Source organism: Dendropsophus ebraccatus, chromosome 9 (genome assembly GCF_027789765.1).
Source record: "Dendropsophus ebraccatus isolate aDenEbr1 chromosome 9, aDenEbr1.pat, whole genome shotgun sequence".
Lineage (NCBI taxonomy): Eukaryota > Metazoa > Chordata > Amphibia > Anura > Hylidae > Dendropsophus > Dendropsophus ebraccatus.
This window is the reverse complement of record NC_091462.1, coordinates 37,879,366-38,852,278: the sequence shown is the minus strand read 5'-3', so window position 1 is coordinate 38,852,278 and position 972,913 is coordinate 37,879,366. Positions and strand designations below refer to the sequence as shown.

Sequence of the window (972,913 nt, the reverse complement as noted above, 5' to 3'; positions counted from 1 at the left end):
CCCATAGAAAACCTCTCCTGCTCTGGACAGTTCCTGTCTGGGCCAGAAATGTCAGCAGAGAGCACTGTGTCAGACTGAAAATAAAACAACATTTCCTGCATGACATACAGCAGCTGATAAGTATGGAAAGACTTGAGATTTTTTCATAGAAGTAAATTACAAATTTATATAACTGTCTGATATCAGTTGATTTTAAAGAAAAATATTTTTGCTGGACAACCCCTTTAAGGCCTTTAAAAAAAAAAACCCTGTTCACCCCAATACTTCCGCCTCTAAACCCCAGTCTCCAGATCCAGGCAGTACAGGGAGCTTTCCTGAGGCTGTGACATTGTAGGGCCACATTATCTCAGCCTAATCCCCATAACCCCTAGTTTAAGCTTCCACCCTGCCTCCATTGGTTTTCAGCAGCCAGGAATGGGGAACCACCCTCCAGCTGTTGTAAAACTACAATTCCCATCATTGGCTTTGGCTGTCCAGGCATGATGGGAAGATGGGTAGTTTTGCAGCCACTGGAAGGCAGCAGGTTTCCAATCCATGGTCTTATACATAATCAGGGGAGCAGGGAGTTACAGTGAAAAAATTCACCCATAGCAAGTGCTGTGCCCTGCAACATGCACCCTAAGCAATAAACCACAGATGCCTAATAGCAAGTACAGCACTGCCTGCAGCTTACTGGGACATGAACATATAGGTAACATGGGTCACTTCCCTTCACTAAAATACTAAATGCTTTGAAGGGTCAAAGAAAAGCAGCCATTGACTGGAGTTAAAGGGGTATTCCGCACAAACATAACTTTTCATATGTTGCTGCTATGGTGAGACCAACAATTCCTTCTATACTTGTCATTATCTATTGTCTCCTTCTTCCAGTTCTCAGCTGCTGCGTTCTGCTGAAGACACAGAATACTATGTGAACTTTTCTCTCCGTCTCCCCCCCCCTCCCCTCTGAGATGTCTGATGTAAAAAAAAGTCCCTATCTGCAGCTTTGTAGCAACTTTTTAATGCTGGGAAAGATAATCACAGTTAGTAAATCAGCAACCTAACCTCAGATAAACCCTCCCAGTATTACAAAGAAGCTACAAAGCTGCAGATAAAGCCTGCCAGGAGACCAAATAGATATTAATAGATGATAAGTACGGAAAGAATTGTTAGGGCCCTATTCCACCGGACGATTATTGTTCAGATTATTGTAAAATTGTTCGAATCTAAACGATAATCGTTCGGTTGAAATGCAGTTAACGATTAACGACCGAAAGAGAAATCGTTGATCGCTTTATAAGACCTGGACCTATTTTTATCGTTGCTCGTTCGCAAAACGTTCGCATTGAAAAAAACGTCGTTAAGTTGTTCGCAGTAGATACGAACGCAATAGCGAAGAAAAAACGATCGCAAATACGATCATAAGTAAATGAGTGAACGTTTTCAGGTCTTTCGCAATAGCGGTCGTTTGAGATCGTTAATTGTTAACGATTATGCGAACGATAATCGTCTGGTGGAATAGGGCCCTAAGTCTCACCATGCGTAGGGACATATGAAAAGTTCTGTTTGAATGTAATAGCCCTTTAACTGAGCACTGTCACATCTGGATCTTCTGCTTTACATAATATACATCTCTACAAATTAGTTAGTAGAGCCTCAGTACGGCTTGTGACCTGGGTGTATGTGTCATAATTGTATTTTCTCACAACAATATTTTAGCCCAGAAATAAAGTAATAAAAGTCAATTCTTGGACCAAAATCCCAAAATGAGCAAATAAATTTGGATTGAAAGCATTGAATGAGGTTGCCCCCTATTAGCACAACATAATCAGGACCAGACAGCATTTTTATGTGGATGATATTTTCCTTACTGACTGCAGCTGGCTATTCACAGTCACTGATGGAAACATTAGGCTACAGTGTACTGCAAGATGTCTGCAGTCAGATACTAGATAGATAGATAGATAGATAGATAGATAGATAGATAGATAGATAGATAGAAGATAGATAGATAGATAGATAGATAGATAGGAGATAGATAGATAGATAGATAGATAGATAGATAGATAAAAGATAGATAGATAGATAGATAGATAGATAGATAGATAGATAGAAGATAGATAGATAGATAGATAGATAGATAGATAGATAGATAGATAGATAGATAAAAAGTTAAGTGCAATAAAAAAAATAGCAGTAACTTGGCAATAAGGTGCAATGTACAAAAATAATATTTCTCCTCGTGGAAAACACAGATAACTTGAGCTGGGTAGTGAGGTATATAGATATAAGAAAAGTCTCTGTGTTCTTAGGTTGCGTGAAAGTCAGGTTAAGGCTTGACTTGTGAGAAGGCTAAGGGGCTAGGGAACGGACCTTGCCTAGGAAGTCGCAGAACATTGTCCAGGTGATACTTGTACTTACTGTTTGGAGAATAACGCCTCTTGCCAGAAACATCACCGAGTGCCAGTTCTGGTAGCATGAGCCCTGGGCTTACACAACCAGGCTCTGCTGGTCACTCAAGGTTCCCAGAGATGGCCTAGCAAAGATCAATGGAGTACTTCGCCTTTATCTGCACTTTGCTCCACTGCAGACAAACCTCTGTTTCTGGGATGTCCTGACTTGAATGGATAAATGGATAGATGTAAGATAGATGTAAGATGTATCCCTGGATGGCGGTTACTCCACCTTAGGTTTTAGCACTGCATCAAACTGTAGTACACCAGCTAGCTAGAACTCTCTAGAGAGTAGACCACCACAAGGAACTAACAGGGAGCTTTATAGGAGTGGACGGGACTTGTCTTCCATTGGTGGGGAACCTTCTGGAAGGGACTGAACCTGAGTGTGTGATAAGTGGAAGTAGTGTGAGGTACCCAGCTCAAGGATTGGTGGAACAGTGACAAAAATAAGTGCAGAATTAACCCTTGTCAACATTCAGTTGTGCAGACAAACCAGTGCAAAGAGACACCAAGTGGCTGGAAAGTAGAGTGCAACCTTCAGCCCAGAACATACATAGAGAGTACCTGACGACAGGTTGTGCAAAGGCCACACCTGTTCTGGGACACTACAGATAGCTAAAAAGATAGATAGATAGATAGATAGATAGATAGATAGATAGATAGATAGATAGATAGATAGATCGATAGATAGATATTCTTAGTAATTTCAGCAGCACAGAAAAAAAACGGGTGCCAGGCAAATACTCCAACCACGAGTCCACAGAATATATGTAAAGTAGCTTGACGGCACTCCAGATGAGGTGATGTAAATGTAAACCCTTTTTTTCACCTCATCTGGAGTGCCGTCAAGCTACTTTACATAGATAGATAGATAGATAGATGGATAGATAGGTCCCCGGGATGTCTTCTCCTTCGGCACAGATCGTAAAGACATCAGCAATCAAATACGGAAGGTCCGACTAGGTTCGAGTTCGATCGAACCTAGCTTCTTCAGATGTTCGATCATCTCTACTGCTGGGTGGCGGGGGGGGGGGGTGCACTTCTATTGGGGGATCCGCGCCGTGATCTTCCTCCAGTCATCCGGGGCACGGCACGGATCGTATGAATGAGGCCTTATACTCCCAATCCTGCCCAGTTAACCCCATATCCACCCCTTTATTCCCCACATGAAACCTGGGTGCCACGGAAGAAGCAACAAGCAACTCTGCCTTTGATAAGGACACTGGATTAAAGAAATAACAAGCAATGATTATATGTATAGTATTAATATCAACCAAATTATGGTTTACCACGCCATTGAAATGAGTGATTTGTGCATGTGTAACGTAGCATCCTCCATCGCTAAGTACTATGCAGTTTACTTGCTTTGTACTATATTCAAATTCAAGGCACAGAGCAGTCTGAACATTTGAAGCAATATGTAATTTGCATATTAACTGGTGAGCACGTTCATCAATGCCTTGCTTATGGTAGCGGCGTACTGAATGCTATTATGTGGATTTCAGATGTACTTGATTAACACACAATATTGCATTGTATCGAGGCTTGTCTGCCAAAAGGAACTCTCCAGAGACGCGGACAGCTGGTTAGAAAGTTCATGAATTTAATTGCATAAAGGACTAATGTTTAACTAAAACATTCAACATGAATAACATTGCCGAGCTTATATCAACTGCGCAGAATGATATTTTAGGAGAAAGGTCACGTGAAATCGTACAAAATCGCTAGTGAGTTTCCTTGATATATTAACAAACAAGAAGCAGGGATTATATCACACACACAAAAAATGATTGGTACTCACCCGGGGCCTTGCTAGGGTCCTAAAACATCCGGGGCACTGGCCCTCTGAGTGAAGCGGTTAGTGAAGGAGCCCAGTGCAGGAGCTAGTAAGTATCCCGCCAGTGCAGGAGCTAGTAAGGATCCCGCCAGTACAGGAGCTAGTAAGGATCCCGCCAGTGCAGGAGCTAGTAAGGATCCCGCCAGTGCAGGAGCTAGTAAGGATCCCGCCAGTGCAGGAGCTAGTAAGGATCCCGCCAGTACAGGAGCTAGTAAGGATCCCGCCAGTGCAGGAGCTAGTAAGGATCCCGCCAGTGCAGGAGCTAGCAGGATCCCGCCTCCTTCACTGAGTGGCTGAGCGGACCTGAGATGTCACGTCTCGGGCCCGTGTCAGACACCCGGAAGCGTCCGGGAACGGCTGGATAATCCCTTTAATGCTATTTGTCCCACTGGGGCCAGTACCTAAACCAGGGTTACTACTCTGCGTCTTGTAGATGGTATCCCTGGCTTGGACAAGGTTTCCTCAGGTGACGTTGCTCCCTCCGAAGGTATCTAGCAGTGCATGCTTTACTGCAGTAGGAATGGTGCTCTCTGTGTTTCTCCCACGTTTACTGACACCAAAAAGCCCTCCCACCAGGAACTAGCTTCTTTTTATAGGGACAACTTAGCTAGTGTGTGATTGGTGGGGCTGTGTGTGAAAAAGAAAGGAGAGGCAGGATAGGAGAAAATGTAAGGGAAAGAGAACCTGTATCTGTAACAGGACAAAACATAAGATGTGACATAAACAGTTTAACCCATTACTCCTTCAGCTGTGCTTTACATAATACATAGAAAAAATACTACAGCGACACCAAGTCGGGAAAACCTTAGTACTATCTACTTCATCCCCTACTGTGTGAACCTGAGAGAGTTACTTTACCCAAGTTTATTAAGACTTAGTGGCACACCTGTGCTGGAACACAACAGAAGGTACAAAGATTCCCCATGTCTGATCCATATTAAGAAATTAATATTAAGAACTAGTAGGTAAACTTCTAAAAAATCTATATAAGTGTTTTTGTATGCATGAATACTAACAGAAAACAGAACAAGCTGTTCCAAGCTATTCCAGGCTCAGGTACATGATTATTGCATTTTTATGTTTTCTAGTGCGGCCTATATTATGGTATATTACCCTCAGTATTATTGCAGGGTCACCTGTTTCGTCCCAGCTCAGCTGCTTCCATGCATTTCCTCACTGTCCCCTGAAAAAGTACATAGTCTAATGTAGGGACAGGAGATCTGTTAATATGTTCTATATTACTAAGCATGCTCAAGTGTGATCATTCAACATTTGAATACTGGTAGCTAAATAAGTTAGATGCAGCCCTAAGGAGTCGAGGAAAACATGGATACAGCCTATGGCTTAGAGGGCTGCCAGAGCGCTGTTCCATCTCAGTTAGTGATTGGCTGAGCGGACTGTCACTCTCGAAACCAGTCTATATTGGAAGTGGAGGACGGATTGTTCAGCTGGGACCTGAAGATGACATATGAGGACACTGAGGGAGAATGGGAATGTAAGAATAAGCTGTTTGTTGTGTTCTTCCACAAGGGCAGCAGCATAGTGAAAGTTTAATTTGAGCAGAATACCCCTTTATAGTGGATGTGTCATCAGAAAATGACTTATTATTCTAATAATGTTTTTATGTTACATTTATTTTTAGGCTGGGTTCACACTACATATATTTCAGTCAGTATTGTGGTCCTCATATTGCAACCAAAACCAGGAGTGGATTAAAAACACAGAAAGGCTATGTTCATAAAATGTTGAAATTGAGTGGATGGCCGAGATATAATAGTAAATAACGGCCATTATTTCAATATAACAGCCGTTGTTTTAAAATAACAGCAAATATTTGCCATTAAATGGCAGCCATCCACTCAATTTCAACATTGTGTGAACAGATCCTTTCTGTGTTTTTAATCCACTCCTGGTTTTGGTTGCAATATGAGGACCACAATACTGACTGAAATATACGTAGTGTGATCTGAGATCTTCCAGTTTTCATTCTCACCACTGGGGCTAAACATAAGCTGAGGTTTCCTGTTCTGTCTATGGTGATAAAAGGAGGCTGCTGTAAAGTGATTCCGCACAGCATTGCAGCAACATGTGACACCAGTAGATAGAGGAGACAATAGCAGCTCCCTGTGGAACGACGTGGAAAGGTCACAGAGCACGCTCAGTAATATTTCAAACTCATCTCAAGGGGACAGACTCTGTCTATTGTCATTTATGTCCATGAGGCTTGCTGTAAAGCATGTCACTAAATGCTGTTTAAACAGCTCAGGCAAGACCCCTTTAAGTGCAACCACTGCCCACGTGTCCATAGCATATATGGGTGCCATAGCATGGGTGTCCTTGAATTTAAATGAGATGTCTGGGTTTTGAAGTCCACTTTTTAAAAACTGGGATTTCTGGGTTCAAGGAGTTTTTTGGGACTTTTCCACTGATAGCCTGTCCTCGGCATGGGCCATCAGTATCTGAATTGGTAAATGTAGGCATGGTTGCAGTAACCTAGAATAACTCCTGTACAGTGTACAGTATAGCCATATCTGCTTCCATCTCCATTCACTCAGCAGGTGCCGCAGTTCTGGCAAACAGTTGATCAGCAAGGTTAGTAGGCTTGAGACCCCCAATGCTCACTCATTGATGGCCTAGCCAGATAGCCTTACCATTTAATTACATGGGAGCTACCAAGCAATTTACATAGGTAAAGAAAGTATTTCAGGTTTCAAATGAAATGTCTGGTAGATTTAGGGCTTCAGCTACCAGATTTATAGCACCATGATGAATACGAATGTTCATAGACGTAGAACGCCATGCTTACTAACAAATCACCATAAATCTTTTCACATAAAATAGAATTATGAGCCCTATACGTAAAATTGCAAATGTACATAGCCTAAACAGGAAAAAAAGCTAGATGCTGCCTATATATCTTATGATCCTACTAAAGCTGATGCGTCTTATGCTGGTTTACTGCCAGGCATTAATGCGGATTTCGGCTAGAGCTCTCTGCTTCTCAAGTTCATATTATTAATGCCTTTCCCTCATCATTCAGTTCTATTTAGATATGAGGAGGATAAAAACTTTGTGTTCAGAACACACAGTAATAATGTGGCCCCTTATAGATTTCTAATGCGATCCATCTGGAAAAGATCGGCATTAATTTTAGATGAGGTCTAACAGTCGACATGACATTGAACAGACTTATGAAGCCACTAAACCACAATCGTGTATATTTGTGAGCTGCAATATAAACACTAAAAATCTGTTATAAAACAAGTAAAAAACTCATGTTCTCAGTGCGCTGCCTGGTTAAAGCCTGTTTTTAGACGGTTGTCAGACCTGCCCACCCACCCCATATATTAATATGGATGGACCTGCTGAACTGTTTGGGTTCAGCAATGTTTTTCGAACCTGAATGATCATTATTTGACCCCCAGCCTCTGGAGAAATATGGCTGGAAAAGTTGGAGTAGTTGGATGCTGCCTTAGGAAGTCCTGGAAAACATGGATACAGCCAAAGGCAATGGGTATTCTCATGTATTTTGTCTCCTGTCCTCTCCTCACTGAGCAGCAGCAGCCTGGCACTGGAGGCCTCAGTCAGCAGACACTATGCTGCAGTTCGAGGACAGTTGATTCTTCCCAGTTCTGGTGAATTGGCTATAAATTCATTAGCTGGTTCACCTAAGCTGGGGAGAATCAACTTTATTCTAATCTGGATGTGCACCACTGTGAAGCTGAGCGCCTCTCACCCCCACCCAGGGCTGCGGCAGCCAAGAGTGAATCTTAAGGCAGGAGCAGCTGCCTCCTGAGTTTCATCAGCATATGCAATTCAGGAGCAGCAGTGGACAGACCTCAGGAGGCAGCCCATAGATTGGCAATCTGAGCGGTCCACCAGGCATTTGCCCAATAGGCCAGATTGTCAGTCCGGGCCTGTACACAGTATACATACATGGTATCTCAATACATCTATATTATAGCTACATATATAACAGCCAAACCACTTCTTTTAGAGCAGAGTGGTGGATGGTAACCCAGATAACAAGCTGTTAACAATGAGAGTAAAAAAGCAGCATATCAGGAGGAGGCAAGTTGGCTAAATGAATGTATTTGCAAAAATATTTAACTGGACGAGTCCTGTAAGTATAACTGTATTAGATGAGATGGGAAACCCATTTTAACTAATTATCAAAAAAATAACATTATGAAACCATAGCAAAGCAAAAACAGAGAAAAATATAGTCATTTATTTAGTGACGTCACCGTACACTAAAAGAAACACATAGTGAGGTATTCATACCTGTAAGATGTATACAGTGATATCACAGCAAAGAGGAATAATGATGTCGCAGAAGATAATACACAGCACGCAACCACAGGACCCCCCTCCATTAACCGCAAACCTCTTCATCAGCCACACATATTAATCATTGTTCTTTCCTTTCTCATATTCAGTGATTGATATTTAATATAATTAAGTCATTCGGTATGAGGGGCAAATATTATAGAGGATAGAAATGTCAGATTGTACATGTAGAGTTCAGGCCTTGCAAGAGACAGTAACAGGATGTTCTCATAATCCATTTTCACACTTGGGTGGATCCAGAGACGTCTCTTCTTACCAATATCCAGAGCAGAAGCCATCTACTTCTCTTGTCCAGATGTGCATTAATAAACATTTTAGGAAGGATTAGGAAATGGTTGGAAACGCTTGTGTATGTTTGACATTGTTTACTTACTGTGGTAGGGGTCATTTCCAATATAACTGTACTTATTGTGCTGCTCATCCCAGCTGGAAACATTGATGGTGCAGCCTCCTAACCAGTATAAGCCCCAGACATGGGCTTCTGGTGTGCGTCATGTACATTTACTTATATACAGGGAACTTTACTGTAAAAGTGTTGGTAATGTGACATGCAATAAAACCCACACAGATAGGAAGCAGACCAACAGTACTGTGCTACTGTATATTATATCAGTCAGTGGCGTAGCCACCGTGGTCGCGGGGGTCGCCGCCGCGACCGGGCCCGCGATCAATCACTCTTGTGACCGCAAGCATTGTTTTGCTTGCGGTCACAAGAGTCTGGCTCCGTCTTTCCCACGGCTGCTGCGCGGCTGCCGGGGGTGTCGCGTCTTACCCCCGGCAGCGCGCGCATCCCAGAACTCCCTGCCGGGGATAAGACGCGACACCCCCGGCAGCCGCGCAGCAGCCGGGGACAGATCGAAGGAGTGAGGATCAACATGGGAGCGCGTTGTCAGGTGAGTTAAGTTTTGTTTTTTTATCAGCCTGTACGGGTGGGGGGAAAGGAGGGGGGCATCTATGAGGGTGGGGGGAAAGGAGGGGGGCATCTATGAGGGTGGGGGGAAAGGAGGGGGGCATCTATGAGGGTGGGGGGGAAGGAGGGGGGCATCTATGAGGGTGGGGGGGAAGGAGGGGGGCATCTATGAGGGTGGGGGGGAAGGAGGGGGGCATCTATGAGGGTGGGGGGGGAAGAGGGGGGCATTTATGAGGGTGGGGGGAAGGAGGGGGCATTTATGAGGGTGGGGGGAAAGAGGGGGGCCATCTATGAGGGTGGGGGAAAGGAGGGGGCCATCTATGAGGGTGGGGGGAAAGAGGAGCCATCTATGAGGGTGGGGGGAAAGAGGAGCCATCTATGAGGGTGGGGGGAAAGAGGAGCCATCTATGAGGGTGGGGGGAAAGAGGGGCCATCTATGAGGGTGGGGGAAAAGAGGGGCCATCTATGAGGGTGGGGGGGGAAAGGGGACCATCTATAAGGGAGGGAGGAAGGGGACCATCTATAAAGGGGGGGAAAGGGGACCATCTATAAGGGAGGGGGGGGGGAAAGGGGACCATCTATAAGGGAGGGGGGGAAAGGGGACCATCTATAAGGGAGGGGGGGGGAAGGGGACCATCTATAAGGGAGGGGGGGGGGAAGGGGACCATCTATAAGGGAGGGGGGGGGGAAGGGGACCATCTATAAGGGAGGGGGGGGAAGGGGACCATCTATAAGGGAGGGTGGGGGGAGAGGGGGCCATCTATAAGGGAGGGTGGGGGGAGAGGGGACCATCCATAAGGGAGGGTGAGGAGAGAGGGGGCCATCCATAAGGGAGGGGTAGAGGGGGCCATCTATAAGGGAGGGGGTAGAGGGGGCCATCTATAAGGGAGGGGGTAGAGGGGGCCATCTATTTGGGGGGGGCAACATAGGGGGAGAGGGAATACACAGAGGGGGGCATATATTATTAGGAGGTCACATAGAGTCAGGGCTACCCACTAAATGAGGGTGTAAAGGGGACAGTACAGATGTGCAGTGTGTAGAGAGATGGAGATGGTGTCAGAGTGTGGAGCCTAATATGTCTGTCTGGCAGATTCTGTGGATTCGTGGCTCGGAGAAGTTCTCATAACGGCCTAGGACGGATGGAGAAGAAGATGAAAAGGAAAGAACTCCGATCAGAAAAGACGTCTCCTGTGAGTCACCTGATATAACTGCACAGTAATGTATATGGTGTATAGAGCCTGTGTAGAGCTGGGGCCACCTCTATATGACTGGATGAGGTGATTTAGTATACTGGATTTGGTCAGTAACAATATGGTGGTGATTGTAGTGGTTGTGGTGTGGCGGTATTGTTTCCTCCCTATATACTGGTATTACTGGTAATATTGGTCTCAGTATACAGGATTTGGTCGGTAACAGTATGGCGGTAATAGGTAATATCTGTCTTGGTGTGTGTGTGTGTGTGTGTATATATATATATATATAGATATATATATATATATACATACAGTGGTACCTTGGTTTAAGAGTAACTTCGTTTAAGAGCGTTTTGGTTTAAGAGCTCACAGTTTTTCAAAATTGTGACTTGGTTTAAGAGCATTGCTTTGGTTTAAGAACTTCCTGGGGCATGGCCTGCATAGCGGGGTCTACAGCACTGTACTCTAAACACCTTCCAAATCATAGCAGATCCCCTTCAGGCTGGGGCTTACATCAGGGGACAGGACTGTGGAGGTAATCTCTTCATAGCTGTAACCCCTCTCTCCCCGGACAGAGAGTGCTGCATGTATGTGCCCACATCTGCCCTGCTCATTCCTTCCTGCTCCCTGCAGTCTCTGTCAGCCCTTGTGTTTCCCATCCTCTCCATTACTGTACAGTACAGAATAATAAATATATTTGGGGTGTGGAACCAATTGTCTGCATTTACATGATTTCTTATAGGAAAATTTGCTTTGGTTTAAGAGTGGATTTGGATTACAAGCACGGTCCTGGAACGAATTATGCTCATAATCCAAGGCACCACTGTATATATATATATATATATATATATATATATATATATACACACAACAATAGCATCACTTGGTCGTGAAAGGAGGGGGGGGGCCAAGTTGGCCTCTCGCACCAGGGCCCAGGAGACATTAGCTACGCCCCTGATATCAGTCACACACATGCAAACAATGAGCTCACCACTGATGTAGCATATATAGATGCTTAAAGGGGTTGTCTGGAATTACAAAAAGATAACAGCTTTTTCCCAAAAACATCGTTATGCTTGTCCATGTTTGTTTATGTGAAGTATTGCAGCTCAGTTTCATTGAAGTGAATGGAGCCGAGTTGTAATACCACACACAACGGCCGTTGCAACTACTGGCGTTGTTAACTAACATTGCTTGATGACATTGAAGTATATAGAACATCGTCCGTGGTGTATACTCTGTAAACCAGTGTTCTTTGCAAAATAGGCTGCGTACACAATGTAAAGTACGGCTTCTGGCCACAGTCTCAGGTGCAGCCTGTAGCCCGAGACCGCGGCTATTAGTGAGCACAGTCCGATCGTCGTGCCCGCTAATTAAGTCTTCAGATGCAGCTGTCAAAGTTGACAGCTACATCTGAAGACTTACTGCAGCCGATTCCCTGGTGTCTAGTGCCCAGGGAAGCTTCTAGTATATGAGTTAAAAAAAAAAGTGTTGTTAATAAAAAGCCCCCTCCCCTAATAAAAGTCAGAATCCCCCCCTTTCCCCATTTTATAAATAAAAATAAATGAATAAATAAATAAACAAACTCGTACGGTAAACGGCATAAGCGCAAAAAATCCCCAAATGCAAGATTGCGCATTTTTGGTCACATCAAATCCAGAAAAATTGTAATAAAAAGCGATAAAAAAGTTGCATATGCGCAATCAAAGTACCGATAGAAAGAACACATCATGGCGCAAAAAATGACACCTGACACAGCCCCATAGACCAAAGGATAAAAGCGCTATAAGCCTGGGAATGGAGCGATTTTAAGGAACATATATTTGTTAACAATGGTTTGATTTTTTTACAAGCATCACATAAAATAAAAGTTATACATGTTACATATCGTTGTAATCGTAACAACTTGAGGAACATATATAACATGTCAGTTTTTCATAGGACACACAGCATAAAAACGAAGCCCCCCCCCAAAGAATTTTTTTTTTTTTTATTTCGTTGCGCATATAATTTTTTTCTGATTTTATGCAAAATTTCAGCCTGTCATTGCCAAGTACAATTAGTGACGCAAAAAATAAGGGCTTATGTGGGTCTGTAGGTGTAAAAATGCAAGTGCTATGGCCTTTTAAGCACAAGGAGGAAAAAACGAAAACGCAAAAACGAAAATTAGCCCAGTCCAGAAAGGGTTAAAGCATTTAGAGACATGGTTTACAGCAGAAACATGAGAATAGGAAAAAATAGACTGGAGTAGTCTCGTTGACTTCTAGAGGAGAATGTTCTAGGCACGCTCTGTGACCTGTGCTTAGTTCAAAATCTGGAAAATATGCAATAAATATGTAACAATCAGCATAAATTCATATACTAAAGCATACATATGTGAACATAACCTGATAGTGCTGTAGGGTACCCAAATAACCTACATGTTGTTACTTTACATAAAATCCACCAAGAAGTACTGGAGAATATATGGAGATTTACCAGACAATGTCACACTTCATGAATACATCTTGACAATGCGGCAAGTTTTTAGCCTTCAGAATCCGGAAAAGCAATGGATGTGTTTATCCAAACAGTTGCAAATGACTTTATGTATGCTAATCCGCGCATTTATAAATTGTCCCTCAGTATAAATAAAGAGCTGCAGATGAGCCGCAATGTGGTGACACCATTGTCATTCATGAGGCTGACGGAAAGGATCCCGGAGCAAAGCCTTCAATATCTTGACTTCTTAACCTTCTTGAAACATTTGTCTGAAAAAAAAATTAAAATGACAATGCATTATAAAGCAACTTTGTTAAAGGTTAAACATAATTATGGTGTATACAAACTAGGCCTTAAAATGTCAGTCTTCTAAATGGAGGTCACTGACTAATGGCCATTAAGGATGCTTCGTGAACACCAATAAATAATACCGAAGCATTTACATATTATCATATTTACATTTTCATATTCAAAGCAACATTTTACTGATCTTTTAGTGATTTCAAACACCTAGATATGCAAACTGATCAGTCTTAAAGGGGTACTCTGGAGAGATTTTTTTTTTCTAATCAACTGGTGTCAGAAAGGTATACATATTTGTAAATTACAACTATTTAAAAAATCTCAAGTCTTCCAGTACTTATCAGCTGCTGTATGCCCTGCAGGAAGTGGTGCATTCTTTCCAGTCTGACACAGTGGTCTCTGCTGCCACCCCTGTCCTTGACAGGAACTGTCCAGAGCAGTAGCAAATCCTCATACAAAATCTCGTTAAAGTGAATGTGTCACCTATTTTTTTTTTTTTTTTACTTATTGTCATTTATTTTTTGTTTTGTACATTGGTATAGGAGCAGCCATATTCCAGATTCTCATGCTCTGCTTTTTTAAGCATTTAGGGTTTATTCCCACACTTCTTAAACCACAAAGATTATAGCCGCACGGCTGTATCAGTACTTTCCCACGAACACCTATCCTCTCCAGGCATCATATTGATACATAAAACTTGGAGTTGTGAGTCCACATTGCAGCTTTACACTCCATAGCCTCCATGGATTAGGGAGCGTGGGAATAAACCCTTAAAGGACAACTCCCACGAAAAAATTTTTTGGCTTATTTAACACACATTACAAAGTTATATAACTTTGTAATGTGGTTAAATAACCGGTCTGGCCCCCTTCCCCCACTTTCCGACGACGTCAGAGCCGGGGGGCGGTCCGGGTCTTCTTCTTCCTCTGCGTCTTTATGGAAAGTGAACGGGAGCGCATCACATGGCTCCCAGCTTGCTCAGCCCTGATTGGCTGAGCTTGCTGGAAGCCATGTGATGCGCTCCAGCCAATGAAAAGGCTGCCGGTGCGCAAGCGCACTGGCAGCCTTTTCTCTCCCATGGACCCGGAAGTGAGAGACATCGCTGGACGGCGGACGCAGGTGACGGTGAGGTGGACGGAGGGCGAATCGAGTGGCGATCGTCACCGGAGGGATGGTGAGTATGGTGTCTGTGTGTGTCTGTGTGTTTTTTTTTTTGGGGGGGGGGTCCCGCAGGAGTTGTCCTTTAAGGCCCTATTACATACATACAAATTATCTGTCAGATTTTTGAGACCAAAGCCAGGAATTTAGGAGAAATTTCAGTCTTTGGCCTGTTCTCTGTTTATAGTCTGTCTATGGCACAAGATAAGTAAATCAGCGAAGGTCTGACCTCAGGGGCACCCACCCACAAACCCCCATTCCACAAACCACTGGCACCTTGTCACTGGTTAGCTGACATCAAGTCCTTTCCCATAGCAAGGTTCAAATTGCGTCTGGTGCCTTCTTTGTAGCCACACTTGTAATCCAGAAGAGCGATGTCAATGAGTCTGTGCCCTAGGCCTGTGATGCCTCTTCCTCTCTGCTTTCCTTGTCTTCAGGCAATGCCCCCAGGAGGGATTTCTCCTCTGAGGCGCTGATCCCTACAGCATATTAGCACAATTTAATCCACGCTTCAGAGGATAAATTGTTCACTATGTTAATGGTCTGCATTGCATGTGAGCAACCAGTGCTGTATTCATTCCCCCTGGGGATTTCTGAACATTGCTAAGCCCTGCAGTGCAAAACAGTACAGTGCAGCACAAAATACCCTGCCAGCAGTGCCATTGACCACAGTCTCCATTTCCACCTCTTCTGCACTAGAAACATTACTGTCTTCTCCACCTTTCCCAAAATCAGCATTGATACCCAATAACTCCTCCCAATGACAGCTACCCCCCCCCCCCCCCCCCCCCCCCCGTTTATGGAGGTGACACAAAGAGTGTCAAGAGTTCTCTTACCTCTTCTACAGACTGCTGTTACACTGCCCCCTAGGTGCAGGACCTGTGAACTTATGTGATCATGATGTCATCATATGTGCATGAAATAAATATTTGTCACTGTCACAATCATAATATTCCATATAAGAAAGATAATATTGTATATCTATGCACCACATGGCAAAAAAAAGCACATTTGTTAAATAAGAATGATGTGTTTTTTTTTCCCATTGCAAAAGTCGATGAGTCATAATTTATAAGTATCCCAAAGTGGTATTTATATAATCTACAACTTGTCCAATAAAATAACACATTTCACTATGTTGTAAATTCAGATGCCTATGTGGTGACACAAAAAATATTTTTTTTTTACACTTTGCGGCTATGTTCACACTGCGTATGAGTCCGGACGCATTTCGTACGCCGCCGTACATGTGCGGCTGAAACTACGGGCGTGGGAGAAATCAACATGCGGCCGGATGCGTACGAACCCCAAACATACGCCCGCAGTACAGTTATGCTTCCCTAGCTTGTTTCGAAGCGATCTGAGGCAGGTCATTTACTTGGAAATCTTCGCCCAGCCCCGTAAACCACACAGAACCTTTTGGACCGAAAAATCAAGTTCAATTTGGCTGAAATAAGTACTTCGTACGGGACCGCATGGAAATCCACGGCCGTGAGTTGGAAAATTTCAGTCCTCAAACAATGGTCTTGCTCATTTTTCACGGCGCCGTATACGATCCGGCCGTAAGCTCATACGTAGTGTGCATTGTGCGGGCGTATATCATATACTTTCAAGGGAACGCATCAACCTCAAAACTACGTGCGTATATTCGCGGTTCGCACTACGGCCGGACTCTTACGCAGTGTGAACATAGCCTTATTGTATAAAGATAGTAAAATACAAAATAAACCTGACATATTTCATATCGCCACAATTGAGATGACCTGTAACATAAAGTTACAATGTTTCCATTTTCATCCGTTTTTCCATTGACTTCCATTGTAAAAAAAACGAATCCGTTTTTTTTGACGGACACAAAAACGTAGCTGACACTACTTTTGTGTCCGTTAAAAAAAAACGATCCATTTTGATTCGTTTTTTTTTTTTACAATGGAAGTCAATGGAAAAACGGATGCACACAAATGCATCAGTGGGAGAACGGATGAAAAAAAACGATTGCAAAAACGCAGTGTGAACCCAGCCTAACTTGAAACACAATCAAATAAATAAATACTAATAAAAACATATGCTGCGGTCTGATTATTTTGTTTGTACAGTATGTAACTTTAAAGGGGAAAAAAAAAGGAAAAAATTGGTCAGCTCTCCTAGAACACTGTTCACACTAGGCAGGAGCACGTTGCCATGGCTGAAATTGCAAACACACAAAAACACAGAAAAATGCAACAGCTCACCGCAACAGCAAGATACAGACCCACCATAGACATGAAAATAATTAAAAGCAGCCCCCCCCCCAACTGCCCAAAAAATTCCCACAAAAATAATGAGTCTCTTGGTTACTATTTGCAAACAGCGTAAACTGCCCCACCACGGTAAGGTGGACTCATATAGAGGCAGACCCTACACTGTATGTACACTATGGCCTCTCCATGGCGTATAATACGCCTATGCTCTGGGCATGCAAGATCCGTCTAATACCTGCAAAATAATTGCATCACCTGGGTGAGACAGGTGGAGTGCACGACCAAATAGAGGCAGCCACTCCCCCAACTGGAAAACAGAAAAAAAAAAAAGGAAAAAAAATGGTAAGCTCTCCTAGAACACTGTTCACACTAGGCAGGAGCAGGTTGCCATGGCTGAAATTGCAAACACACAAAAACACAGAAAAATGCAACAGCTCACCGCAACAGCAAGATATTTGGTCTATTTGGTCGTGCACTCCACCTGTCTCACCCAGGTGATGCAATTATTTTGCAGGTATTAGACTGATCTTGCATGCCCAGAGCATAGGCTTATTACACGCCATGGAGAGGCCATAGTACAGTGTAGGGTCTGCCTCGATATGAGTCCACCTTATCGTGGTGAGGCAGTTTACGCTGTTTGCAAATAGTAACCAAGAGACTCATTATTTTTGTGGGAATTTTTTTTGGCAGTTAGGGGGGCTGCTTTTAATTATTTTCATGTCTATGGTGGGTCTGTATCTTGCTGTTGCGGTGAGCTGTTGCATTTTTCTGTGTTTTTAACTTTAAAGGGGTTATCCAGCGCCACAAAACAAACATGGCCACTTTTTCCCCTACTGTTGTCTCTAGTTCAGGTGCGGTTGGCAATTAAGCTCCATTTACTTCAATGGAACTGAGAGACAACAGTAGGGGGTAAGTGGCCATGTTTTTGTAGTGCTGGATAACCCCTTTAAGGTGGGCCCTGACAGCAACAGGGTGGCAGCCTTACAAAAGCATGGCTGCTTTCTTCCATCTGCATCATTTTTGTCCTCAGTTTGGTTGTGGGGTTTTGCAGCTCAGTTTCATAGAAGTAAAAGTAGCTAAATTTTAATACCCCACAAAACCTGAGCACAGGGGTGGCACTGTTTTTACAAAAAAGTAGCTGTGCTACTGTACTACTTTTTGTTATCCAGAATAACCCATTTAGGGTGCATTCACATGTACAGGATCTGCAGTAGATTTAATGGCACAGATTTAATGCTGTGTTCAGTTGTTTAGTTACATTATTATCTTCGCCATTAAATCTGCTGCGGATCCTGTACGTGTGAACACACCCTTAAAGGGTAACTGAGATTTCAGGAAAAATGTAAAAACAGCCACGGACATCATTGTTTTAGGATTAGGAGATTAGGAACTGGTTGGAATGTTCTTTGTAGCTGCATTACTTGTATTTCATGTATAATACCCCCCTATCTGCTTGTCTTCTCTTTGCATTCCTCTTTAGGTGGGGCTAATACTATAGATTAAAGGGGAACTTTTAGCAGGTTAGACAAATCTATCCTGCTGATATGTCCCTATTGCAAAGTAGACGCCAAGAAAAAAAGGTACAGTATGTGTCTTACCGTCATCCTTGACACTGTTCTGGTGCAGTTAGTAGTTTGCTCCAATCTCCGGTAAGACGGTTAGGAGCACTGCCCGCCCCCATGGCACTGATACAGCCCTCCCCATTGATTATAATTAGAAATGGGATGGCTGGCCAGGGACAGATCAGAGCTATGGGGGCAGTCAGCGCTCCTAATGGTCTTATCGGACTGTGGAGCTAACTACTAACTGCACCGGAACAGCGCTGAGGATGAACGTAAGAGACATACCTTCCTCCTCTGCGTCTCCTGTGCAATAGAGACAGATTTGTCTAACCTGCTGATAGTTCTCTTTTAATAGGCTGCAGGCCACTATGTGAATGTCTGTTGCTCTATGTGTACATGCGTATATGTATTATATGTATATAAACCACTAACAAGCACACCTTAGCCCAGTATGTCTTCCTTGTTCACTGTTCTAGCTACCCCTATGTGATCTACATCTGTATGTGTAATAGAGATGACCGTATAGTGATGATGACTGTACGAAAAGAAACCCGCAGTGATGGTAAGTGAACAAGCCTCATTAGAAATACTGAGTAGCCTGCAAGATCAATCCAGTACATGGTCGATAGTAATCCAACTAATCATGGAGGCAAATTCTGGCTAACAGATAGTTACTACAGTATAACAGCACAGAAAACTGAGACAGGCAGCTTGTGTTTTGGCTGCCCAGGCATGATGGGAGGTAGTTTTCCAAAAGATTGAGGGCCATAGGTTCCCTATTCCTCTTGTGGATCCTTATGGTGTGTTTACACAGACAGATTTATCTGACAGATTCTGGAAGCCAAAGCCAGAAATGGATTTGAAAAAGGAGAAATTTCAGTCTTTCTTTTATGACCCGTTCCCTGTTTATAGTCTGTTCCTGGCTTTGGCATAAAAAAATCTGCCAGGTAAATCTGTCTGTGTAAACGCACCATTAAAGCGACTCTGTGCCCACAATCTGACCCCCCCCCCCAAAACCACTTGTACCTTCAGATAACTCCAAGATCTGTCCTGGGGGCCGTTCGGCAGGTAATGCAGTTATTGTCCTAAAAATCTACTTTTAAACTTGCAGCCCTGTTTCAAATTAGCGTGACCTACAGTGTGTGTGCCCAAGCCTTGCACCGCCTCTCCGTCCCTCCTCCGCACCCTCATTATTAGCAATGCCCTGTGCAGTATTTTTCCTATTCATTACCTGTGTGAACACTGCACAGGTGCCTTAACGATCCAGCCCATGTGCAGTGTTCAATCAAGTGCTGAATAGGAAAAATTTTGCCTGAGACATTCCTAATGATGAGAAGGGTAGGGAGGAGGGACGGAGGGGCGGTGCAAAGCTTGGGCACAGATATTTTAGGCCACACCAATTTGACACAGGGATACAAGTTTAAAAGTTGTTTTTAGGACAATAACAGCATGCCCTGCCGAACGGCCCCCAGGACAGATCTTGGATCAAAAGCAGCTATCCGAAGGTACAAGTGGTTTGGGGGGGGAATTTTGTGGGTACAGAGTCGCTTTAAAATGAAAGGAGGCAGAGTTAAGGCTCATGTAATAGGACTAGCAATCAGCTTATTAGGCCATTCTAGCTTGCTAAAAAAAAATCATAGGGCGAAAACCTCCTCTTGTTATAGGGCATGTGTGGCCAATGGCTGATGGCAGAAGAGGACCACACAAATGGCCCCTGACTGATCGAGACTTGTGAAGGCTCTGTAAATAATCGCCACCCATTTACAGACAGGCTCATGCCAGATAATAATGCTCTTATGTAACTTTTCTTGAGCAGGATCAGCAATTCTATAGCTGATAGCAGAGATAGACTCCATACAGTCCAGTAAGCCTGTGATGATAGCCCCGCCTCCACTTAATGTCCCTGTTACTAGAGACAGATTGAACCTAACAACCAGCAGGGAAAAGCAAATTCAGTGGCAGTGGCTAAAACTTTAAACAAATTGTTAATAGAAGCAAATTGCACTTTGGATACAGCTCACATATATTACTGAAAAAGTTGTATGAAAATTTGAAGAATGGGGGTTGTGTTGTGCTAGAGCAGGGAAGAGGACCCTGCAGCACTCCAGCTATAACAAAACTACAATTCTCTTCCTGCCTGGACAGGCATATTTATCTTCAGCAATTTTAAAAGTGAAAAACATCCCCCAACAACCACCAATAAAATGTAAGGAAAACACACATAAACTCTATGTATGAATGGAGCCTAAGGCGCTCTGCACTGCAACATGTGCAATATGCAAGGTTTAGATGAATGCACTGAGGTTACAATATTTCTTCTTCATAAAGCTCACTTATTAATCAGATATATGACATCCGCGGCAGCAAGAATTGATGTGAAATTATAATCAGGCATTTTAATTGCAGCTTTATTTCATCATTGACGTGTAATTAATCGGCTGAATTACAGTTCTGCATGGTTCACCAATGGTCCAGGTAAGAAATGACTATAATACATGCATCTAAATGTAGCTAATTAACATTTTGCCTGGTTCACCAGTAGTGTACAGGCTTTTACTAGTTCCAGTTCAGTGAATACTCTCATCGGGAAATAAACTAATAAATATATTCAGGCTTAACTAATAACTATATTAGAGGCAGTGAACCTGCACTATAAATGATACAGGTACAACATATGCTGGGTCACTGTAAAAAATACAATTCATGGGAAAGGATATTATGCACATGTTTATTATTTTTTCTAAATTACTCGAAATGCAATTTTTATTGACACTTGGCCATCGTGCAGAGAAAATTTACAATGTGCTGCAGACATGGCTGGCATTAGCTACGAGCAACCAGTGTGGTCATACAGACTGGGGGGGGGGGGCACACTGGGATGGATGAGTGATAGAGTTACTCACCCATCCATGCTGTCAGTGGCAGGGTCGGTGTCAGTTCCAGTCAAGTGCCGGGGCTTGTACTGAGCCCTTACCGTTAAATGTGCACAAATTGAGGCTCTTGTCTTCTCTCATTGATGCTATATGGATTATTATGACTGGCTTGTTGCCTGAATTTGATCTGTCTGTTTCGTACTATTTTTCAATAAAAAAATTTAAAAAAATTGATGCAAGATGTACTTGGATGTGTCATAGGACCTTGAGCTTGACTACTTTACTCTCCTCTACCCTTCATGTAATCTGGAGGTTCTAGCATAGAAAATGGGGTTGTCTGTTTTAGACTACCCTTTAAATCTAGTCTCCACCTTTTTGAGAGGTGAACCTGGATCTGTAATGGAGAAGAAGTACTACTGCCTAGCCTTCAATAACATGACAGACATTGCAGCCAGATCAAATAAACATATTCTTAAACTATGTTATATTGGTATTACCCTCTAAGCCCAGGGGAGGGGCAACTCTCCAGCTATAGCTCCCTCTAGGTTTTCTCCACAGGGTTTTTTTCGTAGCCTAAGCCTACCTTTTTTTTTTTAGTATTATATGATTTTATATAAACTTGTGACCAATTGACACCTTATTACAATGTGTTGTGTCTTTATTTTGTGTTCTTTAATTACTTTGATTTTATTTGGAGGGTTTGGGGGTCCATGACATATTGAGTCATAAAGCCACACATCTGCGATAATGGCCTAAATCAATATGACGATTAATTGTACTAGTAGCGCGGTAACGATAATTAAACAATAATTATGACATGCCCTGTTTATAGGCAACACCTTTTTTGAAAGCCACACTCATTTGGGCAGGCCATAATGCTAAATTTCAGTTTTTGTCCTTTTTTTTCTTAATTAACCCCTTAAAGAGGATGTACCACCAGGTACGTCCTCTTTAACCTGACACAGGAATAGAACGGCGCCATCACGGGGAAGCCGGTACCGTGGTCCATTTTTCGAACCGCGGCCCGGTTCCCCTGTACCGGCGCTGTTTTTTCCACAGTTACCGGACGGTGCTCAAGCACTGGAGGTCGGCCAACCCGCTCCCAGTGGGAGGGAATTCCCTCCCCTCTATGACGCTGCTCCTTTGATTCTAACAGAGCCGCGTCATACAGGGGAGGAAATTCCCTCCCATTGGGGGCGGGACGGCCTACCTCCAGTGCTTGAGCACAGTCCGGTAACTGTGGAAAGAACGGCGCCGTACAGCGGAACTGGGCCGCGGTTCGAAAAACGGACCGCGGCACCGGCTTCTATCATTCTATCCCTGTCTCAGGTTAAAGAGGACGTACCTGGTGGTACATCCTCTTTAACAACGGATTACGTACATTTACGCCATCCTGTCGCTAAGGGAGTTCAGAGGGGGCCGCTCCGCGACCCCGCTCTGAACTGCCACGATCCTGGGTGCTATCTGCAGCTGCATTTAAAAGTCTTCTGTGCCCCTGTCCCTGGTGATTTGTGGGGGGATCTTCCCCAGCGATATGTTTGCGGAGGAGAGATCCCTTCATCTTACCGCCCCGGGACTCAGCGTCGGAATGACGCTGATCCTGGATCGGTATTCTGTTTAACTGATCTGCAGCAGGCCAGACCAACAGAGTAATACAGAGTACACCAACTGTGTAATACATAGAGATCAGTGTAGTTGTATTAGAAGTCCCCCAGGGCCAAACTGCAAAATTGCGCATTTTTGGTCACATCAAATCCGGAAAAATTGTAATAAAAAGCAATAAAAAGTTGCATATACGCAATCAAGGTACCGATAGAAAGAACAGATCACGGCACAAAAAATGACACCTCCCACAGCCTCATAGACCAAAGGATGTAAGCGTTATAAGCATGGAAATAAATATATAAACAAACATATTAGGTAACGTCGCATGTGTAATCGCCCAAACTATTAAATTATTAAATTCCTGATCTCGCACAGTAAACGGCATAAGCGCAGAAAACAGCCAAAGTGCAAAATTGCGCATTTTTGGTCACATCAAATCCAGAAAAATTTTAATAAAAAGTTGCATATGCGCAATCAAGGTACCGATAGAAAGAACAGATCATTGCGCAAAAAAATGACACCTCACACCAAAGGATGTAAGCGTTGTAAGCATGGGAATAGAGCGATTTTAAGCAACATATATTTTCTGTTTTTATTTTTTTAAAAGCCACCAAATAATATAAAAGTTATGTAAGTTTCATATTTTTGTAATCGTACCAACTTGAGGAACATGTGTCAGTTTTTCCATAGGACGAACAGCATACCCAGCTTTTTCGGGAACCTGTAAGGTAACTCTGCCTAGGTAGATTTAGTTTTATTATACATGGTAGATTTGTCATTTACAGCTTCCCAAGGATTCTTTCCTGGGTGTTGGATTATTGGACCGTGAAGCTTATTGGATATTTCTGCTAGTTTCTATGCGCTACCTGTATGAAGAATAGTATGTAAAGTAGGTCATGCATCTCTAGATTTTGGATTGTTTATGCATTCAGACATCATGCACATAGCTGTTTCTTATGTTTTTATTATTGTATGTATTTTTAGACTTTTACATATATTGTCATATCTTTGTAACAACCAAGTTATCACCTGTTGCCCCTAATGTGATAAGAGTTGCACCTGATTGGGATGACGTATGTCAGTCCAGGATCCAGGGGCTTATGGGTATAAATGGAGGAAAGGACAACAGTTGTAACTAGCCATGACTAAGGACGGAGCTTCTGTCCGAAGCGCGTAAGCAATAGTCTGAAGATTGTATTTTCTTCTTTGCTCCTGTGGCTTTTATTGCATTCAATAAAGACATTCGTTTTTGCACCTTCCTTCAGAGAGTTTTGTTGTTTGGACAACTCTGAGTAGACATTATAAAATATGAGAATTGGAGGCCAGATATGGTGGTCTGGGAAAACTGGGTAACAACCTGTGTGGTGCTGTGATGAAGGATAAATTGATCATATAAAACACCCAGGATGCATCAGTGCCATCTTCGATGCGCCTGAGAACCTTGACATCCAGGCCATGAAAGTATGGGATAGGCGGAAGCGATTTTTAGATCTGTATTGGGTCTGTATCTTGCCATTAGTGGTAAGCTGTTGCATTTTTGTGTGTGTGTGTTTTTATACCTCTGCTATAGTGCTCAGTGCACCAAAATGGCTACCTGCCCACCCATCAAAATAAGTCCCCTAATAAATAATGGATTGCCTATCTGCTGAGGTTATCACTACAGAAATAGACCTCAATAGTCAAAGGAGAAGGGTACTAAACAATCAGGCAGATGGTCATTTCAGTGCACCAAGGGGTGAAGGACCAGTGCACCAAATCAGTTAAGTAAAACATCTCTTACATATAACAGGACATCACAGCACCATACTAGAGGTACCTTATACCTCTTTGTAGCATCTCCTAATAGAATCGATCAGCAGGTTGCCCTGGCCTGCTGATAGATTCCCTTAATATAGTCATTATTAGTTTTCTCTACTTATAGGGGTAATTTTCCATTGCCTCTCATTCTAAACTTATCACTCACGTGCTCAAGTACTAAAGTATCAGATTACAGCTGCCCATAGAGGTCTATAGAGAGGAGAAGAGGAGGATGGAAAGTGGCGGCAGAGAGACAGATGCAAACAGAGATATAAGAAGAAATAGCTTATGGTGAATGCTCTATGTCAATCCTGTGCTTGATTCCCAGTTTACTGCTATAATGTCCTCCATGCTGCTGCTGCTTCTGAGGGTGTGCTTTAGAGATGCAGTATATGACTCCCTTGCAGTACTCACCTCTTCTGTGTCTGCATAGTGTAAGAGAGACATTGTAGCAGTCTCCATCACTTGCCATATGCAGGGTATGTCATTGTCACTGCTTATAGAAGTAGACAGAAGTCAGGAACAATCTGCCGCTATGCAGGCCCATACACAGAAAGCATTCTGTCATCTGACTCCTTTCTATTATAGCCAGCAGGAACTTTTACAGCATTTTGTAGCTCTTCAGTGGAATCAGACCAGATTTGCTAACCATCTCTTCCCATGTGCATCAATGAGCCTTAGGCCTACTGCAGCTACCAAACATCAATAGTAATTATTGTACAAACATTAGCGACAGAAGAGGGATTGTGTACAATAGAAAAGGTCTACAGGTACATATACTGTTGCAGATGACATTTCAAAAATGGAAAAGGCAATAAAGTGAATCACAAGCAGGTTAGTGACTAATAAGTCTAAATCCTGTAAACTCTAACACAGACACCAACATCTTTAAAGGGAAAGTATCACCTAATTTTTTCCTTATTAGATCCAGATACCAAAACATGGCGATTGCTTTGTAATATGTTTACATTTTTTAATGATAATGAAAAAAAAACTTTTTCTACATTGTTATGGGGGCTGCCATTATGCCCGAGCTGGTTTTACAGCATTTAGTCGCATGCTTTACAGCAAGCCTTGTAGACAACAATAACCTTGGGATGAATGTGAAACATTACTGAGTGTATTATGTAACCTTTGATAAGGTCAGTCCACCTGATGCTATCTATATACTGGTGTCTCCTGTTGAGGTAATGCTGTACAGATCACCTTACAGCATCCTCCTCTTATCACCACAGACAGAACAGGAAGTCTCAGCTTAGGGAGCTATTACACTGGGCAATTATCTGGCCTATCTCCCTGTGTAATAAAGACAACGATCGGCAGAGACGCCAATCATCGTTGTCTTTCAGCAAGTTTAAAAATCATCGTCCGCCAATTGTGCAACACTTGCTGTGGCCCAGGGTAGCTGTGAGGTAATGGTACAGCAGAAAGAGAGGGTAGCCCAAGTGTAAGGTGTAGGTGCAGGTGCAGCGACACAAAAATACAAGTTATGAAGAATAACGCTGGTGGCAACTTCTGAAAGAAAGTAGAGAATAGGTGAAAGTTGTAGAAGTTGAGGTAGCTTCAGACAACGTTGGGCTTAAATAATGTAGTAAATGGAGACAGCACTAAGATGAAAGTGAAAAAATCTTGTGGCTTTATTCACACCCCTGCGACGTTTCGGCTATACACACTAGCCTTTCTCAAGCCTATTGGCTGTTTGTGCTGTTACCTTTTTGCAAACGTTGGGCTTAAGGCTGGCTTGGGGTTGTGGGCCGTTTAGACTACTTCAGCTGTGGCGTTAAGTAGACTCACATTCTGTAGTACCTCCAGCAGACTCTGTGCAGTGCTTTCTTGTAGTACCTTCAGCAGACTCTGTGCAGTGTTCCTTGTAGTACCTCCTGCAGACCTTGTGCAGTGTTCCTTGTAGTACCTCAGCATAGACAGGGTGTTCCCTTGTGTCCCCTCTAGCGTAGCCCCATTGACTCTGGCACTAGAGCAACAAGGAAAAAAAACAGGCCTGGGTGGAAACTGCAGCAACTCTCTTGTGACTGTGTCTTAGTCCCTCCACACCTTTGACAAAAGACCAAAAGGACCTCCCTACAGGAACTAACCTTCCTTTTATAGGGGTAACTGAGACTTACTTTGATAGGTGGGGATAGGAGAGAGAAGAAGTGTAATAGGCTAGAGAATGAGGGAAAGACACCCCTGATTGGACAACATAAAAACCCATGACAACAAACTGTTAACCCATTATCTTCACCTGTGCTCATACAAAGACCTTTACACAAGACAGAGAGTGACACCTAGTGGAGAAACAGAAATAAACACCTTCATCCCCTTTCTAGTGCGATACCTGACAAAGGTACTTCACCCAGGTGAAATAAGACTTGGTGGGCCACCCATACTGGGACACTACAATAGGATGTGTAAGGTCTACGGCTGATGATAGAGTGTAGAAAATAATAAAGTTATTTTCTCTACTCCGTCAAAGTAATGATTGTGTTTGTCATTTGCTAGATGATTTTAGCAGGAGGTAAGAATAAGGCTTTCTGATTGGTGTCTTCACATTAAGAGTTAGCACTTTTCTTACCAGAAAGATATCTTTAATTAAAAGAATAATAATAATAATAATAATAATAATAATAATAATAATAATAATAATGATAAAAATGGGTCAAATGGTGCAAAGATAATTATAGAGGACGATTAAGGTCTGAATACTGGCAATTCTAATATCAAAAGCAAAAATCCAAGCAAGGGAATAAAACAGGTCACTGTAAGGGTTGGAATCTGACAGAGTAAAGTTTTATTTTCATCCTAATTAGGAGAAAGTGGATAGCGTGTAAGGCGAAAGGAAAATGTTCTAGTGTTCTGGCCACTTCTAATGATCTGCTCACCTACTGATGTTGTAGACAAGCACATCCCCAGCAGCAGTGTCCCTATGTATGCAGGCCAGGCGTGTCAAATTCTAATGACTCACCAGGCCAAATTAACTAGGTGAGAATTAGTAAGGAATTGGAGCCCAGTTCCTACGTGTCATTAGGAGTTACTGAAAATATTTTTTAATAACACTGCGCCCAAAATGGGGATCATAAAAATAAAAGCATTTTTTGTCATTTTTATGTATTAGCAGAATGCCCTTGTTTTACTGCTCTCAGCAGGACTTGGTTTGTTGGGCCAGTGGTTAAATTAAAGAATGGCTGGTGTCCAATGGGAAAAAGTAGCACTAACTGATGGGTGTGCCTGTATTCAGCTCAACGTGTCCCCAGCTACAATTACTTCTAGATAGATGTATTGTCCACTCAGATATGCAGGGTTAGACAAAATTATAGTTCCCTGTCTCAGAGGGCTCTGAAGGGCGTTCTTCTGCTTCCAATGAGACAGAGATCAGACAAATGGCACTTCAGATTTATTCTCAAGGTTGCTGATAGGTGGCACTGTAACTATGCAAATCGCTCTGCAAATATTAGGGCTATGTTCCCACAACAGGAAAATGCACCATTTTATCACCAAATGATAGACATCTATTGGTAATGACTAGAGATGAGCAAGAGAGCCTCCCAAACCCAGATTAGTTCCGAACTTTGCTCCAATCTGGGTTCAGGAGGTTCAAAAGAAGATGGTGGCTAGAATAAAAAAAAAGATATTCTCACCTGTCTGCGATCCCCTAATGTCCTCTTGTGGCGTAATGGACAGGAAGGTATCTGTGAGTGCCTTTATATTTTACCTTCTCTTGTGGAAATGTCTTTTACATACATAGCTCAGCCAATCACTTGCTATGGTGCTGTCCTGTCCCACTCAGCCTGTGATTGGCTGAGCGGGCAAGCCACAAGTGCTGTCTAGCATGAAACACGTGTCGTTGTGTTGACGCTCTCGATGGACACGGAAGTACCGGTGAGTGCCTTTATATTTTATCTTCTCTTGTGGAATTTTTTTTTTACATACATACATAGATCTATTTTTTCAAATTAAATTACATTGAAAAAAATGGGAAAACACTTGACAGTTTTTGCTTTTGGTATGACTATAATTATAACAGCTGTAAAAAAAGAAATTAAAAATTAAATTGTACCTGTGTGAACATAGTCTAACTGGGATTTATATGACTGCCGCAAGTACAGGAGAAAACTGTGAAATATAAAGGTTTGGATGTTTCCAACTATAATGGTAAAATAAAAATAAAAAAATAAGTCATAAAAAAAAGAAAAAATACTACTAAAATAAAAACACAAATCACCCATCCATACCATCCTCACATGCATTTTTTTGTGATTTTAAAATATTAAAAGTTTTATGGGGGGGAAAAAAACAACTTAAATAAAAGTTCTAGTTTTTGTGAAACACAAAGATGCACAAAATAAATAAACAAATAAAGTGGATTTACTTTACATATGCAAAGGATGCATCGTGCTGTGAAATGGCCTAAAGGAAATAACTCAAATTCAGAGTTTGCCTCAGGCAGCAGTACGTAAAAGGTTCACCTTTAGCTACTGGAGCCCCAAAGGGTCAAAGGATCTCTTTTTTCTTTTAAAAATGCCTCTCAACATTTCCTTCTAATATCACCTAATCCTCATTCCAGCCATAATAATGACTTTAGATAATGATATTTAACAAACACGCAGCATTTACATTCCTTATCTTAGTTACACAAACGCTTTAAACAAGGTCAGTTACGAAAAAATGTATGTGAACCCGGCTGACACTACATTGCCCAGGGAAAGCTTGTGTATTAAAAGCTGAAAAAAAACAAAACAATTTACTCTGCTAATAATCTAAGGGAGTTGTTTCTTGCCACCTACTTTGCACCTATAAGGGCTCATATACAAAGCTGTATTTTGGAGCTTTGTAATATATACAGAACTGTCCAAAAGTTTTTGGCAGGTATAAATAAAATAAAGCAAAGTACGATGTCTCCTATCAGAGAGGCATCAGATTGGTTCCAATTTCTTTTATTCTGCAGCAGGACAATGACCCCCAAACATTACTATGATCAGCATAGAAGAGAACCTATAAGTAATTATATGGCTCTCACAGGGCCCTGATCTTAGCATCTTCCAGTCTGTGTGGGATACACTGAAATACATTGAAGGTCTTGGGCAGGGACATTGCTTAAAGGGGTTATCCAGATAAGTAAAATATATGTTGACTCATCCCCCCTTCTAGAGACTAACAACTTATTCCATACATGTCTTTATCTTTCTGTCTCCTTCCCTCAGTTTTGAGCTGCTGCTTTCTGCTAAAGACACACAAAACTGTATCTGAGCTGTTCAGTCCATCTCTACTCTCAACCCCTCCTCACCCCTCCTTTTCCAGATGGCTGATGTAAACAAGTCCCTATCTGCAACTTTATAATGCCGGGAGTATCAATCACAATGAGTTCATCAGCAATTTGATTAACCCAGTTACAAAGTTGCAGATAGGGACTTGTTTACATCAGCTGTCTCAGAAGGGAGGGGGGAAGGAGGGGAAGATGGAGAGAACAGCTCACACACAGTTTTCTGTGTCTTCGTCAGAAAGCAACCGCTTAGAACTGGGGTAAGGAGACTGAAAAGATAATGACATGTGTATATATATATATATATATATATATATATATATATATATATATACAGTATATATGATTCAACATATATTTTATCTAATTGGATAACCCCTTTAAAGGGTTTTTGTCCAGGATTAGAAAAAGCACAGCTACTTTCTTGAAAAAACAGCACCACCCATGTCCTCCGGTTGTGTGTGGTATTTCAATCCAGGGTAGAATATTTCCATGCATACTGGGCTTTCGCAGAGCACACAGAGGTTGTGAAGCTCCATACTTGGGAGCTGTACAGTCTTCATATACTGATGTACAGGAGTTGCGCCTATAACAAAACTTCAAAGACATATTGTAGGCCATAGATGAAATCATCTAGGTTTTCCAGGACTCTCCAGACACAGGGAGGGAAAAGCCAAGCGTTCGGGTTCGGAGAAGTTGCCGAACATGGACACTTTCATGAAGTTCGCTCAACACTAGCCATAAACCCTTCCTCAGAATCCAATGATAATAAGCCACATATCCAAAGCATCAGATCATTTTTCTCATAGGATAACTTATTGTGGATAATGATATGTTTTGCTCCAAATGATCACAAAATATCCAGAGAATCCTTGTTTTGTTTCCCTTTTGTTCTGATGTATATATATTCAGAGACAAGGCTCTGACTACATTACCGTTCCCCAGCAACTGACTTCATGTATTTTTATGAAATCCTGTTTATTCTTTGATGAGGTCCCGTAATCAGCAGGAGCATTTATTGTGCTTTCTGCAGATTTAACAGCCAGGAAAGCAGCTCTATATCTCTCCCAAATATATGGAAAATCCAATAAATGTATCACTGGAGACGGGGGAAAGAAGATGTCAATATTTCAGAACAGTCATGTGTGGGACAAAGAACATCCTCGGTTAATCAAAAATACCATTTAAAGGAAAATTCCAGACGTTACAAAATGTTCCACTGATGAGACATAGTAATATTATTATAATCAGCTTTATAGATCAACAACATATTCCACTGCACACAGCCCTATACAGGGGGTACATTTACTGACGTTACATAGTAACCAACCAATCAGCAATTTAACAAGTAGGGGGCAATGACTACAAGAGCTTACAATCTATGAGGAATCTGAGCTGTCAAGAAAGATAAGCTGCTTGTTCTGTACAATAGCCCAGGCATCTATTAACCCCTTTCCAACCATGTGTTGGAAAAACAGCACAGACTCAGGAGCTGACAACAATTGTCTATGTTATTTCAACTGCTGTGGTCCCAGTAGGCTATTAAATGCTAAGTCAAGGTAATGGCCACAAAGTCAAGTCAAGGTCATGGGTGTCATGGCCACAAAAGTCTCCTCATCAGCAATAATTGTACTCCAATTACATCCTGCCAGAAACAGGGTGCAATAGAAGATTGGCCTACAGTATGTGATTAGCCTAGGGTCTATATTGTTTGTCAGCTGCCAGTAGGTGAAGGAGACTGATTCTGCTCGGAGGAGTCTCCTAGCAGTACAGATTAGTTACAACGCCAATGGGGATGCAGGGAAGCAAACGGTGATGAATAATATTGAGCAGACTTGCCGGACTTTTCGGGTTCGGCAACTTTTTCTAAACCCGCCACTAAATATTTGACTCCCAATGTTTGGATGCCGTCCTAGCGCTGTCAGGAAAACACAAATACACCCTATGGCCATGTTCAATAACTGTGTTTGTTAAACAACGGCCGTTGTTGCAAACTGTAGGCTGTTGTTTATTAACAGTGCTCGGTCACGTTGAAATGAATAGGACAACGGCCGTAGTGTATACACTACGAAAATAATTGACAGGTCTATTTTCTATGGTGAACTGCCGCCGGACACACCAAAATTAAAATCAAATGATGTTCATCCGGCCGATACTGCGGTATCGGCCAGGTGAACATGTAAGACAGCGGCCGTTGTTTGACATGGCCATGTCAAACAATGGCCACTGTTCTTACAAAATGTGAAGATGCCTATGGCTGTATCCATGTTTTCTAGGACTCCCTAGGGCGACATTCAACTCCAGACTCCGCAAGTCAAATGTCAAACAGTTCAGCAAGACAACTCAACGCTACTGATGAAAAAAAACAATTTTTTGTTTATTTGTTTTTAATGTTACTTTTGCTATAGAATGACCCCTGGGATAACCCCCTTCATCACTTTTGTTCTGTCTTTTTAGGTTCTACTCCATCTCATTACTGACACCCAGGCCTTGCATATATTATAAAGAGAGCAGGAAAGTGGTTGCATCAGGACTAATAGGAGCTTGCATAATGCTCTGCATACAAGGCAGATATAATAGGTCGGAGCACCTTGGGACGGGTCTCCTCTAATTAATTTATTCCGGAAAAACATATTTGAACAAATCATCTCGCAGACATAACCCCTCCGATGAAAGGAGTGTCTCGGCATAATTACGCAGCGTCTGGGCAGAAGCTTTTGTGTTCTGTTTGGAAGATAAATATTAATATTTTAGGTTTATATATCAACAAAACTATTGATTACAGCCTGAAGGGAAAGTGAAGGCACACATTGTGCCCATGTAAACAGCTGTGAGTCACTCTGGATCGCCTACTATTTGGTTTGAGCTCAAAGGATACGATATTTCAGTGATTGGACTTCTCATTCGCCCTTGGACAGCATAAAGGGTCACAGAGAAAGAAATCACACCGGAGCTTCATCTGAAACGTCTTCTCTCTATAAGCTGGGAATGTAAGACCGCTGCGACCTTCCGGGCCAGTACGCTACAATGAAAGCACAATGTCAAAAGAAGCCTATTTCCTCGTCTCTATCCTAAACTCAGCACATATAAATCACTGACAGAGCGCCGCAGACACAGCCAACATCTTTAATAACACAATGGAAGTTTTTTTCCACTTTAACAAGTACATTGTAACATCCCATTGATCTGGTTTAAAAGAAGATCAAGTATCAAAGGCATTTGGGCACAAAGGAAACCGGAAGTATGGGATTACAAATGGGGGCTATTCTTTATTTCTTCTCTATACTATATATTGGATAGGATGTAGTTAAGGCAACTAGGTCAGCCAAACAGGGCCCATATGGGGAGTGTTGTATCTCATGTGAAACGCTAAGAAATGCCCAATATAGAATGATCTATATAAGTAGAGACAGAACTATTTTTTGTTACCATTGTTGTATTCATCTAATGGTCAGTACTGTGTATCCTGCCACGTAATGGGGGTGGGGAGCAGGGAATGCACGTGCAATGAGCTGTTTCATGAAGTGATGATGTTACCCAGGATAAGGCTATGTTCGCACTTAAAAAAAAAAAAATCACAGTTGGGGGTACATAACACTATAAAACCATAACTTTATTATTCCTTAATTAAGGACGAGTGCTCTATAGACCCTGAGCGAGCAGGGGTAGTACACACATCTCCCTGATAGGGTAAATAGGGTAATTATATACTGTGCCCTTCTTTCCACTAATATAGTGTTATGTGAATATACCCTGTGAAGAGTTGGATTACGAGTCTACATTGAATACAACTGACTGGTAAGAACAAGTTTTAGCCATCATTTTGTTTAGAAAAGTATCCACTGTGAATAGGAGCTTTTATAAGTCATTGGCTCTCTTTGTTTATATATGTTCGATATTTTGTTTTGTGGGGGCTGGTTTTAATAGGACATAATAAAGTTATGGTTTTATAGTGTTATGTACCCCCAACTGATATTTTTTGTGATTTTTTTTTGGTATTACAATATAGCCGTTAGCTCAGAATTTGGCTTGGTTGTTCTGTGAATTAATATGTTCACACTTAGTAAGAGACCGGCCGTTCCGTGACCCAGGCAGGTCACGGAACGGCCGGTCTATGAAAAGATCATCCCGGCCGGTACTGCAGTACTGGCCAGATGATCTTTCGGGCTGCAGAGTTCTGATGCGGGCACATCAGTGCAGGCCTGCATCAGAACTCCCCACACCACACAATAGAGCAAGCGTCCGGAGCCGCCCGCTCTTTTGTGTAAACTGACATGTCAGTCATGAAAAATGAAAATGCGGCGTGCAATAAGTAAGGGTACGTGGTGCAACAGAAATGGTGGATTTTTGCATCCCCTCCCTAGAATGGCTTCTCTTCTCTCACCTGTAACTTTCAGCTACAGTAAGGAAATATTGTGTGTATTTCAACAGTATTTGTGAAAATACAAGCCATGTGTGAGGGACTACTTTCTATGCAGATTAGTGGAGGAAGACAGAGGTATTTAGGGAATTTCTAAGGGCCCTATTACAGGGGACGATTATCATGTGAAAAATCGTTAAATCGTTTGAATTTAAACGATAATCGTTTTGTGTAATTGCAGGCAACGATTGAAAAATCGTTCGTTTGTTGTTGATCGTTCATATAGATCTGAACCTAAAATTATTGTTAATCGTTCACTAATCGTACGCTAATCGTTCGCTGTAATTCCACGTTCGTTCGCTCAAGTTTCGCATTTTTTCACTAACCGTTCAGTGTAATTGCACATTGTTCATTGTTTTTCTGGGATCAGAAGTTCAGAACTTCAGAGAGGTGAAGAAATAGGCTACATGGGTGAAAATGACTCTGGAGAGCTGTTTTTTTCTTGCATGTATAGTAATATAATATTGCTGTGTATTTCTCTTGTGCTTTATTTTTTTCCGTTTTGTAGGATATCCCCTTTAAGTGACTCATCAATCTATCACCACCAGCAAAGGCTGATGCCAGGACAGGATATCTATAAGATAATTTTTATAACATGACAGACATGGCAGAAAGTATTGTGACAAACAGATACTGTACAATAATGTCTCCAGGTGGGGGCAGTATGCAGATATATAAAAAATTTTTGAGGTGCCAGTAAGTGTGGGCACAGTGAAGCGACTGGCAAGTGGAGAAACCCACTGTGAGAGATAATGGAGGGTTAGGTCTAGATCAGCCACTGAGACGCAAGAAAGTAAGAGAAAAAGAATGATGAATGATCTGAGGATAAAAAATAACGCAGAATTGTTAAAATGCTTAAAAAAAATGTAACCCAAATTATGGATGAACAGTTCAGATTATGCCATTCATTCCTAATGGCTACATATAGGCAAAGAGAGGAAAGATGGTGCATACATAAGGCAAGCTGTAGGAGGCGCACAAAGACCATTAAAGCGACTCTGTACCCACAATCTGACCCCCCAAACTGCTTGTACCTTCAGATAGAGGCTTTTAATCCAAGATCTGTCCTGGGGTCCGTTCGGCAGGTGATGCAGTTATTGTCCTAAAAAACAACTTTAAGCTTGCAGCCCCGTGCCCAATGGGCGTGGCCTAGATTGTGTATGCATTAGGCTGACACACCCTCTCTGTCCCTCCTCCCTGCCCTCCTCATCATTAGGAATGCTCCAGGCAGATTGCCTACTGTTTCCCACCTGTGTCAGCCCGGCTGGATCGTTAAGCCACCTGTGCAATGTTCAGCATGGAGAAAATGTTCCCGTGGCAATCCTAATGATGAAGAGGGTGGGGAGGAGGGACGGAGAGGTGGTGCAAAGTTAGGGCTCAGATATTCTAAGCCACGCTCGTTGGGCATGGGGCTGCAGGTTTAAAAGTTGTTTTTTAGGACAATAACTACATCACCTGCTGAACGGACCCCAGGACAGATCTTGGATTAAAAGCAGCTATCTGAAGGTACAAGCAGTTTGGGGGGGTCAGACTGTGGGTACAGAGTCGCTTTAAAGTCTATGGCCTCCCTTACACTGTTGAATGACCTCTGCCCAGAGCATAGGTCACAGAGCATGCTTATAAAAGTGTCCTGTACAAAGAAGGAGATCTGAAGATGTTTATCGTGCCTATATCCATGGGGCTTGCCATAAAGCATGTCCCCAAATGATCTCAAAATCAGCTAATGCAAGATGGCCTCCCCCTTTGGGCCATGTTCACACAATATAATACAGTGGCCATAGTTTACTACAGTCGCTGTATTCAGCGGCAAACAACAGCTGCTGTATTACATGCTCTTATGGCCGACACTGCCACTGCACCTTTGGGTGTGCCCTCAATCCAATTAAGCATTGAACACAATGTAACGTACGGCCGGCAAATTTACTTCTGCGGCCGCAGTTCAACAACAGCCGTAGTGTAAACTGTGTGTATACACTATGGCTGTTGTTTCATTGAATTCAATGCAAACGTATAAATTTCATTACCAACTGATGTTTTTTTCACTGATTGTTAATGAAATTAATATGTTGGGTGAACATAGCCTAAAAATGTACAAAAAAATTTTTATAATTATAATCAGAACAGAAAAAATATGAAAAAAACCCAACATGTTTTAGTATCAGGCTCTGATAAATTAAATAAAATCCACACAATACAATCCATTTAAAGGGATTGTGAAAAGAAATTGTTTTCAGATAAACTGGTGTCAGAAAGTCATACAAATTTGTACATTACTTCTATTTAAAATATGGAGTTTTCCAGTACTTATCAGCTACTGTTTGTCCTGCAGGAGGTGGTGTATTTTTTCCAGTCTGACACAGTGCTCTCTGGAACTGTCCATGGCAGGGAAGGTTTTCTATGGGGATTTGCTCCTGCTCTGGACAGTTCCTGTCATGGACAGAGATTGCAGGAGAGAGCACTGTGTCGGACTGGAAAAAATACACAGCTTCCTGCAGGTCATACAGAAGCTCGAAGGCTTGATATTTTAATTAGAAATAATTTACAAATCTGTATAGGTTCCTGAGACCAGCTGATTTGATTTTTTGTTTCTACTGGAGTACCCCTTCAAGAAGGTAATTTTATGACTACAATTATATCAGCTGTATCAATAGTTTACTACTAGTTTAAACAGTTAAAGGCTGGGTTCACACTACATATATTTCAGTCAGTATTGTGGTCCTCACATTGCAACCAAAACCAGGAGTGGATAAAAAAATTACAGGAAGGCTATGTTAACACACTGTGTAAATTGAGTGGATGGCCGTCATTTAATGGAAAATATTTGCTGTTATTTTAAATCAACGGCCATAGTATTGAATAGAGATGAGCGAACCGGGTTCGGGTTCAAGTCCATCCGAACCCAAACATTCGGTATTTGATTAGCTGGGGCTGCTGAAGTTGGATAAAGCTCTAAGGTTGTCTGGAAAACATGGATACAGCCAATGACTATATCCATGATTTCCACATAGCCTTAGGGCTTTATCCAAGTTCAGCAGCTACCGCTAATCAAATGCCGAAAGTTGGGGTTCGGATCAACTCAAGCATGCTCGAGGTTCGCTCATCTCTAGTATTGAAATAATGGCCGTTATTTACTGTTATATTGGGGCCAGCCACTTAATTTCACCATTGTATGAACAGAGCCTTTCTGTGTTTTCAATCCACTCCAGGTTTTGGTTGGAATATGAGGACCACAATACTGACTGAAATATACTGTGTGTGAACCCAGCCTAATGCCATCGGCAACAACGGCCGTACTTTTTGCGGGGTGGAACAATGCCTTATTTTCAATGGGATCCCGGACAGAGACACATCATATATGCTCCGGCCGGGATCCGTGCGGCGCCGCAAAAAACTGACATGTCAGTTTTCTGCAGCCGCAATTCAGTGAATTGCGGCCATAGGAAACCTTGTCAGTTCATACAATGAAGCGAGTGGCATCGGGCGCTTGCTTCACTGTGTGCTATGGGAAGCTCTGATGCGGGCACACGCTGATGCGCCCGCATCAGAGCTCTGCGGCCGGAAAGATCATCCGGCTGGGGTCACGGAACGGCCGGTTGTTCACGTTGTGTGAACATAGCCTAATACTAGTTTTCTACCATTTTATATCTGGAAACCTTAATTTTTTTTCATGTACACTTCAAAATTAAAAACAAGCAAGAGCCATTAAAGGGGTATTCTCATCTCAACTATCATAGCTAAACTTGTAGGATTCAAATGCAAATACAGTACATTCATTTTGCAAACTTGCCTCCGTCTCCTGATGCTGCTCTTTCCCTCCAATTGTTGGCAGCTCGTTGTCTAGGCTACCAACCACCACTCTGCTCTAAAAGCAGTGGTCTGACTGATATATATATATATAGCTAAAATGTACAAGGGTATGTTCACACTGAGTAAATCAGGTTCCACCTGATTTACTCACCCTAAATTCTGCAATGTATAAGCTACGTGTGAACATACCCTGAAAGTAAAGCTTTCCTTGTAGCCCATGGCAACCAATCACAGCTCAGCTTTCATTTCTTAAACTGCGTGAGTAAAATGAAAGCTGCGCTGTGATTGGCTGCCATGATCAACAAGGCTGCGCGACTCTCCGTAGCCACCATCTCCGTATCCGCCATGCATTGGACATTTAGCTTTCAGTGTGAGCAGAGAATACATAGCAGAACAACCATTCATCCTTATGAGTACCAGCCCAGTGTGATGGTGTAAGCCGGTCTGCCTGCATGTCATTCCCGGGATGAGGGTTTGGCGGTCAGGCTCCCAGCTGCAGCCCAGCTGTGCAGGCAGAGGTGTGTAGTGTGAGCTGTCACACATCCGCGGCCCGGGACACGCCCCTCATTCCCTCCCGGCCGCATCACTTTCATTGTTTCCATGTCTGCGGTCGCCAAGGAATCGTAGTCCCAGTGTCCCTGAGGGGCGGGGTTAGAGTAGCAGAGAGGTTCACACGTGGATGCGTCTCAGCCAATCAGCAGCTTCGCTCCTCTCATTGCCGTCCCCTTTGTGGGCGTGGCTGGGGAGACAGGGGGGCGCACTGGAGTGTAGTGGGGAGGGGACGCAACAGGAAGTGTGGAGCGTAGCTGCCGGAGCCGCCGGAGCCGCGGTCGCTGCCTTAGCTCATGTAAATATGGCTGGGGACGGGAGTGCGGGTGATGGTGGCCGGGGAGGGATGGCGGGCACCGGGCTGGGGGGGCTGCAGGGAGGGATGGCTGCACAGATGCGGCATGGGATGAGCTGACAATGGCAGCATTGTATCCGCCTGCTCCCGTGTGTGCGGCATGGAGCTCTATCCCCCTCTCCTCTCTATGGTACAGGCTCATTCATCTGTGGGATCGGCTGCTGATCAGTGATTGATGGAGGAGGAGGATGATGAGCGATCACGGGGATCAGTCAGTCATCATAGACATCAATGTATAATTGTAAAACTACAACTCCCATCATGCCCCGACACCTGGAGACTGACAGGGCATGCTGGGAGTTGTAGTTCTCCATAGGTTTGCTATGAGGGGCGCTCCTGATGGGGGCTGCACTATTGGTTATCACGTGACTGTGCGTTATCTTACAATTATTGATACTTTTAATGCAGATAAATACAGATGTCACCGGTTAGTACATGGGTTACAATGATGGTAAGGACCAGTGTGGTCACCGCAAAATAGAACTTTAAGGGTGTGTTCACATGCTGCAGATTTATGTGTTTCCCAGTTGGGGGTCGGTCAGGTTGTAGACTGGCGCAGGCTTTGAGTTGCTTATTGATATTTTTTGGGGTAAATCTGCAGCATAGGGGTGAGTTCACACGTGACGTGCTACCCATTTCTTGTGGCTTTTAAAGTTAGCAGTCAAGTCTAGATTTGCAGCATATCCACCATATTTCAACATACCCTATTTTTAAAGGGGTTGTCCAGCGAAAAACTTTTTCTTTCATATCAACTGGTTTCAGAAAGTTATATAGATTTGTAATTTACTTCTATTTAAAAATATCAAGTCTTCCCATACTTATCAGCTGCTGTATGTCCTGAAGAAAATGTTTTCTTTTTAGTCTGACACAGTGCTCTCTGCTGCCACCTCTGTCCGAGACAGGAACTGTCCAGATCAGGAGCAAATCCCCATAGAAAACCTCTTCTGCTCTAGACAGTTCCTGTCTCGGACAAAGGTGACAGCAGAGAGCACTGTGTCAGACTGAAAAGAAAATATTTCCTGCAGGACATACAGCAGCTAAGAAGTATGGGAAGACTTGTGATTTTAAAATAGAAGTAAATTACAAATCTTTAAAACTTTCTGAACCCAGCTGATTTTGAAAAAAAAAAAGTTTTTCGCTGGATAACCCCTTGAAACAAGTAGAATGCCTCTTGTATGTTTAAACATTGCTGGTCCGTGCGGCTGGTGTCCCAGATGTCCATGGTACTGTGAGACCCAATGATCACATGTTGATGGCCGTACCTGTGTTCAGACCTGGATACTGCTTTACTGTACTGTAGTGACTCCAAACCTGCCTAAGGGGCATCAGTATTGCTTGTGCATAGATAAAAACTTGTGGGGCTAATCCCTTTAAAGGGGGCCTCCGGTTGTAGAAAAACATGCCTGCTTTCTTTCAAAAACAGCGCCACACTTGTTTCCAGTGTGTGTCTAGTGTTGCAGCTCTGATCCATGGAAGTGAATGGTGCTGAATTGTAATACCACACACAGCCTGAGGACAGGGGTGGAGCTATTTTTGTAAGAAAGTAGCTGTGCATTTCTAATCCTGGATAAGCCCTTTAAAGAGGAACTATCAGCAGGTTAGACAAATCTAGCCTGCTGATAGCCTGTGCACTTAGTCCTTTATTTATTCACCATAGCGACTATCCTGACGCCCCTGGCCGGACTACTCCATTGGTTATCATTAGGAGGGGCAGGATGGTGGGGAGTAGGTCACCTCTATGGGGGCAGGGCAGCGCTCCTAATGGTCTTACCAGACTGAGGAGTAAACAACTAAGTGCACAAGAACGGCGCAGAGGATGGAGGTAAGAGACTTACCTTTATCCTCGGCGTCTCCTGTTAAATAGGGAACTATCGGCAGGTTAGATTCATCTAACCTGCTGATAGTTCACCTTTAAGCTGGTTTCTATACTTGGGGTTACAGTCAGTTTTGCTGGTATGTTTATGTTGGTCAGAGTGACTTTATATATAGTGTTATCGTCTGACTGGTCAGTATCTCCAATTAATTGCCTTGAAAGCTTCCATAATCTATAACTAGTACTGATGGGGTTTGGGGGGTCCCCAATTTCTGTAAAGGGGTCATTCCCTCAAAAGTTATCTCCTACCAACAGGATTGGAGAGAAGTGGCTTCCTGGTAGGGGACCATTGTCTTCCTAGTAAGGGTCCTATTACACCAACAGATTATCTGACAGATTTTTTTGAGCCAAAGCCAGGAATGGACTATAAACAGAGATTTTGCCTCTTCTCAACTCCATTCCTGGCTTTGGCTTAAAAAGTCTGTCAGATAATCTTTTGTTGTAATAGGACCCTAAGGGTCCTATTACATGGAGCAATTTTTAACGACTAACGATAAACTATCGCAAACAAGATTGTTTATCGTTCACCTGAAACCGTTCCCCATATTACACAGAACGATGGTCGTTAATTACGATCGTTATTGCGACCGTTACTATGATCGTTTATTCCTTCTGGTCCCAGCAAAACAATGAACAATGTTCAATTACACTGAACGATTAGTGAAAAAATGCAGAACTTGAGCCTACGAATGTGGAATTACAGTGAACGATTAACGATAATTTTAGGTTCAGATTTAAATCAACGACATACAACAATTTTTCGATCGTTGCCTGCAATTACACAGAACAATTATCGTATAAATTCGAACGATTTAACGATTTTTCTCACGATAATCGTCCCGTGTAATAGGGCTCTAAGTGGAGTATCACTCGGCATGCTTGTCCATCACTCTCCTGCCCAAATGAAGAGGGTATAATATGCCCGAATGGTGGGGGGTGTCTATTGGGGAGGGTAGTGATGCACTGGCTGGTATCTGGAGTTGCTGTGGATCTTATGTTGAAGCAGAATAGTGACCATGGTGTAATATCTCTGACCGGCTGTTGACCCATCAGGATTGTACTAAGGTCAATAGAGAGAGATAAGAAGGAACTTCTAATAACAAGTGTTTGGCTGGGGTGTGACTGCTGTACAGAGCGCAGCTCAGAAGGTTCCGTATAATACAGTCCCAGGAGAGAGCCCTATAGCCTGGGATCAGGCCTAGTTAATAGCCGCTCCATATCTATGGCTGCCCACCTAGTAGTCACGCTTAGTCCCAGGAGGATGATGTATCACTGGCTATACCTCTCTCCTGGTATTCTGTGGACGGTTCCTCAGTAAACTGACCCATAATTCGTGGGGAAGGGGTGCCCAAAATCTGCACCATTCACTCTATGGGACTGATAGAGATAGCGGAGATAGTCCCTTGGGTATCTTTATTGCTCCCATATTAAAGGGGTTATCCAGCGCTACAAAAACATGGCCACTTTCTTTCAGAGACAGCACCACTCTTGTCTCCAGTTCAGGTGCAGTTTGCAATTATGCTCCATTCACTTCAATGGAACTGAGCAGCAAAACCCCGCCCAAGCTGGAGACAAGAGTGGGGCTGTCTCTGGAAGAAAGTGGCCATGTTTTTGTAGCGCTGGATAACCCCTTTAAGTAATTAGAACAGTGGTTCACACACACAGGGGTATAAGGGGTTCCCATTCTCTCAGCGATGCTACTTATGCTGTAGGAGTTGTCACCCCTTTGGTTCCCAGCTCTCTTATGGAATTGCCGCCTTTATTGCTGGTACAATAACCTGTCGGGTGGCAGGAAATATCCGATTCCCAGCAGATGTCTGGCAGGTTCGGCTTCCAGAGGCTTTTTTTTTCCGATCGTATTCCGGACTCCATTGGTTTATTCTGTTGTTCACATCTGATTACTGTCTGGATGGAGTCCAACCTCTCGAGCCGTGCGCGGCAATGGAAATGAAAACCATTCTCCATGATACTGAAGGCTAGAATGCAGTTTATGTTACAGAACAAGGTATTCTGTATATGGTGCCCAGTATAAGAGTGGGGCGGCTTGTCACATCTCCTCCAGTATAACTCATATGTAATACTTATCCCCTATAGCCAGTATGGCGGAGCAGCCACTCTTGTTTGCTTCTATTGGGAATTTAGGATAGCCTGGTAGCATTTTAACCTTGTATTAGAAATTATTTTCTTTCAAATCAGCTGGTTCCAGATATTTGTAATTTACTTCTACTTAAAATCTCCAGTCCTCCAGCACTTATCAGCTGCTGTATGTCCTGCAGGCAGAGATGTGGTCTTTCCAGTCTGGAGAGCAGGAGAGGTTTTCTTTGGGGATTTGCTGCTGCTCTGGACAGTACCTGTCACAGACAGAGGAAGCAATAGAGAGCACTGTGTCAGACTGGAAAGGATACACCACTTCCTGCAGAACATACAGCCACTGAAAGTAAATACTGGAAGACTTAAAGGGGTTAACCGGGTAACAAAAATAATCCCCCTTCCCAATACCACCCTATGTCTCATATACATGTATAAACTATCTGGCACCCTTTTCCTGTTTTTTCTTCATTCTTATTGACTCTTGTTGTCTAAAATCCTCTAGTCTAAATCCACTCAGACCACGCTCAGCTTCCCCTTCCCTTTGTAGACACAGGACATGTGATCTCCTCTCTGGGGGCTGGGTTAGCTGTCTATTGACTTGGTAACCCCACCCCCAGGAGACATAATCTGCATCATCTCCATACACCTGTGCTGTTTCCATAGGCTTGCATGTGTCCCTGAGCCTAGGTCTCTGTAAAATGAAACATTATAGTTCTATCTCTGCTTGCTGTCAGTAAATGCAGGCATATGTACCTGTCTTTGTGTCTCAGCTCTGTATATTGTAAGTGTTATAATAAACGGATGAAGGGGTAGAATGGCACTGTGATGACTTGCAGTCAATAAGCTTCAAACTTGAGGGTGCACGACTCAGGTAACCGACCCCCGGTACCTTCAGGATAGTAACGTAGAAAGGGAAGAGACGGCACTTACGGTGCTTAAGTGCCCTCTTTTCTTTTTCTACATTTGTAAGTGTTATAGATAGTCTTAGAGTCTGGTTGGAACTAGAATGTTCTCATTCACAGTCAGCAAGCAGAGATCTAAACTTTTCCCTCCATGTACAGATGCAGCTGCCAGTGAAAGTTTGGGTTGCCATAAAAAGTTCCATGCAGAAGATCTATTCTTTTTAATAGGATTCATGCACAGAACTCACAGATGCTCAGGACGTTTCTATGGCAACCTTAACATCCATTGGCAGCAGCACCTGTGCAATAGAGACTGCTGCCATTAAGTTGCAGAGTACAGCAGCACCCTTTTTTTTTAAATACAGATTTTCGAACATACAACGCTATGTGACTCCGGACTTTGTTGTTTTGGTGCAGAGTTTCATTGCACTGTAATGGATACAATTACCTTGTAAAAACCTGCGGCGTACCTTGAATTGTCAGAAGATTTTATAAACTACATTTAGGGTATATTCACACGGGCGGGCTCGCAGCGAGATTCTTGCTGCGAGCCCGGCAGGTCCTGGCAGTTCCCATACACGATATACTTGCTGCGGTCTAAACGACCGCAGCAAGTATGTAATTATACCGCCCTTAACCCCTTCTGCTCCCCCGCTGTAAGCATACTTTACCTGTCCTTGCTGCACGGGTCCGGCGTCCTGCTCTCCCGCCCGGCCAATCAGTGGGCAACACACTAATTGGCCGGACAGGAGAGCAGGACGCCGGACCCGTGCAGCAAGGACAGGTAAAGTATATACACAGCGGGGGAGCAGAAGGGGTTAAGGGCGGTATAATTACATACTCGCTGCGGTCGTTTAGACCGCAGCAAGTATGTAGTGTATGGGAACTGCCAGGACCTGCCGGGCTCGCAGCGAGAATCTCGCTGCGAGCCCGCCCGTGTGAATATACCCTTAAGCTATAACTGTGTTAAGCGGAGATGCTGAACTATTCGGGTTCAGCAACGTTCTCCGAGCCCTGAACTCTTGGCATTTGGTTCCCTGTGGCTGCAAAAGTTGAATGCTGCCTTAGGAAGCCCTGGAAAACATGGATACAACCATGGGCATCTAACTTTTACAATTGCAGTGAGTCAAATGCTGTGTGTACGGGTACGGAGAACGTTGCCGAACCCGAGCAGTTCGGCATCTCCGCTCAACACTACTGATGACCTTCCAGTGGCTGGCCAGGTAGTTCCTATCTTGGGCAATGCAGCTGTCAGTCAGCCTCCTTAATCCCTGTAGTTTCTTATACTATTAGTTGTGGATATCTTTCTGTATACATGTTCTAGTCCTGGAATGATATATGATGGCTTTTCCCAGTCGTCTTCTCAGCAGACGTGTCACACGTGTCCTGGTCCGCCTTTGCTGGTGTGAAGCCTCGGAGCTGCTCCAGCCTTTGTCTCTCTGCCCTTCTCACTGCTCGCAATGCTTCCTGTTTTTAGAGCTTTTCATTGTGTCTGATTAAATAAAAGCTTTTTTTCCCCCTTTTTTATTACGGCTCTTTGTTAATGGGCAGCTTTTATCTATTTATAAAGTGCCAACATGCTCTACAAGGCGGCACAATAGGAAACTAAACACCGTAACTGATACTCACACACAGCCTATAAAGCTTCATTATAATGTAAAGCTCATTCTGCCAGCTATGGGGCAGTCACTCAATGGTTAAAAAATGGATTCGTGTTTGGAGACCTCTCTGCTGCCGTCTGACCCCCATATCACGCCCACTTTTTTTTTTTTCCCTTTTTGCCCCAAGGATAAGTGTTTTCCACGTCCCCTATTCTCTAATGAATGTTTTATGAACGTCCCTTGTAGGTTAAATCCATTTTTCTCCCATCCGACCCTCCCAGTGTTTCCATATTGCATCTGTGCTGGGGGGGGGATCGCTCCTCTTCGGTATCCATGCACCGTGCACTGCGTTCCTGCTATTGATTTCCTCTCCTAATATTTAGCATCTGGCATCTGATACCCAGTGATGTTTGTGCACAATATGTGGATTCTTGCCATTGTTTGTAGTGATCATAAGGACGGAGGGTGCGAGGGCTCGGCTGCAGCTTTGGCTATGATTTAGTAAGCGCTCATCCCGAGCTCCTGCCCTCCCTATCATTATAGATAAATTACGGCTCTGTTTGGAGAGAGACACCAGTAATGGGATAATCGCATTAGGCCTTAGTGTCCTTCTGAGACGGCTGCACATTGTATACTGAGAAGGACTTGTATTGCTTTGTGTCTGTACTTGGTAATCCCAGCATTACTCTCCCCGTATAGTCAGTGGGTTCTAAATGTTACTGGTGGTCGTTCATTTTATTAACTGGATTGAACTGTCGTGACTACTGTGATTGGTAAGAGCAAAAAGTGCAACAGCAACCTACAGGTGCAAGGGCTTACCATACATACTGTGATCGGTAAGAGCAAAAAGTGCAACAGCAACCTACAGGTGCAAGGGCTTACCGTACATACTGTGATCGTCAGACTTTTTATAAGGGGGTCCCGGTAAGGCCTTGTGCATGTGACATCAGCCTTCCGTATATGCTAGACATACCCATTTATTGGGTACTTCAGCGATTTTCTTTTCTTTTAAATCAATTAGTGTCAGAAAGTGCCAGACATTTGTAATTTATTTCTATTGAAAAATCTCCAGTCTTCCACTATGTGTCAGCTGCTGTATGTCCTGCAGGAAATGATGTATTCTTTACAGTCTGACACAGTGCTCTCTGCTGCCACCTCTTTATGTGACGGGAACTGACCAAATCCCTATTAGAAACTTCTCCTGCTCTCCAGACTGGAAAGAATACTACTTCCTGCTGGACATACAGCAGCTGATAAGTACTGGAGATTTTAAAATAGAAGTAAACTACAAATCTCTGTCACCACTTGATTTAGAAGAAAAATAAAATGGCTGGAGTACCCCTTTAAGACATGGCGATTGGTCGTCAGAATGGATTTTTTTAGTGACTGGGCTGCAGTCACTTATGGGTGGCAATAGGACCCTATTTATTAAAATCACAAGCAGAGTTGCATGATATCACTATAAACCCACACCCAACTTGGCCGAAAGATTATCTTTTTTGGTATAACCCAAGTATGTTATGGAAAAGCATAGACCACCATGCCATACGACAGGATGTGAAAAATAAAAGCAGACAGAAGAATAGGCTTCTATTACATGGGGACCACTATGGTTGGCAAACCCCAATGTATATCTCTGTAGTAGGGTAAACGCCACCTATGGGAAGGGTAGAGCCATTACAGCATGCTGAAAATACGCCCAGTGCCGACCAGTCCATCATATTTAAAGGGGGTTCCAGCTGGCGGACCCCCAACCAGTATTTATCCATGGACAGGCTCTTTCATTAAAACAGTCTGATACCCTTGAAAGCACTGGCGTAGGGGGTTGGTGTATTCCCCCTTATAGCGACCTACCCCCAGTGCCTGACTTCCTCAGTTAATATCTGTGAGAGGTTTTATTGCCGGGCCATTAAAGGTCATATTCATGTCTGAATGGGACTTGTGGCTTCTAAAGAATTTCCACCCTACATGTTTGTTAGTTTGACCCAGACTGTGAAGTAAATGGCTATTTACAGCGGTTATAAAGCTGTTTAGTCTCTTCCTGGTGGTGATGGCCGCACCTCTGTAGACTTTAGGGATCAGTGGGATTTTATATATGGCTGGTTGAGCAGTGTGTATTGCCCTGAGATTACCTCTGCCCATGCTTTAAAGGGGTTGTCCAGCGAAAATCTTTTTCTTTCAAATCAGCTGGTGTCAGAAAGTTATATAGATTTGTAATTTACCTCTATTAAAAAATCTCAAGTCTTTCCATACTTATCAGTTGCTGTATGTCATGCAGGAAATGTTGTTTTATTTTCAGTCTGACACAGACATCTCGGCCAGAGATGTCAGCAGAGAGCAGTGTGTCAGACTGAAAATAAAACAACATTTCCTGCATGACATACAGCAGCTGATAAGTATGGGAAGACAAAATGATTTTTGCTGGACAACCCCTTTAAGTAGGAAAATAAGATTGGGATAACGTAGATTCTGTACAGCGCCTGTCATTGAAAGAGATGTCCTACAGACATAACAAATGTTTTTATTGGTCGGGGGTCTGAACCGTCAGGAGAAAGAGCCGGAAGAAGTTTGCACTTGGCATTTTCTTTCCCAACTCTGTGTCACGTGGGAGCAGCTGGACCAAACCTTAAAGGACAACTCTTAGTTAAATCAAATAATGTCAGAGTTTGAAGGGATGTTATTGCTGTTAAAGGGGAACTCTGCCAATTTTATTTATTTTCAAATCAACTGATACTAGAAAATTATATAAACTTGCAAATTACTTCTGAAAAATCTCATGAAATATATTCCACCTACTGGAATTAGTCACATGATGTTGGGATAGAGGAGGTTTGGGCAGATAGATTTTACCACATCCAATCCTTTTGTTCTCAGTGACATAAGCTTCCAGTGATGTCTGGCAGTGGTTTACTTTCTTTCTGTCCATTTGAAAATGGATGGTTTGCCAAATAAATGGTAAGGGGATGAAGTAACCTGCCGCCTGGTGCAAACAAAACCAGTAGACTTTTGAGCGAGTGTTATGGTGCGTTTACACAGACAGATATCTGACAGATGATTGAAGCCAAAGCCAGAAATGGATTTGGATAGAGGAAAAATCTCAAATGTTCCTTTATGACCTGTTCTCTGTTTATAGTCTGTTTTTGGCTTTGGCTTCAATAATCTGTCAGAAAAATCTCTTTCTGTCATTATATATAAAAGAAAAACTTTTGACACATCACAAACCAATGTCAAAAGTTTTGATTGTGTTCAGATCTTTAGGGTCTTTTTACACGTACAGATGAGTCGCTTAAGCGCTCATTTAGCGAATGACAAGCAATGATTTCTTCCTTTTAGGCATTTAGACGAGAAGATAATCGCTTTAAAAAGTCGTTCATGCGTTGGTATTTGCGTTCGTTTATAATGTGAATGATTTATTGTAATTGCGATCGTATCTATACACTGTGAATGGTGAGTGTTTACACTGAAAGACTTGAGAACGATTGATAGTAATTTGAGGTCAGCTGAAAAGATGCGATCAGCGAATGAATTTCCGTTCATTGTTTGACCGTTGCCTCGTTTACTCCAGAAGATTATCGCCTAAATCTGAACGATTTTAGGATTTTTTGCTTAATAATTGGCCTGTGTAAACGACCCTTTAATGACTGCTGTATAGAGGCGAGAGAAGCACACAGCTGAGTGCTTCTTTATTCTGCTTTACTGCTCTATCCGTCTTGTAGTCATTCTCCATAGACTTGCGTAGAGAAGCTGTGCAGCCACAGAGTTGTAGTTACTTATCATTTTTGAAGTGGTTTGTACAGGATTCTGCAATGTGTTTATCCAGTGACAAATCCACTGAATTGCAGCTTAGTAATATATACTAGTAATAGTGTGTGTGAACCAGCCGTACTAAGCTTGTACTTATAATGGGCAAGGGTCTTCTTTATGGGGATACGTTTTATATCTAGTCTTTGGCATAAAAAAAAAATTCAAGCTATAGATAAACCCAAGCCATATGTGAAGGCGGCGGCGGCTGATGAAGGCCACGTGCGGCCCAGTAACATCGATTGTGTGCGCTTTATTATGTTTTACCTCTAGTACTGAAGGCTTTTTATGTGTTTCAGCTCTGATGTTGGCTTTCACTGATGCCAGCATAAAAGGGATCCAAGATGACAAAGCAATACATTAAGTGAGAATAAAAGAGCGCAGCGCAGGGGATTTACTAATAAATCATTTTATTGCTTTGCTAAGTAAGTGCTGCTTCATCAGCCCTGAACATGGGGAAGGGACGGATGCCTGGTGTGAACTGCGGGCTGCGGACTGCTTGGGATGGGTTCAAAAACAGCATTCAATGTCTGATGAACGCTGAGCAGCTAGGGGCACCCACAATGATCAGCAACTTCTCGTCTCTATGATGTGGCAGAAGTATCCCCCCCCCATCCAGCAGACCTCCTCTGATCACAACTCCTCACCTTTCTGAAGTTGTCTTAAAGGGGTTATCCAGGCTTTAAAAAAAAAACATGGCTGCTTTCTTCCAGACACAGCCACTCTCTTGTACTTGGTGTGGGTTTTGAACGGAGCTGAATTGTAATACCAGGCACAACCTGAGGACAGGGGTGATGCTCTTTTTGCAAGAAAGTAGTTTTTTTTTTTTTCGAACCCTAAATTACCCCTTTAAATTTTAGGAACACTTTAATGGGAGTTACATGATCCCCACAGCACCGCGAGCCTCACTTTTTCTGTATCTACTTAACAATCAGATGTGTCACTGTCGTTTTTTTTTGTTTTTGTTTTGTTTTGTTTTTTGCAGAAATCAATAGTACAGACGATTTTAAGAAAATTTGTAATTGGCCCTGTCTGTTCTATGGAGGGGGGAGGGAGATTAGTCACCAGCACTGAGCAGGGGACAAAGGATTACACAGCAGGAGCTGTGTGAAAGCCCTTCAGAGGTCAATGCTGACTAAAGAGGAGATAGCCCGGTAATGTAGCTGTAAAATAACTCTTTGTTGTCCTGTTTTGGTGCCTCATCTCCTTCCACCTCTCCATAGAAAATCATGAAGACAGGGGGGAAAGCTTCAAACTGCTTTTTCATGATAAAAATGCATTTTTCGGCTAATAAACCCAATTACAAAGTTTCTTAAAATCACCTGTACTATTGATTTCTGCAAAAAAATGTAAACGACAGTGACGCTGTAATGTTCTGCAGAGTTTAGGTAATGTCCTGTTGTACTTGAAGGTTAATGTTTAATAGATATTTTAACTTGTCCTTTAAAGTGTCACTTGAGAACAAGGAGTTCATAGAGTTCTGGCTCTGGGATGAAGCCTCTTATGCTGTGTCCTGGGCGCCGGTTCTAATATTCTTTGGCTATGGGCTAAATACAGTCCTTGCTGCTGAAAGTGAGAGTATCATCAGATTATGCTGCCCAGTTTATTGGTATTATATTATGGGCACAGATCTGCTCTCCGACTGGCCAATAAAGCCCCCAGAAACTGTTCTTTATTGTTAATAGGAACCGTGAAAGAATACAGCAGAGCGAGAAACAGAGAGCTGCCAATCACAGAGTAGAACCACCCACTTGACTATTTAGTCCAAAATTACCAGAGGTTTACGTGAATAATTGACAAGCGATACTGAGACTTTTCCCACAGACCTACGGGTATATAATGCTCTGTAACATGATGCCTGCAGATAGGACCGCTTTTTCCATGGTCAGTAATAAAACAGGCCCTTTTTCATCTGATTGTCAGTTCTTGTGCAAACATTGATTTCACAACCCAATCAATAGTAATGTCCATGCCCGGAAAATCCTGTTGAACAAGACCTTTGAGCCAAGAACCATTGAGGAACCTGCTTGGTCAAGATTTACACACGGTTCAGTTATTTTATTGCCGGGTGAGCAAAGAATAAAAAAAGGGAATTGCTCTTGTCCTGCAGTCATATAGGTTTTAGTAGAGACCTGCGTTCCTGATGGAATAAAAAATTTGGAGCACCTTCTCTTAAAGCGCCACCCTTCCTCTTAGAAATATATGAACAAATTGACATCTGGGTGTTACTGTTCCCCCTGGTCATTAGGGTGTGTCCCAGCACAGTCTAATACGGTCAGCACTGATTGGATGGTGTCACATTGCATATATATATATATATATATATATATATATATATATATATATATATATATATATGCATCGATGGACAATAGGGTGATGAGTCTCAGTTGTCATCTGCCAAGACTTTTTCTGTGCAGAAGAGGCATTGGATGGTCACAGGATCACCAAGTCCAGTAGAAGCGATCCTTTTCTGTCTTCTCTTCAGGGTTTCCAGTCCATACATTGATAGGTTACCGTTTTAAAGGACCACACAACTGGTTAATGCCTATGTTCATCCTGCTCTCCCTGGTTTATGACTGGAATGTTGAAACATCTTTCATCTTTTGTTAGCTACTAATTCGGTGTAAGGGTACTATTACAAGGAACGATAATCAGCCGAATCGGCCCTATTCGGCCGATTATCGCTCCATAATAATAAATACAACGATCAGCCGGTGACAACGATCATGTAATAGGTCCAGTAAACGAGCGACGATCTAGCAGATCGCTGCTCGTTTACAGGTATTATCGGGCCCCCATCGGCCTGTGTAATACCACTTTAAGAGTCCCTGCAGTCTGGGCTGAGTTCACCGCAAATAATAATAAAGGGGTACGTCAGCAAAAATTTTGTTTTTGTTTCAAATCAGCTGGTGTCATACAGTGATACAGATTAGAAAATTACTTCTATTAAAAAATGTCAGGTCTTCCAGTACTTATCAGCTGCTGTATGTCCTGCAGTAAGTGGTGCATTCTTTCCAGTCTTGCACAGTGCTCTCTGCTGCTGTCCAGACAAAAGAAAATTGGACCTGCGCCCGAACAACCCCTTGTTGGAGTGAAGGTGTTTTGTAGTTTCCAGTTTTACTTTACACCATGTTTGATAAATTTCCCCCCATTGTGTTGGGTAATAGTTTTATTTAATAACATCCTTTATTTTGCGCCCCCCCCCATTTAAAAACTGAAAAGAAAAAGAAAAGACTGGTAAAAATGACACCTTACCAGGATTACAACAGTACCACATTTTATATAGTTTTATGTAGTTTATATTGGTTTTATTTAGTTTTTTTTTTTTTTTTTTTTTTTTTGTGGATGTGTGCTATAAGTAGCATTTTGGGCTAGATAACTTCTTCCTTACTTATTCTATTTTTGTTGGCTTTTAGAGCAATATAAAAGCCACACACACACACACACACACACATATGCCATTGGCATTATTGACAGCAGCATGTAGAGGGTTAAACACCAGTGCCAGAGTGATCTCCTTGTCGGCTGCTGATGGCAACCATCAAGAATAGAGCTTGCTCAGTTCTCTATACTTCCCACCCCACATGTGACATATCTGTATGTCAGGGAGGGATTAAAAGGCATAGGGAAAGGCTTATCGATACACTTGATAAATACAATCAATACACTGTAAGGCATACACATATACCAACCTATGGTACAAGATTTAGATTTTGATTGCCACCTTGGCAATGTACAGTACATGGTGCTTTAAACCCCATTGACAGGTGAGACTCGAGATCTGTACATGATCTGGCTGGATATATGGACATTGTCAGCATTTCTTTATATACTTCCAAGAGTAGTAACAGAGGAATGGCACAGGGGAACAATGCTCTAGTGTATATATATTTATTGAAGAAAACTCTTCAGGAGGGATACTGTATGCACTCTGTTACATGGGCCTTACTTACATTATGTAGGGCCCCTTAAATACCATATAGCTGCTGTATGTGCCTCTTAATTCTGCAGCCCACAGGATATTGAAGTCTTGTGTAAGTAACAGCTCAGCGAAGTCCATAGAAGAATTATTTATAGTCGATTGTACTAATGCAGAGCTGCGCTCCTGGGCCCCACCAATGAGCTGCTTGGCAGGCATCAATGCAGAACTCTGGGGCAGCCATTCATTACCATAGTTCTCCAGGTTCAGCTGGTAAAATAGAAGAACCCCAGGGAAATCTAAAGGACAAATGTTCTGGTTACTGTAAATCTCCAGCTTTAGAATCACTTTCCGCATTAGTACCAGTTCTCTTTAAAACTGTGACCTCCATTGCTCCCTCTACGAGAAGGTGAAGAAGTTTTCCAGGTCTGTAGATAATGCTTGATAATTATATACGTGGAAAGGTAGACCCTGTATCGGTTCAGTGTATACGGTGGAAATGCTTCCAGCTCATATGCCAAACAGATCTATAGAACAGTGCATGCAAGAGTCTTTTGCACAAGCTAGGCCAGTATACCTGCACTTTCCTATACATGGGACACATGATCACATTTGCATTTAGTGTTCCTGTGAAAAAAATGTTTTGTTGCTGCACATTTTCCATCAATCAATGTTACAAGTGAATATAGGAAACTTTGTAATATATCTTATCTGACAAAATTTTTGTATCTTATCAGACAAAAATGTCATCAAGCATCCCCTCCCCTCTTGCTAAACTGTCATCCACTCAGTAAATCAGCTTAGTAACTGCTTTGGTTATGTATTCTGATTCCTGAGCTAGCTACAAATCTATGGAATTAACCGCCTTCTATTGGAAGTAAATGAAGGGTAATGGTTAGAGATGAGCGAACCTGGAGCATGCTCGAGTCGATCCGAACCCGAACTTTCAGCATTTGATTAGCGGTGGCTGCTGAACTTGGACAAAGCTCTAAGGCTATGTGGAAAACATGGATATAGTCATTGGCTGTATCCATGTTTTCCAGACAACCTTAGGGCTTTATCCAAGTTCAGCAGCCCCCGCTAATCAAATGCCGAACGTTCGGATCGACTCGAACCCGAACCGGGTTCGCTCATCTCTAGTAATGGTTCCTACTTATAATAAGAACAAAAACAATAAGTGACCTCATCACCATTTTTGTCAGTGAATAGGAACACCCTGCAGATCTGTATATACCTGGTCTTGCCCCCAACTTAAAGGCTTTTCACATCACACTGAAAACAATAAGAATTGTGTTTGCAGAGGGTTTATAGCTCTGTATCAGAATAACAGAGCCCCAGCCACTATAAAGATATAATATAGAATATTAAGCCGCGCAGATATTTGGACCTACTTGGCGTGGCAGCACTAAATAGTGATGAAGAGCATCCATTCCCTTTAAGCTGTTCATCCTTGGCCGTTATTGTGCGCGCTGTTTGTTTCCCGAAACCGCTTTTTGGCCGCGCTGCGTAAGTTCCTATTAACGTAAATACCTGCATAAATTTTGCAGTAGTTGTGGATTTTATTGGGACGTAAAATCGGTTTAGTTCCCTATTAAAGATTTAAGATATTGTCCATGCTCCGGAAGGAACGCGCCAAGTCCTCTGTCCTGTCCTGTTGTGCATTAGCAACATCAGATATATGTGAGACCTACATCCATCTGACCACCTTATTGGTATCTATACAACTCTATCCAACCATGGCCCGCACACCTGTATGGAGGATGCCTCTGACTTATGGCGCCTGGCAGTACAGTATATAGCACTGTATCTGTATTATGTAGATGCCCACAGCTTTGCAGATAAATGGAAGGGCGCTCGTTTGTTGCGGAAGCCACATCCACATAGGATGGACGAATTACTACTTAGACACTTTGTACAGATTTTGCAGGTATGACCCCCATGCAAGGGCATGGTTGCTGTCTGCATATAGCAGTTGAAATGCGTTGGTGCACCCAAAATGGTGTCTGTCAACTCTTATGCACTTTACAAATATTCACATAGGATCACCCAGTCTTGCTTACAGTGATAGGGGTATGTGATTGATGCCTTTAGTTTTTCTTCTGCATTAATACAGAAAGCCGTGGAGCTGGCAGGCAGCCGTTCCCTTGGACAGCAGTAGGGAGAAGTTTGCTGGCAGCGAGACTATGAAGTTTTTTTTTTGGCAATACCGCTGTTAGGTTTTTACCCATTCGTTTCTATAAAATCTGACCCACTTATTATTGTTTCCTTGTTCCTGTAACTCTCTCCGCTGCTGGCATTACTGTTAAAGAAACAGATTATGCGTTTTTGTATACTGGCTAGGTATGGTGTGTGTGTGTGTAATATATATATATACACACACACATACTGGGTATGGTTTGTGTGTGTGTAATATATATACACACACACACACGGTATGGGGGGGTGTATGTGTGTTTATATATATATATATATATATATATATATATATATATATATATATTCGGGTATGGGTGTTTGTTTGTATACTACTGGGTATGGTATGTGTATACTGGTAGTTCTGGTCCTGGTTTAACAGGGTATGTCGTATCTTATCATACTACTTAAAATAGTATCTGACCCAGTATTAACCATGTAAACGCTTTCTTCAGTTTATGTGTTTTAAAGACCGAATAAAGGGGGCTCCATATCACGGACACTTGTGCCATAAATGTCTTATCAGTGCACTCTAACCACTGGACCCCTAAATCACCCTGTGTTGCCTGGTCCCCCCCCCACTTCTAGATTATGAGGTGGAGGGGATGGTTTAGTGTAATGAAATTAAATGACCCATCAATTTATCCTTTATAGCTGAGCTCAGCAATATTTGGAAGCTCTATATCAGGGGTGTCAAAACTTCAATTCCCATCATGTCTGGACAGCTAAAGCAATATCCCTTTAATCTTTGTAAAAAATATACTGATTTTAGCTTCAGTCCTACTCAACTGCACTTCCAGGTTTGGGGTGAACACATGGAATATATCTCGCTTAGGAAGGACACTGAGTGGGCAGTACCATGTGTCAAACCTGAATGTGGAAGAGTTCAATATACTATCCTGCGTATATGCTTTTCAACAGACTTATGTCAACAGACTCAGTCTCCATGGTTACAGACTACAAAATAAGCCCTGTGTAGTCTGCTCTGTTGTTTCCATATTACTTACTTTGGCCTCCTGCTAACATCCTTTGCAGTTTTTCTGATCAGGCTATACTAATCCTGAAGCCTTTTAGGAAGCGTCGGGAAACAATCAGTATTTCCTCATTGTAAAACAAAAAGTTAAAAAAAAAAGAAAAAACACGCTGTAGCAGTGCCTTGTTCCAGTTTCTCTGTGAATGCATGAGTGACGTCACTCATACACCACAACGCTGGGGTGAGAGAGAGCAGCCCCTTGTGGCTGGAGACATAATGCTGCCTCCCACCAGAAGATTGATTGACAGGGCCGAGAGCCAGTGGCTCTCAGCCCTGTCAAACATGGGGCTGCATTTAAACTGTATGCGCTCCTGATTAGATTCTAAATTCTGGTTACCAAATTCGGAAAGTGTGCATCCAGAAGTGTCCGGAGTTCCAGATACTTCCAAAGTAAAAGTCCTGAAGAATGTCCATGCCCTATCTGTATTACAAATCTGCACAGATTTTCCTGATGTCTGCATGTTGCCTAACAATTTACATGTTTTTTGGGGTTGTTTATCTTTGTTGCTTATAAAGCTTCTTTTATGTGTTTCAGAGACCTTTGATCCATAACCAGGAAACATGGACGCCACTGTGATCTTACCGATACTGAAGAAGAAACTGGCCTTCCTCTCAGGTATCTTCATCTTCAGCCACCATTGTAGATTTATATAAACAGACTATCGGCCGCCGTCACTCATTTCTTTTCCCCTTTGCAGAAAAAAAAGCATTTTTCAGAAGCACTTGGATTTGTTGCAATGTTTTACTACATCTGTTAGTGGTTTTGGCAGAGGCATATCGAAACGTGATTACACAGATTGTTCCAGGGCAGGTGTTACATATACAAAGCAGCCATGTTTCACACCCCGCTACATCTATGTTTGGAGATAGTTTCCAGACTCCTGTCTAGCAGTTTTATTCTAAGGAACTTCTGGATAATTTTACCTGCGTTTTCCATGGCCAGACCTCCACAGGCTGCTGGTCCGCTGAGATACATTGCATACAGTATTATTGTTTTGTGTTATATGCGTGTTTTGTACATTTCTTTTTTTTTTTTTATTAAAATCCCATAGGCAGAAAACATTGTAATGACTGCCCCAAAGCTAAATAAATAAATATATATATATATATATATATATATATATATATATATATATATATATATATATATATATATATATATATATATATATCACACCAGGAAATTATCTAGTGGGGAGACGTGGATTCGGTCTCCAGCCGCTGGCACCCGAACTTAACCCTTACAGAGTGCACTCCTTTGTGGAAGTGTATATGTGTGTATATATATGTGTGTGTATATATATATATATATATATATATATGCTGCCACCTGACCTGCCCCCAATGGATGATGTTGGGAGAGAAAAGAATTGGTCTTGTTGGGTGTATGGTACGAATGTAGCCTCAGGGCTTATGCTTTACAGGCATTTTACAGGTTGTACTAAGCTTGGTGACTCTTATGAACTATTCATACTATAATGTAAACCCTATGTGAGGTTTGTATGTAGCTCGTGCATCTTTGTACTGCTTTGGCCTCTATTCTTACTTCACTATCCATTACCATTCATCACAACTTTCCCTTCATTACTATTTTATAGACCTTTGTCTCTCTGCTAGTACCACTTACATCTAGAATCCCATCATGGAGCGCTCTATGGTTATTATATAGATTCCACAAAAGTCTGATCTAAAACCGGGTCCTGTGATTTTTCGGGAAGTGACAGCTTGTTTAGGACTAAGTCTTGTTGTACGGCCGAGAGCGTCCACCCTGCCAAGTACTAAGCCGTAAATCTCGGCTTTTCTTTCAGTACTAGAAGGAGGTAAGGCCATGGCTGTGTGATAGCTGTGTTCTGCCTCTGTGACTTTGTAGATGTCAGTCTGTACTGAACACTTATGTTCTGTTTTAGTTATAATGAATCAGTTTGTTGGTGACTGCCGGAGAAGCTAGGGGCTGTGTAATATATTGTATGGAAGAGCTGGGACCCCTAGACTTAGACCCCTGTTCTTCGTCATATGGATCTTTCTTTTTACCGAATGTTGACTATGTGTTTCAGAAAAAAAAAGTTTAACAACATAGACCACCATGGGGTCTATGGGTACACTGACAGCTGCGAGCATCTATAGCACATATGTTCAGTGTGTTCAAACAACCTCACGGAAACACATCTTTTTTTTATCACCATATCAATATAACCATAATTTTTTTTTTACCCCTTTTTTGTGTGTTGCCCTCACAGATTGCAAATAGCATAAGGCCTTTGTTATAGAAGGAAAAATTGGATGAAAAAGTCCCAAAAAAACAGATCTAATAGCTGTTGGCTGACATGTATTTCTCCCAGTTACCGCATAGATGTGGCTCAGATGAGAGTGCATGTCTTCTGTTTTGAAGGGGGTAGTAAGGGTTAGGGCTGGGCGGTATACCGCAAAAATACCGATACCGTCACTGGGGTCGGTTAACCGACCTCAACTCTGCCAGGACGGTATCTGCGGTAATTTTGTATTTTTAGCTCCCAGAGTACCCTCTTTCCTGTATCCTCAGAGCGCTCCTGCACGCAAACTCGCGGCCCGGCGTGATCGCTGCACGTTATGTGCAGGGACGCCCATATCAGAGCGGGAGTAGCAGCAGGGTCCCGATGAGAATGCCCGGGGGCACAGCCGTCCCCCCGCACCCGTCCAGTCCGAGCGCCGGCCCTCCCCCCGTCCCGCTGTACTTGTCCTGGCCGGCGTGCCTGCACACACAGGACATTAACATGTGCAGCGCTCACCGGCCGGAGGATGTTAATGTCTTGTGTGTGCAGGGACGCCGGTGTGCGCGGGGGAAATGGAGGAGCAGCAGGGTCCAGGGGAGAATATTCCTGAGTGCACAGCCTTCCTCCGCACCCGTCCCGCCGCACCTGTCCTGTCCAGTGTCCCTGCACACACAGGACATTAACGTTCAACGCTTGCTGGCCGGGACTGGTGCCGGTCCCCCCCCCCCATCCCCCGGCCGCGTGAGCACTGCACATGCTAATGTCCTGTGTGTGCAGGAAGGAGGCCATGTCACAGCTGAAGGTGGAGGAGCAGCACGTGGGGGCGGCTGTCCTGTAGTTCCCTCAGTAACAGTACAGGACTATAATATAGGAGGGATAATTGGCTGCAACAAGCAGGATAATAATTGGCTGCTGCAGCCCATGCATTCCTTCTATGTTACAGCCCTGTACTGTTACTGAGGGAACTACAGGTCCCAGCATGCAGCTTTCTGTATAGTAATACACCCCTGCCCGCCCCCCTATACAGCAATACACCCCTGTCCGCCCCCCCGTATAATCATACACCCGTCCGCCCCCCTGTTTACCCATACACCCCTGTCAGCCCCCCCCCGTAGTCATACACCACTATCCACCCTCCCCTGTATACTCATACACCCCTGTCTGCCCCCCCTGTATACTCATACACCCCTGTCTGCCCCCCCCCCCCTGTAGTCATACACCACTATCCACCCTCCCCTGTATACTCACACACCCCTGTCTGCCCCCCCTGTATACTCATACACCCCTGTCTGCCCCCCCTGGTTACTCATACACCCCTGTCCGCCCCCTCCGTATAGTGATGCACCCCAATCTGCCCCCCCGTATACTCATACACCCCTGTCTGCCTCCCCGTATAGTAGGGCAGAGAGATAGATAGATAGATAGATAGATTGTACTGTACTGTCACCTGTATATACTATATACCCATCATATATACTCTGGGTACCTATAGTACATGGCTATATAACTGTATATAAACGTCCTGTAGTGTGTACATAGCTGTATGCTGTATATCTGTATATACACGTCCTGTAGTGTGTACATAGTTGTATGCTGTATATCTGTATATACACGTCCTGTAGTGTGTACATAGTTGTATGCTGTATACCTGTATATACACGTCCTGTAGTGTGCACATAGCTATATGCTGTATACCTGTATATACACGTCCTGTAGTGTGTACATAGCTGTATGCTGTATATCTGTATATACATGTCCTGTGGTGTGTACATAGTTTGGGTTGCTGCTTATTAAGTTACTGTACTTTTTTTTAACTTTATAGAAACAAACTATCCCCAGTTTGGCACGGCCAAGTGGGTGTGGCTTGTAAAAGGGTGTGGCTTACAAAGGGGGCGTGTCATAGTTATCGTCCAATTATCGTTACCGCAGCTACATATGCGATAAACCGCGATATTAATTTAGGCCAATATCGCCCAGCCCTAGTAAGGGTACTATTAACCCTTTCAGGACCAAGGCAAATTTTATGAATATGACCTGTGTCACTTTATTCATCAATAACTTAGGAATACTTTTACCAATCCTTCTGATTCCAAGATTGTTTTTTTGTTACATATTCTACTTTGTTAGTGGTAAATTTGAGTTGATAGCTTAAAGAGAACCAATCATGGCCGAAATGTAAATTTTATTTTTTTGCTAATAAGCTGTAAATTCATATTTTATTAATATTTGTAATTGGAATTATTTCATTTTACTCCCGTGATTTTACAATATACACATTCTCTTTTCCTGTCTCGCGCCGGCTCTTTTTAAAAGAGCCGGCGCGAGACAGGAAGCTCCCGGCATGCCGAGCGGCGGGAAGGGCTCCCATGAGCCTTTGCCGCCGCTCTGTAAATACACAGTGATCCCGCGCTATACAGCGCGAGATCACTGTGTATGTCTACTCTAACTGGGCCTATTAGTATGTCCCTGAAGATACAGACTGCCTGTGCAGTCTGCATCTTATGCGTTTACCTAATCCTGTATAGCGGAGCAGTAAGGGCGGGGGCGGCCATCTTGATGACGTCACTGGTGCGTTCCAGCGCTGGAACGCAAGGGACGTAATCAAGATGGCGTCCGGCTTAGCTCACCGCTACAGAGGACCGGGTAAAGTATAAGATACAGACTGCACAGGCAGTCTGTATCTTCAGAAATAAACTACATGAAGATACAGACTGCCTTTGCAGTCTGTATCTTATACTTTACCCAGTCCTCTGTAGCGGTGCAGTAAAGCCGGGCGCCATCTTGATTACGTCCCTTGCGTTCCAACGCTGGAACGCATCACTGTGACGTCATCAAGATGGCCGCCCCCGTTCTTACTGCTCCGCTTTACAGGATTAGGTAAAAGCATAAGATACAGACTGCACAGGCAGTCTGTATCTTCAGGAATAGACGTAGGGACAGATAATCTTTTATTATAGGGACAGTTAATTTTAGGTGATTGGTTCTCTTTAAGGGTATATTCACACGAACGGGCTCGCAGCGATATTCTCGCTGCGAGCCCGGCAGGTCCTGGCAGTTCCCACACACTACATACTTGCTGCGGTCTAAACGACCGCAGCGAGTATGTAATTCTGCCGCCCTTAACCCCTTCTGCTCCCGGCTGGCTCCCCCGCTGTAAGCATACATTACCTGTCCTCGCTGCACGGGTCCGGCGTCCTGCTCTCCCGTCCGGCCAATCAGTGGCTGCGGCTGGGCAACACACTAATTGGCCGGACGGGAGAGCAGGACACCGGAACCGTGCAGCAAGGACAGGTAATATATGCTTACAGCGGGGGAGCCGGCCCGGAGCAGAAGGGGTTAAGGGCAGCAGAATTACATACTCGCTGCGGTCGTTTAGACCGCAGCAAGTATGTAGTGTGTGGGAAATGCCAGGACCTGCCGGGCTCGCAGTGAGAATCTCGTTGCGAGCCCGTTCGTGTGAATATACCCTTAGAATTTTTTTGTGAATAACTCCAAAATGTTGTTAAAAATGTAAAAAAAAGCGCATTTCTCTACATTTGAAAGTCTCTGCCAATAAGGAAAATAGTAATACTACATTCATTATTTATTAATTCATATCTATAACATGTCTACTTCATTTTAAAAGCATTTGGTGAACATGCTTTTACTTATTTGGGATGTTAGAGGCCGTAAATGTTTAGTAGCAATTTTCAAAATGTTCGTGAAAATTTCAAACTCAGAAATTCTTTCGGCACCAGTTCAGTTTTGGAGTATATTTTAGAGGCCTGTATACTAAAACCCCCCACAATTCAACCCATTTTGAAATCTTCACTCTTTCAAGTATTTAAATTTACATTAATTCAGTTATTTAACCCTTTGGGCATTTCACAGGAATAACTGCAAAGTAAGAGTGAAAAGTCAAAATTAGCATTTTCTTTCCAGAGATTCCAATGTAATCCTTTGTGTTTTTTACAACACCAATTACCGTTACTGATCCCCCAATGCCGGCAATTGCCGATGCTGGACCCCCTTTGGGGGCTTTTGGCTGTCCAGACATGATGGGAATTGTAGTTTTGTAACAGTTGAAGGGCCACAAATTTGGCACCCTAGTCATAGAGGATAAACAAGTTGAAGCTGCTTCAGAAATCAGGATTGGGCACGTCCTTACGACTGAGTTATATTCACATTGGTGTAGAATAATGACCTGTTTCAGCTACCATAGTCCCCATGTATAGGATGTGCCTATTGCTTGACCATAGTTACATGAAGTCACCATCCAGCGGCATGTCATGCCTGATACCTAGTTTACTATTGTGCTCTGTTCATGACGTTGCCTTAGAATTTCTCCTTCTAAGTCCCTGCTCATACGTCTCAATGACCTAAAATAGCTAAAAATGAGCTGGTTCTGAGCAAACGTTGTTTTATGACATCTATGATGCGGGCCAAGGATGGATGCCAACAATCTGGGCTGATTTCACTTGCTGTGAATTTTTGCAGAAGGGAAGGTGGTCGCATTGAAGCCCTGGATGAGGCATCTGTTTGTGGATTTACTATGACATATTAGCCTTGTAAAATCCGATCTAAGGACTGGGCACGTTCTGTGCTATCACACTTTCAAAATCTTCACGTAGATTTGAGTAAATAAGGAAAAAACTGCATCCAAAGGCAATGATCCTGAAGGAATGCATACAGTCCGGAGAAAGCTAACGTTCAACCCAGAATATAACAACTTGCCATGAAGTATTGTGTCCTGCTCCTGAACTCTTGGGTGTTGGTTCACTTGGCCTCTGAACGCATCATACGTCTTCAAATGGGACAGCGGGGCCTCTACTACTATAATATTCAGAGGGTGGAAAAAGTGATGGAGTAATATTTGTTATGCTTACCCAGCTAATATCCAGAAATGTTAACCTCTTCCAATCTCTACTGCGTAACTTAGTGATACTGTCACTCCCCCTTACTCTGTGTGGTTCTCCGCTCCATCCACAGGCTTAGATGCTGCACATTTGATATATACCTGTATAAAACTTTTATGCATATTCTTTCTGCTCTAAAATCACAATTCATTGGGGCACAGTGTCAACTAGGCGGGGCTTCATGACAGTTGAGCCCTCTCCACAGACAGGAGATGAGGCCAACTACTGTGAAGTCCAGCCTAGTTGACTCTGTTAACCAATGAAATGAAGTAAGAGTAAAGGGGGTGGCAGTATCACTTTAAAGGGTACCTGTGTACTTCCTCCCTCCACTGTTTGGTGTGGAGAGAGGAAGCTCACGTGGGGGAAGGGGGGTGCCAAAGAAATAGAGAACTCCGCAAGTGTGGAGCCTTTCCTCCGCAGCCAACTCTAAGGTGTGGAGATATGTTAGGCGGCAAGTAAAGAGTCAGTCCATGAAGATGATGTGTTGGAAGCTGGAAAATGGCCAAATGTCCGAGCCTAAGCCACACAAGGGGCAAACTGATGTATAAGGGCTTGGTCAGAACATCTTCAAAATGACAGGTCTTGTGAGATGTTCCCAATATACAGTAGTTATTATCTACCAAATATTTCTCAGGAGAGGACCATGCGGAGTGTGTGTGCTGCACATATCTGAGAAAGAAATGATATCAGGATTCATTCTGGGAAGTAGATGAGTCGTTCAGCAGTGTTGCACAATGTTTTGCTGTAAATTCTTAGGTCTGCTGGACATCCATGTGGATGTCGCTTATCACCTAAACCTTGTTACAAAGCTTACCCATGGCGGTGATGTTCCCTAATGGCAGTGGCCTCTTCAGCAGAATGATGTCCTAGCTACACTGCAAAAATAGTTTAGGTATTGTTGTGAACAGTACTGAGAGATCAAGGGTCTTAGCATGGTCTTCAAGTTCCCCAGTTCTGATTAAACATCTCTGGGATGTGCTGAAGAAACAAGTCTGATCCATGGAGTCCACAGTGGTATCTCTGTTCTCAAACTGCCCGAACTCAAGCAATTTAGTTATTCAATATTTTCAACAAAATTTTCCATCAGAACGCAATCATTTGCTTGGTTCTCAACCACTTCTTTGACATCCAATCATCCAGTCTTGTGTTAAGCTTTACCACCCCCAGTGCACCAATCTGCCCCGGCCAGTCCTGGGGTCGGATCGGAGCATTGCGGGTGGAAGTCCCCCCCAGTGCTCCAAAACAACATATTGGCATAGGGAGTAAATTCTTAATATCACGGAAACAACACCAAGGATGAAGTTAAGAAGCTTTTTAAGAGTTTCCCTTTAAAGCGATTCTGTATCCACAATCTGACCCCCCCTCAAACTTCTTACACTGTTGGATAGCTGCCTATAATCCAAGATCTGTCCTGGGGTCCGTTCGGTGGGTGATGCAGTTATTGTCCTAAAAAACAATTTTTAAACTTGTGTCCCTGTGTCAAATTGCCATGGCCTAGAGTAACGGTGGCCTCTCCGTACCTTCTCACCATTAGGAATGCCCCTGGGCAGGATTTCTTCTATTCATCACCTGTGCAGTGTTCAGACAAGTGATGAATAGGAGAAATCCTGCCTGGGGCGTTCCTAATGGTGAGAAGGGACGGAGAGGCTTTGCAAGTCTAGGACACAGCCACTCTAGCCCACGCCAATTTGACATGGGGCCGAAAGTTTAAAAGTTATTTTTTAGGACCATAACTGGATCACCTGCCGAATGGACCCCAGGACAGATCTTGGATTAAAAGCAGTTATCTGACGGTACAAGTGGTTTTGGGGGGCAAATTGTGAGTACAGAGTCTCTTTACATTTCTACTTATGGGACAAATTCTTGGTTCTCAACCTGCCTTCCAGAATAGTTTGTGGTTAAGTACAGAGGTGCCACTGTATCCATATACCTTGATTCTATATACAGTATGCAGGGCCAGCTGTGCATTATATTAGAAAGCATACTAGCCTATAATGACTCGAAGGGTCCAGTATGTGTCTGTGCAACTGAAACAATAGGACCGGTTGGTTATAAATGGTACTTCTAAAAGCAAGTGAGAGGATTTAGCCGTACGAGACACAGCACTTTATTCTCCATCAAAAGAACAAACCTTAAACCGTTTACAAGGCTGTAGGTTTATAGACGGGTGTTTTGTGCCGGTGTCTGCAGCGAGACGCAGCTTACCGCAGGCTTTTATGTTCTGTCTCAGGTGGTTCGGCTAATGAAATCCTGAGCCTTGTACAGAGGAGAATAGCAGATTGTTGATGAAGTGGCGGAGTTTTTTTTTCTTTTTTTTACTAGACGCAGCATAATTAACAATCCAGCCAAGTACTGCTACAAATGCATCCGACAGATTGTCTCTGCTAAATGACTTCACGTAGACTTGAATCCAACTAACACTGACAAATGTGTTTTAAGTATCGCCTATATCACTGTGCAAAACATCTATTATATTCTATGTAGATATGTGTGTGTATATACCGTGCTTGCTGGGAACATCTTGTAAGAACTGATAATGAGAGATTGTCCATCGTTTTAAGAAGACAGATTTATTAAGGGGCCAGTTCTTGTTAATAAATGTTCCCAAACGATTGGCAGCGAGGAGGGTGTGATACCCCAGTCTTAGTAAATTCCCCCCAAAGTTCTCCGTAAGTTCCCATTTGAGTCTCCTTCCCTCTGTGGAAGCTCGCGCTCTCTTTCTCTTTTTCTATCTATCTATCTATCTTTAGGAAATGTTAGCACATCCGTATGTTCCGTCCGCAATTGGCCCCATTCACACCACTGTAGGTGTTACAGGTCTGTGCTGTGGCCATGATCCGTGCCGCACAAAATGCTGGTATGCCCTATTACAGGCCACAGTTGTGGCACGGATCACCATTCACCTATTAATGGATCTGCGCAATTGTGGATGGCTCCGATTGAAATCCCTAGTGCTGTCCATAGCTGCGGGTCAGCGCCCAAGGAGAGCAATACGGATGTGTGAACCAGGCCTAAAGGCTGTATTACACAACATGATAATGAGGGGGAAGCAAGTGCCAACCTGGTGGCCCGACACTCACTCCCCCTTTGTTCCCCGCTTGCAGCCTGTGATATTATGATATTACACGCACAGACAGCAAGCAGGGATCATATGGAGGGGCTGCCCGAACAATCCTTAGATTGCTCGGGCTGCCCATTGAAGTGCCATCTGCTGCCAATGCTCCTATTCCAGGGAGCAACAAGCAGCAGACCATTGCTGACATGATGAAACACCACAATCGCCAGACATCCTGCATGTCCACTGTTCGTGGTCTATTATACAAAGTTCACAAGTCACTCATTAGATTTGATCTTCTTAGCTTTGCTACTCCATCCGTGGTCATTCCCCGTTCATTCAACATTGAAGCAGTTTCTAAAATCCACTGCCCCCTTTCCAGAGAATAGGAGATTTTAGTAGTTTGGATAGTGTTTGAGCGTGTGTCCACCAGCAGTCAGCTCAGCAGGTGGACATGTGCATCAATACACACTTTAAACAGCAGGTGGCACTATACTCTAGAAATAATTTAATGTCTATAAACTCTTAATGCTCATAAATATTGTTGAGGATTGAACGATGTCACTCGCAGTCTTTACAATTAATGTGATATTTACCGCTGGGACAACCCCTTTAAGCTGTCCTCTTATGTCATATTGTTGTCTCTCTGTTGACATCACATTGCTGGATTGCAGAGCTTCCACCATTATAAATGCTATAGTTGGTCCCTTATAATCAGTGACTGTCCACACAGCCTGTGGAGATAAAGTACTGCGATGTTCTTTGCTTTAGGAATTGGAGGGCAATGATGTTGGGCACCCAATACCTTATAGCACATACTAACATTATCCTAGTGACCCTTTATACACTCACCGGCCACTTTATTAGGTACACCATGCTAGTAACGGGTTGGACCCCTTTTGCCTTCAGAACTGCCTCAATTCTTCGTGGCATAGATACAACAAGGTGCTGGAAGCATTTCTCTGAGATTTTGGTCCATATTGACATGATGGCATCACACAGTTGCCGCAGATTTGTCGGCTGCACATCCATGATGCGAATCTCCCGTTCTACCATCCGAATGTCGCAGCAGAAATCGAGACTCATCAGACCAGGCAACGTTTTTCCAATCTTCTACTGTCCAATTTCGATGAGCTTGTGCAAATTGTAGCCTCAGTTTCCTGTTCTTAGCTGAAAGGAGTGGCACCCGATGTGGTCTTCTGCTGCTGTAGCCCATCTGCCTCAAAGTTCGATGTACTGTGCGTTCAGAGATGCTCTTCTGCCTACCTTGGTTGTAACGGTTGGCTATTAGAGTCACTGTTGCCTTTCTATCAGCTCAAACCAGTCTGCCCATTCTCCTCTGACCTCTGGCATCAACAAGGCATTTCCGCCCACAGAACTGCCGCTCACTGGATGTTTTTTCTTTTTCGGACCATTCTCTGTAAACCCTAGAGATGGTTGTGCGTGAAAATCCCAGTAGATCAGCAGTTTCTGAAATACTCAGACCCTTCTGGCACCAACAACCACGCCACGTTCAAAGGCACTCAAATCACCTTTCTTCCCCATACTGATGCTCGGTTTGAACTGCAGGAGATTGTATTGACCATGTCTACATGCCTAAATGCACTGAGTTGCCGCCATGTGATTGGCTGATTAGAAATTAAGTGGTAATGTGCAGTTGGACAGGTGTACCTAATAAAGTGGCCGGTGAGTGTACAAACCTATAAGAATCTAGATACACAAAGCTACATAATAATTACAGATGATAATATTCTCTCCATCAGTATTCTTGTTTTTAGCCACATTATGAGAAGTAGGATCAGTGGAAATATTTAGTAATGGAATCAAAGGCTGGAACAGAACCTGATAGCCGTGCTGTGTATTGCTCCGAAGTAACTGGTGGAATATTTGCACTCAGCAGATTTCAGTATATTCCTGTCATATAATTTGCACATAACTGGGAATTACTTGTGGCTAATGTACTGGTGTTCCCTGGCTGGTGAAGCCATAGATCTCTTGTATCAAGTTTACATGTTACTTATTTGACGCGTTACAAGTGGTTTGAAAGACTGTTTAGCTTTTGCTATATACTTTGGGGAGTCTTGATAAATATGGTGTGTTAACTAGACATGAGCGAACCGGGTTCGGGTTCGAGTCGATCTGAACCCGAACGTTCGGTATTTGATTAGCTGGGGCTGCTGAACTTGGATAAAGCTCTAAGGTTGTCTGGAAAACATGGATACAGCCAATGACTATATCCATGTTTTCCACATAGCCTTAGGGCTTTATCCAACTTCAGCTGCCACCGCTAATCAAATGCCGAATGATCGGGTTCAGATCGACTCCAGCATGCTCAAGGTTCGCTCATCTCTAGTGTTAACCCTTTTAAAGGTTAACTGTTGCGTGAAAAATGATTCCATAGGTAGTCATAGTATCTTTAGTTTGTACATTGGGGTGTCCAGACCCATTTTTTTTTTTTTTTTTAGCAAGTGCTTGTAAGGGGGAGGATTAAAGACATAACATGCTCTAACCGCATGGCCACATACTGCCACTCCGGTCTCTGGCTGCTTCCTGGTCTGAGCAGGGACCCGGGTTGTGATGTGTGAGGTCCGCTCAGCCAGTCAGTGTCTGTAGTGGGGTCCCGCTTCGGCCGTTGACTGACTAAGGGCCCTGTTCCATTGGACGATGATTGTTCAGATTATCGTTAAATCGTTGGAATCTAAACGATAATCGTTCGGTTGAAATGCAGTTAACGATTAACGACCAAATGAGAAATCGTTGATAAGACCTGGACCTATTTTTATCGTTGCTCGTTCGCAAAACGTTCGCAAATCGTTTGCATTGAATAAGACGTCGTTCGGTCGTTTGCAGTAGATACGAACGCAATAGCGAAGAAATAGCAAACAAAAAACTATCGCAAATACGATCATAAGTAACGATTATCGTTCCATGCAAATGAGTGAACATTTTCAGGTGTTTTGCAATAGCGGTCGTTTGACATCGTTAACGATTATGCGAATGATAATCGTCCGGTGGAATAGGGCCCTAAGCGTACCTGAAACCTCATGACCCGTTTCTCCGCTCAGAACAGGAAGCGGCTGGGGTCCCAGGTTTCAGAAAGGCGGTATTTCTTTTATCCTCCCCCTCCCCAGCACTTGCTAAAAAGAAATGGGTCTGGCCAGACTTCTCCTTTAAGTGCCCTGGCTATGCCTCTGTGACACTTAATACAACCAGACAAACTGAATTTTTTTTTTTTTTTACGTATTGACCCACAAATCTACAAACTAACCATCTTAAAACAGTCACCGCCAATCAATAACCTATGCTAAGGATAGGCCATCAACTTTTAAAGCCTAAAGTAAAGAATTTTTGTTAATGTGCATTTTTAATGATTCCTGCTTGAACAATCCCTTTAAGGGTCAGACTGTAAAACTGCTCCTCAGCATGTGCCTTTGCGCCGTCAGTCCTTCCATGCGATCCCTTCCGGTAATGCTCATTATTAGGCATGGTATACATTCCTTTATGTAATTACACTTTGACAGTAAATGTATCTTTGTATTTAGCCAGAAGGTCCAATCCTCGGAGGACCGTGAATCAACAGCTTGTGATTGTGATTCTTGAAAAGGTCTTGACGTCTCTGGTTAAATTGAGAGCCCGGTAAATAGAAGGCTCGTATCCCTCTCCTAATTAAATCCACATTTTTTAACGTTCAAGGTAAAGCTAATTTTAGCTTTTTCATGGCAAGGTAGGCCGGCTTCATCCCTTATCCAAACAGATTGCAGGAGATACTCTAAATGAAATCATGTCTCCCGCTGACTCAAATGAATTAACATAGACGCGGTGTAACTGGTGCAATGCAGAATCGCTCTTGATTTTCTATAATGCAATCTAACGCACTTGGCAGAGGCTTGGTAGAGATGACGTCACAGAGTAGATGATGGCAGGGGACATCTCTGACCCTTTTTTTTTTCTTCTTCTTAAAGTTAAATGAAGACTGATTAAACTTAGCACAGTTTATTTCTTATTACAGTAGTTTTTTTAGCACCTATTCATATGTATTCAGGTAGAAGAAAGTTGGCTAATGTATAGACTTAGATGGTGTACTACTTAGGCTATACTTATTTAAAGGTAAGTTTCGTAGACTGTATAGTAGTGACTGTATTTTAGTAACTATCAACAAATTGCATAGCCTGTACACCTTAATATAGCAGATTTCTGGACATGCCATGATTTTTATTTATTTATTTTTTTAAACATTACTACATGCTCCGTTTGCCTCCAATTTTCCGCCCATCAACCTTTCCCTTCCAGTCCCTGTGAGCGTATACTAAACATGACAACTACAGACACATTATTTTTGCTACTTCCAACAAAACAGTCAGAAAGAGTTAAGTCATACACTGTAGGTAGCAGTCGGCTAAACAGTCGTTCTGCAGACAAATATAGTGAGCCTGCATGTGTGTTTATTGTGGAATTGGAAGTCTGTTGGGGCCTGATACCTGCTGCATGTCATCTCCGATTGGAGGAAAGAATCGGACATCTAGAGATCCAGCATTCCCGATCCTTCTTTCCCCTGACATGTGGCATTTCGGGTGTGATAGACATGACGGAAAATCACTAACCAACCCTCCCAATGGAGCACACAGGAACGCTCAGCTTTAGAGATGAGCGAATCACTAATCTCAATGAAGCGAAGCGCTTTGTTTGATCAGAGCTCCACTCCACAGTCTTTCAGCGCTGCTCCACTCCCTGCCACTCCACCCCAGATGCCGGGGAAAAGCTGGATCTAATACTGGGAAACTCACTCGCTGTCGGGTTGGTGCTTGCTTACTCTTGGAGATCATCCTGTGTAATAGGGGATTTATGGTGCCTTTACACATAGAGACTCATTTTTGGAGCCAAAGCCAGGAATGGATATGAAAAGAGGAGAAATCTCAGTCTTTCCTTTATGACCTACTCTCTGTTTATAGTCTGTTCCTGGCTTTGGCTTCAAAAATCTGTCAGATAAATCTCTGTGTAAACCCACCCTTTGTCTACTCCACTCTCTCTCACTATGTTTTGTCCCCCCCCCCCCCTTCACTTTCGGTTAAGCGCCCACTCTCTCACACCTTTTACTGTAGAACCCACTCTCTTTATTGCTTTTTCTTTATCTATTGTCCTCTCTAACACCCATGCCCTCTGTCTAGCTAAGTAGAACTTTCTTGCTCCCCCCCTCTATCTCTTTAGCGCCCTCTTTAGCGCCCTCTCCACCTAACACCCTGTCTTTCTCCCTCTAGCACACACTTACTTTCGCTCTTTTTCATGGTGTAGAATAGCGGTGTGTAGCTTTCAGCCCATCTGCGGCCATGCAGATGACTGACTAGCATCCAGGCGTTCTCTTTGCTTTATTCAATGAACTTCACACCATCACAAAGGAATGATAGCTGGCAGTGGTTGCGGTGGGACTGCCAAGGCTGGCTGCCATATTTCTTTCCATGCCGGTTCACTTGCACCTGCAATTTATTTCATGAGGATTTTTACTATGTTCATTGAGCCAGTTTCATATGCCCTTCAGGAAGAATTTAGAGCGGGTTCCAGTCCCAGAAGCTCTTGTGGAGGGAACATTACCTGACATCTCTGATAATAAACCCGCCAGCGGTCCGCTCTGGCTGCAGCCGCATTAAAGATGCAGGTTAACAGCCCAATAACAGCGGTTATCCAGTGTGGCTCTTAGTGCCAGATTGCCTCAATCTACAGCTTATATTATAGGAAAATACTCTGAAATGCACTGACTTTTTCCACTGCTCGCAGAACATTATACATTCCGATGACAATCGAAAGGAAAGATAATTACAGTTTCAACATTGATGTTTTGCTGGGGGGGTTTCTGTAGCATTTTTTTTTTTGCATCAGAAATACTCCAGCTTCCAGATACTAAGAGAGTTTGAAAAATTATTCCCCTTTAAAAATTTAATTATAGGCATAAAAAAAATTAAAAATTAAAAAAAGAAAGAAAAATGGCATCAGTATTAAGTCAGCTTACTGCCTGTGAATGCAGGAAGGTGCCCAGGTCCAAATTGTTGCATGGTGTCCAAGCATTTGTGTTGTTCTAGGGATATGAGAAAAACCCTACAGACCTTTTTTTCCTCCAAAAGATATCTAGTAAAAGAAAAAAAAAAGGTTTTGTTTTTTTTCCAACCAGTGAGTAAAGTAAGGAGTGCCAATCCATCCAAGCTTCCGCATTACAAGCTAAAAGTATTGAATTTTCCGGCGTATAAGACGACCCCCAACTTTTCCAGTTAAAATATAGAGTTTGGGATATATTCGCTATATAAGACTACCCCTCATCCAAGGCACACCAAATAAAAATTTAATTATGGGTTCGTTCACACATACAGGTTCCGCAGCGGATTTGATGGCGCAGATTTGAAGTTGGAGATTTAAAGCTAATCAAGTCTAGCCCATCAAATCTGCTGCGGATCCGCAGCAGATTTGATGGTGCAGGTTTGATGCTGGTGTTCATTCATTTAGTCAAATCCGCTCCGGATACGGTACGTGTGAAGCTACCCTAAAACATCAGACAGCAGCGAGATCTGAGAGGCAGAGAAGGAGGTAAAGTAATACTGGTAGGATACAAGGGCGGGCCTAACGGGTAAAAGAGGTGTGTTTTTCTGGGCACAGCGCCACTCTACCGTATCTCTTTTTTTTCATACCCTGGACGCCTGCAGCTCGCTCTGCCCTTCATACAGTCGCCACATGTAGCGTGGATGCGGCCGTTCTTCAGCTCCCACCACCATATGTGGCGACTGTAGTTTCCCCAGTCCAGTTTTGAAGTTTTTCAGCACTTGCCCTATAAGATGGCACCCAGCGTATAAGACGACCCCTGACTTTTGAGAAGATTTTCCTGGGTTAAAAAGTAGTCTTGGGTTAGAGTAGTTCTAAAGCATGTGACATGATTGGGAATGAGTTCTTAGTTTGCTATTGTTACAATTTTAATTAGGCGCCCTCTTTCCTCCAGTCTTTATTCTAACATGGATAAAACATGGAGTGCAAATCCATCTGAGCTTACACATTTCAAACTCCAATCGTAGCACATGCTTAAAGGGGATGTCCAGAATAAAAAGATATTTAGCTATGCTGCCGGGGATGTGGATGACATGTCATTGAGACATACTTACCTGTCCCATATGTTGGGTTCCAGGTCACCTGCTCTCTGCCACTGCTATCGATTTCACAACATCCGGTGATGTGCCGATCCCAACAGAAATGGAAGCTCAGCTTAGACTCTATACTGGCTATGCTGAGCTTCCATAGCCGGAGGGAACAGCAAGTTACCCAACGTTTTGAAATTATGAAGAGCTGACAGCCTGGGATCAGCAACTTCAGTCGGGTATAGTTAGCCTCACTGTCTGGAAATCCAGCATCTAAATTGTTGCATTTAATGGTGTAGAATGGGAGCATGTACACAGACAACCCCTTTAAGAACTACTTTTCAGTTTTTGTATGTGTAAGCATGGATGGATTTGCACGTCTTTTTTTTTTTTTTTTTTTTTTTTTTTTAATACTCCATAATGATGGAGGAATCATATTCTCCTTTTTGTTTCCTCATTCATAGTTGTATTAATAAAATCTATGTATGTGTTGTAGAAATAACTCCTTGTATTAATTTGTGGATCTTGGGCACACTCTTGCATTTCTGCTGAGGATTTTCATTTTGTTTGATGGATGTTTTTGACACAGATTTAGCCTAATTTAGCGGCTCCCATTATCTTCTCGTCTACATGTTGTCATTTTTATTAAGTTATATTTGACTGTTTTCCATTACACTGATTACAAATCGGCATATGAAGTACACCGTGGATTTTTATTGGAAAGCACCTTTAGGCTATGTTCCCACGGAACTTACGTAGTGCTACCTTCTGAGGCAATCCCGGCCGGAATGTTTACACATAGTAGATACTCTGGCCGGGAATAGCGGCCACAGAAAACCCTGTCAGTGCCCACTATGGCGCGATCAGCTACGGCCGCACGCTCCATAGTGTGCATTGGGGAGTTCTGAGGCAGGCAAGCATGGATGCGCCCGCATCACAACTAACCGGTGCTAAAGATCAAGGTCACTGCAGTACCGGCTGGGATGATCTTTTCAGACCGGCTGTTCCGCGACATAGTGTGAACATAGCCTTATACCTCATATTGCCCATGGTGGTGCTGCAGGGGAGATTGAGTTGCTTTTTTTTTTTAATGTTCCATAGTTACTTTGGTTCCTGTCCCCATTGAGGCCCACAACCTAAATTCCAAATACACCCAATCAGTGCGTGTTCTGACGTACAAACTCCTTGCCAATGTTGTCATTGGTGGCATGTAAACCAAGAACCCCAGTGTTTGGGAAAAACATGGCTAAGCACTGTGTAGTGCCAGTTTACAAGTCATGGCCAGGGTTCCCAGCGACAGGGTTCACACTACATTTTTGCAATCTGTTTTTCCATCCGTTTTTTGCGGAAAAACGGATGGTAAAAAACGGATGCATGTGTGTGCACCCTTTTGATCCATTTTTCCATTGAATTCCATTATTAAAAAAAAAAATCAAAACTGATCCATTTCTTTTTTAACGGACACAAAAACGTAGTCGACCTCATTTTTGTGTCCGTTAAAAAAAAAAACAGATCAAAACGGATCCGTTTTTTTTAAATAATGGAATTCAATGGAAAAACAGATCAAAAGGGATGCACACACATGCATCCGTTTTTTTCCATCCGTTTTCTGCAATAAAAACGGATGCATGTGTGGAAAAAAAACGCATTGCAAAAATGTCCAGCACCTCCCTTGTCCTCTGGTTATTTGTGGTATTACAATTCAGTCTATTCACTTTAAAAAGAAACTGAACTGTAAAACCCGCACCCAAACTGAGGACGAGAGTGGTGCTGCTTTTGGTAAAAAGTTTCATGTTTTTTTCGAAGCCTTTAAGAAGCTGGATATATTACCTGCAGTCGTATGACTTGTCTATTGTTTCTCTATGTTCATACTGATAATAACCTCTCCATAGTTGCATAGGGATATTGCTTTTCAATGTTCCTCTTTTGAAGTTTTTATTATTATTCTATACATTATGTATTCTGACCTTATGCCTTTTTGCGGATAACTTTTCCTTTAGTTACAGGGCGAGCTGTTCTTTCTTTCTTCCTATAAAGGCCCCTCTATTTAGGTGATCCGGCAGACTTAAAGGGCACCTTCCTGCTGCTAACACTGTGCATTCTTTCTGCAGGCGGAAAGGACAGAAGAAGCGGCCTCATTCTGACAATCCCATTGTGCTCCGAACAGACAAATATGGATGAGCTGAGTGTCACCCTGGACTACCTGCTCAGCATCCCAAGGTGACTTTTACCTCTGGCATGAATAAATTATAGTGAACTTTAGCGCCGGTCACATCCAGCCTTCTATGCGGTGTTCTGTGGTCAGGCACTGTTCAGCAGGCCTCCTTTTTTTCTTGTTTAAAACCAGACTTCAGGATTAAAACAGTAAAAGAGTAGGTCTGTTAACCCTTTATATGATCACCGGGATGGACTTGTTCAGGCTTTGGCAGTGATCAGCCTGTACGTAGCCGGGGTGGCTGCCATATTTATCCACAAACGATCTTATTGTATTGGATTGATAGGTTAAACAGTAATGCTTTGTATATAGATATGATACAGCAATAGGTTGGGTGTAGCCAAAACCAAAATATTTTCTGATACACTGTTTTGTCAACAGCGGAGTTAGAAATGTAAATGAGTCCAAGGATAAGGAAGTATCGGCACATCACACCTGACAGTTACTGTCACACGCACCTTCCGCAGCACTAATGTCCCTATATTGAATGGTTGTGGATGAAGCCATAGCACTCACCATTCTTATGGCTCTGTTACACAGAGCGATAATTGGGCGAATCAGGTCAATTATCTCTCTGTGTAATAGAGACATTGATCAGACGATGAAACGATGATCGGCTGATCGTTTCTATAGGTCCAGACCTAAGGTCATCGGACGTATGGAGCGCATCGCTACGTGTAATAGCAATGCACAGGTGACTGCTTATGATTGAATAAACTGTTCATCCATTACCTGTCCACGCTCCTGGTCTTTTCCTGCCCTCTGCTTTCTTCCCAACATCTTGTGCTGCAGCTTCTCTGAGCTGACAGGCCGCTCAGCCAATCACTAGCCGGGACCACCGTGGCCAGTGATTGGCTGAGCGGCCTGTCAGCTCAGAGAAGCTCCAGCGCACGGTGCTGGGAAGAAAGCAGAGGGCAGGAAAAGACCAGAAGTGTGGACAGGTAATGTATGACACTTTAGGACAAGGGCTGCACGGACATCGCCCTTGATAAACGATAATTGAGCCATGTAATAGGCTCAGTAAATGAGCACCGATCAAGCAGATCGCCACTCGTTTACATTATTGATCGGGCAGTGTAATAGGAAACTCAGTAAATTTTTGTTAATTCCGCAATGGTCACAGGTAGTAGAGGGAGTTTTTCCTTGTTTCCTTGTCAAGGCCTCGACAATGTATGTGTTTGCACAAAATGGCCATTGGTTTTTCTCCATTTAATGTTTTAGCTTCTCACCATCTTCAGGATATTACTATGCCATCATGCAATCAGGATACTCCTATATACATACAGAGAGTGCACACCAGTTCATAGCTAGCCCTGGTCTCTGCAGAAGTGTATCTGGTCTAGGCAATGCTTTGCAAGCGCTAAGCATCAGCAGTGGCGGCATCAGTCACACTGACAGTTTTCTGTAGTGTATCAGTCTGTAATCAGGGCTATTGAGCTCACAGAGCATTGCCTACTCACAGTAAGTGTCACACTATATGTCTGTGCTATGTACAGGTTATAATTGTGTCTAGTGAGAGTAGTGTAGTGACTGTCAGGACAGTCTAATGACTATGTGACATATGGATATCATCAGATACTGAATGTAATATTTTATATTATTAGAACTAATGTCCTTCTGCAGGAAATAATACAGGATATTAGTCACGATAGTGTAATATCCCTATAGTCTCCTGTCTTTATATGGTCACTACGGATTCAGAGATTCTACGTGTTATCTTGGCAGAGGAGGTTCTATCCCCTTACTATTATAGATGACATTGAACAGTACACCCCTCGGGACTCCAGCTGCAGTCATAGAGTGCGGGGAGGATGGGAGGTTTACTGTAGCTAAGGAGGTTACACAACTGCATGCGATGACGAGGAGCGCGCTGCCTACAACACAACCAGCAAGCGTCTGCAATGTCGTATCCCAGGCTCAGCTCTGTGTTATCAGAAAATAATCAATGCTTCAAGGGTTATCCAGGATTGGAAAAACAACAGATTTTGTTATAAAACAGCACCACTCTTGTCCTCGGGTTGTGTGTAGTATTGCAGCTCTTTTCCATTAAAAATAAGTGCAACAAGAGATAGCGGCTGGCCCTACAAACAGACAAATTCACTTTTGTGCAAACACGAGGAGGTGGTAGAGATAGCGGGATATTTGTGAAATACAGGTGCACCTCACTCTTGGAAAATGAGTCCAATGGTTAATATAAAACATGAAGAAATGCGAGGAGGGCACTCACCGTTATAGTTCACTTCAACCTTATTTTCTTTGTATCAGAGCTAGGGATGGTCCGAACCTGGTTCAGACGGGGTTCGTACGAACCCGAACCATTCGCAATGATTACCGCTGTTTGCCCGCTCTGTGCAGCGGGCGGATCCAGCGGGAGGAACGCCTGGAAAACTGGGATACAGTCATAGCCATAGGCTGTATCCCAGTTTTCCAGGCGGTCCTCCCACTAGATCCGCCCGCTGCACGGAGCGGGCAGACAGCGGGAATCCGATGCCGAGCGTTCGGGTTCAGCCGAACCCGAACCTCGGCAGGTTCGGACCGTCCCTAATCAGAGCAATAAAAAAAAGTCCAATATTCGGATGGCTTTCCACACAAAGACCCTCTTGCTGACTGCTACAGCTGTTTCGTGCTTCCGCACTTCTACAGGCAACCTGTAGAAGTGCAGAAGCTTGAAACAGCTGTAGCAATCAGCAAGAGGGTCTTGGTGTGGAAAGCCATCCGATGTAGCAAGCTACAAATATTGGACTTTTTTATTGCTTTTATTGAGTGCCCTCCTCCCATTTTTTCATGTTTTATATATTTTCCATTAAAGTACAGTAAATGGACTGGAATTGCAATACTACATAATACCTGAAGACAGGTATGGTGCTATTTTTGGAAGAAATTGTCAGTTTTTTTTTTTACTTTTCTTTATTAGATAACCGTTTTAAATCAGTTTTTATGTTTAACATGTTTTTTTTTTTTTCTAATCTTTAGTTTTACTATCTATATTTTAAAGCAGACCTGTTAGCAGGTTTTTGCTGACTTAAGTAAAGACAGTGTTCAAAAGATCTTGTTACCCTGAGATATAACTCTTGTTGCAGTCTGTCGCTCCAGTGCTGAGATATAAGCTTCAGAAGTTTTATGCAAATAAAGACATAAAGCCCATGGCCATTCCTCTGGGCTGCAAAAGCCCAGCAACATTCCGCCTATTTACTCCTTACTTATGTACCTATGCCTGCATGTAGACACCCACTCTGTGAACTGTGCTGGGATTTTGCAGTTAAGGAGAAACACCTCATCCTCATGGGCTTTATCTCCCAAGAAGGGGGATAAGTGATGCCAGAGTGAGTACCGCTTGCCTTCCTATAGAGGAAACATGGACGTTCGGTCATGCTGAAGGTTCATGTATATCAGGTGGTCACTAGATATAATTGTCAACCAACAGTTGTTGGCACCTTTAGAGCCCAGATTACATAGGAAAATAAAATCACCTCTCTCTATCCCCAACTTTTATTGTGTTGACAGCTTTTAGTCAGGGTTATGATGTTGTATGTCACATAGCACACAGTGTCTTGATGTCAGGCTTCTTGCATCGTGGATGTCACTATGCAGAACCACTTTCCCTTTTATTTTTCGAGGTTAGTTGTAGCTTTACAATCTGGCCCTGGTGCAAAATGGGTTTTCAGGCTTCCCTAACCATCACGTCATTCATAGTAGTATGGTATTAGTGTTATGTAAGCTATTATATTGTTGTTATATATGTTATTATGGTTTTATGTGTGTTATTATAGTGTTCTTATGTATGGTATTATAGTGTTATATATCGCGTTATGGTTATGTTGAGAAGCCACATGGAGAGTGGGGAGAAAATGGAATGATTTTTATTCTTTTATACGCAAAACAAAATGTGAGCAGAGATGGGCACCAAGGTTATTTATGCCATCAGACCCTCATTATGTTTGTAAAAAAAAATAAAAAATTCAAGTGAGATTTCGCAAATGAGATCTCAGAGGATGAACGTACATCCTGGTACAAAATAAGATGAGGCCATAGTTCTTCACAGAATGTAAGGAAATGGCTGCTTTTTGTATTTTTAGGTGCAAGAATATGGAGAAACCAGGGAATTGAGGCTGCTTTTTGTGTGACCCAATGAAATGAATGTTGGTTGTACTTACGTTACACATTCATATTTCATTAAAAAAAAAAAGTTTTTTTTTTTTTTTTATTTCTTTTAGTTAATATGAAAGAAATGTTGAAGACCCTTGCATTTGTTCCTCTCGGCCTACCATCCACCTCCATCTTATGTATATGCCGCCTCGTGCAGATTAAAAAGTTGGTGTCTATAGCAGACAACCTGCGCAGTATACTAAGCCCTTACACTCAGTTAATTTCCTCTCTGCGACCAGATGTACAGTACTCTGCTCCTCCAGAGGAGACAATATGTTGCAGATGGCTCCTGGAACATTGCAGAACAACGTGTTCTGTTTTTCGCAGTGTCCGGAATAGTAAAAGTGTCAGTGAGCAGAACAGCCTTAGATGCTTCTCCATTACAGGGAACCGCGTCCTGTTACTTACGTGATAATAATAATTTACGTTCCAATGTGAATCCTTTCAGAGCTGCTTTCAGATTTGTAAGTAATTGTTTTTTGTTTTTTTTTCTTTTCCAGTGACAAATGTAAAGCCCGAGGGTTTACGGTCATTGTGGACGGAAGAAAGTCCCAATGGAATGTAGTGAAGACTGTGGTCCTCATGCTCCAGGTAAAGGATTGTTTTTTGTTTCTTCTATTGGTAGTAGTTTATACTTAACTTGTGTTTATTATATCCTTCTCCATTACTGAAGATGACGTTCACACTTAAAGTGAGGCTGACCACCCATCTGCACACTATGAGCACACCCATATGAGCTTACCCACCATATCTTTTTTTTTTTTTTTTTCACCATCCCTTTCCTTCAGCCACAGAATGATCGCCCCAGGTTAATACATCTGCTGTAGTTTAGTTGACCAAATGCAGAAATGGACCTAATGCAGTCACTTTTAGATTAAAGGAGAATTCCGACCAACTATAAAATCTGCAGGCAGGGGGGTGGGTGTGAAAATAACAAACAAGTTAACTCGACCGTCCCCTGTGCCTCATAGTGCCGCACCCTGGGAACTTCAGCTCTGCTAGCTGCATCGTCACGACCCCGGCTGAGTGATTGCCCACTCAGCCAATCAGTGACTGGGGCAGGACACCACCCCAGTCACTGACTGGCTGAGCAGGCAATTGCTGTGACTTTACTGCAACAGAAGCCAGGTATGTGCCGTACCCTGTTTCCTGCAGAAGATGACGTTCGGCGGTGGCGAACCGGCAGTGCCACGAGGCATGGGTGAGTTAACTTGTTTATTTTCACACCCATCCCCTTCTGCCTCCAGATTTTAAAGTTGGTGGGACACAGGGTTTTTGTAGGAGCCATCTAATACAACATTGCCACCAGTGTAAATGCAGTAGGAGAAGCTGAAAAGATTTAATACATGAATGGAGCACTCCACATCTTTGATTCCTTCTATGTACAGAACTTACGTTAGAGCACATAACTAAAACCGCAATAAAACAGAAGTATAGAAAATCCATCTTTTATATTTCTTTCTAAAGGCCCTATTCCACGGAACGATTATCGTCTGTATTTGGCCGATATCGGCCGCTGCGGACGATAATCGTCCCGTGGAATAGAGTGCAACGATCAGCCGACATCGTTCATGTCGGCTGATCGTTGCAGTCGCTTGTTTTTCAACATGTTGAAAAACAAGCGACTGATATAGCAGCGATCTGCTGCCGTCGCTCTGTTGAATAGGAGCATCGGCAGCAGACGCTGCTGTATCCTATGGGCTGCCCGCCGCCCCCTCCCGCACTCACCCGCTCGCTGCAGCCGCGTTGAATAGCGGTGGCAGCGAGCGGGGAACGAGGAGCAAACGAGCGCTGAGAGCGCTCGTTTGCTCCTCTGACAACCCGTGTAATAGGCCCTTTAGTTGTTTGGGATGAAGTCAGTAGCGATGTACTATTTTCTTCATCCGGTTATACAGCAGATAGAGGTCCTTGCTGTTTTTTGAATTGCAGACCCAGCATAACATACAGGGCATCACCAGACGGCTCCCCGGTGTCAGGTTACTTTGTCCATTCTTACAAAGCAGAATAGCCTTAGGTCTGTAAGTAATGCTAGACGTGCTGTGTAAGTGTTGTCATATATCAGACGGAACATTAAAGCCAGTAATGGATGGAGAGAATAATATAAAGTATCTTATGACAATGGTGTCTGTCAAGGAGCGAGAGTGATCGGACGGCAAGTAAACAGCCATTTCTTGACTTATCTGAATGAATTTGACAAGGCCCAGAATATAATGCCTAGAAGACTGGGTAAGAGCAGGTTTTATGGGGTGTCCCCAGTAGACATTGGGTTTTACCAAAATAAGGGAACAAAGGCTGGCTGTCTGATCCAGTCACACGGAAGAAGTACAATAGAACAGATGGCTCAAAGAAGTTCCTGTTGGAAGGCAGAGGACATCACAGCTTGCTGAATATGGGCCTGCATAGCCTCAGGCCGGGCCTATGAGAATGCTCATGCATTGGGCCAAGACTAAAAGCAACTGCGGTGGGCACATAAACATCAGAACTGGGCTGTGAAGCAATGGAGAAAGGTGACCTGGCCTGAAGAAGCATCTTTTCCTCTACATTATGTGGAGGGCTGGATGAAAAGATGGGACCATGATGCGCAATGAGAAGACACTGTGGTGGTCTATAAAATAATAAATAAATCTGTCCATATATGTTCCTGGTGGAATTGGGCAACATAGCTGTCAACTAAAAGGAGTGTTATTTCTATAGACAGAAGGATATGAATAGCTGTAAAGCTCCAACCTGTCTGATTTCTTATGGATACAAATGGTGGAATCAATGTATGTGACATACGGAAGTCTCATGTCTGGTCATCTTTAGATGCTACCATACAGCCTCTAGTATGACCAGCTACAGATCAGTAGACCGGTGTTGTGCAGGGCCGCCTTTGCATAGCTTGATGTTGGATTCTCCGCACAGGATTATTCCTCATAAAGACAACGTGTGCGTGGAGTTTGTAAGTTATCCCCCGCGCTCATCTGCGTTGCTTCGGGCTTTATGGTGGTGTCACTCTGTGTATGTCACATTTATGGAAAATCAGATTGTGCTCCGTGGAGAGACAGAGACTGATGCGAGTGATTATTTTCCCTGTATAATGTCGGCAGAATATATATCGAGGCTGTATAAATAATTGACGCTAAATAAATAAAACATATGTTTCAAGCGCATTATTTGCTGATAACATTCCCACTGAGAGTGATTGCATCCTAGTTGGTTGGTTTTACCCCTCACCCCCTCACATTTATTTTTTTAAGGGATCTCAACTTATAATTATGAAGACCACCTTTTTATTTTTAATCCAAGACACCACCCTATCACTAACTGTATCGTGGCCATACACCTCCAGAAACTGATTGGCCATGAGTTATCTCTTCCATCCTCCCCATACACAGAAACATTAAGCAGAGCCCAGCATTCCTGTGTTCTCAATGGGGAGCAGAGGGTTAAGTCACAAAGCTCTTACCACTGCATACCTCCCTGAAAACAACGGGATCAGGCAGTCATTTTACATCTCAACGGACATTATCTGTCAGTGGAGAGCCCTATACACCTTATACCAATGTCCAAACCTGCTGCAAGTGGTGGGTTCCGCTGACAAAAAGTATAAAGTGCATGGGAACCTTTATGTTATGGCTATACAGATCATATCCTTTACCTTCCTTGATCATATCAAAACATAATTGGGGGGGGGACCCAATCTTCTTTAAAGGAGAACTCTGGGCAATTATAAAAAAAAAAAACAGGGCAGGGGGTGGTGGAAACAGAATAATAAGGTGATACTTACCTGTCCCGGTCCCCCCGCAGTGGAGCGCCACCACTCAAGGTTACACGTCGGTCCCCTGTATCTCTCAGTCCTATGACGTCACAACCCAGTAGTCACTTACTGGCCAAGCAGATAGTTCTTGCTGGGTCGTGACGAGGGACAGGAACCCATGAGATACAGGAGACTGGAGGGTGACAGTGAGCGGTGGCGCTGCAGGGGCACCGGGATGAATAAGTATAACTTTATTTTGTTTCCACCACCCCTTAAAATTAAGGCTCATACACCCACTGACAGACCCCTTAGATGACTCTATGGCAGGTTGTAGAAGAGCATGGTGCTGGTCATGTGATTCCTCTTAGAATAGGCTGTTGCATAGTTACTTAGAGATGAGGTTGTGTAGTAGTACCCCCAGTAGCTTAGAGAATCTCATATATTTCCTATTATTATTATTATTATTATTATTATTATTGTACTCTCTACTATAACCTCAACCTGAAAACAGACTTAAATCCACACTGTGTTTCAGTCGCCTTTCCTTCCTCTCGTTCAGAAGTCACCTCCATGATTAGCGTCTAACCTGGTAGTTCTTAAAAGGAAACCACACTGTAATGTCAGCGACTTCACTTCCCGCGCTAGCTTCAGGCACCGAGCAGTGATAAAGGTGGATAAATGGAGACGGCACGGGGCCCCCGCTGCAGCTCCCACCACGCCTGTCACTCACTGCACATAACCCATAGCAGCAATTAAGATAAAATGCTTTTTCTTTGCCCCGAGGCTTCTCTTCTAGTGAAAAAAAATCTCCATGACCAGCTCGGAGGCCGCACGCGGCAGCACCGCAAACACATGAAAGAAGTCAATAATCGCCATAGGTCGCCTAATATTGAGTTATTTGATATTTAAAGGAACATGACAGGTTTCATCTTGAGGTTAATGTATAAGAATTGACTTTGCGTCGGTGCCCTTGAAGTAAACCCCTCGGGTTGTAATAATTGTGATTACTGAACCTGTTTTCTTTTCATTGCTACATTTGTCTTTTTTTATCTTCTACTGTTCTTCACTGTGCACAATTATTCTGTTATAAAGCTACTTGATCCATGAACTATTAGCGATACTGTAGGCCATATTGAGGAGCAGTACGTTCAGCTTAATCCGGCACAGATTGGACCTGCGTCTCGAAGGACTGTATACACTCACCGGCCACCTTATTAGGTACGCCGGTATGTTTTCATGTGCCGGTTTATCGCTGCATTTCTTGCAAGATTTTGGCAACTTTTTTTTAAGATAATGGGGGCAAAGAATGCAGTATAACCAGCATGTGTGAATACACCCTTATTCCGCGGTCATTTCCCATGCCGGTGGGTGGACCTTACAAGAACCGTTTAATATTCAGGAGGTGAAACAAAAATGTATAAATCAATTAACAAAAATTTCCGTCTCTTAATGAATTCCTATTAGCGGCACTGAAATCTTTATAACCACTCCGTAATATATTGTGGGAGGGTTATATGAACGGAAAGGAAATGCCATTCAGCGGCTCTTTTATGCGTGACAGCTTTACAAGTCGCTGTAATCCAGAATGTCGTAAACTTAATGATCACAGAAACACTTCATGAGCAATGAGTCCACTAAAGTCATGCCGGAAACATATGGGGCTACTTTTACTACCCAGCCATAGAAATATACCGCTAGAAAGCTGCAAATAGGAGTCTGGGGGTCAGGCTGCGGACACGTTATGTTTATGTATAGGCTTTTAGAAATCATTTCATGGCCGTCATTTTATATACTAGGTGTTGTGCTGTGTGTTTTTTTTTTCTGTTTTTTTTTTGGAGCTTGGCTACAATACATTCTTTATAACATTCTTTATAACATTCTTTATATAATATTATTGTAACATTAAAGTCACTCTGTACCCACAATCTGACCCCCCCCCCCCCAAAACCCCTTGTACCTTCAGATAGCTGCTTTTAATCCAAGATCTGTCCTGGGGTCCATTTGGCAGGTGATGCAGGTATTGTCCTAAAAAACTACTTTTAAACTGGCAGCCCCGTGCCCAACGGCTGTGGCCTAGATTGTGTATGCATTAGGCTGGCACAACCTCTCTGTCCCTCCTCCCCTCCCTCCTTATCATTACGAATGCTCCAGGCAGATTGTCTCCTATTCATCACCTGTGTCAGCACGGCACTTGGGCTCGATCGTTAAGACATCTGTGCAATGTTCAGACAGGAGAAAATGTTTTAGGGGCATTCCTAATGATGAAGAGGATGGGGAGGAGGGACGGAGGGGTGGTGCAAAGTTAGGGCACAGATACTCTAAGCCACGGCCGTTTGACACAGGGCTGCCAGTTTAAAAGTAGTTTTTTAGGACAATAACTGCATCACCTGCCAAACCGACCCCAGGACAGATCTTGGATAAAAAGCAGCTATCTGAAGGTACAAGTGGTTTGGGGGGGGGAGGGGGCAGATTGTGGGTACAGAGTCACTTTAAAGAGGACCTGTCACCCCCAGTGCCGGGGTGACAGGCTCCCGACCCCTTGCTAGAGCCCCTCATACTTACTTGATCACGCAGCTGAGATGAGTCAGACACTTATAAAGAATGAATGGAGCGTCGGACTCACCATTCTTTCTCTATGAGCATCGGACTTATCTCAGCGGCTCGCGCGCCGGGCTTCCCGCGGGGATATATCCGTCCCGGGACCTGCCGAAGAAGATTTGTAATTTACTTCTATTAAAAAAATCTTCAGTCTTCCATTTCTTATCACCTGCTGTATGTCCTGCAGGAAGTGGTGTATTCTTTCCAGTCTGACACAGTGCTCTCTACTGCCACCTCTATCCGTGACAGGAAATGTCCAGAGCAGTAGTAAATCCCCATAGAAAACCTGTCCTGTTTTCCAGAAAATATACCACTTCCTGTTGGACTTACAGCAGCTTCTAAGTACCAGAAGACTGGAGATTTTTTAATAGAAGTTAATTACAAATCTCTTGCGCTAGTAGATTTGAAAGAGGTTTTTTTTTTTTTGTTTTTTTTTGCTGAACTAGGTACGGCTCTCTGCAGCAAGCCATTTGTAATGCTTTATTTCACCACTAGTGGCAGTATAGAGAAATTGATCAGGTTCTGCGGGGTTCTCTTAAAGATCGAGACCGATCAGGAGACACGCTCTAGTTATTGTTCTAAAAATACTGTGTGAAGTGGACTCTGTACACCTGCATGGCACACCTCCTCACTGTGGTTGCAGAAGTTTCTTCTATTGAACCAGAACAGCCTGAGCCGACAATACCTTCTACCTGCTCTCTGTTCTTTGTATCTCCTGTTAAGTGCTTCACAAAGCGCAGTGATTGATACAGGTTGGTGTAAAGTTCAGCTCTGTATTTTGTTACCAGCTGAAGGCGCTGAATTATGGATTGAAATGTGAACTGCGGGGAACAGCGAGAGCTTTGTGTCTCTTTTCCATCACATATTCAATTTTTTTTCCCTTCATCCCTCAGACTGCAGTTTTTTTTTATAGGAAAAATATAAAATTTTGGCCGTTCTGCGAGGGGAGCGGTAATCTCCTTTTGCTTACTGAATTGCAGAAATATCAAGTTTTTCTTCATAGCTTCTACAACAGTCTTTATCAAAACAGCTGGGGATTGGGCAAGTGCCTAATAGAGTCGGATAGTTTTATCTGGCGCTTCTCAGGAGCAGGCACGATGGATAATCTCATATCTGCTCCTCAGAATGCGATAAGTAGCTTCTAGAAGTTTATTTAGGGGCAGGAATGCATATCGGGGGAATACAGATAAATTCATAATTATAGGTTTATAAATGCAATATACAATATATTACGGCTTTTGCTTAGCTTAAGTTCATGAACTAGTACATACATGTCGGTGTGTGATCATATCCTATGTAAGCGATGCTCAAGTAACACACGTGACCACTGCAAGATTCACACCACTTGGTACAATGGATACTTAAAGAAAACTAACGGCAGGTTAGGAGACTGTTATTATGTTTCCATAGGGCCTGGGACGCGGAGGATGAAGATCATTTTCTTACCTTACTCAGTGCAGTTTTTGTTAAATCTTCAAAGGGGTTGGACACTATATAGTAAAATAGTTCAGTGTACAGTATGAGTAAGCGTATTTACTGTATATACTGACAGCAGCTCCCTGTGTACCTCATAGAGGTAAAATCAGACTCCCCTCCTCCAGACTTTGCTGTCCTGCTCTGTGGTGAGCCTGTCCATGAGATGGCTGACACAGAGGAGCATGTGACCGTGCCCCGCCTCTAGTGTCCTCCATAGGCTTACACAGGATCAGTGGTGGACACTTGGGGGTGGGACATGGTCACATGCTCCTCCTTGTCAGCCATCTTATGGACAGACTCGCCACAGAGCAGGGCAGCACAGCCTGGAGGAGGGGAGTATGGTTTTTGTTCTATGTGGTACACAGGGAGCTGCTGTCAGTTTTAGGGATGGTCCGAACCGAGTTCGGAACGGGTTCGTACGAACCCGAACCCTCGGTAATGATTCCCACTGTCTGCCCGCTCCGTGCAGCGGGCGGACCGCCTGGAAAAATGGGATACAGCCATAGCCATAGGCTGTATCCCATTTTTCCAGGCGGTCTTCCCGCCTGGAGCGTGCAGACAGCGGGAATCCGATGCCGAGCGTTCGGGTTCATCCGAACCTCGGTGGGTTCGGACCATCCCTAGTCAGTATATACAGTGTAATACTGTACACTGAACTATTTAACTATAAAGTGGCCAACCCCTTTAATGTATTCAATATGCAAATGAGGTGATTTGGTGCCTTGGGGGAGGGACTACAGCCCTCAGTGCGCCAATTGTCCCACCCCTCCTAACGAGTATTTATCTGGCAGTAATGAGCACCAGAGTGACAGCACTGCCAAGCACCCCCTCTATATTCATGAGGAGAGGCGTCCGATGGGGCAGATCAGTCATTCGTGTTGTTTATAGTTAACTTTATTTTTATTTCTACTAAATTGGTTACCGGTATCTGTAGACTTTTAATAAACCATGTAATTTTTTTCGCCTTGCATTTTCAGAATGTTGTTCCAGCCGAGGTGTCTCTGGTTTGTGTGGTGAAGCCAGATGAATTCTGGGATAAGAAAGTAACACATTTTTGCTTTTGGAAGGAGAAAGATCGCCTTGGTTTTGAGGTAAGATCACTGGGAAAAAAAATTACAAAGTAGACCATAGGGAACGCAAAAATGTTGCTCTTTTATTTGTACGTTTGCTTTATTAGATCACAGCAAAACTTGGTTGCCCTGCCTTCTGGGTTTTGGTGCCTGCCCATCATGCTTTTGGTGGTCAGGGGTTTCCATTGGTAGCTGGATTCTGTGTCCTGCTCGATATCTCCCTGCTGAAGTGATTACAGACCTCTCCTGCAGGCCAGAGAGAATATATAAGCTGTCCTGTGTGCTATATACAGAACACATCAATCAACTGTATATAGCTTCATGCCAGGAGAAAGCTCATCACTATAGCGAGAGCACATAAGGATAACTGGTATTTAATAGGTTGCTGTGTCTTCTCAAAGAGAAAGGAAACTTGTAGTGACTACTCAGAGGAAACTAATAGATGGACTCTAATACTCTACCAAACACTTTCCTAGTAGGCTCATATCCTACCTTCCCACTTTGTGATACGTATATGAGAAGCACATGTAGACGTTGCTGCACCAGACCAAACTAGCAGCATTCAGATATATTAACCCCAGCTGTATTTACACAACAGAGCAATGTTTTGGTCAGCTGATCGAACAGTAACAGGTGTAAATAGGGCAACAATAGCAGACGTTCCTCAGTGTTGATCTTGACAAGAACCAAAGTAAAGTGACGTTTTTGTGTAACACATGGTCGCTGTCTTCTCCGTTTTGTACAAGCCGGATTTGTCAGTAGAGCGCTCTGTAGTTATTATGTTCTATCGTGTAGACTATAGACTATTCTGTATGGAACAGTAAAAGCATATAGAAGTTGAAGAGGTTATGCCTGAGAGTAGCAACTTAGTCTTACACCATTTCTGGCTGTAGCTATTTTTGACTTTTGTAAAGGCCCTATTCCACTGGACGATTATCGTTCAGATTATCGTTAAATCGTTCGAATCTAAACGATAATCGTTCGCTTGAAATGCAGTTAACGATTAACGACCGAACGAGAAATCGTTGATCGCTTTGTAAGACCTGGACCTATTTTTATCGTTGCTCGTTCGCAAATCGTTCGCATTGAATAAGACATCGTTCGGTCGTTAGCAATAGGTACGAACGCAATAGCGAAGCAAAAAGATCGCAATTACGATCATAAGTAACCATTATCGTTCCATGGAAATGATTGAACGTTTTCAGGTCTTTCGCAATAGCGGTCGTTTGAGATCGTTAATCGTTAACGATTATGCTAACGATAATCGTCCGGTGGAATCGGGCCCTAAGTTTTAGATTGCATAGGTTGAATGTAATTAAAGACTGCTCAATGTGTGGTAGCTCGACCGGTGACGTTACTGGTGACGCCACTTCTATGGTGGCTTATTGGTGTTGTTGTGACAGCTCAGTCAAAGATGGTATTGTCGTGACTCGTCCTCCTAGGGTGATACAAGCCCCAGTTTGTGGTTACCTGGGTGAAGCTAAGCTCCTGGGGGTGTCCCAGTTACCTGCACTGTGAAATAGGATATGTACACCTTCTTAGTAGCTTTGTCCTCTTCAGTTAGTTCCTCTTGGTGTCTCAGGACACTACCCTGCACTTTTTAGACTGGTTCACAGCGTGGGCCAGAATGTTTCCAGATTTTTCTCCCTTTGTAGGGTTTAGCACTGCATATTAGATAAAGTAGGAATAGTGAAAGAATTGGCTGTCTCTACCTGCATGTGCATACACAGATGTCTTAACTAAAACAGACTGAACACTAAACTGTTATCCCGGACGAGGGTCCTGGCAGAACCCAAGCCCTGGCTTGGCTACAGCAGGGACGTTTGCTCTGTGTGTTCTTCTCCCACAAGAATCTGGAAAGACTCCCCCCGACTGAAACTACACCTCCTCCGACCAAGTAACTACTTCCTACAGGGGATAAGTAATCTACCCTGTGTGTGGTGGAAAGGAATGTGCGCAAAAGAAAGAAGAGAGATAACAGGCTAGAAGTAGACAGCATCTCCTATAGGTCAGCAAAAGCACATGGTAACACACAAAACAGTAACCCATTCCTAACTTCAGCTGTGCAATACATAATAACATACATATAAAAAAATACTGACATCCAGAGGTGAAACCTTAGAGCGCACTTCATCACCACTCAACCTGGAGTAAGAAGCTTTTTTGAGAGGTGCGAAGAAGAGACATAAAACACCCGTGGTGGGACATCACAAGTGGTCCATTTTTATTACAACTTCATAAACAAAAAAATGTTTAGCCTCCAAGTTGCATAACTTTTTTTTTTTTTTAACATAGCAATATTAAGGTGTGATGTTTGCAGGACAACTTTTATTGATTAGAGACACTGTTTTATAACTTATTAAATTGACACGTTCAGTGGAGGAAAAAAAGTATTCTGGGAATGGTGGGATTTTGGCTGGATTTTTTTTTTCTTCTATATATTGAAACTTAGAGACCCAAGATAAGTAAAGAGTGTCTTTATTTTTTTCATTGAAATTGCCTTAAGGATTTATATTGACATATAATGGGGTCATTTAGTTTCCAATTTTTTTTTTAAATAAGTAACAGGTCTGAACAGTGCCAACTGTAAGACTAGTCCCAGTAATCATTTCTCTTGGTAGAAGAGCAGTTTCTCTGTACTTTTGACGTATGTTTCTGGTTAGTAAGTATTTATTTTGCATTCAGCAAGCAGTGAGCAAAGGATACGGCATGCCCCTCTCTCTATAGTAGTCATCACTATGACATGCAGTAAATGACACAATTCACTCATAGTCATGCCTTTAGTGACTATGAATAATTTCCTGTGAAGAGTTGTGAATTTTATAAAACCCAGTTTTGGTGGATCAAGTTGTAAGAACATCCTCTAGGTCTTCGGGGCCACCGGTGTAGCAAATATTCTGGACCCCGTAATACTTTTCTGATGATGGCTTATTACAAAGCCCTCAGGGACACACAGACTGCTTTGTGCAAGAGCCATGGCTGTAAAAACAAGCGGACATCAGGTCATGGGTCCAGTTACCGGGAATTTAATTTATTATTTAATTTCTAAAGGCCATGACGGAGGATAATCGCTTCGTATAATAGAAGACAATGATCAGCCGACATGCACAATGTTGGCTGATCGCTGTTTTTCAACAGGCTGAAACGGCAACGATCAGCCTAGAAACGTTCTGCTGCCCGTCGCTTTGTGTATCTCCTATGGGCTCCCCGCGGCCCCCCTGCACTTCCCCGCTTGGTGACGGCGCATGTATTAGCACCGGCAGTGAGTGGAAAACAAGGAGCAAGCGGCAGGTCATTTCTCGTTTACTCCAGCTTATCACCCCCTGTAATAGGGGCTTAACACCGGTCAGCTCCTTCAATCAATGTGGTCGATCCATTTATTAGCATGCAGTTGTGCTTACATATCCCTACAGATTCACTATGCAAAATGTAAATGTACATGCACTCTCGATTTGGCCAAGCATGCATGCTTATTTTCCAAAATTGCTTGACCGTTCTCTACCAGCACGTTGAAAGACAACAATAGCAACCATCTGCTGCTGTTGTCCTTTGCAATAGGATTGGCGGCAGCAGAAAGCTGCTATCTCCTATTGGCTTATCCCCGCTGCCACCCCCATTCCCCCCTGCCCAGCACTTACCCGCTCACTGTCGCCGCATGTAATAGCATGGGGAGTGAGGACAGGTCGGTGCTCGCTTGATCCCTCCGATCGCCCCCTTGCAATAGGGGCTTTAGTTAAAAGAGAGGGGATCCTCTGTTCACGATCATCCTTTTTTGACCACAATAGATAATGATTTCAAAGAGTATCTCTCACTCTGCATTCCATAGTGTAATGCTTAATTTCTCCAGTGGTGGCGCTGCAGTGATATGAAACACTTGGCAGCCGTCTCCCAGGTCACAACTGATCACTGAGATCCTAGTTAGGAGAAACAGATCGCTGATCTCAGGGAGACCAGCCAAACGATAACACTGCCGGCTGCTAGTGAAAGCGCTCATTGCAGTGAAATCCTGGGTGCATGGGAAACATGAATATGCAAAAGAGCCAGTGGAGCGTCATTGAAGAGCCTCAAAACTCAGGACTAGCCAGGGTCCTTCCCGGAGGAAGTGTTATCGTTTGGCTGGTCTCCCTGAGATCAGCGATCTGTTTCTCTTATGGCTCTACTAGGCATTGTTCCCACCTAGCCAGAATCCTGCTCCACACTGATGAGGGGCAACACCCCGAAACAGCTGTTTGTGGATGGATACCTGACCTTGGTTTTTCCCTTGTCATTACATTGACTTATAGGGCCACTTAATATGGTGGTTTTGGTGGTTTCCCCACAGTAGCCACCCCTTGGCTGGGTCCTTCCTGGAGGGATTTCTAGCTGGTCCTGTGTTTCGAGACTCTTCAATGAGGCCCCACGGGTTCTTCTTTTGCATATCCTAGTTAGGAGACACCTTATGATCAGATTATTTTAAAGGCACCACTATAATAGGTATGGATTATCCAAAGTGAAGTACCCCATTCATTGTGACAATGCCTTTTATATTATCACAGTCATTTCAGATTTTTTTTTTTTTTTTTTATTGCTGCCCCCTGTCTCCTGCCTGTTCTCTCTGGAGCAATGTTTATGCAGCAGCCTAGACGCCTGTTTCATACTCGCTGCAAAGTGCAGAAATTGGAACTGAATTCCCTGGAGCCGCCGTAGCTCATCCGATTCCTGCTCCATGTTTTCACAAGGATCACAGTTATATTATAGCAAATCAATGCAAACAAACACAGCAGTGCAAATATAGCAGCCATAAACCCTTGGTGTACATTCTGTATTATGATAGCCCACAAGAGACCGGGAAGTGGCAATTCATTGCATCAGTAACAGAAGTCTGATTTACATATATTTTAATATAATGTTCCCCACTATGCACCAGTAACCAGGGATATGTAGATGGGGAAGCGCCTCTGCTGAGCGATATTCAGACTACGTGCGATGCTTTTCTCCACGAGTCATTGGTGCCGGTATATACTGTATTAGAAGGCGGCGTGACTTAGAAACTTAATTAAAACCTTCTCTATTGTATATGACTAGGATTCCTTTGGGAATGTGATACTCGTGTTTCCGTGCCTACACGGTGACAGAGATTGTTCTTTGTCCTGCAGCGAGCAGGAATACACAGCCATTGTTTTATTGTACAAGCCATACCCTGCCTGGATTTCCTGTTTGATAGAGATCTGAGGCTCAGTACGATGACCCCTCGGTTGGTTTTATAGGTAGCAGAAAGGGGGGATTTCAAGATACTGTTTTAATATGTATCATGCTCAAAGTTGCAGACATGGGCGTATCGCTGTATCTTAGCGGTTTGCCAAATTTGTAGAATTATGTTTTCCATTCATACTGAAACTTCATAGAGGTGATGCTGAGCTGCAGCATGCATACTTTGTTCCTCTACCCCCTGCGATTGATGTATAGGACACAGAGCCTGGTAAATCACTTATACAGAAGGGTAGAAGAGGGAGGAGGTGTGCATGCTACAGCTTAGTATGGTCCCAATGACATTTGAGCTTAGGAGGAAAACTTGATTTTATAACTTTGCATAAAGGCCATGGGCTAAGAGGACTAGGACCTAGACAGTGTGCATTCTACTGTCATAGACGCATGCATTGCATTTACAAGTGTACATTCTCCAATGATTGCTCATACATGCCTTTTCCCCTCTGTATGGGAATGCTGTGGAACTGTATATGTATGGTAAGGAATGCAATGGCTTCCTGGGTGATTTAGCAGATAAGGGAAGTTAACTTGTCTCAGCCATTCTGTTGTGCCAAACTGGGGCAACAAAATGTGCAAAAGAGCACAGCTCTTCAACAAAGAATTGGCTATATAATATAATTCAAAGCGTAACTGTCATTTAAATGTCATTTTTCAGAAATCTATAAATATCAATAGTACAATAGATTTTAAAGCAATTGTACCATCAGGTACATTGCTTTGTGTTTCTTGCATGAACAGACTGGGGCAGAGATGCCGATGCTGCGGTCCTTTTTTTGAACCTCCCCTTGCTTCTCGCGCACAGCACCGGTCTATTCCTGAGCACCAGCCCGACATAAAGCACTGGAAGCGGGCCCACCGGACCCCAGTGTAACAAAACCCCCTCCCCTCTGTGACGCGGCTCCATTAGAATCAATACAGAGGTGGAACCGGGCTGTTATTCATGCCGGTCTTTTCATGTAAAAAAACAACAAAAACAAACCATTGCACCTAGGGGTACATCCGCTTTAAGAAACTCTGTAATAGGTTTTATTAAGCAAAAGGGTTTCCTTCTGTACTCAAAAATCTGTTTTCCTACCTCCCCCTCATTTCAGAAGAAGCAGGATTTTTGTGTCTATTATGCTCTATGGAGAGGGGAGGGGCTGAGAGGAGTGAGTGAGCACGGAGAGGCTGTACAAAACATCATCCTGCAATCTTCTCTCACCAAGCTCCAAGATAAGCACTGACCTTTCTGACTTTGGACTCCAGCTTATGTTCCCAGACAGTCTGCAAACTGTACAGCAGTTTGTCTCCTCCTCCTGCTCACTCATCACCCTTGACCCCCTCCATAGGCTATAATGGACTCGGCAAACCCATCTTCACTTTGCTCCTCTGTACTGAAGACTGCTTTGCCTGATAATGCACAGATAAGAAGTGAGGGTGGGAGGCTGCAAAACAGCTTTTTGAGTACAGAAAGAGGCTTTTGTGCCTAATAAAACCTATTACAGAGTTTCTTAGAAATGACGGGTACACTTTAAATCATTCCCAAACATTTCACTTTAAACCATTTCCTAAACATTCATCCTTTGCTTTCCATTTTCCAGTTTCATTTTATGTAATATTTTATTATTACTTTTTTTTAACAAAAAGCAAAACAAATTCCTTTGTTTCTTTGTGGAGAGAGAATTGGTTGTTAATAGCTTTGCTCCTTGTGGGGGATATTAGTTGGTTTTGGGGTTTTTTTTGTAATCGTATATACATAATATTTTTGGGAAATGGTGAATAACATCCTTGAGTTCTGGAAACGTACAGTTATTCTCTCTGAATGAAAATTTTCCAAGTAAAAATAATATTAATGGCATGCAGTTTGGACAAGGATGTAGAGGAATTACAGATGTGTTCTACTGGAAATATTAAGAAGGCTTTTTGTATTTTTAGACTTTTAGACTATATAATCAATGCAATGTTTCAGCTTCTCGGTATACCATATATGCTCATGTTGGTGTTTTGTATAGTTTAGGGGTCCTAGTTTCAAATCCCACCAAGGACATAATCTGTAAGCAGTTTGTATGTTCTCCCTGTTTGTGTGTTTTTCCACACTCTACACCATACTGATAGGTGAATTTACATTTTGAGCCACAATGGGGACAGGGATCAACTGGAATGATGACAAAATATGTGCATATGTGGGTGCTCTATAAATTATAAGTTACAGGATGCTAAGCCAATCACTGGCTAAGACAGGGCATCGTCACAGCCAGTGTTTGGCTGAGCTGCCTCCCACCTAGCCAGAATCCTGCTCCACACTGATGAGGGGCAACACACGGAAACAGCTTTCTGTGGATGGATACCTGGCTATGGGATTTCCCTGGTCATATCATCAGACTTGCAATTAGGTGGAATACTGACTGGGGTGTATAGATAGAGGTATAACCAGTAGGAAGAGGGAGATTGTGATCCTGCTGTATAGAGCTCTAGTGACGTCACATATGGAATACTGTGTCCAGTTCTGGAGACCTCATCTAAAAAAGGACATTGATAAAATAGAACGTGTCCAAAGACTGGCTACAAAAATGGTGGAGGGTGTGAGGCATAAACCATATCAGGAAAGACTTAAGGATTTAAATCTGTATAGTCTGAAGGAAAGAAGGGAAAGGGGGGACATGATTGAAACCTTTAAAGCGTAACTGTCATTTCAGGGTCATTTCTCTGAAAACATTAAATATCAACAGTACAAGCGATTTTAAGAAACTCTGTAATAGGTTTTATGTACTAAAAGAGTTTCCTTCTGTACTAAAAAAGCAATCTCCCAGCCTCCCCCCTCACATCAGATGAAGCAGGATTTCTGTGTCCATTATGTGGCTATGGAGAGGGGAGGGGCTGTTAGGAGTGACTGAGCATGGAGCAGTCCTGCACAGCACAACACCCTGCAATCTTCTCTCAGTAAGTTCATAGATAAGCACTGACCTTTCTGAGCCCAGAATCCCGCGGTTTAGGTGCCCAGACAGTCTACAAACAGCTGACCTTCATGTCACCTCTTCCTGCTCCCTCATCTCCCTCGGCCCCTCCCCCCTCCATAAGGATAGAATGGAGAGAGCAGAGCCCGTCTTCACTGGCTTCTCTGTAATGAAGACGTGTTTGCCTGATAATGCACAGATAAGAAGTCAGGGGGGGGAGGCTGGGAGATTGCTTCTTGAGTACAGAAGGAGGCTTTTTTGGCTGATGAAACCTATTACAGAGTTTCTTAAAATCGCTTATACTACTGATTTCTGCAATAAAAAAAAAACATGACAGTTACGCTTTAAGTATGTTAAAGGACTAAATAAGGTTCAAGAGGGGAGTGTTTTTAGTAAAAAACTGAGCTGAAGAACAAGAGGACACAGTGAGAGGTTAGTTGGGGAAAAGATCAGAAGCAATGTGAGAAAATATTATTTTACTGAAAGAGTAGTAGATCCCTAGAACAATCTTCCAGCAGAGGTGGTTGGTAAATCTACAATAGCAGAATTTAAACACGCCTGGGATAAACATATTTCTATCCTAAGATAATAAGAAAGAAAATATTAAAAGGGCAGACTAGATGGACTCAGTGGTCTTTTTCTGCCGACAATCTTCTATGTTTCTATGACTGGAGGGGCCACTTAAAATGGTGGTTTTGGTGGTCTCCTTACAGGAGCCATCCCTTTGCTAGGTCCTTCCCTGGAGGGATCTCTGGCTAGTCCTGTGTTTTGAGATTCTTAACTGAGAGTCTGCAGGCCTTTTTGCATATGGCTGAGCAGCCTGTCACTTCAGAGACCAGCTTTGCAGTTCCATTGGTGGCGACGGGCAGAAGCCAGGAAGTTACTGGGGAGCGTGCGTAAGCAACGGAGAGCGGGAAAAGGCAAGGGCTGCACGGACATCGCTAACAACATCGAGCCATGTAATAGGCTCAGGAAACGAGCGCTGATGTACCAGATCAGCACTCATTTACATTGGTGATCGGTTCATGTAATACAGCCCTAAGCAAGAGGAGTTCCAGAACTCGCCTCCGCAGGATATGTAATAAATGACCGATCACTTGGATGAAGCCCCCACCTCCATGTGTTCAGTTTGAATGCTGAGACTTCATTATAAGTCTGTGACCAATGACGATACAGTACAGTAATACACATACTGTATATGAAAGTTTTCATCTGTTTCTTTCAGATGTGTCATCATGTTCCTTTAAGGATACAGAGTTCAGGTATTACTCCTGTGTACACCACATATAGAATAGGATAGAGTGGTAATGGTAATCAGCCTTTTCTATTATCAGAAAGGAAGGGCGGGCTGCAGGGATATCTATTAAGCGGCTCCTGACATTTGCAGACCCTCCGTATTCTGTGATCTGCCGCACGCCGACACCTTGGATTTTGTCTAATTTGGTTGACTTCTTACTCCGGTCAATTGTATCCCATGTAATTTGTATCTGTTGATCTGTCATGGAAATGTTTCTCCATGGTTAAAAGACATTATCCGTTGCGGCCAGCGTAAGGAGTAGAACCCAGCAGCCTGTGAACGTATGAAATTAATTTGAATTTAGATGATATTTTTGAGAATGAAGGATTGGCTTTCCATCCATATCCAATATTGTGGTTTTAATCAAATTCCATGGCTGACAGCCAGAGATTTGTAAGGCTGCAATAGTTATGCATCATGACATTCAATATGTGAGTTTACAAAGATTTGCAAACCACATATTAACTTTATAGGTTACATTTTAACTTGTAAGATTAAATGCACTTTCTGCAGAGGAATCCGCTCTGGGGTACAGCCGGGTTCTTTATTTGTTTTTCTGTCATGAAATCAGAAGGTTAAGATTGCGTTCACATCGGAAGAGTGGAGTACGTCTGTGGTATACGCCAAGATACTCGCTGCTGGCCTAGTCACTTTAAAGGGAACCAATCCCTTTCTTGGTGGAGCGTGACACAGCTTCGGTACCTTACAGCTGCCCCGGTGCAGCTCTCCTGACAGCCTCCAGCATGGCAGCAATTAAAAAAAAAATCTTTAATCTTCTGACCTGTCTGGTGGTATCTAGTAAAGATGAGCGAACCGGGTTCAAGACGATCCAAACCCGAACGTTTGGTATTTGATTAGCTGCGGCTGCTGAACTTGGATAAAGCTCCAAGGTTGTCTGGAAAACATGGATACAGCCAATGACTATATCCATGTTTTCCACATAGCCTTAGGGCTTTATCCAACTTCAGCAGCCACCGCTAATCAAATGCCGAAAGTTCGGATTTGGATCGACTCGAGCATGCTGGAGGTTCGCTCATCTCTAGTATCTAGACATTGTGGCGGAGTCTCAGCGCCATGTAGTAATGCTGCCTCCACTCTCCTCCCAGTCACTTTTGCGTGATTGGCAGCCTGAGCGCTTGAAGGGGAGCACCAGCAATTTTTTTCCTTTTAAATCAATTGGTGTCAGAAAGTTATATATATTTGTAATTTACTTCCAGTTAAAAATTTTCAGTCTTTTAGTACTTATCAGCTGCTGTATGTCCTGCAGGAAGTGGTGTATTCTTTCCAGTTTGAAACGGTGCTCTCTGCTGCCACCTCTGTTCATGTCAGGAACTGTTCAGAGTAAGAGAGGTTTCCTATGGGGATTTGCTACTGCTCTGGACAATTCCTGACATGGACAGAGGTGGCAGCAGAGAGCACTGTGTCAAACTGGAAAGAAAACACTATTTCCTGCAGGATATACAGCAGCTAAGTAGTACTGGAAGACTGTAGATTTTTAAATAGAAGTAAATTACAAATCTATATAACTTTCTGACACCAGTTGATTTGAAAGAAAAACATTTTTTGCTAGAATTCCCCATTAACCCTTAGACGACCCAGGGCGTATAGTTACGCCATGGAAGTCTGTCCCCAGACGACCTAGGGCGTAACTATACGTCCTGGGTGTTTCTCCGGCTATGAAGCGTGCTCCGGAGCAGAGCACGCTTCATAGCAGGTGGGGGCCGGCTGCAATCAGCTGCGGCGTGACCGCGGCGTTTAAGTGTAAGTGACAGGGGGAGCCCCGTGTCACTTACCGATCGGGACCCCCGCAGTGTGACTGCGGGGGTCCCGATCGTTAAAACGGACCGCCGGAGGTCTCTCACCTTCCTCCGTACGGTCCAATCGGCGATCTGCTGCACTAAGCCTGCACAAGCAGGCTCAATGAGCAGATCGCCGATAACACTGATCAATGCTATGCCTATGGCATAGCAATGATCAGTGTAAAAATCCAAGTAGTGAATGTACAATTCCCCCAAAGGGACTTCAAATGTGTAAAAAAAAAAAAAGTTAAAAACACTAACACACTACCCCAAAACCCCTCCCCAATAAAAGTTGAAATCACCCCCCTTTCCCATTATATAAATAAAACATATAAAAATAAATAAACAAATAAACATATAGTATACCATAGCGTGCGTAATTGTCCAATCTATTAAAATATAACAAGCGTCATTGCGAACGGTAAACGCCGTACACGAAAATGGAAAAAGTACGGGGATTACCGATTTTATGTTACATTATATATATAAAAAAATTAATAAAAAGTGATCAAAACGTCCGATCTTCACAAATATGGTATTAATAAAAACTAGAGATCATGGCGGAAAAAATGACACCCCATACAGCCTAATAGGTGAAAAACTAAAACTGTTATAAGCGTCACAATAGGGCTATTTTATTTATAATTAATTGCCAAAAAATAAGGATTTCATTTAAAAAATATATATATAACATTAGAGAATCTGCGTAACCTGCATATGGTTGTGTTCGGACTGACCTATAGAATAATAGTATCATGTCGCTGTTACCATATAGTGCATTACGTAGACACAGGAACCCCCCAAACGTTACCATATTGCATTCTTTTTTACGATTTCACCAATTTATATCTTCATAAATAATATATTTGGGATTCCGTCATACATGTTATGGTAAAATGAATGACGCCATTACACAGTACAACTATTCCTGTAAAAAAAACAAGCACTTACATGGCTTGTAGATAAAAAACTGAAAGTGCTAGAGCTCTTAGAAGGGGAGGAGGGAAAAACGAAAGCACTAAGATCAAAATTTGCGCGGTCCACTGGGTCATTTTGGGCCTGGTCCTCAAAGGGTTAAAAGGTAATGCAGGCCAGAACTCTATCTCTCAGTCAAGTGTGAGTGGCTGGGAAGAGGGTGGAGGCAGCGTGAGTACATGCCGCTGTGGCTCTACCCCAATGTCTTGATGCCGAGAGCCAGAACTGACCATTAAAAATATTTTTGTTTTTTTTATTTTGTTGCCGTCACGAGTCGGAGAGCTGGGGCTTGTTCACACTTCCCCACGAAGGTGATTGGTTCCCTTTTAAATGTGTACTGCAGTAATTTACTTCTATTTAAAAAAAACTCAAGTCTATTACAGCTGCTGTATGTCCTGCAGGAAGTGGTGTATACTCTCCAGTCTGGCACAGTGCTCTCTGCTGCCACCTCTGTCCATGTCAGGAACAGTGCAGAGTAGAATAGGTTTCCTATGGGGATTTGCTACTACTTTGGACAGTTCCTGTCATGGACACAGGTGGCAGCAGAGAGCACTGTGTCAGACTTGAAAAAATACACCACTTCCTGCATAGCATGACAAAAAAGGAATATATTACTTTATTATATACTTGTTTAAAAAAATATCAGTCAATATAAGTCATAATTGCACATACATTCATAGCAATACATAGCAAAAAAATCAGGGGCGTAACTAGAAATGGCTGGGCCCCATAGCGAACTTTCCAAGGCCTCCCCCCACACACTTCCCGGCTACTGGGGAAGAAATGGACGTGTGGTTTCGGCCACATACATTGGCTGAATCTTTCTTTTTCTACATGGTTTTTAAGTGCTTAAAATATATGAACAAGTTTGCATATTAAATGATCTGCATATTGTCTGTAGCGATTCTCGCCATAGGATTGGTAGGTAAAAGCCTTAGACAATGCACATTTAACATATACAGCCATACCAGACCTAATGAACAATACCGCCATACTGTGACTGGATAATACCACCATACCAGACCTGAACAATACCACCATACTGTGACTGTATAACACATCCATACCAGACCTGACCAATACAACCATACAGTGACTGGATAACACTGCCACACCAGACCTGACCAATACCACCATACTGTGACTGTTTAACACATCCATACCAGACCTGACCAATACCGCCACACTGTGACTGGATAACACCGCCATACCAGACCTGATACCACCATACTGTGACTGGATAATACCACCATACCAGACCTGACCAATACCACCATACTGTGACTAGATAATACCACCATACCAGACCTGAACAATACCGCCATAACAGAACTGAACAATACCGCCATACTGTGACTGTATAACAGCACCATACCAGACCTGACCAATACCACCATACTGTGACTGGGTAACAGCACCATACCAGACCTGACCAATACCGTTATACTGTGACTGGGTAACAGCACCATACCAGACCTGACCAATACCACCGTACTGTGACTGGATAACACCGCCACACCAGACCTGACCAATACCACCATACTGCACTATATATCCTGTCTGGCACTGCACGTGTGTATATATGTAGATAGATCCAGCCCGGTACAGCATATACAGTATACATCCTGTCTGGCACTTCACATGTATACTGTTACTGCACGTGTGTGTGTGTATATATATATATGTGTATAGCCTGGTACTACATGTATATAATGTATATATCCTGTCTGGTACTGCACGTGTGTGTGTGTGTGTGTATATATATATATATATATATATATATATATATATATATATATATATATAGTGTATAGCCTGGTACTGCATGTGTATAATGTATATATCCTGTCTGGCACTGCACGTGTGTGTATGTGTGTGTGTGTGTGTATATATATATATATATATATATATATATGTATAGTACTGCACGTATATATCCTGGCTGGCACTGCACGTGTGTGTATATGCGTGTGCGTATGTATATACAGCATGTGTGTGTATATATATATATATATATATATATATATATATATATATATATATTATATATATATATATTAGTACTTCATTTATATATCCTGGCTGGCACTGCAAGGAAAAATGGGACAATTCAAATAATTGACACTGTCATATTATTGACAGTGTGGGACTACAACTCCCAGTGTGATCTGGCTGTGCAATCTGTGTCTCCATTTAGTCTGTGAGGAGGATGGGGGCACAGACAGCAGACAGACCACACTGGGAGTTGTAGTCCCTCTCCCCCCCCCCCACACACACACACACTTATGCAACATAGCAGCCACCATACAACATCCCCCCTCCCCAACCACACACACCTTATAGGTGACAGTATATACTTACTGAAGGGGGAAGGAGCTGTCATGCCTGAGGTCCGGCAGGAGAGGGCTGGGGGTCGGAGGTTATCATGCTCCTCCGTGCAGGCAGCTGACAGGCCAGACAGGAGAGCGGCCTCTAGCTGCTGCTGCAGGAGGAGAGGAGTCTCCTGTCAGGGCTTCTTCTCAGTGACCGGGACAGAGAGAGAGAGAGGGTGCATCCGTGTTTTATTTCCCCCTCTCTCTCTCTTCTGTGATGCCCCGGCTTCTACACAAATACCGTTCCCCTCACTCAGGCAGTCCCTGCTGCCGGGCCCCTTGTTGTGCCGGGCCCCGTAGCAGCAGCTACGGCTGCTACTGCGGTAGTTCCGCCACTGAACAAAATGCTATAACAATGCAGGTAAGCATGAAACCTAATGCAAGAAAACTTAAGAAAATCTTTAAAGAACACTATATCACATTTCACAAAAGCCTCACTATATACCAAATAAATTGTAAAATAATAATGGGTAACAGTGAAATGAATGACAACCAAAAAAGGAAAACAACATAATAAAGATTGTGAATTATGAGAAGAATATAAGATACACCAACAATCCAGAAAGGTGCGGTGTGTAGAATGTAAAAAAAAAATATATAACCTTACAAAGAAAAGACTTTGCAGCAAAAGTCAATATCTGTGTTCATTGGACGAGGAGTGAACGTCACGCTTGGTTACCTAAGTGAAGGGTGAAGAACAAACATGTGCGAGACACAACAATAGCTGCAATTAAAGGAGCAGACCCTCTGGGGATCAGCGGTCAATAACGCAGAGCGAAACTCAAGATTTCATTAAGACCCATTGGTCGCATTGTTTTAAGGGTCCAAATCTACTTAGTTTCACATTGAGCTAAATGTTATGTGATGTCACCTCCACAGACTCCAACATTAACCTCTTCCTAACTGTTTTGGTTGCAATGTTTTGTTTTTTTTCCTCATCTCCACTTACCAAGAGTAAGAGCTGTAAAGGCTTGTTATTTGCCATTAGAAAAGCTGGGCTGTACCATAGAATGCATTGAAAAACTTTTAAAAACACACAATAAAAATTTAAATAAAATTTAAATAAAAATGAGGCTCCACAGGCTCCTCTTTTGCATATTCATGTTTCCCAGGGGGCAATGCACCTAGGACTTCACTGCATTGAGCGCTTTCACTAGCAGCCGGCAGTGTTATCGTTTGGATGGTCTCCATGAGTTCAGCAATCCTTTTCTCTTATGGCTCTACTAGGCATTGCTCCCACCTAGCCAGAATCCTGCTCCACACTGATGAGGGGCAACACCCCGAAACAGCTGTATGTTGATGGTTACCTAGCCTTGGTTTATCCCTTGTCAATTACATTAGAGGAGAAGTCCGGGGATTTATAAAAAAAATCTGGCAGCTGGCAGGGGGGAAATTGATTACAAGTACACACTTACCTCTCTCTGTGCCCGCAGTGAGCACAGGACCCGCCTCAGATGTCATTTTCCCCTGACTTGTGATGATGTCGTGACTTGGGGGTAAAATGTCCTTTCCCGGGCTGATGGACTGGCCGCTCAGCCAATCAGTGACTGGATTAGCTTCCTGCCCCAGTCACTGAGCGTCCAGTCCATCAGCCAGGTCGTGGCGTGTCTGCGCTGGAGATCCCAGAAGGGGTCCCAAGGCCGGTTCTACCACTCCCCGCGAGCATGGGGAGAGGTAAGTTAGTACCTGTAATCAATTTCGCCCCTGTCTGGTTTTCTAATGTGCCAAACTTCTCCTTTAAAAGAAAATTTAAAGAGTACATGCCATAAAAAATATCATTTGAAATGTCAAAAGTTATTGATCGCAGCGGGTCTCTAAATGCCGAGACTTGCGGCAATCACAAGTTATCTGGCAGCCGGCAGGAGTGCAATCCACTCCCGGCCACTCACTAATTCCGACAGTTTAGCCTCATTTATAGTTTATAGTTTAGTTAGTGCAGATCAAGAACCATCATTGGACCCTCCACTTCCTTCTGTCTAATTGCATGGATGCAATGGTCGCTCCGGTTTAAAGGACTGGTGTCATCGGAAAATGACCTTGACATGCTAAGAATTTTCTTCCTCTTCTAATCTGAGTTGGCAGTGTTGCTCCTCATGTGCATGTCTGTGGACCACACATCTGTAATATCCCTCTTTCACCTGGTTTATATACAACATCTTCAAGCTTTGTTAGGCTAGGTTCACACTGCGTTTTCAGCATCCGTTTAACGGATCCGTTTTTTTTACGTCCAGAAAAATAGGGTCAGCAACGTTTTTTGGTCCGTTTTGGTCCGCCAAAAAAAACGGATCCGTTTTTTTTTATAATGGAAGTCAATGGAAAAACGGATGCACACAAATGAATCCGTTTTTTGCAATCCGTTTTTCATGCGTTTTTTGAAAAAAACGGATGCGTTAAACGGATGCTGAAAACGCTGTGTGAACCTAGCCTTATGTAGTTAAAAGTGTTATCCAGGCTTAGAAAAACATGGACGCTTTCTTTCAGAAACAGCACCGCTCTTGTCCTCAGTTTGGTTGTGGGGTTTTGCATCTCGATTCCATTGAAGTGAAAGGAGCTTAATTGTAATACCTCACACATCCTAAGGCTGGGTTCACACTACGTATATTTCAGTCAGTATTGTGGTCCTCATATTGCAACCAAAACCAGGAGTGAATTGAAAACACAGAAAGGATCTGTTCACACAATGTTGTAATTGAGTGGATGGCCGTCATTTAATGGCAAATATTTGCTGTTATTTTAAAACAACGGCTGTTATATTGAAATAATGGCAGTTATTTACTGTTATATGGCGGCCATCCACTCAATTTCACCATTGTGTGATCAGAGCCTTTCTGTGTTTTTAATCCACTCCTGGTTTTGGTTGCAATATGGGGACCACAATACTGACTGAACTATACGTAGTGTGAACCCAGCCTAAAGGATAGGGGTGGTGATGTTTTTGCAGGAAAGTAGCTTTGATTTTCTAATTCTGGATAACCCATTTAACTGTCTTTGTTGGTTAGACTAGTACTCGCACTGGTTAGCACTGTTTCATATTACTTGGTAGCAGGGGTGTAGCTAGGATTCACAGGGCCCCATAGCAAAAAATTTTAAGGGGCCCCCCCTTCCCTACGCAAAACACAAAGCACTGTGTGTGTGTGTGTATGTATATATATATATATATATATGCACTTTACTGCTGGTGCACTGATAACCCCCGACCTCTGCACATTTCCCTACTTGATTGCTGCAGCCAGTCAGTGAAGCAGAGATCTCTGTCTTCTGCTTGTTAACCCTTTTTTGTGTTGCAGCATGGAGGTAAACATTGTGTCACGTTGCAGTACATAATTGGTTAAGCAGAAGGACAGACACTTTTACCTTCTCGCCCGGGCCCCCCTCCTGTAAGGGCCCCATAGCAACTGCCTACCATGCCTCTATGGTAGCTACGCCACTGCTTGGTAGCTAGTTTTAAAGGGGTTATCCAGCATTATGAAATGGTTATGATATTATGATAGGCCATCAATCTTAGGCTGACAGGGGTCTGACCCCTAGCTTTCTGGATGATCTGCTCTTAGTAGAGGCTATGGTGCTGGCATCATGACGTAGACATCAGCTTTATAAGGCTTGATAATACCTGTAATGAAAAGGTCCACAGATAATAGAGTATTTCCGTTCCTTTCATTTTTGTGGATTTTCTTTATTTTTGTCTCATAGTTCACTTTCTATTAGAGATGTGTGTAACTAGAGCGTGCTCGAGTCGGACGTTTAGACATTTAGTTTCCAGTGGCTGAAGACGTTGGATGCAGCCCTAGGGAGTTGAAGAAAACAAGGATACAGCCATAGGCAAGTTCTCCAGCCACCAGAGGTTTAATGGCAAGCGTTTGGTTCAGATACACACATTTTTCTGACATTCGCTCAACACTAGGAAGAAGAAGAGAATCCAACAACACCAGAAACTCCCAATGTAGCAGAAAAATAACAGATGCACACTGGTTGGTCCACAATCCCAAGTGAACAGGATATCTAGTAGCAAGGAGACCAACAGCATCCAAGTGGAGTAATCCCCAATACTTTTATTGGAGGATGAAGATTACAGTACGACGTTTAGGCTCACATTAACCCTTTCTGAAGTACTTGAATTACTTGAAAAATGCTCAGTGTTAGCCGACACATCATATTGTATTCTTGATCCTCCAATAAATGTCTTGAAGATTACTCCACTTGGATGCTGTTGGACTCCTTGGTATTCGCTTAACACTAATTATAATCTTTATTAAACAAGTACTCCAAAGAATTTCTTTTTTTAAATCAATACAGATTTCCATTTGATAACAGAAAAATGAAACCTAGCAGATCCGTCAGTCCCCGTTGATGTAAGTGGGCTCTGTGTTTATCAAATCAGTGTTCTGTTTTTAACAGAACACGAAAGTGCTTTTTTTTTGTTAGTACATTATAGTCCATGATGACTGATCTAAGCGGAAGGGATTTCCATTCACGTACATTCATGTACAAAAGTCAGTTTTTTTAAAGCCAAAATACAAACGGACCATTAAAAAATCTAATAATTTTGCAATCAGTTTGCATCAGTTTTCCCATCCATTTGTGCTTATCTGTTCATTTAATATGGATGGATCTATTCATGAATGAGACAATGCAGGTGTGAACCTAGCCTTATGTACTAAACAAAACTTGGGAAAAAAATCAGTATAAGTTCACTAGTTGCACCGAGGAAAGCTAGAGCAGCATTCTGCATTTAGTTCTCTGATACTAGAGCACTTCACATTCTGGCTCTTGTTCTTGGACATACACCTCATGAATCCTTGGACACGTCCTGTGGAGTAATAACACGAGGTATACTGTGGTCAGGAACGTTTTTGCGACACAAAGTCCTTTGGACATAAAGTAAATAGTGATCTGGCATAGAGTTGGTTCAGAATTCCTTGAGCAGTTCCAAGTCGATAAAACCATGTTGTGTCCCATTTGTCACATCCGCCAGCATATATTGTAAGTCATCTCTGCTACTTTGTAACCTCCAGGTCCTCACCCAGGTTCTGTGTCTCTAGTATCGGGAGAGGTCATCTCTGTAGTTGGGGGCGCTCTATTCAGTGCAAGTGGTCCAAGTAAGCAAGGAAAGGGGCTTTCTACCGCTTTCTGGCCATTACACCAAAAAAATTGCCTCAAAACGACACTGGTGGGAATATTTTACACTTCACCGGCTTTTGGCATTGACAAAGACTGCCTGACGAGAGACATGGCAATAAAAGTGTCGCTGGCGGCAGTACTTTATACTACGCCAGTTTTCCGTTTGGCATTGCATGGAATACCTAGGATATTTGTGATATGTGAGGTTTTTTTTATTTATTGTCTCGTTTTAATCATTCTGCAGTTTGCCCAGACATTCTTTCCCAGCGCTTCTCAAACTTTTTCTACTGGAGCCTCACCCAACAGACCAAGGCAATGCCTGGGCCTCACCAGACTGACCAAGAGGGTGCCGGGGCCTCACTATCTGTGGTGAAAGTCCATTTAAAAGCTGAAAATAATGCTAGGGCTACCATTCACCCATCTCCTAAGCTCTATATACTAAAAAAGCAAGTACAAAATAAATTAATAATGTTTCTAAAATGGAGATTTTGGAGGACTGTGCAGATCATAGTTACTTTTGTAACAAACTGGCTCTCCAGCTGGGCCTCACCAACAACTAGGGGGCGCCTCACAGTTTGAGAAGCACTGTTCTATGCAATTCCGAATTTCCCACCTTGGAAGTAACATGTCCCTATGCTAAGGGCTAAGAGAATGTGCATTATAATACAGAAGACAATGCAGGTCTAAGTCAAACAATGGAGGAGGGCGTCATCCTCTGGGGAAGAACAACATTCCCTATAGGTGAAGCGCTGCAGAATCTGTGTGTGCTATACAAATAAAATAAATAAATAATAATAAGTAGTTGTCAGTGTGACATAGTAATGTAGTGTGTAGTGCTGGGACAAGATACATGATCCGACCAGCTGTCTATAAAGTGCAAAGCGCAAAAGGTATCGAGCCTCATATAACAAAATACCGTATGTGAAGAGTAAAAGGCTGCATAACTAGCAGCTAATACAGACCAGCTAGAATAACGTAACTTCTAAATGTTTAAATGGGTATTCCACTCAAACATAACTTTTCATATGTTGCTGCCCATGGTGAGACTAACAATTCCTTTCATACTTGCTATTAACTATTCAGTCTCCTTCCCCCAGCTTTGAGCTGCTGCTTTTTTGCTGACGACACAAAAATCTGTGTGTGAGCTTTTCTCTATGTCTCCCCCTCCTCCCCCCTCCCTTCTGAGACGGCTGATGTAAACAAGTCCCTGACTGACTTCATCTGCAACATTGTAGCTTCTTTGTAATGCTGGAAGGGATATTTACAGGGAGTTCATTAGCAACTTGACTTCAGAATAACCCTCCCAGCATTACAAAGAAGCTACAAAGTTGCAGATAAAGCCTGCCTACCCTCTTTTACCCTATCAGCTTTCTCAGAAGGGGGGGGGAGGAGAAAAGCTCACACAAAAATTTGTGCCTTTAGCAGAAAGCAGCAGCTCAGAGCTAGGGAAAGGAGACTGAATTAATAATAAGTATGGAAATAATTATTACTCTCACCATGGGCAGCAACATATCAAAAGTTATGTTTGAGTGGAATACCCCTTTAACACTTCTCATCTATTAGAAAATATTCGGCTTGATGTGACACTTAAGGGAGCTGACCCGGTCACTTGTTTATAACCATGTTTGTGTTGTCCTTTTAGGTTATCTTGGTGTCTGGTAATAAGCTGACAAGGTACATAGAACCCTCCCAGCTCACAGAAGAGTTTGGTGGGAGTCTTACTTACGATCATATGGATTGGCTGAATAAAAGACTAGTAAGTAATAACAATAACATTACATCCATGCATTATATTGTATTTGTCATTGTTCTCCTCAAGCTTCCCCTGGCTGGATATTCATTCTGGAACCCTTAGTAATAATCATTAGTAGGGTTACAAGAAAATTGCATATATCGCTCGCCTCTGTCCCTTTGCAATGGTGGAGACCTGTAGGTGCTGGTTAGTGACATGACAAGCTCCATTCAATTAGATGGCCAGTAACTGGCATCAGCAGTGTTGAATTGCCACCTTCCCTCTATATTACCAAGAGGCTGGAGCAGTATCCTGCAAGTCACAGCCTGTTCAAGAAAGAATATATGGGCAAGATTCATTCCTGACATTATACATAAAGAACATCAGATAATATGATTTTTTTTTTCCACTGGCCGGGGGGGTGGGGGGTGGGGCTGGATGAAAGTAACGACGGCCATTTACCTCCCTGGTTCCAGCGCTGGGGCCTGCACACTGCTCCAGTGCCCGGTTTGCCTGTTGTAGTTGATGTGTCAGACCAGACACAGGTTTTCAGCCGCACCTATTTGTATTCCTACTCTGAAATGATTTTCTAATTTTTTCTACATTTCCAATAAATCATCTGGCCTTGTAGAGAGACTGGGTGGAGTCTCATTACTGCATTTCGGTTAGGCTACTGGTCATGGAGTTACACTAAGTGATCGGATTAGACTCTTTATGAAAGGCCCCTAGTGCAATCTAAAGGTCCCCATACAGAATCCGTATGAAGTGTATGCAGGCTTCTGAGATGTCACCGACAGATGTCAGAGATAATAGGGTTTGGGGTTACATTGCCCCACCCCTTTGTTTGCAGTGTGATAAGCCGGTGCCAGACTTGCTGTGGCTTCTCTCCCCACAGAAAACACCGGAATGTTCGTCCGTGTCCAGTGTTTGTGTATTGGTCGACGGGGGAGAAAACCATTTGGCTGACAGTTATTGAAGGTGTCTGGCAACCTGTAGGGCCAGTTCACACAGAGTAAAATTGGCGGAATGACAATTCTTCCGAGCGGAGAGAGGAGGCGCTCAAGCCCTCCCATAAACTGCCTGTATGACACGGAGGCTGTCAGCTTTCCACCACGGAATTCCGCCAGTTTTACTCTGTGTGAACTGGCCCTTAGTCTTCCAATGCACGCTATTTATGGTATGAGGCTGATTGATAGATCTGGATTATCTGAGGATAATGTAGACTAGTGTTCATACACCTTGCATAACTGTCGGCCATCAGTTTTCTCCCGCTTTCTCCCCATGCACAGGAATGTTCCTGTGTTCTCTGTTGAAAATGGAAAGGGGTAAGCCGCAGCTGGGGCACTCTGACTGCTACTTGTCTCTCTAATAACAATAGCGGTAGGGCAGTGAAAGTGTCTCAGTTGCCCCTAGCAACCAATCAGATTCCACCTTTCATTTTTCAAAGAATCTGTGGGGAATGAAAAGTGGAATCTGATTGGTTGCTAGGGGCAACTAAGACAATTCTACTTTACACCAGTTTGATAAAAGTCCATGATTGTTTTTAAAGGGAACCAATCACGCCGAATATGCCTGCGTTCCACATCGGCGGTGCGCCGACGTCTTTAGCACAGCGCGCATGAGCAGTGTGGCGGGAGAAGACGCCGACGTACTTCGCATGCGCGGCGTGCTAAAGACGTTAGTGCGCCACCGACGTGGACCGCATGCCCCAGGTGATGTCAGCAGAGTGCAGGTCTTTCAATCACGCCCCTCTGGGCGTGATTACTGTGCTCGCAACAGCCCAGGACCGTGACTACATACGCCCACCGTGACTACTTACACCTAATTACCATACAGCGGGGGACTTCAGAAATGTAAGATTACAGTATAAACAAGCAGGGCAAGGAGGGTACAGGGGTATGTTTGGGAAGCGTGCTGGGTGATGTACCAGCACGTTTCCTTATCATTAGGGGCATATTTGGCGTGATTGGTTCCCTTTAAGTATATTTCCCTAGAGTGCGGTCTAAAGGCTGTGTCTTGTATTGCATCTTGGTTCTAATCACTGTGATGGGGGTAAGCGGCCATACCAGACACCACAAGTGTACAAAAGTGGCGCTGCTGTTGTACTGGGAAAGAAAAAAAATCAGACCCTAATACCAGACAAGCCCCTTTAATTTTGAGTCTAAGAGAATAGTTATTTGCGCATACGTTCTAGCTTTTATTTTATCTGAGTCGGGAGTATTCATCATAATGTAGCGTACCTGTTGCCTGCCTGCACGTAATGTGTCATTTGTATTCATTCTGCCAAACCTAATGGAAGTTCTTCCTCTATTGTACGGGGATAATGTTTTGCCTCTGCATTGCAGGTATTTGAGAAGTTCACAAAAGAGTCGACGTCGCTCCTGGACGAGCTGGCTGTTATCAACAATGGAAGTGATAAGGGAAATCAGAACGAGAAAGACAGGTTTGTGAAACAAGCTGATTGTACGTTCCTTGTACTTGTGCTGTGCAACGCTATCATCATAATCCCATTATCAGAAGCCATGTGTTCTGCCTGCCTCCCCGCGCTGGCCGAGGAAGAGCGGGAAGAGATTTGTGTAGCGACTTAATCAGAAATGAAATGTGCATCTCAAAACAATGGCAGACTTAGAGCGGATCAGACGGCTGAATACGCCGCTCTGTGTACAAGCAGCTTATTACTACTACTACTACTTCTTGTTGCGCCAAAAAAAATGGTGCCGTGTGGCAGTGAAAGAATACAGCGGACTCTTCGTTAGGAGTCCTGTGTATTCTGTTGAGCGCTCCCCCAATTGCACATGTCAATCAGGAAATTACAAGTAACTATGGGGTCAAACAGCAAAACTGCCACTGCACCATCACCATGTATAGCAGCAGGTTCCGAACATGATCGTGTAATATCCTTGTGCACAGTGACATCATATCACAGGGTAATACACACATTGGGATCACAGTAAAGACATTATATACAGCTATTTGCATGTAGCCCTAGGGCTGCCAGGAAAACATGGATGCAGCCTATGGCTGTATCCATGTTTTCCAGGTTTCCCTAGGGCTACATGCAAGTTCTGCAGTTTAACCGGTCCGCCCAACACCAACCATGAGTATTCAGGGATACCAATATGAAGAAACAGTTAACAGAAATTTAATATATTTTTTTTTAATTATACTTTTATTTTTAGATCGATGGATTTCAATTACCTTCCCTCTGTTGATCCAGAAACTGTTCTACAAACAGGTAAGGTGTGTTCAGTTGTAGAATGCAAGTAGGAAAGTCTGTATGAGGAAGTCACATTCATACTAAAGCGTTATTATACAGATTATGTGCCCAGTCAGGCAGATATTGCCCCATGTGATACGGCCAGCGATCAGCCAGCTGATTGCTTAAAGGGGTTCTCCGATTAAAAGTTATTTGTCCCCTATCCACTGAGTAGTGGACAAGAAAGAGATTGCAGGGGGTCTGACCTCCCTGCTCCCCGGTGATCTCCAGTTCAGTCCCCTTCTCCTTTGTTTTGAATACAGCCGTAGATCGGCACATTTCTTCCATATAATCACTTACAATTGCCCCCTGGTGATCATCTTGGAAACTCCTCTCCCTTGCTGTGCCGTTCTTCTCAGTGCTCAGAATAGCAATCCCAGCCATTATATAACTGAGCATGGAGGAGCATGTGACCATGCTCCTCCATCTATGTACGCCACTGTGTGTGCGCATGAGGGCCGATGAGAGACTTCCAAAATCTGCTATTTTGCTGTGATCCATAACTGCATATAAAATACATTGGGGGAATTAATCAATGGTATTCTTGTAGCAATATTTGGTGTAAAATATTGAACAATTTTTGAGCAATCCCCTATTGGTTTTTTCTTTCTTTCTTTTTAACCCCTTAAGGTCAAAGCCAATTTTTGCTTTTGCTTTTTCCATTTTATGTTTATAGCACTTGCATTTTTTCACCTAGAGACTTATATGAGCGCTTATTTTTTGCTAAACCAATTGTACTTTGCAATGACAGGCATTATTTTCCCATAAAATATTGCACTTTCGCAATTTTGCACTTTGGAATTTTTTTGCGCTGACTCCGTTTACCGTGCGAGATCAGGAATGTGATAATTTAATAATTCGGGCGATTACGTGCGCGGCGATACCAAATATGTTTATATTTGTTTATTAATTTATATTTATAAAATGGGAAAAGGGGGGTGATTTGTACTTTTATTAGGGGAGGGGATTTTTTATTAATAAACACTTTTTTTTTTTTTTTTTTTTTTACATAAACTAGAAGCCCCCCTGGGGGACTTGTATATAAACAGCGCTGATCTCTCATAGAAATCAATGCTGTGTATATACACAGCAAAGATCGATTAGATCGGTCATAGATTACTATGGCCTGCTGCAGGCCACAGCAATCTATTGCCGATCCGGGATCAGCGTCATTGCGACGCTGAGGCCCTGCACGGGCAGAAGAACGGATCTCCCCCCGCGGACACCAGGGACGTGCAGTACAAAGCACTTCAATGCAGCTGTCAGGTTTGACAGCTGCGTTGAAGTGCTTAATTAGCCGTCACGGCAACGGGACCTGTGCCGGCTAATAGAGGCACTGCCCGGCTGCAGATTGCAGCTGGGAGCAGTGCCGTTCAGAGCGGGGTCCCGGCGGGACCCAGCTCTGAACACCCCCCGCGGCACCATGACGTACCAGGTATGTCATGGGTCGCTAAGGGGTTAATGTTTCCATAATCCACACCCATTTCTGCATCAATTGTCCCATTGTGGAAACTTAAAGGACAACTTCGGCCAAAAGTATTTTTTAACATGTTATTACTTATGAAAAGTTAGACAAATTCCTAATGTACATTAATTATGGGAAATGCACATATAGGGCTATTTCCCTTAATGTAGTAGATCAGGGAGTCTTCAAATTCTATCAAAAACCATGACGTCGCGAATTAGGGTGTTACTGCTATGGAGTGTCCAGCAGAGGGCGCTCTATATTTAGAAGCCTATTGACTGTATTGAAGTCTAAGGGAGATGTAATGTAAACTACACTTTATTGGTAGACTAAGTGTATGGGATAATGGACTGTGTTTATGGGATTATTTAGGGAGCAAAGACTGTTGGCTGAGGGGGAGCTTGGTGCTGAGGATCTCCCTGATACTACTCCTCCCATCATCTGCTCATACTATGAGCAGATGATGGGAGGAGTAGTAGTGTCTATCTGTCCCAGTGCAGCATGCAGGGAGGGAGGGAGGAGGTAGTTAGATGCTCCGGCTCCTCTCTCCCTCGCTGCTCGGTGCCCTCTATTTGGGGAGCAAGTGTCCTTGTTCCCCAAATTATCCCATAAACATAGTCAATTATCCCATACACTTAGTCTACCAATAAAGTGTGGTTTACATTACATTGCACATTACATCTCCCATAGACTTCAATACAGTCCATAGGCTTCTACACATAGAGCACCCCCTGCTGGACACTCCATAGGAATTGCACCCTGATTTGTGACTTGGTTTTTGATAGATTTTGAAGTCTCCATGATCTACAAAATTAAGGGAAATAGCCCTATATGTGCTTTTCCCATAATTAATGTACATTAGGAATTTGTCTAACTTTCCATAAGAAATAACATATTAAAAAATACTTTTGGCCGAGCTTCTCCTTTAACAGCGTATCCATCTGATTATAGAAGTCTATATATACTGTAGCTATACATATCTGATATAGCGTCTGTACAATGTGTTGGTCTAAAAAGGTGGGGGTGGGGGATGGGACACACATAAGAGAAAACATTAGCAGTGACATAGTTACAGTTCCCTGAACCAGAAATAGCTGTATAGAATTTCTAACTACATGACGGATAACAATGACTCAAGGACCTATATTTACTGGTACTACTAACTAAACTCTGCTGCATCCGTTTAGTCAGCTGACCTCCAGCTGGGAGTTGAAGAGAACTATTCAGTGGAAAGCTGCAGGCAGGGCACTATAGCATTCTGCTATGGCAGGGGACTGGATGTGTGGGTGGGACAGTTGTAGTCAGGCTTGTTAACCCCTTAAAGGCTACGGTCACCTTTGCACTGAATTTTTGTGTTGTTCTTTCCTTTCCTGGCTACACATTTTAAGGGGTGTTCCTGTCTGGGTGTTATGATATATACTTAGAATATGCCATCCAGGTTTAATAGATGTGGCTCTCTCCTTTAAAGCGGTTGTCCGGTAGTAGACAACTTTTATTATACTGCTGCTGTTATATAGGAAACAAAAAAGAGCCTATACTTACCCCTCTGTGCTCCCCTCATGTCCTGTTGCAGTGTCGCCGGTGGGGGTTGGGGGTGGGGCCGGGTGATCACTGGATAATAGAAGATAGCGCCGGTTTGCTGCTGCTCCTATTCCATGGAGTGATGGCAGCATATCGCTGCTATGGTGATCTTTGTCTTTCAACATGCATGTCAGCTGATTGTTGTCTTCTATTACACAAGATGATTATCAGCCGTAATGGTCAATAAGCGCTTTGTGTAATGCTGCGTTTACACGGAACGATAATTCGCCCGATCGTACGATTAACGATTTCAAAGTAACAATTTTTTTTTTTTATAACGATCAGCGTTTAGATGGAACAATATATCGTACGGAAAATTTGTTTTGGGATTGTTTTGCGATCGCTTAAGCCTATCTCGCACATAGGTAAAATCGGTGAACGACTGTTTACACGGAACGATCTGCGAATTTTTTGCGAGCGACGATTTGAGAACTTGTTCAAAGATCAAAATGAACGATTTCTCGCTTGTCATTCGATCGTTCGCTGCGTTTACACGTACGATTATCGTTCAAATTCCATCGTTCTCACGCAAATTCGCAATTTTGTGTAAACGCAGCATAATATGGCCTTAACTCATCTCAGCCTGTTCAGCCAGTCCCATCTCAGTTAGTGTTTTGCTGAGCAGGCTGTTAATCCTGAGATGAGTTATGGTGTGTTTATACAGACAGATTTATCTGACAGATCATTGAAGGCAAAGCCAGGAACAGACTATAAACAGGGACCAGGTAATAAAGGAAAGGTTGAGATTTCTCCTCTTTTCAAATCCATTCCTGGCTTTGACTTCAAAAATTTGTCAGATAAATCTGTCTATGTAAACACTCCAGAAGGGAAGGTGGCTGCGATCAGCAGGGAATGCCGGCGACACTGCAACAGGACATCAGGGGAGCGCGGAGAGGTAAGCATAGGCTATTTTTTATTTTCTATGTAACAGCAGCAGTATATTAAATGTGAATAAGGTGTTACACATTACACCTTGCTACAGTTGTAAATTAATATACAGCGCATATAGGAATAGTAAAATAGAGCATACTTACCCTGCTGAGTCCAGCACCAGTACTCCTGTCTGTCCCAGTGCTTATGTTTATTTCCCCATTTGATGTCCTCTCCTGATGACTTTCTGCACCCGTTGCAGTCTTGGCTGATGATGTCCTGAACTCATCAGGGGAGGTAAACCAAAGGACTAGAGGCTCAGTGCTGGACTAGGGTGAGTATGCTGTATTTTGCATTCTTTTCTTTTTTTTTCACTGTCACCCCCTTTTTGCATTATGACTGCTCTACACAGGTGTAAAGGGTAAATTTAGCCGTTTTCATACCTAATTTTCTATCATACCTCATGATGCTTGTTCCAGTAAAAAGTGATCTTTTATCATCTGGGATTGAGATACCTGGGCGGGGCTTCACAACCGAAGCGCCACTTAGCCTCGCCCCTAAGGGACGTAATCACTGCATAGGCCCCGCCCCCTCAGCAGCCATTGGAAGGGCCGACCTAAAGGTCTAGGCTGCACCCCCACTAGATTGGCCCACACCAATGACCACTGAGGGGGCGTGACCTATGCCGCAATGACTTCACGGAAGGGGCATGGCTAAGTTGTGCTGGGGGCGTGGCTAAGTGGTGCTTCGCCCCTGAAGCCCCGCCCAAGTATCCCAATCCCAGATGATAAAAGATCACTTTTTACTAGAACAAGCATCATAAGGTATGATAGAAAATGAGCAATGAAAACTGCTAAATTTGTGACAGTGTCTTTATAAGCTTTAAAATTCCTTTACAATTTTGAGTCAGTATTAAAATGTGAGTTTTTTTTTTTTTCCTACCAAATGGACATCTTGAATGATTCCAAATAATCTCTAGCAATGGCCTCCCCAGTGGTTGGAGTGTGTCCAGCCACAGGGACCTTTGGCGATATACCTGTAGCTGAACAGTTTGGATGATCTCGGTACATCTGAATTTCATCAGTAACTCACACGCTATGATCGCCTTCCATTCCATTACACACCTATTGATATTTATGGATTCTCATCCAGAGCATTTCAGCCGCTGAAACGAATAGGAGCAGATTAATTGCTAGTGGAGGTGATAGGTGAGTCTGCACATTTCCACATCAATGGATAGTCTAGGAGGTTGCGGATGATGATTGTCCCTTATTAGCCGCGTTATAATAACTGGCTGTCTAATTGCAGGAAGACCAGGAATAAGGTGTCATAGAGTTCTATATATAATACGGCTATGTGAGTGCAGCATTAGGAAATGATGTAGAGGCGGCTGTAACGTGATGATTCATTGTGTTGTAACGGACTGATCTGTCCTTAAAGGAATTCACTCTCTGTGTCTAATACGTCCTTAGATCTCTGATGACACAGACCTCTAGTGTAGACTGACTACAAATCTGCTGGACAGCGTAGCTTATGAAGCGTATCATCTATTTCCTGACTGGCCAGACAAACATACACATACTGAATAGGTTATGGCTACCGATACATATTCCCCTATACTGTCAGTGTCACAAGATAGTCTGGTAAGCTAAAGGAGACAAAGGCTTGCATATAAGGGTTATATTGTGGAGGAATAAGCAGGGCGCGTGCTGTACGTGTCTGATAAAGCTGGATGAGGTCATCCTTCCCGGTTCTTAATTTCTTTTAATAGAATAAAGAAACTGATGAAAAGAGAGAAGTTGGAAATTAGTTGGAAAGTATGAGAGTGTTAAAGAGGTTTTCCAGGCTACTTTAATATTGGTTGGGTGCTGGCACCTTGCCCCAAGGCAATCAGCTTTTTTACCAGACATGTAGTGAGAACAGAGCCGGAAGCAGACAGCGCCAGACCCTTTGTAGTGGCCATGTTAGAGTACTGCATCCCAGCTCACATTCACTTCAACAGAGTATAAAAAGGAGTTAAAAAAAAAAAACTACTCTAGATTCAACTAAATATATGTAGCCTAAATTTATCGCCATGTTCTCAGGAGATATCCTTTCTGGCGCTTTTCAGTTCTCAGGATAGAGTGGTCTAAGGCACTGTTTCAGAGCATCCTCTGATGGGCCCCCATGAAATGTGCAGCTGCCGGCCGTCCTGGGAATCCAGGACACCTGTCCTAAATTCCTGAGTGAGCACTCTACTTGGTTGTGAGTTTTTGCTTTTTTAATATTTATCTACTGTAGAGGAGCTTGTCCATGTACCAAAGGGGATCTACTCAGGAGGGGTCATTTACAATAGGGAGACTATACAGGAGGGAGCTATCTACAGTGGGGGAGGGGCCACACAGGGGTCATCCACTAAAGGGGGACTGTACAGGAGGGCCATTCACTATAGGGGTACCATACAGGAGGGCCATCTACTATAGGGAGACTACCCAGGTGGTCATCTACTATAGGGGGACTACACAGGGGGCCATCTACTATAGGGGGACTACACAGGGAACTATCTACTATAAGTGGACTACACAGGGGGCCATCTACTGTAGGGGGACTACACAGGGGAGCATCTACTATAAACGGGGACTACACAGGCGGCCATCTACTGTAGGGGGACTACACAGGGGGCCATCTACTTTTTACGGGGACTACACAGGGGGCTATCCACTATAAGGGGACTACACAGGGGGTTACCTACTATAAGCGGACTAAACAGGGGGCCATCTACTATAGGGGGACTACACTGGGGGGCATCTACTATAGGGGGACTACACTGGGGGGCATCTACTAAAGGGGGACTATACAGAGGGCCATCTACTATAGAGGAACCTACACAGGGGCCATCTACTATATAGGAGTTGCAAAGAGGATGCACTGATGTGAGCGTGCTTGTTGTTCTAGGGTCCTGCGTCAGTGCACCTGTGCACTGGGGAACAGCTTTAGTGGACAGCCTGGGACCCAGGTTATATTTAATCCACCACGAAAACCGGGTGCATTTTTAACTTTTGTCACATTTGAGTGACATGTCGAAAGTTCATATAAATTACAGTACCCCTTTACTATAAGGCCTAGTGGCCAGACTGAAAACTGCAAGATTTCAGGATTGTTTCTTAATAAAAAATAGACATTAAGATAGAAAATTTGGGAGATAAAAAACATTACCGACAATTTTTTAAAATTTATGTTTATCAAGAAAAAAAAAATTAACACATTCTATTTAAGCTTTATACGGCTCTCCATGTTATACTTGGATGCTTTGGCACCATTATTGTTTCTCCAGAGTTACTAAGTCAAGTGAGCAGATGATAGAAGCCTCTCACTGAAATCGATAGGCAAGTTTCCCTCCTCTGTAATGAATAGAGCTTGCTCTCTGGTGCCACCTACTGGAGGTAGAGCCCCTGAAAGTTGGGACTTGGTCCCTTTTGAGCCTTGAAATGTAACTGGGTATGAATAGTTTAGCCAGAAGTGTTACCCCTCTGTAGAGAACAGTTTCCAGGTTCTTACCCCTTGGTACAGAGCAGCGTTTTTGTTGTGAGACTGAATGGGTAAAGTTTCTCTTTGAGGAAAGCACCAAGAGTCATTGGAGTTTTACAGGTCATGCAGTGGTCCACTGGGGGTGAAACAAATATGAAAAATAACATTGTTAAAGGGGCCAAGCATTAACCGGCGGGGATACTACCTCCAGTAGGTGGCACAAGAGAGCAACCGATACTGGAGGCTGCTTTGTATATTTTTACATGGCCTTTAAAACACCATTCATACCTTTTGGTGCAATCCTCAAGGAGAAACCTTTCCTTTTACTCCAGCGAAAAAAAGGTTTCTTTGAAATCAACTGGTGTCAGAAACGCAGAGATTTGTAGTTAATAGAGATGAACGAACCTGGAGCATGCTCGAGTCAATCCGAACCCGAACTTTCGGCATTTGATTAGTGGTGGCTGCTGAAGTTGGATAAAGCCCTAAGGCTATGTGGGAAACATGGATATAGTCATTGGCTGTATCCATGTTTTCCAGACAACCTTAGAGCTTTATCCAAGTTCAGCAGCCACAGTTAATCAAATGCCGAACGTTCGGGTTCGCCTCAAACCCGAACCCGGTTCGCTCATCTCTAGTAGTTAACTTCTATTAAAAAATCTCCAATCTTCCTGTACTTATCAGCTGCCGTATGTCCTGTAGGATGTGGTGTATTCTTTCCATTCTGACACAATGCCCTCTGCTGCCACCTCTGTCCGTCACAGGAACTGTCCAGAGCAGCTGTAAATACCCATAGAACACCTCTCTTGCTTTCTAGACTGGAAAGAAAACCACTTCCAGGACATACAGCAGCTAATAAGTACTGGAAGACTTGAGATTTTTTAATATAAGTAAATTACAAATCTCTGGCACTTTCTAGCACCAGTTGATTTGAAAGACTTTTTGTTTCTGTGGTACCCCTTTAAGTCCAAATAAAATTGGGACAGTAACCCAAGTGTTTCCTGTGCATCTGTAAATACGATAGAACAGGGAAACACCGCTTTGAAGAAAACATATGTTCTATACATTACTCCTTGTGTAACTTTATTTCATTTTTTATTAAATATCTTATCTTTTTTTTTATGTTGCTCTTTTACTTTTTATTCTTTAAAGGTCACGAGCTGCTATCTGAGCTTCAGCAGCGGCGCTTTAACGGCTCAGAAGGAGGCGTCCAGTGGTCTCCTATGGACGATGAACTTTTGGCTCAGCCTCAGGTTATGAAACTTCTTGATTCCCTCCGAGAACAGTATACTCGCTACCAAGAAGTGTGCAGACAGCGCAGCAAACGCACGCAGCTAGACGAAATTCAGCAGAAGGTTATGCAGGTAAGAGGAAGCCACCCCGCTGGTTAGTCATACTCTGCGCACACTTGCCTGGTTGTTACCAGTCCCAGGGAATTTTATTCACTAGATTTATTGTATATTGTATATGTATTTTGCTGGATGGTGTTCAGACTTCGACTAATCATCAGGCAGAGCTGGAAGAAGCACTTGGTCCAATGCTTCACTCCCTGACTCTTGTTGATCTAAGTCACTGCAGGAGACTGTCCCCATTGTAAGTCTGGCTAAAGATAGAAACATAGAAAATTGTCGGCATGAAAAAAAACCACTTGGTTCATCTAGTCCTATTAGTATTTCCTATTATCTTAGTATAGATACAGGTTAATCCTGGACAGGTTTACATTCAATTACTGTAAATTTACCAACCACATCTGCTGGAAGAGGTTCTCTACTGATGACTTCTTATAGTGCTTGAAAAGCACTATATTGTAATCCATATTCTTCTTCTTCTTCCGTTTCTTCTTCCAGCCATTTTTCTGCGCGTAATACAGCCCGAATCGCTTTGCGCACAGACTCCGTTCAAACTGCGTTTCGAAGCCCTCGGCGGTGTGTGGTGTGCTATCTATTTTTCGTTTCGATCGAATTTGTCGTTTGTAAGAAATTTACGTTTAAAGACCCCAAATTTCCCATAGAAAATAATGGCCCATTGCAAATAATGGCCACACTCTAACCGCTGACAGCCAATCACAACACATATGCAAATAGCTGAAATATAGCAGCCAATAGGAACTCTAAGGTCTCGTCATGCATTGTATCACACCATCCACAGTCACATGTCCACTATTGGCCAATAGAAGATGTAATATATGGAAGGTCCTTAACCATTTTGTCTCCCTGACATGAGTAAGATTGTCATGGTAACCGAGCAATGGTCTTTACCATTATAAGTAGCAGAGGTCAGTCAGTAAAATAGCAGAGCTGAGGCAGCCATGTAGCAGGTACGGGATCCAAGCTGCTCTTAAAGGGACGGTACCCAAGCCGCTCTAAATGGGTCCCTTTAAGAGCAAACTAAGTACCTGTAAGAGCGACCTGGGTCCCTTGAGGGGGCAAATGGGTCCCTTTAGGAACGAAATATGTCCCTTTAAGAGCGACCTGGGTCCCTTTAAGAGCGAAATGGGTCCCTTTAAAGGAAATATTTCGCTCTTAACTCCTTAGCGACCCATGACGTATCTGATACGTCATGGTGCCGCAGGGGGTGTTCAGAGCGGGGTCCCGCCGGGACCCCGCTCTGAACGGCACCGATCTCGGCTGCAATCTGCAGCCGGGCAGTGCCTCTATTAGCCGGCGCGGGTCCCGTTGCCGCGCCGGCTAATTAAGCCCTTCAATGCAGCTGTCAAACCTGACAGCTGCATTGAAGTGCTTTCCTCCGTGCATCCCTGGTGTCTAGTGGCACGGATCTCCCCCCCGCGATGCGATCGCGGGGGGGAGATCCGTTCTTCTGCCCGTGCCGGGCCTCAGCGTCGGAATGACGCTGATCCCGGCTCGGCAATAGATTGCTGTGGCCTGCAGCAGGCCATAGCAATCTATGACCGATCTAATGGACCTTTGCTGTGTATATACACAGCATTGATCTCTATGAGAGATCAGTGCTATGTATATACAAGCCCCCCAGGGGGGCTTCTAGTGTATGTAAAAAAAAAAAGTAAAAAAGTGTTTTTATTAATAAAAAATCCCCTCCCCTAATAAAAGTCCAAATCACCCCCCTTTTCCCATTTTATAAATATAAATTAATAAATAAATAAATTAATAAACATATTTAGTATCACCGCACACGTAATCGCCCGAACTATTAATTAATCACATTCCTGATCTCGCACGGTAAACGGCGTAAGCGCAAAAAAATCCCAAAGTGCAAAATTGCGCATTTTTGGTCGCATCAAATCCAGAAAAAATGTAATAAAAAGCGATCAAAAAGTCGTATATGCGCAATCAAGGTACCGGTAGAAAGAACGCATCATGGCGCAAAAACTGACACCTCACACAGCCCCATAGACCAAAGGATAAAAGCGCTATAAGCCTGGGAATGGAGCGATTTTAAGTGACATATATTTGTTAACAATGGTTTGAATTTTTTACAGGCCATCCGATACAATATAAGTTATACATGTTATATATCACAGTAATCGTAACGACTTGAGGAACATGCATAACAAGTCAGTTTTACCATAGGGCGAACGGCGTAAATGCAAAACTCCCCGAAATCAAAACAAATTCGTTTTTTTTTCAATTTGACAGCGCAAATGATTTTTTTCCGGTTTCACAACATATTTTATGGAAAAATTATGCCTGTAATTGCAAAGTACAATTGGTTTCGCAAAAAATAAGCGCTCATATACGTCTCTAGGTGAAAAAATGCAAGCGCTATGGACTTTTAAACATAAAATGGAAAAAGCAAAAGCGCAAAAACGAAAATTGGCTTGGACCTTAAGGGGTTAAAGAGACCCGTTTCGCTCTAACTGGGTCCCTTTAAGAGTGAAATATGTCCCTTTAAGAGCGACCTGGGTCCCTTTAAGAGCGACCTGGGTCCCTATAAGAGCGAAATATGTCCCTTTAAGAGCGACCTTGGTCCCTTTAAGAGCGAAATATGTCCCTTTAAGAGCAAAATGGGTCCCTTTAAGACCGACCTGGGTCCATTTAAGAGCGAAATATGTCCCTTTAAGAGCAAAATATGTCCCTTTAAGAGATAAATTGGTCCCTTTAAGAGCGACCTTGGTCCCTTTAAGAGCGACCTTGGTCCCTTTAAGAGCGACCTGGGTCCCTTTAAGAGCGACTTGGGTCCCTTTATGAGCGAAATGATTCCCTTTAAAGAGCGACCTGGGTCCCTTTAAGAGCGACCTGGGTCCCTTTAAGGGACCCAGGTCGCTCTTAAAGGGATCCAAGTCGCTCTTAAAGGGATCCATGTATCTCTTAAAGGGATCCATGTAGCTCTTAAAGGGACGGGACCCAAGTCACTCTTAAAGGGACTCAAGTCGCTCTTAAAGGTATGGGACCCAAGTCACTCTTATAGGGACGGGAGCCATGTCGCTCTTAAAGGAATGGGATCCAAGTTTCTCTTAAAGGGAAGTCACTGGTAAAGGGGCGCTCTTTTCAAGCACTATGTATTTTCCTGGAAATGCAAATCTAGTTTAAGATGGTATTAGCCAAGGGGGAAGGGAAATCGGTCACATCTGTCTTAAAGGGTACCTGTCATGAGGATGAGAACAGCAGAAGGATGGTTGTGCTTCCCTGTATACGTCCCATGCTGGGCCAAGGTCCGTGCATGAGTCCTACTAATTAGAATAGGGCTTGTGCACAGAACCTGTCCATTATGGGGCGTATCCAGGTAAACACAATAATGGCTGCATACCCTTCTGCTTTTATCCTCTTTTTTTTTCACCCTTTAAATTAAAAATAAAGTAATACACGCAAGTTATCACATTCACACTATATGCAGGATATACAGACTACACTGCCAGAGTTACTGTGTGGGACTATTTATATGTTGTCATTGACATTTCTATCTACAGTCTTTGCCTCATCTGTTTTTCAAGAATCTGCTATAAATCATTTCTTCTTTGCTATAATTACACCATTGATATTAACCTTTTATTAACCCTTTGTATAATAGCTTTATAGGATGGGATCTTTTTGTTGATAAGGTTTTTGTAGTGCCTTTTGTTTTTCCTTTACTTTATATGTAAGGGTTTGGATTAAAATGCCATAGCATTGATACCAGCGGCCTGATATTGTGTAGGTCTTCTGTTACCAAACATCTCTGACTTGATCAGGGCATGAACTCCATAAGATCCTCAGCTTTGTTATAAGTCTATGGAGCCTGCAGATGAGATGGGTCAGGGAGTGAAGCACACAGCTACGTGTTTCTCCTGGTTATATTCAGAGATAATGGGGGTCTCTGCAGTGAGATTCTGACTGGAGTCATTCAGCATTTGAATACCGGTGGTTAAAGAAGTTGGATGCAGACCTAGGGAGTCTGGGAAAACATGGATTCAGCCATAGGCCTTAGGGCTGCATCCAACTTCTTTAGCCACTAGTATTTAAATGCTGAATGATTGGACTCGAGCATGGTCAAAATGCACTCATCTCTAATTCTGATCAATCCGAAGTCAATTTTTCTTTTTGTTAATGGCAATACCTCCTTTAAAGTGTCAGTTCTATATCAGTTTAAATCTCAGCTTGTTATCCCCTATTTATAGGATAGGGTCATAACAAGCTGATCTCTGCAGGTCCATCCTCCAAGACCCCCACCGATCCTGCAATTGCCCCACAATGAATGGGGAGCTCATTGCATCTGTGCGGCCACTGCTGCCTGCTCTTCATTTATTCTGTATGGGAATGTTCGGCGGGCCCATATAGAATGAATAGAGCCATAGGCCACAGTGAGGGCTCCATTCATTGCTCCATTCTTAGAATTGTTGAGAATCCCAGCAATCCGCTTCTTATACCCCTTTAAGTACATATAAATAATATATATGTGAATATATGTCTAAATAAAAGTAAATGCTCAGCAGTCCATAGCTAAAGCTTGCCCCTATCTGCAGTATATGTACAGCACCATCTTCTATAGCTTAGCTTGTTATAGCAAACTGATGTGAGTTTAAGGAGCTGGGGTCAATGTAGTATTAAGATGCCGTTGCAGTGAAGCGGCGAGATTTCATAGAGGAGTAATCTGTAGTCTTGGAAGTGTCTGCTTTGATTATATGAAATGTCGCTTGGGTTGCCCTGACAAAGCTACTTATCCTGGAAGTCTTAATCCAGGTCTGCATGAGTCAGTGATACCGCTGCGAAATGGGAGTTTGATGGCGCAGGATCAGTCACATGACAACAGTTTTAAGATGTCTCTTCTATAGAGCGTGGATGGCATGGCGATGGAGGGATTAGCCCAGATATCGCTTCTTTTTACAGGATGGTAATGCAGGAATAACATACATCACTTACATATACAGATATTTTCTAGGCAAACTGTGGGTTAAAGTGAATGCACCACTAGGGACATTGCTTTTGTGTTTTTTACATTAATAGACCGGCGCTGGTGTGGCGATGCCGGTGCCATGTTCCTTTTTTTTGAACTGCAGCCTGGTTCCTGCGCACGTCACCGGTCTATTACCGAGCACCGGCCAGGCATATAGCCCTGGAGGCGGGCACGCTGGCCCCCAGTGTGACGAAACCCCCTCCCCTCTGTGACACGGCGCCATTGATTCTAATGGAGCCACGTCACAGAAGCAGATTGTCACACTGGGGCCAGCGGGCAAAGAGCCGGGCTGGTGCTTGGGAATAGACTGCCGCCCTATGTGGGGACCCAGCAGCGGTTCAAAAAAAGGAACGTGGCACCGCATCCCCACGCCAGCTCCGGTCTGTTCATGTAAAAAAAAAAAAAAAAAAAAAAAAAATGTACCAAGTGGTACATTCGCTTTAAGAAAAAAAATACAGAAAGCTGTTTTTTTTTTTTTTTTTTTTTTTTTTTTTTTTTCCAGGATTCCATTATTATGACCACTTGCCTTCTTAAAGGGTTCTACAATTTTATGTAAAAGTTGTTCATGTGACCAAGTACTAAGTTCGTAACTTATTCCATCAAAATCTGATCCCTGCACATGAGTCACTGGCGCCCCCTAGAGGCATACAGCTCTCGGCTTATCTGCTTATCCATTCGGCTCCTGCTCGATCGGACATTGTGTAGTTGCATTTTACTTGAATAAATTCTCTGTGTTCTGTACACGTTATCCATCTCCATTCTCTAAATAATTCAGCAATGACGTTTGCTGTTTTTATTGCAGGTTGTAAACTGGCTGGAAGGACCCGGGTCAGAACAGCTAAGAACACAATGGGGAATTGGTGACTCCATCAGAGCTTCTCAGGCTTTACAGCAGAAACACGAAGAAATTGAGAGTCAGCACAGTGTAAGTGTAGGCATGGCAGGATGTCTCTTTATTCGTCACGGTTGTTGGAAGATTGTGGAAAAAGTGATGGTTATAAGGTTTACAGAGGTTAAAGGTTAAGACATTCATAGGATCAGACACTGATCGTCAGGGTACCAACAGCCTTGCCGATCAGCTGTTCAGCACCATGTACTACGCAGTGAACGGGGACAGCCCTGCTGTCCAATGTATAGTGATAGCGCCAGGTGATTATATATTGAATGGCGCACGGCTTCTTGCCATCAGTCATTGTATTGAGTGGAGCGTCAAACAGCTGACTATTAGATCTTACACTGATTAGAGTTTACACTGCGTTTTTGCTGTTTAAGGCTGCGTTCACACTACGTATATTTCAGTCAGTATATTTCAGTCAGTATTGCAACCAAAACCAGGAGTGGATTAAAAACACAGAAAGGCTCTGTTCACACAATGTTGAAATTGAGTGGATGGCCGCAATTTAATGGCAAATATTTGCTGTTATTTTAGAACAACGGCTGTTATATTGAAATAATGGCCGTTATTTACTGTTATATGGCGGCCATCCACTCAATTTCAACATTGTGTGAACAGATCCTTTCTGTGTTTTCAATCCACTCCTGGTTTTGGTTGCAATACTGACTGAAATGTACTGACTGAAATATACATAGTGTAAACGCAGCCTAAATCTTTACTTTTCTTTTTTTTATGTATTTTTTCCACTGACTTCCGTTAAAAAAAAAAAATATAAAAAATGGATCAAAACGCATCTGTTTTTTTCTTTTTAGCGTACATTAAAAATGTGGTTGCTCAGGTCTTTGTGTGATCTAAAAAAAAGATGCGTTTTGAGCCGTTTTTTGATCCATTTTTTTTTTTTTTATAATGGAAATCAATGGAAAAAACGGATGAAAACGAATGCATCTATTTTTTTTACCCGATTTTCCTGTTAAAAGGACCGCAAAAACACAGTGTGAACCCAGCCTGAGATCTCATATTGACTAATAGATCTCTACCTATTCCCAAACAGGTGGAAATCTGTCCATCAGGGCTTTAGGGCCAGGAGGAAGTAGCCAGAAACCATCCTAACACTGCGGCACCATTCAAATCCTGCGCACGTTCACGCCGCCGCTCCTCTGTCTCCATGTTGATTGGAAGCCAGAAGTCACTCTCTTCAACGCATTCTCTATGGGAGAGCAGGACTTGCGGCCTTCAATTGACATGGAGACAGAAGAGGGGTCAGAAGAGCGGTGACGTGAACGCGCGCGGGATTTGAATGGCGAAGCAGGATGCTGGTGGGTATACGCACCAGTGCGCAGCAGGGGAATGAATAAAAAAAAAATTCCGGAATGCTTCTTTAAATTCCGTAATTATTATATACAGTATATTTGGGCAAGAATTCTCCCACGTATGGCTGACCACGTTTTAGTGTCCGATATGTGATGTATGACAAGATTTCATTGATCACTTCACGTTTGACACCAGAGCCATGGTTCAGTCAGTGGCAGGGGAAACTATACTATTCGCTCTGAGCTTGTGGTGCACAATCGTGCCTGGCACAAGCCGCTTGCTCTCTTTTAGACATTATCTCAGCGCTGCCAAGTCCTCTATCACGAGATGCTATTATTACCTGCTGGAATACTCATCATGAATAGAATAGCTGAAGCTTATGCGGGGTCACTGCCTGCACTCTGCTCACTAAATATAGCCGAGATAACTGCAGTGAACCTATTAAAAGAGCTATTTACAACCTGATAAACAGAATGGACTTAATCGAGTGCATTGCCGAGGAGCAACAGGTTCACAAGCTATTCAATGCCTTCACAGTAGATTCACCTTTATAACCAGGAGATCAGATACCCTGTCATTGCTGTTCTTCATCAGTGTGCGGCTGCCATTTATGGAGCCTATATCTTGTCGAGACAGTTATGGCGGTCGGTTTCATACCATTGGCAATACAGTTCTGGAATAAGCAGAGAAAAATTAGTTGCTCGGCTTAGAAAACCCATTTCATCTTGTTCACACTTGGTAGATATGTTGAAGATTTGTTGCAGATCTTCACTGACCTATTGAAGTTAATTGGGGGGTTGGAATCTTTAGCAACATATTCATCACTAGTGAACTTACCCATAGGGAACATGAAATGCTTTATTTCCCAGTCGGTTGCAGTAAACTGACTTAGGGCCCTACTACACCAAACTATTTTAATTCATGTTAAAAGATCACGATCAGCTGACATGCAACATCACCATAGTGACGGTCTGCTGCATGTCACTCCGTGTAATAGACCGCCGCTGACTTCAATGGGCCACATTGAAGACTCATCCAGGCTTCTCCCTCCCACTCCTTTCACTTGTTGTCTGTGTGTGTAATATCACAGGCAGCAAGCGGGAACGAGGAGGAAGCTGACCTGTCAGATCAGCGATTGCTTCCTCCCCTACATCGTGCCATGTATCGGCCTTTACTTTGTCCACTCTCTGATGCTGGGCAGGTGTCCTAAATAATTTCCAGGATTACAAATTCCCCCCCAAAAAAGTAAAGATTGGCAAGAGATGACATACTCAAAAATCAGCCAAATATTTCATCAGAAAAAGGGAAACCTAGCTGACGCATTTCAGATCACCGGATTCCAAATTCATAGGTATGCATAAAGACCACGACAGTCTGAAATGCGTCAGCCATGTTCCTTTTTCTTTAAAGCCATAGTTTACTGATTGTATTTAGAGGGAGATCTATGTTCCTCCAAAGATTATGCATTGTGAAAACGCTGAGAAGCCCTATCATTGCCTGTTCTGTACCACCACAGTTCCTCCATCATGTAAATCGAAGGGTTCAGGGATATACAGTAAGTATCCACAATGCAACAGGTCAATGCAAAATTCCTATTTTCTGTGTCACATTTACACCTGTTTTTAATGTTGGGTCATCTATGTTATTTCAATTACTTTGTATTAATCTCCAGTTAATACAAAGTAATTGAAATAACATAGATGATGAGTCGGGCTGCTTTCACGCAATCCGTAGTTCTGTCCACACATTTGAATGTCCCAGGCTCGTCTGTATGTAGCGTAGAGATCCATAACACACAAAAAACACAGACATGCAAAATGGGAGGGCAATTGCAGCAAGGATGAATGATCTGTGGATTGCGGACATGGGAATGCAGCCTATGGATACACATCCATAGGGCTGTTTGTAGCTACGGGTCCACGGCTATAGACAGTACCACAATGCAGCCTAACAGTGCCCCTCTTCTTTCTTCTAGGAATGGTTTGCTGTGTATGTTGAGCTGAATCAGCAGATTGCAGCACTCTTGAATGCTGGCGATGAAGAAGATCTAGTGGAGCTGAAAAGTTTGCAGCAGCGGCTCAGCGATGTCTGTTATCGGCAGGCCAGCCAGTTAGAGTTTCGGCAGAACCTGCTGCAGACAGCACTAGAATTTCATGGAGTCGCCCAAGAGGTATAACACTCGTAAAGAGATTAACACCTGAATATTACCATACAAGTAACTCAGAAATTTACACTTAAACGGGCTGACTGGATGGGCGATTTCTATCTATTTGCCAGCTCCTTGCCTCCCACTCCACTGCCAGTATTATGCAGCTCCAAAATTCTCTGTGCAACCACTTCCAGGTTCAGGGTCGTGACATTACAGCCCCGCTCTAAAGCTTATTGGCTGTATAATAATTATTCTGTTCTTCCTATGCTTAGTCCAATGCGTGGCCCTTTCTAGTGATTGACGGTTATCTTGTCTGTAAAGTGGCTAAGTGAAGCCTGTCAGTCACCGAGTAAGACCACCCACTAGACTCCTATATAGAATGAATATTGTTTTAAATGAACAACTTAAAGGGGTTGTTCACCAATTTTTTTTTCCTCAAATCACCTGGTGCCAGAGATTTGTAATTTACTTCTACTAAATAAATCTGTTGTGTTGAAGTACTTATCAGCTGCAGTATGTCCTGCAGGAAGTGATGTATTCTCTCCAGTCTGACACAGTTCTCTCTGCTGCCACCTCTGTCCATATCAGGTACTGTCCAGAGCAGTAGCAAAATCCTCATAGAAAACCTCTCCTGCTCTTCAGACTGGAAAGAATATACCACTTTCTGCAGGACATACATCAGCTGTTAAGTACTGGAAGACTTGAGAATGTTTGAATAGAAGTAAATTACAAATATCTTTCATTTCTGGCACCAGTTTATTTAAAAGAATATTTTTTTGGAGAACTACCCCTTTAAATCTGCTAAATCTTTTTCCGCTATTGAAATGACAACAGTAAGAAGGAACAGTCATGGAATTATGGAAATCGATGGCAAGTTCCATTTTAAGAAATAGTTCTGGACAGACAGAATTATTGTGCATTGTGTCGCTCCCACCTGACACAGGTCTCACACTGAGTGTGTATAGTTGAAGAGATATCCTATATAGTGATAGCCATTTTTAATAAAGATGTAAGTTATACCCCCTATGATTACCCACTACCCCTGCAATTCTCTGTACTATCTACAGTTTGTTCCCCGAATCCTTTGTTTGTTCTCCTGACAGTGAACTATTTTCATATACAAGCCTTTGTTGCCGTGCCTGGTAACAGCTTGCTTCGCAGCTCTCGCTTTGCTGTAGTCTGATTTCTAAATATTGTTTTTGTCAGTTATCGCAGCAATTGGACGGCCTGCTGGGTATGCTGTGTGTTGATGTGGCCCCCACAGATGGAGCAGCAATTCAGCAAACATTAAAACTGCTTGAAGAAAAGCTCAAAAGTGTTGGTAAGACCCCGCCAGACACACTTAGTACTCACGCTGTAAGGCAAATACTAATTATTCCACTACCACCCAGTGGCCTGGCATTTCCATCAGCTATAGATAGCTGCTGCGGTGAGTGGGAATGTACACAGTGGTCATGGATGGATCAAGCCTTGTCAGCTTTCATTAGACTACACTGATGGCTTATATGTATTAGCAGTGGGAGGTGGAAGGAAAAGTAAAATTGTTTTAAAGTTTTCCAGCTTCCTGTATGTAAAAGTTCCGTAATATTATCTCAGTAACACTGGGGAAAAAATAGTCTGTAAAATGGAGCTGTAAAATGTGTGAAGGTGTTCTCCACCTACTTGTTAGGAGGGTCCATTGACAATAAGTTGATCACAAGTGTCCCCCTGCTGGGATCAAGAGCAATTTGCAGGAGTGTATATAGGGGTATTCTAACCTCTGTTATTACCTATGCATAAGATTAGGGTTAAGGGCCCTATTACACGGGGCGATTATTGCGTGGAAAATCGTTATATCATTCAAACTTAAAGGAGAAGTCTGGTGAAAATTTTTATTAACGTATTGTTTAGCCCACCAAAAGTTATACAAATCACCAATATACACTTATTACGGGAAATGCTTATAAAGTGTTTGTTTCCCTGCACTTTCTACTGCATCCAGGCTTCACTTCCTGGCTAAAATAGTGATGTCACGACCCGACTCCTAGAGCTGTGCGGGCTGTGGCTGCTGGAGCAGATGATAGCAGGGGGACACTGAGGGACACAGGACACTGGGGGGACACTGAGCATCCCTCTGCCATCATCCTCTCCAGCAGCCACAGCCCGCACAGCTCTGGGAGTCGGGTCGTGACATCACCATGTTATCCAGGAAGTGAAGCCTTGATGCAGTAGTAAGTGCAGGGAAAAAGCACTTTATAAGCATTTCCCGTAATAAGTGTATATTGGGGATTTGTATAACTTTTGGAGGGCAATACAATACTTTAATAAAAACTTTCGCCGGACTACTCCTTTAACTGATAATTGTCCTATGTTATTGCAGGCAATAATCGAAAAATCGTTCTTGCGTCGTTGATCCTTAATTTAGATGAAACCCTTAAATCATCATTAACCGTTCACTGTAATTCCACAGTGTAATGCAGTGTAATTGCACATTGTTCCTTCTTTTGCCAGGATCAGATGGGGCAAACGATCATAGTAACGATAGTTGTAACTAATGACTCTTGTTCTGTGTAATATGGTGAACGATTTCTGGCTAACGAGAAATGATCTCATTTGCAATCGTTAATCGTCAAAAGCCATATTTTTCTAATGCCGGATAACCCCTTTAATCTCACAAAAAAAAAATGGCCAGCACCAATACCACTATTCACACTATGCAGGTGCACATTTGTATGGCTAAAATACAGAGAATACCTACGTTGTTCAACAAAATCTTTAAAGCAGTTTTTCCATTCCAAATATTTATATTGTGTATACTACAGGGGGAGTATATACGGTAAGTCATAGCACTTGCAGGTTGCCGTTGCACTTTCTGTGTTTGTACAGTATGTTGCAGAGACTTGTCAGAAGTTCAGATAAGTTAGGATCCGGTTGTTCAGATCACTAAAATGATCCAGAAGAAGCACAAATCTGTATGACTCCCTGGTACGCTGTAATCTCTATGGAGCAGTGAGCCGGGGAGAGAACCAATGTTAGAGATGGGTGGAGGTGTGAGCACTTAGATCCCAACTAGTCAAATTTTGTGACATGTCAAATTTTTTAATTTTTTTTCCCCCAAGGATGAAACATAAGAAAATAATTCGATACTAGAAATCATTTAAATTCTCAAAGGGCAACCCTGCCCTTCCTGCAGCCATTAGAGCCGCTATAATTTATAGAATTATGTTAATATTGTGCAGATGATGGATGGAAAGCGAGATTAGTATTCTAGCATGCAGCGTCTGAATACACAGAGGTGCCCATTGTTCTCATCCAGCTCCGGCCGTACTATGTAGCTAATTATACAACAGCACAAGTTAATAGTTTGTCAATAATAATACCCACAGTCATCTCAGCAGTGCCCATTCAGCAGCATTGTCCACTGCTTCATTCACATAGGGACTTGTCGTCTCCAAGCAGTCCAGCTGCCTCGGCATTATCTCTGAATAAAGTGAGCCTCCGCCTTGTAATGCTTTATGTAAAGAGATTGTCCTACCAAGGTTACATTTCTCTGCTACATCATAACTTTTCAATAGGAATTCTTAAGAAAATGATAACTTCCTTGTCTAGATGTGGCACCTACTTGTTATGGTGCCCCCTGGTGGTCTTATTATTCCCTTTCAGTATATCCATTCCAAAGGTCGCACAGTCCCAGTAGCCTAGCCACTCGGATACACATATGCACTAGTGGTTGTATGATTCCTGTTGTTGTACAGGCCAGGTAATAAAATATAATGCACTGGAAACAGCAGCATTTTACCAGCAATTAACACTTTTAGGGTACGTTCCCACTTACCGGATCTGCCGCTGATTTTCTGCTGCAGATCCGCAGCAGATTTAATTTAAATAACTGAACACAGCATCAAATCTGCACCATCAAATCTGCTGCAGATCTGCTGCATTTAAATGAAATTTAAATCAGAAAATCAGCTGCAGATCCTGTAGGTGTGAACGCACCATTAAGAGGTTTTCCGGGATAATATAACTGATTGCTTATCCGCAGCATATCAGCTGGGGTAACCTGTAGCTACGCAGCGCCACTACTACACAGAGAATGGAGCCAATTGCTTGTGGCCCAGTTCACTGTGTAGTGTATCCTAGGCAGTGGTTGATGGCCTACCATATGGATAAGCCATCAGTTATCTTGGCCCGGAAAAACCCTTTGAGTTAGGGTTCTGAGAGGGAATTGGACTATTAGACTAAGCCATTTTGATAAATAATTGTTCACCATATTACACAGAACAATATTCCTAAGGGTTCATTTACACAGAAAGATTATCTGACAGATTATCTGCCAAAGATTTGAAGCCAAAGCCAGAAACAGAGAGCGGGTGATAAAGGAAAGCCTGAGATTTCTCCTCTTTTCAAATTCATTCTGGCTTTGGCTTCAAATCTTTGGGAGATAATCTGTCAGATAATCTTTCTGTGTAAATAGACAATCATTACTACGATCGTTTACTCCGTCTGATCCCAGCAAATGAAGGAATGATGTGGAATTATGCTGCATTTACACGTAACGATTATCGTGCAAATTTGCGCGATAACGATCGAATTCGAACGACAATCTTACGTGTAAACACAGCGAACAATCAAACGACGAACGAGAAATCGTTCATTTTGATCTTACAATATGTTCTCAAATTGTCGTTCGCAAAAAAATCACAGATCGTTCCGTGTAAACAGTCCTTCGCCGATTTTAACCAATGTGTGAGAATGTGCTGATCGTTATGAAAAAAAAAAATCGTTATTCCGACATCGTTAATCGTACGATTGGGCCAATTATCGTTTCGTGTAAACGCAGCATTACACTGAACAATTAGTGAATGAATACAGAATTATAATAAACGATTAACAATGATTTTGGTATCAGCGTCAAATGAACGATTTCTTGTTTGGTTGTTTGATTGTTGCCTGCATTTACACAAAACGATTATCGTTTAAATTTAAGCGATATAAGGATAATTTGCACAATAATGGTCCTGTGTAATAGGGCCCTTAGGGTATCAGGGCACCATTACAAGTATGCATATCTCCTGACATACATGCTAAACGCACACCAGTTCTATAAGACAGGAATTGGTTGGTGACTGGTTCACCCACTGTCACCTGCATTATCCTAGGACAGGGCCCTCATTCTTCATGTTTGACTTGGGTATGTCTGATTTTGTCTTATGCGTATACCACCAGAATTGTAAAGTGCTGCGGAATGTATTGGTTCTATATAAACATAAAAACAAATTATTATAATTCTCAAAAAAAAATAAGGATGCACTAATGTCGTAGATTACATAGTTCTATTCTATGGTAGTCATTAACTGGATACTGTATTTGCCTACGGGTGACAGATGCCAAAGTATGACATCTGTCACAGGCATCCATTTAATAAATACCTTTGAAAGCTTAAGTGACGTTTATAGAAACAGTCCCTGAGGCTGATGACAGCTACCTGACACATGTTTTTAATGCAAAAGGTATATCAATTGGCTGTCAGCAGTACCACCACTCTGCAGGGGGCTTGGGAGGAGAGGAAGGCCCACTACAGATTTTCATATTTCACATCCACCAAGTAGTTACATTTAGATACATTTTAACATCTTGTAACCACCACTAGGGGGAGCTTTATATTATCACGTTCAATGTATAACCTGCATGTACTGAGCTCTTTCTAATGCTGCCCATAGGCTACAAGAATTTCGTCATACAACAACATGTCTGTACTCTGTATCAGTAGAGGAGCGCCAACCCCCTATAAAGATGCAAAGAATGACTTTGCACTGAATTTTCTAGATCAGTTTAGTAAAATATGTACTGTCGTCATAGAACTGAAGGTTTCTCTTCTATAGTGTGGGGGTACACACGCACACATCTTCAGGCTTTGCCGGTGTTTTGTGTACGAGTCACATTCAGTCTGCTCTGCTCTTTGCTTTCAGACACCGGTCTTCAAGGTTTACGTGAAAAGGGACAGAATCTTCTCGATCAGATTTCCAACCAAGCTTCTTGGGCTTATGGAAAAGATGTATCAACCGAGAACAAGGATAATGTAGATCATGTTCAAGGTGTAATGGAAGACATGCAGCTGAGGAAGCAAAGGTGAGCCTGTCTGCTGTTGTATGGTTATGGTTAAGTGGGTGTGATAACAGTAAAGAGGTATTCCGGAGAAAGTATATCAAATCCACTGACGCGAGCACGTTATACAGACTTAAGACTTGTAAATTATTTAAAAAAACAAAAACAAAATCCCTTCAGTTACTTATCAGCTGCTCTATGACTGCGGCGAATTTGTGTAGTTTTTCTAAACCAACACAGTGCTCTCTGCTGCCACCCTTGTCCATGTCAGGAACTGCCCAGAGCGGGAGAGGTTTTTAATGTGGATTTGCTCCTGCTCTGGACAGTTCCTGATGCTGACAACGGTGGCAGCAGAGAGCACTGTGTCATACAGGAAACAATACACCACTTCCTGTAGGACATACAGCTGCTGATAAGTACAGGAAGACTGGAGATTTAAATTACAAATCTATATAACCTTCTGAAACCAGTTGGTGTCTGATTTCCCTTTTTTTTTTTTTTTTTTTGTAAAACATGGCTGGTCCTCTTTAACATTTGATTGACACTTTCAAATAAAAATATGGGAATTAGGAAAAACTTGCCAAGCCTCAAGGTGAAGGCCTGGGTAGATTAATCCTTTCACATCATTGTCGTCGTACTAAGCAAAATCCTTTGTGATTTGATCAGGAGTGATTCGGCTTCCAGCACATTTATCAAGATTAAATCAAGTGATTCTCCTGCACACCCTGGGCCCTGCCAAACTCCTGACAGCTTCTTAAGTGGAGCTAAAAGTTATCTGAGTCATTGCGAGGTCTCCAGGCGTTGTGCTTTGTCGTGGGAGGTTATCATTATGTTCTTCTTGAGTGGCTCAGAACGCACAAAGACCATTTACACTTTATGCCCTCTATTGACTTTATAGTCTTTTATCCAAGGTCACGAGGGACTATGGGAAAAAGTGAACCTGACATGTTATGTTTTTTGGGGGGAAAGTTCTTCCTGCTTTTCGTTGACTGGATCAGATTCCTAGAGCTCTGTGAAAAGAAGGGATTTTATTGTAGTCAGATTTCAGCCTAATGGTTTTGTAAGGATAGTTATTGCTGGCGGTACGCGTAACCGCTGTATGGCTGACAGCTGTCTCTTCCAGCTCTCCATAAGCGCTCGCTTGGATAGGCCGTACGCTAATATATACAGAATATTTTATTCTGTCTGTGTGCCGCTCACTCCAGTGATTTCTACAGGGCATATCTGTAGGATAATGTGAAGAAATAACCATTTCTAGGAATACTGATCGCTAACCTTATTCTCTTCTCAGGTGTGAAGACATGGTGGATGTCCGGAGGTTAAAAATGCTGCAGATGGTTCAATTGTTTAAGTGTGAAGAAGATGCCGCTCAGGTAAGGCAGAAAACAAAAACCTTGAGTTGAATTGTATTGGTATAGCCCCTACAACACAGGTGAGGTGGGGAGCAAGCGACTGCTGACCTGTCCGATGAGCACTCACTTGCTCCTCGTTCCCCGCTCGCTGCCGCCCCCATTACATGTGCCAAAAGTGAGCAGGTCAAAGCCGGGGGGGCTGGGGGAGGGGCTCCTTAGACAATCTTTTGGAGATAGCCCATAGGAGATAGCGATGGTCTGCTGCCGCCGCTCCTCTTGCCCATTCCACAGATACCAGTACGACAATGGATGTGTGGACATGACCTAAAACCCAGCACCCTATTGGTCCCTGCAGTTCAGTGTGATAAATGTGCAAAGAAAATGGGTCTTTTGTTTAGTTTTCTTGTGTCTCCCCAGCTTCAGTGTAGCAAAGGGCCACAAGAACACTCCAGCGAACCTTTATGTGGCTCACTTACACTGTGGTCAAGCCTTGTATTAGGCTCAGTAAATGAGTGACAATCTACAAGATCAGCACTCTTTACACATGGCATTAGCCTATGTTATAGGGCCCTTAGTTATCCACTTTCCTCTACAGGGCATTCCTGATGGCAGGTGACTATCACACATTCACAGCCTATTCCTGTGTAACGGGCACCGTTCTCTTCCATCTCTAGTGCACTAAAGTGAAGGGCTCATTACACTCCTGCGCCCACTGGGGTTTGCACTAGATACGTGTTTTTCAATGTTCCCTAGCCAAGTACATCTTCCTCCGCACAGCGTGAACCCAATGGGATGTCAAGGCATGTGCTCCCTGTGCTACACATACTTCAGGTTAGGGTTTTTGACAGCTTCAATGGCTTCTCTGCCTAGTGTTGCTGTATTACATCCCTGCTTTTATTTTGTGATATCTAATGTGCTATTCATAATCCCAGGAACTGTACGGCACATTTATAACCTATTTTGGCACATTCTCCGTTTGTCGATTACCTGTCCGGTGCGTCCGAATGCATTTGGTCTTTTCTTTATAATGCCATTTCCCCCTTTACTGTTTTGCAGGCTGTAGACTGGTTGAATGAATTACTCGATGCCTTACTAAAGACACACATCAGGCTGGGAGACGACAGTCAAGAAACCAAAATTCTGATAGAAAAACATAGAAAATTTGTAGATGTTGCACAGGTAAAGCTATGGTATTTATACTGAAGCCTTCTGCAGGATTAATAAGTAGTGTATGTTATATCCATACCTTCAAATGTTAAACATGTTTGCAGTTTATTCTGGTTATATATTAAGCTTCACATTATCCAGTGCTTATATAACACACTACTTGTCCATGAAGTAGGTTGTATGGGTGAGTAAAGTAAAGTTAAGCTGTTTAAAACATTTGCAGAGTTGCTGTCAGTAACATGGCTCCTGCTCTAAGACATGTCAGTTCTATGAGGGGAGGGCAGAGGCCCGCAAGCCCTCCTATTCAAAGGCATAGCAGGAGGGATTACCGGTGGAATCTCTGCACCAAATTCGTAGTGTGAACAGCTCTAATTCCATATGTTTTATTTATTTGTTAATTCCCCTGACCGCTGCCAGAATAAAAAAAAACATACTCACCTACCCCAATCCCCCAGTGATCAGTCCTCTGCACTTCCTCCTGCTTCAGATAATGTCACAAACATGCAGGAGCTTGGCCACTCAGCCAGTCAGTGCACAATAGCAGTGACTTGGCTCAGCCATGGATTAGCTAGGCAAGTAGTTACTGCAGAATTGGGGTGACATGAAAAGCAGGATGAAGCAGAGAACCGGGTAACATCAGAATAGCAGCGACTGGGGGTATGGGGTATTTTTTCTATTTTAGTAGCACCCAGGGGTATGTATTGAAAACAGTGTTCATTCCTGGACAATCTTATCAACTCATGCTGACAATGACATCTAGACAGGTAGAAGCCATGTTTTAAAAGATCACTAATATGACCAGGCCCCTGTAATACACATGCTTTAGTGTGAACTGTATGAGCAAATAAACAAAGAGGGAGATTTAAGGAGGCCATACTGAGGGCCCTTTAACACAGACCAATGGAAGGCAGCAAAGGAGCGATAATAATCAGTAAGATTAGCACAGTCAGTTAAAGGAAACTTAGTGACACTGTCCTCCCCTTTGTGCATTCTGACATCTCTACACAGGTGTAAAAGGTAAATTTTGCTGTTTTCATACCTTATTTTATATCATACGTCATGGTGCTTGTTCCAGTTAAAAGTGATCTTTTATCATCTGTGGGCTTAGCGCGGCTTAGCCCCACCCACAAGGGTGCCTCTGTGACGTCATAGCAGTCTAGGCTGTGTCCCCTCGACGGCCATTGGAAAGGGCCGGCCTAAAGGTCTAGGCTCCACCCCCTAGGTTGACCCATACCAACGGTCACCAAGGGGGCGAGCCCTGTGTGCCAATGACTTCACAGAGGGGTGGGCCAATGTTGTCATGTGGGCGGGGCTAAGTGGCGCTGCAGACGTAAAGCCCCACCAAGGTAGCGTAATTCGCAGATGATAAAAGATCCCTTTTGATGGGAACAAGCACCATGACGTATGACATAAAATAAGGTATAAAAACTGCGAAATTTATCCTTTACACCTGTGTAGAGAAGACAGAATGCAAAAAGGGGGTGACAGTGTCACTTTAACCAAATAGAAAAATACAGCTCTAGGTCTTGTGTCCGCTGGATAAAGTGCTGTGTGCTTCCTCACTTATTAAGTCCTTAAAAATGTTTATCACGTATCTTGTCCGCTTATGCGTAATCCAAGAAGCCGCTTCTGTGGCCTGACAGTTTTTTTGACCTCTCCCTCTCTTCAGCAACAATAACAAATAATTGCTCTGTTCCCTGCCCATTATTGCTTTATTTTCTCCGGCAGAGCACATACGATTATGGTCGCCAGTTACTGCAAGCCACGGTTGTATTATGTCAGTCTCTGAGATGTACGTCGAGGTCATCGGGGGACACGCTTCCGAAACTAAACAGAGTGTGGAAACAGTTTACGATAACCTCAGAAGAGAGGGTTCACAGGCTGGAAATGGCTCTCGCTTTTCACTCAAACGCCGAAAAGGTTAGAACCATTTGCATATGACCCGCGCCAAGTACTTCTATTCATCTAAAGGTCGCCTGTATTTCTCTAAAGCGCCTTCCTGTATTGCTGTCAGTACAATATAGTTACTTTCAGTTTCTAATGCAATGTCGTTTTTTTTTTTCTTCTTTCTTGTTTTATTTATATATTTGTTATAAGTGTTAGAACTTATTAAAGCAGCACTCTGGGTAATTTTTTTATGTAATTTATTTATTTTATTTTTTTTACAGGCTAATGCTTCCAGTCCCGCTGCTTGCTCATTTGATTGACATTGTCACTATCAACTACTGCTGTCACTTTCCTTATTCTTCTTTATGAGATGCCTCCATGTGAGTCATGTGGGTGAGCAGCGGGACCACAGAAGCATCATAGCCTTAAATATAGTTGCTTGATGAGAGTAATAAAATTGAAAAAAAAGGGAATGCTGAATTAAAATTATTCTAAACACATCCTGGAAATATTAGATTTTAGCTTGTGGTCCTAATGTGACCCCGTTACGTGATCTTCAATGCGTATAAATGGACACCTTGTAATAATGCATTTCCCCTGCAGAGGTCACTGCAAGGCAAATGAGTTATTGCACAGATCTTAGAAAAGCTCAACCTGCACAGATCAGCTGATCACTAGGACAACTTTGATTTAAAACGGCATTGTATTGATTGCACATCCCCTGTGCTATCAGTAGTGTTGGTAAAAGGACATGGCTTTTTGTTTGTAGCAAATTAAATTCATTTATTGAAGTTTTCTGTACAGAAAAGTAGTGGCGACCAATATAGTTTGTATCTGGGCTTTAGTCGCACTCGCACACTATGTGCTATTCCACACTGGTGTTCCGCTTAGTGTCTTTATACATTATATTATGTCTGTGTAACTCATCCACTCTATATTACAATGTCTTGCAGATATTACAGGAGAGTCCAGACCTTTCTGAATCCGCATTGGATTTTGAACAGTTTGAAGAAATTGAAGGTGTTGGGAAATCTCTGCTGGATAGATTAACCGTGCCTGTAATTTATCCCGATGGGTAAGTCATGTGTCTGTGCAGTGTACGCTGGTAATGTCGTCTGCCGTGTGTACTATATTTGTACATTATTTATAATCTTAGTTATTTAGTCTTCCAATTTAGTTTTTAACAGATCAGAACAGAGTCCTAGGGGATCCTGTGAGATCTGACCGTTTTTTTTATTTTATTTATTTATTATTCTAGGTGTAGGAGAAGAAAAACAATAAAAACCAAAAAAGAGTCTAACTTAAAGGGGTACTTAAGAAAAAAAAAAATAAGAATTCAACCGGAGCCAGAAAGTTATACATATTTGTAAATGACTTCCATTTAAAAAATGTAATTCTTCTAGTAGTTATTAGCTGGAGTATACCCCAGAGGAAGCCATGTAGCACTTTCTTATCCAGCACAAGCTCCCTGCTGCCTCCTGTGTCTGTGTTGGGAACTGTCCAGAGAGACTGTACCTGACATAGTGAGGGATGACAGAAGGGATCACTGTCAGATAGCAAAGAGCTCATCAAGTCCAAATACGGGTCTGTCGGGGGAACCCTTTCCTCCTCTTTGGTCATCACTAACCCAGTGGTCAATGTTTAACAGGAGTCACCAATCATAGGAACACAAATATATAGGAGGGTCCAATGGAATAAGGAGTAAAGTGCACCCTGTACTTGGCGGAATACGCCTTCTCCCTGACTTTTTTAATGCTCACCTCCTCAGCATGGTGGCCCAAACCACAATGATGGTCCCTACCTAAGATAAGTGCCCAGGAGAAAACAAAACAAAAAGAGAATAGAACAAGTAAAAATTGGCAGAATAGTGACCCAAACAAAAAATACAGTTTAGACAAACAATATCAAATAGCAGCTCGATATTATTTCTTACGTACTGTAAGAATTCTAAAGACTTTTTAACTAAGCAAATGTTTGCTAGATAGTGTGAGATCACCGATATCTGGCGCATACACAGTGATACATATGGAACAAGTAATGTGTTAGTAGCATACATCGATAGGATTATACCTCATAATAAGGGGTATACACGGAAGGGCCAAGGCGCAAAGGTGCACATGAATATTGCACATCATTCTTGCACATATGATATTGCACCTTATTACAGATCTTGTACTCTTACACAACCCTCCTATTGCACCATGTCCAGATCTTATATGGCTGTAAATATAGCAGAAGAAAATAGACTCTCAGTCTCTGCCCCAACAGTTGGCAGAGAAATGGTTAAGTGTAATAGGTTTGTAAATTAATCAGACTGTCCCAGCAAATGCACGAGGAGTAATATCACAGATACTTTGTGTACAGATGCTTACAGTCCGTGGGCTTGATAGACCCGCGCTGGGACACACAATTTACCGATAATAGAATAGATAAAACTTAGCGCATAGTGCATAATGGTGTCCAGTGGAAACTACAGGCATTTTTGCATCCTTATCAAAATGCCGATCTCCATTGGTGTAGTGTTAGTTAGTTTCCTCCATGACATACAGTAGCTGATAAGTACTGTGTTGAATATATATATATATATATATATATATATATATATATATACACACACACACACACACACACACACACACACATATATATACACACACACACACATATATATATATACACACATATACATAAACTTTAACAATTTTATTTTTTTCCTCCAGAGCGCCTATTTATAGGGAATATGTCACTTTTTTTTTAATAATTAGAATCAGATACTTAAACTGGTTCCTCTATTGTAATCTATTTCTATTTTTCTGACTGTAATTTTTTTTATTTCACTCTTTGTACATTGTCATGGGGGCTGCCATATTGCCTGAGCTTTTTTAGCAAGACTCATGGACATGGATCACAATAGACAGACTCTGTCCCCTTGAGATGAATGTACAACATTACTGAGCATGCTCTGTGACCTTTGAAGAGGTCATTCCACAGGGAGCTGCCATTGTCTCTATATACTGGTGTTGCATGTTGCTGCAATTTTACAGCAGCCTCCTCTTATCACTACAGACACAACAGGAAGCCTCAGCTTAGTTTTAGCCCCAGTGGTGAGAATGAAAACTGCAAAAATTATTTTAGAATATAGATAGAAAGTTAGAAACAATTTAAAATTCGTAAAAAAAAATATGTTTAACACAAAACCATTATTTATACTATTTCATTTTCTGATGACACGTTCCCTTTATGTTAGTTTTACAGACTTTACTGTACAGGACGTTTCCGCTTGCAGTTATATAGATGTGCGCAGTACTTAGAACTTAAGCATGTATTCTTCTCTTTCAGAACTGAGCAGTATTTTGGAAGTCCAAGTGACATGGCCTCCACAGCCGAACATATAAGGGAAAGAATCAGGATGGTTTGTCTAAAGAAACAGCAGCTTCTAGAGCCTGACGCCTCCATTAGAGAGAGTTAAAAAGAGACTGGACTGTGATACACCCAATAAGCTAAAGTTTGTAACGCAGCATGTCGTCATTACCCAAGATTCCGTATAACCCATGGAAAAACGCATTTCACAACCATCTCATAAAAACCGTATCTTCTCAATCTAAAGCATTGCTCTGCGTATTGTAACACTATCAATCTATAAAGCCTTACTTATATACTGTGCTGTGAAATCATCCAGTGTCTGAACAGCGTAGTGTTCGCTCAACACTACTTTATCCCCCATAGCTATTAAATGGGCCCGAAACGCGTGGCAGGATGGTGCGTTTTGTGGCCCTGTGACAGCGGATGGGTTCTAAAAGCTTTACCTTATACGGTAGTTACGTAGATAAGCAGATGGCAAACGCTTCAATTGGTGCTACCTGAAATGAAGGATCTCTCCGTGGCAAATGTAGAAGGAGAAGACTGATTTGTAAAGTGCTGTGCCTAATCGGATAATGTAGTATTTTTAGGATGTGGGTAAATTACCTGTTGTTTTTAGGCTGTAGCGTACTTCTTCTCTTGTCTTAATATCTTGAAAACATTTCATTTTTTTTATTGTGCCATTATGCAACCTGCCCATTGAAAACTTTGATATATCGTACATGAAACAAATGTTTTCTTACTTGTATGGGACTATGTATTTAAAGCTGTTTGTGCCGAATGAATAAAACCATCTTTATAAGATTGGACATTTTGACTACTGTTGAAATCCTGGATTATCAGGTAAAGCTTTTTTTTTTTCCTATCTTAAATTTATGGAATAGAAATATTTTCTTGTCTTCCTCCTTGTTACACATCACAATCATTTGCGCTAAAGTCTTTAACCAGAAACGGCTGCCAAGGCTAATAAAATAATGGGATGCATCTAGGTTTTCTAAGGGGATTTGCTGCTGCTCTGGACAGTTCCTGACATGGACAGAGGTGGCAGCAGAGAGCACTGTGTCAGACTGAAAAGAATACACCACTTCCTGCAGAATATACAGCAGCTGATAAGGACTGGAAGACTTGAGTTTTTTTTTAATAGAAGTAAATTACAAATCTTGGGCACCTGTTAATTTGAATGAAAAAACATTTTTGGTGAACAACCCCTTTAACTCATTTACTATTCTGTCACAAGTTTATCAATAAACTTAATTTCATGGCATCAGTCCAGAAGGAAAGCCAGGGCACTAAAAAAAAATCTTTACTTATTCCCTGCCCATTTATATAGTATTTGGCCCCACTGACAGCAGCATGTGAGCCCAAGTCATGTATATGAATCCTTCAGGAGACACCTAAGTAGATAAGGAGTACAACCAGAAATTCATGGGTGTTGGTTTAGTTATTACACAAAGCAATGATCTTCCGTATCTGGGCTCAGTAAGCGAGTGTCGATCTTGCACATTTTTTTTTTTGGCTGGAGTCACGACCTTATGGCCAAAAATATCCACATGCTACATAGGTGACTGAAGTAAAACTAAAATTGTCAATAACCTTTAAAGGGGAAGTCCCACCAAATAAAAAAAAAAAGTCAGGGGGTGCAGGAAAATAATAAACTAAGTATACTTGCCTATACTAGTGATTGCCCACTCAGCCAATAGGTGACTGGGGTGGGACTCTAGTTTCCAGTAGAAAATGACCTCTAGCAGCAGTCAGCAAGACCCTAAAGTGGCGCGACTGAGTTTAGGTGGTTTATTATTTTTTTTGCACCCCCGTGCCTGCTCGCCTTTTATAAATTTGGTGGGTCTGTACTGAATGTACAAATAAGGGGTAGCTTTATTTCATGCAATCGTATAACTTGGACATGTCATTTTCACTCTCTCGTTTTCAGTTGTTCCTTAGCTATATTGGGTGGCGCCTAGCTGCTATAAGAGAAACAGATCTCTGATCTCAGGGAGACCAGCCAAAGATAACACTGCCAGATGCCAGTTAAAGTGCCCAATGCTGTGAAATTCTAGGTGCATTGCCGCCTGGGAAACATGAATATTCAAAAGAAGAACCTGTGGAGCCTCATCCAAGAGTCTCAAAACACAGGACTAACCAGATATCCCTCCGGGAAGGACCCAGCCAAGGGGTGGCTCCTGTAGGACAACCACCAAAATCACCATATTAAGTGGCCCTATAAGTCAATGTAATGACAAGGGAAAACCAAGGCCAGGTATCCATCCACAGACAGCTGTTTTGGGGTGTTGCCCATCATCAGTGTGGAGCAGGATTCTGGCTAGGTGGGAGCAATGCCAAGTAAAGCCATAAGAGAAACAGATCACTGATCTTAGGGAGACCAGCCAAAGATAACACCGCCGACTGCTTGTTAAAGCGCTCAATGCAGTGAAATCCTAGGTGCATTGCTCGCAGGGAAACATAAAAATGAAAATGAAGAACTCGTGAAGTCTCGAAACACAGGACTATCCAGATATCCCTCTTGGAAGGACCCAGCTAAGGGGTGGCTCCTGCAGGGAATTCACCAAAACCACCATATTAAGTAGCTGCTATAATGTCTCTCATACACTATATACACACTTAAAATGGGATCCTGCAATCCTACCTCACTGTAGCAAACCTTCAGAGGTTCCCAGTCTAGTACTGATTTTAAAGAAGAGGAGGTCTGGCAAAAATAAAAACACTACTGCAGGTAGGGTGTGGGGGAACATAATAAAGAATCTATACTTACCTGAACCTATGCCCTTGCAGCGTCACATCACAGCCTTACTGACCACTGCCGGGGTCCTGGGTTTTCTGCAACGTCACAACCCGAATCAGAAATGCCTGCTCTGCCAGTCAGTGACTGGGACGGGACACCAATTCGGTCACTGACTGGCTGAGTCAGCCCTTGTTGTAGCAACACCAGAACTTGGGAGAAACTGGAGACCGGCAGTGGTCAGTGAGACGCGTTGATGGGTAAGTATAGATTCTTTATTATGTTCCCGCACCACCCTTCCTGCAGCAGATATTACATTTTGGCCAGAGTTCCCCTTTAACCATTTCTCTAGCCAGAAACCTAGCATCCTCTGTCTACTTCTCAGCAGTTCCTGCTTACTGTTCCCCTTTGGCAAACTTGTATTGCAGCGTAAACCCAATCTCACTCCGCTGTAGACAGCTTTTCCTTAGTTATGAACACAAAATACATGAGAGGAGGGTAACAGCCCAGTGAGTACAGAAATAGCTCCTTTGCCTACTAAGATATATTACAGCATTTTCTTCACTTATACTATTGGTTTCTGCAAAGTTATTTGAAGTGACCCTTCAAGATAAACTTTAAAACAGAGTTTTAGCATGTTAAGTATAGAACAGAGGAGAAATGGAGCCTGGTAAGTGAAGAGGGAATTTTCTCGTACTTGTACTTTTGATTTTTGCAAGATCTATTGAAAGATCAGTCACCATTTAAATGAGTGACCACAATTCTCTTACCATGGAATGTATCATGGCGGAACAACAAATTCCCTGAGACAAAATGTTTACATTAATAACCAAGGCCACAAAATCATCCCACATACTATGGTTAATATTGAATTTTAATTTGTTTTACATTTTCATAAGAGCTGAGGGATCAAGTTATATTAGCTTTTTCTTAGGGCCTGATCTAAATTTAACTACTTGACTTATAAAAAACAAGAGTTAAACAGAAAATGTTAGTCTCACTAGAGGTGAGCATCCAGTGTACATCCAAACCCGAGCTCTGTATTGGATTATCAGTATCAAACTCGCGGTCCTCCAGTTGGTGCAAAGCTGTCATCCCATCGTGCCTGAACAGCCAAACCTTAAAAGAGAAGTCTGGTAATTTTGTGTTCTTTCAAATGAACTGGTGTCATAATGTTATATAGATTTGTGATTTACTTCTATTTCAAAATCCCAAGTCTTCCAATACTTATCAGTGGCTGTATGTCCTGCAAGAAGTGGCGTATTCTTTCCAGTCTGACACAGAGCTCTCTGCTGCCACCTCTGTCCGTGATAGGATCTGTCCAGAGCAGAAGAGATTTTCTATGGGAATTTTCTACTGCTCTGGATGGTTCCTGACATTAACAGAGGTGGCAGCAAAGAGCACTGTGTCAGACTAAAATGAATACACCTCTTCCTGCAGTACATACAGCAGCTGATAAGTACTAGAAGGCTTGAAATTTTTAAATAATAAACTTGTGTTTTTCTAATGCATGATGGGAATTGTAGATTTGCAACAGCTGGAGGGCATACCAACAGAAAAGCATTCCAATGCATAGTGTAGAGCAGTGTTTCTTAACCTGCGGTATGCGTGCCTTGGGGGGTCAGAGGTGCATGTTGAGGGTGTATGTGGGAGGTGTAAAAAAGCAAAAACTTTTGATTTTAGCGCCGGGACATTGCTATCATGTCCTGATGCCAATCACCACCCCTCCTGACTCTACCCACCTGGTGACATGGGGGCTTGGTGATGCTGCTGGGGAACGGAAGGAGAGTGGGCACACAGCCTCAGGAGCATTACTGAGCCTGTCCTCCTCTAGCTCCCCCCACCAGCCTTGTCCTTCCTGCTTCAGCAACCAGTCAGTTTACACAAAAATCAGAGACTTCTTTGCTGATGTGCACCCTGCTCACCATATGTGCAAGGGTTGGGGCATGGCAAAGCGCAGAGGAAACATGGCCTCATCTTGTGCCTGATTTACCATTGTAAAAATCTATACCTGCCCAGACTTGTAGATTTCACCAAATATAATGAAAGATGTGCACCTCTAAAGAGATCTGCCATGGGGCATGACACCAGGGGTTTAGGTAAGACTGGTATACGGGCACTCCGGTCATGATAAATCCTCCCTGATGGGCCTGCAGAGTTTTTGACTGTCTGTAAGTGTTTTTATGGCAGCCACTAAGGCTTCTTAGCTAGGCTGCTGCATTTAAAGGGATCACATGACAGCTGGGCTCCCATACTAAATGCCGCCAATCCTGACAGTTTAACCCATTGTATGCAAAATGACTAGAAAAATAATTAAATTGGTGCGAGAATCAAGGTAAGAAGATAACCTTCATCCTCAGCACCCGTGCACTTTAGTGGCATGTTAGCAGGTTAGATACTTCCAACCTGCTGATCTCTGAGATTACAGTCAGTAGTATTTGTGAAAAATGTTTTATTCTATAGATTATAAATAATTAAAGTCACCTCTATTTCAAATATTAGCCTATATGGTTCTGTGTGTGTGTGTGTGTGTGTGTGTGTGTGTTGGGGGGGGGGTTTTATTGATTCATCTGTGACTACAGATCCCAGCGAATTCCCTATTAAACTGCTGGGGTGTACGCAGGTATACCACCACCATCTGTACTGCCCCCACCACAAGACCTGTGAAATATGGAACCACCTGTGTGTACTCTGATGGTTTCCTCATACTTATTCTAAAGCCGAGAGGCAGCGATCTCTCCGATCTCGGTCAGTACAGTAATTGAAATACAGACAAAAACGAAGCAACACCAACATAAATTCAAATTCTTTATTCAATATGCAACATTGTAACGAAATATTACCGGCCCTTTAATATTCAGTAGATCCAGTAACTCTCAGGTCAGGTCTAGTGGGGACTACAGAACGTGCCGCAGTCATTCCCCCCCCCGTCCTCTATTATCCTGGTCTGAGAGTGACCGGACCTAAAGATCCAGAGGAAGGCGAAGAAACCCCCCGGAGAGTTTTACCTCGGGGGGAAAAAAAATTCCTTCCTGACCCCACAAGTGGCGATCGGATCTGATCTCCCTGGATCACAACTGGCCTGCTGCATACAGCTGTATATTATATAGGATCAGGAGACTTCACCCTGTAATGAATGAAAAACAGAGTCATTAATGCTGCACAATTTGTTGTCCCTGTAGAAATAAATATTATTATTACATATACATCCATCTTATATACAATACATGGGCTGCTCCTAAGAGCTTACAATCTAATATATAATACAGTCTCTGCTCCTAGGAGCTCACAGAGTAACACAGGCCCTCCTCTTAAGAGCTTACAGGCTTATATTTAGTACATGACTACATGTCTGCCCCGAAGAGCTTACAATCTAATGTACACTACAATACCCCACTCCTAAGAGCTTGTACCGCAATGTACGGTACAGATGTCGCCAGTGTTAACATGATCAGGACAAAGCATTTCATGGTAACACAAGCTACATGTGTAGAGGCCCTGCTCCCCGCAGGAGCTTACAATCTAATATACAACCTACAACAGCCATACATACATCAGACATACAACAGAGAGGCGGCTGTCTGGATAAGAGCAGCCATTATAAAAGGGTTTTCCAGGAAATGATGGATGGCCAATGCTGTGCATAGACCATAACTCAACTTTCCTTGGAAAACCCCTTTAAGGCCATGTTCACACATGTGCCCAGATGGGTTGTTTACTAAACTCATTTAAGCTCCATGTGTGAGCTACAACTGTATATTCCGGCCATGTGTGACATCATGAGCCTTGTTTTTGTGATGTCATCATAACTGTCGCTGTTGTTTATGTATCAAGCTTACAATCAGTGATAAGTGCTCAGCTGTGATTGGTTGCTATGGGCAACAAAGAACATTAGTGCTCAGCTGTTATTGGTTGCTATGGACAACAAAGTACATTAGTGCTCAGCTGTTATTGGTTGCTATGGACAACAAAGGACATTAGTGCTCAGCTGTTATTGGTTGCTATGGGCAACAAAGGACATTCCTGCTGTAAGACTGTGCGATTAATCTCCCCTAAGTGATTTATTTCATCCAAACAAAGTATTTCAGCCATTTCCAAGCAATGCATGATGGTCACGGTCCATATTTATAGGGTGCAAACTAAGTAACAAAAATCCATATTCATGAATGAATAAATGTATAAAGTGCTAACAGTGCATAGAAGATATATATATAGTATCAATGCTTATATAAAGATTGGGACATAATCATAGTATGTGCTGATGTGAAGGATAAAAACAATTAATAAGTCCATTGAATAAACTAATAAGGAGTGCGGGGGGGGGGGCTTAAACACTCAGCATTTCAATAGGTAAAGTAACTTTTTTAGAGTACATGGCAGGTTGAACGGGTATGTGGGAAGTACAAAAGAAAACAAAAAAAAACAACTTTTGCTTTTGGTGCTGGGACATTGCTATCATTCAGCAATATCCTGACGCCAATCACCACTGCTCCACCTTCCTTTCCCCTGCAGCAGCTCACCAGCGTTCTGTACAGGGGGCGGAGGTGATGTCACAGGGGAACAGAAGGAGAGCAGGCGCATGGCCTCAGGAGCGTCACTGATTGGTCCTCAATGACAGCTCCGAGCCCGCCCTCTGGTAGCTCCTCCCACCAGCCTTGTCCTTCCTACTTTAACACCTGCTGCACAAGTCTGGCAAAAAGAAACGTATCTACTTACAAGGGACATGTATCTGGCTGCAAGGGGAGAAATATATGGGGCTCCATGGGGATTTGTATCTGGCTACAGGGGGAAGGTGTCTGGCTGCATAGGGGGGAGGGTATATGGCTGTAAGGGGACATGTGTCTGGCTACAAGGAGGAGGTAGCTGGCTACATGGTGACTTACCTGGCTGCAGGGGGCATATCTCACTCCAGGGGACATAGGTGGTTGCAGGGGGACATACCTGGCTTCGGGAGGCCTTTCTGTGTAAAGGGGGTATGTCTGGGTACAGGATGCATTGCATCTAGCGACTGGGTGGGCATTATTACTGGCCACAGGAGCTGTTATTATTGCAAGGGGAGAGGGGTAAAATAACTACAAGGGGCATTATTATTTGACATTACTCGTCACATTGTTATAGGAGGATCTGATCTGGGAATCAATTGCTGACAGAGACTCTATACAGAGCATATAACGGCAGTGTGATCTTGGACTTGTTAAGGCAATGTTTCTAATTGGGGTACCTTGGGGGTTCTCTGCTAAAGCATCTGTAGAGTACCTGAGCCAAGCCCATTGAGTTCAGTGGGCTGAAGGTATTCTGCTTATGGTCTCATTTGACTTCCACTGATACTTTGCAAGACTTCAAAGGGCCAATTAGGATAAGAACGCTGTTTTAAGAAGTGTAAATATACAACGGCGGCTGAAAGTATTAATATATGTGCTTCACCTTTGTCAGTATACACGTACACAGTTACATGCTCGGTGGAAATGATAATGGGAATATATGTACCAGGGGCTTTTCTAGAGGGGCAGGCCGGGCGACCGCACGGGGCGCCAACAGCTAGGGGGCGCTGGTGTCACTCCCGGCCACCCGCCTGCCAGTCCCATCATCTGCCCCTCTGCTCCTCCACCTCTGGACCCCATCACCTGCCTAGACTGCTGTGTCTGCCGCGCCCCACCCCACACCTGCTGTCCCGGGGCGGTCTTCAGCTGTCCAGCTCCCCCTTCTGTCAACACGGCCACCGGGAGCCGCACTGAGACTGTCAGAGCGGGAGCCAGCCTCTTGCCAATTACTCTTGTGGTCGGAGGCTGCATTCTGCCTCCGGCCACAAGAGGCCTCTCTCTCCCCCCAGAGCTCCGGCACAGAGTGACGTCATTCCTGTGCATGTGCTCAGAGCGGGGAGAAGAGACCCGGGACTTGTGCTGTGCTGCATTAGGTGAGTATAACTGTTTGTTGTTTTACACAGAAAGCCTGCAAAGGTTGGAGGGGGTCAAAACATGCTTACATTGGGGGGGGGGGGGGGGATCCAACAAGAGAGATGCCTACATTGTGTGTGTAGGGGATCTAACAGGAGAGATGGCTACATCGAGGGGATCTATATAACAGGGGAGATGGCTGCATAGGGGGGGATCTAACAGGAGAGATGGCTGCATAGGAGGGATCTAACAGGGGAGATGGCTGCATAGGGGGGATCTAACAGGAGAGATGGCTACATGGGGGGGATCTAACACAGGGCCGCTTTAACCAGAGGGCACATGGTGCACGTGCACCGGGCCCACTGGTTAAAGGGCCCCCCCCCGAGCAGGCCGGCCGTTGCTATGTGCGACCAATGCGGTCGCACAGGGCTCCGGCCACCAGCCTGTCAGGGGGGAGCGCCATGGATGGGTAATCTACTTACCCCTCCATGGCGCCCCCTGCAGGGCCCCCCCGTCCGCCGCTGCCCCCGTCCGCTGCTGCTGCGGCGCTTCAGCGCTGCAGCAGCAGCGACACTGACAGAGAGAGAGCCATTGGCTCCCTCCCTGTCAGTCACTCTTGTGGCCGCACTTCCTGCGGTCACAAGAGGCCGCGCTCTCCCTCTAGCGCCCGACGTCACTGGAGCGTCGGCGCGAGGGTGAGGGGAGTGCAGCCTCTTGTGACCGCAGGAAGTGCCGCCACAGGAGGGAAGAGAAGAGGAACGCGTGAATCTAGGTGAGTAAAAGTGTTTGTTTTTTTCAATGTTATATAGCAGGGGGGGCTATATACTATGGGGGGGCACAGGGGGCTATATACTATGGGGGAGCACAGGGGAGCTATATACTATGGGGGGGCACAGGGGGCTATATACTATGGGGGAGAACAGGGGGCTATATACTATGGGGGAGAACGGGGGCTATATACTATTGGGGAGCACAGTGGGGCTATATACTATGGGGGAGAACGGGGGCTATATACTATTGGGGAGCACAGGGGGGCTATATACTATGGGGGAGCACAGGGGAGCTATATACTATGGGGGAGCTATATACTATCAGGGAGCACAGGGGGGCTATATACTATGGGGGAGAACGGGGGCTATATACTATTGGGGAGCACAGGGGGCTATATACTATGGGGGAGAACGGGGGCTATATACTATTGGGGAGCACAGGGGGCTATATACTATGGGGGAGCACAGGGGGCTATATACTATGGGGGAGCACAGGGGAGCTATATACTATGGGGGAGAACGGGGGCTATATACTATTGGGGAGCACAGGGGGCTATATACTATGGGGGAGCACAGGGGAGCTATATACTATGGGGGAGCACAGGGGAGCTATATACTATGGGGGAGCACAGGGGGCTATACACTATGGGGGAGCACAGGGGAGCTATATACTATTGGGGAGCACAGGGGAGCTATATACTATTGGGAAGCACAGGGGGCTATATACTATTGGGGAGCACAGGGGAGCTATATACTATGGGGGAGCACAGGGGGCTATATACTATGGGGGAGCACAGGGGGCTATATACTATGGGGGAGCACAGGGGGCTATATACTATGGGGGAGCACAGGGGAGCTATATACTATGGGGGAGCACAGGGGGCTATACACTATGGGGGAGAACGGGGGCTATATACTATTGGGGAGCACAGGGGGCTATATACTATGGGGGAGCACAGGGGGCTATATACTATGGGGGAGCACAGGGGAGCTATATACTATGGGGGAGCACAGGGGGCTATACACTATGGGGGAGCACAGGGGAGCTATATACTATTGGGGAGCACAGGGGAGCTATATACTATTGGGAAGCACAGGGGGCTATATACTATTGGGGAGCACAGGGGAGCTATATACTATGGGGGAGCACAGGGGAGCTATATACTTTGGGGGAGCACAGGGGGCTATATACTATGGGGGAGCACAGGGGAGCTATATACTATGGGGGAGCACAGGGGAGCTATATACTATGGGGGAGCACAGGGGGGCTATATACTATGGGGGAGCACAGGGGGGCTATATACTATGGGGGAGCACAGGGGGCTATATACTATGGGGGAGCACAGGGGAGCTATATACTATGGGGGAGCACAGGGGAGCTATATACTATGGGGGAGCACAGGGGGGCTATATACTATGGGGGAGCACAGGGGGGCTATATACTATGGGGGAGCACAGGGGGCTATATACTATGGGGGAGCACAGGGGAGCTATATACTATGGGGGAGCACAGGGGGCTATATACTATGGGGGAGCACAGGGGAGCTATATACTATGGGGGAGCACAGGGGAGCTATATACTATGGGGGAGCACAGGGGGCTATACACTATGGGGGAGAACGGGGGCTATATACTATTGGGGAGCACAGGGGGCTATATACTATGGGAGAGCACAGGGGGCTATATACTATTGTGGGAGAGCACAGGGGGGCTATATACTATTGTGGGAGAGCACAGGGGGGCTATATACTATTGGGGGAGAGCACAGGGGGGCTATATACTATTGTGGGTGAGCACAGGGGGCTATATACTATTGGGGAGAGCACAGGGGGGGGGGCTATATACTATTGGGGGAGAGCATAGGGGGCTATATACTATTGGGGGAGAGCATAGGGGTCTATATACTATTGGAGAGCACAGGGGGGCTATATACTATTGTGGGAGAGCACAGGGGGCTATATACTATTGTGGGAGAGCACAGGGGGGGCTATATACTACTGGGGAGAGTGCACAGGGGGGCTATATACTAATGGGGGAGCGCACAGGAGGGCTGTATATAACTGGAGGAGCACATGAGGGTCTATATACTACAGGGACACCTTAAAACTATGGAGGCACAGAGGGGTGTAACTATGTAGGGGTACAGAGGGGTGTAACTACTGTATAGGGGTACAAGGGACCTAACTACTGTATGTGTTGGAGCCTAAAATATTTGTCTGGCAGATTCTGGAGAGAAGATTCACAGCCAGGGGAAGACTTCAAGGTGGCCCACGCTGGATGGAGAGAAAAAGAAAAGGTGACAGACTCTGATCGGAGAAGACGCCTCCGGTGAGTCACTGGATGTAACTTCACTCTGTTATAGGCTTGTACTGATAGGGGTCATGGTGTGGCGGTATTATGTAATGGTATCAATGGTGATATCTTTCTGTTTTGTTTAGTGCAGTTTTTATGTAATATGTAATCACTGAATGGTGGAAATAGTGTTATAAGGTAACTACTGTATGTATTGGCGCTCTTGATACAGTGTGGGGGCAAATTCAGTACATTATACAATGTGCCGAAAGGTAAGGGGGGGCCCACTCTTGAGGGCTGTGCACTGGGCCCACCAATGTATTAAAACGGCCCTGATCTAACAGGAGAGATGGCTACATGGGGGGGATCTAACAGGAGAGATGGCTACATGGGGGGGATCTAACAGGAGAGATGGCTACATGGGGGGGATCTAACAGGAGAGATGACTGCATAGGGGGGATCTATATAACAGGGAAGATAGCTGCATAGGGGGGATCTAACGGTAGATGGCTACATGGGAGGGATCTAACAGGGGAGATGGCTACATGGGGGGGATCTAACAGGGGAGATGGCAACATGGGGGGGATCTAACAGGAGAGATGGCTACATGGGAGGGATCTAACAGGAGAGATGGCTACATGGGGGGGATCTAACAGGAGAGATGGCTACATGGGAGGGATCTAACAGGAGAGATGGCTACATGGGGGGGATCTAACAGGAGAGATGGCTACATGGGAGGGATCTATCAGGAGAGATGGCTACATGGGGGGGATCTATCAGGAGAGATGGCTACATGGGGGGGATCTAACAGGAGAGATGGCTACATGGGGGATCTAACAGGAGAGATGGCTACATGGGGGGGATCTAACAGGAGAGATGGCTACATGGGGGGGATCTAACAGGAGAGATGGCTACATGGGGGGGATCTAACAGGAGAGATGGCTACATGGGGGGATCTAACAGGAGAGATGGCTACATGGGGGGGATCTAACAGGAGAGATGGCTACATGGGGGGATCTAACAGGGGAGATGGCTACATGGGGGGGATCTAACAGGAGAGATGGCTACATGGGGGGATCTAACAGGAGAGATGGCTACATGGGGGGGATCTAACAGGAGAGATGGCTACATGGGGGGATCTAACAGGAGAGATGGCTACATGGGAGGGATCTAACAGGAGAGATGGCTACATGGGGGGGATCTAACAGGAGAGATGGCTGCACAGGGGGGATCTAACAGGAGAGATGGCTACATGGGGGGATCTAACAGGAGAGATGGCTACATGGGGGGATCTAACAGGGGAGATGGCTGCATATGGGGATCTATATAACAGGGGAGATAGCTGCATAGGGGGGATCTAACAGGGGAGATGGCTGCATAGGGGGGATCTAACAGGAGAGATGGCTGCATAGGGGGGATCTAACAGGGGAGATGGCTACATTGAGGGGATCTATATAACAGGGGAGATGGCTGCATAGGGGGGATCTAACAGGGGAGATGGCTGCATAGGGGGGATCTAACAGGGGAGATGGCTACATGGGGGGGATCTAACAGGGGAGATGGCTACATGGGGGGGATCTAACAGGAGAGATGGCTACATGGGGGGGATCTAACAGGAGAGATGGCTACATGGGGGGGATCTAACAGGAGAGATGGCTACATGGGGGGGATCTAACAGGGGAGATGGCTACATGGGGGGGATTTAACAGGGGAGATGGCTACATGGGGGGGATCTAACGGTAGATGGCTGCATGGGAGGGATCTAACAGGGGCAGGGCCGGTTTTAGACTAAATGTGGCCCTGGGCAAAGTTAAAGGTGGGGCCCCAAATGCTGAAATATTGTAGCAGCAATTTAAGGTTCCCATACACTTGTTGGTGGTACCTGCTGCTCGTGGTGGGTTCGGCCATCAGTGTAAGGTGAATGGGGCTCTTTGTACAGTCCTCTGACATAATATCAGTGGACATATGGGGTTGGGCTTGATGGAAAATCAACATCAACCTCTTTGTTCTCAGAGAGACAAGCCGTCATCAGATCTGTCTGGCTATGGCTTACCCCTCCTATAGAGAACACAGAAACGCTCAGCTGTGCCGAACATTCCTGTGTATGGGGAGGACAGGGCCAGATGAGATTTTATATATATATATATATATATATATATATATATATATATATATATATATATATTTCATTAGTGATGTGTGTGCAGCCCTTGCTGTATATAGTGAACAATGAAGATATATACTAGCTGATCACGTTCCCCAGTGTCCTCAGGCCTTGTCTGTTGGATCCCCCAGTCCCAGCTCTCACTTCTGGTCCTCTCTCTGAGGTGACAGGCCGTTCAGCCAATCACTGGCCGAACAAACAGACAAGGCCTGAGGACACCGGGGAACGTGATCAGGTAAGTAACAGCTTTATTATGTTATACGCACAATCATCAGACAATGATTTTTACACTTGCCAAAAGACAATGATCAGCTGATTACATATGTCTCTATATACACAGAGCGATATCGGCCAGGTTAGGACAATTTTTGCTCTGTATATTAGGGCCCTTAGTCACATTGAGTCAATTCAGAAGGTTACATGCCGAGACTGCCGCCACATGCCGGGACTGCCGCCACATGCCGGGACTGCCGCTACTTGTGGGGACTGCCGCTACTTGTGAGGACTGCCGCTACATGTCAGGACCGCCGCTAGTGGTGTAAACACAAAAAATATTTATATGCATTGTTTTAAAAAATAAAATAAAAAAATCACTCTATCAGGACCAAATATTACCTCCATACCGTTATTGAAGAAAACTTTACTATATATATAGGCCAATATTACCACCATAAAGTGACCGCCCCATAATGACACTATATACACGTCAATATTAGCACCACACCATGACCGCTACATAATGATTCTATATACACTATATACAGACCAATATTACTGCCATAGAGTGACCACCACATAATAACTCTATAAACACTATATAGAGACCAATATTACTGCCATAGACTGACCACCGCATAATAACTCTATATACAGACCAATATTACCGCCATAGACTGACCACCGCATAATGACTCTGTATACACTATATACAGACCAATATTACTGCCATAGACTGACTACCGCATAATAACTCTATATACAGACCAATATTACCGCCATAGACTGACCACCGCATAATGACTCTGTATACACTATATACAGACCAATATTACTGCCATAGAGTGACCACTGCATAATGACTCTATATACAGACCAGCACACACCATGACCACCACATAATGACTCCATATATACACCATATACAGACCAATATTACCACCATAGTGTGATCACCACATAATGACTCTATATACACACTATATACAGACCAATATCATGTGGCGGTCACTGTATGGCGGTAATATTGGTCTGTATATAGTGTATATAGAGTCGTTATGCAGCGGTCAGTCTATGGGGGTAATATTGGTCTGTATATAGTGTATATATAGAGTCATTATGTGGCGGTCACTGTATGGCGGTAATATTGGTCTGTATATAGTGTATATATAGAGTCATTATGTGGCGGTCACTTTATGGCGGAAATAACTCTATATACACTATATACAGACCAATTTTACCACCATAGACTGACCACTGCATAATGACTCTATATACACTATATACAGACCAATATTACTGCCATAGAGTGATCACCACATAATGACTCTATATACACTATATACAGACCAATATCATGTGGCGGTCACTCTATGGCGGTAATAATGGTTTGTATATAGTGTGTATATAGAGTCATTATGCATTATGTGGCGGTCAGTCTATGGCAGTAATATTGGTCTGTATATAGTAAATATAGAGTCATTATGTGGCGGTCACTCTATGGCGGTAATAACTCTCTATACACACTATATACAGACCAATATTACCACCATAGACTGACCACCACATAATGACTCTATATACACTATATACGCACCAATATTACCACCATACAGTGACCGCCACCTTATTTTTTTCTCAATAAAATACACTGTGTTGCCTTAGTGACATCATCATACACTATACATAGGAGCTGCAGCCAATCAGCGGCCTCAGTGGTCACCAGAGAATGGCTGCAGCTCCTATATACAGTCTATTCACCTCAACACTTGGAGTCAGCAGTGCTAATACACACACACTAATATATATATATACACACACACACACACACACACACACACACTAACACATCCATGAAAACACATTATACAGATCCAAACCATAGAGTCCATATACTACACACATGACATGTAACACACACTACATTCATCCATTATACACCTACATTCATACACACACTGCATGTACAGTATACTTACCCCCTCTAACAGCATGCTGGGTGTAGTTGTCCTTGTCCATGGCAGCAGCAGCAGGAGGTTCTGCTCCTTACACTGCAGCCCTCTCCTCTATCGTCCCGACAGCTCCACACCAGGAAGAGAGAGGAAATCACATGGTACAGAAGGGAGGGGGAGGGGGAAGCTACACACTCCGGAGCAGAGCGTCCTGCAGCCTCTGTGTGACCCCTGATAGCAGCCATAAGCTGCAGCCAGGGATCACTGACAGAGGCTGCAGGACGCTGTCTGTGCGCTCCTGCACCTAACACTCACTGTAACTGGAGCAGGGGGCCCCGGGGGATGGGGGCCCTGGGCAACTGCCCTCTTTGCCCCCACCTAACGCCGGCCCTGAACAGGGGAGATGGCTACATGGGGGGATCTAACAGGGGAGATGGCTACATGGGAGGGATCTAACAGGAGAGATGGCTACATGGGGGGGATCTAACAGGAGAGATGGCTGCATGGGAGGGATCTAACAGGGGAGATGGCTACATGGGGGGGATCTAACAGGGGAGATGGCTACATGGGGGGGATCTAACAGGGGAGATGGCTACATGGGGGGGATCTAACAGGAGAGATGGCTACATGGGGGGGATCTAACAGGGGAGATGGCTACATGGGGGGGGATCTAACAGGAGAGATGGCTACATGGGGGGGATCTAACAGGAGAGATGGCTGCATGGGAGGGATCTAACAGGGGAGATGGCTACATGGGGGGGATCTAACAGGAGAGATGGCTACATGGGGGGGATCTAACAGGGGAGATGGCTACATGGGGGGGATCTAACAGGAGAGATGGCTACATAGGGGGGATCTAACAGGAGAGATGGCTACATGGGGGGGATCTAACAGGAGAGATGGCTGCATAGGGGGGATCTAACAGGAGAGATGGCTGCATAGGGGGGATCTAACAGGAGAGATGGCTACATGGGGGGATCTAACAGGAGAGATGACTGCATAGGGGGATCTATATAACAGGGGAGATAGCTGCATAGGGGGATCTATATTACAGGGGAGATGGCTGCATAGGGGGGATCTAACAGGGGAGATGGCTGCATAGGGGGGATCTAACAGGAGAGATGGCTGCATAGGGGGGATCTATATAACAGGAGAGATGGCTACATGGGGGGATCTAACAGGGGAGATGGCTACATGGGGGGATCTAACAGGAGAGATGGCTACATGGGAGGGATCTAACAGGAGAGATGGCTGCATAGGGGGATCTATATAACAGGGGAGATAGCTGCATAGGGGGGATCTAACGGGATATGGCTACATGGGGGGGATCTAACGGTAGATGACTACATGGGAGGGATCTAACAGGGGAGATGGCTGCATAGGGGGGATCTAACAGGGGAGATGGCTACATGGGGGGGATCTAACAGGGGAGATGGCTACATGGGAGGGAATCTAACAGTAGATGGCTGCATGGGAGGGATCTAACAGGGGAGATGGCTACATGGGGGGGATCTAACAGGGGAGATGGCTACATGGGGGGGATCTAACAGGAGAGATGGCTGCATAGGGGGGATCTAACAGGGGAGATGGCTACATGGGGGGGATCTAACAGGGGAGATGGCTACATGGGAGGGAATCTAACGGTAGATGGCTGCATGGGAGGGATCTATCAGGGGAGATGGCTACATGGGGGGGGATCTAACAGGGGAGATGGCTACATGGGGGGATCTAACAGGAGAGATGGCTACATGGGGGGGATCTAACAGGAGAGATGGCTACATGGGGGGGATCTAACAGGAGAGATGGCTGCATAGGGGGATCTATATAACAGGGGAGATAGCTGCATAGGGGGGATCTAACAGGAGAAATGGCTGCATAGGGGGAGATCTATATAACAGGAGAGATGGCTACATGGGGGGATCTAACAGGGGAGATGGCTGCATAGGGGGGATCTAACAGGGGAGATGGCTGCATAGGGGGGATCTAACAGGGGAGATGGCTACATGGGGGGGATCTAACAGGGGAGATGGCTACATGGGAGGGAATCTAACGGTAGATGGCTGCATGGGAGGGATCTAACAGGGGAGATGGCTACATGGGGGGGATCTAACAGGGGAGATGGCTACATGGGGGGGATCTAACAGGAGAGATGGCTACATAGGGGGGATCTAACAGGAGAGATGGCTACATGGGGGGGATCTAACAGGAGAGATGGCTGCATAGGGGGGATCTAACAGGAGAGATGGCTGCATAGGGGGGATCTAACAGGAGAGATGGCTACATGGGGGGATCTAACAGGAGAGATGACTGCATAGGGGGATCTATATAACAGGGGAGATAGCTGCATAGGGGGATCTATATTACAGGGGAGATGGCTGCATAGGGGGGATCTAACAGGGGAGATGGCTGCATAGGGGGGATCTAACAGGAGAGATGGCTGCATAGGGGGGGGATCTATATAACAGGAGAGATGGCTACATGGGGGGATCTAACAGGGGAGATGGCTACATGGGGGGATCTAACAGGAGAGATGGCTACATGGGAGGGATCTAACAGGAGAGATGGCTGCATAGGGGGATCTATATAACAGGGGAGATAGCTGCATAGGGGGGATCTAACGGGATATGGCTACATGGGGGGGATCTAACGGTAGATGACTACATGGGAGGGATCTAACAGGGGAGATGGCTGCATAGGGGGGATCTAACAGGGGAGATGGCTACATGGGGGGGATCTAACAGGGGAGATGGCTACATGGGAGGGAATCTAACGGTAGATGGCTGCATGGGAGGGATCTAACAGGGGAGATGGCTACATGGGGGGGATCTAACAGGGGAGATGGCTACATGGGGGGGATCTAACAGGAGAGATGGCTACATGGGAGGGATCTAACAGGAGAGATGGCTGCATAGGGGGGATCTAACAGGGGAGATGGCTACATGGGGGGGATCTAACAGGGGAGATGGCTACATGGGAGGGAATCTAACGGTAGATGGCTGCATGGGAGGGATCTAACAGGGGAGATGGCTACATGGGGGGGATCTAACAGGGGAGATGGCTACATGGGGGGATCTAACAGGAGAGATGGCTACATGGGGGGGATCTAACAGGAGAGATGGCTACATGGGGGGGATCTAACAGGAGAGATGGCTGCATAGGGGGATCTATATAACAGGGGAGATAGCTGCATAGGGGGGATCTAACAGGAGAGATGGCTGCATAGGGGGATCTATATAACAGGGGAGATAGCTGCATAGGGGGGATCTAACAGGAGAGATGGCTGCATAGGGGGAGATCTATATAACAGGAGAGATGGCTACATGGGGGGATCTAACAGGGGAGATGGCTGCATAGGGGGGATCTAACAGGGGAGATGGCTGCATAGGGGGGATCTAACAGGGGAGATGGCTACAATGGGGGGATCTAACAGGGGAGATGGCTACATGGGGGGGATCTAACAGGAGAGATGGCTACATGGGGGGGATCTAACAGGAGAGATGGCTGCATAGGGGGATCTATATAACAGGGGAGATAGCTGCATAGGGGGGGATCTATATAACAGGAGAGATGGCTACATGGGGGGATCTAACAGGGGAGATGGCTGCATAGGGGGGATCTAACAGGGGAGATGGCTGCATAGGGGAGATCTAACAGGGGAGATGGCTGCATAGGGGGATCTATATAACAGGGGTGATGGCTGCATAGGGGGATCTATATAACAGGGGAGATGGCTGCATAGGGGGATCTATATAACAGGGGAGATGGCTGCATAGGGGGATCTATATAACAGGGGAGATGGCTGCATAGGGGGATCTATATAACATGAGAGATGGCTGCATAGGGGGATCTATATAACAGGGGAGATGGCTGCATAGGGGGATCTATATAACAGGGGAGATGGCTGCATAGGGGGATCTATATAACAGGAGAGATGGCTGCATAGGGGGGATCTATATAACAGGAGAGATGGCTGCATAGGGGGATCTATATAACAGGAGAGATGCCTGCATAGGGGGATCTATATAACAGGGGAGATGGCTGCATAGGGGGGGATCTATATAACAGGGGAGATGGCTGCATAGGGTGATCTATATAACAGGGGAGATGGCTGCATAGGGTGATCTAACGGTAGATTGCTGCATAGGGGGATCTATATAACAGGGGAGATGGCTGCATAGGGGGATCTGAATAACAGGGGAGATGGCTGCATGAGAGGGGGTAAGGGGGGGTGCCTACATAGGGAGGGCTGCTTCTAAGTAACAAGGGGATGCTTACGTAATTACCAGGGTAATTACTAGGGGGCTAACTAACTACCTAAACTGGGATGTCTCCTACATTGGGGGTTACTTTATATAGGGGGGTGTTTAACTATCAGGGAGATTACTTACAGGGGGTATGGCTAAATGCCTAAGGGGGTGGGGGCTAACTAACGGGAGATTACGTACAGAGGGAATACTACATACTGGTGGGCTTACTATTGGGGGGATCCCTACCTGCTACGTGCTGTGGAGACTACCTACAGGGGATTAGGTACACTGCGGACACTACCTATTGGGGGAGGGAGGGCCAACTTACACAGGAACACAGGGGACATTATTACTATATGGGGGCACAGCAGGGGATCCTACATACAGGGGGAAACTGACATACCTACTGACTTTACTGCACATGACACCTAAAAAGTGGAAATTGTTTTAAAAGTGCACAGCCTAAGATGTTTGTTTGGCAGGTTCAAAAGAGATGAATTGTGGCTGCAAGAAATCATCATGGAGGTCTGGGCCGGATGGAGAGGAAAAGGGAAGTGAAGCCTCAGAAGATGTCACCTGTGAGTCACTGAATTACTTTTTGTTTTTTTGCCTCAAGTTGAAAAGGGTTGAATAACTCTTCTCTATGCCATAATACACACACTGCTTCTCCCTAGCAACAACCCCCCCCCCCCCCCCCGACATCACTTTGGGGGGGGGGGGCGCTTTTAGCAAGATTCACCCTGTAGTTAAAATTACCTAGAAACGTCCCTGATATGTACTATAACATAAATATGACCAAATACAACCAATAAAAGTTGCTAATGTAATTACAGTAAATATGGTAAATTCATATAAATAATCTGTATCTATCAGGCTGGATCCCCACTGGGCATTGTTATCCCTATAAACTAATATTGTGTTGTGTGCTCCACCACTACTCTATGCAGCCTAGTCTTCTGTAGGCTGTATGGAAAATAACTTCTTCTTCTCTACTTCTAGTGATGTGCTGTGTGGACAGGAAAAGTCGGCTAAACATAGACAGCATGGAGATCAGCCGATCCCATGACTGCACAGCACATCAGTGGAAGCGGTGAAGATGACTGTGGCAGACACCAGGCGCTTATATGGGGATAGGCATATAGCTGTGTTTTTGTTTTTTTTTCAATGCAGTCTGGGCCCCATAGTAAGGAACGCCCAATGTCTGGACAACTCATGAGGGTGCAGCCACACACTGTATTTTTCTGGGAAAACGGCCGCTGCAGCTTTGGGTCCAAAACCAGAAATGGATCCAGCATGAAGAAGTATGTGTCCTTACTGTATAGTTCCTGTTTCTTTTGAATCCACTCTTAGTTTTGACTCTAAAATTGCAGTGGCAGCTCCCCTCCCCCCCCCACCCCAAAAAAAAAAAAAAAAAAAAAAATGCCATGTGTGACAGCAGCCTAAGGGTACTTGTCACAAAAAAACGGTGTGCATTCAAAGGTGATGCTGGAAGATCACATTGCCTTGGATACATCCCATGTGGGCCGAGTTCTGTGCACAAACCCTATTGAGTAGAGTAATGGTGAATTTATACATGGAGATTTATCTGACAGATTTTGAAAGCCAAAGCCAGGAATGGATGTGAATAGAGGAGAAATCTCAATTTTTCTTTTATCACCTGTTCTCTGTTTATAGCCTGTTCCTGGCTTTGCCTTCAAAAATCTGTCAGATAAATCTCTCTGTGTAAACACGCCATTACAGGACATCCCAAACATTCCACCAAGTGAACTAGGATTTTGGCGGAGGAAGAGAATGAGTGATTTTCATGCTCGTTCATGACTCTGTGTATAGCTGAGTTCCTTCTGATCGACCTTCCTTTACCCATGCATTCCTATCCCACCTTCTAGCCGCTCCCTCTCCCAACACCATCACCCCCTCCCCCCTGTACCTTTACATCACAGACTTCACCGACTCCAGTTTAACGTTGGAATAGAACGGCCACAACAGCCTTTTCTTTATTAAAGTGCTTGAACATAGCAATAAATAACATGTCAACAAAAAACATCCAACACATTCAACATTAATATTGTCTGATTGACAAGCAGGGAGGTCTGTCAAGGCCCCATTCCGGGCAGTACCCAAATCTAACCCAATTTTTCTCCCCTAGCCGCACCGCGCCGACTCAGGAGTTGACAATAAGTCTACTGGTACTGCCGCACACCAAACCGTTCCCAGGGTCCTATCCCGAAGGGAACCACTTAACTTCACCACACTTTCCATTACCAAATAACTTGGCAAAGATAGGAAGCCATCCCTATGATGGGTCCCCATTTAACCAGGCCAATTTTTTAGGTGCCCTGCAAGACCTCCCCACGCCACAGTGAGCATGCTTGACCCCCCTTAAGCATGCGAACTCCGCCACACTCCAATCGCTTTTTCAATTCCCTCCTGGAGGCCCACACACCAAATATCAATGCCCACCCCGTTAAGGTGGACTCTGTCTTCCGATATGTGCCCCCTCCCCGGAATCTCCAGATCCTTATGCCGAACGGCGATCCCGCCATTCCTAGCAACAAATCTAGACACCGCCCGATTAACCTTACGCCTGGCTTTATTCAAACACTCCACCGAGCGCGCATGTCGCCAATGCAAACGGGCCACTATCTCCGACCACACCAGCACTATGCCCGGAAACATTGACCACAGTCGCAGGATGTCATATTTTATGTCCCGAATGAGCTCCCGGGATGATCTGACCCCTAAGTCGTTCCCGCCCAAATGAACCACCAAAACATCAGGCACACGATCCAGACGGGAGTGAAAATGCAATTCGGGAAGCAGACCACTCCACAGCATACCCCCAACCCCAATCCATCTGATCAAAGCCTCGCTCCTCTGAAAACCCAGCTGCCGCCCGTCCACTCTAATCTCCGCCCTCTGGGCCCCCCTGCGAACAAAGGAATGACCCATAATCCATACCAGGCATGCTGCAGCGGCTAGAAAACAAAAGAAAAACAAAACAGAACCCCATGTAGCACTCAACAAGATAACCTAAACGGCAGAATGAAGAGAAAAGAGGCACAGTCCGCTAACATCATTCACACAACAAATGCGGCCTCACGTACAAACGGTACCTCCTCGACTCCCACCGCCCAATCCTCTTAATAACTGTCTCTGGCAGATTCCACCTCGCAGCCTCCGTAGCTGCCCCAATTCTGAAGGAATGAGAATTGAATTCGGCAAAAGGCAGCTGCAGGCTCCGCAACACTTTCTTAAAAACAGCCACGAACTGGAATCTGGAGAGAGATCTACCATCCGCATGCACTAGCAAGGACCCGGCACCCTCCGGCCTCACCTCCAGGAACCTCCGCAAACACTCCACCGGGCACGCCACACAACCCACCACGCTCCTCAACCAAATCCACACCCCGGCACCGCCGCGCATCGTCTTGGAACGTCTCAACAAACACATCACCCGCCCCTGACTCAAACACACATCCGCAAACTGCAAACCGCCTCCCACCTTGCACGCACTGCTAACCAGCTCCCCCACACGAAAAGCCCCAAAGAAAGCCAAGGAGTATGCCGCACTAAACAACCGACGCTCATACCCATCCAGACACACCACATCCAATCGCTCGACTATATCCAGCAACAGCGAAAAGGATACTGGTCTTCGGCCATCCACCGTCCGGACCGAAGACCCATACCCCCTCAAAGCCTGACGCACCAAAAAATGCTTAGTCACATCACCCATATTGAAGACCTTGAACCAAAACGCCAACCCAGTCAGTCTTCTCTGCATCTTTGACCTGGAGACTCCCTTCGCAAAGGAATCCCCAAGCCAAAACAACAGGACCACCAGGACATCCCCTGTAACCGGATCACACCCCAACTCCTCACACACACACACCCAATCCTGCCACACCGTACTATATGCCGACCAGGTACAGCCACTCACCGACCTCTTCACCAACTCTAACGCCGTCCGAACGCCAGCTCCCAGAGACCGTGAGGACAAGGAAGTCCGCGTTGCTCCGCATCCGGCGCCAACTGCCGGAACCTGTCCCACTGAAACCGAGAGAGAGCGTCAGCTATCGTGTTACAAACCCCCGGAACATGCACGGCCACCACCCACGCATTCATGGACAGACAGGACAAGACCATGTGACGCAACAACCGCACCACGGGAGGGGAAGAGGCCGACACGGAGTTAATGGCATTCACCACCGCCATGTTATCACATCGCAAACGAATCCTCTGATTCGACAATCTCCCCCTCCATACCTCTAGGGCCGCCACAATGGGGAACAGCTCCAATAATGCCAAGTTCTTCAAAAAACCAGCCTCCCGCCAAGAAGCCGGCCATTCACTCACCATCCACTGGCCACCAAAGTACACTCCAAACCCCATACTCCCTGACGCATCCGTATACAGCTCTAGCGCCTCATTGTCCATCCACTCCCCCTGCCAGACAGACCGCCCATTGTACAAGGCCAAGAAATCCATCCACACTCTCAAATCCTCCTTCAGGTCACCCGTCAACCGAATAAAATGTAAGGGCTTTCGAACCCCAGCCGTGGCCATGGACAGACGCCTGCAGAAAATGCGACCCATCGGAATAATTCGGCAGGCAAAATTCAATTTGCCGAGGACCGCCTGCAATTGGCGTAAGCGAACCTTCTTCGCCGCCGCCAATTCTGCTACCGAATTCCTCAGGTCAACCAACTTGTCGGTCGGCAAACGACACTCCATGGCCACTGAATCGATTTCTATCCCTAAAAACCGAATCGTGGTAGTCGGCCCCTCGGTTTTTTCCGGCGCCAACGGAATGCCAAAACGTTTTGTTACTTGCTCTAACGTACTTAACAAAACGGCACAACTATGAGAACCTGGGGGGCCGATGCACAAAAAATCGTCCAGGTAATGCAGTATGGATCGGACCCCCGCCTCTTCCCGCACAACCCATTCAACAAAGGAACTAAAACGCTCAAAATATGCGCAGGAAATCGAACAACCCATTGGAAGACAGCGGTCCACGTAAAAACACCCGTCCCACGTGCACCCCAAGAGGTGGAAACAATCCGGATGAACCGGCAACAATCTAAACGCGGCCTCAATATCGGTCTTGGCCATAAGGGCCCCCGCCCCGAAGCGTCGCACCCACTCCACCGCCTTATCTACCGACACATAGGACACCGAACACAACTCCTCCGCGATGCTATCATTCACTGAAAACCCGTCGGGATACGACAAATGGTGGATGAGCCTAAACTTGTGCGGCTCCTTCTTAGGGACCACCCCCAAGGGAGACACCCTCAAATAAGGCCAAGGGGGGGACCGAAAAGGGCCAGCCATGCGGCCCAATGCCACTTCCTTCCCCAACTTTTCGGCCACCACCTCCGGGTGCAGCCGAGCAGATTTCAAATTACGCGGACGAAAAACCGGCGCCTCAGCAACAAACGGAATGCGAAACCCGCAATCAAAACCATCCCTCAAAAAACGAGCCGCCTCAGCGTCCGGGTATCTACTTAGGTAAGGCAGCATCGCGTCGACCCTCACCGGCGTCGCCCCTCTTGCTAGCAAAATCGAGCTGCCCACCTCTCGACTTTTTGAAGCATCTGACTGCACTATGACTACCCCCACAGTGGGAACATTCATGTTTAAAGCGGCAGGTGCCCGGGTACCGGCACTGCCCTTCATTAAATTGCCAGCAGCACCCAGGACGCCTGGAGGCCAAGGATCCCTGCGAGTCACCGGAACCCCCGGCCCCCCCGCGAAATGGCTGCTGAGGCGCCTTTGCGGCAACCATAAGGCGCATCCAAAGACTGATGTCCTTATGATCCCAGCGAATGGAGCGACGGACTGCCTTCCTCTGCCGAAACTGCTCATCATACCGCAGCCAGGCCGTCCCCCCATACACCCTATACGCTTCCCCAATCGCATCCAAATAACAGAAAAGGCCAGAGCAATGTTGCGGGGCCTTCTCCCCTATTACGCTAGCCAAAATCGCAAAGGCTTGTAGCCAATTAGCGAAAGTACGAGGTATGAGGCGATAGCGCCGCCTCTCCTCCTCTTCCTTCTTGGATTCAGTGATCTTTACCCTATCAAGGTTAAACTTCTCCAACGGAAGCAAGGAAAAAATCTCGACGTACTCGTCTTTCCAGATCTTTTCCCGCACTTCCTGTTTCAGGTGAGCCCCAAGGGGACCATCGAAACAAACGTACACCTCACCCCTCGCAGCGTCGTCCAAACGGACGGAATCCAGCGGGAGATCAGGAGACACCGACGCCGCCGCAGCGGGCGGAAGTACAACCGGGCCAGCTACCCCCCCAACCCCCGCTGACACTGCCACCGAAGCCCCAGCCACACCTTGTGAACCATCAGCACTCACCCAAGCACCCACAGGGGACGGCGCACTAGGGGCGCAGGCGCGAAACGACTAACCAACTGGCACACCCCCGCAAGCAACTGCCCCACCCATTCGCCCGACACAGACACACCAGCAGGAGAGACAGTCGAAGGAAGGAGGGCCAAAGCCGGCCCCCCCGCAGAAGAGACAGAAGAAGAAGACATAGATTGCAAAGACTCACCGAGCTGCCTCTGGCCTGGCGCCGGAACAGCTGTAGACCCGGATCCTCGATGTGACGGACCTTCATCCCCGGAACCAGCACCGGAGCTCTCAGACGCTGAGGACCCAGACCGCACCGCTTCATCCCCGACGACTGCCCTGGGACTAGCCAGCCCCGCACCAACAGCGATACCTGGTCCCGTGTCGACTGGGGGAGTCGCGACCACCACATTCTGCCCCAACACACGACTGCCGACCTCCTCCCGTCCACGAGCAGTGATAGCAGGGGAAGCTCCAGCCCCCCTGCGCCCAACTTCGGCCACACCAGAGGCCCGATCCTTGCCGCCCGTCCGGGTCCGCACGCTCCTGTGTGCACTCACTCGCCGGGCTGCAGCGCCGCTGTGGCAGACAGGCGCAGCAGCCGCATCGGTCCTGACAGACGCTGGGGGTGAGGGGAGAGCAGAAGAGGAGGCCTGCAGAGAAAGCTCCGCCCCCTCACCCAGGGCCCCGCGCGCCGAGGGATTCCTCCTGGACGCACCACGTGATGCGGCGGCCTGAGGGTCCCCGCGGGGGCTCCCGGCACCACGTGACGGCCGCATCGGTCGGGGAGATGTCTCCCCACCGGGAAAGGCCACAGATAAGGAGGTGCCAGCCCCGACAGCCCGGCCCCTGCGAGCCTCCGGATTCCTCCCCGATCGCCCCCCGCCGGAGGCCGGAGCCCGCCCGGGGGTACTTACCGGAGGGTCCCGTGAGGGGCTCCTAGCCCGCCGACTTCTTTTGGGGCCAGGTGAGGGGCTGAGACGAACTGGCGGCCGGCTCCTGCGCGGCCGCCGCACACGGGATGCCGGCGGATCAGAGGGGGCAGGTGTAGATGTCATCAGCGGCGGGGAGAGCGGGGGCTCCATGGCCAGCCTGACCTGCTCGTGCAGCCACGCCGCCCCATGCTCCGCCACCGCGTCCCTCAGCGATCTTCTCAGCACCGCATCCATCTCCGGTCGTTCAGCAGCACCTCTCCCTGAAGCTGGTCCGGCAAGCTCTGATGATCCACGTGCTTCCTCCTTCCTGACTGACCCCAAGCTCCACCCCTGGTGAGTACCCTGCTCCAATCCCCTCCTTCCTTTCAAAACACTCGCCCCCACCTCCCCTCCTGACCTTTTCCTGACCCTCTTTCCTACTCCCCTCACTCCCCACCTTCCTTCTATCCCCATTAACCCCTTATGCTGCAGTCCCAGCTAACCAGGTCATGCCGGACCTCCGCTATACTGCGTATGCTCCGTGCCCTCCCTGTATAGAATACTCTTTATACAAATATAAGATTGAGAGGTTCTGCCTTAAAACTGCTGCCAAAGTGGACAGCCATATGCTCACTAACAGTGGTTAAAGGTGATGAATGATAGTAGTTATCAAAAGAGCAGTATGTTGTGTCATGAGAATACCTGATAGAATGCACTATCTCTCTCCCTCCGTGTGCCGATGTCCGTGATGGAGAGTTCCTTGTACTATCTCACTCTATCTGTAAACCGATGTCTATTGAATAGATTCTTTTCCATTTCATAGGTGCACTTGGATACTCCTTGTATTCGCCGTGCAGTAATGCAGTATAGTCCGTGCTGGAGGACCCCTTGGCCGGCCGCACTGCTCCACAGTGAACCATGCCGGTAGTCCAGTTCAAACTTTCTGGGAGATTCAGTGACGTCGCTCTCTGTCCGGTCCTTGGTTAAGCCAAATATTAACGCGTTTCAGCAACTGTCACAGTTTCTTTTGTCAGGATTATGGCGTGGACCCGCGTTCCTCCCTTATTTATAGGTTGTTCATGATCCAGACTTCTAAGGTGCATAGTAATTGCATTCTTCCGGCACTATATTCCTTCACCTCAAATCATCGTATAATATGTATCAGTGATAGCAGGGGGTACGGAACAATGTGTCAGTTTTTTGTATATAACAGCAGAGGATTCGGAGCATTGTGTCAGTTCTTTCTATATGATGGCAAAGAACTCTCACATAGTATATGTGATTTTAATGCACTTTTATTTTCTCACTGAGGGTTGGGAGTGCTGTATCAGTTTCTTCTATGTGGTGACGAACACTATGCGCCGTGTATATTTACTGATATGTTTCTCTTATGTTCATTATTTGACTCTTCCAATTATTTCCTAGCTTGTACTGTTTGGTGTGTGCATTACTCCCCGCTTGCTTCTACATTGTGTGTCCGTATTGTCAGTCCTCCCCACACCCTACCATAGCGCTGAGGGTTCGGTACCGTATATCACTGTTGTATAAGGAACCGTTTCCATTTTTTTGTATATAGCTCCAAAGATATTTATAGGAGGAACTACAAAAAGGCAAAAAGTTCTAAATCGGCATTAAGGCCATTAGGGATAAGTGTGTTTAGGCTAAAAATGTATTTGGTCTCCGCTCTAGATAATTGTTCTATATAGTCCCCCCCCCCTCCCCCTCTCCAATGGGGTTCAATTTTTTTCTATCCCTGCAAATATTGACCCCTCAAATTTGCCCTGATGTTTTTCAGTATAGTGTTGTGATAGAGGGTGTCCATCATACTTCCTTTTAACCCCTTAGCGACCCATGACGTATCTGATACGTCATGGTGCCGCTCGGGGTGTTCAGAGCGGGGTCCCGCCGGGACCCCGCTCTGAACGGCGCTGATCCCGGCTGACACGTGCAGCCGGGCAGTGCCTCTATTAGCCGGCGCGGGTCCCGTTGCCGCGCCGGCTAATTAAGCCTCTAAGTGCAGCTGTCAAACCTGACAGCTGCACTTAGAGGCTCAGGTAAACACATCCCTGGTGTCTAGTGGGTCGGATCTCCCCCCGGCGATGCGATCGCGGGGGGGAGATCCGTTCTTCTGCCCGTGCCGGGCCTCAGCGTCGGAATGACGCTGATCCCGGCTCGGCAATAGATTGCTATGGCCTGCAGCAGGCCATAGTAATCTATGACCGATCTAATCGATCTTTGCTGTGTATATACACAGCATTGATCTCTATGAGAGATCAGTGCTGTCTATATACAAGTCCCCCAGGGGGGCTTCTAGTTACAGTAAAAAAAAAAGTAAAAAAGTGTTTTTATTAATAAAAAATCCCCTCCCCTAATAAAAGTCCAAATCACCCCCCTTTTCCCATTTTATAAATATAAATAAATAAATAAATAAATAAACATATATAGTATCGCCGCGCGCGTAATTGCCCGAACTATTAATTAATCACATTCCTGATCTCGCACGGTAAACGGCGTCAGCGCAAAAAAATTCCAAAGTGCAAAATTGCGCATTTTTGGTCGCATCAAATCCAGAAAAAATGTAATAAAAAACGATCAAAAAGTCGTATATGCGCAATCAAGGTACCGATAGAAAGAACACATCATGGCGCAAAAACTGACACCTCACACAGCCCCATAGACCAAAGGATAAAAGCGCTATAAGCCTGGGAATGGAGCGATTTTAAGGAACGTATATTTGTTAACAATGGTTTGAATTTTTTACAGGCCATCCGATACAATATAAGTTATACATGTTATATATCATAGTAATCGTAACGACTTGAGGAACATGCATAACAAGTCAGTTTTACCATAGCACGGACGGCGTAAATACAAAACTCCCCGAAATCAGAACAAATTCGTTTTTTTTTTCAATTTGACAGCGCAAATGATTTTTTTCCGGTTTCGTAGCATATGTTATGGAAAAATAATACCTGTCATTGCAAAGTACAATTGGTTTCGCAAAAAATAAGCGCTCATATACGTCTCTAGGTGAAAAAATGCAAGCGCTATGGACTTTTAAACTTAAAATGGAATAAGCAAAAGCGCAAAAACGAAAATAGGCTTTGACCTTAAGGGGTTAATATTATATTGATGTTCCTGTATGTGGATAGTAAGTTGTCTCTTTGTGTGTCCTATATATAGTTTATTGCAAAAACACTTAATGTAATATATGACCCCAGTCGTTTTACATGTGATATGTGTTTTTATGAGATTTATTTTCCTTTTCTCTCTCTCCAGTTTCTATTTCCAATATTTTACATGAGTTTTGGGTGTTTTTGCAACTTATGCATTGCCTACAGGGGTAAAGGCTTTTTGGTAGTGGCCTTATTAAAGATTTTTTCTTTTTTATTGTATGTAGTCACGATGGGGATGTTCAGATCCACTACATTAGTGTTTACAGTGTCTTTACTCTTGTCTTGCAGTAATGCTTCACTTGAGATATTTTTCACCTCCAAACAAGTATCCATCATGTGTGTTGTTTTGTTTACAAGTCCTGTGAACCATGGAACCACCTGTGTGTACTCTGATGGTTTTCTCATACTTTTTCTGAAGCCGAGAGGCAGCGATCTCTCCGATCTCGGTCAGTACAGTAAATAGAAATGCAGACAAAAACGAAGCAACACCAACATAAATTCAAATTCTTTATTCAATATGCAACATTGTAACAAAATATTACCGGCCCTTTAATAATCAGTAGATCCGGTAACTCTCAGATCAGGTCTAGTGGGGACTACAGAACGTGCCGCAGTCATTCCCCCCCGTCCTCTATTATCCTGGTCTGAGAGTCAACGGACCTAAAGATCCAGAGGAAGGCGAAGAAACCCCCCGGAGAGTTTTACCTCAGGGGGGAAAAAAAATTCCTTCCTGACCCCACAAGTGGCGATCGGATCTGATCTCCCTGGATCACAACTGGCCTGCTGCATACAGCTGTATATTATATAGGATCAGGAGACTCCACCCTGTAATGAATGAAAAACAGAGTCATTAATGCTGCACAATTTGTTGTCCCTGTAGAAATAAATATTATTATTACATATACATCCATCTTATATACAATACATGGGCTGCTCCTAAGAGCTTACAATCTATATAGTTCAGGATACCTGCCCTTAAAGGGAACCTGTCACCCCCCGTGCCGGGGTGACAGGCTCCCGACCCCCCGTTAGAGCGCCCTATACTTACCTAATCCCACCGGGTCCCGCTTCTGGAGATGGTTGGGTGATGAAGATCTCAGCCGCTGCAGCCCGGCGCGCGCGCTGAGAGATGAGTCCAACACCCATAGAGAATGACGGGAGAGTCCAGCGCTCCGTCATTCTCTATGAGCGTTGGACTCATCTCTCAGCGCGCGCGCCGGGCTGCAGCGGCTGAGATCTTCATCACCCGACCATCTCCAGAAGCGGGACCCGGCGGGATTAGGTAAGTATAGGGGGCTCTAACGGGGGGTCGGGAGCCTGTCACCCCGGCACGGGGGGTGACAGGTTCCCTTTAAGAGTTTACAAGCTAATATTCATAATACATGTCCTGCCCACAGAGCTCACAATGTTATATACAAAACATGTCTTGCTCACAGAGCTTACAATCTAATATATAATACAGTCTCTGCTCCTAAGAGCTTACAATCTAATATATAATACAGTCTCTGCTCCTAGGAGCTCACAGAGTAACACAGGCCCTCCTCTTAAGAGCTTACAGGCTTATATTTAGTACATGACTACATGTCTGCCCCGAAGAGCTTACAATCTAATGTACACTACAATACCCCACTCCTAAGAGCTTGTACCGCAATGTACGGTACAGATGTCGCCAGTGTTAACATGATCAGGACAAAGCATTTCATGGTAACACAAGCTACATGTGTAGAGACCCTGCTCCCCGCAGGAGCTTACAATCTAATATACAACCTACCACACAGCAGACATACAACATACAACAGCCATACATACATCAGACATACAACAGAGAGGCGGCTGTCTGGATAAGAGCAGCCATTTTAAAAGGGTTTTCCAGGGAATGATGGATGGCCAATGCTGTGCATAGACCATAACTCAACTTTCCTTGGAAAACCCCTTTAAGGCCATGTTCACACGTGTGCCCAGATGGGTTGTTTACTAAACTCATTTAAGCTCCATGTGTGAACAAGGCCTCAGTGAAGAGCTCCCTACCTGTACGTGTCTTCTTCACGCTGCCAACCTGTAAATAACAGCAGAAGCCTCAGCTACAACTGTATATTCCGCACCATGTGTGACATCATGAGCCTTGTTTTTGTGATGTCATCATAACTCCCACTGTTGTTGATGTATCAAGCTTACAATCAGTGATAAGTGCTCAGCTGTGATTGGTTGCTATGGGCAACAAAGGACATTAGTGCTCAGCTGTGATTGGTTGCTATGGGCAACAAAGGACATTAGTGCTCAGCTGTGATTGGTTGCTATGGACAACAAAGGACATTAGTGCTCAGCTGTTATTGGTTGCTATGGGCAACAAAGGACATTCCTGCTGTAAGACTGTGCGATTAATCTCCCCTAAGTGATTGATTTCATCCAAATGAAATATTTCAGCCATTTCCAAGCAATGCATGATGGTCTATTCATGAACAAATAAATGTATAAAGTGCTAACAGTGCATAGAAGATATATATACATATATATATATATATATATATATATATATATATATATATATATATATATATATAGTATCACTGCCTATATAAAGATTGGGACATAATCATAGTATGTGATGATGTGAAGGATAAAAACAATTAATTCCATCGAATAGACTTGTCCTTCCTACTTCAGCACCTGCTGCACAAGTCTGACAAAGAGAAACGTATCTACTTACAAGGGACATGTATCTGGCTGCAAGGGGAGAAATATATGGGGCTCCATGGGGATTTGTATCCGGCTACAGGGGGAAGGTGTCTGGCTGCATAGGGGGGAGGGTATATGGCTGTAAGGGGACATGTATCTATTTGCAAGGAGGAGGTAGCTGGTTGCATAGGGACTTACCTGGCTGCAGGGGGCATATCTCACTCCAGGGGACATAGGTGGTTGCAGGGGGCATACCTGGCTTACCATCTGGCTGCAGGGGACATATCCTATTGCCAAAGGCTTATTTGGCTCCATGGGACATATCTGACTGGAAGGGACATACCTAGCAGAAAGGGGCAAATGTGACTGCAGGGCATACCTGGCAACAAGGGACTTATCTGGCTGCAGTGGGGTACTTGGTTGTATGTGTCATACCTGGGGGGGGGGCACATCTGACTGCAGGATGCATACCTGGCTACTGGGGGCCTTTCTGTCTAAAGGGGGTATGTCTGGGTACAGGATGCATTGCATCTAGCTACTGGGTGGGCATTATTACTGGCCACAGGAGCTGTTATTATTGCAAAGAAGGGGAGGGGGTGTCAAAAATGGCTACAGGGGGCATTATTATTTGATATTACTTGTCACATTGTTATGGGAGGATCTGATCTGGGAATCAATTGCTGACAGAGGCTTTATACAGAGCATATAGGGCAGTGTGATCTTGGACTTGTTAAAGGGGTTATCCAGCGCTACAAAAACATGGCCACTTTCCCCCTACTGTTGTCTTCAGATTGGGTGGGGTTTTGAAACTCAGTTCCATTGAAGTAAATGGAGCCTAATTGCAAACCGCACCTGAACTGGAGACAACTGTAGGGGGAAAAGAAGCCATGTTTTTGTAGCTCTGGGTAACCCCTTTAAGGTAATGTTTATAATTGGGGTACCTTGGGGGAACTCGGCTGAAACATCTTATCACATGAGGGTACTTGACTTGAAAATGTTGAGAAACACTGCTGTAGAGTACCTGGCCCAAGCCCATTGAGTTCAGGGGCTGAAGGTATTCTGCTAATGGTCACATTCAACTTCCACTGTTAGGCCATGTTCACATTACATATAGCACCGGCCGTTCTGTGACCCAGCCAGATCACAGAACAGCCGGTGTTACTGAAGATCATCCCGGCCGGTACTGTTTGAACTGACAGTTTTTCTGTGGCTGCTATTCAATGAATAGCGGCCGCAGAAAACTGACATGTCAGTTTTTTTGCATGGCCACTAGCGATCCCGTTCGGAGCGTGTACTATGTGTATACACTCTGGCCGTGATTCCATAGACGGCAGCACAATGTAAGTTTCATATTAATCACAGCCGTTGTTGCAAATCGGCAACAATGTCCGTGATTAATGTGAAACTTACGTAGTGTGAACATGGCCTTACTTTGCAAGACTTCAAAGGGCCAATTAGGATAAGAACGTTGTTTTGAGAAGTGTAAATAGACAACGGCGGCTGAAAGTATTAATATATGTGCTTCACCTTAGTTAGTATACACCTACACAGTTACATGCTCGGTGGAAATAATAATGGGAATATATGTACTATAACATAAATATGACCAAATACAACCAATAAAAGTTGCTGAAGTAATTACAGTAAATATGGTGAATTTATATAAATAATCTGTATCTATCAGTTAGTGGAAGGCTGGATCCCCACTGGGCATTGTTATCCCTATAAACTAATATTGTGTTGTTGGCTCAACCACTACTCTATGCAGCCTGGTCTCCTGTAGGCAGTATGGAAAATAACTACTTCTTCGCTACTTCTAGTGATGTGCTGTGTGGACAGGAAAAGTCGGCTGAACATAGACAGCATAGGGATCAGCCGATCCCATGACTGCACAGCACATCAGTGGAAGCAGTGAAGATGACTGTGGCAGACACCAGGCGCCTCAACAAACAATCAGTGGGTATAGGCATATAGCTTTGTTTTTTTTTTTTTTTGCAATCCAGCCTGGGCCCCATAGTAAGGAACGCCCAATGTCTGGACATCTCATGAGGTTGCAGTCACACACTAAAGTTTTCTGGGAAAACGGCCACTGCAGCTTTTGGTCCAAAACCAGAAGTGGATCCAGCATGAAGAAGTATGTGTCCTTAATTTATAGTTCCTGTTTCTTTTGAATCCACTCTTAGTTTTGACTCAAAGATTGCAGTGACAGCTTCCCCCCCCCCCCCCCCCCCCCCCCAAAAAAAAAAACAAAAACTGTCATGTGTGACAGCAGCCTAAGGGTACTTGTCACAAATAATCGGCGTGCTATCAAAGTTGATGCTAGAAGATCACATTGCTGTGGATACATCCCATGCAGGCCAAGTTCCGTGCACAAACCCTATTAAGTAGAGTAACAGAACATCCCAAACATGCCACCAAGTGAACTAGGATTTTGGCAGAGGAAGCCAATGGGTGATTTTCACGCTCGTTCAGTATAGAATACTCTGTGTTGTGTGAAGTATTTGGTCAGTATTTTTTAGCCAAAAACAGAATTGGAACTGATGCAGCAAAAAACTAAAAGGGAGAAAAATGCACCTTTATCTGCCAGTATCTTTTTAAGCTGAAACCAGGAGTGGGTCCAAAGTGGATCCACTCTTGGTTTAAGCTAAAAAAAATACAGACCACATACTAAGGCCTCTTTCACATATATGAGGCGGTCCAGCTCTGTTTCCCTCCAGCACAGTAACACATGACATTTGAGCTGATTCCATTAATTTTAACTGTATGATTTATAATATCTGATGTGTGGTGTCCCACCATGGGTGTTTTGTGTCTCTTGTTTGCACCTCTCAAATAAGCTTCTTACTCCTGGTTAAGTGGTGATGCAGTGCACTTTAAAGTTTCACCACTGGGTGTCAGTATTTTTTATATGTATGCTCTTATGTGTTGCACAGCTGAGTTTAGATTGCTCAGCCCCTGTAGGAAGTAGTCACTTGGTGGGAGGAGGTGTAGCGTCAGTTCTTACCCAGATTCTCGTGGGAGAAGGAAACACACAGCACCAACATCCCAGCTGTAGCCAAGCCAGGGCCTGGCTTCTGCCAGGACCCTCATCCGGGACAAGAGTTCAGTTCAGTCTGGTCTAGTCTAAGATGTGTGTATGTAGATGCAACTAGAGACACTCAACCTTTTCAGTATTCCTACTATACTATGCAGTGCTAAACACTACAAAGGGAGATGAGTCTAGAAACATCCTAGCCCACGCCGTGAACCAGTCTAAAAAGTTCAGGGCAGTATCCTGATATACAAGAGGAACTAGCCTGGATAGGACAAAGCTATTAGAAGATCTACGTATCCTATCTCGCAGTGCAGGTAACTGGGACACCCCCGGGAGACACTCGACACTGTAGGGCAGAAGGTGGTCAGACTAAAGTCTATACACAGGTACAGGTAAACTACTCACTCTAAAGTATTCTCTCAAGTTCTGGCAGAGTACATTGCTACATTGGGTTAGGACTCTCTTGACAAACTCCACTCTTCTACGCTACTCTACTCTACTTCCAACTCTTCAAGCACCGCTACAACTACCTCTACTCTACTTCTTCAAGCATCTCCTCAGCACAAATGAATTCAAGCACTGAAGTCTGTGTAAAGAGTTGTCTATTTTCTACAAAAGTGTATTGTATTACTTTAGAGACTGTTCAGTAAAGCTGTCATATTTTTATATCACTGGATCTCTGTCATCCTTTCCTCTGCACCAGCACCTATACACACTAACCACACACCTTGGGTTATCTTTCCCCTTTTCTGTGGGTGGTGGTACCGATAGTCTGGGTGGGTCAATTGCCACTCAGAACTACAGTGACAAGAGCCCAAGGGACCCATCACAACCCGACAGGTCACCGACCATTTTGGGGAGTACAGCCAGTCACAACACAAAGCAGGTACTACCACTATACCTCTGTGCTGGACTAGCACTGGCGGCACAACTATACCATCTCTGGCTGAGCTGTACAGGAACACTGATAAAATCTATCCATCGGTGCTGCACTACCACAGATGTATCGTTATCATCAGTTTCTGATAAAACAAGGGAGATGCCTTATATATGTGAAGGTCGGCCTAAGTCTGAACACAACCTTAGACCCCACAATCTTACTGCATTTCTCATTATGGACAGAACCTTGTATTGCTATCACAGTCAGGCTCTTTTTGGATATTAATAATATGTTTTTAGAGCTATAACATGGATATAAAAATAGGGCCTTATGCGTGCTACCACTTTTTATTGTCTTAGAAAGTCAAGTGCTGCCCTCCCCCCTTTGTAAGCTCCATGGATGAGGAATAACGTGGAGGCACTCACGCACAGGTCAATGCTCCATTCCAAACAAAGGAGTCAGGACTCCATCCTGGAAACCTAAGCAGGACTCAGCGGCCAGACCCCCTATAGTCTGACACTTATTCCCTGTCCTGTCGATAGACCGATGAAATATTTTAACTCTGAGTACCCCTTTAAGCCCTCTCATAGGACTCCACTGGGCATTTTGCAACCATGATGAAAGGATGGAGGCACTTCATTCTTTTTTAATAACCAGAGCCTTGAATTTCCATTAAAGCCATTTTGTAATATCAGTGAGACAAGGGAAACCATTAAAATTAATATGTTCAGTATGTAACTTGTTTCCCAGGAATTGATCAGGTTTAATGCTGGATTAGGTGATATTTTGCTGAGCAGAGTCCTATGAGGAATCGCTCCATTAGATAATGCTGACTGTGGAAGTTCTTTTACATTCGGATGAGTTCAGAGTATTAAATGATAAAGTATTCAGCCTCTCTGTCATAAATATAGCATTATCTATCAATGCCAGGGAACGAGACGTCTAATCCATTCCTTGGGAACGTAGGTTGAGATTTACAATTTGCTCCTTTAATCTCCCTTGTGGTTTCGTCTCTGGAGCAGGTGACTTTATAGATACAGCAGTATAAGGGGGTGGTCACATTTTTGTTCCTCCACTGCTTTCACCTGAAAACTGAGATAAAGTCACCAAGTGTGAATACAACCTAAGGCCATGTTCCCATTGCATAAGTTAGGTAATAATCACGGCCGTTGTAACAACCCCGCCCGGAGTGTATACTCATATTATACACTCCGGCTGGGATCCCTAGCGCCGCAAGAAACTTACATGTCAGTTTTCTATGGCCGCTATTCAATAAATAGCGGCCGCAGAAAACCCTGTCAGTTCACACAATGGAGAGTGCAGCTCCGGCTGCACGCTCCATTGTGTGCAGCAGGGATTTTGGCGGCAGTAAAGATCATCGGGCCAGTACTGCAGTGCCGGACAGGATGATCTTCTCTGACACCGGCCGTTCTGTGACCCCGGCCAGGTCACAGAATGGCCGGTGTCTTACAAAGTGTGAACATAGCCAAAGGCTACATTCACAGATGTATTTTCCACCTCCATCTACTAGCCGTGTGCATAGCATTAATATAGATTTGGGGACAAATATGTGCTTACCCGTAACCGGTAAATGTACTTGCTTGTCACTAAATCATAACTCCTGAGGATTTTTGTGATGCTGTAATTTAAAGGGGAGTTTTGTAATTACATGCATAGTCACCCTTATTTTAAATGGCACTTACGTTTTTTTATTTGTATAAGCAATTGCTCAATTGCTCATACAGTCAATGAAATACTATTGCATTGCATTAAATTGGCAGGCTGTAATGGTAGTTCACTGATGACAGCCACAGAGGCCTAGTATAGTACTTGACAATGGATCACACACAGAGCTGGGAATGAATGCATTTAGCGAGCAGTTCTCTCTGCTCATTCAAGCCATGAGCAGGGGTCTGAAGTCAAGACTGTTCAATTCATAATTGTAACAAATTATTAACTATTGCATTGATAGCAAATACTCAACTATTAGAATTTATATATCGGGTTTCGTCTACACTACATCACTGGTATATCTAGTAGGCTATATTTAGTCAATACCCAACTTCAATGTATACCATCAACATAGTTCAAAAATAAGATATGACTGGGGCCTTTATCTTTCAAATCAACTGGTTTCAGAAAGTTATATAGATTTGTAATTTACTTCAATTTAAGAATCGCAAGTCTTCGCATCCCTTCAACTGCTGTATGCCGTGCAAGAAGTGGTGTATTCTTTTCAGTCTGACACATTGCTCTCTGCTACCACCCCTGTCCGAGACAGGAACTGTCCAGAGCAGGAAAGGGAATTTGCTGCTGCTCTGGAAAATTCCTGTCACAGACAGAGATGTCAGCAGATTGCCATGCCCGCTAATAAGGTAATCAGATGCAGCTGTCAAAGTTGACAGCTGCATCCGATTACCGGATCCAGCGCTTTCCTGGTGTCTAGTGACGGAGATCGCTCCCCCGGGACGTTGTCCCGGAGGAGCGATCTCCGTATCTAATGCCTGCCGGGGTCCACTCCAAGATGGCGCCGTCCCCGGCTCGGCACTCGTTTGTTTTCGGCTGCAGCAGCCGAAAGCAAACGAGTGCTGATCTCATTGATCTTTGCTGTATAACTATACAGCAAAGATCTCAATGAGAGATCAAAGTGTATATACTAGAAGTCCCCCAGGGGGAATAACCCTAACCCCAGGGGGGCTTCTAGTATAAGTGTAAAAAAAAAAAATAAAGTGTTGTTGTCAATAAAAAGCCCCCTCCCCTAATAAAAGTCTGAATCACCCCCCTTTTCCCAGGTTATAAATAAAAATAAATAAATAAACATGTTTGCTATCGCCACACGCGTAATCGCCCAAACTATTAATTAATCACATTCCTGATCTCGCACGGTAAACAGCGTCAGCGCAAAAAAATCCCAAAGTGCAAAATTGCGCATTTTTGGTTGCATCAAATCCAGAAAATTAACAGTGATAAAAGGCGATCAAAAAGTCGCATATGCGCAATCAAGGTACCGATAGAAAGTAAACATCATGGCGCAAAAAATGACACCTGACACAGCCACATAGACCAAAGGATAAAAGCGTTATAAGCCTGGGAATAGAGCGATTTTAAGAAACATATATTTGTGAACAATGGTTTGAATTTTTTACAGGCCATCAGATAAAAGAAAAGTTGTACATGTTATATAACGTTTTAATCGTAACGACTTGAGGAATATATATAACAAGTCAGTTTTACCCCTTGGCGAATGGCGTAAAAACAAATACAATTTCACCACACATTTATTTTTTTTTCTGGTTTCGCAGTGTACTTTATGAAAAAATTCATCCTGTCATTGCAAAGTACAATTAGTGGCGCAAAAAATAAGGGCTCATGTGGGTCTCTAGGTGGAAAAATGTAAGTGCTATGGCCTTTTAAGCACAAGGAGGAAAAAACAAAAACGCAAAAATCGAAATTGGCTCTGTCCTTAAGGGGTTAAACCTTCATTGGATCAGGGAAGAGAAGTGACCTACTTGGACTGTCAGAGTGGACGGTGTGCTTTCCATCGGTTAGTCTGTGGTACTCTCCAGATTTCACTAGACATCCAATGTAAATTAATATTTGCAGCGTGTCTTCATGTTTTTACCTTTCATGCTAATAACTAAAGCGCATTTACAAATCTTGCATGTGAAATGCTGATATCTACATCAAAGGTCTGTGCGTCTGATGGTTATATACATTGTGCGGCGGAGCAGCGCGCTTTTTTTATGTCGGGAAATAATGATTGCAGACACCCCGAGTTGTTTAGCCTGGAGATTCTCTGATGTGGCGAGTCTGACAGATATATGCCCTAAACTCCTATCCCATGTCCCTGTCTCAGCTGCTCTGTCGCAGGATATCAAACAGCTGTCATCCAGCACCGAGAGCAACGCCTGCAATGTCTGTTACTTGTAGTAAAAGGAACTACCGTCACTTTTCAAGACTCTTTCATCTCGTCTCCACAAGCGCTTTGTAATTTATCGGTGGGGAAAAATGATGAATGTATTTAACATAATAGAGCAAAACCGCAATATGCTCAGTAACTAATGGCAGAAAAGTCACAGTCATATCCAATATCTTTTTGGTTGTATAATTTACGCTATCATACAAACCATAAGGGAGATACTCACAGTAGGAGATCTATCATACAACTGTAGCTGCCTGCAGCCTCCTCTAGGGGGAGTGTCGGAGCTCACTGTGTATTGATTTACTGTTATTCTCAATAGGGTTGTGTATATGCTCTCCCTAGTGGCAGCCATAGTTTTCTGTGTTCCATCCTTGACGTTAGTGGTTTTCACCTGTGGCTCTCCAGCTGTGAACTCCCAGCATGCCTGGACACCCGCAGTCTGACTGTTTGACACAAGAATCCTGTGGCTTTGGGGGTTTCTTCCCAAAGGAACAGTCTACAATTTTTTTTTGGTATATGTTCCAGGCTCATGTGAGACAAGAGCAATAATAATAATTAGAAATGAGTGAACCGAACCTGCGGAACCTAGATTCGTTTAGAACTTTACAAAAAAATAATAATAATTTGTTTCGCTACTGAATTATCTTGCTACTGGGTCATAAAAAAAATAAATAAATAAAATAAACATATTCTTGCCCCGGTGTCTCCTAGTGGCTCTCTGGTCACCGAGGCTTGTGATTGGCTGAGCAGGCTGTCACTCTTATCTCTAGAGTGACAGCCCAATCAGCCAATCACAGATTGTTGTGCTATCCCGTCCCAGTCAGCCTGTTATTAGCTGAGCGGACTGTCACTTCTGAGACAAGAGTGACAGCCCGCTCTGCAAATCACAGGCCTCAGTGCTGCCCTGCCCTAGCCAACCTGTGATCGGTTGAGCGGGCCTTCATTGTAGAAGATAGTGGGAAGCAACCAGAGAAGAAGGCCCTTGAGGTGGTTCGGACGACATGCAGTTGTTTAGCTGTTTTAATGTGATTCGTTAAAGTTGGGTTCAGCACAAATGCAAACTTTACATTAAAGTTCAGTGAACCTGCCGAACCAAACTTTTGAAAAGTTTGCTCATCTCTAATAATAATTAGAAGCAGGGCCGGATTAAAGGGAGGGCACCAGGGGCACATGCCCAGGGGCCTCCACCACTAGGGGGCCTCCACCAGCCCAAACCTGGAAGTGGTGTCTGGGAGCCAGTCCCATGCTCAAAAAGCATGTGGAAACCCTACCTGGACACAGCACTGGCCACACTGCATGCTGTCCAGGAAGGGAGGGAGTTGTAGGGTTAATCCTGTGTAAGAATCTCCCTCCTGGCAGGCTCAGACTCCCCCTGGTGGGTCTTTGAATGGATTCTTCCTGTCAAGCTTCCGGGTAGATGTCTCCTGCCGAGGTCCTCACTCCCCCCTCGCCCCTCCCCCTCACTGAGGAGAGGACAGCGTGGGACCTCAGCAAGGAAACCTGATGGGCATGTATAGGGCCTGTGTGCAGCATATCACATGTAGCCTGTGTGCAGTGTATGATATATAGCCTGTGTGCAGTGTATGGTATATAGCCTGTGTGCAGTGTATGATATATAGCCTGTGTGCAGTGTATGGTATATAGCCTGCGTGCAGCCTATTATATATAGCCTGTGTGCAGTGTATGATATATAGCCTGTGTGCAGTGTATGATATATAGCTTGTGTGCTATAGATTCTACACAACCTTTAAGTACTTTCTGGGTGCTCTTTACTGCTTCAGGTAGTTTATATGGTTGGGAAATGAAGATGGGACCTAGACTTGCAAGTCCAGGTTCTGCCTGTGATTCACAACTGCACATGCTAGCTGTGGTGTCTGACACAGTGGGCAAGAGAGCACAGAAAGTGCTTAAGTGCTGTGTTCTCGCATTGAATTAAGTGGGAACCCACCGCAATGCTCACCCCTTCCCTATCCTGTTTCTAGGGCCTGGCATCTTCCTCTGGACTGCAGCCTCTAGGGGCCATCATATGCAGAACAGAGGAGGATGCTGAGCCATACAGCCAGGAGTGAGGAGGGGTAGGTGCTAAGTCCCCTACAGTAATCAGCCACCTATATAGATTGCTGTATGGTTTATTTGTGGGGGAAGAAAATGGGGGGGGGGCCCAACAAAATTGTTGCCCAGGGCCTCCACCAACCTTAATCCGGCCCTGATTAGAAGAACATTGCACACATTTGAAATGCGTTAGCACAGTATCATAATGGTTATGTATCCGTGGGAAGGTAATATGCACTGGAATACAAATAATTAATTTGGTGTACGATACTGGATTTTCATCATATGATCTTGGATCTTGCAAAATAGTTGCTACAGGGAAAGGCCTGCTTAGGGGTATACTTGCTAGAGGGCCAAGATGTGCAGCGGGTATGGCAGCCAATTGTATGCAAGCTGGAGGCTGGAGAGGCTGGTTTTTGTCCCATTCTGGCATACACTGATCATCCATAACAATAAAACCAAGCCATAGCCCTGTAGACAATAAGGCCAGGTTCACACTACGTAAAAACACGGCCGTATTTCGTAACTACAGGCATAGTTATTTGGGAAATATCAGCCGTTGTTTGCGGAACTACGTTGTTATGAAATAGGGCCGTGTTTTTTACGTAGTGTGGACATAGCCTAAGCTGTGTGACTCTAACATCTTTCTAAACAATTACAGCCCCAGAAAAAGAAAAATAAGTTTTCCAGAATAAAACTATTGATTGGCTATCTGAACGTTTTTGTGTATGGAGTGGACCGATGGCGGGTGAAAGATACACAGGGAGATGTGTGGCCGATGGTGATAACTTTTAAAGCCTGCACAAAAGCTGTGATAGGTCGTGCATCAGGCGTTTTCCCGCCCCTCAGCTGATTACTGTCACTTTTACATGGACCAATTATTGGCCAAAGGAGTGCTTCTAGCAACGGTCCTTGCCAATAATCAACCCATGTAAAAGGGTCTTTATTCAGTGGGGTCCACGCAACAGCGGTGGGGGATCTGGGTAAGTGAGTATGGCTGATTTTTAAAATATTTTTTAGAAATCTAAACCGCTTTGCTTTTTTTCTGGGGCTGAAATACTCATTTTAAGCCCAGGAATAAAGCAAATAGGACATTAGAGCTTTATACTTGCCTACTATTAAGAATCACTTTCAGGGAGTCTTAAAGAGAATCTGTGGTCAGTCAAAAATTTGCCTCAGCGTTTTCTGGTTTTAATGGTATGTTTATTTCCTTACTTTTTTTTTTACTCACATTCAGGACATATAGGGGTTCTATGGGGGGGATGTCACCAAATAGGGTTCAAGGGCAATCCTATGGGGGAGAGGTTATTATGTAAATCATATTCACACCCCTGAACCTGGCATTCACTCTCTATTTTTGCAAAGGGACAACCCAAGATTAGAGAAACAGAGTTCATTTAAAAAAAAAAAAAAAAAAAAAAAAAAAACACCTGTCCTTAGGTTGTGTGAGAAATTTCAGTTCAGTTCTATTAAAGTCAATGGAACTAAGGTGTAATACCACACACAACCTGAGGATAGATGTGGTGCTGTGTTTTTTTTTTTTTTTTTGTGGGAGACTTTCCCAGTATACCTCCATTATCACAACCAGACTATCTGCGAGCCTAACTCATCAGAACGCGTTCACATGGTGCAGAAATTCATTGTTGATGTGTTGCAGATTTTGTCTTCTTCATTGAAATCAAGGTATAAAACCAGCCACAAACCCTCAATATAAATTATTCATTAGGGGGTTCTTTTGAACCTTGTTGTTTAGGCCGCTGCCAGGATTGCCCTTAGTTCACTGTACAGTAGACTTACAGCCAGCTCTCTGTACATTTCTCACTGATATGTGCAATGGCAGCAAATTTAGCTCTTTGACCTGAAGAGTTTTTTTTTTTCCATTTGCTTGTCCAGAAGTGGAGGACTGCAGGCGACCTCCACGTCTCTGATAGTATAGTACAAGTGCCCTGGCAGATCTGTGCTGTGAAGTTAGGGGAGTGTCAGCTCACAAGCCGGAGGATGATAAACTCAATGGGACTATCTATTTTTAACCTGCTGTTCTTTCCTCCTGCTCATGTAATGAGGGCTGGCTGAGCCTTCTCCTCAATGATCCCCTATAGCCCTGCTCACTACTTTTACAAGTGGTCACTGTAGAGAAGAAGGCTCCTTTAAATCTAATATACAGAATTTGTGGATAGTTTGCGGATTTGCTCTTTGGGACATCATGTCTGGCGAAGAGAATCCTACAGGACAACTCTCAACCACCACAGTCAGTTCTGTTGCCATCCAAGCCGGGGAGTCTAGAATTGTGATAGCTATCCTTAAGGTAAGCACGATAATGTTAACACTTTCTATGCTGCACTATATGATTGCATATTATCCCCAAAACATACATTGCCCCTTTAAATATTTTCTATGCATGACCTTTACTTCTGGACTATCACCAGCAATGAAACAGTTAATGCATGGTATGGCTGCACGCTGGCCTGGTAACAGTATCGCCTCCGCTGGTTAAGGTGTTAGTTCTTAATAAGTATTCAGAGAAGTTTCATACATCACGTGATATTATTAACCCTTAGCATTGATGTCATGGGAGAACTCGCATATGGCTGGGTAGAACTTCTGGCTTCTGTCCTGGGGTTGGCAGCAATTTTCCTAAACTTATCAATGAATGACATTCACATTATAGCAAATGCTTTCCTGTAGTGATAGTTTTTCCTTAATAATAAATAATCGGAAATGGATCAATATTTTGTGATTGGATATAACGTGACGGAACGTACACAGGATTGATCTGTTATTTGCAGTTTCCATTATCACTTTATAACAATGAATCGGCGGCTCCCATGATTCGGTGTTCTCTGTAGTTGTCACAACCCCGTTCAGCTATTTCCTATAATTTTCTGTTGAAACAGACAAAGAGGTTGTCACCTTCCTACAGTGAGACCAACTACCAATCCAACTTTACCGGATATTTAGGCTGGGTTCACATGTAATAGTTGTGTTATATACTGGCATGTTTTACCACAAATTGCTTATTTTTGTGATGTGGCTATTGGGCCGCACATTTTCTTACATGTTTCACTTGTAAAACCTTAGTTTGTAGTAAAGCCTTACAGTATAGAGAGGTTAGTCATAGGCTATGTTTGCACTGGGGAAGGCGGCCATCTTGTTAAATAGATGGCCGCTAATATTGATCACGATCTTTATTATCTCCTGTCTATGTTACAAGATGGCCGCCTTCCCGGATATTTTCCTGTCACTTGTTTATTATTTTGCTCCTGTGCACACAGCAGAAAAAGGGTCAATCCTCGCGGTTGGGGACACCCTTTTAAGGAGGTGGGTTCCCCAATACTATTAGGGCTCACTGCCCGACCCTTAACCGTCCCTCATCTCATCCCATTAGGGACATTTGTACATATTTTTGTCTGTTTCTAGTGCACAGTCATCATTTATCATGTGTGTTTTGTGTGTATCTGGGGTCAGTGTTTTTACTTCTTTTTAACATACGAGTAAAAGCTGCATTTTTAACTTTAGACCATACTTGTGGGTATTTTTTCTGGATTACTTTTTTTTTTTTTTTAAAGCAAAAACATTATACCTCTTTAGCATGGATAGTGGCAACTATAGATGTTAGGACATGTGCACACAGAAAGAATGCAGCATTGCACAGACTACAGTGTGAGTAAACAGTGATGACCCATAGACACTCCATGTACCGCCTTGTGGTACCTCCATGGGGCACTGTATTCTCTCCTACAAGCAAAGTCTTTAGGGAGGTGCACAGCATGGAATGCAGCGTAAGTTCTTCATGAAGTAATTTTTAGGCCTATACAGGGGCCTATACAAGTCATAGTGGGTGCAGAAGGTCATCACCAGGCCCTAGTACAGTGCAAAAATACATCAGTTTTATATATGACACAATTTACAAGTTATAAAGACTACTTATATGGTTATAAACATTAGTTAGGAGTTCTGTTTTATATTTTGCACAGGGGCCCTTTAAATTACCGTTCAGGGCCGGTAGATTTCTATAAGAACTATGGGGGACATTTATCAAACTGGTGTAAAATAGAATTGTCTTAGTTGCCCCTAGCAACCAATCAGATTCCAATTTTCATTCATCACAGACTCTTTGGAAAATGAAAGATGGAATCTGCTTGGTTGCTAGGGGCAACTAAGACAATTCTACTTTTACACCAGTTTGATAAATCTCCCCCTATGTTTCTGATCTCTATCACTTGGATGTTGAATGCTCCCATGTGTATGAGGCCTGAGGGTTTTATACTGAGCAGACCATGATATTTATATTAGTGGTCAGCATGGCTATTTTGTTGAACTGGGTTTAGTATCTGACCGATGGTAACATCTATATGAAATGTCTGACTGGTTTGCCTTCCTGCCTCATTACAAGATTGGTGTATATTGGTGTATTAATGTGTGTGTGTGTGTGTATTTCTGCGGTGACTTGGATTATAATACTGTTAGAGGAATGATAAAAAGCAAAAAAAAAAGGCCTCATGAATCCTCAAGTGTATCTATCCTTTAAAGACAGCACAGCACCTCCTCTATGCTATGCCATGCACATGCACTGGACTGAACAGGCTGGTGTGCTGGGCTGATGGTTTACACAGTGCAGAACGGGATAATATGTGGGGGAGGATGAATTATTGATACACTGGGTTCGAAAGGTGTTAGCTAAGCAGAAATGAAAGAAACAGCAGCAGCATTGCAGCAAGGAAAGTGTTACACTAAGCACCAAACTATCGCTGCAGACAAGCTAAAGAGAGCCAGGCATTACAGTGCCGGAGTGTGGACATACAGTAGTATGTACACTCGTATTTGTACAAGGGACAGCTGCCAGGAGCTTTATGCTGAAAAATGAGATGGAAGCCTTAATCTACCTTCTAGGAAAAGTGTGGATCATCTTAAGCATGCAGATGAGCTCAGCTTACAGAGACAGTCTATCATTCTCTGTCCTGCACAGACCACATTCTAAGGCCTGTCCCCACTTCCTGTGTTCTGTCTTGATCTATCTGTTACTAGAGACAGATTTTCTCTGACGACAGGCAGTGAACGCCAGATTACAAGGAAGTGAGACACCTAGTGACCAATAGGTAAAAGCATTTTTTTTTCTTGGGTGATTTTTGTTCAGTGGGCACTATCAAAGGCTTTTAATAGGTTTGGGGTCTAAATGAGTTCAGAACCTGATCAATCTGAAGAATGAATGAGATAAAGAGCATGCTATGTGCATTGTCTCCCAGCTCTGTGCCACATGTGAATGAGATGGATTTCTATTGTATGTTGTTGTACAGAGAGAGCAGGAAGATAAAAACTCATCATGGACTTCTCTCCCCACTCAAATGGAGGGAAGTCGAAAGACAGTGACGATTTAAAGGGGAACAATCAGCAGGTTAGACAAATCTAACCTGCTGATAACCACTTATTGCACAGGAGGCATCAAGGTGGAAGGTAAGTCTCTTACCTTCATCCTCTGTGCCTCTCAGTGCAGTAAGTTGTTTACTCTTCAGCCCGGTAAGACCGTTAGGAACACTGCCCAGCCCCATAACACTGATTCAGCCTGCCCGCTCCATTGATAATCATTACAATGGGCTGCCCAGCCGGGGGCAAATCAGTGCTCCTAACGGTGCCCCAGTGCTCCAAACAGTCTTACCACACCGAGGAGTAAACGACTAACTGCACTGCACAGGAATGGCGCCGATGATGAAGATAAAAGACTTACCTGCATCCTCAGTGCCTCCTGAGCAATAGGGGGCCATCAGCAGATTATATTCATCCAACCTTCTGATAGTTCCCCTTAAATTACTGGGTTGAGTTTGTGGTTCTGGGATCTATAGCTCCTTGAGTCTATGCTAACACACAGTTTTTTTTTTAATGAGAAACTGCAGGTTTTTTTTTTTATAATAACAGACATTATTTCATAAGGACGGCTATAAATAATGATAATAAGAAACGGTGTGTGAGCATAGCCTTGATCTGTCTTTACAGTTCTTGATAGGTGCCAGATTCTAAAACATTACAATCAATACGTATGGTGAGAGTTCCGGCCGGCACTAACTACAAGGTACACCCAATGTGGGAAACCCGGGACTGGAGTATATAGCACACAGACTGTATCCAAACCGTGGAGCGGCGGTGCAGAGACAAAAAAGGCAGGATAAATGAACAAGGATCAAGAAACAGAGTCTCGCACTCACCGGACTGAAGATGCAAGTGGTTTATTTCCGATACATCAGAGTAGGCTAGGCGGGGAGAGGGGAGATGGTGAAGCAGGTGTGTTCAGCAGGAGCAACAAAATGTTTCACGCCTACAGAGGCGCTTCGTCGGGCTAGGAATACATTTCCAGATAAATAAAATAACATCAATATCATTAGTTCTATCTGCTTTATAGTTCTGTGCTGGAAATAAGTTCTCGTTTCTAGACTGCCATTTGCCGGTTGAAAAAAACTTTCTCTATTTTGAAGGAAAAAAAATCTACCATTCTTCTAAAATACGTCAAAGCCCTGTGGGTATTTTTGTTGTCTGAGATCTTTGCTTAGAACCGTTTACAATGGCGAAAATGTCTAGAACAGACCCACGCTGCAAACAGCTGCAACAAGACATAGCAAGGGAGGCAATGACTATTTTAAGTCAGAATGGAATGGCTTAAAATAGTGTTTTCCCTGCTATATCTGTAGGCTGAAAGTCACAGCAACTGAATCACTTAATCAAACTATGATGATAGCCGTCTGGTGTTACTAGCAATGTCTGCAGGAGATTTCTACTCTACATTACAATGTCGGACAATAGGGACATATATGTATCTGTGGCAAACAAACCGAGGCAGAAAATACAAATTGGAAAATAGAGAACAATCCAGTGTATTTAGAGAGGTGTAACACATAGATCACACCAGACTGACATAGTACTGTGCATTACATTGTTGTGTCCAGTGGTGGTCCTGTTACCTGTCACTCTTGTCTCTAGAGTGACAGCCAGCTTAGGCAGTCACTGGCTGACTTGGACTGGACAGCACCACAGCCAGTGATTGGCTGAGTGGGCTGTCACTCTACAGACAAGAGTGACAGCCCGCTCAGCCAATCACTGGCCGTGGCGCTGTCCTGTCTCAGTCAGTGATTTACTGAACGGGCTGAAGATTCAGAAGACCGTAGTAGAACACCCATGGACAGGTGAGAATATCCTTGTTTTTGTTTTTTATCTTGCCAAACTTGTTTTGAACTTTGCAAATTTTTTTGCAAAGTTCAAAACGAATTTAGGTTCAGCAGACTTGGTTTACTCATTTCTAATAGAAATCACAGGCATAGACATAGGGAACGCAACCAGGCCCCAGTACTATTAAAAGGGTACTTAAATCAAGTGTTGGCAGAAAGTTATACCGATCTGTAATGGTCTGTTTACACAAAGCACTAATTCGCCCAATTAATTGTTTAACGATTTGGTTTTTATAACGATCAGCGTTTAGATGGATAAATTGTTAGAAAAATCGTTGGAAAATTTGTTAGAAAAATTGTTATCGAGATCGTTTTTAAGACCGCTTAAGCCCATCTCACACATAGGGTAATTCTTTGAAAGATCACAATGAATGATTTTTTGCTCCTCACTTGATGGTTCACTGTGTTTACACGAGCTGATTATGTAACAATTCGAACAATATTCAAACAATAATTGTTCCGCATAAACGCACCATAAATTACTTCACTTTACAAAAAATTCAAGCCTTTTAGTACTTATCAGCTGTTGTATGTCCTGCAAAAAATTATGCACTTGTTTTTGGCTAGACACAATGCTCATTGTTGCCACCTAAGTCTGTGTAAAGTCTGTGCCTTTACACCTACCGGATCCACAGCTGATTTCACACTGCGGACTCTCAGCGAAATCCACTGTGGATCCAGTGCCATTCATCCCTATGAGAGCACATACTTGCAGCAGGATTTACATCCCTCTGTGAGTATGTGAGTTAACCCACTGATTGGCTGAGCGGGACCAGATCCGGGAGCCTCACATGCAGCCGCGTCGCCGAGCAGGTAATGCATGCTCTCAGCGGTGGGCTTCGGGCGGGGGGGGGGGGGGGGTGGTCAATCCCGCTGCAAGTATGTGCTCTCATAGGAATGAATGGCACTGGATCCGCAGCGGATTTTCCTGCAAACCTGCAGCGTGAAATCCTATGCAGATCCGGTAGGTGTGAAGGCACCCTAAGGGTGCGTTCACACCTACAGGATCTGCAGCAGATTTGATGCTGTGTTCAGTTATAAATTGTTATAAATGAAATCTGCTACAGAAAATCAGCTGCAGATCCTGTAGGTGTGAACGCAACATAAAGCAGGAAAGGTTTGCTATTGCTGTTTGATCCTGCTCTGGATAGTTCTCAACACAGACAGAGGTGTATGCCCCAGTGGAAATCTAATAGTTCTTTCCAATCTGACACAGTGCTCTCTGCTGCCACCTCTGTCCACATTGTGAACTGTCCAGAGCAGAGGCAAACCCTCTAAAGCACTGCTTCTCAATTCCAGTCCTCATGGCCCACCAACAGGTCATGTTTGAGGATTTCCTTAGTATGTCACAGGTGATATAATTATACTCATCAGGTATAATTATACTCATACTCATCAGGTATAATCAGGTACAGTATAATAATACACATCAGGTATCACCACAGGTGTTCTTTTTATGGGGTATCCTAAAACATGACATGTTGGTGGGCCATGAGGACTGGAATTGAGAGCTCACTTCTCCTGCTCTGGATAGTTCCAGACACCAAACACAGGGGGCAGCAGAGAGCCTGTAATTCTTTCTGAGCATATATTAGCTGCTAAAAATTGGAAGGATTGTTTAACTTTTTTTTAAATAGAAATAATTCACAAATCTGTATAACTTGATGCTGCCAGTTATTATTAATGGGTCAGTTTAAAGAGAAATGTCAGGATCCAGATATATTGCTGAGAGGCTGGTAAAAATTAAAAAAATAAATCATACTTACCTACCCTGATCCCCTGCAGCTCAGAGGCCAGGAAATTTCAGACACCCCGAAACAGCTGTATGTGGATGGATACTTGGCTTTGGTTTTTCCCTTGTCATTACATAGAGCCACTTAATATGGTGGTTTTGGTGGTTTCTAGAGATGAGCGAACCTGGAGCATGCTTGAGTCCATCCCAACCCGAACTTTCGGCATTTGATTAGCGGGGGCTGCTGTAGTTGGATAAAGCCCTAAGGCTATGTGGAAAACATGGATATAGTCATTGGCTGTATCTATGTTTTCCAGACAACCTTAGAGCCTTATCCAAGTTCAGCAGCCCCCGCTAATCAAATGCCGATCGTTCGGATTTGGATGGACCCGAACCCGGTTCGCTCATCTCTAGTGGTTTCCTTACAAAACCCACCCCTTGGCTGTGTCCTTCCCAGAGGGATATCTGGCTAGTCCTGTGTTTCAAGACTCATCAATGAGGGTCCATGGGCTCTTCTTTTACACACACACAGTGTTTGCTGTGGATTTTTGCTGGCTAAATCCACTAGGTGAACACAGCAATAATTTAGCAACATGAAATCTGCTGTGGATTTTCTGCAACTTGTTTTAAGTACTTTACATCTTTTTACCCTGACATAGTCAAGGATAACCTTCCTGGTAAAGCCGGCATTGTCCATACTAGTCTCCTATTACCGGTCCCCCATGATGAAGTCCTGTAACATCTATATATGTATTGTATATTCCAGATGCGTGTTGGGAGTCCAGCCAGCACTGTAATCACATTTCATGGGAGATTGGGCACATTTGATGACATATTAGTAGTCAGTTAATAGACTTGTAGCAATGAGATGCCTGATGGAGCGTAGGATCCAGTAGCGGAATCCCATCAGTGTTTAGTCTTGAGTTAGTGCTATTACTGCTCAGTGTTAATCCTTTCGTGAACAGACCTCTTACTCCTATGATTTATTTACACCGGCCTGTCTGGTTTCCTCCGGCAGTTCAATTTACTCTACAAGTACAGGTTGCGTTATAATAATAATAATGTGATACATGAGGTCATTCATGGATTTATTGGACCAGGGGAGGCTATAGGTGTCCATCTCATCACTCTGTAAAGCATCATCTATGACACTTGAAGCCTTTATAAAGTGTGGGGTCCAATATAGAATATCTATAATAAAATAATATATAAAATATATTAAAAAAATATTATAAAAAAACTAAACAAAATATATAATTTAAAAAAGTATGGTTTTTGATAATCCTTTATCTCCTTCCTGCTACAAGTATAAATGAATGCACTCTATGAGGGAGGGCACATACAAGTTACAAGTAATTAAAGCTACAGTATAAACAATACATCATAAAAGGTTCTAGATAAAACTGGTTTGATATTTTAGGTGCTGATGTCAATAAAATAATACAACGGTTCCTTTGAAGTTCCATTGTCATGAGATGATGGCTTTGTAGATAGTCGACAGCTCTTCTTCAGGACTGCTTGCTGACAGTGTTCTCTTCCATGTATTCTGCGTACACATCCTTGTTACGGCTCTGAACAAGCTGCGGGGAGTCTATAGTTCCCATTTACATCCTTAGATGTATACAAGTCCTTCTCACAGGTCTGAGCTAGCTGCAGGAAGTCTATATTTCCTATTTACATCCTTAGATCCCAGGCTCTATTCACCCTATATTTATGAATGTATGTTTGGCATATCTATAGGACTCCAGTCAATGGATGATAAAAGTTATGTGTTGAATGGAATATGTGTTTTTTTTAACTGTATGGAATAATGTAGTCTATGCTGTTCACAGAAACATAAAAGACATGATAGGGTAAAGTCACATTATTGGGATTCAATAACCTTGCCCCTTTCCCCTACCTCAGATCCTGAAAATAACTAGAGATGAGCGAACCGGCCGAGGTTCGGGTTGTATGAACCTGAACTATTGGATTCTGATTCCCGCTGTGGAGAGGGTGGATACAGCATGAGGACCGCCTGGAAAACTGGGATACAGCCTATGGCTATGGCTGTATCCCAGTTTTCCAGGCGGTCCTCAGGCTGTATCCACCCTCTCTATGGAGCGGGCAGACAGCGGGAATCAGACGCCGAAAGTTCAGGTTCATACAACCCGAACCTCGGCCGGTTCGCTCATCTCTAAAAATAACACACGACATAAGAGATGGAACTGATTGGCTACAGCAGCCATTTTGTTAAATAGAAACAAGCATTTAGCAAATTCCCAAAGAATGTTTGAAACAACATCACCCCATAACCTATTAGACCACAGGGTACAGGGATTATTTGTGCGGACTAGCTACTCTAAGAGTTGCCATGCCTGAAAACCAGCACCGATCTTCCTGTTTACTGCTCTTTTGCAGCTGTGGACAAAAATAAGATATAAATGACATAGGAAGGGATTCCATTTAATAAAGCTTATGGTCTTTAGAAAAGTTATCAAAAAATTGTGGCACATCACCCAACACGTTTCCCAAACATCGCCCTGTACCCTCCGCGCCCCCTCCATCAGTCAGTAAACTTACTTAGAAGAACTCCCACGCTGTATGTAAATTTCCGCCAAGTAGTCACGGTGGGCGGAATTAGTCACGGTGGGCGGAATTAGTCACGGTGGGCGTGATTACAGCTATTCCAGATGCCCAGGACCAGTGACTGATTTCACCCACCGTGACTAATTCCGCCCACCGTGGCTACTTGGCGGAAATTTACATACAGCGCGGGAGTTCTTCTAAGTAAGATTACTGACTGATGGAGGGGGGCACGGAGGGTACAGGGGGATGTTTGGGAAACGTGCTGAGTGATGTGCCAGCACGTTTCCTTATCTTTAGGTGGATTTTCGCAGTGACTGGTTCCCTTTAAACTTTCTCCAAATGCCATGAATATTATAAATCGTAACTTTTGTGTTATTGCAGTTGTTTTCTTTCAGCCCATGTCTGCAGCTCAGTGCAGATGGGATGACAGATTCACACAATGGATGGTAGTAAACTGGTTGTGTTTTTTGCAGAGTGGAGAACTAGTCCAGATACAACTGGCAGAAGCCATACCGAACTTACTAGAGACTGGGGAAAGCCAAGAAGAAGCCAAGAAACTTCTTCAAGACCACAGTGCACTTCTCTACAAAATCAAGGTAAGGCCAGGGTGGCATTCATGAAATTGTTTCAACCCTTATTCATGGACTCTGTGTTGGTTTTTTATGGTCACTGAATCAGAGTATAGACTGTATGGGGATGAGGATTAGAAGCAAGGACCCCAAGGGAGTTTCTGTATGAAACCTTGCACTAGTAATGGACTTTACCACCAAACTATTAGAGGGTCTTCTGCTTTCAGACTGACTCAGTTATGGACTCCTGCTATAGCAGAGTCTAAAATGTAAAGAAGAAAAAAAAAAATCCATTTGGAGCTGACTTTCCTCGTCAAAACAGATTCAGAACAGAATTCAAAGTGCAAAGGCAAAATTCCAAATGGAATCCTACAACGAACGACACGTCAGTTCTTGAAGTGGAATTAAATCCTCATCAGATTTCCCTTTGAAATCTCTCAGGCTGTAAAACCAGCCATATTAGTGACCACTAAAGATTAGCAAGCCTTCTGAAGTTGATTTCAGGAGATTACATTTGCAGGTGCCACTGTAAGCTATATAGTAAGTAGTGATGCAGAGCACTTCACTGTTTGCTGCAATGTATAATTTCGACAAGAGCCCCTGCTGTTCTAGGGGCCAGTGGTGTAGCCACCATGGGTGTGCTTAAAGCAAACCCCCTCCCATGGCTCTTCAGAGTGGCTTGTACCACTCCCCTCAACCTCCCCCCCCCCGTGACTGTGTGGCCCTAACACCATCCTGGACCCCCCACCCACATTCCGGGATGCTGCGGCTCTCACAGCAAGGGGATGGCAATGGCAGAGCACCCTTCCCAGACGCTGAGAGCGACTCTGGGGGTAGGGTGTTCTTTGTGCGCTGTTCTGAAGAGCTGTGCCATCCCCGGGGGGATTGCTGTGAGAGATGCTCTGGGGAGTTGCTCCGTCTGGGGGAAGGAGGGCATACACCACCCCCTAGGCTGTGTTTTGCTATGGGGCCCCATGAATCCCAGTTATGCCCCTGCTAGGGGCAGTGTGACAATACTTACCCATTCACTGCTCCTATCTGTGATCAGCATGGATTGAGGTTCTCCTCTGCATGCTCTAGTGACCACTAAGGGGTCACTCGATCATGCAGAAGAAAAATATCAATGGACATGGCCATAGACAGGTGCAGGAAATTGGTGAGTATTTTTACAATTGTTTTGTAAAACTACAAAAAAAATCTAATTTGTTCCAAACTGATTCGCTTCTCCCTATTGACCACCACTATATTGCTGTAATGAACAAGACTGACCATAAATTCCCTCATGGTCATGTATCCTTAAATCCATTAATATAAGCTTGGTGACACAGATTTAATGACAAACATTGCTCATTGTTGATTGATGTTGCTAGCACGTACTGGACATGCCTGTCAATATACTGTATCAGAGACGTAAAACCTGAGCCCCTTCCATAGTGAAGACAGTGATCTTTTCATTGTGAACTCTGACCCCACAAAATATTTGTTCCACAATAACTCTGTTATTTTTATCTTACACTTGAATTCCGAGGTCTTGATGACATTATAGGGAATAATAACAAGCCCAGCGAGACGTACACTTTCACATCCCCTCCTCCGCTGCCAGACTAGTATGGTTATTAAGAAAATGTGGACGGAATGGACAAGTTTCCCACACCAACTAATCACATTCTATGGATTAGTCCTATTGCTGCTGGGCTTCCACAGAAAATGTGTTCACTTCCTGTCCGGCTTCTGAAACAGGATGCTGTATATTAGGAAATAATTATTTAAAAAAAAATAAAAAATATTTTTCTAACTTTTCAAAATAAATGCCATGGCAGACAATGCCTGTCTGCAGTTATAATACCATTCTGTTGTAGCCTGTGTAATACACCACAAGAAGCATGGGTGGTGTAGGGAAACCACGGCACCTGAAATGTAAGGTGTCACCACATTTAAATGGGCCTTAAATTGTAAGGTAAGTAAAAAAAATTACAGTAGGTTGAAACTTTTGTAAGAAAAAAAAAAAATCTAAATCCTTGCTTCTTCTGCAATAGCATCATATACAATGGTCACATGATGCTGCAGCCAGGCACTGGCCTCAGTGGTCTTTTCCTGTATGGCAGTAATCACCTGTGAGGGGCACCAGAGTGCTTAAGAATTTGGGAGTGAGTAAAAGAATTTTTTTTACTTTGTTATCCTGGTCCCAACCTGTCCTAAGTTTGTTTTAAGCTTTTAGTGCTTTATCTTTATGACGTTTTTTTTCCATGCCTGTATGGGCTTGTTTATTTGGGGGATCAGTTGTGTTTTTCAGTGGCACTATTCTGGTTACAATATAACATATTAACTTTTATTAATCCCTTTTGAGGGCCGAAAAAAAATTATTCCACCTTTGTTGTTTTGTTTATTAAATTATGTGCGCTTTTCCGTGCGGTACAAATAATAATATAAAGCTTTTACTCTATGCGTTGATTACAATTATGGCAATACTAAATTTTATCTACATGAGTAAGTATAAGGCATACAACCATGACAGGACCCTGGCTGCCAGACAACCCATTGCCAACCCATGGTCATATTTACTAGATGCCAGTGAGTAAGTGAAGGGAGCCCACTACTTCTATCTAGATGCCTAGATATGATGTGTTTCTAAAGGGTTAAACAGCCAGGAATGGAGTGCCAGCCAACAGACTGTCAATCACAGCTGGACTCACTGTTGATGAGAAAATCTCTTGTGATGTACATATATAGTGTTCTTCAGGTACTACACCCTGCAGATGACTTATATTTATATTATTCTGCACCATATTGCAAGATATTTATATATGTTGTTTGGTGCAGAAAATCTATTTCTAACCCTATCTTAATGAATTTTGAGATAACACTATCTTAACTAGATCCTTGGTTGGGACATCTGTCCATTAGCTGGAACAGAAGTGGCTAAAAATACTTTCTCTGGAGGACTCCGCATACACAGACACTCTACTGATTTCGATAGCATGTAATGCCCAACTTCTCCTGTGGTGGCACTGTTGGAAAATGAAACACTAATGGCTTCTTCTGCGGATCACAGCTGATTTCTCAGGATCTAGGTAGCAGCATGAGCCATGATCAACTTATTTTCAGGCATTTTTCTTAAAAAAAATTTGCATGTAAATTTTCTAGTTGACGTCTTAATTAGTCAATAAGATAAATTGTGCTGATGAAACTTGTGCATGGGCTTATCAGTAACAGCAGCAGTCACAAGCTGGAAGAAAGCAGAGCCAAAAACTACATTTCAGGAAGCCAGTGTGTGTCTCATTCCTAATGCTACTGAGTGACATAGTGCAGGGCTGACAGTCTGTTTTTGGAAACGTTATATTTTAAGAAAACATATCCGCTTAGAATTGATGCTTTCTGACAATCTGGAGCAGGAGCTGCCAACCATCAACAAGTGAGGACTAACCATGAATGTTTACTGGAATGGAGATTGCAGAAGATGAGTTAGTCAGTCAGACACGTCTGGAAGTTCACACCAGTGGAGCCCCAGACGGTGGCAAACTCATCAACGTCCAGAATGAATTGCTTCAATAATTACGCTCTGAGCCGTCTTACATTGGGAATATATTTGGTGTCCACTGTTCACAGTAGCACATTTGTTGTGTTAGTCAGACATCTTTTTAAAGCCATGCCATGAAGGAAGCCATTGTAGTAAATTAATGGCAAAATGTATTCACAACATATCCTCAGGATAGGTCATTAAAGGAGTACTCAAAAAAAAAATAATCTCAAGTCTTCCAGTACTTATCAGCTGCTGTATGTCCTGCAGGCAGTGTTGTCTTTTTTCCAGTCTGACTCAGTGCTCTCTGCTGCCACCTCTGTCCACATAAGAAATTATCCAAAGCAGGAAAGGTTTTCTATGGGGATTTGCTACTGACAGGTGTAGGTGCTGATGCAATGATGACTGAATCCCAGTAAAATATAAATAATGGCTTGACAATAGATAACTTCTGTTAGGTACAGACTTGCGTTCACTGGATCTGTGCTGGGAGATACTTTAAGTGCTGAGCTAGAATATCTGCTGTGTAGCTTAGTGTGGAGCAGTGAAGAGAAGAGGAGAGAAGTCTGTCATGAGAGCCCTAAACCAGGGTAGAAATGTGCTCTGCCAGAACTTTAGGAAGATGACTTGAAAGAAGAGTACTTGCAAGAAATACTTGTGCCCGTGCTTTGGCTATAATGTCACTGAACCACCTTCTGCCCTCCAGTGTCGTGGTACCTGTCCTCTCAGGGTGACACAAGCCCCAGTCTTGGTTACCTGAGAGTAGCTAAGTGTCCAAAATTATCCATAGTCACCTGCGCTGTGAGATAGAGTATGTAGACCTTCGTTACGGTTACTTTGCTCTATCCGGGTCAGTTCCTCTGTAGCTTTGAGACTGCCCTGCCCTGTTTAGAGAGGTTCATGGCTTGGGCTGGGATGATCTCAGACTTATCCTCCTGTTGGGGTCTAGCACTGCATGGTGTATATAATTAGAGTAGAAGTAAAAGTCTCTGACTGCTCCATACACGTGTGTCTTTACTCTACTAACACAGTTGGACTGTCCTGGACAGGGCTCCTTGCAGAGCCAGGCCCTGGCTAACTTCAGCAGGGATGTCTGTTCTGTGTGTGTCCTCCTCCCCAGAGAATCAGAGGTAAACTGACGCTACACTTCCTCCCACCAAGTTACTACTTCCTACCAGGGTGTGTAAGAGCCCCTGTAAGTGGTGGAGAAGAGAGTGTGCTAAGAGAGAAGTATAGAGATAGGAAGAAGGGAAAGGAGTATCTCCATTGGACCACAAGATCACACAATACAAGAAAACAGTAACCCTATGTTAACTACAGCTGTGCAACATATATATATATATATATATATATATATATATATATAAGCTAACATACAAAATACTGTCATCTGGTGGCACAATCAATAAATATCTTCATCACCACCTTACTTTTGAGTGAAAAGGCTTTTGTGACAGGTGTCATATAAGGAACACCCGTGGTGGGACACCACATTTGCTTCCTGTTCTATTTCCAGTGTATTGTGGCATCACAGCTCTAGTAAAAGTGTTGATTGTGGGGGTGCTAGATGTTGACACCCCAACAATCTTAACACTGATGACCCATTCAGAGGGTATCATCAATAGATTTTGCAAAGAAAACCAATTTAATTGATCACAATGGTCTCCATCACGACAAATGTGTCTGGACACAATTAAAAAATTGTGTAACGGGGGGCGGGGCCTGGCTATGGAGGAGTGAGGACGCGTGTGTTCAGAGCTCCTGCCCGGTCTCCTCATAAACCCACCTAATTCAGCTACCGGAACGACCACCTGCCTTCTTGAATGATGAGGGGGAAGCAGAACACCAGGAAGCACCCCTCTACTGCTCCGGTGCCGGCCAACAAGGACATCGCCAGCTTCTTCCCTCCTCAGGGTTCACAGCCGCCTCCTGCAGTAATGGCGCCGCCAGCCGCCCTAACCGGACTGCCCGCTCCTGCCGCAGCACCTCACCCCGATGCCTGGGGTTCACAGCCCGCCTCCGGTATCGCCGGATCATCCGCTGGCAGACTGGAGGCCGTGCGGACACTGCGATCTGCTCCGGTAGGCACCTCAGCCCCCATAGCCTCCTCCCCACGTGGCGTGGCCGCCATCTTGCCCGCACTGTCCTCTGGGGACCCGGCTCCTTCTCCAGCACAATCTGCCGCCATCACGCCTCTCCCACCTCCCCCGGGCCACCAGATGAATGCTGGGGGTGAGTGTGTGCGGTGGGCCTCGGATGATGAGGACTATCCCCCCCTCCAGCCTGCGCAACCAGCAGTTACAGGGGTCACCTATGCTAGTGTGGTTAGGGCCCAGGTGCACGCCACAGAGGGTGAGGGTGCATTGCTACGCAGCCAGGACTCTGGGATGTCTGCGGACATTACCGCTGAGGAGAATAATTGGGCCCTTCACATTACCCCTCAGGGAGCAGCAGGGGACTCCACATCCCCACAAGGGCAGGCTATCTCCCCCATACCCCACTCAGTGGATGGATTATCTCTCCCTAGGCCACAGGCCTCTGCTTCCTCCTCTCCACTGCACTCTGCATCTTCAGTGGAAAGCGTTCTGACACCCCCTCCTGAGTGTAGCCAGGAACTCTTTGGTGACCAGGAAGACCAGGTCCTGTTGATGGACGTCCTTGTGGGGGACCGTTGCCCTTCCCTGCCTGTTTCCCCCCTCATCCCCCCTGACACGACCGCTCGGGCAGGGGCACAGGTAACAGGACAAGCCTGTCCGTCTCAGATGGAGACTTCTTTCCTGGATGTCCTTAGGGAATTGAAGGACCTCCGGGCTCACCTACACACCATACCTACTAAGAATGATATGGAGGCGTTTGTCACCCGCCTTGAGACTTCCTGCAGGGCTGATATCACTACTCTATGGACTGACGTCCAGCATCTTGAGCAACAGGTGGCCGCTAATGTTAACGTGACGGATGCATTATCCACTAGAGCCACTGACCATGACCACCTCCTCTCTGAACACTCTTACCAATTACAATTCCTCTACGATGCCCTAGATGATCTGGAGAACAGAGGGCGGCGGAATAATTTGAGAGTGCGGGGTTTACCTGAGTCGGTTGAGACACGAGACCTGGACTCTACCTTGCAATCCCTTTTCAACTTCGTTCTAGGCGCTCCACCAGATGCACGATTGGAATTGGATAGAGCTCATAGATCCCTAGGGCCCCGGTCCTCCGACCCGGCCAACCCTAGGGATGTCATATGTAGAGTGCACCGTTACCAGCAGAAGGAGGCTATCCTATTCAAATTGAGAGATGCGGGTCCTATTCGGTATCATGGCCGGGACATACAAATACTCCCTGATCTCTCCCGCCTCACCTTGCAAAAACGCAGAGCGTTCCGCCCCCTGTTGGAGGTTCTTCGCAGCCGCAATATTGCCTACTCTTGGGGATTCCCGTTCCGTCTACAGGTGCGGAGAGTTGGTCGGGTTCTCTCTCTAAGTCATCCCAGAGACTTACTCCGTTTCCGGGAGGCCCTTGATCTCCCAGAGATCACGATCCAGGATTGGCCTGGAACTCCCCACTGGCCCTCCAATTGCCCTCCCGCCGCGGCCGCAGCGATCCTCGAGGAGAAGAAGAGGAGGCACCAGGAGGAACACCCACCCACCGCAACAGAGGGGTCCTACCTCTTCACCGAGACAAAGTCCTCCCTCTGCTTAGATGTCTTACATTTGTGCCTAGAGTCTTTTCACTAAATGTCTACACCCCCCCAAACGCTATGCCCTTGGCTGGTTTCACAGTTAGGTCTTGGTTATGTATCTATTATGTTGTATCTATTTTTTGCTGACGCTCCCTCTTCTACGTGCCGACCCTCTACATATATAGCTTATAGAGTATGCCTCCAGGGCCTCCCTCATGTGGGATAGTCTGTGTGGGGGGTCTGGCGCCTGGACGAGGGTGTCGTCACCACCATGTTTTTGCTTTGTTACAATTTGTCATCTGCCAAGGGGATTATATGTCATATTATGCAGCTTAGGGGGGGGGGGGGACTGGAGTACTGTTATAGGTTTTAGGTTGATCGTTCTTTCATGTTGCGGCATTGGGTTGTGGGGGACCGGGGGGAGCACTCCCACCTAGTCAGTCCCGTTCTCACCGGGATCCGTACCTCTAGGGTACACGAGTAGTTTGGGACCACTCTACCTTCCCCCTCTGTGGAGCTTACCCTCCTCCTGTTCGGGTTTTTCCACCTACTTTTATCTCTCCCCCCTTTCTCCCCCCCCCCCCCCCCGCTTTTTCTTTCTCTCTGCTTTTCCTCGACTTTGTTCCTCCCTTCCTTTCCTAGCTACCCCCTATCCTTACTTCTCACCCTCCCCTTCCAAAGCCCTCCCTTTGCCCTGACCGAGGATGTCGACCTTGAATATTTGTTCACTAAATGTACGGGGATTTAATACACCCCAGAAAAGGTCACAAATCCTGTATCATATGCATAAGAAGAAAATGCAGGTAATACTGTTACAGGAAACTCACTTCAAATGTCAGCACGTTCCGGCCATTAGGGATAAATATTACACCCAATGGTACCATAGCCCGAATCCGGATGCCAGGGCTCGGGGGGTCTCAATCGCCCTGCATAGATCTTTGCCAGGTACCATCCTTGACTCCCGCATAGATGAACAAGGGAGATATTTGATACTAAAACTGAGGATAGGCTCTGTCACGTACACGATTGCTAACTGGTATTCTCCCAACCAGAACCAGACTACTGCCTGTCGCACCTTTCTAACCGTTCTTTCTCAATTCACAGAGGGTATTCTGCTCATTGGAGGAGACTTCAATCTCCCCTTGGATCCGATTATGGACACGTCTGCGGGTAGGTGCGCTGTTCCCCCACGACCGCTACGCGCCCTTAAACGCGATCTGCATGGACTTCAGTTGGTTGACGTATGGCGCGCTCTGCATCCTCAAGGTAGAGACTATACATACTACTCCCCCTCGCACATGTCCTATAGTCGCATCGACTATTTCCTGATTAGCCAGCATGCCCTGACCTGGCAACCATCCGCCTCCGTGGGCGACATTCTATTTTCTGACCATGCCCCCATCTATCTTTCTCTTTCTCTCCCTAATCACATCAACCCTTCTTGGTCCTGGAAGCTTAATGAACACCTCCTGAAACATCTGGCCTGTGTGGCTGACATTGAAAAGACCATTGCCTCTTTTCTCCACACACACGCCTCTGACCCCACTCCACTTCCCACACAGTGGGAGGCTATGAAATGCGTCTTGCGCGCCACTTTCATAAAACATGGCACAAGACTGAAGCGCGAGAAGGCCTCTAAAATTACCTCCCTCACTTCACATAAACGCACACTTTCCTCCACCACTTATGCGGAACTGGTCAAACTGAAAGACGATTTGAAGGCACTCCTAGATCAGAAATATACCTACCAACGTCTGCAGTATCGCCGCTTTCTTTATGACCACTCCGATAAGTGTGGACGTCCATTAGCTCGCCTCATACATCCGCTGCAGGGACATGCCTACATACCGCGTATTCAACGACCCGATGGTACGGACTCCCAAAACCCGGCGGATATTCTCAGTGCTTTCCACGCCTACTACTCTCAGCTCTATAACATTTCCCCCACCAATGTAGCTACTGATGCTGACACCCCCGACATTCAGGACTATATCTCTGACACGGCCCTCCCTACACTAAACTCAGAAGAGGTGGAGACACTAGAGGAGGACATATCGGAACAGGAAATACGTTTTGCCATTAAGAACACCCCAGCCGGTAAATGCCCTGGCCCCGACGGATTTACCCCCTCCTTTTACAAAACCTTTAGTAGTCTTCTTACTCCCTTTATGATGAAAGTATTCAATTCTGTCTCGGATGGCTCTTGCTGGGTGCCTCAATCCTTGGAGGCTCATATTAGTGTCTTGCCTAAACCGGGTAAGGACCACACACAGGTTACCAATTACAGACCCATATCGCTTATCAATGTCGATATTAAATTGTTCTCCAAAACCTTAGCCAATCGCCTGACACCGCTCTTGCCTGGGATTACGCACACGGACCAAGTTGGATTTGTACAGGGGCGGGAGGCGAGGGAGAACACCAACAAGATTCTGGCTCTCATATCAAAGGCCAAATCCCACGCCTTACCATTCTGCCTCCTCTCGGTTGACGCAGAGAAGGCCTTTGATCGTGTTCATTGGGGTTTTCTCCAGGCCGCTTTGCGGCAAGTTGGTGTTGACCCTCGCTTCCTCAGCAGAATCCTGTCGTTATATGCGGGTCCCACGGCGAGAGTGCGTGTCAATGGGGCATTATCTGCTCCTATTTCTGTATCCAACGGCACGCGACAGGGTGCCCCCTCTCCCCCCTCCTGTATGTTTTGGTTATGGAGCACCTAGCGACAGCCATACGAGACAACCCTAACATCCACGGGCTCTCGCTGCAGGGGACCCAGTATAAAGCCGCCCTATATGCGGATGACCTTCTCCTGTGTGTTACCCAACCCCATGTCTCCTTCCCGTCTATTATTTCTGAGTTCCAACGTTTTGGTAAGGTGTCTAACTTTAAAGGTAAACTACACAAAATCTGAAGTGCTGAACATTTCCCTCCCTACCAACACTGCCTCCTCCATCGCACAAAATTTCCCCTTCAAATGGCGCAGGGACCATCTCACGTACCTTGGAGTAAATGTGTCTGCCGACCTTTCCCGCCTGTATTCTCTTAACCACCAACCCCTCTTAGTCCGCACACTAAAAGACCTCCTGACATATAATAAGAAACCCCTATCCTGGTTTGGCCGAATCAATGTCATAAAAATGGACATCCTTCCCAGGTTCCTATACATATTCCAAACTACCCCTATCATGCCCCCCACCATTTTCTTTCGCCAATTGCGTACAGCATTCCTTAAGTTTATTTGGAATAGTTCACGCCCAAGGATCAAATATGCCACATTATCTAGGCATAAGTCGGACGGGGGTGCGGGTTTGCCCGACCTTCGCATGTACCATAGGGCTGCGGTCCTTCAGCGCCTGCTGGATTGGCGGTACAATGCTGCTTCAAAGCAATGGGTCAGGCTTGATTAACAAGAGGTCCATTACCCCCTGTCTAATGTCCCTTGGCTCCCCCTTTCCGTCGCCTCTCCATTTTCTGCGGACTCCCTCTTACCTAGGGTGGCAGTTAACCTATGGCATCGTCTGGTACGTAGTAACATTTTGTCCAGACCCTTCAGCCCGCTCACTCCTTTATTCTATAATCCTGACTTCCCCCCGGCGTACAGGAAGGACACGTTTTTGCTCTGGAAGGCCAAGGACAACCCTAGCCTCGGAGTAGTGCTTGAGGGCAACTCCCTACCCCCCTTGGGGATTTGCAGACGTGTGCCGGCTCCACCAACCTCTCTTGGCTCGAATATTCTCAGCTTAGCTCTTACCTTGGCCCCAGGGGTGATTCTAGCCTCTCTGCTGCCCGAGGCGAACTATAGAATGACGCCCCCCCCCCCCCGTCAATCCGCCCACATTATAATCCACTACTGCCCCCCCCCCACTGCTGTCCCCAATAAACATAATGTTTGGTCCCTTGCTGCACAGAGGATGTCAGGAGAGGAGGAGGCTGACTTTATAGGAGAGGTCCCAGCAGCACAGAGGATGTCACGAGAGGAGGGGGCTAATCCTATAGGAGAGGTCCCAGCAGCACAGAGGATGTCAGGAGATGAGGGTGCTAATCCTATAGGAGAGGTCCCAGCAGCACAGAGGATGTCAGGAGAGGAGGGTGCTAATCCTATAGGAGAAGTCCCAGCAGCACAGAGGATGTCAGGAGAGGAGGGGGCTGATCTTTTAGGAGATGGTCCCCCTCTTCCCCCCTTATAGATGGTCCCCCTCTTCCCCCCTTATAGATGGTCCCCCTCTTCCCCCCCTTATAGATGGTCCCCTCTCCCTTATAGATGGTCCCCCTCTCCCCCCCTTATAGATGGTCCCCCTCTCCCCCCTCCCTTATAGATGGTCCCCCTCTCCCCCCTCCCTTATAGATGGTCCCCCTCTTTCCCCTCCCTTATAGATGGTCCCCCTCTTCCTTCCTTATAGATGGTCCCCCTCTTCCCCCCCCCCTTATAGTTGGTCCCCCTCTTCCCTCTCTCCCCCCTTATAGATGGTCCCCCTCTCCCCCCCCTTATAGATGGTCCCCCTCTTCCCCCCCCCCTTATAGATGGTCCCCCCTCTTCCCTCTCTCCCCCTCCCTTATAGATGGTCCCCCTCTTCCCTCTCTCCCCCTCCCTTATAGATGGTCCCCTCTCCCTTATAGATGGTCCCCCTCCCCCCCCCTTATACATGGTCCCCCTCTCCCCCCTCCCTTATAGATGCCCCCTTATAGATGGTCCCCCTCTTTCCCCCTCCCTTATAGATGGTCCCCCTCTTCCCCTTATACATGGTCCCCCTCTTCCCCCCCCTTATAGACGGTCCCCCTCCCGCCCCTCCCTTATAGATGGTCCCCCCCTTATAGATGGTCCCCCTCTTTCCCCCCTCCCTTATAGATGGCCCCCCCCCTTATAGATGGTCCCCCTCTTTCCCCCCTCCCTTATAGATGCCCCCCCCCTATAGATGGTCCCCCTCTTCCCTCTCCCCCTCCCTTATAGATGGTCGTCCCCCCTTATAGATCGTCCCCCTCTTTCCCCCCTCCCTTATAGATCGTCCCCCTCTTTCCCCCCTCCCTTATAGATGGTCCCCTCCCCCCCCCCCCTTATAGATGGTCCCCCTCTTCCCTCTCCCCCCCCCTGCACAGCAGATAAAACAAAAACAAAAAACAGCACACAACTCACCTGCCCTCCGTTCCCCCGTCGAGCCTCTCTGGTCTGGTCCCGGCTGATGTGCGGCTGCCCGGGGTGTCCCGTCCTGTCCCCGGCAGCGCGCGCATCACAGAGCTCCCCGTGCGCCTGTGCCTGTGACTTCCGGCGAACGGGGAGCTCTCTGATGCGCGCGCTGCCGGGGACAGGACGGGACACCCCGGGCAGCCGCACATCAGCCGGGGGACTAAGGCTGCATTCCCACGTTCCGTGATCCTGACGGATCACGGACGTGGAATGCATGTACTGGAGCCCCCCCGCCCCCGGGAAGTATCTGTAATGAGATGCTGTGAGCGGGGGAGACTGTATTCATAAGCGCCGCGCTGTAGTATCAGCACCGCGCGGCTGATTTAGTACAGCGCGGCGCTTATGAATACAGTCTCCCCCGCTCACAGCATCTCATTACAGATACTGCCCGGGGGCGGGGGGGCTCCAGTGCATGGTACAGTCAGGGCCGTTTTAATACATTGGTGGGCCCAGTGCACAGCCCTCAAGAGTGGGCCCCCCCCCTTACCTTTCTGCACATTGTATAATGTACTGAATTTGCCCCCACACTGTATCAAGAGCCCCAGTACATACAGTAGTTACCTTATAACACTATTTCCACCATTCAGTGATTACATATTACATAAAAACTGCACTAAACAAAACAGAAAGATATCACCATTGATACCATTACATAATACCGCCACACCATGACCCCTATCAGTACAAGCCTATAACAGAGTGAAGTTACATCCAGTGACTCACCGGAGGCGTCTTCTCCGATCAGAGTCTGTCACCTTTTCTTTTTCTCTCCATCCAGCCTGGGCCACCTTGAAGTCTTCTCCTGGCTGTGAATCTTCTCTCCAGAATCTGCCAGACAAATATTTTAGGCTCCAACACATACAGTAGTTAGGTCCCTTGTACCCCTATACAGTAGTTACACCCCTCTGTACTCCTACATAGTTACACCCCTCTGTGCCTCCATAGTTTTAAGGTGTCCCTGTAGTATATAGACCCTCATGTGCTCCTCCAGTTATATACAGCCCTCCTGTGCGCTCCCCCATTAGTATATAGCCCCCCTGTGCACTCTCCCCAGTAGTATATAGCCCCCTGTGCTCACCCACAATAGTATATAGCCCCCCTGTGCTCTCCCCCAATAGTATATAGCCCCCCTATGCTCTCCCACAATAGTATATAGCCCCCCTGTGCTCTCCCACAATAGTATATAGCCCCCCTGTGCTCTCCCACAATAGTATATAGCCCCCTGTGCTCTCCCCCAATAGTATATAGCCCCCCTGTGCTGTCCCACAATAGTATATAGCCCCCCTGTGCTCTCCCCCAATAGTATATAGCCCCCCTGTGCTCCCCCTCAATAGTATATAGCCCCCCTGTGCTCTCCATAATATATAGCCCCCTGTGCTCTCCCCCATAGTATATAGACCCCTGTGCTCCCCAATAGTATATAGCTCCCCTGTGCTCCCCAATAGTATATAGCCTCTGTGCTCCCCAATAGTATATAGCTAACCTGTGCTCCCCAATAGTATATAACCCCCTGTGCTCCCCCATAGTATATAGCCCCCTGTGCTCCCCCATAGTATATAGCCCCCTGTGCTCCCCAGTAGTATATAGCCCCCTGTGCTCCCCATAGTATATAGCTCCCCTGTGCTCCCCCATAGTATATAGCTCCCCTGTGCTCCCCCATAGTATATAGCCCCCTGTGCTCCCCCAAAGTATATAGCTCCCCTGTGCTCCCCCATAGTATATAGCTCCCCTGTGCTCCCCAATAGTATATAGCCCCCTGTGCTTCCCAATAGTATATAGCTCCCCTGTGCTCCCCAATAGTATATAGCTCCCCTGTGCTCCCCCATAGTGTATAGCCCCCTGTGCTCCCCCATAGTATATAGCTCCCCTGTGCTCCCCCATAGTATATAGCCCCCTGTGCTCCCCCATAGTATATAGCCCCCTGTGCTCCCCAATAGTATATAGCCCCCGTTCTCCCCCATAGTGTATAGCCCCCTGTGCTCCCCCATAGTATATAGCTCCCCTGTGCTCCCCCATAGTATATAGCCCCCTGTGCTCCCGCATAGTATATAGCCCCCTGTGCTCCCCAGTAGTATATAGCCCCCGTTCTCCCCCATAGTATATAGCCCCCTGTGCTCCCCAATAGTATATAGCCCCCGTTCTCCCCCATAGTATATAGCCCCCCTGTGCTCCCCAATAGTATATAGCCCCCGTTCTCCCCCATAGTATATAGCCCCCCTGTGCTCCCCAATAGTATATAGCCCCCGTTCTCCCCCATAGTATATAGCACCCTGTTCTCCCCCATAGTATATAGCCCCCTGTGCTCCCCAATAGTATATAGCTCCCCCTCCCATATAACATTGAAAAAAACAAACACTGTTACTCACCTGGGTCCACGCGTTCCTCTTCTCTTCCCTCTTGAGGCCGCACTTCCTGTGGTCACAAGAGGCTGCACTCCCCTCACCCTCGCGCCGACGCTCCAGTGACGTCGGGCGCTAGAGGGAGAGTGCGGCACTGCGGCCTCTTGTGACCGCAGGACGTGCGGCCACAAGAGTGAGTGACTGACAGGGAGGGAGCCAATGGCTCTCTCTCTGTCAGTGTCGCTGCTGCTGCAGCGCTGAAGCGCCGCAGCAGCAGCGGACGGGGGCAGCGGCAGACGGGGGGGCCCTGCAGGGGGCGCCATGGAGGGGTAAGTAGATTACCCATCCATGGCGCTCCCCCCTGACAGGCTGGTGGCCGGAGCCCTGTGCGACCGCACTGGTCGCACATAGCAATGGCCGGCCTGCTCGGGGGGGCCCCTTTAACCAGTGGGCCCGGTGCACGTGCACCATGTGCCCTCTGGTTAAAGCGGCCCTGGGTACAGTCAGTGGCGGATTATAATGTGGGCGGCCGCCCGAACCGCTCATATTATAATCTGCCACTGAATGCCGCCCCCATGAAGATAGCTGGTGGCGCCGCCTGAGGCAGACGATTCAGGTCGCCTCATCATTGCGGCGCCCCTGCTTGGCCCTCGTGGGGGCCACAGCTCTGTATCGTCTACCCCTACTTCCTTTGAATCCCTGTTCCTTTTGGACTCTCCTCCTGAGCACTCCATCTCTGTGATATACCGCCTCCTTCAGCAGCACGGGGGAGACGACCCTCCTGGGTTTTGGGCCGCATGGGAGAAAGATTTGTCGGCCATAATCTCCCCAGAGGACAGGCAGAAAGCATGCATCTTTACACATAAACTGTCCACGGCCTGTTCCGCCCAGGAACGGAACTATAAAGTTCTTTCCCGATGGTACCGGGTCCCAACAAAAGTTCATTCCATGATACCGTCAGTGCCTGATCTTGGTTGGCGGTGCAGCAGTGAGAAGGGCACTATGCTACACGTATGGTGGGGGTGTGACAGGCTAACTTCGTTCTGGTCAGGTGTCTTTGATGCCTACCGGGCGATTTCGGGGCAGTCGGCGCCTAGGACGCCCCAGGTGGCGCTTCTTTCTATACTCCCCGGTGCTATAGGCCGACAGAAAAAGGGTATCCTGCGTTTCTGTCTGTCTGCAGCTCGGACAGTTATTCCTCGCCATTGGCACTCCACGCAGGTCCCCACCCTGGCGGAGTGGCAAGCCGAAATGTCACACCTCCATCGTATGGAGGAATTGTCTGCTGAAGCCTCGGGATGCAACAAACGGTACAAGACGGTATGGTTGTCTTGGCTGTTGTTCCGGGATTCTCTTGCCTTTCAGGCACTGTTTACTGATGGGGTACCTCCTGAGTTGCCCATTTAATCACCCACCGCTCTCTCCCCCGTGGGGAGGTGGTCCCCTTGGTCAGGGCAAACACCCCCTCCCTCCCCCCGCTTCCCGCCTTCCCTTCCTTGACTTCCCTGTTCACCCCTCTACTAGTATACTTCTTTCTATACCTCTTTCTACTCTCTTTTTCTGACAAGTTTCTTCGCTGGAATGTTTTTGTTATATGGGATGCTCCTCAAGCGAGTCACAGTTCTCAGCGTTCAGCTGTCATGTGGGCTGGGGGACTCATTGGATGTGTTCCTACCCCATAGGCATATCGCTACATATAGACGCTACGCAGTTCTGAGAGAGCCCCTACCACTCTGTCTCTTATCTTCAGCGAATTTTGGTTTATTGTGCTATGTAAACTTTGGGTCCTATGTCTGTTGAGATGGACTCCTCTTTGTACTTATATTTTGTGTTTTTATTGAAAAATGTTGAATAAAAACTGATTATACATAAAAAATTGTGTAACAGGGCTCGATATGTTATAGACTGCTATCTTTGCACTATAGCTTTGTCCCTAAAAGTATAGTTCCCACACCTACGGGACCCATCTCTTCCTGATAGGGTTGAATGACTGTGGTAACATCAGGGAAGGTTAGAATGAGCATTCCAAAGTATATCTTTAAAGGGATTGTCCAGCGAAAAAACGTTTTCTTTCAAATCAACTGGTTTCAGAAAGTTACCTAAATTTGTAATTTACTTCTATTTAAAAATCGCGCTTTGTGTAATAGAAGACAGCGATCAGCTGACATGCACAATGTCGGCTGATCATTGTCTTTCAACAAGCTGAAACTCTAACGATCAGCCTGGCAACGATCTGCTGCTGTCGCTACGTGTAATAGGAGCGGCAGCAGCAAACCTCCGCTGTCTCCCGTGGGCTACCCGGACGATCTCCCTGCAACCTCCCCCCCGACTGTTAGCCGCTCCTCCTCGCTTGCTGGCGGTGCGTGTAATAGCGCCAGCAGCAGGCAGGGGAACGAGGAGCAAGCGAGCGCTGACCTGACAGGTTGGCGCTAGCTTGCTTTCCACATCACCCTTTAGACTTAACTGGCAGTGGTCATAGTGGACTGCTGGAAGGGGAGCAAGGGATAGGGAGCTATCCAGAGTCTTAGGTACTCAGCTGGGGGGGCTGAAGAAAGTACCTGCATCCACGGGAATGAACATCCACCTATAACAAAGGGGTGAGTCTTAACAGCAATGCAGACAGAGCTTAGTGGTGGACAGGAATCTTAGGCGCAGGGGTCCTGCCATCTCCTGCTTGCCTATTACAAGGTTCATCAGTTAACAACAACAAATGCAGATGAGAATAGCAATGTGTGTAGTGTGTCCTGCAGATTTATATGTGTAGTTAGAGTGCTAGGTGTATTGTCAATTGTAGATGACCATTTTATTTAAATTTCTAGGTTACCAGCCCTTTCTTCTAGGTGCCTTGCTTAGTCTAGCCTCTCTACCTATTGACCTGTCTGGCACGGGTGACCCAGCCAGGAGTACTACCAGCACCAGCTTAGCTCATTGCATCACAAAGACACGCAAGCTAACCCACCCGACGCCCTACCCAGTCCAGGCCCATCCAAGCCCCCTAACGCGGATCCACCAGGTGCCCTACCCAGCCCCGCCCCAGCCCTCTAACACGGACCCACTCAACGCCCTACCCAGTCCAGGCCCGTCCCAGCCCCCTAACGCGGACCCAACCGGCGCCCTACCAAGCCCCGCCCCAGCCCTCTAACGCGTACCTACCCGGCGCCCTTCCCAGCCCAGGCCCTTCGTAGTCACTGATTGGTTGGCGGGACCTCCAGGAGGCAGACCATAGATTGTATCAATGTTTTCCAGGACTCCCTTGGGCTGCATCCAACTTCGTCAGTCACTGACGTTTAAATGCCAAGCGAGAGCGCTTGAGCATGCTTGAGTCACTCTCATCTCTACACTGGGACAAACTGTTTCTGATTGCAGGGGTGCCCCGCCTCCTTTGTTATGACTGAAGCTGCGGGTCAGCTCGTGACTTAAAGCTCCATTCATTCTCTATGGAGCTGCCAGAAAGAGCCAAGCACTTGACTCTTTTCAGCGGCTCCACAGAGAATGAATAGAGCCACAGCTCGATTCATAACATAATTCATAATAATAAACATGTTTAACATAAACCAGACAGAAAGTGGGCCTCTATGTTCTCTAATGCCAGGGCTGAATTTTATTCCCAGTCTGGCCCTAGTCTCTGGGTAGAAATTTCCTACACATCAGTCCTGGCCTCCAGGCCAGGCCCTGGAATATGCTGCAGCAAAAACACTCTCTTGCTTGCTCTCACTCTGGAATACTCTGACTAAACACACCCAAACTAGCTCCACCTCACCATAAATATCTTTCAGGGAGCTCTACAATTGAGGGAAGCACACCTTGTGCCACAAAATAGGGGTTTTGAAAGGCTGGAAGATAGAGATGGGCCTTGACAGGGATTGGTTTCAGTTAGCTTACATATAATCACATATTATAGGATAATACAGATAAACAATCACAATAACAGTTAACCCTTTTAGTAAATCTCCTTTAGCTGTGCCATATAGAGAATAGAATAAACAGTGACATCTAGTGGTGGGAGTGCAGATTATAACTTTGAGTCCAGAGCACAGATAGAGGGTAGTGCAGACCTACACATGAGCTAAAGACACTGAAAATATAGAACAACATTTGCTTTGTATACATAGAATGAAAAGACCATTCTTATTGATTGTCCATTGTCCATCAGTTTCAGGTCACATAAAACCTGGCCTAGGCCTAACTAAAATAGCCTGACATAAAATCTAAAATTTTACACATGAAATATCTTTTTTATACGTATAGCCTTTTTTTTTTTTAAGGAGTGGGGGCCCTACAAGTCTTGACATAAGGGCTCAGTTTTTGTACACAGATTTTTTTTAATTTTATTTTTTTGTCTTTTCCCTAATATACTTTAAAATAAACCACTTGAGTTTTTTAAGCTGCTCGTTGGTCTTTTCTACTCTTCCTTTCCGCTTTGAGCCTCACAGATGAGAAATCTCAATTTCAAGGTTTTTTGATGTCATTATTCTTACACGCTCAGTGTGAAGTGTCAGATGTGATGAAAGAACTACAAATAATTTCATAATCACATTATCATTATTCTTTCATGTAGATCTCCAAATGTATCAGACTTCAAGCTGTTTCTTTCAAGTTTTAAGGAGCTGAAAACTACTTTGAAAATACCTAGTTATCTCCTGTTTGGAGGAAATGTTAAGTACCTTGCAGACAGGCTAGGAATGGCTTGTGATTAAAATGAGTTGTAATATAATTGTAGCAAATAAAGAAATCTGCCTGACTTCCGAAGATCCCTTACAGTAATATGCAAGTGCAGCAGGTTTCATTGGGTATTAGAGAAGTAATATTAGTATAGGAGCAGTTACATGCTAAATAAACACTTCTCCTCATATTCAGATTGAAGTGGCTGTCCTCATATCACCACTATTACAGTTTGAAGGGAATGTATCGTCTAGACATTTTTTTTTTTGTTTTTTTACTGATCATAGAACCATAGAAGATTTTTGGCAGCGAAAGACCACCTGGTTAATCTAATTTGCCCATTTAGTACAGTGGTGCCTCAACATACGTTATTAATTGGCTCCGGGACGACCATTGTATGTTGAAACCTTTGTATGTTGTGTCCATTAATCTATGAAAAACTGGTAATTGGTTAAAAAAAAAAAACATGTCATCGCATAATAAGAAAAAGCAAAAAGGAGATACAGTACACGTGCTGCCAGTCAGTTTTGCGGAACATGGATATAGCAGCATACTCAGTATAATGACATCCGCCAGTCAATAGGTTGGGTAATGGTATACAAAAGTGTAACCTTTTTGCGCTAGCTTTTCAGTATACAGTGCCCTGTAGCAAGACCCCCTAAATATGTCACTACTAACAAGATATCCGACCAGTGAGAGCAATCTAAAACTCGGTCACTAAAATGACGGCTGGTGATCTCAGAAGGTCAGTTGGGGTATCCGTTTTAATGGAGACGCCACTAATCCACCTCCATCCAAAAGGTGCCCTGATATGTAGAAAACGGCAAATGTGATTCCTTATGCCGGCAGCGCACCCCGCCTGGTGGAGCGTATCTGCAGGTTGGGAAAACATTGGAAGTGCTGTGTGAGGTCACTTTGACTCCCATGGAACCCAGTGGGGGTCAAAAGACTCTTCAATGCGAGGAACCCTTTTCTTAGAGGAACGCATTAAAGAGCCTTCTGACCTCTACCGAGATATGTGGGAATCACAGTGACGTCACATAGCACTTCCAATGTTTTTGAATATCCCAACCAGCAGACACAGAGCCAGGGTGCGCCGCCACACTATTTTTAGGAGGTTAGGGGGTCACGCTACAGGGACCAAAATAAGAAAACATGAAGAATGAATAACAACAAAAACAAAAAACACAAAATGGGGGTTTTCACTAACAGGATAGATGGTAAATGTATGAGCCGTGAATGTGTGACCACCAGGACCCCATTTATGAAGAGAACAATGGTCTGTGAAGGAATCAGTAGTACATCTGCTTGACCACATCTCCATTTACTGTGTTTGCTACCAAAGCAAATGCTAAGCTCTTTGGCTGGTGCATTATTTACTATCTTTGAGTAAAATATACTAAGATATAATTCAAGAAAGAGACAACCTTCCTCGCTGGTTGGTAGTGTTTTTTTTTTCTCTTTCCTATCTCTATCACTTTTCCTATTTTTCATTTCCTTTTCTCTTTTCTGAAACTGTAATCTGTAAAGCTTTACCACAAAACTATAATAAAAAGCTATATGTAAGACAGAACGGCTCGATCCAGACCTATCGTGCCATTTGATCTTCTATGAAATTCCAAGCACAGGTGAGCGGTTACCACAGTCCGTGATAGAGGTAGTAGATATGGTCCATCAATTCAGGAGCACAAATAATTTATTAATAAGCGCAATGCATTTCGGCACCCACGTATAATGGAGCCTTTGGTTGAACTTTGTTATGACATGCTTGAGGAAGGCCCCGTTATATGTAGGTGCCGAAACGCGCTACGCTTATTAATAAATTATTTGTGCTCCTGAATTGATGGTCTATCACGGACTTTGGTAACCGCTCACCTGTGCTTGGGATATTATAGAAGATCAAGTAGCACGATAAGTCTGGATCGAGCCGTTCTGTCTTAAAGGGGTTATCCAGAGCTACAAAAATATGGCCACTTTCCCCCTACTGTTGTTTCCAGTTTGGGTGGGGTTTTGAAACTCAGTTCCATTGAAGTAAATGGAGCTTAATTGCAAACCGCACCTGAACTGGAGACAACAGTAGGGGGAAAAATGGCCATGTTTTTGTAGTGCTGGATAACCCTTTTAAATATTCCTGACACCAGTGGACACGGGTGGTGATCCCTCTTCCTTTGAGCTGCGGTGACTTACTGTATGTATACCACAACACTCTTCTATAGAGGTGTGCCTATTTCTGCACAACTCGACTAGGTGAGTTCATTTCAATACAATTTTGTGTGTGCTCACCTTTGCTGATTGTATTGCACTAGGAAGCGCCCTATTGTTTGTTTCTATAAGAAGCTATATGACGCACATGCTTCATGATATATTTGGTGCCTTCTGACATCTGAAACAGGCATAAAATCAAATCTATGGTTTCTGTAAACTCTCGAATTGACAATAAAGGTCACATAATCCCTAGGGACCAAGCCTAGTTTGGCCTTAAAGTGTTACTGTATTTAAAAAAAGTTAAAGATCACACTAGGTATCACTCCTGAGGCTCACTGCAATCCTGAGACATAGCACGGTAAAGCGAGTGGTGGAGGCACTTCAGTCCTCTGCTGTCAATTAAGTCTGATGGTTTAGAAATAATAATAATAATAATAATAATAATAATAATAATAATAATATAGCCAATCCTTTCATAGTATAGTCCTACAAAAATTTAAAAAAAATACAGCATCATTCCTGATCCAAACAAATCCCCCCAGTCATCCGCTGAGGAGTCAGCCTTATTTTTAACTTGATCCGAATGTTATTGCAGCCGTTCTGTTATCTTCGGTCACCACATTCTTCATATATCTTCTGCAAGCTCTGTTCCTTGTCATAGTAAAGGCCGTGATGATTACATTAGAGCTATGTCGTGTCTGTAATGTAACTATGTGGAGTATTGATGGGTTGGCATAACAAGCTATTACTGGCTGTGAAAATCTAACACTTCAACCTTATTCCTGCAGATAAATAATGACACACCTTTACCCTGTGGGCACTCCATTTTTTGTTAAAGGGAAACTGCAGTGAAAGGCAGCATTTGCTTTATTTTTTGAAGGGGGTATGATAGGAAATTTTTGCTTCTATAGAACTGTACTCATGACGCAGGTATATAGAAAGATACTTACCCCCTCTCTCCTCTATTGTCATTGCTATCTCTGTGTTAGTCCCAAGGTGTGCTATACTGCTTAAAGAGAACCAATCATCTAAATTTCACTGTCCCTAATATTAAAGTATATCTTTCCCTAAGTCTATCTATGAAGATACAAACTGCCTTTGCAGTCTGTATCTTATTCCTTACCTACTCTTTTGTTTCTATGTAAGCAAGGCGGGGCGCCGCCATCTTGATGACGTCATTTGCGTTCCACCGCTGGAACGCAAGTTACGTCATCAAGATGGTGGCGCCCGGCCTTGCTTACACAGAAACAGAGGATAGGTAAAGTACAAGATACAGACTGTAAAGGCAGTCTGTATCTTTATGAAGTCTATTTATAAAGATACAGACTGCATTTGCAGTCTGTATCTTATGGGTTACCTACTACTCCGTGCCGGTGCAGCAGGGCCGGCGCCGCCATCTTGATTAGGTCCTTGCGTTCCACCGCTGGAACGCAAGTGACGTCATCAAGATGGCGGCGCCGGACCTGCTGCACCGGCACGGAGTAGTAGGTAACCCATAAGATACAGACTGCAAAGGCAGTCTGTATCTTCATAAATAGACTTCATAAAGATACAGACTGCCTTTACAGTCTCATACTTTACCTAATCCGCTTCTTTGGTGTAGCTAGGCCGGGAGGCCGCCATCTTGAAGACGTAACTTGCGTTCCAGCGGTGGAACGCAAGTGACATCATCAAGATGCCGGCCGCCCGGTCTTGCTGCTGCTCTGCATGACAGAAGTTTCCTGTCTTGCTCTTTTGAGGCAGAAAAGTAAAACGTGAATATTTAAAAAACGAAACTGTAAAATTAATTAATTTTATTTACAAATGTTAGTAAAATCATAATTCACATCTAATTAGGGAATAAAAAAATTCATTTTAGTCCATGATTGGTTCTCTTTAAGGTCCTATTACATGGGCCGATCTGGAGGAGCAAGCGAGTGCCGACCTGTTGCTTCCTCCTCGTTCCCCGCTCGCTGCCGATGCTATTACACGCGCCGAAAGCGAGCGGGTAAGCGCAGGGGGTTGAAGCACGAGGTGATGCGGGAGGGATTCCATGGGCGATCTTTAGCTCGTCCAGGTGGCCCACAGGAGATAGCGGCGTTCTGCTGCAGCCGCTCCTATTACACAGGGCGATGTCCAGCAGACCGTTGCTATCGTGTATGTATATATTTTTTTTCTTTTTTCTTTTTTTTAACTCCTTGTGCCATTTACAAATTTTCCTTAGAGGGAATCACTTTTAAATTGTGTTCAATCTGCAGGGAGCATGTTATACAATCTGCTTAGCTCCTCCTGCTCTAGAACATGATGCCTGCAGATTCTAGTGTATTTTTTAATGTGACAAGTTCCCTTTAAATTCAGGTTTCCTTTCATTTTATGGGTGGAGTAGTGTTAATATTAATGCGCCAAGTGAGCCGTGTGCCAGTATCCCTCCCCTGTGTCACGGGATTTATTAGCGAGGTGCACACCCTATTGATGAGACTGCCTTAAGCTAAAAACACCAGGTTGGACGTTCCAGCAATTGTCTAAATAGAAAAACTGAAGAATTTCATAATAAACAAGTCAGGACTCTTCCCAACTGTGAGCAGCATATTTATTAGTGGACAGCTGTCACAGATCCATAGAATCTTCTCATACAGCTCTAAATATCCTTTCCTAGGATCTCCACCAATACCAATTAGGTCATAAAGTGAATCTGTCATCTGTAATTCACGTTCCAAGCTGCTGACACTGCTGTTGTAGTGTCTCACCACACACCACACACCACAACAAGTGATTTCTGCTGCAATCTCCACTGCACTCACTAGGTGTCTCACTCCCCCTGTGCACAGCTGCAGTCTATGTAGTAAGGTTACGCTATGTTCTTATTTTAATTGTGCCTACACTCCATACACTTCTTCTCTATTCTCCTCACTTCCTGTCACACCACCCTATATAAGCTAGGGGGTTTCGTGTCAGGAGGGTCCTAGTTTTTTTCTCTCCTAGTGTGTATGAGAGACAGACCACAGACCAGAATTCCCCCTGCTGTAACTAAGCCAGCCTGGTTTAGGTCAGGGCCCTTGACAAGAGCCAAACTTCTTTCTGTAACTGAGATAGACAGCCAGTATGCAGGGCTGAACTCTAGAGGTGAAATATCCAGATAATATGACAACCCTTGTCTACGCTGAGGATTTCTTCAGTCAGGACAGTCACCCCCAAAGGAAAGGAAGAGGGACTGATCCCCAGTAAAGAAAAGATGCATTAAGCCAACATACTTAACTGATAGACGCTCGGCCACTCTGGGATAATATTCAGTGGGAGCTCAGCCTAGAGACAAAAGTCTAGGACTCGTACTACCTCACAGGGCAGTCACTGATACTGTGTAGGCAGAAGGCGGTCAGATATCAAAGCTATATCTAAACTTCTTCTATTCAAGTCTATATTCAAGTCCCTCTCTGAGTATTATCAAGTATTTTTGCACTAGCACTTGTAAACAGTATTTTTCTAATTCATATTTTTTATTGCACTGAAGTTTTTTTTCAAGTAAAGTTAAAGTACTGTTTAAGTCGGGACTCTGTCATACATTATGCCGCCCCTTGCATCTACACCGACACCTCACACCAGTTCTACCAAGGTCCAGTGCCTGTGAGTCCGGGGGTGGGAACTACCACTCCTGGCCACCATGACAAGTTGCCCCTGGTGCAACACCAGCATCCAGCGCCCCAGACCACGGCACTATTGCATACCTGTTAGGTCAAGGAGACACATGATACTTTTCTTATATCTGTCTTTACTTTTAGGCTGGGTTCACACTAAGTATATTTCAGTCAGTATTGTGGTCCTCATATTGCAACCAAAACCAGGAGTGGATTAAAAACACAGAAAGGCTCTGTTCACACAATGGTGAAATTGAGTGAATGGCCGCCATATAACAGTAAATAACTGCCATTATTTCAATATAACAGCCGTTGTTTTAAAATAACAGCATATATTTGCCATTAAATGGCCGCCATCCACTCAATTTCACCATTGTGTGAACAGAGCCTTTCTGTGTTTTTAATCCACTCCTGGTTTTGGTTTCAATATGAGGACCACAATACTGACTGAAATATACGTAGTGTGAACCCAGCCTTAGAACGCAGAAAAATGCTTTTATCACTTTGAACTGAAAAATAAAAACATTTTTTACCTTATGGAAGCACAGACAGATATATGAAATGGAACATGTGTCTCCTTGCCCTAACTACTATCTAACAGTCTCAGCATTTTGGAATATGAATTGGAGCTGACAGATTCCCTTTAATTGTTCCCAACGTTGTATTTGAAGTATGTGCAGATTGGAGGATGTACATATTCAGACAACCCGTAGTGTCCTTACTATTCACCAGGACAGTAGTAAATACCAATCACTATTAGTTTTCGTAAGACAAGTACTATTTTATAGATACTAACTAGAATTCTCCTTTTTATTATTGACAAGCAGTAACATCTTTTTTTTTTTTTCTTTCTCTTGTGTCTTTAGTCTTTGGAAGACAATGTCTGGGATTTGTTATGTGAAGCAGACAAGACAGCAGAACAAAATAAAGACCAAAGCCAAGTATATGATGCAATGGCACTTACCCTAAAGGAAGCTTGGGACGCCCTCATTCTCGTGCTTGAAAATAGGAGAGATTTACTGCAGATGACAGCAGAGTTCTTTGATATTGCACTACAGGTTTGTGCTCGACTCCTGTGAAATAATGTTTTTTTATCATGGACCTAAAATAAAATGCATTGTGTCTTAAAGTGAATCTTTTTTTTTTTTTAAATGTTTAAATTTTTAAAAAATATCTTTAAACTACTTCTATAAAAAAACTCAAGTTTTCTAGTACTTATCAGCTGCTGTACATCCTGCAGGAAGTGGTGTGTTCTTTCCAGTCTGACACAGTGCTCTCTGTTGCCACCTCTGTCCATGAGGTCTGGTATGTGGTCCTATCTTTGTCACAAGTTAGGAGCATGCCCACAAGTCATCAGGAAAAAAGTTGTGCCCCCCCCCCTTTAGAATTCTCCTATTGAGTTTCTCAAAAATTGGCAACTATGTTCAGGGCCGTCTTAACAGCATTATGGGCCCCTGGGCAGAGGTGCGAATTGGGCCCCACCCCCCGCGGCCGCCGCCATCAAAACCCCCCCATCTTTGCAACCCCGCCCCTAGCCAGTACAAATACGTACAATAAAAAATACTAATTATTGTTAACATAAACTTTAATTCACAACACAGTCTTTCAGCAGCGCAAAAACAAAAAATAACCGTGCGTGCATGCCTCACCAAACCAGACCAGGTTGGCTTCAAAGTATCCAAAAAGCGCTATGGAGACAGCACTTCCAACAGCAATCTGCAGGGTTTATTGTCACACCAGTGCAACATGTCTCATATATACAGAGGGGCAACAACATGACTATTATATATGAGAAACATGTTGTCTCCCTGTATGTATACTGTATAATACAATATACAGGGAAACAACATGGCTTATATATAGAGAAGGGCAAAACAACATGTCTCATATATACAGAGGGGCAACAACATGACTATTATATATGAGAACCATGTTGTCTCCCTGTATGTATACTGTATAATACAATATACAGGGAAACAACATGGCTTATATATAGAGAAGGGCAAAACAACATGTCTCATATATACAGAGGGGCAACAACATGACTATTATATTATATATGAGAACCATGTTGTTTCCCTGTATACAGAATACATGGAAACAACATGGTTCATATATAATATAATAGTCATGTTGTTGCTCCTCTGTCTATATGAGACATGTTGTTTTGACCTTCTCTATATATATGCCAGATAACAAGCAACAAATATTACCACCGCATACTGACTAACACCACCGCTGCTACTGACTAATCCACTGTACACATATCACTATCACCTCATCCAGTCATATAGAGGTACCCAGCTCTACACAGGTTCTGTACACCATATACATTACAGTGCAGATACATCAAGTGACTCACATGGGACGTCTTCTCTGATGAGAGTTCTTCCCTTTTCATCTTCTTTTCCATTTGCCCTGTGCCGTTATGAGAACTTCTCCGAGCCACGAATCCATAGAATCTGCCAGACAGACATATTAGGCTCCACACTCTGTCACCATCCTCATCTCTCTACACACTGCACATCTGTATTGGCCCCTTATAGATGGCTCCCCCTGTATTACCCCCTTATACATAGCTCCCCCTGTATTACCCCCTTATAGATGGCTCCCCCCTGTATCCCCCCCTTATAGATGGCTCCCCCTGTATCCCCCCCTTATAGATGGCTCCCCCCTGTATCCACCCCTTATAGATGGCTCCCCCTGTATTACCCCCTTATAGATGGCTCCCCCCTGTATTACCCCCTTATAGATGGCTCCCCCCTGTATTACCCCCTTATAGATGGCTCCCCCCTGTATTACCCCCTTATAGATGGCTCCCCCCTGTATCCCCCCGTATAGATGGCTCCCCCGTATTCCCCCCTTATAGATGGCTCCCCCTGTATCCCCCCTATAGATGGCTCCCCCATATTCCCCCCTTATAGATGGCTCCCCCGTATTCCCCCCTTAGATGGCTCCCCCCTGTATCCCCCCCCTCGTATAGATGGCTCATCCCTGTGTCCCCCCTATAGATGGCTCCCCCCTGTATCCCCCCCTCGTATAGATGGCTCCCCCTGTATCCCCCCCTATAGATGGCTCCCCCAGTATCCCCCCATAGATGGCTCCCCCCTGTACCCCCCCCTATAGATGGCTCCCCCGTTTCCCCCCTATAGATGGCTCCCCCGTTTCCCCCCTATAGATGGCTCCCCCGTATTCCCCCCTTATAGATGGCTCCCCTGTATCCCCCCTATAGATGGCTCCCCCCTGTTTCCCCCCCTATAGATGGCTCCCCTGTATCCCCCGTATAGATGGCTCCCCCCTGTATCCCCCCCTATAGATGGCTCCCCCGTATTCCCCCCTTATAGATGGCTCCCCCGTATTCCCCCCTTATAGATGGCTCCCCCCTGCAAAGCAGATAAAAAAAAAAAAACACCCAACTCACCTACCAGCGCTCCCCCGTCGCTGCTTCCTCTCCTCTTCTGCCCCTGGCTGATGCGTCGCTCCCCGGGGGATTCTCCGGGAGCGCACACATCCGGAAGCTCAGTGTGCGCCCAGGCCGGGACCTCCGGTACAGGAAGCCCCAGCGACGCGCACTGAGATTCCTGATGCGTGCGCTCCCGGAGAATCCCCCAGGGAGCGACGCATCAGCCGGGGCCGGATTTCCTCTTGCGACCGCAAGCAAGAAAGTGCTTGCGGTCGCAAGAGAAGGGGAAGGGGGGGGCGCGCAGGGCCGTCTTACCCATTCGGCATAGGAGCGGCACAGCGGCAGGGGCCCCCTAGGACACAAGGGCCCCCGGGCAGCCGCCTACCATGCCCAATGGGTAAGACGGCCCTGACTATGTTGATTTTTTAGTATTATTTAGTATTTTCTGTGCCTTTACTAGTCTCCTGTTTATACTGTTTTCTTTTGCCTTTAGTTCTCTCAGGCCCTCGATAATACAGAGACGTTTCTCCAGAACATACTAGATACAGATGCTTCCATTACACTCCATCTTCAGCAGCTTCAGCTCCATACAAAGGGTAAGGAGGCTTTTCTATAGCAATGTGCTTTCAGTCTTCTACCATACTTGGGACAGGACTGAATACAGTGTACATAGATATTTACGTACTACATACTATTTTGTTTTGTGAGTTCAATTTTTTATAGAAATATCCAGAAAAATGACTTTGTCTGTGGCAAGCCGTCTTACAGAGATGGGCACCTGTAGAAGCCTAGCTCCTAGAGAAGGAAGTAGTGACTCACTGAGACACCATGTGGTGACACATAGAATGACTACAGGTGCATCATCCAAATGTGTAGTGTACTCCATGCATTGCTCTGGGCATGAGGGCTTAAACTTGTCTTCAAAGTCCAATGACTGTATTTACATGATCATTGGCTTAATCGAATGTGAAAATTTTATGGAAGGGAAGAAGAGTACCAAATAACGACCGTTACTTAACATACTCTGGCGGCCATCATTGCAATGACGGCTGCTGGTACATTATTTAAGTAGAATAAAGGTTGAATGATGGCCGCGTTTAACACCCTTTTGGGTGTGGCTATTTTTAAAGGTCCATTTTATTGAAAGGATGGCCAAAAAAATAAATTAATTAAAATAACATCCATCGTTCGCTAAAAAACGTCCACTAATAAATGTCCTGAACATTAACTTGACGCCCAGTGAATACAACTGAGTTTTGTTTTTTTTTTTGCATTGTGTGAATTAACGTCCATTGTTTCCATAGACTTCAATGGAAATGAATGAAGACTGAAAACTAAAAAAGACAGTGTGTGAACATGGCCTTAGGGTCCTTTCACTAGAGCCAATTACTGTCAGGCAGGGATGCTCACTACCGATAATCGACCCGTGTAAAAGGGCCAGTGACCAGCCAATGAAGGAGAAATCTTGTTCGTTGACTGGTCACATGTTTTTTCCAGGCATTATGCTTACATTGTTTACTATTATGTCCGGAAACAGTGGTGGGGGTAATATAGGGTCGTACTGTATGTAGAGATGTAACAGCATTTTTAGTGTTTTTGGTTCCCTTTAACTACATAGGCACAAACGATGGTAGACATGTAGCAGCTACAACTCTCAGGCCATGTTCACATGCTTTATGTGTCCGGCCGTTCCGTAGTACCGGCCGGATGATCTTTAGGGCCGGTACCACGGATCTTTAGAGTTCTGATGGGGGCGCATCCGTGCGCACCCACATTAGTACTCCCCGCTGCACACTATGAAGCTACAGGCGGGTGCAAAAAACTGACATGTCAGTTTCTACGGCGCCACTGGGGATCCCGGCCGGAGCATATACTATGTACGGTATATACACTTCGGCCAGGATTCCATAGAAGGCCAGGTAACATAGATTTTTGTATTAAACACGGCTGTTGTTGCAATCAACAACAACGGCTTTACTTTTATGAAAATATACGTTGTGTGAACATAAGTTGGCTGCAATTTCTCAGAGATTGTGTGCCACAACCATTTTGACTACTACTCATCCAGTCCTTTCTGTTATTGTATCAAACTTTTCTTTGATGCCCAACTAGCCCCCATACAGACAAAGGGGATTACATTTCTAAAGGCTTTTTATTCATCAGCTAAGCTAGGCATGGAGATTTGTGCACATTCAGAATGGTAGTTAGTGGAGGATGACCTTTACCATGGTCATCCAACTGGACCAGAGCACAGATGATGCTGAGAATTAAGGGATTTACCAGCATTACCGAGCTTTTAATATACTGCTGCTATCGTATAGAAAATAATAAAGACCCTTAACGTACCTGTCTGTGCTCCAGCATTATGCTCTTGTGGTGTTGCCGGTGTCCACTGCTCACCGCAGTACCTCTACTTCCGAGACAAAATCATCTTGGGAGTGACAGCCTGCTCAGCCAATCACTGACTGAGACAAGACAGCGCCAGGGCCAGTGATTGGCTGAGCGGGCTGTCACTCCCGAGACAAGTTCCTTTCCAAAGTGGAGGTGCTGCAGTCAGTTAGTGACACAGCAACAGGACATAGGGGTAGTGCAAACAGGTAAGTATAGGCTTTTTATTGTTTGCTTTATGATAACAGCAATATTAAAAGATGTGTAACACAGGACAACCCCTTTAACCCCTTAAGGACCGGGCTAATTTTCCTTATTGCGTTTTAGTTTTTTCCTCCTTGTGTATATAAGGCCATAGCAGTTGCATTTTTACACCTAGGGACCCACATGAGCCCTTATTTTTTGCGTCACTAATTGTACTTTGCAATGAAAGGCTGAATTTTTGCATAAAATATGCTGCGAAACCAGAAAAAAAAAATATATGCGCAGTGAAATTGAAAAAAAAAACAAACACAATTTTTTTCTTTTGGGGTGCTTCGTTTTTACGCTGTGTGTCCTATGGAAAAACTGACATGTTATATATGTTCCTCAAGTTGGTATGAATAAAACGATATGTAACATGTATAACTTTTATATTAATTGATGGCCTGGAAAAAAATAAAACCTTTTACAGAAAATAAACATTCCTTAAAATCGCTCTATTCCTATGCTTATAGCATGCTTTATCCTTTGGTCTATGGGGCTGTATGATATGTCATTTTTTGTGCCATGATCTGTACTTTCTATCGGTACCTTGATTGCTCATATGCAAATTTTTGATCGCCTTTTATTACAATTTTTATGTATTTGATGCGACCAAAAATGCGCAATTTTGCACTTTGGGATTTTTTGGCGCTTACGCCATTTACTGTGAGGGATCATGAATTAAATAAATTTATATTTTGGGCGATTACGCATGCAGTGATACCAAAGATGTTTGTTTATTTATTTATTTTTATTTATAAAATGGAAAAGGGGGGTGATTTGGACTTTTATTAGGGGAGGGGATTATTTATTAATAAAAACACTTTTTTTTTGTTTTCACTTACAGTAATTGGAAGCCCCCTGGGGGACTTCTATATACACAGCACTGGTCTCCCATTGAGATCGATGCTGTGTATATAACAGAGCACCAATCCATCAGATCGGTGCTCTATTATAATGGTCTGCTGTAGACCATTCAAATGGATTGCCGAGCCGGGATCAGCGTCATTCCGGCGCTGAGCCCCGGCCGGCTCATTACAATGGATCCCCCACTAGACACCAGGGAGAGCACTCACATAGACTATTCAAATGCAGCTGTCAGCTTTGACAGCTGCATTTGGATAGTTAATTAGCTGGCAGCGGGGATTGGCTGCGGGGGCTAATACCTGCAGTCCCTGGCTGCACATCGCAACCGGGGACCGCGGGCTGCAGAGAGGGCTCACGCCGGGAGCCCTCTCTGATCCCCCTTAACGGCCGCATGATGGGTATAGCCATCATGTGTCGTTAAGGGGTTAAGGCATACTATCCTCTCCATAACTATGCTCGTACGAACCCGAACTCTCAGTAATAATTCCCGCTGTCTGCCCGCTTCGTGCAGAGGTTGGATACAGCGGGAGGACCGCCTGGAAAACTGGGATACAGCCATAGCCATAGGTTGTATCCCAGTTTTCCAGGCGGTCCCCCCGCTGTATCCACCCACTCCACGGAGCGGGCAGACAGCGGGAATCTGATGCCGAGCGTATGGGTTCATACGAACCCGAACCTCGGCAGTTTCGGACCATCCCTACTCAGGATTATAACAACAGGCGTTCTTTTCATAGAGAAATGTGTTGCACTGAAATCAATGCAAACAATGGGTGCTGTTTGCTGCAGCCGTGGAAAAATTATTTCCAGCCTTTCTGCATTGATTTCAATGCAATTTTCAATGCAACAACGGCCATTGTCCGTACCTTGTGTGAACAAAGCCTAAGAGTTAATAATGTGTCTGTGTTTTTATTTATACTTATTTTTGAAAATCAAAATCTTCTAAGTAATATTTCTGACAGCAAAGTAAGGTGACTGAATTATAATTTGATACAATAAGTAATGTGTTTTCTGTTGTTTTTTTTTTTGTTTTGCAATTATAATTGAAACCCTAGACAATTAAAGCTTAGTTACAAATTAAATTTAAAAAAAATGAATACACATTGTGATCGTACTGCAAAGTGATTCATTTGGAACATATATAAGAAATAGTTTTAGCATCACAAAACGTATACTTACGGATCATGTCCAGCTGCAAGGACCTCCGCCAGCTTTTCACATGAATAAAATTAAATGGGTTGTCCAGAATTAGAAAAGCATAGGGTCCATTTACACAGAAAGATTATCTGACAAATTATTTGAGCCAAAGATTTGAAGCCAAAGCCAGGAATGGATTTGAAAAGAGGAGAAATCTCAGGCTTTCCTTTATGACCTGATCTCTGTTTATAGTCTGTTTCTGGCTTTGACTTCAAATCTTTGGCAGATAATCTGTCAGATAATCTTTCTGTGTAAATGGACCCATAGCGGCTTTCATCAGGTTTTATGTGCTATTACAACTTTGATTCATTTACTTCAATTAAACCAATCTGCAATACCGCACACAAACTGAGGGCTAGAGTGGCGCTGTTTTTCTAATCCTGAATTACAATACATTAATCCTGGAATACAATACATTAAGCATACAAAGAAAACCTTTGCTTGCATCAGTAAAGGTCAACTTTTTTCCCATTGTAGAGACAATAAGTTCACTATTTTTACAAGCATTTTTTGCCTTTTTTTTATTACATGCATTTTTAAGTTATGGTTCCACTAGGGGAGCCTAGGGACAGCCGCAAATAATGATCATGATAATTATTTGCAGCTGTCAATTTTAGATGCCCATAATTTTGCGCTATGACCTTGTAGTGGGAAGATAGCCCAAGGGCGCATTTACACATGAAAACGGTCCGTATTTTAATGTAATGTTTGTAGTGTGTTTTACATTATACCATTCACTATCTGGTAATGTTTGTTTGTTTTTTTTTTTTTGCTAAATACTTAAGGGAAAAATGGCAGTTTACCCCCAAATTATGTTTTATACAAATATTTACATCTAAAATTTGATTCAGGCCTTGCAGAAGCTATGTTTTTATTATTTTTATACTTTTCGATTTTTTTAATTTACAATAGAATTTTTTATCATTTTTTTACAGAATTCCAATATAGTTTTGTAAAATCCTCCGTATCTTATCTTAACTGGTAATTTTTGCTATGTTGTCATTTTTACTGACCTATATTAACGTTCATCATTCCAGTTCTCTTGGCACGGTCTTTGACCTTACTAAATAAAAGCCGTGAACTGACAGAATTCATCCAGCAATTCAGAGCTCACCAGCCAGTGGCAAATTATGACACAATGAGAGGAGCCCATGGCAGCTGCTTCAAAGTGGAGAGACTCCTGGAATCACTACAAGACAGGAGGCGGCAGCTGGACAAGCAGATGAGGCAGCACCGACAAAGGCTGGAGCAGGTCTTGCACGTTAGTCAGTGGCACCAACAGGAAGACAAGGTAACACGGGGAGAAAATAAACTCAACACCTGTTTCTCTAGGTCACAGCTGTAGAGTCATCGTCAGAGCCCAATGTTGTTTTATGGGAAGGAGGACATTTACCCATCTGTGGCTCTGATCACTTCCCAGCACAGTGGCACATGAGAGGCCTCTAATAGCTGACCATCTGGTGTGCCTGTATGCTTGGCCTACAACTTTTGGCATGACTTAAACATAACAAATAGTACATGGGATTTCCACACATTTAATAGACATTATATTTTATATATATAATAAAAAATGAAAATGCTATAAATTTTATATTCCAAAAATGCTGATACTGAGTATATTACATACTTTCAATGTATCTTGACAAATTAGGTAGTTTTTCCATTAGGACCTTATTAAAGATGAGCAAAGCATTCAAAAATTCGCTTTGCAATGTTCGCAAATTTTTACGCAAATTTAACTTAAGGAATCAATACATACATGTCCACACTCCCCCGGCATCCTCTTCTGTGTCTTCAGCCACATGCTCGGCCAATCACTGGCCGTGGTGCTGTCTGTTCTCAGTAAGTTAGTGATTGGCAGCGCGGCAAGTGACAGCCGACAATCATTGACCAACTGAGAATGGACAGCGCCGTGGTCAGTGATTGGCTAAGTGGGCTGTCACTCTTGTGTCTGGAGAGTGACAGCCTGCTCAGCCAATCACTGGCTGTGGTCCTGTGCCTTTGTCAGAGATTGCCTAAGCTAACAGCTTAACCCTTTGAGGACCAAGTCAAAACTACCCAGTGGACCTGTCAGGATCGGGCGATACAGACAGGACAAGATAGTGGGCCCTAGGTCTGAACCCACCCACTGTCACCTGCCTACTTGCCTCAATCGGCCCTAGGCGGCCGTGGACAACCACGAAGACATTCCCTACACTGATAAAGTGCACACAGAACGAGACGGACGAACAAACATAAAAGAATGGTGAACAAGCCGGGTCAAATCCACACAGGCAGCGCAGTACAAAATCAGCAGGCAAAGGGATCGTCAAATAGTCAGGCAGAAGGTCAGATAACAAGTCGAGTAACACAGAGGGATTAGGAGAGGGGTTCGCAGGAATAGACGGGGAGCTGGGACCAGGAGTTAACCTAATTAGCCAGTGCTGGTACTCAGCTTTGCTTTATGCTGACCAAGAGCCAGGTCTGGATCCTCATTGGACCGGCGCTCTGATCTTCCAGGTACAGACAGGCAGAGAAACCTGTCAATCACAGCAACAACACAGGTGTAAAATCAAGTCCAGGAGCTTCTCAGCTTAACTCCTGCATAGCCAGAAGCTGAGAAGCAATCGAGTGTGGCACACAAAATCAAAACACCAGGTCCAGTTCACACAGGCTACTACAGATTCCCGACAGTACCCCTCCTCTTATGAGGGGCCTCAGGACCCTTATTGAATGGACCTGGCTTAAACTGATTACGTGCATGAAATTGTCGAACAAGATGTGGGGCATGCATGTCTCTCCCAGAAACCCACGTCCGATCTGGGCCAAAACCTTTCCAGTGGACCAGGTACTGCAAAGACCCTTGTACCCAGCGAGAATTTAGAATTTTTTCTACCTCATACTCCAACTCCCCCTGGATGACCAGGGGAGCAGGAGGAGAAGACGGCGCAACCGGAGGAACATACTTTTTCAGAATTGCTTTATGGAACACATTATGTATGCGAAATGATGCAGGCAGTTTTAATCTAAAGGTAACAGGGTTAATCACTTCCACAATAGTGTATGGTCCAACATATTTAGGAGCCAGTTTACCGGATTGTACCTTTAACCTCAGATTTCTCGTAGACAACCAGACCTTTTCCCCTACCATGTATTGATGGCCAGGTATGCGTCTTTTATTAGCATTTTTTTTGTATTGCTCTTGGGCTTTAACCAAGCTCTGATGAGCTTGGGCCCAAACTGTGCACAGGATCGGGCGATACAGACAGGACAAGACAGTGGGCCCTAGGTCTGAACCCACCCACTGTCACCTGCCTACTTGCCTCAATCAGCCCTAGGCGGCCGTGGACAACCACGAAGACATTCCCTACACTGATAAAGTGCACACAGAACGAGACGGATGAACAAACATAAAAGAATGGTGAACAAGCCGGGTCAAATCCACACAGGCAGCGCAGTACAAAATCAGCAGGCAAAGGGATCGTCAAATAGTCAGGCAGAAGGTCAGATAACAAGTCGAGTAACACAGAGGGATTAGGAGAGGGGTTCGCAGGAATAGACGGGGAGCTGGGACCAGGAGTTAACCTAATTAGCCAGTGCTGGTACTCAGCTTTGCTTTATGCTGACCAAGAGCCCGGTCTGGATCCTCATTGGACCGGCGCTCTGATCTTCCAGGTACAGTCAGGCAGAGAAACCTGTCAATCACAGCAACAACACAGGTGTAAAATCAAGTCCAGGAGCTTCTCAGCTTAACTCCTGCATAGCCAGAAGCTGAGAAGCAATCGGGTGTGGCACACAAAAGCAAAACACCAGGTCCAGTTCACACAGGCTACTGCAGATTCCTGACAGGACCAGGCTAATTTTCATTTTTGATTTTTCTTTTTTTCCTGCTCCCCTTTTAAGAGCTCTAGCACTTTTTTTGCAATTAAAGGGGTTATCCAGCGCTACAAAAACATGGCCACTGTTGTCTCCAGTTCAGGTGTGGTTTGCAACTAAGCTCCATTTACTTCAATATAACTGAGTTTGAAAACCCCACCCAAACTGGAGACAACAGTAGGGGGAAAGTGGCCATGTTTTTGTAGCGCTGGATAACCCCTTTAATTATTAATAAAATGGTCCTATTGGGACTCTTTTAACGGTTTTAGTTTTTCACCTACGGGGCTGTATGGGGTGTCATTTTTCTCTAACAAAAAATCGGTAATCCTGGCGCTTTTTTCCCTCTTTTCATTTACGCCGTATGGAAGGATGATTGTTATATTTTAATAGATCGGACAATTACGCACACTACCGTGATTTTAACTTTTGTTGTTGGAGGGGCTTTGGGGTATTGTAAAAAAACATTTTTACTTTTTCTCTTTACACTTTTAAAGTCCCCTTGGGGGACTTTTACATACAATACTTAGATTGCATACACTGATCATTGCTATACCATAGGCATAGCATTGATCAGTGTTATAGGCGCTCTGCTAATTGAGCCTGCCTGTGGCAGACTCAATAAGCAGAGCACCGATCGGACTGCACGGAGGTAGGTAAGAGACCTCCGGCGGTCCGACACAGTGATTGGGGCCCCCGCAGTCACACTACGCTCAAAGAATTGAGCTCGGTCGTGGAATTCTGCAGATTTTACTCTGTGTGAACTGGTCCTAACATTGCACTCTATATACTATGTACCTCTACCATGTTAGCATTGTAGTACTGTCTAGGTATACCCATCCCACTGGCAAGGATACTAGGGCTTTAATGTCATGGGCCCAACAGTAGCCACATGGGCTGTATTATAGTATATATTCACTTGTTCTGTGGGTAAGTGATATGCTCTTTCTTTGCCAATCAGTGAAGCGTTCTCACAGGCCAGACTGACATACTGATGCTATGCTGACAACGCTTGTATGTAAGTTACAGGTTCACTTTCATCAGTTCATTGTCACATAGCTGCAGAGGGTCAAACATGGCGAATTTACAGAATGGCGCTATGCTAGCTTGATTTGGGAGCCTTCCAAGCATGCCGCAAACAGCGCACACTGCCAAAATGGAGACTGGACTTACTTCACCATTGTCCTGCAATCTAGGTTCATCCTCAGTTATAATATGTGACATTGAGCCAGAGTGGTAAAGAAAAGCTAGCGGTAATTGATACTGTTACAGATGGATCCTCTTCCTTTAGGGAGAGATTCAGGTCTAGCTGATAATCCCTAGGCGCGTTTTAAGGCCCTTCAAGGGATCAAGCATTGTATTGATATTTTGAGGCATATGTCCAGCCATGTTATGGATGCATTGCAAACTGAACGTGGCTCCAATGGCTTGATATAATATGATACTAACCTTGTTCTCGTCTACTCGATGAAGATTTACAGAACACGACTAATGATAGTGAATTTACTTTGACTATAGGTTACCTGTTGGCTGAGAAAGCAGATAGACTTATATCTGACAGATGTCCAGCTGGGGGCATCACTGACCGAAAACGAGGAGCTACTTCACAAACACAGACAGCTTGTCCTGGACTCCAAGGTAAAGTCACAATATAAATGTACATCACCATCCTTATTACACTGCACAATATACATATACAGTGGTGCCCTGGATTATGAGCATAATTCGTTCCAGGACTGTGCTTGTAATCCAAATCCACTCTCAAACCAAAGCAAATTTTCCCATAAGAAATCATAGAAATGCAGACAATTGGTTCCACGCCCCCAGAATAATGATTTATTATTCTGAATAACATGTAAAACAAATGAAACAAACATTCAGAAACAGCAGAATATGTGATATTATAAGTTACTGTACAGTAATGGAGAGGATGGGAAACACAAGGGCGGACAGAGACTGCGGGGAGCATGAGGGAATGAGCAGGACAGATGTGGGCACACACATGCAGCACTCTCTGTCCGGGGAGAGAGGGGTTACAGCTATGTAGAGATAACCTCCACAGTCCTGTCCCCTGATGTAAGCCCCAGCCTGAGGTGGATCTGCTATGATTTGGAAGGTGAGGGAGACTTACAGGTCAGAGTACAGTGCTGTAGACCCTGCTATGCAGACCATGCCCCTCCTCCACTCGCACTCCCACCCAGTACAGGGAGCTCTTACACCAAAACAATGCTCTTAAACCAAGTCACAATTTTGAAAAACTGTGAGCTCTTAAACCAAAACGCTCTTAAACCAAGTTACTCTTAAACCAAGGTACCACTATATATATATGTATATATATATCCATCCTTATTACACTGCACAATATACATATACATCACCATCCTTATTAAACTGGACAATATACTTATACATCACCATCATTACACTGCACAATATACATCACCATCATTATTACAGTCCAGAATTTTTTCTCCTATAATAAAAAAAACCAGCATGTATTAGTAATTCAATATTCTAACCATCTGGTAATCCGCTGACCAATAGTGATACAAGATCAAGGCTCAAAAACATATTGTACTAAAACAATGCACCAACTTTAAAGAAACATTTTAATTATCAAAAGTTAGCCCTTATCCACTGGCCGAGACTTAAAGTGAATCAGTCAGCTACATTTCACATTTCAAACTGCTGACACTGTTAGATAACTGTTGGGGCAAGGAGATACATGATACCTTTTATTTAGCCATCTGTGCTTTCATAATGTAGAAATACGCTTTTATTTTTCTTTGTAAACTGTCAAATGGGCTGTCCCCATCTCCTGATCTGCTGCAGACTGTAAGGGCCCCTTGCTCCCCCTCCCCCCGCTGATCCTGCTTGCGGCTTAGCTTCTAGCTGACTGTCAAACAGGGATAGGGATGAGAAGGGAAGGGAGGGGGTGTTTGAGCCTCTAACACTTTGCACCATAGAAATGTTGTATAATTTACCGATATGCTGTTATTGAGCAGGAAGAGTGGAGCAGATTGATATATAGATTTTAGGGAAAGCATTTTTTAATGCTTAGAAATCCTTAAAGGGGTATTCCACCCAATGCAGTTTAAAAAAAGAATTGCAAAAGCTGCCCTGTTGTACTGGCTGTGTCCCCCTGAGCATTTTGTCACTATTCTTGCATTTCTGCACGCTTCTGTTCTCCATATCAAAGTTTTTAAAATTCTGTCACGCTTTTCAATATGGCGGTGGCCAGGAGACTCAAACTCCCAGCATGCACCACACCTCCTATGTCTCCCTCCCCCTCATCCATTCTTTCATAATTTCTCCCTCTTTCCCTGATCCATTGCTGTTTCCTCCCTCAAAAATCAAAAAGATCAAAAATGGTGCAGAGGCCGTAAAACATCCAATTGCATATATATTTAACTTTTTAGGTACTATTAAATATTGCAAAGAATTTTTTTAGTGGAATACCCCTTTAATGATCGGCAACCTTCTGAGATAGCTGTCAATCACTGAGTGGGACCGCCCCCTGGACTTTTAAAGGGGTATTCCACTCAAATATAACATTTTGATATGTCGCTGCCCATGGTGAAACTAACAATTCTTTCCATTCTTATTACTATCTGTTCCGTCTCCTTTTCCCAATTATGAGATGCTGCTTTCTGCTGAAAACACAAAAATCTGTGTGAGCTTTTCTCTCTGTCTCCCCCTTCTCCTCCCCCTCCCTTCTGAGATGGCTGATGTAAACAAGCCCCTGGCTGCCTTTATCTGCAACATATTAACTAATTTGCTAGGAGGGTTAATCTGAGTTTAAGTTGCTAATGAACTCCCTGTGATTGTCCCTCCCAGCATTACAAAGCTCTGTATCAGAAAAGAAGAAGAATATTATATTCCATCCGGCCATACTGAAGTCAATGCTGTTGATTCTCTCCTATCCTGCACTGATGCAAAAACAGAAATTTGCCATCAGCTTGCATGAGGCTGCTGATGTGTAGTTTCCTGAGCGGTGGGGGAGCTGCTGACCCCCTTCTGCTATAAATATTGCTGGTAATAGTATGCTTGCTAAGAGTCAGAGGACAGCTGTTACTCAGTCCCTGCCAATCCAGCAGAATACGATGGTGCCAGAAGTGTCCAGGCCAGATACAGTACATAGGATAGGGAATTACTGATATGATACCCTTATGTATAGACCTTGGGCCAGATGTATTACATTGTGTAAAATAGCTATAACCGCCCAACCAGTCACAGCTCATCTTACGTTGCAATGGGCAGTTTAAGGCCATGTTCACACAACGTATTTGTTGTAGAACTCAATTTGCAACAACAGCCATGATTTATACAACACACACATTGTATAAGAATGATAAAGAATATAAGAATAGTATACACTCCGTCCGGGATCGCTAGCTGCACCGAAAAAAACTGACATGTCAGTTTTCTGCAGCCGCTATTCTGTGTCAGTTCACACAATGGAATGTGCGGGCGCACATGGATGTCGTACCGACCGGGATGATGTTCTCTGACACCAGCCGTTCTGTGACCCGCCCGGGTCACAGAACGGCTGGTGTCTTACACCATGTGAACATGGCCTAAACCAGCGGGGGGAAAAGGGTAGTCAAATTTTGACCCAATGTTCTAAACTTTTTTAGTGAAACACAGGAAAACCTACACAAAAAAAGTTAGTATAACTCCCTCCCATCCACAGAACCACCACAACCCTTCTTTAGTCAATTCTTGGACATTTACTTTTAAGGCTGCGTTCACACTACGTATATTTCAGTCAGTATATGTATATTTCAGTCAGTATTGCAACCAAAACCAGGAGTGGATTAAAAACACAGAAAGGCTATGTTTACACAATGTAGAAATTGAGTGGATGGCCGCCATTTAATGGCAAATATTTGCTGTTATTTTAGAACAACGGCTGTTGTATTGAAATAATGGCTGTTATTTACTGTTATATGGCGGCCATCCACTCAATTTCACCATTGTGTGAACAGATCCTTTCTGTGTTTTTAATCCACTCCTGGTTTTGGTTGCAATACTGACTGAAATATACGTAGTGTGAATGCAGCCTAAGGCTGGGTTCACACTATGGGGGACCATTATTAAGCAGTGTACCTTGTGCTCCTTAGTATTTTTGGGCGTATGTGTGATGTGCACAGCCCTTCGTCAGATTTACTAAACAGTGTAGCTCGGTGTATGTGTGAATATGACAGCTTACTCCAGTTTTTTGCCTTCTTGACATTTGTGGGCGTGGTTATCCGTAAGAATATTCTCAGCCGGGATTTATCATGTGAGAATTTTGAAATTTTCGCATTTTCGTTCGCATCTGTACTCCAGTCCCAGGGTAGCGGAACTTTTTTAACCAGGGTCAATTCATGAATACCTGCAGTAAAATGCACAGCGCCAGGGAAGCTATAGCAGGTGATTTATGAAGCAACATGTGAATGTTCATAAATACCTTACTAGGCTGCAAACATATAAGCCAGTGCACAGTGCTAAAAATATTCGCAAAAAAGGTGCAAATGATAAATGTCGCCCTATGTGTATTTGAGGCTGTATTTGGTCCTCATGTCAGGTCCTCATATTGCAACCAAAACCAGGAGTGGATTGAAAACACAGAAAGGCTCTGTTCACACAATGTTGAAATTGAGTGGATGGCCGTCATATAACGGTAAATAACGGCCATTATTTCAATATAACAGCCGTTGTTTTAAGATAACAGCAAATATTTGCCATTAAATGACGGCCATCCACTCAATTACATTATGTGAACAGAGCCTTTCTTTGTTTTCAATCTACTCCTGGTTTTGGTTGCTATACAGCCTCAAAAATACAGCCTCAAATATACGTAGTGTGAACCCAACCTGAAAGCGTACTCCAGAGGAAAAATTTTTTTTTCATACACTGATGCCAAACTGTTATAAATGGCTTCTATTTAACCCCTTAGTGACCGCCATGCTGCCTTTTAACGGCAGTCACTAATGGGCTTTATTCCGATGCGTACGCCTTTTAACGGCGTACGCATCGGAAAGAATAGCCGCCCGGCGGCGGCTGCAGAGTGGGTGATCAGCGGTCAGTGTGACTGCTGACACCCTCCTGTAACTGCCCGGAGCGGAGGATTCTCTGCTCCGGGCAGTTTAACCCGTTAAATGCGGCTGTCAAACCATGACAGCGGCATCTAACGGGTCCCGGGGGATCCCGGACGGCGCCGCAGGTCACTTACGTGATCGCGATGTCCCGCGGCGCCGTCCGGTCCTCCGATGTCTCCATGGTGATCCCGGGGGATCCCGGACGGCGCCGCAGGTCACTTACGTGATCGCGATGTCCCGCGGCGCCGTCCGGTCCTCCGATGTCTCCATGGTGATCCCGGGGTCCTAATGAAGGTCCCCGTGGTCACCATGGAGATGCCTCATGCTGACAGGGGTGGCTGTGGCTATTGCCTGTCAGCATGAGGCATGATACAATACACTGCAGTACATCAGGTACTGAAGTGTATTGTATCAGTGATCTAAGTATTTTACACTAGTGTACAGTAATGTACACTAGTGTAAAAGTAAAAAAAAGTTTAAAAAAAATGTGCACCAAACACAACACAGCCCCCCCAATAATAAAGATGCATTACATTGCCTATACCCAATAAAACGTGACATAAGTGATCAAAAACACAAATCCTATACATATTTGGTATCGTTACGTCCGTTACGACCCAATCTATAAAACTATATCAATAATTATATCGCACGACACACGCTGTAAAAATAAAATAAAAAAACAGTACCAGAATAGCTGTATTTTATCAATCCACTTTAGAAAATACGTCATAAAAGAGATCAAAAAGTCATATACATATAAAACTTGGTATCAATAGAAACTACAGATCTTCCCGCAAAAAATAAGCCCAAAACCAGCTCTGTCGCGCAAAAGATGAGAACGCTATGGATCTTGCAATGCGGCGACAGTTTTTGTGGGTTTTTGCTAGGAAGATAGTTTCTATTGTGCCAAAGAGATAATAGTTAAAAAAACTATACAAATGTGGTATCGCCGTAACCGTAGCGACCCAGAGAATACATGTATTATGTTATTAGTGACCGCCGATACGGATTTTTATGGCGATCACTAATCGGCTCTATTCTGCTGCCATCAGCTCTTTATGGCGATGGTGCAGAATAGTGCACCGGCGCCGGTAATGCCCGCAGCCCCCTCCTCTCAGCTACCGGAGGTAGCTGAGGGGTTGGGGCAGAGTGTGGGGTCAGTCCCGGCAAGTCCCCTCACCGTCCGTTATCGCCGTTATTATCAGTATAACGGCGGCCACCGGTAACAGACATTGCCAGCGCAGCTGAACGCTTTCATCTCTTCTCACCGTGAATCCATGGTGAGAGGAGATGAGAACATGTCCCCCCCCCCCGTCCCCAGAATTAACCATAGTGACCTGGTCACTGACCCTCCCCTCCCAGGGCGGCCATCTGATCCAAGATGGCCGCTGCCATCTCTGTGAACAGACTCTGTTCACAGTGATGGATTCCTAAAAATGATCAAAGCTTCATTCTCTCCACCACCAGAGGTGACGGAGAGCATGGGGCAATGATCGGTGACCACCCGGTGTGTTCCCAGTACAAGTGATCAGCGGTATATACTATATACCACTGATCGCTTGTTCCAAAAGGTGCTGGCACTTTTTTACGCCTGTCACCAAAGTCAAGTGCCCTGGTTTACTTGTAACCACCCCGGATTACTTGTAACCACCCCGGATTACTTGTAACCACCCCGGATTACTTGTAACCACCCCAGATAACCTGTAACCACCCCATATTACCTGTAACCACCCCAGATTGCCCGTCACCACCCCAGATTGCCCGTAACCACCCCAGATTGCCCGTAACCACCCCAGATTGCCTGTAATCTCCTCAGATTGTCCGTAATCTCCCCAGATTGCCCGTATCCACCCGATAGCCCATAACTATCCCAGACAGCTCATAACCACCCCAGACTGCCTCTCACCACCCCAGATTGCCTGTAATCTCCCCAGATTGCCCGTAATCTCCGCAGATTGCCCGTAATCTCCCCAGATTGCCCATCATCTCCCCAGATTGCCCATCATCTCCCCAGATTGCCCATCATCTCCCCAGATTGCCCATCATCTCCCCAGATTGCCCGTAATCTCCCCAGATACCCCATAACCATTTCAGACAGCCCGTAACCACCACAGATTGCCCGTAACCACCACAGATTGCCACAGACTGCCTGTAACTACCCCAAATTGCCTGTAACCACCCCAGATTGCCCGTCACCACCCCAGATTGCCCGTCACCACCCCAGATTGCCCGTCACCACCCCAGATTGCCCGTCACCACCCCAGATTGCCCGTTGCAACCCCAGATAGTCAGTGAACACCACCAGATTGCCCGTCACTACCCCAGACAGCCAGTGAACACCCCAAGATTGCCCATCACCACCCCAGATAGCCAGTAAACACCCCAAGATTGCCCATAACCACCCCATACAGCCAGTAAATACCCCCAGATTGCCCGTAACCACCCCAGATTGCCCATGACCACCCCAGATTGCCCATAACCCCATCAGATTGCCTGTTGCCACCTCAGATAGCCAGTAGACACCCCGAGATTGTCCATTACCACCCCAGATAACCAGTAAACACCCACATATTGCCTGTAACTAAAATGACACTCCTTCTCTTCTGAGCCCTGCTGTGTGCCCATACAGTGGTTTATGCCCACATATGGGGTACCATTGTACTCAGGAGAACCTCTGTTACAAATTTTGGGGTGCTTTTTCTCCCCTGTTCCTAGTGAAATTGAGAAATTTCAAACTAAACAAACATGTTATTGAAAAAATTCAATTTTTTTCATTTTTACGTTCTAGTTTTGAATACTTTCCTCCAATACCTGTGGGGTCAAAATGCTCACCACACCCCAATATGAATTCCTTGAGGGGTGTACTTTCCAAAATGGGGTGACTTTTGGGGGGGTTCTATTCTGTAGACATTGCAGGCGCACTGCAAACGCACCTGGCTCTCAGAAACTTCTTCAGAAAAATCATGCACTGAAAATGCTAATTGGCGCTCCCTTCCTTCTGAGGCCCGCTGTATACCCACACAGTGGTTTATGCCCACATATGGGGTACCGTTCTACTCAGGAGTACCTGCGTTAAATGTATTGGGGTGAATTTTCTCCCCTGTTCCTCGTAAAATTGAGAAATTTCTAACTAAACAAACTTGTTATTGGAAAAATTCTATTTTTTTATTTTTACTGTCTACTTTTGAATACTTTCCTCTAATACCTGTGGGGTCAAAATGGTCACCAAACCCCAAGATGAATTCTTTGAGGGGTGCACTTTCCAAAATGGGGTGACTTTTGGGGGGGTTCTATTCTGCTGACACTACAGGGGCTCTGCAAACACACCTGGCGCTCAGAAACTTCTTCAGAAAAATCATGCACTGAAAATGCTAATTGGCGCTCCCATCCTTCCGAGGCCCGCTGTGTGCCCACACAGTGGTTTATACCCATGTATGGGGTACCGTTCTACTCAGGACAACCTGCGTTACATATATTGGGGTGAGTTTTCTCCCCTGTTCCTCGTGAAATTGCGAAGTTTCGAACTAAACAAACATGTTATTGGAAAAATTCTATTTTTTCATTTTTACTGTCTTCTTTTAAATACTTTCCTCTAATACCTGTGGGGTCAAAATGGTCACCACACCCCAAGATGTATTCTTTGAGGGGTGGACTTTCCTAAATGGGGTGACTTTTGGAGGGGGGTTATTCTGCTGACACTACAGGGGCACTGCAAACGCACCTGGCGCTCATAAACTTCTTCAGCAAAATCTGAACTGGAAATGCTAATTGGCGCTCCATCCCTTCTGAGCCCTGCTGTGTGCCCACACAGTGGTTTATGCCCACATATCGGGTACCGTTCTACTCAGGAGAACCTGCGTTACATATATTGGGGTGAGTTTTCTCCCCTGTTCCTCGTGAAATTAAGAAATTTCAAACTAAACAAACATATTATTGGAAAAATTCTACTTTTTCATTTTTACTGTGTTCTTTTGAATACTTTCCTCTAATACCTGTGGGGTCAAAATGCTCACCACACCCCAAGATGTATTCTTTGAGGGGTGTACTTTCCAAAATGGGGTGACTTATGGAGGGGTTCCATTCTGCTGACACTACAGGGGCTCTGCAAACGCACCTGGCGCTCAGAAACTTCTTCAGCAAAATCTAAACTGGAAATGCTAATAGGCGCTCCTTCCCTTCTGAGCCCCGCTGTGTGCCCATACAGTGGTTTACGCCCACAAATGGGGTACCATTGTACTCAGGAGAACCTGCGTTACAAAATTTGGGGTGCATTTTCTCTTATGTTTATTATGAAAATGAGATACTTTAATCTTAACAAATATATTATTGGAAAATTTCTATTTTCCATTTTTTTCCAGCCTAATTGTGAATACTTTCCTCCAGCCCCTGTAGGGTTAAAATGCTCATTATACCCCTAGATTAATTCTTTAAGGTGTCTAGTTTCCAAAATGGGGTCACTTATGGGGGTTTCCAGTATACAAGCCTCCTAAATCAACTTAAAAAAAGAACTGGTCCCTAAAAAAATCAGTTTTGGAAATTTCATAAAAATATGATAATTTGCTGATACATTTCTAAGCCCCGTAACACCCTAAAAAAGTGAAATATGTTTACGAAATGAAGCCAGAATAAAGAGGACATATTGGTAATGTGACTTACTAACTAATTTTTGTCATGTGACTTTCTTTTTTTAGAAGCAAAGAATTTCAAAGTTCGTAAAGTGCAAAATTTTTAATTTTTTCATTATATTTTGATGTTTTTCACAAAAAACACACAAGACAGTGACCAAATTTTGCCACTAACATAAAGTACTATATGTTACGAAAAAACAATCTCAGAATCGCTAGCATACGTTAAAGCATCACTGAGCTTGGTCATTAAGGCCCAAACAGGCTTGGTCCCTAAGGGGTTAAAGAACTCAAGTACTTATCAGCTGCTGTATGTCCTGCATTAAGCGGTGTAGTCTTTCCAGTTTGCCACAGTGCTTTTGGCCACCACCTCTGTCCATGACAGAAACTGTCCAGAGCAGGAAAGGTTCTCTACGGGCATTTGTTCACTCTCTAGACAGTTCCTGTCACAGACAGAGATGGCAGCAGACAGCACATCGTGATACTGGAAAGAATACACCACTTCCTGCAGGGCATATAGCAGCTGATAAGTACTGGAGAGATCATTTACAAATCATTTACAAATCCGTATAACTTTTTGAAAACTAGTTTTTCTCTCTAAGTAAAGAGAGCTGCACATTAAAGCATACTGTCATGGGTAGGAATACAGAGAGCAGTCAGCATTTTAAATTCTTACAGTATTCAGTCTATTCACCCAAGGACACTGACAAGAACATATAAGAGAAATGCTTAAATATCAATTCCTTAAAGCATAAACTTAATTTCTTTAATATACAGTTTGCACAGTCCGCATATTGGGCCTCCTTTACTAACAATGCATCAGTTTTAAGCTGTCGGTTGTGTCTGTTTATTTTTGCTTTAAATTCATTCATGTACTGCACTCCCTATGTAAATCTGGAAGGTTTTTCACTGGACAAAACTAAAACCTGACTGGTTTTAAGAATAGAAAACACTACACCGTCATGGAAAGTGGACAAAAACCCGCCAATTTACAACCAAGTGGGTGTGTCCTTTAAAACCCGCCACAACCGACAGATTTACTAAGCAACAAGTTTTCTATTCTAAAATTCTAAAAACTAGCCACTTCTAGTGTGGCAGGATAGTCGGGTTTTAACTTTGATTTTCCAGATGTACTAAGAGCGTGCGCCACAATAATGAATTTAATGAGAAAACGCCCGACACAACTGACAGCGTATCTGCTTAAGATTTACGCATCTTTAGTTCATGAGACCCATTGCCTTTAATTCCCTGCTGCTACCTTATCCAGTTGGATTTTTCTTTAGCCTCCATCTGATTTGTTAAGGAGCTGCTATTTATCAAACACCATAGATGGACCAAGGGTCCTTTTACACACACACACACACACACACACAATCTGACAAGTTTTTGAAGCCAAAGCCAAGAATGGATTTGAAAAGACGAGAAATCTCAGTCTTTATGACCTGTTTTTGTTTATAATCTTATCCAGGCTTTGGCTTCAATAATTAGATAATCTGTGAGTGTAAAAGGACCATAAGCCAGATCTTGTCACACATGGGCATGCTGTATTATAAGACTACAAGCACCCAGTGACTGTCATCTGCTTTGCAGCTATCTGGTATTGGTGTGACACAATACAGTCAGTGAGCACAGTGCAGCAAGTATGGACACTAAGGAGCATAGAAATAATGTAATGAAGCAGCTCCACTATACGCCACCCAGTATATTGTGCAACTTCTAAAACCAATTCCAAGTATTATTTTTTTATCTATTAAAGCCTGAGAAATCTCATATGACAAATGTAATAACATAAAAAGTATCTAAATATTACATCAATAAAGCTACAAATGGAATAACTGCATCATGTAATTGCTGGAGGCACAATACGTCTCATTGCTATTGTTACGGTAAGAGCAGACTATGTGCCTGTACTGCCATCTGTTGGCTGTGTTATGCATCTCTATGTTCTTTATAATACTTTTTAGCTCTCTATATGTTTTCAGTTTTTCTGGAATAGGAAAACCATTGTGTAATAACTAACTTTTAGCTATCATTAGATCTGAATGGGCTGTGTCTTAGTGTATGTTGTTATTACTAGATTTTATACAGATTCTTCATCAGCAGGTGCTTTAAGGCTATAATCATATGTTCTTTATACAAAATTAGCATAAGTTTCAATATTGTTCATTAGATATAACTGGTCAAATACACTGTACATTAAGAGCGCCTTTGGGCTGCGTTCACACTACGTATATTTCAGTCAGTATATTTCAGTCAGTATTGCAACCAAAACCAGGAGTGGATTGAAAGCACAGAAAGGCTCTGTTCACACACTGTTCCTTTCTATGTTTTTAATCCACTCCTGGTTTTGGTTGCAATACTGACTGAAATATACGTAGTGTGAACGCTGCCTTGGGCTATGTTCACACTGTGTACGAATCCGTACGTAGGTCTTACGCTGCCGTACATGTGTGGCTGAAACTATGGGCGTGCGAAAAATCGACATGCGCCAGATGCGTACGCACCGCGAACATACGCCCTTAGTACAGTTATGCTTCCCTAGCTTGTTTTGAAGCGATCTGAGGCAGGTCATTTACTTGGAAATCTTCGCCCAGCCCCGTAAACCACACAGAACCTTTTGGATCAAAAAATCAAGTTCAAATTGGCTGAAATAAGTACTTTGTACGGGACCGCATGGAAATCCACGGCCGTGAGTTTCAACATTTCCGTCCTCAAACAATGGTCTTGTTCATTTTTCACGGCGCCGTATACGATCCGTATTCGCGGTTCGCACTACGGACGGATTCATACGCAGTGTGAACATAGCCTTGAGGTGTACTGAATGTTACAATTGTTGGGTCATGATCTATTTGCAGGTTGCAATATGACCTATCTATCTATCTATTTATCTATCTATCTATCTATCTATCTATCTATCTATCTATCTATCTATCTCCTATCTATCTCCTATTTATCTATCTATCTATCTATCTATCTATCTATCTATCTCCTATCTATCTATCTATCTATCTATCTATCTATCTATCTATCTATCTATCTATCTATCTCCTATCTATCTCCTATTTATCTATCTATCTATCTATCTATCTATCTATCTATCTATCTATCTATCTCCTATCTATCTCCTATTTATCTATCTATCTATCTACAAAGCAAAATTCCGCAGCACACCAGCTTCAGGTGAAAAAGGAGTGGTATTTATTGCATGTAGCAAAAATAACAAGAGAGATGCAATGTTTCTGTCTGCTCACCAGACCGTTATCAAGCATCTGGTGAGCAGGCAGAAACGTTGCATCTCTCTTGTTATTTTTGCTACATGCAATAAATACCACTCCTTTTTCACCTGAAGCTGGTGTGCTGCGGAATTTTGCTTTGTATCTGATGGGATCCCATGCCAAGGGACTTACGCTGTACAGCACCCGCTACTCGATCTTGGAAGTGCGGCTTTCTCCTATCTCTATCTATCTATCTATCTATCTATCTATCTATCTATCTATCTATCTATCTATCTCCTATCTATCTATCTATCTATCTATCTATCTATCTATCTATCTATCTCCTATCATTATCTATCTGTCTGTCTGTCTATCTATCTATCTATCATAGCTTTTTATGGCACATAAACTATAAATGTGTGATTGACACAGGTCCTACCACTGGACCCCCAGGATCTGCCAGTTTATCAGCATTGCCCATAGAAGTCAATGGAGAGGTTCTGCTCTCTACTGAAGATTATGGAGTTATAGAAATAGCTAAGCACTGCTCATTTTGCTCCTTTTATGTAATAGCTATATTGAAGGCCTATGTAACGTATATGGAAAAAGTCAATTAACCCGTGTTCCTTATTCCTTCAATAACGGGCCTAAATGTTTTTATTCCATTAAAAAATTGGGTATTTTCTACATTCTGTTGGTTGCAAGAACTGTGGAAGTGACAGCTGACATATAACCACAGTATAAATATTTCTCATCTGTAACATTAGACATTATCAGAGAAATGTGCTTATTTCCAGCCATAAATGCTCCTATAAGGCTCCATTGTGGAAGTATACCGCAGAGATAAGAGGAGATAATGGTGTAAAATGAGGAGAGGCCAGGTAGTAGTACATTCTCTAGTATAGCTAATGGGCGGAAGAAGTAAGGGTCAAGGAGTCTAGCGCCAGGCGGCTGGTTCTGTGAAATAGGCAAATAAACCATATCCCTGTAAGTAGAAACAGAGATGTGTTATATATATATATATATATATATATATATATATATGCGACATACAGTATATAGGGGGAGATTTATCAAACATGGTGTAAAGTGAGATTGTCTCAGTTTCCCCTAACAACCACTCAGATTCCACTTGTCTTTCCTCACGGACTCTTTTGAAAATGAAAGGTGGAATCTGATTGGTTGCTAGGGGCAACTGAGCCAGTTTCACTTTACACCATGTTTAATAAACCTCCCCCTTTATGTCTATGTGTCCGGGGATTAGGAGATTAACCCTTTCACTGCAGTGTGTAATACATCTTGACATTAGATGCTTACTGACGCTAAAATATTATTTCTGTAACATTAAAGGTATTGTCCAATGATTAGGATATACCATCCATCCACAGGATTGTGGGGAAGTCTAGATAAGTCTAGATAAATTGTTGGGGGATGGGGGGGGCGATTGGACTTTTGGTGTGTGGATTATAGAGATACATGTTCTATGCCGTTATGGTGAACATATAAACATGTTCATGTAGACATAAGGAAGGACTATTGTTTGGTGATAGGTCTTTCAAGGAATTTAACCTTTAGGGAACTTTAATATGTAAAATCCTTAGACCCCGAGATACAGCTTGGAGGAGTGTGAGGATCTCTCCATAGCTGTCAATCAAATCTGACATTATAGTCTATGGAGTCTAAGGGTCGGATGTTTGGCTGGACCCCCGTCCAGTAGAGCACAATCCCCTCGGCTTTATCTCAGGATCACAGCAGGTCTCATGGCAAAGGTTACTCTGAATGACAGTAACGCTTTAATGTTGTCATAGTTTGGGCTATTTTTTTATAGCTTTGGGAAACATTTTGCTTTTTCATGAGTGGCGCAACTAATATACAGGTTACAATACGAAGGGAATCAAGAGGGAGTTCCTATGTAGCCGACAGGATGACACAGAGGTGGTGGGGCTCTGGTCTGAAACAGTGCTGAGATGGGATTGTACCACAAATCATTGTAAATTCCAAAATGTATTCCTAAGGCTGGTTTCACACACTGCAGTTTTGTTTTGTTTTGTTTTTTTTTTCTTTTTAACTGCCACTGTAGTTTTTGTGAAAATGTAAAGTGAGTACTTCTCTTTCCTGATGGATTCTCTTCTGGTTTTGGCACAAGAACTGCAATGGCAGCGTAAAAAAACAAACAAAAAAACTGCAGTGTGTGATTCCAGCCTTATGGTATTTTGGGTTTGTGGGTAAAATGGATGAATAATGAGCGGCCATTGACAAGCAATTGAAAATCATGACAACATATGGAATAGCGGCTGCGCCATAGCTGATAAGTTTAGAATCTAGCATGATCTGGGTCTAAGTTTTTGAAATCTGGTTAGATTTTTTTTTTTAATTTGTATTTATTTTAATGAAGGAATGGACTACAATGTTTGAGAAGCTGAAAGCCGAAGCGGACCTGAAAGACTGTGCCGACCTGGAGAGACTGAACAACTCCTACCACAAGCTGAACACACTCCATACTGAATACTGGAAGCTGATGGATCGGAGGCAAGCAATGTTACTGGAAGCCAATCACTTCTTTAAATGCGTTAACAAGGTAAGAGGACAGGAAATTGATGCTTGGTGCGCTGTTCTAGTAATGGAAATGCTTTTAGGAACTGTATAACAAAGTCTAAAAGTTTTGCGTATCTGCGTATCCTGTATACATATATGCACAGAGTCTGCTGTAAACACTGTGCACAGTAGATGGTAAAATAACATACACGTGAGTCCCAGAACCCAAAGTTTCCTAAAACATTGCCCAGAGCATCATTGCCATCCGGTGTGTGTCTTCTTACCATAGTGCATCCTGGTGCCATCTCTTCTCCCAAATAAACAATGCTGTAATGCCTGTAGAAGAAAATGTAGATGTAGATTCACCAGACCAGGCCACCATCTTTTTTGCTCCATGGTCCAGTTCTGATGCTTATGTAATGTATTGGAGGTATGCAGTAATAGGGACAGATACCGGCTTGTGAATGATATAATTTTACTAAGGAACTGGTAATATGAACAACAAAATAAACATAAATACATAAAAAAGTAGGTAATTTTGTTAGTTATTAACCCTGTCGTTGGCGCAACACCTTTGTAAAAGGGAGTCTCCCTCTCCTTCACAGGGTTACAGAAAGCACCATGTCCCACACAATGACAACTTGGGGCAGTAACCTGTTTCTCTTCAGCTGAACCATACACTCCCCTGTACTGAGCTGCACTTAGGGCCCTATTCCACCGGACGATTATCGTTCAGATTATCGTTAAATCGTTCGAATCTAAACGATAATAGTTCGGTTGAAATGCAGTTAACGATTAACGACCGAACGAGAAATACTTGATCGCTTTATAAGACCTGGACCTATTTTTATTGTTGCTCGTTCGCAAAACGTTTGCAAATCATTCGCATTGAATAAGACGTCGTTCGGTCGTTCGCAGTAGATACGGACGCAATAGCGAAGAAATAGCATAGAAAAAACTATCGCAATTACGATCATAAGTAACGATTATCGTTCCATGGAAATGAGTGAACGTTTTCAGCTCTTTCACAATAGCGGTCATTTGAGATCGTTAATCGTTAACGATTATGCGAACGATATTCGTCCGGTGGAATAGGGCCCTTAGTCTGTTCCCCAAAGTGTGGCTCCACTCACTGGTTGGGATCTGTGTATGCTTATAGCGGTACTGCGGCCAAACTACTCGTGGCTGGTACTGGACCTCCTGTCTCCCCTGGATCTGTGACACACGCTCTGCCACAGGTCTGTAGCTACATTTTGCAGGTGTCCTGAGCTGTTTTCCACCTTGGGTTAAAGGGGTTATCCAGCGCTACAAAAACATGGCCACTTTCTTTCAGAGACAGCACCACTCTTGTCTCCAGTTTTGGTGCGGTTTTGTAACTTAGGGTACGTTTACACAGAGAGATTTATCTGACAGATTTTTGAAGCCAAAGCCAGGAACAGACTATAAACAGAGAACAGGTCATAAAGGAAAGACTGAGATTTCTCCTCTTTTCAAATCCTTTCCTGGCTTTGGCTTCAGAAATCTTTCAGATAAATCTCTCTGTGTTAAGGCACCCTTAGTTCCATCGAAGTGAATGGAGCTTAATTGCAAACCGCACCCGAACTAGAGACAAGAGTGGTGCTCTCTCTGGAAGAAAACGGCTATGTTTTTTTAGTGCTGGATAACCCCTTTAAGCCTGGTTTAGCCCTTTTCTAAGTCACAGCTGTTACTGCTCCCTCTGCACATATACGTCCAGCTAACACAGCAGCTCTTCCTGTCTCCTGGGCTTTGAATCTACCCTTCTCCTCTGGGTCCTCAGATTGCTGTGTGCAATGAAAGCAGCTCCCTCTGCTGGCCAGGAGAAGCGACTGCGGCATTACATTCACATGACCTTTATGGTTGCATTCAGGGGTGGACAGCATGACTAGTCTCCAAAGCCCAAATCTGCAGCAAGCTATAAGGGTCTGAGGGGCGATGCTTCTTTCCTTGTAGAAAGTGCTAAAAATGTGTGTGGAGACTTGGGCTTTAGCTATCCAGGCATGAAGGAAATTGATGTTTTTCAACAGCTGGAGGGCCACAAGTATGACACCTGTGACATAGAGGGATGCTGCATCCAATAGGGGGCACCAGAGAGTAAGCTCTTTTCCTTTTGGCAGAAAGTTACTTTTCATACCCTTTTCCCAGTGGATCATGATTGACCTATATGGCTCCCCATGTATTTTGACTCTTCCCAAGAATAAACTTTACTAAATTTTTTTGCATCTTATAACCTTTTTGCAGTTTTTCATCATACACGCGAAATGTGTGAAAATTGTTCTGGCTACCTGAGGTACAAAATGTGAAGAAATGCGCTCTTAATAGGACGAGGACTGAACATGTTGAGTTCCATCTTGTCTGATCCTTCTTCCCCACCATTGGTTATAGTCAGGACCCTCCCATACACATAAGATAGTCATTTGGTCCAGTGGGTTTGTCTGGCATTGCTCCCATGTGTATGGACATTGCTCTTGTCTATAGGTACAGAAAAGAGTCTGGTCGGTACTTCTCTGCATGTGGATACCTGTATCTATAGTGACTGTAAATGATCATTTCTAAATCCACAAGCCCTGGCCTTTGTACATAGCCGCAGTAGGGAATCTCATTAATATATGATTTGCCTTGATATAAGAGATTCCTTATTGCTATAACCAGGAAACCTTAAAGGGACAGGACCCATGTTGCTCTTAAAGGGACCCAAGCCTCTCTTAAAGGGACCCAAGCCGCTCTTAAAGGGACCCAAGTTGATCTTAATGGGAGGGGACCCATGTCGCTCTTAAAGGGACGAGACCCAAGTCGCTCTTAAAGGGATGGGATCCATGTCGCTCTTAAAGGGACGAAACCCAAGTTGCTCTTAAAGGGACCCAAGTCGCTTTTAAAAGGACCCATGTCGCTCTTAAAGGGACCCAAGCCGCTCTTAAAGGGAGCCAGGTCACTCTTAAAGGGCCTTTAAGAGTGACTTGGGTCCCTTTAAGAGCGACTTGGGTCCCTTTAAGAGCTACCTGGGTCCCTTTAAGAGCTACCTGGGTCCCTTTAAGAGCGACTTGGTGCCTCTGAGTGAAAGTATAAAATGCAATGCACAAATAGAATGAAACAAAATAAATATACAATGTACAGTATATACTGTACAACTTATCTAGACACAAATGCAGTACCAGAAATTGGCCAGAAGATGGAGCACTTAAATAATTTTTTTTTTAGTTGTCTAATCTTCCTGTGCTTTTGTTTAAGATACTTGTATATAACAATATCTATAGATACTCCCACTTCAGTAAGGTATATCCATAAACCATGCCTTTTAAGCAACAGTATACATCAAAGTACATTCATAGCTATGATCATACTCTGTTCCACACACTGAGAAACAATGCAGGTACGCTAGTGACGTGTTAACAAAGCGAGAATACTGGCCATAAAGTAAAAAAATTACAGATTTGCGCTTTTTACCATGTATTTAGTTGCAGATTAGCCCTATTCTAATGGTACTTGCGCTTTGGTTGGATACATTGCAGATGATGCAAATGCATGTTACAGTTTAAAGAGGTTACTGTCAAATTCCTTTTCACTATATCTGTACAGGGTGGGCAGCTCTGTATCACGATACCATGGTATTCTTTTATATACAACTGGTCACATGGTTATGATGTTTTATTATATGACATTCTACTATTTTTCAGGCTTTTGACAAGCTTGGAGACATGGAATCTTACCTGAAACACCTGAGGGTACAAACAAGTGGGCTTGAACTTTTAACAAAGCAAAAGGAAGCAGAAGCTGAGATCCAGAGGTGCACTTCCGAGGCTTTCCACCAGGGGCAGGCTCTCCTTGAGAAATCCTCGGTCAGGTCAGGTTTTATTTTTCTTTCCCGAAAATATTGATGATGTGCAAACATGATGGGCAGGAGCTATATGACAGTCATGACGGTTTCCAATAAGAATTTTTTTTTTATTGGATTCAGTCTCAGTTATTAGTTATTAGATTTACAAATAAATGTATAAAATTCTAATGATAATAATAAGAGTGCCCGAAAATCACTAGTCATCTAGTATGACCCATTTTAAAAATGGAATATACAGCAACCACCAGAAAATGTAGTTAAATGATATTTTTAGGGGTGAGCATCGCTGTTTTCAGTAGATATATCGGAAGTTTAGCGTTGCAGTGAGAAATATGTAATCTAGATGATCTACAACTGAACATTGTGGTTCACCTAGTCCCTCCTCAAGATGATTTGCCTACAATTAATTGTACAAAAGTTATTTTAAAAAAATTATTTAAAATCAACTGGTTTCAGAAAGTTATATAGATTTGTAAATTACATGTATTTAAAAAAAATTTACAACCTTCCAGTACTTATCAGCTGCTGTATGTCCTGCAGAAAGTGATGTATACTTTCCAGTCTGACACAGTGCTGCCACCTCTGTCTGAAAGAGGAAACGTCCAGAGCAGCAGAAAACCATAGAAAACCTCTCCTGCTCTGGACAGTTCCTGAAATGAACAGAGGTGACAGCAGAGAGCACAGTGTCAGGGTGGAAAGAATATACCACTTTCTGCAGCCGATAGGTACTTGAAGACTTGAGATTTTTAAATAGAAGTACAGTAAAAATCTGTATAACTTTCTCAAACCAGTTGATTTGAAAGAAAAACATTTTCACTGGAGTATCCCTTTAAGCACAGTTGTCTAAGGCGCCATAGATCCTCAAGCCGCGTCAGTAACCACTGAATTAAGCTCAATATAAAGTGAGCGGTTTCTGTAGATGATGTGACAAGTGATGTAGTCTATCCATATGGTCTATGAGTGGGTGAAGTACATAGTGTGTCCTGCAGAACATTCCCCAGGACTGAGGTGGTGAGAGCAGCACATGCGGCACCTGTTCCCCTCAGCTCACTGTTATGACAGGCAGCACAGAGACAACGCCGCATCAGCTTTAGCTTTAATGTCACTTAGTATTCAGTGACAAAGAAGCCGCAGGACTGTCACTGCCTACAGGACGCCGCAACAGATGTCTAAACAGGAGCGTTTTTCTCACAAAACTGTGTTTTACACATAAAGGTCAATTGTAAACCAATTGCTGCGATGTGTCTTGTGGAATATTCAGAGAGGAAAAGCAGATTGCTTCAATGACATTTGATGTTTATTCTGGGTCAATGCTCAGTTTATTTTTGGGGAGCGTTCACACTAGTTTTTGAGGCATGTTAGAGTTTATCTTGACTGATCCACAGATCGACAAATTCTAATCACTTCTATGGGACTGGTGACGTGTATCAGTTTGCAGTATTCAAAAACAAGAGTGCGGATGGACCTCACAACGTCCACACAGAGTAAAATCTGCATCTAAATTAATTGTTTTCAATGTAAATTGCACATGAAAAAAATAAAAGAATTGTCTTCACACTTGTTGACAGTAGAGAGAGAACCTCGGGCACACTCTGGTGTGGCGTCTGATTAGGCTGGGTTCTTCACTGCGTTCTTGCAATCCGTTTTTTTCTTCCGTTTTTTGCAAAAAACGGATGAAAAACAGATTGCAAAAAACTGATGCATTTGCGTATAAAAAACGGATCCCTTAAACGTATGCTAAAAACACAGTGTGAACCCAGCCTTACCAGTGGCAGAAGAAGTTGGAAGGCTGCCTAGAAAACAGCCATAGGCAATATCTGAGTTTTCCAAGACTCCTTAGGGCTGCAACCAACTTCTTCAGCCACCAGTGATCAAGTGCTGCGCGTTCCCCTCTAGTTGAGGCTGGGTTCAAACAGCATTTATGTTGTCTGTTTAACGGATTTATTTAATGTAAATAAAAATGACTGAAAAAGCAGATTTTTTATTTTATTTAAAAAAAAATATAGAGTTTATACAAAATGGTGGAGATATAATCCACCTGAGAGGTAAGTACAAATGATACAATAAAGCCTGAAATACAGTAAGGGTCCTATTACACTGGATGATGATCGTGTGAAAAATCGTTATATCGTTCTGTGCAATTGCATACAACGATTTAAAAATCGTTCGTGTGTCGTTGATCGTTGATTTAGATCTGAACCTAAAATCATTGTTAATTGTTCGTTAATCATTTGCTGTAAGTCCACATTCGTTCACTCAAGTTCCACATTTTTTCACTAATTATTCAGTGTAATGCTGCGTTTACACAAAGCGATAATTCGCCTAATCGATTGTTTAACAATTTTGAAGCAACAATTTGGTTTTTATAACGATCAGCGTTTAGACGAATAAATCGTTAGAAAAATCGTTATTGCGATCTTTCTTAAGATCGCTTAAACCCATCTTTCAAGAGTAAATCTTTGAAAGACTGTTTACATGAAGCGATCTGCAAATTTTTTACAAAAGACGATTTGAGAACATGTTGAAAGAACAAAATGAACGAATTCTCTAAAAAAAAAAAAACAATAACACATCTGAACTGATTCGTAGCACATCTTCCATGCATGGACCATAATCATACAACGTGTGCTTGTCTCCTTGGTTTTGACTTTCAAGCGTTGCGGTTATTTGTAATGACTTTTGACGTGTTACTCATCACAGCAATCCTGAGATATAGTCAGGGAGAGACCCCAACAAGCGCACGGCCATGCTTTACTCCCAACTGTATCTCAGGATCACAATGGGTGTGAGCTGTAAAAAGCCACCACCACTGCCAGTAGTTGGCTGAGTGGATGCCTTCTGAGTGGACATGGAATAGATGTGTGTGTGTGTGTGTTCGGGGGTTGTCAGGGCAAATTTTTTATTTATATTAATTTTTAGCTCAGCCCAAGCTTGTATCACTCACATTTACTCTTGCCAGATCACCCCACCCAGCTACCCATTGTTCATTGCAATTCTTATGCACTTGTTTGTTGACGTGTTGACATGAGAGATGTGAGATGTTTCTTTAACCAGTTGCTGACCACCTGTTGGCTTAAAGTGTTACTGTCATTTATCCATATCGTGGTAAATACTTGAAATCAAACACAATCCGCATCCCCAACACACAGCGAGACTACACAATCACAAATGCTTTCTCATGTACATCCTCCAATGTGGTCTACATGATAAAGTGTACACGATGCCCCACAGGGATTTACATTGGGGAAACAAAACAGAAACTACAAACTAGAATGAACTTACATAGACATACCATAAAAAGAAGTCTCAACACCCCTGTAGGCCAACATTTCTCAGGACTGGACCATAGAATAACAGATTTAAGGGTTATGGTCCTCAAAGGTCACTTCCAGAGTGACAGAGAGAGGAAAGTGTGGGAATTCAAATTGATAAAAAAATTCCAATCATTAACACATGGATTAAACCTGGCACCTGGATTTATGACCCACTACATGGACACACTCCACAGATAAGACTGAACTGACCAACAATCTTGGACTTCCAAATAACCTTTAATTTACAACAAGTCCTTTTTATTGCCCTGGCTTATCTATGTGATGTATATACCCCCTCAAACCCCCCCCCCCCCATTCACAGATGTCTCTCCCTTCTGGCTTGTAACATCCCTAAAATGTTGTGCTGTTTCTGTAAGTCACTCATTTGTGAACTTGTCTGACGAAGGGATCTTGTGAATCCCGAAAGCTCACAGCTCTAAAAGTTTTTTTTGTTGGCCAATAAAGGTATCACTCCTAAAATACTTTGATTTCAAGTATTTACCACGATATGGATTTTTCTGGCTAACACGGTACCATACTATACATTTTTCAAGAACTGTCATTTATAAAAGCTTTTGGATAGAACAGTAGTTCATGATGTCCTTTTGACTTACTCTTTCCACCGTAGATGAGGTTGTTCGAAGAGTTACCCAACAATGTCATAATAAAATCATTCTCCCTTCTAGCACTTTTAATGGTGCGTTCACACCTACAGGATCTGCAGCTGATTTTCTGCAGCAGATTTCATTTAAATAACTGAACACAGCATCAAATCTGCTGCAGATCCTGTAGGTGTGAACGCACCCTAAAGCTCCATGCTTACATAAATTACGAGCTCCATGGACTTCATCTCCATACTTTAAGAAATCTCTGTGCACTTTTTTTTTTTAAGTTTTATTTTTAAATTTAAGGTTTATGTATTGTTTTTATTATTATTTAATATTGTTTTTATCTATGTTTTTTAAACTTGTAACACTAAACTTGTAAATCTAATACACTATGAGTAAGTAAAAAAAATAAAAAATAAATTAAATTACAACATTTGATATGGTCCTTAAGACATCAAAAGTTTTGATTGGTCAGGATCAAGTCACTGAGACCCCCACCAATATCTGTAACGATTTGAGAGAAGGGATTGTCTAAGGATTGTGTAAGGGCACATTGATTTCTTTTGGGCCATACACACTGTCTGTAGGTTTACAGATCTGCAATCCATGCCACGAACAAACAGGGACTGTCCTAGTACGGGCCTTAACAGTGGCATGGATTCACCCATAAATGTCTGTGGGACCATCCTTATTTTTTGCGAATCTGTAATTTTTACATAAGTTTCAGTACAGATCACCTTCACATTTTTTATGGTTACGCAAAAAGTATAGATTACAGAAGCACTACAGACAAATGTTTTAAAGATTGCGGACGACATTTGCACACATAAAATATGGCCCTGAAAAACTACTGAACGTGTTTAGCTTTTAGCTGATAGATTTTTTACCTTTATTCTAGTAGTTGGTGGGGGTCTCATCAACCAGAATCTGACTGATCAAAAATGTTGAGACTTTTTAACACGGGAATTTTTTTTTTTAAATTACAGTGACACTTTAACCCCTTCCCATCAGTAACATATATACCCTGTGCAGTAGTAATGTTTATATACGTTCCTGACTTCAGGGGGTTTGATGTGTGCACGACCGCTGCAGTGAGAACGGTCCCACACACATCAGAGTCCAAAGAGCCTAAGGTAATAACAGACAGCTGCGATCCTGCAGCTGCTTGCCATTAACCCCTTAAATGCCGCAATCTATAATGATTGCAGTGTTTGAAGTACTCATTTACAGAACAAGCTTCTGTTACTGAGTGATCGGGACCCGATCGGTCCCGATCACTTGTGACGATGGGCGGGGATAAGTCACTTACCTCCGTCCTATCAGAGAAGCCATTCATGCATACAGTCTGCTCTCAGGCAGGCTCTATGAACAGATCGCCGATAACACTGATCTATGCTATGCTATCTAATGATTGCATGTTTAAAGTGAAAAAAAGTGTAAAAAAAAAGTGTAATAATAAAAAGTTTTTAAAAGTATAAAAAAAACTTATAACCCCCCCACAATAAAAGTTTAAAATACCCCCTTGCCCATTATAAAAAAAATAAAAATAAATATATATATATATATATATATATATATATATATATATATAATAATAATAAATAAACATATTATATATAGTAGCGTGAAGAATTGTCTGATCTATTAAAATATAACATTGTTCCCGCACAGTGAACGGCGTAAACGGAAAAAAACACACCAGATTGCAGATCTTTTTAAATTATATATCAGAAATTTTTTTATAAAAAGCGATCAAAATTTTTCTGTTACACCAATATGATATTAATAAAAACTAGAGATCATAGTGCAAACAATGACACCCCAACCAGCCCTGTAGGTGGAAAAATAAAAGCGCTATGGCCCTTAGAAAGCGAGGAGGAACATTGTATTAATTTGACCATCAAAGGGATCTGTCTTGAAGGGGTTAAAAGATACTTGGTGTTTGCAGTGTCAATAACCATTATGTATACTTTGTGTAAAAGTAAAATAAAAAACAAACAGCCGAAAAGCTTCTGTCCCCATATACATCCCACATATGTAAAGTGGAGCCTACTTAAAAAAGTAACTTAGCTGCACTTTTTGCTATTAATAGAACAATTATTCATTATTTCTGTTAGTTTTTTTTTTTTAACATTTTTCAGTAACACAAAAATACAATGGCATTAATATAAATATGGAAAATTTTGCAAAAATTATTTAAAGAGACTTTTTCATATAAGCAAAGGGGGTAATGGGGTTGGCCTAGAAGTGGTTAATTTTTTTCATCTTTTATGTATTGACAAGTAATAACTTTTTCTTAGAAAAGTAACCAAATTACTTTTGTATTTTTCATTTATTGCAATTTTTATTAAATGTAAAAAAAAATGCAAGTAATATGAGTTAAGAAAGATCGATATCAACATTACACACTTTACATGTGTAGTGAGGTCACATATATGAGAATCATCCCAGCGAGAAGTAGAACTATGCAGGAGATTCATGTAAGCAGAAAATGTAACCCCCGGAGGTATAATCTGCCAGAGGCTGTATACCAATATTGAGAACAGGATCAATATGAACAAGGAAAGAGAGACGCTATTATATCAAAGCCCTAAATTACTAAACTCTACATATAAAAGAGACAAAAAACAAACAAGACAAAGGAAAGAATGAAAGGACAATTGGTTAGGAAAAGGTGTCATTGATATGGGAGGGGGAATATGGTGCAAAACAGTCCTGCATGAGGTCTGACACAGGGGAATGGTCCAATGGGTCACAAACTAAGGGCCCTATTCCACCGGGCGATTATCGTTCAGATTATTGTTAAATCATTTGACTCTAAACGATAATCGTTCGGTTGAAATGCAGTTAACGATTAACGACCGAACAAGAAATCGTTGATCGCTTTATAAGACCTGGACCTATTTTTATTGTTGCTCGTTTGCAAAACGTTTGCAAATCGTTCGCATCGTTGAATAAGACGTTGTCCAGTCGTTCGCAGTTGTCCAGTCGTTCGCAGTAGATACGAACGCAATAGCGAAGAAAAACTATCGCAAATACAATCATAAGTAACGATTATCATTCCATGGAAATGAGTGAACGTTTTCAGGTCTTTCGCAATAGCGGTCGTTTCAGATCGTTAATCGTTAACGATTATGTGAACGATAATCGTCCGGTGGAATACGGCCCTAAGGGTGGTATTACATAGGATGATTTTTCAGCAATTAATGATCAACTATCTTGTTTACGGTCATTCTTACGCTCATCCTTTCCTGGCTGATAGACCAGGGAACGACTGAACTACGTGTCATTACAGCGAACAACGTTCAAACGATTTGTGAACTATCAACGATGAAAAAAAGGTCTAGATTCTATCAATCAAAGATTTCTCGTTGGTCGTTTAATTGTTGCCTGCTATTACATGAAACGATTAGCGTTTAAATCCGAACGATCTAACGATAATTGGCCCATGTAATACGGTCTTAAAGGGGTTATCCAGTGCTACAAAAACATGGCCAATTTCTTTCAGAGACCACACGACTCTTGTCCCCAGGTCAGGTGCGGTTTGCAATTAAGCTCCATTCACTTCAATGGAACTGAGCAGCAAAACTCCGCCCAAGCTGGAGACACGAGTGCGGTTGTCTCTGGAAGAAAGTGGCCATGTTTTTGTAGCGCTTGATAACCCCTTTAAGAAGAAAGCATTCAGTTTATTATTCAAGGAGGCTCTCATGATCCAACCATGAGTCTCATGGCAGAATCCCATCCCCAACTTCCAGCCACTTCCTTCGTTCACAGAATTGCTAAAAGTCCATAGACGTGTATTGAAGTTTGGAGATAGGATCCTGTTGCAGGGCTCCAAAGATACTTGCCCTTTAAGTACATTCACCACAGGTTGAATGAGGAGTTTTGCGTTATGTACATCTATGGGGTTTCTAATAATGTGCACTGATACTGTAACTAAGTTAAACTATTAGGCAGAGATTGGCCCTGTGTTAGCTCCATTAGCAGTCATAGAAGAACACCTCACTGCATTAAGGTAAAATAGCATTTCATTATGAGCCACCAGTTCATTTAATTATTGAGATAAAATATTATTACTTTAAGCCATTAGCAGCTATAGGAACATCTGCCTTGGAGGTATTTTCTTACATAAAATCTCATGAAATTAATTACGCAGCAGTTTCCTCAGTTTTTATTAACTCAGTGGTTCCTGTTGACAGCTATAGGGATAGGAGCATTAAAGACAGAGAAAAGAACTTCAGATTCCAAGTAGTTTTGTTTCCAGTCAGTCAGTCAGGGTCTAGACCAGGGGAGTCAAACTTGTGGACCCCCAGCTGTTGTAAAACTACAATTCCCATCATGCCTGGACAGCCAAAGCTTTAACTCAGCAACTTTCAGCAAGCAGAAATATGGCTAGAGGTTTACATAGCTTAGGCTGGGTTCACACTGCAATGGTTACTTTTAACATACACAAAAACGTGGTCAACCACATTTTTGTGGACGTTAAAAATAACCATCCATTTCCATCCTTTTTTTTATAATGGAAGTTAATAGCAAAACGGATGTAAATGGATTACACACAATTGCATCAGTTTTTTAAAAAAATAAAACGTAAACATTAAACGGACTTTAAAAACGCAGTGTGAACATAGCCTTAGTTTAGCGCTAGTTTTTATTTAAAGCGAATGTATGTCCATTGTGTGGTCCATTTTTCAAAATGCTGCCTGGTTCCTGTAATCGGCATCAGTTTATACATTTGCACTTTGACCTGCTCTCCACACTGAAGGCGGGTCCAGCACCCGCAGCAGAACAATACCCCCTCCCGTCCATGACGCGTCTCCATTTGAATCAAGTCTGACCACGTCATAGAGGGGAGAGGATATCATTACACTGGGGTGCACAGTGGTGTTTTGAAAAATGGACCACTTTACCAGGATTTCCGCACCACCACTGACTAGGTAGTGTAAAAACAATTCAGTAAGCGAGTTGGTACATTCGTTTTAATTTTATACCTTACCCCAAAACAGGAAATGTATAAAATGAACAGATAGGGTCCAACATATGAAAATGTAAACCATTCCTTGATAGTTTTTCATTCTGGTATCCAATGCTGGTTTTGATTTTCAAAAAATTGTGACATGCAAACTTTGAAAAAACAGATTAAAAAATAGGTGTAAAAACAGATGCATTGGTGTACATTTATTTTGATCCATCTTTCCACTAACTTCCATTATTTAAAAAAAAAAAAAAAAGATCAAAATAGATCCCTTTTTTTGTAGCCTACACAAAAACGTGGTTGACCACGTTTTTGTGTACGTTAAAGGTAACCATTTATAAAATTTAAAAAAAGGATCAGTTCAATGGACAGCAAAAACACAATGTGAACCCAGCCTAAGCCGTGTTCTGCACTGCATAAGCCTGGCCTATAACATATCCCTTTTTAAATCCAGTTCTATTTTTTGTATAAAAATATGGTTGGAAAAATGTAATATCCATAAATTATCTTTAACACTGTTTAACAATGGGCTGACTTATCTACTTGTGTTATTCAAAATGAAATGTTGAACACTTCCTTTAGAACCCAGTGCATGCAGGGACATAAGTTAATGCAGTTCTTGGAGTTCTGACTTCTTCTAGGTAGAGTTATTCTCATCTCATATTTATTAGCCTGGCTATGATCCAAAGCAATGGAGGTGCTAACAGCTGTATGGTTCATATTTAGCCCTGGGATGAATGGCATTCAGGAAATGATTGGATACCTTCAGAAAAGAGTAGATCAGCTAATCGGCCCGAGCCCTGCATCTATGGAAAATTCCCTCAAGCAACGGGAGATAATGGCATTAATAGAGGATCGTCTTCAGAAGGTACAACATTTACAGTCAGAAGGACCTAATGTGCTATATAATGTGTTCCATATTCTTAGCATATATTCATATCACATTTTTTTTTAATCAAAATAACATATTTATAGAATAGTGCCTAGTGTATATTTTGGGGTTATTTATACAGATAGAATAAAATGGTAATGACACCATGGTTACAAATTGTATGATAATGATACCAAATAAGCAACTGCTATGGGGCCCATAAAGAAAGAGGGCCCGATTCTGGTTAGATGGACCCATCCTCTATGCTGTTAGTTGGGGATATCCTATGCAAGAATTCACTCTATAATACATTGGTAGTAAGCATGAGGTAGGGAAATTGCCCTAACGTCATATAAAGGGTGTAGGAGGGGGGAAAACGCAATAGACTATGGGCAAAAACAGGGCCATGGTGGGAGACCCATTATGATCTTTGCTATGGAGTCCTCTTTTTTCTGTGTATGGGACTAATAGTTAAGCTTAACAACATCTAGTACAACACACATTTTTGTTTTGTAGGTGTCTTCATGGATCCAGGACATTAACACAGACTTGGAAAGTCACAGCAATCCAGACAGTATCGGTGAATGTGAGGATGTACGGTATAAACTCGGAGAGCTGGCTAAACAGTCTAAGGTGATACAATAGATAACATACATAGAATTGTAAACTCAAATGTTAGACCTAAGGCCCTATTACACAGAACGAGTATTGGCCTTAGTTGGCCGATTGCCAACCGCTCAGGCCGATAATCGTTCGATGTAATAGCATATGTTGAAAGGCCACGATCAGAGTATATGCAGAAGGTCGACTGATCATGGTCTTTCAACATGTTAAAAAGTTAGGGTCAGCCTGTTGCTCTGTGCAACAGGAGCGCGGCAGCACACCACCGCTGACTTCAATAGGGTGGCAGAATGATCTAAGGGTCGTTTGGACAGCCCCTCCTGCTGCTCCGCCCTTTCTGTGTGTGCGTGAGCACAGTGTAGCAAGCGGGAAATGAGGAGGAAGTGAGCGCTGAGCTGACAGGTCGGCGCTCACTTTCCCCCAAACAGTGTGCCGTGTAATAATGCTTTTAATATGCTATATGAGGACATTCTTCATAAGACAACATGAAGCTCTTTAAAAAATTTTTATATTTTTATATAATTTAAAACAGGAAGCAACCAAGTTTATGCAGTCTACAGCACAACTCATAAGGGAAGTAGCAGAGACAGCTCCCCCCGCTGGTGAAGGTTTTTTTAACCAATCGCAAGTTCTGGATGAAGAACTAAAAACTCTGGATCAAATGATTGATGAGAAACTAGAAGTTATAAATGTTTACATTGCCTTTGTAAAGTCCTCAGAAGAGGTAAACCAGATCTTTATTATAACATTTCACCTTACCCTTCATTCACTTCAGAGTAGCTCAAAGTGTGTGGTTCTCACTATAGAGGTTTGTGTATTTTCCTACCCAGTATCCAGATAAATTAGGATGTTGGCACCAAAGTAAAATGCTTTAAAGGAGAAGCCCGGCAACATTTTTTTATTAAAGAATCGTATTGTCCCCCAAAAGTAATACAAATTACCAATATACACTTATTACGGGAAATGCTTATAAAGTGCTTTTTTTCCCTGCACTTACTACTGCATCAAGGCTTCACTTCCTGGATAACATGGTGATGTCACTTCCTGGATAACATGGTGATGTCACAACCCGACTCCCAGAGCTGTGCGGGCTTTGGCTGCTGGAGAGGATGATGGCAGGGGGACACCAAGGGACACAGGGCACTGGAGGGACACTGAGGGACACATGGCACTGGAGGGACACTGAACATCCCCCTGCCATCATCCTCTCCAGCAGCCACAGCCCGCACAGCTCTGGGAGTCGGAGCGTGCCATCATCATTTTATCCAGTGAAGCCTGGATGCAGTAGTAAGTGCAGGGAAAAAGCACTTTATAAGCATTTCCTGTAATAAGTGTATATTTGTGATTTGTATAACTTTTGGGGGGCACTTTAATAACAATTTTCACCAGACTTCTCCTTTAAGCTAGGTTTACACCTTCACCTACACCTGTTAAACATCGTCACCGCTGCACAGTAAATGGGAGACAAACTGCTTCCAACCAGGTGTTGGCAGCCCACCAATGAGTGACTGATCTCGTGTAAGGCTTATCAGTATGTTTTGCCCGAAAAAAACCTTTAATGTCCACCCAAACATATACTATAAGGAGTAATGTTGAGTGAGCTCTTAAATCCTCGAGTGGTCCTTGCTCAAGCCGACCATTTTTTAATGCTCGAGTGCTTGACTCAAGTAATGAGCCCCATTGAAATCAATGGGAGATTCAAGCTTTTAACTAGGTGCCCCCTGTTTGGCAGAGTAGAGGTTGCCAGGTTGACCTATTACATTTTTTCGTTCAAATTTTTGTATATTTTCTCCCTTGAAGGAATATTCTAACGAAATATACAAAGTTAGAACAAAAGAATGCAACAGGTTTCTGCAAGACATAGTAGAGCTCCGGCAGTTTGCCTTCAATTGACGGCATCCCACTGGAGTTGTAATGTATCTAATTTTTGGATATTTCATTTAAACATCCCTTCACGGGCCAAAACATACAAAAATTTTAACAAAAAAAGGCAATAGATAGCTATACTTACCTGTCTACATGCCAACAGATGCCCTCCAGCACCAGCTCTGGTCTCCCGCTCACTGACAGCCTGCTCAGCCAATCATTGCAGTGTCCCGCCATGGCCAGTGATTGGACTAATTGGGGGAGTGGAGCCAGCGCCGGAGGGCACCAGGAGGAGCGCAGACAGGTAAGTATGGCTGCTGTATTGTTTTTTACCGTAATGTACTCTTAAACAGTTTTGAAGCTCCCAACATCATCATAAATGATGATGCTAGGAACTCCTCTGTTTAAACATTCATGCTACTGTACTAAAACGCTGTGACAGTACAGTAGCACATATATTTAGAAAGCAATTCTAGCTCACTGCGGTGCTAGAATACAGCAAACTCGTTCAACACTAATAAGGCCCTACTAGCACTGGGTCTATTTGCTGGGTCTCAGCACCCGAACCCCCACCCATACAGATCTCTGACATGTTGCTATAACATGGTACACTTTAATGGAGTTTTCTGGGAAAAATCTATTGTTGACCAATCCCCAACTCTTTGCCAGACCTGTGACGCTGGCATATACAGTGAGATGGAAGCAGACAGCTCCATAAACTATGTAGTAGCTATGCTGGGTTATTGCAGCTCATATCCCATTGAAGTGAATGAGAGCTGAGCTGCAGTAATGCAGTAAGGTCACTACACAATATAGGGAGCTGTCTGCTCTGTTTCTGTGTATGCCAGTGCCACAGCTCTGGAAAACAGCTGATCGGCAGGAGTGTTAAGTGTTGGCACCCCGTCGATCTGATACTATCCTGATCCAATCCAATCAATATCCTATCCAATCAATACATTTTTGGAAACCTTATGCTGCGTTTACACGAAACAATAATTGGCCCGATCGCACAATTAACGATGTCGGAGTAACGATTTTTTTTTTTCATAATGATCAGCGTTTAGACGGTACGATATATCGTATGGAAAATTCATTTTGCGATCGCTTAAGCCTATCTCACACATTGGTTAAATCAAACAACTGTTCACATGGAACGATCAGCGAATTTTTTGCGAACGATCAATGACGACTTGAGAACATGTTCAAAGATCAAAATGAACGATTTCTCGCTCGTCGTTTGATTGTTCGCTGCGTTTACACGTACGATTATCGTTCGAATTCGATCGTTATCTCGCAAATTCGCACGATAATCGTTACGTGTAAACGCAGCATTATTTAAAGACATTCTAATTCAACTTAATGGGTCTCAGCTGCAATGCCAGACACAGCCTATAGATAACAGTGGCGATGTTTCTAGAAAAACCCAGAATAAGTCCTTTTTAGCAATGCTGTTAATATGTCTAACAAAGCTATGTTTTATTAATATACCAAGCTGGGTTCCCACATCCAACATCTAAAGGAAGCATATATACTCCAGCCGGATGAATTGTCCACAGCCACACTGGAGATCGTAGACTCACAGATTCAGAATGTGCTGGATGAACTTTTCTCTGTCCAAGATATGGGACAAAATTGTTTGAACATCATAAAAATGGTAAGCAAAGTTCTCAATAGATACAGATCTCTATTATATACTGGATAGCAGAACAGGTTAGGCTTTTCACACTATAAAGAGAAACTCCATTAAAGGGCCAAAAAAACCCTTTGGTCAAAAAAGATTGATGAGCTATCCTGTGGAAAACCCCTCTAAGGGCCCTATTCCACGGGACAATTATTGTTCAGATTATCGTTAAGTCATTCGAATCTAAGCGATAATCATTCGGTTGAATAGCAGTTAACGATTAACGACCGCTATTGCACGCTACACATAGTACAACGGAGGAGAAATTAAAGGTTCAAAGTCACCAGTTAATGGATACATTAGCAAGGGTGAAGGACGAAAGAAAGGGAGAAGTGAGACTTATATACAAAACCTTAATTGGTTACTTAAAGGAGAAGGCAAGCTATAATAAAAAAACTATTATGGGAAAATGAGATCAGGGTAATAACTTATGAGGAATGGCAGGATGTTATAGCAAGATGGGAAAACGTCTCCATCAATAGGAACCATCAATTGATACAATGGAAGATTATCCATAGATTACACTTTCCACAGAATATTATATGTAGAATGGGGAGACAGATAAATGACAAATGCCCGAGATGTGGTGTGGATGGTGCGAACTATGCCCATATGACGTGGAGCTGCTCCCACATCCAGAGTTTTTGGCGGGAGGTGTCTATTTGCATCTCAGAAAGGGTGGGGGTAGTCATTCCGTACAATGCAGTATATATGATTCTGGGTTGCTCCTTACAGTTGAAAGATAATAGACAAATCGTTTCTGGAGTGTTATTTTTAGCAAGATTACTAATTTTGCTTAACTGGATTAATCCAAGCACACCAAGCAAGGAGAACTGGTTAAAAATGGTTGCTTCTGTACAAAATATGGAAAGAGCCCGAAGTGGCAATAACGCAGCAAGATTGAAGTCTTTCCTTGTTAAATGGGCGCTCTGGTTAGATGACCAAGATGGTAGTGGTTTCTGATGGATAAATATTATAGATATGTTTTTTTTTTTTGTGTGTGTGTGTGTCCCCTCTTCTTGAAACCTTGGTGGGGAGGGTGGGATAGTTGGAGGTGGGCGGGTTGCGGAGAGGAGTATTAAAATCTTTTGGGTCTGAGGACATATGTTATTGTATTATAATGATGAATACATTTGTATGCCAGTTTTGTCCGATATTTATAATATGTAAATGTGAGATTCTTTTTGTTTAACAAAATAAAAATGTATAAAAAAAAAAAAACTATTAACGACAGAACGAGAAATCGCTTAATAAGACCTGGACCTATTTTTATCATTGCGAGTTCGCAAATCGTTCGCATTGAATAAGACGTCGTTAGGTCGTTCGCAGGAGTGACGAACACAATAGTGACGACAAGACGACCGCAAGAACGATCATAAGTAACGATTATCGTTCCATGTAAATGGGTGAATGATTTCAGGTCTTTCGCAATAGCGGTCGTTTGAGATCGTTTATTGTTAACGATTATGCAAACTATAATCGTCCCGTGGAATAGGGCCCTAATTCTTATCTCTAAATGTGATGGCATATTGCTAGAAGGAGGAAGGGGGGGGGGGTAGGAGTCTAACTTCTAGAACCTCTTCTGATCCGGTTTGATCCGGTCAGTGCTGAATCCCTTCCTTCATAGAAATGATGAGAGTTCTAGACGTCAAACTGCTGAGCATTAAAGGGGTTATCCAGCATTAGAAAAACATGGCCACTTACTCCCGGAGACAGCACTTCTCTTGTCTCCAGTGTTGGTGCAGGTTTTACAAGTTCCATTGAAGTGAATGGAGCTTAAAGGGGTTATCAAACACTACAGAAACATGCCCACTTTCCCCCTACTGTTGTCTCCAGTTTGGGTGGAGTTTTCAAACTCAGTTCCATTGAAGTAAATGGAGCTTAATTACAAACTGCACCTGAACTGAAGACAACAGTAGGGGGAAAAGTGGCCATGTTTTTGTAGCGCTGGATATCCCCTTTAATTGTAAATCTACCTGAACTGGAAACAAGAGAAAGTGGCCATGTTTTTCTAACGCTGGATAACCCCTTTAAATTATTGCTTGTCTTAGCAATATGCCAATCACTTTATGAGATGGGAATATCCCTGTAAGGGTAAATTAGTCAGCAAATGCATTTTTGTTAAACTTTTTGCTATATATATGTTTATTTATGTCTGTGCAGTTCCCACCCCCCGACCACTTTGCAACTGTTAGGACACATTAACCTCTGGTTCCTGTCACAAGGAATGATTTGTCAAGTGTCAGGAACCATTAGCCATTAGAGCCATCACTTCAAAGTAGCTGATAGCTCCTGCAGCTGTAATATGGCAGCAGAGGAAAGAATATGGAACAGGTGGAGACTCCAGAACATGGAGTCCATAGACTCCAATTTATCCCTAAAATCTAATCCTGTCTTGCATACAGATTCTCAGTCTGCCAAGGCTACAAGAATAAATGTCACCTGAATTGCATCTTTCTATGTCTTAGGAGTAATCCATTAGTAATCATGTCACATGCCTATAGTATGCTGAATCCGACTGCTTAGAGTCCTCACTGCAGCTTCAGTCTTGATTCATTCAGACCCTTCAGATCGATTCGCTTCAAAGTTAAATTTAATGTAAAAATCAGAATGTTCACCACATTATATATCATATTAAAGCTTCAGTTTCACATTAAAGCGTGGGGTTGCTAAAGGTAAGCCAACACTTATAAACTAAGGGAAATTAGGTGTAATTAATGGCTGTAAACAGTCATTGTAAAGAGGAAATAGTCATTTCTAAAATTCGATAGTTGTGTCTGCTTAGGGTATAGGGGTTATCCGGGCACATACTTTTTTTATATTTTTTTAAAGGCACGCTTACCTACCTCAGCCCCTTACAGCTCCTGATGTGACATCATCCAGTTTCCTATTTGTCACTCTTCTTCCTCCTTCCAAGATGGACTTGTTTCAGCAATGACTGTCTTAACAGCCAATGGCTATGTTCACACAACGTTTTTTCAGCTCCGTTTAAAATGACTTCTGCTAGTTTGAGTCTAAAAAAACGGACGTCATTTAGCAGCCTGCCCCCCCCCCCCCCCCCTTAGTGCAATGACGGCTGTTTGTACATTATTCTAGTTTGGGATTACTAATTGCCCTTTGGATGCGGCTTAATTGAAAAGTCCATTGAATTTAATAGTAAAAACGGAGAAAAACGGTAACAAAAGAAAAACTCTGTGAACAACTAATGATAAAACGTCCGCTGTTTGCAAAAGACGTCCGAAAATAATGATCATGTTCATAATTTTGACATCCGTGGTAAAAACGTCCGTTGTTCAATACATTGTGTGTATTGGACATCCGTCTTCCCATTGACTTCAATGCATTGCCTTTGCAGTCAGTTAAATCGCGGCAAAAACAGATGTTATTTTAAATAGCAAAATCGGCCGCCTTTTCTCAATTTTTGATGTTGTGTGAACATAGTCAATCACTGATTGAGATAGGACACTGATAAAGCTAGTGATTGGCTCAGCAGCCAGTCACAGTGGGGGACTGGATGATGTCACTCTGGGAGCTGCGTGAGACTGAGGTAGGTGAGTATAGCAATCTGTGATGAGAAGGTAAAAGGCTATCCTTAGACTTAAAGGGGTATCCCTAAATCGTAAACATGTTTTTTTTTTACCCCTCCAGCCTGTTTACAGCCATTGGTGCTGATTGGGAGGCCAAGAACAGCCAAAGCACAGGTGTGACACAACTTGCATAGCTCCCATTGACTTAAATAGGCTAACAAGCTACACTATTTACAAAATTTTCCCACTTTAATTGTTTTCCTCTTCAGATTTTTTAAAGATGACAATACCCCTTTTAAGCTGGCCGAACATAAGATTCAGCTAACAGCAATCCCTTTAACTCTCCCCACATGGTGAGCCAAGCATGCATGTGTTTTCAAAGGAGAATAGAGGGTGAGCTGCTGTGGTACTCCATTGGTTGTAATTAGAGATGAGCGAGTACTAAAATGCTCGATACTCGAGACGAATATTTCCCGATGCCCGGGTGCTTGTTTTGAGTAACGAACCCCATTGAAGTCAATGGGAGACTTGAGCATTTTTGCAGGGGACCAAAGCTCTGCACAGGGAAGGTTGCCTGAAAACCTGGAAACCTCAAAAAATGATGGAAATGAACAGGAAACAGCAGGGATAGCATGCATGAATGCCTCTGGGGCTGGCTAATCGCATCATCACGCCAAATTATGGGCAACAGCCGGGTGGTGGCCCTCTATACAATTCTGCTAACCCAGACCAAGATGGGCAAGGCACATGTGCTGGCACATGTTAGGAAAGCACACAACTAGGTGCAACTGGGAGGACTTTTGGTGTGGTCTATGGAGTCTCTGTGTACCAGGTGCTTTTTGTTTTAGAGCACCTGTTACACTGCACAGCCAGGATAGGTGAAGCTGCACTACAGATCCCAGCAAGCCAAGGTACAGCAGCAGCAAAAATGAATACTGAGAGGACTTTGGGCAACTTCTTTGGGGTCTATGTGGACCACGTGCTGGCCCGTTTCTGGCACTAGTCGCTCTGCACAGTCTGCAGCCAAGATGGCGGTAGCTGCACTACAAGGCACAGCCAGCAGCCAAGAGTAGCAAAAAAAAATGTAGTTGTAGCTCTTAGAAGGACTGTTGGGTTCTTTGTGAATGACTCCTGCCTAACAGACACTATTATTCCCACCCTAACACTCTCCCTGACAGACAGCAGCTCTGTCCCTAAGCTCATCCAGCCTGCGTCTGAAGCGAGCATCGCGGGACCTGATTCTTATATGCCAGGGTCATCTGATCTGGCCAGCCAATCCATTGTCTCGAGTATTGCGAGATGCTCGTCCGAGTAACGAGCACCATCGAGTACCCTAATACTCGAACGAGTACCAAGCTCGGACGAGCAGGCTCGCTCATCTCTAGCTGTGACTTATCTCCTCAAGAACATAAGAACTGGGTGGATGAAATCCCTATGTCAGATTTTGAGGGAGAATCATGAGACCTCCCCCCCCCCGAATACCTTGTGTCCCTAAAAATAAGACATCCCCTAAAAGTAAGACCTAGTAGTTTTGCTGAGTTGCTAAATATAAAGCCTCCCCAGAAAGTAAGACCTAGCACAGTTTGGAAGCATGATCACCAAACAGAACACCAGGGCATGCAGCTGGTTTTTTTTTTAGCCCGCTGCCATTGTACCCCTCCCATCGTCCGTTGCAGAGCAGCTGCATGCAAGACATGAAGACCATCACCTGCCGCCAGTGGCGTAGCCACCGTGGTCGCGGGGGTCGCCGCCGCGACCGGGCCCGCCACAAGGGGGGCCCGCGGGGCCCCCCGATCAATCACTCTTGTGACCGCAAGCATTGTTGTGCTTGCGGTCACAAGAGTCTGGCTCCGTCTTTCCCCGGCTGCTGCGCGGCTGCCGGGGGTGTCGCGTCTTACCCCCGGCAGCGCGCGCATCCCAGAACTCCCTGCGCGCCTTGGGTCCTGACTTCCGGTTTCCGGCGCGCAGGGAGTTCTGGGATGCGCGCGCTGCCGGGGGTAAGACGCGACACCCCCGGCAGCCGCGCAGCAGCCGGGGACAGACCAGGAGGAGTGAGAATCAACGTGGGAGCGCGATGTCAGGTGAGTTAAGTTTTGTTTTTTTTATCAGCCTGTACGGGTGGGGGGAAAGGAGGGGGGCATCTATGAGGGTGGGGGGAAAGGAGGGGGCCATCTATGAGGGTGGGGGGAAAGGAGGGGGCCATCTATGAGGGTGGGGGGAAAGGAGGAGGCCATCTATGAGGGTGGGGGGAAGAGGGGGCCATTTATGAGGGTGGGGGGAAAGAGGGGGGCCATCTATGAGGGTGGGGGGAAGGAGGGGGCCATCTATGAGGGTGGGGGGAAGGAGGGGGCCATCTATGAGGGTGGGGGGAAGGAGGGGGCCATCTATGAGGGTGGGGGGAAAGAGGAGCAATCTATGAGGGTGGGGGGAAAGAGGGGCCATCTATGAGGGTGGGGGGAAAGAGGGGCCATCTATGAGGGTGGGGGGAAAGAGGGGGGCCATCTATGAGGGTGGGGGGGGGAAGGAGACCATCTATAAGGGAGGGAGGAAGGGGACCATCTATAAAGGGGGGGAAGGGGACCATCTATAAGGGAGGGGGGGAAGGGGACCATCTATAAGGGAGGGGGGGGAAGGGGACCATCTATAAGGGAGGGGGGGGAAGGGGACCATCTATAAGGGAGGGGGGGGAAGGGGACCATCTATAAGGGAGGGGGGGGGAAGGGGACCATCTATAAGGGAGGGGGGGGGGGGAAGGGGACCATCTATAAGGGAGGGTGGGGGGAGAGGGGGCCATCTATAAGGGAGGGTGGGGGGAGAGGGGACCATCCATAAGGGAGGGTGAGGAGAGAGGGGGCCATCTATAAGGGAGGGGGTATAGGGGGCCATCTATAAGGGAGGGGGTAGAGGGGGCCATCTATAAGGGAGGGGGCCATCTATTTGGGGGGGCAACATAGGGGGAGAGGGAATACACAGAGGGGGGCATATATTATTAGGAGGTCACATAGAGTCAGGGCTACCCACTAAATGAGGGTGTAAAGGGGACAGTACAGATGTGTAGAGAGATGGAGATGGTGTCAGAGTGTTGAGCCTAATATGTCTGTCTGGCAGATTCTGTGGATTCGTGGCTCGGAGAAGTTCTCATAACGGCCTAGGACGGATGGAGAAGAAGATGAAAAGGAAAGAACTCCGATCAGAAAAGACGTCTCCTGTGAGTCACCTGATATAACTGCACTGTAATGTATATGGTGTACAGAACCTGTGTAGAGCTGGGGCCACCTCTATATGACTGGATGAGGGGATTTAGTATACTGGATTTGGTCAGTAACAATATGGTGGTGATGGTAGTGGTTGTGGTGTGGCGGTAATGTTTCCTCCCTATATACTGGTATTACTGGTAATATTGGTCTCAGTATACAGGATTTGGTCGGTAACAGTATGGCGGTAATAGGTAATATCTGTCTTGGTGTGTGTGTGTGTGTGTATATATATATATATATATATATATATATATATATATATATATACATACATACATACATTGGTACCTTGGTTTAAGAGTAACTTCGTTTAAGAGCGTTTTGGTTTAAGAGCTCACAGTTTTTCAAAATTGTGACTTGGTTTAAGAACATTGCTTTGGTTTAAGAACTTCCTGTATTGGGTGGGAGCGCGAGTGGAGAAGGGGCATGGCCTGCATAGCGGGGTCTACAGCACTGTACTCTAAACACCTTCCAAATCATAGCAGATCCCCTTCAGGCTGGGGCTTACATCAGGGGACAGGACTGTGGGGGGGGGGGGGTAATCTCTCCATAGCTGTAACCCCTCTCTCCCCGGACAGAGAGTGCTGCATGTATGTGCCCACATCTGTACTGCTCATTCCTTCATGCTCCCTGCAGTCTGTCAGCCCTTGTGTTTCCCATCCTCTTCATTACTGTACAGTACAGAATAATAAATATATTTGGGGTGCGGAACCAATTGTCTGCATTTACATGATTTCTTATAGGAAAATTTGCTTTGGTTTAAGAGTGGATTTGGATTACAAGCACGGTCCTGGAACGAATTATGCTCATAATCCAAGGCACCACTGTGTGTGTATATATATATATATATATATATATATATATATATATATATATATATATATATACACACACACACACACACACACACACACACAACAATAGCATCACTTGGTCGTGAAAGGAGGGGGGGGGGCCCAAGTTGGCCTCTCGCACCAGGGCCCAGGAGACATTAGCTACGCCCCTGCCTGCCGCCAACCCTGATATTCCCTTCCGCCACAAAACCCTTATTCCTTCCGTAGCAAAACCCAATAGGAAACCTCTTCCAGACTGGAAAGAACACACCACTTCCTGCAGGGCATACAGCAGCTGATATTCAAGATGTTTGAATAGAAGTAAATTACAAATCTCTGGCACTTTTTTGTACAAGTTGATTTGAAAGAAATCCTTTTTTTAATGACCTACCCCTTCAATAAATTCTAAAGTTTTTTTTAGTCCAAAAGTAATTTGTCCAACTTTATATTGATGTGTGAACTGTTTATACTACAGTCATTTTAAAATAATTTTGCAGACAAGAATATAAACGACATAATTCCCCAATTTTGTCACCTCGAAAATAGATTTATTATGATAAATGTTGTTCACGTGAGATTTATCCATTCTATTTAAGAACATGATCAAGTGAACGCGAGAACATAAATCTCTGTTACCATCAAATCAATGCGGTTCTATTTGGCTTACAGATGAATCAGAAGGCGATCCTGAAGGAGAAACACGTCCAAAAGGTGGAGAGGACGATGGAAAATTTAAATAAGGAGAAAGCTGGGATAACAAATCTGTGGTCAACGTGGAGACAACACGTCAATCAATTCAATTCCTCTAAACACCAATGGAGAACTATTAAAGAGCAGCTAAGACTGGTGCGTGGATAATGTAGAGTACAGATTTTTTTTATATAACGTCTCCTATTGATTCGTTTGTTGTGTGCCGACGTATAGAAGAACTTCACTTATTTGTAGTATATGATAAGAGGGGGTAATAATGTCGTCCTCAATCTGTTATGCCTTGATGTCCAGGAAAGTTCCTCTGATATCATCCAGTTACCATTATCAGATGGCGCACACACTGCAAGACATATGTTCTATGGCTTCAACAAACATACCGTAGTGATGAAAGGTTTACTGACATATGTCTGTCTATACAGACTGCTTCATAGATGTGGATGTAGATGGATATCAGCTTTCCTACTGCAGGCCTTTAGCAGACTACATGGACTTGCATATATCAACAGCCAAAGTCATTACAACCCCTGTCCCTAGTAAGGGTGCACAGTCCACAGGATGAACTGACTGGGGTTCTTATACCTTGAATTTACTTCCAGTACTGTAAATGTGAGAACTGGTGGTGAATGTCAGAGTAACTATACGTTCATACAAGCTGCTACAAATGCTATTCTGCTAGTTCTGTCTAAAAAAATAATAATTAAAAAAAAAAAAAAATATATATATATATATATATAATAGCTGAGCTGGTGTAATATTACATGATATAGTCCAGTTCTGCTAGAGTCTAATCTAACGCTGAGGAGGAAGGGATGTGTCTTACCTTCCTCTTCGGCACCGATTCTGCCACTGTTAGTTAGGTCAATGGATGGAGGGGGGGGGGGGGAGGAGACAGATGACGCGGCAGTGCATTGCCAAGGAGGAAGGTAAGACACCTACCTTCCTCCTCATCATCCTGGGCGCTAAGAGGCTATCAGCAGGTCAGATTTGTCTAACAAAATGACGGGCATCTTTTTAAACTGAGCAAAAAAGAACAAAAAAAAAAACTTTTTGTGTGAACATAGCCTTACACTGAGGGATGATTGTTGGATCTTTATTTTCTAGGCTAACAGTAGACTACAGGAACTGGAACAGGATCTCCAGCCTTTGTCTTTACTAATCCTGGAAAATGACACCCAGAATATCGCAAATGCACAAGAAAATTTGTCTAACATCAAGGCAAAGTTCCAGGTGAGGCCAATCCTATGTTCATACAGTATATGTGTATGCTGTGAAAATCTGAGATCTTTCGCTCTTTAGTTTGCCAGCTCTTCAGAATACAAGTATGACTTTTTATGTAACAAGCTGACAAAAGTCATTATAGGACACATTGTAGTACAAGCTAAAAAACTGAACTGTGTTAAGCCTTGTGTTAACCCATGATAATCCACATTTTTCTAAAAGCGTGTCTTTCAAGCTGGGCGGTGTGCATGCCTTATATTTATGAAATTTAATGTAGATGGAAGATATCTCGTTGCTTCTTCCCTAAGAATAGACTGAGAAAAATAACTTTCCCATGAGGAATCCATATCTAGAATTCCTAAGCATGTCTATAGATTTGTGGTCTATAACCTCTGGTGCTCCAGCTGTTCCAAAACTGCAACTCTCAGCATGACTTGGCAACATCAGGCTGTCTGGAAATGCTGGGCGTTGTAGTCTTGCACTAGCCACTGCTATAAGTAATTGCAGCTTTGGTTTAGTATTTATAGTAAGTAGATCATATACTGTATAGGAGATGAAAACCTTCTGGAAAAGTACAACTATGGTTACTTTTATGTTTTATTGTCCTTGTTCTTTTTTATTAGTATTATTATTCATTAGTAGAGACTTTGTAACTATTCAAAGGGTACTCCTGCAAAGAAAAAAATTCTTTCATACGAACTGGTGCCACAAATTTGTATTTTACTTCTATTAACAAATGTCAAGTCTTTCAGTAATTATCAGCTGCTGTATGTCCTGCATGAAGTAATGTATTCTTTCCAGCTAGGAGAGCAGAAGAGGTTTTCTATGGGGATTTGCTACTATTCAGGACATGTTCCTGACATGGACAGAGGTGGCAGCAGAGAGCACTGTGTCAGACTGGAAAGAATACACATTGTCCTGCAGGACATACAGCAGCTCATGCAGAACACACTGCAGCTTTAACCCTTTGAGGACCAGGCCCAAAATGACCCAGTGGACCGCGCAAATTTTGATCTTAGTGTTTTCGTTTTTCCCTCCTCCCCTTCTAAGAGCTCTAGCACTCTCAGTTTTCTATCTACAAGCCATGTAAGTGCTTGTTTGTTACAGTAATAGTTGTACTGTGTAATGGCGTAATTCATTTTACCATAACATGTATGATGGAATTCCAAATATATTATTTATGAAGATATAAATAGGTGAAATCGTAAAAAAGAATGCAATATGGTAACGTTTGGAGGGTTCCTGTGTCTACGTAATGCACTATATGGTAAAAGCGACATGATACTATTATTCTATAGGTCAGGCCGAACACAACCATATGCAGGTTACACAGATTCTCTAATGTTATATATGTATTTTTTTTATGAAATCCTTTTTTTTGGCAATTAAATATTAATAAAATGGGCCTATTGTGGCGCTTATAATGGTTTTATTTTTTCACCTACGGGGCTGTATGGGGTGTCATTTTTTCCGCCATGATCTCTAGTTTTTATTAATACCATATTTGTGAAGATCGGACGTTTTGATCACTTTTTATTGATTTTTTTAATATATAATGTAACATAAAATCGGTAATCTGCACACTTTTTCCCCTCTTTTCGTGTACGCCGTTTACCGATCACAATGACGCTTGTTATATATTAATAGATCGGACAATTACGCACGCTACGGTATATTATATGTTTATCTATTTATTTATTTTTATATGTTTTATTTATATAATGGGAAAAGGGGGTGATTTCAACTTTTATTGGGGGAGGGGTTTTGGGGTAGTGTAATAGTGTTTTGAACTTTTTTTTTTACACATTTGAAGCCCCTTTGGGAGACTTGTACATACACTACTTTGATTTTTACACTGATGATTGCTATGCCGTAGGCATAGCATTGATCAGTGCTATCGGCGATCTGCTCATTGAGCCTGCCTGTGCAGGCTCAGTGTAGCAGATCGCCGATCGGACCGTACGGAGGCAGGTAAGAGACCTCCGGCGGTCCGTTTAAACGATCCCGATCGGGGGGTCCCGATCGGTAAGTGACAGGGGACTCCCCCTGTCACTTATACTTAAACGCCGCGGTCGCGCCGCGATCGTTTAAGGGGTTAATGACACGCGGCAGCGCGATCGCTGCAGCGTGTCATTACCGGTGAGGTCCCGGCTGCTCACTGCAGCCGGTCCCCACCTGCTATGAAGCGCGCTCCGCTCCGGAGCGCGCTTCATAGCGGGAGAAACACCCAGGACGTAGAGTTACGTCATGGGTCGTCTGGGGACAGACTTCCATTACGTAACCCTACGTCCAGGGTCGTCTAGGGGTTAAAGTTAGCACTGTAGCTTTTTAATGCTGGGGTCCTGGGTTCAAATCTCACCAAGTGCAACACCTGCAAAGAGTTTGTATGTTCTCTCCACGTTTGCATGGGTTTCCTCCCACATCCAAAACACACAGGTGACTTTAGATTATGAGCCCTAATAGGGACAGGGAAATTGGCAAAACTGTGTAAAGTGCTGCAGAATGCTATACATAATTAAAGCTTAAAAGCATTCTCTTTCGCTTCCAGACACCATTTGAAAGAATAAAAATTTTACTGAATTACCTCTTTAAGGCTATGTTCACACTACGTAAAACTACGGGCGTAGTTTTGCGGAGTTGAACATAGCCTTGTGTGCAATTGGATGCCGGACGGAGCGTACACACATCGTATACGCTCAGGCCGGGATCTGTGCGGCGCCGGACAAAACTGACAGGTCAGTTTTCTGCGGCCGGAATTCAGTGAATTCCGGCCGCTCGCTTCACTGTGGGCTAAGGGAAGCTCTGATGCCGGCGCACGCTGATGTGCCCACATCAGAGCTCTGCGGCCGGAAGGATCATCCGGCCAGAGACAGGCCGTTCCGTGTCATACGTAGTGTGAACATAGCCAAACTGTGTGACAATAGAGCTGTGCTGGTTATGTTGCAATATATGCTAAAACTATAAAGTTATTAAAGTTACAAAATAGCTCTGATATATATATATATATATATATATATATAGAGAGAGAGAGAGAGAGAGAGAGAGAGAGAGAATATATATACACAGTGTATATATATATATATATATAGAGAGAGAGAGAATATATATATACAGTATATATATATATATATATATATATATATATATATATATATATATACAGTGTATATATATATATATATAGAGAGAGAGAGAGAGAGAGAGAGAGAATATATATACACAGTGTGTATATATATATATATATATAGAGAGAGAGAGAATATATATATACAGTATATATATATATATATATATATATATATACAGTGTATATATATATATATATAGAGAGAGAGAGAGAGAGATTGTTCTGATGCTCTCCTGTATGTGAGAATTTATTGGCACTTGGACCAAAGAACTTGACCTCTGGTTTGTGACATGTGGCAAAGAGACACTTCGGAGCCATTGCATTAAAAGTGGTGTGAATAGTTGCCACTTGTGAGGGTGCAGTGTGGACTTACATGTTACAGCAGTATTTTACAAGTAAAAGTGCCTAGGGAGGTAATATAGCATAGAATAACCTATACTCATTGATCCGCCATTGGTGCTGTCACTGCCGATGCCACTACTTACGACTCGAGTGGGGAGCAATGGGAGGGGCTGCCTGGATGACCCTTAGGTAACATGGTTGCTATCGTTGACGTTTTCAATAGAACATGTTTTAAGACAATGATCAGCCGACATCATGCATGTTGAATGATCTTTGCCTTTTAACATGACAAATTATACCGGAACAGCCGGTAATCGTCCAAGTAAGGCCAATAATAGTTTGGTGTAATAGCCCTTAGACTCGGTGCCGCTCCTCCCAGGTGCTGGAAAAAAGCTGGATCCAGTCCTGAGAAACTTCTTCTAATTTCCCAGGACTGGATCCAGCTTTTCACAACAGCTGGCGAGGAGCAGCAGTCTGATGAGCAGATTTCAGAGATAACAAAGTGCCTCATTATCGCTGTCCGTTTTATATCACCTCAGCCTGATTCACACCTTTCAGCCCCAAATAAACCCCCTGTCCCTTAGCCTAGCATTGAAACCTGAAATAAAGTTCATTACTGCTGCTAGGATTAATCTACTACTGCTCTGGGGATGTATTGAGGCCACATGTATTAAGTTTTTTGTCCTTATAGACAATGTACTTGAAAGTAAACTTTTGTGAATTTTTGTCATACCAGAAACTGAATGATGAAATGGAGCAAGCTGTAAAGATCTCAGAGCTTCTCACCCGGGAAGGAGCACAAGCGAATATAAAACCAGGGAAGATTCATGACCTCGCCCAGTATCAACAACGGTTAAAGGACACTATTACAGAATACGAAGATTTTTTTATCAAAATTGTGGCATTTCACAGAATGAAGGCAGAAGTAAGTAGAGTCAAACTTAGTAGCACGTGTCTGAATGAGGAACAAAGTGTTGATAAATATTGTTGAATTGTTGTGAATAGTGATGAGCGAATAGTGAAATATTCGATATTCGTACGAATATCTCCCAAATATTCGAATATTCGATCCAATATTTGATCCCATTAAAGTCTAAGGGAACAAGTATTCGATTATTGAAAAACATCTATTCGACCACTTGGAGGTAAAAACCTGGGGGATTTGAACGCTTATCAAATATTTATTGAATATTCAGTGAACTATTCGATAATATTCGATAGATCGAATACCTTACTATTCGATCGAATATCTATTCGATCGAACAGTATTCGCTCATCACTAGTTGTGAAACATTGTTGATGAATATTTATGGGACCACTACGTTAACCTCCTCCCGCCGCTGCACTGTAAATTAACATCACTGCAGCCTATGCCTGATGCTGCAGCAACGTTAATTAATGATCCAGGATGACACAGGCGCAGAAGCCTGGTCTTAGCCTTGGGGCGTTTAAAAAGCTAGGAGGCCGCCTTTTCCCCACCCCACTTCCCACAAGAGTCGAGCTGTCTTTGGGAGAAAGTGGCATGTTTTTCTAATGCTGAATAACCCTTTAATTCTCACATTACATCAATGTCTAGATCAGTTACTTATAATGATGTATTATAACTTGGCACAATTCACTTTAATGCAACTGAGCTGCAATACAACAAACAAGCTAAGGACAAGAGTGGCACTGTTTCTAGAAGAAAGACGCTATGTTTTTCTAATCTTCAATAACTCCTTTAAAAGCTGGTTTTATAGGCTATGCGAAGCTAATTCTAATCTATTATGCAGGCTACAGATACAGTATGTGATGATGGGAGGAATCCCAAAGCATTTTAACATACAATGGCATTCCTCTCCCAGTGGTGACACCACATTCAGTGCCCACCGAGTCAACTATCTCGCGAGTCTACCAGCACAGCTGACCTTATATTACAGCATGAGAACATCAGGTCCTGGGACTAACAAGCAAATGACTATGTATAGGAAGGATGTCTAATAACTGCAAAATCCTATGTTGTAATTATTATTTTTTTAATAAAAGTTTTAATTTGTAATTTTTTTTCTTATTTATTATTTATTAGCTAAATAGTCTTAAGACGGAATTGGAGCAGACGGCACATTCCTATGCAATGTATGATAACCAGCCTGTAAAAAGGCAGGAGCAGCGGGCACATATCCAGAGTTTATATAAAATAATTCTTAACTTGGGAGCACAAATCATCTCTGCAGCACAACATTCTGTAAGTAAGATTTGTTTTGCTTTCTAATATATTTTTTAAAGTATTTATATTAAATATTTGGAGGGTTTATACACATACATTGCAGCTTCATAGGGCCCCATAGCAAATGACTGTATGGGGCCCATGAATCCTGTATGCCCCCCCCCCCCCCTCTCACACACACACACACATACTGTACTCACCTGGCCTGGCGCTGTCCCCGGCATTTCTTCGTTCCCCCAGCTTCATGGTGAACAAGTATTTAAAAATGTTTGGAGGGTTTATACACATACATTGCAGATTCATAGGGCCCCATAGCAAATAACTGTATGGGGCCCATGAATCCTGTATGCCCGCCCACACACACACACCTACACATACTGTACCCACCTGGCCTAGCGCAGTCCCCAGCATTCCTTTGTGCACCAGCTTCACGGTAAACAAGTATTTAAACCATATTTAAAAATATTTGGAGGGTTTATACACATACATTGCAGATTCATGGGGCCCCATAGCAAATAACTGTATGGGGCCCATAAATCCTGTATGAGACCCCCCCCCCCCCCCCCATACACACACACACACACACACACACATACTGTACTCACCTGGCCTGGCGCAGTCCCTGGCATTCGTTTGTTCACCCAGCTTCACGGTGCACAAGACATCACCGAAGAGCTGGGAAAATTAACGCAAGGGAACTGTGCCATGGTTAAAGGGCCAGGGGCATGCGGGCCCTCTTAGTGCATGGACTTTGTAGCAGTGGTCTGGTCTGCCTTTAAGGTACCTATGCCACTGATTGCAGATCAATGTTATATGAATTGTTTATGGAGCCCAGAGTCTGCAGTGATCCCACAATTTAACCTTCATGTCTCTATGGTTTAAAGGGGTTATCTAGGATTAGAAAAAGCATAGCTCCTAAGAAAAACAGCACCACCCCTGTCAGGTAGTGTGTAGTATTACAATTCAGCTTCAGTCACTTCAATGGAACCAAGCTGCAAAACACACACCCAAACTGGGGAGAAAGAAGGTGCTGTAAGCCTGGAAAACACTCTTTAAATGTGTCACCTAAATTTTCTTTTACTAGAGACAGATACTAAAACTTGTTCTTTTGTTGTAATCTCTTTCTATTTCCTGACTGTAATTGTTTTAATTTCACTTTCTGTACATTGTTATGGGGGCTGCCATCTTGCCTGAGCTGTTTTTAACAGCATTTAGTGACATGCTTTACAGCAAGACTCATGGACATAGATGGCAATAGACAGAGTTCGTCCCTTTCAGATGCAGATGAAGCATTACTGAGTGCACTCAGTCATTCTACAGGGATCTGCTGTTGGCTACATTTTAGCCACAATGGTGAGAATGAAAACTGCAAGATCTCAGGATTATTTTATACTATAGTTATAAAAAAGGAAAATAAAAAAAAAATGTCACCAAAAAGTCTTTAAAAATATGTTTAACATAAAAATATTTACAAGTAATTTTCTGATGTTACATTACCTTTAAATACATGCATGTGCATATTTTACAGTAATACAATAAGCTATAATACAATGTAATACAGTCCCCAGTGCAAACAAAGAAACACACAGAGAAATAAAATAATGTATAATACTAGAACATGCACGTACTGACATGAGGAATATAGAAGACGACTTACTGATATTACAGCATGGTTGATGATACTTTAAATAACTATTTACAACTATATTTATTTCATGGATTTCCTTTATAGAAGTACGTTACCATATCCTTACATGACCTTCAGGACCAAGTTGATGGCTTGGAACGTGACAGTATGACATGGAACTCCAATGTTATAAGCCAGGAAGAGACTGTATCAGGCGATCTGCACAGCACATCTATAGAGGAGGTCAATGAGGTAAGTTGGTAACAGGTTATACAGTATGTGGTCACTCAGGACTATTAGAATAATGCAGTTAAGCAGGATCTGTAGGAAAACCCCCCAAAACTAAGATGTTTCTATCAAAAGCTAGTGTAGGGTGCCCTGATACAAACCTTTCCATCTTGATACATGTGGGTTTATAGTTTGTCTGCCAATTCAGTTCAGTCAGATGGGCGTGGTCTTATTAATGGGAGTAAATATCAGGTGATGGACTAGAATATACAGTCATGGGGTGGGTATTAGGGTCCATTTACACAGAAATATTATCTGACAGATTATTTGCCAAAGATTTGAAGCCAAAGCCAGGAATGGATTTGAAAAGAGGAGAAATCTCAGGTTTTCCTTTATGAGCTGATCCCTGTTTATAGTCTGTTTCTGGCTTTGGCTTCAAATCTTTGTCAGATAATCTGTCAGATAATCTTTCTGTGTAAATGCACCCTTAGAATAAGCATCTCTTAATGTAAAACATTCACACGCCCCACTGTATACTGTAATCACACTCATCCAGTGGCGGATTAAATGTACCCTGGGCCCCGGGCTGTCCACCCAACCTGCCCCCCCCCCCCCGGTCAATCCGCCCACACTATACTCCGCTACTGCCAGACACCCCCCCCCCCCCCCCCCCCCCCGCTGTCCCCAATAAACACTGCCTGCCTCCCCTCCCTGCTGGCTCCAATAAACATAATGTTTGGTCCCTTGCTGCTCCCAGTAAGCATTGTCCACCTCACCTCCACTGCCCCCAATAAACATACTGACACCTGGTTTCAGGAGAGGAGGGAGCTGATCTTATAGGGGAGGTCGCAATGTCACAGCAGCACAGAGGATGTCAGGAGAGGAGGGTGCTGATCTTATAGGGGAGGTCACAGCAGCACAGAGGATTTCAGGAGAGGAGGGTGCTTATCCTATAGGAGAGGTCCCAGCAGCACAGAGGATGTCAGGAGAGGAGGGTGCTGATCTACAGGAGAGGTCCGAGCAGCACAGAGGATGTCAGGAGAGGAGGGTGCTGATCTATAGGAGAGGTCCGAGCAGCACAGAGGATGTCAGGAGAGGAGGGTGCTGATCTATAAGAGAGGTCCGAGCAGCACAGAGGATTTTAGGAGAGGAGGGCGCTGATCTAATAGGGGAGGGTCACAGCGGCACAGAGGATGTCAGGAGAGGAGGTGGCTGATCTTATAGGGGAGGTCGCAGCGTTCCAGCAGCACAGAGGATGTCAGGAGAGGAGGGCGCTGATCTAATAGGGGAGGGTCACAGCGGCACAGAGGATGTCAGGAGAGGAGGGGGCTGATCTTATAGGGGAGGTCGCAGCGTCCCAGCAGCACAGAGGATGTCAGGAGAGGAGGGCGCTGATCTTATAGGGGAGGTCACAGCAGCACAGAGGATGTCAGGAGAGGAGGGTGCTAATCCTATAGGAGATGGTCCCCCTCTTCCCCCCTTATAGGTGGTACCCCTCTTCCCCCCCCCCTTACAGATGGTACCCCTCTTCCCCCCTTATAGATGGTACCCCTCTTCCCCCCCTTATAGATGGTCCCCCTCTCCCCCCCCCCCTTATACCCTTATTGATGGTCCCCCTCTTATAGAAGGTCCCCCTCTTTCCCCCCTCTTTCCCCCCTCTTATAGATGGTCCCCCTCTTTCCCCCCTCTTATAGATGGTCCCCCTCTTCCCCCCCCTCTTATAAATGGTCCCCCTCTTTCCCCCCCTCTTATAGATGGTCCCCCTCTTTCCCCCCCTCTTATAAATGGTCCCCCTCTTCCCCCCCCTCTTATAAATGGTCCCCCTCTTTCCCCCCCCCCTCTTATAAATGGTCCCCCTCTTTCCCCCCCCCTCTTATAGATGGTCCCCCTCTCCCCCCCCTCTTATAGATGGTCCCCCTCTTTCCCCCCCCCCCTTATAGATGGTCCCCCTCTTGCCCCTTATAGATGGTCCCCCTCTTCTCCCTTATAGATGGTCCCCCTCTTCCCCCCCTTATACCCTTATTGATGGTCCCCCTCTTTCCCCCCCCTTATAGATGGCCCCCCTCTTTTCCCCCCTCTTATAGATGGTCCCCCTCTTTTCCCCCCCTTATAGATGGCCCCCCTCTTTTCCCCCCTCTTATAGATGGCCCCCCTCTTCCCCCCTCTTATAGATGGTCCCCCTCTTTCCCCCCTTATAGATGGCCCCCCTCTTCCACCCCTCTTATAGATGGTCCCCCTCTTTCCCCCCCCCTCTTATAGATGGTACCCCTCTTTTAGATGGTCCCCCCTCTTTTCCCCCCCTCCGTGCAGGCAGATTTAAAAAACAAAAACAAAAAAAAACTCACCTTACAACCCGTTCCCCCGTCGATCCATCCTCTCCTGTCCTGCAGGCTCCGTCTGTCCTCGGCTGTTGTGCAGCTGCCGGAGGTGTCCCTTCCTATGCCCCGGCAGCGCGCGCATCAGAGAGCTCCCCGTGCGCCGGAAGTCACAGCCACAGGCGCACGGGGAGCTCTGTGATGCGCGCGCTGCCGGGGGATAGAACGGGACACCTCCGGCAGCTGCGCAACAGCCGGGGGACAGTAAGAGCAGGACTCTTGTGACCGCAAGCAAAACAATGCTTGCGGTCACAAGAGCCTGCAGTGGCGAGGGGGCCGGGCCGGGCCGCAGCGGCATTATAATGTGGGCGGCGTGGCATGGGCCCCCCGGAGCCTCGGGCCCCGGGTGGCCGCCCAAACCGCCCAAATTATAATCCGCCATTGCACTCATCACCCCCATTATTAAAATTATGTATACACCTATCTTACTATTAACTGAATTGTCAAATTATAAACCAAGGAATGGGAGGGTATGGTCAAGGCATGCAATCAGGGGATCCTGAACTTATCAATAACAGTAAGATCTCTTTTTTGGGGGGGGGGGCTACAGGTCCACTTTAACCCCTTAGCGACCCATGACGTATCTGACCCCGCTCTGAACGGCACCGATCCCGGCTGCAATCTGCAGCCAGGCAGTGCCTCTATTAGCCGGCGCGGGTCCTGTTGCCGCGCCGGCTAATTAAGCCCTTCAATGCAGCTGTCAAACCTGACAGCTGCATTGAAGTGCTTTCCTCCGTGCATCCCTGGTGTCTAGTGGCACGGATCTCCCCCCCCGCGATGCGATCGCGGGGGGGAGATCCGTTCTTCTGCCCGTGTCGGGCCTCAGCGTCGGAATGACGCTGATCCCGGCTCGGCAATAGATTGCTATGGCCTGCAGCAGGCCATAGCAATCTATGACCGATCTAATGGATCTTTGCTGTGCGTATACACAGCATTGATCTCTATGAGAGATCAGTGCTATGTATATACAAGCCCCCCAGGGGGGCTTCTAGTGTATGTAAAAAAAAAAGTAAAAAAGTGTTTTTATTAATAAAAAATCCCCTCCCCTAATAAAAGTCCAAATCACCCCCCTTTTCCCATTTTATAAATATAAATTAATAAATAAATTAATTAATAAACATATTTAGTATCACCGCACACGTAATCGCCCGAACTATTAATTAATCACATTCCTGATCTCGCACGGTAAACGGCGTAAGCGCAAAAAAATCCCAAAGTGCAAAATTGCGCATTTTTGGTCGCATCAAATCCAGAAAAAATGTAATAAAAAGCGATCAAAAAGTCGTATATGCGCAATCAAGGTACCGGTAGAAAGAACGCATCATGGTGCAAAAACTGACACCTCACACAGCCCCATAGACCAAAGGATAAAATCGCTATAAGCCTGGGAATGGAGCTGTTTTAAGTGACATATATTTGTTAACAACGGTTTGAATTTTTTACAGGCCATTAGATACAATATAAGTTATACATGTTACATATCATAGTAATCGTAACGACTTGAGGAACATGCATAACAAGTCAGTTTTACCATAGGGCGAACGGCGTAAATGCAAAACTCCCCGAAATCAAAACAAATTCGTTTTTTTTTTTTTTATGGAAACATATTTTATGGAAAAATTATGCCTGTAATTGCAAAGTACAATTGGTTTCGCAAAAAATAAGCACTCATATAAGTCTCTAGGTGAAAAAATGCAAGCGCTATGGACTTTTAAACATAAAATGGAAAAAGCAAAAGCGCAAAAACGAAAATTGGCTTTGACCTTAAGGGGTTAAAGTATTACTTTTAAAAAAATCTTTTGATGTGATGCAGACATTCAAAGTTTTTGTTGCTTGGGGTCTCAGTGTTGAAACCCCACTGAAAAAAGGAAATATCTGAAGAATATGACAGAATTGTAGTGTATGTTGTTAAATATTACACTAGAATTACACGTCTTTGCAGATCTTCTTGCAATAAAGTACTGACAGACATTTGCTCATCAATGCTATTGTTTTCTATGGAGACAGTGGTAGCTCTGAAAAAACACAGTGATAGCTCTTTCTGCTATTTAGCTTTGCTACAGTATGTAGGTTTATGTTTCTGCAGAACTCTAGAGATGAGTACAACTTGAGCATGTTCGAGTCCGATCATTTGAAGGGAACCTGTCACCCCGGGCAGACCCCCCCAGACCCACCCCACCCCTGGACAGGGCCCCGCATACATACTGGCTCCTGTGTGTGCCACTCCCGGTGCCGGTCCCACTGCAGAGATCTCACCGTCGGCCCATCTACGCGCTCAATATGCAAATGAATGGAGATGAGTCCAATGGCCATAGGAAATCGCTGCTCCCGCCACGGAGATCTCGCTGTCGGGCTCCCTTGGGCTGCATCCAACTTCTTCCGTCACCCGTAATTAAATGCCGTACGATCGGACTCGAGCATGCTCAAGTTGCACTCATCTCTATGCAGAACATCTGATACTGTATATGAGATAAGAATCCCTCCTTTGGTTGCTGCTTAAGTAAAAGTAGTTATGTTTCTGTTTACATTCTGTTTACATTCCTAAGTTTCGATTTACTGTCAACAAGGTGGAGGGGACACTCTCAATTTTTCCATGTGTTTTCTATGAGTTCTTGGTATCCCTTGTTTTTATTATTTCTGCATTTTAAAGGTGAAGTCCGGCTGGACAGGGGGAACATCACAAAGAACTACTTACCTCTCTCCGTGCCTGCAAATCGCCGTTCCAGAAAGCATTTGCCCCTGAGTTGTGATGACGTCATGACTCGGGGGCAATTGCCAGCCAATCAGTGACTAGAGCGGCGTCCCGTCCAAGTCACTGACTGACTGAGCGGGCTTTCAATCAGCTGGGTCGTGACATTGGCTAAAAAGAAGATCTGAAGGCTCCGGAGCAGCGATCCAGAGCTGGAAAGGCACGGGGACAGCTGGGTAGTGGTGGTTATTATGTTCCCCCCCACCCCTGCTTTTTCCAAAGATAATTGCAGCCCCAGACTTCTCCTTTAGGTATTATATATCCTTGGCTTTGGTTAGTAATTGTTTTAATACATGATGCTTTTTGTATAGTTGTAGTGTGGACTGTAGAACTTCAGAATCAGCTGAGAAAGCATTGTACGTAACCTACATGAGGTTATAGCCTTCTTGGAAAATATTTGATAATGTTAGTAGCCAAGCAAGTCCAGCTGTCATTGTCACCACAGTGTATGACACCTCTCTAGATTTATATCTGCCCTGCTCTAAACACCTCCAAAGCTAGTGATATTTCCTTTGCAGAAAATAAATGATTCTTGTTTCTCTAGAAAAAGCAGAAGTGACAGCCAAATCACCTGCCAGCATTATTTCAGAAACCTATATTTATGATACTAATCATTACCTCCCAAATGTCTGCGACCATGCGAAGCTAAAATTATATTTGCTAACATAATAAATGTCCCATGTAAATCAACAGCTTGCAATACAAGTGCTTAAAGTTTAGCCAAAAAAACATTAAAGGGTTAAAAAAATAATTTTCAAATCTACTGGTGACAAAAAGTGCCAGAGATTTGTAATTTACTTCTATTGAAAAATCTAAAGTCTACCAGTACTTATCAGCTGCTGTATGTCCTGCAGAAAGTGGTGTATTCTTTCTAGTCTGACACAGTGCTCTCTGTTGCCACCTCTGTCCATTTCAGGAACTGTCCCGAGCAGTAGCAAATCCCCATAGAAAAGCTCCCCTGCTCTGGACAGTTCCCAACATGGACAGAGGTGGCAGCAGACAGCACAGTGGCAGACTGTAAAGAATACACCACTTGCTGCAGGACATACAGCAGCTAACGATGTCCATGCAGCCCTTGCTAAACGATAAACGAGCTGTGTAACAGTTACATCTGCCTGTCTAATAGGCCCCATAGCCTAACTTTTTTGCTTCAGGGCTGAGGTCAAATTTGCACCAAACGTGTATCATTTTTTTTTTTATGTCAAAAACCTTAAGCCAGGCCATTGTTGAAGGGCTCTTCTATAAAGGAGTAAAATGTTGATGTAGCACTTTATTGCTTTTACAAAAACTTTATAAGAACTTCCAATTTCCGCAATGAATTTCGCTAACAGACAACTGTTGGCATCTTGACACTTCTAAGGAGTCATTGATGGAAAAATAAGTCAGAGGTGTGAGTGACACCTACATTCCCTGACACAATAGCTCACTTTGCTGACAGCTGAAATGGAGTTTAGATTATCTCTAATAAACCGCACATAAAATTAATGAGCTTTGTTATTCTGTCAAAAGAGGAGAATTATTGTCAGTTTCCCTGTGTTCTTCACATAAAAAAAATTAATTGCATATACAATTTACAGCAAGTCACAGCAGAGAAGAAAGGAGAATTCCTATTTATCACTTAGTTAAATGAGGCTGCACAAATCGTATGTTAATATTGGATTCTACCCTTACTATACAATAGCGCTCTTCAGTCTCTGTAAAACTACAACTCCCAGCTGTAGTCTGTAAAAGAATGCTAGGAGATCCGTCTCACACGAGAGAGAGAGAGAGAGAGAGAGAGAGAGAGAGAGAGACATACATTGAGATCACTGGTATAGATCAGTAGAGGCCCTCTCTCATCTATGGCTCTTCTGATTTCTCTTATATATAGACTTTTAATCCACCTCCTGTTAACAGTCTTTACGGTGACATTCTCTATGAGGTAGTAAGCAGAATTTGATCCACACGCTAGTTCTAATGCGTATTCCTTACACTTAATGTTTATTAGATGTACATATTAATTACTTATATACCAGTAACTGACTAAGGCTGGGTTCACAATAGTTTTTTTTTTCATCCGTTTTTGCAAAAAAAAAAACAACAGATGAAAACCTAGGGAAAAACTGATGCATTTTTGTGCATTCGTTTTGATGCGTTTTTCCTTTGACTTCTATTATAAAAAAACGGATCTAAACACATCTGTTTATTTTAACGTACACAAAAAGGTAGCTGACCTTATTTTTGTACACATTTAAAAAAAGTATGCGTTTTGATCCTTATTTTTAGAAGATGAAAGTCAATGGAATAACAGATCAAAATGGATGCACACAAATGCATCTGTTTTTCATCCGTTTTTTTTTGGAAAAAATGGATTTAAAAAATGTCGTGTGAACCCAGCATTAACATACTTTAACAACTACCACAAAAACATGTGGATATGAACAGTAAGGGAGGCATTTATTAAGTCCGGCGTTTTTTACGCCGGACGTAAAAATGCCCCCGCAGCTCCGGCGCTACGGAGATTTATGTAGAGGCGGACTGCCTCTACATAAATCCTGTGCGCGCCGTTGCGCACCGCCGAAAACCGACGAAAACCTACGCCAGCTGAGGACTGGTAAATCGCGCTGATTCTGAGTCCGCGCCCTCCGTTCCGCCCACTTTTCGCCCCTTTTCCGCCCCCTTTCCGCCCCCTGGCGTACTCGGCGGAAAGTGCCGATTTGCGAATATTTTATTCGCAAATCGGTCATTTGCGTATAAAAAAATACGCAAATCGGCACTTTCCGCCGAAAATCATCCGTTCGCCGGGTGATACATGTGGCCCTAAATGTATGGCTCTTGGAATGTGGTAATGCTATAGTTATTTTTCCCTATAAGTGTGTAATTTATAGAATAGTCATAACTCATAGAATAGAATTAAAGGGGAGCTCCAGACAAAATTTTCTTTGTTAACCCCTTAACGACCGTGGGCATACATTTACGGCCCTGCCTTAACGTAGGAGGGCGTAAATGCACACCCTGCTGGGGAGGCGCAATGTGAATCGAGCTCAGGAGCTGAGTTCGCTTCATAGCGAGTGAGGATCGGCTGCTATCAGCAGCCAGGCCCTTACCCTCAATGCCATTAACCCCTTAAACACCGCAATCGCACCACAGTGTTTGGCTATGTTCACACTACGTAAAAGTATGACCGTCTGCTATGGAGTGTATACACATCCTATACGCTCCGGCCGGGATCCCATGCAGACCCACAAATAACTGACATGTCAGTTTTCTGCGGCCGCAATTCAGTGAATTGCTGCCGCAGTACACTCTGTCAGTTCATACAATGAAGCGAACAGCTCCGGCCGATTGCTTCATTGTGTGCTGTGCTGCGCATCAGAACACTACGGCCATAAAAATCATCTGCAGTATCGGCTGGGATGATCTGTGCAGAGACAGGCAGATCTGTGCAGAGACACGGCCAGTCTCTTAAGGCCCTATTCCACGGAACGATTATCGTCCGTATTCGGCCGCTACAGACGATAATCGTCCCGTGGAATAGAGTGCAACGATCAGCCGACATCATTCATGTCGGCTGATTGCTGCAGTTGCTTGTTTTTCAACATGTTGAAAAACAAGCGACTGATATAGCAGCGATCTGCTGCTGTCTCTCTGTTAAATAGGAGCCTCGGCAGCAGACGCTACTATATCCTATGGGCTGCCCAGACAATCAGCGATCCCCCGGGCAGCCCCCCCGCACCTCCCCGCCACCCCTCCCCGCCACCCCTCCCGCACTCACCCGCTCGCTGAAGCCATGTTGAATAGCTGCGGCAGCGAGCGGGGAACGAGGAGAAAACGCTTTTTTGCTCCTCTAGACGACCCGTGGAATAGGGGCTTTACAGAGTCTGAACATAGCCTTTAAGTGTAAGTGACAGGAGCATGGCCTGACTGCCGTAGGTATACTGCCACAGGCAGGTTCTATCAGAAGATCGCGGATTACACTGATCCTTGCTATGCTATGGCATAGCAGGGATTAATGTTAGCTATCAAATGTATTAAAGGGATTATCCAGCCCTACAAAAACATGGCCACTTTCCCCCCCTCTTGTCTCCAGATTGGGTGGGGTTTTGAAACTCCGTTCCATTGAAGTAAATGGAGCTTAATGGCAAACCACACCTGAACTGGAGAGGGGGAAAAGTGGCCATGTTTTTGTAGCGCTGGATTACCCCTTTAACCCTTAGACGACCCAGGGCGTATAGTTACGCCATGGAAGTCTGTCCCCAGACGACCTAGGGCGTAACTGTACGCCCTGGGTGTTTCTCACGCTATGAAGCGTGCTCCGGAGCGAAGCGCGCTTCATAGCAGGTGGGGGCCGGCTGCAATCAGCAGCCGGGACCTCACCGATAATGACACGCTGCAGCGATCGCGCTGCCGCGTGTCATTAACTCCTTAAACGCCGCGATCGCGGCGCGACCGCGGCGTTTAAGTGTAAGTGACAGGGGGAGTCCCCTGTCACTTACCGATCGGGACCCCCGCAGTGTGACTGCGGGGGTCCCGATCGGTAAAACGGGCCGCCGGAGCTCTCTCACCTGCCTCCGTGCGGTCCGATCGGCGCTCTGGTCACTGAGCCTGCACAGGCAGGCTCAATGAGCAGATCGCCGATAACACTGATCAATGCTATGCCTATGGCATAGCATTCATCAGTGTAAAAATCCAAGTAGTGAATGTAAAAGTCCCCCAAAGGGACTTCAAATGTGTAAAAAAAAAAAAAGTTAAAAACACTAACACACTACCCCAAAACCCCTCCCCCAATAAAAGTTGAAATCACCCCCCTTTCCCATTATATAAATAAAACATATAAAAATAAATAAATAGATAAACATATAATATACCGTAGCGTGCGTAATTGTCCGATCTATTAAAATATAACAAGCGTCCTTGCGAACGGTAAACGGCGTACACGAAAAGAGGGAAAAAAGTGCGCGGATTACCGATTTTATGTTACATTATATATATAAAAAAATTAATAAAAAGTGATCAAAACGTCCGATCTTCACAAATATGGTATTAATAAAAACTAGAGATCATGGCGGAAAAAATGACACCCCATACAGCCCCGTAGGTGAAAAAATAAAACCGTTATAAGCGTCACAATAGTCCCATTTTATTTATAATTAATTGCCAAAAAAAAGGATTTCATTTAAAAAAAATATATAACATTAGAGAATCTGCGTAAACCTGCATATGGTTGTGTTCGGGCTGACCTATAGAATAATAGTATCATGTCGCTGTTACCATATAGTGCATTACGTAGACACAGGAACCCCCCAAACGTTACCATATTGCATTCTTTTTTGCGATTTCACCAATTTATATCTTCATAAATAATATATTTGGGATTCCGTCATACATGTTATGGTAAAATGAAAGACGCCATTACAAAGTACAACTATTCCTGTAAAAAACAAGCTATTAAATGGCTTGTAGATAGAAAACTGAGAGTGCTGGAGCTCTTAGAAGGGGAGGAGGGAAAAACGGAAACACTAAGATCAAAATTTGCGCGGTCCACTGGGTCATTTTGGGCCTGGTCCTCAAAGGGTTAATGTAATAGTTCCCTAGAGGGACTTAAAAAGTGTAATTAAATAAATTTTTTTAAAATACCCATAGCCCCTCCCCCAATAAAAGTCTAAATTTTCCACTCTATTAAAATAAAACAATATTATTCCAGCCCCGTAGGTGAAAAAATAAAAGCGCTATAAGAGTTACAGTAGGGCCATTTTAAATATACCTATTTAAGCTAGGTTCACACTACGTTTTCAGCATCCGTTTAAAGTGACACTGTCACCCCCTTTGTGCATTCTGACATCTCTACACAGGTGTAAAGGGTAAATTTAGCGGTTTTCATACCTTATTTTATATCATACGTCATGGTGCTTGTTCAAGTAAAAAGTCATTTTTTATCAACTGCAGATTGTGTTAAGTGGGCGGGGCCTCGCGGCATTACTGTCACTTAGCCCCGCCCACAACATCACCGTTGGCCCCGCCCCCTCGGCGGCCATTGGAACAGGTTGGCCAAAAGGTCTAGACCCCACCCCCTTTTCGTTGGCCAAAGGCCGCCAAGGGGGTGGGGGAAAAAACAAAAATGCGTTCCTTAAAGGGAACCTGTCACCCCCCCGTGCCGGGGTGACAGGCTCCCGACCCCCTGCTACAGCCCCCTATACTCACCTGATCCCGCCAGGTCCCGCTTCTGGATCCGGTCGGGTCACGGAGATCTCAGCCGCTGCAGCCCGGCGCACGCGCCGAGAGATGAGTCCAACACTCATAGAGAATGACGGAGCGCTGGACTCTCCCGTCATTCTCTATAAGCGTTGGACTAATCTCTCAGCGCGCACGCCGGGCTGCAGCGGCTGAGATCTCCGTGACCCGACCGGATCCAGAAGCGGGACCCCGCGGGATCAAGTGAGTATAGGGGGCTGTAGCGGGGGGTCGGGAGCCTGTCACCCCGGCATGGGGGGTGACAGGTTCCCTTTAAGGCCATTTTGGGCTCTGTCCTTAAGGGGTTAAATTAACTGTTGTCAGAAGGTTGCCCAGGTTTGTAAGCTACCTCTATTTAAAAATCTCCAGTAGTTATTAGCTGCTATATGCTGTGCAGGAAGTGGTGTATTCTTCCCAGTCTGACAAAGTGCTTTTCCACCACTTCTGTCCGTGACAGGAACTGTCCAGTTCAGAAGAGGGTTTTCTATGGGGATTTCCTACTAGTCTGAACAGTTCCTGTCATGGATAGAGTTGGCAGCAGAGAGCACTGTGTCAGACTGGAAAGAAAACACAACTGCCTGCATTTAAAAACCTCAAGTCTTCCAGTACTTATCAGCTGCTTAATGTCCTGCAAGAAGCGGTGTATTCTTTCCAGTCTGACACTGTGCTCTCTGCTGCCACCTCTGTCCATGTCAGGAAGTAGCAGTAGAGGTTTTCTATGGGGATTTTTCACAGCTTTGAACAGTTCCTGACACAGACAGAGGTGGCAGCAAAGAGCATGGTGACAGGCTGGGAAGAATACACCACTTCCTTCAGAACATACAGCAGCTGATAAGTAATGGAAGGCTTGATATTTTTTAATTATAAATGTATAACTTTCTTAAACCAGTTGATTTGAAAATAAAGCAATTTCACTAGAGTACACCTTCTGTATGTCCTACAGAAAGTAGTGTGTTCTTTCCAGTCTGACACAGTGCTCTCTGCTGCCACCTCTGTTTGTGTCAGGAACTGTCTGACAAGAACCGAGGTGGCAGCAGAGAGCACTGTGTAAGACTGGAAAGAATACACCACTTCCTGCAGGACATACAGCAGCTGATAAGTACTGGTCATGAGATTTTTATATAGAAGTACTATAAGTAATTAACAAATCTGTATAATATAAATCTATGAACTTTTCACAAAGCAGTGGATTTAAAAAAAATAAAAAAATATTGTGCAAATAGCATTGGCTATTTAAAAAATATGACAATGACAGCGGCTTTTATGAAAGACGGCTGTCATCCTTATATAGTGTGAACCTAGCCCAATTGTGCCACAAATAAAGGAAGCAAAAATAGGGCCCCCAGTACAGGACACTCTGCTGTCTACTTCTATCCCAGCTCTAAATATACCCATAAGAATAGGCCTATACCAGGAGCTGCAAGACATATCAGATCCATTTTTGTTATACTAATGATATTGTGTTACCCAACTCTGGAAAATATATATGGGACACTAAATGTAAATGTCCGCACCCCCAGCAGTAACCTCTGTTTCTATGCCTACAGAATTCTTCCAAGTGCAGATAACAGATATTTTGGGCAGCCTGCCTTCAGCTGCTGCTAGGTGGCAATTCCATTTGACAAGTGATGCTTGCATAACATAACTATCCTAGGCATTCCTTTCCTTCACCAGAGGGCAGAGATCCAGTTTGCTGCCTTATCCCTTTAAATAAATCCATGGCCGAGGCAGCTTGTTGGTTCCTCCTCCACAACTAGCACCTGAGAACCAGCTCATCCCACCCCCTTCCCAGAGCTGAGCCCCTAAATATCTAAATTACAGTGACGCCTCTTTGGTGAGAGTACCCAATCTTTAAGGTGGGTGGTCTTCTCTAAGAAAATGACCTCCCTTATGTATGGTGGGCTATAATCTGTCACAGGAAATCTGATCTGGATACAGAGGTCTTTTCAAAGAGGTGGTTTTTTGGAGAGTTTTTTTTTTTTTTTCAGTTGCACTTCCTGTTATAATTCAAGTGATTTTTTGATTACGTGGTTTAAGGGTTTCTTTTAAAGAATGAAAAAAAAGCAACATAAATAAAACCACAAACACATTTATGCATACTTTTTTAAAGCTATGGGGGGCTATGGGACCGCCACAATCTGGAAGAAAAAAAGCCATAGCTAGTGCATGTTGCATTTTAAAAAATTGCTGCCGCCTTTCAAAAACGCAACTCAAGGGAGAAAAAAATATCACAAGCTAAAAAGCATTGTAAGCAGAGTGTTTTATGCATTATTTCTCTACAGATCCCTGGCTAATATCTGCAATGCATCATCCATGGTGTTTTATCAATTATTTTTGGGAAAAAACATCCTGCCCCATATTTATTAAAGTAACTAAAATAGAAACTACCGTGTTTCCCCGAAAATAAAACACCTTCCTACCATAAGACACCCCAACTACTCTACCCTCTAACCTAAAGTAAAGCACCCCCAAAAAATAAGGCAAGCCCTACTATGAACTAGGGCACCCCCCGAAAGTAAGGCCACCCATTGCCACCCGCCGCTGCCACCCAGGACTCACCTAGTCCCCTCATGGACCTCCAAAGCTGGCACTGCAGGCAGCCTGGTCCATGGCCCCCACGTTCTCCGCACGTCCTGATGCACACCACCACTGCAAGTCACGCCGCCACACGTTTTGCTACATGCCTAACGCACCATTGACTCCCTGTCCAAGGTTCAGTATTCTAGAAAGGTCCGGGGAGGATGCCTTATTCCTCTCCCCCCGGCCGGAGGGGGAGAAATAAGACTTCCTCCGAAAATAAGACATAGTCGCTGTTTTTGAGGGAAAAATAATAGAAGGCACTGTCTTATTTTTGGGGAAACACAGTAGGGTAAACTGCCCATAGTAACCAATCAAGACTCAACTTTCAGTACTGTTAAAATAAAAGCTGATATGGGCAGTTTACACCTGTTTTTATTTTACATAGTTTGACAAATCTGGGCACGTATGTTTTTAAGTAATTATGAAATATTTTCAGGGTCATTTAATGATAATTATAAAGTACTCAGGCCGGTTTCACTAAGAGGCGTGCGCTTCTCAGGGTATCCAGCAGGGCAATTGGAGGCGGGGCCTAATTTAAGAGTGGCATACGAGTCTTCATAAATGTCTCCCAAAATATCCAGAAATTGCAATCTACAGTAGTTTAGAATGCTGTGTTGGTAGGGTGCACATTGTATGTCCACAACTTTAGGTGGTCAGGAGGAAATTCTTGGAGAAAGATAATGACCTGATGGTTGTGAGGACCCTTGTATGTTACGTGTTCTACATGTAATAATACATTAATGACTAATTTAGTAAACTGTTCTTTGCATCACCTGTTTGAATACATTGGGTCATAGGTACAGTGGGGTTAACATGTCTGACATACACATGATACCAGTGCAAAAAGTGTTTGATCTGCCTCAACTGGTGCACACTGCCTCATCGTTCGCTAAGCAGCATGGAACTGTATCTCACACTGACTCTCTAACTATTCCATTACAGAAGAACGGACCTTAGGGTCAAGTTCAAAGTCTGTGGGACTGCATAATGTTTGCATGGGATTAAAAAAAATGTCTTATACATTTCTACAGTAGCATTTACTAAATCATAAAACCCTTTAGAGACTTCCTTCACATACACTTTTTAGTTTTGTGTTTTTGGCCTAAAATCCATTGAAAGCATTAATGATTTTGAATGTTGTACGATTTATTTAATTTTTTTTTTTTGAAAAGTTGCATATGATTGGTCGCTAGGGTCACTAAGACAATTCTACTTTACACCAGTTTGATAAATCTCGCCCATTGTGTTTTAGCATACTAAGAAACATGGTCGACCATGTTTCTGTGTACCCTAAAAAATTGATGTATTTTTTTTTTTTTTTTGTTTAGAATAGAAATCAATGGATAAATAAATCAGAAAGGATGTGCACAAATGCATCATTTTTTTTACCTGTTTTTCATCGATTTTTTTTTTTTCCTTTAAATCGATCTGTTAAATGGACAGCGAAAATGAAGTGTGAACCCAGCCTTACTGTGCTTTGGTCATGTGCTTGCTGTTTGCTGTTTTCAAAACTGCTGTAAAATTAGGCCTTTTACTGCAATTTTCACAATCATGGTAAATAGGCTGATGATCTTATGACCCATTTACAGTAATGAAATACTGTATGAAGAATGCAGCTGTGCTGGAATGAAACAGATGGCACTGTATCACTAGTGATGGTGAATGTGCATTATATGGGTAAAAAAATTGAGAACTTTTTTAACTTAAAGCTTACTCCAAAGTTAACCCCTATGCCTATATGGAAAAAAAAAAATATTCCGCTGAATTCACCCACATGTAACCTCCTACTAGTGGTGGAACAGAACAGAATGTCACCATAGACAGAAAGTGTATCAATGTGTTTGGCTCTATAGCGGGCACTTCCGCCTCATAATTAGCTTTGTAATTTTCACAGCAGTTCTTTGGCTGGTTTAGGAAGGATTGTGTCTGGCAATGACTAATACTTTAATGGGAGCACTATATCTGTAATTGTGGTATTATAGTTGGTTTGCTTATGGGACATGGTGGCTCACACTTCATTGAGGATGCTGTGGCTGTCACTGCATCAAAACACCAAGACACTGAAATGGGATCATTATTGTAGTTTCTGTTATGAAGTGTAGAGCAGAATTCCAGGGTTCATCCCTCTTTTCTGTCTTCACTTGATACCTACAGTATATTTCCTTAAAATAATAACGTAAAAGCAAATATACTGTTGGGATTAATCTGAATCCACCTCTTTCCTGACCCAGAATTTTTTATATCACAGTATCAGGTTTTTGTGGACTATTCCTTTTAAAGTGAATGTACCATCAGGTACATGGCTTTGAGTTTTTTACATGGACAGATTGGTGTTGGCGCGGGGATCCCGGTGTGCAGTTCTTTTTTGAACTGCCGCACGATTCCCTCACACAACGCAGGTCTATTCCCGAGCAACGGCCTGGCATGAAGCACTAAGGGTGGCCCGCCAAGCCCCCAGTGTGACGATCTTCCCTCCCCTCCATGACGCGGCTCCATTAGAATTAGTGGAGCCGCGTCACAGAGGGGAAGGGGTTTCATCACACTGGGGGCCAGCGGGCCTGCCTCCAGTGCTTCATGCCGGGATATTGCTCAGGAAAAGACTGGCGCCATGCATTAGAACTGAGTGGCGGTTCAAAAAAGAAAGACTGCAGCCCCGGGATCTCCGCGCCAACACCAATCTGTCCAATTGGTCTTTAGCTTCCTGGTTGAAGTGCCATTACTTAAGGGAAAATCAAGAAACATCACCTTCAATATCATGTACAGGTCTTAGATGTTTAGAGCCTGGCATATAACTGCATATGCTTGCTAGTGGTGTGCAAGCAAAAACTATAAGTACATCTGTGAGATGATTCATGATAGGATCCCTGTGATGGCAGAGAGGGAATGTGAAATCAGATCCCCAGGTCTTAGAAAAAAACCTCTCATGTGTCAGAGTGTCCGCTTGCAGCTGCTGCCCGCCGTCTGACAGTAAGCTGAAAATCAAAGCTTATTTCTCCTTCTGCTTCCATTTCTTCCCTATAGCATGTGTGCAAACAAAAACAGCTCCCCTGATTTTTTAAGCAGCTCCCTGCTGAGTAAATCATCGTAAAACTTTTCATCAGCTACCTTTACGTCCTGTCTGGGTATTTGTTAGTGACCTAAGGAATCATTTCCGTCACGGGCCTTTAGGGGGCCTGGTATTTGAAACATTTAGAAGAACTGGATGGCTCAATCTCCAGGCTTTATCTTCTTTAGTCACATGTACAGTAAGCAGATAAACTGGGCTACCTATGACGACCTTACCCTACTGTTCGGGTTCGGCAATGTTCTTTAAACCCGAACACTCAGCATTTGACTCCCTGGAGAAGTTGACAGGAGAATTTAGATAAGGAGTGTTTGGAGAATGTTGCCGAACCTGAACAGTTCGGCAAGTTCGCTCGTTACTAGTCATAGTTAAACATTTTGGAATATTTTGGAAACAATGGGCAGATTTATTAATAGTAAATTAAACTAGGCAAGCCTAAAATTAAAGAAGGTTGGCTAAAAAATGTGCAGAGAATGAGATTTGGTACTAGTGGTGTACCCTAACCAATCCGGGAGGTAAGGATCAATCGATAACAATCCTAGTTGACTAGTATAAATACCCCATTTTCCCCAGTGGTTAAAATAAGCTTTTATTAATTTCCTTAAAAATTGTATGTTTGAATGAAAAGAAAAAACGTGCAAATTTAATATATCATCACATTGGGTATGATATAGTATCGCTTACCAATTTGACATTACTTCATGTCTCACTGGTGTTGCTGTAGTATTGAACTATTGGTTAAACCCCTGAATTAGATTCTAATTCTCTAACCATATAGATACAAAACAACAACTATGGGCATAAGATCTGAATAATCACTTTATCACTTAATCTGAATAATATCTTTATTTACCATGATTGACTTTACAACATGATATAAAATGAGTTTTTTTTTATAAACTATAAAAAGAATTATATACTTAAAAACAACCATACACAAGTAAAATTACATACTGTATAACTAAAAAAAAGGCCCACATAGAAAAATGATTTGACAACATATAGGTGCTAGGAATTGTTTAATAAAGTGCCCAATCAATATGTAAACATAGCCCCAATTGGGAAAACAAAGTCTAGGCAGTATTATATACAGACAAAAAACCTCAGTAATGTAAACACTCATTTCACTATGTACGTACGTACGTTTCGCCAATACAGGCTTCTTTAGGGAACTCAGTTCCCTGAAGAAGCCTGTATTGGCGAAACGTACGTAGGGGCAGCTACATGGGTTTTCTCCCCACCATGACGATCTCAAATGATAGATCTCTTTCTATTCCCAAACAGGGAGCGATCTATCAATGAAAAAAGCTGGGGTGTGGAGAAGCCACCCAGAACTACCCTGATAACTTATGGTCCTGAGGGATCTATATACTAGCAGAACTACGCTAAATTCATACCTTCACTCCATCGAGGCCATAACATTACAGAAAAGTTTGGCATTTAACATTTTCTATGGATTCCCGCCTTTTTTATCACTATTTTTTTATATGATATTTTTTAAATATTTCTTTTAACGACAGAAACTTTGAAATGTGAATAAAAACAACAGAAGCAATATAATTAAAATGCATCATGATAATGAAAATGGAAAGAAAGTTTTATTTATATCTATATGCCAAGTTTAGCCAACTTCTTTGATGTTTTATTAATAAACACTACAAGGACTTATGGAAAAAAATGATTTTTTTTTTTAACTGTATCTCAGTTTAACAGAAGTGTCTATATCATTTTAGCTGAAAGAGTCATTTAAGGATCTGAAGAAAAAATTTAATAACTTGAAATTCAACTACACAAAGAAGGCCGATAAAGGAAGGAATCTGAAAGTAATTAAGAACCAGATACAGCAAGTTGAAATGTATGCAGAGAAAATGCAGGTACTTTCAGCTGTCAAGAGACATTATGTTATATGTATTTATTATACCTACTTGCCACAAGACAACCCTATGCGGCTGCGGGCAACCGGGGCAACATCCCCATCCTGCAAAAAAGGTGTAACACGAAAAAAGACAGACAAACACCAAGGGATGGTCGTAGCAGCCGGGGTCAAATAAAACTGTTAACGTGGTACAAAGTCAGAATCAAAAAAATAGTCAGAGGTAAAAGTGTCAAGATCAGATAAACCAAATATAGAGATACAGAAATACAAGATAACGCTTTGCACACTCATATAAGACTAATAACTAGCATAGAATAAAGGACATACAAACACTTTATAGGAGATCAGGGACCTGGTTCAGAACATGATTGGATCGTCCCCGACCCCCACTACAACACCTGTGACAGTAGAGTACTGACTGGCAGGGAGAACTGCCAGTCATGACACTAAAGGCAGCAGCACAGCTGCAGGTCAGGCCCAACCCCTACTGGTGACTGGAACATGCAGCATAGCAACCAAAACAACACTCTGTTGAAATTGAGTGGATGTCCATCATTACATGGCAAATAACGACCGTTATTTCAAAACAACGGCTACTTTGAAATAATGTCTGTTATTTGCCATTACATAACGGCCATCCACTCAATTTCAACAGTGCGTGGACCATAACATTTCTGTGTTTTCAATCCACTCCTGGTTTTAGTTGCAAAAATACTGAGCAAATATACTGTGTGTGAATATATGCTAAAATAAGATTTCCCTCTAAATCTTGCTTTGCCATGCTCCATCTTCACATTGCCAACACATAGAGAATACAAATGGTAAATCAGACACTCTGCTCATAACCTGTGCATGTGGGTTTACCAGCAAAACAGCTGCAGGGAAGATCCAGAGAGATTTATCAAGCATGGCGTAAAGTGAAACTGGCTCAGTCGCCCCTAGCAACCAATCAGATTCCACCTCTCATTCCTCACAGACTCTTTGGAAAATGAAAGCTTTAATCTGATTGGTTGTTAGGGGCAACTGAGCCAGATTCACTTTACACCATGTTTCATAAATTTCTCTTATAGTGATCCCCTGCACGTGTTTCTTAAGCATGCCATAAGTCAAAAAAATTCATACATTCAATGAATCTCTTCTTGTGCTTAACCTTTTAATTCCTACATATGGAAGATTTCCCCTTTAAGTGCCCTATTTTGTCTTTTATAAACACCTTATACCCTATACATCTAATGTGGGCAATAGCAATTCCATTATTATTTCAGTGCTTTGTGGATATAAATGATATTTTCATTTTTTCCCCATTTATGTTTTCAGGCTTTAAAAAAGAAAATTGATAATCTGGAAAAGAAAATGTTAGCAAGCAATGTTCCTCAGCAAATGAACAAAGCCGATAATATCCAGGAGTCAATTAATGATCTGCAGAAACATATGAATGAATTTAGTGGTGTGATGAAAGATTATAAAGTATACCTGGAAATGGCAGAAGACCTACAGCATATAATGGAGGAGGTAATTACTGCAACTTTGTTTCAGTCTATTAGAGGTGTCTGTATAGTGCAAAGATGTTACAAAGGCGAATGACACTGTGATTTTCTTTTGTTTGCATTCATACAGTTTATAAAGTTGATACAATTAGAAAGAAGAACATTTTCAAGGGATTATCTAGGATAAAAACATAGCTGTTTTCTTCCATAAACAGCGCTACCTTTGTCCTCAGTTTATATGAGCTATTGCATCTCAGTTCTATTGAAGTAAATGGAGCTGAGTTGCAATACCACGCACAACCTGAGGACAGGGGTGGTGCTGTTTCTGGACAAAAGTAGCTGCGTCTTTTTAATCCTGTATGGTTTGTATGTTCCAAGAAAAATGCAGATAGATGTATATATAGATCTTATTCCATATGACCATTGATTCATAATTGCATAAGTTAACCCACAGTGTCGGGGTTTCATTTTCTAAGGGCTTGAGCTACATTCACAGCATATTTTGAGACTCAACAATTTTCTTGTACAATTTTTAAGGTTTCGCTTCTGTTTCTGAAGCTCTTTTATGCAATTTTTTTTTGTTAGATTTTTGTTTTAGGCTATGTTCAAAAATAAATAAATAATTAAAAAAAAACGCATAGGGTCCCCCCTATTTTTATAACCAGCCGGGTTAAAAACCAAACGACAGCAGCCTGGTAACACCAGGGTGGGAAGAGCCATTGGTTTAGGCCCTCCCCAGCCTAAATCTTTCCAGCCTGCTGCCGCCCGGTCCAGGAGCGCCAATTTTGACGCTCCGGGACCACTGGCACCCGGCTCTTCCCAGTACCCCTGGTGGCATTGGGTACTGGGGTAATAATAGGGGGTTATTGTTAGCCATTTTATACCGGCTAACACTAGGCCCCAACTTAGTAATGGATTCCGTCTATTAGACGGCTTCCACTACTGTCTATAAAGTAAAGAAATAAAGACAGCACACGTTAAAAAAAATTTTTATTCAAATAAAAACACCCCCACACCCCTCATTGACCATTTTATAAAAAAAAAACATAAAAAAAAACGCTGGTCATCGACGTAGTCCACGGAATCCGACGTAATCCACAGGATACCGATATCTGAAAAACAAAAAGGGAGAAACACACAAAAAACACACAAACAGGAGCACAACACCCATCATTGTGAGCGGTGTTGTGCTCCTTACAGTATGCAGCATCTTTACAGATCGCTGCTTACAGTATGGCCCCCAAGGGGTTAAGGGAGGATGTATTGCATCCCCCTTAACCCCTTGGGGGCCAGACTGATGTCAGACTGCACCCATCCCAGCAAGGAAGAGGTTAACTGACCCCCCCTTCCTTGCTGGGAGGGGTGCAGTGCTGGGGAGGGGGTGAAGAGAGCTCTATACTCACCCCGATGTGTCCTCTTCGCTGGTCCGCAGCACAATGAAGTCACTGTACTGCGGACCGGCTCTTTATATGTGCGCTGAGCCGATCAGCCAATCAGCTGAGCGCACATATAATTCTAAATGTTTCTTCTAATAATGCTATTGTCATAACATAATTAGAAGAAACATTTGATGTTTTCATTAAAGTAAAGTGATGATTAGTACAGAAAGCTCTTTTGCCGGCAATATGAATTAACGGCTTATGGAGCTTCCTGTACTAATTAATATTTAATTAATAAAACACATTTCCGATGAAATAAATTCAGTTTCGTTGGTCAATAATTTATTTCTAACGAATCCATCATTGTGCAATTAAATATACTGTCAAAAAATAAATATATATATAAATATACATTTATTTATATATATATTTATTTTAACAGTATATTTAATTGCAAAATGATGGATTAGTTTACATTTAATTATTGAACAACAAAAGGCACTTTATTACAACGAAAATATGTTTTATTATTTTAATAGATTAACCATGAGAGACATCGGCATTAGTGCAGAGGATCGCAAACCCAGGTAATAGCAATTCACGTAAACTGTGTTCTCTGCTTTCCCAGATGCATTCAGAGGTGTTTGCATCACTTTCTTAGGATTTTATTTGTTATTTTTAGTTGAACCAGATTTCAAAGTAAATGACCGTATGTTTTCAGCCGCATGTCTATTTTTTCCCACGGCCGGAGTTTCATCCGCACATTTACAGCCGCATAAAAAATACAGCCGCACAGTTACATAGTGTGAACCTAGCCTAATTTTTGTGATTTCCTTTTTTTTGTGCATTTTATGCAAACCCCATATTGATTTGAAATTTTCAAGTGTTTACAAGAAGAAAGCTAAATAAATTGTGTTTCTTTTGAGTAAAATGGCATTACATAAAAAATGAGTGTAATGTATTTTTTTTTCTGCCCATAAGAACAAAACAAAAAAAATCCCATTTAATTTAATGTTATTTATTGGGGGAAAGGGTGTATTTTAAGGCATGAAACATCCATTTTATGTTTTAAAATACACTCTAAAAAACTGTATAAAACACTATATTAGTCACACTATATTCTCCACTGAACCAGATTTTCTTAATGATACGGTGCTCTGAGTTTGATTCTGTGGAAAATGAAACTGGAGTAAAAACTTAAAGGAATTTACAATCAGGATCAATTTGGGTCCCAGCAGTTGAATGCCCAGAGATCAGCTGTGCATAGGAGATAACAAGCTCAGATGAAATGACTTCTAATCTGAGGGTCTATTTACACAGAAAGATTATCTGACAGATTATCTACCAAAGATTTGAAGCCAAAGCCAGGAACGGACTATAAACAGACATCAGGTCATAAAGGAAAGAATGAGATTTCTCCTCTTTTCAAATCCATTACTGGCTTTGGCTTCAAATCTTTGGCAGATAATCTGTCAGATAATCTTTCTGTGTAAATGGACCCGAAATCAGTTTCAGTTTATTCCCTTTACTTAAAGGGCATCCCACTCCACTTATTGCCTTACATTGGGTGACAATATTTAAATGTTGGAAAAAATCTTCAATTTTGTGCCCCTACCACTAGCGTGTTCATTCATAGTGATGTTTCATGGGTTTCCCACCCATTTTTGGAGCAATTGTTTTTAGCATCTTACATTTTTGGACATCTTTGTCATTGCCCAGAGTCACTTTTGGTGTGAAGAAGCCTGTGCCACAGTGGTCAGAGTGGGGCGTTATTCTGCCGAGTGTAAAACCAAGGAATCCATCGAGGTGCTCCTGAAGCAGTTTACCAAGTTTGTGGAACCGACAGTACCACAACAGGAAGAAAGAATTCAGCAAATGACGAATATTGCAAAACAAATTTATGGTGAGGATTTTACTTAATGTATCTTGTTCCCGCTGCTGTAGTTCTCTGCCGTGGACATAGGAGGAGAGATACATCTGGTCTTGGTTTTAATACATCGAAAGCAAAGCATTTTATGGTTCAATGTTCTATTAACTGTGTTCACATTAAAGTGTCTCCTTTTTTGAAAAAAAAAAAATTTTTTTTACAGATAGGTCAGGGTCTAGGTCAGATTTAGGTTCCGAGACCTTTGCTGATCACTAGCACAAATAGGAAGAAGTGTTGAGCTGAGTGTTGTATCCTCACTGCAATAGACAGGCGTCATAGCCTTTCTATAGAATCCATCTCCTGATCCACTCAGCTGAGCTCTTCTCCCATTCATTCTAGAGATTGCAGGGGTCTTGTTACCCAGATCTGGACCGATCAAAACTTTTTGAGCCGTCTCTATGATGTCAAAACTTTTCTGAAATGACAGTAACACTTTAAACTTCAGGTATTAAGTCAAATTCTTATTAGTTGACCGATTTTTGACAGAAAAACTTGGTCCATCTATTTTGCCCTTTTAGTATTTCCCTTCTTATTATCTTATGATAGATATATGATGTTCCTATGGCTGTACTAGTGGTGTCTACATTAGTCCCATTATTTGAAGTAGTGGGTCTGACAGAATAAGGGTCCTATTACACTGGCCAATGGGGGCCCGATTAATACAGTAAATGAGCGCCGGTCTGCTAGATTGGCGCTTCTGTACTGAGTCTATTAGCTGGCCTGATAATCGTTTAGCAAGGGCTGCATGGACATCATTACCGATGTCCTTGCAGCCCTTGCCCAAACAGTATACCTTACCCATCCATGCTCCAGGGCTTCTCCTGTGGTCTGTTTCCTCCCCAGTCCCTCGTGCTGATAGGCCGTTCAGCCAATCACTGTCTGGGACCGCCGCGGCTAGTGATTGGCTGAGCGGCCTATCAGCACGTGAGACTGGGGAGGAAGCAGGCCAATGGAGGAGCCCTGGAGCGTGGATGGGTAATGCATACTGTTTGTAGAATCATCAGCTTCCGGCCACGCATCGCTATTACATGTAGCGATGCGCGGTCGGCGCCTGATGATTTTAGGTTTGGTTATCTTTTCATCGGCTGATCTTTGTCTCTATTACACGGAGCAATAATCGGCCAATTATCGCTCCGTATAATAGGGCCCTAAGTCCTGGTGCACAAAGGTATTTTGGTCTGTTGCCTTTTTTTCTTTTGCAAAAACTTTAATTCAAAAAACACACAAGCATATTACTGATTCTTACAATTTTATAGAGCTGTAATGTGCCACCCACCAAAATATATGGGTCCATATGGGAACTCTGTTTGCCTTTGCTTTCACACAGAGAGATACTGAGGTTATTTTCCTATATTTTATATGAAAATGTCATGGCAGATTGCTTGGGCTGTTTTAAGGAGGTAGCCTCCAAGGGGGACATTTATCAAGTCTAGTGTCTTTAGCGCCGGGCTTAAAAATGTACCTGCAATACCGATGCTTGTCGGATTTGTGTAAAGGTGCAATGTCTCTACATAAATCCTGTGTGCAAAGTGTGCAAATGTAGTGTTGCTGGCATATTTTTCCGCTAAAAAAATGTTAAATGTTGTGCACACAGAGGCCATGCCCCCTCTGTGTGCAGCTGCATACCCCATTCCATCCCTTCCCCGCCCATCTGGCGCAAGCATTGCAGGCGCCGCAAATTAAATGCCCACCTTGTGTTCTGCCATAGAGGTTCAGAATACATAGGAGGAGTTTAGTGTAAAGGGATTTCCTGTAGTTTAAAGAAAAAATAAAAATGTATGCCTGCTCCATAATTTTCTATTACTTTAGCACTGCCACCACCTAGGACTGAATTAAAGATGTTGTTTTTTTTATCCCGTTCTCTATAAATTGTTTAAAAACTTTTCGAAAAACCCCTTTATATTGAACAAAAGGATTAGCACAGCTTTATACTTCACGCACAAGGTTTTAGCTTTCCATACTGGATTGGTTTCCATGCTTAGGGCCCTATTCCACCGGACAATTATCGTTCAGATTATCGTTAAATCGTTCGAATCTAAACGATAATCGTTCGGTTGAAATGCAGTTAACGATTAACGACCGAACGAGAAATCGTTGATCGCTTTATAAGACCTGGACCTATTTTTATCGTTGCTCGTTCGCAAATCGTTCGCATTGAATAAGACATCGTTCGGTCGTTCGCAATAGATACGAACGCAATAGCGAATATATAGCGTAGAAAAAACTATCGCAATTACGATCATAAGTAACGATTATCGTTCCATGGACAGTGAACGTTTTCAGGTCTTTCGCAATAGCGGTCGTTTGAGATCGTTAATCGTTAACGATTATGCAAACTATAATCGTCCGGTGGAATAGGGCCCTTAGGCTACATTCACACATTAGGCTACATTCACACATTCCGTAATTTTGTCCATAATTGCATATCTGCAGTTACAGACAAATTTAGGGCCTACTGATTTCTATTTGGCTGTTCACACTGTCCGTATATTTAGAAGTCTATGGGAGCGTCCATAATTTTTGTGGATCCATAATTTTTATGGATGAAACTACTGTAACGTCTGCAAATCCGTAAAAGATATGTATGAATAATCATTTTGAACCATTCCCATTTATTTAACTATCACCTTCCCTTTTTTTTGCAAAAAAAAAAACAACAAATTGCAGATGATTGCACACATATACAGTCCTGAAAAACTACTGAACGTGTGAATGTATCCTAATGCTGCGTTTACACAAAGCGATAATTCGCACAATTGAACGATTAACGATTTCAAAGTAATAATGTGTTTTTTTTATAACGATGAGCGTTTAGACAGAACGATATATTGTTTGAAAAAATCGTTATTGTGATAGTTTTAGGATCGCTTAAGCCCATCTCACACATAGGGTGAATCGGTGAAAGACTGTTTAGACGAAGCGATCTGAGAATTTTCAGCAAACGACCAATGACGATTTGACAACATGTTGAAAGATCACAATGAATGATTACTCGCTCATTGCTTGATCGTTCGCTGTGTTTACACGAGCCAATTATCGCTCAAATGCCATGGTTATCGCAAAAATTCGAACGATGATAGTTCCGTGTAGACGCACCATTAGACAAACACATTTAAGCCTTTTATGTCCTTTTGCAAGTGACAATTCTCACACCTCAATGTTTTCACCTTAGGAGCAGAGGATGGAATGAAATATATTGAGAAGTCTTTACTGAAGCACAAGGAAGCCCTCATCTCTGTGAATGATTTATGCGTCTATTTGAAGGAACTAGAAGAGAAATTACAGGTATCTGAGAAGATAACGTATTACGAGAATGCAATGGTTTTGATGGTTAAAATAATTGGAATTTGAAGTCTGCCGATTTATAAAACCCTGCAGATGACAGGGGTAATGGGGAAATTGACTACAAGTACGAACTTACCCCATGGTGAGTAGCTGGACCGGCCACAGGCCCCTTTGCTGGAAAGCATTTCCCCCCTGAGTTGTTATGATGTCAAAACTTGGGGGGAAAAGGCCTGTCCTGGCTGATTGACTGGCCGCTTAGCCCATCAGTGACTGGAGTGGTGCCCCATCCCAGTCACTGACTTGCTGAGCGGCAGAGATCCCGGAGCCTGAGGGCACAGGGATAGGTAAGTTAGTACTTGTAATCAATTTCCCTCCTGCCCCTGCCGGCTGCCGTTTTTTTTTTTATAAATCACCAGACCTTTCCTTTAATTTGCACCATTTGCAAAATAATAATGTTATGTCAAAATATAACCGTTAAAAAAGAATATTTTCAATTCTTAAAGGAGCCACAGAAAGTCCCAGAAATTTCCATTAGCAATGAGACTGGAGAAACCACAGATCTGCCAGTACTTTCCAAAGACGGTAGTATACAAGCCGATACAGACTTGCAGCCTGAATTGCTGGCAGAAGAAGCTGCATCTGGGGATGAATATGAGTGCATATCCCCCGATGACATCTCCCTGCCTCCGCTTGCTGAAACTCCTGAATCCAACCTTCCCCAGTCAGAGACAGAGCAGGATGAGCAACCTTGCTACAGCTCGCACAGCATGCATGTCAGCTCCTATAGCATGCAAATGCACATAAACACAAGTGGCAAAAGGGTGACGGACAGTTCTGATTTCTTAACACCTGCCGCTTACAGTGATATGTCAAGTCACAGAAACCAAAAGACTTCTAGTTACACGGAGAAACTCTACTCACCCACTGTTGGATACAAAGCAGAGTCTCCTTTCTCACACCATTCGACAATAGTAAATGAAACCCGCTATTCCCTAAGTACTTCTCCCGCCAAAGCAAAACCCAACTACCATATGATGAACGAGGTGCATGAAACCCATTTGCAGAGCTGTTCTGTTTACGAAAGCACGGAAAAAACAGAACAATTGCATGCCTCCGATAACCCTGCTAAAACCAAAGATAGGGCGCATGCTACCCCAGATGAATTCTCTGGTCTCATGTTTCAGTTAGACCCCGCCAAAAGCTGCCAGAGGCATACGGTTACCCAGGAGGCTACTAGAAGTGTTTCAGAAAAACACAACAGTGTTAGTCGGGGAGGCCAAAGTCCTGCCTTCTCCAAGCACCTGCATAATGTAACAGTTAAGGAAGGCTCTCCAGTTACTTTGGAAGTAGAAGTTACCGGATATCCAGAGCCTACTCTAACCTGGTGGGTAGCATATAATGAAGATAAAATTTAGATTAACTTATTTTATTTTTATTATTATTTTTTTTGTATTATTATCTCCTCATTTGTGTGCACTAGGATTGGCAGATTATGTGTTTGATCTAAACTTCCATCAATGGTGGTTCTAAAATCAGTCCTCAGGGAACCACAGTTTATTCTGATGTTTAGATATTGCATAGCGTGACAATATAGCGGTGGGTTGATCTCCTATACATATGGGTTGGCTCTACAAAAAGTATTGTATGTGTAAAAATACTGTACATTAGATCATTATTAAAATTGGTTTAATTTATAAGGATTGTCTAGATCTATAAAGGTGGTCTTTTCTATATTCAGATGAGTGTCATAGTTTCTATAAAAGAAGACCCTCCTTCTAATCCTAGTACCCCTCTCAAGGTGACCATAAACATTAGATAGAAGTAGGTGAACGACTGAACAATCATTGGATGAATGATCTCCTGGAAAATGATCTTTCACCTTTGCAGTTATTCACTACTGAGTCCTTATTGGCTTTTAAAAGCATTACAATCTGTAATATTACTACACTTGGGAAATATATTAGGGTCCTTTTTAAACTCATTTAGTGAGCTGACATTGACAATGTTCCCATGGAGTGTAGAAAAGTCTTACTGCCCTGAGAATAAATAATTGCCTTCTGTGTTAGTGCAGGAACCCAGCTGTGAACACCAGACCCCAGGGTCATCATAAACTATAGACTAAACTTCAAGGTTTTTGGCAGGATACCAAATTGTTTCACTTTTGAACTTATTCTTTAAGTTTTTGTTTTGGTGTCACTTTTGCAATACATGAACATGATTCTGTAAAAATGTACTTTGGATTTGGGCTCTTTGGGTTATTTTTCATCTCCTGTAAGACGTTCAAACCATTCAGCTGTTCTCTTTTTTTCAAAGCCACCTCTACCAAAACCGGAAAATACTTGGAATGTAATACACAGATTTTTAATAAAAGTTATCATCGAATATTATGTCTGTAATACATGAGTTTTCCGCACACGTCAGCAGTAATACTTGACATTTTATAGTTTTTTTTTTCCATATTAATTCTCATGCATTTGCAATAGTAAATGTGGGCCATTATGTATGAAGAAATTTTTTTAATCATCATGGATGGATGGTAAGTGTCCCTGCCAACAAGCAAATGTATAATTTTTGGTACCATAGTAAAATATTCTTTACAGTGATGACCACCTACAGTCAACTCAACTTGGTTATTCATGGCCACTTCATAAGTCAAAATTTGAAGCGAATGTAGCAGCAGGTACATCGCTTTAAGATTTATACATCAATAGACTGGCCCCCAGCACGGGGATGCTGGTGCCGTGGTCCATTTATTTGAACCACAGCCAAGATCTCTCGTACAGCGCTAGTGTATTTCTGGTCACCGGCTGGCCTGAAGCACTGAAGACAGTCCTGCCCACCCCAAGTGTAACGTTCTGCCCTCCCCTCTGTGACGTGGCTACATTATTATCAATGGAGCCATGTCACAGAGAGGATGGTCGACTGTCACACTGCGAGCCTCTAGTGCTTCAGGCCAGGCCGGTGCCCGGGAATAGACTGGCACTGTACGCAGGAACCAGGCTGCTGAGTTGAACAACAGGGTCAAGCAGTAAAAATATGATTATGGCTTTGTTCACACAACATTATTTTTTAGTAAAGAACGGATGTTGATTGCAGTGGAGTCAGCGTCCGTTCTTTACTGTAGGGACAGCATTCCATTGAAGTCAATGCAATGTCACCCACTGTGTTCACACAGTGTTATGTAAACATAATGTCATGTTATGATAAAGTAATGTACCTGTCTATTATTTCCAGACGCTGTTCAGTGAACAACCTCCAGAAATAATAGCTGTTCACACAATGTAATGTGCGGCGGCGACCGTGCTTTACATTGAAGTGAATGGTTGATTGACTTGCGGGCACACCTGACGATGCCTGCAAGTCAATGTTAAAAAAAGTACGTTCCTGCAGCTGATACAGAGGCGCATGTTTCCGAAATGTGTATGTAGCACAACTGGATTAGTACATGGGGGGAGATTTATTAGACATTGTATAAAGTAAAACTGGCTCTAGATTCCAAATTTTATTCCTCACAGACTCTTTGGAAAATGAAAGGTGGAATCTGATTGGTTGCTAGGGGCAACTGAGCCAGTTTCACTTTACACCATGTTTGGTGTATTTTGTAATAGGGACTCTCTTTTCTTTTTCCATGGTAATCATACTACAAGTATTTCATTTGTTCATTTAGGTTACAAACCCACTTGCCGGATCTGCAGCGAGTCTCCTTGCTGCGTTTTTGCAGGGAGACTCGCTGCAGATCCCGGCTCTATACTTTCAATAGCAGAGAAACTTGCAGCAGGGATGTACATCCCTGCTGCGATTTTGTCTGCAGCCCGCCCCATTAACCCCCCGGCCGCCGGACATTATACATTACCCGGTCCCCGTTCCTGCTTGCTTCGGGGCTCCCGGTGTCTTCACGGCCCGCCCGGCCAATCAGTGCGCTGCGGCGGGGCAGCGCACTGATTGGCCGGGCGGAACGTGCCGGGAGCCGCTGAAGCAAGCAGGAGCCGGGATCAGGTAATGTATATCCTGCCCGCCCCTCTGCAGCCCCGATCGCCCCCAGCTGCCGGCCGCACGATCGCCTCCAGCCCCGCAGCCCCCGGCCGCACGATCGCCCCCAGCCCCCGGCCGCACGATCGCCTGCAGCCCCGCAGCCCCCGGCCGCACGATCGCCCCCAGCCCCGCAGCCCCCGGCCGCACGATCGCCCCCAGCCCCGCAGCCCCCGGCCGCACGATCGCCCCCAGCCCCCGGCCGCACAATCGCCTGCAGCCCCGCAGCCCCCGGCCGCATGATCGCCCACAGCCCCCAGCCCCGCAGCCCCCGGCTGCACGATCGCCCGCTGGGGGCGATCGTGCGGTCGGGGGCTGCAGGGCTGCAGGCGATCGTGCGGCCGGGGGCTGCGGGGCGATCGTGCGGCCGGGGCTGCGGGGCTGGGGGCGATCGTGCGGCCGGAGGGCTGCAGGCGATCGTGCGGCCGGGGGCTGGGGGGCGATCGTGCGGCCGGGGGCTGCGGGGCTGGGGGCGATCGTGCGGCCGGGGGCTGGGGGCGATCGGGGCTGCAGGGGGGCGGGCAGGATATACATTACCCGGTCCCCGTTCCTGCTTGCTTCGGGGCTTCCGGTGTCTTCACGGCCCGCCCGGTCAATCAGTGCGCTGCGGCGGGGCAGCGCACTGATTGGCCGGGCGGAACGTGCCGGGAGCCGCTGAAGCAAGCAGGAGCCGGGATCAGGTAATGTATATCCTGCCCGCCCCCCTGCAGCCCCGATCGCCCCCAGCCGCCGGCCGCACGATCGCCTCCAGCCCCGCAGCCCCCGGCCGCACAATCGCCCCCAGCCCCGCAGCCCCCGGCCGCACGATCGCCCCCAGCCCCGCAGCCCCCGGCCGCACGATCGCCCCCAGCCCCCGGCCGCACGATCGCCTGCAGCCCCGCAGCCCCCAGCCGCATGATCGCCCGCAGCCCCCAGCCCCACAGCCCCCGGCTGCACGATCGCCCACTGGGGGCGATCGTGCGGTCGGGGGCTGCAGGTCTGCAGGCGATCGTGCGGCCGGGGGCTGCGGGGCTGCGGGCGATCGTGCGGCTGGGGGCTGCAGGCGATCGTGCGGCCGGGGGCTGGGGGCGATCGTGCGGCCGGGGGCTGCGGGGCTGGGGGCGATCGTGCGGCCGGGGGCTGGGGGCGATCGGGGCTGCAGGGGGGCGGGCAGGATATACATTACCCGCTCCCCATTCCTGCTTGCTTCGGGGCTTCCGGTGTCTTCACGGCTCGCCCGGCCAATCAGTGCGCTGCGGCGGGGCAGCGCACTGATTGGCCGGGCGGAACGTGTCGGGAGCCGCTGAAGCAAGCAGGAGCCGGGATCAGGTAATGTATATCCTGCCCGCCCCCCGGCAGCCCCGATCGCCCCCAGCCGCCGGCCGCACGATCGCCTCCAGCCCCGCAGCCCCCGGCCGCACGATCGCCCCCAGCCCCTGGCCGCACGAACACCTGCAGTCTCGCAGCCCCCGGCCGCACGATCGCCCCGCAGCCCCCGGCCGCACGATCGCCCCGCAGCCCCCGGCCGCACGATCACCCCCAGCCCCGCAGCCCCCGGCCGCACGATCGCCCCCGGCCGCACGATCGCCTGCAGCCCCGGGGGCGATCGTGCGGTCGGGGGCTGCAGGGCTGCAGGCGATCGTGCGGCCGGGGCCTGCGGGGCGATCGTGATGCCGGGGCTGCGGGGCTGGGGGCGATCGTGCGGCCGGGGGCTGCGGGGCTGGGGGCGATCGTGCGGCCGGGGGCTGGGGGCGATCATGCGGTCGGGGGCTACAGGGGTGGGGGCGATAGTGCGGCCGGGGGCCGGGGGCTGGGGGCGATCATGCGGTCGGGGGCTGCAGGGCTGGGGGCGATCGTGCGGCCGGGGGCTGGGGGCGATCGTGCGGCCGGGGCTGCGGGGCTGGGGGCGATCGTGCGGCCGGGGGCGATCATGCGGTCGGGGGCTGCAGGGCTGGGGGCGATATACATTACCTGATCCCGGCTCCTGCTTGCTTCAGCGGCTCCCGGCACGTTCCGCCTGGCCAATCAGTGCGCTGCCCCGCCGCAGCGCACTGATTGGCCGGGCGGGCCGTGAAGACACCGGGAGCCCCGAAGCAAGCAGGAACGGGGATCGGGTAATGTATAATGTCCGGCGGCTGGGGGGTTAATGGGGCGGGCTGCAGACAAAATCGCAGCAGGGATGTACATCCCTGCTGCGAGTTTCTCTGCTATTGAAAGTATAGGGCCGGGATCTGCAGCGAGTCTCCCTGCAAAAACGCAGCAAGGAGACTCGCTGCAGATCCGGCAAGTGGGTTTGTAACCTTAAAGGTAATCTGTCACGTTGAATATGCCAACATCATGTTATAGAGTGTGATTTGCTGATCAGATTGATATATTGTTTTGTGAGTGGAGGAAAATTCAGTAGAGCTTATGATTTCTTAATTTTAAGAGGTGGTTCAGGATAAGAAAAACATAGCTCCTTTCATCCAAAAGCAGCACCACCCCTGTCCTAAGGTATGTGTGGTATTAGAACTCTGCCCCATTTACTTCAATGGAACTGAGCTGTAATACCATACACAAGGACAGGAGTGCCACTGTTTCTGAAAGAAAGCATCCATGTTTTTCTAATCCTGTATAACCCCTTCAAGACCGCTCTCTTTCTGAGCTTAGGAGCTGGTCACCAACCCTATAAATATATTATGACAAGACCGTCAAGCAGCTTACAGTAAAAAAATTTCTTTTGACAGCACTCAAAGTTTTAAACTGAACAAGGGGAACAGGCACCATTTATAGAACAGAAGTGCTCCATGTCAGCAGAGATGACTTCCAGATAAAGTAAGGTTTTGGATAGCTAAGCAGATTTAGGCTGCCCGAACTCCACGTGGCAATGAATGGTCAGTGGGAACAGAGGCTCTCATATGTAATACAGAAGTATGTCATTTACTCAGAAGCTCACACTACAGGAAAAGGGGCTCCACAGCAAGGATCAAACCTGGCACACTATTCTGAAACAAGGAGAGGAGCTTCTAGTATTTATTTATTTACCCTTTTTCATGACCTTAAGGCTATGTTCACGCAACGTAAGCTCTGTGGGAATCAAGGCCGTTGTTACAACAGCCGTGATTCCCACGGAACTTACGTAGTGCTGCCTTCTGAGGGAATACACATAGCATACACTCCGGACAGGATCCCTAGCGGCGCCAAAGTAAACTGACATGTCAGTTTTCTGCGGCTGCTATTCATTGAATAGTGGCCGCAGAAAACCATGTCAGTGCACACTATGGAGCGAGCGGCTCCGGCCGCGCGCTTCATAGTGTGCAGTGGGAAGTTCAGATGCGGGTGCTCACGGATGCACCCGCATCAGAACTCTGTGGCGATAAAGATCATGATCTTTTCAGAGACCAGCAGTTCCGTGACCGGGTCGGGTCATGGAACGGCCAGTCTCTTACGTAGTGTAAGCATAGCCTAAGACAGTATCTCATGCCTTAAAAAATAAAAAAATATGTTATACTCACTTTGTCCAACAACTTTTGCTACGATTCTGAATCCCCGCTGATCTCTGCTGATCAGGTCTTCTTGCTGACCTTTTGACACACAGGAAATGCCAGCTCAAACAATTGCTTAGTAAGGCAGGTTATCGCTGGCTAAGGGGGTATTAACTGTGGGGGGAGACAGGAATCATGAATTACTGTAAATACAATACATTTTTAAATTTAATATAAAAAAAAAGAAAAAAAAAATATTAGAAGATTAGAAAGATTTGAAAACCAGTTACTTCTGGTCTGATTATGTTCATCATTCATGTACGCAGCCTAAATCTGCTCTGTACAGTGTGGCACAGTCCCTCCTTGTCTAATCCAGCACTGTCCTTTTTATTGGGTGTCACACAAGATTTACATACACAGAGTTTGATTTATAATTTTTGTAATATAAAATATACAAGACCTGGTAGATATACTAACAACTCACACACTGTCCTTCATTCCTATGATAACTTGTCACTTTTATCTACAGGATAAGGAGGAAAGTCAAGAATTGACATGAATATTTAGAATTTCACTGTATGATCCTGCAACAAATAACAACTTTCTGCTTTAGGTCCAGAAAGAATAAGAGACACTCCATAGGTGATCACCTTGTCGACCCTGAAAAGAAATCCAGACAAACTTTTATTATACAAGAGGAGTCAAACAAGGAAACTGGCCACTTACTAGCCCGCACCTATAAAGCCACCATCACTCCCATCAGTGATGCCAAGCTGACAGAAGGCAGACCACCAGGGCTTTCAGATGTTGATTGGATAACACTTCTTGTCATCTATGTCTGTGTGTCCGTCATGTATTGGATACTGTATTAGCTAATGTACTTCTTCACATTGACTTCAGGAGGACTTGTTTTTTTTTTTTTTATCAAGCTACTTTTAGATTAGCCTTTCTTAAAGGGGTACTCTGAAGACTCAAAGATTACTTTGTAATATAACTTCATTAAAAAAATATATAACATTTAACTTTCATTGAGTGGCAGCAGTAAGGGACAACATTGCCCCTCTGTGCCACCACTGTTTGGGTCAGGAACTGCAGGGCTGTCTAAGCTCTGCAGTTCCTGATCCCCTGATCAAGTGCTGCCGCACGGTGCTGTGCAAGGAGGGTCCTGGCCCGCGTGTACTGTAAATCTACAGTACATGGAGGAACAGGAACCCGCGCTGTGTAGCGCTGCATGGATCAGGAGCAGGAGAGTTCCTGCAGTTCCTGACTCACCCACTGGCAGCAGAGGGGCCGTATTGCCCCTTACTGCTGCCACTTAAGTAATACAGCCAAGTAATACATTTATTTTAATGAAGCTATATAGCAAAGTAGTCAAAAACAGAGGGAGGAGGCAGGGGGAGGATAAGGCCTGTGGGCACTTGACGTTCATTTGTATACATTAAGAAACTGTTAAATACCTAGAAGCCCTGGTTAGTTATATTATATGAAATCATATGACAGATTCCCTTTAAAGCATAGGAACACATTTAAGATTCATATAAATTATTTTACTGAACAGATTCAGGCTGGGTTTAAAGTAGAGTAACATTGAAAATATATGGTATCACTTGTAGAGATGAGCGAACCGGCCGAGGTTCGGGTTCGTATGAACCTGAACTCTCGGCTTCTGATTCCCGTTGTCTGCCCGCTCCGTGTTGAGGGTGGATACAGCATGAGGACCGCCTGGAAAACTGGGATACAGCCAGAGCCATAGGCTGTATCCTAGTTTTTTAGGCGGTCCTCAGGCTGTATCCACTCTCTCTACGGAGCGGGCAGATAGCGGGAATCAGAAGCTGAGAGTTCAGGTTTATACGCCCCCGAAACCTCGGCTGGTTCGCTCATCTCTAATCACTTGCTATAGGATGAGAATGTTTTATAGCCTGTATTGTAGTTTAGAGCTACATTCATAAACCTTCAGAGCTGAAATCTAAGCAGGGGAAATAAATTCTGTGAGGGTAACATTTAAAGCAAATGTACCACTAGGTACATCATTTTGTGTTTTTTACATGAATATACCAGAGCCTGCACGGGGATGCCGCCGCTTATTTACCGTGCACGGCATCAGTCTATTACCGAGCACCGGCCCGGCATGAAGCACTGGGGGCAGGCCTGCCAGCCCCAAGTGTGACGAAACCCCCTCCCCTCTGTGACGCTGCTCCATTAGAATCAATGTCACAGAGGGTAGGCGTGATCATCACCAACTTCAATGCCGTGTCGGTGCTCGGGAATAGACTAGCGCTGTGCACGGGAAATGGGTGGCGGCATCCCCGCGCCGGTCTATTCATGTTAAGAACACAAAACAATGTACCTAGTGGTACATTCGCTTTAAGACCATATTACACGGCCCGATGTTCCCGGGGAAGCGAGCAACGACCCATCAGCTCAGAGCTTGCTTCCCCTTCATTCCCCATGTTGAAAGACCATGATCTGCCAACATTGTGCATTAAATGTTGTACACTAAATGATTATCGGCCTGAATAGTCAGTAATCAGGCCGGTATTTGTTTAGTATAGTAGCTCACAGTAGCTCTGCTAAGCTGGAAGGGAAGTTTCTATCATAAAGCTTGCTGACTGTTTCTTGTGACAAACCAGCATAAGTGTGAGAAATACTTTTTGCACATGTAATATAAATAGGTATAAAGGTTTAGGCCCTGTATAATGGTGTTAAGATATTAAAATATACCTATATTATGTAAGCTGTGCCTTATGCATCATGTAAATGTACATTTATTTTGTTATTTATTAGTTTGGTAAAATGGTCAAACAAGCAACACATAAAAGATAATATTCAGGGAATATAATGGATGTAAAATAATATGTTTGAATATTGGTCATACCTAAGTGACAGTGGTTGGAAGAAAGTTTTTTTCAGGCTACATTTAAAGGGAAACTGTCAGCTAAAGGGGACGTCCCAACCTGCTACATAGTAGCAGTAAACTGTGAGACTATTCATACCTTTATTGGTGGTAATCCAAAACTAAAATTGTCTAAATAATGCTTTTTATTTCCACTCAAGGTCATAGAGGCGAGGCCAGGGCATTGGATTACCTTGAAGTGCCATGGCTACACCTCTATGACAAGTCAGGGGACGTCCCCTCTAGCTGACAGTTTCCCTTTAAGATCCCTGCTTCCGAGGATTACCCCGTGTGGAGTGTGGTGAGGGAGTGTCCTCCTCATACCTTTAGCTCTGCTGCATAATCTGGGGATCTATAGATCTTCAACCTGGTAACTGACTACCTACATAGGTGAAGACTGAACTTTATATCACTTTTTGCCGATCCCACTATTTTTTGTAATTTTAACACACTTTTGGGTGTTTATTTTTAGGGCAATCCAGGATGGATTATGTTCAGTGTTTTTATGTAGAGAATTTAATTGTGGCCAAGCCAAATAATTGTGATAATGCAGGAGGCCCTGGTGTAAATTCTAAGCGGAAGAGATATCTGTCCCCATACACCTTATATCACTTGTGGCAGGTTCAGCCATAAATATAGATGGATAGATGATATTGCTTGAGATAGTGGCCGAGCATGATGGAATTTCACTGCCCAACACCATTGTTCTTGGAGAGATAAGCCACAGCCAGAGCTATCTGTCTGCAGCTTACTCCTCCTCTCTCCATAGAGAATACAGGAACGTTCAGCAGAGCTGAAGACTGACTAGAGTGGTCACTAATGAGAGAAGACTATGTACACACACAACAGGGACTGAGCCAGTGGAAAAATGTGCAAGTGTGAAAATGAGAAACGGTAGTAAAGACGTCAATGGAGCTGTTTGGGATTTTTTTTTTTCATTTGGGTAAAAGATCAAATCAGCAAAAAATTACTCACCCCCAAATCCCCTTCAGTAGCCTCAGCAGTTTCTGCTTGCATGTCCAGAATGGCACATGACCTCCTAAGGCTGGCTATTGGATGGAGCAGCATGTGAACAATGTGCATAATGTTATGAAAACAGATTGATCCCTGTTTGAAATTGATGAATACTTATTTGGATTGATATCATTATAACATACCTGCAAAGACAAGCTTATGAAAACAGATTGTGTGATACAAAGGAATAGTTAGAGATGAGCGAATATCGAGCATGCTTGAGTTCTTCCGAACCCGAGCGTTCGGCATTTGATTAGCGGTGGCTGCTGAACTTGGATAAAGCCCTAAGGCTATGCAGAAAACATGGATATAGTCATTGGCAGTATCCATGTTTTCCAGACAACCGTAGAGCTTTATCCAAGTTCTGCAGTCCCTGCTAATCAAATGGCGAACGATCGGGTTCGGATGGACTTAAGCATGCTCGATATTTGCTCATCTTTAGTCCCTGTCATTAAAAAATAAAAAACTTTTGAATTTTCACAAGAACATGTCAAAGCTTTTGATCGGTTGGGGTCTCACTGTTAAGACCCTAATTGATAAGAAGAACAAGTAGGAAGAAGCACGCAGTAGCGAGCTGCACTTCCCCGCTTTCCATCATCTATCCAGAGGCCTCATAGACTTCTAATGAAGCTGGCTGGACAGAATGTCTGCAAGCCGTGAAGAGAAATGCGTTTCAGTACCCATTTAAAGCAAACTGCATGAAGATTTCCATGCCACCTGATTGACATTGCCACACAGATTCTATCCGTGCCATCTACTCCTCATACTGCAGCCCAGTTTCCAAGATTTCCTCAGTTGTGTAAATATGCAAATGTGCTACTTTGGTGCACTGGAGGTGGGCCCAGCACCCGCAGCGCACCACTATCTCCTCCCCTTCAGAATAAGGTCTGTCCCCAGCCTGGCATGTCACTGAGGGGAGAAGATATCCGTGCACTCGGGGCACTGGGCCTGCCTCCAGGGCAACAATGTAGCATATTTACATATTTGCAAAATGGGGGATATCTTGGGGACCAGGCGTCAGTATGAGGAATAGATGGCACTGCTAAAATCTGCACTAGGCCAGAGCTAGGGGATTCCGATCAGGCTATTTAATTGATAGGCACCTGCTGCTCTCCTCCACAGTATACATAAGATACCCATTTACTCATTTATATGGTAATGTGTAGACTATGGCTTGAATTATGTTTAATGAATTATTATTATTAATTTATTAAATTATATTCATTGATTATGGTTGAGTATGGCCCAAAAGATATTATAGTTACTGAAACCTGGTATCAGGGTCAAACCGTGTCATCGGAAACTAACACTATAAGAGGCACATGACTTGGTCATAGACTTTTTCCCTTATCAGATGTGCGGCTCATAACAACTTGTCAAGTGGTTCAAGTGCACGAAATAGTTGGGAATTTTTCCTGCTAAAAGAAACCAAATGCAGATCAGCCACCGTCCTGGATATTCTGCTGTACTAGAATTGTACTTATTGCACAATAATTAATTTATTGAGTGATTTTTATTTAATGAACAATATAAAGAACAAAATGCATATACAATGAATAATAAACTTTATTTTTCAAATGTTGTCCCGTGCCTTATTTAGTGGGAAATGATAAACCAGCAATAAGACAACAATACTATAACCAGCTGGTCACACCACATTTTTCATTTTAGAGGGCAACAGATCTTCAAAGAATTTGGGTTCGTTCAAACCCGAACAATCAGCATCTCGCTGCCCAGGGAAGTTGGATGCCTTCCAAGGACTGTATGCACTTTCTCAAAGCAGCAGGATAAAAAATGCCAAACTATACTAGACAGACATACACCCCAAATATTGGCTCTGCTCAGCATTGACTCCAATTGACTCCAATAGTAAAGGATTATGTATTTTATATACAGTAGTATCAACATATTCCACAGCATTGCCATCATTAAATCGAATGTACCACTAAGCACATCGCTTTGTGTTTTCCACATGAACAGAACAGGGCTGGCGCGGGAATGCTGGTGCCGCGGTCACAGAGGGGAGACGCGTCACATAGAAGAGGGGGTTTCATCACACTGGGGGCTGGCAAGCCAACATACATTGCTTCATGCAGGGTCGGTGTTCTGAACACACCATGCAAGGGAACCGGGAGGCAGTTCACAAAAAGGACCACGGCACTAGTATCCACACGATGGCATCGGTCTGTTAATGTAAAAAAAACAAACTGATGTACCTAGTTGTACATTTGCTTTAACATCCTCCCCTGACCTCATGGTGTCCTTTTGCTTTTTATTTTTATTTATTAAAATTATTAAATTCTGAAATGTGTGTATATAATATAATCCCTGTATTGTGTGTATGAAAAAAAAAAATACTGCAGAGTATGTTGGCGCTATACAAATAAATTATATATATATGTTGCAGTGAAATGATAGAATCCAGGGATTTGATCAAATCCCGGGAAATGATGGAATGGATGCGCTGTTCCATCATTTCCCTAGGGCAGAGCGGCACGCCTCCCCGGCAGGCATATGGCAGTGGGGCGGACGGGGAGCAGAGCGGCACACCTCCCAGCAGGCATACGGCTTTGGGGCGGACGAGGAGCAGAGGGAACGGGCAGGGGGAGCAGGAGGCGTGTCGCAGAGCGGGGCGGACAGGACAAGAGGCGGAGCGAAGCAGCACAACTCGCAGCAGGCAGCGGGGGAGGACAGGGAGCGGAGCGGACAGGCCGGGGGAGCAGGAGGCGCGTAGCAGGAGAAACGAGTGGAACAGGGAGCAGAGAGACGAAATAGTAAGTGAACTCTATGTCGCTTCCATCATTTCCCTGAAAGGGGTCAGTGATTTGATCAATTCCCTAGGGAAATGATGGAATGACGGTGCGGTCATTTTATCATTTCCCGGGATTTGATCAAATCCCTGATTCCATCATTTCACTGCAATATATATATATATATATATATATATATAGTCATGATGTAGTCCAGAAATGTGTCATGCATGCATGCCTTGCAAGTTTCTTGGTATATGACAATACAGATAAAATCTTAAATGGAACCTGACAATAGAACAGAACAACAGAGACCAGCAAGGAATAGGAACAGGATCTCAATTACACTGGGGGCTACAACAGAATTGAAAAGGGTTAACATAAAGGGCTCTGGAAAGCATAGTCACTTCCACTGAGCCAGGATATCTCGTTCCTATGGATAAAGAATCTTAAAATGTCAGCCTCTATATCTTGCTGAAGCATGTCAGGCATTTGGCATTAAACAGCTGCCCCCTGCACTGAGTAACGCACTAACTGTATAAGATATCCAGAAGCTGGCATGGCAATACATGGAAAAAGAACATGCAGCTTCTACTGAAGAAACGAAACTGGACGATGTTGTATAAAAGCTAAATCATATTGACTCTGAGAAGTTATAAGACTGGTCTATGTATATAACTTAATATATTACTGTATAATGGAAGGGGTATGTCTATATTGTAGGCTTGGACACACCTGATCAAGGTTCACAGTAAGTGTCAAGAGCTTGGGGCTTATCAGACAGAACATGGAGACCTGAACCTCCCCTGTGGATTCCATTGCAAAATTTTATTAGTTTCTATTTTTATTCTTCTCTTGAACCTATTATAAAGAGTCAATTTATCAGGTGTGTTCTGCATATGAAAAATGGCCTCGCCAGTGAAGTCTCTCAACAATTTGAGTGCTGGGCTGCTGAGCATAATTTCTATAGAAAAAAAAACTAGACCACATTTCAGAACCTTATAGAGAGCATACTGTATATACAAGGCACACCTAGGTATTGCTTGTACAGGAGCTAAAAGGTTATTTCTCTAGGACTGGACTGCGGAGTCGGCTTCAGGTTCTTGTGGGACTTTGGGAAACAGAGCCTCAGCGGGCCCCTCATTCATCCACTATGCACCCATCATCCATACACTATGCACAATCACTTGAGACACCACTAACATACACAAACACATTATTTACACAGAGACACACTGACTGACTGACTCTGACATACTAAGACACTTACACACAGCACTCAGCTCAGTCTTGTCCCTCTTCCTCTCTGTCTGGCTGCTCTCGACACTGTAAGGTTGAGGACCTTCAGGTCATGTGATCAGGTCCTTCACCCTTTTCTCTCTCTGCTCCATCTCCTGTGTCTTCTGATGTTCAGCTGTTCCCTAGAGGCGCTATGAGCCCTGGCACATGCCCGGGTAAGCCCTGTGCTGAAGCTGGCCCTGCTTGTATGTACTAATGTATGTTAGTGTATTGTGTTGCATATGTTTCTTTCGGTTTATTGCAGGTATTTAGTGGCTTAATTAATGTCAGTCCCCAGCTCTGCCAACAATAGAAGAAGGTACAGGTATTGGCTTATATCCTGGATGGGTCTAACACTCTCAGAAGGGTGCATGAGCCGATGCTCAGGGGGTAAGGGAGAGGCCCTGTTCCTCTGCACACTACCTTCTCCTTCTTGTCACCCTGGTTGCTGTGTCTATACAGTAACCTGGGGTTAAAGTGCCCAGCTTACTGTATAGAGGCAGTGAATAACAGGAGTGTGCAGAGATGCTGGGAAAAAATCTTCATGTTGGCTTCATCCTAGCTTAGGGCCCACCAAGGGGGAAGAGCCCACCTGGGGATTCCCCGACTCCCCGGGGGATCATTGCCAGCCTGCATGGGGTTACACTAATCAACTGCATCACCATACTGAGTGGAGTGAACCTTTGAGTAGTTTTTCAGCAGAAAACTAGAGACTGTTAAGGAGCTTGTGGATTGGAGGTTTGGAAACATGGCTCAGGACTGAGTGAAACTGATGAGGAGGGTCACTTGTTTAACCCTTAGAGGACCGGGCCAATATAAATTTTTGCGTTTTCGTTTTTTTTCATCCTTGTGCTTAAAAGGCCATAGCAGTTGCATTTTTTCACCTAGAAACCCACAGGAGCCCTTATTTTTTGTGCCACTAATTGTACTTTGCAATGACAGGCTGAACTTTTTCATAAAGTACACTACGAAACCAGAAAAAAATTAAATGTGTGGTGAAATTGAAAAAAAAAAACGAATTTCTTTTATTTGGAGGCTTTTTTTTTTACGCCATTCACCCTGGGGTAAAACGGACTTGTTCTATATGTTCCTCAAGTCGTTACGATTACAATGATATGTAACATGTATAACTTTTATATTATGTGATGGCATATAAAAAAATTCAAACCATTGTTAACAAAAATATGTTCCTTAAAATCGCTCCATTCCCAGGCTTATAGCGCTTTTATCCTTTGGTCTATGGGGCTGTGTGAGGTGTCTTTTTTGCGCCATGATGTGTTCTTTCTATCTGTACCTTGATTGCGCATATGCGACTTTTTAATTGCTTTTTATTACAATTTTTCTAGATTTGATGTGACCAAAAATGCGCAATTTTGCACTTTACCGTTTACCGTGCAAGATCAGGAATGTGATTAATTAATAGTTCGGGCGATTACGCACACGGCAATGCAAAACATGTTTATTTATTTATTTATTTATTTTTATAACATGGGAAAAGGTGATTTGAACTTTTATTAGGGGAGGGGGCTTTTTTATTAATAACACTTTTTTTTTTCTTTTACACTTATACTAGAAGCCTTATACTAGTATAAGCACACTGATCTCTCATTGAGGAGCAATCCACATGTCCGGCTGCAGCAGTCGGAAGCAATCGAGTGGCGAGCCGGCAACGGGTATAACAGAACAGTTGGGATCCAACAGCACTCAGCAATGAGATCTGCCTAGTAGAGCATAGAGATGTGGATGCATGCTGTATGGTTGGTATTGACAATTTACCAACAAGTAGACACCAAAATATTGAAAATTCAACAGCATCCAGTGGAGAGATTAATCTTCAAATTAGCTTTATTGCATATCCAGGACAAACAGTGGACGTTTCGACCAACAGTTGGTTGTATGCTTGATAAAGACTGTTGGTTGAAACGTCTCTGTTTGTCATGGATATGCAATAAGGTTCATTTAAAGATTAATATCTCTAGTGGATGCTGTTTAATTTTCCCTATTTAGAAAAAGGATATGTCTACACATGGGGGGGGGGGCATTGCAAAACATGGAGGGGGGGCCAAGGTCTCTTCCTGTGCCGTACTTACCTTAATATATACCTGGGAGCAAAAATCTGTGCTGGCTTAGAACTGGCGCAGATTCCAGAGACTGCTACGCTGCAGCCTCAGGTTCATTACGCATTTTTTCTGACATTTATTAGTTTGAATTCATAAGAGAACATTTAGAAAATGGTAAAAATGACATACCCAAATAAAAGTAGATGCAACAGAGGTATGCCCCACTCACAGGAATAAAGTGGAGATATGGCACCTACAATGGAGGGACCACCAAGTGAGATACTAAGGGGAATACCAATACAGGAAAAATCTTTTAGATGCTTGGAGAAAATAACACTGAGGCTGCATTCACACGTTCCATGTTCCGTACGGAATGCCTGTAACAGATTAATTAGATGCTGGGAGTGGGGGAACTGTACAGATATGCGCCGCGCTGCTGCTTCATTACAGCATGGTTCTTCCGCTCCCAGCATCTAATTACAGATGCTGTCCGGAAGGGGGAGAAGTCCATTACAGACATTCCACGTCCGTGTTCCATGCGGAACGCGGAACGTGTGAATGTAGCCTAACTACAGTATATGTCCATACACTGAATTACATAAATATACTGTATATATGATAGCATGTGAGTACTGTGCATGCTATGGTCGCAAAATGATAACCAAGTGGCTGTAACTCCGCCCCATAAATTAAAACAAATCTGCCCCCCCCCCCAAAAAAAAAAAAAACTGCACGTGGCATCCCAAACAGAAACACTTTTTCTAGTGCTTATTGTCCTGCAAACCAAAGTGTATTTAGTGTAGCAAAATAAATGGCCACCAATGACACTGCGGTGGGGTGGTAAGATGGTGGTGCACAGAGAAAATAAATATATACCTCTCCAAGACAGCATAGCTATAAGACAATTTTCTATGTATGGTAGTGCAGTATACATCTAAATTTTAGTCATACAATTATAAAATAATAAAGTATGCAGAGTATAGGAATAATATTATCACCATATCACCTCCATACAGTTACTATATAATTCCCACTATTCCAAGACCAATATTTTCAATAATACAAGGCATAATATCACCCAATTAACAGCATACCGTTACTGAAAAAGATGGTATATTAATACTATTACTACTAAAGAGATGAATATTACTACCTTACCTTGACCACCACGACAAAATGATATACTCTTACCAAATAATATCACCGCACCATGATCATACATTACTGCCATATTGTTAATAAATAAAAACACTATTACAATGAATATTATCCTGCATACTTAAATAGTGGTAGATATCAGTTCTACACTGACTGTGCAAATTGTATAAGTCATCACAGTACAGTTAAGCCCCTTTTACATGGGACGAGTATCATCATGGAGTGTTGTTTGTTTGGCCCATAATGGGCCCGAGTAGCAATCAGCTTAAAAGCAGGAAAATGCCCAATCCTTGGCTGATTGCATGTTTTGTGTGGTGGCAAAATTTCTCACACATCTCTCTGCTTAAATAGACGACATGTGGCTGATATATTTAAATCAAATGTCCACAGGAATAATACAGGGATCATTAGTGTGGCCTGGCCGCTCCATTTATTGTGCCTTGTGTAGGCACTACAAACGAGTGCCAAGCTTGCTGATCGGCACTTGCTTGCGTCCTTGTAGGGCCCCATATCATATGAAATGACCCTTAAATGCAGTCCTTTTCTTTTCAGGTTCTCTCTGTCCTAGACTTCAATAAAGATGTTTTCAGCCATGGCTCAACTCTGCAGAATTTGCAGAAACTCTGCAGAATGTCAGGATCCTCACTTTTCCAGTACCATCCTTACCATTCCCTACTTCTATGAAATTTCTCCATCTATAGAACCTCAAATGATAATAATGACCCCACAGAGTATTTAGTCTCCTTATGTGCACCCACACTGTAGTTAGGTCTCTACTGTGACCCCACACAGTAGCTAGATCCCCTTTATGTGCACACTCTAGTTAGGCCCCTCTTTGTTAGGCCCCTCAGACACAGTTTGTTGTTCTCTGCCCTCTGGACTTACATTTTGGTACTTACATTTTGGTGAAGTTCTAAAATATCATCTTTTTCAATGGCTATGAGAGATTACAAATGTCCTTTCTCTCTTTTTCAGTTATTCTTGTTTTCTTAATATACTACCTTTTTATGCTTCTTGTTTTTTTTTTATATGCCACCTTTCCATTATATATTTCTTTTCTATACTTCTTTCAATTTTTTCCCTGTATTTCTATGTTGTTTCATGGTCATAAGACAGTGGGTATAATAGCATAATAGGAATGTAGTGTATATTGTATGCTTTCACCCCCTATGTAACTCCACAACTTTATTATACTTCTGTATTTGCATTGTCTTTTTTTTTTTCATTTTGTATTTTTATAAAAAATAAAATAATAATAACTAAAATTAAATAGGCTACAATATAGTGATAAAAATAAATGCTGCGCTTAAGTGTTTTTTCTTTCCTTGTGGATTGGGGGGAGGGTATGGGTAAAAACTGCACCACTACTGCAAAGTAACACAATCACTGGTTCATGGTAAGGTTTAACTAATGCTGCGTTTACACAGAACGATAATTCACCCAATTGTACGATTAACGATTTCGAAGTAACAATTAATTTTTTTTATAGCGGTCAGCGTTTAGACGGAACAATATATACCGTACGGAAAAATAGTTTGGCGATTGTTTTGCAATCGTTTTGCGATCGCTAAAGCCTATCTCGCACATAGGTTAAATCGGTGAACGACTGTTTACACGGAACGATCTGCAAATTTTTTGCGAACGGCCAACGACGATTTGAGAACAAGTTCAAAGATCAAAATGAACAATTTCTTGCTCGTCGATTGATCGTTCGCTGCGTTTACACGTATGATTATCGTTCGAATTCGATCGGTATTGTGCAAATTCGCACGATAATCGTTCCGTGTAAACGCAGCATTAGATAGATAACTTTAGTCAATGGGGGCACAAGTTAGACTTCTAGGCTACATTTATCCAGACTTTTCCCAGTGTTGTTATATGGTATCTGCTGAAGTCAACATTTTAGCAGCTATTTATGGTGTCTCTATAATCAGCATGGCACATTCTCATTCTATAGTGATGATAGATATTCACCTTGGAGATGAGTGATTACAAGAATTGTATAGACTGTACTTCGTGTAATGTTGTTGTTCATTTATTAAAGGGAACAACTTCTCACGTTCCACAAAGACAACTCTATACGATATGTAAGTTACGTTATAATTTCTTACAATTCTATCCAGTAATAATAATTGTGATATTATAAATTATAAGCAGAAAGAAAGGCATACATTTGCACATATTAAAAAATCGTATAAGCATCTACATTGTGCACATGTGCCAGTCTGTCAGCGACTAATTTTTGCGCTTGTAAAAGTTTATAGGGAAGGTTTAGAAGGTTAGAAATAGCTTTTACAGCCCCTTGAGTAACAGTTCTGGAGACCAGCGGTCTAATGGGATTACATTTAACAAGGGAACACGTTAAAAAGTTAAACCTAAAACACTTACACAATATAAAGTGTATAATAAATATATATATATATATATATATTTATACAGTATATATATATATATATATATATATATATATATATATCATTATTATTTTTATAATTATTATTATTTATAAAGCACCCTTAATTCCAGAGCGCTATACAAGCAATAGGGGGTGACAAACAGGAACATTCCAAGATCCAAAACAGGTTACATGAAGTTAAATGGCCGACTAGTACATGGGGAGGACCCTGCCCCTGCTTAGAGGGAATAAAAAAAAAGATTTTTTTCCCACAAGCATCTATTAAATTATAGGTAGATTTTAACAAAGAACTTTGAATGCATGAAATATTCCATGTGAATATCTAGCATTTTCAGTTAGGGTGTTATTACACCAAACAATTACCGCCCATACTTGGCTGATTTCACCGCAAAATGTGTGGTTAATGCTAATTTAATGGTCTTCTCTAAAGATGTCATCAACGTCATATGAACAAATTTTCGTTAGCCGTTTGATCATTGCCTGCATACACACGGGAAGAATATTGCTTAAATTTGAAAGATTTAACAATTTATCACACCATAATCATCAGTGTAATAAGGCCCTTAGTCCTTCTGCATAGATTGCTAACTACCATATTAATATTTTTGATTGTTTTTTGGGGGGTGGGGTGTCTGTAGAAAGAGACCAGGCTTGACTGCCAGTACTCGATTAAACCCCTTTATCATCAACTGTTAAGGTATGCTCAAGATGTCAGATTTGTAATGAACAAGACAATAAGTCCCCCCTAAAGTGGGAGGCAGATTTCTGCAGGAGATTTGCATGTTGTTGTATGGTAGATGCACAGAACACCAGAACCAGCCTCATTCTGTAGTACTGATCCCTGTGTACCAAGTGCTGACTACATTTTCTTGGCTGACCTCCTGCCACTTGGTCCACAGGGCATGCTTACACCAGGACCACCAGGACCTGGTACCTTCTAGAAGCAAAGGATGCCTATCTATGCATATCTCTCCCTACCATACAGGTCCATACCAGTAACTTGCTTTATCAAATAAGGAGATTAAAAAACATTAAACATTAGCTAACTTTTGGCCAAGCAAGGTGGGAAGAATGGTGGTTGTTGTTAGTGCAATTTCCCAAGGAATGATCCAGTCACGCAGACATCACATGCGATGACCCCAAGGGCTTAAAAGATGGCCATCCCCTTCATTAGACATAACTGCTCCTTCCGTCTGACTCCGGCTGACTCGTCTTACAAAAAGGGGCCACTGTGTAGAGCACTAGAATCCATCAGCATTAGCAAATTATGTATTAAGTAGCAACTGAAGGATAGTTGGTGACTGTGATCATCCATGGTTCTCCATCCACCCATGACAAGATCACAGGGTCTAGAAAGCAGAGCTATGTGTTTTTGTGCCTACACTGTAGGGCTGCTTTAATGTCCATATACTTGTCTGTTAGGTACTGGTAATATTGATATAACCATTTCCAGTCCCTCGCTACAAAAAATTGAATTCAACTTCTTGACACCAATGAATCCCAACAGGAGCATGACCATTTCTCATTACCCCCGACAAAATATATGATAGAGAGACTTGTGATTATGAAGTCCATTTTTTCTTTACTTGCCATTATTCCAACCATATTTTGTGTATCACAAAGGGCTTAGTGTATCTTCACCTTCAGAACTAAGCTGACATCACTCCAGACCTGCCTTGACGTTTCGAGGGATGGAGCCCTCTTACTCAAGCGTGAGTAGAGGTGTGATAGAGCCTTCATTAAGAAATATGGACAACATGTGTAATGCGCAAAAGCAGTGGGTGCATGGTCAAAAAAAATTTTCAGGACTTTAAAGGATGGACTTCTTGACACCACCAAGACTCTGTTAGGGTGGTATTACACAGGCCGATTGGGGCCCGATAATATCTGTAAACAAGCAGCGATCTTCTAGATTGTCGCTCATTTACTTGACCTATTACACGGCCCGATAAACATTAAACAAGGGCTGCAGGGACATCATTACCGATGTCCTTGCAGCCCTTGCTTAACTATATACATTACCTATCTACGTTCCAGGGCTGCTGCTGCGGTCTTCTCCACGGGTCCCGTGTGCTCTAACTTCAGAGTGGCTTGTCAGCTGACAGGCCGCTCAGTCAATCACAGGCCGGGACCGCCGTGGCCTGTCAGCTGACAGGCCACTCTGAAGCTAGAGCGTGCAGGACCCGGGGAGAAGTAGACCGGGTATATCGTCTGGAAAATAGGTCCAAACCTATCTCAACGATCAGCCGATGATCGTTGTCATCGGCTGATCATTGTATTTATTACATGGAGCGATAATCGGCCGAATCGGGCCAATTCGGCCGATTATTGTTCCGTGTAATAGTACTCTTAGACATGGAAAAACTCACTGGTGACTACTGTGCCCTGTCCATATCACCAAACATCTCTATGAAATCTCCTGGACTCCTGTAGGTCTGACATGGGGGGAAGGTGATGAAGCTGAGTTTAGGTTTTCAGTGAGGTTAAGATTCAATTTTTTTATTTATTTTATTAGCCGATTAAGACAGTTGCAGACTAATATTAAGTAACATCCATTTCTTTTACTCTTTACAGTACTATACTATATTTTGTTTGTTCACAAATATATTGTATGTAGCCATTTTTTTTTTTTTTTTTTTAACTACTCAATGTAAATACATACATACAGGCATATAGAATTCTTATTTATGACCTGTTGAGTCCTACTTATCTTCTAAGCTTATTTCTATCCACAGGGAGAGAAAGACAAGGTCTGGGCAGACGCACTTCCCCCCACAGTGCACATGTTGGGTTTCCTCAGTGGAGACAAATTTAAGAATGACAAATTTAGCACCAGCAGTCATGGAGACAGGTGTGACATTACACAGACTAGACCACCCTCTCCCAGCATCCAGTAAGCAAAAGGGTGGGCCCGTGATGATGCCGGTGGTCTGTCAGCAGATCTGGGGTATAAAAGGTAAAAGCACCAAGTTAGCACTTCTGAGCAGTTCGTGCATCCCCAGCCTTGCCTCGGGTGTAGGGATTGCATAGAAAAACAAAACTACACACAGCAAAACCCCTGTGTAGTTTTGTTTTCTAGGCACAGAGGCCCACCATTTTCACACTGGGATTGTCTAACATTATTCTTGGGGATAAAGACGTCGTTTTCCAACCCTTGGGCTTAGCCCCAACCCCTGTAGGCACTCTGAAGAATCAGGTCAGTGCTCAGTTTATTTTACCATTAGGGCTACTTAACTAACTACAATTGCTGTATATTTAGCTATATATTGTATATGTAGCACTGTCACTTAACCCTGCTTATATTTTTTAAAAAATCACTATATATATATATATATATATATATATATATATATATATATATATATATATATTGATAGTATCTATCTGTCTTTGTGGATATGACCAGAATATCTCCTATTTCTTAGCGTAGTATTTTGTGTATTGTCATACAAACTCTATTGTTTGGATTTTGAAAATAGAGATTTCTACATTCACATCCTTATTTTGTAACTTTCGGTTCTTGTAAAGTAAAGGGACAAGGTTAGAAAGTATTACTCACAGGGAGACATATGCCAGGAATAACTCTGATAAGATCCTACAGGAATCAGCCAGGCTCTGATGACTTTTTAAGGGAATCATTTGCTCCCATATCTGTATCATCCCTGCGGTGACCACTTGTCCCCTGTCAATCATGGCTCCCTCTGCTAAATTTAGCACATGACCTTTTGTGATCTCTCTTGATTATTCCTAAATAAAAAAAATATGATATCATACAAAATATCCCTAACTTTGTTGAATATTTAATAAAAAAAAATATTATCTTTATTTTTTTTATTTAACTTTTTTTTTTATTTTACAAGACTGACCCATAATTAAATTAATAAAAGATGCAAAGTATATATATATATATATATATATATATATATATATATATATATTGGAAAGTGCTATACTTATATTAATCTTTTGAATACTGAATAATTATATATTAATCTTTTGAATACTAATTTGTTTTCTTTTTTTGTATTCTGACAATTACATAGAAGTGTATCCCTGGTTTCACACTTTGTGCTTTGATGCCTTAACAATTCATACTAATCACATATATATATATATATATATATATATATATATATGTGTAGTTCACTTACTAATATCTAATCTATATGTTCTAGATAAATTCTAGAAATACAAAACTTTGATTATAGTATTTACTTACACAACATTTGATAATTCTATTAATACTTTTATCTTTTTATTTGTATTTTTTTACATTTATTACGTTTTAAGAATAGTTTTTTAATATTGGAATATTACCTATTTTTTTACAGAGTGCCTATAAACATGGCTTCACAAGCACCGACGTTTATACAGCCGGTACAAAGTGTTGTGGCACTGGAGGGTAGTGCCGCAACCTTTGAGGCTCAGATTAGTGGTAAGCAAATACTTTTATATAATATAATAAATTCATTGTTATGCAGTAATAAGGGTCATATTATTGTATGTGATTGTAGATATATTATATATAAATGTGTGTGCTTACAAGGTATGCTGTGTTTATTCAGTATAAGGGTACAAACACACACACCGTATACGCAGCAGATACGCAGCAGATCTGCACCAGATTTGATGGTGCAGATTTGATGCTGTGTTATTTAGATCTAATCTGCTGCGTATTTGCTGCGTATCGCAGCAGTAAATACGCTGCGTATACGGTGTGTGTGTGTGTGTTTATACCCTCATGCAGAATACTAGACAGTTGGTGATTCTGGATTGTTTCAGAATTCAGATTATAGTATAGGTTATAAACAATCCCTAAGGCTAGGTTCAGATGGCAGGATTTTGGTCAGCATTTTCCATCAGTATCAGTACAGAACCTATAGGCTATATTCCCACAACATCTTTATAGGCAAAATAATGGCCGTTATTTTATAATGGCGGCTGTAAATAATCGTGATCATTTTTAATGGCTGGGTTTTTTTTCACCTAAAAAAGATGTATGAACATAGCCACAAAGAAATCCAAAACCATAATGAAAAGAAAAGGTTTGTATCTCTTCCCTGTTTTGGCCCTACTCCTGGTTTTGGCCTACAAATACTGACGCAAAATACCGATCCAAATACTGTAATGTGAAGGTGACCTTAAGAAGATTAAAACCTGAATAGGCCCAATTCTGTAAATTTTTCATGTGTATCCCCAAAGCAGAGATGTTTTCATTGCATGAAGAATTATGGTAGCCAATTTATTTACTATTACTCTTTTGTCTTCTATTATATGTAGCTCTGTGTTTTGGAATATTTTTACAATTTATTTTAATTATGGTCATGTTGCATAGGTTTAAAGAGAAAACGTTCTTTGGGTTCACACTACGTATATGTCAGTCAGTATTGTGGTCCTCATATTGCAACCAAAACCAGGAGTGGATTAAAAACACAGAAAGGCTCTGTTCACACAATGGTGAAATTGAGTGGATGGCCGCCATTTAATGGCAAATATTTGCGGTTATTTTAAAACAACGGCTGTTGTATTGAAATAATGGCAGTTATTTACCGTTTTGTGGCGGCCATCCACTCAATTTCAACATTGTGTGAGCAGAGCCTTTCTGTGTTTTTAATCCACTCCTGGTTTTGGTTGCAATATGAGGACCACAATACTGACTGAAATATACGTAGTGTGAACCCAGTTAAAGCGGAAAGTTGTAATACTACACGCAACCTAATCACAAGTGTGGTGCTGTGTTTGGAAGAAAAAAACTTTTTTAAAATCCTTGAAAAACCCTTTAACAAATGAATACGTTGTTTGGGCTTTGCTCCTAATAAAGTCACTGATTTGCCCAGTGTAAGCCCGGCTTTATGTTGGTTATACACTTCTGGCCTTTTACAGTCATGTAAATTTGGCTGACTTGTTATAAGTTCATAAGGAGTCCATTTGGCTTAGTTGATATTTTCCCACATTTTCTACATATTATATACCATGCATAGGAATTAGTAACAAGTTAAAGGCAGAATATTTGACCACAAACAATTGTATAATTTATAGATAAAGTAAAGCTAGATTTTTCCGATAAATCAGAAAAAAAGTAGCTTTTTATTGTTCTGAAAACAGCGCCACTTAGCTGTAGGCCATGTCTGGTATTGCAGCTTAGCGCCATGTAAGTGAATAAGAATAAACTGCAATAATAGACATAACCCTTGAACAATCATAGTGCTCTTTCTTTTCTTTTTTTTTTTACATATGTAATCTCTTGAGTCAAGGATCCAGTGGGATCTTAGTTGATATTTTTAAAGGGGGTTACTCAGGATTAGAAAAGCACAGCTACATTCTTGCAAAAACAGTGCCACCCCTGTGCTCAGGTTGTGTGTGGTATTACAATTCAGCTCTATTCACTCCAAAATTGAGCTGTAACACCATACCCAAACTGAGGACAAGAGAGGTGCTGTTTCTAGAAGAAAGTAGCCTTTTTTTTAAGCCTGGATAATCCATTTATCATAAACTCTTTCATATAGACCGGCCACATAGACATAACAATAGATTTCTAAGTATGGTAGAAATGTGGAAATGTTTTAGCAGTATTTGTGGAGGATTTCCTCTTCTTTTTTTGGGGGGGGGACCTCCAGCTAGATTTTTTTTTTTTGACCTACTCATTACAGTGCCCATAATTAAGTAAAAAATAATGGTTATGTATAGATTGGTTGGTGTACAGCATGTGGCCTGTTGGTAGCCATCCGCAATGTAGGGGGCCAGTGATCCGGTTTTGGCAGCATAGTGTGATAATGACAAATTTAAGGTTTGGTTGAAAGGATCAGCTGGTATTGGGAGCAGTTGTGATGTGCTATTTCAGGGAAGCTGACCCTCTCCTAAGCTATATAACAAACAGCTGTGTCACTATAAAAGGTCTGACGCATTGATCCCCGGCCTCCATCTCCTAACATTGTCATGCCTCCAAAAAGTTGTCCCGTCAATCAAAAGCTTTCACGGCAGCTGTCTCTTCTAAAATAGAGCCTGACTGAGGGGGCAGCCGTTATATATTAACAGTAGGATGTGAATGGACAAGCAAACCAAAATGGTGTGAATCACTGTATATACTGGATAAATATATCACACCTATTAGGCCTGGGTAACAGAGGTGTTAAGAGGAAGTTCATGAGTACATTTTATATAGCACAGGATTGTGCATTCTACCTGGGTAGAATTACTGAATTACGTAGGTTATTTGATAGAAAAGTAAGTAATTGTATATATATGTATATATACTTAAATACTTATACACGTTCCATGCACGGTCTGTAAATATGGACGATGTGCTACTGTTTAAATCTTTGTGCTACTGTGCTGACACAGCATGTCAGTACAGTAGCGCAAACATTTAAAGTGTCACTGTCATCATAAAAACTTTTGACATGTTAGAGACATATGCAATGGACAAGCCCTGCAGCATCTGAGGTGAATTTAATGAAGTTTAATTCTTCTGATCCAGTACAAACAATGCAGGTCCTTCATGCAGTTCTTTATCTAGCAAGCTTGATAATAAAGGTCGGAACGTTACATTGTTTGTACCGGATCAGATTAATTAAACTACATTGAATTCACCTTGAAAGTTGCAGGACTCTTCCATTGCATGCGTACAGTGCTCACACTCGGGATTGTGGGCCTATCAGCTCACATCCTCCCTATACATTTGGCCTTTTTGAACAAGCTCTTTGGTGCCGTTGGACTCTGCTTGGTTTTGATAGCTCCGATTCAAACACATACCGATTGTGAGAACGAGTCTGGAAAAGTCTGTGGTCCTCTCCTTGCTCTGTGTCACCTTATCTGTCTATGTAAAGCAGGGGTGGGGAACCTCCGGCCCGCGGGCCGCATCCGGCCCCTGAGACCTCCCGATGCGGCCCGCGGCCCGCAGCTCCCCTGTGATGCGCGCCGCTCTGGAGGAGGAAGGAGCCGGCATACACAGCATCCTCCGGTGTCTGTGACAGCTGCCGGACACAGGAGGATGCTGTCTATGCCGGCTTCTTCCCCAGCAGAGCGGCGCGTGTCTTCAGTCTCCTGCGGGCCGCGCGCGATGACGTCATTTCATCGCGCGCCGCCTGCAGGAGAAAGACCGGCACATAGGACCTGGGACAGAAGAGGACATGGGCAGCGTGGGAACGGAGGTAAGGTGAGTGGGATGTTTATTTTTTTTATTTGGGGGTTAACTAGGCCACCAGGGACATGCCTGATGGGGGTTAACTAGGCCACCAGGGACATGCCTGATGGGGGTTAACTAGGCCACCAGGGACATGCCTGATGGGGGTTAACTAGGCCACCAGGGACATGCCTGATGGGGGTTAACTAGGCCACCAGGGACATGCCTGATGGGGGTTAACTAGGCCACCTGGGACATGCCTGATGGGGGTTAACTAGGCCACCAGGGACATGCCTGATGGGGGTTAACTAGGCCACCTGGGACATGACTGATGGGGGTTAACTAGGCTAGCAGGGACCTGACTGATGGGGGTTAACTAGGCCTACCAGAGGCATCACTGGGGGGGGGTTAACTAGGCTACCAGGGACATGACTTGGGGGTTAACTAGACTACAAGGGGCATCACTGGGGGGGTTAACTACAATAGCAGGGGAACTAGGGGAACAATACTTTGCCTTGCCCTGGGTGCTGCAAACCCCCGCTACTAACTGCCGCACACGGTATGCGGCCCTCGTATGATTTTATTAATGCCCGACCGACCCTCGACATGGAAAAGGTTCCCCACCCCTGATGTAAAGGCTCTATTACACCAAGCGATTATCAGCCGTATTCAGCCATTACAGACGACGATAATCACACAATGTCGGCTGATCCTTGTTTTTAAACATGTTGAAAGATTTTTTAACGATAACAACGGTCTGCTGGCCATCGCTCTGTGTAATAGGGCCACCTGGGCGATCTAAAGATAGCCCGGGGAGCCCCTCCCGCAGCTTCCCATGGTGTGAAATAGTGCCAGCAGAGCACGGGGAACAAGGAGTAAGCGAGCTTACATCTTAAAAAGGTTATCCAGCGCTACAAAAACATGGACACTTTTGCCCCACTCTTGTCTCCAGGTCAGGTGCAGTTTACAATTAAGCTCCATTTACTTCAATGGAACTGAGTTTCAAACCCAACCCAATCTGGAGACAAGAGTGGGGCAAAAGTAGCCATGTTTTTGTAACACTGGATAACCCCTTTAAGTCTGTGGAGCCCGACTGATTTCACTGACACAGTGCACTCATGATCGGTATGGGTCTGAACACTAAGACCCAGAACACTTAAAACTTTTCACCTGTCTCTCTGACATGTCAAAAGTTTTTATGATGACAGTGACACTTTATGAATGATGATGCCGGGAACTCTGAATTCCGTTCCATAGCACATTGTCCATATTTACGGACCTTGCATGGAACGTGTGAATGCACAGTAAGGACTTTATACAGGAGCATAACTGCAGGAGCTGTAAAGGATGTAGTTGCACTTGTGCCCTGGTTTCTGTAGGGGTTCCTTGTTCAGATAGGACATCAGATCATAAATGCTACTTGAGAGTTGATTGACTTTGTCGCCAGGGTGCAGGAGCTTTTTTTTAAAAAAAAAAAATTAAATAAAAATAATCTAGTTTTTTTTTTTTTTGTATAATTAGGTTGTTTCATATAGGACTGTGGTTGAAGGGAACCGGTCATCATTTTCATGTTACTTGAACCATGATTCATTGTTGAGCCTCTAGTGGCCTCTCCCCTTCAGTCTTAATAGCTAGATCTCTGCCTGTTTAGGTATAGAGAGATCTATCAGTCCAGGCCAGCAGGGTAGTCAGAAGCCATTGGGGACCTCCCAGATGACTCATGGTTAAGGCAGCATGAAAATGATGTCAATTTCCTTTTCAGGGATGTAACTGTAGGGGTAGTCCGAATGGGGCCTTGCTGTCTGAATAGGGTCCTATGACATGTTAGCAAGAAGAAGGCAGCAGTACTATAAATGGTATTCTCTACCAGGGCCCAGGCACCACCTAATGCCTACGGGTATATACCTAGATTATGTTATATAGAAGCGGATTAGTATTAGTATGCTCTGATAATTGTAATGTTGCTTATTACTGTTACTCTTGAAATGTTGTAGCTTATAATTTTGCATTGTGAATAGGACTGCAGTAGACATGAGGGCATTAAAAGGGAACTCTGGCAAAACTTTTTTTTTTAATCAGAAAGTTATAACGATTTACTTCTATTTAAAAATATCAAGTTTTCCAGTATTTATCATCTGCTGTATGTCCTGCAGGAAGTGGTGTATTCTATCTAGCCTGTTTTCTACTGTCCATGACAAGATCTGTCCAGAGCAGTAGCAAATCTCCATAGAAAACCTCTCCTGCTGTAGACAGTTCTTGTCACAGAGGTGGAAACAAAGAGCACTGTGTCAGGAAAGAATACACCGCTTCATGCAGGACATACAGCAGCTGATAAGTACTTGAAGACTTGAGATTTTTAAATAGAAGTCATTTATTACTCTACTTAACATTCTGGTACCAGTTGATTAGATTTTTTTTTTTTTTACCTCTTTAATTCCATATTACACCCATCTCTTGTGGACCATAAAATAAAGGGAAATGTATTTGACCTAAATGATTTATTTATCATTTATATATAGTTTATTTTGTATACTTAAAGGGGGTTGGTCACTTTTATTTGAAGGGCCTGTAAATGGGGAATAATGTGACTTGATGTGTCCATTGTTGCTGAGATCCGCTCCCTTCCTTCTCTGTTCTGTCAGGGCAGCTTACCATATTTCCACGAAAATAAGGCATCCTCCTTAAATAAGACACTCAAACTAATCTACCAAGTAGCACAAAGTAAGGCACTCCCTCCCATGCCGTCCACCCCTCTCCCTCCCGTGCCGCCCACCCCTCTCCCTCCCATGCCGTCCACCCCTCTCCTTTCCGCGTCACTCACCCCTCTCTTTCCCACGTCACTCACCCCTCTCCCTCCTGTGCCGCCCACCCCTCTCCTTCCCGCGTCACTCACCCCTCTCCCTCCCATGTAGACCACTCCTCTCCTTCCCACGTCACTCACCCCTCTCCCTCCTGTGCCGCCCACCCCTCTCCCTCCTGTGCCGCCCACCCCTCTCCCTCCTGTGCCGCCCACCCCTCTCCTTCCCGCGTCACTTACCCCTCTCCGTCCTGTGCCGCCCACCCCTCTCCCTCCTGTGCCGCCCACCCCTCTCCTTCCCGCGTCACTCACCCCTCTCCCTCCCATGTAGACCACTCCTCTCCTTCCCGCGTCACTCACTCCTCTCCTTCCCACGTCACTCACCCCTCTCCATCCTGTGCCGCCCACCCCTCTCCCTCCTGTGCCGCCCACCCCTCTCCTTCCCGCGTCACTCACCCCTCTCCCTCCCATGTAGACCACTCCTCTCCTTCCCGCGTCACTCACCCCTCTCCTTCCCACGTCACTCACCCCTCTCCGTCCTGTGCCGCCCACCCCTCTCCCTCCTGTGCCGCCCACCCCTCTCCTTCCCGTTTCACTCACCCCTCTCCCTCCCATGTAGACCACTCCTCTCCTTCCCGCGTCACTCACCCCTCTCCTTCCCACGTCACTCACCCCTCTCCCTCCTGTGCCGCCCACCCCTCTTCCTCCCGTGTCACTCACCCCTCTCCCTCCTGTGCCACTCACCCCTCTCCCTCCCATGTAGACCACTCCTCTCCTTCCCGCGTCACTCACTCCTCTCCTTCCCACGTCACTCACCCCTCTCCCTCCTGTGCCGCCCACCCCTCTCCCTCCCGTGTCACTCACCCCTCTCCCTCCTGTGCCGCCCACCCCTGTCCTTCCCGTGTCACTTACCCCTCTCCCTCCTGTGCCGCCCACCCCTCTCCCTCCTGTGCCGCCCACCCCTGTCCTTCCTGTGTCACTCACCCCTCTCCCTCCCCGTGCTGCTCACCTCTCATCCTCCTGGCGCCGCTTACCAATCTCCCTCCCTGTGCTTCCGAAAATAAGACATAGTGCCTCTTTGGGAATGAAAATTAATATAAGGCACTGTCTTATTTTGGGGGAAACACAGTAGATGGTGATTCTGTCCATAAGATGGCTGCACATGGAGCAGCATGTGGCATACACGTCAATATGCATCCTCCACAAGAATACACTGCGCATCAACATGCAGACGATATGATGCACAGTATATTTCTATGAAGAAGCAATGTGCAAAAAAGATGCATCCGAAATCCATTAGAAGTATTAAAGAGGTTATCCAGGATTAGAAAAAATCACAGCTATTGCAAAAACAACAGCATCCTTGTCCTCAGGTTGTGTGTGGTATTACAGTTAATCTCCATTCACTTCAATAGAACTGGGCTACAAAACACAAACTGAGGACAGGAGAGGTGCTGTTTCAGAAAGAAAGCGGTCATGTTTTTCTAAAACACCATATTCAAGCACTTCTTAGGTTTTATATGAAAGGGGTTGGCCACTTTCATATAAAACCTAAGAAGTGCTTGTAAAGTTGATAGTTGACAAAAGTCACCAGGTGATACAAACTCTGACTAAGGGTACATTCACACGGACCGGATCCGCAGCGTATTTTCTAAATTTCATCTAAACTGAACACAGCATCAAATCTGCTGCGGATCCTGTACGTGTGAACGCACCCTAAAAGCAGTTTTAGTCATTTAAAATGATTGTTGTCACTCAGCTTTCCCAGACTCCTGAATGGCAAGCTCACCTAATTCATATTCTGATACATTGGCCCAGATTGATCAAGCTGACTGAAACCAAAATTGTCCAGTTTTGCCCATTGCGACCAATCACAGTTCAGCTTTTATATATTAATATGCGCCAGTAAAATGAAAGCTAAGCACTCATTGGTTGGTATGAGCAAATTTTGGTTTTAGTCAGATTTAGGAACCTGTATAAACATGATTACAATCTATGAATATATAAATATAAATATATATATATATATATACACACACAAAATTTGCACGAAAAATTATAGTTTTGACTTACTAGTTAGGTATCATTTTTCATGATGTAATTAGACTTCACAGCATTGTTTCACCTGTTTGCACCGTCATATTGGCCACCAGTAGGAGTATCTCACCAGATTCGTTCCGGCACCGTGCTTGTAAATCCAAATCAACTCTTAAACAAAAGCAAATTTTCCCATAAGAAATCATAGAAATGCAGACAATTGGTTCCATGCCCCAAAAATAATGAATTATTATTCTGAATAACATGTAAAACAAATGAAACAAACATTCAGAAACAGCAGAATATGTGATATTATAAGTTACTGTACAGTAATGGAGAGGATGGGAAACACAAGGGCTGACAGAGACTGCAGGGAGCAGGAAGGAATGAGCAGGACAGATGTGGGCACATACATGCAGCACTCTCTGTCCGGGGAGAGAGGGGTTACAGCTATGTAAAGATTACCTCCACAGTCCTGTCCCCTGATGTAAGCCCCAGCCTGACGTGGATCTGCCATGATTTGGAAGGTGAGGGAGACTTACTGGGTCAGAGTACAGGGCTGTAAACCCCGCTATGCAGACCATGCCCCTCCCCCACTCGGGCTCCCACCCAGTACAGGGAGCTCTTAAACCAAAGCAATGCTCTTAAACCAAGTCACAATTTTGAAAAACTGTGAGCTCTTAAACCAAAACGCTCTTAAACCAAGTTACTCTGAAACCAAGGTACCACTGTATATATATATATATATATATATATATATATATATATATATATATATATGGCAGCTCCGATTATGTTTTCAGCAAACTGTACAAATCCATATGCACTTAGCTCCCCCTAGTGTTCATTGCATGTAACTGTCTTTTCAAACAACTTTTTGGAAATCAATAGCACAAGCCACTATAGGAAACTGTACAGTAATAGGTTTTATTAGGCAAAAGAGCTCCCTTATGTACTCAGAAGGCTGTTTTACAACCCCCCTTCCCCTTATTTATTCATTATGAAGAAAAAAAGCAGTTTACACCACATAGAAGATAAAAAAAATAAAATAAAAAAAAGAGGGGTTTGCACTGGCCATTATAGTCTATGGAAGGGAGAGGGGACAAGAGAATGAGTGAGCAGGAAGAGGAGACAAGCAACCTGCGTGTGCATTGTGGCCACAAAAAACACTGGATTCACATCTTAGACTGATCTGTTTTGGTCTGGAAATTTCTGAAGATTTCTAAAGTTTCATATTAATCATGGCCGTTGTTGACGATTTGCAACAAAGGCCGTGGTTAATATGAAACTTACATTGTGCTGCGGTCTATAGAAACATGGCCGGAGTGTATACACATAGGGGGACATTTATTAAGTCCGGTGTTTTCTGTGCTGGACTTAAAAATGTCCCCGCAGTTCTGACACTACGAAGATTTATGTAGAGGCGCATTGCCTCTACATAATTCCTGTGCGCACCAGTTTGTGCGCTGAGGAAACCTACGCCAGCTCAGAGCTGGAGTAGGTTTCCTGATCATTTTTTAGCAAAAAAAAGATGAATGAAGCAGACCCTGAGTCCGCGCCCCCTGTTCTGCCCGGTTCTGCCGGCATACCGGGTGGAAAATGTCCGGATGTGAATATTTATTCACAAAACGGCCATTTGCCAATAAATTCATTCGCAGACGGCCATTTTCCACCGCAAAATACACATTTTTTGCTTGATAAATGTCCCCCATAATATACACTCCGTACGGAATCGCTAGAGGCCACGCAGAAAACGAACATGTCAGTTTCCGGGGCCGCTATTCATTGAATAGCGGCCGCAGAGAACCTGACAGTTCACACAATGGAGCATGCAGCTCCGTCCTCACGCTTCATTGTGTGCAGTGGTGAATTCAGATGCGGGCGCACACAGGTGCAACCGCATCTGAATTCAGCAGAAGTGAAGATCATCCGGGAAGTAATGTAGTACCGGCTGGGATTATCTTCAGTTACACCGGCCATTCTGTGATCCGGCCGGGTCACAGAACGGCTAGTGTTAAACTAAGTGGGAACATGGCCTTAAAACATGTTTTAATGAACATAATGCATCAGTATGGACCTAGTTTTCTTTGTGACAGGGTTTAAAGTGATAAAGTCCCCCTAGTTCTCAGCACCATTTAAAAGTTTACATGCTGCACAGTTCATATTCACCTCTATTCTCCAATGTCTTTCTGGTCAAACATGCTTTTCATCATTAGTGGACAATATCTTCCCGCGTACGTTGGCACCATAGTCCATGCCCCCACAGTGGAGGCCAGGATTCATCTTTTGTGGTGCAGGTGTGATTGGGCAGTGGCGTTGTTGTATCCTTACTGGTCTTACCATGCCTGCACCGCAGAAGATGAATTCCGGCCTACACTACAGTAGGAGCAGCCCATTGCGATAGCATCACAGAGGGGGCAGGGACTTTGGCACTAACGTTGGTGGGAAGATGGGGGCACAACGGCCGTGAAGCCCTGCTTGTTCGAATTGTTTGAATATGTTGTTTGAATTGTCTGAATATTAACACGTGGAATATGTTAGTGCTATGTTCTATTAAATATTTTTTATTATTATTAGATGTGTTTTAGTTTCAATCAATATATGTATAAATATACATTTTGAAACCAATTGTAGGAACCTGCAGTTAAATAGTTAGTGATTCCAGCAACAATCTTGTTTTTTGTAGTTGCACCGTTTTTTCCAGTATTTTAGAGGAGTAGTCTGGCCAGACCCATTTTTAGCAAGTTCTGGAGAGGATAAAAGAAATAAAGTGCTCTTACCATACCCCCCCCCAAAGCAGTGGTGGCCGCATACCTCTGCTCTAGTCCCCGGCCGCTTCCTGGTCTGAGCGGACACCCGGGTTATGACGCGTGAGGTCCGCTCAGCCAGTCAAGGGCTGAGGTGGGACCCTGACGGTGGCCGCTGACTGGCTGAACGGACCTCACACGTCACGACCTGGGTCCCCGTGACCGGACTGGTGGTATGCGGACGCTAGTGCTGGAGCAGGGGAGGTAAGAGCATGTTTTATCCTGTGCACTGGCAGAGCGGTGACTAGTCACGGGGCGGCTCCTCGCCTAGATGACCAGTTAGGTGTGGTTTGCAATTAAGCTCCATTTACTTCAATGGAACTGAGTTTGAAACCCCACCCAATCTGGAGACAAGAGAGGGGGAAAAGTGGCCATGTTTTTGTAGTGCTGGATAATCCCTTTAAGGCTTTATCCAACTTCAGCAGCCACTGCTATTCAAATGCCGAACGCTCGGGTTCGGATGGACTCAAGCATGCTCGAGGTTCACTCATCTCTTGTTGTGACCATTTTTCCAAAAGCAACAATAGGGAGTGCTCATATACTGTTTGTGACTTTAAAATTATTTTCTTAGCAACTCTTAGCAAACCTTTAACCATTTGTTATTGACAGAACATACTGAAAATATAGAGGTGAGCTTTAGATTTAGAGAAGCTAATTTAAAGGTGTATCAATATGGCCGCACTTCCTGTTGGCCACTGCTGCAAATGAGAAAAGTGACAATAATTACCATGCTTTGGAAATATTTCTAAAATGGATATAGGTTTTAGATGGAATCATTCCTCAGTTAAGAGGAAATTGAAAGCTATGTCTGATCGTACTACATCATTTTTTTTTCTTTTCCAGGTTTTCCAGTTCCGGAGGTGAGCTGGTTTAGGGATGGCCAGGTTATATCTGCTGCAACACTGCCAGGTGTCCAGATCACGTTTAGCGATGGCCGCGCTAGACTTGTGATCCCCGCCACCACAGCCGCACACAGTGGAAGATACTCCCTAAGAGCCGCCAATGGAGCAGGACAAGCAACTAGTACCGCTGAGCTACTTGTTACCGGTATGGATGCCTTGTTTGGTGGTTGTACAACACTAAATGACACGTGGCACATGGAGGCAGCAATTTTTTAACCTACTGTAGATAAAAAACAGAAAGAAGCCAGACATAAATTCACAATTTGCAACAATGGCCGGGATTTATGCAAAACATACATTGTATTGGAATGAATGAAATCCTGTCTGGAGCGTATACACACAGTATATGCTCCCGCTGGGATTCCATTCGGCCACACAAAAAACTGACATGTCAGTTTTGTGCGACCGCTATTCACTGAATAGCAGCTGCACAGAACATGTCAATTCACACATTGTGTGCAGCAGCCGGTGTTATAGGCCATGTGAACTTGGCATAATATGACATTTGAGTATTCGTTCTATGAGCACCTGATATTGGGCTGTGCAATTCCTTTTTGTGTTTTGAACTTATAGTGATTTCTTGGAGAAAGTTTGGGTTTGCGTGTCCCTGAATCATTGACATTTGAATCCCGCTGCCTGGAGAAGGTGGGTGCAGACCACTTAGGCTGCATTAACCTTCTCCAGGCCTCAGTAATCAAATGCTGATCGTTTGGGTTTGTTCAAACATTTTGACAAGTTCACTCATCTCTGTTGTTCAGCCTTCTCTCCATTGAGTTTCATCATCCCACCAAAGAAACTACTGAAAAAATCCTCCCTCTATATATGTAGAGAACAAATTATAAGCCGCTCTTTTACCTTGATATCCTTTTTCTGATTCCATGGATCATGAATCTAGAACACAGTCAACCAGGAAGTTCTTTGTTTTCTGATTCCGCTAATCACATTCTTACTTGTTCCATACAGGCATTACTAGTTTTCTCAATTTGACTTTTTTTGTTTTGTTTCCTGTAGCCGAAACCGCACCCCCGAATTTTACACAAAGACTACAGACTACGACAGTAAGACAAGGCAGTCAAGTTCGACTTGACGTCAGAGTGAGTGGAATCCCTACACCTGTGGTGAAGTTCTACAGAGAGGGAGCTGAAATTCGCAGCTCCCCAGATTTCCAGATCCTTCAAGATGGAGACCTCTACAGTTTAATCATTGCAGAAGCGTACCCTGAAGACTCTGGCACCTATTCTGTAAATGCAACTAACAATGTCGGACGTGCTACTTCAACAGCTGAACTAACTGTTCAAGGTAAAGATTTTGGTTTCAAGGGTTTTTTGATGGTTAGTGTTATGCTGGGTGCAGGTGTGATGCCCCAAATTGGCAGCTATTGGCTTAGGCATTACGCTTGCAGGTAGGCCTGGACTTGATTCCATGTTATGCTACAGTAAACATAGTCTGAGGGTTAATGGAAAAGTTCAGTCAAAATGAAAAATCTGCTGAAGGCAGGGGAGTGAGGGTACCCAATAAAGAATGTATACTTACTTGGCCCCATGCCCCTTCAGAGCTGCATCACCACTCTCTGTACCCCACCAGGCTCCTGCAGCGCCTGCTGCTGCCATGACCTGGGCCCAGGAATGCCCGCTCAGCCAGCCAGTGAATGAGACAGGACACTGCTGCAGTCACTGATTTGCTAAGCGGGTACTTTCAGGTGACATACCACAAAGCCAGGAAAGACTGGAGCCTGGCAGCGGTTCGGGAGCACACCCTCTTGCCTTGAATTTTCATTTTGCCAGACTTCTTTAAAGGGTACCTTTTGACATGTCAGAGAGAATGTTCAAACCCTGACCAATCAGTAGAAAGAGCTGCCACACTCTCTTCAATACGCTCTGTGTCTGCGCCCTAGATAGACCCCTTAGACTTACATTGAAGGTCTATCTAGGTCATGTGACACAGAGTTGGGTTTGAATGTGATGCGTGTTGATTTTTCCCATCTCATTCTCCTAATTAGTTGCAGTGTCTGACCCCAACCGAAAACTTTTGACATGTCTCTCTGACATTCTAATGACACAATCACTGACAGATAAGGAGGCCATAGGTAGGGCCTCGGGAGCCCACTGTCTTATACTACTATATCAGTATATACTGTGTATATATATATATATATATATATATATATATATATATACTCTTATTTTTAACCTCTTCCATTCTAGCTGAAGAAGAAATACCTGCCAAAAAGACTAAAACAATTGTATCGACTGCTCAGATTTCCCAGACAAGACAAGCACGTTTCGAAAAGGTAAGTTTGCATTGTGTGAATGTTGCCCAGCGATATCTGTGCCACCACAGCCAATCAATCATATAGTTTGCAAAGAAAATATATTTGATTGTAAATCCCCATGTATAATGTGCATTTCACAGAGAGTAGAGGCTCATTTTGATGCGCGATCCAGTACCACAGTTGAAATGACAATTGAAGCTGCTGCAGGAGTGCAGCTACCACATAAGACTCCTCCAAGAATTCCTCCTAAGCCTTCATCTAAATCACCAACGCCGCCAGTGATTCCTACAAAGGTTCAGATGGTGAGACAGCAATCTCCGTCACCAGTACGGCTATCTCCTTCTCCTGTTCGATCAGTGAAAGCACCAGTACCATCACCTGTCAGGTAAAAGAATGTTACTCTAAAAACTTTATGGTCCTACTGTGTAGTATTAAAAGCCATAGCAATCCTATTATCTTAATATGACCTTTTACCTCACCTACCAACATGTACTAGAACCTTTTCTGTACAGGAACCTATTAACACAAAACTAGCTGTAATTGAGAAAATAAGTTCTTTTTTAGCAATCTTAAAATTTTACATAGAGAAACAGCGCCACCTACTGTATTTTTTTCAGAATACATTCTTGCCAGGATCGCTGACAGCTTGTGTGTATGCCCTATACACCCGTTGATGAAATGATTTTAAACTTTGTGTTTTTTTATTGTTTTTACATTTTTCTATGTTATATAGAGTTTGCTTTATTAATCTTTTGTATTATATAGAAAATACATTATATCCATGGTAAGTAAATCATAACATTATTGTCTATTATTACCTTCAGGTCAGTCTCTCCGGCTGGACGAGGACTGTCTACTTCTCCAATTAGATCTGTGAAGTCTCCTTCTCCTTCAAGGGCTACCTCCACACATGTTGGTGCCGAAGTCCCTCCTCCCTGGAAGCAGGAAGTATATGTGTCTTCTGCTGCCTCTCACATAAAGATGGAGCAGAAGTGGGAATCAAAGGAGCAGATCACAGTTACTGGAGTAGACACCAGAGAGGTAGGGGCTTTACTGTATCCGTCAATATCAAGAGTTAAAGGGGTATTTGGACAAAACAAAGTGTTTTTCTTTCATTTATTTCAAAAGTTATATAACTTTGTAATAAAATTTTATTTAAGAAAATGTTATTTTTTTAATGTTTCAATTGATGGCCCCTCTGCTGCTACCAGTGGCTGTGTCAGGAGCTGTAAGTTTCAGAAGCTGCACAGTTAGCTATTGCTAAGGTTGCTGCATGCAGCATTAGTGATACTGAGCTTTTCTGATGTCTGTTCTAATACATGTTAGCATTACAATAGACATTACACTTGGGGAAGCTGTCTGTGTCACCAGTGCTGCAGCTTCCATACATTGAAGAGGAAAATCAAGCATAACTATGAAAGAAATAAAAAAAAATAAAAAAAATAAAAAAAAGATTTTGTTTTGCAGAATACCTCTTTAACATAATCAGTTATTAGGCATAGACTAAACAAAGAGAGCAGGACATACTACTTGAGTAATGGCCCAAAACCTTTATGTAATTTCCACTTCTCAGGCATGTCAAAAGTTACTGTTTGCACTGGGTCCAACTCCTGAGCCCCGCTGTAATTCTGAGATTGGGGGAGTTGATGGAGACTTCTCTCCCTTGATGTCAATCAAATCTGACCCATTTACACCATTAGAGTTGATGTCTGAGTCAGGTGGGCCTACCAGCCAGAGAATGGAGCGCACTGCCGCAGTATTTCTGATTTCAAGCGGGTCTCAGGAGTGAGAACCAGTGTGATCAGTAACATTTGACATGTCTGAAGACTAAAGTTACTGGACTTAACAGTAACATTATAAAGTTAATGTAAATCTTATGCAACCATTGTACAAATCTAGTGAGATTTACATTGGATCCTAGGAAGCTGTCATGCGATTATATATTGGTACTTAAAGCAAGGTACATCGCTTTAAAATTTTTGACAAATAGAGTGGCGCCAGCGGGGGGATGCTGGTGCAGCAGTCCATTTTTTTTAACCGCGACCCGGTTTCCACGCACAGAGTCGGTCTATTCCGGGTCACCGGCCCAGCATTAAGCACTAGGAGCGGCTCTATTAGAATCAATGGAGCCGTGTCAAAGAGGGGAGCTGTTCTGTCACACTGTCGCAGTGCTTCGTGCTGGGCCGGTGACCCGGAATAGACCGGCACCGACATCCCTGTACTGGGGCCAGTCTATTAGTGTTAAAAAGGGATGTACCTGCTGGTAAATTTGCTTTAAAGTTTCCAGTGGTTTAACACAACAACATTGAATACATTACATGACAGAATGCATTTTTATGGCTTCATGTGTAGCCTGACATGTCTGCCTGCGCTCACTGTGTAGCCTATGCCTTGGTGGGGTTGGTTTAAGAGAAGGGAAATAATTGTTTATGTATTCTCGATTGTTCTTTTTTTTTATTATATCTATGAACTATGTATTTTAATGTGACTGATATAGGTCCATGGAGCAGGAAAAACAGCAGCCGTCGCTACAGTAGTTGCTGCTGTTGACATGGCCAGAGTGAGAGAACCTACTCCAAGTGAGATGGCTGCTAAAAGAACAGCAGCAATGGCTGCTGTGCAAATTCAGCCTGTCCATGAGCAGGTAGAAAAGTCAAACCTTAGTAGCATTTACGGCAATTGCACAACTAAACCAGGGGCAGGCTGGAAACTTGAATAGAATTATTATTAAAATGTCTCAGCAATTCTGACTTTCCTTAAACCATTATGACTGCTACAAAAGGGCAAGGGAGATTTTTGTGAACTTAGTAATGCTTGATATCAATAACTCAGCATACTTTAGAACAGGGATGGGGAACCTTCGGTCCTCCAGCTGTTGCAAAACTACAATAACCATCATGCCTGGACAGCCAAATCTTTGCTTTGCTGTCCAGGCATGATGAGAATTGTAGTTTTGCAACAGCTGGAGGGTCGAATGTTCCCCATCCCTGCGTTAAAAGAAACTTTGAACATCTCCTTCTCCATATGCAAGTTATTCTTCAAAAGTCAAGCGTCAGCATTTCTTAAAGGTAACTGTCACTTTAAAAAAAAAACAACTTTTGATATGTTGTAGAAAGTGATCACTACAAGTGGGGAAAGAAGTGCATAGCTGAGCTGTTTTCCCTCCACTCTCTGTGCCTGTGACTGAGATTGTCCCATTGACTTACATTGGAGTCATTGGGGAGAATGTCTCTAGTCTGCACTTCTCCTATTTCATTCTGGACATCGATTAGGGCTGAACACTTAGTTGCCGACCAATTAAAATGTTTCATGTCTCTACAATATATCAATTTTTTTTTTTTAATGACAGTGCTCATTTAAGCAGGAAACTGTTCCTTAACCCTTTCACAATCATGGGTCATTGATTCCTCAATGCCCAGGTCCTTTTGGACTTCAGCTTAATGATCCCATAAGCGGAAGTCCCTAGCTCTGCCCCCTCACCTCTGTTCCCTGCCGCTGTTAGAAGCTTGTAACAGCGGCAGGGGAGAAATGGGAGGGGGCAGAGCTCATGGCTGCTCGTCGTCCTTACCTCCCTCCCTTCCCTGACGGCCCCGTAGCCAGGACACCGGAAACCTGATGCTTCACATCACATCGCAAAGGCCCGATTGTTACCAGACAGAGAATTCTCCCTCTGTACAGGGGGAATTCTCGGTCTGAAGCCCTATAGATGATGTGGTCTTGCCGACCACAGTATCTATAGGGTTAATTTTCAGCACCAAAGCGCGGCTCTGGTTCTGACAGTTGCCGTGGATCCCTGGCTATCTCTGACAGCTGGGACTCACCGCGGATTACTCCGGCACAGCTTTTGTGCCTGTGTTATGCTGCATTGTAAATTAACGTTGCTCCAGCATCGGGCATAGGCTGCAGCGACATTAATTTACTGTACAGTGGCAAGGTTAATTTTAAGGGCAAACCCTATTACTTAAGCTTAAAGGGGTACTCCAGTGCAAATCTTTTTCTTTCAAATTAACTGGTTTCAGAAAGTTATATAGATTTGTAATTTACTTCTATTTAAAAATCTCAAGTCTTCAAGTACTTTTCAGCTGCTGTATGTTCTCCAGGAAATGGTGTATTTTCAGTCTGACACAGAGCTCTCTGCTGCCACTACTGTCCAAGACATGAACTGACAAGATCAGAAGAGATATTCTATAGGGATTTGCTACTGCTCTGGACAGTTCCTGGCTCAGACAGAGATGTCAGCAGAGAGCACTGTGTCAGACTGGAGAAAATACATCACTTCCTTCAGGACATACAGCAGCTGATAAGTACTGAAAGACTTGAGATTTTTAAATACAAGTAAATTAAAAATCTATATAACTTTCTGAAACCAGTTGCTTTAAAAGAAAAAAATATTTTCGGCGGAGTACCCCTTTAACGTCAATCAAACCCTGATGGAAGGAGTTGCAGTAGATATCAGAAGAAAAAATACCCAGGTGACTCATTCATTACTATTGGTACATATGGATATGTTCATAAAGGTCTTCCTAGTCCATGTATAGCAGTGATTTCCGTTTAGGGGGGACAGATTACCAGTAAGGCCATATGTCATAATTATCCTACTTTGGTGGAGTCTGTGATCTCTTTCCGCCACTGAGTTCCAGGGGAAAAAAAGGTTCCTATAGAAACCTCAGAAATTCCTCTTATTGGGAATCTGACTCTACAAAGTAATGGTATGAGCAGCACCAATAGACCGTCATATTCTGGATGTCACACCATGTGATCTGCTCATCATAAGATCATATGGCTGGATTACCTCTTTAAATATTTTAAATTCTAAAGCGGCTTGTACTTTCCGGACCAGCTTGTCCCTGATTCATAAGCAAAACATAACAAGAGCTTGCTGAACGCTTCGCTGACCTTCATTATTTTGCCATCATCTTCATCAGATCACGTTCATTCCCATGCTTCCATCTCGCTCATTTCATCTGCTTCTCTTTGGCTCTTTGGCGCTAGTCGTATTTTTGAATTTATTTTCTTATGATCAGCAAAACTTTTTTTCATAAATACCAGGTAAGGAAGGAAGCTGGAAAAACGTCTGTAAGCAGTGTAGTTGTGTCCAGCGAAAAAAGCAGACAAGAGACCGTTTCGAGAACGGTAGAAGCTGCTGCCACCAGACGTGTAGAAGCTGCTGCTACCACCAGACATGTAGAAGCTGCTGCCGCCAGACATGCTGAAGCTGCTGCCACCAGACATGTAGAAGCAGCTGCCGCCAGACATGCTGAAGCTGCTGCCGCCAGACATGTGGAAGCAGCTGCCGCCAGACATGTGGAAGCAGCTGCCACCAGACATGTAGAAGCAGCTGCCACCAGACATGTAGAAGCGGCTGCCACCAGACATGTAGAAGCTGCTGCCACCAGACATGTAGAAGCTGCTGCCGCCAGACGCGAGCAGATGCACGCGGTTCAACAACAGCAACAGGTTCAACAAGCTCAACAGGTTCAACAGGTGATTTCAGCTGCTGGATGTGCACACATAGTAGATAAGTCATGTTTCTGATCAGAATTGTGGAAGCTAACACACTGCTTGATATGATGGGTTCCTTTCATTCGGGATATCTGATAGGAATGTCTGCTAACTAAAGTCCTGTGACCAGTACCATTGGCTGATCCTAGGCTCTCATTTTGGTTCTACTTTGGTTGAAAAATGGTTAAACCATGCGACTGGTAAAAATACAGTGTAAGGTACGCAGCCACTGACACCGGTCACACGTCTAGGAATTCAGACTTTTATAACCTAAGCCTGTTTGTTCTTGCGCAATTGTTACGGAGCATAAGAACCTAAAGACTTCTATTGTCGTGTACGTTTAATGGTTGTACAGACAAATTGCGATTCAGAGAAAGTATCGGCTGTGGCTACAGTTCTGGCCGCTGTACAGCAAGCGAGGAGCCGGACTCTTCTTTACCCAGAAACGCTAGATACCTCTGATGCGTCAGCAGAAACGGATGAGGTACCAACTCAGTGACCACATCTTCTGCACTCACATTGACCACGGGCACTTTTCTTTGCAATCTTCTTCACATTTCTGATCACTTCTTTTTGTTTGGTGTTTGGAAATTGCCACAAATAGACCCTGTGCATGATAACACTGTGGGCCATATAAGAACAGAGAGCCACCAGAAACTCCTGTTTTTTTATATGAGCTAGTATCTTTTATGTGTTTGTGCACCTGTGTATTATATGTATATGTATTTTCTTTATGTTCTATGCTATCAATCAGCAGGTGCTATGAGACATGTAGAGTATTATATAAGAAACATATCTTGTCCTATCAAAGTATTAGCGTCATTTGTAAAAACTTTTGACATGTGTCTCAAAAATTTTGATGGATTTGTATGGATTGTAGTGGGCCTCAGGGTTGAGACCCAGTACCATCTGAACTTTGTACATGACTGAACAGCATGTCAAAGGTTTTATAAATGACACCAAACTCTTGAATGGAGAATTAGAAGTTTTCCAGCTTTTTTTTATGATGGTCTCTTAACCTACGATGGTAGCAACTATTTGGTGTCTTGGATTCTTAGATTGGATTCTTCCTTTATATTCTTGTTTGTGTCTCTTCATTGCACATGTTTTGCACCTTCTTTTCTTCATGTTTCTATGGAGGTTTGTATGAACTGTGTTAATGTTGCCTTTAGATGGAAACTGGGAAAAAAGCGGGAGCTGTGGCTACAGTTGTCGCTGCAGTTGACCTTGCACGCGGTAGACAACCAGGATACACAGAAGAAGGTTATGCAGAAGAAACTGCTCTGCAGTATGAATACAAGGAGCATGTTTCTGCTAGAAAAACCATTGATTTCTCACCTGAGCGCCAAGTTGTCACTAAACCTATAAAAGCTCCAGAAGTTCAGGTCCCAACTGTTCCAAAAATAATAACCACAGAGCATGTGCCATCACCTGTTCCTCAGGTTAGGCCCAGACTTCTTTTTTATTTTGCCATCATTTCTCTAATTGTAATTGGTAATAAAAAAAACTCAACACAATTTTATCGATTAATGTAGATTAAAAGGACTCCAGAACCACCAACCGTACCGGTAGTCCAAGTGGAGCAAACTATCTCACACACACCTATTCCTCACTTTTCCATCACTAAAGTTACAGTTCCTAGACCTGAACATACACAAGAGGTAAGAAATGAGTGACATGTATATCAGGCAATACATCACTGCTGCCAGTAATACATCCGACTATGTCGGCAGTTGTAACGCTTCACTAATTCATCATCATAATATTGTTATTAATAAAACAAACCTGAAAGCAATAGAATGTTATTACCCTGATTGATATATTGGATATGTAATGTGTTGCCTGATACACATCTGTAGTTATTAAAACACTTCATATCACCTTAATATAATAATACAGGACAACTTATTTATTACTTATACTTTTTTTTTTACTTTGCAGTTGTCATACTGCATACTAAAAAAAGCTACCCATTAACTTATTACCAACTTCCTTTAGGACAGGTTCTCTCACTTCAGCTGTCGCATGCATACCAAAGCATGCCCACATGTGGTGGCCAATGTTTGAATTAAAAAAAAAAAAAATTTGCAAAATTGAACAGGCATTGGCTTCTTTCTATGGGCATGGTCTATGTGTGACAGCTGTAGCATAGGAACTTGGTCTTATACTTTCTTCTTAGCTGCAATAAATGTTTAACACATAAAAAAAAGCTTCTTCACTCTTTTTTCCCCATCTTCTGCACATAACGTTTGTGGCTAAGTGTCTTTATTTGTATGTTCCTGTTTTTATGCGTCTTGTGTATTGTGTTTGGACAGCAACCTCTTACTTTTTCTCTTGTTCCGATTTTTAAAGATGCTCTGCCAACTTTAATGATCAAGTTCAGAAAAAATATTAAGTCTCTAGAAGTCATTTATAGTTTCTTGTAAACTATTCCATATACCAGTCACAGATGACTTTGCTTTTTATAGATTATTATTTTAATAGTATCTGATTCAAAAATCTATATTTACATTTTTTTCCTTTCTTGTTCATGAGTAAGATTCGAAAATTTGCACGGGGTGCAGTGTCTCCGATGGCCTTTCTATTTGTGGTGGCGCTATTTGCTAGCATTGCATATGAATAACTTCTGCTGACAGACTAAAGTTTTTCATATACAATAGCATATGGTGCGGTCACAATATAGTAAGGCCTCAGGAGACGCTGCACCCCCAATTTGACGTTGGAAGTCCAGTTATTTCCACAATTGTCCTCTTTTTTTTACTCAGTTTATTATTTGTCAGCTACATAGATAAAGATAAGTAAAACAGGAATAAGTGATATACAAAGCCAATACTGTGTAATAAAATTCTGGATGAAATAAGCAAAAATTGCCAAAAAATCTTGAAAAATGTAAAAAAAAAAAATGGTCAAGAGCCAATGATATCAGCAGGAAAAGCAATGCAGTGTGCAAATCATTAAAGCATGGATAAAAACAAAGCGCATCTTTAAAATATTCGGCTACGTGATCGTACGATAACAGATTTCCTCTTTGGATGGGTCAGGTGTCAATTGCAGGATCTGCTATAGCAACTCTGGAGAAAGAATTATCCACGGCAGCTTCACAGAAGATCACCAAATCTGTGAGAGCGCCACACTTAATACCACATGAAGCTCGAGCAACGCCAGAAATGGTTGTCTCTCCGCCAGAGACAACTGAGGCCTACAAAACCCGCTATGATGTTGAAATGAAAAGAGATGTAGGCGTGAGTGTTTCAGGTGGCTTTGCGCGTGAAGATAGATTTCAGTACCGATATGAGGTTGGTTATCAAGAATCTTCTTCACCTTTTTGATTCTTTGCATAACGTCCAGCTATAACAAAAATAGTCTTTCTTCTCAATGGCCCTATCTCCTTACTACTTGCTGCTATGTAAACGCGTGTGTATTATTAGTACTTTACCATGCTTCTAACATGACCATATGCAGGAGAAATCCTATACATCAGTCCACCCAGTACGACTATATTTAGACCCGTTCCTATAGAAAAGCTAACACTCTTCCATATGTTGCAGGCTGAGGAAGCAGCCCGGGTGCCTGAACCAGCAGAAGTCCCTGTTTCTCCTCCAACTTTAGTTTCTGTAAGTAAAAAATTTAGTGGATCTGTTCATTTATTGGATCTTAGGATATAGATACCTTTCAAATTTCAAAAGCTTGACCAATTATCTGATTCAAGGTATAGACAATGGGGGTGGGCCACCCTTCCCTTACTTCTTACTTACTTATGGGTATTGGTATTTCTTCCTTTTAATGGATGGAATATTAGTTATATGTAAGCATAAGACTCTTTGTATAGACAAGTCATATATGTCTACTGTCGCCTTTGGGCAAACACATGGCCTACTAGATAGAAAACGGAGTATTAGTTAAAGAATAAATGTATATGACCTATGTTAATTGTTCAGTCGATAGCGAGGAAACTACATCTTGTTCTTGTTCACAGGGCTTGAAAAATGTGACAGTCCTTGAAGGCGAGTCTGTGACTTTGGAGTGTGCCATTGCTGGGTACCCTCCACCAACTGTGGTTTGGTATCGCGAGGATTACCGAATTGAAAATTCAATTGATTTCCAAATTACCTTTGAAGAACAAATCGTACGCCTTGTGATTCGCGAGGCATTTGCCGAAGACAGCGGCAGATTTACTTGTACAGCAACCAACGAGGCAGGCACGGTCAGCACTTCTTGCTACCTCCTCGTTCAAGGTAAGCTAATACCATATGTTTGAGCTTATTTTGGGTGGCGCTGGTTCAAAATAGCAAGAGTGCTGAATGTTGGGAGCAGCTGTGTTTTATTACCTTCCTGTATTTATGGTGGACAACTGGATAGTGACATTTGTAGTCTATTTGTGTGAAATCTGTTTCAGTAGTGTCATCATCTTGGTCTTGAATTGTATGGATGAAATCTGCAAGTTTTTACTAACTAGTAGAAAAGTTTATGGAAATTAATTATGGGACTATAATCTCATTTGCATCTAAAAAGGTAAAAAAAAAATGTATTGTTTAGAAGAAGAGGCATATAACAGGCGACTGTAATAATGAGTGCCAAAATAGAGCAATGTATATTTATATGTTTCGGCTCATTTTTTTTATTTTACATGGAATTCTTCAGTTTTTATGTACTTATTTTGCCTTTTTAAAGTATTATCTTTTGGTCATTAAGGGACTCATAAGACTATTTTAATATTGGTTATACTTGTTATGTGTATGCTTTGCATATCTTGGTTTTTTTTTATACAAAATAACGGCCATTGTTTCTAAATTATTTTAAAATGAAGGCCGTCAATAATGATTATTAGTAACGGACGTCATTAACAAACAACACCAGTTATTTCGCCTACAAAAGACATTGTGAGAACACAGACGTTATGTCTATGCTTTGTACATCTTGGGTATATCTTTGTTATACTTGTTATGTGTATGCTTTGTATTTTGAGCCAAAGCCAGGAGTAGATATGAAGCCGACATATAGTGCTCTCCTGTACTTTCCCTTTTATTTATTTAGGCCAGGTTCACACAATGTAACAATGATGGCCGTCTTTTATAATAATGGGCATTATTGTGGAAATAACGTCTGTTATTTCAAATAAAATGGAAGTTCTTTCCACAATGATGGCCGTTGTTATGAAAGGCGGCCGTCTTTTTTACATAGTGTGAACCTGGCCTTACATTGCTTTGGCTGTATCAAAAACTGCAATTAAACTGTACGTGTTAATACAGCCTTTAGAGTGAGACTAGTTATTGTTGCATAGGCAAGTACAATGGTTATGGTTTATATGGCTGTTTTGCTGTATCCATTAGTTTTAAGTTATAGTGTGTGTAAATTGTTTGTTGATCTTGTATACTTTTTTTTTTAAATGAAATCATCATGTATAGCTTAGTATAATTTTTTTTTTTAACTGTCAGTACATCTGATTTTTTGTGGATTGGCTGTGAATGAGAACTAGAATTCCTAGAACAACTTTAATTGAAAACCTCAACCATGGGACTGTAGCTAAAATTCACTAGTGTCATGATCAAAATCTAGTTGAAACGTGTTACTAGGAAGTCCATATAGTGTATAGAAACTTTTATATGAAAATTTGAATAAAAAATTTGGCTTACAAATTGTGATGCAAAATGGTGACCAGAATACTGCCATGTAAAAATGTCCTATGGTCCATGTTAGAGATGAGCGAACCGGGTTCGGGTTCCAGTCGATCCAAACCCGAACGTTCGGTATTTGAAGCTGGGGCTGCAGAACTTGGATAAAGCTCTAAGGTTGTCTGGAAAACATGGATACAGCCAATGACTATATCCATGTTTTCCACATAGCCTTAGGGCTTTATCCAAGTTCAGCAGCCACGGCTAATCAAATGCCGAAAGTTCGGGCATGCTCAAGGTTTGCTCATCTCTAGTCCATGTATATGTGCCTATACTACAGCTGAGTTTCCAGGCCTTGCTATAGTTTTAGTGATACAAATTTTAAACATCAAAGATCCACCTCAAAACCTATGTAGAATGCTCATGTGAAATTGGGTGAAATGTGTAATGTAACTTGGGTGTGACCATAGAGGCTGTATAAGCTTACCAACTGAGCATATTAGTGCACAAGTCCATTAGAAAGCTCAGTTGATGCATAAACAAAGAGGTTATTTTGGATTTTAAAAATTAAGCTGTTTTCTTCCAACAGCACCACCCTTGTACTCAGGTTACATGTGGTATTACAACTCAGCTCCATTCACTTCAATGGAACTAGGCCACAACATCTCCAACTGAAGACAAGAGTGGCTCTGTTTCTGGAAGCTTTTTTTTCTTATCCTGGATAGCCCCTACAACATGTTTTGTGGTCAGATATCATGCACATATTTTGTCAGAATTTATAAATTTTTATTAAAAAGATATAGAGAACTTTGGAAGACAGAAGGCCTTGTGTATTTTTTCAATAATGATAGACATGTTAAGAGTGGTGAACTATTTCTAGTGTGCACGTTAGGTGTTACTTTACGCGTGACATGTCAAACATTTTTCAAAGAGACAGTGATACTTTAAGCATAAGAACAATCTAGTGTAGCATTGCTTCCTCACTAAGGAGGTGGTGGAAATTTGATAGGGGTACAATGTAAGAACCTTGTATGGGGGCCTGGAAGTTCTCATGGACACACATTATCTTGGTAGAGGAGGGGAGGGCATTGCACCTGTTCTTGTCCTACAGTGATTATCTAATGTGGTGTTACTGGTATCTCCAAGTTAGCAGGAGGCTTGGACAGGTGGGGAAGATGGCTGCTTTGATCAGTGCTTGTTGTGATTAGCTTGAAGTGAGGGTGGCGTCAACTGTGATATTTGTGTGTCTATAAATGTACTTACTGGGAAGCAGTATACACTCATATAACTGTGCTGAGTTTGCTATTTACTGTAAGTTGAAAACTTAATATCCCATTAAGCCAAGAAGTGAATTATATGTAATTTTTCCCCCCAAACCTTTTCTTCTCTGTTTTCTTTTAGTTTCCGAAGAGTATGAAGCAAGAGAAACTATTACTGAAAAAATGACTGAAGAAAAACAGTAATTATTTTGTTCTCTTTATTCTAATTTTAGTTTTTGGGTTGTAATTTATTTGAAAGGTAGAGTAGGACCCTATGTGATGGAGACCCTGAGGAAATTGTCTCTTTTTATCCTTCTATAATCCAGCAGCAGTATACCAAAATTAGAAATATGACCCAAGCTGTATTACTGTAGAGCAGTGCATCTCAAACTTTTTCTTCTGGAGCCTCACCCAACAGACCAAGGCAATGCCTGGGCCTCACCAGACTGACCAAGAGGGTACCTGGGCCTCACCATCTGAGATGAAGGCCCATTTAAAAGCTGAAAATAATGTTAGGGCTACCTTTCACCTGTCTCCTAAGCTCTATATTGTAATAAAGCACAAAATAAATTAATAATGTTACTAAAATGGAGATTTTAGCAAACAGCAAAAGGACTGAGCAGATGATTGTTACTTTTAAGAAAAGTGGCTCCCCAGCTGGGCCTCACAAACAACTAGGGGGCGCCTCACTGGTGAGGCCCGCCTCACAGTTTGAAAAGCACTGCAGTAGAGAATACACATAGAGGATCTGTTGGCCAACAAATATAGCCTAATTAGAGATGAGCGAACCTCAAGCATGCTCGAGTCTATCGGGGCTGCTGAAGTTGGATAAAGCTCTTAAGCTGTCTGGAAAACATTAATACATGGATATGTTTTCCACATAGCCTTAGGGCTTTATCCAAGTTCAGCAGCCCCCGTTATGCCGAATGCTCGGGTTCGGATAGACTCAAGCATGCTCTAGGTTCGCTCATCTCTAATCCCAATCCCCCCATTACATGCACGCTTGGCTTGCACAGGTTTGCATTTGTTTTGAATGGGGAGGGGAGAGAAAGTTGCTACCAGGTAGTTCTGGCTATGGCTTGTCTCAAGAACAAGTGATGATGAGTGAGTTAAAAACCAACATGCCCTACTCTTTTCTCCCCAACATCTGCCATCAGGGGAGGGTTGATAGATTATCATATACATTAGATGGTTGGCTGATCCCACTGAGGGAGTTCAGCTGACACATATTTAGGCTATGTTCACACAACGTAAGAAACCGGCCGTTCCGTGACCTCGGCCGGGTCACGGAACGGCCGGTCTCTGCACGGATCATCCTGGCTGCTACTTAAGTACCGGCCGGGTAATCTTTCCCGCTGCGGAGCTCTGATGCAGGTGCATCAGCGCGTGCCCGCATCACAGCTTCCGATAGCACACAGTGAAGTAAGTGGCCGGAGCTGCTCGCTTCACTGTGTGCACTGACTGGGCTTTCTGCGGCCGGAATTCACTGAATTCCGGCCGCAGAAAACTGACATGTCAGTTTTTTCTGGCACTGCATGGGATCCCGGCTGGAGCGCACACAATGTGTGTACACTCCGGCTGGGATCCCATTAAAAATAAGGCTATGTTCTGCCCCTCAAAACTATGGCCGTAGTTCTGCGGTGAGAACTAGTTTTACATAGTGTGAACATAGCCTTAATGTGTATGGACTTTGGCTTTGTTCACATTTGCTGTATAAATTATGTTTTCTGTTGCATGAAAGGAGCAAAAAAATTGCAAAATGGATACCAGTGGCACCCAACAGACACCATTGACTTAAAATTGGGATCCTTGGGCTCAGCTGTTTTGCTGGAAAAATAGAACCACATGCTGCTTTTTTCCCAACAAATGTGACGGAATCTGCAACAGTAGCTCAAAATGTAGCCTCAATTACTGATGTGAACACAGCCTAATATTGCATGTAAACAAAGAAAGCTGCCATAAATAACTAAATAAGTGGTGTTCCTATATCAGTATGGTATCCTCTATTTATAGCTAACAGGACCCCCTACTGATTTGGGGGGAAACAACCACCCCTACAATGAATAGAGCTCTCACCATGCCTGTGCAGCCACTGTGGCCTGTGCTCCATTCTCCATGGGGCTGCTGAATGCTTTTGAGCCTTGGGCAGTGAGCACTCCATTTTTTGGATTTTGGAGGTCTCAGTGATTAGACCCCTTGTGATATCATTATTATTATTATTCTATGGCAATGGTATAGCTGAATGTGTAGAAGTGCCACTGTGTCTAATACAGAGAAAGCCTTCTCTATATAAAATACAGATGATTAGAAAATTAGAAGAGAAAATGTAAAACAAACACTGACATTTCTCAATTATTAATACAATGAGTATTTTTCTTTTACAGGATAACAGAAGAACAAAAGATGGAAGTGGAGTTGACTGCTCCTGCTGAAACTGGAGAAGGAGTAGCTCCCTACTTCATCAGAAAACCAACAGTCCAGAAATTAGTTGAGGGAGGCCAGGTTATATTTGATTGTCAGATTGGAGGTAACCCCAAGCCACATGTTTACTGGAAAAAGGCTGGAGTTCCCCTAAATACAGGATACAGGTACTACATTATAACACACCGGATAAATAATCTCTTTAAAATAAAAGCACCTAAATATTATTTTCATACCAAACATTGAAGATTTTTAGATTACAGTTGTTTGAAAATTTCACATATTTTCCTGTCATTCTAAAACCTTGTTGTAGAAGTGATGTCATATGACCCAATGGACTTAATCCTTCTATGTAAAAACCAAAAAGAACCATATATAACACATATATTTGCCATTACAGATATAAAGTCTCATATAACAAAGATACCGGAGAATGCAAACTTGAGATTTCTATGACTTTTGCTGACGACGCTGGAGAATATAGCGTCGTTATTCGTAACAAACATGGAGAAACTAGTGAAACTACTAATCTACTAGAAGAAGGTAATGGAGCATCCATATAAAAATAAACCTCCAAAAAACTATTTTCAAAAAAACATTCTGATTCCACATCTTTATTTATTACTATTGATTTTTTGTTTTCTCACGTTTTGCCTGTCAACAGCTGAATATGACTCTATCATGAGAATGCATGAAGAAGCAACTCCATACGTGCCTGAACCACAAGTTGCCGAAGTGGCACCCGTGGCCCCTCAAGCCGAATATGATAAGGAATACGAAAGAGAGCAAACACTTATCAGAAAGAAGATGGCTAAGGATACTACTCAAGTGAAAACTACAATCCATGCCGAGGTAAATGTCTACTTAAAGAACGGAATGACGGATGGCTTTAAATATTCCACAAAACCATAAAGAATGAATAATTTAATTACTGAAGCCTTGTATACTCCATATTGAATACAGTGTCTAGTTTACAGAAGTTGGTTTTACAGACTATATTTGGCAGCTTTTTCTTATTTTGTATTAGTCATCACTTTTATTTTATAATATATGCAAGCCACTGAATACATCTATTACAGGTATTGTTGCTTAATTTGCCTTGCATTCGATTTTATTCTCCTAGGAGTATCAGCTAACAGCATTTGAAGAGAAACTGATTCAAGAAATTGAATACAGAATTATTAAGATCAGCTTAGAAGAACTTCTTGAAGAAGATGGAGAAGAGATGATTATCGATATTGAGGAGTCTGAAATGATTGAGTCAGGATTTGACATTAGACTTAAAAGTTACCAGATCCTTGAAGGAATGGGGGTCACCTTTCACTGTAAAATGTCCGGCTACCCAGTACCAAAGGTAATTATACCATTTATACTCGTAAACATTAATTAGGTATCTGTCCCCTTTCGACATGCCCAAAGACGATTTTCTTGAGATAATTTTGTGATACTATGTTGTGTTGTCTATACGCAGCCACCATGTGGTTATAACGTGGCATGTACCCTTGTTGATGGCACAATGTCATAATAACATATTAAATTTGGATCAGTAGAAATTGGAGCCTGTAACATAAACTTTACCTAAAAATAATGTTTTCTTGAGGAATATTTATTTACAAAGACTGTCTTTTATATTAAGCTATTAATGTTTCTGTTTTTTGCAGATTGCATGGTTCAAAGATGGTAGACGTATAAAACAAGAAGGACGCTATAAAACGGAAACCCTACAAGACGGCAGAGCCAGTCTGCGCATCCCTGTCCTGATGCCTGAAGATGAGGGTATTTACACCGCTTTGGCCAGTAACTTTAAGGGAAATGCCATTTGCTCAGGAAAGCTGTATGTGGAGCCGGTGGCACCCACAGGAGGTCCAGCCTACATTCCAGCCCCAGAAGCTGTTAAAAGAATAAGGTATATCTTTTTTATATTTATTTTCACTTTGATGTTCTGCTTCAAGTTCATTGATCAATCCTGGTTAAAATTCTAACTTATTCCCTTTTGTATTATTGAAGGTCTGTATCTCCAAGGTCACCAAGTCGCTCCCCTGGACGCTCTCCTGCTCGTTCTCCTGCTCGCCGACTGGATGAAACTGATGAGTCCCAGTTGGAGAGATTATACAAACCAGTCTTTGTCTTGAAACCTGCATCCTTCAAATGTGCTGAAGGTCAAACTGCAAGATTTGATTTGAAAGTTGTCGGAAGACCAATGCCTGAAACATATTGGTTCCACAACGGTAACTAATTTCATACAAACTTTTTATTGCTTTTGAAGAAACATTAGTACAGCACATATTTGATTACTTGCGGTATATTTCATGTGATAAAAATGATAAAAAAATACCAATTGTATTAGTGCAGTGAGTACTATTTTTTTAATCAAACCTTTTTAAGATGTTCAGTGGTGCTGTATCAATATGCACTGCATTGTATGAGCTGTTCCAGGCTCTCAACTACTTTTAGGGTCTACATGGAGTCCCCTAGATTTAGTGCTTTTTTTTACTGTAATGGACTAATATGATACCTATTTCATAAACTGTATTAAAGAAACTATATTTTATTTATTTATTATCTTTTAGGTCAACAAATTGTCAATGACTATACTCATAAAATTGTCGTCAAGGAAGATGGAACACAGTCACTTATCATAGTCCCAGCAATGCCAACTGATTCTGGAGAATGGACTGTCATTGCTCAGAACAGAGCTGGCAAAACTTCAGTCTCAATGACATTAACTGTAGAAGGTATAATATTTCTGCTTTGCGTCTATATTCTGAGGAAATTTGCTCTCAGTGCTCCAGTTTAATCTGCCTTTATATGTTTTCTCTGCAGCAAAAGAACATTTACAAAGACCACAGTTTGTGGAAAAACTTAAAAATGTCAGTGTCAAACAAGGCAACAAACTGGAAATGGCTGTGAAAGCTGTTGGCAATCCCAATCCTGATATTGTATGGCTAAAGAACAGTGATATCATAGCTCCTCACAAATTTCCAAACATAATGTGAGTATCTATAAAAGTGATAATATTTTTAACCTATTTTGCACAACATGCAACAAAGATACTGATGTAAATTATCTTTACTTTACAGAGTTGAAGGAAATAAAGGACAAGCAGCACTTAAAATTCAGTCTACAGCTGGCAGTGACTCCGCATGGTATACTGCCACTGCTATTAACAAAGCCGGACGTGACACAACTAGATGCAAAGTCAACATTGAGGTTGAATTTGCAGAGCCTGAACCAGAGAGAAAACTAATCATTCCAAAGGGAACATACAAGGCAAAAGAAATTGCAGCTCCAGAGCTGGAGCCCTTACATCTGCGTTATGGTCAGGAACAATGGGAAGAAGGAGACCTATATGATAAAGAGAAGCAACAAAAACCATTCTTTAAGAAGAAGCTGACTTCAGTAAGGCTCAAGCGCTTTGGGCCTTCACACTTTGAATGTCGTCTTACACCAATCGGAGACCCAACAATGATAGTTGAATGGCTTCATGATGGAAAGCCATTGGCGGCTGCCAACAGGCTTCGAATGGTGAATGAGTTTGGCTACTGTAGCCTTGATTATGAAGTAGCTTATCCTAGAGACAGTGGTGTTGTTACCTGTAGGGCAACTAATAAATATGGAACAGACCACACATCAGCTACCTTAATTGTGAAAGATGAGAAGAGCCTTGTTGAAGAGTCTCAACTGCCAGAAGGCAGGCAAAGTATGCAAAGAATTGAAGAGCTGGAAAGGCTGGCACATGAAGGTGCCCTTGCAGGCGTAACAGAAGACATCAAAGAAAAGCAGAAACCAGAAATTGTTTTGTTCCCTGAACCCGCAAGAGTTTATGAAGGAGAAATAGCAAGATTCCGATGCCGTGTTACTGGTTATCCACAACCAAAAGTAAATTGGTACCTCAACGGACAGCTTATTCGTAAGAGCAAAAGATTCAGACTTCGCTATGATGGAATATATTACCTTGAAATTGTTGACTGTAAATCTTATGATTCTGGTGATGTTAGGGTCACAGCAGAAAACCCTGAAGGTGTGGTTGAACATTCAGTGAAACTAGAGATTCAGCAAAAAGAAGATTTTAGATCTGTGCTGAGGAGAACACATGAGCCTAAAGTTGCTGCTCCTGCAGCTGAACCTGGAAAACTTCCATTTGAAGTGAAGAAAGTAGATGCAGGAGGAAAAGAATTTGTAAAACTCAAGAGGGCTGAAAGAATTACTCATGACAAAATCACTGAAGAATCAGAAGAACTTCGCAGCAAATTTAAGCGCAGGACAGAAGAAGGGTACTATGAAGCTATTACTGCTGTTGAGCTGAAATCACGCAGAAAAGATGAAGCATACGAGGAAATGCTGAAAAAGACAAAAGACGATCTCCTTCATGTGACCAAAGAACTAACTGAGGAGGAAAAGAAAGCACTTGAAATTGAAGGCAAAATTACTATTCCAACCTTTAAACCAGATAGAATTGAGCTGTCTCCCAGCATGGAAGCTCCCAAGATACTGGAAAGAATCCAGAGTCAAACCGTTGCCCAGGGAGCAGAAGCTCACTTCCGTGTCCGTGTTGTAGGAAAACCAGATCCAGAATGCCAGTGGTTCAAAAATGGTGTCAAGGTTGAAAGATCTGACCGCATTTATTGGTACTGGCCAGAAGACAATGTGTGTGAACTGGTTATCAGAGATGTTGTTGCAGAAGACTCTGCCAGCATCATGGTAAAAGCCATCAACTTGGCTGGTGAAACCTCAAGTCATGCATTTTTGCTTGTGCAAGGTGGGACATCCCTAATCAATAATTCTTCCAAATTCTTCCTTAAAACAAAATGTTTTACTTCCCCCAACCTAATCTAATGCTATTTCTTCCCCTGCAGGCAAACAGCTAATCACATTCACCCAAGAATTAGAAGATCTGACAGCAAAAGAAAAAGAGAACATCAAAACATTTGAGTGTGAAACATCAGAACCATTTGTCAAAGTGAAATGGTTTAAAAGCGGCGTGGAAATTCACTCTGGTGATAAGTACAGGATGCATTCTGAAAGAAAAATCCATTTCCTTTCGGTGCTTGCCATTGAAATGTCAGATGCTGATGAATACTCTTGTGCCCTTAAAGAAGACGAATCTGTAAAGACAACTGCTAAACTGATTGTTGAAGGTAAGGAAAAGCATAACAAAAAAAAAAGTAACTGTTGGTGACAACTTTAAGAAATTAGGGGTATTTTGAATTTATCATAGTATTACACATGTTATAATTGTATTAAACCCCCATGTTTATCGCAGGTACTCCTGTTGAGTTCACCCAAGAACTTGAAGACATCGAGGTTCCAGAAACACAATCTGGAGAGTTTGAATGCTCAATTTCTCTTGAAGACATTGAGGGTAAATGGTACCATGGTGACAAAGAGATTGTACCTAATGGCAAATACAGCACTACATCCCGTAGAGGACGTCATGTCCTTACAGTTAAAGATGTCACAAAAGAAGATCAAGGAGAATACAGTTTTGTGGTTTCTGGGAAAAAGACCACTGCACAGATGAAAGTGAAACGTGAGTAGATTATCTTGTTTTTGTGAAAATATCTTGCACAGATGTACTATAATTGATTAAATATCTTTCTTTGTTTTTTCTTTTTTTTATAGCTCGTCCTATCACAATCATACAAGGTCTTACAGACCAGAAAGTATGTGACGGCGACATCGCTCAGATGGAAGTAAAAGTATCTCTGGAAAATGCCGAAGGAGTCTGGCTGAAAGATGGAGAAGAGATTCAGCCCAGTGATCGTATTCACATTGTGATTGACAAACAGTCTCACATGTTACTCATTGAAGATGCTACCTCAGATGATATTGGAAATTATACCTTTACAGTACCAGGCCTGGATCTTTCCACATCTGGACATTTGTCTGTTTACAGTGAGTATTAGCTTGTATCACACAAATTCTATATAACTCAACTGCTAGATATAAGACCTGGTGTAAATACTATACTTACCTTCCACAGGTGTTGAGATTGTCATACCCCTAAATGATGTCCATGCTATAGAAGGAACAAAAGCTGTCCTTGAGTGTAAGGTGTCTGTTCCTGATATGACTTCTGCCAAGTGGGCAGTCAATGATCAACCAGTTAAACTTGATGACCGAGTGCAAGCCATTTCCAAAGGTGCCAAGCAGAGGCTGGTATTTTCAAGAGCTTATGCTTCTGATGAAGGAGAGGTTAAGCTGATGATCGGTAAAGTGGAATCCACCTGCAAGCTTACCGTAGAAAGTAAGTATTAGTATTGCCTTTATTGATGCATTTAAAGGGGACATAGACTATTATATCTGCTTTACAATACTTGTGTGATTTACATGGGAAATGCCAGTAGTAGATGTTTTATGGTACAAAATGATAGTTTATTAGTTCACCACTCTTGTATACCTTTAAGTTACCAATATAACATTATACTGTTACTTGTTATCTCACAGAAATCACAATCATAAGAGGACTGGATGACAGGACTTGCACAGAAACAGAGAATGTAACTTTAGAGGTGGAATTGTCCCATGCTGGAATTGACGCCCTATGGCTTTTCAAAAATGAAGAACTTAAGCCAAGTCCAAAGTACAAGATCGAATCCAAGGGCAAGATATACAGACTCACAATTACTGATATGATGAAGGACGAGGAAGGACAGTACACATTCTTTGCTGGGGAACAGCAAACTAGTGGAAAACTTACTGTTTCAGGTACTTCACAAACCCCAAAAGCCCTAAATAGTCTATGGGAAACCTATTTAAACCTGTTTTCTTACTGTGGTTATTTGTCATCTCCATAGGTGGTGCTATAAGCAAGCCACTTGTGGATCTCATAGTGGCTGAATCCCAGAAAGCAGTGTTTGAGTGTGAAGTAGCTAATCCTGACTCCAAAGGACAGTGGCTAAGAGAAGGGAAACCTATTAGCTTCACTGACAGCATCAAAAGCGAATCAATCGGTGCCAAGAGACAGCTCATAATTCCCATTAGCAAGCTTGAAGATATTGGAGAGTACACCTATCAAGTTGCAACATCTAAAACATCAGCAAAACTCAAAGTTGAAGGTTAGCAAACCTTTAATAAACAAAGTTGTATGACTACCTTATAGATGATAATAGATATGAAATGTTCAATATATTTGTTTATATTGAGCTGTTCTTCTGCTTTTGACTACTTTGAGAGCTCTTACAATATATCCAGTCAATTTTGGCTGCAAAAAGTTCAAATAACTTTTTGTTTAAGTAGTATAGAATAATAATAGTATAGTAATAGTATAGTAATAGAATAAAATGTGTGATGATTGTAACACTGTAACGCATTCATTTTCTAGCTGTCAAGATAAAGAAGACACTCAAGAATCAAACTGTTACTGAAACACAAGATGCAGTTTTCAGTGTGGAACTTACTCATCCTGATGTCAAAGGAGCCCAATGGATCAAAAATGGTGTTGAACTGGAATCCAATGACAAGTATGAGATCACAGTAGATGGACCAGTGCACACCTTGATAGTCAAGAACTGTATTGTACCCGATGAGTCAGTCTACAGCTTCAAACTTGGAAAGATTGGCGCTAATGCCAGACTCCATGTTGAGAGTAAGTTATTTACACTGGCGTATGGAGGCCTCAAAGCTTTTTCTGTCTTTGGCAGTTGTATTTACGTAATAATATTTTTTTTTTCAGCTGTGAAAATTATTAAGAAACCCAAGGATGTGACCTCTTTGGAAAACACACCAGCTTCATTTGAACTCAGTGTGTCCCATGATACCGTTCCAGTCAAATGGCTCTTTAAGAATGTAGAGCTGAAACCAAGTGACAAGCATAAAATAGTATCAGAACGCAAAGTTCACAAGCTTGTCTTGCAGAATGTGACTCCTGACGATGCTGGGGAATACACAGCTGTCGTTGGACAACTTGAATGCAAAGCCAAGCTGTTTGTGGAAAGTAAGGACATTATTATTGTTTCTTGTTTTGTTTTTTGCTTGTTTAACTGTGTTTTATTGTCTCATGTCCTTGAATACCTGTTCTATAATAAATACATGACTTCTCTTTCTCCTTAGCTTTACATATTACAAAGACCATGAAGAACATTGAAGTCCCCGAAACCAAAACTGCCTCCTTCCAGTGTGAGGTGTCTCACTTCAATGTGCCATCCATTTGGTTGAAGAATGGAGTTGAGATTGAAATGAGCGAAAAATTTAAGATTGTTGTTCAAGGAAAACTGCACCAACTGATCATCATGAATACCAGCAGTGAAGATTCTGCCGAATACACATTTGTCTGTGGAAATGACAAAGTCAGCGCCACCTTAACTGTCAAACGTATGTATATTACAGAATAATTATTTTTTGTAGTTTTATTTTTATTGTTTTTAGATTTTCAATAGTCACTGAAGCTCTTGTGCTTTAGTATTAAACTTCTCGGGGGGCTAGAACAAGAAGACAATAGACAGTTCACACTTTTTCATAGGGTTTCAGAACCATGATTGTAAAGCCTCCTTTATGTTTTTTTCTTCAGCTATCCTGATTACTTCCATGTTAAAAGATATCAATGCCGAAGAGAAAGACACCATCACTTTTGAAGTGACTGTAAACCATGAAGGCATCACTTACAAATGGCTGAAGAATGGTGTAGAAATCAAGTCTACAGACCGTTGCCAGATAAAGGCCAAACAACAGACCCATTCCCTTACAATCCGAAATGTCCACTTTGGTGATGCTGCAGAATACAGCTTTGTTGCTGGAAATGCAGTGTCTAGTGCTAAGTTGTTTGTTGAAGGTAAGCTTGTCTTTGAATTTTTAAGAGTTTACCCTTTGGCCCATTTTTGGTATATACTCTATAATCTGTATCTGGGATTTTCAATGATTATTTGTACTGCATTTATTTCCTTAAGCTCGCCACATAGAATTCAGGAAACATATCAAAGAAATTAAAGTACTTGAAAAGAAAAGAGCAACATTTGAGTGTGAAATCTCTGAACCTGATTTGACCGTTCAGTGGATGAAGGATGGTCAAGAACTCGACATCACCGAGAGGTGAGTTTGCTTTTACTATTTTTGAAATATTTTGATATGATAAGGCTCTCTTCACATTAAAAAGTCTCTCTCTCTCTCTCTCTCTCTCTCTCTCTCCCTCTCTCTCTCTCTGTATATATATATATATATATATATATATATATATATATATATATAGTAAAATGTAGTTGATTAGAATTCATTAAAAATTATAAAAAATAGATCAGAGATAACTGGCATGGCTGAAAAAAGCCAAGACATTAAAATGGACAAAAATGGCTCATCTAAGCTAAGATGGGCTTATAGCTGATAGCTGTCAGTTACTGAGTAGCACCACCCACTTGGCTACTTAGCCCAGAATGAGCAAAGATTTACATAAAAAACGTTTATTTCCAACAAAACTATTTATCAGCCTGCTTAGCTCATCCTACTTTATAAAACGATTCTTGCAAATCGGACTGCACTTTCAATTGACAGGATCCTTTTCAAATGAAAAGAGCCTTAGAAACATATTTTGAAGGTTGTCTGAATATTGTCATCAATATTTACTATATCTTTCTTTTTTGTTTTGTTCTTTCTTTAACTCAGGGTTAAAATCCAGAGAGAGAGATACGTTCACCGTCTTGTAATTCCTTCTGTTCGTATGTCTGATGCCGGCCAATATTCTGTAGTTGCTGGTGGTAATATGTCCACTGCCAACTTATACGTAGAAGGCCGCGACGTCCGAATCACATGTCCTCGTAAAGAGATTGAGGTATTTATCTTGGAAATAATATGATAGTTCATACAGAACTTTAAAAGATTACCAAAAGTAAAATAAGGTATTAAAAAATGCTTAAACCTGTAAATATCTGATATTATTTGTAGGCTGTTGAGAGACAAAGAGCAGTTGTTGAATTTGAAGTCAATGAGGATGACGTTGATGCAAGATGGCAAAAGGATGGCATTGATATCAACTTCCACATTGAAGAGAGATATGAATACATTGTGGAAAGACGTGTGCACCGCATGTGCATCACAGAAACCAAGATGAGCGATAATGGAGAATACACATTTTTTGCCGGCAAAAACAGAAGCTCTGTCACTCTTTATGTAAATGGTAGGTGGTGAAATATCAAGACTTTATCACTTAATATATATTATATTATAATGACCTTTACTCTTTTGTGTCCTCAACTTTGTACAGTGTGTAAAAGTATAAGAGTGTCCATTATTTACATAAAGACTAAAAATGTTGTTTTCCATGAAACTAAATATTGGTGGTAATTTTTTAACAGCTCCAGAACCTCCTGTAATAATACAGAAACTTGAGGATGTGCATGTGGAATCTGGAAAGCCTGCACGCTTCTGTACCGTAGTAACTGGAAAGCCACAGCCCACCGTAGCTTGGTTTAAAGAATCCACCCAGCTTTCTCCTGGTTTCAAGTGCAAGTTCCTTCATGATGGACAGGAATACACCCTATTGCTTATTGAGGCTTTCCCTGAAGATGCAGCATTGTACACATGTGAAGCTACCAATGACTCTGGAATGGCCAGCACATCTGGAACACTAACTGTTGAAGGTAATTGTTCATTTATAAGCATTTTAGTCAAGAACTAATAAATGAACACATATTGGTGAATAATGTTATTTTACTATCATTGTGTGGTCTTACTTTACTTCTGTTTTTGATGCAAACTACTCTGTTGTCTTCAACCCAACATCCTGTCTGGTGTACATCCTGTAACAGACTTCCTGTTCATGTGTACTGGACAGTCTAGCTGGGAGTTCACCCATGTCCCTCCCACTACACTTTGTTGACTATAATCCCTTCTACATAATGGAGATAGCATCGGTTAAATTCCTGGATAGTGTGTCCTATACACAGAAACAAGAAGTACACAAGACAGGATGTTGGGCCAAAGACAATAAAGCGATAGTTTGCTTAAGAGCAGAAGAAAAAGATGAAAAACCACAGATATATATGTATAATAATTACATAATAGGGTTTTTTGTTAGGGTTTTTTGTTATAAATTTTAAAACTGTTGTAGAGAAGTAACTCAACATAAATATATTTATTGTTACAGAAGTAGTATCACCTGATTTGGAGGCTCCTGTATACCCACCTGAAATTATCACACCTCTCCGTGAGGCCATTACTGCAGAAGGGCAGTCTGCAATCTTCCAGTGTCGCGTATCTGGCTCAGGTTAGTTCAATAATCAATCAATATTATTTTTCATAATGAAAACCATATGATTCTCTTATATACGTTCTGTATCGATTGCTCATGTTTTCTAAGATCCCCTCTAATAAACAATGATTTCACATCTTTATGGCTTATAGTTACATTACAGTTATATTGTGCAGTTGACACAATTTTTTATTGTTTCCATTGCAACTAAGCAACAAAGTTAATAAATGACTAAGGGCCAAAGCTAGGGCTTATTTTCGGGCAAGGGCTTACTTTTGGAGAAACACAGTTCCTCTCTCCCTCCTCTGTAGTTGTTCACCCTATACTGTATATATTCCCTCTTTGTAGTTAGGACCCAATACTGTATTCTCTCTCTTTCTTCTGTAGTTAGTTTCCCCATACTGTATACCTCCCTCCCTTCCTACATCTGTAACTATAGCCCTCATATGGTATACTCCCTCCCCTGGTTCTCCGGTGGGCCAATTCAACCCAGTGCACCCAGCAGGGCTGTCAGATAAGCTACAGTATGTAAATTTTTCGATCTCTGTGATGTCAGTGACTTCACATTACTGTAACTAGGGCTTATTTTTGAATCTGTGCCTATTAGAGATGAGCGAACATCGAGCATGCTCGAGTCCATCCGAACCCGAACGTTCGGCATTTGATTAGAGGTGGCTGCTGAAGTTGGATAAAGCCCTAAGGCTATGTGGAAAACATGGATATAGTCATTGGCTGTATCCATGTTTTCCAGACAACCTTAGAGCTTTATCCAAGTTCTGCAGCCCCCGCTAATCAAATGCCGAACGATCAGGTTCGGATAGACTCGAGCCCGAACCCAGTTCGCTCATCTCTAGTGCCTATATTTCAAGCCTACTCCAAAATTCCTGCAGAATCAAGCTAGGGCTTTTTCAGGGTGGAGCTTATTTTTGGAAAAAACATGGTAGTTACCCAACCAATATACAATACTCTGCATCTGAAACCTAGACACCTTGCACTGGGCCAGACTTCTAACTTCATCCAATTAAATACTGGATGAAGCAGTTGACTGAAGTTTTTTCCAGCGATTTAGAATTATACCACTCTATAGATTCATATGGTCTAACAAGCTATACAACCTCATTGCGAAAAAAATGTGTTATAATACCAACATCATGTCAGTTTTTAAAATCAATAAATATGTGAACCAATATCTCATTTGTCACATGGTATACCTTATAGGTATGTGCTTTTTCATATAAAATATTCTACTGTGTTTACACAGATCTGAAAGTTTCCTGGTACAGCAAGGACAAGGAGATCAAGCCATCACGCTTCTTTAAAATGACTCAATATGAAGACACCTATCAACTTGAGATAGCAGAGGCCTTCGCTGAAGATGAAGGCGTCTACACCTTTGCTGCTAGTAACTCTCTTGGACAAGTCTCATGCACTGCAAATCTCAGGCTTGAAGGTATGTCGTGTATAGAGTCAGTTGTGTAATACATACAGATCAACCATTTAACAATCGTGCTAACATAGCCTTTGTCGTCCTTGTCAATTAAATTTATTAACACAGCCATTTTAGATGTTACTGAAACATGCATATTCTTGGTCTAAATATGGAACTATCTTTTTCTTATTGTCCTATTCTATCTTGTTTATTTCTTTGTTACGCATTCTTGTCTGTCTGTTTTTCATCCTGTTGATCATCGTATATTCTAAAGGTGCAGTCTTTCTGTGTCACAAAAATATCCAAACATTTTGCACATATTGCACAATAAAACAATGCAAAAAATATAAAAAATAACAAAAATACACTGCACACCTAATAGATCCCATTGCACTAACATTGTCCTCTTTTCTCATAATGGACAACAATGGCACAATAATTTGGTTATGCCAGTACTTCTATATCTATGCTATAAATAAGAATTGATAATCCAGACTAGACTGGTTGATTTGGCGTTCTCAAGGTAGGCTTATTTGCTACAATTCTTTGGTGTACCAGTCTTTCTCATTCTGACACTTAGCACAACTCCATATGCCCACTCTGTTCCTGATTCTGTAGCAATGCCTATAGAATAGCATCCTTAGGCTATGTTTCCACTTCGGGAATATATTGGGCAAACGCAGCCGTCTCATTAAATAAATGATGATTATCAGTGTCCATCTATGTTACGCGACGGCCGCCTTCCCCAATATGTTCCCTAAGTGGAAACATAGCATTACAGTGGTGTCCTTTTAATATTATATGATAAAATGTATATTGGGTTTTGGTATTTGGGCTATAATTCTAAGCCAATTCACATTTTTACAGGCTACGCGTTTCATATAAAACTTAACATGCTTCTTTACAGGACAAAAACTTCCTGCAGATTTTGCATCTCTTCCCCAAGGGCAAATTACTTCTTCTGAGTCATTTAAGAGGGAGCCGGTGGCTCACAGTCCTGTCTTCATCCAGCCTATATCAAGCTGTACAGTAACTAGTGGGGAAACCGTACGCTTTATGGCAAAAGTTTCTGGCTTTCCAAAACCAGAAATCCATTGGTTTCATAACCAAAATAAGGTCTTACCATCCAAAAATATAGTCTTTCATTTTGATGAATCTACAAACACTGCAATACTTATCATAGTAGATGCCTTTCAAGAAAATGCTGGTGAATACATTTGCAAAGCAAGAAATAGTGCTGGTGAAGCATCCTGTGTAGCCACCCTATTAGTGACTGAAGGTAAAGCCCCACTGTCCCACTGAGTTGATTTTATGGCACATTTGCACTCTTACTAATAGTTTCTACCTTTCTTACAGTATCCACCTCTTACACTTGGATATAAATTCACCCATTGTTCACATACATAACTAATATCACACAAACTCACTTTCTTACATTGTCACAATTTCTAAATCATCGGCCGACCATACCCACGTTTGTTGACATGCAATTATCAGTTGAACCAACCATAGCTAAATTATCTAACAATTTTAGTTATTTTAATGCAGTAGTAAACCAGGCGTCACTCTTACTTTGGATCACTAAAGAACAATCTTAATCAAACATTTGGAAAGCGACAACGAAAGAAGATGCAACCTTCTATGTCAGCATGAATTCCAGTTCTTCATCCTTTGTCAATTTTTGTACAGAGCATGCAGTTAGCATGCAATATTCTCAAGTGATGTTTAAGTCTACTTGGTCAACATATTTGTTCTTTTCATAAGGAATATTGGACAATTTAGTTGATAATTTCTTTTTTTTTACTTGATCACACAGTGCAATCCGTAGTTAGTCAAAGTTCCACGAAAAGCATTACAGAGTCTGTGAGCACACACTCAGTGTCAGAAGCCACAGTGTATATAAAAGAATTTAAATCAGTACAAGGGCTTACCATTGAAGAAGGTGCACAGGTTTTTCAAAGTGTTTCTGAAAGCTCTTCCATTACTGCGTCTGTGAAGACAGAAGAAGTACAGCATGAAGAAACCACCAAAGAAACCAGTTCAGATGAGGTCACCAAAGTTGACATTGTGGACAATAGCAGCCAAGCACCAAAGATACTGCTTAAACTTCATGATATGACCGTAAAATGTGGAGAAATAGCCCAGTTTATCTGTGCTGTACAACATGGCAACCTTCAAGTTACTTGGAAGCATGAAGGTCAAGTAATAGAAGACACAGCAAGAGTGAAAATATCTCAAAATGGAAATGTTATGTTGCTTACCATAGAGAATGTTCAGTTGACAGATCAAGGCACATACAGTTGCACTTTACATAATGACTTTGGAGAAGAAACAAGCACTGCTGTACTAACTGTAGAAGGTGGCTATTAATTTTGATTAATTTTGATGCTAGATTTCATTTGTCAATAACTGAAATCAATAAATAAATGATGGTTCTTTGGTTATTCAATAAAAGAAGAAAATAAATCAAAAGTAATAACTGCAAAGCTAACTATGTAAAATAAAGTAACTAAAAGTGATATAAGATATATAACATGCATAGCCCTATAAGAATCTATGCATAGTAACTACTAGGGTATGTGCACATGGGCAAAAACCTTGGCCGTGTGCAGCTCTGTGACCTGGTTTTCTCCATCGGATTGTCACCACAGTGCAATTCTTTAAAAGTGTACCCATCATTTTGCCAGCACGGCAGGGTACATTTAAAAAAAATTCCTCCAGGTATGCTGTCTTTTTCTGACGTGGGTAGTTGATGTAACTCCTTGAAGAGAAGTAGACTGCATTGTGTATTATAAGTGTATTACAGCGCAGTCTATGGCACTTCCAGTAGTTCTGTGGACCATCCGCACCAGAAGAGGACAGCATAACTTCACGAGTTTTACGATATATCCTACCGCATAAGCCAAATGATAGGTATGCTTTTATATATTTATCTCCCATTGATTTCAGTGAGAGTTTCAAAGCAGGAACCCATGGGGAAAAGCCACATTTCACTTCTTAAACCACATGGTTACATGTCTACCACTGAAATCAATGGGAGATGTTTTTTTAAGGAAAAAAAAATATTTTTTTTAATGCAGAAGTCATTGTGGTTTTCACATCAAAAGCCACATGGATAATGCTCATGTGAACATACCCTTAGGCTTATATTGAAATATTCTATCACTAAGAGCTTGATATAGTATAGTAAAGTGTAGTATAGTACTGTATACAAATTAATGGCCCAGACTTACTAAATCTGACTAATACTTAATGGAACCTCAGACTAAGCAGTCTAAGAATGTGCTGGATTTATTACAGTGGCTCATCTTGTTTGATAAATTTGGTGAGTCTTTAGACTCGTCTATCTTTGTACCACCTATTAGATGGTGTGTTTTATGCTATTTTTAACGTGCCATCTGAAAACGTGCTTTCTTTCTACTAAGCCGCACCAGTTTCTTACTGAGCCACAGCCCCTTGTCATGCAAGGTGAAAAACATACATAAAAGTGTCTAAAAACACATATTAATATAAAACAGGGTGTGTTTTTAGTGCAAAATGCTCCAGAACACTGGCATAGTTGCAGTGGTAAATTTGGGCCATTGTGTTTGTTGTGTTTTATGACATTACAGACATGTTTATCATTGCTACTGCAATATAGAATGATAGCTATATCTGTGAGCAGGTGTTATTATTGTAAAACATACTCTTCACATAATAGATTTTGATTAATATGACGAGTACTACTACACTAAAAACAACATAATTAGAAGAACCATCAACAAATTATTTATAATACTTACAATACTAACATGATCTAGTTAGCTCTAATTTGTAGTACTATTATGTACTGTATTCATAAGCCATCTCAACTAACATTTTCTAAAATTTATTCTTACCTAGCACAAGAAACCACTGCCGAGTCAGTAGCACAAATAAAATCTGAATCAGATAAAAAAAGTTTTAAATCTCACAAAGAAATTCAAATTACGAGTTCTCATGAAGAAAAACAGGAAACCACCTTGAAAACATCAAGTCTTACTATTACTCCATCACAAAGACCACAAGGCCCTGAAAGGCAAAGAAGCAGAGAATACTTTCCGGACATCATACCTTATGAAGAAATAATAGATTCTTGTGCTATAGTACCAACGTTTCTTGAAAAAATGCCTCCTGAAACTTTTGTAAATGAAGGCGCCGACGTCTCTCTCTTTTGCGTCATAAAGGGCATACCCGCACCTTGTGTTATATGGCTCTTCAACAAACTTCTAGTTGATGAGTCTTCAACTTGCCTGTTGAGAAATGATGGCTCACTCTGCAGCTTAAAGCTGCTGAAAGTTCTTCCAAAGCAGAGTGGTATCTATACCTGCAAAATAGTTAATGCGGCAGGACAAGCCGAATGCAACACTCGTCTCAGAGTGACAGGTTGGCAACTGCATGTTCATTCCAAATCTGAATTCTTGCATATCGGTGTATGCAACGAACAAAATTTTACAAAGTACATTTAGCAAAAGATTCGTCATGTCCAAATAAATATGAGGCATGTAAAGGCATGTTCACAGATTCATTCACATGATCTTTACAGAACTCAATGCATTCACATCACTTCTACTCACATCTTGAAAGTTGTTATAGCATGTGCTTTTTTATGTTGGTGTGGTTGTTATCTGTCCTAGACAGGAATGGGCAAATATCAAAGCAAAAAATCTTGGTACTCTGCAAAATTAAAAACTCTTTTCAATAAATCTTTTGGAGTAATACATTTAGTTCTAAAGAAAAATATTGTCAGAACTCAAAAAAAACTTTTAGTTTATATTTATATTTTATACGGTGTTGACAACAGAGATGACCGTTTTAACAGTTTTAATTTAAAACTTCAAAATAAACCTTTTTTAAAAATTTTTTTTAATTTTCTCCTTTTATTCAGAATCGTATTTCAACTTTATTTAAAACTTGCTCATTCTTTGTCTAACATGTATCGTAGTCAATGTCTTATCATATAAGAAATCAATTCCAGACATATAAAGAGGCCACAAACTTAATGTCCTTCTTTCTTTACAGCACTGGAAAAGGTTCTGCAGGAGAAAATAGAGCAACAGATTGAACTTGAAGTGAAAGGTACGTGAATTTTTTTTTATATTCTCCTAAGTATTCATTTTGAAACAGTCAGTAGTATCAATGCTATACACAAAGACAAAGGAAGCTTCAATCAAGACAAGGTATATTATTTTGTGTGTTGTTAAATTTACAGAAATATAAAAATGTTATCATTTAATGAATTTACTTTTGTTTTCTTTGATTTTGAGTTGTGCATGAAAGTGCTATAAAAGTTTTATTGTTTTGTTTATTTTACTTTTAAGATTTAATTAAATCTTTCTGTCTTTGCATGAAAAAGGTTTCCTAAAAACTTTTAAGCATATAATAAATTCATATCGTCGACAAGATGCTCTCTTTTAAATTTTTAAAACAACGCATTTAAAGACCTTACATGGCTTGCAGATGGCATCTAGTACTGTACGTTATCAGTGTTGCTTGCTGTTTTTCTGCTTAACATCCTAAGTATGCGGCTGTATTAGTTCGAATAAACGCCTTCTCATTTAAATGTAGATATATATAAAGGATAGATACAATTTCTTATTGTTTTCAAAAATGATTTTTACTCACATTCAAAAGGATCAGAAAGGGCGTTTATTCTGCTGTCTGCAAGTCAGGTAAGAGTTTAACAATAAATTGTAAACCTACTAAAACATTCGGACAGCTATGCACATACAGAAAAAGGTTACTTAAAAATTTTTGAAATTTGCCTGTCTGTTGGAGAAGACATTTCTACAGTTTGAAGAAAGAACAAACAGCGAACGATTTTCGCGTCAGAAACTTTAAAAAAGAACAAGGCGTTGCGTTTATTCGAACAAATATGGTGAGTGAATATTTTTCTGGATTTGTAGTCTATGTAGCATGAATATATAAATATTTAAATATAAGTAAACATCATAGTTGAAAATAATTTAAATTCAAACATTGGGGAAGGTGTACTTTTCTTAAAATACAGGTTTATTTTTTTTTATAGAAATTTTCTTCAATGAGGTAAAGGAGAATGAAAAGAGAAGAGACTTAAGAGGTGCCTTTTCGGATACAGAAGACTACTTGGATCATGGACTTGTCTCCTCTTACAGATGTGCAAGTCGAACATCTTCAATTGGTTCTTGGTCGGAGTTCATTAAACCTTCGTTCACACAAAAGTTGACATTTCGATCAGTGTTAGAAGGAGAACCGGCTGTGTTTCGGTGTAAATTGGTGGCCTGCCCAGTGCCAAAGGTTTCATGGTTCCACAACAATAAGCCAATTGGGAAGGAAAAACGCAGGGTGATCAAAACTGAAAGTGATATGCACCTTCATTTCTCCAGTTTGTTAATCAAAGATGTTGAAGACCGAGATTCTGGAAGCTATCGGGTATTTGCTATTAACAGTGAAGGCTCAGCTGAGAGCACTGCATCACTGCTTGTAGCACTAAAGGAAGAACAGAATCCAAAATATTTAGATTTTGTAAGGTTTTCAGAGAAAACACATGAAAGTATTGATTCCTTAGTTCAGAAAAAGAGAGAAAGCAAATTAAAAGTCGACCTTAAATGTGTTGGATCACCCTTTGATAAACGTCGAGAAAATCAAGCAATGCGAAACCAGTACTCTAAAAAAGGCATTGTCAAAACAATAAGCTTTGAAAAAATTATTTCAGGTGAAACTCAGAGCAAAGGGCAACGGAAGAAAAAAATAGAAAGTGATAAATTGTTAGATAAAGAAATACAAGCAAAGTTGCAAAGGTTACGGGAGATTAAACGTGCAAGAGGAAGCAGAAGCTCACTTTGCTCTTCTGATGTGTACTCTGATATAGACATTGAGTCATTACAGAGTGACACAAGTTTCCACATTGAAAAAGAAAGCTATAACCTGACCTCATTTTCAGATGAGTCTAAAATAGCATCTGGGCTAGACAACCTTCCGCTTTCTGTTCCACAAATTACTATCAGTGATGTGCCACAAGTGATGGAAGCTGACATCTTCGACTCATCTGTGCTCAAATGCACAGAAGATGAAACTAGGCTAACCTACAGTGAGAACATTAGCACTGTAAGTAAATGTAGTGTTGATGAAATTCTCATTGATGATAAAAAATACTATGTGGATGATACCAAACAGTCAAAACCTGCAGAACTGTTGTTTAGCCCTGATAATATTTTAGACCAAAGTACGGATGAGGTTGCAGAAAAAAGTGACAGTGCATTGGAGTTAACAGAGCCTATACAACTGAACGAACCCATCAAATCTAAAGTACTTCTGGATCGTTCAGAAATCAGTTATGTGTGTACAACTGCACAGAAATTCAGCCAGGATGATGTTACATTCTTTCAGTCACAAAATACACACATTACCTCGGCAGATATTTGTGATGAAGTACCAAAGGCATCTGGACTAGACAACCTTCCGATCTCTGTTCCACAAATAAATGAGCCAACAGTAAGAAATGTGCCACAAGAAATAATGGAAGCTGACCTCTTTGATTCATCTATAATTAAAAGCACAGTAGATGAAACTAGGTTAATTTATAGTGAAAGCATTAACACTGTGAATATGTGCAATATAAATGTATTGCTCAATGAGGGTGACCAGCAAAAAGACTCTGTCGATGCTGCCCAACAGTGCAAACCTGCAGAAATTCTACTTAGCCCTGATAATGTTTTGCCTAACATTACTAATGAGGCAGTAGAGAAAATTGACAGTGCATTGGAGTTGACAGAGCCCGTACAAATGAATGAACCCATAAAATCTAAGGTTCTAAATCTAAATCGAGATCGTTCAAAACTTAGTTATGTGCGTAGAACAGCTCAGAAATTCAACCAGAATGATGTTGCATTCTTTCAGTCACAGAAGACACACTATACCTCTGTAGATACTTGTGATGAAATACCTAGCGATAAAATGAATTGGCTTCCTTTGCAAGTACAAGGAGAACTAAAGGATTTATCAACATTAGAATCTTTCACTGAACGACCAAGATTGGACTCAGTGCCAAGGAAAGAAACCAGTAAGGAACTAGAATCAGGTGAAAGAATTCAAATGAATGAACCCGTCAGATCCAGAAGACGTCAAGGACCATTTCAATCAAATAATACATATCAAAGTTATCAGCAAGTGGTCCAAGAAGAACATAAGGAAAGATCTGATAAAGATCTGAAGTACAGTAGGATTAAGTTTGTTCATAAATCAGTTCCAAGAAAATATGAAGAGCAAGACAATGAACAAACAGTAGAGCGTGATACTTTTATACCTGGTGCACTCAAATTGCAAGAAAATCTTCAACCCTATGGGCACCTTGAATCAAGAATACATCGCAAAAAGTATGAACTAAATGAACAGGAACCAGATCTAGAAAAGGAAGCATTTGATGACCTCTCCAAATCAAGAAACGGCCAAGAAATCAAAATAACTTTTCGTGGAGAAGATCGTAAAATGCAGTTACTTCTAGGTGTTAAAGAAAGACAAAAATGTGCAGCAGAAATAGATTCCGGTAAGTCTGTAACTGAATCTAGAGATCTCCGAAAACTAACACGAGAGAGTGAATTAGAAGAATCTGAACAAGTTAAAATGTATAAACCTGTTAAATATAGGATTTTGCAGCAATCATCTGAGAACAAGCAAGATTTTTTCTCCACAGAACAGATGAAAAAAGAAAAACTTGATCTGGAAGACAAACTTGTTGAAAACTCTTTCTATGAGAGAGATAAGGAAGTAAGAGAAGCCAATAGCCAATCGAAAGTGTCAGAAAAAGATCCAACGCTACTGCCTTTGAGTGCAGTATCTCAGGACAAAAATTTGAATTTTGAAGAGTCAGTTCAAGTGCACAAACCAGTTACAGCTCAGATAATACCTGAAGGCGTTCAAGTAAACCAATCTGTTGTATCTAAAGTTTTACAGAAGTCTAATGAAGCTACCTTAATATGTTTCCAAATACAAGAACCAACACCCAGAGAAGAACTACTAGACTCTGAGAGAGCTAGTGAACAATATGAAAAGGATCAAGACCAGAAAGAGCTGTCTCTTCAAAATGAACAAATATATGCAGAAATAGATGCTTTGAATCCACCATTTATAAACACTGCTGATGTCCAAGGTGGGAGAGATGATTTGCAATTAGAAATGACAGAACCTTTCTTGCAGGAAGGGCTTAAATCAAATTTGGTTGAATCATCCATACAAAAAACTGAATACAATGAGAGCAGGCAGAGTTGTTTTGAAACCAGACAAGAAGAAAAACCCTTTCATGAAATGTTTAAGAACATAGATGAAAAAGTGCAGGAATATTACACCGAGGTAGATTCATTACGTATACAGCAGGATACTTACGATGATAAACATTTAGTTGATGAACAAGAACTGCACAATTTCACTCACATTCAGGAGTCAGGCATATCTAGAACAGTACAAAGTCCCTATGAATCTGGCTTGACAACTTCAATTTTAAATAAATTGCTGTTGGGAGTCAACCATGTGGAATCCATTCCTCAAATATCTCCTGAAATAGAAGAAAAAGATAATGTTATAGTAACAACAGCATCTGAGTTCTCTTTTAGACCATTGGTTGAAGAAAATAAACTTGCAGAGGTAAATGAATATTCTAAATCAGAATCTTCAGAATTATGTAAAGTGGAAGAAAGTATATTGAGAACTCAAGTACCAGATAATGAAGACAAAGAAATAACTGGTGAATGGAATATTGAAGAAGGTTTACAGAGTGATGCCTATGAGGAACCTCTGGAAAAAGTTAATGTGGAATTAGAACTGCAAACTTTGAAAGAAATTAAGCCTGAAAGTGAAAAACACATCACTGATGATTCTGAGATTTCTGAAAAACCAGTTGTGAAGAAGATGCTTCCATGCCCACCTGCGTTTACTCATGATATTGAGTCTCAGGAAGTGTTTGAAGGTGACTCGTGTGCATTTACATGTAACTTCCGTGGATATCCTCAGCCAACTATTTCTTGGTATAACAATGACAAATCAATACCACGAAATGAAAATTTTGTAATAGTTACCACAGAAACCAAATCTACTTTAACATTCTCAACTGTTCTTCCTCAACACTCAGGTTCAATAACATGTGTCATTTTTAACCAATATGGAACTGATACAACATTTGGCAAACTTACAGTTAAAAGTAGAGAAAATCAGGATCAAAATGAAGGCAAAACCTTAGAAAAATGTGAAATGTTCATATCTGAACATTTCACTGAAGGTGAGGATGAGGAACTTATATCCCTCTTAGCCAATGCTGAAGAAAAGTCCATCGCAGACAGTGGTAACAGATTCAGTCTTCAGCTCCCACGGGTTAGTTATGATATACCCCGCAAATCAGACATGTTATCATTGCCTGTGGAAATTAAAGTTACTGCCCCAACTCCCGTTCCAGATTTTGAAGAATTAGAAGAAAGTTTCCAGACAGTTGAAACTGAACAGAAAAAATCGACAGATAACAAACAACAAATGAAGCATAAGTTTACCTTTGGTTTTGAAGTCTCCAAGAAAGCAAAGGAAACTCAAGAAAATGAAATTGAAGTAGATACCAAAGAAGAGGTATGTCCTGTTCTTGAATGTATCATATCAGAGGAATCTGAACCACAGGTGACATGGCACCAAAGCATGTCAGAATTAGAGAAAGAGGATAAAACCATCTTAGATAAGGAGCCGCTAACTGTTGAGTCCAATGTTAGTACCAAAGAAGCAGAATCAGAAAACATATTAAAGTCAATTACATGTGATACCCAATACAGTGATAATCTTGTACAGAGTATCGATGAGACAATGGTTAAGAAGAGCATCAATCAAGATAATCAAATAGATGTAATAGAAACAATCCCTAGTCCTCAATCTTCTAACTATGTCAGTGCAGATATGACAAAGATTAATATTGTTAGTGAGAGAACAGAAGTGGATGAAAATGTGAGTGGTTTGGCCAAGGAAAGTAGAGAAAAAGAGGTGGAAAAAGAGGCTATTTTTCCATCAATTGAAAAACAAGATTTACCTTTTTCAGTTACTACAAAAGAAAATAAAAATGTCATCCAGAAATCAGTATCTGAAGTCTTACAGTTCAAAAGCAATGAAATGGTTGAAATTAAACTTGATTCTGTAAAAGACAGTTCTACAGAACAAAATCTGGACTCAGCATCCAAAGATCTTGGCACAAAAAAAGATTTGCCTGTGGTGCCTAAAAGAAGACGTTCCTTTATTAAAAATAGATCCAGTATTGATACTGAGAACAAAACAGTGGAAGGTAAAAGAGTTGAACAGAGCACAGATGGTAAAGGTACAGCAGATGTAAAGAAGGCCTTGCCAGTAGTGCCACAGAGGAGGCACTCTTTTGTGAGAAACAGATCTGCTTCTGGTACTGACAATAAAACTATTACACGAAGAAGTTCTATGATTGAGACTACTAGGACTTACCAAAGTGAGTCAATAAGTATTAAGAAGGAATTACCAACACCCCCTCCTAGACGTCGTTCTATGGTTAAAACACCAGTAACATCTTCTGAGCCAAAGCCATTGGATACAAAACCAATTGACTCAGGAAAAGCTAACCAACAAAAACAGGAGGATCGTGAACAAGGTGAACAACTAGTAGTGCAGCCGTCAGAAGAAAACAGATCTCGATTACAGTTGGATGAGTTAGTTAAAAAAGAAGATGTTCACAGTTTGAATGAAATTGAAGACATTTCATACCTTGGGATTTTTGAGGGTGAAGATATAATAACTAATGATTATTTAATGTCACTTGTGAGAAATGAAAGCGTTGAATGGGAAAAAGATGAACACCATGCCATACAAGAAAATACTCTAAAGGACATTCAAGGTGATGATTACTTAAAGGAAGACGTGAGTGCTTTTAAAAATGTGGCTTCTAAACATACTGAAGATGTCACGCAATTCAGTAGACCAAGTCCTGAGATTGGTGCACAATCTGCACCACCAGAAGATGTAAAAAATAGGAAGGACTTTCCATCGGGACGCATAACATCACTGGAGGTTGAGGATGTAACCTTTGATACTGTATATGAATTTTATAAAAACCAGTCTGCTCGACCATTTTCTCCGGAGTCTGAGATGTCAATTGAAGCTGGTAGTGTCTTCAGTGACGAAGCAATTGAAATTGAACAATTTTTTACTCCACCATCTTCCACTGAGCATTTTTACTCTCCTTTAAGTGAAACATTTCTTACACCTGCAACGTCTCCTGACAATTACTTTACACCTGTCCAGCAAATGCTGGAAGAGATTGGATCCGAAGGTCAGGTATCTGATAATCCAGGCCCCTCACAAATAGACAAAGAAAGAAAGGAGAACAAAGAGGAATTAAACAAAGAGGATCAAAAACCTCCAGCATTTCTTAAACCACTTTTCAAGAAACGGGTTTTTGAAAATAATACATTGAGCTTTGCTATAGAAGTTTTAGGTTGCCCAGCACCAGTGGTGACATGGTACAGAAATTCATCGGCATTTGAAAAAGAAGACAGAATCAAAATAAAAGAAGAAGGAAATAAGCATATACTAGAAATCCAAAACATACAACTTAATGAAGCTGGGAAATATAGTTGTATTGCTGTAAACCCCATAGGAGAAGCCAAAAGTTTTACCCAGGTGGAGGTTTTGCCTCTTGATGGCAAATCATGCGCTTTACCACCACCCGTAACTCATCAGCATGTAATGGAATTTGATATGGAGAGAAATACCACGTCAAGGTCTCCTTCTCCACAAGAAATTCTTTTGGAAGTTGAATTAGATGAAAGTGAAGTTAAAGATTTTGAGAAGCAGGTGAAAATCATAACTATTCCTGAATTCTCCCCTGAAAGTAAAAGCATGGTGATTTCTCTTGATGTGCTGCCTTTGGCTTTTGATGATCAAAATACGGCCAGTGATGCAAAAGATAGTGATGATGTTAAGATAAACTTTGAAGTACCTGAAAAACCCCCTCAGTTTAGTGAGCACATTTCAGATCTACATGTAACAGCAGGTTCAAATGTAGAATTTCACTGCTGTGTAGATGGCATGCCAACTCCGGCCATTAAATGGTTCAAGGAAAATGAATGTATAATACCTGATGCTACAAGATGCGTTATAAAAGAAGATGGAGGAAAGCAAAGCTTTATGATATGTAATGTGAACAGGTGCGATGCTGGTACATACCTTTGCAAAGCTGAGAACAGTTATGGAGAGGTGTCATGCAAAGCTTTGTTAAATGTTATAGATCCAGATGCTGCTATGGAAGAAATAAAGGAATCCCAGGAGGCTCCATTGGAAGAAGGGTGCATAACTCAGGTTTATGAACAGACAATAGATCAAAAAGTTTCGAATGAGAATGAAGAAGAAATTGAAGTTGAGTTTGAGTTTCAGAGTGATGATAATGAAGTAAATAAAGCTGTTGAGTTGATAGCAGTCACTGGAAGTGAATGTGAAGGAGGTCCTGAGAAATGCCTAAATATACAGTTTGATGTCTTCGATAAACCTTCTTCAGACGAAGCTATACAGTTTAATGCTAAAGGCCCTGAAAGTAGCTGCTTTGAGTTTCAAGTTACAGAATCCCCTCCTAGGTTCTTAATTCCGATTTTGGACTCAACACCATCAGCAGGAACTCAAGCTAGTTTCAAATGTGTAGTCGATGGTTCCCCAGTACCAGAAGTGTGTTGGTATAAGGATGGCATTTTAGTTCAAGGTGAAAAGTATATACTTGATGAGGAACTAAATGGCTGCTATCAGTTGACAATAAAAAATGTTGATGCTGGGGATGAAGGCCAATATCAATGCATAGCTACAAATAAAGAAGGAACAGCAGAAACAACAGCTTCGCTAGTAATGACCTAAAAACATGGAGTCAAAAATGAATTCTTTTTCCAAGCTAATAATTTTGCACTCTGTAAAACTTGATGACACATAGTGTCAAACGAATGATCACTGCCATTTTACCACATAACTACTGTAAGCTTTGATGATAAAGTGGCTAGCTAAACCGTCTGTGTCTTCAGTGTAAATATTCATGACATGTGCGGAACTCTTGATGTTATAATAATAAAATATATGTTAAGGAGATTATTTTTGTGTTTTAGATTTTGTTTTTGTCAGTAAACTGAATTTATTTATGTTGAAATGAAATAGTCATGAAATAAAAATAGAAATGCTTTTATTGTACTGTGCATCATTTTACAGTATATTGCAAGCAAGCAGCTTTGTAAACAATGGATGTTTCCACTATGTTTCCATATATACATAAACTTTGTTTACAATGCTGTTGGCATGCTTGTCAGGGAAAGTGAGCACTACAAAAAAAAGGTCTATATTGCAAAGATAACTATTTGATGTAAAAACTGTAAGAACTGATGTAAGAACTATCATATCATATTTGTTGGCCTGGAAAATAACAGTAAAAGTCTGTATTAATAATAAAAAAGAAATCAGATTCTTCATTGATAGAGATGAGCGAACCGGGTTTGGGTTCGAGTCCATCTGAACCCGAACGTTCGGTATTTGATTAGCTGGGGCTGTTGAACTTGGATAAAGCTCTAAGGTTGTCTGGAAAACATGGATACAGCCAATGACTATATCCATGATTTCCACATAGCCTTAGGGCTTTATCCAACTTCAGCAGCCACCGCTAATCAAATGCCGAAAGTTCGGGTTCGGATGGACTCGAGCATGCTCCAGGTTCTCTCATCTCTGTTCATTGATGATCTTATTGAATTGATTGGATGCATGCTGAAATAGATTGGGAACCCATTATTGAGGCATTGTTAATTAGTATAACAAAATGCATTTTACCCCAAAATATAATGTAATACATTGTAGCATTTTAACATAAAAGTCCTATAGAGTACCAAGCTGCCTAGACATCTTCTTTGACAATAAAGTGAGCTTAGTGTCACAGATAGTACTTATTTAAGCCATTTAATTATATTAGCATTAATATAGTTAAATATATTAAAATATAGTTAAAAAATAATAATTCTTTCAAATCAACTGGTGTCAGAAGGTTATTTAGATATGTAATTTACTTGTATTTAAAAATCTCAAGTCTTCCCATACTTATAAGCAACTATCTATCCTGTAGGAAGTGTTGTTTATTTAGCAAGCAGGGTAGATAAAGAGACTCGGCACTACGGCTGTGATTTATAGGTACTGGGAACACGGCTTATATGATGCATGAATCTGAATGACATCGGTGGTGGGCTATATCATGTAGAAGACTGTAGCAATAAATCCAGAAACGATATAAAGAGATATGGCACTCACCAATTAATGTCTTCTTTAAAATGGTTACTTTATTTCTTCCACATGGGATACAGACAGACACAAACACATCAGCTGTTAGCACTGATTGCGTCCTCTCACTGTGTTTTTGTCTGTCAGTATCCCATGTGGAAGAAAAAAGTAACCCTTTTTAAGAAGACATCAATTGGTGAGTGCCATATCTCTTTATATCTTTTCTGGATTTAGTGTTGTTTATTTACATTCAGAAACAGTGCTCTCTGCTGACATCTCTGGCCAAGTCAAGAACTATCCAGAGCAAGAGAGGTTTTCCAAGAGGATTTGCTACTACTCTGGACAGTTCCTGACTCAGCCATAGATGTCAGCAGAGAGCACTGTTTCTGAATGTAAATAAAACACCACTTCCTGCAGGACATACAGCAGCTGATAAGTATGGGAAGACTAGGGTTTTTTTTAAATAGAAGTAAATTAAAAATCTGTATAACTTTCTGACACCAGTTGATTTGAAAGAATTTTTTTTTTCCCGCTGGACAACACCTTTAAGTTAACACTACTGTTGTGATATAATCTGTTGTAAATAAGGCAAGCCTTTTCACAAAGAGTAATTATATCCCATCAATTGGCATACTTTCCATATAATACAAACATACAGTATTGAGCATATGGGTAAATATTAGCATTTTTATTCTATCTTTCATTGTGTCATTTTGTTCCTTTAATAAAATAAGAAAAGTATGTGTAACATGTCATGTGTTTTTGTATTTTTTCAAGTTTTTAGAAAGTACAAAAATTTTTCTTAAATTACACTTTGTATCTTCACACTTTTTGGCTATGGTCACATGCTGTAAGAGACCGGCCGTTCCGTGACCCGTCCAAGTCATGGAACGGCTGGTCTCAGAAAGGATCATCCTGGCCGGTACTGCAGCACTGGCCAGATGTTCTTTTGGGCCGCAGTACTCCCCACAGCACACAATGGAGCGAGCGGTCAGAGCCGCTCACTCCATAGTGTGCACTGACAGGGTTTTCTGCGACCGCTATTTACTGAATTGCGGCCGCAGAAAACTGATATGTCAGTTTCTCGCAACTCCACTTGGATCCTGGCCGGAGTGTATACTATGTGTATACACTCTAGCTGGGATCCCTTCAGCGTGCAGCACTACATAGTGTGAACATAGCCTATTTAAGAGTATATATGTTAGGTCACTTTGTAAATATTTTGCTTTGTTTATATATGTCCAAATTTTTAATGACATAGCATTTTAGGCTGGGTTCACACTATGTTTTTTGACCCTTTTATGCACAAAACCCCCCCCCCATGAAAAACGGATACATTTTTGTTTTTCCATTGACTTCCATTATTAAAAAAAGAGTATTAAAATGCATTCTTTTTTTTAAGTGTACACAAAAATGTTGTTGATCATATTTATGTGTAGCGTTTTGATCTTTTTTTGTCATAATGGAAGTCAATGGAAAAATGGATCAAAATGGATGCACACAAATGCATCCGTTTTCCATACTTCTTCTACAAAAACGGATGGTCAAGTCTTAAATGACAGTCACAGGATATCCTGACTCTTGAGAAAGGAGCCGGTGCGGTTCCGAAACGCGTCGAGTCTTAATAAATTTTTATGCACAGTCACAGATTATGGCTATGTTTCCAAAATGTTTTTTTATGGCCATTTGAGTCTAAATAACGGCCATTATTTCATATTAACGGTTGCCATTTGTACAATAACACCATTATTATGAAACAACAACCGTCATTTGTACTCAAACGGTTAAAAAATTGTGGGAACATAGCCTTAAAGCTATACTGTGAGATCAGATGTTTGACAGCAGAATCGAGCTAAACCACTGTTTGGACAATTTGAAACCCACAGAAACCCTCAGAACTGTGAATAAGTATTAAAGCAGATCTGTATTTACAATGATACTCAACATTTTATTTTGAAGGGGTGTTCCCTTTTTCTAAAATTACTGTACCTGTAAAATGTCATTAAAACAACTTTTCACATGTCTGCATGTCAAAGTTTTGATTGTTGATGTTTCGAGAGAACAAGCGGAAAGTAGCACGTGGTAACATTTTTTACTTGATGTCGATCATTTTTGTCTAGTGGCCCCATGGATATAGTGGAGTCAAGTGGACACTGCAAGCTGGGGAGTAAAATGTGCTACCACACGCTTCTTCTGGCTTATTCTCCTGATTGGTGCGGGTCTCAGCAGTGTGACCATGTCAAATCAAAACTTTTCATGTCCCTGTGACATATATAGATGAAAAAGTCTTATAGCAAAAAAAAAAAAAAAATAAGTCTTCAAACATTAATTGCATGTCTGCATGTCCAAATACAAAACAGCAACATTTTGACCTACAAGGGTCTTTGACATTCAATAAATATTTCAAGATGTTTTGCACAAACTTGAGAGTTGTGGAACTTTCTCATCTATATATGTCTTCAAGCTGGCACTTGGAATTGCACTCTACTGTGCATCCACTACGCTACTTGCCAATTGAATTGAGATCCACAGTGCTGTTGGCCTTTGCTACTTTTTGGTATGTCCCTATGACATGTCAAAAGGTTTTCTTTTCTGACTATGTCTTAATGCTCACAACACAGGGCAACAGAACTTGAAATTATCAGATTTTGCTCAAAGATCTATCAGATACTTTTGTGGCAAATTGGACCTCCATGGTTTAAAGGGGTGGCCTAGCATCATATACTCTTTTTAGACATCTGGATGAAATTCGGGGTCATGCCTGGCCCAATTTAAGTGAAAATGGTTGCCAAAAATAACTATTTCCCTCTTCATAATCCACCAATGCGCCGATAACATGTTATTGCCAAGGGAAGTGTTCCTTTTAATGCACAAATGGCCCATGAATTTTATTAGACACCATAGAATTCCAAATGTATGCTTTAGGGACTTCCCTTAACAATAACAGTGAACATGGGTTGTTGCTGTGTTACAAGTTTTGAAGTTGACATTGACATTACGTATGACATTGAATTTATACTAAGTAGGAATAAAATCACATTTAAAATGAGATTTTAATGAACAATTCAGTATTGGATATGTGGTAATATAATACTATTGACTTCTTTTTTTGTGCAGACGTGTCTAGTACTTTTGTAATATCTACAGAGGAGGAGACAACAGAAACCTACAAAAGCAACCTGCAATTAAAACCTTCTGTTAGAACTCTTGAATCTATGCCTGAATCTTCATTATATTCAAGTAAAATAGAGATTAAAAAAGAGGCTAGCTTCCCAGTCTTCATACAGCAGCTGTCATCAGTGGAGGCAAAAATAGGAGATGTAGCCAAATTCTCCATTATTGTTAGTGGGTTCCCCAAACCAAAAATTCAGTGGCTGCATAATGGAAACATATTAAGTTCTTGTGAGACCTACACATTTGTATATGATGGCAATGAATGCAGTTGCATAATTCCTTATGTGAATGAGGAAAATGAGGGAGAATATACTTGTATTGCTACTAATGCCCACGGTGAGACTATGTGCAGCTCATATCTCACAGTACACAGCAAAGAAATCAGAAAACAAATAGATGAAAAGTTGGAGTCATCAGATAGCAAAGATACATGCATAGCACCTTCTTTTGTAAAACCCATAGAGACCATTAGGTGTGTCCAAAATAAGAAAGCCATATTTAGCTATAAAGTCACCGGAAATCCAAGTCCTACAGTCCAGTGGTTTAATAATAAGGGAGAAATAATTCCTGGGAAACGTCATACAATTAATCATAATGACAATGGAACTGGCTTTTTGACAGTTCACAAATGTCAGCAGGAAGACAGTGGTTCTTATAGTTGTAAAGCAGTTAACAGCTTTGGAGATGCATCTTGCAAAGCTGATCTTATAGTGGACAGAGAACCAAGTACTAAGGCAACAAAGTCTTACAAGAAGTCATCAGTCCAGGAGGCCAGTGAAACACGATTATATGCTGTTAATCTAACTGGTGATGCATGGGCTGGACTACAGGAACGTGATACAATGTTGTATACAATCGGCATAGATGGAAAATACTCTATAGAAAGAGAGGAGGTTGATACAGTAGAGGAGTTAGCAGCTATAGAACAGCAAGCAGTTTTTCATGAATCTAAGGAAAAGGAACGCATCCCTTTAGCTGCTTCAGTAGTTTCAGAAAATGTAATTGAGCAGCATGATGAAGAGATTGTAGGCCCTGTTATCAAAGAGGTAGTTGACTCTCAAATACAGTCCCTACAAGTATCCGTTACTGAAGAAATAACATCAACACTTAAGGAATCAGAATTAAACTCTATGCACCCCAAAACAGAAAATGCTAATCTAAAAAGTGAGGAGAAAACCAAATATATTGCAGTTACAGCAGAAGCAAAACATATAATCTCCTGTGATACAAAGCAGGTTTTCCAAAGTTACAGTGAGGAGTTTGATGAGGAACAATTCCTTAGTCAAGAAGGTCCACAACTTGAAGAGGTAGACACATCCCATCTTTCCACAAAAGCAGAGAAAGTAGCGATAGACCCTTTAGTAATATCCTTAACAGATTCCCAAAATACCTTAATGAAGGAACAAGTACTTGCCTCTAAACAAAGCGAAGAGGTAAAAGGTATTTGCATGAAAGAAATGTTTATATCAAGCAGTTTAATTTCTGAAGAAAAAACGCAGATTCTATGTGAACACACTTTACCAATCTTAGGTAGTGAAGATGGGCACTTTGCAGAGTCTCAAGCAGTACAGAAACAACCTATAAACATACAAGTTATAGATTCCCTGGCCCAGTTAAGAAGCGAAGAACCCATCTGTTTTGATATTCAATCTGAAGACCAGGCAGAACTCACTAAAAGCCCAATCCCTCTTCTGTCTTCCTTGTCTGATGAAAGACTTCCCATTTTATGTTTAGATACAGGTCATATAGACCCTGTTAGTGATGAAATAAAGTTAAACTTTTCCAAAGAACAGTTGCCACTTTTACATCTCCAAACTATACAGTCAGAACTGATATTACCCAAAGAGGAACAACTTACATTTGGAGATCCAGAGACACATAAAGGATTAAACAAAATGGAGAAAAGCTACAATAGTTGTTTGACTATTGAACAAAAGAACCTTCTTTCTGGAGAGTCTGTGCAAACTCTTCAAATAAGTCCCGAAAGTGTAAACCCTAGTAGTGTTTTGGAACGTGAACAAATTAAATTGGCTAATGTCGTGGAGCACTTTGTTCTGCTTCCAAAAGAGGACCTACTTATATCACAAAAAGAGCAAAAAGGTAGCCTACAAAAAGAAGACTCCCAACCTGTAATGCAGCTATGTACTACAGATGAAAGTAGGACTATTGATGAGGGCCATGACAGTACTGTGCCAGATATTGATATATATACATGTGAATTTGTGAATGAGCGTACCTTTCCCTTAGAAATTCATTGTGTTGAGAATCACGGTATACCAACAGAAAGTGTTAAACTTTCAGATGAAGCTCAGCAAGATTTTGCTTCAAGGATCCAGGAAGGACAGTCTATAAGATTACCTTTAGTTCTTGAGGAAAAACATTCCATACAAGAAGAAAATTTAAAGATGGTAGAAAAATCAGACACAGAAAATTTAAATGTGGAGATTCAAGTAACTCAACCTATGGGTGCATCCGAAGTGCTTGATCTGGAAACGTTTACAAAAGAAGAGCCTGTGGTCTCTGAAGGTCCAAAAAGTTTTAGCCTTGAAATTAAAAGTCATGTTAAAACTGCCCTATATTCAGCATTAGAAACCAAACCACATATCTTTTCAGCAGAGTTTTTGAAATCCTTGGAGGATATCCAGGTTAGAAATATTCAAATACTGAAAGAATCGAACCATACCTTGTGCACGTGCATAATTACAACAAGCAATTTTGCCAATGAGGAGATTTCTTTGTCACTTCCCAATGTTTATCCACAAAGGGCTGATCTTAAGTCTGAATTAAATGCTGCATTACGTGCAGTAATATATGAAGAAAAGGAGATTTTGGAGTGTGAAAAATGGGAGGTCCTCGGTATTGCTACTGATAACTTAGAAATCACACAACTTGATGTATTGACTGAGGCTGGAATATTTGAACTTATATCTCCTACGGAAACCTCCAGTATTGTTTTAATTAACACTGAAATTAAGGACGTTGGTGCAGCTTACTCAACAGATGAGGTTATGTTTTCAACAGTGACATTTCAGGGACAAGAAGAATTAGTTAAAAAAATAGAAAAACCTAGGGAAATATATGAGGAAGATCCTCCACTGATCAGGCAAAGTTTATTAGATATCACTGCTGATGAGGGTAGCTCTGTTACACTTCAAACAACTATATCCAGTGCTAAGTCAGTGAACTGGTACTTCATGGGTAGGTTGTTGTCTTCAGGCATAGAATTCATTTGTTCAGAAAATAACGATATCTATACATTAATAATCAGCAAAGTACACATGGATATACACCAAGGAGAGTACACGTGTGAGGCTTTGAATGACGCTGGCAAATCAACTACATCAGCGAATCTCACAGTAGTTAAAAGAGGTTGGATTATGGGGATAATTGAATAACAGTTGTCTGCTAACTTTAAAAATATACTCAATGATGGTATGGGAGGGCAACAAGTTTGCAACTCTTGCCGATACCTATACTATGTTACTCAAAAAATTAACCATTCACTATTGTAGCTTTTCATAGACACTCCTCACCAATTTAAAAGAATAACTGTCCCATAACTTTAATATTATTTGAATTATTTACTAATTTATTAAATTTCATAAACCCTAATACCAATTTAGTAAATTTTGGGAACTAAGTGGGTCATGTTTTTATTTTTGAAGGAAGAAGAAAAGTGCTGACTATTAATCAAAAGCTGAGCCTTATAGAACTACTAATGCACAAGGGAGGGAATTTTTCAAGACTAGAGTTTTATGCACTGGCCTCAATTAAAAGCATCTCTGGGGTAGTAGGATGCCACCAATTTTCTGGGGTGAATTTTAGTAAATTTTTGCTCCACCTCGCAAGCCCCATGCCGTGAGGAGCAGAAGAGTTAAAAAGTTGACATTTGTTTTTCTAATTGATGCTTGCATACTCAAGTTCAGTACTTCAGAAAATTGCCATTCCCAAAAGATAAATTCCCTCCAACAATTTGATGTGGATCACTTTTATGTATATTAAGGCTAACGCTTTAATTATTCTTCTAATAAAACATTGTTCTAAGTAATTTTGTTCCTTTTTATAGTGGCAAATTATAAGATTATCAAAAGCTGTTTTAAGAATTACTTTGTGTTTAACAGTCGAGAACTTTGAATAATGATATTTATTGCAGATGAGAAAGGCAAATGAAGCAATGGTAGCCAAAATCATATTTGGCCTTATGCATTAAGGGTACAAACACACGCACCTTATACGCAGCGTATTTTATGCAGCGATACGCAGCAGATACGCAGCAGATTAGATCTAAATAACTGAACACAGCATCAAATCTGCTTCAGATCTGCTGCGTATCTGCTGCGTATACGGTGTGTGTGTGTTTGTACCCTAAAACAGTGTTGCCTATAAAATCAGTCACAGCACTGCATTCATTTTCAAGCCTGATCTCACTATAAATAACAATGACACATTTTGTTGGATTTTTTTCTCTAGTTTGGAGAATGACTATAGATTCCCAATTGATCGTAGCGCAGGAGAAAGGGGTATTGCCTGTCTTTATGGGAGCACCTGAAATCTTTATTATAACAATGCAATATCACTGACGTGCCTTTAAGGACTACTAGTTTTTAAGGTTTCCACTGTTAACTTAACTTACATACTCTAGTAGGGGCCGTCTAACAAAAATAAGCCTTTAAGATAAACTTTTTGTTTTAAAAACTTGATAGAATATTTAGAATGTTACTATTTATAAACAGCTTTTGATAATTCTAACTCAAAAGAAATTACTTAATAACACACAATTCTAAAACAAATCTGTCCCTAATTGGTTCTGTACTTCATCCCCATATCCACACACCAGTGTATTGCACAGTTCACAATTCTGTAACTTTCTATACAATGTCAATTTTAAGTGTGTTCTCATCTCCCTCTTCAAATCACAATTATAAATTGAACACTTAAATGCATGCTGTAAGCGCACTTGAGCTTTTCCATTTTCTCCGAGTGATCACTTTCTGGTACAATAATCTAATGACTTTTTTATTTTCAGCTATTTTCCCTGTAATAAACCATGTTCTTATGCATGTTCATATGATTTTACAGTAAAGCCATGTATTCATGTCATATGATCAACACTGCTAACTATTTCCTTTCATCTGCACAGCCACCCTCCCTTCACTTTTCCTGGATTGTTCACTTTTCATTCACTTTATTCTTAATTTTTTAAGTGTACTTTTTACATGATGAGATGACTTAATTTGTCTCTCCCCTCCATTTTTTATAGCTCCTGTGCTGAAAAAGAGGATCGAGTCAGTGGAAGTTGCAGTTGGGTACTCTGCATTCTTAACCTGTGAGACAGAGCCTGCACCCGATGTCAAATTCCAGTGGTTCAAGTCTGGCCGAGAAATATACGAGAGTGACAAATATTCTGTGAAGACTTCTAACTACGTTTCTACCCTGGAAGTTCTCAAACCTCAAGTTATTGACTGCGGAGACTACACTTGCAAGGCCTCAAACCAGTTCGGTAGTGTAAGCACAACTGCAACATTGACTGTAACTGGTGAGTAAATGACAACAGCACATTATTTACAAATCACTTTTTTTTATTTTTTGAAAGTTGAGTTGATGAACCAATATAATACTATTCCACCAATTTCTCACCACAAAATCTCCAAGCATCGAGAGGATTATGAGGTTTGACAAACTTTGACAAAAAAAACATACATAAAAAAACATGGGTTTTCAAACATTCATTCTTCATTAGGGTCTTTGCAGTTCTTACGGTATCATTATGTAGTTTACATATTTGGAAGCTTTCATTTCAAAGTCAAAAAGTCGTTGAGGTACAGACTTTTCTTAATTATTATTGTTATATGAAATTTAGAATTTGGAAACTTTCATTTTACACATTGAATTATAAAACAATCTTTGAGGAAAAAATATTTCTTACGGCAAAACAAAGTACCGATGTTTTAAAACTAGTAACTATTGGGAAAGGGAGGATGGAATTCTGGGATATATGGATACACCTTCACATTTACTCTTTTCTTCTCACTAAGAATAGTGGCTAGGGATTTTGCGTGAATTAATACTTTAGTTAGGTTTTTTGTTGATCATTCTTATCGGTCAACACTAAATAAATCTTTAAAGCGAATAAGGAATTTCCTCCTTTTATTACAAATTTGCAGGTTTAATATGACTTTAGAATACTTTTCAAAATGCTGAACCCTTTGTTCTTTTTTGCAGAAGCCTTCCCTCCTTCTTTTATAACCAGGCCAGAGTCTGTTACTTCTTTTGTGAGTAAGAAAGCTAAATTCCAAGCTACAGTGTCAGGTACACCAGTCATTGATGCCATATGGCAAAAAGATGGCTTGCCCATCACTTCCTCAGAGAACTGTCATATTTCAGCTGTAAACAACAAACATGTTCTAGAGTTCTTGAGTCTTTCTACTGCTGATAAAGGTACATACTCTTGCAAAGCTTCAAACAAGTTTGGAACAGATACCTGTCAAGCTGAACTGATCGTCATCGACAAGCCCCATTTCATCAAAGAGCTTGAACCTTTACGTTCTGCGGTGAATAAAACTATTCGCCTTGAGTGCCAAGTAGATGAAGACAGAAAAGTTACGATATCCTGGACAAGAGACAGTCACAAACTTCTTCCTGGGAAAGATTATAAAATATATTTTGAAGACAAAGTAGCTTCTCTTGAAATACCTGTGGCTAAAATAAAGGACTCTGGAAACTATGTGTGCACTGCCACCAATGATGCAGGAAGTAGCTCAACTTCTTCAGTGGTGACTATAAGAGGTAAGAAACACAGCACACTTCACAGAAAAACATGACACATATCTCATATATTTTCCTTACAAATGTATCTACAGGGCACTTACCTATTAGATATCTTTAAAAGTAGGTATTTTAGTAGCTGGATTATGGTCCTTTTCCTGTCTTTTGTCTGTAAATGTCGGTATGAAAGTATGACAATAACCAAGAAAGTGTGAATGACTTATGGCTGAACAAAGACAATGCACAAATAGCTAAACTGGGCAAGCTCCAACTCTTTTATCTTGGTCTCTTTTTATTTGGCGACAATATCCTCTTTAGCATCTTCTCTTTCTGAAACTCTTTTTATAGAACCACCATCTTTTGTGAAAAAGGTGGAACCATCTTATTTGCTAAAGCAGGGTGAATCTGCACATCTTCAGTGTAAAATTAAAGGGTCACCTGAGATCCATGTGACTTGGTACAAGAACAATACAGCTATCATCCAAAGTGATATGTATACAATGTCTTTCGACGACACCAATGCCATTCTTGATATTACCAACATGAAGGTAGAGGACAGCGGAAGCTACGCTTGTGAAGCACTTAATGATGCTGGCAGCGAAAGTTGCACTTCAGAAATTATTGTTAAAGGTTTGTTTCTTCTTAATGCAAGGTTAATATTTTACATAAACTTATACTGTTGCCATGGTAACTCTTTTCTGCTAATGTAATACTTTTCTAGAACCCCCTTCTTTCGTCAAAAAGCTTGAACCAGCAGAGATAGTAAAGGGATCAAATACTTCTCTTCAGTGTGAAGTGTCTGGTACTGGACCTTTTGAAATTAGCTGGTACAAAGATAAGAAGCAAATACGAAGTAGTAAAAAATACAGGTTGATATACCAAAAATCTTTTGCTACTCTTGAAATCTCTTCGTTCAATAGTGCCGATATTGGTGAATATGAGTGCATTGTAGCCAATGAAGTCGGCAAATGCATTTGCAGTGCAACATACAAACTTAAAGGTTAGTATTTTTTCTTGAAATGGATTTCTATGCTCTTCTACAGTCTAACACCAATGCAACTCTTTAATGGCAAAAAAAAAAAAAAATCATAACCCAAAAGAAGAAAAAAACAGGAACAAAATATTTTTATTAAAATACTTACTAAATCCAGAAGAACAGGTAACTGAATACAACTTTGTGCTTTGTATATTAGGTTTAACTCACATATATTAAAGTCATATACTAAATATATATATATATATATATATATTTTAGAGAGCTGGCTGCACTAGTTTTTACAGGTGGAGAGGACTTTAGTTTACACTTTCAGGGTATGTTCACACTGAGTAAATCCGTCTGCTTCAGTGTGTCACTGCTTCTCTATGGGAGAGCATGCGCTCCTCCGCTGCTGCCGCTCTGTGCTTGAAGAAGTAACATGCCACTTTTTTGAGCGGAGAGTGGCAGCAGCGGAGGAGTGCAGTTTTTCCCATAGATAGGCTATGGCACACTTAGGTAGGCAGGATTCCGCTGCGGAAAGTTCAGCCAAGGAATTCCACCTGATTTACTCAGTGTGAACATACGCTTACATAAGAACTTATATAGTATCTCACATACCTCTATTTACTAGAGGGTTGACATTCTAGCAGTAAGTGAAAGTAGAACAAATAGGCATTTTCCTGATAGCTGTTTGTATATGTAAATTAAGTATAGATTCACAACATGCCACTCTTCTTTAAATCAGAACCACCATCATTTGTGAAGAAGATTGAAAATGTCACTGCTATAGTTGGCAATAACATTTCCCTGCAAGCTGCTGTGAAGGGGTCTGAGGTAATCACAGTGACCTGGTTGAAGGGAAGAGACGTTGTCCGGGAAGATGACAAAGTGAAAATGACATTTGATAATAGTATTGCAACTCTTCATATAAGCAATGTGCAAATTAATAGTGCTGGAAAGTACACTTGTGTTGCTGAAAATGATGCAGGGAGTCAAACTTGTTTTGGCGAGTTGGTGGTAAAAGGTTAGTTAGTCCTTACTTTTTTTTTTAGAACTATCAATAAACTGTGCTTCAAGGTTCTTACCTAACAAACCTTATCTAACTTTATTTTAGAACCTGCAAAAATAGTTGAAAAAGCTGAACTTATCCAAGTCACTGCAGGAGACCCAGCCACTCTGGAGTGCACTGTGTCAGGGACACCAGAACTTAAAGTAAAATGGCTAAAACAAGGGAAAGAAATCACTTCTGGTAAAAAGTACAGGATCAGCTTTAAAAATAATGTTGCTTCTTTGAAGTTCTACTCTGCCGAGATTCACGATAGTGGTGAATATGTATTTGAGGTGTCCAATGATGTGGGTAGTAGCAGCTGTAAGACCACCTTCACAGTATTAGGTCAGTATAAATCATACACTTTAAAAGACCAGTAGTGCAGACTTCCAGTAATTCAAGTGATTTTAAAATGATTATATTATATTTATTTCTGTTGCAAACAGATCGAACCATTGCCCCATCTTTTAGCAAATCTCTACGAGATGTCGACAGCGTAGTAAATGCGTTCTGCAGACTGGAATGCAAGGTCTCTGGTTCTTTGCCTATGAAAGTTGCTTGGTTTAAAAATGGTGAAGAACTTTCTCCTGATAAGCATAAGATATCTTTTGTGGAAGGTACCGCCTCTTTGGAGATAAGTAGACTCGACATGAATGATTCTGGAATTTATATTTGTAGAGCAACAAATTCTGCAGGAACCAAAGACACAAAAGGAACTCTTTCTGTAAAAGGTTTGGTTATTAGCTTGTTTTCTCTTCTTCCTTTTTCTTCTTCTTCTTCTTTTATCTTTCACTGTTATAATTCTTATCTATGGTTTGGTTAAATGTCTTCTCTTCATGAATTTAGAACCGCCATCCTTTATAACAAAACCAGAACCACAAGATGCCCTTCCAGGATCTACTGTTTGTCTAAAAACTACTTTTAAAGGAACACCACCTTTAACTATTAGATGGTTTAAGGGTGTGGAAGAAATGAAAACTGGAGGTTCCTGTTACATTGCCAAAGAAAACACTTCCAGCTCTTTGGAACTGTATGCAGTTAAAAGTTCTGAATCGGGAAATTATGTCTGCAAAGTCAGCAATATGGCTGGCGCTGTGGAATGCAGTGCAAACGTGTTTGTTAAAGGTTTGCATTCTCTTTGCATACTCTTTACATTAGTTCCCTTTTGTGCGCCGCAGGTTATATCTTAATAATTGTTATTTCAATCCTGCAGACCCAGCCACTTTTATTCAGAAGCTAGAGCCATCCCAACTCTTCAAAAAGGATGATTCTGTACAACTGGAGTGTAAAGTAACTGGAACCTCTCCTATTCAGATCACATGGTTTAAAAATGATAAGGAGATTAAGGAGAGTGATTCTTGTAGCATGACTTTCTCAAACTCCATTGCAATTCTTAAAATTTTTAGTGTAAGTCTTGAAGATATTGGTGAATATGTGTGTCAAGCTAAAAATGAAGCTGGTACGGATATATGCAGCTGTGCTGTCATAGTTAAAGGTGTGTTGTACTTCATTCTTACTTTACAAAAAATTCACATTTCTGTCTTTAACAACATATTAATCAAAGGGACATTTTTGTTCATGCAACAGAACCCCCATCATTTGTCAAAGACTTCCAAAATACTGAAGTGCTGAGAGATTCTGACGTAACTTTGGATGGGAAAATTACAGGTTCAGCACCATTTGAAGTATCATGGTTCAAAGACAACAAACCAATTCGCAGTGGTAGAAAGTACAAGACCTTTTTCCAAGATAATTTGCTTAGTCTTAACATCCTAAGATTTGACTCTGCCGATGTTGGAGAATATCAATGCAGAGTGTTTAATGATGTAGGAAGCTGTGTATGTAGTGCCCTTGTGAACTTGAAAGGTCAGTAAACCTGAAAGATAAGCGACATTTTAAATAGGGAGCACAGTTGGAGCTGTATTGTTCACAACTATACTTTTTTTCCTTTAGAGCCTCCAACATTTACAAGAAAAATTGAAAACCTTAGCTCCCTTATTGGAGGAATGGTTGCCTTTCAGTGTTCTGTTAAAGGCTCCCAGCCCATCACCATTTCTTGGTGGAAAGACAACGATGAAGTCATGGAAGATGAAAACATAAAGGCATTATTCAAAAATAACGTAGCTACCTTACACATAACTTCTATTAAAAGCAATCTTGGTGGCAAGTATACCTGTGAGGCTAAAAACGATGCAGGGGTTCAAAGGTGCTCCGCTGTGTTAGCAGTAAAAGGTTGGTCACTTTAGTTTCGTGCACTAATACATTTAGATTAGTTTGCCTAACCTAAATATTAAAATTTTATTCTTCCCCACTCGTAACAGAACCTGCTACAATTATTGACAAGGCTGTCTCTGTAGACGTCACTGAAGGCGATCCGGCGACCTTGCAGTGCAAATTTTCAGGAACAAAGGAAATCACAGCCAAATGGTTCAAAGATGGCAAAGAGTTAAAATTAAGCAACAAATATAAGATCAGTTTTACTGAAAATGTTTCATCCCTTAAAATTACATCAACAGACAAGAATGATAGTGGAGAATATACATTTGAGGTCCAAAATGATGTTGGCAAAAGTGCTTGCACTGCATCTGTCAATGTTTTAGGTTGGTATAGCTTTTTCTAGATTTAAATATAGATTAAATATAGATTTTGTTAGCCCTTATTTCATGGTCAGCTAACACAGATTTTTTTTCTGTATACATTAGATCTGATAATACCTCCATCATTTACAAAGAAGCTGAAGAAAATGGACAGTGTCAAAGGGTCTTTTGTCAACCTAGAATGCATAGTTTCTGGCTCCCATCCTATAACTGTTAAATGGTTAAAGGATGACAAGGAGATTGTACCCAGTGGAAAGCACAAATATTCTTTCCATGATAACATTGCCTTTATGGAGATAAATGAACTAGAAGGTTCAGACAGTGGAAACTATACATGTGTGGCCACCAACAAAGCAGGAAAGAATCAAACCAGTGGATATTTAACTGTTAAAGGTTTGAATTTTTATGATTTTAAGAAAATTATATATATTAAAAAAAAACAGCTTCCAGATTTATTAAGTTAGTTAAACTTTTTTGTTTTCGCCTGTTTTAGAACCACCATATTTTCTTGAGAAGCCTTTGCCACAAGACATTATTCCAGGCTCTAGAGTTCAGTTTAAAGCTGTTATGGGTGGCACATCTCCCATGTTGATAAAATGGTTTAAGGAAAGCAAGGAACTTCTCTCAGGAGCGAATCGCTCAGTTTGGAAAGATGAGTCGTCGAGCATCCTTGAGCTGATGTCAGCCAAGGTTGCCGATTCTGGAAGCTACACAGTTCAAGTTAGCAATGATGTGGGCACAGCAACTTGCAAAACAACTCTCTTTGTTAAAGGTTTGCTTCCTTTACTTTTAACTTCCTCTATCATTATATTAGTTTGTAGCCATAAAAATATTTCAACATCTGGAATTTTTGTCTATAGAGCCCCCACGGTTTGTTAAGAAGCCAGGTCCATTTTCCATGTTAAGAAAAGGAGAGTCAACAACTTTCTACTGCCAGATAGCTGGCACTCCTGAAATCAAGGTCACATGGTACTTGGACGGAAATGACATCACAACAAGTGGCAAATATGGAATCTCATTTGTAGATGGAGTATCAACACTTGATATTATAGATTCTACTGTTGAGGACTCTGGAATATATGTTTGTGAGGCTACCAATGAGGCAGGTAGTGAAAGCTGCAGTATTGATGTTAAAGTAAAAGGTTAGTTTTTTTTCTTCCCCTTAGACATACATTAATATTTTTGAGGGATTGATTAGAAATTAAATACTTAATTCTACGTTTATTTCCAATTGTAGAAGCCCCCAATTTTAAAACTGTATTTGAGCCAGTTGAAGTTGTCAAAGGTTCTGATGTAAAGCTCTTCTGCGAAGTAACTGGCACACCACCTTACGAAGCAACTTTTTCAAAGAACAAAAAGGAGATTCGTAGTGGTAAAAAATATTCGCTTGTTCAAAAAGAATCCTTATTCGAACTTCACATTTTCAAGTGTGATTTTTCAGATGCAGGCGAGTATCAGTGTAGTATATCAAATGAAGCTGGAGGCTGCTACTGCAGCGCTTCTGTCCATTTAAAAGGTTAGTAGTAAAGCAGTCAATTTTTTTTCCTTTCATCCCTGTAATAAAAAAGCAGAGTGAACTTTAATTATAATACCTTTGTCTTACTTAGAACCTCCAACTTTTGTCCAGAAGATAGAAAATTGCACCACAATTCTTGGTAGCCCTGCAGTTTTCCAGTGTGCAATCGCAGGTTCTGACCCTATAACTGTATCTTGGATAAAGGGAGATAAAATTTTAGAGGAAGATGACAACACCCAAATTACCTTTGAAAACAATGTAGCTACTCTCTATATAAAAGTTGTTGATGCTAGCCATCCTGGAAGATATACTTGCCAGGCTTCCAACGAATCAGGAACAGAGAAATGCACTGCTTCCTTAATAGCTCAAGGTCGGTAGTGGATAATTTATATAACTTTAAAGTAAAGCCAAAGATTTAGTTCCTTTTTCAAATAATATACTTTTAATTTTTGACACAGAACCAGCTCAAATAATTGAGAGACCAAAATCAGTCAATGTAACTGAAGGAGACCCAGTGACTTTGGATTGTACTGTTGCTGGAACTCCAGAGCTTCAAGTGAAGTGGTTTAAACATGGCAGACAACTTATGCCAAGCAGATATTACACCTTAAGTTTTGAGGATAATGTTTCAAGCTTGAGAATTCAGTCTGTGAGCAAAGAAGATATTGGAGAATATACAGTTAAAGTAGAAAATGACTTTGGTAGCAGCAGCTGCACAGCTTATTTGTCAGTTTCAGGTTTGTATTGTTTCTGCTCATGACATCCCATAATTCCTTCCAAGACATGAACCAATAGCATCAGGAGTAACCAGATCTAATATTCTTTGTTACACAGATCAAGCTATTCCACCATCTTTTACCAAAAAGTTAACAAAAATGGATAAGGTTCTTGGATCTTCAGTTGTAATGGAATGCAAAGTCTCTGGTTCACAACCCATAAATGCACAGTGGTTTAAGGATGGCGGTGAAATCTTGCACAATTCAAAACACAGGCTTGTATGCCATGAAAATACTGTGTCTTTGACAGTTGTGGATCTAGATGTGTCTGACAACGGCAATTACAAGTGCAAAGTAACAAATGTGGCAGGAAGCGCTGAATGTAGCGCCATCTTAACTGTCAAAGGTTTGGGAATATTTGTTCCTTTTCTTAACATTTCATACTCTTTTGATAGCATGATAGTCTTACTAAATAGAAAATGTAACATTAGCTCTTCTTGAAAAAAAAAATTAACACTCTTTCTTCAACGTCGTAGAACCCCCAAGCTTCATTGTAAAACCTGAAAGCCAAAAAGCCATACCAGACTCTTTGGTGGATTTTAAAGTTGAAGTGAAAGGAACACCACCATTTTCCATCAAATGGTTCAAAGAAGAGATGGAACTTCTTTCTGGAGGAAAATGTTTTCTTGGAATGGAGGGTTCAGTGGGTTTCTTGAATCTATTCACAGTGGATGGCTCCAGCAGTGGACGATATACTTGCCAAGTTACCAATGATGTTGGCAGTGATACTTGTAGCACAATGTTGGTTGTAACAGGTGCGAGGATTTGATTTAATTCTGTCTTCTTCATGTTTGTCTTCTTTCATGTTGAAGAAATTTACTATTCTTGAACATCTTAGTTTATTTCTTTTATACACATACATCTATGCATTCTTCAGATTACGCAAAAATCATGTATGTCTTTATTGAGCTTCCACTGAACTACATAAGCTTTATCATCGCCACACGTCTTATAATCTTTCTCGACATGAGAAAGCAGTGGTAATAGTTGTTTTATTATTAACTTACTTATCTTTTTCCCTTTGGAATTATAGAACCACCAAAGTTTATCAAGAAGTTAGAATCAACCAAAGTGATCAAAGTAGGCGATTCTGTCCGCTGTGAGTGCAAGATCAGTGGATCTCCAGAAATCAAAATCACTTGGTATAAAAATGACAGTGAAATTAAGGCAAATGAGAAGTATAGTATGTCTTTCATTGATTGTATACCAGTTCTTGAAATTAACAACCTCGGCATCGAAGACAGTGGAGACTACACCTGTGAAGCAAATAATGATGCCGGCAGTGCTAGTTCCAGTATCAAGATTTTAGTCAAAGGTTAGAAGTGCTTTTAATTGCATGGCTGCTTTAGTAACTACCTTGGAAGAATTATTAACATCAACTAGGCGACTGCTTTATGCTGCATTTATGGACAGCTGTATATCGGAAAATCTGCAACCCCTGTAACTTCTCTCTCAGTCTATGTGAGCAAGACTGTCCCATAGACTTATATTATGCGTCTGTCTTAGTCATGTAACACAAAGGCGGGGTACAATGTGCTTAGCGCAAACTTCCCTGGCCCTTTTTTCTGGCCGATAAAAAGTTTTCACATATCAAACATTTTTCCTGTTGACAGTGTCTATTTAGATGCCAATCAGTCAACAGGTTTAAAACCCCTTATTTATTATGTTTGTGTAGTTTGTTCAAAATATGGTAGCTGTGTGATAGGGCTTTAATCTGCATGGTTACTTTAGAAATAAGGATATGTTTTCAACTGTTTGCTTTAGGGTCCTATTACCCAGGAAGATTATCCAGCAAACAGGCCAATATCTCCCTGCAGTAAACAGCCAGCAGATACGCAACAGCTCATTTGTTGCCTGATACCATAGTTGTGCGGCCCTACCTTCATGATAGCTGTTACATTTAATAGGCTCCTCAAAAAGTTTCCAAAAAGTTTACTACTAAGCAGTATTAAAAAAAAAAAAAAAAATTAAAAAAACTGAAAAAACTACCAGGATAATACTCGTGCTATTTTGTATTTAGTATGCAAATCATATGAAATCATAATTCATGTTAAGCATTAGTACTCTGTACTACAGTGATTGACATCTTTCTGTGTTTTAGCGCCATCAGTTAGACTCATGAAGTCTTGTACAGGAGGTTGCCTTGGATATCCTGTGCATGAAATCTTCTTTAGTATTTCATGAGTCAGTTTCTGTTTGAGGTTGTATGATTTTTGTTTATAATAGAAAGAAGGTCAATCAATGTGAAAAACTTAGAAATTCAATGCTTAGAACAGATGCACTGAATAGTATGAACTTTTGTATTTTATGTAATAATTACAATTTGCATACTAGGCACAAAATATTAGTTCATCTATTATTCAGAGGACTTAACTAGTAACGTTTTGTGATTTTTTTTAAATTAAAGTACAAACATTGGCAATACAATCAATGTCTATTCAGTGGGGATCTGATTGCTTTGATTCCTGCTAATCTCTATAACAAATTTGCAGTAGCACTAGAAAAAACAGTGTCCTGATGGCTCTGCTTGACCTCGTTTAAGGCCATGTTCACATGGAGTAAGAGACCGGCAGTTCCGTGACCCGGCCGGGTCACGGAGTGGCCGGTCTCTCAAAAGATCATCCCAGCCGGTACTGCAGTATCGGCCGGATGATCTTTCAGCCCGCAGAGTTTTAATGCGGGCGCATCCATGCACGTCCACATCAGAACTCACCACAGCACACTATGAAGCTTGAGGCCGGAGCCGCTCGCTTCATAGTGTGCACTGACGGAGCTTTCTGCAGCTGCTATTTAATGAATTTAATGTCAGTTGTTTGGAGCGCCGCTAGGGGTCCCGGCCGGAACGTATACTGTGTGTATACGCTCCAGCCGGGACCCCATAGACAGCAAGTCAACGTATTTTTTCATATTAACTACGGCCGTTGTTGCAATCGGCAACAACGCCCATAGAAATACGGAAAAATACATTGTGTAAACATAGCCTAAGGCTGTATGACCTATTTTAGTCATATACAATCTACCATAGGTAGAAAAATTATTCATTCTGATCAGCCCCTTTATTAAATAGAATTTCCTAAAGATCATGTATGATGCTGATACTTGATGCTAAATACATGAAATCATCCCCTACAATATGACAATGCTTCTTACTTGCTACTGGCAATGCTGCTCTTTTGAAGTAGTTTTAGAAACGTATTCTACAATAATTCATCTGCATGCGCTATAGTTTTTTTTTAGATTTTCATCTATTTTGTTATAGCAACTATAATATATAGCCTAGCTGTAAAAAATAAACTTTGTGTGAATAAGGAAACTGAGTTTCCATAAAATGTTATAACTTTCATCAATTATCTTATAGAGCCCCCTGTGTTTAGCAAGAAACCTAGTCCAGCAGAAACCCTGAAAGGAGTGGATGTTAGCCTTGAATGTGAACTCTTGGGAACCCCACCCTTCGACGTGACTTGGTTTAAAGATCGCAGACAAATAAGAAGTAGCAAAAAATATAAAGTAACTTCTAAAAACCACCTAGCAGCCGTTCACATTCTTGATGTGGAGGCTTCAGACATTGGAGAATACCACTGTAAGGTGGCCAACGATGTTGGAAGTGACTCTTGCATTTGTAGTATAAAACTTAAAGGTAAATGTTAAAACTGCAGATGATAACATCCTACATTCTTATCAACTAGCATTCTTAATAAATTGTGCATTGTTTTTATCCAGAGCCACCAAGGTTCGTGAAGAAAGTGGAAAGCATTACAGTTATCATTGGGGAACCTCTTGAATTACAAGGATTAATCGAAGGCTCACAACCAATCTCAGTTGTTTGGTTAAAGGACAAAGAAGAGGTTATCAGAGAAAGTGAAAACATTAAGATTTCTCATTTTGAAAACCTAGCAACTCTACAGATTAGGAAGGCTGAACCAGCTAATGCTGGAAAATATATATGCCAGATCAAAAATGATGCTGGATCAAGGGAGTGCATAGCCAACGTATCTGTTCTAGGTAACAAGCAATAGAAAAGAGATACAAAAATCAATGCAGCCTTATAGATTAGTATAAATATCTCTATAAAAAATGTGTTTTTTTATATTTCAGAACCTGCAATAATAGTAGAAAAGCCTGAACCTGTAAGAGTTACAGCAGGAGGTGTCTGCACTATTGAGTGCATAGTGGCAGGTACACCAGAACTTTCAGCTAGTTGGTTCAAGGATGGAAAAGAACTGATCAGCAATGAAAAATATAAACTCAGTCTCTCCAATAAGGTAGCTTCTATTAAAATTATGTCTGCAGACAAAAATGACAGTGGAGAATATACCTTTGAAGTAAAAAACAATGTCGGCAAAAGCGCTTGCACTGCAACAGTCGAAGTTCTTGGTTAGTTTTTATTTTACTCTTTTGTCAGTTCAAAGAATGACCACAGCTGGATAGGTTTCTTTGTAAACACTTTCTTTTTTTTTAACCTTTCATTGAATAGATCGAGTTATACCTCCTTCTTTTACGAAAAAGTTGAAGGAAACAACTGGTGGAGTAGGATCTACTGTTCTTTTGGAATGCAAGATCTCTGGGTCACAGCCAATGTCTATTACTTGGCTTCATAATGGAAGCAAAATATTCAGTGGGGACAAATATGAGTTTGAGTTTACAGATAGTCTTTGTATTTTAAAAATACATAACCTGGAATCCTCGGATGTTGGTCGCTATACTTGTGCAGCATCCAATGTTGCTGGGACTGATGAATGTAGTGCTACTTTGGTTGTGCAAGGTAAGTAATTTCTTACATAATAGTATAGCATTCTTTTATTCTGGACATATGAAGTGCTGCCAAGCGAAACAGTGGCTTATCTTCTGTCAAATCTTCCTCAGAACCACCCACCATTGTGACAAAACCTGAACCAGTGGATGCACTACCTGGCATGAATGTCTCTTTTACAAGCGTTATCAGGGGTACACCTCCATTTAAGGTGCACTGGTTTAAGGGAAGCAGTGAGCTAATTCCTGGGATTACATGTGTTATGAAATTAAAAGACTCATCTGCTATCTTGGAATTGTTTGAGGTTGACCCAGTCCACAGTGGTGACTATACATGTGTTGTGTCCAATGATGCAGGAAAAGACTCATGTACTACCCATCTATTTGTGAAAGGTAATTTTCTCAAAACTCTTTGTTTACCAGGACTTACCTGTAGTTACTCTCAGTATTTTTTAGATTAGCAGCTAACATATTTCTTATCTTCTTAAATTAGAACCTGCTGCCTTTGTAAAGAAAATAAAAGACTACAGTGTAGAAACTGGAAAACCCTTTATTTTGGAGAGCACTTATATTGGCACACCTCCCATTAATGTCACATGGGAAAGGAATGGCATTGAAGTAGTACAATCAGAAAGATGCAATTTAACTACAACAGAAAAATCTTGTATACTAGAAATCTTAAATAGCTCTAGTGAGGATGATGGAGAGTACACTTGCCGTGTTGAAAATGAGGCTGGGCAAGATACCTGTCAAGCAGTGGTGACTATTCTAGGTGTGTTGTTATATCATTTTCAGCATACATTCAATGTTTTAGATGTTAGACAACTAAGGTTTACATGACTATAATATTCTTTTGATAGAACCCCCTTACTTTATTACCAACATTGAAGACACTGAAGCAACTGTTGGTGATTCCACATCTTTGCAATGTCAAGTTGGAGGAACTCCAGAAATTGTGGTGTCATGGTACAAAGGGGATACAAAACTCCGATCTACTCCAGGATGTAAAGTATACTTTTCCAACAATGTTGCAACACTAGCTTTTAGCAAGTTGGACAAAAACGATAGCGCAGAATATATCTGCAAAGCAGAAAATTCTGTAGGATCTGTTTCTTCCAAAGCAGTGCTTACAGTTCAAGGTGATTTTCTTATTTATCGAAGCATTTTCTTTTTCTTCTTTACTTCTTTGATTCTTGTACGTAGAAAAGGGGGATGGATGTTGTTGATGTCCTTATTCTTTTGCAGACCGTCAACTTCCACCTTCATTTGCCAGAAAAATGAAGGATCTGGAGACAACACTTGGGCAACCAGTGAAGTTTGATTGCCGCATCAATGGTTCTGAACCAATTGAGGTTTCTTGGTATAAAGATGGCGTACCTTTAACTGAGGATCAAAATGTTCAAATATCATTTAAGAATAATGTAGCTCATCTTCGGATTCTTGAAGCAGATAAAGACCACGCTGGTCTGTATTCTTGCACAGCTACAAACGCAGTCGGTACTGCTTCAAATACTGCTAAACTTACAATCTCAGGTTTGTTTGTGTGTAATAATTTCGGATGGGTCAAACAGCATTATGCAACTCAATGGATGAGTTCCTGTTCTTCATAGATGGTAATATAATCAGTGTTTTGCTGTTCATTTTGATTTGTAGAACCCAAGAAGCCACCATTCTTTGATAAAAGAGCAGCACCTGTAGGTGCTGTACTTGGAGAAAGTGCAGATTTTGAGTGCCATATATCTGGAACACAGACAATTCAGGTGATATGGACTAAAGATAACAAAGAAATCAAAACAGGTGGAAATTATAAGATCTCTTACATTGGTAACACAGCCCATCTGAGAATTCTTAAAGTGGGCAAAGGAGATTCCGGTCTGTACGCTTGCCTAGCAGCCAATGATGTTGGGAAAGAATCTTGTTCAGCTGAACTAAGTGTGAAAGGTATTTTGTTGTTAACCTAAATGTACTATTGAAAAACAATGTTCTTAACTCTCTTACTCTTCAAAACGCAAAACACTATGTGGCAAAAGACTCTTCTTTTCGTGCTAGATTTGTGTTTATTTGTTTCTACTTTAAGAGTATATGTGTTTTATTTTCAGATATCATTCGATATGGTAAGAACTCTTATTAATTCATGACAGTATAGCAGATCCAGCTAAAGGGCAACAGAATAGCATTAGTTGGCCAGAAGGAAATAGCAACATATTATATATAACACTTTTAACAATAATATTTGATTAAAACACAAAGCACGTCAATTCAACTAGTCCATTGTACACATTCTAATTGATATCCTTGCACAGATAGTTACTTTCTTCTCTTAATTTCTTAGAACCTCCAAAGTTTGTAAAGAAGCTAGATCCTTCTCGAATTGTGAAACTGGGTGGATCGGCTCAGTTTGAATGCAAAATTAGTGGCTCTCCAGAGATTAGAGTTGTTTGGTACAAAAATGAAACTGAACTTCATCCAAGCGAAAAGCTCAACCTGTCCTTTGTCGACAATCTAGCAGTTCTGGAAATTCTTGATTTCAGCAATGAAGACAGTGGAGATTATACCTGTGAAGCTCATAATGACGCTGGCAGTGCAAGCTGCAGTACATCAGTCACTGTGAAAGGTGCCATATTAATTAACAGCCTCTTTGTGATGTTTACACATTAATCTCATTAAGCTTAATAAAACACGATGGAAGGAAGTTGACAGTGTGCCATAACATTAAACTAGTTGTGTATCAATCAACATAGATTGAAATTTTAGTATTAGTTTATTTTTAGCATATATTTTATAACTAGAGCTGAGCGAACCTCGAGCATGCTAGAGTCTATCCGAACCCAAACGTTCGGCATTTCAGGGGCTGCTGAAGTTGGGTAAAGCCCTAAGGCTATGTGGAAAACATGGATATAGTCATTGGCTGTATCCATGTTTTCCAGACAACCTTACAAGTTCAGCAGCCCCAGCTAATCAAATGCCGAACGGTTCGCTCATCTCTTTTTATAACCAATTGCATGACTAATTGCAGATGCTTATAATACTGTAGTATTTTATAGATTTTCAACCAAATCTCTAGTGCTGGTAGGACTACATGTTTTTTGGGTGTTGCAGCAGTGACAATGGAAACTATGTCATGTCTACATTATAGCTACATCATGGCTGACTGAAATTGGCCTTAATCAGTACCTGTCTTTAAAAATAACTTTTAAACATGTCCTTATGCATGTCAAAAGTTATTGATCACAGCGTAACTAACCAACCCAACTGTGATAAGGAGATGTAATTGAGCAGAGAGCGCAACAGTCGTGCCATACACTCCTCGCCGTATCTCCATAAAGGTTAATTCCAACTATGTAATTCTACAAGATGACATTGTTGGAATTAGAGACCGGCCAAGGACTGAATTGCGCTTCTGCCGCACTCTCTTCCTGGCATTATCTCTTGATCAGTGAGACCTACTATGATCAATAATTTTTTACATGCCTCATGACGTGTGAAAAGTTATTTTTGATGACAGTGACTGAAATCTTTTTGCAGGTATCACCCCAAATACTAACATTTTATTTTTCATATAAATATTAAAAAATAATATACAATTTACACATGTAAAAAATTAGATCAGATATTTATAAAGACATAAGCTACAAAGACTACTCGTCAGAACCCTAAAATATATCATATTGCAATGTGTGTGCTTCTTAGAATAGGAAATAATTTAAGCATTTTATAAAATATGTCTTTTTTTTTCATAGAACCCCCTATTTTTGTTAAAAAACCTAGTCCAGTGGAAGTTATAAAAGGTGTTGATGTGAGTTTTGAGTGTGAACTCGCGGGAACCTCACCATTTGAAGTTGCCTGGTTCAAAGATAGGCGACAAATTCGAAGCAGTAAAAAATTCAAGGTCACCTCCAAAGACAATCGTGCTAGCATCCATGTTCTTAATGTGGAAACAGCAGATATAGGGGAATATCAATGCAAAGCTGTCAATGAAGTCGGAAGTGATAGCTGTGCATGTGCGATCAAATTCAAAGGTTGGTGGGCACAGCATTTGACCCTTCTTTAAAAGTGTACTATTAATATTTTCTTAAACAGTATGATTATTGAATCATGTGCAATTGTTTTCTTTAATAGAACCACCACGCTTTGTGAAAAAACTCAGCGAATCTGCTTGCCTTATTGGAGAACCAGTAGAGTTGCAGGCTGTAACTGAGGGTTCTCAACCCATTACAATCACCTGGCTCAAGGACAAAGGAGATATTATCAGAGAGAGTGAAAATGTCAAGATATTTTATGACAATAATGTTGCTACTTTGCAAATTGCCAGCACTGAGTCTTCAAGTGCAGGAAAATACACCTGCCAAGCCACCAATGATGTGGGAGCACGAGAGTGTGCTGCAGTTCTTTCTTTAATAGGTTGGTAACATTATGGTCAACAAAAACATAAGGTCAAAAAAAGTTGACATTATTAAATAGGTTGAAATCGTCTTGACATGGCCTGTAAATTTTTGTAATTTTGTTTCAGAACCAGCAAGAATTGTAGAGAAGCCAGAGCCAATGCGAGTCACAGCTGGTGATACCTGCTCTCTTGAATGTACAGTCGCTGGCTCACCTGAACTTATCACTAAGTGGTACAAAAATGCTAAGGAATTGCGCAGTGACCACAAATACTCAATTAGTTTCTCCAACAAGAGATCAACTCTCAACATTCTCTCTGCTGATAAAGCAGACAGCGGAGCATACACCTTCGAAGTCATAAATGATGTCGGTGAAAGCAGCTGTACTGTTTCAGTTGAAGTTCTTGGTTAGTTTGATTACATGTTAGTTGTAAGATAAGGTTTGGATTTAAGGTATATCTTGTACTTATGATAACACTGTCCTCCCACAGATCGTGTTATTCCGCCATCTTTTACCAGAAAACTCAAAGATACCTATAGTGTATTGGGTTCTTCAACACGCTTGGAATGCAAAGTGTCTGGTTCACTTCCTATTACTATCTCTTGGTATCTAAATGGGAACCCAATTGTTAGCAGTGACAAACATGAAATCACCTTTTCAGATAGCATATGTGCCTTAGTGGTGAACTCACTAGCACCTGCAGATGTTGGAAATTACACCTGTGCGGCTTCTAATATAGCAGGAACTGATGAATGTAGTGCATCTTTGACTGTCCAAGGTCAGTAACAACCAATACCCCTAAAGTTGTTATTGGGTCACAGCTCACCTTACCTCATCTTAATATACTCATCTTAATGTTTTTAGGTTAAACACAATAATAATTATTTTTTATTATATCTTTAGAACCACCTTCTTTTGTAAGGAAACCTGAAGCACAGGAAGTTCTGCCTGGTTCTAGTGTGACCTTTACCAGTGTTATTAAAGGAACACCACCATTTAAAGTTCACTGGTTTAAAGGAAGCAGTGAGTTGGTACCAGGACCCAATTGTAATATCTCCTTGCAAAACTCATTTGCTGCTTTAGAGCTATATAATATAGACCCACAACAGAGTGGAGAATACACTTGTCTGATAAGCAATGAAGCTGGCAAAGACTCATGCACAACATACCTACTCGTCAAAGGTTAGTTGTAGCTAACATTTCACATGCAGATTGCAGCATCTACAAAATATGTCACATATATTCATAATTTCTTTTCTTTACTACTCTTCAATAGCACCAGCAACATTTGTAAAGAAATTGAATGACTCAATGGTTGAATCAGGCAAACCTATCACTTTGGAATGCACTTACGTTGGATCACCCCCCATTGTGGTTACATGGAAAAAGAATAACAGAGAAATAAGTCAGTCTGACAGATGTGGTATAACCACAACAGAAAAGTCTTGTCTACTTGAAATATATAATTCCACCCAGGAAGATGATGGTGAATACACATGCCAATTGGCAAACGAAGCTGGCATGGATTCATGCAGTGCCTTATTATCAGTCTTAGGTTTGTACTCATATAATGCCCATTTTGAAACTTTCCTGCCTTGCTTGTTTCTATTGTAATGGTTTCTATAACCATTGTTTGTTCTTTAGAACCACCTTATTTCATTTCACCTTTGGAACCAGTGGATGTTACCATTGGAGAGTCTACTTCTTTGCAATGCCAAGTTGGAGGAACACAAGAAATAAAAGTTTCTTGGTATAAGGGAGACACAAAACTGAGGTCAACCCCTGCTTACAAAATGCAGTTTAAAAACAACACTGCCACATTAGTTTTTAACCAGGTAGAGAAGGCTGATACTGGTGAATACATCTGCAAAGCAGAAAACGTTGTTGGATCCGCTTCTTCCAGTGCTCTTTTGACAGTACAAGGTGAAATAAACTTTCTTACAACTTCTTTTCTTTGCTTATAGTGTATTATACAAGCTTTCAAGTAAAAAGAAATAAGGCTCAAGGTTTTCAAAGCACTTATAATCCCAAACCTTATTTTTTGCAGAGCGTAAAATGGCTCCTTCATTTGCCAGGAAAGTTAAGGATGTTCAACAAACTATTGGTTCACCAGTTACCTTTGACTGTCGAATCAATGGCTCTGAGCCAATTGAGGTTTCTTGGTATAAAGATGGTGTTCTTTTGAAAGATGACAATAATGTGCAAACATCATATATTGACAACGTTGCAACTCTTTATATTTTGGCCACTAGTGTGGACCATCTTGGTCAATATTCTTGCACTGCCTCAAATCCTATTGGGTCAGCATCTTCCAGTGCTAAACTTACACTCACAGGTTTGTTGAATGAAAAGTGTAACACTTCTTACCTAATCTTCTAAAAGTTGCATAACTTTCCATGAACTTTTACCATATTGTACTTATGTTTTACTTCCAGAACCAAAATCTCCACCTGTTTTTGATATAAAACCTGAATCTACAAATGTTCCACTTGGCGAAGCAGCCATCTTTGAGTGTCATGTCACTGGAACACAACCAATCAGAGTCTCTTGGGCAAAAGACAACAGAGAAATCCGTCCTGGTGGAAACTACAAGATTACTTATTCTGAAAACAGAGCTCAATTAAAGGTCCTTAAGGTTGGCAAGATCGATGCTGGCATCTACACATGTTATGCCACCAATGAGGTCGGAAAAGACTCCTGCGCGGCCTCTCTTGAAGTACAAGGTATGACTTTGGGCTCTTACAGAGATAATTTCTTGATTTGCAAGTAAAGTTTAATGATAGTGATTACATTCTTAAGACTATAGAACAAAATCATACATTATAACATAATGTATGTATCTTTTTCTTCACAAGAACCCCCACGATTTGTTAAGAAGTTGGAATCTTCCAAAGTCATCAAACAAGGAGATTCTGATAGGTTTGAATGCAAAATCAGTGGATCACCAGAGATCAGAGTTGTATGGTTTAAAAATGATGCAGAGATTCATCATGGTGGCAAATATAGCATTTCCTTTGCTGACTCTGTGGCTATGCTTGAACTCAATAATGCAAGCATTGAAGACAGTGGAGATTACACTTGTGAAGCTCAAAATGACGCAGGTAGAGTGAGCTGCAGCACTTCACTGAAAGTAAAAGGTAAGGTTATCTAAGTCTGAATGCTGAAATAACAAACCTTTTTGAGGATGAATTCATTCTTATAGAGTCATAAAAGCCTTTGGTGATTATTGCATCACGGTTAACACTATAAAATATCTTTAACATAGAAGATGGCATGTATTTTTGTGAACCTAAACAAATTAAAAAAAATTAAATTGACAATTTTCTTATTAAAATAAAGCTTGAAAAAATCTTAAGTAATGCACCAGATTAATGTGGCTTAGACTGATAGATACATTTGGCGCATCTATAGACTGTCTAGTCTATGTTTGAACTGTTGAATTTTTTTTGACACCATTAGTTGGCTTACTTTAAGCAAAGGTAATGTGCCAAAATTGTGTTGCATGGCATCACAATCATAGGCGATGCCCCTTTTCTAACCATGTCACACCCCTTTCTTGGTAGGCCATGCTGCTTGTCGAATGAGACACATTTTCCTTTTCTTTTTGGTGTACAAAGCACAATAAATGTCCCTCAATTGCTGTGCACTATAATTTTGGCACATGTGGAGTATGTACTGTATATGCAGACAGCATCTGAATGGAAAATTCACCATATTTCTATGCAATGTAGAAAAATTTATCATCTTTCTTTGCAATAAAATAATTTAAAAAAAATAACAAATAAATACATATATATATAATAATATTTTTTGCATGTCAGAACCACCAGTTTTCATCACCAAGCCAGAACCTGTACTGACCTTAAAAGGACTTGATGTAACTCTTAAGTGTGAATTACAAGGCACTGCTCCATTTGAGGTGACCTGGTTTAAAGACAGAAGAGAGATAAAGGGCAGCAAAAAATTCAAGATCATAACAGAAAATGATCTTGCATCTATTCACATTCTTAAAGTCGATGCTGGTGACATTGGTGAATATCAATGTAAAGCAGTGAATGATGTTGGAAGTGACACCTGCCTATGCTCTATTAAGCTAAAAGGTCGGTAAAACCCCTTAATACTTTCTTTATTTTGAACTGCTCTTTCATGAAATATTTTTTTGTCCTTTATTAGAATGCTTATTAGGAGCTTCTTTCTTTTAGAACCTCCAAGATTTGTCCAGAAGATTGAAAACGTAACTTCCGTGGTTGGAGAGAAAGCTCAGCTTCAAGCTGTTGTTGATGGCACTCAGCCTATAACAGTGGTGTGGCTGAAGGACAAAGATGAAGTTGTTCGTGAAAGCGATTACATCAGCTTTTCTTTCAAAGACAACATTGCAACTCTTTTTATCGCAAACACCAAGCCAGAGAATTCTGGAAAATACACATGCCAGATCAAAAATGAGGCTGGCGCCCAGGAATGCTTTGCAAGCTTGTCAGTCCTAGGTTTGTGTTTCGCCATTTACATTTATATCTCTATTTTTAATTCAGATCTTTAATTGATGTCATATATTGAAAATGATAAGACTCTTGGTAATATTTGAAGTCCTCATAGAGGGAACAAAGTGCTGGTGAACATCTGTTCTCTGACTTCTGGGACCACCACTGATCCTCTAGTTGTAGCATGGTGGATACTTTTTCATCATAAGACTACACCTAAGTGTTATCTACTAGTGAATTTCTGATTCTTCTTTATTAATTTGTATGGTCCTTTGACCTTTTTTCCTTCTAGAACCAGCAATTATCGTTGAAAAACCACAACCAATTAAGGTTACTGCAGGAGAGTCTTGTACACTGGAGTGCACTGTCGGAGGAACTCCAGAACTAATAGCCTCTTGGTTTAAAGATGGAACAGAACTATCAAATGATGAAAAATACAAAATTTCTTTCTTTGGCAAGGTTGCTAGCCTTAAAATATTGTCCGCCGGAAAGGATGATGCTGGTGAATATGTTTTTGAGGTGAAAAACAATGTTGGCAAGAGCAGCTGTACAGCTACAGTCAGTATATCAGGTAGAGACATCTTGAGTCTTGAGATATATATATATGTGTATATATATATATATATATATATATATATCTTCACTTGAAAATGAACCCTGTTGCTTTGACAGAGTTGCCACACTGGCTCACATGACATTTATCTCCTGCTTTCACAGACCGCATTATTCCCCCATCATTCACTAGGAAGCTGAAAGAAACTTATGGGCTTCTTGGGTCCACAACCTCAATGGAGTGTAAAGTATCTGGATCGCCGCCCATTCTTGTTTCTTGGTCATTCAATGGTAATGAGATCATCAGCGGTGACAAATACCAAACAGCCCTCACAGACAACACCTGTTTGTTGAAAGTGAGTGATTTGGCACCATCAGATGCCGGAAGATATGTCTGCCATGCTACCAATATTGCTGGAGCTGATGAATGCGGTGCTGTTTTGTCTGTAAAAGGTCAGTTGCCTACATAGTAGAACTAATTTTGTGGAACTTCTTTTCTCCATTTCTTGTATCAAAATTTGCACTCTATATAAAAACAAATGTCTTCTATTCTGTTGCGTAAATGTACACAGAGATCTACAAAAACAATATGCAAGCTATACAATGGGTTTACATAGTATACATTACATAGGGCAGATAACACTAAAAAGTAATTAACAAGTTTAGTTCATAGGTAAAATAAGAACTAAATTAGATCCCTTGCCCAATACGAGCACCAATCTCTTAGACTGGTGCGCATTTACTGAGCTGATTACACAGCCCAGGTATACGGTGAAGCAGACTATCATTCCCTATTACACAGGACGGTGTGCGTCCAACGAATGATATTTATGCAACTTTTAAAAAACCCTGGGATCAACTGCCAATGTCTGATTTTTCATCAGTAATTCACTGGCCCTGTTATACAAGGTGAGTATTTCAGCTTTTTTCAGTAAGTCACATTACATTTTAATTTTGTAGCCTGGTAAAACCGTTTGAATGCCACAAATATATATTGTCATGGATGATGAATTTTTTATATAATTTTTTGGCTTTGTGTATTTCTATCCACTCATTAAGTGGAGTGAGACTGCACAAAGTTTGAGACTTTTTACAAAGTTTTGAAGAATTAATATGTTTAAAAAACATAATCATGTCACCTGACATCTGTCAGAAGGCAGAACTGGAAAGAAAGGCAAAGATGCAGCCAAAGGGTGGTACAAATGCATAATAAATGCCACTGTGAAGATGACCAAGTCAATAAGAGAGGGAAAACAACAAGGAAAGACTAGATGGACTAGGTGGTCTTTTTTTGCTGACAATCTTCTATGTTTCTATCATGCAAAATATATGATGGGTTTCCTGTATTGTTTTATTACTATAGTTTCTGTATTCTAGGATATTTAGAATGTTGTTTTCTTTCTCTTTATAATGCTATAACCATTTATTATTCTATAATTAAATTCTTTTCCTTTGCCATTTTAGAGCCACCATCGTTCGTCGAGAAGCCAGAACCTGCGTCAGTTCTTCCGGGAGCCACAGTAACCTTTGCCGGTGTCCTTCGTGGAACACCACCATTTAATGTTTCTTGGTATAGAGGAAGTGATGAAATCTTGCCTGACAGCAATTGCAATATTACCCTTACTGACTCCATAGCAGTGCTAGAGCTCTACAACGTGAGAAGCTTACAAAGTGGTGAATATTCCTGCCATGTTAGTAATGATGCCGGAAGGGACTCTTGTTCAACCCAACTCTTTGTTAAAGGTATAACAGCATGACTATAGAACATTAAAGCTTTAAATCTAATCTTATGTGTTGAGAAAACGCTCATGATCTTGTATTTATTGTCTCTTTTATAGAACCTGCTCTATTTGTAAAGAAGCTATCCAACTATCAGACAAATACAGGTAAACCCATTATTCTGGAATGCACATATACTGGAACTCCTCCAATATATGCAACATGGAAGAAGAATGGTGTTGAGATATCTCAGTCAGAACGTTGTAGCATAACCACAACAGACAAGTCTTGCATTCTGGAATATTCAAGCTGCTCAAATGATGATGAGGGTATATATACTTGCCGTGTAGAAAATGCAATTGGACATGACACCTGTGAAGCATCAGTGTCAGTTTTAGGTATGCATCCTAGTTAATAATAAAGCTAATTAATTATTATATTGTATATAACAACATGACATAAGTTTACTAATTGTGATTACTTATTTCCTAGAACCACCATATTTCCTAACTTCACTTTCACCAGTGGAGGTGACTGCTGGAGATTCTGCGTCATTGCAATGCCAAATTCAAGGAACACCAGAAATAAAAGTATCTTGGTACAAGGGTGATACTAAACTGCGATCAACAGATACTTGTAAGATCCATTTCAAGAACAACGTTGCAACCCTTGTATTTACTCAAACAGAACTTCAAGATTCTGGGGAATACATATGTAAAGCAGAAAACGATGTTGGCGATGCTTCTTCTTCTGCCCTCATAACCGTAAAAGGTAAAAACAATCATTCCATCTTTAATATTACCGTTTATTTTTAATGCAAAGGACAATACGTGGTAAGTGATTCAATGCGAACCATAGTGATAATGTTCTTTGCGTAACTGTGATAGTTTCTTTCAGTTTTCTTTGCACCATGCAGTGTTGCAAAACGGTTCATCCTTTATTCAATCTTTACTGCATCATGTCTTTCTGCAGAGCGTATTCTTCCACCTTCCTTTGCAAGAAAAGTGAAGGACAAACAGGAAACTGTTGGCTTATCGGTGTCATTTGAATGTCAAATAGTTGGGTCAGAACCTATTGAGGTTTCATGGTATAAAGATGGTGTAATAATAAGAGATGAATATAATATTCAAACATCATATATAGATAAAACTGCTACCCTTCAAATCTTACAAACTGACAGACACCATGCTGGGCAGTATACTTGTACAGCTACAAATTTTGTTGGCACTGCCTCCTGTATTGCCAAACTCATTCTTACAGGTTTGTGTGTTGTCTATTTTTATATTTTAACAGTCGCATAATATATATTTCTAGTTTTTGTTAATTGTATATATTTTTTTACCTTATAGAGGGTAGAAATCCACCATTATTCGATGTTAAACCCTCACCAGTGGATGTTCCTGTGGGAGATCCTGCAGAGTTTGAGTGTCATGTGACAGGAAGTCAGCCCATCAAACTGACATGGTCAAAGGAAAACAAAGAGGTTAAAACTGGAGGAAACTATAAAGTTACCACAATGGAAAACACCACCAGGCTGACAATTCTAAAAACTGACAAAGCTGATTCTGGAAAGTACACTTGCTCTGCCAGCAATGATATGGGCAAAGACTCTTGCACAGTACAGCTTAGTGTACAAGGTAGGGATTCATGATATTTTGCAATAAACAGTTTTATAAGAAAACATATTATTTTTTAATATATTTTTTTAAATTGATTTATTTCCTGAATGTAAAAAATCACAGATCACACAGGGTGAAAAGAGAACACATAGCAGGCAGTCTGCAGAGGAGAATCGTATAGTCTGGGTACAAAAATAAAGAGCTTTCATTGCAAACCGTAAAGACCTAGGGAGAAAATGTTTTTTAGTGTCATAATAAATACAAAGGAAGACTAAAATTATTGCTTATTACATGAATGATAATAGAAAGCAATTCAGATATGAGTGAAAATGTGTGTTCATTTATTACAGTATCTAACATATTATGTACAGTAACAAAAAAAGATGTCTTGGTTGGGTTAGAGAGTCTATTATTGCTTCCAACTGCTACAGATAAATAAAGAAAGTCTTTGTATAATCATCTACTTTTCTTCACAGAACGTAAAGTGCCCCCAACTTTTACCAAGAAGCTTTCAGAAACGGTTGAAGAGACAGAAGGCAATGCCTTCAGACTAGAAGGTCGCGTTGCTGGATCACAACCATTGATTGTGTCATGGTTGAAGAATAACCAAGAAGTTCAACAGTCAGCCAATCATGAAATCTCATTTAAGAACAACGTGGTTCTTCTGAATGTTAAGAAATCCAGCCAGGAAGATGCTGGTTTGTATACCTGCAAGGTATCAAATGATGCAGGAAGTGCCATTTGTACCTCTTCAGTACTCATCAAAGGTGAAGTTCTGATACCTTTATTGTTATATTAAAAACAATTGCAGCTTGTTTGACTGACTAACTTATTTTGATTTCTAAATTCAGAACCCAAAAAGCCTCCAGTATTTGATGTGCCTCTGTCACCCGTAACTATCACTGAAGGAGAGGGCTTACAGCTCAGTTGTCACGTAGAAGGATCACAGCCAATCAGGATTCAGTGGCTTAAGTCTGGACGTGAAGTCAAGTCTTCTAATACCTGCAGCGTCACCTTTGTCAGGGGAACTGCAACTCTCGAACTTAAATCTGCTGCTAAGACAGATGCCGGTGAATACGTCTGTAAAGCAACTAATTCTGCAGGAAGTGAATCTACTAAAACTAAAGTTACTGTAACAGGTACTGAAACTACTGTTTAGCATAAAAAAAAGTTTTGTTGGGTAATTAGAATAATTAAATATCTAAATAACATTTGTATTATTTTGTCTTTAAGAAAAAGCAGCAGCCGCTGCTCCAGTAAAGAAAGCACCAATTGAAGGAAAGCTCTTCTTTGTTTCTGAGCCAGCCAGTACAAAGGTTTCAGAAAGTAAGTTAAAATTGTTCATCTACTACTTTATGCTTTCTGTATAAAAAAAAAGGGGGGGGAGGACATGTGTTACACAGATATGTACTGTAACATGTATTTTTTTTTTCCCTGCAGAAGGTACAGCTACATTCATTGCTAAAGTTGGTGGTGATCCAATTCCAAATGTGAAATGGATGAAGGGCAAATGGAGACAGATCAACCATGGTGGCCGCATTGTCGTCCAGCAGAAAGGAGATGAAGCTAAACTGGAAATTAAAGAAGTCACCAAAACTGATTCTGGACAGTACAGATGTGTGGCTTTCAATAAGCATGGTGAAATCGAGTGCAGCACTAACCTTTCGGTTGAGGAGAGGAAACAAGAGGCACTGGAGGGTGACCTCAGAGCTAAACTGAAAAAGTATGCATATTAAGACCAGGCGTATAGAATTGTATATATAGCTATTCGATGACCATTTAATTAATCTATTATACTTCTTTGTTATAGAACTCCAACTAAGAAGAAGACAGAAGAAGAAGAAAAAGCTATTGATATCATGGAACTTCTTAAAAACGTTGATCCAAAAGAGTATGAAAAATATGCCCGTATGTATGGCATAACAGATTTCCGTGGCCTGCTTCAAGCCTTTGAGCTACTCAAAGCAAGCAGAGAGGAGGAGAGCCACAGAATGGTATGTTAGAGATCACCTTTATGTTACGTAACAAGCATCTTTTAACATTTCAGATCTAATTTTTTTAAGTATTACCCTCTTGTATGGCTCTCATGTATAAGCTTTACTCATCCTCCGTTATACCCTGCTTAAAGGGGAATGGTTCAGGCACTAGCATTGTTTCCTTGGTCTCCTGGGATATAAGTAGAAATAATAGCAACATCTGGATATAGTTTAGAGGTTTTTCTTGTGCCTGCATAGGTTCAGATTAGAATTAAAATGATTAAAATGTCACGGTCGTTTGGAAAAACTTAAGACATGTCAAAAGTTTTATCTGTCCAAGGCTGAGTGTTCAGACCCATACTGATTGTGAGAATGAGCCAGGAAAAGATGAAACTAAGTGCAATCCTTTCCCGACTCTGAGCCACATGTTGAGCTGGGCTCCTAATGTAAGTCTACAAAGCCATCTCCCCGCTCGTTCTCAAGATCAGTACAGGTCTGAGCACTCAGATCCAGATCGATCAAAATTTTTGACATGTCTCTATGAAATGTCAAAAGTTTTTCCAAATGACAGCAACACTTTGTAAGCATAAAAATACAAATGAAATCCTATAAGAGCTTTAGAACTGTCTGCAGGTCACAGTTAAAGAGAACCAATCACCTAAAATTAACTGTCCCTATAATAAAAGATTATCTGTCCCTAAGTCTATTCCTGAAGATACAGACTGCCTGTGCAGTCTGTATCTTATGCTTTTACCTAATCCTGTAAAGCGTAGCAGTAAGAACGGGGGCGGCCATCTTGATGACGTCACAGTGATGCGTTCCAGCGTTGGAACGCAAGGGACGTAATCAAGATGGCGCCCGGCTTTACTGCACCGCTACAGAGGACTGGGTAAAGTATAAGATACAGACTGCAAAGGCAGTCTGTATCTTCATGTAGTTTATTTCTGAAGATACAGACTGCCTGTGCAGTCTGTATCTTATACTTTACCCGGTCCTCTGTAGCGGTGAGCTAAGCCGGACGCCATCTTGATTACGTCCCTTGCGTTCCAGCGCTGGAACGCACCAGTGACGTCATCAAGATGGCCGCCCCCGCCCTTACTGCTCCACTATACAGGATTAGGTAAACGCATAAGATGCAGACTGCACAGGCAGTCTGTATCTTCAGGGACATACTAATAGGCCCAGTTAGAGTAGACATACACAGTGATCTCGCGCTGTATAGCGCGGGATCACTGTGTATTTACAGAGCGGCGGCAAAGGCTCATGGGAGCCCTTCCCGCCGCTCGGCATGCCGGGAGCTTCCTGTCTCGCGCCGGCTCTTTTAAAAAGAGCCGGCGCGAGACAGGAAAAGAGAATGTGTATATTGTAAAATCACGGGAGTAAAATGAAATAATTCCAATTACAAATATTAATAAAATATGAATTTACAGCTTATTAGCAAAAAAAAAAATTTAAATTTCGGCCATGATTGGTTCTCTTTAAGCATGCATTTATAGGGCTGCTGCTATGCAGTAGAATCACTGTTGCATGTAACTTCTATTTGAACCAAGATCTAAAGACAAAAGAGTATTAAGCTTTTTTGTGTGGAGTTCTTTTTAAAATCCTTTTGAACTTCAAAACAAGACAAAAACTTCGAAGGAGTATTAGAAACTTTGACATTATTATTAATGTATATTTTTTATTTGGCTTTTTTACTAGGAGCTTGAATCTGAGGAAAGATCCCGCACTGAAGAGCAAGAATTTGACGAACTTGTTTCTTTCATCCAACAAAGAATGACTCAAGCTGAAGTAAGTATAATGTCTTCAGGCTCAGTTGAGCTACATGTGTTCTCAATACAGAGAAGGGTTGCAGTGGCTTAACTACGCAAAAAATTATGGGATCAAGCATATTGAAATGCAACTTCTTTATCCTTCATCTTCATCTGCTCCTACGGGAGAATTGGGAGGCCCCTCATGCGTATTATTTAGTATCTGGTCCAGCACTAATGTGTATGGCCAGCTAATGTGTATCATGAACTATATTAACAAACTGATGGAGTTACCTGATATATTTCTTATATATATTTCTTTTTTTAGCCTATCAACTTAGTAAAGGACATTCAAGATCAGACTGTGCAGACAAAGAAGGAAGCAGTCTTTGAATGTGAAATCAAGATCAACTATCCAGAAATCAAGCTCTCCTGGTACAAAGGAACTGTCAAATTAGAGTCCAATGAAAAATACGACATCAGCATCCAAGAAGACCGCCATATTCTGAAAATCAGGAACTGTCAGCTAGAAGACCAAGGAAACTACCGTGTAGTGTGTGGACCACACATTGCTAGTGCCAAATTGACTGTCATAGGTAAATATGCTACATACTTTTTTATGTAATTTAGGAACTTAAATGGGCACTATCACAAAACAAACAAAAAAAAACTCACGTCCCAGAGACATGTCAAAAGTTTTGATCTGAACACCCAGACCGCCATCGATTGTTAATTAGAGCTGAGATAATCACTCGCTAAGCACATTCCCTGCAGGAGACATACTTCTATTGAAGTCAATGGAACCATCTCCTGCAGCAAGTTGGGTAAATGGGGGCAGAAGTGCTCAGCCACTTGGTGAGTTTTTTTTTTAAGAGACATTTCACTGGGCCCCAGTGTGTACAGTCTGTAGCAGCGCACACCAACTATCATGGGCTGTGTATATTACTGGTGTAGTTTTTAACTACAGATATATGCTATTCACATTATTTTTTTTAATGCAGCCCCACTTCTACCCATCTGAACTGATGAAAAAAATATTAACATGCAGTCAAACTATTGCTTTATAATCTCTATTTTTGACTAGTTCAATCCAAGCAGATACGAGTTTCTCAGTAACAGTCAGTGCCCATTAGCAAAGCCCCTATTACAACCAATTTTAGATAGACTGTTCTTACCTAAAAATTATACAATTTACTTACAGAACCTAAAGTTATAAAACATCTTGAAGAAAAGTCCATCAAAGAGGGATACAGTAGCACATTGGTCTGCGAGTTCTCTATTCCAAACGTACAGTCCAAGTGGTACAAAAACGGTAAAGTAATTGAACCACGTGGAAGATATAGAACAGAAGTGGATGAGAAGATACACAAACTTATCATCCAAGATGTAAGAACTGAAGACCAGGGGCAATACACTTGCAAGTATGAAAATCTGGAAACTACTGCAGATCTTGTCATTGAAGGTATGTGTTCAAAAGCTGATTGTATCAGAATTAAGTTTTAGTGGCTTTTCTGCATATTTGGTTATTTTATTGTACCGTAACATATTCTTCTTCTACATTATTCTATCTTTATAGCTGAAGCAATTCAGTTCACAAAAACTATTCAGAACATTGTTGTGAGTGAACACGAATCTGCAACCTTCGAATGTGAAGTATCCTTTGATGATGCTGTTGTCACATGGTACAAAGGAACATTGGAATTACAAGAGAGTGACAAATACAGTTTTAGAAGTGAAGGCCGCTGGCATTACATGACTATCCATAATGTCACAGCAGAAGATGAAGGTAAACTTTTTAGTTTTGGTAACTCTTCTTAATGCAACATAATTTTTTTAACACTAGTTTAATCACTGTGCCAACGTTTCAAGGACCTACAAAGTTGGATCCTTAATGAATAAACCACAGGAATTTACGTAATTCTTCAGTGTAATATAGACAATGCAGTTCTTGCTCTGAATCCATTGACAGAAAAATAAAGGGACGGTCTAGTCTTTATAACCCCCATACCACCGATTGATAATCAGAATTGGTTATAGATTAGAGATTTGTGTGCCTTACCTAAGACTTACACCAATGAATATGATTTTACATGTCTATAATTTTTATTTCTACAGGGGTATATTCAGTCATTGCCAGTCTTGAACCAAGAGGTGAAGCCACAAGCACTGCTGAACTGTATCTGACAACCAAAGGTTGGTACTGATGGACATTAAAACTTTACCTAATTACTAGAATTCCTATAGATCTATATACAACCACCATCTTTGAAGGAGCTGCAGGCAACAATTGGCATTTTAACCATTATAAAGGCTGATCTTATTTACTTGTAGTTGCCTATATTTTATACTTGAACTTTTAATTATTGAAATGACTACTAACTGGGAAAATTTTGCAGAGAAGTAGTAAAACAACGTATAACATGTAGATGTATGTTTATGCCTTTTTTCTCTCCATAGAAAAACTTTGAGTTATATGTAGTCTAATTAAATATATTCTCCACTTTGGACTATTTATGATTATTAGAAGGGTCCATGGACAACAGGCTGATTACAAAGTGATCTCTTTAGAGATGAGCGAACCGGGTTCGGGTTCGAGTCGATCCGAACCCGAACGTTCGGCATTTGATTAGCAGTGGCTGCTGAACTTGGATAAAGTTCTAAGGTTGCCTGGAAAACATGGATACAGCCAATGACTATATCCATGTTTTCCACATAACCTTAGGGCTTTATCCAACTTCAGCAGCCACTGCTAATCAAATGCCGAAAGTTCGGGTTCGGATCGACTCAAGCATGCTCCAGGTTCACTCATCTCTAGATCTCTTGTAATCTGTGGTTGAACATTACAGTAAGTGTTTAGTTACCCTGCAACACTACCGCAGGAAGTATTACACTTTGCCCACTACATGATTAGTTTGTCTGTGTAATGCCAGACAAGCACTCAAAAGCAACAGATTCAGTTCCTAACCCCCAAGATATGAGGATCCTGAGCAGAGATCTCTCTAAAAAATCTTAGAATTTCCTAATAGTGTGTATGAAAATAAACTGGACCATCCCTTAAATGCGAATGTACTGTCTTCTTTTTCAGAAATGAAACTGGAAATTAGACCACCAGGTAAGGCGTAAGACATGGCTCATTCATTTGAACGATTATTGGATTGTTTGTGCTGACCTTCATTTTCATCATTTTTGCCCAACCCATTTATCAATGCAGGCCTACCAATGATAATACTTAGGCCTGTATAAACAGCATGATCAGTTGACAAACAAGTATTTTCTTATTTATCAACCATTTCTGCCTCTTTTAAACTTGTTAATTCTTATTTTCCAAGAATGTTCATATGTCTAGTAATTGGCCCATGTAAAAGGCCATCCACATCTACACAATACTTTATTAATTTAGTAATTGAAAAACATAACAATTATTCCTTGTTTACAGATGTTCCAGATACAAGAGTACCTTTCATATCTGCTCCTTTAGAGGAAGAAGCAATCATTGCAGGTATGTGAAAAATTAGATGATTTATTCCACATTGTTTTCAGGAATCCAAAATTTTGGCATTTTGCTATATACCTCTTCCTTCCTGCATCATCTTTTAGCTTTAGTTTCAGAGTTTATTAAACAATGAGTATAACTATTCCAGCATGTATAATTAAGTGGTATCTATTTATTTATTCTAAGAAATCATACTTCCTCCTCCTCTACCGGAAGTGAAGAAACAAAAGAGAGGTACATAAAGAGTACAAGTGTAAAAACATCATTAACGCTCATTTCTTAACACAAAATCATCATACTAAAGAGATGTGTGACCACCTATGCTATTTCATCGCTAAACAAAGCAGTTTATCTCATGAGTTTCAAGATCTAAAAGTTCAGAATTCTTACTGTGTTAAAGTGGTATTCCCAGAATGTTATCACTTGTAGCTAGGATGTACCATAACATTATGATTGGTAAGAGTCTGACTTCTAAGACCCTTGCTGATCCCTAAAACAAAAGAACAGAAATCACTTCTTGGGATCATGGGGGATCTAACTGGTAGACCTCCACTGATCAGGAATTGATGGCATATGCAAATAATATGCTATCGCTTTTGTGATGGAAAAACTCCTTTAGGCCACAACCACACAGTGTCATTTTTTGTCCGTTTGACAACTGCTTTTTGGATGGCAATCATTTTGCGCCCAAATAACGGTCATTATGTCAAATCAACAGCCATTATTCCACAAATAATGGCCATTGTTTTGAAATAATGCCCATTGCTTAGGTGCGAAATGATATCCATCCAAAAACATGGCCATCAAATAGCCAAAAAAAGCTGTTGTGTACTTGTGGCCTTAGGCTGCATTAACCATGTGCTTATTTATGCTAAGTAGAAGTCCTACTAATTTGCACAATGGTTAATGCATATGTATCCTCCTTAGTACCTAAACCAGGTGTAAAGGTTACCAGAGATGTCCCAGACATCGGAGAGGAAGTTCCTCCAACTAAAAGTAAGTTATCTGATACATTATATCTGTTAGCAGCTTATTTAAACGTTATAACACGTTTGGAAGATTTCAACTCAAAAACAAATATTCAAGTATATTTCTTCCACCTTAAAACACTTACTGGAAGATTTGCTTCTTGGCTCTTTCCATCTTCAATGTGTGTTTTTGTACTGTATCATTTCTGTCGTTTATGGGATCTATTTGTTACACGAGCTGTGTGTCTGTATTGTTTACTGCTATAGTAACTGCACATCATATAGAATAGGCATCTGCATTCAGGGAAAGCAGAGCAAAGTCATTTACATTTCCAAAATATTCTTATTAGTGTTATTGTATCAAAGTTTCTGTAGTTGGCAAGAAAAAGCAAGTCCCAGCTAAACCTGCTCCTCCTGCACCAGCACCCCCTGCTAAAGGTAAATGTAAAACACCAGAAAAAACTCTTAATACAGACAGATATAATAAACTTGGCTTGGGCTTGATTATATGCTAAGAACGAAGACTTTCAAAGATATAACATCAAATTTGGCTGTGAAACTAAGTACCTAAAATATTCTATAGGCTCTACTATTACTAGATGCGCATCACCTTACTTGTTGTTTTCTGTTTTGTGCTTCTTTATACTGGTGTCTTTACTCTAAACTTCTGTATTGATTTTATGTGTGTCTGTTTTGGTGTACAGTTGAGCCTTGAAATAGATCATATAACTTACCAGACATAAAAAAAAAAGTTTAGTCCTTGTGCTGTGGTGAATAACATCATATATTTCGACAACAGAAGTATGCGCTACATTATCTATGTGCAACATGACTTACGGTGTTTGTATTGCATTAACTGTTTTGTGGTGTGCTTTTATGTAAAAAAAAAAAAAAAAAAACTTTCCGTGTGGTTAAGAATATTCTTGGAGAAAAGCCTCTTTTTTAAAATTATTTTCTGTATTTTTGTACTTTAGTCCATCGCTTCTTTATTTGTTTGTCTTTCCTTTCATTTGTCTTTTTGTTTGTTGGTCAGTCAATCTTTCTAATCTCTCTTAGAGGTTTTGTAATTGTTTTAACTACCAACCTATTTAATATTTGTCTATTGTTTTTATTTATTTTTCTTTCTTTTTTTTTGTAAATCTTATATATTTTAAAAATAACTTTTTACTTTCATGATGTCTGAACCACAAGTCATCTGGACAGTCCCTAATGTCTTCTGCTGGCCTTCATCTATTAGGGTTCTATTACACTGGGTGATTTTATGCCCAATCAGTCAGAATGCAATTAAAGACATTGATCCACCGAGGAGCCGATCGTCGGCTGATCATTTTCTTTCAGCGAGCTTAAAAATCATCACCTGCTGACCGCACATTGCTCTGTGTAATAGGGGGTGCATAGTCAGTGGCTGATGAAAGAGTATAGAAAATAAAGTTTTTATTTACCTCTCCATGCTCCCCAGTGTCCTCCTGCCTGTCCCCTGCTCACTGCAGCCACTGGTGACACTTGCTGACCCGTCTGTGCAGTGACAGGTCGCTTAGCCAAGTCACTGCAGAGGCAGACTTAGAAATGCTGGGATGAAGCTGCAGCTGTGGTAAGCAGGGAACAGGCAGGAGAACAACAGGGAGCATGGAGGGCTGCATAAATATAACTTACAATGTCCATGCAGCCCTTGTTACACAATATTCAAGCCCTGTAATAGGCAAGCAGATCGGGGCTCGCTTAAATAGAAAATCGGGCTGTATAATACAACCTTTAATCAAAGCTGGTGAGACGTGGAGAACCTTCCAGGGACTTTTGGTTCAGCAACATGATAGAAATGACAAGTACGCTTAAAAAATTATTTTATTCAATTATCTATCTATCTATCTATCTATCTATCTCTTTGTCTATCATGTATATCACCACCATCTATCTAGAATTTTGTTCTTTTTCTGTCTGTCTATCTATTTCACCAGTTTGTGTTGTCTATCTACCGATTTGTTTTATGTCATCCATTTATTTACCTTTTTAATATCATGTTTAAAATTTAGTGTCTTTGTGTCAGTAGTTTCTTCAACTCTTATGAAATATGGAGGCTTATAATTCATTCTTATCCCACAAGACTCTTTTTTTTTTTTTTTTTAACTAATCACTCTTAAACTCTGCATCTTAGTTATGTTTGCTATAACATGGATTTCTTGTAACTCGAATGCATATTTTTAAAGTCCCGGTAAAACCAAGAAAAACCGAAGAAGTTAAAGTTGTTGCTGTATCCAAAAAGAAGGAAGAGTACTATGAGACTTATGAGGAACCTACACCAGCTTATGAAGTTGAAGAACCTTATGCTGAAGAGGAGGAAGCTTATGAAGAACATGATCGGAGAGAAAAGATCTATGAGAGACATGTTTATGAAGAAGAGAAAGAGTATTATGAGGAAAAGGTCTATGAGAGAAAGCAAGAATATTTTGAGGAAGAAAGGGAACAATATTATGAAGAAGGTATATTGTAGTTCATATGTATGGTAAATGTATCATATATTATTTGGTATACCTTTATTCTATATTTTATCAATCAAATAGTTTTGTCTTATGTCTTTTTGTACTTCCATATGATCTTGGAACACCTCGTGGCTATGTTCCCACAACATCTTTTTCTCTTTAAAAAGTGTCCCTTTTGATGAAGACGGACATTTTTGAGGCACATTCAGATGCAGTGTCACAGAATGGCCGCTGTCTGTGACATTCACCATCCAGATAAACATCACTTCTTTTGAATTGGAATTCGGGCACATTTGGGTGTGCTCAATTTCCAATTAACCATAGCAGACAATGCAAAGTATAGTTGGAGCTGTACTTTACATTGTCTGCACAGTCAATTTTGTGCGGCCGCTATTCAATGTTTTCTGTGCTGCCGCATGTAATCTCGGCCGAAGTGTATACAGTGTGTATACACTCCTGCTGGGATTCCATTGGAAACAATGTGAATTCACCGTTTAATAACTATCAGTCGGTGTTGCAATCTGCAACAATGGCCATTATTTATTAAAAATATACAGCGTGTGAACGAGGCCTTAGTTATCATGATCATTAAAAACATCTGTTTTTCATGTAAAAAGAGACGTTGTGGAAACAAAGCCTTAGACCTACAACTAAAATCTTACAAGGAAATAGGACCTACTGAATATGTACATACTATTATAATGGTAACATAGTAATATAGTTAATAAGGTTGAAAGAAGACAATCAAGTCCATCAGGTTCAACCTAGAGAAACCCTACTCTGTAGATCCAGAGGAAGGCAAAAAAAAAACCACGAGGCAGATGACAACCGCCCATCCTGACTCCCATGCCAATCAGAATAATGAAATGAAATATTAATAAAAGTAACCACTATCTTCTTTGATCTCTTTAAATTTATATCTAAATTGCCCACCTTGACATTTGACCTGTTTTTCTCCAGCCATCAAAGAAGAGATCCCTGAAAGAAGGATCCCAGGAGCTCCTGCAGGTAATTGCACACGTGTAGGCATAATAATCCTGATATTAATACAATATGGGTAGTGTAACGTGTAGAAGGAGTAGCATAGTATTGTTAGTGATTCCCACTATCTCTTTTTAGGTAAAATAAGGTGTAGTTTTTAACCCCTTTCCATCAGTAATACGTATACATAATACATACCACGTGCAGTAGGAATGTATATATATACGTTCCTGACTGAGGGGCTAACTGATGTGTGCAGGACCGCTGCAGTGAGAGCGGTCCCGCACACATCAGTGTGTCTGGAGGTAATGAGAGGCAGCTATTATCCCGCAGATGTGTTTTATTAATCCCTTAAACACCATGATCTATAGCGATCGGGCATTTAAGGTACTCAGTGACAGAACAACCTTCTGAGTGAGCCATGCTGCAGGGGTCCCGATCGCTTGTACCGACGGGAGGGGGTAAGCCTCTTATCTCCGTCCTGTCAGATCGTCAATCTATTAATAGAGTCTGCTCTCAGGCAGGCTGTATGCATAGATCGCTGATAACACTGATCTATGCTATGCTATGGCTATGGTATAGATCAGTACATGCAATCTATTGATTGCATGTTTTACAGTGGGGAAAAAAGTGTAAAAAAACGTTTTTAAAAGTAGTAAAAAACCCTTATAAACCCCCCTTCCAAAAAAAGTTTAAAATACCCCCTTGCCCATTATAAAAATATAAAAAAATAAACATATTACATATTTTAGCATGCAGAATTGTCCGATCTATTAAAATATAACATTATTGTTCACGCACGGTGAACAATGGAAACCAGGAGAAAAAAAAAAAAAAAGGATTGCTGACTTTGATAAATTATATATCAGAAAAAAAATTATAAAAAGCGATCAAAATTTTTTTGTTACTTCAATATGATATTAATAAAAACTAGAGATCATGGCGCAAAAAATGACACCCCAACCAGCCCTGTAGGTGGGGGAGCGCTATGGCTCTTAGAAGGCAAGGAGGAACATTGCAGAAGTTTGACCCGGAAATCCTAGCATCAAAGGGCTCTGTCTTGAAGGTGTTAAAATAATGTCTTTCCGTGAGGTTAAGAATATTCTTGGGGAAAAGTCTCTTTTTTTAAATTCTCTTCTAAATTGTATTTTTGTACTTTAGTCTATCGTTCCTTTGTTTGTCTTTCTTTTCATCTTTCTTTTTGTTTGTCAGTCAGTCAATCTTTCTAATATCTCTCAGAGGTTCTGTATTTATTTTTAACTACCAACCTATTCGTTATTTGTCTATCTTATTATTATCTTTGTTTATTTATCTTCTTATTCTTTGTAAATCTTATGTTTTCTTAAGAACTTTAAAAACTTTTAACTTTTTGTGCTGTCTGAACCTCGAGTCATTATTTACAGAAGCCATTATTTTATAACGGTGTCCATAAATAATGATCATTAACGACCATCATTATCAAAAAACGGATGTTTTTCACCTAAAAAAGAAGTTGTGGAAACATAGCCTTAGAAGCACATAAGGGACAAAATGTATTTTTTGCAGTGGTGAGAAAGCCTATTGAGGAACAATTTGAAAGAAGAGCTGTGACCAGAGAAGAGGAAGCAGGCACCTGGAGACCAGGTTTCTCCTTTGCTTTTAAACATTTACAGAGCAGGGATATGGCTTGAACACATAGATGTTTTATCTGTTTATAAGTAACATGAATGAATCTTGAATATACTCTTAACTAAACATCTCTTAAAAGAATGGCAGACGTAATGTAGAGAGAGAGGACAGAATAACATCTTCTCTTACAGCTTTCTTTCTAGATTTTGATAACTATTTAACTAGTTTAATATTTACTTGCAGTTCCTGTCCATGAAGAAGTGGAAGCAAGAAGAGGTAGGTCATTCAGTTCATTAGTTTTTTTCCCCCTCCTTAATAACAATGTGATATCATGTAGACAACATAGCGGAGCAATACCTTACTAAGTGAAACCCACCTGCTTTACAACACATACAGTTGGTGATACAAAGTTTAAAAACTCCTTTAGTGCCTTGTTGCACTTAAACCACACATTTCTGAACATACACATTATTTTTTAAGTACAAGCTCGGCAATGGGCTGTTTCAGAAGAAGAAGTTCCTATTTCCATGCGTAGGAAACAACAAATAACATCTGTAAAAGGTATGGGTAAGACAAAGGGTAATGCAAGCATTAATAAATAATGACAACAATAATGCTATGGCAATACCAACAAATCCATGCCAGCTGGCTAGTCAGTTTTGTATTTTTGTAATTCTAACATTTTAACTAGCAGCAAAAGTAATTCACGTGCTAAACTCTTGAGAGCAAGAGCATTTCATATGCTGAACTCATATAGTTATTTTTTTTTTATTAATCTGAATTATTATGGTAAGTTTCCAACCGACTAATGTGCTTTTTGCAGTATTAATCTGTTGATTGCGTAATATATATATATATATATATATATATATAACAGTGAATAATATAAAATATATTTGCAATTTGCTCACATTCAGTGGGAGAAAGAAGAGCAGCAGAAGAATTCTACTATGCCCAACAAGTGGAAGAGGCTGCAGCCGGCAAAGGTATGTCCTACCAATGTACTAAGTTATCATATAGTGTCTTCTACTTTTATCTAACAGTTCTCTGTACACTTATTTTCATATACACACGTATGTGATTTTCTTGGGGATAATCGGTTGAATACAATGTCTTATACATCCTATAGTTCCCATTGTACATGAGAAGATTGTTGTAGAGGAGAAACGGGCTGTGTCTATCTCTAGAAAAGAAGAAGTTTCAGAAGGTATTGATGAGTCTTGCTTTTTGCTACACGTGAACCTAGGTTCCAAAAAAGAAAAGCATGTGTTAAGTGTTTCAATGTCTTTAAAGTGCCAAAGGTTTCAAAGAAAGCCATACCTGAGGCGAAGGTACCAACTACTCTTAAAAAAGAAGCAGTACCACCTCCTAAAGGTATATAGACCTACTAATAGTCTATATACATTGCGCCTTCTTTAACTATCTTGCTTGGTATTCTGCTACAGTGTGTCTTTTCAGTGCTTACCCATTTTATGTGCCGTCTTGTTAAGCTTCTTATTAGTATTATATGCATAATATGTTGATACTAAATGTTCTAAATATTATTTTAAAGCTGTCGAAAAGGTGCCTGTACCTGCTCCTAAAAAGGAGGAAGCTCCACCAGCTAGAGGTATCATAGCTTTGTATATGATGCTTGCAAGCTTTACTACATATTTATGTGCTGTCTGTATATAAGTGTTTGTTTGTTGAGTCCATATTATGATGACCCTTATGTCTTTGTCTTATACCCTCTTATAACTACCTTACAAAGGGCTCTAATCTTCGTTTCGCTTTTTGCCCAATTGTGTCATTGTCAGTCTGTATTGTACACCATCTGTAATCTTCATACCATATACTGTATGTATGTGGTGTTTGTATCACTACCTTACCTTGTTACCGGCGAAAGTCTTGATTGCTTTGCACCTTCTTATGGTTTTGTAACAACCCCTTTATCTTCTAACGTCACACCTATGCATGAAAGTCCTAAAATGGGGAAATTTACACAAACAATATATTTGTAGTTCCCGAAGCACCCAAAAAACCAGTTCCAGAGGAGAAGTTGCCTGTATCTGTACCTAAAAAGGAGGCTCCACCTGCCAAAGGTATAGTATGGCTATTGTATTCACCTCTTATGTGTGTTATATTTGTATATTTTATATAGTGTATGTTTGTATTTTGAGTTGAAAGAAAAAGAAACCATGGATACCTAGAATTTTAAGTAATTAAGTAAATGTCTTTAGTGCCTGAGGCTCCAAAGAAAGTTGTCGAAGAAGAAATTGCCTTCATTCCTAAAAAGAAGGAGGCGCCCCCAGCCGAAGGTATCTTAATGCTCCTACTAAGCCTTTATGTATAATATTAGTGTTTAATGTTAATATTGCACTTTTTACATTACAGTGTGTCTCTTTAATTTATACACTTGAGTTGCTTGTTTATGTTTTGTTGTTTTGTCCAGAAATGTATCACATATTTTTCATAGTACATGTAGGTGTCTTAAAACTATATTTAATATACTAGAAAAACCAAAGAGAATGGTCATAGAAGAAAAAGTACCAGAGGCTGTCCCTAAAAAGGTGGCACCGCCTGCTAAAGGTACACAAGAGCTTTAGGGAAAAGCTTTATCTAAATTAGCTTCTTATGTTGTTTTGTGTTGTTTATTGTCTCTGTCAGTTTGGTCATGGCTTACTTTTTATCTCCTTTCTAACGCTGTGCTATAAAAGCTTGTCATATAATTTAGTTTTCTTGTTGTTTGTATGTAGTTCTTAAGATGTGAAACATACCTCTTGTTGCTGCTCTTTTAAAGCTTTTCATTTGCTTACCAAAAAGGATTGTTGTTTGTCGATTAATAATATAATAGTGTGCAGCTGAGCGAAAATCTGAGCTAGATCAAGAAAATCATTGTCTCTTGGTCAACATAGTCAACAAGGTCCAACAGCATCCAAATGATAATCTCCAATCTGTATTGATAACAAAGCTTACAGAAATATGATGTTTCAACCCCTACTTAAGTCTTTGGCCATTTGGATGCTGTTGGACCTTCTCTATAAAGGTCACGTTAACCCACCTTGGGATTGTAGGCCTCCCAAACGGGCATCCTCCTACTATTAAACCAGGGTCTTTTGGTGGCGCTGACACCATCTTCAGTTACAAGTTGGACTCCTTGTCAGCCCCACCCAAGGCTTTACACATTTAGAGGAGTTTTACCCAGAATGCCAAGGGGCCCAGGTTTTCCTGGGGCATAAACTAATCCATAGTAGTAGTGCTTATTAATTCCAAGTTTACCTAAATTATCAGCCCAGTCCAAATCTCCAGCCACTAATCTCAGCAGCAAGTAACAGCCCTCAGGTCTATAAAACGGCATGTGGCCCACTAGCTAAGATATATCAATACTTTATTTCTAATCTGTTTAAAGTACCAGAAGCTCCAAGGAAACCAGTCCCAGAGGAAAAGGTGCCTGCTGCTCCCAAAAAGGCAGAGATACCTCCAGCCAAAGGTATTTTGGGTGTAATATATGTCACATATTTAACAATTACCCCGGCTCGTATTCTTTTTTCTTTTTTTGATTTGCTTGTATAATTTTAATTGGCCATAACCTTAAGTAAACTCTTCAGCATGTCTACATTTTGTGTATTTTTGTTGAACAATGTTAACTTGTCATGTTCGATGTCGTAAAGTAGTAACAATTTTATTTCAAATTGTCTTGCAAAAATATTTATACTAAGTATAACTCTTTTATGTCACAAGCAGTATTCTTTGTCACACATTGAGGCATGTTGTATGTCATTGGTTATAAATGTACATTGTCTGTCCTTTGTGGTTCTCTGTGGCTCTTCCATTCCACAAACTCTTGACGCTTACACTTGTGTGTTGTTGTTGTCTGAGTTTAACATTATCTCTTAAGTGTGAGTTTGGACAGTGCAACGTACCTTCATGTTGTATTATTTAAATGTATTTAAAGTTCCCGAAGCACCAAAGAGACCTGTTCCAGAAGAGAAAGTACCTGTTTCTGTTCCCAAACGGGGAGAACCTCCTGTTGCAGGTAACTTGTTTCTATAAATCTTGTCAAACATAGAGGACATAGTAAGACATTGTGTTTTGGTTAGACATTAAACATGGCATTTGTAAAGACAACTGAGATTATCATATTTTTTAAGTGGCTGGTGTGCCAAGGCGAGAAGTTCCTGAAGAAGAAGTTCCATCAATTGTACCCAAAGTAGAGGAAGTTCGTCCAGCTAAAGGTACAGGCTGTTCAGAAAAGAAAAAAAATCTACACTTATCTTTGAGCTTAGGCGAATGCTAACAATTCTTTAGACATCCATTCCCATCCGTTTTTTTTAATTGTTATGTCTTTGTGTACTATATATTTGTTTGTATGTAGCTTATAGTAGTAGTAACTAAGGAAAACTCTTTAGATTTCAGTTTTGCATTTCAACTTTCTAAAATTAAATAATATTCTTTAAGTGCCTGCAAAACCTGTGCCAGAGGAGAAAGTTCCTAGTTTCTTGCCTAAAAAAGAAGCTGTGCCTGAAAAAGGTATAATTCTTTCTTCTTGTCCATAAAATAATTCTTGTTTTTCTCTGTATTTTTCGTTAACCTTTGGAATTAGGCTATCCTATTAGCCCACGACAATGAGCTTTATTACAGCTTGTGTATGTGCAGGGTATATATATATATATATATATATATATATATATATATATATATATATATGGAAATTTAATGGAATTGAGGTTTTGATGATATCTGACACAAAATAATATTTTTAAAGTGTCCGAAGCACCAAGAAAAATGCCTGCCCCTACTCCTAAAAAGGAAGAGGCTGTCCCAGCAAAAGGTAGCTTGATACGGCAATATTTATGCAAGATTAAACCAAAATCTCACACTTTTCAATGCTTCTTTAACACCTTAACTAGACTGGTGGCTTTGGATGCATATCAAAGGGACATGTCTGTAGTATCCATACTTTAACTCTAACTAGAATGCATATTTTAAGACAATTTTCTTTGCAACTACATTAAATAAAAAGCTAACCTATACAAGTGAAGTTTTAGCTTAAGGTGATTCTATTAGCAGGTTAGATAATCCTAATCTGCTGATTAAGTCTAATAGGACGGGATACAGTGAAGCAAAACATATGTTTTTACTATAATACTGCATACCTATCATCTGCCTCACTGTCCTCTTCCCTTATCAAAATCTATCACCAGGTCAGGATCAGCTAACCTGATGATACATTTTTTTTAATATTCATTTTTGCTTTTAAAAGAGGGAAATAAATATTTGAGAGAAACCAACTTGTGCATGAAAATAAAGTTTTATTAAAATTTCAAAAAATATTCACTAATAGAATATAATTAACCTACATGTTGTATGTTGTGTCATCCAAACAATGTGTCATCCATGTTGTGTCTTGTGCGTATATTTTTCTTTCTTATGTCTTGCCTGGTTTTGGTCCTCTTTGTGTCATGTGCTTAGTACCTTAAAAATATTGAGTGATCACAGAACTCTTTTGCTATTTCAAAGTTCCCGAAAAGCCTAAGAAGGTTATTGCTGAAAAGGTGCCTACACCAGTTGAGGTGCCTGCGCCTGTCTCTACAACAGAGGAAGTTGCTCCCCTCAAAGGTATATTTGCTGGCTGAGCTTACAAAAGAGTACAACATTCTTCTTCCTAAATGTGGTCATTACATGTAGTGTCCATATATGTATTATTATATGTTTTATATGTTGTGATATGTGTTGTCTGAACTTCTTAAATGTGTTACTATGTCTTAGTACCTGAAGCTGCTAAGAAACCTAAAATGGCTGGAAAGATGCCAATAGCTGCTGAAAAACCTGAGGTCCCCCCAGCTAAAGGTATATTGACTAGCCTATATATCTAACAGATTTTAAAGCTACTCTACTACCCATAATGTTATACAATTTATGGTGCAAATGTCTAACACCATTATGGTAAACATCCCTATACCAACCATTAGAATTATATCCATAATCATTAAACATAACAATACTCATTCCAATTCCTGAAATGGTTTATGTGGCTGTAAAGTGCTGAGTGCTTCGTCCATTATTGTTTAGCTTGAACTAGTGAAGTGCACTACTCTGCGTATGTCTACCAACATATTTGTACTAGCCGTCTGTGTGTTTTTTCCACCAAAATATTCTTATACAAAACTCTTATGTTCAAAGTTCCTGAAGCACCAAAGAAGCCAGTACCTGAAAAAAAGATACCACCAGCAAAAGGTATAATGCTTGTGGGCATAAGCAAATTCTTTACAACAAAGTATTAAAAAAAGAGAAATTAAATATCTCAATCATAACAAAAAAGTCCATGATGTTTTACACTTGCTTGAATGCATTGTTTAATATATATAGAACTGTAGGTTTTGGAGATATCTTTTTTCAATGGACTTCTTAAGAAACTACTAAAAGCCTGGTTTCACACACTGTAAACATAAAAAAGCCAGAAATTTGATATAAAAGCAACTGTTTTCTCAAACAAATAGCATGTTCTATTAAAGGCAATGGAAGAGCATCAGTCAACTTTTGAAGTATAAACATTTTTTAACATAATGGGGGTGATTTATCAAAGGGTGTAAAATTTAGACTGGTGCAAACTGCCCACAGCAGCCAATCACAGCTCAGCTTTCAGCTCTGGTAAAATAAAAGAGGAGCTCTAATTGGTTGCTGTGGGCAGTTTGCACTAGCCTAAATTTTACACCCTTTGATAAATCACCCCCAATTTGTTCACTGACCACCACTTTTTCATTTATTTTAAGGCATACACATATTTCCCACAATGTCTTTAAGTGAAAAAATGCTCTTTTCTTTTATAATGTTTGACGATGTTATTGATGATAATCATTATTAAGGAGCATTATTGTAAAAAAAAAAAAAAAAAGCTAGTTTTTTCGACCAAAAAGATGCCGTGGGAGCATAGCCTAATAGAACACACTATTAAATAAAGCCTATTTTACAGACTTCTTTGTTTTCACTTTGAAGTGTGTGAACCCATCCATAAATAGCGTTCTCGATTTACTAGATCCTATTAGGAAAAAATTAAAAATGCAGTAAGCATTGTTTGTTTGTCACAATGTTTCTTTGTGTCTCTTGTACTGTCGGTGATTCCTCTCTAATTATTATGCCTGTAAGCGCCCTGTTCTATATGACAAGTCATGATGAACATTCCTATTAATATATCTTTAAGTGCCTGAAATTGAAAAGAAAGAAGAAGCTAAGATACGCATTGCTTCGAAAAAAATTGAAGCTCCTGAACCACCAGGTAGATTATAGTTTTGAAGCCAGATAGGCTTGTTTTATTGTATCTTGTCTCTTTATTCTTTAACTTATTTGTGTATTTGTACTGTGTGTCCCATAATCTTTATATGTCAAACTGAAATTACTCTTTAAAGTACCTGAAGTACCAAAGAAAGCTAAAGAAGAGGAAAAACGAGTCATAACTGTTACCAAAAAAGAAGTGACAACTCCAGTTTCAGGTACAATATTTAGGTCTTTTAGGATTAACAGTTTTAGTTAAGATCAAGTCTTTTTTTAAGGGGTTTTCCAGGATTTAGTGATTGATGACCTATCCTCAAGACCATCAAAATCAGATCGGCAGGGTGTCAACAACTTGCACTTAAGCTTATCTGGTGTTCCACACTTGGGTGTATACAGTAAACTATTCCAGGGTCCTTGACTCTGTACATTGTCTAGTGGCTGAGTTGGGTTACTAGAACTTAGCTCCCATTGAAGTGAATGAGAGCTGAGCTGTGGTAACTGATCACAACCACTTCTCAAAAGACAGAGCTAGGAGTTTCAACTACATTGAGTTTTTACATGTAGAGACATCAACTGATTGGCCAAGTATCAGCATCCCACTGATTAGATAGTGATAGTCTTAGTGATAGGATAGGCCACCAATCACTTAGTCCCAGAAAACCCCTTTAAATAAACCACTTGGTTAAAGATTCACAATAGTATTAATATCAATGTATATCTTTTAAAATGTTAGTGGCCTCAAGAAAACGTCAGGAAGCTCATGTAGTTGAGGTACACAAGAAAGAGAAGTCAGAATTTATTGAACACCCAGCTTACAAAGAAAAAGAAGTATATGAAAAAGTATATAAAAAGAAAGAGGCTATCTTTAAGGAGAGTGTTTACCAGGAAGAAACCTATGAGGAAGAAGTTGTAGCCACTAAAGAAGAAATTTATGAAGAGCCAGAGAGAGAAGAAGAGATCTATAGAAAAGAAGAATATGTTTATGAACAGCAGTATGAAGAAGAGGCTCCTGAAGAGGAATATGAAGAACCACCTGAAGAATACTATGTTGAAGTTCCGGAAGAAGCTTATGAAGAAGAAGTCACTCGTGAAGAAGAGCGATATGAAGAAATAACATATGAATCCAGAAAAGAGGCCTATGACGAGGAGCACATTTACGAAGAAGAAGTTTACGAGGAACCTGATACAGGAATAACAGCAGAAAAAGAACACTTATACCAAACAGTTGATGTGGTTTATGAAGAGAAAGGTACAAGTCTTTACCTTACTCTATGTCTTCTATGTTGGTTTTCATGTTTGTGAACCTTGTTTGCTCTCTTACTCAAAGATTAGTTGTTACAAAATACACCTTAATATCAATAAAGTTAAATTACACTCAATCTATAGTACATTCCTATAGGCGTTGTACAGTATTAGAAAAAAAAGTTTTAATTCTTTTTAAACAGAGCCACACCTTTTGTATTGCAATTTACCCCTATTACAGTGTATGGCTTTGTTCACACAATGGCCCTTGTTTTGAAATAACAGCCATTACTCACTGTTAAATGACAGCTGCCTACTAAGAACGGGCGTCATTTTGACAGTGTGTGAACGTAGCCTCTAGGGCTGAATTGCAATGCCAAACACAGACTATTGATAAACTTTGTGGCGCTAAAAACAGACCTCTTATTTTCTTGAACTGGACAACCTGTAAACAAATCTACTGTATACACTTTGCATATTAAAAATATCATGTTCAAGAAAATCTTATTACCTATATTTACTAGAAATTTTTGCTATTTTAAAGAACCAGAAAAACCTACTGCTGTTGTCATAGAAAGAAAAGTAACGATAACTAAAAAAGATATTCCACCAGCAAAAGGTACAAAAGTTACCTATGAAACGAGTGTTCTTTTTGTTTGTCTTTTTTTGTGCTGTCTGTGGATGTCTCTCTGTTCTTGTTTGTTAAATGTGTTACTCTTCATTCCTCTTATTTTCTGAATCTTTACCTCATATTTTCAAAGAACCAGATATACCTAAAAAAGTTGCCCCAGCTGAAAAGGTGACAATTGTTTCAAAGAAAGAAAGGGTTTCTGTGCAAAAAGGTATTTTATAATTGCACCTTCTTTGCGTCTTGTTTATGTGTACATTTGTATATGTGTTTTTGGTGTTTTGTGTTTTCTTATTGTGTATGTGTCAGTGACTTGACGTAGTCAGGTGCCTCACATAGTATATTCTTTCAATAAATAGAAGCAGAAATAGTTGTACCAGTCGAAAAAGTGACCACTGCTGTTCCTAAAAAGGTGGCACCAGCTAAAGGTATATGTTTTATTCATGGATATATTAAAGCAATACCAAATTTCAGTTACATTATATTATTTTCCTTGTATATATAACATAGTGATAATATAGTTTAGCCTTTTTACAGCTTTTGGCTGGGTTCACACTATGTATATTTGAGGCTGTATTTGGTCCTCATGTCAGGTCCTCATAGCAACCAAAACCAGGAGTGGATTGAAAACACAGAAAGGCTCTATCCACACAATGTTGAAATTGAGTGGATGGCCGCCATATAACTGTAAATAACGGCCATTATTTCAATACAACAGCCGTTGTTTTAAAATAACAGCAAATATTTGCCATTAAATGACGGCCATCCACTTAATTACAACATTATGTGAACAGATCCTTTCTGTGTTTTCAATCCACTCCTTGTTTTGGTTGCTATACAGCCTCAAACATACAGCCTCAAATATACGTAGTGTGAACATAGCCTTAAATTATATTGTTGTAAATATATAGTTAACATTTCCAACATTTATCCATTATTATATGTGTTATATTGTAATGAAAGACCAAACAGGCATTCTGTCTCTTTAGACAGTCCAGTGTAGTTTTCAGCATTAGGTGTTGTGTCGTATGTTTTATGTCTTTCTTATACTCTTCAAATCTTTTAAGTCAACTAATCTCTTTTAAGTTCCTGAAGAGCCCAAGAAACCTGTTCCAAAAGTAAAGGAAGCTATTACTGTGTCTAAAAAAGAAGAAATTGTACATGTTGAAGGTATATTACCTCTTCATGCTATCAGAAAATATTCAGCCAGTGTAAACTCATATTATCTTATTCACTGTCATCTTCTATGTTGTTTTTTTGTCATCATCTTAAAACTCTTAAGGTGTTCCGGCACCTCCATCTTCATACCTAACTAGAGTTTTTCTTTCAATGCAGGAAAATGTTTTATGTTATGTGTCTCATCATTTTGTCTTTTAACATCTTAAGCGGCTAAAAATTGCAATATTTCTAAAGTTTCTAAGGACGTTAAGAAGGCCATTCCAGAACAGAGGGTGGAAGAGGAAGCACCAAAAGTTAAAGTGCCACCTGCAAAAGGTAGCTTAATAGTTATTTACTGTATAAAAACTAATCATATAGAATTATTTTTTATATATTAATGCAATTATAACATCAATATAGTTAACATATCACACTTTACAGAACAGATTACAGAAAGTTCAGGATAAAATTAAGTATTTTAGTACCAACCCAGTACTGAGAATATGAACAATAGATAAAATATATATATATATATATCACGTAATGGGTTTTTCTGTTTGGTGCATAGGCTGTGTGTCAGATATCCCTTTAATTTACACACTGTCAAAGTGGCCATTGTTACAAAATAACGGCTGTTATTTGCCGTTAAATGATCGTTGTCCATAAATGAAGGACATTATTTTGACGGTGTGTGAACATTGCCCTAAAGTTAAACCCCTGCTCCATTCATTGTGCATTGCAACTCCAAACATAGCTAAATACAGCACTCAGCTATCTACCTTAGACAATGAAGTCTCAATCAAGACACCTGTTCTTGAAATTTATTCTTGAGGTAATTAGTGTCCGATAGTCCAACCATTGTAACCTTCTGCAATCAGAAACATATGAACTATCCTTTGGATAGAGCATAAGTGGTTGAGGTGGCTGAACCCATTTAATGCTATACATTTATAACTGGTAAACTTGGAATAAAATCATATATTAAAGGGTTATTCTGGGAATAGCAATAAAAATGTCTGGGGAGGGAGCAGGTGGGCAGATACAAAAGGCTATACTTACCCTTCTGCATGTGACCACTGAGGCCAGTGATTGGCTGGAGTGTCCTAAGTGTACAAGGAACATCAGGAATCCTTTACCAGGGACTCTAAAGCTGCAGTACTGGTGCATGAGGAGCACCAGTGCATGAGCCCTCCTATTCATTGCCCTGTGTCATTTTCTGTTCCAGAAAACTCCTTTAAATTTCTATTTACAAATACTTAAAGTATGTTCCACTTTATGGATTGTTGTACCCTTTGCATTTACATTTAGTCTATATGAATTACTTTGTAAATATGTTTGTTTATTTGTCTTGCAATGGTTCTAAGTTACAGCCTCTGTTATACCCAAGTAATGCCCTCACATTTCTGATAATCTATACTAAATTCTGTTAAGATGGCCATACATCTTTAATGGCTGAGCATTCCTGTATTCTCCATAGGGAGGGTTAAGCAGAAGCAAGAGACCGGCTTATCTCTCCCTGGACAAAAGTGGTTGGTGGTGATTTTCCATCATGCCCGACCCTATGTTTACCAACAACATCTGTCTGTGGATGATCAGGGGAGCTCCATACATCTTATACCGGCGGGTATGGCCAACAAAAGTATAAGGTGTATGGGGACCTTTATCAATTTCACTTTTCAACCATAACAATTTAGATTCTATTATGCATTGGCCATTTTATCTACATTAAAACACTGTTCATTGTCTGAAACAAAAACGATGCATCCAAGAACACTGGGGTTAGTGCACCTCTGGGTAATAATGTGGCTGTAATTTAGTGCCAATGTGAGATAAGTAATGGGCTATATTAACCTATATAGATTAATGAAAATGTCAAAGGTGGACGATAGGTGACAACTTTATCTCTACAAATGTGTGATTTGGCTTAAAAGCATAATGCTGTAAACCAGTGTACATATTACAGATGGAAATTCTGGCATGTCACCTACTAGCAGTTTTTTTTCTGCTGTTAGGAAGTGATCTAGACTTTTTGGACTGCTGCTTTACAGCATAGGGCTTGTAAAAGTTGTTTGTTTTTTCTTTATCTGTTATATGTACCATCCTTTTTATGGTGTTTCATCAATAGACTAAGAGTACCCTTGTTATCTCATGGTGTTTGTTTTTTTCCGTTGTATTTTTCTTTAGCATCTGCTGTATGTAGTGTACCTTATGTCTGTCATAGATACATACATGTATGTCCTTTCTTTAAATATAAATGACAAAACCTATAAGAAATACTGTATCTTTTAAGTGCCTGAGAAACCAAAGGTTGCTCCACCTGAAGAGAAAGCACCACCAAAACCTGCTGCAAAGAAGGAAGTCGCACCTCCCAGTGCAGGTACATTAGCATAGCTTCATTCATGTTACTGGAAATTGTGTTTTATGTTCTGTAGAATTGCTTCTTACTAGAATAGGGCATTCAAAAAAAAAACTCCCATAATGTATTTTTTTAAGCACCAGAAGTGCCTAAGAGAGTAGAGGAAAAGGTTCCTGTAGCTGTGCCTAAGAAGGAGGAGGTTCCAGCTCCTAAAGGTACTTTTCTTTTCTTATTTCTTTAATACTTTGCTAAAGCATTTTGATGTTCTTACATATCGCTAAAATTCCAATCCTATCCTTAAAGTGCCAGAAATTCCCAAGAAAGTCGTTCCTGAAGAAAAAATAATTCCTAAAAAAGAAGTGCCTGCTCCTAAAGGTAGTTGGTCTTTTATTGGTCAATTCTTTCAACTTTAAAATCTTAATTTCCTTTAAAATCTTAACCTTACATTCCCATCTTATCTTAATTTATCTTTGATACTACGTATGTATGGTTATTATACTATGTATGGTTATTATTGTGTTTTGTAAGAGGCAAAGATAAATACAGGTTAATCTGCCATTTATTTGCATAGGTAACCTTTTTGTTACAATGTCTCTTAATCTTACGTAGTGTTTATTGGTGTTTTTTTATGTCAAATGTGATTCTTGTAAGGCTTGTAAAGCCATTCTTATGAATGCATGTGATGTTTTTAAAGTACCTGAAGTGGCCAAAAAGGCACCAGAGAAAATACCAACTCCAGCGCCCAAAAAGGAAGAAGCACCACCAGCCAAAGGTAGTTTGGTTATTGGCGGCTTAAACAACCTATATGTTAGTGTTTGTACTGTTTGTTATGTGTACCTTTATGTGTCATATGAGACATTTGACCTGTGTCCTATTCATGTGTGTTGTGTAGTTTAGTTTAGTTTAAAAAATACATGAATAAAATCTGTATTTTTAAAGTGGTATTAAAGCGTAAAGAAGAGGTTCCAGAGCCAAAAGCTCCTGTGGAAGCTCCACCTTTTAAAGGTATATTGACTAATTTATATAGAAGCTAAGCTGTACTCTAATAGCTTTTTCTTGCATCCTTACATATATAATATTCAAATAATTATTTTACCGCTATAAAGAATAAAACATTTTGTATAGTTGTAATGGAATACAAATAGTTGGCTAGGTAAGGACCAAATGATTTAAACAAATCATTGTCTTTAAAGTTCCTGAACTAAAGAAGAAGCCCGCTCCTGCAGAGAAAGTGCCTGTTCCCACTCCTAAAAAAGAGGAGGTTACACCTGTCAAAGGTATACCTCAAAATATAGATTTTTCCATATGGATTTTCTTCTTTTTTGTGTGTTTAATGTTATGTTTATGTTTGTTATCTGTGTCTTTTCCTCCCAAATCTTAATATATCTAAAACATTTTTAAAGTGCCTGAGCCACCTAAGCGCATTGTACCAGAAGAAAAGGCACCAGAGCCCACACCTAAAAAAGAGGCGGCTCCAGTTAAAGGTATAAATTGCAATCTTAAAGTCCAATTCTAAAATCTCGTTATGTTCTGTAAACATGTGTCAAATTGTGTTCATACCTACACATCATCTTATTTTTCTTCATTACATCTTCCTGTCATGTCCCTTTTGTGCTTGTTTGTTGGTATCACAGTAGTTTTGTTCTTCTTACTATACTGCCTTTCGGTTTATGTTTTTGTCCTTAAAACAAATGTAATATTCTTTAAAGTGCCCGAAGCACCTAAGAAGATTGTTCCTGTAGCAACAGTGCCAAAGGTCATTCCAGAAGCGCCACCTGACAAAGGTATATAAAACTTTAACTCCTTCAATAATGCATTCCATTTCTATATATGCAGATTTCTGTTAAATATTCCATCTGGGATGTAATAACCAAATGACAAACATCGGATGATTTTTAAGATTTAGCAACATATATATCCTGGGTAGGTATGTTAGATGTATTGCACTGGCAAAGAAGATCCCAGATTAAATAGGAATATCTTCTGTAAATATTTTGTGTTGTGTTTTTCCATGTATGTGTTTAATACTGAAGCTGGACGTGTTAGGTGACCAAATTTTTTAAAGTTCTTTCAAAAGAAATTCCTGTATTTATGGACTTTAGTAAGTCATAATATTATCTTTAAAGCATCTGAAGACTTGAAGACTGTTTCTCCAGAGGCGGAAGAGATTATTGAATTGCCTAAAAAGACAATTACCCCAATAGTTAAAGGTATTCATCAGAAGTCATCTTTAGCCTTAATGTTACTAACATCTTTAAAGGTGTATGTATGTTTTGTCTTTTTAACTGTTGTCAGTTTTGAAAAAAAAAGTTATAGGTTTTTTGAGTAATTGTTCTGTGTAACTTTTTCACATACATACACCTTAACACATTGATTGAAAAAAGATGCATGATCATCAAGTTCAACATTTCTCACATTGAACAGTTTGAGGCCAAAAGTACACTATAGCCAGAACATATATATTAAGGACAACAGACCTGGTGATATCAGAGAGATATCACTTTAAATAGTCCTTATCTGCCATTTATATTTAACTTTTTAAACATATTTTACAATGGACATTGTTATGTTTTATACCTATTTAACAGTAGTAAATTTCAATTTGATCTGATGTGGTTTGTAATGAAAACACATTTTAAACCACTGAACTTACTTCTGTGTTAGTTTCCCTGTAAGTGGAAAATTTATAAATTTTGATCAGAACATACATACCTTTTTCTTTAAATACCATTCGCACATGAGTATGAAATAATCCTCAACTCATGTCTCTTATTCATTAATGTAATCTGTTATTCCTTAAAATATTATTGATAAGTTTTAGATATAATTCAGTATGGATGCTATTAGTAAAATATACAATATTTTTAGTGCCAGAACCACCCAAGATGGCAGTTCCTGAAGAGCAGGTTACAATAATACGTAAGAAAGCAAAGCCTGCTGAAGGTACACATGGTACACCTTTTGTGTTTTATTTTATATTGTCTTATGTCCAGAAAAAATATAATTTTTACTAATATCTTTAAGTGCCTACACCTGTACCAGAGGAAAAGGTGACCCTTAAGCCATTTAAAAAGGAAGTACCACAGGCCAAAGGTACAAAATATGTCTCCCTTACTACAGTATTATAGTCATATATTGTTATGGCCTAGATTGGGTTACTAAAATTTTCATATTTACTTTTAAGCACCAGAGGCTCCTAAAGTCTCGATAGAGCAGAAATTACCTACTCCTATCGCTAAGAAAGAAATCCCAACTGCTCCTCCTCCACCTCCTAAAGGTATTGATTTTTTTTACAAGAATGGCATTACAGTCACTATGTGTATCTTACATTTTTGCCATTTGTCCGTAGAATAAAATTCTTATTGGTAAATAAAGTCGCCATCACTAGTTATGTATATGATAGCTTACTCCACTTCTCTTTCAAAGTCCCTGAATTACCAAAGAAAATACCCCCAAAACAGGAAGAACCAATTTCTGTTCCCAGAAAGGATATTGCCCCACCATTTAAAGGTACAACAGCTAAACCTTTACACACCCTTAATATAAAAAAAAACACATGGGAGTATATGAGTAAACGAACATATATTATCCATGTTCTTTTAAAGCGGCTGAGGTTCCAGATGAAATATTAGAAGAACACATTGTCCATGAAATTGAAGAAGTAACTACCACTTTTGAAGGTAGATATTGCTTGTAGATTGTTCACCATTCCAACAATGTCTTGTCAAGTGTTTTGTCACGTTTAATGACACCATGATTTAGGCAACCTATATGTGTTTGTTATTATGTGATAGTAAAAAAAAATCTTAAGAGCAACTAATATCTTTTAAGTGACTGAAGAGGAGATTGCAGTTACTGAAGAAATTGAGATTTCTCCCCCTACTGTGCATAGGAAGACTGTTCCACCTAAGAAAGGTATCATATATGCCTCTTTCTTTTCTATGTCCATCTTTTTTTATGTCTTAAATGTGCATTGTCTATGTTGTTTAGTCTATTCTTGCTAAAGTCATACTAATATCTTTAAAGTACCTGAGATTCCTCAAGAGGTTCCTCAGCAGGCAAAAGTGCTTCGTACACCTACTAAAAAAGAAGCTGCTCCCCCTACAAAAGGTATACAATATTTTAACCATAGTCCACTATATATGCCTATATATCTTTGTATCAAAGTTGTCTTGTGGGCTTTCTTTGTGTTTGTTCTTTTCTAATTTTTTTTACTAATATCTTGATTCTTCAAGAACCAACCCAAAGGGAAAAAGTACGCCTTACTCGTCCCCAAAAAGATGTTGCTCCTTCTGAACAAGGTATATTAAGCCTTATTCACGGACAAACATATAGTTTAAAAAAAAAATCAATATTTATTTGTATAATTTTGTTCTCTAATGTCTTACTAATATCTTGATTCTTTAAGAACCAACCCAGAGGGAAAAGGTGCATTTCATTCCTCCCCAAAAAGATGTTGCTCTTCCTGAACAAGGTATATAAAGCCTTATTCATGGACAAACATTTATTCATTTGAAACAATCCGTATTTATATGTATAATGTAGATATATTTGGTTTTATTGTTAAGCACTCTTTGTAAAGTCTTACTAATATCTTTAAAGTTCCTGAAATTATACAAGAACATCTTCAAGAAGAGAAGCTACCTACTTCACTTCCCAAAAAAGTTACTCCTCTCTTGCAAGGTATATAACACATGTTATATGGAGTTAACTTTTAACTATTAACTAAGTAGTTTTTCCGACTTTTACCTTGTATTTATTTCATTACCTTTAAAAATTACTTTAGAAGAGAAAATTGAAGTTACAGTCCCACAAAGGAAGGCAGTCCTCCCAGTTGAAGGTATAAAACTTGCTATAAATACTATATTACCCTTAAATATATTGTCACTTGAAAGTATTATATACTAAACCCATAGATTAGATTATTTTGCGCAGTTTATAATTGATGTTACTTAATATGATTTTTTTAAAGAAGTTTTAAAACCTGCTGAAGAAAAAGTGCCTCCTCTTTCAATTTCTCCCAAAGTAGCTCCTCCTCCGAAAGGTATATTTATAATCATTAACTAGAATATAGTTGAAAACTAGTTATTAGAAAGTGTTTATTAAAACAATATTAATATCTTTCAAGTGACAGAGGTTTCAAGAAAGACAGAAGAAAAGATAACAAAAATTATCACTAAAGAAGTAATTCAACATGTGGAAGGTAGAATATATATAGATATATACTTTTTTAAATTAGTGTTTTACTAAGGTTGAAAGCTGATGCTAATAGTAAAGTTACTTCTAATCTCTTTAAAGTTCCTGAGGCTCCTAAGAAAATTGCCCCAGAAGAAAAACTACTAAAGTCTAGGAAAGAAGCAAAACCAGCCATTAAAGGTATATACTACAACTGTAGTAGGTGAGATAGTAGGTACTTTTAGTGAGTGATAGATCACTAAAAAGCATTACTATATGTTTAATAATAGTGGTCTCCAAAAAAGCAGAAGAGAAACCTCCAGAGATTGTGCCCAAGAAAGAATTAGTTCAAAAAATCAAAGGTAGATAACAGTAACAGTACATGACAGCGTATGGTATAGCTGAGAGAACTTACTAACTTTTGGACTTCTACTAATATCTTTGAAGTTCCTGAGATTCCTATGAAGTTGGTGCAAGAAAAAGATATCACAAGACCTAAAAAGGAAGAGGAGCCAAAACTTGAAGGTATATTAGCTGGTCTACTAAAACTTATTTTATAATAATGATATAGCAATAGCAAAAAAATAGAAAATAAATTCCCTCTCCCTTATCTCGCTCCGGTGGGGATTTTGCTGGGAGCTGAGTAATTTTAGGCAATCAAATTGATAAGAACATGCTCCATGGAAACAACTATGGTTGTTAGGGAGAATAGCCCTAGCAACTGAGTTGTCAGAAATTACTCAGATCTTTAACTTAGTAAGACTAAGTAAGACTAATATAAGTAAATCAGTTCAGTTTCATAATATATAGTGCTAGTGCTAGTGATATAGTTATTATAGGCCATAACATATTATGAGGACTGGCTTGCTTTGCAAGCCTTTGTCAAAGAAAATTCTAGTGTATATACACAATAATTAAAAACTAATTATAAGAGTTTAAAACTAATAAAACTAAAATGTTTTTCAAAGAACCTGAGTGGTCTGAGGAGGAGGAGGAAGAAGAAGGAGAGGAGGAGGAAATTCCAAGCCATGTTCCTGAAAAAGAATATATTTACATGGCCGGTATGTCTTCTGTAAGGCATAAAATTAGAGTGACATTACAATAATAGTTATTGAAACATAATCTAAAAAAATATATATGTATATATTTTAAAGAGCCAGAGGAGCCAAAAGCACTTCTAATTGAAGAGGAACGTGTAACAATTATCCAACAGAAAATAGCCTCCCATGTGGAAGGTAAACAGCATTGTAATATCTAACATCTTAGAATTATAGTTCCTATATGTTATGTGTGTTCAGTCCACTTAGTACTTTACTAAGCTAGTTACTAATATCTTTAAAGAAATGGAACGTCCAAGAACAAGAGCACCTCCTGAAGAAAAAATGCGGACTAAAGTGCACATACATGAAATTGCACTTCCTACCGAAGGTATAACGCCAGTTCCAAATTGCTTAACTATTTTATCCTAAACTCTTCATAGCTAGTTCTTTTTTGAGTACTAATATTGAACTAATATCTTCATAATTAGAAGAAGTACCAAAGAAGCCAACAACCAAGGAGAAAACACAGGTTTCTAGAAGAGAAATGTCTTCCCGCATGGAAGGTATATCATCATATATCCACCAATAACATTTCATATAGTCATTATTCATATTGTCAGGACATACTAACATCACACTATCTTTGAAATAGAAAGGGCCTCAGATAAAGTGACACCGGGAGAGAAACCTCAAATTGCCAGGTTCAAACAAGAAATAATCACATATGAAGAAGGTATATACTCATTTCTTAACTGAGTATCATTACAGTACATTGCACTGTGTGTGTGTGGGGGGGGGGGGGGGGTATATGAGTTTCACTCTAGAAAAAAGTATGTTGTAACATTTTAGAACTTTACAAAATTAAACTGTAGAAAGTAAAAAAGATAAACAAAACCAAAAAAAATCATATAAAAGCTTCCATTTCAACCAATGAGTCATAAAAATGTATGAAAACTTTATAAACGATAGTGCTATGTAAAATTACCATGACATTAATCATTCATATCAGTCCAAAAAGCACTAAAAACATTTAAATGTGGAATTTCTATCTCTTCAAAAAACTTTGATACCAGAAAGGAAATTACAAATTGGTGTACCTAATCAAGAAATTACCTCTCAAGTAGAAAGTATATCCTAACCTTTTAACAATTTTTTCCATCCAGTCATTATGACATAAACATTACTAATTCAATAGAAATATACTAATTAAATATATTTTAATTACTAGATGGTCTAAAAACTATTACTTTCAAGGAAGCTCTGAAACCCCCTGTAACTGAAAGTGGAGTTGTTTCCAGCAATGAAGGTATACAGTCAACACTAGTGTCTTTTTATTCCAACCATCCATTCAATGCAAAGAAAAAAGTCATTATAATTTATAGAAAAAAATAAAAAAATGGGCCCTTGCTATTTCTTACCATTTCATTAGAAAGCTAGCCATTACAAAGAAGGTAGCACACCTTCTGTCATAACCATAAAATCATGAACATCAAATATTTACTCATCAATCAGATTTCTAATTCCTAGCTAATATCTATCTATCTATCTATCTATTTATCTAATAGAAGTCACACAGAGATTTATCACTGAAGACAAGCCAAAAATAATGTTAGCTAAGAGAGAAGATACCTCCCAACTGGAAGGTAAAAACACAGTTTTTCTAACTATAACCATATTTATCACCAAAATAGCTAAATATTTACAATATTTTAAAATATTTATATTAGTTGAGATTCTGAAGCAACTTGTCCCTCAGGAGATTCCAGAAATAACTAAACTTAAAAAACAAAAAAACTAATTTATAAGGAAGGTACTGTCAGTTTATCTCCTCTACTACAACAATGAACCATAAAATAATAAACCAAAAGCAAATGGCTAAATTTTTGTTGTCTTATTTAATAGATTTCACAAATACACATATCACTGAAGACAAGCCAAAAATTACTGTAACTAGAGAAGATACTTTCCAAGAGGAAGGTAAAACACCATACCATAACCATATTGATCACCTTAAGATATAACATGGTAAAATAATAATGAAACTTTAATTTACTTGAATTAGTTGAGACCCAGGAGAGACTGATCCCTCATGTGATAACGCAAACAGTTATATCTAAAATAGAAACTGATCTTCTTAAGGAAGGTACTGTATTTCATAACCATCTACTTTGACCATTCATTAACTCATCGAATAAAAGCTATTCACTCCAAAGCAAAATACTAATATTCAGCTAATATCTTGTTTGATAGATGCCACAATGAGGCATATATCTGAGGAAAAGACAAAAGTCACTTTAACTAGGAGAGAAGATACTTATCCTGTAGAAGGTAAAACGCCATATTATTCTTGCTATTACCATATAAATTGACAAACTGTATTCAATAGTAATTTTTTAATATGTGCAAATTAGTTGAGACTAGAGAGAGACTGATTCCTCAGAAGATTCCAGAGATAATCAAACCTAAAAAAGAAATTGACCTTCATAAGAAAGGTACTGTATATCTATAACCAATTAGTCACAAGCCACAAAAAAACAAACAAAATCAGATTACTAATTTTTAACTTATATCTTAAATAATAGACATCACAAAGGAACCTATTACTGAGGACAAGCCAAAAATTACTGTAACTAAGAGAGAAGATACTTCCCATGTGGAAGGTAAAATGCAATTTTCTTCTTAGTATATCCATATCAATTATTAAAATATGCTATAGTAAAATAACAATATTTTAATGTATTTATAATAGTTGAGGCCCAAGAGAGAATGATCCATCATGTGATGCCACAAACAGTTACACCTAAAAAAGAAATTATATTTCCTAAAGAAGGTACTGTATTTCATAACAGATACTTTCTACTACAAGCTTTAACTCATCAAAATATTCACCAGCAAGCAGAACTAATTTTTAGTTAATATCTTGATCAATAGATGTAATACAGATACACATTTCTGAAGAAAAGCCAAGAGTGACTGTAAAGAGAGAAGATACTTTCCAAATGGAAGGTAAAACACATATTATTCTTACTAAAATCATAAAAATTACCAAACTATATACTATGGAAAAATAATTATGATATTTTAATATTTTAAATTAGTTAAGACTCAGGAGAGACTGGTCCCTCGGGAAACTAGAGAAATATCTAAACCTCAAAAAGAAACGGACCTTCATAAGGAAGGTACTGTATATCATAACATATACCGTCTACTACATATACCTTCTACTACCATTATAGTACTAATTTCTAGCTAATATCCTATTTAATAGATATCACAAGGAGATCTATTTCTAAGGACAAACCAAAAATATCTGTAACTAAGGAAGAACATACTTCCCAAGTGGAAGGTAAAATGTAGTAGTTTTATTACTATAACCATATCAGTCACTAAAAGAGTTGAAAACTGCAATGATATTTTTATGTATTTAAAATAGCTGAGACCCAGGAGAGACTGATAAAGCCAAAAATCATGATAACTAAGAGAGAAGATGCTACCCGATTGGAAGGTAGACAAAATTCCATTATTACTATCACCATATCAATCACCAAAATAAATTCCATAGTAAAATAATTTTATTTGAATATATTTTAAATTAGTCGAGGCAAAGGAAAAGCCAATCCCTCAAGAGAAGCAACAAATCCCTAAACCTAGAAAGGAAGTTGACCTTCATAAACAAGGTACTGTATATAACATATACCAATTGATACAACCAAAAAATATTAAACCATAGGCAAGTTGCTAATTTTTAGCTAATATCTTATTTAATAGATGTCACAAAGAAACCTATCACCAAAGACAAGCCAAAAATTACTGTAACTAAGCGAGAAGTGGAAGGTAAACACACTATCTTTCTTACAGTACAATATCAGTCATCAAATGAAGATCTATAGTAGACTAATTGTTACTTTTTAATATATTTAAATTAGTTGAGATCAAGGAAATGCTGATCCCCCAAGAGAAACCTCAAATATCTGAACCTAAAAAACTTGGCCTTCATAAAGAAGGTACTGTATATCATATCATACACCTTCAACTACACCTATTAGTTTACCAGTTATTTACTTTTAGAGCAAAATACAAATTTTTAGCTAATATTTTATTTATTAGATATGGCAAAGAAACCTATCATTGAAGCTGAGCCAAAAATTACTGTAACTAAGAAAGAGGATACTTCCCAAGTGGAAGGTAAAATATGATTTTTCTTACTGTAACCATCTCAATCATCCAAAAGAAAAAATCTATAGTAGAATAACTTTTCCAGTCTGGAGGGTTTTTTTGTGAGTCTTCACCCTGGCTCATATGTGCCTGAGCTGTATCAAATGTATCAAACTATTAGTCAACCATAAATATTAGTGTTACTGATATATCAGCTTATAGAAACCATATAACCATTTCTATCTCTCCAATATTACCAGGTCTGCCCCATAATATTTACCAGAATATTGACATCTATTGATAGAGTGGATATGTTAAAAGTGTGAATAGTGAGGAGGTGCAATACAAAATATTAGTAAAACACAGTATTATACATTAAGTTGGATTTAATAACTTCATTTCAAATCAAAAACTATATAAACAAATAACTAAAGCAAAATACTAATTTTTAAACTAATATCTTCAGTGACAGATGCGCTTAAAAGAAAAACTCATGAAGAAAAAATATTAATTGCTACAACTAGAAGACCTGATACCTACATTGAAGGTATTTTTTCAAAGGAACCATTAGTTAATAACTTATAACTGAATTTTAGTTTACTAATATTAAACTAATATCTTTAAGTAGAGGTCCTGGAAGGACTGACTCCAGAAGAGCAGCCGCAGATCCCTAAACATTTATATAGTAGAGACGTCAAGTACCGCGCTGAAGGTAGAATATCAGTCTTCGTTTTCTATTTAATTATTTAGTTATGTAAGGAAATATACTAATATCAAATTAATATCTTTAAAGAAAAAATAGTGTCAAAAAGTGATACACCTGAAGAAGAAGCACAGATTATCGCGCAACAATCTAAAAAGGAAGTCGATTTTCGAACTAAAGGTATCATCTTCATCTAAGACTTCTAAGTGCAACCATTAGCATTTAACATTACAATACTATTGAGAACTAAAAACAAACTAATATCTTTAAAGCTCTGGATCTCCAAAAAAGAACACTATCTGAAGACAAGTCAAGTTTCACCAAGAAGCAAATAATGTCCAAAGATGAAGGTGAATAAGATAGTCATTGCTAACTTCTTATGATGAACTACAAAGTTAAAAAAAAAGATGAAAATGGATGCTCTTCCTCTAATATCAAACTAATATCTTTTAAGTGGTTCCAGCTATGGTGACATTTGAAGACAAGCAAACCATTTCTGAATCCATAAAAGAAGTCAAGGCTACAGAGAAAGGTATATGCATGTAGCACCTTCCCAATAATTGTCAATCTGTAGATCTAACACGTGAAGCCAACCAAGAAGAAACAATCAATTTAAGAGCCTATTTCTAATCTAATTGTGTAGAAGGAACCTTAGAAAAGGTATTTCTCTAAACTGAAGTTATTGTCTTTAAAACAGTGGAATTGCCCAAGCCGGTAGCTTCAAAAGAAAAAGCTCAAATTGTTACTCCTAAAAAAGAAGTGAAGCCACCTGCAGAAGGTATATTAAATTGATACTGGGTGAATCTTGATAAATATATGCTATGTATATATTTATTTTAGCAAAGGTATTAATGCTAAACTAATATCTTTAAAGGACCGGTGCCTATTGTACCTTATGGTAAGAAAGTGGTTCCTGAAGAGAAAAAAGTTCTACCAGTTCCCAAAAAGGAAGCTGCAGTTCCTGCTGCAGGTATAGCTTCATAATGCCATACTTGTTTAGATGCCTTTATGTGTGTTGTTACGATTCTATGTGTTCTGAAGTAAAACTAATATCTTTATAACTAGTGGAAGTGGTTAAAAAGCCCATCCCAGAGCCAGTGGTTGAACCTAAAAAAGAGATTGAGCCTTCTGTACCTACTGGTAAAAGAACGGTTCCTGAAGAGAAAAAAGTTTTGCCAGTTCCCAAAAAGGAAGCTGCAGTTCCTGCTGCAGGTATAGCTTCATAATGTCATAGTTGTTTAGATGTCTTTATATGTGTTGTTACTATTTTATGTGTACTGAAGTAAGACTAATATCTTTCTAACTAGTGGAAGTGGTTAGAAAGCCTATCCCAGAGGACAAGCCAGTGGTTGAACCTAAAAAAGAGATTGTTCCACCAGTAGAAGGTACATAGGTGTCCGTTGTCTTTCCTATTATGTTATACATGTCTGCAGTCTGTAATCTCTTCTTGTTTTGTGTTTGTTTCTTTGTACTTTGTTACCTATTGCCTATTTTGTACTATACTTATGTTTCATTAATATCTTTTAAGAACCTGCCACATTAAAGAAACCCACCATAGAAGACAAAAAACCTGTTACAGTTTCTAAAAAAGATGTAACACCAAAAGATGTAGCACCTCCTGTTAAAGGTATATTGCTTTTGTGTTTAACGTCTTTACATATTAACAAAATATTTAATAACTCATGGCATCTCTTTTGGCAAATTGTTAAATTTTATATTTCCATAAAGCAGGGATGGGGTAACTTTGGCCCTCCAGCTGTTGAAAAACTACAATTCCCATCATGCCTGGACAGCCAAAGCTTTAGCTTTGGCTGTCCAGGCATGATAGGAATTGTAGTTTTTCAACATTTGGAGGGCTAAAGGCTCCCCACCCTTGCCTTACAGTTATAGATTTAAAAACAAACAAACACTGAGGAGCTATTAGTTATTTTATTAACTAACTCCATTAAAAATATTATATTATTATTATAAAAATAATACTGAAATAATTGTTTCTAAAGTGCCAGAAGCAAAGCAGAAAAAAGTTATTGAAGAGAAAACTTCAGTCCATATCGCTAAAAGAAAAGTTGTTTCTGATTCAGGTATAAATTAAAAATAGAACATATGTAAAAAAAAAAAAAAATTATAGATATATACTTTTTTTTAATACAACATAGCTTCAATAAATCTAAATATTTCTTAAAGTGCCATCTAAACCTAAGGTGCCTGTGCCAGAGGAGAAACCATCTATTAAAGCCCCTCCTTTGACAGGTATTTAGCTATACAATCCTGTTAGTATTTTATTTAAAAAAAAAAAATAGCCCCTTTTAAAAATAAAAATCCTAATAAATATATCACTACAATGTTTTCAAAGTGCCAGAGGTAGTACAAAAAACAATTACAATGCCGGAAGAAATACCTGTATATATATCTGATGAGGAAGAAGAAGAAATAGCAGAAGTAGAAGAAGAAGAAGTAGTAGAAGAAGAAGAAGAGTTTGAAATAGAAATTAAAGGTATAGATACATGTGTCCTTCATCATTATCATCCATCATTTCATCCATCAGAAAATTCCATCACTTTTTCTAGTTTTAATAAAAAAAAATTTATACTTTTTATTATAATTGAATTATTGTTTAATTAAAATATAAATTTACTAAATCATTCAAAGTTTAAAATTCACCAAGTTTGAGCGTAACCAAGTTTGAAAAGAAAAAAATTAAATATATTATTTAGAATATCATTTAAAAATAAACTCACCCGCATCTTCAACAGGGACCCCCCTGAGCATATCTTTAAACTCTTTCATCTTTTCATTCGTCCTTGTCTGTGAATATCTTGGCTGTCTTTTCCATCTATGTTTGGTTCGTCTTGTTGACAATTATTCACAAATTCTTTCAAAGTATTGTGTTTGCTCCATGCACAATGAAAATGTGTATTTCAGTCAGTCTATATGGCATTTAAATACTTAATCCTATTCTTTAAAGAGTATGAATCTGAGGAGAGAACTATTAAGACACCTTCTCCCCTAATAAAAGAGGAGACAGAGGAAATACAAGGTATTAGGAATGATTAAAGTCACAATATATTACCATTTTCATTTTTGTTCATCGTCACAGGAATGCAAATTTTAGCATGATCTTATTTAAGAAGTTTACATACTTTTTAACCTATACGTATGTGTTTGTGAATATTTCATTTCATCCAGTCTTGTCTAATCACTTGAAAACTTCATACCATTTACAATAATTTTTCATGTCACTTCATGACAGAGCCGCTGTCATATCATCAATCTTTCCACATCTTTCTTTAAAATTCTTGTTCTATTTCATGTGCCATGCACAATGCTAATGCTCTTACATTACCATATAACAGGTTATTCTATTTACTATATCAGATCCGATCAGGTCAGAATTACCAGATAATTAAAAATCCTATTATTTTCTTCAAAGCTCCTGAAGCCAAAAAGAGGATTATACCTGAAAAACCAGCTCCAGCTGCACCTGAGAAAGTAGAGCTTAAGCCATTTAAAGGTATAGCAACTCTTCACATTATGTAGAGAAGAGTGCAATAAATACCTAGTTACTGTTAATAATGTTCAGTTAGGGTACATTCACGCTTACCGGATCCGCAGCTCATTTTCAGCTGTGGATCCGCAACGGATCTGCAGCAGATCCGCAGCAGATTTTATTTAAGTAACTGAACACAGCATCAAATCTGCTGCGGATCTGCTGCAGATCTGCTGCAGGTCCTGTAGGTGTGAACGCACCCTTAAGAAATATCTTCTCTATATCTTTTATGTGTAATTTAGACTTATATTTATGTTTATTAAGTCATAGTAACTGGTTAGTCTTATTTTGAAAAAAATTTGGTTGTATTCTGCAAAAATTTTGTACATTTAGAGTAGAATGAGGTGGCTAAGATCACAGGTGTCAAACACGCGGCCCTTTAGCTGTTGCAAAACTACAATTCTCATTATACCAAGATAGCCAAAGCTAGAAATAGTTTTGAAATATCCGAGGGCCGAGTGATTGACACCCCTGGCTAAGACTGTATAACTATAAAATATTTAAAAAATATATTTTTAACTCAAATCGTATACATGAGATATAGTATTACCTAACGATAACTAATGCAGGAAACAAATTTATTAGAATTTTTTTAAGACTAAGGAAAAAAAATTGTATCTTTTTGAAGTACCTGAACCTGAAAAGAAAATTGTCCGTAAACCTAAACCTGAGATTACTCCTCCAAAAAAAGAAGAAATTAGTTTTAAGAAAGGTATAGTTATATATCTGAACATTTAGCGAAACAAGTAAAATCTTGCTACTAAAACTTTATAACAATTTCATATACTGGCGTAGTTAACTGTATAACAAATAAGGCCAGACAAATAGACATCTTTCTTAGTTACTTAACTATAATACATCTAACAAAATTTGGTAATTAAATCGGCTTCGCTTTAAAGAGAATCAAATCTTTTATTTTTTTATCATAGCAGATGTTTATAACATTACAATTTACTAATAGTAAAACAAAGCTAGCTAACTGGAATAGTGTTAAGTGTCCAGTGAAACGCTGCAATCTTTACATGATAAAGGTTTATATAATAATCCTGATGCAGATATTACAAAACAAAACCAAAAAAAAGACCAAAACAAAATCCGCTTTTCAGTGCTGTATCATTTGTACAATTGTCTGTCCCGTGTTTGTCTGAATAGCACTACATTCTTTGCTCTATACGCTTCCAAATGCTTTCTGCTTTACCCGCCGGTTTGAAATTTTCTTGACATAAAACATTTTAGGCACTCAAGAGTAAAAAAAAAAATCTCTTTCTTAAAGTTTTAAAACCAGTCAAAAAGGAAGCTGAAGAGCCTCCTGTAGCGGAGAAGGTGAAAAAACCAGAACCTCCTGCAGAGAAGATTAAACCAACTGAAGGTAACTAGCATAATGTCTTCTTAAGGAATCTGTAAATGTAGTGCACCATAGTGCGCTGCCTTAACCCTTCTTGTCTTGTAATGTAAAATCTATCTTGTTATGTTAAATTCTAAATACATCTTAAGTGGATCTTAGGAACTTTACTTGGCGGCATTACTTCCTTAATCATATATCAATCTTAAGTTAGTAATCTTGAGTTTAAAAAAAAAAAAAAATCCATCGGCCTTGCTTGTAAAACTTCAATACTATTTTTAAGTTCCGGAAATTCAGAAGAAAAAGTTACCAGAAGTAACTCCACCTGTGAAAAAAGAAGCAAAACCAGAACCTGAACCAGCCAAAGGTATTAGCATTTTGGCATACTCTTCTAACTGGGCGATATGCTTTAAGTAATATACATATATGAATTAACCAGTTCCTAATAAAACATACGCAATCACCTTATTGAGCTTAACCGCTTTCTTTTTTGGCTTGAAGAAAAATCCTCTTCACTAACAAGTCTTTGAAATCTTCTTTTGAACATATATTTGGAATATAAAAGTTATGTACTCCTAACTTTAACATCTGTATACTTCTTATTTTAAGATGTGCTGCCTCTTTAACAGTGCAGGCGGAAAAAAAAAATTTTTGTCTGGATTTTAATTAACCAACATTAATATGTTTAAAGTTCCAGAAAAAGCTGTGCCTTCACCTGTGCCCTCACCACCCAAAGCAGCATCACCTGTTGAAGGTAGGAAAACATTTTTTAAAATGTTTCCTTTATGAAGAATCAATTGCTAGTTATTCAAATCAGTAGTTTTTAGAAAAGAAAAATCTCCATACCAAGTGGATTTTTAAAAGGGTACTCCAGAGGGGGGGGAATGTTTTCAGATAAATGGGTGTAAGAAAGTTATATAGACTTGTAAATTATTATGTATTGAAATGTAAATTATATCTATTGAAATAACCAAAGTCTTCCAGTACTTAGCTGCTGTATGTCCTACAGGTGTGTTTTTTTCCAGTCTAATGCAGTGCTCTCTGCTGCCACCTCTGTCCGTGTCAGGAACTGCCCAGAGGTGGTAGCAGAGATCACCGTGTAAGACTGGAAAGAATACACCAAGTCCTGCAGGATATACAGCAGCTGAAAAGTACTGGAAGGCTATGTTCACACAACATTTAACAGCGTCCGTTGCATAGCAACAGACGCTGTTAAACAGCCGGATGCCAGGCTGCATTCAGCCCAATCCTGCAGCCGATACCTCAGTATCGGCTGCAGGAACATTTTTTATTCACAATTGATTTGCGGGCACCTGCGGCTGTGCCCGCAAATCAATTAGCCATTAACTCCAGTGCAATGTGGGGCCACGCTGCACATTGCGTTGTGTGAACAGCTGATGTTTCCGGCCTCTGTTCAGTGAACAGCATCCGGAAATAATGTTCAGGCACATTATTCTAACGCCCCTTCTAAAGATCGGGCGTTAGAATAACAATGTGTGAACACAACGGGTGACATTGCATTGACTTCAATGCAATGCCCCCCTGCAGTAAAGAACGGACGCTGAGGCAATTGCAATCAGCGTCCGTTCTTAACTTAAAAATGACGTTGTGTGAACATAGCCTCGACTTTTTTTTTTTAAATAGAAGTAATTTTACGAATCTATATAACTTTCTGCCACCAGTTGATTTGATTTTTCTTTTACTGGGTACTGTTCTCATACAAAGTTTTCCATAAATAACATTTACACTATACTTCAATATAAGGCGAAGACAGATAGTTGTGCATTTTAATTCCAAACTTTCTTTGAATATTTTAGCAGGAACACTAACCTTTACTGTAGTACTGTTTTCTTACTGAATTAACAATTCTTGATACATTTTATTTTATAGCTGTTCCATCACCAAAGGGGGATGAAGCTGCAGTTACAGCACCAGTTACAACTCCAGTGGTTGGAAAGAAAACAGGTATGCTTTATATGTGTATTTGTATTAACAAACCATCAAAGGGTAATTATTAAAGTATTACACAAGTTAAAAGCTACAAAAAATATTCAGAACTCTCTAAAGTGTGCAAATCTTTATAATGCATTGTTATTCCGGTAATTATACTCAATTAGCTACATAAAAACATAGACCATTGTCTGCAGAAAAAGACCACCTGGTCGATCTAGTATGCCCTGATATTATTTCCTTTATTATTAATTTAAGCTACATATATGTTTATCCTGTCCCACCCTTTCCTTTCTCCAGACTATACAGATTGTGTCCCTTAAGTCTAAGTTACAATAATATTATGCAAATAGGATTTAAAGTAAATTTTACACTGACAAGAATTTTATAACTAATAAAACAAACTGCTTCAGAAAATAGTGCCAATATTGTGCCACAAGATAGTCTTAGGTATTGGCTTTTGTGTTTTTATTATTTTTTTGTGTAATTTTTTATTTGTAATAATCTTGTTTCCTGTTTAGTATCCGTGTTTAGTATCCTTGTTCTTAATAATACTTTGGTTGATGTGTTTGTTTTTGTGTTGTACTTTTTAACTGTATTGTCTTTCAGTGTCTGTCTTTTTTTGCCTTAAATTTAAATGAAAGATTTGTTTGTTTGTGACTTTTTATGGCAATAATATGTCTGACGTTGTGTTCTTTATAATCTTTTGAATTGTTCTATGTTCTTGAGTCTTGAATTGTGACTTAAATGTAAAACCTTTGTAGTCACAGAGAAACCTGCTGCCTCAATAAAGATAAAGCAGAAAGGTAAAATGCTGACTGAAGAAAGCAAGGTAGAAGCAGTTCGGAGGGTACCTTTTATATCTGGTGACAGTCTTGTTTCAATCGAACAAGATGTAAGCATTAAAGCACAAATACTACACTTAGATAAAGTTGAAGTTGAGAGAACTATTTCATATAAAAAAGAAAAGTTTCAAGTCAGTTCAAGACACAAGGCCCCTGAAGACCTAAAGCCAAGAGAAATTATTGAGCACACAGAGGAGTTTTCTGAAGAGGAATATGAAGAACCACCAATGATGTTACAGGAGGAAGAAGAAGAGGAAGAGGAAGAGGAAGAAGAAATTAAAGATAATGATAAAGTTAAACAAGTTGAAATACCCGTGAAGAAGCCACAACCAGTTGTTCTTCAAAAAGAAGAAGCTGTTGAAGCTGTTGAACCACCAACATCACAAATAAAACCCGGCAAAAAGGAAAGAATATCAACAGAAAAAGATACCTCCAGACTAGCTGAAGTAGCAAAAAAAGAGCCAACAAAAATAATTAAAGAAGTTAAAAGAAAGGGAATTAAGCCAGACATTGTAGAAAGTACCCAGAAAATTGAGGAAACCAAAGTAGATACAGCAGTCAAGAAAGTAAAAAAGGTTATTGAAAAGGTTTCCCCATATGAATCTTCAATGATGGAAGAAAAGGAAATAATAGAAACTAGCAGCACTGAAAGTGAAGAAGTTCTGGAGGATGATGAAATTCCCACTGAGATAATCACGAAAACTAGAAAAGAGAAAGCTAAAAAAATAATTAAAAAAGTTCCTGCTGTGATACCTGATGATGAACCTGATGTTGGACCTGACGATGAACATATTGAGAAACCCGGAAAAAAGATTAAAGAGAAAAAAAATGATAGAACTGTAGAGAAAGCTAGAAAAATAATTCAGAAGGTTCCACAAGAACCTGTAATTTCTTCAAAAATAGTCACAGAAAAAATTATAGAAAAAAGTAGCACTGAAAGTGAGGAATCTTTGGATAGCCAAGATGAACAAATCAGAGAACCTCAGAAAAAAATGAAAGAGGAAAAAGTATGCACAACTATTGATAAGGTTAAGAAAACAAAAAAGAAAGTAACTCCAAAAGAAACCATTAATGATGAAGAAAGACTAGAAGTTAGCAGTCTTGAAAGCAGTGAATTAATAGAGCCCCTTAGTGAGTTTATTGAGGAAATACCTGACAAAACAGCCAAAAAGATCAAAGAAACTAAAGTAAAAGTTATTCCCAAACCAAAGAAACACAGCTTAGAGGAACAGATAGATAAGGAGAAAGCATCCCAAGATGAGGAGGTGAGAGATTCAGTACCAGTAGATAAAATAAAAGTGGGACATATAGATAAAAATAAAGATGTCTCTCACCCAAAAACTAGCATAGAGTTAAAGAAAAAGGAGAAAGCCTCAAAAGACATTGTAGACAAAGTCAGTGACAGTGATCAAATATTGCCTAAAGATGCAAAGGCTAAGAAGAAGCCTATTATTGCAAAATCAGAACAACAAGATATTGGTGATCTAACTGTTCCAGAAATACTCAAAAAGGAACTCCCTGTAGATGACAGAAAATTTGATTTAGGGAGTAAAAAGGAACCTGAGAAAAAAAGGGTACTAGATATAACTGATGAAATAAAGACTACCAAAGTAGATGATGCAAAAGATCAAATCAAACAACCTGTTGAAAAAATAGGAATGACTGTACAGCCTGATAAGGAAAAACAAGATATTGCTGATCTAACTGTTCCAGAAATACTTAAAAAGGAACTGCCTGTAGATGACAAAAAAATTGATTTAGCTAGTAAAAAAGAACCAGAGAAAAAAGTTGTACTAGAAATAATGGATGAAACAAAGACTACCAGAGTAGATGATAAAAAAGAACAAGTCAAGCGACCGATTGGAAAAGAAGCAAAGATTGTACAACCTGAAAAGGACAAAGACCTTAAGAAAGAAGGTCTTTCCCAATTGCAGAAAACCAGCCGTCTAAAAACTCCAATGGATAAAGATAAAATGACTTCTAAAGTACAGGCTGAGGAAAAGCCTATAATTCCAGTTCTTAAAAAAGTTGAGAAGATTAAGACTCCTCTAACTACTGAGGAGCAAATTCAACCCAGCAAGGGCATCTTAGGTAAAGAGGGCTCCCCTTTAAAGGTGATCAGCAGAACTAGTACACCCATTGGTCAGAAAAAAATTGAAGCAAAGAAACCTTTAGAAAAAGAATCTCCTCTGCCAAGGAGCCCTGCAATAGAAAAGGAACTAAGTCCTCCTAAAACTGAAACAGAATCTGAGGAAGCAGAGGAAGAAGAAATATGGGAACAAGAAATAGAAAGTCTCTCTGAACACACTGACTATGGTTCTGAGGAAGACATACTAAGTGAGGACAGCGGCCATATTAAAAAATCTCCAGCAAAGGCAATTGGAAGACGAGGTGAGAAGTCTCCACTCAAAAAAAAAAAAAAAAGATCTGCTTTAAAACCTCATATGCCACCAGCCACCATCATTTTCATGTGCGCTAAATATTCTTGGATGAAAAGCTTATTTCATACATGCTTCAAGACAGTGATCATCATTTCCATTTATTCATAAACTCTGTTCATGCACATCTTTGAAGAAGAAACCATGTGTTGTCTTTCATTCTGTTTCTACATCATATGTGTCCATTCTTTGCTCTGGTCAAAAATATGTTATTGTCATTCAAATCTGTTTTCATAATGTTTCATTGTCTGTCTTTGTGTTCTATGTTTAGAAGACGTAGTAGCAAGTATCCATAAGCATTCACAATCTAAAAAGTTCACAGTTTTGCATGTTCCATTGGCTAATTTCTCTAGTTTTTATTTCATGACTACGGGAATATTTTTGGTGACATTTCACACCTCATATACTTTCATCACCTGTTTAGTCCATTACAGTTTTATTCAACTCATTACAGTTCACCTCTGCAATTAACAATATATGTTTTGAAAGTTGAGCACAAAAGGTGTAAGAAAAATATATACTAATATCACTTACTAACTGTTTCACTTTAGATGGTAAAGCACCAAAAGAAGAAGCACCAAAGGGTAAACTACCACTGAAAGGTGAGATTATATTGCACTTTGGCATGACTATATGATATCTATTTTTTTAAATAGATGTGTCCTTACTTGTCTTTCCAATTGGTTTCACATATCCCATGATGAATTATGAGAGATGACCAGCTTTGGGGGAAAAAAAAACATTATTTCACTTTATTGTCTCTGGGGTTGTTTGAGCTATATGTGGCCAACCAGTGTTTTTTATCGAATCATCAGCCTTTTTAGGGTTTTCTTAACATGTTGTGATTATGTATTTTATGAAGTTTCCAGAAAGATAATGATGTATGTTTGGCATTGTATTTTTAAGGATGATAACACTGAAAAAGCTTTATTGACTAACAGAAGCATGACGCCTGTTCACTCGAACTGACATTACATTTCTTAAGTCTCTTTAATTGAAAACAACTTATGCTATTTTAGTGATGTCCAGTCTTCAGTGTTATACTTTTGCTTTTAAGTTACTGTATATTCATTACATTATCATTAATTGTACATTGCTTGCTGTATAAAACTATACATTGTGAATGCGTCCTCAAATGTGCATGATGCCTGGAGTGCCATCAGATTGATATATTAACGTAATAGAAAGCTTCATCAAGTTTTTCCATGTCCACATCTAAATTTTAGGTGTCAAAAAGACACCTTCACCCCTCGACGCTGACAAGAAGAAGCTTCGTCCTGGCAGTGGTGGTGACAAACCTCCAGATGAGCCTGCATTTAGTTACCAATTGAAGGCAGTTCCATTGAAGTTTGTTAAAGAGCTGAAGGACATTGTGTTACAAGAAGCAGAATCGGTTGGCTCTTCTGCAATATTTGAGTGTCTTATTTCACCTTCTACTGCTATTACTACCTGGATGAAAGATGGCAGCAATCTGAGAGAAAGCCCCAAGCATAAATTTATTGCTGATGGCAAAGATAGAAAACTTCATATCATTGACGTGCAGCTGTCAGACACTGGAGAATACACTTGTGTTGCAAAACTTGGAAACAAAGAGAAGACATCAACAGCCAAACTCATTGTTGAAGGTATTTGCTTTTATTAAGAAAAAAAATGGAATTTATATAATTTCTGATCTTTTTTATGTTGTGTTACTTTGTAAAACTTTAATATTAATGCTTTGGAGATAAATTTGGATTTATATTTTATTTATTTATTTTTATTTCTACAATAGCAATATAATACTGTGTAAATAATACATTTCAATTTCCTGCAGAATTACCAGTACGCTTTGTAAAGACCCTAGAAGAGGAAGTCACTGTTGTCAAAACCCAGCCATTATACTTGAGCTGTGAGCTGAACAAAGACAGGGATGTTGTCTGGACCAAAAACGGGAAACCACTTACTGATGCGCCAGGCAAATACCAGATCAATGTGATCGGTTTGAATCGCACACTCACCATCGTTGCAGCCGATGATCCAGATGCTGGGAAGTACACTTGCTCTGTGGAAAGCGCTAATATCAGATGCTCTTCAAACGTCAAAGTAGTTGGTACGTTTAAAAAAAGATTCTTTTTTATTTAATGTATGCAAAACCAAATTTTCAAAAAGTCTGTCTTTAAAGAGTAATACATTTAATATTTTAATATATTCCAACATGAAATATTACATTAACATTTTTTGCTATAATTTTGTCTATTTTGTAGAGGTCATCCGTGACTGGTTGGTTAAACCTATTAGAGACCAGCATGTAAAACCCAAGACCGCAGCGACATTTACAGCAGACATAGTTAAGGATACGCCAAACATCAAATGGTTCAAAGGCGATGAAGAGATTTCAGCAGAACCAAATGACAAAACTGAACTGGTGAAGGAAGGAAATAAAATTTTCCTAATCATCAAAAATGCTGGTCCTGATGACGTAGGAGAGTATTCTGTAGAGGTTGAAGGAAAAAGAGTCACAGCAAAACTCACACTTGGTGGTATGTAAACATTATACTATTAGATATAGTTATAATTATACTATTAGACATAGTTATACTAGTTGTACTATTATATAACTTATGGAAAAGTATGGAAAATAATTAAATAACTTTTTAATGTTCATAATCTTAGAGCGTGAAGTTGACCTCCTTAAACCAATTCAGGATGTTGAGATTTATGAGAAAGAATCTGCATCCTTTGACTGTGAGATTTCAGAGGAAGATATTCCAGGAGAATGGAAGCTGAAAGGCGAAGTACTACGACCATCACCTGTGAGTAAAAAATAAAAACATTCTTATGGTAAAAGGGTAAGGCTATGTTCACACGTTTTTTCCACTCTGTTTAAAATTACGTCACTTTGCTGTTTTCTGCCCGTCAGTGCAGAGACGGCTTTTGGTACATTATTTTAGTTTAGATGGACTAATTGACCTTTGGATGTGTCTTTAATTAAAAGTCCATTGAAATTAATAGTAAAAATGGTGAAAGGACGGTGAAAAAGGAAAAACTGTGTGTGAACAAGTAAAAACCTACGTCCGCCGTTTACAAAAAACGTCCAAAAAATAATTGACATGTTCATGATCTCTGGGTATAGTTTTTGTATAGAGTTAAAATGCATTCTTTAATTTTTCTTGCCCTATAGACATGTGAAATCAGAGCTGAAGGAGGAAAACGCTTCCTTACCCTACATAAGGTTAAGGTTGACCAAGCTGGAGAAGTTCTGTTCCAGGCTTTGAATGCCCTTACCACTGCCATCCTCCATGTAAAAGGTATATTTTACTATATGATCATTTGACTTTAAGTGTTACATGTTCCCTGTTCTCTTAACTCTTTTCTATGAACCACCTTCTGTCTTTAGAAATTGAGCTCGACTTCGCTATTCCTCTTAAGGACGTTACCGTTCCAGAGAAGCGCCAAGCTAGATTTGAATGTGCTCTTACTCGCGAAGCAAATGTCATATGGTCAAAAGGCCCAGATATTATCAAGGGCGGAGACAAATTTGACATTATTGCTGATGGAAAGAAGCACATCCTTGTCATTAATGACTCTGCATTTGATGATGAAGGGGAATACACTGCAGAGGTTGATGGCAAAAAGACAACAGCCAAGCTCACGGTTGAAGGCAAGTTGTTTACAGTAGTAAGGATGGGTGGACAAAGCCATAGGTCAATTTATTAAAAAATGAGATATCAATATAAATACCAAAAACTACATAGAATCTTACATTCTTGCACTTACTATTGCCTTTACATTCAAATGGAGTGGATTTCTACCTGGTAACATACTAAACAGTATGTTTATTTGAAATACTTCTATTTCAGGCGTCAGACTTAAGTTTATTACACCACTTAAAGACCAGACAGTTAAGGAAGGAGAAACTGCTGTCTTTGACTTTGAGCTTTCCCATGAGAATATGCCTGTGACCTGGTACAGAAATGACAAGAAACTACACACTAGTCGAACTGTTCTTATCTCTGAAGAGGGCAAGAAACACAGACTGGAAATCAGAGAAGTGACTATGGACGACATCTCCCAAATTAAAGCAGAAGTGAAAGGTCTACATACAGCAGCTAATCTAAAAGTATTAGGTATGATATTTGCTCCATGGCACTCGCAAAGCTATTATTGTTATTAATATAATTATATACATGCATATGATTATGTGGCAATTATGAAATAAGCAATCGATTTCCACTATGGATAAAACTTTTCGGACAATTCTCCTTGCCATATAGCCTTTTTATCTCAGTATAAATTTTTCTTCTTTTTATGCTCATATACATGTATATAATTAAGTGCCCATTACAAATAAGCAATCTGTTTCCACTATGGATGAAACCCATCGGACAGTTCTTCTTGCCTTGTCGCTTTTTCTTTCTTTTATGCTTTCCTCTTTCTGCATTCTTGGCACACATCAACGGCTATGCCAGCTGCAATTTAATGGATAGCAGTTTAGCTTCTCCAGTGGAATCTTTGTCACTAGAAGCTCATCGATATTTTTGTTACGCTTCCCTGTCTGCATTTTTATATCATTGTGCCTATGCCTTATTATTCTTTCGTCTTTTATTTCTTTTATCCAAGCTCTTTAAGCTCTTATTACTTATGCCAACTGAGTTGGTTGGTGTTATGTCTTTCTTTGTTTGTGCTGTTGTTTTTGTCCTTGTTAAGTCTGTATATACTTTTATTTATGTGTCTTTGTTTGTATGTCTCTTTTAATTGTTATTATGTAAATGTCTGTCATAGTATGTACTGTCTTGTGTTTGTTTATCCTTTAAATTGAAAGGTAAAGGTTTCATGCCTGGTGGTATGTTACCTCTACAATACGCTCTGCACTGCATTGATTATTTCCGGGTAATCTGTTTACAGAGGCCGATCCTTTCTTCACCGTAAAACTGCAAGACTACACTGCAGTGGAAAAAGATGACATGACTCTGGAGTGCGAGCTTAGCAAAGATGTACCAGTGAAATGGTTCAGAAACGGTGAAGAGATCAAGGCTTCAAAGAATGTCTCCATCAAGACCGATGGCACACGCAGAATTCTGAAGATTAAGAAAGTTGAAGACAAAGACAAAGGGGATTATGAATGTGACTGTGGAACAGATAAAACCAAAGCAACCGTGAACATAGAAGGTAGGTTAATGGCCAATACCATCTGAATCTAATTGTAGCAATTATTCATAGTTTTTCAAATAAATATAAATATTCTTTGCCCTTGCAGCACGTGTCATTAAAATTGAGCGCCCCTTGTACGGAGTGGAGGTATTCGAAGGTGAAACAGCACGATTTGAAGTGGAAGTCTCAGAACCTGACGTTCATGCCCAATGGAAACTTAAGGGAGAGGTCCTGTCTCCTTCACCTGTAAGACATCAATAATATTGAGTGCTTAGTTCTTTTATTGCATTTACCATGATATTGGTGGGAATCATTTTCTAGTAATGAATTGCTAATTGCTAATTTATATTTTTTTCTTAAAAAAGGACTGTGAAATCATCCAGGATGGAAAGAAACATGTCCTGATATTATATAACTGCAAACTGGATATGGCTGGCGAGGTTGCCTTCCAGGCTGCTAATGCCAAAAATGAGGCTAATCTCAAAGTCAAAGGTGGGTTTAGAATAAGTATAAACAGTGTCGGACTGGAGTGCTTGGGCCCACCAGGGGAAATCATTCATGGGGCCCACCCTTCAGCCACTATACTTATCTATGGTAACATTAATAAGGGTCCATTAACACGGTGTGATATGGGGCAGTGTAGGGCTGCAAACGATTGCTAATCAGCAGGGCAGGAATACACCGAGATGTGCGGCCAACAACAATGATTTATACAGCTGCACAAAAGATCAAATCAGCCGACTAGCGGGCATTTGCGCGTCAGCTGATCTCTGACACTTTTACATGGGGCTTCCTAAGAGCTTTTGTTACCTATAATTGCCCTGTGCAATTGGCTATAAGACAGGTTTCTTTGCATGATAACACTTTATACAGATACAAAAGTCATACAGCTACCAATAACACCAGTATATAAAGAGCAAATATCCCCACACATATTACCGCCATACTGTTACTGACCAGATCCTGTATACCAAGACTGATATTACCAATAATACCAGTATATAGGAGGGAAATAGTATCACCATACATATTACCGTTATACTGGTGCTGACCAAATCCTGTATACTATGACCAATATTACCAGTATACAAGGGGGAAATATTACCGCCGCTACTACTGACTAGTACCACCACATACTGACTTACACCGTCACCACTGCTACTGAATAAAATCCTCTGTACACAGACCACTATCACCTCATACAGTCATATAGAGGCAGACCCAGCTCTACACAGGCTCTATACACCATATACATTACACTGCAGTTACATCAGGTGACTCACAGGAGACGTCTTCTCTGATCGGAGTTCTTCGCTTTTCATTTTCTTCTCCATCTGCCCTGGGCCATCAGAACTTCTCCGAGCCACGAATCCACAGAATCTGCCAGACAGACATATTAGGCTTCACACTCTGGCACCATCCTCATCTCTCTACACACTGCACATCTGTATTGGCCCCTTTACTGGTCCCTTGTTCAGTCTTCCATACAGATGGCCCCATGTGCATCTACTATAGTAGAAATCCCCCTATGCGCAGTCCCCCTATAGTAGATGACAACCTCTGTGCATCCCCTATACAAGGGGTAGGGAACCTTGGCCCTCCAGCTGTTGCAAAACTACAACTCCCATCATGCCTGGACAGCCACAGCTAAAGCTTTAGTTTTGCATTAGCTGGAGAGCCAAGGTTCCCTATCACTGCCCAATAGTATATGACCCCCTCTGTGCATGCCCTATTATATACATCCCCCCTGTGTTGTCTCACCTATAAATGGCTCCCCTATGTTGTCCCCCTTATAAATGGCTCCCCTGTGTTATCCATCCCGCATATACTGTAGATAGCCCCCTTTTGTTGTCCATCCCCCTATACAGCCCCCTTATGTTGTCCATCCCCCTATATAGCCCCCTTCTGTTGTCAATCCCCCTATATAGCCCCTTATGTTGTCCATCCTCCTATATGGCCCCCTTATGTTGTCCATCGCCCCAAAACAGCCCCCTTTTGTTGTCCATCCCCCTATACAGCCCCCTTTTGTTGTTCACCCCCCCTATATAGCCCCCTTCTGTTGTTCACCTCCCTATATAGCCCCCTTCTGTTATTCACACCCCTATTTAGCCCCCTTCTGTTGTCAATCCCCTATATAGCCCCCTTCTGTTATTCACCCCCCTATATAGCCCCTTCTGTTGTTTACCCCCCTATATAGCCCCCTTCTGTTGTCCATCCCCCTATATAGCCCCCTTCTGTTGTCCATCCCCCTATATAGCCCCCTTCTGTTTTCCATCCCCCTATATAGCCCCCTCCTGTTGTTCACCCCCCTATTTAGCCCCCTTCTGTTGTCCATCCCCCTATATAGCCCCCTTCTGTTTTCCATCCCCCTATATAGCCCCCTTCTGTTGTTCACCCCCCTATTTAGCCCCCTTCTGTTGCCCCCCCCATTTAGCCCCCTTCTGTTGTTCACCCCCTATTTAGCCCCCTTCTGTTGTTCACCCCCCTATATAGCCCCCTTCTGTTGTTCACCCCCTATATAGCCCCCTTCTGTTGTTCACCCCCCTATATAGCCCCCTTCTGTTGTTCACCCCCCTAAATAGCCCCCTTCTGTTTTTAATCCCTCTATATAGCCCCCCTTCTGTTGTTAATCCCCCTATAGCCCCCTTCTGTTGTTAATCCCTCTATATAGCCCCCCTTCTGTTGTTAATCCCCCATATAGCCCCCTTCTGTTGTTAATCCCTCTATATAGCCCCCCTCCTGTTGTTAATCCCCCATATAGCCCCCTTCTGTTGTTCACCTCCTATATAGCCCCCTTGTTTTTCACCCCCCTATATAGCCCCCGTCTGTTGTCCATCCCCCTATACAGCCCCCTTTCGTTGTCTATCCCTCATATAGCCCCCTTCTGTTGTCCATCCCCCATATAGCCCCCCTTCTGTTGTCCATCCCCCATATAGCCCCCCTTCTGTTGTCCATCCCCCATATAGCCCCCCTTTCGTTGTCTATCCCTCATATAGCCCCCCCTTCTGTTGTCCATCCCCCATATAGCCCCCCTTCTGTTGTTCACCCCAATATAGCCCCCCCTTCTGTTGTCCATCCCCCATATAGCCCCCTTCTGTTGTTCACCCCCTATATAGCCCCCTTCTGTTGTCCATCCCCCATATAGCCCCCCTTCTGTTGTCCATCCCCCATATAGCCCCCTTCTGTTGTCCATCCCCCATATAGCCCCCCTTCTGTTGTCCATCCCCCATATAGCCCCCCTTCTGTTGTCCATCCCCCATATAGCCCCCCTTCTGTTGTCCATCCCCCATATAGCCCCCCTTCTGTTGTTCACCCCAATATAGCCCCCCTTCTGTTGTCCATCCCCCATATAGCCCTCTCCTGATGTCCCCCTAAAAATAAACAAAAACAACTCACCTTACAACACGCTCCCCCGTCGGTCGCGGGTGTCTTCTTCTCTCTTCACGACAGATCAGCCGCATCCTGTTGAAGTCCCGGGCAGCACGTCGCCTCTGAGCTCTGTGTGCGCCGCGGCGGCTGAGACTTCCGGTACACGCTCCCAGCCGGAAGTCCCAGCCGCCGCAGCGCACACTGAACTCAGAAGCGACGTGCTGCCCGGGACTTCCCCAGGATGCTGCGGATCTGTCGGGGGCGGGAGCGGAGGTGACACTGACACTCTTGTGATCGCAAGCAAACGCTGCTTGCGGTCATAAGAGTGATTGACAGGGCGGGAAGCCTATGGCTTCTCGCGCTGTCAATCAGCACACTACATTTAACTGGAAGCGATTGTTGCGATCGCTTCCAGTTAAAAAGATAGGTGCCGCACCCGAGTGGGCCCCCCGGGAGCACGGGGCCCCGGCTGGGCTTGCTGGCTGGAGACCACATGGCTGCAGTCTCCAGTCCTGTGTCCCCTGACAGGGGGCGGGGCCCACTCCAGCTCGGGGCCCACCGGGGGTTTCCCCGGCCCCCCGGTGGCCCAGTCCGAGCCTGAGTATAAGTATACAATATATCAGTAGCGAAATTTGATGGAGAAGGGGGGCGGCCGCCCCCGGGCCCACTCTGGCAGGGGCCCACTGTGATCTCCAGAAATTTTTGACGCCGCTGCCGCCGCCGCCCGCCATCGCCCGCCATTGGATGGGTGAGTGCAGCCACAGTGCCCTCCCTCCCCCTCCCGCCGCCATCTTAACCTGATCAGGTGCACTGAGGTTGTGTACGGCCTCAGCGCACCGCTGCGGGTACGTGCGCCGCCCTGGCCCGCCCACCTGTCAATCACCTATGGCGCCGCGCTGTTCCGTCTCCCGCACTCGCACCAGGTCAGTGCCGGACGGCCGCCTATGACTGCTGCTGCTGCACACAGGGACAGACAACCCAGCTGGTAAACAGGGGAAGGCTGACCTGGACATGTGGAAAACAGGGGGGGGAGGTGCTGGACATGTGGAAAACAGGGGGGGGGAGGTGCTGGACATGTGGAAACGGGGAGCTGGACATGTGGAAAACTGGGGGAGCTGGACATGTGGAAACAGAGGGAGCTGGACATGTGGAAAACTGGGGGAGCTGGACATGTGGAAACAGGGGGAGCTGGACATGTGGAAAACTGGGGGAGCTGGACATGTGGAAACAGGGGGAGCTGGACATGTGGAAAACTGGGGGAGCTGGACATGTGGAAACAGGGGGAGCTGGACATGTGGAAAACTGGGGGAGCTGGACATGTGGAAACAGGGGGAGCTGGACATGTGGAAACAGAGGGAGCTGGACATGTGGAAAACTGGGGGAGCTGGACATGTGGAAACAGAGGGAGCTGGACATGTGGAAAACTGGGGGAGCTGGACATGTGGAAACAGGGGGAGCTGGACATGTGGAAACAGGGGGAGCTGGACATGTGGAAAACTGGGGAAGCTGGACATGTGGAAAACTGGGGGAGCTGGACATGTGGAAAACTGGGGGAGCTGGACATGTGGAAAACTGAAGGAGCTGGACATGTGGAAACAGGGGGAGCGGGACATGTGGAAAACTGGGGGAGCTGGACATGTGGAAAACTGAAGGAGCTGGACATGTGGAAACAGGGGGAGCTGGACATGTGGAAAACTGGGGGAGCTGGACATGTGGAAACAGGGGGAACTGGACATGTGGAAACAGGGGGAGCTGGACATGTGGAAACAGGGGGAGCTGGACATGTGAAAACAGGGGGAGCTGGACATGTGGAAACAGAGGGAGCTGATCATGTGGAAAACAGTGTGGGACATGGGGAAAGCAACTGAGCTTCAATACCACACACACACACACACACACACACACACAAGATAAAGACAGGGGTGGTGTTTTTTTCTAGAAGAGAGCAATCATGTTTTTCTTATCCTGAAGAACCTCTTTCATTTTATGTGTCTATATATGTAAATGTAGAAGCCTCTAACACTGCTCTTAATCTTAATTCACTATGAGTAATGGAGCAGAATATACCCTTTATTATTTAGAAAGCATTGTTGTCAAGTGAGGTTCCCTTTGGGTAACATAATCGGTTGGGGGCCCACTCAGACTTGCTCGCCCCCCCCTAGGCTGAACCCCTAGCTACGCCCCTGCAATATATAGTATAATATATATATAAGTATATAATAGCAAGACTCAATATAATATAACATATAAGTATACATATATATATAATGCCTAAAAACATAATGCAACAGCTCAAATGTGATTCTAGTTTAGGAGGACCAATTGGCCTTTGAGCATGTCTTTAAATGAAAAGTCCATTGAATTTAATAGTAAAAACGGTGAAAGGTTGGTGAAAAAGAAAACCTGTGTGTGAACAACTAAAAAATAACATCCGCTGTTTTCAAAAGAGATCCGAAAATAATTGTCATGATCAATATTTTGACATCCGTGCAGGCAACGTCCGTCATTTTATACATTGTATGCACTGGGCGTCCGTCATTCCATTGACTTCAATGCATTGCATTGAAGTCAATTACATAGTGGCAATAACGGACATCTTGTTAAAAGGAAAATGTGTCCTTTTCTCTTTTTATTGAGGTTGTGTGAACATAGCCATGGATTGTGTTATGAACCTTTTGTAACCAACACCTGTATATTTTCACAGAGCTTCCACTCATCTTCATTACCCCACTCACTGACGTCAAGGTGTATGAAAAAGATGAAGCAAGATTTGAATGTGAAACCTCCAGACTGCCTAAGACTTTCCGTTGGCTGAAAGGATCCCAGGAGCTTTCAGGAGATGACAAATACGAGCTTCTTGCTGAAGGCACCAGACATTCTATGGTGATCAAATCAGTTGCCTTTGAGGATGAAGCCAAATACATGTTTGAAGCAGAGGATAAGAGAACCACTGGAAAACTCATCATTGAAGGTTTGCTTTTGTCCGTTATTTATTTCTTCCTATTAGAAGTAGCCTAGGTGCACACAAATCTTTCGATTTTTCAATGCCATCTATGCTTTTTACAAAACATTGTGTTTGTATGTGTGTGTTTTAGGCATTCGTCTTGAATTTGTGACACCACTCAAAGATGTAACTGTTAAAGAACAAGAAACAGCTGAATTCACTGTTGAATTGTCTCATGATAACATCCAAGTTAGTTGGTTGAAGAATGACCAGCGCCTTCATCCTAGCAAGTCAGTTTCAATGCATGACGATGGCAAATTCCACACTATCAAATTCAAAGATGTCACTCTGGATGACACCTCTCTGATTAAAGTTGAAGCTATGGGAAAAACAAGTGATGCCAAACTTACTGTGCTTGGTAAGTTTGAACAAAAATGCCTTCGCGGGGAAAAATATCTGCTAACCTATTTTGACATTTATAATTGTATGCTTTTCTTGCAGAGGGCGATCCATATTTCATCACCAAACTTCAAGACTACACCGCTGTGGAGAAGGATGAAGTTGTGCTGCTCTGTGAGGTCAGCAAATCCAAAGCGCCGGTAAAATGGTTAAAGGATGGACAGGAAATAGTCCCATCCAAAAACATCATAATTAAGTCAGACGGAAAGAAACGTATTCTTACCATCAAAAAGGCTTCAAAGAAAGACATCGGTGAATACACTTGCGACTGTGGTACTGACCAAACAACTGCCAAGCTCAACATTGAAGGTGACTTATATAAACCATTCACAAACTCATCATTTTGTGCCATGAAAGAATTTTTTTTAATAACATCCGTTTTTTATTTATCTGCTATAGAGCGTGACATCAAGGTTGTCCGCCCTCTGTACAGTGTGGAAGTTATGGAAACAGAAACTGCTCGTTTTGAGACTGAAATTTCTGAAGAAGAGGTGCATGCTAACTGGAAGTTGAAGGGAGAGGCTTTACATTCTTCTCCAGTAAGTATTTCTAGCATGAGCTAAATTTAGTCTTACCTTTTCTGGTATTTTTTCAAAGCTGTGAGCTGTTTTACATTGAAGTACATATTTCCCCTTACCCAAAAGCTTAAAAATAAAAAAGTCCCCTGTTATACTAGTTTTATCCTTTCAAAGATACAGCTCGAATGTAGTCCTCTGTATAGGCCATAAGTAAACCTTTTAAAAGTACTACAAATAAATTACCCCTACCCACACATTATACTCAGGTTCCCTGGTATGCCATACACTGACCTGACAATCTAATTTTTTTTTTTTTTACTTTTACAGTAACCCTAAACTAAACGTTAAAACAATGAATTTATGTAGAGATAGTTTAGCTTCCTTTTAATTGCAGGAATATGGTGAAAATATATTTTTGTAAAATGTATGTATATATATATATATATATATATATATATATATATATATATATTACACCTAAATGAGTATATAAAATATATGTATGTATATAAAGGGCTTAGCAAGGTCGAAACAGAGGAAAATGTGAAATTTTTAATTACAATGAATTTTTTAAATGTGTTTTCTTAGGATTGTGAGATCAAAGAAGAGGGCAAAAAGCATTTCCTCATTCTTTACAATGTCCGTATGGACCAAGCTGGTGGAGTAGATTTCCAAGCAGCTAATGCAAAATCCAGTGCACATCTCAAAGTGAAAGGTAATGCATTGCTTTAATTCAAATATGTAACTTTGATATATAGTATTGTCAGTATGATATAGGGGATATCTATTTTATGTATAGAAAATCGACCAGCTAGTTAGTGAGAAAGTATTGTGTAATCATTGATACTATGGATGCTTATCTAATAAGTTGTTATGAAAGAGGATAGTTACAAAGAAAGACTTGCTGTGTTGGCATGTTAACTACATTATGGTTATAATTTTGGAAAGTGCCAAGAGCTTGATTGACAGCAGCAGATAAAATAGCCAGGTGCCACCTGTTCCTGTCCAATAGGAGGCTTGCTATTTTAGAAGAGGTATGCCATATGTAGCAGAAGACATGTGGTTGATTGGTGGGTAGACAGATGCTACACACATACTATATACTGCTGACTGTTCAATGTAAGGAAACACCATATGCAAATTGAGGCAGTTCCCACCCCCTAGTAGCTCCTGGAGGCCACAGTCAGAGCAAGACTTTAAATAGTTTCAGTGCAGCCCTCAGCATCCTGGTGGGAAGCCGCAATGGAAATTGGAGGGTAAAGGGCCTGTGCTCTCCTGCGAAGGAGGATTTTAATGGAAAATGTCTTCTTCTGTTGGAAAAGCCCGAGTAATTGGCCTGCTAAGGCCCTTGAAGGATGTGACTGTAACAGCTGGGGAGACGGCTACCTTCGAGTGTGAACTTTCTTATGAAGGGATCCCTGTGGAGTGGTTCCTTAATGGACAGAAACTGGAACCAAGCGATAAGGTTAGAAAGCTTTAACAATTTATATTAAAATAAAATCTGTGAATATTAGCAGGTTTTTGTATTTCAAACTCATTCATATTTGTTAAATGAGCAAAATAATTGAAGTTTTATGTACAATGCAAATTTGGTATCTTTAACTGTAACTAACTGAAAAATATTAGAATTTTTTAAATTATTTAGTTGATATTGTGTCTATGATAAGGTATGGTTAGTAACATGCCTTGCTTAATTCGTTTTTCATTCACTTGATAACAGTAGTAAAGGATTGTGCATATATGGGGATTAGAAGGCTTAAGATTCCATTTCAGGCAATTGACAGCATAACTTTGTGCCCAGATTTGCACTCCAAGTGCTCTCTCGTCTGCTATTTTTATCCCAGCTTCAAGTGCTCCTTTTACATGTCAAGATACCAGAGCACTAACTAATTAAAAAACATTATTCTAACCTTACTGCATTAACAAGCAACCAGTTTTATGTTACATATTATAATTTTACAAAAAATTGGAACGGTAAGGTATAGTATTTGTGATATTTAGCATATAAAATAAATTTGACTTTTTTTTTTATTTTTTTATTACCACTATAATTATTATGCATCATTATTATATCATCATTAGCATTATTTTTATCTTATTTATAGCATTATACAGGAAATGTTCTACTAAAAAAGTAGAAAAAAATTAGTTATGTAAAGTACAGAGAAAGAAAATACTGCTTATGATGAATTATATACAACAATGCATAGTTAAATAGATAAATAGTTAATTGCCTCTATTGTGTAGTTTTGTTTTCCTTTTTATAGAAATGCTATACATATTAAAATTTATAGCAATTTATTTAAAAACAAAATAAAATAACTTGCATTGCTCATGTAACCAGGATTGCGTGGGAACATGGCTTATGTTTGCAAGCCTATAAGAAATAGTATGGGCTTACTTGTTTTCTGTAAATGCGAAGTAGTAACAAGTAGGTGTTAATCTAGTATGGAGAGTCTCATAATGAAAGAGTATTTGTATTGATAGATTGTAACACGTGCTGAGGGAAGAGTTCACACTATCACACTAAGGGATGTGCAGCTGCCAGATGCTGGAGAAGTAAAACTTACTGCTAAAGACTTCAAGACACAGGCCAACTTGATAGTTAAAGGTAAAGTTTCTCTCTTTCTGTTTCCAAGCATAAGCACATAGAGCACTAAGCTAACTAATGTTTAACCTTGTAGAACCTCCAGTTGAATTTACCAAACCTCTCGAGGACCAAACAGTAGAAGAGGAAGCCACTGCAGTTCTTGAGTGTGAAGTGTCCAGGGAAAATGCTGAGGTTAAATGGTTTAAGAATGGCACAGAAATCCACAAGACCAAGAAATATGACATTATTGCTGATGGCCGAGTCAGAAAACTTATCATTCATGGCTGCACACTGGATGATGTAAAGACATATACTTGTGATGCCAAAGGTTTCAAGACGTCTGCATTCTTGAATGTAGAACGTAAGTTGCTATATCTAGGCATTTATTCTACTTAAATCCACAGGTTTATTAATATTTTATACATTTATTTAATTTGAGATATTGAATGGGAAAAAAACATATGACTCAAATATTAATCTTTTCCACAGCTCCATTTGTTGAATTCACCAAACCACTTACAGACCTTGAAGTTAAAGAGAAGGAAACCGCACGCTTCGAGTGCGAGATTTCCCGTGAGAGTGCCAAGGTACCTTCTGATACTTTATTATTCATTTCTAAGTGTTCTAGATGTTGTACAAACTATAAATATATTCAGTTTTCTTTCCTCTACTAACTTTGATAACTTTTTGCCAAAGGTGCGGTGGTTCAAGGATGGAATTGAAATTCGAAAGGGCAAAAAATATGATATCATTTCCCAAGGAGTGACACGTGCCTTGGTTGTGAGCAAATGCGTATTTGATGATGAGGCAGAATATGTCTGTGAGTCAAAAATGGCCAGAACCTCTGGACTGCTTACAGTCATTGGTAAGTTCTAGCTACATACCATAATCACATAAAAGAGAATGGAAATGTAACATGCTATGTAGTATTGCCATTATCTAACCCGGTCTTTTGTATTACAGAGGAAGAAGCTTATTTCACTAAAAATCTTCCTAATATTGAAGCATCTGAATCTGACTCTGTCAAACTGGTTTGTGAGGTCTCAAAGGCCAGCGCTGATGTCACTTGGTTTAAAGGAGACACTGAGCTACCAGATGGCGGAAGATATGAGCACATTGCTGAGGGCAGAAAACGAGTTTTAATCATTAATAATATTAACTTGGCTGATGCTGGAGAATACAACTGTAGATTGCCAAGCTCCAGAACAACAGGAAAGCTTGGAATAAAGGGTAAGTAATGTCTTTATATTGATATAAAACATGTTATAATTTTTAGGATATCCTGGTAAACTCATGTCTCCTCTTTTTAGAACTTGCCGCTGAATTTATTTCCAGACCACAAAACATTGAGGTGCTAGAGGGCGATAAAGCAGAATTTGTCTGCTCTGTTTCAAAAGAAGCTTTTGAAGTCCAATGGGTCAGGGATGATGTGATCCTTCAGTCTGGTGATAAGTACGACATCCTTACTGATGGCAAGAAGAGAATTCTTGTTGTTAAGGATGCAGTACCAAAAGACGATGAAGGAACCTATGCCGCCATGATTGGACAATCCAGGGCACCAGCACAACTGAAAGTCATAGGTAAGTTATAAGACATGAAAATAAATATTGTCCTAAAAAGAATGTATAGGTCAAACATTTAGACTATGTTCACACATAGTATTTCCATCAGGCTTTTAGTCAGTGTTCAACCAAAAGCAGGAGTGGGTTGAAAACACAGAAACTGGGCATATCTTTCCATTATAATTTTGCCCTGTCAGTTTCACTTCTTATTTTGGTTGAAAAAGAGTGCCGAAAAGACAAATGGAAATACTATACATGAACATAGCCTAAAGCTAGCCATACAGATTAGATAAATATTGCAGATCCGTTTCTACTGACTGATTTTGATATTTTGTTCTCAAGGACATAAGCCACTGCTAAAGGAGGCTGGCTGCTGCTTTCTCCTCATTCAGAACATATGCACGCTCGGTCATGATGAGTGTGCATATACATATGAGGGTCAGGAGAAATAGCTGTCAGCCAAACAAGCTAACACCTATCCAATATGTATGACCACCTTAAGGCCATGTTTATTTGGAGTAAAATTGACTGTATTTTTAACCATAAAATGCCCATGAAACATAAGTTGTAAACTCTGCACATTTTCTTGTGTTTCATTGTTTTCAATGGAGTACACACACAAGGGGAAAAAGTCAACCGTTAAGTCAATGACTGTTTAAATATGTACCATATTCTTTATTTGTATATGATGCATGTGTGTCTGTTATGTCTAATTCTTATTCTGGGCTTAACATTGAATGTTTCGCTTTGCAGAGAGACTCAGGATCGTAACTCCTGTTAAGGACCAACAAGTTAAAGAAGGACAAGAGCTTGTCTTTAACTGCGAAGTCAACACAGAAGGGGCCAAAGCTAAATGGTTCAAGAATGATGAATCAATATTTGACAGCCCCAAATATGTCATGGTACATAAAGATTTAGTTTATACTCTTAGAATAAGAGATGCTCACCTAGATGACCAAGCCACCTACACAGTACAACTGAGTAACAACAGAGGTGAACAAGTGAAGTCTTCCGGAGCTTTAACTGTTTCAGGTAAAAAGCTAGTGAACGAGTTTTCAAGAAGTACTCCACTACATCAGATTGCAATGTCTTAAATCATATTTATTTTCATGTCCTATTTCAGAGGAGGACCTGAGGATTGTTGAACCCATTGAAGATATCGAGACAATGGAGAAGAAATCAGTCACTTTCTGCTGTAAAGTCAATCGTCCAAATGCAACAGTCATGTGGATGAAGAACGGCCAGGAAGTTGTTTTGGACAAAAGAGTTTTGTACAAAGTTGACAAATTCAAACATTCTCTGATCATCAAAGACTGTGGGTTTGTTGATGAAGGCGAATACACTGTCATTGCTGGACAAGACAAGGCAGTGGCAGAGCTTTTGATCACAGAAGCCCCAGCAGATTTTGTACAACATCTACAAGACCAAACTGTTATTGAATTTGAGGATGCAGTATTCACATGCCAGCTCTCCAAGGAGAAAGCAGCAGTGAAATGGTACAGAAATGGCCGGGAACTCAGAGAAAACAAAAAGTAAGAACATTGGGCATTTTATGCTGATATTTCATCCATGTACTATTATCAGAATTTTACTTGTAATATATAATATACTTGTACTATATGATATATATTTATTTTAATTTTTTTTTCTTAAGATACCAATTTGAGAAAGATGGAAGCCTCCACAGACTTATTATCAAAGACTGCAGACCAGAAGACGAGTGTGAATATTCTTGCGGAGTCGATGAGAGGAAATCCAGAGCTAGACTTTTTGTTGAAGGTACACATATATAATTGTTAACACAAATATACCCAATAACCCCAATTTCTATATATTGTTTATTTTATTCTCATCTACAATTTTTCTTTATTTTATTAAGAAATTCCAATTGAGATTATCAGGCCACCACTTGATGCCTACGAAGCACCAGGTTCAGATGTCATCTTTGAGGCCGAATTAAACAAAGACAGAGTTGAAGTCAAATGGTTGAGAAATAACATGATCATTGTCCAGGGAGACAAACATCAAATGATGAGTGAAGGAAAAGTCCACAGAATGCAAGTGTGTGAAATCCGACCCCGTGATCAGGGTGAATACAGATTTATCGCCAAAGACAAAGAAGCAAGAGCAAAACTTGAGTTAGCAGGTACAGTAATTTTTAATGAATACTCTATGTCTATTATACCATAATGTAACAAGAATACATTAACGTAATGGAAATACAGTGTTTACATTTTTATCTGAAAAATAAATTTAATAAAGCAAGTAGAAATAAATGTATTAATCGCATTGTGTCATCAACAGCTGCACCAAAGATCAAGACAGCAGACCAGAACATTGTGATTGATGCTGGCAAACCACTTACAATGAATGTACCATACGACTCCTATCCAAAAGCTGAAGCTGAATGGCGTAAGGGAGATGAAACTTTACCTGACGTTTATGTTGATACTACAGCAAATAACTCAAGCTTCAGAATCCCTGAAACAAAGAAAGCTGACAAAGGATTCTATACAATCACACTGCACAATAAACATGGCAAGGCAGAAGCACATATCAATCTGGATGTAATCGGTAAGTTATGCTTTGATGCTATGGGAATGTCTTATTTTTTATTTGAACTTTAATAACAAAAATAAAAAAAACTTTTCAGATGTTCCTGGACCTGTTCGAAACCTTGAAGTTGTTGACACATTTGATGGAGAAGTCTGCCTGGCTTGGGAAGAACCAGAGAGCGATGGTGGTAGTAAAATCACTGGCTACATCATTGAAAGAAGAGATGTTAAGCGTAAGACCTGGGTACTCGTCACTGACCATGCAGATAGCTGTGAATACACAGTCACTGGACTCCAGAAGGGTGGTGTGGAATATCTCTTCCGTGTCAGCGCAAAGAACAGAGTAGGTGCTGGAGAACCAGTAGAAACAGATAGACCTGTTGAAGCCAAGAGCAAGTATGGTAAGCACTAAACAACAATGGTGGAAGAAAGGCAATTTTTATTGTGTTATAGATTATAATTTTATTTAAATTATTCTATATTATAGATGTTCCAGGACCTCCTTTGAATGTAGATGTTGTTGATGTCAATCGCTTCGGGGCTTCACTGACCTGGGAACCACCAGAGTACGATGGTGGATCACCAATAACTGCATACATTGTTGAGCTGCGTGACAGAGCTTCAATCAAGTGGGATGCTGCCATGGTTACTAAACCAGAGGAGCTGGGAGCAACTCTTAATGATGTTGTGGAGAACAAGGAATACATTTTCCGAGTGAGAGCTCAAAATCAAGCTGGTGTTGGCAAACCAAGTGCCGCAACACGCGCTGTAAAGATCCGGGATCCTATTGGTATACACATGCTCATAGCTGATATAAATTCAACTAAAATGTTACTGGTTTAAGACAACTAATAGTGTGTATTATCCTTTATAGATAAACCAAGTCCTCCTATCAATCTTACTCATGCTAAGCAAACCAAGGAATCTGTTCAACTTACATGGGAGCCTCCTCTTCAGGATGGAGGAAGCCCAGTATTAGGCTATATTGTGGAGAGATGTGAAGAAGGCACAGACAAGTGGGTTCGTTGTAACGTGAGACTCATACCCGATCTTACATACAAGGTGTGTTGAAAGATGGCAGATTATGGCAGATATTGTTATAAAAATAAGAGTTCCTATTTAGTAATAATCTGATAAATGTTTTATGTCAGGTAACCGGCTTGAAGCCATTGGCAAAATATTACTACAGAGTCTCTGCAGAGAATGCTGCCGGCATATCAGATCCTACAGAAAGCCTAGGACCACTTACCGCAGATGATCCTCACTGTAAGTATCTAAATTGCTTCCCAAAATTTTCATTTCAAATACGGACAAGAGTATTTACCTATATATTGTATAATTTTCTTATTTTTTAGCACCACCCACCATGGATTTAAGTGCTTTTAAAGATGGCCTTGAAGTCATTGTTCCTGAGCCTCTTAAAATACGTGTTCCTATCACTGGCTACCCAACTCCTACTGCCATATGGTCAGTGAATGGTACAGTCTTGGAAAATAATGAACGTGTTAAGATCGATACAACTGCAACCTTTGCAGAGCTTGTTATTTCTCCAAGTGAACGTCCTGACAAAGGAATATATACTTTGGAGCTTCAAAATCCTGTTGCCTCAGTGTCTGGAGAAATTAATGTTAATGTTATTGGTAAGTGCTGTTAGGCTTTATTGCCCAATGACAATTTGGAAGGAAGAATATTTTCATTCTTATCTCATGGTGTAAAACTTTTTTTAGCTCGTCCAAGTGCTCCAAGGGAGCTGAAGGTTGGAGACCTCACAAGAAGCAGTGTCAATCTGTCCTGGGAAGCACCTGAGAATGATGGTGGCAGTCCATTGACTGGATACCTTATAGAGAAACGAGAAGTCAACCGCAAGACTTGGGCTAAGGTGAGTAATAAAGGTGTCACAGTACTACATACCCATAAACTATATGGGTCACCACTCTAGAGAAGCCTTACACAACATAATAGGAACAGTCTTACCAAGCTGGTGCCCTCCCAGGGAGTATATCTGAGGCATTGATATAGATAAGCTCCTCAGGCTGGAGACAGTGGTACTGTCTCTGCAAAGCCCCTCATTTTCAATTTTGAATAGATATACTTTTAAAAGTTAATTTTGACTAGAATTATAACCATATTCAGTTCAAAATTGCCCGTATTACTAGTAAACTACAAATAGATTTTAATAAAGCTTTGTTCTGTTTTAGGTTATTGAAAATGTCCTTGACCAGGAATTCACTGTCTCTGACCTTATCCAAGGCAAAGAATATCTATTCCGTGTTTCAGCTTGTAATAAGTGTGGACCAGGAGAACCTGCATACATTGATGAACCAGTCAACATGTCTGCACCAGCAAGTGAGTCAACATTAAATATATACATTTGAGTATATGAAACATACATTTCTAGTGTAAACTTTTTTTTTACTAATTTACTCTGTACTCTCCAAGTGGATGGGGCTTAACATAAAGGGGCATGGCCTCCCCCACCCATGTAGTTTCCTAAAATTTACACTTTAAAATAGGCTTTAATTGTACAGCAGCTCCTATCTGGCACACATTTCACTTTCAGGTGCACAGATAGTCTGTCCAAGTTAAGGCAGAGAACTGCTTCTAAGACTAGCTGAAGACTAGCATATCAAGTTCTGGTCTTTAATAGATATGGGCCATATATTTTTCAATATATTGTTTAAAAACTCATTTACATTCTTCTTTTATCACAGCTGTTCCTGATCCACCTGAAAATGTTAAGTGGAGAGATCCAACTGCTAAAGGAATCTTCCTCACATGGGAACCACCCAAGTATGATGGTGGTTCACGCATCAAGGGATATCTGGTGGAGAAATGCCAACGTGGAACTGACAAATGGGAAATTTGCGGTGATTCTGTCATAGAAACTAAGTAAGTTTGATCTTTCTTTACACGAGGTGTCATAGAAACATAGTAGAAACATATTTTTTTCTTTTCTTACATGAAAAATGTTTCTTCTTTGCAGACTTCAAGTAGACGATCTTACTGAGGGTCAATGGTATTCATACCGTGTAAAAGCACTCAATAGACTTGGTGCCAGTAAACCAAGCAAGCCAACAGATGATATCCTTGCTACAGATCCTAAAGGTATTTAACATTCTGGACATTTCATTCTATGCACCATACCTGCAATATGCTATATGTGTGTAACATACTCTTCCTCTTTATTAATACAGAGGCACCTGAAATTTTCTTGGATGTTAAGCTAATTGCTGGCATAACAGTGAAAGCTGGAACCAAGATCGAACTACCAGCTACTATTACTGGGAAACCAGACCCTAAAGTTACATGGAACAAAGCTGACTCTCTGCTGAGAGTGGACAAGCGAATTGCTATTGAAGCCACACCTGGACATTCTACAGTTGTTATTTCAGACAGCACAAGAAGTGACTCTGGAACCTACATAATAGAAGCAGTTAACACCTCTGGCAGAGCTACAGCAGTTGTTGAAGTCAATGTTTTAGGTATACTTTTTTGCTTTTAGTTTGACTTACTTAAAGTCTAGAATGCAAACTTATTTGGTTACCTGTTTTCTTCTTATCTGTGTATTACTTAATTCTACATATCAAATGCTTTTTTTATACACAGATAAGCCTGGTCCTCCAGCTGCATTTGATATTTCTGAGATTACCAATGAGTCTTGTGTACTGACCTGGAACCCTCCGAGAGATGATGGTGGCTCAAGAATTACCAACTACATTCTGGAACAAAAAGCAGGGGACAGTGAAATTTGGCACAAACTCTCTTCCACAATCAAAGAGACTCGCTTTAAGGCTGCAAAACTCACTCCTCTTAAGGAGTACATCTTCAGAGTGGCTGCTGAGAATATGTATGGTATTGGAGAGCCCGTACAATCTATCTCCATGATTGCTAAATACTCATTTGGTAAGAGAACACTTTCTTGGTTTGTCTACAAAATTCCGAAGTTATAGCTCAGTGAACGGTATATTATAATTTTAATGTACATTTTATAGATCCCCCTGGACCACCAACTCATCTTGAACCTTCTGACATTACAAAAGACTCAGTGACTTTGACCTGGCTTGAACCAGATGAAGATGGCGGAAGCCCAATAACCGGATATTGGGTTGAAAAACTTGATCCTGAAACCGGAAAATGGGTCAGATGCAACAAGACTCCAGTTAAAGATCCTACATATAGGTAACCAAACCATTAACATTTATGATAATTATCATACTTGTTGTAAATATATGTGTACATAACAATATATCAGTAAGTTGCAACGCATATTAACAGTACATTTGTATCTAAAACAGAGTTAAAGGTCTTACAAACAAGAAGAAGTATCAGTTCCGTGTTTTGGCAGAAAATCTTGCTGGTCCTGGAAAACCAAGTAGAGAGACTGAGCCTATCTTAATTAAAGATCCAATTGGTATGTTTCATTTTTACTCATACAACAAATCCAATATCACATTATATAATATTGTGAATAGGACATTATTATAAACCTACATTATTTTGCTTCCAATACAGATCCACCATGGCCTCCCGGCAAACCAACTGTTAAAGATGTTGCTAAAACATCTTTATTCTTGAATTGGTTGAAGCCAGAACACGATGGTGGGGCCAAGATAGAGTCCTATATCATCGAGCTGCTGAAGACTGGAACTGATGAATGGGTTAGAGTGGCAGAAGGCGTACCAACCACAGAACACTTTTTGAAAGGTCTCATGGAAAAACAGGAATACTCTTTCAGAGTAAGAGCCGTAAACAAGGCTGGAGAAAGTGAGCCTAGCGAACCAAGTGACCCAGTGCTCTGCAAAGAGAGACTTAGTAAGTTAAACACAAATTAGTCCAAGATACTATGTACAATATGTAAAGTGTCACTCTACTGACAAATGTATAAAGTGCTGTACCCAAGCATAGCCAATGTAATAGCTTCTGATAACCTAACATAAGGCCTTATGTATGTAGCAAACCACTTATAGATTGTGCATGATGATCTATACTGCTAATGACCTGTTTTCTTATTTAGATCCTCCTTCTCCACCCCGCTGGCTTGAAGTTGTTAATATCAGTAAGAATGTAGCAGATCTTAAATGGACTGCTCCTGAAAGAGATGGAGGCTCTCCAATCACCAACTACATCGTTGAAAAGAGAGATGTTAGGCGCAAAGGCTGGCAGACAGTTGACACCACAGTAAAGGACACCAAATGTTCAGTGACACCACTTTCTGAAGGTTCCTTATATGTGTTCCGAGTGGCTGCTGAGAATGCAGTGGGACAGAGTGAATATTGTGAACTGGAAGACTCTGTATTGGCCAAAGATACATTTAGTAAGTTGTCCTTAATACTGAACATCAATTTAAATGTATATTCATTAGGCAATACTGTCTCTAAAATATTAGTTTTCACACTTTAACACTCATTGTGTACTTTTAGCTACTCCTGGACCACCATACGCTCTGACAGTGGTTGATGTAACGAAGAGACATGTTGAGTTGAAGTGGGAAGCACCTAAAAACGATGGAGGAAGACCTATACTAAGGTAAGCTACACATATAAGACTTTATATGGCATCCATAGACTTTATCATGTTGCTTTGACATGTAAAGCTTTATTGAAACACTTTCATGTTATTTCAAACAGATATGTTATTGAAAAGAAAGAAAAGTTGGCCACACGCTGGGTGAAAGCTGGCAGGACAGCTGGCCCAGACTGTCAGTTTAAGGTAACAGATGTTATTGAAGGCACAGAAGTTCAGTTCCAGGTTCGTGCAGAAAATGAAGCTGGTGTTGGTCACCCAAGCGAACCTACAGATATGATGGCAATTGAAGACCCAACAAGTGAGTAAAGACTCAAAAAATGTAAAGAAATACCTTCACGTTAGAATTTAAAAATTATCTTAAATTATTACAATTTTTTATAGGTCCTCCATCACCTCCTCTTGAGTTACATGTTACTGATGCAAGCAGAAACCACATCTCTATTGCCTGGAAGCCTCCAGAGAAAAATGGTGGCAGCCCAATTATTGGATATCATATTGAGGCATGCCCAGTAGGCACTGAAAAGTGGATGAGAATCAATTCACGACCAGTTAAAGAGCTGAAGTACAAAGCTGAAGAGGGCATTATTCCTGATAAAGAGTATGTCCTTCGTGTCAGGGCTGTCAATGCCATTGGTGCTAGTGATCCATCTGAAATTTCAGAGAATGTGTTTGCTAAGGATCCTGACTGTAAGTATATTATTTAGATTGTATATAAATGAATATTAAAATTAAAATTGCCATACTTAATTAAATGTATATATTTTTCTTATAGGTAATCCAACAATTGATCTAAAAACCCAAGACCTTATTGTTGTAGAAGGAGAAAAACTAAGTATCCCTGTGCCATTCAGAGCTGTTCCAGTACCAACTATTAGTTGGCATAAGGATGGCAAAGAAATTAAAATTGCAGACAGAGTATCATCCAAGAGTGACCACACTTCTGCCGCTCTTGAAGTTGTTAATGTTGTACGTGCAGATGCTGGAGTCTATACTATCACACTGGAAAACAAAATAGGATCAACTACAGGAACCATTAATGTTAAAGTCATAGGTAAATACTGCAAATCTTGTAGAAAAAGTTGACTTATAGCAAAAATAAAAAATTCTCACTATATTTTTTTTGTATTTTAAAGGCTTGCCTGGACAATGCAAGGACATTAAAGTTACAGAGATTACTAAGAATACTTGCAAAGTTTCCTGGGAGCCACCAGAATATGATGGTGGAACCCCAATATTGCATTATGTATTAGAGCGCAGAGAGGCTGGACGAAGAACATACACACCAGTGATGTCAGGAGAAAACAAACTAGCATGGAATCTGAAAGATCTTATACCCAACGCTGAATACTACTTCAGAGTAAAGGCTGTAAACAAAATTGGTGGAGGGGAATATCTGGAACTCAGAAACCCCATAATTGCAGCTGATGAGAAACGTAAGTAAATGCATGACTACAAATAACAACAGAACAATTTGGTGTTTGTTTTGTTTATTAACCAAAGAGTTTTGATTGTTGGTTTTTATTCTGTTCTACAGAACGACCAGATCCACCTGTAGATCTTGAGGCCAACAGTCCTACTTCAAAGACCATCAACCTGACATGGAAACCTCCCCAGTTTGATGGAGGAAGCAAGATTTTAGGATATATTATTGAAAAGATTGCCAAAGGTGGTGAAAAATGGGAACGATGCAACGACACTCTTGTTCCTATACTTACCTACACTGTGAAGGGTTTGGAAGAGGGAAAAGAGTATCAATACCGTGTGCGTGCAGAAAATGCTGCAGGAATTAGTGAACCTTCTCGTCTTACTCCAGGAATTAAAGCTGTGGACCCAATGGGTAAGCAAAGAGCGTTTGTTTTAAAGACTATACAGGAAAGTACTGACAATAAAAGTTGTTAGAGTACATGGATATTCCCATTAACATTGTTTTTGTACTTTTCATCAGAACCTCCAAAAGTGTTCCTCGCTGGCAGTCTTCAATCTGGACTTTCTGTCAGACAAGGAGATGAGATAATACTGGATGCACATATATCTGGATCACCATATCCCACTATTACTTGGCTTAGGAATGATGAAGTAATCAGACCAGAAGAGATTAAGAAGAGAGTGGAGAAAGTTGTTCCCCGCAGGAAAAAAGGAGAAGTTGTTGTGGATGAACCATTCCACCTTTCTTTGCCAGAGCGCTTAACTGTTGACAACAGTAGACAAGGAGAATCTGAGTTGTCTGTCAGAGATTCATTACGGGCTGATTTTGGCACATTTACTATCAAGGTTGAAAATGACCATGGAGTTGCAAAAGCTTCATGTGAAGTAAATGTATTGGGTAAGCAAAAATAAATTTTTCCTCAAATATAATTCAAACATATTCACATCACATCTATGCTAAGAAAAAGGAAATTCCTTAATCAACTTTTTAATGTGTTTTCTTTTTAAATTTTTTAGACTTACCAGGTCCTCCAGTGAACTTAACTTTTGATGAAGTAAGGAAGAATTCTGTTATATGCCAATGGGAACCTCCCTTGGATGATGGTGGCAGTGAAATCCTAAATTACATATTAGAGAAGAAAGATAACACAAAAGCTGAAATTGGATGGGTTATTGTAACATCTACACTAAGGCACTGCAAATATCCAGTCACTAAACTTATTGAGGACAAAGAATACATCTTCCGTGTTACAGCAGAAAACAGATTTGGCCCAGGACCACCATGTGTCTCTCAACCTCTTCTTGCTAAAGATCCATTTAGTAAGTATTCTTTTCCCTGTTTTAATTTTTTTTAAATGTATTACATATAGTAATATTTAAGCAAAACAATTATAACACGTAATTGTGTAACTTCACAGCTCCACCTGATGCACCTGAAAAGCCTGATGTTGAAGATGTTACTTCTAACAGTATGCTAGTCAAGTGGAAGGAACCCAAAGACAATGGAAGCCCAATCTTGGGATACTGGATTGAGAAACGTGAAATAAACAGCACACACTGGGCTCGCGTTAACAGGAACCTTCTCAACTCCCTTGAAGTGAGAGCTGATGGCCTTTTGGAAGGCCTTACATACATTTTTAGAGTTTGTGCAGAAAATGCAGGAGGAGTTGGAAAGTTCAGTGTTCCTTCTGATCCAAAGACTGCTCAAGATCCAATATGTAAGTAACAAATTGTGCAGACTAAAATATTATTTGTGCCTTAAAATCAGTGACTTACTGACTTTTTTCTTCTTATCTGAAAATTAGTGCCTCCAGGACCACCAATTCCAAGAGTTGTTGACACAAGCTCATCAGCTATCGAAATGGAATGGGATCCTCCTCTATACAATGGTGGTGGAGAAATTACAGGCTACTTTGTTGATAAACAACTAATGGGCACAAATGAATGGTCCCGTTGCACAGACAGGCCAATCAAAACTCGTAAATACACTGTTAAAGGCATTAGAGAAGGTGCTGATTACAAAATCCGTGTAAGCGCTGTAAATGGAGCTGGTGAAGGTCCTCCTGGTGTAACTGAACCCGTTACTGTCCTTGAACCACAAGGTATCTTTTTTTTTTTTTTTTTTGCACAATAAGTTCAACACATTGCCATAAGAGTATATTGTAACTATTTTTTATTTTTTACCTGTAGAACCTCCAGTTGTTGAATTGGACCTTTCTGTAAGAGATGGTATACAGATTTTGGCTGGGCAGACTCTAAAGATTCCAGCAACCGTTCATGGGCGCCCTGCTCCTACAATTGTATGGTCTATAGAAGAGGGTGAACTGAATAAGGAAAAGGCGGAAATAGTTAATGAAGGACACTCTTCTGTGCTAACTATTGTCAATACAGAAAGAAAAGATCATGGGCGATATATAATCACTGCCAGCAATGAAAGTGGTACTAAATCTGCTGCAACACGAGTTGAAATCTTTGGTAAGAAAATTTTTCTTATCACACAGTTTGTGAAAATTCTTATAGTTCTTATTACTATAAACTACAATGTGATTTTTTTTCCAGACGTTCCTGGACCAGTAACTGAACTGAAGCCAGTTGTTGTCAACAGAAAGATGGCACTTCTTAACTGGTCTGATCCACTTGATGATGGTGGAAGTGACATCACAGGCTTCATAATTGAAAGAAAGGATGCCAAAGCACATATTTGGAGACAACCAATAGAAACTGAGCGATCTAAGTGTGATATTAATGGTCTTCTGGAGGGACAAGAATATATGTTCCGTGTCATTTGCAAGAACAAATTTGGTTGTGGACCTCCTGTTGATCTGGGACCAATTCTTGCAGTTGATCCCAAAGGTATATTAAAAAAAATAGATAGATATCATTAGATTGCAATTAGATTGCAAATCAAACTTGATATTCTGACATAATAATTTTTTCCCTGTAGCTCCTCCTGGATCACCTGAAAGATTCACCTATACTGAGAGAACCAAGTCAAGTATAACACTTGACTGGAAACCCCCACGAAATGATGGTGGTAGCCCTATTATTGGGTACATCCTTGAGAAAAGACGACATGATGCCACCGAATTTGAGAGATGTAACAAGAGACTCTGTCCAGACACATCATTTTTGGTAGAAAACCTTGCAGAACTGCACATGTATGAATTCCGTGCTAAAGCTGTCAATGACATAGGAGAAAGTGAACCATCCTTACCCCTCAATGTTGTCATTCAGGATGATGAAGGTATGTACCAGACACAAGAACATTTACATTTATATTTTCTAAATAATTTGTCATTGGCTTAATTTATTTTCTGTATCTTCTCCAGTTGCACCCACCGTAACTCTTCGCTTAGCTGTTAGAGGAGACACCATTAAGGTTAAAGCAGGAGAGCCTGTTAATATCCCAGCTGATGTAACCGGTCTTCCAATGCCAAAGATTGAATGGGCCAAGAATGAAGTTGTTATTGAAAAGACAACACCAAACTTTAAGATTGAGAAACAAGAAGTTTCAAGAAGCGAAGCTAAGTCAGAAGTGATAATGCCAGCTGCACAGAGGAGTGATAAAGGAACCTACACAATTACAGCTTCCAACCGTCTTGGTTCTGCCAACCGCTCTGTTAATGTTGAAGTATATGGTGTGCATTTTATTTTACTTCTCCATATACATTTTTATAGATTTTTTTTTTTACAAATTTAAGTGACTGACTATTTTGTTCTAAACAGATCGCCCTGCGCCTCCAAGAAATCTTGCAGTGACTGACATCAAAGCTGAATCCTGCTACTTGATATGGGATGCACCCATAGACAATGGCGGAAGTGAGATTACAAATTATATCATTGACAAACGAGATGCCAGCAAGAAGAAATCTGACTGGGAAGAAGTATCTAACATTGTAGTTGACAGGAGATTTGGGGTAATTTACCTGTTTTTTAGAATATGATAAAATACAGATTTTTAGAGCTACATTTGCATATTCTACCATATTAGCTACAAAAACACCTGCTATAATAAATGTAAAATTTATATACACCATTTAATTTGTGGCAAAAATTATTATATAGTTTTTATGTTTATTTTCTATTCTCACAACCAGTTTGCTGTTAATTTATGTTACTCGATGCTAGTTTCTATACTCTACTGCAGTTCTATTGCTAACCGCAATGCATATCACTAAATACACATCTTCTTGTTTCTTGTAGGTGTGGAATCTCACAACCAATGGAGAATATCAATTCAGAGTTAGAGCAGTTAACAAATACGGCATTAGTGATGACTGTTTGTCAGACAAGGTTGTAATAAAGGATCCATATGGTCTTCCCGGCGCTCCTAAAAAACCCAAAGTTTCTGACTGCACCAGATCATCAATGTTGGTATCCTGGGAGCCTCCACTGGATAATGGCGGATCTCCAATTACTGGCTATTGGCTTGAAAAGAGAGAAGTTGGTGGTGTATATTGGGGTCGTGTAAACAGAGCTCCAGTCACAAAACCTGCAGTGAAAGGCCTGGAATTCAATGTATTGCGCTTAATTGAGGGAGTAGAATACCAGTTCCGCGTTATGGCTGTTAATGCCGCTGGAATAGGCCCTCCCAGTGAGCCATCAGACCCCGCCTTGGCAGTAGACCCGATCTGTAAGTATAAATTACACAAGCACAATTTTGTTGAGGGAATCCACTAGCCAGAATCAGGAAGAATATTGTATAGCAGCCTATAGAGTAATTTTTAACAAGATTTAATCTTAAGGCTGGGTTTACACACAGTGTATTTGGTCAGTATTTTGCAGCCTCAACCAGGAGTGGATTAAAAACACAGAAAGGATCTTTTCACACAATGTTAAAATTGAGCCGTTGTTTTGAAATAATGGCAATTATTTACCGTTATATGGCTGCCATCCACTCAATTTCACCACTGTGTGAACAGATCCTTTCTGTGTTTTCAATCCACTCCTGGTTGAGGTTACAAAATACTGACCAAATACTGACTGAAATATACTGTGTGTGAACCCAGCCTAATTGTTTATTTTGGCTAAAGTCTTAACTGTTTTATAAGTAATTTAGTTTGTTAAGGAAATTAAGTTAATAAAATGAGTGAATTGAACTTTTTTTTATCCTCAAGCCACAAAAAATCTAAAACAAATTTGTGCCTATTTCAACAGACGTCCCTGGTGCTCCATCATGCCCAGAAGTCAAGGATAAAACCAAGTCAAGCGTTAGTCTTGCCTGGAAGAAACCAGAAAAAGATGGGGGCAGTCCCATTAAGGGCTACCTTGTTGAAATGCAAGAAGAGGGAAGTTCAGACTGGACAAAGGTCAATGAACCTGATAAGCTGTTCCCTACTTGCGAGTGTGTAGTTCCAGATCTTAAAGAGCTGAAGAAATACAGATTCAGAGTTAAGGCAGTAAATGCTGCTGGTGAATCCGAGCCAAGTCTTGGAACAGGAGAAATACCTGTAAAGGAAATACAAGGTAAAAAAAATATATATATATTATTAATTTAGCACCTTTTTTTAGCTTCCGAAGAATAAAAGTAAAAATTTTCTAAATTATTTTCCTGCAGAAGAGCCTGATATCTCAATTGACTTGAAATCACAAGACCTCTTGAATGTCCGTGCTGGGACTCCTATCAAGATTTCTGCTGTAATAAGTGGCCGTCCTGTACCCAAAACATCATGGGACTTTGAGGGAGCAGCCAAGAAAGAGATTAAGGTAAGCTACTGCAAATTTTGTCTCTTTTACATGTTAGACTTGCAGAGACGTTTCTGTCATTTTTATTCCTAAAGTAGTCATCATTTCTATAAAAGTAATTTGTAGCAGTTATGAAGCTAGACATCTTTTTACGTTCACTTGAGCACTGACTGTTCATTCATACAATTTTAGGATCAAGTCCACAATATTCCAGTGGATTCTCAGGTATGTAAATGGAATTTGTTTCTATCGCGCTACGAATTATGAGCCAGTCTAATTTAACAGTATACGTGTTTAACATATTACATTCACAGTTAATTTTTACTTTATACAATCAGTATAAATTATACCAAAATATATAGAGAGCTATCAAATGCTTTAATTGACTTTTGTTAACCCAAACAAAATAATCTGAATTTTATTTAGGTTGAGGCAACTGACACCACTTCAGTTCTCACCATTCCTGCATCCAACAGAGGACACTCTGGGAAATATAGCATCACAGCAAAGAATAAGGCTGGACAGAAAACAGTCAATGTTAGAGTTAATGTTTTGGGTAAGTCCATGCAAATATATCTTGATAAATATAACATATGAGCCTTAATGTATCTAAAAATACAATCAGCATACCCAATACAGTACATACAACCTCAGGCTATGTTCACACAACTTAAGAGAAGGGCCGTTCTGTGACCCATCTGGGTTACAGAACGGCTGGTCTCTGAAAAGATCATAGTAGCCGGTACTGTAGTACCGACTGGATGATCTTTGGCGCCACAGTGCCCTGATGTGGGCGCACCCGTGTGCGCCCGCATCAGAACTCCCCACAGCACACTATGGAGTAAACGGCCAGAGCCGCATGCTCCATAGTGTGCACTGACATGGTTTTCTGCGGCCGCTATTCAATGAATAGCGGCCACAGAAAACTGACTTGTCAGTTGTTTGCAGCACCACTAGAGATCCCGTTCAGCGCGTATACTATGTGTATATGCTCTGGCTGGGATCCCATAGACAGCAAGGTAATATATATTTTCGGAATAATCACGGCCATTGTACAACGGCCTTGACTTTACGAAAATATACGTTGTGTGAACATAGATTCAAGTTGTATGGTATGGCCAATAGCAACCAGTCAGATTTTAGTCTTATATCTGAACTGAGACAGAAAGCTTGTTGGTTGATGTATGCAACACTAATACTCAAAATATGCTTTGTGCATCAAAAATAAGTAAGTGTAAAACAAATATATAATTGTATGTTTTAAAATTACAGATGTTCCAGGGCCACCAAAAGATCTCAAAGTTAGCGATGTGACAAGATCCACTGCTAAACTTACATGGAAAGCACCAGATAATGATGGTGGAGACAGAATTAGAAACTACATTATTGAAAAGAAGACAGTTGAAGGCAAATCATGGAGCAGAGTGACTACAGACTGTGCAGGAACTTCATATACTGTACAAGACCTCATTGATGGACAGGAGTACTTCTTTAGGGTAACAGCAGAGAATAGATTTGGCACTGGACCTCCTATTGCAACCATTCAAAGGACAAGAGCAAGAGACCCAATACGTAAGTCTAATTTGTTACTATGCTCTCAATATATTTTGATAGTGTTTTTACTAAAACACTGTTTATACAGCTTATGCTGGTATTAACATTTGTTTTCTTGTGTTAAAGATCCACCTGAACCTCCCACAAGGCTAAAAGCTGGTCTTGTGACAAAGAATTCTGTGGCATTAACATGGAAACCACCAAAGAACGATGGAGGTGCACCTGTGACCCATTACATCATTGAGCGCTTACTCTGGGATCCCTCAGGAGAAGGCAAAGAAACATGGAAGCAATGTAATAAACGGGATGTAGAAGAAACAAAATTCACTGTTGAAGACCTAAAAGAAGGAGCGGAATATGAATTCCGCGTCAGAGCTGTAAATGAGGCTGGACAAAGCAAACCATCCACAACTGTAGGACCTCTTGTAGTGAAGGACCAGACTTGTAAGTAGACTATTTGAAGAGAAAAAACAACTTTTTTATTATTAATATATTTCTATATTTTGTTATATCTTGATAAATTTAATTTGTTCTTTTTTAAGGCCCACCCTCTATTGAACTCAAAGAATTTTTGGAAGCCGAAGAAGGAACAGATATCAGCATTGTGGCAAAGATTAAGGGTTGTCCTTTCCCAACTTTGAAATGGTTTAGAGCACCTCCAAACAAGCCTGATGATAAAACACCAGTTCAGTATGATCAGCATGTCAACAAAGTTGTTGGTGAAAATGACTGCACTTTGCTGATCCACCAGTCTCGTAGAAATGATACTGCTTTATATACTCTAGTCGCAGAGAACAACTTTGGAACTGATTCAAAGGAAATGCGATTGAATGTCCTAGGTAATTACAATTGATACAAACTGTGCTAGCTTCATAAATAATCAAATATATTATATTTGCAATTTAAACAACACTGCTCCTGCTTTATTTAGGACGTCCTGGACCACCAGTAGGACCTATCAAATTTGAATCAATTACAGCTGAAAATATGACTTTAGCTTGGTTACCTCCAAAAGATGATGGTGGCTCTAAAATTACAAACTATGTTATTGAGAAGAGAGAAGCCAACAGGAAAATATGGTCCCCAGTGACTAAAGAAGCAAAGGAATGTATATACACCATACCAAAACTGGTCGAAGGTCATGAATATGTTTTCCGTATTATGGCTCAGAATAAGTATGGTGTTGGTCTCCCACTTGATAGTGAACCTGAAACTGCAAGAAATCTATATTGTGAGTTTGGTGTATTTTACTTTACTAAAATACTAAAATGACTAAATTGATATCTTTGACAAGATAATAATGTATTTTGTGTTTCCACAGCTGTTCCTGGACAATGTGATAAACCTTCAATCAGTAGCGTTACAAGGGATTCTATGACTGTCAATTGGGAAGAGCCAGAATATGATGGTGGATCACCAGTGACAGGTTACTGGCTGGAAGTAAAAGAAACAACTGGAAAGAGATGGAAGAGAGTTAACCGTGATCCCATCAAAGTCATGCCACTGGGTGTTTCACACCATGTTACAGGACTCCTTGAAGGATGTGACTATCAGTTTAGGGTACTTGCTATTAATGCAGCTGGTGTTGGGCCTCCAAGTATGCCATCTGATCCAATGACTGCTAGAGATCCTATTTGTAAGTACAATAAGTTAAAACACATATACTAGACCATTAACTATTTCCTTATTTATTTTGATTTACTGGATAATTTACATATATATATATATATATACATCCTTAGCTCCACCTGGACCACCAATTCCAAAGGTTACAGACTGGACTAAGTCTACAGCTGATCTTGAATGGACTCCACCATCTAAAGATGGAGGTTCTCCAGTCACTGGATACTTTGTGGAATTCAAAGAAGAAGGAAAAGAGGAATGGGAAAAGGTTAGTACCATCCTTTAATTAATCATATATTTTAAATACATTTAGATTACTTTACCCCTTTTTTCAATTTTTTACTGCAATGATGCTAATAAAGAATATAAGATAAAATTGTTTTTGTATTTGTATTGCATTACTTATATGAAACATCTGTATTTCGTAATTAGGCCAAGGACAAAGAAGTCAGAGGCACCAAATTTGTGGTATCTGGACTCAAAGAAGGCAGCTTCTACAAGTTTAGAGTAAGAGCTGTTAATGCTGCTGGTGTTGGAGAACCTGGGGAAGTCACTGATATTATTGAAGCCAAGGATCGAACAGGTATTAAAGCTAAAGTCTCTCAATTTTAAACCAACATATTCAATAGAAATCATAATTATATGTTGAATATTGTATCGATATTTTTATAATATATTTTATTTTATTATAGAAGTAATATATTTTTCTTTTGTTCTTTCAGTCTTACCTGATATTCAGCTAGATGCCAGTGTCAAAGAGAGAATTGTGGTCCATGCTGGTGGTGTTATTCGAATCATAGCTTATGTTTCTGGAAAGCCAGCACCTGAAATTACTTGGAACAGAGATGACAAGCCTTTACCACCCGAAGCTAACATTGAGACAACAGCCATAAGTTCATCTCTAGTTATTAAAAAATGCCAGAGAAGTCACCAAGGAATGTATACTCTGGTGGCCAAAAATGCTGGTGGCGAAAGAAGGAAGACTATTATTGTTGATGTTCTAGGTAATAGAGACGTTAAGTCAGATATATCCACTTAAAACATGTGTAACACTTGCTATTAAAAGCACTATAAAAATATGTACCTACTGTATACAGTAAGCTAATTTTCTGTTCTCTACAGATGTTCCTGGCCCAGTAAGCCAACCATTCCAGACTGAGAATCTAACAACTGACTCTTGCAAACTGACCTGGTTCTCACCTGAAGATGATGGAGGATCAACAATCACTAACTATATCATTGAAAAACGTGAAGCTGATCGCAGAGGGTGGTCTCCAGTAACCTATACTGTGACAAGACAAAATGCAACAGTTCAAGGGCTCATTGAAGGAGCAGCATATTTCTTCCGTATTGCAGCAGAAAATATTATTGGAATGGGTCCATTTGTAGAGACCGACAGGGAGATAGTTATAAGAGAACCAATATGTAAGTCAATAGATATTTATTCTTTTTATTGAAGATTTTTTTTAATGACATAGCAGTAAAAAATCCTGAGTTCTCATGTTTTAAGAGCTATATCTTCTTCCTTACAGCTGTACCTGAACGTCCTGAGGATCTCCAAGTAACAGCAGTCACTAAAAATTCAGTAAGCCTGAGCTGGAATCCAGCTAAATACAATGGAGGAGCTGACATTACAAGCTATGTCTTGGAAAGCCGCCTCATTGGAAAAGACAAATTCAGTAGAGTCACCAAAGAAAAGCTCCTAAATAGGACATATACCAATGATGGGTTGAAGGAGGGTGACACATATGAATACCGTGTCAGTGCTGTCAACATTGTTGGACAAGGAAAACCATCATTCTGCACAAAACCAATTACTTGCAAAGATGAATTAGGTACGTATTTTTCTATTTATTCCACCTTGCTGAAGTCATAGGGTTGTAGCCTTTAGTATAATATTTCTATTAACTTTCCTTCACAGCACCTCCAACAATTGAGCTTGACTTCAGAGAGAAACTGATTGTACGTGTTGGGGAGGCTTTTGCTATGAATGGCCGCTACACAGGCAAACCAGCACCAAAAATTACCTGGTTTAAAGATGGTTTAACTGTTAAAGAAGATGAACGTGTAAAGATCAAGACTACTCCAACAACTTTGTGTGTGGGCATACTTAAGTCTGTCAGAGAAGATTCAGGAAAATACTGTGTGGCTGTTGAAAACAGTACCGGAGCAAGAAAGGGATTTTGTGAAGTAACTGTAGTTGGTAAGCAGCTTTCCATTAGAAAAATGTTTGACTTATCATGTGTGTGTAAAAAAAATGTGTGTGTGTGCGTTTAAAAAAAAAAATACATTCTATTCAATGTATGGCTTTTTTTTTACACAGATCGGCCACAGCCACCAGTTGGTCCTGTGATATTTGATGAAGTTCACAAAGATCACATGGTTATCTCCTGGAAGCCTCCTCTCGATGATGGTGGTAGCCCAGTTACTAATTATGTTGTAGAAAAGAAAGACACCAACAGGGACCTCTGGATGCCTGTAACATCAGCAACTACCAAGACAAACTGCAAAGTTCCTAAACTTCTTGAAGGAAGAGAATATTGCATGAGAATCTGTGCAGAAAATTTGTATGGCATAAGCGATCCTCTTATATCTGATGAAATGAAGGCCAAAGATCGCTACAGTAAGTCACCTTTTAACATTGTAAGGCACATAACTTTTTAACAAAAACATGATTTAATTGGAACTTTTTATATTCCTAGGAGTTCCTGAGGCACCTGAACAACCACTTGTTAAGGAAGTTACAAAAGATTCTGCCTTGGTCTTGTGGAACAGACCACGTGATGGAGGAAAACCCATATTTGCCTATATTGTAGAGAAGAAAGAGACCATGTCCAACAGATGGACCAAAGTCTCAAGGGAGCCAATTTATCCAGATACACAATATAGAGTACAAGATCTGCTTGAAGGATGTGAATATGAATTTAGAGTATCTGCAGAAAATGAAATTGGTGTAGGTGACCCAAGTCCACCATCTAAACCAGTTTTTGCCAATGATCCAATAGGTAGGTGCACACTGCATTTTCTCAAGTTTGACTTTATAGCGCACTCCATTAGCATTATTTTGTCTACATTTACTTTCGCTTGAGGATCTGAATGTATAAAAAAAATTATTAAAAGGCAAAACATTGAGAAAGTCAAGAATGAAACCTTATGATATGTTTAGCCCTTTTTTAAGTGACATACCCCATGTTTTTTTTCCTCCAGTCAAACCAAGCCCACCAGTGAACCCTGAAGCAGTTGACAAAACTAAGAACTCTGTTGACTTGTCTTGGCACCCACCAAGACATGATGGTGGAGGAAAAATAATTGGCTACCTTATAGAATACCAGAAGGTTGGTGATGAAGAATGGAAAAAATCCAATCATGCCCCTGATGGTTGTCCTGAAACAAATCACAAAGTGGTTGGGCTCACAGAGGGTGAAACATACAAGTTTAGAATAATGGCAGTGAATTCTGCTGGTGAATCTGAGCCTGCTTATGTCCGGGACCCAGTTCAAGTTAAAGATAGGCTTGGTGAGTTTATTGTACAAAATTAAGATATACGTATTTAGGCTAACATAATTTTTAACACTACTGATAAAATTGTTTTTTGTTGTTTTATTGTAAAACAGAAGCCCCAGAGCTGTTGATTGATGCAAATATGGCAAGAGAGCAACAGGTCAAGGCTGGAAATACTATAACACTCAGCGCTGTAATCAAAGGAATACCATTCCCCAAAGTCACCTGGTTGAAGAATGGCAAAGAAGTACCTACAAAGGCAGATATTGTGGTCACACCTGTTGGAAGCAAGCTTGAAATACGTAACTCTGTCAAAGAAGATGCGGGATTGTATTCCTTGACAGTGGAAAACGAGGCTGGCTCTAAGACTGTTGAGACTAAAGTTGTGGTTCTTGGTAAGATAATATTTATTTTATTCTGTTTATCTAAACTAATGTTTAGGGAAATACTAATAGGGCAGACTAGATTGACCAAGTGGTCTTTCTCTGCCGACAATCTTCTATGTTTCTATGCAAATTAACAAAAGACTTAAATATAATGATAAATGTTCTTCATTTAGATAAACCTGGTCCACCAAGGGATCTACTAATCAGTGAAATTAGAAAAGATTCCTGCTATCTTACCTGGAAAGAGCCAGAGGACAATGGTGGTGCAGTCATTAGCAATTATGTGGTTGAAAAGCGTGATGTTGCCACACCTCGTTGGATACCTATCTCAACTACATCTAAAAAGCACAGCATTATGGCTAGATACCTAATGGAAGGCTCACAATATGTGTTCCGAGTTGCTGCTGAGAACCAGTTTGGGCGTGGTCCTTTTGTTGAATCACCAAAACCAATAAAGGCTATTGATCCAATTTGTAAGTATAATAAACACTCTAATTGGACTAATGAATAATATAATTTTTCACATTAGTCAACATGATATAATTTGTATATTTATCTATTGCACAGATCCACCTGGACCACCAAAGAACCTTCACCATGTAGATATAGACAAAACTGAAGTATCTCTTGCTTGGAACTATCCAGACCGTGATGGCGGTGCTGAAATTACTGGTTTTGTAGTAGATTATCAAGAAGATGGTGCAGAAGACTGGACCAACTTTAAGACTGTTAGCATCCCAGAATGTGTTGTAACAGGGCTGAAGCTTGGAAAGATTTACAAATTCCGCGTAAGAGCTCAGAACATTGCTGGACTTAGTCGTCCAGACGTTACTGTACCAATTGAGTGCCAAGAAAAGATAGGTAATTATCATAATAATAATAATAACAGCAACAAAATACTCCATATAATAATATTCAATATATTATACTTTTCTATGCTAACTATTTATTTTGTTTCCTTTGTCAGCTGCACCAACAATAGAAGTTGATGTTAAACTAATTGAAGGTCTTGTAGTCAAAGCGGGTACAACTGTAAGACTGCCTGCAATCATGAGAGGAATCCCTGTTCCAACTGCTAAGTGGGTCACTGACAGTGCAGAAATAAAATCAGAAGGCAACTACAAGATTGATACTGATAATTTCTCAACCATACTAACAATCAAAAACTGTACAAGAAAAGATACAGGAGAATATCAGTTGACAGTATCAAATGTTGCTGGAAGCAAGACAGTCGCTTTGCATCTCACAGTTTTGGATGTCCCTGGGCCACCAACAGGTCCATTAAACATCCTGGAAGTTACACCAGAGTATATGGTGATCTCCTGGAGGCCACCAAAGGATGATGGTGGAACTCCTGTAATGAATTACATTGTAGAGAAGTGCGAAGGCAAGAAAGAAACCTGGGGAATAGTAAGCACCGGAAGTATTCAAACTAAGGCTAAGGTTCCCAGACTTCAGAAAGGTTATGAGTATACTTTCCGTGTTAGCGCTGAAAACAAGATGGGTATTGGTAAACCATTAGACTCTCAGCCAACTGTTGCCAAGCATATGTTTGACCCACCATCCCCACCTGGAAAGCCAGCAGTGTCAGATATTACTGAGAATGCTGCAACTGTTCAATGGACAATTCCTAAATCTGATGGTGGCAGCCCAATTAGTGGCTATATAATTGAAAGAAGAGAGATTTCTGGTAAATGGATCAGAGTAAACAAGACACCAGTGCTTGATCTTAGATACCGTGCTACCGGGCTATATGAAGGTAACACCTATGAATTCAGAGTATTTGCTGAAAATATTGCTGGACTCAGTAAACCATCACCAATATCAGATCCAATTAAAGCATCTCGTCCTATAACTCCACCAGGACCACCAATTAATCCCAAACTCAAAGACAAGAGCAGAGAGACAGCTGACTTAGTATGGACAAAACCCACTAGAGATGGTGGTAGTCCAATTTTAGGTTATGTTGTTGAGTGCCAGAAATCAGGAAGTGCCCAATGGAACAGAATTAATACCGCTGATCTCATTAAGCAATGTGCTTTTAGAGTTCCAGGTCTTATTGAAGGAAATGAGTACAGATTCCGTATTAAAGCAGCAAATATTGTTGGAGAAGGTGAGCCTAGAGAGCTTCCAGAATCGGTGATTGCAAAGGATATTCTTCACCCACCAGAGGTAGATCTTGATTTGACCTGCCGTGACCTTCTAACTGTACGGGTTGGCCAAACTATAAATATTACTGCTCGTGTTAAAGGCAGGCCAGACCCAGATATTACTTGGTCCAAAGATGGCAAGTTAGTAACCAAAGACAACAGAACTGAAATAACTCAAGAGTTCCCTCCAGTTGCTTTGCAAATAAAGTCAGCAACAAGAGCAGACCATGGAAAATATACAATTGTGGCCAAGAACAGCAGTGGTCAAGCACAGGGTGTAGTCATTGTCAATGTTTTAGACAGACCTGGACCTTGTCAGAATCTTAAGCTAACATATATCACTAAAGATTCATGTGTTGTATCCTGGGAGAATCCACAAGATAATGGTGGCTCAGAAATAACAAACTACATTGTGGAATACCGTGAGCCAAATCAAAGAGGATGGTATGTCATTTCCTCTGATCTTACAAAGAGGTTAATTAAAGCATCTCTTATTGAAAATCATGAATATTTCTTCAGAGTCTGTGCAGAAAACAAAGTTGGACCTGGTCCAGTGATTGAAACCAAAACACCCATCCTGGCTATTAATCCTGTTGAAAAGCCTGGTGAACCAGAAAACCTCCATATTGCTGAAGTAGGAAAAACATTTGTCTTTTTGAAATGGAGACGGCCAGATTATGATGGTGGAAGCCCCAACCTATCCTACCATGTTGAAAGAAAACCTAAAGATTCTGATGAATGGGAAAGGGTCCATAAAGGCAGCATCAAAGAAACAAGCTACCTTATTGATAGATGCCAGGAAAATCAACTATACCAATTTAGAGTTCAGACCAAGAATGAAGGAGGTGAAAGCAATTGGGTTAAGACAAGCGAGGTCTTAGTAAAAGAAGAACTTGTAAAACCTGCACTGGACTTAAAATTGACTGGAATAGTTGTTGTCAAAGCTGGAGAAACAATTCGACTTGAAGCAGGGGTAAGAGGAAAACCACAACCTGAAATAGCATGGACAAAAGATAAAGATACATCCGATATAACAAAATCTCCTAGGTTGAAGATTGAAAGTGGAACGGATTATACCAAATTTATTTTAGAAAAGTCTAAGAGAACTGACAGTGGTAAATATGTAGTCACAGCCACAAATCCAGCAGGAAGCTTTACTGGACATGCAACTGTTAATGTTCTTGATGTCCCTGGAGCAATACAAAATCTGAAAATTTCAGATATATCAAGTGACAGATGTACAATCAGTTGGGACCCACCAGAAGATGATGGTGGATGTGAGATACAAAATTATATTGTAGAAAAATGTGAAAGCAAACGTATGGTCTGGTCAACATACTCTTCCTCTGTCATCCTAACTCATACACAAGTAACAAGACTCATAGAAGGAAATGAATACATCTTCAGAATTCGTGCAGAGAATAAAATGGGTACTGGTCCACCATCAGAAAGTAAACCAATTGTTGCCAAAACAAGATATAGCAGACCTGGTCCTCCAGAGCCTCCAGAAGTCACCAAAGTAAGCAAGGAAGAAATGACAGTGGTCTGGAATCCACCAGAATATGATGGTGGCAAGTCTGTCACTGGCTATATCCTTGAGAAAAAAGAAAAGCGATCATTAAGATGGGTTGCAGTAACCAAATCACCAGTACCAGAAAGGCGCCTTAAGGTCCCCAATCTTATCCCAGGACATGAATACCAGTTCCGTGTTAAAGCTGAAAATGAAATTGGTCTGGGAGATCCAAGTGGGCCATCAAGACCTGTGGTTGCTAAAGACCCAATAGGTATTTCATATCATAGTTTTTAATTTAATGTGTTATTGTGATGCATTTCATATATTGTATTCTTACTATTTTTATTTTTCCTGCAGAACCCCCAGGTCCACCAACAAATCTGAAAGTGGCTGATAGTACAAAATCCTCAGTTACTCTAGGATGGGGAAAACCTGTTTATGATGGTGGTGCTCCAATTATTGGATATGTTGTAGAAATGAGGCCTAAAACCGAAACTACAGATAAAGAGGCAGGTTGGAAGAGATGCAATGTTGCAGCACAGCTCATTCACACACAGTTTGCTGTTACAAGTCTTAGTGAAAAAGAGGAATATGAGTTTAGAGTGTCAGCACAGAACCAAGTCGGCATTGGAAGACCTGCTGAATTGAAGGAAGCTGTTTCACCTAAAGAAATATTGGGTAAGTTTTCCTGTATACTGTATACTGCAATCAACAAAGTATTACTTTCAGATAGCTAATTTTTTTTCTTTATTATTTGTTATTAGAATCTCCTGAGATTGAATTGGATGCAAGCATGAGAAAACTGGTTACTGTAAGAGCAGGATGTCCTATCCGATTGTTTGCAATTGTAAGAGGAAGACCTGCACCTAAAGTCACATGGAGAAGAATGGGCATAGATAACGTTGTCAGAAAAGGACAAGTCGATCTTGTTGATACTATGGCTTTCTTAGTTATTCCCAATTCCACTCGTGATGATTCTGGCAAATATTCATTGTCACTTGTTAATGCAGCAGGAGAAAAGGCAGTGTTTGTCAATGTGAGAGTACTTGGTAAGTTAAAGATGAAGAAATAAAGAAAACCTTGAGTGTTGTGTTTGTATGTGTTTAAGGTTTGCACATATAACTATAATCTGATTTTGTCTTTTCCTAGATACTCCTGGACCTGTGGCAGAATTTACTGTTTCAGATGTTACAAAAATGTCATGTCAACTCTCATGGGTGCCTCCAGAAAATGACGGTGGAAGCCAAGTGACTCATTACATCTTAGAAAAGCGAGAAGTAGACAGAAAAACATGGGCGACCGTAACTGCAGACTGGAAGAAAACTAGTTTCAAAGTTGCCAATCTTGTACCAGGAACAGAGTACTTTTTCAGAGTTACTGCTGTCAATGAATATGGGTCAGGTGTTCCAAGAGACACACCAAAGACTATACTGGCAACAGATCCTATAAGTAAGTATTATACCATAGCCTATATTATACCACAGACAAAGAGAATGTTAACAGTTATTCAGTAAAAACTAATGTTACAATATTTTTTATCCCTTTCTATTTATTTTAATAGGTGAACCAGATCCACCTAAAAAACTTGATGTTACAGAAATAACAAAGAACAGTGCTACATTGGCTTGGCTCCCACCATTACGCGATGGAGGAGCCAAAATCGATGGATATATCATTAGTTTCCAGGCAGAAGGACAGCCAGATAACAACTGGACCCAGTATTCTGTAGTGAAAGATCTAAATATTGTTGTTGTTGGGCTTAAAGAAGGCACAAAATACAAATTCAGAGTGGCCGCAAGAAACTCTGTTGGAGTCGGCTTACCAAGGGAAGCTGAAGGATTATTTGAAATTAAGGAACAACTCAGTAAGTTAAAAGACTAGATTTTCTATTCACTTAAAATGTTATCAATGATGTTTTAGTTTCTTAGAACATACATCCAGATATACATTTAAATATATGTACTTGTTTTTTTACAGTGCCACCTAAGATATTATTGCCCGAAGTAGTCACCATCAAAGCAGGACAGAAACTTAGAATTGAAGCCCATATCTATGGAAAACCAGTGCCTGTATCCAAATGGTTGAAAGGAGACGCTGACGTAAACCCATCAAGCCGTCTAGCTGTACATAAATCACAGAATTCTACAGTTCTTATAATAAAGGATGTATCAAGGAAAGACAGCGGTTTCTACTCTGTGACTGCAGAAAACAGCTCTGGTGTGGCTACACAGAGAATACGTGTGATAGTAATGGGTATGTGTAACTTAGTACGTCTATCATTCAGTACCTTTCAAAAGATGAAATTGACAATTGGTAAATATTTGTTTGATATTGCTTCCTACAGACATCCCAGGTCCTCCAGAACCACCATTTGAGGTTACTGACATAGATTCCGATGCATGTACACTCTCATGGCATTTGCCTCTTGAAGACGGTGGCAGCAACATTACCAACTATATTGTTGAAAAGTGTGATGTAAGCAGAGGAGACTGGATTACAGCTGTATCTTCAGTTACCAAAACTAGTTGCCGTGTTGGAAAACTTATCCCAGGACAAGAATATATGTTCAGAGTTCGTGCTGAAAACCGCTTTGGAGTTTCTGAACCAATTACATCACCACGCATGGTTGCCCAGTTCCCATTCGGTATGTAATAAAACAAAGATGTAGCCAAGTTTTAATGTTTTGTGTAAGCCATACAATTCTGCAGGTTTGAAAACTCCATTCAAAAGTATAAACAAATATATTTGTTACATTTTCAGACGTTCCCAGCGAACCAAAGAATGCTCATGTTACCAAAGTCAACAAAGATTGCATATTTGTCGCATGGGACAGACCTGATAATGATGGAGGAAGCCCCATTACAGGTTATGCAATTGAACGTAAGGAAAGAAATAGCTTGTTGTGGGTGAAGGCCAATGATACTGTAGTGCGCTCCACAGAATATCCATGCGTTGGCATGATTGAAGGCTTGGAGTACACCTTCAGAATCTCTGCTCTAAACAGAGCTGGATCCAGCAAGCCCAGCAAACCTACTGAGTATGTCACAGCAAGAACACCAGTTGGTATGTATTCTATAAATTACAAATACACTGAAAACATAAAATGTGCTAAAAAAAAAAAAGGTTCAATATAAGTTACAGCAACAAAAACTAACAAGTAACGTCAATTTGCAGATCCTCCTGGAAAACCAGAAGTTGTTGATATCACAAGGAGCACAGTTTCGCTTGTATGGACCCGACCAAAGCATGATGGTGGTAGCAAAATTATTGGCTACTTAGTGGAAGCTTGCAAACTTCCTGGTGAAAAGTGGGTGAAGTGCAATACTACTGCTACCCAAATTCCAACAGAAGAATATACTGTCACTGATTTGGAAGAAAATGAGAAATACCAGTTCAGGGCAATTGCCAAGACTGCCATCAATGTTAGCAGGCCTTCTGAACCATCAGACCCAGTCACCATTCAAGCAGAAAATGGTATGTACATTATTATTTTTTTATGCAAACATCGAAAACATTAATTTGATTGAAGTACAAAGCAATGTACTAAATTTCATATCATCGTTTGCAGTTCCACCAAAGATTGATCTCAGCATCCAGATGAAATCTCTTATCACTGTCAAAGCAGGAGCTAATGTATGTCTTGATGCTCAAGTATTTGGAAAGCCAATGCCAAAAGTCTCCTGGAAGAAAGAGGGTCAAGATGTAAAGCCTGCAGAGGGTATTAAAATTTCATCAAAGCGCCACCTTTTCCTATTAGAGTTGTTTAGCGTCAACCGCAAGGAATCAGGAGAATATACTATTGTAGCTGAAAATGCAAGCGGTACTAAGTCAGCAACTATCAAGCTGAAAGTACTAGGTGAGTTTAATGTTCTCTGTTTTGTCCGCTTTTGTATTTAATAGTCTTTATGTTGATATGGATCTCATGTCACCTGGATCTAATTGTACTTTTATTGTTCTGATTTAGATAAACCTGGGCCTCCTGCTTCTATAAAGATAAACCATATGTATTCTGACCGTGCCATGATTAGCTGGGATCCTCCACTTGAAGATGGTGGTTCTGATATTACGAACTACATCATTGACAAACGTGAAACCAGCCGTCCTAACTGGGCACAAGTGACTGCAAATGTCCAGACTACCGGATGCAGCGTGGAGAAGTTGATTGAAGGACATGAATATCAGTTCCGCGTTTCTGCTGAGAACAAATATGGTGTCGGTGATCCAATCTTAACAGAATCTGTGATTGCTAAGAATCCATATGGTAAGCTACTTGGCCACACTTTTGGCTTCATAACTCACCTTAGTTCAGAGGTCCTAAAGCCGTCAACCCAAAGCTTCAGAACACAGATTTTTTTTATTATTAATACTTTTGTTAGGTTAATAGACATACATGTAAATCAAACTGTGCTACTTTACAATATAAGGCCAAAGATAGAAACCCAATTATTTTTTATGACTTGAATATAACATTCTGCTCTTTTTTAAAGATGTGCCTGGAAAATGTGATCCACCCATAATAAGCAACATAACAAAGGATCATATGACTGTAAGCTGGAAAGCACCTGCTGATGATGGTAGATCTCCAATTACTGGATATATGCTTGAAAAACGTGATACAAAGTCTTTCAACTGGACAAAGGTGACCAAGAAACCTGTTATTGAACGCACTGTGAAAGCAACTGGGCTACAAGAGGGCACTGAATATGAATATAGGGTGACTGCTTTGAACAAAGCTGGACCAGGCAAACCTAGTGATGCATCAAGGGCAGTAACAGCTTTGGATCCACAGTGTAAGTGCACGTTGTTTTGTTTTTTTTTCTTAAATTAAGATTTTAGACTCCTCTAAAATTGCATTTAGTAGCAATAGTAATTTTTATGTTCTATTTACAGACCCACCAGGACCACCAGCTTTCCCCAAGGTTGTTGATTCAACTCGTAGCGGTATAAGTCTCTCCTGGAGCAAACCAGCATATGATGGCGGCAGCCCAATCATTGGTTATCTGGTTGAAGTTAAAAGAGCAGACACTGAAAACTGGGTGAGATGCAACTTGCCTAAGAACCTTCAAGACACCAACTACATAGTTACCGGCTTAATAGAAAACACAGAATATCAGTTCCGCATTTCAGCTGTCAATAAGATCGGTTACAGTGATCCTAGTGAAGTCCCAGATAAGCATTTTGCAAAGGATATTCTAAGTAAGTTTTGATTTCATACCACTTTTTTTTATCTAAAGTTGATTTTTTTTTTTATACAAAACTACAATACAATACTACTTAATTGTTTGACTGTTTTCACAGTTGCTCCAGAAGGTGAGCTCGATGCTGATATGAGGAAAGGTCTTGTGCTCCGAGCTGGTGTTACAATGAGGATATATGTGCCTGTCAGAGGACGACCAGCACCAAAGATCACATGGTCTAAATTGAATGCAAACCTTCGAGATAGACAAGGCCTAGATATCCAGACAACTGACCATGATACTTTCTTACGTTGTGAAAATGTTAACAAATATGACGCTGGCAAATATATGTTAACATTGGAGAATAGCAGTGGTGTCAAGTCTTACACTCTCATAGTCAAAGTCCTTGGTAAGTACAAAACTTTAAGTACAAAACATGCATATACAATACTTTCCCATCCCATCTTTATATTTAGAATTATATATAGTCTTTAAAATTGTGGAATGATGTAGCATACAATAGGGGTTGCTTGCCACACATTAGTGCAAATCTCATTCAAAGCTATCTAGACTAATTCATTGTTTATACATATGACTTCATATTAACTATATAAATCAATTCATTGATTATTTAGATACCCCTGGACCTCCTGTTAATCTCATTGTTAAAGAGACTTCTAAGGACTCTGCTATGATTTCATGGGAACCTCCAATTATTGATGGTGGCAGCCCAATAAAGAATTACATTGTTGAGAAACGTGATGCTGAAAGGAAAGCCTGGTCGACAGTGTCCACCGACTGTCCCAAAACATCTTTTAGGATCTCTCCTCTTGAAGAAGGCAAGGCATACTTCTTCCGAGTACTGGCTGAAAATGAGTATGGCATTGGCGAACCATGTGAAACTCGTGATGCTGTTAAAGCTTCAGGTAAGTCATTAACTCTAAGATAGTAAGAGACAAGAAAAGAGCATGTACGTACAATTTGCAATCTTTATATCTGAATTGAATTGTCTTAACATATTGAATGATTCTTGTAGAAAAACCTGGACCAGTATTAGATCTGAAACCACTGATTGTTTCTAAGTCATCTTGTACAATTGGATGGAAGAGGCCAATAAGTGATGGTGGAAGTCGTATAAGTGCATATGTTGTAGAGCACTTGACTGCTGGTGACAAGTGGAAAGAAGTAATGAGATCCAAAAATATGCAATACACAATGAAGGACTTGACTGAAGGGAAGGAATATACCTTTAAAGTCACTGCACAGAATGAAGCTGGTTATAGTTCTCCAAGTGAAATTTCAATTGTGGCTAAAGATGATATTGGTACGTACTACTTTTCACAATTTGTAATGAAAAACATTTACTACTTGGTAGCTTTACATGTTAAACTATGTACATGTTTGTATTTGCAGTTGCACCAGACATCGACTTGAAAGATCTGCCTGACTTATGCTACATTGCCAAAGAGGGCAGCACTTTCAGACTTAAACTTCCAATCAGTGGAAAACCTACTCCATCAATTACATGGAAGAAAGGAGAAGATAAAGTCTTGACCGAGACTGGAAGAGTTACTGTTGAGTCCACTGCAGTAAATACTGTCTTGACAGTACGGGAATGCCAGAAAGATGATGCCTCAAAATACATAATTACTTTGAAAAATCCTGCAGGAACCAAAGAATCTACTGTATTTGTGAAAGTGGTTGGCAAGCCTGGAATCCCAACTGGCCCTATTAAGTTTGATGAAGTGACCGCAGATGCAATAACATTGATTTGGGGCCCACCTAAAGATGATGGCGGCTCTGAAATTACCAATTACATCCTAGAAAAGAGAGATTCTGTGACCAATAAATGGGTCACCTGTGCTTCTGCTGTTCAGAAAACTTCATTCAGAGTTACCAGACTCCATGAAGGAACTGAATATATCTTTAAAGTGAGTGCTGAAAATAAATATGGAGTTGGTGAAGGCTTAAAATCAGATTCTGTTATCGCAAGACATCCATTCAGTAAGTTTAAGAGTTCAGCTATATAGTAATATATGCTTACTCATATCTATTGTCTACATATATTAATAATACGGAATCTATGTTTTAGATGTCCCGGATGCTCCTCCACCTCCAACAATTGTGACAATAAGGCACGATTCTGCAAATCTAACATGGGTAGATCCAAGGAAGACTGGTGGATCACCTATTACAGGTACAGTACATTTAAGATAACTAAGGATAAGTTAAAGTAGTTTATATAGTTCAATATTGTATTTATTTTACTCTTTTAATTCTACCTGTTAATTGTCAGTGGTTCTAAATAGATTTTGTATATAATCCTGTCATGCGATTATTGTTGTAGGCTACCACATTGAGTACAAAGAGAGAAACAGTCTTCTCTGGAGGAGAGCCAGTACAACTCCCCTGAGAATGAGAGACTACAGAGTCACTGGCATAACTGAAGGTCTTGAATATGAATTTAGAGTTATGGCAATCAACCTTGCTGGAGTCGGCAAACCAAGTCTTCCATCTGAATCAGTTATAGCTCTTGATCCAATTGGTATGTTTGTTAAAGGTTCTCATTAGGGAATTTTTATTGTGTTTAATGCAGGATACTGATTTATTGTTTCTTTTCAGATCCACCTGGAAAACCTGAAGTAATAAGTGTTACCAGGAGTTCTGCCACACTTATTTGGACAGAACCAAAATATGATGGTGGACATAAACTGGTTGGATACATTGTTGAGAAGCGTGACCTACCAGCAAAGAGCTGGATGAAGGCCAATCATGTTAATGTTCAAGAATGTGCATACACTGTCAATGATTTAATAGAAGGTGGAAAATACGAATTTAGAATAAGAGCTAAGAATACAGCTGGTGCCGTTAGTCTTCCATCTGAGACAACAGGAACTGTTGTTTGCAAAGATGAATACGGTAAGTGACAAGACAAGAAATTGGTCAGATCTGGTTTGGTAGATGCATGATTTCTTATATACAGCTTATTATATGTAATTTTCTTTTGTCCTTGCAGAGGCACCAACTATTGTTATTGACCCAGCAGTTAAAGAAGGGTTAACAGTTAAAGCAGGTGAAACCATTGTCATGACTGCAACAAGTATCCTTGGCAAACCACCTCCAACATCTGTATGGTCCAAAGCAGGAAAGGACTTCAGACCTTCTGATATTGTACAGATTGAGACAGGTCCAACATCATCCACACTTAGTGTTAAATATGCATCTCGTAAAGATTCTGGAGAATACACAATCACTGCCACCAATCCTTTTGGCACAAAAGAAGAACATGTACATGTCAAGGTCTTAGATGTCCCTGGACCCCCAGGACCAATTGAAGTTAGCAATGTATCTGCTGAAAGGGCAACACTCAACTGGACACCACCTTCAGAAGATGGCGGTTCACCAATTACTTCTTACACACTAGAAAAGAGAGAAACCAGTCGTTTGCTCTGGACACTGGTGGCTGAAAATATTCTGGATTGTAGACATGTTGTTAGCAAACTTATCCAAGGAAATGAATACGTCTTCCGTGTTTCTGCTGTTAACCACTATGGAGTAGGTGAACCTGTACAGTCTGAACCAGTCAAGATGGTGGACAGCTATGGTAAGCACTGTTACTAAAATTTTAATAGCATGAGAAGTAAAAGCAATAACTACTCTATAACTGTAAACTATAATTGTATTTAATTTTGATTTTAGGTCCTCCTGGACCTCCAGGTAAACCAGAAGCAACAAATGTGACTAAAGAAACAGTGACTATAGCATGGAAACGTCCAGTTGATGATGGTGGTAGTGAGATTACTGGCTACTATGTAGAAAGAAGAGAAAAGAAAGGATTGAGATGGGTGAGAGCATCAAAGAAACCTGTTTCTGACCTCAGACTTAAAGTGGTTGGACTCACAGAAGGAAATGAATATGAGTTCCGAGTCAGTGCTGAAAACAAGGCTGGCATTGGACCACCAAGTGATTCTTCTCTGCCAGTTTTAACAAAAGACGCTGCATGTAAGTATAATATTTAATACCTAAATATGAAAATTAAATACTAGTTAAGTTAAATGACTGAAAGAGAAAAGTATAGACAGCAGTGGAAAAAATGTTTTTCTAGTTGTAACATGAAAAATTAATAAAGTAACAAGTAAATAAACAATTACAATTATAGTATAGAAAGATACAAAAGAAAATACCTTATTTTATGCTAAATATTTCTGCACTTCTTTTTCTTATCTCAGACCCACCTGGACCTCCTTCTAATCCAAGAGTCACAGACACAACAAAATCTACAGCCACATTGCATTGGGGAAAGCCTCACTATGATGGTGGACTTGACATCACTGGATACATTGTAGAACATCAAAAAGAAGGAGAAGAAGAATGGATTAAAGACACTACAGGAACAGCACTTAGAATCACTGAGTTTGTTGTTGCCAATCTCCAACCAGCTGCCAAGTATAAATTCAGGATCCGTGCCATTAACGCTGCAGGCCATGGAGAGCCAGCACAAATTGATGATGTTGAGATTAAAGATCGTGAAGAGACACCTGACTTTGAACTTGATGCTGAGCTAAGAAGAACTCTTGTTGTCAGAGCTGGTCTAAGCATTCGTATTTTTGTGCCAATTAAAGGACGACCTGCACCTGAGGTTACCTGGATGAAAGGGGACATTCCTCTCAAAATACGAGCCAACATTGAAAATACAGAGTCATTTTCTCTGCTCATAATTACAGAGTGCAACAGATATGATAGTGGGAAGTACACAATGAATCTTGAAAATGCAGCAGGAAAGAAATCAGGATTTGTTAACGTCAAAGTTTTGGATTCCCCAGGTCCTCCATTAAACCTGAAAGCCAGAGATGTTTCAAAAGACAGCATCACCTTGCAGTGGGATATGCCACTCATCGATGGTGGATCCAGAATAACAAATTACATTGTTGAAAAACGTGAAGCTACAAGAAAGGCTTATTCAACAATAACAACTAACTGCCAGAAGTGTTCGCTGAGGATTCCTAACTTAGCTGAAGGATGTGAATATTACTTCAGAGTGCTAGCAGAGAATGAGTTTGGAATTGGTGAACCTGCGGAAACAGCTGAGCCCATAAGAGCATCTGAAGCACCTTCTCCACCTGAGAGCCTTAATATCATGGATGTTACCAAGAGCAGCGTAAGCCTTGCCTGGCCAAAACCAGTACATGATGGTGGAAGCAAAATTACAGGTTATGTAATTGAAGCACAGAGAAAGGGTTCTGATCAATGGTCACATATTACAACAGTGAAAAGTTTGGACTACTTAGTTAAAAATCTCAATGAAAATGAAGAATATGTGTTCCGCGTAATGGCAGTCAACAGTGCAGGAAGAAGTGATCCAAGGGAAAGCAGACCAGTCATTGTTAAAGAACAGATGATGCTTCCAGAATTTGATCTACGTGGCCTTTATCATAAGACTGTGCTTGCTAAAGCTGGAGACAACATTAAAGTTGAAATCCCTGTTCTTGGAAGGCCAAAACCTACTGTTACATGGAAAAAGGAAGAACAAGTTCTTAGAGAAACACAGAGAGTTAATGTAGAACGCACAGCAACTGCAACCATTTTAAATATCGGCGAATGTGTGAGAAGTGACTCTGGAAAATATACTCTGGCAGCTAAAAACATTGTGGGAGAAATAAGCGATATAATTACAGTTCAAGTACATGATATTCCTGGAATTCCAACTGGACCCATCAAGTTTGATGAAATTTCATCTGACTTTGCTATTTTGTCTTGGGATCCTCCTGAGAATGACGGTGGTGTCCCAATAAGCAACTATATTGTGGAAGTACGTGAAACAAACAGTACTACTTGGACTGAGTTGGCTTCTACAGTTATACGCACAACTTATAAAGCAACAAAACTTACAACTGGATTTGAGTATCAGTTCCGGGTTAAGGCTCAAAACAGATATGGAACTGGACCAGCTCTCAACTCAGATTCTGTAGTTGCTGCTTATCCATTTAAGGTCCCTGGGCCACCAGGAACACCACAAGTTATTGCAGTTACAAAAGATTCAATGACCATTAGCTGGCATGAACCTGTCACAGATGGTGGAAGTCCAATTTTAGGTTATCATATTGAAAGAAAGGAAAGAAACAGTATACTATGGCAAACAATCAGCAAAGCTCTAGTTGTTGGAAACATATATAAATCCTCAGGCCTGACTGATGGTATTGCATATGAATTCCGTGTTGTGGCAGAAAATATGGCTGGAAAGAGTAAACCAAGCAAGTCTTCTGAACCAACATTTGCTCTTGATCCAATTGAAGCACCAGGAAAACCAGTGGCTATCAACATTACCAGACATTCAGTGACCCTACAGTGGACAAAACCAGAATACGATGGAGGGTTTAAGATCACTGGCTACACAGTTGAGAAAAGAGATCTTCCTAATGGTCGTTGGCTGAAGGCTAACTTCAGTAACATATTAGAAACTGAATTTACAGTCAGTGGACTAACTGAAAATGCTCAGTATGAGTTTAGAATAATTGCAAGAAATGCTGCTGGTGCTGTCAGTCAGCCTTCTGAACCATCTGATGCTATAACTTGCAGAGATGATATAGAAGAGCCAAGAATAATGGTTGATGCCAAGTTCAAAGATGTTATTATTCTAAAGGCTGGAGAAATTTTCCGTCTTGATGCTGATGTTTCTGGTCGTCCAATTCCAGCGTTATCTTGGACAAAAGAAGGCAAGGACCTGGAAAATACTGCAAAATTGGAAATAAAACTGGCAGATTTCTCAACAACCTTAATAAACAAAGACTCTGCACGAAAAGATGGTGGTGCATACACTCTGACAGCCTCTAATCCAGGTGGTTTTGCCAAACATGTCTTTAATGTTAAAGTTCTTGATAGGCCAGGCCCATGTGAAGGCCCATTGGCTGTATCTGAAGTCACAGATGAAAAATGTGTTATATCATGGTTGCCACCATTAGATGATGGAGGTGCAAAGATAGATCACTACGTTGTGGAGAAACGTGAAACAAGTAGGTTGGCTTGGACAAGTGTTGCAACAGATCTCCAAGTGACAAAATTCAAGGTTACCAAATTGCTGAAAGGAAATGAATATATCTTCCGTGTTATGGCTGTTAACAAGTATGGAGTTGGAGAGGTATTGGAATCAGAACCTACCCTTGCAGTTAATCCATATGTAGTACCCGATCCACCTAAGACTCCTGAAGTAACAACAGCTACCAAAGACACTATGATTGTTTGCTGGGGACATCCTGAGTCTGATGGAGGAAGCCCGATAACAAACTATATAGTGGAACGTCGTGACAAGGCAGGACTCCGTTGGGTGAAATGCAACAAGAGAGCTCTTACAGATTTGAGATACAAGGTTTCTGGCCTTACTGAAGGTCATGAATATGAATTTAGAGTGATGGCTGAAAACGCAGCTGGAGTTAGTAAGCCAAGTCAGACTAGTCCATTCTATAAGGCATGTGATACCGTGTTTAAGCCTGGCCCACCTGGAAACCCAAGAGTACTAGACACTAGTAAATCCTCCATTACCATTGCTTGGAATAAACCAGTCTATGATGGTGGCTCAGAAATAACAGGCTACAATGTGGAAATATCTCTTCCTGAAGAAGATGAATGGAAGATTGTATCACCCCCTGCTGGACTTAAAGCTACTTCCTATACTATCACAGGACTTAAAGAAAATCAGGAATATAAAATACAGATATATGCTCTAAACTCTGAAGGAGCTGGTGACCCTGCCCTTGTTCCTGGATCACCAAAGGCTGAAGAAAGAATGTTGCCACCTGAGATTGAACTGGATGCAGAACTACGTAAAGTTATTAACATAAGAGCTTGCTGCACACTACGATTGTTTGTTCCAATTAAAGGAAGACCTGCACCTGAAGTTAAGTGGACAAGAGAAAATGGTGACCCTATAGAAAGAGCAACCATTGAATCAACAAGTTCTTACACTCTGCTAGTTGTGGAAAATGTGAATAGGTTTGACAGTGGAAAATACATGCTGACAGTAGAAAACAGCTCAGGAAGCAAATCAGCTTTTGTGAATGTCAGAGTGCTTGATACCCCAGGGGCACCTCAAGACCTCAAAATAAAAGAAATTACCAAATCTTCTGTCACATTAACTTGGGACCCTCCACTTATCGATGGTGGCTCTAAAATTAAGAACTACATAGTAGAAAAACGAGAATCAACCAGAAAAGCATATTCAACAGTAGCAGCTAATTGTCACAAGACAAGTTGGAAAGTAGACCAGTTGCAAGAAGGCTGCAATTACTATTTTAGAGTCCTTGCAGAAAATGAATATGGAATTGGCTTACCGGTTGAAACACCAGACTCAGTTAAAGTATCAGAAAGACCTCTTCCACCAGGCAAGATAACCTTGGAAGATGTAACAAGAAACAGTGTTTCTCTGTCTTGGGAAAAACCAGAACATGATGGCGGAAGCAGAATTTTGGGCTACATTGTAGAGATGCAAAGCAAGGGCAGTGAGAAATGGGCAACATGCACTACTGTAAAAACAACAGAAGCAAAAATAACTGGATTGATTCAAGGAGAAGAATATATGTTCCGTGTATCAGCTCAAAATGAGAAAGGAATCAGTGATCCAAGACAACTTGGAGTCCCAGTGGTTGCTAAGGATTTAGTAATCGCACCAGCCTTCAAGCTTCTCTTTAACACATTCAGTGTTTTAGCTGGGGAAGACCTTAAAGTTGATGTTCCATTTGTTGCACGTCCTAAACCATCTGTCACGTGGAACAAAGATGATGTACCATTAAAGCAGACAACCAGAGTGAATGCAGAATTAACAGAAAATAGCACTTTGCTGACAATTAAAGAGGCTTCAAAGGACGATGTCGGCCAGTATACAGTGAAACTTGCCAATTCCGCAGGAGAGGCAACTGAGCAGCTCACCATTGTTGTTCTTGACAAGCCAGAACCACCAACTGGTCCAGTTAAAATTGATGAAGTGACAGCTGACAGCATTAGCTTTTCATGGAATCCTCCAAAATATGATGGCGGAAGCTCCATTAACAATTACATTGTAGAAAAACGTGATACCTCAACAACAGTTTGGCAAATTGTATCTGCAACAGTGGCAAGAACAACCATAAAGGCTACACGACTCAAAACAGGCAGTGAATATCAGTTCAGGATTGCAGCTGAGAACAGATATGGAAAGAGTGGATATTTGGTATCTGAAGCAGTAGTTGCACAGTATCCATACAAACTTCCTGGTCCACCGGGAACACCATTTGTCAGTGCAGTTACAAAAGACAGCATGGTCGTACAGTGGAATGAGCCTGTAAATGACGGAGGTAGCAGGATCCTCGGATACCATGTGGAAAGCAAAGAAAGAAACAGCATTCTTTGGGTGAAGTTGAACAAAACACTCCTCCCAGACACAAAGATTAAGGCAACAAACATTGAAGAAGGTATTGAATATGAATTCAGAGTCTATGCTGAGAACATTGTAGGCATTGGCAAGCCAAGTAAAGTATCTGAATGCTACGTGGCCCGAGATCCATGTGATCCCCCTGGACGTCCTGAAGCAATAATTGTCACAAGAAATTCAGTCACACTCCAGTGGACAAAACCAGAATATGATGGTGGTAGCAAGATTACTGGCTATGTTGTTGAGAAGAAAGAACTACCTGATGGCCGCTGGATGAAGGCCAGCTTTACAAATGTTATTGAAACTCAGTTTGCAGTTACTGGACTGGTTGAGGACCAACGTTATGAATTCCGTGTAATCGCAAGAAATGCAGCTGGAATATTTAGTGAGCCATCAGAAAGCACTGGACCAATTACCGCAAGAGATGAAGTAGAGCCTCCTCGTGTAAGCATGGATCCAAAATACCGTGAAGTCATAACAGTTAATGCTGGTGAAATATTTAAGATTGATGCAGATGTATTTGGCAAGCCAATTCCTTCCGTCCAATGGTTCAAAGGAGGTGAAGAACTTGCAAACACAGCTCGACTTGAAATAAAGGGAACAGACTTCTTCACATCGCTGAGTGTAAAGGAAGCAATTAGAGTGGACAGCGGTCAATACATCTTATTACTGAAAAATGTTGCTGGTGAAAAATCTGTGCCAGTTAACATAAAAGTTCTTGATAGACCAGGACCTCCTGAAGGGCCAATCACTATCACTGGTGTTACTGCTGAAAAATGTTCATTAGCTTGGAAACCTCCAAAACAAGATGGTGGCAGTGACATTGACCACTACGTGGTAGAAAGAAGAGAGACAAGTCGCTTAGTATGGACAGTTGTCGATTCAAATGTTCAAACTCTAAGCTACAAAGTAACCAAACTGCTGGAAGGAAATGAATATATTTTCCGTGTCATGGCTGTAAATAAATATGGTGTTGGTGAACCACTTGAGTCGGAAGCTGTCACTGCAAAGAATCCTTTTGTTGTGCCACAAGCTCCAAAAGCTCCTGAAGTTACAGCAGTAACCAAAGACTCAATGATTGTTGTTTGGGAAAGGCCAGCATTTGATGGTGGCAGCGAAATAACCGGCTATGTTCTTGAAAAGCGTGACAAAGAAGGCATACGTTGGGTCAGATGTAACAAACGATTGATCAGTGAATTGCGCTTCAGAGTTACTGGACTAGTTGAATCACGTCTTTATGAATTCAGAGTTTCTGCTGAAAATGCCGCTGGCCTAAGTGAACCAAGCCAGCCCTCTATTTATTATAAAGCTTCTGATCCTATTTATAAACCAGGTCCTCCAAACAATCCCAGAGTAGTGGACGTTACACGATCAACAGTAATCCTGTCATGGAGCAAGCCCATCTATGATGGTGGATGTGAAATTCAAGGCTACATTGTAGAAAAGTGTGATGTCAGCAATGATGAATGGTCTATCTGCACTCCTCCAACTGGCATTAAGGAAACCCGATTTGAAGTTGAAAAGCTTGTAGAAAAACATGAATATAAATTCCGCATATGTGCAGTGAATAAGGCTGGTGTTGGGGAACATGCTGATATTCCCACTTCAATTATTGTTGAAGAGAAACTAGAGGCACCTGACCTTGATCTAGATCTAGAACTGAGGAAAGTTGTTAATGTAAGAGCTGGTGGCTCACTAAGACTATTTATTCCAATTAGAGGACGTCCAGCACCAGAAGTTAAATGGGCCAAAGTGGATGGAGACATTAGAGAAACAGCACAGATTGATGTAACTAGCAGCTTCACCACACTTGTAATTGACAATGTTAATAGATTTGATTCTGGAAAATATACTCTAACTATTGAAAATGGAAGCGGTTCCAAATCTGCCTTTATTAGTGTGAGAGTTTTGGACACACCTAGTGCACCAGTAAACCTGAAGATTAAAGATGTCACTAAAGAGTCTGTGTCACTAACCTGGGAACCTCCTGTACTGGATGGCGGCTCTAAAATAAAGAACTACATTATTGAAAAACGAGAAACCACAAGAAAGGCGTATGCTGCTGTTGCAACAAATTGCCACAAGACCTCATGGAAGATAGACCAACTTCAAGAAGGATGCAGCTATTACTTCAGGGTGACAGCTGAGAATGAATATGGCATTGGTTTACCAGCAGAAACACCAGAACCTGTGAAGGTTTCTGAGGTCCCACAGCCTCCAGGAAAAATAACAGTAATTGATGTTACCAGAAACAGTGTATCATTATCTTGGGAGAAACCTGAACATGATGGTGGCAGCAAAATCATTCAGTATATTGTCGAAATGCAGGCAAAGGGAAGTGACAAATGGTCTGAGAGTGTGCGTGTCAAAACTCTTGAAGCAATAATAACAAACTTGACTCAAGGAGGTGAATACCTTTTCAGAGTTATTGCTGTAAACGAGAAAGGAAAGAGTGACCCTAGATCACTTGCTGTTCCAGTCGTAGCCAAAGACCTTGTCATAGAGCCAGATGTAAGACCAGCATTTAGTAGCTACAGTGTCCAAGTAGGACAAGATTTGAAGGTTGAAGTTCCAATTTCCGGAAGACCAAAGCCAACAATCACTTGGACAAAGGATGGCCAAGCTCTGAGACAGACTACTAGAGTTAATGTTACAGATACAGCACACCATACTGTATTAGTAATAAAGGAAACAAATAAGGATGATGCTGGAATGTATGCAATTACAGTTGCAAACGTTGTTGGACAGAAAGTAGCATCAGTTGAAATTATAACATTAGACAAGCCTGATCCTCCAAGTGGCCCAGTGAAATTTGATGATGTGAGTGCTGATAGCATTACATTATCTTGGAATCCTCCAGCATACACCGGTGGCTGTCAAATCACAAATTACATTGTTCAAAAACGAGATACAACCACTACAGTTTGGGAGACCGTCTCAGCAACTATTGCAAGAACCACCCTTAAAGTATCAAAACTGAAAACTGGCACAGAGTACCAGTTTAAAATTTTTGCTGAAAACAGGTATGGAAGAAGCTTTGGATTGGACTCTGAACCAGTCATAGCACAATATCCATACAAAGAACCTGGACCTCCTGGAACACCTTCAGTTCCAACAATATCCAAAGACAGCATGGTTGTGCAGTGGCATGAACCTATTAATGATGGTGGCAGCAGAGTAATTGGTTATCATCTTGAACGGAAAGAGAGAAACAGCATAATGTGGACAAAGGTGAATAAAACTATTATTCCAGACACCTATTTCAAGACAACCAATCTTGAAGAAGGCATTGAATATGAATTTAGGGTGTATGCTGAAAACATTGTTGGCATTGGCAAACCAAGCAAAGTTTCAGAGTGCTATTTCGCCCGAGACCCATGCGACCCTCCTGGCTGCCCAGAACCAATTATTGTAACAAGAAATGCCATCACCCTGAGCTGGAAAAAGCCTGAATATGACGGCGGCAGCATGATTACAGGTTATATAGTTGAAAAGCGTGATTTGCCTGAAGGGCGCTGGATGAAAGCAAGCTTTACAAATGTAATTGAAACACAATTTACAGTAACCGGACTTACTGAAGATGAGAGATATGATTTCAGAGTTATCGCAAGGAATGCTGCTGGAAGCTTCAGTAGACCTTCAGATAGCACTGGACCCATAACTGCCAAGGATGAAGTAGAACCTCCAAGAATTTCAATGGATCCAAAATACAAAGACACAATAGTCATAAATGCTGGTGAAACATTTAAACTTGATGCAGATGTACATGGTAAACCTATTCCTGCAATACAGTGGTTCAAGGGTGACAAAGAAATTGAAGAATCCGCTAGATGTGAAGTTAAGAACACTGACTTCAAGGCCCTTATTATTGTCAAAGATGCTATTAGAGTTGATGGTGGACAATACATTTTACAAGCTTCTAATGTTGCAGGAACAAAATCAGTACCTATCCAAGTGAAAGTTCTGGATCGCCCTGGACCTCCTGAAGGGCCAATCCATGTTACTGGAGTTACATCTGATAAATGTTCTCTTGCATGGGGTCCTCCACAGCATGATGGTGGCAGTGATATTGCTCACTATGTCATTGAAAAACGAGAAACAAGTCGCCTTGCTTGGACTGTTGTTGCATCAGAAGTGGTAACTACTTCTTTTAAAGTCACAAAACTCTTGGAAGGAAATGAATACATCTTCCGTATCATGGCTGTTAATAAGTATGGAGTTGGTGAACCATTAGAGTCTGTACCAGTTTTAATGAGAAATCCATTTGTGCCTCCTGGTGCTCCTAAGTCACTTGAAGTTACCAACATTGCAAAGGACTCCATGACAGTCTGTTGGAGCAGACCAGATAATGATGGCGGTAGTGAAATCATAGGATATATTGTAGAAAAACGAGACAGAGCTGGCATAAGATGGACAAAGTGCAACAAACGCCGAATTACAGATCTAAGATTCAGAGTTACTGGATTAACAGAAGATCACGAATATGAGTTCAGATTATCTGCTGAAAACGCTGCTGGAGTCGGTGAAGCAAGTCAACCCACAGCCTACTTTAAAGCAACTGATCCTATATTTAAACCTGGACCACCTACAAACCCACATATTGTGGATACATCTAAAAATACAATAACAGTCGTTTGGGGAAGGCCAATTTACGATGGCGGTAGTGACATTCAAGGGTACATTGTTGAAATATGCAAAGGAGATGAAGAAGAATGGACAATGTGCACTCCACAGACCGGTCTACAGGTTACTAAGTTTGAGATAACCAAGCTTATTGAGCATCAGCAATGCCAGATTCGCATCTGTGCTCTAAATAAGGCTGGCGTTGGTGAGCCAGCAGCTGTACCAGGAACTGTAAAACCAGAGGACAAACTGGAAGCACCTGAAATAGACCTTGATTCTGAACTAAGAAAGGGAATATTGGTTAGAGCTGGAGGAAACGTTAGAATTTACATACCATTTAATGGAAGACCAGTCCCAGAAATCAGCTGGTCAAAAGAAGATGGAGAACTTACTGAGAAGTCACAGATTGAAAGAGGTCTTAACTACACCCAACTTTCAATAGATAATGTTGATAGAAATGATGCTGGAAAGTATGTTCTTAACTTGGAAAACAGCAGTGGCTCAAAATCTGCCTTTGTAACAGTAAAGGTGCTTGATACACCAGGAGCACCAACAAACCTTGTTGTAAAAGACATTAAGAAAGACTCTGCCGTACTCACTTGGGAGCCACCGCTTATTGATGGTGGAGCTAAGATAAAGAACTATGTTATTGACAAGAGAGAATCAACTAGAAAAGCCTATGCAAATGTCACAGCCAAATGCAACAAGACAAGCTACAAAGTTGAAAACCTTACAGAAGGAGCTATATATTACTTCAGAGTTATGGCTGAAAATGAATATGGTGTCGGTCTACCTGTAGAAACAACTGATGCAGTAAAGGCCTCCGAAGCACCATTGCCACCTGGCAAAATTACCCTTACTGATGTAACTCAAAGAAGTGTATCACTTTCTTGGGAGAAACCTGAACATGATGGTGGCAGCAGAATTATAGGATATCTTGTAGAATCCCAGCCAAAGGGAGTTGAAAAGTGGAGCACAGCCACTGAAACAAAAACATGCAATGCTGTTGTATCTGGATTGAGTCCAGGGCAAGAATACTCTTTTAGAGTTCTTGCTTACAATGAAAAAGGAAAGAGTGATCCAAGAGTCCTTGGTATTCCTGTAATTGCTAAAGATCTGACAATTGAACCAAGCTTTAAACTGATGTTTAACTCTTACAATGTACAAGCTGGAGAAGATCTCAAGATTGAAATTCCAGTTATAGGAAGACCCAAACCAACTATTGCCTGGACTAAAGATGGACAACCACTTAAACAAACAACTAGAGTTAATGTAGAAGATACACCAACATCAACTGTCTTGCACATCAAAGAGAGCAACAAAGAAGATTTTGGAAAGTATGCTGTTACAGCAACAAACAGTGCTGGTACAGCAACTGAAGATATTACTATTGTTGTTCTTGACAAGCCTGGTCCACCAAAAGGACCTGTACGATTTGATGAAGTTAGTTCCAACTTTGTGGTGTTTTCATGGGATGCACCAGAATACACAGGTGGCTGTCAAATCAACAATTACATTGTAGAAAAACGCGATACAACCACCACTTCATGGCAAACAGTATCTGCAACAGTTGCAAGAACAACCATAAAGGTAACTAAACTAACAACTGGATCAGAGTACCAATTTAGAATCTATGCTGAGAACAGGTACGGAAAAAGTGCTCCTCTAGATTCTTCTGCTGTTGTTGTTCAGTACCCCTACAAAGAACCAGGGCCTCCAGGAACTCCATTTGTAACATCACTGTCTAAGGACCACATGGTTGTACAGTGGCATGAGCCAGTAAATGACGGTGGAAGCAAAGTTCTTGGCTACCATTTAGAGCGCAAAGAAAAGAATAGTATCCTTTGGGCAAAACTGAACAAGACTCTTCTTCAGGACACAAAACTGAAAACAAATGGCCTTGAAGAGGGCATAGAATATGAATACAGAGTATATGCTGAAAACATTGTTGGCATTGGCAAACCTAGTAAAGTATCTGAATGTTATGTTGCCCGTGATCCATGTGATCCACCAGGCCGTCCAGAAGCTCTTGTTATTACTAGAAATCATGTCACTCTTCACTGGAAAAAACCTGAATATGATGGTGGAAGTAAAATAACAGGTTACGTAGTTGAAAAGAAAGAACTACCTGATGGTCGTTGGATGAAAGCCAGCTTTACAAATGTGTTAGAAACAGAATTTACTGTAACAGGCCTTACAGAAGGTGACAGGTACGAATTCAGAGTTATAGCAAGAAATGCTGCTGGAAACTTCAGTGAACCATCAGAAAGCACTGGAGCTATCACTGCAAGAGATGAAATAGATGCACCAAGTGCATCCCTGGATCCTAAGTATAAAGATGTTATTGTTGTCAATGCAGGAGACACATTTGTTCTTGAAGCTGACATTCATGGCAAGCCTATTCCAGATATCACCTGGTCAAAAGATGGAAAAGAACTTGATCAAACAACAGCACGATCAGAAATAAAGTCCACTCTTCAGAGAACAACATTAATTGTTAAAGACTGTATTCGAGTGGATGGTGGTCAGTACAATTTGACCCTCAGCAACGTGGGTGGAACAAAAACAATTCCCATTACAGTGAAAGTTTTGGATCGTCCTGGGCCTCCAGAAGGTCCCTTAAAGGTTACAGGGGTAACAGCAGAAAGGTGCTACTTGGCATGGGGTCCACCAACACAGGATGGTGGTGCAAACATTTCTCATTATAATATTGAAAAACGAGAAACAAGTAGATTATCCTGGACTCAAGTTGCATCAGAGGTACAAGCACTTAGCTATAAAGTCACCAAACTACTAGCAGGAAATGAATATATTTTCCGTGTTGTCGCTGTGAACAAATATGGAATTGGAGAGCCCCTTGAGTCTGAACCAGTTCTGGCTCGTAATCCATTTAAACCTCCAAGTGCACCCACAACACCAGAAGTTACAGCCATCACAAAAGATTCTATGGTGGTAACATGGGGTCGTCCTCAAGATAATGGCGGTGCGGAGATAGAAGGGTACATTCTTGAAAAACGCGACAAAGATGGTATTAGATGGACAAAGTGCAACAAGAAAAGATTAACTGATTTGCGACTTAGAGTAACAGGCCTAACAGATGGACATTTCTATGAATTTAGAGTCTCTGCAGAGAATGCAGCTGGTGTTGGAGAGGCAAGTGAGCCATCTGTTTTCTATCGGGCATGTGATGCCAACTACCCTCCAGGTCCTCCTAGCAATGCAAAGGTAACTGACACATCTAGATCATCTGTATCTCTTGCCTGGAGCAAACCTGTTTATGATGGTGGTGCACCAGTATTAGGTTATGTCGTTGAATACAAAGAATCATCAGCCGATGAATGGACAACAGCAACACCACCAACTGGATTACAAGCCAAACTGTTTACTGTAACAAAATTAAAAGAAAATGCAGAGTACTGCTTCCGTATTTGTGCCATCAATTCGGAAGGTGTAGGAGAGCCTGCTGCCATTCCTGGAACAGTCATTGCTGCTGACAAACTAGAACCTCCCGAGATAGAACTAGATGCTGATTTGAGAAAGACTGTCACTGTCCGCGCTGGTGGAACCTTAAGATTATTTGTGACAATCAAAGGAAGACCTGAACCTGAAGTAAAATGGGAAAAAGCAGATGACAAACTTACAGAAAGGGCACAAATCGAAGTCACCAGTTCATATACAATGTTGGTTATTGACAATGTCAACAGATTTGATAGTGGAAGATACAACTTAACTTTAGAAAATAACAGTGGATCAAAAACAGCATTTGTCAATGTTAGGGTACTTGATTCACCAAGTGCTCCAGTAAACCTGACAGTAAAAGAAGTGAGAAAAGATTTAGTGACTCTATCTTGGGAACCACCACTTATTGATGGAGGATCTAAGATCACAAACTATGTTGTTGAAAAACGTGAAGCAACCAGAAAAGCTTATGCAACTGTTACAAGTAACTGCACCAAAAATACATTTAAAGTAGAACAGCTACAAGAAGGTGGTGTTTATTACTTCCGTGTTTTGGCTGTCAATGAGCATGGTGTTGGACTGCCTGCAAGTACAACTGATCCAGTTAAAGTGTCAGAGGCTCCTTTTGCTCCTGGAAGAGTCAGTCTTGTTGATGTCACTCGTAACAGTGCAACTATATCCTGGGAGAAGCCAGAAAGCGATGGAGGTAGCAAAATTACTAGTTACATTGTTGAAATGCAAACAAAGGGAAGTGAAAAATGGAGCACTTGTACTCAGGTGAAGACCCTTGAAGCAACTATTACTGGATTGACTATGGGAGAAGAATATACATTCAGAGTAATAGCTGTAAATGAGAAAGGAAAGAGTGACCCAAGACAACTGGGAGTCCCTGTGGTTGCAAAGGATATCGAAATCCAACCAACCATTGAACTGCTATTCAACACTTTCAGTGTTAAAGCTGGAGATGATCTTAAGATTGATATACCAATTCGAGGACGTCCATCTCCCACAATATCTTGGACGAAAGATGGGCAGGCTTTGAAGCAAACAACTAGGGTCAATTTCCAGGTTTCAAAGACCTCTACTCTTCTTTCTATCAAAGAAGCCTGTAGAGATGATGTAGGACAGTATGAATTAATTGCTTCAAATAGTGCAGGATCATCCACAGCTTCTATTGGTATAATAGTCCTTGATAAGCCAGGACCACCAGGACCAATCAAAATTGATGATGTTAGCGCAGACAATATTTCATTCTCTTGGAGCCCACCTGAATATGATGGTGGCTGTCACATAAATAACTACATTGTTGAAAAAAGAGATACAACTACTACAGTCTGGGAATTAGTGTCAGCAACAGTGGCAAGAACATCCATTAAAGTTGCACGTTTGACAACTGGATCAGAATATCAGTTTAGAGTTTGTGCAGAAAACAGATATGGAAAGAGCCATTATTCTGACAGTGGATCAGTTGTTGCTCAGTATCCATTTAAACCACCAGGACCCCCAGGAACACCCCGTGTTACTCATGCAACAAAAGCTTTCATGCTTGTTACTTGGCAGCCTCCAGTAAATGATGGTGGTAGTCAAGTGATTGGATATCATCTGGAAAGAAAAGAAAGAAGCAGCATTCTCTGGACTAAAGTCAACAAAAGTCTGATACCTGATACACAACTAAAGGTAACAGGAATTGAAGAAGGACTTATGTATGAATATCGTGTTTATGCTGAAAACATTGCTGGAATTGGCAAATGTAGCAAATGCTGTGAACCCATTGCCGCAAGAGACCCATGTGATCCTCCCAGTCAACCAGAAGTTACTAACATCACAAGAACATCTGTTTCATTGGCCTGGAAAAAGCCAGAATATGATGGTGGAGCCAAGATTACAGGATACATAATTGAACGAAAAGAATTACCTGATGGACGTTGGCTTAAATGCAACTTTACTAACATCCAAGAAACATACTTTGACGTAACTGCTCTAACAGAAGACCAAAGATATGAGTTCAGAGTAATTGCAAAGAATGCTGCTGGCTTATTTAGTGAACCATCTGAAACAACAGGGCCTATTACAGTCAAGGACGATGTCGACGCTCCAAGAATTATGATGGATGTAAAATTCCGGGATGTAGTTGTCGTAAAAGCCGGTGAAATTCTCAAAATTAATGCAGACATTGCAGGACGTCCTCATCCTGTAGTTTCTTGGACAAAAGATGGCAAGGATATTGAAGAAAAAGCAAGAGTTGAGATCACATCAACAGACAACAGCACAGTTCTTGTAGTTAAAGACTGCATAAGAAGAGATTCAGGACAATATGTCTTAACATTACAAAATGTTGCAGGAACAAGATCCCTAGCTGTAAATTGCAAAGTTCTTGACAGACCTGGACCACCAGCAGGACCATTAGAAATCGCTGGAGTAACAGCAGAGAAGTGTTCCCTTTCCTGGGGACCACCTCAAGAAAATGGTGGTGCTGAAATCGACTACTACATTGTTGAAAAACGTGAAACAAGTCGTATTGCTTGGACCGTCTGTGAATCAGAACTTAGAACCACATCTTGCAAAGTTACAAAACTGTTGAAGGGAAATGAATATGTTTTCAGAGTAATGGGTGTCAACAAATATGGAGTTGGTGAGCCACTGGAAAGTGAAGCCGTAAAGGCAGTAAATCCTTATACTGCACCAAGTGCACCAAGATCATTGGAGATTACCAGTGTTACCAAAGAGGCCATGACCTTATGTTGGGCAAGGCCTGAGAGCGATGGCGGTAGTGAAATATCAGGATATGTGATTGAGAGACGTGAGAAAAACAGCCTGAGATGGATGCGCGTAAACAAAAAACCTGTATATGACCTCAGGGTAAAATCTTCTGGCTTGCGTGAAGGATGTGAATATGAATATCGCGTCTATGCAGAAAATGCTGCTGGCCTCAGTGCCCCAAGTGACTGTACTCCATTGGTTCGTGCAGAAGATCCAGTCTTCTTGCCATCTCCACCTTCTAAACCTAAAATCATAGACTCCACAAAGACAAGTGTGACATTAGGCTGGGTAAAACCACTCTTTGATGGTGGCTCACCAGTTACAGGCTATACTATTGAATACAAAAAATCTGATGAAACTGATTGGACAACTGCTGTAACAAACCTCAGAGGCACTGAGTATAATGTAATTGCACTTACATCAGGAGCTGAGTACGCATTTAGAGTTAGATCTATTAACAAAGTAGGCCAAAGTGACCCAAGTGACAGCACTGAACCACATATTGTTAAGGAAAGAGAAGAAGAACCTGCATTTGACATTGACAGTGAAATGCGCAAGACATTAATTGTTAAAGCTGGTGGATCCTTCACTATGGCAGTTCCTTACAGAGGCAAACCCACTCCTAATGTCACATGGAGTAAACCAGACACTGACCTGCGTACTAGAGCGACCATTGACACCACAAACACCCAGACATCACTTTCCATTGAAAAAGCAACAAGATATGATTCTGGCAAGTATACACTTACTTTGCAAAATATCCTGAACACTGCAACACTTACCCTTGTTGTAAAAGTTCTTGACTCTCCTGGACCACCTTCCAACATTGTTGTCAAAGAAGTAACAAAGGAATCAGCTGTCCTGACTTGGGATGTTCCTGAGATTGATGGTGGAGCACCAGTTAAGAATTACCATATTGAGAAACGTGAGGCAAGCAAGAAAGCATGGGTCTCTGTGACAAACAACTGCCACCGTCTTACATACAAAGTCACCGGTTTACAAGAGAGTGCAGTTTACTACTTTAGAATTGCTGGAGAAAATGAATTTGGCGTTGGAGTAACTGCAGAAACCAAAGAGGGCGTCAAAATAACAGGTTAGTAGAAGTCTTGCAATTAAGTAAAAAAAAAAAACCGCTTTGATAAATATTTAAAATGCTTAACTTTTCACACATTTCTTTCACAGAGAGACCTAGCCCACCAGAAAAGCTTGGTGTAACCAATGTGACCAAAGACAGCATCTCACTTGCTTGGTCCAAACCAGAACATGATGGAGGAAGCAAGATTTTGGGATACCTTGTTGAGGCGCTGGAAAAGGGTCAACAAAAATGGGTCAAATGTGCAGTGGTGAAGACAACTCATCATGACATCCGTGGCCTTAAGGAAAATTTTGACTATTTCTTCAGAGTTTTTGCTGAAAACCAAGCTGGTTTAAGTGATCCAAAGGAACTTCTCCTACCTGTTACTGTTAAAGAAAAGCTTGGTAAGTTTAGTAAAACAGCCTGCCATCAGCTAGGAATGGTGGACATACTACGTATGAGGCATTATTATCCGTTTTTTTATGTTATGTTGAAATATTCAGTCACTTTCATTTGCTTTAGGTTTATAATATCAATTTTATGTTTCAGAATCACCTGAGATAGATATGAGAGGCTATCCAAGCAACACTGTATATGTCAGAGCGGGCTCAAATCTAAAAGTGGACATTCCAGTTTCTGGTAAGCCTCTTCCTAAAGTGACCTTATCCAGAGATGGACTGCTTGTGAAATCAACCTTAAGATTCAACACTGAAACTACAGCTGAAAGTATAATCATCAATCTAAAGGAAAGTGTTGCTACTGATGCTGGACAATATGAGTTAACTGCATCCAACTCTAGTGGAACTACCAAAGCAACGATCAAGATTGTGGTTCTAGACAGGTCAGGCCCACCTGTAGGTCCAGTCATTATCAGTGATGTTACTGAAGACAGTGTATCACTACAGTGGGATCCTCCAGCTTATGATGGTGGAAGCCAGGTAACCAACTACATTGTCCTGAAGAGAGAAACAAGCACAGCTGCTTGGTCAGAAGTGTCCTCCACAGTGGCTAGAAATGTCACTAAGGTCATGAAACTCACTAAAGGAGAAGAATATCAATTCCGCATTAAGGCTGAAAATCGCTTTGGCATCAGCGACCACATTGATTCACAGACTGTAACTGTCAAGCTTCCTTACAGTAAGTTTAACAGCATATATGAGAATAATAAATATGAGGTTCTTTGTGTTACTGTTGCCTACAATTTCCTGTTTTCTCTATTCTAGCTATACCTGGTCCACCATCAACACCATGGGTCAGCAATGTTACCCGAGAGAGCATTACAGTGGGTTGGCATGAGCCAGTCTCCAATGGTGGCAATACAGTCGTTGGATATCACTTGGAAATGAAAGACAGGAACAGCATCCTTTGGCAGAAAGCCAGCAAGACAATAATCCGCACAACTCACTTTAAGGTGTCTAATATCAGCCCTGGTCTCATATATGAATTTAGAGTATATGCTGAGAATGCTGCCGGCATTGGAAAAGCCAGTCATCCTTCAGAGCCTGTTATTGCAATTGATGCCTGCGGTAAGTAAATGATTTAATGAATACATATAGTATACTTAACTTTTAAGTAAAATTACATTTTTTAATGAATTTTTTAAAATTGTGGAAAAAGTACAATCGTTATATCCATTAAGGTCAGTGATATAACTTAATATTCAATAAACAGCATGAATATAGGATTTATTTTTCGCAAAACAGAGATCAGACATTATTAGTACAACAAAAGAATAATAGTAGTAGTTTAGCTTTTATATTCTACTCTATATATCATATAACATTATATAACATTACATTTTCCAACTCTTACAGAGCCTCCAAGAAACGTCCGTGTCACTGATATTTCTAAGGCTTCTGTGAGCTTGGCCTGGCAGAAACCTGCATATGATGGTGGCAGTAAAATCACTGGATACATGGTGGAAAAACGTGATCTACCCAATGGCCGGTTTACTAAAGCCAGCTTTACTAATGTCATTGAGACACAATTTACTATATCTGGCTTGACTCAAGGCTCCCAGTATGAGTTCCGAGTATTTGCAAAGAATGCTGTTGGTTCTATCAGCAATCCATCAGAGGTGACAGGACCTATCACATGTGTTGACACTTATGGTAAGTGAGTTGAAAGTGCAAAAAAGTTTAACATTTTATTTGATCATTCTGGTCTTTAAGATGAAAATCTTACATATTTTCACACTCCTCCATAGGTGCACCCCAAATAGATGTGCCTCCCGAATATACTGATGTTGTCAAGTTTAAAGCTGGTGTGGCAGTGAAACTTAAACTTGGCATTTCCGGCAAACCTCTGCCTAGTATTGAATGGTTCCGAAATGGAAAGGAGCTACAGACCAATGCTCAAGTGTCGATTGAAAGCACCAGCGAGTATGCATCAATCCTCATCAAGGATGCATCACGAATCAACAGTGGACTTTATGAACTTAAACTGAAGAATGCCATGGGTTCTGCATCAGCAAGCATCAGAGTACAAGTGCTTGGTGTGTATCCTAAAAATGCCTGTCAGATACATAATGTGTTGTTCTTTGTTGTTGTTGTTGTTGTTGTTTTTATATTTTAGTAAACAATAAAATGTTGTCTTTTTATTTCTACAGATAAGCCTGGCCCACCTGCAGGACTTGAGTTTAAGACAGTTACAGCTGAAAAGATTGCATTTAAATGGGAACCACCTTCAGATGATGGAGGAGCAAAGGTCACCCATTATATTGTGGAAAAACGTGAAACCAGCCGCGTGGTGTGGTCTTTGGTGTCAGAAAAACATGAGGAATGTGGAATAACAGTTACGAAACTTATTAAAGGAAATGAATACATATTCCGTGTTAGAGGTGTCAACAAATATGGAGTTGGAGATCCTCTGGAATCTGAACCAGTTATAGCAAAAAATGCATTTGGTAAGTGTTCTATTCCTGGTCTTATATGTGTTTGTGCTTCGTTAAAGTTGTATTGTATGCATATTTTAATAGTAATAAATGGATTTATATATTTTAGTGACACCTGGACCACCAAGTATCCCTGAAGCAACCACAATTACCAAGAATTCTATGACTGTAACCTGGCTTAAACCTACTGTGGATGGAGGAAGCGAAATAAATGGATATTACTTAGAAAGACGTGACAAAAAGAGCTTGAGGTGGTTCAAAGTAATAAAAGAATCAATTCGAGACACAAGGCAGAAGGTAACTGGACTTACTGAAGAAGGTGAATACCAGTACCGTGTCTGTGCAATTAATGCAGCTGGCCAAGGTCCATTCTCTGAAGCTTCAGATTTCTACAAAGCAGTTGATCCAATTGGTAAGCATGTTTTCTTGGATTCATATCCATAAAGATCATTTGGTAATGTGAATTTTCAAGAGTGAACAATATTAACTCATGATTTTTCTTACTGCAGATAAACCTAGTCAACCACTCAAACTGAAGATTGTGGATAGTACTAAGTCATCAATTACTCTCCACTGGACTAAACCAGTCTATGATGGTGGAAGCGCCATCACAAGCTATATAGTAGAGGTCAGAGAAGCAGATAATGAAGAATGGACTGTAGTCAGTGCTAAAGGAGAAGTCCGAACAACTGAATATGTGGTATCTTTGCTTAAACCTGGTGTTGACTACTACTTCAGAGTATCAGCTGTTAATGCTGCTGGAAGTGGCCAGCCAATTGAGATGACAGAACCAGCACAAGCAAAGGACATACTTGGTAAACCATAAAGTTTTCAACTATGTATTTCCTGAACAATTTCCAGAGGATTTAGTCTAATTATTTATGTTCTCATCATTATTTTTGTTGTTTTTTTTACCTTTACAGAGGAACCAGAGATCGACCTGGATGTTGCTCTTAGAACATCTATTGTTGCAAAGGCAGGAGAAGATGTTCAGTTATTGATTCCCTTCAAAGGAAGACCTGCCCCAAGCGTAACCTGGAGAAAGGGAGATAAGAATATTGGCAATGATCCAAGATATAACATTCAGAATACCGAATCATCAACATTAGTTGATATTTCTCAAGTTACCCGCAATGACACTGGAAAGTATGTTTTAACCATTGAAAATGGTGTTGGCCAGCCAAAATCCACATTTGTGACAGTTAAAGTACTTGATACACCGGCTGAGTGCCAGAAGTTGCAAATAAAAAATGTTGCACGTGGCACTGTTACTCTGGTATGGGAACCTCCTCTTATAAATGGTGGAGCCGAAATCACCAACTATGTTATTGAAAAGCGAGATGCCACCAAGAGAGCATGGGCTGGTGTTACATCTAAGTGTTCACACACATCCTTCAAGATTACTAATTTGTCAGAGAAAACGTCCTACTTTTTCAGGGTTATTGCGGAAAATGAGAATGGTTTGGGAGAACCATGCAGCACAATTGAGCCTGTGAAACCATCTGAAATCCCTGGACCTGTAAGAGATCTTGCAATGAAAGATTCCACTAAAACATCAGTCACTCTTGCTTGGACCAAACCTGATTATGATGGTGGCAGCATTGTCAGTGAATACATAGTAGAAAGCAAACTTAAAGATGAGAAGGAATGGTCACAAGCAGGAGTCAGCAAAGCATGCGAGTTCGAGGTCACCAAACTAAAAGAACTTTCAGTTGTGGAATTCAGAGTCTCAGCTAAAAACGAGAAGGGTTTGAGTGATGGAGTTATCATTGGTCCTATTACTGTTAAAGATTATGTCATTACACCTGAAGCAGATATCTCTGAAATACTTGGAGGGCAAATCACTGTTCGCATTGGTCACAATGTACACATTGAGTTGCCATACAAGGGTAAGCCAAGACCAACTATATCATGGCTGAAGGACAATATTCCTCTGAAAGAAAGTGAACAAGTAAGATTTAAGAAAACTGAAGCCAAGCTAAGCCTTAATATCAAAAATGTCAAGAAGGAAAATGGTGGCAAGTACACTTTGATTCTTGATAATGGCGTGGCTCGCAAATCCTACGTAATCACAGTAATTACACTTGGCCCTCCATCTAAGCCAAAAGGACCCATAAGATTCGATGAAATAAGAGCTGACAGCATCATTGCTTCATGGGATGTTCCAGATGATGACGGCGGCTCAGAAATTACATCATACAGCATTGAAAAACGTGAGACTTCTCAAACCAATTGGAAGATGGTTTGTTCCAGCGTTGCCAGAACAACATTCAAGATTCCAAATCTTGTAAAAGGAATAGAATACCAGTTTAGGGTGCGTGCCGAAAACAGATATGGCGTGAGCCCACCTCTTAACTCCACTGATGTAATTGCTAAGCATCAGTTTAGACCACCTGGACCACCAGGAAAGCCAGTCGTGTACAATATTACAAGTGACGGAATGTCTATTTCCTGGGATGCACCTATATACGATGGAGGCTCTGAAGTTAGTGGTTATCATGTAGAAAAGAAGGAAAGAAACAGCATTTTATGGCAGAAGGTTAACACTTCCGCAATATCCAATCGGGAATATAGAATTACTGGGCTAATTGAGGGTCTTGACTACCAGTTCCGAGTCTTGGCAGAAAACACTGCTGGCTTGAGCCCAGTAAGTGAACCAAGCAAATTTACTCTGGCTGTATCTCCTGTTGGTAAGTACAGAAAAATGTCTGCATAGTTATTGAGAATAAATGTTTACGTAATCCATTATGATAATTTACCCTATTATTTTTATAGATCCACCTGGAACACCTGACTACATTGATGTCACAAGGGAAACAATTACACTTAAATGGACCCCACCTTTGCGTGATGGTGGCAGTAAAATTGTGGCATACAGCATTGAAAAACGTCAAGGCAAAGAACGTTGGCTCAGATGCAACTTTACAGATGTTTCTGAATGTCAATATACAGTGACTGGACTGAGCCCAGGAGACCGGTTTGAGTTCAGAATTATTGCAAGAAATGCTGTTGGAACAATTAGCCCACCTTCACAATCTTCTGGTTACATCATGACAAGAGATGAAAACAGTAAGTAATATGTTCATTAAATGTAATACCTTTATTATATCTTATTTGTAGGAAAGAGGCCATTAACTTGTATTCCAAGGTTTTTACAACATAAGGATAATATCCATCTCCATTATATTGGTATTTAAAAAAAAACTCTTCAGTAAATCTTGATATACCCTATTAAAATGTATGCATTCTTTTTTCTCATTGCATTTGATTTTTCCCATTGGTATCAAGTATGTCTATTATTTCAGCCTATTAAATCTCCTTGTACATTACAATTTATTTAAAATATTTCTTTTCTATAGTTGCTCCTAGCATCGAGTTTAGACCAGAGCACTTTGAAGGACTCACTGTTAAGGCTGGAGAAAGCATCAAAGTTAAAGCTTTGATTAAAGGACGTCCTGTGCCTCAGGTTGTTTGGCTGAAGGAGGGTAAAGAGATTGAAAAGAGACTTGCTATTGACATAAACAGTGGAATTGGATTCAGCACCATCTTTGTAAGAGATGCCACACGTGACCATCGTGGTGTGTATACAGTAGAAGCCAAGAACTCATCAGGGACCAAGACAGCCGATATGACAATTCGAGTACAAGGTATGTAGAAATGTACATATGTTTACATAAAGCCAATATTACACATACTGGTAAAATAACAAACTTTGTATTTAATAATTTATTCTTTTTTTTTTTTTACCAGATACACCTGGACCAGTTGGTGGACCTATAAGATTCAGCAATATTACTGGTGAAAAGTTAATCTTGTGGTGGGATCCTCCTGAGAATGATGGTTGCTCTGTCATAACTCATTATGTAATTGAAAAACGAGAGACCAGCAGATTGTCTTGGGCACAGGTCACAGACCAATGTGAAGCCTGCTCACATACAGTTACTAAACTAATCAAGGGCAACGAGTATCAGTTCCGTATCTCAGCAGCTAACAAGTTTGGTGTTGGCAGACCTCTTGACTCTGATGCTGTCATTGCACAGATACAATACAGTAAGTCGGAACTCTTCTGAGAGTAAAATAAAATGTATAGTGCTTATATGTCTTAATAAATAAACAAGTAACCTATCATTAATATGTCTATACTTGCTTTTTAGCTGTTCCAGATGCACCAGGAGTGCCAGATTCCACTCATGTGACTGGAGAAAGCATTACAGTAACATGGGCAAGACCCAAATCTGATGGTGGAAATGAAATAAAGCAGTATATCTTGGAAAGAAGAGAAAAGAAGAGCTTGAGATGGGTTAAAGTATCCAGCAAGAAACCTATCACTGAACTCAGATACAGAGTTACTGGCCTGGTTGAAGGAAATGAATATGAGTTCCGCGTAGCGGCTGAAAATGATGCAGGCGTCGGAGAACCAAGTGGAATTTCCAGACTGATTAAATGCAAAGAGCCTGTAAATCCACCAAGCGCTCCTAGTATTGTGAAAGTTAGTGACACTACTAAAACATCAGTAAGTCTGGAATGGACAAAACCAGCATTTGATGGTGGCATGGAAATTATTGGATACATCATTGAAATGTGCAAAGCTGATCTTGGTGAATGGCACAAGGTGAATGCAGAAGCTGTAGTTGCCACAAAGTATACAGTCGTAGATCTTGAGGCTGGTGAAAACTACAAGTTCAGAGTGTCTGCAGTGAACGGAGCAGGCAAAGGAGACAGCTGTGAAGTTCCTGCTACAGTACAAGCTACTGACAGACTAACCTCTCCAGAAATAGATATTGATGCCAACTTTAAGCAGACACACGTTGTAAGAGCTGGGGCAAGCATTCGTCTCTTCATTGCCTTTAAAGGTAGACCCACACCAACTGCCATCTGGACAAAGTCTGACTCTGACCTTAGTGTGAGGGCTGATATCCATACTACAGACTCATTCAGCACCCTGACAGTGGAAAACTGTAACAGATATGATGCTGGAAAGTACACTTTCACCGTAGAGAACAACAGTGGCAGCAAGTCTATCACATTTACTGTGAAGGTGCTAGATTCCCCGGGACCACCAGGCCCAATTACATTTAAGGATGTGACAAGAGGCTCTGTTACCTTGTTATGGGATGCTCCCATCAATGATGGAGGCGCTCGTGTTCATCACTATATAGTACAGAAACGTGAAGCAAGCCGTCGCAGCTGGCAAGTAGTGAGTGAGAAGTGCTCAAGACAAATAATCAAGGTTACAGATCTTCTGGAAGGTCAACCATACTATTTCCGCGTTTGTGCAGAAAATGAATATGGGGTAGGAGAAGCCTATGAAACACCAGAACCCATTGTAGCTACAGAAGAGCCAGCACCACCAAAGAGATTAGACATCATTGACACAAGCAAGTCATCTGTTACTTTAGCTTGGCTAAAACCTGAGCATGATGGTGGAAGTCGTATCTCCTCCTATCTAATTGAAGCAAAACACAAGGGATCAGATCACTGGGTTGAGGTTGGTCAGACCAAACAATTAACTCTGACAGTTGACAATCTGACAGAAAATACTGAATACGAGTTCCGTGTCCGTGCCAAGAACGATGCAGGATACAGTGAGGCCAGAGAAGCCTTCTCATCTGTCATTATTAAGGAACCACAAATTGAGCCTACAGCTGACTTGAGTGGTATCACCAGGCAACTTATCACTTGCAAAGCTGGAAGCAATTTCACAATTGACATACCTATCAGTGGCCGTCCAGTACCAAAGGTTACATGGAAACTGGAAGAAATGAGACTCAAAGAAACTGATAGAGTAAGCATTAAGACAACAAAAGACAGAACAACCCTGACTGTCAAGGACAGCATGAGAGGTGACTCTGGAAGATATTACCTGACACTTGAAAACACAGCTGGCGTGAAAACATTCACTGTTACAGTAGTAGTGATTGGAAGACCAGGCGCTGTCACTGGACCTATTGAAGTTTCCTCTGTATCTGCTGAGTCATGTGTATTGACTTGGGCTGAACCTGAAGATAATGGAGGAACTGACATCACAAACTATATTGTTGAGAAACGCGAATCTGGCACAACTTCCTGGCAGCTTGTTAACTCCAGCGTAAAACGTACACAGATCAAAGTTACCCACCTAACCAAATACATGGAATATACCTTCCGCGTCAGTGCAGAGAACCGGTTTGGTGTTAGCAAGCCTCTTGAAACTACACCTATTGTTGCTGAACATCCTTTTGGTAAGAACACTTTAATTTTGATACCTATGGTTATGTAGTAGCATAGTGAATGTGTGGACACAGTAATATAACATGATAACCTTGTCTTTCTTTTAATTAGTACCACCAAGCCCACCAACTAGACCAGAAGTATACTCCGTTTCTGCCAATGCCATGGGCATCCGATGGGAAGAACCATATCATGATGGTGGAAGCAAAGTTGCAGGATACTGGATTGAAAAGAAAGAACGTAACACCATTCTGTGGGTGAAGGATAACAAGATCCCATGTTTTGACTGCAATTACAAAGTAACAGCACTGGTTGAAGGTCTGGAGTATCAATTCCGAGTATATGCTTTGAATGCTGCTGGTATCAGCAAGGCCAGTGAAGCCTCAAGACCTGTAATGGCTCAGAATCCTGTCGGTAAGTAACTTGTATTCTAAATGAAAACCAGCCACCTGATTTGACTCTTTTCAGTTACTATATGGCTGTAGTGTGTTTCTCCATGCAAAACATAGTTTCCTTTACATTCAGGGTAGACTTCCTAGGCTTACACAGAAAAGCTTTATGCACAACTTAAACATTGGATATGTTTTGTTTTTAAAGATCCACCAGGAAAACCAGAAGTAACGGACGTTACAAGATCTTCAGTCGCACTGAGCTGGTCTACTCCTCTCTATGATGGTGGCAGCAAAATTGTGGGTTACATAGTGGAACGCAAACCATACAATGAAACTGGAGACGGACGCTGGTTGAAGTGTAACTACACAACAATTTCAGAAAACTTCTTCAATGTGACAGCTCTTAGCGAAGGAGAAGTTTATGAGTTCCGTGTCCTTGCCAAGAATGCCTCTGGAGTAATAAGTGCTCCATCACAGTCCACTGGTGCCGTCACTTGCATGGATGAATATTGTGAGTATTTGCACATATCTTTCCACAGAAAATCAATAATAACTTGGTGGTAAAATGAGTTTACCACAATATATAATAAAATTGCATAACTTATTAACACTATTTATTTATTTTATTACTTTAGCACCACCCAAAGCTGAACTTGACAGTAAACTACAAGGAGATGTTACCGTAAGAGCAGGTTCTGATCTTGTACTTGATGCATCTATTGGTGGCAAGCCTGAACCTAAAGTGTTCTGGTCAAAGGGAGACAAAGAACTAGAACTCTGTGAAAAGATCTCTCTGCAATACACAAGCAAGCGTGCCCTGGCAATTGTCAAATTCTGTGACAGAAGTGATACTGGAAAATATACATTAACAGTTAAAAATGCAAGTGGAACAAAGTCTGTTTCTGTACTTGTTAAAGTACTTGGTAAGTCTATCGATACAGTTTACCATGAGTTGTACTCATTAAAATAACAGCAACAGCACATAGGTAAAGTTACTATAAAATATTATTCTTTTCCTTTGTAGACTCTCCAGGTGCTCCAGGCAAAATCAATATCAGTAGAGTTACCGAAGAGAAATGTTCCCTCGCATGGACAGCACCACAAGAAGATGGAGGTGCTGAAATAACTCACTACATTGTTGAACGTCGTGAAACCAGCCGTCTCAACTGGGCTATTGTTGAACCTGAGTGTCAGACTCTTTCATGCACTGTGACCAGGATGATAAAGAACAATGAATACATATTCCGAATTAGAGCAGTCAACAAGTATGGAACAGGTCTCCCAGTTGAATCTGAAGCCATTGTTGCAAGGAATTCCTTCAGTAAGTAGAATGTTCACATTTCAATGGCTCTATGAAAAATGTTTCAATATTTTTTGCAAAACACTTAATATGTAATATTTTTTACAGCTATTCCATCACCACCGGGTGCACCTGAAGCTGTTGGAGTTGGCAAAGACCATGTCATTATTCAATGGCTTAAACCAGAAACAGATGGCGGTAGTGAAATCAGCACTTACATTGCAGACAAACGTGAGAAGAAGAGTGTGAGATGGACAAGAGTGAACAGAGACTACACCATCTATGACACCCGATTGAAGATCACTGGCTTATTGGAAGGAAGTGAATATCAATTCCGTGTTAGCGCAGTTAATGCAGCTGGAAACAGTGAACCCAGTGACTCATCTCCAAACATCCTGTGCAAAGAACCTAGCTGTAAGTTGTTTTAAAAGATTACATACAACTATTGAAACAAAATAGTAGAGCGTAAAAACTAATTTTGTATAAAACATAAAATCATTCTCTTAACCAAAATTTAAAAAGCATCAGAAACTACCATTGAAACTTAAAAGTACAACTGTAGAAGTTATAAGAAAGTTATTCAAATAAAATGTTCTTTTTTTTCTCTTGTAGACACCCCAGCAGCCCCATCTGTTCCCAGAGTTGTGGACACCACTAAGCAGAGTATCAGCTTGGCATGGTCCAAGCCATTGTACGATGGAGGCTCTGACATTTTAGGTTATGTTCTTGAAGTACAAGAAGAAGGTACTGATCAGTGGTACAGGCCACACACTCAGGCCCTCCTGAGAAATCCTGAATTTACAGTCACAGGTTTGAAGACAAGCCACAAATACCGCTTTAGAGTTGCAGCTACAAATGTTAACGGCTCAAGTGAATTTAGCGAATCATCAGCTGAAATTGAACCAGTTGAAAGAATAGGTAATGTATATGAAGAAAAACATCTATCAATGTATCCAAATGCCATGTGTGTTTTTATATGTATTAATTCCACGCATTCATTCTATAGAAATTCCTGACTTGGAGCTTGCCGATGACCTCAAAAAGATTGTTACCGTCAGAGCTGGTGGATCATTACGTCTGATGGTATCTGTGTCTGGAAGACCATCTCCAATAATCACATGGAGAAAAGAAGGTGTCGATCTTGCAAGCCGAGCCATGATTGATATTACAGACAGCTACACCTTACTTGTAGTTGAGAAGGTGAACAGATATGATGCTGGAAAATATATTATCGAGGCTGTCAACCAATCTGGGAAGAAATCAGCAACAGTTGTAGTCAAAGTTTATGGTAAGACTAAAAATGAGTTCAAGTGTCAGCACAATGGAACACATTGCTAAAATGGTTGTAGGGTTGATACCATATGCACATGTAATTCACAATGTGTCATTCATTTTTACTTCAGATTCTCCAGGCCCTTGTGGTGCAGTGAAGGTAAAAGAAGTCTCCAGAGAGTCTGTCACACTCACTTGGGATGTGCCGAAACTGGATGGTGGTGCCCCAGTTAATAACTACATCATTGAGAGACGTGAAGCCGCCATGAGAGCCTTCAAGACAGTAACTACAAAATGCAATAAGACAATTTACAGAGTCTCTGGTCTAGCAGAAGGATTAATGTACTACTTTAGAGTTCTGCCAGAAAACATTTATGGAATTGGTGAACCATGTGAAACATCTGATGCCGTATTAGTGTCTGAAGTTCCGATGGTACCACAAAAACTGGAGATTGCTGATGTTACTAAATCTACAGTGTCACTGGCATGGGAGAAACCTCTCCACGATGGTGGCAGCAGACTAACTGGTTACGTCATTGAAGCTTGTAGAGCTGGAACAGATAAATGGATGAAAGTTGCAACTCTAAAACCAACAGTACTTGACTACACTGTTACATCACTAAATGAAGGTGAACAGTATCTGTTCAGAGTCAGAGCACAAAACCAAAAGGGAGTCTCCGAACCACAGGAGATTGTAACTGCGGTGACCGTCCTTGACCAGAAAGGTGAACTAATGACCTTACATATAATTTATTATATGTATTTGTCTATGATTTTGTATAAGTTTTAACCTTTAATTTTATCTCTCTCTGTAGTGATGCCTTCCATTGATCTGGTTGGAATACCTCAGAAGATTCTTCATGTACCATGTGGCAGACCAATCGAGTTGGCACTACCCATTCATGGTCGTCCTCCTCCTGTAGCATCATGGTTCTTTGCAGGATCCAAGATAAAGGAGGTTGACCGTGTTAAGATTGAAAAAGTGAATAAGGTAGCCAAACTAACCATTCGTGAGACTACTATCAATGATACAGGAGATTATACACTTGAAGTGAAAAATACAACTGGAACAGTCTCTGAAACAATTAAAGTTATCATTCTTGGTAAGTTTTCTTTTTATATCCATTCAAGCTGAAAAATAGGGATTATTTGTATATTTTGATATAAATATTTTACATGTTTTCTTCTTGACAATAGACAAACCTGGACCACCCGTTGGACCAATTTCTATTGATGAAGTTGATGGCACATCTGTATCTATTTCCTGGCAACCACCACTGATGGATGGTGGAGCTACTATTAGTGGCTATGTAGTTGAACAAAGGGATGCTCATCGCCCTGGATGGTTACCAGTTTCTGAGTCTGTCACAAGAACATTATACAAATTCACAAGACTCACTGAAGACAATGAATATGTATTCAGAGTGGCAGCTACAAATCGCTTTGGCATTGGTTCCTATCTACAATCTGAGGTTGTGGAATGCAAGAGCAGAATAAGTAAGTACAATCCATACATAGAATGTGTCACAAATTTTTTTTTAATTATTAATTTGAGTAAAATATTTCCTGTAATTCATAAACAGTGCCAATTTTGGCCATATTCTTAACTGCTAACTGATCATTGTGTTGTATTTCAGGCATTCCTGGACCACCAGAGACTCCACAAGTATTTGATGTGTCACGTGATGGTATGACCATAACTTGGAACTCTCCAGGGGAAGATGGTGGATCACAGATCATTGGTTACATTGTAGAACGCAAAGAGGTCAGAGCTGATCGTTGGGTTCGTGCTAATAAAGTACCAGTGACAATGACACGCTACCGATCTACTGGTCTTATTGAGGGTTTGGAATATGAACATCGTGTAACAGCTATCAATGCAAGAGGTGTTGGAAAACCAAGCCGTCCCTCTAAACCTGCAGTAGCAATGGATCCAATAGGTATAAGAGATTTTTTTTTATTTACTTGATGTGCTTTGTAGTTTCTTGTAGTTTTGTTGAGTATACAAACAATACAGTAACTCAGTAAAATAAATTATTTGTTTAAAGAGTCCAAATTGGGTTTTCCAGCAAGTGAAACAATTGAAATACAAGGTTAAACTAAGTACTTAAGAGCAAAAGTTGTTGGCAGTAGAACTCCACTTTGGCTAGGACACCCATCTCCATGATGTCCATAAGTCATAGATGTCCTTAAAATGAATGGTGTGATATACCAGCTTACAATAGAAATTTAACTGATGTATGTTTAACTCTGTTTTACAGCTCCTCCTGACAAACCTCAGAATCCAAGAGTCACTGACACAACAAGAACATCTGTTTCACTGGCCTGGAGTCCACCAGAAGAGGAAGGAGGATCTAAAGTCAGTGGTTACTTGATTGAAATGCAAAAGATTGATCAATTCGAATGGACAAAATGCAATACAACACCAACCAAGATCTGTGAATATACCCTGACTCACTTACCACAAGGAGCAGAGTACAGATTCCGTGTTATGGCATGCAATGCTGGAGGACCTGGAGAGCCAGCAGATGTTCCAGGAACTGTTAAGATCACTGAAATGCTTGGTAAGACATTGATCAATCATAACCTTTTAATAAGATTATGAATTCATGTGAAAATATTAGCAAATCGATTGCATAATAAATTTCTTTTCTGTTACAGCATATCCTGATTATGAATTGGATGAGAAATACCAAGAAGGTCTTGTTATAAGACAAGGTAGTGCAATCAGAATAACCATACCAATAAAAGGCAAACCCATCCCAATATGTAAATGGACAAAGGAAGGCCGGGACGTAAGCAAACGAGCAATGATCGCAACTTCTGACACTCACACGGAACTTGTCATCAAGGATGCTGTCAGGGAGGACTCTGGAACTTACGACTTGATTCTTGAAAACAAATGTGGCAAAAAGGCAGTTTACATTAAGGTCAAAGTTATTGGCAGCCCAGATACTCCAGAAGGTCCTCTGGAATTTGATGACATCCAGGCCCGCTCTGTGAGAGTAAGCTGGAGAGCTCCTGCCGATGATGGTGGCTCTGATATCCTTGGCTACATTGTTGAAAGAAGAGAAGTACCAAAGACCGCTTGGTTCACAGTTGATTCACGTGTGAAGGGAACATCTCTGGTCGTTAAAGGACTTAAAGAAAATGTTGAATATCATTTCCGTGTTTCAAGTGAAAACCAGTTTGGCATTAGTCGTCCACTAAAATCAGAGGAACCTGTTGTACCAAAGACCCAACTAAGTATGTATTTATTGTATAAAAGTTGTAAATCATGTATTTATTACAATATATACAGTATGTACTAACTATATACTTATCAAATTGCAGATGTACCAGAACCTCCAAGCAACCCACCAGAAATTGTAGATGTCACAAAGAGCTCAGTCAGCCTATCATGGTCTCGTCCTAGAGATGATGGCGGTTCTCGAGTCACAGGATACTATATTGACCGCAAAGAGTCAACCACAGATAAATGGGTCAGACACAACAAGACCCACATCACAACAACTATGTATACAATCACTGGACTTGTACCAGATGCTGAATATCAATTCCGCATTATTGCACAAAATGATATAGGACTGAGTGAGCCCAGCCCAGCATCCGACTCTGTTATTTGCAAAGATCCATTTGGTAAGTGGTTATATAATTAATAACATATTTTAGTATAACCAGTATAAATATTGTGTTGATAATAAAAATGATTTTATGTGCTTTACAGACAAACCAAGCCAACCAGGTGAAATTGAAGTTACATCTGTATCAAAGGACAGTATAACAATACAATGGGAAAAACCAGAGTGTGATGGAGGTAAAGACATCATCGGATATTGGGTTGAATATCGACAGTCTGGAGACAGCGCTTGGAAGAAATGCAATAAAGAGCGTGTGAAGGACAGGCAGTTTACTATGGGAGGTCTACTTGAAGCTACTGAATATGAATTCAGAGTATCTGCAGAAAATGAAACCGGAGTTAGTCGACCTCGTAGAACAGCAATGACGGTGAAAACTAAACTTACCTGTAAGTTTTCCATTACCTAAAAATTTATCAATATTTTGCCAGCATAGTATATATTGTAACAAATGTGTGTAATGTATCACGTTCTGGTTATTAAAATATATTTAATTTTTGCTTCCACAGCCGGTGAAGCTCCTGGTCTGCGTCAAGAAATCAAAGATGTCACAACCAAACTAGGAGAAAGTGCCAAATTAACCTGCCAGATTATTGGTAGACCATTGCCTGACATCAAATGGTACCGCTATGGCAAAGAATTGGTACAAAGTCGCAAGTACAAAATGTCCTCAGATGGTCGTAACCACACACTTACTGTCTTAACTGAAGAGCAGGAAGATGAAGGACTCTACACTTGCATTGCAGTTAATGATGTTGGAGAGATTGAAACAAGTGGCAAACTACTTTTGGAAGCCTCTCCACAGTTCCATCCAGGATTCCCTCTGAAGGAGAAATATTATGTAGGCGTAGGCACAACTCTTCGCCTTCATGTGGCATATATTGGCCGGCCCGTGCCAGCCATTACATGGTTCTATGGCAAAAAACCATTGAAATCTTCTGAAAATATCACCATTGAGAATACTGAACATTATACCCACCTTGTTATCAAGAATGTGCAGCACAAGAGTCATGCTGGCAAATACAAGGTGCAGCTAAGCAACATATTTGGAACAGTTGACACAGTACTTAATGTTGAAATACAAGGTATATATAACACAAGCTATCAATGCAATATTTTACAGTTTTAGGCCGGGTTAACACTACGTAAAAAACACGGCTGTATTTCATAATAACGGCCGTGATTTGGAAAATAACAGCCGTTATTTGCACAAATACGGCCGTTGTTATGAAATACGGCCGTGTTTTTTAAGTAGTGTGAACATAGCCTTACTGTGTAAAATTTCCCTAAACTTAATTATTGTCTTTTCCTCCACAGACAAACCTGATATACCCATAGGTCCAATAGTGGTTGATGCTTTACTGAAAAATTCAGTTGTTATCAGCTGGAAACCACCAGAGGATGATGGTGGATCAATGGTGACCAACTATGTAGTGGAACGAAGAGTAGCTAAGGAAGGTGAAGAGTGGCAGCTAGTGTCTTCTGCAATTTCTGGAACCACCTGCCGCATTGTTAATCTGGTAGAAAACTCTGCCTACTACTTCCGTGTTTCTGCTCAAAACTTATATGGCATCAGTGAACCTTTGGAGATACCATCCATTGTTGTAATCAAGAGTCCATTTGGTGAGTACAGTTGACATTTTAGGTTAAAAAAAAAAGACATAGGAAAGCAAAAACTGTAACTAATGTATTTCAATTTTAAATTGCAGAAAAACCAGGAGCCCCGGCCAAGCCAGTGGTTACAGCCATCACAAAGGATTCCTGTGTTGTTTCCTGGAAGCCACCAGCCAGTGATGGCGGTGCAAAGATTACAAACTACTTGCTTGAGAAACGTGAGAAGAAGCAGAACAAATGGATTTCTGTGACAACAGAAGAAATTCATGAAACAGTCTACTCTGTTAAGGGTCTTATTGAAGATCTTGAATATGAGTTCCGTGTCAAATGTCAAAACCTTGGAGGTGAAAGCGAATGGAGTGAAACATCTGATCCTATTGTTCCTAAATCTGATGTACCAATCCGTGCTCCACAGTTCAAGGAAGAAATGAGAAACCTAAATGTTAAATACAAGAGCACAGCTACATTTGTGTGCAAGATTGTTGGTCATCCCAAGCCCGTGGTTAAATGGTTTAAACAAGGCAAAGAGATACTTCCAGATGGAGAAAAGGTGAAGCTGCAAGAATTTAAGGGTGGATATTATCAGCTTGTTATCACAAATGTTGTTGAGGATGACGCTACAGTTTACCAAGTTAGAGCGACCAACCAAGGAGGGTCTATTTCTTCTACAGCTTCCTTGGATGTGGAAGGTAAACATCATTTGTAAATACTCGCTAAAGTCAGAAATGTACATTTTATTGTCTTAAAACTAATCTTTGCTCCTCTTTTTCTCTTTTAATGCAGTTCCTGCTAAAATTAATCTGCCTAAACATCTGGAAGGCATGGGTGCTGTACATGCCCTGAGAGGAGAAGTTGTCAGTATCAAGATTCCATTCTCTGGCAAACCAGACCCTGTCATAACATGGCAAAAGGGACAGGATCTTATTGACAACAATGGACAATATCAAGTTATTGTTACACGATCATTCACTTCACTCGTGTTCTCTAATGGTGTGGAAAGGAAAGATGCTGGCTTTTATGTGGTCTGTGCCAAGAACAGATTTGGAATTGACCAGAAGACAGTAGAACTAGATGTTGCAGATGTTCCTGATCCACCCAGAGGACTTAAAGTCAGTGATGTTTCAAGAGATTCTGTCAATCTAACTTGGACTGAACCAGCAACCGATGGTGGAAGCAAAATTACCAACTATATCATTGAGAAGTGTGCCACTACAGCTGAGAGATGGATTCGTGTTGCACAATCTCGTGAGACTCGATACACTGTGGTTAACTTATTTGGTAAAACAAGATACCAGTTCAGAGTAATAGCTGAAAATAAGTTTGGACAGAGTAAACCATCTGACCCAACAGACCCAGTTGTCACAAAAGAAGACAAAACAAGAATGTTGAATTACGATGACGAGGTCTCAGAAATAGAAATCTCTACCACAAAAGCACAACATTCTTCAACAAAGGTGCTTCATGAAAGGTACTCCATTGCTGAAGAGCTTGGACATGGACAATTTGGCATTGCTCATCGTTGTATTGAAAATTCTTCAAAGAAGACATACCTTGCCAAGTTCGTTAAAGTTAAAGGTGCTGACCAGGTTGCTGTGAAAAAAGAAATTTCTATACTTAACATTGCTCGCCACAAGAACATCTTGTACCTTCATGAGTCTTTTGATAGTCTGGAGGAGCTTGTTATGATCTTTGAGTTTATATCTGGTATTGACATATTTGAAAGACTAAGTACATCAGGATTTGACCTTTCTGAAAGAGAAATTGTTTCATATGTCCGCCAGATTTGTGAAGCTCTTGACTTCCTTCATTCAAAGAGTGTTGCCAACTTTGATATTAGACCAGAAAACATCATATATACAACAAGAAGAAGCTCAAGTATCAAAATTACTGAGTTTGGTCAGGCAAGACAGTTGATACCTGGAGATAGCTTTAGACTTCAGTTCACCGCTCCAGAATACTATGCACCAGAAATTCACCAACATGATTTGGTCAACACTTCAACTGATATGTGGTCTCTTGGTACCCTTGTCTATGTACTTCTTAGTGGCCTCAATCCATTTGCTGCCGAAACAAACCAACAGATTATTGAGAACATTACAAATGCTGAATACAATTTTGAAGATGAAGCCTTTAAAGATATCAGCTTGGAAGCAATGGATTTCGTAGACCGACTTTTGGTCAAAGAAAGAAAGGGTCGCATGACTGCAGCAGAAGCTCTTGAGCACTCATGGTTGAAACAGAAGACTGAAAAGATAAGCACAAAAGTAATTAAGACATTAAGACACAGGCGGTATTATCAAAGCTTGATTAAAAAGGAATGGAATTTCGTAGTCTCTGTTGCTCGTATTTCTTGTGGTGGAGCAATAAGGTCCCAGAAAGGAGTTACCGTGGCTAAGGTGAAAGTTGCTTCAATTGAAATTGGACCACTGTCTGGACAAATAACACATGCTGTTGGAGAAGAAGGAGGTTATGCCAAATTCTCATGCAGGATTGAAAACTATGATGAAGCTACACAAGTAACTTGGTACTTTGGCATCCGTCAGTTAGAAAACAATGACAAGTATGAAATCACCTATAATGAAGGTGTAGCCACGATCTACGTTAAAGACATAAGAAAATCCGATGATGGTACCTATAGATGCAAAGTAGTCAATGACTATGGTGAGGACAGTTCATACGCAGAACTATTTGTCAGCGGTGTAAGAGAACAATATGAATACTACAGATGCCGAACTGTGAAGAAGGTGAAGCGTAGAATTGATGCCATGAGACTTTTGGAGAGACCTCCTGAGTTCACCTTACCTCTCTTTAATCGCACTGCCTATATTGGCGAAAATATCAGGTTTGGCGTGACAATTACCGTCCACCCTGACCCTCAAGTCACATGGCTCAAGTCAGGACAGAAAATCAAACCTGGTGAGGATGATAAGAAATATACCTTTGAAACTGACAAAGGATTGTACCAGCTGATCATTCATAACTTAAACGAAGATGATGATGCCGAATATACAGTTGTGGCAAAGAACAGATATGGTGAAGATAGCTGCAAAGCTAAGCTTACAGTCATTCCTCATCCAGCAGCAGCAGACAATACTTTAAGACCAATGTTTAAACGCTTGCTTGCAAATGCTGAATGTCAAGAGGGTCAGTCTATCCGCTTTGAAATTAGAGTTTCTGGTACACCAACACCAAAACTGGCATGGGAAAAAGATGGCCAGGCCCTGGCACTGGGTCCCAACATTGAAATAATTCATGAAGGTCTTGATTACTATGCACTTTTCATCAGAGACACTCTACCAGAGGATTCAGGCTATTACAGAGTCACTGCTACAAACAGTGCAGGATCAACAAGCTGTCAAGCATACCTTAAGGTGGAACGCATGAGATATGTCAAGCATGAGTACAAATCTGAAGAGGAGCGCAAAGTACATGTTCAAAAACAAATTGACAAAACTCTAAGAATGGCAGAAATCCTTGCAGGTACTGATTCTGTTCCACTAACTCCAGTAGCCCAACAGGCTCTTAGAGAAGCTGCTATTTTGTACAAACCAGCTGTAAGTACAAAGACTGTGAAGGGAGAATATGACATTGCAAAAGAAGAGATAAAGAAAGAAGTCAAAACAATTCGCATGCCATATGAAATACCAGAGCCACGGGTACATGGTGTGTCTGCTCTTGAAGAAGATTATGCTATCAAGAAGTTTGTACCAATGTCTGATATGAAATGGTACAAAAAATTGAGAGATCAGTATGAAATGCCAGGACCACTTGAGCGTGTAGTCCAAAAACGTCCAAAACGTATTCGTCTTTCAAGGTGGGAACAGTTCTATGTAATGCCACTGCCACGCATTACTGATCAGTATAAACCTAAGTGGCGCATTCCAAAATTGTCACAGGATGATCTAGAAACTGTCAGGCCCGCTCGCCGTCGCACACCATCACCAGATTATGAACTTTATTACAGACCGAGAAGACGCTCTCTTGGAGATGTTTCAGATGATAATCTTCTTCTCTCAGTTGATGATTATTTGGCTATGAAAAGAGTTGAAGAGGAAAGGCTTCGTTTAGAAGAAGAGCTGGAGCTTGGCTTTTCTGCTTCTCCTCCCAGCCGCAGCCCTCCAAGATTTGAACTATCAACTCTTCGGTACACCTCACCAGAAGCTCGTGTGAGAAGAGAGAAGAAAACTGAGACAGAAGCCAAGTATGCAAGTTACCATATCCCTACTAAAGAGGAAGTAACAACAAGTTATGCAGACCTCAAAGAACGTTATGATAGAGCCGTATACAGACCACCCAGACAAAAGCAAAGGGTCATTGATGAAAGAGAAGATGAAGAATTACTTCGTCCATACAGCACAACTCAGAGGCTTTCTCAGTACACAAGAGATCTTGAATACATGGCCAAGGAAGAAAAAAGTAGACTGTTGGCAAGAAGGGAAAGAGAAATAACTGAAATAACTGATATTGAAGAAGAGGCACTATCAGTTAGCCAAGTCAGCAGAAAGGTACGTGAAACATCTCCTGAAGTAACAAGATTACTTGGCCGACGAAGATCCCTTTCACCAACTTATATTGAACTTATGCGTCCTGTGTCAGAGCTAATAAGGCCTCGTTCAAAACCAGCTGAACCAGAAAGACGATCTCCTACACCTGAAAGAACAAGGCCTCGATCTCCCAGCCCTGTTTCTAGTGAAAGATCACTTTCACGTTTTGAAAGAACAGCAAGATTTGATATCTTTTCAAGGTATGAATCAATGAAAGCAGCTCTGAAAACACAGAAGACATCAGAAAGGAAGTACGAGGTTTTGACTCAGCAGCCTTTCACATTGGACAACGCTCCTCGCATAACTTTACGAATGCGATCTCATCGTGTGCCTATAGGCCAAAACACTAGATTCATTCTTAATGTGCAGTCAAAACCTACTGGTGAAGTTCAGTGGTATCACAATGCTGTTGAAATTCATGAGAGCAGTAAGTACCATATTTCCAACGTAAGTGGAGTCTTGACTCTGGAAATAATTGATTGTCAACCTGAAGATAGTGGACAATACCGTGCTGTATGTACAAATTACAAAGGTGAGGCTTCGGATTATGCCACACTAGAAGTTTCTGGAGCAGATTTTACCACCTACACACCAAAGAGGAGGGATGATGCTGTGCCCAAGTCTGCTTTCCCTGATCTCCTTAAATCAGAGGACTATGCAATTTCATCATTTAAGAAAACATCAGAAATGGAAGCAAGTTCTGCAAGAAGGGAAGTTAGATCACAAATAACATCATCCAGAGAAACTACAGAATCATATGAGGCCTATGCATCTGAAGAGAAGAGAGTGTCAGCTTCAGAAGCAAGAGCCAGTGAAGAAAGAACTGTGCACAGAAAATTTAAGCCTTCAGAGCCTGCAAAAATCCTAACAAAACCACAATCAGTGACAGTGTCTGAAGGTGAGCATGTCAGGTTTTCATGTGACTTTGATGGTGAGCCAACGCCAACAGTTACTTGGCAGCTTGCTGGACAGACTATCATTTCCTCTACTCGCCACAGAATAACTTCAACAAGGTATTCTTCAAGCTTTGAAATCACATCTGTTAAGCTGTCTGATGAAGGTAGCTACACAGTAGTGGTTGAAAATTCTGAAGGAAAGCAAGAAGCACACTTCACTTTGACAATTAAACGTTCAAAGGCAGTGGAGAAGGGTGTCACTTCCCCACCCAGGGTAAAATCTCCAGAGCCTCACAAAAAGTCTCATGATTCAGTAAAATCACCACGACGCGTTAAGTCCCCAGAACCAGTTACACCAAAAAAGTCAACTGCCAAATCACCTGCAGACAAAGTACAATTACCTACTGTTACTGCACCAAAGATTTCCCAAAACTTGAAGGCTGTGGCAAGCCATGACACAGCAAAACTGTCATGCGTAGTTGCAAGCACACTGCTGAATGGTAGAGAAGTGTCGTGGTTCAAAGATGGCAAGAAGCTAAGGGAAGATGGTCATTTCAGCTTCCACTACTCTTCTGATGGTACTTATGAGTTAAGCATCCACAATATTTCTGAAGCCGACCAAGGAGAATATGTTTGCGAGATTGTCGGCGAAGGTGGTGTGTCCAAAACCAATCTGCAGTTTGTGGGACAAACATTTAGAAGCATATTCTCTCAAGTTTCCAGTGTAATTGAATCTACACAATCTGTTCAGAAAACCACATCTCTATCAAAAGCTGTAGTTCATGAAGAGGTTACCAAAACTGATCTCGTCTCAGAAGAAATCAAAACTGTTCAAACTGAGATTAAAGCTTCCATCAGTAGTGTCAGTTATAGCGAAGGCCAAAAGGTCACCCTGAAGGCCACCATACCAGGAGCTTCAAATGTGAAATGGGTGCTCAATGGATATGAGCTGAAGAACTCTGAAGACTACAGATATGGAGTGTCTGGCAGTGATCAAACTCTAACTATCAAGAAAGTCAGCAGTAAAGATCAAGGGATCCTAACCTGTGAGGCAAGAACAGATCAAGGAATTGTCAAAAGCCAGTTTGATTTGACATTGAGCAAAGATTTATTAAATGCACCAACATTTGTCTACCAACCCAAGTCCCAAAATGTAAATGAAGGTCAGAGTGTCATCTTCACATGCGAAATCACAGGTGATCCAACTCCTGAAGTTGAATGGTATAAAGACAATGTACCGGTAAGTAATTTTATTTTACTATCCCAAAATGTATGACAGAACATAGGGAAGTTTTATATTAATAAAACTAATACTACAAATGTATACACTGTGAAATTATAAATACACTTCAGTTTCATTTAAATTATTATTCATAAAATTATGTTTAATGTGAAAGAATATATAAGTTTAGTTAAGTAAAACAAACAACAAGAACTTTATGGCTACACAACAGACCTTAATTGATGAAGCCAAGATGCATATTCTTTAACATCTTCGTTAATTAGCATATTCGTTAACATTTTATATGTCGTTTCAGAAAACTTTTCAAATGTCATAGAGACATATCAAAAGATTTTATTGGCAGGGATCCCACTGATCTCTAGAACGAGGGGGGGGAAGTGCATGGCTGGACAGTCTATCAATAGACAATCTATAGAGCCTGCACAAGGATATTGGAGAGAAACATTGTTCAGATGTATGCTTCTTCCCACTCGTTCTAGCAATTGTTGGGGGTCTCCCTATCCAGATCCCACTGCTATAAAGTTTTGCTATCTCTCAATGACATACAGTATCAAAAGTTTTCCAAAATGATAGCTACACTTTAAAAGACAATATACAGAGATGAATGTAAGATGTTTGCTAGTTCACATTCTAAGCTTGCTAACCATTGTGCTATAAAAACGCTTTTCTAAATTGTATGTTTTGTGTCATTTTTTAGATTTCGGTCTCATCTCACATCAAAGTGTCCCGATCTAAGCATGTATACACGCTTGAAATTGAGCAAGCAACTGAGCGAGACAGTGGTAAATACACCATCAAAGCCAAAAATTACCACGGACAATGTTCTGCGACTGCATCATTAAATGTTCTCCGTAAGTATATTGTGCACTTAGGCTTCGTAAAAGCTGATATGCACTAGCAGGCATGAAAGTAACTGTCCCCACTCTGATCGTAATAAACCTAGCTTTAGTGCTGTAAAATATATCATGTGGAAGCAGTATTAGATCCTCACTAGATAGCTACCTCAAGACTCTTAAGAATTTGTAGTCTATATTCCAATATTTATAGCCGATAAAATTTAAAAATTTCCAGCATGTTTCATCGTATCAACATGCCACTTTCTTGTTCTTCTTAAAGGTCTTATTGAAGAACCTTCAAAACAGGTTATACTAAAAACTGCTGGTGAAGCTAGCCTCCATGAAAGCTTTGCTATGCAAGCAATGCAAATGTCTGCCTCCAAACAAGAGGCCTCATTTAGCAGCATGAGCAGCAGCAGCAGCAGCAGCCTTTCTGAAACCAAATTTGCAAGTATGTCTTCAATGAAAGAAGCGTCCTTCATGGAAATGCATTCCAGCAGCATGATGGAGTCCTCAAGCCTGAGACATATGGAAAGTTCATCCAGTAGCATGATGCTCGCAGCAGGATCTAGAGGTGAGTACAACACATCAGTCCTAACTATACAAACAGGTTTTGGGTGTTCTTTTATTATCTTCCATTGGGATTTAAGACTCCATTATGCTAATACCACACAAAAGTCCTGTTTTCTCAGTCGGAGTTAGTGTCGGAAATGACACCTCCGCAATGTTTTAGACAGTCGAGCTCAAAAAATTTGCCCCATTGTCCCATACAAAGACTGTTTTATTTCTGTATAGTGGCACCAACGTTGAACTTTTTACCTACTGTATGAGGAATATAAACCAAATAGTAGTGTATAGAGGCGAGCAAACCTCAAGGTGAGCTCATCTCTAATAGAGTAGTCAACACAATATAATAATCATTACACAGAATGATCTCTAGTGTTAAACCAGCCAAATAGCGGTATCCATAACATATTTTCGATTGACCATAACACAGTTGAACCAGAGAATTTCCTATACAAATGTTAAAACTGAAGAACTGCTTTCTAACCTATTTCTGTGCAAGGATCAGAAGTGAAGAAGACAAGTCATGCAGACACAGTTCCTAGCACAGAACAATGCTGGGAATAAAGGTGGTGACTGGTGGTGAATTTGCTCTTTGATTGAAAATGTTCGAAAAGTTGACATGAAATAGATTTGTTTTTGTAGTAGACCTGTGTTTTCTGTAAATAAAATAGCTGCAATATGGTAGAAAAGAAAGGATAGGATGCAATACAGTATAGATATGCTCTGTTTGAGAATGACAGGCATCTATAATTTCTATTTGATGGTTCCAGCCAGGGCCGGCATCAGCACCCGGCTAACTAGGGCAAATGCCGGGGCCCACAGCTCCTCTAGGGGCCCAGTCCCGTCTGTTACTACATTTTTTTGTTGGTAAAAAAAAAAAAAAAAAAAGTGTAGTAACAAAGGGGACTGGGCTCCTAGAGGCCACATGTGACAGTTAGGGGCCCGCCGATACATACTGGTGTCCCCGGGCACCTGTCTTCCTTCACAAATCTTCCCTACAGCCGAGTAGGAAAGTGAAGGACCTTTGAGTGTAAAGGACCTTTGATGATGTCATGGGTCATGTGATCGGACACCTGACCTGATAGAGGGCAGCACGGTAGGCTCTGCAAACTAAGTGTCCTGTATGTGCTGGAGCTTCTAGTTGTTTTGTGTATAGAGGTCCTGCTGTAATATATATATATATATATATATATATATATATATATATATATATATATCTATTACAGCAGAATTTATATATATATTACAGCAGGACATCTATACACAAAACAAATAGATATCTTTCTCTATCTATCTATCTATCTATCTAATATCTATCTATCTATCTATCTTCTATCTCCTTCTATATCTATCTCCTATCTATCTATCTATCTATCTATCTATCTATCTTATCTATCTCCTATCTATCATCTATCTATCTATCTCCTCCTATCTATCATCTATCTATCTATCTATCTATCTATCTATCTATCTATCTCCTCCTATCTATCTATCTATCTATCTATCTATCTATCTATCTATCTATCTATCTAATATCTATCATCTATCTATCTCCTATCCTACAGGTCCTGTATATCACTACAGGACCTGTATATAGGATAACTGGAGGTCTCACCATGTTCATATAATACATATATATATCATGCTGGTGCTGCTAGTTCTCCTGTATACAGCTCCTGCTCTGTGTGTGTGTGTATGTATGTATGTATATATATATATATATATATATATATATATATATATATACACACACACCCACACACACAATCCTGTGACTGGCTCCTCCAGAGTCCTAACTACCACAGAGATCAGGAGATACAGGAGGAGAAAGATATGCAGCAGCCACATGTTTCTTTTGCTGCAAATCTTTCCTCGACTGTCTCTCCATGATTTGCTCCTCAAAGGGGCCCGCCGAGGCTCTGTCGCCCAAGGGCCTACAAAAAGCTGGAGCCGGCCCTGGTTCCAGCCATACATTTCTGCTTAAAATGTTCAGATATTACGTCATTAACATTACTATTTCATGTATATGAAATGTTTTACTAATATCTATTTTACACTTAATTTTTTTTTCCTTAAAGGAAGTGCACCCAAAATTGAAGCTCTACCATCCGATGTTAGCATTGATGCAGGAAAGGTTCTTACGGTAGCCTGCGCCTTTTCTGGTGAACCAACTCCAGACATTGCCTGGTCTCAGAGTGGACAATCGGTTCCTACACAAGAACAGAAAGGACGTGTTCACATTGAAACCATTGAGGACCTGACCACCCTCATCATTACAGATGTTAAGAAACAGGATGGTGGACGTTACACACTGAACCTTACAAACATGTTCGGGTCGGATTCTGCTTCTGTGAACATTAATGTGCGAACACATTAAAAAGATCAATCGTTTACATTCACTTGTATTCTTACGAGTGATCCACTAGAACTGGAAGAACTGATTTGTAAATAGAGAAATATTTTTGTATCTACCTGTATAAGACAAGGTCCATAGATTTACACTATATAATACTCTTATTTACTTAAGAGGTTGGAAGATTAATTGACATACTGTACATACTGTATATAGCCGAGTTGACCGGTTATGGAGTTCTGTACCATATATGTTGTGACTTTTAAAAAGAAATGCAACGGAACGGTGGGCAGGAGAAAGTTTCTTAGGAAGCGAATACCTTGCCTACCACTAAACTATGTGCCTCAACACCATGTTGATGTCTAAGTATACCTCAACAGGTTGAGTAATTCCCTGTTGAAGACCTACACCCAAAAGAGGATGCTGTTCACGAACTATGCAAACACCAGATATTTGAAATAATTGTAAACACTAGGCGTTGTTTGCAACTACCCTCCTGTAGGCAATGCCATAATGTTTACATTATTTGCGGACTATAACTGTTTACTAAGACTATTTCTTGGCAAAGTGCAACGGCCAGCACTTTGTAAAAAAAAAAATCTCTGCCCTTTTTCTGACATATCGACTCCCTCAACTTGTTCCACAAAGTAACATCACCTGGCCATACCCTCAACGAAGCAAGTTCAGAGACTCGTGTGCAGAATCAGTGGCAAAACTCCCTAGAGGTTCATAGGGTGCAGTGATTGTTTGTGTGGTAGAGTAGAAAGTATTACATGATGTAAGAACAGGGCATATAAGCAAAGCACCGCAGTTGCAGAAACTGTTGTCGAGATCATCTAAAGCCCTTTACCGTTGTCGTAGCTCTTCCATGTAGTATTTATTGTAAGTGTATGATTATGTATTTAACGAACCTCTTGGAGATAATACATTGATTGCAATAAAGCATGCTATCTGCACCAATAAACCTATGGTCTGTGTTTTATTCATTATAACCTACTGTTGAAATACCTTTCTTAAATTATTATTTATCTGCATGGTCAGTTTAGTCATAGTCATAGACACTCAACTCAAGCCAAACTCAGGTTTGAATACAGTTAGGTTTTTCCATTCTTAAGAGTCAGGGTCCTATTTAGGGATGGTCCGAACCCTCTGAGGTTCGGGTTCGTATGAACCCGAACGCTCGGCATCAGATTCCCGCTGTCTGCCTGCTCCGTGGAGCGGGTGGATACAGTTGGAGGACCGCCTGGAAAATTGGCATACAGCCTATGGCTATGGCTGTATCCCAGTTTTTCAGGCGGTCCTCCCGTTGGATCCGCCCGCTGCACGGAGCGGGCAGACAGCAGGAATCATTACCGAGAGTGCGGGTTCGTACGAACCCGAACCGAACTCAGTTCGGACCATCCCTAGTCCTATTACATGGAACGATAAATGGCCGAATTGGCCCTATCCGGCCAATTATCGTTCCCTCTAAAAAAACACAACAATCAGCCGATGACAACAATCATCGGCTGATCGTTGATATAGGTTTGGACCTATAATTGTATAATTGACCGTGCATTGCTACGTCTAATAGAGGTGTGCGGCCAGCAAATTGATGCAACTCAGAGGGCTCGTGCCCCAGATGTTTAAGGACCCTAGTTTGCCCCTGGTACAATATATAGGTTTTTACTTCTTCTACATCTTCTTAATACAGCCTGTAGTATATGCTTAAACATAACATGGCTGAAAGGTTTTGGAATATGTTTGCAAATGGTAATGCTAAACTACAAGCAGAATCAGAATATGGTGTCAGAATCACAATATTAAAAAGATTAACTACTGAGCCCTAAAGCAAACTGATGTGACTTTCATCCCATTAGTCAAAAAGTGTTATATAGTAACTGAAATTCAGTCAGCAAGTAGAGGAATCACATAGAATTATAAGAATGGTGGATAATTTGCAGTAGGGGTAGACCATAGCTATTCAAGGTTTGCCAGTCCACAGTTCAGAAAAATTGGGACCCTTTCATAGAGGATAGCCACAGGGCAGGACTGGGACTAAAATTCAGTTCAGGCATTGGAGAGCACAAAGGCCCGCTCGCTGTCTGGTTTATGTTAAACATTTTTAATGTTTTCTTACAAAAAAATGTGGGCTCCTGTTCCCTTAAATGGGAGCTGAGCTGCAGTTACAGGGCACCACCACTACACCGTGAACAGAGACAAACAGTTTCCAGCCCCATTTACTGTGTAGTGCGGGTTCTGAACAGCTGATCAGCACCCAAGAAGCAGGCCGCCAGCACAACACAGACCCCATAATAAGACCCTGGTATCACACCCCCAACATAATACAGACCCTTGAATGAGGCCTCCAGCATAATACAGAACCAAGAATCACGCCCTTAGCATAATACAGAACCCAGAATCATGCCCCCCATCATAATACAGACGCCAAAATCAGGCCCCCAGCTTAATACAGAACCCAGAAGCACACCACTAGCAACACAGGCCACATTATAAGACCCGGCTATCAGGCCTCAGCATAATACAGATCCCAGAATTAGGCCCCCAGCATATTACAGACCCAAGAAGCAGCCCCCAGCGTAACACAGACCCCATAATAAGACCCTGCTATCAGGCCCCTATATACATATATATATATATATATATATATATATATATATATATATATACATACAGTATATATATATATATATATATATATATATATATACATGTATATGTATTTGATGTAAATGCTGTTGCCATGCTGTAGAAACAGTGACTTTTTTCACTACTTTCTTTGTGTGGGGGAGAGATCCATGGTAAATTTGCAACAAAATCCGCATGTAAGTCATTGTGGAATTGCCCTAATGGGGTTTGTTCAAACTAAATGCCTAGGACACCACAACCGGTTTATACAGCCCTGCCCCCTATATAATACAGACCCCAGAATCAGGCCCCCAAGCACAATACAGACCCCAGAATCAGGACCCTAGCACTAGTATCCTTGATGTCTTATTTAGTGCATGTTAGCATTACAGAAATCACACGTGGGGCAGCTGTCTGCTGCACAGTTAAACAGAGTGAATGGGTATAGCTGTCAGCTGTCATGCTGTACAACCCTGCTCCCTCTGTATTGTCCTAACTGTACGGTGTGAATAATAATGACGATTTATAAGGAAACTTCAGAAAAATAACATAGTGACAAGCCACACCCCCTATATACAAGCCACACCCACAATAAGCCCCACCCCTAGTTGTTAAAGTTGAAATGTCTCTGGAAAAAATGGTAATCTTGGTAACTATATAACGTAGTGTGATGTATGGTGTAGAGATGCCTGTATTGCAGTGCCATGCTATGTATGTGTAATCATTTATTATTATATACTACTTTTGAGCAGGTGATGTTGCACCGTACATTGTATGTATTTAACAACGATTGGTTGTTAATAAAGTTATTTCAATGAAGAAAAAAAAAGTCACTGACCCCTGAGGTCATCAACCACCTGCCACAGTCACTGGAGCTGTAAACACGTCTTTTGGTCTCTGAGGGGAGATTCTCTGCCCATTTTTCCTGTCACAGACGCCTGATGGACGGCACAGCTCCCCGGTACATCATCCCAGAACATCTACTGGTAAGTATTACTGGTACACACCGCACACAGGACAGCGAAGGGGGACACTGGTCATGGGGGGATACTGGTCATGGGGGGGACACTGGTCATGGGGGGATCCTGAAATCCCAGCATGCACTAAATGTCTACTACTGTTACCATATGCTGGGAGTTGTAGTTTGAAAGTCACAATTTCTTCACATTGAGGCTCAATAACTGACCCTACTATGGATGTATAAGTAAAAAAGAATATTAGAAAAGGAAATACAGGATGGAGACAACCGTCTGCAGCTTCAGCTCGACTACCCCTTTCCTTTGAGTGACCCCTCAATGTTCTGGAAATGGGTGGAGGACATTGTCTCCATTAGAATGGGCTCCCCTGTGATGCTGAGGCAGTTTGGACTCCACTACTAGAAGGCCTAGCGGGATGGTGATTTCCCTGAACCTAGACCCGGAGTGGACTCTGTGCCTTAGCGCCCCATGGGCAAACTGTATACATCTCAGTAAGTTTAGATGTTAAGTTCCAACAAGTTGCAACATAGCATCTATCGCGAAGGGATTCATTCATGGGTTCATGCAAACTTGGGGGCTTGGGTGGGCCTAGGCTGGGAAGGGCACCAGGATGGTCCACATTCTGGGTCAGGAAGGGCCTGGGTTGTGAAGGGCTTTGAGAGGGTATAAGTTAAACCTTCAGGCCATGCTGGGTGTTGTAGTGTTCAAAACTTCAACTCCCAGCATGTATTAGAAGTTTGCAGCTTTTAGGATACCCTGGGTGTTATAGTTGCTCAATTTCTAATACAGCAAGTGGTTATTAAAGGGGTTATATATGAACTTTTAGTAAACTGCAATACCCAATATATCATGTGATCTGAAAACCTACAAGTAACTAAAATTCCCAGCATGCGCTTAAAGTCTACTACTGTTGCCATATGCTTGGAGTTGTAGTCACAATTTCTTTGCATTGAGGCTTAATAATTGAACCTACTATGGATGTGTAAGTAAAAATGAATATTTGAAAAGCAAACACGGGATGGAAAAAGGGTGGAGGACATTGCTTTCAGTAGAATGGGCCCCCCATGTGATGCTGAGGTAGGTTGGACTCCACTACTAGAAGGCCTAGAGGGATGGGGATTTCCCTGAACCTAGACTCAGAGTGGACTCTGTGCCTTAGCACCCCATGGGCAAACATTTTATATTCTGCTTATCTGCTAACTTTAGGTGTTGTAGCAGCCACCACGGTCGCTGTGGTTCCCCTGCGGTAAGCGGTGTCTCTGCTCCCCACCGACATCCACCTCATCACCACGGTTCTGATTTCTCTGATATGGCGGCGGGCTCTGCTTCTGTTCACGGCCACCATGCCTAGCCATGTGCTTTTTTTCCCTGGATTACCTAGTCCGGCCACAGGAGGGGATGAGCATGCACTGTCCCCAGATTTAAAGACATAGGGGGAAATTTATTAAACAAGCTGTAAAGTGGTTCAGTTGCCCCTAGCAACCAATCAGATTCCACTTTTCATTCCTCACAGACTTTTTGGAAAATGAAAGGTGGAATCTGATTGGTTGCTAGGGGCAACTGGGTCGGTTTCATTTTACACCATGTTTGATAAAGCTTCCCCACAGTGTCCCAATTTCTTTCCACCTAGTCCTGTGGCCTGAGACTATCTAAGGGAGGCCCTGTGCACTTCCTATGCCTTGAGTGTTGAGGTCCTATTGGTCCTGTGAAGGTTTTGCTACGTTTTGTGCTAAAAAGCATTGTTGTATTCCTGCACCTGTATACATCCTGCCTGGTGTTCCCATACTCTCTGTCCTGGTTCCTGTGTTTCCACTGTGGTGTTCCTGGTGTCTGGTCCTACACCCCCAGAGGGTTCCCGGGTCCATTTAGGGGGCTGGGGCAGGTCTGAACTAGAAAGAGTGCTGCCTTTGCCTGTGTTAGGGGGCTTGAGCGGGCCTAGGCTAGAAAGAGCACAAGGAGGGTCCATGTTAAGGGTCTGGGAAGGGTGCTGGGAGGGTCTGCATTAGAGGGCTGGGGTAGGCATGGGCTAGCAAGGGAGCTGGGTTGGTCTGCATTATAGGGCTAGGGTGGACCTGGGCTCTGAAGGGCATTCAAGGTGGGTTAGGGTTTGAGGGTTGGGGCAGGCCTGGGCTAGGAAGGGTGCTTGGAGGGTCCACATTAGAGGGCTGACATGTACCTGGGTGGGATTGGTGCCAGGAGAGTCCACATCAGGGTACTGTGACGGACCAGGGTTGGGTAGGGCAGAAGGAAGGTTTCAATCTGGGTACCTTGGCAGCCAGAGGGTGCTGGAGGGTCTGTGTTAGGAGGCTGGGTGGGCTTGGGCCTTGGTAGGTTTTAGCAAAGAAAAGGTAAATTAAGGGTTGGCATGCATAATTGGGTTAGGGTGGAGGGGCTCCCTCTTGGTGCCTGGTGAGGGAGCTTGCGTGCCTTGATGATCCACTGAGCTAAGCTGGTGGGAGTAGTACTCCTGGCGGGGTCACCCGTGCCAGACAGGTCAATGGGGAGAGACCAGACTAAGCAAGGCACGCGGAAGAAAGGGTTGGCATCCTTCTTCTGTACCCTGCCACAAAATATACATAAGTGTAGTTCTGGATCAACCGCTGTGGTCAGAAGACAAGCAAGATATTCAGTATGCATTTTCCCCCCAGAGACCTATCACTAGGAAATAAACACTTACAACATACCATACCAACAGCATGCAGCATTTTGAAAAAACACCACGAACCCAAAAACTTGTTACAAATTACAAAAAGGGATCGCATATCACTGGGAAATATATGTCTTTACTGCATACATACCATCGGACAGTAGACATACTTCATTTACACAATAGGTATATACTGCATGTGCAATTTAGTGACATACCGCATGTAATGCTAACATGCTCATCACATATCACATGTGTCACTAACATACCCGCTACATACTGCATGTGTCACTTATTTACTTATCACATACCACAAGTGCCACTAACATATTCATCACATACCATGTGCCAATTACCTACTACATTCTGAATGTACCATATGTTTACCCATCACACACCACATGTACCACTTACATACTTGCTACATACTGTATGTGCTATTAACATATTCAACACATTCCCCCATGTACCACTAATATACTTGCCACATATCCCATGTACCAGTAATAAATTATCACATGCCCATTGTGTCAATAGCATACCACATACAATATGTGCCGGTAACATACTCACTCCATACCACATGTGCCACTAATAAACTGGCCACATGCTTTTTATGCTACTCACACACTGACTCCATTAATACATAAGAAACATGGCCCACATATACTGTTGGACATATACTGTTCACCAGGGCCAATCTGGGACTGAAATTCAGCCTTCGTGTTGGAAAACACTGAGGCCCACTTGCTGTCTGGTTTATGTTAAATAGAAACATATGAACCAGCTGATATGTACCTGTAACGGGCAGAGCTGCACATTCCCGGCCACGATCTTCTTATTTCCCTCCGTTGTGCTGTTTTCCTGCAGTTTGAGCCTAAGCCCATATGTAAATTACTCTGTTTGGTGCACTGGGGACCTAAGTAGCCATGTCTCTCTCCTATTCCTTAGTAGGAGGGGGCATAGGATGTGGTGGGCAGGTCGGATGGTACAGGCTGAAGAAGCCAAGGAACACACCCAGTGCATCATATGGAGTAAAATACATATTTAATAAAATACATATATTCATGTTTCCCAGGGGGCAATGCACCTAGGATTTCACTGCATTGAGCGCTTTCACTAGCAGCCAGCAGTGTTATCGTTTGGCTGGTCTCCCCGAGAACAGCGATCTGTTTCTCTTATGGCTCTACTAGGCATTGCTCCCACCTAGCCAGAATCCTGCTCCACACTGATGAGGGGCAACACCCCGAAACAGCTGTAGGTGGATGGATACCTAGCCTTAGTCATTCCCTTGTCATTACATTGACTTGTAGGGCCACTTAATATGGTGGTTTTGGTGGTTTCCTTACAGGAGCTCCCCCCTGGCTGGGTCCTTCCCGGAGGGATATCTGGCTAGTCCTGAAAACTGCACCATGGAGGGAAGTAAGAAGAGTGCCCCAGAATGTGCAGCTCTGCCGCTACAGGAACATATGAGCAGTGTATGAGTTTGTATGTGCATGTGCCACTAACATACCCATTACATACCGCATGTGCCACTAAAATACTTGTTACATATCGCATGTGCCGCTAACATACCCGTTACATATCACATGTGCCACTAACAAACCCATTACATATCACATGTGCCGCTAACATACACATTAAATATCGCATGTGCCACTAACATACCCGTTACATATTGTGATATGCCAGGCTGTAAGTGCAGGGGAAGAGGAGATCGGCCCAAATAGCACAGCAGCCCTTCTTGCATTTGCCCGAACTGCCAGATGCCCAGTCCAGCTCTGGATAGCCATGTAATCCATTAAAGATGAAGCAACTGGAAAAATGGAAGGACACATTGTTTTCTTGATAGCCGGTGGTCAAGAGTCCTATCAGGACTCTTGTTGGGCAACATGTGGCTTATAGACTGGCATTGTGGACTACTAGACTTGAGATAGGGCAGACTGAAAGAGTCTTGTTATTGGATTGGCCCCAACAAACATAGGGGGCAGAGTTTTAGGGGGGTCATGAGCTATGAAAATAGAGTAACTCACAAAGCTCTCAATGTCTATGGAAGTTATGAGGACCAAATGCTGACCTAAATACTACGAGGGAAGGGGTTAGTCACACATGGCAGTTTTTGGTACCAACATTTCTTTGGATGAATATTTGTAGCAAATAGATGGATTTGTCCAAGCTCCATTCAGATGAATGGGACAGTTTCAGAAACTTCTGCAAAATAAATCTGCTGTGTGTGAATCCACATTAAAGGTATACTCCAATTAAAATGTTTCTCTTCCAAATCAACTGGTGTTAGAGTTATACAACTTTGTGAATTACTTCTGATTAAAAATCTCCAGTCTTCCAGTACTTAACAGCTGCTGTATGTTCTGCAGGAAGTGGTGTATTCTTTCCAGTCTGACACTGGGCTCTCTGCTGCCACCTCTCTCCATGATAGGAACTGTCCAGAGCCATATGGAATCCCCACAGAAAACCTTTGCTCTGGACAATTCCTGTCATGGACAGAGGTGGTGGCAAAGAGCGCTGTGTCAGACTGGAAAGAATACAAAACTTATTGCAGGACATACAGTAGCTGCTAAGCACTGGAAGACATGAGCTTTTTAAGCAGATGTGAATTACAAATCTTTATAACTTTCGCACGCCAGATGATTTGAAAGAAAGAAAAAAATACACCTTTAAATTTGTATTTGCCATCAGTCTGTCCAGGTGTGCACCAGACTCTGCCCGATCTGATAAGCCAATCACTTCTAGTAGCTGCGAGTACAAGTTTAAGGTTGTAATTCATAGTAAAGCAATAAAAATTCTGGAACTCTATGTTCTTATTAGTATTTAATCCAATGACATTGCATAACTTTTAGTACATCCTAAATACATAACAGGATACTTTGACAAACAATGGACACACTTCCTTGCCATATTTCTTAGGATTTTGCCAATGGGGAGATGGTCCATACAGTCTGGATTTCCATTTATTATGCAAACAGAGTAACGAGTTAGTAAGAAGGCAAGAAATCATGACGCACAATATGCACCATAATGAATAGATTATGGAAGTGGAGAATTCAAATTGTTGGGAAATTCCTGTCTTGGGGTGGGTTCAGACTACGGAATTCTCGCGGATAAATTCCGCGGAATTCCGTCACCTGTACGCGCTTATGGCTGCGCGCCTTTCCGCCGGCTCCATAGACACCAATCTATGGGCCGGCTGATTCCGTATTCCGTCGAAAGAATTGTCACATCAATTCTTTCGGCGGAATGAGGAATCAGCCGGCCCATAGAATGGTGTCTAGGGAGCCGGCGGAAAGGTGCGCGTCCGTGAGTGCGTACAAGCAACGGAATCTCACGGATTTATCCACGAGAATTCTGTAGTCTGAACATGCCCTTGAGCTGCATGGGAAAATGTTGTATTACCTATGCAGGATTGAGGATATGTTATCTAAAAATAGAATATGTATTTAATAATAGTAAATAAATAAATAAAAAAACACACCAAATGGCTTAAAATATACCTGGTATTAATAAAAAGGTCACAGGGACATGTCAAAAGTTTTAATCAGTTAGGCCCTCACTGCTGTCAATCATCTCTGTCCAGATGGCCTCATAGACTAAAGACTAAGGCTACAAACACACTCAACGTATCTGCAGCGAGTTCCTCCGCAGCGCACTGATTGGCTTAGCGGGACAAGAAGACACCGGGAGCCGCCGAAGCAAGCAGGAGGAAGCCAGGGCCAGGATCAGGTAAAGTATCAGCTCCAGCGGCGCGGGGGGGGGGGGGGGGCTTAATCCCTGCTGTACATCCCTGCTGCGATTCTGTCTGCCATTAAGTAAACGGGGACGGGATCTGCAGTGTGTTTGTACCCTAATAATGGAGCTGCCTGTGATGTGTCAAAGGTTGTTTTTTAGCACAGTGCCCATTTAAAGTATTCTTATTTAAAAACAAAAAACCTTTTGGCATATCATCGAGTCGTATCAAAAGTTTTGAACGGTCTGGGTCTCAGTGTTCAGGTGCCAACCAATTGCTAGATTGAGCCAGGAGAAGTGCACCAGGTGACCAAGAGGGTCTCATAATGCAAGTCTACTGCACCATCTCAGTCCTACGGAAGCTTCTCTCCCCATTCATTTTACTGCAGTTTACTGCAGTTCCGGCCGTTCCGTGACCCGGCCAGTGTCTAAGGGTATGTGCACAATGAGTAAATCCGACACTCGCACCCGCTCGCGGAAAGCGGCGGGCGCGCGTCTCTCCACCCGTGCCATAGACTCCTTTCTATGCACGGGCGGATTACTTCCTTGATAGAGTTCATTCTTTGGGCAGAGGAAGGAATTACGAGACGGACTTTCTGTCCTATTTACTCAGTGTGCACATACCCTCACAGAGTGGGAACATGGCCTAAATCTAGAAGATGTGGCACATTTACCTGAAGCACCTGCTCCTGGATACATTATGAAAAGGGCATAACACATACATTCAACCTCTTGATGACCAAAACCAGATAGAGCCTAGTTGCCCTTTTTAATTCTTTTTTTCATAGTTTTCTCACCATATAAGAGGTTGGCTTTCATATGACTTATGGTTCACTTAGGCAGAAAGATTATCGGACAAAGATTTGAAGCCAAAGCCAGGAATGGATTTAAAAAGAGGAGAAATCTCTGGCTTTCCTTTATGACCTGATCTCTGTTTATAGTCTGTTTTTGGCTTTGGCTTCAAATCTTTGGCAGATAATCTGTCAGATAATCTTTCTGTGTAAATGGACCCTTACTGATTCAATCTTGTTTGTCAGTGTCATTATAGCAACACCAAATTTATATACAGTTGTTTTAACTGGTCTGGCACTATAAAAACACCATTTTAAAAAAATAAAGTGTCACCACAATGTAAAACCTGTAACTTAATTTTTAGGGAAGAATACAATAAATAATGGTATAGTTTTATAGGTAGATATGATCTGGCAATATACATTATGGATTTATAAAGGCAAATGTATTCATTTTTATTTTGCTATATTCTTAAACTTTTTTTAATATATCTTTTTTATTATAATATTTTTTGTCACAATAACATACACAAGATATGCAGCTCTTAAACCTTTTTACTATGCCTATAAAAGGGACTTTCCCATGCGATCCTCTAAGCACACATATACTGCTGTAGTTCAGTGTTTTTTAACTGTCAGCCTCTAGCATTGCTGTATAGTGGTATATACATAGCAGGCCTGTTGACAGGTTGACACTTCTGGATCTATTTCATGGTAATTGGTTTAATTGCAAGGGTGAGAGGTTTCTCCGATCCTGCAAGTAAATTTGGGAGCTCCCGTGATCCCGACATGGGAGACCTGCACCTGGTTGCTGACTTTTTTTAATTCCTTGGTGACCACCATGACATGAATAAGTAGTCACTAAGTGATTAACAGATGCCATACTGTGGCATCTATTATTACCTATAGGCTTCCATGGGGGGGGGGGGGGGGGGGGGGAGGTATACCTATGCATACATGTAAAACAGAGGCCTTAACCCCTTAAGGACAGAGCCAATTTCGATTTTTGTGTTTTCGGTTTTTCCTCCTTGTGCTTAAAAGGCCATAGCACTTGCATTTTTCCAACATGAGACCCACATGAGCCCTTATTTTTTGCGTCACTAATTGTACTTTGCAATGACAGGCTGAATTTTTGCATAAAGTACACTGCGAAACCAGAAAAAAATTCAAAGTGTGGTGAAATTGAAAAAAAAAAAACGCATTTTGTTTATTTGGGGGAAATTTGTTTTTACGCCATTCGCCATGGGGTAAAACTGACTTGTTATTTATGTTCCTCAAGTCGTTACGATTAAAACGATATGTAACATGTATAACTTATATTGTATCTGATGGCCTGTAAAAAATTTAAACCATTGTCAACAAATATACGTCACTTAAAACCGCTCCATTCCCAGGCTTATAGCGCTTTTATCCTTTGGTCTATGGGGCTGTGTGAGGTGTCATTTTTTGCGCCATGATATGTTCTTTCTATCAGTACCTTGATTGCGCATATACGACTTTTTGATCGCTTTTTATTACATTTTTTCTGGATTTGATGCGACCAAAAATGCGTAATTTTGCACTTTACTTTACTTTTGCAGTTTACCGTACGAGATCAGGAATGTGATTAATTAATAGTTTGGGCGATTACGCACGCGGCGATAGCAAACATGTTTATTTATTTACTTTTATTTATAACCTGGGAAAAGGGGGGTGATTCAGACTTTTATTAGGGGAGGGGGATTTTTACTAATAATGACACTTTTTTTTTTACTTTTACACTTATACTAGAAGCCCCCTAGGGAACTTCTAGTATAAGTGCTTTGATCTCTCATTGAGATCTCTGCAGCATAGATATGCTGCAGAGATCCATGAGATCGGCACTCGTTTGCTTTCGGCTGCTGCAGACGGAAACAAACAAGTGCCGAGCCGGGGACGGCGCCATCTTGGAGCGGTCCCTGGCCGGCTTCAGTTACGGAGATCGCTCCTCCGGGATAACATCCCGGAGGAGCGATCTCCACACTAGACACCAGGGATGACGCTGCGTCCGGTAATCGGATGCAGCTGTCATATTTGACAGCTGCATCTGATTACTGTATTAGCGGGCACGGCGATCGGACCGTGCCCGCTAATACCAGCGGTCCCGGGCTACAAGTGGCACCCGGGACCGCCGCTCTGAACTCCCTTACCGGCATCAGGGCGTAAATTTATGCCCGATGTCGTTAAGGGGTTAAACAGGTATTCCACCCAGACATAACTTTTCATATGTTGCTGCCCATGGTGGGACTAACAATTTCTTCCATATCTGTTCAGCCTCCTTCTCCCAGCTCTGAGCTGCTGCTTTCTGCTGAAGACACAAATAAACTCTGTGTATGGGCTTTTCCCTCACTTTTCCCCTTCTCTCTTCTAAGACGGCTGATGTAAACAAGTCCCTCGTAGGCTTTATTTGTAACTTTGTAACTTCTTTGTAACACCTTGAGGATTAGTTACAGTTCATCAGCAACTTGACCTCAGATTAACCCTCCTACAAAGATGCAAATAAAGCCTGCCAGGGACTTGTTTACATCCCCCGTCTGGAAGAGAGAGGGGGGGGGGGGTTGAAAGAGAGAAAGTCTCACACACAGTTTTCTGTTTCTTTAGCAGAAAGCAGCAGCTCAAAACTGGGAGAAGGCGGCAGAATAAATAAGTATGGAATGAATTGTTAGTCTTATCAATGGCAGCAACATAAAAAAGGTTATGAGACCTTTGTCTGACTCATGGACCAAACTGGGAGCTTTCACAGCATACATGATAAACTTAATGGGGGAAAATGGTGTGAATGAGGCCTAAATGAGGTTTTGAGCTGTATGTTCAAGACTTCCTTCAAGCCTCTTTCAGACAATCAGAACATCAATTGTCACATGACCTCTCCTCTGACTGTCCGAAGTCTTCAGTGCTTTTGAACAGCTGGAAGTCACTGTCTTACAGTTACCTCTATGGGAGCACTCTCAAAGATGCATATAGACCAGTGACTGAGTTTTCGGGACTGGTACACTTTAATGGATAAAAAGTAAGAGATGAGCGAATCGCTAATCTAAACAAAGCGCTTTGTTTGATTTGCTCATCAGGCCGCCGGCCTTTCAGCGCTGCTTCACTCCCTGCTGCTCCACCTTGGGTGCTGGGGAGAAGATGGATCCAATCCTGGGAAACTGGGAGAAGTTTCCCAGGGTTGGATCCAGCTTGATGAGCAGAGCGCAGATCAAACAAAGTGATTTGCTTCATTTAGATGAGTGCTTTGCTCACCTCCAATAAAAAGCATAACATGAAAACCAAAATCCTGAAAAAAAATGTTTTTCCCCCCAAAATTAATAAATACATTTTATAGAAAAGTTTAAAGTTATTGGAAAGCACATTGTGTCCAGGGAAAAAAAAAAAGAAATCTATACTTTTAGAATGCAACAAACAGGTAAAACTTTGCCTGGAAATGTGGAGTGGTTATTAATAAGTCATTTGAACGATTATTCTAAAACAGAGGAAGTTGCTGAATCAAGGAGCAATTCAGTAAGGAATATTTTGTAGGTGGTTTTTATTTTTAAAGACAGATCTGAGCATCTTCATACACAGTTATAAGATCCATTCTCTAGAAAAGGAGGAGCTGATTTATAACCATCAATCCACTGAATATGTCATAAGTTGAATGCTGCACACCCCACTCCTGCTGGCAGCTGATCATGTCCATTGCTGCACCTGCTTCCAGCACAATCCACTATAACATGTTAAAAGGAACCTTTTATCACCTTTATGCTGCCCGAACCACTAGTCATAGATTCCAAGTGACTTCTGCCTCCCCACTGGCCTTGATTCATTGATCTTGCTCTCTGATTGCAGACAGGGAAAGATCTATAAATCAGTACTAGTAGGGCAGGAGAGGTTGTTAGGGAGCGCCTGATGACTCAAGATTCGGGCAGTATGACAAGTGATGACAGATTTGTTTTCAGCATTTCTGCAAGTGCCAGTCAATGTAAAACAAAGAGTTATACCAATCCACAAGAAGGGGAATAGAGAAGAGCCCAGTAACTACAGGCCAGTGAGCCTGACATCTGTAGTAGTGAAAATGATGGAAACTCTTTTAAAAAAGAAGATAATGGATCACCTAAGAATCAACAATTTGATGGATCCAAACCAGCATGGCTTTACTGAGGGCCGATCATGTCAGACTAATCTCATTTATTTCTTTGATTATGCCACAAAAGTGCTGGATGAAGGTGGTGCTGTAGATATTGCATCTGGACTTCAGCAAAGCTTTTGATACAGTTCCCCATAAAGAGCTGATAGAGAAGTTGGGAAAAATTGGACTAAATCCCTGGATAGTTCAGTGGATTTGTGGTTGGCTGAAGGATAGATATCAGAGGGTTGTTGTTAATGGTGTATATTCTGAGCAGAGACTGGTTACAAGTGGTGGCCACAAGGGTCTGTTCTAGGTCCTATTCTTTTTAATGTTTGTAAGTGACATAGGAGAAGGGTTGGTAGGTAAAGTGTGCAATAGGGTGGATATTCCTGGAGGTGTCAGTAATATGGAAAATGATTTAGCTTTGCTAGATAAGTGGTCCAAACAGTGGAAATTGAAGTTCAACGTTTCCAAATGTAAAATAATGCACTTGGGGAGGAGGAATCCTCTATCCAAGTATTACATCGGCAGTACTGTGTTGGAAAAGACTTCAGAAGAGAAGGATTTAGGGGTAATGATTTCTGACAGCCTTAAAATGAGTCACCAGTGCAACCAGGCGGTGGGGAAAGCAAATCGTATGCTGGGGTGTATAGCTAGAGGTATAACCAGTAGGAAGAGAGAGATTGTGATCCCGCTGTATAAAGCTCTGGTGAGGCCACATCTGGAATACTGTGTCCAGTTCTGGAGACCTCACCTTAAACAGGACATTGATAAAATAGGACAGGTCCAAAGACGGGCTACAAAAATGGTGGAGGGTGTGAGGCATAAACCATATCAGGAAAGACTTAAAGGTTTCAATCATGTCCCCCCTTTCCCGTATTTCCTCCAGACTATACAGATTCAAATCTTTAAGTATGTTAAGGGACTAAATAAAGGTTCAAGAGGGGAGTGTTTTTAGTAAAAAACTGAGCTCAAAAACAAGAGGACACAGTGAGAGGTTAGTTGGGGGAAAGATCAGAAGCAATGTAAGAAAATATTATTTACTGAAAGAGTAGTAGATACCTGGAACAAACTTCCAGCAGAGGTGGTTGGTAAATCTACAATAACAGAATTTAAACATGCCTGGGATAGACATATATCTAATCCTAAGATAATAAGAAAGAAAATACTAAAAGGGCAGACTAGATGGACCCAGTGGTCTTTTTCTGCCAACAATCTTCTATGTTTCTATCTTCTATGTTTTAAAGAGAGCCAAGTCCAATATAGGTGAACAAGGTCTCCTGCTTGGTATTGCCATTAACAAGCCACAAAGTTTTCTGTTTCAAAAAATAGCAGCCACAGAAAACTGACATGTCAGTTTTTTGCGGGGCCGCTAGCGCTCCCAGCCGGAGTGTATACTATGTGTATACACTCCGGCCGTGATTCCAGACGACAGCACAAAGCAAGTGACATATTAATCACGGCCATTGTTGCCGTGCAACATAGCCTAACCCTAGAATGATGTTCACAAGTAAGTACAGACAGTAGTTATGCTGGAGAAATCCTTACAGTATGCAATATGTTTTATGACTTTGGTCCTCAGACATTAGGCCTCTCAGGAGCCTGCTCCATATGGACATAGGGCAATAACCCCCAAACAGCTATTTGCAGATGAGTCATCTTTCCTTCTGGAGAGATCTCTGGCTTGGCATACAATCCCAGAAAGCTGCTTTGCATATCCACCTTCACAGCAATAAAAAGGTCATGGTCCAGCTATAACCAGATAACAATCCCTTAGCTGCCATTCGGTTATGGCTATACACGAACAGTAATAGTATAACAGACAATGAGACATTAAGACATTATGCTGCTTTATTATGCAAACTGCATCATAAAGTAATAAAAAAACACAAATATGACACTTTCCAATGGCTCAGATTTACGAGATTTAGAAAACATTATAATTTTTCATTTATTTCTCCAAATACAATAGATTTACTTTTTGGCATCTTCATTGGCAATTAAATAAATTCACAAAGAAACAAAAAAGTATAGAATTGCTTCATCAGGGCCAGTTCATACAGAATTAAACCGGCTAAATTCCGTGGTAGAGTTATCCCACCAACCTCTGTGTCATACAGGCAGTCTATGGGAGGCTTACGCGCCACCTCTCTCCGCGCCTCTCCATAGACTGCCTGTATGACACGGAGGCTGGTCAGTTTTACTTCATGTGAACTGGCCCTTAGCCTTTGGACAACTGTGGTGACTGCCATAAGGCCAAACATATGAGCCACATAGATCCATTGGAAGCCAACTAGAGAGTAGCATTGATGATTACTAGAGATGAGAGCAGCATTAACATGCTCGCATCCGACTGCTCGGCATAGGATTTCCAGTGCATGACAAAGTTGGATGCAACCCAACCCAAGGCCATAGGCTGTATCCATGTCTTCCAGGACTCCCTAGGGCTGCATCCAACTTTGTCAGCCACTGTTAACCATATGATTAGATGCGAACATGTTTATGCTGCGCTCATCTCTAATAATTACAATGCATTCACATACTAGTCAATACATTTTTACATAAGGCTGAAATGTCTCTTATGTTTTTGGACAATATCTAGCTTCCGCTTTTAAAAATTGACTGATGAGCCATGTGCGGGAAAGCTCACGATGACTTATCAGCGGGGTGCTGACACTCACCAACACTACACAGTGAACAGTTTGTTGTGTTCATTGTGTGGTAGTAGAACTGTATCTGTGACTCAGGTCCTGTTCAAGTTAATAGGAGCTGAGCTGCAATTACACATCGCCACCGCTACATAATGAGCAGAGACAAACTCCATTCACTATGTAGTGTAGGCACCAAACAGCTGATCTGTGCATGTGCCAGGTCTGGGCACCCCGCGGATCAGCCCATTTTGCCTGTAAAACCCCTTTGAGGATCCAAAAGCATAAACGATTTATACTTTCTTCACTAGAACTACTTTCGCCCAGCCGCTACCATTCACTTGTAAGAATCTTAGCTGCCTGTTGTATAAAGATCAGCAGCAAACAGCATCTGCTTCTCAGGGGAATAGGAGCTAGGACTCCATGGCACCACAGACACTAGCTTGTATCTGTATTTAAAGAGGTACTCTGGGCGGGGGCTATTTTCAGTGTACGGCCGTGGGGGGGGGGTGGCTATAGAAACCACCGGTCACTTACCTCCCCGGTTCCTGGTGCCCTGTTCTCCCGTCCAGCTGCCACTTCCTGGACTGAAGCCGAGGCGGAGCTGCCTTTAGACGTCACGTCCCAAGCTGCAGCTCAGTCCAGGAAACGGCAGCCAAATGGGAGGACAAGGTGGCGCGATCCGGGACCCGCCACTGGAACCGGGGAGGTAAGTGACCGACGGCTTCTATATCCAGCTTATTCCTGGAACACAGACACATAGGAGAACAGTCAGACTTGAGACCTTATAAGAACTATTCCTCTCCATATTACACAGAATAATAGAACAGTTCTATATCTGCCCTTGGTAAATATCTAGTCACATTCTATCGCGTGAATCCTCTACATCACTAAAACCACTGGGAACAAAAAACCTTATTTTACCATCCCACAATGCCTAGAAAGGCTCGTTGGGTGGCTTGTACTATCAGAGCATGGTCTGCTTGACTTCGCTCTATGCACAGTTGTTTGCACATTATGGCAGTCACATGATACGGGAAAAAAAAGATGACTTTTGTATAAATGTTTAGATGTACATACAGATATTTATACTATGTCATTGCTTACAAAAATGCATCTTAGTTGAAGCAGCTCAATAACAACTTTTTAGCAGACAACATCAATAGTTCACAAAAATTGGTAACAGTGCGCGCTATAGTAATGAGCAACAAGGTTTCTCTCTCTCTATGGAAATAAAAAGTAGAAAAAGTGTAAACGGATTTCACGTCTTGGGAGATAGCAGTGCACAGATTCCCTCGTGTACGCATTGGTCACATAGATAGAAACACAAACATAAAATGGATCGGTCAGCTGGGTGTTGTCTGGGCAGCGATCGTAAAAGCAAAAAAACAAATTCAATTCAAAGAACTTTAGGAGTGAGGATGAATTTTCCCTAAGCTTCTACATGCTACATCCTGGAAGCTGTGCTATAGGATGCTGCACTGCAATAAAGTGCTCATATGGAGCTACAAAAAATCCAAACCCTGATCAGTAGAAGGGAGATGTCTGGAAGCTGCAGTCACGCACAGTATTTTGGTCAGTGTTTTTATCAAAAAACAGGAGTGGAACTGACCATTGGTAAAGATACTGACCAAAATGAGGCCCAAAATAGACAGATTTATCAAAACATGGTGTAAAGTGAAACTGGCTCAGTTGCCCCTAGCAACCAGACTCTTTGGAAAATGAAAGGTGGAATCTGATTGGTTGCTAGTGGCAACTGAGCCAGTTTCACTTTACACCATGTTTGATAAATCTCCCCCAAAGCCTTAGTATGCTATACTTATAATCAAGAAAAACAAACAGCATCTAACACCTCAGCTTCCTGGAACCCTGTTCAAGAAGTAGCCTGTGTTTAAGAGTGCGTTCACACGTACAGGATCGCAGAGGATTTCACACTGCGAGTTCCGCAGGCTAAATCTACTGCGATTCTGTGTCCTGTCATTCTGTATGGGTTTACATACTCCCAGCAGATTTTTCATTCCGCTGCGAGTATGTAAAGAGTTGACATCAGGAAGTCAGGGGACACAGAAGCAGGCCGCAGCGTGCACTGGTAAAGTATTCACTGGGCAGGGCCAGGTTAAGGGGGATGGGGCTTTACATACTCGCAGTGGGAAAAAATACGCTGCGTTTACATAAACCCATCCAGAATGACAGGACACAGGATTGCAGCAGATTTCACAGCATCCTGTATGTGTGAATGCACCCTAAAGAGAACTTGTCAGTAGGGTCACCTAATAAAACTACAGGTATGGATAGAGAGCTGGTGATGCAGATCACAGAGATCCCTTTGTTATGTGCATCTGTTGCTCAGTTCTGGAGATCTTTTTATTATTAGTAGCAATTAGAGATGAGCGAACCTCGAGCATGCTCCAGTCCATCCAAACACGAACAATTGGCATTTGATTAGCGGTGGCTGCTGAAGTTGGATAAAGCCCTAAGGCTATGTGGAAAACATGGATATAGTCATTGGCTGTATCCATGTTTTCAAGACAACCTTAGAGCTTTATCCAAGTTCAGCAGCCCCCGCTAATCAAATGCCGATCGTTCGGGTGGACTCGAACCCGATTCGCTCATCTCTAGTAGCAATCCAATGAGTCTACTGCTACAACCGCCCCTCAGCTCCTGAGACCATAAAGACATTGTCGCAAAACCCGTATGACTATTTATTGCTTTCCTGCTGCCGTGACATAGCTTTAATTTTACTCGAATTCTTGCGCTTGCACAGTAACAACACAGAGCAAGCTCGAGATTTCTGCAAACTACGTCACTGCCGGAAAAAGCATGAAACTCCTAAGTCAGCGCTGTTACTGGAGTGGGTGGGTGTATCGGTGCACTAGGCAGACACTTAGTACCATAACTTCTCCAGTACACCAAAAAGGCTCATTTACTTTAATAGGCCAAAGCCAGTCTACATCTGCCGGTCTGCTCCCTCTGCAATCACAGAATGGGGACCCTAGTCCCTAGAATGGAGTGACATACAGCACATACACGCCACTGCGCTATTCATTCTCTATAGGAGCTGCTGGAAACAGCAGGACACTATTTTCTGTTTCTGTGGCGTGTGCAACCCACCACCCCATTCTAAGAGACTAGGGTCCCTGTTCAAGACCAAGGGGGGCCACAGGAGTCTTACATGGTTACCATTCCATAAAGCATGTAGAGAGATTGTTTTATTGGTCTATATAAAAGCGAACCCCATGATGCCACATTCCAGGTGCAAAACTACAGCCATCAGATAGGAGTTGTAGTTTTGAACCAAATAGCAATGTACAGACTGGTGATCACTGGCCTGTAACACAGACTATAATGCGTTTTCTCTTTAAACTACTAAAATAAAACATTTATAAGCCTGAGTCTCTGACTGGTTTGGATGATGCAGTTTCCTCTTATCCTCCATGTCATGAATGCTCGCTGGTATAATGTACTGGCTCTTCCCCTACAGCACATGTAAAGGCAGCCATGTCCTTGCAGGTCATCTTCTGTGCTTACAATCACATTGGCTTAGTGCATGCTCTTGTTACTATGCCTTAGTCCCAGATTTTTCCAGACCCAGATTGGTACAATCTGCATATATAAGCACCTAGAATAGAGATTATGCTTATGGGACAGAGTCTTTAATGGAGAAAAATAAAAAACATTTAGTCATTCGTAACCAATAAGTTCTTCCTTGCTTTATACAAGTTTAAATAATCAGGAATCACTCTCCATGTCGGCTATCCACAAAGAAAAACAGAGAATGTTACTTATTATGCAGTTGTAATACTGACTTATGCTTATATTACTTCTATGTGATTAGGGTGGGGGACAGGACAGGACAGGGCCTAGGATCTATAACATTCCAGTCATTGAAAGGGTTGTTGTAGTATGCGACCACTGCAAGCTGTGCACCTACTGGAGTTATGGCCCAGGCTGGTGAGGATTGGACACTATACAGTAATGTTCACATCTTGCCTTTACAATACATTCAGTGTCTACACCAAGTCCCTGGCATGTATAGAGTATCATTTTATTATGTGGGAGGAATACAACACCAGACCTTGCTCGTTCATTGTAATAAAAAGGCATAGGTGCACCATATACATTTTATGATGACAGTCAGTGGGCGACTGACAAAGCTCTAGGACATACTATTACACCATAATCTGTGTATATGATGGACTTTGTAAAAGCAAAGTCTCCATAGAGCCAAAGGGTAAAGCAGAATGTAGCGGAACCTACAGAAATTCTGCAGCAAAATCCACTCCGCAAGTATTACACACAAATACACACTGGATTCCACCCACATACACTGAAATAGTGAAAACGAGAGCATGCGTATATATCTGCTATATTTGAATGGCGGTCTCAAGGCCCCATTCATACGTATTCACCTGTAGTTTACGGTGCCGAAACAAAACCTTTCAGAAACTTCAGTCTCAAGGGCATTTTACTCAGGCCGATTAGTCAGGTGCGTTGCTAGTAAAGTAAATATATACCTTTTGCTCTGCTGTGTGATCCGGCATCCTGTTCTCCCACTCTCCTGTCCAGCTCCGGCTACCTCCAGAGTGACTGACAGCCTGAAGTTACAGCAGAAGGATGGAAGAGAAGGATGCTGGATCACACAACAGCGCACTAGGTATGTATGCACTGCTTGTGTGATCTGGAAACGGACAGCACACATATATGCATATCTGTGCTGTCATCTTCCATGGCCGCACGAACAATACAAGGATTGTTCATGCAGCCCAGATGTAAAGGCACTGCAAATGAGCACTGATCAGTTCTGGTTTGCGTCCTTGCATGGCCCCATGTCAGCCTGTGTAAAAGGAAACTTAAACTATCTACACTGCATTTTGCAATACATTTGTCAGTGTGGTGGTGTGGTTATCCAGATGTATACTCCATAGAGATGAGCAAATTCACAGTAGGAGCGAAGCGAATCACTTTGTTCCTATCTGCATTCTGCTCATCAGGCTGCGGACTTTGAAGTCTGCTCTGCTCCATACTGCTCCTCCCAGGTGCTGAGAAAAGATGTATCCAGTCCTGGGAAACTAGGAGACGTTTGCCAGGACTGGATCCACCTTTACCCAGCAACCGGGGAGGAGCGTCAGGGAGCGAAGCAGAATTCAAATACTGCATCCTAAATAGTATAAAAAAGTGCCGTGCCGCGCTAGTACCAGTATAAAAACAACAACAGGAGGCACCAATGTTAGTACATAGTACTAAGGGCCCTCTTGAGAAAGAAGGACGTATCCTTTGAAACGCGTCGAGGAAGAATCTTGCCTCCTGTAGCGATCCGTACAATCTGTGACGTCACAGAAGGATTCCCATCCGGGATTCCTGCAACTGGGGTCTAACGCGCCACCGACCGGGGTGTGCACCCTATCTGGATAACATCCCGGTGTAAAGAACTGAAAAGGAATTAGTGACTAATAATTCACCGAAGGAAGCCACACAAAGGAAGTCACACAAGGGAAGCCACACAGGTCTACAAACAGGGAGGACTACAAATCCAAGCCAGCATCTACACGCACCAATGGTGAGTGCCTTGGTTTAATATCCTGCACTGGTTGTACTATGCACTAACATTGGTGCCTCCTGTTGTTGTTTTTATACTAGTACTAGCGCGGCACGGCACTTTTTTATACTATTTATATATATTTCTAGTGGTGGCAGATACCACTGGCCATAGCTCGCAGCAGTACGCACACTAATCTTTAGTGTGGTATCAGGAGCGCAATTGTTTGAAACCTATTTTTAACGATTTAAATACTGCATCCTGATGAGCAGAATGCAGATGGGAACAAAGCACTTCTCTATGTTCCGACTGGAAATTGGCTCATCTCTAATACTCCACAGTACCTATAGGGGTAGTAATAGTCTTCTCTTTTGGCATAGCTCTTTGACTATATGTTATATATTGTGGAAAGATTGAATCCCATCCCTTTTATTGCAGTGTATCTATAGGTTGTATCTGAGGGAACTCCAGTGTTAACACAGAGGACACAATGAGATATAGATGAGGGAGCAGTGCAGAAGAGCACTCCTAGATGTCAGAGGGTTTGGCCTTCCAAGTCCCCAAAGACTAATACACAAACCTTTCAGGCTGTCACATGTTCAAAGAAAAGAGAACCAATAATAAAAATAATTGCATATTGTACGTGAGTGATACAGCGGATTGATCGAGAATGCACATTCAGACCGTGAAGGGTTAGTAGGAAAATACTTTTGCAAACAAACTGTACAAAGATAAAACTCACTTCAAAGTTTGCTCTTACAGTATTATATAAAGTGCAGCGAAATCCATTTAAAAGGGTCCGACAAACATTTCTAGGTCGTGAAAGTCTGACAAGCTGCCTTTGCATAGCAGGACTTTTACAAAGTATATTAACACCTGAAGCTCTTAGGTCAGACTTCAGGAAGAGACAGAGGCAGGAGAGTCATCGGCTTCAGATGGAGTCTTTGACTTGATTTTGTTGTCCTCGGCACCGCCTGCTGGAGGAAATCCACCGTTCATTCCAACTCGTGGGCAGTGTGTAGGTCCTGGAGTAATCGAGACATTAGTTACAAGAAAACTTACTATTTAAGTTATAACTTTCCAATATACTTTCTCCCCAAGATCTCTAGGAACTCTTACTGCTTTCCCCTAGGAAATATATCTGTCATGTGACGCATGTACAAGGCATAGCTCTGATACCTATGCTTTAGCCATTATCAGCCATGAACATGTGTGTCTATCACATTACCAGGACAAGTTTTCATCTCCTGCAATAAAGGCTCCAAATGGAACAAAGCAGAGATCTTTACAATAAAAGGTGAAAATGTAAATGTTAGCAATTTCTGATACTATTCGGCCCCATTTACTACGTAGTGGCTTCGCCAGGTCAATGCAGTTCAGCTCTCATTGAAACTAATGGGCCCCGACTCTGAGAATGGGGACTTCTGCTTCTGGCTTGGTTTCTTTGAGTAAGTTAGAGCCGTGGCTGAAGGCAAACAGCTGATCTTCAGAGTGCAGATATTGATGGAAATATAAATATAAATGGTCTATCCTCAGGTTGTATGGGGTACGACAACTTGGCTCTATAAGCTACAAGGAAACCAAGCCACATACTGCACACAAACTAAGAATGAGCGGCACTATTTCGGGAAGAAAGCAGCCATTTTTTGTCTAAACGTGGATAACCCCTTGAAGAGGTAAAAGTCACTTGACTCCTGGGAGTTTCTGATGAATCAGGCTACGGTTAAAGGGGAACTCCAGGTAGAGGTTTAAAAAATTAAACTTCTGCAGAAGCATAAAGCATTACTTACCTATCTATTCCAGTTTCGAAACTACCAAAAATCCATTTGTTTTGGGTGGTTTTGTTCTGTTTTGTGTTTCTGCACTTTGTTGAACAGTTATACTCAGTACTACAAGTTCCAGAAAGCAATGCTTTCCCTCAGCTGTTCATAACAGTCCCCCCACCCTGCCTATTCCCCGCCCAAATCTGTGGCAGAACATCTAGGCTGTGTTCACACATTGCAGTTTCATTGTGTTACTGAATTATTTGCAGTACTTTTCATTGTTGTCCCACCCACACAGCACGCTGTATTCTCTACCTGTAACACCACACTGTATTCTCTACCCGTAACACCACACAGCACACTGTATTCTCTACCCGTAACACCACGCAGCACACTGTATTCTCTACCTGTAACACCACGCAGCACGCTGTATTCTCTACCTGTAACACCACACACACACTGTATTCTCTACCTGTACCACAAAGCACTGTATTCTCTACCTGTAACACCACACAGCACACTGTATTCTCTACCTGTAACACCACACAGCACGCTGTATTCTCTACCTGTAACACCTCTACCTGTAACACCACACAGCACGCTGTATTCTCTACCTGTAACACCACACAGCACGCTGTATTTTCTACCTGTAACACCACACAGCACGCTGTATTCTCTACCTGTAACACCACACAGCACGCTGTATTCTCTACCTGTAACACCACACAGCACGCTGTATTCTCTACCTGTAACACCACACAGCACGCTGTATTCTCTACCTGTAACACCACACAGCACGCTGTATTCTCTACCTGTAACACCACACAGCACGCTGTATTCTCTACCTGTAACACCACACAGCACGCTGTATTCTCTACCGGTAACACCGCACAGCACGCTGTATTCTCTACCTGTAACACCTGACTGTATTCTCTACCTGTAACACCACACAGCACGCTGTATTCTCTACCCGTAACACCACACAGCACACTGTATTCTCTACCTATAACACCACACAGCACGCTGTATTCTCTACCTGTAACACCACACACACACTGTATTCTCTACCTGTACCACACAGCACTGTATTCTCTACCTGTAACACCACACTGTATTCTCTACCTGTAACACCACACTGTATTCTCTACCTGTAACACCACACTGTATTCTCTACCTGTAACACCACACTGTATTCTCTACCTGTAACACCACACTGTATTCTCTACCTGTAACACCACACTGTATTCTCTACCTGTAACACCACACAGCGCGCTGTATTCTCTACCTGTAACACCACACAGCACACTGTATTCTCTACCTGTAACACCACACAGCACACTGTATTCTCTACCTGTAACACCACACAGCACGCTGTATTCTCTACCTGTAACACCACACACACACTGTATTCTCTACCTGTACCACACAGCACTGTATTCTCTACCTGTAACACCACACTGTATTCTCTACCTGTAACACCACACTGTATTCTCTACCTGTAACACCACACTGTATTCTCTACCTGTAACACCACACTGTATTCTCTACCTGTAACACCACACTGTATTCTCTACCTGTAACACCACACTGTATTCTCTACCTGTAACACCACACAGCACACTGTATTCTCTACCTGTAACACCACACAGCACACTGTATTCTCTACCTGTAACACCACACAGCACGCTGTATTCTCTACCTTTAACACCACACAGCACACTGTATTCTCTACCTGTAACACCACACAGCACGCTGTATTCTCTACCTGTAACACCACACAGCACGCTGTATTCTCTACCTGTAACACCACACAGCACGCTGTATTCTCTACCTGTAACACCACACAGCACACTGTATTCTCTACCTGTAACACCACACAGCACGCTGTATTCTCTACCTGTAACACCACACAGCACACTGTATTCTCTACCTGTAACACCTGACTGTATTCTCTACCTGTAACACCACACAGCACACTGTATTCTCTACCTGTAACACCACACAGCACGCTGTATTCTCTACCTATAACACCACACAGCACGCTGTATTCTCTACCTGTAACACCAAACTGTATTCTCTACCTGTAACGCTGATATTGGAATAAAGTAAAGAAATTTTTTTTTCCCCTTTCATTTCCACGCACATATTATGATCAAGCAACTGTTGTCTTTGAAGTTGAGCCGCACAATAAGGCTCTGATCCTCTCTGCCATTTAGCATCATTTACTTGTGTTACTGCATCATTTTTGTAAATATGCTGCAGTACTGCAATGAGACTCCAACATGTGTGAACACAGCCCTAACTTCACTGCACACTTCGGCACAATTAGAGAAATCAATGCAAACACCTGCTTCTGGCTGGTCAGAGATGGTGAATCACTCAGGGGATTGGGGGATCCAGCCAAGCCTCCTGTGATATCACGCCCTGCCACCTGTCTGCATCATCAGCCTGATCTCAGCAAACACACACAATGTGAGATAGAGGCATGGAATATTTGTCTCCTAAGGGGGGATAGCAGAAGGAGCAGGAGACAATGTGGATTAGCACAGAAGCCTTTTTCCTTCACTTCCTGGATTTCAAACAGCTACCAGTGTGGCAGAACCGTACAGATATGGTAATACATTGTACAGACACATCTATATAACTTTTAATGTACTTTTAATAGAAAACAAGTTCGTATCTGGAGTTCCCCTTTACACACTATTAGGCTGCATTCACACTACATATATTTCAGTCAGTATATGTATATTTCAGTCAGTATATTTCAGTCAGTATTGCAACCAAAACCAGGAGTGGATTAAAAACACAGAAAGGATCTGTTCACACAATGGTGAAATTGATTGGATGGCCGCCATTTAATGGCAAATATTTGCTGTTATTTTAGAACAACGGCTGTTATATTGAAATAATGGCAGTTACTTACTGTTATATGGCGGCCATCCACTCAATTTCAACATTGTGTGAACAGATCCTTTCTGTGTTTTTAATCCACTCCTGGTTTTGGTTGCAATACTGACTAAAATATACGTAGTGTGAACGCAGCCTTAAAGTAACCTATATTCAGTGGGGATTACACACCAGCAAACCAGCAAAGAAGGACCAAGGTCCTACTAGGGACCATGTTCAGTTCATTTCGGAATGTATTGTGTCATTTTGCTAGGATAACTAACACACCTCTGAGCTAAATAATTTGCTTTGCAATAAAGATACAACTGCATCTATCCAGTGCTACAAAAACATGGCCGCTTTCTTTCAGAGACAACACGACTCTTGTCTCCAGTTCAGGTGCGGTTTGCAATTAAGCTCCATTCACTTCAATGGAACTGAGCAGCAAAACCCCACCCAAGCTGGAGACAAGAGTGGGGCTGTCTCTGGAAGAAAGGGGCCATGTTTCTGCAGCGCTGGATAACCCCTTTAAGGTAAATGTAAGCCACTGGCTGTTAATGGTCATACTGTTTATTTCAAAGTGTGTTTCTTACTGTCAGTGTCCTCCGCTGGTCCATCACTAATAGTTTCTGTATCTGAATAAGCACTCCTCCTCCTGTTAGACCCCCGATGTAACGACAATGAAGACTCCTTTATGGAACAGCCTATCCTATATAACACAGAGTAAAATAAGTCACGTTTCCTTCAGTTTACCAATGTTAACACAGCAAAACTCTACAAACCCCCTCCCCCAGTTATAATAACATTCCACTTCTCTATATGTAAAACGCTAAACCAAAAAAAATTTACACGGGAAGCAAGTTTAAAAAGTGTCCCTGTCATTACAATAAACAACTTTTGACATGTCACAGTGACCTTACCAAAGTTTTGATCAGTCACTGTTCACAGCAGCACTGAAGTTTAGATGTAGCTGGCAAAAAGACGTGGCCATCTGCTTCACTCCCCAGCAATCTCTGTCTCACTACAGGAGATCAGCTTCATTATAAATCTATGGAGCTGGTCTCTTGTAGTGACACTGGGATCGTGAAGGGTAAAGCATTTAGCTGTGCACATCTCCGGACTTTCTTGAGATCAAGGGGGTCCGAGTGTTCAACAGATGAGAACGTCTCTCTATGATGTCAGAGGTTTTTATAATGACAGCAGCGTTAACTTCAGCAAACGTCAGGCAGAAGTGACATGGCGACACCACATAGAAAAATATGGTCTGGATATAGGGGGCAACCTTCTCAAAGTAGTTTTACTGTATCTGTCTTACCTGTCTGTAGTGTAGTTGCCTGGGTGGCTCATGGATCTTTTCATCTAATACAAAAAAAAAAAAATTATATTTATATACCATCCTTAGTACACAATCTATGTCTAGCAGAATAATATTTTTTTCTTCTTCCACCTATCATTATATTCAACAGTGGAAAACTGAACACCCAACTGGTGACGGAGTGGAGCCGAACGAACGATAGCATCACCGATGAACAAGCATTATCCACCATGCAGCACGCCCTTGATCAGATATAAAGTACAAATTTTGCCTAGCGGTACACTTTAAACAATACTTTTTAGGAGAAGCGCACACTTCGAATAGAAGCATAAAGTATACCTGATGCTTTTTTTTTTTTTTTTAGTACAGGTGTTTTTAAGAAACTTTGTAATCGGGTTTATAAGCCTAAAAAATGCATTTTTATCATGAGAAAGCAGTTTGAAGCTCTACCCCCTGTCTTTATTGTTCTCTATGGAGAGGGGAGAGGTGGAGGGAGATGAGACACCAAAACAGGACAAAGAGTTAATTTACAGCTACATCACCAGGCTCTCTCCTCTGAGGTCAGCACTGACCTCTCTGACCTATGAATAGCAGCTTTCACACAGCTCCGGCTGTGTAATCCTTTGTTCTCTGCTGCCAACTAATCACCCTCCTTCCCTCCCCTCTCCATAGAACAGACAGGGTCATATTTGCCTAATAAACCCAATTACAAAGTTTCTTAAAATCGACTGTACTATTGATTTCTGCAAAAAAAAAAAAGTGTTATCATTTTAACAAACTTCTGACATGCCCTAGCAACATGTCACAAGTGAGTATCAGTGTGGAGGTCCAGGTGCTGAGACCCTACCGATCGCTAGAACGAAGTGGCAGAAGCGCTCAGGAACACGCGCCCTCTTCATCTCCGCTGCAAACTTCAAAACTAGCAGTCGATGAAATCATGGAGGTCTATAGAGCTCCCAGCAATTCCATCTCCCAGAAGTTCCATTATTATTTTGTCAGCCGCTAGTTTAGCAGTTTGAAGCGGAGATGAAGGGACAGAGCGTGCGCTGCTGAGCGCGGCTGCTCCTTCATTGTAGTGATTGATGGGGGTCTCTCCCCCCCAGACCCCCACCAATACACACTTCTGACATGTTGCCACGACATGTCAAAAGTTTGATTAAATAATAGGTACACTTTAAAAGGTGAATGCTACATGGTGAACACTGCTCTTCTTGGCTTGCTGACAGAGGGGGATCATGCAGTTAGGGACAGTTCACACTATGTAAAACTAGTTGAATTCCACCAGCCTCCGTGTCATACAGGCAGTCTATGGGAGGCTTGCCCGTCTCCTCTCTCCGCGAGGAAGAATTGACATGTCAGCTCTTCCGAGCTGAGAGAGGAGGCGCACGAGCCTCCCATAGACTGCCAGTATGACAGGGAGGCTGGAGGAATTCCACTAGTTTTACTCCGTGTAAACTGGCCCTTACAACACGTGAAGTGTGTCAGACCAGTGTTCCCCAACATGGAGCCCTTTAGCTATTGCTAAACTACAACTCCCAGCATGCCTGGCTGCTGGAAATCAAAGCTGTGAAATAGCTGGAGAGCAACAGGTTAGGGGAACACTGGTCTAGAGTTATTTAGGAACTGATTAGCATTAAAGGAGAAGGTATTGTATTGCCCCCAAAAAGTTATACAAATCACCAATATACACTTATTATGGGAAATGCACATAAAGCGCTTTTTCCCTGCACTTACTACTGCATCAAGGCTTCACTTCCTGGATAACATGGTGATGTCACTTCCTGGATAACATGGTGATGTCACTTCCTGGATAACATGGTGATGTCACTTCCTGGATAACATGGTGATGTCACAACCCGTCTCCCAGAGCTGTGTGGGCTGTGGCTGCTGGAGAGGATGATGGCAGAGGGACACTGAGCACTGGAGGGACATTGAGCATCCCACTGCCATCATCCTCTCCAGCAGCCACAGCCCGCACAGCTCTGGGAGACGGGTTGTGAAATCACCATGTTATCCAGGAAGTGAAGCCTTGATGCAGTAGTAAGTGCAGGGAAAAAGCGCTTTATGTGCATGTCCCATAATAAGTGTATATTGGTGATTTGTATAACTTTTGGGGGGCAATACAATACTTTAATAAAAAATTTCGCCGGACTTCTCCTTTAACCTGCCTATGAACAGCACTTGGAGGGAGGTGCACCCACAGGAACTGTATTATCTCTATATTACCATTTGAACAGAGGAAGGAGACACAGCAGACACCAAAGACTCGTGAGGAGGCAGCTGATACATTTCTGGCTTGAATTTGGCATTTGCAATCTTGACACATTCTTCAAGTGTGGTAATAAATGTGTTGCAGGTCGCACTGAGCAGAGACGACGCTTCATTCATGTTCTAAAACGTAACGCAGAAGATGCAAGGTTTACTCCAAAAACCCACAACTCATAAGTATCTATCTTTACAAGAGGAAGTGTAACATTTAGTACGGGGGTTTTCTATGCTTCCTTCCTATTATACACAGAAGCAAGCGACTGCCACTCCATCCACCGCCAATGGCTGATGAACATAGTGACTGCAACTTCAGTACGAACAGACCAATGAGATAATCCAATTACCATACACAATTTAACTACAGAAAACTTACGATGTCTGCGGATGTCTTACCTCAGCACTGGGCGATGGCCGACTCTCATCCTGACTTACAAACTCCTGAATTGTGTGCACCTGCTGCATCAACAGGTCACAATACAGACGCAGCTCAGACATTTTGGTTTTCAGGGATTCATTGGTTTCATTGATTTCTGCAAACAAACAGATCACACAGAAGTAAGTAGGGCTGGGGTCACATAACGTTTTTTCCCACACATTTGTGTGCATCCGTTTTGATCCTTTTTTTTTTTTTTTTTTTTTTTTTTTTTTTAAATGATGGAAGTCAATGGAAAAACGGATGCACACAAAGGCATTCGTTTTTTGCAAAAAACGGATAAAAAAAACTTAGCGTGAACCCAGCCTAAAGCAGAAACTATTCATGAGAAACACAGAAACCACCATTGCTCAACTCCTCAAGTTCTCAATAGACAGGGGATTGGTGGGGGTCAAACAACGGTCTATAGATTATTCTTGTTATAACTTGTCATTATGGGAAAACCTCATGAGTACCTGTTCTGTGGCATCAGTCCGGATGGGTAAGCTTTGGCTTCCCACATGCAACAGTGAGCCTTCGGCTCCCATGACCTTGCTGTCAGTTCACTGTGCGTCCTTTAAAGGCCCTATTCTATGGAACGATCGGCCGACAATCGTCCCGTGGAATAGAAGACAACAATGAGCCGTTCATGTCGGCTGATCGTTGCGTCGTTTGTCTTTCAAACATGTTGAAAGAAACGATTCAAACAGCAACGATCTGCTGCCGTCGCTCCATGGAATAGGAGAGTCTGCAGCCCCCCGCAGCCCCCCCCCCCCGGACTCACCCACTCGCTGTGGAATAGCGGTGGCAGCAAGCAGGGAATGAGGAGCAAACGAGCGCAGATAGCGCTATTTTGCTCCTCTCAGTCTGCCCATGGAATAGCGACTTAACAGAGCGCAACCCTCCAAGACCAAAGACGCGCTGACCCAGTTGTCTAGCCATCACAATGTGTCAACGATCTTCACGCTTGTCCGTTTTTCTGCTTCCAGGACTGAACTCCAAGAACTGGCGGTTCACTTGCTGCACAATTTCTACCACCGTTTGCAAATATCATCATACTAAAATAAATGATGGTAGGAAGATGGGCAGTAAGAAATTATGTCCAATTGCAGATTCACTAGTTTAAAATAAGGTAGGAACAACTTTTTTTTTTTTTTTTAAATTTAACCCATAGCTGCACCAGGACGTTACTGAACGTCCTTGTGCTGCTATGGGAGTTCAGAGGTGGGGTCGCAGGGCCGACCCCCCTCTGAACTGCCGCGATCCAGGGTGCCGCATGTAGCCCGGGATCGCGGCTATTAGCGGGCACGGTCCGATGGCCGTGCCCGCTAATTAAGTACTTAGAAGCAGCTGTCAAAGTTGACAGCTGCTTCTAAATACTTGCTCATATCCATCCCTGGTGGTCTAGTGGGGGAATCGCCCCCCTGCGGCGCGATTGCGGGGGGGCGATCCCCGCATACATCCCGGGCCGGATCTGCGCCGTAATGGCGCTGATCCCGGCTCGGCATTCTATTGCTTTTGGCTGCAGCAGCCAAAAGCAATAGAACACCGATCTCATGGATTCATGCAGTATAACTATACTGCATGGATCTCTATGAGAGATCAGAGTGCATATACTAGAAGTCCCCCAGGGGGGCTTCTAGTATATGTGTAAAGTAAAAGAAAAATGTATTTTTAATAACACAAAATCCCCTCCCCTAATAAAAGTCTGAATCACCCCCCTTTCCCCATTTTATAAATAAAAATGAATAAATAAATTAATAAACAAACATGTTTGCTATCGCCGCATGCGTAATCGCCCGAACTATTAATCACATTCCTGATCTCACACGGTAAACGGCGTCAGCGCAAGAAAATCCCAAAGTGCAAAATTGCGCATTTTTGGTCGCATCAAATCCAGAATAATTGTAATAAAAAGCGATCAAAAAGTAATATATGCGCAATCAAGGTACCGATAGAAAGATCACATCATGGCGCAAAAAATGACACCTCACACAGACCCATAGACCAAAGGAGAAAAGCGCTATAAGCCTGGAAATGGAGCGATTTTAAGGAACATATATTTTCTTTAAAAGGTTTTAATTTTTTACAAGCCATCAAATCAAATAAAAGTTATACATGTTACGATTACAACGATATGTAACAACTTAAGGAACATATATAACGAGTCAGTTTTACCCCAGGGCGAACGGAGTAAAAACAAACTGCTGGGATCGGCAGAGGTCTATTCTAGGGCTGGGAGATATTGGCCTAAAAATCAATATCGCGGTTAATCGTACAGGTAGCTGCGGTAACGATAATTGAATGATAATTATGACACACCCTTTTTGCAAGCCACACCCACTTGGCCATGCCAAAAAGGAACTCACTGAGCACCAACACAAGGCCGTGCCATTTAGTCTATAGCCATTATTATTATTTATTATTAGGGGGTCTCAGCAGAGACCTAGATGAATATATACAGGTATACAGCTATGTTCACACTAAAGGATGTGTATATACAGGTATACAGCTTTGTACACACTACAGAATTGTATATAGAGGTATACAGCCCCTACAGGACGTGTACATATAGTTATACAGCTAGGTTCACACTAAAGGATACGTATATACAGGTATACAGCTATGCAGTACATAGCTGTATACCTCTACATAAGTCCTGTAGTGTGTACATAGCTGTATACGTATATGTACACATCCTGTAGTGGCTGGATACATGTATATACACGTTCTGTAGTGTGTAAATAGTATGAACACACTACAAGACGAGTATTTACAGGTAAACAGCTATGTACACACTACAGCTGTAGGAGCAGTGCAGACTAGGAAAGCTGGGTAACAACCCCTGTAGGAGCAGTGCAGACTAGGAAAGCTGGGTGACTACCCTTGTAGGAGCAGTGCAGTTGGTACAGTGGTTTCATTTAATATGTCCGCTCATCTTTCCCAGCGTGTGTGTGTGTATATATATATATATATATATATATATATATATATATATATATATAACGAGCGAATCGCTCATCTAAACAAAGCGAAGTGTTTCGCTTGTTAAGCAATAAGCTCATCAAGCCGTTTGCCTGTCAGCGCTGCTCTGCTCTCTGTCACTCCTCCCAGGAAAAGCTGGATCTAATCCTGGGAAACTTCTCTGAGTTTTTCAGGATTGGATCCAGCTTTTCCCTGGCATCCAGGGTGGAGCAGAGCAGCGCTGAAAGAAAATTGGCTTGATGAACAGAGCGCTGCGCAAGCGATTCACTCATCTCTAATAAATAAATATACATGTGTGTAGAGGCCAGGCTTGTATATAAGGCCCCAGGCCTCCCCATACCCCTGTTGCTGGGCCTCTCCCCTCCATCCATCCAGGCACAGCTCTGCCTCCTCTATGAGAGGAAGCTCACTTCACACATAAGATGGCTGCCCTCCATCCCAGTGATGTCCACACACACACAGTGGCCCCCGCACATCATACATAACACTGTCCCCCAGCATCCTCCTCAGGGGGTAAGGGGAAAGCAGTGCTGCATTAGATTTAGGAGGCTGGGAAAGCTGGGTGACAGGTAATGATCAGCCAATATCCTTCTATATACACTCCGCCTGTTTGTTTAGTAAGAAAGTAACAACAGAATGGCCATACAGAACACTAGGAAAGCTGGATGACCAGCAGTAGTGGTCAGCAGACCCAAGAGAAAACATAGTATAGTGATAACTAGCAATGGAATTCATATTTCCTACTCTTATCTCAGCATTATCCTGCAGCAGCCTGTATCTCAGCTTCCTCATGCCTGCAGCCCCACCAGGGTGAGCTCCATCTCCTCCTTCCAAAACAAAGCCATGAACCAGCCCAGAAGCTTGTTACATAGGGCCAACATGACTGTAAGAGAGCCCTCTACCGGTCCGAGGCTCCTCCCTCACTGCGGACGACGTACATGGTGCTGAGCTGTGCAGTGATGGGCACAGAGGCGGTGGTCCGTTGTTAGAAACCCAGGCTGTATGTATGGAGCGCTGATCCCCTCCTCCTCCCTCCTCCTGCCTCCTCACAGGATGAGAGAGACATGGTGCCGCCCCCGGCCTACCACACTCTGCCCCCCTGTGGTGGATGACGCTTACTACAGCTGATGACTGGACACAGAGACCCGAGGCCGGGAGCAGTGTTGAGTGACATGTCACCTGCTGTAATGTGTAGCGGCCAATAGGGAGGAGGGGATGGCGGAATACGAGGTGTCCACGCAGCAGCAGCATCTCTGTAATGTCCTCGGTGTCGGGGGTTAGGGATTCGTACACAATATGGATCCTGCGATCACTGCTATCTGTGAGCTGCTCCTCCAGAGACCGAGAACCTGTGCGAGCAGCCAGGAGGGGAACATGAGCTGTCAGTGTCCTAGTGCCGGGGGAGGTGTGGGGTGAAAATACTGCAGATACCTTCCTGGCAAAGTTGAGGTCGGTAAAAAAAAAAAAAAAAAAAAGACGCCAGACACGGTATTTTCACGGTATACCGGCCAGCCCTAGTCTAATCCCAATAGTTGTAGACAAGACATACATTAAAACAGCTTACCTTTCTCCTTCCTTGTTCTGTTGTCACTCAGACAGGCCTTCGAGCTTCCTAATGCTACCAGCCACCTCTGTCTCTCTGCTGCATTTACAGCTCTGACGTAAAAGTGTTGCTCCCCAGGGATGATGAGCTCCATTCTGGTGTTGTCTGTTGAATGAACTGAGAACAGGGATGAGTAAAATACTAAGATGGGGAAAACGAGAAAAAAAAATGAAATTATATATATATACACACACACACACACACACACAAAATACCTACTGGGTGGAAACTTACCTTTAATTTCACACACTGCCATCTTAATACTTCCTTTGCTTCCCTTGCAGACATCATCCTGTGAGTCATAATATGATAAGATGCCATTGTCCAATACAAACCACCGAGGCTGCCAACCTGCAATCACAGAGGAATATATCTTAGCAATTGAGAAGCACCTTAAAGTGATAATGTCACCCCCCACTTTCTATATATGCAGTTCTTACCATTTAGAAGTTTACATGCTGCACAGTTCATATTTACCTGTATAGACCATGACTGTTGTCTTTCTGGCCAAAACGGCTTTTTATCATTGGTGGACAGTGTCATCTAGGTGGGGCTTCACTGCCATTATGTCAGTGTCGTAGTCGCCGCCCCTCTGCGACATCATAATAGGCTGCCCCTGCAGTGGAGGCCGGGATTCACCTTCTGTGGTGCAGGTGCGCTAAGAGCAGTAAGGACACAGCAACGTCACTGCCTGCCCCACAGAAGATGAATCCCAACCTCCACTACTGTAGGAGCGGCCCATTCTAATGACAGAGAGGCGGGGACTACACTGACGACATAGGTGGGAAGACGGGGACACAACGGCCCTCGTCCAGATGACATTGTCCACAAATGATAAAAGGCATTTTTGGCCAAACAGACATGTTTTATGCAGGTGAATATAAACTGTGCAGCATGTAACCCTCTAAATGGTGCTGAGAACTGCACATGTCATAAGCGACGGACAAGATCACTTTAAAGCGACGGACAAGATCACTTTAAAAAGTCACTGTTACACAGATACGTCAAAAGTTTTGACTGGTCAAGGTCTGTGGGATCAGACCCACACGACTGGTAGGATCAGGAGAAGCGCTATGCACTCTGCTACAAAACAGACAACATAAGTAACTTGGCCTGAAGTTTGTGAATTTTTCATTTTTGACAAAGTATCTTTCTGCTACCAATAATCAGGGTAATACAATACATGTCTGTACTGAAGACAATACCAAATTCTGGAACTGTGACAACTTTAGTCAGACCCCCACCAATTAACTGCGGATAACCACTTTAATAGGAGGAAAATTGTTCATTTGAAACTATGGGATTTTGCTAAGGATGTAGCAAGGATGTAAGTCGTGGTTTATTTTAGAAAGGCTATTCCATCCGATAATAATGAGACATGTCGCGATAATATGCAGGTCAGAGGTCAGACTTCTAGTGATCTAATAATTAAAAGGGGAATCCCAGCAAAATCGGTAAAATCAGATGGGCGCACCCCACACACACACTAATTATATATACAGTATAAACATATGCTGTTTTAGTACAGTAACTTACATCCCTGTACGGCTATTCTCCCCCATTGGTTTTTGCTCTAAACTGTGACCCTGCTGTTGCTATCAAAGCACACATGATGCAAAACATCTCTTAACATTTTCCCTACATAGCTGAGAGCTTAGCCTCAAAGCTAAGGATCATGGGAAGTCACAGCAGTTTCCTCCCTATCAATCAGTAAGTGCCACCATATTTTAAGGCCCAATTCCACTCGGCCGATACCAGCCGAAAATCGTCCCATGGAATAGGAGGCAACGATCAGCCAACATCGTTCATGTCGGCTAATCGTTGAAGTCGTTTGTCTTTCAACATGTTGAAAGACAAACGACTGGTATAGCAGCAATCTGCTGCCAACGCCCCATGGAATAGGAGCAGCGGCAGCAGAACGCCACTACCCCCTATGGGCTGCCCAGACAATCAACAATCACCTGGGCAGCCCCCCCCCCCCCCCACATGAAATAACGGCAGCAACGAGCAGGGAACGAGGAACAAACGAGCGCTGACAGCACTCGTTTGCTCCTCAGAGTCGGGACGTGGAATAGGGGCTTAAGAGCTATGCCACTGCCTGCTATTATGAGGGACCGGGGGAGGAGGTGGCTGAAATAAAAGACGTCCACTTACCTCCCCGGTTCCAGCGGCAGGTCCCGCATCACAGCGCTCTGGTACCCGGTTCCTTCCTGGTGTCTGACGCCGCCTGAGCCGCTCAGCCACTCAGTGAAGGAGGCGGGATCCGAGCAAACTTCAAACAGATCCTGCCTCCTTCACTGAGTGGCTGAGCGGCCCTGAGATGTAGCGTCTCGGGCGGCGTCAGACACCAGGAAGCGGCCGGGAACCAGGAGCGCCGTGATGCGGGACCCGCCGCTGGAACCGGGGAGGTAAGTGGACGTCTTTTATTTCAGCCACCTCCTCCCCGGTCCCCCCAAAAAAGTGCCCCCACGCTGGATAACCCCTTTAAAGATCTCAGAAAACTGCTACAATGGAAAAATCACATTGTACATGATGGGAATTGTAGTTTTGCAATAGCTAAAGGGCAACATGTTTGACACCTCTGTCTTAAAGAGACTACCAATACCTATACTAAGCAGCGTATAGATTGACCCCAGCCTCTTCTCCCTGCTGACGCGCAGCTTTATCCATCTGTATATAGTAACAGACAGAAAGCTGTCAATTGAGATTGACGTGGCTGGGAAGCCAACAACTAACTAATATATTTTACAAAAAGTAACACGACGAGTGTATGTAAGTAACACAGCGCTGATAGCAGCGTGTCTGTCACCGCTTCACACTGCTGGTGACAGATTCCCTCTAAAACAACAGCAAGTAGATATTAAACCCAGCGTGTGAACAGGATGCAATTCACTATAATGAGAACTTCTTCCATTGATGTCTCCTCTGGCTGCAGTGTGTGAATACAGACGTCTGGCTTACGCTGTGATATGATAATGGAGCTGCAGCTTATTAGATTCACATTACAACTCATCATTATAGTGACCCGTTCTGCTAAATCCTATTATAATATTAGCAGAGGACGAGATGTAAGCTGCCAGGCCGGGGACTGGCCACTATTATATTCTATGACAGGGGTGAGGCCGAGAACGGCTTGTCGGTAACATCACTTATACCTGGGCAGATTTACTCCCAGTAATGATGGTGACCGATGATATATAGGACGTTGTTCTGCAATCGTTCACATTCATGTAATTGACCTGTAAGGGTACAAACACACACACCGTATACGCAGCAGATCTGCAGCAGATTTGATGCTGTGTTCAGTTATTTAGATCTAATCTGCTGCGAATCGCAGCAGAAAATACGCTGCGTATACGGTGTATGTGTTTGTACCCTAAAGGGATTTTCCCACCTGGACAGCTACATGATATGGCGTAAAAGTCAGATAGATGCAGGTACCACCTATGGGAAAGTCTTTGAAGTGTTGGCGGAATCGGTCAGTGAGGGACCTTGAGGCACTGTGGATACGTGGTAAAGTGAGAATAGCTTTTTCTCTCCTCATCTTCACCACAGGGATTAACTCACCCCCTAGGGACAGGAAAAGCACAAACACATTAAAAGCCCCTCCCCTTCCCACTATCACCAGTGCTTTTCCTGTTCCTTCAGGGAAGGCACGAGAGGTGGGGGATCCGTCGTAAAGAAGAGGAGACCGCCTGTATTTTAAAAGAAGAATTTCTTACCCCTCAGCTGGGTTGATCGAGGTTCTGACTAGAGATGATCGAACAGCGCTGATGTTCAGGATCGTACAAACTCCAACCATCGGTATTTGACTCCCACAGTCTTCCCATTCCGTGGGGAAGGTGGAGACAGCCCGAGTCCTGCCTGGAAAACAGGAATACAGCCTTTCCCACTGAACGGGAACGCAGCGAGAGTCGAATACCGATGGTTCGAGATCGTATGAACCTGATCATCAGCGCTGTTCGATCATCTCTAGTTCCGACCTCCTTCCTCCCTGGGAGCAAAAGCTGTGGCTCGTGGATGGGGGATGGCCCGGTTCGTGCCATCCCGGTGTGCGAGGCCTGCATGAGTAGTCCTGACCCTGGATTTGGTCAGCTCTCCGGGCGCTCACAGGCCTATCAACCAGCGCTCCAAGTTGGCGGAACGTCAGGAATGTGCTGGGCCCCTAGATTCCCCGTCTGGCTCATGCGGCCTAGTTGTGCCCTACTTCTGGTTCAGCCTACTTTAAGTCGCGTGCCGGCAGTGGGGCAGCTGGTCGCAGTGACGTCATTCTCTATATAATTGCAGCATTACACCAAAAAGGTTTTCTCACGCCGGTGTACCCCTTTAACATTCGCCAGAGCCAAATCTAATGAATCAGCAATTGATTTATTTAGGCTGGGGCTACATGGCAATTCCCGATCAAGCGACCAGGAATTGCCATGTCGCACGGCTCCTTCATTCATACGTCAATTGGGTCATGGCAGCTTCTGGCTTGTATGGGTGAAGCAGTAGTGTAACACAGCGATTCCTGGTCATGTGACTGCAAATCGCTGTGTAGCCCTCAGCCTCAGTTTTGTAAATGTCACCATACTTTCCAAGTGTCCCGATTCTGGAGTGTCCCACTTACTAAAGAAACAAGCGTGCTATGGAAGCTGACAGCGGCTGGTGGAGCACTGTAATGTACGTCAGCCTAAATTACACCCATGTGCAGGCTGATGATAAAAGCTGGAGGGCAGCTACCTGGCAAGGAGTGTTGCGACACAGCCCTAAGTGGAAGCTGGCGTGTAACTAATAATAAACTTCTGCACAGACAAGATATGCCCGGAACGTCCTCTGAGCGGGTAGCGCACTATTATTAGTGACCTCAGAGTCATCCACATGTACTAGACAGTAGGGCGTAGCTGTCACACATACATAAGACCATTCACATAACACAGGTATACCATCCTATAAGTATATAGAAACACCCTCCCCATATATCTATATATACACATCAGCTCCTATAGTCATATCACATCTGGAGGGTTTCCTCTTTCCTAATAGAACATGAAAATAAGCGCAACCACTGACACCGCTGCCATCTGGTCACATGCAGGGTTACTATAGACCAAACATGTGTAAGGCTGGGTTCACACTACGTTTTTACAATCAGTTTTTTTTTTTTTTGCAAAAACAAATGTATTTGTGTGCTTCTGCTATAAACCGTTTTTCCATTGACTTCCATTATAAAAATAACAGATCGAAAGGAACTTTTTTTTTTTTTATGTACACAAAAATAAGGTCAGCAACATTTTTTGTGCGTGTTAAAATAATGCATATAATACATACACACACTATATGACACATTGTGCTCACAATCATATTACACACAGTATATATTATATACATACATTAGGCTGAGGTGCAGTTTAGGGCACAGGTGTCAAATCAGGTGTCAGCCCTCCAGCTGTTGCCAAACTCCTTAAAGGGGTATTCCCATCTTTAGCCATAGGATAAGGGAAACCAAGCTAATCGCTCAGGGTCTGAATGGTGTGACCACAAGAATGGAGACGCTGTAGGCAATGAATGGGACATCTAACTCGGAAGTGTTTGGTAGCCCCATAGAGAATGCATGGAGCGCAGGCCATGGCGCTCCATTCACTGCGTCCCCATTCTCAGGATCGCTGGGGGTCCCAGCATTTGCATTTTTTGTCAGCTCAGATTAGAGAAAGTGTGAGCCCAGCTACACAGAAACAAAACCACAGTGTGACCCCACCCTACTATATACACACATACATTATATAACACACAGCCTGCACTATGTATAACAAGCACACAGGAAATAGTACAGTCTATACAGCAGATAGAGCGCCTGCACACAGTATAATACACACAGTAAACTAAACACATACTGGATAAGGCTAAGTTCAAACTGCAGTAGTGTTTCTGTTTCCTCACACTTAATTCATGTCCATGGAAAATAGATTCTGCTGGCATACAACAGACACAGCACAGCTCCCCGGTATAATCCATCCACTACACAGCACACCTCCCCGGTATAATCCATCCAACTACACAGCACACCTCCCCAGTATAATCCATCCACTATACAGCACACCTCCCCAGTATAATCCATCCACTATACAGCACACCTCCCCAGTATAATCCATCCACTACACAGCACACCTCCCCAGTATAATCCATCCACTATACAGCACACCTCCCCGGTATAATCCATCCACTACACAGCACACCTCCCCGGTATAATACATACCCAGTATACAGCACAGCACACCTCCCCAGTATAATCCATCCACTATACAGCACACCTCCCCAGTATAATACATACCCAGTATACAGCACAGCACACCTCCCCAGTATAATATCCAGTATACAGCACACCTTCCCAGTATAATATCCAGTATACAGCAAACCTCCCCAGTATACAGCACACCTCCCCAGTATAATACATACCCAGTATACAGCACACCTCCCCAGTATAATACATCCACTATACAGCATAAAACAAAGTATAATGCATACAGCATCATACACTTTACAGATTCATTAAACAGTAAAGCACATTATATATATATATATATATATACACACACAAACGCATACAGTATATCTCTCCTGCGCGCGCGCGCACACTATACAGCACGTGTACAGTATCTCCCCTGCGCGCGCACACTATACAGCACATGTACAGTATATCTCCCCTGCACACACACACTATACAGCACATATACAGTATATCTCCCCTGCACACACACACACTATACAGTATATATCCCCTGCGCACACACACACTATACAGTATATATCCCCTGCGCACACACTATACAGTATATATCCCCTGCACACACACACACACTATACAGTATATATCCCCTGCACACACACACACACTATACAGTATATCTCCCCTGCACACACACACACACTATACAGTATATCTCCCCTGCACACACACACACACACACTATACAGTATATCTCCCCTGCACACACACACACACACACTATACAGTATATATCCCCTGCACACACACACACACACACACTATACAGTATATATCCCCTGCACACACACACACACACTATACAGTATATATCCCCTGCACACACACACACACACACTATACAGTATATCTCCCCTGCACACACACACACACACTATACAGTATATCTCCACTGCACACACACACACACTATACAGTATATCTCCACTGCACACACACACACACTATACAGTATATATCCCCTACACACACACACTATACAGTATATATCCCCTGCACGCACACACTATACAGTATATATCCCCTGCACACACACACACACACTATACAGTATATATCCCCTGCACACACACACTATACAGTATATATCCCCTGCACACACACTATACAGTATATATCCCCTGCACACACACACACACACTATACAGTATATATCCCCTGCACACACACTATACAGTATATATCCCCTGCACACACACTATACAGTATATATCCCCTGCACACACACACACTATACAGTATATATCCCCTGCACACACACACACACACACACACACACACACTATACAGTATATATCCCCTGCACACACACACACACTATACAGTATATATCCCCTGCAGACACACCATACAGCACATATACAGTATATACCCCCTGCAGACACACCATACAGCACATATACAGTATATACCCCCTGCACACACACTATACAGCACGTATGCAGTATATATCCCCTGCAGACACACCATACAGCACATATACAATATATATCCCCTGCACACACACCATACAGCACATATACACTATATATCCCCTGCACACACACCATACAGCACATATACACTATATATCCCCTGCACACACACACCATACAGCACATATACACTATATATCCCCTGCACACACCATACAGCACATATACACTATATATCCCCTGCACACACCATACAGCACATATACACTATATATCCCCTGCACACACACCATACAGCACATATACAGTATATACCCCCTGCACACACCATACAGCACATATACAGTATATATCACCTGCAGACACACCATACAGCACGTATACAGTATATACCCCCTGCACACACACACACACACACACCATACAGCACGTATACAGTATATACCCCCTGCACACACACCATACAGCACATATACAGTATATACCTCCTGCAGACACACCATACAGCACATATACAGTATATACCCCCTGCACACACACATCATAGAGCACATATACAGTATATCTCCCCTGCACACACACACCATACAGCACATATACAGTATATACCCCCTGCAGACACACCATACAGCACATATACAGTATATACCCCCTGCAGACACACCATACAGCACATATACAGTATATACCCCCTGCAGACACACCATACAGCACATATACAGTATATACCCCCTGCACACACACCATACAGCACATATACAGTATATACCCCCTGCACACACACCATACAGCACATATACAGTATATACCCCCTGCACACACACCATACAGCACATATACAGTATATACCCCCTGCACACACACCATACAGCACATATACAGTATATACCCCCTGCACACACACCATACAGCACATATACAGTATATACCCCCTGCACACACACCATACAGCACATATACAGTATATATCACCTGCACACACACACCATACAGCACATACACAGTATATACCCCCTGCACACACACACCATACAGCACATATACAGTATATACCCCCTGCACACACACACCATACAGCACATATACACTATATATCCCCTGCACACACACACCATACAGCACATATACAGTATATACCCCCTGCACACACACACCATACAGCACATATACAGTATATACCCCCTGCACACACACACCATACAGCACATATACCGTATATATCACCTGCACACACACACCATACAGCACATATACAGTATATACCTCCTGCACACACACACCATACAGCACATATACAGTATATACCCCCTGCACACACACACACACACACCATACAGCACATATACAGTATATACCCCCTGCACACACACACACACACACACCATACAGCACATATACAGTATATACCCCCTGCACACACACACACCATACAGCACATATACAGTATATACCCCCTGCACACACACACACCATACAGCACATATACAGTATATACCCCCTGCACACACACACCATACAGCACATATACAGGATATACCCCCTGCACACACACACCATACAGCACATATACTGTATATATCCCCTGCACACACACACCATACAGCACATATACAGTATATATCCCCTGCACACACACACCATACAGCACATATACAGTATATACCCCCTGCACACACACCATACAGCACATATACAGTATATACCCCCTGCACACACACACCATACAGCACATATACAGTATATACCCCCTGCACACACACCATACAGCACATATACAGTATATACCCCCTGCACACACACACCATACAGCACATATACAGTATATATCACCTGCACACACACACACCATACAGCACATATACAGTATATACCCCCTGCACACACACACCATACAGCACATATACAGTATATATCACCTGCACACACACACCATACAGCACATATACCGTATATATCACCTGCACACACACACCATAGAGCACATATACAGTATATCTCCCCTGCACACACACCATAGAGCACATATACAGCACATATACACTATATCTCCCCTGCAGACACCTGTGATGTAGTTGGTCCACTTGTAGAGCACTCCTTCCATAGCTGTGCCGCTCCGGCTCACTGCGGATTCATCGTTGTCCCAGGTGCGGGCTGATGGCGGGGACAGGACGGACTACACGCCGGGGGACACAGGCTGCTGAGCGGCCAGGCAGGTCATGGTGGTGCCGGGGGATGCTCGGGCGGACACCCCGGACACTGCGCCTGTTTCCTCCATGCAGACAGCTGAGCTGCCGCCGCCTCCTCCTCCGTCACTGCGCTTCCCCGTACGGGCACGTCTACCTAGGAGTCGCTTCTGCTAGGTTTAATGACGTAAGAGTCACATGGTATGGAGCAGTCACATGACTTGTGTGCGTGCCTCTGCTTTCACTGTCTACAGCGGTGAAGGATGGAGCGGTGTACAGACCGTGCTGTGGGCGTGGTGACCAGGAGTCAGGGGGGCGGGGCTGTACAGTGGTGCAATAGTGTGACCTGGGGGATGTGATTACAGAACATGACAGGGTGCTACTGGTCAGCTGTGTAACTAGAGGATTCTGGGAGGATGCATATGTAGTCATACAGGGGAACAGCGTCCATTGTTACTACAGTTAGTAGTGTTAGCATTTACTGGCATTTACTCAAAGTCCTAAGAAATCTAGAAAGATCCTCTAAAGAGCTGGACATAAGGGGTAGAACATTGGTATAATGGAACGCTTAAAGGGAATCTGTCAGCTCCTGGGCCCAGCCTGAGGTGCTGACAGTGTGCTGTAGCTGGCAGCCCCCAGTGAGCATGGTGGCTTTTTGGTAATTTTCTGTTCAGCGGATTATGTACAATCTTATGTCTCCTACTGTACTAAAGAGTCACAGAGCAGTTGCTCGTGCCACACTCTGGCATGCACCCTCCTCCCTCTTCATGAATAATCAATGCTGCCCGGCCTCCTACTCGCTCAGCTGTCAGATTGCAGATCAGTCCTCTGTAGGCAGTTTATGTCTGAAAGAAATACTCAGGTATAATTGCATCTCTTCTCCCTAATCTGTTGGAGCTGTGTTCTAGGGAGTAACTCACCTGTCTGGAGACCTGCCAGCAGTTCATTCTCTGGTTTGAATCCCCTGATGGAAATTTAAAGGGGTAGTGCGGCGGTAAACAATTATTGACAGAATAACACACATTACAAAGTTATACAACTTTGTAATGTATGTTATGTCTGTGAATGGCCCCCTTCTCCCTTCCCCGTGTCCCACCACCCACACCCTTGTACCCGGAAGTCTGGTGCGCTATACATACCTGTCATGTGCCGACTCGTCTGCGATCTTCAGTCAGCGATGTCGTCTTCTGCCGAATCCATCCGTCCGTCCTGAGTGCCGGCCGCCCTCTGCCGCGTCATTGGCTGCTCAGCCGCGATTGGCTGAGCATAACTGTGCTCAGCCAATCGCGTCTCAGCATCTGATGATGCTGAAGAGGGCGGCCGGCACTCAGGACGCTCGGAGGGATTCGGCCCGGCCGTCCGAAGACGACGTCGATGACTGAAGATCGGAGACGAGTCGGCACGTGACAGGTATGTATAGCGCACCACACTTCCGGGTACACGGGTAGGGGTGGTGGGACAAGGGGAAGGGGGCCATTCACAGACATAACATACATTACAAAGTTGTATAACTTTGTAATGTGTATTATTCTGTGAATAATTGTTTACCGCCGCACTACCCCTTTAATAGAGGATTTTTTCTCATTGTATCATTTTTAAGGCCATGTTCACGCACAGTATTTTTCCTTAGTATTTTGGTCAGTATTTTGCATCCAAAACCGGAAGTGGATTGAAAACACAGAAAGGCTATGTTCACACACTGTTGAAATTGAGTGGATGGCCATCATTTAATAGCAAATAATTACTGTTATTTGAAAACAACGTCCAATATTTGCCATTAAATGACGGCCATCTGCTCAATTTCAACAGTGTAAGAACATAGCCTTTCTGTGTTCTCAATCCACTCTTGTTTTTTGTTCCCAAATACTGACCGAAATACTGAGCAAAAATACTGTGTGTGAACATAGCCTTAAAAATTATAGAATAATGAGGGGGAAAAAAGACATCTATTTAATTTCCATCAGGGGATTCAAACCAGAGAATGAACTGCTGGCAGGTCTCCAGACAGGTAAGTTACCCCTAGACCACAGCTCCAACACATTAGGTAGAAGAGATTTAATTATACCTGAGTGTTTCTTTCAGACATAATGTGCCTACAGAGGACTGATCTACAATCTGACAGCTGAGCAAGTAGGAGGCCGGGCAGCATTGATTATTTATAAAGAGGGAGGAGGATGCTTGCCGGAGTGAGGCACGAACAACTGCTCTGTGACTCTTTAGTGCAGTAGGAGACATAAGATTGTACATAATCCGCTGCACAGAAAATTACCAAAAAGCCACCATGCTCACTGGGAGCTGCCAGCTACAGCACACTGTCAGCACCTCAGGCTGGGCCCAGGAGATGACAGATTCCATTCAAAGTTGGAGATGTACCCACCAACATTAAAGGGGTTGTACAGGGAGGAGCCTTCCCCCCGGTCGAATCACTTCTTGTGTTTCTACATCTGGGAAAGTATACAACCTGAGGTGGGAGGGGTTTAAGTCCTGATCCATTATCCAACCTTACAAATTGATGGAGTTAGAGTTATTGGACTCTTGGCACCTATGCTGAAAAGAAGAATGGGGCCATGGCGCTCCTTTCTATTAAAAGTACATTAAAAGTTATATAGATGTGTCTATACAATGTATTACCATATCTGTACGGTTCTGCCACACTGGTAGCTGATAGAAATCCAGGAAGTGAAAAAAATTGCCTCTGTGCCAATCCACATTGTCTCCTGCTCCCACTTCTCTCCCCCCTTAGGAGACAAATCTTCCATGCCTCTGTCTCACATTGTATGTGTTTGCTAGACACAGGCTGATGATGCAGAGAGGGGGCAGGGCGTGATTTACCATCTCTGACCGGCCAGAAGCAGGTGTTTCAGCTTTGCTGATTGTGCAAAAGTCTACAGAGAAATTAGGGCTGTGTTCACACATGTTGGAGTGTCATTGCAGTACTGCAGTATCTGCACAAAAATGATGCAGTTATACTGCGTTTACACGGAGCGATAATTTGGCCAATCGTACCATTAACGATGTCGGATTCCCAATTTTTTTTCGGCGTTTAGACGGTACGATATATCGTACCGAAAAATCGTTTTAAGATCGCCCACCCGCAGCCCGGCCCCCCGCTGCTCCGATCGCCCCCGCCGCGAGCATACTTTACCTGCTCGGCGTAGCGGGTGTTCGAAAATCCCGGCTCCCCTCTTCAGTGGGGAGCACTGATTGGCTGAAGAGGTGCTGTTTGAAATTCCCGGCTCCCCTCTTCAGCCAATAAATGCACTGAAGAGGGGAGCCGGGAATTCCGAACACCTGCTACGCCGAGTAGGTAAGGTATGCTCGCGGCGGGGCGATCGGAGGCGGCGGGGGGCGATCAGAGCAGCGGCGGTGGGGGTGGCGATCGGGGCGGCGGGGATAGCGATCGGGGCGGCAGGGGTGGTGATCGAGCCGGCGCAGGGGGCTGGGGATAGGGGGCGTGGTTTGCCGCTGGAGAGAGCAGTCGCACGCCGCCGGAGCTCCTGCACAACGGGACACTATTTAGCCTTTCCACTGCGATTTCGGACTAAGATTACACATCGAAGACCTCCTGCTTTCTCTGGCCACCTTCCTGCACCGATGGCTACCTCTAAGAGAGTCTCAGCAGCTGCAAGAAGGAAGATCCTTTCCTACATGCCGTCGGCTCGGGATCAACAAGATGGCGCCGGCACGCACATGAACAGGCAAGGAGACCGGCCCTCTTCAGATGCCGGGGGCTGGGGATGAGCGGGGGGCCGGGCTGCAGGCAGGGGGCCGGGCTGCGGGCGACCGGACTTTCGCGACAACTGTTTACACGGAACGATCTGCAAATTTTTTGCGAACAACGAACGACGATTTTAGAACATGTTGTAAGATCAAAATGAACGATTTCTCGTTCGTCGTTTGATTGTTCGCTGCGTTTACACGGAAGGATTATCATTCGAATTCGATAATCGTTCCGTGTAAACGCAGCATAACACAAATAGTTAATGCTAAACAGCAGAGAGCATAAGAGCCGGCACTGCCAATCTCACCTGCACAAAAAACAAGGCATAAACAGTATATCCCATGTAAGATAGTATCGAATAATTTCCTTTTTGTAGGAATCAACTTCAAAGATAAAAGATGCTTGATCATAATATGTGCATGGAGATGAAAAGAAAAAAAAAAAAATTTTAAGTTCTTTGCTTTATTCCAATATCAGCATTACAGGTAGAGAATACAGCGTGCTGTGTGGGTGGGACCACAATGACATGATAAAGTACTGCAAATAATTCAGTAACACAATAAAAATGCAATGTGTGAACACAGCCTAGATGTTCTGCAACAGATTTGGGCGGGGAATAGGCAGGGTGGGGGGCTGTGATGGAACAGCTGAGGGAAAGAATTGCATTCTGGAACCTGTAGTACTGAGTACATCTGCTCAACCAGGAAATAGAAACACAAAACAGAACAAAACCCCCCAAAACAAATGGATTTTTGGTAGTTTAAAAACTGGGAGAGATAGGAAAGTATTGTTATATGCTTCTGCAGAAGTTTCATTTTTTTTACCTCTACCCAGAGTTCCCCTTTAAATCCTGCATCCCTTTTAGTGGTTACAAATGCTTGTTCTCTCTGTAGTATTTGTAGTAATGACACAAGGTGCTGCAGTGTTGTCCCATACACATGCCCGCTCAGGTCAGCCAGGCATGCATCCTGCCAGACTCCTCTGGTGACGGCTTATGTCCCCAAGGACGAACCCTGTCATTCTTTTCACCTGTGAGGAATATGGACAGCCTTGTCTTTATTCATGAATATGTAGTGATATTATATGTGGTATGCCTTTATATGTATTTGTGTAATGTATATTTCATATATTGAGTGTATTAGTATTTTTGTGCAGGCCCAGGGCTGATTCAGGTTAATGATATGTAATTACGGATTAGCTTGGGGTCAGGCCGTCTGTTTACCCTGTGAAAAAGGCCAAAAGGCTCTCTGCAAGGGGCAATAAGCACGGAGCTGCAGAGGAGATGGTGGATTAGATTGTGGTTAGATTGTTGAGATCGCACCTCCAAAGCCAGACCTGGTGACTCCATTATCAGCAGGGGGGGATTCTCTTTCAGAAAAGAGATAGGAATATGGAATCTGCCATAACTTGCTCTAAATAAAATGTATAGCCATAGAACTAATTTCATAGCATTGGGTATGGTCCATCTACCTGTCCTCATGATCACATAAGGGATATCTCATGTTCTGAATGTCTGGGGCATATAGTGTTTGATATGCTAGGAATCAGAATGGTGAGATATGAATTTTGAATGAGGGCTGGGGTTTGTACTGTCGCTACCGCACCTAGGAGAGTATCTTTTTGATATTTTCAAGTATGTTCCCTTTATGGCTGAGGGGGTCTTAGATATAAATGAGACTTAGGGGACATTTCAGTATGACAAAGTTGGGGATCTAAGTCTGGCAGTCACCCCAACATTTGTCTACACCCCACAACAACAAATCTGAGTGCACCTCTGTATCCACTTTGCAACTGTACAAGTCTGGAAGGAGTTGGCTCGGCTATCACTCTGTTTATATACCAGCAGCGGGGCCCCGCTTTGGAGCAGAGTTAAAACAAGGCTGGTGACGTTATCACACTTACCGTGGGCAGACCGGGACGCCGGTGACCCCGGAGGATACGCTGATCCTGCATGGGTGAGAGGTGCACCTGCACCAAACGACTTGCATGTGTCTAAGTTCTCCCTCTATGACAGATAGCAGTTGTAAAGCCAGAGAGGCTGAGTATAAACATTGTACTATAGACAGATCGCCAGGAGGGCAGTACTATTTGTCTGGCTGTAGATACATATATATACCCTAAAAAAGGGGGAACATCGCATATATTATTTTAAGCAAACTGAATTTTGCTGCATCAGCAGTGCTGCACAAGTGGGTAAGGAGTATAACCAGTGGCGTAGCCACCGTGGTCGCGGGGGTCGCCGCCGCGACCGGGCCCGCCACAAGGGGGGCCCGCGGGGCCCCCCGATCAATCACTCTTGTGACCGCAAGCATTGTTTTGCTTGCGGTCACAAGAGTCTGGCTCCGTCTTTCCCACGGCTGCTGCGCGGCTGCCGGGGGTGTCGCGTCTTACCCCTGGCAGCGCGCGCATCCCAGAACTCCCTGCGCGCCTTGGGCCCTGACTTCCGGTTTCCGGCGCGCAGGGAGTTCTGGGATGCGCGCGCTGCCGGGGATAAGACGTGACACCCACCGGCAGCCGCGCAGCAGCCGGGGACAGACCAGGAGGAGTGAGGATCAACGTGGGAGCGCGTTGTCAGGTGAGTTAAGTTTTGTTTTTTTATCAGCCTGTACGGGTGGGGGAAAGGAGGGGGCCATCTATGAGGGTGGGGGGAAAGAGAAGGGGCATCTATGAGGGTGGGGGGAAAGAGGAGGGGAATCTATGAGGGTGGGGGGAAAGAGAGGGGCATCTATGAGGGTGGGGGAAGAGGGGGGCATCTATGAGGGTGGGGGGAAAGGAGGGGGGCATCTATGAGGGTGGGGGGAAAAGAGGGGGCCATCTATGAGGGTGGGGGGAAAGGAGGGGGGCATCTATGAGGGTGGGGGGAGAGGAGGGGGGCATCTATGAGGGTGGGGGGAAAGGAGGGGGGCATCTATGAGGGTGGGGGGAAAGGAGGGGGCCATCTATGAGCGTGGGGGAAAGAGGGGGCCATCTATGAGGGTGGGGGGAAAGAGGGGGCCATCTATGAGGGTGGGGGGGAAGGAGGGGGGCATCTATGGGGGTGGGGGGGAAGGAGGGGGGCATCTATGGGGGTGGGGGGGAAGGAGGGGGGCATCTATGAGGGTGGGGGGAAGAGGGGGGCATTTATGAGGGTGGGGGGGAAAGAGGGGGGCCATCTATGAGGGTGGGGGGAAGGAGGGGGCCATCTATGAGGGTGGGGGGGAAGGAGGGGGCCATCTATGAGGGTGGGGGGAAGGAGGGGGCCATCTATGAGGGTGGGGGGAAGGAGGGGGCCATCTATGAGGGTGGGGGGAAAGAGGAGCCATCTATGAGGGTGGGGGGAAAGAGGGGCCATCTATGAAGGTGGGGGGAAAGAGGGGCCATCTATGAGGGTGGGGGGAAAGAGGGGGCCATCTATGAGGGTGGGGGGAAAGAGGGGGCCATCTATGAGGGTGGGGGGAAAGAGGGGGCCATCTATGAGGGTGGGGGGGGGGGAAAGGGGACCATCTATAAGGGAGGGAGGAAGGGGACCATCTATAAAGGGGGGGAAAGGGGACCATCTATAAGGGAGGGGGGGAAAGGGGACCATCTATAAAGGGGGGGAAAGGGGACCATCTATAAGGGAGGGGGGGAAAGGGGACCATCTATAAGGGAGGGGGGGGGGAAGGGGACCATCTATAAGGGAGGGGGGGGGGGGGGACCATCTATAAGGGAGGGGGGGGGAAGGGGACCATCTATAAGGGGGGGGGGAAGGGGACCATCTATAAGGGAGGGGGGGAAGGGGACCATCTATAAGGGAGGGGGGGGGGAAGGGGACCATCTATAAGGGAGGGGGGGGGAGGGGACCATCTATAAGGGAGGGGGGGGGGGAAGGGGACCATCTATAAGGGAGGGGGGGAAGGGGACCATCTATAAGGGAGGGGGGGGGGGGGAAGGGGACCATCTATAAGGGAGGGGGGGGGGGAAGGGGACCATCTATAAGGGAGGGGGGGGGAAGGGGACCATCTATAAGGGAGGGGGGGGGAAGGGGACCATCTATAAGGGAGGGGGGGGAAGGGGACCATCTATAAGGGAGGGGTGGGGAGAAAGGGGGCCATCTATAAGGGAGGGAGGAAGGGGACCATCTATAAAGGGGGGGAAAGGGGACCATCTATAAGGGAGGGGGGGGAAGGGGACCATCTATAAGGGAGGGGGGGGAGAGGGGGCCATCTATAAGGGAGGGTGGGGGGAGAGGGGACCATCCATAAGGGAGGGTGAGGAGAGAGGGGGCCATCTATAAGGGAGGGGGTAGAGGGGGCCATCTATAAGGGAGGGGGTAGAGGGGGCCATCTATTTGGGGGGGCAACATAGGGGGAGAGGGAATACACAGAGGGGGGCATATATTATTAGGGGGTCACACTAAATGAGGGTGTAAAGGGGACAGTACAGATGTGCAGTGTGTAGAGAGATGGAGATGGTGTCAGAGTGTGGAGCCTAATATGTCTGTCTGGCAGATTCTGTGGATTCGTGGCTCGAAGAAGTTCTCATAACGGCCTAGGACGGATGGAGAAGAAGATGAAAAGGAAAGAACTCCGATCAGAAAAGACGTCTCCTGTGAGTCACCTGATATAACTGCACTGTAATGTATATGGTGTATAGAGCCTGTGTAGAGCTGGGGCCACCTCTATATGACTGGATGAGGTGATTTAGTGTACTGGATTTGGTCAGTAACAATATGGTGGTGATGGTAGTGGTTGTGGTGTGGCGGTAATGTTTCCTCCCTATATACTGGTATTACTGGTAATATTGGTCTCAGTATACAGGATTTGGTCGGTAACAGTATGGCGGTAATAGGTAATATCTGTCTTGGTGTGTGTGTGTGTGTGTGTGTGTGTGTATATATATATATATATATATATATATATATATACATACAGTGGTACCTTGGTTTAAGAGTAACTTCGTTTAAGAGCGTTTTGGTTTAAGAGCTCACAGTTTTTCAAAATTGTGACTTGGTTTAAGAGCATTGCTTTGGTTTAAGAACTTCCTGTATTGTGTGGGAGCGCGAGTGGAGAAGGGGCATGGCCTGCATAGCGGGGTCTACAGCACTGTACTCTAAACACCTTCCAAATCATAGCAGATCCCCTTCAGGCTGGGGCTTACATCAGGGGACAGGACTGTGGGGGGGGGGGGGGTGGTAATCTCTCCATAGCTGTAACCCCTCTCTCCCCGGACAGAGAGTGCTGCATGTATGTGCCCACATCTGCCCTGCTCATTCCTTCATGCTCCCTGCAGTCTCTGTCAGCCCTTGTGTTTCCCATCCTCTCCATTACTGTACAGTACAGAATAATAAATATATTTGGGGTGTGGAACCAATTGTCTGCATTTACATGATTTCTTATAGGAAAATTTGCTTTGGTTTAAGAGTGGATTTGGATTACAAGCACGGTCCTGGAACGAATTATGCTCATAATCCAAGGCACCACTGTGTGTGTATGTGTATATATATATATATATATATATATATATATATATATATATATATATACACACACACAACAATAGCATCACTTGGTCGTGAAAGGAGGGGGGGGGGGGCCCAAGTTGGCCTCTCGCACCAGGGCCCAGGAGACATTAGCTACGCCCCTGAGTATAACCCTCATCTGTCCACTATCACTGACAGGCATTGCTGCAAGATATTGAGAGGATGATGGGAGTAACTCTCCAGATTTGAATCCAAAGACCAGATTACCCATCAAATGAAGCTTATATGAACTCTGCGTGCTTGAAGTATCATGTTTTAAAGACTTTGACATTGTATTTTATTTCTTAAATATTTGTTTTGATTTTATTACACCACAAGGGCCCTGTGGCTTATGGATTTTATATGTTTGTGATTAAAACACCCTATTAGCACTTAATGCTTAGAGGACCGATAGATTTTCTTTTATTCTATATTTATTTGATTTCCTAATATATCTTTATAAATGTTGTAGCCTTTGTCTTTTTCCTAGGCCTCCATGTTTTTCTGGTTATGATATTGTTAGTGTCAGCGCCCGATATGCTAATGAATGGCAAGACTGTCAATGGGGTGGTCACCACTGCACATTTCTCCGCCCCCCTGACTATCCATAGCCAGCAGCAGTGGCCATAAACTGTGAAGGGGACACTCGCTGTCGCTCAATGGAGAGAGGACTCAGGTTCACATTGTACTGACAAGTGAGCAGTCTATGAACATTGTTGCAGTCTATGGACACGTTGAAGGCATATCCTTTACAGCCATTTTTTAAACCTTTTAGGTGGACTTCTTTCTGTAACCTTTAAAACATAAGGTGGCAACATTCTTAACCAGCTTTTCAGTGGGGCTGCAGTGGTGCATGAGGTGAAAGAGTCTGGAAGCAGTTGGCGCCATTAGTGGCCGTCCCTGAGTACTGCAGGTCAGTTATCATTTTATAAAACGGGAGCTGGGCTGCAGTGTCCTGGCACGGTTACTGCACAATTAATGGCGCCAACTGCTTCTGGCCACTCACAGATCCAGCCACAGAAGCCACACTGAGCAGCTTAACAGGGGGAAAGACCATCAATGATTTATTCCTGGTCTCCAAAGGGGATAAATTCCTATCCCTCTTTGAACAGGATAGGTAACAACAAGCTGATCAATGGGGGTCCGACCACCAATACCCCCACTGATCTCATGATGTGAGAGAGAATGACATGGTAGTGCACTCACTCAATTGCTGCAATGTTCAGAAATCCCATACACAGTGAATAGAGTGAATACCTCTGATCCCAGGATCGATGATGGTCCCAATGTTAAAGGGGTAGTCCACCCAAAAAAAATTTCTTTCAAATCAACTGCTGCCATGAAGTGCCAGAGATTTGTAATTTACTTCTATTAAAAAATCTCAAGCCTTCCAGTACTTATCAGCTGCTGTATGCCCAACAGGAAGTTGTATTATTTCCAGTGTAGAGAGCAGGAGAGGTTTTCTATGGAGATTTGCTACTGCTCTGGACAGTTCCTGACATGGACAGAGGTGGCAGCAGAGAGCACTGTGTCAGACTGGAAAGAAAACACCACTTCCTGCTGGACACACAGCAGCTGATAAGTACTGGAAGACTTAAGATTTTTTAATAGAAGTGAATTACAAATCTCTGGCACTTTATGGCAGCAGTTGATTTGAAAGAATTTTTTTTTGGTGGACTACCCCTTTAAGAACCGCCCCCCCCCCTCCAGCCAGTAATCTGCTATCCTGTGGATAGGGAACAACTTTTAGGCCTCATTCACACAATCTGTGCTGCGATCCACGCCGTAATGACTGGAGGAGGATCGCGGCACGGATCTCCTAGCAGTGCAGCCCCCTGCAGCAAAGATGTCAGGAGCATATAATGTGCGCTTCTGTCATCGCATCTGACTACTCACCTACTCCCCCGTTCTGGTCGGATTACACACGCTCACCGGAAGTAGCATGGACTACGCTGCCGGGAGAAGAAGGCAGCTTAGTCCACACTACTTCTGGTGAACATGTTGGTCGACCGACACAGGAAGTAGGTGAGTAGTGAGATGTAATGACAGGAGCGCACATTATACGCTCCTGTCATCTCTGCTGCTGGGGGGGGGGGGACACACCATGGCTGTGATCCGCACTAGGATATGTCTCCTATTTTTTCACGGTGGGGGGGTCGCAATTTCAAGGACAATTTTACAGGACGTGTGAATGCAGCCTGGGGCCATGTTCAGACCTCGTAAGAGACCGGACATTCCGTGACCCGGCCGGTCTCAGAAAAGATCATGGCGGTCGGTTCTGCAGTATCGGCCGGATAATCTTTAGCGCCACTGAATTCTGATGCTGGCGCACATGCTCCATAGTGTTTTCTGTTTTCCATAGGGTTTTCTGCGGTTGCTATTCATTGAATAGCGGTCGCAGAAAACTGACGTGTTAGTTTCTTGCGGCGCCGCTATGGATCCCGGCCGGAGTGTATACTATGTGTATACACTCTGGCCAGGATTCCATAGATGGCAATGTAACGTATATTTTCGTATTAATCACAGCCGTTGTTGCCGATAGTTTAAAAAAAATATACGTAGTGTGAACATAGCCTTAAATTGGATAACTTCTTGAAAACGCTTGAAACTTGAACTATATATGTGTGTGGTCCTATACCATCTTACAGCTGACCTAGTTTGTATAGATTGCCTTCCTACAGTAGATTTTATTTCTTTTAAGCTATGTTGTAAAATGAAGGTTCTGATGACCTGCTGTGTCATTGGAACACTTCCGCTTATAAAGTCACAGATTCTGAAGAAAATTCATGTTACACAATGGATAAGTTATTTCATATACAAACATAGGGGGAGATTTATCAAACATGATGTAAATTGAAACTGGCTCAGTCGCCCCTAGCAACCAATCAGATTCCAGCTTTCATTTTCCAAGGAGTCTGTGAGGAATGAAAGGTGGAATCTGATTGGTTGCTAGGGGCAACTGAGCCAGTTTTACTTTACAGCATGTTTGATAAATCTCCCCCATAGGGTCAAAATTTATATGTTTTTATGCTGTCTTGGTTGGAAATGAGGGGTTTTGGTGAAAGCAGGGGACATAAAATCGGGTTTTACACAATATGTCACTAGATGATGGCAACGTTTGTGTGTATGCAGAAGCTTCGAGAGTTCTCCCAGACTGGGAATGATGGGGTTAATAATGCTACATTCCATCCAAAAGAATGACAGAAGCCTCAGGTCTGTAACCTGAGCCCCATGGCCGGAGTCAGGAGCTGCACTTCCAAAACTTTAGTCTTCACTTTTTTTTTTCTTCCAGGAAGAATAGAAAGACATCAATTGGATGAAAGGCTGAGTCACAGTATGGTGGGAGCCAATGGGGGAAGACTTTACATGTTACACAGATTGCTGCTTTCTGAAGTATCTGGTGTGTATTTCTGCAGAGTGCCACGTGTATTGTAAGAGTGCTGAGAAGAGAGTCCATGACAATGCCCTCCTGCCCTCAGCTCATTCTGCTGCTGCTGCAGCTCCTCAGTCTCTTCTATGGTGGCATCCACTGTGAAAGTGAAGAAGAGAAGATTAAATTGGAAGTGACGTACGTTCCCAGCGTTTGCACACAAAAGAGCAGAAGAGGCGATCTGGTGAATGCACATTATGACGGCTACTTAGCTAAGGATCTCTCAAAATTTTACTGCAGGTAAGAGGCTGACAACAAGATGGATCCAAATAACAATCACTGATACATTTGGAATACCATGGACTGTAGCGTTTGGGTATGATTATTTCTAATATTGTGCCATACTGGTCTTTCAGCGTTCACCAGCGTTGTTATATTGCAGCGTGCAACGTGTATTGTGATGCACAAATCTGCAACGTATTCATAATCCAAGAGGTTACATCAGATAGTATAGGAAGGACCATTGCTGTGAGTCCTTTTTCTGTCTACCAGCAGTGACGTTTAGTGCAGCTTCTTATACATTTTCTTTGGTCTATACATAGAGTTAGGGTACTATTACACGGGCTGATGGGGGGCCTGATAATAACTGTAAGCAAGCACCGATCTGCTAGATCGGCGCTCTTTTACTGGGCCTATTCCACAGCCTGATTATCGTTTAACAAGGGCTGCATGGACAATATTACCGATGTCCTTGCAGCCCTTGCTAAACTTTATACATTACCTATCCAGGCTGCAGGGCTCCTCTTGCAGTCTTTTTCTCCCGGGTCCCGCACGCTCCAGCTTCAGAGCGGCCTGTCTCATCTGACAGGCCGCTCAGCCAATCACTCTCAGCTGACAGGCCGCTCAGCCAATCACTGGCAGCGGCGGGACCCGGGTAGAAAAAAAACGCAAGAGGATCCCTGGAGCGTGGATAGGTAATGTAAATTGCTAGCCGCCAGCCGCACACCGCTATTGCATGTAGTGATGCGCTGTCGGCGCCCGAAAATTATAGGTTCAAACCTATATCAACGATCAGCCGATGATCGTTGTATTTATTACACGGAGCGATAATCGGCCAAATCTGACAGGTCGGCACTCACTTGCTCTGAGATATCGGGCCATGTAATATGGCTCTAACTAAAGATTAGGGAAGTATAAAGGAAAAGGCCTTCACTTATGTTTTTTGAATATCTCTCTTAGGCTAGATTCACACATGACAGATCCGCAGTGGATTTCCAGCTGGAAATTCGCAGCAAAATCCACTGTGGATCCGTTGCCTTGTATTTTTTATGAGTGTACATATTAGAAGCATGATTGAGATCCCGCTACGAGTATGTAAGTTAACCCCTCCCTCACGTGCCAGCCGGAGCATACTGTACCTGCTCTCTGCTCCGGCTTGCTTTGGGGGTTCCTGGCTGGATGTCCCGCTCAGCCAATCAGTGCTTTATACAGTGACTTTATACTGGTAGAAACCCATTCTACACAGACTCTGCACATCGTACAAAGGATAACAGTGCTTTTATATCCAGAGACTTACAAGGGAGTGTCTTCTCTGATCAGTCACTCACTTTTCTCTTTCTTTTCCATCCTGACTGGCCATAAAAGAATCTGCCAGAGAATCATTTTAGGTTCCCTGTCCCAGCATAATCCTGACCTTTATAAAAACTCCCCATCTGTGTTGTCCCACATATTAATAGCGTCCACCTTTTACTCCCCCAGAGCATTTCGCATTAAGCCCCCGTATAGTAGTTAGGCCTATTTTTTTTGGTCCCATATATTAGTTAGGCTTACCACTGTGATCCATATATTATGAGGGTTCCCAATTCTGTCAACAAATTCAAAGGGCTAAAGGAGGCACTTGGTGGCTGAATGGGCCACATCAGGAGCAGGAGGTCCCCAACACATGTCTAGGTTCTCTGGGTGCTGATAGCCTTGTGTCTATAGAGCACTTAGAGGAGATCCAAAACAGGCACACAATCAGACTTAAAGGAGAAGTCCGGCGAAAATTTTTATTAAAGTATTGTATTGCCCCCAAAAGTTATACAAATCACCAATATACACTTATTACGGGAAATGCTTATAAAGGCTTCACTTCCTGGATAACATGGTGATGTCACTTCCTGGATAACATGGTGATGTCACGACCCGACTCCCAGAGCTGTGCGGGCTGTGGCTGCTGGAGAGGATGATGGCAGTGGGATGCTCAGTGTCCCTCCAGTGCCCTGTGTCCCTCAGTGTCCCCCCTGCCATCATCCTCTCCAGCAGCCACAACCCGCACAGCTCTGGGAGTCGGGTTGTGACATCACCATGTTATCCAGGAAGTGACATCACCATGTTATCCAGGAAAGGACATCACCATGTTATCCAGGAAGTGACATCACCATGTTATCCAGGAAGGGACATCACCATGTTATTCAGGAAGTGACATCACCATGTTATCCAGGAAGTGAAGCCTTGATACAGTAGTAAGTGCAGGAAAAAAAGCACTTTATAAGCATTTCCTGTAATAAGTGTATATTGGTGATTTGTAAAACTTTTGGGGAGCAATACAATACTGTAATACAATTTTTTACCAGACTTCTCCTTTAACTTTAAATAATAACTTGTCTAGGGGTACAAACTCACTGGGCAGAGCGAGTTTCTCGCAGCGAATTTGCAGCGAGGCCCACTGCAGATTCCTGCTCTGTGCACATAAGGGCAGACAGTGGGATGTCCGCAGCGTGTCAGCAGCCTGCCCCGTTAACCCCCCCGGCCACCGGAGCGTATAATTTGCCTGGTCCCTGCTCCGGCTTGCTTCGGGGCTCCTGGTGTCTTCACTTCCCGCTCGGCCAATCAGTGTGCTGCAGCGGGGCAGCGCACTGATTGGCTGAGCCGGATGTTCCGGGAACCCCCAAAGCAAGGCGGAGCTGGGACCAGGTGAAGTATACGCTCCGGCGACCGGGGGGTTAACCGGGCCGGCTGCTGACACACTCGCAATGGGATGTCCATCCTGCTGCAAGTTTGTCTGCCCATAGAATGTACAGGGCAGGGATCCGCAGCGGGTCTCGCTGCGAATACGCCCAGTGATAAGTGTATATTAGTGATTTGTATTTTGAATTGGGCCAGTTTTTGTTTGTCCGTATTACAGCTGCAAGTCCCAGCCAGACTATGGTTTTGATGTCCCGACCTGACAGCTGTCAGTTCAGGTCAGCAGACCCCTGGTAGGATTGTGACTTGTAGCTGTAATAATGCGAAAAAATTTGTCCATATTACACTGACTCAGACACTGGAGAGTTGAAATGGCATGTAATATAACATAGTATATCACATTTTAGAGTCTATAGTTACACATGCCAGTAATAACTACACTCAGTTTAAAGGGGTAGTGCGGCGTTTAGAAATTATTCACAGAATAACACACATTACAAAGTTATACAACTTTGTAATGTATGTTATGTCTGTGAATGGCCCCCTTCCCCGTGTCCCACCACCCCCACCCGTGTACCCGGAAGTGTGGTGCGCTATACATACCTGTCACGTGCCTACACCAGTCTTCTATCTTCATTCAGCGATGTCTACTTAGGGCGGACGGCGAACAGCTCCGACTGTTCCGAATGCCGTCCGCCCTCTGCAGCGTCATCCGAAGCTCAGCCGCGATTGGCTGAGCATAACTGCTCAGCCAATCGCGGCTGAGCACAGTTGTGACGCGTCGGAGGGGGCACGGGCGGCAGCGACTCGGCCGCCCGTCCGAAGATGACGTTTGGCACAAGATGGCGGACGGCCCTTGACACGGATCAGGTAATGTATAATGCACCACACTTCCGGGTACACGGGTGGGGGTGGGGGGACACGGGGAAGGGGGCGATTCACAGACATTACATACATTACAAAGTTGTATAACTTTGTAATATGTGTTATTCTGTGAATAATTTCTGAGCGCCGCACTACCCCTTTAAAGGGAAGAACCAGACTTTTTGGTGCGGTATAATTTATAATTTTTATGATTCATCTTCGGTGTTCAGAGTCGTCTATATATACCGTTCTCTGTCCATGACGAGTTGCGTGGACCATATGTAGAGGCTGCAGGGAAGCTGCAGGCAATTGTCATTTCCTCGTAGTGCATTTCCACTTTAACCGAGGTGTCAGCAAACAAGAAGTTCACTTAAAGCAGTTACGGAATATCTGAAGAGAATCTCAGAAAACATTTTCACAGTCATTGGCTACTTACCTGGCTCCTTTGCCAACTCACATCTAATCATCATCCTGCACTTTGTCCTCGCCAGGCAGACTAGGCCTCCTACAAGATCAGCCCACTCATCCCCTGCTGCTCTTGTCATTCTGATTATCCAGATGGCTGCCTTTCTTTCCAGTGCCAATCCACCTCACTTTAGGATGCACATGGGGATGAAGGAAGCGGAAATATTCCTGTACAATACAGAGAAACAAACAACCAATTGTTGCAAATTTGTCCCTCTAAAAAAATGCTTTCTGATCAACAAATATGGGGGCGTATGTAGTTTCTATAGCTCAGTAGTAAGGAGCACATGGGACCGTGCGTGCTGTCATAAAGTGTCTTTTATACAGCACAGCTCAACCTAAGGCAGGTACAATATATTTGGCAGGTCTTTTGCATCCATTACTGTCCTTAAAGGGGTATTTCAGCTTTCTTTCAAATCAACTGGTGCCAGAGATTTGTAATTTACTTCTATTAAAAAAATCTCCATTCTTTCAGTACTTATCAGCTGCTGTATGCCCTGCAGGAAGCAGTGTATTCCCTGCTGCCACCTCTGGTCATGTCAGGAACTGTCCAGAGCAGCAGCAAATCCCCATAGAAAACCTCTCCTGCTCTCCAGACTGGAAAGAATAGATCACTTCCTGCAGGACATATAGCATCTCATAAGTACTGGAAAACAAGATTTTTTATTTTTTTTAGAAGTAAATTACAAATCTGTCACTTTCTGGCACCAGTTGATTTCAAAGATTTTTGTTGTTGTTGTGAACTACCCCTTTAAAGTCAGCCATAGGTCACTGCCTGGCCACTTTGTTCTGGGAGAGATAAGTTGCAGCCAGAGCTCTCTGGCTGCAGCTTAACCCTCTCCTCCCCGTAGAGAACACAGGATCTCTTGGCCATGCCGAACGTTCCTGTGTATGGGAAGGGGGGGGGGGGAGATAACTGAAGGAGAGCATTACTGAAAGTGAGATACCATAGTGGAACCCAGTTGATCACCCCAGTAGATTTTAAGTCAAAGAGATCTGTCTGGCCCCAGTGGTTTTCGTTGTTCAGCAGTAGATGTAGAGCAATGTGTTGTAATTTCAGAGCCTAAACGTGGTGCTACACGTTATTTCATAAGGCAAATATTATTTTGTTACCTGGCAATCTGACAGATCTGTTTGCCGCTTAGAACTGCAGACACTATTGCGTATAAACAGGGTATAAAAGCAAACGGTACTCTTTTTTTTTCAGGAGCTGATGGTGGTTGTCAAACTCAAATATAATTAGCTAAACGTCAAGGAGGCAGGGCTAAGATGCTCAAGTGCCACAACATGACATGCCTCCTCACTTGCCTTCACCTTGAAGCCCCTTCTTATTTGACATAGAGTCCTGTATAATACTAATACTAAGAAGGGGCTGGGAAGTGAGGAGGAGTACCAGGCTGTGGCATTTGGCTTGGCACCTTGCCAGTTGGCTAAAAAATCCAATATTTTGACCAGTTGGGGTCCCAATGCTCAGGCCCTCACTAATCAAAAGATATAGTCAGCTCGCTGTTATAGATATTGCACCAGCTCGCCATTCAATGGGTCTCATTTCATCAGACGGGCTCCATTATAAGTCTATGGAACATTGAATGAGTCTAATTTACAGGCGATGTGTGACGTTTCACATTTCTGCATGAGGAATCAAAAGTTTTGCTAAATGACAGTAACGCTTTAAAGTCAGGAAAATGCGGATGTTGATTTCCTTTTTTTGCCCTGCACTGTGGATGTTTACACAGTACTAGGGCTGAGCGATTAATCGTGAAAAACCAAAACGGATATGGATGCAGTTGGTTTTTTTTCAGTTCAGTTTTTAAACGATTAGCTTGGCAGGACCTGGAAGTTGATCACACAGCACAGAGCACAGGTCCTGGAAGTATTCCCCTCTCATCATTCACTACTGTTCAGGGGGGGTGCTTATAACAGGACCTGTGGCCTGTGCTGCCAGATCTATCTCCAGGAGATTTGAGGAGCCCAGTAAGGTGTAACTACCTCCATAGAAGCCGGGTCCCTGTGCATCGGGGGGGTGGGGGTAATGCAGAGAGCAGCAGAGCAGAGAATTTGGCCCCCGTGATTGGGGGATTGTCTTTTTGAGTATTCTGGGTGCAGCAGGTGGAATCTCTGTCGGAGCACATGTAGGGGAAAGTGTGGCCGTGGATCCCGCGACTGAGTAGTTTTTGGCAGGCTGTGGTGCACTTCCTCAGTGTGTCTGCTCACAACCAGAGTGCGGCCTAGAGCACAAAGCTCCTTGAGAGGCCCAGCCCTGAGCCCTAGGCCCACAGTGTACCTCCCCGCATGCCACAGGCCTGGCTGGGCCATGCAGGGTTGCATTCCTGCACCCTCCTACCACTACAACCCTAATCTACTATTGCTCCTCTTCTCAAGTACTATATCTGTACTACTATTACACCCCTGATCTGCTATACTTCCTAGTTTTAGTGCGTAACCAAGAAAACACTATATGAAATAAAAATTCAGCAGTTTGGCACATGAAATGGGTGCGACTTGCAAAATGGATGTGGTTTATAAAAGGGGTGTGGCCCAATAATAGTTCAATACTCGTAATCGAGGTTACATTGTTACATTTAATTGAGATGTTGATTTAGGCCATAATCACCCAGCCCTACAGTGCACTCTATAAGAGACATGAACAGTGTGTGGTTTTTGTTTCGTTAGGTTGTGTTTGTCTATAATTAGAGAGTTAGAGTTTTGTTTGATTTGTTTTTTTTTTTAAATCTTACAATAAAGCGAGGTCCTGCAGCCTACTTGTGTGCCCCTCTACCACACAATACGACTGTCCTGGGGAGAATCAGCAACTATACAAATAATGGGGCTGTATTGTGTTATGATTTTAATTTTGGCCTTTTTTTTTTATTTATTGAAATATCTGTTTATATATTTATGTGTATAGCCGTGCAGAAAAAGATGGACACCCCAAGTGGTTTGTACTCGGAGTCGGACAAGTGATCAAGGGACTTGATATAGCATTGCTGGATATGTGTGCTGGAGAAAAAAGAAAAGTCATCATTCCACCTTCTTTAGCCTATGGAGAGAAGGGCTATGGTAAAGGAAGACTTTTTTTATACCTTTTTTTTTTACCATGACTAGAGCATGCGCAGGTCCATCCGAACCCAGTGTAGCATTTAAATACCAGTGGCTGCAGAAATTGGATGCAGCCCTAAGGCTACCTGGAAAACATGGATACAGCCATAGGCCATAGGCTGTATCCATGATTTCCTGAGCACCTTAGAGCTGTATCCAACTTCTGCAGCCACTGGTAATCAAATTCTGCACGTTTGGGTTCGGAAGGACCCGCGCATGCTCAAGGTTCGATCTGCAATAAACTGTACTCATCTTCCAAATGGGTAGTAGGCAATAACAATTGTCTTATGGCTCCAACACTTGTCTCCCTTATAATATTGGGCTTTTTAAAGCTGTTGAACATCATTCGAAAATCATGGTGGCTTCTTCATGTGTTCAAAGGTTGTGTATGGTATTGCAACTTAGGCACATTCATTTTAACCATTTCATGACCTTGGATCATTGATGCCTCAATGCCCAGGTTGTGTTTGGACATCAGCTTATGGGATCATACACCGGACACCGGCAGAGAATTTTCCCGCTGTAGAGGGAGAATTCTCTGTCAGGAGCTCTAGAGATGCTTCCGTCGTGCTGACTAGAGATGAGCGAACTGTTCGGACTTTTGGTCCAAAAGTAGTTTGCTCTCTCGCCATGCCTGTGATCCCGGCCGCATAGTTGTGCTCCCGGGAATATATGGCCAGTATATTCCAGGGAATCGATGTTGAAATCCCTGGAATATCCTGGCCGCATATTCGCAGGATCGCAACTATGCGGCCAGGATCACAGGCATGACGAGAGAGCACCGGTCCGCTCATCTCTAGTGCTGACCGCAGTATCTATAGGGTTAACTCTCAGCACCGGAGCATGGCTCTGGAGCTGTGCCTGTGTCATCCACAGTGGGTCCCGGCTATCAGTATGCATAGAAAAAAAGTGCTGCGGAATCTTTTGGCGCTATACAAATAAATATATTATTATTATTATCAGTGATAGCCAGGGACCTGCCGCAACTCTCAGCACCAGAGCTGCGCTACGGTGCTAAGAGTTAACCCAGATGCTGCGGTCGTGCTGACCGCAGTATCTATAAGGCTCCTGACAGAGAATTCTCCCTCTACAGAGGGAGAATTCTCTGCCGGTGTCCGTCCTGGATCGTTAATTAAAGTCGCTGCAGCATCAGGCAGCATCAGCGACGGTAATTAGCTGTGGAGCTGCGGGAGGCGGTTAATAGAGCTAAACTGCAATACCACAAACAACTGTTTTCTGGTATGTTTTCTGGACAGGTCTGTTTTGGCTTAAATCCACATGTTCTAAGGGCCCTATTACACGGAGCGATAATCTGCTTAATCAGGCTGATTCGTCAGATTATCGGTTCATGTAATAAAGCCAACGACCAGTCGATCATTTTATCCTGCCTAAAAGTCATAGGCCGTCGGACGCACACCGCAGATATTTAGACCCTGTCATTTTATGAATAGTTACCATCTCACTAAAGGGACCATTTTAGGTAGGCCAGTGATAATTCTTTGTTTCCTTATGTCAGCAGGGTACTAGGTGTTACTTGTGTAACTAACATATTCTGTTATGCATGGAGTAAGTAACCTATGTATGCTATGCCTGAAATAAATCTGTTCTTCCTCTACAGTAGGCACCTTTATCCTACACTTCAGTGTAGCACTGCATGCTGGGAGAGCTGGCTGGCTAACCCTATAAAAGAAAATGCATGTAACTGTAAGTGTCTGTCTATGTGTTATTCAGTGACATGTATGCTATGGCCACTTTGCTTTCCTGCTTTTTTTATCAATGCCTTAGTATTTGTCTGTACCTTAAAGTGAATCTGTCAGCTCTATATCATGCTCAGCGCTGCAGACAGGGGGACAAGACTATCTGTTTCTTAGCTGAGGACCTTCTGCCTTTGACACAGTCGACCATTCTCTCCTCCTACAAACTCATTTCTTGGCGTCACTAGCTTAGCCCTCTCCTGGATCTCCTCTTACCTCTCCAACCACAGCTATATCTTCCTCCTTCTTCTCCCACTTTCTAAAACTTAACATGGACTAACCAGAACTAATCATCTTTCCCCCATCTTGCTCCACCCTGCCATCTAATCTGTCAGTCACCATCATTGGCTGCACTCTGTCCCCTGTCCCCCAAGTCTGGTGCCTTGGGGTCCCCTTTGACTCTTCCCTGTCTTTTCAACCACATATTCAGGCCCTGACCACCTCCGGCCGCCTTCACCTCAAAAACATTTCCAGAATCCGCTCTTTTCTCACCCCTCATTCCACAAAACTGCTTGTACATGCTCTCATTATGTCTCGATTGGACTACATCCTCCTTTTTGGTCTCCCCTCCAGTCTATCCTTAGCTCTGCTGCCCGCATAATCCACCTTTCTCGCTTTGCTTCTGCCTCTCCCCTCTGCCAATTCCTTCACTGACTCCCCCTGCCCAACGTATTCATTTTAAATTGTTGACCATGACATACAAGGCCATCCACTACCGTCCCTTACACAACCTTCGATCCTCCAGTGACCTCCTTTTGTGCTCCCCCTTGTTCGTACCTCACACAACCGCCTCCATAACTTTGCCCGAGCCTCCCCCATCTTCTGGAACTCGCTACCCCGACACATCCGCCGCTCATCCACCATCAAGACCTTCAAAAGTAACCTGAAAACCCATCTCTTCAAACTAGGCTACAACCTATATAACTCTGCATCACACTTTACTGGCTGCACTTTACCTCCTGTTTCTCTCCCATTACCTTATAGATTGTAAGCCCTCACGGGCAGGGTCCTCTCTCCCGATGTAGCAGTCTGCCATTTACCTTAAATGTATTTTGATCTTGTAATGCTCCTGTTTGTTAACCCTATCGCTTATATAGCGTTTTGGAATTAAGGGTGCTTTATAAATAAATAAATAATAATAATAATGAGGACTGTTTGCAAATTTTCTAAAAAATGAGTTTTAAGTTCAAAGAGTAATAGAAGTGATGCTGAGCTGCAGCATGCTTGCCTCCTCCCTCCCCACCACGTCCTATATTGCATGATTGATGTACAAGGCTCAGTGATGAAAGCCAAGCCCTGTACAGGGAAGGGTGGGGAAGAGAGAAGGCATACATGCTGAAGCATGGCGTTACTTTTGTGAGTTTAGAACATGATTTTAGAACTTGACTAAGAGACAGGTGTCATTTGTTTTTTGTCCCTATCTGCCCATATCTGAAGCTCTGAACATAATAGAGAGGGGGTTCTGAAATTATGTAAACAAAGCTTATTCATTGGATACTGAAAAGTTATGGAGTTTGTCTCATCTCAACAACCCTTGGCACTAAGTTTTTTTCACTGGGTATGTTACATCCTGCTATACCTTTTCCTGCTATACCTCATCCTGCGACCCCTTCTCTATGATGTCCATAGACACATGCCACGGCCATTGGTTCCCAAAACTCTGTGAGGATGGAATCTTTCATTATACAATGTACAAGCTTTTATGTATACTGTCTGTATCTGGACTCTTCTTCTCTAAAGCGCTTGGTACTGAAGTGAAGCATGAAAAGAACTGCCTGTATTATGTATTAGGAAACACTGGATCTATATCAACAGTGACAATAAAATATATTTTTAGCTTTGGATATTTGTTGTTCATAATGGCAGGTGTGTGAGATTACACCCCCGTATCTGCTGCCACGCCATATGGTAAACGAACAATATACTTACAGCCTTTCATCCAGACAGCACAAAGCTCTAAAATCTAACAAATCCTCACGATGGGAAGCTGCACCCATGTGACTGGACGTTACTACTGATGCATCAAAGTGCAGACGACAAGGGCCAGAGGGTCCTGCAGTAAAATGGGAAGAATTCTGCTTCGACGTTTTATTATTATAGTATACACATCTAGTTGATTTTTATCATTTTGGAATCTTACATTTTGTATATTTCATGTTTCAACTAAATATTTTCCATTTTCTCTTAACAAGACAAAATTCCACCTAATGCTACTCTCATCTTTGAGATTGAGCTATTGGGAATAAGCAAAGGGCCGCGGAGCGTGGAGGCGTTTCAACAAATCGATTTGGACAATGACAAATTCCTCTCCAAAGACGAGGTACATTATGTCAGTGCCTGTTACTAGTGTGTGAAACTGAATATTACTGTCCAGGAATTGTTATAAGCCTGAATTATTTCATTTTTTTCCTGTTATTTTAGTGTAGCATACTATAGTCATGGGCGTAGCTACCATAGAGGCAGGGTAGGCAGTTGCTATGGGGTCCGTGAAGGAGGGGGGCCCGGAGGGGAAGGTAAGAGCGTGTGTCCTTCTGCTTAACCACTTATGTATTGCAGCGTGTAAGCGACCCAATGTTTACTTACATGCTGCAACACAAAAAAAGGGTTAACAAGCAGAAGACTGAGATCCCTGTTTCACTGCTCTGATAACCCCTGACCTCTGTTCTCCAGTTGGCAATCAAGTAGGAAAGGAAAATGTGCAGAGCTCCTTGCAGAGGTCAGGGGTTATCAGTGCACGAGCAGTAAAGCAGATATATATAATTATATACACACAGTGCTTTGTGTTGTGCTTAGGGGAGGGGGGCCCCTTAAAACTTTTTGCTATGGGGCCCCGTGAATCCTAGCTACGCCCCTGACTATAGTGTTTATAGAACACCATTCTACTTCATGTATAATGGATTTTTTTTTTAGCTGTATAAATCTTCCACCTGGAAAATACGTGATTTGATGTGAATTTACAGTCTATAGGGAATAGATCCCAGAGGCCAGGAAAAAGAGTAAGTAGCACTATAGACATGTCAGATGAAGACAGTGTTACTGTCACTTTAAAAAAAGGAATAAGGATATTTAAAAAGAGACTACAGCCAGTAGTGGACTATAACAGGGGCGTTTCGGGCGGCAGCCCGGGGCCCTGAGCTCCTGGGGGGTCCATGACCACCCAAAAAGACTTTCAGTGGTGTACTGTCTCCTGGCTACACTTCCACCATGATTTGCAAAAAATCACAGTTTTTTTTAATGGCAATTTTGCACAAATCAGGACATTATGACATTATCTGTCCTGTACTATGAACGCCAGGCTAGTGCTGCCATAGTTACAGTGGGGTGGGGGGGCCCAGGCTTGGTGAACAGCCCGGGGCCTAAGTTAAAGTTAATCCGCCCCTGACTACGGCACTTAAAAACCTTTCATATAATACATAATAAACATCTTATTCTTACCTCTCTGCACTCCCCTGGTGTCCTCCTGCAGTGTCTCCAGTTCCCCTGCTAACTGCGGCTACTTCCACTTCCACAGACAAACTCTTCCCTGCATTGAGAACCACTGGCCACAACGCTATCCCGTTTCAGTCAGTGATTGGCTGAGCAAGCTGTCACTGCCAAGATATGGCAGTGGCACAAGTAGCGGTAGCTGCAGTCAGCAGGGGATGCGGAGACACTGGAGGGGAGCATGGAGAGGTGCATAAAATGTTTGTGTTTTATATAAGGGCAGTAACAAATAGAAGGTGCCACATAAAGCCTTTAAGTGGCTGTTTGACAACACCCTTTGGGGTATCTTTTCCCTCAAGTAAGTGTTTGAATGAAGCCTTAGGGTCCTATTCCACAGAGAGATAATTAGCCGATTATCTCCATGGAATAGAGACAACGATCAGCCGATCGTGTCATCTGCTGATCATTTATTTAGGTTCAAACCTAAAATCACCGGGCACTGACCGAGCATCGCTCCGTGGAATAGCAATGCACGGTGGGCAACTGACGATTCCACAAGCACCATACTTTACCTAAGCATGTTGCAGGTCTTCTCCTGCCCTCCTTCCTCTCGGCCCCGCGCGCAGCAGCAGCTTCGGTGCTGCCTGTCTTAGCTGACAGACTGCTCAGCCAATCACTGGCCAGGACCATCACGGCCAGTGATTGGCTGAGCGGTCTGTCAGCTCAGACAGGCAGCACCGAAGCTGCTGCTACGCGCGGGACCAGGAGCAAGAAGGAATGCAGGAGAAGCCTTGCAACATGGTTAGGTAAAGTAAGGTGTAACAAGGGCTACAAGTCGGATCAAACACAAAGCCACACAGTAAAATACTGGTTGTGGGGCTCTTTAGGCCAGGTTCTAAGTTTTTGGGATAGGTAAATTTTCATTAGTTCTTGCAGGATTGGATAATGTTGCATAAATTCAGGGAGGAATTCCAGAAGCACAAGAGAAGTTTTGTATATGAGAGTATAAAGAGGTTGTCTAAAGTGGTGGAGCAGAGGTTGGAATTTGTGAGTAAGAGAAAAATTACTGTGTAATAAAGTTGAATTTATCTAACCTTGATAGTATAAAGTGAGAATTCTGAATAGAATTCTTTGTTTGGGCAGCTACTGGGAGGGGTGTGTTAAAAATAAGTGAGAGATGTTAAAGGGGTATTCCACTGAAACATAACTTTTCATATGTTGCTGCCCATGGTGAGACTAACATATCATTCCATACTTGTTATTAGCTATTCAGTCTCCTTCTCCCAGTTCTGAGCTGCTGCTTTCTGCTGAAGACACAAAAAACTGTGTGTGAGCTTTTCTCTCTGTCTCCCCCTCTCCCCCCTCCCCTCCAAGAAGGCTGATGTAAACAAGTCCCTGGCAGGCTTTATCTTCAACTTTGTAGCTTCTTTGTAATGCTGGGAGGGGGGTTAATCTGAGGTCAAGTTGCTGATGAACTAATTGTGATTATCCCTCCTGGCATTACAAAGTTGGTACAAAGTTACAGATAGGGACTTGTTTACATCAGCTGTCTCAGAGGGAGGGGGGAGGAGGCAGAGACAGAGAGAAAAGCTTACACACAGATTTTTGTGTCTTCAGCAGAAAGCAGCAGATCAGAACTGGAGGAAGGAGACTCAATAATAACAATATGGAATGAATTGTTAGTCTCACCATGGGCAGCAACATATGAAAAGTTATATTTGAGTTGAATATATTAGATATGTCATCTAAGACCACTGGGAACAGTGAAATCTAGTAGCCTCCTGTCTCCTTGGGTTTGGCATGTTGCATTTTAACTGCCCAATTCCTTTGTTCTTAAAGAGAACCAATCATGGATGATAATCAAAAAAAATTTTTTCCCTAATTAGATGTATTTCATTATTTTATTAATATTTGTAAATATAATTGATTATTTTTTTGGTTGCGTTTTTAAAATATTTACTTTTTACTTTCCTGTCTCGCGCCGGCTCTTTTTAAAAGAGCCGGCGCGAGACAGGAAGCTCCCGTCATGCAGAGCGGCAAGGCCGGGCGCCGCCATCTTAATGACGTCACTTGCGTTCCACCGCTGGAACGCAAGAGACTAAATCAAGATGGCGGCGCCCGACCATGCTACAGCGGACCAGAGGATCAGGTTAAGTATAAGATACAGACTGCAAAGGCAGTCTGTGTCTTCATAAATAGACAAAATGAAGATACAGACTGCCTTTGCAGTCTGTATCTTATACTTTACCTGCTCCTTTGTTCCGGAGCATTAATGCTGGCCGCCGCCATCTTGATGACGTCAATTGCGTTCCAGTGGTGCGTTCCAGCGTGACGTCATCAAGATGGCGGCGCCCGGCATTACTTCACAGAAGAGGAAGAATTAGGTAAAGAATAAGATACAGACTGCAAAGGCAGTCTGTATCTTCATAGATAGACTTAGGGAGAGAGGACCTTTGATAATAGGGATAGTGAATTTTAGGTGATTGGTTCTCTTTAAAGGACAAGTGCCATGAAAAACTTTTTCCCAGTAATTGAAGCACATTACAAAGTTATATAACTATGTAATATGCTTCAATCACCTATCTGCCTCCTTTCCCTGTCTTTTTCCCCCCCTCCACCCCCCACCAGGAAGTGTCCTGACTCACACAGACCTAATTACTGTCGTCACTGTCACCAAGCTCTTCTCTCAGCTCCTTCTCCTGTTACACTAGCCTCCCCCCTCCCCTGCCTTGTCAGGTGACTCAGCTTGCTCAGCTCCCATTGGCTGGACAACTGCAAGCCATCACTTGGACTGGGGAGGGGGGGCTGCTGTAACAGGACCTAGAGCAGCCCTCCTGCTGATGACTCATCCTCACAAGAAGGAGCTGCCTGATGACGGTGACGACAGTAATTAGGTCTGTGTGAGTCAGGACACTTCCTGGTGGGGGGTGGAGGGGGGAAAAGACAGGGAAGGGAGGCAGATAGGTGATTGAAGCATATTACAGAGTTATATAACTTTGTAATGTGCTTCAATTACTGGGAAAAAGGTTTTCATGGCACTTGTCCTTTAAAGGGGTTATCCAGTGCTACAAAAACATGGCCACTTTCTTCCAGAGACAGCTCCACTGTTGTCTCCAGCTTGGGTGGGGTTTTGCTGCTCAGTTCCATTGAAGTGAATGGAGTTTAATTGCAAACCGCACCTGAACTAGAGACAAGAGTCGTGTTGTCATTGAAAGAAAGTGGCCACGTTTTTCTAGCACTGGATAACCCCTTTAAAGAAAAAATAACCTGCTATTAGGAGGTATTTGCTCCTCTCCCCATTCAGGACACATGTACACTCGGTAGGACTGAGCTTGCTTGTGTATGGGGGGGGATCAGGAGAGACACCTATCTTCATTCTATCAACATCTGTCTTATGTGTATAGCGAGCTGTGAGCAGCTGTCAGTCTGTATATTGGTAGGCCACTGAAGAAGACATTGCAGTAGTTTAGCTGCAATATTATTTGTGTAGGTAATATGAATTTGGTAATAATCTGTGTAATAAGGGATGCATATATAATATATGTTTACAGAGCTTATTCCACTAGCTTTATTTTCATGCAGATAAGTCATTACTTAACAGAAGAGTTCAAGAGAGATGGGAAAAAGCGGGATCCTTCTGTGCACGGACGGATATTAACAGATATATTCCAGAAAAATGACCATGACAACGACGGCCTCATCTCAGCCCGGGAGTACAACGTTTACAGACACGATGAGTTATAATCCACGATTCCCTGTGTGTCCATAATAATCTATTCAGTGTGCTCCATCACAGAAGAATAACAGTAGAGAACAAGATAACATAAATCCGCAACCGTAATTATCTGCGCTTTTTTACATGTAGAATTTCGGTTGCGAATTTGTGTAAATCTGGACCAATGTGTCAATCCAGCCATAAGGTCCATTTCCATGTACACGTCTTTTTTCAAACCACTCCTGAGTATCGGATGGACTTACATGATATATGTGCCACCCTTTCCTTTTTCATAGTTACACATGTGTGCCCAATGTAAACTTTAGACAAGCGCTATTTACCTGGACCAATAACAAGAACGATCCTTTATGCACATACAGTATCTTACCAATTTTGACAAAAAATATATGATTACAGCAATTATAGTTATGTGTAAACTGGTCTTAAAGGGAAACATCAGCTCTATATCATGCTAAGTAAGTTCCTTAATATGAGTTATTTTTATGGCTATGGTCACACATAGTATTTCCGTCAGTCTTTTTTCAACCAAAACCTGGAGTGGGTTAAAAACATAGAAGCTGTGCCAATCTTTCCATTATAATTTTGCCCTGTCAGTTCCACTCCTTGTTTTGGTTAAAAAAATACTGCTCAAAAGACAGATGAAAATACTATGGGCAGGCGGGATTTCGAGCAGAGTCCGCAGGGTAGGTTCCACTCTGAATTTTCTCTGTTTTGCTTAGTGTGAACGGGCCCTTAAAGAGAAAACATTTCATTTATACATGGGGGGAATTCTAGGACCCCTATTGCACTGCAAATCTTCCAGCAGACATAGCCTGTAGTCAGCGGTTCACTGATAAGTCACAGGCTGCAGTACACAGGACTGATGGATAATGCTGCACCGTGAACATGTCTTCAGATTCATGTTAAAAACGAAACATCTGTAATAAGTGATTGTTTTACAACCAAGGGTTAAATTAAAACAATACAGCTTATAATATTGTCTTATTGTGGAATTGTCTGAGACAGGATATGATGTTGTATCTGGTATTGTGCAACTCTAGAGGTGATCCTAACACATTGTGCCCTACGGGAGATATTCTGCAGAGCAACTCTGAACTGTAGAGAATATATCAGACGCGGCACTCACCGGTAGGCTTCTCTTCCTTCTTTATTAAAGTTTGGACATTACACTTGCAGGTGACGGAGAACAGACATAGACATGTATTACAGCTATGGCTGTTTCATGCGCACACTTCCTCCAGCTGGGTACACACAGCTCGCTGACCTCACAGCTAAGTGGGCGGTCTCATCGGTTCTGGCATGCAATTAACAATTAAAGGGGACATTTATGAAGACCGGCGTACTTGTGCACCAGTCTTAAATTAGGCCCCGTCCTCTTTCCCCAGCCAAATTCTCTAAGAGGCACATGCCTCTTAGTTAATTCAGCCGGTTGGAGGCGCCCAAACTGGCAAGTAGACGTAAATCATGATAAATGAGGGGCGGGAGGAGGCCACACCTCCTTCCTGCCTTGCTGTGCCCCTCCAAGCCCCCACTGCTCGCCGCGCCTGCCTCAGTAAGGGTATGTTCACACTGAGCAAATGTGGCGAAATTCCGCAACAGAACTCTCCGCCACGGGTTCCCTCCTGCCTCAGTGTCAAACGTCGTCTCTATGGGAGGGTTCACACCTCCGCTCTCATGTCAATTCTTTGAGCGGAGAGCGGAGGCGTGTGAACCCTCCTATAGAGACACTGTTTTTACACTGAGGCAGACGGGAATCCGCGGCAGAGAGTTTCGCTGTGGAATTCGGCCACATTTGCTCAGTGTGAACATACTCTTATACTGGAGGAGAATGAGCTCTAGTCTTGTATACATGACTCAATCAGTGACGTGGTGACGCCGCACAAATGATACCTGGATATTGCTTACTTTTGGATTATGTGACAGTCACAAAAACTTCTTGATTGTCAGCGCCACATCCACTGTTTACACAGGGTAATATGCATCTTATAACAAGGATGTTATCGGCTTCACAAAACTAGACGAACCCGTCTCCTTATTTGTTGGCGAATCACTGACCCCTTCATGCGCGCTTGTTATTGGGAACACATATTCCTACAAATACTCATTTGCCTGTTAATGGTACAGTGTGAGAGTGCCTTTATATATACTCCGTAACATGCAGCCTTCATGGTAAAGGGACTGTATGTTTATATACAGCACACTCAGGATTAGTAAATAGCAGGGGCTATAATGGGGGCAGAAGCTACAAACATACTATGGCCCTGGTGTCTGTGAGTACCTGAAGTAAGAAAATACTATAAACAGCACATGGTAGGTGGGGACCCTGGTAAAGATTTTCATTGGGATTTAGGAGCTGTAAACAACATTTCTGCTACACCGATCTCTTTGTATGAATTCTTCATTCATAGACACTTTGCATGTAAACAGCACAGTCCTTGTAGTAGCAGCCACCGAAGTCCACTCCTGGGACATGGATAGGTACAGACTATATATTACAAACCCAATTACAAAGTTTCTTAAAACCTATTAATTTCTGCAAAAAATAATTTCATGACAGTGACTCTGTGACAGTGACAGTGATATAGTGAACTATAGTAACATAAGGAACATATACAATTGCGGGTGATTCTATAAAGGTAATCAATGATATTAGTTTCTTCTATATATGCAGACTTTTTATTTAGCATTTGCTGTTTATATTCCCAAAGTTTATTTTTACTTCTAGTTGTTTTATTTGTGGGTTAGGCCGGGTTCATACTAGCTTAATACAGATGCATATTTGCATTCCTATTAAAGCCGCATGTTCCGGCCTGACCATGAGTCTAATGACCTGAACTGATGGTTGTGAGTTCAGGTTATGGGATCCATGGTCAGGCCAGGACTTGCAGCTGTAATATGGATGCAAAAATTTAGCTGTATAATGTTAGTTTGAAACTGGGCTTAACCCTTTAAGGACATGGCCCATTTTCGTTTTTACGTTTTCGGTTTTTCCTCCTTGTGTTTAAAAGGTCATAGCACTTGCATTTTTCCACCTAGAAACCCACATGACCCCTTATTTCTTGCGTCACTAATTGTACTTTGCAATTACAGGCTGAATTGTTGCATAAAGTACACTGCGAAACCAGAAAAAAATTCAAAGTGTGGTGAAATTGAAAAAAAAAACGCATTTCTTTTATTTGGGGGAAATGTGTTTTTACGCCATTCGCCCTGGGGTAAAACTGACTTGTTATGCATGTTCCTCAAGTCGTTACGATTAAAACGATATATAACATGTATAACTTATATTGTATCTGATGGCCTGTAAAAAATTCAAACCGTTGTTAACCAATATACATTCCTTAAAATCGCTCCATTCCCAGGCTTATAGCGCTTTTATCCTTTGGTCTATGGGGCTGTGCGAGGTGTCATTTTTTGCGCCATGATGTGATCTTTCTATCGGTACCTTGATTGCGCATATACGACTTTTTGATCGCTTTTTATTACATTTTTTCTGGATTTGATGCGACCAAAAATGCGCAATTTTGCACTTTGGGATTTTTTTGCGCTGACGCCGTTTACCGTACGAGATCAGGAATGTGATTAATTAATAGTTCGGGCGATTACGCACGCGGCGATACCAAACATGTTTATTTATTTATTTATTTGTTTACTTTTATTTAAAACCTGGGAAAAGGGGGGTGATTCAGACTTTTATTAGGGGAGGGGGATTTTTACTATTAACAACACTTTTTTTTTTTTTTTTTACACATATACTAGAAGCCCCCCTGGGGGACTTCTAGTATATATACTTTGATCTCTCATAGAGATCTCTGCAGCATAGATATGCTGCAGAGATCCATGAGATCGGCACTCGTTTGCTTTCGGCTGCTGCAGCCGGAAACAAACGAGTGCCGAGCCGAGGACGGCGCCATCTTGGACGCGTCCCCGGCCGGCATCAGTAACGGAGATCGCTCCTCCGGGACAAGGTCCCGGAGGAGCGATCTCCCCCACTAGACACCAGGGAAACGTTGCCTCCGGTAATCGGAGGCAGCTGTCAACTTTGACAGCTGCCTCCGATTAGCTAATTAGCGGGCACGGCGATCGGACCGTGCCCGCTAATAGCGGCGGTCCCGGGCTACACGCGGCACCCGGGATCGCGGCACTTCAAAGCGGGGCCGCCGCGCGGCCCCGCTTTGAAGTGCTAATGAGGACATAGGACGTACCGGTACGTCCTATGTCCTTAAGAGGTTAAAGGGGTAGTGCAGCAAAAAATGTTTTCTTTCAAATCAACTGCTGCCATGAAGTGCCAGAGATTTGTAATTTACTTCTATTAAAAAATCTCAAACCTTCCAGTACTTATCAGCTGCTGTTTGTCCAGCAGGAAGTGGTGTTTTCTTTCCTGTATGACACAGTGCTCTCTGTTGCCTCCTCTGTCCATGTCAGGAACTGTCCAGAGAAGGAGCAAATCCCCATAGAAAACCTCTCCTGCTCTCCAGACTGGAAATAATACCACTTCCTGCTGGGCATACAGCAGCTGATAAGTACTGGAAGGCTTGAGATTTTTTAATAGAAGTAAATTACAAATCTCTGGCACTTCATGGCAGCAGTTGATTTGAAAGAAAACATTTTTTGCTGCACTACCCCTTTAAGCTCAGCGCTTACTTTCTCCATGTTCCCAGCTTGCTGCTCTGCACTGTATAACACACACAGACAGGGAGCATTGGGAGGGGCTGCCTGAACGATCCTTAGATTGTTTGGGTGGTTCATTAAAGTCAGCAGCGTTCTGCTGCCACCACTCCTATTACATGGAGCGACATGTAGCAGACCATTGCTGATCTTTCAACATGTTGAAAGACCTTGATCAACAACCAACATCATGCATGCCGCCTGAGCATTGCCCTTCAAAATGTGCTATTACACAGAACTATTATCAGCCTGAACAGTCGATAATTGGCCAAGTATGGCCGATAATCGCTCAGTGTAATAGGGCCTTTATTCTTAGGGTTCTATTACATTTGGCAGGTAACAGCCAATGAATAAGCAGGTGCCCATTTGTCAGCTAATCACACACTTTTCACCCTGTGTAATAGGGTATGTTAGGCCAAAAATGACGCTCATAAAGGGACCCAAGAACAATCAATCATGTGACCCTGCCCACCTAAAACTGAGCCCTGTTATCGGCAGAGGTAATACAGCCATCAATCTATTATAGGTTTTGGGTCTGACCTGATCAGGAGCACTGTACATACAGGTGTGTCTTGTTCACTTGAAGGGCTAAACTGCAGTACCTACCGGGCACACCTATATGTACAACACTTCCCTAAATAAACAAAATGGACAGCCCCTATAGTCTACTGACTGGTGGAGATCAAACCCCAAATATCTTACATTCATTTGCATTAAGACAAGACACCAAAGCTTTAGCTGTCCATCAATAATGGGAATTGTAGTTTTGCAACAGCTGGAGGGCCATGAGTTTGACACCTGTGATGTAGGGTGTTTGGACTGTCAGATCGTTCAGCATTTAAATACCAGTTGGATGCAGCCCTATGGAGTCCAGGAAAACATGGACACAGCCATAGGTCAAAGGCTGAAAAGTCGCATACTCGTGTGAGATTAAAACCACTTGGATTCATATGGAAGTGCTGTCTCTATCATCTTTTTTTGGATTTTTATACCTACCTGGGCTGGTTTTCTGTGCTGCTAAGAATTATTCGGACTGACTACCACTTTAGGCGTTCTTCAGATATGTCATTGATGTTCAGTACATGGATCAATTACATTGGTGCCTCTATAGCACTGCTTGAAATTTATTAGATTGGACATATGAAACGCTCTATGTAAATGGCCATTCATCCAAGGACTCTTTACAGTGATTTAATTCTGGAAATCATTAGTTCCGAGACCAGACTTCACCAAAACAATTATCTCACATGTATTTATGGTCATTTTAGCCTTGAATCGATAGGAAAAAGTTATGTACAACCACCAATTCTAAAGGGAGCAGATTCCCACTGCCCACACTTCAAGCTCCATATAACAGATGCAGTATGCATTTTACAAGTAGGTGTCTGATCCGGAGATTGGAGCTTTATAAACATGACAAAAACAAAGCTGTTATTAAAACTACATTTAATAGACATAGCATGGTAGAAACAGCACAAACATGTAGCACACCAAAAACTCATACAAAACATCTACAATTAAAAGGTAGAGTGCAATGAAGTTCATTAGATCATATAGACACCAAGGAGCAGAAGAAACACAACTCTAATGCATAGGTGTAAAATTTATGACTCTCCAGCTGTTGCGAAACTACAAGGCATGATGGGAATTGTAGTTTAACAACAGCTGGAGGGCTGCGAGTCTGACACCCCTGCTCTAATGTGTCTAAAATTTTTACAACATACAGATTTGCTCAGGATATTCATTGGACCAGTATCATAAATAGCAGGATCACACTGATTTAGGGACAGAATCTGCTTGTTTTCTAATCTCAAACTGCATCTTGTTATTTTCAATAGGGATTTATGTAATAATTTGCAAATCCATGTGTGGGAAAAAGTCACCTATTTACTAGTGAAAACCGCGTTGGGTAGCCTTGATGTGAATGAGCCCCATTGTCTGGGGAAGTAAAATATGCCTTGGCTTCCTGCCGTATATTTACAACAGAAAAATATGGTAGTCATTCACATACTGGTGTCACCTTTCAATGTATTCCTGTTTGTGATGATAAGGAGGGCACCACTGGAAAGGGAGCGGGAGGGGGGAGGGGATTGCCAGTGGGTCTTCGCGTGCTCAAGATAGTGCCCAGGGAACGGGTTATGTTCCTTATATTGTCCCATATTGTTCCTCTAAATTTTTATTAAAGTATTGTATTGCCCCCCAAAAGTTATACAGATCACCAATATACACTTATTACGGGAAATAAACAAAAAGTGCTTTTTTCCCTGCACTTACTACTGCATCAAGGCTTCACTTCCTGGATAACATGGTGATGTCACGACCCGACTCCCAGAGTTGTGTGGGCTGTGACTGCTGGAGAGGATGATAGCAGGGGGGACACTGAGGGACACAGGGCACTGGAGGGACAGTGAGCATTTCTCTGCCATCATCCTCTCCAGCAGGCACAGCTCTGGGAGTCGGGTCGTGACATCACCATGTTATCCAGGAAGTGACATCACCATTTTTATCCAGGAAGTGACATCACCATTTTATCCAGGAAGTGACATCACCATTTTATCCAGGAAGTGAAGCCCTGATGCAGTAGTAAGTGCAGGGAAAAAAGCACTTTATGTGCATTTCCTGTAATAAATGTGTATTGGTGATTTGTATAACTTTTGGGGAGCAAAACAATACTTTAAAGGGAACCTGTCACCCCCCGTACCGGGGTGACAGGTTCCCGACCCCCCGTTAGAGACCCCTATACTTACCTCATCCCGCCGGGTCCCGCTTCTGGATTCGGTCGGGTCCCGGAGATCTCAGCCGCTGCAGCCCGGCGCGCGCGCTGAGAGATGAGTCCAACACCCATAGAGAATGACAGGAGAGTCCAGCGCTCCGTCATTCTCTATGAGCGTTGGACTCATCTGTCAGCGCGCGCGCCGGGCTGCAGCGGCTGAGATCTCCGGGACCCGACCGAATCCAGAAGCGGGACCCGGCGGGATGAGGTAAGTATAGGGGTCTCTAACGGGGGGTCGGGAGCCTGTCACCCCGGCACGGGGGGTGACAGGTTCCCTTTAATTAAAATTTTTTATCAGACTTCTCCTTTACCTAATTTAAAAACCTAAAGATTCTTTTGTAATTCTGAACTATTCAAAGATGGTGTACTTTCTCTTTCTTATAACTGCATAGATTCCCCTCCCTTGGATTATAATATATCTGATGCTGTAGCTACATTTATAAATGAATGTGCATATTTTGTTTGCAGACTACCCCTTTAATAAATGTTATAGATTTTCTTTCCTTCCACTGTAACAGGTTTAGTCACACAACATCATCAGACTGGTCCAGCTTCTTCCATTGTTCTGTGGTCTAGCTCTAATGCTCATGTACCCTTTGTAGGTACTTTTGGCGGTGAACAGAGTTGACGTTGGACCACTTTTGTTAGGTACTAAAGTGGTTATCCAGCGCTACCAAAACATGGCCACTTTCTTCCAAAGACAGCCCAACTCTTGTCTATGGTGGATTTTTGCTACTCAGTTCTATTGAAGTGAGTGGAGCTTAAAGGGGTACTCCAGCAGGGGGGCACTTTATTGCTGGACCAGGGAGGAGGTGGCTGAGGGAAAAGACGTCCACTTACCTCCCCGGTACCAGCGGCTGGTCCCGCATCGCAGCGGTTCCCGGCTGCTTCCTGGTGTCTGACGCGGGCCCGAGACGTGACATCTCAGGTCCGCTCAGCCAGTCAGTGACAGAGGCGGGATCCGTTACAAGTCCGCTCAGATCCCGCCTCTGTCACCTGAGACGTATCGTTTTGGGCCCACGTCAGACAACAGGAAGCGGCCGGGAACCGGGCGGCGGAACCCGCCGCTGGAACTGGGGAGGTGAGTGGACGTCTTTTCCCTCAACCACCTCCTTCCCTGTCCCAGCAAAAAAGCCCCCCGCTGGAGTACCCCTTTAATTGCAAACCGCACCTGAACTGGAGACAAGTTTTTTGAGCACTGGACAACCCCTTAACCACCAAGCAATTTCTGGGGATGTATTGATCTGTGACTTGTTGCCATATTCCTCCCCCTGACAGGTGTCATTGTAATGGTGCAACTCACTTCACCTATCCTATGGGCAAGTGTTACTTTTTGACACTAAGTAAATATTTACATAAAAAGGTCATAATAGCAGTGAAAATCCTGTACTTTCATGTTAAGTGACTAAAAATTATAAAAAAAACTCCAGGTGGACATGTCTCCTGCCAATTCCCCTCTAAATTCAACTTCACTGTACTGCACAAAAAAAAAAAAAATAATAATTGAACCCTGTACCATTTTGGAATTGTTTTGTATTATGACATTGTTTAGTCTTCTCTTTTTTGTGGTTTCTAGTTTATAAATACATTTGACACTGCTCATTGGCTGAATCATTGACCGTTTACCAGTAGTCACGATGCACCTTGTATGGTTAGGTTGTGGAAGGAGTCCTTTTTGCATATATGTGATGAGAGCTGTGGCACAGGTTCGCCTGAGAGTCGTAGAGGCACCAATGCATCATACAATGATCACTTCAGTCTTTTGTGCCACAGGTCAAAGCAAGGGACAGCATGCAGCCTGACGTATTTCTGTCCATTAAAAGAGCACTCGAAGCAGCCGTATACAGTCTCTCTTTTGGAGTTTCCCATCCCGCACAGAGCGCATGGTCCCTTGGGAATGTTATTATTCAGGAGGTTAGCACGAGTGTGAGCGCCTTCTCGCATGAATGTGGTAGAAATGTCAGTCATGCTAGCAGCCTTGTCGTAATAATCCGAAAATATGTCATCCATGTAAGAATCTGCGTTAGCAATGATATCCATTGTTCTTTTCCCTGTCCAAGAAAACAAGAATTACTTTTAGGATTAAACACAGAACAAAACAAACATATCAATAAATACTTGTGGAAACATTCTTGTTAACATTCTGAGGTTATATTCACACACACACACTGTCAAAATAATAGCCATTTTTATTGGACAGCTGTTACGTTATAAAAACGGCCGTCATTATACAAGTAATGGACGTTATTTTGACGTTGTGTAAACACAGCTTGAGGCTGCAAACTACCGTATGTCAGTGGCATATACTTGGACACCATTCACACTAGGCAGGAGCACGTTGCTATGGCTGAAATTGCAAACACTAAAATACAGAAAATGCAAAAGCTCACCGCAATGGCAAGATACAGACCCACTACAGACATGAAAATAGTTAAAAGCAGCCCCCCCCCCCCCCCCCCAACTGCTAAAAAAAATTCCCACAAAAATAATGAGGCTCTTGGTTACCATTTGCAAGCAGTGTAAACCACCCCACCGCGATAAGGTGGCCTCATATCGGGGCAGACCCTACACTGTACTAGGAGAGCTGACCAAACTTGTCTTTTGTTCTGTGTTCCAGATGGGGGAAGTGGCTGACTCTACTTGGTCGTGCACTCCACCTATCCCACCCAGGTGGTGCAATTACTTTTGCAGGTATAAGACGGATTTCATGCCCAGAGCATAGGCGTATCACATGCCATGGAGAGGCCATAGTACAGTGTAGGGTCTGCCCCGATATGAGGTCACCTTATCGTGGTGGAGTAGTTTACACTGTTTGCAAATGGTAACCAAGAGCCTCATTATTTTTGTGGGAATTTTTTTTTTTTTTTTGGCAGTTGGGGGGGGGGGGGGCTGCTTTTAACTATTTTCATGTCTGATGTCAGGGATTTTAAAAGGTCCGGTCACGCACTATTCTCTCCAGAAATGGAAACTCAGCATAGGCAGTATAGAGCCAATGCTAAGCTTACATTTCTGGTGGGAACGGTTGACACAGGATGTTATGAAATTGCAGACAGCAGTTACCGGACCCGCAGCTGATTTTCTGCTGCGGATCCGCAGCGGATCGCACCCTTACCCTGGGTAAGACTGCTTCTGAAAAAGACCTGGACAGTAAAGTGAACTTTAGTGATCAGTGCCAGGCAGCAGCTGCCAAGGCTAATCAAATAATGGGATGCATCAAAAGAGGTAAAGATGCTAAAGATGAGAACATGGTTTTGCCTCTTTATAAATCACTGGTCAGACCACATAGGGAATACTGTGTACAGTTTTGGGCACCGATATAAGAAGGACAAAGCTGAACAGGAGCAAGTGCAGAGGAGGGCAACAAAGGTCATTAAGGGAATGGGTGGGTTACAGGACCAGGACATGTTACCACACTTTTAGAAAAAGGATGCTGTAGGGGCGATCTCATCACAATGTACAAATATATGAATGGACAGTACAGAGATCTTTGTAGTGATCTTTTTACTCCTAGGTCTGTAACCATGACAAGGAGGCATCCTCTACGTCTAGAGGAAAGAAGATTTCACCATCCGCACAGACGTGGATTCTTTACTGTACGAGCATTGAGACTATGAACTCTCTGCCAGATGATGTTGTCATTAAATGGGAGGTCTGGATACTTTTCTTGAAAAAAAAAAAATAGTATTACAAGTAATGGACATTAGCCGATGATAAGATGCGGATCCAGGGATTATTCTGATTTTGGAGTCGGGAAGGAATTTTTCTCCATGTGTTGGGAAGGCATCTGCTTCTGGATCAACACAGTAGGTTGAACTTGATGGACTCTTGTCTTTTTTCAACCTTAATAACTATGATATTATGTTACCTATCTTACCGGTGAATAAGATGCCTGTTCGGTACAAGGTGTTCCGTATAGCGTTCAATGAAAATGATCTACTGGGCACCTTCTCAAAACCTCCTTTCGAAGCAGATGAGACACAAAGTTCTGAAAAACAAGGACATATATCGCTAAGAATTATCTTTTTTTTTTTCTTACCTGGACAACTTACTATATAATGACCTAGAGTCAAATACGCATAAAAAAAATTATGACACTTACCAAAGTGACCATCCAGGTGAATGTACAGATCAAAAATACTGAATGCTATGGTTGTGTGGGCTGGAAATACAATAGCTTTGTCACGCCCCTTGTGGTTTTTCTCATCAATTATGTGAAACTGATATTAGATTGAGAAGATAGCAAGAAATGTATTAGTAAATCAATATTTAAATCCTCAGAAACACAGAAGCATTCCTTATTCATCCTATAAACTTTTTTAAGAATGCGGGGTTGGTTTGATTGAAGGGGATGTTATCGGCGGGTCCTATTGAACAAATAAGAAGCGCTGCGGAATCTGTTGGCACTATACAAATAAATATTATAAATAGTTTAACATGAAGTAAAATATGAAAGTTTTCATTTTGGCCACTAGATGTCAGAATAACAGAATAGACTTTAGATGGTGTCTCATTTTACAGCCTACACTAAAACTAGTAGGTGTAATGTTCAGATAAAGATAAGCAACGCTCACACTGACATTAGCAAAGAGAAAAGTGAAGAAAAATGAACTCGTAGGTTGGTCCCTGTAATGTGGCCTTTACATGGAGAAAAAAGGCATAGAGAGGGGCAGAGCAGGGTGAGTACTACCAGCCAGGTGAAGGTATTAGACTGGTTTCACACTGCCTCAAAATTTTGCAGAACACAAAAAAAAAACACCATGGACAGATGTTAGCTGGCAGTCAATGAAATTCTATGAAATGCCTTACATACTTGGTGTTTTTCTCCCCTTTTTGGTGTTTTTGAGGCTCCAAAGCAGTTTTTCCTCACCATACTCACCATAGATGTCTTCTTTCTTCACCAGACTCAGCACATTGAACTTGATGTCTGCCAGGCTCTGGCTCCCCAAATGTCTGCTCAGACAATCAGTGGCTGAGCTGACACTGCTGCAGCTGCTGATTGGCTGAGCTGAAACTGGAGGAGTCTCTGCTTAGCCAATCAGCGGCTGAGGCGGGGTCCCATCTCTTAGAATAAATTTTTAAAGCACCGCAAGACACCAGGAGGGTAAGGGCCCTATTACACAGAGCAATAGTCAGCTGAATCAGGCAAATCCGGCCAATAATCGCTTCGTGTAATAAAAAGAACAGAATCAGAATCAGCTGATGAAACGATCATCGGCTGATCGTTTCTTTAACAAACATTGGGCGCCGACCGCACATCGCTACGTGTAATAGCGATGCGCGGCCGACAGCTGATGATTAAAGTAAAAAATGATAAATATTACGAGCAGCCCTTGCTGCCTGATAATCGTCCCGTGTAATAGCTCAGTAAACGAACGCCGACCTAGCAGATCGGCGCTCGTTTATTATAGGGCTGTGTAGTAGGACTCGAAGATTAAACACCCAACCTGCCACCCCCCAATGAAGCATGGTCTGGGTGAAGTAAATCAGTTGTCCCCCCCGCCCAAGTGATCTGGCACACAGAAAACAAGGTGTGCCAGGTCTGTAACCCCTTCCTTTATGGGGTGGGTGTATTCGGGTTAGCATTTGAACCTGAACACAGACTTCAGTGATGTCCGAATGCCGATCCGAAAAAACATTAAAATCAGCACAAACAGAATACACACAAAAACACACAAAAAAACCCATAAAAACCGCAAACTGTTTTTTTTTTTTTTTGCTTTTTTGTGGAGGCCAGAAAAACGGCTTAAAAAATCCTGGGTCTGGGGGCAACCTTACACACTCCACAGGAGCAAAAATAATAGGAAATTTTAAAAAAAGACTAATAAGAAAGTTGCATATTATAAAGATCTGTAGACTTACCCTCATGGCTTCTCCCCGCATACCAGCATGGACAGACAGAGAACACTGGCGAGTTGTCCGAATGCTCTCCATGACCACACATAGGATCTCCTTCCCATTCTCTCTTGATTGTCGAACTAAACAGTGTTCCAAGTCAATTGTTCTAAGAATGAGAGTCAGTAGATTAAAAACAAATCAATTGCCATAAAATAATATAATGTGACCGCATCATGAGGATGTTTCAGCCATAAGTGAAAAAACTGTAATATTAAAGGGTTTTTCCAGGCTGCAATGACTGATGGCCTATGCACCGCGCATTTACTTGAAGGGGTTTTCCAGGTTAATAACAATAATTGTTTACCTACTGGATAGTACATCAATCAGCAGGGTGACGACACCCAGCACCCTCGCCAATCCGCTATACATCGGCACGGTTGTCAGCACCCCTGATCAGACATCAATGGCTAACTCTATGACCATGTAACTATCAAGTGCTCATCTGCAGTCTATTTATCCGCACTGGACTGGACTGAAAAATTACACAGTAAGTGGGTAGCTCTAGTTTCAACATGGAAACCATGCAAATATGCAAAAAAAATTTTTTGTTGTTGTTGTTTGTTTTTATTTGTTTTTCATTTCAATATTTTACTATCACTATCATTTTAAGTAAATATATGTTTTTACCATATGAAAGTAAAGCATGAACATACAGAGATATAACATACATACATACACACTGTACAGTATATACTAATGTAAGTACCTGTAGTTCAGTAATTTCACCACCAGATGTCACTAGTACACAATACTATTCACCAATAACTATTTACCAAGGTAAGCGTGATTGATTCAAGTGATTCTTTTCCCAGCAAGGACAACATGTGCATGGAGCACACGTTGTCCTGTATGTTCTCCCTGTGGGTTTCCTCCAAAACACTTCTACACAAGTTCTGTTGTGTCCCCCGGCTTCTTATATGGACCTAGCACTCTGACAACAGGAGGGATACCCAAACACATGACGCATCTTGGCACGCCACCTTAGGTGAACCGCTGACATTTATATAGAAATTTCCAGCCTGGCATCTACAACTGGAACAGACAAGATGACTTATGACAGCTAACTGATGGTTATGTTACCTCTGGGTTTGGTGACCCAAAAAATACAATGTACTTTCTTCCCTATACAAATGACCAACACAAAAAAAGTATATTATGCAGTGCACATTGCAAACTATGCATCGTACATTAAAGGGGAACTAATCTAACCTGCTGATAGCCCCTCAATGCGTACAGGACGCAGAGGAGGAATGTATGACTCTTACCTTCCTCTTCGGTGGCGTTCCTGTGCAGTTAGTAGTTGAATCCACGGTCCGGAGCACCAGGAGGAGCGTTGCCCCGCCTCTATTATGCCGAGATGGCCCACTCCTTCTAATGATAATCAATGGAGTGGGCGGGCCAGATCGGCACAATGTGGGCGGGGCAGTGCTCCTAACTGTGCTCTGGGCCAGGGCCGTCTTACCCATTGGGCATGGTAGGCGGCTGCCCGGGCGCCCTTGCGTCCTAGGGGGCCCCTGCCTGCTGTGACAGCAGGCAGGGGCCCCCTAGGACGCAAGGGTCCCCGGGCAGCCGCCTCCCATGCCCAATGGGTAAGACGGCCCTGCGCGCCCCCCCTTCCCCTTCTGTTGCGACCGCAAGCACTTTCTTGCTTGCGGTCGCAAGAGGAAATCCGGCCCCGGCTGATGCGTCGCTCCCTGGGGGATTCTCCGGGAGCGCACGCATCAGGAACCTCAGTGCGCGTCGCTGGGGCTTTCTGTACCGGAAGTCCTGGCCTGGGCGCACACTGAGCTTCCGGATGTATGCGCTCCCGGAGAATCCCCCGGGGAGCGACGCATCAGCCGGGGCCAGAAGAGGAGAGGAAGCAGCGACGGGGGAGCGCTGGTAGGTGAGTTGTGTGTTTGTTTTTTTTATCTGCTTTGCAGGGGGGAGCCATCTATAAGGGGGGAATACGGGGGAGCCATCTATAAGGGGGATACAGGGGGGAGCCATCTATAGGGGGGATACAAGGGGGAGCCATCTATAGGGGGGGGATACAGGGGGGAGCCATCTATAGGGGGGATACAGGGGGAGCCATCTATAGGGGGGGATACAGGGGGAGCCATCTATAGGGGGGATACAGGGGGAGCCATCTATAGGGGGGATACAGGGGAGAGCCATCTATAGGGGGGGATACAGGGGGGAGCCATCTATAGGGGGGGATACAGGAGGGAGCCATCTGTAGGGGGGGATACAGGGGGGAGCCATCTATAGGGGGGATACAGGGGGAGCCATCTATAGGGGGGGGTACAGGGGGGAGCCATCTATAGGGGGATACAGGGGGGAGCCATCTATAGGGGGATACAGGGGGGAGCCATCTATAGGGGGGATACAGGGGGAGCATCTATAGGGGGGGGATACAGGGGGGAGCCATCTATAGGGGGGATACAGGGGGGAGCCATCTATAGGGGGGGATACAGGGGGAGCCATCTATAGGGGGGATACAGGGGGGAGCCATCTATAGGGGGGATACAGGGGGGAGCCATCTATAGGGGGGATACAGGGGGGAGCCATCTATAGGGGGGGATACAGGGGGGAGCCATCTATAGGGGGGATACAGGGGGGAGCCATCTATAGGGGGATACAAGGGGGAGCCATCTATAGGGGGGGATAAAGGGGGGAGCCATCTATAGGGGGGGATACAGGGGAGAGCCATCTATAAGGGGGTAATACAGGGGGAGCCATCTATAAGGGGGTGATACAGGGGGAGCCATCTATACCGGGGGATACAGGGGGAGCCATCTATAAGGGGGGGATACAGGGGGGAGCCATCTATAAGGGGGGGGATAAAGGGGGGAGCCATCTATAAGGGGGGGGGGATAGAGGGGGAAGCCATCTATAAGGGGGTAATACAGGGGGAGCTATCTATAAGGGGGGGGGATACAGGGGGAAGCCATCTATAGGGGGGGATACAGGGGGGAGCCATCTATAGGGGGGATACAGGGGGAGCCATCTATAGGGGGGGATACAGGGGGGAGCCATCTATAGGGGGATACAGGGGGAGCCATCTATAGGGGGGATACAGGGGGGAGCCATCTATAAGGGGGGGGGGGGATACAGGAGGGAGCCATCTATAAGGGGGTAATACAGGGGGAGCTATCTATAAGGGGCCAATACAGATGTGCAGTGTGTAGAGAGATGAGGATGGTGACAGAGTGTGGAGCCTAATATGTCTGTCTGGCAGATTCTGTGGATTCTTGGCTTGGAGAAGTTCTCATAACGGCACAGGGCAAATGGAAAAGAAGATGAAAAGGGAAGAACTCTGATCAGAGAAGACGTCCCATGTGAGTCACTTGATGTATCTGCACTGTAATGTATATGGTGTACAGAACCTGTGTAGAGCTGGGTACCTCTGTATGACTGGATGAGGTGATAGTGATCTGTGTACAGTGGATTAGTCAGTATCAGCGGTGGTGTTAGTCAGTATGCGGTGGTAATATTTGTTGCTTGTTATCTGGCATATATATAGAGAAGGGCAAAACAACATGTCTCATATAGACAGAGGGGCAACAACATGACTATTATATTATATATGAACCATGTTGTTTCCATGTATTCTGTATACAGGGAAACAACATGGTTCTCATATATAATATAATAGTCATGTTGTTGCCCCTCTGTCTATATGAGACATGTTGTTTTGCCCTTCTCTATATATAAGCCATGTTGTTTCCCTGTATATTGTATTATACAGTATACATACAGGGAGACAACATGGTTCTCATATATAATAGTCATGTTGTTGCCCCTCTGTATATATGAGACATGTTGCACTGGTGTGACAATAAACCCTGCAGATTGCTGTTGGAAGTGCTGTCTCCATTGTGTTTTTTGGATACTTTGAAGCCAACCTGGTCTGGTTTGGTGAGGCACGCACGCACGGTTATTTTTTGTTTTTGCGCTGCTGAAAGACTGTGTTGTGAATTAAAGTTTATGTTAACAATAATTAGTATTTTTTATTGTACGTAATTGTACTGGCTAGGGGCGGGGTTGCAAAGATGGGGGGTTTTAATGGAGGCGGCAGCGGGGGGCCCAATTCGCACCTCTGCCCAGGGGCCCATAATGCTGTTAAGACGGCCCTGCTCTGGGCCGATTCATCTACAAACTGCACATGAACGCCACCGAGGGGGAAGGTAACTCACACACCTTCCTCCTCTGCACCCAGTGTGCATTAAGGGGCTATCAGCCAGTTAGATTTGTCTAACCTTCTGATAGTTCCCCTTTAAGGCTATGATTCCACATCGTCTTTCTTTGGCCACCTTTTTGGATGGCTATCATTATGGGGCCACAATACTATATAATAATATGCACATTTTGGTCATAATTTGCATAATACACACATCGGCGCCAAAATGTGTGTATCACCGAAATCAACGGCAAAATGACAGCCATCTAAAAAGGTGGCTAAAGAAAGACGTCGTGGGAACATGGCCTGACACTGTAAATTGTGAATGTACTAAGGCTGTGGTCACACTACCATCAGAGCCCCCTGGGCAGCTCTTTTTCTAACCATTTTTAATTTTCTAAAAGTAAATTTTTTATAAAATTTTTTTGTATGTTTTTATGAGGACAGACATTTTGTCTGAGCTGTTTTTACCAGCATTTAAAGATATTCTTTTCTGCAGTCTTCATGGACATAGGCAACAATAGGAGCTACCCCATTGACATGAATAGTAAGGCTATGTTCACACTACGTAAAAGTACGGCCGTTGTTGCCGATGGCAACAGGGGCCGTACTTTTGGCGCGGTGGAACAATGCCTTACTTTTAATGGGATCCTGGCCGGAGATTATACACATAGTATACGCTCTGGCTGGGAACGGCCAGTCTGATACGTAGTGTGAACATAGCCTAAAGGTGTTTGTGACCTTTGCAGAAATCATTCCACACAGAGTGGGGAACTAAGCTGTGAGCCTCATCTATTGTCATATCCAGCTACTGGTGTCACCTATCACTGTAATGCCTCAAGCAGCCTCCTCCTTATCATCACAGCTACAAGTCTGTCTCAGCTTAGTTTTTGGCTAAGAGGTCAGAATTGCACAATGACCATGCCATTTTTTGTAACCAAATTTGTCTAGAGAGATATTTTAAAAAGGATTCAGACAAATTCTCACAAACATCAGCACTGTGACGTACAGAGGTTTAACTTGAAGCTCAGCCCCCCCACCAAAACCATGCACTTACTGTATAAGGGCCCTATATTACAGGGATCGATAATATGCCGAACCAGGCAGATTATTGCTCCGTGTCATAAAGACAACGATCAGCCAAAGAAACAATCACTGGCTGATCGTTGTCTTTTAACATGTTTTAAAATCCTCAGCTGCCGACCGCACATCACTACATGTAATAGTGATGTGCGGCCAATGGCTGAGGAAACTGTAAAATATAATAATGCATATACTTACCTCTCCACACTCCCCAGTGTCCTTCTAGCTTCTCCCCGGTCAATGCAGCCGCTGCTGGCACGTCAGAAGCTGTCTGTGCAGTAACAGGCTTCTCAACCAATCACTGGCTGCGGTGCTGTCCTGTCTCGGCCAATGATTAGCTGAGTGGCTTGTCACTTCAGAAACGGTCTCAGCAGTGCCAGTTGCAGGGAGCTGAGAGAAGCTAGAGGGACACCGGCAGGGCCGGCCTTTGGGGTGTGCGACCTGTGCACTTGCACAGGGCGCCTCACTCCCGGCCAGCTAGGGGGCGCTCTGGCAGACAGAGAGCTGCACTGCACATCTATGGACGTTAGATGTGCTGCCTATCTGCTGGAGCGGCCTTCCAGCTGGCCGCCCGCCCTCTTTCATGCCTGGTGGGCTTGCTGAGGGCCCCTGCTGGATTGAGGAGGCTCCAGCAGCTGCCAGACATAGGGAAGAGACCGGCTCCATCCCCCCTCCTCCCTCCCCCTCCCCCTCCTGCACTCTCCGTGGATGCCCCCCCTCCCTCTCAGCAGCTCCCAGGCTGGACATACCACAGAAGATCCAGTGAAGAGCTGTGGCCCCCTCTTTTCTGTCCTGGTCCCCCTCCCCCTGCAGTGATGTCTGCCCCCTCCTTTATACAGCTCTGCAGTCGGTGCAGAAGGTAAGGGGGTAGGCCTGCAGGCTGCAAAGTCATGAGGAGAGGAAGATGGAGATAAGTGCAGGCCTGGAGCCGAGGCCAGCATGAATAGTAAGTGTCTGTGAATGTCTGTGTGATGGGCCTGTCTGTGTGTGTCTCTGTGTGTACATAGCTCTGTCATGTGTCTGTGTGTGTGTGTGTGTGTGTGTGTACATAGCTCTGTCATGTGTGTGTGTGTACATAGCTCTGTCGTGTCTGTGTGTGTGTGTGTGTACATAGCTCTGTCATGTGTGTGTGTGTACATAGCTCTGTCATGTGTGTGTGTGTACATAGCTCTGTCATGTGTGTGTGTGTGTACATAGCTCTGTCGTGTGTGTGTGTGTGTGTGTGTGTACATAGCTCTGTCATGTGTGTGTGTGTACATAGCTCTGTCATGTGTGTGTGTGTACATAGCTCTGTCATGTGTGTGTGTGTGTACATAGCTCTGTCGTGTGTGTGTGTGTGTGTGTGTGTACATAGCTCTGTCATGTGTGTGTGTGTGTACATAGCTCTGTCATGTGTGTGTGTGTGTGTACATAGCTCTGTCATGTGTCTGTATGTGTGTGTGTGTACATAGCTCTGTCATGTGTGTGTGTGTGTGTGTACATAGCTCTGTCGTGTCTGTGTGTGTGTGTACATAGCTCTGTCGTGTGTGTGTGTGTACATAGCTCTGTCATGTGTGTGTGTGTACATAGCTCTGTCATGTGTGTGTGTGTACATAGCTCTGTCGTGTCTGTGTGTGTGTGTGTGTACATAGCTCTGTCATGTGTCTGTGTGTGTGTGTGTGTGTACATAGCTCTGTCATGTGTGTGTGTGTGTGTGTGTGTACATAGCTCTGTCGTGTCTGTGTGTGTGTGTACATAGCTCTGTCATGTGTGTGTGTGTGTACATAGCTCTGTCATGTGTGTGTGTGTGTGTACATAGCTCTGTCATGTGTGTGTGTGTGTACATTTCTCTGTCATGTGTGTGTGTGTACATAGCTCTGTCATGTGTGTGTGTGTACATAGCTCTGTCGTGTCTGTGTGTGTGTGTGTGTACATAGCTCTGTCATGTGTGTGTGTGTGTGTGTACATAGCTCTGTCATGTGTGTGTGTGTGTGTACATAGCTCTGTCGTGTCTGTGTGTGTGTGTACATAGCTCTGTCATGTGTGTGTGTGTGTACATAGCTCTGTCATGTGTGTGTGTGTGTGTGTGTGTGTGTGTACATAGCTCTGTCATGTGTGTGTGTGTGTGTGTGTACATAGCTCTGTCGTGTGTGTGTGTGTGTGTGTACATAGCTCTGTCATGTGTGTGTGTGTGTACATAGCTCTGTCATGTGTGTGTGTGTGTGTACATAGCTCTGTCATGTCTGTGTGTGTACATAGCTCTGTCATGTGTGTGTGTGTGTGTACATAGCTCTGTCATGTGTGTGTGTGTGTACATAGCTCTGTCATGTGTCTGTATGTGTGTGTGTGTGTACATAGCTCTGTCATGTGTCTGTGTGTGTGTGTGTGTACATAGCTCTGTCATGTGTGTGTGTGTGTGTACATAGCTCTGTCATGTGTATGTGTGTATACATAGCTCTGGCGTGTGTGTGTGTGTGTGTATACATAGCTCTGTCATGTGTGTGTGTATAGATAGCTCTGTCATGTGTGTGTGTGTGTGTACATTTCTCTGTCATGTGTGTGTGTGTACATAGCTCTGTCATGTGTGTGTGTGTGTGTGTACATAGCTCTGTCATGTGTGTGTGTGTGTGTACATAGCTCTGTCATGTGTGTGTGTGTACATAGCTCTGTCATGTGTGTGTGTGTGTACATTTCTCTGTCATGTGTGTGTGTGTGTACATTTCTCTGTCATGTGTGTGTGTACATAGCTCTGTCATGTGTGTGTGTTTACATAGCTCTGTCATGTGTGTGTGTGTGTGTACATAGCTCTGTCATGTGTGTGTGTGTACATAGCTCTGTCATGTGTGTGTGTGTACATAGCTCTGTCATGTGTGTGTGTGTGTACATAGCTCTGTCATGTGTGTGTGTGTGTGTACATAGCTCTGTCATGTGTGTGTGTGTGTGTACATAGCTCTGTCATGTGTCTGTATGTGTGTGTGTGTACATAGCTCTGTCATGTGTGTGTGTGTGTGTGTGTGTGTACATAGCTCTGTCATGTGTGTGTGTGTACATAGCTCTGTCGTGTGTGTGTGTGTGTACATAGCTCTGTCATGTGTCTGTGTGTGTGTGTGTGTACATAGCTCTGTCGTGTGTGTGTGTGTGTGTGTGTACATAGCTCTGTCATGTGTGTGTGTGTGTACATAGCTCTGTCATGTGTGTGTGTGTGTACATAGCTCTGTCGTGTGTGTGTGTGTACATAGCTCTGTCGTGTGTGTGTGTGTACATAGCTCTGTCATGTGTGTGTGTGTACATAGCTCTGTCATGTGTGTGTGTGTACATAGCTCTGTCGTGTGTGTGTGTGTACATAGCTCTGTCGTGTGTGTGTGTGTGTACATAGCTCTGTCATGTGTTTGTGTGTACATAGCTCTGTCATGTGTGTGTGTGTATACATAGCTCTGTCATGTGTGTGTGTGTATACATAGCTCTGGCGTGTGTGTGTGTATACATAGCTCTGTCGTGTGTGTGTGTATAGATAGCTCTGTCATGTGTATGTGTGTGTGTGTATACATTTCTCTGTCATGTGTCTGTGTGTACATAGCTCTGTCATGTGTCTGTGTGTACATAGAAGAAGACATTTAAAGAGAACCATTTAGCCCAATTGGGCTGATATGGTTCCCAGGAGCGCTGTATGAAGCTCCTGCAGCAGCCGCAGGACATACCGCCCGCAGTTGCTGCAGAATATTTATACTGGAGAAAAATGAGTTCTATTCCCCAGGCGCACAGGCAGAAGCGGGAAGGTAGTCATCTGGGCGGAGGCCATAGAGGCCAGTAACATACCTCTCTGCCTGTCAATCATCCCTCCGAGCGTGCTGACAGGCAGAGAGTGGTGACTAGACACAGACGGTGCAGACGGTGAGCCACCCAGATGACTACCTCCCTGCCTCTGACTGTCACGCACCAAGAGAATAAAACGTGTTTTTCTCTGGTATAAAGCTTTTGCAGCAGCCGCGGCTGGTACGTGCCGCGGCTGCTGCAGGAGCTTTATATAGAGCTCTTGGGAACCATATCAGCCCAATTAGGTTGATTGTTTCCCTTTAAGTTTCATTTCCACTTTGCTGATAGACTACAGATTTTCTGCACTCAAACCTGCAGAAAATCCTTAGTGTACCTGCCCTTGTATGAATAGACCCTTGGCATGGAGGCTTATGTGTGTGTCTACATGTACTGTGTGTGTCTGTGTGTATTTGTGGGTAGCTGTGTGGGGGGCTGGGGTGGTAGTTTGGGGAGCTGAGGGTGGTAGTTGTTTGGGGGCTGGGGGTGGTGATTGTGTGTATGGCTGAGGGGTAAGGTAGTTGTGTGTTTGGCGTGGGTAGTTGTGTACATGGCAGGGGGGTCGGGTGATGGGTGTTGTCTGGAGGGCAGGAAGCTTTATGTTACTTTAAAGGTGTCGGGGGGGGGGGGGGGGGGGGCGCCGAAAGAAAGGTTTCGCACAGGGCGGCATTTACCCTAAGGCCGGCCCTGGACACCGGGGAGCCTGGAGGGATAAAGTATATACTTACTTATTTACTATATACAACAAGGGCTGCACAGACATCGCTAACAATATATAGGCTCAGTAAACGAGCACCGACCTAGTAGATCTGGGCTCGCTTACATTAAATGTCGGTCCGTGTGATACGGCCCTAATACTGGTGTTTTATTATTTGGTAGTGGAGCCTTTAGAACAGGGATGGGGAACCTTCGACCCTCCAGCTGTTGCAAAACTACAATTCCCATCATGCCTGGACAGCCAAAGCTTTAGCTGTCCAGGCATGATGGGAATTGTAGTTTTGCAACAGCCGGAGGGCCGAAGGTTTCCCATCCCTGCTTTAGAACTTGGTTGTGACTGCTACCTCTGTACCCCTATGGAGATATAAGTCCATGATATGATCCTCTACCTGGATATCAGCTCCTTAAGCAGGGTTGGGACTTCCACTTCATGTTTGGTTACAACGCCAAAGGAAGCTTTAACTGCGACAGAATCCGATCCATAAATATTAATCCCGACATCATTCATAATCTGGTTCCCATGTCTCCTGTTTAAGGAAACGTCCGATTTATCTTCGTAATTCAGCAGCTGATAGGAACTGACCCCTAATGAACAAAGAAGAATATGACTCTAATCCAGTACTGAAGAGAACTGATGTATGTAGTACAGGTCATAACAGCAGGTATATAGCCGCCAAACCTTTCCTATAAGTATGCATGCATATGGCGGTGCTGAAGCTCATCCTTGGCGGTGCTGGGAATCCTTGCATATGGCGGTGCTGGGAATGTGTTACTGAGCCTAATTACTTGTCTAAAGATCAGGGATACTGAGGAGCCCGCCACTAGGGACAAACAGGTGCAGCCTTAAAGGAGAAGTCCAGTGAAAATTTTTATTAAAGTATTGTATCGCCCCCCAAAAGTTATACAAATTACCAATATACACTTATTACAGGAAATGCTTATAAAGTGCTTTTTTCCCTGCACTTACTACTGCATCAAGGCTTCACTTCCTGGATGATGTCACGACCCGACTCCCAGAGCTGTGCGGGCTGTGGCTGCTGGAGAGGATGATGGCGGAGGGATGCTCAGTGTCCCTCCAGTGTCTTGTGTCCCTCGGTGTCCCCCTGCCATCATCCTCTCCAGCAGCCACAGCCCGCACAGCTCTGGGAGACAGGTCGTGACATCACCATTTTATCCAGGAAGTGACATCACCATGTTATCCAGGAAGTGACATCACCATGTTATCCAGAAAGTGAAGCCTTGATGCAGTAGTAAGTGCAGGGAAAAAGCACTTTATGTGCATTTCCCTTAATAGGTGTATATTGGGGATTTGTATAACTTTTGGAGAACAATACAATACTTTAATAAAAATATTCACCGGACTTCTCCTTTAATTTTACCCTGTCCTTACTATACACCCTAGGTGATGGCCCCCATCTGGATGATAGTCCCTCCAGTAAGTGCACTGGGAATGGTAGGATAGTGACTGGTCCAGCATCCCTGCTTCTTGAAGGCTGGTGGCCATGCTTCTTTGTTTCCTCCACAGTTTTAAAGGGGTTATCCAGCGCTACAAAAACATGGCCACTTTTCCCCCTACTGTTGTCTCCAGTTCAGGTGCAGTTTGCAATTAAGCTCCATTTACTTTAATGGAACTAAGTTTCAAAACCCCACCCAATCTGGAGACAACTGTAGGGGGAAAGTGGCCATGTTTTTGTAGCGCTGGATAACCCCTTTAATGCCAACAAGCGATAGTCTTAGTCAGTTGCTTTGGACATCTACTTTGTACATGATACAAGCATCTTTTCCAACAATAGTTTACAAACAGCTCATTACATTTATAATTCACTCTGTCAGAATTACAGTGGATCAGAAGTTTACATACACTTATAGCTTATTCAAAAATCATACAAAACAATGTATTGGCTTTAGAAGCTTGTGATTAAAACCATTTGAGCTTATTGTAGGTAGACCTGAGGTAGGATGTTATAGAGGTACTCCAGAGAATAAAATCATTTTTGAATTAACTGGTATCGGAAAATTATATAGGTTTGTAAATTACTTCTATTTAAAAAAAAAAGTCTTCCAGTACTTATCAGCTGCTATATGTCCTGCAGGAAGTACAGATTTTGTTCTAGTCTGGCACAGTGCTCTCTGCTGCCACCTCTATCCATGTCAGGAACTGTCCAGAGCAGTAGCAAATTCCCATAGAAAACCTATACAGTGGTGCCTTGGATTACGAGCATATTCATTCCGGGACAGTGCTTGTAATCCAAATCTGCTCTTAAACCAAATCATATTTTCCCATAAGAAATCATTGAAATGCCGACAATTGGTTCCATACCCCAAAATAATGATTTTATATTCTGAATAACAGATAAAACAAACATTTATAAACAGCTGAATATGGAATATTATAAGTAACTGTACAGTATAGCAATCAGCATGTGGAGAATAAGGTATAGTAAGTGCATAAACCTGAAAAAACAGCAGCAGTTTGTAGATACAGGATGGAACTGCAGATCCCCATAATGCAGTAGTATAGTACAACAGGCTAGAATAGAGAAGCAGGGCTGCTGTCAGAGGTCTGTGTGGTCACATGACAGCAATGGGGAAGGGGTGTGTTTAGCATGGACCAATCAGGACTGACAGAGACTGCAGGGAGCAGAAAAGAATGAGCAGGACATATATGGGCACAGTATAGAAGCACTCTGTCCGGGGATAGAGAGGTTACCACTATGGAGAGATTACCCCCACAGTCCTGTCCCCTGATGTGAGCCCCAGCCTGAAGTATATCTGCTATGATTTGGAAGGTGAGGGAGACTTCCTGGGTCAGAGTACAGGGCTGTAGACCCCGCTATGCAGACCATGCCCCTCCCCCACTTGCCCTCCCACCCAGTACAGGGAGCTCTTAAACCAAAACAATGCTCTTAAACCAAGTCACAATTTTGAAAAACTGTGATCTCTTAAACCAAGTTACTCTTAAACCAAGGTACGACTGTATTGCTCTGGACAGTTCCTGTCATGGACAGAGGTGGCAGCAGAGAGAACTGTGTCAGACTGGAAAGAACATACCACTCCTGCAGGACGTACAACAGCTGATAAGTACTGGACTTGAGATTTTTTTAACAGAAGTAATTTACAAATCTGTATAATTTTCTGACACTAGTTGATTAGAAAAGATTGAGTACCCCTTTACGGGTTTACTCGCCCCTTTGTGTAATATAATAACATAAATCAAAAGAAAACAGCCAAGACATGGAAAAAAGAAGTGGGGACCTCTATAAGTCTAGCACATTATTGGGAGCAATTTCTAAAGGCCCCATGTTCCTCTCTTCAATTTACAGGCAAGATCATGTACAAGTCATTAGTGTATAGGAAGGAGACATGTTCTGTCTTTCTGGGGGCAGAAAAACTCTGGTTACTATGACTGCTGCCGATTGTATTGTGGCTTCTGCAACATTAGGTTCCAGCATGGGAATGGCTTATGATTAAAGTTATGATTTAAACTTGTTTTTTTTTTTTGTGCTTTGGCCACTACAACATACTGTAGGTTACAAAGTAATCTGACCATATGAGATATATATCAGTAATCAGTCATATGTCAGAAATCACTAACCCTAAATCTCTCTCTTCTGAATTCTTTGTTCTTGAAGACCCTTGTGGCCGCCACTTGTAACCAGTCTCTGCTCAGACTACACACAATTAACAACCACTCCCTGATATCTATTCTTCAACCAATCACACATCTACTGTATAGATAGATGTATCTATACAGTAGATATCATTTTTCACCAACTTTTCTATCAGGTCTTTATAGGAAACTGTACCAGAAGCCCTTTAAGGAAGTGGTGAAGGGGTCTGATACATGGAGGGAGCGGTTTAAACATAAACTAGACAGCAGAAGGTTCCAGATTTTTAACAGGAAACCATGTTTTGAAATCTAGTGCATATTTGGACTGTCCAGTCTAAGTAATTATCGTTTGTTTTAGATTAATGCCAAAAATGTGCACCCTAATTTGGTGCTTTTTTGTTTGCACATCTAAGCCCCACCTCTTTTTGTGTGGCCATTTGAAGAGGATGTACCACCAGATACATCCTCTTTAATCTGAACCCACGGATCGAACGGCGCCATCACGGGGAAGCCGGTGCCGCAGTCCGTTTTTTGGACCGTGGCCCGGTTCCCGTGCACAGCGCCGTTCTATGCACCGGAACCGGACGGTGCTCAAGCACTGGAGGTAGGCCGGCCCACCCCCAGTGGGAGGGAATTCCCTCCCCTGCATGACGCGGCTCCATTAGAATGAATGGAGCCATGTCATATTCCCTCCCAATGGGGGCCGGCCTACCTCCAGTGCTTGAGCACCGGCCGATTCAGGTGCATAGAACGGCGCCGTGCACGGAAACCGGACCGCGGCACCGGCTTCCCTGTGACGGCGCCGCTCGATCTGTGGGCTGATTAAAGAGGACGTACCTGGTGGTACATCCTCTTTAAGGCCCCTAAAAATGCCAGATTAACTGTTTTTTCTTTCAAGCATTTGCGTTTTTTTTCTAGCGTTTGAACAATCTTATTTGTGGTTTAGGTGTTTTTGTGTGCCATCACATGACCTAGCTGTTGGACCACAAAAGGTGACAAAAAAAAAAAAAAGCCATATGCACAGCAATGGTGTTTTTGAAACAACTAGAACAATCTCATTGAAGTCTAGGGGAGAAAAACCAACACAATTTGCAAAAAAAAACAAAAAAACACCACACCCCCAGTATATCTGCATTTTTACAAAACTGTCAAAGAGCCAGAAAGGAGAGAAAAACGCCACCCAAAAAAAAACACCATGGGGGGAGATTTATCAAACATGGTGTAAAGTGAAACTGGCTCAGTTGCCCCTAGCAACCAATCAGATTCCACCTTTCATTTTCCAAAGAGCCTGTGAGGAATGAAAGGTGGAATCTGATTGGTTGCTAGGGGCAACTGAGCCAGCTTCACTTTACACCATGTTTGATAAATCTCCCCCATACGTATCTAAGGCAGAACATAAACTTCCATTCACTTCCAGCTAACATCTGGCTGCTGGTGTTTTTGCAGAAAAGAAATAAACCAAAAACGCCATGGCGTTTTTATTGGTGTTTTCCCAGGATTTTAAGGCAGTGTGAACCCAGCCTAAAAAGTGTCAGAGAACACTGAAAATATGATGCCAGTTATGTACAGCTATTGGTCACAAATCACACTACATTTGTGGCACTGGCTGTCCTATGTTTTTTTTTCTTTTGCTATGTCTAGCTGCTATTCCGATGAAAGAGCTGCTAAGACTAGATGCAATTCTGATGGGGGGTAAGAATCTGTTCAGGGACCACCACCACCAAAATTATTCCCCATTTATCTACAGGACAGTTTGACCCTTCTAAACCACTGGGCCACCAGGGCTATTAAAATAAACCACTGAAACCCCGGGGAACATTTAGAAACACCGCAGCTCGCCTATAAGATCAGCACAACAGCAGCATAAATGTTCCCATATAAAACACTATTGGGAATTACCTGCGGAAATTTCCTTGTCTCCGTTAAGAATATCCTTGAGTGTAAAAGGGGTTGAGATGTACTTGTACTTGCGGGAAAGCAGGCAGCGCTTCTTCTTTATGACGAGGCTCAGAGGCTGGTACTTGTCTGCTTCACTAAGGTTGGGCACTGGGATCAACCTCCCGCCATCACCTACTTGTTTTACAAAGTTCTTGGTAGCAGCAGCAAACATAGTAGAAGGATCTCCTCAGTCTTGTTAGACGATGGTCTGGGACACTTAGCGGAGATGGAGGAAACATGAAGTAAAGGTCCCAGTTGTAGGTGTGGATGGCAGCATCCTTGCTGTGTGATGCATGCAGCATATGCTGTGCTGTTTCCAGCATCTCATGTACCCTCATTGACTCCTGTTACTTCACTCAATGAATAATTCAAGGTGTAATGCAATAGGGGCCTTTGTTGCTGCTCCCAGTAACACACTGGACGTGTCCCGTGGACTGAAGCACAAAGGTTCTCAGGTTAAAAAAAAAAATAGGAAGGTAATCTGGATATTTTTTCATTTCACTGTGAAACAATAGAAGATCTTTGATTTATACACCATCCAAATATTTATTAGGTTATTAGTATTAATTATACTATAGGACATAATTTTCAAAAATCAAACCATACAAAGTGCCCAAAGATGTAGAATTCCTTACAAGATTGCATTGCATCACCTTCAAGGAGAAGTCCCAGCAAGTCAGCAAGCCAGGGGGATGTGAGAACATAATATACGTCCTATACTCACCTATCCTCCTGTCCCGCAGCACCGCTCCCGGGTCCCATTGACAGCTGCTGGTGACCTGCAGTTCTTCCTGCTGCAATGTCATGTACCTGGCTGAGTGATTGGCAGCTCAGCCAATCAGTGACTGGGGTTGGGACACTGCCCTAGTCACTGACTGGCTAAGCGGGAAATGGCTTCACGGTCTGTTAAGTTGCAGCTGAAAAAGCTGGGTACGTAATGTACCCAGTTTCCAGCAAAAAATCACTTCCTGCCGCAGGGCCGCTTTAACCAGAGGGCAAAAGATGCACGTGCACCGGGCCCACTGATTAAAGGGCCCACCCCCAAAGCAGTCCCACTGTTGCTATGTGCGACCAGTGCGGTCGCACAGGGCTCCGGCCACCAGCCTGTCAGGGGGGAGCGCCATGGATGGGTAATCTACTTACCCATCCATGGCGCCCTCTGCAGGCCCCCCGCCCGCTGCTGCGCTGTACATTGTAGCTATGAGCGCTCGTAACGCACCGGGTCCACCAATGTATTAAAACGGCCCTGTCCGGCCAGGGTAGGCAGCTGCTATGGGGCCAGAGGCAGAGTAGGCAGCTGCTATGGGGCCCAGGGATACTTAGGGAAAATAAGAGCTGTCCTGTGTCTTTTTACTTAACCCCTTATGTACTGCAGTGTATAGGTGACACAGTGTTCACTTACATGCTGCAACACAAAAAAGGGGTTAATAAGTAGAAGACAAGGAGATCTCTGCTTCACTGCTCTGATAACCCCTGACCTCTGTTCTGCAGCTGCTGCAGTCAAGTAGGAAAATGTGCAGGGCTCCATCCAGATGTCAGGGGTAGGGATGGTCCGAACCTGCCGAGGTTCGGGTTCGTACAAACCCGGACTCTCGGCAATGATTCCAGCTGTCTTAAACCTCCGTGCAGAGGGTGGATAAAGCAGAAAGACCGCCTGGAAAACTGGGATACAGCCTATGGCTGTGGCTGTATCCCGGTTTTCCAGGCGGTCCTCCCGCTTTATCCACCCTCTGCACGGAGGTTTAAGACAGCTGGAATCATTGCCGAGAGTCCGGGTTCGTACGAACACGAACCTCGGCAGGTTCGGACCATCCCTAGTCAGGGGTTATCAGTGCAGGAGCAGTGAAACAGAGATCTCCTTGTCTTCCTTTTTAACTCTTTTTTTTGTATTGCAGCATTTAAAAGAACATTGGGTCACTCACACACTGCAGTACATGAAGGTTTAAGCAGAAGGTAGTCTGCTCGTACACCTACAGTATGCATTTAACCATAAGGGCTCCTAATGGCTCCTAATAGTTTAAATACAGTGGACTGACAAAACAAGCAGCCATTGGCTTTCTGCTCTGCCAGTAAATGTACAGTGTATTGTGTTGTGCAAAGGTTTTTGCTATGAAGGCCCCCTGAATCCTAGCTACGCCCCTGCTTCCGGCAGCGGTCAGTGGGGCCCGGGAGCAGCGCAAGAGAGGCAAGGGAATTATTATTTTCCCGCTCCCCCATCCTGCCTATTTTTTTTTATAATCTGTGGGACTTCTCTTTTAAGGCTATGTTCACACACAGTATTTTGCTCAGTATTTTATTTTTAACCAAAACCAGGAATGGATTGAAAAGACAGAAATTGTGCAAAACTTTCCATTATAATTGTTCTTTGTTGATTCCATTTCTGATTCCATTTCTGATTTCTGACCGCTACAAATACTGATCAAAATATACTGGGGGAGTGCACAGGGGGGCTATATACTACTGGGGAGCACAAAGTGGGGGGTCTATATACTACTGGGGGAGCACACAGCGGGGGTCTATATACTACTGGGGTAGTGCACAGGGGGGCTATATGGGAGGGAGAGCACGCAGAGGGTCTATATACTACTGGGAAGCACAAAGTGGGGGTCTATACACTACTGGGGGAATGCACAGGGGGCCATATATACTACTGGGGGAGCGCACAGGGCGACTATATCCTACTGGGGGGGCGCACACGGTGACTATATCCTACTGGGGGAGTGCACAGGGGGGCTATATACTACTGGGGGAGCGCACAGGGCGACTATATACTACTGGGGGAGCGCACAGGGCAACTATATATTACTGGGGAGTGCACAGGGCAACTATATACTACTGGGGAGCGCACAGGGGTTTACACACTACTGGGAGAGTGCAACACATTTACTAACGGTGTTCAGTTCGGACTCCGGTAAGCGGACCTTCACTAAAAGCTGTTGAGTACCCCTGTGCTATAGTGTCCCCAGAGAAGCAGTGACAGCAACACAAGCCCTGATCCCTGGCTCACTATCCATTCCCCCTCCTACTCACAGACACCTACTGCACTGCTAATGGAGAAACAATCAGCATATCATAGAAGCAGTGTGAACATAGACCAACAACAGTGCTAGAAAATCTACAGCAATGTTACAAGCAATATTAGCAGATTCCATATAGTAAGTAATAAGGTTTATTGTGTAGTTATTGCTATATTCCCGGCTGCTATGTCTCACTGCATTGTGCCGCATCCTCCTCCTCCTCCTCCTCCACGCCTCTGCTACAGAGGATGGCTTCACCTTCATTACCATATAGGCCACGCCCATCAGACGCGTCACAACAAATCACGCCCCTACATATAACACAGGCGATTTTCTTTCCGGCTGCGCTAGCTCCGCCGTTCGTCACCATGGTAGCGGGCAGCCTTAGTCCCTGTATCCCTCCGCCGGCGAACAGGCCGTGCGTAGCCCTTCCCCTTCCGCCATGTCAGTCCTTTCCTGAGAGAGAGGAAACGCTGCGGTATCCGCCGGCCGGTAGAGAGCCTTTTCTGCGCGGCTCTAATCCTCGGAGAGCATGTCCAGCTCTCCCCCCGCCTCCGCCATCATGTCCAGGGAGAGGTTTCCAGCCGCGCCTAAAAGGAGCTCTGACAAAACCAACAGGTGCGAGGTGAAAGGGGTGCGGGGATGCACGGCGCCTGGGGAACTACAAGTCCCAACCTGTCTCTCCCTATAGAGCCCTGGGTGCGCATGTGCAGTATGCGCTCCATTGTTAGGGTAGGACTTGGTGTTATTCACACGCTGCGGATTCCATAGGACGCCCCTATACGAGCTCCTACCATCCCGATTTCTCGGACAACCTCAGAGCTGCCATAGTTCTCAGTTATCATTGATCCCCCTAGTGTTTCCCTTCCTTGCATGCTGCCCTCCACTGCCTGTTGTTACAGCAAATCTGTCTCTAGTAACAGCTAGATCAGGACAGAACACAAGAAGTGGGTATGGGGAAGGGAAGCCTTGATTTATGCTTTTAGGAAAAGTGTGGATCACCTTCAGCGGAGAGACAGGTTCAGAATACACAATCACGGCTCTCGCAGACATTCAGTGGTTAAGGGGGCATTCACACGGCCGCAAATTTGTGGACCTTACGGACAGGGAAGGGATATAATGGATTTGTTCCCCGCCTGGCATGGGGTGTCAGTCATTTAGTGACTGAGCAGCGGTGATTCAAAGCGTTTCCCCGCTGCTGGCTGGCAGGATATTGTGACATGCCGGACGGGGAACGAATGCGCTACATTCCTTTCCCATCTGTAAGGTCCGCGGTCGTGTCAGTGCCCCCTTAAAGTGACTGTACCACCAGGCCCAGGCTGAAGCACTGGAGGCGGCCGACCCACCCTTAGTGGGAGGAAACCCCAGCCCCTCTATGATAGGGTTCCATTGATTCTAATGGAGTCACTTCATGGAGGGGCTGGGGTTTCTTCCCACTTGGGGTGGGTCAGCCGCCTCTAGTGCTTCAGCCTGGGCCTGGTGGTACAGTCACTCTAACCACTGAATGTCTGCGAGAGCCGTGATTGCGTATTCTGAACCAGTCTCTCTGCCCAAGGTGATCCACACTTTTCCTAAAAGGGTAAATCGAGGCTTCCCTCTCATCTGTCACTGACATACAGCGCAGGGCAGCTGCCCCTTATGTATATTGCCGTGTATCTAATTCCCCGTGTCCACAGTGCGTAATGTGAATGTACTAGTTCCTGTAAAGATTTTTTATTTTTTTTTTTTCACTACCTGGTTGGCGCAAAGATCCTGGTGGCACAGTCAGTTTTTCAAAACTGTTCTTGCAATTGGCTTCATTTTCTTCATGTGCATTGGCCCGCTCTATGCACTGGAGATGTACATAATAATATCCCCTCCCCTCGGGGATGCCGCCAGGTTTGATTCTAATGGAGGTGCGGCATCGAGGAGAGAGGATATCGCTGGTGTTGCTGGGCCCTACAGGAACTGGTATATTCACTTTATGTCATCCCCTAGCTCAGTGCCTGTCTGTGCGCTCCAGTGCCATAGTAACACCTTCTCCCCCCACATTCATAGTACTGTGTATGTCATCCCCTAGCTCAGTGCCTGTCTGTGCGTATGTCATCCCCTAGCTCAGTGCCTGTCTGTGCAGTCCAGTGCCATAGTAACACCTTCTCCCCTCACATTCATAGTATTGTGTATGTCATCCCCTAGCTCAGTGCCTGTCTGTGCAGTCCCGTGCTGTAGTAACACCTTCTCCCCCCACATTCATAGTACTGTGTATCTCATCCCCTAGCTCAGTGCCTGTCTGTGCGCTCCAGTGCCATAGTAACACCTTCTCCCCCCACATTCATAGTACTGTGTATCTCATCCCCTAGCTCAGTGCCTGTCTGTGCAGTCTAGTGCCATAGTAACACCTTCTCCCCCCACATTCATAGTACTGTGTATGTCATCCCCTAGCTCAGTGCCTGTCTGTGCAGTCTAGTGCCATAGTAACACCTTCTCCCCCCACATTCATAGTACTGTGTATGTCATCCCCTAGCTCAGTGCCTGTCTGTGTGGTCTAGTGCACTTTCACTAGTACTAGATCATGACATAGCAGAGATGTGCCTGTGATTGGCCCATAGACTCAGTGAAAGAAAGAACCTGTGTGTAGTATAGACTAACAGCCCAGCTTTGGTCCCACCTTTGGAAATGTATATATTATATATTTAGGGGTTCTATAACAGTACACTAAGGTTACCTTGCAATCACTCTACAGCTTCACTCTGGCTGTCCAGGCCTGATGGGAATTGTAGATTTGCAACAGCTGGAGGGCGAAGGTTCCCCATCCCTGCTTTAATGCAATGTTTTGGGAGGCAAGGTAACCAAAAAACAAAGACTGCTTATTAGGGCCCTCAGTCTCTTGGTAAAATGGAGAAGTGGCACATATGTGGCAGCAGTTCCCATAAAGAATAAATGCCCCTTTTCCCGATCGCCATCCTCTAGTCACCCTCTATCCCGATGAGAAGGAGGTAACTGTCATATGGGAAAATACACCTTTAGGGTGCGTTCACACCTACAGGATCTGCAGCTGATTTTCTGCAGCAGATTTCAGTTAAATAACTGAACACAGCATCAAATCTGATGCTGTGTTCAGTTATTTAACTGAAATCTGCTGCAGAAAATCAGCTGCAGATCCTGTAGGTGTGAACGCACCATTAACCCCATAGATTCTGTGGTTGCTTTTGACCGCAGCATCTAGGGGATTAACCACAGTTATGTCTGATCTCAGCTGCTAGTGGTGGATGTCAGCTTTATAAAGGGGGTCTCACGCCCAGTATTTACTTTATTTTTTTTTTTTTTTAAATACTGCAGTGACTAAATGCTTTTACAGGGTTCTATGGATGATGTAGTACTACTTCTTGGCCACAAGATGGCCCTTTTGTTTCCTGTGGAAGGAACATAGTTAAAAGGCAGGATGGTTTGCACAGTTGACCTGTGCTATGTTTATGTACACTCACCGGCCACTTTATTAGGTACACCATGCTAGTAATGGGTTGGACCCCCTTTTGCCTTCAGAACTGCCTCAATTCTTCGTGGCATAGATTCAACAAGGTGCTGGAAGCATTCCTCAGAGATTTTGGTCCATATTGACATGATGGCATCACACAGTTGCCGCAGATTTGTCGGCTGCACATCCATGATGCGAATCTCCCGTTCCACCACATCCCAAAGATGCTCTATTGGATTGAGATCTGGTGACTGTGGAGGCCATTGGAGTACAGTGAACTCATTGTCATGTTCAAGCAGAAATCGAGACTCATCAGACCAGGAAACGTTTTTCCAATCTTCTACTGTCTAATTTCGATGAGCTTGTGCAAATTGTAGCCTCAGTTTCCTGTTCTTAGCTGAAAGGAGTGGCACCCGGTGTGGTCTTCTGCTGCTGTAGCCCATCTGCCTCAAAGTTCGACGTACTGTGCGTTCAGAGATGCTCTTCTGCCTACCTTGGTTGTAACGGTTGGCTATTTGAGTCACTGTTACCTTTCTATCAGCTTGAACCAGTCTGCCCATTCTCCTCTGGCATCAACAAGGCATTTCCGCCCACAGAACTGCCGCTCACTGGATGTTTTTTCTTTTTCGGACCATTCTCTGTAAACCCTAGAGATGGTTGTGCGTGAAAATCCCTGTAGATCAGCAGTTTCTGAAATACTCAGACCAGCCCTTCTGGCACCAACAACCATGCCACGTTCAAAGGCACTCAAATCACCTTTCTTCCCCATACTGATGCTCGGTTTGAACTGCAGGAGATTGTCTTGACCATGTCTACATGCCTTAATGCACTGAGTTGCCGCCATGTGATTGGCTGATTAGAAATTAAGCGGTAACGTGCAGTTGGACAGGTGTACCTAATAAAGTGGCCGGTGAGTGTATGTTCTGAACAAATCCTAAGCTTATAGAAACCTATTGATGTCAGTGGTGTTGGGGTTTGTTCTCCGGTCTGGAGGCTCCTGGCTGTAGGAGACTTGTTGGCTATAATTTTTTTATATGTTGCTTTTTTTTTTTGTCTCTACAGCTTAAAGGAACTCTCAGCGACCACCCCATGTAAGACGCCCATTCAGCTGCTACATGAATTTGGAATAAAGACTGGCAGCCCCCCTGTGTACACCTTCGAAAAGGCAGAGGGACAAGCCCATAACCCAAGCTTCACCTTCTGTGTTGCCATAGGAGAGATATCATGCATAGGTTTGTAAAGAAAAACCTCACAAAAGGCTATGCCTTTACTCCTCAGTGTGTGTGTGTGTGTGATAGGCAGCGGCAGGGCATCAATAGACAATCAAATATAGGATATTTGTCTTCATATGTGTGTCCGGGAGTAGCAGGTAATGTGATTAAGACTATCGCTGTCGTGCCAAACTGGCACAAAATAAAGGCTAGTGATTCTGACCACTGATGGCTGTTAGCAGCTAGCACCTGCCAAATATGTAGCATTACCACCTCCTTAAAGGTGAAGTCCAGCAAAAAAATTTTTATTCAAGTATTGCCCCCCAAAAGTTATACAAATCACCAATATACACTTGTTACGTGAAATGCTTATAAATGCTTTTTTCCCTGCACTTACTACTTTATTAAGGCTTCACTTCCTGAATAACATGGTGATGTCACGACCCGACTCCCAGAGCTATGCGGGCTGTGGCTGCTGGAGAGGATGATGAGGGACACTGAGCATCCCTCTGCCATCATCCTCTCCAGCAGCCACAGCCCGCACAGCTCTGGGAGTCGGGTCGGGACATCACCAATTTATCCAGGAAGTGACATCACCATGTTATCCAGGAAGTGACATCACCATGTTATCCAGGAAGTGAAGCCTTAATGTAGTAAGTGCAGGAAAAAAAAGCCTTTTATAAGCATTTCCTGTAATAAGCAATACAATAGTTTAATAAAATTTTTTGCCAGACTTCTCCTTTAAGCACACGCCTTGCTCTTCTGAAGCTTCATTTGTTGTACATGTGTTGAAAGGGGTTATATCTCTGTATTTTCTATGCTTAGGAGTCCACTGGCAGTCCTACTTAGAGATTGGCCACTATCTCTGTATGCACCATCATACACAGAGGCTGCAAGTCCCTGACTAAGCCCATTGGACTGCTACACATAGGAAGATTTCAATAATTTAGTGAAAAGTTTTATTGGAGCTCTTGTAACAAAACTATACATCAGTCTTCTCCCCTAGTACTCCTTTATAACATGATTGCTTCAGATTGGACTGTTTGGTAGGTTCTTTTTATTAAAAGATTAGTCGCTGCGAAATGTATTTGTCAAGGAAAAGAATGGATTTATATTTTGCTGGGGGCAAGTAAAAAAAATCGTTATACCCTCCTACCCCTTCATCCCCACCCACCTTGCATCTTCCAGGCTGCTGTGTCCTGGTCCCTGTCACTGCTACTTCAAAAGCCCCTATTACATGAGCCGATGTTGAGGAGCTGTCAGGTCAGCGCTCGCTTGCTCCTTGTTTCTTGCTTAAGATTGTCCGGGATGCCCATAGGAGATAGCGGTGGTCTGCTGCCGCCACTTCTACACAGAGCGATGACCAAGAGACCGTTATCAGTCCAAAATCTTTCAACATGTTGAAAGAAAAGGATCAGCTAACATTGTGTATGTCAGCTGATCGTTGCCCATTAACAGGAGCTATTACATCAAGAGAGTAACGGCCGTTACAGTGCAAAAGGGCCTAAATTCTTTCCCTGTGTAAAAGGCTGATTGGCCTATGAATGAGAAAATGCTTATTTGCCGGCTGATTGTGTAGACTTAACTTGTTGTTTACTGTAAGTATTGCCTATAGAAGACCCATATGGTGGTATAGTCTTTAACCCCTTCAAGACCAAGCCTATTTGCACCTAAAAGACCAGGCTCATTTTTCAAAATCTGACCTGTCTCACTTTATGCTCTTATAGCTCAGTGATGCTTTAACGTATGCTAGCGATTCTGAGATTGTTTTTTCGTCACATATGGCACTTTATATTAGTGGCAAAATTTGGTCACTACTTTGTGTGTTTTTTTGTGAAAAAAATCAAAATATCATGAAAAATTGAAAAAATTAGCATTTTATGAACTTTGAAATTCTCTGCTTCTAAAAAAAGAAAGTTGTATTACATAAATTAGTTACTAAGTCACATTACCAATATGTCCTCTTTATTCTGGCTTCATTTCATAAACATATTTTACTTTTTTAGGGTGTTACGGGGCTTAGAAATTTATCAGCAAATTACCACATTTTCGTGAAAGTTTCCAAAACTGATTTTTTTAGGGACCAGTTCTTATTTTAAGTTGATTTAGGAGATTTGTATACTGGAAACCCCCATAAGTGACCCCATTTTGGAAACTAGACACCTTAAAGAATTAATCTAGGGGTATAATGAGCATTTTAACCCTACAGGGGCTGGAGGAGGAAAGTATTCACCATTAGGCAGTAAAAAAATGAAAAATTAAAATTTTCCAATAATATATACATTTAGATTAAAGTTTCTCATTTTCAAAAGGAACATGAGAGAAAAAGCACCCCAAAATTTGTAACACGGGTTCTCTTGAGTACTACGGTACCCCATATGTGGGGTGCATGGGCACACAGCGGGGCTCAGAAGGGAAGGAGCGCCAATTAGCTTTTCCATTGCAGATTTTGCTAAAGAAGTTTCCGAGCGCCAGGTGCATTTGCAGAGCCCCTGTAGTGTCAGCATAGAAAAAAACGCCATAAGTCACCCCATTTTGGAAAGTACACCCCTCAAAGAATTCATCTTGGGGTAGGATGAGCAATTTGACCCCACAGGTGTTAGAGGAAAGTATTCAAAATTAGACAGTAAAAATGAAAAACTCAAATTTTTTCCAATAATATGTTCGTTTAGTTTGAAATTTTTCAATTTCACGAGGAAAAAGAGAAAAAAAGTACCCCAAAATTTGTAACGCAGGTTCTCCTGAGTAAAAAGGTACCTCATATGTGGGCGTAAACCACTGCATGGGCACACAGCAGGGCTCAGAAGGAAAGGAGCGCCAATTAGCTTTTTCAATGCAGATTTTGCTGAAGAAGTTTCTGAGCGTCAGTTGTGTTTGCAGAGCCCCTGTAGTGCCAGCGGAGTAAAATTTCGCCATAAGTCACCCCATTTTGGAAAGTGCACCCCTCAAAGAATTCATTTTGGTGTGTGGTGAGCATTTTGACCCCACAGGTATTAGAGGAAAGTATTCAAAAGTAGACAGTAAAAATGAAAAACTCGAATTTTTCCAATAATATGTTCCTTTAGTTTGAAATTTCTCAATTTCACAAGGAACAGGAGAGAAAATTCACCCCAAAATCTGTAACGCAGGTTCTCCTGAGTAGAACGGTACCCCATATGTGGGCATAAACCACTGTGTGGGCACACAGCGGGGCTCAGAAGGGAAGGAGCGCCAATTAGCTTTTTCTCTGCAGATTTTTCTGAAGAAGTTTCTGAGCACCAGGTGCGTTTGCAGAGCCTCTGTAATGTCTACAGAATAGAATCCCCCCATAAGTCACCCCATTTCGGAAAGTACACCCCTCAAAGAATTTATCTTGGGGTAGGATGAGCATTTTGGCCCCACAGGTATTAGAGGAAAGTATTCAAAATTGGCCAGTAAAAATGAAAAACTTGAATTTTTCCAAAAATATGTTGGTTTAGTTTGAAATTTCTAAATTTCACAAGGAACAGGAGAGAAAACGTACCCCAAAATCTGTAACGCAGGTTCTCCTGAGTACAACGGTACCCCATATGTGGGCATAAACCACTGTATAGGCACACAGCCGGGCTCAGAAGGGAAGGAGCGCCAATTTGCTGGAGCAAAACCGCAGCTAGTAACAGTTATTAGAATAGCGCAGTTACTAAAATACAATAAAAAAAATTAGATTACAGGTAATGTGGGGTGGTTACGGACAGTCTGGGGTGGTTCCGGGTAATCTAGAGGTGGTTCCGGGTAATCTAGAGGTGGTTACGGGCAGTCTGGGGTGGTTACGGGCAGTCTGGGGTGGTTACGGGCAGTCTGGGGTGGTTACGGGCAGTCTGGGGTGGTTACGGGCAGTCTGGGGTGGTTACGGGCAGTCTGGGGTGGTTACGGTCAACATGGGGTGGATACGGTCAACATGGGGTGGTTACAGGCAACCTGCTGTGGTTAGAGGCAACCTGGGGTGATCGCGGCGGCCATCTTGGATCCGATGGTCGCCGCGGGAGGGGGGGTTAGTGACTGGGGCACTAGGGGGCTGATCTGGGGTCTGATTTTTACTTATTTCATCTCCCCCCACCGTGGATTCACGGTGGGGGGAGATGAAATACAGCGGCGGCACCGGCCCATTAGTGACCGCCGTTTCGGCGGTCACTAAGGGGTTAATGGGGGTCAGCTGCGGAATCGCAGCTGATCCTCATTATCTCCGGTGCTGTACACAGATGAGAGCGGGATCGCTGTCCCTGCAGCGATCCCGTTCTCATCACAAAGCCCCTGTCAGTCAGGAACGTATATGTACATTCCTACTGCACGGGGCATGTGCAATAGGAACGTATATATACAGATGGCTGACGTGAAGGGGTTAATATAGACATGTGAGGACTTCACGTGCCACAGTATAGGGGTAATGCATGGTGCAGTGCTTTGTACATGAGTGTCAATGGAGAATGTCTCGACAGTATGACCCCATCCAATCAATATTGACAGTGTAAAGAAATGCCCTATTGATTACGGGAATGGAATAACAGGAGCTACATAACAGAGCTTTGACAGATTGTCTTTAAAATGTACCTGTCACGATGGGCCCCTTCCAGATCAGCGGTGAGATGCACTACTAATCCGGAAGTTTGGCTCCCCATGGATATAGAGATGCAATGAAACTGTAATGCACTAGGCCCCCATTGGATCCAGTGGAGGTCAGGAGCATTACTGTTTCAATATCCATGGAGACCCAAACCTCCAGATTATCAGTGGATCCTCCTGCCGCTGAACTGGAAGCAGCCCATAGTGGCAGGTACACTTTATAGACAGTTTACCCGCTACGATGGGCTGCTTTTAGATCAGCAGCAGGATCCACTACTAATCCGGAAGTTTGGGATGCTGAGACTGTAATGCTTGCAACCTCCATTGAATCCAATAGGGGTCCCATGCATTACAGTTTCATTGAGTCTCCATATCCATGGATTGCCGTATTAGTAGTGGATCTCGCTGCTGATCTGGAAGCTGCCCGTTGTGGCAGGTACACTTAAACAACTTTTGTGCCATGATGGTTTTTACACTATTTACGTACTCAAACAAAACCTTCAATAACTGATGGGCGAACGATCGTCCAGTCATCAGTTATCTCTCCCGTCCTACCCATACACTGGAGCATTCAGCACGGCCAAGCGTTCCTGTGTCCTCTATGAGGAGGGGTAAGTTGCAGCCAGAGAGCTATGTGGCTTATCTCTCCCAGAACAAGAGGAGTTGGGCAGTGATTCTCTTGGGGAGCTCTATGAACCCTATACCGATTGGAGAACCTGCTACAAGTGAAGGGTACAGCCGACAAAAGTATAAAGTGTAAGGGGACTGTATGCTGTAGCAATATGGCACGCAGGTGTTCTGTTTGAGCCGGATGCCAAACATCCAGGAGATGAGAAAGAAGAGGTATTTATGCTTCTGCCTTCTCTGGTTTCCTATACACAATGCCACCTTTCTTGGTCCCAGTGGGCACAGGACTCAGACAGCTGCTGAATTTGACTAGACTTGGTACAGCTCCAGCCATGACAATGGTCACTATAAGGGGGCTGATTTGTCTTGCAAACTGAGCTGCTACACAACCAGGTCCTAAAGGTTAAAATGATAACTCCACCAATGGCTTTTCTGATCTGGGGGGGAAATAATGGTCATATATTCCCCCTACACAATACACTAGAACAGTGAACACTTTCTTTATTGTAGACATGCTGTCCAGTTCTTTACTCATGGTGTAATTTTGCACCAGAGCCGTAGATGCACAGCGGTCCCTGAATGTATAAGCTGTGCAAAGGTCATGCGTGACACTTACGTCTGTACACCAGCACATATCTTCATATAACCAGAGACCAAAAATAGCAGCAGTTCAGCTATCATAGACATTCATTTTAAAGTTGACAAGTGTTCTGCTGAGGCCCAGGACCCAGATTAGATGTGCAACTGCTTGACTTCTCACCCCTTTCATCTAAAAGTAACACCCCCCCCCCCCCCCCCCCGCGCACACGCACACACACACTTACTTAATAGTGACATATATCCTCTCTGATTGGTTAGAGGAGTGTAACACGTTTGTGAATCTCCCTCCCCCTCTTCCCTGGGGTCACTGAAGGCTGTGCAGGGCCGGAGATGACAGCATTTTTTTCTTGGTGTCACTTTCAGCCTCCTTGTCGCCCATATTTCAGACATGGAATAGAATGCAAAAAAAACTTCATAAAACAAAAACGTGCATAAAAATACTTCCAAAAGCAATTTAAAAAATGTGGGATCGTGGTCTGGTATTGCAGCGCAGCTCATTTAAAGTAAAGGTGGCAGAGATCCAACGACCTTGAGGTGACTTCCTTAAAGGAGTAGTCTGTCGGAAATTTTTATTAAAGTATTGTATTGCCCCCCCAAAAGTTATACAAATCACCAATATTCCCGTAATAGGCGTAATGCCCGTAATAGGCGTACATTTGTGATTTGTATAACTTTTGGGGGGGGCAATACAATACTTGAATTAAAATTTTCGCCGGACTTCTCCTTTAAGTGAACAATAGGTGTCCGTCAGTTGCACGATGATGGAAATGATTGACCATTATGTGTTCATGATCTTCCGTAACAAAGCCCCTCTTGATATTAAAAATGAATAAACATAAGCCATAGTGCTTGAGCAATAGAAGGTCATACACTTGACAAAAATCAGTATTTTCTAAGATGTGTTTGATTAGTATGACCTGACGTGACATCACATGCCATGGTCAGATCATAACTAGCATTCAACAGTTCTGCAGCCTGTGATCTGATCGCCTGGTGCTGATAGATTTCCATGTCAGCCAGGGGCCTGCTCTGTATGCGCCAGCATAATGCAGACAGGCAAAATATCATATGAGCAATCAGAGGGTTGCTGGTGATAGTCCACTTATTGGGGCTATTAAAAAAGTAAAAAAAGTTACATAAAATATATATTCTACCTTCAAATGCGAATATGGCGAGATTTTGTTAATGTTTCCTGACTTTTACCCCAGTGTGACTCGATCATACTTCATGCATACATACAGAGAAATCCTTTGTGCTGTAGCGATAGTCTTGGTTGCTGAACGCAGCGCGTTGTGTCCCTAAATAAGCCTCATACGTGTGAACAGCTGTAGCTCTGGGATCAAGTGTTGGGAGTGGTAGATGACTGTGATAGTCGCAGTCCTCACTCAGTCTGGGCTAGGAACAGGAGCAGCATTAACAGTAACCATGTCTGAGAAAACGGAAAAGACGGAGAAACCGGAAAAGGCAGAGAAAATAGAGAAACCGGAAAAGACCGAGAAAATGGAGAAACCAGAAAAGACAGAGAAAAAGGAGAAACCAGAAAAGACAGAGAAAAAGGAGAAACCAGAGAAACCGGAAAAGACAGAGAAAAAGGAGAAACTGGAAAAGACAGAGAAACCAGAAAAGACAGAGAAAAAGGAGAAACCGGAGAAAACTGAGAAAACTGACAAGCCGACCAAGAAACAGGGAGGTGAGATGTCTGAGGTGCTCTCTGGGCTGCAGGCGTCTGAGGTGTGAGGGTTTTGGACGAATTTCTTCTTCAGGTCAGGCCTGGTGTAGGTGGCACACAGTCCCCGTGGTCTGTACTTCAGGTTATTACACAGATTATCCTCCAGATACATTACTTTTAGGGGAGAATTCACATTGATTATGCAACAGTTTTGTCCCTGTCAGATTTATATGCTGCATCGTTTCCTCTGCAGTGTCTATGGACTCTATGTATGGAGCCAAAATATGATGGTGTGAATGAGCCTGTAGTATTACCGTATGATTTAATTTTCATGTCCTTTTAAATGCAGTCATATCCCAGACACTGAAACTAAAAATTCCATCCACGGCTTCAATAAAATTATGGTAGCTTTATTGGGTCATCACAAAAAATAAAAAAAAATAATAAAAGATAAAAACACGCCGACGCATTGCAGGGTTAGAACCCCTTAATCATGGCATTATTAAGGGGTTCTAACCCTGCAACGCGTCGGCGTGTTTTTATCTTTTATTTTTGTTTTTGTTTTCTTTTTTGTGATGACCCAATAAAGCTACCATAATTTTATTGAAGCCGTGGATGGAATTTTTCGTTTCATGGACTTTCCGGGTTGCGGCCGGCAATACAGCCAGAACGTGCTTCACTTCCAGGAGGTCCACACACACCTGCGCTAATTGTGGCTATCAAGGGTGAGCTGACATATTCTCCTTTTATGCATATCCCAGACACCACTTCCTCGTGGTAACGCAAGATTTATCGGTGCCGCTATACCATACTGTATATGAGAAACTTAAATCCTCTGTGACCTTGTAAGATGACATTGAAACAGAGAGCCACAGCACTATACTTGGAAAATGGTATCCATGCATGTATATAAACCTTGTCCCAATTTATCTAAAATGAAACTTCATGGTAACAGATGCCAAACAAGCCCAGTGTAGTCTGATCCTGCAGTCATACTCTCTTCATAACCTACAAATGTGTTAGCATTACATTTGAAACAGATGGGATAAAGTCTGACTTCAGGATCAAAATACGCAGGGCTTGCTAGTTGTCTGTTACCATGGAGATGCGTAGGTCTGCGTAAGGACTGTAGAAGCGCAACAATGACATACTTAAAGGGGTTATCCGGCGTTAGAAGAACATGGCCACTTTCTTTTCAGAGACAGCACCACTCTTGTCTCCAGTTTGGGTGTAGGTTTTGGTGGTCGTCGGGGGTCGGCAAGAAAGGGGGGGAATCGGGGCAATACCGCTTATTTACACACATTACAAAGTTATATAACTTTGTAATGTGTGTTAAATAAGGTAAAAAAGAAAAACACCGGAGTTGTCCTTTAAAAGCCACCCTCCAACCATACGTTTTATTTTATAAGCAAGGTGAGTCTGCGCTGCTGCTCTCTCCCTATAATCACCAGGTCTGATCATGGCACAGGGCACTGTAAACAGTAGCTTTACATATAGTGGATGGGCTGGAAGTCACTTTCTCTGTGTAAGGCTGCATTCTGTGAAGTTGTCCGTGCGCACGGACAGATTTATAGCCCATTGCTTTGTATTGGGCTATTCACGTGTTCAGTGATTTCTTGGATCTCCAATACGTTCCGTTAAAAAATAGGACATGTCATAACTCTGAACGAAAGCCCAGCAGGGATTCGGGTGGAATTTCCCTTCCTTCCCCGAAGACGTGTGGTGGTCCTTGGATCAGGGTGAAGAGGGCCCACATCGTGCGCCTTCTTTTTGTGACTGGACACTCTGTGCCTGTGGCCTCCTGCTGCGTGTCCAGGTAGCTGGGCCTCTTACGGTTGCGGCCTAGTTGGTGGTACACTAGGGCGTGTACCACCAACTAGGCCAGTGGCTCTGCCCCACTTCCTTGCATCCATCGGAAGTGGGGCAGAGGGGCCTGGTGAAAAACATGGATGTGATGAAATTTAAAAGGCTTAAACAGATCCGTGAAAAACATAGACATGGATGTAAACTCAGACTGTTTACATGGATCGCGAAAGTAGGTAGGTTCACACTGAACATGTGAATGCAGCACTCGGACGTGAAAGGCCCGTAACTGAATCCCCCCTCCTCCGTGCTGATATAATGCTGGGAGTGGGGGAACTGCATGAATATGTGCCCTACTGTCTGCTACATTATAGTGCGGTGTACATTCAGTTGCCCTGCTCCCTGCATCATACAGTTGCCCTGCTCCCGGGGGGGATTGGGACACTCCGTTACAGGCCTTCCACGCTGTGTTCTGTGTGAAACGCTGAACGTGTGAATGCAGCCTTACCCCGAGACTGTCATGAAATTTTACAGCTGCTCTCAGTCATCACAGAGCATGAAGTTTGGGCAACACATTGAATAAGAATTCACTAAGGTAGTAGCAGTAGTAACATAAAAGTATTAATATAATCTACTTATGGGGCTTACAATACAAAAAAAGCCATGGATATATTACTACTTGACATTCTTAGGGAAGCCTCTTTGTGTATACGGTAATGAGTAGTTTCTACTTGTTACTGGTCAAATGTATGTTAGCAAGAAATAGAGGACAGTTTGGTGTGAGCGTGTTTTCAGTATCTGACTACACAGGGTTTGTTTGAAGTCTGTTACCATGGAGACACTCAGGTCTGCAAATAAGCTGTGCGCCCAAGACCTTTTTTTCTTAAACTGTTTCTTAAAAAAGTTGTTTTGTTAGAGCAATATAAAATTGGTTGCAAACGTGGACTTCCCCTTTAAAGTTGCTTGTGACTTATTGTATTGTAGCCAACCGAGCTTCGTCTGGCTCTTGATCAGTCTGAATAGGGTCTTGATGATGTAACCCAAATGTTGTTCTCGGGTCACAGTGGATGTCCTGAGAAGTCCTACCTGTGATGACGGGGGAGTAGGAGGGCTTGCGGGAATATGGCGGTGTCATATTGGCAGGATGTTACACCCATAGTGGTTTGTCTTCACATAAAAACAGTCCAGTTGCAGATGATTATTTTTAAAGGTTATCTGCACTATGTTCCCAGTGCATTGGTTGTAAACTGTGGAAGGGAGTCGGATTATATATTTGATTCAACTAAGTAGCATAGTCTTCATGACCTTGACTACTTGCTCTGTCATCTGAGTTCCAAGAAGGAGATTGTTCCTTTCTTATGAGTAAGTGTGCTAAGTATATCTATCCTGCTCGCAGCTCATGCTGGTTTCTTGGAAGACAGAACCATGAATGCGTCTTCAGGCACCTCCTTCCTGTTACTGATATACTATGTAACTTTCTAATGGTCAGAGAGATCAAGAACCCAGGGATTCAGTATTTGGTGTGGACTTTGTAGGAGGGAATTTATATCTATGCTTGTAGGTTGGAGTAAGATGCAATAAATGTATTAATAGGCACCTTCTTACTTTTTATTGCATCAGTGACTGCCAGTGCATCACACATGGAAATCTACACCATCTATGTACAGCCAGAGCTCACTATTATAAACCACTGTTCAGCTACCTAATCTCCTGCCATATGAGTTATAGAACGTCTGCATGACTTGGACACCTATTGACTCAGTGGTTGCAGTGCCACTTCTTCATTGTACCAATAAACAAAGGGGAAAAGAGACTGATAAGAACCAGTGAAGCCTCGGCTCTGAAACAGTGGCCGGTCTTAAGGTTGCATATTGATTGGTTTATTTTATAAGATTTCCTACAGGTATTTCGATTATGTCCTCAGACGACTTTTTTTTAGATATCTAATTTCCCTGTTTCACTTTTAATAATTAATAAAATATCCAGTAAGATTCTCTGCCGATGTCCCTACCATAAAGCTGCTTGTCCATCCGGCCACTACCTGGCATTTTTTTCACTTGCTGTACAATAAGAATTTAAGATAAAGATTGGATGCTTTGGGGTTTTCTTGAAGAATTATGTTCTTTATGCTTTTAGGATTCTTATACCGGACATACAGTACCATATTAAAATAACTCTTGTTTCTCCCGTTGCAGGCGAAGGGCCAAGCAAGAAAGTAGCAAAACATAAAGCTGCAGAGTCGGCCCTGAACATACTAAGAGGAGATGCCAACTTGAAGTAAGACACATTCCTTTTTTTTTTTTGTAATTTTATTTTTATTTTATTTTTTCTTCTGAGTGTTCTTTATCAGTCTTTTGTGGATCATGTTACTTTTAAAAGTGGTAAAGGGTTACCAAGGGTTTACAAACTGATGACTCTCAGCACTCCCTCAGATCACTGTTCTTTTTATAGCAGCAGTGCAAGGTATTGCAGCATAATCCCAGTTCATGTGAATGGGGCAGTTCTAGACTACCTTGCACAGTTTCTAGTAACAGTACAAAGCATGTGTAGTTATTGAAGTAACTATGGCACTCGCTTAAGCACTGCAGAACCTTTATACGGTTAATTGGCAGGGGTGCCAACAGTCAGACCCCAACCAATCTGTTATCAATAGTCTGTCCTAAGGAAAGCCCATGCCCATAAGCCTGGATATCCCTGCTCTACTTTTGGCCTTTTAGTTAAACTGGTATTGCCATCTGGAGTAGTTATGCCCTATTCGATCTTAGTGGGTCCGACCACTGGGGCCCTTTGCATTCTTGAGAATGGGGAACAACCCAATATCCACTCTGCGCTGCCCCTCCATTTATTCTCTACAGGGGCTATTGAAGAGAGCTGAATGCAGCTTTCATTGGCTCCTTAGAGAATAAATAGAGCGGCGACGTGCAGCTCCACTCAGTAGGGATTTCGGGTCTTCATTTTCGAGAATGCGAGGGGCTCCATCGTTTGGACTTCCCACAATCTCTTAAAGTGTCACTGTCCTTTTTTTTTCTTTTTTTTTTTTTTTTCTTTCCATAAATTGATAGTACAGGCGATTTTAAGAAACTTTGTAATTGGGTTAATTAGACAAATACGCCATTATCTGCATTCAAATCTCGACTTTTACATTAGTCGGGCCCTGTGTAACCTATGGAGGGGGAGGAGGGAGATTAGTTGCCAGCAGAGAACAAAGGATTACACAGCGGGACCTGTGTAAAAGCCCCTATAGAGAGGTCAGTGCTGACTTCCGAGGAGAGAGCCCCGTGATCTAGTTGTAAATTAACTCTTCTTTGTCCTGTGTAGGGATGCACGATGCACCGAAATATCGATACTACTATCGATATTTCGGGCAAAAAAACGATTCGGTACCAGGATTTCCTGGTATCGATACTTTATATTAAGCTGCCTAATAACGCAGCTTAATATAAAGTATAGAGCAGAGAACACGGCCGGCGGCTAGCTAAGCGCCGGCCATGTTCTCTGAGTGCAGCCCTCTGCCCCCTGGCGTCACTTCCTCCTTATTTAAGGTGGAACAGACAGCCTGAACCTTGGCCAGCAGCAAAGGTTAATCTTCCTGGTGGCCGAGGTTCAGGCTGTCCCACCTTAAATTAGCTCCCTTTACAAATCCCCCTCCCCTCAGCTTTGACAAGCCTCATGCTGAGTTTCCACAGGTACTGCAGTGAGAGCGGGGGATGTGTGCAGACATTGCAAACATCCCTGCCCTCTGGTGTGCCCCCGCATCCCTGCCCTCTGGTGTGCCCCCGCATCCCTGCCCTCTGGTGTGCCCCCGCATCCCTGCCCTCTGGTGTGCCCCCGCATCCCTGCCCTCTGGTGTGCCCCCCGCATCCCTGCCCTTACACCCCTGCCCCCTGACAGGAACTGACCTGCCAGGCAGAGTAACCCTCTCCTGTCCGTCCAGACCTGGCAGCCTTCACCAGCTCCCTGCAGTGTGGGGGTTGTAGTCTGTACCCAGTGGCGGATTAAATGTACCCTGGGCCCCGGGCTGTTCACCCAACCTGCCTCCCCCCCGTCAATCCGCCCACATTATAATCCACTACTGCCCCCCCCCCATGCTGTCCCCAATAAACATAATGTTTGGTCCCTTGCTGCACAGAGGATGTCAGGAGAGGAGGGGGCTGATCTTATAGGGGAGGTCACAGCAGCACAGAGGATGTCAGGAGAGGAGGGGGCTGATCTTATAGGGGAGGTCACAGGGTCACAGCAGCACAGAGGATGTCAGGAGAGGAGGGGGCTCATCTTATAGGGGAGGTCACAGGGTCACAGCAGCACAGAGGATGTCAGGAGAGGAGGGTGCTGATCTTATAGGGGAGGTCACAGCAGCACAGAGGATGTCAGGAGAGGAGGGTGATGTCAGGAGAGGAGGGTGCTGATCTTATAAAGTATTTTTTTTTCGAGGTATCGAACTGGTATCGAGTATCGAACTAAAAAATCGAGTATTGGTATTGAACTCAAAATTCTGGTATCGTGACATCACTAGTCCTGTGTTGGTGCCTCATCTCCCTCCACCCCTCCCCTCTCCAAAAGAGAACCATGAAGACGGGGGGAGATCTTCAAACTGCTTTCTCATGATAAAAAAGCATTTTTTGGCTAATAAACCCAGTTACAAAGTTTCTTAAAATCGCCTGGACTATTGATTTCTGGAAAAAAAAATTTACACGACAGTGACACTTAGATTTATTCTGTGGATACAGTAGATGGGTCATAACTACTACATACAGAAACACCCCTTTAAAGTAAATGTCCTCACTTGGATACAGCCTGCATTGCTACATCTATTCAGTTGGTTTTTGCAATCATGTGCATCCAAGAGAAATCTTATTACAAGCTTCTCCCCATGAGCAGGAGAGGATGAAAGCGTCTCTTCTCAGTAAGGTAGACGAATATTATTCTGTGAAGCATAAGTCATGCTACATGCTAACTCTTATTTGAATTCACAGTTTGCCCATGACCGAACCCATCACAAAAGATGCATCCAAACAAGTTTCCAATCAGATTCAAGGCAACCCAATTGGTTCCTTACAGGTACCTGTTTGTATTTTTGAGGGTTTTTTTTGTATGTTGGATGTTTGGATATGTGACAATGAGAGTTCTTCTTGAATGCGTTCATGACATGGGCTGCAGCATAGTTACATCTGATGTTAAAGGGGTTGTCCGGCGATAAAAAATTATTCACAGAATAACACACATTACAAAGTTATACAACTTTGTAATGTATGTTATGTCTGTGAATGGCCCCCTTCCCCGTGTCCCACCACCCCCACCCGTGTACCCGGAAGTGTGGTGCGCTATACATTACCTGTCACGTGCCGACCACGGTCTCCGATCCTCAGCAGTGACGTCTTACACAGCACAGTTATGCTCAGCCAATCGCGGCTGAGCTTCGGATGACGCTGCAGAGGGCGGCCGGCACTCGGGAAGATCCGCCGGCCTCCCGAAGAAGACGTCACTGCTGACGATCGGAGACCGTGGACGACACGAGATGCGGTGAGTATAATGCACCACACTTCCGGGTCTAGCGTGGGTGGGGGGAAACACGGGGAAGGGGGCCATTCACAGACATAACATACATTACAAAGTTGTATAACTTTGTAATGTGTGTTATTCTGTGAATAATTTTTTATCGCCGGACAACCCCTTTAAGGCCTGACTCTAGGTAGGAACTTACCTCTTGGTCCCCACACACCATATACTTTCGTGGGTCGTTTCCGACGCTCATGGTGGGTTTGACCATTGGTCTAATGCTCTCCAAAACGACCACTGACAAATGTTAGAAATTATGAAAAATCACTGCTCAGCCCCTTTATTCTGAGGCAGATAAGCTGCAGTCAGAGCCCTCTGGCTGCGGTTTACTCCTCCCGATAGAGAACACAGGAAGGCTCAGCCATGCAGAACATTCCTGTGTATGGGGAGGGGACAGGAGAAGATAACTAATGGCTGAACAATCTCTTACTAACCATAATGCATCACAATAGGGCCACTCCTATTGTACATTGTAACCACAATTCTTGCGCCTCTAGACTCTTTAAATGTCTCTAGAAAAGAGATGGTGTTATGCAGTGCACTATGGTTTTGGTGCAAAAGAGAAATGTGTCTAACGGCCCTAGTGACAGATTTGGCACCTTTTCGGCCTCCCTGTGCCATCGTTATATTTACAAAATTAAAGCGTTTTTTAGGATTTGGACAAACTTTTTTGTCACATTTTCAAAACTTTGCTATATTATACAGCAGTAGCAACTGTTGTCACCGATATTAACAAGGACACATGCATCGCTTGGTATAGTCCTTCCAGATTCAGGGCTTCCTGTGAATTGGACAAGTACTTTGATACTGTATTAGACTCTACATCATAGATATCTCATGTTTGGGGAGCAGATAGCCAGCAATCAACCTAGTAGTAGTTTTAGATCTTAAGTATAGAGATAAGAAATAGCAATGCTGCACAGAAAATGTTAGCAGTGCTGCCGCTACTGCCAAGACGTATATATATTACTAAACTGGCAAAATGCCACAGACCCTACTTATGTATCCAGGCGGCATTTGGCTCCAGCCTATGGACTGAAGCCATAGCTGACGTTCTGCAACAGCAGGTTCTCCGCATGTTAAATTTGAGAAGGGCCTAAGCTCAGCTGTCATTGATCTTGGCACAAGGCTGGAGTGAGCAGTACAGGGTGCAGGAGCCTCTCGTCTTCTCCTCTACATGTGCTTTGTGATTAAGTCTTAGCGTGTCCCGTATAGCCCTCCAATGTATATGTGTTTGAACTTTATACATTTTTATTAACTTTCTGACTACTTGGTACAGATGGTTTTTCTCCAGTTATCCTTTCCTATAATTGTTGAGAGGGATACACTGATCAGCCATAACATTACAACCAGTGAAAGGTTAAATGAATAGCATTGAGTATCTCATGATGGTGGCTCCGCTCAAAGTGAGGGATTTATTAGGCAGTAAGTGGACGGACAATTTTGTGAAGTCTAGAAGCAGCAAAATCTGTGCAAGAACCTGAGCGACACAGTTCTCTAGCCATGGCAATTTAGCCTCCAAAGCTGCAGGTCTTTTGGGATGTTCCTGGTATGTAGTGGTTAGTTCCAAAAGTAGCCGTAAAACAGGACAACGGTTGGACCAGAGACCAGAATTCATTGATCTACATGGGAAGCATTGGTTAGCCCATGTGGTCTGATCCCACAGAAGAGCTACTGTAGCACAAACTACTGCTGGCTATGATAGAAAAGTGTCAGGATGAACAGTACATTGCTAGGGGCTCTAGCAAACGAAATGTCCATGCTGACCTCTTTACTTACAATGTGATTTCATCTTGTGGATAGAGATGAGCGAACCTGCCGAGGTTCGGCTTCGTATGAACCTGAACTCTCGGCGTCTGATTCCCGCTGTCTGCCCGCTCCGTGGAGAGGGTGGATACAGCCGGAGGACCGCCTGGGAAACTGGCATACAGCCATAGCCATAGACTGTATCCCAGTTTTCCAGGCGGTCCTCCGGCTGTATCCACCCTCTTCACGGAGCGGGAAGACAGCGGGAATCAGACACAGAGAGTTCAGGTTCATACGAAGCCGAACCTCGGCAGGTTCGCTCATCTCTACTTGTGGATGGGTGATACATGTGTGTCCCTTACCTGGGGGGGGGGGGGAGAGCCCCAGGATGTATTGTAAATATGACAGCCCATAGGAAGAAGTGTGATGCTTTGGGAAATCTTCATGTGAATGCTACTTAGACACATATCACTTACCTGCAATAATTGTTTAGGAATAGTTAGAGAAACCTAAAGCGTTGTAGGTGGTGACTTGGCCTCTCTGTTCTTAGTGCAAATATACATCTACGGAATGTCCTGAAACAACCAGTCACAACTTGCAGGACTCGAGAGGTCCCATGAAATAAAAATAAAAAAAAATAAAAAAAGGGAGGGGGTGCAGTAACATAATACACAAAGTGTACTTACCCATCCCCATGGCTCAGCAGAGCTGCTCCCAGGAGCTGCCGGCTGTCGTTTTCGGTTGGCACCTGGTATGTCACGTATCAGCTGCAACTTTACTGCCTAGCTGATCGCTTGTCTGCTCAGGGATGGCTGGGATGTTGCTGGCTAGACGGGGAGCGGTTCTACAAGGCACGAGGATAGGTCAGTGAACTTTTTTTTTTTATTATTCTGTTCCTGCCCCCCCCTGCCGTCTTGTGGTTTTTTGTTTTTTTTTTTGTTTTTTTTTAGTACGTGTCATGGGACTTCTCTTTTTAAAGGATGTACGAACTGGAGAGAATGGAACGGCTGCACATCCCATCTATGGCCGATACTATTGCCGCTAGGCCTATATTAAAAATCAACACCAGAGTGTCTGTATATGAATTGATCAAGCCATATTGCCCCGTGTACCACCGCGCAGGTCCTCTGGTCCACACGGGTCCCTACGCTAACTCCACACCGCGTCGGTCAGCGACCGCCAACCCCGCAAAGCGTGCACATGCAGGGAAGGGAGGCCATGGAACGGCCCTGCAACCCCAATGTCACAGGACCAGACCCAAAAAGCCCCACCAAAACCCAGCCAGCACCACCGGCGGGGAAGGCTGCCCCCAAACGACACAAGTATGGATATGGTATTACACTTACCATTGCTGCTCTCACAGAATGGGGAAGACATAGGGTCCAGACATGTGAGCACAGACATATCCTGCTAATTTTGGTCATGTGGGTCTTATAAAGGAGTGCGGGCTGTTCAGAGAGGGAGAACTGTGAAACACGAACTGGAGAGAATGGAACGGCTGCACATCCCATCTATGGCCGATACTATTGCCGCTAGGCCTATATTAAAAATCAACACCAGAGTGTCTGTATATGAATTGATCAAGCCATATTGCCCCGTGTACCACCGCGCAGGTCCTCTGGTCCACACGGGTCCCTACGCTAACTCCACACCGCGTCGGTCAGCGACCGCCAACCCCGCAAAGCGTGCACATGCAGGGAAGGGAGGCCATGGAACGGCCCTGCAACCCCAATGTCACAGGACCAGACCCAAAAAGCCCCACCAAAACCCAGCCAGCACCAGTACTGAAGTCGGATGCAGTTTGATTGTAGTCTTATTTCTTGCTGCTGGAAGATATATCACAAATCCCCATCTACACAAAAGAAATGGGACATTTTTAAGATCATCCAATGTAGATCTATGATGTGATTAGCTACAGCTGTTAGGGTTTTAATAAATTATAAAAAAAAAACAAGAAGCATTCAGACTACAAAAAAAAAAGAAATTGTGTAAAAAAAATAAATAAAGGAAGTAGAAAATGCAACAGAAAGGATGGCCACCAAAAGTAAAAAGAATCCCAGAATGATGATCACTTATATAAATAATAAGACTTAAAACCAAACATGTTGGTCCCCTCAAAAATAATCTGAATGTAATGGTGGAGGGGAACGAGGAAAAGGCCAATCTACTAAATAAGTTCTTCTCTACTGTATTTACAGAGGAGAATCCTATGACAGATGACATGACTATGGATCATGTAAATTCTCCCTTAAATTTTAAGTGCCTAATACAACAAGAAGTGAGGCGATGGCTTTAAAACATTAAAATCCATAAATCCCCAGGCCCAGAAGGCATCCATCCCAGAGTTTTGCAGGAATTAGAGGAGAAGTCCGGTGAAAATTTTTATTAGTATTGTATTGCCCCCCAAAAGTTGTACAAATCAAAAATATACACTTATGGGAAATGCTTATAAATGGCTTGTTCCCTGGACTTACTACTGCATCAAGGCTTCACTTCCTGGATAACATGGCGATGTCACGACCCGACTCCCAAAGCTGTGCTGGCTGTGGCTGCTGGAGAGGATGATGGCAGGGGGATGCTCAGTGTCCCTCCAGTGCCCTGTGTCCCTCAGTGTCCCCCTACCATCATCCTCTCCAGCAGCCACAGCCCGCACATCTCTGGGAGTCGGGGCGTGACATCACCATGTTATCCAGGAAGTGACATCACCATGTTATCCAGGAAGTGAAGCCTTAATGCAGTAGTAAGTGCAGGGACAAAAAGCACTTTTTGTGAATTCCCCGTAATAAGTGTATATTGGTGATTTGTATAACTTTTGGAGGGCAATACAATACTTTAATAAAAAATTTTGTAACTTATCCTTTAAGTACTCTGTTACCTAATCTTTATAGGCCCTATAATAACAGGGATTGTTCCACAGTACTGGCGCATAGCTAATGTAGTAACAATATTCAAGAAGGGATCAAAGAGTAATCCCGGAAACTATAGGCCCGTAAGTCTAACATCTATAGTGGGTAAAGTATTTGAGGGATTTGTAAGAGATTCTATATTGGAGTATCTTAATTAAAATAATTTTATAACACATCACCAGCATGGGCATTATGAGGGATCAGTCTTGCCAGACTAATCTGATCAGCTTCTATGAGGAGGTCTGTTGTAGACTGGATCTGGTGACTGTTGTGGACTTTGTGTAACTGGACTTTTCAAAGGCATTTGACACTGTACCGCATGAAAGGTTGGTCTATAAAATGAAAATGCTGGGACTAAGGGAAAATATGTCAATGGGTAAGTAACTGGCTTAGTGATAGAAAACAGTGGGTGGTATAATGATGGAACATACTTAGATTGGGTCTCAGTTACTAGTAGGGCCCCGCATGGGTCTGTGTTGGGTTCATTCTTTGTAATACAATTATTAATAATCTTGTAGAGGGGCTACAAAGTAGAATCTCCATTTTTGCAGATTACCCTAAACTGGGTAAAGTAATCACCACAGAGGAGGATAATATCATATTTACAGAGGGATTTGGAGAAGCTGGAGGCTTGGGCAGAGAAATGGCAAATGAAGTCTAATGTGGATAAATGTAAGGTTATGCAATTGGGCCCTAGTATAAAGTACAGTTATGTGCTAAATTTAAAAAACACTGAGTAAAACTGCTTCTGAAAAGGAGCTGGGGGTATTGGTGGACAGTAAACTCAATTTTAGTGATCAGTGCCAGGCAGCGGCTGCCAAGGCTAATAAAATAATGGGATGCATCAAAAGAGGCATAGATGCTAAAGATGAGAACATAGTTTTGCCCCTGTATAAGTCACTGGTCAGACCACATATGGAATACTGTGTACAGTTTTGAGCCTCCAGTATATAAGAAGGACACAGCTGAACTGGAGCGGGTGCAGAGGAGGGCGACAAAGGTAATTAGTTGAATGGGTGGGTTACAAGACAGGTTATCACGCTTGGGGCTATTTAGTTTAGAAAGGCGTCCTAGGGGGTGATCTGATCACAACTTACAAATATGTGAACGGACAGTACAGAGATCCTTTTACACCTAGCCCGTAGCTACGACAAGGGGGCATCCTCTACGTCTAGAGGAAAGAAGGTTTCACCACCAGCACAGATGCGGATTCTTTACTGTAACAGCAGTGATACTATGGAACTCTGATCCTCATGATGTTGTCATGGCTGATTCATTAAATACGTTCAAGGGAGGCCTGGATGCTTTTCTTGAACGTTACAAGTTATGGCCATTAGATTCATGTGATAGGACGTTGATTCAGCGATTTATTCTGATTGCCATAGGAGTCGGGAGGAAGTTCTTCTCCCTGTAATGGGGCAATTGGCATCTACCTCATAAGGGTTTTTGCCTTCCTCTAGATCAACACAGTAGGGTTTCTGTAGGCTGAACTTGATGGACTCTTGTCTTTGTTACACATAGTGAAAGATATTTATAGGGCAAGTCAGAGGCATGCCTTCTATGTTGTGGTTGTGCTGCATATATTTCCCATGGATTTCACCCTTTTGCGACTTAAATTTGTTGCGGATAAGACTGCTCTGTCTATACGTAACCATCGGTTGCTAAAACCACTTGGAGAAAAGGAGGTTCTGTTGAAATTAACTTGCAGTTTCTAGGGAACCTAAAGGGCTATTTCAATCTCAGCTTGTTCTCCCCATTACACTTTTTCTCTTCTGGTGTGAAATCCTACTTTTCTTTCATTCCAGGAACTTGCCGTACAGAAAGGATGGAGGCTACCTGAGTATTTTGTGTCTCAAGAAGCAGGACCGCCACATAAGAGAGAGTTCACCTTGTCCTGTCGTGTAGAAAGTTTTGTAGAAACCGGTAAGTATATCAGGCGACACTTTTTCTGCTCCATACCATGTAAAGAACTAGTACTTGGTCATGCAAGGCTGGGTAGGGGGGGGGGGGGGGAGGCGCTGCTGCAGCTCGGCACCATCAGTTCGACTCTTCAGCTTTGAACAAAAAAAGGCACTCCTACTTACAAACAAGCAGCAAAGCTAACTAGTATGGTTACTACTATGTGCTGAGATATGCAGTTCTATACCTGGTACTGAGCTGACAAGTTACCTGAGACGACAGGGACACTTAAAAGTGAACCTTTCAGGATAAGGTATCATCTGTGTGTACATGAGGAGTGCCACTGTTTAGGGCCATACTATATATCTGCTGTCTGTAATTTGTTACGGAGCAGATAGGTGGAGGCTAACAAAGCTGTGAATCAAGTACTGAAGTACTGAAATCTAATAAACACACTATAAACTCTTGTGTGTGCGTGTATATATAATTATTATTATTATTTTTTTTAATAACTTCTCTCTCTTGAGCCACTCCATCTCGGGAGACTTCTATGGGCAGCCAGTGAACTTATATGTCCTCATTTACTAAATGTGTTGTAACTCTTTCTTGGATTTTCTTAGTTTTATATAGGTAAAGTTTCCTAATACATTATTTTCATCCTCTTTACAGGTGCTGGTACATCGAAAAAAGTGGCAAAGAAGATTGCAGCGGAGAAGTTGCTTGCCAAACTAAAAAGCATTCCAGCTGATAAAATCAATATCTCTTTAGTGAGTATAAGGATCATAGCAGCACAAAACAGACACAAGTATTCTGAAGGATGCTTCTCTTAATATTGGGGTAATAAAGAATAACCAGAAATATAGTGATCAATGTTGTGTTATGGATGCGTATAACACCAATTTGTCATTTTGTAAATTTTGTTCTGATTGTTGATCAGCAATCAGCTGTTCATCTGGCTCCATTTGCCAGTGCCGAACAGGATCTGCAATACAGGGCCTCAATATTCTATTACATGGCTCGACAATCATGCGGAAAGGGTCGCACAGACTTAGTTGGCGATGTCCGTGCAGCCCTTGCTGCATATATAGTAAATAAGACAGTAATACTTAACTTCTTTACGCTCCCCGGTTTCCTAACTGCTTCTCCCCACTTTCCCCACAGCCACTGCTGGCATTTCTGAGATGTCTCTGAAGTGACAAGCCGCTGAAGCCAGTCACTGGCCAACTGCACAGAGCTGTGGCCAGTGATTTGCTGAGCGGCCTGTCACTGCAGAGACGCTTCAGAACCTTCATCAGTGGTTGTGGTAAGCCGGAAGAAGCCGGAATGACATGTGAGAGCGTAAAGAGGTGATGTATAACTTTATTTTCTCGGCACTTTCATCGCCCTTCGACCATGCACAATCGGCGGGCGACTATTTTTAAACCTGCTTAAAGACAATAATCAGAAGATGGTCTCCTTGGCTGATTGATACAGGGGCAATATCTGCCGGAATAGGCTTGATTTGGGCAGACAATTGCCCTGTGTAATGGGGTTACTTAGATGTGAGCCTAGGCTATATTGGATACCAACCAAACATCAGCTGAAAGTCTATTGTAGGCTCGTATCAAACCCTTGGCTTATAAGCCAAGTAAGTCTAAAGACATGTTCTGGCTTTGGTGTTGACAGTTTTCTTGATTATTTTAGAAGAAGCCTCTTGGTAATAATCCTGGATGTACCTGGGACGCCCTAAAAAATTCATCTGGTGAAAAAATAAACCTGCTGAAAAGAAGTGCGTTAAGTATTCCCAACACAGACTATGTGAAGATGCTGACAGAGGTAGCAGAAGAGCAAGATTTTCGAGTTTCCTATATGGATATAGGTAAGATTGTACCTGATTTTTTTTTTTTCCTTTTTAAAGTGTCCCTATCAATTGAAAACCTTTTGCCAAGTCAGCCACTATCAGTCTTGTAATCGAGTAGTGGCTACCATGGTTGTACATATACATAACAGAATAGTCCAGCCTTTGCACCTCTTCCTCTTATGCCCTGAGTGTTTTCTCCTCCTAACATATATTGTGGATTTGCTCTGACACAACACACACCAATTAAATCTTATAAACTGCAGGACATGCTAAGTGAAGAAGTCCTCATACTATTGCGAGTCTGCTATAAAACAAACACTGAGCATTCTACCTTGCTGTTGGGTGTTGCCATAAGGAGAAGACACTCGGATGATAAGAGGAAGAGATGTAATAGCTGCACTATTTCTTCCACTCAAACAAATCACAGCTGGAAAAAAACTGTACACTACAGTTTACATCCACTTAGTATTTCTATTCGGACTGCTATAGATCTCAAATATTATTCTGACATTTGTATTTTTATTTTTTTTGCAGAGGAACTGAGTGTAAATGGGCAGTACCAGTGTCTGGCTGAACTGTCCACCAACCCAGTCACAGTTTGTCATGGAACTGGGCTTTCCTGTGGCAATGCTCACAATGACGCTGCCCACAATGCACTGCAATACTTAAAAATCATGGCTGGAAGAAAATAAGATGGAAGAAAAAAATGAAGACTAAAGTGATGTCTGCCTCACACCGCTCCTTATCCCTTGACCTGTTCATTTACTGAATAGTCAATTAAATGGTCATACTAAAAAATAATGAATGAAATGAAAGAATTAAGTTTCACCCTTCTGGATCACTCCATCACTCCCAAGTATTAAATGTCATCATGTTATGCTTTGTTTAAACCCAGATATGTGGTATGAATTTTATTTGTTTTAATGTAATTAAATTGGAGAAACCAGATTTTTTTTTTTCACGTGTAGTCAATGGTGTGGTGGAGGGTTTTATCTAAAGGAGCTTTCCCATTGTGGAAACTGATTTATTGCTAGACTCTGCCATCAGAACAGCTGGGACTTCTTCTAGTGAAGCTTTCCATAGTATAGGGCTATTCACTAAAGTGGAGATTTAAAAATATATAATATATAAAAATTACAAATTTAAATTTTTAATCTGACATAGGGCAAATTTTGCTGCACAACCCTTTCAAGTGAAATATATATATATATATATATATATATATATATATATATATATATATATATATATATATATTTTTTTTTTTTGACCGCCCTGAGCTCTCATATCTAGCTGTACATTCAGCTAGGGAATAAATTGTGACCAGCCTTTCTCATAAGAATATAGCTGCTATATCTCTCATTTGTGGAATATGGATTAGTAATGCCTGACTGCATTTTTATTCAGCTGTTATAAAATGTACTGAACATTAGAGTGTTCGGTGGATTTACCATGACCTTGGTGCATATTGCTACATAAAGTAATTTGCTGTCCTTTTACTTAAATCGTCATGCTAGTAGTGTTGGCAGCTCCTTGGGAGCCTACCTGAATGGTAATGCACAGAATGAATTAGATACCACACACTGCACGCCATCCGCCCAGGCAGCTGCCTTATTCCACGGTCACACTCAACAGCTCTTTAAAATGCATAGCTCTGCTGGTATTGTTCAGGAGTGGTGGGTGACTAGTTACAATATGTGAGTGTTCTACTCACAGTTCTGCTGGATATGTCTGACTGCTAACGTCTAATGTGCCATACAGGTCAAAGCAACTTGTACATTCCTTAATTTATAGGCATGTAAAGTATATTATAGAACTATAATATATTTGTAAGTGGGTTTATCAGTATACAATACCTGGAGCCCAATACCTAAGGCCTGGTTATTACAGAGCAGAAAAGCCTGAATAGTCTAAAAGGTTCATAACTAGAGATGAGCGAACCTGCCGAGGTTCGGGTTCGTATGAACCTGAACTCTCTGCGTCTGATTCCCGCTGTCTGCAGCCTCCGTGAAGAGGGTGGATACAGCCGGAGGACCGCCTGGAAAACTGGGATACAGCCATAGCCATAGGCTGTATCCCCAGCGGGAATCAGACGCCGATAGTTCAGGTTCATACGAACCCAAACCTTGGCAGGTTCTCTCATCTCTATTCATAACCCATTCACACTTAAGGCGCCTGTACTCATTTCTGGCACGGATGAACAGTTGTGTTCCCTATGGGGAGGGGTGAGCCATGGTCATACTGTTCTGATGCTGGTTTATCACCTTTACCTCCACCAATATCATCTGTCTAAGGAGAGTCAGGAGGCCACCATGTATCTTGTGTTGTCAGCCGAACCTACTTTGGAACTCTAGTCGTCTTATTATGATGCAGAGAGGTCCAAAATAGTTTAAATCTTTTTGCTACTGTACTGACACACTGTCAGATTTTAACTGTTTTGAGCTCCCGGCATAGTCCTTAATGGTGACAATGGGAGTTCAGTAGCACATCATCCATAATTATGGACTGTGCACAGAACGTGTGAATGACCCACAGTTTCCTGTCCACTGGGTGGGAAGATCACAGTAGTCTCTATAGATGCCTTTTTACCAAACTGGAGCTAGGGAAGGGAAGAACAAGGTCATCCTACATTTGTGGGTGCAATCACTTGTATGGACGTCGGGCTCTGCCCTATGCTGACTTCCTTTTTAACATGCTTTTGTTTTTACCCCACCCTGCCTGCTGCTGTAGCCTAGCCACAGGGCATGTACTCTTGGCTTTGTATGGTATGTTCACACATACATATTCAGATGGATGTTCCCTTTAGGTCCACACAGTAAACTGTGTTGTAGGAGACATGATTCCTCTCTCCCCCCCCCCCCCCCCCAAAAAAAAAAAAAAAGAAAGAAAAAATTCTGAAATATCAAGTAGATGTAAATAAGAACAGGCCTGTCCATATTCTGATTGCAGCAACGCATTCATTGTAAAGACAATGACATTTGTATAGGAATCACTGAAGGCTTCATATGCATGGGGGAACCCTGTAGTAAATGCAGTAGATCTTCGACCTCCTCCATGTACTTGGGCGTTCGGCCGAGAACACCGTGTTATGGTGAAGAGACTTGTATGTTAGAGACTCTCTGCAGTATGTACTAGTTCTCTACATCCAGTGTAATCTTTCAGCCACATTCATTGCTATATATAGCCGTCCATGATTTGATACGGTACAGCTGCCGCACTGGTGTCATTCTGAGACCGTAAAAGACAGACACATACCAACTGGGAGAGACGACGAGCGTCACTGGGCCTGTAGTGACACATTAGTTCTGTGAAAATCTTGGCTGAATGTAACTAAAAACGTATCGTAAAGTGATGGTGATCACCACCTTGCTATGCTTTCTTTGCTTATCTTCCACTAACTGGTAGCATAAAGGTGCACTACTAGAAGAAAATTGAAGTAAATTTACTGAACACTTGCTGGTACCATGGGGCATCATTGTCATACCGAGAAGGCTTTGTTATAGTATGCATTTGTCAGTCACATACTATGATTATATAGCTTAGGGTGCCCTCACCACACACCGGTTTACAGATTCTTGATATACCCTCCTATTTTTGAGATGTAGGATAAGATGTCGACAGTTCAGTTATTAGTTGGGCAGGATGAGGTCTTCCAGGAGCCCACACTATATGGCGAACAAATGCCAGAAGCAGCTGGCTTTGTACACTGTGTAGTGACCGGACCTGGTTACTGCAACTCGGCTGCCATTTTTTCTTCCTAGACAACCCTCTTAAAGGGGCTCTCGTCTCCAGATTGGGTGGGGTTTCAAACTCAGTTCCATTGAAGTAAATGGAGTTTAAGTGCAAACCACACCTGACCGGGAGACGAGAGGGGGGAAAGTGGCCATGTTTTTGTAGCGCTGGAGGACCCCATTAATTTTCATAATGCAAGTTACTATGGGGTGATGAATGGGATTTTTCATGGGTTGGGGTTGAATGTTTTATATTGAGAGGCATTTATGTCTAATACACAGTCCCTGATATATAGTCATGCCCATTATTATATTTACACCCCTGTGACTAGTAACTGAATTGTCAAGGCCAGCTATAAACCCACATATTTATGGAACTAAAGACATATCAAGAAACTGTAAAGAGGTGTGGAATCAAGGTGTAATCAAGGCTTCCTTAGCTATTTACAGTGACTCTGTACCCACAATCTGTCCACCCCAAACCACTTGTACCTTCGGATAGCTGCTTTTACACCAAGATCTGTCCTGGGGTCCGTTCAGCAGGGGATGCAGTTATTGTCCTAAAAAACAACTTTTTAACTTGCCGCCCTGTGCCAAACGGCAGTGGCCTAGCCCTAGAGTATCTGTGCCCTTACTTTGCACCACCCCTCCATCCCACTCTCTTAATCATTAGGAATGCCACTGCCAGGATATTTCCTATTCCTCTGCAATGAACACTGCTCAGGTGCCTAAACGATCCAGCCCATGTGCTGTGCTGAGACAAATGAGGAATAGGAGAATAACTGCCTGGAGCATTCCTAATGATGAGGAGGGACAGAGGTTGTGCCAGCCTAATGCACAGTCACTCTAGGCCAAAGTGGTTTGGCACAGTGCTGCAAGTCTAAAAGTTGTTTTTTAGCACAATAACTGCAACACCTGCCGAACGGACCCTAGGACAGATCTTGGATTGAAAGCAGCTATCCGAAGGTACAAGTGGTTTTGGGGGGGGGGGGGGGGGGGAAATCAGATTGTGGGTACAGAGCCGCTTTAAATTTAGTAACATCTCACTTCTGGGGGTTGGCTACAGGATTTCTCTCATAGGAGAGATCAAGTGTCAGGCAGAAGGGTTTGGCGGTTGAGCTTTAAAAGCTTTATTCACATCAACATTTCTTCATTATTTATCTTTTTCAAAACCAGGAAAGTATCCTAACCTGAACATTTGGTAGCAGTCATATTTCTCTTCTAGAGATGAGCATACTTACAATAAGTTGGGGTTCACTCGATCCTGAATGTTCTACGTTTGACTCCCGGTGGCTGGAGATGTTGGATGCAGCCCTAGGAAGACCTGAAAAACATGGATGCAGCCTTTGGGGAGGGATAAGGGCCAGAACATTTTGCTGGCTATATAATATACACTCACCGGCCACTTTATTAGGTACACCTGTCCAACTGCACGTTACCACTTAATTTCTAATCAGCCAATCGCATGGCGGCAACTCAGTGCATTTAGGCATGTAGACATGGTCAAGACAATCTCCTGCAGTTCAAACCGAGCATCAGTATGGGGAAGAAAGGTGATTTGATGGCCTTTGAACGTGGCATGGTTGTTGGTGCCAGAAGGGCTGGTCTGAGTATTTCAGAAACTGCTGATCTACAGGGATTTTCACGCACAACCATCTCTAGGGTTTACAGAGAATGGTCCGAAAAAGAAAAAACATCCAGTGAGCGGCAGTTCTGTGGGCGGAAATGCCTTGTTGATGCCAGAGGTCAGAGGAGAATGGGCAGACTGGTTCGAGCTGATAGAAAGGCAACAGTGACTCAAATAGCCAACCGTTACAACCAAGGTAGGCAGAAGAGCATCTTTGAACGCACAGTACGTCCAACTTTGAGGCAGATGGGCTACAGCAGCAGAAGACCACACCGGGTGCCACTCCTTTCAGCTAAGAACAGGAAACTGAGGCTACAATTTGCACAAGCTCATCGAAATTGGACAGAAGATTGGAAAAACGTTGCCTGGTCTGATGAGTCTCGATTTCTGCTGCGACATTCGGATGGTAGGGTCAGAATTTGGCGTCAACAACATGAAAGCATGGATCCATCCTGCCTTGTATCAACGGTTCAGGCTGATGGTGGTGGTGTCATGGTGTGGGGAATATTTTCTTGGCACTCTTTGGGCCCCTTGGTACCAATTGAGCATCATTGCAATGCCACAGCCTACCTGAGTATTGTTGCTGACCATGTCCATCCCTTTATGACCACAATGTACCCAACATCTGATGGCTACTTTCAGCAGGATAATGCGCCATGTCAAAGCTAGAATCATCTCAGACTGGTTTCTGGAACATGACAATGAGTTCACTGTACTCAAATGGCCTCCACAGTCACCAGATCTCAATCCAATAGAGCATCTTTGGGATGTGGTGGAACAGGAGATTCCCATCATGGATGTGCAGCCGACAAATCTGCGGCAACTGTGTGATGCCATCATGTCAATATGGACCAAAATCTCAAAGGAATGCTTCCAGCACCTTGTTGAATCTATGCCACGAAGAATTGAGGCAGTTCTGAAGGCAAAAGGGGGTCCAACCCGTTACTAGCATGGTGTACCTAATAAAGTGGCCGGTGAGTGTATAGTGGCCATTAAATGGAAGCATGAACAGGGCATGCCTGCTATCATACCTATATAAGGGTATGTGCACACTAAGAAATCCGAGCGGATCACCTAAGCGGAGGCGAGCTACGGAATCCGCAGCGAATGATCCACCCGGATTCCTTAGTGTGCACATACCCTTACATATAAAAATAACTGGTATATCACATACCATGTTAAGATTTCTAGGATATTGGCACAATATGGAGTACATACACTAGTTTATACTGACAAAGACCTTCATATGGTGTGTGCACAGGAGAATATGGTGCCATACTGGGGAACATTGAGTATCCACAGGCCCGTAATAAAGTAAGTTGATTGGTGTCGTCTCCATTGTTTCGTGTCCACTAAACGGATGTATATAATTTGTACTATTGCATACGCAAGGTACGTTACATCCATGTTTATTGCGTTACAAAAGATGGAACCCATTATTTTACATCCCGTCGTCTTTCTATGATATAAATCACCACCACACAGGAACAGTGCACATATAAGTTTATTAGAAGAACAAGCACTATTAGCAGCAGATTGATGTAAAGACAAATGTCTGCAAAAGACATCAAGTTTACTATTACACTTGGTAAAGAGTTCAGGTAGAAAATCCCCTTCAGTAAACTTTGATCTTGCGTTACCTGATGAGTCTTCATGAAAAAACAAAAACAATGTCTAGAGTAAGGCTTCAGCAACATTCATCGGCAGGCTAGTCAGATAGGATATACATGCAGGACCTATGTACAGCACAATACATTAACGTATTGTCGTTCTTTATCTCTGATAACGTAGTTGGGCCGCAGTTCTGTCGCGTATGGTCAGGCTCAGCCTGAGGGAGCAGACAGGATCGGGCTTAAAAGGTTAAAACGCAAATTAAAACAACAAAATGTACAAACAAGCGAGTTGACTATTTGGTAAGAAAGTTTTGTGTAGAGTACTTGTAGGGTGTGACGTCGTTCCTGCTTTATATGCTGCTTGTGTCGGCAAGGCATGAAGAGGAATACTAACCATTTCATGCTGCGTATTAGGACAAGGCATTTACTTCAAAAACATTCATCAGTCTGTATCCTTAAAGCACCATTTCTGCGTTTTCAGGGGGGTCTGCCACCAATAGGACCCTTTAAAATATGGCATTCATAAAGCAAAGCTAGTTGGTGTAGGCCTGAAATGGAGCGCGATATGCAAAGGTCCACCTATCACTTATATGTTGACTAGGCTAGACGCTCATGTTCATAATTTTATTGTTTGTTTTACTTTGACCCCATTCATATTGTATTTTAGTCCATACGTCAGGCTTATAGCCCATATAGTTGAATAGGCCGAATGTATTATAAGGGTGCCTTCACACACACTGGATCCTCAGCGGATTTCACGCTGCAAATTCGCTGCGAGCCATTGTCAGTTCTTCCCTATGAGAATACCCCCGAAACAAGCCGGACCGGTGAGCAGGTGATATATGCTCCAGCTGGCGGGGGGTTAACTTACATACTCGCAGCGGGATGTCAATCCCACTGCGAGTATGTATTCTCCAATGGATGAACTGGCAATGGATCTGCAGCGGATTTCGCTGCAAATTCACAGCGTGAAATCCTCTGCGGATCCGGTGTGTGTGAAGGCACCCTAAATGTGACCTTTTCTTGAACATATACACTGTAGGTGCTGGCTACAATATGGGGGAGATTTATTAAACTCATGTAAAGTAGAATTGTCTTAGTTGCCCCTAGCAACCAGATTCCACCTTTCATTCCTCACAGATTCATTGAAAAATGAAAGGTAGAATCTGATTGGTTGCTAAGGGCAACTAAGACAATTCTACTTTAAACTAGTTTGATAAATCTCCCCTATGTGATTTGAAATTCTGCACAGGCAGTGTATATGGGAAATGGACTGAACAAAGTCACAATAAGACATAATGTACAGGCCTATTTAAGTCTATGGGCACATCCACAACATGTTGAGCTGCACATTGGCATTATATAGTCCCATGCAGGGCACAAAACATGAATGAAGTCTCAGGCCTCAAGCACAAAACTATTCCATATTACCACCATATGTTGCCTCCATGCAGCACTGTTTTCTCCTCTAGATGCTGTGCTTATAACTCCTCTTTATATTGCTGGTTCAACATAGGTCCAACTAAGAAACAATGTAATGTAGTATTACATGCTGGCCATTCAAATAAGTGGTTGAGCATGTAATACATGAATGGTCAGGTTTATTGTGACTGGCTCTCTGCTCTGGCTATTAGAGGAGGATCCCCCCTCTTTTATATCTAATTGCTCTTATATGGCATATGGAAAGGGGTTGCTATATAACACAACTCATTTAAGGGGTTATATGAAATTTTAATAATGCCCCCAACCCCAAGAAACAAAGGTTAGCTAAAAGAAATTATGATTGCAGGATCTGACCGCACAGGATATTTCTGTAGTCTGTTACCAAGGAGATACTTAGATCTGCCCAGGAGCTGTACAAACAAAATAATAGGACCTTTCTTATAACTATGATAAGTAAAGAGGTTTAATTTTACTTGCATTATTTTTTTTTTCTATATTAAAATCCTGTTAACTTAGACATTAGGCTGAACGTGACATATACTGCTGATGATCTGACACGAAATCAGGAGGAAACTAGCCACAACCTTAATATAGTTAAAATCAGGTGGTAACTAAATGGGTGGCCTCTTAGAAGATCTCTTTGTATAGATACCCATATAGTCCAACAGGTAGGACATGATGCATATATTTTTGTTTAATCTTTATCTTTGGTGTTCAGGGTTTTTGCAGTTTTTCCTAAAATCCTTTTATGTACTATATGTGGCAAACTGTAATAATGCACTTCACAAAATGGTGCCCAACCCCACCCATGACCATTGGATTATTTAATAAGCTAGTACACAAATCTTCAGTAAGGGTCAGTTCACACTATGGAATTAAGGCAGAGTTTCAAGCAAAGTTCACGCCACAGACACCACTTGAAGTTCCGCCTGTTCTACTGAGTGAATAGAATGTCTAACGCGCAATCCACCATCCACCCAAAGAATTGACATGTCAATTCTTTGGGTGGATTGCGGAGTGCGCGTGAGACATCCTATTGAATCAATGGGACAGGCGGAACTTCAAGGCTGGGTTCACGTCACATTTTGTATTTTTTTTACGTATTCATGGGAAATCTCAGCTATTGGCTACCATTAGTCAACCAAATGCCGCAAAGTCTTCATTCTGAATATGTTGGCCTGCATTATCTTGCATTAAAGGGGTTTCCCAGATGTATAAAACACTGATGGCCTAATTGGTGGAGCCGATGCACCAGCACCCATAGACAGTGAATGGTGACAAAGCCCTGTGCCATCTACTGTGTAGTGGTAGTGCGGGATACTGTAGCACAGCTCCTCCCCTGAAAGGGAACCCGATTGAAAATGCAGTCCAGTCTGCCAGCATCATGTCGTAGAGCAGATATATATATTGTTTTGTGGAAAAGGTCATTTATTCTTGGAATTCTTTACTCATTGTGGACTTAGTAGTCAAGTGGGCGGCCCTATTCAGTTACTGACAGCTGTGTATAAGAAAGCACTGAGTAGGACCACCCACTTGACTGCTTTGCCAAGATAAATAATTAAGGCTCCGAGTCTAATATGACTATTAGAAGTTAACGTATTATCAGAATTTTACATGTTGTAAAGAACAAAGCAATAAAGACAATAGTTACGGGTTTCATGAAAACAAAATGCAATGTATATGAGCAGAACATTATTTTCCAGCTAAAGCTTTACATAACAAATAAAATCTGGCAGCAGATCAGGTCTCCGATGTTACCAATTCTGGGCGGTATTTTTATACGTAACCTGTGTTTGTCCAGTTATAATAATGCAGCATGGCAAAGCGGATCTGGGTTTGCACTATTGTATAGAGACGTAACACTATCTATATCTCCATTAAAAGAGCAACATCAAAAGAACGGTAAACCTATAGTACAAAAGTCTTAAGAGTATAGTAAAATAGCTGCTAATATTATCTGCACATAGGTACCAGAACTGGAGATGTGTCGGGCCAAGAAGGGATCATGGGAGCAGACGTTGTCCGAATGTCCTGGTACTAATCCAATGCAAAACATATCTGAAATGTGAATGGCTGATAACAGGGAACAATAAATACATTCAACTGGAGAGTAAATATGGCTACTATATATTTTAGGTGGTTCATTCCCCTAACCTCTGAGTTGTATGGGCTGATACACTCTGCTTGTAAGTCTATGGAGTTTCACTGGACCTCTGTATGAGCCCCCCCCCATCCGTTTCATATACAAATGTGCCATGTTGAACAGATGTAATTTTATGGCGGTATAATCCCCCCCAAGGAACTTTACTTTTAGAAAAGCTGCTATACAATGGTGCCACATGGAAGCAAACAGAGCCTATGGATTTGCATAAAATTTGAAAGAGAAAATGGGGGCATAGCTTGGGGGAGTAGAAGGGCATGTGCCCTGGGTGCTCAGTGCCAACAAGCTACTCTGCATTGACCTAGGGTGTCCAGGAACAGGGCTAGGGCAGCAATCTGTATCTTTGCCCCAGATGAGAAGCTAAAGGCTCTTTTACAAGAAAATTACTTATTGGCCCAAGCAAAAGGGCTGGCGATCAGCCAATGAATGAGACTTGTTCATCGGCTGGTCTGATCTTTCGTACAGTGTTAAAATCATAGGATGTACGGCCAACACTGATGAAATGGAAAAGGGGAGTACAAAAAATCTTTATATCAATGAGGGTCCGGGTGCTGAGACCCCCACTCAGTAGTAGACTAAAGGGGCAGAAGTGGGCAGCTGCATGCAATGTGCCCCCTTAAAGGAGAAGCCCAGGCAAAGTTCCTTTTAAAAAAAAAAAAAGCCAGGTAGGAAGTGGCTGACCATAAAAACATGCACTTACCTCCCCACTACAGCCACTGACTGGCTAAGCAGGTCTGAAACGTCTTGACCCGGGTCCCTGCTCAGAACAGGAAGCAGCCGGGGTACCGGAGTGGAGCACAGCGGACCCCTGCACTGGAGCCGAGGAGGTAAATACATGTTGTTATGTTCAGCCACCTCCTCCCCGGATCTTTTGGAAAAAAAAGTCAGAGCCCGGACCTCTCCTTTAAACTGCTACAAATGGATATGATAAGCAATATACAGAACTATAATAGAAGTCTATGGGACTTAAATTCGTACACAGAAAGTCCCATAAACTTTTACTGTAACTATATACTGCTCACCATAGCTGTTTAGAGAGATGAAGGGGCACATTGTGTATAGCTGCACACACTTCTTCCCCATTATTCTAGCGACTGGCAGGGGTTTCAACACCTAGACTCTCACAGATAGGGCCCTTAGATTTACAGGGGCTGTATTACAACTCAGTACAACTCAGAGACTGAAAGGTGCCGTGCTATAGTCATGTGCATGAGCCCTATATAAAAGATGGAGCTTTACTTAAATTCATAATTTTCATAAAGGTTAGCTTCACATGGGTTAATATTATAACCTTGAGAGTTTAAAGGGGTTATCCAAGATTAGAAAACATAGCTGCTTTCTTCCAAAATCTGCACCATACCTTTCCACAGTGTGTGTGTGGTGATACAGCACAGCTCCATTTACTTCAATGGAAGTGAGCTGCAATACTACACACAAGCTGAGGATAGGGGTGGCACTGTTTTTTTTTTTTTTTTTTTTAAAAGCAGGTATGGTTTTCTAATCCTGGGGTTGATATACATTTTCTCATCAGATTATCACTAGACCGGACAGATAGGGTACTCTACACAAGAATTTGGCATGGAGGCAATGTCAGTAAGTATTGATTTTTGCTATAATCTGAATACTTTTCCCATAGGAAAATGATTCCAATTACAGCAAAATATCTGTGCAAGTATGCTGTTTAATGGCAAATGTCCTAGTAATGAAAAAGCATCGGAACATTCATCGGGATGAGGGTAAATCGGAGCATCTAGGCCTACAGCAGGTCAAGTATAGAAAGAAGAGGTCTGCAGCTTCTATACTTCACTGCCTTTGCCTTTCTACAAATGCAGCAAATATTCTTAATAACTCTGTATATTTTACATGTTATACAAGCAACAAGTTTCTTTTCTTCTTTTTGAAAAATGAATATAAAAGCAAATGGCATGATGCGTCACAAAAAATAAATCTCGTAGCAAAATGAAACGGAACTGTGCATAGATATTGATTTGTTGATAGGATGAGAGGTTTAACAAATCCATATTCTAACATCACCAAAGAGTGGGTAATTCTATTTTGTTAAAACCAGGGTCCTTGCGCAATTCCCAGTAGGTGTCATTGGAAACCCAAACCTCCTTATTATGGGCATCAACCACCTTCCTGCAAATAGAAATATGGAGAGGGGAACAAGTATTAACTCAAAAATGTTACACCAATAGTCGTCAAATTATTATAATTTAGGGAGTCAAGAATGGCATTTCACAAAAGATTGGGGGGGGGATTGCTGAACAACCCAGGTTGTTTTCCTATAATAAGCCAGTTGCATAGCTAGCATAAAGGCAGACCACGCAACTGCTATGGGGCCCGTGCACTAAGGGGGCCCGCCAAGCCAGCGGTGCATTATAATATGGGCTGTTCGGGTGGCCGCCCATGGCCCGAACCGACCACTATTCACAGCAGTGCTCATCCACAGGCCTATTCGTCAGCCTGGGTCCCTGTGCACTCCTGAGTGCTTACAGTTAAAGGGGTACTCCGGGCAGCCCGCTACAGCTGCTGAAAGGCTGAGTGGGCCTGCCAACGTCATGTCTCAAGGTACTTTGAGTAATGAGCAGCAGGAGACCAGGGGACCAGAGCAGCATGATGCAGGCCCAGCGCTGGAGTCGGGGAGGTAAGTGGACATCATTGTCTTCATCCATCCCTCCCCAGCGATACTCAAAAGCTGTGCCATGATTTACACAGTGAGGAGCCATTGGCTACCCGCTGTGCCAATCCCTCTCGTGCTGGCAGGCAGCTGCCTTCGTAGTGCTCTGGCGGTGTATGGGTGACGTCACTCATGCATTTGCAGAGCAGGGAGAAGAAGATACCAGAGGACCAAGGAAGCCAGGTGAGCTTGTGTGTTTACACAGGTTGCCTACTTGATGTAGGCGTGGGGGGTGCGTTCAGTTTTTTTGTCATGGGGTCCCATGAATCCTAGCTACGTCCCTGTCATATGCATATTGATTATACATGTTATCTTTGATAGGTGGGAATCCAACCAATGGGAACAGACTGATCCTTAGAATAATGGGGACAAGGCTGCTTCAGCACTCTTGTGGAGAAATGGTGTTGCCACACTGAGATGGGGCATGTGTTTATATACATCACTAGAAAAATATAGGCCAGTACATAGTGGACCATGGATTTCTTGATGTTGGGAATGGTGGATGGAGATGAGAGAGAGGGAAAAAAGTTACCGGAAATATTTTGGTGTATAGTCTATATGGTTATCGTCTAAGTATTTTCTCCTAGTTCTCTGAAGCTCTTCTATCCTCTGTTTTTCTGTAGAGGCAGCTTCAACACTCCCTTCTTCAAGTAACCTAAAGGAAAAAAAATACAAAGTAAATGCAAATTAGATGTCCATTAGTAGTAATGTCCATTACAGGGTCCCCTAGTGACAGCATAGGGCCTCATCCACACATCAGTTTTTTTCTGTCCATAAATCAGGATCCTGATTTACAGAGAGAAAGAAGAAACAAAAAATAGATTTTTGGCAAAGAAAGTAGGACCTGCACCTATCCGTTTTTGTCGCACGGAAGCTGCAATAGAAGTCAATGGGTCAGTTTTAAATGTCCCACATACGGATGCACCATCTATGTGCTGTCTGTTTTTTACTGAAGCATTGCCTGGCTACTTCAAGGCTAGCCTCGCCCTACGGCCGGATCCGTAAAAATAGAGGCATCACTTATCCTGGAGAAATACTGATGTGTAGATAAGGTCTTATACAGAGGATGCGGAAAGTAGTGTAAACATATGTGGAGTGATGGTCATGAAGGTCATGAAAGTGGCGTGACCAGGAGATGCTAGTTTTTATAGCCCCCAGAAACACTATAGCAAGTGCCCAGGAGGGAGCACTAAAGCTCTCTTGCTGAATGCTTCCCTGACCCCTCCTTTCTGCTCTGACTGACAGCTCTAGCCTCCAATCAGGAGGTTACTAATGTTTACAACGCTTTTCATGTTCTGCACATTAGTTTCCCTACCATTTCATGTACATTAGAATAACAACGTAAAAAAAATTCTAGTATTAAATATGAACAATTCTTGCCTTTGATCCGGTCTGAATCTTGCATCCGTCTTTGGAAGATATTCTTTCATCACAGGATCCAACTCATTTAGTTCAATGGCAAATCTTGTGAAGCCATAATAGAGTTCATAATTGGTTGGCATAGAACCTTGTAAAAAAAAATAAAAAATAAAATACAATTATAAAATAGAATTATTTAAAGAATACAAAAATGTTGTCATTTTTTTAAAAAGGAATTTGGTCGCTCTTGCCTATGAGCTGTGTCTGGTATTGCATCTCTGCCCTATATAAATCCTCACTGTTGTTTCATACAACTTCTCTCCATGTGATAGCCTATGTGATTACTAATTTTATTGGGATAAGTCACTAAATGTCTTACTTCTCTGCAGTCTGCCGGTTGTGCTGGAAAGAGAGAGATTCTGGGTTGTGTACCTGCAAGCTGTGCCACTGTTCCAGAAAGGTAAATCAAGGTTTCCCTCCCATATCTCGCCACCCATATAATTCTGGGCAGCTCTGCCTTGTTAATAGTGCACATATTGTTTTATATGCACAGTGCTTCGGTGTAATACCCCGTTTAGGTTTTCAGCAGTAGCAGTCCAGTGGTTACAGTAATTGGCTGTTTTTACGGTCAGGAAACACTGATCATAGAAAAAAATAATACAAGGGGGAAAAAAAGCTATTGTCAACTGCTGTGGGCTACAGCGGTGCTCCCGTTCGGCTTCTCTTTCTGTCTTCTAGGTTTGCGAGCACACAAGTGTGGTGATTAGGAGCACGTACAGCATTGCAGCTTTTTCCGGGGGGTGCTGGCATTGGTCCTGGCCCAGTCTGGCAGGCGGTGCATGTAGAATTCTGGACAGTTTTCAGATGCGCATCTGGACCTGTCTGGATTTCCGAATTCCCTATAAAGCTCTATGGGGCATCCCTGCCAGAATTCCAGCCAATTATAGGACATATCCTATAGCTTCTGGGCCTATTTTCCAACATGGACGCCCTTCAGGAAAAATCCTGAAGATTGTTTGTGCCACATAGAACCCTATGGGTCTGAAAATCTATGGGGATTTCCTGATAAGAAGGAAGCCTAACTCCTGCTAACACAGCACCGTGCAAACACAGTATGTGCTTAGAGGAGTATGCGCTCTACTGTGATTAGAGTTCCTGTATGTGTACTCCTGGTATACAGCACAGCTCTGGGCCAGTCTCCTGAAATATAGTAAATGAGAAATAGCTGAGCACCATGGAAGGTGCTCTCATGGTCCGTTTACACGGGGCGATAATTTGCCCAATCGAACGATTAACGATTTCGAAGTAACAATGTGTTTTTTATAACGATCAGCGTTTTGATGGAACTATATATCGTTTGGAAAAATCGTTATTGCGATCGTTTTAAGTACGCTTAAGCCCATCTCACATTGGTGAATTGGTGAAAGTCTGTTTAGAAGAAGCGATCTGAGGAGTTAATCTAAAGTTTTTAAAAAAATCTCATAAAATGGCAGATACACTTTAAGTCAATGAAAAGAAGCCACAGTACAAGACAGGGCCTACAGGCTAAGGTTTTACTGTTTCTACAAAAGAAAAATCAAATCTTTATTATTCTTGCCCCTTATAATTCCTTTAAATTGTGTTAAAAATAGTTGTCAATACCATGTAAATTCCCTGCTATTCTAAGCTGGACTATCAATCAGTGTTTTCAATGGAGAGCTAAGAGAATCACACCAAGCCTGCAGTGTTACTAGACATGTTGTTTATTAGACTGGGTTCACACTACGGTTTTGCAATCCTTTTTTTCATCCGCTTTTTGCAAAGATTGTAAGGAGACTGCCCTGTTAACCCCCCGCTGGCTAGAGCATACATTACCTGCTCCACGCTCCGGCTTGCCTCAGGGGCTCCCGGTGTCTGTACGTCCCTCTCAGCCAATCAGGGCACTGTGGCAGGGCAGCGCACTGATTGGCTGACTTGGATGTCCAGCTGGGGACCCCCGAAGCAAGCCTGTGTGTTTGTACCCTTAACCCTTTAATGACGGAGCCAATTTTCAGCTTTGCTCTTTCATTTTCTCCTCGTGTTTAAAAAGCCATAGCGCTTGCAATATTTCACCTACAGACCAACATGTTGTGTTTTTTTTTTATACTAATTGTACTTTGGATTGACGGACTAATTGTACTTTGGATTGACCGACTAATTGTACTTTGCATTGACCGGGGAAGGGGACTTTTATTATTACTGCAGTGATCTCTCATAGAGATCACTGCAGTGTACTTATAATACACTGATCCATTAGAACAGTGATGGGCTGCTTAGGGCTGCTGGAGCCAGAAGCAATCTATTACCGAGCCGGGATCAGCATCACTCAACTCAGACACTGAGGCTTGGCTGGGTAGGCAGAAGGGATTGCCCCTCCACGATCGCATCGCGAGGAAGCGATCTCCCCCACTAGACACCAGGGATAGAGCTGTAACGTTAGTTAGATGCAGCTGTCAGCTTTGACAGCTGCATCTAACTAGCTGATAAGCCGGCCACGGCGATCTGCCGCGGCGGCTAATGTGTGCGGTCCCGGGCTGTAAAGAGTTTAAATAAGAAGGGGGAGATTTATCAAACCGGTGTTAAGCAGAACTGGCCACGTTGCTCCTAGCAACCAATCAGATTCCACTTTTCATTCCTCTGATTTTTTTGAAAATGAAAGGTGAAATCTGATTGGTTGCTAGCGGCAACTAAGACAATTCTACTTTAAACCAATTTGATAAATCTCGACCAAAGTCCAGTTTTTTTCCTGAACTAAACAGTGTATTCTCAGGAGTACAGATAATCTATAGAGCGCTGGCACTTTGCTTGGGTGTACATTCTGAATGGTATTGAATTTTCTTTGTGATTACTCTGCAGATTCTGGTCAGTCATAGCCCAATTCCATTAGGTTTTCCATCAATGCTACAAAATAATATATTAATATCATGTTGTCCATAGCTTTGTTATACCTGGCCTCCATATGCATTTTGCTGCAGGGGCATCCCCACAATATAGTGCCTCGTGCCATTTCCCAAACAGTCGATGCACAACCTTTCCTTCTTGATCCATCACCACTCCATGAATCTCATTTACATTGGAGCTCCAGTAATTTCCCTAGGAGAGAAATAAGACTACTTTAATATAATTATTCAAAAAAATACACAGCATTTCCTTACGTAATTCACCTTTCCCCATTAGCACTGCAGTTAAAGGGATAGATCAGCAAAAAAAAAAAAAAAAAAAAAAATCTTTCAAATCAACTGGTGCCAGAAAGTGTCAGAGATTTGTAACTTAGGCTGGGTTCAAACTGCGTTTTTGCAATCCGTTTTTCTGCAAATAACGGATGGAAAAAACGGATACATTTGTGTGCATCCGTTTGAATCTGTTTTTCCATTGACTTCCATTGTAAAAAAACCGGATCAAAACGCATCCGTTTTTTACGGACACAAAAACGTAGCTGACACTACTTTTGTGTCCGTTAAAAAAAACTGATCCCTTTTGACTCGTTTCTTTTTTACAATGGAAGTCAATGGAAAAAAAGATCAAAACGGATGCACACAAACATATCAAAAAACGGATTGCAAAAACGCAGTGTGAACCTAGCCTTACTTCTATTAAAAAAATCTCAAGTCTTCCAGTTCTTATCACCTCTTGTATGTCCTGCAGGAAGTGGTGTATTCTTTCCAGTCTGACACAGTGCTCTCTGCTGCCACCTCTGTCTACGACAGGAACTGTTTAGAGCAGCAGCAAATCCCCCCCCAAAAAAACTCACCTGCTCTGTGTGGACAGAAGTGGCAGCAGAGAGCACTGTGTCAGACTGAAAAGAATACACCACTTCCTTTAGGACATACAGCAGCTCATAAGTACTGGATGACTGGAGATTTTTAAACAGAAGTAATTTCAAATCTGTATAACTTTCCAACTCCAGGTGATTTAAAAACATTTTTTAAATTTTTTTCCCTCTGGAGTACCCCTTTAAGTCCTCCAATACATGAATAAAATGATCTGTCTGATAGAGATAACCCCTGATCATGTACCCTATCAGTGCATATGGCATCATAAAAGGAGGCTCCCAACTTGGGACACCTCTTCCTTATTCTTTCTTTAACAGCACCCCCCATACTGACAGACCGGAGTTGTCTACATGTTACACGTGATACTACATCCCCAATGCCATGGCCATTGCATGGGAAATACATTGCTGGCCAGGAACTGGACCCATGCTACCATTTCAAATCATAGCACCATTATTTTATTCCTAGATGGAATAGGAGCACAACATGGCTCTCAACGAGATATATTGAACAAGCTTTAAAATATATAAAACACCTTATAGGTATACATTAACGTTGTCACAGACCAATAGGTCATACTGTCAGAACTGACAGCATATAATCTAGTAAAATCCTCAGAATAGGACTGATTGAATTGGTGGTCACCTCCATACCTTGATGAATGTCATCTTACATGTAGAAGCACCGCTCTTTGTGTTCCGGATGGTGATCTCCCCGTAATGTTCAATCCATCTTCTACCACTGAGGATGTTGTGTATGCAGGTTGTTACTTTATTCCAGACATAGCAGTCTCCATATCTACAAATGGAAAAAAAAAAAAAAGATCAATCCTTTAAATACCTAATTATAATGAGGAGGATTGTTGTGTTAAATCTAAACTTTAATGAAACTTTTACATTTTATTATTTTTCATGTACTAAGCAAGGTCTGCACAGACATCGCTAACCATGTCTAACAATGCTAATGATACATAACTTCTTGCAGGTATGTAGATATTATGTACATCTAACTCTCCCGGTATGGTATTTTCCTTTTGGTCCTCATGGTCCACAAACAGGTCATGTTTTGAGGATATCCCATACACCTGTGAAATCACCTTCAAAATACTAATTTTTTGTGGAAATCCTCATAACATGATCTGTTGGTGGACCATGAGGACTGGAATGGAAAAGCACTGGCCTATTTCATTTCCAGAACCTATACACAACTCGGTAAGAAAGTCATGGACTCTTCAAGTCTACAATTGTGGAACCAGATACATAAGCTATATAGATGGTTGGGTGGATAGAGAGATTGACTAATCTGGTTGTACATAAATACAAAATAACTCACTTAGGAAGGGTAACATTCACTGTTCCAAAAGGCAGTATTTCCATAGATTTTCCCCAAAATTTATTTTTCCATCTGACATCTGAAAATACAAAATTCCTTTTATGAAGCAGGACAAAGTCAAAAGAGAAAGAATGTCACCGTCATCGATATATCTCCTATGTGAGCATGTTATCAAAGGTGCTGCAGGTCCCAAATACGGAGCTAATGTCAGTCAAGGTCTAGATGTAGCTCCCATTGCAGAATATATACCGTACAAGGCTAGGTTTGATTTTTGCTATCCCAAAAGATGGCAAAGAATCCTGCAAAAACGCAAGGCAGCTTTATCTTCCTTACTTGAGAGAGTAAGGATACAAATAATGAACATACACATAAGGAATCTATGCAAAAAACTGATGCTTTTGTGCGCATCTGTTTTTTCATTGACTTGCATTACAAAAATAAAGGATCAAAACGCATCTGTTTTTTAACTTACACAAAAACATGGTTTACGTGTACGTTAAAAAAAACAAACTGATATATATATATATATATATATATATATATATATATATATATATATATATATATATATATAGATAGATAGAGAGAGATGAACAAACCGGGTTCGGGTTCGAGTCCATCCGAACCCGAACGTTCGGTATTTGATTAGCTGGGGCTGCTGAACTTGGATAAAGCTCTAAGGTTGTCTGGAAACATGGATACAGCCAATGACTATATCGATGTTTTCCCACATAGCCTTAGGGCTTTATCCAACTTCAGCAGCCACCACTAATCAAATGCCGAAAGTTCGGGTTCGGATTGACTCGAGCATGCTCCAGGTTCTCTCATCTCTAATAATGGGAGTCAATGAAAAGACAGATCAATATGGATGCACACAAATGCATCAGTTTTTTCATCCGTTTTCTGCATACAATGGATAAAAAAAAAGAACTGCAAAAAAACGCAGTGGGAAACCAGCCTAACACACGAGAACAGCGTGCAGCTCTGTTTTTGCCATTATAACAATGGAATCCTTACATTCTGCATGATAAGTTAATGTTAAAGGTGTTAAATGGCATGATCACCATTACCTTGCCAGAAGACAAAATTCTTTGACTCACAGTGACAGGCAGAAATTGGGGGGTGATGGCTAACCTGAAAAAAAGAAAACAGATACTTTTACAATATTATGGCTAAGCTGATTAAAAGGCTATGTTAACATTTAGACAAGAACAGTATTCAGCTCTATTTTTGCCATTGTAACAATGGAATCCCAACATTCTGCATGATAAGTTAAAGGGATATGGAAGGTGTGTTTTGTGATGACAGGGGTTGTGTGGAAGAAGGCACACAGAGATGTATTGGAACAGCTTATTTGCTTTATGGTGATTTCATGTTGAATACACATTCCCTATTTATCCAGACCAAGATACCATGAATAAGAACCAGTTTGGTTTGAAACGCGTCGGTGATTTTATGAATTTGCTACAATAAAATATATGAATTTTAAGAGCTGAAGGAATTTGTGATTACCCCGCTATCCAGTGGCTTTGCCTTCATGCTCAACATTTATTATATGAGAAGTATTTATATACTGACTGGGTGCTGACCATGCTACATGAATTTATCCCTATAGGTAACATGTGTCTGTTCTGGTACACTCCAGGCAACCATACAAAACATGTTGGCATATCATGATGCCAACAAAAAGCTAATGGCAATCACAGCTAAGAAAATCCAGACCAGTAATGACCAACAGGGCAGCTTTAGTCTGGTCATAGGGTACTATTACACCAAGCAATTTTCTGACGACTAACGATTAACGATCTTAAACGACCGCTAAGGCAAACGACCCGAAATCGTTCGCCCAAGTACACGAAACGATGATCGTTATTTATGATCGTTCTTGCGGTCGTTTAGTCGTCGCTATTGCGTACGTTTCAGCTGTGAATTCTTATTCCACCGAACGATGTGCGAACGATAAGCGAACGATCAAACGATAAAAATAGGTCCAGATCCTATTAAACGATCAAGAATTTCTCGTTGGTCGTTTAATCGTTGCCTGCTATTACACGAAATGATTATCGTTCAAATCCGAATGATTTAACGATTTTTCGAACGATAAATCGTTCCGTGTAATACCACCCTTAGAGATTGTCCAGATGGTAAATACTCGTTTTTCCCAAGAAATAACAATTGTGGAACATATTTTCTTATAGATCTGTGTTGTATTGTTCCTCTTTTATTCTAACTAAATACGTATATGTCTAAATAGCCAACTGGGTGTTACCAGTTAGGGTGTGCTACTAGACTGTCTGTAACTATCCAATCAGATAAATTGACTGGTTGGGGGTGTGTCCCTGAACTGTGACTTAGCTTTGATTGTATAGTGTCAAACAGTACAGTCTAACAGTGGTAACAGTAGCCATTGCAGGTGGCCACCTGATAAAATTGCTGTAGCTAAGCAGTCAGTGCATGTAAATATCTGTGGGACCACACCAACAAAGAGGTTGCATGGGGTTAAAAAACATAGGTCCAGATATACTAATGTGTTTCCACCCAAAACTGCACAGAAACTTTCTCCACCTTTAGGCTATGTTCACAGAACGTATGAGACCGGCCGTTCCGTATGAGACCGGCAGGCGCATCAGATCTTACCATAGCACACAGTGAACTCACAGGTCTTTCTGCGGCCGGAACTCACTGAATTCCGGCCGCAGAAAACTGACCTGTCAGTTATTTGCGGGGCCGCACAGATCCCGGCCGGAGCGTATACGATGTGTGTACACTCTGGCCGGGATCCCATTGCTTAATAGGCTGTGTTCCGCTGCGCAAAAACTACGGCCGTTGTTGCCATCGACAACAAAGGCCGTAGTTTTACGTAGTGTGAACATAGCCTTATTATGCATTTTTAGCCACTTTTCTGCTGGGTCTGAAAGGGGGTGTGGCCTCGGTTTAAAAGTGGGTGTGGCCTAAGCTATGCCACTATGGAGAAAAACGCACCAAAACTTGGCTAAGAAGTCTAAAACACTCTAAGCAAATAGTTGGTCTAAACTTACTATAGACATTCTTCTGATGCAACAGATCTATCAAAGCCTGCATCACACTGATAATTCTGGCTCAATTGTAGAGGGGGGAGATTTATCAAACTGGTGTAAAGTAGAATTGTCTTAGTTGCCCCTAGCAACCAATCAGGTTACACTTTTCATTCCTCACAGATTGTTTGAAAAATGAAAGGTGGAATCTGATTGGTTGCTAGGGGCAACTGAGACAATTCTACTTTACACCAATTTGATAAATCTCCCCCATAGTTTCAATACATCGGGTCGTAGTTGCCTTGTTCCAAAAAAGAGGTACACCTCTACATAGGTTGTGTGCAGTACTGCAGCTCAGTCCTATTCATTTCACACATCCCATTTCTAGAGGAAAGGATTCAAGCTTTCCAGAGCGGTATAATACCCTTAAACATACAGTGTTACCAAGGATTTATTTATATAGATGACCCCAACCTCTAAAGAGCTCCCTGATGAATAGTTATAATGAGAAACTGTTTTCCCAAGAATGTCTCTATAAGAAAACCTGACAAACCTGAACGAATTAAATCTAGTTTCCCAAGCAATCATAAAAAATAGAATTTAGCCTTTAAAACTTTAAAGGGGAACTCCGGATAAGGAAACCTTTTTTCTATTAAAAGTACGATAAAAGTTATATAGATGTGTCTATATAATGTATTACCATATCTGTACGGTTCTGCCAGACTGGTAGCTGATAGAAATCCAGGAAGTGAAGAAAAATGGCTTCTGTGTCAATCCACATTGTCTCCTGCTCCTTCTGCTATCCCCCCTAGGAGACAATATTCCATGCCTCCGTCTCACATTGTGTGTGCTTGCTGAACACAGGCTGATGATGCAGACAGGGGGCAGGGTGTGATCTCACAGGAGGCTTGGCTGGATGCCCCAATCCCCTGAGTGATCCACCTTCTCCGAATGGCAAAAAGCAGGTGCAGCACTAATTTTACTGATTGTTATGGGTGGGGGACTGTGATGATCAGCTGAGGAAAAGCATTGCATTTCGGGAACTGCTCAACCAGGAAGCACAGAAACACAATACAGAACAACCCCCTCCCAAAAAAAAAAAGAAAAATGGATTTTTGGTAGTTTCAAAACTGAGATAGATAGGTAAGTAATCCTATATGCTTTTGTAGAAGTTTCATTTTTTAACCTCTTCCTGGGGTTCCCCTTTCAATTCTTGAATTATGAGAACTCTCAGAAGGATTAAAAAGGATGAACAATTTATTCCTTTAGTCTGCAAACATGAATTAGTAATACTTACTGATATTATAGAATGATAAAAGCTGTACTATATTCACAATGTCAGTACCGGTCCTGTAACGTGCACCTTCATGTTTTTATCATTACAGTCTGTTCCAAATGGCAGTAATATGGTGTAAGGGGGCTGGCTGTGTGGCTCAGTTCACTAGCTAAGCCAGCCCCCTTATGTCACCCTGATTCAGCAGTGATGAGGAAAGGACTGTCTTAGCTAGTGAACCAAGCCACATAGCCAGCCCCCCAACACATCACTGGTACAGAATAAGTGCAGGATACAAGATGTCATGAGAACACCACTAAATTAGTATGTTTTATTACTGATTTTTAAGGCTAAAGAAATAACCTTTATGCACATTGAGAACCTGTTTAAAGCGAAGGTACCACCAGTACATCGCTTTTTTTTTTACATGACGGCACAGGGCCAGCCCCCACTGTGGCAAAACCCCCTCCCCTCTGTGATGCGGGTCCATTAGAATCAATGGAGCCGTGTCACAAAGAGGAGGGCAGGGCAAATCATCACACCCACCTCCAGTGATTCATGCCCCGCTTGTGCTCATTAATAGACTAGCGATGTACTGGTACATTTGCTTAAAAGGGGTTATCCAGCGCTACATTAACATGGCTGCTTTCTTCCAGAAACTGCACGACTCTTGTCTCCAGCTTGGGTGGGGTTTTTCTGCTCAGTTCTATTGAAGTGAATGGAGCTTAATTGCAAACCGCACGTGAACTGGAGACAAGAGTCGTATAGTCTCTGAAAGAAAGTGGCCATGTTTTTGTAGGGCTGGAAAACGTACTTTAACTGGTTTAGTTGGATGGTAAACCTTACAAATTCAGTATATGAAGAAGAACTTTCAAACCAATTATTAAACAATCACAATGGTTGTCTTTGGGGTCTTTAAACTTCTAATGTAGTTTGCTTCTAATATTATTGGGAAACCTGCGGTCAATCCTGTTATTTCAGCTTGAGGAACAGAGTGCACGGAAAGGAAGTTACAAGTTCTGTTATAGTCTGGTGTCACGGATTAACTTCACCTGTTCTGAAAAAAATCGAAATCCTTTGTCCTCTCTTATACATTCATAAGTCTCACCGAGCACAGGGTTGAAAGGCTTGCTCCCAGCTCGGTAATATGTGGCAGCATATCCTGAGACTGCAAATGCAGCAATAAGGGCCTAGGAGAGAGAGAGAGTAAGAACCTAATTTACTGTGAGGTAAGATTATCCAGGGTACTATAACACAACCTCATTATCGCAATGTATCATGATCATTATTTGTGGCCGTCAATATTACCAGACAAAGGCTTTTCCCAGCTATGATTCCACAGTGGCAATCTAGCCTCAGGGCCCATTCACACTATAGAATCGGTGCCAAAATTCCGCTCAGAACCCATGCCCATGGACTCTGCGCTGAATCCCACCTGCTATCTTTTTCAAATGGAGGCTTCCGCTTTCCGCTCAAAGAATTGGCATGTCAATTCTTTGAGCACAGAGGTGTGAAGGTGCGTGAGGCCTCCCACTGAAAAAGATGGCAGGCAGGATTCAGTGCAGAGTCCGTGGACAGGGGTTCCGAGCAGAATTTCGGTGTAGTGTGAAAGGGCCCTAATATTGGACATTTTACTAAGTCACTGTCTTAATTCTAAACATTTTGAGGTGATATCTTTACAGCATTTATATATACCTGTATGTATAAACCAGTTGCAAAAGGAAGGTTAAAATAGTAATATTGCCAGGGAGTCCATCATGCATTCGGTGGATCATGGATTACGTATTATATTAACTGATCTTCCGTGGGAAAGAGATCACGCTGATCATCCATAGAACTTCATGAACAGTAAAAGCATAGATTTTTGTATAGATAATTCCCTTTAAACACCTTTCCTATCACAATTAATATGTTGACCTAATAGACACGTTTACTATGTATATTAGATATTCTACTGCTATATATCAATGGTACCATGCGTTCATGAGGATCGTCCGTCTCGGCAGCCTTATCTAACAGTTCACTGTACTCCAGTTCTTCGCAAAGGTGCTGTAAGGTATTAAGTGGCTCATTCAGTTCTACAGGCATGGAGACTTTGGACAAGTCTTTGCCAATGTTATTCCTTAGAATATTCCATAAGTTGATATTGCTGGTATCAGGTGAAGGAGCAGGTAGACTTGTTCTTCGTCCCGTTCGGAATCCGCTACCTAAAATTTCTCCATTGAGAACTGGATGACAAAACAGAAAGATTAGAACCCTACAAATGTATATATAACTCCAAGCATAGCAACATGCAAGCATAGAGTACACAATGGCCTATACCAATAAGTAAGGTAGTCTAGTGGTGTAAAGCTGAATTAATTTGTCCGCACTGCAGAAATGAATTTCAACTGATATAGAGGATGACAAAATAACATGAAGATTGTATCTGTATTTTATGTGAGAATTACTTTGGCGGGACACGTTATCGGCCACACTGGTGTTGTCTTCAGAGATGTTATCGCTGACATCACTGATGTAGGACTCATCGTCTGATGCCTAGGAGCAAAGGAACAAGCATGAACACAACTAATACCTTAAAGCATTTTATCTGAAAGGATAGCCTCCCTAGTAAGCACAAGGTCCACTGCCCTCTGATTCTTAGGGCAATGGACCACGGACCAATGCTCCCCAGATGAAGAGGGCCAATTCCTGCGATTGGTGCTCATTCATAGGGCTTGACTGATGAAGTGGTTGGGCCGCAGGAATGATCGTTTTATTGTTCGTGCAGCCATTAACCTCATCATTATCACCTGCAAATCCCCTGTTTACACCAATAATATTGATTATAATGGGCGCACAAAATACAATTAGCCAATGGCTGACCATATTTTAGTTTGCAGGCTGATTGTTGGTCCTTGTTGGAAATGAGCATTCTTACAAATGCTCTCACTCATCTGATAATCAGCTTGTATAAGGGTGCGTTGACACGTTCAGGATCTGCAGCAGATTTGATGGCACAGATTTGAAGTTGCAGATTTAAAACAAATCAAATTTGGGCCGTCGGATCTGCTGCAGATCCTGTACGTGTGTACGCACCCTAAGGGGGCCTTTAGGCTCATTGTATATCCAATTGCTGAAACAAGCACCAATTTAAAAAATAAGGAGATCACATTTTAGGGCTACTTTTATTTGGTCAGACCCAGGGGCGAAGCAAGGATTCATTGGGCCCCATAGCAATAACATGTACAGGGCCCCATAGCAATAACCCATACTCACTTGATCCGACACAGTCCCTCAGTGTTAAATACTACCATAACCCCAACACACGAGTAACATCAATGTCGTGCTGGGAAGCTGGGAGAATGGATTGCCACGGGACAGGCCCCATAGCACTTGCATGGTCTGCCTCCACGATAGGTAGGCCACTGGCCAGACCCTTGGCCCAATAGGAGTGCCAATCGAGCAGATTAGAACTCGATAAAGGAGCTTTAGTTATTGTGCAGGTAAAGGTACACAACATTAGCTGGATTGTCTAGGGATAAAAAAAAGTTACTGTCCATAAAAAATGTCTGGGGGGTGGTGCACAAATAAGACCTACCCCAATTCCCCAGCAGCTGCTATTCCAACAGCTTCTGGTCATCGATCCCCACCACAGCATCCTGGTTCCTGTGACACGTTGACCCCACAGGATCAGCCCTTCTCAGCTGATAACAAGCCACAGCTATGAATATCTCAGAGATTGGTTAAGCGAGCAGTTCTTGTAGAGCCAACGCATTACTGGAACTAGCTAGAGGTGGTGCCAAACAGACATCGGCAGTTTGGACAGCCCCTTTAACAAACAGCATTGTTGACCAGCCATCCCATTCTTACAGGGTTCAGCCGACTAACGATGTTTAGGCCCACAAAAAGAGATGTGATCAGCAGATCGTTGGGTCTATTACATATGACAATATCTACTTGTTTGGCCGATAATTACTCCATGCAATAGCCCTTATGTGACTACTTATATAAATATACATTTAACATTAATTAATAAGTCTACCAACAGAAAGCTCTGGCAGCCTATAAACAATGTTGGTGCACAGAGTTGGGCAAAATAATGAAAATGAAAGATGACTACTTCTGAGCAATAGTGGCATCATCTGGGGGTCATCTGGGGACACATTCTCCTACCTTCTGGATTTTTTTATATACTTAACAAAACCCTTTTAACTTTAATAGGTTCACCCTCTGTTTGAGTCTTCTGCCATAATCATGCGACCCTTGAGGAAAAGTCTAATATACTTTGTGTTTTAACTGATATCAGTAAAAAAAAAAACAACTATAGACCTAATAAGTCTCACAGCTGAATTTATGCTGCAATGATAGCAACTCTAGACAAACCCCTGTGATCTCAACAGTCTGGATGTCATCTAAATGATTATAAATCCTCTACTTTGAATGAACTCGACTGGCAGGGGACATTGCTTACCTCATTCTCTGAAGAGCTGGCAGAAAGAAGAACCTCATGAGCATCAAAGAATTCAGACACCGACTCCGACATGGACAACCTGCCCTCATTAGAGACCTGTTGGGATAGAGGCAGATTGACATGGATTTGCTCTGGAGTCTGCAGTGGGAACAAGAAATATAGATGAGCTGTCAGGGCTAGGAGTATTTTACGTGTACAGACAAATGTGTGATGTGAGAGCACATATAAAAGAAAGCAAGCTGTAGGCTATTACCTTTACCTATAGCTAGATGGAAGATCAAATATATCTAAATATATAAAATGTAGTTTCATGTGTTATTTCCATGGGAGAAAAGCTGTTTGAAAACCTATTTAATGTGTTCTCGGGGGGAATCAATAGTACAGGCGATTTTAAGAAACTTTGTAATTGGGTTTATTGGGCAGATATGCCATTATCTGCATTCAAAAAGACTTTCCCCAGGTCCCCCCCCCTCCCTTTCTCTCTCTCTCATTCACTGCTCATTATCAGGAAATCTCAACTCTTTTACATCAGTCGAGCCCTGTGTAATGGAGAGGGGAGGAGGGAGATTAGTCACAAAGACAGAGCATAGAACAAAGGATTACATAGCGGGAGCTGTGTGAAAGCCTGTATTCAGATGTCAGAGAGGTCAGTGCTGACTTCAGAGCAGATAGCCCAGTGATGTAGCTGTAAATTAACTCTTTGTTGTCCTGTTTTGGTGCCTCATCTCCCTCCCCTCTACATAAGAGAACCATGAAGACAGTGGGGGGAGAGCTTCAAACTGCTTTTCCATGATAAAAATGCATTTTTCTGCTAATAAACCCAATTACAAAGTTTCTTGAAATCACCTGTACTATTGATTTCGGCAAAATAAAATTTAAACGACAGTGAAACTTTAAAGCCTGCCCCCTTTCTCCCGGTCACTCCGCCTTGCCACCAGGGGTGCAGCAATCATAAGTTTCCCTCCAATTCTACAGATATTGGTGGTGGACTACCAATTGTGAGTGCTCTGTACCTCCCAACCAAGACAGAACAATATGCCAATATGCACAAGATGAACCAAAATAAAAATCAGTAATGATAAATGTAATACTTTTCTTAATTTAGTCACTCAACTATAAAATATAAGTAATCTACTATCTATGAAATCTATTAGTTGGCTTATTATATGACAAAATTGTGCACCATGAACCACAAACACACACACACACACATATATAAGTATGCTATTTTTAGTAAAGTAGCTTACATCTCTGTACTGTTTGTCTCCCCCATGGAGGTAATCACTTCCTGGTATCCTCTCTGAACTATGACCCTGCTGTTACCATGCAAACTGCAGACGCTGCAGACTAAACCACCAATGCCTGATCCTAGTTCTGCATTTTTACAAGTAAGACATTTACAAATGTACAAATGGCTCCTAACAGCCTGATCTGACATAATGGGGTACATCACTGTTATTCTCACCATCTATGTAGGCTCCAAACAGAATCTGGAACCATAAAGTAAGTATAGTATTTAATATAGGGAGAGCTCTCCCAAATAAATTCAGTGTAATTTTGCTGAAGGGAGGTTCCATTTTTTAGGATCTTTTTACTGTCGACTGCATTATGCCATTTAGTAAAATAAACCAGTACCTTATGGATCCGCCCCTTACGTACACTGTACATTGTATATTATACACCGCTCAAAAAAAAAAAAAAAAAAAAGAACACTTAGACCAAAGAGTATAACTCCAAGTCGATCACTTCTGTGAAATCTCTATGTCTCCATGTTATTAAGCACCCTGTGAATCCATTTCTCCTGCTTTTGTGCAAATGGAACAGGCAACTCGTAGAAATGATCGGCAATGAGCAAGAGAGCTCTATAAAGGAGAGATTCTGCAGGTGGTGACCACAGACCATTTCTCTGTTCTCATCCTTTTGGCTGTTGTTTTGGTCACTTTAGCATTTTGTCATTACTTTCACCCATAGAGGTATCATACATACAGAACACAGAAGGTGCTCAGGTAGTGCAGCTCATCCAGGATTGAACATTAATGTGAGCTGTGGCAAGATAGTTAGCTGTGTGTATCAGCGTAGTGTCCAGAGCATGGGGCAGATACCAAGAGACAGGCCAGTACACCAGGAGACGTGGAGGGGGCTATAGGAGGGCAACAACCCAGCAGCAGGACCGCTACCTCCGCCTTTGTGCATGAAGGAGAAGTGCCAGAGCCCTGTAAAATGACCTCCAGCAGGCTGCGAAACTGTCAGAAACCGACTCCTTGAGGGTGGAATGAGGGCCCAACTTCCACTAGTCAGTGTGCCATTTGCCAGAGAACACCAATATCGGTAGAATGGACACTGGCCCCCTGTGCTCTTCACAGATGAGAGCAGGTTCACACTAAACACATGTGACAGACGTGACAGAGTCTGCAGACACCGTGGAGAGTGATCTGCTGCCTGCAACATCCTCCAGCAAGACCAGTTTGGCAGTGAGTCAGTAATGGTGTGGGGTTGCATTTCTCTGGAGGGCCGCACAGCCCTCTATGTGTTCGCTAGAGGTAGTCTGACTGCCATTAGGAACTGAGATGGGATCCTAAGACCCCTTGCGAGACCATATGCTGGTGCAATGCTAGGCCTAATGTGGCTGAAGGGTCTCAGCAGTTACTGCATGATGAAGAAAAAGAAAAAACGATCCAGCTTTTTTCAGTAAAATCTGCATGATGAAGGCATTGGAGCTATGGACTGCCCAACCGTTCCCCAGACCTGAATCCAATCGAGCACATCTGGGACATAAGGTCTTGTTCCATCTACCAACGCCATGTTACACCTTTGTACCACAGACTGTCCAGGAGTTGGCGGATGCTTTAATCCAGGGCTGGGAGGAGATCCCTTAGGAGACCATCCGCAACCTCATCAGGAGCATGCCCAGGCGTTGTAGGGAGGTCATATAGACACGTGGAGGCCACACACACTACTGAGCCTCATTTCCTTGTCTTGAGGCATTTCCACTGAGGTTGGATCAGCCTGTAATTTGATTTTCCACTTTGATTTTGAGTATTATTCCAAATCCAGACCTAAATTGGATTTTTTCAATAAAGATTTGCAACTGGAATATTTCATTCATTGAGATATTGGATGTGGCCTTTTAGTGTTCCCTTAATTTTTTTGAGCAGTTAATATCTATATGATAAGATCCCCATAGTGTGGAAAGCCAGCAGTGTAAGTTGTCCACTAGAGGTCACTATAACAGCGCTAAATCCTTTTCTAGATAATTATTAAACATTTAATTAACGGGAGACAAACTGTAATTCTTGACGGAACAAAAATAAACTCCTCTGGTGAACCTCGATAATAAGAGAAGCCTGAACAGACTGTCATGGCAACTACATGGTACAGGCCGAGGAAACATTTTATGTGTACTGTAGGATCTTTTACAAAGGCTACAAGGGGAAGTGGACACATTACTAAACATTAACATATTTTAAAATAAATTTGAATTCTAATGAAAATGTATACTGTATTTAACCTCTCGCCACCATAGCTGCGGTTTTAATGGAAAAAAATAAATAAATAAATTATGTGGCTTCTTTAGTAAACCCCTGTCTATATGGTTAATTAGGGTATATGAACATCATAGCAGGGGCCCTCCATCTGAGCCTCCTAAAAAAAACTATTAAAAAGTTTACAAAATTTTTTAGTTTTTTTCCCTTAAGAAAAAAACAACAACATACAACATAGCTTAACAGTGGCTCCAAGTGATCGCCAAGAGTTCCCTTTAAATCGCCAAGACATGTCTTTTAAATGGAATCCTTTAGCACTCTGACCTGACCCGAGTTGCTGACAGTGTTATATAGGTCACAGCACTCTATTTAACATGGTACCTGTAGATTATCGGTCCATGTAGCAGAAAATGCAGACAAAGCGATTTTTAACAATTACCGACTAACGATAAACGATCACAAACTAGATAGTTTATCATTAACCTGAAATCATTCACCATATTTCACAGAATAGTCGTTAGTTACGATCTTTACCACGATCGTTTACTCCATTTGATCCCAGTTAAAGAGTTAGCAATTACACTGAACGCTTCGTGAACAAATGCGGAATTACAGCGAGTGTTTAACAAAGATTAACAATGATTTTAGGGTCAGATCTAAATCAATGATCAACGACACACGAACAGTTTTTCGATCGCTGTGTGTGGTTAGACAGGACGATTATCGTTTAAATTCGAACTATATAACGATTTTTTGCACGATAATCTTTCCGTGTAATAGAGACCTTGGTGTAGTCAAAGAGGAGTGGCGGCTCCCGGGCATGCCGCACTCTGTCACGCCTCCTCCTTGGTTCCTCCTCCTTTTGAATAATAATTTCATATAGTCCTCCAATTCCCGCGCTGATAACGTAGCTGGGAAGAGTGGGGCACACGCATTGATGGAAGTAAGCTTTAATGCTCAGCACGCATACCCCACTTTTCCTGGCTACAGGGCTTGAATGAGTTTAGGACACAAGACGTGTGCATCATCAGCGGCACAGGAACTGGAAGCGGTCATGAAGTTATTATTACAAAAAGAGGAGGGAGGAGGAACCAAAAAGGAGGCGTAACAGAGCCACAACTGGACAGCCGAAACTCCTCCTTGACACTTGGACGGATGAGCTACAAGTACTCAGGTGGGGTAAGAGTGCTAAAAGATTCCCTTTAAGTGGATTTCTAGGTGGCTTTATTTAAAGGGGTCTTCTGTCTAAGGCTTAGGGCCCTATTACACTGGACGATGATCATGCGAAAAATTGTTATATCATTCAAATTTAACAGATAATCGTTCTGTGTAATTGCAGGCAACGATCGAAAAATCGTTCGTATGTCGTTGATTGTTGATTTAGAGCTGAACCTAAAATTATCGTTAATCGTTCGCTGTAATACCACATTCGTTCTCTCAAGTTCCGCACTTTTTCGCTTAGTGTAATTGCACATTGTTCATTATTTTGCTGGGATCAGATGAAGTAAACGATTATAGTAACAATCGCAATAACGATCGTAGTAATGATCGTAACTAACAACCATCGTTCTGTGTAATATGGTAAACGATTTCAGGTTAATGATAAACAATCTCGTTTGTGATAGTTTATCATTAGTCATTAATTGTTAAAAATCGCTCTGTGTAATAGGACCCTTAGGGTTCCTCTACACAGGCTGATTATATTGGGAGGCAGGTCTGCCAATATTGAGCTTAGGTAAAAGAACCAGCGATTAGCCAACAAATAAGAAATCTCGTTTGTCGGCTCGGCTGATAACATTTTTAGTGTGGACATTAAAAGATGGAAAAAAAACTTAAAGGAAACTGGATGATCAGATGAAATAGAAAACCTGCCTATGGGAAATCATAGAGAAAACTGTACCTGCTTAATAGTCAGAGAGATTCCCATTATTTATTACTCAGGGCGCACTGCTGACTGCTATAGTCAGGGTTTACAATGCTAAAGTTCAGAACTTGCTCACAGGCAATCTGGCTAATTGTGAGGATAATGATTACTGCAGGGCACCTCTCACTCGCCTTACAGGAACAAATATCTCCCAGGCAGCTTTCTTCTAGTCGGAAGCCAATTAGTATGTGAGAATATCACAGTAACAATGATATTGCAATCATATGAGACAAACCATGGTAAACAGCTATGGGAAATAATGTCGTCTATGGAAAATAACCCAAATGCTTAGAGTTCTCTCCTGCACTGACATGTGAAAGTTACTCTCTAAAGAATTCAACAGCCACAAATTATGCGTGTTGATCATACGTATTGGATCTGTAATCTGTATGCAGATCAGCAAAAAAGGGGAAGGTGATACTAGAGCTTGTCAGTAATTTGTGCGAATCCGTAAATATACGGACAGTGGGGGAGATTTATCAAACATGGTGTAAAGTTGAACTGGCTCAGTTTCCCCTAGCAACCAATCAGATTCCACCTTTCATTTTCCAAAGAGTCTGTGAGGAATGAGAGGTGGAATCTGATTGGTTGCTAGGGGCAACTGAGCCAGTTTCACTTTACACCATGTTTGTTAAATTTCACAGCCTAAGTGAAATCAGTGGGCCCTAAATTTCTAGATATGCAATTTTGGACAAAACTACGGAATGTGTGAATGTAGCCTTAGGCTCTGATCACATTCTGTTTCCATACATGGTGGAATTATACATGGGGAGTATTCCCCAATTCTGATGTGTCCATAGGCCTCAATACCGCTACCATATGCTAAAAGAATGTCTTCTCGTATACGTAAAATGTAAGAATTGAATAATGGGCAAAATAATAACCTCATCTGGACTTGCTATAATGTTGACACTGACAACCTGGTCGGAGATGACTGACTCAGTATGTATTCTGTTAAGTCGACTTCTCAGCTCAGAGTTGTGGTTCAGTGCCTGTAAAATAAGAGATTAAAATTACTTAAAAGTAGTAGTGTAGTTTAACTAGCTCTAGGTTCTTTAGCAATTTCAAAAAAACTTTGGAATAATTATGTCAGAAAAACAATATGCATAAAATGCATACAAAAACAGCACCAGATGTGCACTGTTTGAACAAGGCCTAAACCATAGCAGCTTCCTTAGACCTTTCAAGCACATAAAACTGATGCTTTCCTGTACTACAGAGGCTTCCCAACTCCTGTGTGCCTTGAATAATGCAGAGCAGGTACTGTTGCTAAGGCTGGGTTCACACTTCGTTTTTGCAATGCGTTTTTTTCATCTGTTTAAACGGATGGAAAAACGGATGCAATTGAGTGCATTCTTTTTGATCAGTTTTTCTATTGACTTCAATTATACAAAGATGGATCAAAACGCATCCATTTTTTTAACGTACTCAAAAACATACTTGACCTTATTTTTGTGTACGTAAAAAAAACAAAAAAAAAACAGATTTGTTTTGATCCGCTTTTTTTTATAATGAAAATCTAAGGAAAAACGGATGCACACAAGAAGAAATGAAAAAAACATAGTGTGAACCCAGCCTAAGAGAACTAAAATGCATTTCAGGGATTCACAGCATCGATTGCATTAGCGAGAAGACAGACATTAGGGTTTGTGTCCCAGCATGCTCAGAGGTTCAGTTTGTACAGATTACAACATTCATTTTGTGGCATATCAGGAATCGGGATATCTTTAGCGCTCAGCATATGGTTGATGTTCAGAAGGGGTCACTGAGTCGTTTCTACAGCACTGACGTGGAAAGGTGCCTTGTAATTCACGAAAAAAAATTACCTGAGAAAGTGACTGTCTTAGCCGCACAATCTGTGTATTGTGGCTGCTGTAATCCTGTTCAGAAACCATCTGCTTCATTTTCTCCTTCTCTATAGCTATGGTGTTATAGGCAGATTTCAGGAGGGAATGGACTGGAAACACAAGAAATAACAGGATTAAAATCTATGATACAGTATACAGGGTGAGCTAATAGAATCCAATGTTCCGAGTAAACTAGTTACAGGACCACACCATTACAGGCTCGACAGCCTGGCACTTTCAGAACATTCAATTGCTGCTTAGGTTTATTTAGGTGCTCAGTCAGTCAGAGCCATAAAGAATATATTGTAGGTATATAGAATTTTATTGCTGGTAATCCACTGGTATGACACGGAATTATTATCTGAATCAGGCTCTTTAAAAGTGGGAAATTACAAAAAGGAAGCCATGCAGAACTATGGCTTGCTGGGGTTCACATCACTGCACTACAGAAGGTATGGCAGCATAGCATATATAGATATATACATACAAGCGAATTGAGCTACAATACTGGACGCCACCCGGGATCTTTCACCCGGCACCTGGAGATGATGTCAGAGAACACCAGGGGAGCATAGTAAGGTAAGAAAAGGCTGTTCATTAGGTTTTCCCCAAGGACAGCAACTTTGAGCAGAATACCCCTTCAAAGCGAATGTACCATTACCTGTGAATAGAATGGCGTCGAAGCCGGTGCCGCGGTCCTTTATTTGACCTGTGGCCCAGTTCGCGTGTACGGCACCCTTCTATTCATGGGTAGCGGGACGGGGATGAAGTCCGGCCCAAGTTGATTCTAATGGAGCCGCATTATAGAGGGGAGGGGGTTTCCTCCCACTGGGGGGCGGGCCGGCTCGCTCCATTGCTTCACCCCTGGCTCGGTACCCATGAATAGAACGGCCCTGTACACGGGAACCGTACGGCGATTCAAAAAAAGGAACGCGGCACCATCGGCTTCCCTGTGCCGTCGACGTTCTGCACATGGGTAATACTTAAAGCGAATGTACCTAATAGTACATTCGCTTTAAAACTCAGCTCCAATAAAGTGAATGGACCCGAGTTGCAATACCTCACACAACCTGTGACGTGTTTTTGTATCGGCTTTCTAACCCTTTACCAGAGCGTCTGCTGGTAGCCGCTACCGTTTGCTTACTCGTTAAAATGTTTAAAATCTAATTAAAACCTTTCAAATTGATGCACAATGATGCGTTTGTGTCTCCTCTTAATTACATGGAATGAATATTTGATGGCACTTGACTATATAAACTACCAATCTGCTTCTGTTCTCTACAAACCTTTCTGTGCTAATAAGCAGAATTCCTCCTGCAGCTTGGTATAGTCCGATGCAAACTCCAGGGCATCGGTTATATGACTTGGAGGGTTTTGGAACTCAACATCTGCATAGAGGTTAGGGTTGGAGGCGTGCAGTCGCACTGGGGACATTGAGGCGCTGAGAGGTACCTAGGAAAAATAAACTATTAGAATGGTGCCCTATGGAGTATTGGTCAATATCACACGACTAGGCCAACCTGCTGCACCTGCATAGTATGAGTGTACCATGTGACCTTAAATATTTTACTGCTACTCTGAACTGAACTGCAAAGAAAAGTATAATACAGAAAACCATTCATATTTAATCAGAATATTATTGACTGATCCACATGTAAGCTCCAGGGATGGATGTATTTCACTAAGAAGACCCCCCCCCCCCAATTAACACTATCCTAAAATAGAATATAAAGTTGTACTTGGATAATGGTTAAAAAGAAAAACAAGAAAAGAAATTAAATTATTTAGAAAATAAATAGTTATCCAGTAATTATCAGATATATAAAAGTCAACATGTGTGAATATGGAAGGGGCGGTTCACAGCACGATTACCCTTATACTTATTTTCAGTTTTGCGCTTTCGTTTTTTCCTACTTGTGTTTAAAAGACCATACAGACCCACACGAGCCCTTAATGTTTGCGTCACTAATTGTGCTTTGCAATGACAGACTTAATTTTTGCATAAAATGTGCTGTGAAACCAAAACCAAAAAAAATTATATGTGTGGTGCTATTGAAAATAAAACACAATTTTTTTCAAGCGCTATGGTCAGAAACCAATTTTGCACTTTAAAATTTTTTGGCGCTTACATCGTTTACCGTGCATGATCAGGAATGTGATAATTTAATAGCACAGGCGATTACGCATGCGGCGATACCAAAAATAGGTTTACTTTTTTATTTATTAAATGGAAAAAGGGGGGTGATTCTGACTTTTATTAGGGGAGGGGATTTTTTATTAATAATTTTTTTTAACATAAACATTAATTAGAAGTCCCCCTGGGGGACTTCTAATACAACTACACTGATCTCCCATAGAGATCAGTGTTGTATGCATTATACAGCACCGATCCATCAGATCAGTGCTGTATTGCTCTGGTCTGCAGCAGACCAGATGCATGGATTGCCGAGCCGGGATCAGCGTGATCCCATCATAGATGGGAGATCCCGCCACTAGACACCAGGGATGGCACTCTGCATGGCTTTTAAATGCAGCTGTCATGTCTGACAGCTGCATTTAAATATAGCATCCGGGATCGCAGCGGTTCAGAGCAAGGTCACGACGCGGACCCTCTCTGAAACCCCCTAACGGCGCCATGACGTAAGAGATACATCATGGGTCATTAAGGGGTTAAATTGGCACTGATCTAACCAATAAATAATAAATCAGCATAGGAGGTGATATATACTACATCTTTGCAATTTACTTCATTTATTTTTTTGCCTGTTTTCTATATGAAATACAATGCTATACATTTGTCCACTAGGTGTCTCACTTACTCACAGTCCAGGCTAAGTCACTAAGGTTATTTGGTCTTTAGAAAAAGCAAAAAAAAAAAAAGGACCAAATACAGGAAGTGATGTCAGTTGGCCCAGTGAAGGTAAATGCTGATTGGCCAGCAGCCGTGCACTTCTGCTTCTGAGTAAACTAACTGATCCTGGGGCCCGCCCACCGTCTCAGAGTAAAATGCAGAAGCATGAGCAGCACAATGGGGCACTAAACTGACTGGAGTAGCAATATTGAAATTAAAATGTACAGCTTAAATAATGCAAGCATTAACTATATATTTGCTGGGATTTTTTTATGTCATGATAGGTACACTTTAAAGTATATGTTGGCATCCTGCAGCCCTTGTGAAACAAGCAGCAATACCACTGATCACCATTAGTAAAACCTCAAGTTGCTGTGAAATGCCTAAATATAAAACCTTATTCATCCATCCGTAGTGCGGGCCGTAATTGCAGACAGCATTACGGTTGTGCATCCATAATAGACGGCAAATCATGGACCTCTGCATACACTGACAGGAATTCATGCTAGCACCTGTCCTTTTTTTACGGTGTGGATCACGGCCCCGTCAACACATACAGACATATGAATGGGCCATTGAAGTCTATTGGTCCCATGTTCTACTGGTCCTCTGAAGGTAGTCCTCATACTTTATACCTCCCTCCCCCTCTGTAGTTGGCCCACTTACCCTCCTACCCCCCCCCCCCAATATTCACTGTCCCCTACTGTGCAATTTCCTGACCACTCCTGCCTCCCCTGCAGCTTGTGTTGATGGGGGCGGAGCATAACAAGTCTGGCACTGATTGGATAATGCTCAGACACCCAGTGACAAGGCTCTGGTCCATCCATATGGTCCGTTTACACGAATCGATAATTTGCCCAATTGATCGTTTAACGATTTTGAAGCAACAATTTGATTTTTATAACGATCAGAGTTTAGACTAATAAACCGATTTGTTAGAAAAATCGTTATTGCGATCATTTTTAAGATCACTTAAGCCCATCTCACACATGAAGTAAATCTTTGAAAGACTGTTTACACGAAGCAATCTGTGAATTTTTAGCGAATCACCAACGACTATTTGAGAACATATTGAAGGATCACAATGAACGATTTCTCGCACATCACTTGATCGTTCACTGTGTTTACACAAGCTGATTATCGATCCAATGCAATTGTTATTGCGAAAATTCGAACGATAATCGTTCCGTGTAAACGCACCATTAAAACATCCTGTCAGACAGGTAGATATGCTTCACCTGATGAGAGCCAACAAGACAGAAGTATCTCTGTACCGAGTACTGGTGGTATACAGCACTGGTTCTGGATACATAGAACAAGGAATTACATATGGCTCTGCCTACTATCCCAATATATTGAATATGGGAATAAGTATATTATGATATCTTCCATGTAATGCTCTGCTCTAACCATACACTAAAGGCTACAGAAAGATTACTAGTAAAAACTCCAATACAGAAATATTGGAGAAAGGGATATGACAAGACTAAAGATGTGCGAACCTGGAGCATGCTCGAGTCCATCCGAACCTGATCGTTCGGCATTTGATTAGCGGTGGCTACTGAAGTTGGATAAAGCCCTAAGGCTATGTGGAAATCATGGATATAGTCATTGGCTGTATCCATGTTTTCCAGACAACCTTAGAGCTTTATCCAAGTTCAGCAGCCCCCGCTAATCAAATACCGAACGTTCTGGATCGGATCGACTCGAACCCGAACCCGGTTCGCTCATCTCTAGACATGACATAGGGATGTAACTATGTGTTTAGAGGAAGCGATTGCACCCAGATACTTATGTCTGAGGAGACCCAGAGATCCAGAAGACATCATTGGCACATGGTGGGTGGTAAACCTGCCAGAGATTTTGCACCGACCTGGTTGCTCGGGCTCCGCCATCACCTTATTTGCACTATGGAGCATAGCAGCAGGTGTCTAATAAGAGAAGAGTGGTGTAAGAGATGCGTACAGCTCCTTCTGAGACCCGCCGTCTCCTGCTGACTGTAAAGGATTTCTCAGGTCATTTGACAAAATCTGCTGAGCAGAATGTGAAATAACTGGGAAGTCCTGGATCCCACTAGGGAGTCCATCACGGCTTTGTAAGTTTTTTTCTTTTTTTTATATCATGTTCTATATTAGGGAAGGTGTGATAAGTTGCTGTCATATCTCACTGTGTCTCCAAGCCCCATATTTACTAGGACATAACATAGTATTTATAGTTGGAATAACAGCTGGGTGACCCTTGACCCTGTGTAAGTACAATAATACAATGGGTAGAGCTCTTTAAATGCCCTTAAAGATATACAAAAAATATCCTGGAGAAAAAAAAATGATCAGCTAGTATGGTGTCTATTATTATTATTTGCCTCCTCCAGATCCCACAGATTTTTACATTTATTGTCTGTATTAAATGTGTCAGACTGAAAAGAAAACATCACTTTCTGCACGACATACAGCAGCTGATAAGTATGGTAAGACTTGAGATTTTTAAATAGAAGTAAATTACAAATCTATTCAACTTTCCGAAACCAGTTAATTTAAAAGAAAAAGCCATGAGATGTTATTGCTTGTAATGTCACCTACTGCTACTGTATGTTATTGTGTTGTGTTATTAGTGATGTGTTGTGCTTTGTATTTTATTGTGACATCATGATAATATGGCCTACTGTGACTACTGCTGATAGGTTTAGTGATATCCTTATGTTTTGGCAGTGAAAACAACACACAGTATGTAGAGGCACTTTGGTCTAGTCCTGTCTGCATATAAGAGCAGGTGTGTGAACACATATAAGACAGCCGGGGGCAGGATGAGAGAGATCAGATACAATGCTGGGACATCATTTTCCTAATTTATTAACCATCTTTACTATTCTAAATAAGGAAAGAGCTTTTAATGGATCTTGTTAAAAGGAATCTGCCAGATGTTACATTCTAAACTGCTATTTAATACTATGTGTGTCCTGAGGCGCAAAATGGGAATGGGTTATAGGCAGAGATAAGAAAATTGATTTGGCATGAACCAGATTCATTCCAAACTTCCCAATGGTAATTCTGAGAATGGAAAACTTGTGAAATTTGTTTTGGATAGATTTCTTAAAATGGTGGCTACTACAATGGTGGCCCTACACAACTGCACATCTCCGCCACTGTCCAACATATCCCATACTGTACTACTACTACTAACACACCAATATTACTGACCCTACACAACTGTACATCTCCGCCACTGTACAACATATCCCATACTGTACTACTACTACTACTAACACACCAATATTACTGACCCTACACAACTGCACATCTCCGCCACTGTACAACATATCCCATACTGTACTACTACTACTACTAACACACCAATATTACTGACCCTACACAACTGTACATCTCCGCCACTGTACAACATATCCCATACTGTACTACTACTACTAACACACCAATATTACTGACCCTACACAACTGTACATCTCCGCCACTGTACAACATATCCCATACTGTACTACTACTACTACTAACACACCAATATTACTGACCCTACACAACTGCACATCTCCGCCACTGTACAACATATCCCATACTGTACTACTACTACTACTACTAACACACCAATATTACTGACCCTATACAACTGTACATCTCTGGCACTGTCCATCATGTCCAATACTGTACTACTACTACTACTGCTAATACACCACTATTACTAACCCTACACAACTGTACATCTCTGGCACTGTCCAACATATCCCATACTGCACTACTACTGCTAATACACCAATATTACTAACCCTACACAACTGTACATCTCCGCCACTGTACAACATATCCCATACTGTACTACTACTGCTAATTCACCACCATTACCAACCTTACGCAACTGCACATCTCCGGCACTGTCTATCATGTCCAATACTGTACTACTACTACTAATACACCACTATTACTAACCCTACACAACTGCACATCTCCAACACTGTCCAACATATCCCATACTGTACTACTACTACTGTTAATACACCAATATTACTCACCCTACACAACTGCACATCTCTGGCACTGTCCATCATATCCAATACTGTACTACTACTACTGCTAATACACCACTATTACTGACCTTACACAACTGTACATCTTCGCCACTGTCCAACATATCCCATACTGTACTAATACTACTGCTAATACACCAATATTACTAACCCTACACAACTGTACATCTCCGTCACTGTCTATCATGTCCAATACTGTACTACTACTGCTAATACACCAATATTACTAACCCTACACAACTGTACATCTCCGGCACTGTCTATCATGTCCAATACTGTACTACTACTGCTAATACACCACTATTACTGACCTTACACAACTGCACATCTCCGGCACTGTCTATCATGTTCAATACTGTACTACTACTACTGCTAATACACCACTATTACTAACCCTACACAACTGCACATCTCCGACACTGTCTATCATATCCCATACTGTACTACTACTACTGCTAATACACCACTATTACTAACCCTACACAACTGCACATCTCCGCCACTGTCCAACATATCCCATACTGTACTACTACTACTACTAATACACCAATATTACTAACCCTACACAACTGCACATCTCTGGCACTGTCCATCATGTTCTGTACTGTACTGCTGCTACTACAACTAACCCTACACACCACACATCTCTTGAAGTGTCCATCTTGTTCCATATGGTACGGCTGCTAGCCCTACTAGCCATATACACCACACATCTCCTGACTTGTCCATTATGTTCCATACTGTACTACTGCTTCTACTACTACTCTCCCTTCACAGCCACACATATCCTGCCTTGTCCATCATGTTTTATACTGTACTGCTACTACTATTAGTACTACTACTAGTGCAGTGTCCCAGAACAGAGTAGTTATTTGTCACTTTATCTCTGCACCTTTATTATGGCCAGTTCTGTTCTGGAAAGCTATGGTCCACTGCAAACTGTGTGTATTGTGTCACCTCTCTCGGTATTCAGGTCTGCTATTCCATTCATTTCTTGTGTGCAGGTTCAGTTATCAGTGCCTAAGGGTATTATGTCACCTCCCAGTGTTCAAGTATGGTACTTCTCATGTATATTTGGTCCTATATGCCTAATGGTGTGATGATGCAATGGCTGGATGTCACGTGACTGCCCCTGCTTCCATGGTAACTCCAATGGCCATCAAGCTTTGGCTGAGGATACCATGTGACTTCCTCTCTGCCTCAGTCTTGTCTTCCACCTTCAGGGAGACAGGTTGTGTGTGTGATCTCTCTCCCCTGTCAGGAAAGAGGTATGTGTGCTCTGCTGCTCCAGTTCCACAAGAAGTGTTCCTGGCTGTGTTCTATTCTCAAGTCCTCAAGATTCTCATCCTAACCCCAAGATCTGGGTGCCGTTCTTTAGTCATTCCTCTCATCATCTTCTCTAAATCACTTCTGTCACTACTACTCTCATCATTCAGTACGCTATCATCACAGCCTATTGCAGCATCACCCATAACTCTGCCTTATTCAAGTCTGCCTTATACCCGGTTGCATCCGGAGAGACTGTTGCTACTAGTTACCACCGTTATAATAAGTCTCTTGCATTGTCCATCATGTTCTATACTGTACTAGTACTACCACCACCACCACGCCTACACACCACACATCTCCTGCCCTGTCCATTATGTTCCATTCTGTACTGCTACTTCTATTACTACTAGCCCTAAACACCACACAACTTTTCATGGCAATTGTGGCACTTTCAAGATAAGATACTTATTCAGACCACAAATTCTAATGGTGCGTTTACACAGACAGATTTATCTGACAGATCTTTGGAGCCAAAACCAGGAGCAGACTATAAACAGGAATCAGGTCATAAAGGAAAGACTGGGATCTATCCTCTTTTCAAATCCATTCCTGGTTTTGGCTTCCAAAATCTGTCAGATAAATCTTTCTGTGTAAACGCACCCTTATGCTACGTTTACACGGAACGATTATCGGGCGAATTTTCGCGATAACGATCGAATTCGAACGATAATCGTACGTGTAAACGCAGCGAACGATCGAAAAATCGTTCATTTTCATCTTTTAACATGTTCATAAATCGTCGTTCGTCGTTTGCAAAAAATTCGCCAAACCTTCCGTGTAAACAGTCGTTCACTGATTTTACCTATGTGTGAGATAGGCTTAAGCGATCGCAAAACGAATTTTCTGTACGATATATCATTCCATCTAAACGCTGATCGTTATAAAAAAAAATCGTTACTTCGAAATCGTTAATCGTACGATCGGACCAATAATCGCCTTGTGTAAACTTAGCATTACACATTGGACCCATAGCAAATTTCAGGAGCTCCAGTCATCTCTACTTGTAGGTCTGACTGCCAAAAATCCTGCAGAGAACTCAGGGGTTATTTTGCTCCTCAGAGCTTTTGGTTCTTCCAGACAGCTGAAGGGGTACAGACCGTGCTCAGCTCAGGATGCTTGTTCTCGTGTACGAGACAGATAGGGAAGGGCTCCTGCTGCACCTAGTTGCCTTGCAGCCAGCAACAGATCTGATCTGAGACTTGTGAGAAGAGATGAAAGGACGGTCTCCAGGGTAACCGGAATAATTCTTTATATACTTCCCACCGTTTTAATTACAATATGAGATAGAATAGGATCAAAGTATATGGGGATAATAACAAAAAGTAGTACTGTCTCTTAGTGGGTTTTGTGTCTATATTTTCTACATTTGTTGTTCCTTTAAGCCTCCATGTACACCCTGTACTATTAACAGATGTATTTATCAGAAAGCAGCTCTGAGTGTACGAAAGCGGAGTTATCTAGGGTAACCACATAAGCCATATATAGAATGAAAAGATCTATCAACAGCAGCAGATACCCAGAGGCAAGAGATTAACGTTACGTTCACGTACAGTATGCATCTAAGGCTCTGGAGCTTCCCTCAACTGTTGTTCAGAGATATCATCCTGAATAATATGGACAATAAGTAGTCCTCTCCATTATGTGCCTGAGCCCAGTAGTCCTCATGATTTGTGAGAAAAAGAAAACTCCGCCCACCAGCTGCTGATTGGCAGTTATCTATCCAAGCTGTGTATAGACAGTCAACTGTCAATCAGCAGCTGGAGGGCGGAGGGAGGGGTGTGGCAAGAATCCTTTTTTCCTGCATATTAGGAGAACGGCTAAACAAAATGATGTAAGTAATACACCAATCTGTTCAGCATTTCTGTCACTATTTAAGGCAGAATAAACTTAGTGACAGATTCCCTTTAAGTGTCTTTGAATGCAGATTGTTGGGGCCCAGAGGTGCGGCGCCAGTCTTTCTGAAACAATGAGGACACATATGGTATCTCAGACAGCACTGGCAAACCTCAGTGAACTAACTGACCCACTGAACTACATAGATGACAGGGTCCACATCTGGTGTAAACAACATGAAGGGCTGCGAGATCTACTCCTACTCACTGAAAAATATTCAACAACTGCCAGACCTGCTGCAGCAGGGACAGGTCATGTTGAGTATGAAAGATGTCTGTCACTTTGTGCAATCTATTCCCTTATGTCTGCAATGTCATCATGATAACCCAAAAATGGGGTTCAACCAATTAAGTAGGTGTTTCTAATGCAGCACTTGCTGTGTATAACATACAGAAAGTTTAAACTTTACTTAAAGTGATACTGTCACTCCCTTTCTGTACGAGGAACTTCTCTACACAGCTGTAAAACCTAAATTCTCCAGTTTTCATACCTTACTTTATTATAGATTTTTTTGGTGCTTGGTCCAGTGGAAAATACTTTTTATCATTGGTGGATTGTGCCACCTGGGTGGGGCTTCACAACCGCTGTGCCACATTGCCCTGGCCACATTGATGCCATAGGCCCCACACCTCTGTGATGTCATCAGCGTCTAGGCCCGCCCCCTCAGCGGCCATTTCCAATGGCAGTCAAGGGGGCAGGGCCTAGATGGCAATGATGATGTAGAGGGTGGGATCTACAGCACCAATGTGGGCGGGGCAAAGTAGCACAGCGGGCGTGAAGCCCCGCCCAGGTGGCACAATACACAAACGATAAAAAGCATTTTTTACTGGACCAAGCACCAAAAAATGTATAATAAAGTAAGGTATGAAAGCTTCAGAATTTAGGCTTTACAGCTGTGTAGAGAAGTCCTTGTACAAAAAGGGGGTGACATTATCACTAAGGGTTTTCCAGAACTTTAATAAAAAATCAACATAGCCAAGCAACAATTGTTAGTGAGCACTGTAAGTACGTATGGGTGGGGTACAGACATGCCATGCTGGGAATCTGGGAAATCTAACTAGGTAACAGCCTGTCTCCAGGTACCCAATAAATACCACCGTGACACGTATTTCTCCATTAAGCAGGGGCACCATGCACAGCAGGAAAACAGAGCAAAAAAGTTTAGGTAAGAAATTGCACGGATGAAAGTTGTACCTGAAGTTGTATTTTTGCATCTTTGCTGACACTTTTTGTCCTCCACCTCCTCGTCGTGCGCTTGTCTTTCTTTGACATATCTACACAGTTAGCCTGAATTGCACGAACCATTAAAAGCAACAGAAAGCTATTAAATTCAGAGACACAAGCAGGACAACACATGCCGACAAGGTATATTAGTAAAGAAGAAGCACAAGTGCGGTTTAGGCCTCCTCTCCTAGTGCTGTATGTAAATGGACACAGACTGCAATGTGTTATAGCACAAAAGCAATATGATAAATAGTACCCACAAGTTCTGATACTCTGAAGTACTGGTTTTTCATAACCAATGTTCTACCCAGCTAAAAGTTCTCCTTTAAAGGGGTTATCCAGGCTTAGGCTGGGATGACACTATATTTTTTTAATCTTTTTTTTCCCCCGTTTTTACAGATGGAAAAACGGATGCATTTGTGTGCAGAGATCTGTTTTTCTATTGACAAAAAACAGACAAAAACGCATCTGTTGTCTTCAAAAATGTGGTCGACTACGTTTAAAAAAACTGATGCGTTTTGATCCAATTTTTTTTCTTTATAATGGAAGTAATTTCATCCGTTAAAAAAATAGGATGAAAAGAAAATGTAGTATGAACCCAGCCTTAGAAAAACATGGCTATTTTCTGCCGGAAACAGCACCTCTCCTTGGGTGTGGGGTTTTGCAGCTCATTTCCATTGGATTGAATGGAGCTGAACTGTGATGCCACACACAACCTGAGGACAGGGGTGGTGCTGTTTCTGGAATAAAGTAGCTGTGCTTTTTCTGAACCTGGATAAACCCTTTTAATTCTCAATCTTCCTAAAGTGCAATGTACAACCATTAGGTTGGGAATTATTTTATTTTTAGACTTTTAGATTTAGAGAAACTAACTAAAATCAGTAAACTTCTTGACTTTGGAAGGATACTACAGTCCAATGAAATGCCTACTTACATACAACAATAGAATGCGTTAGAGAAGCAAAGCAAATGTAAACGATATAGGCTTTAGATTTAGTGCTCTTTTAATATATTAAAGGGGTACTCCAGAGGCGGGGGGCACTTTTTTGCTGGGACCGGGGACGAGGTGCCTGAGGGAAAAGACGTCCACTCACCTCCCCGGTTCCAGCGGCAGATCCCACATTGTGGTGCTCTTGTGCCCGGCCGATTCCTGGTGTCTGACGCGGGCCGAGACGTGACGTTTCAGGTCCACTCAGCCAGTCAGTGAAGGAGGCGGGATCCGTTTCAATTCTGCTCAGATCCCGCCTCTGTCACTGACTGGCTGAGCGGACCTGAGACGTATCGTCTCGGGCCCGCGTCAGACACCAGGAAGCGGGCGGGAACCGGGGACCGGAACGCCGCGATGCCGGACCCGCCGCTGGAACCGGGGAGGTCAGTGGACGTCTTTTCCCTCAGCCACCTCCTCCCCGGTCCCAGCAAAAAAGTGCCCCCCCGCTGGAGTACCCCTTTAACATATATATACAGAATTAGATCAAGCAATCAAAAATTTGGCTCAGTCGCCAAACTTCATACATCCAATATCCCTGTGTGTCACAGTCAATGAGGATATGTTTTTTTCTGTTTTATATATGCTATGTCTCTGTGACTGCATCAGAAAGGAGGGACTGCAGGGACTTCCCAGGTCCAGACCCCCACTGACATCGTGGGATGAGAATTATTTTAATAACAGTGTGATAGAGTTCTGGTTTCCAATAATTTTTGGTAATTTCAATGGAGGCGCCTACCCTTGGTTTCCAGAACTATCATGAACTTTAGCGGTGTCTCTCTATGGAAATAAGCAGCAAGACCTGATTAGTGGGGATATCGAAGGGATTCTTCAGAAAAATAGGAAAATACTAAAACCAAATTCAAGATGTGATAAATGCGGATTTCCATATACAAAACAAAGACATAAATATGTCAATAAAACATATAAGCAGTTCAGATTCTTGGTCATATATTAACACACAACAGTTTGAATGGAGAAACAAGCTTTACATATATAAGACATGGCTAAAAAAAAAGGAAGCTGCAAAGAGGGAAGCTGCAACATATAACATTATAGCACTAACATTAAGACGTTGTCTCAGTCCTGTCCACTTTTTTTTTTAAGAAGGCGAAGGTGAAAAGGTTGTCTATGCGCCAAAATTTGCAACTTTTTTCCAACAGAAAACTGGCAGAATATAAATATAAATATATATATATATATATATATATATATATATATATATATACACACACACACACACACACACTCTTCCCATTGGGGGTTATTAGGGTATATGCACACGTAAGGAAAATCTGCCACTCCTCCCCTCACGCTCCCGCTTCACTTTCCGTCCGTCCCATAGACTCCATTCTATGGTCAGGCGGATTCCGCCATCTCCCAAAGGAATTGGCATGCTCATTCTTTGGGCAGATGGCAGAATCTGCCTGCACATATAATGGAGCCTATTGGACCGGCGGACCTTCAAGTGGGAGCGAGTGGCGGTGAGTGACGGTAAGTTATCCGGGTGATTTCCTTAGCGAGCATATACCCTTATTGAGCGACATCATAGACTGACAGGTGTTTTCCAGCGTTAGAAAACATGGCCACTTTCTTCCAGAGACAACATGACTTGTGTCCAGTTCGTGTGTGGTTTGCAAATAAGCTCCATTCACCTGAATGGAGCAGAGTTACAAAACCCACAAGAGTGGTGCTGTCTCTGGAAAAAATTGGCCGTGTTTTTGTAGCAGTGGATAAACCCTTTAAATCCAATACTAGTATTAGCTATTATTATTACACTGCTGACCTGTGAATCCCGAGAGTTTAACCCTTGCATACACTTATCGGTCCCTTATACAACAAATCTGCATTATGCAGCAGTTCAGACGAGTCGGCACCTCTGTTTTCTTGCCGTTAAAGATATAGCCACAATTATACTTGGTAGGCCTGAGTCTTTAAAGTAACCTGCTGAAATGATGTTCTCAGCTGTGTAGTCAGCATGACAAATATTGACCCAAAAATCAATAATGAGGCAGTTGTTGGCTTGTCGTTACTGTGTATGCTTCCTTTATTGTGTTGCATTGCTTTGTGTAATACCAATAGTTCGTATTGAAAGCTAAGGAAGCCTCTATAATGGGCTCTGTATAACTACTGTTGTGTCATTCAACCTCTCTCAATCGACTCTTACCAAACCCTCTGCTGGTATGAAGGCTACCATGACAGTTCAATAGAAATAATACGCTTTGTGAGCTAAAGGATTGTTGTATAGTACGTTGGTTAATGTAGAACGCAGTGTTCTTCTGATCTTCAGAGATGCCATCTTTACGACTAAAAGATGTTCTCCAGACACAACATGGAGGGTGTGATGTGGGGACGTGGCTTCATGCTTGGTAGTTAGAGGGGATAGCTCCTAAAATAGTCCCATACTAAATGTTCAGAAATACTGTTAATAGCTGTTTTTATGTAATTCACAATGTTATTAGCATTAAAAAAATACTTCTCATGTCATCCTTTGCAACCAGTGTCGGACTGGCCCACCAGAAAACTGGCGGCTTTTCTGGTGGGCGGAAGCTGTCACACAATAATGTATTCCTAGTAACTTCTATGGCCATGGTGGGTGCAGCCTCCAATTATATGACTCAAATTCTAACCTCCCTGCCCCATCTTCCAGGGGTTTGATTGGCCGGGGGTCACTAGTCTGCAGGCAATGTGTGACAGGCAAAATTGCCAACTCTTCAGGAATGCATGGGAGACGCCTTTAAAATGGGGAGTTCTCGCAGAAGTCTGGAGGAGTTGGTAAGTAAAGGCCCTATTCCACGGAACGATTATCGTTCGTATTCGGCCGATATCGGCCGCTACGGACAATAATCGTCCCGTGGAATAGAGTGCAACGATCAGCCGACATCGTTCATGTTGGCTAATCGTTGCAGTCGCTTGTTTTTCAATATGTTGAAAAACAAGGGACTGATATAGCAGCGATCTGCTGCCGTCGCTCCATTGAATAGGAGCGTCGGCAGCAGACGCTGCTATATCCTATGGGCTGCCCGGACGATCAGCGATCCCCCGGGCAACCCCCCCGCAGCTCCCCGCCGCCCCCTCCCGCACTCACCCGCTCGATGCAGCCGCGTTGAATAGCGGCAGCAGCGAGCGGGGAACGAAGAGCAAACGAGCGCTGAGAGCGCTCCTCTAAACGACCGGTGTAATAGGTCCATTAGTGAAGGATAGTGCAGAAACAAGGTTAGGTATTTTAATGTGAGGTGTAAGGTCAGTAAAGGAGTAGATTAAAGTCTGTTCAGGCCAGGGTCTATAATCATGTTGCAGTCTGGGTTTGCAAGCAACAGCAAAGTCTAATTTCGTGGCTGTAAACTAGAGTTCAAATCTGTAGTCGACAAGCAGAGAAGTCTGGTATCTGTATTTGTAGAGGAGCTTTTTTTTGTTGTTTTTTTGCAGACGGGTTTGGTATTACAAGCAATTGTTTTAAGCCTATTGTTCTATGGCAGGGATGGGGTTAATGTTATCATTAGAGTAGGGCTACACTGAATTTTTGATTTATTTTTAACTATTGCGTAACAACTGGAACCCACGAGACTACATACAGCACATTGCATGGCTGTGGACTGAAGCGGTAATTCAACAGTTAAAGTGACTCTGTACCCACAATCTGCACCCCCCACCCCCAAACCACTTGTACCTTCAGATAGCTGCTTTTAATCAAATATCTGTCCTGGGGTCCGTTCGGCAGGTGATGCAGTTATTGTCCTTAAAAACAACTTTTAAACTTGCAGCCCTGTGTCAAATTGGTGTGGCTTATGCTACGTTTACATGAAACGATAATTCGCCCGATCGTACGATTAACGATGTCGGAGTAACGATTTTTTTTCATAACGATCAGCATTTAGACGGTACACTATATCATACGGAAAATTTGTTTTGCGATCGTTGTGCGATCGCTTAAGCCTATCTCACACATTGGTTAAATCGGCGAACGACTGTTCACACAGAACGATGACGATTTCAGAAGTTGTTGAAAGATCAAAATGAACGATTTCTCGCTTGTCGTTTGATCGTTCGCTGCGTTTACACGTATGATTATTGTTTGAATTCGATCGTTATCGTGAGAATTCGCACGATAATTGTTCCGTGTAAACGCAGCAATGGAGTGTCTGTGCCCAGGCTTGCACCCAGGGCCGGCTCCAGCTTTTTGTGGGCCCTTGGGCGACAGAGCCTCGGCGGGCCGCTTTGAGGAGCAAATCATGGAGAGACAGTCGAGGAAAGATTTGCAGCAGAAGAAACATGCGGCTGCTGCATATCTTTCTCCTCCTGTATCTCCTGATCTCTGCAGTAGTCAGGACTCTGGAGGAATCAGACCCAGTCACAGGATTATATATATATATCATGCTGGTGCTGCTAGTTCTCTAGTATACAGCTCCTTCTGTGTGTGTGTGTGTGTGTGTGTGTGTGTGTGTGTGTATATATACATACACACACACAGAGCAGGAGCTGTATACTAGAGAACCAGCAGCACCAGCATTATATATATTTATTTATAATATGAACATGGTGAGACCTCTAGTTCTCCTATATACAGGCCCTGCAGTGATATACAGTGTGTGTATATATATATATATATATATATATATATATATATATATATATATATATATATATATATACACACACACACACACACACACACACACACACACTGTATATCACTGCAGGGCCTGAATATAGGAGAACTAGAGGTCTCACCATGTTCATATGATAGATAGGAGATAGGGAAATAGATAGATAGATAGATAGATAGATAGATAGATAGATAGATAGGAGATAGGGAAATAGATAGATAGATAGATAGATAGATAGATAGATAGATAGATACAGATAGATAGATAAAAGATAGATAGATAGATAGATAGATAGATAGGAGATAGGGAAATAGATAGATAGATAGATAGATAGATACAGATAGATAGATAGAAGATAGATAGATAGATAGATAGATAGGAGATAGGGAAATAGATAGATAGATAGATAGATAGATAGATAGATAGATAGATAGATAGATAGATACAGATATCTAGTTGTTTTGTGTATAGAGGTCCTGCTGTAATATATATATCTATATATATATATATATATATATATATCTATATCCTGCTGTAATAAATATAGATATATTACAGCAGGACCTCTATACACAAAACAAGTAGAAGAACCAGCACATACAGGACACTTAGTTTGCAGAGCCTACCTGCTGCCCTCTATCAGGTCATGTGTCCGATCACATGACCCGTGACATCATCAAAGGTCCTTCAGACTCAAAGGTCCTCTTTCCTACTCGGCTGTAGGGAAGATTTGTGATGGAAGACAGGTGCTCGGGGGCCCCAGTATGGATCGGCGGGCCCCTAACTGTCACATGCGGCCTCTAGGGGCCCAGTCCCCTTTGTTACTACACTTTTTTTTCTTTTTTACTAACAAAAAAAATGTAGTAACAAACGGGAGTGGGCCCCTAGAGGAGCTGGGGGCCCCGGCATTTGCCCTACTTAGCCGGGTGCTAACGCCGGCCCTGCTTGCACCGCCTCTCTGTCCCCCCTCCCCGCCCTCTTCATCATTAGGAATGCTCCAGGCAGCATTTCTTCTAATCATTACTTGTCTGAACACTGCACATACTGTATGCCTTAATGATCCAACACATGTGCAGTGTTCAGACAAGTGATGATTAGGAGAAATCCTGCCTGGGGCATTCCTACTGGTGAGGAGGGAGGGGAGGAGGCATGGAGAGGCGGTACAAGCCTAGGGCAAAGACACTCTGGGCCACGCCAATTTGACACAGGGCTGCAAGTTTAAAAGTTATTTTTCAGGACAATAACTGCATCACCTGCCGAACGGACCCCAGGACAGATCTTGGATTAAAGCATCTATCAAAATGTACAAGCGGTTTGGGGGGGGGGGGGATTGTGGGTACAGAGTCGCTTTAAAAACCAATCAGTATCATTATAGGAAGTTGCAGTGTAGCCCTGGCCTCAGTCTATAGCAGAACAGGAAAGTAACGTGCCCTCATAGACTTGCCAGTGTGCAAGCCTTATACTTTACACTGTGAGATAAATCATGTGGGATAAATCATTGTTTATGGAGATAGAAATAGCTCTTGACCGTCTGACATTGATCTTATAATAGTATATTACAGTACAACGCTAGATAGAAGCACAAAGCAAGTATAGATGGAATAGACGCTTTATTATGTGTCATAAATTAAACAATTGATCAATTAATAATTTGGTGTTCTGATGGTACAGTAAGTGCCGGCTGTACCACATGACACCCGTCCACTTTAGAATCTCTTTTTATAGATGTGTCACTGGTGATGGCTGTCTCTTGTGATTTATGTATGCAATTGAGTCTTCAGAAGAACTGTCTGAGTTAGTATTGCTAGTTGAGCAGTGCAATAATTTATGCCTAACGTCTATATTACACTCTGTCTCCATGAGAACGTCAACTCCCCCACTGAATGGATGTGTTGGCGGTAGGCTTTAGAGTAATGACTTGGTCATTGGGGGAAGGTGACAAACAACAATCATTAACACGACTGAAATATAGAATTATGATATTACTACCACATTTCGTCCAGTTCCAGGTTTACATGGATAATAACCATGTAAGTAACGTCTTTAATATAAAAGTCACATTCTGACATCAGAATATGATGTTCATGCAGTTATTATAAATAAATACATTTCTATTGATGTGTCAGTTTTTTTATGTAGTTGGGAAGTAACACCCTGATGAAGAATAAGTGCACACAGGGAAACCTGTATGACACACCATCTCTTTTATGCTGCGTTTACACAGATAGATTTATCTGACAGATTTTTGAAGCCAAAACCAGGGACAGACTATAAAAAGAGAACAGGCCATGAAGGAAAGATTGAGAATTCTCCTCTTTTCAAATCCATTCCTGTCTTTGGCTTCCAAAATTAGTCAGATAAATCTCTCTGTGTAAACGCACCATTAGTGTCTATCTAAAAACAAAAGTATCTAAAATATAAATGTGGATCTAAGCTCTACGCACCTGAGAATGATGGCATAAAGACTACATTTGCCCTTCAGGTGTGTTTGTGCTCTGACCAGTACTGTATACCATCAGTATACATCTCATTCGTCCAGGCTTCTACTTTATTAATATACAGCACGGAGAGTCATTCATTAGGGGATTTTATAACCTTTTCCAGATGAATAGACTCCATTATGCTAGACATTCTTTAAGTGTGGCTCCGACTGTACCTGCATGTCAATGAAATTGGGCGCAGACTGAGTCCTTTGCAGCATTTCGAGGTTATGAAGCAACTTGCTAAGCTCAATCAGGTTGGACTGACACTGGGAAAGATCTGCAAGAAGAAAAATATAATCAAAAGAAAAAGAGAAGAAAATGTCACATATGGGATATATCCAATAAATAATATGCACATAAGAAATTATAATTAGAATTCGACATAGTGTCCCCTCTCTATGACTATTCAGTGATGATCGCTGCCAAGACATCCATTTACATTCCTCTAGGTTAAGAGCTATGAGGATAACACAAAGCAGAATGGAGGTAAGCGAATTATTGTCTGGCATATTAAATCTGAATTCTGATTTGGTATAAATGATATTGTTGTAATGGAGGGCTAAGAATAGGAAGGGCAGTCCGAGGGAAAATGAAATGGGAATTTTAATGTTAGTCTGTTATCTGTGGAAGTGGAGTTCACTTCAGGGCTGTATTCAGCATACAGATGAATACTGAGCAGAAAAACAATATCTTCCGTAAAATAAGAAAGGATAGTGCCATTTTAGCTATATCCTATGGATACACCATAAAACCTGTGACGTGAGGCCCCCTGGAGCATACCTAGTACACCCCCTATTTCGCCATTGGACTTGAAATGGTGAAAGGGGGTTAGCAGCCCCAGGGAATATGCCCTAAAACAGCAGTGGGGAACCTCCGGCCCCTGAGACCTACCAATGCGGCCCACGGCCCCCCTGTGATGTGCGCGCCACTCTGGTGGGGCAGGAGCCAGCATTCACAGCATCTTCCTGTGTCTGTGACACAGGAGGGTGCTGTGAGTGCCGGCCCCTTCCCTACCAAAACCAGGGGGTTAACTAGGCTACCAGGGACTTGACTGGGGAGGGGGGTTTAACTAGGCTACCAGGGACATGACTGGGGAGGGGGGTTTAACTAGGCTACCAGGGACATGACTGGGGAGGGGGGTTTAACTAGGCTACCAGGGACATGACTGGGGAGGGGGGTTTAACTAGGCTACCAGGGACATGACTGGGGAGGGGGGTTTAACTAGGCTACCAGGGACATGACTGGGGGGTTAACTAGGCTACCAGGGGCATCCCTTGGGGGGGGGGGGGTTAAATAGGCCTACCAGAGGCATCACTGGGGGGGGGATAACTAGACTACAAGGGGAATCACTGGGGGTTTACTACAATAGCAGGGACACTAGGGGAACCATACTTTGCCTTGCCCCGGGTGCTGCAAACCCACGCTACTAACTGCCATGCACAGTACACGGCCCTCAAATGATTTTATTAATGCCTGACTGGCCCTCGGCATGGAAAAGGTTCCCCACCCCTGCCCTAAAAGGTGGGAATACTGATTTAAAGTGAATGTACCAACAGGTACATTGCTCTTTTGTTTTTTGTTTTTTTACATGAACAGACAGGCGCCAGCATGGGGATGCTGGTGGCGCTGTATTCTTTTTGAAACACAGTCTGGTTTCCATGCAAGGCACCGACACATTCCCGAGCATGAAGCACTGGATGAGAGCCCGCCGTCCCCCAATGTAACGATCTCTGTAACGATCTCTGGAGCTCTGTAACAGAGGGGAGAAGGTTTTTCACACTGGGGGCTGGCGGGCTCACATCCAGTGCTTCATGTTCAGCAGCTGCTTGGTAAAGGACTGGGGCCATGCACGGAAACAGGGAGGTGGTTCAAAGAAAGGGCAGCGCTACCAGCATCCCCATGCTGGTGTCGGTCTGTTCATGTAAAAAACAAAACAGTGATGTACCTGGTGGTACATTCACGTTAAGTAAATTAGAACTCTATTATAATTACATCCAACACTTAGGCATTTATCCACATAGATGGTCTCATTGCAGCCAACTATACCTTCTGCACACTTGTCCATTTCCTCCGAGTCCTGTAACCATGCTGCAACCTTGCTCTGCCCAGTGGTATATGTTGCTGGGAGGCTGCTGCTGCATGGGATAGGAGACTGCCATAAGAAGTTATTCTGTGGAACCTAATGAATGAACAAAGATAATAAAATATCACAATGGATAGTAATATAATACAACAAACTAAGCACAGGAATTGCAGCCAATGTAATTGTATGTTTTCCAATTATACCAAGGAATTGCTGTCATTTTGAAACTATAGACACTAATATGGGAAAAATAAGATAAAAAGTTAAAATCCTGAATAATCAAATGGTTTATCCAGGAATGAAAAAAAATATATATATATAGCTGTTTTATTCCACAAACAGCCTTGCACTCGTATTACAGCAATTACTTCGAATGGAACTGAGCTTCAATACCAGACACAAACTGAGAATAAGAGTGGCGCTCTGTTTCTAGGAGAAGGTAGCTATCAGATAACTCCTTTAAGAAGGAGATGTAAAATCTCCTGCTAATGATCGGGTTGCGATGCATTTATTGATATTATGGATTTGCATTGATTACAACAGCGCTCAAATCCACTTATCAGGAGACCATGTTGTACTAGATCAACATTTGCCCTTATAGGGGCCTGGTAAAAATCACAATCACTGTTGGTGGGTTCTAGATGTGACACAGCCATATACTATATTTATTGATGTTAACCCTGTCATTTCAGCATTTACATTTCCTCATCCCATTTTTGCTTTAAGAGAAACCATCAGCAGTTTCTTACCTTCTTCCTCGGTGCCAATTCCATGCTACTGGGAGTTTTATTGTTATGCTAATTTGAAATTTTGGAGCTGATTGGTGCACTGGGGTTGTAAGCCCCGCCCCCAGTGCACTGATCAGCTCCTTAATCCTCAGGGCCCCATGTGCAATAGGGACATATAAGCAGGTTAGATTTTTCTACCCTGCTGCTAGTTTCCCAGCTGGCTCCTCCAGGAATGGCTTTAGAGCTGTGCTGTAGGCTCCGAGCCAATCAGATGTCTTGCCCCTACTGCTCTCCTCCCCTTTCACAGCACACACACACAGAGGAAGGTAGAGACCCTGCAGCTGCACTCAACCCTCCCCCTTGTCTTGTGGTTACTGTTTTATATTAGGCAGATTTTTGAGCCTGTACAAGGTATTTTTTTTATTTTTTTCTCATACAGTTTACAGAGAATCTGAAAGCAAGGGGAAGACTACCGGCCCCTGGAGGGTGAGGCTGTACATATTTAAGTCAAGAAAAATGAAAAAGTTTTATATATTCATAGCTGCTACTTATTTATGCAAAAAGTTTCTATTATGTCTAGTTTTGTGCGACACCTCGGAACATTTATATTAATTGCACAGAGACCACAATATTCTCAAGCCAAGCTCCCAAGACGCCAAATAAACAATATAATTCTGCCTTTGTGGGTCCAAATAAATGTGCAGTCTTATTATAATGTATTGCTTACTAGTTTTTTTTTTTTTTTTTTTTTAAGCATTTGAATATAAGTTTATTATTACTCATCTACAGATCCACGCTTAGAAACTGATAGAGAATGAGGGACATCTTTTCTATCACATGGCTCCAAGCTCTGAAGGTCACTTCCCCCAGCCGACCAGCTACTGACCGCCCACTCACACATTAATATTTCAGAGATCATCTGTCAGTCTGGATCTCATTTATATTTACCACTGACTCATACTGATGGGTTTTTTCACTTGCATAACCTTTAAAATTAACAAATCTCTTCATTAAAGCTACAACATGAATAATAATTTACCTATTAATATTGCTGTTGATTCAACACTAGAATAATAAGACTTGTTATTGGCTGAATCTTAATTGCAATATTATACTCAAGGTCATGTACAGTAAAACGCTGCAAAACTGCACCGCCTCACTGTATTCACTGTGGTGACGGCAGAAGTTAAAGCTCCTGGGTCCCAATGCAGAATAAAGAATTGTATTTAGTGCTTGTGTCTTCATCAGAATTAAGGAACTGCTTACACATGAAACCTTGGCACCACCAAGGAGTATGGCGTGTTATATCTCATGCAATGCTACCTAGAAAAAAGCAAAGCAGCTTTCCTCTAGAAGGCAAATAACTACCTCTACTGCCACCTACTGGATGTACAGTAGCTTCCCGTAAGTCAATGCTTGAATCCTTAAAGGGGTTGTCCAGAATAAACATATAATTTGCTTTGCTGCCAGGGCTGTGGGGGACATGACAGTTATGTATACTTACCTGTCCCACTCCACCACAGCTACTAGTCCCCAGACCACCTGCTGTCCGCCACTGTCAGCGAGTCATCCAGTGTTGTGCCGCTCCCACCAAAAATGGCTGCTTAGCATAGATATTATGCTGCTGACAGCAGCAAAAAGTGGTCCGCCCAGGATCCGTCAGCTGCAGCGAAGCAGCACAGGTAAGTATACATAGCCGTCATCTCCCCAGCAGCACAGCAATTTATGTGATTATTCCAGACAATTACAGTTTGATGCTGGGGCACGGGGAATATAGAAAAGAATAGCCATACTATCTTGGCCCTGGTCCCCCACATTTCATATTCTTCCCCTTCCAGTGCCCCAATTCTCTTTCTACTTCTTGCTTCTGCACACTCAGACAATCACTAGCAAAGACTGATCCCCACTGTGGCAGAGACTGGCAGGTCCTACACCAAGCACTTGTAACGGAAGCAGGAAGATGAATGAGGATCAGGAGATTGGAAGGAAAGAGCAGGGCAAGAGGCCTCAGGTTGTCATAGCTACCATCAGGACTCTGCTATGGAGGTTCTTTCTATAGATGCTATGCTCGCACTGACTGCATTATCTATAGGGTTTACTGCCGGGATCCGAGTGCGGCTCAGGTCTCGGCAGTTGCCCGACTGTCACTGACAGCTGGGCTCCACCGCTACACAGTTTCCACACAAAAGCTTTGCCCATTTCATCCATGGACGTAACTGTATGTCCATGAGCAGGAACACCCACAAAAATGGACATATAGTTGTGTCCACAGTCCTGAACAAGTTAAGGAGTCAAGCTTTGAAACTATAGGGATTATTGACCAAACCGCAATATACCTCAAACGGTAGTCAGTCATCTGCAGAGAAATGGGTCCTTACCCCTTATCACTAACAGAATAAGGTGCTTGCTGGCTAGAAGAGAGGCCTATGATGTGGGTTGAGGTGATGTATTTCCTTGGGGAGATCACCACACTGATAGACATTCTTATAGGCCATGGCATAGGCAATGCTTCCTTGGAAAAAGCAGCACACCTCCTGAAGGATCACAGCTTGCTCTCCAAGCCAACCAGCACCTTGCTCTGTACTTATAGGTGGCCAGAACCCCAAAACAGCTTCCTACACATGGAATACTCTTCCTTTTGGAGGAGACTATTTCAATAGAACCTATCAATTGAATTTAACTGTCCCTATTAAAAAAGTTTCTCTCTCCCCAAGTCTATTCATGAAGATGCAAACTGCAGTCCTTTGTACTGGCGTAGTGTGACCGGGCGCCACCATCTTCATGACATCACTTGTGTTCCAGCGTCGGAACAAAAGTGACGTCATCAAGATGGTGCACGGCCTAACCGCACCGGTACACAGGATTAGGTAAAGTATAAGATAAAGACTGCAAAGGCAGTCTGTATCTTCATGAATAAACCAATAAGGAAGAAGTACAGGGACAGTTAGACATACACAGCTGAGCTGTATAGCACGAGATCACTATGTATTGGTGTAAGTGGTGGGCAAAGGCTCAAGGGAGCCCTTCCCACCGCATGCCTTAAGTTTCCTGTCTTGCGCCAACTCATTTGAAAAGAGCCGTTGCGAGACCACGAAGGAAAATATGAATAAGTTAAAAAAGCAGCCACAAAATTAATACATTATATTTACAAACATTTAAAAAGGGAATTAAATTAAATGGAAGGATAAAGAAATAAATAATAATCGGCCGCGATTGTTTCTCTTTAAAGTGACTCTGTAGCCACAATTTGCCCCCCCCCCTCCCAAACAGCTTGTGCCTTCAGATAGCTGCTTATAATCCAAGATCTGTCCTGCGGTCCGTTCGGCAGGTGATGCAGTTATTGTTCTAAAAAACAACTTTTAAACTTGCAGCCCTGTGCCAAACGGCCGTGACCTAGATTGTGTATGCATAAGGCTGGCACAACCCCTCTGTCCCTCCTCCCCGCCCTCCTCATTATTAGGAATGCTCCAGGCAGATTTTCTCTTATTCATCAGCTGTGTCAGCACGGCACATGGGCTGGATCGTTAAGGCACCTGTGTAGTTTTCAATGTAGAGGAATAGGAAAAATGATGAAGAGGGTGGGGAGGAGGGGCGGAGGAGTGGTGCAAAGTTAGGGCACAGATACTCCAAGCTACGGCCGTTGGGCACAGGGCAGCAAGTTTAAAAGTTGTTTTTTAGGACAATAACTGCATGACCTGCCGAACGGACTCCAAGACAGATCTTGGATTAAAAGCAGCTATCCAAAGGTACAAGTGGTTTGGGGGGGACAGATTGTGGGTACAGAGTCGCTTTAGGCTCTTTCAGGATTAAGCACTGAGGCCCTATTCAAACATCTGTGGCTCTGTCCACAATTGCGGACAGAACATAGGACCAATAGATTTTAGTTGCCCCATTCACACATTTTTACGTGCGGGCCAAATTTCCGTTACGGATCGCTATCATCTATGTAGTGGTCCGTGATGCACATTGATAGTGCAGACCGCGATGTGTGAACGAGGCCTGACACCAGAGCACAAGCTATTTTACTTCTAGATTAGAGCTACATTGTATTTTGGTAACAAAAGGAACACCCCAGGTACCTCCTACTCTGTTTTATTAGTATTGGAGACCTGATGGCAGTGCAGAGTATAGGAAACAGCTAATTTTGGATCAATATGAAAAGTACCGTATATATCTCACGTCCCTCCATTTCTATAATATAGTCTGGCTGCTTTATTACAGTCTACTTTAATAATAGCCCCACATACCAGGTTGCTATAGACTACTCAAATCTGCTTTGATTTCCATGTCAAAACCACATGGAGTTCAGCCAGGTATTTCTTCTATGGGTTTCATATGGAGTTTTGCATTAATTGCTGTATCATTAGCACAATCTATGATTTGTTATTATGCCTTTCTGATATTTTTGCCAATACCCAGCGTATAACAAGTGACCGGACCTTTACAATGTGACCACACTGGTATAATGACTGCCGATCTGTTGTCCCCCGGTGCCACAAAGTTCTGTAAAGTGACCTGATATTTGAAAGTTATCCAAAATGACCTGAATCCTTCATAAATTCATTTCCATCTCGAGTCACGGTCTCCAGCGAGACGGTGGCTATAAAAAGTATAAAGCTCTTTCCTTATATAGAATTAATCATTGAAAACACAATTCAGACACTTCCAAAAATTCAAATGTGAGACTGACAGATGATAGGAACAGAGCGGCCTAATAATCAGCCGCAGCCGCTGCTTCATGCCACGCAGCCCAGTGCCGTCCTATTACATTTCTTATTTATCTGAAACGATTGCTTAATGAGGAATTACTTTTATTCTCAGAATCTTTAGTTTATGGCCGTATTAAGATTGTCCTTGCAAGACAGTGTTGTGTAACCTTTAACAGCATGAATGAATCCCATCATTTTGTCATTTTCAGACTGACTCTTCTGTAAAGAGTCACATAGGCATTTAAAAGTTTTGATTGGTATCAGTGTCAATATTGAGACCATGAGTGCTAAATATAACTGGGAGAAGCCCGCGGTTGTGTGCTTCATTCTCTGGCTCAGGGATGGGGAACCTACGGCCCTCCAGCTGTTTCAAAACTACATTTCCCATCATGCCTGGACAGCCAAAGCTAAAGCATCCAGGCGTGATGGGAAATGTAGTTTTGCAAATCACAGGAATCACTGGGGAGATCAGCAAAAACAAAATCCAATGGAGTTCTCCTAAAGAGTCTCCATTGATACATTGCCCCCAATAAAATTTTAACATGCAAAAAAGGGGTCCGTGGAGCCTCAGTTGCGAGTCTCAAAACACGGGAATAGCCAGATATCCCTCCAGAGAAGGAAAACCTGTTGCCAAGGGGGTGACTCCCAGTGGAGAGATCGCCAAACCACCCTGATAGGTGGCCCCTAAGTCCCACTCAGTTGCGAGTATTGGGACACAAATAGGGAAATACCAGGGTGGCCCCTTTTGTGTCAAAGTCTAACTCTGTTGCGAGTATTGCGACACAACAAGGGTTACCAAGGCTAGGCATCCATCCACAGACAGCTGTTTTGGGGTATTTTCCCCTCATCAGTGTGGAACAGGATTCTGGCTAACAGGGGCAATGAAAAGTAGACCAACAAAACACAACAATCACTGAGCTCAAGAAGGATCAATGGAAAAAAATCCAATGAAGTACTCACTCAAGAGTCTCCAGTGATACATTGCCCCCTATACATTTAAATATGCAAAATAGGGTCCAAGGAGCCTCAGTAGCGAGTCTTAAAACATGGGAATAGCCAGATATCCCTCCAGGGGAGGAAAGCCTATTGCCAAGGGGGTGACTCCCAGTGGGGAGATCACCAAACCACCCTGATACGTAGTTGCGAGTATTGTGAGCGCAGGTTAGATTTATTGGAAAATATCTGGTTTGCTCTCAATGGTGTTATCCATGTAAAGCGAGAATATCCTTTATAGAGACTTAGAATAGGGACATAAGGGGAGATTTATCAAACATGGTGTACAGTGAAACTGGCTCAGTCGCCCCTAGCAACCAGTCAGATTCCACCTTTCATTCCTCACAGACTGTTTGGAAAATTAAAGGTGGAATCTGATTGGTTGCTAGGGGCAACTAAGCCAGTTTCACTTTACACCAGTTTGATAAATCTCCCCCATAGAAACCATTCTAAATCGTGTATTGCAGCATTTCCAGAATTTATGAGGCGAGTTACGAGACAGATAGCGACCTGTGCAGAGATTACTGACCTTCCATATATATGCGCTATATCACATTATAACACAGGCCACATTACACTGACAACACTCCCATAGGTGAATAGATGGAAGGGATGGTAATTTAGCTTTGGGACATTACTTTTAATCTCAACTATTTCAGTAGACAAATGAAATGCAATCTACAAAGAGTTTCCACTCTCCATATCATGTGAGCAGAAATCAATTATTTGCTTCTACACCCATATGATAGTCCAGAAAGTACAGGCATCACATATAATCTGGACACACATCAATGCTTCTTTTAAAAGATCCATCCTGGGTCAGTGCATAGCCCATCAGGCAAAGCTCGATTACTCACAAAGAATTCACTCATCTGTCAACATCATGCTGACATTTCTAAGTAACCCATTGTCATGTGTTCCAACTGAAAAGAAAACCATATGAAGAAAAAAATAATAAATTTTATATATATATATATATATATGTATATATATATATATATATATATATCATAAAGAAGGCAAATCAAAGCTGAGGAATACTATTATAAAACAACAAGAACAGAACAGCTATAAAACTAAAGACTAATCAACTGGTTTGAAAGTTATACAGATTTGTAAAATACTTCTATTTAAAAATCTCCAGTCTTCCAGTACTTATCAGCTGCTGCATGTCCTGCATGAAGTGGTTTATTCTTTCCAGCGTGACACTGCGCTCTTTGTTGCTACCTCTGTCTATGACAGGAACTGTCCAAAATCCCCATAGAAAACCTCTCCTGCTCTGGACAGTACCTGACATGGACAGAAGTGGCAGCAGAGTGCACTGAGTTGAACTGGAAAGAAAACTCCACTTCCATCAGGACATTCAGCAGCTGATAAGTAATGGAATAGTTAAAAATTTTGAAATAGAAGTAATTTATATATCTGTAGACTTTTATGACACCAGTTGATTTAAAGACAGTTCCCTTTAAAGACATAAATGTAAAATTCCCCTGCAGTAATTGCATCATGAAGAATTACCTAATCGTAATGCTTAATAGGGCCATAAAGCTGATGGGCTACACTCAGACTATTAATATTAGATTGCTGGCAGTCTAACTTGCCATGTGTTAATATATCAGCTGTTTGCCAAATCAATGAACTGAGCTGCAATACCAGGAAAAGACTAAAGACAACAGTGGCACCTATAAATGTTAGATGTGAGTACCTTTCCTTCTGGCACCGTTATATTAGCTGCTGGTGAGGACTCTGTTGTTGATGTTGATGGAAACATGTGGAAGCTGGCATCTCTTGGTGACCGCACTATTTCATTTTGTCGATAAAGTCTATGGTGGCGTAGTTTTGACACCCAAGCATCAAAAGTATCCTGAGATTTCACCTGCAGAGAAAAAGTAAATTGTATATTGTCAATATAAAATTGCTATGTAGTTATCGCCCCCTTGTGGTGACTGCAGGCAGACAGAATTGTATTATTTATCATAAAAACTGATCTCTCCCAGACATATTATGAAATGATATCATACTAAACATAAAACTGAATGGTGTCAATTATTTGTAATAAAGGCATAATACATGTGGCAAGGTGTCATTGGAGAAAAGGACCCAGTCTGAATTTTACTGTTTGGTTCAATGACTTTTGTGGACACCTCTGGTTATCCCCTTAAAGTGTACTTGTCATATCAGGTGACTTTGTAGGATAAGCTGCCATGTGTGTACATAAGGAGCAGCACTATATCTGGTCATTATATATCATTTTTATTTGCAGATTTCCTCTCTTCAGGCTAAATCTGTAATTTTCAGTTCTCCCAGGGGTGATGGGCAGAGCCTAATGTCTAAGGTGTCTTCAAACATAGCTGAAAAAGCAGCAGCAGCAGCATGGAAGGCAGCCTAAACTGTGTATAAGGTCTTCTCTTAGGGCCCTATTCCACGGGCCGATCAATGTAAACAAGGGCCGATCTGCTAGATCGGTGCTCGTTTACTGGGCCTATTCCATGGCCCGATGATAGTTTAGCGAGGGCTGCAGGGACATGGTTACCGATGTCCTTGCAGCCCTTGCAGCATACATTACCTAGCAGGGCTTCTCCTCCGCTCTGTCTTCATCCTGGCCCCGTTTGCAGCATCAACTCCGAAGCTGTCAGACCACTCAGCCAATCACTGGCCGCGGTGATCCCGGCCTGTGATTGGCTGAGCGGTCTGACAGCTCAGTCAGGCGGCACCGAAGCTGCTGCTGCGCGTGGGACCGGGATGAAGACGGAGCGGAGGAGAAGCCCTGCTAAGTAATGTATGCTTGAATCGTGGGTCGCATTGCTATTCCACGCAGCGATGCACGGTGGGTGACCGATGATTTTAGGTTTGGGCCTAAATAAACGATCAGCCGATGACATGATCGGCTGATCGTTTTCTCCATTCCACCGAGCGATAAGCGGCCGAATCAGGCCGATTATCACTCCGTTGACTAGGCCCCTTACACAGCTGTCTCTTAAATGTCCCTCTCTGCCTGTGTACCCAGGAACTCCCCCACCCACCTCCCTCCCTAAAGATGCCTTGCTTCATCCCAGAGCTAGGTACAGGATGGTACTAAACTGTTTTTTCAAAGTTGAAGACAGTTTAGCAGGGGGGGGGGGGGGGATTTTTGCCTGATCAGAGATTTTTGTCTGATAAGATATATTACAAAGTTTCTTATATCTACTTGATCAGTTATCTATGCAAGGTTTATTTAAACAGTGCCTAATTTAATCAGCACCTGTATTCATTGTAACACATTGCTGGAAATAAGTGAACAGTGAAGATGACCAAAACTGTCTGGTTTTGCCCATAGCAACTAATCAAAGCTTGAAGAAGCAGTCTACGTTTTTTAAAATTTCTCCCCCCACTGCAGGCTGGCACATATACTTACCATTGATGATCAGTGTCCAGCGGCGCAGCTTCATTCTGGCCTTATGGCGCCATTCAAATCCTACAGGCACCCACATGATCTCTTCACCGATGGCCTGCAGCTAGGGAGGCCAGAAGTCAGGGTTTCCAATGCATCTCTATGAGAGCTCTCATTGAGATGCATTGGAGACCCTGACTTCCGACCTCGAAAAGCACTGGAGACAGAAGAGGGGTCAGAAGAAACTTGATGTCACTGCCAAGGGGACCCGAACGGCGCCGTAGGACCAGAATGAAGCTACGCTGCGGGAAACCAATTTTCAATGGTAAATATATGTGTCAGTCTGCAGCCGGGGTTGTAATACGAAAAAAAAAGTGGAATTCTTCTTTAAGTTTCATTTTATATCCGAGCTGCGCTGTGCTGCTATGGGCAAAACTGAATAGTTTTGGCTTCCATATTTTTTATTGATCCCCCCCAGTGTGCATTAAAAGTTTACAGCATGTCTAGGGTTTAGTGTGTGTGTGTGTTATTATATTTGTATTTTCCCACAGAACCCATTTAAATTAGAGACAAGTCAATGTAAAACAAACCTTAAGATGATAAATGTTCTCCTCTGTGTCCAGATCTATCCTTCGAGCCTTTTTCTTGATAGACATAACAGACAACCCAACATCTATACTTCCATGTACTTTCCCTTTCTGAGTCTGGAAAAAAAAGAGACAGGTCATGGAGAGAATAAGAGAATAATAAACATTTCTCTACACTGCAGGTTTATAGCTCAGAGTGTATACCACAGGACATCGGAGAGCATTATTATATCACAGGGAATGCAAGTACTGAAAGAGACATGTCAGGGAAGATGAAAAATGCTTGGTAAATGCATTTTTTTATTATTGCATTGTACTTTTTCCTACGTCTTGATTAAACATTTTGTTTAGTTTCTTTTTTACTTAAAAATAATAATAAAAAAAATCCAAATGATTTACATCACCATATTCTGACCCTTATAACTTTTTTTTTATTTTTCTGTCCATTGTGAGGAATCATCTTCTGCCCTGTCCTGGTTATCCTTAGTACTTTCTGGAAGATGGAACTTTCTAATTCATGTTTTTTGGGATGCAAAGTGAGCAAAACCATAATTTCTGGGATTGGGTATTTTTATATGGAGCTCACCTTGTAGGGAAATAGTAATAATTCCTTATAGAGCCATACCAATTAATTTTCTTGATCAATTATCACTATGGACTTCTAGGAGCCTAAGCCGACAGAATCAGAGTTCCCTCTGATCCCACCCATTGATAATGGTTGTCCACTTATGGACTAGACTTCTCAAGCTAATGTTGCCAAGGGCTAAGATGATTCATGATCACATCAAATGTTATAAATCAGTATTTACTGTTTGCATACATGTTAGTACCCTCAGAACGTTGTTCTATGTTTGCTTTTGCATTATAGTCATAGCATATTTACATATATTTTGTTGGTTATAGCTCATTTGCTCGCTAAATTTGCTTACTAAAAGCAACATTTTAAAATAGTCTTTATTAAAAATGTCCTATTATTTTGCTACTGGGAATTCATCATTTAGCTTATGGTACTGGGAAATCTAACAGAAATCTGTCAAAGAACTGCTTCTGTTTCTAAGAGCTTGTATTATTGTCTCTTTTCTCAGTGTTAGATACAGTAACATGGTGGGGAATGTATATAGCAGATTAGAGTGAAGAGAGAGGGAAGAAAGCATAAGGGAAGAAAGCTCCCTCTGGCTGTAGATGGGGAGGAAAGCTCCCTCTGGCTGTAGATGGGGAGGAAAGCTCCCTCTGGCTGTAGATGCGGAGGAAAGCTCCCTCTGGCTGTAGATGGGGAGGAAAGCTCCCTCTGGCTGTAGATGGGGAGGAAAGCTCCCTCTGGCTGTAGATGGGGAGGAAAGCTCCCTCTGGCTGTAGATGGGGAGGAAAGCTCCCTCTGGCTGTAGATGGGGAGGAAAGCTCCCTCTGGCTGTAGATGGGGAGGAAAGCTCCCTCTGGCTGTAGATGGGGAGGAAAGCTCCCTCTGGCTGTAGATGGGGAGGAAAGCTTCCTCTGACTGCAGATGGGTAGGAAAGCTCACTCTGGCTGTATGTATGGCGAGAAGCTTTCGCTTGCTATAGATAGGGATGGAGGCTTACTTTAGCTGTAGACAGGGAGGGTAGCTCACACTTGCTGTAGAAAAGGAGGCTCAATCTGGCTATAGATAGGGAGGCTCATTATGGTAGTAGATATTAAGAGAAGTCTACTCTTGCTGTAGATAGGGATGACCGCTCACTCTGGCGGTAGATAGGAAAGGAAGCTTACACTGGTTGTAAACAGAGGGGAAGGGACACAAGACAGTATGCACAAGAGAGAATCATATGGGTTGTGTACAACTGTAGAGATAAAGCAGATGTTATGAGCTAGTAGAAAGTAGCAGTAAGAAAATGCCAAGTGTTCAGCATTAAAGCGTAACTGTCATGTTTTTTTTATTGCAGAAATCAGTAGTATAAGCGATTTTAAGAAACTCTGTAATAGGTTTCATCAACCAAAAAAAGCCTCTTTCTGTACTGAAGAAGCAATCTCCCAGCCTCCCCCCCCCTGACTTCTTATCTGTGCATTATATGTCTTCATTACAGAGAAGCCAGTGAAGACGGGCTCTCCTCTCTCCATTGTAAGCCTATGAAGGGGGGAGGGGCTGAGGGAGATGAGGGAGCAGGAAGAGGTGACATGAAGGTCAGCTGTTTGTAGACTCTCTGGGCACCTAAAACGCTAAATTCAGGTGTCAGAAAGGTCAGTGCTTATCTATGAACTTACTGAGAGAAGATTGCAGGGTGTTGTGCTGTGCAGGACTGCTCCGTGCTCAGTCACTCCTAACAGCCCCTCCCCTCTCCATAGCCACATAATGGAGACAGAAATCCTGCTTCATCTGATGTGAGGGGGGAGGCTGGGAGATTGCTCTTTCAATACAGAAGGAAACTCTTTTAGTACATAAAACCTATTACAAAGTTTCTTAAAATCACTTGTACTGTTGATATTTAATGTTTTCAGAAAAATGACCCTGAAATGACAGTTACGCTTTAAGTATTATCTAAAGTACTTACATCGATTGGCGACTTGGAATACTTTAATATACCATTTTCTAAGACGAAAAATCTCTGCAATATAAAATAAATAATTTAAAAGCGCAAATTGAAAGGATAAACAAACAGTGTAAGGCTAGGTTGACTTCATGTTTTACATATTGTATATGTCTAAAATGATCATCATTGCAAGTAGACATAATGAAAAAGAATGACCTTGACGCAGACGTATATAATTGTTTAACTATAGTGAAAGATGTATTCTACTATGCTATGCGGTAAGCAAAACATGCAGTGGACTCTTTCTATGGAAGTTAATGGCAGACATAGACAGCATTGTTGGCGTGCAGTTACATACATCTTGGACATAAATTTGGCTGAATTTTTCAAATAGCCCCTCTTAACACGGTCCCCAAATGTGGTGTGAAACTAAATATCTAGATTTACTCCATGTTTTCAGTCCAGCTATGGTCTATATTGTCAGGAGGAAAAGACATTTGCATACAGTCCCTGTCCCAAAGGGATGAAAATCAATTTACGCCTAAGAATTGAGGGAAGAAAGCAAATTAATTTATGGAAAGACTATGCAAATCCATGCAGATTGTGACTTATACTATAAAGTACATGTGAATTCTTAAGTCACAGAGCCAGAGTGTGGAGCAGTCCCATAGCCCAGGTCACAACCTACTGGTGCTCATGCTCAGTAGAGACTCAATGTACCAGTGTCCCCCTAGATCAATTAAATGGTTATTCTAGACCTAGAAGTTTCTATAATGGATGCCAGGTGCTGTAAAAATAAAAAGACATGCTCACCTGCCCCTGAATGGAGCCAGGTCCCCTCTTCCCTAGGCTTCTTCCTAATGCCTGCCAGTGATTGGCTGAGGTGGGTCACCACTGCGGCTTGTGATTGGCTACATAAGTACTTATTAGTACAGCTACATAAGTATAAATAAATAAATATTATAATATATATATATATATATATATATATATATATATATATATATATATATATATATATATGGCAGTGACTGCCGAGCCACTGTAACTGTAAAAACACCTGTAGGCTTTACTTATGCCCCTTTCACGTGGGGCGAATTTCACCGAGGAGTGATCCTAGAAACACTCAATAATTGGCTATTGTAAAAGTGAGAGCGATCAGTCAATGAGCAGGAAACAGCCATTCTTTGGATGATCGCAAAAATTTATTGCTATCGGCCGCAAAATCAGCCAATAGCAATATATTTAAATGACTGCACAAACAATGCAGGGGTCTTTCTCGCGGCTTGGCTGAGCGATTGATGGTGTCTTCTACATGCACAGCAAATGAGCACTGATCTTGCCGATCAGCACTTGTTGGCAGCCACAGATTGTTTAATGTAAAAGGACCCTATGAGGTTAATGATAAGAAAATGAATACATAATTTTATGGAATGGGGAACTTTTTTACAGACAGATTAGGGGAACCAATCAAGAATCCTATTTATAAGCCTACACTTTCATAGTAATTTTTAACAATCTCTGCTGGACGCCTAGATGCTTGGTATTTGCACAGATTGGATATGAGGCTTTCTGTATGACCTTATTAGTGTCTGCGCAGTCTAGTATTAGGAATACTGCAATCAGATAGAATGGGTATTTGCACTTACTTTATGCCAGCCTTTCAGCGGCCATTTTCTCTTCTTCAGCATAAATCCTTCATGTTTTTCAGGCTTCTGGACACTTGTCTGTCCTATCTTCAGTCCCTCTATGATTTCCCAACTGTCTCCTTCCTGAGAAAAAGAACCAGAAATGTGAACACACAGATGCATTAGTCTAGATTTTACTTTATACCAATATAGAATAGCCATCAGCTATGACCACTAGTGTTTCGGACAAATGGAGCCAGAATCCATGGAGAGATATAATACAATATATGTTAGAATACCCTCATTTATCATTTATCACTCAGATTAGTGATTCTTGTCTAACATGGAGCTATGACTGAGGACCGTATTTCATCTATTACCTTGGATTGTTCAATTCTAGATATTTAACACTTTCCCTACATAGGAAAAGACTGGGTGAGATGATGATGAGAACGAAAACCCTTGTATATGGTGGTTGGGCAGCTGGTTCAATGCCAACACATTATCGTCATTGGCTCTGGTATTCTACAGGTTTTCATGTAATATTAGATACTTGCATTGGTCTATTAAAGGTGTATGGGATATTTGCCATAAATGGCTACTACTGGAAAGCCCCTTTAATGGTAAGGATCATAAAAAGAGCACAATATAGATTGTCTCATTTAGTTATCTAGTCATGCTTAGCTTTAGTATAGGACACCTGGATTTATTGGGACTAGTCATTTATATTAAATTATAAGTTAAAGCTTCTTAAAGGAGAAGTCCGGCGAAAATTTTATTTAAGTATTGTATTGCCCCCAAAAAGTTATACAAATCACCAATACACACTTATTACGGGAAATGCTTATAAAGTGCTTTTTTTCCCTGCACTTACTACTGCATCAAGGCTTAACTTCCTGGATAACATGGTGATGTCACTTCCTGGATAACATGGTGATGTCACTTCCTGGATAACATGGTGATGTCACGACCCAACTCCCAGAGCTGTGCGGGCTGTGGCTGCTGGAGAAGATGATGGCAGGGGGATGCTCAGTGTCCCTCAGTGTCCTCCTGCCATCATCCTCTCCAGCAGCCACAGCCCGCAAAGCTCTGGGAGTCGAGTCGTGACATCACCATTTTATCCAGGAAGTGAAGACTTGATGCAGTAGTAAGTGCAGGGAAAAAAAACACTTTATAAGCATTTCCCATAATAAGTGTATATTGGTAATTTTTATAACTTTTCTGTCCCACCTCCACTTAGATGAGAGTGACTCGTGACGAACCACTAAGGGTGAGAAGATTGAAACAAAATTAGACAATAGAAAACTGGAGGCAGACTGCTGGGAAAACAAGAAAAGGAGGAAATGTCATTGGGGACACGAGTGGAATTTAATATAATCTTCATAATATGTTATAAGCAAACAATGAATATGTGAAAATTAGAATAAGTGGACCAAAGATTAACCTCTTCCCAGAATTTCACCCACATATAGGTCAAAATGTCAGACAAGAAGCATGAGATGAGCTTGAGAGTTAAGGGTATGTTAACACTCCGGAATTTTCCGCGGGATGCTAAATATATATGTAGACAGAACCAAAATGTAATTTTTTTTTATAGTCATCTTGCTTAAAAAAATGGATAAAAATGTAATAAAAAGCCACATCCACCCCAAATTGAAAAAAAAAACTTATGGTTGTGAGAATATGGCAACCCAGCTAATTTATTTCTATAAGTAATAAAATATATTTAAAAAAGTAATAAGTATATTGGGTAACGCATTGACTGTACTGACCGTCTGAATAGAGAAGATGCAGTTTATACCACACAGTAAATTCATGGTACCTATTGCTTCAGACATATCAGATATAAACTGACAGAGACAAACAATCTTGAGAGCACATAACCTACATTTTAGTATGCTGATTCAGAGAGAACAGAATGTCCGTGATTAAATACATGGGTCGTCCCTATCCAAGGTCACAGACATATGTTACTGATGTACACAACATGCGGTGAAGAGGTAATAGTACAAGGGCCTGGAACACAGCCTATAAAATTAGCTAAGGTTAAATCCTTACTTATTGGTCTTGTAATACAAATCAGAGGCTCCACCAAGATGGCCTGCTGGGAAATTAAGAAACTCATTATGCAGGATTATGTAACATCAGCTGCCGGTTTGTAACAGTCATAGTTTGTAAATATATAGGAAGATAAGTGTAAAGATTTCACCATCTCTCTCCTTGTATATCTTGCTAATAAGGATAAGTAATCAAACATCAGATTGATACATATGTATTCATACTTTATCACTGTATTTATGCGGGTTTCTTGGCACTTTAAATAAATTAATACAGGGATAAATACAAACTCCATGCGGATGTTGGTCTTGTTGGGATTTGAACCCAGGACACCAGTGCTGCAAGATAACAGTGCTAACCATTGTGCAACCCTATTGTTACAGCTTAGGTTAGCAGGGTTACAAGTAAAAAAAAAAGAAGGCGGGGCAAGAAAAAAAGCTGTGATTGGTGGCAGTCTAGCAGCTGAGGCCCCCACTCACTGCTAGAACAAAAATGATAGGAGCACTGTGTCTCTTTCCTGCTTGGCATTAAGGAAAGTTGAGTGCACATGGAGGGACATTTGGCTGAGTGCCAAGGCCACATGGAGGCCTCTTACCGCATCTGATTTACCATGATTTACGTCTGCTCAGAAGAAGGTGTAGATTTCTGTGCCCCTTTATGCGGAAATCTCACTAAAAGGGAGACTTTAGTAAATCTCGTGGGGTGAGTGGGGGCGGGGTCTGATGTATGAGTACACCAGTCTTATCCCCCATAGACTTTTACCATATCAATAAACTGCAAGGGAAACTGGAGCACTGACAATAGAAAGCAGCACCCTGGTACGTGCTCCTGTACCTTGGTTTTAGCAATTGTTTAGCAGCCAGCCCCCCACCGATTACAACTTCTGACATGTCTCTAAATGGGCACAAACATAAAAGCTGCACAGTATACACAGTTTTATTATTTTGACCATAAGAAATGTCAAGAAAGCTAAGTATATGAATTAGACATGAGAACCCAAGGGTCAGAGCAATGGGTCAACAGACTGATTCCTTATGAATGATGAATGTCATAGCCTCAGTATAAAGGAGCCATTTTTTCAAGGGGTAGTAGGTAATCACCTATTAGTTAAGTTAAGGGACAGTTATTGGTAGTAATGGGGGAGGGGGTCCTTTATTAAACAGATAATGAAGAGCAGTACATTTTCAGGGAACTTGTCTGTGTCCATTATTGGTTTGGGAAAAGGGGATTAGCGCCATTGTTCCTTATTCGCTGGGTTGTCAGCGGTTTGAGCACACTGTAAAAAATAGCCGGAGTCATCTCTTTTAATTGGCATATTGCTAATAAAGATAATGTTCAATGAATACAATTAGAAGAAGAGATAAAAGGCTGTATCTCAGAAAACCACAAGGCAACTGAAAAGCATTAAAAAGGAATCATGGGTAAAGGGAATCTATTAGCAGGAAAGATGACCATACCCATCGGTGCACCGTTCAGGGGCGGGCTGGGCCAGGGTGGCATATGCCCGCCGGGCCAGTCCCCCGCCCCCCCCCTCCCCATGCCGTTGAAGGGCCGCGGCCGACGTATCTCTTGTATGTATGACAGGAGAGAAGTCCAGGCGCTACGGGACTGCAGCGGTGAGCTTCCGGGGCCTCTGTGTAACAGGCCTGTTGTGGCAGAAGCTCACTGAACTTACAAGATCAGCTGCCAGACCAGAGGGAGACACTGCTGCTGGATACAGGTGAGTGTATTTTTGTTTTTATTCAAAGAAATGCTACAATGGGGGGGGGGGGGGGGGGCTATACTATGGGGGGCTACAAAGGGGCCTATACTGTGGGGCAGGGGCTACACAGGGGTCTATACTATGGGGAGCTACACAGGGAGTCTATACTATGGGGCTACAAAGGGGCCTATACTATGGGGGGGCTACAAAGAGGCCTATACTATAGGGGGCTACACAGGGGGTCTATACTATGGGGGGCTACACAGGGGGTCTATTACTATGGGGGGCTACACAGGGGGTCTATTACTATGGGGGCTACACAGGGGGCCTATACTATGGGGGGCTACAAAGGGACCTATAATATGGTGGTTACACAGGGGGTCTATACCATGAGGGGCTACAAAAAGGCCTATACTATGGGGAGCTACACAGGGGGTCTATACTATGGAGGGGGGCTACAAAGGGGCCTATACTATGGGGAGGCTACAAAGGGGCCTATACTATGGGGGGGCTACACAAAGAGGGCATATGGGACTCAAAGAGGGCCAAACTATATTGCACACAGAGGGACCTAACTGCTATAGGAGCTATATAATACTGTATAGGGGCAGAGCACACTGGGGGCACAGAGGAGCACTGTAACTGTGTAAAGCAATACACATGAGGACTTTGTATAGAAAATAACATGATCCTGGAATGAGGAGCCTAAAATGTTTGTCTGGCAGATGTTATGGAGACGACTGGAGAAATCTTTGTGATAGCCGGGCCAGATGGAGAAGAAAAGAAAAAACGAACAACCTTGATAAGCAAAAACATCACTTGCAATTCATGTAGAGAAGACGCCCCCTGTGAGTCACTGGATGTAGCTGCACTATAATCACTTATAATGTCTGCAAAATGTGCAGTCTGGATCTACCTCTATATGGTCACTGCATAAGGAGAATATTGGTCTTTTTATAGTTGATTTAATACAGTAACAGTACAGTGTTAATATCCACTTAATGTGTCGTGAAGATGGTAGTGGTCATGGTGTATTATTTACCCTTTGTATACTGGTATCATTGGTAATATGTGTGTTTATATAGTGGATTTTATTCCGTATCAGTATTCAGTTTTTGGGGAAAAAACTGAATCCTGGATAACCCCTTAGAGGGAATCTGTCAGATCACAGCTGCAGATCCCGCGAAACAGGTGTTAGGAAGATAAATCACAGGACCTTTAGTTGTCATTTGTAAACTTTTAACATTGCCCTTATTGCCATAACCAGCCGAAGTGTGACAGTGACGGCAATGGCAGCACCGCCCTATATGTCAGTCAGAGCAGGAAGAAGAAGGGTAGGGAGATGCTGCTGCTGCTTGGCTCCGCCTCTATGACACTTCAACTGGTAACGGCTGATATTAAACCTTTACAGTCAGAGATTAGCAGCACGAAATGTCCAGTCACCTCTATCTCCCCAGCACCTGTCTGCTGGGATCTGACGCTCTGTACCTCATATGGACCTGACGGATTCTCTTTGAAGAGGTAATCCAGGCTCTGAAAAACATGGCGGCTTTCTTCCAGAAACAGAAACACTCTTGTCCTCAGTTTGGGTGTGGGTTTTGCAGTTCGGTTCCACTGACATGAATAAAGCCTTATTGTAATACCACACAACTTGAGGAAAAGGGTGGCGCTGTTTTTGCAAGAAAGTAGCTGTGCTTTTTTGTAATCTTGGATAACGCCTTTAAGAGTCTTTTCGCACTTACTTAATCTGTTGTAGATTTGATGCTGCCGATTTCATCAGCATAAATTCCTAAAATCCGCAACATTAAGTTCAGTTCGTATTATTAAAAGCATGTGAATGTACCCTGACGATCGGTCGCTACTCATGGGCCAGTGCTGTGTTCTTGCCCCCCAGGCTAAAATTTTCCAGCCAGCCCCTGGTTATGGTGAATAGGTAACTTGTATTAATATGTAAGTAAGGGTGTTTGGTACACAGGAGCATTCATTTACCTCTTACCCACCAGTTTTCATCCAGCCCGGCTGGGAGTAACGTCACTACAGGGAGCCAGAAGAGTATTCATTAATAGGCATTCCACCTAGGTGTTAAGGACCGCCCAAAGGGCACCAAACAAGCTAATTTACATATTAATAAAAGTTATGTTTTTACCTTAACAGCACAAAGCACTTTTATTGTGATAGACAGTAGTATAGGATATAAAATAACTTGTTGAACTATCAGTAACTGTAGAAAGAAACCCTTGAAGATGGCCCCTCTATCCTGTACCATTCCTGGACCCTTATCTTGTCTCCAGGTGACAGATGGAAGAAACCAATAAGAAGAGGGTACTATACTCCCCACCCCTTGCTTTGTTTATGCACACAATATAAACTGCTTCTCACGTAATAAAAGGCCACTTTCACACTATGTAAGTTTTCATTAAACAACGGACGTTAATGACAGTGGCTGATCGCATTGAACGCAGTGTATACACACTGGCCAGGATTCCATGCGGCTGCACAAAAAAAAAACTGACATGTGCAGGAGCACAAAATTTACAGCGCAGACAATGCATAGTGCAGCTTCGGACGCACTTTACATCGTCTGCAACGGTGAATTGGAACGCGGGCACACACAAAAATCTGCCCACAATCCAATTCAATAGAAATGAAGTTCATCCGGGTTGAATTTCACAGACAGCGGTTGTTTTATGACACAGCCGTGTCACAGAACGGCTGCTGTCTTACATAGTGTGAACGTGGCCTAAAGGGGTTGTCCAGCAAAAAAAAAATTTCTTCAAATCAACTGTTTTCAGAAAGTTATATAGATTTATAATTTTAATTTAAAAACCTCAAGTCTTTCAGTACTTATCAGCTTGTGTATGTCCTACAGGAAATTGTGTTTTCTTTTTAGTCTGACACGGTGCTCTCTGCTGCCACCTCTGTCCGAGACAGGAACTGTGCAGAGCAGGAATTTTCTATGGGGATTTGTTACGGCTCTGGACGGTTCCTGTCACAGACAGAGGTGGCAGCAGAAAGCCCTGTGTCATACTGGAAAGAAAACACCACTTCCTGTAGGACATACAGCAGCTGATAAGTACTGGAAGACTTAAGATATTTAAATAGAAGTAAATTAGAAACTTTCTGACACCAGTTGATTTGAAAGAAAAAGATTTTCTCTGGATAACCCCTTTAAGTATTATTCTGACCACAGAGATTGTCCAGAGTAATTCTTTGACGTATACGTATACTTTCCTCATTATGAAATCAGCAGCAGGTAGCCAATCACTTGGATACAGATAGTATCTACTACAACATTATAACAAAAGGCAGCATCAGCCTCCCTGTTTCCTGCCAGACTACATTTTATCAGTAGGTTAGGATCATCTCTCCTGCAGATAGAGTCCCTTTAAAGTGTCACAGTCGTTATAACTTTCCAAATCTAAATCATCAGTAGATGTGATATAAAGCAAGTTTGCAATTTACATTCATTATTTTTTTTTTTAGTTATCATGGAAAACACAGCACTTCCTGTTTTCTGACTTTTTTTTTTTCTCAAAAAAAAACAGGAAACAGTCAGAAAACAGGAAGTCCTGTGTACCCCAGGCCATCTGAGCGCTCACAGAGAAAGTAGTCATGTGACTGATGGACACATTGAGCTGTGACTCTCTGTACTGGCTGGAATTCCTGAGTTTAGTCCGTTTTTTTCAACCAGCACAAGTCAGAAAATCTGCCTACCGGAGACTGGACCTGGATTTCTGGTAAGTACAGCTTTGTAACAGCAATAAAAATAATGAATGTATATTGCAAACTTTCTTTATATCACATCTACTGTTGATTTAGATTTTGAAAGTTATAACGACAGGTACACTTTAAATGCCAGGTATATTGCTGCTATATGTAGAGTCCAGTGAATCATTTTGTGGTCACAGCTATTGAAAGATGTTTACATCAGATGTTCTTTTCATTACAAATTGAGGATAAATATAAGCTAGCACAGGCGATAATCTGGTGAGTCATGGCTATGTGTTTATTACACCTCAGACATCTAGATTCCTTCCCGCAGCTAAGTGAATTATCTACAAATACAGCTTATGGCTGACCATGGGGAAAAGGCATTTTCGTAACATACAGGACACATGTCATACAAGCTACTATCATCATCATCATCATCATCATCATCATCATCACCATCAGCTGGGCAGTATTACATAAGCTGGTACAACAATTGCAGGCAATAGTATGGTGCTCTACTCCATTATGTGCTTTTTGCCTTTTTTTTTTTTTTTTACATATATCATTACATTTCCAAAGCTTAGTCGATAGAATTTTGTGCCGGTCGCTATAACAGGAGTACATTATCATTGCACTTTATATCAAATGACATGTCACGTATGATAAAAGGGCTGTTCTCTTCTTGTAATGTTACGGCATATTCTATAGTTACACAGTATATATGTGACATGACAATTCTTTGAGCAATTCTTTGAATCGCGCAAGCCCTCCCATAGAGATCCGCCGCAGAATTCTACCAAATTTGTTCAGTGTGAACATACCCTAATAGTTACCAAGGAAATTCTCGCAACAATACTAATACTGGTGCCTGACTGGAAATACAGGTGCAATTCTGTGATCAAAATCCACAGAATTTATTGGAATACCTGGGAATGGATCTGTATCTGAAACACATTAAATATTTTTACGTAAAGCCCTGACTGGAGGGCACTGCACCTAATGGGAAGTCTGGTTCAGTCAGGACTTTAAGGGGTGCTACAAAAAGAAAACTTTTTTTTTCCAGAACTGGTGTGAGAAAGTTATATCTCAAGTCTTCCAATACTTAGCAGCTGCTGTATGTCCTGCAAGAAGTGGTGTATTCTTTCTAGTCTGACACAGTGCTCTCTGCAGCCACATCTGTCCGTGTCAGGATCTGTCCAGAGCTTCAGTAAAAGCTTCAGCGTCTCCAATCTTTGCTGTATGCTATTGGAGTCACCAAGTTAGTTGTCATAGTCCTGTGTATCCTGTGTATGGTCTTTGCCCTGATCTAATGGCCTTGCGTCTTTCTTCAAAAACTACCAGTCTTAGAGGAGAACCACTTTAAAGAGGCACTCCAGCAATAAAAAACAAATAAAAAAAATATTCAAAATCAACTGGTGTGAAAAAGTTCAAGAGATTTGTAATTTACTTCTAATGAAAAATAAATATTGAGTCTTCCTGTAGAGAGTACCATGTCAGACTGGAAAGAATACATCACTTTATGCAGAACATACAGCAGCTGATAAGTACTGGATTATCCCTGGATAATCACTTGAGTACCCCTTTAATAGGGCCTGTTAGCCATATGTGCCTTTGAGTACCAGTCAGACCAGACCACCTTCTTATGTTGGGAGCCAAAATTCTTTCTTCTTTCAAGTAACTACTCCTTGAAGTTAACTCCTTTAGTGCCATCCCCTATCTGCCATTATAACAGGGCCCTGTTATAGGAGCTGTTTAGGATCTGTGCCTCTATTATGTGCACTATGTTAGGTAAAGTTATCCATTATATGACACTCCTTGAGTGCTGATGTTTTGGTGTACTCTCTGCCACTAAGCAAGTGGAACTACAAGTACCAGCATACCCTGCCCTACCACCACACTGGGGCACTGCAGGATTCTATTGCTAGTCGTCTGTATTCATCAACTTTTGACTGAAGTATTTAGATTAATGGCGGCCGATATCAGAGAACGCAGCCTGCGCCTGACAACCTCAGCAAACAACAAAAAGCTGAGTAACACAAAGCATTCAGCCGCTGCCAGTTTCCGGCTGCCAAACAAAGTGGTGCCAATAGCTCTTGATGTAAAATTCCATCATTGGCAAATTATCATGGTAATTGAAAATCCGCATTGAGGAGTATTCTGCTGTCATTGTGCACATGTCTGATATCTCATTTAAAGTGAGAAAGCAGTCTGCCAAAATGGAGATGATGAAGGAAGAGAATTAAGCTCTAGTGTCAGCATCAATAGAATACGTATGAATTATAGGGTTTAGTTGCCAGGGTTATTAAAGGGATTATCCATAATCTCAGGATAGATGTAGTGGGTATCTGACAGCTGATACACCTACTGATCCCCAAAGTAGAAGTAACTTGCCCTTGAGTGATTGGAGCGGCATCAGATTTGCTTAGAGTCTTATACCATGTAAGCCGGGCAGCACTGTTATAGCCAATGTAAGGCTGGGTTCACACGACGTATATTTCAGTCAGTCTTGTGGTCCTCATATTGCAACCAAAACCAGGAGTGGATTAAAAACACAGAAAGGCTCTGTTCACACAATGTTGAAATTGAGTGGATGGCCGCCATTTAATGGCAAATATTTGCTGTTATTTCAAAACAACGGCTGTTGTATTAAAATAATGGCAGTTATTTACTGTTATATGGCGGCCATCCACTCAATTTCAACATTGTGTGAACAGAGCCTTTCTGTGTTTTTAATCCACTCCTGGTTTTGGTTGCAATATGAGGACCACAATACTGACTGAAATATACGTAGTGTGAACCCAGCCTAAAGATGCAAGATACACTTCCCGCTGTATAATCTAGAAAAAGATGGCCCAGTAAGCACTCAAAGCTTTGAAGAAGATATAATTGATGGGTTGAAACGTTGCTGTTTGACACATTAATGCAATAAATCTTCACAGAATGTATTCTTGTAGTGCTGCTGGACCACAACTGGACCTATAAGGAGTCCCCCAACTTTTCCAGATAAAATATAGAGTTTGGGATATACTTGCCATATAAGACTACCCCACTTCCAATGCACACCAAATAATAATCAATAAAAAATATCAGACAGCAGCGAGATCTGAGAGGCAGAAAAGGAGGTAAAGTAATACTGGTAGGATACAAGGATGGCCAGATGGGGGAAAGAGGTGTGTTTTTCTGGGCACAGCGCCACTCTACTGTATCTCTTTTTTCCCCCATACCTCGGATGCCTGCAGCTCACTCTGCCCTTCATTCTACTGGAGAATCTGCGGTCACTTCATATGGTGGGAGGAGCTTAAAAAAGGCTGCATCCCTGCCGTTTGTGGTGCAGGCAGATTCTCCAGTCAGGTTCCGAAGTTTTTCAGCACCCGCTGTATAAGACAGCCCCTGACTTTTGAGAAGATTTTCCTGGGTTACGAAGTAGTCTTATAGGCAGAAACATACAGTACCGACTGGGTGTATAAGACGACCCCTGACTTTTAACTGGGTTAACTGCAGCAAAATTTAAAAAACAAACAAACAGTTAACTCAACTGGGGCCCGTTCCCAGCATCCAAGCGTCTCCTGGCCAGTGTGTACATCACACTGCCTGTGCCGGGAACCCCTCAAAGCTCTCTCGAGCAGCCGAGCTTCTCATCAGAGACGCTCAGAGAAGCTCGGCTTCTGGGAGAGCTTCGGGAGAATGACACATGCTTCGGGTACTTCCTGAGCCTCAGTCATTCTTCCAAAGCTCTCCCGGCAGCAGAGCATCTCCGAGCTTCTCCGACAAGACACCCAGCGCAGTCAGTGTACGTCACACTGGCTGTGGCGGGAACAAGACAGGAGGCACGCAGAGGCCAGGAACGGGTCTCCGGTGAGTTAACTGTTTGTTTGTTTTTATAATGGTCGCCCCATACGATGGGGATGTGGCCATTTTTTGAGCCCCACCCCATGAGGCGACCATACCCGGCGTATAAAACGACCCCGACTTCTGAGAAGATTTTTCAGGGTTAAAAAGTAGTCTAATACGCCGGAAAATGTGGTATATCCTATATAACATCTACTACAACCAGTGTTTGGTGCCTGACCAGTTACTATTTGGATCATCTAAATGAAATCCTTTTGCTAGAGAAAATTTCAGATGATCACTTTTAATAAGGGGGCACTCCATAGAAAGAAAACAAAATAGGGGACAAAACTAATAAAGCTTTGGCTGTCCAGGCATGATGGGAATTGCAGTTTTGAAACAGCTTAAGGGTCAGAGGTTCCCCATCCCTGCTGTACCACATGCTAACCAAGTGTGAAGGGACTTCATGTACCTGGAATTATTCATAATGGGGGAGATTTATCAAACATGGTGTAAAGTGAAACTGGCTCAGTTGCCCCTAGCAACCAATCAGATTCCACCTTTCATTCCTCACAGACTCTTTGGAAAATTAAGGGTACGTTCACACGTACCGGATCCGCTGCAGATTTCATCCAAATGACTGAACATAGGATCAAATCTGCACCATTAAATCTGCTGCGGATCCTGTACGTGTGAACACACTCTAATGGTGGAATCTGATTGGTTGCTAGGGGCAACTAAGCCAATTCTACTTTACACCATGTTTGAGAAATCTCCCCCATAACCTCTTGGGTTTGTTTGCTAAATATCTAACAGCTTCAATTCTGTTAGATTAGAATGAGACAATCTATAGAGAAATATCTATGATATTGGCCTCTAGCAGGTTACCGATTAAAAGACGCTGAGCTTGAAACTCGTGATTTACTGCTGAGGAAACAGCTCTATAGGATTCCACAGATCTGTAGCGTGAATTACATGATCTCAGCAATTCCAATGATCTGTAACCTAAGATGATGTAAGCAATACTACAGAACAGAGGAGCACACCTCCTTTATAAGTCTGCAAACCTAACACCATTACCTGCAGGCCGTGATATCTACTATGGACAGAATAGGTGGATTGTGTTACCCAATCACTTTACTTTACATGTTGTCACCAGTGGATTAGATGTCATGTGAAGACAAGTTGTGGGGTCTGTTCTAGATGTCACTGTTCAATGCGGATGGTGGAAATAAGAAGGAGCATTATAAGCCAATAATATGTACCGGGAACATGCTTGTAACCCAAATCACTTGTAGATCAAAGCTAATTTTCCCATTAGAAATAACTGAAACACTGATGATTCATTCAACATCCCAAAAACAAGGTAGGTAAGGTGTTCGGAATCAAAATGCAAACTATCAGTAAAGAAGGGGTTAATCAGTTAACTCTCCCTCCACACATACCACTCCCCAGGTTAATGAAAACTGGCTGGTACTAGTGCCGGCTGTCTGGAGCAGCTATAGGTGAAGGGGTTAAGGGGGTTATCCAGCACTACAAAAACATGGCCACTTTCTTCCAGAGACAGCCTCACTCTTGTCTCCAGCTTGGGTGGGGTTTTGCTTCTCAGTTCCATTGAAGTGAATGGAGCTTAATTGCAAACCCCACCTGAACTGGATACAAGAGTCGTGCTGTCTCTGAAAGAAAGTGGCCATGTTTTCGTTGCACAGGATAACCCCTTTAATTCAGAGTTCAGACAGAAACAGCAGTGGTGCGGACCGGCACCGGAGGAGAGCTGAAAGGCGTCCGGTCACCAGCAGAGTGGATCAGGTAGCAGTGGGTTAAAATGAGAAGCTTTTCTACCCAGTACAGTAACGGGATGGGGACACAGGGGACTTATATATTAAGAAATCTTGCTCGTTTACAGAGTTACAATTTTAAAAAAAATTGTACGTTTGTCTTGCAAAACGCTCTGAAACCAAGTTACTATCTGAAGGTACAATCGGTTTGGGGGGGGGACAGATTTTCTTTACTGACATTTACCTATTGTAACTTCATTTTCACTTCACTTTTACTTTATGGAAAAAAATGTATTGCTGCTTAGGAGCTGTCAGACAGCATAGCAGCTGTTTAGCAGATTTTATCGTGCACCACATAGCCTGTCTGACACATGAATTCCTAAAGTCTACCAAAATGAGTATGGGTATTCTGGAGAGCATATGTTACATTTGAAATGAAATTTGCTCTATGTGGCAGTATAGGCGGTCATTCACATTCTCCGTAATCCACAGGCCCTTTGGAAAGTGAAGCTGTAGGCTGGCATCTGGAACTCCTGGCATCATGTATCATTATGATGCGAGGAGCTCTAAGCAAGTTCAAATCTTCCCGCTATTGTATAGCTGTAATACTGTAGTAGTGTCGGTACAGTAACTGGAAGATTTGAATAAGTTCGGAGCTCCCAGAAACACAATGATACATGATGCCGGGAGTTCCTGGTGCTGGCCTGCAGCTCCACACTCAGTAGGGTCCATGGGTTACTGAGCATGTGAACAAAGAAAGTCCTCAGTCAGCAATTTTCGCCAATGCAATTCCAATCAGAATGACAACTGAGCACTTTTAAATGTTAAAGAGGACCTGTCACCCCCCGTGCCGGGTTGACAGGCTCCCGACCCCCCGTTAGAGCCCCCTATACTCACCTAATCCCGCCGGGTCCCGCTTCTGGAGATGGTTGGGTGACGGAGATATCAGCCGCTGCAGCCCGGCGCGCGCGCTCCTCAGATGAGTCCAACAACCATCGAGAATGACAGGAGACAGGCTCTAATGGGGGGTCGGGAGCCTGTGACAGGTTCCCTTTAAGTGTATTCTCTGAATAATAATGTAATAAAAATATTTTTTATTTCTATAGCGCCAACAGATTCTGCGGCACTTTACAATTCTGAAATACCCCCATAAATAAACTTGCCACTTAAATCTGGAGATAATTTAGCTCACTGAGGGATAAGGTTACATGCTGCTCATAGAAGTTTAGCAGAGGAGGAGGGAGCTACAGAGGGAGACATATAAAGAAATACTGTTTAATGCTCTACTAACTGTTATATCTAACTCCAGTGCGGGAAATACAGTTTCTACTGCTCTATTTTGTCCTCCATGCTGCTGCTTCTGGGATATGCTATAGGGTTATAGGAAAGGAGGATCTCCTCTTCTCTCTGTTCAGTGTATGGGGGACCCCATAGCACCTATTCTCAATCCAATAGCTTTTGGACAAGTGACATTTAGAACTATTGGGGGAGATTTATCAAACATGGTGTAAAGTGAAACTGGCTCAGTTGCCCCTAGCAACTAATCAGATTCCACCTTTTCCAAAGAGTCTGTGAGGAAAGAAAAGTGGAATCTGATTGGTTGCTAGGGGCAACTGAGCCAGTTTCACTTTACACCATACTTGATAAATCTCCCCCATTAAGTACACAGAGGAACATTGGTGAAAAACACCATATACAAGTTATATCATGAGCAGAATTAGTCTAGTCCCCACGAACATACATACGACGGCTATCCTGCAAGGTTTGTTAAAAGCTGAGAGAACATTTAATGATTACCTACTGTTTTCATGGGGCTTTCATGAGATAATGAACTAAGCTGAGATATTGAAGTGTTAAACCAACTAATTAGATTACAACCCAGTCACACCATGAGGGCGAGGCCAGTTCTCACTGAAACTTTGAGGTGTATACACAACATCTGCATGTGTTACAGTACACATAGGCTTTCCTGTAGATTCACAGCAGATTTCACCCCACTATATTCAAAATGGTAAAAATCTGCAGCATTTATGTACATTGTGCACGCTGTGAATTTTAAAATCTGTGGCACTTTTTTTTTTTTATTGCATTTCAGTAGAAGAGATAAGTAAGACCATTAGAGATTGTACAATAAGAGATGCTTTATAGCATGTGTGAAGGTTGGTGCTATTAAAGCGTAACTGTCATTTCAGGGTCATTTTTCTGAAAACATTAAATATCAACAGTACAAGCGATTTTAAGAAACTCTGTAATAGGTTTTATGTACTAAAAGAGTTTCTTTCTGTAGTGAAAAAGCAATCTCCCAGCCTCCCCCCTCACATCAAATGAAGCAGGATTTCTGTCTCCATTATGTGGCTATGGAGAGGGGAGGGGCTGTTAGGAGTGACTGAGCACGGAGGATTTCTGCAAAGCACAACACCCTGCAATCTTCTCTCAGTAAGTTCATAGATAAGCACTGACCTTTCTGACACCTGAATTTAGCGTTTTAGGTGCCCAGACAGTCTACAAACAGCTGACCTTCATGTCTCCTCTTCCTGCTCCTCATCTCCCTCAGCCCCTCCCCCCTCCATAGGCTTACAATGGAGAGAGCAGAGCCCGTCTACACTGGCTTCTCTGTAATGAAGACGTGTTTGCCTGATAATGCACAGATAAGAAGTCAGGGGGGGAGGCTGGGAGATTGCTTCTTGAGTACAGGAGGAGGCTTTTTTGGCTGATGAAACCTATTACAGAGTTTCTTAAAATCGCTTATACTACTGATTTCTGCAATAAAAAAAAACATGACAGTTACGCTTTAAGTATCTGCATTCTGGGCTGAAGGTGTCTTTCTGCACTCCCACCACTAGGTGTCTCTATATGTCCTATGCACTGTATGTGTATTGAGGGTTAACTAGAAACGTGACTGATTTCTTGTATTTTTCTGTGTATGTCACTGTCTGTAAGCTGACTGAGAACCAATCCCTGAATTGGGTAACTTTCAGTAGTCCCTCCTCTATTCATTAAACCTATTCCTCAGAGGTTTGATTTGCTATGTCTCTGTTTTTTGCCCAATCGGTTAGCTCCCTGAGCCCTATATATTGTAAGGTAGAGTAGATATGTAATCTCTAGTATCCTGGGTTAGCAAGAGAAAACACAAGAAAAAATTCCCTGCTGAAAGACTTTCCAGGGCCTGGAGGCCAGGACCCATCTGTGGGGTCCTGCAGGAAGTGGTGTATTTTTTTCAGTCTAACACAGTGCTCTTTGCTGCCACCTCTGTCCGTGGCAGGAACTGTCCAGAGCAAAAGCAAATCCCCATCTAAAATCTATACTGCTTTGGATAATTCCGGTGATGGACAGAGGTGGCAGCAGAGAGCAGCATGTCATATACCACTTCCTGCATGACATACAGCAGCTGATAAGTACTGGAAGACTTGACATTTTTAAGTAAATCACAAATCTGTATAACTTTCTGAAACCAGTTGATTTAATTTTTCCCCTCTGGGGTATCCCTTTAAATCTGGAAAAACAAAACTCCACAATAATCTATTTAGAGAAGGGTAAGGCATGAAAACAATATAACAGAAAAAAGTACCCTAGACCTTAAATTCGTTAAAAGTCGTTCATAAAATGGCTGCTTGGAAAATACAATTGTGCATCCTGTTTCTTTAAAATTTAAGGCAGCATCTGGGATAGAAAATTCACTGTATAGAGAAATGCAACAGAAGAGATGACAAACTAGGTCTGTGCTACAGAGGATATTAGAATAAATGGTTCTTACCTGTCTGCTATCCCTCTGGGAAGAGGAAGAAGAGGAGGCACTTTTGTGCGTTGGCGTTGATATTTTGTGAGCTGGCGATATGCCTTTCTCTTCTGAACTCATCTTCACAGGTAGATCCTATGTAGTTCTAAGGTGGCAGCAAAACCATATCAATCCTCTTCATATAGATCATGCAGTAGGCCAAAAAGGGTCTCTCTCCAGAAGCATTTATCCAGATTCATCACATGGTAAAAACTGAAAGGACACCAGACATAAGTATATACTTAAATATACTGTGAATCCAAAAGCCATGCACATCTACCTATGATATAATGTTTATACACGTCATAAAAATATATCTATTTGTCAATAAATCCATAAAGAACTGTGTAGCTTCGGGGGCCAGTATGGCTGGGTTAACACTACGTTTTTGCAATCCGTTTTTTTGCAAAAAAATGGAAGAAAAACTGATGAAAAAAAATTGTGTGCATCAGTTTTGATCCGTTTGCAATGATAGGCAAAATTTTTTCCTAAAGTACACTGCAATGTGTGGTGAAATTGAAAAAAAAAAACATTTTTTTTTATTTGGAGGTTTTTTGTTTTTATGCCATTCACCCTGGGGTAAAACTGTCTTCTTATGCATGTTCCTCAAGTCGTTACGATTACAACGATATATAACATGTATAACTTTTATATTATGTGATGACTTGTAAAAAATTCAAACCATTGATAACAAATATATGTTCCTTAAAACCGCTCCATTCCCAGACTTATATCGCTTTTATCCTTTGATCTATGGGGCTGTGTGAAGTGTCATTTTTTGCACCATGATGTGTTCTTTCTATCGGTACCTTGATTGTGCATATATGACTTTTTGATCGTTCTTTATTACAATTTTTCTAGATTTGATGCAACCAAAAATGCACAATTTTGCACTTTGGTTTTTTTTTTGCGCTTACGCTGTTTACCGTGCGAGATCAGAAATGTGATTATTGATAGTTTGGACGATTATGCACGCGGCAATATATTTATTTTTATTTATAACATGGGAAAAGGGGGGTGATTCAAACTTTTATTAGGGGAGGGGGCATTTTATTAATAAAAACTTGTTTTAAAAAAAAAAATTAAATTTACACTTCTACTAGAAGCCCCCCTGGGGTTAGGGTTATTCCCCCCGGGGAACTTCTAATATAAGCACACTGATCTCTCATTGAGATCTATGCAGTATAGTAATACTGCATAGATTCATGAGATAGGCACTCTATTGCAATAGAGTGCCGAGCCAGGATCAGCGCCAGCCCAGGTCAAAAGCCGGAATCGCCCCTCCGCAATCGCGTTGCGTGGGGGCGATCCACCCCACTAAACACCATGGATGAGGCTGCAGTAAGTGTTCAGATGCAGCTGTCAACTTTGAGAGCTGGATCTGAATACTTAATTAGCAGGCACAGAGATCGGACCATGCCCGCTAATAGCCGGGCTACAAGCGGCACCTGGGACCGCGGCGGTTCAGAGGGGGGCCACCTCGCAGCCCCGCTCTGAACTCCCCTAGCGACCGCTGGACGTAAGGGTACGCCCAGGATCGTCTAGGGGTTTAAAATAAACGGATCAGTTTTGATCCTTTTTTTTATAATGGAAGTCAAAGAAAAAACTGATCAAAACGGATGCACACAATTGCATCTGTTTTTTTCATAAATTTTTCATCCGTTTAAAAAAAAAACAAAACAAAAAAAACGGATGAAAAACACATTTCAAAAACGTAGTGTGAACCCAGCCATATTGTATGGCCCATTAATACAACGGAACTTATTATTCTATGTTCAAAATTCAATCTTGAAAGCTGTAAACAAACGTTAGACCAAGTATATTGGTAAGTTTAATAATAAGTTTATATTATACAGAGATTAAAAATTTGGTAAAAGTGGAAAACTCCTTTAAGTACAACAAGTAATCACCACACCAATCTATGCTGCAGTGTTTTTTTACAAGCCTTTTTTTGGCTTGGTTGATGAGCTCCTATATCTCCGAAGGGTTAAAGTTCATCAAAGGCAATAAAAATTCTGTGTGACCTCAGCCTTTTGCTAATAAAAAAGAAAAATCAATAAGCAATGAAAACAAATTAAACCTTAACAATGTTGTGGATTTATGTTCAAACACTTATCCCCTATCCATGAGATAGGTAATAGACGTCAGATTGTGGGGGTCCAACCAGTGGTGTATCTACCACGGAGGCTGCTAGCACCACAACGCGCCATGATACTAGCTACCTCCGCTACTGGATGGGGGCTTGCACCAGTAACCCCCCTTCCCCCAGGACCAGCATCCACATACTCAACTGGCCCGATGCAGTCCACCATCATTCGTTCTACCGGCACACAAATGACAGCAGCTGGGAAACGAAGGAACAGTGGGGGAGTATGTGGTAGATGGCCCTGAAAGGGGGGGGGGGGGTTCCGTACAATTTGCGGCCCTATGAATCCTAGCTACTCCCATGGGTCCAATCATTGAAACCACTCACGATTTTGAAAATGGGGCCATGAATCGTTGTTTTAAAAGGAACGGCGAGAGTCGCATGCACACCACTATATTCACTGTCTACGGAGCTGCCACAGATAGACGAGAGCAAAATTTAACTACTAAAGTTGCATGAACTTTGAGCCCTAGCGTGCGTCATTTGATTACCAGTGGCTGAAGTTGAATGCAGCCGTAGGGAATCCTGAAAAACATGGATATAGACTATGGCCTATGGCGGACAATGCTTTATACATTCTCTATTGGGCTGTCCAACATTGCTAATTGCCAATTTTATCCCCATTCTTTAGATCGTGTGGATAGGGGATAACAGCTCCAAATGGTAATATCCCTTTAAAGTCGTCTTATTATTCAGCAAATACAAATTTTAAAAAATAAAATAAAACCCTGCAGAAGCCGCTTCCATATTCACTTAATTTTCTCCTCAGAAATTTCTTTAGAGGACGAGGAGGATGGGATGGAGATGGAGGACAGTGAAAACCGCCGGGAACTATTAATAACTGCACGCTGGTAAACACATTTTATGTCTCCCGCAGTAATGTGCCTCCCCAAAACACAGCACATAAATCAGCATTATATTCTTTACTATGTGCAGACGACTAAGTATGTATTTTTGAGGTCAGCAGCCCTTAATAGTGTAACCACAGCACCCCCACCCCTATAGTGCCGGCTAATGCATACACTTATTGATTATTCCCTATCGTCTTCCTGTTCTTCCAGCTGATGTAGAACAGGAAGGCTCTGTACAAAAAACATGAAGGGCAGAGGCTGATGAGGACAACGTCACACAGAGGAAAATACTAAGCCTTAAAGTATTCAGCCTTATAGACTTAGTTACAAATCAATAACAGCGGGATGAACATGCCGGCATTAGAATTTTTTAGATCGGATGAAGACATAAATATTACCCTAGCGCGGTGCAGTACGGAGGCATTCCCTGCAGACCCCGGCAGGACTCAGCACAGCAAAGCTTGTAGTTGGCACTGCCTTATCGGGAAATACACAAGGCGACCACAGAACAGATGTTTCACGGCCTCGTACCAGTCCAGTTCAACTCCTCCATAGCTAAAAATGTTCTCTGGAATTTCTTCGTTTCCTGCATTCTGCCTTTTTTTTGTATAATACTTTGCCTCAATAGTGTATAAAGCAGAACACTGCAATTCCACAAGAGATTTTTACTTTATACATTACTACTTGTGAACAGTCAGGGTCCTATTACACAGCTCGATCATAAAGTGTAAACGAGTGCAGATCTGCTAGATCACCCTCGTTTACTGAGCAATTAGACTGGCAGCACAGACTGCACGGACATCGTTAGCGATGTACAGTATAGCAATCAGCATGTGGAGTATAATGTATAGTAAGTGCATAAGGCTGCGTTCACACTACGTATATTTCAGTCAGTATTGCGACCAAAAACCAGGAGTGGATTAAAAAACACAGAAAGGATCTGTTCACACAATGTTGAAATTGAGTGGATGGCCGCCATATAAGAGTAAATAACGGCCATTATTTCAATATAACAGTCGTTGTTCTAAAATAACAGCAAATATTTGCCATTAAATGGCGGCCATCCACTCAATTTCAACATTGTGTGAACAGAGCCTTTCTGTGTTTTTAATCCACTCCTGGTTTTGGTTGAAATACTGACTGAAATATACTGACTGAAATATACATATACTGACTGAAATATACATAGTGTGAACGCAGCCTAAACCTGGAAAAAAAAACAGCACCAGATCCCCATAATGCAGTACAGTAGTACAACAGGCTAGAAAAGAGAAGCAGGGCTGCTGTCTGTGTGGTCACATGACAGCAATGGGGAATGGATGTGTCCAGCAGGGACCAATCAGCAAGAATCACAGAACTGTGCAGGAGGACAGTGACAGAAACTTTCCTATAAAGCAATGTGAAGGACTGAGTGTAAGTGGAGGCACATTATAGCAGCAGTGTGTATAGCAGAGTGTGAATGCAGGCACATTATAGCATCAGTGTGATCAGTGTGTATAGCTGAGTGTGAGTGCAGGCAGATTATAGCAGCAGTGTGTATAGCAGAGTGTATTTACATTATAGCAGGAGTGGAGAGGATGGGAAACACAAGGACTGACAGACTGCAGGGAGCATGAAGGAATGAGCAGGACAGATGTGGGCACATACATGCAGCACTCTCTGTGCAGGTAGAGAGGGGTTAGAGCTATAAAGAGAGATTACCTCCACAGTCCTGTCCCCTGATGGAAGCCCCAGCCTGAAGTGGATCTGCTATGCACAGTGTGTACAATGTACAGTGCTGTAGACCCCGCTATGCAGACCATGCCCGTCCCACAGAGTACAGGGAGCGATTTTTGTTTGTTTTAGAAGTCACCATTGTTTTTGTTTGTTTAGTACCCGACATCAGAATACCCCTTTAATCACCTCTACATCTTTCCGCCTGATTTTGCTGGGGGAAACTAATTCTTATTGCCTCTGCAAAGAAATGTTGTATTACATGGTGGCTATTTAGACAAATGGCAGTCCTGAAATAGATGTATGGGTAAAGCCCACCAGAGCAGGATGTCCACCCCCTCCCCCGGGTTAAGGATCATAAAGGGGGATCCTGAACAGAAGATATAAAGACCAGCTTCTTCATTAGACAACCCCTTTAAGAATCAACAAAAGAAGCTGTATAATAATATACACATTACATTAAATGTTTGGCCACCATTTCTGTGGTTTTCTTTTCACTTACTCATAACTTGGCATAAGAAAAATGTTGAAAACAGGGTGAAAATTATGTAAATGTATTAGCAAAGTTTCCAAGCTTTCCCAGCCGCCTCTGTATGCTTAACCTTAACGCTTGTTTTATATATATAACGTAGACGGGGAAAATCAATAGCCAGGCAAGCGGGGGGGGGGGGGGGGGGGGGGGGAATAATGCACAAGATTAGGCTTTTCTACCATTACCACCATTAAACACAAACATGGCTAGATGGCCACTTATCTAGATGCCACCCCACTGTGCTAATTCATAAAGCTCTGCCAGAACATTCTGTACATATGCCATTCATACATTCTTATGTTCATACATAGTGTTCTTAGTATAAAGGTCAAATCATTTCTTGAAGAAAAAAAATCGCTACATGATACATGGAGTGAGCAAAATTGTTTACTTGCAATACACACACACACATATATATATATATATATATATATATATATATATATATATATATATATATATATATATATGTGTGTGTATATATATATATTTTAATTTTATTTTTTTACGTTTTCCATAGCTATAGATGCTATTCAACTAATGGTGTAATGGCTTAACACAGCATAGCCCTGGTGCCCAAGGGTGCCACTAGCCTCTGTGCCAAATAATACTAACAGTACTAAAATCAGCACATGAAGCTATGCCTCTGGGAACACAGCTGTGATCAATGGCTTCAACTTAGTTTTGGGGTAGACTATGGGTCTATGGGTATAGAAGAACAAGCCAGAATCCTTCAACTCAAAAAATTCTCTCACATTTTATTGCAAGTCTTTAACAACTGACGCATTTCAAACCAGTCCTGTTTTTAGTCATGATATCTGAATATAGGTATAATATGTGGGATGAAAATCCACCTATCCATTCACCATAAGGTGGGTATTTGTTATTTTCAGATGCCAGCTGCTACAGAGCCATCACCTGAATGCTCATCTCCAAGTATGTGCAACAATATACCCACCTAATGGTGAATGGATCATGACTAAGAACCAGACTGGTTCAAAATGCATCGGTTGTTTTTAAAGATTTGCAATAAGATGTGAGAGAATTTTAAGAGCTGAAAGGTTCTGGCTTGTTCTTCTATATTAATTCCCCGGCATTCAGAGGGTTTATCCTTCGTGCCCAACATATCTGAAGCACGAGAGCATTGGCCAGGCGCTGGCCGGGCGCTGGCCACGCTTCTTTTCTTTACTAACCATATGGTCATATGGTTTAAATTCCATGTGGATTCTGATTTTGAAATGTTTGTGAAATATTCGGCAAATTCACATTCTGTTTAGAGAGGAGCAAATTCAAATCTGATTGTTCAACATTTGAATACCAGTGGGTAAATAAGATGAATAGAGCTCTAAGGAGATTGGAAAAACATGGATACAACCACCGGTAATCAAATGCCAAATGATTGGTCATGAGCAAGATCGAGTTGCGCTCATCTCTAGTTGTTAAATCAATAAAAAAATTTGCATCAGATTTGATAGAAGTATTTTCTGGATGCAGCAGAAATACAAATGTACGTGTCAGTATTCTGCTCCATATCGGCATCTAGACATGTGCCTCAACTGTAATGAAATCCGTCTATTATCCTATGGTTCAGGTTCCAGCACCTTTTCTCCCTTACACATTTAGGCCATGTTCACATGTTGCGTGACAGCGGCCGTTCCGTGACCCGGGTGATGTCAGAAAAGATTATTGTGCGTGAAATCGTTATATCGTTCAAATTTGAACACCAACAATCGAAAAATCGTTTGTGTGTTGTTGATCGCTGATTTAGATATGACCCTAAAATCATTGTTAATCGTTCGCTATAAATCCACATTTGTTCACTAATCGTTCAGTGTAATTCCATATTGTTCCTTCTTTTGTCGAGATCAGATGGAGTAAACGATCATAGTAACGATCGTAACTAACGAGTATGGTTCTATGTAATATGGTGACCGATTTCAGGCTAACGATCAACAATCTCGTTTGCGATCGTTTATCGTTAAAAATCGTTTTGTCAAATAGAACCCTTGCGGTAAGTTTGCTCATCTCTACTATACTTTGAAAAATTATACTGGGTCAAATAAGCTCTAGTAAGGAGTGTAGGGATTTCTACATTAGTATTATTTTTAATGGGTTTACAACAGGTATAATATAAACCTAGGCTGTCAGTGAGTTTGACCCCTTTAAATCAAGGCCGTAAAAATTGTCCGAATTCCCATAAAAAAAAGAGGTTGTTTTCATGACCCCCCCCCCCCCAGGGGGTGCTACACGTTGATAACCTCTCAGCTATACAGAAGTGCTAAGATATCTCACGGGTTATTGTCGGACGCTTTCATTAAGATGGATCAGTGGAAAGCCACATTATTAGAGAGCACACAATATTGGGCCCACCATGGGCACCTTGGGGGGGTAGTTTTGTAGCTGCACATATAATCAGTTAGGTAAGCTATGAATTATGCTGACATATTTCCTGAATGAAGCTTGTCCCAGCTGCTGTAAGGTGCCATGGAGGTGACAGTTCATACCTCAGTAACACTTAGTTGGCTCCATTTTCCCTCAGCTGTTTTGCTTATGTAAAGTACAATGTACAGTAATGAGATGTATCCTGAAACGAGTTGGCAGTCAGTCAGGCAGCTCGCTCTGTTTTGTCTGCTGGGGTGTAGTCACTGGCTCCGCAGGCACATCTGTCTCCGTCTTTTCATCACCGCCACATTTGGCTTTGAACATCCTCAAAAACAACAAATCTTTCACAGTGCAAAAGGTCCAGGAATCATCTGCAAATGGAAATGAGTGGCAACGCTTACCGTTTTGTTGCCAGATCAATAGCCTGCCATTTTTAGGACTGAATTAATTTTCGGGATATAAATAACATATAATATACTCTACGTCGGTGGCTCAATACATTTACATTGTCAAGAGAATGGCAAGAGACTAAAAATATACAGGCTGGCAATGTGGCATCTGGACGGATCACGGCAGAAGTAATAAGCGCCTGTCATCAGTGTCATCTATAAAGTAAGAAGACTTTGATGGTCTTTCCCTGTTGCTCAAACATAGAATGTGCCTTAGACTGGGTTCACACTAAGTTTCTGCAATCCGTTTTTGCAAAAAAAACAGATGGAAAAACGGATGCAATTGTGTGCATCTGTTTTGATCTTTTTTTTCCGTTGACTTCCATTATAAGAAAAAGGGATTAAAACACATCTGTTTTTTAACATACACAAAAAATTTTTTACCTTATTTCTGTGTACATTAAAAAACGGATGTGTTTTGATTAGAGATGAGCAAACCGGGTTCAGGTTCGAGTCCATCCGAACCCGAACGTTGGGCATTTGATTAGCGGGGGGCTGCTGAACTTGGATAAAGCTCTAAGGTTGTCTGGAAAACATGGATACAGCCAATGACTATATCCATGATTTCCACATAGCCTTAGGGCTTTATCCAACTTCAGCAGCCACCGCTAATCAAATGCCGAAAGTTCGGGTTCGGATGGACTCGAGCATGCTCCAGGTTCGCTCATCTCTAGTTATTAATTAAATGTGGAGATACAAAAGGGCTAAACTTAAAGGGGTATTTTCATATCATTGGAATAGGAGATAACAAGCTAATTGCTGGGAGATGACTGCCAGGACCCCCACTGTTCTTGGGAAAGTGGATGCAATCGTCACCACTGAATGCTTCTTAGCCCTAAACTTGCAAGTGTTTGGGCGCCCCATAGAGAATGCATGGAGCATGGTCACGCAGGCATGCTCAGGATCTGTGGAGCCCTGTTGGTCAATGCCGTACAATCAGCTTGTTATCGGAGAGAGGATAACAAACACAGATGGGAATTACAGTGTGGGGACTTTATGGGACACCATTACCATTTGCAAGTTTATGGGTTGGGAAGATGCTGGAAGGGTGCTGAAAAAAAAGAGAGGCCTAAGATGTTTGAAAACAATATGGTTGACTGGGCCGGATGGAGACGTCGAGAGGATAAATCCAGTCAGAAAAGATGCCTCCTTTGGGTCACTGGCTGTAACGCTTCGGCAACCACTTATATAGTCCGCAAAACCTATGTATGACTGAGGGAATATTGCTCAGTGTGTTGTGGTCTTTACTTAGTAACAATGGTAATGTACAGTATGAAAGACCAATTAATAAATACACTAGGAAAGTCACAGTTCACAATACCAGGACTGCGGCTATACGACATGCATGAGGACCGATCACTCTGAACGATCACTGAGTAATACAATGAATATACACTATGCATTAGTATATATTTTTACAGTAATGTTTTGTTCTAGAAAACGGATTCATGATGTTTTTCTTAGAATCACTGAAGCATTAGGTCAACGGTGTAAACTGACAGCACGACATGGCTGTGCCCTCTGCAATGCTTCTATACTTAGCAAAGTGGAAAAGATCAAGTAACACATCCAAGATTAACCGGGTCAGTGAGCCCTTTCCCCAGCCGTGTCAGTGTGCACAGATGGGGGGTAGGATACAGCCAGGCACTTAAGTGGAAAGCCAAATGCCCTTGTAGAAGCTTGGATGAGAACAGCTGGTAGGAAGCAGAACACCCAATATTCCCATCCGTATAGTCCTAGTTTCAGCTGAGCAAAGTAAAATGGATTGGTGCTGCAAAATAAACACTTTTCACATGCTTTCAATGGGATTAAAATGTTGGTCTACTTTGAATAAAACTCCATGAATAGTGCTTAAAGGGGTATTCCACTCAAACATAACTGTCCATATGTTGCTGCCCATGGTGAGAGTAAGGATTCCTTCCATACTTGTTATTACCTATTCAGTCTCCTTCTCCTAGTTCTGAGCTGCTGCTTTCTGCTGAAGATGTATGTGAGATTTTCTCTCCCTCCTCCCTTCCAAGATGACTGATGTAAACAAGCACCTGGCAGACTTTGTAGCTTTTTTTTAATACTGGGAGGGTTAATCTGAGGTCAAGTTGCTGATGAACTCCCTGTGATTATCCCTCCCGACATTACAAAGAAGCTACAAAGTTGCAGATAGGGACATCCGCCGTCTCAGAAGGGAGGGGGGAGGAGGGGGAGACAGAGGGAAAAGCTCGATCACAAAAAGCATCAACTCAAAACTGGGGGAAGGAGACTGAACAGATAATAAAACGTATGAAAGGAATTGTTAGTTTCACCATGGGCAGCAACATATGAAAAGTTATGTTTGAATGGAATACCCCTTTAGGCTATGTTCACACTACGTATGATTCCGGCCGTACTTCGTACGCAGCCGTACATGTGTGGCTGAAAGTACGGCCATGGGAAAAATAGACATGCGGCCGGATTGCGAACATGCGGGCGAACCGCGAACATACGCCCGTAGTAGAGTTATGCTTCCCTAGCTTGTTTCGAAGCGATCTGAGGCAGGTCATTTACTTGGAAATCTTCGCCCAGCCCAATAAAACACACAGAACTTTTTGGATCGAAAAATCAAGTTCAATTTGGCTGAAATAAGTACTTCGTACGGGACCGCATGGAAATCCACGGCCGTGAGTTGGAACATTTCCGTCCTCAAACAATGGTCTTGTTCATTTTTCACGGCGCCGTATACAATCCGGCCGTAAGCTCATACGTAATGTGCACTGTGCGGGCGTATATCGTATACTTTCAAGCGAACGCATCAACCTCAAAACTACGTGCGTATATTCGCGGTTCGCACTACGGCCGGAATCATACGTAGTGTGAACATAGCCTTAAATAGCAGTTCCCCAATACAATATTATTACCATAACCATTCTCTGTAGCAGCTGGAGTTTTCCTCTAATACATAATCCATATTCCCTATTGTTTCCCTGCAAATCCATCCAGGGACCACAGGCTGTTTTATGAGTAGCCTGGAGTCCAATGGCAGACTACGGCCTGATCTGCAGTGATCAGCAGACTGCTAATGGATTTATATGGTGGCAGCAGGGAATAATCCTTACTGCTTATCAAAATGATCCTGCTGTATATCTCATCTATGATTTGTATATTATTTACATTTATAATGTATCATCATCAAGTGTTCACATGCTGATACATAACCCTAGGAATGAAAGAAACTGCTACAAAAGTAACTACCTCCTTTGTTAAACAATCACTCCTCACTTTTGCTGCATATTCATTCCACTATGTTTTTTATACGATTTTTACTTAATTTAAAACTCCTGCATAAGGGAATAAGCCGCAGATTCCTATACGTGCCATGTTAATCACTTTGACATGTTTGGCCATTACAAGTCATCCATCTGCCTGTCAGTGCCTATTTCCAATGTCCTGTCTTTACAAGCCCCTTTCACTTAAACTTGTAACCCCCCATTTCCCCTCCCACACCATTCAGTACCTACCAGACTTTAAAGGAGAAGTCGAGAGATTTTGAAAATCTGGCAGGGGGGAATATGATCAGGAGTACGCACTTACCTCTCCCCAGTGCCTGCAGTGAGCGACAGAACCAGCCTCAGGACCCCTGCTAGATTTACCCCCGAGTTGTCATGACGTCACGACTCGGGGGGTTAATGCCTGCTTCGCTGAGCAGCCAGCCCATCAGCCAGGTCGTGATGTGTGCAACCTGGAGATCCCAGGGCCTGGCGGAGGTCCCAAGGCCAGTCTCACTGCTCACCACGGGCACAGGGAGAGGCAAGTTCGTACTTATTAATTAATTCCCACTTGGCCCTGGTGGCTGCCGGATTTTCAAAATCGTCGGACTTCTCCTTTAAGCTTTACGTTTAGATGACCATTTCACTCATCTCTAATACCTAATCAGTATTATTGTCAATGAAATGCCACAATCGTTATAGATCATGGCGTTTAAGGGGTTAATGACAGGCAGCTGTGTGATGGCGACTGCCTGTCATTATCTCCAGCTCCTGGGACACTAATGTGTGTGGGGCCAATCCTACTGAAACCTGCAAACATGAAAACCCCACATTCCTACCGCATACGGCATCGGCAGTAGGAACGTATATATACGGATTGCTGACGTCAAGGGGTCATTTTAAAGTTTCAATATGTTTCTACCCTGGCGGAGAAAATAAACATGCTATGCTTACCTCTCTGCTTTCCCCTGATGTCCTTCTACGGCATTGTTTGGGTCCCTGGCGGAACAATTCCACCTTCAATTACGAGAAGGACTCTGCAGTGACTGCCTGCTCAGTCAATTACTGACTGAAAAGGGACAGCCAGTCAATGGCTGAGTGGGCGGCCACTGCCAAGACGAGTCCATCTCGGAAGTCAGCCAGAGACGTAAAAGGACACCAGGGGAGCGCGGAGGGGTAAGCATAGCACATTTGTTATGTTCTCTGCCAGAACATATTTTAAAATGTTTAAAGCACCTTTAAAGAGCACATGTCAGAAAGACACATCAAAAGTTTTTATTGGTTAGGGTTTGAGCATTCAGACACTGACTGGTCAGAAGAATGAGTGGGGAGACAACCGTACTGCCAGACTTCTCCTGGTTCATTCATCTGATTCAAATCAGACCCCAACCGGTCAAAGCTTTTGAAATGTATCTCTAACAGTGCCCATTTAGGCTGTGCCCGCATGATGCAAACCCTTGCTTTCTCCAATGACCCCATTAGTGTTGCTAAAAGTCCTGGGAAAAATTGTGCAGCTACTGAAAAAACGCAGGAGGGTATTGTTTCAAAAGCCTTGATTTGTGGGAACACTGTCTAAGGACTAAAACAATCGAAATGAACGATTATCTGTCCGTGTAATAACACCCAACGGTGAAACAACAAATGAAAAATCGTTCATTTTTGTCTTTCAACATATTGAAAAATTATCCTTGGTAGTTGGCTGATCGCTTGCATATTTGATTGTGTCATTTGCCGAGGAAACATGTTGTGTGGGTCGTCCTGAGGAACGATTAGCGACCATATAATGACGTAAAAACAATCGTTAATAACAGTAATTAGTGAATGTAATAACCTCAGAATCCTTCGCTACAAAATGGCCAGTTATCGCTAGCGAACAATCGTCATAGAGAATCTTTAAACGATAATCGCTACGTGTAATACGACCTTTACTGTACTGGCCACTGCTGCTTCTCCCCATAGTGGACTTTGCAGGTGAAAGCATTATTAGATAGCTTCTTGAAACATCTTGAAGCATACACATGTAAAAGCTGTTGCAGCTTTTGAAGCGTTATTAAATTACGTATAGATCAAATAAGTGTTTTTAATGCATATAAATATTTTAAATGTCATGTAAAATAAACATAGTTTAGTGGTTGGAAAACCCCAAAAGTTGTATCTATAAGAATCAAAAAACATAGCTATTAGGCAGTCCCGGTTAAGGTATAGCAGTCATGTTCGGGGAGCTGACTAGTATAGTTCTACTCCCTGTCATTCACTTCCACCTTCATAACGCCTCAGAAGTATATTTTCCAATTTGAGGGCGGCTGGGTGCCAGACTCAAAATCCAACAGCTGCAGGATGTTGCCACAACATTGATACCATCCCGCAGCTATTGGTCACTACGTGCGGAGGTGGTTTCACCCACATGTGATGATGGCAAGCTATACTTCCAAGCTGTGCAGAGGGTGAAAGTGAGCACCTAGGAGAAGTACAAGTAAGACCTTTTCTCCTCTGCTTCCTGAGCAACTCAATTAAAAGGGTAGTCCAGCCAGCACCCCTTTTTTCAGCATGCTTGGGGAAGGGATGGTGAAAAAAATAACATCCACTTACCTCCCTGGCTCCTGCACTGTCGCCCGCATTTAATATTGAGATGGGCCATTCAGCGGCTAAAGTGGTGTCTCCTGCCTCTGCAACATCACATCTCAAGTCCCATCTCAATATCAGGAAGCGGCCAAACACCAAGACACCGAAGCAGCAAAATGCAGGCGACAGAGCAGGAGCCAGGGAGGTAAATGGATGTGGGGTTTTTTTCACCCACCCCTTCCCTAGGCATGCTAAAAAAAAAGGGGTCCTGGCTAGACTACTCCTTTAAGGACATGGCCATTATACCTAATCTGGGACTGGGGAGAATTTTACCAGTGTGGCATCTTTTCCCATCTAATATAGCTTTCCCCAATGTGGGCTGGCTGATATGTATTTGCCTGCCATTTTTCTCTCTCAATAACTTCTGTTGAATGAATAACTATTTGTTTTCAAATAAAAGCCATCACTCCTATCTAATCTCCGAAACATTAATCGTCATGATCCCTGTATGTGACAACCTGCTATCCATCTGGCTTCAGATATTTACATCCTACTTTCCTTTGGTCACTAGAAAATTGTGAATGTAATGCGCTAATTTGCAGGTTATTACCGGAGAGGGCACAATACAGAATTGTCAGTTCATATAAAGCACCTTTTTCCCCAGTTAAAAATTGCCTTGATCTGACCTTAAAGAGACAAAGCAATTAGACTTAAATATGTAATTAAGCAAGAAGACTTTGAAAGCTATTAACAGGTCATGGAGGCAGACGGTATTAAATATTTACCTAACTGGTTCAACAAAGGTTTTTTAACAAACTATCCAAGCTATCGTTATTACCATAATTACCGGGCTTGGTTTCCAGGATATTCTAGAGGGAAACTCTTTTATGAAATGAACCTGCCTTCATTCAGGGTACGACCTGCTTTTAACAAAAGTCTGCTGAGTAAATGTCATGTATCTATCCAACACGCTGTCAGGGCTGGATAATTCGATGCCATTTGTTCTAAGCTACGACTGGTCATACCTTTGTAGTGTTTGATCAACATAATTAGAGATGAGCGAATCGCCGGGGAAAAGCAGGATCCTATCCTGGGAAACTGGGAGAAGTTTCCCAGGATTGTATCCAGCTTTTCCTGGCATCCTGGGAGGAGTGGCAGAAAGTGGAGCAGCGCTAAAAGGCTGTTGGTTTGATGATTGGAGCGCTGATCGCTTTGTTTACATGAGTGATCTGTTCATCTCTAAAAGTAATATGCAGTATCCATACGTACATTCTCACCATTGGGCCATTAGAGAAAGTGTTGCACAAATTTTAACATACAGGGCTTCAGATCCAATTTAATGACGGAAGAAAAAATTTGGTCAATCGGTGATTTGGGAACTGTGTCGTAAAAGTGTCTTTTGAGAATTTCTTTTTGTAGGAGCGCTCAATAAAAAAGGCGGCCCACATTGGGATTGCCCTTTAACTGTGACCGTTAGTAATGAACAGTTAAATGCTGCGGTGCTCTTACTGACAGAGAAAGAAGCTATTGGCTTCCCGCTTGCCAGTCTTTCTTGTGGCCGGAGGCAGCATTGCACCTCCAGCTATGAGAGGCCGCTCTCTGTTCCAGCTCCACAGCACACAAGTGACCTGTGCGGTTTAGAGCTAGGAGCAAGAAGGAAGTACAATTTCTTGCTATGGGCCCCATGAATCCTAGCTACACCTTTGGTACACACGTTGATTTCCTTTCTATAACTCGTCTAGCCTATCAAAGCACATATACCTCTATGTTATGTCTTGACGCAGTACTAGTGAAAGTTCACTAACCAGGCTGGCATTGCACTGGAGAATGATTTGCACAGTACAAGATGACATGTGGAAGGAGAATAGGTTATACATGCACTGGGTGTGCAAAGTGTTTTGGACACAGCAGAAGTAGAATGAAGGCAAAAATGGAGCGTTGCCTGGCTTGTAAAACTCCATATGCCAGTCGTGCAACCTCCTTAAAGGGGTACTGCAACCAAATAAACTTTTTTATATAGTGCTGGGGCACTGAGCCAATCACTGCCAAAAGTGGGCCAATGATTGGCTCATCGTACTTTCACTTCTAAGATGGGTCATCTTGGAAGAAGTGGTGGGAGAGTTCAGCAGAGGACCTGAAGGCACCGCAGAAGGACTCTGGGGGAGAATGGTTAAGTAAGAATAGGATTCTTATAATTTGTATGCAGCCCCAGCACTATATAAAAAGGTTTAAATGGCCTGAGTGCTCCCTTAAGGAGACACATTAAGGGCCCGTTCATACTACAGAATCAGCGCCGAAATTCCGCTTGGAACACCCGCCCACTGACCGACTCCACACGGAAAGCTGCCTGCTATATCTTTCAATAGGAGGCCTCACGCGCCTCCCTGCGGGCAGGGGTTCCGTGCAGCATTTCGGCACCGATTACGTAGTGTAAATGGGCCCTAACACCTTCAGTTTCATCTAGCAGCCCAGACATTTTGTAGTTTTGTAAACCAGCCCCAACCCCCTAATAATGAAGATATAAAAGATGATCATTAACACAATTTTAATATAAACTACAACTTGCAAACACATCCAGTATAAAGGAGCACAACAAGCAGCCAGTATCATGCCTGCTTTGTAGCTTGTCCTGTGATTCCCCTCTAAAAGTGAAGCTTCCCATTACTTAACTTGTAACCAAAGGAAGAGTCTTTTCTCCTCTCAAGCTTGTATCCCCAGGCCTCTGCTCAAGACGGAGGCAGGCTAATTGTAGATATGCAATTGCCAGCACAAATAGTGCTCCTTTGGGGCATTTAGGTCATCTACACAGAAACACAGGCAGATGGATTAAATAGCTGGCATTGGACTTCTTTCCATTGCTGAAGTCTTGCCAGCAATACCGACAGCTTCATACTCAGCAATAACAAGATTAAACAGAAAACTGTTGCCTATAAAACAAGAACATCTAATAAATGTTACATAACTAAAAGACTGTGTTCTACACTATGATAACCCGTTACTTATTAAAATGGAAATGACAGCCAGAAAGTGATGTATATGTCGATTGCTGCGCCTGTTCAATTTCCTTATTTTGAGCCTTGTGTTTAAAAAAAGAAAAAAAGGATTCATGTATTTGTATTTCTGTTGATGGGGCCAATGGTCATGAATCAATGAATCCTAGAGAGCGTTCTTCTGTATTGGGTCTTATTATAGTGGTTATTACTTTATGCATTCAATCACAGTAAATGGCCTATGGTAGTACTTGGCTGGCTAGGCATTCATTCCCTAGGTAAAAAAGTGTAAAGCTCTTCAAGCACGGCGGCAAGATTATCCTCCACGCTGCGGCGCTGACTAAGCAATTTAGCTACTGACTTCATAATAGTTGAAATGGTAGTGTAAAATTGTATTCTGTACCATGAAATCATATTATGTATTCTGTGCCACAGAATAGTATTATGTGACGTATAAGAGAATTGTGTTAGTATTGTGTTCAACAATTCAGTCCTTTAAGTGGCCCAAACAATGTACTGACAATCTCTTAAAGGGCATCTGTCGCCTGCTTACTAATTAGAGACAGATGCTCAAACTCAGAAATTTTCTTTTTTTCTAATCTGTTTCTGATTGTAACTTTGAAAAATCGTTATGGAGGCAGCCATCTTGTCTGAGCTGTTTTTAACAGCATTTAGTAACATGCTTTACAGCAATCTCTATTGACATAGACAACAGACAGGACCTGTCCCTTTCAGATAGCATTAATACAAAACAATAGTGCTCAGTAATGTTATCTACTGCTGTCACATGATGCTGTAATCCTGTACAGATCACTTTACAGCAGCCTTCTCAGACACAACAGGAAGTCGCTGTTTATTTTTTTGCTTAGTGGTCAGAAGGAAAACTGGTCGCAGTCTATATTATTTATATAATATTATATTATTCTCTGCTGCCACCAACGTTTGTGTCGGCAACTGCAGGGCTATCTAAGCGCTGCAGTTCCCAACCCCTGCTCTGATCTAGAGCTGCCACATAGCACTATACAGAGCAGGGTCCTGTTCCCCTATGTACTATATATTCCTATATACAGTACCGCGGATGGGGGGGGGGGCTGCCTGACACTATAGCACAGCTGGCGGACACAAGATGGGTTGGACTGTGCCTCACCACGTACCTTTCTGTCTTCATTGCTCTGATAAACTTACCACCGACAGGAATACCGGCCCTGTGTCCCTCCTCCTATTGGTAGTAGATTTTTAGTACCGTGCAGTATAAATAGCTTTCCCAAACCTAAAACACAGCACTACCTTCTCATGTACAAGATGAATTTGTCAGTTTTATTCTGTATCTCCAGGAACACATTCGGCTCTGGGCAGAGTGACATTTCACAGTTAGATGTTCTTACCGTGCATATTAATTATTAGTTATATGAAAATAGCAGCTACAAGTAAAGACAAGGAAAACGGGACTCGATAATAAAAAAAAATATATATAAATTACTAGCTCTAGACCTAAAGACGTAATTTTCTCAAATATGATTGACAACTACCGGTGAGGCAGGAGGAAGGAAAACGGATAATGGGAGTGTTACAATAGGGGATTTGCCACCGCAATTGTGTCAAAGGGAAGTAATAGGAACAAACCTACAGTATATCCCCCACCTATCAGAACAGTGATGCCAGTCTTGTACCCACTCTCACTTATTTTAACCATTTCCCACATAAAATCGCATTGATGTGACACATTTCTACCATTATACAATATCTTCAACTTTTACCAAACTTCCTCTAAACATATAGGGGGAGATTTATCAAACATGGTGTAAAGTGAAACTGGCTCAGTTGCCCCTAGCAACCAATCAGATTCCACCTTTCATTTTCCAAAGAGTCTGTGAGGAATGAAAGGTGGAATCTGATTGGTTGCTAGGGGCAACTAAGCCAGTTTCACTTTACACCATGTTTGATAAATCTCCCCCAAAGTGCTTACCTCCATTGGATATTTCTGGCGCCAATACATTTTAGCTACATTTCCATATGCCAATAACCTGTGCTTGAAAAATAAAATGGTTGTGCACTTTGGTTCAGTGTCACTAGGTCACCTATCGAATAGTTTAGTGACAAGGTCCCTGGTGTCCAACTGTTATTTACCTCCTGTACCGTGACAAAGTCAATTGTATTGGCTCTGTTCTCTTTTCCTCTGACAGTACCAGAGATCAATAAAGCAATGGAAAAACATAGCAGCTGTGACCTGACGCGCTCCTAACTGTGATCACATACAAAGGGCTCACATATATTTTTCTGAGATCAGCAGAATCGTCAACAGATTAAGGAAACTTAATTTACGTATTTTAGCTCCGCTATTAAGTGCCTGAGGCCACGATAGTCGGATTTCTACACAGAAGAAAATCAAACATGATCAGCTTTTTACACATTAACGACTACCGATTAACAATATACGATCACAGAACAATGACCTGTAATCGTTCACCATAACGATAGTCATTAGATAAAATAGTTAATCCTTCTGATCCTGGCAAAAGAACAAACAATGGGGGAGATTTATCAAACTGGTGTAAAGTAGAATTGTCTTAGTTGCCCCTAGTAACCAATCAGATTTCACCTTTTATTTTCCAAAGAATTTGTGAGGAAAGAAAAGTGGAATCTGATTGGTTGCTAGGGGCAACTAAGACAATTCTACTTCACACCAGTTTGATAAATCTCCCCCAATGTGTACATTTTGCAGATATTTAGCGAACAATTAACAAAGAAAACAATTTTTCGGACAATAATCGCGTAATTGATTCCCAACTATGCTGTTACCTATAATCAGCAAAGGCGAATATATTTGAATAAACACCTGGTCAAACCTTAGGGTCGTAAGGGAGACGCAGTAACCAATTCATCCACTGGCAGAAATATGAAAGAAAAAACAGTGCTTCGAAAGAAAGTCCATAAAACCTTGTTTTATAATTGATTAAACATTAAAAGATGTATCCAAAAAAACAGGCCCCATTATAGGTTCAAATACAGAAGGATTTCTTAGCTCCCCACTCACTAGCAGCAATATTTTGGAATTCCTCCTCTCCTCCTTCCTGTTAGGGTATGTTCACACTGAGTTAAACAGGCAGAATTCCGTGGCGGAGCCCCCGCCGCAGAATTCTGCCTTCTTCTGTGTGTCAATGGGAAGCCTCGCATGCTGCCGCTCTCCGCTCAAAGAATTGACATGTCAATTCTTTGAGCGGAGAGGGACGGAGGCGTGCAAGGCTTCCCATTCTTTTACCCTTACACTGACTGCTCCTCTCAGCCACCTTTCTCTCCTTTTCATTACAAGCTTCAGGGCAACCCTTCCCCTCTCATACCTTTATTTGGAAACCTGTTGTTCCCCTGGGTCTCAGTACACTGGCGTTCCAGTGGTGGACTACACAGAATCTACTTCACGGTCAGGAATAGTGTTGAGCGGATCAGTCAAAATGTTTGGGTTCGGCGTTATCTGAATCCGAATGCTCAGCGTTTGATTCCCCACGGCTGCAGAAGTTGAATACCGCCCTAAAGCTGCCATTAAAACATGGATACAAGTACTACTAAGTATGGCTGTCTCCCTCCCTCATCTACAAATAAAGAAGTGATATCTACCGCCCTGTACCCCTACAGTGCAGTGTTTGTCGGCCTCTGGTCTTCAATCTCTCCTGATTTTCTGCATTGTCCCCCAGCGGGAAGTACCCCATCAGCCACTCAGTGTATGCAGTAATGTCCCACCCCAGTCACATGCTGGGAAGACAATCCTGAGACAGCACGTGACATCACCAGACCAGGAGACCGTTGGGGGTCTGTCAGCTGTGACGCTGCAACATGGGGGCACAGAGACAGGTAAGTATGACTTCTTTATTATGTTCCCCCTACCCCCTGCCCACCAAGGATTTTTAGATTTGGTCAGAGTTCTCCTTTAACTATAATATTGGCATTTCTGGAAGAAACTTGTAAACAGATTTATATACTGCTGCTCAACAATTACATTATTAACTTTCATCATGTCATAGGTAAATGTAAAAAAAAATAATAATAATATTCTCCAAGGCTAAAAAAACGAACATTCTCAGTAAGTGGTCATCACAGCTGCAACCACATGGTAATGCCTTAAAGAAGGTTCTCTGATGATTTTCCGTCTAATAATGTGTGGGAAAAAGATATTTTACTTCCTTTCTGTGGTCTTTAATCCATTCTTTCTGCTTCTAATGCAAACTATATGCTCTGTGGTCTTTACTGCCCAAATTCTTTTATTATTATGTACATCCTGTGACAGACTTCCTTTTCCTGCTGTACACTGTGGCTGAGATCTCAGCCAACTCTTATCTCCTTTCTACTACGTTAAAGGCTCCTGGGTGTGTAGTGGGTGGGATTATAGTAAAGAAGATGTAGTTAGAGTGAGTAGGCTGAATTCTAAGATGGAGTGTACAACAGGAACAGGAAGTTAGTTATGGGATTAGGCAGAAGATGAGGCAATAAAAACAAAGGAGATAACAGTTTGCATCAGAAACAGAAAAGACCACAGAAAGCTAGTAAAATAATATTATTTATAAATAGATTTATTTAAATTAAAAATAATTAAAGTGATTTGAAATGTTGATGTGCATGTTAAGATTTTTTGCTTTTGTTTTTCATCTTATGATACTTAGAAAGATTCTGAAACAATTCAAATTTCTTATCCCATTGCACACCGCAGCCAGAGTTTTGCTCCAGAACAAAAACTAACATTAGCAACATGCCAAAAAAGAAAAATCTGGTTTATACATATTACATGAATCCTAATTACACTGGGACAACACTGCACTGACATCTGTAGTCTATGCACTGGAATCCATCACCTACAACACAAGGCCTCCCACTCTTCATCTAATTGGGACCAGTAGTGCAACCAATTCCAGTCCTCGGCTAAGTTTTGAAAATTAAAATGTCTTTTTGATAATGTGAGGTTAACTCTTTTGGGGCAGAACAGCTGAAAATTACAAATGGAAGCAACTGTGTAAATCAATGCAATTTATAATTTTAATGAATTTCAAGTTCAGCCCCTTCGGGAACTACAAGTCTGCGCTTGATCGGCCACATAGTGAATCCTATCAAATTACTAATAGCTGTCTAATATTTCTAAGACTTTCGGGGAGATTTATTAAGCAGTCTTACAGTAGAGCTCTGTTGCCCATAGCAGCCAATCACAGCTGAGATATTTGGGTTTATAGTTTCTCTGACAAATCATGCTGTAAACTTCATGCCCATGGCTGTCGGATCCGCCAACATCTGATCTCACTGCAACTGTACTTAGGGGCCTAGTGAACGATTCATGGGGCCCCAAGTGATGTGCAGCTGTAGTGTCGGTGAGCACACTAAAAACAAAAACGAAATTTACCTCCCACACACACTCCCATATTGTTGCAGATCTCCCAATGCTTCTCTCATATGGCACAGGCAGAGTGTGTTACAAACGCTGCATGCACCGGAAGCCCTGGCCACCTGTCGGGAGCATCTGTAACACATGCAGCCTTTCCCGGAAAAGAGAACAAGGGAGAGCAACAATGGGAGACCTGCAGGCCACCACAGAGGAGCTAGTGTGGAAGGTAAATTTAGGTTTTTTTTCTAATCTGTTTATCTACACTTGGGACCATCTAAAAAGGGGGGACTACGCTGGGGGCCATATACTGTGTGGGGCCATCTACTAAAGGGGGAATACAATGGGGGGCCATGAAATAAAAGGGGACTGCACAAGGGACCATTCACTGACAACCTACTGTGGATATTCTAAATGATTCTACCTACAGGAGGGGGTGGTGTTAACTACCAGGGGTGATTACCTACAAAATGATGCCTACATAGAGATTATAATGTGCACAAAAATGCCTAACTGCTATGGGGGGACACATAGGGGCCTAACCACTATATAGGGGCACAAATAGGTGCCTAACTACAATATGGATGCACATCAGTGCTCCTGCTATATGGCTGCACAGAGGAGGCTATTTACTTTATGGGCAACTGAGGGGGCTAAACTACTATATGGGGACATGCAGGGGACCTAACTACTATATGCAGGCATAGAGGATGCCTATACTGTATGAGAGAAAGGCCTAAAATGTTTCTCTGGTAGATTCTGGGAGTTGTGGCCAAGAGAGGTCTTCATGATGGCATGAACAAGAGAGAAAGAAAAGGAAAAGTGAGCTACTCCAATCAGAGAAGATGCCCCTGTGAGTCACTGAATGTAACTGTACTGTAATCACTTATATGATATGCAGAGCCTGCGTACCATTGCTATCTACCTCTAAAATAAGTCAGCATATGGGGAGGGAATACTGATATTTACACAGAGGGCCCTCAAAAACCTGGAGCCGGCCCTGCACATAATAATATATATATTATTCGAGAAAAATTGACCTTTTTACCATTTTTCAAGCTCTTTCCTGCTCCCACTCCTATACTAAACTTTCAATCACTCTGAAAAACAACTCCATTATGACTAGCAACTTACTGAGGGATCAGATCACATGCTGCCAATACAAATCCATCCACTAAATTGTATATTTATTAATTTGCTTTGTTTTAGGTCTTGAGAGAAATTATACAAATTGCACCACAGTGCAACTGTTGTGGAAAACCCCTTGAAGGTGCTATTATCAGGTCGTCATGAGTATTTGAGGAAATTGTTTGTTAAAAAAAAAAAAAGCTGATGCTTTTTTACTTGAACCAGTTAAATGAAATATAACCCAAGTACTTTACAAGATTACAAATAAACCAAAATCTGCGTGTCAGGAAGACCAGTCACATCTCTGAAGATGCCAGACACCCACACACATTGTACACTGAAATGTCAACTCTAAGCAAGATTCAGGCTGAGTAATTACAAATGTACTGTTCTCGCCACCTAGATCTAATGTACCACACGACTGATCTAAATAAATATTCATACTCCCAACATGATATATATGTTCTATTGACGTCAGCCGTAATGTACTATAACAATAACATTATAAGAAGTCTATTTAACTCTGCTTCTTATGTAGGAGGGGAAGTTTATTCAAGGCCGTTTTTTTCTTTTTATGTAACTTGTGTTCGGTTTTGCTTAGGCGGTGTACACATCACGATCTGTGCCTCTGAGGCACGAATACATGGGCAAATCTTAAAATTGTCTAAAGATGTATCTGAGATTGTATTGGCATAGGCCCAATTCAATTCAATGAATGTGGTCAACTTGAAGGCTACTAAAAAGTCTTATAGTTTTCATTAGTCATGGTCTCAGTAGTCACCAGGAAAACAAGAAAGGACAAGCACGTGGTAACACACTTTACTTCATTCTGTGGCCCCACTGACTTAGGGCCAGTTCACACGGAGTAAAAGTGACGGAATTCCGCGGCGTAACTCTCTGTTTCGGAATCCTGCCTGCCACAGTGTCACACAGTCTGTCTATGGGAGGGCTTGCATGCCTCTTCGCTCAAAGAATTGACATGTCAGGGTGGAGATGTGTGGCCAACTGCAGGAACATGCCACATAAATAGTCTAGTGGATTGTACTGGCCTCATGACTGGTCAAGACTTGTGTAGGTTCTGTAAACGATTGTCAATCACTAAGAGGGTACTGATTGTCGAATACGGCCCTTACTCTCCAATAGTTTAATGGCAAGCTTTCCTATGCACTCTCACACATAGTATTTCCAGTCGTTTGCGCAGTCTTTCTTCAAACAAAATCAGGAGGGGAACAGCCAGGCCACGATTATAATGGAAAGATTTGCACAGCTTCTGTGTTTTCAACCCACTCCTGGTTATGGTTGGAAAAAAGACTGACGGAAATGCTATGTGTGAGCATAGCCTTTAACAGCATTGACAAGGACCTGAAGCCAAAGCCAAGGTACAAGGTTTTGACTCTACAATAGGCCTTTGTAAAAAGCTTTCATCCATCAAATGGAAAAGCTCAAATGTCAAATACCTATTTATAGAATATATAGACTTTTGAGAAGTAAAGCTCTAATACATAGAGGGCTCTGATCTCTGGCTACAAAAAGTTTTTGTCTATGTCATGGGAACAGGTTGGTCCATTGTCAACAGTAATAGCCAGCAGTCTTGGTAAAGATGTCATACGATTAGATTCTAGGAACAAATTCAGGTTTTAACTGATTGAGATCATTTATAATTTATGTGATTTATAATTAGATCTTTTTTTTAAGAAACAAATCAATCAATATTAATTTTTCACATCGCAATGGAAAAATAAAGTGTAGCATCTGTCTGGTCCAAATCAGATAGAAGAAGTCTGGCCTTTTTTAAATCTCTTGGCCAAAACACACCCATCTAATTACCAGAAATAAAGATTTCTATAATATTCAAGATTTACATCCAGAATAGATTCAGGCTCTAAAAGAACTGAAGACTCCAGATCAAAACCTAGAATATAGACAGGCTCCAGACTTGATCCTAAAACAACTATAGACCCTAAAATACAAAACACAGACCAAACCCTAGACTAAAGACCAATAATAAATGTAGAAATGTAGTAAAATAGATTCTTTATCAATTCTTTTTTTTAAATTAATTTTCATAGAGAAGAATACAACAACCAAGTCAGATACAAAAAAGTGATGACTAGGCATTATGGGGGCAATAAAACACACCAACAAAGGAAACACAATGAAACATGTGCTTAGAAAAGGGGAAAAGTTCACTCAAGGCTCGGATCCAACTATGGTGCCAGTGGGATCCAGCCTGGTCAGGAAGCACAGTGTAAGCTCTGGGGGTTATAAGGAAATCTGGAGGTTTTGGTGGGAGTACTTGAAAAGGCAAAAGAAGTAGAGGGGAAGGGGGGGTGGAGAGGAGGAGAGGGCTGATGGGGGGGGGGGGGGGAGTAGTTAAAGGGGTAGTGCGGCTGATACCACACTTCTGGGTACACGTGCAGGGGTAGGGGGACACAGGGAAGGGGCGATTCACAGACATAAACATACATTACAAAGTTGTATAACTTTGTAATGTGTGTTATTCTGTGAATAATTTCTAAGCGCTGCCCTACCCCTTTAAGTAGTAGGGAAGAAGATGGAGGTGGAGGGGAAAAGGGGTGAGGTGAAGGTTAGGGTGAGGGTGAGGTAAGGCAGGGCTGAAAACCTTTAAAACCAAGTCGCTGAAGTGACCTATGGGTCCATTTGCGTTAAGGCAGTGGGTAAAACTCTAAAATAAATTCTGACCCCAGACCAGACCCCCAGAGTGTTTTCTGACCTCAAACCAGATACTCTAGTTACAAATCTTTTATTTGCCCAATCCCAAGTACCAATGCACACGATGTCCTGACATGGGAACCAAGGAAAAAGAAGTGATCAGCAGCCCAGGTCATAAGGCATCAGGGTACAGCTTCTGGACAACTTATCCTGCTCTATTGGCAGAGTAATCTACAAACCTACAGAATACTATATAAGCAATGTAAGACATCTCCGTGCAAATATGATAGAAAACACCAAAAAACTAGATTTCACACAGGACATCCATTACCTTATTTTAAAATTAACTGTGGACATCTTAGTAAAGCCACACTGAATAGCATCTTCATAAACACTTCAAAGCCTTGGGTGGAACTATTTGCACATTATTCTGCATAAATATAAAGTTTTTTTCTCTTTGCTGTTGGCACGAAATCGTCTCAAAGGCTTCAATATTTACATTCTTAAACCAGAAACGGCAAGAGTAATGGGCGAAGCTGTTCTACACGGTAAGCGTCTGATGAAGGAACACACAACCAGGCTTATTTACTGCAGCTTTGTTATAGTCAAGCCTAGAGCGGGAAATAAATCCAAATCTGGATCAAGTCACAAAGCTAAGAAACACCAGAGACTTTGTTTTCCGAATGATTGTGTTAGATTAAATGTTTATACCCTGGATGCAGGAGCGAAATCCATTCTGTGCAAAGTGGAAGGTTTATAAAGATGTCCCACTTGACGCTCTAAAACCCATGTCTTAAAAGGGAAAATCTCTTCAACTGTGTGCAGTGCAAATGGTGTTGAATATAATGCAACCCTGTTTTCCCAGCAGTCATGGATACTTTAGATTAGCTTATGCCCTGCTTTTGATTAAGCTGTGATAAAATTGCTGATCCATAGCCGTCAGAGAAACAACTATATACAACTCAACTAACTTTGCTTTAGATATTCTGAAGTAACCCTCTCACGATGCTACACTGTAAATTAACATTGCTGCAGCAACGCTAATTTACAATACAGGATGGCACAGGCACAGGAGCTGTGCCTGTGTTATCTGCAGCCAGTCTCGGCTGTCAGTGATAGCCAGGGGCCCGCCGCAACTGTCAGCACCGATCCGACGTTTCGGTGCCAACAGTTAACACTTTAGATACTACGGCCAGCACGACCGCAGCATCTATAGGGCTTCAGACAGAGAACTTTCCCTCTACAGTTGCTCTGTTTGGTAACTATCGGGGCTCTGGGAATGTGATCGCAGAGCCCCGATGGTAGCCATGGAAACTGGAAGCCTCAGGCTTGCGGTTTCCTGGCTACGGAATCTGGCGCGGAAGGGAGGGAGGTAAGGCCGGAGCGCGGCTGAGAGCTCTGCCCCCTTCCCTTTCTCCCCTCCCGCTGGTACAGACTTCTAACAGTGGCAGGGGACAGAGGAGAGGAAGCAGAGCTAGGGACTTCAGCTTATGGGATCTTTATGATCCCATAAGATGATGTCCAAAAACGACCTGAGCATTTATGCATCAATGGCCCATGGTCTTGAAAGGGTTAAAACGCTAAAGGCCCTATTATATGGAACGAATATCTGCTTAATCAGGCAGATATCATCCTGTGTAATAAAGACAACAATCAGCTAAGGAGTTAGCAATCGTTCATGCGATGGCTGAACTTTGTCTTTCAACATCATAAAAATTATGATTAAAAATCATCAGCCACATATCTCCCCATGTAATAGTTGATGTGCCGATGGCTGATTAAATAAAGAGCTGCACAGACATCGCTAACAATGGCTGTGCAGCCCCACAGAAAGGTTAGCAAGCCATCTAAATAGGCTCTGTAAGCGAGCGCCGATCTAGTAGAAAGGAGTTCACATACTCAGTCTAATAATTACGGTTATTTTAAGGCCTCCCTTATATATACACACACAAACAAACAAACACTGACCCTAAAAATATTCCAAGGCAAAATAAACTATATGCAATGCATTATTATGCTTCACATTATTATGTAACACCTGAGTACACAAAACAGCAGTCCCAAACGCTATTAAAAAATCTGTTACAAATTTAAAAATGCCATAAAAAAAAAAAAAATTGTAATCCCGATCGTGCAGTTGGATTTGAAATTAACTTCTGTTTAAAAATATCAAATCTTCCCATACTTATCAGCTGCTGTTTGTCCTACAGAAAGTGGTGTATTCTTTTCAGTCTGACACAGTGCTCTGTGCTGCCACCTCTGTCCATGACAGGAACTGTCCAGAGCAGGAGAGGTTTTCTATGGGGATTTGCTGCTGCTCTAGACAGTTCCTGTCTCAGGCAGATATGTCAGCAGTGAGAACTGTGTAAGACTAAAGAGAAAAGATTTCCTGCAAGACATACAGCAGCTGATAAGTACTGGAATGCTTGAGATTTTTTAATAGAAGTAAATTACAAATCTATATAACTTTCTGAAACCAGTTGATTTGAAAGAAAAAGATTTGCAACTAACATGACTAGTGTGGCACTGCTAATGGGAGAAAGTAGCTATGTTTCTCTAATTCTAATTTTGTACACGCTCAAATAAACATTCCACTTCAGTTCATTTAGTACCCAACAGTCCAGAATTCCTACTAATTTGGTAAGCAATAAAAATAGCCTTCTGAGCATTGGCTGGTTGTCTGGAGTTTGCGGAAGACGAGTTCTCAATGGGCATTAGGCTATATAACTTTATGGTGCAGGATATTGCAGTGGACTTCCAAGTAAAAACATTTACAGTATAAGTACGTGTGCAAGTTTACGTGGAGCCTGGATTATTTGGACCGACATCCTCTGATATGCCGATATTTACATCCCCATGAGTAAGACACGCTGGAACAGGAAGCATTATGGCTGATTTACTAACAATCAGTCAATTTTAAAGGGGTACTCTGGCGAAAATCCTTTTCCTTCAAATCAACTAGTTTCAGAAAGTTATATAGATTTGTAAATTACTTCTATTTAAAAATCTCATCTTCCCATACTTATCAGCTGCTGTATGTCCTGCAGGAAGTGGTGTATTCTTTTCAGTCTTTCCACCTCTGTCCATAACAGGAACTGTCCAGAGGTGGCAGCAGAGAGCACTGTGAAAAGAATACACCACTTCCTGAATGACATACAGCAGCTGAAAAAGTACTGGAAAACTGGAGATTTTTAAATAGAAGTGAATTTCAAATCTATATAACTTTCTAAAACCAGTTGATTTAAAAGAAAAAAAGTACGCCTTTAAGCCTTTATGTAGTCAGTTGTGTCAGTTTTTTTGCGTCAAATTCATTAATCAGGCGCATGCCCTTAGCAAATCTGGAAGGTTTTTCACAGGACAATACTAAAACCCGACCATCCCGCCACAATAGAAGTGACTGTTTTTTAGAATAGAAAAGCTGTCAAAAAATCAACGGTTTGCTTAGTAAATCTCTTGATTTTGGCGGGTTTTAAAGGACACCACCATTACACACCTACTTCACAGGTTTTAAAGGACACACCCACTTGTCGGGTTTTTGGAAAAAAATGACAGGTTTGTCGGGTTTTGGGAAAAATTGTGTTGTACACCTTTAGTAAATATGTCGGAACACTATGGGAAAAAATGGACAAAAAACAGTCAATTTGAACATGTTAGTAAATCAGCCCCATTGAGTTACATGTTTATGTTTATATGTGAGTGCATATATGTTTATGCGTGAGTGTTCGATGTGCCGCCTCCGAGGTCCCTGGGGTGCTGTAATCTCAGCATAGTACTGTATTGAGTGGATGTTTTCCCTCTTTAATACTTGGCTCCGCTCCACACGTTATTTTTTAAACAAAACAGTTGGGGATCTCCCAATGAGTAATGCGCCGTGCACGGCCGCAAACATATTACTTGCACTGCTCACATTCTCGCTTGTAATGAATTTCTTGTCAAGCCATTGAATAAATTGGCAGTTAGAGCAGTATTTTAGGTGGAATTATCCGCGTATTATACTGATATTACAGGTCAGGACGTCAATGTATAACTATTCACCAAAGTAATGTGAGAATTATCCACTTGAGCAGCTGTCTCGTAAAGTGACTTCCATAAAGATGAAGAAAACCCTTTCAGGAGACATGGCTCAAAAAAAAAAAAAAAAAAATCCATGTATTAGCTGGCTTTTATGGTTGCTAACGGCTCCCGGGAACACTGATGTCTATCACCAGCTAAGGACTACAAGATAGTTATCTCCTACCTTATAAGACATAGCATTCATTGTAACCTTATAAGCCAGGGATGGGGGAACCTTCTGCCCTCCCGCTGTTGCAAAACTACAATTCCCATCATGCCTGGACAGCCGAAGTCAAGCACTGTTATGAACCTGTTATGGTATAAAAGCAAACCACACCTTTCCTAGAACTTATTGCAGTTGCCAAAATTATAAGATTTTATTTTCCACACAAAGTGTCAGGGAGGTGGAGCCAACAGCTTGTGTGTCACAGCCTGGCTACTCATTAAAGTTCACCTCCCCGTTCACTTCTTGATTGATGTGCAAAGCCCTATACGTCAATCAAGGAGGGGCTGGGAAGTGGTGTGTCACTGTGGTACTTTAGCAACTTGGCCCCGCCTCCTTGACACTTGGAATGGAAAGGTAAAGGAAGAAGAATGCTGACGCAGGTGCAGGAAAAGTGAGTGGTTAGTTTGTCTCAGCCTCATTGGGATACTGGAACCCATGGGGACTGACCGATCATGCACAGACAGTACAACAGACAACAACACATTTTTCTGTCATCAGAAAATTACTTATTGTTTAAATTATGTTATGTGTTAAGGATATTTAAGAGTTTTTTGTGACTTTTTTCTAATTTTCCATTTTTCTATCAATATTAAAAAATAATCCTGAGATCTTGCAGTTTTCATTCTCACCACTAGGTCTAAAAATAAACTGTAAAAGGATGCTGGTTGACCTCAGGGAGATCAACCAAAACACCACAGAGACATCATCACATGTCTCGACATCAGTGTAATCTAGGACATTGCCCCCTAGGAAATCGCATATGCAAAAACCCTGCAGAGACACCATCACATGTCTCGACGACAGTGAGCTAGCCAGACCTTCCTCCGGGAAGAAACAACCAAGCCAAGGAGTTAAGGAAACCACCAGAGCAAGGTATCAATCCACAGAGAGCTGTTTCGGGGTGTTTGCCCCTCATCAGTGTACAGTAGGATTCCTTAACTGGAGACATTCCTTGGCTTGGTTGATCCTTCCCAGAGGAAGATCTGGCTAGCTCACTTATGTCGAGACACGTGATGGTGTCTCTGCAGTGTTTTTGCATATTTGATTTCCCAGGGGGCAATGTCCTAGATTACACTGACATCGAGACATGTGATGATGTCTCTGGTGTTTTGGTTGGTCTCCCTGAGGTCAACCAGCATCCTTTTACAGATTACTTTTAGACTTTGTGGTGAGAATGAAAACTGCAAGATCTCATGATTATTCTTTAATATTGATAGAAAAATGGAAAATTAGAAAAAATGTCACCATGTGATGGTGTCTCTGTGGTGTTTTGGTTGATCTCCCTGAGGTTAACCAGCATCCTTTTGCATGCACTTACTAGGTGTTGCTCCCACTAGCCAGAATCCTACTCTACACTGATGAGGGGCAAACACCCTGAAACAGCTGTCTGTGGATGGATACCTTGCTTTGGTGGTTTCTTTAACTGGAGACATTCCTTGGCTTGGTTGTTCCTTCCCAGAGGAAGGTATGGCTAGCTCACTGACGTCAAGACACGTGATGGTGTCTCTGCAGTGTTTTTGAATATAGAAATAAGCTGTGACTTCCTGTTGTGTCTGTAGTGATAAGAGGAGGAAGAAGTGTCTGTAGTGATAAGAGGAGGAAGAAGTGACCTGTACAGCATTACAGCTCCATGCTACACCAGTAGATACAGACAATAGCAGCTCCCTGTGGAATGACCTCTTCAAAGGTCACAGAGCACGCTCAGTAATGTTTCACAGTGGTCTCAAGGGGACAGAGTCTGTCTATTGTTGTCTATGTCCATGAGGCTTGCTGTAAAGCATATCACTAAATGCTGTTAAGAACAGCCCAGACAATATCGCAGCCCGCATAACAATGTACAAAAAGTGAAATTAAAGTTCAAGTCATAAACATCAATAACAGATTAGAATAAAAGAACAAATTTTAGTATCTGACTCATTCCCTTTATGGGTATCTTGAAACAGCTACCCAACAGTGTCTGCAGCCCTCAGTGGCAAATACAGCTGACTGATTCCCTTTAATGCTTTTGCACAATGAGAATGACAGATGGAAGATTCCTTTAACTGAATTTAAAAAGGGCTTAAAGTAGGAGCCCCTGGTGGATGGTACTTGTTAAACTTAAAGGGGTACTCCGGGCTATCTGTATTTTCAGTGTTTGGCCGGGGAGGGGGTGGATATAGAGGCCGCAAGTCACTTACCTCCCCGGTTCCAGTTCCGGGTCCCGGATCGTGCCGCCCTGTTCTCCCATCCTGCAGCCGCTTCCTTGTCTGAGCTGCGGCTTGAGACGTGACGTCTCAAGGCAGCAAGCCATTCAGCAGTCTTATCAGAGTCCCGTCTCGGCCGCTGAATCGCTGAGCTGGAGCCGAAGCTGGAACCGGGAAGGTAAGCGTCTATATCCAACCCCTCCCTGGCCATACACTGAAAATACACATAGCCCGGAGTACCTCTTTAAGAGAGAAAAAGCTATGTGAACAAAGCCTGTTTGACGTGGAGGTTTTGGGCAGTAGAAGAGAATCCATGAGTAGATTTTTCCATAGTCAGCATTGTGCCTTACTGTGCTGAAGCCTCTGGTTTTGTACAGCTCAGTAAAAACTTAAACTATTCAGGGAATGTTCTACATTTTAGGAAAAACTCCAGAACCAGAACCTTTATGAATAACTGTGCTCTGTGAACTTATTTTTGATGATTGATGCTTCTCATGGAAAATCAGTATGAAAATGAGTTATCTTATATTTTTAAAGGGTTAAAATAAACAAAACTGAAGCACATTCTTCAGTCAAAATATAATTTTGTGTCTACAGATTCTATACAGATCTGTCATGGCTGTCATGGTTACAGACTACAAACACTGTGTAGTCAGGTCCTGCAGTTATACCCACATGCATGTGTCCCTTTTTGTTACCCCAGAAAACGGCAATTTGTTTTTACATTTTATTTTAGGAAAATACCATAAAAAAGATTGTTCTAGTGTGAACAGAACCTTAGCATTTTATCCCTAAAACTTTTGTAAGTGCAATTGATGCATTATTTGGATCAAGCAATATCAGACATGGCCTACTGATAGAAGTAGAGCTGTTTCGGAGGGATAGGGGGAAAGTTTATATTATTTTCTAAAGGATTAAGATTTCACTGTAAACAAGCAAATATAAAATGGCTTTTATAGCAATAATATGCAATATAAACGTCAACAAAATGGTCTAAAGTGGGTTTCAATAATATTCATCTCAATTGTAAGATTTCAGAAGCCTTGGGCCCATTAGGAGACTCAGAAGCATTTGCTGATAGTGAATATAAACTCCTGCAGTCATGGATGGCTTCTCCCTGGGCAGAATAGATTTGTTTATCCGTTTGCATATTATGGAAATGGTGTTCGGGGGGGGGGGGGGGTCTCTGCTTCTTTCTATGGCCTCAGCCTACTTGTTTGAACTGCTGAAATATAAGAATCTGTCTTATTAAAATAAAGAATATATTTAGCTAATTGTATATAGTGAAGACGGCATAAGAAACAGTAATACACTGGGTAAAGCGGACTCTTAACGATGGATAGTGAAGTAAACTTTACTGACTCGTCGCAGGCAGCTGCACAAGGTTTTGGTTATGTGGTTTTATTCCACATATTTTTTTTTCTATAAAACTAAACTCCTAAAGATAATGCAGGTAAAATCAATTTTGCAATACAAACCATGTATATGAGCTTTTAGCAAAAAATGCTTTTATCCAAAAGGGTAGCCCCAAAAGAAAAAAATAAATTGTTGGTACTGGCTGCCAGTGACATAGCTATAAAAGGATGCAGAGGTTGCTGTTACACCCGGGCCATGGGGCCTGAATGATCCAATAGTCCCTCTACCACTAACCTCTACCAGTAGACACCAGTATCATACATATAAATTTATATATAGCATTATAGTTATTAAAGGAGTTCTCTGGAGAAAAAAAAAATGTTTTAAAATCCACTGCTTTCAGATAGTTATAAAGATTTGTAGATTAGTTATATCTATTATATTAATTATCTATTATATTTTATTAGTTAAAAAAAATCAAGTCTTCCAGTGCTTATCAGCTGTTGTATGTCTTGCAGGAAGTTTTGTATTCTTTCCAGTCTGACACAGTGCTCTCTGTTGCCAACTCTGTCCATGTAAGGAATTGTCCAGAGTAGTAGAAAGTCCCCATTAAAAAATAAATAAATAAAAAATAAAAAAACTTTCCTGCTCTGGACAGTTCCTGACATGGACAGAGCTGGCAGCAGGGAGCACTGTGTTAGACCAAAAAGTTAAAACCACTTTCTGCAGGACATACAGCAGCTGATAAGTACTGGAAGATTTCACTTTTTTTTTTTAATAGAAGTGATTTACAAATCTGTAGAACTGTCTGGAACCAGTTGATTTGAAATCTTTTTTTTTCCTTTGGAGTACTCTATTTAAAGATTTAGCATTAGGGGCCAAGAGGTTCAAATTAATCTTCTTTATAGGAACATTCTTTCTTAAAGTTAAATGTTTACATCCCCTCCTACAATGTGAGAGAGGTCTATTTATTTCATCTATTTATGAAGGAAATGTAATCTGTTGTTCACAGTCTGATAATCTATATCGGGGTAGGGAACCTTCGGCCCTCCAGCTGTTGCAAAACTACAATTCCCATCCTGCCTCTGGCGGTCCAGGTATTATTATTTAAAGGGGTAGTGCGGCGGTAAATAATTATTGACAGAATAACACACATTACAAAGTTATACAACTTTGTAATGTATGTTATGTCTGTGAATGGCCCCCTTCCCGTGTCCCACCACCCCCACCCGTGTACCCGGAAGTGTGGTGCGCTATACATACCTGTGACGTGCCGACTCGTCTCCGATCTTCAGTCTGCGATGACGTCTTCGGACGGCTGGGCCGAATCCCTCCGAGCGTCCTGAGTGCCGGCCGCCCTCTGCCGCGTCATCGGCTGCTCAGCCGCGATTGGCTGAGCCAAACTGTGCTCAGCCAATTGAGGCTGAGCATCTGATGGCGCTGAAGAGGGCGGCCGGCACTCAGGACGCTCGGAGGGATTCGGCCCAGCCGTCCAAAGACGTCATCGCAGACTGAAGATCGGAGACGAGTCGGCACATGACAGGTATGTATAGCGCACCACACTTCCGGGTACACGGGTGGGGGTGGTGGGACACGGGGAAGGGGGCCATTCACAGACATAACATACATTACAAAGTTGTATAACTTTGTAATGTGTGTTATTCTGTCAATAATTATGTACCGCCGCACTACCCCTTTAATTATAAAGCACCCTTAATTCCAGAGCGCTATACAATAGATAGGGGTAACAAACAGGAACAATACACGATCAAAACCCATTACATGAAGCCAAATAGCAGACTGGTACATGGGGAGAGAGGACCCTGCCCGCGAGGGCTTACAATCTATAAGGTAATGGGAGAGAGACCGGAGGTAAAGTGCAGCCAGTCAAGTGTGCTGCAGAATTATTATAGGTTGTAGCCTAATTTGAAGAAATGGGTTTTCAGGTTAAGGGTATGAACCCACACACTGTATATGCAGCGTATTTACTACTGCGATATGCAGCAAATACGCAGCAAATACGCAGCAGATTAAATCTAAATAGCTGAACACAGCATCAAATCTTCACCATCACATCTGGTGCGTATTTGCTGCGTATACGGTGTGTGGGTTTATACCCTAAACAAGAAAAGCAATAAAGGTCCTCTAGTCAAGTCGTATTACTGTATATGAATAAATTTTATGTTGAATATTTAAAAGTAGCAAACATATATATAAAAATTTTATAATAGTGGTGTACAATAGATAAAATATAAATCAATTCATTATAAGAGAAATACCATTCTGTTCATTGAAAGAAAAATATAGAAATATAAAAAATGTCTAGATAAAAGGGGGAAAGATGATGAGTTCTGTTTTGTCCATGTTGAGCTTTAGAAAGCGAGAGGAGAAGGAACAATTGTAGTTTTGCAACAGCTGAAGGGCCGAAAGTTCCCCCTCCCTTATCTATATGAACAGTATACTCGCAGTACTGGAGTTGCAGTAGGTTTCCCTCCAGAGAGGCAATAAATAATTCATGTGTATAGTTAACTAAACGTTCAAGCTGCTCCTCGCCAGAGATGCTTAAGTTTAAAGCTAACTTTTATATAGGTTTCCTAGTGCTACATTAAGATCACATTACATTCTCTTATTCCTTGAAGAAACATAACCAGAGGGCAAAGGACAGACAACAGAGAGCTCTCAATGAGAAAAGAAATCCATAATCACAATGGGGTAAGGGAAGTGGACAGGTTAAGTTTATAGCAACCTCGCCGACCACATAAAGAACAGATTACACTTTAATCGTTTCTATTTTTCCCACAAATACATAGTTAAATAATCAGTTTGGAGAAACTCTGTAATAAGTCTTTTTAATGAAAAAAAAGCCTATTTCCCAACTTCTCAGATTCATCTCTACCTCCCGCGGTGACCATTCACTCTCAATTTACTGACAAACATGCAGAATTGAAGGTGGATTATTAGCTCACTGAGGGATCAGGTTACAGCTGCTACCTATAAAGGTCTATGGAGAGAGGGGAAGAGGGAGAGGAGGGAAGAACTGCAGAGAAAGGCACAGACACACAGAAAAACTTCTGCTTCTACTGGTGTGTTTTCGATCTCCGCCCAGCCCATAGCTGCATTGCTTATTACTGAGTTACAGAAACAATGCAGCTCGCAGTGCTATGAGGTTTATGCAACTCCTGCTAACCTCTATGGGAGTTACGTATGGTGTCTAAAACAGACCCTTTTGGCTGTTTTTTTTTTCCGCTTCCTGGCCAGCCAAGCTCCCCACTACCAGGGAGGACAAGGACCAGAGGACCCTCGTTCTTGTGATAGGTGAGGGTCTCAGAGGTGGGTGATTGTTGGGTTATCGGAAGATTTGTATATCAAATTATCCCTATGTTCATCCAGGCAAAACACACCTTGCACACTCAAATATTCATGTGACTTTATTTAATAATGTATGGCAGTGCACATATCCAATGGCGTATCTTATGTCACTCCACATATATAATGATGTATGGAGACTGGAATATACCCCTAGTTAATGTTCCCAGTTGGAGTCAACCACTGACCTGAAGGGAAAGCCATCTTCCCAAGCTATTTTGCAAATCCTTTCTTTCCACATATACAATAACTTTTTAATGCTACTAATACTCCTAAACGGTCATACCTGTTTTTCCTACATATTTTTTTACAGCAACAACACTTGCAACTATACCGCAACCTAATGCATCAATGGAGGGAGAATTTGTACTGGGACACTGCATGGTTAGTAACGCAGTAAGATCTCTCCATTTCAGTGGATCCCTGTCTCTTGCTTGTAAAAGTGTATTTTATTGTTGTGTGTAGTGTTTTTGTGGTTAAATGAAGCTATTTGGCACATTAAACGTTATGATTTATCATAGTTTGTTTGTTTTCTTAGTCTTTTAATACATTTTAAGAGAATGATGGTTGCCCTCAGGGAGATCAACCAAAACACTGTGGCGACACCACCATGTGTTTCTCAATGTCAGTGAATCTAGGAACATTGCCCCCTGGGAAATCAAATATCCCAAAGTACTGTGGAGACACCATCATGTGTTTCTCGACATCAGTGAGCAAGCCAGACCTTTCTCCGTTAAGGAACAACCAAGCCAAGGGTGGTCTCCAGTCAAGGAAACCACCTCAGCAAGGTATCCATCCACAGACAGCTGTTTTGGGGTACTTGCCCCTCATCAGGGTGGAGTAGGATTCTGGCTAGTGGGAGCAAAGCCTAGTAAGTGCATTCAAGAGAATGATGGTTGACCTCCGGGAGATCAACACAACACTGTTAAGACACCATCACGTGTTTCTTGACGTCAGTTAATCTAGGAACGTTGCACCCTGGGCAAAAATGTAATAAATTTTATCTGGGTAACAGTTTTCTTTACAGAAGGTGACTGTTAGCACCTTATGGGAAAGAACTGTGAAGGTTTCCCATTCCCAAACCAGCACTCTTTCAGTTAGAAAGCTGGTTGGCTGGAAAAGCTATGCGAGTACTCCTCAGTAGAAATCATTGAACTCTGAGAAAAATCGGGTTAGTCCAAAATCAAAACTCTCAGCGTTTGATTACCCATGGCTTAAGAAGTTGGATAAAGCCCTAGGGAGTCATGTTTTTCAGGCAGTCTTAGGGCTGCATCCAGCTTTTTCAGCCACCGGTAACCGAATGCTGAAAGTTTGGTTTCGGACAAACCTGTACATACTCAAAGTCCACTCATCTCTATTCCTAAGCTTTGTATACAGTACCGGTACCCCATACATTTACCAAATACAACTTTTCAGTACAGCTGCCACCAACGCCAGCCTGCAACTCTCTCAGAATTACTGACATGACAGACGCCTTATTATATACGCATTGCTGCATTGGACTGTGTATACTTAGCCTATTGTTGACTGAGAAGACATTAGCAGATTTGTGCTGCTTGCAGTTATTGTTGGACGCTCTTGCTAAGCACTGCAGTTTTATTTAGACATCATATTGCCGGTTCAGGATGTGAATCCTCGTTCTGTAGAGTCCACAGCACTTTATAAAAAGAAACTAATTTCCAAAGCTCAAATCAGTCTGATGGAAACGTATAGATCCTGTCTACTGGAGTAATCTATTTAGAAGGCTACGTTAGACAAAGATCAGCATTTCCACAAGCACATGCATATTTATACGGAGACAATTTGATGCGTTCACTGTAAATTAGGTGAAACTTCAAAATTCAGTTTGTAATAGAGTTTGTAATAAGACTTAAAAATGGCTGTCAGGTAGAGCGAAGTGCTCTGTGCTACAGAATAGAGAAAGCTTTAAGGGCCCTTTCACACTATAGATTCGGTACCGAAATTCCGCTCAGAACCTCTGCCCATAGACTCAGAGCTGAGTTCTGCCTGCTTTCTCTTTTAATGGGAGGCCTTGCATGCCTCTGCTCTCCACACCTCTCCACTCAAAGAATTGACATGTCGATTCTTTGAGCAGAGAGGCACAGAGAGCTGAATTTAGGCACTGATTCCCAAGTGTGAACGGGTCCTTAGACACTATAGAGCTATTGAAGAACTGCAAGTCCCAGGAGGTCCAAGCAGACATGTTGAGAGTATAGCTGGGTTTGAAATTTATAAGCACAAGAAAGCTAGACTGATGTAATATGGGAGGGATCCCCCACTGTGGACGCCCTTCTTTTGGCCTGGGTGGAGGGTTAAAAAAAAATGCAAATCCTTCTAAAGGACCCAGTTCATTGCTGGGGGAATTACTATATGAAGAGTTAGTGGCAATACTGAAAAACTATTAAAAAAGAACCCCCCCCCCCTTTAAAAAAATTGGACTTCCAGAATAATACATAGGCTCATCACCAGGTTATACAAACCATTTTAATCCACCACATTGTTGAGGCACATGGAGTCTTCCAAATTCTAATAATCCCAATAATCAACTAGAGGTTAACACATAGGGGGCAAAATACACTTGAGGCCTGAGTGGGCCCAAACTATGTAATGTATGTTTCGAGTTGCAAAGGGGAATCTTGTTAAATTCTACACGAGTTCTCTGCAGGTGGTTATAAGTGAATGCAGTACAGTTACAGGTTACTCAAATTGATTCTGAATTTAAAGAAGATGTACCACGATGTACGTCATCTTGAATTTAACACACTGATAGGTCGGCGCTGTCATGGGGAAGCCGGTGCCGCGGTCCGTTTTTCGGCTCCATTAGACTCAAAAACGTACTGCAGCATCAGCTTCCCCATGACGGTGCCGTTCTATCGGTGTGTTAAATTCAAGAGGATGTACCTGGTGGTACATCCTCTTTAAAAGAAAATTTAAAAGAATCAGATATTTTTTGTAATTCGCTTTAGGTAACTCATTACAGGAGCACAGACTCGTGAAGTTACTGAGCAGCAAGGCACATACATTGTATGCCTGCTGCTACAATTAAAGTCGCTGGGCTAGGCAAAGAGTTTTGTATCTCGCCAAGCAAGGAGGCATACAGTGTATACCCACTGCTCAGTACATACTTTTCATGGTCCCCTAATGTAGGAGTCCCTATTCCTTATATTGAGCGGCTATTTAAAAAAAAAAAGTATTATTATAATAACCTTAAAAGGGGAATGGCGTGCCTTGACTGCTAACAAGCTGCTTTCTCGCCTCTCATGACAATGGTATATTGGTTTGGGGCTCTATTACACGGGCCAATTATCGTGCGGAGAATCATAATATCGTTCCAATTCAAATGATAATCGTTCCCTATAATTGCAGGCATTGATCTGACCATAAAATTATCGTTAAAAACAATCATTCGCTGTAATTCCGCATTCATTCACTAATCGTTCTGTGTAATTGCAAATCGTTCCTTTTATTGTTGCGATCAGACGGCGTAAACAATCGCAATAACGATCATTTTACAGATCAAAACTAACGACTATGGTTCTGTGTAATAATGTGAACGATTTCAAGTAAACGATAAACAATCTCATTTGCGATCGTTTATCGTTAAAAATCGATTCGTTTAATAGTACCCTTACCCTGGACAACCAAGTCCTGTCTGACTTCTTGGTTACAAGGGCTAAACTGCTTTAAAACCAATCTCTTTTCAATGGAGGTGGCACGCAGAGCAATCGGGGTCTTCTCAATTACTCAAGGAAGAGGTGCTGTTTAGTCGAGGTAAAAAAAAACAGCAAAAAGGAAGGTCAAGTCCTGAACTATTGCATTCCACATTTGTTATAGTAACTATAAATTAAAAGAGAAGTCCGGCGAATTTTTTTAAATGAAAGTATTGTATTGCCCCCCAAAAGTTATACAAATCACCAATATACACTTATTACAGGAAATGCTTATAAAGTGCTTTTTTTCCCTACACTTACTACTGCATCAAGGCTTCACTTCCTGGATAACATGGTGATGTCACTTCCTGGATAACATGGTGATGTCACTTCCTGGATAACATGGTGATGTCACGACCCGACTCCCAGAGCTTTGCGGGCTGTGGCTACTGGAGAGGATGATGGCAGAGGGATGCCCTTGTAGTCCAGCGAGTCTGGTTATCTGCTATGCTATGCCAGGTTACCAACAATTTACATACAGGGCTGATGCTAAGTGGTCTGTATAAGTGCTGATGTAATGGTCCCAGTAGGGTTGCCGGTCCTAAGCTCAGCATTGCGGCATTTCATCATGACCCTCAGGAGATGCTGGGAAAAGGTAAGCAGATTCTGTGTCTTTCTGGGGGTATGTGTGTACACATGTAATGGTTTAGAAATTGCAATCTGGCACCTAAGCATAAGTTTAGAGGAAAGTAATATATATATATGTAGTATATACATTAGTAAGATAATAAATGGAAAAACTCTTCTCAGCCATCAACACACTAAGCCAAGTTTGAAATTAAAAGATATTGAGAACCTATAAATCTGGAAAACATCCACTAATATACAGCGAATCATAACATTTGACTGCAATACCAGGGCATCGAAGACATTGATCATCATGGCAGCTGCTGAAATAATATAACAGCTGTGAAATTCAAAAAAATATATCATGTGGGATGCAAAAAACAAAATTTATTGCTATGTATTAAAATAATGAAAATTAGGTGTAATTGTTTATAGGAAATATCCCTCCACAGAAACCAAGAGAGAGGGTCCCAGAGGTGGCATATGCACCCATCACACATTTATGACTGTGGTTATGTTATAAGTTAAGAATAAATGGTTAACATGCATGAATACTTAGAGGAGTTTTCTGGCTTGCTTTAAAAATTTTCAACAGGGCAAGGAATGACAGAAGTGGATACTGACCCCTCTCCCTGTTCCCGATACTGCACTTCTGCCCTGGATCCCCCATCTAAAGGGTCCCAGAGACGTCTCCATACACTGTGCACAAGGTGCCGCAGCAGATCTCTCTCCTCCACAGTAATGTGCAACTTCTGTTACATGTGACTGTGTTGGGTATGGTGGCATTAACAGGATACTTTACCATAGATTCCTGAACAATGGAAGATCTTAACCGAGAGTAAGTAGAATGGTGACTATAAGTCTTGCTCATTTCTTCTACAATTCCTTGTCCCTTGGCAGAATATGGAGACTTTAGCATAGTCTTTAGCGTTATACCGTGGTAGCTGCACCACAACTAAATAGGGGACACCAACTATGGTTACCCCCAAAACCAACAATATGAATTCTGTTTAGAGGGTCCTTGACCTGACAGGTTTAGCTTTTCTTTTGGAAAGGTATAAAATGTAGACAAAGAAATTGCTTTATAGGTGGAAAACAAAATGAGACAATACATTTTTAGAACTACACAAGAGGATGTGGTCAATTACCTAAAGAGAGCTGGGACCACAGTCTCAAACATAACCATCCATAACATACTATGTCAACATGGAATAAAATCCTGGAGGGAATGCAACCCCCACCCCCACGTTCAAGCCAACCTGAACCCAACTGAAAAATTTTGGAGGGAGCTAAAACTTAATGTTGCCCCGACAGCCCCGAAACCTGAAAGATATGGATAAAATCTCTGTGAAAGAGTGGGACAAAATCTCTGCTGCGGTGTGTGCAAACTTGGTCAAAAACTACAGGAAAAGTCTGACCTCTGTAATTACAAACAAAGGTCTCTGTATCAAATATTAAAGCGACTCTGTACCCACAATCTGACCCCCCCAAACCACTTGTACCTTCGGATAGCTGCTTTTAATCCAGGATCTGTCCTGTGGTCCACTCAGCAGGTGATGCAGTTATTGTCCTAAAAAAATACTTTCAAACTTGAAGCCCGGTGCCAAACGGGGGTATCTGTGCCCTAACTTTGCACCACCCCTCTGTCCCTCCTCCCCATCCTCTTCATCATTAGGAATGCCACTGAAACATTTTCTCCATACTGAACATTGCAGGTCCTTAACGATCCAGCCCATGTGCCAGGCTGACACAGGTGGGGAATAGGAGGCAATCTGCTTGGAGCATTCCTAATGATGAAGAGGGTGGGGAGGAGGACAGAAAGGTTTGTCAAAGTTAGGGCACAGATACTCCCGTTTGGCACAGGGCTTCAAGTTTGAAAGTATTTTTTTAGGACAATAACTGCATCACCTGCCAAACGGACCTCAGGACAGATCCCGGATTAAAAGCAGCTTTCCGAAGGTACAAGTGGTTTGGGGGGGGGGGGGGTCAGATTGTGGGTACAGAGTCGCTTTAAGTGATGTTTTTTCTATTGTACCAAATACTTATTTCATGCAATAAAATACTTAATAATTATTTAAGAATCAAAATGTGATTTTCTAGGTTATTTCTCTAGCTTCTGGCACAGGTGAAGTGTACATGGGATGAAAATCATAGACCTCTCCATTCTTTGTAGTAAGGAAGAATTTCAAAATTAGCAGTCTATCAAATACTTATTTTCTCCGCTGTAAGTTGGAGAGAATTGAATATAATTTTGAATAAAGGTTTATGTTTTAGACAAATTGCCTTCAGAATCAGTGAGACTATCTGACCAGACTCCATTATTAAAATGGTATAGGATTCTCTCTAATGCAACGCAGTGTTTTAGGAATCATATTTATAAAATTGGGAATGGGGCTCCAAGTGAACTCCCTGGTGGCTTCTCCTCATCCCACTGGTCTTGATTGATAGCTCTATCCCTATACTTAAAAACTGAGAGATCTATCAATCAAGACTGGCAAGTTAGGGGCAAGCCACTGGGGACCACCTAATTGACTCAAAACCCTGTTAACAGCTACTTGTATGCCTAAAAATTCACATGTAGAACTAGGGCTGGGCGATATGGGCCTAAATCAATATCGCGGTTTATCGCACATGTAGCGGCGGTAACGATAACTGAACGATAATTATGGCACGCCCCTTTTTGCAAACCACACCCACTTGCTATGCAAACCACACCCACTTGCCATACTTAATATCAAAAAAGTAAAAAAGCTCACTGAGCAGCAAGCCGTGGTTAGTCTATCATCATCATCATTATTATTATCATTTGTCATTATTAGGGGGTGTATGACTACACAGGGGGGGCCGACAGGGGTGTATGACTGTACAGGGGTGTATGACTATACAGGGGGGGCGGAAAGGGGTGTATGACTTACAGGGGGGGGGGGGGAAAGGGGTGTATGACTATACAAGGGGGCCGACAGGGGTGTATGACTATACAGGGGGGCCGACAGGGGTGTATGACTATACAGGGGGGCCGACAGGGGTGTATGACTATACAGGGGGGGCGGACAGGGGTGTATGACTATACAGGGGGGGCGGACAGGGGTGTATGACTATACAGGGGGGGCGGACAGGGGTGTATGACTATACAGGGGGGGCGGACAGGGGTGTATGACTATACAGGGGGGGCGGACAGGGGTGTATGACTATACAGGGGGGGCGGACAGGGGTGTATGACTATACAGGGGGGGCGGACAGGGGTGTATGACTATACAGGGGGGGCGGACAGGGGTGTATGACTATACAGGGGGCCGACAGGGGTGTATGACTATACAGGGGGGGCGGACAGGGGTGTATGACTATACAGGGGGGGCGGGCAGGGGTGTATGACTATACAGGGGGGGCGGGCAGGGGTGTATGACTATACAGGGGGGGCGGGCAGGGGTGTATGACTATACAGGGGGGGCGGGCAGGGGTGTATGACTATACAGGGGGGGCGGGCAGGGGTGTATGACTATACAGGGGGGGCGGACAGGGGTGTATGACTATACAGGGGGGGCGGACAGGGGTGTATGACTATACAGGGGGGGCGGACAGGGGTGTATGACTATACAGGGGGGGCGGACAGGGGTGTATGACTATACAGGGGGGGGGATAGGGGTGTATGACTATACAGGGGGGCCGACAGGGGTGTATGACTATACAGGGGGGGGGGATAGGGGTGTATGACTATACAGGGGGGGCGGACAGGGGTGTATGACTATACAGGGGGGGGGATAGGGGTGTATGACTATACAGGGGGAGGGTGGACAGGGGTCTATGACTGTACGGGGGGACAGGGATGTGCTACTATACAGGGGGTGGATAGACGTGTATGTATGACTGTAGTTCCCTCAGTAACAGTACAAGGCTGTAAATTAGGAGGAATGGATGGGCTGCAGCAGGCAGGATAAGCTGTAGGAGACATTGCTGTGTGTGACATCCTGTCTGCTGCAGTCCATCCATTCCTCCTAGCCTTGTACTGTTTACTGAGAGGACTACAGGTCAGCTGCTGCTCCAGCTCTGAAATGCCGGCGTCCCTGCACACACACATGTGCAGCACTTGCCGGCCGGATGTGGGGGGCGCTCAGATGAGACCAGACCGGTGGGGGGCCTCGGACGGGTGAGGTAAGGTGGGGAGGCCTCGGACGGGACCGGACCAGTGGGGTGAGGGCCTCGGACGGGTGAGGTGGGACCAGACGGGTGGGGAGATCGGGCGCTCGGACGGGACTTGTGGCGGGGGCGGGCATTCTCACCTGGACCCTGCTTCTGCTTCTGCTGCTCCTCCTCCTCCTCCTCCTCCCCCACCTCCCGCTCTGATGCCGGCGTCCCTGCACATAACGTGCACCGCTAATGCCGGGCAGTGCGCGTGTGTGCGGGAGCACTCTGACGGGACAGGAGAGGGGAGAGGGCGCTCTGAAAGGAAGATGGAAGTACGAAAATACCGCAGATACCGTCCTGGCTAAGTTGAGGTCGGTTAACCGACTCCAGTGACGGTATCGGTATTTTTGCGGTATACCGCCCAGCCCTATGTAGAACCCACAATAAATTTTGGAAAAGAAAGCCCAATGTGCAAAGTCCCAAAATTTCAGGCCATTTATTTACTTATTTTTTAACTTTTCTCAACAATGAACTCTACATCCCTCCTAAATATTTTCTGTTGGTCCTAATTTTCTCTAACAAAAAAGGTGAGAGACGAATGTTAATTTAGACAATAAGAATGTGTTTTCCTCTTGTTTCTCCATGTGCTCAAAACAATCAGATTAAAAAAAATAAATAAATAATAACAGCTAAACCTACTTCAAAAGAACATCAACCACACCACACACTTCCTGAGGTGTACCGGCAATACCGTCCTATTGTATCTAGTACTGGCTCCCTATTGAAACGCCTTTCAGAGTGGCTTGATGATCTTTTGCAGCCACTTGTCAAACGTGTGCCTGGTTACCTTCAGGACTCCAGAGATGTCCTTACCAGCCTGAGTGACGTCACATGGCAGCCGGAGTGGCACTGGCTGACATGTGACGTCACTTCATTATACACCAGTATACCATGGCATGTTGCCTTGCAGGCGTTAGAATTTCACTTAAATAAATATGGAAACTATACTACAGATTTAAATGATTATATTTTGGAAATCACATCTTTTTTGCTTAGTCATAATTTCTTTATGTTTGATCGAAAATTTTTTTTGCAAAGGAGCGGAGTCTCTATGGGAGCGAGACACTCCCCCTCATTAGCAAATTTAACCATGTCGTTTTGGGAGGAACAATTTATTTTTTCAGACACTAATCCCTTTTGTATGCACTTGCAATGGTATGGGAGATTCATCGATGATGTCATCATCATTTGGAACGGAGATGTCTCTCCCGTACCATTGTTTGTAGATTATTTAAACTCCAATAATTATAATTTAAGATTCACTTATAATCTACAGGAAGTGATTATTACATTTTTGGATTTAACCTTACGGGGGACACCATTATCTAAAATTAATTTTTCCAGTTACCGCAAACCCATTTCTGGGAATACCCTGTTGAGGGCAGATAGCAATCATCCTCCACATACAGTTCGTGCCATTCCTGTTGGAGAGCTTACACGCCTCAAGAGGAATTGCACGAACAGCAACACCTTCAAACAGGAAACAGAGGCACTGGTTGATAGACTAAAAATGAGAGGTTATGCTAACCACCACATCACGAGAGCCAAACATATTGTCTCCAAAAAAAGTCGAGATATTCTTATTAAACCTAAACAGAAAAACATTCCTAATCAAACTAAGACTAAACCGGTATTATCTATGGTTTACACTCCATTGTTTAATCAGATAAAATATATCATTAAAAAACATGTACACATTTTAATGGAGGACGACAAATTGTCAGAGATTCTGGCACAAGGTTTTGCCATTGTTCCTAAGCGAGCAAAAACCTTGGGAGACATACTCTCTCCAAGTTTGATCACCACAGATAAAAGGACTCCCACATGGATAGAAAAACATGGCTTCTTCAGATGTGGTGGTTACCCTTGCCGTACGTGTAAATTTGCCAAACCTTGCACCACGTTTTCTAATAACTCTAATACTAGCAACTATAACATTAAACAAAGGATAGATTGTAATTCCACCAATGTGGTATATGTCATCGAGTGTTCTCAGTGCAATATTAAATATGTAGGTTGTACAACCAGAAAAATTAAAATACGTGCACTGGAACACTTGAATGACATTACCGGTAACCCATTCCGACATAAGTCAGGTGCATCGGCGCATTTCATTAATCAACATGATAAAAGAAGTGATCATTTCATGATCTATGGCATAGAAAAAATACATGTTAAAGCCAGAGGAGGCGACATAGAAAAGTTTTTAAAAAACCGTGAAGCCTACTGGCAATTTGTACTTGGTACAAAGGCTCCGGATGGTATGAATATACGCCGAGAGCTCATGTATCACTACTAATCACATATATCCTTTTTTGTCATTTGTTTGTTATGCCATATCATTAACATTAGTGGTTTCTATATTCTAGCATAATTTGAGCTCTCTTTATCCTTCATTCTTTATTCTTTAAATTCTTTTTCAACATACAACATTATCTTTAGCTACACATGCGTTTTTATCATTAGAGGCTATTCACATGTAGCCACCATCACTCATTATCGCATCATCCAATATTGCATTGCTAGTGTTTCCTCATCACAATAATCATCAGTGACTTATCCAGTTATATAAACATAAACATGATTATACTAGGATAACTTGTCACGTATTATTTACTTCCATCCGATATAGTTCATCATTTTCCCCATTAACGTAAAATATAATAAATGAATAAATAAATAAATAAATAAACAGCACACAGCAAGCATTTGGCCTGCATGTTTTGTGCACTACATGAAATTTATTATGCTTTTGGGGATTTTGTGCACCAAGTCATATACCGATACAGATTTATTATGTTTCATTATGTTTCATATTTATATCCATTATTATTATACATTATTATTTTCATAAATACACTAAGTTATGTATTCGTTTTTTACAATTACATAAATGTATTTGGTATTGTGTTAAATAGATGAATTATGTAAGCTCTCTTTGCCTTCATAGTGTTTCATTCTGAATGAATATGTTGCCGCCGCAGAAATAGTTTTGTTTGTTTTAAGAGTTAACTTGTGCACCTGTCTTTGTTACACCTGTAGTGGTGATGATTTAAGGAAGTAGTTCACAAGGGAAACTTGGGTGATCAAGAGCGCGCATGCGCTTGAAACGCGTCCTGTGGGGTCACTGCACTTAGGTGTATTCCTGTATATTTGGCATTTGGAAAAATAAAAAGAATTTCTCTGCTTTAAGTGCTGGATTACCGACTTCTTTTCTGAACTGCAGTACCGGCAATACTGCACTAACCAATTACACAGTCCATAGGTGTTCCACAATTCTGTACATAATGTTCTTGGTCACCATCACTTAAAATAAATCAGCTACAACAACACTATATACCAGAAACCTAATAGGCAATGGAAAGAACATTCCCTTAAAAACACTTTAAATGTTGAACAGCAACCCACTCATTCGTGACATAGCCACACCAACGCAACACAGGTCTGCAATACAGAGAAGGTAATGAAGGCACTGCAGACAACTCGGAAAATTCTAATAATGCATTCAGACAATGTTACCGCCATCCCTTATAGGTTTAAGCTGTGCAAGTAGTATTCCCAATATTCAAAAATAATAGACAGTGAGGAAAAAAAATAATGAATCTAAAGTCAATGTGGAATGACAGTACTGATTGGCATTATGTGCTAAAATGTTTGGTCATGCTGCTACTATGAGGTGTATTATGTTTCAGTGTCTACACATTTGCTTGAAGTATTTTAACCATTGCAATGGAAGAAAAAAACTATTAAGAAAGCCTATCTAATCCGAGAAATAAATTAATTCCTCAGCATTGACAACTATTGGAAAAAAAGTGCCACTTCCAATGTTCTTAGGTAACAACAGATATATAGGGATTGCCGATTGCAACAATGGCTGTACTTTTACAAAAATATACATTGTCAGAACATAGCCTTAATATGTAAAGAACCTTCTTTATTTTAATAGTCCTCTACATTGTCGAGGACTTAAGTCCTGAAGAGGCTGAAGTGCCCAAGGGGTGGTCTCCAGCGTCGAAGAGCCCAGGTAAGTCATGCCCATACCTTCTTTATCACCACATTTGTACCCAGCTACACTGTTTGAGTGACAACTACTCAATAAAATATATATAGGCTGTTAAGGAACGCCCCCTGGGCACTTCAACTTCATTTGCATAACATCAAAAAGGCTTTTATCTCACCCATGGCGAGGACTACTGAAATACAAAAGATATGCCTGGAATCATGATGACTAGCCTTACCAGGCCAAGTTCTAATTTATAATCACTGTGCTCTTGCTAATAGATCCAGTGGGTGGTAGAGTTGAGGGACTACTTAAATGCTCGATAGCTTGAAAGATCTAACTACACTTTAGGTTACAAACCCACTTGGCGGGTCTGCAGCGAGTCTCCATGCTGCGTTTTTGCAGCGAGACTCGCTGCAGATCCCGGCCCTATGCTTTTAATGGCAGACAAACACGCAGCAGGGATGTACATCCCTGCTGCGAGTTTGTCTGCAGCCCTCCCCATTAACCCCCAGGCCGCCGGAGCTGATACTTCACCTGATCCCGGCTCCGGCGGTTCCCGATGTCTTCAGCAAGCCGGAGCGGGGACCAGGTGAAGTATATGCTCCAGCCAGCTGCCCGCAGCCCCGGCCGCCCGATCGCCCCCCGCAGCCCCGGCCGCCCCCTCGCAGCCCCGGCCGCCCGATCGCCCCCCCCCCCCGCAGCCCCGGCCGCCCGATCGCCCCCCCGCAGCCCGATCGCCCCCCCCCCTGCAGTGCTGCGGGGGGGGGCGTGCGATCGGTGCTACGGGGGGGGGGGGGGCGATCGGGCGGCCGGGGCTGCGGGGGGCGATCGGGCGGCCGGGGGGGCGGCCGGGGCTGCGGGGGGGGGCGATCGGGGCTGCGGGCGGGTGGCTGGAGCATATACTTCACCTGGTCCCCGCTCCGGCTTGCTGAAGACATCGGGAACCGCCGGAGCCGGGATCAGGTGAAGTATCAGCTCCGGCGGCCGGGGGGTTAATGGGGTGGGCTACAGACAAACTCGCAGCAGGGATGTACATCCCTGCTGCGTGTTTGTCTGCCATTAAAAGCATAGGGCCGGGATCTGCAGCGAGTCTCGCTGCAAAAACGCAGCATGGAGACTCGCTGCAGACCCGCCAAGTGGGTTTGTAACCTTAAAGTTTTATTTTTTCACTCTAGCAATAGTTGTACCTGTTGTAATAACATTCAAAATCTAAATCAACAGTAGATGTGATATAAAGCATATTTGCAATTTACATTCTTTTTTTTTTCTTATCATGGAGAACACGGCACTTCCTGATTTCTGATTCTTTTTTTTTCCTCAAAGAGTCAGAAAACAGGAAGTCCAGTGTTTCCCAGGCCATCTGAGCGCTCACAGAGAGAAGGCTGATGGACACATTGAAAGGTGACTCTCCGTACAGGAAAGAATTCCTGTCTTTAGTCTGTTTTTTTTTTTTCAACAAGCACAAGTCAGAAAATCTGCCTTCAGGAGACTGGACCTGGATTTCTGGTAAGTACAGCTTTGTTTTACAGCATGATGGCAACAAAAACAATAATGAATGTATATTGCAAACTTGATTCAATACACATCCACTGATGATTTAGATTTTAAAAGTTATAACAGGGACACTTTAAGTAGAAAATGCATTAGACGAAATAATCCAGTTACATAATAAAACATATAAATTCACATGCACGAACATCTTACCTCCATCCGCTCTTGATAACTATGGACAGGAAAGCGTTAAGGTCATTTCTTTGCCTCGGTGCAGGTAGATGGAGGGGAGAGGAAATCAGTTAGCTAATTCCAAGCGCAATCCGTGATGGAGTGCTTCAATCTGAAATCTGAAAGTCAAAATAAATCAAGATATTAAGTGCTAATGCTTTATCAACTGCAAATAGCCTTTCCGAGCACAAAGGCATTCTGCTGCCATTACTGCGTATTTGTTCTAAGGGAAAATAATTTGCAGCAGAACTCAAACAGGGAACAAACGTGCCGCACATCGGATACAGAGACAGATAATATTCTAATTCCAAATCAGACAGAAATGAGCGAGAGATGCAGCTTTGATGAGATTAAATAGATTTATTTTAAGACATTTAGAATTTTTATTTCTTGTCTGAAGATAACACTGGTTAATATTAACTATATGTATAAGAAAAATGCTATGTTAGTATTAAATGATGTCTGCGCTGCTGGGTTCGCCTCCGGCTGTTAATTTATTACAATTGTAAATTTTACATTTCAGTATGTCAATCATAAGTACTGCCAACTAAAAAGCCTTCTATCTGGTGGGTGGATTGAAGACCACCTAATAACCCAAACGGGCACCATACTCTTCAGACTAGCAGGTGGCGGAGGTGGGAACAGCACTCTGCTCTAGGTTTCAAATTACCATCATCATTATATTGTTTGTGCAGACTACAACCTAAAGGGGGTGTACTATGAAAAAGATTATATCCAGGTAAAGCCAGCCCCAAATTCTGGTCAGTTTTTGAATTTACTTAAAAAAAAATACTCATCACAACAGATAGTCAAGGAATAATGTACCACACCAGTGCTTTACTGTTTCTGTCTCAGGTGTTGAGGTGGTCATGCATGCTTAGTCTCCTCTCTCTCTCTGGTGTGGTGAGCTATAACTCTATGAAGCTGCTGCGTCTTCTCTGCTTGGCAGAGGAGGACATGACAATTGCACTTTCCTAGCATTAAATATTTAAATCTACTAAAAAACAAAATCTGTGATTGAAACCCAACTTTAAAAATTGTTAGCATCGAGCAACCTGCTGTTTCTTTTTGATAACTTTAATGTGTCTACCTGAGTCGACTTCAGAGAAGATGCTAAGCAAATGCAATTGTGATCTCCTCCTCTGCTGAGCAGAGAAGACAAGGCGGTTTCAGGGGCATCTGGCTCACCACTCCGGGGTCCCTTTGTATGCCAGGTAGAGAGGAGAGAAAAGACAAAGCACGTGGTGTCCACTTCACTTTCTTAGATACAGTACAGGTACTGAAAAGGAATTGCAGGCGGTATGATACTAAAATTACTCCTAGACAATCTCAGATGAGATTAAAAAAAAAACAAAAAAACCACCTTCCCACCTGCCCCGGCAATCTGACTCAGCGTAAAATGCGAGAGGAAGACTGATATTACTGGAAGATCTGATCATTTTGTAGTGAATGGAATCATTCAAGCCCTGAAAGTTTTGAAGAAAATAGAGAAAGTGCCTGAAGACAACTGATGGATTTGTGGCATTACTTAGAGTCACTTTGTGAACAGCAAAAAAAAAGTTGTCTGAACTTCCTAACTTCAAAACACTGTCGAACACACTGTCTGACTCTAAGGTGTATGGGGGAAACAAAGAAGGACAGCGCTCCAATGGTGCAGACTCCTCTGAAAGTGTGGTGGGTGCACAAAAGTGTGATGGAAACGCTCAACTTTAATGGTTGTGCGAAGCTAAGGCACAACTCTCCACAATGCATATGCAATAGTCTGACCATGTTAAATTGTCTTATTTAACATGCTTCTTATTGTGTATTTTGTATCACACTTGATAAAGAAGCCGGTCAGGCTTCAAAATGCGTTGTGTGTTTTAATAAATTGTTCTTTGCATTTTGGAACCTTGAGTGACCTGCGCCTGATTTCACCTATGTTTTGGAGTGGAGTGAAGTGTAACATATATGGGGGCCTCTTGACTTTAGACAGATGGTGGCATGGGATCTACAGCTATTAAAGATGTATTGCCACCTTTAGCACCCTGACAGCCCTGCTTAACAGAGGGGTTGTCCCACCGCAAAGATTTATCACTAGAGATAAGCGCAACTCAAGCATGCGCAAATCCGATTGTTAAATGGGGTTGGCCACTTTATAGTAAAATTGCTCAGTGTACAGTATTAGTAAGTGTACTGTATATACACTGTATATACTGACAGCAGCTTCCTGTGTACCTCATACAGCTAAAATCAGACTCCCCTCCTCCAGGCTGGGCTGCCCTGCTCTGTGGTGTTTTGGTCCATAAGATTGCTTACATCAGGGGTGGGGAACCTCCGGCCCGCGGGCCACATCCGGCCCCTGAGACCTCCCGATGCGGCCCGCAGCTCTCCTGTGATGCGCGCCGCTCTGGAGGAGGAAGGAGCCGGCATACACAGCATCCTCCGGTGTCTGTGACAGCTGCCGGACACAGGAGGATGCTGTCTATGCCGGCTTCTTCCCCAGCAGAGCGGAGCGTGTCTTCAGTCTCCTGCAGCCCGCGCGCGATGACATCATTTCAACTAGGTTAACTAGGCCACCTGGGACATGACTGATGGGGATTAACTAGGCCTACCAGAGGCATCACTGGGGGGGGTTAACTAGGCTACCAGGGACATGACTTGGGGGTTAACTAGACTACAAGAGGCATCACTGGGGGGGTTAACTACAATAGCAGGGGAACTAGGGGAACAATACTTTGCCTTGCCCTGGGTGCTGCAAACCCACGCTACTAACTGCCGCACACGGTATGCGGCCCTCGAATGATTTTATTAATGCCTGACCGGCCCTCGACATGGAAAAGGTTCCCCACCCCTGGCTTACATGGAGGAGCATGTGACCAGGCCTGCCCCCAGTGTCCACCACTGAGCCTGTATATGTCTATGGAGGACACAGTGGACAGGGCATGGTCACATGCTCCTCCATGTCGGCCATTTTATGGACAGAAACAAAACAGAGCAGGGCAGCCCAGCCTGGAGGAGGGGAGTCTGATTTGAGCTCTGAGGTACACAGGGAGCTGCTGTCAGTATATACATTGAGTACACTTACTAATACTTTGTACTGACCTATTTTACTATAAAGTGGCCAACCCCTTTAAGCATTGGAATACCGGTGGCTGAAGAAGTTGGATGTAGTCCTCGAAAACATGAATACAGCCATAGGCCATATGTTGTATCCATGTTTTCCCGGACTCCCTACGGACTGCATCCAACTTCTTCAGCCACCGGTAACCGAATGCTGAATGATCAGACTTGAGCAGGCTTGAGTTGTGCTCATCTATATTATTCACCTTTCCCCAGGATATTCAGTAAATGTTTTCCCATTGCGGACCCCACAATCATGAAAGCTAGATTCTAAATAATACCTAAGCAGACTTGCTATAGAAGAGCCCTTCATTCAAGAAGTAAAATGTGACGTTAAAGGTCATCCAAAATAACGGATTAGTGGGAAATATCAGGCCGTTCCACCAGTACACTCTAAAAGAAAGTTACCTTATAGCTAGCGGCAACGCAACACTTCATAGAGAAATTACTTGAAGCTTTCAGATGCCTAACATCTCCTTCTATAGCTCCAAGCAAAAAAAATCAATGTTTAATGCAGCAGAAAGTTTGCGGAGAAAATCAAGGGGAGAACTATACAATATGTAATAGTAAGTATACCATCACAGTACTCTTACACCACGACACAAACCCATAATGCATCAATTTACTAAATCTGTGAACTAACATGCTACTAACCCTTAAAGGACAATTTGGACAAACCTCTGACATGTCAGAAGTTTGTATCAGTGAGGGTCCTGGTGGCAAGACCCCAGGCAAGTGGTCTCAACTGAGATTTTCTGATCTAAGATTTTTTTCCTCTTTCGTTCTGTCAGCCACACCTTTTGTTTTTAAAGGGGTGTCATGAAGTTATATAGATTTGTAAATACTTTCTATTTAAAAACCTCTGCTTGCTGTCAGTAAATGAAGGCATATGTACTTGTCTTTGTGTCACAGCTCTGTATACTGTAAGTGTTACAGATGTTCTTAAAATTTGGATGGAAATAAAATGTTTTCATTCACAGTCAGCAAGCAGAGATCTAAACCTACACTACACCCCTCAGTAAATAGATGCCCATTATTCAGCACATAGCTACACCGTGTTCGGCAGCTCTGCTACATCATCAGCTAGTATGGAATACATACTGGGGTGATGTGATGCAAAATCAGTGGGAAAAAAAAAACAGTCCTGTGTTAACTGTGCAATAGTAATGACTGATGAATGATATGAACCTGAACTCTCGGCATCAGATGCCGGCTGTTTGCCCACTCCGTGGAGAGGGTGGATACAGCGGGAGGACCGCCTGGAAAACTGGGATACAGCCTATGGCTATGGCTGTATCCCAGTTTTGCAGGCGGTCCTCCCACTGTATCCACCCTCTTCACGGAGCGGGCAGACAGCGGGAATCATTGCCAAGAGTTCGGGTTCGTACGAACCCGAACCGAACCAGGTTCGAACCATCCCTAGTAATGACAGCAGTGGGCAGTAAAGAAAGCTAAGGAGGCGAGTACATAAACTGACCAATCAGGGACATGCATGATGGGAAATGTAGTTTGCTGGCTGGCGCCATCTTGGATATAGATTGGCTCATAGAAAAAAAAATTGTAACTCAGGAGTGGCAGCAGCTACAAAGACAGGAGATGGCTCAAAATACTCAGGGGGACTTGGTAAGACCAGCTAATATTTTTTTTTTTTTTTAGCTCTTAGGTGGATAACCCCTTTAAGCCTATGTTATGTCGCTATATTGAGAACTTGCTATTTACAGGAAAAGTCATACTTTTGGATATTCCTCTCTAACAGAGCAGCACAGGAGCGGACTGTGTTTTCCTAGCAGCACCCACTTCATTACCAATCAAGAAGTGATGGGGAACTTGTCATCATGAAGCCAAATCTTCCAGACAGTGCTATTGTTAAAATGACAGGTGTCTGCAAGGTTCCTCAAATGTTCCCATTATTTGTTAGACAAACATTGACATGAACAATCTTCAGTGAAAATAATTTACTTCCAGTCGTTGCCATAGCTAAAACTGCAGACAGGTTGACAGAAAATATAGCCAGGCAGTGGAACCTATATCTAAAAGATCCCCCCAAAAAAACATGACATGACAGTAGGAGGGTGGAATATGGGATAACAGTAGAGCCTGTAGCTTTGCCTCTGCCACCAGTTTTGGGCCTGCATAAACTGGCAGACAGAATCTCTCTTCACTGGGTCTCCTAACCCTTTGGGGACATCTGGCATACTGCTCGTGTATGTGAGGGTTCCTGTTGTCCTCTGACCAAGGGGCTTGGTAACAGCTGTGGCTGCTTTGATCCCCATAGCTATACTACTGACTGGTAGTCAGCCTTTTTTCCTATCTGACCTTCCATCTAACACCCTTGCTCCTCTCCAGTCTATCCTTAGCTCTGCTGTCCGACTAATCCACCTTTCCCTTCCCCTCTGTCAATCCCTTCACTGGCTCCCACTGCCCAACTTATTAATTTTAAATTGCTGACCATGACATACAAGGCCACCCACAACCTGTCCCCTCCGTATATCTCTGACCTGACATCCCGCTACCGTCCCTCGCGGAACCATCAACCTTCCTATAACCTCCTTTTGTGCTTCACCCTTGTTCATACCTCACACAACCGCCTCCAAGAATTTGCCCAAGCCTCCCCCATACTCTGGAACACTACCCCGAAACATACGGCTCTCACCCACCGTCAAGGCCTTCAAAGGTAACCTGAAAACCCATCTCTTCAAACTAGGCTACAACCTATATACCTATTCTGCATCACACTTTGACTGGCTGCACTCTACCTTCTGTCTCTCTTCTCTTACCTCATAGATTGTAAGCCCTCGTGGGCAGGGTCCTCTTTTTTCCCATAAACCAGTCTGCCATTTATATTAATCATGTGATGTGTTTTGATCTTGTAATGTTCCTGTTTGTTAACCCCTTAGATGGCTGCATAAATGATACATTGATCGTTTGTGCAGTCCGGCCACTCGATTGATCATGCCTTGTGAGGGCACTGCAAATAAGTACCAGACCAAGTACGGCCCCATACCTGTTAGTTTCTATGTTTACAAGTAGAATATCTGTAAGACTTGCTGTTATTTAAACTACATTGTAGTAAAGATTCCTCTTGCTAAATTAAATTAGAGTAATTAATTTATTTACAGGGAAGGTATTTTGCCAGCTGTAATATTTCCCCTGGGTATTTTACTGTGTTACATCTATTTTCCTGAAATATTAAAGTTCAGCTAATGTCAGCGCAGTAACAGGGGAAAACATTGAGGTACGGCTGACAAGAAAAGGAAAACTTCTACAAGGCTTTGGTGCATGAAGTATTTATTATTCCGGAGAAGGTGTCACCTACACTCATTCAGAGGCAGCGCACATGAGAAGGCCGCTTCTACTTATCACAAGCCGTATGCCTTAGTAATCTTATTAGCTTCGGGAGAATAATTAGACTACATATCATATAGATGTAGTGGATATATAGGGGTAAAACCTACTGTACATTGTAGATACAGGAGATGTCATCACCAGTGGTATATATTATGACTTACTGCAAACACCAAAAATTAATGCAAGCCATGGACTATACCCAACACCAGACCCCCGAAACAAACACAGACTTATAAATAATTATTATCATCATCAGCTGAACTTCAGCTGTTTTATCCAAATTTACAAGCAAAATCCACAAATGTGATGAAACATGATGAAAAATATTACTAACCCCCCCAATCCCACAATGATCCCCAGCTCCAGTAGGCTCCCAGTCTTTCTTTACAAGCAGTCACACATAACTGCTGCAGCCAATCAGTGGCCTCCGTGGGTGACGTGCCATACGCCTGCCACCAGTGATGGAAGGCCAAGCCACTGATTGGCTGCAGCAGTTACATGTTCATCACTTTAAAACCAATACACCCACCGGAGCTTGTACTGAAGATCACTGTGGAGTTGGAGAGTCACTCACTTTTTTTGGTTGTTTGGAAACGGCAGTGGCAGTGTCAGATTGTGGGTACAGAGTTACTTTAATAATAGAAAAGAAACACCAGACAACTCCCTTTAAACAGGAGAGAACTAAGGCCTAACTTTCATACTTTAGCCAATTGTCATGAGAGTTTATCAGGAAAAAACTGAACAGAATTACACAGTTTCAGTTTTAAGAGCCAAAGCCAGAAGTGGATTCTGCAGAGGGAAGAGGTAGGAGTCCTTTCTATATACAGTGGCCCCTCAAGTTACAATATTGTATCTTGAGACCAAAATTCTATGGAAAACTGGTAATTGGTTCTGAAGCGCCCAAAATATCACCCCAAAATAAGAGAAAATGAGATTTAAAAGAAAAATAAGCTGATAACTAATATGGATAAAGCACATCCTTACATACAGCTGTTAGTAAGAGCTTTAAATTAGTGTCTGTGTAGGAGACTGGAGTGTTCTCATGGTCCTGTATAGATCACACAGGGTCCCAGATAAATGAAAGGGGGGGGGTGATCGGAGCGGCGGCGGGGGTGGCGATCGAGCCGGCGCAGGGGGCTGTGGATGAGCGGGGGGCCGGGCTGCGAGCGGGAGGCCGGGCGGCGGGCGGTGCTGCGGGTGGCGGGCGTCCGGACTATCGCGCGACGACTGTTTAAACAACGAAAGACGATTTAAGAACATGTTAAAAGATCAAAATGAACGATTTATCGATCGTTCGCCGCGTTTACATGTACGATTATTGATCTTTATCACGAAAATTCGCCCGATAATCGTTCCGTGTAAACGTAGCATTACACTTTGACACAAAAGAGGCCACCCTGGTGTTTTCCTATTAATGTTCCAATACTCACAACAGATTGGGACTTAAGGGGCTACCCATCAGGGTGATTTGGTGCTCCCCCCATTTGGAGGCACACCTTGGCAACAGGCTAGGGATATCTGGCTATTCTCGTTTTTTGAGACTCACAACCAGAGCTCCACGGACTCCTTTTTTGCATATTTAAATATTTAGTGGCATCACTGGACACTCTTGAATGAGTACTTCATTGAAATTTTTTGCTGTGATTTCCTGACTGTAGCATTGTATGTTGAATCTGGGGTCAAGTTACGATGGTCCAGAAAAGACCATTGTATGTTGAAAATAGTGTAACCTGTGGCCATTGGAAGGGAGGGAAGGAAGGAAATGAACAAAGATGAGTGATAATGGGCAAGAAAATTTATGTAAGTCCATGTAATAAAATGCAAGTACCAAACCTGAATAATTTCTAAATGGTCCATTATCTGGAATTCATTTTCCTTATAATAAAGCTGCAGCTATATATCCAAATGATATGTGGTAACCTCCGACCCAAGCACATTTTGTTCCTGCTTCTACTGGGGGGTACAATGCAGTAGGAGTAAACTGTGGGTTGAGGTCGGAGGTGAGGGTCAGATAACCACCTGCAGCACTTTAGAGAAAATCCTTCATAGACCATAATAAATTACTGTATTGCATTGTGTTTGCTAGAGAGTGACCCAAATATGTACAGGCTGTTGCTTAGCACCATGTGCCATGGCAATGGGGTGGCACAGCTGGACCTCGGCTCTCCTGCGGAGACTGGCAGGTTTTGTTTGCATCATTCTGTAACTTCCATTTTCTTCTAAAAACATTCCTGTCTAGTAGAGGATAAGTCCAGTCTGTCCTTTTATGCAGTCGGCCTATCAGACATAAGACCAGCAAGAGGATTGCCAGTACTAGAGCACCAGACTAACCTTGGCAAATGGAAATGTCCAGTGGGATCAGACAATAGTTATCTTGGGAAACATGCTCAATACTTGCCAGGATGAGGTGTACCGCAAGCCTGATCGCGCACTTGATGGAATAAAAGGTAAAAAGCAGAAGTATGATATCTTCCAGACATAATATTTTCCTTGAAGTATAAGTTATATAACCCAATAATTTCTAATTGTATCCTTGCATTTTCTTACCTAAGCACTGCTTAAAATTTAGGTCATAGATGCAGTTATACCAGGTGCAGATGGAGCAGTCACACCGGGACACTTTTGCCCGAGGAGACCCATGGAACTCATTGGCACATACGCAGTATTATAAATGGCACATGACAGTTACATCTTGAATTTAGGCTCTGCATAATTGTAGATGCATGTGTAAGCACCTGCAATATTGTAACAGCAAGGCGAAGAGTTAAAGCTTTTATCGACTAGAAATGCTTGTTGCGTCATCAAGGTTTATTCCTGGAAATGGATTGTAGACGTCTTGGCTTTAAGTTGCAGTGACAGTAATTGAGCTCATTTAACTGCTAAATAGCAAATAATCCTGGAGATGATACTAAAGACTTTTTCCATTTAAAGTAAAAAAAAAATAAAAATGGACAGAGGAATACAGGCTGATGGTTACTGTACCCTGTAGTCTGTCAATGGGTGTCAATCACCATTCACAATCAGGTGATTTCTACTATGAGGACCACTGACACAATTTGTTTCATGGGGAATTGGCCACATGAGAATTTCCAAGTCCACCTAGGAAATATGCATGCCTATATAATATACAATATAAAAACTTCCTTATTAATTTTCATATAACGTAATAGGAACCCAAGTGGATTTCACAAGTGGAATATATACTAAAATTCTTTCATGTAATCAGGGCCTATCTGAAAGAAGTTTTTTTTTTTTTTTTTTTAAATCAAAAGGTCTTTGAAGGGTGTTTGGAGGTCTGTATCATCGAAATGGAGGTCAAGTTGCTAGAAAAGTGAATTGGGAACAGAAAATGACATAGTATTAAAAGTATTATGAACATTGATTTATTTTGAACACTGGTCTTTGGTTTCAGTCTAAAAAAACTTTAAAGGGAATCTTACAGCTGTAATTTACATTTCAATCTGCTGACCCTGTTAGATCGCTGCTGTAAGGTCAAAGAGACACATGGTACCTTTCCTATAACTGTCTGTGCTGCCAGAACATGGAAAATGCTTGTAATCTCTGGTCCTAAGCACATGAAGTTCTGAGAGCTGTAATGTCTCCCTCCTCATCCGCTCATCCCTATATGGGCTGAGTTCAGGGCTGCAGTTCCATTGATTCAAGGGACAAATGACCTCCATTTTTGTGATTGATTGTGCTCCCAACAGTCAGACCCCCACCAGTCAGCTAGTTATCACTTTTGATAGGGCACGAAGGAGGAAGGTATGTGTCTTACCTTCCTCCTCGGGACCGTTCCCATGCAGTTAGTAGTTGAATCCACCGTTAGGAGCACTGCCCCCCCACATCACGCCAAACTGGCCTGTCTGCTCTTCTCATTATCATTAAAAGAAGCAAACCAGCTCATCGCAATGGAGGCGGGGCAGTGTTTCTAATGGTGCCCCAGACCGTGGATTTACCCACACATACCTTCCTCTTTGGTGTCACGTGTGCACTGGGGGCTATCAGCATGTTAGATTTGTCTAACCTGTTGATAGTTCCCCTTTAAGGGTCTGACTGAGTGAGGGTGAGTACAGAGATCCCCACTGATCATTAGAACCAGCATAGAGAAGCTCACGCCCGAGTGCTGTTTTTACCCACTGTTTTGTGCTCAGTGAATCCAGGGCCCGTGGACTAGCGTGTTTCTCCCCACTGGTTTTAACGTGGACAGACGGCCACTGAAGAAAACTTCTGAAATGTCAGTCAGTTGACTACAGTCTCCAATACAGGTGTCAAACTCGTGTCCCTCCAACTATTGCAAAACTACAATTCTCATCATATCTTGGCAACCAAAACTAAAGCTTTGGCTGTCCAGACATGATGGGAATTGTAGTTTAGCAACAGCTGGAGGGCTGTGAGTCTAAAGTTTTACATTAGTTTTTATTTTACTCCTTTCACATATTATAGACTGCCATAAACAAAACTGTATCAAGAATATCCAAAGTCAGCCCAAACAAATCATTGGTTATTGTCAGCCAGCAAGAGAAAAAACACACAGACACGGAGGCTTATGTACAGACAACAGTGGGTCATACATCTGCGTCCCCGGCCAAGGGAAAGTTTATGTAAGAGCTGTTTAAAGAATTAAACACTGTAGTCTACATCATAACTTCCATAGCTGGAAACATTCTGAACAAACTTATTCCACAGAGTCTTAATAGTAGTGATGAATCAGAAGGGCAGGGTCAAAGAGGAAGAAATATTTGTGGAATTTATTAAAGGGGTAGTGTGGTGTAAAACATTTTTTCACTAAACAACACACATTACAAAGTTATACAACATTAAAATGTGTGTTATTTATGTGAATGGACCCCCTTCCCCATGCCCCCCCCCTCCCGCCGACCATGGACGCGGAAGTGTGATACAGTATACTTACGGAATCACTATCGACCCCGGCCGCCATCTTGAGACAATCACGTCCTCTTCAGGAGGCCGGCCTGACTGCTCCAGCCCTCCCTTATGTCGGCCCCCCTCCAGCGCGTCATCATCAGCTGCTCATCCGCCATTGGCTGAGCATAACAGAAAACGTCTGGGGGTTTCCGTAAGTATACTGTAACACACTTGTCCATGGTCGGGGGGGAGCATTCACTTGAATAACACACATTACAATGTTGTATAACTTGTGTGTGTTATTTAGTGAAAAAATGTTTTACAGCGCACTACCCCTTTAAAGATTAGTATACTGGAATAAAACAAGCTAAACAACTTGGTTATCAGTTCCCTATTTGATGGCTTGTGAGCCACATACAGGTGCCGTATGCTGTGTGCTAGTAGTATCATGGGCATCATGACATTACTAAAATGTAGTAAATGTACTAAATGTACTAAAAGAAAAAAAAAAAGGAAAAAAACAGAAAAAAAGTTAACAATCTGCCCCCCCCCCAAACCACTTGTACCTTCAGATAGCTGCTTTTAATCCAAGATCTGTCCTGTGGTCCGTTCGGCAGGGGATGCAGTTATTGTCCTAAAAACAACTTTTAATCCGGCAGCGCTGTGTCTAGCGGCCGGGGCTTATATTTGTATATGCATTAGGCTGGCACCACTCCGTCCTTCCTCCCTACCCTCCTCATCATTAGAAATGATCCAGGAACATTTAATGCTGTTTGAGCTTTGCACAGGTGTCTTAACGATCCAGCCCATGTTCATTATACACACAGGTGGGGAATAGTAAATCTGCCTGGAGCATTCCTAATGATGAGGAGGGCGGGGAGAAGGGACAGAGAGGTTGTGCCAGCCTAATGCATATACAAATGTAAGCCCCGGCCGTTAGACACATCGCTGCCGGATTAAAAGTTGTTTTTATGACAATAACTGCATCCCCTGCCGAACGGACCCCAGGACAGATCTTGGATTAAAAGCAGCTATCTGAAGGTACAAGCGGTTTGGGGGGGTCAGATTGTGGGTACAGAGTCACTTTAAAGGGGTTTCCAGTGCTACAAAAACATGACTACTTCCTTTCAGAGACAACACGACTCTTGTCTCCAGTTCAGGTGTGGTTTGCAATTAAGCTCCATTCACTTCAATGGAACTGAACAGCAAAACCCCACCCAAGCTGGAGACAAGAGTGGAGCTGTCTCTGGAAGAAAGTGGCCATGTTTTCTTAGCGCTGGATAACCCCTTTAACTCAATCAAACATCTCTACAAAGGACCAAAAAATGGCGCTCACTGACGTACCCATCCTACCTGACAGAATAAAGGATATGCAGAGAAGAATGGCAGAAAATCCTCAAATATCCTCAAATCCCAAAGACTGGAGGCTGTAATCACAGCCAAAGGGGCTTCATCTAAAAAGTGAGGAAAGGCTCGGAAGACTTCTGACAATGCAATATTTAAGATTTCCATCATTCTGTATTCACTTTTTTGTAATGAGGTACTGACTGCAGATTGATGGAGACAAGCTTGTATTTTTTTTTATTTTAGCATAATATGTGAAACAAATAAAGGGTCTGAATGCACTGTGTAGCACCACATGAGATGCCCATGGGTCCACAAAAAAAAAAAAAAAAAAACACACAGCAAACATTTGAAAGCTGATTAAAGTGAATGTACAATAGGAATACAATACAACGATTAACGTTGATTTTATGGTCAGCTTAAAAGATGCGATCAACAACTCACTAAATGATCCTTTTTTAAATTTGAACGATATAGCGATTTTTTGCACAATAATCATCCCATGTAATAGGGCTCTAAGATTCTACAGATGTCTGGTCACAGGAGATTGTCACCATGTACTGAATCTTCTGCACCTGACTACTGCAAGAGAACTTCGACATGAGGCTCTAACGTCTATTGGCCTGAGGCATCAGACAAGTAACCGCAACCTCAGAGGACAGATCATCATGTATGTCTCAAGGTCTTACCAAGATGTTTTATGACTTTTCGTAGCTTTTTTGCAAAGCCAATATCCTTGCACAGATAGAGTGAATAAATATTATCTTGTGCAATACAGATAAGTCCCAACAGAAAGGAATGCAATAAAGGAATTCAATGTGGCAAGTCTAGAGCTGGGACACAGGCGGCTATGGTACACGGTATTACAGGGCTGGATTACACCTCCACTTTTGAATTATAATAATAGCAGAAGGACTAGTAACCTGTCAGGGCTGTTTGGTTTAATAATTGCCTTGACGTGTTGATAGAAAGCATAAGAATATAAAATCACATACAGAACGCTAGTACTCTGCCACACCTTTTTACTCCACCACACCTTTTTTATACTTTCTAGGTGTGACAATGACAATGCTCCATTATATAATAGTCAGATCTATCCCACGGGCTAAGTCTAATTATCTTATGGCAGAACGCCACTGTTCTTTTGATCCCCTTTCTGTATATTCCTCTATTGTAAATAGCACAGGTGGTCACACATGCTCAGTAGGTCTGTCCTGCTGGCTGGATCTACAAACTAGATGCCCTGTAATTGGGCATGCAAGACAATTAAACACAGTGCACTAGGAGTATCTTCTTCTCACAGGCATGGAACACATAAGGTGGACATTCAGAGAAGAAAAAGATCATCAGTCTGCGCCATACTAGTTATATAATTAAAGCTAGACACATGATGAAGAGGGGATTGTGTCCTTGAAATGCGTCACGTTAAATAAAAGCCTAAATTTCATTCTACACCAGTGCCAGAAGTTCTTTCCATTCAGATGAAGCACAGGGAAACGTGGTCGGTGTTCCAACGTATTCCACCAACTTCTTCCCTGTACTGCCACTATATCTAGACACAGGAGCTTATTTTAAAATTGTTTTAATATATAGCTTCAATATAGATGTATACAGATATAGTGTACAGATCCTGCATTATATATGTATACTATAACTATATATAAAGCAGGCAGACTACTGCTTTTAGAGCAGAGTGGTGATCGGTAACCTACACAACAAGCTGTCAACATTGGGAGGGAAAAAAACAGCCTGTCAGGAGAAGGGGGTAAATTAATGTATTTGCTTAAATATTTAACTTGAAGATCCCTACAAGTATATATACACAACTAAATTAGCTGAGATGCAGAAGCGAAATTAGGGGGCAAGGGGGGCAGTGGCCCCTGGGCCCACTCAGGCAGGGGCCCACTGAGGTCCCAGACGGTTAATGCTGTCTGTAGAAGCTATTGCTTTTACAGACAGCCTTAACACATCTGTAGGGGCCCCCAGACGGCATCAGGGCCCAGCAGGTGCGGGCCCCCTGCTCCTGGGGGCCCCACTCAGTCACCTGATGCTGCCCCTAGCCGGGGATGTTCTGCTCTCTCCTCTCTTCCTGTTTCCTCACATGTTGCACGGCAGCTGTAGCTCCGTCCCCTCAGCTACACACTGCTCTGCATAGTGCTGTGTGTGAGGAGGGGAGGAGGGGCAGCCATGTGATGACAGGAGCCGAGGATCCTGCAACTGGATGGCTGCCAGGGATCGTGAAGAGGAGCAGCAGCAGCTGACTGACAGTGAGTGATCATCATCATCATCTGTGTGTATGTCAGGCTGCTGCTGTGTGCTGTAGGTGGTAGAGGGCAGACTGAGTGAGGGGAAGTACAGAGAGCCCCTCCTGTACACCTCTGTACAGGCAGCAGCTTCACTGAACTGGTTCTAAGTTTATTCGTTTCTGCCAATAACTTTGTCCCTCTCCCCTGTGCAGAGCTCAGTCCAGCATGGTGGTTACTTTTATTCATCTACCCCCTAAACAGCAACAGACAATGTGTCCTATCTGTGCCCCAACAGTGCCACCTCCAGTGTGTTTTCTCCCTCTTTTACCTCCCCTTAGGCTATGTTCACACTACATAAGTTCCATAGAAATCACGGCCATTGTTACAACGGCCGTGATTTCCACGGAACTTATGTAATGCTGCAGGCTGAAGGGATCCCGGCCAGAGTGTATACACATCATATACGCTCCGGCGCCATATAAAAAAAACTGACATGTCAGTTTTCCGCAGCTGCTATTCACTGAATAGCGGCTGCAGAAAACCCTGTCAGTGCACGCTATGGAGCATCTGGCTCTGGCCGCACGCTTCATAGTGTGCTGTTGGGAGTTCTGATGCGCCCGAATCAGAACTCTGCGGCACTGAAGATCATCCGGGATGAACCTTTCAGAGACCGGCCGCTCCGTGTCCCACCTGGGTATATGGCAGCCTCCCAACTGTCCAACAACAGATAAAGTAGGTAGAGATAAGGGTTGGGTGTGTTGGATTTTGCCACCCACTATTTTAGATAGATAGATAGATAGATAGATAGATAGATAGATAGATAGATAGATAGATAGATAGATAGATAGATAAAATTCAAGAAGTCGCAGCACATCCAAATCGTGCAAAATCCGTCTATTTATTTCATGGTAACAAAATTAGCCAGTGCAACATTTCAGTCTCGCTTCGTTTCGTTTGAGACTGAAACGTTGCACTGGCTAATTATGTTACCATGAAAGAAATAGACGGATTTTGCGCGATTTGGACGTGCTGCGACTTCTTGAATTTTATTGAAGAGGAGACATTTTATCCAATCTCCGTTGCTGGTACTCCTATACCAGTACTTAGAGTGCACTCCAGACTGAGGCTTAGATAGATAGATGCTAAGAGATTAGATAGATAGATAGGAAATAGATAGATAGGAAATAGATAGATAGGAAATAGATAGATAGGAAATAGATAGATAGATAGATAGATAGATAGATAGATAGATAGATAGATAGATAGATGTGCCATTTCTGAAAGAAAGCAGCTATGTTTTTCTAACCTTAGATAACCCTTTTAATTTTTACATGGTTCTATATGTGAAATGTAGAAGCCTCTAACTTTTCTCAATCCTTATTCACTATGAGTAATGTAGTGGATTATAGCCTTTGTTATTCAGAAAACATTGTCATCTGCCAAGGTTCCCTATGGGTAACATAATCAGTTGGGGGCCCACTCAGACTCACTCGCCCCCCCCTAGGCTGAACCCCTAGCTACGACCCTGCTGAAATGGGAATACCCCTTTAATGACATCTGTGAATATAAGCAACACCTCACTTATTACTGTTTAATTGCACAATAGATCCGCAGATGAGGAACAAGTAAAATAATGCATTGTTAAAAAAATCATATAAACCTATAAATCATTTTTAACAAGCTTCTATAGTCTTCAGGTTCTCTTTAAAGATACGTTCACACTTACCGGATTCGCAGCTGATTTCATTTAAAGGGAACCAATCACACACAAATTGGCCATAAAGATAAGGAAACGTGCTGGTACATCAGCCAGCACGCTTCCTAACCATCCCCCTGTCCCCTCCGTCCCATGAATATTCAGCCCGCAAAGTTAGTTTAATAGTGTCCCGCGCTGTATGCAAATTACCATCTAAGTAGTCAAGGTGGGCGGGCGGCTGGTCAAGTAGTCAAGGTGGGCGGGGGCTTCGTCATGTAGTCACAGGCTCCTGGGCCGCCTCCGGTGCTGTAATCACGCCCCTCCGGGAGTGTTGTAAAGCGGCTCCTGGTGACGTCACTCGGGGGGGCCGGCATTGCACGTCGACCACGCCGACGTCTTTACTAAGCTGCGCATGCGCAGTACAGTGGGTGAAGCCGCTGCTGTACTACGCCGCGCAAGCGCAGTACAGCAGCGTCTTCTCAGGCTGTACTGCGCATGCGCAACTTAGTAAAGACGTCGGCGTGGCCGACGTGCAATGGCGGCCCCTCCGAGTGACGTCACCAGGAGCCGCTTTACAACACGCCCGGAGGGGCGTGATTACAGCACCGGAGGCGGCCCAGGAGCCTGTGACTACATGACGAAGCCCCCGCCCACCGTGACTACTTGACCAGCCGCCCGCCCACCTTGACTACTTAGATGGTAATTTGCATACAGCGCGGGACACTATTAAACTAACTTTGCGGGCTGAATATTCATGGGACGGAGGGGACAGGGGGATGGTTAGGAAGCGTGCTGGCTGATGTACCAGCACGTTTCCTTATCTTTATGGCCAATTTGTGTGTGATTGGTTCCCTTTAAATAACTGAACACAGCATCAAATTTGCACCATCAAATCTGCTGTGGATCTGCTGCAGATCCTGTAGGTGTGAACGCACCCTAAAACTTTGGATACAAATCAATAGGCAGAGGTGTAAGTATAGAGAGTGCAGAGGGTGCGGCTGCACAGAGGCCCAAGAGCCTCAGCTCCGTATTATAAATGAGGCATTATGGGTGAGAGAGCCTGGTACTGGTTTTGCATTGGGCCCAGCAGATTTAAAGAGAATCTGTCTGCTGTAATTTACATTCTAAGCTGCTGATGCGTATAGGTAGCTGCTAGATCAGGAAGACTCGTTACTTTTCATATATCTGTCTGTGACTCTAGGATGTAGAAAAAATGCTTTTATTATACGGTAAGAAGAGTCAAAGAGGCTTACCCAGGTGCAGCGAGCTGTAACACCTCCTTACTCCCATACCCGACCCTGCTTGGGAATCAGCTCAGGTGTCAATCAAGAAGAGAGAGGAGATAAAAAGGAGGCATTCCAGCTGTTCAGGAGCTTGGGAAAGTCTCATTCACTCCTTTGCCAGAGAATAAAAGCATGTGTCTATTTCCTGGAAGCACAGCTGAATATAGGAAAGGTACCATGTGTCTCCTTGTCCTAACAGCTATCTAACAGTGTCAGCAGTTTGGAACATGAATAACAGCTGATAGGTTCCCTTTAAATGGCCATTGCCATTTCAAACAACTTCCTTCCACCTATCTGTAAATCACTTCATTTACAAAAAATGATTTCTTACTAGAGATGCGCGAAATTCGAGCATGCTTAGGTTCATCCTAAGGAGTCTAAGCCTATGGTTGTGTGTGCACTAGTGGCAAACAGACCACCTCTGGTCTTGCCCCCTAAAATGGAGAGAGTGAGAGATAGCTGTGCACCATGGAGGGGACTCTCAGGCTCAGCAACAGCAGTAAGCGCACTTAAATCACCTTGTCGCCACATTAAAGGGTTAATCTAACAAAATCATGACATTTTTTTTTTTTACTTTTTTTTTCTGCCAATAAAAAAATATTTTTATATAAAAAAAAAAGTAAACGAGTCTTCTGTATTAGGAAAATACCCAAAGGCTGGGGGAGCGATGTAGAGTAAATAAAACCCTTTATAGACACCACAGCAGTTCTTGGATGGAGTCTGTCACCTCCAGAGGTGAGATGGTTATGTTTACACTTTGTAGAAATGTGTTTGTTCACATCAGTCCCTTGCTCAGCAGAGCTTGCCAGCTAACATTCCTCTATCACACACACATATATATATATATATATATATATATATATATATATATATATATACATACATATACACACACACACACCTGGGCAACATCTACACTACAAGAAGTTGCACGTTTCCTGTGTAGATGGAGGTCTGGTCAGCAGAGAACATATGGCTGACAGGCACCAATGCTAATCACGATGTCACTGTGAGCTGACATCCTCATGAATATTGATTCTCCCAATTGATAACATAAGACTATGCTTTATGCATGAGTTTCCTTTCAGGGACTATAGATAAAGTAATTTTTGTACAGTGCTACAAAATGTGTCGTTGATATAAAAGCAATGAAAAAAAATCATTAAAGTTCTTGTAGCAAGCAAACTTTGTCATATAGTATGCTATAATACAGACACGTTAGGTTTTACTCACATATGTTATTGAACCTATAGATCAGTATATACTAAGCAGTAGGACTGCGGTAGCCTACAGGGGGAGGATCTAGGCTTGAAACCTTTACAATTTCCTCTTTTTGGATCAATTTCTATCACTGGCTGTAAAAAAAAAAAAAAAACACTAGATCAGCATAGCAGGAGCTGGGCCTTGTGGAGCTCTAGCAAATTCTTCTCCAGTGCGCCAATGTCTCTGGTGAATTACAAGCCAGCAGTAATTGAGAGTCAGGGGAATCTTTAGCTCAGTCCTTTACATGGTAGACAGCAGAAAGAAATGGTACTTAACATTTACAACCAGGTTTGCACTGTGCAGTATTTGGATCATTATCTGGCTTTCAACAACTGAAGCAAAAACTTTATCAAGCTGCTCTGTGTGAACAAGGCCCAAAAGCTCATGGTATAGTAGTCGCCTCACAAGGACAGCCAGGTTCTTCAGTTCTAGACATACATTTCCACCACAAGGGCCACTGCAGAGGATATACAGTACTAAAAGGGGCTACAAAAACATGGCCACATTTCCCTCTACTGTTGTCTCCAGTTCAGGTGCGGTTTGCAATTAAGCCCCATTTACTTCAATGGAACTGAGTTTCAAGACCCCACCCAAACTGGAGACAACAGTAGGGGGAAAGTGGCCATGTTTTTGTAGCGCTGGATAACCCCTTTAAATGAAAGCCATTCATGACAATAGCTGCCCATGTAATGCAGGGATGGGGTAACTTTGGCCCTCCAGCTGTTCCAAACTACAATTCCCATCATGCCCGGACAGCCAAAGCTTTAGCTATGGATATCCAGGCATGATGGGAATTGTATAGAGATGAGCGAACCTCGAGCATGCTGGAGTCCATCCGAACTCGATCGTTCGGCATTTGATTAGCGGTGGCTGCTGAAGTTGGATAAAGCTCTAAGGTTGTCTGGAAAACATGGATACAGCCAATGACTATATCCATGTTTTCCACATAGCCTTAGGGCTTTATCCAACTTCAGCAGCCACCACTAATCAAATGCCGAGCGATCAGGTTTGGATGGACTCAAGCATGCTCGAGGTTCGCTCATCTCTAGAATTGTGGTTTTGCACCTGTGACACCTGTGATGTAATGTATAAGCCAATGTATTCTGAGGCCTACTCAGCGAATTATCCGGTGGATCTGGACTCTAAATGGCACTATTATAACCAGATGTGGTGAAATGATATGGCCATCGTTGTTGGAAGGTTGGTGCAATACCTTTTGGCACGGGGGTCAAACTGATGGCTCTTCAGCTTTTTAACAACTACAATTCCCATTATCCCGCCACAACCAAAGGCAAAGCTTTGTCTCTCCAGGCATGATGGGAATTGTAGTTTTTCAACAGCTGGAGGGCCCAAGGCTTCCCACCCCTACATTAGTGGTTAGTTTTAAGGAGTAATGTCTTCTTGTGTTGGTCGGCTCTTGCCTATTTTTCATCTTCCATCATTGGGCCACATCATTCCCTGCAGCAGTCTTGGCCCTCTGGAGAATCCCCAACAATGAGTAGGGTCCTAGTGTCAGAGCTGTGAAATGCATGAAGTCCCAATCACTCCCTGCTGCAGCCACAAGAGTAGTAGGACTGTGGATGTAGCAGTGGGGCCATATACAGGATGCTATTTACCCAAGGGCCTATAGACCTAGAGCCAGCCTTGCACAGACACATTGGGGGAGATTTATCAAACATGGTGTAAAGTGAAACTGGCTCAGTTGCCCCTAGCAACCAATCAGATTCCATTTTTCATTCCTCAAAGACTTTTTGGAAAATAAAAGTTGGAATCTGATTGGTTGCTAGGGGCAACTGAGCCAGTTTCACTTTACACCAGGTTTGATAAATCTCCCCCAATGGGAACAGATCTCTATTATGGCACTAAAAGGAGGTCTGGATGAGATGCCTAAATGACATATGGACTGGATTTGCCATCAAGAGACCACTTCTGTAAAGAAGACTATCCTGTTATATTGCTTCGGCACTAAAACTGCCCAAAGCATGCACTGTGGGTGTGCTGTATACACTGAGGTCTAAGCATGTATCATGGGGGCTTTAGAACAGAACGATAGAGTGAATATAATAAACTCCTGTTAAAGGGGCCACTGCCACCCAATACTGGTATAAGGCACAACATGATAATCTAACATAATAGCCTAGCTAATACAACTAGCTCCAATGGTACAGTATACAGCAACACTAATTCTTAATAGAAGGGGGAGTGTCGGTAGGCAAGAACCCCTCTATACCTTTAACAACACTTGTTCCTTCTACTAAATATTTTTTTACATTCTACTACAAAAAGGAAATATATATATAACAGATAAAAAGAGCAAAGATACAGTATAGTAAAACACAAAATGGTCTCTTACAGTGATTTTGGATATTTTCTGGTAGTATAGACAGAAGACTCTAGAAATACATTGCCGTAGCTACATATACTATATAATCATCTCTGCAGCGAGGTATACAGAACTTTTCTCTCCTGCACTTTCATGGCTCTCATGACACAAATGCAGATAAAACAATGTAACCAGCCCCATACACAATACCATTGCTATTTATGGTACGCTGCATTCTATTTTTAAGGCACTGTCATGACGTCATCTTCATCGCCATGACTTTGAGGAAACACCAATGACATCATCTGTGTGGGATCGCACCAGTCCAGGGGCATGCACCCATTAGCTTCCATGACTTAGGAGCTGTCATGCAGCAGAGTGGGATGAATGTCTGACTGCATTGCACAAGCTCTCATGGTGGGTGATGATGATCCAAGTGGAAAGTTCACCTCTGCTAACCTTATGCTCAATGCTGATGAGGGAACTTTTTAGAGAACTACTGGGGTCTGCTTGCTGTAACCTACCCCCCCCCCCCTCTCTTTTTCTATGGGGAGGGGGAGACTGCAGTAGAAAGACACTTTGTAAGGATCATCAATTACATTGATCTGTAGTCCTGAGCTATGAGGCTGTGTCTTAGCCCCTGCAGCATGCATTGTATTGAGGAGACAATAAGGGGGTCATCAGATGAGATGACATGTAGACACTTACCATAGAGAGTGATGCAGCAGAGGGGAATGCTCAGAGCAGCAGCCAGATCTGTCACCTGCAGCAGCACAGCCTCACAGTGTAGTGTCAGGGGCTCTGGGGATGAGGAGGGGGTCTCCTGCACTGCATCAGTCTGCTGCTACCATAGCCTCATCCCCTGGCTGGCCTCCAGTCTTCTCCTGCTGCACAGTCTTCTCTGCTATGCTGTGCCCCTCTCTCTCTCTGCAGTTCCGAGCCGGGTAACCGATTGCTCCTCCCTGCAGTGAGAGGCATGTGCAATCCTATAGGGAGAGAAGAGCTGGGAGGAAGAGCTGGAGAGTGGAGCACATGGATCTGGCTGCTTCACTGTCATCCTCACTACAGCCGGGACCAAAGCAGGGACCACAGCAGGGACAGTCCTGCATGGCTACAGCTTCATACACACATGTGCTCTGTATTCTAGCTAGTGGATGAGCTGTATAACCAGCAGAGAGATAATCACTTCAAGTGGGATCTTTGCCATATGATTAATAATTGTAACATAGACTTATATAATGGTGAATGTCAGTAATGGAGACATCAGATGTAACACATTCTTAATGAGACATATACAATGTGTGTAATATGTAGTTTATGGTGTTTTAGTTATGGATAAGGATTATATACTATAAATGTCTAATCTATTTGTTGGCTTAAAGGGGTTGTCCAGCGAAAATCTTTTTCTTTCGAATCTACTGGTGTCAGAAAGTTATATAGATGTGTAATTTACTTCAGCTAAAAAAAATCTCAAGTCTTCACATACTTATTAGCTGCTGTATGTCCTGCAGGAAATCTTTTAGTTTCAGTCTGACACGGTGCTCTCTGCTGACATCTCTGGCCGAGACAGGAACTGTCCAGAGCAGGAGAGGTTTTCTATGGGGATTCATAGTCTCGGCCAGAGATGTCAGCAGAGAGCACTGTGTCAGGACATACAGCAGCTAATAAGTATAGGAAGGCTTGAGATTTTTTTAATTGAAGTAGATTATGCTGCGTTTACACGGGACGATTATCGCGCGAATTCGCACGATAACGATCAAATTCGAACGATAATCGTACGTGTAAACGCTGCGAACGATCAAGCAACGAACGATAAATCATTCATTTTGATCTTTCAACAAGTTCTCAAATCGTCGCTGATCGTTCGCAAAACATTCGCAGATCGTTCCGTGTAAACAGTCGTTCACCGATTTACCCTATGTGTAAAATGGGCTTAAGCGATCGCAAAACAAATTTTCCGTTTGATATATCGTACTGTCTAAACGCTGATCGTTATGGAAAACACATCGTTACTCCGACATCATTAATCGTACGATCAGGCAAATTATCGTTCCGTGTAAACGTAGCATTAGACATTCCATTCGTTCTGGGACTGTGCTTGTAATTCAAATCCACTCTTAAACCAAAGCCAATTTTCCCATAAGAAATCACTGATATCCAGACAATTGGTTCCACACTCCAAAATTAATGATTTTATATTCTGAACATGTAAAACAAATGAAATACACATTTATAAACATCTGAATGTGTCATATTATAAGTTACTGTACAGTATAGCAATCAGCACGTGGAGTATAATGTATAGTAATTGCATAAACCTGAAAAAACAGCAGCAGTTTGTAGATACAGGATGGAACTGCAGATCCCCATAATGCAGTAGTGTAGTACAACAGGCTAGAATAGAGAAGCAGGGCTGCTGTCAGAGGTCTGTTTGGTCACATGACTGCAATGGAGAAGGGGGTGTGTTCAGCATGGACCAATCAGGAAGTGAGAATCACAGAGCTGTGCAGGGGGACAGTGACAGAAACTTTTCTATACAGTAGTGTAAATGGAGTGTAAGTGCAGGCACATTATAGCAGGAATGGAGAGGATGGGAAACACAAGGGCGGACAGACACTGGAGGGAGGAATGAGCAGGGTATAGGGTGAGCACAGTAAAGCAGCACTCTCTGTCCAGGGAGAGAGGGGTTACAGCTATGAAGAGATTACCTCCACAGTCCTGTCCCCTGATGCAAGCCCCAGCCTGAAGTGGACCTGCTATGATTTGGAAGGTGAGGGAGACTTACTGGGTCAGAGTACAGTGCTGTAGGCCACGCTATGCAGACCATGTCCCCCACTCCCACTCCCACCCAGTACAGGGAGCTCTTAAACCAAAACAATGCTCTTCCACCAAGTTACAATTTTGAAAAACTGTGAGCTCTTCTTGCAAAACGCTCTTAATCCAAGTTACTCTTAAACTAAGGTACCACTGTATATAAATATGTATACTATATCTATAGATAATATACCAGCTAGACCACAGCTTTAAAGGGGTTATCCAGTGCTACAAAAACATGGCCACTTTCCCCCTACTGTTGTCTTCAGTTTGGGTGGGATTTTGAAACTCAGTTCCGTTGAAGTAAATGGAGCTTAATTGCAAACCACACTTGAACTGGAGACAACAGTAGTGGGAAAAGTGGCCATGTTTTTGTAGCGCTGGATAACCCCTTTGAGAGCAGAGTGGTGGTCAGTAACCTGGGGGATGAGCAGTAAACAATGGGAGGGAAAAAGCCAGAGGCATAAGTAGAAATGGCTGGGCCCCATAGCAAACTTTTGATTGGGCCCCCTTACGACTGACCCCTAAGCCATCAAGTATAGTCCTAACTGCAAGCGCTCGCCAGATTTGCTTGCAATTAAAGGGATATTTCCAAAACTTGGAAGGCCTGAGAGGCCACCGAGTGCTGCAAATAACAACAGCTCAGGGGGCCCAGTTTATTGCAGGAACAGGCCACTGGCCCCCTAATTACTATTACTAATTACTATTGGGGGCAGACCACAGGGGGGATTATTAATATTATTAATATGGGGATAGAGCAAGGGGGGAGTATTAATATGCAGACAGCATGGGGGTGGATTTTTACTATGAGACAGAGCACGGTGGGTTTTTAATATGGGGACAGCATGGGGGGATTTTTACTATAGGGCAGAGCACTGGGGGATTTTTACTATGGGGCAGAGCACAGGGGTGATTATTAATATGGGATCAGCATGGGGGGGTTATTACTATTGGGGGCAGACCACAGGGGGATTATTAATATGGGGGCAGCACAGGGGGGATTATTAATATGGGGATAAAGCAAGGGGGAGTATTAAAATGCGGACAGCATGGGGAGGCGGGGTTTTTACTATGGGGCAGAGCATGGGGGAATTATTAATATGGGGCAGAGCACGGGGGCATTGTTAATATGGGGACAGCATGGGGGGATTTTTACTATGGGACAGAACAAGAGGGGTTTAATATGGGGACAGCATGGGGGGGGATTTTTACTATGGGACAGAACAGGGGGGATTACTACTATGGGGCAGAGCACAGGGGGGAATATTACTATGGGTGGCAGCACAGGGGTACAGCAGCAGGGATTATTACTATATGGGGGCACAGCAGGGGGCTGTGGGGGCAACCCACATACTTACTGACTTTACTGCACATGACACAAAAAAGTGGAAGTTGTAAAAGTGAGGAGCCTAAGATGTTTGTCTGGCAGATTCAGAAGAGACGAATTGTTGCTGCAAGGAATCATCATGGTGGTCTGGGCCAGATGGAGAGGAAAAGGAAAGTGACGCCTCAGAAGACAACATCACCTTTGAGTTACTGAATTACTTTTTTTTTGCCCCAAGTTGAAAAGGGTTGAACAACACTGCTCTATGCCATAATACACACACTGCTTCTTCTTAGTAACAACCCCCCCCCCCCCTTCAACATCACTTGCGGGGGGGGGGGGGGGGGGGAGCTTTTAGCAAGATTCGCCCTGTATTTCTAATTACCTAGAAACGGCCCTGGTAATGGGGCCCAATAGCAGTCGCTATGGCTGCTACAGTGGTAGTTACTCCCCTGGAAAGAGCGACAGTTTTGGAGAAGGAGGCAAGTTTTGAATAGCAGGACAGTGTGATCTGCTACATGTCTACCACTCTACCCAGTAAGAAGAAAACCTGGTGGATCCTTTTAAATTCAATGGAACTTGACATGATCTTCTAGACTTGTGTTACTTGGAGGACATGCTCATCATATATCCATTAGAAAGAGAAACCTTAACACCAGTGAGATCAGAGCCTTATACAAGATTCATTGGAAGAAAGCTGATGTTTTAAGGAGCAGCGATGCAGACTATAGAGTGTCTCGGACAATACCCTTGAAAGTGGCCTAAAGTAAAAAAAACATGTGCCTTCTCAGCAAACAGTGGTAACATCTAGTAAATAAAAAGGCACACTTTCTAAAAATAAAAAAAACTAATAATGATTATACTCACTTCACCCCAATCCCATGAGGAATGGAGCTGCTGAGATCTCTCCCAGCTTGTGAAGTCAGTGTTTCAGCACAGGCGATGTGACACTGACATCCTGTGTGTGAAATGGTCTTCATAACCATTGGCCATAAGCCTAAAGTGATCTGTGGCCTAGAGAAGGGCAAGGCGGGGAGAAGATATGGTCTCTGCTCTGCCATAGATTTTAAATTGCACAAATAGTAAAAGGACGAGGTTAAAACAAGTGTCTCTATTGTTCAGCAACTGTGACCAATGAGTGCAGGGATCCTGCCAGCACAAACTCACATACTGGTTGCACAAGGTAGGACATACATGACCCTGCTATTGCCTTTGTGTCACAGCTTTCCCCACTGGTCCGCTTCAAAAAGTGAAATGAAACTGGACTGCCTTTGATGACTCCCTGTAGCTTGGGCTAGATGCTTGTGATTTATGGCAGCTCACTATGCTGTGTCACACTATAATGCTGGAATTGCACAGCACATAACATATGTACAGGAGCAGGGACGCCTGTTTATCTCAGGACTCTGGGCACTAGGGCTGACTACTGTTGTCTGCACCATACACCATGGAATTTACTGTACATACAGGTTCAGGTCTTTGCTGGCTCCCTCTGGCTACGTTACCTTCCCATGGCTGGTGTTGGCTCTTGTCCGGATATCTTGCAGATACTGTTGGCGACGTTCCCCATTCAGCAACAATTTCTAGTACAGAAGACATTCAGGAGACTTCTTCTTTGATGCAAAACCTGATCCCTACTTGAAGTGCCCGGCCTCTTGTCTAGCCCCTCCTCTAGAGCGGTCTTAAAGAGACCCATCTGATTAGGGTTATCGATGACTCTACCAAGCCAAGTATGTGCCAACCAGCAAAGTAATGGAAAAAATCTAACTGAAGTGATTTGAATGGAGCAACAAACAGGAAGCCATCCCGATAATACACCACAAGTAGGAAGAAACAAGAACTGCCCTTTGAAATAAAATATATATGACTCTGCAATAAGGTCCCTGGTAGAACTGTATCGTCATTTGCGGAACCCCATGTAGAATAAGATCAGGGCCAAATCTACTCAGAAAGTCACAAATGCAGAAGGAAAAGGAAGCAAATAGCAAAAAATCCTATGAGCCTGGATGTATTTTTTGTTACACCACAGTGCTAAATGGGCGCCCCAACAGAAGGAGCACTCATGTCAAAACTGGCAGGATTCATAGAACCAGCAGGGACCCTTGTTGCAGAGACAACAAGCTCCAGTTGTGTGCACCATGAAGCTTGCAGCACCATGTAAACTACATGCAGGAGTAGTGTCCCTGCTCGTATATACTGAGAAGTGACACATATACTGCAAGAATAGCTGCTGCAGTCCCCACTCTCTGGGCCAGGTGGATGCTCACCACTTACCTTCAGACAGCAGAAAATAAGTTTGCCCTTGTGCTTTGGGCTCAGCCTACCAAATGTTCAGATTCAGTAAATTGGTGCCTTTTACCTAGTCCCAAGGGCAGGAGGACTCCTCACCTGTAGATTTTGATGGATGTCCGGGAGGAACCAATGACACCACTGGAGCATTGAGGGCAATGGCTGTCAGCGCACTCTGAGACAGTGATTGACAGCCCAGATGACTAGTTCCCGGCACTATCATTACCAATAAATAATTTTAAAGGGGAACCATTAGCAGGTTAGAAAAATCAAACTTGCCAATATGTTCCTAAAGCGCATGGGGTGATGAGCATGAAGGTAAGTTTCTTACCTTCATCCAAAGTACATATTTTTTCCTATTTATCACCTGTCTGAACACATGTGCAGTGTTCACAAAGGTGAACAGGAGAAATTGTTTTAGGGATATTCCTAATAATGAAGAGGGTGGGGAGGAGGGACGGAGGGACGTTGCAATCCTAGGGCACAGACCCTCTAGGCCACGCCAATTTGACACAGGGCTGCAAGTATAAAAGTTGTTTTTTAGGACAATAACTGCATCACCTGCTGAACTGACCCCAGGACAGATCTTGGGTTAAAAGCAGCTATCCGAAGGTACAAGTGGTTTGGGGAGGGCCGATTGTGGGTACAGAGTCGCTTCAACTGCTAATAACTTACCTTCATCCCCAGCGCTCTGTGTACTGTAGGATATCACCAGGTTAGATTCTTCTAACCCTCTGATAGTTTTCTCCCAGTGGAGGTGATAAATTACATCTTCACAATTTATTTTATTTTAAAGTAAAGCTATATTTTCAGCCACTAGGCGTCTCACTTACTGGAAAACTGCAGTCGAAGCTCAGTCACTAAGGCCATTTGGTCTTTAGTAACAGCAAAAAAGAGACCAAATGCAGGAAGTGATGTCAGCTAACCCAGTAAAGATGAATGCTGATTGGCCAGCAGCCATGCACTGCTACAGATGAGTAAACTAAGTGAGTGAAATACAGAAGCATGAGCAGAACAATGGGGCACTAAACAGATTGCTGGGGAAAAGACATTAAAATCAAAATGGCCAGCATACATAATGCAAGCATTAACTATATATTTGCTATAAATAAATAAGTATATATATACACACTCACTGGCCACTTTATTAGGTACACCATGCTAGTAACGGGTTGGACCCACTTTTGCCTTCAGAACTGCCTCAATTCTTCGTGGCATAGATACAACAAGGTGCTGGAAGCTTCCTCAGAGATTTTGGTCCATATTGACATGATGGCATCACACAGTTGCCGCAGATTTGTCGGCTGCACATCCATGATGCGAATCTCCCGTTCCACCACATCCCAAAGATGCTCTATTGGATTGAGATCTGGTGACTGTGGAGGCCATTTGAGTACAGTGAACTCACTGTCATGTTCAAGAAACCAGTCTGAGATGATTCTAGCTTTATGACATGGCGCATTATCCTGCTGAAAGTAGCCATCAGATGTTGGGTACATTGTGGTCATAAAGGGATGGACATGGTCAACAACAATACTCAGGTAGGCTGTGGCGTTGCAACGATGACGAGGTACCAAGGGGCCCAAAGAGTGCCAAGAAAATATTCCCCACACCATGACACCACCACCACCAGCCTGAACCGTTGATACAAGGCAGGATGGATCCATGCTTTCATGTTGTTGAGGCCAAATTCTGACCCTACCATCCGAATGTCGCAGCAGAAATCGAGACTCATCAGACCAGGCAACGTTTTTCCAATCTTCTACTGTCCAATTTCGATGAGCTTGTGCAAATTGTAGCCTCAGTTTCCTGTTCTTAGCTGAAAGGAGTGGCACCCGGTGTGGTCTTCTGCTGCTGTAGCCCATCTGCCTCAAAGTTCGACGTACTGTGCGTTCAGAGATGCTCTTCTTCCTACCTTGGTTGTAACGGTTGGTTATTTGAGTCACTGTTGCCTTTCTATCAGCTCGAACCAGTCTGCCCATTCTCCTCTGACCTCTGGCATCAACAAGGCATTTCCGCCCACAGAACTGCCGCTCACTGGATGTTTTTTCTTTTTCGGACCATTCTCTGTAAACCCTAGAGATGGTTGTGCGTGAAAATCCAAGTAGATCAGCAGTTTCTGAAATACTCAGACCAACCCTTCTGGCACCAACAACCATGCCACGTTCAAAGGCACTCAAATCACCTTTCTTCCCCATACTGATGCTCGGTTTGAACTGCAGGAGATTGTCTTGACCATGTCTACATGCCTAAATGCACTGAGTTGCCGCCATGTGATTGGCTGATTAGAAATTAAGTGGTAACGTGCAGTTGGACAGGTGTACCTAATAAAGTGGCCGGTGAGTGTATATATAATATATCACAACAGATACACTTTAAGGTTCATGTAAAAGATCAAATTTTTTTCAGGCATAAACGCGATCATTTTTAAATTCAAATATTGGCAGAAAAAAAAGAGGTAAATGAAGGTGCGATGAGGACACTTGGGAGGTATGGTTAGGAGTCTTACTGGGGCAGAGCGATTTTCCTATGCATCTTGTTTCTGTACTTGTTCACGTTTGTAGTTGTACAAGATGTACAGTGTTACTGAGGACATCATATATATAAAGGGTCGTGATGATTCCGTCTGTAAATGTGAAGTGTACTCAGCGTTGATGAGGCTTCTCATTGCGCCACTTTGGATACTTGACATGAGTGGTTTTCCTGCAGGTGATGAGCTGGTATTTATTACACTGTGTTCAGGTTATACTTATTACCCAGCTTGATTTTAATTAATTTTTGCTCTTGCACATTTTTAATTGTAGAGAATTTTACAGTCACACTCTAATGTCATCTATAATAACTATCATACATTTTGAGGATATAGCCATGCTGTATATTATCATTTATTGCTTCAATTATTATGTTATTAAATATTTCTAGCATTTCTTTAAAGGGGTTCTCCGATTACAACGTGTCCCCTATCCACAGTAAAAGATTTAATGTTTATTTTCCTTTTGTATCTCTTTCTTAATATAGGGAGTAGAGGGCACTTAGAGGACTTTGCGCTTTTGTTGTTCTTGTTGTATTTCCCCACTATTTTGAGCAGAGTTAACCTCAGTTCTTCTATAGTTTGAGCTGCGCCATTTTCCTATTTTCTGTTAAAACCTATCAATCACCATGAAAAAAACAGGCCTGATACGGCTATATTGGTCAAAATATGGTGATGCAAAACACATGTGACATTAGAAAAGAAAACCCCCATAAGTTGCAGAATGGCTTTTTTTTTTTTTTTTAAAGGGATTATCCAGCGCTACAAAAACATGGCCACTTTCCCCCTACTGTTGTCTCCAGATTGGGTGGGGTTTTGAAACTCAGTTCCATTGAAGTAAATGGAGTTTAATTGCAAACCGCACCTGAACTGTAAACAACAGTAGTGGGAGAAGTGGCTATGTTTTTGTAGCGCTGGATAAACCCTTTAACTCCAGTTTTTTGTTTGTTTGTTTTACATAACTTTTTAGGGTAAAACGTGGAAGCCAATAAAAAGTAAAGTTAGTTCCCAAAAATCAAGTCCTTAAATGGTTCTCATGATTAAAAAACAAGATTTAAGGCAAAAAGCGGGTGAATCACACATTAGTGAGTTCCACTTCTCATCTGGCCACAAAATTCAACTTATTCACACCATCGAGTTTAATGGAGCATATCAGTTGGATTGGGCTTGTTCTACCACACACTTTACCTGCTTATAACTAGTTGTATAAACATTTTTTTTATCTTGTCTGGATGGTGTTCCAAGGGTTTAGCTAAATAACAGGAGTGGAACTGAGACATTGTATTTTCTGTGCTTTGGACACATTTCTAGGCCCAATACAGCATGTGGTTGAAGCCAGAATTTACATCATGTAAATGTTAAAATACATTTAAAGGAGTCCAGGATCAGAAAAACATTCAGAGTGAGACAGAGTGAACAGCTCTCACGCAGTTTTCTGTGTCCTGAGCAGATAGAAACAGGATCAGAACTGGGTGAAGGAGACTGAAAAGAAAATAACAAGTATGGAGTGGGGGATGATTCAACATGTACTCTACCTGAGCCGTATCCCTATTATACCATCTTTGTCAGTTTCAGCTCACAGTACCTCCATTACAGTACCAGACATACCCTTCCTCCACAGGTATCAGCCAATGTACAGGCTTTCATATCCATGCAGTAAGCACAATACTATTAGGTATTATTGGCAGCTTATAATGCAAACAACTATACTAAAGATTTACAGACATTACACATGGGTCTTACTGAGATTAATTGCCTTCCTTATGGCTGTTACGTCTGCCGGCTAGGCCTACACTTTGATTTGTTGCCTATTAACTGTGGTGTAGGAGTAAATAGATGCATCGACTTTCACAATTAATTTTGATACTGCACAAGATTGATGGCTACTTTTGTTTGCCTTGTCATGCAGACAGAGCTGTTCAGCTATACAATGTAGATTGAGGGGGGACAGGCTTGTATTCTTTATGACAGAGATTGGGTATTTGGCCTTTTCACAAATAATAAGTAAAGTTACAGTTATAAAGTATGACTTTCATCTAAAGAGGGGGGGAGTACTCACCTTCCGCTAATCCCCCACCTGCTGCAAGTGCTTTGTGGTGTCTTCCAGACATGCAGGAAATCCATGGCAGTCACCATCTTAGTCAGTGGTCGGCTGGGTGTGTATTTTTTGCTTTTATAAAAAAAACAAGGAAGTGATACACAGAGTGGACTAGCAGTATTGTAACAGGACTGGCTGAAAATCCGCGAGTCTCTAGTTTGAGACCTCTACCAGTTAGCCAGTTATAATATGTGAATGGCCCATTGTTTGTGATAAATGACATGTAATGCTTCAACAGCCCTGTGGGGGTGCTGCAGGGAAATTTAACACTTGCTTGTTGATCTTTTTAAAAGACCAATCTTAAAACGAAAAGAACAACCATTTAACTGCTATTCCTCTAAAATTCATCCATTCCTGGCTAGAATCAGCATTGGATTTGATTAGCAGATTACTATTCAGGTCAGTCTTATGATGATGAACATGAACAGGAAAGCATTTACTAAATCATGTTTATTGGCTAAAGTAGCAGAAGGCAAACCAATTGCACGCACAGAAAGATCTCTGCGCTTTCTTTTTTTTTACACATTTTTTTTTGTAGCCATAATAGTAGCTAAATAAATGGTTTACAGAGCTATCTGTCAGCTGGCACCTGCTATCTGTCTATGCCAGCATCACTATGGCACTGGGTTATTAGATAGAGTTACTTTAATGTACATTAATATGGTGCCACCTGGTGGCTGCAACAAGGTAAGCAGCATGTTTCCCCAGCAAAGAGACTGTAGCAGGGACCCTGCTGGGATGTCTTGGATCTTCCAGCCATAAGATTATGATCTGTTTATAACCTCATGGACAGTCTGTATAGGGGGCATTTACATTGGACACGGTGGTGCTTCAGACGGTCATTGTCATTTTCATCTTTGTAAACGCTGGTAATGAATTCCTACCAGTATATGGGGCTACAAACATGCATAACTTACAAACCTTATGATTCATTAGTTTTCCCATGTGTCAGTAAAAAAAACAAAAAACATTGGATGGTCATGATCTTTGGAGAAGTTGTCCAGCAAAAAAAGTTATAAATACTATCCACCATTGACTTCACATATATCATAAGATATTTAAAGAGAATCTGTCAGCACTATATTATCCTCAGAGCGAGCATCACACACACCTCCTTCTTGCCCCACCCTTCCCTGCCTTGACTAATGAATGTACAGGGCTCAATGCTGGGACCTGAGACCTGTACATTAGTCATGTAGGGAAGGGAGTGGTGGGGGAGTAAGGAGGCATGCATCCTAAAGTTCAGCAATACCCCTTTCACACTTAAGCCGGGTTCACACTATGTATATTTGAGGCTGTATTTGGTCCTCATGTCAGGTCCTCATAGCAACCAAAACCAGGAGTGGATTGAAAACACAGAAAGGATCTGTTCGCATAATGTTGTAATTGAGTGGATGGCCGCCATATAACGGTAAATAACTTCCATTATTTCAATATAACAGCCGTTGTTTTAAAATAACAGCAAATATTTGCCATTAAATGACGGCCATCCACTCAATTACAACATTATGTGAACAGAGCCTTTCTGTGTTTTCAATCCACTCCTTGTTTTGGTTGCTATACAGCCTCAAAAATACAGCCTCAAATATACGTAGTGTGAACCCAGCTTTAAAGGTGTTGTGTCATAAAGAGACGCGTCCAGGTCTCCCTACACCCCCGGGAGCCCCCCCCCCCCCCCCCCAATTTTAATACATGGCAGCCCTCTTTTTCAGGGTTTCCTCGGATGTGGCAATTTTATGGGTAATCATATAACATTGTACTTTTTTCTACCTTTATTTCTTCCCCTTGTTTATCATTTACCTATTGAAAATAAATCTGTCAAGTGGTTTTATTCTTGATCTTTGTAAAAAGTTTACTACTGTTTACCCTGAGTAGTCCTGAGCGGACATGCCAAACTGTTGGAGTTCGGCAACATTCTCTGAAAGCAAACGCTTGACATTTGACTCCAGGCAGCTGGAGAAGTTGGATGTCCCAGGTTTCACTATGGCTGTATCCATGTTTTCCAGGACTCTCTTAGGCGGCATCACACTTCTTCAGACGCCAGGAGTCAAATGCCAAACCCCAATAGTTCGAAAAGTCCACTCAATGCTAACCCCCAAGGTCTCCCAAGTCGACCCCTGGCAAAACATTAAAATGCTACCACATTTCTATAGCATTCCAAGTAAAAACTGGGTACAGGCAGTGCACCATAGTGAAACACAAGACACTCTACTTACAGAGGTTAGTGTTACATTACAAAACTCACAGACGTGTGAACACAGCCCAGTACTTACTATGACTGCATTATACAATTTTTTCTCTGACAGCCTATGCAGTCCAATAAAGACTAATAGAAAAAGACCAAAAATATTACCATCATTTTACGGTAATGAGTTGTGGTTTACAGATCTGTAATTAGGGGATTAATCACTGTCATATGAAATGATGAAGCCACCGCCAGTGTGATCATTCATCATGCATTAACGGAACCTAAAAATATCCCTTTTAAGACATAAAAACAAAGAAAATTGCTTTACATCTTCCCAGTATACCCATTATTTATTGTGCACGAAGTTACGCACACAATGACCCCAGATGATCTCAGCCAGCAAACACCAGGCAGCCATGTCTAAAACACTGCCGTCCATGTTATATCTACATCTGTTTAATGTTTCACTGGTGCAGGTAACAATAGTCCTAGCAAATAGGTATAGAATACAGTGCAGTACAGGACTTAAAGGGGTATTCCCATCTCAGCTTACAGTACATAGACTTACCAGGGATAAAACCTATTTGAACATTACACAAAGCTGTTGCTCATCCTGACCCCGTTGATCTATACACGGTCACAGAGCATTATCACCAGTGGAGTCACTTGTTCTATTATTCAGCAGAACACTCGGAGGATAAATCTTTTTTTTTTTTTTTCCAGGCCAGCGCTGTCTAGATTTCAATCTCGGCAGCTTACAAGTGATGTGACATGATCTCTCTTTAGCTAGACAATAGTGATACTTCTGTCATTGTTATTATCTACCATTTACAAGCACGTCAGATGTCAGTGGTTTACTGTCTTCTATCGGGACAACGGCAATGAATCTGGGACACATGGACATTTGTAAATGTATAGTCTCCAAATGTTGGAGATAATCTGCATTGTACTATACACTCAGATTAGGGCTGGGCGATAATGGCCTAAATCAATATCGCGGTTTATCGTACATGTAGCCGCGGTAACGATAAATCGACCGATAATTATGACACGCCCCTTTTAAAGCCACGCCCCTTTCGAAAACCCCATTTTCCGATGGTAATACAAACGTGAATTTATTCCATATAACAATGTGCAGCAAACTTCACAAGTAATACACAATGTTTTGGCGTCTCCTACGCCATTTTCAAGTGCCACTGTATATATATACTATATATACAGTATATATTCCGATGATAGATAGATAGATAGATAGGAGATAGATAGATAGGAGATAGATAGATAGATAGGAGATAGATAGATAGGAGATAGATAGATAGGAGATAGATAGATAGATAGATAGATAGGAGATAGATAGATAGATAGATAGATAGGAGATAGATAGATAGGAGATAGATAGATAGGAGATAGATAGATAGATAGATAGGAGATAGATAGATAGATAGAAGATGGATAGATAGGAGATAGATAAGAGTCCTATCTTTGTGTGTCCTATCTATCTATCTATCTATCTATCTATCTATCTATCTATCTCCTACTACCTACCTACCTATCTATCCATCTCCCTATTTCCTATCTATCTCCTATCTACTCCCAGTCACTCAGTGGCTGCAGGGGGTGAGGTATAGGTGGACACCTCCTTGCTCCCCCGGGCACCGCTCTCTCTCTCCCGCATAGGAATCCTCGGCCCCTGTCACTTAGTGATGTAGCACATATATCCGGGCAGAGCCTCACACACGGCTTCTTCCAGCACTGACAAAAGATTACAGGGCTCCGAAGATTCCTGTGCGGGACAGAGTGTGGTGGCCAGTAAAGCATGGAGGTGCCGACCCATACCTGACCCCAACTGTATGTGCGGGAGAGGGGGGGGCAGGGCTCAACGTGCAGCTTCCAGAGAAGCTAGGAGAAGTGAGCCGCCCGGCAGCAGCAGTGCTGAGCACACACTGGAGGAGACGCTGCCGCCTGTGCGCAGCCTGTCACATCTCCAGCCTTCCTCTCCAGTCCCCCGCAGCAGGATCTTCCATCCCTTGCCCTGCACCAGTATTTGTGGCTTGTGGCTCGGGAGGTAAATCGGAAGATCAGCTTTCTAGTCCCCACCTCTCCACCTGGCCACGGTGGTATGCGGGTGAGGCCGGCGCTGTACTGCTGCTGCACTGTCAGCGTGCACCCAGGCCCCTGCGTAGTGATAGCAGCCTTGGGGTCCATGGGTGCAGTAGCGTTTGATGCCGGTGGTATGCGGGTGAGGGGGCGGGGCCATGCGGGGGCTGGCCAGCGCTGTACTGTACACTGTCGATCTGGATGTAACAGCCTGTTACCACCACACAGGGGGCCTGGGTGCACGCTGACAGTGCAGCAGCAGCTTCCATCCAGAACAATAGTGTACAATACAGCGCCGGCCGGCTCCGCCCCCTCACCCGCATACCATCGGCAGTCCCGCACCAAACTCTATCACTTATCACTACACAGGGGCCGGGCCTGGGTGACAAGCCGCTGCCATCTTACCGCCTGTGGCGCACATCCAACTGCCAGCCCGCGCGAACACAAGAAAGCCCACCCGCACGCAGCCAATAAAAAGGAGGGCTGCAGAGGCGGTACGTGGGCGACGCAATACGGGTGTAGGGGGGGATTGGCTGGCCAAGCACATTATTAATTAGAGACTGCTTCCAGGTCCCCCCTCCCCCAGCAGCAGAATAGATTATTCTTAATGCCTCCTGCATGGTCCGGACAGCAATTAGGCGGCGCCAGGAAGACGGGGAATACAGAAAATACCGCAGATACCGTCCTGGCCAAGTTGAGGTCGGTTAACCGACGCCAGTGACGGTATCGGTATTTTCACGGTATACCGCCCAGCCCTAACTAAGATGAACTGTGGGCATATGTAGGCTCCTGTGTAGTATACACATAGGGGGAGATTTATCAAACATGGTGTAAAGTAGAACTGGCTCAGTTGCCCCTAGCAACCAATGAGATTCCACTTTTCATCCCTCACAGATTCTCTGAAAAATAAAATGTGAAATCTGATTGGTTGCTAGGGGCAACTGAGCCAGTTCTACTTTACAGCAGTTTGATAAATCTTCCCCATAGTGAGCAAGAGTGTCATGTAATGTCTATAAGCAGCTAGCTCATCCTGGAACTAGTAGTGTTGTATATGTAATACCAAGATACCATAGAAAATCATATTAAAAAGGTTATAAAGGATTACAAAAACATAACTGCTTTCTTCCAGAAATAGTGCCACTCTTGTCCACAGGTTGTGTTTGGTATTACAGCTCAGCTTTATTAAAGTGAACAGAGCCAAATCGTAATACCACGCACAACCTTGGGGCAGGTATGGTGCTGTTTGTTTTTTTGAAGAAAACAGCTATTTTTTTTATAATCCTGCATACCTTCCTTAAAACATACCTGTCTTTTTAAAAAATATATATATATTTTTTTTTTTATTAACGTCTGATTTGCTAAATTAACCATTCACAAAGCACTGCTGCCCTAAGCTTTATGAACGGTAAGAGATGAGAGGGAAGCCTTGATTTACCTTTGATGAACAGTGTGGATCATCTTCAGCAGGCAGACTGCCTCAGCTTGCAGGTACTCAGTCATGCTTTCACTACATATAGCACTAGCTTAGTCCCAACCCAATTACTGTAATTCGCCCTGATCTACCTGCTATAAAAGACAGATAATCCCTGACAACAGATCATGGACAGTATGTTGCAGATAAGTGAGATATCTAGGGGCCAAGACTTTAGAGCTGTTTTTCTGGTGTGAGGAGACATCTTCGCTAAAAGTGAGAATCAAAGAGAATTACATGCATGGAATTGACAGTGACTGTTTAAGGGTACAAACCCACACACCGTATACGCAGCTTATTTACTGCTGCGATAAGCAGCAAATACGCAGCAAATACGCAACAAACACGCAGCAGATTAGATCTAAATAACTGAACACAGCATCAAATCTGCACCACCAAATCTGCTTCAAATCTGCTGCGTTTTTGCTGCGTATCTGCTGTGTATACGGTGTGTGGGTTTGTACCCTAAAGGCGAATTTTTATTAAAGTATGGTATTGCCCCCCAAAAGTTATACAAATCACCAATATACACTTATTATGGGAAAAGCTTATAATGTGCTTTTTTTCCTGAACTTACTACTGTATCAAGGCTTCACTTCCTGAATAACCTAGTGATGTCACGTCCCGACTCCCAGAGCTGTGCGGGCTGTGGATGCTGGAGAGGATGATGGCAGAGGGATGCTCAATGTCCCCCCAGGTGCCCTGTGTCCCTCAGTGTCCCCCCTGTTATCATCCTCTCCAGCAGCCACAGCCCGCACAGCTATGGGAGTCAGGTGGTGACATCACTGTGTTATCCAGGAAGTGACATCACCATGTTATCCAGGAAGTGAAGCCTTGATGCAGTAGTAAGTGCAGGGAAAAAAAAGCACTTTATAAGCATTTCCCGTAATAAGTGTATATTGGTGATTTGTATAACTTTTGGGGGGCAATACAATACTTTATTAAAAAATTTTGCCGGACTTCTCCTTTAAGTCCTAACAGCTAGATTTAAGCGTTCCATGAAAATACGGCTTTTTATGTAGGGCTATAAACGGACTCCTGTCCTTTTTATCACCATTGTCCCTCTGAATCTCATCACTTCTTTCTACAGTGTCCCCCATACTCTTAGCAATCCAGCACATTTAATATTTATACCCACACTCGGAGGATCCTGCTTTGTATACAACTGACTGGAACATTGTACAAATTAAGCAGTTCTTGCCTCCTGCATCAGACCTGTTTCAGCTCAAGGCCCTTCACTCCTCTCATTGAATTGGTTTGTTGCTATATAGTTTTGTTACGTTCAGGATTTTAATAGTAACTATTAAATACAAAGCCAGGTCATAAGTACAGAAGATCGAAACGTTTTCTCTTTTCAAACCCATCCATGGCTTTGTATGAAATAATTACAACAGAAAACCTGAACGTCTAAATGCACATTTACTTATTTAGTCTGGACGCATGCCTATCACAATAACGATTATAGATCACCACATGCATTCAAGTAAATACTGTTGTTTTACTAAAGAAAATATAAAATGTAATACTTTTAAAGTAAGTGCTCTATTAGTAGTGTTGAGCTCAGGGCTCAAGCAAGCACCTCGTGGTGCCCAGCCCCAGGTAAAGGAGGTCATACACCTTTAACAAGCCCTCAGCACTGGATGTTGAGCAAGGTTCAGGTACAATACTCATAGGGAATCAATAATATAAAAGGGCACTTGGCTGCTGCTCTTCCATCCAGAGAATATGGAAAATCTAGAACAGAAGGAAGTATGAAGCCTTCCCTTATACCTTATTCCCTTATACCTTTAAAACAGACAAAATTTATACTTTTCATTTGTCCTTTAGGCATTTTTCATTATTGTTATAGCTCAATGGCTGCTAATGAAGTTACCCAGAACCAAAACCTATTTCATTCCTAAATGAGTTTTGGGATAATGGGGAAAGTGAACTCTACTTAATTCTTCAATTGCTTTGTCTTATGGTTGCAAACCAAAAATGAAAAATGTAATATATCCATTGAATTTTTCATTTAAAATGTGAATAGGATGTGAATGAGAGATACAGATCTACAAGGACTACTCAGCTGTATCCATCCATCCTGGAGAATGTCATTACAAATCAAGGTTTTTATTTAAATTAATCCAGAGAATATTTTACTTGTCAGTTTCTTTGCATTTTTTTATTGTTTCTGAAGTGCAGCTTGGTGTCCAAATAAGTCAAACCAAATCAAAAAAGAAACAAGCCAAACACCATAATAGCGCACACCTCCAAAATAGAGTATATAATCAAATTTTATTTATACATGATTCCAAAAAAAACAGGACAAAAAGAAGCACCATAACAAACATGATTAAAAACAATTAAAAAAACCATATAGGTATATAAACAATCCAAAGAGTGAGAGTCTAATCACCCTATGACCATGAGATCCGGTGTCCTGACTGAGACCCTGAAGCCTCCGCTGTGAACAGGATTGTTTATATACCTATATGGTTTTTTAAATTGTTTTTAATCATGTTTGTTATGGTGCTTCTTTTTGTCCTGTTTTTTTTTGGAATCATGTATAAATAAAATTTGATATACTCTATTTTGGAGGTGTGCGCTATTATGGTGTTTAGCTTGTTTCTTTTTTGATTTGGGTGCTGTTACAGCACATTCCCATAGCATAACAAGCATTTTTTAAGTGATTTGTGCCCTTTAAAGTACATGAGGTTTTGAAAACTCTTTTTGGTGTTTAGTTTGCGGGACTTGCAGGAAATGATAAGTATCCAGGGCTCCACCGGGGGGTCGGGTGGGCTCTGCACCGTAATCCCGGGTGACAGGTTCCCTTTAAATAACTAACTTTTATAGATAGGGCATTATGCAGTATTCTTTTTTTCTTTTTTTTTAATGTGGGCCAGTTTGTGCTTTAATCCCCCCCCCCACACACACTTTATGCATTGTTTTTTTATTTTACTTATTTCTTCTCCCATAAGGTAATAATAGATTTTTGGGCAGCATTTTAACATTTGTGTTTGTTTTTGTATTGACCATTTCCCTTTTAATCAAGACCCAGCAGCTATTGCTATTGTAGACTGATGATATAGTAAAAATTTCAGGTAACTTTATAGGATAAGCCGTCCTGAGTGAGTGTACAAACACTAGAAGAGTAGCACTATTATATAAATTGTAAATGGAATTTCTTAAAATTAGATTTCTCCTCTGTCATCTTGAAACTAATTTTCAGTTGTCCCTGAGCTAAAGTGTATAGCCTAGCCTTTAATAGACTGCAACACTGAATCTGAGTAGCCCACCATTAGAACCAGCAACACAAAGTAGGACATTATAGAGCCATACTAATCAGTGTAAGCTGTGAATCCAGCACTGGCAGCACAAGCAGTGGTTACTTTATTCTTCAGATACCGGATCAGCTCCGCACAGAATTCGGCTTTATTTTTTCTCTGCAGAATAAATTATTTGTTTCGGAGGGGGCAAAATAATCATTTTCCTTGGCAAGTTATATTACAGAGCTCCTTACACTTGCTGCACTATATATGCAAAGTCTGTTGCATGTGTAGGGTCTTTTTTATGGTGCTGCTTCCTGGTAATGCAGATCACAAAAAAAAAAAAAAAAAAAAAAAAAAAAGGCCTTATTCACACGTCCGTAGTTCTATCAGCAATTCAAAAAGTAGGGACATGTTGTAGTGCGGATGGGCATTTGCGTCACGTATCGGTGTGGTTACCTTACATACAGATGATTAATACCAAAAATACAACTCAGACAGAATTTTCCTTTTACTTTCTTTTATTCACAGCATAAATCAACAGTATACACTCAAAAAAAGAAAGAACCAGTTGAATATGCACTGTATGTAATTAGCGTTGAAGGATTTAAAACATACATTAAGATTATTTTCTGTCCATGAACGTTTCCTAAACCAGTACATAAAAGCTGTCTCCTGTCACGTTTCAGTCAGTCAGGTGAGGGTCATGTCATATTTAGTCTCTGTTCTGTAGAAAGAGCACAATACAATTATGAGAACAGTTATCCCGAATAGGAGTCACTCACAATCATCAACCAAGGACGACATACAATAACCGCCTGCGGGGAGGGGGCAAGGCATTCCAGAGAAGAATAAAGCTCTGATTTTGTTATTTCCACTAAATAATATAAACCTGTCAGGAGTTTCAGGCTTCCCAAACCATAGACATTTGAGAGAGATTGGCTTTGAAGTCAATGGGGCGGGGTAATGCCACCTGGGACCTCCCTGTTGACTCCAAGCAGTTTTTACAACTAGGATTTAAATCATAGTATATTATACTAAGGGGCATGTGTCTGATGTAGCATGAAACTCCGGGCAGGTTCTCTTCAAGGAATAAACATTCCTCAGTTATTCCTCCAGGAATTGAAGAAATACATTGTTAATCATTCATCTGGTCACAGAACAATGAGAACAATAATGGGAACCTGCAGCCCTTCATCTGTTGCAAAACTACAATGCAATCCATGCCTGGACAGGCAAAGCTTTGTCTGTCTGGGGTTAGGTGAGAGAAAAGAACAAAAGCAACATGAACATGAACACACACTTTACTGAAAGAGTAGTAGATGCCTGAAACAAACTTCCTGAAGATGTGAATGTAAACCTGTCTAGGACGAGATATAGCTATCCTAGAATAAAAATAAAAAGGAGATAATAGAAGGCTAGATGGACTATACGGTCTTTTTCAGACAAAACGTTTCCGTCACTATATAACTAAATTCACACTGATAGCTTGTGAGGATTAGGAGCTTGTAACTTACAATGAGCGGTGCAGGATTCTATTAGTGACTGCTTCTAGGATGTGGCGTATGACGCGGTTATCTGTAAGAGGTTATCCTGCACCAGTCACACACCCAGCTCACAAAGCTTCTACTGCTTAAAGGGGTTATCCAGCGCTACAAAAACATGGCCGCTTTCCCCCTACTGTTGTCTCCAGTTTGGGTGGGGTTTTGAAACTCAGTTCCATTGAAGTAAATGGAGCTTAATTGCAAACCACACCTGAACTGGAGACAACAGTAGGTGGGAAAGTGGCCATGTTTTTGTAGCGCTGGATAACCCCTTTAATGGTTGCATCATGTCACAACAACCACAGGGCGAGCGGTGGGTGGAAAAAAGGCTTCTCACACTACAGCTACAATGGTTCTTCATGGAAACTAGCAAGTCTGGGAACGGTTGTCACAGGTTGCAATGAACATTTCACGATACAAGTAATGAATGGACCCAAGAGACAGACACAGAATAGCATTTAAGGGGTACTTTGGCAAATTTTTTTTTCTTTCAAATCAACTGGTGTCCGAAAGTGATATAGATTTGTAATTTACTTCTATTCAAAAATCTCAGGTCTTTTGGTACTTAGCAGCTGCTGTATGCCCTGCAGGAAGTGGTGTATTCTTTGCAGTCTGACAGTCCTTTCTGTGCCACCTCTGTCGATGTCAGGAACCGTCCAGAGCAGAAGAGGTTTTCTAGGGGGCATTGCTACTGCTCTGGACATTTCCTCTCACAGACCGAGGACTGGAAGACTTGAGAATTTTAAATAGAAGTAAATTACTAGATCTATATAACTTTCTGATGTCGGCAGGACCAGCCAGGAGTCTGAGGTGTGTGCCGGCCTCCCGACACTCCCCTGCAGTTTATGTCTCTACCGAGAAGCCCCCCACCCCCCTATCAAAACTTTATAAGATATCCAAAGTTTTTCTAAACGCCAGGTATACTTCAGCTAGACTTGTACATAATGTGATTCTGTCAGGAGTTTCTAAGTGTACTGGCATATGGTGTTATATTATAAAACAAATCACGTTACATACACACAATCCTTACAGAGAAGGATGAAATGGCATCCTGCGTCTCGAACGCTCTTTTCATTCCCAGTGTGAATCACAAAAACCTAGCAGACCGATGTAAATGTATTCTTGCTGCACAGCCTATGAGAAATACTCAGGCTATGCGGAAATCTTATTCAATAAGCAGACCTCCTGCTGTTGTTGATGGTGTCTGCAGAAATGGCCAGAAGAATAAACTACTTATGTATACAATATGGGGTATACTTATGTATTCTATATGGACTCTATACTATATTTTATATAGAACAGACAGGGGCATGTCTGCTGTAAACAAGTCGAGATTTCCTGATAATGAGCAGTGAAAGAGAGAGGGAGGGGGGACCTGGGGAAAGGCTTTTCGAATGCAGATAATGGCATATTTGCCTAATAAACCCCAAGTACAAAGTTTCTTAAAAACGCCTGGACTATTGATTCCTGGGGGGGGAAAAAAAAACAAAAAACACACCTGACAGTGACACTTTAAAAAAAGTGGCAAGCAACCTGTAGCAGTGATGCATGCATGTAGGCAAGGGCCTGCCACGTGGTTAATCTATTAACTAGGATACAATGGTGACAATCAGAACGTGACACTATATTCTCAATGTGCAAGGCAGCTAATCTAAGTCTTCTGGAGTATTCGCTGGCTGGTGATTGTTAAGTGCCCAGGAGACAATGACAACAATTTAAAATATTTCTGCTAAGCTGAAACCATGAGAATTAAAAGCTGAACGAATGCCAGGAAGACCCGGGAAAGCTCCGCTAACAAGAGAACTACAATCATCTCTCTTTCCCTTTTTCAGAAGACTGAAATAATATTTTTAGATCTTTTATTCGCTATAAAGTAACTCCGCAGTGTTGTGTTGCCTGCATCGTGGATAATAAAAGTGAATGTGGTCGTGTAGCAGCCTGTAGGCAACTGTGACCAGACAATCACCTGAAATCTATATAGGATACATTTATCATTATATCATGGCAATCTGTGTCCCAGAGAGCAACCACAGTTATCTTCAGAAGTCTACTACAAAACTGGTGGGAAGAGCATGGAAGCCTTAGCAGAGGACGCTTTGGGGGATATTGACTAAACTTTAGCAAATTGTGGGACAATTTATACTGCAGTTACTATTTCTTAAAAAAAAAAAAAAAAGTGGGTAGGGTAGAAAGGCATGCCCAAAGTGGCTTCCAGATTTACTATGAATTATGCTAGTGACCTGGCACAAATCATAGCCGAAATCTACGCCAACCCGGAGCTTCAGCCCCACAGCTGACACTACCTAACAATTCTACAGAGAAAAATCTGCAGCGGCGAGTTTATTTAAAGGGGTTGTCCAGCACTAAAAAAACATGGCCACTTTTCCCCCCCTCTCTTGTCTCCAGTTTGGGTGGGGTTTTCAAACTCAGTTCCATTGAAGTAAATCGAGCTTAATTGCAAACTGCACCTGAACTGGAGACAAGAGAGGGGGGGGGGGGGGGGGGGGGGGAGAGTGGCCATGTTTTTGTAGCGCTGGATAGCCCCTTTAATATCAGCATGAGATACGCCAGTCCTGGTTACTTCTGTCCTATTGTATACCCAAATGACTGGTTTCTAAAAACACTTATGGCCATATCCATCTCCTATCTATCGTACATACATACACACTCGCACATATACACACAGACCACTGGAACAGCACAATAGCAGCAGAACTTGCATATAATCACCTCACATACCGTATAAAAACATGTATTTTTTGAGGCACTTTAAAATTTATAGCAATGAATCTTGACTGAATGTCAGATACTACGGTGGGGAGGACACTGCTCCAGAATGGGCAATAGGCACAGGTACTTACCTGAGAGTTACAAACTTAGTATGTTCTTTGTCTCTTATTCGACTCATCTTTTGGAGAGTCTGCTTGCATCACTTTTAGCTTCACGCCGTTCACCATCTTTCCATGTAGCACAGCTATGGCATCATTTGCACTGTACACTTCTGAAAATCTGGCATACCCAACGTTTTTTCCCGGAACAATGTAAACTTCTATCAGATTCCCAAAGCGACTGCAAGAGAGTAACATTATTTTAGCAACCAAATAAAGTAGCACCACCGTGTCTTAAAGGGGAACTATTAAGCAGCTTCTGGTTACCCTTACATACATTTACTACATGTAGCGGCTACTGCTAAGCTTTCTGTATATCTCTCTGCCTGTCCCGATGGGGTCACTAAAGTTATACTATATAAACAAAAATGCTGAATAGGTGCAGAAAGATATCAGCAAGGAAGCACCAGAACCTGACAACTCATGCATACAAGCATATGGACAGTCTGTGACTACAGTCAGTAACAGATACAGGTGGGCAGAAAGCCATACCAGAATACATCTTCCATCACATCCAAGCTTAGCGGGTGAGGGTTGAACACAATGAACAGTCTTTCCTTGCAGTGGGAATCAACAGGAGCCTTCTTTTTGTATGCTGGAAGAGTAGCGTCTGTCTGAAGCTGAGAAGCAACAGGGGAGGCATATGCTCGATCATAGGCCTGCAGACAAAACAGATTCACTGTGAAAACCCTATTGAATACTGTACAGCTAAGCAACCATGTCAGACAGGGAAAAAACAAATTTTAAATGGGCCTTAAACAGTTTAACCCCACAGAGATAACCTGCCCCTCACCATCTGCACTGCAGGCGGGCGATTATACTAGTTACCAGGTACATTCTCATCAAGAACGTAACCTCTATCCTGAGGATGGTGGATAACAAGCTGATCAGTGGGGGTCCCACCGCAGGGACCACCCACCAATCCCGAGAACATTGTCCTTAGAATGAACAAAGCACGCAGTACACCTGTGGCCAGCGCTCTATTCATTCACTATGAGGCTTCTGTTCACTGCTGACCTCAGCTTGTTCAAAGGCCCCAAAGAGAATAAATGCTGCACAGGCTGTGCATGCAAGGTGGGCTTCATTTACTCTGGGGGGGCATCTCACCGCCAGAGCCCACAGTGTCGAAGCATAGAATATAACTGCACATGTATAAATAAATGTATGTGTCTGTATACTGGATTTTTACAAGGAGCAGATAACAGTACGGAAGACTCATCTACTAGTCTTTCATCTGCTTTAATATAATAACCCTAGTTTTGAGGCTTCATATGTGCAATTTAGGTAAAGCACCCCACAAAGTTCAATTTTAGGCTAAGTTCACACACCGGCCATCATTAAATGAAAATACATTGCATTGATTGTAATGGAATTCTGGCCGGAGTATATGCACTCTGTATACACTGGGGCCGGGATTCCTTGCGGCTGCAAAAAAAACCTGACCTGTCAATTTTGTGCGGTCGCTGTTCATTGAATAGCGGCCGCACGAGACTGAAAAAGCAGACAATGTAAACTGAAGCTCCGGACGGACTTTACATTGTCGGCTATGGGTAACTGGAATGCGGGAACACCGGAAAGTGTCCGCATCCCAATTCTAAAGAACTTAAGTTCATCCGGCTGGCACTGGAGAACTTCACTGACACCAGCCGTTCTGTGACGTTCCGTGTCACATACCAGACAGTGTCATACTGTGTGTGAACTCGGCCTTACAATGAGGAATAACAGAGCACATGCTGTCAATACTTTGTCTACTGTAATATACAGTGGTCCCTTGACATATATTAATTGGTTTCAGGACTACTATTGTACTGTATGTTGAAACCACTGTATGCTGACACTAAATGTCTATAGAAAACTGATAATTGGTTCTGAAGGCCCTGTAAAATCATCCTAAAATAAGAAAAAAATTAAAATAAAAGAAACTTAAGCAGATAAGCAAGACCTTACATGCAATAGTCAGAAAGAGCTGTAAATTACTTTCTATATAGAGGACTGGATTGTTTTCAGAGTCCTGTACAGATCACACAGGGTCCCAGAAAAATAAAATGGTGCCCAAAGGAGCAGCTCATCCTGGCACAGGTAAAGAGCAGTACAGGACATGTAGTATCACACTGTACAGAGATGCAGTGTTACCAGTACAATCACAATTTTATCTATCTAGCTATACACATGTGCCGCAGATTGTGACTGTGTGTAACATCGTATATTGAGTCTGGTCTCAAGTTACAATGGCCTAGAAAGGACCATTGTATGTTGAAAATATTGTAACCTGAGGTCATTGTAAGTTGAGGGATCAGTGTATTATAATGGTTATAGCACTGATAACATAACTTCTCCAGCTGAATGTTATCCGTGTACAGTGCAGGCACAGGACAGCTGGTAATAAAGACATCATGAAAATCAGCACATCATGTCCAGCCCGGGGAAGTGCTGCTTATATTCCCTTCCCGAGCAGAGATCTCTCCAGAAAGAATAATCTCCTTAAAGGTCACGCTGTCCTTATTGGACATTTTGCAAACATTTGGTGACATTAAAGGATTTGACAGCAGAAGGAAAAAGTATCTACAGATTATAATAAGACGAGAGCAGACTGTACAGGACTTCAAGAAACAAGAAATACAGTGCGCGTTATATTTGCCTTTTTCAATTGTATAATGTTATTGTTACTATTATGTGCAGTTCATTATGGGTTAACAGGGACGTTAAGAGTTAATTGTATCCATGTAACGTTGTCCAGCCTTCTGCATGAGGAAGGGGGGAGTCAGCCTTCTGCATGAGGAAGGGGGGGGGGGGGTTATCCTCTGAAACATTCGTGGAAGCGCGACAGATTGTGAGTACAGATTGAAGCAACAATTTGGTTTTTATAACTATCAGCGTTTAGACCAATAAATAGTTGGAAAAATCTTTGAAAATTCGTAAGAAAAATAGTTATTGTGATCGGTTTTAAGATTGCTTAAGCCCATCTTTTACATAGGGTAAATCGGTGAAAGATTGTTTACACGAAGCGATCTGCGAATTTTCAGCGAATGACAATTTAAGAACATGTTGAAAGATCAAAATAAACGATTTTTTGCTCGTTTGTGTTTACACGGTACGATTATCGCTCAAATGCGATCGTTTATGCGAAAATTCAAGCGATAATCGTTACGTGTAAATGCAGCATTATACTCCATACTTTCTTGCAATATAAAGCGACTTTAATGTTAGACTTGGTGGAGCCTTTCAGTGTAGATCATGGGCCTCCAAACTGCGGCCCTCAAGCTGCTGCAAAACCACAATTCCCATAATTCCCGGACAGCTAAAGCTTTGGATTTGACTGTCCAGGCATGATTGAAAGTGTAGTATTACAACAGCTGGATAATGTACGTGTGTTTGTACCCTAAAACATAAAATGGAGCAGATGCCTATTAACATTAAATCTTCACTAGTTTTGATTTTCTTTAATACATGTACATGCAATTGATGCAGAAAATATATATGTAGTTAGACTTGAAGGGGTTATCCAACATTTAATTGGCCATCAATATCAGTTTAGTGGGGATCAGGCACTGCCAGCAACTAGCTATTTGAATAAGTGGTGCTAAGTATTGTAGTGTTTCCCCATATAAGTGAATGGAACAACACTCCAGTTCCCTTATCTGTCACTACAAGTAGTTAGGTTCTTCCAGGAAAACCAACAGTGAACACTGTAGAGGCAGCTGCATCAAGAAAATGGTGGGGGTCTCAGCACTTTTTTTTCCTTTAATGACAGTAACAGGAAACATTAAGACCTGGTAGAATTGCAGGGGATTAATGCCATAGATGCTGCACCACAAACTACAGTACAATACACGAGGATGAGAATTTGAAAAATCTATCTAAAATCTGCAGATCATCATTATGTCAACATTTAGCAAACTGTACAGCAGATAAAAACAGCGAGTCTGCAGCAAAAGCCACTATAAACCAGGGCACTGTGTGGCCACAGCTGGGCTCAGCCTATTACAATGAATCTGCACCCGTAGTTTCCATAGGTTTTATTCCCACGGCTGTAATAACCATTGGTTTGAGAATCTGTTGTGCTACAGACACAAATCTATATAGTGCAGTCATAACAGTTCTTATATCGTTACATTAACGTCAGTTGTAAAAGATTTAGAATGAGAATGAAGTGCAAAATATACAAGAAAACTAAAAAAATGAGAAGTAAATCTATAGCAGGGATGTTACACTCCAGCCCTCCAGCTGTCGCAAAACTACAAGTCCCATCATGCCTGGACAGTCAAAGCTTTAGCTGTCCAGGCATGATGGGAATTGTAGTTTTAAAAACAGTTGGAGGGCCTGAGTTTGACACGTCTGATCTAGAGTGAAAAAGTACTATGTTATTTTCTAAATAGATAGTGATTTTAGTACTTACAGGCCCTGATGGTGGGTACTGTTGTGTAACCTGGGAACCCCAAACCATTGAATTTACCTGAGTGGCCACCATGTTGGAGGCCATTTTCTTAAGGAGTCTAAGGAAAAAAAAAAAAAAAAAAAAAAAAAAGGGAAAATAGTTAAACAGAGATTCGTCAATTTTAAGTGTAGAGATAACCCTCAGAAAGCCTAAAGCCAACACTGGGGGGACAGGACTGAATGCAAATGTGGCTGCCCAGGCCTGATAGGAACTGATGAAAGCCACAGGTCTGACACCACAAGCATACCTTTCTGGTACAGTATTTCAAAAGCTCCCTCAAGGGGGCAGGGAAAGGCATGATAATTTTATCATTTAAAAGGGTTTGCCAAAATAAGATTGTCTGCTAAGTCTGCTTTGCGCAACCAAGCCCACATACCACCTTCTAAGGCCGGGTTCACACTGAGCAAAACTAGCGGAATTCCGCGGCGGATGCCGTTAGCCTCCCTCTCATAAAGGGGGGTCTATGGGAGGCGCGCACTCCTGCTCTGTCCGCACTGAAGAATGAACATGTTTAATCTTCAGCGCGGAGAGACGCTGTGAGAACAGCAGCACGCGCCTCCCATAGCCTCCCTCTCGTAATGTGAGTCTAACAGCATTCTGCGGCGGACAATTGCGCTAGTTTTGCTCAGTGTGAACCCGGCCTCATAGCTCATTGTCACAGATTCTAAGCGTTGGTCCTTTCGCGGATTTAATATTGATGGAGTACCCAAAAATACGCCATTAATCTTTTTATCTTGGAAATCCCCTTTATGTTGGCCATCAGAGACTGAGAGCTGTGTATGTGAAAACCAACCCCTTTGGCTGCTTTACGAGTATATTAGAAACAAAGCAGCATCCTGAGAATTAAAATATAAATAAAGTACAAATAATAGCTAAGAAGAGTGAGGGTATATTCACACGGGCGAGCCCGGCAGGTCCTGGCAGTTCCCATACACTACATACTTGCTGCGGTCTAAACGACCGCAGCGAGTATGTAATTATACCGCCCTTAACCCCTTCTGCTCCCGGCCGGCTCCCCCGCTGTAAGCATACTTTACCTGTCCTTGCTGCACGGGTCCGGCGTCCTGCTCTCCTGTCCGGCCAATTAGTGTGTTGCCCAGCCGCAGCCACTGATTGGCCGGGCGGGAGAGCAGGACGCCGGACCCGTGCAGCAAGGACAGGTAAAGTATGCTTACAGCGGGGGAGCAGAAGGGGTTAAGGGCGGTATAATTACATACTCACTGCGGTCGTTTAGACCGCAGCAAGTATGTAGTGTGTGGGAACTGCCAGGACCTGCCGGGCTCGCAGCGAGAATCTCCCGCCCGTGTGAATATACCCTGAAAGAGTATTAACCCCTAAGGACCAAGCAAATTTTCAACTTCCCACTTTTATTTTTATCTCCTTGTGTTTAAAAGGCCATATCGCTTTTTTCCACTCTTTACGCTGTTCACCCTGTGTTCCTCAAGTCAGTATGACTACAACAATAGGCACTTAATATAACTTATTTTACGGCTTTTAAAAATTTTAAACTTAAAATAAATATGTTTAAAATTGCTCTATTATGATCCTTATAACACTTTTTTTTGTCATAACACAATTTTTTGTCTATGGGACAATTTTAGGGGTAATTTTTTGCCCCATGACCTGTACTTTTAACGGTTGCTTGTGTATGTGTGCCTTTTTGATCGCTTTTTTCCAAAATTTTCAAGATGTGAGGTGACCAAAAATCTGCAGTTTTGCCCTTTGGTGGGTTTCTGCACGTACGCTGTTTACGGTTTACTAATTTATTAGTTTCCTCACACAGCAATAGTAAATGTTTTTTATATATTTTAAATGAAAGATAGGAAAGGGGGGGGTAATTAAAAATTATATAATGGTATTTTTTTACATATTAAAAAAGGTTTACACTAATTTGTAGCCCCTGTAGGGGACTTCTATGACCAATACCATGATTGTACATATGCACAGCAATGTCCCATTATCTGGCAGCTCAATTGCTTCAGCCTGCTGCAGACAGGCTCAAGCAATCCCAGATGTCAGACACCAGAACAACTCCCCATGATCTTGCTGCTGGGAGCCAACCTGGCCACTGGACCTCCAATGAAGGTATGTCATAGCCATTTAAATGCTGCTCTCAGTGTTGACAGTAGCATTTGCATGGTTAATTAGTTGGCACAGCTGATTGGGGCACACTGGCTAATTGTGTCTTTACACAGACAGATTTTTGAAGCCAAAGCCTGGAATGGATTTGAAAAGCGGCGAAATCTTAGTCTTTTCTTAATGACCTTATCATCTCAGTTTATATTCAGTTCCTGGCTTTGGCTTCAAATATTTGTCAGATAATCTGTGTATGCAGTCTGTCTGTGTAAGAGTCGCACTCCCGAGAGGGCCCACGTCGTAAGAGTCGCTGTACCACCTTAGGGACGCAATGACATACCAGGTAATTCATGGGTCCTTAAGAGGTTAAGATGAAATCTATCACTCTGAAGTGCTGATGGGGTTAGGTAGGTATTATTTCTAAGACGCAAATGTTACCTTTATTGTAGCTCTCCTTGGTCTGAAACTGTTAAGGCGTCTTTTTAACCCCTTTGCATCAGTAATCTGTATATATACGTTCCTACTGCACATACACCATATTTATGTGAGCGGGACCGCTGCAGAAAGAGTGATCCTGCTCACAACAGGCTGAAGGTAATGAGAGTCAGCTGCGATTCGCAGCCGACTCTCATTACCCCCTTAAACACCACGATCTACAGTGATAGCGGAGTTTAAAGGGGTAGTGCGGCGCTAAACTATTATTCACTAAATAACACATATTACAAAGTTATACAACTTTGTAATGTATGTTATGTTAGTGAATCGCCCCCTTCCCCATGTTGACGCGGCAGAGGGCTGCCGGCATTAGGGACGGTCGTGCTGCGGGGGTCCCGATCGCATGTGCCGACAGGCAGGGGTAAGCTCCTTACCTCCGTCCTGTCGGTTCGGCGATCCATGTATAAAGTCTGCTCTCAGGCAGGCTCTATACATAGATCGCCGATAACACTGATCTATGCTATGGCATAGCGTAGTCCAGTATATGCAATCTAATGATTGCATATTTTACTGTGAATAAAAGTGTTATTAAAAAAAGTGTAATAAAGTTTTGAAAAGTATTAAAAAAGACCCTTCACCCTCCTAATAAAAGTTTAAAAGACCTCCTTGCCCATTATAAAAATAAAAATATAAATAAACATATTACATATCGTAGCGTGCGGAACTGTCCGAACTATTAAAATATAACATTATTGTTCCCACACGGTGAACGATGTAAACGGAAACAAAAAAAAAAAACGCACCAGGATTGCTGATTTTATTAAATTGTATATCACAAAAAAATTAATAAAGAGCAATCAAAATTTTTCTGTTATACCAATATGATATTAATAAAAACTAGAGATCATGGCGCAAAAAAAAATTTACACCCCAACCAGCCCTGTAGGTGGAAAAATAAAAGCGCTATGGCTCTTAGAAGGCGGGGAGGAACATCGCATTAATTTGACACGGACTTTTGTGCAAAGGGCTCAGTCTTGAAGGGGTTAATATTACCACTGTGAGGGTCTGCAGAGATCACATCTCATGTGGACACAACATTGTTGGATCTGGGTAAATGGCGGAGGAACCCGTGAAATAGCAGCAGGAGAACCGCACCATGTTGGGACAGTGGTAATATGCATTCTAGGAATGTTTTTTTTTATTATAATACTCACTCTGTACCATCGCCTCCATCATTTAGGTAAGTCACACCAAGACGATTTCCAGGAGGATATTCAAAACCATGGAGCTTGAATTTGGCATAAATTGCAGAGGAGATGTTCTGATACTGCACCACAGCGTGAGCTACACAAACAGAAGCAGAAGCCTTAGTGAACCAACAGAGAAAAGCTGGAGTCCTTGTATCAATGTGTCTAGTGTAACAGTTCAAACGATATTTTACTGAAAGCCATCACAACATACCTTAGGATGGTTGGACTTTCACATACTGAAACATTGACTGTACCGCTCCAAGGCTGTAACACCCCATACTGCCATTTGTGATATTTTTATGCAATATATCGAGATGGATGTCAATGGCATGAGGACAATCAGTAGTGTACAAGCCTTAATTTACTCCGCTGCAGTGTACTTACCCCTTGGCAATGGCACATTACTGCATGTGGCCCTTAGTTTTCATTCCCTGGTGGTTAGTGGCACATTATGCATCTCGTCCCTGGTGGTAAATGGAACAATAAGCATCTGGTGCCTGGAGGGTTGTGGTACAGTCAGCATCTGGTACCTGGAGGTTAGTGGCACAGTCAATGATTGGTCCCTGGTGGTAAACAGTACAGTCAGCATCCAGCCCTTGGTAGTAAGCAGTACGTCAGTGTCCACTACCCGGAGGTCAGCAGTAAAATCAATATCTAGTCCAAGGTGTTCAATGAGCCTCTGGTACCCGGTGATCAGCAGTAGAGTGATTATATGTTCCCTGGTGGTGAGTGGTACAGTTAGCTTACCAGCGTCTTGTGGACAGTACAATACTCGCGGTATATTCCATGCTGTTCTGTAGTACATGCAGTATATGATGCCTGATTGTCAGTAGTGCAGCCAGCATCCTGTCTCAGTCATTGCTGGGAATCAGGTGATCACTGGAATACATCTGGTCTCTGGTAGTCAGCAGTATAGTCAGTAGTATATCCAAAATCTGGTTCTTCAACTGTACAGTCAATGGCAGTAAGTGAAGTCAGTATCCAGTTCCTGGTCGAGGAAAGTCAACGTCTGACCCTGGTTGGTCAGTGGTAGTCAGTGTCTGATACCGAATGATCAGCGCCGCAGTCAGCTTCTTTTATTCTGATGGTCCATTTGAAAGTCGCAATCCCGGAAGATCCAATGGAATGTTTTACAATCCCAATCCAATGGAAGGGGTGGTCTTGTGGTCTACAGAGATCGTTACCATCCCATCAGTTTTGGATAGCAGTCCAGTGCAGGGACACACGGCCCTGTCACTGCTAGGCCTGACAATGCATGTCGTGCAGCGGTACATAGTGGTCTGGTCACAGTAGCAAGCTCCTGTGAGACTACAAAATAAAGCTATGAATTGTATTCATTCATAGCTTTACTTCTATAATCTTCCAGTGCAATAGGAAGTAGAGTGTAATTTGAAGCAACAAGGGTAAAATAAGTCCACAAGAGGAAAGGAAAAAAAACAAGAACCAGACTTACCATATGTTGCATACAGATCGCGCTGGACCTCACAAAAGTCAAGTCCTGGAATAAGATCGAATAAACTGTACAGCTGATCCTGGACCAAGGGTACCCGCGACACTACTGTTAAGCGTTTAGACACACCTTCCTGGTTTCTTGCGTCAGAAACCTTGTCATAAAGGGAATAGTCATATTGATCTTTAAAGAAGAAAGAGAAAGAAAGTCAGTGTTTGTAAGGCATCATGCAAGCTTTTCTGCATATCCTCTACAGTTAACTGTTATAAGGGATATTCCCATGTTAGGCCTTTGTTGCTGATTCACCTAATCTGCCGCCTGGCTGCTGCAAATAGGCAGAGAATTAATGCAAAGATAGCCAAGAATGTGCACAGTTCACTTGGCTTGAATGGAGAGAGTATAACGTGTGTGGCCAACAATATATTTCAACAGGATGGTGGCCCTTCGCACTAGGTAGGTCTGGGGATCTCCATTACCCACATAGGCATGGATAATAGAGGAAGGGCAGACATCTACTCGGCATTCTTGGAGAATCCTGTGGATAGACCTTAAAGTCTACCTGTTGTTTAAATTTTTTTGCAGAAATCAATAGTACAGGTGATTTTAAGAAACTTTGTATTAGGGTTTATTAGCCGAAAAATGCATTTTTATCATGAAAAAGCAGTTTGAAGTTCTCCCCCCTGTCTTCATGGTTTCCTTATGGAGAGGGGAGGGGTGGAGGGGATGAGGCACCAAAACAGGACAACAAAGAGTTAATTTACAGCTACATCACCGGGCTCTCCCCTCTCAAGTCAGCACTGACCTCTCTGACGTCTGAATACCACTTTCACACAGGTCCCGCGATGTAATCCTTTGTTCTCTGCTGGTGACTAATCTCCCTTCTCCCCTCTCTGTAGATTACACAGGGCTCGACTGATGTAAAAGTCGAGATTTCCTGATAATGAGCAGTGAAAGAAAGGGGGGGGGGGGTGTAACGAGACCTGGGAAAAGCTTTTTGAATGCACATAATGGCATATATGACAGTGACACTTTAAAAGCCCATAGGTTTCACGTTGTTGTGGGGGGGGGGGGGGGGGGGATGGGTACAGACCATGCTTTCTATAACATAATCCCATTAATCTTACAGAAAACCATGTGCTAGCTCTTCAAAAAGCCCATTCAGATGAACAGAACCGGTTTTTGGTTGCAGTAAAATCTGCTGTGTGCAGGAGGGAAGGTTATAATTACTTTCTATCTTTTATCACAAGCAGGAAAGTGAAAATCAATATACAACTTAAAGTTAAACTGATAACATTTGTCCCTATGCTGCTAGCCTTCCACTTCCAGGCAATCTGACTTTATCAGGCAGATCGGTGCACAGAAGAACAGTGTCTGCCAATGAGGATGAGATTAAAGAAACCTCTGTATGGAAGGTGGCAGCATTGGCCCTCATCATTTTTACAATAAGGCTTCACTAACACCACTCACCGTAAGAATACATAGAAGCTGCATGTTCATGGAGCGGTGTCTCTTGCTGCCGAGATGAGCCGTGGTAATCGGGTACCTCAGATGATGAACCTTTGTTTCTGGGTTCTGCCAGGATTGCTTTGTAACCTAAGGGACAATATCACCAATTTCAAATGGGTTATCCAGCATTGAAAAACATGGCCACTTTCTTCCAGAAACAAACGATTCTCTTGTCTCTAGCTCAGGGGTAGCTTCAATGGACACCTGCAAAACCTGCACCCAAACTGGAGACTCATGCTGTCTTTGGGAGAAAGTGGCCATGTTTTTATAATCCGATTGAGTTATGCATCAGATCTCATGTTTGGAGTTTGACTCAGACCTATTTAGCCTGCCTATCCACATGGTAATTCGTGTTTGTACACTATAACACTATAGGGATCAGTGGTCTTATAGTAAAATGTTTGTCAGCACAGATGGTGTGTAAAACATACGCTAAGCAGTGTCTCCTTGGCACTTGACAAGGGCGTCCTTCAATTCCTCAAGATACTGGTAAACAACATATAACTGATATATAGACACAGCGATCAGTCAAGCAATCTTTTGCTTGCAATCCATCAACATGTCTGAAAATCATGGCCGCCGGCCACACATCTCTTTGTGTTATAGGAAATACACAGCTGGGGGCTGATTAAAGCAAGGGCCGCAATTCTGTCTGATGTTTAGTCAGCAAACAGAATAGGCCTCCTGCCTGCACACAACACTATACATACCTATCCACAGGTGCAGCTAAACATGAAAAAAAAAAAAAAAAAAAAAAAAAAAAACAACTTTCTTCTATTGTATACCCAATATGTTGGTTATAAGTAGCCTATTGGTTCCATAGCATCCAGTCTGGTATATTCCTTTCACTGCAGGCCAATACTAGTGTCGAGCAGACTTGCCGAACTATTCAGGTTCAGCAACGTTTTCCGAACCCAAATGCTCGCTATTTGACTCTTGGCATTCAACTTCTCCTGCTGCCAAGAGTCAAATGCAGAATGTTCAGGTTCAGAGGTGGTTGCCGAACCTGAACAGTTCAGTAAGTCTGCTCAATACTTAGCCCAGCCATTAAAGAGGTACTCCAGGCTGGGTTTTTTTTTTGTTATTTTATGGCCGAGGAAGGGGTAGAAATTGAGGCTGCCGGTCACTTATCTCCCCGGTTCCACCACCAGGTCCCGGATCCCGCCACCCCATTCTTCAGTCCCGCTGCCGCTTCCTAGTCTGAGACATGATGCCTCAAGGCAACTCAGCAATTTATCAGTCGTTGCGGGGCCCCTCCTTGGCTGCTGAATGGGTGAGCTGCCTTGAGACGTCACGTCTCAAGCTGCAGCTCAGACCAGGAAGCAGCAGCCGGACGGGAGAACGGGGTGGCGCGATCCGGGACCTGGTGCTGGAACCGGGAAGGTAAGTGACCGGAAGCCTCTATTTCCTCCCCTTCCACGGCCATACAATAAAAATAACCCCAGCTTGGAGTACCCCTTTAACAAACATACAGCGCTATGCCTGATAAAAACCGAAAGGGCTGCAGTGCTGGCTTCTTCAATAAGCTGATCGCTGGGGGGGGCAAGTGTCTGACCCCTCAATAACTTAATATATTGATGATCTATTCTAGGAATATGTTATACATTAGAGTCGGTCGAATCAAAATGCATTCACAAATGCGCACTTACTTCTGTCACAATTTTCAATTGCCAAAGCAGCTTGGGAAGGCTTCAGGAAGCGCACATAGGCTAATCCTTTACTCTCGCCTGTGGTTTTATTCTTAATAATTGAGCAGTATTCCACTTGTCCATATTCCTGGTGAAAGAAAGAAAACATCAGAGTTTGAGAATTTTGTTTTCTACTTTTGGGTATGGGAGAGAAATGTACTGAGACTGCATAATAACATTGTGTAGGAAAACAGAGTGTAGAGGAAAACTAGACAAAAAAGGCATACATCGAGTATTTTAAAACAAATGCCAAAGAATACAATAACCACAAACTGTACATAATACTGTATCACATCCAGGATAATACAGTCATTCAAATCACAGGTACAGGAGGAGGAAATCCATGCTTCCCATACTATCCATTTGTTGACCAACATTTGTAGTCTAAACCCAGCAGAGGAATGTGCACTTCGAGGGTTCATTCACACGTACAAGATCTGCAGCAGATTTGGTGGTTCTTTAACGAGCAGAACATGGCTAAAGCCTTCCGCTTGCCAGTGCTGAAACTTTCTCCCCCCCCCCCCTTCCGAGTCATGTGATGTCTAATAGCTGCATGGTGTTATTGTAATATCGGAGACACCGTGCAGCTATCTCTATCTGACATTGTGTTTGGGCATAGTTAGCCCACATGCAATGATCGCAATTTATATGAAATATATCTTTTCCTGTTTTCAGCTGCCTAGTTATCTAGTCAGTTGAATCTTCTGAAGCAAAAAGTATGGTAATTTTTTATGGATGAATATCTAGGCCCAAATAAAAATCTGGAGCTAACAGCATTATATGACTCTCTGATTGTTAGTTTGAAGCCTAGATCGATGTTCAGGTCATTCGACCTATAAGGGGAATATCAGCAGGTTAGATCAATCTAACCTGCTGATAGCTCGCTACGGCACAGAAGACACAGATGATGAAGGTATGTCTCTTACCTTCATCCGCGGCGCTGTTCCTATACACTTAGTTATTTACTCCTTGGTCTGGTAAGATCGTTACGAGCACTGCCCCATCCCTATTGCGACAATACCCCCCCCCCCCTGCTCCATTTGATTATCATTAGAAGGGGCAGGCCAGTGCTCCTAACGGTCTTTGAAATGTTTAAACACAGATATCTGACAGATTTTTGAAGCCAAAGCCAGGAACAGACTATAGGCAGAGAAAGGCTCATAATGGAAAGATTTCTCCACTTTTCAAATCCATTCCTGGCTTTGGCTTCAAAAATCTGTTAAATAAATCTCTCTGTGTAAACAAACCATAACTGGACCGAGGAATAACCAACTAAGTGCACAGGACCAGCGCCGAGGATGGAGATAAGAGACACAGGGAGCTATCAGCAGGTTAGATTCGTCTAACTTGCTGATAGTTCCCTTTTAATACAGATACAGAAACACATCCATACTATGAGTAGATCCAGCATAAAATACTTGTACCTTGAACTTGCTCTTAACATCATCTTCTGTATATGATTTAGGGATCATGACAAAGATCCTCGTCAGCTCTTCATCCTCCACTTCCTTGTGACTCGTGGATCCACGTGACTGAGCAATAAATACCTGAAATATAGGTTTTTGTTAAACAAGGTGTAGATGTCCTGCATACAAGATCAGAACTCCTCAGTTATATGAGCAAATCACAACTAGAGATGATCGAACAGCGCTGGTGTTCAGGTTTGTACCAACCCGAACTATCAGCATTTGACTCCCGCTGCCTTCCCGTTCCGTGGGGAAGGTGGAGACAGCCCGAGTACCACCTGGAAGTCAAATACCGATGGTTCGGGTTCGTACGAACCTGAACCTCGGCCTGTTCGATAATATCTAGTCACAACCTTCATGTAACCCCCAAACCTTGACCAAATAGTTAACTTTTTTTTTTTTTTTTAAGTATGCTTCCGCAGCCCCCACATCACCAGGATGTGTACATTAAAGGGGAACTATCAGCAGATTAGATGAGTCTAACCTTCTGACAGCTCCCTATTGCGCACAGGGCGCTGAGGATGAAGCCATGTCTCCTATCTTCTTCCTAAGCGTAACTCTTGTGCAGCTTTAATTTAGTGCGCCATTTGGAGCACTGCTCCACCCCCAGAGCGCCAATGGGTCTGGCTCCACTGATAATCAGAAGTGGTAGGGTGGCGCTCAGGGGACGGAGCAGTGCTTTAGCAGACACTGGATTACATTAAAGGAGTTATCCAGCGCTACAAAAACATGGCCACTTTCCCCCTACTGTTGTCTCCAGATTGGGTGGGGTTTTAAAACTGAGTTCCATTGAAGTAAATGGAGCTTAATTGCAAACCGCACCTGAATTGGAGACAACAATAGGGGGAAAGTGGCCATGTTTTTGTAGCGCTGGATAACCCCTTTAAACAGGTGCAGCAAAGGTGATGAGGATGAAGGTAAGAGACATACCTTTATCCTCAGCACCCTGTGCGCACCAAGGGGCTACACCAACATGGCCACCTTCTTTCAGAGGCAGCACGACTCTTGTCACCAGTTCAGGTGTAGTTTGCGATTAAGCTCCATTCACTTCAATGGAACTAAGTTGCAAAACCTGCACCCAAGCTGGAGAAAAAAAGTAGTGCTGTCTCTAGAAGATAGTAGCCATGTTTTTCCAATGTTGGGTAACCCCTGTAAATCTGTATGTGAACAAAGTCTAAACAGAACCCATTCGACTTTGTAACCGTTCAGTCATAGAGGCTATCTTTTTATTAGACAAGACACTGCTGCATGTTGTGCTGTTTTGTTCAGTGTTTAACTGAATATGTGATAGAACGTCCATTACAGATGTGAAATGTGACTGGTTTTAATAGGACAAACTCACAAGCGGAGCCAATCAAAACACGGCTTGTAAGCTTGTTAGAAAGATAAGTTACAAGGTAAGGAGGAATGTGATTGGTTAAGGCCCGTTAATCGGTCGCTGGGACAACCAATCACATCCCAGCATGCTTACCAATGCTGCAGAGCTGAGACAAAGCGCAGCGATCTGATTGGCTGACGCCGAGCGGCTCTTACCTTGATGGGCTTGCTGTTGTCGCTGAGGCAGCGGCCGTGCATCTCCTCCATAGCCCGGCACGCCTGAGACGATTTCGCGTATTTCACGAAGGCGATGCCCTTTGACTCCTTCGTGTGCCGGTCCTTCACCACCCAGATGTCTTGGATTTCTCCGAAATCGGCGAATTTCTCCCGGATCATGTCCTCCGTCAGCGACTTACTGACCACCAAGAACACTCGGCTATTAGGAGGATCGTCCAGATTCCCGGCCGACGGGCGAAATCCGCTGCTGTCCTCCATTTCGTCGATTACTACGCGCACAGAATTACAAAAGAACAAAACCAGTAGCCGCCCGTTACCGGTGCAAATCCCCGCCTCTTCCGCTGACGTCACCTGTTTTGTGCTCGTCAGCCTAACGTCCGGCTTCACTTTGCTGCAACAGCGACCTCTGGTTGTCGCCGGCGGTATTGCAGGCATCAGTGTGCTGGCTCTGTCCACTACACCCTATGGATACATTCATAGTATGAAGAGAATGCACATGGCAAAAAGCCCCTGTGTACAGTGTGAATGGAGCCTTACCAACACACACTGCAGCTAGATTATGGCTTCATATAGCGCCATTCTTTTTAATATCCTCTAAACCAGTGAGTGTTACTGTGCCCACTCCTATCCAAGTTAGCGGGGGTCAGTGGGGAAAAGTAAAAGGCTATATCCACTAGACGTTTATTGCTCTGGGCAGTTTGGCGTTTTGTTAAAGAGGTTGTCCAGAGAAAATTTTTTTCTTTTAAATCAACTGATATCGAAAAGTTATATAGATTTGTAATTTACTTTTAAAGTAGTTTTCACACCTACCGGATCCACAGCAGATCTCATGCTGCGGATTCGCAGGGAGATCAGCTGCGGTTCCAGTACCATTCACCCCTATGATAGCACATACTCGCAGCGCGATTGACATCCCGCTGTGAGTATGTGCTTTAACCCCCTGCTGCCCGCAACGCAGCCCCGGCGCCCTGCGGGGGTTGGTGGCCAGTGACTGGCACGGTGTGGACTTAGTGTAGGGACCCATGTGTATCAGATACCGGCACGAGGTACATGGGGCAGTATGGCTTGATCAATTCATACACAAAATTCTGATGTGTTTTTTATTTAGCCTAGGGGCACTAGTATCAGCCATAGGTGTGAGGTGCAGCACTCTGTTTCTTCCCTGAACCGCATTTTGTTTCTCTCTTTTCTCCGTGTTTTGCACTCCTCCTGGTGAGACCCACATGACCGCAATTAGCAGGAGACACCTGAGTGCACATGGTTTTAATCCCTCCTGTTTTTTTCCCATTCTGTCTGCGGCAGCTATGGTGAGTGCAATACCTCATCCAGACTTGTGCTGTTTGGGGGCGACCTTCTCCACCGGCGGTGCTGGCCGGGTCCTGGTGTGGTGTTTTTGGGTCTGGTCCTGTGGCATGGGGGTCGCAGGGCCGTCCCATGGCCCCCGTTCCCTGACTGCGCGCCTGCGGGGTTGGTGGCCACTGACTGGCACGGTGTGGACTTAGTGTAGGGACCCATGTGTATCAGATACCGGCACGAGGTACATGGGGCAGTATGGCTTGATCAATTCATACACAAAATTCTGATGTGTTTTTTTATTTAGCCTAGGGGCACTAGTATCAGCTATAGGTGTGAGGTGCAGCACTCTTTTTCTTCCCTGAACCGCAGCCCCGGCGCCCGCATCCCTGCCCCCATTAGCCCTGGCGCCCGGTTAAAGCACATACTCACAGCAGGATGTCAATTCCGCTGCGAGTATTTGCTATCATAGGGGTGACTGGCACTGGATCCGCAGCTGATCTCGCTGTCAATTCGCAGTGTGAGATCCGCTGCGGATCCGGTAGGTGTGAAAATACCCCTATTAAATAAATCTCAAGTCTTGCCATACTTATTAGCTGCCCCCCCCCCCCCCCAAGTTGTAAAGACGTCACAACATTATCGCAGTACAGCTTCCTACGCTTCACAGTACACCCCTATATAAGTCTATGGGAAAAAACACCCAAACACATAACCTGCCACGATTTAAAGGAGAAGTCTGGCGGATTATAAAATCTGGCAGGGGGAGGGGGGAAAATTACCTCTGGGCTGATGGACCGGCCACTCAGCCTGTCAGTGACTGGAGCGATGTCCCGCCTTAGTCACTGAGCGGCCAGTCCATCAGCCAGGACAGGTCTTCTGGCAGGGGTCCCGAGGCCAGTCCTGCTGCCTAACGCCAGCACAGGAAGAGGTAAGTTAGTACTTGTATTCAATTTCCCCCTGCCGACTGCCAGATTTTATAGTCTGTTGGACTTCTCCTTTAAATCGTGGCAGGCTAAGCGGTTGAGCGTTGTTTTTGAAAAAATGTTTTTTCCTATAGACTATAGGGGGGTAAAAAAAGCCCCCCTAAAACATCATGTATATAGGCATATTGGGGTTTTTCCCTGCACAACAGACACGTCACATTATGATACCGTGAAGCGTAGGAAGCTGTACTGGGATAACAACTCACACCACACGGTAGTGACGCGCTTCACACCCACCGCTACTATTGCATATCCGATAAGTGTGATGAGAGGTAACATTTTAATTCTCATGAATCAACTGTTAATAGGAAAAAAAAAGATGCATGAAGCATCAGTGGTGGCTCCATGTCAGAGAGAAATTTCAAAAATAAGTTTAAAGTGACTGTACCACCAGGGCCAGACTCAGGGGCGTAACTAGAAATGGCTGGGCCCCACAGCAAACTTTTGATTGGGGCCCCCCCCTCCTCGACCAACCACTATGCCATCAACACACCCAGCTCTACATAGGTTCTATACACCATGTAAATTACACTGCAGTTATATTAAGTGACTCACAGGGGACGCCTTCTCTCATTAGAGTTGTTTCCTTTTCATTTTCTTCTCCATCTGTCCTGGGCCATTATAAGAACTCCGAGCCACGAATCCACAGAATCTGCCAGACAGACAAATTAGGCTCTGTGTAGACAGCTTATAGATTGCCCCTTGTTCAGTCCTCCATATAGATGGCCCCATGTGCATCTACTATAGTAGAGATCCCCCTCTGTGTAATCCATTTATAGTAGATGACACCCTCTGTGCATCACCTATATCAGAGGTAGGGAATCTCTGCTCTCCAGCTTCTGCAAAACTACAACTCCCATCATGTATGGACAGTCAAAAATGAAGCTGTAGTTTTGCAATAGCTGGAGAGCCAAGGTTCCCTATCCCTGCCCTACAGTATATGGTCCCCTCTGTGTAGTCCTCTTAGATGACCCCTCTGTGTCAACCCCCCCCAGTGTAGTTCCCCTTATAGATGCCCCCTAGTCCCCTTCATAAATGGCCCCTCTGTGTAGTTCCCCTTTTAGATGGCCCACATTCCCCATAAAAGTAGCCCCCAGTGTTGTCCATCCCCGTCCCGCATATAGGTAGCCCCCAGTGTTGTCTATCCCCGTCCCGCATATAGGTAGCCCCCAGTGTTGTCCATCCCCCATATAGGTAGCCCCCAGTGTTGTCCATCCCCCATATAGGTAGCCCCCAGTGTTGTCCATCCTCCATATAGGTAGCCCCCAGTGTTGTCCATCCCCCATATAGGTAGCCCCCAGTGTTGTCCATCCCCCATATAGGTAGCCCCCAGTGTTGTGCATTCCCATCCCCCATATAGCCCCCAGTATTGTGCATCCCCTTCCCCATATAGCCCCCAGTATTGTGCATCCTTAGCCCCCAGTGTTGTCTATCCTTAGCCCCCAGTATTGTGCATCCCCTTCCCCACATAGCCCCCAGTATTGTGTATCCCCTTCCCCACATAGCCCCCAGTATTGTGCATCCCCTTCCCCACATAGCCCCCAGTATTGTGCATCCCCTTCACCACATAGCCCCCAGTATTGTGCATCCCCTCCCCCACATAGCCCCCAGTATTGTGCATCCCCTCCCCCACATAGCCCCCAGTATTGTGCATCCCCTCCCCCACATAGCCCCCAGTATTGTGCATCCCCTTCCCCACATAGCCCCCAGTATTGTGCATCCCCTCCCCCACATAGCCCCCAGTATTGTGCATCCCCTTCCCCACATAGCCCCCAGTATTGTGCATCCCCTTCCCCACATAGCCCCCAGTATTGTGCATCCCCTCCCCCACATAGCCCCCAGTATTGTGCATCCCCCTTCCCCACATAGCCCCCAGTATTGTGCATCCCCTTCCCCACATAGCCCCCAGTATTGTGCATCCCCTTCCCCACATAGCCCCCAGTATTGTGCATCCCCTCCCCCACATAGCCCCCAGTATTGTGCATCCCCTTCCCCACATAGCCCCCAGTATTGTGCATCCCCTTCCCCACATAGCCCCCAGTATTGTGCATCCCCTTCCCCACATAGCCCGCAGTGTTGCCCCTCTGATTAAAAAACAAACACATAACTCACCTAACCCCACGCTCCCCCGTCGGTCGCCGGTCTCCTCTTCTCTCTGCCTCCGCCCGATGAGCAGCCCTCTGGTGAAGTCCCGGCAGCGTCATCGCTGAGCGCTCAGTGTGCGCCGCGGTGGCTGGGACTTCCGGTTTGTGTTCTTAGTACCGGAAGTCCCAGCCGCGGCGGCGCACACTGAGTGCTCAGCGATGACGCTGCCAGGACTTCACCAAAGAGCTGCTCATTGGGTGGGACACTCTTGTGATCGCAAGCAGAATGCTTGCTTGCGGTCACAAGAATGATTGACAGGGCGGGAAGCCTATGGCTTCTCGCGCTGTCAGTCAGAACACTGAACACCCGGGAGGCCCGCTCGGCCGCCGGGTGTTGCAAGCGGTCATCTTCGGGGGGCCAAGGCCACGGGCCCCCTGATGTTAGGGGCCCCATAGCAGCCGCTACGGCTGCTACGGCGGTAGTTCCGCCCCTGGCCAGACTGACCCACCCTTAGTGGGAGGAATCCCTAGCCCCTCTATGATAAGGGTTCCATTGATTCTAATGGAGTCACGTCATGGAGGGGCTGGGGTTTCTTGCCACTGGGGGTGGGTCGGCCTTGGCCTGGTGGTACAGTCACTTTAAAGTGCACCAGTTAGCATGTCCGCTGACCTGGACATGCTAATGGGTATCTAAGGCTACAAACATGCAGAGACCGTAATACCCGTAAACCCCCCCCCCCCCCTTGGATCCGTAGTGGGAACATACCCTTATGGTCCTTTTACATGGTGCGATAATTCAGCCAATCGATCGTTTAAAGGGGTGCTCCGGCGGGGGGGCACTTTTTTGGGGGGACCGGGGAGGAGGTGGCTGAAATAAAAGACGTTCACTTACCTCCCCGGTTCCAGCGGCGGGTCCCGCATCACGGCGCTCCGGTCCCCGGCCGCTTCCGGGTGTCTGATGCCGCCCGAGATGCTACGTCTCAGGGCCGCTCAGCCACTCAGTGAAGGAGGCGGGATCCGAGCGTACTTCAAACGGATCCCGCCTCCTTCACTGAGTGGCTGAGCGGACCTGAGACGTCACGTCTCGGGCCCGCGTCAGACACCCGGAAGCGGCCGGGGACCGGAGCGCTGTGATGCGGGACCCGCCGCTGGAACCGGGGAGGTAAGTGAACGTCTTTTATTTCAGCCACCTCCTCCCCGGTCCCCCCAAAAAAGTGCCCCCACGCTGGAGCACCCCTTTAACAATTTTGAGGCAAAGATTTTGTTTTTATAACGATCAGCGTTTATGTTGCGTTTACACGGAGCGATAATTCCTTCAATCGAACTATTAACAATTTCAAAGTAACAATGTGTTTTTTTTATAACGATCAGCGTTTAGACGGAACGATATATCGTTTGTAAAAATCGATATTGCGATCGTTTTAAGATCGCTTAAGCCTATCTCACACATAGGGTTAATCGGTGAAAGACTGTTTACACGGAACGATCTGCGAATTTTCCGTCAACGACCAACGACGATTTGAGAACATGTTTTAAGATCTAAATGAACGATTTCCCGCTCGTCGCTTGATCGTTTGCTGTGTTGACACGAGCCGATTATCGCTCAAATGATCGTTATCGCGAAAATTCAAACTATAATCATTCCGTGTAAACGCACCATTAGACAAAAAGATAAATCGTTTGAAAAATTTGTTATTGCGATCGTTTTTAAGATCTCTTAAGCCCATCTCACACACAGAGTGAATGTGTGAAAGACTGTTTACACAAAGCGATCGGAGAATTTTCAGCGAACGACCAACGACGATTTGAGAACATGTTGAAAGATCAAGATGAACAATTTCTCGCTCGTCGCTTGATCGTTCGCTGTGTTTACATGGAACGATTATCGCTCAAATGCGATTGTTATCGTGAAAATTCTAACGATAATCGCTCTGTGTAAAAGGACCATTAGGGTGGTGGAAAAATAAAAAAAACAATGCATCCTCACCTGCCCTGATCCCCGCTGCTCAGCACTACCTCCTTGTTACTGTGAGACATTGCTACTTTACCACAGTGATCGCACGTTTCAGGATCCAGTGCAATCTGCAATCAGTTAAAGTGGCATTTGTGGACGAAATGTAAAACGGGGAGATGTGCATAATGTTGCGTTAGCACAAAACGATAATTGGCCCGATTGTATGATTAACAATGTCGGAGTAATGATTTTTTTTTCTTAACAATCAGCGTTTAGACAGTACGATATATGGTACGGAAAAATCGGTTTAAGATCGCCCGCAGCCCGGCCCCCCGCCTGGCCCCACGGTCATCTGCAGCCCCCTGCGCCGCCTCGATCGCCCCCCCCCCCCGCGAGCATACCTTACCTGCTCGGCGTAGCGGTTGTTCAAAATTCAAAGCTCCTCTCTTCAGTGCATTGATTGGCTAAAGAGGGGAGCCGAGAATTTCGAACACCCGCTACGCGGAGCAGGTAACGTATGCTCGCGTGGGGGGGCGATCGGAGCGGCAGCGGTGTTTTCTCCTGAACTATTTGGCCCAGATGTATTACTGCCAATGGACCATTTCCTCAGTGAATTCTTTTTTCCCTACCTTGTTGGTGGAGCCGTGGTCCATTTTCAGTTCCTTCCCTTGGCGCTGGTATTCTCCATGTGCACAGTGGACGCGAGGTGATCCGGGCACCCACAGTGTAATGATATCCCCTCTCCTCAGTGACACACCTCCATTACAATCAGGCCTGGCGTGTCAGCGACGGGAGGGGATATCATTACACTGGGGCGCTGGGCCCACCTCCACTGCATACAGCAGGCCGGTGTACATGAAAAATACCAGCACCAAGGAACCAGGGCAGAATTTTTTATTACATTTATAATTGTGTCGCGTCACATAGGTGCTAGGTTTTTTTTACCCCTTTTCCTTTCTTTTTGCCAGAAGGGCAATTATTAAATGTAAATTATTTTACATTAACTGGTGCCAGAAAGTCTCAAAGATTTGTAATTTACTCCTGTTAAAAAAAGTCTTAAAGTGACTGTACCACCAGGCCCAGGCTGAAGCACTGGAGGCGGGCCGACCTACCCCAAGTGGGAAGAAACCCCAGCCCCTCCATTAGAATCAATGGAACCCTACGATAGAGGGCTAGGGTTTCCTCCCACTAGGGGTGGGTCGGCCGCCTCCAGTGCTTCAGCCTGGTGGTACAGTCACTATAAAGAGAATGTACCACCAGGTACATCCTCTTTAATCTGAACCGACAGATCGAACGGCGCTGTCACGGGAAAGCTGATGCCGCGGTCCGTTTTTCGGACCGCGGCCGGGTTCCAGTGCATGGCGCTGTTCTATGCACCGGAAGCGGCCGGAGCTCAAGCTCTGGAGGTAGGCCCGCCCCCAGTCGGAGGGAATTCCCTACCCTTTATGACGCGGCTCCATTCATTCTAAGGGAGCCGCGTTATACACGGGAGGAAATTCCCTCCGACTGGGGGCGGGCCTACCTCCAGAGCTTGAGCTCCGGCTGGTTCCGGTGCATAGAACAGCGCCATGCACTGGAACCAGACGCGGTCCGAAAAACGGACTGCGGCAACGGCTTCCCCATGACGGCGCCGTTCGATCCGTCGGTTCAGATTAAAGAGGATGTATCTGGTGGTACATCCTCTTTAAGTCTTCCAGTGCTTATCAGCTGCTGTATGTCCTGCAAAGTGGCAGAAGTGGTTTCTATGGGGATTTGCTACTGCTCTAGAAAGTTTCTGTCACTGACACAGGTGGCAGCAGAGAGCACTGTGTCAGACTGGAGAGAATACACCACTTCCTGCAGAGCATACAGCAGCTGATAAGTACTGGAAGACTGGCGATTTTTTGATAAGTCTCTTGTGCTAGTTGATTTGAATGATAAAAATGGTGAACTACCCCTTTAAATAACATTCCATGTTCAATAAACTACAGCAGGTCCCACACGGTCACGGTTATTACAGGCTGTAGTTTATCACCAAATCCAGTAGCCATTTCCTGCAGTAACACACAGGACTGACCACCAACTAGCTCCTCTGCAGCTGCAAGTCTCAGTGCACGCCGGGTGTGCTGGTAGTTGTAGTCCCACAGCAGCGACACCCTGCACTACCCGGATGTCTCACGCGCCTTTCCTATATATGGCAACAGTCATAAATACCCCGCCCACTTTATTGGATTCGCCAATCACAGCGCCGGCGCTGGAGTGCGGCCCAACGTTATTGGTGGAAGCACGCGTCGCAAGGCGGAACAGCCCGGCGAAGTAGCTGCAGTGACGTCACTGGTCACCCGAGGCGCGCGCCGATTGGCTAAGAACAGCAAGGGGGCTAGGTGACGGTTCTTTTGGTGACGCGAGAAGTGGTCGTCGGGGAAGCCAAGGCGGTCACCCGTGGGCGCTGCCGAGTTACCGAACACACCGGTGAGACGTGGTGACGTAGTGGCGCGGGCATTCATAGAGACTGCAGACATAAGTGGCGGCTGCCAGACACACTTACAGGCATGGGAGCAGGTTACATCATGTATGAAGACGCAGCTCCACCTGTACGTGGACTGAAACATTAGTGACATTAGTTTTTTATTTTTGCTGGAAATTCCTTTAAATAAATGCAAGAAACGTAATATAATGTAAGGTCTGCTAAATATAGTGCTGTGACGTCATCAGTGTGCAGTCATGTGACCACATGTGTGCAAAGCCAGGACTGGGGGGTGTACAGGGTCTAGGGGGGATATGGACTGTCCTGGTGGGTACCCTGAACATGGTGTGAGTCTATATAGTTATGACTATTAGCTTTAGGGACTAATGCTGATGGATTGCAGTTGTATACACTGTACAGAATTTCCTCTCCAGTGATTGCAAGACTACACTTGGTTGTCAGGGCATGCTGGGAGTTGTAGTTTTGCACCACCGGGAAGCTACAGCTTGGGACACTCTCTGTCCTCAAGAGTTCTGTCCTTTAGGCCTCAGTCACATGTTCAGTGATTATTCTGGGCCGCAAAACCTCCAGCAATTTTTCCTCAGTTATCCGTGGAAAATTATCCGTATTTGCATCCGTTTCCTTAACGTAATGGATTACAAATAATTAATTGCAAAGAAAAAAGGATTTCATGGGGGAAAGAAAAAAAATAAAATTGAAAAATCTGTGTAACCTGCATATGGTTGTGTTCGGACTGACCTATAGAATAATGGTATCATGTCACTTTACCATATAGTGCGTTACGTAGACACAGGAACCCCCCAAAAGCTAGCATATTGCATTCTTTTTTCCAATTCCACCAGTTTTTGTTTTCATAAATGATATTTTGGGGATCCCGTCATACATCTTATGGTAGAATAAAAGGCGCCATACGTTCACACAGCAAGAGTGGCGTAATTCTGCTGCTCCTCTCATATTCATATTCGTTCTTCAGCGCTGGGAGAGAATGCCTGCGAGCCTTTTATAGACTGTTATTATGACAGGGAGGCTACCGGCATTCCGCAGCGGAGAATTCTGCCGTGGAATTCCGCCATTTTTGCTACGTGTGCACCTGTTCCTGAAAAAAAACAAGCCCTCACATGGCCCTGTAGATAGGAAAATGATAGCGCTACAGCTCTTAGAAGGGAGGAGGTAAAAACGAAAAATGGCCCACTCATTTTGGGCCTGGTATTCAAGGGGTTAAATACTTTTGAACAGTTTGGTAACAGTTCAACCAAATAAAAAAAAAAATGCATGATGGGAAATGTAGTTTTGCAACATCTGGAAACTTACAGGTGGGGAAACCACTGGACTGTGGACTGACTTGAGAGCTAGCGAGCATTAGGGGAACTTTGAACTCAGTAATACCGTAAGGAAGCTCTCAGGCTCCCTCTAGAGGAAGCTGCAGGTATTATGCCATGCATCATGGCTCCAGGCTAAAGACCATCATTTTGGTGCCATTGACCTAGGAAACCAATGTTTCGCTTGCATTTAAGGTCATTTCTTTGGTTGAAACCAGTACATGAAATTCCACCGTATACGGCATTGTCACTGCATTAAGAATGTAATTTTAAGGGGAAAAAATAGATAATTGAAAAATTTGGTCATTACATCGAATAGGGGAAAATATATAAAGATTATAAAGATTTGTTATGTTCTCTGCAGTCTTATCAGCATCTTTCAATATGACAAATGACTGGAAAACCCCTTTAAGCCAGCCTTATGTAATAAGATTAGAGATGAGCGAACCTGGAGCATGCTCGAGTCAATCCGAACCCAAACTGTCAGCATTTGATTAGCGGTGGCTGCTGAAGTTAGATAAAGCCCTAAGGCTATGTGGAAAACATGGATATAGTCATTGGCTGTATCCATGTTTTCCAGACAACCTCAGAGCTTTATCCAAGTTCAGCAGCCACCGCTAATCAAATGCCGAACGTTCGGGTTCGGATCGACTCAAACCCAAACCCGGTTCGCTCATCTCTTATTAGGATGTATTTTTCTGATCATGCTAATTTGTTGCTTATTTTCTGCTTTCTTTTCAAAGTCCATTGGCCAGATTCAACATGGGAGATGTAGAGAAAGGAAAGAAGATTTTCGTACAGAAGTGTGCGCAGTGCCACTCAGTTGAGAAGGGCGGAAAGCACAAGACTGGGCCAAACCTATGGGGACTGTTTGGTCGTAAAACAGGACAGGCTCCTGGGTTCTCTTACACAGATGCCAACAAAAGCAAAGGTGAGATACAAATGACAACTAAATTTTGCAGCGAGATCCGCTACGAGCTAAGGTCCTGGCAGGCCCCTGTGACTACTTACTTGCAGCGGTCTAAAAAACAGCTGCGAGTATGTAATTCAGCCGCCCCCTTAACCCCTCCATCGGCTCCCACTCTCTGTATACATTACCTGTCTCCTTGCTGCACGGGCTCCCGGCTTCCTGGTCTCCCGCCCAGCCAATCAGTGGCTGTGGCTGGGCAACACACTGATTGGCTGGGTGGCAGAGCAGGAAGCCGGGAGAGAGGTAATGTATACACACAGCGTGGGAGCCGATGAAGGGGTTAAGGGGGCGGCTGCATTACCTACTCTCATTTAGACGAGATTTCCGCTGCGAGTCGGTATGTGTGAAGGCACCCTAATTTAATATTGCAGATGCTTTTAGAACAAGGGTCCTTATCCTTTAGTAAATCTTGCTGCATTGGGTGGCTCTTTCTATAGGATCTTGATCTTTGACTCTATTGGCATCTTAATTCATGTGACAGATGCTTTTAAAGAATCACTATGAATAGAGGTTCCAAACTATACAAATATCTGACCTGTATAAGCTTGCTTATTTATACAGATACTGAAGGCAAAGGTAAAAAAACAGGGAGAGCAGGGGGTGGTGGGAACATAATAATATAGTGATACTGACCCATCCGGGTGCACCCGCAGCACACCTCTGCAGTCACTGACTGGCTGAGCAGGTAGTTCGTGTGGGATTAACTTAGTAATGTTGGTATGTATTAAAATGAGGTTATCCAAGCTTTAATAACTGATAAGCCTATCCTCAGCAAAGCTCATCAATATAAGTTTGGTGACGGTCTGATTCGGCCCATCCCCTGATCGACTGTTTGACGCGGCTGCGGGACTCAAGCCAGTACTTCTATAGCACTGTGTGAGAGCTGAAGCCCCTTTCACACTCAAAATCCTGGAAAAACGCCATGGCGTTTATTTTCTTTCCAGCAGACAGATTTTAGCTGAAATTCAATGGAAGTTTATGATCTGCCTTACACACACGGCATTTTTTTGGAGTGACGTTTTTCTCTCCCTTTTGGCGTTTTTGAGGCTGTGTGGCAGTTTTTCCAAAACGCAGCATGCTGAGGGTGTGTGTTTTTTTTTTTTTTGGGCACACTGTACTGTTTTTTTTTTTCTACCATAGATTTCAATGGGATTGTTCTGGTTATCACATAAACACCATTGCTGTGCGCACGTGCTTTTGTCACCTTTTGTGGTCCAACAGCTAGGTCATGTGAAGGCAGAGGAAAAAGAAGGTCCGCACATAAAAACCCCTAAACCACAAAAAAAGCTCTTTCACACATAAAGTGGCCATGTGGCACTTTTTTTTTTTTGGCCTGAAACAGCTGATTTGGGGGGGGGGGGGGGGGGGGGGGGAGTCAGATTCCCATTGACTTAATGGTTATGGCCTATCCTGAGCAAATGCCACCAATTTGTATAACCCATGTGACCCCTTTTAGAAATTATTCCATACACTATTTATTTATTCTTGCGTTTTTGCAGGTATCGTTTGGGGAGAGGACACTCTCTTAGAGTATCTGGAAAACCCAAAGAAGTATATTCCGGGAACCAAGATGATTTTTGCTGGTATTAAAAAGAAGAACGAGCGCTTAGACCTCATTGCATATTTAAAGAAAGCAACTTGTGAGTGACGACTTTGGCTGCAGGGATTCCCTTACAAGCCACAAGAAATACACTCTCTTACATCGTGTCATCATGAATGTTGAGACGTTCATCTAACAAACTGAAGAATGTTAATAGGGACAATAAGTCTTAGCTGCCTGGGCCATGTGTTACACTCACACAGCCAGGTAGTGCCATGTTTGCCTTTTTATTTTTCTTCTTCCTTTTCTGGTTAGGATTCTAAGGCAGGAAGGAAACTTCTTCTTCCTTTAGATTCCACCCCTGGTTCTGGTTTAGTGTTCTGCACACAACCAGAAACCCCATTGTGTCTACCCAGGGTGATTGTCTTGTGTTTGGTTGCAGGAATGTCTGAAGGGAATCTGTCATTAACTGAGAACATATATTTATGAAAACTTGATTTTATGTCACATGTAAATGCTAATATAACTCCAAAAGAAATCTGAGTCTTGAGCTTAATTTTTTTCTTCTCATTGCTAAAGTGCCGAATGAGATTGTTCCTGTTCTGCCCCTTGTTCCAGTTAAGCTGGCTATATGCTGGGGTTTCAGACAGATGTCGATCACGGTTGGTCTGTGAAGGTTGTCATCGATGGTGATCTGTGGTTTGGTTGGGTTTTCCCATTGATGGGATGCAGATCTAGCATGACACATGAAAGTAAGGGTCCATTTACACAGAAAGATTATCTGTCAAAGATTGGAAGCCAAAGCCAGAAACAGACTATAAACAGAGATCAGGTCCTAAAGGAAAGGCTGAGATTTTTCCTCTTTTCAAATCCATTCTTTGCTTTGGCTTCAAATCTTTGGCAGATAATCTGTCAGATAATGTTTCTGTGTAAATGGACCCTAAGGGCTATATTTCTCGGAGCAATAATTGGCCAAATCGGGCTGATTCGGCCGGTTATTGCTCAGTGTAATAGAAACAACGATCAGCCGATAAAACGATCATCAACTGATCTTTGGTTTAGGTTTGGACCTAAAATTATCTTCGCTATGTGTTATCTAGCAGATCGCCGCTCTTTTTCTAAAATGATCAGGCCATAGTCAGCCCATGTAATAGGCCCCTTAGGGGGAGCTTTATCAAAGGGTGTAAAATTTAGACTGGTGCAACCAATCACAGCTCCTCTTTCCTTTCACCAGTGCTGGAAGCTGAGCTGTGATTGGTTGCTGTGGGCAGTTTGCACCAGTCTAAATTTTACACCCTTTGATAAATCTCCCCCTTAGTGTTAGGAAAAGGCACCAGTGGCTGCAGATGTTGGATGCTGCCCCAAGACTTGCTCCCTATGGCTGTATCCATGTTTTCCAGGACTCCTTAGGGCTGCATCAAACTTCTGCCACTAGTAATCAAATGCTGCATGCTCGGCACGAGGTGAAATCCACTGCAGATGAACCTGCAGATATGGCTGCAACATTACAAAAAACATAGGGGAACATAAATAAAAAAACTCTACTGCATGACCACTTTTCAGCTGGATTCACACTAGCAAAATATGGACTACTAGATTGAAGGAATATATAAAGCACAGCTACTTTCTTGCGAAAACAGCACCACCCCTGTTCTCGGGTTGTGTGTGGTATTACAATTCAGCTCCATTATTGTCAATGGAATGGAGCTGCAAAACCCCACACCCAAACTGAGGACAGAAGTGGTGCTGTTTCTGGAAGAAAGTGGACAGATTTTTCTAATCCTAGATAACCCCTTTAATTGTCTGTTAATGCCTTCCCTCTGCAGGACGTACCGGCACGTCCTGCGGGAGGGTGGGGAGGTGGCCCTGTACTGAACCGCCGCGATCGCGGCTGCCTACTGCAGCATGGGACCGCAGCTATTAGCGCTGATCGGCCGCGCCCGCTAATTAGGCCAGTTAGATGCAGCTGTCAAACATGACAGCTGCCTCTAACTGTCTTGTGTCCCCCTCTCCCTGGTGTCTAGTGGCCGGATCTTCCCCCCACGATGTGATCGCGGAGGGGAGAACCGGTGCACTGAGCCAGCCGGGGCTCAGCGTTGGAATGACGCTGATCCCGGCTTGGCAATCTATGTAGATGGTCTGCGGCAGACCATTATAATAGAGCACCGATCTGATTGATCGGTGCTCTGTTATATACACAGCATTGATCTCAACGGGAGATCAGTGCTGTGTATATAGAAGTCCCCCAGGGGGCTTCTAATTACTGTGAGTGAAAATAAAAAAAAGTGTTTTTAATAATAAAAAATCCCCCTCCCCTAATAAGTTTTTCACCCCCCTTTTCCCATTTTATAAATAAAAATAAACAAACAAACATGTTTGGTATCGCCGCGTGCGTAATCGACCAAAATATTAAATCACATTCCTGATCTTGCACGGTACACGGTGTAAGCGCAAAAAATTCCCAAAGTGCAAAAATGCGCATTTTTGGTCACATCAAATTCAGAAAAATTGTGATAAAAAGCGATCAAAAAGTCGCATATATGTAAGTAAGGTACCGATAAAAAGTAAACATCATGGTGCAAAAAAAAGACACCTCACATAGCCCCATAGATCAAAGGATAAAAGCACTATAAGCATGGGAATGGAGCAATTTTAAGAAACATTTAGTTTTTTTTAAAAGGTTTAGATTTTTTATAAGCCATCAAATAATATAAAAGTTATACATGTTACATATCGTTGTAATCGTAACAACTTGAGGAACATGCAACAAGTCCGTTTTACCATATGGCGCATGGCGTAAACACAAAACCACCTCAAATAAAAAATATTGCGTTTTATTTTCAATTTCACTGTGCATATAATTTTTTGGGGGTTTCGCAATATATTTTATGCAATAATTAAGTCTGCCATTTCAAAGTACAGTTAGTTGCACAAAAATAAGGGCTCATGTGGGTCTGTAGGTGAGAAAATGCAAGTGCTATGGCCTTTTAAACCCAAGGAGGAAAAATATGGCCAGGAGGGAAGGGGTTAAGAAAATCAAAACCATCACAGGGTGATCGTGCAAACTCTACCTCAGTAGGATTCAGATAAATTACTCCAATTCATGGTTAAAGGGGTTATCCAGCTCTTCAAAAACATGGCAATTTTCCCCCTCTCTTGTCTCCAGTTCAGGTGTGGTTTGCAATTAAGCTCCATTTACTTCAATGGAACTGAGTTTGTAACCCCACCCAATTTGGAGACAAAAGGGGGAAAAGTGGCCATGTTTTTGTAGCGCTGGATAACCCCTTTAATGATGTTCTTAAAGGGAACCTGGCACCACATACAATAACAGTGAGCTTGTGGACCATGGTAACTGATAGAGTTCAGTGGATTGTGCCATAATTTTTTTTTTCTTCAGCTGACCAGTGTGGCTGATCACATTTTGTAGTAGACACTAGTCTACTGTTGGAAAAGGTCATTTCTATATAATTTAGAAATGATGATTGTCCAAAATGATACAACAATTATTTCATGTGTACGGCTAGCTTAAAAGGACCTCGTCACCAAGAAAATTCTATATAATCTATTGACATCATGTTTTAGAGCAGGGCAGGCTGAGCTTGGCGAGACTGCTAAAGATAATCCACTCTGTGCTTTAAAAAGAAATCAATGGACATCTGACTTTCAGTCTTTCCTTGATGCCCCATTTACTTCGGACAAATTGAAGGAGGCTCTGGTCTCTATGGCAAAGGGAAAGGCATCGGGGCCAGATGGCTTTCATGCGGAACTTTATATAAAATACCAGGATTTGCTACTACCTCCCCTCTTAACAATAGTTATAGTTTATAAATGGTTCCCTTCCCACCTCCTTATATGACGCTCATATTCGTTTGTTAAAGCCTGACAAAAACCCATCGGATTGTGGCTCATACTGCCCAATCTCTTTTTTAAATAGCGATTACAAAATCCTGGCCAAATTACTAGTGAATCACCTTAATAAAGTTATTCTCGCATTAATACATACACACCAGTCAGGGTTTGTCCCTGGCTACAGAACAACTGACTATTAGGAGGACCCAGCGGAAGGGAGTGGCTTCCGCTGAGGATCGGGCCTTTGCCTCCCTGGATGCGGCTAAGGCTTTTGATTCCGGGAAAATACCTTTTTTGTTGGAGGTCCTGAGGTGTATGGACTTTGGTGTTAAAGCGACTTTGTACCTACAATCTGACCCCCCTAAACCACTTGAACCTTCGGATAGCTGCTTTTAATCCTGGTCTCCATTCGGCAGGGGATGCAGTTATTGTCCTAAAAACAACTTTTAATCACGCTGTGTCTAACGGCCGGGGCTTACATTTGTATATGCATTAGGTTGGTACAACCTCTCCTTCCCTCCTCCCCACCCTCCTCAGCATTAGGAATGATCCAGGAACATTTACTGCTGTTTGAGTTTTGCACAGGTGTCTTAACGATCCAGCCCATGTTCATTATGCACACAGAAGGGGAATAGGAAGCAATCTGTCTGGATCATTCCTAATCATGAGGAGGGTGGGGAGGAAGGACGGAGAGGGTGTGCCAGCCCAATGCATATACTAATGTAGGCCGTAACTAATGTAAAACGTAACTAATGTAAACGTTAGACACAGCGCTGCAGGATTAAAAGTCTTTTTTAGGGTAACTTCACACTTACCGACTCGCAGCGTTAATAACGCTGCGAGTCAACTAGGTCCTGGCAGATCACTTTCACTAAATACACACAGTGGTCTGAACGACCGCTGCGTGTATGTAATTCTGCCGGCCACTTAACCCCTTCAGCTGCCGCCCGGCTCCCGCTCTGTATACATTACTTGTCCTTGCTGCACGGGGTCCCGGCGTACTGCTCTCCCGCCCGGCCAATCAGTGTGTTGCCCTGCCGCAGCCACTGATTGGCTGGGCGGGAGAGCAGTACGCCGGGACCCCATGCAGCGAGGAGAGGTAATGTATACAGAGCGGGAGCTGGGCGGCAGCTGAAGGGGTTAAGCGTCCGGCAGAATTACATACACGCATCGGTCGTTCAGACCGCTGCGTGTATGTAGTGACAGGGATCTGCCAGGACCTAGCCGACTCGGAGCGTTATTAACGTATTAACGTCTGAAGCTACCCTTAAAACAATAACTGCATCCCCTGCTGAACGGACCCCAGGACAGATCTTGGATTAAAAGCAGCTATCCGAAGGTACAAGCGGTTTGGGGGGGACAGATTGTGGGTACAGAGTCATTTTAACTTCATTACATGGGTATCACTATTGTATAAACACCCCAAGGCGACTATTGCTCTCAATGGTTTGCTCTGCCCCTCTTTTCCCCTGCACAGAGGTACCCCCCCCTCCTTTTTGTAACCTCCATTAAACTCTTAGCTTCCATATTGAGACATGACTCCTCTCTGACTGGTATTTGATATTCATCTTGGGAAGATAGAGTTGGATGCTATGCAGACTATATGCTGCTGTATTTGTCCAACCCAGATGTATACACGTCATTGATACATTCGCCAGCTTACCCTTGCGTGTGTCTTCAATGCTGCACGGATCCACTGCAATGCAGAGCGAGGAACTTCAGATAAGGAAAATAAACAATTCAGCAGTTTTTGTGCAGTACACAAAATGACATCCAGTTAATTTGCTGAAAATCACCTATGTGTACACTCATAAACACACCCCACAGAAAAACTGACGCCTTTCAGTTGCGTTTTATGCACCCTTAGGGTATGTGCACACTACGGAATGGCACAATGTTCATTCTTTAGACGGACGACGGAATCCGCCTGTGCTTAGAATGGAGTCTACAAAACGCACGCCCGCCACAGTCTGCGATCGGGTGTGAGCTGCTGAATGCGCAACAGGTTTTCTGTCACTATTCCGTAGTGTGCACGTACCCTTACTCATGGCTGACAAATTTAAGCAATACTCCGGATTGAGAAACAATTGGAGTATAACGTCTCTGTGTTATCTTAGCTCTACTAGGGCTCAGCTTTTGGGTGGGTAGAGTAAGGGTTCGAAAGTGGTTGACCAATTTAAGTATTTAGGGGTTTACATAGTGGGTAAAAATGCATCGGTGCTGCCACTTAATGTAGATCCATTGGTGCACCATTTCAGGAAGAAGTTTAGACCTTGGTCCTCATTACCGTTATCAGTAGCTGGTCGTATCTGTCTCATAAAAAAAGGTAGTACTGCTGAAATGTTTATATGTCCTTCCACATGTGTTTGTACCCATTGCCCAAATTTTTTTTTTCAGATCTGGCCACCTGCCTCAAACTTCCCAGAGGGGAATACAGTATCTCCAACCTGCTCCCTTCATAGAGCAGGGTGCTACGTGTTCTTTTCGGGAAATAAGTATTTCACCCCCCCCTCCATACCATGCCACCCACTCTCAGGCTGTATTTCCTGATGGCTATTTGTAAGTCTCTGAGAATACACTGTCAGAAACACCACCTGGGTGCACTACCCTGATGCTGCGCTCTCTTCCCGGCTATATCTCCTGATCACAGAGACTTGCTGCGATCAATAGCTTTTTACATGACTGGTGACATGTTAAAATTTACTTTTAATTAGGCTACGTGTACACGGAGCAAAAGTGTCAGAATTCTCGGCCACGGAATGCCGCCAGCCTCCCTGTCATAACGATAGTCTATGGGAGGCTCGCCCGCCTCCTCTCCCAGTGCTGAAGAATGAACATGTTCATTCTTAAGCGCGGAGAGAGGAGGCACGCGAGCCTCCCATAGACTGTCATTATGACAGGGAGGCGGGCGGCATTCTGTGGCTGAGAATTCCGCCATTTTTGTTCTGTGTGCACATAGCCTAATTAACGGAGCCTTACAGTGACTCTTTAATCTAAAAAAAAAATTATGTCTTTTAAAACAACAGGTGCCCTTTATTTCACATCAGTGGTTCAACTCTCACCTTGGCTTTGTATCTGATGACCCAAACTAACAGATGTTGGGTTATCAGTCCTCTCAGGCTGGGACCTGTGTTACAGTAGTGTGTGACTGTGTAAGGCACTAGCACTACAGTATCAGTATCTTTCCTGTGTCTCTATACAATAGGGTTGTGAAAGTAAGTCATACATCCGACTCCTTCTCAAACTCTGACTCCTTCGTAGATGGCTGAGGTATGATAAATAACAAATTTACTGAACTGAAATGGTTATACCAGGCCTTTCATCACATTTATAAGTAACTATTCAACATGCTGTGCGTTCAATAAATTAGAGATACAATATTAATAATATATCATTTTATATTTGGCGCATTTCTTCTAACTCGGCAGCCCGCTCTCAGACGCTATTTCACAATCCCTTTGATCTTCACGTTGACTAAATGCGATAAATATCCCTGGTCTGGTATCTAGATCACTGCACACATCAGCATATATAGCCGTCATAGAAAAACACGTGCATGACACAAGTTCTATTCATTTTTATGGATCATTTATGGGGATTGTGCCGCCGTTTTATTCACTGTCTGTATGCTGTAGATGCTAAAAGTAGCGGATTAAATGAGCCCCCCATTGCGCAGGTAAAATAACGAGGAACCCTAGAGTATCAGTGCGCCGCCTCAATAGAAATGGCGCAAGTGCAATATTCGTACAGAGAAAAAGGCATAATCTAGCCCAGGGATGTTACTTAAATGCACAGAGGCGGAAATGAAGCACAGTAAGGCATTGTAGGCCTAGACGCTATCTCTTTGACCGTGCTGCCACCAGAATAAGTCTTTTTTTTCTTAAAATATGTAGCCCCCCTTACATAGTAGATGGTGGCCTCTGTGTATGCCCTATATAGTAGATAGCCCCCTCTGCGTAGGCCTCTTTCAGTAGATGTCTGCCTATAGTAGATAGACTCCTGTGTATGTACCCCTATAGTAGATGGCCTCCTGTGTGATCCACCTATAGTAGATGCCCCCCTGTGTGACCCCCTTATAGTAGATGGCACCCTGTGTATGGCCCCCTTTAGTAGCTGCCCCCTGTGTAGTCCCCCCTTTAGTACATGCCCCCCTGTTTAGTCCCCACTGCATCCCCCCTATAGTAGATGGCATCCTGGGTAGAAACCTCTATAGCAGATGGTCACCTGTGCAGCCCCCCTATAGCAGATGGCCTCTGGGTACGGGTATTTTCTTTGTAAATGATGGTCATATTTTCATATAAGCTTTTATTTTACTGCGTGTAAAAATTCTTTTACGTTCTGGAAGCAAAGACTGATCTATAAAAGGTACAATGTGTACCTTGACCCAACAGCTGTCTAAGGCTATGTTCACACAACATCTGTTTTTGCCCATATTCCGTCCGTCTTTTTTTGGACCACTGTCATTTTGAAGTGAAAATATGACCGTAGTATGCAAATTACAAGCATAGTTTGCATAATGCAGCCATATTTTGTTATCAAAATGGCGTCCGCCCAAAAGTACAGGCAAAAAAAAAAAGACTTTGCGGAAACATAGCCTAAGAGTGTCAGTAGTTTGGAACGTGAATTGCGGCTGACAGATTCCCTTTAAATACATGCGAATACACCCTACATGAGCCTCACCTGGCCTAATGGTATTTTATGGTAATACAATGTGCATTTCTTGCCATTTGGCGTCCAGTTTATTGCACCGACTACTGCACAAGAGCAGAGTATTGTAGTTTTTGAGAAATTACAGCAAATGCCAGTGTTTTGGCCCTAGTCACAGTGACAAATGCAATGACATGAGCAGCATATCTGGAGATACCCCTAAGAAGCTGCTAAATTATTGAAAAGTGATTAAAGAACACTAGATGGGTAATAGGGCAGGTGGGTGCAGTTCACACTAAATGCAATAAACCGGCAATGTTACATTTGTTGCTGGTCACATCACTAAAGCGGCTAACCTCTAAAATATTTATTATAAACCTGAACCTGGTAATATAAATGTCACAGGGACTAATGATATTATAAAAGACTCCGCCAGGCTCTGCAGGTTGTGCATAATAACTACAGCCTTGTAACACGGCAAGCAATGTATTAGCATTGGCTGAACGAGGATTTATTACCAAAACAATATGTTGACTATTGATCAGAGAGACAGAATGCCTAGTGTTAGATATCAGATTGTCCGAGTGGGACCTTTACCTAGAAACATTTAAGGAGGTTGTCTTAGTATATTGTATATTATATACTTGTATAGTGTATATTCACATTAGGTTTGTTGTAGAGACTGCAAATAAACTCCCTTAATCTGGATTGGGCTATTTTTTGCAGGAAGGAAGTCACTATTTTTGCACATGTGAGTGTAAAGCCCCTATTACACGGGTGATGAGAGGGTTCAAGCGAGCGCCGACCTGTCAGGACAGTGCTCGCTTGCTCAGTGTTACCCACTCGCTGCCGGTGCTATTACACACGTCGGCAGCAAGCGGGTAAGGGCCCTTTTATACAGAAGGATTATCTGATTATCTGCCAAAGATTTGAAGCCAAAGCCAGGACTGGATTTGAAAAGAGGAGAAATCTCAGGCTTTCCTTTATGACCTGATCTCTGTTTATAGTCTGTTCCTGGTTTTGGCTTCAAATCTTTGGCAGATAATCAGTCAGATAATCTTTCTGTGTAAAAGGGCCCTAAGAGGTGGGGAGTGGGGAGCCACGGGGGGAGGGGGCTACCTGGGTGATCGCTAGATCGACCGGGCAGCCCATAGAAGATAGTGATGGTCTGCTGCCATCTCCTATTCCACGGAATGATGGCAGTAGATCGCTGCTATCGTGATCATTGATTTTTTAATCAGCCGACATCGAGCATGTCGGCAGAGAGTTGTCTTCTACTACACAAAGTGATTATCGGCCGTAACAGTGGGTATCGGCCGAATATGTCCAATAATCGCTTTGTGTCATGCTGCATTTACACGGAACGATAATTCGCCCGATCGCACGATTAACAATGTCAGAGTAACGTTTTTTTTTTCATAACGATCAGCGTTTAGACGGTACGATATATCGTACGGAAAATTCGTTTTGCGATCGCTTAAGCCTATTTCACACATTGGTTGAATCGGCGAACGACTGTTCACACGGAACGATCTGCAAATTTTTTGTGAGTGATCAACGACGATTTGAGAACATGTTCAAAGATCAAAATGAACGATTTCTCGCTTGTCGTTTGATCGTTTGCTGCATTTACACGTACAATTATCGTTCGAATTCGATCGTTATCATGCGATTTCGCACGATAATCGTTCTGTGTAAACGCAGCATAATAGAGCCTTAAAGGGGTATTCCCCCCAAAATTATTTTTGCATTAATACGTTGCCCACCCGTAGCTTTCCATCTTTCCAATATAAAGTTATTAAGGATTCTGCACAGTTTTGCTGTTATCTAGGTGCCCCCACCCCCACGGATTGCATAGAATCATCAGCTCTCAGTCCACTCCGACACGCTCCCTGCTCCTGCCCCGACCCTCCGAGACGGCATGACGTGTCCTCCTTCTCTTCAATGGGCCGGGTTAGCACTTCTATCCCAGCCAATCTGAAGTGAAGGAGGACGGCGGTGGCTGCTGTTAGAGAGGGAGACAGTGATCAATCAGTGCAGCTGTCACTGACTCCTTCTCTAACAGCAGTCACCGGTACCGTGTGCCCCCCCAGCCCCAGAGCTCACCCCCTGACTGTTACCCGTCACCCCTCCCTCCCCGTCAATTGCTCCGAGCCGTGGCGCTTCCCGGCAGGCCCCCCCCCCCCCCCCGTCCTTCAATTGCTGAGAGCCGCGGGGCCGCCGGTAAGCGCTCACTGTCCCCCGTCACTGTCCCGTCACTCACTGTCACCCCTACCCCATTCCCCCCCCCCCCCCCCGTCCATCAATTGCTCGCGGCGCTTCCCGGCAGCTCAACCCCCCCCCCCCCCCCCTGTCCGTCGCTCATTCAATTGCTGATGCTGAGAGCCGGCGGTCCCGCGGCTCACTGTCCCCCGTTACCTGCTGCTGCTGGGCGCTCGCCTGCCCGCACCCCCCCCCGTCCATCGACTGCTCAGAGTTGCTCGCCCGCAACCCCTCCCCCCCCCCCCCGCATCCCCCAGTCCATCAATTTCTCTGTTCCGCTCGCCCGCTGCGCTTCCCCCCCCCCGTCCTTACCAGCGGCCCCGCGGCTCACTGTCACTTGCGGCTGCTGGGCGCTCGTCCGCATCGCTTACCGTCGCCCCCCCTCCGTTCATCAATCTGCCATCTCAGCTCTGCTACACTGTCTCACCATCTCAGCTCTGCTATGCCATCACCATCTCAGCTCTGCTACACCGTCTCACCATCTCAGCTCTGCTACACCGTCTCACCATCTCAGCTCTGCTATGCCATCACCATCTCAGCTACACCGTCTCACCATCTCAGCTCTGCTACACCGTCTCACCATCTCAGCTCTGCTTCACCGTCTCACCATCTCAGCTCTGCTATGCCATCTCAGCTCTGCTAGGCCAACACCATTTCAGCTCTGCTACAGTCTCACCATCTCAGCTCTGCTATCTCACCATCTCAGCTCTGCTACACCGTCTCACCATCTCAGCTCTGCTATGCCATCTCACCATCTCAGCTCTGCTACACAGTCTCACCATCTCAGCTCTGCTATGCCATCACCATCTCAGCTCTGCTATGCCATCTCACCATCTTAGCTCTGCTAGGCCATCACCATTTCAACTCTGCTACACCGTCTCACCATCTCAGCTCTGCTATGCCATCTCACCATCTCAGCTCTGCTACACCGTCTCACCATCTCAGCTCTGCTATACCATCTCAGCTCTGCTACACAGTCTCACCATCTCAGCTCTGCTATGCCATCACCATCTCAGCTCTGCTACGCCGCCATCATCATCTCAGTTCTGCTATGCCATCACCATCTCAGCTCTGCTACGCCGACATCATCATCTCAGTTCTGCTATGCCATCACCATCTCAGCTCTGCTACGCCGCCATCATCTCCTCAGTTCTGCTATGCCATCACCATCTCAGCTCTGCTACACTGTCTCACCATCTCAGCTCTGCTATGCCATCACCATCTCAGCTCTGCTACACCGTCTCACCATCTCAGCTCTGCTACACCGTCTCACCATCTCAGCTCTGCTATGCCATCACCATCTCAGCTACACCGTCTCACCATCTCAGCTCTGCTACACCGTCTCACCATCTCAGCTCTACTACACCGTCTCACAATCTCAGCTCTGCTTCACCGTCTCACCATCTCAGCTCTGCTATGCCATCTCACCATCTCAGCTCTGCTAGGCGATCACCATTTCAGCTCTGCTACAGTCTCACCATCTCAGCTCTGCTATCTCACCATCTCAGCTCTGCTACACCGTCTCACCATCTCAGCTCTGCTATGCCATCTCACCATCTCAGCTCTGCTACACAGTCTCACCATCTCAGCTCTGCTATGCCATCACCATCTCAGCTCTGCTATGCCATCACCATCTCAGCTCTGCTATGCCATCTCACCATCTCAGCTCTGCTAGGCCATCACCATTTCAACTCTGCTACACCGTCTCAGCTCTGCTATGCCATCTCACCATCTCAGCTCTGCTACACCGTCTCACCATCTCAGCTCTGCTATGCCATCTCACCATCTCAGCTCTGCTACACAGTCTCACCATCTCAGCTCTGCTATGCCATCACCATCTCAGCTTTGCTACGCCGCCATCATCATCTCAGTTCTGCTATGCCATCACCATCTCAGCTCTGCTACGCCGCCATCATCATCTCAGTTCTGCTAAGCCATCACCATCTCAGCTCTACTACGCCGACATCATCATCTCAGTTCTGCTATGCCATCACCATCTCAGCTCTGCTACTTCATCATCAGACATAAGCATTGCATGATGGGAAATGTAGTTTCCTATCTTGATTATAGACCATGTTTTAGAAAAACTTGTAACTCAGGAACGACAGCAGCTAGAAAGATGGGAGATGGCTCAAAATACTCGGGGGAACTTGGTGAGTAAGAATAGCTAGGTTTGGGAGCATTTAATTTTTTTTGCTTTTGGGGGGAATACCCCTTTAAGTTCTTGATAAATCCACTACCACCACCATGTGTTTTTACCCTGAGGGTACAATGATCAGTGATAAATCCTCTCCGCCATTGTCCCTTTTTTGTAGGGAATCAAAAGTTGGTGGCTTTTTGCTATCCAGCCTATTATCTGATTTCTCTGATACATAACTCTATTATTAGTATTACTAATTTGGAAAACCCCTTTAACCCCTTAAGGTCAAAGCCTATTTTCGTTTTTGCGCTTTTGCTTATTCCATTTTAAGTTTTAAAGTCCATAGCGCTTGCATTTTTTCACCTAGAGACGTATATGAGCGCTTATTTTTTGCGAAACCAATTGTACTTTGCAATGACCGGCATTATTTTTCCATAACATATGCTGCGAAACCGGAAAAAAATCATTTGCGCTGTCAAATTGAAAAAAAAAACGAATTTGTTTTGATTTCGGGGAGTTTTGCATTTACACCGTCCGTCCTATGGTAAAACTGACTTGTTATGCATGTTCCTCAAGTCGTTACGATTACTATGATATATAACATGTATAACTTATATTGTATCTGATGGCCTGTAAAAAATTCAAACCATTGTTAACAAATATACGTTCCTTAAAATCGCTCCATTCCCAGGCTTATAGCGCTTTTATCCTTTGGTCTATGGGGCTGTGTGAGGTGTCAGTTTTTGCGCCATGATGTGTTCTTTCTATCGGTACCTTGATTGCGCATATACGACTTTTTGATCGTTTTTTATTACATTTTTTCTGGATTTGATGCAACCAAAAATGCGCAATTTTGCACTTTGGAATTTTTTTGCGCTGACGCCGTTTACCGTGCGAGATCAGGAATGTGATTAATTAATAGTTCGGGCGATTACGCGCGCGGCGATACTAAATATGTTTATTTATTTATTTATTTATTAATTTATATTTATAAAATGGGAAAAGGGGGGTGATTTGGACTTTTATTAGGGGAGAGGATTTTTTATTAATAAAAACACTTTTTTACTTTTTTTTTTACTGTAACTAGAAGCCCCCCTGGGGGACTTGTATATAAACAGCATTGATCTCTCATAGAGATCAATGCTGTGTATATACACAGCAAAGATCGATTAGATCGGTCATAGATTACTATGGCCTGCTGCAGGCCATAGCAATCTATTGCCGAGGCGGGATCAGCGTCATTCCGACGCTGAGGCCCGGCATGGGCAGAAGAACGGATCTCCCCCCCGCGATCGCATCGCGGGGGGGAGATCCGTCCCACTAGACACCAGGGACGTGCGGCGCAGTGCCTCTAAATGCAGCTGTCAGGTTTGACAGCTGCACTTAGAGGCTTAATTAGCCGGCACGGCAACGGGACCCGCGCCAGCTAATAGAGGCACTGCCCGGCTGCACGTGTCAGCCGGGATCAGCGCCGTTCGGAGCGCGGTCCCGGCGGGACCCCGCTCTGAACACCCCGAGCGGCACCATGACGTATCAGATACGTCATGGGTCGCTAAGGGGTTAAGCAAATGGAGTCGAGTTGTAATACTACTCACATCCTAGTAATAAGGGTGGCGCTGTTTTTGGAAAAAAGCAGCTAGTCTTTCTAATTCTGGATAAAGCCTTTGAGGTATTACTATTAGGTATTATCACGTCTTTTTTTTGTCCGTTTGACGCCAAATACCGGCCGTTTTTTCATAATTCTGGCGGTTATTGTACAAATGACGGCTGTCATTATAAAGCAACAGTCATTACTTGGCCTCAAACAGCCCAAAAAAAAAAGGTTGTGTGGGAACAAACATAGTCTATTGGTAATACCTCAAAGGGATTATCCAGGATTAGAAAAGCATAGCTGCTTTTCTCCAAAAGCAGCGCCACCCTTATTCTCAGGTTGTGAGTGGTATTACTACTCAACTCCATTTGCTTGAAGGAGTTTTCCAATTTCATAATTATTTGTCCCCCTATCCACAGGATCTACAGATCCCCAGGGGACCCAGAGGTCCTGTAGATAAGGGACAAGTAATGTTAAAATATTAAATTTTTTATTTATATTATATTTTTATTAAAGTATTGTATTGCCCCCCAAAATGTATACAAATCACCAATGCACACTTATTACAGGAAATGCACATAAAGTGCTTTTTTCCCTGCACTTGTGCGGTCGCTGCTGGAGAGGATGATGGCAGGACTGGGCACTGGACCCTAGAGTGTGTGCCCAGCAGTTGCTGCTGTCCCTGGCACAGTTGTGGTGTTGGTATCCCCGTCCCCGGGATAATTCTATCGCCCGTCTTATAGCGGGGCAGTGTTCCCCTCTGCCACGGGGGATGCTCAGTGTCCCGGCTTCTGCCTCTCTCTCCCCGCTGCTGGGGGCTCTGCTGTAGCTCTCACCAAGCTCAGGGACACCCAAGCGGAGACAAATTCAAACAAGCCGGCGCCGCTGCTGTCCCCTGTCGGGGCTTCACTCCTCACATCCCTGGTCACACACTCTAGGGTTCACTGCCCAGTCCTGCCATCATCCTCTCCAGCAGCCACAGCCCACACAGCTCTGGGAGTCGGGTCGTGACATCACCATGTTATCCAGGAAGTGACATCACCATGTTATCCAGGAAGTGACATCACCATGTTATCGAGGAGGTGAAGCCTTGATGCAATAGTAAGTGCAGGGAAAAAAGCACTTTATATGCATTTCCCGTAATAAGTGTATATTGGTGATTTGTATAACTTTTGGGGGGCAATACAATACTTTAATAAAAATTTGGGCTTCTCCTTTAAATCCGAAAACCCCTTCAATGTTTACCTGTCATTAGAAACATAGTCAGTTTCTAATTGGTCAGGGTCTGAGTGTTCAGTCTACAGGTCGCACTCTGTATTCTTTCCCTTCCCTTTGTAAGTCTATGGCATCGTCCTACTCACACAGACACATGGCCTCTTTTATCATATAAACAATACTTTCTTTAAACTAATAAAATGCTCCAAGTATCTGTGTTTGCAATAGATGAAATAGTATTTCATGACGCCACAGTTGCTGTGTGATGTTAGGATCGCTGCATCTGCCTGCCCGTCTTTATGACACTGAAATAGCAGAAATAATGTGCCATTTAGATCAATGATGATCCCAATAATGTGCGGCTCCTGCAGTCCCCTCCGCACCACACTACGACTGCAGGGATTTATGGAGAGGTCTTTCCTCACCTGCTGTCTCTACACTTTCCTTAATGAATTGTGAATGAAAAAAATATATTCACGTCAACTCAATATACACAAATCTTACTGGATTTCATTAAACTACATTGATTTTATTATTGATGAACCAGTGGCCTCTGCAATGGTTGCTAGGTAATGTGCAGCGGACCACACCAAACCACTAAGAAAAAGCGAGGTCTAGAGCCCAGTGCTTCCTTACAGTGTATATATATATATATATATATATATATATATATATATATATATATTTTTTTTTTTTTTTTTTTTGCCCTTTATGCCCTGTAAGAATAAAATAAATTCATATGTAGCAACATGAATGAAAATTTATTGGTAAATAATATTATTTTACTACTTTTCTGTGTCCTTTCATTCTTTCCTTCTGCCTCTGAAGCTTTTTTTTTATCACCCCACTTTCTCTATGGTGCGCATGGACTTCCTACTGTACACTGTAGCCAGGAGTTAAAGAAGTTATTCAGGATTACCCAAAACATAGTTACTTTCTTGCAAAAACAGCACCACCTTTGTCCTCAGGTTGTGTCCGGTATTACAATTCAACTCCACTCCACTCACTTCAATAGAACTGAGCTGGAAAGCCCACACCCAACCTAAGGACAGGCCATAGCCATAGACTGTATCCATGTTTTCCAGGACTTTCTAGGGCCGCACGCGATCTATCTGACATAAGCGTGGTTGAGACACGCTCATCTCTAATATATATATACATATATATATATATATATATATATATATATATATATACACAGGATGGTCCAAAAGTAGGTGGACAGGATGTGTAATAGGGCTATAAAGGGGGAGATTTATCAAACATGGTGTAAAGTGAAACTGGCTCAGTTGCCTCTAGCAACCAATCAGATTCCACCTTTCATTTTCCAAAGAGTCTGTGAGGAATGAAAAGAGGAATCTGATTGGTTGCTAGGGGCAACTGAGCCAGTTTTACAGATACTTTCTGTGCACCCTGTATATATAGATTCTTTTTATTACAAAGTTCTAGAAGTCTACAGGAAAAAAAAATTCCCCACTGGAATAACCCTTTAATAAATAAATGTATCTCTCTGCATATATTTAGATGTCATAAAGATTTACGATTTGTTAGTACCCCAGAATGCATTTCATTAATCCTTGTAAATGTAGTTATCATGCGTACATGCTTAAAGGGTTTAAAATGTAAAAATTTTAGACTGTATATTCTAATCCATATCTTAAAATATATATAAATATATATATATATATATATATATATAGAGAGAGAGAGAGAGAGAGAGAGAGAGAGAGAGAGCGAGAGAGATTTCTCTGTGTGCTATGCCTGTGCCAAAGCTACAGATTTTACTTGCGTTCTACTGTCACTTAAATCTCTGTAATAAAAAATCTTCTGCATCACTATTCAATGAATGTGCAGATGGCCTGTGATGGCAAGGCAAAGTTTCTAAATGTGTTAGCCGGCTTCCCTGGATTGTGTCACGATTCAAATTTAATGTCAGTCCTCGCTTTTCACAGATTTTCAGAACAATATGTTCTAGTGTGGATGGCGGGTGGGCATGTGTCATGGCACAATTTAAATTCTGCAAACACATGGCACATGCAAAGTACACAAAATATTGCTTCTCTAACCTCACTCAATTCCTTTCCTTTATCAGCAAACCATGCTCAAAGCTGTAACAACCAGCAACAGTTGTTATTGTGAAATGCTTATGTCATCAAAGAGAAAAAAAAGTATAGAAATGCGGAGCAAACTGAATGGCGGACATACTACGATGTTTGATGCTACTTGCTCATACCCTGTATACGTTAGGGAAGTGTGTGGGTTTTGATCCAGCTTTTGTTGGATTTTATTCCAATTTTTTTTATATTTACAAAACTATTTTCAAGTAAAAACAACAATGAGAAAGACAAGATTTTTCTAACACTTAAAGCGTAACTGACATTTCAGGGTAATTTTTCTGAAAACATTAAATATCAACAGTACAAGCGATTTTAAGAAACTCTGTAATAGGTTTTATGTACTAAAAGAGTTTCCTTCTGTACTGAAAAAGCAATCTCCCAGCCTCCCCCCTCACATCAAATGAAGCAGGATTTCTGTCTCCATTATGTGGCTATGGAGAGGGGAGGGGCTGTTAGGAGTGACTGAGCATGGAGCAGTCCTGCACAGCACAACACCCTGCAATCTTCTCTCAGTAAGTTGATAGATAAGCACTGACCTTTCTGACACCTGAATTTAGCGTTTTAGGTGCCCAGAGAGTCTACAAACAGCTGACCTTCATGTCACCTCTTCCTGCTCCCTCATCTCCCCCAGCCCCTCCCCCTTCATAGGCTTACAATGGAGAGAGCAGAACCCGTCTTCACTGGCTTCTCTGTAATGAAGACGTGTTTGCCTGATAATGCACAGATAAGAAGTCAGGGGGGGAGGCTGGGAGATTGCTTCTTGAGTACAGAAGGAGGCTTTTTTGGCTGATAAAACCTATTACAGAGTTTCTTAAAATCGCTTATACTACTGATTTCTGCAATAAAAAAAACATGACAGTTACGCTTTAATACTAGATCACTCAAAATCCACAAAGACAGTGGGCAATGATATCTTTATTAGGTAAAAAAATCTTTTTTTTACCTGATGAATGCTCCACAGTGATTTTAAGAGCCGAAACGCGTTGTTGCTGTTTTAGAATAAAGAATAAATAATAAAAACATTTATAGTTTTTATACCCCACATGGAACGGTTTTAGTGGCTTTTTTTTTACTGAACACAATCGATTCCTCCACCATCTGGAGGGACCCCTTCCGCAAGCCTGGTCCGGGTTGATGACATCTTTCTCTAAATCTATACAGTGAAAGACTGGGTGTAAGGGCCAAAGCTTACCGGATTTGCAGCGGATTTCACGCTGCGAGTTTGCAGCAAAATCCGCTGCAAATCCATGTAGTGTGAAGGTCTATGAGGTTACATATCGGCAGCGGAATTTTCATTCCACTGTGGATATGTAACCTGGGCCCTTTAACCCCCCCCCCCGGCCCGGAGCATACATTACCTGCTTGGCGTCGCAGCTGCAGTGAGGCTCCCAACTGCCGTACGCTGATTGGCTGATGGGGACTGGCGGGAGACGGGAGCCTTACATGCAGCCGCGGCACCGAGCAGGTAATGTATGCTCCGGGCCGGGGGCTGCGGGGGGTTAAAGAGGCCAGGTTACATATCCGCAGTGGAATGAAAATTCCGCTGCGGATATGTAACCCCATAGACCTTCACACAACATGGATTCACAGCGGATTTCGCTGCAAACTTGCAGTTTGAAATCCGCTGCGAATCCAGTACGTGTGAAGGCACCCTAAAGGGGTTGTACAGCGGATGGCCTTTTTTCATATATTGCTACTAGTGCATATAACACAATAAACATACCATGCTTACCTCTCCAAGCTCAGTTAGGGCCTGTTCACACTACGAATTCGGCTTGTGCCTCCACTCTCCGCGTCTCTCTGCTCAAAGAATTGACATGTCAATTCTTTGAGTGTCGGCGCACAAGTCCTCCCATTCAAAGACATAGGAGGGATTCAGAGTCCGTGGACCAGGGTTCCCGGCGGAATCTCCGCGACCAATCCGTAGTTTGAATGGGCCCTATGCGTTCTCTGCTAACTGAAGAGCCTCCACTTCTGAGACAAACTTGTCTTTGGAGTGACAGCCTGCTCAGCCAATCACTGACTGACATGGGACAGCCCTGCGTCCAGTCATTGGCTGAGCAGGCTGTCATAACAGCCATTATAAAAAAAGGCCATTTGACAGTGTTTGAACTTAGCCTGAATGTATCACGTCCCTAACTTCTCTTAAAGTGTCTGTACCACCAGGCCCAGGCTGAAGCACTGGAGGTGTGCCGACCCACCCTTAGTGAGAGGAAACCCCAGCCCCTCTATCATAGGGTTCCATTGATTCTAATGGAGTCACATTATGAAGGGGCTGGAGTTTCTTCCCACTAAGGGTGGGTCCGCCCGCCTCCAGTGCTTCAGCCTGGGCCTTGTGGTACAGTCACTTTAAGAGTATTAGGCCAGTCTAGTCAGTCTGTGCAGGCAGATGTGAGGGATAATCCCAGATGCTATCAACGATTTGTAAGCCATTGATGAGCGGAGTTTACTTTCCCAGAGCATACACCTCAGTGCAACTGCATTGTGGTTTTAAACCCTACCATATTAAGGCTATGTTCACACTACGTAAAACTACGACCGTAGTTCTCACCGCAGTACTACGGCCGTAGTTTTGAGGCGTTGAACATAGCCTTATTTGCAATGGGATCCCGGCCGGAGCGTACGCACATTGTATGCGCTCCGGCCAGGATCCCATGTGGCGCCGGAAAAAACTGACATGTCAGTTTTCTGCGGCCGGAATTCAGTGAATTCCGGCAACAGAAAGACCTGTCAGTTCACACAGTGAAGCAAGCGGCTCCGGACGCTCGCTTCATTGTGTGCTATGGGAAGCTCTGATGCGGGCGGGCGCTGATGTGCCCGCATCAGAGCTCCGCGGCCGGAAAGATCCGGGCTAAGATCACGGAACGGAACGGCCGGATGTTCACGTAATGTAAACATAGCCTTACCTGGTAAACCCAGCCTAAGCAAAAGTACAGTAATTTTTTTTTTTTTTACTATACTATGATTTTGGGAACTGAAACAAGTCTGTGTTGTGTATAGTATGTTCCATAAAAAGGAACTGTGCAGCAAACCCAAAGCATTTTCTGCATGTAGCTAGGCATATTGTATCAGTGGCCAAACAGCCACAAGGTTGAAGCATTTGCTAGAGAAGTTCAGAGCCCTAAACACTGATATTCTTCTGGGTCTGTGACAATCCAAACTGTGTTTAACAGAAATGTTTTAGTTATGGCTATTCACTAAGGAGCTCCTAACATTATGTGCTTCTTTCTTCACCTTATGTGGAATAAAGTTGCCTGTGGGTGGCAAAATGATGACAATGACTACAGCTATATAACATCTGCATCTAAGTCATATCCAGAAAGCTGCAAAAACAAGGAAGCAGCAAAAGAACAGCTTGCGCTTTCAACCTGCCAAGAAGCCATTCTGCTGGAGTAAACAATAACTGCCCACTCTTATAAGCGCGGAATACTAAGTAAAGATAACTTACCAAAATCTTTCCTCTAAAGCCTGGATATTTTTTTATAGTATATATCATAAAGTAGGTGATATACCTTAAGGAGGCCTGCTGGTTCTTTTAAGGTAAAAACAATATTTTCACCATTTTGCTCTTTGTGTGTTGTTCCATTGCTAAGCCATATTCCTGTGGTGGTAGCCTCCAGTGTAGAGGTGCGGACGGTCACTTACCAGATGGTTAGTTGTGACACCACTCCGATGGTGGTTGGCCGAGGTATAGCCCAGCCCGGTGGTAATTTGTCGTGACGCCAGTGCCGGATGGGCACACAGGTATGCTGGCACACCTGCTTTTATTTTAGTGGACTGGCTATACCTTTTTCCCCTGTGGACAGTAGCCTGCCGGGCTGTTTGGGGGTCCCTTGGGCAATTATCACAGTGGTCCAGAGTCGAGTAGTGACCCACCCAGACTATTGGTACTGACACCCACAGAAAGGCGAGATGAACCAAGGAAGGTGTATTCACTGTGTAGGTGCTTAGTGAAGAACCATAGAGTCCCGTTACAATAAATAAAATTTGTTTACTTGATGTAGGAAGCAGGTAATACAGCTTTGCCTTGATATGGTACTTTATACTTCATAGGCTAGACTTGTACTGAGAGTGGAGCAGAAGATACAGCCGTACTGGCTGGGTTGCATGCTGAGAGGTAGAAAGTTCTGAAAAATAGAGAGGAGGATGTCGAGAGAGTCCCACCCCAAGTAGTACTATACTCTGCTGGAACTTCAGAGGTAGAACAAGTAGAATACTTGAAAGTAGAGAGAATAATTGTGCCTGTGTTTTGACTCTTTGGTCTTTGCACCACCTATTGCCCACCAGTGTCGGGTGACCCGTCCTAGATGGTAACACAAGCCCCAGACCTTGTTATCTGGGATGAGCGCTATGCTGAGAGTTTCTTGCTTACACCCATGCTGCAAGATAGAGTGCATAGGCTTCTAGCAACTTTGCTCAATCCGGATTAGTTCCTTTACTTTTTATGGAGACTGTCCTGCACTGTGTTCTTTCTGGTTCTCGGCGTGGGTTGAGGTGATCCCTGACTTGTCCTCTCTAGTAGCGACTTAACACTGCATAGTGTTGAGTAGTGTTGCTTGAAGAGAAACTGGGTCTGTGCTCTGCTGATCCACAACTTAGACTCGGGACCTTCTAGGGCCCAACTTGGCTGCTGTAGGGAGCATTCTAGCTTGCGTCCTTCCTCTACAGAATCAAATATAAAAAAAAAAACTACACTTCCTCTACCCATGGGACTTCCTTCCTACAGCGCATGTAAGGTGTGCTGTGAGTGGGTGAGGAGTGCATGTGAAAGATGCAACTCTCATTGGTGCACAGATCTATGTGACACACACAAAAAACAACAACAACCCTTTAAATTCTACAGCCGTGCAATATCTAGGCATACATACTTTCAATAACGACATCTAGTGGTAAAAGTTTGGTACTGCTACATTACCACTTACACATATGAGTACAGACTTTTGTCAAGGGTGTAACCAATAGCAACACCCGTGGTGGGACACCGCATTCCCTTTTCTTGCGTTTTAAGCTCTTCTGTGAAGTTGATCTAAAATGGCTACCAAGCTATCAATCTCTTAGTAAACTACATTTTTATTCAAGACTGCAGCTCTGGAGGTCCCCCACCGGGAGTGCTGTAATGTCATTACATACATTGTTCACATGACGCTACAGCCAGTTAATTGCCTCAGCAGGCTCCTCCTATATGTATAGAACATACAATGCTCGGAAAGTCCTCAGAACCTTTCACTTTTTCACATTTTGTTATGTTGGGGCCTTGTGCTAAAATGGAAAACAAATTTACTTTTTCCACAATCAGTCTGCACTCAGGACCCCATAATGAGAATGGGAATAAAGAATATTAGAAATCTTTATAATTATATTAAAAAGGAAAAACTAAAAGTCTGTGTGAACATAAGCATTGAGACTTTTTGCTATTACACTTCCTATTACCCTTGATTATCTCTGAGATGTTTCTGCACCTTGGTTGGAGTCCCCTCTGGTAAATTCAGCTGATTAGATGGGATTTGGATAGACCCAGCCCTGTCTATATAAGGTCTCATAGTTGACAATGTATATTAGAGCGAAAACAAAGCCATGAGGAGGAAAGGACTGCCTGTAGAGCTCAGAGACAGGATTATGTGGCTGCATCGGTCTGGAAAAGTGGACAAAAAAAATTCTGCTGCATTGTAACTTCCCAAGAGCACCGTGACCTCTATAATTCTCAAATGGAAGAAGTTTGGTGGCTGCCCCACTAAACTGAGTATTCCAGGGAGAAAAGCTTAGTATGGGAGGTGACCAAGAATTTAATGGTCACTCTGGCTGAGCTCCAAAAATCCTGTGTGCAGATGAGAGAAATCCACTAATCAGGGCTTTATGGGACAGAAAAAAACTTGACACATGAAAGACGGCTGCCCAGACTGGGAGGCACATGGCTTTCTGTTCTCATGAAACCAAAATTGAACTTTTTAGCCTCAATTGTAAGCATCATGCTGGAAGGAAACCAGGCACCTACCCAATACCATGGGCTGAAAGTCTGTAGTGACCAAATACAATACCCACATAGCATTCCTATAGGAATCCAATATAATAGTCCCTCGCAGCGCTTTGTAGGCTTTTGCCTTTTAACTCTACTTCTATCTTCCTGGATCTGAGGCCACTCGCAACGTCCTTGACTTCTTTCATTGACATGTATTTGCCCTCGGTGGATCAGGGAGATGAAGCTTACTCACTGCACCTTATGTCTTGCTGCTTCTGTACATAGAAAACACTGGAAGACACATTAAAAGTCTGTTCCAGACAGTTTTTTTTTTTAATGGAAAATTCATCAGCTTTTATCTGGTGCACAATATGGAGAAACTACCCGTGTCCTGTTTAAATCAGTTGTTGCTTCATAGGAATATAATACACCATGCGAGAGAACCGTATGGGGAAAACGATGAACTCGAGGATTGATATTATAATAACCACTGAAAATCAAACAAGCGTTTCATATTGGTGACGCAAAAGAAAAGCCGCCTGCTAATTTATCTGGTTTTGACAGGTTAATTAAAACCTCGGTAATTGGTTCTATAATTCCTACAATTTACTCAGCTCCACTTGTTGGTGAGGATGGCAGCTGTTTCATTATGGTTCTTTTCTGTACACATCTGCAAGAGAAATTTTATTTGTGAAAATTTCGCTTCCTGCTTCCTAAGTGTCTCACAAAATGCACTTGATAACTCTGCAATTGTTATACGCTCCATAACATACCCAAACAACAAGTGCAGTGGTACATAACAAGCTGAGAATAATTATACTGCCTCATCAGACTTGTGTCAGGTCCAGACATCAGTATGGTGTCTGCAGCCGCCGACTCCGTATACAGAGTTTCCCTCTGTGAAATCTTTTATTATTGACCAGGTCAGCCTTATTTAGGCTATGTTCACACAACGTAGCTTCTCTATTAATCACGGTCGTTGTTGCCGATTTGCAACAACAGCCGTGATTAAAGGGAACCTGTCACCCCCCGTGCCGGGGTGACAGGCTCCAGACCCCCGTTAGAGCCCCATATACTTACCTAATCCCGCCGGGTCCCGCTTCTGGAGGTGGTCGGGTGACGGAGATCTCAGCCGCTGCAGCCCGGCGCGCGCGCTGAGAGATGAGTCCAACGCTCATAGAGAATGACGGGAGAGTCCAGCGCTCCGTCATTCTCTATGGGTGTTGGACTCATCTCTCAGCGCGCGCGCCGGGCTGCAGCGGCTGAGATCTCCGTCACCCGACCACCTCCAGAAGCGGGACCCGGCGGGATTAGGTAAGTATATGGGGCTCTAACGGGGGGTCGGGAGCCTGTCACCCCGGCACGGGGGGTGACAGGTTCCCTTTAATAGAAAAGTTACATTGCACTGCAGTCATAGGGAATCCCGGTCGAAGTGTACACATAGTGGCCACAGGAAAAACTAAAATGTCAGTTTTGTGCGGCCGCTATTCATTGAATAGCGGCCACACAGCACTGAAAGCATACACAATGGAGAGTGCAGCTGCGGCCGCACTCTCCATTGTGTGCTTTGGTAAATTGGGATGCGGGTGCACACGGATGCACCTCCATCCCAATTCAGCACAAATAAAGTTTATCCTGCCGGTACTGCAGTACCAGCTGGGATTAACTTCACTGACACCAGCCATTCTGTGACACGGCCGTGTCACAGAACGGCCGGTGTCTTACAGTGTGTGATTCCGGCCTTAAAGTGTAAATGTCCTTTAAATTAGTGCCGGTCCCGGGGTCCTTATTTCTCCTGGTGCCGTCTTTTTTTTTAAATGTCAATGAGGCAGGGTCTAGAGCATCAATTTCTTAGGACTGCAGCACCTCTCTCTTCTTGCTGCCCGCTATACCTGCTCCAGGGATGTGGCTAATAATAAGAAGGGCGAGCAAGAAAAACTGTAGGCTTAGGGCACAAATGCTCATTGACACTCATTGACCCTGCATCACCAGATTAAAAGAGCACTTTTATAAAAAGGATGGCACCAGAAAATACTTGGACCCAGGGTCCGGGCATGGATTGACTGCAGCGATGCAACGGTACCAGCAGAAATCGGTGCACTAGGGGCGCTGGACCCGCCTCCAGTGCACCAGACTTTCTTATTAGCATAAGAAAAATGAAATTATCTCGGGAACAGTGCGGCAGATTTAGAAAAAAAGGAAAAAAAGGAAAGTAGGATTAAGCTCCCAGCTGTGCAACCTGCCTATTTGTCCTACCTAAAATATTACAGTCAAGTTACAGTCATGGACTTTTTAAGTGGTAGCCTTTTTTGTATGGATTGATTTGAGAGGTATTTGATTTAAAGGGGTTATGACAAGAATAAATCTTATCATCTATCCACAGGATAGATACGTATCTGAGTCTTACTGCTGGGACTCACAAGAACCATGGCTCCCCAAGTGAATGGAGTGTCAGTGAACAGGCTGAACCACTGCACCACTCACTAGCTATGGGACTTGAGCTTTGTACTTGGCTATCTTCAGAAGTGAATAGGTAGTGAATAGAGCAGAGGCCAAGTATGTCTGTTGTCGCTTCTTTCACATGGGAGACAAGTGATCTCAGTTTTTGTAATTATGGGGTGTAAAGGCAGTGTTACATAAAACAATTTTCCATGCTTGCCGCCCAGACAGCAAGCACAGAGCTGCGGGAGGGGCCACCCGAACGATCATGGAATCGTTCAGGCTGCCCATTGAGGTTAGCGGCCTGTTGCTTGTAGCGTTGAGCAGCAAGCTAACATAATCATGATCTTTCAGCATGTTCAAAGACCACGATCAGCCGACATTGTGCATGTAGGCTGATCATTGCCTTTTTAACATGTGCTATTACATGGAACGATTATTGGTCTGAATGGTCTGTAATTGGCCAAGTAAGGCTGATAATTTGCTTAGTGTAATAGGGCCCTTACAGTGATCAGATTCCCAACAATCAGACCAGATACTTATCAATTCTTTTATTATGTCATAAGATTTAATCTAGTAAGCTCTTAAATCTTATCAATATCTAAACCTTTCTATTGATTACATAGATGTAGCTAGTTTCATAGTTGACAATTCAAGACTTTAACCTTTTGGCCAGTATCCCTACTGGGTTTAGTGAAGACTTGTTGTGTGGGGGAAGGGAAGCACTAAAGTACATTTAGTCTAATAATATATGACAAGTACTCTTGCAGTCTAGCGGGATCCATGGCACAGGTAATATAACATTCATACCCTACAATTGGTGATTTGCATGGCATTACACTTTGAAATGAACAGATTTTCTTCCATTGTAATCACTTCCATATTACAGTAATTATACATTGCTTTTGTATTTTCTTTTTTAGAGCTAATCCCCATGATCTGTATTTTTTTTCCCCAAAGACTGGCAGATATACGGCTCTGGCTTCCCGAATGAGCTCAATATGAGGGATGTTCTGTTGTTGTGAAATGATATGCTGATACAGATCCCGTTGCCAATCGGTCTATTGGAACTAGAGGGTTGTTAGCTTAAAACATTTGTTCCAATTAAAATGCTTTTCTCGGTATGAAACCTTTGCCAGGACTTGTCATGACACACATGCTCAGAGCTGTTGTTGGAGTTTATTTCGCTGTAACCCCACCGGTACGGCCAAGAGCTAAGAAGCCTGTCTGTGTATCCTGCTGTCAGCGCAGCCATGTGCTTAACATGCCCTGGGCTCTCCTTTGAACTGCTTGGCGTTTACTCTGGACAATTCTCCCTAATGTGAGCTGTCAAAGGCCTTACTGGTAGCATTTCGTAAGGAACAGAAGGAATTCAATAGAGAAAAAAAATCCTAGTCAACAAAAAAACATATCATCAGTAGCCCCCATACTACGATTAAGCAACAACATCATCGCCACAAATGTGCAGATTCAATGACAAACAAAACTGCTGGATGACAAACAAAACTGCTAAAAGTATAAAACAAAGCATTGGCAGTATAGAAAGAAAGCGAGAATTCATCTCACACCAAAAACTTTCTGATCAGATTTGAAATGCGTTGGTGAGTTTTAGAGTGCACCATCGTACCATTGTCAGTGTGCACCATCGTACCATTGTCAGTGTGCACCATCGTCGGTGTGCACCATCAAACCATTGTCAGTATGCACCATCAAACCATTGTCAGTGTGCACCATCGTACCATTGTCAGTGTGCACCATCGTACCATTGTCAGTGTGCACCATCGTACCATTGTCAGTGTGCACCATCGTACCATTGTCAGTGTGCACCATCGTACCATTGTCAGTGTGCACCATTAAACCATTGTCAGTGTGCACCATCAAACCATTGTCAGTGTGCACCATCATACCATTGTCGGTGTGCACCATCGTACCATTGTCAGTGTGCACCATCGTACCATTGTCAGTGTGCACCATCGTACCATTGTCAGTGTGCACCATCGTACCATTGTCAGTGTGCACCATCAAACCATTGTCAGTGTGCACCATCAAACCATTGTCAGTGTGCACCATCAAACCATTGTCAGTGTGCACCATCGTACCATTGTCAGAGTGCACCATCGTACCATTGTCAGTGTTTACTATCGTACCATTGTGTACAGTGCTGGCCAAAAGTTTTGGCACCCCTGTCAGATAATACCCAATTTCTCTCAGAAAATGATTGCAATCATTGTAAAATGATCAATGATTTGACTTTTTTTTCATTCTCTTTTGTGTTTTTTCATTGCAAGCAAAATAAATGAAGATATTATTACCAAAGCATTTGTGATTGCAATCATTTTCTGGAAGAAATTGAGTATTATCTGACAGAATTGCAGGGGTGTTCTTTTGGCCAGCACTGTATGATCAACTTTGAACCATCCCCAACAGATTTCTTGGTCTCTGGCCACACGTGTACACTGTCAGCCCAAGACCTCAGCCAGTAACCAGATATTTCTTTGTAGGTCCCCTTGTTGCCCTGCACTAGGTTTTCCTGGCATTCTAGGCCAGTCACTTCCTACACTGGGACCACTTCTAACCTTTACAGCAAGTAACAGATCTTCATAGACAGAGAGTAAAGTCCGTATTACATGGCCTGATGTTCCAGGGGAAGCGAACACCAACCTGTCAGTAGAAAATACAGAAGAATGTCCAGTTCCAACAGGTGCGTTAAACATTGAAGTTTATTCTAAAAAATGAAAAATATAAAAAACATGAATATCCAGGTCTAACGCCGATGCATTTCAGAGCTTAGCGCTCCTTAGTCATGGCTTGACTTTCTGAACTAACCAACAGGTTATATATACACACAGATAATGGTAACACCTGGGGTTCCAACTCCTCCCCGTAGGAGTAACAACACAGTCTACATATGTGATCAGGCAATGCATGTGGACAAACAAAGTAGCATAATAAGGACATGTTCACACTGCATAAAAAAAATAAACAATAAACAGGAGCATGATCACACTGCAAAAAAAACAAACAACACAATAAAAAAAGGCAGCAGATGTCAGTAGAATCAGGCAATTGCATGTGGAAAAGCAAAGTAGCATAATAAGGACATGTTCACACTGAATAAAATACAAAACAAGAAAAAAATTAGGAGCACGTTCACACTGCAAAAAAACCAGAGCCTCCCTTAAATACAACTGGTGGATCCAGTCCCCTCCCTGCAGGGAGCTGCAGGAGGGGCTGCCTGAATGATTCTTAGATAGTTTGGGCTGCCCATTGAAGTCAGACCACCACTCCTATTACACAGAACGATGTGCATCAGACCGTCGCTACACTAATTGTCCTCTTTCAACATGTACGATAAGCCAACATTGTGCATGTCAGCTGAACGTGGCCTTTCAACGTGTGCTATTACACAAGATAATTATCGGCCCAAACGGATGTAATCGTCTAAGTAAGGCCGATAATCAGTGTAATTGGGTCTTAACTGAATGAAAGTCAGGAGCTGCTTAGACAACACCCATAAACTTAGCCCAAAGCCAGGCCCGGACTGGCCATAGGGCATCTCTGGCAAATGCCATAGGGCATTTCTGGCAAATGCCAGAGGGGTCGACCCCCTCCGGGCCGGTCTCGACCCCTACATGGCTGCCTGGACCCCATGTGATGTTGGCACTTTCCTCCCTCAGGGGTCCTCAACTGGCGTACCGCAGTCCGAACGCGGACCACGGAGGCCAGCTGTCCAGTCCTGGGGGGCTATACACTACTGGGGGAGCGCACAGGGGGGCTATATGAGAGATGGAGCACACATTGGGGGGTCTATATACTACTGGGGAGCACAAAGCGGGGGTCTATATACTAATGGGGGAGCACGCAGGGGGCTATATACTACTGGGGGAGCACACAGGGGGCTATATACTACTGGGGTAGCACAGGGGGCTATTTACTATTGTGGGAGAGCACAGGGGACTATATTCTACTAGGGGAGCGCACGGGGGGCTATATTCTTCTGGGGGAGCACACAGGGGGCTATATACTACTGGGGATCACACAGTGGTCTATATACTACTGGTGGAGCGCACAAGGCGACTATATACTACTGGGGGAGCAACAGGGGGGCTATATACTACTGGGGAAGCACACAGGGGTCTATATACTACTGGGGGAACAACAGGGGGGCTATATACTACTGGGGGAGTGCACAGGGGGCTATTACTATGTGGGGGCGGGCACAGCAGGGGGCATTATTACTATATGTTGGCACAGCAGGAGACATTATTACTATATGGGGGAACAGCAAGGGACATTATTCCTACATGGGGGAACAGCAGGGGATCCTACAGGGGGTAACACAGATACCTACTGACTTTACTGAACCAAACAGCAGAATAACTACTGTATGGGAGCCTACAGGAGGGAAAAGGGGTAGAAAGTTGCTAGAAAGGTGCGGAGCCTAAGATGTTTTTCTGGCAGGTTGTCAAGAGACGAATTGTGGCTGCAAGAAATCATCATGGAGGTCTGGGCCGGATGAAGAGGTAAAGGAAAGTGACGCCTCAGATCAAAGAAGACGTCACCTGTGAGTCACTGTATGACGATTTTTGTATTTAGCAGCACATTATTTGGTAGGAGCGCTGCACTGCTCTATGCCGCAATAAGAGTACCAATTCATGAGGAGCAGTGCATGTACTAGGTAGCAAATGTTTAAAAATAAAATGATCATATTAATAAAGTGAAGTGGAGAAGCCGGTGCCCCATAATTTAAAAATAACAGTAAATATGAGGTTGTGAACTACACCTCCCAGCATACCCTGACAGCTATAGACCTTCAGGAACTGCTGGGAGTTGTAGTTCTCCCTACAAAATAAAAAAAACATTATTTTGTAGGGAGAACTATGGGGCTGGGTGTTACAATTTTTATTCATGTAAAATGAATACCCCAGAACAATGTAACACCCAACCCCATAGATTGGGAGTTTTAGTTCTCCCAACAAAATATATTTTTTTATTAAGGTAAAATGAATACCCCAGAATTATCTATTTTGTTGGGAGGACTACAACTCCCAGCATTTCCTGAAGGTCTATAGCTGTCAGGGCATGATGAGAGTTGTAGTTTACAATCTATGGGGTTGGGTGTTACAGTTTTTATTCATGTAAAATGAATACCCATGATTGGAGTTGTTGTTCTTCCTACAAAGTATTTTTTTTTTATTAGTGTAAAATGAATACCCCAGAATTATCCGGCCGCTTGCTTCACTGTGGGCTATGGAAAGCTCTGATGCGGGCACGCACTGATGCGCCTGCATCAGAGCTCTGCAGCCGAAAGATCATCCGGCCGGTACTTAAGTACTGGCCGAGATGATCCGGCCAGAGATCGGCCGTTCCGTGACCCGGCCGGGGTCACGGAACGGCCGGTCTAATACGTAGTGTGAACATAGCCTTATGCTGCGTTTAGGGTGCGTTTACACAGAAAGATTTATCTGACAGATTTTGGAAGCCAAAGTCAGGAATGGATTTGAAAAGAGGATAGATCCCAGTCTTTCTTTTCTGATCCCTGTTTATAGTCTGTTCCTGGTTTTGGCTTCAAAGATCTGTCAGATAAATCTCTCTGTGTAAACGCACCATAACACGGAGCGATAATTTGCCCAATCGAATGATTAACGATTTCGAAGTAACAATGTGTTTTTCATAACGGTCAGCGTTTAGACGGAACGATATATATCGTTTGAAAGATTCGTTATTGCGATTGTTTTAAGATCGCTTAAGCCTTTCTCACATATTGTTTAAATTGGTGAAAGTTTACAAGAAGCGATCTGCGAATTTTTAGCGAATGACCAACGAAGATTTGAGAACATGTTGAAAGATCAAAATGAACAATTTCTCGCTCGTCGCTTGATCGTTCGCTGTGTTTACACGAGCCGATTATCACTCAAATGCCATCGTTATCGCAAAAATTCGAATGATGATCGTTCCGTGTAAACACAGTATTATAATAAATTGTAATTGTGATTGTAATAAATTGCCAATGGATACTTATTGTTATTCACATCACCTGCAAATGCTGCTTCCCGGGCCACCTGCCATTGTCATCTCCTTCACAACTTCAGCTCTGTATAAACAGTATAATGCTAATATAATGTCTATTAGAAGTTTACGCTGGACAACCCCTTTAAGGGGGAACTTTTAGCAGGTTACATGAATCTAACCTGCTGATAGCCCTCTATTGCGCATGGGGTACAGAGGAGGAAAGTATGTCTCTTACCTTCCTCCTCGGCGCCATTCCGATGCGGTTAGCAGTGTAATCCTTGGTCCAGAGCACTGTTAGGAGCACTGCCCAATGATAATCAATGGAGCCGGCGGGCCAGCTTGCACATGGGGGCAGCAGTGCTCCTAACGGTGCTCCTAACCGAAGATTACACTGCTAACAGCACGGAAACAGCGCAGAGGAGGAAGGTAAGAGACTATGGGGGATATTTATCAAACTGGTGTAAAGTAGAATTGTCTTAGTTGCCCCTAACAACCAATCAGGTTTCACTTTTCATTCCCCACAGATTCTTTGAAAAATGAAAGGTGGAATCTGATTGGTTGCTAGGAGCAACTAAGACAATTCTACTTTACACCAGTTTGATAAATCTTCCCCATGCTATCCTCCTCGGCACCCCATGTGCAATAGGTGGCTAACAGCAGGTTAAATTCATCTAACCTGCTTATAGTTCCCCTTTAAATATTTTATATGTGTGTAGATGTGCAAGGCTACACTAAGATTATTTTGTAGTGCTACTGATTGAATGACATCTGCAGTCCACAGGATAGCATACAACTCAGTGTATTCCGCTATACTGCAGATGTAGCTCAATAGAAAGAAATAAGTAGCCCTACAAAACGTATAAAGTATCTGTGTAACCAAGGCTTATACATTTTTCATAAAGCCAATCTATGCCGGCAGCTATCTACAGCAAACCACCTTGCCTTGGTTGTTAGTTTTAGCTAAGACAGATGGGGATTCTGATCAGGGACCCCCCCCCATCCGCCCCACCCCCACCCCCATCCCTATATTTGTGCAGCACACGCTAATGTGACATAAAACAAAGTTGCACAGCATATGTAAAGTATTAAAGAAGAAACCCATTAACAGGTTACACAAGGTCTATACTTTATAGCGGTAATCTTCCACAGGATTATTATGCAGCGTATGTTCAGCAAACGAATGTTTATTCATTGTTATTCATGGAAAGTGCTGTGAAAGAAGGGCTATTCTTATTTCCCTCTGGTAATTAATTCTCCCAGTTATTTTTGACTTGATAAAGTTGGCGTCTCTGCAGACAATTAGATTCCTAGCTTCTTGAATACTTTTGTTCGTTCAGTTACTATTCTAATTGCAATCAGTGATGACAGAATATTTATGAATTAAAGGATTCTGCTTGTACAAATATTTACGTTTGAATGTAGCAACATTTAAAATTTAAAGGGAGCCTGTCACTAAGACAATGCTATCTAATCTATCACCATTATGTTATAGAGGAGGAAGAGCTGAGCAGATTGATATATATATCTTTGTAGGAAAATATTCAGTAAAATGTGTAATATGTTGATTGAAATCCCTGATCATTCTGTGATAAGGAGTCCAGTGGGCGGTGTCACTCAATGGACTGGACATTTATGGAAACATCAGAGATTTTAATCAATAAATGACAAGTTATACTCAATCTTTTCCCATAAAGATATATATCAATCTGTTCAGCTCCTTCTGCTCTGTAACATGATGCCGATAGCTTAGGTAGCATTTGCATGATGACTGGTTCCCTTTAAGGTTCGCATAGATTTCCCCCCCGAAAAGACATTGAAACGGGTGGTAATTACTGAAGAGCACGGGATGAACTAATGTAGTCCCAGGATATGCTATTTGTACAATACATTATAGCCTAGAGTCTGTGATTATTGCTTTGTAGCTGTTATTACTGCAAGCTGTAGCTCTAGTAACGGAGAAAGCGAACGCTCTATATTTCCCATACACCATTACTGCGTTGGAGAATATGTATGCAAAAAATAATAAAAACATGCAATAGGACCATATAATGCAGGGGTGACGCTAGGCATTCGATTTGGGGCCAGTGCCCCATATAGGAAGGTGACTTCCCCGAATATTTTAAATATAGACAAGGGCCCATTGGCTCCCTACCCTGCAGAGCGAGGTGAGGAGACATGCCAGAGGGAGTGCTGCAAGATGGGTAAGTATGTTTTTCTTTTTCAATCTACACAAGGGGGGTATTAACTAGTAGATGGATAGCTACATGGAGAGAGGGCTGCCTACATGGGTAGATGTTTACATGGGGAGGGGACTGCCTACATGGGGGTATGTCTACATAGGGAGGTGGCTACCTACAGGAGGAGATGTCTACATAAAGAGGTGTCTGCCTACATGGGGAGAGATCTACACGGAAGTGTGGCTGTCTACAGGAGGAGATGTCTAAATGGGAGGGGGCTGTCTACGGGGGGGGGGGGGGAAGGGTCTACATGGGGAGTGGGGTGTCTGCAGGGGGGAGTTCTACATGGGGGGGGGGGTCTACATAAAGGTAGCTGCCTGCATAAAGGTGGCTGTCAACACAAGGTTTACCTGTATGGGTGATGCCTACAGGGTGATTACATTTATGTGGAATATTATTTGGGGGGGGGGGGGGCAACATGGGGCCTATCTACATTTGGGATATTATTTGGTGCGGAGTAAGGAGCTTAAAATATTTCTGACAGATTCTGCAAAGATAAGTTGTGGCTTCGCCCAAATGAGAAAGGAAAATAAAATAAAAGCAAAAAGACATCAACTGTGAGTCATTGGATAAAACTCACTTTTTCAAATACTAGCCTATATAACCATCTGTTAAGAATATGTGTGTGTGTGTGTGTGTGTGTATATATATATATATATATATATATATATATATATATATATATAGATTTATACACACGCACACTCATACACACACACAAATATATATATTGGCAACTTTACTGTTGCAGCCACGCATGACTCGATAATCCTTATGCCGTGGGACCAAAGTCAAAGCCTTAGCCTTAAAGGAATACTCTGGCCAAATTTATAAAATTAAAATTTGGATGCAGGCGGGGGCAGGAGGGATCATAATAAAGATGCTGTACTTACCTGTGCCTCTGTCACAGACTCACTGACTGCTGTTCTCCTGGGATCCAGTGTCGCCACAAGCCGAGAGAAAATACCTGACCCAGCTAAAGGATTGCCTGCTCAGCCGGTGAGTGACTGCAGCAGTGTCCCGCCCCAGTCACTGACTGGCTGAGCAGGCAATCCATCAGCCAAGGCATTACATAGTCCATGAGCAGGAGATCCAGGAGGCTGGTGGGGGTCCAGAAGCAGCAAGGCAGTGCTATGGGGGCGCAGGGATAGGTGAGTACAGCTTCTTTATTATGTTCCCCCTTGCCCCTGCCTGCAGACGATTTTTTCATGGTGCCCGGATTTCTCCTTTAAATCTATGTCATTCAGTTATTTAGGGAATAGTGAGCTTATAGAGAAGAATCCTCTTTCAGCATCTTTTGGCCAGAGCAGAGAGCAGCATCTTTTGCTAAAGGAACCCAGCAAGTGTATGTTTTCAGTAGTTTATTTATACACATGCCTATGTATTCCCATAAAAAATATACTGTACGCTCAAAGGACAATTATAAACCGGATGGAGAGGCAAGAAAAAAATCATGTCTAATATAACAATAATTTCATGGGGATTCAATAACTGTTAAATTCAGGCAAGAAGCCAGCACTTGCACAAGGAAAACCAAAAATTTCAAAAAGTGCTCAGAGCAATAGTATAGTACTAATAACAAAGCTCATATCCAACTATTGTGCAAACTCATGAAAGTAACCCGTACCGTGTTGGATAAAAAGGTGGTTCCCTTGGATCACTTGCATAAATAGCAAGAAAAAGGACCCAAACAGAAACAAATACAATAGCCTAACTACAATATTATCCCATGCAGATGATACTCCAAGAAAACAATGCCCCCCTGCCTCACCCTGCAACGCATTTCTTAAATCTTCCTCAACAATTCAATGAATTTCTTAAAAATTTTCTAAAAATTATTCAAATCGAAAACTTTTTAGTTTTGTTTCGGATGAGTTTCTCAAAATGGTGTCTGATATTACTAACCTACATATCTGACCATCTCCTGCATCGCCCATCTTCTTCCATACTGCAGTACCTCTGCTCGGAACCAGGCACATGATAAATATAGAAAACTTGAAGCCTAGGAGACCTCAGAGTGTCATCGATTTAGGGCAATCGAGGTATTCTTGATCCGACTTGCTGCTGCCATCCCTGAGTTACAAGTTTTTGTAAAAGTCGATCTATAACCAAGATAGGAAACTACATTTCCCATCATGCATCTCCCTTATTGGTCCATTTGTGTACTCGCTCCCTTAGCTTTCTTTCCTGCCCACTGCTGTCATTACTATTGCACAGTAAACACAGGACTGTTTTTTCACTGATATTGCATCACATCACCCTAGTATGTATTCCGTACTAGCTGATAATGTAGCAGACCTGACACGTGCATGGTGTAGCAGAGCGGACACATGCATGCTGTAGCTATGTGCTGCATAATGGACATCTGTTTACCGGGGGTGGGGGTGTAGTGTAGGTTTAGATCTCTCTCTCTCTGCTTGAAAACATTCTTATTCCATCCAGGTGTTCGTTCAGCAGGTGATGCAGTTATTGTTCTAAAAAACAACTTTTAAACTTGCTGCCCTGTGCCCAACGGCTGTAGCCTAGATTGTGTATGCAGTAGGCTGGCACAATCTCTCTGTCCCTCCTCTTCATTAGAAATGTTCCAGGCAGATTGTCTCCTATTCATCAGCTGTGTGAATACTGAACATGGGCTGGATCGTTAAGGACCTGTGCAATGTTCAGACAGGAGAAAATGTTCCAGTAGCATTCCTAATGATGAAGAGGGTGGGGAGGAGGGATGGAGGGGTGGTGCAAAGTTAGGGCACAGATAGTCTAAGCCCCGGCCGTTGGACACAGGGCTGCCAGTTTAAAAGTAGTTTTTTAGGACAATACCTGCATCACCTGCCGAACGGACCCCAGGACAGATCTTGGATTAAAAGCAGCTATCCGAAGGTACAAGTGGTTTGGGGGGTCAGATTGTGGGTACAGAGTCGCTTTAACACTTACAATCTACAGAGCTGTGACACAAAGACAGGTACATATGCCTGCATTCAATGACAGCAAGAAGAGATAAAGAGATAGAACTATAATGTTTCATATTACAAAGACCAAGGCTCAGGGACACATGTATGTCTATGGAAGCAGCACAGGTGCATGGAGATGATGCAGATAATGTCTCCTTGACGATCTGATTTACTGAGATATCATCCAAAACTACACGAACAGTGGACACCAACATTGTATGATCGGTCACTTTGAACAACAGCGAAGACACAGATGTTCCCGGTTCTTTTTTTTTTTTAACCAAGAGACTTTGATGAATAATTGCCTTGTTCATTGCAGTATTGGCTGGCTTCATCTCTCTAAATGATTAAGTATTACAGTAGTCAAGTGTCTGGTTCATTGAATAATTTCCTCCTTATTGTTTCTCTCATACCGCCGCTTGTACTCACAAATGCAGAATGTAGAAAGATAAATGTTTTGTCCCGCTTACGCCTCTGTAAAGCTTTGCGTCGGGAAGGGGTTATTATAATGTTATAATATGATACTTACATTTCAGTCCATGCTAGTATTATAGGATGGCTCTGGGCACCTTCATATCTCAGGAGTCTCATTTTAGTAACGGGAGAAGTTGTTTGGACAGTCGTTTTTTATGTTCTACCAGTAGATCCTACCAGCTTTCTTTCTTCTTCAACTTCATCTTGTGTTTGTGCTTTTAATAACATTTAATATTATTGTCTACTGGTCTTCTGTTTCTTCGGTTCCCTCTATTTTATCCCCTGCAGTATAGTCACTTTTTTATTAAATAATACAATTTTTTGTTACTGCTCTGTTCCTGACTAGAGATCAATGAAACTGAATGGGAATACGATTACATTTATTTCTCACAGCAGTATGGTGAGCAAGTACATCGCTCTCTCTTTCTTTCTGTTGCTTATTTCATTTGTGGAAAGTCCAACAAAATATTTCAGACTACACGAAAACTATGTAGACTATGAAAACTATTCTTTTTTATTAGTTGCTAAGTGGGACATTCATGAACCATAAATGCAACACTGTCTGCCATGGTATTTGTTGACTGAGAATAATTTTTGAGCAGTTTACATGTGGAATGAAACTGGATTGGATCATCGTGAAGACTTAAATGCTCGAATGCTTGTTACGTGAGTCAAGTATTTTTCAATGCTCGAGTAACAAACTCCATTGAAATCAATGGAAGACTCTGCCCCCCTCTCCTCCAAATCACTTGTACCTTCAGATAGCTGCTTTTAATCCAAGATCTGTCCTGGGGTCAGTTTGGCAGGTTTATGCAGTTATTGTCCTAAAAAACAACTTTTTAAAACTTGCAGCCCGTGCCAAACGGCCGTGGCCTAGATTGTGTATGCATTAGGCTGGCACACCCTCTCCGTCCCTCCTCCCCACCCTCTTCATCATTAGGAATGCCCCTAGAACATTTTCTCCTGCCTGAACTTTGCACAGGTGCCTTAACGATCCAGCCCATGTGCCGTGCTGACACAGCTGATGAATAGGAGACAATCTGCCTGGAGCATTCCTAATGATGAGAAGAATGGGGAGGAGGGACAGAGAGGGTGTGCCAGCCTAATGCACACACAAATCTAGGCCACGGCCGTCGGGCACAGGGCTGCAAGTTTAAAAGTTGTTTTTAAGGACAATAGCTGCATCACCTGCTGAACGGACCCCAGGACAGATCTTGGATTAAAAGCAGCTATCCGAAGGTACAAGTGGTTTGGGGGGGGGGGTACAGAGTCACTTTAACCACGTGCCCCCTGCTGAGTGGAGGGTGTCTGGTTGCATTCTTTCAGATACCTTCTTTATTCTTTCAGATACCTTCAGATACATTCTTTCAAATACCATTACATTCTTTCAGATACCTATTACATTTTATCGTTCTATTTTTGTAGGGGACGAAATATACAAAAGTTAGAAAAAAAATGTAATAGGTTTGTGAAAGATGCATTAGAACTCTCACAGTTAAATGATGCAGTGTTGCCATTGACAGAGCAAGGAGCCATAGGCTCCCCATCCTGTCAGTAACTCTTGTGGTCACAGGCAGCATTCTGCCTCCAACCACAAGAGGCCACTTCATCCCCCCGCACTCTATTGCACTCGTGCATTCACAGAGCAGAGAGACAAGACACATGCTTAAGGACTGCAGGGCTGCAAGCCAAATTAGTGTGTTTTTTCTTAATTATACAGGAGCCTTAATACCAGGTTGGCTACACCGGGAGGGGGCTGCCTACAGAGGTATTATGATGGGGAAGATGCCGACATGGATGGAGGCTGCCTACTGATGTATTACCTACATGGGAATACTTACATAGAAGGGGCTTTCTAAAGGAGTAATATCTACAATGGGGGTGCCTACATGAGGGTGTCAACAGAGGGTTTACCTGCAGGGAGATGCCAACATGGGGAGGGCTTCCTACAGGGAGATTACCTACATGGGGGATATTATTTACTTTGGGGGCAACTGGGACTACATACAGAGGTACTTTCTACATTTGGAATATTATTGACAAACTGCGCGGCCAGCTGGGGATTGCTGCCACCCTTCTCCATCTATATCTTCTGATCAGAGTGGGTGTCACCACTGTGATAAATAATTTTGACATGTCTGATGAGATAAATAGAAAAATACGGTTCAGGGAAGAAAAAGAGCGCTGCACCTCACACCTATGGATGACACTAGTGCCTCTCGGCTGCATAAAAAACATCAGAATTTTGTGTATGAATTGATCAAGCCACACTGCCCCATGTACCGCGTGCAGGTATCTGATACACATGGGTCCCTCCACTAAGTCCACACTGTGCCGGTCAGTGACCACCACCCCCGCAGGCGTGCACAGTTAGGGAAGGGGGGCCATGGAATGGCCCTGCAACCCCCATGCCACAGGACCAGACCCAAAATCCCCCCCCCCCAAAAGCTATGGTGAGCGCAATACCTTATCCAGACTCGTGCTGTTTGGGGGTGACCTTCTCCGCCGGCGGTGCTGGCCGGGTTCTGGTGTGGCATTTTTGGCCTCCCTTCCCTGATTGTGCACGCCTGCGGGGGTGGTGGTCACTGACCTTAGTGTAGGCACCCATGTGTATCAGATACCTGCACGCGGTGCATGGGGCAGTGTGGCTTGATCAATTCATACACAAAATTCTGATGTTTTTTATGCAGCCGAGAGGCACTAGTGTCAGCCATAGGTGTGAGGTGTAGCGCTCTTTTCTCTCCTGTATTGCATTTTGCTTTCTTTCTTTCTCAGTGTTCTTGCACTCCTCCTGGTGAGACCCACATGACGGCAATCAGCAGGAGACACCTGAGTGCACATGCTTTTAATCTCTCCCGTTTGTCCCATTCTATCTGCAGTAGCTATGGTGAGCGCAATACCTTATCCAGACTCGTGCTGTTTGGGGGCGACCTTCTCCGCCGGTGGTGCTGGCCAGGTTCTGGTGTGGCATTTTTGGGTCTGGTCCTATGATATGGGGGTCGCAGGGCCGTTCCATGGCCCCCCTTCCCTGACTGTGCACGCCTGCGGGGGTGGTGGTCACTGACCGGCACAGTGTGGACTTAGTGTAGGGACCCATGTGTATCAGATACCTGCACGCGGTACATGGGCCAGTGTGGCTTGATCAATTCATACACAAAATTCTGATGTTTTTTATGCAGCCGAGAGGCACTAGTGTCAGCCATAGGTGTGAGGTGCAGCGCTCTTTTCTCTCCTGTATTATAAATAGAAAAATGTTGCAGCAAATGGCAAGTGTCAGGACTCAGCGCATATGGTGGTAGTGGAGTGCTGGCTATTTGTTTGTTTTTTATGTCTGATGACATGGTTTAGTGACAGGTACACTTTAAGCCATTCCCCCTTTTTCTATACCGAGGCCATCTCTATTTTTTAGACTCGGTGGAAAGGTTTCTCTTAAGTGTCTACAATGCATAATACATGTGGAGAAACGTCCTGTGTGCCACTTCTCGGACAGAATTCTGGTGCAGACACATTAGTAAATCTGGGCCATGGTGCACCAAGCAAGACCTCATTGTCGATTGCCGTCATCCGCACCTGCAGTTCTACTACTATGGAAAAATTGCTCTGTTCCTGCAGTTATAATATATAGTTTTCCTTGTTCACTTTGTCAGTACAGAACAGATTTGTTCCTTTTCCTTATGGCAGAACATGTTTAGCAAACTTTGCTAAACCAGCTGACCAAACATAGAAAATGTGTGGCTGGCTCCATATGCTGCATGGCTATTTGGAATACTAATGAATTTTTGGGTAGGTGGGGGATATTAATGTTATGCATGTTTTCTTCTCTCTTTTTTAAAGTGTATTTTGCCTATTATATTAATATGCCTCAAAGACTATGTAAATGATATTCAGAAGCTATCTAGTGGCTTGTAATAGCGCCCTCTATACAACTCCAAAAGTCAGTTTTTGAGGGGCCACATACTATTCCTACTTGGGCATCCATCTGAAAATGTAATGAACTGACGATGGGTGTGTTACTGATGTTTAGCACAGGGCTGGCTTGGTTCCGTATTGCCTTGTATATGTCTACTAAGAGAACGGTAGATAACAGGGGGCCCTTGAAAAGATTATTCAATGCAGGGCTAGATCAAAGTTGTAGAAAATAGAAGCAATTCTTGCGGGGTGGACTGTCGGTAGTGACTTACTTGTCACTGCTTTTGGGAGTGCTGGAGTCAACCCAAAAACAGTTTTTCTTGCTCGTAACTTGTCCTACTAACAGGAACAGGGACTCTTAGAGGTGAGATCTCTATTGTAGCTTGTCCATCTGACAGGCACTTCAGGAGCGCTTGACCTGACATGGATGGCCTTGGAGGCCAATACTTTCCCTTCCCTTGATGCATACAGACTTTAAGCTGAATGTTAGGTTCAGCTCAGAAGCAACCTTAGGAGGCTAAACACTTGAGTTCTCGAACCACCCCTGTCGGTGGTACTAATATTGTACACTAAATACTGTAATCAGGATACTGAGTAGCTTAATAGCTGACTGACTAGTCTGACTAGCCGGAGCTCAGCTAGCAGACATGTGTTCTGGCCAAAGCTAGGCAGACTAATTTAGATCCACCCTCTTCCAGGTTAACATGAGGCTATACAAGGGACTGCTCCCATTGGTAGAGACATGTGACCAAATCATCTTACTTTCTAACCTTACACTGCAATATGTACATACTGGTGCTGAAAGCACTACAGTAAGAACATTTCACATTTGCTGGTTTAAAGGGATTTTACCACAAAGACAACATATCACCAATTCATGACATAGGCGATCAGTGTGTAAATGGTAGGGTCTTAACCCAACTGATCACAAAAATGTTATTCCTGAGGTCCTGGGTTTTCATGTTTGAAGGAAATATAGACCAATATGCACGCTGCTGCTGCATTCACATTCTATGGGATTGCCAAAGGTAGCCATGTACAACTTAAAAAAGAACTTCCAGATTTATTTTCATGCACATAATGAAAATGTACAATCACCATTCCTGCTGTATCATCTGTTTCATCCCAGCTCAGCTGCATCCATAAATTTCATTACTGTAATTGGGTCATGTGACCTCTGCCCCCAACCATCACCAATCCCATAATGCATCAGCACAGTATCACTTGGGCAGCTAGAACCAGTATCCTCTCTGACTGATGGGAGGACAGTGTACAAACTCTCATCCCTAGATGATGATGCAAAGATATTATAAGAAACTGGACTGTCATCAAATCCATTATATTTTTGTGGTAGGAGATGTATACAGTAAACATCATCATCTCTACTCTATGGGGTTATCATGAGATCATATGACCCAAGTAAAGGAACGTATTCCAGGAATTTTCAGAAAAAAAGCAACGAATTAAAGTAATACTTGCTGGAAAAAAATAAAAAAATAAAAAAATAAATAAATAATAATAATATAAATAAATAAAGAGACGTATAACCACTTTTTGCACAGGGGCCCTCTACCCCATTGCAATGATCTGTTGGAGCCATAACAGTTCACTATTGCAGATTCATTGCAAAGACAATACAATATCACTGGACTCCTGGGGCAAGAGATTGCTTGTTGTATTACTATGGTTAGGATGCTAAACTACTGGACCCCCAGGGGCAATATGCTGTGCCAATAGATCACTTGAGACAATTAAATTCTCCACAAAATGAAACAAGACATTTGCCCACTGGATCAATACACAGAGCGCTTTGTTTTTCTGGGTCATCAGGAAAAGTCTTATTCTGTGTTGTATGTTTTTTATTACTATGCCATTACATTTAATTTGATTTTCAAGGTCCGTGGATGAAGTCCGCAATCTACCTTCGTGATCTGTGAAAAACCATCCGTTTTGCAAGGATCTGTTTAAAGCTTTTTAAATGACACTGATTACATCACATCCGCGTTTTTCACGGACTGCACGGATGTCAGATCCGTGCAATCCGTGAAAAACACGGATCTCATAGACTTCTATGGGGGAATCTACGCCGTGATGTCGTCCGAGTTATGACGTGTCATATTTTTTTACAAGGAACGGATCCTTGAAAAAAACGGAATGTGTGAATAGTCCAATAGAAAGCAATGGGCTATATTGTCCATGATCATTTGGAATTCTAAAGGGATGATATCAAGTGGAGGGAGGTATGATGGGAAGAGAAAGGTGGAAGAAAGGTTGGTAATACAGTAAACTATGCTACATAGCCAGTGTTCACATAACCAAAACTCATCACCTATCCAGACCATAAATGATATGGATATTATTGCTGGGGGTCTGACCAGTGGGACCCTCACTGATTACAATAATAGGGGCTACACTCAGGGGTGGCATTCGAAATTACAACAACCGATTCCCATCTACTTTTCAATGGTGTCCAGTAGAGATGGGTGTATCTTGAAAACGTTTGAGATGGTCCAAACCTAAGTGTGCGGCATTGCATTAGCAGTGACTGCAAAAGTTGGATGAAGGGAGTCCTGGAAAACATGTATGTAGCCTATGGCCAAATCCATGTTCTCCAGACAGCCTTAGGGCTACATCTAACTTCTGCAGCTGCCAGTAATCAAATGTCACATGTTTGGGTTTGGAAGAACCCGAACATGTTCGACATTTACACATCTCTAGTGTCTAGCAGCATATGGGTTCCTCTGCTTACTAGGTAGACATGGGGCTTGTGTCCTCCTGACCCTTACTGATCACTTATCACTAGAGATGAGCGAACTTAGAGCATGCTCGAGTCCATCCGAAACCAGAACTTTCGGCATTTGATTAGCGGTGGCTGCTGAAGTTGGATAAAGCCCTAAGGCTATGTGGAAAACATGGATATAGTCATTGGCTGTATCCATGTTTTCCAGACAACCTTAGAGCTTTATCCAAGTTTAGCAGCCACCGCTAATCAAATGGCGATCGTTCGGGTTTGGATGGACTCGAACCTGAACCCGGTTCACTCATGTCTACTTATCACCTATAGGCTAAGGTCACACAATGTATGACAGTGGCCGTTCTGTGATACGGCCGTGTCACAGAATGGCAGCTGTCTGAGAAATTCAACCCAGCCAGTATTGCAGTACTGGCCGGATGAACTTTATTTCTTTCTAACTGGAATGTGGGCACATATGGGTGTGCCTGTATTTCAATTAACCATAGCCGACAATGTAAAGTCCGTCCGGAGCTTGAATTTACATTGTCTGCACTGTCAGCTTTCTGCGGCTGCTATTCAATGAATAGCGGCCGCACAAAACTGACATGTCAGTTTTCTGTGCGGCTGCATGGAATCCCAGCCAGAGTGTATACAGAGTGTATACACTCCAACCGGGATTCCATAGAAAACAATGCAATGTATTTTTTCAATAAATAGCAGCCTGTGTTGCAATCTTCAACAACGGCCGTTCGTAATTGAAAAAATATGTTGTGTGAATCCAGCCCCTCTGTGAATAGTTTCTGAGTTTTTATTATGGGAAGACCCATGTAAAACGAATACACGTGGGTTAGGATAAATGACAACAACATTTGATCTGTACACGTTCATTTATTGTAACAGGATACATATATAACTAGGATCATGTATCTACGTCAATATTCTGGCATCTTGTGAAAGCCTTTATTGGCACTTTGTCTACTTTATAAAATCTGTGACTGTATTTGTTCGGAGCAGACATAGATAACTCTTCAGAACGCTGTGCTTTATGTCACACTGTAACAGATCAAATGATGGAATACATAAAACTCCTGAATTCTCCAATTAGGGATGGAAATAGATTGCCCCCCAGTCATGCAACATGTAGTGGGTTCTGTTCTGTGTAATGACAACGACATCAGGCAGAGGATAACTAGACTGTAAAATGGGTCAGGCACGTCTTGTATTATTTTCTTGTATCTAAATCTGTGCGTAGAGAAAAAAAAAACATATTTCTAAAATATTTCTAATACCCTGTGCATTGGTCTGTAAGGAAAATGTATGCCAACCCAATGAGGATACTTTATAGATACAAATAAGCAGCTATAGCACTAAGAATGCAAATGCAGAAATGATAACAGAGGGGGGGGGGGGGGTTTCTATGCAGTGGACGTTGCTTTAGACGTTTCTCCGAAGTGACAGCTCAGTGTGAAGAATGCAGAGTTACAGATTCAGCTTCGCACAGGACATTTATGCAGCACGTAGCTGATGCAGTATTGTACAGAAATTACCAGCCAGAGGACATGGGGAATAAGGGTCCTTATAGATGCAAACACAGCACGAAAAATCGATCGGATGGGCTGCATGACTGATCCGTGTATCGCTCATGTAGCTCTGGAAACTGACAGCACAGATATGTATATATAAGGGTCTGGGATATGTATATATCTGTGCTGTCAGTTTCCAGATCACAACCAGCAGTCTATACTTACCAGCCATGCTGCCTGTGATCTGGCTCTCTGGTCCTCATGGCGGCTGTATCTTCTGGAGAAGGGGACGTCCTGAAGTTACAGCAGCGACCAGAGGATTGGAGAACCAGATGCTGCATCACAAACAGCGTGGATGGTAAGTATAGACTGCAGCTTATACATATCTGTGCAGTCAGTTTACCTTTCTCAGCCGCACAAACCCTCTTTACACAGAATGATAAAGATACATTTTGAATCC

At 42.4% G+C, this 972,913-nt stretch overlaps 10 protein-coding genes and 2 long non-coding RNA genes across 51 annotated transcripts; 6 read left to right on the top strand and 6 right to left on the bottom strand.

Annotated features, from left to right (window-relative positions):
- Positions 1-13,198: 13,198 nt before the first annotated feature.
- On the bottom strand, positions 13,199-15,590 carry LOC138802042 (uncharacterized). Its single transcript, XR_011364666.1, has 3 exons — positions 15,504-15,590; positions 14,944-15,146; positions 13,199-13,475 (listed from the first exon to the last, which is right to left on the bottom strand). It is a non-coding gene; the product is annotated as an uncharacterized lncRNA (long non-coding RNA).
- Positions 15,591-33,780: 18,190 nt separating this feature from the next.
- On the top strand, positions 33,781-146,611 carry SESTD1 (SEC14 and spectrin domain containing 1). Of its 2 annotated transcripts, none has more exons than XM_069985178.1 (18): positions 33,781-33,799; positions 57,084-57,164; positions 75,968-76,076; positions 80,718-80,808; positions 89,008-89,121; positions 110,484-110,597; positions 112,919-113,016; positions 113,753-113,808; positions 122,402-122,613; positions 128,400-128,522; positions 131,779-131,973; positions 133,159-133,273; positions 137,901-138,060; positions 139,328-139,409; positions 140,445-140,567; positions 142,284-142,475; positions 143,396-143,517; positions 145,782-146,611. In XM_069985178.1, the coding sequence occupies exons 2-18, from the start codon at positions 57,110-57,112 to the stop codon at positions 145,909-145,911; spliced, it is 2,091 nt and encodes a 696-aa protein (XP_069841279.1). In that variant the 5' UTR covers positions 33,781-33,799; positions 57,084-57,109; the 3' UTR covers positions 145,912-146,611. The 2 variants fall into 2 exon arrangements, with proteins under 2 accessions (XP_069841279.1, XP_069841278.1); XM_069985177.1 differs by lacking the exon at positions 33,781-33,799 and adding an exon at positions 39,001-39,075.
- A 4,723-nt stretch (positions 146,612-151,334) lies between these two features.
- Positions 151,335-152,614, bottom strand: LOC138802040 (uncharacterized). The gene is made up of 2 exons (XR_011364665.1): positions 152,093-152,614; positions 151,335-151,666 (listed from the first exon to the last, which is right to left on the bottom strand). It is a non-coding gene; the product is annotated as an uncharacterized lncRNA (long non-coding RNA).
- A 38,616-nt stretch (positions 152,615-191,230) lies between these two features.
- Positions 191,231-324,951, top strand: CCDC141 (coiled-coil domain containing 141). 3 transcript variants are annotated; one of them, XR_011364533.1, is made up of 24 exons: positions 191,231-191,403; positions 201,083-201,205; positions 227,240-227,431; positions 230,270-230,372; positions 235,506-235,759; positions 239,839-239,958; positions 254,642-254,824; positions 258,474-258,640; positions 268,258-268,399; positions 268,919-269,035; positions 269,556-269,747; positions 272,382-272,543; positions 280,857-281,033; positions 282,000-282,125; positions 286,322-286,510; positions 287,651-287,809; positions 289,524-289,670; positions 308,358-308,498; positions 309,818-310,012; positions 313,086-313,269; positions 316,466-316,578; positions 317,082-317,962; positions 323,313-323,459; positions 324,664-324,752. XR_011364533.1 is itself a non-coding variant. In XM_069983054.1 (24 exons), the coding sequence occupies exons 1-23, from the start codon at positions 191,302-191,304 to the stop codon at positions 323,356-323,358; spliced, it is 4,215 nt and encodes a 1,404-aa protein (XP_069839155.1). In that variant the 5' UTR covers positions 191,231-191,301; the 3' UTR covers positions 323,359-323,400; positions 324,664-324,726. The 3 variants fall into 3 exon arrangements, 2 of the variants coding, with proteins under 2 accessions (XP_069839155.1, XP_069839154.1); XM_069983054.1 differs by having other exon boundaries at positions 323,313-323,400; positions 324,664-324,726; XM_069983053.1 differs by lacking the exon at positions 323,313-323,459 and having other exon boundaries at positions 324,664-324,951.
- A 15,664-nt stretch (positions 324,952-340,615) lies between these two features.
- TTN (titin) lies at positions 340,616-578,373 on the top strand. Of its 26 annotated transcripts, XM_069983052.1 has the most exons (312): positions 340,616-340,815; positions 341,951-342,054; positions 354,226-354,429; positions 355,296-355,583; positions 356,489-356,574; positions 356,697-356,941; positions 357,381-357,597; positions 359,054-359,200; positions 361,606-362,040; positions 363,231-363,500; positions 363,594-363,719; positions 365,100-365,354; positions 365,607-365,672; positions 366,035-366,293; positions 369,072-369,129; positions 371,314-371,517; positions 371,751-371,893; positions 372,015-372,202; positions 372,474-372,704; positions 373,012-373,256; positions 373,358-373,578; positions 373,921-374,085; positions 374,174-374,342; positions 374,431-376,109; positions 376,207-376,488; positions 376,614-376,880; positions 376,973-377,245; positions 377,334-377,597; positions 377,798-378,058; positions 378,148-378,408; positions 378,675-378,938; positions 379,026-379,286; positions 379,403-379,663; positions 379,860-380,120; positions 380,236-380,377; positions 380,945-381,110; positions 381,224-381,455; positions 381,634-381,918; positions 382,425-382,544; positions 383,791-383,979; positions 384,866-385,237; positions 388,999-389,055; positions 402,352-405,777; positions 407,669-407,944; positions 408,631-409,194; positions 409,522-409,803; positions 409,895-410,173; positions 410,895-411,173; positions 411,264-411,542; positions 411,644-411,928; positions 412,044-412,322; positions 412,411-412,692; positions 412,785-413,063; positions 413,151-413,429; positions 413,519-413,797; positions 413,900-414,187; positions 414,288-414,566; positions 414,655-414,936; positions 415,032-415,310; positions 415,402-415,680; positions 415,769-416,047; positions 416,145-416,432; positions 416,563-416,841; positions 417,120-417,401; positions 419,445-419,723; positions 419,807-420,088; positions 420,182-420,460; positions 420,561-420,848; positions 420,950-421,228; positions 421,329-421,607; positions 421,696-421,974; positions 422,081-422,368; positions 422,489-422,776; positions 423,168-423,449; positions 424,576-424,854; positions 424,955-425,236; positions 425,346-425,624; positions 425,709-425,996; positions 426,122-426,400; positions 426,495-426,773; positions 426,863-427,141; positions 427,266-427,553; positions 427,654-427,941; positions 428,074-428,355; positions 429,040-429,318; positions 429,421-429,702; positions 429,989-430,267; positions 430,414-430,701; positions 431,713-431,991; positions 432,087-432,365; positions 432,460-432,738; positions 432,940-433,227; positions 433,317-433,604; positions 434,063-434,353; positions 434,438-434,725; positions 434,820-434,912; positions 435,027-435,309; positions 435,397-435,580; positions 437,261-437,350; positions 437,639-437,906; positions 438,512-438,772; positions 438,887-439,096; positions 439,426-439,503; positions 440,396-440,422; positions 440,747-440,809; positions 441,731-441,799; positions 442,138-442,209; positions 443,976-444,248; positions 445,209-445,256; positions 446,775-446,852; positions 447,081-447,113; positions 447,318-447,398; positions 447,755-447,823; positions 447,967-448,044; positions 448,131-448,211; positions 448,390-448,446; positions 448,838-448,918; positions 449,057-449,134; positions 449,331-449,405; positions 450,226-450,306; positions 450,772-450,852; positions 450,968-451,051; positions 451,275-451,346; positions 451,582-451,647; positions 452,337-452,435; positions 452,586-452,666; positions 453,000-453,053; positions 454,018-454,092; positions 454,223-454,306; positions 454,822-455,337; positions 455,875-455,949; positions 456,092-456,172; positions 456,318-456,386; positions 457,045-457,128; positions 457,372-457,452; positions 459,407-459,493; positions 459,610-459,687; positions 459,776-459,847; positions 460,167-460,244; positions 460,412-460,477; positions 460,666-460,749; positions 460,876-460,956; positions 461,182-461,256; positions 461,599-461,682; positions 462,341-462,415; positions 462,497-462,565; positions 462,657-462,749; positions 462,899-462,982; positions 463,078-463,152; positions 463,304-463,387; positions 463,499-463,582; positions 463,708-463,773; positions 463,881-463,946; positions 464,075-464,155; positions 464,259-464,312; positions 464,445-464,516; positions 464,601-464,675; positions 464,771-464,848; positions 471,000-471,077; positions 471,243-471,323; positions 471,420-471,515; positions 471,611-471,757; positions 471,853-471,930; positions 472,074-472,172; positions 472,546-472,626; positions 472,730-472,795; positions 472,899-473,039; positions 473,511-473,582; positions 473,976-474,056; positions 474,721-474,804; positions 475,366-475,461; positions 475,718-475,801; positions 476,126-476,188; positions 477,325-477,399; positions 481,219-481,269; positions 481,894-482,292; positions 482,481-482,756; positions 482,911-483,186; positions 483,320-483,459; positions 483,828-483,954; positions 484,044-484,307; positions 484,507-484,773; positions 485,552-485,815; positions 485,904-486,043; positions 486,163-486,289; positions 491,871-492,137; positions 492,262-492,528; positions 492,612-492,878; positions 492,969-493,108; positions 493,676-493,802; positions 494,410-494,552; positions 495,575-495,698; positions 495,772-496,038; positions 496,167-496,264; positions 496,374-496,542; positions 496,641-496,907; positions 496,988-497,257; positions 497,993-498,271; positions 498,363-498,771; positions 498,894-499,018; positions 499,119-499,385; positions 499,544-499,813; positions 499,893-500,195; positions 500,282-500,584; positions 500,669-500,856; positions 500,946-501,060; positions 501,150-501,434; positions 501,522-501,673; positions 501,993-502,140; positions 502,506-502,683; positions 502,778-502,899; positions 502,989-503,276; positions 503,401-503,697; positions 503,787-503,973; positions 504,090-504,205; positions 504,307-504,606; positions 504,809-505,108; positions 505,215-505,320; positions 505,422-505,618; positions 505,702-506,007; positions 506,093-506,371; positions 506,454-506,753; positions 506,855-507,157; positions 507,266-507,643; positions 507,763-508,065; positions 508,164-508,463; positions 508,551-508,847; positions 508,936-509,220; positions 509,305-509,598; positions 509,690-509,989; positions 510,075-510,383; positions 510,472-510,662; positions 510,949-511,378; positions 511,903-512,211; positions 512,303-512,451; positions 512,623-512,655; positions 512,857-512,986; positions 513,703-514,002; positions 514,111-514,428; positions 514,527-514,823; positions 514,916-515,215; positions 515,306-515,620; positions 515,727-515,875; positions 516,040-516,190; positions 516,330-516,611; positions 516,730-517,032; positions 517,140-517,442; positions 517,529-517,810; positions 517,931-518,230; positions 518,310-518,612; positions 518,815-519,123; positions 519,222-519,503; positions 519,668-519,967; positions 520,062-520,355; positions 520,462-523,428; positions 523,515-523,835; positions 523,922-524,206; positions 524,307-524,606; positions 524,719-525,021; positions 525,135-525,410; positions 525,502-525,801; positions 525,918-526,220; positions 526,332-526,631; positions 526,726-527,013; positions 527,122-527,418; positions 527,645-527,947; positions 528,048-528,353; positions 528,456-528,743; positions 528,970-529,260; positions 529,371-529,658; positions 529,748-530,338; positions 530,427-530,531; positions 530,682-530,879; positions 530,957-531,253; positions 531,351-531,938; positions 532,034-532,336; positions 532,564-549,669; positions 549,759-550,055; positions 550,201-550,788; positions 550,875-551,177; positions 551,466-551,762; positions 551,858-552,145; positions 552,260-552,556; positions 552,654-552,956; positions 553,054-553,359; positions 553,468-555,234; positions 555,320-555,613; positions 555,904-556,191; positions 556,295-556,594; positions 556,699-558,765; positions 558,866-559,168; positions 559,352-559,657; positions 559,782-560,069; positions 560,171-560,467; positions 560,555-560,860; positions 561,059-561,364; positions 561,453-561,734; positions 561,850-562,443; positions 562,534-562,821; positions 562,916-563,215; positions 563,356-563,658; positions 563,980-564,282; positions 564,380-564,964; positions 565,052-565,357; positions 565,446-565,745; positions 565,866-566,441; positions 566,674-566,979; positions 567,066-567,659; positions 567,754-573,650; positions 574,351-574,504; positions 574,770-575,063; positions 577,135-578,373. In XM_069983052.1, the coding sequence occupies exons 2-312, from the start codon at positions 341,964-341,966 to the stop codon at positions 577,431-577,433; spliced, it is 102,717 nt and encodes a 34,238-aa protein (XP_069839153.1). In that variant the 5' UTR covers positions 340,616-340,815; positions 341,951-341,963; the 3' UTR covers positions 577,434-578,373. The 26 variants fall into 26 exon arrangements, with proteins under 26 accessions (XP_069839153.1, XP_069839126.1, XP_069839133.1 ...); XM_069983025.1 differs by lacking the exons at positions 384,866-385,237; positions 402,352-405,777; positions 408,631-409,194; ... (44 more) ...; positions 464,771-464,848; positions 471,000-471,077 and adding exons at positions 385,775-386,317; positions 387,841-388,362; positions 440,990-441,037; XM_069983032.1 differs by lacking the exons at positions 384,866-385,237; positions 402,352-405,777; positions 408,631-409,194; ... (45 more) ...; positions 464,771-464,848; positions 471,000-471,077 and adding exons at positions 385,775-386,317; positions 387,841-388,362; positions 440,990-441,037.
- A 2,517-nt stretch (positions 578,374-580,890) lies between these two features.
- FKBP7 (FKBP prolyl isomerase 7) lies at positions 580,891-653,429 on the top strand. Of its 2 annotated transcripts, none has more exons than XM_069983024.1 (5): positions 580,891-581,023; positions 636,091-636,468; positions 643,352-643,503; positions 647,489-647,616; positions 652,302-653,429. In XM_069983024.1, exons 2-5 carry the CDS (start codon positions 636,254-636,256, stop codon positions 652,461-652,463), a joined length of 657 nt encoding a protein of 218 aa, XP_069839125.1. In that variant the 5' UTR covers positions 580,891-581,023; positions 636,091-636,253; the 3' UTR covers positions 652,464-653,429. The 2 variants fall into 2 exon arrangements, with proteins under 2 accessions (XP_069839125.1, XP_069839124.1); XM_069983023.1 differs by lacking the exon at positions 580,891-581,023 and adding an exon at positions 635,877-636,011.
- PLEKHA3 (pleckstrin homology domain containing A3) lies at positions 601,246-623,801 on the bottom strand. Its single transcript, XM_069983022.1, has 8 exons — positions 623,477-623,801; positions 613,970-614,086; positions 613,697-613,852; positions 609,129-609,265; positions 608,694-608,858; positions 606,468-606,511; positions 605,746-605,861; positions 601,246-601,528 (listed from the first exon to the last, which is right to left on the bottom strand). The coding sequence occupies exons 1-8, from the start codon at positions 623,514-623,516 to the stop codon at positions 601,401-601,403; spliced, it is 903 nt and encodes a 300-aa protein (XP_069839123.1). The 5' UTR covers positions 623,517-623,801; the 3' UTR covers positions 601,246-601,400.
- Positions 653,430-661,066: 7,637 nt separating the features above from the next.
- Positions 661,067-684,322, bottom strand: PJVK (pejvakin). Of its 3 annotated transcripts, XM_069983020.1 has the most exons (7): positions 684,300-684,322; positions 681,049-681,588; positions 675,929-676,124; positions 665,753-665,894; positions 663,993-664,110; positions 663,768-663,878; positions 661,067-661,944 (listed from the first exon to the last, which is right to left on the bottom strand). In XM_069983020.1, exons 2-7 carry the CDS (start codon positions 681,257-681,259, stop codon positions 661,643-661,645), a joined length of 1,080 nt encoding a protein of 359 aa, XP_069839121.1. In that variant the 5' UTR covers positions 681,260-681,588; positions 684,300-684,322; the 3' UTR covers positions 661,067-661,642. The 3 variants fall into 3 exon arrangements, with proteins under 3 accessions (XP_069839121.1, XP_069839119.1, XP_069839120.1); XM_069983018.1 differs by lacking the exons at positions 675,929-676,124; positions 681,049-681,588; positions 684,300-684,322 and adding an exon at positions 671,232-671,270; XM_069983019.1 differs by lacking the exons at positions 675,929-676,124; positions 681,049-681,588; positions 684,300-684,322 and adding an exon at positions 666,495-666,553.
- Positions 684,323-684,521: 199 nt separating this feature from the next.
- Positions 684,522-712,941, top strand: PRKRA (protein activator of interferon induced protein kinase EIF2AK2). 3 transcript variants are annotated; one of them, XM_069983017.1, is made up of 8 exons: positions 684,522-684,722; positions 688,621-688,790; positions 700,242-700,323; positions 703,020-703,104; positions 710,060-710,177; positions 710,823-710,920; positions 711,837-712,011; positions 712,528-712,941. In XM_069983017.1, the coding sequence occupies exons 1-8, from the start codon at positions 684,637-684,639 to the stop codon at positions 712,683-712,685; spliced, it is 972 nt and encodes a 323-aa protein (XP_069839118.1). In that variant the 5' UTR covers positions 684,522-684,636; the 3' UTR covers positions 712,686-712,941. The 3 variants fall into 3 exon arrangements, with proteins under 3 accessions (XP_069839118.1, XP_069839117.1, XP_069839116.1); XM_069983016.1 differs by lacking the exons at positions 684,522-684,722; positions 688,621-688,790 and adding an exon at positions 695,905-696,264 and having other exon boundaries at positions 711,840-712,011; XM_069983015.1 differs by lacking the exons at positions 684,522-684,722; positions 688,621-688,790 and adding an exon at positions 695,905-696,264.
- Positions 712,942-722,061: 9,120 nt separating this feature from the next.
- Positions 722,062-874,394, bottom strand: OSBPL6 (oxysterol binding protein like 6). 3 transcript variants are annotated; one of them, XM_069983011.1, is made up of 23 exons: positions 874,154-874,394; positions 851,957-852,093; positions 800,562-800,795; positions 783,752-783,874; positions 782,124-782,177; positions 779,605-779,718; positions 777,350-777,520; positions 769,178-769,310; positions 767,305-767,408; positions 749,010-749,175; positions 747,703-747,833; positions 746,761-746,868; positions 740,471-740,608; positions 738,468-738,555; positions 737,992-738,245; positions 737,070-737,207; positions 732,801-732,864; positions 731,731-731,809; positions 731,052-731,196; positions 729,574-729,718; positions 726,629-726,755; positions 725,781-725,903; positions 722,062-724,707 (listed from the first exon to the last, which is right to left on the bottom strand). In XM_069983011.1, the coding sequence occupies exons 3-23, from the start codon at positions 800,661-800,663 to the stop codon at positions 724,599-724,601; spliced, it is 2,616 nt and encodes an 871-aa protein (XP_069839112.1). In that variant the 5' UTR covers positions 800,664-800,795; positions 851,957-852,093; positions 874,154-874,394; the 3' UTR covers positions 722,062-724,598. The 3 variants fall into 3 exon arrangements, with proteins under 3 accessions (XP_069839112.1, XP_069839115.1, XP_069839114.1); XM_069983014.1 differs by having other exon boundaries at positions 740,471-740,566; XM_069983013.1 differs by lacking the exons at positions 851,957-852,093; positions 874,154-874,394 and adding an exon at positions 803,978-804,056.
- Positions 874,395-894,004: 19,610 nt separating this feature from the next.
- RBM45 (RNA binding motif protein 45) lies at positions 894,005-914,156 on the bottom strand. Of its 3 annotated transcripts, none has more exons than XM_069983005.1 (10): positions 913,773-914,156; positions 912,198-912,320; positions 910,735-910,861; positions 909,047-909,172; positions 907,583-907,762; positions 906,094-906,223; positions 902,330-902,426; positions 898,426-898,592; positions 897,907-898,114; positions 894,005-894,228 (listed from the first exon to the last, which is right to left on the bottom strand). In XM_069983005.1, the coding sequence occupies exons 1-9, from the start codon at positions 914,049-914,051 to the stop codon at positions 897,922-897,924; spliced, it is 1,422 nt and encodes a 473-aa protein (XP_069839106.1). In that variant the 5' UTR covers positions 914,052-914,156; the 3' UTR covers positions 894,005-894,228; positions 897,907-897,921. The 3 variants fall into 3 exon arrangements, with proteins under 3 accessions (XP_069839106.1, XP_069839108.1, XP_069839107.1); XM_069983007.1 differs by having other exon boundaries at positions 902,387-902,426; XM_069983006.1 differs by lacking the exon at positions 894,005-894,228 and adding an exon at positions 894,236-894,886.
- On the top strand, positions 913,787-926,941 carry LOC138800871 (cytochrome c, somatic). 3 transcript variants are annotated; one of them, XM_069983010.1, is made up of 3 exons: positions 913,787-914,395; positions 924,637-924,824; positions 926,363-926,941. In XM_069983010.1, the coding sequence occupies exons 2-3, from the start codon at positions 924,656-924,658 to the stop codon at positions 926,509-926,511; spliced, it is 318 nt and encodes a 105-aa protein (XP_069839111.1). In that variant the 5' UTR covers positions 913,787-914,395; positions 924,637-924,655; the 3' UTR covers positions 926,512-926,941. The 3 variants fall into 3 exon arrangements, with proteins under 3 accessions (XP_069839111.1, XP_069839110.1, XP_069839109.1); XM_069983009.1 differs by lacking the exon at positions 913,787-914,395 and adding an exon at positions 922,398-922,558; XM_069983008.1 differs by lacking the exon at positions 913,787-914,395 and adding an exon at positions 922,582-922,680.
- The last annotated feature ends 45,972 nt before the right edge of the window (positions 926,942-972,913 follow it).

Excerpts from the sequence above, each read along its gene's own strand:
- SESTD1 (XM_069985178.1), top strand. The coding sequence starts at position 57,110 with ATGGACGCCACTGTGATCTTACCGATACTGAAGAAGAAACTGGCCTTC. Across the intron at positions 113,017-113,752 it reads AATCAGAACGAGAAAGACAG|ATCGATGGATTTCAATTACC; the intron begins GTTTGTGAAACA and ends TTTTATTTTTAG. Across the intron at positions 133,274-137,900 it reads AGAAAAGCTCAAAAGTGTTG|ACACCGGTCTTCAAGGTTTA; the intron begins GTAAGACCCCGC and ends CTTTGCTTTCAG.
- CCDC141 (XM_069983053.1), top strand. The coding sequence starts at position 191,302 with ATGTCTGGCGAAGAGAATCCTACAGGACAACTCTCAACCACCACAGTC. Across the intron at positions 254,825-258,473 it reads TCTTTAAATGCGTTAACAAG|GCTTTTGACAAGCTTGGAGA; the intron begins GTAAGAGGACAG and ends ACTATTTTTCAG. Across the intron at positions 316,579-317,081 it reads AACTAGAAGAGAAATTACAG|GAGCCACAGAAAGTCCCAGA; the intron begins GTATCTGAGAAG and ends CAATTCTTAAAG.
- TTN (XM_069983052.1), top strand. The coding sequence starts at position 341,964 with ATGGCTTCACAAGCACCGACGTTTATACAGCCGGTACAAAGTGTTGTG. Across the intron at positions 435,581-437,260 it reads AGGAGGAGAGCCACAGAATG|GAGCTTGAATCTGAGGAAAG; the intron begins GTATGTTAGAGA and ends CTTTTTTACTAG. Across the intron at positions 514,429-514,526 it reads TGTAGTGAAGGACCAGACTT|GCCCACCCTCTATTGAACTC; the intron begins GTAAGTAGACTA and ends TTCTTTTTTAAG.
- PLEKHA3 (XM_069983022.1), bottom strand. The coding sequence starts at position 623,516 with ATGGAAGGAGTGCTCTACAAGTGGACCAACTACATCACAG. Across the intron at positions 613,853-613,969 it reads GGCAGTGTGTGAAATTAAAG|TTCATTCAACAGACAACACC; the intron begins GTAAGTTTCCAC and ends CCCTGTTCTCAG. Across the intron at positions 609,266-613,696 it reads CAGAACAAGGAAGGAGAAAG|AAATCAATGAAACCAATGAA; the intron begins GTAAGCTGTTTT and ends GTTTGTTTGCAG.
- FKBP7 (XM_069983024.1), top strand. The coding sequence starts at position 636,254 with ATGACAATGCCCTCCTGCCCTCAGCTCATTCTGCTGCTGCTGCAGCTC. Across the intron at positions 643,504-647,488 it reads CTATGGAGAGAAGGGCTATG|ACAAAATTCCACCTAATGCT; the intron begins GTAAAGGAAGAC and ends TCTCTTAACAAG. Across the intron at positions 647,617-652,301 it reads AATTCCTCTCCAAAGACGAG|ATAAGTCATTACTTAACAGA; the intron begins GTACATTATGTC and ends ATTTTCATGCAG.
- PJVK (XM_069983020.1), bottom strand. The coding sequence starts at position 681,259 with ATGTTTGCTGCTGCTACCAAGAACTTTGTAAAACAAGTAGGTGATGGC. Across the intron at positions 676,125-681,048 it reads AGACAAGGAAATTTCCGCAG|GGGTCAGTTCCTATCAGCTG; the intron begins GTAATTCCCAAT and ends TTTGTTCATTAG. Across the intron at positions 664,111-665,752 it reads TGCGGGGAGAAGCCATGAGG|TTTCACATAATTGATGAGAA; the intron begins GTAAGTCTACAG and ends ATCTAATATCAG.
- PRKRA (XM_069983015.1), top strand. The coding sequence starts at position 695,934 with ATGACTGTGATAGTCGCAGTCCTCACTCAGTCTGGGCTAGGAACAGGA. Across the intron at positions 700,324-703,019 it reads AGAGGAGATGCCAACTTGAA|TTTGCCCATGACCGAACCCA; the intron begins GTAAGACACATT and ends TTGAATTCACAG. Across the intron at positions 703,105-710,059 it reads ACCCAATTGGTTCCTTACAG|GAACTTGCCGTACAGAAAGG; the intron begins GTACCTGTTTGT and ends CTTTCATTCCAG.
- OSBPL6 (XM_069983011.1), bottom strand. The coding sequence starts at position 800,663 with ATGAGTTCAGAAGAGAAAGGCATATCGCCAGCTCACAAAATATCAACG. Across the intron at positions 769,311-777,349 it reads TAACGGTGCCAGAAGGAAAG|GTTCCACAGAATAACTTCTT; the intron begins GTACTCACATCT and ends TTCATTCATTAG. Across the intron at positions 746,869-747,702 it reads TAAGACAGTCACTTTCTCAG|GCACTGAACCACAACTCTGA; the intron begins GTAATTTTTTTT and ends CTTATTTTACAG.
- RBM45 (XM_069983005.1), bottom strand. The coding sequence starts at position 914,051 with ATGGAGGACAGCAGCGGATTTCGCCCGTCGGCCGGGAATCTGGACGAT. Across the intron at positions 909,173-910,734 it reads AATTGAAAATTGTGACAGAA|GTTACAAAGCAATCCTGGCA; the intron begins GTAAGTGCGCAT and ends ATTGTCCCTTAG. Across the intron at positions 898,115-898,425 it reads GTGATGGAAGATGTATTCTG|TCGCTTTGGGAATCTGATAG; the intron begins GTATGGCTTTCT and ends ACTCTCTTGCAG.
- LOC138800871 (XM_069983008.1), top strand. The coding sequence starts at position 922,661 with ATGAAGACGCAGCTCCACCT. Across the intron at positions 922,681-924,636 it reads ATGAAGACGCAGCTCCACCT|TCCATTGGCCAGATTCAACA; the intron begins GTACGTGGACTG and ends TTCTTTTCAAAG. Across the intron at positions 924,825-926,362 it reads AGATGCCAACAAAAGCAAAG|GTATCGTTTGGGGAGAGGAC; the intron begins GTGAGATACAAA and ends GCGTTTTTGCAG.